The following is a 1144340-nucleotide window of genomic DNA, read 5'->3' on the forward strand; positions in this document are numbered from 1 at the left end:
GTACAAGTATTTTCATGGCCTACTAGAAACACTATCATTTTATAATTTTCTTCTGATGGTTCAGGATGTCTGTTTTCTTCTCCAGTATCAGTTTCATTTTTTACTTTATATCAGAAATTCTTGCTGTTAGCACATGTGTGCATGACCTAAATTTCACCCCATTCCTATTACATCAGTTCCTTTCTAGTCCTTCCAGTCTAGTATTTGGTCCTCCTACACTGACAGAGAACTTCCCTCCCAGGCTTACACCATCCACAGCTCTGCTAGTACATTTTTATTTTTCCATGCCAACTTCATTACCGAAAGTGTTACATAAAATACTGAAAGTTTTACATAAGATATCTCACAAAACTGATTCTTTTTTAGGAGCAATTCTAATACACATAAACAAGCACAGAAGCTGGGCTTAGAATTAATGTTTCTGTACAAATACAGCTATCAACAGGCTAAAAAGTCATACACTCTCCTAGACCTCACACAATTCTTATCTCTTGCTGTGAAGTATAAAAGCTGCAATGAAAAGTGATGGGAATGACGTCTCTAGTGCTGAGACATCAGTGGGCTCTCCCCTAGAAGGATGGGTTTGTAGCACTCAGGCACTGAAGGGTTTAAAACAACTTGGGCACCAGCCCTCTGGCCTTTTAAAAAAAGGGATGGCTGACTACCTCTGCCTTTTAAGGTTCTGCTGTGCTCTGAGCACAGCTCTCCAAGGATGTAAGGAAAGAAGGACCAGACAAACCCAGAGCAGCACATTCAGCACCTGTATAAATTCAGTGCAAACAGCTGAGGAAACTTCAGGGCTGAGCAACAGCTGCAATGAGGGGTTACAGGTTCACAGTTTTGGACTGCCTGGCTTCACTGATACATAGTTCCCCTTTAGGACCTGCCCTAAATGACAAAATCTCCTCCCTGGAGCCTAAACACAGCTGCTTAGAGGGAAGTGCAGCCCGAAGCTGGGCTGATAAGCAAGAAGCGTATGCGATTCTGGAACCCATGGCACCCACCAAGAGAGCAGTTTTGCTAAATTGAACAATGGTATTGCTCTGCTGACTGAAACACACTTGCAATACTTCATGGCTTCTTCTGAGTTTTTAACTCCTGGTTTAAAGTTTTTAACTTTTTAAGTCTCCTGGGCTTCAACAGCGTAGCAAACAGTGACTCACTAATCTGGCAAAGTACAGCTCTTGTGGGCTCCCTATTCAATTAGTTTTTCTTGCCTTTTCCCTAACCCTCCACTGAATCTGCATTTTATTTTATCCCTAAGCCCACACATGGACACAACACATCAGTTTACTGCATTTCATGACATTTTCAGAAAGTGCCCTTCCAACATGTTTAATATCTTATAAATTGTCCTTACCATGCCATGCAGTGAATGTGTTTTGTGATGAGGAATGGAGTCCAAAAGGAGCCCAAAGCCAGTTAAGCCAGAGAAGCAAATAATTTCACATAAAATGCTCTAGCTCCCCTCTCATTAACACAGTTTACAGCCCAGTTGGTTGATAGCTGTGCAATCCAGCCACTCTGTGGGTAATCAGGCTCATGAAATGGATGTGCTTATGACGACTGTGAGAAACCTCTTTGGTGGCTGGGAATATGGATGGGAATATTCTTTGAACTCTGTTAGATCCTACTTTTACTTTGGTCCACATCAGTTATCCTGCTGTGCATGTGAACTTTGTTATTGCCTTCCTCGACTTTCACTTAATCTTCCTGCAGTGCTGAGGAAGACAGGATATCTAAAACTGAAAACAATTATTCTTATCTCCTACTGCTTTCATAATTACATACAGTTCCCGTTTGAAGAGCTGCATTCCTTGTGTGGACATGTGCTTTTAATTAGCAGAGGGATGCATCACACCCCCAGAAGCCAATTCCTCAACCTTGCATAAGCTGGTTACAGAACCTCTGAATCTTTGGCCACCATGGCAGCTTTCTGGCCAAGTCAGGGGAAGCCTGGGGAACAACTCCAGGCACTGTAATTTCACCATAACCAGGATTTCTGTTAGAGATTATTGCAGTAGGATGCAGCAGATTCAGCTGAGATTTAAGTACAAAGTATGAATGAACTCTTTTCTTGGTTTTCCATCTGCACTGACTAACCCAAAGAATTTACAGGGCTCAAAGACATGAAGGGAAATGCAGACAAAAAGCTGAAAAAGTGATTTGTCCAAGTTAGTGGATAGTGTCAGGAGACATTTTCATTTCATTTGCTTCCCTTCTCAGTAGGTAGGGTATAAAAAGCATACACTGTTCCCTCTGCAAATGGTCTGTTTAATAAACATGGTGCATTTCAACCAGCTGTTATTGACCCTCCAACAGTAGAAAGAGAATGATGAGTTTTAAACCAAGCTACACAGGCCATTGGCTGAATTACTTCTTGTCTGATGAGTTCTTTGTCCTACTTCACTACAATCCTTAGGACTAAATTTAAACACAAGATCTATCTAAAATACTGCACAAGGTTAAAATGCACAACTTTTCTCCTACATAATAGATAACTTCTGTGAAATTTACAGTAAGTCAAGTGTCTGTCCAAAAGGGTAGTTAAAAAAGAAAAAAAAAGAATTATTGCAGTAAGACCAGTTTTTACTGTTCCCACAAAAGAGGGCTTTTTATATATCATCTGCTTTAGCATCACCTGCTAAAGGAAATGTTTAGAAATATTTCTACATCCATGTAAATAAGAAAGTAGAGGGTGTGGTAGTGATAACCAAGTCAAGATTTAAACAGGCTGTCTTATCTTTTGAATGAGTCATTTTAGGTAATGCGAGTAATGGTGAAATCCCTCCTTTCCTACAACAGTGGAGTTTAAAATTCCCTCTTTCCTCAGGGCCAGGTAAGTAGGTCACACCTCTTTATCTCCAGTTAATTAGCACTGGGAGTGCATTATTTTCCAGAAGAAACTGTGGCTAAAAGATGTCAATCAAAAGTAAACGTGGCCAAATGAGAGATGGGTTCTGACACCAGGAGTCCAGCATAATAATCTACCAAAGGTAAAAAATACTTAGTATCAGAAGGCAGAAAAACAGCAGAACTCCATTTACTCTCTGAATCCTCTTCTATTTGGGTGGAACTCCGTTGAAACTAGATGCCTGATACAGAAACAGTCATAGTTTGGGGTTAAATTCAACTCTGTGAAGAAGGCTATTATAAACCAGTATTTAATGGCTACTTATGACATCTGACAGCTCAAGCAGTGCATGACTTGTGCTAGTTCTTCGTAAAAATCACCCTAGGTGACCCTCCCTGCCTAAATACTTAGGAATAAAAAAGATATTTTATATATAAAATACATAAAATATATATTTTATATAAAATATATAGAATATATACATAAAATATATAAATATATATAAAATACATAAAATATATAAAGGTTTTGATGTAGCAGACAGGCTATATTTTCTGTGTATTCTAAAAATGCTGAAAAAACAGATTTCCCTTTGACTCATACAAGAGAGGAGAATATAGACTGCTTTACATATGCATGGTTGTGAAGGAAGATGCTGTTGTTACTTCTCAGCTTTTTGGATGAAGGATCTTCTTGCAAACTGCAAAAGTCATGAAACAATTTGTGAGAAAGTCTTTTACATGATGTAGTCAATAAAGCAACAGCAGCAGAAGCTTTTAATTGCTTTGGCTGTGTGTACTAGAAATACAAATGTACATATTGTATAAATGGTAGGGCAGGACTATTCAGCAGTTTTGAAAAGTTCTTTGAATGCACTGAGTAAAATGGAATTACAGTAGTATAGAAATGTCTGCATAGCAGTTGAATCCATCAAAATCCCACATCTTTAGTTCATCTTCAAGAATTTCTCAAAGTGCACCAGTGCCACACAGAGACAGATAGAGAAAAATACAATATAGCTGGGAACGTTCTCCCACATATGGACACCCACATCCAAAACAAACACTGAAAATCACCTGGGAACTGAAAACATCAATGTAGTATTCATTGCTGGTTTCACTTCTAGCCACATATGATTTTCTGATGCAGGAGTTGTCCAGTTTCCTGGTTTTGTTCCATGCCACAGAATTCATTGGATTACCCAGCAGTGACTTCAGTAACAGAAAGGGTAGGTGTTAGAGGGGAATACTTACAGATTATTCCCATTCTAAAAAACAAGTGGAAGATTTTATTAGTGCCACTGATAGCCTAAATCAGCAAGTTGCCTTGAGGTATATTTCCCACTCAGAGCAGCAGCAGCTAAATAGAATTGTAAAATCACAGAATGGTTTGGATTGGAAGGATCCTTAAAGATCATCCCCACCTCATTCCAAGTCTTTGCCATGGGCAGGGACACCTTCCACTAGACAGGGTGCTCAGAGCCCAGTCCAACCTGTCCTTAAACACTACCAGGGATAAAAGCTAAACCTTCCCATACCAGAAAGCCTGGCTGAAAACCAGGTACCCTAACTACAACACCAAAGGGTAACTGACCTGAAGCCTGAGATCCACTAAGTATGTAGATAAAGTTGTGGGCACTTTTGAAACTCCCCTCCATTGCCCCAGAATAGTACCTCTCTATTTTCACTCAGATGGTATTTAAATCCCTGATCCATGTGTGGGACTGGATTTTGCTGTATCTAGGCTGCCTTTGGGTTTTGTGTTCCCAGACCCACTGCCCTGGAGCAGTTGCTGTCCCACAGTGTTGGGGCAGAGCAGTAGAACTCATCCCTACAGCCTACAGCCACTACCCAGCAGTGAAGATGCTAAAGGACTTGGGTTCAAACTTCAGCTTCTATCCCTAAGCTAAGGGCAACACATGGAAATACAAGCGATAAATAATAACACTTACGTAAACATACATGAAAACAGAAAATAAACTCTCAGAACAGCTTGTGCTTTCTTAGTAATCACCACTCCTTATTTACCAAGAAAAAAGGTCACAAAAAGGCATTTTTGAAAGGCATTTTGTCCCTAGAGTGGCCTTGTGAGATAAATCTCTTTTTCCATGAAAGTGCTGGGGAAAGAGGGAGTGGTCAGGTGGCTGAAGCCAATTCACTGATGCCATGTAGACAACCATGTAATGTAAAACATTGACCCTAAAATAATAGGCAACATTGAGCTGTGATCACTTCAGTCCTTTTGCACAAACAAGGAGATCATGTAATGTCACATGCACATGTTAAAGATCAGTTCCTGACTCACAACTGGGTCAAAGTCACCTCTGCAAACAAGAGCCACAAGCTCCTTCAGTTTCACTGAGCCTTATTTCAGAGAATGAACGGGAATTAAAAGTGAGACAGAAATCTGTCAAATAAAAGCTTTGCAAAAGTAAAGAAACATTTCTGCAAGAAAAACTAAATTAGTCTCACCTCCAGGCCATTGCCTCATATTCCATTTTAAAGACCAGCTCCTCAGCTGGGTGGGCAGTGCAGCTTCACTCAAGGCAAATTAGCCAAGAAATTACTCATAAGAGATCAGCCATAAGAAATGTATTGCCCTGACATTTGTAGAGCCAGCTGGGCTCACTGAGAGCTTGCCATTTTAACTAATGTTTAAAGAAAGAACAAAAATAAGCAAATTATTATTATTATTGTTATTGTTATTGTTATTGTTATTGTTATTGTTATTGTTATTGTTATTATTGTTATTATTGATATTATTGTTATTATTGTTATTATTGTTATTATTATATATTGGATTACTACAAAAAATAAAATAACTAAAATTTTTGCCTAGCAGTCTCAGTGGGGAGGTGAGAGCAGGTAAGATATGAGCAGATGTTTATTATTATTACTGACATTATTTTAAAAAGATGGTACAGGTCAAGTTCTGGCATCAAACTTACATACTGGGAAGAAGTTTGTGAGATACAATCTTGCCTTAGGCCAAAATGCTCTCTCCAAAAGTTTTCTGGACTGTGAAACGATGAAGATTAGCCTGTATATCCAAACCAGTCAGCCAGAAATCCTCATGCTCTGCTTGCAAACCAATTGACTGGAACTGGAAAGGACAGCTGACATAAGTGAACTTTGTCAAAGAGCTCAGCCACTTGGCAGGGAAGGTAGAAACACTACATTTATCCAGCCTTGCACAGAGGTTACCACCAAATATATTGGGTGCTGCTGCCAGATAGCAGGTTTGGTGACCTGCTCCGTCCCACTGCTTGTTTTATTCTGAAGACACAATGTCCAGCAGGAAAATATCACAGGAATTAGAAGAATAAAGCTGTAATGAAAACAGATTTATAACTCCTAGGAGAAAACCTGCCATAGTCACATTTTGAAGGCCTTAATGCTTTGGCTGAGTGTGATAGGTGGTATTACTGCAGAGCCTGAGCAAGATGCAAGATGTGTCCCTGCCAGTGGATTTCTCCTGCCCAGGAGCTAATCCCAGTGAGTTTTCTGTCCCCTTCCATCCTGTCCACCCTGGTGCAGCCCCATCTGCCATGGACCAGAGCCTGCTGCCCCTTCTTTGCCAGGCTGGCCTTGGTGGGCTGTGCCAGGGCCATGCTCACCTGCCAAGCACCTGTATAGCAGTTACGGGTTCTTTATATAATACTTTCATATGAACAGTCCATAAGGAAAACTACCTTCCAAAACGTGTAGACACACAAAAATACATGTGCCTATAGTGTTCAATCTGTCCCTGGGGAGCACCCCAAAGGGAAGGCCCTGACCATCACACCCACAGAACCTGTCCCCGTCCTGGCTCCAGGGTAATGTCACACAGGCTTAAAGGCACCACCACCGAGACGCCGCCTAAGCCGAGCTCGCACGGAGCGCACCTGCAGGGCAGGGATGTCCCGTGGAGCCGCTGTGACTCCCCGAACCCGCTCCCCGGCCCCTCAGGCTCGGCGGGGCCCGGCCGCGGGGCGGAGCGGGGCGGGCCGGACGGGGCCGTGCCCGGCCGGAGCTTGTGCCCGCCCGGCCGCCGCCGGAGGGGCCGCCGGGGATGGCGGGGCCAGCGGAGGTAGAGGGAGCGGTGGGGATGGCGGGGCCGGCGGAGGTAGAGGGAGCGGTGGGGATGGCGGGGCCGGCGAAGGCGGAGGAATCGCTGTCGCGGGGCTTCTCGGAGGAGCAGTTTCGGGCCGCCTGCCTGGAGCTGGAGCAGCCGGCGCCGGCCGCGGCGGGGCCCTGGCAGCTCCTGGTGGAGACCATGGGCGTGCGGATCTACCGGCTGTACCATGAGGTGGGCGGGCTCCGGCAGCGGCAGCGGGGCGGCCGGGGGCGGTGGGTGAAGGGGACGGGGGGCGGTGGTGGCGGGGATGGGGGCGGTGGATGATGGGGACGGAGATGGGGGTGGTGGGTGAAGGGGGCGGTGGATGAAGGGGATGGGGATGGGGGCAGAGGGTGAAGGGGGCGGTGGATGAAGGGGACGGTGGATGAAGGGGGCGGTGGATGAAGGGGACGCGAGGCCCGCAGGACCCCGCCCGCAGCCGCCGGTTCCTCGCACAGGCCTGGGCTCGGTTTCTCCGGGCTCGCAGAAATCGGCTTTCGGGGTAATGCCATTATCTGCTGATGGGAAAGCTGCAGGGCCGCAGGGACCCCCGCCCGAGCACCGTGCCGGGGAACCGAGCTTGTGAGCAGCGGGAATTCCCGGGTGTCCGATGTGCCACCCTCCCCTCGGAAGGGGTTTGGGGTGAGGGGAGCGTGTCCCTCAACATCTGCTCCTGAGCCCGCCCGTGTCACAGCATCCTGCTCTCCAGGAGCCTTCCCCCATTCCTGTCCTTCTCCAGAACTCCCTGCACACTGATTTCCCACCCTTCATCTTCTAAAATCAGGACGTAGTTCAGAAAGGGTTGCAATGAAATTTTCTCCCCTTTTGGGGGGACTAACTTCTTTAAAGAACTTTAGTAGTTTAGGAACTGACTTGTGATTGATATTGTTTCCATTCTGACATAGATGTTTTTTTATTCAGTGCTGACTTCTAAATCCATATATATATATATACAAATATCCTATTTTTTAAACTGAGTGGTCACAGTTTCCTCACAACTCTTGGCCTTCATGCTGTTCTTTGTAGGACAATTTTGTATTTGTATTCTGTGAAATCATTTCCGACATGATAATGTTAGAAAAAAACAGCAAGCATATAGGGCTATCCTAAAGGCACAATGGAGTGGGGGAAGCTTCTTTAAAAAAAAACCATCACTTCATAGACCTTGGAATTCTGTTCAGTGGTAACTAGTCCCTGTTTACAGTGTGGATGTGGTGACTGGCAATGGCAAGACGAGTTTATCAGTATGTGCACACAGCACAGGTGGGGCTGAGGTGCCTGCCAGGTATCCATGCAGGAATTAGTGTGTTGATGGAGTACAGGGTGCTGGGCGTGTTCCTGCTGGAGTGGATGAAGTAGAGGCCTTAGGATCAGAGCTTAACCCAGAGCTGACCTGTAAATGCATCATGCAGTGAATGAAGGCAAAGGAACTTTGGGAAGCTGGAGGCTGGATTTAGCCAGGCAAACGGGACCAAGGAAACCCTGGCTTACTGCAGTGGCTGTGCAGCTATTGTATGAATGGCTCATACAATATGTATGTATAAAACATTGTATGGACATTGTAAAGCATTATTTCTAAAGTATGCTTCTTAAGTATCCCAGCCTAATGTACAAGCATAACTAACTTGCCACAAGAATTTAATGCTTCTGGTAAACCTCAGTGTGGACAGGATTTAATCCACACTGACCACTGGAGATGAAAAGGGGGACTGTGTTTGTGAAGAAATGCTCCCTCTGGAACTCCTGATGAAGTAGAAGGGTACTGGTGTAAGGGAAGGAACAGCCATTGTGCAGGGCAGATCTGCCTGGCTGCATTTAAACTTTCATGTACAGATCAAAAAGTCGAGAGGTTAAAGACTGAATCTTGCATTGTTTTTTGAACACTTGCTTTCACAGCTCTTGAACATATTTGTAGTTTGTGCCCCACCTAACTTCCTTCAGCTGTTCTCCCTGATGCAGAGTATTTCCCTTTCCTGTGTGACTTTTCCTCTCCTAATTCTGTTTCCACAGCAATCAGGACTTTATGAATATAAAATCTTTGGTGGTCTTGCTGATGTTCCCCCAAAATTGTGTGCAGATGTCTACATGGACTTGAATTTCAGAAAAGAGTGGGATCAATATGTTAAAGGTAAGCTTATCTAGGCAGTGTAAAAGCAAGCTGGAGTCCACATTGATTGTTCCCACTGAAACTTTCCTCAAAGGTATTTTGAAGTTACTGCCTCCAAAGACTTTGGATCAGACTTAAATATCTTTTGGGATAAGGTTACACTCTGCAAATACACAAGTAAACACTGATATGGAATCACTAATGTCTCAACAGCATTAATCTTTCCTCTGGAATGAATTCTTCCCGTGTTGGTTAAAGCGTATGATTAGCATCACTGGTTATGCTGGAATACCTTGTAACTTCTAGTTGTAATGCTTAGGTTAAATTTTAGTAGATCTCTTGGGGAGAAATGGAGGTGGTACCTTTTGTGCATCTTTGCATATGGCAGTGGAGCAGTGTGTCATAGAATAGCAGGTTGGAAGGGACTTCTGGGATCATTTGGTCCAAAGTTCCTTGGTGAGAGCAAAGCCAAGGCAAGGTGGCCCAGCACCCTGTTCAGCTGAGTCTTAAAATTTGTCCTTGGGGAGATTATTTCAAAGACTGATTGTTCCCATTGTGAAAATTTTTCCTCAGGCTTCCACCAGTTTGATGCATGATGGAATATCTTTTCCTGAAAGCATTGGATGTTCTTGGCACCTTTTACAGTCAGGAACTTGGTGTTACTGTTTGTATTCCTTGGTGCTCTTACTGCCGTGCAAGTAGCAGTCCAAAGGAGAGTTCTCTGCTGAACTGCTGGTTGGCATTGAAATAAAAACCTGACCAGAGCATAAGCAGCTGCCTTTTTAGCTGAAAAGGCAACTGCTCCTGAGGGCTGGTTTGTGCTGCAGCTGCCAATTCAGCAGGGAAGTTGTGACTAAACTGTAGAGTAGTGACTGAGGTACTACACACTTCTGTGGCATGATGCAAAATGGTTGGGCCTGAGCAATACTGAAACTTGCTACTCCTGATTGCAGCACCTTCCTGATTGAGATCAGACTTCCCAACAATTTAATGGTAATAACTGACTGTTGAAGCAGGAAGTGTTGCTATACCTATTATGGGTAGAATGGACTTGTGATCACCTGTAGTGATGCTGAATGAAATCAGATTATTGATTAAAATGCACTGTATTCTGCTTTGAAGTGAATGCAGGTGGGATGGGTTTACCTGTTGTGTGTTTTTCCTGTTTTTGCAAAGATACACAGGTAAATAAGGTAGCTAATAACAGTTGTATCGAGGTCTTTAAAACAGCTTCATGGTGGCTTTGAAAAAAGGAAATCTCTGTGGTTAGAAGTGAAAGTAAAGTGAATAATCCAATGCTCCAGTGACCTCTGGTGGAAAAGATAAATCTTGTGGGTTATTACAACACCAGGTGCATCCAGTATTGCTCCAGCTGGAGAAGAGAAGTTTTTTCCGTGGGCGACAGCTGATCTGTAGGGCATACCAACTGAATATATTGGAATGTATTATACAGAGAAGGAATCTCCCATCTAGGGCACTGTTCTTGCCTTATCAATGAGATTATCAGTTTATTCTGGCCTCACTTGCAAGTCTGGAGGATATAGAGCACCTCAAGCACAAGTCTGCTCTAAATGAAGAAAAGACCACTCTGCCTTGAGGTGGACCACCTTTCTGGATGACGCTCTTCTTTTACTCCTGAGCTAACAGGAGTTCACCCTGGCTCAGGCCCATGGCTTGTCAGGTCCATTGCCCTCACAGTGGCAGTTGCTGCCTCAGGAAAAGAAGCTATACCGTAGATAGGTTTGCAAACCCAAAACTTTCAAAAGTTATCTGGGTTGATTACAACTAATTTTTCTCCTTCATGCCAGACTACTCTCCAACTGAGTCACTGCCATGTTTTAGGCACTATTCTTAGGTTACTTTTTTTTCATGTTCTGCTGCCTTCTGATTTGAGTTTCCAGGCAGACTGAAGGTAGTTTAATGAAGACTCATAAACTGCTCAAGATTCTAGTTTGCTGTTCCATGTATATACTGCTGTGAAATTCCGGACATCTTTTCAAAAATTCATTAATCCTTCATGTAAGATGTCTTCAGGTATTAGAAATTTGCACTCATTGTAATTCCATATAGCTCAGTATAATGTACAAGGACATGCCTGTGGAAAAGCACATTGTACTTGTGGCTTAGAATTGTGCAGAACATGCACAGGTGAGGAAAAAGCTTTGAGACAGAAAGGCTTTGAATGAGCAAACTGTTGGAAAAGGAATTTGATTCTTGGGGGTGGTTTTTTGTTTGTTTGTTCTGTTTTTGTTTTGGGTTTTTTTGTTTGGTTTTGTGTGTTTGTTTGTTTCCACCACAGGAAAACAGGCCACCTATTTTTGTTTAACTGATTCCTGAACAGTCCTGGTACAGAACTTTTTAATGTCTCTTACTGCTGGAATTCTACATACATACTAATTTTGACATCAGGGTTAAGTGTAAAATGTGTTCATGTCAGAAATCTGAGCAGTTCTTGATGCCATCTATATTTCTGCTGCAGTAGAAATTAAAAATATCTAACAGTCTTCTTCTTTCAACCATAGAACTGTATGAGGAAACATATGATGGTGAAAAAGTAATCTACTGGGAAGTGAAGTACCCTTTTCCTCTCTCAAACAGAGATGTATCCTTTCAGACTTTTGTTCCTCTTGCAGTTTTTGCCACTTGGTCATCCAAGAGTCCCAACAGTGAACTGATTCCATCACTGTGCTGGGCTGGTCTAAGATCTTGCAGTCCTTGTGTTAAATGAATATATATGGCATGAAGAGGAATGTGGGTGTCTCTTCCCACACAGAGCTAGAGCTCACATAGCTGAATTACTGCTCTGCAGGATTGAATCCTGTAAGAACACAAGAAATAACTTGAAGGAGCTGCTGTTTGTGATGGAATTCACTTGTCAACTCCTCATCCCTCACACTGACATTGTTTTGACATGCCTCCTCAACTTGCAATGCAGTATGTCTATATTCGGGAATGCCAGGAGATGGATGTGGATGGGAGGAAGATCTGGGTTGTGTTAGCAAAAAGTGTGGCTGTTCCTCAGTGCCCTGAAAAGCCCGGTATTATCAGAGTTAAAAGCTATAAACAAAGCCTGGCAATTGAAAGTGATGGCAAGGCTGGATGTAAAGGTAAGAGGTCAAGAAAATGTGTGACAAGTCATGTAGGCAGGGAATGTATGTATTAACAAAACACACAAAGAGGGGGTCTGGAAATTTTAAGCCAGGGGTTACTTTAAAATGAATGAAACTTTTGGAAATATCCAGTGCAGTGCACTACTGTAAAGAATCTTTTTATTTAGCAGTTGGGCTGGGTGGTTAAGAATAGTCTACTGACCACTTCCTCCTGTCCTTCCATCCCACCCCCAGTCTGTACTTCTTTTCCTGCCAGACAGTTCAGCTGGGGAGACTCTGCTGCAATTTTCTTAACTCAGCAATGATCCAAGTATTGTGTTTGACAGAAGTATAGATTAAAGGGTTTGCCTAGACCTTGACTCCTGCCTGAGATTAGTCTTTTAAAGACAGTCTTACTTTATAAGACAGGGTGACAAAAATGGTTTGCAGTAATCTAAATTGCTGATGTGGCTCTATCAGCTTCCCAAAGGTTAATGGGGAATGCCTGTATTTATTTCACATTTCACTTCAGGACAAGTTGACCTTTTTGTGAAGAATTTAGAGTAGAACTGCTGTAGTTGGTGCTCCAGTCATGCCCACCAACAGCTTCTGTGACAGTGTGTTAGAGCTGTGTCACAGGTAACTGTCTGGTAACTTCTGTCTCCTCTCTAGTCTATATGTACTATTTTGATAATCCTGGTGGCATGATTCCATCCTGGCTGGTCAACTGGGCTTCCAAGGTAAGGAAAGGTTGCATTCAATGATCTTTGGCTAATCTGTTTCAAGCAACAAATTCACTGCAGTCATACCCATCTTCTGCGTGTTGGGCAGAATTAATTCTTTCTGAAACAGATATATCGACCTTCCTAGTTTTTACACAGTCCCATATTTACAATCTCACTATTGTATGGTCTCATTACAATAGTCTTAATTCATTTACTTCTTTTAATTCCTGTCAAATTCCTTTGGTTTGTCAACTGGGCAGGTAAATTTCTGCAGCAAACCAAATAACTGTGTTTCAGAGCATATATGAATAGCCTCAAGACAAGAAAACTTCACTAATGCAGTTTGTTCCCAAGTATTGGTGTGATGCTATGTACCAGACCTTAGACTTGTATCTTAGACAATTGTATATTAGATCTTAGAACTGTATCTCTTTGAAGGCCTTGATCTATGTAATGGGAATTTTCATCTTGTTTATAGTTTTTATTGATTTCATTATGCAAGCATAACTTTTCTGCCTTTCTCTTTACAGAGTGGTGTGCCTGCTTTCTTGAAGGATATACGAAAAGCTTGCCTTAATTACTCTAAGAGTAATAAGAGCACATAGGTGTTGAAATTGATTTAAATTGTTTAATTCCTAGATCTCTGCTCTTACAGGAGCAGCTGTTATATAGTACACTGGATAAAATCTACCTCTAATATTGGAAATAATTTTATTTTAGTTGAGTTATGCCTTGAGTTTTATTAGATTTTTTTTTCCATCTCCAACTGAAGAGCTGGCCACTCACAAGGTAACAACAACATCAGCTGCAGCTTTTAAAAGTACTCAAGTTTAGCCTTGTTCCCCATGCTTTGCTTATGCTGTTTGTCAGGTGTCAGCTAGAGGAGTTCTTTGATGGATATGTTACATCCTTGCACAAGAGGCAACAATCTTACTAGAAAAATGTCTAAACTTGGACTGCAAATTGTCTGCATGTGTTGTGCCTGGATCTGTCTTTGTTACCTTGCAGGGTGGCTTCCTCCTGAAACTCAGTAATGGAACTTGCATTGCATAGGAGGAAATGCTTTTGCTACCCAAGTTTGTCATTCTTAAACTCTCTGCCTGATATAAGCCTAAAAATGATGAGGGATGAGAAAAATTACTAGAAATGTGCAGTGGGAACTGGAAGTCTGTGATGCTAAGATCTCTTAAATCTAGATATAAAAAGATCAAGACTGAAGCCTTGCATTCACAGCTCCATACTTCTGTATGAAAAGTAAAAACCCTTAGCTGTGTCCAGCTGAAAGAAAAAGGAGGAGGTTACTTCTTTCATGTCTGATTTAAGGGGAACAAGTTTTATCTTCAGAGTCAGTAGCCTTACCTATAAAGCAGCTTGGATAGCAACTTGAAACTAGAGGTAATTTGAAATTGGGTTCCTGCCACTGAATGTGGATGAGTTTGATGTGGAACTTGGGCTTGATTGCATTTTTAAATTTCATGCTGATATAAAGAATGGATGGTGATGCACTAAAAGCTTAACTTAGCAGGAAATTAAATTTCCAGCACCTTTTTTTTGGGGGGGGAAAGGGGGTGGCGGGGCAGGGAGTACATAAAAGAATGAGAGGACATCATTCTCAGGGATTTAAAATACTCTACATTGTTCCTAAATCTAATCTAAATCTAATGTTTCTGAATAAATCTGGTAATGGATTATCTTTGTCTTGTTAAAAAGTAAACAATTGGAATTATTGCCTTTATACCTTGTGTGAATATTTGCTTCCAATAAATCATTATTTTGTCCATGTAGTGTTCTTGTTAAAATTGGTTTTGCTGGTTTTTTTCATACCACTGTTGTTTACAACTGGAGACTTTGAAGTCCTGATCAATAAGGTAAATAAAACTGATGTTAAAGCATCCTACTAATTCTTCTCTGTAACTGCGAAGGAGCATATTAATTAGGATTACATGTTACATAAAGAGAATGTCATCTTTCTGTTACCCCAGTATCCCCTGTTCTTTGAGAACTTTACCATAAACAATTATTCTCACTTGGAATCTGAATGATAAATGTATTCTGGAGTCCTGTTGTGAGACAGGAACATTTTAAATGGGAACAGCTCTGCATTGGACATCTTAATTTCCAAAGTAAGGACTGCATCCTGTGAAGAAGCATTTTGATGGAACCTGCAGTAATAATCATGTTGAAAGGCCTTGAACATATTCATTCTACCTTGTGAAAAATTACCTACATCCCAACAGTGAAACAGGTTAAACTGAAAACTGTTCTTGCAGTGTAAGCACAAGTACCTGTAATATTAAGATTTAAGTGAGTTTGCCTTTATCTGTACTCTCTAGATTTCCTGAAAATTCTAATATTTTTCTAAGGCCTGTTTCAGCACTGGAGGCAAAAGAGGTTTTGTGACGGACTGTAAGAGTCAGGTTTTGCTCCAAGCTTAATTGTCTTATTATTCTTCATCTATAGAAGAAACCCATGAGAATTAATCATGTTATTCCTGAAATAACAAGTTTGGGATTGAAGCAGTTCTTCTACAACACATAAAGCCAAGGGTTCCCTCTGTGCTGTACATTCAGAAGCCTGCTGGGAGGTCTCAAGGCTCACTGCATTTCTGCCTGAGCATACCTCAGAAGGTTTTAGGTTTTTCCCTGTTTCCTGTAGCATCCAGCAGCTGCAGATCATATCTGAAAGGTTAAAAGCTGGGAAAGGGCCAACTGGGCAAGCTTGAAATGTAATCAAAGGAGAAGATGAAATGCAGATTTAGAATAACTAAGCATTCCATTATGATCCTGTAGTTTTACCTTAACTATCAAGGCAGAATTTTTAAAGATGGCATGCTAAGACAAATAGCACTCACAAAATTTTAGCCTTGTATGTGGTGAGACTCTCTTTTTGTCAGATGGGAATATACACTGAATCACATTTCATTAAAATTAAATTGATATTTACTGTTAGTAAGTAGACTCTTCTTCTCCAGATCTGGTGCTTATTACCAGCCCAATTCAACATTTAGCAACAGAAGAAGAACAAATCTTTGTGGTGAACATCCCAGAGTGGACTTTCATCTCCCCAGCCCAATGATGGACATTTCCAGTCAACATTTACTGCTGGATACAATGTCCTTTATGTCACATGTCTTCCCCTCTCCCTTCCCCTTTCAATACTGTGTCAACATTTGGGATGAGCCCAAATCCTAGTGTGTGATTTGACCTTCTGACATCGTAGCCCACTCAGCTACCAACCTGGCCCTGCTTCCTGCTGCAGAGAGAGCACAAACATCACCCTCAAGGATCATCTTCTGCCCATCCATTGTTTTTATGTCTGTTGCTCCTTGTGCATTTTAATGCGTTATAAAAATCTTGCATGGGTTCTTGGTTGCCTTCCCAAAATATGTGTTTGGTTCTGTGGATCTGTATTTATGTGGGAATAGGAATTATGTCTTTTGGAATTTGTAACTGTTGAAATTAAGAAAAATGAGGGGGAGAATAAAAACTGGACTGAAAAGACAGTAGTAGATATGAAATTATGTTGGCCACTGTTAAGCAGGGCAAGAGCATTCTGAAAACAGACTATGGTTTTTGTTCAAAATTACATAACAAAGTATATTCTGTATATTTTATAATAAAATCTTCAATTTAAAGAACAGGGTCGTTTTTCAGGGCATTAGTCTCTTATTTTATTTGGCAGAGACATATTTGGAAATACGCAAATTGCATTGTTTTGGTTTTCTGGGCTAAATAATGAAAGAACACAAATGTTTGCCAGAGTCCCAGGAAAGGGGACTGTCTTCAGATTTGTAAAGCTGCAAAACTGTTTGTTTAGCACAGTGGCACTAATGGAAATGTCAAGTTCTTGGGGCATTCTAGGTAAGATAGCTTTGACTTTTACTGTTTCCTGTTTTCTCCTGATACTTTCAAAGGTAAAAAAAATAAATATAATAATCTGCATTGCTCCACCCTTGCCTTGCTGGGGAGGAGGATGTCTGCAGCCTGAGAAAATGGGGTGTGTGAGCATCTCAGATCGGCTTCAGACTGGTGACCAAAACAAGCTCAGAGAAGAAATGTGGCTGTATTTTGCACTTAGTTTCCATCTCTCAGCCTGATCAGCGGTGTCTGGGAGGGGATGGTTTCCCTGGAAGTGCAATATGGCACTGCCCTCTAGTGCTGTGCGCCGGACCCAGCATCGGCCAAACAAACACAGAATTGTGTTACAACACATGGAAACATTAAGTTAAAAGATTACATTTCCTATCCGCTGCTCTCTGTATTTTAGGATTCTGAGTGATGATCATTGGTCAGGCCCTGTGATCTGTTTGCTGCTTATATGGAGTGAAGTAAGAGTGCAACAATGAAAACCTCCAAAATCAGGCAGGAAGCATGAAAGAAACTATGCTAAAAAAGTGAGACATCAGAGTAGAGGTGTTGTTCAATGAGCCAATAATCTCCAGTCAGGGTAGGGCTGTCTTTCCCTCTATTAAATAAAACCCCCAGAACTCTCAGGTGGTTTACAGATGGTTTCCCATCAAGGTTTTCCTGAGATCATATGGGAAAAATTTGTCAACATTCAAGACTAAGGCAATTTCTTGGTCAATATTTAGTCCCTCGACTCATAATGAAAAGAATTATAAAGTTTTGTTTTACGAGAACAGCTTCTGGATGCTGATAAAACACTTGGGGGGAAATGATTCTGAACCACAAAAAAAAGGCTGCCAAAGAGAAAACACATTGGAACTGCACGGACTCTGAGTACAGTTAGGTAGGATGTGACTAAAATAACTTTGGCTGTCAGCACTGAGTATCTCATGTTTATTGATGGCTGTAATTGTTACGGCTGCAGTACGAGGAAAGTTGAAATTTAAAAAAATATTCATGCTGAAGTAGTTCAAAACTTGTTAAAAAACTTATCAGAGTCCACGAGACCTTTGATTTGAATTTTGGGCCAGTACTTCAAAATGTGTAAAGAGAACTGCAAGCATGGCTCATAACTGGAATGAACAGTGTAGAGTTTAAATATCTGCAGAAGACTCATGACAAAGTCTTTTCTGCATTTCTGTCATTTAAAACCCATTACTTTTTCTCCAGATAAAGATGCTGCTCAGGCACTGGAAAGGTTAGGAAAATTATTCACTCAGTTTGCACAGTATTGTGAAAGCACCCTCAGCTATAATGTTCTTTTTTAAAGTATATTCTATAGCAAGGTGATAAACTGAATGTAAGCGGCATGAGCATCATTTAACAGCCACTGAAATCTTTAAGTGTTCTCTTTTTACTTCAGCTGTCATCTGACTAAGTCCTGAAGGCAAAATTATAAATTTAAATTAAAATTTAAAGATTTCTAAGGATTCAAAGGTTTTTGGTTTTTATTTTCAAACATGACTCAAAGTAAAAATGAAACAAATTACATTTTCTGTCATCTCTTTATTATGGATGAAACCTATGAGTTCTTATTTATTCTTTCCTTTTTACTGAAGCAACTGAATAGTTACTTCATGGTTTGTCTCACTAAGATGCAGTAGTTTAATATATTCTGTATCATACCAAAATGTGATATTATTAAACTGCTTTATTTTATTGACAAAGGATGAAATGTCACACCAGCTGCTGCCAAATGCAGTCACCCATATATTTGTAAGACATTTGTGACAATCTCTTAGTATAATCAGTTTTATATAATTTAGGTAGCTGTCTTCACTTCTCTGTTTGGTGAAAGTGCACCATAAGAAGTAATTCTTTTTGTCATTCTTTTTTCTAGTTAATTGTATTACATAGCTTGGAGCTAGAGTAGGAATTATACTTTAGAGCTATTTCTAGGAGAGCACAGAGGAAAGCAACACATTGTCATAGTTCAAAGAAAATCTTTTTCTATTTTTACACTTCTACCTTCTAAGAACCCTACAATAACATCTAGCCAAGTACACTTCAGCCCAACTTCACCCTACAGCAAATAGAATCTAAAAATGGTAAAATCCAAGTCAAATTTGTAACATTTGTTTCTTGAATTTAATAAAAATATCAAACAGGAGTGCTGGTGAGATCTGCAACAGCCCTCTGGTGTTACAAGAAACAGATTACGTATAAAATCTTCATTTCCTTTTGCCCTGCATTGAGCTAACATTTTATGACCTTTATAAAACAACAGAACCAGAGGAATGTTGTCATTTTGCACTGTTGTGTGTAAGAAGAGCCCCAAGAAGAATCAGTCCTGTCTTGGATTTACCATTCAGCCTGCAAGTCATCCTCACGGCTCCAAAGACTGCAGGAACTAAACATTTACCTCTGTGTTATCATCAGAAGATATAACAGTGATGTACCTAGAAATGATCTTCTTGAGCAAAGACCTGCAAGCTTGGCTGCTCCCTTCCATTTCTGGTCCCTCTTCCATCTCTGTGTGTATTCAAATCATCATTCAGGCTCTTCTGATACAAAATTTTCAGCATCAGTGTCAGTCCCTGTCTCCCAGCATCTGCCTGAGATGGATGACCAATAACATTGGCTGGGAATGAGCTTTTTATTACTGGAATTCCTTGTGCAGTGCAGACCCATTCAGTCAATAACTCAAACCAGGCATACAAATCTCCTGGCTTGGCAAAGAATTCATCTTCCCTCAAGCTACCAAAGACTGAAAAGAGCACCTAAAAACCTGGCCATTAGCTGGTTCTTTTATTTGCAATGTACATAAGGGCAAAGCAATAGTAAATGGAGTTATTTCCCACTGAGGAAAACAAATCTGCTTTTTCTAAGTTGCAATCAAAACAGGCTTGATAGGCATTGGTACAAGAATATTGCTTTCAAGTCAAACATTTTCCTATTGCTTCAATCATAGCAATGGAATAAGAAACTGAGAGACAGTTAGGGAGCTGTTAATGATGGATCTGAAGGTGGTTTTGTTCTATGACCTTAATGAGAGGTGTGGTCCAAGAAGGGAGGCTGCTGAAGCATGTAGGAAACATCAGAATTTGTTAAATCAGACTTAGTTAAAATCAGCTTCTAGAGAAGACTGAGTCAGACTAATTCACAGAGTTAAGGCCGTTCCATCAAGGAAATAGGAAACAAATATTCAACTCCTGAATAAGCAACACTACTCTACTGATCCATCCTGCATCCTTTTTGGAAAGACCAACATCTTTCTTCTACAGTAACTGATGTCATATGAACTTGGCAACACAATAGTAACTGCAGAAGCTGATCCAGAAGAACATAATCAGAAATGGACTCAGTTTGAGAAATCCATTTAGCAAGGACTTAACTACAAAATTGAAATTGCTGGTCTGAAGCGTAAAAACTGGTCAGAAAGATCTTAACTGTTGATTGTAAGCTCAGTAAGTCTTAGCAGCCAAATATGCAAATTCTCCCCTATCTGAGCCTGAAAAGAATGGGACACATTGCGACAGTAGACAGACTTTCCTTCAGATTGTATCAAAATGATGGATGGGAATGATTTGTGGCATGGGAAAGTTTGCTCTTGTCACAAGGGAAAGAGCTACTAAAAAAGCAGTCTTGGGTTGTCTCAGGGGTAAAAGTTTTCCTGATTGAGATTATTTATAGAGAATTAGTTTTTATGGTGGGCGTTTTATTATTTTCTTTTTCTCTTGAAAATTCCATCTGTTCCTTGTGATTCATTTCAGATGTTCCAGAAGAATGAAGCATATCAAGGTGTCCTTTGTAGAAAAATTCCAGCAGCAACTCAGTAAATTCGCCATCACTGTAAGTATATCCAACAATCAGAAAATTACTAACATTTCTGTTAGTCATGTCAGAATGTTCTGTCTTTTCCCTCCTAATCAGCTAAATACTGGAATAAATGGCATACTTTGAAGATAATCCTCCACACCCCACAGTGTATGTGTATGTTATGTATGGTGTAATGAATTTCTCTCCAGGCAGATGAGAACACTTGTGAGCAGTCTGTATATATAAAATATTTCCTGAGCTGTATCTGCCAGGAAGGACACTTTGCATGGGAAGCTGATTGCTGCTTCTGCTTTATTGTACTTGCAGAACAGGCTCATTGCCATGGCTGTGCTGTACCAGGGTTAGTGCATCACACTGTCTGCTATACTTCAGCAGTTCTATTGTATTAACATGATTATAATCTGAGTGTCCATTCTCTGGAACATTTAGTCTGCTAAATTTCTCATCAGTGATTTTAAGGATAATAACAAATTATTTTTTCCCATTAAAATATCCCATGTTCATGCTTTCATTGATGGAAAAGACTCTTTTAAATCAACCTTTAAAACCATATCTAACAATGTTTGTTGAAGAAACCCTAAGCCACTTTAGGATGATGATTATATGATTTAAAATCCAGATTAAAAAGAAAGCATTTTAAGACAATGCTTAGATGGCTATATTGATATAATATGTTCTTGTCTGTCTTCTAAACTGTTCTTCAGATCATTCTGACTCTTCTCTGGACCTTTAATATTCCCCTCCCCAGAGCGACTGTTGGAGGTGAGCTGGTGCACTGCATACCACAAAATGCTTTATATCTCCAACCTCACATTGTCCCATGTTCTTTTGATAAATACAGAGGATTTAAGGGTTGTCAGGAGATATAAGAGCCGTGGGCAAAGTGTTTTCTGTGCAGAGATCATACGGATGCAGCTCCTATTACAATAGGAGTGTGGCAGTATTCACTTCCAAGTTGTTTCTCAGCCAAGTCTACAAAGTCAGGATGAAATGATGACATACTCAGTGGTCACAGAAAAGCTGTTCAGTTGTTCTTAGAATATGTATTGGGTATAAAGTAGAGGTTTGTTTGGCCTTTTTATACCTATGAATGTTGCTTCTACACAACCCCCCCTCCCCACCTTTGTGAGTGACCTGGAATTCATGTTATTTCATTTCTCTGTGGCATTCAGCACCAGACAAAAAGGTTCCTCTCTCCATCCCTGGTCCATTTTAATAATTTCTAACAAGTGGACCTTTTGCCACTATGCAGTAACAGATGCTGTGAGTTGTGAAACTGGACTGCACAGCACTGAGGTTCTAAAATATAATCCCGATGAGTACTGAAACAGCCAAATCCCCCCAAAACAAAACAATAAAACCAAACAGACTAAACCCCCAACATTATGGCCTCCTAAGGCTGTTGTAAATCAGCACTATCTGCTCTGACTCCCATGTAATTCTGACAATGCCAGCTATCTGAGACTGGTCCTCCTCATGCAGTAATGTGGAGAGTATTATGCTTTAACACAATTCTAAAAAAGGACAATTCTCCTTTTGACTGCCCTTCATTTTTAAGAGGACAATGAGGAAGGAATGGACTGTTTCTTTTAAATAAAGTATTTTTCTTCAATCCCTCCTTCTCGAAAAGAAAATAGGAATTGCAAAGGCAGTTTTAATTTCCACTCTTCTTTTTTTCTTGAAAGATAATTATCTTTTTCAATGAAAATAGAAATAAGCAGTTGAAGATGGATCTTCCTCCAGCAAAAATATAATTCAAAAGTTTCTTCAAGGAGAAGTGATTCAGTAAATGACATTTATCCATTTGAAGACATAGGATCTTTGAGCATAATTAGAATGGGCTCATTTTACAGCTGAGTACTTTGTGTCTCTGCCCTCCCACCTTTGGGTATTGTATTTCACCCCGCTGTCCAACGGCTGCCTAGGAAACACTGAGGCCCAGTTTGACACATTGCGTGTCTCAGTCTTTCCCTTTTGAACCATTTGTAGTTCTGGATCATTGGAAACAGCATGTTTTAGATAAGAAAAATTTATTTATTAATCAAAAGGGGAAATCCTTGCTTAAGCAGTTAACATTCTTCCTACTTCAGACCCCCTCCAGATCTGAATTACTGAATAATTTCTTGCTTCAAATTCTAAATACTGAAGTCTATAGTTCCTTGTAGAAAAATGCTTGTATATTTTCTTCCAGAAATTACTGTTGGTGTGTTTTAGATTGCAGAATACCATAAAATTGCAAATTCTTTTTACATAACTGCAGTAATTGTCAGAAACTGCAGACATTGCAACAAAATGTTGGAGGTAAAAGAAATCTCTTCTTGCAGGGAACAGTTAATTTGAACCTGCCCCAGAGGAAATGGAAGGGTCTATATATTTTGCATTAAAGAATTTCTTATAGTGATTATGGACTTCTTACTTATAGAACTAACAAAACAAAAGTGCCTCACAGTGTATTTATTCCTGTATTTGCCTTTTAAATTTTATTTAAATACAGTTAATTTCACTGTTTTCAAATGACAATGTGTTTGTAATGCAAGGGATAGGAAAGAGTGAACTGGTACAAATTGAAACACATACACTGTTTTAACTAGAGCAAGAAAGACTCATTTCAACTGAAAGTCTGATTAATTAATTCAAACCTTTTCCAGGTTAGAGATTCTACCCAATTCTTTTAAATAATTTGCCCATCTAAAGAGCTTTCCAAAAGAGAATGACTGTCATCCAAAACAGTTCAGCTGATTTTTCATTACACCTCTATTGTGAATCTGAACAGAAATAGCTGCTAGGGGATTTTAATCTGTTCTGGTGAAGTTTACACTTTTCAAATAGTGTACAACTATATGAGCAGGAGTTCAAAGAATCTACTTGTCCCATAGAAAAATTAACATTTTGTTTTCAATTTTAACACCAGAAATCAAGGCTAATCAGTGTCAAGAAGTTTTTCTACACTGAAAGCGTTCAGCTGTAGGATTTCACCAAGGCTGCACACAACTCAAGGAGTACAAGCCAAGTACAAGTACAAGGGGTGTATCCCTGGTATCCAAAGGTGCTACAGCTAAGGATACCAGAGCTTAAGTTCCTTTCTTCCAATATGAGTATAGACAAATACTCCAGATCTTGTTTCCTCATCTGGAGAATGAAAAGCCATCTTCTGTTCCCTCAGATGGAGTCAGAGTATGAGCCAGAAAGCCTACTCCCAATTTCAGGAATATGAAGCACTAAATAACTACAAACTGTTCTGAAAAAAGATGAGTTTTTCTGTGTCATAAGTAGCCTGCAAGCTATTCAGGTCTACTTCATTAATAAAAATAATGATTTACTCTGATAGAATCTGAAATGTTTTCAAATCTGCCCTCTGCCCCAAGAAACTTCAAGCTTAGGTTTGGCACAAACAAAAGGCTGTTGCTACAATGTGAGGAGAGGTGCAGGAGCCCCAGCTGGTGAGCATTTCATTTATTAGCATTCACCAGTGAAAGACCCTTTTTGTCTGCAGTACATTAGAGCAAGTAGGAAAAACTAATAGCTTAGACTTGAGGAGGGCAGACAGTCTGTAGACAAGCACTGTGCAGATCTCCAGACCGCCCCACGAAGGCTCCTCAGATCTGCCCTCAACACTCCTATTATTCCCTGGCAATTGCTGCCAGTTGGCTTGGTAACCATGGACATATTTGAACAGCTGAATTCTTCCCCCAGTTACACTTGGCACCACCACGGGCTACAGGGGAGCTACAGGGTGTAACTGAGGGCAGAACTTGGCTCCCAGCACCCACTACAAACCAGGTCAAGGCTACCAGTTGCATTTTTTGCCCATAATACTTTAATCCATAGCATTAGTGAAAGGAACATAAAGCCTACAGGGTATCACCTTGCCTGAAAAGCCCTCGGTGTGGGCATAAGAAAATGTTGTGCACGTAGCTGTGTCCAAGTGCCAGCCCATTCCTGTGACAGGAGCCCATTTCTCATACTTGCAGTGTGGGCTTGGTGTCACTCACGCTGCAGCGATCACACCGAGCTCAGCCAGCGGCCGGAGCTCAGCTTGAAACACTGCTTTGTTTTAATCACATGTTTTTATTTCGTGAAACAGACCTAAGTATCCTGAAACTAAAGGAGTGTTTTTTCATGCTGCTATAATTTGTGAAATAATGAGACATTTTGGTCTGGTAACTCCTCTTAAGTCTCACCACAATGTTATGCTTTGACTTCATTTGTGGTTGCAAAATATTTACTTTTCTCTTTAGCAGATTATATGAAGCTGTGTATTTTGTCTTGGGAGATATATACATATATTTATATATATTTAATCTCAGTAGAAGCTGTTAGTAAAGCTACTTTTGTGCTCTGATCTGGTTTTGCATCCTCTTTAAAAATATTTACCAGGATAATGTGGATTTATTTGCTGATGTGATCTTTTCTCAAAAAACTAAAAGGTTGACATACTAATAATTTGGGTTTTTTTCACCATGCAGGTCATATGTATACAAAGAATTTCTCACTTGTATGAGGAACAAATTCCCCAAACAATATTTTTGTAATATTAAACCGTCTCTCATTGGAGATTATAAAAGGAAGGTGGTATTTTTAAAATTGCCAGAGGGATTTAGGATCTTAAGCCTTCTGAAAAATCAGAGTGAGTTTTTACTAGGTCAAACTCCAGAATAAAGGAGCCAGTACTGTCTACTTAGGACTTAAACAGCAGAACACCTGGGTTTACTTCCTTTCCTTTTCCATCAACATCCAGTCATCAAAAACCTGATCATCACTCACGTACCAACTGAGCTGCTATCCAAGCAGAATTCAGACGGTGAAGAACTGATGCAAATCTGAACAGGTACAGCATTCAAGACACTTCTGATTCCTCCTTTGAGCCACCTGTGGTTACACTGCTGCTTATGCAATAAATCTGTGAAATAATTAACAATTCAATTAAATGTTTGTAAGAGGTTATGCTATCCTTTGAGAAAAACAACTGTGCATCTAGTCATAATTCTCAGCCCTGACACCTCCAGTGACAACTCAAATCTGACTTCCCCAAGTGTCTGGGAATGCCCCTTTTACCCAGGTTTTCCATGGTAATTAGAGAGCATCTCAGCCAGTCCCTGTTTCTCTTCATGCCCTATCAGCTCAATGCATTGATGTCTCCTTCAGTGTCATTGTCTTGTTTTCCCCACAGCGTCCCTGCATTTTCACAGGTAGTTTTTCCCATAGATGGTATTTTCCTTGCTTATACTGAAATGCAGTTTTATGTTCTCACCAGAGTGAACGTTGCAGACTCCTGTCAGGATCTTAATTTTTCATGGCTTGTCAGTCTGTAGGTGATCTACAATTCCTGTCACTTAGCTTACATTTTCTTTCTGCCTGACCTGAAACCCCAGACTTAAGAAAAAGTAGGTTTTCAGTAGTCTTTAGGCACCTAAAGAAAGGCACCTTTTTACATGAAACAGACCTTAAAGAAATAAGGTATCTAATTCCTGTTGACTACCAATGGAAAAGTACTTAAAATATTTAATAACTTCTAACAGTTTAATTAGCTGCTTCCAAGTGTGGCAAAGTCCCTAAAAAATCTTTTGGAGATAAAGCACCTTTCCTTTTAACTTGTGCAATTTTTCCAATTGTGGAAGAAGAGAAAGGACCCAGAAATAAACATGAATTATGTACACTTGAAAGTCTCTCTGTATTGGAGAAGCAGGATAAATAAGGGGCTTGTTGTACTTTCTGTTTGTAGACCTGTGCTGTCTTTGAACCCAATTCCAGCTATCAACAATCTGGAACTGGGAATTTTTATATTAAATATCTGTATTAAGGAAGAGACTCCTAAAAAACATAATAAATTCAAACTGGGCCTAAACCCCCCTTTTTTGGTGTTTTGGTTTGGGTTTTTTTTCCCAGAACTTAGAGATAACATAAATGCCTGACCTTTATTTTCATTCTTATGTGGTTTTAAGGCAATTTGGGGAAGGGAGGGAGAGGAGGGATGAGTGAAAGGGAATTTTTAGTTTTTCCACGAGACACATCTTGGATAAAGATGAATTAATTTAGGAAACAACAGATGCATATGTCTTCCAAATGTCTCCAAGCTTTTTGAGCTTGTGAGGGAAAATGTGTTTTATTGCTGTCTTTGATACCTACTACTTTCTCCTAGTAGAGCCCCAGGATATCTGAGACTTATTTTACATAAGAGGCACAAAAGTTGGATTCAGTGGTACAGTCTGACACTGATCTTGCACCTCCAGATAACAAAAGTCAGTTTTGCTGAGAAACCTCAATTTGGTGATTTTAAAGCAAAAATTAAAATCTACACTAAAGAACTTGAATACAAGCACTGAGGTGATCCTATAACAATCACATTTTTATCAAAGGCTTTGAGGTCTAGCCAGGGATGAAATCCTACATAGTAATACATATCTAGTGAAAACATGCCCAGAAAGTTCTGGGCTGAATGAAGAAAAAAACTACATATTCATCCTGCTTTTCAAAGAGTTTAGCCAAGACTTCATTTTTTCCAGTGATAATTTTCTTGGATGCAAAGAAGAATAGCAGATGCCTCCAAAACTTTTCCTGTGCTGTGCTTTGTCAGTGTACTCCAGAGGGCAGCATGGTAATACTGCTGAAATTGTCTGTCAAGTCATACAGGATTCCTCTGATTTTTCACATTAAAAATAAACCTTAAATTATTTGCTAATATTTTTACACAGAGAAGCCATTAAGTATATGAAAGCAACACAACATCAGAAAAAATGGAGTTTTAACTTCTTAGATAACTATATAAAGGGATTTAAAGGGAGATGAAATTTAAATTTAAAATATTAAAATAATATTAAATAAAAATAGCTTTCATTGTGTTTAAAAATATTTATTTTTTGATGAGTTTCCTGCTCAGCCTCAATTTTGGATGAGAAAAATGTTGACAAACTGACTACAAATATAATAAATTCTGTATTAAACGCTTTCTTCAAAGTCAAAGATATATATGAAACCTCTGCTTGATATTAAATTCCACAATCTTTAATATCTAAGTAAGGTAATTAAAAGAAAATCAAACTTCTTAAGAAGTTTTACTTCAAAAAATGCTCATGATGCTTTTGGTGCTTCTAGACACAGCAGCCTAAGAAATCAGTTGTTTTGGTGATTTATATTTAAGACAGATCTTAAAGGAAATCACAGTTCTTTACAGGAGGGGGAAAAAAAACCTGCAAAGGGTCAATTGCAATATTTGACAAGGTCATATTATTGGAGTAAAACATGTATCCCTTATCTTGGTCCTTATCATGGTATGTTAATCAGGCGGGTAATTAAAAGTGTACCAAGAATCCTACAACATATGACATCTGCTAAAATCTCATCTCTGAAAGGCATAAGTCTACATGAGAATGTCCAGATTCATTTTAGGAGAAAAAAGAAGAGTATCTGTCATAGCAAAGAAAAAGACTGGAAAACATGACACAAACGTTTCCTTAAGGCTCAGTAAACAGAAAGCAAAGTAAAAAATACCTTTTAAAAAAAGTTATTTCATTTAATAATCGTTTTTTCAAAACTTAAGGGCCAGCCTGATGATGTTTTAGTACTTCAGTTTGACAGAATGATCAGTGGAACTATTCACAGAGTATAAAGATAAAAATGTGCGAAAGATCTTTGTCAGATCTGGGCCTACAGCCAGCCTCTCACTCCCCAGGAGCATGTCATATGGCACTACCTCTAAATTTGGCTCAAATTTGTTTTGGTGAGTGCAAAATTTATCTAGATCCAAAGCTAGTTCTGCATCTAACATTTAAAGCTTTTTCATCACATGTAGAACCTACAAATAAATAAAATTTACAAAGAAGTTTTATCTGGATGTAGATGTGTTTATAAGTAAGAGTGAAAGCAAAACAACACTGGGCAGGGATCCAGAGGCTGATACCTGAGCTATAAACTACCACTGATCACAGTATTTAGTAAATTAACTAAAAATACCTACCTCAGTTTCACTGCCTCAAGTCAGATAGCATGCTCCCCTTCTTGACTTCGCTACAATTTGCCCCCGTAAAATCCAGGGAATCAAGATAAATGAAATGGCAGAAATTGAAAGGGATAATTTCCTTCTTCTCCAACATTTTCCATGTAATGTTGGCAGCTCAATCTGCAAAGTAACAGTTAGCAAAAGAAATCTTTGACAATGACTGCATGTCTCACATTGCAGCCTCATCCTCCCCCTTTACAACTGTTTATGTTTATTATGTTAAATCACTTTTTATTTGCCACCTGGAAAAAGCCAGTGCCCAAGATGTGGATAGACTGTGCATGCAGTGCCTCCCTTAACCTCTTCCAAACTCCAGAAAACTCAGAAAAAAGGAGGGAGTTTGCTCATCTCTCAATAAAAGCACAAAATGTAAAGACCAAAAGAGAGTAACTGCTAAGCAGAAAAGGATTATTTCCCTTAACCTGCTAAAACACAGGGTATCACATAAATAATCCCCATCCTCGCTCCCTTCCTGAGGGATTCTTCCTTCTGTGGATGCATTTTGCTCTGAACAGAGGGGGAATGTCACCTGAGGGAAAACTATTGTCACCTGACAATAAACTCCTGTTACTGAGGGAAAACTGCTGTCACTGAGGGAAGATTGCTGTCACACAAGGGAAAACAATTGTCACCTGAGGCACGTGGTGGAGTGCAGGGAGAGAAATGCTTCTGGCAGGCCACATTCCCAGCATCTGAAATATTTGTACAACTTAGTGTCTCCTCTAGATGACGAGGTAAAGCAGAGGCAGGAAGGATGTAGAAAGGGGATGTATTGTCAAAATGTCATTCTGAAGGTGAGAACGCTTAGAAACCAAGGGTGGAGCTGTAAGCCCGTGGAATGCAGCGTGCTCTCCTGGACTTGAGTTAGCAAGGCCTCAGCAGCCTGAGGGATTTGTTTGGGACAGCAATGGATCTTTTGAGGACTTAATGGTGACAGAGCCAGATTTCAGACATCTTTCTTCTTTACTGCACTCCTTCCCCACAAGTCCAGAGTCCCCAGGGCTGGAGGGCAGCTGTGGGATGGGATCCTGGGCAGGGCAGGGCTTGGGGCCGTGGATGTTGGTGGAAGCTCTGTGGGCTCCTGGGTGAGCTGGGACTGCTGAGGCTGCACAGACACTCCCCCAGCCTCCACAAAAATCCCTGCTTAAATTTTAACATGCAGTTTTGAACTTCAGCCATGTGATGGCCACGTTCAAAAATTCAGTTCCTAATAATGCTAGTTGTGTAGCGGCCGAGATAATGAGACCAAAATGTATGTGGTCAGAAAACCCTCTAGGCAGCCCCACACAGGAGGAGGTTTGTGTATGGAGCTATTTCGATTGTGTAAATATTTATTTCAATACCTCTCCGAAACAACTTCATAATGTAACATGGAGAAGGGTTTTATAATTGAGGTGATGTTTGAAGTTTAATTCTCTAGTCCTGTGGCCTGGGGTGTGGTGGCTCTTTGGCACCCAGAGCCTCAGCTCTCATGGCAGCTGGGCCATGACCACTCAGAGGCTTGGAATAAAAGTAGCTTTGACTATATATACTTGTACACAATATAATAATATAAAAATAGAAATATTATAACATTAACATTATAAGAATATAAGAAGAGAAGTATTATTCCACACAGTTTGTGAAAGAACTAGCCATGGTGTGGGACAGTAGTTAGCCAATCCACCTCCTAATTTCAATATTGAAAGAAAAAACCACTAGAATACATTTTTAAATTTGTTAAGTTTTTAGACTTATAAAGAAATGTGGAAGTCTAATGGTAATTTCAAATAGAAAAAGGCAAGACACTCCATTTGGAAAGTGGGTGGAAAATTGGCATTCTGAAATTTTTCATATTTAATTTCTTATTAAATAAAGCATTAGATAAATCCAAACTATTTTCTTGGCTCTTGCAAATTTATGTTTTGAGCCTTTGATTCAGCCTTAAACCATTCTGGCCAAATGGCTCATGGTCTGAGGCTTTTACCTGAGAAATGCAGACCTGCAGTGCTTTTGACCTTTTATTTATTTTGAAAGCATTAACCTTCAAATGATTCAAGAATATAATCTTAATGGATGCAATTTCCTCTTGAAATTTTCTTCTGACGTGGCACATTCAAATGTTGGGGGACTGACTGTCATTATTTGTACTAAAGTTCTTTTGCTCTTACCATAACTTCAGGATTACAAGGGCTCATTAGCAGGACAATGGCAGTGTTTCTTCAAACAGCATGGCTCCTTTTAATTGTCTTGAGACAATCTGACCTTTTTTAGAAAGGAAATCAAATACGTTTATTGTTGGCAAAAGATCCTGGGAAATAAAAGGAAAAGAGGCTGCAATAGTACTGAATTAAAAAAGTCAAACCAAAACCAACATATATGTTACTGCTAAAATTCGATAAGATCTGGGTAATTAAAAAATCATTCCTCTTTGGATTCCTTTAGAGTTTCTTGGTGGTATTTTTAGACATTGGAATATTTCTTTTAAACTTAATACAAAAAGTCTGTTGAATATTTTTTTCAGCAGAAAATAGTTTATCAAAGACTTTGAGACAGTCTCCTGAAAATTCAGAGGTACCTAAAAAATTAAAAACTTGAAGAAAAACAACAACTTAATTTGTAGCACTTCAGAAGTTTGGGCTTGGAATTTGGTTTTATGAAAAACTGGTTAATTTGGCTGGTTTCTCCTGTTCAATTCCATGTGTATGTGAAATTATGGACAAGAAGAGCAATTTATTGTTCATTCCTAAGTTTTAATCTCTCTGAATCTTTGATCAATAAAATCAAAAATTACCTCTCTTCTCTTTGGCCACCATGAGTTCTACTAGTTGCTCATACTTAATAATGAAGAAAAAGAAAACATGCTGCAATTATTACTAACCTTTGCTTTCTTCTTTCACTCCTTTTTTCCCTTTCCTCACTCTCCAGTGTGACTGTTGCATTGAATACAGCTGAGACAGAGCTGGTTCCAAACTCTGGTACTTATTTTTGGTTCATTAATTTTTGGCAAAGTATGAACACTTAATAGGTCTGACATTCCCAGCTAGGTGGTGATTGATCAAAAGTCAGCACAGTCAGTGTTGTTATTTTTTCCAAATTTGTAAGTATGTTATTCCCTGGGAGCCCACAAAAACAAAGCAATTAGTCTGGCTTGACAGGAATGATGGTGGCTAAACCAGCATCAGAAGTGAAGGCATTCCATGGGATTACCTTTTCACTTTCCTGAGTCTGCTGCAGCCTAATTTATAAAATGACAAGGTAATGCGTGTTGCTTTTAAAGTGCATTATCTGCATTATGCCAACTGCACTCTTCAGGAATGTGACATTGTTAAATAAGATTTCCACACCCCTACAGAAATGAGCAGACACCATATTTATCAGCCTAGTAAAAATACAACCTTATATCAATAACATCCAGTCACTCTCCCCATTTCTTCCTGTTTGTGTTGTGTGTCTGTGTCAGCCTTGTTCTGAGCCAGTGCTGTCAGGTGTACTCTCCAGTCTGCTCAGTTGGAGCTGGGAATAGCAGCCAGAAACAGCCAGCCCTGCTCAGATGCCCCAGCAGTCAGTAAGTGCCTGCAGAAGGTGCACACAGCTATTGGCTGCTGGGCTTGAGCTTCTCCACTGGAGATGAAGTTGTAACTGGCATGGAGCAGTGGGAGGCTGGCAGCTCTCTGGAGAGGCTGATTAGTGAGCATCTGGGTGGTAAATTCAAATATTCAGGTGCTAATCCAGCCTTAAGCCACTGAGCTACTGGGTACTTTTATGTAGCCAGTACCTTTCCTGTGACTTGATTTCCCCATTTCTGAAGCAGAATCATTCTGCTCATGAATTGGAAAGATCAGACATTCTAAACAGAAAATGTTATTGCTCTCATTAACAGGGAAAATATCCCAGCTGGATTGATTTGGGATTTCATAATGTTGGTAATAAACTCCTGAAAAAGATGATGCTGCCGGTGTTCAGTGGGTGACATTCACCCACAGCACAAACTAGGCTTATATGGGACTAGTGAAATTGATATTACAAATTTTCTTCATACACATTTCAGTAATTCCACTTTGATTCTCTGGAAGATTCTCTGTGGGTATTGATCAGGTCCAGAATATTGGACACTTACCAAAACTCTGGCAGAATTTATTTTCCTTCATTTGGACATGTACAACAATTCAGAAAATTGAGAATGTCCATTTTGGTCTTATCTCAGAAGGTTTAGTGTCTCCCTAATTCTGACAACTGTATTTGGAGAATAAGAGGTTTCAAATGAGCCCTGAGAAACTGCGCCTCCAGGGTTAATGAAAGCAGTAAATGAGACAGATCTGGTACCCAGCAAAGAGTTCTGGATTGCCTGCTGCAGCTGGTAGACTTCCAGGAGGAGACAGAAAAGGGAAAAGTTAACTTTGTTTAGGAATACAGTTGGATGTCAAAGGCATGGGAGCCTGGAAATTCTGAGTTTTCCTGCGTAGTGACAAGGACATTGCTTTCTTTGGATGTCAATGTCTGACTCATTCTTGTTGGAGCTTTTGTAAAGCTGAATAATTGGTTCTTCTGAAAGGCAGGGAGCTTAAAGTTGTCCGCTGAAGTTTGATCTTGAAAGGAAGGAAAGACTATATGTGTATTATTTGAACTTCAGGAAGAAATGAAAAAAAGTAATCTAACTGTAGTGCTCAGAGTCATATTGGCCTGGCAAGTGTTAGGAGCTGCTTAGGTCAGCTGAAAGACTGGGTAGGAAAACACAATAATTTTCTTGTGTCAGCAGAGGGTCTCTGCTGCACTATGGGCTGCAGTTATAAAGTGGAGATCTGAAGGAGAACATTATGAACAGCAGCTGCTTTAAAAATAGTCTCATTCCTTTGCTTCTGACAATTGCATAAAGTAATAGGAAATCTTGCAATAGCCATCCCTTCTAATTTTTCAACAAGCAATATTAACATCTCTGTTATTTTCTAGCCTAATTACATTACTTAGTGGTTGTTTAAGAAAAGCTTGGTTATATATTCTTACCTTAAATTGTCTTTGTCTCAAGCACAGATTTAAGATGCATCCAAGTGATTTATAAGCCTAATGTGACTGAATCCTGAAAGTTAGACCTGACATTTTTGCAAGTTTTATCTGCGGGCTATTGCTAAAATTAATCAGAGTATAATTTTTCAACTTTGTCTGAAGATCTCAAGAACCTTGTGAACTTATTAACAAATAATTTTATTCTAAGCGTGAAAATATTTTTTGACCCTCCCCTCATATGATGACTGATGACAGCAGTATGGCTTGCCCTTGGTGATGGGAAAAGTTTGGGAGTGTTTTGACAAAAAATTCAGAAAAGGCTTCAGCTGGGCTTTACTTACTGTAATTCCTGTGAGGTCCACTGACCAACACCTTTGCCTTGGATCTTGAGCACAGTCTGGAGTGTGCCTTAACATCTTGTTTCATTTTGCCTTCTAAAAGGGTCTCCAATTGGTCACTACTTCAGTGTCCCCTTTGCTTTTTGCCTTTCCCCTGAAACAGACACATCATATTCCATTGCTTCCTCCAGCTATACATGCTGCATCTCCAGCATGCCAAAATCTGCTCTATTAAGAATTGTAAATAGCTCAACTGTGGGAGGCTTTTCTTTATCTAAGTTGTGAAATGGTTTGCCTTCCATCAGTTCTTTGCATGAAGTGTAAGAAACATGCAAAGCAAATGTTTCTTGATGAAACATTTACAGAGAAATAGTTTCTCTTTGGATTGCACTAGAAGATCTTTCATTCAAACAAGAGATACAATGAATTTTTCACCAGATTCCTTACTGCTCCCTTCTTCTTTAGCTTGTTACATATCCAGGGGATGAAAACAGCCTCTCACTGGCAAGACTTGTCCATAGAGGGTCACACTTAAACCCTTGTGACCATAATTATTTTGTCTCCTTGCTCTCCAGCACTGCTATGTGAATGAGGTCATGGTATTAAGTGATTCTAGCTGCTTAATATCTTCACTTTATGTCCTAAAGGTCTTCTGGCACTTGAGCACTGTGTATGGGGACTATTAGATAGGAATATTTTCTTGAGAATTTACTGACATTGTTGAATTTATATCTTTATGCTTTTTCTGTCTTTAAGTTATTATTTCTTCCCAAAATGGTCCAGATGTCAAGATTATGATACTGCATGTTCTACAACAACAATGGGGGGCAGAAATCCCAGCTCATTGATTTAAATTCAAAAAAGTAATACCCTCTCCTAAAACCTGTGTTATCTCAGTCAGATTCCAATGCAGAAAAATTAATCAAGGCACTTAAATTTTTCTTCTGCCACTGTGTTTAACATTTCTTTCTTTTTTCTCTAAAGTGTCAGGAAGTGGTGCTGAGTTTGCAGCAGTATATACCATCCCAGAGGAGGCTGTAAAGTAAGTGTTAGAAATGTTTAGTCCTGTCTATAAAAATGAGTTTTACTGAACTCTAAAAAAGTAGTAACAGAACTGCCTCTTCTAGCAGTTTTTGTAGTTATTAATAGATGTTAGTGCATTAATTATGTTCCAATGGAGATTTAAATTCTAATCTGAACTCTCCATCCAAATTGAATGCTTTCTTAACCTTAACACTATCTGATAAAATTTCTGTGAACTCCTGTATGTAGAATGAAATTTACCACTGTGTAATAAGTAGGCTTGTGGGAATTATTATTGATTCATACAACTGAATTTTGAGGAGGATGCCTCTTTTTGGTGGAAAGCTTGCCTTGAAGATTCATGTTACAATTCATCTGTTCACTTGTTTCACCACAGAAGTTATTGTAATTAAGTTATCTCATAGACTAGAATAAATTTAAGTGAAGTTATTTAGATTTAGAAATAAATTTAAGAGTGTTAAAAAGATGGCACTTCATCAGAATATCAGAATTATTTCTTGTTATTCCTTCAAAACAGAAATTTTATTATTTAAATAGTTACACTGCTTCTAATCCTCATGCAACATAATTGTCAACATGATGGTGCTAGTATTAACAGAGTAATTTAATTTATTGAAGGGAACATAGTATCTCTCAGGAGTATTTCAGCCTTTGCTGCTCTCCTGGTAAAGACAAGTCGAGAATTTTTCCTTTTATTAAGACATAATTTATTTTAAAGGAATATCTAGTTTTTGAATATCTAGATATTCATGAAAACAATTGCTTTAAAATCCTTTTCCATCACTGTTATGCCCTCCCAAGCTTACTGTCAGTATTTTGCAGTTTTTCTGCAGGTTCAAAATGCCACTGGAGGACAGATGACACACTTCAGTGTACCTTTACCATCTAATGTGTTGCTTTCTGGTCTCAGGTTGCTTTTCCTTGAGCAGTTGGACACTATCAGTTGTCGGTTTCCCCTCTATTGTTTCTTTGCTGCAGAAGTTCAGTAAGCAGGAGATGACAGAGTGACCGTGCTGCCTCTGCTCGGGGAGCAGGAGAGCTCTGATAGGGATATAAATTATTGGAAGAGTGTTCATCTCGGGAATTGCACACAGACAGAGCAGCTCTGAGGAAATGCAAACTGTCAAAGATGGTTTGTTTCAGCTGAGGCTTGAATAACAGCAGAAGCGAAAAGGGGCAAAGCACACTGGAGTCACTGTATGTAAGTATTCTCAAATAATTTCTTAGACAGTTCACTTACCCAAAGAGCAGATTATTACATGCATTTCTAGACACTACTTTTCATCTTTGAAAAATGAAAATTGCACTTTGTTTAATGTGATGCATGAGCAGATTAATTCTTTGCTGTTCCCTAAATATGTAGAATATTTTATATGAAGAATGGAATTTGAAATATTTGTTGGGGGAAAACACTTTTGTTATGCCTTCCAAGTAAATGCTACTGTTTTAAACTGAGTATATACTGATACTATGATGTGTGGTCAATACCTTTTAATGGGATGTACTTATAAATAAGTAATCATCATATTTAAGACTGGGTGTCCATAATTCTTATTTATGGAACTGTTTATATTTCTACTGTTTTCTTCAAGAGTCAGTTTATGAGAGTGTGTTAATAGCAATAACTTACCTGCATTTACACATGAGTAAACCCAGTACTAAAACCTGGAATGTGTATGCATAGAGTTTATGACAGCACAAGACAAACTGAGCTTTATATTTAAGGAAAAGTTCTTAATTCCTTTCATTCTCTGCAAAAAGGTAGAAGGGTGGGTGTGTGATTATATGTGTGTGTGTGTGTTTGTGATAACTAAAGAATAAGTAATTTAGGGAGTTATCAAAAACTTTAGGGACCAGTTTTGAATAGAACCAATCAACTCAAACCAATAGAAGATTAGGGAAGCTAATTAAGATTAGGTTGCATTGTACTGCACACTCAGACTGCTATGACACATGGAATAAAAGAGGCACCTTTGGATTTTCTGAAACCTGGTTATTAACCTGCAATTATGTCTCAGTATGTTTTCCAAGTACATTTTATTAGCAGCAGATTTAAAGCTCATGTGCCTTCTATAGCAACAGCTCTTCAGATTTTTGGAACATTTATGTGGCACTGCAACAGGCAGGATTTTTTTTCATGTTTCATAAACTGATTGAGATTCCTTTTGAAAGTGAGAAAGAGGGATATAAGTTTGCATGGCTCTGTCTTCTCTGAAAGAATTTGATTTGACTGTCTCTTGTCAGAGGCTGTAAATAAATAGTTATTAATTAAACTAAATAATCTCGTGGAAACTGCTCCTTCTGATGGAAGAAACTTGGCCTGCACATGCGTGTTGCAATTTAATCGACTGTCTTGGAAGTACCATGACATTCTTGTCTGTACGCTTTTCACATACTGGATGAAGTTGTACTGTTTTATCTTTTTAAAGACAGTTAAATGATTTTAAACTGATGATAAGGAAAGTTTCCATGGAACTTACCCAAAACTTTGTACTGAGCTCTATATAAGCAATGACAGAAGGGTAGCCAGTAATTCACCAAGGAATTTATATACATTTCCTCTGTTTTCAATGTGATGGCATGTCCAATTACACTTAGTCTTCACTGCTAATCTCGACAGGCCCTTTCTTGCACTTCTTGCCTTCATTGTTCCTGCAGCTTTCCTAGGTGTAGACTTAGTAGATGATGCTATTAGATGTTGTAAATATAGGTTCTTACAAGTACTTTCTGCATTTATATTATAATTTGAGGACTCCTTGTTCAGCCAAATTGAATGATGACAGGGAATTTTCCCTATTATGAAGACTGACTAGAAGTCATTTCCCCTAAAATCAAATCAGGTTTTGTATTTTTACTGTGAAAAATCCAAAAACTACACTCTAGGTTTTAGAAGAAACTTGGTCTCCCCCTAAAATGAGACAGATTTTTCTTTTAGTGTCAACAAATTTCCCCACTGATTTATGACTGAAAAAGTTCCTATATGAAATAGTATTAAACTTCACCTGTTAGCTATATTTAGGATATTTTGCAGAGTTTAGTCCATGCAAAATTGATGTTGAACTCTAAACTGTTTTTCTGGTATGCATCTATGAACAAATCAATGTGTTCAGTGAAAGTGTGGAATACATATAAAAAACTTTTTACAGCAACTTTGTTAATTTTGTATTAATCATAAACTTAGTAATACTTGATGTAGAAAATTAATTACTCTCTAAGGTGAAGGAATTGGGAATTGCCAATGTTTTGATTGCAAGTTACACTGTTCATTATCATTGCAATAGTGTTGTTGTGGACTCTGCATTTATCAAAAAAAGAAAAACCAGTAATGATGGTCAGATAGAAGTAAACTCACAACTGAATAAATTAATTAAGCTGTATCCAAAATTTAAACTCATTTCTTCCCTGTCTCTTTGCTCTTTCCAATGTTTGTCAATGCCCTTTCAGTACCTCTGTTAAGGAGGGAAAGTCCTTCTGTAGGTGCCCAGTTTGGGCATGTGTTTACCTTCAATTGCAATGTTCCACATGCAGCTGAATAAACTTCATAGAAACATTTCAGAGACTTTAAAGATTTGTTACAGAATTGAGGCTATCAAAACTAGAAAACAATTTTTCATTTTGTTTTCTCTCATAGTTTTGGGGTTTATTTATTTTTTTTAAGGTTTACTGTAATCTGAAGCAATCATATAATGCAGGAAAAAATCCAGATCCTCCATGAATGCAAAGATTAGATTAGATATCTGCACCAAAAAAACCTTTGTGGAATATTTTTATTGGGAGATCAGGTATTTGGAAATCACAGAGCTAATTAATTTCTCCTTTTTAATATTAAAATCTATGCATCTGGGTTATGATGTCTTTTTAAGAAATAGGGGGCCCAGGTTTCAATCTCCTTGAAAAGATCCATTTATTATAAAAAGTATTAAATTTCCCAGGCACTATTTTTGAAAACAGGATTCAGGTCTGTGAGGTCATTCGAATTGCCAGGATAATGATATTTCTAAATGTGTTTGGGTATGATTCTGGCATAAATGACAGACTTTCACTAAACTCAGAGAAACATTCTTATGCTTCTGACTGTGCTTGTGTGGCTCAGTAGTAGCCAGCACTGGTTTGATGTGTGGCTGGAGAAGGGTGAGAAGAGGAAAAGAGCAATCAGAAAATAGTGATTTTAAGTTTATTCTTTTTCAAATAATTAGAGGTATATTTTAGTTACTTTTATTTTTAGGTGAACAACATTTTATCAACTGGAAGCCACTAGTGAATTAGTGTGAAACTTTCTTATAGTTTATCAAAAAAACTAAGCAGAAATGTTGTTCTACTATGTTCCCCACCCACTTATGCAGAATTTCTGCTTTGCAGCCTAAATGCTTAAACGGTCTAGCTGATTTCATGATTTGTTGCAAACACTGTTAGACCTCTTTAAGTGGTATTGAAAAGATGCAGGGAATATTGGAAAAAATACAGGCAAGGTAGCTGATAGTTGATGTTTAATAGACACAAGGAAGCTTTGTATTTAAACACAGCTTTCAATCTTTTTATGATATTTCTTATAGCCAGTCTCCAGCATTTGGATTTATTCATGAATCCAGTAGTGGGTCCTCTGTTTTCAACTTTGAAAAAACAGAGTGGAAACTCACCAGAAAGTCAGATGAAAACATTCTGCATCCAACAGCACATTCTGAGCTACATGGCCTTTAAGCTGCCTGAAGAACAATTGGAAAGTGTGGGAATTGCTCTAGAGAAGTCATAGATTGTTTTGGGATTTACTCAATATATTCTAATTTTGGATGAAAGATGTGATTATGGAAGCACATAATAAGCATTCTCTCCTACACTCACAAAAAGTTTGTTTTCAATTCATTCTCTGTTATACATGCTCAGATTCTGTGGCATTATATCAGCCCATTCATGTGCTTCAGTTGGGTTCCAGAATGGATTCCTAATGATGCAGTGTTTTTTTTTACTTCTAAACAAATAAACAAATGGAATTCCTACCTGTCCTGCAAGTACCACTGTTCTTGTGGTAACTGCTGTGCAGTGAAACTGGATTTGTTTCAGTTGCAATGCCTTCCACCCCTCCTTAGAGCATAGAAAAGGAGTAAAGAGCGCAGTTTATTTATCAGGTGGAACCTGTTCCTCATGTTCTATGGAAGAATGAGCAGAGAAGAAGAGAAGACCTCATGGCAGCAGTAGGTGGGGATGTTTGGCCAACCTACCCAAGCAGAAGAACTGAATTAAGACCTTTGCTATGTTGAGTCCCCACTCCATAAAAAGGGACTTTGTGGCACAACAGGATGAATTTAAATAAAAACATGGCAAAGATAAGAACATACCCTAAAAATAAAACCCAGAGGCATTTTTTCCTTAGCCTAAGGGAGCAGTTATAAAGTTTATTGCATTTAACAATTTTTTTAAGCACTCTTGCAACCATGAGCAAAACTCTGTATCAGCTGGTATTGCTTCTTGGTGTCCTTCATTAAGGGCAAAGAGATAAAATAAAAGCACAGAATTAAGCATAGTAATTTAGGGCACTGATTTACGTCCTTTATATGTAAAAACTATGTCTTCAAAAGTTTAAATTTATATTTTCTGAAAGCATAAATGACTATTCTGCTACTATCCTTGTATTTTTCAGTGGCTATAAAATGTGGTTATTAAATCCACAGTGTGTCTTCTGCAGTGGTTTCATTGTCCATATACAGATATCAAGACAGCTACAGACTACTTAATGACAGCCTTTTGGTCCAATGAATGTGCCAGTAAAGGAAACCAAACATTTCTCTTAATAAAATGGTTTTCAGCATCCTTGAGGACTCATTAAGTGATCTCTTTAGAAGTCATATTCACTGAGCTAATTAACATGATCAGAATGTGCATTCCTTCCTTATGATTAACTTCATAGAACCAAAAGGAAAACTCTAAATAAAAGTCTTACAGTGACACTAAATACATAGATCCTTATATTCTGTATTGGAATTCATGACACACTAGCTACAGTTGGAATAACTGTTTAAAGTATTTTGAAAGCAGCAAGGACATAATTCAACTTAAGCTCTCACTTTCCCTCAACAGAAATACACAGGGCATTAAACAGCTTGGGCAAACAGTCTGGAAAGCTACATTGCGGTTCATCTTGTTACACTTGGTGCTTTATGTGTAATGGTGGTTTTTACTCTGAGTTCCACTCAGTAAACCTGGGACTTCAGCTTTTTTATGGAGGCATAAAAGTTTGCAATACCTAATCTTCTTAATTGTGATAATCTACTCACCATGAAGCAAAGACAAAACATATGTAAGGGATAAGGATTGCTTTCATCACTTAAAAGTTTGGTATCTCAGAGATTAAGAATATCAAAATATTAAACGCAGGAAAAAGATTTTACTGATGGCTTTTTAAAATTTTAAAAACTGAAATATGGGTGACATGACTTATTTCTGAGGCATTTGCATTGAATTTTATTGGCACAGTGACATTTTTATAGCATCCACATGAGCACTGCTCTATAGTATTGTCCTGCAGGGTGTAGAACCACTAGTGGCACACAGTTATGCTATTTCTTATGAACTAGTCTAATCATGGTTTAGTAGACTGAACTACTTGAATTATTGGAAAACAATAGCTTTTGGTGATAAAATTTGTAATAGGATGGAAAACTAAATGGATTCTATAGTGGCTGTGACTGGAACAGGTGAATGGGATGGAGTTATTTAAACCAACCACACAATTTGGGCAATGAGTTCTTCACAGAATTGCTTAAAAACCTTAAATATTCTATTTTCCTCTGTGTCTGATGTTGTGCACTGACTGCCTGCCCTTCTCACTTTGCTTGAGCAGATTTCTTGAGCAGCTATGATGAGATTCATCAGTGTAGCTCCCATCAATACTCTCTGATTTCTATTTTATTTATATTTTCTATTTTATTGACAGCTTATGCCAGTCTGTCAATCTGCCTCCATTTGGAGATCTCTCCATGTTTGGAGAGCTGGCTGTTGAACCACTTCTAGTTGAAGCCATAATAATACATTTCTTTAGATTAAAGTCTTCACTAATTTTAAACCACCAGGTTCATATGAGAATGACTGGGATTCGGTAATTGAAAGAGCTTTAAAGGTATCATCCCTGGGAAAAAAGTTTTCAAACAAAAATGTACAAATTAATGTAATTAATTGTGCATTATATAAAGATTAGCTTTCTAAAACTAGAAGGAGATACAGGTAAAGTAATAGACTAATGATGTTCATTTGCAAATAATACTAATTATTAACTACATAAAAGGACTAGACTGCATTGTTTTCAGTAACAAATTATTTATATATTTGTCATTATGGCACTGTAATAATGAAAATAAGATTTTAATGAAAATACAGACATCCATTCAGACTCCTGTTACTGGCCACATTCTGCCTGTGGTCATGAACATCTCTTTAAAGGACGAATAAACTTGATTAATGGCCAGCATTTAGGTGTTAAAGCTGGCAAATTAAAAAAAAAATAAGCCCAACCACCAGATCAGTACACCAAGGGTGAGTTTGCTATTAAATTAAATCTGGGATCAGAAGAATTGTCCTGATTGTTTTCAGCACTTCAGTCATTTCATTTCTTATTCAGAATGCTATGCTCTCTGTGCATTTTGTCAGAGAATTCTACTTTATATGTCACTTTAGTTACAAATTACTGTCTCTAAAGTTGTTTTTACAGAGCAGAGAAGGGGAGAATTCAGCTATATGTTCCATCTTTACTACTGCATTCCTTGCATGTTCCATATGTTTACCTTTATCTGACTTCAGATTTTGTGCCTTTGTGGTTGCTGGCAAGACCAGTTGAATTCTTTCATGCCTGTTGCTTTAATAAGGAATGCAAAGCCACATACGCAGTAACACGAGAACACAACAGCATGAAGCAGAAATAATCCCTGATGAGATGCATATCTTGAGTAGGGATTAGGAATGCTTTGCACCCAATTCTTTATTTGGACTGTCACTCTGAAAAATTCCAAAAGGGGGCAATCTTACCCTCTGCCTGGAAGCCTATAAATATAATTTAACAGAAAATACAGCACACAACTTTCTAAGTTTTCATTTATCTTAGAGAACTGAAGGCTAGTGCAATGGTAAAAACAACGTTTAAGGGTTTGGTTTTCTTTTTGAAAAGCAGATTTTAAAAGTGACACTGAATTATCAAATTATATCAACTGCAACAGCGTGCATACATGTCACTTTTAAATTGTGATGGTTAAAATTATCTGATGCTCTTACTTAGAGTGAAAAATTGTGTTGTTGAGAGGGAGATACATTAATAAGTAATATACTTTACCTAAATTCCTTATGGACATATGTTGCTCATATTTATGCTGGAGATTTAGGGGAAAACAGAATCTCAAACTCATCGTCCTTTACCAGATGATTTGCACTTATGAACTTGAGACTAAATCTTTATACTAGCTTGGGGGAAAGAAAATTTTGTTTTATAATTCCTTATCTTTCTGTAGTGAAGTAGAAGAAATAACTTGTAGCCCTGTGCTTGCCATTAATTTGTAGTAACTTTTATACTATATAAAGTATTTTCTGTAAGAAAAATGCCCATTTTCTTTCTATATGCTTTCTCAGCAATGTGTTCCTGACCCATCTTTTGTAATTAGGTGGCAAAAATCATTTAATTCTACAAAAAGAAAATATTTCATGTTATGATATATATGGATCTACTAGCCCCCCAAAACAGTTTTAAGAGATATTAGAAAGCCAGCACCAAGCCAGTTTGGCTGAACCAGGTGGCTGCAGGAAGCTGGTGAGGAGCATCCTTGCTCATGGCTGTGTGGCACAGGATGCTGCAGTCCCAGCCCCGCGGGTTTCTCCAGGCAGAGTGGGGATCCTGCCACGCTCTCAGGCTGAATGTCTGCTGCATGTTCAGAACTCTGGGGTCTCTCTGAGAGCCCCTGCCTCAGAAATCAGCGAGTTGTGTCAAGGCCTGTGCCAAAGAGGCCCAGCGTGCTGCAGGGACAGATCTGGCACTGGAGTGTGTGGTTTGTTACAGGGCAGGTGGGAGCTGTGCTCGGGGAAGGAAATGGACACGTACAGCTGGTATGTGTCAGAGGTAGAGCTGAGCCTGCCTGTATCTTACATTTAGAGAGCACTTCTGATGTTTCAAAGATATTCAACATTTTGAGAGACTTCTGAATGCTGATCTTTATGAAGTGTCCAATAACCTCTCTTTTCACCTGAGGTTCATGCCCATGAACTGGGGCTGGGTATCCATCCATGATACAGCCAAATGCTCTAATGAGTCATTACTATGTGGAGCCTGGCTAAAGCTGATAGATTACCTGCAGTTAAATGAAATTCAGTTGGTGGTGTTTGGGCTCCAGTCCACACAGCATGAATAAAGAGGCACAGACTGTCAACCTGTGTCTGCTGCAGTGGCTCTGACCTCTGATTCGCAGCCAAGAGAGAGCTGGTACAGCCACAGTTCCATAAAGAGCTATGGTTAAATATGTTTTCATAAGATGTATTTGAAGCTAAAATAAATTATAGCACCACTTTATTTTTATTGTGTTAAGCAGTATACATAATACTTTTTTTTTTTTTTTTTTTCCTTGCTTCACATTCATATGATGTAGACTATTTTAAACCCAGCCACATTTTTCTCCCCCCTAGAGAAGATGACCATACCAATTGCCTCACTATCTGTTTACATTCTGGAAAGAGTCATTTGGGATTTTCTCTTTCTGAAATAAACGTTTGCTTATGGATTTTTTTTTTTTTATTGTCACATCCATGGCATTTTTAAAGTAAATATGAGTACAAGGTTTATATTATTTTAAATGTATATTGTATTTGTCTTCCCAACACTGTGGTTTTTAGTACTGTGAATAACGTAGTATGGAGCCAGCCTATTAAACAGCCTGTTTTTGTAAGGAAACTGTTAGTCCACCTACAATATTCTATTGCTTACTGTGTTCTTCCAATATGTTTAGCATTCCACAACCTAAATGATCATTTGTTGAACAAATTCATGCTTTTATTAGTCAAAATACAGAGAAAACAGAGCCCCCCTGTTTCAAGATATTTGCTAATGCACGGTTAATTATCACATATAGCTTACTATAATTCATTTTACAGGGAGACCTCCTGCAGGTAACATACTAGCAGTTTATGAAGCAAAATAACCTCACTATAGATTAGAACTGTTTCACTATTGGTCAGACAGTTGCTGCTTCTAGGCCTTCTCACTTCACATTGCTAATTTGAACAAGGCTTTATTTTTATATTTGTCAGCAGCAAGACTGTAGCATGGTTGTTAAACCTCTCCCAGGCCTAATTAGAGTAGCAATGCTAGCATTCATAATGAATCTCGTGTCCTGGGTTGGAGGAGGTAGCCGTGGTGCTACAGTAGCTTCCTGGCAGACAGTTGCTGGCAGGTTTAAGGTAGCTTGTGGCTTGCAATATTAAGTGACTGTTGAAATTCATTGACTCCACTGCGGCTTATGTGTCTAGATGACAACAAGTTTACACGGTTCTTTTATAGTTACAGCAAATGGGTCCATTTAAATATTTATTAGGTGATTATGGTGATGTGAAATGGAAAAAAATTGCAAAGTACAGCATTGCATGTATAACTGTTTTAACTGTTTGTACAAAATAGGCCTGTGGTATCATTTTAAATTACAGCATCTTTTTTTCCTCATAAATATTTATAGCATATCAGTAGCTAGGAATGCTAATTTATTTGCATTTTGTTTCTTATTTAATTTGACAGCCTTTTGAGTAGCCATTAAAGGCACTCACTCTGATTTGAATGAAGGATATTTCAATCACCAGTTGAGTGGCATTTTGATTGGAGTGGGTGAAGTTCAATTTTAGGAGTTCTTTTTGCTTTATGAGACACAGAAAGGATTATTACCTGTGTGTGCTCAATGATGGGAGCACCCTCAGAGGGCCTGCTTCTCTGAAACTCTTACTTCTGAGCGATTTGTCATAGTTGCTGCATTAAATGTAGTCAGTTTGGTTTATTTTGCTCTTTTTTCTGGCTTAATAAAGGTGAAATTAACACAAGGGCCAGGTATAAATTTCTGAAAAAAATTGGGCAAAAGTTGTTGTAAAATATGAACATGACTTGGATGATAGAACAAGCCATTTCAGCTATGTAGATAAAAGAATTAAAAGCAGACAGAAAAAGAAATCAAATTCTTCGACAGCTTTGTAGCTTCTGTTTACTTAGTCACAGCAACAGAAGAGATGGAAGTGAGTCAATCACACTCAAGGGCATGAGAGAACATCATGATGATTTCTAGAGGTGTCAGGGCAAATATATACATTGGAAATGCTTCCAGTGATGGCATAGAAAACAGCCACAATGAAGAGAAATCAAGCATAGTACAGTAAATTTAGTGTGAATATATGTGTGTGTCTACCTCTATGTGTAAACTTACACATAGTATGAGAGACTTGCTCTTTGTAAATGGAATAATTATGCTTCAGCAGCTTCACTCACAGTGCTATCACTGAGCTTCGCTCTTGTTTAGAAATTTAAATTTGCTGCAAGTGGGCGGCAGAACTTTCTGAATCTGTATTTTCTAAAGAACCGAAATAAACAGCAGAGATAAATCTGCAGTCAGCTCTTTTCAGGGGAGGTGTAAAATGTGCGTCATTGTCAAGTACAGGCAGTGAACACCGAGCTGTTCAACTGTTTTGAGATATTGACCAACATGTATCCACAGGTCTGACTCTTGCTTTGCTAATTCTGTGCACATACTTTCTTTGATAGTTTCACATCAATTTCAGCAGCCTTGGAATACTTTCTATTTTCTTCTGCTGAAAAATTAATTCTTTATTTGGGCCAATTTTGTCAATTTCACTTGAGGAAAGTGGTTACACAGCCTGGAAATATTGACAGCATCTTGAAATTGAGATGAAGAATTTTCATACTTTTCAGAATGAGGTGGCTTACTCTTCCAAACAGAATAAGAAATTCTGGGAAGTAAAATGGAGACCTGGAGCTGAATTAGTTCTGCCACATGAAGCTGCTGAAATGCCCAGAGGCTCCCTTAAGACATGCTGTACTATGTCTAGGATTGGGATATACTCTACTTACTGAGCTCAAGCTTGGGTGACTCTTTGTTATTGCATTAATGCTTAGTTCATTACCAGTAGGAAAAAGCAAGATGGAAATCCTATAGGCATATGTTTGATGCTGGTTTTGGCTCAAATTTGGTGCCCATATTTGAAACTTAGAATGCTAGTGACCAAAGGATACTATTACAGTACCAGTATTAACAATTATGTATTAGAACTCAGTTGAGAATTGGGTGTTTGGTGTCTTTTCTCCTGTAAGAACTCAAAAGATTAGGTTGTGAATTGTTGCATTAATAAGCTGTCTTTATGATTATAAAGTTATTTATCCTCAGGCTGAAGAATTCTGTGCTTACCTCTGCACTAGTTTTGGGTGAAGTCCAATGATGCCCAAGATGGGAAGTTAAACTTGCAGCTCAGAGTGAACATCCATTGATGTGAAAGGAAGACAATGGAAATGTGTCCTTGTGTGTCCACAACAGCCCTGGTCCTTAGGACTGTTGATCCAATTATTTTCACAAGGACTCATTTAAAAGGGGATGAAGTGGCAGGGGGGGAAAGAACATTCCTTAGCTTTTTGAGTCTGGAACTTCTGTCCTATGCTTTGCTCAGATTTTCCAGTGAGATCACTTCCTGAATGGGGTGTAATATGAATAAGTGTTCTGAGAAGCAGGTTCAAAAGCTGAGCACATGGAATTGGCCCAGCTTTGTTGTATCCCATCAGTGACAAAGCTAAATTTGGTTCAAGTTTTCTAAAAGCTCATAATTGTCAGACATGCAGCTTGAATAAGATGAGCTAAATTATATATATTGCATGCATGTTTTTGTGCCAAAGAATCTGTGAAATCAAATGTTTGATATAGGCATAGGTGTCCCGATTTGCATTCCATATACAGTTGACTGTCCATCCAGTGATGTAGCCTTCTCTGCCTCAGTTTTCTGCCACAACTTTGTGCCATCTGTACTCAATATACTGTTAAAAATATTACTTTTCTGCAGTTTATATGTGAAGCTACTATATTTTATACATTTCTCAGAACTGTTAAAGGTTTATTGTTATAATCCATATTTATGAATTTCAATAACACTTCAAGGTGGGGATGTACTGTTTTTCCTACTGAACTAATATAGAAAGTAAGACATAAATCTTGTTCAAGAGATAGTTATTTAAATCTATCTCTGAGTACAAAGTGGTGCTCTCACCACCGAGTACCTCTCCTGCTGACATTCCTTCTTGTGATCCATTTAGATGAAATAAAGAGGGGTGTGGAGATGGCAAAAAATCATGGAGTCTTGAGACAGCAGCACTCACTGCAGATGGCAAAATAAAGCTTCTTTTTGCAGTATCAGGAGAAATTATTTTAGACAATCAGTAGTACAGTAAACTACAATCTGTCTCTGTGCATGACACCAGGAAATAAAAATCTATTTTTCAGCTGAATGAAATATACGAGGTCCAAGCATCAAGATCTTAGCACTAGGACAAACTGGAAACTTTCCAGTGGAACATTTTTCTCTCAGCTAATGCCTGTTCACCAAAACCTAACACGTTGCATGAAAATGTCTATTCCAATGAAATTTTTGATGGAAATGTTCTTGGTTTGCTGCCAGCTCACCCGCTTTTCCCAGCTCTCAGCTCCCCGGCATCTCACATGGAACAGTGCCAGAAAGTCAAGTTTCTTCACGTTCCTGGCCTGTTTGGCAGACTGCCACGAGGGATGGGAGTCTGGGCTCTCGAAAGTGGACAAGAAACCTTATACATGCACATACAACTGTACACATACTCTCACAGGTCATTTAAATCCATGTCAGTTCATTCAAAGTAAAGGGGTTTTTTTACATAGAGGGTCTTTTAAATATGACCCTCCTATGGAAAATTTCTCATGTTGGAATTTTAATTCTAACTTGTGACTTAAAAAAAAAAAAAATTGGGGAATATGAAAAATTCTCTTTATAAGGTGAATACTGGTTCCTGTGCAACTGCACTATTGTCACTGAGGCTATCAGCAGCTCCATCTGCCTCCTCTCTTTCACTGCATAACAAGAGCTATATTTGTAACAGGTATGGTGCTTAGACACTTAACCTTAACAAAACAAGATAATATTTTTAGAGCCTTGTAAATATTTGTTTTAAAAATTCCTCCTAAGCCATTTTATATAAGGCAGGCAATCTTTTCTTGCTCACTAAGTGGACTGAGGGAATAGAGTTTCAATGTTTTTGCCTGAATGATAAACAGAAAAAAGGCACATATACCGAAATTCTGACTGAAAGGGCCTTGAAGCAGGAGCACTGTAATGTATTTTTCCATAGCCTCACTTCATGCACTGAGAGCTGCTCAGTTGCTTATTATATGTAAGTAAATAAATAAGTTTCAATCACACTGTGTGGGTAATTTCTGACTGCAGGGATGTATTCACATTTGGGACAAAAAGCAGCTGATTCAAGTAGCCACTAATGAATTCCTTTTCTGACTATTCTTAATACATTGGATTAGCATAACAAAGTCAGGCTCTTTAGGACATTAGTACTTACTGCAGCTTATTTTTCAGTTGAGAAGATGGGATTTATTGCAATGGATACAGTTCAAGATTTCACTGAAGAAAGGTTCCTGAGTAGAGTTTCACTTCTTGTGAATTTACATTGTCATCATCAAATCTGAGCCTCACTGACAGTCTGAAAAAAATGCATTGCTTTTGTAATAATAGGAAAATAGTAATTGTCCAGTATAGGATGCTAAAATCTCTACTAAACAGAGAAAATACTTATCTTTGTTAAAATAAGGGGAAAAGCATTGGTGTTTTGGTTTATTTTGATTTTTTGGGGGATAACACTGTGTAATAATGAAGGAGGCTACATTGGTGCTGTCTCTGACTCTTTGACAAAAGTGATCTGAAGTTGCTCCCCATGTCTTTGTTATCATGAAGTGACAAAATGGGAATGATGGAAATATCAGCAGAATGCACTTGTATCAATGATAGCATTATGTACCCAAACAGTTGTAAAATGCTTAAAGTGCACAGTTAGACTCACCAAGCACTGATCTGTGTCACTGAAGGATTTTATTATGGTGGGGATTAACTCTGGACGTTCTAAACGTGCATGGGTTTGCCCTCGTCATTGTAGTTACACTGAAAAAGGTTCCATGGGTTGCAAGCAGCAAAAGAAAGTGGGCAAAATATTTGTTGGCAGAAAATTTAGTTCAATCATAAAACCCATGGTCTTCCTTGCTGAGGCTGCAGAGAATCCCAAGATCTCTTATTTGCATTTGCCTTGACATCAGTCTATCCATGAGCAAGAGAAAATGGGATGAGTTTGTGTGTGTGTACACATACACAGCAGGATTGAGCAATTCAAATTAATCCTCTGAAAGGAAAATAATACATACAATCACAGACTTTTAAATTGGTTTCCAATCAAATGTTCCTTGATAAAAATGATGCAATGTCAGTTATTAAAAGTTGCTTTATAATGTCCCTAAACTGAAGTCTCAGTTGCACTGTCTAATCTCCTAATCTTTTGAAAAGAAGAGCAGAAAGGCCTCTCTACAGAGCAATCCTGACTGCTTTATTTGACTCATTAGGGCGAGAGGAAGACAGGAGGGTTTTGCAACTCATATGCTGCAAATACAATTCAACACATGCAATGAAGTGACAACGGAATTCTTCATGTCAAAGAGTCAGTGCTGTGCTGTGGTATGTGAGCAAAGACATTTTATTACTCTTATCTAAGTAGTGTTCTCTAAGTGCATTTCTGGTGTTCTCTAAGATTATACTCTAATCTGACTGAGGGGAAAAAAGCTCAGCTCCCTGGAAAGCAGAACACTGGCACTGATTTTCCTCAGCAGCTACCTTGCATGAAGTGACGCTCAGCTCTTTACTGTAAGACTAAACTGATCCCCCCTCCACTGCTCCAGGCACTCACAGCTGCTCTCTGGTGGAAAAAGAAAATTCTGCTTTCCACACAGAAGCCCATCATCTAAGATTTTGAACTTTTGTCTATTTATCCAAACATAGTGTAACTCATTTCTCTGATTGTTCTCTGGATATGTTAAGAGCCTTCAATGAGTCTATGCTTGAAAATTTGTATCTGGATGTTAAGTCTTTGACCATTTCTACCCTATAATATTACAATATTGAAACAGGTAAATTCACAGAAAAAAAATTGCACTGACAGTATTTTGGGGTGCTGGCTTTGGCAGCAGCTAGGAGAGAGCAGGATAAGATTGTGCTGTGCAATGAGTGTTGTGCTGTATATTGTCAGAAAGCAGCTGATTTTCTTAATGCAAACAAAATGTTTGAAGTTAAAATCAGGGGGTTTCTGTTCCCATGTACCAACCCTCCTGACCATTTCTATCAGCTCTTCATGTTTTAGGGTCTCAGACTCACACCTTTATACCAAAGTACACATCCTATGCCTTAATACCATGGAGGGTAAGATAAGCAGGGTTTCCATGTGCTGAATTGGACTGAGCCCAATGGGCCTATATAAAAGGTAGATTCTCAAATATTTGGGGGTTCAGAAACATGGCTAGTGCTGCGTCTGGGGATAGAGGGTCAGCAGGGCAGAGCAGCTACAGAAATCAGAGTTAAGGATTTGGGCTTGGAGTTTGATAGGAGCCCATGTAAGTAAAGACACCTCTCTTCCATAGCCCATCATGAATACCTGTTAAATGCTTAGACTTGTTACTACTGATCTCTCTCCATTTGTTGTAGTAAACTGGACCTGTTTTCTTGATCTATCTCTCTGTAATCAGCTATCCTCATCCCCAAAAGCTTATTACAATGACTAAATTAAACTGTGTGCAGCAGTGTATTGTCCCATCAGATGGCACAGAGGAGTTCTACAGTCTCCTTGGAGTCACCCAAATCAACTATTAATAGAATCTTTTAATGTAAGAATTCCTTGGTGCTTCTGTTCTGTTTTTCTATGGTTGCAAGACATTCTGGACTTTTTATTTTCTCTCTGAAATTGTTGTGCTGTTTTCAGTACTTAAGAGACAGACTCCAAATGAAGCAGCCATTCCTAACGTATGCAGACAAAGGGAGTGGTTCCCTTAGCAACAGGAACCATGTGGAGGTTCTCAGAGAGCTCTCTTTTCCCCCTACTCGTGTTTTCTTTTAACTCAACATTTTGCACAGCATCTTGCATGGAGACTCTGACAGCTGGGCTGGAGGCAAGCAGCTCTTCCTCCTCTGACTAACCCGTGCTCGAGGGGCAATTGTTCTACACTCAACAGACAGCAAAAATGATAATCATGGGTAAGTGAACTGGCACACAATCAGAGTTCATGCTGAGGAGGGGGAAAGTTTACTGGCTGGCAACCAGAAGTGTCCAGCACTTCCCAGTAGGCATGAATGCTGGAAGCAGGGGCACTAGTGTGATGCTTGCTTGGCTTTCTGGTGGGATTGCATGTCTGCATTTAACATTTCAGGGGCTGGAAACATTAGTACAGCTGGGTTCTAGTGCTTAGCATGCTACTGACTTCCTTTGCAGCCCTGAACATCTCATCTCACCTCTCTGTTTTCCTTCCTCATCCATTAAAAGAGATTATATGCCATGAGGATCTCGGAAGGAGTGTAAAGTACTGTAGAAATGGATGATATTGCTTGTCAAAATTGTATTTGCTTTTGAAGTTGACAATAAGGTGTGCAGAACCTGATATAAAGTATTGATCTGTTATTGTGGATTTAACTGAATTAACTTTCCTGTAGATAGATCTAGCTGCTTTTCTTCCTGGTACAGAAGAAAAGATGTGTCCATAGCACCCAGGTATAAGAATTTGTGTATGCTGGAGTATAAGTAACAGAAATAGAGATGTTTATTTCCCTCAAAATAGCCATGGCATGGATTAAGCAGCAGCTCTGATTCAGTGAAGTCCAGCATACTATAAAATAATGAAATTTAAGCTTTGTATGTATTGAAGTTAACACTTGTTCTGCTGTCCCTAAAGTGTATTACTAGAGCTCTAGCCAATCTCAGTTGGAAAAGCCTAATGCATAAACTCCCTAAGTTTGTAGTCATTTTACCTAAAAAGAGACATCTGAATTACTCCAATGCTAAGCCAGTTCATTTTGTGGGGGTCTTGCATAAGGGATTAATTTGTCTCTGTTTTTCCTATTTTGATGTAGAAAGTTCCTCTGGTCACAATTTTTCATCACATTTGAATTCAAATTCAGGCATCCAAGTTCCCATTCTGACAAATCGTGCAGCATGCCGATCATTTGGATGCAGGCTCCCTTTGATTCCATCCTCACAGAGTCTCAGAGTGTCGCAGTGAGTGCATTCACCACTACAGGCAACTTAGTTCTTGTATTTGAGATGTGATTTGATTACTGCAGGCAAAAGCAGTCCCTGTAACTGTATGCGCAGAGCAGCTGCAGAAGTGTCACGCACCAGCTCCCTACAGTCCTGTCAGCAAGGACCTGGCATTGCTCTTCCTATTCCTGGCTCAGCACAAACCCACAGATCCCCTGCTCTGTGCACCTACAGCACCCAGCTCCTCCTGGGGATCACGGGTGACACAAGTCACAGCACTCCTCTGTGCGTGGGGACTGACAGTTTGTCTCCCAGCTCCGATTTAAATGCAGAAAAATTGCCGTGTTTGCACCTTTATGAATAATATTAGGTTTTGTGTGTGAATAAAGAGGAAGGCAATAATGAGTCACTGAAATTAATTGTTTCCTTTTTCTGTCTGGGATTATATTTCCATCCTTTTATACCTTACTTCAAACAATATTACTGCTTGAATTAGTGATACTAGCTAAAGTACAGGATTAAAATACTGTATATTTAGTGTGAAGTGTTTGAGTTCATAATAATAACTTGGCTTGTACATTTTGCAGTATGTGAAGAAACTCCTGGGTTTAGGGTGTGGGGTTTTTTTAGCAAATACTTTAAATAATTTCATACTTATCTTCTTAATTACTTTCCCCATCCCCATTTGGTATCTAGTTCTGCAGTTTTTTCCTTGTTCAACATTTTCATGTAGAGTTTATTTTCAATTTTCATTCAGATGAACAAAAATGTCAGCTCCTTTTGACAGGCCTGTGGTTTGAGATTTCCTATGAATAAGCCACTAAGAGAACTTTTATATATATATAGCTATATATTTCCTAACTTTGTCCTGTTTTTAGCCATATTGTACTGTAGCTTTTATCCCAGCATTTGAAGTGTATTGCACACATAAAGGAAGCCTACCCAGAAATCTGAAGACAAGGAAATAACACCAAGGGATCACTTTATCCAGAAACTAAGTAAATAATAATAATTCTAATCATCTACACAAGTGTTATATATCTTAGAAAAAGAAGCAAAGATCTAATGTAAAACAGATTGATAACAACATCTATTTCAGTTTCTTGATGCTTTACATATAGGGCATCAATACTGACTAAGCTGAAACAGGAGAAAAAGTGGATGTCAGTCTTAAAGATTAAAGACATGTATGATGACTGACCTATAGGAAGAGGTATGAGAAGCTGATTTATGTGGCTGGCAGCCAAGGAGCTGGCAAAGTTTCATGGATTTAGAAAGAAGAATAATCTCACACAGATCAAATATCTGGATCTCACCATTTTTATATACTTTATGATTTTTCAACACCAAGTAGAAGGAAAGGCTTATAACATAATTCTTTGTTCAATCTGATTTACTCATTAAAATATCAGCAGGCTAACTCCTCTGAGATACCTCTGGATACAAAGCAGATCATATATTAGATTGTGTATGGTTTATGGCTTTTTATGTTGTAGTCCTGGAAAGAGAAGTGATGTAATGCTCTGGGGTGGTGCTGCCCCTTGCAACCTGTTGCACCTTGCAACTCAGCTGATCCTTCGCTAAAATACATCACTACTGCATCGAGGTGGGCAGGGGCATCCTCTTCTGTAAAAGCTTGTCAGTATCTTTTGTGGGAAGAGCCATAAAACCTAGGAATTATGCAGGTGTTTCCAGTCCTGGAACTCGTCAGGTTTTCTCAGCCTTAAATGATTTAAGAAACCAGGACCAGTGACCATATCTAGTTTGTGGCTGTAACTACAGTCTGAATACTTGGGTCATGTAAATCCTGATTCTGGGTATTGGCTGATTTGCAGACTTGGTATTGTGGCTAGAGAGATATATGTGGATCAAATGCCAATTAGCCCACAGGACTAATGTCCCAGCTACTTGCTTAAACATATGGAATGTTTGAAAAAGAACAAATCACCCCAAATATTTCATGTGTCCTTCCCCACCCCCCCGAATTTAGTCATGTTTTGCTGAGCCATGCACAGCTCTTGCTGTAGTTTTTGGTAAGAGCTGACAGAGGTAACGGCAGCTGTAAAAACACTGCAGCAATGAGCTTAGCTTGTTCCAGGCTGATGAGAGGGCAAACTCCTCAAAGACCCATGAGAACACTCTGGTTTCTAAGGTGTACAAAATTCAGTGTTTTCACGTCTTTATTCCTAGTGTTGCCATTGCTAACTCATTTATGATAAAATTTGTTATAATCCCATTATGTTAAATTGATGTGAGGCTTATTGGATGTAGTAAAAACTGTACTGAATAAGCAAGTAGAAAATTTTAGACCCCAAAGATTTATTTCACTGAAAAATACATATTCCCCAGCAATTAAAATATAAAACTAACAATGTGATGTGCTGAAAATATAATGGCAATGAGCAGCACATACATTTTCTAAAGTGCAAGAGTAGGCAGGACATATGAAAGTGTTCAGCAAAAAGTTTGGATAAACGAAACTCATCTTAAAGTCTTTTCAAATTCATAAACATTATGCATATGAGAAGAGTTAGATTAATGTTCAATATCCCCTCATGAATGTTATCAAGAGAGTTTTAATGGACAGCCCTATAGAGAATCAGTATTATTTCCTTATGTTCTGCTTCTATTAATTCTTCAGCCATGAAATTTGAGGGGCTGTTTTATTCTCTTCCTATAGCAAGTCAGTTTTCCTTTTTTTTTTGCCAGAAGAAAGTCCATCACTGATTTTGTAGCCTCCTCTTGTGTCATATTCAAGCCTGTGTTAAGGATCATCTCATGTGTGATTCAGATTGGTTTGTTCTGTGCTAATAAACCTTGAGAATTTGGAGTGCATTTTAGAGGAGCTCAAGATAAGCTTGAAGCTGATGTCTAAACTTGCTTTCCCCAGAAGCATGTCAGCAGTACACACAGAACAGCTCCAAAGCCAGTGTTTGTGTCCTGCCTTACAGCAGAGGCTGAGCTAGGATAGATGGAAATCTGCAGAGGGATCCTAAAACACTCCTTTCTAAATCTTTTAAGGCTAATGTCTCCTTTTCCTTTTGTATCCTGACAATATTGAAATTAATGATCTTCTGATTTAAATTTCACATAGAGTCAAGCTGGGAAGACGTACCTGACTCCAAGTTTCTTCTAAATGCAAAGTTGCTGCAGCTTTTGTTGTGAGCTAATCTTTGTGTGACTCATATGGCAACGCTCAGCAGGCCTGGGCTCCTGAAGATGTTCCTTTGAGGTCAGCAATTGTCTCAAGCAAATATTTGCCACTTCATAAATCTCTGTTTGTATAGGCTGGATTCTATAGCCTCTCTTTTGGGCAGTACAAGATTATACAACAACCATCATGCATCACCAGGGGAGGAACAAATTCTTTTGGAAAAGGAGAGTAGATATTCAGACTGAAACAAAATGCTTTTTGTAGCCAAACTAAGTTTTAGATCAGTCAGATTGTCACTTGAAATAGATAGAAATTTCAGGTCCAACATTTTAATGACTAAAGTAACATGTTGTGGAAGTTGATGTATGCAACCAGTGTACATTTGAAAAGTGAAGGAGAAATTAGAAATATTTCACTGGATGTATGATTCCAGTTCTTGGGGAAGAGTATTTATTTATTTACATTTTTTATGCAAGAATATCTAGAATTATGACCATATTTCAAAAGTTGTTGTAATGAAGTGTATCAGATTTGTTCAGAAGTCATTGTTGAGTTAAAATTCCCATTATCCACTTGTATCTCTTAAATATATACATATATATATATATATCACTAGGCATTTTGGATGTGGAGAATTTGATCTATGATTAATACAAAAGAATATGGAAAAGAACTGGCCATTTTTATTGGATTCTGTCCGGTGTGACAATACTTTTTGGCTCACAAGAGAAAGTAATCATTCAATTTTTATATAACACATAGCCAGATTTAAATTTAAAAATAATCAACATAGCACTTTATTTTGAGTTGGAATTTCGAGCAGATGATGATTGTTAGGGGCTTTTGGAAACTGAATGGGCTGACATAGTATAAAATATGCCACATCTAGCTAGTTCCTGTTGATTATTTTAGAAGTGGACTCCATTCTGTAATGCCTCCTGATTGCTTTTCACTGCTGTGCTGTCTATAAAGAAACCCTGTGGCATCACTGGGCAGCTGAATGTCTCTATGTAGTTTATTTAAAGTGTTCTTCACTTTTCTGGAACAACTTTGTATTGACTTAGACTGATGCTGCCTAAACTTAACCACAGTGGTCAAATTAGGATTGAAAGTGAATGCCATAATAATGGTATGTTCTTATATAAATAACATTTTGTATCATTATCTGTATCTATTTTGAGCATTTAGGACAGCAAGTGGCGATCTGAGTGTTCACAGGGGTAAGGATTGAGCCTCAGCTATAACAAATTCCAGCACTACCAAATTTAATTGAACTACTTCAGGTCATATTAGCTAAAGAATGATTTCTTGCAGCAGTACATGAAAAATAACTTGATTTCCTTCACATAGTTAGAAGCTGAGAATTGCAAGACTTGATGTCTTATAGCAAGGCATGTTTTTTACATCACTACATGCTACAGGCATTTTTAAATTCCATAAGTTGAGGAGAGGATGAAGCTTCAGAGAGCATACCAGATTCTAAATAACGGAGGTGAAAAACAGGATAAAGGGAAAGAATGGTGCAAGGAGTTGAAATTTCTTTCATTTTGTCACTGCTTGACTGCAGTTTAGGGATAACCATTGCTCTGGACAGCTCCCATCCCATCTCATTATTGTCCCTATCAAACAACACCAACTCCTTGCTATTTTCTGTTTAAGGGAGTGGAACAGAATGGCAAAAGCTTTTCCCAATTGATATCTGCTGCTGTGTTCATAGGGCATTTTCTTTAAAGCCACAGGATGCCACAGTTAATCTGTGAAAGTGGTGCTATTTACACTGAGCCTAGTCAGCCCTCACAGCCTGATTATGGTGCCAGCTAGGATCAGATTTAGATTCAGCATTCAAGAGACAAAGAAAGCACTGGGGTAGAGACAGGAGAGATGCTATAGGATGATGGTAATGGGAAAAGTAAAATATTTTAGCCTGTTACCCTCAGTCTCCCTGGCTGTCCAGTCACAGTGTGCCTTTCCAGGAGAGGTGGCAAGTGAGAGATAAATGTATGTGGTTTTAAGCAAACTTCATAACTTTCAGCTGAACATTATTTATAGATATTAATTAGTTCTCTTTGTTATGTTGTTATGGACCTGTGTCCATGACATGTTTTTCATTAGATTGATTAATAGCAAATTTTAAAATTATTTAAAAACTAACTGCTCTGCAAGAATCTGTAGAGAGCAGAAGGGTGAGAGTAGTGCACTGCTTTTGTGCTAGACAAAAACTGCACATTAACTGTGGCCATTTTTCCAGGGGACTTCTTTTCCTTTGAAAAGTTTTGCTGAGCTTAATATTGCTATTGAGAAAGGTGATACTTTAGACTTTGTATTTCAGCTGTTGACAAAGTGTGTTTAGCTGTAAACTAAACTGAGGAAACTCCCTGTAAACCCTATGTCTCAGACCTTACTCTTGCAAACAGCTCCTCATGGGTCTTACCTCACCAAATTCAGCCCTTTATACATATAAGCGTGTTGATTTTCTTTCTTGCTTTAAATCAATGGGCTAGAAAGATGACTGCCTTCAGGACACTGATGGGTTTCTGCATGGGAGCAGTAAAACATGTAATGGACCAGCGTTCTTTCCAAGTGCCCAACCAGCTGTATTGGGACTTTTATCCTGCTCACAAAGTTTACCTTACAGGCCCAGGTTTCAACAGTCACAGATTTCCCAAAAAGTAGCTGTATTGTTTATTTCCTTTTAGCTGGACCCTTACATTTCTTAAAGAGGTTTTTTAGATTTATCTTGGAATTTCAAATTAATGTTATAAAGGGTTTTTGTTGGGACAGAAAGGGAGCATAATGCAAAAGCCTCTAACCTTTATGGAAGTTTTCAGCTGGTTTCAATGAGCTTTGAGTTGAATTTTCAAGGGATGTTTTAGACAATTAGCTTACTTAATTACATACCACATTTATAAAACTGATAATAATTTTTTCTGTCACACTAAAAACTCCATGGTCTTTGGCATCACAATCCCGAAATTTTTGGTACCCAGTAATGGAGCTGAAATAGTTGCCCCATTTCATTTTACCTTCATTCCCATTTATTTTACCTTCATTTTTGTTGTTCTTAAAGACCAAAATTGCATATAAAACCCAATACACCCAAGTGGTGAGACACAGGAGTGGGACTAAGCAGGATCAGCTGCTGATCATGTCTCCACCACCAGTAACTAAACTCACAGAAAACTTTCATGTCTTCACCTGGCTGATTCCTCTGTGTCTTATTTATACTTCATTTTAACTGTTGCAGTCTGATATTCTCCTAAATTGTTTTCCAAAGGAATTCCATAGAGACATGACTTTAACCAGAGCAGGGAAAGAGTTCACAGGTGGGTTCACTGTCCCTTCCTCACTACATCTTCCAACAGAGCTATCATCAGCATTTTGATCACAGGATTGATTACATCAGCATTTTGATTACAAGATTGATTACATCAGCATTTTGATTACAGGATTTTCTGCCTTTCAGGTAAGTATTTATAGCACTTTAAACTTATGTGGTATTAACAATACTGCATCTATTTAAAATAAGTGCATAATTTAGTATTTTCCTGCTTGGGAGAAAAAAGATTTTTCCATGCTGATTGAAAGAATTCTAGAAAAGAGATGAATGCAATAGCAGATTCCAGTGTTGACTTACCTACTGCTCTAGTGATGCTTGCCTACTTGATCCATGAAATCAGGATCTGAGCCAAATTTTGTCAATGTTTTACAGTGTAGATTTTCACAGTTTGTAAATGGTAGAAATCTGTTGCTCCAAAACTTCTAACTTGTTTTTATGCTGTCAAAGATCAGAAAGAAACTAAAAACTAAAAAGCCAAAAACTAACTGAAAAGCCAAAACCTGAAATTTTCACCAAACTGGAAAATGTGTGGAGGTTCACTTGTCACAGTGTAGAGCACTGAGTCAGATATTTACAGCAGAAAATACTCCTTTCCTGGTTAGAATTGCAAAGCTTTTAAAGTAAGATTCCTCAACATAATTATGGTGACACCTGTGAATGTCTTCCAATTTTTAGCTGCAAAATCATTTGGTCTCTGGAAATAAACAGTACAATCTTCACTTTAGGTTTCAGAAATTACTGCCTTCCCAGTAAAGGATTCTTCAACTGGCAGAATAAATTTCTTTTATATTTAGGCTTTCTCTACACACCAATTTTGTTGACACCAGTGGATTCTGTAACAAGACTTAGGTACAGTGGAGAAATATCCTAAACAGTGAGAACAGCTTTTCAGTAATTAAGCTTGCATATAGAGCAGTGAAGAATTTGCATGGGTACAGATGTTATAGAAGATTAAATATAAAGTCCCTGTTACCTGCAGGAATGAAATCCATCTTGTCAGCTAGTTTGAAGATTCATGAGAAGGAATTTCCTGTCGTGGCCAATTTCATCCCTCCTTCCTCCACCCCCATTACGTCTTTGCTGTGCCTCCCTCTCCAGCTCTATCTGAATATATTTTCACTACGGCACATTTAGTTATCAATCAACAGGAATCTCAGCTGCTGTTGTGCTTAGGGGACAAACTGTTCTTTCTTCATACTAACAAGGAATACCTGAAATAGCCAGACACACAGCACTGATTGATGCAGCCACAGTTTATACACCTAGATTCAGACAGTCTGAAACTGCCAGAATTAATGGGTTATTATTAGAAAAATATTTCTGTTAGACTTATAATTTAAAACCATTTAAATGCCTCAGGCATAATCACTGAAGTTAAAGTTTTAGCTAGTAAAGTGCTTGATGGTATGAATTAAACACATCTGCCTGTCTCAGGTGCATTTGCTCTTTGTGTTTTTGCTGTTTAAATTCTTTTTTGTATTTATCTGATATGATATCTGGGATTATCAAGATTGATGCACATCTTTTTATAGATTAAGATATGTCCCCATATTAACAGTTTATTTGGGGGAACTTGGAAGAAAGATGATGAGACCTCAAAAGTTTAGGATATTTAGTGTTTCTGCATGAAGAGAAAACGACCAAACATTTCCACTTGACAGCCTTGAGCTGTGTGGATTTCTCAGCTTGTGGGTGCCACTGCTCAGGGAAAACACCAAGAGGATCCTAAAGGAATCCTACATTTGCTCTAGTGTTGACAAAAACAACAACTGCTGCTTCTCCTGGATTTGCTCCATGACATATACCAGAATTAAGGGCTCCAAAGAACCTGTTGGCAGTGAAGGGAAAGCACCAAGTGAGGTGTGACAGGAGTAAGATACTACACAAACAGGGTCTACTGGGACAAGCAGCTCAGTTTTGCCACACACATGCTGTTTGCCTCTGCCTGCGACTCTTAACCTCATGGTGAGCCTTTCTAGTCTGTACAGGGGAGTTTAGGTTTGTCACTGGCTTTCATCACAAAAATAAAGCATGATTTAAAAGCTACAGCAGCACAAAATGCAGAATATTGAGCTATGGGAAGCCTGCCCAAAGGCTGCATTAGCCTGAGTGCTCAGAAATAGGGCATGGGCTGCCCAGGAGGGGAAATCAGAAAACTTGAGGGACTAAAAGAGGTTTGTGATTCCAACTGAGATTCGAGGCTGTGTGTTGTCAAAGCAACAGTCTGCACTCAGAAAAAGCTGTCAAATGTTCAGAGTTCCAGGAGACCTGAGCAAGGACTGTCCCTTCCATTGTGCTGAGCTGTGGATGGCTGCAGCTTTGCATCTGTGTTAATGCAGTACTCTGAGTTTGTGTTACTGTGCAAAATTGTCAAAGAAAATTATCACTGCATTTAAGGAAGCTTTTAACTGATGGAGTTCTATTAACCAAAAGAACTTTTCTGGGAATACAGAATACTTCGAAATATTTATGAAGGCTGATGGAAATGTTTATTTATCACCTGATGGATATACTATTATCATCCCTATTCTGTTGTAGCCTTGTCAATCAGAACATCTGCATGAATCATGTAAAACTTGGGAACTGATAAACTAAAATGGTGCTTTATGCTGATCAGCAGATTTGTTTCATAAAAAGTTTATGCTTTAAAACCCCCTGGTTCTGTTACTTTAGCAGTCCTCTATTAAAAGAGAATGATTTTCATGGTCCATTATCCTATTCTCTCTGTCTTCAGTTAAAAAAAAAAAGAAAAAAAGAAAAATAGAAAAATAGAAAGGTCTCTGCACTGTTGTATTTTACTTTTGAACTGTGCTATTCATCAGCTTTCAATGAGAGAGAAAGAACTCAGGGTTGATCCAGGGGGGAATCAGAGCCCCCATGCAACCACGAGATCCTGTGGGGCTGCACCCAGGGCTGGCTGTGTGCTGGGGGACACAACGTGAGCCTTCCAAATCAGTGACAAAACCAGATTATTTTCCAGCTCTGGCAAAGGGCATCTTTTTCTTTCCCTGTTTTTCCTCCTGGTAGCTGAGCTCAGTGTGTTGGTGTGCAGTGCACAACAATCCCCACCCTGGTGGCTGTGCCAGGTCACTGTCCCCTGCTCTGTCAGAGCCCTGAGTCAGCCTGAGAGCAAAGGGGGGTGTTCAGCACATCCCTGCTCTCTTTCTGCAAAAACTGCTTCTGAAAAGATCTCTATAAATCAGGCATTGGTAGGAAAAACACAGTATTGATTTCATGGGTTATCTGAGGCAAAATCTTGTTTTGAGTTCTCTTGATAATTTAAGGTATCCTTTATAACAAAGACTTTCAGATACCCCTCAGAAAATAGTTTCAGAAGCTTTTTTAAAAAGCTAATTCTGATAAAAGTCTTTTATATTTATCAAGTCTTGGTGAACCTCAATACATGTGCTTTATTTAAAAGAAGCATAACTTTTTTCTCTATTTATTTACATTTCATTTGTTTTGGAAGTAAATTCCTACTATAGTCAGTGACAATATGCAAGTGTTTGTGGTGTGTTTTTTTTTAAATCTGGCTCTGAATAGTTTATATACTTTTTATATAAATTAGAGCTAAATTAATTGCATGTTTACACTAGGAACACTAGGACTGTTTGCACTCTCAAAGCACTAGGAAGTTCATGCAAGGACATATTTCTTATTTTTATTTAACATCCCAAATTTTGTTGACTCAGAGTCTTAAGGTTAATCGGCATATTTATAAATATAACCACATCAATCTATATTGTGGCTCTCAGTAAGTGCAGGAGAGGAGTTGTTTGCACAGGAAGTTAAGACAAATTAACGAAAGATATGATTTTAAAGTATATTAGTTAAAGTGCATTAAAGCTTGGTGTGAATGTTCTCATTCAGAAATAAAGTGACTGTAGTTCATTTTACCTTAATGCACTTTAAATTCACACCTTTCAGCTAATTTACCTTAACTTCCTGTGTGGACAAGCCTTAAGATTGTTCCCATTAAATAACTCTGCTGAGCTTTATTTTCTACTTCTTAAATCCAAACATGTAAAATAGTCTTACATTTTAAAGGGACTATATTTTAAAAAGAGAATTTGTTGTGAGTCTTCCAGTCATTAAATTTGCTTGTAAGTGGTAAATGTTAGGATGAACTATATTTTGTAATTTTTATTTTTCACTTCAGGTACTATATTACTGAGAGATAGGGTGTATTTATCAAGCAAAAACCACAAGACACTATGGGCAGCACACAAAACTATGACAAATTATATTCAATGAGTCTGGATTTTTTTTCTTGGGAACCTATTGGAGCAGAATAAAGAGAGTTTGAACTATTTTTCCCCAGGATTTCTGAACTTTTTGCTCTGGAGACAAGATGCTGCACATGAGCAGATCAAGCCACTTGCACATACAGAGTGACTTTGGTGCTGTGAGGATGTGAAACTTGGAGTGAGATCTGCACACAGAGCTCTGCCCATGACCACTGCTCCCTGACATGGCAGTGCACAGATATTTTCTGTTTAAAAAAGATACTTCCTTTCTGTGTTCTTTAGCAGTAATTTTGGTAGAGGTATTCCACCTTAAACAGATATTTGATGATTATTTACTGCACTATCTTTGTGTACTTTAGAGTGCTTATAGAAACTACTCATCATATTACTCAGAATAGATTTTTCATTAGTTTTGGTTTAGCTTTGTATCCTTTTGTTCTCATGTTTTTTATCAGATAATAAACTGCTTCTGCAGTTCCCTGTAAGTTGTTGTCCCAATCACTGCACAAGGCTGGGTGACGGAAATGGAACCAAAAACAAGGATGTGAATTAGTGGTTGGACCTACAAGGAGAGTTGGTTCCAATCCAGCAGCATACCTGAGCTTCCACTTCATTTACAAGTATTTAGGTGGTCTCATTTTCAGTGGAATACAGAGACTTTTGAGGTGCTAAAGAAAATCATGTGCTTAATGGTTCCCAGGGTTAGGGCCAGAATGCTGAAGGCATTTTAGGGTTTAACACATTGCATTTGACTCTGCTGATGACATGAACTGTAACTAGGGAGTTTTGACCAGAGTTGGCACGTGGCTGAAAAGAGACTGTGTGGCAGCTGATAGCTAAGTGTGTGTGGAATAAAAACTGTCATTCTGGTCTTCAGATAATGGTGACAAAGCTCCAGTTCTGCCATTTGTCTTACACAAAGACATTACAATTGTTCACTTTGTTCGGGAGCTGTGATACAATCCTTAGAGCAGTCTTTATTAACTTTGAGCATAACTTCTGTTCCCTCTTTGCATGGTTGATAAAAGTTACAAATGTTTGAGAAAATGAAACTATCAAGTACCAGTAATTCCTGATGGCCTTTTCCATAAAAATCAACCCCATGTGAAATAGAAGAACAATAGATGAAATTGTGATTTTAAAAAATGGCTAAACAATAGTAGGTAGATATAATAGTGAGGTACATTGCCAAAGACCAACTGTTTCACACACTTCAATAAGTAAGATAAAATATATTAAGTGGTGCACAAAAATCCATTAGTATCTGATATGTAGTAGATTTACAGACTATAAAGGAAAGAAAGTCTTTAGCATCATTAATGGTTCACATATTTGTAAGACTCTTTTGCCACTGGCAGTTAGGATTATAATTAAATTTTCTGTGAGTCTGACAGTAACTGGTTTTTATTTTTTAAAAAGTCTTTGTCTCCTCTTAAGAAAATTAGTTTGCTTTAGAAATTATACTTTCATGCAAATTGTTGTCAGATAATAAACACAGCCTAAGTGTCAGCCAAAATACACCAAGGCTATGGCTCTCATATTTGGACTCTGTATTCCTTCACTGTCCACTAAGGCAAATTAATTACCCTGTGTTTCTTTTGCAAGTCAGCAGGAGGTAAATTGGTATAGGAGAAATGAAAGGGCAGAGTCGAAAAGAACATTGCCAATCAATTTGTTAAGTTTTAATTTCTCTTTACTGCATTGTTTTGCAACATCAAAGCCTGAAAATTAAATGCCTGTCATTGCTCTGAGCATTGTCCTGGTGTTTCTGGCACAGAAACTGCTAGCAGTGAGAGAAAATGTCAGATGGCTTCTTGAACGGCAGCTAAAGGGCATCAAGAGGACTTAAAAATCTGTTCTCTTTAAGTTCTAAAAAAATATTCATTATATTTAGACCTATTGAATAACATGATTTTTTTTCCCTGCAAATTCTGTTATCTTAGTCTTTCCATGTAGGAGGGATTGCATCTCATTTCATGAAGATAATGTGTCTTTGGTCAGTCTAAGTCGTATTCCATTATATTCAATGGCCTTTAAGTCAGGTTTATATATATAAAAAAGTTGAGTGTTTTAGATTGTGTACCTTGCTCCTACTCTTTACACCTGGGTTTACATTAAAAGATGAGGCAGAAGCACAGTGTGTGTATATAAAGCAGAGAGACACTAGGGTTGGAAGAAGTTGAATTAGCAAAGCCTATAATTTTTTAAACTTTATTTTATATTTATATTTAGGGGCAAGTCTGGGGAGTTGACAGCAGTCAAGTGGGTTGGTTCACTCACTGAAGGGGTTAAAAATGTGACTGATCTGAACCTTCAACACAAGTGCAAATTGAAAATGTAAATCTGATCTCACAAGTCTGGACATGACTGTCGGCTACTCTTAGCCATTGTTCTGTATTGATTTTTATGCTCTTATTTTTATTTAATGAACAGGTTATTTTTCTCTTCCTCTGTAATTCTGACTTCATTCAATAGAATCTCAATCTGTAACTCCCCTTTAACTTTCAAAAAAATCTCTTTCAAAACAAGTTCAGAAAGCAGTTTCCTGTGAATTTTTATGAGGATGTTATGAAAATTAGGGTTGCATTTTTGACCCCATTTAATCTCCAAGCATCTGGCTTGCACTGTTCTCTTTGGTGATGTTTCTTTCCCCCAATATGACTTTGATAAATACTTTTGGTAGGCTGCTTACCCTTTGCAATTCAAAGCATTAGAGTTATTTACTACACTCCTGCAAACTTTCCTATTGTTTCCACTGTCCTTTGTATCAAACAAGTTGGAGACCAGCACCAACTTTGCAGGAGATTGATTATGTGGCTGTTGATGGCTGCTTCTTTGGTAGTTTTGAATTTCAGTGGAGAGTAAGAAGAACTGTGCAAGTACTATAAAATTATATCTTTCTTGCTTTTATTTTCCCTTTGCACATGATGCTTTTATTAAGATGATATACTATTTTTATTTGCCATGAAATCTTAGTTCTACAAAACTAATTTAGTTCAGATGGAAATACTTGACATATGAATTTTTAAGAACTTTGATGTCCTACAGGATGAAATTCTTTTCATGCACCTTTAGTCGATGAGCTGTATTTTTACCATCAGTAATATTTCATTTTTTTTTTGTAGTGTAGTAGTACCCCACTGTGAGAAGATACCCATTTTAGTAGGCACTAAGCCAGCATTGATTAACAGAATTGTTGCCCAGAAGAATTTGCAGTCTGAAAATGAACACAGAGAGGAGAGGAAAGGAAGGAGTTCTTATCCTCCTATTACAGAGAAAAAACTTGAATCACATAAAGACTTTCCACTGCTGTTGGAAATCAATTGATTCAAAGTCCACAATCACTTTCTGTATAAGTAACAGGAGCTACACCTGAGTTAGATATACATGTCCAAACAAACATACTGGAAAAAAATCAGCATAATATAAACTACCCCCAAATACGTAGGTTTACAAAAGGTAAATCAGGATGTGACCATCTGCTGGTGGAAAAGACTCTTCCAGGGGGAGTATTGGAAGCAAAAATACAAATTATATTCATGGATATGAATAGTTCAGTGCCCTGATGATCAGAGAAAATTAAGAGGCTTCTCAGGTCATTGTGTTCATCCTTAGAAATTGATGGTAGAGCCTTCAATGTTTGTGGACCCAGACTCATCATTATGTGGTGGTTTTGTTTTTTCTGCAGCAGGGTTATAAATACATAGTTTATAATGCTTTGGTTTACTGGGAAATACCCCTTGGAAGCACAGAAAATGTGACATGTGCAGTGTTTGCCTACAACAAAACCTCTCATTAACCTGCAGATGTTGGTCTTTGTATCTCTCCTCTCTGGATATCCCTCACACCAGGAGATAACCTGATGAAAATAAAATACTGAAGTTTTTCCAGGTACTTGTATAAAAAACCCCTTTGATTGAATACTCTTAGAAGACAGAGATAAAACTCATTGAAACTAAGCACTCGAAATGAGAGGAATATTTGGGAACCTTGTAATGTATCTGGTTATGTCTGCTAAAAAACCAATGCTTGAAAACCAAAAATATTTAATCTTTGTTTTTTCTCCACCACTTCTAGCAGCCAAACCGATATAAGCCAACTCATTCTGTGTAAAACAACACAAAATTCCAAATGGCATCATTTCATCAAGCTATCCAAATGAATCCTGTGTTTTTGAGAAAATCAACTGTCTCATAATTTGTGTGTTCTCTTGGCACAGATTATGGCATTTGAAGATCTGTGTAAAATCTCTGAAGTTAATTTTCCCTAAAATCACCTCACTTAAGCCCTATCTCTGTACTTAACTTACAGATCAGTGTCTTTCTAGCTCGGCAGGGAACTGCTTTTACATTATCTCACTGGATAACAGACAATCCCCAGTAATTAATGCCAGATCCTCAACTCTGATGCTTTCATGGAAACCATTCGGCCAATGCCAGTTTACATCATTTGAAGATCTGACCCAGCAGGTATAAAAATGAAAATGGCAGGGCAAAAAAATATGAGCAATTTGATATCAATAAAAATGTGCATGAGGTCAGGGAGGACAGACCCTTTTCAAGTTTTCCTTTGACTTTTTATCCTAAAGAAGAACATTTTCTTTTTTCCAGTCATTGAGCAAGATAATGCACAGCAAATGATAAATTAAAAAAAAATAAAAATAATCTGTTGCAATAAAACCTGGGCAGAGCCCCAAGTATTTGTTCCCAAAGTATTTATTTTTCCCCAGCTGTATTTATGTGTGAATTCAATGCTGTTTGTAAAACAAGTATTAAAAAACTGTAACATTTTGATTATGTGTGTTTCCAAAAAAAAGTTTCTCCTCTTTCAAAATTCAAAGTTTGACCTTTCTGAAATTTCATTATCACAACTGACAAGGTCCAATTGTTTTTTATTCTGTAATGTTTTCAGAGAAAGAAATTTCAATTCAGAAGTTGAGATCAAATTTCTAACAAAGAAAGTCACTCAATTTCCCAGAAAAGAAGCTGTAATAGAACAGAGAGCGGAGCACAAGTTATTGTTGCATTTTGAGTAGCAAATATATTTTGGCTTGTATTGAAATTATTGTTGCTATAACTTATGCCCAGAAAAGAGATATGAATAATTATTTATAAAGCAGAAATTGAGACAGTGACAAATACAGAACTAACTCAAAGAGGGGATATTTTCTTTTTATTTCACTGTTTGTTGAACTCATAGAAAACCTCAAAGAAAAAAAAATTTAAAAAAAAAAAGAAAAAGGAAAAGAAAATGGGAAGTTACAACTGGGGACAGCAGCACAAAGGCAGGGGCAGAGAGCAGGCTGAGCTTGGGCTGAATAGTGAGGAGGACACGGTGAGACCCAGGGTGCTCTGCTAAAACATGGGCACGTACCCCAGCGGGGAAACTGAGGCAGGAGTGCTGGGAGGTGGAGCTGATCCCTGCAGGGCAGTGAAACACTGCCAGCCCTCCTGAGCCTGTGTGTGCCTCCCCCTCCTGCTCTGCTTTGCTTTCTGCTCTGCTTTGTCAGAGATGTTCTTCAGCCTCTGACGGAGGGGGAATGGCCAGGATAACCCTGGCTGGTGGGAGCTGCACAGGGAATCTGGGAACAGAGGCTAAAACTTCTTCTCCTTCACAGTAGATCCTGCAGAGGAGCAGTTCCCTGTCTGGAATGGTTTGGGTGAATGCTGGGGCCTAGCCTCGTTATAAGGAATGGAATATATGGAATCAAATGAAATTCTATATGGGACAAGAAATGGGGTGGTCTTTATAGCAGGGTGGTCTTAAACTGAGGTTTAATGTATGTACAATATACAAACATTTTTGACAGACCATTAACACCTATAATCTTGTAAATATTTGCAATTTTCTAGATCATAAATATAGCTGCATAAGCAGTTCTTTCAGGACATCATTTATACTCCATTAAAGGTTAATTTACAAGTTAGTACCTTATAGAAAGAAGATATGTGTACTTTTATGTTAACTTTCTGTAAAGGGAGACTGGTGTCTCCAGCAGCAATTTGTAATTCTCCTGTGACACTCCCAGTGGCACTATTCAAAGCACTATTTGAATTCTTTTCATCAGCTCATGTTCACAGCAAACATAATCTTCTGTTCTGAAGGCGGAGGGAGAAAGAAAAGAGAAAGAAGGAAAAAAAAAAAAAGAAAAAAAGCAGCTAGATCTTAGCTCTTCTGTCTGTGTTCCCAAGCATCCAAGTGTTTGTTTGAACAGCCTCCCCTGACACACATTCTCATTTGTCACGGTGCTGATGATACCTGCGATGTCTCTGAACCCGTCTGGCGCAGCCTGGCTGGGCTGGGGAAGGGGGAGGTAAACAGGCCCATGACTTTATTCACTGTAATGGCATTTGTGCCTTCTAAAGATCAAAGGCCAGGGAAAAAAAAGGTGGGGGCAGGGGAAGAGAAAGAAAATTGTTCACTGTAGACCTAGTGAGGAGCTTTCAGAAGTGCCTGTGAGAAATTAGGTGCCTCTCTCGCACATTTGATCATCTAACTTTGAAATCCTGGTGAGAGAGCTTAGAGAGGGATCTGAAGAGAAGGGAGAACAACCACTCGTGAGTCAGGACTGTTGGGGAAAAACGAACAAGGAAGGTGCCAAATTTAACTGGATTTGGATTTATTTTCTTTTTCTAAATGCCAACTTTCCTTGTTCAGCCTGGTAGTTAAACAAATGAGAGGCTTTAAAACTGCAGTTAGCTACAGATTAAAAGGAAAAAAAAAAAAGAAATCTGTTGTAAATGCATATATTTTGTTGCCAGCTATTGGGATAAAAGAAAGCTTTCTCAAATGGTGTGGTATGGGTTCCTACAATGGTCTCTATGGGTTAATTTGCCTTCCATAGGATTTCCCATGAAGAAAGATGAAAGCTTTATGCTCATTACTCACCATGCAGTATATGTTTATGTTCGTTATTCATATCTTAATACTGTAAAGACTTCAGTAGCATTTTTTTCCTGTTTCAAACTATTGTGCACACTGCAGAATGTTCCAAGCTTCTGTGTTTCATATATGGAGTTTCTTTCAGCAGGTTTCATGAAACAGAGGGTGGTCATTATGGTGCATTCACATCACACTAAATAGGAGTTAATGATGTATTCTTATTGTACTGTTTTCACTAAAAAATCTTTATAAAATTTGAGGCTTTTCTCAAAACACAGCGATATCAACACGAGTAATTTTCTTGGGCTTAGGGGTGAATTTCTGACTAAGAGATGTGAGAATTGAAAACTTGGACCATTGTACATTGCTTTTGTGATTTTCCAATCCATACTTTGATTTCTTCTCTGAAAAAGGCGGATCAAGGAGTAATCACAGGCTGCAGACTGGTGTGGAGATGAGGGACTGAGCTTCCCCCTTACCAGGTCAGTGATCCAACTGCAACACCACAGAGTCAGTCCAGTCTGTCAGAACTACTCCCCTTGTTCCAAACTATTGTTTGTCAACCCAGAGAAAAACTTTATGAGGTGCCACTTGTAACCTCAAACTAGTTTCTCCCAATATTTTTAAAAACACATCCTTATAAATCCAATGGCATCAGCAGAGCTGAATTAAGTGACTGACTTCCTGAGGCCTGAACGAGTGGGGATGTATTTTGGTATGAAATTCAGTGAAAAGACTGCTGCTGTGAATGTGGATGGAGTTGTACCAAGCTCCAGGACAGCACTGTGAATCCTGGTGTCACACCTATGCTTGGAAATCCCAGTATTTTGCATGACCAAGGGGATATCTTTGATTATTTTGACAGGCTTATTGATCCGGATACCAAAGAGCAGCTGTGTGGATGCTCCTGCTGTGCAGCCGCATCCTGTGTGCCTCAAAAACCCCAAAAATAGGTTAAAGAGGCACATATTAAAATGTCTGAACTGCATTTCTCAGTCACCTATCAGTCAGTGGCCTCCTGAGGCACAAAGGTTTTTGCTCTGTTAAGCAGAGCATCAGCTTTGTGTATGTGAATAACAAATGTGGGTTTCATTTACACTGTAGTAATTACCTTAAATAGCCTTATTATAGTTGATGTTGTAAGTGGGTGGGCAAAACAAGAGTAATCATAAAGGAAAGTCCAAAAATATTCATTCACTAGGGAGGTCATCAAACAGTTTCTCCCTGCAGTCATTCCTGAAGAGGCTCTGGGGAAGTAACAAGAGGTTGAATGGCTGCATAGGTGATTTAATATAATTTAGCCTGAGAAATCCATGAGCCTCAATGTGGTCAAAGCCTCACACAATTTGGTGGCACTGGGCCTGTAGGTTTATTTGTTCCAGGCTGAAGGCAGCAGAAAGAAATATTAAAAATGCAACTTCAGTAAAATCCTGAAAATGTAGATTAAAGCAGAATTCATTCTATTAATTTTTTTCCTAGAATAGAAGTTATTCCAGCTACATTATAAACTTAAAGGACTGTCTGTTAATTATTAAATTCGCTGTTTAATAATCTAACAGACTCGCTTGGAATTGCATTAAAAACTGTTTTATGTAAATTTGTTCAGAAATTTGTTCAATTGTCTCATTTTTGAAGCAGTTCTATGTCATACAGTTATTCAAACTTCACAGAAGGTCACTTGATGCCATTTATGTGGAACATCTTTCTGCTGATAATTTTGTATATTTTATCATGCATGTGTCTCCTACATTTATCAAGCAAATATCTTTCCCCTTTTAATTTACAGAGTAAGGAATGGATGTAAGAGAACAGTTTTTCTTTGCTGCTGTGAGGGAAGGGAAATGTACCAGTGCTTATGAAATTGCTACGTTATGGTTTGTTTAGGACATAATTAAGACATCAATCAGAAAGGGCTGATTCCTTCACTAGCAAAGTTAATGAGATATTAACCAGCACTTTGAAGCTTGATTCAAGCTATCATTCCACTATTTCACAAGTCCTCCAAATTCCTACCTTTATGGTCAGTGGTAGTGTGAAAGAAGACTTTTTAATGATTTCCTATAATTTTAATTTTTTTTTTAAATTCCAAATGCAAGAAAGCAATTTTGATCATTGCAATAAATTTCTGGGTGTAAGTTATCACTAAACTGTTTTGATTTAACCTGCTTGCAAATTGACAGTGCAGAGTCTCTGGGTGACAGCCAGCTTTGCTGAATAACTTGCAAGTGTTGAAGGCACTGACAACTCTTGCTGAATGCACCAGAATTCTGAACTTTCAATAGAAAGCATAAATTAAAGGAGGAGATCCAGAGCAGTTTATCCCCAATCCCTCCCTGAAGGACTGTATTTCACAGGAATATTGTCATGAAGATGACCATCAAAGAAGGGAGAAAGTCAACATCCTGATTTTCTGAGAGGGTGACACAATTGAACAGTTCTCTAAATATTTGCTTTAGGAAACTTGATGCAACTTTTTAAAAGGATTCTTCAATGACCTTATAGCCAGACAGCACAGAGGTGATAATTGAAACATCTCCAGACTGTAATGAACAGCTGCTGAATTGCAGCAGAAAACTGCAACTTGAACAGTTGCATAGATTTCTTATTATAAAATACCTTTTTGTTACTTAAAATCTCCTGGACAGCTCTTTATCCATCTCTTCAATAAGTTGGTATCATTCATATTCCCCTATATAATACCTCATCCAAATGACTGAAATTGTGGAGGCTTTCCAGGAAGACAAAAAGCTTGAGATAAATACATGTATACCCATACTCAAACAGAGATCTTAGATTGTTTGCTTGTATTTTCAACATGTGATAAATGAGAGTGTTGCTTTCATTGTTACACACAGTCCAGTACTATTTTCAGAACAAGATAGACAATGCAAATGTCCTTTTTTAGCCTTTTTTATCATGACTCGTCCATTGTAAAGAATCAGTTTGGGATTTTTTATTTCTTTACCCATTTGTTCCTGGATTTAAAAAAAAAGCGTAAAATCTGGTGTTATTTGAAATAGGTGATATTGTGTCACAGTTTTCTGCTTGTCTTATCAGAGACAGAGGTGAAAATGAGTTTATATAGTACTAATATAACATTCTCTTCATAGAGAGAATATGGGGAAAAAATCCATTGTAATTACTTTCAGATTTCCTTTCATAATTCACTCATAAGCTTAATTTTTCTCACCTATTGGTGTATGCTAATCAGCTGTATTAATTATTTCATGTTGAAAGAGACTACTTTATAATTAGTTGGTTGTATCATTTGAAGCAAATGCTACAGTGAATTGTACATCTTTTTTAATTTGGAAATCATCTGCAAGCAATTTTCTCAAAAGTTTTTTTTATTTTCAGCAAATTGTTTACCTAGTAGTTATACTTCAGGAATTGCTCTCTGATAATGTCTGAAAACTGATTTTGGGTGTTCAATACTTCATTTTTTAAAGTATTCTAAATATCAGTCACTTTTTTTATATAGACACATATGGATGTATTAATTTTTAGTACAGTAATTCCTTAATTTTCTGCATTGCTTTTCAAGGAAAGGAAAACTTTTCTGAGAAGACACCTAGTTTTATATAATTGGAAATACAGTTCAGATGCTGCTTTGACAGATAGATGAAGGAAATTTGCAGCATACACTGGAAAAACCATATCTTGCAGGGAGACAACTTTCACTGCAAATTCAAAGCTTGCCACTGCAATCCTATTGGATTTTCTTGTATAATCGTGATCACTCCTTTATTTCCCACCCCTTTTATTTCCCACCAGTATTTCTGGTATTCAAGTGACATTTAATTCTTGCACTGTCATCTACTGTGAGCACCACGTGCACAGTTGGAAATAGTGTCTGAACACAGAAAGTTTTCCATTTTGACAGCTGATTGATAACACAGAACAGCAGTAGCTCAGTGCTGCCAAGGTTTGTTAGGGCTGGTGTTTGTGTTGTGATTTTCTGTTTTGAATAGCTGAATCAAGGGTTGAAGAAGAAGATGAAAATAAGTATTTCTCATTTGCAGTGAGGTTTCCTATCTGTAACCCACCGGGAGGTTGTTCCTATCCAATCCTAAGATCTGTAGGAGATATGTAATTTAGAGAGGTTATTATTTGCTAACTAAATAGAAGCCCCCATTATGGAATGAAGATCACATTACATGGAGCTATGGAATTTCACATAAAATTAGAAAAGATGCATTTTACTTTTAAGCCTGAACTCATTTTTCATGAGGGCTCCATGAATAATTCTGGCTGAAAGTGCCAGTTGTATTCTCCATATTATTTTCAAAAGCCTACTGAACAAAATGCTGCATATTAAAATGCATTCAGTGGTTCATAGATAAGTTTGGGGGAAAACTGACCAAAATTTCTGGTCTCAATGGTGCATAACAATTTCTTTAAACTCATATTAAAATTATTTGGAATTCTATTAATCACATTTTCCTACTATTTATATTTAAAAGCTAAATTCTAGTATAAGTAAAGGGAATTCTGTGCAATCTTTGTGGTGTTAGACTGGTGCTATTAAACTTGAATCTGTGCCTCTTTGAGTGTTAGAAAACACAACTGTTTCACTTGTCTTTTTGTGTCTCTCACAATGTTGTATTCTCCCAGCACAGCTTGTGTGCTGATATATCAAAGCACTCAATTTTTAGATTGCCTATTTTCAGGAGAGGCTGGTGTTTGGGCTTGAATCTCTCACCCTTCTAAAAAAAACATTCTTTAAGGAATGCACCTCTTTGAACAACTTTTTTTTGGAGTGTCTGGGTGTTCTTCAGAAAATCCAAAGGACTATATTATAAGAATATGATATCACAGTCTCACAGTTGTATTTAAACTGTGATAAATATGATAATGGGCTCTCAATAATCAAACCTTCCTATGATATCAAAATACTAACACTATAGCTTTTCCTGAAGTGCAGGTTCATTCCTTTGTGTTGAGCTGGTTTTTAATATAGATTCATTTATAGGAAAATGATGGAATCTCTCATCCACCACCAGCTTTATTTCATTTTAACTTTATGTAATCTAATCTGTGGGCTTTTCAAACACAAGTAGCAATGTAGCATTTCAGTAATTTAAAAACTCAGTTGCATGGTAACTTCTTGAAGGGGGGAGGGTGTAAAATAAAAGTCAGATGAGACAAAATTGGACAAAATTACAACATTTCTGTTAAGCAATATGATGAAGGACAAATAGGCACCAGAACAATATTAATGTCCAGTTTCAGCTCTCTCACAGGTCCACTGAGTAACCATTAGATAAACTCTTCCTACACTCTCTTTACTTTCATTTTCCTGTTCCATCTATTTGCAATCCATGGAACTTTTTTTGTGTTTGTACTTAGAGCAGTAATTCCACTACAAAACACCCATCTATGTACTGAAAGCCAGTATGAAAATGTATCTCAGTCTTCTGGTAGAATAATGTAAAAAGAAATTACTCTGTCATTGAAAGCTTCTTTGTCAAAAATTTTAAATGGGTTTTTAATATTTTTTTCATGGTTCCTCTTTATCTATGATTCAAAGTTGAAGTTGTTCATACCAGCTTGGCTTTTTTCCCCCCTTTGTAGTTCAATATTTCTGTCAAGAAAAGTCACCTTATTTGTACTGAACATCAAGCAACAGAGCCATCTGCACCAAAAATTCTTAGAACAAATCCAGTGATTTATGTTTAACTCTGCTTCTTCCCAAGTGCAGCTGGAATAACCAAATCAACTTTCTGGTTTTCATCCAATTTAGATAAAACATAAAGCCAGACAACAAATTCACCCTGTATACTGATAGTGGCTAATTTTCAAGTTCTTACTAATTATGGCCCCTAATTAAAACCAAACTACACAGTTTTATCAGAAAGTACAGGCAAGAGAACAAATCAGGTGCTTCAAAAGTGCTGGAGCACAAGATTTTCTGGTAGAGGATTGTATATAGTAAACTATATTATAACTGTATTAAACTATAATAAGCCTCATGGCAGATCCATGGCTTTATTTCCAACTGAGTAGCTACACTGGATGTCACATGGAATTTGTTGAAATTCTTCATGTTTGAAAAAGTAGATAGAGGCTCAGAATGAGTTTTCCCAGAATGGTGTCTGCAAAAATGCAAAATATATTCTCAGCTGCAATCATTCAAGAGACCTGCATTGAGTGAAATGCTGCAAAATTTGGCCTAAAGCATATTATTTACCAATTTTTAAAAAGTCACAAAACAGATACCAAAATTGGTGTGATGAATGTGCACATTTCTGTGTTTGGGCTTTGTGTGTGTGTATGTGGGGGGCTGTTTTTGGGAGGATGGTTGATGCTGAAACCAAGAGAAGCATCTGAAGTAAAACCCTGAGCATTTCTTTCTGTCCCAAGGCTCAGGTGTCACATTGATCAGAGCTTTTTGAAGGATAATTTTCTCTTGCCAGCATTGAATATCTCTAAGGTTTCACTTGGGCCTAGTGTTGCCTGTAGCAGAGACTGGCTGCATTACCATGTGAGAATTCAGTGCAGGTTTGTGGGGAACTCATTACAAGTTTTCTATGACACACATTCATACACACCATGCCCCTTAAAAAAATGCAGAGGAAAGTGAGAGGTTTCACATTGTGTGAATTCAGTTAATTTTTCCTTATAGCACCTCATAATTTTCCAGGACAGAGATCATTAATCATCCCAAAGTGTGTAGAAGTATTGGGCAAGAGCTGTAAGACCATCAAATGCTGACCCTGAAGGAAATTAATTACTAAAGGTAAAAAGCAAGTGTTTTCTTAATTAAGCCACCTAAGCTGCCTGGTTTTGCAAATATTTATTAACACAATTCAGATGAAATCAGATCAGCACCTCTGGCTGCAGAGTGTTGTTTCATTGGACCAGGAGTCCTTGTTTCCAAATCCATATTCAATCTTTTAACACAGCAGCAAATTATATTCCCCATCTGTCTCCTGTGACAACACTAATGAATGTAATAACTGGATGGTGATGTACAAACACTTTTGAAGTACCTCATTCATAAAATATAGGAAGTATTTATTTATAATCTGTTGGGGAGTTGGGTTTTTATAGTTTCTGAAGTTTAATATTTTCAATTTTCTGCGTGTAACTGAAACATAAGTGAGCATGTGATAACCAAACATTCTTGATACAGGAAACTCTTAGGGCAGGTGAGTCTGATATCTTAAAGGTTTTCCCAGCCAATGTCTCTGTTCTAGAACTACAAATGCTTTACCATGATTTGAAGAACAAAAAGTCCTGAGACTGAACCAGCTCTGGCCTTGGGTTGTCCCACCCATGGTGGATCTGGGCACTTGCTGGAGTCCTGCTGTGTTCTCCAAGCACCTCCTGCCCCAGAATTAACCAGCAGTGTTCTTTCTGATTTGAGGGGGAGTGAGCAGGAGTGAAGCAGGTCCCGGTGTCAATGATGGGACAGGATGGAAGTTCACAGACTTTTGCAAACAGGTCAGGATTTGGTCTATACCACAAACCCTCCTGAAGAATTGGCCTGACAGAGGTTTTCCAAGCACTTTGCTAAGTCAGAGTTTGAATATGGGGGATAAAGCCCACAATTTTATAGTCTGAATCAGATTCTCTTTGACCTGTTAGAAAACAAAGCAAGTCATGCTGCAACCAGCCATGAAAAGTAGGAGTTTATTTCAGATTAATTTGTCACCTTTGGAGATGGTTGATGCATTAGTTCAGATGTGATGAAGAGAGAGAAGTGGGAAGAGAGGCTGTGAACTAAATTAATCCAAAAAGTGTTTGCTCATTAGGGAGCAATTATCACTTTGTATTCTGATCTTGTTTGTGTGGGGATGGGACTTGTGGCAACACAGCAAGGCCAAGTACTGATGTTTATTGCTCAGTGAGAGGCTGGCGTGACTAATTGAGAGGGAACAGATTCATCAGGTTTAGAGCTTGAGAAAAGTGAGGAGAAGATATTTCATGTACTTCTTTTCTCACTACTACAGTTTTTAAAGGCCTTCACTGCAGTAAAAATAGAATGATTTTTAGTAAAGTATGTTACAGATCTGCTATGTTCTAAACAGAAAAGTTTAGTTTAGTTTGGTTGCACTTCTTACATGTTAATTTCACTTTTATTGAAATATTTCACTTGAGGAAAGAACAATTCCATATTTTGAATTTTACCACTGATTTTGCTGTTCCCCACACCTCTTGTAAAGGATAAACAATAATATGTCCTTGTCTATCAAAAGTATAAAAAGGTTTCAACAAAAGCTATTACGTCCATGTGGATTGCCTCTGCAGTAAACCTTGGATCTTCGTGATTTGAAGCAATCAAACTTCTCAGCAAAGAATGAATGTTTAAATGTTCGTTTGAACTCATTGTGAAGAAGAATGGCACTGGCAAATCTAGAATTACTTCACAGAAATCACTTCTATTCTCTTTGGGTTTTTGCATTGCTCCTGTGATGCATTGCTTTGGAATTCCTCAGTTATTTTCATTTAAACTCAAAAGTAAATGAACAGCCACATCAGACCAAATGACTGCAGTATGAATTCCAGCTTGAGAATCCTCACAGCCAGGCAGGGGGATGTTTCCCTATAGCAAAGATAACCTCCAGGGCTATTCACACAAACTGGTCCAGGGAGACAGATCTCCTTGCTGTTCTTCCTCTGATAATGCAGACGAATGGGCCCTTGGTTTGAACTGTTGTTAGCTAAAACAATCTGTCTCCATCAGGATGTGGACAAATTATTCTCCCCAGGTAAATGTTACTCTTTGAAAATAGCCCCTCTCTTCCTACTCTTTGTAGCAAAGTTTTCCAGAAATGGTATCTTACTCTGGGTTTTTTTGTGGTTTGTTTGGTGGGGGATTTGTTGTTGCTGTTGTTTCTGTGTATGTGTTTCTTTAAAATGTCCAATTTTACTATGTTAAAGACTTCTGCTTTCATCAGGGCAAACAAGCTGCTCTTTAAGGAGTATCTGCTTAGTGAAATAAATGGTGTTTGGGGTTCACAGAACAGCAGGAATTTGTTCTGTTATCAAAGTTCTTTATTCAGTATGAAAATTACTGGCACTGGTGTGGTACTTTATAATAGATGGTCTTATACAAGTTTTGAAGAAAAGGGAGATCAATCTATAGAAGCAGGCCTTATATTAATAAGTATATATTAATAAGTATACTGCAATCATATACAAGTTGCAATGGTACCTATCTATATATTTGTATGTTCTTTTTGGTCTTTTAAAGACAGCGTCACAAGCCTAAAAATGTTTTTAGCTTAAAAAAAGAAGGTGTTTCTCTGGGATGCTCTGTGTCTGCCTCTGTTCAGCTTTGTTCCACGCTCAACTTTGCTAAATTCTGAATTTAAATTCTGAATCCTAATCTAGAAATTGCTGGCTATGAAAAGCCTGTTAATTTCTGTTTGTAAAATGTTCTGGTGTAACTTGAATTAAATGTAGTGCAGCTGGGAGTAGTCATGGCTAAACAATACATAGCATAAATTATCTCTATCTAGAGTGTCTGACTAGATAACATAATCAACAGGAGGCTGACAAAACATCACAGCCGCCTGTTGTCGCTGACAACTTCATTATTTCCATGATGTTCAGATGGGTAATTTGTTTCTGAGGAACAGCAACACTTCAGACACGTCCAACAGCCTCATTTACTTTTATAGGCTTCCCAAAGCTGGACGTGTTTGTACAGATTTAGGGGTTTTTCCTAATTTGGGGAACTTCAAGAACCATCAGCAAAGAGCCCTGCTCTGCCTTGGTTTTGCAATAGAGCAGCATTCCCTTCAATCAGAGCTGGTGCACACCTCTTGATAGGTAACAGCAGCTGCTCTTTGATTCCTTGGTTCAAACAGGAAGGGCTTTGAGGCTCTGATGGACTTCTTACATTATTTTATTTCTGTTTACCTTAACTTACACTCCAAAAAGATGCCAAATGACTCTGTAGTTTTGTAGCTCTGACAGCCATGGCCCGATTCTCTTCCACTGCAGCCAGGAATTATTATTCTCAGGAATTTTCCAAGTAAAAAGACTAGCAGGGGTAAAAAAGCCACTGTGAAAAACATGCCATCTTTAAAGAATTCTGACCAAACAGTTCTGAGTTTCTGCAGTTCATTTAAAATATTCTGAAATACAAGCAGCAAGTCCACAGCTGCCACAAAGCTGAGAACTCCTCCCCTCTGCATCCTTCCTCTGGGAGTCTGCAAGCCCCAGATGTTGATGCATCTGCCAACTCCAGCCCTGCAGAGAGCCTGGGGATGCCAGATCCCAGGTTGGGCTGAGGGGACTGTGAGCTGTGGCTGCAGAGGAAGCCTGGGGGATCCAGTTCTATTTGGTCACTTACATCACATTGCCTCAAATATTTCAGAATACTTGGGAAAATTCTTTTCTAAGATTAGCCCAAACACAATTATTTTTTCTTCACTCACAATTTCAGAATTTTTAAAGTTTGATCATGTCTGTGGCTGATCAGCTGGGAAATATTTGTCCTTTTTATAAGCATACTGAATACTTCTGTGTCTCTGTGGATAATAGGTTATTTGCTATGGATTTGGATCAAGAACACAGGCTAAAGTAACTAGTGAAATAATAATACTCAGTTCCATGTCCTTGAAGAAACCAGGGAATGGGACAGAGAATAAATAAATTGGCAAAGGGGTATGTGTGAAAGATGATAGGTAAACAAGGAGCCAGAGAAGCAGGAATTGCCTAAACCAGAGTTGGAATTTAATACAGTACCTTATATGTATAAAAATGTGCAAGAAAGGATGAGCATGGGGACAAAGAAACATGCACTTTTATGTGTTTGTTTGGGGGGTTTGTTTGGTTTTTATTTTATCTTTCACACTGAATAGTTTTGACTGTATGAAAAGAAAAAAACACCCCATTGTCTTGTTTCAAAGAAAAAAGTCACTTTAACTACCTTTCAAGTAATGGATTTTTTAAATGAGAGTGCAGACAGGTACCAGAATGTTATCCACGTTACTTTGGGAGGGGGAGACCCTATTCCCAAATCTCCAATCTGCCTGGCTCCATTTCTGTGACAGTGGATGGAGATCTGATATTTGAGCAGTATTTAGTGAGATTTATATCTTTTAGTGAGATTATGAGCAGTCTATAAATGCAGCTTTGTCCCCTAGGAGGGCAACAGCTTTGCCATTGATGTATTTTAAGTGAAGTCAGGCTCCATGTGAGTTTCTTCACTCCAAACTTCCCATCCAGTTTCTAGTGGGAAAAACCCAAATGTTTGTCCCAAAGATGTAAAGAAGCGCTGGGTTCTGGGGATGGAGGACTCGATCCCTGTGGAAATCCGTCTGCAAGAACATCGCGTCCTGGGGACAGGGCGGTCCCTGCTCGGCTTTTGGACAGCTGGGTGGACGCTGCCACCTATCGATGGATGGAGAACGGGAAACCCGAGAGCTTACACCGAGCTCCTCGCCCCAGAAATGTCCCAGTCTCTGGGAGGAACAAACACGGTTTTCTAAACGCAGCTAATGGCCAGCACAAGGCTAAAAGTTGTGTTGCTGAAAGCGTGTGAAGCTGGGAACAGCGCAGGGTGAAGGTTTGGGGACATGTGGCACTGAATCGGCCAACTTGGGTGGCCTCTTTAAACAAAATGCACCACATTTCACAAAAATGCGCAGCTTTAGCAGCAGAAAGAATCAGCAGCAGCTTGTGGGATCAGCTCTCCTCGTGTGCTGCAGGTAGGGAGCTTTCAGACTCATCAATCATGGAAGGAAAACCTGCCACAACAGGTTAAGTCAGCAGTGAAAGTACGGGCAGCAAAATGCTCTGTGCAGCTCTGGAGAGAGGGATGCAAGTGCAATAGGAACTGGGTGACTTCTCTGAACTCTAATGGAAGCATCAGAGGCTGAGGATGGGCAGGTTTCTGCAGGAGATCAGACTAAAGGATCTTCTTCCACGTGTTTCATCATAAACCCAGGGGTTTGTTTCTTGTAGGTCTTTTAGTCTTCTTTATTTCCAGAACTGGATGTAGGTGCCTCTCACAGTTATTTACCAACATTCAATAATCATTTCCAATAATTTAATTTTTTATAACTTGCTAAACGTATGATTGCTTTTTTTACCTTACTGAGCACTGTTTTGTGTCTTCTGGCTTTTGAACAGATTAATTATGAATTTATATTCATAGATCAAGAAGATTATAAATATATTTTCTTGATATGACAAAAAAGCTAATTGTCTTTCATAAGAACTAGGCTTGGGCAAGGAAACATCTACTATTGTACACTACAACTACAGTTAGTAGTAACTACAGTTACTATTCTACTAAATACTGTTTGGGTAGAAAAATGACTAAGCATTCAAAAAATTGAAATGGCAATCGTAAAAGGAGTGCTTTCCACCAAGCTGAAGGGAGAAAGCAGAAGATTGTATTGAACCACAATGAGAAAGTGCTAGAAAATGTTTAAGAATAGACTAATTTCTGGAAATTCACTTTATGTTTTTCCCTTGAAAACAGCTGGAAATTGAGAATTCCTTTACAAGTGAGTTCCATAGATGAGGTCTATAAAGACAAAAAAAACCTTAATTGGGGATTTTGACTCAGAGGAATCATCCCTATTTAGCACAGCACTGAAAATGGAGTTCTTAGGTTTACATTTATTTTTAACTGATTTAGACATTTCAGATTTTCAGCATGCTTTTTCCAGATAGATCTCAGTGTTAGAGGGGCATTTGGTGATTTTCAAAAGATTTCCAATTTCTTCCTGTTGGCCAGGAGCAGAGACCTCAGTCAGCTCTCTGACTATTGATCCTTGGAAGGACCAGAACAAAAGAGGTTCCCCTGTACACAGAGGGCCTGTGATTTTCATGGTGCGGGAGAAGGAACATCCTGCATAGAATATTGTAACAGCACTCTGCAATTCTCTGCTGCAGTAACTATTTGCATTAGTCTCATTAATTAGTCTCACTAATTGATAGTCTCATTATGCCCTGGAAATACATCTGTGTGCAAGCTTTCACACACATGTACAGGCATGCACGTGTGCTGATTGAAAACCTCCCAAAGAATGGCTTGATCCAGATCCAGATTGGTTTAAAAAATACAGATTAACTTCAACATCCATGGCATACAAATATCGGGCCCAGGACTACATTTTAGCCTCAGCTACTTGGGCAAAAGGATGCCCTTGGGTATGAGACACAGCATCCTTAGCTGAAGTTTGAAGTGTGGGAGAATCAGGCTGATCAACTGATTTTGGGAGGTTTCCAATATTTTCTAAAAATCAAGCATCCTGTCTGGGTAAAACCAGGGGGAAAAAATCAGCACTTTGTAAGAATAGCTCTGCTATCTCCTTAAAAACAGCCTAAAATACTTTTTCTGTAGATATGAGTGGTCACTGGCTATGACCTGGAAACTGGTGTGTTTTGGTTTTTTCATTATCTGATGTTGCACTAGAGTGTTCTGGATGCATGAATTTAACCTGATGGACTGTCTAGAAGGATAACAATTTTCTAAGTTGTTGTTTATCTTTGATTGTCACCTTCACTGTTTTTAGAATTCTGTATATGGGTATTTGAAATATTCCACATTTGACTTTGTAAAATTTTTGTGGGTTTCTTTGAGTTCCAGCATTTGCATTTTTTTTGCCCTATAGTGAAAAAATGAGATTTTGAAATCACTGTTCTATTTTGGAAGCTCTTAATGCAGACACTACACAATCTGCTTTAGCTGAAACATCCGTAGAGTGTGCTTCTGTTATCCATTTAATAATCTTTTTGAGGTGTAACCTGTTCAGGCTGGGAGCTTCCCAGTGATGTTGCAGATGTCCCACAGCTCTGGCTATGGCTGCTGCTGTTGTTGCTGTGATTGCAGACATCTGTAGTGGTAGCTTGCTCAGAGAAAGAAGAAACAATACATCACATGCAACAAGCACTACTGCATTGTGATTTCCCCCCCTTCCTCTCACTGTTTTAGCGTAAAACCAACTGCTTGAGGCTGGCAGAATTAATGTCTTTTTGCTCATACTTCATGGCAAATTAATTACAATCACAGTTTTGTTTACTCTGGCAGTAATTATTTTTTCTACTTGCATGCTGTGCTGCTGATCAGTTTTAAAGGCTATAAGAAGCTAAAAGCACACAGAAGTCATGGCATCTCTCACATGGAGGCTTCACATATTACTCACTCCTACATCTGCACAGGTAACTGGGACAGAGTTAAGGCACCAAATATTCTACCTGTGATACAGCACTGCTTGCCTTAAATACTGCTCTGCTCTGAGGTGTTAAGCAGCAATCTTGGACTTCAGTAATTACTAGTAATGGGCTTTTTCATATCTGATCATTCATGCAGTGTAAAGAAGAGATTTACTCATTCTGCCCAGAGGCTGAGCCAGAAGAGACAGCAAAGCTAATGTGATTCATTGAAGGAAGAGAGTGGACAATTACCAGCAACTTGTTTACGTTTTGCCTTGGATAGCCTAAGCTGGTAAGTTATATTTAACTCTTTAATGCACATATTCATTCAATTATTCATTTCAAGTATGATTGATTCATAAACATACAGTGTTGGGTGGTTTCTCAGCTGTTGTGTTTTCCTAGCTGTCTATAGAGTGTAGCATATATGTGCCACAGACAACAGAGAGTGACATATAATTTAGGTATTTCATTTTCTTTCTCTGCCATATGTTTTAAGGGACATTAGGTCAATATATAACAATTGAAAAGGAAAAAAAACCCCAAAGCTTTTATAAAGGTAACTATTTTATATTCATTTGTATTTGAATTTGGCTTTTAAAGGACCCTGGTAATGGGTAATAAAATGGTTACTTCAGTGCTTAGGTGCAAGTAGAAATCCATCACAAAGATGAAGCTGCAGGATATGCAGCATGAAATGTGTTTTGGGAGACCTTGGTCCCTGGTTTGGTTCATGCATAGCACAGTGACAGTCACACAGACTGGTTTGATGGGTACTTCCAGTGCAGGGCAGTAATTGCTTCCCCAGAGATCTGCTGTGAGACTTTTGTGCTCTTTTATTCTTGGAAATGCAAACTGCTGTTAATTATGACTGTTTGTAAGGGGAGCTGCTGCTGTTATTTTCTCTAGTCCTGCCTTTCTCAGCAAAACCTGGTGCTGTGCTGCATGTTGTAGTGCTCACCTTGCTGTAGGGATGAAAGGTGGATCACACAGGGCTACTCCAAACCCTATGGAGGTGTCCTTATTGTCATCCTGACCCACATCAGCTTTGTGCAGAGGCTTCCACAGCTGAAAATCTGAAATGGGGCTGTTCTGCACATCTCCTTTTTCTAAATTATTAGTGTTCCATGTGCTGCAACAACTCTAGCTCTGACAATGACACATCTTCAGGTTAAGAGCATTTCAGCTGGGGGATTTGTTGTTTCAATCAAGACAATGCATATTTCAGGTCTTCACCTGATCGTTGAGGCAAGGATATGATTGTAAAAGAAATCAAATTAATAACTTTTTAAAGGAGTCTAAAACTGCTGTCATGAAATAGTTTATTTCTGTAAAAAAATCCAGCATCCAAAACCCCTGTGTTTTCTATCACAGGATCATGTGAATGGAGCTCTTCTGTCCTTATTTCTTACTATGCCTTTCACTCATGATTTTTGCCCACTTTCATTCCCATTGCTCTACTATAAGTTATTTCTAAAGCCTAATAAGGTCCCACTTCCAGAAAGTTTTCCAGAATATGCAACTTGTGTTTTTTTCTTCATTTCATACCTTGTACCTGACTAGGAAGGATGTAAGTATGATAATCTGCAGCAGCATTTTGCACTTCACTGTTTGAGTACACTGGTGAAAAAATGCAGCTCATTTGCATCACATCATTCCAGCTATTGCTTTATTGTTCCACATTTATTCCCTGCACTTGTTTGGGATGCTGATGGTGAGTATACAGGGAACATATCTATGTTCCAAGTCATTTGTGATTCACCAATTCTGTGTAGATAGCAAAGATGCCATCTGTTTTATTGTTGAATAGCTGCAATATCAAGAATGTTTACTTAGCTTCTCTATAGATTCACCTGCTCTTGACTTCACAGAAACATTCATGAGATTATAAAAGATTCTGTTCTCTTCCTCCATCAGTGTCAGGTTTGGGATCTGCTCTGGCTCTTTACTGACAAAACTTCCATGAGTGCAAGGGCATGCTGAAGTTACTGCCCTCCAAAGTGGTGGTTTAGGTGGTTACTGACACACTGCTGTTTTCTTCTCAGTGGATAAACCCTGGTTCATTGACCAGATCAAGGTGGGAAGGACTCCAGCAACCCCAAGGAACTGTAATATCTGGAGTCAAATTCTGTTTAATCACAGTCCCTGAGAACACTAACCCATGCCATAGGAAACAGATTGGTGGTTAATTGCTCTGAGACTTTTCTGGGTTGGTGACACAGTTTAGCACCCCAGTGATGCCTAAAGTTGCTTTGGTTTAAAGCCTACACCTGCACTCTGGAATGCTGGAACAGAGACTGCAGTGGATGTATTGAAACAGAGAAAACAGCCCTGCCAACTGTCTGAGTTTTGAATGCATATTGGAGAGGTGTCACTAGAACACCTCTCCCAAAGACTCTGATTCCCTGGAAAACTGGCAGGTGCTTCTCCTTTATTTGCTCAGGTTAGAATTTTCTCATAAACAAAAAAGCTGCAGTCAAGCTGTTCTCTGTAGAAATTTGAGATTCTGGAAACAACTTCTCCTTTCTCAAGGAAAGCTTTAACTTGATGACTTTCAAGAGATTCTGTGAAAAACATCTGGGCAGCTGAGTTTAAGGAGATGGAGACAAACACAGTTCCTGCATTAGTGAACACCAGAGAAGAAATAGGGCTTTTTTGGAGTAAGGATGGCAAAATTCAATTTGTTGGTAATTATTTAAATCCTTGAGGGTATTAAAGTAGTTTGGTCTGGTGAGACAGAGAGAGAATGTTATCAGCCTAGAGAACATGGATAGAGGCATAAGCCATGTTAGGTTTTATACCAGGAATTCTTGTTTTGTTTAAATAATACCACAATAGGTAGGAAAAGTCCTATTAAGTAGATGTTCCTAATTTTTTTAATGCATACTAACTAAATACCTACACAGCCCCTCAGTGAATTCCCATATTGGCTTTGTGAGCCCTGTAACCTCTCCTGTGCCACTCAGATGTGCTGAGCCTGTTGCTTTTCAAATAAAACAACACAACCAAAGCAGACACAGTGCAGCAGGCTGACCTGCCTTTGAATTGAGAATTGGTTGGGTCTACTCTTCTTCGTCCTCATCTTGAGGGTGGATAGGTTTGTGTGGCAAATGCAGCTACTCCTTCTGTCCTGAGTTCACTATTAACTGTGTGGTGTTTGGTATTCCAAACTTGTATTCTTGTAATCAAATTATTTTGGGAAATTGAAACTTCCTTTACAAACATACTTATGGCCCCCCCTGACCATTCACTCTTTGGGTCTGTGTTTTGACCCATATTTAATTGATGAAAAGAAAGTTCTTGAAAACAGAAGGAAAGGGAGACATTTATGTGGGACAATCTGTAGCACTGTGTACTAACAGAAATTGGAAGTGTTTCTCTAAATAACTGAGAAATAAATTATTATTAGATTTGGAAATTTGCTGAGTTTCTTTAAAGTACTAATAACATAGAAAAGTGGGAGGTGGATAATCAGTTTACTCCATAAACTCAGAGAAAATCAGTCAAAAATCCTTGCAGTATTGCTTCCTCCTGAATCCCAGAGATCTTCTGATCATCTCCACACTTGCACATTTACTTCAATTCCCTTGTGATTGCACAGAACTCAAAACTGTTGTTCAAATGTAACAAAGTCTTTTCATCCCATATGACAATTGTGTTGACTCTTCCTTCAGAGACCTGGTGTCTCTTCAATTCCCCTGGAGCATGGAGAACATGTGAAATTATTTGTAATAAGATATTTTTGTGCTCAGGGTGTCTGCTCACCACAGTGTACTGTGAGAATGGAAGATATAGAAAGCTTAAGAGACCTGGGTGGTATCTTTAATCTTAAGGACAAATACCTGCCAAAACCAGCCTCAACAGCAGGGTGAGTGTTCAGTAAAGAATGCTTTTACTGGAAATAGTCATTAAAGTCTGGTCCTGCCATCCAGTTTGCTCAGAAGAAGGCTGAGACCATGAGAACAACAAAGAATTTCTATCATAGTACCAAAAAAAAAAAAAAAATTATTTCCAGAAAAGATAGTCTGAAAGGGTAGCCAGGTTTACTGTTACAACTGTGAATTCTCCAAGAGAGGCATCCTGCCTTACAGATGTGTGCACACTCTTGTCAGGGGAAAAGGAAAATGGGAAGAAATTATGCACTTTTATCACCTTTTCACTTAGAAATCCATAGGAACAGTTTCCTATGCCTGCAGTTGGGTCAAATCTGGTTCTTAGTTTTCCTTTGGAAAGGCAAAATTATTTTCACATAACATATTTCCAGAATTAAATATTAATTCAATTTTTCTTAATACCGAAAAATTACTGTAATGATAGAGCACAGAAAGCATTGTTTAATTATGAGATAATATGGAAATCCAGTTAGGTGGGGCAATCAGAGAGAGGCAGCAGTCCGTCTTGGAAGGGTTTGTACTCTAAATGGACAGGACAAACACAGAGTAGGGTAAAGTAATACAACATGTACACACAGCCAGTGCCTGCCCACTACATGAGGCTTGAAACTGTCCACAGCAACATTTACTTTTGGGTGTCATTTTTTCTGACTCCTGTACTGCCAGAACTCTGAAAAATACATTGTTTCCCTCATTTATTGAAACCCTTTCTCCTTATACAAATTAGTAAATAATTCTGAGGTGGTCTGCTTTATTTTTACATTTTTAATTCTCTGTCTCCATAGATATCTATGGGTCTAATTCCATAAAGAGCAATTTGCCATTAAGACAGTCCCAACCATGCCTCTGTGTGTCCAGAAACTGTGTGTGAAAGTGATTTCAGCCGCACCGTGCGTTCCAGCCACACACTTCTGATCAGCGACGCTGGTGTAGCAAAACCCCACTAAATGGCTGCTGTTTTCCTTCCAGAAAACCCTGGCTGAGAATGACCCAGCAAATGCACAACCTGAGCCTCCTGCAGAGCAAAAAGGCCAGCATGCCGTCGTCCCCCAACGCTGCCAAGCGGCTGTACAGGAACCTGTCGGAGAAGCTGAAGGGCAGCCACACGTCCTTCGATGAAGCTTATTTCCGAGCCCGCTCCGACCGCCTCAGCCTCCGCAAGGCCTCCATGGTAAGGGCCTGAGCCCCACCACGCTGCCAGCTCACCCTCCAATTCACCCTCCTGCTCATCTCCTTCATCAGCTGCCTTTTCATCATTCATTCATGTGCAGCGCTCATCATCCCGCTTTGTTCCCTGGCAGGTGTGCTCTTCCCAGCCTTGGCCTTTGTCAAAACAGAGTCTGGCCTTCCTGAGGGGTAAAGACACCTACTTCAAGTGTGAAATGCTTACATTTTACATCTATTATTTTAGGAGTAAATATGCTTATTTTAGGAGTGAGGTTGTAGCTTGGCACTTACATGACAAAATGTGAATTAAATCTATATATGCGAGTATTTCTCTACAAGAAAAGAATAAAGTATTTTGAGGAAAGTGAGGATGGCTTTAATAGAAGTTCCCATTTTTCCAAATGTCAGAGCAAATGGAACTTTCAGGCATGGCAGATAAATGCAAGGCTGTGGTGATGGTCAGTACATAAGACTGTGGAATAAAGAGATCACATGTGGAGTCTGGCGTGGATACCCAACCAAATCCCATCCAAGCACTCTGGTACCAGCACAGTAAAATTTAGAAACACCTGCTGGAATTTACCCTCACAAGGGCTCCTGCTGCTGCCAGTGCTGCTGAGGTTACACAACCCCCAGTGCACACATCTTGGGGAATGGACTTTGTCCCTGAAATAACAGCCCAATGTAAATTCAGTGTACAGCAGAATATTTTCTATTTGCTGGAGGAAGATGAACCTGCTTGCTGATATTGCCAAAACAAAATAAATTCCACTTTTTCCTAAGCAGGAAGGACATACTCTTAAATGTCTCCTCTCAATTACTGAGTTTGTCTCCACTTTTGCAGAGCAAAGACTGATGATGGAGTCTGTGAATGCACCAGGAGATGCCCCTTGGAAGCAGCACTCTGCTGCACTCAATCAGATGGTTAGTGCAATGCAGAACTAAACTCAGAGTCTGACTGTGCCAGACAACAAAAATATTAATTACATTTTGTCAGAAGGGAAAAGGACACTCTAGACTCCTTTAACACTCACACATTATGTAAGAGATATAACAGTGCAAGAATTGGAAATTATTTTTAATTCAATTAGCTGATGCTGTCACCTAGGATCATCCTTTCCTGAAGACAGAGGACCCTTGCATGACCCATGGAGACTGTTGTCTCTCTCCTATGATGAAAGACCATGACCTGAAGGAAGCAGAGGATCATCATAGCTGTTCCCTCTCACCTCTTCCAGAGCCAATAGATCCTTGGTTCATAAGAGAAGCCTGAAATTCAGACAAGGCTTGTGAGCTGGAGAACAGCCTTTTCATGTTAGCTAACAGCTCTACTTTTGAGGCTGGGGGTTTCCAAATGCTTTTCAGTTTGTAGGGGTGATTTGAACTGAGGTCTCAAACAGTGGGTAAATGATGAATTTTTAGATTAATTTTTTTAGCCACTGTCTTATCTTGTCCTTTTTTTTTTTTTTTAACTACAAGCTCATGTGTGACTGAGGGAGTGAAGGAGGAGAATAAACCAGCACTGGGAACATGCCAGAGCAGACTGACATGTAGGCTGAATGAATGCCAGTCTGTGAGCATATCTTCTGAGCAGTGTTTATCTAAATACACCCTTCAGATTACACATTTCTTCAAACATGGGCTCTTCTGTCATACTTCACTAATAAGAGAAATTGCCAGTGAGCTGAGCCAAAGGATTGAGGAGCAGGGCACTGCTGCTGGGGGCTGAGTCCTCTGCTAAACCTGAGGTAATAATTTACAACCTCAGATCTGTCCCTTTTCACTCTGTCAGCAGTGGGAGTGCTCATTCCATCAGACATCACCAACAGGAGACTTTGATTTTGTGTGGATGGGGATTAAATGGGACACAGACATACCTGTGCTAACTTTGTCCCCCCAGTCCACTACATTGTCATGGGAGTGTCACAGCTTTTGTCACTGGGAGCACCCAGCACAGGAACCTGCAGGTGTCACCAGTCTGGGGTCTGAGCTGGTGTCCACCACAGGCACTGAACAGACTCCCACTGAACTCTAGAGGATTTGGATCCCATTCTATCCATTCTGCTTGTTGTTTTCCCAGTTTTCCCTAGAAGTAAACAGCAAGAAAACCATCAGTGAAGGGGTGGAAACATTCCAGGTCAGGTTGCTAGCTCATGTATTTTCTAATCATTGAGTTTCTGTGCCACTGAGCTAAGTCAAGGAGTAAAATCATGTCTCCAGACAAGTGAACAACATTTGTTAGAATTTGTTTTCTTTCAGCTTTGGCTAGTGAAGAGTTTTCTTTCCACTCTCTCTTGCTGTGCAACACTTTCCATTCAGTAAATTGTTGTCTTGCTGCAGACATAGCAATGTCCTAAAATAGCTTTATTCTTGAACTCATGTTTATCAAAACAAGTCTTTGCAGAAACTACTTTACCACTTTTTCCAACTCCAGTAGTACATAGTGGACTTTTTCAGTCAAACTTAGAGCAAATAGCTTGAAAGGGGCACTTCATTTTAATTAAGCTGCATAAGATTGCATTTCTAAATACTCTGGCACTGAATCACTTACTGGAACATGGTTATTACTTACTGCAAAGCAATACTGTAGTTCTTTTCAGTATATACATTTGTGCATCACAGTAACACCTAAATAAATTAATCACGTAGCACAGCTGTCCAGCTAATGATTAGAGGCTGCAGGACTGAGTCAAGGAAAAAGCAATGCAAAAACTTCTCCTAAACTTCACCCAATCACTTTTAAATGGGATTCAGTTTTTCTTTGGATTTAATTTCTTTTGTCCTTTCAGAGCAGAAGTTATCTAATAAAGGTAAATGATGGCTTGTGTTGGTATTTGTGACAATACCAGCTGGACTAAAATAGAGCACTGGGGTCTAAAGATATTACTCTTTATACCTGTTTGGATTTCTGATCCCTGGACTGCAGATGTCTGACAAATGCTGCAATACTTGAGAGTCTTTTACATGGAATGTGATAAGCTTTTTGCAGCAAACTGTACAATTTTCAAGTATATTTCTGTTTTCTGTGTGAAAGCAAATAGTTGGGGAAAAGTTGTGTAGAATTTTTTTCTGGACTAGGAGAGCTGGGGTGGATGCAGACCTCCAAATGGGGCAGTTCACCAGCATGGCTGATGATAGACATTAGATAGGTAATAGATATTTTGCTGCCTCTCCAGGATGATTTCTGAGTGTCTAGCACAGTTTGATGTGCTCTGCTGTGGATGAGGGATGCACACATGACCAGCTAGAAAGGCCACATCACAGCTCCCGTGATTTTACACTCTTTGAAGTCACAGGACTTGCTGATGGATTTCAGTCTATTGCTTGTGTCTGAATTGCTCATTTGGAAAACCTGATATTTGCAATTTGGTCTTGCAATTGTTTGGATTGGATGAAGTAACTTATGATATTCACGCTCTGTTTCTCATTTAAATCAGTGCAGCTTTTTCAATCAGTTTTCTAATGAAATAAAGAAATAGAAATTTGCTTTTATTTTTTCCCGTTTTGGTGAAACTTTCTTGCCAACAGATCAGCTGGCAAGAGCGTTTATGACAAATTAACTTAAACATGTGCTTAGATTCTGCTCAACAACTTACTTAGGGCCAAAATTTCACAAATACTTCAGGTATTTAATTTGGAAAGCAGAAGTCCAAAGATGCATTTTCAAAGGCACACTGACAGGTCTAAATCATGATAACTGAATCAAAAAAACACAGTTTAAATCAAAGTTTTTAAAATAATTCTACAGCAATCTGACAGGTAGGTAAAATCTCTTTTTAGTTTTAGGGGGGTGTGTGTGTCTATATATATATTTTAAAAGGACCAAATGCTTTTGTCAGCCATAATTTGGGTTACTTTCAGCTATAATAGTGAAGTTAGCCATCTCTCTTTTACTATCATGTAATAGTGAATTTTTTGTTTCTATAATGGAAGAAACTTAGGAGATGTAGTCCAAGATTTCCTGAGTTTGTCACAGAATTGGAATTAAAGCTAAATAATGATACTGAGCACTTAGGGTAGCACTCTACAAATGCTAACTCATTTAACTTTTGTGCACATATGTAAAGCCAATTAAAAGATAATTACTTATTCTGGTTTTTTAAAAAGGGAAAACCATATGTGTACCCAGTGCCACAGAAGGGAAAATGTGAAGAGAGAAATAACTAATTCCTGTCCTGAGTGAGCACCACAGCCTTTCACCCAGTGATATCATCAGCTTTACCTTTTTGTTCTGCTCCCAGACTGTTTCCAAAAATAAACTTAACTAAAAGAAATGCAGACTAATGCAGTCATTCCATTTCCTTCAAACAATTCCCTTTGTAACATGCTCTTGATTAATTCACTGCTAAATAAGTAATTTTCATAGCTGTGATCAGTTACAAGAGTAGCTTGTTTTCTGATTGGATCAAAATGTAGAAGATTCTGAAGCATAATTATCCTGTATCCTATAAAGAATACTGTAGAGAAAGTTCCAGTAACAGTAGAAAAAGAACTTGAAATGGATGTTAAGAGTGATGAAATGAATGCTGTTTAGAATGCTGATACAGAAGAATTGGAGAAGGTATTTCTAGTGGAAGGTGTTCTTGTGGCAGGCTGTTCCTTCCAGCCCAAACCTTTCTGTGGTTTTCTGATTTTACATTTCTAATAATTTCTATGAAAAAGAAACCCATCACTTCACAATTCTTCATCTTAATAATGAAGTTACATAGATTGAAGAGCACAGCTTTCTTTTTCCTCTGTAGTTCAAACATCAGCGCTCTCTGTATGTTAATTTTGAGTTACAATACAGTGATATACAGCTGTTAAATCAATATCACTGTTGAGTGGAGCTGAAGACATACAGAATTATCAGAATCATACCAATAATTAAATTATTTTGTAATTATAATTACTTAAAATGCTTTTAATTTCTAGCAAGAGCACTTCATCCCTTCAGGAAAAACACCAGAATAAGAGTAAGGTCTCTGATATCAAGATTATAAATGTTTTACATAAGCAAGACAGGAGATATGTGGGGCTACAGGAATGATAAGAAATATTCCTGCATTGCAGTAAAATTTTCCAACGTTTTTGAAGTTTTATCATATAATAAGGGAAATATATGCTGTCTTCTAAAGTTTTCTGGACATGTGCTCTCACTAATGACAGTGTATGTTCTTACAAACAATTTTTATCTTGAACAGAGGGGTTGATAAATAATGACAAATAGAGCTGCTTGCCATTCAACTATCGTTTTTTCTGAGATTTTTATCTTGTACCAACCCTGGAGTGTGGTCAAAGTATTTGATTATAAAATTAAACCTGAATCTCACCATCTGGAGAAAAGTCTAAACCCAAGAATGTGACAGAGCCCCATCATTAGCACTGATGATTAACTCATATCTTTTATTCTGCATGGAAACCTACAGAAAAAAAATAAAACTACAGAAAAAAATATTTCTCTAACATGAACTGTTCTGTACTTCAGTGTCTCCAGGGTTAATTCCCAAGTCAGAACTACTGTCCCAACTTTGCTTTATTGCTGCACAGCTCATCTCATCCTTAGATTATTATCTTAAGTATCCCATTTCTTTATATTGGCAGTTTGGGGTAAAGGGCATCTTATGTACATTTGTCTTCCTGTTCTGCTGATCCCCAATATTCAGCACAGATGGGGTCTGTACCAAAAGTTTAAGGTAGCATCACCTTTGTAATTTCTTAGTGTGGTACCAATATTTCACATGCAAGGAGTAGACCAGAAGATCCCTGTCAGGCCTGAAAAATTCTGAAGACACTTTTTAAGTCATGCACATTTAAGAAAAGCCCATGGAGAACTGATCAGATTCCAAGGTGGAGCTGGGGACTGCAGTTTCCAGGGATGCTTGGAAACCTAGTCCATGTGTTTTATGAGGAGAAAAAAGATGTTCCAGCAGGTCAGTGTTGTTTCACCGAGACCAAACTTGGACACAGATATGCCCAATAAAACTATATCAATTTAAAAAAGAAAATGAAGTTTTAGAGTGGTTGAAGTGACTTCCAATCACAGTGGAAAATGGTTTCAATTCAATATTTATTTCATAGAATAAAGAGTGCATTCTGTGATGAGAATTTTCTCAGTGCTCCCTCCCTGTGGTTTTGGGACACAGGGAGCTGGTTTATACTGCATATCCAAATCTGTGCTCTGAGCCCTCCTTGCCTTGCTGGGCCTCCTGCTCCTGCTAATTCATTCCAAAGAGGGGAAAAACCCTATCAGGTAATTATGGCAATGGGACACTGGGAGAGAATTTAAAGAATCTTGGCAAATAACTTGGAGTTACTGCAGGCTCCAGAAGGATGTTCTCATAAAAGAAACCTGCAGGCCCTGCTGCTCTCCTGCACCTGCTTCTCCCCAGCTCAATTAAGAAACAACAGGGGCCTTTGTGTTGTGCCATTCTTTTATCTCCTTGACATTGGTAAGGAAAAGGTTCAGTGGTTCTCCCTGCCTCAGACTTGGTGCCATGAAAGTTCCTGGGTTTGATTGCTGCTGCTCAGACATGCACTGGGCAGTCCAATTTTTCAGACACATTTCTACTTCTGTTTTTAAGGACTATAAATTTCAAAGTTATTTCTAGTTACAACTTAAATGCAATAACACAGGCACCTAGAAATAACTGAGGTGGTAGAATGAACATGCTGGCTCACACAGGAACTGGGAGGGGATTTCTGCAAAATTGCTTGTTTAATTTGGATTTTCATCACCTGATTGTAGTTTTCTTGAAAGTTTGAGTTTGAAAAACTCAGTAGTCCAAGGCTCTGCCAAAACTGTAGTGTATCATCCAGCTTCACACTGCAAACAAAATGTTGCTGATACAGTTTGATTACAGGGCAGATGTCTGAAGAAGGATGTGTTTGTTCCATATGGTTTAAATCTCACTTGAATCTTCCCACATACCTGAAGCAATTTCAAGCACTTCAGGGGTAGACCAAGCTCAATTCTGCTGCAAACATTTGCCATGCTTCAAGCTGAGCCTAACTTGGGGCTGAAGGAGCAATATTTTATTTTGAGAAGTGATCTCACAAAACACAGATTTTCTCTATTTTTAAAGCACTAATATATGAAAAGTTTTACTAAATTTCTGTCTTTATTGACACACAGAATTTTCAGTGCAATGAAGCTATGTTTGAGGCCGTAGAGCAGCAGGACCTGGATGCTGTTCAGATTCTTCTTTATCAATACACCCTGGAGGAACTGGACCTGAACACACCAAACAGCGAGGGACTCACTCCTTTGGATATTGCCATTTTGACAAACAACATCCCCATTGCCAGGACCCTTCTACACGTTGGGGCAAAGGAAAGCCCACACTGTAAGTAAAGAACACAAATTGACTTAGATACTTGCTTGTATGAGATCAATTCTGCTGTTGCTAGGGAAAATCAATTACAGGGCACACAAAAATTGTCTGGTTTTATTGTAAGGATGATTATAACAAGAGTGCTGGAGGATGTTTGCAGCAATATGTGCTCATTGGATGTGTGCTCAGTAGATCTTTTTTGTTCTGTGTCTCAGATACACCAACTAATGAATCAGGTTGAGCTTCTAATGTGATTAACACAGGGGCAGCTGGGTTAACAGCAATTTTGAGAAAAAAATCCTTAAAAATATGGCAACAGAACCTCAAGGATTCAAAGATCCTGGTCTGAAATGTAGAGTTTTTCATCAAAAATGAAAGGATGATGGGTTGTCTAGACTTTGCTTTATTTTGATTATCCTTTTGATTTTGGCTATGCTGCCTTCAGGAGGCCAGTTGTGTGGAAATCTATCACTTCCATTCCCCACAGACCCCTTACTACAGATCTTCAAATGGCCTAAAATCCCACTTAAATGAGAATTTCAAAGTTCTACAGAACCAGAGAAAATCTAAACACAAAACAGACCTTCTCACTTTACTGGAATACCAATATTGCTTGTAACTACATATTGTAGTTATAAAACTTCTTTGTATTCCTTCATGGGCCTTTTTATGCCCAGTTTGTGGGTTGGAGAGTGACTTACCAACCCAATTAATCAACCATATACCATGACACAAACTCTGACGCCTTACGTGGGTCTAAAAATACCCCGATGTAAGAGAATTTGTTTTAAGCTGTCAATGCCTATATTTAGGACATTCCCAGCAAGGCTATAATGAGACTGTGTTTGAGGGGTTCAGCCACTGCAGAGTCTGCCATTAATTTGAAGTTAGTTAAATTAACAACATTTAGTGCTGGCGTGTCAATCTCAGTGCTCCAGGAAATTGCACCTTGAGGCTACTAACATTGCCAGTTTTTTCACTGGAGAGTGTGTGTGCATGTGCATGTTGAGTTTTTTTGCCAGACCTTCAGTGTTGGTACACCTTTATTGCTTTTCTATATCCACAGCACTTATATTATCATTTATTCTGGCCTCCTTTAACCTTCCCTGGAGATTTTTGCATAGTGTAGCTGCTCAGTGAAAAGAGTTTTTTAGTTTTATATTTATTTGTTTATTTTTCTGTCATGGTTCATGACTGAGGCTTTAAAAAAAAGTGTGACAGCATTTAGAGTACATGATTGACTGCTGAAGCAACATTCATTAACCATGACAAATCTAGAGGAAAACACAGTCTTGAGTGTTCTAAACAGCAGTAAAAAAGACTAAACTAATTTTTCATTGACCTCATCTGTAAATAAATGCAGTCTGATGGCAAGCAGGGGCAATCATAAATTAGTATTCATTTCCTGTAATTAATGCAAACATGCCTATGAACACAGAGAATATGAATATATAACCACTTCATTTCCATTTCAAAATATACCCACCAAATTTCCACTTCACTTATCTTGATTTTTAGTTTTTCTGATTGAAATAACGGATGAAGCATTCTCAGTGAAACGCAAATGATCTTTTTGTTTGGGCTTCTTACCTGAAGGATTTGCAGGGGCTGAGAGCAAAATGCAAAAAGTTATTTTCAACCCTCAAAACAAAGGTTCACGGCATCTTTGTGCGTGGCTTCACCCTTGTGGAACTGAGTCACTTGTGGATGGCAGTCACTTTCTGTTTTCTCCAGACTTTCTGCTCTGCTTTCCATACTCAACTGACCCTGTTCAAGTTAAATCCTGTTTGTATCATCTCAGGGCTGCAGGAACATGGTCCAGCACCCAGCTGGAGTATTTTCATTTCTCTCTGGTGGATAATTGAGCAGCACTTCCACAGGCTGAATGGGAGGGTAAAATCCTGACTCACCTGGTTTTGGGACTGGACGTGGCATCTCTTAATGTGGTTACAAGTGTACAGCACAGAGCTGGGAGAAGGCAAAATAGAGGAATGCCTTATTCCAAGTGCACACAGAAAGCTTCCTTCATGGAAAAACCTTTTCTCTTCCACTGTATATATTAGCTGTAGTCATCCAGCTGAAATCTCATTATAGCTTCTAATCTAACTCTGTAGAAAAGAGGATCTGGAGGACAGACAGTGTCCTTCCATCTGTATCACCTGGATTTCTGCCTGGAACAGCAGCAGATAAAGCAATAGATAGTAAAACTAGGATCTTTGTTTCCACATGGAACTCAGATTTTATAAATCTCAACAGGAACCCAATCTTTTAAAAACAAAATAACTAAGATCGGAGAGTACAGCATTTAAAATACTAATTTAGCTGTGGAAAAGACAAAGTTTTGTCTTTTCAGTTACTATTATGAAACTGTATATGATGAAATATACATGGTTTGGTTTGTTTATGTTAACCCAAATAAAAATAAGATTAAAATTTCTACTGGCTGATTGGACACGTTTCCAAGACTCAACAAATGTGGATCTGAACCTTGATTAAACAGATAGAGACAGATCCTTTGTCAGAACTTGAACCGATGCCAATTCTCAACCACCTGAAGCTCTGGCACATAAAATCTCCTTCCTCAGTCCTGTTGTGCTATCAGATGTGTTGCATGTTTATTGTAGGCATGGATCCAGGAAATCCTATCACCTCTGGCCTCCCAGTAAACAACAGTTCTGAGGATACCAGCAGGTTCCAGGGAGCCTGGCCATATGTCCCTGATGTCCATATGAGGAATGATCAAACTTAAGAAGGATGGCTTCAAGCCAGCTTCTGGAAGCAAAGTCTTAGAGACAAACATTCTTCAAAAACAACCCTTTGGATGTCAGAGGTGTAGAGTAATTCTTTGCTCTCCTGTGGCTACAAAGATCCCAGGGCACTTTTCACATCAGTAGGGTTATTCTTAGATTCTGCTAAACTCTGGCTGTCATACAGTTACAGGAGACAGAGGCAAAAGTTAAAATGAGAGGCTCAGGCTGGATAAAACAAACACCTTTTTCACTATAAGGACAGTGAAGCAGTGGAACAGTCTCCATCTATCCTGGGAAGTTTTCAAATCAGACTGGATAATGCCTTCAGTAACTCAGTCTGACTTCCTGTCTGAGCCTGTTTTGAAGAGGAGTCATCCAGAAAGGGTTCTTTCCAATCTAATTTGTCCCATATGGTCCCAGTTTGGAAACAGCACATTCATATCCACATATATATTTGCTCCTCTGGTGTTTTGGTGTCAAAAACCTGTCAGGCTTGGTGCTCTATAGTAGTAAACGTGTGTACTTCTTTGAAAGCAAAGCAGTGGGAGATCCCAAGTCAGAATACAATTTAATAGGAAAATTAAAATGAATGCAATCATACAGAAACACTTCCAGAGTCAGAATACAACCTGACACCCTCTTTGTGGGGGTGTTGGTAGCAGTCCCATTAAACGGTGGCTGCAGTAATCCTGGAGTGACAGATGTGCTTCTGGTGAGGCAATGATCCTGTAGAAGGGTGTAGTTTTCCTCTGAAGATCCAGTGGTGATGCAGATGGCTCCAGTCTTCCTCTGGGAATCCGGTGGGGAAAGGCTGACTGCAGTGTTCTCAGTCTCAGATTATATCCAGGTAGGAATGCTTGGCTCCTCACCCTGGGTGGAGCATCCCACAATGGGATGATGGAATTTTATCAGTCCTGCAGTGAGACTCAATGGCTCATTCACAGAAAATATCCCCCTGGAGGGAGCATGGGTCATGGAAGAGATAGAGAACACTGCCATATCTGGTTTTAACAGTTTATGAAGATGGTGATAGAATACATACTTTTGGGTACATTTTACCTCATAACCTATTTTGAACACTGCCAAAATTTTGCTGAGCACTTCCTATTTCCCCCTTTTCCTGGAAGTTGAGACCGTGGAGAGCAGGTCTACACACCTGAGCACGCTGGTGCAGGAGGCCCAGCAGAGAGTGGCGGAATTGTCTGCGCAAGCAGCGAGTGAAGGGCTGGGCACGGAGAGCACCGAGAGGGAAAAGCAGCTCAAGGGCTGGGAGTGGAGGGCCAGGCTCTACCAGCGCATGAAGGCCGGCTACGAGCATGCCCGTGAGTATGTTGCCTTTTTCTCAACCTGGAAATGAAACTCAAGGTAATTTTGGTAAGGAGGCAAAAGAAGAGGATGTTTATTTGAAGGCCTTTGGGGGCAGTTATGGAAAGATGTCCACAAAAGCCCATCCCTACAAGGATTAATACATTTTTATAGGTTTTAGGAAATTAACATAATGGATAAAAAACACCAATTAAGACGACAAGGGATGCAATTCCCCCCCAGGTCAAGCCCCTTCTCTGGAGTTCCCCCATCGGCGCTAGCTGTGCTCTGCCCAAGAAAATATATCTTGGAACATTGTTCTCAACCTTGGTTCTCAGGAAGAAGAAAGATAGTGCTGGGTCTCTGCACCCCCCAGAGCTCTGGAATTTGAGCTCTGGAATTGGTTTTGTCTTTCTGCTTAAGGAAGGGCTCTGGAAAAGTACTTGGAAAACTACTGACACAATAGGCTACAGAGCTACAGATAGGTGTGTGAAGAATACAGAGAACATACAAAAGGAAAAAAGGCAAAAACAAAAAGGCATCAAGTACAGGGAAACAGCAGAATTCCAGGCAGGAATCTGCAGCTGAGAACCCTCTCCAAAGATGCTGATTCTCACAGCACTGCTGTGGAGCAGGAGGGGGTTGGAATGGGGAAACTGAGGCACAAAGGTGAAATGGCTTTTCCAAGAGGGAGAAGGAAATGGGTGTTAGAACAATCTGAGAGCAACAAGGACAGCTCCTTAGACTGCATAAAATTAATAAGACATCCAACATCTCAGTTCTTTGTTCAGGATGTAATGATTGTGCCCTGCTTATCTCTATTCCTGGATCTAATCATTTAACATGTTTAGAATTTGAAACAGGATGCTGTAAAACAACGTATGAATAGGCAGGAAGAGGGATGGGGACATTGGCCTTTTCTCTGGTGTAATTTGATTATTTTTCAAAAGAACTTACTATTTTGGAATGGGATCGTTCTAAATACTTGATCAGGCTGTGAAATTTTATTTTGCACCTAAGTATTGCGAAAATTTAACCTTAATTTTGGTAAGCACTAATCTTAATCTTGGTATCCATTTCATCACCACAGCCACAAAGTGAGTCACTTTAAACAGCTGTACAAGAGAATCTGTATCCAAATTAAATGGGAATTTGGGCCCAAATGAAGGACTAAACAGGCCTGAATTTTTTTGTGGATCTTTTAGCTCTAGCCTATGTGATGAAATACAATCATTGCTATTAACATTTTTACAACTATCTTTATATAAATGTACTTACAAATAATTTTCTCAAATTTATTGTATGCTAAGGTTATTTCTTCAACACATGTAGTGCTCCTTCTCTTGGATACTAAATACAGGAAATACAAATGTAGAGAAAGTTAATATACTGATTTTTTAATCAATCCCAGCAGTAAGTCATGACATTTTGTGTTTGATTTCTGAATTGAGTCTGATTGATAATTCTGTAAATTAAGCTTTTTTTTCTCCTTTTCTTTTTTTAAACAAAAATATTAGGCCTCAATTGACAGCTGTATTTTGGAACTATTACACTGAAAGAAGTGTGGAAGTTGCAATTTTTGAATCCAAATAACATAAAAACATTTTCTGTTTTTCGATAAATTTGAGTTTGTTAGTGAAGCCATAAAGGTTTCATTAGCTCTTTGTGGTTTTTTTCCTTTCTCTCTCCTATTCACCCAAAGAGATTCATAGGGTCTTTTCATTGACATAATTAGCATGAATCTGTTTTATTGGGTTACATATATGCAGGAAGATATTTTTAACCAAATAGGAGCCAAAAAACAAGATGGAAACAAATGGTGTCTGCAGGATATTGTTAGCAGGGGCACTAATTAAAATGCTCAAAAGGCAGAAAACACAAACACCTACAACCCAAAGCTCACAATTGCAGGGTGATTTTCAGTGGGTTCTTTGAAGGCACAGGAACATTGTTTGAATAGGATTTGTTGTGCTGAAGAGCTGATGTTTTCTCTTCTCTCCCAGGAGCCCCCGAGGCGCCAACCAACGTCTGTCTCATGGTAACGAGCAGTACATCACTCACTGTCACCTTCCAAGAACCCCTCAGTGTCAACTCAGCTGTGGTGACCAAGTATAAAGGTATTGGATTTAGACATCTTTCAGTCCCCTTAACAATGTACAAAATTTTGAGGGCAAAGTGGCCAAGGTATTTATCTACAACAGATTATATTATGGCGCAATTTAAATGTAATTATTTTCCCAGTTAACAGACATAGAAGTGGAATTTTCTTGAAAGATTATCCAAGGATAAAATTTTTATTAAAAAAAAAAGAAAAATAACAAAAAAAATTAACGAAAAGTTTTCTCCATGAGTGCTTTGAAGAAGTTTGCTTGACTCACTGTGGTTAAGACATCAGCTCAATGACTGGGTTGAGATGAGCAGTTACAAAACACAAACTAACTTTTGGTGCCTGTGGGATCCTGAAACCATGTGTATCCTTGTAAAAGCCAAACCCACACCACCATTCCTTAAAGGAATGCCTCTGGAAGCTGAAACTTCTGGCAGAGGCATCATACAGCCCAATTAATTAGCTATTCCAGGGTTGCCACATCATTCTTGGAAGAGTGATACATTTGGGGTGGCACCAGTTAGCTGCAAAGTGCAATGAATAAGAAAATGCTTTCATCTGAATAGCCCTGTTGAATAGAGATGGTTTTAAAACAGGATTTCTGTTCCACAGGAAATTCCAACATTAAGAAAAAAAAGCAAGTTTTATTGAAGATTAGAACAAAAATGAGAATTTTTAAAATTTCCTGTTTAAAGGAACTTTCAGGTTTTCTACAATCTTTGGAACAGTAAGTTCTTCAGTATTAAGCACAGCAATCCACAGCCTCCAGCTTCCAGTGGGAACATGAATCCTCCCATGGGCCAAGAGATTGGGGATCTGAAGCCTCCTTGGTCCTGCCCAGGGGAGTCAAGGAGTGGGGGCCTGAAAATCTTCTCAGCTATTTCCCCCAGTTTCTCCCTTCATGCTTCCTGCTGTGTTTGTTTCTTTGTATTAATCACTGAGAACTCCTTTCCGAGGTGCCTAAACCTAAAATTTCCATGATCACATCCAGAACCCTCCTGGCTGTGTGGTGGGGAGTCTGATTTGTGTTTCCATGGGTGTGTGTCCCAGAGATGGTTCCAGCAGGAGAGGTTCAGGAGAACCCTGTCCCTCAAGGGTCCAGCAGCTCCTGGAGCCCTTCCAAAGGTGGGACATGCAGTGCACAGGCTCCACTGGCATCAGCACAAGCTCCCAAAGCACTGCAGAAGCTTATTTTGGAAAAGGAACGTTCTTTCTTTCCCCCTCCTGCTTCTGGTCACAGATTCCACTCATCACTGGCTGTGCCCAGCAAAATAGTTTTTTACATTCTATGAAAAAACCCAAGCTCCCAGACACCACTGAGACCATCAAAGTGATAATGCCCTGATAGCCTCAGTAGAAGGAAAATTACTGTATTACACCAAGTCAGCTGTGCAGTGCTGCAGGAAGTGTGATTTTCAAAAACATCAAAGCCCTTTAGAAGCCTAAATCTAATTTTCAGCAATGGGTTGTGTTGCCAGGAAACTAAATTTTGTTTAAGAGCTTCCCACTGCCTGATTTACTTGTGAAAACAATGCTTGGGCTCCTAAAACACCAAAGTTCTCTAGCAAATATCAGACAGTTCTTCCTAATAGTTGTATTTTAAATAACTCTGAAACATTGTCCACCCCCTAATTATAATGATTCTTGGTATTTTCACTGGAAAAAAACAACCAAACAGAGCTATTTTTTAAAAATAATTTTCTGAAGGTTGCAGTACTTTTCTCTTGGGTATTCATTTGGGCTGAGCCTGGTTTGTACCATGTCAGTGGTGTCCTGTTTTTGATAAACACAGCATTCAAAGAAATTTAATCCAACCTGACCTAACTTTCTGATCAGACCAGGTAGCACTGCCCTGTATTCTGAACTACCTTCACTTGGGATCATTTTATGTTTTATCAAGTTGACAGTTAGTCTTGCCAGAATATTCTTTTTAAATCCTTTGTCCCAGGAGACTTGCATATTTACGGTTAGATAAAAAGAAAGATCATTAATAGCTCCTTTTGGTGACTTTCAGGAATTAATTAAGCACTGTTTGTAGAATTGTTTATTACATTATGGAGTGAGATTCTTTGTGCTACTTTGAGGGGTCATAAAATGAACCTTTCAAATGATCACTTGCAAGAATGATTAGAACCAGCTAGCAATTACCAGCCCTGAAAGGAGAGCTTGATAACAAAGTGTGAGGATCTTTTTAGTCAGATATATAAACCTCCTGTCCAGAAAATCATCAAAGCATTTTGCTAATTCAGGAAAAAAACAAAATCAAAAAAAAATAGAAAAAAGGCTGCTAAGGTGTTTGGTTTTTTCCCCTCAATACTTTACTATTTCTCTTTCTAAGCAAATTAAAATTCAGGAGCATTTGCATCTGTGTTTAGGGAATACCTACTCATTAACAGAAACTAACAATGTTCTTTTCTCTGGATCTGAACTGTAGGGAATAAAAACTGACATCAATTTTGTTCAGTTTAGTTTAGTTCCCTAAAAACAATGAAAAACTTCCAATTCCATTTTTCCCATGTCATCTTTCTTTTTTTCTTTTTTTTTTTTCCTTTTTTTTTTAATATATTTTTTCCAAAGCTTTATTTGCCCAAATGCCTTTTAGAAACTGAGCTTGGAACATTACCTAACTGTCTGCTGTTTTCCTGTGTGTGATCTTTTCCCTTGTTAGCTGTATAACTTACAAATAATCATACAGGAGAATAATACTTTGCACTCACTCTCTAACCACTAAAACCATCTCACTTCATTAGGAGATTTAATTTTAACCACACACAGTGAATGGGTATTGACTTTGGTGTCCCAGCTGGATGGCAGCTCAGTGGCTGCATTCTGTTCAGCCATTGCTTTAAGGAGCCAGAGTATTCTTTACTTCCTTTCCTGGATTGTTGTTTAATGTTGCAGGCACCATCCTAATGGCTCCCTTCAGTTTCCCTCTGGAGAAGGCTGCAGTGTGGTGGTGGCTGACATGAAATGATTCCTAAGTATATTGTAACTTAGTAAAGTGTTTTGAGGCTGGAAGCAGACAGGCATGACATAAATCAATAATAAAAGTAATAATCTGCTCCATGCTAGAGAAAGATTCAAAGCCAGAGACACCTCACCCCAGCCAGTTTTAGGAAGGATGTGAAGCATCACTGTAATATTGAGGAAAAAAAAACCCCTGCCCCTGGCTAATTGTGCCCTAGAACCAAACCTCACATCCCACTGTGGAAGTACTTAGGACCTGCTTTAGTTTTACATCTTTGAAAACGCAATCAAAACGTTCCACGTTTACACACAAAACAACTTGCCACAGTTGGAAGCCAGGGAGAGCTTTCTGTTTGAACCAGCACACTGGTACTGCAGGATGTTTTGTTATCCCAGAGCTACACCACTGCAACCATCTCGATGAACAATTCCCCAGAGCAGCATAACCCAGACAGACAGCACTCAGCTCCCAGGAACATCCCACTAGGGACCAGCAGCAAGTGCTGCAAAGCTTTTTTTCAGAGCTGTTCTTTTTCACTAACCTGCCTTTCTAGGGTCCACATGTTCCCCACAACACATACACATGAATAGAGTAGGTTTTTTCAAAAGAAAAAAATTAGTAGTAATATTAAGTAATTTTGTCTTACTTTTTTTTTTTTTCCTGTGGATTTAAAACCTGCTTATTATTTTGCTTTTACAGTGAATAAGTACAGATAAACTTCCTCTTACTGCATGATTTTTTTCATCCATTTATCATCAGAAGTAGCCATAATAATGCTGTGATCCCAAAGTATAGAATAAGGAAGAAAAATGGACATAGTGCTGATCACTACCTACTGGAAAGGATCACCATGCAATGAAAAATCTCTGTTTATATTTTATTTACAATTTTTAAACAAACATCTATATTCCCTTTTGAAGAAAAAAAATGAAACAGCTTGTATAACCCAAGTTGAGCTAATTTATTTTAGAGCCTGGAACTATTTATGTTTGAAGAGAGAAGAAGAAAGACATGTTTGATGTAGCAAAAGCTAATCTTCTCTGTTTGGTTGTAGCTGTGGATGCCAAGTTATTTCCCAGATAGTGATGCTGAGCTGTCTAGGCCACTTTAGCCCTTTTTACCTTCTTGTTTAGTTTGGTATTTTAGGAGAATATTTGATGTTTGTCAGAACTTCCCAGCTGCCTTCCAGGATTTCTTCTGGATGGAGAGAAGATTTTTAATTTCAGTCAGCGTAGCTCTTTAAAACACAAAACAAAACAAAACAAAACAAAACAGGTTGGCTTAGATCAGGAAAGAAGGAGTTATGTTTTGCTTAAATTTTGAGAAAAGGTCATTCCCTGACTCCCTTCTTCCAAAACACTTTGTGGTCCATTTCAGAATTTTTTTTGAATGAGAATAATTGTAATTGTCTTTGAGTCACTGTTTCAGTCCTGGCTGGACATGCAGTGGATCCAGGATATTGCTGTCATACAGCTGCATGAAATGGGTCCCAGTCCAGAACAGCACAGCAGAATTTGCTGTTGTCATTGGGAGTCTCAGCTAAAGGATGGGTGGAGCTGCCTTTGCACCAGGGTCAGCACCTGTGCTCAGGAATGAGGAGCCAGGGGCTGTTTGAGACCTGTTCAAAAGAAACCTGGATCTGAGATTCTCAGCTGGCTTCTCTCCAGGTCAATGGAAAATTTATGTTAAAGATTCCAGTGTGAAAAAACTCCAAAACTTCACAGGAGTGATCTGTACATTTTGATTGTGATTCTGCATGTTCTGTTCTTGGGGGTATTCCTTTCACAAATAATCTCATCATCTTGTGTGGGCTTCTGCTTGTCCCCATGGGCACATCAAAAATTGGCCTTCTATATTTGACCAAGTCTGGATTTGTTCCATAGCAGGTTCCCTGCAGTGATCCTCAAAGACCTAAATATTCAGATATATCACTATATTTCTATATAGATACCTATATGTATCTTTCTCCATTTTGGTGGCAACTGTCTGCTCACACAGCAGTGTCAGAGTGGAAAGCTGCAAGCCTGTGCTTTCTTTGACTTCTAGAAGAACCCTGGTTATGGAGATGAATGCTTGTGCACACGAATCTTATGAAAACAAAGTGCTTCAACAATAATACCTCTGTCTCTCTAAAGCAGATGCTGTCTCACTGCTTGATTCTGGTCCAGTCCATAGTGGAATTGAGCAGCATTCTGCACTTCATCTTGAAACCCTTTTCACTTATTATTCAAAGTTTCTTTGTATGTTTTGAAACTCATTCTTTCTTTCTTTCCTTAAAACAGTTCTTGCTCCATTAAAAGAGAATACATTTCTTTGTAAGACATTTGAATTTATCCTGCTGAATAGGTGTGGTCTGATATTTTTTACAGTAGTTCATTTATGCCATTTTATTAGGTCTCCCGGGCACTTTATTTGCACGTTACATTTTGGTAGCTAACAGGACTGTGCAATTTGACTTCTATTTTTATGCCTAGCCAGTACAGAAATGTATAAAAGTTAAAACAAACCTTTCTATTTCTAGCTCCTGTCAATGTCTGTAGTATGTGCTGGACTTAACATAAAATTTAAGACCTTCTATTATTTAAGTTTGTTATGTATTTAAAATCACCTTTGAACATGAATCACATATTAAGTGATGGTGTAATTAACGAATGTAGCTAATCAAACACCAGTTACTCAGCTGAATCATTCTTTCCTCCTGTTTTGTGTTTTATATGGATTTTGAACAGCAGCTCAGGATGAATAGCTCTGAGAAAACCCAGACATAAAGGCTCTACTTTTGTCTGCCTTGGTTTCTAAGGAAAAAGGCTTGTATCATGATGTTGTTGAATTTTTTACACTGCTTTATCTTTTAAATTTGCTTTGAGTTAGCAAATTAGTAAGTTATGGGGGATTTTTTTGTTGTTTGCATGTGGCTGTTACAGCTTCCAGTTCATAGGTATGGCATAGAAGAGGTGAATTCCTTGTAGTCAGTGGCAGGACTGGGACTCAAGACCTTCAGCTTCTGTCTTGAAGGAGGTCATGATTTAGCTTGATTATTTTGATTAATGGATTTGGGAATGAAGACTCATTGAACAAAACCAGAATGTCTTCAAAGGGTTTATGGCAAAGTTTCCCTGCTCACTGCTTCATCTTAAGTTTTCTCTGGCCTATCATGGACTTTCCTGGACCATTGAAGAGCATCAAAGGTCTGGGTCTTATTTTCCTGCCCAGTCAAAGCCTGATCCTGTTCTGTAATCAGATCTGACCCCCCAGAGCTGATACGTGTCTGTAAATTTGGAATCAGGTTCTGGGATCTGCTGCAAGCTCCTGATTTGTGTATTGAGCATCAACTGCAGGGTTTGCTGCTTCCATGCACGAGTGCCCAGTTAGTTCAGGCATGAACACCCCATCAGTTTGTGCATGAGCACCCAGTTCATTTACTGAACACCCAGCTGGCTCAGCCATGTCTGAGCTCAGTCAGATCTCACCTGAGCACCCACCTGGCTCACTCCTGAGCACAGTGATGGGCATGGATGGAAGGTTCCAGTAGCCAGGGAAGGAGTGGGAGGAGGTCAGGAGAGGCTGTGGGCTGCACACAACTGGCCTGGCCTGGCTCAGGGTGATGGAAAACCCAGCATGGAGTGAGAGCCACAGCAGGGAGAAGGGAGGCTGACATCAGGAAAGGGGGAGGATAAGAGGATCAAGCTCAGTCTAGTAAGGATGGTGGGAAGGTGTTCACTTAAATACTGGGGGTTTTTAATTATATTTACTTTCTTCTCACTTGTAATGAATTATTAGAAATTTGTGTTAATTTGCAATAAATTAAATTAAGTAAAAACTCCTCAAATCAAAGCTGTTTTGCCTGCAACACCTGCCTGCATGACTAGGGAAGATGAAAGCTCTTTAAGTTATTGTACAGATTAGTTAATAAAGAAATAAAGGCCTTAATACGGTTAATCAACACCTATGCAGAAAAATCCCTCTTTATACCACAGGAGAACTAGAGGACAAGGAACAGAATCCCCTTAAACAGGTAACTTGAATTAGTGTCTGTGTATTTCCTTCCTTTGCTCCCCACACTGTGCAGTGCTCTGCTTTGCCTCCTACATTGAGACAGATTTACTTTTTTGTGTGCATTTTCCCAGCTGCTCATTATTAATTAGATTTTAATGTCATGCTTTGGGACGAAGCTGAGCCTGCCCCGTGTGCACTTCACACCAACAATTGGTCCTTGCATGTGGGAGCTTCCCCCCAGCTCTGGCTGCACAGATCACAGGAGAACAACATTCCCACTGGGAGGGGAAGCTTGCAGAACCCAAGCCAAGCTTTTCTGGTATGTGAAGCCTCTACATAAGAACCCCATTTATTCTCCAGTCTCGTCTCACGGTTCTAACACATGCTCTCTCCCACTTTTCCTTCCACAGTGGGATATGTTTGTCATTTTAGGGCTGAGAAACAAATATTGGCTGTTATTACAATCCATTGTAGCTTTCTAACCACTGGCCCACATTGGAAGGCTGAATGTGCACCCACATGGCACATTTTCTTAGTTATTTATAAAATGTTAATAAGAAATGTCATTTTCACTAACAGAGAAAAAAATTTCCTTCTTGTTCTGAAATAGCTGGTCTTATTGCAAACAGATAAAGAATTGCTGGGATTTAGAAAATGCTAATCAAATAATTGAGAAAAAAGATCCTTTTTTTTAATACATATATTCTCTTGGTGAGAATTTTATTAAAATTTCAGTAAAAATAGTGTCTTATAAATCATTTCTATAATGCAGATTTGCTTTAAGATGAACTAGTGAAACCATGATCAAGCAAAGATGTGTCTTTGGCACCTAGCCTGCTGTCATAATGGTTCCCATAAATGTCAAGACATAAAATAGAGTATTCTGGCCTGGGTCAAAGGAATATCCAGAAACAGGGCCACAAGAAAGGTTATTTAAAATCATTGGTTATTATTAGCAGGTGCAAAACGCAAAGGAGCCCAGAGCAGTTGGGAAGAAGATTTACTGCAAATAAAGTATTCTATTATTAAAATAAAAAAAATCTCTGAAATAAGAATTGTGAAGATTTATAACCATGGAAGTTCCAAATGAAGATGTTCTCTCTAGGAATAGTCTAGAGATGCTTTTCTTGGTCCTCTGTCTTGCACTGTTCTGTCGTGTTATGCTGAGAGGCCCTCAAACCCCGCTGCAGCTCTTTCCCACCACACCACAGCAGGGCTTTGTTTGCCTCAGGTGGGAACAGAGCTTTTTTTTGCATCTTTTTTCATTCTTCTTCAGCTTTACTGATGCTTCTACTAACCCAGTACAAAGAGCCTTGGATAAGTTTACAGAAATAACTGAAATGATAGATAAGATCCAAAATAATGAACACTAGTATTTAGAACAGTTTGGAGCTCAGGTTTTAATTTAAGCCGTACCTGGAAATCCAAGTCCCAGGGCATGACTGTGTTTTAACTTCTGTGTTTGCACAAACTGCTCAGTGCCAAACATTTGTTTTTTCCTAATGGAAGCATTATGCTGTCAATAGTCCCTACAGCTGGTATGACTTGTCTTTCTCCTATCATTGGAGGATTTCCAAACATGAGAGAGGCATAAACACAGCCTGAACTGAAAATCTGCTTCAAAATTGGGTTCCTTTCTTAAATCAGGATGAAAAGAATGCTTGAAAACAGCGAGGAGGAGCTGACCAAATACTGCAAACAGTGTTCTCCATCAGAGCTGGTGATGCTCTACACCAACAGATTCCTGCTTTCCACTAATGTTCAGGTCTCTTCACTTGTTTGATAAGTATTTGTTTATTGTCTTTCATCCTGATTTTATTCATATGAGTGGCAGTGTTTTATGTCCTTGAATCCAGTTGCTAAGACATTATGAGAGCAAATGATTAATTTTTTTCATCAAGATAAGCAAGCAGAAAAGGTTGGCATGAAGTGTTTTTTGGTGGTGCTCTCTGTCAATTTTATATTTCAAAGAAAGCTAATAAATAACAAAATTATTTGTTTGGAAACACCAGAAAAGGCAAGGAAAAACAAATGTCAAGACAAGAAACAAATTCTACTGTGGCTCAGGCTATTTGCTCGACTCAGGAGAAGAAGGTGCTTTCCTGAATAAATCTACAATAGGGTCAGGAAGTGTTTTGTGTCTTCCCTTTGTCCATCTCTCTGATTAGCTGTTAAAGGCATGCTCAGTGTAAGAGAAAGATTGTGACTGGAAAAGAAACAGGTGAAAATAAACTTCTCCCTTTATTTTAAAGTGCGTGAATTGAGTATTTAAAAAAAAAAAAAAAAGGAAAAAAAAAAAACTTGGCCACGAGTAAGTTACATAACTTAAGCCAGTCTAAAATTATGTGCCAGCAATTTACATGAGTTTTATGTAACTGTTTATACTGCTGTTTATTTAAAAATTACTACTTATCTTGGCGACCGCAGCAACACATCGTGCATTTGCTAGCTCTGGAATACAGGGCACCTTCATTAAAACACATAGTCACCAATATATTAAACACACAAAAAAGCCCTGCTCTGACATAACATGAAGTGTCAGATGGAAAGCCGCAACAGCAAAGACATTCAGCGTTCACAACAAAGCAGCCCTTTGGGGTGTTCAGAACAGGACTGGAACATGCTCCATCCTTAATTCACCCAACAGCTTTCAGGTCCTTCACAGTACAGTTGGTGCAGTCTACAAGACCAGCTCCTGTTCCTGGGCTCTCATAAAGGACCCTCTTCATCCTCAGCTTTCTCTGCTTGAGCATGTTTATAATTCAGCATTTACATGCTGAGGTGAGGCAGCCTTTTGTTCTTCCTTAAAGTCCCAAGGACTCCAGCGTGACACAAGTGGTTGGTAATTTCTGTTTGCTCTCTCCCAGCACTCACTCTTCACAAAGGAGGCAAAGATTCAGCTAAATCTTCATGATGGGTTGCTCATGCTCAAATTACATAATTTTTAGGTCCAGATCCACCACCAGGGTAAGACCATGGGTGAGTGGATTTGTATTGGTACCAGGAAGAGCTGCAGATATCCCACAAAACCAGGCAATGGGAACAACACTGCCCTAACACCTGGATTTTGCCCTTGTTTTGGGGCCTGTTGACTGAACCAGGTGCTCTACCCCTCCTTACTTCATTTTGACTTCTGTAAAATGGGAAAACTGGTATCCATGTCTTTCTAGGAGGCTTCTAGCCAAATGAAGCAGTATAGCAGAATATTATATATTATTTTCAGATGACCATTACAGTAGAGAGCTGAAAGCTGGCAATGCAGAGGAGGAGATATAAACTGAAGTGATAAATTATTTCTGTCGATTTGCATTTCTTTAAAGCAGTATCATGTCATCTTCTCACTTGAATCAGTAAAAACATGGGAGGAAAAAAGTTTGTTAAAGTTATAAGCAAGCAAGAAAATTCCAAAGCTTGTTATGAGTTTCTTTATGACAGATATACTTTGAAATGAGGGGGAAAAGAAGGCACTTTTCCAACACAGCTGTTGAAAAAATATTTATTTTTCAGTTATGGAAATTTTTATTGAAACGGGGAGACGGGTTTTTTTCCAAAAGTGAGTTTTTAAATAAATATATTTGATAATTAAGTTTTGAGTAACTTTGGATACACCATCTTGTTAGGTAAATATCCTTTAAAAGGAGGGTTCTGAAGCATGATAACCATAACCTGGTCCACAGGCCAATATCATACTCCCATGTTTCAATTCCATGGGGCTCAGCCACCACTGGCTATTTATTTATTTCTTTTATTTTTGTAAGCTTAAATAAATTTAAATATGCCTCTTGAAGTACCAGTTTATATCTGGGCAGCCTCCAGTCCATAGAACAGTTAAAAATTTGGGAAGATCAAAAGCCTCTTAGAGATATTTCTCTCACCCTTAGCTTTTGCTTTGTGCTGCCTGGAGTGTGACCTAGCACTGCCCCTCTCCTGGAGCAGGACACTCAGACATGCCTGAGGATTCCAGTGATGGCAGGATTTGCTGCAGAATTCATCCTGATTGAAATGATTCATGCTTGACATGAATCCCTGAAAAGAAAAAATGGTGTCTGAAGTGACTGCAAGCCTGTTGACAACACATTCAGCAGTTTGAACAGGGTTTCTCCTTCTGGTTTCTCCTACTGGGATACAGAAAACACGTCTTAAGTCTGCAGCATTTGTACAGTGTCTGCAGTGATTGAATACAAGTGGAGTTAGAAACCTTGAAAATCACAGTTTACAATGGAAAGTCTGACAAGCCATCAAGTTCAATGTTACCTTTAAGTACTCTCTATAATTAAACTGTCAACAAAACCCTACAATATGGTACTGCAACAGTCTCTACATTTTCCTACTAATGTGCAGAGATAGCTTCCACTAAAGGTGGCAGTAATTAGGTATTTAAAACCCGTGGAAAACTAGAAAAATACACAGTGAAAGAAATTCAAAGAGAATATAAAAAACTAATCTTTTCATTGCAGCAAACACAAAACTGTTGCAGAGCATGCTGTGCATTCACAAACTGCAATCATAGAAAGGGAGCGATTAGGGGAGAAGGGAAAAATGAGTTGTGCTATTGATACTTGGCTGTTTCAGAAAAATGTGCTGGCAGTTAAATGTTGTATACACTGAACAAGAAATTCTCTGAAGCCATTTTCTTTTAACGTGAAAATACCAGCGTGACACCGCCAGAAGGTGAAAATTCCACATGTTTAAATTAGAATACCTATATTCTCTGATCTATTCAAAATTATCAACTCCAATACTAATGAATATACAAATAAAGTATCTAAAAATTATTCTGCAAATAGGTTTTAGGAAATAAAGGAAAGCTTGATATTGAATTATTAAGTGTAAATCTAAGAAATTAATGAGATTTCCCAGTTTCTACCATAGAATAATTCAAGAGATTAATTTCACTATGGTTTTGATAGGTTTTCCTGGAAATTTGAATCTGAAGGTACAAGTCATTAAATCCCAGAGGTATGACTCCAGGATTAACCAGGATGGCATCTCTCATTAAAAAGGATTAATTTAAGAAAAAAAGGCTGGTTTCCAGCCTTCAGCCATCTGTTCCTCACTTGTACATATTCTTTTTTTAAATGATCCAGTAGTATTTCATGGTCTGCTCGATACTATTTTATGTGCACAATAATTTTTACAAGTACTGAGGAAGAGTATGGACAGCGGCACTGCTGATTCCATGACCCCTGAGCTCAGCAGGAACAGGAGTGACAGGAGCACTTTGGTGAAGGTGCCCATCACAATTTGGGCTGAAGGAAAGGTTGGAGGGGTCTGTAAGCACTCAAATCCTTCCAAAAGTGGGTAGAGCTTATCAGGTCCTGGTGGAGCTCTGTAATTGCAGTGACCAGAGCAGCAGCAGGCTGAGCCAGAACCACTGAACCAACCATGAGGCTCCAGTGAGTGTCTGCTCCAGGGAGAATATTTCTATCCAAATTAGCCAAGGGAAGGCTGAGGGCCTGAGGAGCCAAAAGGACTCTCTGCCCATGCCCACCTGTGCAGATCAATGCAAGTCAGTGTTTTTTGTTGGTTGGGATGTATAAACTGCCAAATGGCACTAACAGGTCCAATTCCTTCATCTTCTCTTTTCCACTACTTCTGTTTTTAAAAGGAAATTGTTCAAATGAGGACAGTGGTGACTCAAAGTAATTTGTATTGCAATCTATTTTTAAGTATTCTTTCCTGAAAAGTTTTTGAACAATATTTTGGTTTTGTCTCCCATACACAGACATATAATTTAATTATTAGGTATTTGCTATACATTACTGTTAAACATGACTTTTAATATCCACATGGACTGGGAAACTGCCAGGAGAAAAGTTAACCTGTGAGTGATTCAAGCCCTTTGACTTCTTTGCTTGGACTGGTACCTGACTTGATTTTCTCCTGCTATTTGTTTCTAGTGGAATGGAGTTCTTCAGAAGACTTTTCTCCTTTGGCTGGTGAAATAATTATGGATAATCTTCACTCTTTGAGGTGCTCCATCACAGGTCTCAGGACGGTGAGTTCCAGAGGACTCATTTAGACCTTCATGGCCCAGTCCCCACAGTGATACACAGACAGGAGAATTTGCATCACCACCCCTTGGAAATCACTGCAGAGCCTTTCTTGTAGCAACACGTTCCAGTGATTGAGCACAGTATGTCTGACACCATAATCCAAAAGTTGCAAAGGAATAGAATCATTTTTTGAGTTATCATTCTCGGGAGAAATTGGGAAAGCCTGGAGCAAAAGCTGATGTTTTCTGGATCATGGGATAATCAATGCAGATCAAAGGCTCTTGAGAAATCTAGACCTGACTCTGATGACCCATACCTCAAATAACAACTTTTTCTTTTCTCCTTCTTCCAGAAATGCACATGTTGATGGCAGTCATTCTCATTTTTGTTGTCTTTCTATATCTCTTTTACACCAAACAGAACTGGGTCTCAAACCTTATCCTCAAATTTTTGTAGTTTGTTTCAATCTATCATGCTGCATTTAAATTACTTCAGCTATTTTAATTTCTCACTGAAACAAAAAATCTTAGTGAGCCACTGCTTTGCAGTTGTTACAGCCCAGGTTTTGAATCCAGTGATAGTTTTGACTCCAGTTGTTTCCATTTGCAGGGCCAGAGATATTGTGTCCGTGTCTCAGCATACAACGTGAGAGGATGGGGACCTCCACGCAAATCCACTCCTGAATATGCTTCACCTTCAAGTAGGTTGGGTTTGTCTGCCCTCCCATTTTGCTTAGTGATATTTGAGTTCACAATGTAATTGTCATGTTGTCTACAAGCGAAGTAAATAATAAGACTCAACTCCTTCCAACCACCGAAAAATGAGCAAAATAATTTATGTATATTTATGTCTTAGCTTTTATTCTTCTTCAGTCCTTTGACAGAAAATTGTTTCTAGTCATTAACACTTTTAAAAATGAAATATTTTAATCTTTGTTTCTGTTAGGAGGGTTCTGATACATGGAACTTCATTTATCCATACGTGAATGGATCAAAACCTGATTCTGAGCTGCTAGAAGCAAAATGCTTACATGTATCCCATGTAGTTTTATGTTTTACCTTGTAGCATTACAGATCCCATTCACTGGACCATTCTTACAGCATCCTGTACATAAAATTCTTCAGTGTGGACACACATGGTGGTAGGATGTAGCCTGTAAATGTTCCAGAAATGTCCAAAAGCCTTTCTTCCTTTTCCACCCTTCAACAGGTCATCTCAGACTCCATTAGGGCTACAATTTGTCATCTGTAATTTTTAATCTATTATAATCACATTGCATTGTTAGTTGCTTTTCCAGACTTCATGTTCTTTGCCAAACTGGCTCAGTGTATTACAGCTCCCCTTGTATTGATTAATGCAGTAAAGTGGGACTTTTCTTTTTATTGCATTAACACTAGTTTTTATTAGGCTAATGTAGCAATTTAATAACCTTGGATGCTAATGTGAAAAAATATAATAAACTGTACCTACTCTCAGTAGTCATAATAGAGAGGGTTGGATAAATAAGGCTTTAGCATTACCATTGTCCCATTTTGCTTCAGTTTTGTTCTTGTGTTTTCTCCAGAACAATACCAGAACTAGAGTAAAGAAATATTCTGCTTGAGAACAAAAATGGGCTACAATCATGGGAGAAAATCTACTGTGGATAACTGAATAACTTAGTGATGTGCAATTACCTTGACTATAGCCAGGTATAACTACACAGGACTTGGCCCCAGAAACCCAAAATTTACATCAGCTGGGGGACAGATTCTTTCACAGTAGCTGCCAGTAATTCAGCCAAATATCCCCAAAGAAGGAGCACTACTGGAAACACAGGTGGTATTTAAAACTGCAACTCTGTATTATGTGAATGTTGCTTTCAGCATATTGCATTCTCTTCCCTTTTTATAGCCCCCTGCTATTAACCTTCTCAAATCTGACATTATGTGCCAGCTCCAAAGTTTTGGGGTGTGAAGGAAATCTTCCTGCAGATTTCAGTGGATCAGCACAAAAGCTACAGAGAGAAATCTGTTCATTCCCCTTGTACAGTATCTCAGGGTGTAAAGAGTTCTGGAATTGTTGTCTTTAGGGCCACATGCTTAAGCTTTACAGTAAGACCAGCAGAGCCTGAATGCAAACCTTTTCATTAAGTAATACTCACATTAGAGAGGTAAGATGTTATTTACCACTGCAGTTACTGGGGGCAGAGCTTCCCTCTTCACATTGCTGCCTTCACCACTGGTTTTGCAAAGCAGCAGATTTGTGCTTGGCAAGGAGGCAGCAAACTGACATTACACAAGTGCTGCATAACAAAATATGGCTCTTACCTAAAATTTGAATGGGAATATATTAATGCTCTACAAAGTTGTCTGCAACAGCAGCCACAGGAATATTCAAGGGAGAGGAAAGCTGCAGGGCCTGACACAGATCCAGTCCAACCCCAGAGCATCAAAGGCTGGTGACACTCTTGGAGATGTCTGTGTGTGATGACAGTGAGCACTTCCCCCTGTCCTCCTGTTTCCCCCACACACTGCAGCAGCCTGGAAGGTGGTGACCAATGCTGTGCAGCTTCTCTGTGAAATCCCAGCAGACAGAAACATTTCTAGGTTTATTCATTATCCAGTGAGTGATGGACAATGAGGAGAGCTGGTCTGGTTGCTGTGTAATTTTTAAGGTAGTCAGCAATCTGGAGGTTCAAAAAGTTTGGAAACTACTGGGATAGAGAAATCACAAAGTTGTTTAAAACTCTACCAGTCTGATAACACCAAAGCACTTGGAGACTTGTGAGTTCCAGCTGGTCCCTCCTGGCTGCTCACAGGAGCTCTAGGGGCATTTTCCCCATAGAGAGCAGTAAATGCAGCTGGCCCTGATGTCTGCAGTAGCACAGAGCACACAGGACAGCCCCTCTGCGGCTGTCACACTGCTCACAGGCTATCAGGATACCAAATGTCTTCTCTTTCCAGCCTTTCATGGGGCTTACTCTGGCTGCTACACTAAATGTAAATAAACAGGTATTTATATCCCTGGCATAGCGAGCCCATTGGAAGGAATGCTTGACTCCAAACTTGCACTAGAAACTGGATCTGTATATTTAGTGAGTGAGCAAACTGCTGGTGGCTATGAGTACGTACACAGCCTCTGTGCCAGCAAGATGGGAACATGTCTCCTGTGCAGACAGATCTCTTAATACCTTCATCCACCATTCCTTTGGGCCAGCAGACTGCTGCAATGCGCTTTTCTCATTACAATCAAAGTATGAAAATAGGCAAGTCTGGAATTAAAGAGCTCCTTTCTGATACACACAGTTTCTTCCTATTTGTGATGAGTTTGTTGTTTTTTTTTTAAATGAAGACTGAAATTCTCATTAGCAGCGAGTGAGTGCCATCCAAGTCTGTTGGAGGTTGAGGGTGTGTGGGACAAGCACAGCAGGATTTTGCCTCAGGAGTGCAGTGCCTGAGCAGCCCATGGGCTCCAGGGCAGGAACTGCCAGCATCCGTCCAGGCCTCTGCTGGGAGCGGATCTCCAGAAGTGATTTTACTCCAAGAATGTTTCTCTGGCTACAGAGCAAGCTCTGGGTATAGGAAGATGTTCATTCTCTGCTTTGCAGAACTGTGGGTGAGTTGTGGAGCCTCCTGGTGTTGGAAGCAGTGGCAGAAGGAGCACTGTGTGACCTTGCTGAGCGGCTGTGTCAGCCCTGCCTGCAGCACCAGAGCTCATTCATGGAGAGAAATAGCCATGGCCAAGTCAGACACTACAGGAGCTTCTCAGAGCTCAAGCTGGTTGTGAGCCCTTTGTTAATAATCATTATGATTAATTACCCAGCTGGCACAAGGCAAAGAAAACTCCGTGTACGAGAAACAACTGACTTAAAAACTACTCCTGCCTGCTGAGATGTAAAACTCCTCTAGAGCTGAGAAGTACCAGAGGCAAGAAAATATTTTTAGACCCTCTCCTGCACCTTTGTGTTTCATTTCTGTTTATTTCCTTTGTTCAATAGACTGGAAAGACTGCAGTGGAAGAGAGCCTCGGCACAGAGGACACACGGAGGCCCTGGAACGCCTCCTTCAGCAGGTTCGAGCAGCTCATCAGCACTATAATTGCAGAGGTAAGGATAAATATCTATGTGGTAGGGCACCAGCTGAAGCCTCTGTGGCGCCTGTAATTTTAGCAGTTTTCTAACTAGGTCATACCTTCTCATTCATCAGGAAAAGAAAGATATTAATATTGGCCCATCTGGAATCACTTTAGCACGCTATCTTGCTCTTAACCCTTGAAATTAGTTGGATGAAAACATCTGAAGGCTGCAATGTGCACAGACACAGGCACAGTCTTTCTCCCTCTGTACCCTACACACCTATTGATTTGTTTTTCCCCCCAAATTAGTTTCACACAGGATTCCACTAAAATGTTTCAAGGACAGCTTTTTTATATTTTCATATAAAGAAATACTTTAGACAGTTAACAACTGGTTTGGATCAAAAGGGAGGAATTGGCTGCCTCCAAATGGAAGACACTGAGTGGATGTCATGCCAATCCATAATGAAAAATACTTGCACAATGCAATGGGAAGATAAGATTGCTATATTTCAAAACAACATGGATCAAAACTAGGAGAGAGTTCATATCTCAGCCAATCTTCATTCATGAGAAACAGACTGTGCCTTTAATAGCTCAAGAGCCAAGGCAACAGCTTGGCATTCTTTTTAGAGCCTATATAAAAACTCCTGTTCTATATGAGTTGTTGAAAAGTACTATTTATTTTCTTAATATAAACTTCTAACTGGAATAATGCCTCATTGCAGAGGGACTTATTTTAAACAGAAAAGTTAAACTATCATGAAGTTTTAATTTTTCTTCACCTAGTACTACTGCTATGCCAAGTTGCATCAATTGATTTAAAATCATAGAAATACTTTGAGCTTAAATCATCTGGATGAAATGAAAAGATGCAGCCTTTGTTCTTTACATGCAAATTGGTTACCATCACACTGATCCACGGTCTGACACAACCCATTGTAACCATAGCAACTTAAACTATTCATCTATGATGCTTGGAAAGGGAAAGGAGATATTGCAAGAAAATGTTGTTTCTCTAATTAAAATTCATGCAAACATTATCACTTGCAGGTGGTCTTGCTACTGAAAATACAGATGATATATTCTATCTCCTACATGGCTTTTCCTGCTATTAAAGAAGGATTTTTTCATGGTAAAGTTTTTCCTTTCTGGAGTTTGTGCCTATCTCAGCTCTTTCAGGCCACCTTTCCAGTCAACGGGGAGTAAGTGATGGAACATCTGAAAATATTCTTAGTATAAATTGTTTTACTGACATAGCAGCCCAGAACAGAAGCAGTTATAAACATCATGCAGAAAATCCCTCCTTTTGACATACTGACACCAGTGCCTGGTTCTTATAAAATTCCTCTGCTCCTGAAATTAACCCCAGTCTCAAAACTGAGCACAGACAGCTCCTTGTTGATTTCCTAACACCTTTTCCTTGAATAATAAATAACAATACAGAAAGTAAGTTTAGCTCAGAACATTTTCTTCTGTGCCTGAAAGGCTGTGGGACCTCACATGGGGCAGTACCACACTGTCGAGTCAGCTTGAGCAACACCCTTGCCTCCAACCAAATAAAAATCTCATAATTGCTTGTAATGCTAGCATTCCACAGTAGTATATTTTGGATAAATCACATGGCATCATCATAGGAGAGCCTTTGGAGCTTGCCTTAAATATATCATGATGTCAATCCCTTTTATTTCACTAATTTGGTAAGGAATCAAAACAATGTTTGCAGGAAAAGTAAGAATTATGACATCACTTCGACTCAGAAATGTTATTCTGATATTTCTCCACCTCAGTGGAATCTGAGGAGTTTGATCAAGGATTTGGGATAAGCTGCAGTATATGAGAAACCCAAATAACAGCTTTCACTTCACGTAATACAGAGGGTTGATTTCTATTCTTAATTAATGCAAATTAGCATGATTGACTGACAGGGTGGAAGTCAGCATGGCCCTGCTGTTTACACACAGGCTGAGGACCTGTCCAAGCATTTTTCTGTTCTTTGCCATGATTCCCTTTCCCACATTCTGGCTGATGCCAATCTCGTGATCTCTGTTTGCCCCGTTTGTTGTATTGCTGCCAGTAAAGAGCTGAGCCTTGTTTGAGGAAGGTCCCTGGATCTGCCTACAAGCACTGATGAGCTGTGAGAGCAGATCAGGCTCTGCAGGAATTGGAGCTCAGTGGGAACAGAGCTGGGATCAGAGATGGGGTCCAGGCACCTTGGCTGCTCCCACAGTGGTTCCTGTGTGGAATGTCCTGCCCGTGCTGCTCAGGCTGGCTCAGAGCACAGGACAAGTGACAGGAAGGTGGAAAAAAACGAGAGTAATCAATCTCAATGGTCTGAGATTATCTGAACAACGCAGGCAAAAGCCTCAGAAGCCAGAGGAGCTGGAGGACCAGGCCAAGTGCTGCTGCTCCTGCGGGATCTGGGAGGGGACATTGCCCACATTCCAGGCAGATCCTTTGCCCAAGTCTGTTCATTCAGGCTCTGCCTTTTGCCCTGTGCATTGCATTGCAGGGGCTGGAGAAAAACAGCTTACAAAAATACCAGGAAGAATACACTGGAATGTACAGTGAGTTTAAGAGCTTTTGAAATTAGATCAGCTGTTGCTTTTGAACCTGCTCTGTGATATGATGAAATCTCCTGGGGAATTACTTAGGAAGCTTTGCTTTCATATGTTTAATCTTCTGGAAAACCCTGATGATTACAAATAACAGTCATCCATTTGTCTTCATAATACCATGCTACAGACTATGGTAACTGAGTTACTACAATTGTATTTCCTGGCAACACTTCAAATATATTTTTTAAGTATTTTTTTTTTTTTTTACTTGTAGATCTTTCTTTCTAAACAATTCAGAGTGGATTAAGTAATTGTGTGACACTTCATTAAGAAAGGAACCCAACTCTTCAGTAGAATTTTTACCAGATATTTTCCTTCTGAAATTCAGTTGAAATGTATTTTACTTGACAAGTCAGAGGTGAAATAAAAATGTTCTAATTTTAATTTGATTCACAAGCAGAGCACATAGTTTTAATAGCATTTAGCAAAGAGGGGGATCTCTGATTCCACAGGGCATTTAAAATGTTTAGATTATAATTCTTTTTGAGAATGTACAAAATGAGACTTGAGAACCAAGCTATAGACAGGTTGGGAATTTAAGAAGAGAGCCCAGATGCTCACAAGCTTGAGGAGGCAACGTGGTTCTTGCTCTTCCAGGAGGTTGTTTTTAAGTGTGGGCTGTATTTACATTAAAAAAAAAAAAAAAAAAGCACAGAAATCTTTATACACACTCTACCTTCAAAGAGAAAGGCTGGCAATGCCATAAATACACCTTTTTATTTAATTGCCTATTTCAGTCCAGGCTTGAAAGCTTCTGATCTAAATCTAATCACTGAAAATTCTCCCATCTTCGCTGCTCTGTGCTCACTCCCAGGCTTCTATTAAAAGAGCTCACAGCTCAGATGCTGCATCATTTGTTAATATAAACTTACTGTGTTGCTTACTGGTGCTTTTCCATGAATGTTACTCTATGTTATTTATTACTTAATTAACCAACAGACAAAGTTCCATTTCCTGCAGATCCAAATTATCCTCTAATTTCAGCTCCATGTTTTCTGGCTTCTAGACACACAATATTATAAAACAAAAGCAAATAGCAATATAGGAGAGTTTACAGTCTCCATCTAGTTTTACATTAATTATTTTGCTGTTGGCTTCTGCAAAGCTGTGGACTAAACCCAAACCACTGAATAGACCAATAACATATATTTCACTTGTAATGTGCCCTCTTATTTTAATGATGCAATCTCTGGGTGTTTTATACAAAATTATGTTGCTTTGCCTTCAGCAATTTCCTCCTCCATTCCCTCTGTATAGATGGAGGGAATACAGAAGAAAATAATTAGAGTGAAATTTATATTGCTAAATTGATCTTAACCTTGGAAGAAGGAAACAGTAAGACAGGAGTTTTCATGTAGCATTTCATTTACATTACTGCAACACACTGGAAAAGGTTCACTGTAAAATAACCATTTTCTGAGAGGACAAGGATAGAAATACAAATGAATATTTTTAGAAGGAGAAGAAAACAATGGAGTAGTCATGGATTTGGATGAGTCTGTTTAAGCTGAAGGGTGCATTGGAGAATATGCCATGGAGAACAAGTTTGCACTGGAAAGACAATGGATTTGATGATCTAATAAGTCTCATACATCTGAACTGTATGATTTCACCCCCAACAGAACCTTGTTCTCTTTGTGTTCACTGTTCCACAGAACAGTAATTATTGCTAATAATGTGTCTGCTTGCTGGGGCTTTCAATGTGCCAATTGTGGTGCAAATTTATTCAGCATTTAAAATATGCCGAGCACTTCCACAGATGGGGTTTTGAAACAGCAAATTTAGACGTTCTTCAAATATTCCAAATTAGAACTCAGCAGGGACACACAGACAGGCACCTCCTATTCTGCACCAGAGGTAAGTGGGAAATACTCTGAGAACACCTAAGAAGGTGATCAGCAGCTTTCAGCAAGTGGCTCTTCATGAGTCATGTCTTTTTCCTACTGGAGAAGGGTGTCCCTCAAAATGTTTCACACTCCAGTCTAGGTGGGGATGCATGCTTCATCCAAATAAACAGATCCTGGAAAAGTGAGATGTGCTTTCACAGTTTTTCATTTTGTCTTTCTTTTCATATCACATCAAATATGTGAAAAATTAACTCTGTTTTTCAAAGTATTTCTGCAGTTTCTCTTACAACAGCATTAAACAGCACAGACATTGCAAAAAACAAAACCAAACCCAGCGTGGCTTACAAGGCCCTGCATGAGAGAAGGGAAGACATTAAGTCAAATTCATGAAAGAGAAAAAGAAGGCAATGTATAAAAATTTAACAACATTTTCTTAGATTATTGGGACAATTTTATAAAATTCTTCTATTGGAGGGCTGGCCCAGAGATGCTGGCAGGCACACAGCAGGTCTCAGCTTTGACATGAAGTGAACAAAAGCGTTTTACACCTCTTCCTTGGACTCCAGATTACTGGAGGTAACTGTGGAAGCTCTGAGGCATTACTTGAGTGGAAGCAGTTGTGATGGAGGAAAAAAATTCCAAGCAACATCAGATGCATTTAATGTGGTGTACAGAAAGATGAGAGTTAATCTTGTCTCCTTAAAGCTTTTCCTTAGGTTATGTTGGTGATGCTGGGATGTCAGTGTCTGTCAGGGCACCAATTATTCACTTTCTAGAAGCTTAAGCTCCATGTGGTAAGAAATTTAGAAATTACAACACCCTAAAATGTTGACTGATGATTGAAATCCCTTCTTGGGTTTTTGAGACCACTTGCAAAATTCCCATCCTTTCTGAGCATTAAGAGTGTGTAGGGCTGGTTCAAGCTTGCCTCAGAGCAAAACAACTTTATCTTGTCTGAGTTTGCAGCAAGTAAGGAAATTGTCTGCTGCTGTGTATCCCTAAGTTAATGAAAACACCATCTAAGGGTTGCATTTGAGCATCTTTCTGAATGTTGTCTTTTAAAAGGAATGGGCACTGACTGAAATTTAGTACTGTGGTTCAAGAAACAAAGGTTTTTTATGAGACACTAACTGAAATTTAAGAGCTGGGTTGGGTTTGCTTCTTTTTCCCATTTCAGAAAGTTCTAAATTACAAAATGCTGGTCGCAAGCAATCGGTTTCCAGAAGCCTGAAGCACCTTTTCCATTCATCAAACAAGTTTGTGAAGACTCTGAAACGGTTTGTTATTACTTCTATGTTTGAGATATTCTGAATTTTAGCAGTTATTATTGTTCTGTATTAGAAAAAAGCACCTTACAAATGTGCGAATATGCCACTACTGATGAGACAGCAACAGGTCAGAATGGACTGATAAAATCACAGATGTGTAAAACAGGTGCAGCTGACAGGAAAAGAATTCTCCAGCTCCTACTGAAATCAATATCATTTTTAACTTGTTGCTTTTGGAAGTGGATTCAAATTGTTACAGAGTGAAATATTCTGTGCAAACCCAAAGTGCAGCTAATTGAAAGCACTGCCTCTGTTGCTGCTCATTAATGAAGCTGTGACATTCATTCATTCATAATATAAAGCACAGAGCTCAGATGACATTGGAATAGTCCACTGGCAACAAGGTACACATGTAAAACTCTGACATCCTCAGCTGGGTTTGCAGCCCACTGTGACCCAACTCGCAGCCCTGACAGTTTGTTTTAGCAAGTGGAAGTTGCTTATTCTGGATTATTTCTCCTTTCATTGCCAGGAGTGTTCAATTTGCATTTTCTTCTTTGTATTTTGATAAGAGTTTGATTGTTTCAGAAGAGCTCTCCAGAGTCTTTAAATTCCCTGCAGTAACTACTTAACATATGTAACTAATTGTGAGGGTAAATATTGAAAGGAATGATCTCTATAAACAGATTTGCAGATATGTTGGCCAAATTACATTCAATTATACCAATGTAAATCCATAATAACCCACCTGATTTCAATTGAGTTACTTCAGATTTACTCTGAAGTAAAGGAGGGCAGAATTTAAGCACATTAATGACCAGTTTTCGTAAAATCTCTGATTTTTAAAGGGCATAAGGCCTCCATTGTGTACTGTGTACTCTGGCAAAATTCTCACTGAAATTGATGTCTGTGGCTCACACAGATCCATAATCTCTTAGATTCATGTCTTAGATTCATTCCCATCATCCAAAGTGATAAACTTCCCAGATATTTTTCAGAAGTCACTGACTGAAGTTGCATGACTTTATATTACACAGAAGTTTAGACCAGGTGATTCACTTTGTCTCCTTAGAACTTAACATCTGTGATTCTTTGACTAAATTTGGCATGGATGTGAATAGACATGAAAGGTGTTTGATAGTGTTTCCTTCTCTCTTTAGGGGACTCTACCTATCTGTTATACTTTTTTACAAAGACAATTTGTTAGTAACCAATGAAGATCAAATCCCAATTGTGGAAATCGATGACTCTCACAGTAGTTCAGTTATGCAGGATTTCCTGTGGTTCACAAAGGTAATGGGAGTCTAATTTCATCTATTGCTTCTGCAAATTTGTTGCTAGCGATGCATAGGCCTTAGCTCATCACTCTGAATGTATGAAATGACATCATTAAAAAGCTGAACGATGAAATGCTTCATCACTCATGTTAAAGGCAATTTTCACAAAGCAGTCATGTGGATTAAATCCTGACTGGGCCACTGGCAGTGATACAATTAACTCTTCAGGTATGATCCTAGATGAGTGATTGCCATGTGGGTACATAAAGGTTTTATGGACATTTAGAGCGAGAGCCTAAAGAAATAACCAGGAGTTTTAAGTTTGCTATTGTGGTTGTGCCATCACACAAGTTGCCTCACACTACTTTTTTTTATACCACAAAGAAAAGTAAATCAGTTTTGTACAATAGTCCAAAATCAATTGAAACAGGTTCATGATGTTTACAGAACACCTTCTGTGTCTGAGTCAGTATCTGTGTCATGTTTATCCAGTCAGCAGATTGCCTTCTGCAGAAACACCAAATGTGCAATATCTACCGATTTTTCCAAGTCCAAAATGCATTTTAGTATCACTTGTGCAAATGCTGAGAACAAGAACTGGTTGAAGTGGATGTGTTTTTGCAGCTGTCCTGCATGTGGGATGACATCAGGTGGCTGAGGCAGAACATGGCTGTGTCTGTGTCCTCATCCACAGCCCTCCAGGCCAGGCAGAAGATGCTTTCAGCAGCAGCACAGCTACAGGTGGGTCCCATGGCATATTTCTGTTAGCTCAGTGACTTTCTGATCTCCTAGGGACAGAGCTGCCAGCTGCCCCTGGGGCTGTTCTTTGGAGCAGTCCAGTGAAATGAGGCACTCTCCTGCCAAGGAGGAAGGAATTACATTAAAAGTAAAGAGTAGGAATAACAAAGGAAAGATACAATAGGAAGAAACAACAAAAGAAACAGATGAAGAAACAAACAGATATGAACCAGTAAATAATGACCAGGTAGAGAAGCCTGTGAGTTTGCAGATTGGGAGTTAAAAGTTATAATCTTAGTATTTGCTGCTCAAAAGCCTCTTATAGGTCTATTCATTATTAATTATTAATCTATTAATGAAGCATTTAAAGTCTGTTCTATTCCAATCTCTGCTAAAGATGCAACCTGAGTGGTACTGAACAGGTCACTTAAATCCTTCTGTGTCTCAGTTCACTACTTTTTATGCAAAGAGAAATTACACTTTCTCCAGCAGAACATTTCTACCTTTATTATAAAGCTTTGAAGTTGAGTTAAACTGGGTTTCACAACAACATGAAATCTCTAGATGGCAGGCAGATGCTTTCATTTAAATAGTTACTTCTTGGAGAAAATACATTTTCAAAAAGCTGTGTGCATGATTGTTACAGAAAAAGCATATCCAGGCCTCACTTTCTTCTACCTTTTGTTGAAGTTAGCAAAGCTGCTCAGAAAATGTGTGGTACCTTCCTGGCATTGTGCAGATCCTCCTTGCTGGGCACTGTGCTGGCCACACGTCACCCCACAGGCTGTGGCAGCACAAAAACCTGTTTGCAGCAGCTGGGAGAGCCACACACTCTGGCACATTGTTAAAATAAAAATGTGGGCTTTGTGTTACACCTTTTGGTGAGCATGCTGTGAGGAGAGCAGCCTTCATGGGCAACCACCTGTCTGATTTCCCCAAAGTGCCCCAAAATGTATCAGTGCCAGCCTGCTGCATTTATTGGAGGACCACCTGTGTTAAGCAGCAGCTGCTTTTCAGTGCTTTGAGCTGTGACCAGAGAAAGTTTTAACTGCATCTGCTGAATATTCCCCCAGTGGGGCTGGTTCAGCTCAGGTAGCACACATTTGGTTAGCTCAGGTCCATCCCCCTGTGCAGATCCCCTTTAACACAGAACTGCACTGGGACATGCCCAGCATTCCCAGTGCATCATGGTTTTATTTGCTACCAGAGATGCAAAGTGCAGAGCTTGAAACACCAAGACACAGCAAATGTGCCCATGTGGTGTATTGCCCTGCTGAGGTTTTGCCAAATTATTGCCCTAAATGTCTGTTCTGTTTGCTTGGTCCCTGAGGAACACAGGGATTGTCACCCAGCTGCCACCCTTTAACAGCGTGTGGCCCGGTGGGATCCACCAGTGGAAGGATCTCAATAAAGTTTATATGGTTGAATACTTTTTATTGAGGTGGTTAATAGACTGACTCCACAGAATTTAGGACAGAATGAAAAAGATCAGTGATGACACAGCTGCTCAGGGACTAGATCAGTAGATTCAGACAACAGGGACTGCAACTTTGCCTGTTGTTACCACCAGACAACTAAAGCAAACAAATCACAAGTGATGGGGCAAAAAGCTAAGCTAAACTTTTTCAGGGTATGAATCAGTCCCATACTGACATTAGTAGGTCCCCCATTCCCTGGGCTGGAATGTCATTCACAACATAGTGACAGTAAAGAACTGCTTGTTTCCATCTGGGCACATTTCACCTGCTGCAGTGATTAAGATGATAATTCGATTGCCAAGGACTATTGCCAGGATCTGCCCCAGCTGGAGACACAGGGATTAGCACAAAATGTATGCTCAAGACATCCAGAGTCAGTCAGAGAAGGAGACAAACCCCAAAAGGCAGAACAGTTTAAAAAGGCAGAGGAGAGGGGTGGTATAGACACCAACAGTCTGCCCTGCAAAGAGATGCACAAAGGTAAAATAAACAATTGATATCACCCAAACCCAGGCACTGTGCTGACTATTGAGAGTTTATAGACAATTTAAAAATATTAAAGTTGATAAGTAAATATTGCCTGCTAAGTGCAGATAATTAATTTCAGTATAATCTATCAGTTTACAATGTCATTAAGTTAATGTACAGCACCAAAGATACAATGTGCTTCACTGTGAATTCAAGTTTTCATTTCACACTACCCTTCTCCCTATCCAGCTTACTGTAGATCTCTTGAAAAATCACAAAGTAATGAGCATATTTTAAATGTTAGGCATTTTTCTTTAAGACATCTGGGAATCTCTTCAGTGGCTGGTCACTGGATTGAGTGTTTGCACCTATAAGCAGATGCCTTACTGTGTTAGGAAAGGGATTTTAACCAAAATATGTATTTTATGTGGAGTCTTTTAAAATTACTTTTCTTTAATCCTCACATATTTTCCTGGAGAGCTTTGCCTTGGTAGTTTTGTTCGTTTCTGCCTGTTTTGTCTAGCACATTCTTGGTATCTGAAGTAAAAGGGTTCATGTCTCCTCAAATCCTGTGCTTCACAAACACACTCCACAGTTTAGTTCCAGAATTATTTGCACTCAGCACACACATGAAGGTCTCTTGCTTTTGTTGCTGAAAATAATCTGAATAATTTTAGAACAGAGAACAGAGAATGGAGATTATAGTTAATGAACAAAGCAAAAAAATATTTAAAGTGTCTGTTTTGGGGAAAGAGGAAGAATTTTATATGTTCTCTGACATTTGCTTCTGGGAAGGAAGATAAGCACCCAGCTTGTTCAAATCAAGGGGATCACCAGCAGAACAATGAGTGCTTTCAAAAATTGCTTCCCTCATCTTTACATGACTGGGCAAAACAAGGAAATTTGCCCCAAATAAGTGAATTTCTTTGCAGTAAACAGGTGAATTAATTTGCCTTTTACAAAGGCATTGGGTTGTAAGAGTCTTCCTGAGGTTCTCCATGAAACATTGGAGTAAACACTACTGGACCAAGTGTATCAGAGGATCCACAGCTCAATCCACAAACACAACCTAAGGAAAACCATTTCCTTTTGCCACTAAATGATGTGGCTGTAAGGCAAGGGTGTGAGAAACACAGTGTGTCTCATTCTTAGTGAAGTCAATAGGACTGATGTCAATGTGCACAGTGAGCAAAGTTACACTTCAAACAATACTCTCCTGATATGTGATAAATAACTTCCATTTTATATTTGTTTTCTAGAATTTGCTGGGAACTCACAATTTAGGCAGAGTTTTTTACGAGCCAATTAAGGATCGACATGGCAATATGCTGATAGTTACTGTAAGAGAAGTGGAGAGTCTGTACTCATTTTTTAATGGCAAATGGATGCAGGTATCCAAACTACAAAGCCAGAGGAAATCCCTTTCAACTCCAGAGGAGCCAACAGCATTAGACATCTTGCTTATAACAATCCAGGTAGTGCTTTGCTTCTCTTAATGTGTGTTATTTGCTTTTGTAAAGCCTGTGCCAGAGCCCTGATTTTTGGAAGCATCTTGTAGAATTTTAGGCCTTAGTCCAGTGCCCAATAAAATTAATGGCAAGGTTCCCATTGAGAGCAAAGACTTATATTACTTCCAGTGGGTCTGGGATCAGATTCTTAATATGCAAAATATCCATGAGATTCTAAAGAAATTACTTCAAAGTCCTAGCAGAGAACAGTAGTTTCTATCGATTTCGGGAAACCAAGCTATGGAATTTTGTAGCAAGGGATATAAAATCCTTTAAAATTCTCTGGGATGTTCTTAAGCACCTATACAGACACTTAGAATTTCTACACTCCATAAGAATTTTCCATCCAACCTTGAAAACTAAATCTAGGTTTTAAACTTTACTGTTCTACTTAATAAACTTGTTCTGTGGGGTTCAGGGTTCCTTGGAGCCTGGTATAGCTGCAAAAGAATCCTTTACTGGCCATAACCCTCCTTTCATTTCTGCATCTCATGCTCCTTGACTTGCAATCAGAAAAATGCCAAGGTAAGGACTGATCTCAGAAGGTGCCTGGCACACTCAGCTCAGTTACCATCACTGAGAGCTGTGGGAGTTCAGTCCTTCAAGAATTATCTCTGAACTCACATTAAACAGAAACACTTCATGTTAAGATTAATACATGTTTTCTTTAGGTAACAGCAGCCAATCTCCCTAAAACTGTTGCACAGTTACCCAAAATCCAAGACAAATCATTGTCTTAGTCCCTTCTTTAACACTGTCCATGAGATGATGGTTGCTGTGGTTAATTTTTGAATTAGAGGCACTTTCTTGGGCACAGACTCTGCTTTTCATACCGGGAAGTGACAAGCAATCAAAATATATGTTACCAGGTTTTAGGCACGTTAAAAAATTTCCAAAAGACAATAAAACTTACCTGATCCATGCTAGATTTAATGTATTACAATGTGTTAAAGGTGCAGAAAATTGTCAATCTGGGCAAAAGTTTTATATTAGGAAAAGCAAAATACTGCCCTGATCAGATTTCCACAGAGATCCTAGTGGAAAAAATGTTCCCCTAATGGTTTACACATTCCTATCTAATGCCCACCCTTTCTTCTATTACTCGTTTAATCATTGAGTGGGTATTTTGTTCATGAAGTGCTTGTGAAAATGAGGGTCTAATTGCACTGGTCAGAGCCAAGCATAGCACTGGCAGATAATTTGATGGTTCCAAGAGTCAAGGCACAGGGCCAGGTGTCTTAATCCTCACCCACTGCAGAAGCACACATTTCTCAGGATGGATGGCAGCAGACATCATTTTTCAGGTAGTTTTGGAAAACTGCTATCCATAGCCCTAAAAATGTCTCCTGGCCTCAGCAAATTCACCATCAATAGTAATTTCTCCTAAGCTCTATTTGTTGATAAAGATATTTGTTCAGAAAACGCTGCCACTAATTCAGTTTTGCAAACTGCCAACCCCCATGCTGACAGAGATCTTCCTGTTGACAGCAGGTGATACAGAGCAGGATTTGGAGAGATGTGGGCTGGGATCTCCCTGGGGACAGTCCTGGCTGCTGCAGCCCCTCTCTCCCAACTCTTCCCCAGTGCTGCTCTGCTCCCTCTGTGTAGCCAAGGACCAAACCCGACCCAGGGAACTGCTCAGCTGAAAAACAACTGCTCCTTTTCCCAAGTTGTTTTTCAGAGGAATCAGTTCCCTGACCCGGCTCACCACTGAAATGATCAGAAGGGAGGCAGAGGTGGGGGTTATTCAAGCCAGTTTAAACACCACAGTTGCAGAAGATTGAAACCTCAGGTTGTCAGAGCCAATTCCTGCATGACATGGAGACCTTAGAGATCCTATGTATGGCTTTAAGTGAGAAGTTGTCCAAGTGCACCCAAGCTACCAGAGATTATTCATATGCTTACACATGTGCTTAAATACTTTTTGAATTGGGAACAACGGCTGTAGAAACATTTGTTGTTTTTTGCTCCCAAACTCTTCTGCTTATGTGGAAAAAAAGATGAGATTTTTATGTAGGACTGTTTCCCTTAAAACAGGACATACTTTCCTATCACAAACGAAGCCAGCAGCGCCTCCCTCCCGGCTTGTACCTGGGTTACCTGAAACTCTGCAGTTCTGTGGATCAGATCAAAGTTCTTGTGCTGCAGAAGCTGCCCAATGTCCTGTGTCACGTCAAAATCCGAGACAACAGCAACGTCTCCAAGTAAGTGAATATACACATATACCTGCACACACACACACAGAACAGTTGTTTTTATTTTATAACAATTAATGCCAAGGCACTTCTGCCACTGCAAAATTGTAGGTGGCAGCATGGTTTGGCTCTGGTGTGTGGCAGAAGGGTTTGGCTCCAGTGTGTGCTATCCCAGAGAGCAGTCCTGAGCTGAATAGGTGCACCTGAGTTTTCCCAGCAGGCTGAAGAGCTATTCAGAACACACAGAGAGGGGCCCATTGGTTTCTAAGGATGGTATTCCATGGGTATTCCAGTTCTGCACAGGGATAATGACCTGTTCAGATCATAGCCTGCAGCCCTGACTCAGCCTTCAGTGGATTCAGTGTCACCTTTTCCATGGATCTGCACTGACTATGGGGTGGTGGTGTGGATAATTTTTCTGTTTATTCTCTTGTGTGATACCTGTTTTTATCACCCTAAACCACAGCAAACACACAGCAATTGAAAACCATATTTATAAATGCAACCAGCCAGCAAACTGCTGTGCTCTGGGAAAGCCATTTTCCCCTTGTCCAGTGCTTCCCTTATCCATTGGCATCTCCATACACTGTTTGTACTGCCTGGTCCTTGCCTAGCGGGCAACACATTTTACTGACCTTTTTCTGGAGCTTTTTAATCCCATATCATTTCAGCAACCAGCTGAGAATTTTGCATGAGGAAAAAGGAACAGGATATTTACATAAACAAGGATATCCAGAATGTAGTAGTGAATACTAACAACAGTGTTGGAAGGAATACAAAGGCTAAGGCCTCAGAGTTTATAACAATCCCCAACTCTTGAAGTTTAAGATCAAATCTTTATTTAGGAACAGATTATACCACAACTATTACTTGTCTTGTAGTGGGGTTTCCTGTACATTATTTTTTTTAATGTTTGATGCTGGCTGCTATTCAAGACCGAATACTGGGCAGGGTGACTTAGGGATTGGATCCAGAACTGTGATTCCCATATTTATCAGGTTTCAAATAGAGACATGTGGAGGAAAGCAGGAAGTTCTTTGGCTGCAGTAAGAGGATAGTCCTTCACAGAGATCAAACTTCCTGCTAATTGTAGCAATTTCCAATGCATGTTTTTTAAAATATTGTGGTAGATAGGGAATGAAGAATATGAAAGAGAAAGGCTGAAGTGAGAAGCCTTACTGAAATATTTCAAAGGCAGTTGGACTTCCAGAGGAATGTTCAGCTTGATGTACATGTGCTAGAAAAATAAAACTTTTCAAAGGTCAATCAAGATTGCACAAGTTTAGAATGTTTTGGTATATGAGGATTAAATGATCAACAGATCCCAAATGCACATACACCGAATTCCTGCTTGTGCCTTGAACTGTTGTTATATTTCTAATTTTAACTTGACTCAACATACAGAGATGAGTGGGAATGGATCCAAACACTTTCTGGCTCAGAATCCATGGAAAGTATGGATCATACTTCAGACTGCCCTACTCAATTGTTCTTGTATGAGCTCCAGACGGCAGTGAAAGCTCTCCTCAAACAGATCAATCTACCTCTGCATCAGGTATTTGCCTTTGTGGGATTTATCACCTTTTTAAAACACCATTCTTAAGAATGCAACAAAAATCTACGAACTGTGTCACTGAAAAGCAGGGATTTAATGTCAGGGCTTCAAGAAAACCAAAGCAGAGAAGTTTTGTATTCCATTATTCTAAGGGGGAAGATCTTCTGTAAAACAGTTCTTGACCTGGACATGTGAACATTCAAGGATTAAGAGGCAAATTTCAACCACCTGCTTTCTTCATCTTTTAGCTTATTTGTGCAACTTCAGGCAGGTACAAATGAGCAATTTTGCATAAAAGTAATAGTTTTGAGCACCTTTACAAAGCTGACAAAGAAAAGAGGCATTTTTGCAGGCAAGCACAGCAAGTGACTGTTTTCTGGGAGGCTTTGAGTGGGGCTGTAGGAAAGGCCTGGTTAAGACACAACATTTTGCTGTTCTTTTGCACACAGATGAATGTACCCCTTCTAAAACACAAAGTCCCAGACCTCCAGATTGCTGTGGGTGAGGAGAGGTGTCTGGCTTCTGGCTTTACATTTAGATACAAGAAATACATATGTGAATAAATAAAGTCAGGGAGAATAATCTACGATGTGAAAGATCCATGAAAAAATAAGCTAAGAAGTTTGTTTCTTGTTTACATGAATTCCATTTTATTTTGGTCTGCAGGGGTAAAGAGGTCTTAAAGTAGAAGTAAATCATCTTTATATTCACTTCAAGGTCTGTTTGTGCAGCTAGAAAGATGTGGTCTTAAAATAAATTAATCTGGTTCTACATTTCTTGATTTTGAAAAGTTTAGGCTTTGCTTTTAAAAAGGAATCCATCAGTGCTTCACCTTCTAGCCCGGGAAGAGCCAAGTAAGACTCAAGTAAATCCAAAATTAAGACAGATGGTGTGCTGCCTTGTGGTCAGTCACTAATTCAATAGGGCTCTGTACAGGTCTCTATGTTACTGCATTTGCTTGGAGGTTATATCTTTTGTGCAACTTTTTTTTTTTTTTTTTTTTTTTTTTTTCTTTTAGACTTAGGGACTAAAATATTGAAATCACTGTGCAATGTGTTCCTGAAGCTGCAGCTCAGACAAGCATCTGAGCTCATCTATTGTGCCTGAGAGATAGGCATCAACATGACCTTGCAGTTAAATACAGATGCACCAAACTTTTATGTTAATGAATTGCATTTTTAATTCCACGGATTGATTTATTTATGTATTTTTATTATTTTTGTGGTAACCAGGAGCGGGGACAGTGGCACTGGGGCACAGCCAGGGCAGAAGGCAGTGCTACACACAGCAGCTCTGAGCAGCCTCAGGCCACTTCTGCCTGGGCCATTTTCTCTTGCTGCAGCACTTGTTAAACCTTTTCAGTGCTGTGTTGAGGGAGAGCTGCATATTTCTCTTAACCAACCCTAAATTGAATCTTAAAGGTTTTTAATTGAATCCATTTTCATGTTTTCACATAATTATGCAATCATAATCTTGAAAAGCACATGGCATGTGATCATTTTCTGCCTAATAAGAAACATAAATGTTGTTTTCAGGGGGGCTGTGCCTGTGTGTGTTGTTTTAATGTGGAACATTGCAGCTTTAAATCTTTATTTTATGTAGTGACATGAACCCACATTTAGCCACCACCACCCCCCTGCCCCAAATATTTACGTTTTATAAAAATTCCGAGCTTGATGTTGTGCAAATTTTCTTTAATGTTTTATATCATTTGGGGTGTTGTTTATATAAGTGCCATGTTGTAATTCTCTCCTATTCCTTCCCCCGCGCGTGTCCCTGTACAGGCTAAGCACTTCCGTCTGTACACACAGGAGGTGTTGGAACTGGGTCACAATGTCTCCTTTCTTCTCCTGCTCCCCGCCTCAGACGACGTCTGCACTGCCCCAGGACAGAATAATCCTTACACCCCACTCTCAGGATTTCTTAACCTCCCTCTTCAGATGTTTGAACTCGGTATAGTAGCTTGCTTCACCTAGAAATATTAACCCAGTCTCCTTATAATAAAATCACAAAGTTGTATCTGTTTTCCCCCTTGTCCCAGTGGAGAGTCAATAAATCACATGATGGCTTTGGCAACAACGCTCCCTATAACGGTGTACAAGTTACAGAGGGAGCAGGGTGGTTAAAGCAGTCACTGTAGCCATCGTTATTGAAATGCAAAGCAGAGAGCAAGGCCCACAGTTATCCACTATGTGTCTATAGGCTTCTTTGCAAGATGATGTTCTTTAAAACATAGAATCAAGAGAAATTACACATGACACAGCAGGACTGGAGTGTGACAGGAGATGCAAAAAAAACATCTCTCTGAGTTGCCACAAGGATAATCACTGGTTCTGTAATGGGGATTTATGCAGATCCAGATTGCAGATGGTCCTACTCAAGGTCTGACTCCTTCACAGCTTTGTGAAAGGTCTGAATAGACTTTCCCATGTGAGGGGCATCTTTTTCCCTTTGATACCTAAAAAAATGCAGGAGACTGTCCTATTGCTGTAGTGCAGCAAAAGCCTGTTGTGAAAAATGCCAAAGCACTGGAATTGAATTTTTCTTTGGAGAGAACATCTTATGCTGTAGGAGATTCAGCTCTCTTCTTCCACTGGATTGCTAACTGGGCAAGAATTCCCCAAAATAGAGTTTTCCAGCTGTTTCACAGAAGGCATAAGATGCTTTAGCTTCAAGGTCCTCTATTTCTCATTTCTTCTTCTTTGGTCCACAGAGAAAAGAAAAGGTTCCACATAAAAGGAGCTCATAAAGACTTAATAGTTCTTTTTAGAAAGAATATTAAAATGTGGGGGCTGCTGAGCCTTACACATCAGTCTGCTCTGTTTCCTTCTGGCCTGTAAAACTGGGGATCTTTCTTTCCTCTGCCTTGGAGGAGAGAGAAGGATATGAGCCAAAACTGATCAAGTCAGGAGCCACTGCAGGAAAGGCCTTGGTGACGACTGTGTCCCTAGTGATGTCCCTGTCAGGTGTTTATGTGACACCATTGCCTTCCTATCTCCTGTGTATCAGTGCCAAGTGCTGCTCAAATCACTTATGTAGGAGGTTAGATATCAATGGAGTGTCTTGCCTTGCCTGTGTTTCTGCAGTCACAACTCATCCATGACCTACCATCACCCAGCAACACAAATTTCATTTGGATCAGGCAGGAATACAGCACTGGATTTAGGCCACATCAGCCACAGCACTGTGGTGCCTGTGACAGCTCTGGGGGTTTCTGCTGCCTGTGGGAGGACAGATGCCAGCTGAGCTGCCATACAATTATGAGTGGAACAGCCACACATGCATGGTGTTTTCTGCCAAGGAAAAGTTACCCCTTCAAAGGAAAGCCAATGTAACTGAATGAGAAGAGTTAGCCCAGTGCTTTAGGTCACATGGGCGTGTCTGCAGTGCCCTAAAACCAGACTTTTATCTTCTGATGTGCCCTCCATGAAGCCTGTTGGCTTCTGAGTATGGACAAATCATTTCTTCTGGTGAGAGGGGCGTGCTGCCTTGCTATGCAAATTAATGTACAGAGCATATTAATTTCTGATGCAGTAATCTCCTCTCCAATAATAGAGGCTGTGCAGACTATTTGATTCTCATTAGGTGGGACACAGGCCAGGGGCAGGCTTGCCTCTCATTTCAGGGACACAGCCTGCATGGGATGGTGTGGCACCGGCAAACATGCAACAGAAGCATCTCCCAAAAGACATTCCTGGGGCAGTCCTCTCTGTCCAGCAATGCTGCTGCAGTGAGAAAGCAGTTCATGGTGGAGAAAACAGTATGGAAAGCTGAATTTTACTTCTGAGTATTTTTTTAAGTAAGCAATCCTCTGGCCAAAGGCGGATGACATTTCAATATGACTTATTATATATGTATCCCTGATGTTCTATAAAGTGACTATGATTCACATCTCAAATATTAGAAGCTTCCATTCCCCATTAGCTGGTGGCTACCAACTATATAATTGCATAACCACAAAAGACTACGTTGAAGTAACATTTGTTAAAGTAACATTAAAGGGTCTGACTTAAAACCACAAAGACTCAAAACTTCAGCACTGGAGCTGAAACCGCGGCTGTAATTCACTCAAGAGTCCACCACATATGGCATATGTACTGGAAGACCACACACTATTCATACTGGATCCCTGCAATATCTAGGCTTTGCTGAAACCAGAAGGTAGAATTCATTCTTTTACTCTTTTTTGAGAGATTTCTATGTTCAGATTAGACCTTTATTGTTAATGCTAAAAATGTTTCTGTGATTGGATCTCTTAGTTCAACAAATTCTCCTCAATTACTCTAACCATGTTGTTTGTAAGGGATAGGTAGACATGGGACACTGTTTCCATTTATTTTTTTTAATATTTGTGATGAGAATATATGCATTTTTCACCTGGGACACCCTGAAATGTCCTGCCCCAGTCCAGAAGAGCAGCAGCAGTGAATACAACTGGCACTCGCTGCTCTAACAAGATCATGCTGTTTGTTTGCATTTACTGCAGCACCAATGAATGGGGAAGTATTTCTGAGAACTTGGTCCCCCTCAGCAAGTTTCAGTGTGTCTGCACTGCCATTTGGAGAGGTAACAGCTCAGTTTTGCCTGAGCACTGGCAGGTTCTGGAATAGTGTAGCTTCAACACACCAGGTGAATTAACGTCTGCAAAGCTCCCTGGCACTGTAGCTGTTCTGTCTCCATTACCTCTGGTAAAGCTGCCATAGTTCTGTGCTGCTCCAAAGTCAAATTACACAAAGCAAGAGATCATGTTTGAACTGTGTTACCCTTCTGCAGGAGAGTTCAGAGGATGATGTGTGGTAACACCTAAAAGAGTTTGAATTGCTTCCCCCCAAACTGTGATATCACTGCAATGCTTTTCCTGCTGAGTCAACTACATTGAAGTTCCTGATTTAAGCCAGCTTAGCCCAAGAGAAAGTTATCAGCCTTCAAAATGATCCTTTCACTCTGAAATACTCAAAAAAAATATATATGAGTTCCATTTTCCAGCCATGTCACCACTTTCTTGCTAAAAGAAATGATGAGCTATAAAAGCCTCAGGAATAGCCTTTCTGATTAAAGCTGTCAAGGGCAAGATAGCCTCTGGAGCCGCATACTAAGGACCTGATTATCCCTTCACTTAGATATAATTAGAAATTATTCTTTTGAAATCAGTGAAATTGCAGACTAAATCCAGTGTAAATGAGAGGAGAACTGAAGCCTGTATTATTTATTTCTAGCTTAAAGAAACCCATCCAGCGTTAGTTCCTATTTTTAATAATATTTGTATTCTGAAAGCTAAGGATTTCATATTTCATAAACCAGAATGTAACAATTTTCCTTTGCACTTGGTCTTTTCCCAGTTCATTTTTGCTGTTACAAGGAAAAATTTATAAGCCTGTATTGCCGCCTTTCTGCTGTCATAGAGCTGGACTCTCTGAAAACCCAGCAGTCCCTGAGGGAAGCAATTTCAGACAGTGAAGTCGCTGCAGCCAAACAAAGACACCAGCAAGTTATAGACTACATACAGGTAATAGTCTGTTTCTGACTATTCCAAGGAGATTTTAAGGTGGCTTTCTCAAAAATTGCATAGGGCTGTAATTTGAAATCTAAATGGAGAATTATTCACAGACATCATAAAAAGAGCAGTTGTATCAAAAGTGCAATTTTGTTTTTTATGAAATTCAAACCCAGAACATGCTTTCCTTAGTTGTTGCTTTTATAGAAGGATTTTTATGGGTAAAATCAAATGACAGTTATACTAGACTGTTATAAAGAAATGTGTCAGTCTGCTTGTAAAACTCCCTCCCATCTAACGTGAGGTAAGCTAGCACCATGTCTGGCCATTCGTTTGTGTGAGAGTTTTTCTTTGTCTGTATGAACTGGGGACATTTTTCAGCGTGATAACGTGGCAATTAAAAAAACTAAAATGAAAATTCAGACTAGGTTGAGGAGACAATCTCCACCAACAATATCATGCTCAGGAACACAGCTCTGCATTTCAGATGTTATGTTGGCCCTAAAAGCAGCTGTGAGCCTGGCCAGCACCATGAAGTGGCACTGCTTCAGTCCCCCAGTTATTCTCTGTCCTTCATCCTGATTTTCCTCTGCTGTTACCAAATTAAGACTTTACCTACTCATCTTGGAGCTCTTTGAACTACATTTCATTGTGCAGCATAGCAAAGCCTGTCCTTTTGCAAACAATTCTGGCAATTAGTTATTTATAGATAAAGCTCATGACTTTTGCAGAGTATGTCTATCGGTATAGTTGACTTGTCTTTCTACAAGAGAGATGCAAATAATTTTACAGCTCTGTATTCTAAATATTCAAGCTTGGAATAGGAGCCAAGACACCATTTTCCCCACTGACAAGATGTTTGGCCCTCCATAGTTATGAACAAAAGGATAATATTTCTATTTCTCTTTGTTCTGCATTCAGACTGCCTTTGCCTTGTCCACTTGGAGCTTTTAGCAAGCTTCAGCAGGGCAGAGAGGGAAGATCCATTGCACTTGCACTCTCAATCACCTCCCATTCTCACACTCAGAAATCCTAGCTTTCTTGCTGTCTGCAGGAGAATTTGGAAAATTTTTATCCTTCACATCAAACCCAAGCATTTGTATATTAACATGCAGGTATAGACAGTTCTGTGTTCCTCTTCTCCAAAGTGTTTGAGTCACATATCTACACTGGGAAAATATAGGAGAACATTTTAAACTTCAGTGTTTTGTGCTGAATTATTGTGACAGTGTATTAGGCTTGTCAGGTTTCCTCTCAAATGAAAACCAGCTGTATTCCACCTATGGGCAAAAATATCTCTGCCCACCACATACCGCAATCTTCAGTGGTGACCACGAAACCGCAAGAGCATTTGTGTGATCCCAGATCTAAGACAGTGCTGAAGTCACTACACAAACCAAACATTGTAAAGAGCAAGGGAGTCTATATAAATGCAGTTCTGAAAAGGAGTCAGAGGGCAACTGAAAAGTAAAAATTTTTGAAAAAACCCCAACCAGAATATAAGGTACTGGAAGTCTTTACCAGAATGTTACAGAGAAAGGAATGAAATCTACAGACACTGAAACTAAAACTGAAGTTTTAATGCTTCAAATGTTCCTAAATTGTAAAACAACCACAGTTCATTACAATGTCCTGCAGAACAGCACCAGGGAAAAAAAAACAGGATTTGCATTTTAATAAACTGCATGCAGGTTGATTCTTGTTTGGGGTTGAGGGAGGATCACAAAAAGGATGTGTAAAATCTCTAAAATCAAATAGGTGAGATGTTTGCTCACTGGAAGTCTCTTCATGGAGAAGCACTGAAGTCTTGAAATTATGCAGGATTATGAATTAATCTCTGAACCATTTGCTATTCTTATTGATGTATATTCTTAGCTCAGATTAACTCAGTGGCAAGGCTTGCACTGACATCATTGGAGTTGGGATTTTACCTTTACATAAAAATGGCCATACTAGGTCAAAACCAAGATCCAGCAGCCCAGCTATCCTGCCTCCAACACAGCTCATCAGGAACTACCCCAGCAAATCTGGCATCTACAGTATCCCTTGGGAGAACATTTCACACTTTGAATATGCATTTTGTGAAATATGTCCAGCTAAGAGAAGTCGTCTTCAAACATCAGTCTGCAGCCTTTCTGATCCCTCTGTCACTCCCCAATCAGGAAATTGTTACTCCACAGAGAACCCCTCACTTTTTCCTCTCCATTACTGACCCAGAACTCTCACTGCATTCTTGCAGAATGTAGCTTGTGTAACTGCAAAGCAGCTTCCCTCAAACACTGCAATACTAATAGGAAGTCTCACTTGAAATTCAGAACCTTCTTCAGGAAAAGTGCAAGGGAAGTTCTGGAAAGGACACTGCAGGAGGAGGGTATTTACCCACAATTACTATCATTTGGTGGCTGCAATATTTGCTCTGCCATCAAAGATCTTGAATGGCTTGAAGATGTTGAAAGTGTTCCACTATCAAAACACTCTTCAGACCGACATTAAACAGCATCTTTCCTCTCTGCAGAGATATGTAAACCTACATCCTGCTATTGATTTAGGCACTTGTGTCTTATTGCCATCAACAGGCATGTGTTAGAACTGCTTTTGTGTAGATTTATACCTGTAAAATGTATGCAGACTAAAATGGTAAGGGAGAAATTGCAGTTTGGCTCATAGCTGTGCTTCTGCCCTCCATTTATGTATCCACACGTGTGTACGTTCTTTGGTAAAAACTAGGTCTGACCTGAGAAATTGCTTTGACCTGGGTTTGCAAAGATGCTCCAGAAGTCTCACTTTTATTCCAGTTTGATTCTCAAACCAACTTCCAGGTGTGCTTGAAAATCGATTTTTTTCTCCATCAAAATACAATTTTAATTTTCTTTCCATGGCTGACTTTAAGTCTGGATTCACCCCCTTAACTACACATTCTTAACTGAGGTACCTCTTAACCAAAATCAATTCTGATCACCTCAGTCTGAATGTTCTTCTGGGGGATCCTGCTGCTCTCTCTTGGCAGTGACTACAGACTTGGACACTTGAAAAAGTACACACTTAGGTAGAGTATTTTGTCACTATTGTTTTCTCCACAGCAAATTGATGAGATATGGAGGGACATGAGATGGATCACAGAAGCACTGCAGTATGCAAGATACAAACAGCCAGCAGCAGGCCTGCCCATAAAGAAGCTTGTAGATCTTTCAGAAGAACACTCTCAAAAGAAAATGAGCTCCACCTCTTCACATCTAGATTGTCTTCCTTCACCTCCACCTTCCCCTGAGCCTAGAATCCAGAGGAGAAAAGCTGTGAGTGGTAAGAGAACTTTTCTTGTTCACCAAGCACTATTTGAACACACTTCTAATTATAAAAATTCTTGTATGTCTTTTTATAAAAGAAGCAAATTTTTCCCATACCTACCAAGGTATTTTAACATTTTACCAATCATTTGCCACTCAGTATCCTGAGATCCTTCAATATCTTTGCAATAATTTTTACTCTCAGCTACTCAGAATAACTGCTCATCATCAGCCAACGTTTTTACCTCGCTGTTCCAGATCATTTAATGATCACTTGTCATTGGAAGGGACAAGTGCCATCACTGGCTTTTCCATGATGTCCAGAATTCCAGTAAAATCCATCCATGGTGAAAGCTGCCTGCTTCATTTTTTGCCTACACCCAAAATCTGCTCTTTTATATGGAGGGAGCTTTCTCTTTGTCCCAATTCCAGCTGCAGAGCCTGTGATAAAGAACATTATCAAAAGCTCTTATCAAGAACATTCTCAAGAGCTCTTACAATGTCTGTGCATTAATTGTGCACACATTCAGTGTTATATTAGACTGATGAGACATGAGTTGCTAGCAAAAGCTATTGAACCATTCTCATCACTCCTGTATCTATTATTCTTCCCAACAGTTTTCTTTAATTTGACAGAATCTAACTCAAATTTTTCCATAGTTTCCATTTGCCACCTTCTGTTTCTCAGGTATTACAGCCATTTCTTTTCCAGGCTTTGAGTGTTCCTCTGCTTTGCAGCAATTATTTCTTATGCCCCTCTTGCTTTGTTTTGATAGAGCAAATTTTAGTGCTAATAGTCCAGTTCAACAGCTATTTTCTCAATGTTTTAGAGAAGCTTTTTTAATTACACAAACAAGTACCCACCTCACTGGCCATTATTACTTCTCTGCATAGTCAGAAAATTAAACTGATAAAAAAAATGTATCACAGCAAATAAAGATGAAGCAAATGGAACAGCAACGGCTATTTTGCTAACAGAATAAGGACTTTGGAGGAAAAAATCAACCATCATTCTGCTGAGCTGTCTTTAAGCAACAAGTAAATGAAACAGTAGAAACAAAAGCAACAGATGCTGCATTAAACAACTGCCATGACCATTACAGTAATAACAATTTGGGGGATTTTCAAACTGGCAGTTTTATACAGTTAAGGAAAATGAATCAATCTATTCTGATTAGATTTCATGAGGTCAAAAGAAAATAAACCTGAAGGGGCTGGTGCTTTGCTGCGCTCCACTAAAAGGTGGTGTTCTTTCTCAGCACCCCTCCCTGAGATGTTTTTCCCCCTGTATTGCAGATCATGAATGCAGAATAATCCTTAGCTCTGGCACATTGCAAACTACAGCTTTATCTTGTCCTGCACACACTGGGTTCATTAGTGCTGGGCTCTATGGCAATTTTCACTCCAAGTGAACAGTCAGCACTGTATAAAATCAATGTTTAATTCCTGGAATCTAAAATAAACTATCCAGGGCAATGGAGCATCAATCTATTCTATCACACATGCCACTATTTATTATTTTATTGATCCTTCTGAAGCCAAAAGACAGCAGCAATTTCAGTGCCAGTGTGAGATTTGGTCCACAAATTCACATTTGAATTACGTCTGTTTTGGATTTGAACACACAATGCACCTGATGGCCAAAAAGGCAGTTTTTATTTATCAACCTCCATGATGGGCCTTGAGCCTCTTGCCACACTTATATAGTTGTTCCCTGCTCACAATTACAGAGTTATAAATCTAGGGTAACTTAACTGACATCTTTAATAAAAACAGAACCTGGATTAGAGATTTTCTCTCTCACAAATATCCATGTCTATGAAATTTAGTGAAAGCAAAATAAAACAGATTCTCTCAGAACTTAATCCCAATTCAAATTCAATATTTTTCCTGTCTTTAACATATTCCATTAATTCTTTTTGGTTTTCCTAATTCTGCCACTACCTGTCTAACACATCTGTAACTCTTCCCTGATAAATCCTCCCTGACTGTCTTTGCTGTCACCTTGGCCTGTGGCAATTCCACACATACATTTCCAGCACTGGAGATTTAAAAGTAAGACAAAAACCACATAAATGACAGTTAAATCATTTCTCTGCAGAGCTTGTCTTGTGAGTGTTAACCAGCTGTCCTTGCAGACTCCCAGCCCTGCTCGGATGAGGAAGGCTGCTCCGAGGTGTTCCTCCCAACCGACAGTGACTACGACTCCAGCGATGCGCTGAGCCCGAGGGAATCTGAGCTGATTTACTCCTCGTCCCAGGACATCTCCCAGCAGGCTGGCAGTGGCCTGGGGGGCAGCGCACCCAACGTGCTCCAAGCCCATGACGTGAAGCCCTGCCTGGCACTGAGGGAAGGCCTGACAGAGTGTGGTGCCTTGGACACCAGTGCTGAATGTTGCACAGAGCAGATGAGCAGCCTGACAATGTCAGGGCTTACACCGAAAAGCACGGACAAGTCCTCCAGCTCCAAGCAGCCACTGGGCTTTTTAGGGAAAAAAAAGTTGGGGAAGCACCAACATTACAACTACTTCAGCCGGCAGCACCGCTGGCTGCGCGTGCACAGCGAGTCTCAGGGGGGCTCCCTGTCTGAAGGTGTGTACACACAGCATCCTATCAGATCTCCAGATTTTTTTCAGGAACCTACCTCCAGTGAGCAGGTGAAGATTCCCACCGATGGGTCTCAGAGCACTTTCGTACCTCATGCATCCAGCCTTCCAGAGGATGGGAAAGGCAAGGATGAGGAAGCAAGGCAGGATGTCCATAGGACACATGTGGAGCCTTATGAAACAACATTTCTGGATGAAGAGGTAAAGCCCTGGGCAATGAGCATGGAGTCTGTGGAACACACGGATGTGCACAGTGCTATGCAACAGATCACAGGTCCAGAGGAGCAGTCGGGTTCTGCTGTCCCAGAAGTTTTCAGCAGCACCCTTTAACCCCAGAATCCTGCACAGCTTCCCATCATTCCACATGAGATATGAGAGTTGTGATCATAAAGGCCATACTTTCAAAATCACTGGTAAAAATCCAGCTCCTAAAATGGCAAATTGTGCCTCTCTAAAGAATCTGAATCTTTTGACTTCATCACCAGATTTCTGGTGTCACAGAGGTATCACCTGCCATGAAGTGAGCATTATTATTACTGACATCTGCAGCTTTGCAGGTAGAGTCATAACAGTCACTACATAACAATGTGCAATTGAGTAATCAGGTTTTGCAGATCTCTTCATTCCCATGTTTCTCTGAGCATGCAAAATTTTAAGCATGAGTAGTTCTGCCTGCAAGTAAGCAGAAGCTATAACAGCCTTGGTGTCCTTATGTTAGGACTGTGTCCTAAAAGCCTATTAAACTATTTCCCACCATCTCCTGCAATTTTTTCTACTTTTCACCTTTTCTTGAATGGATTTAGTCTGGATATAGTTGAGATGCTCACTGGTCTAGTAACACTGATAACCCAGAGTTTCTGGCCCCTTAAAGAAATGGAAATTCTTTCAATATCTAGCTAATGTAATCAACACCATCTCTGAATGCTGTTGAAGCCTGGCATAATTATCACAATTGTGTTTTCAGGAGCTCAGATTCTAAATTATTTAAGTGGCAAGTAATTTTAAAAGCTCAGGAGATGAATCTTTGAGGTCAGGAGCAGACAGAAAGAGGTCAGGTTCTAGACAAATAATATGCAGGGTCTGTGTGAGATTGACTTTTCTTCTCCCCACCACACAAGAGAACATTTTGTTGTGTTGGCATCACTTTCACACACCCATTGGAAAGAAACACCCCTATTTTTATTACTGAATATAACTCCAGGAGTATTTGATCATTATGACTGAAGCTGGAATATTCTGGCAATTCCGATTAGGGAAGTTTGGGGTGAGGTTTGAATCTGAGATTTTTATCTTTGGGCCCCAAATAAATATTAGTATGATAAGGAGGTTGGGATCTTGCTCTGTTGTGTAAAGGCAAATTACACTGAGTCAGGATTTTGTCCATTGCAACCACAATAAACCTTGAAGCATGACAGAAGATAATCTCAAAAATGAAATCTATATTAATAAGAACCGTAACACTGGAGTCACCAAGAAATGAACTAATGTGTAGAGAGACCCCAGCTGTTGCACAAGCTTTAATTTTCTTAAACAGTTCTTGAAGTTTAATTTTATAGGCCACATTCCTGCTGGTTAAATTCCCTCACTCCGTGTTTGTGCAGCCTTCTACCTTTCAGTTTTCCAGCCTCCAGGTGGATACATTCTAAGGCCCCCAATAAAGAGATTTGAGTTAAATAGTTGAGTTTACAAGTCCTTGAGGTAAAGGTAAGGATTCGGGCCCATGATCTGTGGTCCTTATTAAAATAGCACTTCCATAACCCCAGTGCTATTAAAATCCCTGTGAACTCAATCCATAAATTCAAAAAATAAATGTTATTCACTATTTTATGTTTGGTCAGTATGTGGAAGCCAAGAAGAGTCTTTGCAGTGATAGAAGGGCAAACAATTTCTATAAGGGATTTACATTTGTAACTTCTCATTTTGGGAACAGGAAGTTAACTTTTTGCACCAAAAATACTCATTACCTGATCCAAAGTGAGGATGGAAAGACTTCCATTCACTCCCACACGGTCTGGATGTGACCCACACCAAAAATTCCTGTGGGTGAGAAGATGCAGGGGGAGCAGCAGTGTCAGTGCCCATTTGCAGCTAGAAGGGCACACATTGTATGGAACTGGGGATGAGGAAAGCCTGACTCAGCCACAGAGCCGAGCAGAGATGTCTGACTGTCACTGAGGGCACTCACAGCTGGTTACTTGATATTCTGTTTATTAGCAGAAGGCTTTTCACCAGGGAGAGACAAACAATGAATGTAATGCTCCTGTGCAGAATCAAAATAATTTACACAGTTTTCCAGTGTCCAGCACCTTGCCTGGGCTCCCCTAATCTGTTTTGCCTCTAAAAAAAACTGCCATAAAACTATTAAAGAATGAAATAACCATACACTGAGGCCATATGTTTTTTCAGGAAATGATGAGATAAAACAAGATGTTCCTAAAAATGAAATCCACCTCACTTTGTTTTGGCTCATCAGGAACAATGAGGGCAAGAAGTAGCAAAATCTCCAGTAGAGAAGCACACACTGCTGGTGAGATAAGGATATTAAAATCTCTTACCTGCTCCTGCTGCTGGACCTTTCCAAAGCAGCCATATAGCCAATAAAGGATAGTAATAGTTCTTTACTTGTAGGAAGGCCTTGACTTCATCATAGTCTTCTCTGCTGAGATGAAATTTGACTCTGGGAGTGCAAATACCAGCCAAAATCTATCCTGTCTTGATTTAAACCTTGCTATGGAAGGAGTGTTTAGGTGATGGCCAATGGGATGTGCATCCTTGATCTACTGCCTCCAGACTGAGGTTCTTCCACAAACTTTAATAGTCAAAGTACTAATTGATCTGGGTTTAAATACTTCTGCCTATAAAGCACTGACTTATCTTCAGGTAAAAATGCATGTTCTCTGTTCAAAATTGCTACCCCTACCTATTTTGGGTCTCCTTTAAAGAATAGTAGTGAACACCCAGAGATAAATAAATAGTAGAATGCAGTGCCTTTCAAGTACTGCCATAATACAAATCACAATTCTTGTGCAGTTCTCTTAGGAACATCACATACATATTTCAAAAGCAATTTCAGCAACTGGAAAGAATCCTGGAAAATGCACAGCACAGCACTGTTAGCCCCACTCCTCAGTATCTCTACCAGTGACTCTTCTGAGTAGAGCTGAGTAAAGGCTCACAGTCCAGAATCAAATTAAAATTAGGAATTTGGATCTTTAATTACTGGGAACCCTTTCTCCAGGCTGAGCTTGAGAGCCCCTCCAAGGGCTCTTGCACAGAGCTGGGCAGTGCCATGGCTCAGAGCCTGCACCAGTTTCAGTGGCCAGCAGACAGTTCATTCAAAGGAGCCTGTGCCCACTTTGCACCAGTTCAAGCTCTCCTCTCTAAAGGGCACTTGTGCTTTGCAACTTCTGAGTCTCTCTTACTCTTCCATCTTGCACCAGAACTTTTGTCCTGCATTTTTCAGGGAGTATATTTTCTCCTGGGCTGAACCCAGTCCCTCCTATTTCTAGCCATGAGTTGGACTGGTTAAAAAAAGAATATAGTGCTTTAACATTATGACTCCACAGAAAGGAAGAAAAAAAAAGAATCTCCCTGTGTAGTGGTCTCAAACTTTCCTGTTTCTGCTGCTAGGAAGTGAGATATAAGTAAACTGCAAGGTCTACACTCAAAATTCCTTGCATCCATGTGCAGGAAGGCAGTCTGCACATGGACAGTTTGTCTCAAGACATTGAGACAATAAGCATTTATTTCCCATGCTTGTATTTTTTACTTTGTTTTAGAGACTAATTAACAATTGGATTTTTTACATAGACAAAGAAATCTATAAAATAATGCTTTTAAATACAGACATTAATGGGGGAGAGGGGACATGGAATATTTTATCCTGAATATTCATATGCTTTGGAAAGAGATGGCACATCTTTAAATTCTCCATGGTATAAAGAAATGCATTAAGTTGCTGGTCAACTCTTTGAAGGTGTTTCAATGCACGGCTCGTGACTGTTATGTAAAATTTCAATACAGCCTTACAAACAACAAGGGTATAGTGTATTTGAAAATAGAGTACACAGTTTGGAAACCTACTCTGAATTTCTCTAAGGTGTTGAACTTTGCCATCAGCAAAAAGTATTTTTAGTAAACAGGCCCTGAATTTTCAGACAATGGAGATTTCATCAGGTTGGGTCTGATTTTTCCACTACAGAAAAACATAAAGTAACTAGAATGCTTTATTTGTAAGTATAATTTATCTTTTGATTGCATGAAGTGGAATTCATAAGGCTGAACCGTGCCCAGAAGTGAGCAGGGGAGCTGTTGGCCCCATATATTCTTTGCAGAAAGGCAGGGGAACATTCCCTGGGGCGGACCCTGGCACACTGGAGCTGGCCAGAATGGCACCCACCCTCCCTGGAGCAGCCCCCGGACACTTCTGCACATCCAGGAGTCATCACCTTGATCTGATCGGGCTCTGAGCAGCCCATCCATCACTGCTGGATGCTGGAGAGATCCCACCAGCTCAGAGATCACCTCTCCTCAGTGCCAGTGTCTGTGAGCTCTGACCCAGCAGCTGGTTCTCAGCTGGGGTTTTGGGGTGAATAAGAACCAGGCTGGATTGCCTTCCTCAAGTCTTTTCACACCACAGCATCCTGGGCAAGGTCCAGCCTTTACACCAGGCAGCCCATAACAGGGGAATGTAGTACTAAGCTTGGCTATCACTAGGCTACAGAAAACCACCTATGTAGCTTTTCAAAAAACTAGGAACAAACTTTTTATGTTTATTGTTATTTCATTTTCTTTCTTGGAAAAGCTATGTGAAAATGATCTGGCACTGGAGAAGTTGGTGTGGCGCTAATCTACCTTATTACTGTGAATTGTAGTAATTTATTAAGCAGATCTGAAGCTGAATGCACAGACTTTTTGTGGTTTACTTTATGTAAAGGTCCATTTGGGCACAGTCCTGTTGTCCTTGGGCCTCACTCCAGGTTCTTTTGCACAGTGTAAATCAGGAGTAGTTCCACTGAAGCTGGGTCAGGTACAGCCCAGCACAGCCTGATGCACAGCTCCGTGTCACCTGAGACCTGGACCATCATGAAAACAACAGATTTATGCTGGTGTAAAAAATGATGTTTGTAAGGAAGACAAAAGGAGTTTGATCTCAGAATACTCCCCTGGTCGTCCCAGGTTTCACTGGAGCCGGGCTCAGAGAGTGAACCCACCACTCTGTGTGACACCAGTTGTACTGGGAGAAACCCTCACTGCATCATTCACTATTGCTCCATATAACAGGGACCAAATTTCTCTCCCATGTTATGCAAATGAATCTCCTTCTGAATGCAATGGGAGTTCCAGTCATTTAAAAACAAAGACTTAATGGGGTTATTGGGGACTTGGGGGAGGGGAAGAGGGGTTGTTTGTTATTTCCCCTCCGAGAAAAAGTAGTTTAAGTGAAATGTTCGAGGCAGTGTTTAATTGCTTCCTGCCTTGTTTGTACATAGCAATTTGGCTGTTTATTGGTTGTCTTTGTTCAGATTTTTATTGTAACTTGTTTCTATATATGCAATCAAGCGTATGTTAAAGTTTAAATTTTGGTACAAAATAATGCACAATTTTATGTGCTCTAAAACTTTGTAAATATCTCGATGAATAATGTATGCTGTGCTAACTGTGAGCTTGAGACTGACACAACAATATTTTCATGCATATGTACCTGTGAATGGCTTGAAAAAATCAAAATATATATTGAGGATGGCCACGAGCCAAGAGTAAATGAGTGCCGTATGACTCATGCTTCTTTAATAATTCCTGAAAGAGGCATGAATAGTACATAAAATAGACAATAAAAATAATTTTCAGGACTACAAATATTTTTTATAACTTCAGATATTAAATACTATTTTAGAAAAAAAAAAAAAGATTGGTTGGTAAAAGAAATCTTACGTTTATTTGAGTGAATCATTGTCATAAAAATGTTCTTAACATAGATTTTTTTGTTTGATCTAATATCATAGAAACTCAGCTCTTTCAAGATTTAGAAGACTTGAATTGCTCTTGCATTCTTACCACTCCTGTGATCTTCTAAAATTATGCACTTCAAGTCTTCTCCCTCATTAATAAAGAAATGCTGGTGTGTACACTCACATGATCCTAAATACCACATGCACTTGTGCACAATGTTTAAACAGTATTTCTTGAAAAATATTCTGTTTGACCATCACCAAGTACCCCTATATGTGAACTTTACAATCCCTGGAAATCTGAACGTAGTTTGTGTTTCTCCCTGAATTCCTTTATTTTTATTGGAAAATGACTTTTTCTAAGGCAAAGCTTTCAAATCTACTCTCCAAATCCTTATTTTAATTCAGAAACCTGAATGAAATAGGCATGGCTCTAAGGGTTGTGGGTGAAAATACCCTCCCATCAACAGAAATGGATTTTTTTTCACATATTCTTGTACACAAAAAAGCAAAGCAAGACACTTCTAATGCAGTGTGGAACTGTGTTACTGTATATAAGCAAGGGAAACAAGAACAACTCTGTTTTGAATGCTGCAGTCCAACTGGAAGAGTTCTGCTCTGGGTCAGTTTACCTGCTTTCACAGGTGAACAGGTTACTAAATGTGTTTTACCAGTCAGGTGATGCCACAACCAGGGTGAGTGACATGGCCAAGGTCACACAGACAGCTTGTGGCAGAGCAGGGACACAATTTCCTGGTTAGCATCCTCCCAACACTATCATCCATAGCCTGTGCACGGGTACATGTGGCCATGTCCACGGTGACCATGCTCTGTATTTCAGCTGTGACATCCCAACTCAATGCAAGCTTCAAAAATAACACTAATTCAAAAATGCCACTAGACTAATATTGGATATTTTCACCCATGGAAAAGATTTTAACCAAAACAGAGCCAAAGTAGAGTTAAGCAGCAGAGCAAAATAAGTCTCAAGATGAAAGATAAAACATGTCTGTCATTTCCACTACCTTGATTTTTAATTCCAAAACATTAAGATTGGTACCATGTTTACTAAGTTAGTAAAAGAAAAAAAATCCAAATGCAAGTAATTAGTCATGTTCAGTGACCTAAGGAATTGACTGGGAAAAACACTGCAGGACAAAGCAGGATTTTTGTGTGCATGTGCTTCAGTTCCTCTGGTGCATTTTGCATGTACCATGCATTTTTGGAGCCTGGTTGTTTTTATGTTTTGCTTGCCCTGAGCTGAGATTTCTCCTTTCTCTCAGAAGATCAGTGAGTGAGCAGCGCAGTTCTCCCAGACATTTCCAGCACATCTGCCATGAAGGACAGCGCTGTTCTGTACCTGCCTCTGTGTTCTCTGCTGTTTTACTGAAAAGCTTCTAAACCAACTGGAAAGAAGTTACATACTTTTCTGGGCATGTTTCTGACTTGCTCTTCTGGCAGCAAAAGATACCCACTTCACTGTTCCACTCCAGTGTATTGACCTATATAAACTCTTATCTTTCTGAGCAAACTATTCACTTATTTTTTCATTCTGTCTTTAAATAAAAGCTCTGGGTTTTATTTGGGGGTTTTGTTTGTTTTGAAAACACAGGAAAAAAAAAATCTTCATTTATAAGCTTCATTGTTCTCTTCCCCAGGCTGCTCTCCTCCCCAGACTGCTTTTTTCAATCTCTCTCTTCAAACAAATGTATCTTTTAGCAGAAAGATAGAAAAATGTTTCTATTTTCTTAAAGTTTATAATTAATAAATATTAACTAATCGGTCCTAATTAATCAGTAGGACTTCTTTTTCTTACCTGTGAGAGTAACATCTTTTTATTCTTACTGTCCAGTTCATCTTCATTACGCCAAAAACAACCTGGTAGAATCATCCACTCTGCTCACACACACTCAATTATAGAAATAATAAATGGAGGAGCAACAGCTAAGCCTTATAAGCTAATATTAAAGAAATTTAAAGACAAACAGCCTTTAATACCAGTAAATATACATTCCTTTTCCGGAAATATCAAAATCACTGTATTGGGCAATGTCAGCATTTTTTTTACTGAATCAATGTGGTATTTTCAAAATAGATTCTTTCAAAACTTCAACCCAATTTAATTTCTCAGGGGAGGAAAAAGGCAATGCCAAAATGTTTTTTCTTGCACTCTTCGTTATCACTTTCTTAAAATCCTGAAGTAAAATATTTCAAGTATGGATGCCCTAAGTGGTGATAAATAATTCTGTAAGAGTTGAAACACCCTCTGTAAGAAACACCAACATCTGCTACTGCTACTGATTTTAGTGGTGCTTAGGAGTGCCCCTCACTTCTGAAAATTGGGCATTTTGTTAAAGCTCTTCATCACAGGGCTCCTGGTCCCCACAGCCGTGATCATTTCTGGACCACAGATTTTCCACCTATGGGGGGGAGAGGTTCTTCACAAGAACCTGCATGGCATTTGTCTTTTCCCTTATTGCTTTTGCAAATATTTGAGAAAGAAAGGTGTTGTTTTATTTTTTTTTTCACTTATCTTCGCTTTTCCTGAAAGAAGCTAAATCAGAATTCGGGCTCAAATAGTGGAACACATGGCTACACGTGCTTTGAACCCAGCCACAGCAGAACGAGGATTTTTAATTTTTTTTCAGGCTTTTTCCTGGGGCACACTTGCTTCTTTCCCCCTTCTGTGCCTTGTAGCTCGGCCCTGATCCCCTGCTCTCTCGTGGCTCCATCCTGATCCCTCTCTTCCTCAAGTCTGAGTCACAAGAGCAACAACCCTGCCTGCTCCGACCTTCTCAGTGCCTCAGCTGTTGAGGTAAAGCCCACGCTCCCAAGGGGCTCACGTTTGAGTACAACCCCAGGATTGTCAGGGCTCTGGCTGGCAGTGCTGCCGAGGGGACAGTCTAAGGCTCTATTTTAATCTTCTGGAGCCCAGCCAAACGCTGGAACGGAGCTGCCAGCACGAGGGGGGCCCTCCTGCTCACTGTGCCTGACCTCCCATCAGGAGAGGTGCTGGTGTGTTCCTTCTCAAACTACTAGGGCTCTTTCATTGCGCCTGACCTCCCATCACGAGTGCTACCAGGGATCCAGCTCCGACTACTGGGGCTTAACCCTGGCCCGGCTCCAGCACACGAGCTGCACGCTGCTTGTCTCCAGATGTAAGATGCACTGAGCGTAAATCCACGCTCAGCCGCAAGCGCTGTTTCAGGTACCTTATAAAGCAGCCACGGAGAGACGCCGACTGCTCGTCCTGACTTAGAGAGCTGGGTGCATCCCCGCACGCTTTTTCAGCTTTAGTTTGGGAGGATGCAAACCAGCATTTCACGTGTGTTTGTGGTCCCAGCCTGAGTCTGTGCCCTGCAGCTGATTCTGCAGCTTGGCTTGAGATGCACAGTGCTGTCCTGAGGCATTGGCTCCACAGCCCATCCCCACAGGCAGTGACGAGAGACCTGGCCGTGCCATGGGCCAAATCCCGTACACAACTGCAAAGCCGAGCATGTCTTACCCTCTCCTGGATGCCCGGAGAAGGGAATTTTACAAAAACCCTGGCGGGTGATGCCCAGTTTCGATGCTCAGCACTGCAGACCTCTCCTGTCCGCCTGACTTACCCCCGGTTTGCCCGGAGTGCAGGACACCGGTCCGTCCCGGCTTATCATAAATCACCACATCACCCTCTGTGCCAGCGTGACACCCCTTGCAACACTTACTTTTCACTGAATGAAAAATGTATTTTTACCAGCCTATCCCAGTGTGTCCTAATTAATTTCAGTGACGCCCTCCGGGTCAGCTCTAGAGCTGCACAGCTTTACACCAGATTTGCACCTCGGCAGCCCGGAGCCTCTGATGCCGCTGCGGTGACCGAGCCTGCAGCCGGGGGACAAAACTTTGTCCTGAGGTTCGGGTGGGGCTCGGTACCGGACAGGGGCTGAGCCCGCCCTTCGCTGCCCCCGTGTCCCGCCTGCGCCCGGTGTGGCACAGCCCGGGGTGTGCCCCGTGGGTCACTGCCTGTGCCGTGCCCGCTGTGGGGACAGCTCGAGGGTCACTGCCTGTGCCGTGCCCGCTGTGGGGACAGCTCGAGGGTCACTGCCTGTGCCGTGCCCGGTGTGGGGACAGCTCGAGGGTCACTGCCTGTGCCGTGCCCGGTGTGGGGACAGCTCGAGAGTCACTGCCTGTGCCGTGCCCGCTGTGGGGACAGCTCGAGGGTCACTGCCTGTGCCGTGCCCGCTGTGGGGACAGCTCCAGGGTCACTGCCTGTGCCATGCCCGGTGTGGGGACAGCTCGAGGGTCGCTGCCCGAACGTCCCCGGTGCCACCGGCCCGTTTCCCGATGTCCCCTCACGCCCGCCCAACATGGCGTCCCGCGGGCGCCGCCGCGCCCCCTCCTGGGCAGTGCTGGGCAGTGGCGGTCTCGCGGCAGAAGTGCCGCCCTCAGGGGAGCGCCCGAAGCGGGGGTCCCCCAGAAACCCCACACGGGAGTGGGGTCCATCCCCTGCCGGTGCTTCCCGCAGCCCTGCCCGAGGCCCGGCCGGTCCCTGCGCCAGCCATGCTGGGGCTCATCCCGTGTGGATCGCGGCCTCTCTTTCCCCATCGGCGGCCGCCACGTCGCAGGTGTTGGCGCTCGGGACCCTGAGGTGAGCGGTGGCCGTGGCACCCCTGGGATGGGACAGCGGCCTTGGGCTGCACACAGCGTCAAAGGCAGCCCTGAACCCCCCAGAACCTGCAGCCATCACCACCAGCCCTCAGCTCACTGTGCAGGACTCTGTGCGCTGCCCTGGGCTGAAAAAGGTTTTCCGATAAAAAGCGGTCAGAAAGCACCACGTTAAGTCACTGGGAAGCAACTGATGTGCAAAAAGTTGCAGGCGTTGTTCTTGGTGGATGTGTTTGGCAGCTGTGTGTCACCGGGGCTCGGGAAGATGGTTACACAGGGATTCTTGGCAGAGCTAAACTCGTAAAGATGGCTCTGTTTGAGTGATTGCATCACTGCAGGTTCCTGAGTACTCAAACTCAAGATGCCTATTTTAAATCTCCCCTGCTGTTGCTGATAATTTGTTCCATATTTACCATATTACTTAGGACTTGCAAATGGGGCGGGTTTTTTTAGAACGTAAATGTTAATTGAATTAGATGGCATAGCCACAGCAGGCTAAGCTCATCCCTGGTCCCTAATGCCATGGCAATCCATGGGTTTAACTTGCAGGGTGAATTTAGTAGTATTGACTTTACCCCAACAATAATCCATAGTACTTGAAAAGAGATGGAGCTGCATAAAGTCAGATGGTAACAATTTCTGATTGAGCTTTGTTCTGGCTTTGGGTCCCAAGGTTTTCAAGGGATGCTGAAACTGTATTGCTTGTTCAAATTTACACCGGCATTGATACATACAGTTCTGGACTTACCCGAAGACCACAGTTCTTGTATCTGCGTCTGTCAGGGTAGGACTTGGGTAACAATGTTGGTATTTCCTCAGATGGTAATGTTCTTCTTTAAAATCAATCTGCAAACTCCAGTAACGTCAGAAAAAGAGGCAGCTTGAAAGGAATTTACCTCATGCACTGGTGTCCTACATCCGGCTGAGATTGCATTCAGTGTCCAGTACTTCTGCATTGTTAAAATCATTTCATAAAATGGCATTTAAGGTACCGTAATTACCTTTTATGGATAGAATAATTACCATTAAAGGATAGAATATCCTTTACCATGTGATGATAGCTTTCACTTTGGAGCAAGTATGGAGTAAATAAGATCTGCACTGTTGGGATGTGCAAGCTGATGGGAGAGCCATTGTTTCTGGGACAGCTTTTAATTTCACTTTCAACCTTCTCTACATTATTTGCTAAATCAATTTACAGAAAAACAATCAGTTCAATCAATGTTGGGGAAAAGATAGTTTTGGCAATTAATTTTAAAATTAATTTTAAAAACAAACTGAAGATCCATTTCAGTGAGAGTACAGCTGTCATGAGCCTCAGCTACCTGATTATAGTCTGAGTAGACAATAACCTAGTCTTCAGCTTTCATGTTAAAAAATCTCATTTGAAGTGTGAAATTAATGTCTTTTCCTGGTATTTTTCTTGCTAGATGTCTCCTCCATTTGTGGTTTAACCAATTATTTTAACTTTAATTCTTTGCCAAATGACCAGATTTACCGCATACAGATCCCTATTAATGCTTATTAATGCAGGTGGTAAAGTATTTCATCCTGTTCTAGAAGTTAAGACTTCAGAAAGGTTCAAAAGGATCAGTGAGGATTCGTAAGAATGACTCAGGGGTTGGAAACCATACCTTAGAGCAAGACACTTAGGCAACTCTTTCTAGTTTACTTAACCAAAAGGTGACTAAGAGCTATTAGTTCACATCGTGTTCCGTTCATGAGGAGGGTTTGGATCATAGAGGTGTCCTAACATGGACAAGAAATTCCCTTCTGAACCCCAGTGTCAGGGTACTGGGGCACTTTGGAGTGAAACAGGGAGTACAGTTAACTTTTGGAGGAGCTTGCTGAATACTGATCTGCCCTTTGCACTCTTGAATGTGAAATTTGTGTGGAAAGAACCAAGTATCCCCATCCTGCTGTACATTGTTGGTCATGTTTTCAGCACAATTTAGCCAGTGCTGCTGGTGTGACAGTTAGAATCTCCTTCAGTGCTTTAATCCATACAGGAATTATTTTAGTCTACATTGTTAACCAGTGTGAATATCCAGCATGTTAGCAACCACCAAAGTGAGGCATAGTTTTAGAGTCCATGTGATGCTTTGCAATTTATTATTAGCTCCATATTCTGTGGCCTTTCATAACACACAGTCTCTGCCCTTTTGTAATAAAAATTGACAGCTGTGGGAAAAATGGTTTAGTCAGGCTGCAGCTCTTCCTCTGTGGTCTTTGTGTCCCTGTCCTGATGACCAGAGGCCTCCAGAGGGTGCAGAGGGCCTGGAGCTGTAGTGCACCAATACCTTTCTGCTGCTGCCCCAGTTTGGGGCACGAGGGGGTTCTCTGTTCAGTCAGGTTGTCATGACTCAGCAGGGAAAATTGCCCAGATGGTGACCTTGCTGTCTGTGCAGTGCCCACCCTGGTGTGGGAGCATCTCCTCCACCTCCCCGTGCTAACTTTTCCCCAATTTTTGATTTGTCAATCCACTGAGATCTCTGCAAAGGACATTGGAAAACTATTGGAAATGTGATACTGACTTAAATCTTCCAGCTTGACAAATGCATAGGTCTGGTTCAACTCTGTGCCCAGAGTAAGTATTCATTCACAGTATGTTACCTTGCACTTCCAATCTGTGCTTTCATATGTTCAAAGCCCAGTTCCAGTTGGTTTGCACTGCAGCTGTTGTGAATGCATGCCCTGCTATGAATGGAGCCCAAGTGAGGCTGCATAGCTTGAGTGTTGTTGAAAATGAGACATTAAGTGGCCAACTGTGGAAAGTTTTCATGCTACTGCACTGAGATTCATGGCAGAACCCAGGGTGAGAATTCATTTTTCTGTGATTATTTTCACTTCCTACAAGCTCTGCTTTTATCTTCCTGCAATCTTCTGCTTGGGTCAGATCATCTAAATTGTGTAACAAATCACGGAGTCCTGTTTCTGCAACAGTTTCCTTTCAGTGTATATCCATTGTCGGGACACCAGCACAGAGGTGAAAAATGTCCACACATTGACTGTAGAAAGAAGTGAGGGAACAAATGACACTTGCATAAGTAATGAAAAGCTGTAGCATGAAGTGTGAGAACAATTTAGGGCTGCTTCTCAAACAATAATGACACATGGCAGAACATGGTCCAGTATCAAAAATGTGCTTCTACCACACCAAGAGAGTTCAGCTTCATTCCTTTGTATATCACACTTCAACTAAAGGTAGTTGAAGGTCCTCTATCCCCAGAGTGGGCATTTACAAAGTAGAGATAAAATAGTGAGAAGTATTAAAAAGGCAACAATTATATTTCTAACTGATGAGTAACTTCCACTGTAATGAAATCAGAACATGCTATAAAATCCATGAGGTCCTATGGTCTGTCCTTGCCAACATGATACTCTACAAAAGATAGGAAATGGTCTTCTAGTTGGTTTTGCCGTTTTATGACCTTGGGCAAGCTGATTTGCTACTTCACTTCCTTTGATGTTCTCAAGTTTTGTCTGTGCTATCTGTTGAGATATCCAATGCACACCCTTCACTTGTTCAACACAAGCCCAACACCCACTGCAGAGGGGTCCTGGTTACACTGCACTGCCTTTCACCTGATACATTTCACTGGAAGAGCATGGTGGCAGAAGGAGCTGAACTCAACAGAATAATCATTGAGCAAACACTGAGTACCCATAGCATGGTGCAGGAAACAAACTGGTTTGTATGAAATCTGTTGGATTATTTTACCAATGGCTCTTTAGAGCACTACAGGTGTCCTTGTATACTACCATGTACATGTTCTTTATGCTTTGAAAATTTTCAAAGCAGCCTTTTCCAACATTTCTCAGTCTATATTACAATAGCCTTATCTTCTTGTACAAAATGGCTTCTTTATCTAGTGAATGATTTCATCTAAACCAATGAAATCAAAGTCAACCTTCATTATGAGCAGCAGTACATGACACTGCAGCATTTTAAAGTACTGACAGGGATTTCAGAGCTCAGTGTTCAGTTCTATCATAGATTTTGTGCAACCATCTCTTCGGTTCAGGTGGTGACTGGCTGCACCTCTGTGAGCAATGCACCATGCAGCCCAGGTGGAGAACAGTCAGGCCGTCCTGGGCCTTGGGAGAAGGGTTAGATGGGCTTCTCTAGCCAGTCAGTTCTGCCTCTTCCCACTGTAGTTTTATCACTGGTTTGAGCACATCGGGTCCTACTGACTTGATAAACAGGACCTTTATCAGGACAGTGGTTCAGTGACAGGAAGCTGTTCTGAGTGGTTTGTTCCTCTAGGACATTCATTGGCAGCATCCCTGCTCATGATACCTGCATGCACACTCCCATCTGCTGCTTTTTCATCAGCTAGGCAAACAGGGATCTCAGGGAATCAAGAGGCTCGATTGCTTTTTGTTGCTGTGTTTTGGAAGGCTCTGTTGCCCATTAAAACGCGTGAGAAGTTTTTCTGTCACTTCTGAGCTGTTCAGAAGGACCGCGGCCAGAGAAGCGCAGGGCGGGCCGGAGGCTGGCAGAGCCGGGACCGGGGGTTGGCAGAGCCGGGGGTTGGCAGAGCCGGGGGCTGGCAGAGCCGGGACCGGGGGCTGGCAGAGCCGGGGGCTGGCAGAGCCGGGGGCTGGCAGAGCCGGGGGCTGGCAGAGCCGGGGACTGGCAGAGCCGGGGGCTGGCAGAGCCGGGACCGGGGGCTGGCAGAGCCGGGGGCTGGCAGAGCCGGGGGCTGGCAGAGCCGGGACCGGGGACTGGCAGAGCCGGGGGCTGGCAGAGCCGGGACCGGGGACTGGCAGAGCCGGGGGCTGGCAGAGCCGGGGGCTGGCAGAGCCGGGGCCGGCCCAGGGCTGGGCTCCACGCAGGGAGCCGGCGGTCCGCGGGCCTGGGGGCAGGGCGGCTGTCTATTTTTAGTGAGGGTTTTATAGAGTGGATCCCTGCGGTCTGGCTCCACACTGAAATATTGTCCTAGTCTCAATGACATAAACACAGGGCCAGCCTGTGATCCTGGCGCCAGCTTCAGCTTAGGGAATGTGAATGAAAGTACCAGTGGGGTCCAAGCAAGAAGGAGAAGAAAAAAATCCCGACTGTAATTACAAATAAATCCCAAACCCTTTCGCTCTCATGGCTCACTTAGTGCTGCAAATAGCCTGATTCTCTACAAATAAGTCCCAGCTTAGTTACTGACAGATCTACCAAGAGGCAGTTAATGGAATAATGACTAAGGGAAGCTTAGGGTAATTTACAAACAGTTCCTGGTGTTGGAGGGTGATTGCCCCCACCTCGCCCCCCTCCTTGCTCCCTTCAGGTCCTGCAGCGGTAAGCACCAGGCAGGACCTAAGCCTAGATACACCAGGAACCTCTTTGGCTCGTCAGGGAAGGCTGCTATTTATTTATTTGTTTGTTTGTTTCAATTTTATTTATTTAAGAGATCTCACACAAGAATGATGACAGGCAAACTCTAATATCCGTCCCCCTAGGGAGAGCAGTTTAGGTTACGGTCTGCTGGGCAAGGTTATTCCTACCTTCTTTTTTGATGAGAAAAGTGGGGAGATCTTAAGTGAAAGTGGCATAAAAAGCCATCCCTGCCATGAGATGCTTCAAATGCAGCATTCTTTTGCTTCTTTTTCTGTTACAAAGGCATCTCTCTTCTTTGAATCCCTTCTCTGAGCCTTTTTCAATACCTTGCATTTTAGTTGAAATTCTCATTTTGCTGACCAAAGTTAACCTTCATGTTAACTCGTGGCACTTCCAGAGTGGTCCGTACAATGATCGTTTTTGTTTGATTTTGATCTTTTTGTAAATCAGAACAGGATCATGCATCTTTGGAACACTACTCTGTCAAGAATGGGAGAAATAGGAAAGCTGTTCCTGCGTGGGAACAATTGCACATGCATAGACACACATAAAGAGAACAAATAATAGTCAAAATATATGCCAGTGTGTCTGGCATGTTATTGAACTGCTGATGTGTTTATTATGAGAACAAGTACCTCAAAAGGTGATGTGCCTTCAAGACACATGCTAGGCAGCAAAGATGCTCAGTTGAAGTGTTATTACTTCAGTGATGCTTGAAAGAAATCAGCCTGACCCATGTCTATGTGGGAAAGCCTAGCTGTTTGTTAGTCCTGTGATGGGTTGTTTTTTCTTCCTGTGCCATCCTAGTCCTTCCGAGTATCTGTATTCAAAGGAGGAGGATAACAGTCACTTGTTAATATTTTCTGTTTGAAAGAAAAGCACAAAGTCCTTATTCAGGCTTATCAGAGGAACTTCACTGTAAGTAAGCAAAGCCGTGCTGTGAGCAAAGCAGTAATTTGTGACTTCTCTGTGTGCTGTAGGGCTTTTTGTTTCATATTCCTGCTGTACCCTCCTATACCCCCTGTCAATTCTATTTTAGAGACTGTGCCATTGAGGGATGTTGCTCAATACCCAAAAGCTTTTAACTCTATCCTGTAATTGATGTTTTGTGTAAACTGCAGTAAAGGAAGGATATTAAAAAAAAGCGGGGTTGTGGGGGGGGACAACATATTTAATGAGGATGAGTAAACACACCCAAGATGTAACTGTAGATATAAGAAAAATAAAAGCAGCTGGGGGGCTTCTGAGACACTGTTTGTCTTGAAAGTGATGAGAAGAGGCACCATCAAAAGACTTGTTTTACTACAGTCATGCTTCATTATGGGCAAGGAGATTGTGGGGAAGGGGAGGGGTGGGGGTTCCCTACGTGACCAGGTTGCCAGAAGAGAGAACCTAACTTGTTTGCATGGCCTAATTAATCCCTGAACCCAGTCAAAGCCTAAATCAGAGGGAGAGAGCAAATGTCAGGTCTCTGTCTGGGAAGCCTAGATTCATCATTTTACTCGCCTGGGTCCCTTTGCCTTCAGATGCAAAGACTTGAAATTCCCAAGCCAAAGAAACACATCCTAGAGGTTCCTACTGAACATTAGCAGGTTTGGAATCAGTCTCAAACACAAATGTCTGTTTCTGTATCTGAATTAATCCCATACCCCCACAAGTGTGCCTATTTCATCACTTGTGAGAGAAAAGGGAAATCATTCCATGAGCCACTAAAGGTACAAGTTTCTCTGAGAAGTCTCATATTGAACACAGAGCCATTCACAGCCAGTCCAGCCACTGTGGGTTTGTACCTTGGGACATTTTGTAGTGGCTGCAGAGATAATGCTATGCACACAACTCTGGCTGATCATTGTGATCTACTTCTTTTTGAAGAGATTGGATTCCCTGAAGGAATAAAGCATAAGAAGCTGGAAAGGAGTGATAATACAAAATGCTGGGGATTGACATGCAGTTTAATAATATCCTAGTTATTAAAGCTCCTTCATCCTTGCACATTTTCTAGACGGAGCAAATTTAAAGAATTTCTAATAAAGCAGCAGTTCTGAGTGTGTGGGACCTTCTGCTGCTGCACTAATTATTGAGGCAAAACCCTAGTCAGGAGTTGCTTTATACACAGGCTTAATTCTGTTTTTTATTACACTGTAGCCAGGATACTTCTTGTGAGCATAACGTGCAGCCATTCTATATTTAGTGCAAGATTTCTGAGTCAGATATATTTGGGATCCTGTTCCCTCTGGCTCTCTGATCAGGATTAGACCCTGTCTCTTGGACTTTGTACTTCCACAAAACCCGTGAGTCTCTTAGAACATTTTACACCAGAATCTGAGGCAACAGTTACTGAGTGCAGGGGACCTGGGGGCTCAGGACTGAGTTGATAGAAGTACTTTTAAAAGAAGTTTCAGTTTTCCTTCATTCATAACCAGTGGGCTAAGTATGATGTAATTGGATTTATTTTTTCCTCTTCACCCCCACTGGAGCCAGGAAAATGAAGTAGTTGAGAGAAAAGGGGTTGTCATTTTCAATCAAGCAGTCATTCATCACGTAGCATTAGACAATTAGCAATAAAACATTTGAAGGGCTCCATTGGTGCTAAAAGGGCGAGGGGGTCTTTTTAAATATCAGAGGTGAGAAATGTTATGTATCAGGGTTATTCAGTAGCTGGCACCAATGAATCACTCCCATGCACACAGGGCTTGATTGGGGGGGTTGCTGTATTTTTCGCTTCGTTGAATCTTTGTCCCTCAGTTGTCTTTAGTGTTTTATAAAAAAGGAATAGTAAAAATTTGGTTTATCTCAATAGATGTTTATCTTAATGACCAGGCTGGCTAAAATGAATATACATTCCTACTTGCCATGTGTATATATGTAATATACGCTGCCACAGGGAGTTTGTTTGGATAAACAATGTTGCCTGTGTGGAAATTCGGATCCCCTTCAGGAGCCATTGCTTGTAAATATAAGTATCATTTTTTAACATAAAAAAATGCCTTGGTTTCTATTTCACCTTTTCCAGTTCTCCCACTGGCCTCCCTGTCCATAATGAATTGGTCTGCACACTGTGAGATGCTGGTCTCTTCTCTTGACTGCTGAGATGTTAGGATTTGGCATAAAAAATAGGATGTTTAGGGTAGAGGAGGGGGAGGATTTAGAAGAACTTTGGGTTTCCTCCATTGCAAACCTTTTGCGTAAATAAATAAATAATTAAAACTTATTCTTCCAAGTGGGGTTGTGGCCAAGAAAACTCAGTTCTGAGAGATTCAGATTTACGGCAGAAGACACTGCTAGAGAAAAAGCAAGAAACAGAGACAGTGGAGTTCCACCTCCCATGATATATAGAGCCAAGGGAGGTATAAATACCCGTCACTTCCCGAACCCTCTTTTAAAAAAGAGACAAACACCCAGGATCCTGTCTCTGGCTGGCTTGCAGCAAGGCGCCCTCATAAAAGCTAAGATAAACAGTTTATCAGCAGATGAATGCACAAGTTCTGGTCTAAAGACAAAAGTCTATACCTTAGGAAAAATGCAGAAGCAAGAGGAGAGGGGGCTGAGACTCAGTGGGCACAGTATTTTAAGAGGAAGAATGACATGTAATAAAAAATACACAGCAATTCTTTAGGGACATTTTTTAAGGTGATGGATACATCTATGTACAGCTCTACTTAGAAGACTAAGAAATAACTTTTTTTATTCGTGGGGTTCCTCTTTTTTTGTTGCTTTTTTCTTCATTGTTTTAATGCATTAGACGTCTTAGGATTTACTCCACTATAAAACATTCATCCCTGAGCTTAGTTTCAAAATATATTATTTATATATTATTTATCACTGTAGATAGAGGTTCTTAGCTAAATGTATCCTTCCCTGTCTCCATTCTGTTGGGATTTCAAGGCAGAACTTTGCTCTCTCAAAATATGTTTTACCTTCCAAAATTTTTGATTCAAAACTGTTTTCCTTCAGAGCAGCTGATCACCTGCTAACATTTCCATCCTCAGCACAGTCCTTATTCTGTGTGTCAGGAAAGCCTCAGGAGAACTGATGAGGTACATTTCTCATGAGGGAAGAGGGACAGAGCAGCACATTTCAAGTATCCATCAGGATATCCCTGAATCTTTCCACACTAAAGAATGTCGTTTCAAAGTGGTAGAATAGTGATTTTCTACCTGTGGTACATGGATTCCTGGGAATGTCATACATGACCCTTGATAGCTCATAACGTAGATTTGTTATCCAATATATTCAGATTATGTAAAATGGCTGCAAGTTGTGCATCTCCTAATCTCTTTAGGGATTTTGTTCTTTTTAAAAAAGGTAGAAAAGGAGTTCCTTTCAAAGTTTATACAATTTATTTCAAAATTTATACAGGTGTATAAAGGAAGAGGAAACTAGCAGCTTTGCTAGGACCTAAGACTAAAATTGAAGTTGTCTGCTCTTTCAAACACAGGTTTCCTCTAAAATTTTAGTAAAACAGGAGATCCTTCTGCATTGTTCCACTGATACTGGTAGCATCTAATTAAACTCTCCAACACTTCCATGAAAGAGGAAAGGATTTGCATTCCTGCTCTACAGATAAGGAAAGGCAGAGCTATGAAATGTGCTGCCCAAAGCCATATGAGAAATTTGCATGACAACTGAGCAGAAGACTAATTTGGTTATGCTGCTCATTTTCCTTTCCTTTCCTTAACAATCATTTCATGCCATATTCAATGGATTTTTGAATTGATTCAGTCATTCAATGGATTTTTTAAAGCAGGAAGCAAAAGGCAATGAGAGATTGTAAGTGTAAAGGGAAGCAAGAATAGTTCTAAGGAAGCCTCCCCTCCTAAGGAAGGCACAGCTTTCCCAGTCACACCTGGCATAGTTCTTCATCCCAGTTTTGCAGTGTTTTATTACTTTCTGTGAGATTCCCTCCGTGTTTTAGAGTGATGAATGCATCGTGCCTGAGACCACTGCTTGCAGACCAGGCTGATTTGACACCATGGGCTGAATTCAGGGGGATGTTCCTGAGCCCTGGGTTGGTTGAAGGTAGGTTAGGCCATGTTCTGTTAGCATATTTAACAGGAAACTAATCCATTCTGAATTGCTTCTGCACATCCTCACTGCTGTGGACTGAAGTCAGCTGCTTACATAATGCATTTTCAGAGCTGTGCCTGCAGAGCCGTGCAGGCTGCATTCCTCTTCTCTCCTCATCAGCGAGGTGACCCTGAGGAAGTGGCATCTTACTCTTGCCTACATTGGCTTCCTCTGTGCCTTGAAGGTTCTATTTGCTTTGTCTACTGAAAAAACACATTTTTACTACTGACAGCACTCCAGAACCAATAAAGCTGAGGCAAAGGGAGTTGTTCTACTCTGCTTCATGCATCATTTCCAGTAGAATGACCAGCTAAGGCCTCTATGAGCTGCTGGCCTCTCTCTCTGTCCCAGGAAGGGCTGGCATCATACACAGACTCTGGATCACGCCCTTTACCTCCAGGTTTCATTTACTGCTGTTTTCAGCAAGCCTTGGAACAAGCCAGTTTCTTTTCCCTCTGACCCAGAGGCCTCTGGCAGAGTTACTGGAAGCTCTTCCCCAGTTCTGCTGTAGCCATTCCACCAAGAAATTCTTGGGCCACGAGTGAGTTCTGTCACTTCTGCATCCCTCGAGCTTTCACAGCCTCTCCAGGAGCCCAGTGCACCTGAGGCAGGCAGACACCAGTGCTTGAGGAATTACTGAGCCCCAGCCTGTTCTGCTCAGAACAGATCTGGGGCTTAAAGAGGGACACAGAAGCTTAAAGAGCCTCATTCCAGAAACATTTTGTCGTACAGGTAACTCAGTTGAGGAGGAAAAGGTCTTGTCTTAGGGTCACAGTTTTGAATGTGGAATCTTAAACATCTGGCATGGAATAGATGGAACATAGGCCTTATCAGCTTTGCTTTTTAGACTTAAGAAACTAGTAGTTAAAGAATTGGTTTCAAATACCACCTGAGTAAAACTCAGAATTTATTATTAAAAAATAAATACAAGCCATTAGATGAATTTTTGCTTCTGTTCTGTTTCTGAGGCATGGCTTCTCATTTATATCCAGGGACAACTTTTATGCCAAATTTCAGAAATTAAAAGTTTATCAGGGTCTGGGTAAAGGTAGAGACCTCAACTTGCAGGTGAAAAAAACTGTAATAAAACTTTGGCAGATCTTTGACTGACATTGTAGCATCAAGTGTCACTGTGAGGCTCTTTCACAGAGTTGACCTTAGGTCAGTTTTCTATTTTTTCATGGGTTTTTTTTTTTTTTTCAGTTATGTATAAAATGCCCTGTATGTTCTGGAATAAAGCAAAGTTAAGAAATATTTTAAATTGAAAATTGGGAGTGAAAATAGCTGAAAAAGTATATTTTTTACTAAAAACACCCTATCTTGGTAATATGATCTGTGTATTACTTTCATAATGAACCTAAGTTTGAAGGTTAAGATTTAAACAAATGCATAAATAATTTAGGTGAAATGGCTTAGCTTCAGCCCCATTAAACTTAGGCTCCTGAGTGCCTAAATAGCCTGCAGGAATGGGATTCAAGCACTTCAGGAAATTTTACTCAAACCATAATAGAACCTCACAGCCATACTGCCTGCCATGCCGTGTAAGTGCTCTTTGCAAGACAGTAATTCTACCACGGAAGTGGCATTTAGTATCAAATTTTAAATTGTTTTATGTATTTGCCATTGAGGCTCTTTCCATCTTTCCTGTATGCATTGAGGGCATAACTGGAAATTGCGTTTTTGATTAAGAAGTCTTAGAGAACTCCCTAGAAAATCGCTAAGAAGTGCTCCGGAGAGAGCAGCGGGGCCGGGCAGTCTCCCGGAGCATCCGCCATGGGAGCCGAGCTCCCGGGCTCGTCTCGGGGGACCGCAGGTCCGTTCGCGGGGTCCCACCCGTCGGTAGCCCCCGAGGCGAGCGCGGAGTCCCCGGGAGCCGCCTCCTCCCAGCCGCAGCACCCCCGGTGCTCTGCCCCCCGCTGCCGCTGCCCGCGCTCACCCGCGCGGCGCGGGAGGCTCTTGCCGAGTTTCTCCGGCGCCGAGGGCATCCCGCCGCTCCGCGCTGTCCCGGTGCCCCCCGGGCAGCCCCCGCCCGGCGCGGCGCCGCCAGCAGAGGGCTCGCTCCGCCCGGGAAGGCGCCCGGCGGCGCCGGGGCCGCGGGCAGAGCGTCCGCAGCGGCTCCGCGGGCGGGCAGCGCGCCCCGCGCCCATGTGCGCGCCCGGGCAGGCGGCCCCCGGCGGCCGCGCAGCGCAGGCCGGGCCGGCAGGGAGCGGGCGGCCCGCCAAGCGCCGGGAGAGCCGCCGTCCTCCGCGGGCGGCCGTGCCGCGCTCCTGCGCCGGCCGGGCGGGAGAGGCCGCGCTCCGCGCCCACGGGGAGAGCGGCGGGGCGAGGCCGAGCCCGGAGCCGGCGACGGCGGCCCGAGGTGCGGGCGCCCGGCCGGGCGGAGCTGCCGGCGGCCGCCCCGGGCAAGGCAGCATCTCCCGGGGCGCGGCGGCTCGCGTGAGCGGCGGCGTGCGGAGGGCGGGGGGAGGCGGCGGCTCCCGCCTCAGCCTTCCCCAGCAGAGGGTGCCTGCCGGTGGGAAGGGGGAAGCCGCGCTCTCCTGGACTTTTGTGGGAGTGGGGGTTGTGTTGTGTGTGTGGGTTTTTTTTAAGGGGGGTGGGGTGGGTTAGGAGAGAGTCTGTGGTTTCCATGGAGATGAAGCCGAAAGTGCAGGAAATTTAAAGGCTTTGGGTCCTTGCAAAGCAGACAAACTGGTGCCAACGTGCGTGGCTGCTGTTGCTGCTGAGGAGGCTGCTTTGCAAACGGCGGAGAGGAGCGGGGAGGAAGAATCGCAGCAACTTCTTCCACACGCACGGGCAGACAACGAGGAGCGGCAGCAGCAAGCAGGATTCGCAACAAAAAGAGGCATCTCCCGTTCTCGGGAAGGGCGAGAAGAAGCAGCAGCAGCAGGAGCAGAATTTTGGAGCGGCTCCACCAGGAGAAATTTTATAGAGAAGCCTGCAAGAGAGCGTGTTTGCAGGGGGCTTGTTCTCCGGGCTTACCAGGGGGCTGTCTTTGCTGGTGGTGCGGCGAGTGGAGGTGATCCCCCTCAAAGACGAGCTATTTTGGATATCCCCGTACAAGTTTTCTGATGTATTTGCTTGCACCTTCTTCCCTTGCTGCTCGGTGAATCCAGCCCCCCTTTCCCCCCCCCCCCCCCCCACCGGTCTCCCAAGGATGGATCATTCCCAGTGCCTTGTGACTATATACGCCTTGGTGGTTCTGCTGGGTCTCCGGCTAGAGCAGGGCGCCTGCCAGCACTATCTGCACATCCGACCGGCTCCCAGCGACAACTTGCCCTTGGTGGATCTAATCGAGCACCCGGACCCTATCTTTGACCCCAAGGAGAAGGATCTTAACGAGACCTTGCTAAGGAACCTCATGGGCGGACACTTCGACCCCAACTTTATGTCTGTTTCCTTGCCCGAGGACCGGCTCGGAGTGGACGATCTAGCTGAGCTGGACTTGCTGCTCAGGCAGAGACCCTCGGGAGCGATGCCCAGCGAAATCAAAGGGCTGGAGTTCTACGACGGGCTGCAGCCGGGCAAGAAGCACAGGCTGAGCAAGAAGCTGCGCAGGAAGCTGCAGATGTGGCTTTGGTCCCAGACCTTCTGCCCGGTCCTATACACGTGGAACGATCTCGGCAGCCGCTTTTGGCCCCGGTATGTCAAAGTGGGCAGCTGCTACAGTAAAAGGTCTTGTTCAGTCCCCGAAGGCATGGTTTGCAAACCTGCCAAATCCGTGCATTTAACGATCCTGAGGTGGAGGTGCCAGCGCCGGGGCGGGCAGAGATGCACATGGATACCCATCCAGTACCCCATCATTTCGGAGTGTAAGTGCTCCTGCTAGGGCTGGCACTTTCCTTCGCGCCCCTTCTCCAGCGGACTCACGTGGACCTTTGCTGCAACAGAAATAAAAGACATTTGCTTTCTGGTTAACGTTGTAATGCACTGTAACGTGTAGGAGAATGTATATTGTGTGTGTATATATGGCACCGGTTTAATATACTATTAAGAGGTCAGTATTATACGTGAAATAATCAGCGTCTACTGTATTTTCAAGACTATTACCCTGATCGTTGCTAATGTATCTTTTTTTGGTATTTATATTCCAGAGAGAAGTTGCTTCGCTTGGGCGAAGTAGTTTTTTGTTGGGTGTTGTTTTGTTTTTTTTAATAAAAGGATTAAAAAATACAAACCAAGCTTTTTGATAAGAAAACGTTTAAAGCTATTTTCCATTATTCGGAAAGCGTGTGTGTGAGGGTTTTTTTTCTTTTTCCTTACGGACTTTAGATTTAAAATAAAAATGAATAAACGCCTAGAGCACAATGTTATTGTAAATAGAGAGAACAGTTTGAATGACTTAATCCTATGTAAATGAAGAGTATCTGCTATTTATTCTTTATATCCTTGTAGTAAAAGTGCAGTGCAGAATTAAAGTCAACCACTAAAACACGAGCCGTTTGGATTCTGTTTGCTTTTTGGTTTGGCCGCTGTCGGGGGGGCTTTCTTCTCTCTTCTCCTCGTTCTCCACGCTCAGCAGGACGTTCTGCGGTGGCAGGGGGAGGTGGGAACCTGCTCACGACTCTGTTCGAGGGGCTGTGCGGCACCTACGCCGCCGGAGTGCCGCGGGCTCCGGCCCCGCACGATGGGGGGCGGCCGGCGGGGGTCCCTGCGCTCCGCTCCGCGCTGGCCCCGCAGAGCCGCTCCCGCGGCCGCGCAGCCCCGGCCGGCTCGGTGGCAGCTGCTCGGGGATTTTTCTTTTAACCGCTTGACATTTCATTTACAACGGGACACGTGTCTTTCACACCTACCATTGTGGTGGGACACTGCTGAAACTTGACCCCTGGGCTTTGGGGGGGTTTCAGCGCAGACACGTTATTAGCCTGATCCTGTGACAGCCCCGCACACCGCCCGGCCCGGCCCGGTTAACTCTTTGGGCTCCCGCCAGCGCCGGGCCATCGCCACCCTGCCGGGCTGCCCGGGGCTGTGGGGCTCGGGGAGCGCACCCCCTCCCTCGGGCTCCTCTCTGCGGGCAGCTCGGGGAGCAGCGAGCCCTGCAGCCGCAGGACAGCGAGCTCTGCAGCCGGGAGCAGCACGCTGTGCCGCCGCTGCTGCCGCGGGGTGCCCGAGCCCCCCAGGGCTGCCCCCGCTCCCGGCCCGACCCCCGGGGCTGTCCCCGCTCCCGGCCCGACCCCCAGGACTGTCCCCGCTCCCCGGGGCTGTCCCCGCTCCCCGGGGCTGCCCCCCCTCCCCGGGGCTGTCCCCGCTCCCCGAACCCCGCTCCCCGGGGCTGTCCCCGCTCCCCGGGGCTGTCCCCGCTCCCCGAACCCCGCTCCCCGCTCCCCTCGGTGCTGCAGAACAGCCCGGCCCGGCCCGGCCCGGCCCGAGGGCTCCGCAGGATCCGCAAGAGTCCCACGGCTCCGTCGGGACCCAGCCCAATTAGCTACGTGTTTGACTTTTACGTGTTGGGAGAGCTGGCGGTTCGTATCTCAGATACCAACTGCGAAAACAAACTCTCCACGTGTTCTTCAAAGGCTCCCTGACAGTGCAGAAAGCCTTTTCCTTATCTTGGAGCCGAAAAAACTCTTTCTTTTAAATTTCTCCTCCAAAACTCGGAGGGAATCTATGCTAATCATTTTAAAGCCCCGAGTCTTTCACTGAGACGAGCCAGCCCTGCTTTCTCTAACGCTTAGTTCGGTATCTCCGAATGCATATTCATTCTCTAGCTCAGGCTCTCGGTGCGTTTTACCGCCCGTCTCTTTGCTCTAATTTCAATAGTTTTGGGAGGGGGAAAGAAAATCAGATCTTGGGACATTTAGGGTATTCATTAACCTAGTGAAGAGGAACAGAGGCATTATTACTCACATAGAAGGCACCCTGCCCCCATGTCTATCTAAGGGTTCATTGTAAAAGGATTAAAAGTTAAAGACCTTCATCTTATGATTCTTTCATTTAATCTTCGTGGCGCCTGAAAGACATGCTGGATGGATGATCACATTTAAAATATTCCTAATGTCGGCTACCTTAGGACTCCAGGCAGGGCAAACAAACGTAATTTATTTCCAGAAGAAAGAGTATATTGAGATGTTTAAGTTTATGAACCACCATTACCATGTATATTTGTTAGGTTCTGACAAATACCCAAATAACATTAAAATCACCCATTCATCACATATGAATTTATGCAAAACCTTGTATGCCTGGGGCCAATATTTTTTTAGACAGTATTTCACTTGCAGAAAAAAAAAAAAAAAGTTTATTTAAAAAAAAAAGTCAAGAGTTTTTCATGACTGGTAAACACGAGAATTATGTGAACAGAAACTATTTCATGCTGGGATGGCAGCCAGGGACTCGGGAATGTCAACAAAAGTTCTCCGAAGGTTGAAAATGTCACTGGATTACAATACAAGGTCCTTTGCCCCATTAGCAAACTTTGCTAAAGTAATATTCCCACTATTTAGCAAGGGGGCTCAGCCAGTGATTTATCGGTCTGTGATCCCAGCAATGGGGCAAACAGGGACTTCATCTGGAAACCACCTCTGACTGCTGGCTTCAAGATTTAAAAATTTTTATGTGTGCAGAGCTGAATGTGTATTGGTGACTTATGTGAGTGTAAAAGAAGTGTGCTGTTAATGTAGTCTAAATATCTATTACCATATCTGTCTTAATTTTAATCCAGGGGTCATTGCCATCAGAGAGTCACGTGTACATATATGCTTTCTCAACCAGTAACACCCTGCTAATAAATTTATGAGAATATTTTGGGGTTTAAAAAATCAACTTTCACCATCCATAAGGCCCATGATTTTTAATAAATAGCTAAATTTTGTCAGCTGGTAGATCAAAAATAAACTAGTAGTTTTCAATGTTGTTTCTGGTCAGGTCCACTTTCTGGTCCTCCTGCCCTAGTGTTGAAATGTTTGGCTTGTAGTGGAAGTGTTTCAAGCCAAACAAATAAAATATCTTTCTGATGAATGTTTCTATGCAAATCTATTTAATATTAGATTTTGTAATATGTTTTTGTAGCAAAATTGAATTATAGCTCTTTTAAATAGAAATCAATTCATAACACAGCCAGTTTTTTCTTTGCTGATCTTTGTAGTGCCATCATAAGACTGCACAAAGACCACTGTGGGGAAGAAATAAGGGAAGAGTTGAAACTTTGCTTTTACTTACTCTGCAGTTTTTTCTTTTGCAATTTTCATGTCTTAAAGCATAATAATGGGAATTTTAATTCATTTCTGTGTCCGCCATAAGCTCAGCTGAGTAAATTTAACCTGTGTGCTGCAGTTCCTTGTGAGGAGCACAGGACTCCATCTTCTTTGCCACTGTAGTCAGTTTTTAGCAGAATAATCTGTTCTCTCCACACCGTGTGTTTATTCAAAATCTAGTAAAGTTAAGGCCCGGTGTTCCAGGAGGTTTCTCTATGATAATGCATTTAGCATCCAAGCCATTGTTTTTGTCAGTGCAGAGCAGTATTCTACATATCACTGTCCAATGCTTTATACTTCTGATTATCAGGGAAAATCATGTGGCTTTTAACCAAAGTCGTGATGATGGATTATTTGAAAGTGTTAAGAGGAGCACAGTCAATAAGTCAATAAGCACAAAAAAGTAAACCAACTTGTCCAAATGAACTAATTCAAAATTAGTTCAGATAGTGTGAAGAAAATGAACCAACTAGGAAACATTACACATTAAACTGTAGTGTCCTCACATACATACTTAATTGAAAAGTATATTTTCCTTTTATCATTTTCAAAATACCACCACAAAGATGACTTATTGTGATTGCATGAGGGCACTATGGAATCATCACCAAAACAACCACAGCTAGAAATTAGAGCAGTAGTATTTCAGTAAATACTGGACAGGGTTTTCCTCTTCCATAGTTTTAATAGAGAAATAATCTTAATTTAGTAACATAAACACCTTGAAAAAAATTCCCAGCAGTTCACCTCACTGGGCTGTGTTATATAAATGTAATCTGCACCACATTGGCTGGATCTTGGACACATTAAAGAGAAGATATTCCAGCTTGGAGATTTGCCAGGAATCTTCATTGAAAGTTGAAATAAATATAATGACATCATCATATAATATAACATCATAGCTTTCAAGGTGAGCCAAACCAAAGGTATGCTGGCAGGGGAATGTTGCCACCTGGTAGATCCATGCTAGGAATAGATACGATACTCTGATCCAGCGGGGAGGAGAACAGCCACACTCTTCCTGGCGTGCCCACAAGGATCCTGCAGTCTCTCTGTGCCTGCAGGTCCTGTGGGAGCCTTGCTGCACGTGGGAGCTGCAGGATCTGTGTCAATGCCCTCTTTTAAGAGAGCAGCTCCAGCAAATTTGAAGAGACCTTTTCATTCCCTCTTCCCTGCTCCCAGACCAAGCAAGAAGCTCCAATGGTTAAAAGGGAATGAATACATGCACTTGAAACAACTGTTGGAATGGTTTAGACTGGAACAGAAATATTCAGCAATCAACATTAAAAACTCTAAATCCTTGGAGGTGTTACTGCAGGATCAGCAGCTTACAGCCCTCTTCGTGGAGCCTGGGTACCAGTGTATTACTGTTAAGTCCCCTGCAGCTTGTTCTCTGTGGGGAAAGCAGCTGTTCCGTGATGCTTCTGAAGAGTCCGGGCGAAAAGCTGCTGCAGGGAAATCTGCACGGGTGTAGTGTCACAGTGAGTCACTTTTCCCTGCTGAGCTGTGGGACAGGAGTGCAGAGATGCCGCAATTTAGCCTCTGACTCTCTTGGTGGATGGCTTAGATGGAAACCAGCTGAGAGCAGATGTTCTGGGAGCTCTCTGGTTGTGTTTCTGCTCTCTCTGGGGGTAAATTCTTGCTGCCTTCAAGCATCGTTCTGAGTCAGCACTCAATGCCAGACCAACCTGTCAGCCTGTAGATGTCCTGGAAAGCTTTGGAGCCATCCCTGTGTGGGCCTCTGGCTGTGTGTGGGTGCTCCTGTCCCAGCTGAAGGCACGCAGATCCTGGCACTGTCTGGTCTGGAGTCTGCTCTTCTCTCAAGACAGACATCACCCAGCACTCAGGTCTCTCCCATGGAGAATCCCAGAGTAGTCTCTGCGTCAGATAATCATAACAGAGTTTGAAAATAGGTCTCACACTCCCTCCTCGTTGTTTTTTTACCCTCATGAGAGGGGGAGTGGCAAGGCTCCCATCACAAAGAACGTTACTCAGAACCAGAACAGATCTTAAGGCACAACACTAAAAACCTGTATGCAATGGAGAAGGACTGGGTGGCTCGAGGGATTGGTAATGGTATAAAGAGCTTTTCACCACTAGGCTTCTGGCTCTGATCCAGAGGTAGTAACTGAAAGCCACAGTCATCTGATGCCTGCAGAGTGGGCTCTGTAGAATGAGTTGTTGGTCTCTGCATAGATCCTACCAAGCAGGATCCAGATCACAAAGCCACCACCAGAACTGTCAAGCTTGCAGGGATTCTCAATCCAAAGTGCAAAATGAAACAGGACTGAGGATGTTTGATCTGTGTTTGTGGTTAGTAGCTTAGCACTTTGTGATCATGATTGTGATTGTGATTGAGAAGAGTATATTGTTTTGGGTATTTTTTGTTTTATGGGGGAGGGATTAAATTAAGAAAATATATGAAGTATAGCTCCTTGTATTGATACAACCCTAATAGCATTTTCTTTCTGGCACAGTGATATCTTTATTTTTGGCTTACACCTGTCAACTGACTCACTGGCTTGGATGCAAAACTGTGGTCCAGAGGAAGATGGAGCAAACAGAAGGGCCAGGCACTGCTCTGGGTGGTGCAAATATCTTCATAATAAGTGAATCTTACACCTACCAGTGCAAATGCCTTATTTTCTGCAGTGCAACTTTTCAGGGCTCAGGTTAGAGGTTACCCTTCCATAGCATTCCCTATCACACAGCTCCAAGCACACATTTCTCTGAGCAATTTCAGAATATTCAATATTCAGTTTCAGGCTGCTGTGTTGTACCTGTGCAATAAAAAAATCCAGTACCTTTCTCAGCAATAAATAAACTGAGTTTAACTTGAAGTACTAGAAAAAAGAAGTACATAAAACCAATACATATTTATATAAGAGCCAGTGTAAACATCAGTCCTCTGTTTTAAAATGAACCTTCTGGTATTCCAGGCACTTCATAATATTGTCTGGGAGTGAAAAATGGGCACAAAATAATTTTCCCTCACTCCCTCTCCTAGTTTGCTTTGGACATTTAGACACTGCATATCTAGCCAGGTTTATTTTGCCTTTTGTGTGGATTTGTTCCTCCAAGCACATTCCATTTCTTTCACACAACAACAGAATGTTAAATAATAGTGCATAGATATCATTGTAAACATGCATAAATTACTAGAGAGATTTTATAGCCCAGTGAGATGAGCTGAAATACTATCTTTTAAAATCAGGTGGACTTCCAAGTTCATCATGTCCTTTTGGAATAAGTGGTTAATTTTTGTTTTGTAGGTAATGCACAATAAATGAGGTCGTTGACCTGAACCTTGAGGCTCTTGTGGACAAGCTTCAGTTACAACCAATGCCTAAATTAAGTCTTGGTGCTACATCTCCTGGCCTTAGAAACACCCAGGTATCTCTCCTCTCTCTCACTGTATCTGCTCCTGGCTTCAGGAGGGTGTTGAAGAGTTGTTTTCACCCAGAAGTTTACTGGATCTGGGGTGGGTTGACCCTGGCAGGACTCCAGGTGCCCACCAACACTGCTGGATGGTGGGAGAAAATACAACAAGAGGTTCTCAGGTCAAAAAAAAGGCAGGGAAAAATCACTCACCAATTACCATAACAGGAAAAACAGACTTAGGTTGGGGAAATTTATTTATTACCAATCAAATCAGGGTACTGAGAAACAAAACCAAATCTTAAAACACCTCCCCTTCACTCCTCCCTTCTTTCCAGGCTTAAATGCGCTCCTGATTTTCTCTGCTTCCTCCCCACCACCTGCACAGTGGCTTGGAAATGGGTGCTGGGGTCAGATCATCACAACTCATTCAGTGTGAGAATTCCTCACGCTCTTCCCCACCCCAGGGTGGGCTCCTCTCTCCATGGGACCGCAGGTCCTGCCAGCTCCAGCGTGGGCTTCCCCTAGGCAGCTTGGCGTGGGCTCCTTCAGGGCTGCAGGTGGATGTCTGCTCCACAAGGGACCCAGGGGACAGCCTTTATGGCCATGTCTTCACCAGGGGAACCTCTTCTCCTGGTGGTGCCTGGAGCACCTCCTCCCCTCCTTCTGCACAGACCTGGGTGTCTGCAGACTTGTTTCTCTCCAATGTTCTTTCTCCTCTTTCTGTCTGAAGTAGCTGGACATTTTGTTTCATTTCAAAATACCTCAGCCCAGAGGCTCTCCCCTCACGGCTGATGGGCTCAGCCTTGGTCCATTTGGAGCTGGCTGGAATTGGCTCAGTGGGACATGGAGGAAACGTTTCAGTGAAGGCACCCGTGTCACACCTGGCCACACAAAGCCAGCCCCGTTGTGTGTGTGCACAGAGAAGTTTCTGGTGAGTGGGAAGTCCAACAAAGCCTCCTGAGCGCTACATGAAGAAGGCATTAAGGCTGGACCACCAGGTCGGGAATAGTTACACTGTATTTAAGCTGTCTTCTGAAGTGCACAGCATTCTGCTCTGAGCTAGCAAAACCTTGAGCACAACTCAGCCAAGGCTTCACCAGCACATCCTCAGAAGATGACTGCTCACCCCACATGTCCCTAAGTTCTTTCTTGGACCAGCTGAAACCGTCAGCACCCTGTACCAGAGTCCCAAGGGAACCAGGAGCAGCTTGGGTGTTCAGGGGAGGGCTGTTCTACCTAACCAGGAACAGCTGAGTGTTGTGGTTTGTATAAACTGTTTGCCATGTATGTGTGGCATGTGGCAGTAAATGAAACACTTACTTTAAAACTTATTGAAGTTCTTTCAGCAAAAAAAATTAATGTGGGGTTGGCTTTTATGCGTTGTTTCAAATGAAGCAGAGATTTATACACCTTATTATCCTAATTTTTTTCCAGACACTGCACTGAATATCTCTCATATCTTATGGGAAATCAAATATCGGAGATCACTTTTAATTTCCCATCTATGGTAAGAACAAAAAAATGAGTAAGTCTAATGAAGTGGCATGTAGTCAAATGTTCAGACTGTAATCATCCACAAAATACTTAAAGCAATCTGAAAGAAACTTTTCAGACTAGGCAGACTAGGTTCCTCTTACTCCTAAGATTCTGAGAGATGCCAACAACTTTAACATTTTCAGTCCTGAGTGCCTGAGATTAGGTATCTTGTTCAATAAGATGACATCTATTGCAGGAAAACCTTTGGTTTAAGTTTTTGGATGCAGAAATTCAACCCTCTCAGCAGGAGACAATGATAATACACCACACTGTGAAAAACAGCAGATGTAGCTTTACTGCTATGTACAAGACTCTATCTGGTATGGTGAATTTTGTAATTGGTTATAGTAAGGTTTTTTGTTTTGTTTCATTTTGTTTTCAAAAGAGCTAATAGATGCACGTTTTTAGAAATGGGGCATTTAGGTATATAACGCTCCTAGGAGCTGCAGAAAACCCCATTTCCAAATCTCACTCTAAATTAATGAGAAAAAGAGGAGTTTCCAGGAGTTTCTCACAAAGAGTAATCCTAAAGCAAATTGGATTCTAAGCCATATCTTCTGCCAGGGTGGATTTGTGGGGCCAAAGACAAGATGGGGGAGGAACAGCTAAGGCAGCATTACCCTCTTTTCACTTTTTTCCCTCCTCCTGCCTTCCACCAGCGTGGCTGATGCTGTCCCATGCTGAAGGAGTGGTTGAATCCCCTCCCTCCTTCATTTCAGCTCTACATCAGCCCCTGCAGATGTGATGGATAAACATATTAACCTCAGTACATGTATTTTATGTCAATCAAAGATCTTCATCTGCTTTTAAAAATATGAAATATATTCAGAGATCTATTTTTCTATTTCTTATAGAATCTTTCTGTCTTTGGTACAGTAATTACTTGTCACTGAAGTTTCACTTTGCCTGTTATATTTTCCCTGGAAGTTGTCCTAATATTGTGATTAAAATATTTTTTTTTACCAAATAGTAGGTGTTCTGTGAAATTGCATGGTTTTTTGTCTTGCAAGTTCAGCTTTGTGGAATTTCTTTCACTTTCTGTAAAAACAGAGCAAAATATGGACTTCAATGTTCATAACTGGGAGAGCAGGACACCATAATATTCCACCATATAGATAGCATGGTCCAAACACCCTCATTTCAACTGAAAACAAAATATGTTTAAAAAATTGCTGTAGCACTGAATGATAGATCTGAATCATGAGTAGCTCTACTCATGAGTATTAAATAGCCCCATTACAAATCATCCCCAAATCTCCTTCCTCAGAAGCTCTTGAGCATTATTTCTGTGATGCCACTTGAAATGTGTGAGTCAAATATTTATTTCAAGGTATGCCTCCCAGCCTTCCTGAGCCATTCTATAGTTCTATAATTCTATAGTTCATTCTGTAACCCTTGTCCCTCTTCTTAGTATTTTGGATTCATATGAGTAAATATGCTGTAAATTGCTCAATTGTTTCAGTTCTGTAAAACAGTAAATATTCCTGGCCCTACCTGTACAAATTATCTTACTAAGGTCAATAAATTTATCTACTGGTACAGCTAAGGAAAATATTTTAGCAGATTTTCTGGGGTAAAAATGGTGACTCGTTGGCAGTGTAACAATTTATAGATTCCCATCAGCTGAAAAATCTGTCCACTTTAAGCTTTGAAAACAATAAATTACTATTTTTTAAAATAATCTGATCTTTTCAGGGTCATACCTGTTGATTTTTAACTTAGTAGGTTTTTTTCATTTTAGAAGTCCTCATTCAATTCTGTTACAAAATTCCATTCCCTTTTAGCCTGCATAAACTGAAATCCCATTTCAATCAAAATTATACTCAGTAAGATGGAACAGAGCATTTCATGTGATTCTGAGCCAGTATTTCTTCTTTTTCAGCTCACCAGAAATTTTGAAAATGTATTATTTTTGGTGAGCTCAGAGCATATATTTAAATTATTCACCACAGCTGGGAGGAATGGAAAATTTAGATTGTCTCAGAGCTCAAATCAGATGCCAGATCCATGGCTGCAGTAAATCAGCAAAGCTGATGTTGGGTGAGCTGGGTGGTTTTATGCCAGTAAGGAATCCACCTCCATTTAAATATTTGGCTCAGTAGAAAGGTGTAGATGGACTCTTCAGGTGGCTACGGCTTGGAGCTGAGATCTTGAGAGGAAAGACTTGCAGGACAAAATTATCTGACTTATCTGTGGCACTAATGTGTGACTGTGTTTGAGTACTAAGTGTTGGTATAAATTCAGTGCATGGCCAGTATTACATGAATTCCCTTCCACACTCCTTCACTAGGAATATTAAAAGTTGCATAACTTCCAAGTCTTTCTATGTGCTGTTGATTAGCATTCCACCAGGATCACTAACCTATTGGAGTGTCTGTCACTATTAGCGGAAAAGAGTCTTTTATTTCCTTCTCAAATGATTTTGCTTTTCTTCAGTGGTGTCCATAGCAACCCATCCTGGTAGTGATGGGTCCCTGATTCTGTTGCAGGCTTTCCACAGCAGTGTCTTGCCAGCAACAGCAGCTGAGCCGGTGTTGTGAGGCTGCTGGGGGACACGAAGCCACACTGGCTCTCCTGAGCAATGGGAGGTGTCTTTCCACACATGGCAGGTCTGCTCTAGTAAATGGTGCAGCTGATTTTGGGACATCTTCCCTTATTCTGAACCCACTGATGGGAATCTTACCCTGGAAGGTCTTTTGCCTGAAATGCCTTTTCTGAATGTGTCAGTGCACACATTTCTCTGCAAGTCTGTAACTATTTCCAGGAGTATGAGTTCGCTGCTCCAAGCTGAAAGTTAGTTCTGGTAGCAAATAATCTGTGGAAGAGGTTGTCCAGAATGTGGCCAGGGGACAAGGAAAGCAGTTTTTCCCTTAATCTTCTCGGTCATCTTTCCTTGTTTTAATCTTTTTGTGTAAGTAAAGACATCTCAAGAAATGTGTAATCTGCAATCCAGACTATCTCTGCTGCAGACTTCAGATCACAACCAACAATCTAACGTCATGCTCAAATAAGAATGACTTCATTACCTAGACTGAAGCTGTCAAGGAAGACAGAATGTTGTGTTGTGGTCTCTTGTGTCTTAACCTAACCAGTCTTGGACTTAGTAAGAATTGGCTTTATATCACAATGTGCATAAAGCAGGGACCAGATCCAGTGACCTTTATTCATGCGAGCAATTCTTTCTCACATGTGTAATCAATGGGATGGTTTGCTGAGGTAAAGTTTCTCTGCATGTGTAAAAGTGGAAAGGACCTGGACAAAATTCCACATTTTTTTCTTTCTCTGACTCATACTTGTCTCTGGATTTGCTGTGTGTGTGTATTGGCACTGCCGTTCCATCCAAGCCCCAAGTACATCTCTGCAGCTCTTTAGGTTGGATTTTGAGTGCCAAAATCACATCCCACATTTCTCATGCACCCATCGAAGCATCTGCCTTTTGGAAGGAAGAAGTCTTGACCAAATGTCTGCTGCATGATAGGAAAATGATTTGTGCTGTCTGAACTGCCCCTGCCATGTTCATCTGTGCTGGTGCTGTGTCAGTTCTGGTGTTCAGTGTCATTTCTTCCAGGACAGCTTTGCCCTGCAGCCCTGGAGTGAGGGTCCCAGCTGAGCTGGGGCCAAGCACAATGAAGGTTGTATGAACAGATGGACAGGCCTGCAGTCAATAGAGCGTGCCTGAGTGTGAGAGCAGAACTCACAGGTGGGAATGGCCAAATGTCTGTCTGTACTGTGGTTAGGGGGACATACCATTGCTAATTCTGCTCTGGGCTGACTTAACTGAAAAAAGGAATTCTTCCCTCACCACATCAGGAGAGGTTTTGGCCTGTTGGAATTGCCTGGGTGGTGTAAAGGAAGGTGGGGTGTAGAGAGACATTCTAATTAAGTCTCTATCCCCTTTTGTTCATATCTTTTTAGGAAAGCCCCTGTGGAATAGACCAAAATAAGCTCCTACCCCTAGCCGAATAAGTTGTCAGGGTGCAGAACTATATTCTGCAGACTTATGCATGTGTAAGGGGTGTGTAACATTTTTGTCTGAATGGAGCCCTATGTTCTCATAATTTATAGTAAGTAATCTTATTTGCAAAGCATGCCCTTACAGTTTTAAAAAACAGGTTAATTGACTTGCATAAAAATCAAACATGTCAAAGTTTTCCATCTCGACACAAACAGCACATTGAGCAGCACATTGCTACAATAGCCATGATGCAGTCTGAGCTACCTATTGAGATATTTCATAAACCAAAATGGAATCTTAAAAAGTTTGTCAGTTTTGCATACCTCTGAGTTTCTGAATTTAGGAGTCCATTACTCAACTAATTATACAATGTTTTATTTTTTTCCTTGTGTAAATAAACAAACTTGTGTCTGAATTTTGGCAAGGGGCACTAGAAGCCAATTAGAAGGTGTTCCCAATGTATTACAGTATTACAAACAAGATGCCTTTTCTTAGAAAGGCGAACACACCATGTTTCTTTTAATGAGTGTGAAAATATACCAGTTGCTTAATCACTAGCAACTTATAGTTATAAGCATAAGTGAGTCCTTTCTCAGGAATGAAAAACATAGCTTAGTTTCTTTACTAACAGATGACATTTTAATTTAAGGCTCCAGTTTTTGTCTGGAAGGGCTAAAACATCTGAATTATTTGAAAGAGAAATAGGGGGTAGAAGGGAGGTATGAGAGACCAGGCAGGATTTTCTTTGAGTAGACTTCACCCCATGCTCCTTGGAGTGGTGAGAGGAATGTGTGTCCCCTCAGGCTGTGTCTGCAATGCCATCTGAGACACTGTGCCATGTCTAGCATGACACTGGATCCAAAACTAAAGCACCGTGACTTACTTAAGAGTAAAATATTCTTTCTGCATGCATATTTTAGGTCTGGGTTGGAGCAGCATCCCCAGCAGAGCGAGCCCAAGGAAGGATGGTGGCTCAGCTGGAGTTTCTTCCCATGGTCCTCTTCTGGGTGAAAAACAGGAATACAGCCTGGAGTAACTTTGAAAGGATAAAGCATCCTCCTGTGCAGCCCAGGCAAGTGACAATACGCTCGTTGTGAAGCAACAAAAATATTAAGCTGGATAAGAGGCTGGATAGAACAAATAGCTCTATATAGAGACCCTTTATCCTTGTTTTCCTTGAAATGTTTGTCTAGAAACATAAAGATTGCTTGATTTATGACTTGTTCAACAAGCTCCAAATCAGATGGTGTTGCATTCAGAGCAGTGAATCTGTCAGCCTGGCACTGCTCCACTGCAGCCAGTGGAGTGCTGCAAATTCCACACGGCACATCCCCAGCTGCTGCTCACTGGGGTTATGGCAGGAGTGTGGTGCTTGTCAGCAGATAGAAGTGTGAAAGGATCTGGACCATCACAATTTTTAATCCTCATAAAAATAAAATAAGCCTTGGGAAAGCTCTCCAGTGTTACTTAAAAATAGAATAAAGAGTGTTAGTGGTTTTATACGGATTATATAAATTACTAGTTTATTAGAAAAAGGGATAATTTTAAAATGAGAAAATTTCCCTCAAAGGGAACATTAAACTTCTTTGTGTTACTTTATGGATATTTCATTTTACATTTAAAAATAATTAATTCTTTTAAATCAGAAATTTTCTCTATTTTTTTTTGTCAAACAATGCCCTCCCTGCTTCAGAGCTCCCCAGTTTCTTTTGAGCCATCCTCAGTGCTGCTCAGCCCTGAGGCATGAGCTGGAGCTCAGTGAGTTACTGTGCCTGGCTTTGGCCAGGGTCTCTGCAGGTACTCTTAATTCAATGCAGGGCAATGCTGACTTAGCCAGAAAACCAAGCATAGGAGGTTTAATCCAAAGCCAGCCTCACTGCCCAGCTTTAGTTGTGCCAGGTACATGAGTTAGATTCCTAAGTTAGCAGTTTGTGTCCCGGGTTCCAGTGGAACGTTCAGAGAGGCAGAGCACAGTTCTCAGGCTGTTTACTGCCTTATTTACTCTAAAGCATGGTCAGAATTTCACACAGGCATTATAATAACAGCAAAAGCAGCTCAAGAGTCCCTGAAAGATAAGGAAGGAGAAGAAGAAGAAAATGTAGAAAATAAATTGCTCCTTGTGCTGTGATTTTTTAATGGAAAATCGGTCTTGTAAAAAAATTGGGTTATTTTTTCCTTTTGCTAATGCATTTCAAAATGGTCAGGTTCTGAAAAAAATGTGAGGCTTTGATTGGGTAGAAAACCTTATGTTAAAACCAGGAAAAAAATCAGGTTTGCTTGTAAAAATTCTTCAGATTTCAGTACCCAAAAGCGGAGGGGAAGAACTTTGTTCAAAACTAAAACATTTCAGCTTTCTGTCACTGAAAACCAAAAAGTTGTCATTAAATTTTTTGTGGTGAAAGTAATAGTTTCTAATCTAGTTCTGAGATTTTCCAGGACATTTAGGGAATAGCAAGCTATGCTCTGGATGGGGACACAGAAGGCTTTGTCAGAGGCTTCTGACAATCTCTTTGGGTATGTCCACATACCCTGATAGAGGTGACCCAGGGCTCTGCTGGAGTCAGTTATGTCTAGTTTGGTAGAAAATAGTCACTTAATGCTTTTCTGCCTCAGTTTTTCTTCTGTAAAATGGGAATAATATCCTTGACCTCTTTCCTCTCCCCAGTGTGTTGGTGCTCTCTGACGGGGTCTCTGTCTCTTGGCAAATGAGGTCCCGTTTGTAGCTGCAGAGACATGGCTGTTAAAGGCTCCTGGTAGTACTGCTAAGGAAAGATCATATGTCTAAATACTCCCTTTTATTCAGATTTTTATAAGCATTTTGCTTTACTAAGGAAGATCCTCAACCATTTTAAATTTGGAAGGTGTCCACCAAAGTGAGAGCAGCTCTACCAACTTAAACCAACTGAGAAGCTTTGCCCCAAAGTGTGCTTGGGGGGAAAAAAGTAAACTTTTGGTGTAGGAATCCTCTTGTTAATACAATTAGCATATTTTGTGTTTACGGCATTTTTAGAAGTTCTGTTAAAAATAAATTCCTGAAGTCCTGGATAAATAAATACTGTACAGAAGAGTCCTCTGTAGCCACAAAGGTGCCAAAAATTATCAGTAATCCTCAGTCAGATGGAATGTACAGTTGGCAAGGGGATGGCAGGAAAAAGTCCTCACCAGTTCTGCCTCATACTCCCATACAATGAGAGATGCCAAGTTTTTCTGTTGGTGTCTGTGATGCAGTTGAAGATGGGAATGTTTGTCATTACAGAGACCTTGTTTTGGTTAAACAACCAGTGAAAGGCTCAGTTCAGTTGCATATTTTTCCATCACTAGACGTCAGTTTCACATGAGCTGCTTTATTTTGTTAATGAAATTTGACCTTCATTTCTTCTCCCTCTGCATTTAACTCATTTTAGGTCAAAACATATACTATGCAAATGAAGAACCACAAGTCCAGCCCACTAGTGATGTGGTTTTAAAGTCATGAATAAAAATAAAAATTATTTACAGGCTAGTCTGGGGCAATATATGCCTTGAAAACTGACATCCAGGATCCTGGCAGCTTACGTATGTATTTATTTAGGCTTTTACACTGCCAGGATTTATAATTGGGGGGCTGGGGGTGGTTTTTTTGGAAAGTGACTGGTGATTTTAAAGGCTTTTATTCTGAGTGACGAAATTCAGACAAATGAAACTGGCATGTGCTCCCTGCTGTCTGAAACGTGGCTTTGTTTGAGCCCTGTGTAGTAAAGCTTCAAGCTCTTGAGGAACCCCCAATCACTTGTCAGTGCTGTGTATCTTGTCCCCTGGGCAAAGTGCATTTAAGTGGATAATGGGCCAAGAGCTGTTTTTATATAAAACTGTGGAATTGCCAGTTGGTTCAACAGGAATTACACCTGTTCAGCCAAAGGCAAACTTTGGCCTAGGCATTGAAATTTAAAGATGCTGCTGCATCAGGGCACAGCCACCCTGAGCAATCACAGCCTCAACACTGCCTTGTCTCCGAAGTACTGCACCAACACCAGGCACACCACGAAGATGAAATCACAAAGTAGTAAGAAAATTGGAAATCTGCTCAATCTGAGGTTCTCCAGTCAGTTTTACTGGATCCAGCCCTAATAAATACCCTCCCTAAATGTTCCACCATTAGATCTCTGTGATGGCATCGCTCTGTGCCAACAGAAAAGTTAGAAACACTTTGCTGCTTAGAAAAAACATCTGCTGAAAAGTTTAGTAGCTTAATTGCAAAGTGTGTAGAAATGTTTAATAGCCAGAAGAGTAGAGCTGTAGGAGTGACTGTGCCTGCGTAGCACTTGAATCTTTTCAATTAGCCCTGAAGGCAGACGTCTGAGAACAGAAAAATTAAGAGACTGAAAAGATTTGCCATCAATGCCATGATTAAGCCCCATTCATACTCAATTTCTCAGTGTTTTCCAGACCCCAAAGACATAAAGGCAAAGTCTGAACTATTTAAGGACTGATGCAGCTCCAGATTAAATTAATATCTACATTATAGCAGCTACTACTGTGACTGTCAAAAATCAGTTTTACCCCAGAGAGAAGGTACAAAGGAAACAATGGAAGGTCTTCTGCATGAAACCCTGAAATCAGATCCTAACAGGCACACAGAGCTGTGCAGATGTAACACAATCTAACCTTTTCATGTTTAGACTAAAGTACTTTCATTTAACGTTACACTTAACGGAACAGCTTTAAACCAGCCACAAAGAAGTGACCTGGCATGTTTTGACTATAATAAGCATTGATTCCATGCCTATAAATTTTATAGTTGAATCAATTATACTCTTTCTTTATAGGATTAGGGAAAATGTTCCATTTCAAATGGAATTTTTCTTTTTTATTCTCATGACAGAAAGGAATTGAAGAGAGAAAAAAGAAAAAACGGGTGAGCAATGCTAAAATTATTAAGAAAATGCCTAGAGTATATTCTGCTAGAATAAAAGCTGTCTAGATAGACTGTCTCAGCCTGTGGAAAGATCCGTCAGAAGAAAATATTTCTTTTTTCCCATAAAATGAGAAAATCACCAGCTGTGGTCTATCAGTTCCCGGAGCAGTTAGGAGCTGACACTCAGATCCCAGTGCAGATGGGCCTGTGCTATCAGACTCAGCACTGATGAGAAGGGACACACTTTTCCATCAGAAATAGGATCCTGAACTTTGGGGAGAGCTCAGTTAAATCTTCAGCTGTGCCACAAGCTTCCTTGGGCAGCACTTCTTTCATCTGAAATGGCCAGGCCTTGGCACTGTGTTTTCATAAAGTGCCCAGTCAAATGGGACTTCGAGTCTTTGCTGGGACTGAACACAGAGCCTATTGATCACTAACTGCTACAATTAAATTATCACCATGGAATGCAGTGCTCTCAATACTTGTGGCAGGTTGAGTGGTAAAGTTGCATAGTCAGGTGGTAGGGAAAAGCTCTGAAAATCTTTGGTTGAAGTTGTATGAAGGTTTTGAAGTAACTTTTCAAATTCCTGATGATGTTACTATTATAGAGCATAATTCTAGACATTTGCAGAGGATACACTAAGATACCAAAGCCTGTTGTTAGTCAGAGGTCACAGAGCAAGGAAAGGCCAGAACAGAAGCTCTTCCCCTTGAGCCACATCACACTGTGGAGTGAAAATAACCATTTCACCATGCTGAAGAGAGATTATGAGGCAGCTTTTGACAGATCTCAACAACACAAACCAGAATTCTTCAGAGTCTCCAAAACTCAGATGAACTTGTGTACTGCAGCAGTTTTTACTTACAAAGGCTCTGAGTGAGGTGCCAGTCCAGAAGTGCTAAGGACTGCATCATATGTAAGGATTGAAATCATATCCTCCATTTATTAAAAAGGAACTGGGACACAATTTTCACCCAAAAGTTTGGGGTACATGTTACAATATGTGTTCCTATGTATCCACACAAAACTTTGCTGCAAGCCAGTAAAATCTAATGTGTGACCCAAAAAAACCTAGCACAGTGAGCTGAAAATTTTCTGGGTAAATCCTGGTCTGGGTAGACACCTCAGAAAAGCTGTACCAAGAGCAGAGAAACCCTTTGCTTTGCCTTGTAGGATGAAGTGCAACATGTTCACAGTGAAAACAGGAGTTGCACAGACCCTCCCTGCTGTCAGAGCACATCACAGATCCTGGCCCAGAGCACATCACTCTACCATAGGAGGGATCCTCTGGATGAAGTGATCACACAGGAGAGGACAAAAGGAGCCTCTGGCTGCTCTTTTGCACTTCCTGAAGGTCAAGGCCTGGGGCAAACAGACTCAGTTTAAGTGATGAAATGCAGATCAAGGTGCACTAATTTATGATGTTTGATTTTATAGCTCTAAATTACACCTTTTTTTCCCATCCCAGTTACTCTAAGTACCTGACAAAACAGTGCCCAATCAAATTTCTGTAAAATAGCAATGGAGGGAGAGTAACCAGCTTCTTTTGTAGGATGCACCAGGACTTCTATATATGAGAAACAGTAAAATATGCTTGAAGCTTCTACCAACACTGCTAATGTCTTTTCAGTCACTTGGACTGTGGTTTAAAGTAAATGAGATTTTTAATAATCTTCTGGCCTAAAAATCTGGGGGAAAAAAAAAAAATCTCTCTGATTCCTTTGTTGGAGACAGTATAGTGCAGACATTATTGTAAAATAGTAGATATTCCATTTAGTCAGTGAATTTTTGTAAAGTATAACCTTTAAGACCTGTTGATACAACCACCATGTATTTAAAGATGCCCTTCAAAGATTTCCTGTACTCAGGTAAGCAGTTCTGAGCAGGTAAAGATGGATTCTTTTTGTAAAAGAGTATTATTTCACCCATGAATAGCCTGCCCTCATTTGCCATCATTAGTAGCCTGATATGGGGAGTGATAATGTAACACTTCCCTGATTATTTGGGGGGTTATTTTTAGAATAGTAGCATTTATATAACAGTCTTGGTAGAGATTTAGGGTACAAAACCCCCCTAACTCAGGCTGCAGCTATTAACCTCATGTGTTGTGTTTATAAAAAGCCACTTTAATACAATGCTGTATAAAGTACGTATAAAAAGAAAAATCCATTACAACCAAGGGGATTTTCAATGAAGTATTAGGCTGGTAATAGGTTTAACAAGGTTGGTGCTTTGCTTCCCTTCCTTTCATTTGTTGTTTTTTTTTTTAAATCAAGGCACAACTTATTATAAGCAGTTAATGTGCAATTTTGGTGCCACAGATTAAATTGTGCAGGCAAAAGTACTGCAGGATTTTGTAAAGACATATATTGAGTACATTGATACACATAAATAAGATTATACCTTTTCCCCTGTATTTGCATTAGCCAAGACAAGTATTAGACATCATAATACAGAATGGTTATTCAGAGTTCACTAATTATCGCTTCGTATCTTTAAATGAGATTATAATATGGCCAGCTCTGGATCCTGGTACAGCCTGACTGAGTTATGCTGTGACACTTGGAGGCAGCAGAAAAACGGCCTGGAAAAAAAAAACTTCACAAAATATTTCATATCAAGTTAGCAAAAGTGTGTGTGTGCAGGGCAGGAGAGAAAATGGACCTTCACCTGCAGGTTACGCAGGGCTGTTCCAGAGCTGTGATTCTTGGTGCTCCAGCTGGCTCTGCAGGTGCTCAGGGGAAATCTCAGCAGGCTGCACTAAACCTGTGGTGACCATCAGGGGTGGCTGCCTCCCAAACACTCCCACGCTGCTCCCATAACAAGGAGCCTTCAAGGACCATCCCAGAGATTTCTGATCCAGCTGGAGATGGGGCTGTGCAGTTGTTGTATTGGCTATGGGGTCAGGAGATGTTTCCCAGTTCTGGCCTTCAGATGTTTGGAAAAGAGGATGCAGTCTGAGTGAATTTTTTATTTTGTATTGGACTTTTGTGGCACTAATATCTACATTCCATCCTTTCTTTTTAGGAGCCTGCTGAGTCACTGCTGCTCTCCCCCTCTTCCACCTCTTCCAGTTTTTTAACACAGTCACATCCCTGGCTCACAGGATGGCAAAGGGAGCAGGTGGCTGAATTTTCCTTCTGTTCCCTAATTGAGCTACAGCCTAGAATGCTTAACATCATGTGTAAATCACAAATATCAGCACAGAATTCCCAGTAACTGCAATAAGATAGGGAAGAAGAGAATCGGGCTTTGCATGCTCCCTACTGGAAGCTGCTCTATGCTGTTGCTCTGGGCTGCTGCTGCTGCTGAACACTCTTCACCCCAGGGCTGGCTGCATTTCTGTGATGAATGAAGCCACCCTGTGTCCAACCCTGTGTGTTTTGTTTTAATTCTGCAGAGCTCTTTGGAATCTTCTAGGAAGAAAGGCACTATATAAGTGTGAGATTGTTGTTTTTATTTGAACTGGGAAATTGCCTTTCTGAAAATAGTAAGTTGTAGATTAAATGCCAAACCAGGATGAGGCAATACTGCTTTGTACACAGAGAGGATTATTAGAAATATTTCTTTAGAATGATACCCAGAATGTGAATTACTCAACTTGCCAGGTTACTTATGAAACAGAAAAAGTTACAGAAGTGCTTATGTAACATTGTTTTTCCAGAAAAAATAGGTGGTGATTTTTCTCAGCAGTTCCATCTGCTAAATGGACTAACATCTTGCAAAACCCCCTCTGCTTTTCCTCCCAGAACTCCTGCAAGGGGATACACACAAAAGCAGATCTATGCATTACAAAGAGCAATCTCAGATGGTTTAAGTAGGCAATCGGATACAAGAACAAGCTTGGACTATTTGATGGGTGAGAAAGGTCAGTTTGTTTTTAGCTTCTCTGCATATAAATCATCTATGAAAAAGTTTATTTTGCAAATGTCTTGAGCAGTACAAACAAGCAATACAAAGTTCAGTGATTTGGGGGTGGGCAGCAAGGTGGCCAAAAAGGTCTCTTGATGTGCTTCATCCTTGTCACAGCAACACTCCATTCCACCACTCTGACACAATCCCAAATTATTCCCTTTCTGCCAGCACTGATTTGCAGAGGGTTGGCATCAATGCAGAGCAACTCTTGCAGTGCTCACCTCTGCTGAATGCAGCAGTATTTATACATTAACAACTGCTCCCTCTGCTTTTGGAAAGACTGGCAGGAATGCTTAATATTTGGGGCTGAATTCTTCTAGAAATGTAATTATTGTTTAGCACAGAAGGAAAAAGGCTTAGTCAATGCACAGTATTCCTTTCTAGGCAAATATATGGGAGATCTCCAGTGATACCAAGTTATGTTGTGCTACTGTTTTATCTGCGAATAGCATGTGCAATTTTGGGTACTGAGCTGACAGAGATCTCTTTCAGAGGGTGTATAATGCACCCCTTCAAAACAATGCTTCTTGATGCTTATTTTTTTATTGTATTTTAAAACTTATTACAAGACAACAACAACAAAGAAACCCTCCTCTATGGCTCCTCAGTAAAGCACCAAGTGCATGTTCATGTTACTCCTTTAATGGGCATTTCTATTTTATGCCATCTTTTAAAACTGCATTTACAAATTTCTTTCCAATTAAATTTTATGGATTAATTTACTGGTCATGAAAGTGAATGATTAATAATAGTGGCTTGGGTCAGACATAGTGGGGTAGGCATTGTGCAAACTTCCCTGCATGGCTTTGCCAGAGCATCTCAGTCTGGACCACTTTTACCCCAGAGAGTGGGGCTGGCCAGTTGTGTGATAGTTGGGGCACATGGCGTGGCTTTTTCATCACATGCCACCAAGGAAGAATTTCTCTCTCTCAGTGTATCAGTGGCTGGCATGGTCCTGGAGTTTCTGCTGCTGCCATCCGTGGTGCTGGCACTGGGAACTACAGGAGAAGCCAGCTGGGAGCTTTGTGCTTGGCTCCCATGGAAGCACAGAGGAGATCAAATTCCCTGTCCCTTGGAGAGGGGCTGAAACTTCAGGACCTAAATAATTTCAAGGATGTAATACTTACTGTCTTTAGGAGAGTCATCTTTTTGAAGTCAAGCACATGCTGAAGTAATTTCTTGTCTGTGAAGGTCTAAAACCAGCAGAAGCTGTAAGATGGGGGAAGTAAGAATGACAAAGGCCTGAGATCAAGTCATTACAAACTAGAAATCAGCATATCATTAACCTGTCTATAGTAAAGCATAACTGAAAAAGGCAGCTAAGAAACAAGATTCCCTTGTTAGTTCTTACCTGCTATTCTTTGAGAATCCCATAATTTTTGTGTGTTCAGAGCAACCCAAGCAAGTACTAGGCATTTATGACAACATGACTTGAAGTAACTACAGGAATAGCTCCATTTCTAAAAGCTTGTATTGCCCAGTGGGTTTCCCAGAGAATCTTTTTCAGTCCTGAAATGCACATTGATTTTCACAGCTGTAATACAATTCTGAGCTCACACTTTGGCATCTTCACAAATCTTGGTGATACTGAACACATGAAGCTATACCAGCTCTAAAAGGTCCACGTCTGAGCTTTACTCAGCAGGATTTTTGAGAACATAGTTTTGAGTATCATTTGTTCTTTGACACTTGCTGTCTTACAGAAATCTCTTTTATTCCTCTGGAAAAGAACCTTATCTTTACAATGACTGTCACAATAGAGCACTTCTAGAAAGCACAATTCCCTGTGACAGCTGTTCCAGGCTTTCTCTTCCTATTTTTAGACAATGGGCACATCCTTCATCTGATATAATCCCAAGTAGCACTGTGAGTTAAATGTAAATTTTCAGTAGCAAGAGTTTAGTCCCAATGCTAATGCTAATGCTTTTACACATTTCTTTCAAATACCCTTTAGCAGTCTTTATCATATTCTCTTTACATTTTTATAGAATAGACCCTCTATTCACCACATACTTTCTAGTAACAGTATTCCCAGCCCACTTAATACTTAGTTTAAGTTAAAATGCCTTGGCTTTGGGATTTGCATGAAGATGTTAGAATAACAATTTTCAAGTTTTATACTTAAAATATATATCTCTCACTGCTGTGGGTATAAAGTTTGGACACTTTTTTTAGGACAAGAAGGCAAACAGAGCCCAATAAATATTTACAAACTGTCATAAGAGTTTATAATTTTGAGTCTGCTACATCATTTCTTCAAACACTTTGTAATGTTGTAATAGATATGAATTACTATCTGGAGGCAAAAGGGCTCTGGACAGAATGAAATGATGCTACAGCTATATGAAGAGTAATTAACTGCAGTGTGTAAACAATGTGTGTGCTGCTTGACCAGAATTAGCCAAGCCTCACACAAATCATCTGATTATGCTATTTGTGGTTTTAATTTTTCTCCCTGAGAGAGTTCTGGCAGTCCAGAAAAGTCCAATGAAAAGTCTCATGTAAGAAAAATGAGAATCAGTGGAGATTTAAAAGAATACTGGTTAATGTTGTGTGGTGAGACCAAGGATGGTTGCTGAGAAGTTTTTAGGAAACAGCAGTTGATCCAATAACACTGGAATAATTGACAGGTATTCCCTGGACACCAGAATCAATGCTGATACAGCTGGAGGTTGCACATGGAATCGGCTTCTGCAGGGTGATAATGGAATTTGAAGTATGGACTACACCTACATTCCTAGTGAGTGTATCTAAGCAGAGGCCCTTGGATTGCAGGACTCCACTGGAACCCTGGTACACCCTGGGATGTGCTTCCTGCATTATTTTCAGCACAGATTTTAGGCCATTTCATAGGGAAGTGGCTACACAGATGTGCAAAATCCAGCAACACCTCCTTGAACATAAACAGTTCATGTTAGGCCAAGTAGATATTTACAGTGAAGAGCAAAGTGGCTACCATAAGTGCATATTTTATAAAGAAATAAATACGTGTACATTGCACCCATGTTTTCTTCCCCCTTTCAAAAATTTAGCCTTATAAACCCAGGATACAAAACAGGATTCTTATTTCTAGGACCTTATATAAATAATTTTCATATACTGCTTGAAATAAGCTATCTCATTATGATGCAACTTTATTACACACTGTCTTTAATTTATTCACACCATGTTTTACAAGGCTGTCATTACAGAAATTGCTTATGAAGAATGTTCCACTAAGCAAGTGAAATACCAGTTGAATATATAATGTAAAAGTCTGATTAAATTTTAAAAAAAAATCTGGATTGATCATAGAATGGGGTTTTTCCTGGTTAAAATCATGCTGTCTGCACTGAATTGTAGGTACATTTGTTGCAGAGCTCCATAAAGAACTTTCCATTGCTCCTCCTCCTGGCTTTCACTGCTGTAAATCCAATCTAAAACCTGGTAAACAAAGAAGGATCTTCACAAAAGAATTTAACACTTGCTCCTTGGGAAAGTGTAAAGAGTGACCATCAGATAGGACTTTGCAGAGAAAATATTTACCTGCATTGATGTCTCAGTAACTGTGAAGAGCATTTTCCAATGAATAGTCAATGTTTGGCTTCAACATAAGTGGCCCAACACCTAATTCAAGCCAGCAGGTTTTGCTGGCCTTCAGACCTAATTATTTACACTCTCCAGGTATTGTGACCTTTAAAAAGCACATTTCAGATTGAAGTGAATGGATTTATGCCAATTTACACCAGCTGTGGAACCAGTTCTTAGTTTTACACCCTGTTCTTAAACATTCTGAGTCAGAACCTAAGTACAAGGGTTCAAGGAATTTAAATAATTTCTGGATGTACTTCTGGATCCATATCCAAGATATCCTTTTTTTAGCCTTCCATCATTATGAGCTCCAGAAGATGGGTTCAGTATGATAATTCATGCATCAGAATGGAGTCATTGCTGTTTCGGTAATTCCTGTCTATGTACAGCATTTCTTGGCAAGGCCCAGTCTGCTGGGAAAATCAGGGAAAATCAGAAGCAATGTCACCCACCTGGCTACAACAAAAAATGAGAATCTTTGCTGAAGACCACACCTAAGGAAGAAAGAGGAGGGAGTAAAGAATACAGCAGTACAGAGAAAGTAAACTCTAAAGCCAGAAATAGCACTTAAGTTTTCCAGCGTTCTCTTAGTGTCCTGTCCACTGGACTACACGGGTGTGTAATTCAGAGGCTGAATTCAGTTGTAAATCCATGGAAACTCAGCATAGGAGATCTAGCCAGAATATCAGGAGCAAAACTTTGTTGTTAGAATTGGAAAGGCTCTTTCACCAAGTTCACAGAGTATTTCTGGAGTCCTTTGCATGTAGAGCACTTAACTTTGAAGTGGCTCCAGCCTCTGGATACAAACAGGCAATTCCTTTTTATCCCTTGAGCAATTGTGCACCTACAAGAAAAACTCTAGACAAATACACAGCTATTTGTGCAAAGAAGTGCAGCTGTCCAACACACAGCAACTGGAAGTATTAGAGAGTCGTGGTGACTTTGTTGGTGACTTTGTTGCTGAACGTCACCGGATTCTGGTCAGGAGAATTTAATCCATCGTCTTATGAGTAACTGCAGTGGGGCAGATGACAGCATTCCAAATCTGCTTATTTTAAAACCAAATTTTGAGAATTCAGTTCTTAACTTTGCCCAAGCATTGCTGTGATAAGGATCTCTAGCTACACTTAAGGTGTTTTTAGCCCATAGAAAGGGGCACACCACAGAGTGAGCTACACAGTCTGTGGAAAGATTTCAGGGGTTCTGACTCAGTGGGTGACACTGGTGACACTGGTGCTTTGAAAAATAGGCAATGACAAGCACTAACTGCAACTGTCCTATTGTTTTTTCACAGAAAAATACCAGTTTATCAAAACAGATTTTGAATTTAAATTCAATATTCTCATATTTAGGAAGAAATTTGGATCAAAATCAGAGAAAAACAAAGATTGAAAGGAACTGCTGCTTCCACCCATTTCAAAACAGAGAGGAAGGTGGTAACTGGGACAGTTACTTAGAACAGGACTTGACTGGCTTCCAGTCCCTCTGATTCAGAGATTTAAAGCTTATACAGCAGCTGTACACTAATTATTACTTTGGAAATGTTACCTTTATCACTTCTTCTCTGATTTTGGGGCATGAAAATTCAGACGGAGTTATTCTTGTTCTTTGGGAAAGGCTTAAGAGTAAGTGCTAAAATTTAGCAATTCCTACAAAGTACAATTCTTATTTCCTAACCTGGATTTATCTCTGAAGCTCTCACATAGATGTCAAGAAGGGTTTCTGCACTCTTCTATCCCAGTTTCAGCTTTGAGTCTGTGTTGGGGCAGGGAGCTCTACTAGTATGGACTGAAATTTCTTAGCAAATACAAATGTTACACTGTACAGGAAAAACTAGACAATATATAAACGTTGTTATTCTTTCAAAGTCTTATTTTATCTGTTGGCTTTAACTTCACAACCATATGTATGAGGAATTGGGTGTGCCAATCCCATTAACAATAATGGGAGCAGAGGGCTTAATTCTCCACAGACTATGCTGAAAATGTGGCCCCTAAAGAATACTCTGTGTGTAATTGATTTGGGCTATTTGTTTGAACTTGCCAAATGGATTTCTTGAATATTTGCAGCTAGTTTTGAAAGCACTCCCATCCTCAACCAGACACACAGGTTATTAAAGGATTTGATTTGACATTCAACAATTTTGTATATTAATATTCCCCACTTTTTCCTAGATTGACATAATCCTTCTAAATCCCAGCATCAACAGTCATTACACCAAAAGAACAAGATATTGCTGCTGTCGCTATGTTCCAGTATTGAATTTTGTAGGAGCTTGGTTAATTTGGACAGATTTATATTCTGCCATTTCCTGAACTGTGAGCAGGACCTTGCAGGTTCAGCTCTTTGAAAACATTCACATAAACAATCTCACTTCATTACTTTGAAGGAAATAGATTCAGTGGCATCTGCTAAAGTGGTGATATTCTGTGACATAGAAAGATCTCTTTTTTGCTCTCAGTCCTGGCTAAATAAGACTAAATCCTAGGTACCAAGAGACTGGTACCTGATAGAGATCTGATCTCAGATCTTGTGAGGATTCCTGTCATTTTGAGCTACTCTGGATTTCAGGAGTAAGAGCAAGAAGCTTATTTTCAATTGATGTAACAATTGATAGTTCTTTCTATAGCCAATGTGAGCTGCAAACCAAAGGATTCAATGGGTTTTTTACCCAACTTTTCCTAGGACTATTTCTTTGATAGGCCCTCATTCTATCAGGCAAAACTACTCTATGATCTCAAGCTATAAAACCACGTTTTGTCAACCTGCCTCAGACTGGGTATTGCATCCCTCAACAGATAATTCCATTGCAGTGAATTAGGCAGCTCAGAAAATTTACCCTTCAGCTTCAGATGTGGGTGTGATGGGATGAAGAGGATTCACTCATCAACTGACTTCCTTATTCCAGTAGGTAGAGCAAGGAAGAAATGTTGGCTCTGTTTTAAGAGTCAGTAGCCAAAACAGCAAGGTCAGCATAGTAGGAAGATGTTGTAATTTGTTGCTGGTGTAAACCAGCAGTAACTTTCTGGCCCCCAGAGAAAGTAATGAGAGTAGTGACTCAGAGGTGTGTCTGTGAGTCACGAACAGCCTGGGGTTTGTCTTCAAGACGTCTGATTAACACTCAACCCCTTGTTTGAGGCTGTGCCTAAAGGTACAATATTCCCTACATGATGAACATGGATCTGAGCTGGGATTGGTGCTGAACTGAGTTATGTCAGTGCTGATCCCAGCGTCTGGATGGTGAATGTGAGTAGTACAAGTCAGCCTTTAGCAGAGGACACTTTTAAGAAATAAGGATACCTGAAGCTTTCAGGGGAAAATGCTTCATTCTTTTTTTTTTTTTTTTCCTAAAACTCTTGTCAGACATGCTTCAAACCCAGGTCAGGTTAATTTAGGTACAGCTGAGTGTTAGTTATGGCAGAAAGCCCCAATGAGTGAATGAAGAACTATATTCAGTGCCATCCATTTATCAGCAGAGGTTTGTTCCCATGTATCAGCCTAATGCTGACACTGTAGTGTTTTCCAGGCCTGACTGCATCTCTCCAGGCTGTACCTATGGCAAATGGAAGAGAACAGCTCTTAGTCTAGAGAAAGGCATGTGTGACATCCCCTTCCCTTGGTCCTACTGCTCCATACACCACACTGAGCACCACAGGAAATCTTTTTGACCCCTTTTGCCTTTAGGTGTTAGTTCTGGATTGAGACATTGGGACTTTCTAAAGTTTATTCATCATATAAACCAGCAGCAACTAAAAATATACCTCTTCTTTTATATACCTCTTCTTTTTTTGTTTGTTTTAATATTCTGTCCCACTCTTCACATTTCTCTTGTGATTCATGGAAAGACCTGGAGTCTATGATTCATGTAATTTAGAAATCACCAGTGTTATGACCTTTATTTCCTAATGTGCTGACAGAAGTTGTGGTCTTGGTTGTATTTTGTAGTTTCCCCCTGGTAAAACATCTTGAGAGAAGTTGTGGTTGATGTTGTTATGCAAAAGAGGACTCTCCCAATGAGGATGATGAGGTGTAGTTTATTTGCTGGGCTCAGCAGGACTGAAGGGCTGCATTAGCAGCACAGGCATTGGCTTTTCTAAGCCTGCTTAGGACAATCCAAGTCTCAGTAGCATCTCCTTAACCTTTTCTGCTTTCAAAGCAAATTAATCAAGCAGCAGAGAGAAATGGGGTGAGAGCTTAAAGTCTTCTCTAGTTTAACAACATGTTAGACTTTGGTCAACAATGCGTTGTACTTTTAACAAAACAGATATTTTTTTCATAAAAAATACTGTGCTCTTGCTCATAGTGTTGGCTGCTTGCTGTTAGTGTTGGAACCTCATGGATCCCTAAAAGAATGAGAGTGGCAATCTGGCCATTGGCTGTGAGCCCTGTGGTCATTGCCTTGCCCGTGGTGGAGGGGCTGAAATGGTGCAGTGCCTGCAGCCTTCATCTTCATGGCACAGTTACCTAACCTATTTTCTGCCCTCAACAGCTACAGCTCAGCATAAAAGTCACATTACCAGCTTCAGGAGGAATCCAGAGAATGGCTCCAGAGTTGAGCTTAGGTAGATCCCTGCCCCTGTTTCTGTCAGCTGCCACTAGTTCAGTCACTGCTGTACAGAAAAAGGATTTCCCCTGAAAGCTGCTTCTCCTGAGGCCAAAGCATTTTTGTGACACTGCTGCACTGTGAAAGACTGACACACAGCAAATAGTATTTGTTTACTGCTGAGAAGGCCATTGGGGGGTTCCTGTAGTGTAAATGTCAAAGAGACAGAACTCCTGGGGAAGTGACATTCCGTGATCTTGTCATATTCCACTCCACCCTCTCCAGGTTAAGATGAAGAATTGCAGTCTGGAAAGAAATTATTTCCCCTACACAGTCTTAAGTTCTTCAGCTGGGCTTGCATGTTTGACTTACAAAAATCTTGAATTAGGCAGGAAAAGAAAAAACTCTGAAACAAGGGAGTCCATAGCTCATCTTTATTTGAGCTGAACTTATTTACTCTGTTAACAGCCAGTCTTTGGCAGCAGCACTAAAGACCTGTCCCACCTCATCTCGAGTACTTGCTGCACAGTCCCACGGCAACACATCCAGCCTGGAGCCACGTCCTGGAGCAGGAGCTGTGCAGAGGGAGGGAGTCCAGCCCTCACACCTCTGCCTCCTGTCCCCGCAGAGCTGCTGCTGGTGCCCCAAAACCTGACAATCCATCCCAGGAAGGAGAGACACCTTGCTCAGAGGGCAGGAAGAGAAGCTGCCAGGGTCAGGCCCACTGTGTGAAAAGGGGTGAGTAGAGCAGCAACACTGATGTTTGTGCTTTTGATCAGTGGGGTTATTTTAAGATTTTCATGTCCCTAAAACCAGTATATATATGTTGACCATTTACTGTCCTACAATAAATGGCCAACAGCCCACAATTTAGGTCTGTCAGCTCCACTGAGTTCCATACACGTTCCATAAATACAAATCATATAGTGAACTAAAAAAAGGGGGATGTGATTTATGCTTATTTACTCTGTACAACTACAAACATCTGTGTAAAAAACAAATATGGACACTGAAGGAAAAAAAACACACTTCACCCTTTTCCTTTCCCCCCGCCCTTATTCTGAAGCCTTACAAAGACAAGCCATGTGGTCAACATCTGGAATGTATGTGGGAATTATTCAAATGAGCCTTAGTGGTGGTTGCCTTGTGCCAGGCTCCTGAAGTGGCACAGAGGAGTGACAGCCACCACACTGTGTACATGCCACAATCTTGTGCACCACAACCACATTCCAATCATCTTCTGTCTGGGTTTGCCAGTGGTGGCCAACAGGCCTGGTGGAACGTAAATCCACTTATTTCATGTGAAGTGTATTTTGCATCTGGCCATTTATATTTTGTGTCTGGCCATGTCTGTTGCAGGATCTGTGTTTCACAGTGCCCTGTCTTTGGGAGGGAGGGAATGGATGTTGTTGCTGGCTTTAGTTTGGTGGGATAACGTTGAGCCACTTGAGCAAACATAGGAAGGTCAGTCGCATGCTCTGTGCTGGAGCTTACAAATCAGTGCTGCTCATGAATTTAATTTAGTGGATGAGCACCAAGAGAGAACATGAGCCAGAGCAGAGACACAGCCCAGCCACTGCTACAGCTTGCCAGGTAGTGCCTGGAGACTGGCACTGGATGGCCAGCAGGTCAAGTCTGTGGCCCTGAAGTGCACAGCCCAGGCTCCAGTTGCCCTTTACCTGTGCAGCCAAGTTTGTAACAGCCCACCATGTTCTGATTGGCTTCACTGAACTTGGATGTGTTTGTGAATATATGGATCTAAAATACTGCGTGTAGTACCTTGTAGTTTGGAGTTTCATTTTCTTTTCCCTTGACTATCAGCTAAAAGTCACTGCCCACACTTAGGGAAGACTTCGGCAAAATCGCTGTCTTCTTTGCTACTCTGTGAAAAATGGCAGAAGACACCCTGGAACTAAGCAGACTTTCTCTCCTGACCAGACAAATCATGTTCTTTTTCTTCCCAAGTAGCCAAGCATCTTATAATTCGACGCTGGATCGTGAATGCCTTATTCACATCAGCGGCTCATGACATCAGTCACCCCGGCTCTTACGCTCGTTCCGGGCTAATTCTCTCCGTGCTGACTTCCATGGGGACAGGCGTGAGCAGCCAGGAGCCAGCGGGAGCGCAGCGATTCCCTCAGCGAGATCAGGAGCGGCCCAAGCGCAGCGCCTTCCTCAGCGGAGCTCGCGGGCTGGGAAGGGGCGCTGAGCCCGCATCGCCACCGCGAGAGCAGCGGGAGCGGCGCCGGGAGCGCTCGGGACTCGCTCCCACCGCATCTCCGGGCTGGAGGGCGGGTGGAGAACACGCGGTGTCCCCGCGGCAGCGGAGCCCTCTGGCATGGGGCGGCAGCTGCCCGGGACCCGCCGGAGCGGCTCCTCACCGCGGCGGGCCGAGCCGAGCCGAGCCGAGCCGAGCCGAGCCGAGCCGAGCCGAGCCGAGCCGAGCCGAGCCGAGCGCCGTGGCCGCTCCGCCGCTGCCCTCTAGCGGTGGCGGCCCGCTCAGCCGCTCTCCGCCCCGCGGGTTCGGGCCTGGCTCTCCGGGGCTGTCCGTGGGCGAGCGCAGCCCCTTGGAAAGGTAACGTGTGTCATTGTTGGTAGGGCTGGCTGCCAATATTTTGGCAACACTGTTTTTCAGTGGAAAACTGAGTGAAAAAAAAAAAAAAACCAAAAAACCAAACAAAACCCCACCATCACCACCACCAAACAACAGCAAAAAAACACAAAGAAAACCCCAAAAACATGTTTCTCACAATGGAGATCTGCTTTTGCAGAAGAAATGTGTTTCCCTCAAGAGCAATTTAGCCAAAATTTTAAAATTCTCTCTGCCCTTAGTTTCTGTTGAAATTACTCATATTTAATTTTTTTTTTTTAACACAAAGTTTGCATTTCTGCGGCAGAGGAGTAGTCATTTTCCATACAGGTCTATGAATTAACTCTCATAAAACCCCAGCCAGCAGCATGAGCATAGTTTTCTTTTTATGGATGAGAAGCCGAGAAGCAAAGAGGTTAAGTGATTTGGCTCCAATTCCTACAGGCACCATTAAAAGCTCCTGGCTCCCAGTTCTGTGCTCAGAATGTTAGATCGCATGACATATCTTTGTGAGGCTGTTAAATGCTTTCAGACTCCCTTGGATTTCAGGGGGAGGATCAGCCAATCTACAGAGAACAAAAAGAGGGATGGTGCAGCCTTGGCTCAGGCAGCGTGTCCTCCGCAGGGCTGGAGCGAGGCCTGGGACTCTCAGCCCTTTGCATGACACACCACACACCCTGCCTTATCAGACAGAGCACTGGCACTTTATTCTGGCCTGCCCAGGCAAATCTTGTGTTGTAAGATGGAACAGTGGTGACTGTTCCATGGACAATGGTGTTTGTCCTGCAGTTGAAATCTACTTTAGACCCAGAACTGAAAACTAGAACCATTCCATCTTCCCGAGTGGTGATGGCACAGCGTTACACCATCAGCCCCAAAAGGTGATGGTCAGAAATAAAAGATTAAATAGCTGAAAAGAGACTGAAGGGGTCATCTCAGCCTTTCTTTGGTTAGAGCCCGCCAATGGAAGTGCCTAAGCTGTATTTCCAGTTTGGGTACTTTCATAATGTCTAAAAATGGTTAAATCATAGCATTCCAACTCAAGCCATTCTACAGCTCTGCGTTTTCCTCATACCTCAGTTTTCATATATGTGTATAAAGTGTTTCCAAGCCTTGTGAGGGAGCAAGGTCTTACTAAAAGGAATGGTATTTAGCTGGGCAGAAGCTTCGATCAGCCATGCTGGGGGTTTTGTGTATTCTCCATAGTTGCAAGAGGCGAGAAAACCTCCTGCCTGTGCTCTGAGTGTGCACATGTAACTCCAGGGGCCACACCTAAAGTGAGGTTCCTTCCCACTGTGGTGAGGCATCAGAGTCTGGAGTGACCTGTTTTTAGTGATTTCCACTCTTCTCAGATGTTTGGGATGTTGAATCACTTTGTATATTGACTGAGTGTCTCACTGACAGCAGCCAAGATGGAAAATGTTACTTGGATTCTTTTGCACACTGGAAAACACAGCATTTTTTCTGGGGTGGTTCAGATCTCACTCTTCACACTCTGTGTGTGTTTTTACATTGCAGCTTTATAATCTTCATTCACAATTTCTCTCTTTTAGGACTTGTAATTCCTTCCCTTGATGTTCTTCTCTTATTCTAAACCAGATTCTTGATGAACCATGTTGAGGAACTGAGCTGCAAGTTCAGGACAATTCCAATCTTGCAGGAGTTACACAAGAAGCCCCACACCAAGTTCAGAAGCCACTGGCCAATGCATGCCTTTTATCAAAGGAGCCAGTACAATTCTTCTCCTTTCCCACTTCAGAAAGAGGTTGTTTTAAAAATACAGTTTCATGGATGTTAGTGATTTATTTTTAATTCAGAATAATTGGTTATGGATTTCTTACAACTTTAATACCAGGAGGTTTTTTTATGAGCAACTTGAGATATTTTTTTACTGTTCCTTAGCCACTTGCAGAGTTGAGAAGTATCACTGAATATTCTAAATTTTAAGTAGAAAAAAACCCATACTTTTTTTTCCCAGCACAAAACTTCTAATCTTGTTTTGCTTTGATCTCTAACTTCAGTTTCTTCTGTCAGCAAAAAAATGGCAGATGTTCTTTGTTTTAAGGCCCTGTGGGCACCAATGCCCTTCACCTGTTGTCTCCTCACACTGCGCCCAGAAGCTCTATTTAAACTCAACTCTGGGCTCTTCGTTCTTGTTTAGCCAAAGCTGTTGAGGTGCCTCTTTGCAGCTCTGTTGTGGCTCTCTCTGGCTGTGGCTCCCACGCTGGCCTTGCCTTGCAGATTGTTTTCTCTGCTTGGTCTTGGACTCGTGGACAGGACAGCGCCTGGCGCTGGTCACTGTCACCAGAGCTGATCCTGACGTGACTTCTCAACTCAGCCTTGTCACCAGGGACTTGCCTAATGTGGCTGAGGCTGGTGGTGCCTGGGGCCTGCCCTGCTCTCCTTGTGAAGGACAAGGGCAGTGCCTGCTGAGGTCACAGCCCTGTGTTCCTCGTGGAGCAGCCAGCCCAGTTCTTTCAAACACATGGAAGCATTCATCTGGCTCTTTTACTGCACAATTCTTTTTTCTTCATAATGGGGAGATAGAAAGAGTGGTCAACTAATGCTAATCTTGTTATTTTCCTCTTCTGTCTGAAACACATAGGCAGTTGGAATGTTCAGAATTAAATCTATACCAGTGGGAGATTTGGGGACATACAGACAGAAGCTACTTATGCAGTAGCCCAACAGGAAACCTAAAAATTAAATTCACTTCTTGAAACAGTGATCTGCTACCCAGTGCACCAACTTTGAAACTTTTTTTATGCGTATTCCCTTCATGTGGAAAAGGGAGCTTTAAGTAATTCAGTTTTTATGTCCTCCCTCTACTCTGTTAAGGAGTAGCCAGATAAATTGACTCCTCCTAGTCCCTGGTGCTTGTGCTGTTTAGAATCACAGAGTTCATGCTGGTGCTTTGCCCCTCATGTGAGAGGTTTGTGAGATTTTATTGTACTGAATTCACTTTTATTATCAAGTCAGTTAAAATTCAGTAGTTTCCTGTTCAATTTTTTCTATTTTGCAATTCAGGCAGCAGGTGAACATTTTGGTCGAGATACAGCGATGGATGAACCTGAGACTGGTATCTAACCATTCACTTCAGTGATGTTTAGGCAGTTTAATATTGTATATGTAATTTCTGTGGGTGATTTTTTTTCCTCCTTACTAAATATCAATTAATGTGAAACCAGCACAAATATGTATCCTAAACATTATCTAACAATTCCTGGAAAAACCCGTGCCATTCCTTTCATTATTTGTTAAAAATTAACATCATCAGCCAAGAAGCATAGGATTTCTGCCTGAAACTGAGGAAATACTGGCACCTGGAGTCACAGAAGTGTGAAGTGGTGAGTTGGTGGCTGTTAGTGGAAAGTCACACCTCATGTACTGGTGTCCATCACTGAAATACTCCACGAACATTAGTCCTCATAATCCCTCTTTCAAAGGCACACGGAGACAGAGCTGGTTTAAAATAGCCTGTGCTGTGCCTTGTCCAAGAGCCTGTATTAAGTCACTGACAGATGCAACAAAAGGCCAGGCTCTTCAGTCCTGTTACTGAGCACTCAGTTCTCCCTCTGGCATGGTGACCCTGTCCTGTGCTCCTTGTCCTGGGCAGGTGCTGCCAGCTTGAGCTGGAAACCTTCATACTGGGAGAGACTGGGGAAAAAGCCTAAATTGAGAATCGGCAACCTGGATTGTTCTCATTTTTTGACGTGATTTCTTCAATCCCTGATAAAATGAGTCTTGCCATCTCACACCAACATAAATGGAAGGAAAATGATATTCAGGGTATTTGAGGGAGAGGGCAATGAGGAACACTTCCCCAAACTATTGCTTCAGAAGCTTTGTAGGGGTTTGAGCTCTGGTATCAGGAAAAGGCAATTCATCTAGGCTTTCAATTTCCCTTTTTTTTCCCCAGAATGCTTTATCATAATTTATTATTGCTGAGGTCTGAAAAGAAGTTGTGTAAGTGGCCAGGACTTTCTCTGGTGAAAATTGCTAAAATTCCTTGTAATTTGAGCAGTGCCACATCAATTGGCGTGGCCTGGGCATGGTCTCTCTGGAATTCAGTGGACTTCCACTAGTATCCAAAGCAATTTTGGTTGGAGATGCACTCTGATTTGTGTATGAGGTGCCTGGCAACGTGGTAATGGGCAGCTTTAAAAATAACTCCGTATTATTATCTTTATGTCTTAGGACTAGTATTGTTATTTTTATGGTACTGTAACGTTTATTATGGCTGTTTTATGGTGTAATTTGATTAGTGTGTTACTGTAATATCACATAGAAAAGGGGAAGGCATTCCTGTCATACTTCTGAACACTACCCCTTCTGTTTCCATCCGAGGAACCCAGAGCCCTTTGGTGATCATTAATTGTCCCACACCATATAAGTGAACTCAAGCACAGAGAACTTAAATAATTCCCCCAAGCCCACACAACAAGTCCATGGCAAAACTGAGAGTTAGACCTCAAGAATCCCGACTCCCTGATGTCTTTGTTAACCACTAGAAAACAATCCCATCACAGGAACAGCAGGTATAATAGAAATGAAGATTGCCACAATGCAGGGGTTTTTTAGGTCAGTTGTAATTAGAACACTCAATGTTTTACAAACCCTTTAGGTTTCCTGTTTAGGACTTGATCAAACCATAAACTGCTCGTTTAAATAAGCTCCAAAAACAAAACGTACTAGGAAGCTGAGGAGCAAGGAGACAACATTTAACAGCAAACTTATGTTTATTGCTCATTTGATTTCCTTGCTGGGATGATGCCGTGTACTCAGATTAAATATGCAGAGCCAAATTTATCCCTAGGGTGTAGTTTTTTTGGACTCTGAATGACACCAGGGTGAATTTGGCACATTTACACTTAAAATTATTATGGGTTTTACAAATATTTGGAATGGTGTCAAAATGTTGTGGGTTAAATTCTGTTCTCAGTTCCACCAGCGCTAACACAGGTTAACACCGTTCTGATCTGGCACTGGATTTACAGCAATGTAATTCCACTGGCCCAGCCTTCAGCTGGTGTGAATTAGTTTATCTGCACTGGAATGCAGGCAGCTCAGCTGCTTTACACCAGCTAAGAATCTGACCCATATTTAAACAGAATTACTCCTAAAATACACAATAGCAAATGCAATGTGAATTAGGTCCCCTATGCCCCTGATTTGCTGTGGGGAAGCACAGCTGAAGCTGGTTCTGCTGCTCTGGTGTGCAACAAGCCAAGCTGGTGTCACAAACCTGAACCTGACCCCCACTTGCTCTTATGATGCTTTGTAAGTTTTAAAATAACACTGCAGTGTTACACATGCTGTGTGTGTGTAAATCATCCCAAACTGCTGCAAATCATCATCCGTTCTCCTGTTTCAAAGCAGAGATTGGGAAGTGCTTGGTGATATTTGGGCTCAGTTCAGATATTCCAAAGCTTGGATGGATGGATTGTTTTGATTCTTTCTTTGAACTCCTTTCCCACCCCTGCTAAAAGAAACAGATCCACTCAGTTCAGCGACAGACAAGTTGGAGACAACGCGCCACTGCCCTCCCCAGTACCACCCCCCACATGCCAAATTTGCAGACATCTGCGAGCTGGAGCACGGCGCTGCGGCAGGAAAGAAGTGCTGGTATTCCTGGGATGGCCTGCCTTTAGCAGTCACAAATGACTGAAATTAACCTCTATTCTATGGGCCTTAACTCACTTTATGACTGGGGGTCTTTGGTTTTATACCACTCTACAGAGGTGCCTTTGCCATGCTAAAGATTTAAATAAATTATAATGAATGATCCTCACCAGCACTGTGCCCCTAATTAGAACAAGTCGCACAGACATATTGTCTCCTTGATTTCCTCTGTTGCATTTCTCTCACTCTCTTTCTCTGCCTGAGACACATGGGTCCCATTAAACATTTAGCATTTAATGTGGTTCCCTTAAATGACTTCTCAAGTTTTCAAGTTCCATTTAGAATTGTATGTTACTCTCCTGACTGTGGTTTTGATTTTGTTATGTTTCATGCATTTAGCCAAAGCAACTGCTCTTCTCTCCCCTCTAGTGGGGAGCAGCTTGGGTCAGGGGAAGCTTGTGTTTTAGTACATTTTGTAGTCAGCCATACAAATCTTTACATTTATATATAAAATAAGGAGATTGGGGAAAAATGCTCCTCATGACTGGTAAACACAAGAGTGATGATTGTGTGATGTTCTTTCAGTGCAGTGCAGTTGATTTGTCAATGAAAACAAAGCATTTTTTTAGTTTACTGGCATGTTTCTATCAAGCTCTCTTTGTAAGTGGTTCTGTAATAAACCAAGTTTCTTATTGATCTTTATGTATTTCCAATATAAACAGAAACTACTGACAAAAGGCTTTTATAACACGTGGTGAGATGCACAATGTCTCTTATCCCGACTGAGTATCCCTGTTGTACATCTGGAGTGCTGAAGGACAGAGATTTTGTTGTTGACTGCGTTGTCTCTAATATACTTCCTCAGTAGCTGCTACAATGAGAATTCCAAATTGTCCTTTCCAAGAATATTGAGTCAAGTTCAAGGTCTGGACACTAATCCTCATGGTATTTTGTGGCCTGTGCCCAAGGTGTTTCATAAATCTTGTCTGTGCTTGTCTTAAAGCTTGTCTGTACCACTGTAGTTTCAGATCTATGCCTGGATAATTATTCTGGAATAAGAATTCCTTATTTCCCCCAGTCTTTTGCCATTTAGCTTATGCTCCTCTGAAAATGGGACATACTTACTTGAAGATAAGCATCTCTTTCCAAACAGTGTCATTACCAGAAAAGAATACTATAATAGCATAACTTTGCAATAGATTTCTGTGCTTCTGCTTACATAAGCGGTGCTGTATGAAGAACCCATGTCTGTAAAGTTGTTGACTTTCTCAGCACCAGATTAACCCTGGTTGCTGTGTTAGGATTGTGAATCCAAAAGCATATTCCTTCTTGTTAAAAGCATTGATACCCTAGTCCTGATCCCATTGTTGCAGTATTTTAATGGTGGATTGTGACAAGCAGAAACAAAATCATAAGATGTAATTCCAATGACAATGTCTTGCTGCTTAGAGTCCTCAGATGTGAAATCAGCTAAGATTTAATTATGGTGGCTTACCAGCACTGCTTGTTCTTTAGGTAATTCTTAAAAGTTTCTGTGATGTATTGGCTTCCAGGGTTAAGCCGTGAGAAGCTTGAAATTTATCTCTGGCGCTGAGATTTAGGTTTCATTAACAGTTAAGCCTCCGTCTGGAGTGCTGATGTGTTCTGCAATGGGGGACTTGGCTTGTTAGTAACATTAGCAGATTTGTGAGCCCTCCAGCATGTCCATGGATAATTGTGTTTCAGCCTTGTGTTCTTTACTGTAATCTGCTGTCTGATAATGGGTGACAGGGGAGATAAGAGGAGGAAATGTGCTGGGAAGATTTCATTCACTCTTGTGCACTCTACCTGCAGCTGCTGTTTCCTCTGAGGTGGTGGCTGGCTTGGCATCTTCTGCTTTAAAGCAGAGAAAGCCAGGATTGATGACAGGCTCTTTAAGGCCTTTCTTACCAGCCCCTCGTGGAGACTTTGCTGCAAAGAGATATCACAGATCTAGAAGCTGTTTCTGGAATCATTCTCCTTGCCATAACGCAAATGGGCAGCTTTTGTTTCTATCGAAGCAATGATCACTGTTTATAGTAAATAAAACTCTTTGAAATTCTTTTTGACAGAGCAGCTTTCTACTGATAAATGCATTTTCGGTAAAATTGAAATGTTTCTCCAGGGTGGGCATCAGTTTTGGAAAAATTTTCCACAGAAAAATTAAAAAGAAACATCTTGGCTTTTTTGAGAGGAATCTTATGAAGTTGAAGTATTTTGGTTTGACTCCATAATTTTACTTGATGTCTAGATTTTAATTTTTATACTAAGGTTACAAAGATAGATATTTAATACCATAAAGTTGCATTAGTAGATTTCTTAGTTTCTATATGATTGTAATAAAAAGGTTTAGCTAATTCTGAAACTTGGGAAGTCTTAGAAGTGCTGGGTTGTGGGGGAGAACTGAAATTTCAATTGAGGATGAAAAAAAATTCTAAATGCTGAAATTTCCTATTAGAAGAAATGCTGGTTTCTGAATAGTTTGTGAAGTAAATGCAGACATTAATTTCTCTAGCTGATCTTTAATTTTTCATAGCTCTGCAGCCTCTGAAAAAACTTGTATTGCATGAGAGCGGTTCCTCAGAAAATATTATGGTAAATATTTGCCTTTCTGAACTATAGAATCACATTTCTTCATCTTCCCAGGAAGGTAGCCCTGTTTCCTGCAGGTCTTTTCTCACAATACTGATCCTTTAATTTATATAAATACCTCATGACTTTTACTACTGTCTTTGCAATATACTATAATCACAGCTATCATTATAAGCACTGATGTTGGGATAGAGATCAATTTTCTTCTATGAATTAAAAAGGTGACATTTTAATTTATGAATTAAAAAAGGTAAGAAGCCAATACCCAGGCTCTCAAAGACTCTTACACTGTTTTGGCTCTGACTTGCTCTATCATGGTCATCCTGTATGACCTCTGGTGAGGAATTAACAGGAATTTCCCTGAGCTCTTTGTGGTGACTTTCTAGCAGAAGCTCTGTGCCTCTCACCAACAACTGCCTGTGCTGAAAAATCCTGACACATCCAATTTAAAGGGTTAAAAATCAAGGAGGCAAAGCACAATCAACAAAATGCCATGCCTTTGATTTAATAAAGAGATAATCCTCTTTCTATTAGCTACGATAATAATGACTCACCAGTAGTAAATGAAGGAATATACACAGAATGACATCATGTGAACAGCACAGTGTCTGTGGGACTTAAAACGAAGAGGATTATTCCAATATATCAGTTCTGAGCCTAAAACTGGCAAGGATGGATCTGGAGTAAAATTTAACATAAGAAATGTTTATTGAACCACTAACATGAGAAAGGAATTATATAACTGAAGTTATTAAAAACAATAAGCTCCTATTTCAAAAGCTTTAATTTCGGTAGAATAATATACACCCAGCTCAACATAAGGCTGTAATTCTATTGAGTCATTCCAATGACATCAGGAACCACAAGAGGGGATGTGCTGTGGCTCATTGATGTCTGCAAACCACACCCCATCCCTCGGATGGAATTACAGCCTCCATCTTTCCATTTTATGCTGGAGTCCGGAGTCTCATCCGGCTCTTCATGCAGAAGAAATTGCCCTGAAGGCCGTGGAGTTGTTCTGGACTGACTTTGGTGGAAGGAAGAGGAGTTACAGCACTGGTGGCTCACACTTCTCAATTTCCAGGCCTCCTGCCTCTAGGCAGTCCATCAATGTGCTTTATCACACAAGAGTTTCCAAGTCCTTCACACGGATCAAAACAAATTACAAACTGGAGCAAATTAGTATTCTCTCTATAAGGCCTTCATCTGATTTTTACAGACAAATGTCTTGCTTAAGTTGATTTTGTTGGTCTGGATTGTCCTTGATCACCCCAAAGATTGTCTTGCTTGCATGGGGAGGGAGCTGGGGAGTGGCTGGAAGTTGCCACTTTGTCTAACTTAGGACTAAAATGGTTGTTTTGTTGTACTATGAGAAGAGAGAGGTTCTTAAAGAGAACAATATAGAGCAAAAGCTGAGTAAAATGCAGATGAGATGTTCAAGTTATGAGTTGCATACCAGGAACAGGTGACACAACTGATTCCTGTGCCCCTGGTGCAGCCTTGGAGAGGTTTCTCTGCAACCCTGGTGGCCCCAGTGGGGGTACAGCTGTGTAAGATGCACACCTGAACCTGGGGCCACAAAATGCTTCTGAAGAATCTTGCAGCTCACCTCTTTCTTTATCAGAAAGTGCAGATGGAATCACTTGTGTGTTCCTATGATAACTGCACTGGATACTAGTTAAGGTTTACCCTACTAGGCTTAGATTTAATATTTTATTGTAACAAGTAAGGAATTTAGATTTAGATTTAGGGATTTGGATCTAACAGGCCAAAGCTCCTTCTATTTATTATTCTTGTATTTGGATACTAAATCCTGAATATCTATTTCTGGTAAGCTGAATTGCAGTGGGGAGCAGAAGAATAACTGGGAGGTCAATGAGATTCACATCACTGTGAATGATGTGTCCAGTGAGCCCTGCTGGTGTCACAGCAGTGCTGGGGTGAGGACCCGCCCTGCTCCATGACACAGAGGGTGCTGAGGGCATCTTTTATGAGGCACTGGAAATATTCTGGAATCTGCTTCCCACCCCAGTCCAAAGGAGCCCAGATTTGGTGACTTTCCAGGCACATTGTAAAAAATTTCCATTGTCAGATACCTGGAGAGGGTGAGAACATGGCTCTGCTCCTCTGCCCTGGGAGCAGGGTTGAAATGCTGGGGAGCTTATTTCTGGTTATTTAGTGTGAGACTCCTGGGCAGACAACTTCATTACCAGAAAACTAAATAGCAAATGTGTACAGGCCGATTAGGGAACCTATAACAGGGACTTCTGCCTATGGTTTGGAATAGGAACGATTTTTACACTTGGGACAGAGGAATAGTTTATAAAATACATCAGAGCCTAGATTTTCCCTGTATTTCTCTTGTCTTCCCTGCCCACCTCATCTCATTGAATATAGAAATATTTTCTTAGCATTCAAAGAGTTGATTTCTTGGTTTGGATGTTAGTCTTTGATAACAAGTTTCTAAATGCCTGCTTAAATTTACTCTGCTGCAGATTGTAGGAGAAAGGCAGTTACTAAATTAAGCCACATAAGTAAAAAGGTGGATAAATAAATACACAGGGAAGACGAAGTTTTGGAGCAGAGCTGTAAAACTTCTAAGTAGGGTCATTTTTCTAATTATAGGATGGTGAGGCTGAAGACTCTCGTGCCCAGGCAAAGGATGAAAAAAACTATCCAACTGAATAAATAAATCTCTTAAAGAAAAAGATAGTTGTCTGCCAAGAAACCTAATATGAAATGTTGAGAGTGCAGTTCTGAAAAAGATTTAATTGGAGATATACTCCTAAGAATATGTAAATAGTCTTTCAATTTCTTAACTAAAAGGAGAAACAGATGCCAGTTCTAAGATCTGAGATCAAATATGAAAAGTACTGAGGCCTCTAAATGTCACTTTAAAAAGTATATAATTAGATTCTTATCTTGCTAAGAGGTTGGCCAGTAGTTTTTCAGTGAAAGGTATAAACTCTTTGGATATAGTCTACAGCAAATGATTCAGTTGTCTACTCTAAGTGCAGTAAAATTCAAACATATAGACTTTAAAATGTAATTTAAAAATTTAAGTGGCCTTACAACAAAACAGTGATGTGTCAGTTTTGAGTAGGCAGTGTTCTGGTGCTCTTTAGTTGGGACCTGCTGATTGGGGATCCAGTGTCTTTTTAGTGTTTGGGTGCCCCAACGGTAAAAATTTCAGTCATGGCTTTTAGACTTGATTATGATGTCAGTTGCAGATAGATCAGTGAATTTGGGCAAAATAAATAAATCCATTTTTATTCATTCAAGGGCCCACTACTCAAAAGAACATTAGCCTTACAGACTGGGGACAACAGTTCCATAGGACTGGGGGTTAGTCATTCAATTCCATCTGGTTTTCCCCTCCCTGACTTTAGTAGGGACCACCCAGGAAAACAATGAACCATAGAGTAGGAATTAATGTAGACAGAGGGGATAGCTCAGTCACTGCCTGACATTGCAATTTTTCATTTGCATGAGGATAATATATATTTTTTTTTTTTAAATTAGTGTAGTCCACTATGCCTTCATCAGCCACCAGCAGACTGAGACACAGGGGTTTATTTTGTTTGTCTAGGGCAACCACTCTGACTGCAATTCTACTGAAAGCCAAGACATAAAATGATTGTGACATTTCTGATCCAGCAGGAATTTGTAAGTACCAGAAAATTCAAGCAACTTTCATTCCACAAGTCACAGGTTCAGGTAGGAAGCTTGGTCCTGGTCTGATTTTGTTCAGTTTTGATTACTGCAATAAATCTGAAATTAAACTGAGCTTTCCAACACTGAGTTTCCAGTGATGCCAGGCTAGATTTATGGTTCTGGGAACAAACCATACAGTTTTGCAGAGATTGTAGTGTTGCCATAGAGTCATAGACCTAAAGAGTCTGGTTCAGTCCCTCTGCTTGCTCTAAACAAAATGAACTTCACCTAAATCCCTTCTAATCAGATGCTTGTCTGGCCTGTTTTAGAGACCAGTAACAGTGATTTTCCCTCAGTGTTCATAGAAAAACACCTAGAAAATGGAAACTACTCAGACCAGCTCCTTTGGTACACCCAGATGTACCTCATGTTAAGTGTCTGTGGCCCGTGCACAATGAAACCAGATCTTACTTGGATTAAATGTTTCCATTTTGCTATTCAAAAAAAAACCTTAAATGAAACAGTTTATACAAAAATGATGGGGGTAAAAAATGGTTTCAATAAGTTCGTTTCCCTTATCTTGGGGAAAATCTTGGTTTAAAGCTTAGAAAAGTCAGTACTTTCTAGTTTTTCCAAAGAAATGTCCTACTGTTATGAAATTGTGACAAAATGCAGAATTCCTCAAAACTGAAGTTTTCCAAGCATTCCTAGCAGGAGGTCAGCATGGTGCTAGAAGGGGAATTTCATACAGTTTCCTCTGCCCATCCCTGTTCTTCTGGATTTGCTTCTCTTCCATGCTTCAAAGCTGCTTCAGAAGGACAAGGAAAGAAATGGTGAGCAAATGTCACTGTCAATAAAGCCAACTGGAAACCTTCCCATTGCCTTCTGTTCACTCTGTAGAAGACATGAACAGAAAAGCTGAGGAGGATTAGGGGTGCCTCATTCTCCTGGGTCCTCCTTTGTGGCCTTGTTACCCCCAAAGCCTGACTGAAACCTTGCCCAGAGCGACTCCTGCCTCCACTCACCCTCCTCCGTGCTAAACCTCTAAATCCTCACCGTCATCCCAGCGTGGTGGAACACCGCTGACTCTTTGGAATTAACAACAAATGTTTAGCCTGGCCAGGAGGATATCTGGGCTGGGGTTTTATTTCTGTGGGGACAGTAGCACTGGCCCTGGTTCTGCCAGCACAGGCGGGTTGGCATCCCTGCAAAAGCATCACCTTTGCCTCTGCTGTCTGCCTGCACACTCAGATCTCCCACACGGTCCTGGAATGTGCCTCTTGTCTGCTCCCCGGCTGGCTCGGGAGCTTTTCAAAAGGTTTAATTGAGCTCTCATTCGAGTCCCTTTGCGCTGCCAAAAAATCCCAACTTCGGTTCCAAGCAGAGTTAAGGAATCCTCATTCCCAGGAGAAAAGAGGAGGGGAGGGCGTGGAGAAGCTGAGCGTTTTAAAGGAGAGAGAAAGAGATGATACCAGATTATTTTTTTTATTTTTTCCCCCCCTGTTTAAAGGGACAGGGATTTTGTGTTCCCGTCCGCACGGCGCTGGGATGAAGGTGAGTGACCAGCTCCAAAGTTTGGGTAACAGCGACACTCCGTGGTCAGCCCTGCCCTGGCCTCGGTGCCTTTTGTCCCTCGGAGGTGACAATTTGGTGGGTGACAATTGCCCGGCCCGGGCCTGTGGGATGTGCTGGGGAGCAGCGCTGTGTGAGGCTCTCTGCTTTGTGACACCCCCGAGGCCGGGAATGGGGGATTCCCAGGTTATTCCCAACTGCTGGAGGAGCTCTGGTACGCCCAGCCTTGTCCCTGTGTGGGACAGAGAGCTGGCCCAGCGGGGATAGCCCAGGCTCAGGTGGGCAGCGAGGGGCTGAGGACATCAGGAGTGCGAGTGTCATTGCACTGTGCCACAGCAGCTGTGAGCACATTTACCCAGAGCAGCTGTGAGCAGCGTCTGGCCTGCACAACTGCAGGGAAAAATCAAATTTACAGCTTCACCGACAGAGCAGGGACCGCTGTCTGGCCTGGTGTAAATCACCATCACTCAGCTGAAATCAATACAGTGCTGGGATATCTCGTGCTGTTATTGGGAGTCTGGCGATATTTGGTGCATTGCTTAGATCCCCAAGTCCTGTCTCACATGGATGCATAGAAATCTCAGCTTTCATGTCAAAAAAGCTTTGTACTTGTGGGGAATGGCTTGATAATGTGACCCAAGCACTCTGTGAGGACTTAAATATCTGGAGGCAGATGGAATAAAAAAAAAAGAATGTAAAAAGGGGAAGAAATCTACATGAGCTCTCTGCTACACTTTCAGACTTTCAAAATAGCCTCATTATTCTGGAAGCCCTGGTGGCTTCTCTATTAGCTGGGTTGAAATGAAATTTAACCATCTTCAGTGTCTTAGGATTTGACCTAAATTTCCTTAGTACAATAGCATGGGTATGGCAGTAAATTCTTCCCATTCCCTATTAATCATCCCTTTTTAAACCCCTTTTTCCCCTTTTCATTGATTTTAGTGTATTTCCAACTAAAACACAGTAGCTGTGGGCTCACAAGCTCAGGAAGAGTCAAGGTTTGTAAGTTTGTAGCTACTGATAGTTTTTTATGCCATCCCAATAATTAGACAAACAAGCCTGTTCATGTGCATGTGTAAGGAACAATTATACAAAGTAACATTCACAGGAAACACATTTTTTTGGGAAGATATCTCTTTCCTGTCTGGTTATGGCATCTGTGGCAGACACTGTAACAACTGTCAGAACTCTGAGAATGCTCAGAAGATCAGCAGTGGGACATTTCCAATGATCCTGTTGACCTCACATGTCAAACATAATCAGGATAACACACCAAGCAGTGAGCTGCATGGAGCTTGTTCCAAACTAACAGCCATAGGGTGAATTCTGCAGCCCATTCAGCAGCCAGGGGGGCTCCTGAGACAGGAGAGGCTGTTGGGGAGGATGCACAGGAGTCTACTCATAACTGCAGGCCAAGTTATGATGGAAAGAGCAAGAATAAAGGTATTTGTGTTCTAGAGAGAAGTAGTTTCACTGTGAAAGTTATTCATGAACTGTGGGACACTGGTGGCCAAGGACTGTCAGGTTTTCAAGCTGTCTGCAGTGAAGGATGTGGAAATTCCAGGTACATCTGAATGGTGGTTGAGTAGAAAATACAAAAATCTCAATTTGCCCCAGAGAGGTGTTAATCATCATGAAGATCTCTTCCACCGTGGAATGTAGATTGCAAGGATCCAATTTACAGATGAATATTGGAACTGTACTTCAAACTTTTAGACTATCTGATATAAACCCTACTATGCAAAATTTAAGTTTATACTTTCCTAAGAATTGTATTCCTGTTACTGACCACTTCCAGATGTGAGAAATGTTACTGATCTTTTTCAAGTGGTATAAACTCAGACTATGTGACATATACTGTAGGAAGGTGAAGTGCTGCAACAATCTGGATGAAAAAGGGAGCAGAGCAAATATCCGGGGAGGAAGGGAAAAGGGGTGGGTGTGGAATAACCCACCAAGGAAACACCCTGTGTGTTTGAGCTAAAATTGAACTATCCTCAAAGATCTTTACTTGGATCTGAAATGAGGATACCCCAACCTGAATCTGTTCTATTACAACAGTGTAAATAATTACTTTGGAGAGTTGTAGTGCTATAAGGTGGAAGTAATTAAAAGGAGAATTGGACCTGCTTGATGGATAATGAAGACCCCCAAAGTTTCAAAGGAGCAGGCAACAATACTTTGTGTTTCCATGTCACTCATTTGAAGTTTCTGTGTGCTCACAAATAGTAATTAAGCTTCAGAATAGCTACTTTACATATTACCAGTGATGCCTTAAGTTTTAGCTTTCATATTTTTCAGATTATGCATTGCCTAGGTGTGTAGTTTTGAGCTTCATATTAAGTGTATAAGAGCTCTCTCCACAGAGTAGGTAAACAAAACAATTCCTTTCCTAGCTTGATACCAAAGACAATCATTACAAGTTTCAGGCCCAAAAGCATAAACAAGGGTGGACTGAAGAGAGAAAACAAGAAGGATGGGACTTCATAATCTGAAGCTGTAATTGGACAATTAACCCTGACATGCAGATGGACCAAAACTTATAAAAATGTGAGACCTCGTGACAGGTCATCCATTTTCTGACTATTTTGGGTCCATCTTGGGTGTAGCCCTGGCCAGGCTCTTGTTCTGCCCCAGGTATCCTTTAAGGCCTTTTAATAAATACCTACTTTATTCTGATCTCTGTGTAGCCTCTGTTCTAAGTCAGCCTTCTCAAGGCATCACCAGAATAAGGTGTAAGGAGATTAAACAATTTGTCTAGATTGACAGAGTGAGTGGAAGCAGAAGGAAAAGCAGGAAAACATCCTGCTTTCCTTTGTGGGAATGCAGTGACCAAAGTGCTGCCCAACACTGAAAATCCATTACTTGTTGAAGCAGCATTTCATGGAATTGACAGACTGGTGCTATTTCTGCATATATCTTATGCATTAAATTAGTTATTGATTTCATCTTCCAGGATGATATTAAGATTGGCAAATAGGCCTTCAGAGACTTGAAATGCTTGTATTGGTACACTTAGTATTGCACATCCCCAGCAGTTCTCAAAAGCACTCAGTACCTCCAGCTGGGTGACATCAACTCATGTTTTATGAAGAGCAGAGTAGGAAAAGAGTATTTTAAGAAAGGGCCAAGCTAGCAGAGTTTTAGCTCCATAGCCCAGATGCTACATAAATACCACTCACAGCTCATGCTTCCTTAACTTCTTTTGTAGATTAATCCACGTTTGCGTGGAATACTTTAAAGCTGTCTGCAGTGATCCCATGGATTCCCCACACACTGTGCAGCTGAGGGCTGCATCATCCCATCCCATCAGCAGTCCTGGGAGCCATAGCATGGGAGCTGGCCAGCAGGTACATGGATGTGGGAGGCACAGACATGTGACTTCCCTGTTGCCTTATTCATGAGAGATCTATTTCTGCAAAGTCAGTGTAAATCACCATCATTCTGCTCTGGTTTGATAGCCTACTGCCCTGACTTGGAGTGCTGTCACACCTAACTAAAGCTAGGTGGGTAAAAAAAGATGGGGCTTCAAGTGCAGCTAAACATCTTAAATCCATGCTGGGGCCAGATCTTAAGCTGCTGTATTTCAGCAAGGATGTTATTCTATATCTGCTGAAGACATAGCTTCTGGTTTTTGATTAGCCAGAAAATAGCTTTCAAAAAAGCCTGGGAATATAATATGCTGGGAATTCTTCACAGACTGTTTTTCCATTAGAACTGGCTGCCAGCCTGCTTAGGAGACTGTCTGACATCAGGTACTTTCCTAGGAAGTCTCTATTATCTGATACTGGTATTATTTTTGTGCCAATGATTGAATTAAACTATTCTGTTCTTATTTCAAAATGAAACCATTCTAATGTAAAAGCCCTGGATGGATAATATCCTTTAATTCAGCTGGCCAAAGACACTTCTTTTGTTTTAAACAAATTAACCTAAAATTGAAATGAAAGTTTTGACAGTCAAGAAAGTGTAGTCCAAAACAGCTCACAAGTTACAAAGAGCTAATCAGGCAGATGTCTGAGACAGTGGAAGTAAATACTGATCTCATTCACGCTGCTCTGAACTGAAAGCTACATGATGAAAATCCTGGGAACCCCTTCGATCAGCTCCAGGCTGAGCTCATCATCACCAGCTATGGAATAGCAGCATTTGGCTGCAAATTAAATATCAGGTCACCCTGATAAAAGCACCCTGTCTAACTGCAGCAGGGACTTCAGCAGCAAGAAGTATTTGGGGATTGTGTTTTGTCACTGACCAAAGTTGAGGGTGACTGATGAGGTGTTAGGCTGAGACGCCTCAAAGGAGCTGATTTTTGGAAATCCTCAGAATATCAGGCTGTTCTCAGGGCTGGCTCAAGTTAGGCACCCCAGAACAGGCATGCAAAATCACTAGTCCCTTTTAAAAACCATCAGTCTTCATCTGCCTAGCAGGCAGATTGGAAAATCAGGCTAATGTAGAAATATTAACTGTGAAAAGCCTTGAAAGTTCTACAAATCTAAAAAAGGTACTTATTAGTGCCTGTAAAATCTGTGTGTATAGTGCAGGATTTCTTCTTCCACCAAGCAGTAGAACATGCTGTCCTTAGCTCCCATGCCCATGAAACTGTTAATATGCTGTATTTATGAATAGCCATTAGAAAAAGCAAACTGTCTTTGCAGTTTTGGTGCCCAGCCAGCCTGCCCACTTGCCCTTATTCTCCTAGAACTGCTGCTGACTGTGCTGTGTTGCTCTTGAGGATGAATTAAGGCAGAGAAGGAAATATTTCTGATAATGATGCAAACTGAAAAGGGCTTGGTTTGCTTTAGAACTCCAGTCTAGGTTGTTTGGGAACCAGCCCAAATGGGCTTGAGCCACTCACACAGATCAGTTTACACCCATTGCTCTCAGTGGCACCTCCTAACAGGCCTAATTAACATCAGAGAGATAATTTATTAGATATTTGACTTTGCAGTTACAGACCATGTAAATAAGAGTTACCCTGGAAACATGTTAAGAATGACTGTGGCACGTTAATACAACCCCGCTGTACTTTCAGATGGATTCTAAGAACATGTAAAAAGGTGTTGGAAAATCCACTGCTGGAACTGAATACACTGTGATACATTTATTCAGGAGTTGGATTTTGTTCATTTCGGGCTCTTTTACCTCCTCCCACTCGTTCTACCTGTGACTCCCATCCTGGCATTCTGATGAGCACTGTAAAAATTCACGTGTTGGCTTTGAAAAGCAAAATGATTTTACCCATCTGTGATGATATTAACATCTACTAAAAACTAATGAAACGGGTGGCATTATGATGTCAGGAGGAGCAGAGCCAAAGGTGGTTTTCTGAACAGAGACTCTGCATGAATCTCCCCAGACTGCCCAGCAGTCAAGGAGATTATATTCTCAACTGTTAAAGCTGTTTACACATACCAACCAGCACTGACTGCCTCTTTGTGGCAAGTTGTTTACATGAATTTATTTTGGGAAAATTCCATTAGACGGGACCAAGATTTTTTTATAAATCATTGAATTTAGCTTGTGTACTGATAAAATCTGGTTAGTCATTTATTCTTCTGAGCAGCATTTAGTTATGAGTGTTCATTATTTGTAAGGAGCAGCTTACATGGGTAATATAAAAATAATGGATTGCCTATGGCTGTTTTCACTGGTGGATAGTTTACTCTGCTGGGAAAGATGTATTAGAAAATCACCCTCCTTACCAATTCAGCTAATAAAACAAAGCACTCATTAACTGGAGTCACAGACCTAATGTATGCTCTGAATTTTGCTAATTTAGCCAGCAAAAATCTCCCAGTGAGACACTGAAACTGCTTTGAAAGTGGTCCTGCAAATCTGTTTGCTGTAGTCTGTGGCTGTGTCCTCTGGAGCAGTGGGGATCTGGCTGGGATATTGCTGCTGCTGCAGTGCTTTGAGTCAAAGGACTCAGTGCTGTTGGATGGGGCTGCAGCGCCCTAATTTCATGCACAGTTTTCACAAAGTACCATTTACCATATTGCAGGCATATACAGAGTTTGGGAGGACACACAATTCATTCCTTAGTTTTGAACAGAAACTTACTCTTGCTCTGCAATTTCGGGTGAACCCACAAAGTGTCTGAAAAAACAACTCTCTCAAAATTCTGTAGTTTTTAAAGGATCTTTTCTGCTGATTTGAAACTTCTTTACCAGCATTTGCTGCTTATATAGGACTAGATCATCATTATGCGTTTTTAAAAGGCCCAAAAATCAAAGCCAGGATCTAGAAATCAGTTTTCATACAAACTTCTGGCAGGACCAGGATTCTGATTTCTTCATTTCAAGCAAATGGACCAAGGTCAGATTCTTTGTCAGTATGACTGGAATAACTTCTTTATAACTGTCTGCATCAGTTTATACTAATGTGGAATTTGACACCTTGCCATCAAATGGAAGGTGACTTTTCATCCTCTAAATTCACGCAGACATATTAATCCAACACTGAGGTTTGGCATAATCTCTAATTTTATATAGCACATTTCTTCTCCAAGTGCTTCACAAATATCACCCAAACACAGCCATGTCTGGTAAGGAAGTTAGAAACATTCCTCACTGCTCACCAAAGAAGGCAACTTAACGCCTCCTTTTATTAAAAATAACATTAATTCAGAGAACCACAGTTTCAATTGTGTTGGAAATATTCAGTCACTCAGACTGAATGGCATGAAGCTCAGTTAATGAGGTGTTTAGCTGCTCCTTCCAGAGCAGCTCCTTCTGTACCTCTGCTTCAGGCAGTCTCTGTGTCTCTTGGATGATTCTAGATCTTTACCTTGAGTCAATAATTTGCAGGTCATCTTCAGAAGTTTGTTTATTGTAATGTCCAGTTTCCATCAGGACAAATGGATTACACCTCCTGCAAACAAGGCTGTTGCCACTAAATGATAGTAAACTCTTAGGAGTAATGCTCAAGGGCAAGCAATATTTTGTTATGGAAGAAATATTTCTGGTGAATATTAGATATTTGCTATCTCATCTAGCAAATTTCTTCTTCCACAAGTTTGTATCTTCACCTTCACCAGGAAAACTAATAGGCAAGTTCTTGTGTCTGCTTGTATGTTTGAGTACTAAAGCAGCACCATCTTTCTGTGTGCAAATAATTCAAATGGAAATTCAAGTCATCCTCCTGAGACAGAGGAATAAACAGAAAATCCTGCTTTCTAGACTAAAGGAAAAGGTTAGGACAACACAGGTGGTTTATAAGTTAGTCTGGATTAATTCAGTCAAATAAGAGGATTTAAGACAGACTAGCAGAACTGGAGTCTGGATGTTTGCTGCCTGTGCAGGTAAGGGAAAAAAGCATGAACCCTTGAGTTCCCATAAGCTCCTTCCTCACACATTAGGCTGTGGATGCTGATTTCAGGGCTGCTCTTTACCTTTGCAGGGGCAGTGGCACCAGTGGATATTAGGAAATGGAAAATGAGTTCCACATGTGCAGGTCCAAGTGGAGACATTCCCCTTGCTGGACTGCAAGCTGCCCCACACTGCTGATGTTCAGGACTTCCATTTGCAAACAACAGTTTTATTTCCCAGCTTGGGGTCCTGAAGCACTCTCTTAGCAACCTTTCCCTGAGAAATACACAGGATCAGCTTAGCTCCCAGCCAGCTCAGCCCTAAACTCTGCTTGTTTGGCCCAACCAACTTCTGGAGCTCACCAGCCACACATTAGCATTGGAGCATCCCTGGAAAAGCAGATGTGGCTGGGGCTGAGCTTGGATGTGAATTGGAAAACTCCAGAAGAGAAACTTCTCACTTAGCACAGTATGGGAAGTCCTTGAGCAGCAACAAGCTTCAGGTCAAGCTGTTACTTAATTTTTTTTAAATCCCCTTATTGATTATTTGCTTTTAAAAAAAAGATTCTCAGACCCAGTCCTCCTCAAAGCACTGGAGGGATCCAGGGCAGTGTGGGCAGGATTTACATGAGTGCCTCCACAGAGCTTTGCCAATGCACTTTTGTCCTGGCCAATGCCTTCTCTTCCAACCCTTGGTCTCTCCAAGGCAGACACTACCAAACCAGGAGGAACTGAGACATATCATTAAGTGGTTTGGAGCTGTTTGCCTGCAGAAAATGCTGTGCTTGCCTTCTCCCTGACCCAAGGCAGCGCTTCCTGCTGGGCTTCCAGAGGCAGAAAGTGGAGCAGGGCTAAGTGTGACTAATAGGTAAAGGAAATGGTGAAGAAGGGCTGTGTTCACACCACTCACCAAAACACACCCTGTGGCAAGGATCCTGCCTGGGGCTTCCAAGGGATATTCTGCGTTCCACAGCGTTAGGAAGTTCTACAGCTCCAGCCTGGCTTGGGGAGAAGGATTCCCCTTGCTCACTGAATGTGGGGACTTGTGTCTTTATTTCAGTTTCTGTGCTGTGCTCCACAGTGTCCAAACCCATCTCAAAGAGTTAGGAGAGATCACTGTGACCTGGCCTAGGGCTGGGAGATCGAGGAGATCCTGGCTTTTCCCCTGACAATGTACATGTGCAGGGGCCTTCTCTCTTCAAGTGCTGGGCAGAGGCTCAGAGGCAGCATGTCCAACAACCCCAAAAACAGAGAACTTTGGGTTCTGCCTGAGTTTCTCTACAACTTGGGGAAAACTCCTTGGCATGTCCACTTCTCTTCACCTTTTTTTTCCTTTTACACAATCCTTAGGGATATAATTGTACCAGAAAGGGGCTACAGTGTAAGGAATGCTGGGGCATTAAAGGTCATGTTCTTCACGCTGGAAAATCTCACACTGAAACAAGTAAATCCTGAAACTGGGACAGTTTGAGGTTTCACCAAATAGATAACTTTTAACTGATTAAAATTACAAGATTAGGGAAAACTTTAGCTTCCTATAAAACAACCAGAGTAAAGATAAGTAATTAGAGAAAGGCTATCTATTAAAAAAATAAAAAACAAGCAAACAAACAAAAACCACCACCACACAGAACTCACAGAAAACAGTTTCCCCTATGGCTAAAGGCACAAGCTATAAAATAGGGGGGTTTTTTTCCCCCCTTCACAAATCATTTAAACATAAGTAAGAAATCAGTAGTTCCCTCTTCAGAGGCACCCTAAGGAATAAAAATGCAGTGAATCATGGGTATTTTATTACTAGTCTGTGTGTCTATCTGATGGCAAGCATCAATGGCTTCCCTTACACAGGGTGCCCAGGGGGATAGAAGAATGCAGGGAATAGCTTACTAGTTTCTATGTCTGTCTGGTGGCAGAAATCCATGTTTTCTTATAGAAGACACTGTGGTAATGCACGGGCAGCCTTTCAGTGTGTGTGTGTGTGTGTGCCTGGCTTTCTGGTGGCCAGGCACAAAGTGGATTGAAATGTTGCCACTCAGTCACGGCTGCTATGCCAGCAAGGCACGATTTTGGGCTCAGCCTCTCACAGCAGAGGCAGAAATGTTTGCCAGGCAGGTCTGTAAGGGGAGCCAAGGACAAGTATTAGGAGACTGAGAATGCTAGGGGCAATATCCAGAGTTTAATAATAGAAACAGGTATTGATGCAGGAGTTTGTTCTGATGTGTGGGATGGGAATACAGGTAGAAAAAATCTTCTCAGGCACGGGTTGATGCTCTGGTTTTGAGTGGCAGTGCAATAGAGCACCAAACACCGGTGTTAGTGCAGCTCACTGGTTTCCAAGCTGCTTCTGGGTGAGTGTTGACAGCATTGCAAACCAGCAGATCCCAATGTTTGACTCTCCATATAGCCTGAACCTCACAGCCCAGAGCAGGGAGTCAGAGAGGACCAGACAATCCCAGAGGAAGAAATTTTTTATCCATAATGCTGAGTGATCTGTGAAAGGGCTTATCTATGAAAATGGGTTTACTTTTCCTGCACATGCTTTCAAGAGGGGCTGTCTGGCAGGCCATGGGCATCATCCAGGGTTCTCTCCATAAATTCTATCTGAGCTTTACTACTTTGTACAGAAAGTTAATCAAGTTATATCTACTCTGAGGTGTAGATATACACACCTGAACATCTACACAGGGAAGAGTAAAGATATACAGGGTAATTTTAAATAGCTGGTAGGGACAGAGATCAGTCCAGCTGCCCTCAGCATGGGATCATTTGCCCTACCAGCACTATTCTGCCTTTTTCCTGCTGGACTCCTGTTGCTCTGTGAGCTCAGTGGTTTCCAAAAGGGGCTCCTGTCTCTGTTTTCCATCTCAGTGTGACACCCAGACATCCACCAAGTCTTGATTTAAAGACTGAAAGGAACAGGAATCTTGTTCATCCCTAGATAAGATACTACAATGATGAACTGCCCTCATTGTTAAATTTGTGCATGTTATTTCTAGGTATAGACACAGTCCCTAATGCTGACATTCTCATCTTAAAGAGAAGGGGTTTCTAAAGACCATGGCTGGTGCTCTTAAACCTCTTGGCTACTCTTCCAAAGACTGATGATTTTTTCTGATAACAGCAGAGCTCCAAGGTATAGGCAAGAATAGCTTTTTTCTCCTTACTTTGGTGCGTGCTTCTATTCTTCGTTTCCTTGTAGCAAAACATAATTTAAAAACAATAAAACATAAAACAATAAAAAATAAAATAAAACATATAAAATAAACTGAACATATAAAATTTTGTTCCTCTAGTGATTTCTTTTATTTTCCTGGTGTCTGGAGACGTGATGGCTCCCATCCTCTCAGAGTGGTTATTAGCATCTGGCCTGGCTATTTCTTGTGGAAAATCATAAAAATGTTTAGTGAGCAAAAGAAAGCTGCTAAGTGCTTTGGTGGTCTGATCAGGGAGGGTATTAAGGAAAACTGCATATTTTGTTTTGAATGAAATGACTGAGCTGTAGCCTTTTCTGGTGGCAGAGACACACAAACTACAGCAGGGTTTTGTATTTATCTTTTCAATCATTCTTTTCACTTACAATGTCTGAATGTTTTGCATGAAACTCCTCATGGAATGTTTTCAGTTTTAAACAACTTGTGGTGTTTTGGTAAAGGGTAAATAAGCATCCTGACAAGGCAACCACTGGAGCAGCCAAGGGCAGCTGAAATTTCAAAAGAGTTGGAGGGTGAATAATGTTCAGTATCACAGAAGATCAGGAGACATGGACAGTGAGTCAAAGGACTGGAAATCAGCCTCAGCAGGCTCTGGATCAGGCAAGTAAGAGAAGAACTGGCCAGCTGGGAGAGGACAGCTTTCCAGATGACATTATAATGCTTCACATGTAATTTCTTGGGCAAAAAACAGCTGTAATCAAACTCTATTAGTACCAGAAATGTCCTTTTTTTCCAGGTGTAATAATAAATATTGAGCTTATAGGGAATTTAGAGGTACCACTTCAGTGAAAACATGCTTCATTAATTCAGTTTTAACAAGGAAACCAATTTTTTCTCATTTTTTCAGTGGTTTTGATCTATGCAATTTTTGAAAGACAAACAGCTCATCATTTTCATGAATGCATTGAAATTAGAAAATGTAAAAAAACAAAACAAATAAGTTACCACTGAAATTATACTAATGTAGGACAACTGAAGCCTAAAGTATTCAGTTGCTCAATATCAAATTAACACCTACAAAAATAAACCCAGGAATTATAACAGATTATTAGAAAAGCTAAATCATTTCATTGAACCTGCACATAAACTATACAAATTCTAATCAAATATTTCAGAAAATGGCAAAAAAAAATGCTCACTATAAACATTCTGGGACATGGTTACTTTCATAGTTGTGTATGGAGAGGAGTTTTATAAATAGCCATAAATCACTTGTGGACCAGACATGGGATTACTATCACCAGCACTGGAATTGGTGTTGTTATTGCAGTGACCTAAAATAACATTGAGCTGCTCTTGGACACCCTGTAGGAGGCCTTGGATCTCAACATCTCCTGATTTATTCTGCTTCTATGATTTCTGCAATGATATTGGCCAAAGAGCTCAATTCTTCCCTTGGGCCTTGAACTGAAGGCTTTCAACTGATTCAGGGGAGCCCTGACCTACAATTTTGTGACTCTTTCCATAGCTCTGTGCAGGGAATTGCTAAGGGAAGATGAAATTCCATGTAGATACATATATATAGACCTTCCTGTATCTGCCAGTTGTATCCCAGAGAGAAGATACCTTAGGGAGAGTACAAAACTTGCAACACACAGTCAATATTTTGTCCATATTCTGTATTTGTCCATATTCTGTATCAGTCAATATTCCACATCAGCCCCTTTCCACTGCAGTCCCCATTTTCTATCTGTAACTAATGTATATGCATACACATGTGTGTTTTGATTTGCCACTTCATTTAGCTCCTCTGTGCTAAGAGAAACACTAATATTTATTTCAGAGCACTGTAAAGCTTTTTGTTCCTGCAGTGTCTGCTCTCTGATTCCAGGAGAACACTGTCATGTGAAAGAACCTATTCAAAGTCCATTGCATTCCTGTCCTTTTAATTTATGCAGTCAGATTTATACTCTGACTTCACATATCAGTTCTTGTCTGCTCTTGAGTTCATTTGCTTTCACAGCAGACAGAGCTGCTAAAGTAGCTGCACACATACCAACCTTCTTACACTAGAATGATATTGTCCCTAGGTGGGTTTCCCTATAATTGCCACAGATCCTCCCAGAAATTCTGGCAGAGCACATCACAAGTTCAGCAAATCTGAGATGATTGGATGATAAAAGCCTGTTTGTGCTGCTCTAAACTCAGTAGGAGTAAAAGCTGATTCTTCACATGCCCAAAATGAAATTAAGGGGGCTACTCAAAGAGGTTGTGGTTGCACGGTCACTTTAATCTGGCATAAATCTGGCTGCTGCAGAAAGGGGCTATTCCACCCCTCTCCCCCTTCCTCTGCAGCCAGTCACTTCTTTCACCCACTTTTGGCTGGCACCAGTGTCTGCCTGGCTGTGCAATGTGTTGGACCACAGCATCCAGATGAGTATCACCTCAATTACTTGAATACTTTTATTTTAAAAGTTTCTTGAGGTAGTAGAGACACATGAATACTTGTGCTGGGGTATGAGTGTGTCTGGGGCTGCCCAAAGGGCCATTGAATGATGGCCTGATTAGACCAGCAGCATCCAACCCACAAAAATGAAACTATCCAGGCAAGGCTGTGAACTCACATTTCTTGGCAATTCCTCTTCTCCTTTCTCATAAGCACCTTCCCATTTCTCAGTAGCCACTGGGCCCTGAGGTTTGCAAGCAGTTTTTGTCCTAGCAATCTCTTTAGCAGTAAACACAGTTACCTGTGTTGCCTTCTTTTTTTCCATTTGTAATGTCTACTATCCCCCAGCAGCACTACTCCCACCATGTCAAATTAATTCAAATTTCTCGTTCTCTTTTTTATTTTCCTTTTACCACAATGTGCATGCCATCCTAAACTTTTCCAGAGACCAGTCAACCAAAGAAAAACAAGGTATTTTTCCAAATTATCCAAACAATGAGCATTTCATTTCTGAGACACATCCCAAAGACCATTTCCCAGTTCAGTGAAATACTGTCCTAGTTCTGTTGGGCTTAGGGGCAGCACACAGCTGAGCTGTCCCAAGAACAGAGCAGTGCTTTGGTTGTGGCTCCTGGGTTTCCTCCTTTCCAAAAGCAGCAATCCGTGTTCACATTGTGCTTGGCTGCAGGCACATTCCCCTCCTGGCTGCCTCACTCTGCAAGGGGTGCCAAACCAAAATTCCTCAGCTCCCCTTCCCAGCCCACCCCATCCCCACCCATCTGTGTGGGAACAGGGAGGCCACTGCTGGGACCTGCCACACCAGCAGCCAAGGTAAGAGAAGGGGAAACTCCCACTGCCAAACTCTGCCACAAGAGAGAAATTCCCATATCCACTGCTGGGGCTTGGCAGGTTCAAACCCACAGCACTGGGAACTTTTGTAGCATCCCTGGCTTTTTCTTTACTGTGATGGAAGAAGCCCCTGTGTGTGGCACATTTGCACAAGGTTTGACACCAGAATGTACTGGAAAAGGGAAGCATAAAAGCCAGTAACAGAACAAGAAAAAATGTAATATCATCCTGGGAAGACAGAAATCTTCCAGGTCAGTGTTTTGCATTTGTCCATTCTCGTTTCAGTTTTACCACAAAGCTGGTGGTAATTAGAGCTGGTTGCACCTTCTGAATCCAGTTATTTAGGGTGCAAAACACCTTAAAATCCACAAGCTTCATCCTGTACCACTGTTTGTATTGTACTGGGGAGAGTCTGGGATTGTATCCCCTAAAACCTTCCCATTCCAAAGAACAGCAGGATTTGGGTGTGAATTGTTACCCTGGTGTGTCACAGTGCTTCCCCTGGCCTGCTCTGTGGTGCTGCCCATGGAGTCAGTGATCTGTCCAGCTTACAACAAATCACGGTCTGGCCATTAAAATCCCTTGCTGAGGAAAAAAAACTATGCAGAAAGAAGGTTTTATTTTTAGGTGGAATCTCCAAAGTCAGCTTGCCATGAGGAGTTCTGCCATTCTGCCACTGGTTTGAAATACTTGCACTGTGAGGATAAAACTGAAAATGACAGTAAGGCATAAAGCTTTATGTAACTATGCTCTGAGATAAATTACACAAAATTTAACAAGAGGTTCTATGAAACAAACTGGAGTTTTCTGCAGACAGTTGTCTTTGTGGTTTTAGTCAAAACACAAGGGAACTGTTCTTAGCTTCTTTTTTATTTTACAAATTTTTAGAAGAAATGTACTCTTTATTGCCTTTTTTTTTTTTTTTTTTTTTTGGTAGCTTGAAATTATTTTTTTGACTGCTCTGGTCTGCTGTTTTCCCTCCCTTGCTCTTGGAGCTAATTTCTCTGTCTCAAAAACTGATTGCATTTGTATCATCTCCAGACAGGTCACAGGAGGTACACTGGGTATGTTGCACATCTGGTTCATATCCTCCTCCCCTGAGCCACTTCCCATCCCACAATGCAGTATTTCTGTATCATTGTCATATATCAAAGGACACACAGACAGTGGAGCTAAGTAGACACAGTACATGAAGCACAACTAAAATCTCAATTAGTTTAAAATAGCCACTTCTCTTTTATGCACAGCTCCCAGTTTGTGCAGTACAGCAGTACCAAACTGAAGAACTGCAACACAATGTAAAGTTTTCCACAAGGCATAAAAGGCCAACAAGCTCAGTGTTTTGGGTTTTCTTTGCTACAGTCTTCTGGCATTTGTATGTAATCCTGAGGGACCCATTTTAGGGACAGAAAAAAGAAGCTTCTATTTAGACAGAACTTGCATTAGTCTCTCATTTTTCATTATATAGACTAAAACAGGGGTATACTACCTTTATTTGTAGGTCATTTCTCAGGGACCCTTGAACCTGGGACTTCAGCAGAGGGACAACATGTCCTGTGAGTGACAAAGGCAGTGGGGGTGACTTCAGATCAGCTCCTTCTCTGTCAGTTCATCTGCTCTCCACTTAGGAGATGGGATAATCTTTCTTGGTCAGCACAGGACAATAGCTCTGGATCAGTGTGGAAGGACTGAGCCAACAATAATCCCTGAGGCACCACCACTACAGGCCAGGAGATCCTCAGAGCAAGGGAGAATCACTTTATGCTGCCTTGGGCTCCTCTGGGTCTGGCAGAGTCTCACTGCACAAAGTGTTTGTTCCGTAGGCAGGTTTGGTTTGGCTGTTACCAGCAGCAGCTTTTAGGGGTTCATCTCTAAGTTTGAACAGAACTTTGCTCAGACCTGCTCGGTGTTTCAGACTTCTGCAGAGGCACAGGCCAGGCAGGGCTGCAGCCATCACGGGATGAGATGAGCTGACACAATTCCGAGGCAGCCAGGCAGTGCTGGGGGACTGACAGACTGACAGACTGACTGACTGACTGACTGACAGAAGGACGGGCTGGCTGGCTGACAGCCCAGCAGACACGGTGCTGGGCAGCCCCAGAGCAAGCAGCTTCGTGAGGGACTGGAGAGTGCAGACCCTTGTAAACACCTTGTGAGACTGCAACGTCACAAGACAATCTAGCAGGCCAAAGATCAGCTCTCATAACTGAAATCTCTGCTTCTATAAATGCTTGGGTTTAGGGGGGGGAAAGAAGAGGCCCTGTGAGTGTCAGACCTGGGCCCTGGAAAGGTGTGAGAGGAATGGGAGCTCCTGTAGGTGCTGCAGGGATGGTACATGCTGGGAAGGGCAGCACCAACTGCCCATTGTCTCCATCCTTCCATCCCTCCATCCCCCAAACCTACGTGCACACCTGCACCTCCACACACCCAGTTCTGCTCTCATTTGCCCCTGGATTGAATTAAGCTGAAGGATCAAAGAGCAAAGCTGGGACAATTTCCACACAGAGCATAGACCGGGGCTCTCTGCTCTCAGAAGCCAGTCCTGTGTTTGTCCCTGCTAGCCTCATCTGATTCAATCAAAACACAGCCCAAGGTCTGCTGTCCCAGCCTCAGCGCTCTCCCATCACACCCCCATCAGCTTTCTTCCCACTCAGACTTCTTCCAGCTTTTGCCCAATATGCTCCAAAATGCCACGAAGTTTAATTCCTTTTTTTTTTGTTCCCTCTGGAGCTGGCATTAAAGCTGGAAGGAAAGACATTCTGTCTGGTCAGAGAGAGAAAATATCTGTTCCAAATGCTTTTCAAATAGGCACATCAAACTTTATGATACTCCCTCTAAAACAGTGGATTCTGTTTTGCTTATACAAAATGTGGAGCAATTTTCCATGCCCAGATCCTGTCTTCTTCCTGGGTTTGGGGAGCTTGGGTCTCCATTAACTGAGCAATGCACAGTTTACCTTTCTTAAGGTAAACTTGTATTTTTGTAAGCATTAAACCTTCAATTTTAGAGTGAGCTTCTATTGAAAGCATGGCTCTTAGTGAATCATAACACACAGTTGCAGAGTTAAATACAAACTCTTAAGCAGAATCAAGCTACTTTATTTACAGATTTCCTCAGAGCATTTAGTCCATGATTCCACCCCAAAAATTTTAAGATGGTCAAGGTGATGTATTTATTGTTCCTAAGTACCCCACCCTAATACCAATCAATTTGGGCAATGGTTGCATTGTCCATGTGATAGAGAGGAGGGGGTGAGGTTTGTAGGCAGTAAACTCTGCTCATGAGGCAAATGAAGTGAACAATGTCTGAGTGATAACGTTATGCTAAACGCTGATCTCCCTGATTTTCTGTCACCACTACAGCTCCTTTCAACATCCAGCCAGCTCCATCACCACAGGCTGGACACAGCCATTGCAGCCCAACTTTAGTGAGTTTGTCTACATCACATACAGCCACACTGTATTTGGGGAGGTGTTTGCACTCTGTGTGCACAGGAGTTGAGTTTTGAGAGAGAGCACTAGGCACTTCTGTAACTGAATTCCAAAAGTAAAAGGAAGCTACCAAAAATGCATAGACTAATAAAAACCTAGCATCTTTTGAAGTCCTTCTCCACTGATAATGCCCTGTATCCATCTCCTGCAGGACAGACATAGCAGATGAGCACAGCTGAAAACAAACGAGACACACGTGGGAATAAATTGGGGCAACAGTTAAGGCACAAGTGACCTTGCTGTCATTTCATATATTTTCTTGTCTTGTTTATTTAAGGAATTATGTTCTAAAAAAGCACGTTTAGGTTGTTTCTGTTGTCCCTGAGCTTCTCTCCCTGTGTGGGTGATTTACTGTGTGCAGTCCAGAGCTGGAATCCACTTCTTGCTCTGCTCAGGCAAATCCTTCTGGGCACATGTGTGTTCATCAGAGCTGCTCCTGTGGGAGCATGGCTTGTGGATTCAGCAGCAAAGATGTTGATGCACATGGAGCAGAATTAAAAGTTTGGGAATAAACTAGCTAGGTGGCTTGACCATTTGTCATCCCTGAGATGCAGGAAATAGTAAATAGGAAATAGATGGGCAAGTGAATTGATAGAGGTAGCATCCTCCTAGCCCTTGGCAACCATGAATTTCAGACTGTGCAGGATGATTGCTTTCATAAGCAGAACTGAAGATGTTTCAGCAGCCTCAGGGTGTAAATAATGGTGCAGCCCTTAGTTAGCCCAGTCAGTTCATCGTGCATGCTCCTTGGCATGGAACCCAGCCAGAGTTACAGCAATGCCCTCTGTTCAGGGCACTCCAAAATCCACCATCAGACCAGTTGGTTTGAGGGAAATTCCTCTGTTTCCTGGGTGGATGAGTTGCCATGAGTTCCCTTGGGATGAGTCAGCCCTAGGTGCTGCTGGAATGATGAATTCAGGGCTGGTCAGGGGCAGAGCTAAATGAGACAACACAGTATTCATCCTCAGACACAGCAGTAGCAGTGGGTAAGAAAGCTTTAACCTCCCTGGGCAGTTTGGGCACAGCTGCTGAGGAGGCTGTGCAGCTGATAAAAGCAGCCTAAACTGCACAGAATTACCCTCACTTCACCAGAGCTGGTGTGGAGAAGACCTGAGCAGGGCCAACACTGAAAGCTTGGGGTGAGAAAAGAAAGACTAGTCTGACTCCAGAGGTCGTGGTCTCTCACATCCATGAGCAATTCTTTCCTGAGTCTGGGCTGGAAAGCTGTAACTGGTGTAATCACACAGAATGAGCTCTCTAGGCACACCCCAATAAATAAATAAATTGGCTTCTTATCAGCTGAAGGGGTTTTGGTCTTTGATTCTATTTTTGTGATTGTTCACTTGGCTGAAACTCATTGCATCAAAGTGTCTCTTAAGAAATGCTTTTAGCCCCAAAGCCATATTAATATTTAAACTCGTTCTCAAACAGTGCAACAGCTGTGTGATGTGAAATAAAGATATTTTTCTTTCTTTCCCTGAGCAGCTCTAAAGCATCAAATGGTAAATGGAGAAGAAGGGGATATTTTTTTTTCTGCTATGACTTATATAAAATACCAAATATTAACAACTCACCCCCAACCCTTCTCTGGTGCTATAGATTTGATCTTAGCAAAACTTTGTGTATCACTGACATGCACTCATATATTGAGGACTTAAAAATAAGTTACTCTGGGCAGAAAACATTCCTGAAAACCTTAATTTCTGCAGTTGGAATGCTGAAATACAGTTCAGATCCATCCACTGTTGAAACTGAAGCTACATTTCTATAATTTAGAGCCCGCTAAAATATTAATAAATATATACACATGTAAAAATGAATACAGACACAAATCCACTTCATTGATTTGTTTTGCTTTTGCATATAAATGAGTCTAAAATCATGGTTTTCACAACTGGGAAATGAATAAATGTATTTGCATAGTTGACAGGGCTGGATGAAGGCAGAGCTATGGCCCTAACATGAGGGGCCTGCTCAGAATTGAACTTGGCCCACCTCAGAATGGCCAATAAATGGCAAAATTGGGAAGAACAAGACATGTCACACACCTTGGAACTGTTCTCTCCCTAAAGACATAGAATCTGCTGCACACAATTCATATTTCAAGCTTTTCTTTGTACCCAGAGGAGCTAGAACCATGTTTTCTAAGTGAGAAATGAAATTCTGGTTTCTTCATGGAACTCTGGGAGGTGACCAGTAGCAGTTCAGCCTTGACCCATCCCTGTCAGCTGCTTCAAGGAATAATTTGCTTTGTAAACATAGTATTTGAAAAAGATGGTGTTGATCTCTTTTGAGTCATTGTAGTTTCATTTTTAGCAAGGTGAGGAATGAACACACCCTACTCTGAGCAGGACCTGATGGGTTGGGATGGTCCATGAATGGTAACTCCATCTGCCGCCTCAGAGTAGATGTTCAGTGCCAGGCAACTAAGAAATGAAGGAGTAAATTTTTATACAGGTTGGCCTCAGATGCCTTGTCATTTCCCATGGACCTTTAAATTTATTGTAGCAGTATTATTCTATGATTGCAGAAACAGCCTGACTCTGTTTTGCTGGAGTGTTCCATTCCCTACAGAGGAGAGCCCAGAGGTCCTGTGTGGCACCAATAAATTGAGCACAAAACCCTTTTTGTGGCTTTTCCTGGGGTTGCCACTCAGTGTTGCTCTTTCACTTTTTTGTTGTCTTTTTTTCTCAGAACCTTAATCAAAGTATTTTCTGGGGGAGGGGGGAAATGCTCTGCTAATTACTTGTGTGCTTATAAACCATATTTTGGTAATTAAAAAATTAAAAAAATACCCAGGAGTTTATTACTGATGCTGGAACTAATTCTATACAGGGTATGGGAAGTAGATAGGAATATATGCTGCACTGATGGAATATCAAGCTCTGTTGATATCTGGACAGGAGAAGTGCTGTGGATCAGATATTCCAGTCCATTTTGAGGACTGCTCTCAGTTTTATGGACACTACAGGCACATATTCAGAGTCACACCAAAGGTTCTTAGCAAATCTCTAAGCCAGGTACATTCTGAACATCTGAAGCATTTTGCTGAATTCATTTCTTGAAATCATTCAATAGTTGCTGTTCATTCTGACAAATACAAAATACAAAATGAAGCAATGTTCTGCCTCTTTGGTCTAAGATCTCCTGTATTTAAGGTTGGCTCACTCAGTTTAATAAATGTATGTACATGATGTTTGTGTTATATAGAAAGATGCCCAAATGGATCTTTAGATCCAAATCTCCCCAAATGTGGAAAAAAGAAAAGCACTTCAACTGATCATCTCTTACTGAAAAAAAACAAAATATAAAGATGAGTTTGAGTTTTGGAATAACACCAGTGCTCCAAACTTTTGGTTTCATGTTGAGCTGACACTGGGCTGGCCTTGCTGCTTTGCTAGAATAAGGAGAGTTTTATTAACTCTGAGTTCATTGAACCTTTTCTGCTTTTTACTCTTTCTCATTTTAGTGCACATCTCTACCCCCAGACATGAAAAAGGATTAAAATGCCAGATAGGAGACAGATCACTCAGCATTTCTAATCACTCACCAGAAATCTCAAGATACATAGTTCTCACAAGATCTTCTACTCTTCATAGACCATAAAAGGCTCAGAAAACCTTCTAAAATCCACTCTGATCTCTTTAGTCATTAAAAAATAAGTTCTCACTGAGAATCTAAAGTAGGCTCCTACTGCAGTGATCACATTCAATCAATCCAATTTCAGTCCACTGCTTCAGAAATTATTTATGCATTCATTCACTGGAAGCAACAGAAGTCTTAATTCAAAACAATATTCTGACAATTGAAAAAGGGAAGGGAATTGCAAAAGAAAAAAAAAAAGGCCCTGGAGTACTGCAGGGAAACATTTCCATACATATTATATCATCATTTCAGAGAGTTATAGGCATTTTCTTTGTAACTCTTTTTCACATTCATGTTTCAGAAATGCACCAGAGCAGCTGTCCTGTCATTGTGAGTGGAAGAATGTGCTCACCTGCTCAGCTTCCCAGAGAAGCAGACAAATACTGAATCATCTAAACTGCAAACTGGTACATTTACTGTTGCATTTTCCATTAACTTCACAACTGTGAAAGTGAATTTTAAATAAAGCAAGTGACTGGCTTGCTTCCAGAGAGCTTTCTGGAAATTCCAATCTTGGTAAATAAGAACTCCTGGTGCATGTTTTCCTGCAAGGTAAGTCTGGTAGAAAGAGCCAATTAGTTGCTAGCTGCCAAATTGCTTAGTGGCATTAGTGTGACTACTTCATGTCCTATTCATCTGTCTGTGATAAAAACTTCTGGCCTTGCTGAACAAGTTGATGCTTTCAAAATCCCAGCCTTTGCCTTTTTTCAATGAATTGCTGTTATTTAAATAAGAGGAAATATTATTTATCTGCTCTTTATAGAGAGACACTACATTTCTGGCCCTGGGCACAGTCTGCATTTTCAGTACACTCTGTACAGCACCTAACACATAGCTCCCCATGCTGCTAAAGATAATAAATGTAGGAAGATTGTGTCATGCCTTGAAGAGTGATGTTTTTACCAACTGATCAGTCTGCAGCTTAATTTGGTGTAACTGAACATAGATCAAATGATCTACTCTGAGAGGGAACAGCTTCTGCAAACACACAGAATCTTCTGTTAGCATCTGTGTGTGGATGGCAGGCAGTAAAAAGCCACAAACCACTACAATGTGCTTGTAGGAACTTTCAACCATTTCTTTCTGTGGCATAATGAAGCACAACCACACCTACATCCACACTCAGAGCACTCTGCAATCCAGAGGGGGGAAAAAATCAGACATTTGCTGAAGGTCTTTATTTTATGAGTTAGAGGTGACTTTTGATTTTGATCAATTAAGCTGAACATTTTAAGAAAAGGAGTTAAAAAGCAAGCAGAAGGAAGAGAGATGTGGAGCTTTCACAGTCCTTGTGGGCTGTGATCCTGGTTGTGTGCAGAAACAGTGGCATCTAGTGGGCAGCTCCTCAGCTTGGAAAAAGCACTGGATGTAAAACAGGTCAATGATTGGAGATTATGATTATGCTTATCGTGGATGAAAGGTTTTCCCAGGTCTGTTTTAATCCTTCTCTTTAAAAGCATTTGGAAGACAACTGTTTTTCCAGATTTCTCACCTTCAGTATACAGCTTTCAGAATGCTTGTTCTTCTGGTTTGCAGGCATGTAGGAAAGTCCAGCATTTTCCCCTGAGAGTTTAAACATGGACAAAAACAAACCTGCAACTAATCCTTGAATGCATTCAATCTAGTTCAGCTATAGAGGAATTCAAGCACAGCAGAGCTTTGGAGGAAAGATCTGTGTAGAGGAAGAGAATAAAAACAAACTGAAGGACTCTGAAAAAAAGCTTAATTACATAATTCTGTAGCTATAACTAAGTATATTTATGCAGTGTTTGGTTTTTATGCTAATTATCTATGAGATTTTTTTCACTGCTGAGTCACAATAAATTCTTGAGCTAATTTATTTATACCTGATCCTAAGATCCTGTTCTTTTGTTAGGTCCCTGGATTCTGTGTAAAACACTGTGTGTATTTTATGGACCTACAGAAGTACACAATTGGATGAGGGGTTGCTGCATCCATGGCAATAGTCTAAAGCAGTCACACGCCTTCACTCTTTCTTTAGCTTTCAGTGTTTGCCAGTGATGAGCAAACTTATTAAAGTCTGTTTTGCTGGGCTCCTATTCTCTGGCTGCCTCTCCCATAGGCTGGAGGGTGTTTCTGTGTTTACTTGCAAAATTAATTTGTATTAAGAGTTCACTTGGCTTCTTAAATCTGGCAGAAGAGCTGGATGTCTTAAAAAGCAATAACTTGGCTATGTTCTTCATGATCACAGGATTCCAGAGGCACTCATAGGGTTTAGGGTTTCTTTTCTTAACTTCAACATTTTTATTCATTCGCCTTTCCTTCACACTTATTTTTTTCTCCCTTTATTCGCTATGTTTCAAACTTTCTTCTATGGTGTCTGCTGCTTTTCTTGCCTTGAGGGACCAGGAGGTTCTTCAGTGGTCAGTTCTAGCCCAGAACAGAAGGGTAGATACATACAAGAGAGACGGGTTTGATTTGAATGTGAGTGCCAATATGAGTTTTGACATATTGGCCATCAGCCTGACACCAATGTGGGCTAAAGGCTTTTAACACTACATATAATTCCTTCCCTTATGAAGTGGCAGAGAATGTGAATCAGTGATCAGAAGTACTTCATCCTTCTATATTTCTAGCTTTCTACTTGTTAATTAGACTTAATAATACTTTACTTTTCATTGGAGATACCTACATGAGATCCTTCCACCCTCATGTGGAAAAGCAAACTTCAAAGCAATGAACAATCTCTGTTCCATGTTTGCTTTAGGATTATCTCAGTGTTACTGAGAAGAACTGAGTAGAACCTTCTACTTAACCTTCCCTGAGTATAACTAGGTGGGAGTTCTTTTATTTCAAAGTACTTGAAAATTGACTTTCACAGGGTGAAAGTTGACATAATTGTCATCAAATGAATTTTTCACTGTGCAAATAAAAACAGACAGGATTTCACCTAATGACTTTAACTCGGGGATATGCAAATTTAGATCTCTCTGTTCAGAGAGTTATGAATGAAGCACACAATAGCAGCCTCATTATACTTTTTCACACTCACAGATTTAATCTATGATTTATCTTGGCAGTAGGGGAAAGCAAGCCTTTGATGCTTTGAGATTTAAATTATTTCCTTGGAGTCATCTAGGAGAGATGTTTTACTGGAAGGAAAGTATACCAGAAAAACTGTTGATCTATTTCAGTCTATCAAAAGCTCTGTAGCACTAATTATCTTATAGTTATTCATAAAATTGTGGTTTATTTTGCTCCCAGTCCTCAGGTTTCAAATGTGACTGCAGTGAGGAGCTCTGAAAGTTATTTTGCTCCATTCATAACTAATTCTGTTGCCATTACAGACCACAGCCAACATTTAAGAGCCATTTTTTATGTTGTTTTGCAGGTATCATGTGTTTCCCATCTGAATGTACAAGATACTCTTCTCCAAGGTATAAGTTATAAAGGCTCTCAGGCAGGAAAGGGTTGGCTGGATTCATTTGCCCCTCCTGGAAGAATTACAAGGGGAAGGGATAATTGTGCAGAGAAACTACACAATTATTAGTCTGCACCATAGTGCTTCCCAGCTGCTGGTCCTAGAAAGTCCTCTGATGTTTCCTTAATTCTACACAAAACTGAGCCTCACTTCCAGTGAGTTTAGTATGGGAGACTAAGGGAACAAAATCATCTGCAAATGGAATTGGCTCAAGCTTTTATTATGGAACAATGCATGAAATACTCATCAGGCAGTAAGACAGTGTGTGACATAAATGTTGTGTCTTCGTGCGATACTGTTATTTAACCTAGAAAACTGTAATTAAGGATTACTCCAAAGCCCAGAAAGCTGGCTGGTATTCTGCAATTTTCTATTGACCTCTCCCTCCAAGTTCCTTTTTGCTTCAGGCAGTCTAAACCTGTGCCCTTAAAAGGATACTCTAGGACTAATCAGTTGCCTCAGAAACTGTGGAAACCCTCAATTCAGTTGTTCATGCATGCAATCATTGCTGGTAGAAAATACATGGTTGTTTATAACTCATCAAGCCACTTAGAGCTGGGAGTTCTGCTGTATCATGAGGATTGCACTGTACTACAGAGAGGTTCTGCTCTACAGTGAGCACGTAGCCAATGCAGGAATAATCTTGTCCTCCTTAACACATGTGTATATATATATATATATATATATATATATATATATATATATATATCAGTTGCAGAGTAGGCAAACCCCTTAGATTGGGTGCACCAGGTCCCTGTTGCAGTGTGGGAGGCAATGAGGATTCAACCAGTGTTCAAGGAATTGTTCTTCTGATCTCTGCTCCAAGCGCTGGAGGTAAAGCATATACTCCTATTTAAAGAAAAGAAAAGGTAATTTAATTGTGTAATCATTCAATTCTAATGTCAGGTCAAAGACCCAGGATAATTCTACAGCTGACATAAGAGCCATTAATTTATTCCTTAAAATAATCAAATATAGTGAAATTGTGTTGCTTCAGCCTAGCAATATTTAATGAATTACATCATCTCCAGATCAGTAAAGGTGTTGAGCAAGAATTATACAACAATATTCATAAATTAGGAATTCTGCATACACATTTCTTATTTGCATATCGACACAGAAGTCTTTGTTGGGCCTGAAGGTACAAAGGATTCTCACAAATAGGTCTGTTACAGCCCCTTTTGAAAACTGGTTCCTGCTGCTTAAAGAACATTAACCCCTTGCAGGATCATGTGGCAGGACTGAAGGGTTCTAGCAGGTAGCACACATCAGTGCTGACTGGTGATAAATAAAATAATGTGAATTTCCCATACCAATTTATAGAGAGAGGATTTGGTTTCAACAACAAATTTATCAAAGTAAAGTGGGCTGTGTGCCAAAAACTTGACCTCCATCAAGGACAAAATTTACTTTCAAAAAGTTTCAGTCCTAGTGGGCTCATGAGCTTTGTGAAGACCAGATACATTCATTCAAAATAATCCCCCATTGCTTTGCACTGTTGGAATGGAAGTTGTAGCCTAAACCCTTTGCACTGGCCAAGTATTCCAGCATCAGGATCCTGCCTTTCACTGGGCTTTCTCTCCTCACAGCACTGAGAGACCTGGCTCAGATCTCTGGGGACAGACTGCCTTAGGAACTGCCACAGAACAGAGCTATGTGACTGAGAGGATGCCACATTATCAAAAGCAGGCCCTCAATCAAAGTAAGTTTAAAACATGCTGATAACATAAATGACATTCTTTAATAATTAAAGGGGGCTGATCTTTCTGTCTGTAACTGAACAGGTTTTTGACTCAAGCAGCCCTGTGGAAGTCAAAGAGTGTCACAAAGAATTGCAAATCACATTCCCCAGCTCAGCATGATCTGGCCCAGTACAAACAGCTTTTGCTTAAAACAGATGAAGAGAGATGGGTTCATCCCAGCATTCATTTCATTCTGCTACAAAGCACCCATACAAAATCAGTTTTTCTCCTTGAGTCCATGTGCACAAGCTGTGCACAGGGATGCAGCAGCCATGCACCCTCATTCACGTGGAAAATATCTACGTTCCACAAGGCAATGGGGATTGTTTTTTTTCATCAGATGTTTCCTTTTCTACTGAAAACCTTGACATTAAGGGAGCCAAACAAATACTCTTATGTTTGGATTTTCTTACAGAGGGTCAGCTTTGCTTTCTACATAAAAGAATAAAAGAAAATAAATAAAAGAAGGTTGGAATTTCTGGAAAAGTGTTTGTTCCTAATTGTGGTAAGACAGAGCAGCAGAGTCAGAAATCCAACATCTCTTTAGCCCTGAATCCCTCCCCTCCCCACACACAACATCATAGAATTCATCACGATCCCCAAGTCCAACTCCCTGCTCCTCAAGGACCACCTAAAAATAAACTAGTTTAGTCTAGACAACATTGCATGCATGCATGTAGCTTCTTGCCCTACAGGAATTACCTGAATCCAACTCTTCTGCTGCTTCATTTATTCTATATTCAATATTTGTTATATTTACCACATACCCTTAATGGTGGTGGTATATTAAGCATAAGGACAGATGGGAGCTGTATTCTTGTTAATTTGCAAAAACTACAAGGCTCATTTAACAACTTACAAACCAACCCAGTCCTGAGTGTTGTGGGCAGCAGTGCAGCCTTCTGGTTTTTGGCTGTGCTGTGCAATTTCCAGTGTACAAGGTTGTCAACAAGCACGGAGCAATATCCTTGTGACAACTTTGGTTTGTCGTGGTGTCCCCTTTGACAAACAGTGTGTTCACCCAGTGTTGGGCAGGTGGATTCTTTTTGGCTGGTGTACATTACCCACTGGAAAGGGAAAACCAGGAGCTGTTTCTACAATCCTGCAAGGCATCCTTCATGTCCTATGGAGTCCAGAAGTGTTCAGCACCTTGCTAAACTGAGCCCCCTGTGCTCGTCACACGCACAATCTTTGTGCTCCTGGCTTCTGTGGGCTTTGCCTCTTCAGAACCATGTAATTTTAGCTCAGTTTATTTACCTTGGAAAGAAATAGGCAGTAGTTTTAAAATACCTTAAGTACCCTTGAGAAGTGCAGGATTTTGTGTTAGGTCTTGTCAAAGCAAGGAAAACAGAAAGCTCTTTAATACTTTTTCTTTTGTTGTAATAGGCTTTAGAAAGAAATAAATGTAGATATTGCATGCAAACCCAAAGCTGTTGCATTAAGCCAGCAACTAAAAACTTTTACAATATCATAAAAAACCATCCTATCTGTAGCATCCATAAGTAAGTCAATGAAAGTAAGTGATTTTTAAAGCTGGTTGAGAACTACCTCAGTCTCCATGCTGACTACTGACACCTCCATCTCCTCTCTGCCTGCAGTATGGATGTACAGAATGTACTGGAAGCAGAAGACACTTCCTGCTACTTGGTTTTTCAGGAACAAGCTGATGAAATCCATATCCATATAATTTAAAAGCCACATTGTTCTCACTAATTTGACTGGTATTTTTGAACCATGATAAATAATCTCCTCATTCTGCAAGTGAACATTTCCTGAGCAATACTCAGCACTCAAAGAATGCTTTTAACTGTAATTTGAAAGAATTTAAAGGTTTTTTTAATATTTCATGGAAGAACTCAGCTGCTTTAAAGGGTGATATTCATAACATATAGCCTGGAAGCAATAGAAATTTAATACTAAGCATAAATGTTTTGGGGGTTTGGTGTTGGGTTTTTTTAGTTAATGTAATTTAATAGTAAATATCATAAATCACCCTCATTGGTTCATCAGGGAAACCAGCTTTTCTTGGTCTCTCTTCACGACGAGTCCTCAGCATCTGTTTGGCATCTTTTTCAGACAAAATTGGTGAAGTGTCTAAAATGAGAACAGCAGAAATTAGTCCTGAAATTATTTGTCACTTGTGAAATGAAATGTCTCCAAACCTGATTTTTTTTTCTATATACAAAGTGTTCTTTCATTACAGACCCTTCCCAGCAAATATTGCATTCCAAGAGATAGGAGTTGAATTTTAAATCATTTTTATTCTTGTGTTTTCTCTCGTTCTACTAGTATGAAGCAAAGTCCACATAGTCATATTAGTATAAAATGAGCAAATATAACACCACCAGCAAACCACTGGCATTAGTTGCCCTTCCAACTCTTTGTTCTCTTCTGTGTTGCTGTACAGGATTTTTTTCAAAGTAATGAGTTAGAGACATTGCAAAGAAGAGATTGCATTGAACATTCTACTTTCAGGACTTTGGTAAAATAATATTAAAATAGTAAGCAAGTATAACTAAAACTTGGGGGTTTATGAGAAATGACTACAGTGTGGTAATGAAGAGAGTTGAATATCAAATACAACATCATGATTATTAAAAATCAAATCAAGGAAAGCCTGAAATATAAAAATAGTTGAGTGTTAAATATATGAAAATGCATGAAAAATGAATACTAAAATAGAAGGATGACAAACTAATACAATTTATATGCTCTTCAGCTCTCCACACATATGCAGGTTTGTTGATATAAACTCCTACCTGTAACAGTGGTCAGCAGGACCAAAAAGGAGACAAACACAAGAAACTTCTTCATTTTGACTCTGCTTTCTCTCAGTCTGTCCCAAAATGAGCAACCCTGACCGAGGCATTTGCCTATTTGAAGGAGCTACGTCAGTCACAAATGTTTGTTTATGCTTTAATTTGAGCGATAGTGTGATTCTGAAGACATCTGGTCTGAAGGTTTGAATTAGTCTATTATCTGCTCACACATTCTCTGCATAACTCTTTTCCTGAGGGAAAGAAAATAGAAGGCTTTTTTTTCCACCTCAGGCTTCAGAGCTACACTGAGTATTTTAAACTTGTGAAAATAAAGCCTAACCCCTTCTATTTAGCATGGCAAGCAAAGGTTTTTGGTGCCCAAGTTAAACTATTGTTTTTTAAAAGCCCAGTACTGTTAATCTCAGAGGCAGCTGCAAAGGGGCCCCTTCTTCAAAGAATTGTCTTTAACTTTGCTCCAGCAGAGAAGTACTTACTAAAGGGGTTTAACTCTAGCAAAGCCAACTCATGACTGCTGAGAAACATAGCAATTTTCTATTAAATTAATAGAACCATCAAATGAAAACCCACCTAATTCTTCTCCTTTCAGGACAAGTTAGGAGAAAACAGGATTATAAAGCATACTAAGCACAGCGTTAAGTAAGAATGTAGGTTAGCAAATGTCACTGCAAACAGGTAGGTTTGGCCTTGAAAAATATGCAGAGCTCTTCTAGGCAGTGCCATGCTGAACACATGGCACCAGCATCATCAATTTGTAGGGCATGAAATGCATCCCTTCAACTATAACATATAAAATAGGTAGTCAGAGTTTGTCATTGGCAAACATCCCGTGAGGGATGTGAGGAATTTCCTTGGAAACCTGAGAATTGCCCAGCTGTGCAGTATGTGCATTTTTCAGTGTTTTCAGATACCAAGACCCTGGAATCCAATCAATTTTGTATATGCTGTACAGATTTAAATCATTGGTCACTACACTGTTTTGAAAGTGCAAAAACCTATAGGTTCTAATGGCAGCCCCTATTTTTAGAGCTGCTCCAGGGGAAACAGTCAAACGTAACGACAGAACAAAATTATGAGGGGGAGGCATTTATGGTTGGGCAATAAAGCACAATCATGGGGAGGACAAATACAGGCACAAAGGCATGACTCGGGGGCACCTCACTGCTCTCTACAACCAAGGGAAATGTTGTGAGCTGGGGATCGGGCTCTTCTGCTGGGCCTACAGAGGAGCGGGGGGAACGGCCTCAAGCTGAGACAGGGGAGATTCGGATTAAGTATTTTCATTGTTTGGTGAAAATACTTGGGAAGGGCTGCCCAGGGAGGCGGTGGAGGCACCATCCCTGGCGCTGGGCGCTGTGGTTCAGTGGTTACAGTGGCAGTGCCGGGAGCGCGGTCGGAGGGAGAGATCTTAAAGGCTTCTTCCATCTTTAATGACTCCATGATTCTAGGGCAGAACAAAATTATGGGGGAAAACATTTATGGTTGGGCAATAAAGGCACGAACACGGCGGTCACTCGGCCGCAAGACAGCGCGGCCTTCGCCTCGGGTCTGGGCCCGGCGGAGCCGGAGCCGGAGCCGGAGCCGGAGCCGGAGCCGGAGCCGGAGCCGGAGCCGGAGCCGGAGCCGGAGCCGGAGCCGGAGCCGGAGCCGGAGCCGGAGCCGGAGCCGGAGCCGGAGCCGGAGCCGGAGCCGGAGCCGGAGCCGGAGCCGGGGCAGCTCCGCCAGGCTCTGTCGCGGCCGCTGAGCGCCGCTGGCGACATCCCCGCTGTCGCGACAGACGGGGGCGGGCGGCTCCCGTCTCCTGGCAACGGCCCCGCGCCGCTTCCGCTTCCGCCGCCCCGCGCATCCCGCGGCGCCGCTCCGAGCCCGCCGTGCGCCCCGGCCCCGGCTCCGCCGGCAGCTCCCGGGCGGGCCGAGGGCCGGAGCTCGCTGTCCGCTCCGCCCCGTGCGCCCCGCGGAGGGGCCCGGGGCAGCGGCGAGGGACAGCCCGGGAGGAGCCCGGCGGCGGCCGGCGCTGCGCAAGGCCCGGGCGGGCGGCGGAGGAGCCCCGGCCGGAACCGTGCCGTCGGCCCGATGTGGCGCGGGTCGGTGCCGAGCCCCGAGGAGGGATTAGAGGATGGTACGCGAAGCTGCGCGTTGGCTCCCTGAGCGAAGGGGCCGCTCCGGGGCTCGCCCCGCCGCCTGCCCGAGAGGTGCGAGGGGTTAGGCCGGGAGGCGCAGGGATGGAGGGCTCGGGCGATGCCTCCTGGACCGTGGCCGACTGGCGCCTGGCCGTGTGGACCCTGTTCTCCGTGCTCCTGCCCGTGCTCATCACGGCGTGGTGCAGCTTCCAGCGGTCCCGGCGGCAGCTGCTGATCCGGGACATCTTCCGCAAGAGCGAGCACGACTGGCGCTACACGGACCTCTTCGGGCAGCCCTCGTACTGCTGCGTGTGCGCCCAGCACATCCTGCGCGGCGCCTTCTGCGACTGCTGCGGGCTGCGCGTCTGCGAGAGCTGCCTCAAGAAAGCGGACCAGCTCTTCCTCTGCAAGGAGATCATGATGAGGAGCACCGCGGGAGCCCCCAGCTCCATGCCGCACCACTGGATCAGGGGCAATGTCCCTCTCTGCAGCTGCTGCAGCGTCTGCAAGCAGCAGTGCGGCACGCAGCCCAAGCTCTGCGACTACAGGTACTGCAGGGCAGTCTGGCTGTAGGAGCGCGTCCAGTGCCATGTCAGTGGCGTGTTTTCCAGGGTTCTTGGGAGACCACACCCCAAAGGAGATCCTGCAGTTGTCAGATAAGATGCTGCTAAAAAAAAAAAAAAACAACTTCAAAGAACCTAAAATTAAAATAGATGCTTGTGAGTCATAGATTGAGAGTGTGGCATTGCATCTCATGTCTTCTCTTTCTCTTAATGGCATTACTCCAGCATGATGTGCAGGTTGCTGTATAATTACATACAAGGGACTCTCAGTGTCCAAGGGAGTTTGGATTTTAGGGGATGACATTAAGAAGTTTCTAATAAATTTGTCAGCTGAACAATTTGACTGGCACAGCTCACAGTTCAGAGAACCAACGTGTGCATCTCAAAATTGGCCCCTGCTCAGTATAAGGAGAACAATGTCTTGTAGAGGTTTCAAGTGTATTCTTAAGGGTTCTCAAAAAAGCTAAAGAGAAGTTTTATAAGCTACTGCTTATTGTTAAGGGTTTTAGTAAGAGTGTTTTAAAAATACAATGAATCATTAAATGGACTTACACTGTCATTAGTAAGGTTGCTTGCAAAGTTGTGCCAAAATGCACAAATGCAGTGATAGGTTCCCTGGTGTGTTACTGTTACTTCAGCCTACTCAAAAGGTATCATCTTCTTAGCCTAGATTCTGACAGCTTTTGCTTTGCTTCTGTGTGGTACTGACAAAATACTTGGTAAGTACTACAGAGTAAAAGAGTACATTATTAGAAACAAAACCTTGAGAGTGTGTGTAGGAGAGGAGGGAAGGGCAGGAATTTAGAGGCAAAGGGGAAAGGAAGAAGAGGAAAAGAGAGTCACAGTATAGGGCAAGTGTCATTGCTACTCTAGCTGAGTGTTGGATTAGTCAGGAGGACTCCAAAAATAGCTTTCCCAGCTGCTTAAATCAAAGCTTTGGATGTAGCAAACGGGGATTAACATTCTGCAGAGGCTGGAAGTGGATATTGCAGTATTTCCTCTTGTTCTAGTCTGTTTTCCAGGACAGCTTTTAGAATAGGTCATAAAGCAGAGCAGTTTTGCATAACTAAATCACATCAGCCTTGTACAGCTCAGTGTAACCTTTTAGGTTTCAGGCTTAAAGGGATATTATCAATCTTAAGGAATGCATTAATTCATGACTAGTAACATTTATTCAATTGAGGCCCACTGTTTTTTATCTGTGCTCTTTAAGGATGGACAAGAGTTCAGGTTCTTTTACAGCCTTTCAGTGTAACTGTTAAGATTGCAAACAAGAGCATATTTAAAGCACCTATTTTTTTTTTAATTAAAAATAACTGAATTAATTTAAAACTGTTGATTTTTTTTCCTAGCAGAATTCAAATACTTTCCTAAGCAAGCACATGATCAATTTATGTAATTTTCTATAGCCAATACATAGGGTTCCAGGGAATGCATGGTTCTCCCTGTAATGTCTTTAAAATACTACTTATAATGGTGCATGTAAACATAAATATTTTGACAAAAGTCTAAAATAAATGAGCAAAATGCATGTGCCCATTTGACAATTCTTTTCATGGTTTTTGGTCTTTTTTTCTAGATGTGTGTGGTGTCAGTACATTGTGCATGATGAATGCATGGTGGATTCTTTGAGGACTGAGGATTGTACATTTGGAGAATTCAAAGACTTAATTATTCCACCCTACTATTTGTCTGCAATTAACCAGATGCGTAAAGAGAAAAGAACCAGTTATGAAAAGGTAATCACCTACTGTTTCTTTGGTTTGGAATATACCAAAAAACCCAACCAAATAAACCCACAGAGAGACCTTGAAATTTTGAACTCAATGCATTGTCATATTAGCAACTGTCAGGTAAATGTTTCAAGATATATTAAGTACTTGCTGTGTTAATTCAGAGGTGTTTGTCATTTTACTAACATGGTTGTTGAAGCATAAGCAGATGTGGATTTTTTTATTCCAAAATACTGAAATTTGTCTACCTTACTTCTTTGAATGTTTTGCGAGTATTTTACTGCTGTGTTCATAACATTGTAGTATTTGTCGTCCTGGGAACTGCAGAATCTTCAGCCTTGGTGTTCAGAAGTATTTGCTTGTGTTTTGGCTATTTCAGACATGAAGTTTTTGTGAGACTGACTCTTTCTGCCTTTTGCAGGTGGTCCCTTACTGCAGGATGCCAGTGATGGTGCTGGCTAATACTCGCAGTGGAAACAACATGGGTGAAATTTTACTAGGAGAATTTAAAATGCTGCTGAACCCCGTTCAGGTATTTACAGTGCAAAGCCACCATAATAAAGCCAAGGTTTAGATTAGGATAGATAGCATTTTGCTTATGCAATGTCAATAGGATCTTGTGGAAGATCAGTAAAGGAAACAAATTCATGCAGTTTGTTCTTTTAGAAAGCAGCAGTTTCACAGAGAGCAATAAAAAGTGCAGAGACTTCCTCCAGCCCCAGGTTTGTTAGGATTCTAACACCAATCCAGTTTTTTTTGCTTACAGTAATACATGCACTAATTTAGTTAATGAGAAGTATCAGACTTTTTTTAAATTTTCTTTTTAGGAAGCCTGTGTTTGTTTAAATTCTCACTTTATTTGTGGAAATGTCAGCCTGGACAGTTTTGCTTTGTGTAGTTGCTTTCCCCTTAAAATCCGCTGGGATGGCTCAGGATGTTGACGTAAGGCAGGCAGTTGTTCCTTGGATTTCCTGCCTGCACCTTAATACTCTTCCTTTGAAATTCAAAACCCAGCTGTAAAATACAGCCTAAGAGAAATCACTGTGTGTTTGTTTTAAATGCATCCCAGTAAGGCTTTCAAGAATAAACCTCTTTGTTTGCTGAGTATTTTAAAATTACTTTTATCTGAAGTCTTTCATCTTTACAGAATTCATCTTCATGCTTCTAGATCAGACTTTTCCAAGGGCTCTATCAGCTCAGTCTATCAGTGCCATTTAATCCTAGGGAGGCAGCTGGAGCTCTATTGTGAATTTGGGAAACAAATCCTGCTTATGAAAGCCAGGACATCTCATTTGCTAATGTAATACTGCAAATGGAGAATCTTTGTTTTGCATTTGAGTTAACTTCTTGAATTTGTTTATCTGTGAGGCAAATCCTGAGTCATGTTCTGTGAACTTACAGAATTCTTCATTTTCCATTTTTCTAGGTTTTTGATCTCAGCAAAATTGCACCTGCTAAAGCTCTGCAGCTCTGCACTTGGCTGCCTTGCAATGCTGTCAGGGTTCTGGTCTGTGGTGGGGATGGCACAGTGGGCTGGGTCCTGGATGCAATTGATGAAATGAAGATAAAGGTATGGTGTTTTAAATTTAAAAGTGAAATTAGTTTTGAAGCTGCTAAAGTTCTACTCTTCATCTCTTACCTGCATTTATTGCCTTCATCTTTCTGAATAGGCTTACAGAGGAATATTTGCATAATTGCTTATTCATATTGGGGAGGGGTTTGGGAAATACATTTCATGATTCCTTGTAGTTCAGGAAAAATATGAGCACTTCAGATTTTAAATTATATTGATAGTAGTTCTTTTCTGCAAAATAAGAGAACAAGCTGCAGGATATTTTCTGCATTGTTATTTCCTCTTTGAACAGATTTATATTGTCATAAATGGAATTGCTAATATTGGTTAGTGTGCTCTAACTGCTCCCTTCTCCCAGCACACTCCATCTTCTAAAAGAACCTCATCATTTTTCCAGCTCTACTGGTTATGTTGCCAGTGCATGAATGCTTCTCCTTCTTGTCATATCTTCTGAAGTCTGTCTGTCTGCAGCTTTGCCTGTTAGCAGCAAGTAGAGGAGGACAAAATAAGCTGTGTTTACTGTTTATTTGAAATGGAAAATATTCTCATTTATGGGATGCTCCTAAGAACTCCTGAGACAATTAAGAATGGAAAATAATTACAAGGCTCTAGTGCTTTACCTAATAAACTTTTTCTCTAGTGCTGAAAGGCAGAAAGTTTTTATATCAAAGTTTTTGGGGATTTTTACGACAGGTTTCTTGTTAATACATAAAAGGTTGTAGCTAAAGGCCATTATTACAACTTCATGCACAGTCCAACAACCTCTTTGAGAATTATTGTGTGCTGATGAAATAGAAATAAAGTAACTATAAAGGTTAATGAATGTGAGTATATGGTTGTGTGGTCCTGGAGACTTGATATATTGTCCCTCAGAGCTGATATCATTGATGAAACCTGGGTTTTTCTTTGTTCTGTTCAAATTGAGTTATTGGTATTAGATAAAATACCATAGAGATTTATCAGCAAAACCTTTTTCTTATCAGCAGTAGGTTATTTGCTCCCTTCATTTATCTTGACTCTCAAATACACGTTACTTGGCTGATAACCTTTCTAGAAAAAACAGTAACCAAAGTGCCAATTTACTGCAAGTGCTTCTCACAGCTGAATTGCAAAGGCCATAGTACAGCTGAAATAATTGTTCACCCTTCTGTGGTGAGGAGAGCCAAGCCCTTTGCTAAGGTGGCTGTTCTGAACAGCTGCTGTCACTCTGTGCTTGGCAGAGCTGATCATCACCTGCTCCATCTGTAGGTGACAGTCTGAAACTGAGACACTTGACTTTGCTCCTTTGAGTATCTGTATTTCTGTATGGGGTTGAACACTGGTATTCTGCATCTGTTGTTTAGACCTAACCACCTTAGTCTTACAGGAGCATTTTGGTGTCTTGTTGCAGTTCACAGCCTTGTGTGTTACATCTCTCAGTGTTCATGTCACTTCCCAGATCCAAAGCATCATTCCTGGGAAGGAATACTCTCTTCAGTACTCCTAATGCTCTGTTCCCATGTTGTGTTTGTATTCTCTTTCTTTCTCACAATAGTTTAACATTTCCCTCCTTTACATTATGCCTGGGTAAGTAGTTCAGTGTGCCACCTGCTCTGCCAGCCCCAGAGCTCTGCTCTGTGTAACAGGCTCCTGGGAAGGTGAATTTATCTAATCTGAACATTTGGGGATGGAAGGGAGACAATGAGAGCTGAAGCAGGAGCTAATATGCAGTGTTTTTGTATCCTAGGGGCAAGAACAATATATTCCACAAGTTGCAGTTTTACCTCTGGGAACAGGGAATGACCTGTCGAATACACTGGGCTGGGGTGCAGGTTATGCTGGAGAAATCTCTGTAGAGCAGATCTTACGAAATGTCATGGAGGCAGATGGAATCAAACTAGACAGGTAAGGAACAGTGAAAAGATAAAATGTACAGAACCAAGCACTGCTGTAGCTCTGCTGATGGCCCACTGCAGCCATTTCTTTACTTAAATTCAAACTACAACGTAACTGAGCCCTGAATTTAGTCTTTTAATTGTTCTACAGTCTTTAACATCTCTGTAATTTAACTAAATTTGAATATTTTGCCTTAGTCTCGGTATAGATATGAGATTCCTAGCTGCAGCTTTGATACTGAGGGCTGTCTGACACAAGTCTAAGTATCAGCTCTTGTTTTTCAGATGGAAGGTTCAAGTAACAAACAAAGGATACAGCTTAAGGAAACCAAAGGTATGGTTTGCAAGTATAAATATGAATTCTATGGAATACATGTATGTTTATAAATTTTTTGTTTTTGTTATCAACTTCCTGTTAAACACTCTGAATTTTAAACCCTAATAATGATATTTAATAAGGCATAATTGAAAGTTCTGTCTTACAGGTATTCACAATGAACAACTACTTCTCTGTAGGACCTGATGCTCTTATGGCTTTAAATTTCCATGCCCATCGTGAGAAGACTCCCTCTCTGTTTTCCAGCAGAATCATCAATAAGGTGTGTTTGGTAAACTGACATTTCCTCCTTGGAGTTGTTGATTTGACTTCAGGCTATTTTTAGGTTCACATTTCTTTACCACTACTTCCTTGCTGCCATTTTAAGAGTTTGAATTCATTTTTCTTAGGGAGGGGATTCCATGGGTAAAATATGCTTGCAGCCCACTCACAAGTTTTCTGCCTTGCCTCTGTTTGCTTATAGAATTTGCAGTTTGCTCAGTTTTTACTCAGAATTTCTCATTTGCTTTGAAACTTCATGAGTCAAGTGCTTATTTCCTTTTCAAGTGGAAATCTAGTTTCTTACACAAGTTGTAGCTCATCTCATGAGGAAGGTTTAGTTTAAGAATGTGCAAATATATTATGTAGATATTTTAGATAAGGTTTGCACAGCCATAACTATACATAAATAATTCAAATAATCTTCCTGTGTGTTGTCTTTTTCTAACAATGTTTTCTTTTCTCCCTGTTTTGTTTGGGGTTTTCTTATTTTGTAGGCTGTTTATTTTTTTTATGGAACCAAAGACTGCTTAGTACAAGAATGTAAAGATCTTAACAAAAAGGTTGAGGTAAGTCTTTTAATTTGCTTATTCTCTGGACAATCAGTGGAATGTAAGCACCTACATTGTGAAAGAAAAGAAGCTTTGCTCTTTACAATATTTACTTAATGATATTAGTGTAAGGATGGCTATGGCCTTGGAGTGTTTTCGTGCTCCTTTTGCTGTCTGCGGCTCACTTCATGGAATTCATGTCTTTGGGTTTACTGAAAATTCCTAACTTTTTTCTGGCCTTGACTCAGTTCTTTGAGTGCAAGCACTGATATTCAGCTATAATTTGCCATAGCACCATAGTCTTACATAAGTCAGAGTTCCTTTTTTCATTTTTTCTATTAATAGAAATTTACTACAGCTCAGAATATCTTGTGAAATCATAAGGATGTTTTTTTTAAATATGGAAAGAAAACAAATTCTCTTGGTACAGGGCCAATTTTTCTTTAAGTGGAAGCCTATTAAATGCATAAAGTGAATATGTTCTGTTGAAGTACAGAATGTGATGCACAGTAATTAACTTCTGCTTGTCTTTTAAAGCTAGAGTTGGACGGTGAGAGGATTGAGTTGCCCAATTTGGAAGGCATCATTGTGCTGAATATTGGATACTGGGGAGGTGGCTGCAGGCTCTGGGAAGGAATGGGGGATGAACCTTATCCTTTGGCAAGGTACAGAGGGCAATTTTTGCTTTGTTTTTCCCTTTAACAGTTCTTGCAGTGTAAGAAATTCCCTCAGACTGTGCTTATGTAGCCAGGCTTATCTGCAGGTCAGAAGGGTTCCTTGGGACAGGCTATCTTACATTTGTTTATTTTCCTTGAACTAGAGACTTGGAGTAAAGGCATCCTACACATCAAGGGTGTTTTAAGACTTTCTTAAAATGTCTGGCATGACAGACAGCAGTGGTATCGGAGAGGCTATTAACAATAAAGTGAGCCTTCAGAAAGTAGAAGATAGATCTATTTCATAATCTAAAATATCACATCTCATTAGAGGTTAAAATGGAAAGTAAAAGCAAAACATATCCAAAATTTTGACTCCCATGTTGGGAGCAATACCAAAGAGAAAAATAATTTTAAATTATTATTAATTATTATTGTAATTATTATAATAACCCTGTTGTGACTTCCTTCTTCAGAAACCATCTGTATAAATATACCCATAGTTCTGTTACAAGGCTTACAATCCTGAATTTCTGAAAAATATTTGGGCAAGGTCCTTTACCCAAACCTAAAAAATTAGGCTATTAAAAGACATTCCTTTGAATGAATATCTGAGTAAAAAGACAGAAAATTGTACAAGTTTATGGAAAATAAATCCCCTGTGGGCCTTAAATGTGCAGAATGAGCCTTGGAAAGTCATACATCCATGACTTCCAGAGGCCAGCTAGAGTGTGCTGGCTGGTGAATTGCTTCATAGCTGTGGGGTTTGATGGCTTTCTTTGCTGTTCAGTGTGATTTGTTCTCCAGCACAAATATATAAACTTATTGGTAGCACAACATTTGTCTTCTCTCTGGGAATAGCAATAAAAGGACTGTAGTATTTGGGCAGATGTGCTGGAGCTCATCAGCATCACTGAAAAGGGTCTCATTTTTTATTTCATAGACATGATGATGGACTTCTGGAAGTTGTTGGTGTTCATGGTTCTTTCCACTGTGCCCAGATCCAGGTGAAACTGGCAAATCCTGTTCGCCTGGGGCAGGCACACACAGTGAGGGTAAGTGCTGCTTAGGGACCTGTTCTCCTAAATTTTTTTTTAATACACAAAAAATTACAATAAAAATACAATAAAATTTTTAAAAGAATAAGATTACAAAAAATATAGAATCTCAAGCACTCAACTGCTTGAATCAGATCTGAAGTTGTAGTTTGCATTTGAGATGGATATTTCTCTTGCTTAGTAAAAATTAATTACGTCATAACACACAGACCTCCGTTGCTGTGGTTGCTGGCCTATGAGTGCCGCTCACAGTTCCTCCCTGGCCAGGCTGTGAATGTGTATTGCAGTTGTAGGAGGTGATTTCAGAGCCCCTTGGAACTGCTGTGATTGTGTTGTTGTGTTTGGTACCAGCTGATCCTGAAGAGCTCCAAGATGCCGATGCAGGTGGATGGGGAGCCCTGGGCGCAGGGGCCCTGCACTGTCACCATCACTCACAAGACCCATGCTCTGATGCTGTACCACTCAGGGGAGCAGACAGATGATGATGATGCCTCCAGCCTGTCAGAGTAACACCACAGGAGGGAGCAGGTGGATAAAGACCTGGAGATTTTGTGGAATTTCACTTGCGGCAGCGAGGAGCTTCAGCTCATTAGGACACCCGTGTTTGATCTAGGTTGAGGTTTATGCACTAAGGTTCATACTTGTAAATGAACTAGAGCTGAGGAAAAAGCCATGCTTTTGCACTCATGGAAACTTTCACAGCTGAATTACCACAACTGGTTTGCTTTTAGGTTGGTGGGGATGCCCTCCAGCCTTTCCAGCTGGAGTGTGTTCCTCCAATGGCTGAAAAGGGGACAGATGCTGCAACCCTTCCTCGCTGTGGAATCAGGTCTTCAGCACATACATACTACAGTGTTTCAGAGAGATGTTTCATACCCTTGGAAAGGGGAGCAGCTGGGGGGTTTGACCTGCTTCCAGCTGCCCCAGAACAGTTCCAGAGCAGAAAACCAACCAGGCAGAATATGGGTTGATGTTCTGACAGCAGCCTGGTCCCAGCTGCCATCTCTGCTTGGGAGCAAGAGCAGTAATTCTGCACCTGCTTGTGCAGTGCATTTCTAATAAGCTTCACTGAGAGAGTAGAGGATCTGGGAGCTCTGGGGAAGGTACTCAGCAAGAAAATTGCTTTTGGACCAAAGGTTTCTGGAAATGTTATTTAAGAAATTACCTTTTTCAGTGGCTTTGTAAGCCAAAAAGTACCCTGAGGTCCCCAACATACAACTCAAAATATTTGTACCATGACTTGCACTGAATGATCCTGTGACTTGACTTTGCTTCAGTTCAGTGAGAGACTAATTCTAGTTTCTGTAAATAGCAACATCATAGTTCCTGGGGAGGCTTTTTTGGAGGAAAACTTGGACAAAGGAGCATCTTTTTTAGCTGTTTAGACGAAAGGGTTTTAAAGAAATAAGGATGACTGGCAAATGTGGAGTATTTTTTAAAAAACTTGTTAAAGAGTATGGCTCATAATTACTTGAGAATGAGCAGTAGTAAGTCTATTAACTTTCAATTTTATGTGTGGAGGTTGAGAGCTAATTTTGCATAGGTGGCATTCATGTGTATAATTTGATTGTGGAACAAAAGCGTGGAAGCACTTGTTTTCTGGTTGGTTCTTAGGGGGTCAGAGATACCTTGTTGGTTACCCTTATTTCCCTTATGAATATAAAGTGGGGAAAAAGATTAGTGGTTGATCCTGACAGTGGAGATTCAGAACACCTACAACAGTACACAGGGAATGTCAGCTTGCCATATCTGAAGCTTCTCAGGTTAAAAGCTTCTCAGGTGAAAACATCTTCATGGTTAACAAAAGTAAAAGATCTTATTCCTGGGGTTTTTATTGTAAGAATTTTAAGCCTGCGGAGGTGAGAACTGAGTTGAGGTTTAAAATGTCTCAGTTTAGTTACTGAAGGTGCTCTTCCAAGTAAGAAGAGAATTTATCCTGTGTAAGCCAAAATCATAAGAAAGTGAGAGCTTTGGTCTGAACTTTGAATGTTGCTGCTTTTGTCATGATCCCCCAATTTTTAATTTTTTTTTTTCTTTACACTGACTGAAAAATGATACCATTGAGTAAAGTAGGCTGTGTTTCTAGGTTTTTTTAAATGAAACTGTTTTTCAGAAACCTGTAAAATGGTGTTCACATTAACAGTGAACAATCTATTTATATTTTAAAATAATTTATTGAAACTTGGCAGAGTCAGTATTTTTAAAACCTTGAACTGTAATCCTCTTTGGAAAGCGTTTTTAACTTGATGGTATTCCTTGTAGAAAGTGTATGTACTAGATCTTCAATACTACTGATTCTCAGTGAATTTATAGCAGTCTGAAAATGTGATTAGAGTGTAATGAACTGTAAAATGGAAGCCATTTGTAAATTCCATATTCATTAGCCTTATACACCTCACTTTAATTATTTTATTGTATGTAAATATAGATGAAAAGTAATAGTAAAATATATGTAAAAAGTGTTTAAAACACCCTGAGTATACTATGCTAGATTAATCCATTACCTTTTTTTTAGTTATGAGTTTCAATTTGTATTAGCTTCAAAAATCTTACCAGTTAAGTTATTATTTTTTTTTAATAACTTGCGACCATCAGCATCTTAAAAGTATTTAAGTTCTAAGCTGTAGTTCTTATGTAACTGTTGTTTACAAACAAATGAGGAATCTCTGGAAAAGCAGGGTATGTGCTCTGAAAAGCAGTATTTGAAATGACACCAGTGGCTACTTTAAACTGTTCATAATGCAGTTTAGTCTTCCCTGAAGTTGATCAGATGATTATTCAAATTGGTTTTATAGCCCAAGAACCTTTCATGGTTAAAAATCTTCACTCTTTTGACTCCTGACATCTAGAAAAGAAATAATTGATGCCAAGGTTGGAAGTCTCCCTGTTGTTACCACAGGTGAGGGGTGGATGGGTTTCTCCACTTGTGCCCCAGTGGGGGCTGTTTGTGCTCCCTGTCACTGCAGCTGCCAGGAGCCCAGTCCAACGTGTGTGAAATCCTCTGGGGAAGGTAAGTCCATCACTCCTGCTGGAGAAACAAAGTGAAAGTAGCATCTAACTGGATGCTCATTTGGGAAAACCCCTGATAAATGGTCTTGATTTTGGAGGTGAAGAAGTTTGTGTCTCAGCCATGGACTGTAAGTGATGGCAGCAAAGTGGCAATGATGGCTATGGGGAAACCTCTTGTGAAATTGTACTTATGGTTTATAGAACAATCTGTAAGGTTCAAGTGTCCATTGTGACTGTAGCTGTCATACACGTGTCAAAAAAAAGGTCTTGTAAAACATAGTTAGCCCTGACATCTGTGGGAAGCCTTGCTGTTTCCAGCTGTTCTTTGATATCAATGTATCCTCCTTTCTGGTGTGTTGCAAATTGGTTTAAAGCCTGTTTTGAATGACCTTGTTTCCAGTTTTATCACAAGTTTGTTGTCAGGTTGTCTGGCAGCAGGAATGGACTTGGCCAGTTTGTAACAGAGCTGTAGCTGCCCAGTGCTGTGGTGTGCATTGGAAATGTAAACTGCTCCATTTTAAAATGTTGTAGGTGCTTAGAGCACCACTTCAAACAGCTGCTCCATCCAAGGAGCCACTCCTTGTAGGTTGGAACCCTAGAAATCCCCACAAGTATAGTCTCTATCTGGGAGAGGGGACTCTGCAGCTGGAGCTCCTGTCCTGCACTGAAGGGTTTCCCCTTATCCTGTTAATAATAAACATTAGAAAAATAGAGAAAACAATATTTCAAAAAGTCAAATTACAAATTGTTTCTTCTGTCAGTCTTCATATATTAAAGCTTTGTGTAAAATGTACAGGGTAAACAATAACATGGATTGTCAAGCACTTAGAAGTGAGTTCATAAAGTTTATTTTTAAGTTGTATTGCTGCACCCAGTAGCTTAACTGAATTTTGGTCAGATTCTGATAACTTTCTTTACTGTAGGTTCTCAATCCTGTGATAGGCAACACAGAAAGCCTAAATCTGCATCGAGAGCCTTTCTGTGGGTCAGCTCTGTGCCTGGCTCACGCTGCACTTGTTTACTCACATTGAGAGGATGTGCTGGGTATTCTTATGTGCACAGAACCTCCTGTCAGAGGCAGACAAGAAAATTGGAATGGTTTCACATAGCTGTTCCTGGCCCAGAGACTCACCTGGTTGGCTTTTCCAGTCACCAGCACCACCAGGACTCCAAAGGCTCCCTGGCCTGTACTGAAAACACAATCTTTGTTCTCATTGCTGCTGGGGAGGAGCTTCCCTTTTCTCCACAGGTTCTGAGAACTCATCCTTGAAGGGTTTGGTTTCAGTCTGCCCAATTCCTTCTGGTTCTGTGCTACATTGTACTGAAGCTTTTACAGTGTGTGTTACTGTATCTCACTTTAAATAGAAAATCACTGCACCTTCAGCTGTGATCAGCACAATGGCAGCAGTGTTAAAGTAGTTTTTACTGGTTTTTACTTGGCAACAAATGCTTTTGGTAGAGTGGCACTGTAACCCAGTTAGTCTGTGGGGAAGAGGAGGACACGTAAAAATCTGCATGTGTTCTAGCTGAAAATCCTTTTTAGGTCTGTATTTCCTACTGACTGCTAGCAGTTTTCTTCCTTTTGGAAAATAAAAAATGAAGTCTTCAGTGGGAATTAAATTAGGCTGTCTTCAGGTTCAAAAATACTAGGATGTAAATGATTGTATTGAATGATAACCACTTAATTATGACAACCACTTAATTAAAAATGCTGTTTTCTTCTGAGAAATGAGAGGTGCTTCTTGAACACAGGGATAAGGCAGCAGAGACCACTTCCTGGAGAAATTAAGTAAATGTAGAGAATTTACACATTATTTATCTCAGCAATGTTGAGGCCACATTCTAAAGCACGACATGACCATGATTTTGTTATCTAAGAGTGCTGAATACCCAGCTCAGGCTTTGGGCATCTCAGGGAGATACTTTGAGCTGGAATAAAGCCACATGCCTTGAATAACCTGTTCATGTTGTGCAGACTGACCTTAGCTGAGGATCTGGCCCTTAACTGTTCAAAAGTATGAATGTACTCAAACTTGTACTTTCTAATAATGCCCTGTGTCCTGTGCTGTGTCCCCCTATTGCTGTATGTAATTAATTTTTTTGCATTGTTTAAATTGCAAGTTGTTTGTAGATTTCAGCATAAAAGTAGGTTTCTTTTTAAGATTATGTAGGAACGTAAATTGTGAGGTTTTTGCATTCTGTACCTTCAAGGTTTACATCCCTCAAGAGTCATTTTGTCTGCTACAAACTGCTGTAATCCTTTGAGTACCTCCAGCCATCTTCTCTTTCTAGGATTTTTGTAGTTAAACAGAATGGATTTTTATTTTTGTAGCTTGTAACTTCAGTATGTATAATAGTTGCTTATTAAATAGTGATCAGAATACTGTAAAAAATGTTGCTTTTAAAAGCTGTAACTTTAAATCAGTAATATCTGCTTACAAGAAAATGTCAGCATGTTAACAGTTTCTTAAAAAAAAAAAAATATTCTTTAGCTTCTTATGCTGTAATGCTGCCATTTGGGGCTTATATTGAATGTGTTTGTCTATATGTTCTAAAGTGGCACTACACAAGGAAAATATGAGCTATAAGTGCAAGAAATAGGTCCAAAAATATAATATATAACATTTTAGGCAATTTTCAATTGAGAAAATTGACATTTGGGAATCACCATTTTTTATTTCCCGCCAAGCAGTAAGAAAGGAGTGATCAGTGAGCTCTTGGCAGGTCAGTTGTTTCCTTATGGTGTAGTTTGAGATCTGTATTTAGTGCCCAAACATAACCAGACACTGTCTGCACCATTCTTGTCCCTCAGAGAGCAAAACCCCAGAGCAAACCCCAGGGCTCACAGCTGTACAGTATTTGAGATCTCACTTGCCATGAAAGAACCAGTTAGCATGATCTTGAACCTCCAAAATAAATGTTTAAATCAAAATAGGCATTTTTTTTCCTTGGCATCAAACCATGTTTTCAAACCCCAAAGTGGTTTTCCTTTGGTTTTGAAGAGAAAGGCTGAAATGGGAAGGTAAGGAGGTAGTCCTGTAAAAGTCTGTGTTATAAAAGCTGAGACATCTGGTTTTATTTGATGCAGAGGCACAGTGAGTGTGCTTTTGTCTCATAAAAATTTGTGATGGTTGGTGCAGTCATTACATGGACACGATGTGTGATTTGGGTCAGGTTCTGCCCATGCTGCAGCTTCAGTGGAGCCACAGAACTTCCCCAGTCTGTGGTTATTTCACATTAACACAGGGAAACTGGAAACTCGAGTTGGTTGTACCATGGCCTCTCTCTGTGATTTACATTCCCAGAAGGCTCCACTGAGAAACATCTGCCCCATATTCTTCATACAAATCTGTAAATACAGATTTTTCACAGCACTGGCTCTGTTACTGAATTTCCTAATGCATCTGTTTGTCTTGTTATTTGTACTGTACTTCTCTGTAGATTTAAGGGTGTGAATTAAAGTATCGAAACTCAGTTTTCCCTTTTCCTCACTGTGCATAAAAACAAATGTGAGTCTTCAACTCTGCAACAGCCCCAGGATGAGGATGACTGCCTGGCTCTGGGAGGGCTGAGCCAGATGAGCTTAGGCATTTTGAGAACAAAATTTTGTATTTTGTTGAACTCTGTGGCCGTGCTTCTGCCTGAGATTCCTGCTGCAAAATTTGAGCATCTCAAACCTCAATACACGGGAAAAATTGTAGGCAGCATGGTAATGTCATTTGGAGGCAAAAGTAACACTGGTAACCTGCAAAGATCTGTCAACTGCTGCTTGCCCACTCCTGGTTCATTCTCCACCCCAGGGAGGAGCTGAGTTTGTGTGGCTTTTCTCTCGGTGAGCTTAAAATGGTTTGAATTCCCAGGCTTCAACAGTGATGTGAAGTGTCCATATTGTTCCTTCTCACCTCTGTTGCCACTTATTTGGGATATTAAAACAGCTTCTGATGCTGCTCATTGTTTTCTCCAAGAGGGGAAGGAGCCCTGCGAATGCCTTACCTGCGATGAGCAGTTTCAGGAAAGAGTTTTAACCGGAGATCTTTTGGTGTCGGTAGAAACTGGAGATGGGGAGGGAGATGCTGCTGAGAGCAAGTCAGCAAAACTCACACGGGGCTTTCCCCAGCGAGGGGAAACGCTGCTGCTGGGAGACGTTCAGGGATCAAGTGGCTCAATGCTTGCTCCTGATGGCAGCAGATGGGTTCCTTTGGGCCTTTGGAAGTGAATACATCCTCCTGTGGGGCCACTTTATCATAGTGTCACTTCCCTCCCCAAGTCCTCTCCTCTGCTCCCTGGTCTCATATGCACAAAAGAAAGAAAGGCTCTGGCCTCTCAGCTCCTGTATTATGCCGCAATCAAACCTTTTAAAGACTATTTGTGTGTTGTTTTCTATTCTGGATGGGGTCAGAGCATAGATATTCAGCAGTTTTTTTCTTAGATGGGTAAGACAATAGTTTCACAGAGCTTTCAGGATCACTGGCACTAATGATAACCATCAAGGTTTAATGCATCTTTAAATGTTTTTAGAATTGCTGGAGTGAGCCGTGCAGAGCACCAGCTTGAGCCAGACTTTAGGCAAAGGTTGTGCAAGGAGTACAGCACAGGTATGAGTGGGGACATTAGCAAAGTGCAAGACAAAGCGTAAGTTCTGTTTCTTTTTTTTATAATAACAATAAAAATACAAAGTTTTTGTGAATGAACAGTAAAGTGGGTTGAAATAGGATTCAAGGAGTCCGGTATCAGACGCTTGACTAAAGCTCTGGTTTCAGGGTCTCTCCTCTAACAAGTTTATTTTGCTCTTAAGGAAAATCCCTCCTTGCAGAAGGGCTGCGGGCAGACTGTGCATCTGTGGGCAATGTGAGAACACGCTGCTAACCGCAAGGTAACAGATGGCCGGAGGGTCCCGGGATGTGCCACCCAGCCGTGCCGAGGGCCATTGTCCCCTCCCGGCCGCGAAATCCCGATTCCACGCTTAAGAGCTGCCAAAAGAGCCTCGCTCTCCCAGACCCGCAAAAGAGCATCTCCCCGTGTCGTTCATTGAAAATATGGAGAGAGCAATGCATATAGAAATCTAATTATTGGCAGGCACAGCCCGGCTTTTAGCATGATAATCGTGGGCCCTGGAGCTTTCTTGTGCACGGACCCCTGAAAGAAAATCATGAAAGCAGAAGTTGAAACTATTGAATTTCCATCACTCATTCAATATTCGTTTTGATTATGTTGGCACGATTTTTGTTTGTTCCTAGACGGCGATGAGAAACTGTTATTAATCACTTGTAAATATTTCAGGGACAAAAGGGGGGCTGGCCGGCCCGGGCCATGGGGACAGCGGTGCGAAGGGTGACGGGGGGAGCTGCGGCTGTCCCCGGTGCTGGGGGGCGGGGGAAGGGGCCGGGACCCCCAGCCCACCCCCCTTTCCTCCCTTAAAGCCCTTAAAGCCCGGCCCGTTCCCTGCAGAGCCGCGGGCCCATGGCCTCGGTGCGGGGCTCGCCCGGGCTGCTGGCCCTGTGGGCCCTGCCGGCCCTGCTGGCCCTGCCGGCCCTGCCGGCCCTGCCGGCCCTGCGGGCCCTGAGGGCCCTGCCGACCCTGCTGCCGGCCCTGCTGGCCCTGCCGACCCTGTTGGCCCTGCGGGCCCTGCCAACCCTGCGGGCCCTGCCGGCCCTGTGGGCCCTGCCGGCCCTGCCGGCCCTGCTGCTGCCGCTGGCAGGGGGGTCCCGGCCGGGCAGCGCCGATCGCTGCAGCTGGAGGGGCAGGTGGGTGCCACGGCCGGGCTGGGGGCTGCGGCCACCGGGAACCGGCCCCGGGGACCGCGGGGAGGCAGCGGCCGGGTCTCACAGGCCTGGTGGGTTTACTTCAGTCACCGGCAGGGAAATAGGCCACAAACCTTCTCAGGCTTCTCAGATATTACGTCCTTTCCCTCTATGTTTTGCTTTATACTTTTCTTTTAACTAATTATGCTGGCACGGATTTGATTTTCGTAAGTGACTTCAGCAAAAGTAACTCTTCTGAAAGCAGTGGAGTTGCACAGACTTGAGCGAGAGCTCGGGGGAAGGGCCAGCACCACCCTTTTAATCAAAACATTTTCTGGATGAGTTTGTATTGGAAATATGTCATAACATCACTGTGCAGCTCCTGCTGTGAGTGGCTCTCACCCCCATCCACTCACTTGCTGGTGGGATTTTCTGGACAGCTGAGCCAGTTGTACCACAATGAAAAGTTTTGAGCTATTTAGCAGTGAGAAGCTGCCCTCTGAGATTTCTCAGGGTGCTGCAGGCATCCAAACATGGATTTGGTGAAAGGGGCTGAGGCTCCTTCCCGTGCACCCAGCTGTGAGCATTCCCTGTCCCTCTGTGGTTCCTGCGGCTCAGATCTGAGGGAAGGAGCCCAGTCCAGCTGGAGAAAGCCAATTTAAGCGTCATCAGGAGAGTCAGGAATAAGATCTGTATGTGCAGGTGATGCACACTGCAGTGGCTCCCATCCCCTGCTGTTACTGACAGTGCTGTTTCCCAGCAGTGGTTTGGGCTGGGAGCCCGGTTCCCGTGCCGTGGAGCAGATCCACCTGCGCTGCACCGAGGGCTCCCTGGAGTGGATGTACCCGGCACGAGCCCTGCGAGTGGTCCTGGAGCCCAACCTGGCCAGTGGCCAGCTCACCACGGTCTGCATCAAACCCGCCAGCGACTTCCAGGGCGCCAGCATCTACGTGGAACGTGCTGGGCAGCTGCAGCTGGTGGTCAGCGAGGCAGAGGGGGCTCGGGCCCAGCACGTGTCCTGCTTCAGTGCCCACACCCCACCAGGAGTGACCCTGTTCCTGCAGGCCAGCCCGCACAGGGACATCAGCCGCCGCACCGCCAGCTTCCAGTACGAGCTGCTGAGCAACCAGAGCAGCGCCGGCCACGACTCCAAACAGATGGCTCTCTTTGAAGGTAAGAGCAGGGGATCCACTTGGGGGGCAGATCTAAGGTGGCAGCTGATCCCCACTGAGCTGGTGGGGACAGAGGATGCCTTGGCACTGCAAGGGAGGCCCTGCTGCCCTGCAGTGCCCTCTCTGAGAACATCCTCTGTGCTTATTTCTTTGCTGTGGTGGTGCGTGAGTAACAAGAACTTTGGTTTGCATCTGGTCACAGTGCTCTCCAAGCTGGTAGTTCTGCCCCGTTTCCCCTCTGAATTCACCAGTCCTTTTGCAATGGGATGTACTATAGTGTTACAAGTAACTGCTCTGTTTCTTTTAGCTATGTGCCGTCCTTGTGACAACATGGAACTCCTTATGGCCATTTGCAGCAGTGATTTTGGTAAGCTGACTAAAGGGGAGTCATTCTGCCTTTAATTTATATTTATTATCTGGACTTATTTGCTGTTTTTCTAAAAATAATGGCATGACTGTACTCTCTGACTAGGGAAAGAAACTGGAAAATGGGGGGCAAAGTGAAACCTAGAAGGGAGAAGCTTTGCTGCCAAGGTCCTCATTTCCTGCAGGCAGAAAGGTTGTGAACTAAAACTGAACTGTGGGTAATGTTCGCAGGTGTGCTGCTGAGTCACAGATGCATAGATGGACACTCAGGTTGAACATGCTTGGTGTAGTCCTTTTAATCCCTTTGTACTTCTTTTTATCCCCATTATGAATATGCCTTCTCTCTCCTCTCACAGTTTGCACACTCCCTAGTTGTTTTTTCTGTAGAGGCAGTGAGTTGTTTGCAACTTAGCTGAATATTTAATGTGATTTAAACTTTCCTTCAGTGGCATCCTGGCTAGGTTTCATCCCTTATTAGGAAACAGCACAGTTATTAGTCTATAAGAAAAGAAATAATAAGAAACAGTTATATGATAATGCATTAAAATCTTTTCTCCATTTTTGTCAGCAATGCAATATGATTTTTTTCTTTCAATCATGATTTGTTAATTTTATTCCCACGTTTTTCCACATGCACATTTATACCTCTTTGATTAACTCGAATAGCTACTGCCTCTCCACATAGCCACAGTTCCATTGCTGTAAATGTACCTACATAAAGAAATAAAACCACAAACTCCATATTCAACATTTAAAAACCCCACCAAATCACTGGTTTCCCACCAGGGCTCACCATGCTTTAAGGCTGATAAAATCAGACACCAGCATCACGGTGCAAATACAAAACCAGTGCAGAGCGTGCTTCCTTAAGAGTGCTCCACAACTGGTAATTTTTATTCTTCTTCTAAATTAATTGGTGGGATCCAGCCTGTTGTTTGTCCTGGAGGAAGGTGCTGGTTCCCAAGTGGGCTCTGTCCCCACTGGAGACTGACAGATGTGGGGGCCAGGCACACAAAGGGGGCACTCACACTCACAGCAGCAACAGAGCAGAAGAAACAGCCCTTTGAACTGACTCTATTTATGGCCTGACTTCCGTGCCCTGCGCTCACAAATCGCTATCATCAGCTTTTCTGATTAGAGAAAATAGCTGCTAATGAAAGTGTAAATGACACTGGGAGTGAATGGGGGCTTTATGGTTGTCCTTAGCATGGGGGTCTGCAGTCACTGCTCCCCAAGCAGTGCAGGAGCCACTTGGAACACCAGGAACAAGTGCATTACAGCTTGTCAATAGACTTGGCTGCATCTGATGGAAAATGATCACACAAGGAGGGAGACAGAGAGCAGAGACATCTGTTACACAAAATTCTGGATTCCCTTGGAAATCTAAATAAATTAGGAAGTTCTTGAAAACTTTTGAGATAAGGTTTTTCTGCATCTTGGGTTGTTGAGTTTTCTGTACAAGAGTGAAGGAGTTTAGTGGCAGAAGGGTGATTGTGTAACTCTCACTTGCTGAAGAGCTCTTTCTCAAATGGTGGATGTTTCTGAGCCTTATATGGATGCAGGATTGAAATTAATTTAATTAGTAGAAGAATAATTGGTTGCTGTGAAAAATGGGGGCAGTGACAATGATAAAGGTGGCTTCAGGACAACAAACACCTGTCAGATGGGATGCTTCATTCTCCCTATGATGGATACAAAGAATGCAGTCAAACAGAAACAAACCTTCTTATGCTTTCCTTCCAGCTGGGATCCTTCTGGGAGAAGGAGGTACATGTATGCAAAGTGATTTTTAAATAAGGCTTCAAGAAAAGTCACTTTAAGGGTCCTGAGTTGTTCACCGCCTCCCAAAATGTCTTTTGGTGGATGGATTACATAGCCTTTTGAGAGAGAAAAAAACCACTAAACCTTTAAATGAAAAACATTTAACAAACTCTCATTTTTTTTTTCTGACCAAATCATATTCGGATTCTTCTTGGATCTCTGTTAGTGCTGTGAAAGGAAAAGCTCCAGAGTCCCCTGGAGTCAGGAAGGAGGTGTCTGTGATAGTCATTGCCTTGGAACACAACTGAAAAAAATTAATCCCTGAGCTGACCTCTTGTCATGTGCTTTTTTATCTTCCACTACTTTGCATTATCAACCTTTTTCCTGTAGTGTAGCTGGTTTTAGTCATAAAGCACAATTCCAAGGACATAGCACAGCTTGTGTGGGGATCCCCCGTGCAAAGGATGCAATGTAAGCTCAGAAATGTGTCCACATGCAGGTGGTAGGTGTAAAAACTGCACAGCAAAGCTGCTCTCCAGTTATTTTATTCACTGAGCTCGTAGTACCTGAGCTGTTCTCCTGCTGCTCCATAACCAGATTCTGTTTTCTTCACATCCAGTGGTGAAAGGATCCATCCAAAACGTCTCCCACGACTCAGAGAACCGCATGTCCCAGGTGGATGTCCGTGTCCAGAAAGTCTACAGGCAGAAAAACAGGATTTTCCAGCAGGAGGAAGGGAGTGGGGAGTGGAGAGGCCCCATCCAAACCCTTCTGCAGTGCAAGGTGAAGAAGGGAGGGGGAGATTTCCTCTTCACTGGGAATGAACACTTTGGGGAAGCCTGGCTGGGCTGTGCCCCTCGGTTCAAGGATTTCATGGTGGTTTACCAGGCTGCCAGAGAAAGGGGAGCCAACCCTTGTGAGTTTGAGCTCAACTGACATCAGAGACACTGTAAAAATTTCAGCCTAGTCTTTGGATATTGAATCTGGAGCAGAGTTAAAGCTAAAGTTAACAATTCCACCCAAACTGGGACCTGGAGGATTTCCTGGAGATAATGGCTCTGTGAGCCCTGTGAACTTTGACTTTTAACTCACATTAATTTCTTTTCCTTCACATTTTCTTTGCCTCATGAGATAACTCTGGATTTTGGAAAGACAGTGTTTTGGGGGAAAGTTAGAAAGCAGCCTGTGCTCAGTACTAGAAAAGTCTCTCTAACATCCCTTGCTCTGTGTAAATGTTATGTGCTTTTTCTCTGGATATTTTTCTCCTCTCCCCAGTCTCTGTTTGATTTCCTTTACAGGCAAATGTGAAAACTCTTTCTAGGAGGAAAAACTACCTCTAAAGCAAAAAAAAGCCCTTTCTTCACCAAAAATTACTTGATTTTTAAATTGGAACATAGATGCTATAAAAAGTACTTGCTCTTTTCTGACATTGAAAAACATTAAGGAGTTTAATACAAACACAGACAAAATGCAGCTAAGTTGCCTCCTTAAAGTTTTGTTGAACTAATTTAGGATCAAGAATTGCTCTATTTTCACCTAAATTATGTGCCTCTTTTCAATTAGCTTTTATTATTTGATTGGTGGCTCCTCCCACCCTCCCTTAGTGCTTTAGCCAGACTCACATAATTGCCTGTATTTTATGTAAATGGAATTGCTACACCGTAAAATGAAATACAAATGTGTCTACCACACAGAGCCCATAAATGGTGTGAATAAAGCCATTATTTCCCATGTAGTGGCATCTGATTGCAGCCTGAGCCACACCAGGCTGACAGATGTGAGCCCGTGACAGGGCCTGGAGAAAACTGAATGAGGAGAACTCTGACAGGCCACAATTAATTGACTTTTGGAATGACTCCTCTTTTCCACAGTTCTACTTGGCTGAGCAAGATTCACAAATTGCTGTCTTGAACTTTTTTATGGAACAAAATAGCTGCCAATGAAAGTCTAAATGACATGAGCTTTGAATAGGAGTCATACAATGACCAAACTGTGACATGTTTTTAACTGACATTGATTACTTGAGAAGTAGCAACCACTTAATTGTGAGGAAATTAGGAAGGGGAGAAGAAATGGGAGGGAGTCAGAGGAATGGGTACAGAAATATAGTCTGTTAAATACAATTTTACTAAAATAGGGAATGTCTTGATAAACATTTTTACATATATTCACAGAGTATGATTTGGATTCTAGGTCAGTTTTTCTTTTTGATGTGAAAAAGTAATCACAAAGCTAGATCAAGAGGAAATGTCATTAGCAAGGAAGAAAACAGACCTTGCATGAATATGATCGTGCTGACTTCCCTCAGTACCTGCTCAGGCCCCTGGCTGTAGTCACAGTCAAGTTTGCACAGACATAAAATACCTGTCTGTCATTGGAAACTGAGGCAAAGCTTTGACAGACCTAACTGACCTCCTGATCCCAGGGACATCATGGGAAAGTAGCAAAAATGAGGAATTTTTCCACCCTTTCTTAGTTTTTGCAGTACCCATCAAGTGCTCAAGCAACACCAGTAAAGTTTCTCTCCCAAAACCTTCCTCAGCCCAAGGCACTTGCAGAACTTTAGGTGGAAATGTTTAACTTGTTTCATGGATGCTTTGCTTGGGCTGATTTTTAAATCTATTGAGGCACCACAGCAGCTCCCTCCGAGTTGTTTTCCAGTGGCCACATGGGGAAGCAGCAGCTTGCAATTCCACTGGGTGGTATCAGCAATCATCACCTATTGCTGCTTCCAAGTGTAACTCAGGCTGGCAGATGCTGGATCTCACCAAAGGCTTTTTAAAGCAGTTCCACACTGGTCCTCCAGCTGAGGAACATGGTTTTCCTTACCCATAAAGGTCTCTAGCTTTGTTCACTGGGAAAGATGATCTCCTCATCCTCAGTGAGGAAGCAGCATTACTGATAACTGGTGTGTGGCGCAGGGGGAGGAGGCAGTTTTGGACCAGTCCAAAGAACACCACAGCTCTCCCATAAACCAGTGAGTGATGCACTAAGAGCTGTTCTTGTACCCTTGTGCCTTCACTTCTGCCTCCCTCCCTGAACAGAAAACAAAACATTCAGAGTCAGGGTTTCCTGTGAGTGTTTATTGAATTTAAACCATCACCATTCACCAGCCACCACAAGCACATGGAGCAGATCCAAATCCATGGTGGTGGCCCTGCCTGTGTGGACAATAACACACCTCATACAAACTGAAGTACAGGGTTGATATATCAGTATAATCAACAGGTTTATAACTACATAAGCATTCCTTTCCCAAAATACACTGTTTTACTGATGTCTTTAATTGAAGATTAAACATTCATTTATTTTCATTTGGCAACTTTTTTTTTATTTACTCTCACTTTTATGTTAAAATGCAAATCAATGCACATCTTTGCGGTGTTAACACCAGAATTAGTTCTTTTTCTAGAATAATTTGCTTTATTTGTAATACTAAAAAGAGAATTACAATTTAAAAATATGCTCCTTTATATGTCTTGTTTAAAACCAGTGCAGCTCTGACAAGTACTGCCCAAGTAAAACCACTTCAGTTGTGTTGAAAAGGTTTTAAAATGATCATTTAAATGATTTAAATTTATCATGCAGTAACTAGGATTTTTCCTAAACACACTAATTGGTTATAATAGTTATATCACATTAATATTCCAATATATGCAAGATACCTGAAGCTAACCAAAACAACATTTCTCAGAAGCCACAGATTGGTCCTAGTAATGCCAAGGTCACCATTTCCATCCCCATACGAATCATTCACTTAAGAGCTGGACTCAGTGATCCTTGTGAGTCCCTTCCAATTCAGAATATTCCGTGATTCTGTGAATTCCAAATTAACAGAACTTCACTCTATGACTTGTAGTCACTCATAGCACAAAAGAAAAGCAAAACACAGGATCAGGGGCCCAGCAGAAGGCTTGTTTCACTGTCTGGTAATGCAGGGCACCTCCTGTGTTCCACGTGCTTGGTCCTACACCCATGTCCCATGTCAAGAATCCCACTTTGTCCAGTCAGGCAGAATAAAAGCTGCTCTTTACTTTGTCTGGGTGTCCCTCCAGACTATGGCCACAGAAGCCCATAGACTCAGAGGGCAGTACTGACACCTCTTTAAAGTCAAGAAGCAAGGAACAGAGGATGGGGACTTTCTCCACTGCACAGACTGCTGGAGCAAGTTTTTGCCCACAGTCCAGGGGACAGAGCACTCCTTCAGCACCCTGCTGAGTGCATCTGCAGCCCTGTGGCACAGCCAAGCAGCAAAAGGATTTTTCAGAGGGAATTGCTCTTATCTTTCACTGCTGAAAAACTGGAAGAGCAGAAAACCCAGTTTGTCATCCACTGTTGTCTCCCAGCAGAGCACAGCCACCTTCTGCACCTTTTGCAGAGCTCTGCTCAGGCTGGGAGTTTTAGTGCTGACTGTGCTTTGGGAAGTGAAGACCCTTGAGAGGGTAGAACTGCTCCAAAGACAGCCATGGCACTTTTAGATCCACCATCAATTCCATATCCTATTCTGACCAAAAAATTGGAATAAATGAGACCAGTGCTACCCTTGACAAAGTACTAAGGGTTTACAAACCGAGTAAAAATAGAGACACCAAGCCTGAATTCCTGAAAGCCTCTCTCCAAAGCACTTTGGCTAATGTGGAATGTAGTCACAGAGGTTCTTTTCAGCCTTTTAACAATTCCCTGCCAAATTGCCAGCAGTGGCTTTGTGTTCTATTTCACCAAGTCCTGTAAGGGGAGTTTTACAAATCAAAGTCCAGGACAGGTCTCGTCTGAGTTTCCCATGGGCTACAAGAAGTAAGAACTGGCACACTAAGTCCAGAGGCACCAACAAGATACAGGACCAAGAACTATGAGATCCAAATACCTTGATTGCCTACAGATTGTTTTAAAGTTATAAGTAAGAAGTACAGATTTCTCTGTACCTGGTGAGAACTTCTGAAGACATACCACAACTCAAAGAACAACAGGAGAATTAAAAATCCATCCCAGGAGGAATGGATGCATATTCTCCTTTGTGCTAATCCTCTGTATGTCAAGACTCACCCTGTCTGCCCACAGACCTCATGCAGAGAGGAACAGCATTTTCCAGATACTTGCACTCTGACTTGAGACTCCTCAAACTGGAGTCTCAAAAACATGAAAGAAATCCAGTTTCTACCACCTGAACAACAAAAGATAAACCAGCAGAGAATATCCCACCTCATAAAGAGGAAAAGCTTTATGAGGGGAGACCCTGAGAACAGGAATGCACCCCCTGAACTCCTCAGCACACACAAAACCCCAGCACTGAAGAGCCTTCAGCGTGAAGATGTGAAGCATGCTCTGGGTCACATGACACAGAATGCTTCATCCCAAAATCTTCATCACAGGATGCACAGCACTGCTCTGCTCTGTCTTCCTGACAACTCTGCTATATTCCCCAAGTCTGGGTTAATGTAATTTGTTTACTGGTGATTCTAATATAATTTCTTTCCCATCAATTCTAAAAGTCTCTGCAGTTCCATTTGATGAGATCTGTCCTATTGGCTTTTATAACTCAGAGCCATAAGAGCTGAACTTAGGGGTTTAACAGCTCTTTCTGTAGCACCTGGTAGAGTCATAGACTGAGAACACCTGTATGGACAACAGTCTTCACAGGCAAAAGGGCAACAGTGAGACCTCCATCAAAGCCTGAATTTGTCACGGAATTCTTCCTGTTTCTTTCTCAAAGGGGTTATTGCTACCCACAGAACACATTAATTCTGTTGCTCCTTTAAAGGAAACCACAGAAGCCACAGGGGCCACATTTACCACTTGATTTTAGGGCAATCAAGACCTTTGCAAACTACTGTAGTTTTTACTATCACCAACATTTTGCAAAATCACTATCTAAAGGCTTTAGCAATTCAGACCAAAGAATTAACAGATTTCCTAAACTGCTTAAAAGAGATGATAACTTTTGTATCAAGCAATCAATCTTTGAGACAGATTATTAAATGAACTAAACTGAGATACAAGATCTTAGTCTTTCATGTGACAGAGAGAGAGAACAGCATCACTGGAAAACAGCCAGAAGGCTGGGTACAAGGCTTCAGTGAACTGAGCTTTGAATTTATAGATCAAGTTATGCTTCTCCCCCACCGCTGTGAAAATCACAAACCCCCCATCACAGTGCAGCAGCACCCCAATCTTGGTAGCCTTTGTGTTGGGCAGGGACTTTTCCACGTCGTTGTGCCAGGATGATATTTTGGAGTTGAGCCACTCGATGCACCAGGACTTGCTGTTCCTGCCCAGGCGGCTGTCGGGGCCCTGCCGCTCCATGCTGCCGTAGCACACCCCGATGCCACAGAAGCTGCCCTGCTGCAGCTGCACCTCCCAGTAGTGGATGCCTCTCTTGAAGCACTGGAAGCCCAGCACCTGGCGGTAATCGGTGAAGCGCTGAGGGTGGTACTTGTGACCTGTGAAGGTGTCCGAGATGGACATCCTGGTGTAGTTCTCAGCCAAAACCACCGTGCTGTGAGCTGTGTTGTAATCCAGAGTGATGTTGGCAGCATCTGCAATGACATTAATCACTAATCACTAACTGAAGGTACTGAAGAACAAAGCGCTTTTATTTATCCCACCCTGCACCAGCACTTGTTGCTGTGTTTATTTGCAGCTCTGCTCTCCTCAGTGCAGCCAGGTCTTGGGGCCACAGTAAAAGCTGGGTTCAGCTGCAGCTCTACATTACACAACAGGCAAATGGAGACTGGTTTTCTTCCTTCCTGCAGCCTCACAGGATCCCTTCATCACCCAAATACACCCTGGCAAAAGAAGACGATTGCTGATCTGGCAGAAAAAGGTATTCCATGTTGTATAGCATCTTAACAGGCCATCATGGGCTCATATAAAAGTCTGCATTTAAAAAGAACATTTAAAAAGAATCCAGTGTGTTACACTGTATTTCTAGGCTACCCTAATGCTGTCTTTTTCAGGGAAACTAAAGTCATTACTTAAAAACTTAATTTATCTTCATAAAGATACTTGGATGATGAAAATTAATTTGATTCATCTGGCAAAAGAACCACTTAGAAACTTCCTGCCCCCTTTTTCTCCAGAAATTTCCTTCATTTGTAACAACCTATTAAGCAAATAAAACGCCCTCAGAAGTATTTTTGTCAGGTAACTACAGAGGACACATAACACCAGTAGAACAAGAGCAAAGTTCATCTTTAAGGAGTGTAATGTTGGGTGTCTTACACTGCAGAAGCTCCTCTCTGGGTTTCTTCAGGAAGCTGTCAATGAGCTCTTTAGCAGCAGCAGCAGATGTGGTGGTTGGTGTAGTGGTTACTGCTGTGTCAACAGAAGAGAGTTTGGCCAGTTGGGAAGAGACCTCACATATTTAACATATTTAACATATTTAACAGCCCATCACAGACACACTCAGGCTGGAGCTGATCTGCTGCCCCATGCAGGGTTAACCTCAGTATTAACTGTTCACTGTCATGTCAAGTTTTCAAAATCCCACTCTCTGGACAACTTCTCTCAGTGTTTGATTGCTCTCACAGTGGCCAGCAAGAGCTGAACTTTTGCTCAATACACCAACACTAATGACCATCTTATAATTATAAGAGCAGACAATGAGAATTAGAATAGGCACGATGAAAGTTTGGACTCACCAACTTTAGCAGCTTTCTTTTTCTCTTCTGGAGCGGGGGGAAAGAAAAAAGCAAACTGTGAGTTCTACTGGGGGGCAAAAGCCACTGGTAAGACTATGTCAGCTGTGACACCATCAGCATGGCTCTTTGAAGCTGCAGCAGTAAAGAGCTGACAGTCAGCAGGCTGAAGCCAAGTACAAATAACCTCACACTGAAAAGCTGCATATCAAGAAGAATCTTTCATTTGCTTCCCATTTCACAGCGTCATAAGCCTGGAAGGAGCTTGATCTCCCCATCCAGGAGCAGTGTGTTTGGGCATGTACAATACTCCTGTTCCCATGAGGAACACTGACTGTTCCTTTCCATTTCACAGCAGAGCTTTTAGTGCAACACCACGAGTTGCAGCTCCATCCCAGTCCTGCTTCCCCAGCACATCCCCCCGACTGCTCCACACCCAGCACTTGGACCATGTGGCAAGAGCTTCCTGGAAATAACTGAACTTGGTTCTTAATGGTTGATTTACTTCAAAAAGAAAACATGGAAGATCATCCAAAGAGGCTACAGTGCCCATTAGTTCTGCTATCTGGACAAAACAGTACTGAAAGTCCCCACTAGAACCTGCCACAAAGACCATCACCCCAGCTCTAGACTGGAGGCAGCAAAATGTTTGAGGAAGGCTCCTTTAATCAGCACTTACTGGTATCTGTGTTCACCTGCAAAGTGGTTTGAGCCTGGGTACTGGTTTTCTCTTTGTGCACCTGGTCTGTGAGGGAGGAAGAAAAAACACAGAACATGAGCAGATCCTAAGCAGACCTCAATACATACAAATCTATCAAAGAAACCAAAAAGTGTTTGGCACAAATTAAAAAAACTTGCAACAGCCACAGGGTGGGGAGGCTCTGCTTTGCTTTACAGCCCACACTGACACCACTACAGGCTCAGGCACCGTGCAGTTCACCTGTCCAGCTCACACAGCATCATCCATCCCCCAATATCCCAAAGCACCCTCCCTTCCCTGTGCCAAGGTGCTCACTGAGGTCATCACTACATCACCACAGCAAACAGATCTTGGATAAATGCTCCAACTCTCATTTAACAGTAAAGCCATAGTTAGGACAGGATGATGTTCTGTAGTACTTACGAGGTCCACAAGCCTTTTTTCCAACAGGAGGTTTGTTTGGATGAGCTGCTGGAGGGGCCTTAATTTTCACAGGTTTGGCTGCAATGGTGATAATTTACATTATGGCCAGGAACAGTCATGCACTAGTGAGGAAATCTTTCCATCTTATTTTTCACTTATATGAACTGAAGTGATATTTGGCAGAGATGGGAACTCCCAGAGATGGGCACACCCATGCCCCAGTCCAAAAGATAATTTGGCTGCTAAGTAGAGCTTTGTTCCACCACACTTACACAATCAGCACCTTTACAGTTGGGTAAACTGAACTCTAAAGCCTTTCAAATCTCCCTCCAAATCCACGTCCTAACCACATCCAACCCTGCCACATAGCAACACCATAAATTACACTGAGGAAGAGAGGCTGAGCTGGGCCAGAAGGGTGTAATGTGATACTCGTCAGCTTATCCAAGTATAGACAGCAGTGAAGAAACTGGCATGTTTTGTCTCCCAATTTAGCCCAGACTGTAAAGGTTTTGTGTGGAAATGGAGCAGTGCAGAGACTGGAAAACACAATTTACATTACCCGACTGTATTTGTTGCACTTTTTAAAAAAAATGATATTTGGACTGGAGAGGCAAGATCCCTCATTTCAGCTCAAAGCAAAATTAGAAAATGCCAATTTCCCCACTGATACAGTACCTTCATCTTTTTTCTCCCTACTCTGAATCAATGAAACTTTCACTATGTCTTTGAGGATAATGGCAGACTGGTAAGTGGAATGCATCACATTTTGGTCCATTTCAACTACAGGAACAAAAGCCTCTTTTGTTGATGTTCGTTGCAGTGCTGCTGCTCTCTGAAATGACAAATGAGAGACCACCTTGTGTAGCACACAGAGAAAAATACAACCAACTTACTTTAAATGGGGTAGAGTTTGTACATTCATCTCAAATTCAAGGGAACAAAGGCTACAGTCAGACACAGCTCATGGCAAAATTCCAGCAGCAGCTCAGATGCCTTAATTCCCAATGGTACCTGAATCAATGAGCAGACAGGTCACAGCACAGAGCTGCCACACCCCACAGAGGTGACTCCTGCCCAGTGACTCCTCTGCCTGTGGACTGAGGAAGTTACCAGACACCCCTTCTGCATTCTTTCACTGATATTTGTGTACTTTTCAGTACATCCTCTGACAGCAGGTTCTTGCACACCCCTGCATCTCTATTTGACTGGAAGTCTCTGGAGAGCAGGATGACCACAGCAGCTTTTTGTCATTCTGCATTCTAGAATGAGGAATAGGATTCACATTTAAATGACGCGTTACCTTCAAAAATAGAACGTCATCACTTTCAGTCAGTGCCATCTCAATCTGATCTTTGAGAGACAGAACTTCTTTCTTCTTATTTCCCAGAACACTATAAATATAATCAAATTTATTCCAAACTCTCTTTTCTTCCTCCGTAATTGCTTTCATGATCTCATTTTCTCTTTCTTCAATTAAAGCTTTAATTTCTGAAAACTCATTTCTGATCAATTCCTTCTTTCTTGAAGCTGTCTCCTGGAGCAGAAAGAGCAGATAGGCACTGGTTTCAAAAGAACAGTTTGTAAACAAAATACTCTCAGCGCTACTGCAGGAAAGCCTCTGAGGAACAGGTGGGCTTCTCTTCCCTGAAACAGGCAAGAAAAGAGCTGTGGATTTTTATGTGATTTGGAAAGAAAACTCCTTCCCTCACAAGGAATGGAGCCCTTTGTCAGTGCTGCCCTCACGTGAGGATATAAAACCTTGAACAGTGCCTGGTTTACTCCCATCTCCCACAGAGCTGCCCGGCCCTGCCAAAACTCCTCTTTTCTGTTCCTTCCTAGGAAGGAACACCTTCTCCTTCCAATGCAGCCTCAGTACTACAGCCGTTGTCACAAGGGTACAAACACCAGCTCCAGGCAGTGGCCAGAGGGTGCCAGGCAACCTGAGAGCTCTCTGAACAGTCACCCACTTACAGCAGACTGGTTCTGGTTTGTTTTCACCGTGCTCATTGCCCGGGCAGTTCTTTCACTCTGGTTATGCAGCTCCACCAGTTTTTTCTTCAGCACCGACTGCAACAGGAGAGACCAGAAAGTATTTCAGAGAGGCAGTTGTCACGTCTGCTCTCAGTTTTAAATACTCTTGTATGCTTTTAGTACTTTCAGCTTAAAACCTATCTTCCCTTCAACCTCAGAGGGTGTAAAAGCACTGTCCTGCACACGTGTGCCTTACCCACACCCTCCCCACCTCTCCCAACAGCAAGATGCCATTGTTGACACTCTCCTCACAAAGAACCCAGAGCTTTCATCAGTGCAGCAGTTCTCATGCTAAGAATAAATGTTACATGAGCTCTCAGGTCGGACTTTGGGTACCAAGTTGATGCTACTGTTCACCCCTCTCCTTTGGAGAATTTTCTCATTCAGATGTGATTTACCTGTTCCTTTAGTTCAAGATCCTGCTAAGCTCAATCAGGGCTAAGTTCTGCAGCTAAGCTGTGTACACACTCACTGAACAGACGGGAGTTTGGCCACCTAAACTTTTTTGGCATCTTTTTTACTCATCCACACTGATTTTCAGCTGTGCTGGAAAATAGAAACACCACGTTTCCCTCCCTTCTACTCTGTGAACCTCCTTCTCCCTTTCTTCTACACACCTGAGATCTCCCTAGGATATCTTTATAACTCTTCTGTTTAAGAACATTTGCAGAGGAACGTCAGCCCCTCAGGCTGTGACAAGCCCTGGCAGGGAGCAGAGCAGAAGAGGAGTCTCAGAGTTCTGGGAGAGTATGGGAGGCTTCACTGGTGAGCCCAGCCCAGGAGCTGGCAATCAACTCCCTGACAGTGCCTTCCCAGACCCCTGCCCCTGAGCAACTTCTTGGGGAGGAAAACGCAAGGAACGATTCTGCGGACGTGCCTGAGCACACGCTGGAGGGCAGATAACACTTTATCAATGCCAGACACCAGATTTACAGTCCATGTCTTGCTCTGGCCTGTGCCCCGCGCTCCAGAGCGGCTCTCCAGGCAGCGGGGGAGCCAAGGGGCGCTCCGGGCTGCCCTTGGGAGGCTGTTCCAGCCCCGGGGGACACCGGCCAGCCCCGCCTCGCCCCGCCTGCTCACCTGGGCAGCGGCTTTCGCCTGCTCCAAGGGGCTGGTGGGGCACGTCTTGTGCCCGAGCAGGCAGAGGGAGCAGATGCAGACGCCGTGCTGGCTGCAGAAGAACTCAAAGAGCCGGTTGTGCTGGGGGCACTTGCGCTGCTGCAGGTCCCGCAGGGGCGGGCAGAGCTGGTGGTCGCGGAAGGCGGGGCTGTCGCGGTGCGGCCGCAGGTGCTCGGCGCAGAAGGACGCGGTGCAGGTCAGGCAGGTCTGCACGGCCGGCGCCTCCTGGCAGCTGTCGCAGGACACGGGGGGCTCCCCCGCCCAGCAGCCCCCCGCCTCCCCATCCTCATTTTCCTCTTCCTCGCCCTTGGCCCCGGCGCGGCCCTGGAGCTGCTCCACCACCCGGCACAGCACCGTGTTCTTCTGCAGCTGCGGGCGGCCCGCGAAGGTGGCCCGGCACTGCGGGCAGCTGAAGCCCCCCGAGAGGCCGGCCCAGCTGAGCTCCAGGCACGAGGAGCAGAAGTTGTGCCCGCAGGGCACCGTCACGGGGCTGCTGAAGAGGCAGAGGCAGATGGAGCAGGTGAGCTCTTCCTCCAGCCCTGACAGGCCCGACTCCGACTCCAGCGCCGCCATCGCCCCGTCCGCAGCTGCCCCAGGAGCCAGACGCGAAACTCGGAGAAACGAAACTACGGCCGGGGCTTTCCGGAAAACGACGTGTCCCATCCCCGCCCCGACGGGAGGGGCGGCGGCCGGGGGCCGGACCCTGCGGCGCCCGCCCATGCCCGGAGGGAGCCCCGGGGTGCGGGGGGCTCTGCCCTGCGCAGCGGGACCCCGGGCCGGGGACGCGGCTCCGGGGGGCTCCGAGCCGGGGCAGCGGCACTCGGAGGTCGGTTCTCAAGCGGGTGTTTGCCGAGCGGTGCCCCCCGCGCTGCCCGGCTCCGCACGGGACTCGGGGCTGCTGCGAACCTCGAATTCCCCCAGCACCGCCCCAGCTGCTCCGAGCTGCGGGTAACCTGGCTGCTGGAGATCCCTTTTGGGCTGGAAAAGACCTTAGAAATCATCTGTTTGCAACTGCTGGTGTCAGTGCAATGTTCTTAAATCACACAGGTTACTGCATTGTGATTGTGGAAATCATCTCAACAGAAGACGCTTCCACAAATTTCTTTTTCCCAGTCTGAGTTCAATAATCACTGTTTCTAACAGGAACATTGATGCTGAATAGCAGCATGACAAGTACTCCTGTCTTAACTAACTTGACCCCAAATTCTTCCCGTGGTCTCTTCCTCATCTGTCTTCTTCCCTGTCTGCTGACATCCCAGGGACTTCCTTGGGGCCCTCTAGATTCCTCCACCCATGCTGACAGCAGGGATGAAATGGAGCAGTTTGGCTCAAACTCTGTGACTCCCCTCCCAGTAATTTAAACAGAGCCTGATGGGCTGCAGCAGCAGGAGCCGTGTGCTCTCAACTCTTTTCTAGTGGGCAAAGAAAACCTTGTGTGGAGAACTGCTGAGCTTCCCTTTAGTGTCATTCAAAAGTATTAGCAGGCAGTCTTGTTGGTGTTAGTCCTTGGGGACTTCCAATAATGTTCAGGAGTTACACAGAATCACAGAATGAACTAGGTTGGAAAAGACCTTTGAGATCGTCAAGTCCAACCTATGACCTAACCTAACGCTTCCTCATCAACTAAACCATGGCACTGAGTGCATGTCCAATCTTTTAAACACCTCCAGGGATGGTGACTCCACCACCTCCCCAGGCAGACCATTCCACTGCCCAATGACTCCTTCAGTGAAGAATTTTTTTCTAACATCTAACCTAAACTTGCCTTGGCACAGCTTTTAGGATTGTGTCTTCTCATTCTGTCAGTGCTGCCTGGGAGAAGAGACCGAGCCCACCTGGCTGCAGCCACCTTTCAGGGGTTGTAGAGAGTGATGAGGTCACCTCTGAGTCTCCTTTTCTCCAGGCTAAACAACCCCAGCTCCCTCAGCTGTTCCTCACAGGGTTTGTGTTCCCAGCCCCTCACCAGCCTTGTTGCCTCCTCTGGACACGTTTGAGTGTCTCAAGGTCCTTCCTAAACTGAGGGGCCAGAACTGGACACAGCACTCGAGGTAAGAAGTACAAGTGGGTACTCGAGGTAAGGGGAAGCCAAGTACAGGGGGAGAATGACCTCTCTGCTCCTGCTGGCCACACCATTCCTGATCCAGGCCAGGAGCCACTGGCCTTTTTGGCCACCAGGGCACATTCTTCTGGCTCATGTCCATGACATTGCAAAAATCACTCAAAAGGAGCAATGGTGGGTGGTCTATTACAATTGAAATCAGCTCCTAGCCAGTTCTTTCGGGATGATAAAATTAAATCTGGAGAAACATTGTAAAGCTATGTTATTACAGATAACATGGACTTGTACCTACATAAATTATCCCTCCAGCTTGTAACACTCCTTCGGGATAAGCTGCAGAGGGGTTGTGTGTCACAGGGCTCTGAGTCACTGCTCAGTAACAGATACAGGTGCAGAAAGGACAATGGAGGAATTTGGAGCTGCAGGGCTGTGACAGGAGCAAAAGTTCAGGGATCAGCTCTGTCATATGCTGGAGGGTGGAGGAGTTTCCAGGGGATGGGCACATCGCCACGGGTTTACAATGTAGTTGGGGTGTGCTGATCAGGACTTTGTAACTGCTGTCAGAGGAAATGCAAACACCTGACAGGGGGCGGCTGACAGTGGCTGCAAAGGAACATTCTTAGAGAGCTGTGCTGTGCATGAGTTGGGACCGAAGAACAGCTCCTAATTTTTGCATTTTTTATTTTTTGAGAGGTGAACAAACACCCTGGGCTTATCTGGACTTATCTGGAAGCCTCTGACATCTTTCAAAGACTCAGCACCTTCACTGAATTTTCTGTGGCACTCACGTGGTATCCACTGATACGGACAGAGGTATGCAAATATAAAGGGTAAATATACACCTTCACAATTGTACTTTTCGCTTCTGGAGGATAGCACAGGATATTTAGAGCTCAGATGAGCAATTTAAGTTCTCCATTATCAAAGAGGGCTTGAAATTCTGGTTTAGAAAAAGCCCAACCACTCCTGTTGTCTAAAAGACAATAAAGTTTTAACATAAAAAATTACTGCTACCATTTAAATAGCTACTGAAGTTATTACTCGTTTGCTTGCAAATACTTGAGAACTTCCTGTGATTCTGAACTAAATCTAACCCCTTGCCCAGACACTGCACATTCAAAGTGCCTTGCAGAGCCCAAGCAGGGCTTTAGAAGCACAGTGGGATAAATTGTACCTCGCATTCTGCCCCCAGCAAAGGAGCTGGCCAGAGACAGGAGAGCCCCAGGGACAGAAAGGCAGCTGTCAGGGTTTGTTCAGCGTTTCACAACCTCCCTGTGGGATTCATGTGCACATTGTCCCATCCCAGCTTCCTCAGAGCAGGAGGTGGATGGGACAGGGAGGGCTTGGGCTGCCTGTCCTTGGTCTGATTTGAACTGAGCAGTGAAGCAATAGCTTCACACAAACTTGGTAACAATGGGTAAATAAAACTCAAGATTTTACCTTCAAAACACCCTCTCTCAGGGGTGTATTTGTTTTACAGCATCACCTGTTTGGCACAGCCAGAGCAACTCTACACCCATTTAGTTCATGCCCAAAATGCACAGTATGCAATGGAACAAGAGGTGCTTTGAAACACCTGTCTTTTTGTTGCAACTTCCTAAGAATTAACAAGTAACAATTCCCTTAGAAAAACAATCTTTCCATTAATTCCCACTGTCTGAGCATGACTGTGCTCCTGCCTGACATCTTCTTTTCATCTAGTTTGCAATAACATCCACACAAATCTAACTGAACTTTTATTTAAAAAAACAAATCCTAGCATAAAATAACGGCGTCTGAAAAGAACCACAATGCACAAATTCATTTTACTTGTACAAAAATATTTCCTTCACAAACAAGACATTTTAATAGGGCTGATGAATAAATGCACAGTACTTTGATTCATGCACTAGGTCAGAGTACATGACAGCTAAACCATATTGCACGAATTTTCAGGTGCTTGTATCTAGGGTTTGTTTTTTTCCATGTTTTTCCTGTAGGAGTTAACTGCCTAGGACAGGGAGTATCTGAAAGTGTAAGACTTGTCAAGGTTCCAGAGGTACAAGGTGCCCTCTCAATGGTGAATGGTGCTGCATCCATTTGGCAGCCAGTCACCAGTGGTGTCTCTCAGGAGTCTGTGCTGGACCAGTTCTGTTCAATATTTTTATTGATGACATGGATGAGGGTATTGAATCTTTCATTAGTAAATTTGCAGGTGACACTAAGCTGGGAGCGTGTGTTGGTATGTTGGAAGGGAGGAGGGCTCTGCAGGGAGACCTGGAACAGTTGGATGGGTGGGCACAGTCCAATGTGATGAAGTTTAATGGGTCCAAGTGCCGAGTCCTGCATTTGAGCCACAACAACCCTCTGCAGCGTTATAGGCTGGGGATGGTGTGGCTGGACAGTGCCCAGAAAGGGACCTGGGGGTGCTGGTGACAGCAGCTGAACACGAGCCAGCAGAGTGCCCTGGTGGCCAAAAAGGCCAATGGCTCCTGGCCTGGATCAGGAATGGTGTGGCCAGCAGGAGCAGAGAGGTCATTCTCCCCCTGTACTTGGCTTCCCCTTACCTCGAGTACCCACTTGTACTTCTTACCTGGAGTGCTGTGTCCAGTTCTGGCCCCTCAGTTTAGGAAGGACCTTGAGACACTCAAACGTGTCCAGAGGAGGCAACAAGGCTGGTGAGGGACTGGGAACACAAACCCTGTGAGGAACGGCTGAGGGAGCTGGGGTTGTTTAGCCTGGAGAAAAGGAGACTCAGAGGTGACCTCATCACTCTCTACAACTCCTGAAAGGTGGCTGCAGCCAGGTGGGCTCGGTCTCTTCTCCCAGGCAGCACTGACAGAACCAGAGGACACAGTCTCAAGCTGAGTCAAGGAAAATATAGGTTGGATATTAGGAGAAAGTTTATCACAGAAAGAATAATAAAGTACTGGAATGGTCTGCCTGGGGAGGTGGTGGAGTCATCATCCAAGGATGTGTTTAAAAAAGACTGGATGTGGCACTCAGTTCCATGGTCTATGTGTGATATTACAGCATGGGTTGGACTCAATGATCTTGGAGGTCTCTTCCAACCTAGTCATTCTGCTGAATTCCGTTGAATGCTAATAATTAGTAGAGCTGTCACTGCAGTGCCTTGCCAGCACCTGGTGACCCATTCTGCTGCTGGAAAGGGAAGAAAGGCAGCACAGAAACTTCAGCAAGCACAAGAGAGTTTGCTCTAAAACAAACAATAAAGGCTTTCATAGCCTACGTAGATTAATACAGTGTTAATCACACAACTGTGTGAGGAGTTCATGTTAAATTCCACTGGTTCTAAATAAAGTTGACAGTTACCACTTCTATTTATCTGCCTCAAAATTACAGAAGCTCAAAATTCACAGGCTTTTCTGGACATGTTCAGTTAAACTCTTTAAGTAATAGCAAAGTCACAGTATTGGTATGATGCTTGGCAGCATGTCTTGGTTTGAAAAGACAGGTGTCTGCTAAAGAAGGCAGAACCCTTCCTTGAAATGAAAAAATGTAAACACCTTCCTTCCACTGCTAATTATTGTCATTTTGAAATTAAGGGGCTCTCAGGAAAAGATATGGGAAAAAGAATAACGGTTCTTTACTAGGAAAATAAAAATAAAAATGCAGTAGTGCAAAAAAACTACTGACAGAGTCAGAATACAATCTGCCACCCTGTTGGTGTCAGGGTGTTGGTAGCAGTCCCATTAAACGGTGGCTGCAGTAATCCTGGAGTGACAGATGTGCTTCTGGTGAGGCAATGATCCTGTAGAAGGGTGTAGTTTTCCTCTGAAGATCCAGTGGTGATGCAGATGGCTCCAGTCTTCCTCTGGGAATCCAGTGGGGAAAGGCTGACTGCAGTGTTCTCAGTCTCAGATTATATCCAGGTAGGAATGCTTGGCTCCTCCCCCTGGGTGGAGCATCCCACAATGGGATGATGGAATTTTATCAGTCCAGGAGTGAGACTCAATGGCTCATTCACAGAAAATATCCCCCTGGAGGGAGCATGGGCCATGGAAGAGATAGAGAACACTGCCACATCTGGTTTTAACAGCTGGCAATAGAATACATACTTTTGGTTACATCTTGCATTGCAACCTAAGAGACAGCAGCAGAGGGCAAGTTCTGCACAATATTTATAATTCGTTAACAATACTTATAATTAATTTTTAAATGAAAGTGACCTCTGGCAGTTATACAACTCTAGCCAAACACAGACATTTAAACAGTTACTCACACGACAGGGTTGTGTTTTATCTTTTAATCAAACCATTCCAGATCTGCAGCTTGCTACAGTAGGATATAAATATTCAAACCCAACAGATCTATATTAGACTTCCCATAATAAAGTTTTCATGTATTACATAAAAACATAGCCTAAGGGAAAAAGGTGTTTTTCTTCTGGCCTACTTCTTTTTAAGACAGTAACATCCACCAGTGCACCTGCCACCCTCAGAATCAGAAGGCAGCATTTCACAGACCAAATCTGTACAATTGTTCACATTTTTTTCACATCCCAGATGTTCCATTTTCAACGCTGGATACATTAACTGGAGGCTCCACGATCAGTCTTGGCTCTATCAGTGCATCCCAGCTTTCGGTTATCTGAAAACAAACCACAGGCAGCACTTAGCAGGTGCCAGCAACACCAGCAGATGCAATTTCTGTGCCGTTATGCTTTTGCTTAGCACTGAACAATGGCACCACTGAACCAAGATCACAGCTCCTCCTGTGAGTCACTGATCCTATTGATGAACCTCAACCTGCCTGATATCCTGGGTAAGAAAAGGTGCAGGTAAGAACAGTGATGAAATTAAAAGCTGGTAAGAAAGAATCTCTATGTGACACTATGTTGTTTATTAGCCAAAACAAGAAGTCTGATGAATGGCTGTGACCCCAGTTAACTGAGTAACATGCAGGAACTGATTATTATGATATAAACATGCATATTCTTGCCAGAAAGGAACAATTATTCTTGCTTCCATTGATTCAATTCATTGATTCAAATCAGATGCATGATTACAAAGGGAATGTCCCTGAGGTGAACAGAGTCAGGAAGCAGGGCAGGTACCAGCTCTGGTGGCAGGACTCAGAGCAGGGCACACGTACCTTGGTGTCCTGAGGCACCGCGTACTCAATCAGCTGCTCTCCGTCTGCAGACTGGTACACCAGGTCAAACTTCCCTGGCTCCTTAGCAACTGAAAAACCAAGCAAACAGCTCAATGAGCTACAAACCAAAGAAATTTTAAATGTTTACCACAAACACTGATCAAAACTGGTTTGGTTTTGGAGGTTGTTTTGTCGATTTTTTTTAAGCTCAGAGTCTGGGTTCATAATTGTAACAAAAAATCTTGATGTAAAACTGAATACTACACACCAGAATTATGGTAATTATCTGACTACTCACATGAGAAAGTCAACAATATCTTGTTGAAATCTGAGAAAAATGCTTATATGACAATTCATTAATTCTGGCTTAAATGGCAACTGTAGAATACACAATTTGAGAAACATTCATCATTTCAGGTCTCAGGAATTGCATCTTGTCATTGCAGGGACTCACTTCCACACCCACTGAAGACACACCATTATGACCTCACACTTTCTCTGTAGTTCCATAAAATAATTTCTTTCAGAAAATGAAACCACAGTAGAGGTGAGTTACTGACCACCCACACTGACTGAAAAAAAATATTTTGTAAATACCCATAATTGTCCTTCAGTTCAACTAGCAAGGGTTAGAACTCTCAATTTACTGAGGAGAGAATGAGGAGGGGAGGAGTGTGTTGAGTATGAACCCAAGGAAATCTGGAATACTCCTGAAAGATGAAGTGTTCCTTGGATTTCTGGTTTTCCAGGTCACAGCACATGACTACAAGACCTCGGTGTCCCAGGTACATACACTGTCCTCCTGATGTGGAAAGGATCTCAAGTTCAATCTGCCTTTTTTCAGCATTCCAACTGATTATTTTTGCCTCCTTCACAAAGCAAAAAGAAAAGAATCAGGTAAGACACACTTCAGCACTGGCTAACTACTCCATATTTACAACCACTACGCTACCTGATTGCTGCCAGAGTAAATAAGTCTATTTGGCTATCAAATTTTCCAGTTTCCATGTATAAAATCTGCTAAGAATTGATGCTCAGCAATCTGTAACTACTGGCATCAATAAACCAAAGTTACTCATTGTCACCAATTTTGCAGTTTAAATCAGTACTTACGCAGAAACCAAGTTATTTGAAGTAGCAACAAAATTTTACTTGCACCAGTTTTAAGAACTTGCCCTGACTTCAAATAGCAGTAGACTCAAATACAACATCAAAGTATTTAAGCCATACCTCACTTATCATAGTTCTGTGAGAAAATGAAGGGAGGAAAGAAAACCAGTACCTTGTAGTCTGAAACTTCAGGACTGTAATTTTCAGTTAGTTCCAGGCGCTGTTGAAAGAAATACAAGTAACAAATTGTAACTTATCCCAGTCTTTGACGATTCCACCTACATGGAAACAACAGCTTCTTCAGCAAGAGAAAAGTGCAAGAGCCAAGTCTCCTACTCCTGGGACCCAGTGCCAATCATGGTCCCAGTTAGACTTGCAGGACTTGCTGCTCCAAAGGATTTATGTTCAGGTCAGGCTGTGTGAGGACATCAGGGAGATGGATCCCAGTCTCCTCAACTACAGGGATTTAATTTTTGTTTATTTTTTTTATTTTGCAGCACAGTGTAATTATTTGTAGGGTAAGACTTGCAATAATATTTGCATGGAAAATCACAGTGAAATGACAGCAGGGACAGCATTTCTTGTGTTATACAAATACAGAAAGTCCAAAGCTAGGCTTTACAACAAGTGAATTTTTTAGAGAAACTATTAGGTCAGAAACTTAAAGAGCGGCTGAAATGAAGCAATTTTAACCTACTAACATTCAGTATTTCCAGAATTCTTTACCTTAAAGGCAATCCTTTCTCCCACTTGGGGTGGAGCAGCTAGAAGAGGTAACACACTATAGTCTCTCTTGGAAATCTTCACTGGATTCTGTGAAACAAAGAGTAACCCACTGATTTAATTACTGTATCAGTGCAAACAGAAGTCAGTGTTTATGCTGTATGGATTGCAAGAAGCTCTGAGAAGAGCAAGGCACACATTGTTTTTAGATATATAATACAACCACTTTATTGCTGTTCCACAAACACTTCCTCGGGCTGACAAATGGAATTACAGTAAATAAAAGACCAACCTTTATCCCACTAATCCATTTCTTCTGTCATGAATTACTCTCATCCTATAGGTTCTTTGTACAGTTCAAGCTGCCAGAGAAAGGTGACCTCTGCCTGTGTCAGTCACTCACCTGGACAAGGACAGAAGTGTTTGTCGCAGCTTCATTTAACTGCCTCTGTTTCTGGCCTTCACTGCTGTAGTTATAGAAGAAGCCAGGGTTTGCTCCTCGCCCATGGCCCCTCATCATCCCATGAAACCCACGGCCCCTAGGTCTTCTCCAGAAGTTATCCTCTCTCGTTCCATGCCCCCTTCCACGGCCAGGGCTGGCAAACGATCCTTGCACACTGGCTGGCAACTGTTTAGTGCAGTTCCTTACTACGGAATCACCCAGTCCAGCACCTGCTGCAGGTTTTTTAATGACAAGTGGGTCTGAATCTGAACTATCAGAGTCTGAAGAGGAGCTCTTTGCTTTGGAAGCCTTGGTGCTGGCTTTTACAGCCACCATACGGTTTGGCACCGATTTTTCCTTTGCAGTGCTGTCTTGTGCTGGAGTCACCTTCTCATCCTCTGTGCTTGAGTCAGAATCTGAACTAGAAGACTGGGGGTTTTTAGCATTTTTACTAATTGCAGTCTTAGTCTTTTCAGTGTTAGACTTTACAGTAGCTTTACTAGTTTTCACATCAAAATCTGAAGCAACTCGGGATTTATCTTTGGGAAGTGTCACCACTACAGGTTTATGGGAAGTTTTATTTTCCTTTACATTTAATTCACTGCTGTCACTGTCAGATGACGTGCTTGAGGAATCTGAAGCTCCCACCCTCTTTTTCCTGGACTGTGTTGTGATCTTTTTGGTGCTATTTTCACCAGAATTTAGAGAAAAGCTCTCACTTGCCCGTTCTAAAGACATCTTTGCTGCAGCAACCTTTGTCTGCTTTTCATCCTTCTTTTTTGTTGCCAACTGCTTCTCCCTCTCTGCTTTTTTCATCTTTTTAGAATGGGAAGTAGAGCTCTCTTCCTTACCTTCTGCGACTCTATTTCTTCCCCTAACTTCTTCTTTTCTTTTTCTTTTCGTGTACCTTTTCTGGGAATCCCAAGTATCTACAGAGGTCTCTTCCCTACAGGAGGAATACTCAAGGTTATGCTTCTCCTTTTTCTTTTTCCTTTTATGCTTGCCTTCATTCCTAGAGAATTCTTCCTCATCCTGCTTGTGTCTGTGCCTTTCTTTGTCTTCTTTTGTTGTGTAAATAAAACCATCATCTATTTCTTCATAATCATCTGCAACTATCTCTTCCAATTTTACTCTGTTAAAAAAAAAACAAAACAAAACTAACAAAAGCCACCATTCAGCATAATGAACACTTTTCCCTATATGTGAGCAGCTCAGGCAAGTTCCTCTAGAGTGAAGATGCTCCAGCTCTTCCCCAGACAGCACGGAACCCTCCCCTCCAGGCAAAGGCTCTCCTTCCATCTTTGGGAACATTTCAGACCTCTTGGCTCCCTCCATCCCTTTTGGACATGTTGGGGTGTCTCGGGTGTTGGGAATCAGTGCCCATGGGTACCTGGCTCCCTCTCCACTGGCCAGGGAAGGAAGAGCTCAGACCCCCGGGGAAGCCCCATCCCTGTCCCACCAAGCCCAGGTGGGGATTCACAGAACCCCAGAACGGGTCAGGCTGGAAGGGATCACATTGGGGTCATCTGGTCCCACCTCCCTGCCCAAGCAGGGTCATCCCAGAGCACAAGGCACAGGGTTGTATCCAGAGGGCTCTGGAATATCCCAGCGAGGGAGACTCCACATCCTCTCTGCACAATCTGTCCCAGCGTGCGGTCCCTGCACAGGGAAGCTCTTCCTCCTGGTCAGAACCCGGTCCGGCCTCTTGGCACCGCCTTCAGATACTGATAGACACTGATGAGGTGCGTGCGTGGGACTGACCCCCGATCCCGCTGTCCCGGTCGCACTGTCCCTGTCCCGGTCCCACTGTCCCTGTCCCGGTCGCACTGTCCCTGTCCCGGTCCGGTCCGTACCGCAGCGAGTCGTTGTCCCTCACGAGGCGCGCGCTCTCGGCGGGCGGCAGCAGCGCCTCCTCGAGGAAGAGGCTGAGGCGGGCGCGGCGGCTGAAGCCGAAGCGGTGGCGGATGAGGCTGAGCAGGTCGGTGACGAGCCGCGCCTGGCCCGGCTCCAGCAGCAGCCAGCACAGCGCGCAGCCCGGGCTGGCCGGCGGAGGGTGGTCGAACACCAGCCGCAGCCGCACCGGGCCGCCGCCGGCCGCCATCATGGAGTAGCAGGAGGAGGAGGAGGAGGAGAAGGGGCAAGAGGCGGGCACGGGGGCGGTGCCTCAGGGCGGGCCGGGCCTGTCCCGTGATCGCGGGAGCTGGGGGAGCCATGGGACCGCTCCGTGCTGGGGTCGCGCTGTCCGTGCTGCTGCTGGCGGCAGGTACGGGACGGGATGGGGCGGGAGCAGGGCCTCCGGCCACGGCGCTCCTGGGTGCCGCAGCCGCTGCCGGACAGGGCCTGGGCTGAGCCGCGGGAAATTTCTCTTGCCGGGATGGCGGTGGGGAGGGACGGAGAGGGTGGCGGGAGTCCCGGCGGGAGCAGCAAAGCCAGGCCGCCGTGGCTTGGAAAAGCCTTATTGCTTCTACTCCAGTGCGCTGTTGCCTTCTGCCTTGATCCCTGAAATTAATGGATGGAGTGTCAGAGGTCTGTTCCGTGTCCGAAATGGACCGTAGACTGACCGCGTAAGGTGACCAGACCTTACTGGCTTAAATGAGTTTAAACTATATTTTGGAATCCTTTAGAAGTGACCCTCTGTCTGTCTGCATCTGCTCTCCTTGGGGGCTGTGAAGTGATGCGGTCTCCGCAGACACCCAGATCGAAGTACCGGCATGAGCTCGGTTGGGTCATGGAGGCAGTAACCCCAAGCCTGCCGGTTCGATTCCCACAAATTCACTAAACAGTTGAACTCGATTTTTTTAGGTCTCTTTCTACACAGAATATTATGTGATCCTTGTCGTAGTTGCAGCTGGTTCCGGGAGTCATTCCATTTTGGTTAGTGGGGTTGTGCCTTCAGCCCAGCCTTGAAAACACTTGAAGAACAAATTCCAAGGATTGGGCTGCGATTCCGGCGGCAGCTCTAAAGCCAGGCTCTCATAAGGAAGCACTTAAGGAACACGCTTCATTCATTGACGATAACTCAGCTGTGGGTGGGGGTGTAAGTATAGGCGCCTAGGTTTCTTATAGCAATTTTTAAAAATAGTAGTAGCACTTCTGTTTATCACACCCAAGATTGAAATGTGATGTTTTGGAACAATTCTGGTGGAAAGCCCAAAGCTGAGCCTTTTTACCTAGCTGATTGTTACTTTTATTTCCTCTCAAGGTGTAGTTCTGAGGCAGCCCCAAGAGCCCAAAGAGGTGTGGGGATATGTGGAGGTTCGGAGCAAGGCCCACATGTTCTGGTGGCTCTACTATGCAAATAATCCAATCCAAGACTTCACAGAATTACCTCTCGTTTTGTGGCTTCAGGTAAGGTGTGGTTAGAGACACCTAAGCAATAGTTCTTTCCATCTGCACCTGGTTCAGTCTTATGTCTGATGTTGTGCAGCTCTACTGAAACAGAATTCAAAACTGCCTGGTTCTAAATGCCTCACCCTGTGAATGAGGTATTGAGGGTGTGAAAAACAAGGATGATTTCATTCTGCAGTTGTGGGATGTCCTCAACTGTCCACCTTCCATCAAGTTTGATTGCAGTAACAGAGGTTGTTCTTATCTTTCATACAACAGTAGTATTTTCTGTGCATTGTAGTTTCACAGCTCCTTTCCTGGAGAGTTTGAAGTCTAAACAATGTTCAGAGAGAGAGAGAATAGATAAAATAAAATTAGAGATTTAGGATGATTCCAAAATGAAAACGATCCTAGTTTGACAAAAGTGATGGTGTATTCTCCACAATACATTTCAGAAGTTAATGTTGAATAGAATCACTTGAGGACTTGTTCTTATTATTTCTGGGTTATTTCATCAGAGTGAAACCCACAAGCTGTACATGCTGATTAAGCTAATGACTTGCAAAGCCCCAGTCAGCAGATAGTTAACATTTGTACTCCATGTTCAGGGAATAAGGTTTTGAAACTGTGCTCACATGGCAGGCAGCTCATCAGAAGCTCTCACAAGTGGGTGACTGCTTCTCTGTTGAGTTCTTGCTTTCAGAAATGTGTGCACATAACCCAAGTAGTAGTGCAAAAGTCATTTTTAAAAATTTACAGTCTGTCATTCTACTTACTGGCTGGTTTGTATTTTTCTTCCATCTTATCTATGCCATGCTGCCTTTTAACGTCTTTGTCATTTGGTATTTCCCTGCAGGGAGGTCCAGGAGCTTCAGGCTGTGGATATGGGAACTTTGAAGAGATTGGTCCATTAGACAAAGAAATGAAACCAAGAAATACAACCTGGGTACAGTAGAAAGTTCCGCTTCTAACTACGACTTAGAAATGTTTGTTTGCTTGTTTAAGCAGATGATCACTATGCAGAAAACCCACAGAACAGTTTTTCATTTAAAGTTCAGTAGAACTATAATATTTCAAGTTAAAATATTGTAGTTAATAAATTAACTTAAATGACCTTGTTTAGAATTGAGGGGTAGACATATTAATTTGATTTGATTTGATAAAGTATGTCTGGTCTTCCATGAAATTGTGAAATGCAGATATCTTGGAAACAGAGAGCAGGGAAGTTGTAGAAAGTGTTATTTGAGGTAACAGCTTCATTGTGTGCAGTCACAGAGCTTTTTCTGGGTGGCTGGCATGTAAAACCTATGGTTTGTAATTACAGGTCCAGTATATCCTTCAAGGGAAAACAAATTACAGCTGCCTGTAAAGGTGGAAGTTTAATTAGTGCAATATACTTGTGCTCTGAGCTACGAATAGTCTGAAGTATTCCAGAATTCCCTAGACCTGCCCCTGAGTTACTGGGAGTTTTTGGATGTATTTCTGGTTACAGATTGGGCAAATTGAAGGACTTGATGTTGCACCTAATTTTTCTGCTATTTTTTTCAGGTCCAGGGATTTGCTGGCTCACTTAATCATTTGTGCTATCAAAACTAATTTTTTTTTCAGGCTCTGAACTGAGGTTTTATACAAACTTTCTTTCTGCTTCTACAGCTGCAGGCAGCCAGTATCTTGTTTGTGGATAATCCTGTGGGCACTGGATTCAGTTATGTGGATGATTGTAGCTTGTTTGCTCAAAACCTTACAGCAGTAGTTTCTGATATGATGGTTTTTCTTGGAGAATTCTTCAAGCATAGAACAGAATTCCAGGTAAGTGAATTGAATTCTTGTTTATTGTTGTATTTTTCTCTGCTTTTAAATAGAATTCAATAAGAATTAGGGAACAGACTTCCAGATGAGCTGTGTTTTGCTCCTAGGTAGTGTTTGGTGCAGTTACAACCACTGTGTTTTTCACCTTTCAGAAGTTGTATCTTGGTTTTGGGATTAGTTAGATAAGCATTGGGGTGGATTATTGTCTCCTGAGTGATCTGAGCAGCACATATAGGATCACAGCTGCTTATAGTTCCAAAATACTTCAGAACCAACCCCAGGAAATCACCAGGATGTTATGGAAACCTTATATGCAGCTTAAAATAAGAAAACCATCAAGTGTTTCATGGTGAGAGGTGAACAGCCCATGCCTGGGTTGTGTGGGATGTGGGAGATGGTTGGAGGTATCTTCTGCCCTCTGCCCAACAAGTTCATTATGTGGCTTTTCTCTTGCCAGACCATCCCATTTTACATATTTTCTGAATCTTATGGAGGTAAAATGGCTGCTGGGCTTGCTTTAGAGCTGCACAAGGTAAGTACTTGGAGGATATAGTTCACTTTTCACTTTAAAACCTGGGGTTCTACAAGTAGTTTTATTTTCTGGAATACACTGGCCCTATTGCCTAATTCACAATGCTACTTACTTTTTTCATTTACAGAAAACTGATTCTAGAGTCAAGAGTAGCTAACTGAAATGTTATTCTTTGTTTGGTTTTTGTTTTGTTTTGGTTTTCCTCTTATTTACTAAGGCTGTTCAAAAAGGGACCATAAAGTGCAATTTTATGGGGACTGCTCTTGGAGACTCCTGGATTTCTCCTTTGGGTATGTTTAAACTCCTCAGACTGGAGATGATTTGATGTTGTTTTATTTTGTTTGGTGTTGTAATGAGTGCCTAAAGTCAAAAGTGCCATCCCTGCTTTAAGTGAATTAACTCTCTAGTCTGGTAAATCAATAATAAATGCTCAGCCTTGCAAGCTGTGACTGAAGAGTCTTTCTTTAAAATGTACCTAGATTAGGAGAAGCCAGAGAGCAATGTCAGTGCGGAGCACACTTGCATCTGGAGGGATGGTGAAATGTCCCTACACATCTCCACAGACTCTGAGGTGTTTTGTAAGAGTCCTGTGCTTAAATATGGCCTCCAAATGATTCACAACTGGAGGAGGACAAAAAGCAAGTTAAAGGGCTCTTGGTTCTTCAGTGGGACTGGCAAAGGCAGGCTTCACAGATTGCCTGCAGCACAGGACAATATGAAGCAAGCTCTTACCTGTCTGCCATCAGCTGATCCTTGAGAATTTACAAAGTTGTTCCAAAGCAGATTTATTTTATAATTCAATTTTTCCCTTGTGACTTTTCAAACAGATCAATTTAGATAATTTCCATCCTCTTGTTAGACTTCTGCCCATGTTCTGGCAATGTGCTGCAATGCTGGGGGCAGAACATTTTGGTAAAAACATGTTGGTTGCTTTAAATAAATTTCACTGGTTAAATCATAGGGGGTTAATGATGTTGCAGGATTTGTAAAGAACTTGGTCTGTGGTACATAACCTTAGGGTTAAACAGAGCTTACTGTACCTTTTTACTGATTAATTCATCTCCATTTATTTTTCTCATAAATATTGTTGCCCCAATAAAGGAAAAGTAAATTAAATCTTATGTCAGTGGTTAATTGTCTGTTTGATGTTTGAAATCTGTTCTGTTTTTTTAGACTCTGTGCTGTCCTGGGGGCCCTACCTTTACAGCACTGTAAGTAGCTGCTTAAACTCTTGGTCCTCACATGATCCCTTGTGCTGCCATACAGTACAAATGGGTGAATTTTAAGATTACCTCTTAGCCTGAATAAAACCTCGAAAGCATGGAGGCTGTTTGTAATAAATGGATGTGGGATTGTAATTGAAGCTGTTGTTCTTTGTGTTTGTCTTCCAGTCTCTCCTTGATGATAATGGTCTAGCAGAGGTGACTGCTGTTGCTAAAGAAATAATGGATGCAATAAATAAAAATCAATATGGGCTGGCCACTGAGCTCTGGGGCAAGGCTGAAGGTGTCATTGAAGAGGTGAGATCTTTGACTGATATTAAGAACTAACTGCTGCCTAAGAAGGCACATGATTTCAAGTTAACCTTTCTATGAGTGCTAAGCTGGCATGAATTCTCCAACCCTCTGCCCAGACATTTTTGCCAGCATTTGTTTTATCCCAGTGCTGATATAAAGGAGTGTTTGCTATGCCCTGCTGGGTGAGTGACAGAGAAAGTGGGCAGGACAGAGCCCTTGTGGTCTTCTAGCAGTGCACTGAGGTTTCAGCATACAACTAGTCCTCTTGATTTCCACAGTTTCAAATTAAATAAACTATATCTCCTGTAAAGCTTTGAATATTGAAAATTGCATCCAGCAAGACACAAATTTGAAGTTAAGCACACATCTCTATTTGAAGAATAACAATAGGTGCACAGGATGGAAAGGAACCTCAAGCTATGGTCTGTTACTGTGGGACACTGCATCTTGTTACTTAGAAAGTTCCAGCATGAAAGACTGGTAAAGTTTTGCTTTTATTTCTCCAGTTAAAAGGTTGCTCCAAAATCTCATTCTTCAGTGCATGTAAGGCTCTGGCTTCCTTGGACAGAAAGGCTAATCTGGAGCCACTTCCTTTTTTTTTTTTCCTCTTTTTTTTGGGAGTTTTTTTGGTTTGGTTTGGTTTTTTTTTTTCTGTGTTTCATAATTGACAGTGCCTTGCACGTGGTTGGTTTCACTTCTTGCTGTTTGGAAGGAACTTTTGGTTCCTGTTTTACTTTTCAAATCTACTTGGCTTCCCCTCTCAGTAGTGATGGTGCTGGCAAGTGAAGGCACTGCAGTTCTTCTGGGGTTGCTATCGTGAGCTGGTTTCTGACCTAAGCATCAGAACTTTAAAAACTCAAAAATCCAGTGAAGCAGGGCTTCAAGAATGTGGAGTAACTTCTCTAATGGCAGCACTGCTCACATTTGCCCTTGGATGGAGGCAGCTTCTGTCAGCTGCATTAGAGCTGCCAATCTGCAATGCTTGGGCACATCCAGCTGTCAGCAGCTTCAGAAGAGGGGTGGCTCATACCCATCACCACCATTTTGAGGAAGCATTTTAGATTTTGGAGGATTTGTAGGTTGGAAGGATGTTGAGCAAGAGCAGCATCAGACCAGCAGGGGCTGTCTGAAGGCATTACCTGGCACTGCAGCTCTCTGTCGTGACTAATGCAGGGTAAGACTTCCTGTAGCTTCACATCTGCTTCAGAGGAGTAAATAACATCTCTGGCACAACCAGAGGTTGTATGAACAATACAGGCTTGAGGAATCTCTTTTCCACTTCTCAAAGTAAATGTAGAACTTAAGTTTTTCCACAAGTATCTTCCTGGTGTGCAGGTAAAGTGACAGGTCACAGGGTCCTTTATTTAGGATTTACTTGGTTTTGTTTTGGTTTTTTTTTTATTTTTTTTCTTCTTTTCAGGAAAGACTGTTCTTCATCTCTGAGAAATGTTTTTATTAGTGTTACTGAAATTATCTTGTGTTTTCAGAACACAGACAATGTGAACTTTTATAACATCTTGACTAAAGAGGTTCCAGAAGTGAAATCAGATGAACAAGAAAATCTCCATCTCAGTAAGTTGTATTTAAATACTTGAACTTCTGAGGCCCCGTGTTTCCAATCACATACCTTCAACTCTGACAGTGGAAGGAGCCTCAATGTAGCACATCCTTACAAAGGATGTTGATATTCTCCCAAGCAGAACTTGTTTGCTGTTGCACAAATAGAGACAGATAGGAATGTGGGACAGCCCTATAGATGACACCTCCACCTATATATTCTGCACAAATTATAGCAAGGAAGCAGTCAGTATAATTGCAACATCATTTTATGACCTTTCAAGTTACTTCCTCTTCCTGTCTTTCATTTTGGTCTTTAAAACAGGACACAAAAGTGTCTCATCACTATAAACAGTCTAATTAAATTCTTGCTCCATGATTTTTGTGCGTCAGTGTGAAAACCACACATGTAGAGTTTGATTCAAACTCTTTTTCTGTTGGCTTCATAAGGGAACAATTAGCTCCTGAAAGTAAAACATCACAGCTCAAAAATAACTGGTCTGTTGAGAACAGCCAAGTGGTTGAAGCAGAAGCTGATGCCCAGAGAAAGTGCATTGTTAGCCAAAAGTAGGAATGGATGGGGGCTTCCTGTACTATCCTGCCCTAAATAAAGGTTGACTTCAGTGGTTTCTAGTAAAAGTAAGCAAATCTCTCTCTGTGGTGTAGCATTTTCATTAGAAAAGGGTTTGTTGGCCATGATTGAAACTGAAGATTATCTGTGCAGAATGGTGTCTGAAGTGTGCCACTGATCAAAGTGTGTTCTCTCTTTTTTCAGTGCGGCTTTACCAGCGCCATGTCAGAAACATGCATCAGAGCAGCCTCGATGAGCTGATGAATGGGCCTATCAGAAAGAAGCTGATGATCATTCCTGACTGTGTAAAGTGGGGAGGTACTTTCCTGTCTGCTACTGTGCACCTGATGAGTCCATTACTGTTGTTTACAGTATTGCATGCTGTAGGAAAATACTCTGGCAACTGGTCACATTCAGTTGTCATTATTCATGGGGCTAAGGAGGGGATTTGTTCTCAGAAATGAAAATGTTGTGGGGCAGGCCTGTGGGAGCAAGTGTGGTTCTGGTTCTGATTCTGCTATTAGAATCTATGATATAGATATATATCATACAGATGATAACTATCTTTAGTCAAGTAACTAAAAATACAGGGGGAGGGAGGAAAATCCTCTATATTTCAGGAACTGCTTTCTGTCTTTCATAAAGTCTTGCATAAATTCCTGTCAGCTTTTCTTTGAGAGAAGTCTGGTGTCATGTAATGATGCATCTTATAGAGGAGGGGTATGAAACAGGCTTAAAGGACTGATGTCAGTGTGTAAATAGAAGCCAGGAACTACAGCACTGTCTTTGAGCTCCAGTGGGAGCACAGCTACTGTCTGGTCCTCCTGTTCCTCAAACTGATACATGGTGCCACTTTGGGCTAGGGCTGGTTTTTGTGCAGCTGTGAACTCCATTTCAGAGCCTTTAGCCTATGCTTCTGTTCCAGCCTGGGGATGACATCCTTCATCACTTAAAATTTGTCTTTCTGTTTCCAATCAGGTCAGTCCAAACAGGTCTTTGAGAACATGGCTGAGGACTTCATGAAACCCGTCATCGATATTGTAGATCAGCTTTTGGCAGCCAATGTCAATGTTACAGTCTATAATGGGCAGCTGGACCTCATTGTTGACACCATGGGTGAGGAACTTCTTGCCTGGGGGTGGAAACAGAATATGTGATGAGTAGAATATGGAGCTATCAGTATATTACTGCCCAGATTTCTCCAATCTCCTGTCCAATCTCTTATCTAACTAGCAGTGCATAAATACTAGAGTCATAAATGAGCAGCACTTAAGATGTTTTGCTTATATCCCTCTGAGTGAGGCAAATCCTTTACCTCCATTATACTGTTGAGAAATGGATCTGCAACATCAGTAATTGGTTGTTTCAGTGAAGCTAATAATTCGCTTAATCCTTCTGGATAGGCACATAGAGGTGTATGTGTGTATGCTCATTCATAGGCAAAGAATGCTGGTGATTAATGAGGGAGGGTGCAGTGGAAGAGTGATCACACCTGCTCTCGGTGTAGGCTCCTGCACACCTTGGGCTTTGTTTGCTGCTTGCAAGATGTTGGTTTGGTGCAGGGGCAGTTTGGGAGCCAGGCCAAGTGCTGCTGAAATGCCTCACAAGGCTGCTGTGCTCCCTTCCACTGGTCTTTTCTCACTGAGTCAAAGAATTTGCAGTCACAGAATCCACAAACATCTTCCTATGTTGTGAAAGGCTTTATTCCTAATATGTCTCTGTCCACTTAGATATTCAGATGCCCTTCATGAGCAGCACAGCAATCAATAAATCCAGGAAACACAGTATTTAGGCTGTCAAAACAGATTAGCAGTTAGTAGTGCTCTAGTTCATCACATTTTGGTCCAAAATTGAGCTGTAGTAAATTCTTCCAGGAGTTCACAGATAGGCTAAAGCTTTGTCCCCCTTGGAGTCCTGGAATTGATCTTGTTGCTGTCTTGCCCTACCCCTTCTCTAGCAGCACCTGGAATGCAGCCTTTCCAGTCTCCCCTCAATGAGTGTCTAACAGAGAAATAGTGCCTTTTCTGATTTCCAGGATGGGGGACTTGTTATGGCTGATCCTTCTCTATAGCAGGACATTCAAGATGTTTGAGGTGCAGAGTGAAATACGTCAGAATTTCTAGGGCTGCAGAGCCTTCGAGAAGGACATGTACAATCCTAAGTCCATTTCATACACATCTTCACTGTTTACTTATTCCCTTCTCCTTTCCACTGGTTTCAGTTTGTCCTGAATTTTCCTAGGCATAACAAAATTGTTTTTAGGATCTGAGCACACAGACTCTCTGCTACCTCTGCTGTACTGGTGTCCGTTAGAGGGGGTGTCCAGCTGAATTGGACTCCCAAGCTGCTGTGGAACCAAGTATTGGTAATTTACCAGTACTGGTAATCAATGCTATCTCTAATCTCCTACAGGCCAGGAGGCATGGATCCGGAAGCTGAAGTGGCCTGATTTGGACCAGTTCAGCCAGAAAAGGTGGAAGGCGCTGTATGTGTCTCCAGAATCCACTGAGACAGCTGCTTTCCACAAGGCCTATGAGAACTTCGCTTTCTTCTGGATTCTCAAGGCTGGGCACATGGTAAATAATGAAGTCCTTGGGGTGGAATCAGCTAGAAGACTGAAGATGTGTAGCTGCTGTCTGCTTCCTTATAGCAGCTGCTTATCCTGTGCTTTTCTCTGTGCTAGGTACCAGCTGACCAAGGAGAGATGGCACTCAAAATGCTCAGGATGGTGACCCAGCAGCAGCACTAGGGGGTGGGAGGTCAGCTGGTTTGGCTTCCTGCCCAGCACCAGGCTCCGGAGGAGTGTGAATCTGGGATCCTAAACCAAAGGAGATACAGTGGCTGTTTGGACACACAGCCTCCCTCGTCTTGCTGATACTGTGCACAATTGCTTGTGGAAAGGCATTTTTTTTCCTTGAATGAGTTATTGCTTTTGAATTTTTAAGCTGTGATTTGCTGCCTTAACACTGTTCATAAATGACTCTTCCAGAGGGAAGTCCCCTGTCATGAAGAACAAGACCTGAACCTTTGCCTTGGAAGGATTTTGTGCTCTTGCCCTTCCCTGAATGCTCCCTTGTCTGTTTACACACCAAGAGTAAAACTGATTTGACTTGATTTGCTTTGTGTTCCTCTGGGAGAGCTGACCTGCATCATGAGGCTGTGGAATGTTCCTTCCATTGTCCTCAGGCTTGAGTCACCTGTCTGGATTACAAGCTGAAGACATGGAAATGCCAGGACAGAGGACCTGCTCTAGAGGAATCACAGTTCAGCTCATCTTACTGAGATGCCTGAATTAGGATCCAGGATTCTTCAGACTTCCTGTGCTACGGAGAGAGAAACTTTGCACAGAGGAGGATTTGACCCTTTTCATCTGACCATTTGTTTCTTGTTTCCATTCTTCTTAATTCCTACTACTCAAATTTTGCCTTTATTCTCAAAACCTAAAGCACATCCAGCAGGAATTCCTGCTTTTCTGTATCCTGAAGCAGAAGGCCTGTTAATACTCCCTTGTACCAAAGAGTCCCAACAGACAGGAGCTTCTTAAAACCTTCTGGGTTTAGCCAGAAGGAAAGGAGCATTATTTGAGCAATAGCAGCATAATTCTGAAATATTATAGGAGTATTTAAAAGAAGGACATACAAAATCTTGATCCATGTCTTTTAGAGATTTTTTTAAGTCTCATAGAGACCTATTATTTGGAAACTTTTTTTTTTTTTGATAATACATATTCAGGAAGAGACTTGGTCAGACATCATTTGACTTTTGCTATGGAGCATGAAGTAGTTGTTTTTTTATTGGTGTCTGATAGGAGACACAACAGCTCCTTCCAGCTGTCAGAATCCTAAATAAATAGCAACCTCTCAATTACTCCAGGCACTGAAATGGTTATGAAACACCTGATAGTATTGTCTTGGCAAGAACACAATGCTGTGTGAGCACACGTGCAATCACCCAGCAGCTCCACTATTGGCACCTAATAATTGCTTTCCTTTTTCATGTTCCCTTCTTGTATTCTTGAGAACTTTAGCAATGCAAATCCAGATTTGGTTTTTTAAACACCTTCTGAATAAATAGGTCTAATTCATCTCTTCAGCATCACATTGGTTTCACTGCTTGAAAATGGCATCTTTTCTGTTTTTGCTTTTAGATGAACAAGAGGAGGTTGCTAACTGTGTAAATTTGCATATCTGCATTCTTGGAATTTTTTTTAATAATTTGCCTAGCAAATCACTATGTTTTTGCCTGGGTAATGTGCTGGTTTGGGCTGGGATAGAGTTAATTTTCTTCCTACTACATAGTATGGGCTGTTTTGGATTTGTGCTGGAGATGTTGATAACACGGGGTTGTTAAAGTTGTGGCTTGAAGAGTTCTAACAAGGCCTTTTCTGCTCTCACCAGACCTCACCAGTGAGGGGTCTTTTGGGGGCACAAGGAGTTGGAGAGGACACAGCCAGGATACAACTGACCCAAGGGATGTCCCAGGCCAGGTGGTGTCGTGTTCAGCTGGGGGAGAAGAAGGAACGGGGGCACACTGGGGGTGATGCTGTTTGTCTTCCCAAATAACTGCTGCATGTGATGGAGCCCTGCTTCCTTGAAGACAGCTGCACACCTGCCTGCCCATGGGGAGTGGTGAATGAATTCCTTGTTTTGATTTGCTTGTTGCCTATTAAACTCTTTATTTCAGCATATGACTTTTTTTACTTCTACCATTCAGTCTCTCCCCCATCTGTCTGGAGGGGAAAGTAAGTGGACAGCTCTGTGGTGTTTGTTTGCTGGCTGGGGTTAGACCATGAGAGCAGTTTGAGTTGGCTGGTCCTCAGTCCTGTTATATATAATATTCTACATAAATCCTAAAGGAATATGATAGGGCTTGATAGAGGAAAATAATTGAGAAGGTGGTCTTTCCACAAGAGCATTTATTGCTGTTCTCACCCCTCTTTATCAAATGGGACATTGATTCATTGCCATGGGCTGGTGCTCAGTCACAGGCCTGAGGCATCTGTTCCTTTTCTTGCTTTGTTTTAGCTTCAGCAGGTTTTTCTGTTGGCAGAGACAGCTTGTGAGGAAAAAAGATGGTGTCAAGAAGGCTGGTGGTAATGATTTGTTAGTTTTAGGGGCTATGCCAAATCTAAGTGTGCTAGAATAAAAACACTTGCCCATGGAGACAGGCTTTTAACTAGGGTTCATTTAAATGCAAACAACAAAGCAGCAATCCATTAGCATTGAGGAAGATTTGTTTTATTCCAGTAAAAGCTTTGTCACTGGTGTGTCACAGCTCTAGATCATCACAAAGGTAGGTCACCTGTCCAGCAGATGCTCTAAGAAATCAGTTGCTTTGAAAGGAGTTCAAGTCCCACTGTGTATCTGATTGGCAGTGACATAATTTGTCCATTTTGATTTCATGCACTGTGCCTTTTCCAGATATGAGCAGTCACTTGGAAAATCCATTAGAGTGATTCATTCTAAATATTAATAAGATGTTTTACAGATGCTGGATCAGTCAGAAGAAAACAGTGTTTGTATTTCATCCTCTGCAGCTGCAGGCTCTGATTGCATAGGTTGCCTGACAGCCACTGACTTATTTTACTCACCATCAGTTAAAGTAAATTTTCACAGAAACAAATCTGTTAAAAATCAGTAATTCAGCACTGCTGCTTCAGCATAAGGAGTTTTGGCTTTCTATAATAATCTACCTTTTCCAAGCCAGAGAAAGAAACCTGGAAGTTTCTTACAAAGCCACAACAAAAGAATGCCTGTGTCCTGAGGAAAGATGGAAATCTTGGAGCACTTCATTGTCATGTTGTGTCTGTTATCCTGTAAATATCCTTATGTATGGCAGCAGAATTTTCATGTGTCACTTCTGAACTCTTGAGACATAGTCATGTTTTTCCAGAAGGGATTCAGGAATGGAGTAGTAATTTATCTGGCCCACAAACTGATGTAGAAACAGTAAGAACTTGAATAGAGCGGAGTTCACCCTAACAAAGATTCTCTGAACTTGGTTTTAGCATTTGCTCTATGATAGATTTGATAGTTAAGGATAGTTATAGGTCTTGTGGAGGAACAAATGAATCATTTGGTCATTGCTTGGGGAGGATTTTTTTTCTTTGTGGTGGGTGATTGAGGTAGGAGAGAACCATGTTGGCAAGAGAGAGGTATGTTAGCATGAATGGCCTAATGCAGCAGTTTTCAACCAGTCACTTAAAACATTACCAAGGAAAGCAAAGCATCCTTACATATTTCATATATTGACTATTGCTCTTCACTGTGTTTAAGTATTTCAATGGCAAGCATTAGCAGAATTGATTATCGAATTAACTATACTAAAAAATTTGGTGTACTGCTAAGCCATGTCCCACCCATAGGGGACTTCAGAACTTCCAGCATTGGTCTGAAGTGCTCCTAAAGTGGTAATCTTCAGGACATGCCTTTTTTTATTCCCTCCTCCTAACCTACTCAAGGTTGGAAAATAAGACATTATAAGGGCACAGCACTGTCTCAAAAGACCAAAGACATATTCCAGCTAATGTGTCACTTGCCCTGCTGTTCAGTATTTCCATCTAATTATTGCACAAATTTGGATGCAAAGTACACTTGTGTTAAGTCAAGGTTTAGGACATAGGATTCATCCAAATTTCACTTGGATGTCACGTAGGCAAACACAATTCCAGATTCACTGGGGACTTGAAGAAAGAAGGCCAGAGTGACTGTACAGCAGAGAGGCAAACATCACATGTTTACTGAAGCTGATTCAAATCCAAGAGCTCATGTTCTCCCCTAGTTTTTATCCTCCAGTTTCAACACCAACATTTATAGGTAGAAAGATTTCTGAATAGGGCTGTTATGAGTTTTAAAATGCTGTGTGAATCCTCTAAGACACAGCTGGAGTAATTCCATCTGCAAGCTGTAGTCTCTAGACTTGACAATGCCTACTCCAGTCATTTTTGAAGGCAGCTATAAAGGCTGCTAGAACCAGCCAGGTTAAGCTGCTTTTCTGTTGCTTCTCTGATCCTGAAGTGTCCTTTTCAGGGCCATTTCTCTACAAAGAAATAGTTTGTCAGTGTGTCTTTGAACCAGGCTGTGCTTGCCAGCATTAGCCCCACTTGGCCCATGGGTGGTCACAGCAATAATGATGCTGCACCTACATTCTCCTGTATAAATACTTTTGTTCTGTCCTTTGTCTCCCATTATCAGCCAGCTTGGACTCATCTCCAACAATCTGTTTGGAGACACAAGTGATGACTGACATTAGCATCAGTATGGTATTCCTTGTTCTAATTTTATTATTCTCTTCCATTTCTCCTTGCTGAATACAGCAATATCTGGGAATTACATTCCTGTACTCAGATCTACTAAAACAAAATTATAGAAACTTCATTTGAAGCAGTAAAAGATGACTTTTTAATAGTTTATATGCTGCTCAGGCTAAAAAAAATACACTGACTGGTATATCCTCAGTCTGTTACAGCTGCTAGATGATTTTCTAGATGATTCATTTATTTTTTAATAAATTGAGGGAGGGAAAGGAGGGGAAAAAAACGGTCCTTGGGAATCTGGGCCTTAGGTCTATTAATGTGATTTCCTTGTTAGAGCCAGAAAGTAATGTCTGTTACCTGGTGGCCCTATTTAGGTAGAAGTTGAAAATAGCTTGACTGCTGGTACTGCACTGGGTCTGCTTTTCATAGAGTTGTCCTGGAGCTTTAAACATTTTATTGCTTTCGAGAGGTTGCCAGATGCCATTGTATGTTATAATCTGAGGGAAATGGAAGCCTGCCCAATTACTTGGACGTGGTCAAAGAAAAGTGGGCAGGTTCTGTCCTTTCCCTGAGGCAGCAGGGAGGTTTCTGGAATGTACCAAGATGAGTGGCTTGGCCCCAGGGCATCTGGAGGACTGTGGGATGTGGAAGAGGGAGAAGTCTTGTTCATTCACCTCAGCCTTACATATTCTTCTTGCCAACCTCAGCAGGTGGATGCCTTGGGTTGGTGACAGACGTGCAGTGGAGTGAGCGGCCACTCGGTGGAGTAAGGAGACCTCGGAATGCCCGGGGAACAAACTGGCATCTGCACCCCTGGTGCTGTCCTGGAAACACCAGGGAATATTCCTTTGATTCTGTGAATTCACAGTGGAATCGGCTTCATGTGAACCGTGACAGAGGATTGTTTGTTTTAGCAGTAGCTTTGGGAGAACAGGTATTTTGGTCTTTGTGTAGTATCTGTGTTGAAAGAAGAAACAAGGCATTCATGTGTTTGAATTTAATGCAGTTGCTCTCTAGCTGGGCTCATCTGACAGAATTTTGCTTGTGCCTAATTCATAATCCAGTAAGAATGCTGTTGAAATGAATCTAGAGCATTCATACTGTGTAAAATTAAACCAGTAAAACTTTTACAAGGTGAGGTCCTATGGCACCTAGAAAATTGCAAAGGAAGATCCTTGCTTGTAGAAACATTTCCCCAAAATTTCTAAGTTTTGTTCTTGTTTAACTTTTTATAATAGAAAAATAGATTAAAGGCAGTGAAAAAAGAAAAAAAAAATCAAGGATCTTGCTTCTGTTCTAAACTTAATTAAGCTAGTCTGAAAAAACTCCATTACGTGCTAAGTAATATTTTTAAGTTCTCAGGGGCAAGGGTGTTCATATGATGTTTATTTCTGCCTGTTATCTATTGTTTGAAAGAGAATGTCTATCTGATGAAGCACATCTCTTACATTGTTAATCAGAGCAGTCAATGGGAAACAGGATTTGATTCAAAATACAGTAAAACTATGAGAAGCCAAATATTCAAGGAGGGCTATATTGTGTATACTATAAAGACAAATTGTACTATAAAGCTGTTCTTGGGGGCTGGGACTCTGGATGTTGCTGAAACACAACCAGAATTGTAGATAGAGCCATCAGCCCTGGGGAGTTCCCTCCTTAGATGCTGTTTCTGACACCAGATTACAATTTGCTATGTGAGTGGAACTGACATTGATGGAAAAGCAGCTGATTGTAAAGAAATCCTGCAAATGACAGCCATTGCCTGTGGTATGCAATGAAATATTTCCTCTTGAACTATTTACTCTTAGCAGGCAAATATGGTAGCACCACCACTAGTCGTATTTCAACTTCTAGAAGGAAACTAGACTGGAAGTATGTAAAATATTTATTTCATGTAGCTCATGAGTCAAATTAAGAAGTTGCCAAATATCTCTGATTAAGCAGGTAGTTAGATGTACCAGTAAGGAAAAATAGCCCACTGGTGCACTCCTACCTAGAAGTGGAGATGCAGGGATGAACAGGGAACAATGCCAGCTACACCACTGGAAATAAAAAACTCTAGTATTCAGCCCTACAAACTTCACCTTGGCAGAGCAGCTGTCCAGCAAGTGGGTGGCACGTGTTTGGTTCACTGTCCTGATTTTAGCCCCCATGGGACACCCCCAGCTTTAAGATCACAGACATTTACTGACAGCATCTCTCATCTCAATTCCCGATTCTCCCGTTCAGCGCTATCAAATCATCTCCCAGCTGTCAGATGTTTGCTTGGCATATTCAGCTGTCTGTAATGATTGCTTCTACAACCTCTCTAGCTTATCAGCTTCAATCCAGTGCTTGCTGACACTCAAGCTGTCTGTGGCAGTTCTTGGACTTCAGCACTAACTCCCCAAACCACAGTGTCAAAACCCAAATCTTCTTCTCCTGCATCCACCCCTTCCAAATTAATGTAAGATTGACCAAGTTTTGGACTAAATCCATGTTGCCCCTCACTTGCATACCAAGACCAGGTTCTTTCATCTTCCAGCAGAAAATAAAGGAGAGTCAGTGGAAATTAACTGGGTTTCATTAATGTCTTTGGTTGCAATGCAAGATGTAACCAAAAGTATGTATTCTATTGCCAGCTGTTAAAACCAGATGTGGCAGTGTTCTCTATCTCTTCCATGACCCATGCTCCCTCCAGGGGGATATTTTCTGTGAATGAGCCATTGAGTCTCACTGCAGGACTGATAAAATTCCATCATCCCATTGTGGGATGCTCCACCCAGGGGGAGGAGCCAAGCATTCCTACCTGGATATAATCTGAGACTGAGAACACTGCAGTCAGCCTTTCCCCACCGGATTCCCAGAGGAAGACTGGAGCCATCTGCATCACCACTGGATCTTCAGAGGAAAACTACACCCTTCTACAGGATCATTGCCTCACCAGAAGCACATCTGTCACTCCAGGATTACTGCAGCCACCGTTTAATGGGACTGCTACCAACACCCTGACACCAACAGGGTGTCCGGTTGTATTCTGATCCTGTCAGTGTTTTTTTGGTACTACTGTATTTTTATTTTTATTTTCCTAATAAAGAACTGTTATTCTTATTCCCAGATCTTTGCCTGTGAGCCCCTTGATTTCAAGACTATAGTAATTCAGGGTGGGGTGGGGCGGTGGTTTACATGTTTCCATTTCAAGGGAGGTTCCTGCTTTCCTTAGCAAACACCTGTCTTTGCAAACCAAGACAATGAAACTGAGCACAACCGCTCTGAGGTGTGGGAACTCCTCCTCTGGTCATGACGAACAGGAATATTCCTTTTTTTCCTACCACACTATTTATTGTGACTCTACTTCTGGGCCTGCACAGCTGTTCACCTGCACACAGAGAGGGGACTTAGAGCAAAGAGTCACTGAGACAATCTCAACAAACAAGGTGGGACAGTGACACAGATGTGCTCTGAGCCTTTGAAGAGGTTGAACTCACTTCAGAGCAGTTAGACAAACAGGAGCTTATTCCACACAGTTATCTTCACACAACTCCAAGGGCTACCAGCTCACAGCTTTTTGAATAGGTGTCCCCAAGGGGTGTGCTGAGCTCAATCCCCAATATAACCCGAAGAGTTCATGGGTCTCAAGATAAAAGCTAAACATCCCCACATCTTAAGAATCCTGCTATAACTAGGCAGCTTCAGAGAACTTTGCTGATCAAATATTCTGCTTCTCTTTTCCCTTTCACATCTCCTCATATCTCTTCAGAAATTCTTTGCTTCCCAAGATTCATATCTCATCTCTGCACTTTGATTTTATTTTTTTTTCCCAGACTGGAAAGCCCATTTAGTACATCACTGAGGGAAAGGAGAACTCTTCCATGTTTTTTTGTAAAAATAAAGGAAGATCAAAGTGGCAGAGGCTCTGGAATCAACTCCTTATCTCTCTGAGGGTGAATAGGTGGAGAATTGTATTGCTGTCACTGTGTTGGTGATTGACAACTGACTTACAGGCTACAGGGCTGTCAAGCCAGCCTCTTCCCAAAACGTGAATTTGCACATAAAAGGGATGAGAGACTCAGTGCTCAAAGAAATAAAACTTCCTGAGAACACACTGGTTTCTACAAAAGAGATAAATTTGAGCAGTTTGCTCTAATAATGTAATTTTCAGGGTTGTTAAGGGCCATATGGACCTCTCTTGCTGCAAAAAGCAAATGAATGGATACTGTCTCGATTCAAAACCTGCTGCACTTACATGGTCATTTTAGTGGGACAGCTTTATCAGTCACCAACAGGACATCACTCAGTGATTGATGGTCACTGCACCCAGCATCTACAGGAGGAAAGGAAGGAGTGCTGGCAGAGGCAAGGGAGTACCTGAGCCTGACTCAGCCAGAGCTCCTTCCTCCGCTGGAGCTGGACCCATCGCGCCTGGTTTGAGGCACAGTGCAGAAATCAGAACCGTCCCTGGTCTCCCCTCTGGCAGCTCACAGCTGCTTCTAAGACAGTCCAAAACACTCTGGAGAGAAAGAAAAGGGAGATGAAAGGGAGAAAGAAAAGCAGAGAGATGAAATGAAAACCCAGCCACGGAGCACAGCAGTTGCAGGCGGCTTTAACGAGGAATCATGCAAAGGCAGGGACATCCTTTCGCTACCCGCTCTGATTAAAGCGGGGGTGGGCAGTGTCAGTGCCCAGCCAAACCCAGCTAAGAGGGGATCCTTCCCATGGCTCTGCCTGCTCGCTTGCGCTCAGAGAGCTCCGCTTGTCCTGCTTTGCTTTAATTACCCCTTAACTCTCTACACTCAGCTTTTCCCCTCTAGCTTGGAACTGTTCAGACCACGCTTTTTCTAAGAAAAATAGTGCAGTGTGTCCCCCTGGCCCCGCTGTCCCCCCGGTCCTGTTGTCCCCGGTCCTGCTGTCCCCACTCCCCCTGTCCCCAGTCTCTGTCCCCATCCCCATCCCCATCCCCATCCCCATCCCCCTGTCCCGCTCTCTGTCCCCATCCCCCTGTCCCGCTCTCAGTCCCCATCCCCCTGTCCCTGTCCCCATCCCCCTGCCCCCATCCCCCTGTCCCGCTCTCTGTCCCCATCCCCCGTCCCCATCCCCATGTCCCTGTCCCCATCCCCCTGTCCCCATCCCCATGTCCCTGTCCCCATCCCCCTGTCCCGCTCTCTGTCCCCATCCCCATGTCCCTGTCCCCATGTCCCTGTCCCCATGTCCCTGTCCCCATCCCCCTGTCCCGCTCTCTGTCCCCATCCCCATGTCCCTGTCCCCATGTCCCTGTCCCCATGTCCCTGTCCCCATGTCCCTGTCCCCATCCCCCTGTCCCGCTCTCTGTCCCCATCCCCATGTCCCTGTCCCCATGTCCCTGTCCCCATGTCCCTGTCCCCCTGTCCCCATGTCCCTGTCCCCCTGTCCCCCTGTCCCCATCCCCATGTCCCTGTCCCCCTGTCCCCATGTCCCTGTCCCCATGTCCCTGTCCCGCTCTCTGTCCCCGCTCCCCCCCGGCCCCCCCGAGGCCTCCCTGCTGCCTGCGGCGCCCCCTGGCGGCGGCCGCGCCTCCCTCAGCTCCATCCTCCAGCTCTGCCCTATTGTTCTCCCGCCCGTCGCTCCCTCCCTCCCTCCGCCGGGGCTCGCGTCCTCCCTGCGCTCTCCTCCATCCCTCCCTCCATCCCTTCCTCCTCCTTCTCGCCGTCGCTCCCGCCCCGCTCCCCGGAGCTGATGTCACGCACCCGCTGAAGGCGCGGGCGATCATGGCTGCTGCGGCCGCGGCCGTGCCGCCGGCCTCCAGCTAATGCCCGCGATGGAGCCGGCCAGCCTGCTGCGGTTCCTGCGGAAGCTCAAGGAGGTTTTCGACGTGTGCGATGAGGATGCGGACGGGTTCATCCGGGTGGAGCACTTCGTCGCCCTGGGGCTGCAGTTCGGCCAAGGGGATGAGGTGAGTGCGGCGACTCCCGGGCCCCGCGCAACTTTCACCTGCTGTGTGTGGCCGGAGCCGCCCGGGCCGTCCCGTCACGCAGCTGTCCTCACCGCGGTTCCTCCGGGAGCCCCGGCTTCGTGCCTCAGGGCAGCCCGGTCCCGCTGCTTTCGGGCTGGCTCGGGCTCCCTCCGTTCCTGGGGGGGTCCCGGAGCGCTCCCCTTGGCGGCCTGGAGCCCCCCTCCCTCAGGGCCATCAGCCGCCTTCCGCCTTTCCCGTGCAGCTCTCCCCAAAGACAGCCCGGCTCCCTCCTTCCCCGGGGGGTTCCGGAGCATCCCCCGTCCCCCGGGGCAGCCCAGACCCCTCGGGTACAGGCGGTGCCTTTCGGGGGTGTTTTTATTCTGGGTTTAGTCCGTCCTGGCTGAGCTGAGCTCTCTCCGGCGTGCCGGGCTCGGTGGGGCACCGGGAGCGGAGCCGGTGCGGTGCCGGCAGTGTCTGGATTGCCAGGAAAACACCTGTCCAGGCACCCCAAATCCGCCCGGAGATGGGCTGGGAGCGAGGGCTCCATCCCTGCCTCCCTCCATCCCTGCCTCCCTCCAGCCCTTCAGTGACACAGCGTAAATCTGGAGCCGCGCCACCGGGCTCGGCAGAGGTTGCGTCAGTGGGGCCGGTGAGAACCGTGACATCAGTGGAGCTGGGAGTGGGATTCGGGCCAGAGGCGATGAGGGCAACGCCAGGCGCTGGTTGGAAACACTTCCCTTCAGTGATTCCACCAAGGGCTGCAGCTCCAGAGAAATGAACCAGCAAGAAACGCTTTCCAAGACTCTTGGGATGTTGCACTTTACCGTTCAATGCTTCACAATCCGCCCCAGCAACTTTGGGTGCCAGGGAGGAGGAGTGAAGTTGGAGCTACGATGGGGTTCGGAAAACCAGTGTCAAACAACCTTTTAAAACAATAAAACAAACTAATGTGAGGAGCTAATAAAACGGTGGTTTATAGAGGGATGCCAAAGAGGCAGCAAAGCCAGAGTGAATTCAAGTAATTGTTGGAGCAAATCGCTTATTTCTTGCTTGCCACTCATAATAAAACACAGCTTGTGAATTAAATCAGGAAATCAGGAGACAGAAGGCTTATTACTTATAGATAGTCACAGGTCTTAAACATTTTCTTAATGACAAGCTGCAGTTTATGGTTTTAACAAGCAAAATAAGAAGGAAAAATGAGTAATCGTAACAAGTTTTATTGATTTGGGGTTTATTTGTCTCTTGTATAATTTTATAGAAACTAATAGAAGTATTTTAAAATCCTTACTGCCAGATAAACTGCATCCAAATTGCTTTTTGCACTACTGTGTTTAATTGGAGGCAGATCAGTAGCTTTCTTGTGCAGCACCGAGGAAAACTGATGAAATTCCACTGGCTGTTTTGCAGAAGGATGAATGACAGTGATGGTCATAACAATCCTTTCTGCTTTTAGAAATCTTTCAGGCTGCAAGAGTGGAGTGTGTATTCTGTAAGATGCAAAGGAGGGTTTGGGTGATGATCTCATCAGCTTACAGTGAATTGGAATAGAAAATAAGTTTAAATATTGGAGTAGAAAATCAGTTGAAAAATATTTGAATGGAGGGAAAGAGAAAACTGGAAATCCCAGTAAAGACAGCACTAGGAAAGTACCAGTTGTCAGTGGCAATTTCAGGATGGGCTGCTTTGCTGGGCAGGCACAGGAGAGTGCCAGTGGTGAGAAACACTTGCTTTGTATTTTATTCAGTTGTAACTGGCAGTGTTTGATATTTGTAAAACTGGGACAGAGAAGTCTTATCTGTATCTCTTACCTCTTTATCTAGTGTTATAATATGACTTGTTCTTTTTTACTTCCCCATGCCTGGTGTAGTTGGTGTTGGAAGTCCCTGGACTTCAGTGGAGCAGCTGAGTAAATGGGATTTGTAAATCACCCAAAGAGATTTACTAGTGAAATACAGAATCAGTTTTCCAAGTGCAGATTTACTCCATAACAACCACTGTAGGTGAACTACTCTAGTTTAAAGGCTTGTTAAAAGTGAACTTTTTGTGTGATGAATCACAGTTGATGTTTGGAGATGGTGAGAATCTACTCTCCCAGGTAACACAGTGTTTTCAATCTTGCATCTGCTGGAACCTACCAACTTCTGTGTGGAAATGAATCTCATGAAATTAAACTGACAAGACACTGTTAGGAAGCAGTTCCCTTTAACATATTAGAACGTATTTCCTGTCAATGAAAATTACTTATATTTTTGATTATGCTAAACTTCTTGGGCCTTATCTACCTCAGCTCCCTTTACATTCAAAAGAAATCTTTCCATGGGCATCAGTGAAAGATTGATTTGCCCTCATGTGCAATCAAATAGAAATAGAATATTATTCTGTTTATCAAGTTCATCTGGCCACAGGAAAGGTCCTGTTTTGTAGCACTGTGTACTGAGTAATTCTCATACTTACCAACAGTAGCCTGGGGTCATGTCTATGAAATGAGAGAGTATTTGTCTCTTCAGTTGTGCCTGAAGAGTACACACAGCTTTCCAGCTCTTCTCTACCTCCTCAAAGCCAACACCATCCAAAGTTTGGAGTCTATAAATTCTTAATACTAACTTCAGTAGGATTTGTAGGACATTTAGCTTTTTCTGTTTGGTTTTTTTTATTATTTTCTCTCTTTTTTCCTGTTTTCTCTTTCTTTCTTGTGTGTGTGTGTGGTGTGTAGTCAACACACTGAATTTTATTATTCCTGAAAGATAACAACTCTCTGAAAACTGCCCCAAGGCAAAAGCGTTGCAGCAAGGCAGCAGCTTTCCCTTCAAGCAAAGCAGTCCTTACCTGCACAGTCAAAATAATAAACTTTAATGTTTCTGGTTATATTTTTTTCTATTTTATTTTTAATGGGGTTTTGAAACCTCTGCTTCTAATAGGTTCTAGCAAGTTTGCTTGCAAGCTTTTGCTTTGCACTGCAAAGCATGTGGTTCAACTAGAGGAAAAAAGGATTTGCATGTATTGATTTGGCAGGGCCAGGAGCAGAATCAGGTCTCTAAATTCCTGAATTTAGAGCAGACCTGACTGGCTGTCAGACACTGTTTGCATATACAAACAGTTGTGGAACTCGTACTTTTAGGCAGTTGGGCATTCTGGCCTCTGTTCATCCCATCTGACTGTGGACATTTAATTGAGTTGTCTCCATCAATCTTTCTCCATGGACATTGATGAGCAGTTGAACACTCGGAGGCTGTAACAGGATCAAAGGATGAAATAAATCCCTCAGAGATGCTTCTTTGTCTCCAGGACAACAGAAACTTGTCTCCTAGCTGAGACTTTTGGTTCCGTGCTTGGGTCTGATTTTCCTCGTGAATGGGGTGTTTGCCGTTTGTGTTGAAATCTGAAGAAAGACACGAAGCGCTGTTTCCAAAGTGACTTGACTGGATGGCATGTGCTCACTAGCTAAAGAAACACTTCACATAACACTGAGAAATGCCAAGAGTTGCTCACCATCTGGTTCCCTTTTACTGGGAAAAGAGTTGCAGTAGCAGCCAAGTGTCTGGGAGCATTGTGAGTGACATGTTCAGCAAGCCCCAGTTCTGGCAGCAGATTTTGTGAATGTGTATTTCAGGGTAGTGCCAGTTGATGTTGCATTATGCCAGATTCTACTTAAACTCCACACTCAGTTTTCAGCAACAAGTGAAGTAAGCTGAGTGTGTTGACAACTTCTTCCTGAGGCAGGTAAACACCTTTTGGAGGTGTGCAAATCATGCAAGGGCTCACACATTCATCTTTGTCATGGTGAGATCTGCTCATCAACCTGAAGTAGTGTCACAATTGAAAGGGAGCTTCAGCAGCTAATAAAATGTATAGGCCAATATCAATTATTCATGTGAGTGGACAGTAATTCACTTAAAGCCAATGGGTTTTAGTGGTGTAGAACAGAAATAGATAAAAATGAGTTCACAAATTTCTCATGAACAGATGACAATTTTTGGTCAAAAGAAACTGTTATAGGAAGATGTTTGTTGCTAATTTCAATCATCAGCCCCTTTCAGGGCTGAAGTTAACAGCATCAACCTCAAGTGCTGGCCCAGCAGCAGGTTGTGGCTGTAGCTGAGTTTAATGGCACTTCTGGTGCTTCATTTTGACTTGCTGTCAGATGTCTCCCAAGACCTGAGGAGTCTTTCTGAGGAGTCTGAGTGGATTTCAGGCTCCTGGCTGTAGTGTTGCAACTCAGTTGCACCCAGAAATTAAAGGAGTTAAAATTCCTGTCAGTGTGCACAATGACAGAGTAGCTCATACCTTCTTGGTAACTGAGTCTGCAGCCCTGAGAAAAAGAGACTTTGGCACTGAAACATGGAAATAAAAGGGTGTTATCAAGTGATACTGTCATTTTCATAAGGGCATACTTCTTTGCTTTTTCTGAAAATAATTATTGAAAAAAAAATAAAATATTTGCCTAGACATTAACAAGGATACAAGGAGCAGTCCCACGTGACTGTTTTCTAGGCAGCAGCAAGGCTGCCACACATTCAGATTCCTTAAAACTCTATTTGCTAATGACCCAGATGTTTAATACAATTTACAATTGCTGGAAAAAAAACAGAGTTCTGAAGTGGAACAGTGGGGTACTCAGTTTATGGATTAGTCAAGGTACAGCCACTGTAGCCTCCCTAATTCAATATGAACTAGCAGTGAATATGTTTAAAATAGCCTTTTGGTATATGCTGAAACTAAGCATGTATTTCTAAACAGCTGACATAAAGCAAGCTTGGTACTTAGTGCTAATGAAACGTTTGCCAAAGCACTGTGGTGGAGAGAGGAGCTGTAGGTTTGCAGTGCACTCATGAGTTTAATTCGTTATGTAATGTTTGCATTTCAAAGGTAAGAGCTCTGAGGGGGACAGCTAAGAATTGATTGTTGCTGTGTTTTGCAGTACAAGTCAGTGATCTGAAACAGTAAGTTCTTAATGCCTAAAGGAAAGGCAATAAATTTTGATAGCAGTTCTTGATATTTAAATGACTGTGTTTTATTGCTACCTCAGTGTTTGCACTTAGTGCAGGTACAGTGATATTATGTTGACTTATCATTAAATGCAAAAGTAAAAAAAAATGCATGAATGAAGCACAGAAGACAGTACAGTATGGAAAGTAACATATGTAAGTGGTGTGTTAAAACATTCAGCTGCCAGGCAAGGCCAGATATTTTCTATGTAAATTTTTCTCCCTCCATGCCTGATTCAGTCCATGCTGTTAAGTTGTAAAATTGGTGTTCTTTGTCTGTGATAAGCCTGCATGTTCTCCAGAAATTTGCTCTTGCAAATCCTACTGAGGATTGCAGATTTCTCTCATGTATTGATTTTATTCCTCTAAAATGATTAAGCTCTGAAAGGCAAATTAAACAAAATTACCGGAAGGAAGGGTAAGTCTTGGAGGGAAAACAAGCCACTGCCATCTAGTATTGGTGGGGGTGATCCCCAAAACAGATTTTTTTTGGCTTCTAAATTGCATTGTTACCTGTAATTTAACAATAATTGACTCATTATCAGCAGCAGTGCTTTTGTAGCAATGAAGTGGAAACAAATCAAATGCCTTATAATGTTTAATGTTTTTATTCTCTGTGCAGTTAACAGTAGTTTCCTATTAATTTTATGTGATTTTAACACTGATATTCACAAACATTTTTAAATCCTTGATCTGATTTTTACATCAGACTGTCTGCTCAGGAGTTCTAACAGTTCTTAAAATATTCAGTATTTGGGCACACACATGATCTCAGACCTAGATCCTGGCACAGGCTGCTGAGTAAACACCCATCCCTGAACTGGGTAACTCAGTGAGGGCTGTGATTAAGCACATGAATGATAAAAGAGAGCATCAGACACAATCACTACTACTTCAACATATGGTTTTACAACAGCAGTGAGTGTAAACCAAGCACTGTATGATATTCTTTTACTCAAGATGCAATTGAAGAGCCTCACTTGGAGAGAATGCAAGTGTTCCTGTATACTTATGTGTGTGGTTTCACATTTTGTGTGCAGTTAAAACCATAAATAGCAGGGCTCCTTCCTAAGCCTTGAATCCATTTCATTTCTGAAGGATGTTCAGCCTCAGAATGAGAGACAGGACTGAACTGTGGGGTCAAAGTACTGCAAGGGAGACAGGGTCAATGCACAGGAAAGAAAATGCAGGCACTGGAAAAATTACAGTGTACTCCTTGGATTTTAAAGCTGCTTTGACAGTTTAGTTTGGGTGAAGCATTATGGTTTTAGGGGGTCAAGTGAAAAGCTTAGAAACAGGTGAGACTTTTCTCTGTTAGGATTACTGGAATTAGAAGGAAAGGTACTGGAATGATGTGCTCTGGAATGCAGAGGATACTGGCCTGGTGAAATGGGGGGTGTTTCAGAATGATCTACATTTCAGTACTTACATATATGTTTTTTCAAGTATTCCATAACATCACACATACATCTTCATTGTCAAACTTGTTTTTTAGCCCTTTGGGGGACATTCTAGTGGTGTTCCATCACCTCCAGATGAGCTGACCCTCCCCGATGGGATCCAGATGGCTTCTGGAACATGAGATATCATTTACCAGTGGCACTTGTGTTGTTATGATAAAATATCCAAACAAACATGCAAACAGCTTTTTCCATGTGTTTGCATGGTATTAATAGATTTAAGAAACTGTTGTAAAATATTGGTGACTTTGCTAGTTTAATTGTAAGTGACTACATGGGCAGTTATAAACCTAATATATAGGATGTGTATGTTGGGATATGTTGCTAAGGCAAATTTTCTCAGTGTTGTAACCTACTGGGAACAGGAGAAACCTGCAGGAGAATTCTGTTGCACACTTTATGAGTCTGGTACGTTATTTTTGCCTTAAAGAGGTAGGAATGTAATTAGCTTCACCTTTTGGGGTTTTCTGTAAGTATGATATCTTGATGGATTTCATTTGAAGCTAGTTTTTTATTGACAAAATTTTAATTGGAATATTTGGCAAACAACAAGTGAAAATGCTCCAAAACATAAAATTTTGCTCAACACAAAGCATTTTTCCCACTTTCTTCTGAGAAACATGAAAAGGAATAAATGGGTTTGATTTCCTTTACTTAGTAAGAAAGGTGAAAAATCAATTTTTTACCAAGTTATGTATTGAGCGAGTGCAGAGACTGTGATGTTGGAGGAAGGGAAAATATATTGTTCAGTTCTCTGTCTAATTGGAGATGTGTTCAGGTTACAATAATCCAGATCTGTGGGGAAAATAAAGCAACAGGTAAAGCAAAACCATGAATAATCCCAAACCACGTAACAGACTAGACAATGTAACCTGCAGGAAAAGGATATCAGTGAGTTTGTGTCAAAGGCAGCTAGCCTGTAGGTGCCGAGTAAATTTGGCCATATCAGACTCCCAAACTCAACCAACCTAGAAGTAAAACAAGTCCTTGGATGGGTTCAGAGCCAAGCAGAAACCTCAGCCAGTCATGTTCAATCCACAAAGCAGACATATCACTGGTCAAGGAGCTGGGCAGTGCTAAAGCCTCGAACAATAAATGTCTAGAGCTTTGAATGCGCTGTGTAAGAAGGTTCTGAACAATAAAACACACTGTTTGTCCCAAGATCAAGAGGACTCAAGTCAAGATTTCTGTTTCCAACTACACCTAACAAGTTTCTGCAGGAAGCAGGAACAGCTTTAGAGTGTGGTACAAGAGAATTTAGGATTATGGTCCATGTATGTTTGTTTGGCCATGATTCATTTATTGCATCCAGGTGTGGGGGAAACTTGTGAATTTTAGCCTCCAGCGTGAAGAGTGAATTGTGTGTTTCATTCCTCAGTTCTCTTTGGGATTGCTTGAAAATAAAGAATTGAGGAGTGCTTTGGGACACATCTTCAAAGGAGCTTTGATAATGTCAGTTTTGCTTTTCCTGCTGAGCAATTACAAGGCATGGAAGTTTCCACTGAGGAAAACTGCATCTTGACTCCTCAGCTGGGAATTGAGTGCCCTTTGCCAAACACAAACTGCTCTACACAGTCGGCTGCAATTCACTGGAAAGTGCTGTGATATTTGCTTCCAATCACAGTCCAATGTGGCTTGTTTAGGGAAAGAATGAAATTGTTTTGAGCAGTCTGCTGTTGACAGCTGTCATTTGGGAAGGTCAATGCATCTGTAAGTGCCAGTGTGACTTTGGGGGTGGCAGATCATTATTATCTTTCTCAATAACCGACTGCCTCTCTTGTGTCCTGTAGTCACCTTGACTGATGACTCTGCTGGTACTCTAGAGGATCTCTGGACATCAGCCAGATTGGAAACTTTGGCTCTAACCAAGCTCACGATGTCTTTCCAGTGGGTGAAAAGACAATTTGCTATGTACAGAGAATTTGGCATAGGTCAAATTACTGTCATGGTAAATGCTGGCAGATGCAGATCTTTTGTTTCTTGATTTAGATAGTCACCCAGATAACCTATGGCAAAAGTCAAATATTCACAAATTACTTGCATTTTGCCAAAGGTCATGGCACAGATTGCTGTTTCTGTGTGCCTAGGCCCATGTGGTTTCTCTTACTGTATTTTTCTTGTACACTTGGCCTGACTACTGCAAATTGCACTTCTTTCCCCAGAAATAATTTTCTTTCCCCTGTGGCATTTCTAAATACATTTTCAGAAGCCTGAGAACCCTGGTGTATGGAAGCATCCTCATGGTACTCGTGTCTGGTTCTCCCTGAGTGGGTGGTGGAGGTTGGTGATGCTCTGTATCAGCTGTTTCTTTGGGTCAGGCACTGAATATTTGATGCCTTGGCACGAGCAGGGCTGAACTGCTGCTCTCAGTCTGCTGCTGGGGCCACAGAATGGTTTGAGGAGGGCACCAGGCAGCAGGGATATTTAATGCAGGAGGATCGATGGTGCCTTGAGGGAGGCATCATGAACAGACTGCAATCCTCACTGTCATTCTGCTGCATCACAGCTCTGCCTGGGTACTGCTTTTACTGGAGACTGTTTGAAGTAATGCATGATGTTCTGGCCTCACTGTGTTATTCTCTGGATTTATTCCTTCCATCTTCAGGGACAGTTTCAGTTCTGGAGTCACCATGGCTTGTGTTTTTGGTGGGTACTCCTGTTTAAGTGAGGGTGATTGTTGAGCTCTGCTTGTGTTACAGGAAAATAGCACCTGTTTGGAAGGGAAGGAGGGCTTGGTCTAAGTGGCCGTAAACACAAATTATTTACACAACATTTCAGGTGAAAAGCTTGCTCGATTGAGTTGGTGGGATAACGTGGCTATAAATTATCTTTGGTTTTATTGCAGTTGGCTGCTGTGGCAGGTCTATAGCAATACATTCTGTTTGGTGGCACTGCTCCCAATTCAGTGCCTGACACTGCTTGCATTTTATAGATGGTGCAGAGCTGCTTCCCTGGATTTGTGGTACAGGGTGAAGAGAGTAGGAGGGGAGGAGTCTACCCTAGCAAGAAATTGCTGATGTCTCTATTTTGGGAAGTGTAAAGAGCCATATTTCAAATACCTTTTTTACAGGGGGAAGGGTTGCCATGGATAACAGTTGTGAAACACTAGGTCTGATTTTACACCACACCACACCTGCCACCCCCTGCTCTATTTTATTTTGTTCTGGAAGGACCATGAGCATCAGGTTCATCTTCCAGACTTCTGGATGGCACAGGATGGCTGAAGAGACACTGTCATTTACTCATGTCTTCCAGACGTTTTCTGAGCCCACAAGAGCACCAGGCTGAGCACCCTCTGCAGAGCAAAGGTGCAGAGCTGGCCTTGTGGGAGGAGTGATTTTGGATGAAGAGACATGTTCTCGGAGTCCTTTGAAGTGCCTGTGAGATGGAACCTCACTGAGCTGGTACCTCCCTTCCCTTTTCACACTGTGTAACTGCTTTACAGCTCACAGTGCCTTAGAAGGTTGTGTCATTCACTGAATAACACATGTGCCAGTCACAGAAGGTATTTTTTTAATTAACCAAATACTATTTCAACTTTAATTTCTCTTCTTTTTCCCCTGTGTTTTCTCTCCCACTCTTGCTGCTGATAGAAACACATTTTACAATCAGTCTGTTAGTCATCACTCCTCTTTAACTTTGGTGAACCTACTGTCAGTAGCACTATGTGCCACCATCAGTTCCAGCCTGTGGTTTCCCTGAATCAGCTGGGCAGAAGGATCCTGGTGAGAAGGGAGAGAAGGATTTTCCCTTCAAAAGGATTGCAAACATGGACAGCAGTGAATGAATGCAAAGGAAATGCTGGTGAAATGCACCCTGTGAAACAGTGTCAGTGTTTGAGGGAGTACCTGTGTGTATCTTAATACCCACATGCAAGAATTGATTTCCAGGAGTAAACTGCCAACCTGGAATGGAAATGGATTTTAAGACCCAAAGTGTGTGCTCAGTGAACACTGTAATTAGATTGTGATTGCAATTTCAGCACAGGACTGAACTTCAACCTTTTAAAAACTCAATCATTCTTCAGGAGCTCATGGGGCTATTTATGATATCAGCAATGGACTCAAGGAATATCACAGCTATCAAATGGGGAGGAAAGGAGAGGCTGTCAAAAGATTAAATTTCAATGGCATTTGAAATGTTACCCCCTACACTGTATTTAATGATTCTCTAGTTCTGCTAAAAGTCAGTGGCTCTAAAATACTCCAGTTATTTTTGAAAATGTGATTTTATTTCCCCAAGTACAGAGACTTAGTAAAATTTTGCCTTGGCCCTAGGAAAAGACCCAGGAGGTGCTAGACACAATAACACATTGCTCTCTACAGAGCAATTTTCCCCTCTGTCAGAACTGGCTGTTGTGCTTTCTGTTATTAATGAGGGAGTTACAGTTCTCTTTAGGAAAGGTTTCCATGTTATCTGCTGCTTGGCACTTCAGAGACTCTTAACTAAAGAGCTGATGTGATTCCCATGAAGGTTTTGTGCCCTCTGTTAAGGGGGTGACTCCTTGCTAGATAACACGAGCACCACTTCTTGTGACCAGCAAGGAAAGCAGGCTCAATGCAGGCTGTATGTCAGCACTGCTGGAAAGGAAAACCCCACAAAATTTTAAAATATTCATCTTTGCTCAACTAATATTACAAAAATAAAATAATAAAATAGACTGGGGGGTTTTGAAGCCAGATTAATAGATTTAGGTCACAGGCTGTAAATGAGTGTGACTCAGCTGTGTGAATAAATTCACTTGATTGTGGGATGAATTTACACTTTCAAAGCTTTTAATAGATAATGAATATTCAGGGTCTACCACATGGTAGGAGATCTGAAATGAAGGCTCAGATTCCAGCAGCCCTGGCTCTCAGTCAGCAAATGTTACAAAAAGAGTGTCTTGGAGTGGTAGAGAGCAGTGCTGCTCTCATCCCTGCTTTCCTTCTTCTTTGCTGTTGCTAATAGGAATGCCATAGTGTGACACCAAATGTGGCTTTAGAGGACCGGTTTTACCATGCTGTATTGATGCTCAGAGCTTGTCCTCTTATCACCATTTGTGGACATCAGATAGAGCTGAGATGGAGATTTGAAATATCCCAGGAGCTTGCAGAGCAATCTGGGAGCAGTTGCTCACCCCAGCCCTGTAGGCAGGGAGGCAGCACCAGGCTCTGGTTTAATTTAGGGTAAAAGGCTCAAATTTGTGCAGTAACAGGAAGTATTTGATGGAGCACTTACCAACTAAGTTCATGCTGGAGAATGTGGCTCCCCTGGGGTCTTCTGAATCGACCCAAGGTTTGAGATGGTAAAAACCTGTCTCAGTGAGAGTCATTGATTTGCACTGTAGAGTCCGTGCTCGTGTGGGAATAGACAAGAAATGCATGACTTTTCTGGGCTCTCTTGAGCAACTCTGCATCCTGTAATAATTCATATTTTCTTAGTTTTGTAAATACTGTTCACAAAAGTGGTGGGGAAGGGAAATTAAGTTGCTGGTGCAAAGTTACCCAAGTTAAGAATAGCCTGTGACATGACTATGAAGTGTTTTAAGTTTGATATTTTTGCTTGCAATAGAGATTTCTTGCCAGAGCTCTCCATGGAATTAGTTTGAAAACCCAAGTTCAAGGTAGCTGGATAAGGAAAAAGGATTTGGCAGTTCTATGAAAATCTTTAATCAAAAAGGGGCTTTACAGCACCTCATCAAAGTTCTCCTGGGCACAGCATTTCACTGCTTTGCATGTGCCAAGACTGAATCACAGCTGATGACAAAGTGGGAGAGGTGACAGGGCTGATCTGGAATGTGTCTGGTTTAGGTGTAGTGTGTATTAACCTGCCACAGGAGCTCTGTGTACAGGCAGCCCTGGGGATGATCAACACTTCCTGAAGTGGGGAAAAAGGAGGAGCACATTTCTTACCTAAGCTTATGGTCCTTATGTGCAACCAGGACCTTCTGGTGTTCCATGGATATTACAGCATGAGGTTCCAGAGTTTGTGATGCTGACAAGCTTGATAAGCTTCCTTACTTCTGCTGAAAATAGATCAATTCTAAGGAAACCAAACAGAACAAAATAAAAGGTGTTAGGTTTCTGAAATGCAGAGAAAGATCTTAAAAAGAGTGTTGTTGCAAGGAAGTCTGGTATAACCTGCACAGCTTCTCCTGTGCCTGAGTGTAGCCAGGCACTGATGGATAGTCTGAAATGTGACAGAATTTATACTATTGGCAAAGACAATGAAGGAGAGGGAAAACCAGGCCTCAGCTGTGCCAAGCAGCAAGATGGGTGCTCCCAGGGATGTTAGTAGGGTCTGGGTGTGTGAAGATAAAAGCATTGATAGCTTCTGTTGAACATGAGTGGGGTTGAGTAAAAGGGTCAAACTGAATGCATATAGCTGTGATTTGTTGACCTTAAACAATATTTTCCCTCCCTCAAAAAGTCCTGTATGATTTATGGCATTCATTTTGACCAGATTGACTGGAAATTAATCTGAAAGCATGAGGGATGTAAAAACTGACAGTTTTCCAGGGTTTTATCCATACTACAGAATTCTACAGCAAACATATATTTCATTCTTAACTTTTACAAGCATAGTAGAAATCTGCCATTTCTATTCACTACTATAGATTTTCTTTAATAGAGAGGTTAATTTATTGTTTGATTCTGTTATCTCTAAGAGCTAAGCAGTGGAAGAAGCTACTAAGAGTAGGTATAAAATGTTTAAGATATTTGAGTGGAATGCCAGGATATTATTGAATCAGTCCTCCCAAGCTATAGCATAATATTCCCAATGAGGTGAGGCCCACGGGTTTGAGAGACAGCTCCAAGGGCATAAGTCTGGCAAAAAGAAAATGGAAGTTTTTTTGACAGACAGAGGGTTTGAACCTGCAGAATTCTGAACTAGCAGTTCAGTTTTGTGGCTATGCTGAACTGGGGCTAAACTGCTCTGCATTCCTGCAAGGTGGGAGTCTGAATAGCAGAGCAAGGCTGGGAAGAAAACAAGCTTGCTGATCAAGATGTTCCAAAGTGCATCTTCAAGACAGGTCTGAGTCAAACCTTTGAGATAATGCTGTCAGACTAGATGATAACACAAAATATTCTGACCATCTACTTGGTCCAGAAGCAAACACTGTCTGTTCCTTTGCAGTGATTTCTGATTGAACTGGGGGCTCTAGTTGCCAACAGCCCAGTGCTAGCCACCATGACTGAAGCCATTGACTCCTTCTGTTTGGCATAAAATACTCAAACATTTAAATAAAATCCAGAGTGAATTATAAGAAACATCTTTTTATTTGGAAGATTAAACTGCTTTATTGCTGTATTAAGGCTCTCTAAGCTCTACCTGAGGCACAGCAGTGAGGAAGCTCACATACACATGCCACAAAATGAAATGCTAAAGAGAAGGTTTTTCATATAAGTACCCTCCATTTATACTTTGCAATTGTATCTGACCTTTTAAAATAACCCAGGTGCAGAAAACGTGCTGGAATACATCACACCTAAGGTGAGCTTCAAATACACTACCTGATTTCCAGAGAGCCTTGCTCTTTGCAGTGAAGGGCAATCAGGTTAGTCAGAATAACTGAGAAACAGGAAATGATATGCAGGAAATTCTCCAGGTGTACAGATTGTGTGCACCACCTATGTAGTTCAGTCTGCATTTTTGGTAATCTGTGCATTGGGAACAAAACTACATATGCAAGTCCATGAAGCTGATTTACAGTAGGAGGATTAACAATAAAATAATCGGGTTCCTGATCACTAGGGAAGGTCTGTCAACACATTGTGACAGTTTGGTGCATTAGTCAGCACAGCAGACATCATGTGAAAGTGTCATCTCTGTATCTGTCAGGAAATTGGCCAAATTACTCATAACTCTCAGGACTCTTGTTGTCTGTAAATGGCCTTTTCCTATATGAATTTTCCCCATCCCATCTTCTTCCTAAATCAAAGATGGGGCATTGTCAGAAGCTATCACCTGAAATGTGGCATCTCACTTTCTCCTGGTGTAAAAAGACTGAATGTCCATTGATGAAGTGGGCTTAAGTTGCTTTTCCATTTCACTCTCTGTTGTGAGTGTTCATGACCAGAGCTTGACCAACTGCCTGGAAAACAATCTGTAAAATTAGAGAAAGATGCTGTGGTCATCTGCCAGTCTTTGTGGAGCTCCTCTGAGTGTAGGGGAGTTCCCTGTGTCTACAGAGGATGGCCAGAGCAAAGCTTAATCTATTTGTCACAGGTACCTCAAAGATGAGGGGAAGAGGATCAGCAATGTATCTAGAAGAGCATCCTTTACCAAGGACCATGGTGGTTAGGACAGAGCTAAAAATAGATGCAAGGAAAATTAATAAGTGTCAGAATCATTGGGACAGAGTGGAAGAGAATAAGGTACCTTTCCTGGTGCCTGTTCAGTATGTTTAAATCGTGCTTGGATTTTAAAATATAGGACAGACTCAGCAAACAATCAGTCCTGGCACTTTCAAATCAACTAAAGGGCACTCAGCAGAAATGTTAATGGATGAGCTGTAGTCAGTGCAGAAGGGAGAAGGATGGAAATAGTTTCAAAGGGTATCAGCAGATTTCTCTGCATTGCTAAATGCAAAAGACTAATGAGCAGTGGCTGTGATCACTGCACTTACTGTACATATCCTTCTGCAGTGTTTACTTTTTCTTACCAGTGACAGCTGGGATCTGGAACCTCTACTGACTGCTTAAAGACAGATCTCCTCCTAATTTCTTGCTCAGGAAGGACAAAAACTTACACCTAGCTCAAGTCTGCATTTTTACAGACAGGGTTGCTGTTTCTGTGGCAGTGAAGGAAGGTACAGTTCTGATTGTATGCAAGATTCATAATTCTGTCTGAACTGGGCTTAGCCAAACCTGGACCTTTGAATTAAAAGTTTTCAGTGCAAGCAGAGCACTTGTTTAAATGTTTTCCATGTCTTTGTTCTTGTGGTAAGATTGATCTTTTCAAACAAAAAAAAAAAGGTGTTTCATCTTAGACTTATCTTTAGTCTTTGCTGCTGGAATCCCCGGAAGCCTCAAACTGTTTTTTACTGGCATGAAAGAGATAACAAGAGGGAGAACCTGTCTGTCCTCTGTCACTCTTAAAAACACTGGAACACGAACTTAAGAAAACAGAGGCTTTAGTGACCTCATGGAAAACCACCTAGAAAAAAATAAGAATTTCTCCTTTCCTGTTAATAGATGAGTGAATTCTCTTTAGGAATTTTATTCCTTCAGATTGAAGGATAATTCAAGGGCCTTACTCTGTTCTCCATTACTTCGGCACTGGTGTAACTGAGCATGAATAAAATGCTGATTGATGGAATCATACCTGTAATGGTTCTCTTACAGAAAAAGCAGTTTATACTTAAAACTCAGGAGGCCTATTCCCAAAGCAGTTAAGTAGCATTTATACAGAAGAAACAAGGGAGTGATTAATAAATGCTGTTTTAAATATTTACAGGTCTCTTTGTCTTGCTTCTTAGAGATGTGGTACGAACAGCTGTTGTAGAAAAACTGCCCAATCTCTCTGCCTGACCAGGATTTTCCTTCTTTTTGTACATAGGATGCTGTCAAAGGGGTGGATGCCAGCCCAGCTGTGCTGTGCAGGAGCCCTTAAGCATCTGGTCCCAGCCCCACAGCCCTGCACAGGGGAAAGCTGTGTCTGTGTCAGTCATCCTTTGGAGACCTGCAGTGATCCCTGTTGTTGTGGTCACATCCTGGCCTACCTCCTCCCTAACTGGGAGCTTTACTTCACTCCCACTCTTGCTTTTCTGGATGCACACAAAAATAGCAGCTCCAGGGAATTTCTTCTTAGGTATGGTCAGAGTGGTTCCTGCCATTGTTTGTGATCCCCACCCTTTGCTGCTAACCATGGGGTTTGGGCCCCCTGCCAGGGGTGGGAGGCTGATGAACTCCCATTCTAGCATCACTTCTGACAGACCTTTTCCATGCACATTGCAGCTCCCTGGCTGCCCACAAGCTTCTAGACTTGAGTATCACAGACTGCTTCTCAGCATTGCAGTGGAGAGTGAGAGTGCTGCTGGGATCAGCTCTTCTGGTGGACGAGCAGGAGCAAAACATCTGGATAAGGGACAGTGCAGGTGTGGTCTGCCCTTGCTCGCTCAGTATTCAGACTGCATCAGCAATCCAGTGCTTTAGAAATATACAGCACTTTCAAAGCTCTATTTGTAATATTTTTCCACTCCTGAGAGTAAATACTTTAGATTAGTTCCATGATTTCAGTGTCACTGATCCCTGCTTGTGCTTGACTTCAGCAGCTCATCCTTAAAGTGTTTTCCCTCATTCCAAATCTTTATTGGTGAGTTATTTGTACAGGATTTGCTGCTGCATTTTTTCTGCTGTTGGAATTTGAGCTCACTGGCTGTGTGCTGGATGCTGATGTCTTTGGCATGTTTCCTTTCTTCTTTTGGCAGGTCCTGAGTTTATTCCATTATCTTTATGAAGTTAAAAATGCCAAGCAGAATTTTCAGAGACTTACACTTTTATTTAATTAATGCTTTACCTTGACATTGTCTAGTGTGTAAATCTTGACCTTTTGAAGACCAGGAGCAGTTGATGTATGGTGGTTTTGGCACTGGCTGCAGATACCTCTCTGCTCAGCAATTGGTGTGTGAAAGCTTATTTCTGGGGTGGACAGGTGGTGCAGTTTACTGAGAGTATCTGATAAAGTGTTCTGTTCAATAGTAATGCAGAATGTGATGTTTTATTGCTGCCACATGACCCTCTGAATATTCCATTCTCCTTGGTTTCTTACACTGCACCCCTCATTACTTGCTTTAAACAGGCCATGAGTTTGCAATATCCTGTGCCTCTGCTTCCCTCTCTTAATTCCAAAAGCTGTAAAGGACAAAATCCAGTGCTGAGCTCATATTCAGGGCTTGCACTGGGCAGTCCAGACACTACCTGTGGATGTTGGTCTAATGTTTTGGATAAATGTGGAGCATTAATCTGCCATGCAGTGTGATACTCTGGAGAGCACTAAGTAATATCTAAGCCCAAGGGGACTTTTCAGGAGCGTATGAAATGACAGCACAAATCTGATCAGCTGCAGCAGAGATGGTGTTTGTTATATGAAATAAGCCAAATTATGTTCATTGTATGCTGTGGTGAAGTTTAACCAAATTTTGTAATTCCAGCATGTCTGACTGCAGGATTCCACTCTCTGTGTGCTTGAATGTGTTTGTTGTTCTGAATGGAGCACAGCAGACCTGTGAGTCTGAGTGGCCCATGCACACATTGGATATGGGAAAAGCAGTTTACTCTGCAAGGCTTGGGCTGAAGTGTGTGCAAATGCCATCCACAGAGCAGGACAGAGCTGCAGCACTGACCACAGTCTGAGGCTGTAGGATAACAACTGATTTTCCATACAAATCAATGACAGTGCAGTGAAGGACTGAGACTAATACTGAGGTAAAAACAGTTCAGCCATTCCCAGGCTTGAACTGAGAGCACAGTTCTGTCATGTATTTGCTGGGAGAAAGAAGAGCCTCCAAGCCCTCTCACTCATGCAGTGCTTGCTAGAGAAGAACAAGTTAATTGTACCTCTGACGCAGCAGGAGCCTTTCTGGGTGTCTTTCAGATGAGCTGACAACTGATAATTATATGAGAACTACAGGATGTCTGTCCTCTGTTACTTTTACTAGGGGAAAGCAGCACAAGGAATGTGAGAAAAGCTTTGATTATAGGGAAGGAAGTAAAATTTGTTCTTGTTGCTTGCTCTTATCACCTCCAGCCAATCTTAAATCTTACAGCTGGTACAATTGCACAGTGTTGGGCGTGTTGCTGTTCTGTTTCAGGTTTTACTCTAGTAGGTGGCTGGGGAAGATCTACACATCTAGGCAGACTTCTCTGTCTGGTTTTAGCTCTATCAGGACACATTTTCAGTTTGCAAGGGCAGAATTTGGGATGCAACACATCTGTGCCAGCTTTAGTGGGATCTCATGCCTAATCTCCAGCTCTCACCATATCTGCCCATCTCTTAGCAGTAACCTGAAGTCAATGTCAGTGATAAAATAAAAGTTGTTGAAAGTGCTAGATGAAATCTGGGTGTTATGTCTGCTTGCAAATTGTTCTCAGGTACTGTATAAGTTTAGCTCTGTGACTGAATGAAATGGGCTGTATGTGCTGCCACATTAACCTGCATAAACAATTACAGCACTTGCACTACTTTTCCCAGTACCAGTTATGCAGCACCACTTGTGCAAGAACTGGAAAATGTTGTAGTCAAAAGAGAATGGGACTGAGAAGTGGGGAAGAGCAGTATTTCTCCCAGCTTGCCATAAACTTGTGACAGGATACTGTGACTCAAATCTGAGCCCTGGAGTAGTCCAGCAGAGGAGGGAGGAAACCTTACATACAAGAACATGATTTTGGATTGGCTTGGTGCTCTGTTCTGGGAAGACAGAGGATTTTTTGGGGTTTTTTAGTTGTTCCAGTTTTACAGCTCATATAAGAGAGCTCAAGCTAAGGATTAGATCCCTGTTACTGAATTAGAGCTCTGTGTGTTTGACTTAGCATTAGGGTGATGTCCTACATCAGTTCACTGACAACTAAATTTTGTCTTATGTCAGAGCTCTCTTTTGGCTGATTTGAGAATTTGACAAATTCTGGCTTGTCCTCAGACTTTAAAACTCCCTTCTTGCCTGTCTTATGTATGTATTTGGGCTATGTTTAGATTCCAAAAATGGTCTGCCATCATGAAATTGGGGAGTTCAGGGCTGTTCACAGAGCAGGACTGGAACCAGGTGTTCCTTGGGCACTGGGAGCTGCTGCCCAGTCTGTCAGCCAGGCCAAAGAAGCATTTTCCTCCTCATGCTTCTGTCCCTCTTCCTGCATTGCTTATTTTTATTCTGTTTTTAGAATCTCTCCATCTCTGCATGTCAGTTGTGGAGCTGTGTTGCAGTAGATGAGAGCAGAGGCCAAGTAGGTTCAAACCAGCCAGGCTTGGTGTTTCTAATGGTTTTTATATAACACCACATAAGATTTTTGCTTCTTTTCGTATGTCCATGCTATATTCCAGCTCCTGTGAACTTTTGATGATGTGATGGTTCTTTGGCTGCCTCAGTACCTCGATACCCACCTCATTGCTTCTCTGTCTGGCAGCATTTGGTCATTTAATAAAAATGCATCGACCTTTATTTGTGAGAAATGTGAGTGCACACCTGGAAGGAACAGCAAGGACGAGCTGTCATCAGGTGTAGCATTTCACTGTGACTCAGCTTAGGTGTGTGTACTTGAATGGCAATTGCCCTGTTCCAGGTCACATTCATCCAGATGGCTCCCAGAGCACCATGAAGCATCTCCAGGACCACTTCCACCTTCTCCATCCTTGGCAGGCTGTGCAGCTCCAGCCCACTGCAGTCACACAAGGACCTGCAGAGAGCTGTCCAGCTGAGGGGGACATGGTGCCATCCATTCAGGACTTTGTGTTTGTCTCTGGTCCATCCCAGAGTCGGTGTTGGCAGGGTGCCCATCTCTATAATAGCTGTACACCTTGCCCATGAGGCTGTTATTCCTAATCTTACAGGAACTGCATGGATCCTGTCCAAACCAGGACGATTAAGAGATAGGGGAGCTGCTGGCTCTTCAGGGTGAACAGGGTGAGGTTTGCAGTGGGGTTGGAGCATCTCTCTGCTGCTGCTAAGGCATCTGCATTTTGTTTGGCACCAGCTCATTTTTCCTTCAGCATTTCCACCTCTGCACTGACCAAGCTGCAGCCCTGAGGTTCACCTCCTTCTTCAGGCAGACTCTTCATAGAGAGACTTTAAGAAAACATGAACAAAAAGGCACCTGGTCCAGGAACACATTGTGCAGACTCAGTCCATCAGCCCTCGCTGTGGGGAGCTCTCCATGAAACCACAGTCAGCAGTGGCAGAGAGACAGATGTAAAAATGTCTGTTCAACTGAAGATGGTTACAAACCATGAAACTGCTTTAGTCTGTGGTGAGGAAACCACCAATGAGAATTCCTCTTCTGAACTGGTCCAATGAAAGGTACTCTCAGAAGGCTCCTTTTGTTAATTCAGGCTCTCAGCATTCCACCCCATGTTTCATACCTGTGTCTCTGCTACAGAGCTTTGCTGAGCTTTATCACTGAGGGGTAAATTACTTCCTTGTTACTGTACTGGGTATGTTCTGAGAAGGAACACACAGCAGAGACTGGAAAAGCACAAAAACCTGTGGTTTTTTGGAGGTTGTACATGTTCGGCTATTAGCAGTTAACTGGCTTCTCTGTTCCAGCACTGCAGCGAAATGCAGCTGGGTGAGGGCCTTGTAGTATAAATCTATTGTGATTTCTGCATTCTCTCACCTCTTGATTGTAACTCCTACAAGGCATCTTTATGTTGGAGGAAAATAGATGCAAGCACAGCTTTGGCAGGCTGGGAGAAGGCAGCAGCAGCAGAAGCTTGGAGTGAGAAAAGTTGCACTGTGGAAGGTCTGGCAAACACAGAGTAATCAGGTTTTACCAGTTTAGGGATTTCACAGGTGATCAATAAATTGTCAAGGGTGTTTAAACTGATAACTGAAGAGGAACCTGTGCACTGAAAAGACAAGACTGGGGTCTGACTCTTAAAGGGACACAGCTAGTTTAGAAGTAGTGTTTTACTCTGTATGTTGTACCTGGAATTGGGGTGAGGTACAATGGGAAGGATAAACCAATCCGCTCACCTCTTGTGTAGATGCTCCAAAGCAGAACTGCACATAATCTGATTGGCGTTTGTAGAGGATGTTCTACACCAGAGATAATAATTTGTGATAATAATAGTGACCATTTCTTACCTTATTTCTAGGGTCCATCTAAGAGAAGCTCTCCTGATTCCCTTAAACAGTGCCTGTTTGCTTTTACACTGAAAGGGTTGGTTGGTTTTGCTTTCCAAGCAAGTCATTTTCACTGTCTGTGACCCTGTGGTGACATGTTGTCATAATAACTACAGGGGACTTATATTTGCTGGAAAAATCAAAATGACTTTTTTTTTTTGGTCAGGCTGTTTGGTTTGATTTTAATGTGGGAAAAAATTAATTCACATACTGATACACAAAGCATCAACAGATATCAAAATAAATCAGCATATACCGCTGGGATTTACTATGTAAATATACACATGTTGACAGAAAAGGCAAGCTACATCCCTACTAAAAGGCAGTTGGAAAAGGCAGCTGTAGAAATGAGCAAGATCAAAACAGTAACTTCTTAAAAGGCTTTAGAATGAAGCAATTTCACAGAACAGGAACAGCCCTGTGGACCTCCATGCTGTGCATACAGGCATGAACAGTCCAGCCCCACACAGGTGGCTAGAAATGCCTCTCAAGTGACCATTATCCTGAGTGACAGCTGGACTGGGAACAGTGACCTGCTTACCTGAGCCTGAGAGATGTGATTTTTCCAGCTGATGGAAGTCACCACATCATTACCCAAATCTCTTTTTCAAAATCTGCCTTTTCCTACTTAGTCCCCAGGCCCAGCACACTTTGCAGTCCATTTGTTTCTGGATAAGAAGAGAAGGTGAAATCACATCAGTGGAGAAAAACACCTTTGTGTCAGATACTATCTTTCCAATACAGGGAACAGGGAGCTGAGAATGCTTTCCCTCACTCCCTCACTGAGCTTCTTACAATACCAAGGACTAATTGATAGCAGATTCCTTGGGGACACTGCTAAAACACAAAAGTACAATCCTATCGTGGCTGTGCACCTTCATCTCTTTTTGGGTTTTCTTGTATTGCATTTTGGATCTTTCTACCATTCAGCCTTGTAACCATTTAGAAGTGCTAATGTTGACCAGGCTGTGATGGCTAATGAGGATGCACAGTGCAGGCAGTCCTGTAGCATGAGGCACCCTTGTACAGCTTCTAAGGCTGCATAGAGCATTCATTTCCTATGCATTCAGGCTTTGTATTTCTGTTCCTTTCTACACAAAAATGCTGGCTGATTATCATTCCTTCTAATGCCTTTCCCCTGGTGAAGATCAAATAGCAACGCGGATTTTTACCTGTGATTTTTATACAAAGTTTCCTGCACTGCAGTTTGAATGACACGTTTCTCCATGGGGGGATTGCTCAGGATATGGGAACGTGAGGTCTGAGGGGGGTTCTGGGCTGTCGCATTGCCTGGAGCTGGCAGCTGCAGCAAGGCACTGGGGGAATTAGGAAATATTAACACGGCGTGAGTGCTCTGGTCGGGAATCTGGCTGCTTGTGCGAGCTGAGCAGAAGGGCTCCCTCCTTCCCTCAGCCCCGGGTAGTTTTGCTGTTGGTTGGGGGGTTTCCTGCTCCCCCATCTCAGCACTGACAGTCCCGACTAATGCTCATCCCCTGCTGTCACAGCCTGTTTATCCCTGCTTGCCTTTTCCTAACGTCAGAGGAGTCAGCTGCTGTTCAAACCTGTCACCCTGTTCCAGACTTGGTAATTATCCCACCGTAATGAGTGGCACTTACTGCTCATTTCCTTCCCTGGTCCTCGGGGAAGGACATTATCTCCCAGCCACACTTTTCTAAAGGTTAAGATCTCTCCCTTCAGCTAAGTGGAATATTGTTCCTTTAATCATACCTTTCTGCCTGATGTTTGTCATCTTAACTAATGTGTATCTCCCTGAGCTGGATTCATCCCATACTCATTCCTCCCAGGATTTGTGTCAAAGCATTAATTTGCCATGAAATTTCTTCCATTCAGTTTAATTTCAGGACTGCTGCTCAGGCTTTTTCATTTGAGATCAAATCTCAAAGCCTACATTTCACACTCTATATCTGTGAGCATGCCGAAAGCCAACCACATCCCCTTTTAATACCTGGGTTCAAAACTGATTTCAGGAGACCAGGCTGAGAGACCTGAGGATGCCCAAATTGTGCTGCTCTGGGCAGGCCTCTGGCTGGCTCTCAGACCAAAATCTAAATTCTTTCTGAATGTAGATGTTGTGTGTGAAGCACAGCGCTGTGTGCTGGTTGCATATTGCTGGGTTAGCTTTGTGTGTTAAGGAGAGAATATAACAATAAAGCGCACAGTCAAGAGAAGTGGTTGTCTTAAGAGTAACACTTGCTGTGTAACTTTGAGGCTAGAAATCCAGTCTGTGAGGATTTGCTAACAAAACTGTAAAAAATACATTATCTTGTGTGTGCTGTTGCACTTAGCCGTGTTTTCTGACCTGTGAATCAGAGATGAGCAAGTGAAGTGCCATCGTACGGCTGGCACAAAAGTGCCTTGTTCTGGTTTTGTGTCTGCCGTGCAGTCTGGAGCCGCTGCCTGGATTTCAGCACCAGCTTTCTGCTCTTGTTTGGGGAATTTTCTGAAGCTCCTGTTTAGCTCTGAGCGCTGTATTTTCACTGGTGTATCCCTGGGGACTCCCTGATGTCTGAGCTGCTGCTGAACCAACCTACCTGACCTGCCCTGGTCCCCACACCCTCTCCTGCTCCTTCCTGCTGGCCTTCGGTATTTTATTTGTTCTTAGTAAACCGTAACACCTCAATTAAAATGCAGTTGTGTCAGCAAGGAAGGCACCAAGAAAGTGTTTTCTGGCACTGTGGGCCCCAGCTCTCTCCCCAGTTTTACTACAAAACATGATCATTATTCTGAGAGTAGATCCTGTTTGTCTGATGTCTCCCAGCTGAGAGCCATGAAAAACATAATTCTGTGGAAATTCCCTATATGTACTGATGAGAACCATCACACTCACCACAAGCTGCAGAGAGGAAGAAAATTTTCACTGAAAACCAGTGCAGCACTTGTAGATAAGTCTGATGTTATGCAAACATTTTCCTGTTCCTTGTTTAGAGGAAAACATGCTGCACCCACATGACCAATTGCCTCCTGTGTCTCTTGTGATCTGACTATTTTCTGCTGTATTTGACTTATGCTAATGGGGACGATAATGGGCTGAGCCTCGTTTCAGCTTGTCACAGCTTTTGCTAACAGCCTTGTTTTCCCAGGCAGCCTTGGCTTCCATTCTGCTAGCTGCGGAGGAGAAGGTGTTAATGCAGCCCTGCTTATTTTAGCGAGTGAATGGTGAATCAGTGGTTTTAGGAAAACAGTTCAACACATTAACCCTTTGTTTCCAGAACAACACCAAAAAAAAAAAAAATCACTGTAGAGTGAACAGATGGCTCGGCATATTTTTAGCCTTGCTCTCTGTTCCCATGGTATTCCAGACTGTGTGGGATTCCCCATAGACTGTTGTAAGATTGGTGGGCCCAGCCAAATGTCTTGTTTTGCAACACAGCATCAGAGGGAAGGAGGGAAATGAAATCCTGTTTAAGTCAGCTGTTTAAGTAACCAAATGAAAGATTCTCAGGTCTCACATATCCATAGATCGTGGAGGAGACTGGAGAGAGGTTGGTCTTATGATTCTGGCACTTGCTCACTGTCAGCTGCTATGTTGCATTAAGAGGGACAAAATAAATGTGAATTACTCTTCTAGGGGTGTTGTGTGTGTAAACAATTGGTACATCCAAAGGTGTAGATTGGCAGAGGAAAAGCTCACCAGGATTTTGGTGGTTTCTGGCTTGAAGATAAAATAGGGGAAGGTAGTTTTTGTATCTGTGAACTGTCTTTTTGGGATATGTACTCTGAGGAAGTTCTGTAAACTTCCTAATTCCAGGCGATGATCCTTTCTCAAGTGAGGTCAGATTCAGAGCTATTCACATGCACTCTGTTTCAAGATTTATTGGTGATTCTTTGTGGCTGTAAAATATTTTGTTGTGTAAGTAGAGAGGTTAAGCAGTAAGGTATATGTTGTGAGAGAAAGGGGTTTCTTAAGAGTAATGACTTTTGGATCTCAGCTGTGGTTAGACACTCTCTGTAAGAATGATACCTAGAAAATTGAGGCATGTAATACGGTAAGAATTGTATTTGTTGTTATCCCAAATTAGGTTTGTGTCATCGTGTATTAAAGACTGCAAGTGATTTCTCAATGTGGAATAGAAATCATAGCATCAATTTTCCTAACACTGCCTATACTTCTGTTATACATAAACATTCACTGAGGTTCATGGAGTATTATGTTCTCTTAATAGCTCATTTACATATTAGAATGCTTTGAACAAATCTGTCCCTAATGTGTTCTCTCAGCACTACAGTGTGGCTCAGTCCTTTACCATCAGAAGACAATAAAATGCTATTAACATAACAAAATGCTGAAAACAAAATGACAAGTGTCTGCCCAGGGGGGCAGATTTCATTGCAGTAGAGCAGTTTAGAAATACCTGTGGATTCTGTCAGATCATCAGTGTGCCTGGTGTTCCATGTCCAGTCCAGGAGATGTATTCAGAGATGACAAACACCGGCCTGTGGGCAAGTGAGACAGGGTAAGAAACCCAGCAAGCTGGACCAGCTCCATGCAGGTTTCATTGCTGTCTTCAGCATCACTGTCTTTATGATGCACTCTGAGTGTGGTGGCAGTATTGCCATCACCATTTTAAAGAAGGGAAAAACAAAGCAGATGAAATAAGTTGCTGGTAACATCATGCTACTGGAAGACTTGCCACTCTGCCACAGCCCCATGGCCACTGGATACCACGTCCTTCCCCAGCAGCAGGGATCTCCCAGTCAAGATAAACCCTCCTGCCCTGGGATCCTACAGCTCCTGCCTTCCTCCCTCGAGTGAGGCAGAACGAGGCAGTTCTGCCCTCCTCTGCTCCTTGTCCCTCTGTGCAGTGCTCCTCAGCCCAGCTCAGCAGATTGGAGCTGTGTCCCTGCCTTTGGGAAGGGCAGCAGCTGCCCTGCCGTGTGTGCTGCAGATCCGCAGTGCTCCACCACTCCCGCTCCAGCAGCTCCACGGCACTCACCATCTGTCACCCACCTGAGCCCAGGTGATGCTTGCACAGAGCTTTAATAACACATCAACACTAGAAGCTTCCTTTTTCCTCTGAATGCACTCAGCCACCTGCAGTGCCTCTGGAGTCACCTCTTTCTTTCCCTGCCTTTGTGATTCACTGGTACATTTCACATCCTCCACACAGTGGATGTTTCCTCCATCTGGATAGCTGGTGGATATTTTTCTCCCCTTGGACCAAGGCCCCATGGACTCAGGTCATAGTTGGAAGAAGATGCAACTCCATGTGTTGATGCTAAACCCAGGGAAGACAAATGAATGGACTCCCTTTAATTTGATTAGACTTTTTGCTTTGCAGCCATTAGTACATGATGGATTTGACAGATTTAGGAATTTGCTCAAAGTTGAGGCCAAGATTACTCAACAAATTTGCTTATGTCATTTAGGACACAGTCCCAAGATCTGCCTTCCAGCTGGTAAATTGGGTGTGCACAGTCAAAGCAGAAACTGAAACAATCTTTTCTGTTTACAGAGAGCTCACAGAGCAGCCAACTTTCAGTCTTGAAGCCTGCAGATAAAGGGCAATGACTGATGCTTGAAATCAAAATTCAAAGCAAATTCAAAGCAAATTCAGAGTCATTGTTTCCAGCAATGATGTATGTCCCTGCATGCTTTGGGATCAGACAGCAGCTGATGGAAATTCATGATGCTGTTTGCAGTGGTATGAATTATTTACTATGCACAGTCTGCAAGGACTGAGTGGGCAGGCAGTTTGTTGGACTCGTGACTCCGAAACGCTGGCCTTCCACTCCTTAAATGTGTGACTGGGAACATGGTTCTGTGTGCTGTAGGGTCAGGCTCAGGGAGAGCATCAGGTCATCTCATGTGACATCTTGAGATGATGACAGCTCAGAGTTTAACCCACTTATTCTAGGCAAGGTAAATCTTCCAGGTGTGTCTCACCTTCTCAAAAGGCCTCAGATGAGGGACTCCAATTGCTTTTCATAGTTCCAGATCCTTCCTGATTTATAGTTCTGGTGGGTAAACAATTGTGCTGATAAAACAATTGTGCTTTCCTTTTAATTGGAATCTGTTCAGTTTTATTTTACAAATAATGCTTCTTTATGTCTTTCCTCTGCTACAGTGTTTGTGAACCTGCAGTTCCCTGCTTGCAGAGGTCTTTATACCTCATAACAAATCATCACTTGATCTCCCTTTTACCAAATTAAACAGAAGAAAACTCTCTTTTTTGGTTGTATAAGGTGTTTTAATTGTATGTCAGTTCTCTGCAACCTGTCTGTGTTTTCAGCATCTCATATGACAGGGTACCACAACTGTGTGAGTGCTGGTTCCTCCAGTGTAATGTAAAATAATTTCCCTCTTGTGTTGCTTCCCTGAAATGCCACAATATCACAAAGAAATCTCTTTCTTTCCCATCCATCTATAAATCCCAGCTCATCAAAAGACAGCCCTTCTGACTGAAGAGCTCTGACCTGTGGGACCACATCAATGCCAAGATCACCTGAGCCCAGGGGCCAGGGAAAAGAATGAGGGTGGGTCTCACACACCCAGTGGTCTCATTGCCCAGCCCTGCAGCCAGAGCAGCATTTCAAACTGTCCAGCTGTAAACTTACACCCTTTCCAAATGTGGGAAAGGCCAGTCTGTAGAAACCAGGGCAAGTGCAGTTGTGCTGCTCCTTGTATAAATCATGTGGGAGGCTCTCTAATTCCACCCTACAGCATTTACATGTTTAATCTCCTTTTGCTGTTTTTTGAGGTTTCTCACAAATGCTTCTGCCTCAGGAGTTCCTGCCCAAATGTCACTGCCACAGCACAGCCTGACCTTTTCCTGCAAGTGCTTGTGTTGCCTTTGTCACAGCTCCCAGGTGTTCCCTGCTCGCACTTCAGGGTGAGACGTGCTCACAGACTCCCGCAGTATGAAGGCAAACTGCTGAGACAAGTTGTTTATTTCCAATGGCATCTTCTGGCTGTGATTTGGATCCCACTGCAAGATTTCAGTGGATAGAGCTGGTGTGGGATCCCTCTGAATCGGTTACTTCTAAGTCTTACAAATTTATTTTTTTGTGTGTGTTAACAGAATCTCTTACATTTTGAAGAAAATTAAGTGAGGTCAGTAGAGGTCTGAGTTTCCTCTTGCCTGCAAATGGAAGCAGGATTCAGTTCCAGTCAGAAAATCTTTGCTGGAAAAAGTACTGATGCTGTCTTGGCAGCTTCAGTACAAGAGCTGGCCAGAGGTCCAGAGGGGATTCCTTGGCTATTCAGTACAGGTGCCCCTGTTTTGAACTCACTTGCAAGAAAAGATCAGTTTCAATAAATCTAAGTGTTCCCAGCCTCCTCTTATGTGTCAGAAAGCAGCATGGGACAAACACCCCTTTGCAGGGCAGTCAGGATGGCTGGAAAACCCAAGAGACAGGAGGCAAACACCTCGGCTGAAGTAAGGAGTTATTACAATGGAGAAACATGTTTGCATTGAAAAGGTAATCACTCATTCATCCAAGTGAGTTAAACAATAGGATAGAGGTTTGGTTTTCTCCAGTTGTTTCCCAAAGAAAAATTATTTATTTCTTCTCTCTGAGATTTATGTCTTGTCTCTGAGTATTGGACGCCTACTGAAGGGTTCATTAAAGACACCCTTGCTGCTGCCAAAAGAACCAGCTGGATTATTGAGCCTGCAGATCATTTTTTTCTGACCTTGTTCACTTCCTACACTGAAAAACTAGTTTGCAATCCTCATTTGTGCTGTCTATCCCACGTGGTGGGGGACTGCTCTGTGCAGAGAAGAGTGTCTGTTCCCAGCCCAAAACACATCACTCATTGTGATGGCTTCTGATGTTAAACTCTGGAGCACACGGCTCTCCCTGTGCTGCCTGTAGGTATCACAACAATCACACACTCATTTCACACTGAATTTTGGCAGCAGTTGGTTTTGTGGTCCTGTGTCCCTTGCCAGGGGATGAGCAGAGGCCAGCACAGCCCAGAGATGTGGGGCACAGGAGTCTGAGTGTGCCCAGGACTGGCACATCCTGCACGTCCCATGTGTGCAGAACTGGGCTGTGCTGCCCATTCCATTATCAGGACAGAGCTGCTGTTCCCTCATCCATGTCAGAGGCTGTGGACTCCCCAAGTCCTAGGGGTTTGTTTACTGCAAAAGGTTTCAGTGTCACCCAGCCTGCCAGGTAAACTGACAAATCCATAAGTTTCCTCAGGCAATGAGGAAATAGAACAACTTTTGATTCATTGTGGGTAGCCAGCCCTTTCTGAGAAGGAGGAGAGGACTTTATTTCTTTACAAAGTGAAGCAGAAGGCTGGTTTATATAGTGTGGACACCAGACAAGATTTAGAGATAGCTGTAGTTTATTTGGCCACAGATTGAAATTTAACTTAAAGCAATGCCTTCAGTCTGGAATTAACTAGGAAGAGCTTCTTGCCTTATTCCAGAAAGCTACTGGTAAAAATGCATGGTCAAGTGCACTGCAGGCTCTTGAAAACTATGTGCAAATATGCAAGGATTTATGTACCAAATACGTGTTTATATTACTTCACAAACCCTATACAAGTATCCATGCAAATGGAGGCCCTGTTGATTGAAATTCTTTTATCCCCTGACCTGTGCTGGGAGCTGTGTTTATTCCTGGCTGAAGATGTGAGCACTGATGGCATTAATTCCATCAGGCTGTTCTGTAAATTCTTCATTGTCTCCTGCACTGATGTCAGTTATTTGTGTTGTAATTTCCAATTGAAAACCTGCAAATTAGATTTAGGGGAAACTGGACACTGAAGCACTTTGCTCAGGTGATAATTTCATTTACTGTTAAGACATTGCTTAGACCTAAATGTGAACTCTTCCTTCATAATACACACTCCCAGACACAGAACATCTCATTTAATTTGATTTCAAAAGTGTAATTTTATATGTCTGAGCAACTGGTAGACTAAAATCATTGGATCAACTTTGAGAAATAAACTTAAAGTGCCAGATTCACTGTGAACACCCAGTGACACCACTGTGTTATAGCACAATATTAAATAGACTAGAGGCTTCGCAGCTGGCTGCAGGAATCTGTGCATTATAACCTACAACACAGTTGTTGTTCATGAAGGTGACAGGGATAACGCTGACCTGGATTTTCCGTATCAAGCATGTCTCTACTTAATTGGTTTCAGTCAGGATTTTCAGCTAGTCTGGTGTGCATTGACTACACACTGTGGTTTCTGTTGAAGTGGCTTTTATTTTGGAAACACAGGTGTGTGTTCTGCTGCTCTAAATTAGTGGGGTTACAGTAATTTCTTGTGATGCCAGGGTGGGAATTTGATCATGAGTCACACCATAGTTGACATCTGGACTCCACTGCCCAGCTGGCAGGACTGGAGCTGTGAAAGCCTTCTGCAATATGAAAATTTTAAGAAAATGTCTAACTTGTCATGGGCTTTGAACTCATCATATAGCTCCTTACTTGCCCTACCCACATGAGGTGATTTTTTATTTTCCCTAAGAAAAGGAGAGGGGAAAGGATTCAATTTAAAGATCAAACTGTGCCTTTCTCATTCAACACAGAATTTTGCATATGAGTAAAAATTTTGTCATTTTTTTCATCCAGATCTGCTTGTTCTAAATGAGCCCTCTGGCTTATCATAGCAGTTATTGGTACAGAGGGAATTTATAGGCACTGAGAAGTGCTTGTCGGAAGAAGTGTCATGCGCACACATTAGTGCATTATCTGCAGGGCTTTGGGAAACTGCTGGGCTTTTGCAAGCACGTGGGAAAAAAACACACCAGAAAATTGAGAAATTGGGTCATCTGGATTCATTTGCTGCGTCTTTCCAGCTGGGCTTTTGTTGCTGCTCAGACTGACATATCTGAGCTCACACAGATTGTGCTGCAGCAGGATTCTGTGGCATCATCCACGCCTGCTGTCCCTGCACTCAGCTTCTTCATACTCCTGGGTGTCTGGAGGGCCCAGGAAGGGCAGGGTTGTGTGAGCTCTTATGAGCAGCAAGAGGCTGTCTCTGCCCTAGTGAGGGTCCCTGCAAGGGGCTACAGGCAAAGGCACAGGAACACAAGGGATGTAACAAGCTCCAGCAGCATGGTTGTAAGAAAGAACAGCCAGCTGTGTGTCCAGGTGTGCGCTCAACTCCCTGGATTGTTCTGCCTCTTACCTTATTCTTCTTCAGCTACTTGTTCCTCCATTTCTTTTTTTCTAATACAGTACAAGAGCCAGTCTAGGCTGCTTTTCTTCCTCTATCCCAAAACTCTCCTGAAAAATCTGCCAGACCGTTTTTGTGGTAGGTGCTAATTTGGTGGCTGTGTTTAAATTCAGCATAATTTCATTCTATTGGTGAATAGTGATCAGAAAGGCTAAACTGGGAAGCTGAGATTATAAGGAGTGTGTTGCTTTTTTGCACAGTGTACTGGACACAACCATTTTGTGTCTCGTCACATGAACATATTTTCATACTGTTAATTTTCCTGTACAAAAATTATATTCTCTGCTGTGTCAATAAAGTTTGTTTTCATTCCAAGTACCCAATGAGTTTTCTCTCCTATAATCTAGATTATTCAGGGAATGAGACTGCTATGGGCTGCGCACATCTTTGTCTGTCCTTTCTCCTTCCCTGAGAACTTGTGACAAGAGGGGTGGAGAATCACTAAGGTTTTAAGTTCCTCTGAGCTGAATGCATGGCAGGAGCTCCCAGAGAAGGAGATTCTGCTAGCACCCTGCTCTATAGTGAGAGGATAAGTCACAGATTCACCCCTTATTAAGCTTCTGAGATCCCCATAGGACAGGATTGATGTGTCCCAGCTGTTTTGGTCAGAGCACATGCTTTACTCAACACCAGTGTCATACAAGACGTGATTTCTCCTTGCAGAACCATTTATTGGCTGGTTCAAGTGAACAGTGTGGGTATTCTTGTAGTCCTCTGTGGAAGATACAGACTGTATTAGAGCAACAGATGATACACCAATCTCAACACGTATTTTATCATCTTTTATTTTAGGTGGAAAAACTGGCAAAGTACTTGGACCCAAATGATTTGGGAAGAATCAATTTTAAGGACTTCTGTCACGGAGTTTTTGCTATCAAAGGTATGTGCATATTTCTTAAAAATAATCCCCTTCAGTTCCACTAATGTTTCTCTGGTTGCAGAAAATGTAATGATCAAAGACATCCTCTCTTTTAAGTGTGGTTATTTGTAGTGACAGTAGAGAAACTGGGAACAGAGCCAGGATATTTTTCCTTTTTGTGCATCTCATGTATTACTGGTGAGCAATGCTAGAGTTCCTGCATCCATAGGTGCTTGGACATTAGTTTACTGCTAATTTTTGTCAGAATAAGGGCGCCGTGGTTTAAAGACAAATACAGCAGAAGAAAGAGTAGCCTTGTGGATAACAGGCAGGGCCCAGGTTTGATACTTCCAGGTTCTGATCTTGTTCTGCCACTGATTCACCTCAGGGAGTTAGGGAGTCCTTGGGTTTTTGGTTCTCGCCTAGGAAATTTAAAACTATTTTATTCCTCTTGAGGTATCTGCAAGGTATAATTAATTTGTGTTGTCAGGGTACCTGGGGTCATGTATTGGAAGTAAATGAGTTATTTACAGGTTGGCCATGCCAACCCTGAAGATGGAGATCAGGTGGATCCAACCACCTCCTCTCCAAGGAAACAGTCCTTTACAGAAGACACAGACATAGTTATGTTCTAGAGCTTAGCCTAAAGGCAACAAAAAACCAGTGTGGAGGGTCTTCAGCTGATTTACTGCTGATTGCTTTTCTACCTTTCCATATCAAAATAATCCATCCTGTCCTTTTCTGGACACATGGTGTGTCCTCTGTAAAATGCTGGAGTGATGTCATAGCCCAGAGGCTTCACTTCAGGGATGGGGTGAATGTCACAGTGATCGTGGTGTGGTTCCAGGAGAAGCCTCTGCAGAGTCTTCCATGATGAATGAGATTGTTATGAAACCATAATGATGCAAAAACATAAAACCACGGTACTTTTAATTAAAGTTTATGGCAGCCAAAGACAGTGTATAATTAGGTAAAATTACAGTGAGAAGCTGCTCTCAATCAATGTTCTTGGTGACACCATCCAAGGTAAAACTGATGTGTTGGAAGAGAAGGCAAGAAAAAGTCCAGGAGGAAAGTTACTACATTTGTAATAACAGACAAGGACACAGACCCTAAAGGCTCTGCTGGAGGTTTTCCTTGAGCAGAAGATGCTTTATCAAACTGAATTCTAGTTTTAAGGAAGACACAAGCTCTGTATATCATCTGTAAATCATCTGTACATCTCTGTAAATCATCTGTCTTCTGTAATTCACAGTCTAAAGATTGCACAAATGCACAAAATATGATCAGGAAGGGATAGAAATGGCCCAGAGCATCTCTTCTGTGGTAACTGTACCCTTGTCCATGTTCCTTCAGTGATGGAGTGGGCAGCTGCATCTCCTTTACTGTGGGGACAGTGTGAGAATATTGAGTTATCAAAGTCATGAGGACTTGGGGGTTTTCATCCTTGCTCACTTTGTGGGAACTGATTCTTGTGTTCATATCCTTAGGTTTAATCCTGCAAAGATGTGACCAGATCAAACTGCCTGGTGTACCTTGCACCCCAAGCTTTTGAATAGCTTAAAAGCCCAGGTGTGGAGCATGTAGGCTCTGAATCCTTGGTGTAATGGTTGTCAGGATGTATCTGTGGAAAGATGGAGAAAAATCACCCAATTCTGCAGCATCACTAGAGCTCCCTTAGCACATCATTAGCATTTCAAGACTTAACACAGACTCAGTGCTAAGTGTTTATCATTGAAGCAGCAGCAGCTGTATCTATTTCTGATAAGACACTGTGCTGCATGTTTTCACAGCATCTCTTTAGAAAAGCTGCTTCTATTGCTCACCTCACAGCATGGAAATTTTATTCATCTTTGGCTACCTGCCATATTTTCCTTAAAAATTGAATTGGTTACATTAAAGTTCAGAAAGGTCATGTCTGCCTTGCAGAATGAAAACCTCCACCATATTGTTTTAGTGCAGCCACATCCCAAAGGGAGTAGCAGGCTTATTATCAAACAGAAACAATTTGTCTTGGCAGCAACAGATTATAAATATGATTCTTTGACATCTCAGCCTATTACAGTTGCTTGGGGCAGTCAGATTAATAGAGCAAAATGAGATGCTACTATAAATCCAGTGGGGTTTTCAGTAATAGAGTATGAAGTTGTGCTATTCTTAGCACTGGAAGCCAAATGTTTAAATTCAAGCTTTACAATCCTAATGCCTTGCTATATTTCTTATTTATGATACTTCAAATTAATTTGTCTTGTAGGTGCTTTCCTTTATATTATGGTGACAAAATTGTTTGCTGCACAGAGGTGATACAGTGTCAAGATTTCTTTGTGTTTGAGTGTCTTGAATTTATTTAAATCATGATGTTTGAGACATCTAAGAGCAACAGATTCAAATCAGAGTTGATCTGTGATGATTTTGGTTTGAGCATTTCATATCCAGATTGGATTTCAATGAAAAGCCAAATGCTGGTACTGAAAAAATCCCAAAGGTCTGAGTGTTTAATGTCTTGTAACTGGTTGATAGAGAAACTCCTACCCTTGGATCTAAAATCTGCAGCTTGTCCTCTCTGCTCCATAAACCAGGGCATTTTTTACTCCTGCATGGTACAAATGAGAAGTGTTGTGTTCCCCTACAAATGGACATCAAGCCTTGTCTCCTCCTCAGTGCTTCAGAGCTGGATAAACCTCCTGGCATATGAGTCATGTACCTCTGCAGCAGCTGCTGGGATTGTCAGGTGGAAAACAGTTCATTTCCTTCTGCTGCTGAGTAGCAGGAGCTGTGGATAAGGATGAGCAATCTCACTGGCAGCAGGATCTTGGGAAGTGGTGGAGAGGATTTGTTCAAGTGGAGGTAGATATGCTAGAGAGCAGAAGTGTGTTGGAGTAGCTCATTCCCACTGTGTCTCTGGGGTGGAATACTGGACAGGTGTGGTGCTTACTATTTTTGGAAAGCTTTGCTTCTTTTGCTGGTCTGTTGTGGATTAAAGGACTTTGTCTCAGCATCTGTGCTGAGTCCCTGCTGTCTAGGCTGCTTTCCCCATGCAATTAGGCCCTGCCAGAGCCAGGGATAGGTTTGCCATTGAATTCAAAGCTTTGCAGCAATTTCATTGGAATGCCAGAGTATGAAGGTTTTACTTGTGCTGAAGCTGCCCTCTCTATCTGCTGCCTGCAGAGCTTTAATAACTGTCTGCCTGTAGAGCAATTGCCATGAAATAACACCTGTAGCCTCTCGCCTAAGTGTTCTGTGGCACTGTCAGAGACACTGAGAGCAGCCAGAATATCACTCAAAGGCTGAATTCTCATTAATTTCAGCAGGGTCAGCATGGGAACCATTACTGTTTGCTCAGCAGAGCCAATGGCTTGTTTTGCTGTTCTGAATTTATATTGTACTGATCCAGTAAATATTTTCTGCCACTTGTAATACTTAAAGGCCTGAGTGGAGCTGTTAATTCCCTGTGCTCTGCAGGCTGGTGGGTTCTACACTCAGATATGTTTGCAGGACCAGCAGGCTCTAACTGAGACTGACCTGTTCCTTGTATTTTAAGATTTCTATTGTCTTTCCAATAATCTCTTTGCTTTGATATTCTGCTTAAAAGTACCCAAGCCCTGACAAATAAAGGGGGAGCTCCCCCTACTGCTCTCGGTGTTACAGCTCACAGGAATGAGAGGGTACTGTATGAACACAGATTCATACAGAATTAAAATACAAAGGCAGATGCATTCTGACTTTATAACTTATTTTAACCATGAAAACAGTGCTGATTGCTGTGTAGTGTTTGGAGGGTCATGGCTTTTATAATGGGAGAGACTGAGTCACATCAGTACAGAGCATTTCTGCATTTATGAATCTGTGTGCTCTAGCAAAATCACTGTTTTTTCAGATTAAATCATACAGCCTGTTGTTCTCCTGGAGCAAGGGAGTCTTTCCTTCATCTCACAGAAGTTTTAAGGACATTGTAGTTATGCTCTGTAATGGAATTTGGAAATGGAGAGTTGTAGGAGATCCTTCATATTCATTAACAGTGTGGAAGAAGCACAGCTGTGAATTTATACACTTCCCCACCTGCAGCAATAGCAACCTCTGAATCTTCAAAATAGTAACACAGACCATTATGTGCCTTCAAAAATCCATCTCTGTGCTTCCCTAGATCCTGAGGCATCTAATTACCACAGCTGGTTGGAAAGCTTCTAGAAGCAGGCTATATATAAGCAGCTAAAAGTTAAAAAGTAGATATGTTTCTCTTTGAGTTCCTAGCACTTTTTAATAAAAATTCCAAGAACACAGATTTGCCCAAAGTTCCAAATAAATGTTCCAAAAGGGATGTTGGCTGTTCTGCTAGCTCAGACTGTGATAGGTTATTTGAACTGTGAAATAATATGAAAATAATACAGTACGAATTTTGATGGTGCTTTTTCAAAACAAAGTTTTCTAAAGCAGAATATTTCTGAGCTTCTGTTGCACTGGAGATTATTTTTTTTCCTAATAGCTCTTATAGTTTCATTCAGATGCTCCAAGCAAACATATTTCTCACAAAACCAGTGCCAAGTTTTGGCCATCTCCTTCAATTAATTATAAAATCTAATTTGCAGTCCCATAGCTGAGAAAAGTGTTGTACCAGCTGTGCCCTGAAAATCCAGCATGGACTAAGAGATGGGTGTGTTGCAGTCTTGTAAAAGGGGGTTTATTTGCCTATAAAATCTAGGACCAGGACAACTGCACCAGCATGGGAATTTCAGCAAAGCACATCAGAAAACCCCAAAGTCCACATGAACCCATTTAGATACTATAAATCTCAAAATTCAGTGAGGCTGTAACTGGAGATGATCTGATGGATCTCTCAGTTCTGGAAAGAATAACTTACTGACAGGAGTGGTGCTTGGGATAGCTCCAGGGACAAAGACTGCCAGTGAATGGGAAGAGCTGAGCTATCCTGGAAATAATTACCCTAGAGCTGCTCAATGAACTGCAGTTGGTTACTCCTGAAAGTACTTGAGAGTTTTCTAAGACTTAACTAAATTTCACTAAATACACCCTGAAACCATAAATGAGTCTAATACACCACTGAAGATCCAAGGGCAGATAAAGTAAAAAGCTACTGCTGTTAGGAAAAATGCCAGAAACCAACCACATTCAATTAGGCAACCAGATTTGATTTCCTATAGTGTTAAAACTGCTTAATTGCCTGTGAAAATTGTCTGATGTGTTATGGGTTAAGTCTTCTTCTTGTAGCATTTGCAGGAAAAAGCTTTGCTAAAATTGATTTTATTTGTGGTCAGAATGTCTGTTTGTAAATTGAATGTTTGTTAGGGTGTGAAAACCATTTCTTAAATTAAACTGATTGTAAATTTGTAAAATTATTTCATAAGGGATATCATACCAGCCTGAGTGAAAAAGTTAAAGGTTCATGTCTTCCCCTTCAGTGACTTGTAAATTACTTTCATCGCTTAGGACTAAAGCTGACCCAGTTCTGACCAAATGAATTGTGTTTGCTTTTGCATTTGTAGTATTAGGATAAATATTGTTTAACTCAGATAATTTTGACAGACCAGACTAGAGAGTGACTCAGTGCTTTGTTAAACTAGAGTTTGTACACATCCATATTTCAGAGTCTCTTGAGTGGACAGAGAAGCTGCTTCTGTGCTTGGCTCATCAAGTGTTTTTAGCCAGGGAAGAAAACTCAGCAGCTTCTGGCCATTCTCATTTTGGGATCTGATTGTTTAGTCCTTTCTCCAGACACAAGCTTGCTGCCAATCTGTGTCACAGTGATGATTTACATCAAGCACAGCTTTTCACAGAGTGTTTCTCTGTAAAGGGCACCTTTCAGTGCAGCTGCAGCACCTGATCTATTCCTGGGTTACTCTTTCCTCTGTCTGCTGCCTCACTCTTATTGCAGTGCAGCTAAGTCTTCTTGCCAAGTGCTGCCCAGAAATGTAGATTAAATTCTCCCAACTGCAGCAAAGAGAACATTGAGCACATTAATATCTCACGATACAGGTAGACATCCAAATGAAATATCTCTAATCAGCCATGTAAGTGGCTTTCAGTTCTACCTCTTCCAGGAACATGAATTTGTAGCCATAGTAGGACATCTCTAGTGCAAGAGGTTCTTAAAGTAGCCAGGAATTATTCCTTTTCTTCATTGCAATGGGTTATTTTTGGACAGATTCTAGCCTTGGGTGCACACTGCTGCACAGCTTGAAATATCCACCATGGCAGTACTGCAGACCTCAGCACACAGGATTCTGCTCAGGAGTGGTTCTGCTATCAAAGAGCAAATCTTTGTCCAGTACCTTCCTATTTCCATATTGAGATTTGCCAGAGTAAACCTTGATTTGTTGTTTTTTTCTGTCTGGACTGTGTCACACTAATTTAGCTCACTGGCACTTCCCAGGCTGCAAGCCAGGATGTGTTCTGGTAATAAGAACACACTTGCACAGCATTTGAGACACTCCAGTGTTCCCTCTTTATGTTACACCATTGTGTAACCCTCCTGGAATACCTGAAAAATTCAAATTATATTTAGATGAGGGGACCAAAAGGTGAAGGCAGTGTTGAAGAAAAACACTGAATAAGAAAGCTGATGCATCGCCTGACTGCACATCACCTTCCAGGTGATAAGGGGTGGTCCAAGGAAGAGACCAGCATCTGTTCTCCAGAGTGAAGAGATTTCAATTTGTGTCCTCACAGGGAAGAGGAGAACAGAGAACTTCTTAAAACTCAGTTCTTAACAGGAATAAAAAAACGGCACAATTTTGAGATTCTTGAAGCCAGTGGCCATTTTTTTATTGATTTGCTGGATGTTGGAACAGGTTCAGATGTCTGCAGGGTAACGATGATGTGCTTTGGTAATCTCAGAGGAAAATGGTCTCTCAGCATTTCCTTCTCTTCTTCCCTTTTTAATGGATATAATGACATGCAGATCTTCCCAGGAAGATGAAGAGAGCCAGGATGTGATGCCAGCTTGCATGCAGAGCAGTGCACAGGGGATGCTGCCTGCTGCACACCCCAACATCTCCACACTGTAAAGTCACTTTTGCAGGAGGAGACTGGTTCGGATGAACTGACACCCTGAATCTGCTCCCACCTATGGAAACTTGGCCTGTGACTACAACAAAAGCAAGATTTGGCTGTTTGCCATTTTAACCTATGAGTCTGGTAAACAAATTGGATTAAATGCCTGCTGATGTTCTGGAAATGGGTCTGGTGCTTGTCCAGTTCTGGATCAGGCCATAAAAGCCTGGGTCAGATGGCTCAGGTGAAGAAGTGGTGAGGGCATCACCAACTCAGCTGGATGCAAAGGAGGCAATGCTTTTCACCCCAGTGTTTTTACTGAATAAATGACAGGCCAAGAGCTATCCTGAAGTGGTTCTCCCTAATTGACAAGGGATATGCAAGAATGTGATCAGGAGTGATCTTAGATAAGAAATGAACAGCAAAGGACTACATTTCAGACCCTGGAGATCTGGGAGCTGTTTGTGACTCTAACAGACCAGTCTGGCTGCCCTTTTGAAAGAAGGCAATATAGAAACATTTCTCACACCCTTGCTTTGGGCAGTTAAATCCTTTACTGAAGACCCACAGCTTTTGTGACTTTCCCCACTAAAAAAAAAAAAAAAAAGAAAAAAAGAAAATTGGGAGAGGAAGCACTGTTGTTAGCACAACTGCATTAGGATAGTGAAGCTTGAAATTATGGTGTAAATTATTGTTGTTGAGAAATTTTAGAACACTGTAAACAATACTCTGTTCCTTACACTAATCTGCATCCATTACCATGTAGCACTTGGTATTTCTTTTCCTTTTTTGCTGGAGGTAACTCACTTTAATGAGTAGTTGCTCCATCTCATGCAGAGACCTTTTAGAAAAGCGGTTAATACTTGTGACGAGTCTCACAGTGGGTGCTGGCACAAGGCAGTTTGATGAGCAATAAGCTTTAGTTATTAATGTCAAAAGGTAGAAGCAATAAATTGAATTTTCCTCTGTGAGAGGACTAGTGAATAACCTTAGGCAAGCACAGAGCACTTTAAGCTAAAACCAAGAAGAAAAGGATTATCACTGGGTGGGCAATGTGGCAGTTACAGGTAGGGCAGGTTATGTAGACAGATGCTCTCTCCAGGCAAACAAGTTTAACATCTTTCCTCTATCAGCCAGTAGATGATGTTTTTGATTGCTAGTCCCAGAATAAACTCCTCTTTGGGAAGTGACCCTACCACACGTTCTTGCCCACTAACTTCTCCAGCAAAGTGGGCATTTAACAGCTTCATTTATCCTCATTTATCTGCTCATTTATCTGTACCACCTGAGACTCTCACTTTGCTGCAGAAGCTAAAAGAGGGAAAAAATCGTGCTGCCTTTGTCCATGTGATACTTCTGAGATCTTAATGATGTCTTCATCCAGCAGGTGCTGACTCCACGTGTGCCTGTGTGTGGCAGACAGGGACAACACAGTGATTCCCCCTTTAAGGCTCCCTCCATCTGGTCATTTTTTCTGGTTTCTAAAGTACCCCTTTCCTTTGCAAAGGACTCCTCTCCATAACCACAGCATGTCTTCATCCCTACAGATGGTATTCTTTTACATAAAACCAGCAGAGGTCAGGTAATGGTATAAACCTGTTCAGTTCACACTTCCATCAGCCTGTTTCCTCTGGCTGAGCTGCTTTGTGAGTGGTATCCATGTGTAATGTCACAGCCAAATATATTGCATTAGTGCTGGGATGGGAGGGAGAAATAACACCTGGGCAATTGCAGCTTCCAAGTAGGATAGTGCACAGCATGTGCTGAGAACGTTTCACACAGTCTGGGCCCAAGGCTGTGAGCTGGGTGCTCTAAAATAACCTGGTCTGACATCACTGCCTTCTGCAGCTCATCCTGCCAAGTGCAGTCACCAATAATTAATGGGGAATGAGACATTTGGTGATTTCAGTGTTTCTATCTTTGTCTCAGGTTTTCAGATGAGAGAAGGACCAAGGGAAACACAGACATTGATTTTTTTCAGCTCTTAATGCGGTTGTTAACAAAAGCAAACATAGAAGCTTAAAATCTCTGGTTGCAGTGCGTAGATATTTGCTTGCCAAACACCCTGTGACAGGGCTTTTTTTGCAGGGGGATTTGTGACACTTAGGCATTGCCCCTTTGTCACTTTGACTAGAGAAAATTAGAAGCAGCTCTTCTGACACTGATGTGCAGTAGCCACTAGCCCGTGCCAAGCCTGCAGATCCAGTGCTTGACTCCAGAGCCTGGGTTTGGTTAGAGGTGGGTTTGTACCTTACAGGGTAGTTTACCAAGCCAAGCAATGTTCAGCTTTCAATTTCTTTGCAGGCTAGTGTATCCATGCTGAGATAATGGCACTTCTCAAGTTCCACATGTTCAATGTGTGCTGGGCAGAACTCTGAAGGCAGAGTTGTGTTACACCTATTTAAATAAATCACAAAGCTGCCTTCCAAGGTTTTGTACATGTGCAGATTGGCTACAAACCAGTGTTTCTTCCTCCATTGTCCAAGTAATGGAAGATAAACTCATGGCCTGACCATTTCCTCTTGTTTCTCTTTGCCAGGCTGTGAAGATTTACTAAAAGATGTCCTGTCTCCTGAAAACTCTGAGCCCCAGCACTACCAGCCACAATATGTTGATTACTATTACCAGGTAAGAGAGGCACTAATTCTATCTCATGTTAGTGGGCTGAGGAAGCCTCTGGAGTGATGTGTGGTTGGATCATTGTAAATGTTGTTGTTTTACTCGGCCCATTGACTCTTCCTTCCTAAGTTCATGGCTGTTAGTGAGCCACCCACACTCTTTTAGCTGCATTTAACATGGGTTAACTGGTGGGAAAGTATTTAGAATTTAGGTAGTGTTCCTCTTACAAACCTCAGTATTCACCTGGCTGTGAAGGGTGATCCCTGTACAAGCTTGCTGGTGCCTCACAAGTGGAAAACACTGATTTGTATCTAGTCAAACTTTGTAGGTGAACAAGTCCTTAGGGACCTCCTGCAGATAATAAACAGGGACTCAACAGCGGTTGGGAAGAAGAAACAATACACCATTTGGAAACCTTTGATAGTATTTTGGCTGGTGGGTGTAGCATATTTTTAAGCCATTAAAGGTCCTCATTTGTATCCTTAATTTGCCAGTGTCTGTGCAGTCGAAGAAGCAGAGCACTGCTAAGTTTTCCTTTTAGCATCTCTTTGTCCCTCCTTCACTTTACTTTGATTTTAATCACCTCCATCCATTTAAAGATTAAAGGTGCAGTTAGCATCATACAGTCAGAGAAGGATTGTGTGTCAGCGGCGTTATAGACTGCAAATGATACTGAAATCAACAGGAAAAGCATTTTACCTTCACAGGTCGTGAAGTGTGAGGAAAATTCTCATGTATTTCAGAAGGATAAGTGTGCGGGTGAGCTGATGTTACAGCACTCCATGCAGTTACACAGAATGGTTTCCACTGTCCATACAAAAAATAGAGACGTTTCCTGCACCTCAGTGTCCATCACCACTCTGCTTGTTTCTAAACCCCTGTTTTTTGTAACTGATGACATCAATACCCACCATGCTGTTGCTTGGTTACCTTAATAGATGCCATAAACCAAACTCCTTGGTTTGCAGTAGCTGATAGAGGCTGTAAAATGAGAACAGGCTCTGCACACCCTCAGTGTTCCCCTATCACTATGCAGACATTGCAAGCTAGTTCTGACACTCTTTGAATGCAGGTGACAGTTGGTTTTGTATTCCTTAGAGATTTCACATCTGCTGTCATGCAAAGATGTGCTGGGGAGAGCTCTTGAAGAAAAACTGCAAAACTGCAAACTGCACCTCTTCTGCCATCCGTCCTCCAGGAGAGCCTGAGGGTGGGAATTGCAGTTGCTAATCCTGGTAACAGCTGCTGAGTTTCCCATTTGAGCGCTGGATTTGTGCCTTTGGGAGAGGGAGGGGGCAAAGGGTGACCCTTCCTGTTCAGAAAGAGCTCATCTGACAGTGCTGTGATGGAAGCCTTGCTGGTCACTCCTGATGTCCACCAGCCCCCTGAATGGTCCCTGCAGGGAGTGGTACCACCGCAGAGGGGTCCTGCAGCAGTGTTTGCCCACTTCAATGGAGCTAGTGTGGGATTTGTGCATCCTGGCAGCAGAACCAGGTCCTTCCACACCTGCCCAGGTGAGCTGTCGTGGTGGGGAGCAGACAGGGAATGGTGTGCACTGCTGTACATCCCATGCTTATACCATAGCACCTCTGGAGCTCTGCCCTCCAGAAGGGTTCATTCCATCTCCCACCTGCAGGTCCTCCAGGTGCAGTTTGGAAACTGTTCGCTAGATGTCAGCTAAAGACTGGGAAAAGGCGTGAACAGCCTCTGCTCCCGCCTAAAGGATCCTCTGCTATGGCAGGAAATTGAAATTTTCATGCTGATGAAGCAGAGGAGAACTGAGGGTCAGGTGGATTTGAGACTACCACCATGAATGGCGTTCGTTCCCAGTTCCCAAGGAAGAACATACAGAAAACATGTAAGCTGTCCTTGCAACTCCCAGACCTTAATGAGTGTGAATTCCTGGTGCTGTAATCAAATTTATGGGCAGCTCCCACTGGCACAAATGGTCGTTGCCTGTCTAATCTGATTTTCACCCCAGTGCACCCTTTGCATGTCTCTCAAATTCCCAGGCAGCAGAAGGACACAACTTCTGTGATGGTACAAATAGATATTTTAAAAGGGAATGCATCTTTTTTATTCCACCCAAGGGACTGTGCTTACACAGAGGCAGGTACTGAGCTGCTTCATTGTTATGCTGTCTCTGCATTCACACCTTGACTTGAAAGGGAGATTCATCCTTGTCACAAGTTATTTGTGACTGTCCTCTGCTTTCACTTTTCCTTCCCCTCCCAAGAGCCCCCTCTCTGTACTCTAGCTTTCTGAAGCCCAAAGGCAGCAAATTGAAGTGTAGGTAATTCCAAGATGTGGGATGAAGTAGCAGAAGCCACTGTGTGGTGCTGAACTGATCCAGCTGTTTGAATATATTGAGTCAAATGGGGAAGAAGAAACTTCCAAGCCTCCAGCCTTTAATTACAACCAAGTGCAATAAATTTAAAGGGATATATAAAGCCCCGTGATACCAAGAGTTTGGGGCATTTCATTTGACATTTTATTAATGGTCTGATTTTTTTATTTTTCTTCAGTATGAACAAAGAGCAAAAGATGACAAGCTTTTAAAGCTTTTAATGTCTGAAAACTTTGTCCAAAAAAAGGAAGAAAAAAAAAATCCTATTGTGTATTCAATTCAAAATGTAAAGGCCATTCCATGGAAGGGTCTTATTGGTCTCTATTGAGAGGCTGTGTGAGTGATATCACAGGCAAATGGAGCCTTTGAGCTCAAGGCTCTTTAGGTGTGATATGCAGAACATAAAGAGCAAACTTGGTTACTACAGGATGTCCCACTGACTTCCATCAGCATTGATTCAGGCTGCAGAGTGTGTTTTCTCTTTGGACCAGAGACAGCTGCTCCACAGAAACTTAGGAGGATGGATTGCAGTTAGGAGATAGCAGCTTTAGAGCCCTTCAGCTTTGGCACCAACAAATAAAGCTTTTCTGTCTGTCTGTGAGTTGAGTCTGTTGATTTGGTTAAAGTCTGAATTGTGCTCCATTTCAGGCACTGCTTTGGTCAAGTATTCTTTATTAGTATAATTTCTGTCTCACAGCCTTTAGAGAGGTAATACAAATACTCAGAATTTGCCAGAAGGCAACTTGTCAATCCCAAATTCCTTTCCCAGTGTCTGGCACTATGGCCTCAACTCTTGTTTTGGCTTCAATTTGAAGGGAGACAAAAGATTCCCTAGTCCAGTTTGCTTTGTGGCAGGCATCTGGTAGCACTTCAGAGCCCTTGGGTAGCCTTTTGGAGATGGTAACCAACACAAAGTCCACAGCTGAAGTTTGTGTGTGAAAACCCAGGCCCAGACTGAGCCAGCACAAACAAAGCAGAGTGCCTGTGTCTCACATTTCCAAATGGCTGGCTCTGGGCCTTCCCGGGCACCCAGCCAGCTGGGAGCACTGGCCACAGGACTCCCAGGGAATTAGGCTGCCTGCATCCGCAGCTCCCTGGCCAAGGTTTGCACCGCAGGCCCTGAGAAGCAGTGGTGTGGCTCTAGGTGCTCTTCTGTCTGAGCCCCTAAGTTTAGGGAAATGGGAATCAGAACAAGAGCTCATCTGTCAGCTCTTCACCTGGTGTATTTTGGCTCCTGATTTAAAAGGAGCTTGAATCTAGAGCACCCCAACAGATGACAGAAGAGGGGTTGAGTGACATATCTTAGAGGCTCACCATCAGCTAGCAGGGCACTTCTGAGTGCTCCTTGTGAAGGGACAGACTGTTTTTACATGTGAGTTGTTGCCTTTTCATCTGGAATCAATGGCCAAAAGCCATACATGCAAACCCACTGGAAAAGCATGTTGTAAGGTACAATAATGGCAGGGTCCTTGTTATAATCAAAGCTGTTTGTTTCTTGTTAATTGTTGCTGTATTGTGTTGCCACATACCTTTTTTTTTTTCCTGTTTCCATCTGTAAATAAGGGTGACTCTGTCTCTTACCAAAGTACAGGATGATCGCTGCATATCAAAGAATGAGCTGCCTTTTCAGTCCTCTGTGTGTTCCCCTGCCTGCCAAGTGATTAATTACACTGTATGAACAGCAGAAAAATTGTTGAAACATGACAAATAAATTGTGTTTGCCTCTGGGATGGAGCTGGGACTGCTGGCTGATCTGCTGCTTTGAAAATATTTTCAGTAGCAATTAGGAGTCCCTCACCAGCTTCTGAAAAAAGTTTTTTTCCCCACTAGCTGCTTGAGGATATCTGCAGGTGCCTGTGTCAGAGCAGAGGGGACCTTCTGCACTGTGAAAACACTGTGATACAAATGAGTTTTTCACTAGGCTGTGGAAGAAGGTAGCAGGAAAGCCTGTAACCAGAATATTTTCAATTTTCATCTCATGTGTTCAAAAGTAATGACTCCACCTTGACCATTGAGTTGCCAGTGTTCTTGGGCAGAATAACTGACCTCATTTATTAGAAGGGTTTTCTTGATAGTGTTTTTCCTAACATCAAACACAGGTGTTGCCTGTGTCTTAGTGTGAAATAAATCTTTCCTTCCACCTTCAGTGGCAGCAATAGCAGCAACACTGCTCTCTTAACAGAAAAAGCACACAAGTGGTTAAGGTGGAAATATCTTTTCAACCAACGACCAAGAGAGGAAGCCAGTCGTCGGTGGGGTAAAGACAAGCAGTACTAAATACATCAAACTGAAGCTTTTTTCCACCATTTCTTATCAGCCTCCAGTTTTCTCCACCACCCACACACTCTCAGTCACTGTTGGCTCACATTGTGTGTTCAGCCCTGCAGATGCTCAGTGTCTGCATGTGAAGATTCCCAGTGCTTGAGACCTGGGATGTTTTCTGCCCCCCTGGGATCACACAGTGCATATTTACAAATTGCTCCCCTTGTCAAGCTGCTGGGGGGCTCCTGTGTCCTGCTGTCCCCACAGAACCTGTACATCCACAAGTCTGTTACATCTGGTGCTCCAAAATCTGCCAGATTCTCCTTCCCCTCAGCTTGTGCTGCGTCCCCTGAGAAATAATTGTGTTCAGCATCTCCAGAGATGGACTTTTGGGAGGTCCAGCCTCAGGATTGATCCCAGCCCCTGCTGACATTGGTAGAAACACTTCTTAGACCTTTGCAGGTGTTAGATCAGCTTCTGGGGTTGTTCCCTGCGTCCTTGTCTGAATCCTCGCTGGACGGGTAAGGTGGGAGAAAGCTTGGTAAAGTACAGCCATGTAGTTACAGAGAGAAAAAAGTGCCTGTTCCCAGGCAGAATTTTACACAGGCAATATGCACTGTCTGCATCAGTGAGGAGTTTATTGTAACCTCTACAGGCAACGCTCTCAGCAATTCATTTTTCCTATTTTTTTTTGAGCATCAAAAAGCAACATTAAGTAGAACTGCTGAGAAAACCCCAGTGAGCAATTACCAAGAGCAATGAAGAGCACAGTGTTCCCCCGTTTGGGATTCATTTACATGGAAATTGCCTGCTTTCACCTGGTGATATTCTGAATTTTATTTTTTAGGTTTGTGCATACATGCAAAAATAACTGTCCTTGGTCAAAACACCTGCATAGAAATAACCTGCCACTCTGGCTGCTCAAGCTGATTCTGAAATGCTGCCCTGAAGAATTGTTGTACTGAGAATGAGCAGTTCTGCACTTGGGACAAGGCAGACACCTTTCAAGAAAATAAATGCCAACTCCTCCAAACACATCCATAAAAGAGATTGAGGATTATTTTCTGTTTCAAAACCAGCTTGCATTTTTGATTTGGTGGATCACACACTGACATTTTGAAAGGGGAAATTACTTTGTCCCTGACTCATTTTTGCTCAGCTGTGGTATAAAACACATGCAAAATAACTCAAAAGAAATGAGACACTCTGGCCTGGTCAAAAATAGTTCTTCTCTATCTCAAAATGTGTTTTGGGTTTTCTTTAGAGAGAAATCTGAGTTTTTGGCTTTCTCATCCTGGGCTGGGCCAACAAAATACTCTGAGATCTTAGAGCCTGCAGGCTGGAGAAATCTTTTCCCACCCAGTAATGAGGCCAGCAGGGCTGGGGGGTGACCTGGAGGAGAAGCCACAGCCCTCAGAATGGAGGTTCTCAGTGCAAAGTGTTGATTCAGGTGGTGCCCTGTGAGAATCCAGCATCTGGGATGAAGTTGTGACAGTGGTTTTATACAAATTCTGCCAGTTAGCTGGTTTAAATTTTAAGCACCTGCTCTTGCAGGTGAACCACTGGTCTCCTGTAATAGAAGCATAAATCAGTGAGGGGCCAAAGATTGTTTGCTCCCCACAGGGTCTTGTCTGAGTTAAAATTTACTGTTTCTTAGGGCTAAATTTGGCTGGGTGGTTTGAGACAGGGAAGTGTGACTGCCTGGTTCAGACGTCACAGCTGTGACTTGGCAACAGACATGAAACTCCAACTGGAGCATCCTTCCAGGCATCCATAGGAAAGTCATTTTTTACACTTATTTGTGATCTGTTTATCTTTTTTTTTTCTTTCTTTCTTTTTTTTTTTATTTTAAGTATTTATTTTCTGTGGCTTAGGTAGAGTTCTGTATAGCATTCAGAGCTTTACCATTTTGAAGCCTGTCACCTCTCTCTTTGGCAGAACTACTGTTTAATAGACATTTTCTGACTCAACCTTAATTTTCTTTCTGAGGCATTATCTTCAACCTTTTAATCTGCTGATTTTCTGACAGAGCACAGTTTTGGGGGTGTTTTTTCTGAAATTGTCAGTTGCCATGGCAAAATATTCCTCTCATCCTTGGATAAACCAATTTAGGCTTGTGGCACAGTCTTTAGGTAGAAGCTGTGAAATGACTGAAAGCTAAAAGTTGGTCTCTTTTATTGAGGAAATCACATGGGTTGACTTAACCCTTCAGGTAAGTATGGCTTTGTGGTTTAGTGCCTTTTGCCTTTTGTTTGATGTACTGAAAATCTGTCCACTTTAATTTGTGGTGAGCCTTGAGTACAGCATTCTTAGCAACAAAAGCAAAGAAATATTATGACAGTGAAAGAAATGCAACTGCTCTGTCTGAGGGTGGTGAACAAGTCCTGACTGATACACGGCCTTTGGGGAATACCAAAATATCTGTAATAAAAGTAGCTGTATGAGGGCAGGGCACACAGCATTCGCTGGGTTTCTTGACACTTGTGTGACAAGGAAATCTTTGTCCTCCAGTTCATAAATTGACACTGGCTCTTTCTTTCTTGATTTTTATTTTTTTTTTTATTCCTTATTCTACTTTGTATCATTTCTCTTTGCTGCCTGGGGAAATTTCTGCTTCATTTATGGAAGACTGTGGGACAATCCACAATCGTCTTTATTCTTCGTGGAATATTTACAGTGATAAAGCTGTGAAATTGAAATATAGTTGGTTTTTAAAGTAAATAACATTGGTTTAAATTGGTTGTTTTCTTTTTATTTGTTTGTGGGTTTGGTTGTTGTTTTTTCAGAAGAAGAAATTTCTATTTGAACGTGTAAAAGCTGGTTGATAAAACCAAGATTCCAGGTTATTATGAAACTGTAAAGAGAAAGTCAGTTACAGAGAGAGGTTCTAGCTGATTAAACCAGCAAAATCCCTCATTGCACAAGCAAACAAAAAGGATCTGACTGCTTCTTTTCTGCCTTTTAACTTCTCTGATGAACCTGAGAGCAGTGTCATCTTTTGAAGGTAGCTTCTTTCATTTTTCAAAACAATAGCTGCACATATTGCTAGAAATTTACCCACTAAAATAAAAACATTCTTCCATGTGTGAAATCTTACAGGAGTAATTTCTGTCAGGCAGCTGCTGCTGTGCTGTGAGACAATGTTTCAGGGTTCAAATACATGATTTCAGTAGTCTCAAGAATTGCCACCAAAGTGACCCAGACAGTTCATGAAATTGCTCAATTCTTTTCCTGGTTATGAAAGCTCCAGGACACCTTTCCCACATCCTTCATCTCTCATGTCAGTCCCAGCTCTTGCCACATCCAAAGTCCCCACAAAACCATGTGGTCTTTGTCCTGCTCTCTCAGGACAAGTTTTCCTGAGAGGTGTGTCCCCCCAAGTTTTCCTGGCAGGGCTGTGACCTGGTCCTGCTGGGGGACACTGCCACAGCTGAGTGTCACAGAAGTGCCACAGAGGGACCATGGCAATATCCTGCATCAGAGGCAACAGAACAGTTTAAAATTAAACCATTTTACTCAGCTGGGCTCATAGAACTAAAATGAGATCTTGATTATCATGTCTGTTTTTAGAAACTGGAGAAGAATTAAAATGTGATTTTAATTTTTTTATTATTATTTTTTTTATTTTTACATGCTGCAGTGTAGAATGTCTTTGTCTGGGTGGAGGCAGGCTTTGCCAGCACTGTCACACATCTGGGCTCAGACAAGCAATTGGTAACTGAACAGGAAGAAAAAGTAGGCCAGCCTACAAGAGAGTATCTAGGAATTACTCCTGAGGGATTTGTGCTACACTGCCTCCAGCAGCTGAAATAACAGCATGAAATTGCGATTAAAAATTAAGAAGAGATATGGGCTATTTGACCTTCTTTCAGCCAGGGACACAGAGGCCCTGTCTAGGATGGGGATGCAGAGAAATGCAGCTTCTGTTGAGCGATTATGTGCCAGCAAGAGGCTGCTGAGGTTCATCCTAAGCTCAAGGGAAAAGGGAGATAATTTCTTTTCTTGCAGAACCTAAACCAGTTTCAGCACTGGTTAAAGTGGAATGAAACTCTCCTTGTTCCAACAGCTACAGATGAGAAATAGGAAAGCAACTGTCAATTGTTAGGTTTTCTGAGTCTACAGAAATCTAGGCAAGATTAATTAGGCCCCTGAGAGGCCTTGTTAATTAGGATTTAATTTGCCAGACTAGCTCTTTGGCTCACCTTTTTACCCAAGCTGTTACTGTAAACGCCCAGCTGACTCCAGCATCAGCTGGGGAAAAGGCCATGAGCCAGAGCAGCCTGTTTGGGTGGATGTGTACATCCCAGGCTTGTTTTGGAACTTGGTTATCATGAGCTGCTAGGAAGTGTAAGTTGGAATAAAAATATAACCATGGCAGCGTTGATACGGAGCTGACACAAATGCTGATGAGCAGTTTGGGCTGACAGTGTGAGTCTGGTGGCTCAGTCTGAACCAGCAGGGCTAGGAAGGGTTTGGAAGGAGAATACACAAAGTAGAAAAGGTGTATCAAAAAGGGTGATTCCTTGGAGTTTGTGGCAGCCTGTGTAAATAAGACTGTGATAACAAACTGCTTGACTTTGCAAGAGGTTTTGATTTGTCCTGAGCTGTGGAGCCTGAGAGTCAGTGAGGAGACAGCCCTGGTGGGAATCCTTCTCGTTTGTTACCTTTGGGCATCAGTCTCTGCTCACTCCACATGTACTCAGTGTGTGTTTGTACAGCACCACGTAGAGCCAAGCAGGATGGTGACTGGAGGAGAGAAAGATTGCAGGCTCTGCACCCTTTGATAGGTATAGCAAATACATAAATATGGAATACATACATCATAGAGTTTTGGCTACTGATTTGTATAGAATAGTGCAATACTTATGTAAATTGTCTTGGCCATGATAGAAATTTATTCATAGCACTCAACAAAGCCTGACCTCATTTAAAATGGAGGAAACTTCTCAGTTTACTTGACTGGCAGAGAGGATGTTTGTCTTGTTTTGGTGACAGCAACAGACAGAACCTTGCACATTTTTGTATATTCTCCACAAGAAGTTTCCTCAATCTGTAACCATTCTGCATGTATTACTGCCATATGCATGTTAAAAAAATTATTGGTGTTTGTTGCTTCAATGAGTTCTTAATTATTGTTTCCTTGAAGGCTAATGCCATTGGAGAACATTTTTGTGGGTAACTGGGGCACGTGTGTTTCATCAGGAGATGGATCATATGGTTACAATGCCCTAGGGCACAATCATGGAAAGGTCTAGTGTGTGGAAGGTGGGAACCTGTCCAGAATGCAGAGGGGTATTGAAGAACCATGAAGAACTGTTGGTCAGATTCTTATTACTGAAAATAATTGATATCTTATTGATAAAAATCAATTTGAGAACATGAGAGGAACAAGTTTGTGTTCCTGCTGAATTGGTTGGGGTTTTTTTTCCCACCTTGTAACCTTTTGAGATGGTTACGGCAGGAACTTTACTCATATATATCACTCCTTCCAGCTCTAACAGCTTCACCCTCAACAGGGTTCTTTTTTGGGTTTTCAGAGTTTCAGAATTTAAAATGGCTTGTCACTCCTCAGAATATTTCACAGAGTACTTATTATTGTGAAAAAGTGAAGAGGCCTGAATAATGAATGAAGTCCATATTTCCTTGCACCTCTGAGATCTGATTTTTATGGAAAACAGTAATACAGAGTATTTTATGAAACTAACAGATAAATATTGCCTTTCTCAGATATTTGTTTTCCTCTGAACTGTTCAGCACAAGGATCAACAACCATCCCACTATGAATCACTTTGCAGGGTTATCTGGCTGTGGGAGCTGCCACAGTTTTGTCACCTGGGAAGCTGTCAGTCAAGTGGCAAAATAAATCACCAGCTTTCTCTTTCCACTGTATTTTGAAACTGCACTTAAACGTTTCTGTTTGTCTCACTGCCAAGCCAATGGTGAGATATTATGGGGAATTATAAAAGGCAGTTTTGTGCAGTAAATTCAGAGTTCAACTGTGCTCTAGTACAATTCCTTGCCTGTAAAGAAACTCTGAGGAAGCCTTCTCAGGTTACTGCACCCTGACAAAAAACTGCCATTGGGAGAAATCCTGTGTCATGTTGTGGTTCTCAAATCAAAGGGGAAAGAGTTTGTGCTTAGGTATAGCAGAAGGTGCCCTGCCAAGAGTGACTGATACCCTGCTGGTTTACAAAGAAAAGTTTTAGCAGTGAAATGTACAGAATAACACTGCCCCGTGTGCTTCATGAGCAAAGGTCCTAGGGCTGGGGGAAGTCCTGGAGCACTTTTCTCTGCAGTTATTGAAGGTCACTGATTTTCCCCCATAAACAAAATCGTCAGATGTTTCCTGACTTAGAGCCAGGGCATTTCTTACTGTACTGCTGAGGGACATGCTTTTCCTCTAGCTTGTGTGTAGTGTTACTAGATCAAAAACCTTCACAGGAAGAGACAGTCTCTCTTGATTGTATTTTTATAGTGCCTGCCCTGTGCTCCTTTGCCTCTCTCCTGGGAGGACAGGATCACTTCACTTTAGAAGGAAGACATTGGAAAAGGAAGAAACCGAGAAACCAGCACTAGTAGGAGTATTTCAATATTTACTGAATGAAATCATCATATTGTGCATGGGCTCATCTTCTTATGCAATGTCTTCTTTCCTGTGAGGGAACTGATACCCAAGAGAGGAAGAAACCTCCTGAATAAGGTCCCAGGGGTTCAGACTGTGTTAGGACATCCCCTCTTACGTCTGTTAGCATGGCTCCCTGGGGCTGGCATGTGCAGGTCTGCTTGGGGAGGCTCCACATCCCACTTTCCAGGAGGCTGGGGCTGCCTTGGCCCTCCTGACGCCTCCACGAGAGCTCGTGGGTAACAAGAACCACATGGACCACACGCCTTTCTGCTTTCTGAGGCATTTCACCATCTGTAACCGCTTCTAGGATCACTCAGGGGGTCTCAGAGTTTCCCCCATGCTGCCTCACAGGACCTCTTTTCTCATGGCATCTGAACACTTCCATAGTGAACATGATTTATTAGAAGGGAGAGGTGAGTGTCAAGGGCAGGGATTTGTGTTTAAGAGTAGCTCAGTGTTTTTATTTGAACAGATTATGGAAATAGAATGTGAAAGGTAACTAGAAGTATTTTGCTCCCTGCTGAAAGGGTACACAAAAGTTATATTTAGCACAAGGAGGGCCCTTTCCATGACCTGTTCTCTACAGAACATGGGGCACTGCAGGCCCTTGGCTGGACTCACCCCAGATTCATGGGGTGTCTTGGTTTTCAGTGGATGCTTCCAGCCTGCACTGCAGGTCATGGTGCAGATGCTGGGTGAGAATCTTCTTCATTAGGTTCATGTCCCTCTAATATTGTGTATTCAGAAGTATCTGTGCAGCACCAGGCCATTGACAATACTGCTGATTACTTCACATCAGTATTTAATTAGGATGAGACACAGAATGAGCAAGTGGAGGTTTTACACTTGGGAAAGAAATTGATTTATGGAACAATCAGATTGTTAGCTTCATCAGGCTTTTCTTTAAAAAGCAAGAGAAGTATTCTTGTCACTTTGGGGTTGATTTAAATTGGGGAATTTGTGCAAAATTATTCTTCTCAGCCAGTGATTGCAGTGACCTAACAGTGAGGTGGAAGTGGATCACCTGTTGCATTCTGTACTGTACCTCAGGAGTGAGGAGCTCAAGCCTTCTACAAGTCTGGACAGCAATACCTCAGTGGCATCCCATTGACAGGCCTTGCCTGGCCCATAGCTGCTCAGTCACAGAGCTCTGTTCTTGCTATAGCAAGGAATTTCTGTCCTTCTCCAGTGTAGAATCACCTGGGAATTAAAACTGGTGTCATCTAAAGGCAGCTAGGGGAGGTACCTAGATGCTGCCCTTCCTCATGCCTTGTATAAACGCAAACATCACCCAAAAGGTGCAAATCAATCTGAAAGGTCTGGATGGTGCTAATATTGTCACCACCTTGCCCACCCTCATGAGCTTTACTGGGCAGCTGTACATTTCTGCTGAAGCTGGGAGTTTTCCCTGAGGCATCCTGAAATAAATGTGGTATGAATTGAGTGTGTCTTGCCTTCCACAGCAGATCTGCACCTGCTGTTCCCTGCTCCAGGCTCAGACCAGCATCACCCAGTCTGGCATCATCACACCCTGCTCTTGCCAGGCTGCCAACAGCCCATGTGCAAGGCCTTGCTGTCTGACACCAAATGTCTCCCAGTTCCTCTTTAGAGTCAAGCTGAATCAGAGGTTATGTTTTTCCTGGTATGTTTGTGTTTGTCTAAGAAACTTTGCTCTGGTGATATTTATAGTCTTAGAGCCTGTGAAGGGACCATAATAGAAACAAAAGGCTGCTTTCTGTCATTCTCTCAGGCTGCTGCAGCACTTGTTGCCTCAGAGTTCCTGTGAGGTAGGTTTGGCTGAGCTATAGCTGAGTTGCTTTTTCTTCCAATTTCTGTGGAAGGGAGTGTATTTCTGTGACCAGGATGGAGAAGTTGATACAAATACTTGGCTAATGAACATTTGTCAGCTTAGAAAAATGAATTCTAACTTCCCTGTTAATGAAAAGTGTATTTGGAGGGACTCTAAACATACGACCAGGAGAGAAAATGGCTGAATTCATTTTCCTATTGCTACAAACCTCCCGTGATTTCTGGGAAGGGCAGCTGAACCATGCCCTCCATATACCGTGCTGTCCTCCCTATCAGTATAAAAAGGATAAAAATATAAGCTCTGACTGCCTGGATGGCAAGTTGGCTGGCAGGGCATACCCACCTCACCATAATTGCCAGCTCTGCTGGCAGAGCCCCCTCCTCTTATCTCTTGTCCAACTCCAAAGATCTGTCATGGAACTAACATGTCCTGCCCCAAGTCTAAGAAAAACAGCCACATCCCTCAGCAAACAACTCCAAAAGGGCTTGACAATTAAATAATTGCCTCTGCTGCCTGGCTTTTAAGAAATGAAGTGAAACTTAAATGGGAGTTCTGCAAAGTTTGATGGTCCTTCCACTTGGCTGCCATCATTCATGGTGGGCGTTCAAGCTCCCAGCCTAATGGGGATTTGTGAGAAGGCATCAACTCAGAAAAAGTGTCAACAGCACCACGGGTCACACAAGGACATATTATTATGCACCTTTGAAAACACAGCCAGACTTCACATCTCAGCCCAGCACGCAGCAATCATTAGTCACCCTGCATAATCCCCTTGACCTATTTTATTTTTTTTTTCCTTTCACAGTGGTCACATTTGAAAATATTGTCTAGAGCTGGTTGGGCCCACACAAGGTTGTTAATTAGGAGCTGTCTAGCTAAGGGGTGACACAGAGGCAAAGTTCAGCACAGTGTACTCAGCACCCTGGGTGCAATGCTGAGGGTTCCCAGGGAGGTGGTGGCTGGGAGGCCTCTTGTCACCAGTATGTGCAGGGATGTTATTCCTGATGCTTCTGGAGGGGCTGGTTCTGAAGCACCTGCTGGAATTAAGGATTTGCCAGGAGCTGGCCCAGCAGGAAAGTTGGAATGTGAGAAGTGCTAATGACATTTACTTACCAGAGTGGGAAGACCCCAGCTGGCACAATGGACCAGCCAGGGAAAACTGCCCACACACCTCCATCCCAGAGAGCTGGGTGGGCATGGCCTGTCATTAGGGGGTTTTAAAGGGGTTGCCATCCTTGTTTCCCCCTAAGGCTGGTGCCAAAGCTGTGGGAAGCAGCACAATTCCCAGTGCTCTGGGGCTATCACTATCATCTCACAGCAGCTGCTTTCCCTTATCCTGCAGGGACAAGTGTGGGGTGGCTCTGCACGGGTGGAGAGATGTGGAAATGATCTGCAAGCTTGGTACAGAAGCTTGTAGCTTCTGAGAGATTTATTCCACATACCATACATCAGTTAAATTCCTGGAGGCTGAGGCCAGAGTTATGTAGATGAAGGAATTAGCATAAAAACTATTTACAATACTTATTCCATTATTATAGTATCAAAGTGCTTCACAGGCTCTAATGAATTCCTGTTTTAGCTTCTCTGGGAGCTAGAAAATTGTTATTCATCCAAGTCTGAAGATAAATTGAGCTGTTCAGAGATAAGGCCCAGGTTGGTGGCAGAGTCATATTGGTTTCCAGATAAGCCAGGTGGCTGCATACCACTGAGGTCACAGAAGATGTCCATCATCGAGTGGGAACAGGTACCTGGGTCTCAGCTGGTGCCCGGTCTGCTGGGCCAGTTTTTCTATCTGACCACCTATAACAGCAGTACTTCTGTGCATGTAGGTGGAATTTGATACTGAATTTCAAAGGCTAATAATTTTCCAGAGTGCTTTTCCTTGTTCCTCTGTCTGCAGAGCCTGCCCAAATGAAAGGCAGAGTAAAGCAGGGCTCCCTTGCTTCAGCCAGGGAAAGGATCAAAGCTCTGGATGGTGCTGAAGGCACATGCCTGTCTTGCTTACCTGCATTAGTTTATGAAGCTGCTGCTCTAGGGAGATTGGCAGGTGTCAAATCTACTTTATAAACTGCACAAGGGTGGCATTATAAGTTTGCTTCACCCTTCTACAAAAGGCATGTTCAGGCTGTGTTTTTCTAGAAGCAGCCAGTTTTGGAAATCTTTCTTCTCCCTATCACATCAGCCTTCCTGCCCTTCCCTGGTGTCTCAGGAGCCACAAGTGCATGTGCTGTTTATCCTCCAATCCCTACAGGTATTTATAAAATTTACAAGGCTGAAAAAAATTTGTAATGCTAAAATTTGGAGTTGATGGTCTTGAGGCATGGTACCTGCACTGCCAAACAGAGGTGGTCAGAAACTGCTTCTCTCCTGCTGGGAGGTTGCACTCTTGATGTCAGGAGTGGTGCACTGAGTGTATTTGAGGGATGGTGCAGGTGTGTTTGTGAAGCTGTTTCCCTGTTGGTTTCTGACCTACCATGACTGGACTGAGCTGTGTCAGTCCATCCTGCATATTCCTACCATCATTAAAGCCCAGAGTACTGAGTGCTACTGTCTGTGCCCTTTTGCTGTTCATTTAGGGATTTAGGGCAGAAGTGCTTTATGTTGCCATTGTCACCTTGTAAGGAGCAGAGAACAAATGCAGTGTATTTCCTAGATCCAGGATAATCATGTCTTGACAGCATACTAATTAATCATCTCACAATCAGGTAATTCTTTCCCATGTAGCTGTCTAATTTCTGTTTAGTAGCCCAGACTTCAGTGTGCAAATAACTAATATTTTCAAGCAGGGATTTCAAGGAGAGGAGCTCAGTAGGCCATGACTCCTACTGGTGTAACTCCTCCATTTTCTTTGAATTACTCCTGGGATAAATTTGTTCTGTCAAATGTTTTAGTCTACTGAACCAGCGAGCAGCCCTAATTTTTGCCATATTGGCCACAAGAAAAGAGTGTGCCCAGCTCCACTGCTCAGTGCAATGGGCTGAGCTGCTGTCCTGTGGCTGATAATGTGCTCAGAGTACATCCATATGTTGGCTCCCCAGGAGCTCTTCCTAACCTAGCAGATTATAAGATAATGACCTTGAACCATACTTTGGGGATCAATATACAGGATGCTCTTAAAAGATGGGGTTGTATGTTAGAGTGTGCTGAATGTCTCCATGGTAGAGATTTACTTGTAAGCCAGGGAAAACAGCAAAGATAAAAATTGCAGTTGCTTAACATGTATACCTTGAAATTGCTTTTCTCCTCTGCCTCTAGCTCATTCCTTTCTGGTTTAGTTGGGTTTCCCAATGTTTGTGATGGGTCTTGACTGTGTGTGTGCATGCATGAATCCATGATTCTATCCAGTCAAAAATTTAAACTCATTCAAAAAATTTAACCACACTTGGAAGAGCAGCAGAAACTTTACAATATTAATCTTTTGTGTTTCATAAAAATAGACTTTTTTATGGGTTTCCTTAAAGCAAGACAGAACTTGCTTCATCCATGGGACTTTACCAGTGTAAAAACGATTCCATACTTCAGCACTATTCCCAATGTGAAAGAAGTCAGTGAAAGCTGATACAAGGCAGTTTCCCACTTGCACTTTTCCCACTGCCTCTTGGGCTGGAAACATTACTTAGTTGCATGTGATTTGGGTTGTTACTAGCTATATCCCATAATATCTGTGTCAATGCTGTAAAACTAATCCCTAAGACATCAGTGTCCAGCTCCAACAGCATATGTACACCTACCTTGATGTTTGCTATGGACCCACTGATAATTTAATTTCTCCCTTTTTTTCAAAGCTATGTGACCCTAACAAAGAGGTGACTTCATATCTTGGTGTCAGGTTTGCCCCAGACATATTGCAGCAATTTTCTCATGTTTTTTTATTGCTCAGTTGTAGACAACTGCCTCTGTATTTGCTGCATGATTACGCCTTCAGTGTCCAGATCATCAGACCTTTGCTCAAACGAGCCTGAGAATGGCCTTGCAAACATTCTGAGAAGCTGGAGTGTGTTTGATTTTCCTTGGCTTATTTGCTTTCCATTATCTGCCTTCATGGTGATAAAAACTGCTGCTGTCAGGCTCAGGAGTGCTCCGGCTTTGCTGTGTGGAACATACAAAAGGAGGAATGATGTGCAGGCTCTGCTCCCAAAAGCTGCCTCGTGGAGCCTCTCCCCAGAGGAGCCAAGAGGAGGGAAATGTCGACCCCATAAATAGCAGAGACTCTCCAAGAACGTGTGCTGAAATAAAAGCAGCTAAAAATAGTCTCTAAGACTAAATGTGAATCATCTGGAGAGCAACACGCAAAATTTTCTGCAGGAAAAAATTTCAGGAAAATCCTGAAAGGAGGAAGCCATAGTTTCAGAAGCAATTGTGCAAGCTGGAAGCAAATAAAGTTTTCCTATGCAAAACTGCAACTTCCAACATGTGCTCTTGGAGAGAGCTCACACCCTGCCCTGGGTCTGCCTTCTCCAGTCATGCTGGGGCTCAGTCTCGTTCTTACTGGTGTAGGTTTTGGTTAAGCCTCCCAAGGGATGGGATTTTTTTATTCAGATTTTGATCCTAAAGATCCAGAACTCCAGCAAGTGGAATCAGGCTTTGTTAAAACAGCCGGCGCACAGAATTGCTTTCTCCTCCAGGAATTTGCAGGTGCCAGAAACATGGGAAGGTGGAAAAACTTCTTGAAAAATAGTAGGTTTGGTTGCACCCCTTCTTCCAGTGCAAATGCTTGTGTCCACTGACTTCCCCCAGCCATTCATCCGTCCCTCTTTGCAGCTGTAATCTGCTGCTGGGGTTTACCAGAGCTATTTCCAATACAACACGTTTAATTCCAAATTGAAAAGTCTTTGTGCGCCGAAGCCTCGTGTCATGTGCTGAATATCTCAGATGCAGAGAGGGATCAAGGTGGCTTCTTAGTTACCAGTAGTTAACACAACCCATTGTGGTTGATTTAATTGCCATTTATCTGTGTCTTTGTGTGCCCTGCTCGGAAGGAAGGCGAACTGGGAATAAATAGGGGATAAATAGCCGTGGTTTTGCTGTGGCACCGGGCGAAGCCTCAGCTATAGTGCAGCCCTAGTGTGCTGTGACAGGCATTGAGGAGCAGCTGAAGCCTTTCTGCCGGACAATGCTGGGCCACAAAAGCAGCATTAGGGCCAGCAGCCCCGGGCAGGGGGGAGAAGCTGATGGCAGAGGGATCCCCGGCTCTGCAGAGCAGCTGGGCACGGCCAGGAGCGGGCACTGGGCTGGCACAGCCCATCCTGGCCAGGCACTCCTCACCCTGCTCCTCCTGGGGCTCCCTCTGCCTCTTGCAGCTTCTCAGTCTGCCTCATGCTGGATGTGCCAAATTCAGTGTTAAAGCTCTTCTCTCTTAAAGCTGAAATGTCCAGAAAATGCTGATTCTGACAACATTTTGGCTCAGAAAAAAAGGAAATTATTTGTGAATGTCGGAGTTGCTCATTTTTATGTCTTTCAAGAGTAGAAGTTTAAGCTTTTCATTTTGACTTGATTTTTATTTGTTTAATCTTTAAGAACACTTCAAGAAACTGATTGGCACCCGTCTTTACAAAATTCTTCCAGCGAGAACTTTCACATTTTCCTTTAATTCTTTTCCGGAGTATCAAAATTTCTCTTTAAAACCCCTATTTTCAGCCTGAGGCTTGTGAAAGACAGGGCAGCTACCCAGCAAAGCAATCTAGAAATATAATGGGAACGATATTTCATGAGAAATTGTTCTTTTCCATTCAGGAGAAGAATGACTTAGGCGTACTGCTTTTCTACTAGCTGTTAGCAATGCATTTCGTTTTTCCTGACGTGTTTAGAAGAATGCGACAGGAGCCCCGAGGCATCTTCTAACAAAGAAACGTATCACTTGGAGGTTTTACAGGGAGCTGAGGCTTTTTCTGGGTTACACACGTCAAAGTGAAGTGATGGGTGTAGCTTCCATTACCCCACCAGAAAGGAAACAGAAGGAAACAGGCTGATAAAACCTTAGCTTTATTAAGCAAATATTCCTATGTAAGGTCAAGACATTGCTGCCTGCTGAATTTATTCCAGACTTAAGGCCAGCTTTTTAAAAAGCTTTAAGTGTGAACAGATAAGGAGTTAATTTACCTTTTCAGAATTAGACCTTCTTAGACCTTCTGAAAAATTCATGGAAATTGTGAATGGGAGAGATACATTTTTAAACATGCTTGGTTTATTTAAGTGTAATATTTGCCAGTCTTTGCTGTGCATTGTGGAGCCCTTCCTTCTCAGTTCACATGCCAGGACATCCTAACTCTGCTGGAGAACTGTCTTCACCCTCTGCCCTGTAATCCTTGGCTCTGTATTCCTAAATTTTATGGACGTCAGGCCCAATTGTGCAGTGATTTGACCTAGAAACTGAGCCTTGCCTGCTTGAGAGTGATGTGCCTTCAGCATCTGTGTGTAAAGAGCATGATCTGTCTCAGGTGCCTTGGTCCCTGGGGTGTCCAAAACTAGTTCTGTTAACAGATGATCATCTTTTTGGCAGAACTATTCACACTTAATCTCTTTTGGGCTGAGTGATGAAGCTGGTTGGAGCAGAACACTCGAGGGCTCAATGCAAATGCAGTGCCAGGGGCTGGCAGAAGAGCAGTTTATTCTTCTTCCAGAATGTGTCTGGAAGTACAGTGAAGTGTAAAAACTCAGATGCAAAACCAGAGTTGCCTTCCCGAGGTACTTTCTTCACCTCATTGTCTCCTTTTGCTTCCCACTCTCCTTTACAACCCTATTATTTGAAATCAGGAACTGAGGCTCTGCTGGGAGGGGACATTTAACTCGTTTACTCCAGCCATACTACACGTGGTCTTGTACAAGGAGTTCATTTTAAGTTACACACCCATAATGGTAACTGTAGGAGGAAAGAAGAGGATTAAAGTATACCCTCCCTCAAAACTTAAATACTGGGAATGTTTGATCCTTCCCACTTTGAGCAACTCCTATCAGCAAAATTCAGCATTCATGAATTTCCATTGTTGCAGAAGTCTGAATTTTAGAAGTTGGTCTAGTTTATGATCAAGTGATAGAAAAGGGCAGGAAGTGTGTTTTCTATACCATTAAAAATTGAAAGATACTGAACAATGCTGCCTGCTCTAACTCAAGAAGTAATTTTCAGAACTGATTGTGAGCAATAGGGAAAAAAGAAAAAACATGTCAGATCAGTCATACTGATAATTTTAAAATGCTTTGATCTGACTTCCATAATGTAAACATTCTTCTTGTAATCGACTTACCTGTAGAAACACAAATTAATGTTGAACAAAGAAGCTGGAAGCATTTAGGATCAGCTGTAACACTGGAAAATGGGATTCTTAAATATCCGTTCACCTCTTCTGGTCTTGCACAGCTTCCATGAACTTTGTGAACCTTTTCCATCTTAACCACCACTAAGATATGGAATAGCCATTTACACAATTAATACATGTGGGACAACAAGTTCAAAGGGGTGAGAGCCCAAAATGGCACCTGTAATACTGATCTGACAGGTGGCAGAGAGGCTATATTTTTTCAGACAGACAAGTTTGGCTTCTGCTGCACTTGACACTTCTGTTTTCCTCTTATTTATTTCTTGCTCTCTGAAACTTCACACATCTTGTATTTTGGACTGTGATACCTTTGAAAATAACCTTAGCACAATGAGAGTCGACTGTCCAGGACCCGTTGCCACATTGCAAAAGTTTAATTGTGTGTTGCTGCAGCAGTTGATTTCATGAATTCTGTGTGTTCCCATCAAGAATCATTCACTTGCAGATCTTGAAATTTTGGCATAGCAGATTCTTACAGTTGTTCAGAAATAATTGATTCCACTGCAGATTTCAGCATCAAACCTGCAGGCAGACTTCAGTCCTGCCATTGTTTCTGTGATCGCGGAGCAGCTCAAAGCAGGGGGGTGCAGCAGAAAGTTTATTTACTTTTAAAAAACCTAACATTGTTTTTAACATCAATTACAGTTCCAGATAGAAAATATTTCCTTAATAAGCAATATTTCAAACTGATGAGAGCACTCAATGGAAGTTTATCTTTACCTGAACCAAAGGAAACGATGCTGTCCGCAGCCCTGTGTGATGCTCGTGGCCGTGCTGAAAGGAGCATTTGATTAAGAATTCCTTGGCCAGGGCGAGATCTGGAAGCTTTGGAGTCTGCCCCGGGTGTCTTGGCAACCATACACAGTTGAGAGCCCACATCAGCACAGACACAGAGCGTGTCCCAGGTCTGGCTTCACATCTCTCTTGTGCAAGGCAAGAAAACTTTGCTGCTGCTGAGTCGGGCTTTAGAGACGCTGCAGTCCCCGTAGAGACTTCCACAGTCACTCTCAGTAAGTACAATTTTAAATTAAGGAATGTTTTCTTCCCTCTGAAGTCATCTTTGTTAAGCGTGCTGTAATCCAGGGATGTAAATCAGTCTAAAACTCGCAGTTAAAACATACAGAAGGCTGCTTTCAATTAACGCAAAGCTGCTTTAACCAGCCATTAACTGAGTGGTGTGGGACCGAAGGAGCTGAGTCTTAGAAAACCTTAGAGATCGGGAAAGCAGAGCCTGACCCTTACCCCTTTGTCAGCTTGTTCTTTTCAGGGTGAGCCCGTGGCATTGTGTGTGCAGTGGTACCTACAGCAGAGCAGGAACAGCCCTGCGGGCTCTGCACATCTCCCCCTGCACGGCTGATGCAACAGGAGCCCTGCAAGCGCACAGGGAGCCATTCCCTCTCCCTGGCCACTGAAGGCAGAGGCTGTGATGAAGCGGGCTTGAAGAGAAAAACTGAGCTGAGCTGTTCCCTGTTTTCTAAGGTGTTTATTTTCTTAGGCAGAACTGAAATGTACTGTGAGGTTTTGTTCCCACTGAGCTATTCTGCTTTCTGAAGTGTTTGTGTTTGCTTTTAGTGGAGTAAGAAGTGGTTGTGGAAAACCTGGAGATTCATCTCAAATCAGAGGAGAGGATATATGATTATGGTTGTATGGCTGGTTTAGGATAGGGGTGTCTTCATCCATCTCTAGCCTCTTTCACAGCCTCAGTGTGGCCTCAGGGAAGGAGCTGATCTCCCTGAGCACTAAAAGTGAGCCCACACAGAGCCTTTCTGCCTGGCATGTGATGTGCCTGCGTGGGTGCACTGGGGTGGGTGGGCATGACTGGCTGCCTCGTTGTTCATGGCAACCTCTCCCCGCGCCTTTGATGCAAACAGCGGTCGCTGCAGGGATGTCTGCACTCGTGGTTGAAGCGTTTTGGGGCAGAGGTGTGCACAGACAGTGGCACATCCTGTGAAGAAGCACGTTGCTATGAGGTACGTGTTGGGGTAGAGCTGTGGGACTCACAGGAACAGCAGAGGGCTGGGCTGGCCCAGCTCCCTGCAGTGGTACCTGTGCTGCTCTAGGGAAAGGCCAGGCCAGTGCCACAGCTCCTCATGTGCAGTTCTGTCCCAGCTCAGCTGCCTAAAGCTGTGTCCTGATGAGCACAGCTCCCATCGGTGCTGGGTGGTGACTCAGGCTGCTGCCAGGGAGCTGAGTGTGTCTGTTTGTCCTTCAGCCAGGGACAGGGACCCTCTGTGCCACCCGGCCTCAAACAGCAGCCCTTGGCAGCAGCTCCTGGTGTGGGGATGAAGCAGATTAGTCACAGAGTACAGTAAGTGAAGGATTCAGATCTGATCCCTTGGGAATAGTGAATGTTGTAGTGAGAGGAAGGGAAGTCACGACTCAATTTATCGATGCTTTTTGATCAGGCAGTTGTACAAATGCTTTCTGTGGGGGCACTGTGAGTTTAAAGGAACTTAGTTCAAAGACTTCACACATCTGATGCTCAGGCCAAATCCCTGTAGCTTTGGCTCCCTGTTGGACTGAACATGTAGTTCAAGTGCAGGCTGTCGTACTTGACTGGCAGCCAGATGAGGCTGCTGCTCCTCATCAGCTCTCCTTGGCCCAGAACTGCTCACAGCAGTGTGTGTGGGAAGCCAGCTGTGACAGAGCTGGGAACCTCTTGGGCTGACAGGTGACAAGGATCTGGCTGGCCCCACTCTTCTCCTCTTCCATTATCACACGGGAGACAGCAGAACCTTGCCATTTAAATCAGCAGAGCTCACTGAAGACAGCACTGGGACTGTGCACCCTCATTAAGACTCTGGCTGGGGTTGTTTCAGAAAGGATCTGACAGCCCTGTGCTCCCTTGGGCAGAAGGTGGCTCAAGTGGTGCGTGGTGAACTCCTTGGGTGTAGTCTGTCATTGATGAGATGATTTGGGTTTTTCTCCTGCCTTGGAAAAGGCCGTGTGCTCCACAGCAGTATCCATATGGATATTTCTGATTAGTCCCCTGCAGCCTCGTGTGATGGCCCCAAGGGTTTAGTGTAGCTATGGCATTGCTGAGCCTGTTTCTGCAGAGAACTGCTTTGTGTCATCCAAGTAACCTGTGCACATGAACTGTGCTCTGTCTGGCTCACAGGTGCCAGTTTGCCTCTGAATTGTGCTTCTGCCACAGCTGATGGAGAAACACTGTGGGAAAGATGCAGAATAGATCACATCCTTATCATGTGGCCCAGTTCACTGTAATGCTTGTTTCCTACAAGGCTGCTGAGGGGTTTCTAACCCATTTTTTTCCCCTTGGAGAAAAACGTGTTATTTTAGTAGCAGAAACCAGCATGGATATTAGTTAATCCCAAATCCCAACATACTGGGGTGTTTCCTGTCTGTTTCCCTCATTCATCTCAGTGTATAAAATGTGCTCCATGAGAAGACTTTCCATGAGCATGGGGCAAGTCTCCTTTCATCTGTGCCTCCCTTCTCCCTCATGGAGTGTTTGTGTGTGTTAAATAAAATGTCAGGGTTGGTCAGCTCCTGCCTGTACTCATCTACTGAGTATTAAGGACTCTGTCTCTCTTGCCTTAATCTTCCCCCTGCTTGCTTTCTGTTCCTTCCTCTATTCTTCAGTAACAGTGCCACCTAATTAGGTCATGGATTGTTTCATACTCAGAACCTTTCAGGAGGTTTTCCAGTAGCTGTGGGTTTTGTTACTCAAGGCACTGGTTTTGCTTTCCCAGCTTTCCTGCTTTGTGCCTCTACTAACTGCTCCCAACACTGAAATATTTCTCATTCACATGGCTGCGGCAGTAAAAGCCATGTTAGTTCCATAACAAGCTGCTACTGACTCCTCAGGGAGCTCCCAAAGAAACATTTTACTCTGAGATAAATCTGCTTTTCTGCATTCCCTACTGTTTTATTAATAAGGATATTTTCCTGAGAAGGAGATTCTCACATAAAGCTGCCTGCAGCTTTAGTGGCTGCTCCTCCCTGGAGCCCAGATAATGCCTCCTGCTTGCTCAAGGTGTTGGGATCTCCATCTGGGTAACAACACACACGTTGCTGCTTTCAGGGCAAGCAGGGGTCAGCAGTGTGTCGAGACATATCTGGGAGTGTGGCCTTTAGCTCCTATGAAACAGATCTAATCCAAGGCGTTGTTGGCCCCAAATGTTATATCCAGATTCAAAGACTCATTTACCAAGAGCTGTTATTTTTCTCCCCAAACAAAGTTCAGTTAAGCCTTAAGGAGTAATTCCAAAGGATGTGCTGGTCAGTATAATCAAGAGTAGCAGAATTTGATTTTTTTATATCTGTAACCAAAATCTAGGAAACACTCGATACATCCAAAGCAATCTGCAGCCAGAAGTCTGTGACAGGATGAGCTGGGACCAGATGCAGCCCTTAAATACCTTAGTGGGTATTTGTACAGATTGCTGTCTCCTTCCTCAAAATATAGTATCTTTTTTATCCTGTTCTCTAATCCTAACTTTTAAAGCAATTTAATACATGGTCCTAAATTATGGTTGTGAATTATGGTATCCTCAAATATTCTTAATAGCTGTATAAACATAGAAAAAAACCCTCAAACCAAAACAGATGAAAGAAGGTCTGATAATTCAGAAGGATTGAAAAGATTTCTACTTTTCTTCTGAGTTAATTGAGAGCAAAGGCTGTTGCCCCTTTACTGCACAAATTTCAATTAGGCTGACAGCAGAGCTGGTCACAGAAGGCTGAATCTGGCCTGTAACAATTTGTCAAGGAAAATCTTTCCTGTTTCAATCATTGAACCTTATTAAATCAATTTCATAGAATATTTAGTCATTGCCTTCATTCATGCCCAGCTAAAGATTTTTATAGCAAGCAGTGACAAAGCCAGAGTTTGCATGCTGGAAATAACAAGACTGGCTTTGCCTGGTCACATGCAGCCTAAGAGACTGTCCAGAAATTTTCATCCTGTTGTCTGCTGGATAACAAGAGGGGCAGGAGGTGCTTCCAGCTCCTTCTCCAAGCAAGGTACCAGTGCATCCAGGTGGGATGGTGGTTTCCAAGTTATTAGCCTGAGTAAATATTTCACTCAGGATGTTCTGTAACACTTTTCAAAGTGAGGATCACATATGGCTGTGGAGGGACAACCTTGGTTGGCCTTTTTCCTGTGACATTTTTTGACATTGCTTGCTAAATGTGGCTTAGCAAAAGAGTGGAAACATGCTGAAAGATGGGAGTTGGATGAGGAAGACAAGAAAACTACATATAAAGTAAAGAAAGTAAGAACTGGAGGACAGCTTTCAGGGCAGTTAGGATGTCCCAGATCTGAGCAGCACTCCTGTCTCCAGAAATCTTGTAGGTTATTCAGTAAACTTTCTGGACTAGTAGATAACATCTCCTTTGCAGTGCATTTCTGCTCAAATTTGTATTCACGGTTTGTTGTGTCACCTCTGATTTCTTTTGAGATTCACTTCTCATTCCTTAATCACCTCAAGCACTTAAACCCAGTGGGAATTTGGAGTAAGTCAAGAGTTTTGAGCTCGATCTCTCCTGCTGTCTGAAGCTGAAATGAGACAGCCTCAAGAGCTCCTTGAGATACCCTTTTCAAGCAGGATGTCCTATCAGGTTTACATGGAAATTACAACTGCCTTGATAATTTATTTTCTTTTCTTCATCTCCCTGTCCCAACACGTGAGAAATCAGGGATTCAGGCTGACCTCCTGGAGGAAAAGCATGCTGCCAGGAAGTAGATCTCAGGTCTTTATAGAAGGAAGTGTCACATTACCAGCTGATTAAGCCCGTCTGGCCGATCCTGAAGCACAAAGCATTGAGGCAGAAGCAGTAATCCAATAACTGTCCTGAGAGGAGCCTGTGTAGCCTTTGGGGTGTTCCCAGGTGAGTCTCTGTGGTGTCTGCAGCCTCAATCCCCTGGGTCTTGTGCATTCCTCTGAGTTTGGGGTGGAGAAAGGCAGTTGCATTTGCAGAAGGGATGGATTGGTCACACAGCTCAGGGTGTGCTCAGGGACTGAAAGGCTGATGGCTGTGACTGGAGTATCTTCAGCTCCAGCCACACAGGCAGTGTAAGAGGCCCAGCAAACTGCAGCAGGGAGAGAACTGGTGCTCACATCTCAACACAGGAGATGAGGAGCCCGGCCCCCGTGGAGGCTGTGGCTTTTCTCACCCTCTCTCTTGGGTGCCTGTGCCCAGCATTTGTGGTGCTGCAGTGTGGGCTCCTGGAGGGGCTGTGTCACACTCATGTGAGTGCCTTGAATATCTCCAGGTTTTGGAATCGCATTAAATGTCTGTATTCAGGCAGCTGAAGGCAGTGCTGGACACCAGATAGGAGGGATTGATGATGCTGATCCATCCCTGGGCTGTCAGTGCTGCCTCTGCCTGCCTGGGGCCGAGCCACCAGGAGGGAAACAGGGAGCAGACAGTCCCCATAGGGATAACTGACAGCAGGGGCCCTGTGCAGACACTGCAATTATTGCCTTCATTTTCCTTTTCCCTAACAGCTCTCTGTCTAGAAATGATCCTCTATTGGAATAAACTTGTGATATGTAGAAACTATTGCAGTGATCCCAGAAGAAACCACAAACTCGAGACATGAATTTCTGACTGCTTCCAGTTAAACACACACAATGGGTCCATTTTACGTCAGCTGGCATTTGGCAAACTTACCACAGTTTATGTTTACCACAATGTTCTCTTGGGAACCATTAAGACTGTGTGTGTCACCCAGGGAAAAGGCCACAGGAATCAGATTCAAAATATTTGCATTGCTTACAGTCAGGGTTCACAGCATGGCAAGGGCGGTTCAGGGTGCTGGGATTTTGGAGGTGTTGGTGTGGCTGTGCCCCAGGTATTGAGCTGGGAATTAAAAGACACTGCAAGGGTGGAAGGTGACTGGGACCCTGTACATGTGCTGCTGAGGACAGATGGCTCACAGCCACCCCTTGCCTCCCCACTGCTGCCCAGTGTATTCTCTGAAAAACAACAAAAGAATTGACTTTATAAAATACATTTGCATTTGTGATGTTTATAGTACAGAGCCTGGTCCTCCTACTTAACTGTATCATGAATTAATCCATTCATTTCAGCAGCAAAGTCTGATGCTGGGTTGATTTACACAGGATAATTACAGGTTAACTAAGCTACAGTCACTGAGCAATCCCAGTTACAAGAAGATTCTTGAGTACTGGGAGAGAAATAAGATAAGGTGGAAGCACAGACACCCCTGGCAGGCAGGCAGAGCAGTGTGAGTGTTTACAGGCCTTACTGTGAAACAGGAAGGTGAGGCTGGAAAGAGCTCATGGTTGTGTGCCTGCATATTGAGGCTCACAGGTGGGGTTTGTGTCAAAGAGGAAAGTTTGACAAAAAGTGCTGCTAAAGACCTGGCTACTGTCCCAGTACAGACTAAAAATACTAATTGCATTTGTCATTGTGAACATTTGCACTTATTAATAGCCAATATTAAAAAAGCTCTCCAAGTCTATCTGTTAAAGTGTCTGGCTCAGGCAATGTATGTTCAGGGTAAGTTTTTGAAAATTCCTGCCTTGGGAAAGTTTTTTTGCTGGCTTTAAAATGTTAACAGCATTTTTCTGAAATTTGTTAAAAATGTTTTACTTAGGTTTATAAATAATGACCAAATTCTTACTGTAACAGCACTGTACTGAGCAGTGGCTGAGGAGTATTGAGATCAGAACTGGATATGAGTGATCCAGCCTTATATTGGCATGGTCAGGACTGTAACCACTCCTTATGAGTACATCAAGGACTTGGGTAAAATTGAGAGATCATGTACCAGGTGAATGATTAATAATGGTGGTTTTGGATAGCCACCTAAAACAGGATAGCACAGGGATACAAGATTTATGTGCTGCAAAATCTGTAAGAAAAAAGGCCCTTACGTTCTCCGGGCTGATCACAGGACATCACCATTGTGGGATATAAATCTAGAAGATATAAACGATTATCTCTATGTGAGTGCTGGCTCAGTGTGGAATTGAAGGGGCTGAACTCCACACTGAGCCAGCCCCATGGTGTGACAGAGCCAAAGGGAATCCCCTCCCTCCAGTCTCTTGCAGTGTGGAGGGACAGGACACCTCCTGCTACTTTGGCCTGGGGGAGCCTCTTGAGGTGCTAAAGCTGCCATCCCTTGTGTTGTTCCAGGCAGCAAATGCATGTGAGGGTGAGCATCCCTTATCTGTAGTTTCTGACTCGTTTGTCCTGGTGACTGACAGCTGTGATAATGAGGTTATTGTGAGGAGGCAATCAGTGCACCAAAATGTTTTTATGTCTTATGGTCTCGGATCTTGGGGATTTTGTGCCCTGAGAGGCTCTGTCTCTAGCTGGCTGGGTCAGAGCAAAGGGCAGAACACAAAATAACTGTACAAGAAAAATCCCTGTTGAGTTCTCATCTGCATTAGGGGTTAGTTTGTCAAAGTCATTGTAGGGCTGTTTCCTGTAGTATCAAGACAGTTTTTTGAGTGTTTTTAAGTACCTTTGAAGTGAAAATACCTGGGGAGCAAGGCAAGACCATTAGTCCCTATGAACAACTGGTGGTTCACAGATGCTCCATTTCTAGGTAAATCCCCTCTGCTGCTCACTCTCTCAGTGCTCACTGAAGTCTGTTGACTTAACTCCAGGTTTTTACAGAGCTGGCTTATCTCTGTACAGTGCTGTGCCCCTGGGAACCTCAAATCTGGGTCTTGGCTTAGACCAGAACAGAATACTGGGGGATCTGACAGGATCTGGCTGGGCAAGGGTGGCGTGGAGGAAGAGAGTGTAATTCTGATTGCAAGGTTTGATAACAAATTTACCTTTTCTCTGTTTTTGTCTCACTGGAGTTGTGGAAGCTTTTTCCAAAGCACCACTTTCACCATGCAAAAATCTTCTTTACTTTCTCTGTCTCCACTGAATTCTTACTACCCAATTATTATATATCTGTGAGTTGCAAAAAAGAGCCTCAAACCAGTGGCTACAGCAGCTGCTGTCTCTCAGGGACAAGATTAAAATCCACCCAAATGAGATGTCATGGAGAGCATTGAGTTGTCATTCTCTGGTGCCACAGAAAATTGACTTGCTGTCTCGCTGCTGCAGTGCAGAGCTGATGGAAGTACCTGGCTTGCTAGATTTCAGTATGAATGGAGATGGGTGATGGATAGGAGCCACAAATCACAAAGGTAAAGGAATGTGCTAGGGATGGCCCAGGTTGAAAATTGGATGATTTTGATGGCTGTACTGAGTCATTAAGGCTAGAATTCATGTTCCAGATGATAAGACTGTCCCTGTGTAACTTTTAAATTAAAATCTGTATGTTTCTTACTGAGATTGGACTTCCCTTTGTAATATCCAACCATGCCTCTGAAATGCTTTGTAGGCAATACTTATAGGAAGTAGTGGGGGTTTTCCATCTGTACATTAATATTTTAGTGGTTGCTATTTTTTAACCATATCCAAGAATGAGAATTCTGTTGCTGGATAGAACTTGAGCCCATTCCTGACATTCTGCATGATCCAAGATCCTAAACCCAAAAGTAATCCTGAGCCAGGTTTGTATAAATTTGCCGCAGCTGCAATTTGGACTGAAATGATTTTATGAACATTACTTACAGAAACAGGTTTAGCCTGACAATCCAATTCCCTGCTCACAACTGTGGCCGTGTCTCTCCATCAGAGGGAACTGGAAACATTTGGTTCCTCATTTGGTGAAGCAAAGAGCCAAAAGTGAAAGATAAGGGACGCAGCAGCCGAGTGCCACAACGTCACTGAAGTGCTGAGCCACAGGAACCAGACCAGTTCATGTCTCTCTTGTTTCCATGGAGACCTCAGGACTTCAGGGGCTGGGGTCTGTCACACTGCTGTCACCACGTGGCCACAGGTGACAGGAAGATGAAGCTCAGCTGGCAGGGGTAGGGGTCAGTGCTGGCACTGGAGAGGTCGCAGGTCACTGTGAGACAGCAGAGCCAAGGCAAAGCCACACCTTGACCTGATGAAAATGGCCAAACACATCAAACAGTTCAGCTCCTGCACTTTGTAGACTTCTCATCCCTCTGCCAAACAACTCTCCACTTAGCTTGGATGGAGAGACCTCAGCTGTCAGTGCCAGGGGCTGCGCCAAGGCCCTCTTGTGCCCATGAGTGTTTATTCCCTGGTGAGAGCTGGTTCCTGTACTGGTGGCACTGGGATAGATGACCAGCTGCTTCAGCAGTCCCATTACTAGCTATGTGCTACATGAGGATGGCACTGGATTGATAAGACAGAAAATGCTAATGGTCTCAGATGCAATTTTCCAAACAAATAAAACTTTCATCTGCAATGTAATTTATGTTATCTAAGTCCTGCACAGTCTGGTGTGGACTTGATTTTCTGAGCCTGTAAGTGACAATTCCTCTTCCCAAGGGAAAGTCTCTTGAGAACATTTCTCTCTCAAGGACTATTTTTGTAAATAGTTTATGGTTCTCAAAACAATACTGTACATCTGTGTTAAGTGTGTTTTCTCTTGTTCCACCAATGGAATTAGAGAAGTCTTGTTCCCTTTACCAATCATGTTTAACCTGTATCAGAACACCTTACAAAAAGGAGCTGAAAGGTAAAAATAAATCCCGTCTGATGATCTTCCTCTGTTGCTGCATTGAATCCACACTTCTTATTTCGTGTCCAACAGCGACAGTCTGGGGCCTGAGATGTATCAGGATTCTCAAGTAAAAAGCATTTCCTGTGGCACAGTTTGGTGTCTTTCAGGGATAACAAATGAAAGTGGCTTTCTTCTCCCCAGGTTTTGTTGTCTTTCCTAACCTCATTCATCTGCTAAAAAACAGGGCTGGAGACAGGAGCTTGTATTGGGCAGACCTGTGAGCACTTCTCAGGCCTTCTGTGAAAGAGATCATGAGGTGAAGCAGAAACTAATGTCTATGTTGTATTAAAAGTCAACATTTTGACAGAGATTTTTTTCTTTTGAGTTAGAAAACTGTTCATTTGAGGGCAGAAGAGGAAGGATCAAACATCCTGCAAGCTGTGATCTATCATCATATGGTGCATGGTCAAGTTATCAGTCTAAACACTGTCCTGATTTGCAAATCTCCATAAGCACAGATGTGCTTTGGGCACAGTGGGCTCATTGTCCCAAGAAAAATTGAAGGGAGCTCTTGAGTGATGTCTTATTATAGAGATGCTGCTGCTAAAAGCAAATTCTCCCAGAGTAAGTGCAGATTGTTTCTGTTATTGATTGCTACGGTCTCTGCTTCATTGAGACCACATGGCCCACTTTGTTTTTGTAGCTGTCTTTTATTAAAACTGACAAAGAGGTATCAGCGTTTGAAAAGATGAGTCTTGAGAGTCCCCTGGGCAGCATTTTCATGCTGTAAAGTGATACTGGCACATTTGATCCACAGATGCTTTTAACACAGTGATAAAACAAAAGCTTTCCTTCCTAGGGTGGTCTTCCACACTACAAAGCTTTCTGTTTTTTCCATGTTCAATGGCCCAAGAGGTGAAGAGAACCTGCAATTCTTCCTACCTTAAACTGTGCTCTCAGGATCTGGCCCTGTGTCCTGAACTGCTGAGGACATCCCTATGTGTTTGGTTTTTTAAGGTATACTTTGCTGCTTCTTCAAAGTCTCATAATGCATTTTACATTCACATGGGTTATTTGAACTGATTTTCAGTGTTTCTGAGACTGGTGGTCAGAAAGTTTTCATCCCTCTTCCTGGTAACCAACATTTACAGTCCCTAATCCTCTCCTGTTCTTGTACCTGACTTTCTAAGAAGCCAGTCAGTTTTATCTGAACACACAAACCTGAAGTTGGTTTGCTTTCATTTTTTTAGCATTGTATTTGAAGGTATCTTAAAAAAATTTAGATCTGAGACATTTCATGCTAGGACCTATCATGAGTGGAAATGTTTGACCTCAATCTGTCTGTACAGCAGCTCCTGATCTGTAAAATGGGAATACCATCTTCTCTCATTTTGAAGAGACTTTATGAAGATAAATTAATCGTTGCAGAGCACTCAGATGTCAGAGTGATGAACACCACAGAAAAGCTTGGGGGAAAATAAATAGTTCTGTCTGCAGAGCAGGCTGTTAGTAGTAGCCATAAATAAGACATGAAGCTGCACTTTGATCAAGAGACTAAAGCAGATATTGAATAGTTGCTGATAAGCCGAGCACCAGCCAGCCAGAGTCCTGAACATGTCCAGACCAGTGGGAAGTAGTGTGTAATTGTGTGATTAGAGAGATGTGTTAATGCCAGCGAGCAATAGGACCAAAGTGAAGTTGCACCCATGAGCTCAGTGCAGGTTTGTCCTTGCTTTTGGATGTTCTGTTCTGCAGCCTTGCTGTATCCCATGAGAGAAATAGTAGCACTAGCCTCTGGTGAGCATGAATTATTCTCATCCTGGGCAACCGATTATTTTCCTTTTCCTTTCCTCTGCTAATAAGTTGTGTTACACAGAGAAGGGACTAAAAGCTTAAAAACTTGTCATGAAAACATGCTCAGAACTGAAACAACCAAAAAGTTCTTGTAGCAGCAGCAGCCTGTCTTCTGCAGACCATGCATAGCATAATCCAGCAGATTCATGTGTCAGGAGGGCTGTCAGAACCCCCTGCTCCATCCGCAGCTCCAGGCTCACCTGAGCCCTGGCCAGTTGCTTGCTTGGCTAGAAAAAAAAGCACTGAAGCCTCCTATCCCTACAGTCACAGTGGAGACAGCTGAGTAAATGTGATTCCATCTTTCTGCTGCACTATGGAGCTGCTTGGCTCCACCTTGGTTTAAGCTTTGAGGTGGCTGAGGGATGCTCACACTTTCCTTTCCTTTCTATGCTCTTATCAGCAAAGTCAATGTGTCCATACCCTCAGTCTGCAGAGTCCTCCCAGCCCATTTCTAAAGGAGAGACCACGTATTTTCACTTGAATTTGTTCATGTCACTTATTCTGTTTTATTTTTTTATTACTGGGTGTTTTGACAAAGGTTAAATAGAACAGACCTTGTGTCTGGCATAGTTTTGTAATGCTTTTGACAAAGGTGCTTTAATCATGGTTTCACAGCTATGATTTTGAGATGCCTCCAGAGCCTGACATGAAAAACCTAATGGTACAGTTACAGTGATGAACAAAACACAAACTGCTTTTCAGAGGGGGATGGATATCCTGTGCCATTATCTGGCCTTTGCACTCACAGCTCTTGACTACTTGTCCCTCATGAGGGATTTTGGAGAGGAACACAGAAAATCCCTCCAAACGCCTCATTAAGCAGCCAAAGTGTAACCGAGTGATGGCAGAGAGGTTACAAGTAGCTCATCTCTGGAGAGAGCAGTGGGTGAGTCCCCTGAAATGTCTTCATGCTGTAATTGCATGTCACAGGGTCGGGTCCAGCTTCATTACAGGCCCAAGGAATCGATGCTAATGGGCCCTCAGCCAGCCCTGTCCTGCCTTCGGTGCTCTCATCTTGCACAGAGACCTTCTCCTGCGAGCCCTGTGCTCGACCTGAGCTGTTTGATGTGCCTGGCTGCCCGCCCTGTTCCTGGGGATAGGACACAAGCAAGCTCTCTGCTTTGAAGGTCGTGGGGAGAGCAGACCCCGGTGGTGTAGAGTCTAAATTGCCACTTCCTTAGTTACTAAAATAAGCCTCTCTGCAGGCAGTTGGGGTTTTGTTTCTTGGGAGTGGGAGCAGAGGTTGACCTGTGCCCTCTGCACCCAGAGCAGTGTTCCCCTGAAGCTGTAGTTTGAAGCTGCCCACCTCACCCTGTTCAGCATGAAGGGATGCGGAGAAACTGCAGAGAAGAAACTGCAGAAAGTTTTGGAAAGGCTCTGCCAGCTGCAAATGCAGACAGTTTCTCCCCCCTCTGCAGTCTTCAGCTCACCTGCTGCACACTTGTCCTGCGTTCATCCTATCTCAGCCTCCTCCTGACTTCCCCTTAAATCATGGGAACAAGTTGTAGTTGGGAACAAGTTCATTCTGTCCTCTTTTCTCTACCTCAGAGTGTCTTTGCCTGTTCTGATTGCAAGGTCTTTGGGGCAGGGAATGTACGCTCCCTGTGTTTTGGCAGAAACTGCCTTAATTAGGGATCGTTCTTGGTTTTTTCTGTCATAATAAAAGGGATTCATAATAAAAGGGACTCATAATAATACTGCAGTAACTCATGCCAGTCTTACTGCATTTCCTTCAAAGGAAGCACTCCAAAATAACATGAGAGTAGATGAGATGAAGATCAGACCAGCTGTAATTACAAGTCTGCGATATCTCATTTTGGAGCAGAGCAGTTACACGCAGTACTAACTTGGCCAGCTCTTATTGTAGGGGAAAAACCCACACAAAAGGTATTTTTACATAAGTCTCTGTAAAATAGCCACCAATATTCATCAGAGAGAGTATGATTAAAGGCTTTTGAAGCATGAGTTTCACTGGAGTTGCCAGTTTTCATGAGATAATTAAGATGCAGGTTTGGTGTATATATATATTCTGGTGATCTCATTATCTTCATTATTAATTAGTCTCTGTTCTTCACATTTCAGCTCCAGTTTCTTGTCATTAGAGTGACTCGCCTGTGAGGGATGCCTTAGTGAGATGCAGAGGAAGGATTCTGCCTCTGGAGCAGCAGAGGAGGTGCCAGCCTTTGTTCAGTACTGCTCCAGAGAAACTGCAGTGCTTTGCAGATCAGCAGGTTTCCCTGCCATAAACCCTTCCAGTGATGTGCCCTGCTCGGTGTTTGCAGGCCAGGAGCCCCTGGTTTCAGCAGGCACTCTGGGTGCTTCTGGAAATCATGGAATTCTGGAATCATAGAAAGGCTTGGGTTGGAAGGGACCTTAAAGATCATCTTGTTCCAGCCCATTGCCATGCCTCACCACCCTCACAGGGAAGGGCACAGCAGTGTGTGATATAGGCACTCAGTGATGTGTTCAGAAATCTTCTGATCACCCAAATAACAAATATTTTTCCCAGATTTTCTCTGGCATGCTTCTGCAAGCACTTTTTTCAGGATGCATAGTGTTTGTTTGGGAGATCTGTGGGATCTGGCAGTGCCAAGCAGCCTTTTGCCAATGTACCCATCTCTTTTCTTTCATGTGGTAACAAAGATAAAAGTTTAGTCTCCATTGACAGCTACTTGACACCATCCCCAAAGCCTGGAGAGCACAGGAACCTTGCAGGTACACCTAATACAAGTGGGGTATTGAGGGTGGGATTTCGGAAAAAACAAGATGAATTAAGGTGGAAACTGAGTATGAAGGAATGCCCTGCTGTTTTCAGGGTCCAGCTATTATGGCACTGGCAGAGTGTATCCATCTTTGAACAGCTTCCCTCAGAAAAGCAGCGAGTCTGCTGTTGATGGGGTCACAAATACCGTGCTCAGGAGGGTCTCAACGTGCAGAGCCTGCTCATGCAAACTGCACAAAGCCTGGAGCATATTTCAGTGTCTGTGGTCATCTGAGCAGTCACTAACCTGCACAAATTCCTCAGCTGCCTGAAATCATGACAAGAGAATAGACTCCAGTCTCAGATGGGAAAAATGTATCACGCAAACTCTCCTTCCGTGGCGCTGACTCAGTTGAGCTGCAGCTGCACCAAGCAGAAGCTGCTGTCCCAGGCAGACATGCAGACACCCTTCCTCTGCACCACTGCTGCTCTTAGGCATGAAGCACTTAAAGGCCTGTGTCACTGCCAAAATGAATCCTCATTCCTCTCAGAGAAGCCAGTGATGGTCACCTGTCCTCCCTCAGCCGTCACAGCATGCTCTGCTTTTCCTTTTGTAGGAAACAAATCATAAGTCATTTTAAACACAAAATTATCACTTTACCATGAAATGTGTAAAAATAAGGTTTTTGTCTCAATGGTGATCAAAGGCAGCTTATAACAATCTCTACTTAATCAGGCTTAGCTTTAATTAAATGAGAAATGGACCTGTATTATAGCTATTGCTATATTATTCTTAGTCTTAATAAAGATTTTATAGTCACTCCTTCATGAGGAGTGATTGTCTAAACTCCTTACATTTTCTAGGACCTTTATGAGAAATGCATTTATCAATGAGAGATTTGTGCCTTCTCAATTATTACTGTGTAATAAATGTCAGAGCTCTGGGTAGCAAACTGAGTAGTGCACTCAGCAGGTGTACCACACAGTTGTGCATATGTTCTTAACATCTCTATTATAATATTCATTTTACCTATTGCTGCTTTATCTGTTTAATGCTTACTTTATGTTTTTCTCATCACAAGCTGTTGAAAGTAGATCTGTGTCAGGGAATGGTTCTGTAATTTTCAGGTTTCACACTGTCCGTAGTGCCTGATGTGTGTAACAATACAAACACTTCTGATTTGCGTCTTTCAGGAAACAATTACAAAATGTACCGTGCAGGTAATTATTTCATGTGCCCTGCTCAGTCCCAGTGACCTCCTTGCACACGAGGGGACAGCAATCTGTGCTGGCTGAAGCTGCACTTGCGTTTCATCTGTGGCTGCTACACTTTGTTACACTAAACCTCAGGCATCCCCCGCCCTCCCAAAACTTCTGCGCTCAGCAGACAGAATTCTTTTCATTTTCTCTCAATGAACTGCGAAAAGGGTCAAGTTCAGTGAATTGCTTTAAGCATTGCATATATATAAGAATTGAGGCTGATTAATTTCTTTCTCTCCTTTTTGAACAGCAGTGTTTTACACTTAGGAGTGGCTGGCTGTGATGAAAATGAGGGCAGGCTTAGGGAATACAGAGGACATGAGATGTTATGCTGGTAGATGTGTTTGTGTCTGCCTTTGCTCTGTTTTCTAATAATTTATCCCTTGCTTCAAGTAACTTTTGGGCCTCCTTGGAAAATGCCCTGTCTTTGGACACAATAATGTCCAAAATATTTTAGAAGTATAAAGTACTTAAGTTATCTTTCAGTGATTTACATTTACAGCATCTTTGTAACTCTGTATGGGCACTGCTGCGAAGGTGCACCCCAAAGAGCTTTTCCTCTTCCGAAGTACCTGGCGGTAACTTTAAAGACAGGCTCTGGAATACAGCCAGATCAAATGGCAGGGTAACGACTGGGGATTCTTTCCTTTTCCAGGTCTTTCAATGATATTACAATTGGGAGGGAGCTGTTTGTTTGCTGGCTGAATCCTGTAGGATGGTGTTTCCTTCCATGGTTGACACAGCAGTGACAACAGTGACAGTCATTAAGGGCAGGGTTTGGCTCCTAGATAGGAATTTTATGGAAAATGTGGGTTTTTGTATTCTCCTTTCTATTGTATTCTCCTTGTAGTCTTCTGCTGCAAAGCCACAGAAACAGATTTTCTTTATTTATTATTTCTTTTTTAGCACAGACAGCACAGTAAACACAGCTCTTATGAGGTGTTGTGAAAAAGGAAGTTACACAACTTGTGAGTGAAGCAAATATAAAATAACGAAGTCAGTGTGACTGTTCTCAGCCTTTTTGTTTTTCTTCTCATTATCTTGTAACTAAAGGGATTCAAATCAAGGACAAAACAGACATCACTTCCTAACAGGATCTGTTTTGCTTTGAGCACATTGAGGATTCTTTAGGCTGACACCACCATCCCATAAAGGCCATACATGTGTTCAGTTGTGACTGTTGTAGAAATGAGGGTACACCAGGCAGGTGAAGCCTGATGACCCCAGAGATTGTCCCTGCCTGGGGACCTGACAGCCCTCAGCACCTGCCACTGCAACCCCTTCACTTATCAAGTATCAGAAACCCAAAATCAGTCTGTAAAAATTCTTCTGTTCATTCTCAGATGTGTTCCTTCACACTCACCACCTGCAGGAAGATTGTCCATAACCCTGGGGTGGGGAGGCCCTGCCCACCCTGGCCTTCAACACTTCCAGGGATGGGGCATCCACAGCTTCTCTGGGCAAGCTGTACCATGTACACACACGTAATTATATTAAAACATATAAATTACGTGTAAATATATAAATAATAAACATCTAATTGCATACTGTTTTATATACAATATAACATTATATAATATAATATTATATAATATGGAGGGAATTAATCGGGTTTTAATCGGGTTTTAAGCCACATTTCCTTCCTCAGGAATCACAGGCATCTTCCCCTCTCACCAGCAATTGTGGATATTTTTAATTATAAATAATTTCGAGCAATACCTCATTATTTTTGAGCAAAACCGAGTGACTGCGACTAAACCCACGAGCGGGGTCGGGCGCGCGTCACTCACAGCCACCGGAGCGCAGCACAATCCGTGCGGCGGGGACCTCCCTGCCTCTGTCCGCCCCTGCCCGGAGCCGAGCTCGGCTCTCTCGGCTCTCTCTGCTCCCCGGGCCCCCCTCCCGGCCCCGGGCCCTCCGGTCTCCCGGCAACTGCGGGGCGGGGATGCTCCAGCTGCCGCCCGCACTCCCTCCCTGCGGGGCGGGGACGGGGCGTGGGGACAGCAGCGACCGCCCGGCGCCGGGCCAGGTACGGGCAGCCCGGCAGCGGCAGCAGGAGGAGGAGGAGGAGGAGGAGGACGTGGTGGTGGTGGTGGTGGGAGCCGGCTGGTGTCTCCTGAGGGGTGAGGAGGAAGTTTGCGGCCGGGTTTTGGGGGTTTCCTCCGGGGAACTGCGGCGTGAGGAGAGGGGGATCCGTGGTGGAAGGGGAGATCCTTGAGGCCGCTCGGCTCCGGAGGGGATCCAGAAGCGAGGGGGGAAAGCATCTCTGGGGTTTTTGGGGTGGTGTCGGCGTTTTCGTGAAATGCATGAAATTGTAGGTAGAGAGAAACCCTGCTGGGTTTTTTTTCTTGTTTGCTAAAGGAGGGGATTTTCACTCAGAGTTGTGTGTGCTGGAAGGTTGGGCTCGCTATGGAAATGAGCGGGTTCTGGGGATATTGTTTTGTGGGAAAATCTAAAATCGTGTGTGTCTGTCAGCAGCTGTGTGGGGTGAAATGAGGGTGTTGGGGAAGGAGGGTATGTCTTCCTGCATAGATGAGCCTCTTGACGCTCTCAGCTCTGTAACCTGGAGGTGCCCAAATACCTGGGATTTAAACCCTTAAAAAGGGGAAGAGGAGGGGATAAAAGTACTTTTAAAGGATGAATGCAAGCAGGGGGCTTGCTCTGTAATTATTTTCTGCGGCACTGGCGATGTGTTTGGATTGCCATTACTTATTGTTGAATGTTTTTAATACCCAAATGTGGTTCTGAATGCATTTGCTGGCTCCGGGATGCTGGTGACATAGGCAGAAAAAATGATTTGTGGTTGGTGTGTGGCTGTCAGGACAGCTTGTGCTGGAACTACAGATGCTGTCTGTGGCCCTCGTGTGGGACCAGCATTGCCCTGGTGGGTGAAGTGGTTCTGCCCCCTGTGTGAGCTGTGTTTGGCAGCGTATGAAAGCAGCTCACAGCAGAGATCTTGTACATGTGAGCAGTTCCTGGCCTGGAGTTTGTCTCGTCCCTGAAATGGAGAAGGGCAATTGTGCTTTTCTGTTAGGCAGAAGTGATGTGCGGTTAGAGATCCCGGGGCAGGCAGGCGCCCTCCTCGTTTTGTGCTGTGCTGATTTTGAGGCGGAATTTTAATACTGCTGTTTTGGTGGTGGCAATATTTTCACTGCTTGTGGCAGATTTGTAAGGCTGGTGGCTTTAGAGGCGGAGAGAAAAATTTATTCTCATCGTATTCGGCTGATTTATCGACTTAGGGTAAGGAGGAGGCAGAGATGGGAGAAAACTTCTGAAATGGGTTCAGGATAGACTCCCTAAACATGAACTCCATGGTACCTGTATCCAGTATATTATTACCTGTATAGCAGTATAATTTGTGATTATTTGGATCCCTTTTGCTATGTTACCGTAACTGCTTCTGTTGAAAATAGTTTTGTTTCATTCAGATGACATTCAGTGAATAGAGGGGAGGTACTCCAGTGATGGGACTGAATTGCCCTTTTCCAGCATAAGTTATTTTTCTGCCTGTGACCTTTCTAATTTTTGGAGGAGGTGGGAATAACTTGGTCTCACCACCGAATATGTGCAGTATTGGGGACTATTATTCTTATAACTGGGCACAGAAGGGGTGTGGAATTTCTATTGGCTGTTTGGCAGCATCTGCCCAAACTGAGAGGAGCTTAAGCTGTACCCGATGCAAGATGTGGCAGCCTCCAAGCAGTTTTAAACCATTTTTAATGGGCTTCTTTTAAGTTTGTTATTTGAAGAATTACAGTAAACAGCAGCAAGTCTCCCAGAAGCCACCTGATGTGCAGATGTTTCTCAACTGTGGTTGTCTTGACAGGGCTCTTACCACCAGGGTAGTTGGGGAATCTTTGCCATGTGCAAAACCTGCAAAACAAAACACTTCCCATGCCAAAATAGCAGGGGGGTTGGAATTGCTTCACTCCTGTTATTGATTAACCAGTGCTGTTACATCTGTTGAGCAGAGCTTGATCTTAACCTTTTATTTTAAATACCTGTCTTAATGAATTATTTTAAGTGGGTACTAAACTAATCACAGGTTGTTACTGAATTAACCATTATCCAGATATTAATGTCTTCAAATGCTCACCACATTTGTGAAGCTGACCCCTTAAAATTCTGAAATGTAGCATGATAATGTCACTCCTTTTGTTCCTTCTTTTGTCATTTATGTTGATTGCTGTACACACGCAGGACAGGCTCTGTAAGTGCTTCCTCATAACACAGAGAAGTGCTTTGGGCACTGTGTTGCAGCTAATACTGAATACTGCTTGTTAATAGTAGGGGGTCTCTGCATATGGCTCCACTTTGAATTGTGTTTTCAGTGTGCAGCCTAATCTTATAAATGATTTCTACTTGGTTCCCATCTGCTTTGTCTGTGCAGGTTCAAGGGTATCTCCTGCCTATGTGTATTTTACTGTGTAAATCAAAAAAACCCAGCTTATTGACCAAGCCAGGGTTTATGATCAGTGGGTTCCTGTTTGTGGTGTGGAGCTCGATGTTGTTCTTGGCAGGCCTTCTGCAATTAAGTGCTTTAACTTCACCGTAAAAAATTAAAAAAAGAGCAGGTATTTGAGACCCTTTGTTTAAAAATAAGTAAAATGTCTTTTATAAATAGATGGGGAGACTAAATTTTTTTAAAAATCAGTCCTTGCAGTCTTTGCTGGGTAAAGTTATTCCTGCAGCAGAAATGGCTTAACCTGTGGTTTGCCCAGCCACCAGCTGAAGAGCAGCCAAGGTGCTGTAGCTCCTTTCTTCTCCTAATGAGGAGCTCTTCAGAGCTACTTCAGTGTTTCTTAAACATGAAGTAAATTACCTTTTAGGCTTGTCTGCATTCAGAGTGACCAATGAGCTCTGGGAAGTGTTTCTGTATAAACTACAGCAAAGCCACATCCTTAATGCTTTCCCTCTGCTTGCCAACATAAACTCCTCCTCATCAGGCATGGCTGGACTTCTTACTGTGTTGGAGAAACTCGAGATGTTTCTCTACCTCTTGGGGTCGGAAATTGCTCCCATTCCCCAAGCATCCCTCCCTGCTGGAGACTGTAGTGTAATCTAACCTGGGTGGGTGGTAAGACAGAAGTATGAGTTGTGAGGTAAAAATCTTTTTTTTTCCTTTGTTTTTCTTTAAATGGCTTTATTTCGTGGTGTTTGTTGGAGACCAGACTTGCAGTAGTGTAGAAAATTAATGCAAAAATTCTAGTTTCCAAATTCAGTGGGGGAAGGGAGTTTGACCAGTGTTCCTGTGAATAATTAGCTTAGACACAGGCAGAACTGTTCCTGCCCGGGACAGCTTCTTCCTGTTCTTCATGCTGTTTGTGCCTAATGGTGCTGTGGAGGTGCCAGGAGGTGCCTCCTCCTCCTCACCCAGGGGCTGGGGCAGCACTAAATCATCTCGGGGAACTCTTCACCCATGTGCCTGCAGCACCCGCGGGCAAATGTGATGCAAGGGTTTTGTTATTTGTTGAGTCCCCGCAGGGTGACCTTGAGACTTGTCAAGGAAAACATGGTGTGTGAGCTCAGCTGTCCCCTGAGCAGCAGACACCACTGGGAAAGAGCATCTTGTAACTTAGAGTTGGTTAAGTAGGGGTCTGAACTGAGAAGTGAGCGCTGAACTCTGCCTTAGGCATAAGGACATTTTTTTGAAAACAGCCTCCAGCTCCCTTTGTCACAATATAGGTGTTCCCTTGTAGCATTGCTTCAAAATAACATAATCTGACCATTCCTGTGACCCTTGAGACTGGTCTGTACTAGAGGGTCTTTGAGGTGCCTTTGACCATGAGCTGCAGCTCTGTGTTTGCTGTGTGAGGAATGCTGTGACATCTGCCCAGGGCACAGTTTCACCACCGAGTGTTCCTGCCAAAGGAATGGTGAATGCTGCTGCCCACACTGTGCCAGAGCTGCCCTCACCGGCCCTGCTGGCAGCTTCAGCAGGGGCTGAGCCTCAGGCCCAGGCAACAAACCCTGGTGAGAGTTTGACGTTTTCTGTCCTCTCTCCCTGTTACTGCTGTTATGACTTTAAAAATAGAATGAGATTGTTTCTTCTCAAGGCAAAGGCTTCTCAAGAGGGTTAATTATGTCACATTTATTATCTGCTCTGCAGATCTTTTTAGGCAAATATGCTTTTTTTTTTTTTTTATGTTGTATACCAGCTTTTATAAACCAAGGTCTGCAGCACTCCCACACACGACACAAAGGTGATGCTGAGTTACCCACAGCTCATTTCAGCACACAGCTGCCTGACTGGGTGCCCTGTCTGGGAGGAGGGGATGGCAGAGGGTACCTGCTGTGGGCTGTCCCAGCAGCTCACTCTGTGGGAAGGGTCGTGTTACCAGTCTGAGAGGTTTGGCAGCTTGCATAGTCACAAGCATTTCACTCTAGAAATGTTACCAGACTTTTCAGGTGATTAGATCAGGACACCTCGGGAGTTTCCTGAGTGATGTTTGTGAAGTGGTGGTGGTGTGTCAGCATGGTGCCACTTCACACCATAGATAGGTGAAAGAAAAAGGAAACCATCCTGCAGTTCAGAGGTAAAAGTGCCTTAAACAATGCCTGGAAGAAGGCGCCAAACGATGTGGTGGATTTAAATCTGAACTATGCCGTTGATGTGCTGGCCCCATCCATGCTGAAGGTAATGTACTTTTGTTCCTAACACTGCAGATTAGGATGTCTTTTCATCTGCACAGGGATTCTTCTTGTCTCGTTGACCCTCCAGTGATGGCTGATGAGTGTGCATGATAGTTCAGTAGTGGGGAGCAGCTCAGGGAGTGATGGGACACAACTTCAAAGTCAAGGGAACAGCTTTTAATTTTTTTACTTTCTTTAGAAGATCAAATTAGCAGTCTGCTAAAGCCTTTTAATGTTAAAACTTTCAGAGCATAAACAATGACCTGTGAAAAGGAGTGCTTGGATCTGGACCCTGCCTATGATGAAGTCTGGCATCTCCATTATGGCCAATTAAAGTGACAGCAGAGGGTAAACACTCCTGACTCCTGTGTTCCCTGGCTGGCTCCCGGCTGTACGAGGCCTTTCTCCTCTGCTTTGGAAAAGGCACGATGTCACTTTGAACTTCCCAGCCAGAGCACAGGGCAGCCTTTCAGAATTCTTGTGCCCTCTCCTCGAGAGGTTCAGCAGGAACAGCCCAGGAGCTGAAGCTTGGTCTTCCAGTGGAAACCGGCTGTCCTTGAATTGCACAATTGTATGAGATGTTATCCTGCAGAGGGAGGAGAGGCTGGCAGTGCACTGCAGCACAGGCTTGCCCTCTCTCTGGGGACTCCACTGCCTTTCCAGGATGCTGTCCAATGCTCGATGCAAGATCTGCATTTTAGGAATAATTTTGCCCCTAGAAGTTCCTTCCAATACCCACAATAACCTGTGAAGTTTTGCCTTAAACAGAGGTTCAAATATTAGATTTGAGTAACTAAACAATCACAGGAAGCTATTGCGTTGACCAAACTGCCTTGTGGCCCCAAATAGCTTCTTGTTTGAACAGCTTAGTAGAATAACAGTGCTCTGCACCCTGATCTTGAACTCGGAGAGATTTTATATTCCCTGTTAAATGGAGAGTGTTCTTCCGTGTTCTTCATCAGGAGGTGGAAGTGGTTTCTGTGACTTCCTCTCTCCCCATCAGCCAACCTGTGAGCAGCAGCCTGCTGCCCCCTGTGCAAAGCCACAGCAACCTGGGTGAGCCAGAGCCAGATGTGGGCAAGAAGGAGCTGGCCGTGGGTGAGAGCTTACTCACATCATGGACACAGATGCACACGTGTGGTCTCTCTTAGTGCTCCTACATTTTTTTTCTTCTGTCTCTTCGTCGTCTCTTCCTCGTCTCTTCTGTTCCCATCAGTCAGATCAAAGGGTAGATCATCACCTCCCCACCTCTGCCTGACAACTGAAAAGGAAAGGAAATACGCTGGGGAAAACCTGGGCTTTTTAAAAAAATATGCATAGCCCACTTGGTGTAAAAATGCAAATGTTTGTAGAGGAGTGGCTGTTTCTAAAACACATTAGTGAGAAATGCTTCACACCCTTCTTTGTCAGTCGGTAATTAAGAGAATATTTGCCTTCCAATGCAGTGGCTGCTTAAATAAAGATGACAGCCTGTGTTTTCTCTGATGATGGAGAGCAGCAGTAAGTAACTTTCATCTGAGACCAAGCCTGGCACACCTCCTCTCTTCCAGTTGTGGTGAGGTGACTTTTCCTTCGCTTTTGCTGGGAAAAAACGTGGCTGGGGAAGGTGCAGGGACTCAGACTTGTATTTGTCCCACAGCAGATTCAGCTTGTCAGCGGGGTCGGAGGCATGATCCTGGTGAGGGGAGAGCCATGGCTCATCTGCATGTGCCATTTCTTGTTTCTGGTCGTGTGTGAGTCCAGCTCTTACTAATCAGATTGCACAGTGCTGGGATACTTGGGTCCTCTTTTCTTCCCTGTCTCCTCCAGTGTACTGTGAGGCTGTCTAAATGTCAGGGGTGCTGGTGGTTCGGCTGTGATGGGAGTGAATTTTAACGAGGCTTGTTCTTCAGCATGAATGTATTGATGTAGGCATGCCATGTAGCCTGTCTGTCAGCCAAGTTTCTAGCTTTCAGCTGTTTTATATGCATATTTTGGAGATTGCTTCCAACCTGGGAAATCCCAGTCAGGTCACTGCAGGGCAAGGCAGAGCTCTTTTCCCATACCCACCTAATGCTGACACTGCTTTCCTGCCCCACGAGGATCAGAAGGAATCCATGGGAATCGGTGTCTTCTGGCTCCTGCTTCTGTTTGGGGTGGCTGTTGCAAAGGCAGGCTGGGCTTACTCATCTGCCTTCAATGCAGCCACACAATGCCTCTTCCGAGGAAGGGAATTCATTAGTTTCTGTGAAGTGGCCCTGGATCTGTGGGCAGCAGGTGCTTCTATAGAGCAAACTGTTGCTGAATATTCAACAGTTGCTATACAAGCGTCTGGCCGGCTGCCTGTGAAGCACTTGGAGTTATCTTGAGCATCCGATTAGATAAAAGTGCAAACCACTTAGGGCTTTAAAGCTACCCGCAGCTATGTTGTGTTGGTAGTGTTTTAACGTTCAGGGTTGGGTTTTCTTTTTATGAGAATCTTCCAAGATCATAAGCAGCAGCTTTATCTCTTTTGACTCAGCCAACAAAGAAGGGAGCTGCCTAGGAGAATGACAACCCCAGTGATTCATATTCAAGTCGTCAGAACCTCATTCTCTTGCTGGTTTCTGCTAATGACATGTGCACTGGAAACAAATGACTCAGGCTAGAAGTGTCTATTCATCTTTAAACTTCTTAAACTCCCCTTAATCTCAAGTTAGCTCTCTTAAGGCTACCTGAATAACACTTGTTCTTGCCAGCCTCTAATTTGGTAGGTGAAATCATGAAATACTGTAGATATCTAAACTATGAAGGAATATTTTGAGAGGGTAATGTGTGCAATCAACCTTTTTTTTTCCAGTTTAATTTCTTTAGGTGTGGTTTGTAAGCAGCTTGTGTAGATGTCATCATTGGAAGTATAGTTCTGTGAGAAACCACCATCACTGAACAATTACAGCTTCAAATAACTTAGAGCTTTACTCAGTAAGGTGTGGATGCCTGTATATTGTTTGCCAGTGACATGCCCCGATTCTGTTGTCTTGTAATAGCTTACTTAACCTGTATTAGTTGTTTTAAAGATGCTTTGTCTGTATTCTCCTGCTGGTTATTTCGGCCACAAAAGGAAGTTTTAATTAAATTTGTCATTGTGAGAGTTGCACTGGAGGCTGGTTTCACCCAGGGAGCTAAAGAGGCACCCGAGTGGTGTTACCCGAGTTCCATTCTTTACAGGATCTGCACGAGGGGTCCCCATGTGCTGGGAATATTCCATTATCAGGGATTCCACATCCCTGAGCTCTCCAAACTCAGCACTGGAGTGTGTAGTCCCTACCCACAGGGAACAGGCAGGCTGGAGCATGGTCCTGCTGCTGTACATCACCTGAAATTGTGTTAGCACCGATTGGAGGCAGACCTTGAGCACTTCAAAGTGTGAACTGACAGCTACTGGAGCTCAGCTCTCCTGCTCCTAGCACGGTCATCGGTGGTGCTGATGGCTTTGACAGGGCTGAGGTCTTCAGTGTGTGATTCTGCTGCTGGGTGCTCAGGAGAGTGGCTGGGATGTGCTTCCTAAACTCCACTTGGTTTGCATCGAGCAGTGGGGTCGGGCCAGGTTTGTGAAGAGGGGTCTTGGCAACCTGGGATGTGGCATCTGCTCTCCCTCTGTGAGGGAGCAGCTATGAGAGCTCTTCCAAGGAGCTTGGCTGGCCTGAGTTCTCCATTTGTCCAGTCCCCATGAGTCCCTGAGCTCCCCACTGCTCGAGGATGGGATCAGCAGCAGGGAGGATGTGTTTCCAGGAGGGGTTCCAAGTCTTGAGGCATTTCAGAAGCTGTAAAGCAGGTGTTGAGGCTTATGACGGATCATAGATCATCGCCTCCAAAAACTTTTTTTTTTTTTTTTTTTTTTTTTTTTGCTTTTTTTTCTTTCCAAGGGACTTTGAAGGGCAGGAATAGAGGAATTACACTTTGGAAGAGAATCCCTGGCACTGAGCAGGCTGGGGACAGCGAAGTGTGTGCTGTAGGTGTGGATCAGCTCTCCCATACAAGTAAATGTGAAGGTTGCCAGAAAGTGACAGGGAGAAGTGAGTCCTCAGCCCATAGAGATGACACTGCACGTTTAATTGCTAATGGACTCTCAAAAGAGCACCTCAGCTGCTATTATTGGAAAAAGCTAATGTGTGGTGTTACCTACAGGGAGCAAAAAGGGAGTCTTTCGTGATCTTCTTGACCTTTACTTTCTTGTGTTAATTTGTTTAATACCAGGGAGATTTTCCTGCTGGAAAAACTTGCTTAAGCAGAGACTTCTTCAAGACCTCTGAAAAAGATGTGCTAATTGGGAGCTTCAGGGATCCACTGTGTACTCCTTGCCCCTCTCTTTCCCTCCTGGATCAGACTTTTACCAGCTGGTGCAATTCCATAATAGTCAGGCTTTATTGCATTAAACTTGTTAAGAAAATAGGAGGTCTGTGCCTGTGGGGCTCAGTGTGGGGGATGAAGCTTCAGGAAAACATTAGATAAATAAACACTCCTGGCTACTTTTGAAACATTGTAATTGCTCGTAGCCATACTTACTTTTTCAACACCTACTAAAAAGGACTTATTGCTTGTTCTATTTCTAGGTCCCAAGAGCAGCAGTGGCACTTTCCCTGCTTGCTTTGGGAGGGTACAAGGGGCAAGTCAGGTGTCCTGAAGGACCCGGGGCTAAGGCAGGGCAGGTTCCAGGGCTGGTGTGTGACCTGCCAAACCAGGGGCTCGCTGGGGATGAAGGGCTGTGGCTCAGAGCTAGAAATCTGATTGCATGAGGCAGCGTGGCTACAATAAATACTACATGGTATTTACCAAGGATAAATCCTTTGGGATATCTCTCGAAGCAGTATCTCAGGAAAGTTTCAGGCATAATAAAGCTGACACAGAAAAGCGGGAAAAGGCTTTTTGAATAGTGCCAGGTGTCTCACTGACATTGCTTGTTAATCTGGAAGGTCTGCTGAAAGCTCAGGTAGAAAAGCATCCAGGTGTCTGCTCTGAGTATGTACCTGGAATTTCAAACACAGCAGGCAGTGTTGTCCTTTTCCCTGCTGAGGTATTCATTAGTTAATGAGGTTTGAGCAGGTGGGGTTGTTTGGAATTTCTTCAGCCTCCATATGTTAGGAGATTTCACAGTTATATAAATTGGTATTTCAGGAAAAAGGTGGATGGTGAGACCTGCATTTCCAATAGGAGTTTCTGAAAATCATGAAAAACCGTAGCTTCTGCCTGGCTCTTTTCTTGCTGACATGGAAAAGACAGTTTGTGTCATCAGCACAGAACATCTCTGGTTCTACAAAAGGGGGTTTGAGTTTCCTTGGCTCCAGCAGAAGAGTGTCCAGAGGTTGTGGGGGTGGACTCGAAGCTGTGGCAAGGAGTGTCTCAGCAAATGTGCTCACCAGCAGGGGCAGGGAGTGCTGGTGATACTGCCAGTGCCTTGGGATTCCTGGGTGGGATGACAGTTGTGCCTTAACACGAGGTTTATCCCTGAATGAAATGCTCCATTCCCTGTGCCAGTGAACTCAGCTCCAAAAGCTTCACTTGGTAGTTGTAGCTCAATGGTCAGGCTGCCTGTGGAGCTTTGGACTGGAGCGCTGAGTCAGGATTTGCTCTGCAGCTCTGAGTAACTTGTGTCCTGCTGGATGGAAATTGTCAAAGCAGCATTGAGTGGCTGCTTGTTAAAGGATAGAATAAAATCTTAGCCTTTATTTTTTCAATTAAGAATTTTTACTTGTGCCTCAGGAACAAGCAAATACAACCCAGCTTGTCTTGGCTATTCTTAGTATTGGTGGGGCAGAAGGGGGAGGGAAAGGGCAAACAGCAAGAGCAAAGACTTGCAGTAATGAGAATGATGTCTTATTTTAGTTCATACTTAATCAAGACATGTGGTTCCAGGAAGCAGGAAGAGATGATTTTGGGTTTTTTTTTCTGCTCTCTTATATCTTTGATTATCACCAAGACTTACCCTAAACAATTTAACACCTGCCAGTTCTTTTTTCACCTTACAAATTTTTGCCCATCCTCAAAGATAGACTAACTAAACTGTTAGGCTTATCTGTTTTGCTTTTGTTTTATCTGTAATATTAATTAGAGGACCAAGTCTTGGTGACTAAGATACTCTTATCTCTCAAAAGATGCCTAATTTTGTTATAAAACTTTGAAGATATTTATTGCTTCAAGTACATTTTGATAGTGAATTAGGGTAAAACTGACTGCATTTTATAGCTGGATGTTGAGTCTTTCTCTCCTGGGAAGTCAGACAGAACTTGAGCCCCTCTGGAATGTACAGGCTACTTTATTGGCTTGCAGGAACTGGCTTTGTAAAGCAGGTCAGCTTTTTGTTTCATGGCTTTTAGTCAGTATCACTCTTGCTTACCAGGGCATCCAGAGAGTGTCTTACTGCTTCTTCTGTGTCGGCTGAACTGCCTTGAGGGATGATCTGAACTGACTCCTGATTTTCCTTGTGCCAGGGTGGTGATATCCAGGACTGCGCCTACTTGGACAGCGAAAGCGCCTACAGCGAGTCGGAGCTGTTTCCTGATGAGGACGTGATGACTCTGGCACAGCAGGAGGTTCACCATGAGTCTGACATGGACAGTGCCATCGAGAGCGCCCAGAGCTCGGAGGCCTCGGACGTCTGTCGGAGCGAGGACAAGGACGGGGTGCTCGGTGGCCTCTTCCTGCCCGGTGACAAGTGAGTGCTGCTTTTGCTCTGTGGCGTGTGCCAGGGAGGAAGGAGCCTTTATGTGGATAATCCCTGCTGATGGAGGCTGAGAATGGCTGATGGATTTAGAAATTTAACATCCATTTACAACATAAGGGGGATGGATGTCCAGGTCCTCTAAGTGGCTTAGGTAGTCTCAGTCCTGGCTCCTTCTGGCACATTCTGTGAGTGCTCACAGGATTCAAGTGTTGTGTGGTGAAGTGAAAGCATTGGGTCTCTCCAAAACAGATCACTGCATTAGTATCCCCCAAAACATAAATTCTTCTCTGTTGCCATAAGTTTTATATGCTGTAATTAAAACTAATACTTCCTGCAGAGAAATTCAGTATGGGGAATACTGCTGTAGTCTTTTGTACATCTTTTACCTGATGTCGTGGGCTCTGCTGGTTTGCTTTGCAACTTCATGTAACAAGTTAATTCTTTGTGTTTCTAATTTTCCATAACCTTTATTGTGCAACAGTAAATTGTGTGTAATATGGGGTGTCCTGGCATGTGCATGTGTAACCATAGCTTGCTGTTAACACCAGTGTCTCTGTAACCCTAACTTGACTCTTCCCAGGTGTGTACCCAGGAGTGCTGGGTAAAGATGACTGTGGGGGAAAAGGACCCAATTTGGTTTAATCCTGCTTTGAACTGAATTAATGCAGTTACCACAGCACAGAGCTCAGCTGGGCTTGCTTTGTAAGCCTCTGCCTTGTTTTCCCTATTTTTGGCCTGTCATCTTGATTTGTGCCTCTTGAGCTTTGTTCATTGCTAAGGCAGCCTTTCTTCTCTCTCCTGGGCCTCCTCAGATGCTCTTTATGCTGCCTCATTCCTGCCTTCCTCCTGAATTTCTCAGCTAGCTGAGTTCTGGTCTTCTCCCATTTGCCCAAGCAACCTCAGAGACTTTATCAAGATAATTACAGTTTCCATCAGCTCTTTATCAAACTTGTCTCCTTGGCATTCCCAGTTCTCCAAAGCCCCATCCTTTTGGTGACTGACTTTTTCCCATGCTGTGTTTGAAATGGTTTTCCTCCCAGCTGTGCCAGTCAGGCTCTTGTGAAGGGGGTGGGCAAGGCATTGTGCCTCCTCTCCTTCTAGGGCAGGCAGGAACTACCAAGAGCTACTGTGCTACTACTGATAGATCTTGATTTGTCCTGAGACCTCCTCAGCTCTAGTAAATCCTCTGTGGGAGGAAAGCATGAGAAGCTTCATGCCTTTCTGTTAAAGGAGGCAATAGAGCTATTTACTTTGGGCAATAGAGAGGTTTATTTTGCTGCTCGCTGAAGAAGCAGGTGGGTTGTGTATCAGGTGTGTCAGCCATCTGAAATCCTGCTCTGAAGGAGATTACCTGCAAAAACACAAACAAACAAAACCACAAAAATTACTACAAAAAAACCCAAGAAAACCCAAACAAACAGAAAACACGGAACACTTGAAAGTTCCCTTCAGAACTTTAGTGAGGAAAGTAGGTCACTTTTTGCAACTCTTTTGCAGATGACTCTGCAATTCCTAGGCCTCTAATCTTGGTGGTTAAAGGAGCTGCTTCCCAAACTGATTTGGTGTAGCTGCAATTGAGATGCAAACAGCAGTAGGATTGTAAGATCTCCCAAAAACTTATCAATACCCAGTATGTCCGTGGCACAGCAGCACTTTATGAATCAATGTTAGTGTGATATGTTGAGCTTCTCACTAATCCCTCAGCCAAGGAGCCTTGTTAGATAAGTTTGATCTATTTCTAATACGAGTATTTCTACCTTCATCCTTCAGTAGTGTGCCTGGCTTGACTTGCCCTGATTTCTGTTAATGTGAATTAGATAAATGAGTTGCAGGTTATAAATGGATCTCATCAAAACAGGCGAAACAAAAGAGCATACATCTGAAATGTTGGCAGGCTTCCTCTGCTACTAATTGCTTTTGGAGGGAAGGGATATGCAAATGATGCTTGCACCATCCACCAAAGGAACACTGGTGCATCTCTTGTTTACAGCTCACAGTAATCTATCTACAGATAGAGGGCTGTCTCTGTAGAGAGGCTGAGAGGCTCAAGGTAGACTTAGAAGAAATTTAGGAGGAAATATTGTTGAGCTGCTGGAGAACAATGTCACCTGGGAGCTACTGTCCCATGGCTCAGCTGGTGGAGCTGGAGATACAAGCAAGCACTGTGCACTGAAGCAAAGGAAGAGAAAAATGTAATCCAATCTGCATAAAGTGCCAGCAGATTCCATTAGTGCCTGGTCTGTACTGCAGAGGCCTTGGATTTTGCTGTAGAGGGGACAGTTGGGCAATGCCAGGACCTCATAATTGAAGTATCTATTTCAGGTCTTACAGGTGTGTTTTCCATAGGGAGAAGTTTGTTTGTAAGACCTTTTTTGTGAGTTTACTGGCTTGTTTGTTTGAATGCGTCACCAAGGTGGGAGCTGAGCAAACCTGTGTAAAACACCTGCAGTCTGCAGGTGCACTGCACAGGGCTGTCTGGACTCTGGGCAGGTGAACCCTGTGCACCCTCTGCAGCCACCTTGCTCTGTTTTATTAGATTTGATGTGCTCAAAACTGTTCTGCCAGCTGCTTTCCTGTGGTGCCTGACTCTGCTGATCTGTTTACCTATGTGCCCTCTTTCTCTGAAGTCATAGGGTCCTGCCATTCCCTACCCATTTAATATCATTTTAGGTATTTTTCTGGTAGTTCGACAGCCTTTTCTTGTGGTCCCTATCTCCTCTGAAAGACAGAATTTGTACTGATGGAAGGAAGGGCAGGAACCCAGCCTCCATTAGTCACGTCAGTAGCTTTAGTGACTCTCTGGTAAGCAGTGAGCTGAGGTTTCTTTCTTACCACACAGAGGAGAGTGGCTGGAATTCCTGGGATGTGGGAGAGGGTGTTTCTGGATTACTGGGAAACTCTCTGATTGTGGAATAAAGTGACAGCCTCTGTCTTACGCGTTTTCCTCTCACTATCCCATATGTTTTGGAGCTGTCTGCATGGTTCCTGCATTCAGAGCAGAAATTCCCATGTGGTCTTCTTCACATTGGAAGTGGTGGCTGATCATCAAAGTGTGCTCTTTAAAGCAAGATGGTTTGTGTTGATCCAAACTTGTCACACAGGTACCTTTTTCGTAGATTCTCATGCTCTTGTCTCTCAAGGGCACTTTGTCAGCTGCACATCAGGTGCATTTAGCACTTCAGGGGTTTAGCACAAAGGTGGGTTACAGCTTCAAAGAGGGCACAGCTGTGAAGGTGGAAGGTTCCATATGAGGTGAGGTGTATCAAAGTCGGCCTTCGAGATGTTTTGACCTCTTGTTTCAGGTCAAGTCCTCACAACCCTTCTGCAGCATCTGACCTCTCCACTTATTCCACCGCCTCTCTGATCAGTAATGAAGAACAGTTTGAAGACTATGGGGAAGGAGATGATGTGGATTTTACTCCCAGTAGCCCATGCCCTGATGATGAGACCAGAACCAACGCCTACTCTGACCTTGGCTCATCTGTATCTTCCAGGTTGCTCCTTAATTCATTAACAAACAATTTTTCATTTTTATTCTTCTCTGACCATAGCAGAATTTACTCTGGTTAGATAGATTCACCTTAAAATCAAAATGTTATCAGTTCATTTCCTGCCCTCTGATTGACAGACTGTATTTAATAAGAGCTATAGCAAATATGTTGTTTCTGATAACCTCTGTTGGGTTCTGTTGAAATAACTGGGCTATTTTGCTTGTAGAGATTTCTTTCTATTGTAGACAATAATTCCACAGTTCAGGGCTGGTATTAGAAGGAATCTGCAGCAAAGGAAACCAGCTTAGCATTGTGTACCCACCCTGATACAGGGAAGAGTTGCAAGAGAGCTGTTTCCATTTAGTGTTGTGATACTACAAATCCTTAGCACTAATCTGTGAGGGGAAATGCTGCAATTTTCTCAGGAGGTTATTTGAAACAAGCATCCTATTGATTTGGAATGTCTTGGGAAACAGTAGCTGCTGTCTGTTAGGAGCTAGAAATGCCACAGCAGTGCACTTGCCTCCTGCATGTATCCTCTGTCTCTGCAGCTCTTACGTCCTGTGGCCAAGGCAGATCCAGATTTTACAGTCTTTCCCCCAAGCAAGGGAATGGGTGAGCAGGGTTGGGAAGAGCTGAGCATGAAGGTTCTGTAGGATTTGTTTGCTTGGATCAATAGCACACAGAGGTCTTGTCTTCACTGCTAACACAGGACAAGCTCACTGCATCTTTCTGTTCTGCATGAGACCCCACGTGCTCCCCTCTGTTTCCAGCATTTCTGCAATCCAGCCTGGCCACCTCTCTTATGCATGCAGAGCCCTCTCCACTGCCCCTTCATGATGATGGCTTTCATCCCCTCTTTCCTCAGGTTTATGCAGCACTTTCCATTCTCATTCCTGGGGCTCAGTACACATCATGCCATGATTGCTCTCTTTTATTTGAGTTTATTTTCTCTTTATCATGCCAAGGGGTACTGTTACCTCCTCTATAGACCTGTGTCCACTTCTCCCTTCCTCCCCATTCCAGCATTCCAGGGATCCTTTCACCCTACCATCAGAGGGGGGTTGTGTGACTTCTTATCAGACCACTCTGTTTTCCATCTTCCTGCCTTTCTCTTGGAGAGAAGACTCTTCAGGTTGCATGCCAGGCTTTAGTGGGAAGATGGGCAAGATGAGAGGGGAACATAGCTGCCTTTGCTATGTGCATCACAGTGGGCCCCATGTAACTTTTGCTGTTCTTTGGTCACCCACACTGATTCTTTCCACTGCCACCCAGAAACATCCACGTTCTCTGCAAGGCCTCAGCTCAGACAGGTGCACTTGCCCAAAGAGTAGCACTGGCCATCATCAGCTCCGATGTAGATGAGCTGTGGCTAGAGATGGTTCTTCAAATTCCTTCATCTGTGATTCTGACACACAGACACGAGGAAAACCTGATGTGTGGGTTGGTTACCACAGCCAGTAACATCTCTCCTTTCCTGCAAACAGCGCTGGCCAAACCCCCCGAAAAATGAGACATGTTTATAACAGCGAGTTACTGGATGTTTACTGCTCACAGTGCTGCAAAAAGATAAATCTTCTCAACGATTTGGAAGCCAGGCTGAAAAATTTGAAAGCAAACAGGTAAGCAGCTTATTGCAGTGCTTTTGGCAATGCTGCCTTGACATGGGACTGGCTAATAGCAGGAGGAGAGGGAGAGAGAGCCCCTCTCCATTCTGTATCCCATTCCATCTTACACATGTGTTGTTCTTACAAAACAGTAAGAAATTTAGACTTGGATATGTAGCCCAAACCAAAATGCTGTTTTTCATCAGCTGTTAAATATTTTTCTGGTTTAAGGTGCAGACATTATTACTAAACTCAAATATTTTAACCAATGAGCTCTTTGATTGCAGAGTGAGAGTGATATTTCAAGGAATTTTTCCCAGGAAGTGGGATCTGCTGTGCCGCTTAGTGCAGATCTACAGTTAGCTACTGCTTTCTCCAGGTGGGAAGGAGGGATCTCCAGATCCTTGGCTAATGCACATAACCTTACATACACCTCTCCTAAAGCTACTGGTCAGCAGAGGTACTTGCCTCCTGTGGGATTTTTTTTTGTGATGTCAAGAGAACTTGTAAAAATGATGAATCCTGTGGCAGAAGTTACTTTTGGAGTTCTTCGCAATTTCAGCCTTTTGGTTACATTTCTTTGCCACTCCATCACTCCTAAGCTGTGCTGAGCACTTAGAAAGTGCTTCTAACAATCACCTAGAGTTTTTGAAGGGAATTATTTGGTGGGATTTTAGCTCCCCCTAGAAACTGGATGTGAGTCCTGCCTGTCAGCGTAATCGTTGGGACTGGGCATGCTGTGCTCACTGCTACTTCTCATGATGTGCAGCAGCACAGAACTTGTCATGAACAATGTTCCTGCCCTAGCAAGGAGTCTGCCAGCATCCAGACTGTGACCAACCAGGACTTTGGGAATTTTCTGAGGGAGGGAGGCTGGATACGCCTGATCAAGAGCCGTGTCTGTGCACATGGAGGTGTGATATCCTCTTACTGAGAGATGCAGCAGGATATTTTGATCTGGTTCCAGTGCTGTTATCTGCAGCAAGGGGTCTTCATTTAGATAGCACCAGTCTGGCTGTACAGGGGAACTGTAAAAATGGAAGGACCGCAGTTCCTGTGCTGAACTGGGAAGCATTATGGGGAAGGATAAACTAACTGTTCATAAAATCATCTAAAACCTGGAAATCCAGAATAAATGTCATCACTAACTTGATGTCCCTTTGTGGTGTTTCTAATGTTAGTTTCGCTCTGATTTACACTGACAAATCTCTGCTAAATATAACAGAATTTGCAAATTGACTTATTAATGATCACAATAACTTGTGACTTCACTCATCTTTGCGTTCTTAGTAATTGCAGCTTTTCATTCAGTTATAAAAGAATATTGTTCACAAAATCGTATTTTGACCTGGCTAAAAAAGTCTATTTTATTTCATTGTGCAATTAAAATTGAATCAAATAAGTGTTTAATTTCTGTATCATTCCTTCTGTAGCCCTAACAGGAAAATATCAAGCACAGCTTTTGGAAGGTAAGAGTGTTCAAGTTTTCAATGAATATTTGTGGAATCAACTATAACAATTCCGTAAGAGGGGGTGGGAGATGAGTGGGAGACAAAATAATAAATAATAATAATATTATAGTTTTAGAAAAACAAAAATGTACCAAGTTTTTAAGGGAAGGGCTCTGTGTTTATATATAAAAGCCCCTGGTACTCTTGGAGCAGGCTCCTGAACTGGAAAGAGCTCTAAAATTAAAAATATTAAAATAGAAATAAAATATAGTTTTTGCTTGTCTGCCAAATGTATTCCTTTGTACTGCTATTCTGTCAGTCCAGCTACTGCTTCTTTAAGCCCTCATAATGTGGGCCTTGCTGCTGTTGCCAAAATGTGAAGGAAAGCAAGAGCACTCATTTCAAAAGGACTAACAGAGTTGCCATCTTCTTTTGACTGAGTGAACCAGCCTTGGGCTGGGGAGGGCTGTGAGGTTCAAGGACATTTTAGATAATCTCCAGTGTTACATATTCTGACACTATTCTGCAGTGGGAACTGCTTGAGATTTCTTTTTGGTTTTGGGGTTTTTTATTAAAGTTCTTACTGTATGAAATTTTCTAGCTTAACTGTACCAACCAATGTGCAGTGGTGACCTTATTTTAAATTTGTAATAAGGCAAATACAATTCAGTGCATGGAGTGAATGAGACTTAAGTATTTTTTAAACTATGCTAATGCTGGTGGCAGATCCTATCAAAAGCAACAAAGAACTCACTCCATAGAACTAATGTTATTGACTGTGCTCAGTATGACTTCATTTAGCTACCAGTCTCTTGCAAGACTTGGGCTTAAACAGTTGTAATTGTCACTGAAATGATTGCACAGATTTTACCATCGGATGTTCAAAGTCTAAAGCCAGACTCTTTGTCCTTCCTCCTCATCAAGCAAAATAATTATCCTTCTGATCTTTCAGACAACTCTTCCACAACAGTAACTTCAGCAGCAGTAATGGCAGCACAGAAGACTTGTTCAGAGACAGCATAGACTCCTGTGATAATGATATCACTGAAAAGGTGAGAATCTCTGCCCTGTGAGTAATGTACCCAACCAAATCCTGCTGGAGCCCTGCATCAGAGGATCAAGATCTTGCTCAAAATTACCCATGATCTGAAGTAGCTTATTCAAAATGTCCTTGATGTTACATTACTGTTACAACTTTGCTTGTCAGTAATGCAAGAACTGAGCAAGCACAGATCTAGGCATTGTGTTAGGTTTTCTTTATGGTGTGTTTGCAGTGTGCACCTTCAAAGAGCATGCAGGGTCTGGTGAACTTAGAATTGCAGACTGTAATTTTACTGCTGGCTTTGCAGAGAATGCCCCTTTTTTAAATGGTAGAGTAGCTACAGTGAAGGGGGGTTTGAAGAATGATTCAAACTCAGTTTTCTCTGCTTGTCCTTCCAGGTAACATACCTAGAGAAGAAGGTGACAGAATTGGAGAACGATAGCCTGACAAATGGTGACCTGAAGAGCAAACTGAAACAAGAGAACACACAGCTGGTTCACAGGTAACAAAACACAGAGCCAGCTCTCTTTACCATGTCAGAGCAAAGCTAGAGAGCAGCTGTGGGGAAGGAATATTTCTACCTGTAGAGTATGACCAAGTCTTCTTCCTTAATGCTGGCAGATGGAATAAGGCTTCATCTGAAAAGTCCAGGTGGAGTAGGGCTGCCTTGCTGAATTTTCAGCAAGAAGAGGCTCCAGACAAATGTTTTTGACTGAGATATTACTGACTTGTACAGAGAAAACTCTCCTGTTGTAAGAGAGGTTACCCCTGGTGGTTGGGTTTTTTTCCTTGCACGTAGAAGAACAGACAACTGGGTCTTAGTCTCATCTTCTTGAGACCAAAAGAATAATAGATGAACTGATACTACTTAATTCTGTGTTTATTAGTAAATATGAGAGATAGTGGGAGAGGTTAAATGCCAGAGGAGATGGTGAATTAGAACGAAGCAAAGTAGTAGGCAGGAAAGAGAGAGGCAATGAATTTGCTTCTGAAGCTGTAACTGAAATGAGATCTGATTTCCTTAGAGTTCATGAGTTAGAGGAGCTACTGAAAGACCAAGAAACATCAGCAGAACAGACTCTAGAAGAAGAGATAAAGAGGCACAGAGAAGCTTACACCAAGTATGAAAAAGAGAAAGGCACTGAAATTGAACTGCTAAATACAAGGTAACAAACATCTTGGTGTCACCCTGAACAGGGAAAAAGATCTTCTTCTTGCTTTTACTTTGCTTGTAAATATAGGCTGTTCCCCAGCAGACAGTGCACAGATGGTGGCAGGTTGGCAACTCTGTAGAGTAGCTCTGCAGTCACATGCCTAATGCCCAAAAGCTTGGAGGATGCTTTACATTAATGCTTTAATCTACGTGGCCCATGTAAACAGCTTAGTTGGATATTTGGCATGGATTCAAGGAGGGAATTGTGACCAGTTCTAGTGAACATTTGTGCCTGTGTTTGTTTTCTCCAACTTTTATTTTTTTTTTCCCCAGCTACCTGTTATTAGGAGCACAAGAATCTGAGGGTCAGTGTAGCATTTTGGGAAAAATGAACCTAAAAATGAACAAGCGAAAACTCACGTTAAAAAGTTCTGTGATTAGAAAGATTTTCCCTATTTGGTCTGTCAAGTGCAAATGAGATAGTTTTTTAGGGCACACTATTTTTCATGTCTGCATCTTTGAAGAGGTATTTGCTGTAAGATTTTTGTTACTAACACAGGGTTCAGCAACTGGAAGAAGAAAATGGTGATCTGAAAAGCACTGTTACACGGCTGAAATCCCAAACGGAGAGATTGGATGAGGTAACAAAACTCCTGAGTCCTTGAGCAATTTAGCAGCAGTTTATGTAAGAGCAAACTCTTACAGTACTTGGCCCAGCTTCCTGAATTTTCTTTCCCTAAACAAGATTATTAATGGAATTGAAACATTGGTCACCTTTAGAGGCAGGAATGTCCTGAGACACAAGGCAGTTTATGAGCAGCTGTGTCTGTAGGTTGATGTTGTGAGGCTGTGGGTGTGTCCTGCTCTCACCAGCCTGTTCTTAAGTTCCCTGTTTGTTCCAGGAGAGGCAGCGCATGTCTGATAGGTTGGAAGACACAAGTCTGCGACTGAAGGATGAAATGGATTTGTACAAGAGGATGATGGACAAGCTGCGGCAGAACAGGCTGGAATTCAACAAGGAGAGGGAAGCCACACAGGAGGTAAGTGTGAAGAGGGATGTAAGGCCAGGCAGTCACACACCACCTGCATGGAAGCCCTGCTGAGAAAGAATGGGCAGACAGGATAAACACTGAGAAAACCACATCCAGTGAAGCTATTGCTGGATTGTGTTTGTGTGGGAAGGGTGCCCACAGAGTAATGAATGCTGCAAGAACACTTAATAAGTGCCAATCCCTGACCCAAAGGGTTTGCAGCTCTTTGAGAACTGTGTGCCCTAATGTTTCCTGCACTCTGTTTGCAAGAGAAATTATGCTTCTCGGGCATGAAGCTTAGCAATCACAGCCATTGGCAGCTCTGGGGCAGTTTAGGGGACCTGTGCTTGCAAAGGAAGAAGAGGAAGAGGTTGTGTTGTAGGACTGTGGCCTCAGCCAGGTTCAGGGAGTGCTTTTGCCTGAGTACAGAGGGGGCCGTTTGCAGGGAGGGCTGCACTGACAAGACCTGTTTGCTGCCCACAGCTCATCGAAGACCTGCGGAAGGAACTGGAGCACCTGCAGCTGTACAAGCTGGAATGTGAACGTCCTGGACGTGGGAGAAGCTCTTCCTCCAGCCTGAGTGAATTCAATGCCAAAACCAGAGAGGTGGAGATGGAGCATGAAATAAAACGGCTGAAGCAGGTGAGCCAGGAAGGGCCTCACAATCCACATCAAATGTACAGGAATACCTTGAAAAATGCAAGCCCAAGCACCCTGCCTTCAGATTTTGTCCCTCGCTTCTCACACAAGTACAAGAGCCCCATTGCATATCTGCAGGACTTGTTTGCACTGTGATGTAAATTATGCCCCAGGAAAACTCAGGCAGGGAGGCCTTGTCACTGGAGGTAAGAGTTGCTGTCAGCTGTAGCCTCGCTGTGTGTCATCCAAGCTACCTGTGATGTTAATTTTTTTTTTTTTTTATAGAACCTTGTAGGAAGAACTTAAAAAACAATGTCTTTTCATCCTTAAATAGGAGAATCAGAAACTTCGTGACCAAAATGATGATCTTAATGGACAGATTCTAAGCCTCAGTCTTTATGAAGCTAAAAACCTCTTTGCAACGCAAACAAAAGCCCAGTCACTGGCTGCTGAAATCGACTCTGCATCAAGAGATGAGGTAACGTGCTTTTCTAATCAGGTATTACATCCAAGAATATGCGATTTTCCATGTAATTAACTGTCAAGGTTGAACTCTCTGAAGTTGACAAATGAACAACAGAAAATTCTGCTTTGCTGGGAGTTCAAGGGTGTTAGAAGATTGCCTTAAATATAACACTGTTCTGGTATCCTTATATTATAACTCTCCCATTTTCCTCTCAAAAAAATTTGAATTATTAGAATCTCATGAGCTGTTTTACAGTTCTAACATCTTGTATCTTGCAGAGTAATGTGAGAGTGTGACATTAATTTCATACAAAAATGGCCATTGGTAGTTACTTTAATTTTTACTTTTTATTTTAGATTTAGTTCTAAATTACTTCAGTAACAAGCTCTCACTTAGATATTTATTTGAGCTATATGTTCCCTGTAGCAGAGCTGAATTCTTGGAGAAAGTAACTTATGTGCAAATAATAACTTGGTAATGCTTTGAAAGATATTTTGGGAGCCCCATTTGTATGTGGGCTGAGTCCAGCTGGTGTAGCTTCCTCTGAGCTCCAGGAGAGATTGTGAGATATGGCCAATGGATACATGAGAGCTTCCAGGGAAGAAGACAGGTTAGTGGTGAAGGAGATCAAAGGAATTATTTGTCCTTGATGCTCTATCTCTTCCAGACAGAACTTCCCATTCTTTCATCAAGTAAAATTGTGAGACAGAAAAGTCCTTTTTACCCAGTCTGTACTGGACTGACCTGTCAGCCTTAGCTCCTGGGCAGGCCCTTGAAGTGAAGGCCCTTGAATTATATACTTGAAAATCAATTTCTTGCTGAACCAGAGCACTGTGAGGAAGGGCTGTTTACTTGTTGATCTCTAATTAGGTAAAAGCAAACTGGCTTTTGCTATTGTTAAGAAAAATCTGACTTTGTCCTGTAGCTCATGAGAGGAGTATCCAGCACTCTCCCTTTAAAGGAGGAAGGTGCCTGAAGGCTGTGTCCCAGACTCAGCAAAACCTCACAGACTTGCACAAACTGTTCCCATTGTGCCATTTTTCCTGTATGATCAGAACAAATGTTGTAATCTGCAGATTCAGGATGGGGCTTCTGTGAAGTCATATGAAAATGGACAGGCAAATAGCATGAGCTTTAGGAGGATCTGGGGCTCTGACACACCTTGGCAGCTTTTTCAGTTTGGCATTAAACATTCAGAGACAAAGAAATCTTCATATTTGGAGAGTTTGAGGGGCCTTTTACAGCCCAAAAATCTGGTGAAACACATATAATTAATATAGAACACTGAACAGCAATTGGGTTGTTGTTCTGGAGTATGCAGTGGTTGTTTTGGGGTTTTTTTGAGAGAGTATGCACCTGATCCAGAGGAAGCACAGATTTTTCCTGGTGCAAAACACTGAAATAAATACTAGTTCTGTTCAGCAGCCTTTCATGCAAACACCTTTAGATTTCAGTAGTTATGAAAAAAATTGAGTATCATGAAGCTCTTGCTATGAGACAAAGCAGTTGATCCATGGTATGCAGGATGGATTGGCATGTTTCAAATGACCTGCAAGAAGATCCCTGGAGATGACTGTTCACCACCACCTCTGATAGCAAAGATCTGTAACATAGAGAATTGTTTCTAATACAGATACAGGGAGGAGCTTGAGTTAGAAAACCTGCAACAGGAGGAATTGGTGATCCTGAGCACTGGCCTCTCACCTGACTCAATTTCAGGCTGTTACATAAACTGCTGAGAATATTTCAGGAGTAACTTGGAAATGTTGTGTTTTAGCTCATGGAAGCCCTCAAAGAACAGGAAGAGATAAATTACAGATTGCGACAGTATATGGACAAGATAATTTTGGCAATCCTGGACCACAATCCATCTATCTTGGAAATAAAGAATTGAAGAGAATATGAGAAGGAAAAGCAGCAACTGCCTGATATTTCTGCACATGCCACTGGATCTAAGCAGCACTCTTGATACTGTAAATGAATCTATAAATATATATACACACTAGGTGTGAGTGTGGGTGCGCGGGTGTGTTTATATGATGTTTGGTACACTGTTATTTGTCATTGAATTGGCTTGGTTAGACTTTTTCCATGCACTTTCAATACCTGTGATGAGATGGATACTGTATATTAATGTAATAACAATATAACTGGATCATGCTGTTTTAGATACTGGACAAAATTACTCTACCTCTAGTTGTAAAAGTAAAAAAAGACAATGGAAACATATGGATGTGGCCCTAACTTAAGGAGCAAGAATTTTTTTCTTCGTTCTTCCAGGAATTTGGGTACCACAAACCAATTGACATACCCAGGTTCAGTTCCTGACTGGGACTGGTGCTGACTGTGCAATTTCCTATTTGATTTAGTTTTAATACTTTAATCACACATCAGATTAAGAAAAAACACAAAACAAAAAAATACAACAAAAAACAAACTTTGGGAAAAGACACAAAGTAAATGGGAAGAAAAGGAAGATATTGCAGAATTTTTGCTATTTATGAAAAATCACCATCCACTTGTTTGCCACTGTCAGCACAAAGTGTTTTTGATGTGAGATCACTTTGGAGCCTGCTTTGGGATGCTCTGAGGCTGCTCTCCAGTGTGTGTGCATGTGTGTTTTTTTATGCCAGGGTCCCTGTAGCATTGAGGCAAAGAGCTTTTCAAATCTGTTCCCCTATTTTCAGGGGTATATCATGGGCCATTAAGATGAATTCTGGGATTCTGCCCCTTCCCCTCCTGCTGATTTTAGAGATTTCACTGAAGGAATACATTCCATTTCTTACCAAAAAAAAAAAAGAAAAAAAAGAAAAAAAAACAACAATAACAAAAAACTTGCATGAAATACCTGACTTCAGGGGGAGGAGGAGGACCCACCCTCGTCATGATGTGCTGAGTTGCTTTCCCACCGCAGACAGCTGCACTCCTTTGAGAATGGCATTTTTTGGGCAGGCTGTGCAGAGGAACGGCTGGTTCCTGGCACAGCAGCAGAGGACAGTCTGATACAGAGTGGCTTTTAGGCAGGAGAAAGAGCTTCATCTTGCAGGAGTTGCCAATCTAGACTGAGTACACATGTGCATATCTAAAGCTCTGAGTAGGGAACACATCCCCATTTAGATGAGCAGTTGTGCAGGTGCTTAAGTGTGTGCTGCTCATGGGTGTCAGTGGGACAGAACATTAAGCTTTAAAGTTGAGCGTATGCTTAAATGCTGCCTTAAATAGGGATGACTTCAACATGTGCCTGTGTTCTCCAGAGCTGGATCTATACTGTAGGGCTAGGACGTTTTTAATTAATAATGTAGCTTATATAAGGAGCCTATGGAATTGTTTGGGTAGTTGAATGCTAAAAACAAATTTTATTCCATGCACTTTTTTTAAAAGTAAAAGTTTCACACTTTTGATTCACGCCAACTGGCACAGAAAAATCAGCCAAGTGTCTGGCTTTCCCCAGTGCATAGAGAGATGTTTCCTCTATTGAATACACTCCCCAGAAGAATGTTACAGTAGCAATGACTGTGCTTTTCTGTGTATTTCTTGCTGTTGGCAGTGTCTTGCCCCTAGTATTCTCTTGATGTATCTTGGTGTGTATATGTGATGCATTTTTCCTGAATTTGAATACATAAAACTGTATTCAGTTATGGATGTAAATATATATATATTTTTTTCTGCAATCTCTGTGCTCTTGCCTTCAGTGATGTGTTACTGGAGTGATGGGAAGCAGGGGACCTTCTGAAATCAGGCGTTCTTGAAGGCAAGAAAATAAAAACAGTTTGTTTCTGTGTATCTGCGTAGGCAGGTGTAAAGTAAGTGTAAAGAAAGAGGGACCAGAGGAATGAGTGAGGGACACAAGACTCCTGTGCACAAAGGTCTGCAGTGCTCTGGGAGAAATGGGACAATCTGGTTCAAACAGTGATGTCACAGGGCTGTGTTCCTGGGGTAATGTGGAAGAAAGGATGTAAAGATCACTCCTTTGCCACCTGGGAATGGTGTAAGATGTAACACTGCAGCGGCTTCTGTTTGTGTAGAAGTAGATGGATCCCCATGGAAACCCCACACATCCACCTTTCCCACCTGCTGCTGTCTCTGGATGTGCCACCCAGAAGGTGGGAGAGGAACAGTCCAGCCAGCTCGGGGCTTCCTGCCTGCAGGACTCCTCACTTGCACTTCAGTGATGGCATTTCCCTCTCCCTGGTGCTATCTGTGGGTAGTGCCAAGGACTTTACTTTTTTTGTAGGCCACTCTTCCACACTGTCTCAGGGGGCTGTTGCAAACCTGCTGTGACAAGCAGGGCTGGGTGACCCAGCAGCCCTGCCTCTGGAGCTGACTGTTTTGGGGAAGTTGCACTGCTGTCCTGCTCCATGGAGCAATTTTCAGTAAGAGTGAAGCTGTTGCAGCTTAGGCTGGTGACTGAATGTTTTCCCCTAATTATTTTTAAGTAAACTGGACTCAGCTTCAAAATTTCAATGATCTAAAGCCCATTCCCATTAGGGTGGAACATCAGCAAATGTTGAGGACTGTTTCACTAAAAGCAAAGCCTGTGGACTTGAACAGAAGACATGACTATAGTGAAAGCCAAGTTTTTGTGCAGATAATTGTATGTAGGAGGTGAACAGTCACTAGTAGTGACAAATAGTCACCAAATCTGGCTGATATCCAGAAAGAGATATTTTAACCAGGGTTACCCAGCAGTGAAAATTTCTTGGAACTTGCAGGACTTCTTGTTCAACTTTGTACCCAGCTGTGATAGTATTTAGAAGCTCTTCCTTGCTCTAGTGTTTGCATTTGAAGAGATGTCTTACCACCATGTTGGTGGTGTTTGTAGCTGTGTTTTATTGTGTAAAGGAGGCATCCTTCTGCTCCTGTGGGGCCCTTGGTGTCATACTGCCATCTGTTACTGTGGAAATCATATCCAGATACTTGCTATGTTTGACAAATAATGTGAGTTGGAGGTGGGAGAGGCATTTCACTGGCAGATATATTTTCCTCTAAGGTATCCACCTCTAAAAATACTAATTAGCAATTGCATTCTTAGACTGAGTAACTGCAAATGTTAGACCAACTTGTCTTGCAACTCAAGCCCTGGAGAAGCCTTTTATCCCAGAAAAGAAGTCATTGTGTTTTATGACATGCAGGTAATTTGGTAATAAAGGATCACTTGGTGGCTCACTGGGGCAGGGAAAAGAGTGATCTGATACCAGTTTTGCAGAGAGTGCATATTTTCATCAAGTGTCAGACAGACACTGGCAGAACAGACAGGAGATGTTAAAAACAGGGAGACAACTCATTTTGCTGTCTGTTCTCTGATAAATGTCTTATTTCTTTGCTGTGGACATCCTTTGTGTTCTCAGGCTGGCCAGGAAAGCACAGCCTGCCTCTGTCAGTGTTACTGTTGGTGGAACAAGGGCCTCCCCTCCCTGGGTAAATCACTTCAGACACAGAAATGTGGTATCATCTCCTTCTAGCAATACACAAATGCAGTAAACACTCCTGTGCCAAACCCGTGGTTCTATTTAACCTTTGGAGAAGCAAACACAATCCCAGGTATTGTATCTTGATCTGTTCCTTGGTTCATTTGACCTTACATTCTGAAAAGTTAAATGATATTCTGGTCAAACCTGTTGCAAACCATTACAGGTATTTCTGGACAGTGAAAAAAAAATGACTGGATTTTGGCTAGAAGCTGCCCATAGTCAGGCCAGTCCCACACAAGGTACTGCAGAAAAATTACCTCTTTCCAAAATTGCACTTAAAGAGTACCTGAAATGTAGTCTCTCAAGATTTTTCTGGTATTGGCTGCTTCCCTCCAGACTTCAGCTGCTGCCTAGTTCTGATTTCAGAATGATGCTGATTCAAAATTGCTTTGACATCAAAAGAAGATTTTTCAGCTTTTTGAATAGCTTCTATTTAAGACTGAAGCTCTTTGAGAATTTGTCTTGAAGTGCAACATTGATGAACTGTAACCATCCCATCTATTTTTAAGGAATTTTTAATATGCAAATATATAGGAAGTTTCAAAAAAACCCTAGCATCCAGTGTACTTTTGTTGCCAACTTTCCTTTCATGGCCTTTGGGAAAAATTCAGATATTTCTCAGCCAGCTCTGTAGGGAGTTGAACACACCATTATTAATTCTCAAAGATGTGTATCAACAAATATTTTGCTGTCTGAGTGCAGCAATGCTCCATTTACTTTGGTAGAACTGCATTTCTCTTCAGAGAGGATCTAGACCGACAGTGTTTAGGCTCCCTAATCTGGTTTGTAAATGGGGCTTGGAAGCTGATATATAAACACACATTGTGGGCTGCTACACGAGACACTACTCAGTGGTCTGTGCATCATAGTGCCCGTGACATGTGATGAGTCTAAGAAGTAGAATTTACAAATAAAAGAATGTTTTTTTTACATTCTTTAATGACAGTGAATATGCAGTGGTTTTCTTTTAAAACAAATACTGTATGGTGTGGTCTGAGGGAATTTTTTCCAAGGAAGGAAGGAAGTAGCAGCTGATCAAACACTTGCCAGATCAGTGGCTTGGCTTATACTGATTTAAGTGAAAACTTGACTCAGACTTTACATGAGCAGTTCCTGGTGTAAGTAGCAATGCTCATGTTCTTGTCAAGTAATTTGTTACTCAAGAAATATTGTCAAGAAATCATGACAGGTGATGTAAAACAGCTGGTTGGTTTTAAAGGACATAGTTCCACAGTTCTGACTATTTGTTCCCTTGCATCTCAGTATTTTTGAATTCAAAGTATTGCTCCTAGGAGCAGTTTGCTGTTAAATCATGCATGGGTTTCTAGTTAATGAAACTCTGCATGTACCTTTAGAGTTTGATGAGGATTGCAGTTGGTGTTGGGTCCGCATCCTGTCATTCTGCATAATGCACAGGGAGTTGCTCTGATGTGTGAGAGAGTTGTTTCTGGGACTCTTCCTCAGTGTTGTGTTGACATTTACACTCTTGGACTTGTCCCCAGCCACTGTCAGGTGTCTGTGTGCCTTGGGGCGGCTCTTTGAGCAGATGGGAGGGACAAATTCGATATTCTTGGCTTCAGTGTGACTTTAGCTAGCAAGGCAAGAATTTCAGTCCTGTCTTCGTATCAGGCCAGTCCTATCCTTGCCTTCTTTGCGGTCATGAAAACTGGTTGTGTCCCATGACAAAACGTTGTAGCTGATTCTCATGGTATCCAAGCAGGTAGGGTGAGTAACCCTGAAGGGATCCAGGTGAGGGATCCCTGGGATGTGCCTCAATTCTGTCCAGGTGTCCCACAACACGCTCTACTGCCACACTCTGGGAGGCTCAGGCCTGCAGCTCAGCATGGCCAGCACATCACAGAGGTCGCAGCAGCAGCCACTGAGGATCTGCAGGGAAAATCTGCAGGCAGGGAGGGCCACACTACAATAGTTTGCCACAGTGTGGAGCCAGCTGACAGGGCTCCTGGTGTTCTCTGCACCCTGGGTTTCAGCTTGCTGCCTTCAGTTTGGGGCTTTTGTTCAACTGCAAGAGTAGTACCTGGTCAAACGTACTGTTAGAGAGATTCGTTTTTACTTAAACTTACTTTTACTTAAACTAGCTATACTAATGAAAACATTGACAAACATGGGCTTCTGCAGTGTAATTTGGACAGCTGGCCCTGGAATGAAGGTGCTATGAGTGGAGCAGCAGTGAGCTGTCAGCTTTGCTGTCACTATTCTGGACACGGTGACACCCTGGAAACCCCTCAGAGCCGCTGTGCCCCAGTGAGGGGTGGAAGGTGACTGTTCTGGGGGACACATCTGTGCAGATGGTAAGGAGGGCTGCAGACACTCCTCCTCCCAGTGATGACCTTGCACTCCACAGCATCAGCCCTGTTTTATTTACTACCTTATCCATAGCTAAATTATTCTGGCTTTGGAGAAAGGACATCAGAAAGAGAACCAAGAATTTAGTATCCTGTGAACACTTCAGTACACTACAGGGCAGTAAATGTTGCACTGATATATATTTAAATACTGAGACATTTTAAGAATTACTGTAAAATCAGTTGTGAGAGCCATTTGTTTTTCTCTGTTGCACAGACTAGTCACATTTTTTGCATGGTTACATATTTTAGTACTTGTGCCTTTTACTTCTCTGTTGTGAAGATAACATTTTATTTTCACATTTTATCATCTGGTTTTCAACACTTTTTATATACACTTCTCTAATCATCTGGTTTCTTGTAATGTACATGTGTATATATAAAATAGATCAGATTTGTATTCATGTGCCTCTGAGATGTAAAAATACTCATTTTGTACAGGTTTTTTTAGAAGCACTAGGTCATGGTCTAAATTACGTAGCAAATGAAATTTAACATAATTAGCAGTTCTTTGTCTTCTTTTAGGAATGTTGTATCAGCTGGTTGGTCTCTTGTAAGGCAATGTCACACACTCTGCAGATTTATTGTTGTAGTATTGTTATGAGACCAATTCTATCCACTTGTTGGCTTCAGTTAATTCAAAATAATAAAACAATTAAATGTTACAGTCTTGACTTGGTGATTTTAGCTTTTATTTCCACTAAAGCAAATTTGCTTCCTTTTATACTTGAAATGGGCACCAGACCAAAACCTCATTTGAACACATTGCCCATTTCAGGTTAACTTCCATTCTGGGATTATTTTTGTGGGATCAGGCAAGTGACTTACTTTGCCCATTGAAATGGAAAGAGAAATAACATTACCAATTCATAGACTCTCCATCTTAGAGTGCCTAAAATTCTTCAGTTATTCCTTCTCTTCCCTCCCTGGCTTCTGTGGCAGTGTGTCCTAAGGACAAACCCTGGATCTGCATGACTGGAGATCTTCCTCTTGCAGATGTGAGAGATTGGGTGTCTCGCTCTTCACATTTTGGGAAATGCTGAATAAACTCCTTCCCTTGTGGTTTGTAGCACAGCACTCTCCCACAGCATTTGGGAAGCTGTGTAGATGCATTGTGAGCCTGGACATCTGTGACTCTGGCAACCAGGGACCTGGTCCTAGAAGTGTCCTTCCCTCCCTCCAGCCTCTTCTTGAGCTGGTGGTTTCATTTCTGGAATGTTGACCCTGCCTTAAATTGTTCCCTCTCTCACATCTTGTTGTTTATCAATATCCCACTCACCAGCCCTCAGACACAGTGAGATCAACTGTGGTAAGTCTCAAGGGAGAAAAATCATCAATATCCCCTAAATCTTCCAAAGAACAAACCTTTTATCTATAAAAGAGTATGTTTCTCTCTCACAGGGCAGAAATTTTTTGACTGAATTTGACACCCATTTCACAGAATATAAAGCTGCCTTAGAAGCAAGGAGGTGGTTTTATTTTTTATTTCAAAGGCTGCTTAGTATGAAAATGAGCAAAGTTCACTTGCTCCATTGTTACTGAAATAAAGCAGCCAGCAAAAATGGCATATGACTATTTTTAATCTCATTCTGTAATTTATAACATCAGTGAAGTGATATCAGTACTGTTGCAATGTACCATTACACTCTTTTCTGTATTTTCTTGAAATAGTTTCTGGGGACAATATGGCTGTCCTTGCTTCTGTGGATCCTTCAGGTAGCTGTAATGTACAATCAGATATGTAAATAAATTATTTCCTTTCCCTGCATGACTAAAATGTTGTCTGTGGTGGGTGACTGATTCAGTGTCTCTCCTTACCTTCCTCTCTGGTCCACCTCTCTTTCTGTGCTTCATTTAAAGAAGGATTGCCCAGTTCTGTTCTCACCTCCCAAACACCAGCTTCATTAGCTGTGCATGAGTTACGCAGATGGCACCAGGGAAGGAGTTTGCTCAGTACACGCCTCACCTGACATCCACAGTCGTGCTAAATTTCCAAGCCAAAGTTTATAGGACCAACCCATTAATCTCTCCACCCACAGTGCTGCCCTTCTCAATCGATGGAGAACTCCAGCTGGGAGCTGTTTGCAGCTTTTTGGCTCCAGCTTTTTAATGTGACTTAAATATAATTATTTACTGACCCATGTAGCTAATGAGCACGTGCTGTGGCTCCTTCCTTGAGGAGCTGTGAGCTGTTTGTGGGGAGGGCACAGCCTGGAGCTGTGTCCTGCAGGGATCTGGGGCAGTCTGACCTGGCATGGCCAGTGGTGACCACCCCAGGGCATGTGCTGAGGGAACTTGCACGCTTACACCGAAGGCAGCAGCTTTGGCAGGAGAGTCCTGAGGGAAAACTCTGCCACGGACAGCCCCTGGGAGAGGCCGAGGCTCCCGGGTGTACCTGGAGGGGCCATCCTGGCAGCAGCACAGCAGCTTTGTCCGTGAGGGACCAGGACACTGCTGGGACACCTCTGGCTGTGACTGGGAGCTGGGAGCTGTCACTGGTGTCAGCTGTGCAGGCCAGAGGAGACCCTCAGGCCAGGACATGTCCCCATGGCTGGCTGGACCGGCCTTGTGTGAGGCACCATGGTGGAGGACACACCCAGGGCCTGTTCAACCAACACTCTGAGGTAATTTTTTCTTTTAATCTCCAGTTTGAGCCACTAGACCTGCTGGCCTCTTTTTCTGGGCTTTATTTTAACTGCTGAGTGAAAAGTGAGGAGCAGCTTAGGTTCTAGGCTGCGTTTTGCAAGATCTGTGTGGAGTGAGGGGAGTGTGCAGGAGCAGGTCCCCTCAGGCAGCCGCTCCTGAGTTGGTTTCTTGGGCACATTCCCCAACAGAGGGGTCCAGTGCTCTGGGAAAATGCTGCTGGCAGAGGGGCAGACACTGTCAGCCCAGAGAAATGCTGGATGCTCCTTACTTGAGAAAAAATGAGGTTTTTTGTTACATGTTGGGGATGCTCCAGGGTGAGGTGACCCCTCAGTGCAGTTCCCTGCCCTGTCCTACCTGCCCAGCAGCATCTCAGATGGAACCATTGGGATTAGCCTGGGAATGGCAGTCTGACATAGCCACAGGGTGCAGGTGGTTCAGGGATGTTTCCACAGTGGATTTGAAGTTTGACTCCTGAAAAGCTGCTGTTCCCACTCCCAGCCAGCACCTCCAGTGTCACCTCGTGTCTTTGGGCTAACAAAATATGAATATTTTGCACCTGTGTGAAAGATAGTGAGGAGTGTAAAGCCAGGGAACCAAGCCTGTGGCATATTATATAAAATACAAAGCAGATTTTAAGGTGGTAAGATCTCTCCTTCCAGCTGGGCTTGGAGCAAGGCACAAGAGGAAAGGGAATTTTGAAAAGACTTCACTAATCAGTTCAGGCCTTGCAGGGCAAATTTTTTACGCTTCAAAAACATTTTGATGGTCTTCAAGTGATCATACTATACCAAACAGTTATCATTTGACTGACAGTAGTTTCTAAACCTGGTATATGTCTTAGAGTATCATCCCATGAGGCAGTGAGGTAGCTTTTCTCACAATGAGTACAGATATTTGGGGAATCAGAACAAAGCTGCTATATGAATAATCCATGGAGCAACATACGTGTGTGTTATCTTCTCAGGCTTCCCCGTTCCCAGATTCCTCCCAGCAATGAGATGTTGGATATTCAGATTTATAACAGCAGGCTCAAAGAAAACTCCCTACTGTGTATGCTAAAAAGAAGGGGAGTAGTTTCGTTCCCAAATCTCAGCAGCTCAGTTGAATGTGCTGTACTACTGACCTACTTGCAGAGTAGTTACTCGCTGGTACATGAGAAAGACAGTGGGAAAGCAAACCACATGTTACTCTAGGGGCAGGAATCATCAACACCATGTGTCACAAAGTCTGTAATAGTTTCTAGCAAATTATGCTGTTCTTCCTGGGCTGGGGAGACACAAAATGACTCTTCGGTCATTTTACAATCAGGAGCTAAAGCTCAGAACTCCTAGGAGCTGAATGTTGCCTTGCTCTGACCATTTGGGGGGAAAAGAGGGTGTGGAGGCAGACAGAGGCTAAATGGGGTAGTAGCAGAGTAGGAAATAGATTGCAGGAGGTCTGACTCCTGAGAACTTGGGGGTTGACTGGGAGAACTGTTGCAAAGAGGAAACACATCTCATGGGAGCAGCAAGGGAGTACATTAGCAAGCTCCTGTAGTCTGGCAGCAGGCTCTGATCTGCTCAGGTTGTCTCGGCTGACACATTTTCTTCAGCAAAGCAGTCTCAAAGCCCTGACCTTGATGTTTTCCCTTGCTCTGTTCACTGTTCATGATGGCCCACATTTCAACGTTATCCTGAATCTCTGATGGCAGACTGGGATCTGGGCTGTGTCACTCCACTCTAAATGTCTTTTGACACATGCAATGCAGCAGGGACTCTCCTAGCTTGCGTAACTCAGGGTGAAATTCATCCTTAGAGCCAACTGCTTTTTGGATGCAAATAAAGGGTAGACCATATGACCAGTAAATTGAAGACTGTCCCAGATGTATAACCATAACTATTTGGGTTAATGGTGATTTTAAAACGACTTTGCAATGATATTATGTCAGCATAACCTCTGGCATGGTGTTTGAATCTGAATTTCCATCACACTGAGATCTTTGTGCTTCAGCAGACGAACAATGCAGTTTGTATTTTTATGTGATAGTGTGTAACTGTTGCTGAAAAGACAGAGAGGAGCTGGACTGTGGCACCAACAGAGGTAATGGAACTCAGCTGCTGAAAGGCTGTGCTTGCTCTCTCCCTGCTGTACTGCAGAAAATTGCTGGTAGTGTTTTGTGAAGCACTGTCTCTCCTGGACACCCTTTGGCTTTTCTTAATGTGCTCAGGCTTTTATTTAAAACCTGCACAGTCACCGGGCAGGGCTGCTCTCAGCCCTTCAGGAATCCTCTGGTCAGCCTAAGCACCTGTCCCCCACGACAGAGAAATAATCCATGACCAAGCTTGTCCTTTAGCTCTGGCTGTCCACAGCAGTGAATGGGGGAATGCCCTGAGGAACAGCAGCAGCAGCAGCAGCAGCAGCAGCAGGGTTTGCTTTCATTCTTGGAAATACTGTGTTAATCTGGATTAAAGGTGCAGCCTCTCAGTGGCCCCATTCCAGGGAGCAGCAAGGCCAAGCCATGGGCACAGCAGAGCTTCCCTGCAGCAGAAAACAGCTGGACTCTTCCCATCACTCTGCCAGAGCTGGGGAGGGAGGAGGAGCCTTGCCAGGACTGTCCTGTGCACAGGCATGTGGTTCAACACTCGCTGCCTAAAATGCAAAGTCCAGGGCCACAGAGGGTGCAGGACATGGCTGAAAAACATCTGCTAGTTCTGCAACCCCAGCAGCTCCTGCCATCCTGCTGTTTTCAGGCTCTGAATATCGCTGGGATGCTGACTTCCCAAATGACTGTAGGCTCAAAAAGTAAAACTTACTCTTTTGAATAGATATGGTGTAGTAATCATTTGAAGACCTAAAAATGGGACCCTCAGGAAAGCAACTGTTTTTCTCTGGAATGAATTGATCAGGCCTCACATGGTTGGCTTATCTGAGCAAGGCACACATTGTGAATGCAGGATGTGTCCCCGTAATAAAGGCTGTGTAACTGAGATCTGATTCAGCAGTGAGTGGGGCCTGGTTACAGATTCACAGCATAAAGTAAAAATAGTGATTCTACTATGTCAGATTGGTTCTAACTGTGCCTGCATTTTTTTGCTTTTTGTTTGGTTTGGCTTGTAGTTTTCAGGAGTATGTAAGCCAAAAAAAATACCAGATTACTTTCTGCTGCCCAACACTGGTTCAAAACTGGAAACCATGATGAAAAATTTCGATGCAAAGCTAAATAATGATTCAAAACCACAACCTTCAAATTCTTCCCTCCTGTCCTACAGCTAGTGGTGATAAAAATGAGAGCTGATTAACTTCTTGGGTTTTAACCAAGTGTCAGCCATAACACTAAATACTTGGTAGCTGGAAACCCAAAGGAGGAAATATTAATAATGCAGTATTGTATTTATGATTTATGCTATTATGATTTGACTATTTAAACAGAACATAATGGGTTTGAAGTAAAACATGAAAATTCAGTTTGAATATCAGGAAACACAGACTGCCTGATCCTGTCGCAAGGGAAGGGGTGGAAACGCGGCTGTTTGGCTCTCGGGGAGGCGGGAGGCAGCGGGTGCCGGTGGCGGAACGGAGCCGCGCCGTGCCGGGACAGTCCCCGCTGTTCCCCGCTGTTCCCCGCTGCCCCAGGCAGTGCGTCCCAGCGAGCCGGATCCTGCCCCAGGGGATCCTCCCCAAACCGAGAGCAGGTGCCGGAGCACTGCCGAGCCACGGAGCTGGAGATGCGATCTTGGCAGGACTTTTCTCGTTCCGAACAGCTGCTGTTTGCTCCTGAGGCAGACCTGTGATTTCGCAGTGATGCACCGTGTTCCTCTGCCATGAGAAACACCGGGAGGGAGGAAAGCAAAGCTTCACCGCCGATTCCGCGGTGGCGGAGCAGCGGCGCTCGGGGACCCGGGGGATGGCGGCAGCGGGAAGGGCTCTCCGAGGAGCGCCGCAGCAGGGACACGGTGCGGGGGACGCCGCGCTCCCGTTCCCGGCGCTCCGCCCCGCGTCCGCACGTGCCCGTGGGAGCCCCCGCACGGCGCACCCGCCCCGCCTCGTTCTGTCCCGCCCCGATCCCACCGCCCCGGGCCGCCCTGTCGGCCCATCCCATCCCTTCCCGTGCTGTCCCGTCCTGGTCTGTCCTGTCCTGTGTTGTCCCGTCCCTGTCCAGCCCGGCCGCGCCGCTCGCTGCCTTCCACTGGCGGCGCGCGGGTGCAGCCAGCCCGTCGGGCGCGGTGGCCAAGTGGTAAGGCGTCGGTCTCGTAAACCGAAGATCGCGGGTTCGAACCCCGTCCGTGCCTGCCGAGGCAGCGCGGTGCGCTGGCAGCCCCGCCGCGGGGAGGCCGCGGACGCCGCCTCGTTTGCGGCTCATTTTTGCTCTCAGTGTTGGGGATCCGGCCCCGGAGCCCCGCGACGAAGCTGCGGATCAGGGAGTAAGTTCCACCGTGCGGCCGGCCGGGTGTCCCCGACTCCCGCGTATCTGGGCCGCAGAACGGGTTGAGAGCCCGCGGGTGGTACCGGGCTGCCCATGGATGAGCATCCCTCGGTGTCCCTGCCAGCACCCTGCATCCAGAAACACTCCTGCAGAGGACACTTCTCGGAGTTTTGCCTTGGGACCCGTGTCCTGAACTGGAATCACAGCGAAAACAAAGCAGATGTTTGTGCTGTGATGCGGCAGGGGAAGTGTTGGGTGCACTCGGGTGTGAGGAGTCTTCTTGCTTTTCTGTAGGAGCTGTGTTTGATGTACTTTTCACAGATAGACAGGCCCAATCTGGAATAAGCAAGTGCTTAGTGCAGTTACAATCATACAACTGGTAAGGTTGGACAAATCGTGCAAGATCATCGAGTCCAACCATTAACCCAGCCCTGCCATGTTCACTAAACCATGTCCTCAACTGCCACATCCACATCTTTAACCCCTTCAGAGATGGCGATTCCACCACTTCTCAGGGCAGCCTGTTCCAATGTCTGACCACCCTTTTTGTGAGATTGTACCATGTACACCAGGATTTAGCCTGATTGCTTGGTTCTTAATCTATCAGTCTGTGCAAACATACACTTACATGTGAGGGCATTTCTGCTGCCTCTGTATAACATCACTTTGGTTGTTCCAGACAGCTTAAAATATGTAAAGAGTAGAGTCATTGTATTGCAAAATCAGCAATAGCCAGATATCTGGGTAGAGCAGAGGAGCCTCTTCCAGACAACTTGCTGCTTCCTTTGATGCTTAAGAAAAAGCTAGTTTTGCTGTTTCCTGTGCCTCACTTGGCCTGGACCTGACTGGGCAGGGGGCTGTTTGCCTTTCTCAGCAGGGGCTGGAAGTGTGAGTGCATGAGGTGTTTGGGGAGGTCTGCACAAAATGGTTGTGCAAGATGCTATTAGCAAGCCACAAAACAAGCCATAGTACGTTTTGATATAAAAACAGGAAATGCAGTTTAGAACTTGCTTAGAAAAATGCAGACACTATTTTACTTGCAAAATAGAGTGCTGTCAAAATCCCATCACCTTTGTTGGAGGCTTTTGAGGAAGAAAGTTCCAGCTTTGAAACACCCTATTTTGGTTTATTTTTTTCCCTCCCTACAGCAGCAGAATGTCAAACCAAAATGTTTCTACTGGTTCAAAAGCCATCTTGCAGCTTTTGCAGAGATTCTTAGAATTCTGTGGGTTTGTTTCTGGTCGAAACCAGTTGTGAAACTGAAGTTCTCCCTGAAGCAGGTTTCCCATCCTGTAAACTTGAGAAGTCAGGTCCTGCCCAAACGTGTGCCACGAACCCAGGACTGTGAACCAGGCATTTTAATAAAGCTCTGGCATCGCTGTTCTCTGCGGCCATAACACATTCAGGCAGCTCACCAGTTGCTTAACTTCAGACTCTGTGGAACTGGAATATTCCCTTCTAGCTCCCAGGTGTCTGTGAGGAAGGTCCTTCACAGGCTCCATGCTGAAATCCCAGGGAGAGGCCCATGGGAGCCTTGTGAATCTGCTCGCTTCTGGAACAGCACACCTGGAACAATAAGACCGAATCCTTTCTGTTCAGGAACAGGCAGTTCTGTGTGTACCATCCTGCCCTCGTTGTTGTCTTCAGGGCAGGGATGTGTTGGGCAGGTCACGTGTTTGCTCACCTCCCAAATTCCCACCCCCTCTTCTTACTCACTCAGGCAATAAATTTGATTTTGGCTTTAATTAATAGCTAAAGTCCTGAAGTGCCAGCCAATGAACTTTAATCAAGACATTTATGATCTGATCATAGCTGTGCTGGAGATGGGTTTGGCTTGGGGTTTTTTTTGGGGTTGAGTTGAAGAAAGAATTGTTTATTTTGGATGCAATTCTTGACTGAAAACATAAAATTTTTTAGATGGCCCTTTTGAGTTGCTTTAGGATCTCTGATTTTTTTTCCCCAGAAAATACTGAGCTGCCTTGCTCTGAATATAACACCTCTATGAAATGAGTAGCTATTAAATGAGGATTAAAATGAGGCCCCTTTTAATTACCCAATAAAAACATATTACAAATAATGTACTTAAAAGATGTGTTACTGCTGAAAATCTTGGCTATATTTAAATACAGAATTCCCTGACCTCTCTGGCTTGACAAACCAGTTATTCAGAACCCAGACATTTTCCTAACTGCTTTAAAATAAATGTGAAAATTAATCAATTTTAACAGTATTTCTTGTAAACTTTCAATTTTAGCACTATTTCTGGGTTATGTACTTTTGAGAGGCTGGCAGAAAATGTTTGCTTTTGAAAGGTAAGAAGTGAATGGGGACTAAAAATTATGGGGTTTGTTTGGATTATAATAACATTTCCAATGCTTTGCAACTCTCCCAAGTTGCATCCTCCCTTGGGTCAAACTTCAGCCACCAAAACCCAGTGTGTTGGGAACACGGCAGGCGCTGAGTGTGGGTCAGAAATAGCAATGAGATCATTGGAAAGCCTTGCTCGGACCTTGCTGTATGGAGCCAGGCAGGGGGATTGTCCCAAAGGCTGGGCAGACCCCCTTCTCCCATTAATAATGTGTTGGATTTGTTTCCCACCTCTCCTGCTTTTTAGTTCATCCTTCCATGGGATGGCTGGAACCTTAAAAAAAAAAGGGGTGGGGCAGGGGGAGAGAGGAAAAAAAATCAGCCACCCAAGCTCTGAAACCTTGACCTTGGAAAGAAAAGGCCTGTGCTGAGTTGTGCAAACAGAGCGTGGTGTGCCAGGGGTGACCAGTCCGAGCCAGCTGGGCCATGAGCCGGGCACAGTTCCCCTCCCATTGTGGGGGGCTGTCCCAGCAGCCCAGACCCCTCTTTGTGAGCTGAACATCAGGATCAGGGTGGAGGATGCTCCATGTCCTCAGTCTCAAACCACAACATTTTACAGGTTGGACAACTAAAAATACAAAATGTTTTATAAAGCTGCCGGTGCCAGTGAGACCACCCCAAACTGGGCAGGAGGCAGTGAGCTCAGAAGAGGCAGGAGAACAGTATTTGCAGCATTGTCTGAGTCCCAAATATATGGCAGAGTAAATTAACCCATGAGTAAATAAACTCCAAACTGTGGAAATCTTCGCATGGCTACAGCAATGTGATTCCCATTTCTATTATGCCTGGAATTTAATGGAGTGCTGAAGTTTGACCAAAAGGCATTTCTTGTGTCAAAATGAAAAATTACAGATCAAAAGGGTGACTTTGCAGACAAACATATTGATCTGAAGCCTGGGTGACACAGACTTCCTGGAAGACAGCCCAGAAGCATGTCTGTGTTTAAAGTCAAATGGCTGTAGCCTTTTACCACTGATGAATAAAAAATGTTTTTGTCTGCATGCCAAAGGCTCCAGCAGAAACAGAAATTACTCGATTTGTTCTGCAAGAGGAGCAGGTATGTGTTTGTGAATAGTAATCCATTGAATGTTGCAGAATTCAGTCATTTAAAAAATGACAGTGAGATAGGAAAAAAGATTTTTTTTCCCCTTGAAAACTCTGTTCAAAGCACTATAGGAAAGGCAAAGAGAATCCTTATTCCGTGTTTAAGGGGCAGAATTACTGTTGTCTCCTTCTCTAGAAATGTGAGGGGAGCAGTTGTGAAGTTCCCTGTGAGGAGCCCAGTTGTATTTTTGCTTTGATGCAGGAGTAGCAACCCTTACACAGGTTCCTGAGGTTGCTACAATCATCTGTATTCCCACCTGACCTGGCCTCCAGGATGGATGGAGGCCCAGCACAGCAACGCTGCTGCTCCTCTAGGAGCACCAGTGGGAATGACAGCTGCAGGATTTTGTGAATGAGCTCCAAGGAGAGGGAGTAGGAATCCTTACTGCTGTGCTGGTGTAGTGCAGAGCAGCACTCAGCTTCCCGAGAGAACCTGTGAAACAGGTTTTAGATTAAAAAAGCGGTGCTGAATAGCAGCTACTGCTTCTGGGGAGCCCAGAAAATGCCAGCTGACACTCCAGGCAGCGTGTCTCACATGAGATGCAATCATGCAGGGAGGGAGGAGCAAAATGGATGGATGGGAGATTACTAATCCCTTCTTTACAGCTGTTTAACCTCAACAGCACAGGACCTGCTGCTCAGAGAAGCCCTGCTCTTCTCCCTGACTCCCTCTCAGGTATTTTGTCATGTTCCTGGCTGTAAACTATATGAAAAAAAAAAAAAATTAAAAATAGTATCAGAGCCTAGGCCTGGAAGGTTTGTGTGAAGGGTTCTCCTTATCTGTGTACACTTGCCTTTACACTGAATGAAGTTCACTGCAGTGAGCTAGCTGTTGCAGGATGAAAAGCAGTAACATGAGTGTAGCTTTTATTGTGATCATCTTTCTGTAAATTGGAAAAAAAATTCTATTTGAGCTGATGAAATTATATATTTGGAAATGCAGTGCCATGGGAGCAGAGTCAGGTGTTGGATTAATATAGCAATAGGACAAGAGGAAATGGCCTCAGGTTGCACCAGAGAGGGCTTAGATTGTATAGTAGGAAAAATTTCTTCACCAAAAGGGTGCCAAGCCTTGGAAAGAGCTGCCCAGGGAAGTAGTTGAGTCACACTCCCTGATGGGATTTAAAAGATGTGTTGCTTAGGGACATGGCTTAGAGGTGGACTTAACAGTTCTGGGTTAATGTTGGACTCTGAAAGGTCTTTTCCAACCTAAGCAATTCTCTGAATCTTATGGAGAGGAATTGCCTTTGCATTCTGCACAGTACAGCTGCACAGGCCTGGTGATTATAGGGACAAAGCCAGGCTCAGAGGCCAGCCTGAGGTATCAAGTCAGTGCAAAAGCTTCAACAGCAAACAGGACAAGAGACAAAGGGCACACACTGAAGCACAGGAGGTTCCATTTGAACATAAGGAAACAGTTTTCCAAGTGAGCAGGACTAAAGCTGGAACAGATTGTGAAGCCTCCATCCTTGGAGAAATTCAAAAGCCATCCAGACACAGTGCTGGGCAGCCTTCTTTAGGTGACCCTGCTTGAGCAGGGGGTGGGACCAGGTGACTTCCAGAGGTTCAGCCCCAGCTATTCTGTAAAACTCCTTTGCTTCTGAAGTTTTACTGTTTGCTGTGCCTAAAGGACATGGGGCCAAACCATCCTCTGCACTAAGACCAGTGGCTGCCTCAGAGGGTGCTCCCTGAGGCTGTGCCTTGCCAGCTCATTTGTGGCAGTGGTGTTTCAAGCTAGTGCTGAGTTGGTACAATCACCTTAGTTAAAGAATTTAAACTGTATATGAATTCAAGGCAAGGACAACCTAATATAGAATGTAATGTTTACTGTCTTTGAAGAAGCTGTAATAAACTTGGACAGGAGGCTTAAGCAAGAGATGGAGCAATCAGCTGGCCTTGCAAGTATGTCAGAGGGTCCTTGAGAGCCTGAATCTTGTCTGTGTTATTGCTGGGCATTGTGGCCATCAATTGAACCCAGATGGTTACAGGAGTTCTATGGCATTGTGCAGTTTGCACTGTCACAGCCTTATTGGGACTGTGAGGATTATGCATTTGGATCAGTGGAATTTCTGTCACTAATTTCACAGGGATTGTACCCAAGTTTGAACACAGATTTCAGCATAGGAAAAGGAAAGCAGGAGGTGTGTAAGGTTCTACTGATGTAGCTGGGTTTAAAGCCTCATTTCATACTCCCAGAGTATAGATAGGAGGACTCATACTGTGGCAGCACCTTTAATTATAGGAAAGCAACTTGTACAGTCCTGTGATCACTGCCCCTCTCAGCAGTCACTGCAATGTCTCAGTGCCTGTGCAAGACCTGCACAGTGAGAAATGAGCTCCAAGTCTGAGCCTGGTCCCTTTGAGACTTGCTTGGGCTGAATTCTTGACTCCTGTCCTTTCATCACTCTGGGCCCAACTCACAAAGAGTACTTGTGAGCTACCAAATATAGAATGTGCACAGCCTATTTCACAACAACTTGCAAATGCTGGAGTGGATTTCATGGACTGAAGCCCCTCAGGGAGGGAGCATTACAGTAAATAATGTTAGTGCATTTGTTTAATCCCTGGGGATTGGGGAACGTAGGATTAAAGTGGGCTAAGGGGATTTCCCCATTGACAGCTGCTCCACAGTGCACAAACACACACACACACAATTTTTTTTTATGTAACTTGTTCAGGCCCAAAGAATTTAAACTGCATATGGCCCTGACCATTATTTCCACATCTGGTTACACATATCTGTCTCCCCCAGTAATTGTCTTTAATAGACACAATTGGGGATGAGGTAGTTGTAGAACTACCTCATAACTAAGAAGAGACAGAGCTCTGTGTTTGAACAGGAAACCATTCTTTCTGAGCTTAATCTTAGCTCATTACTTCTGTGATTTTCTCCTTTTACCAATATATGCACACATGCTTAAATACAAAGGCCAAATTTTTGGTAGGGCATTCCTCTTGAATTAATGATTTGCCAGAGGTTCTTTGGACAGGCAGAGCCTTGGCCAGTGAGCAGAGAACCAGAGCATGTCTGAGCAGTGACAGCAGGCTGCAGCTCACTGGTGTTACATGGGTGCTCTGAGGTGAACCACCAGGTTCTAGTAAAGATCTCAGGGGAGGGACTACAGTTTCCTATGCATCCTTAATGAGCCTGGCTGCTGGTGTTGCTGCACAGATACACGGGATGAGGTCAGCTCCTAGCACTATGTCGTATTTGCACATTTCTGAACTTTTAATCACAAACTTGCTATTCCTACTGTTGCAATTAAAAAAAAAAAATAAAAAAATCTGACCCTGGTCTCTGGCATGGATTCATATTCTCAGGTGAAGAGCAGTGAATTTCATCCTGTGCCATCAGTGGATTTCAACTATTTCTATCATTACACTGTGTTCAAGTTTAATGTCTTTGACAATCCAGTCTCTTTCTCAACAAGGTCAGGTGCTGAAATACCAAGTTGATGGCTACAAGTTGTTCTTGCTTACATGCTGCTTAGTGTCACACACGGGAGTTAACAAATCAGTGTATCTACTGGCAGAGAAAGGTACTGCATAAGCACAGGCAGGACTGAGACAGACTCAGATTAATGCATGTATTCATTCAACTGGACCAAGCAGCATCCACAAGGTCTGTGTCCCATTCAGGAGCAGACAGAGCAGTCTCCCACCCACATGAAAAATCCCTCCTGACTTCAGAGGTTTCATACCAGGCTTCCACTTTGTGAACACCTCAAAAGAAGCTACTCCATCTGGTTTGTGGCTCTTGTGAAAATGTTTTCTTTTTTTCCAAAGAAGGCTATTTTCAGAAGTGATAGAATCTGTTGTTCCATTGTTATTGTTCTGGGCTATTGCTGGTCAAATGTTATTAATATATTAGCCTTTTGGCTGCCAAACAGCTTGAAACAAACTGGTTATGTTTATTTTTAGAATTGTGTAAGTCGTGATGCTTTACAACTTGATATGCTTGTGATTACATCTGAGCTCTATGCAGAGCTAATCCTCTTCCCAGCTCCCATCCAGGCGGGGTGTGTACTCATGCATTCCCTGTGCATGGATTCTGCACACCACGAAGGGCAGCCAGCAGGTATTCATGAGAGGAGATGAAGTCCTAAGACCTGACCTTCTCAGTTATGGAAGCACCTCCTTCCAAGTGAAGACTTGCCTGAAATATGCCTTATCCTGTTACTACCACAGGGCTGCCAGGGGCGTCAGTGGAAGTGGGAACAGGCTGCCAGCAGCTGAGCACGTCCCGTGGGATCAGGCTCCCTGCAGAAGAGCTCCTGCTGGGCAAAAATGTTGTGTGAAAGTCTTGCTCTGCTCACATGAAAATTAAGAGGCGCTTCACATCAGTTCTAGTGGGGGCCAGGTCAAGACAAGAGGCAACATGTTTTGAGGCTGCTGAAAATAGCAAATTAAGCAGTTGGTCAGGACATCAGAGAAACAATGTGCCACCAGCTCAGTTAGGGAGGAACTCCATTCCCTGGCTCATGCTCTTCCTTTCATACACATACATACATTTTTTGCTGTGAATTTGTTGTTCTTAGAATTGTTCTGTGGTGTTTTGAGCAGCTACATGATAGAGACTGAGCAAAAAAAAAGTATTTAAAAAAAATAAAAAATGAGGGTATGAGATGTAACTTTCAGATGTAACTTGCATCCTGTAAGAGTAGTAGTCTCTTATTTAATAAAACCTGTTGAGGCCTTTTCTTGTTCAACCCAAGTGATTTCTACAGCACCTATTCCCTTCACCAGAGAAAAGGTTAGTGTCTTTTACACCTTTTTGGGAAGTTTTAATTTGTACCACACTCTCTAGGCATCATCTCTGCAGAATCCTTCCAGATGGTCAAGAAATTCTTCATTTCTCTACCTTCTGCCAGAATGTCTAATTTTCAAAAGGCTCATAGAGCGCTGTCCTTCTTCCAACCTTTTCGCCCATGGACCATGATTCAGTTTGCATTCTACTATCAGTTTTAAACAACATGTTCCTTGGCTCTACATATTCATCAGGCTTCCAGCCAAGGAACACGTTCTTCTGTGTAGGGAATGGCTTCACAATCTTGATCGAGAGCAGTTCCGTGGTAGCTCAGTTCAAGTTCTCTCTCTGGTGTTCCATCCGTGCAGGCCAGGTAGAGTCACTTGCCACATCATAACAATGCATACACAGGGCTGCCTTGTCTTCAGTATACATACAGGAAAAAAATGTGGTGTAGATGACAGAGAGGTGCATTGGGTGCTGAACCCAAAAATTTAAAAGATGAGGCCTCTGGCTGTTAGATTTGATTTTCTCATGCATGAGCACACAATTATATAATGCATGAACACAAAATTACCACATGCATGAAGGCACAATAATGTCATGCATGAGCACACAATTGCCTTGTGCATGAGCATACAATTACCTCATGCATGAGCACATAATTATGTCACACGAGTACACACTTACGTCACACATGAACACACAATTACATAATGCATGAGCACAGAAGTCATTCCAAAAGAAGCTAAAAACTTTTCAGGTCCTTGTGGCATTTTCTTAAAACACATTTACAACTGAGTGTATCGTAATGAAATGACACAATCTATCTACACACGGTACAGCTGTGCCTAGGTGTTCTCAGTCATAGAGGTGTACTCAAGCAGCTTTACTGGAGATGTAAATGAAGAGACTGGGCACGCATGGAAGGGTAGAGTATGTCCTTTGACATATCTGTGATATAGACAAGGTGTCCGTTCCGACTTCAAGGTGCGCAGGGACATACAGGGAGCAGTGCAGGGAACTGTGCAGGGACACATGCGAGGAGTGCACAGGGAAATCTGCGGGGAGCAGTGCAGGGAGCCGTGTGGGGAGATACACACAGAGCAGCGCAGGGAGATGTAGGGCGAGATATGCAGGGAGAAGCGTAGGGAGATGCCAGCCGCGAGCAGCCTCGTTGCGTGCGGGGTGCGGAGCGGGTGTCGCCGCCGGGCGATGCCGGGGTGGCCGCACGCTTTGTCCCCCCGGGCCCGGCTCGCCCCGCTCCGCGCAGCGCCGGGAGCGGCCGGCAGGGGGCGCGCCGCCCCCTCGGTGCGCGGGGCCGCGGGGCTGCCCCGGCGGGAGGAGCGCGGGGAAGGGCGGGAGCGGCCGGGGCTGCGCGGGGCGCGGCGGCCGCTCCGGACCGCGGACCCTCCGCCTGCCCCGTGCGGAGCCGGCCGTGCCGGCGGGGCGTCGCGGAGGGCAGCGGGTGGGGACGGCAGTCCGGGAGAGCTGGCGGAGCCGCCGGGCCGGGCTGCGGCGGGAGCTGCCCGGCGCAGGGGTGGGGACTGGCCGCTTCCTTAAACGGCGCGGGAGCGGCGGAGCGAGCCCGCACCGCCCCGGTGCGCCGGGCCGCGCTGACCCTCCCGGGACGCGGCCGCAACACGTGGAGCGAACTTTTGAGGGACGCGTGTCTGCGCCGGACGGGAGCCCCGCCGCCCGGGATCGCAACGCTGCACGGAGCAGCTCGTCTCTCTCCGGTTTGATGGCTTTGGGTGTTGGATTTTGGCTTTTTTTAATTAATGGGGGGCTTTTTTTCTGCTGCTTTTGGGTGGTTTTGGTATTTTTCCCCTCTTTCCCCTACTTCTCTGGTGCTCTTTTGTCGGGACACTTGAATCTCGCTGGGGCAAACGCCGCGTTTGAAAAGCCGAGAGAAATGTTGCAACGTCCCTTGTGGCAACGCGTTTTATTTATTTATTTTTAATTTTGCCTTTTGCAAGGGCAAAGAGGAAAAGGGTAGGGAAAAAACCCATCGTGATCAATACCGACTTAAATACCCATCTGCGAGCCACCGGGCTGCGGGAGGCAGGAGAGGGGAGCGCAGCCGCCCGCCCGCCGCCGCTCCCCGCTCAGCTGTAGCTCAGCCCGATCCCTTCCCGTGCGGATTCCCGAGGACCTGCGGCTCTGGGCGGAGAGGCGGCCGCAGGGGCCCGCGATCCCCTTTCCCGTGCCCCCCCTACTCACAGCAGGTAACGGAGGGGCTGGAGATTTTCTGTCCGTTTGGTGTTTTCGCTCCCGTCTCTCCGCGCACGAAGTTCCCGCAGGAGCGGGATCGGCACTGCCGAGTCACGATGGGCGTCGGGGCCCGGCCCGAGGTGCGGAGCTGGCTCCGGGAGCCGGGACCGGGACAGCTTTCAAGTTCGGGGAGGGGACGGCGTGGATCGCTGCCTCCCCCGGCCGGGGGAACGATCCCGCCCCGGCGGGGTGCCCGATGGCCCCGGGGCGGGGGCTCTGCGCTGGCGGTGGGCACCGGCCAGAAAAAGGGGTTCAATTAAAGATAGCGGTGAGCAGTGGTCGCCTGCGCCTGATGGGCGAGCTGAGGGCTGGGTCTTTGCGGGCGAGATGAGAGGTTCATGTCTTCAACTGGCCTACAAAGTCCCAGTTCTCGGCTCCCGGGACCTGCCGGGCGCGCAGCGGGCGAAGACGGAGCGCGGCGGCGCCGCTGGCGCTGCCCGGGGCCGCTCGGGCGGGACGCGGGGCCCGGCCCGGGCGGCTCGGCTCGGGGGCACGGCGGGCGCTGCTCGGGCGGCCCTCGGGGACCGCGGTTTGCCCGGCGCCGGGGCCGGCGGGTGTCCCGGCTCCCCGCGGGCAGAGAACGGAGCTGGTTCTCCGCGAACCGTAAGTGCATTTTGTGTCTTTCTGCTTCGGAAAGGGCCTTAAATGTGCGCGTCCTACCGGTGCTCACGGCCATCCCCGCGGCTTCGCGGCGGCCCGGACCGGCTGTGCCCGGCCCTGCCTTGGCGCGGAGCGAGCGCTGGGTTTCGCTCCCACAGGACCATGTGCATCCTTCCCTCCCCTTTCACTTTCAAAAAACACATCTGTTTTCTTTTTCCTTTTTTTTCTTTTTTTCTTTTTTCTTTTTTTTTTTTTTTCTTTTTAAACAAATCTAGTCACATCCATACAGAGCACCGGGAATTCTCTTAGTCACCTAAGCGCTTTTACCACCCAGCATTCCGGAGTTCCTTTTTATTTGTTGGATTTCGATTCGGCACACTGCATGTCTGCAGACACTGGTTTGTGCTCCTTCTTTGGGCAGAGTGTATATACAACTCTGGGTGTGTATATTACTCTTGGCTTGTATAGCGTCATATTTATAACTTCTGTGCCCTTCTGCGTTATGTTACATTACATTTTAAGTTCTTAGAATTATTTTGAGGGTCCTCATAATTTTTTGATTTATGTAGAGATGTTTTTATTTGTCTCTTGTAAAAAGTCAATGATATTGACCCCCAGTAAAGAAAAAGGTCAAGTGGCAACAGTATTCTCATGGCTAAAGTCTATAAAAGCAAATAGAAAATTAAAATCTTCCTGTGTGTTTTTTTGAGCCACTTAGAATTTAATTTTCTTTCTGATATAGCATTGCAGGAGTCTACATTCTGTATACGTATACACAGACTCACATAACTTTTATGCTCTGTTCCCATGAAATTTTTACGAGCAAACTCGGTTTTCAGCACAATTTTCTGTAGCAATTGCCCATGAAAAATAACAATGTTATTTCTTTTGGAATTAAGAGAAATTTACAAATGCTCTTACAGAACTCTGCGCATTTTATTCTCTTTCGGCCCTTTATATCCAAACACTTGCGTACAGCACACTAACATGTATTAACAGCTATTGCTCTGACACATGTCAGGACATACAGACCTTGACAGATCACAATTATCTCCTGTGTGTGGTCCCTCAGGTGCTTCTTTTGACTTGGGGGACAGTGGATGCAGTCAGGTCTTACTTGGGCCTGTTCTCTTCATGAACCTATTCTGGTTCGGAGCTTTCTTTGAAACCAAAATTTCCAGGAAAACTTTTTACATATTTATTTTCCCTATATGCCTGTTTTTCCAAAGAACTCAGTCTAGTGGCCACAAAAGGAAAACGACGTGAAAGTAAGGAATGAATACAAAGATACTGTTACCTGTTTAGGACAGAACCCCCTGGAGCCCACTCTGCTGTGTATTTGCAGCCGTCTTCTCCCTGCAGATCTGTAGCCCTTAACGAAATTAATCTGCAGTGAAATCACAGAAATCTGATTCTAATCATCCTCCCTGGAACAAGTCAGCGCTACAAGAAGACAAGCATAGTGTAAAAATACTTTAGGCATGCGAAGCCGTATCATTAACATTAAAACCTGATGGTGTGAAAGGAGGACGGGGAACAGATTCCTGTGCCTCCTCAGCCCGCTCCTTCCAACTTGTGCAACTTATTAGACATCTCTGGCAAGCAGGATTTCTGTTGGTTGTGTTGCTGGTCAGGCTTCTGGACTTGCTGGTGGGCTAATGTGAAGTTTTCCCTTTTATATGAGAGTTTCTTAACTGTGCTGTTCTTTGTGAAGCCGGGTAAACAGCTGAGTTTAGCTTTTGTCAGGTTTAACATAATCTGGATTTTTTTTTTTTTTCCCCAGCAACAATTGGTTTCTTCCTGCCTTTAAGTAGCTCTGGCAGGTTTTGTCCTCCTGAAACCTATTTTGGAGCACTATACAGCATAATTTGAGTTACTACCTTTTCGTTTGAGTGCACCAGTCAAGATTCAGTGGAAGCCTGGCTTCTGTAGAGAGTGAGTGCTCAGTATTTTATGGTCACAAGGGTTGTTAAATGTGTACCTTTGAGCTTCCAACTCCCTAGTCACTTGTAGACTTTTTTTTTCCTTAATGGCATTTGCCAAGGTGAAAGGACACATTTTTTTAAGCAATATTCATCTGTTTGCACTAGTGTGGATATAGTTGTCTATAGCTACAAGAACTCTGTTGACAGACTGGCTGGTACTAGGAATGTGGGTTTTTGTCCATTCATCTACATTATTAGGATTACTTAGATTGTAGCCACACACACTGCATTGACAGGCACTTTCCAACTTCTGTCTGTGCCCCAAAGAACATACAGTACAATGCAGATGTATTTCTCAGCATCTGGTTTACACTGTGGAGTTTAAACATTCTCTCTGAATTAGAGTTCAGGCTGGAAGGGAACATTCCCTCATGCCCCAAATGACTTTTTGTGGGTCAAATTACCAAGTAAAAATATTTTATTTTTAAATAATATTGCTCTGAAGACTAAGTTGGGGGTAGACCATGGTTTAGCACTTTCCAAATGCTAAAGAAGATGGTTCAAGCTTCTGCTGCAAGTTGTGGACAAGCTCTTAAATTATTGTTTTAGCTCTGAGGCTTTCATAATGTTCTCTGCTCTCTGGGATGCAGATTCAATTATTCCCCCCTCCCCAGTTAATAATGGGGCTTTGTTTTATTTTCACTTACAAACTTTATGCCTCTCTTGCTAATCTTTCTGTGTGTACAAATATGCTTTCTTTGTCAGTCAGACTTGGCAATACTTAGGCCACACTAAACTAGTTGTGGGCAGTACAGCAAGGCTTTCTATTTATCCGGGCCTTTCCGGGGAAGTTTATTACACTGTAGGGGTGACATTTTCAGCTTTCTGAAAGAGTTGGTAAATATTTGGCAGGTTTTACTCCTTCAGGAAAAAAAAAAAGGCCATATTTTATCTGTGATAAGGCCTGAAAGAAAACTATCTAGGCATTAAGGTTTGTCAGGGTTGTCAGGCAGAAGGGTGGGGTTCATGCAGGATATTCTTTCAATTGCCCTGAGTGAAGTCAAATGTTTGCCTGCAATTTAAGAACCACTGTTCCTCTATGTTTGCAAATAGAGACCTTCGAGCCAGGGCTGTATTTTAAGTTGCAGGAGGGCACAGGGCAGAGCAGGCCTGTGGTGTCTGGGTTACAGATACGTGTAATCAGGGGCAGGTTGGAGTCAGATCGTGCCTGGGATCTGCTCTCTTGTTCAGTACAGACCTTTCATAGAATCCTGAATGTGCTTGTGTTGGAGCCTTGCACCCTTAGAGAGGACTGAACCTCACAGGAGTGCAGCAGTGAGTGTGTGCCCAGCTTGCAGACACTTTTTCCTCCACTCTTGGCTCCATCTGCAGATGGCAAATGCTGAGCTCGGGCTGTGCTTGGTGCCAGCTCCCGCTCCAGGCCAGCTCTTCAGCTCACAGAGGCAAACCAGACAGGGAAGGGAATGTGCTTCTCCGTTCCCACTGCTGGCCTACTTGAGAAAACCAGCTCCTGCTGATTTCATCACTTCCCTTTCTAAGGACCCAAAAGTGCCAGTTTCCAGAGGGGAGGGGAAGAGGGTAGGAGAGTCTGGGAGAGGCTGCAGGATGGCTGGTGCTGGCCCACAGGTGAGGACACACCTCCGAGGCTTTGGCTCCTTGCCACAGTCCGAGTGACATCTCTGTCAAAGGTGAATTGGTGGTACCTGTGTGACTTTGCCAAAGCAAAGACACTTTGCTGTCTTCATTTGCCAGTGTGATCCTGGCTTGGTAGAGGGGCTTCTCTAGGGCTGAGGAGGGTCGATGTAATGATACTACCAGGAGGGTTACAACTGCTCAGATCCCACAGAGGGGAGTGTCTGACTCCTGGGGTAGCGAAGCCCTTCCTTGCTGAGGGCAGAATAGCTCTTTCAGATCCCATCAACCATGGCTTGGTGTGAGCCAGCAGCAGTGTGGAAAAGAAATCATGTGGCTGCAGACTGAAGAAAATGAGCCAGGGTGATGCTGGTCTGGGGACAGCTTCCCCTTCCCAACTCATGGGCTTTGGATTCATGACACATTTCTTTAGCAGTGAAGAATCAAAATATTTCCAAGAGATTGACTTTGGATAGACTTCCTGAATTTTATTTGGATCTTGGTGGCCTGTAAGTTTATGAGGCTGTTGGCTTTTCCTTTCTGTGGCAGCAGGCAACAGGCCTTTGATCTTTGTGTCCTTTGGGAGAAAGTCCTTCACAGTGTCCCTGATGTCCACGTGGGTAGATGATGTGCCCACATTTGCAAGATTTCAGTATTTTCCCAATACAGATTTGTTAGTGACACCATTCATAGGTCCAGGACTGGAGTTGTGATTCCTAGATCATGCTCGATGGAATTTTCTATTATTATTATTATTATTATTATTATTATTATTATTATTATTATTATTATTATTAATAATAATAATAATAATAATAATAATAGTACAAAGCACGCCACCTGACAGAGGCTTTGGAGTCCTGCTCAGGCAGTTACTGTGCAGAACTTGGCCAGATGTGGGCCCATGGAGCAATGCCCACTGCTCTGGGTGGGATTCTGAGGAGGAAACATCACCTGAACTGTCCAGTCTGCTAAAAGGGTCAGTCCTGGATGTCTGGAGGCAGGGCAGGATCTCTTCCCATCCTTTTCCTGGTGAAATCTGATGAAAAAAAAAAAAAATAGTGACATTCCAGTTCTCGCAACTGGTTTGAATCTCTATAAATGCACTTCACTTTTTTCTTTTTTTCTTTTGCTGTTCCAAGTATGGAATTTCCTCAAACTATAAAATTTGAAAGCAGATTTGATTCAACAGAATCTCTCTGCTTGATAACTTTTAAAGTATGGCAAGGAACTCAATTTAAAACACTAATTCGATCAGCAGGCTGTAGGAACTAATCTACAGTGGCCCAAAGGCCTGCTAAAATTAGTCATGGTTTTGTGTTTTTGGAAAAAAACTCTTTAGGGGTGGCTCTGTTGTTACAAAGAACAAGGCTTTTGAGTATATGACTGTCGGTAGGGTTAAATTCAAATATGCAAGTGCAGTAGTTTAAGGAATAAATTCCAGAAGCTGTTTAAGGCTCAGCTGCATTACAGAGTGACGATCAGGTTGGGTTAGGCAGAGCTGCCGTAGACTGTAACATCTGGAATAATATCACATTTCCCCAAAGTGGAATTTTCTTTAGGAGCAGCAGCAATTGCTGATATTTGAGAGGGTGGAGCCAGCAGCAACCTACAAATGGCTGGAAAATGAATTAAGAATTTATAGAGTGAAATACTGAGACTTTGTCAGGAATCATGATTTTGATTATGATCTCTTGTTTAAAGCATCAGCTAATTCTGAGAACTGGGGCTTTCCAGGCTGCAGAGATTGGTTGGACAGTTTCTGCCGCAGCCAGAACTCAGCTCATTGGCACTTGGCTTTTTAGTCTTTTGATGAATTCCAGTGAAACAAGTTGTGGCAAACTGATTTGGAGCTTTGGAGCCAGAATATGCATGAAAAATCTTGTATGAAATGAGAGTTTGTTTTGTAAAGAATTTTATTGTAGTTCAGTTAAAATATGCTTGATTTTAAACTGTAAATGCTATTTTGATTTTTTAAAGAAAGATAAAGGTTTCCTCAATTCTTGCATTATGGGTGTATTTTACACTTGAAGGATACTATAAAAGACTTGAAGTCTCAGTTGCGTTTAAAGTATTTTTTATTAAAAAATCTGCTTTGACTACAGAGCTATTTTGTATAATTGTGACTTCATCTGTTAATTTTGAAGGAAATATTTCTGAAGAAGGAAAACTTTCCCATGCAAATAACAGTTGTACAGAACAAGAAACAGAAAGGTGCTTAATCACAAATGAGCTCATCCATTTTAATTTTCCATGGACCATGACAGCAAAAAAATAATGTCGTTCGGGGAAAAAACCCCTAATCAGATATTCAGATATTTATCCAATTTTTCCATCTTGTGGATTATTCAGCACTACAGTTAATGATGTTTTACGTCAAGCTTTCAATACATTAAGAATGTCTGCTGCTGTATGCACCCCAAAACCAACCTGAATCTACATTTTAGAAACAATCTAAATGAAGGGGTGTTTTAAACAATTTCACTGAACAATAAAATTCAACTGAGTAACTTAAGCTGAATTTCTTAAATCTGAGTCAGTAAAGAGCTCCCAAAATGTCATGCACAATAGATTGTAACAAAGGAGCAGAACTTCCCCAAATCTTTGCATGGTGTTTGTTACTGCAAGTCAAAGTGCTACTCTGAGGTTACAATTACTTTACTCCAAGTCCCAGCCTAAATTTAGCTCCAGGATTCACATACTGCACTCACTTCATTGGAAGAGTTTGGTTCTCTTGCAGCATATTTGAGCTAGTTTTGCATCTCCTTGGGGAATAAATTACAGTCTGAATGAGAACATTCACATGTATTTATGGCATTAATGCTCTGTGCAGTCGGAGGGGGCTGTGTGCAGTCAGCCTTTAAAACTAATGCTATTTCTAGCCCCCTTCTAGAGCTTCATTTAATTTCTGTATCAATGGCCATCAAGGGCAGTGAGAAACAATGAAACTTTTTTATTTTTTTTCTGACACTGTTTCTTTGCAAACATAGCAGTTAAGTTTCTCACTTTAGAATTTCCATAGAGTGAACTCTTTCCCCACCCAAGGCCAGCCCCATATGAGTAACTGCACTTGTATAGCGAGTTGTTTCATATGCCCCAAATAAAAATGGGGGCATAAAAATAAACCCAGAGTAAGGAAGATGCTTATGAGCCAGTTTAAGGTGTTATGTAATACTAGTTATATAAAGTTTTGGATGTGTTTATACTTTTATACTTTTAAGGTATTATTGCCTTCAAAAAGAACATAAACTGCAATTTAATTTCAAAACATTTGATAGTAGTTTTGTCTTAAAATACATAAATTTGGCTTGTAGATGTGGCTACATCACAGAATGAATTTACAGCTCTCCAAAGAAACAGCAGGTGTGCCCAGTGCTAAATAAAACATCTCCTGTAAGCCAGCAGAGATCTCCTGATCTGCACCAGCCCAGGATTTGTCCCGTGCTCTAATTTTGGTGGCGGGTAATGTTTTCAGACAGTCACAAGCACACTATCATTTTATAGCACTATGCTCAGAACTGTTGGAAAATTCTAATACTTTCAAACCTTCTGTAACTTTGAAGTGTGTTTTCCAAAGAGAAATATTTTATAACTGGTCATCTATCAGTGTTACATTAATGCCAGATTACGGTCAGTTGTTTGCAGGCAGAAAGCAGCGTTTCAGTGCTTAAAAGTACATCTAAAGAGGCTGTTACAAAGTGCAGTGTGAGCTGTGCTCTAGGGTGGTGTGGATGGGATTATAACCCCTGAACTGGTGGGCTGCAAACACAAGGATTTCTTTGAAACCTGTGGTCAGGATCTTGTGCTACTGTGCTTCTCTTGCCTGTGGCCTGTGCAGTGCACAGGAGGTGAACGGAATCAGTCACCAGGCTGAGCTCTTCCTCTCATCTCCTGTCCCACTTCAGCAAATTCACACCCAGAAGGAAAAGCTTTAGTCTGGGTGAAGGAAATGTGGTACATCCCAGTACAGCCTCCAGAAATAGTCTCCCACCTGAATGATTTCCACAGCAACTGATGATTTTACTTTTAATGAAGTTTGCTGTTACTTCACTCTTCCAGGCATGGCTTTGAATGTAAGCAGCGCTGCTGAGCTATTACTTGACAGCCAGAAGCCTCTTGTTCATTAAAAGTATTTTTAAAGGGATTGAATTTCCACTTTTGCCAAGCATTTCTTGTGCCCCATGCAGTACTGAAGGGCAGTCATCAACTTGGACACTCGTAGAGCTGATAAATGATAACATCTCATTCTCACTGAAGTATCTCATTAGAAGTACCTGGCAAAATGATTCCTAATTCACCTAATATGGAGTTCAGTTAACTTCATCAGTCTAAACAGTGGGTCCTTGGTCTGGACTTCCCCTCAAGGCAGAGGAAAGGGGGAGATGGCTCCAGGGTCAGGGTGTCTCACTGGGTGAGTTAATACTTAAGGCTGGGAGACAGCTCTTACTGTGCTCACCAGGAAGTGTGTACAATCAGTTTTGAGTCACAGATGTGAAGGCTCACTAACAACTGATGCAAATAAAAAGGTTTTTAATCACATATTTCAGTTAACTCAGAGACTTGCTTGATGGCTTTGGTATGAGATGTATGAGAGGTCTAAAACATGTAGATGAGAAGCTCCACCTGTAACAGGGGACTGGAGGTCCCAGTGGTGGCTGGGAACTGAACACCCTCAGGCACTAGCACCAGGGTATGCCTTCAGCATCCAGCTGTTCTGCATGTTGCTGTAACTTTCTTTCAATCTCTGCGACAAGTGAATTGCATTTCTTTAACCTATTCTTATGGCTCTAAACTACTAGCAATTTTAAGGACACCCTGCTCAGCTTCATGTTGCCAACTCCTGTCTAGTTTAATTAATGACATTCAGCAAATGATTGGGGTTGTCCTGTGACTTGCTGCTGTAAGGAGCTTCTGGATATATAGAGTCAGACTCCAAAACCAGTGGGCATTCTCCACAGTTATCAGTGGTTATGAACCTGCACCTGGCCAATCTGTTCCATTTGAAAAAAACCATTTCAGAGCTACCTCTAAGAAGTAATGCTGAAATGAGAGGGAAAAGTCATATAAATTCTCCCACACCTGCAGCACTAAGTCTGGAATCCCCAGTAATGTAAACTTCATTTTCTGTGCAAGATTTTACCACTTTAGTACAAAAAAAAGCTTAAACTTACAACAAAAGACCAACATCTTAAGCAGAAAGCAATATAGTTTAAAAGCTTGAGGTCAATGTATTAGTGCTTCAAGAAGAGTGAGTGCACCTGGGCTTGGCCTGCTGTCTCTCTGGGAACTGTGGGGTTTTTTCTCTTCTCTGTTGTGCCTCAGAATCCAAAATAGACACTTTTTATGAATGCACTGGCAAGGAGCAGCATGTGATGGGATTAGTGATGAGGCGAAGCCAAAACACTTATCAATTATTGTATCTGTTTACTTCTTCAAAGAAGGCTCCCTTCAGAGGCACGTGCCTCCTCGCTTGTAACCAAACCCTCTGTGCTCTCCCTCGCTTGTTGAAAATTGATTTGAACATGCTTTGCTCCAGTGGAAGTCTCTTGGCTTGTCCCTGTGAAATGTCACTGCTGGTGGGTGTAGCTGGGTGTGGGTGTTCCCTGCCCTTGGGATGCTGGCACTGCACATGGGTCACACGCCTGCCTCGAGGAGTGGCTCTGTCTGGTCCATCCAGGCTCCCTGAGTACCACAAAAGGGGCAGTTGTGTCTTTAAAAAAAAAAAATTGGAGCTTTCAGGTCCCAGGGACTGGACACAATTTGACTTTGCTAAATTATTATGAACTAGGAATAAGTCTTTGCTGGAAAGGTGGAAAAGCACAGTGAAAAAAATCCCCAGGATCATGTAAGCTGTGGCTAATGAAATGTGAATTTACGTGACCACCCATAGCTGATGCACATTTTATGCTTGACTTCTTCCGTGCGATGAGTCCACTGCTAGCAGGGGCAATAGTTTTAATTATATGCTCCATATTTTTTTAGGACTTTGTACACTGCTCAGACATAAGGGAACTAATCCACAAAGTGTGCAAATGAAATGAATCTAAGTTCTTACCTGAAGCAGTATCCAGGCAAAGTAAAAAACTAAGCCAAATGCTTTTTAAAAGCTTGTAAATGACAATAATTAGCTCATGTTTTAATGCTAATACATTCTGGCCCATATACATAGTATTGTAATGCTCATAATCAGCATTGGTGCAAAAATGGGGAGAATAAGTCCTAATTTGTAGTTTTTTAAAAAGTCAGAAACTGGACTGTGTGTGAATTCTTTGGAGTGTATGAGCAAAGAAATATTCTTATATTCTTTCCACTTATTTGACCTCAAAGAACTGTTAAATGGGAGAGCACCAGAACACCTGATAGATCCACCTAAAGCTCCAGGTCAGTAGCATGCTTAAGCACATGCTTAACTTAAAGCATACAATTAATCACATCCCCTGTCCACGGAGTAATTAAACTTGTGCTTATGTACTTTGTACAGCACAGTACCAGCCTGCAGGCGTTCTCTGAATAATACTGTGCCTGAGAAAGTGGTGAATCAGAAAGTGATTTTTGGCTGGAGTTTGAAAATGAGTTTAAAAGAGTGAGTTAGGCACCCAGAACTTATATTTGAATAGCTAAGGAAAAAGCTGGTCTTGTCAGCAAAGCCAAGTAAGTAGCAAGGTGTGGCCATATACTTTGTGGTAATGCCTCAGTTTTGTTTTAAGTGAAATTTAAAAAACCCTTTTGCTTGGTGATTCCCTGCTGCTCTCCTATAACTCTTTGCTTCCCTCAGTGCTGGGCAGCTGAGCCCAGGCCAGGCAGCCTCTTGCTGGCAGCTTCTCTCTTGACTCACTGGTCAGGGTCTAGGTGGGTTGAGCACTGGGGGCAGCAGGTCGAGGCCAGCAGCGTGGCTGCTTTTCCTGTCAGTGAGCAGTCTGGGCAGGGCTCTATGGGAACACACTCCTCTGGAGCCAGCAGGATGGGCACTGCTGGTCATTATCCATACCCCTCTCCAGCCCTCTCCAGCTGCTCCAGCACTGCTGGGGCCAGAGCCTTGGCTTACAGCTGCACTACTGAACCCACCAGCCAATGGTACTGAGCGTGGTCCTGGGCAGAACTGTGGCCTGGGACTGCTCCAGCCAGTCCTGGACATTGTCTGAAACTCAACATGAGCAATGGACCATTATCAAGAGGCTGTTCAGATGTGTCCCCTTTCCCCCCTTCTTTTGGAGACTTTAACAGGACAGCAGTTGTCAGGCTGGTCTGCTTGGCCATGCCCGGGTTAATTTAAAGGAATCATGGAGCCTCTTCCAGCCACAGCTTCTCCCTTGGCATTTTTCTCCTACTGCTCTGCTGTTCTCCCCTCCTGTCTCTGTCGTGGTGCCAGCCAGTTTGATGTGTCAGTCATGCACCAGTGAGCTCCCACCTGAGCTGCTGTAGGTGTGCTTTGTCCACACATGGGCAATTTGTCCAGGCAACACTGCCATCTTCATTGCCAGCCTGAGCCAGGTCATGGTCCCTTGCTACTCAAATGAATGTAATGTGGCAGCCTCTAGTAGCTTGTTGATGACTAATTGTTTTATTTTATATACTTCAAGTCAGCTGCTTTAATCTGCTTGTTCTCCAAGGCTCTGTGTATAAATGCTAGTGAGGTCACCATGCTGAGGCAAACCAGGACAGCATCAAAAGCTCCTCTTTGAAATATTGGCGCCTGAGTATCTGAATGGTGGGAGGCTCCTTTGCAAAGCAGCCTCTATGGCAAGTCTGTGAAATGTGTTTGATTATCCAACCTTACCATTTTCAAAGGGACCCAGTCAAGATGAACAGAGCCTAAATGTACCATCTCCTAAAAATAACTCTGGCTTTCCAGCTCCTCTGCTGATGTTTGGAGTGGGAGAAAAAAAAGTGATGCTTCAAAATGAGGATTGTAAAGAGAGAGGATATGTCAAATGCACTTGGTCAAACCCACCTCTTGTCAGCCCCCGAGGCTGGGTGCTCTTCCAGTAGCACTCAAGTGTTCCTGCACTTTGGGCAGCCCCTGCCCCTGACACCGGCTCTCCCAGACAGGAGCTCAGCTGGGCAGCTCTGCTGGAGACAGTGACAATGGGGACATGGTCTGTTCCTTGGCCAAAGGAGACACTTCCTGAATTCTCCTAATGTGTGTATTTTTAATTTTTTGTGGCTGAGGGACAGGGGCAGGACCGTCCAGGATGGATCACAGTTCTCACTGTGCATTCCTTTTGTGCTGTACAGTTAATACTTTCTTGGGGACTGCTCCTGTAATTTTCAAGATGGTGATCAGCCTGATCTTGGTTTTGAGACAAAACGCAGAGCCACGCCTTGTTCCAGAAAGCAAACCCCACATGTAATGGTTTCTGGAAGTTTTGCCAGCATTTCTCCAAAGCAACTCATTAATTTCAGGGCCATGCTGATATGGGATGCTCTCTTGGTGTTGTATCCGCTGTCCACTCCAGATTTGGGAAGTGTACAGTCCCAGAGTCCTCAGAGCCTTGGTGCACTTTCAGCTGCTCTGAAGGCAGTCCTTTGTCTTTTCCAAGCAACGTAGAGCCAGCACTGCTCCATCTAAACCCGCAGGCTGAAGCTCTTGTCTGGGCACAGCAGGATCGGCAGCTGCTGTTTAAAAGGCTCAGAATCTCTCCTGTGAGTGGGTGTTACTCACTTGGTAATACCAGTCCATTCCAGCTGAGGATCTGTCCCTTTGTTTTGTGTATGGGACAATTTGTTTTCAATTTTTGTTTCTGAAAGGAAACTGTCAAGACAAAATTCACACTTAAAAAAATTAAGGGAAACAGCCCTTTGTCCGTTTCTAACAATCCCTTTCCATGACTAAAGCTGGAAGAATTCTAGAAACTGCAATAATTTTTTTACCTTCGCTTTGGTTTTGTTCTGCTCTTCCATTTTCTAAGTTTCAGATAGAGCACAACAAATATAATTTGAGTTAACATCAGTGTAACCTAGAGATGAGCGCTTTGATCATCAGAAGCTGATTGTGCTTTATCTAGAAGTGGGACAGGGGTAGCAGGGAGCCAAAAGTAGCTTAGGCAATATTCACTCTTGTAGTGCACAGCCTCGTGCTGGCTTTACAATCCAAGAGGGAACATGCAAAGCCTCTGTGAAGGGTATTCCCCTTCAGCACATATCCATCCTCACTCCATTCTGCCAATGACCCAATGCCATTAAAATACAGCTGGGGGTGAGACAGCCTTCCTAGACTGCAACAACTCCAGTTACCTGCTCTTCTGTGCCCTGGGTCTGCTCTGCCTGCTTGTGGTGGGGTCCTGGCTGCTGGGGAGGTTGCGTTCTCCCTGGGGCAGAATTCTTCCATGGTGGTACAGCAGCCAGTGCTGCAGGGACCTGGTCCTGCCTGGGGCTCCCCTCAACTACAAAGAGTTGCTTATTGTCAAACCAAGGAGAAGAAAAAAAGAACAAAAAAACTTTTGAAAATAACAACATGCATCCCCTTTTCATTTTAGTCCTAAAAACTACTTGATGCTCATTCCAAAAGAATTGATTCCTTAAATGAATGAAACAGCTAGGAGTGCTGCTTTCAGTGTGGGACTGCTGATGCTCTGACTCATGCTGTGCTTCTCGTGGGCTCTGGCTTTTATGCTTCATTTAGGACACCAACGTCATTAGCATTTAGAGGGCTGCTGCTTTTTTTATTATTATTGTTGCCCTGCTGTTGTAACTTTCTCAAAGATGCAAATAATATTTGGATTTGGAATGTTTTATTACCAAGTCAAGGCACAGGGTTTGCTTTCAGCTGACTTACAGAAGAAGCTGTAAATGAAAATAAGGTGTGGCTCTGTGCAGTTCTGAGAGGGTCTCCGAGGTTTTTGGATGCCTGGTTGTCTGTTGGTGAGGATATTTGTCTTTTGTTGCACAGGGCTGGGACCTTTGTGGCTCTCCAAGCATCCCTGGTCACACCAGCTGTGTGCATGTCCCTGGACATGGCTTGTGTGAATAGCAGCACCTCCAAACATGGTGCTGCCAAAGGGTCCCTTGCTGAGGCACCAATGTGATGCTTTTACTACAAGGGGAAATAAAAGAAGAAAAGCCCCAAGAGTGCTATGGGGTTCCCTGCTTTGACACAAACTCTCCTGGAAGTCCTTGAGCATCTCACATAGTCCTTCTCAAGGGCAACAGCTTGCAGGGACACTTACAAGCCCATGATGGGAAGCCCACCCTGTAAGAGCAGAATAGTGGGAATCTGCCTGTAGTTTCTGTTGAATACACTGCCATCAAAATACTGATCAATTAAAATGAAAATGTTACTCCTTGACCTAAGAACATGCAGGGCTGGGCTGGGATTTCCAGGAGGTGAATGAAGGTTGAAAATTCCCAGCCAAATAGTTAACCCCTTTTTAGATGGAAATGTATAGATCTTCTTCAGATATTACTTTAGCTGAAAGTTATTAAGAAATCAGAAGTAATCCCCTAAAATTCTCACCTTTATTAATAAATTAAAGGCAACTGCTGCTGCAGATGAGTGTGAGCTTTCCTGCTGGGATCTGGGTGCTGCGAGTCCCTTGGGGAGCTCCAAGTGCCCCTGGGGTTGCAGGTTATGACCCAGTGTGGGATGTGTGGGGCCACTCAGCCCCGGGGTCTCCACTTCCCCCAGCCAAAGACCACTGCTCACCTGGGTGCAGGACAAGGTGATCCTGCCGTTTTCCCTGGTGGTTGGGGTGTTCCAGGGCTGCCTGCAGCAAGTTGTGCCAAGCTGTGGTTGGTGGCATCCTCGCGAGCGACAGACGAGCCATCTGGCATTACGCTGAAACACAGCGTGGCGTTTGCTTAGGAGGAGCCAGCAGGAATGGCAAAGCAGTTGCATATCTTCCCCTGCCGTGTGGGCTGGTCACTGGGCACTGGGACACTGGGACACTGGGCACTGGGACACTGGGCACTGGGACACTGGGGCTGCGGCACTACCAGGCACATCAGCAGAGCTGTGTGTGCCGTGCTGGAGAGAACGGACCTGTCAGACCCTGCCCTCCTGGGGACCGACTGAGCGGCAGCAAGAAAAATGAGGGACTTTCAGGGGCAGCTGTGTTTTACTAACCCAGTCATAATGCCCCTAAAAATCCTTATTGTTCTTGCAATAGTCAACTGTGGCATGGGGAGGCCTGGAAGGAGAGCTCGAGGGCAGGCGGCCCTTGGGAAGGAGGGCTGGCAGGTCAGAGCAGGGTGTCAGGCTGGGGACGGTGTTCCTGTTGGAGTGGAACTAGAAGGACGTGGTGCTGTAACCTGTGGCATGGAGCATGAGCTTCTTATGATGCTCAGGACATGAGAACTGGAGCACAAAGATGGGGAAATTAAACAAGCTGAGTGCTTTCCCTCCCTGTTGTGTCTGTGACATTTCCCCCCACCAGAAATAAATGCAACTAGAGAGATGCACCCCAAGCCCACTGAAAGAGCCCTTACCCAAACCATTCCTCCCAGTTCTGTTTTACTTCTCTTTCAGCAAGTTCATTGCAGGTCTCTGGTCATCCACAGCATCTTTCTCTGAACTTTATTCTTGCTCTCATATTTCAGATCAGACCATGATGAAGTAATTGTGTGCAAAGAAGCAATTTGTTAAACAGAACCATAATTTTTAATTATTTGCCATCTTTATGCATTCTAATACTTTATTTGCATTTCTGAAAGCTTCTGTATGCTGAGTAAAAGTTTTTATTTTCATTGAACTCTACAGCAATGTTCAAAGCTTTTATCCTTTAATAACGCCAGTGGTATGGATAGACAAAATAATGGGTCCCTGGCCCCACAGCAGCAGCAGTCCTTTCACGTTGTCTTTGTGGATTACTTATTCATTACCTTTCTGAAAAGGCTTTGTTAATGGCTTTTAGAATTTTATCAATTAATTGATATGATTATCAATTAATTCTGCTTTATATGCCTATGCCAATAGATTAGGATTGCATGGTTTTGTTTTTTTTTTAATTGAGTTTTATGGCTCTGGAGCAAGATTTACTCATCTGTTATTTGTCATTCTCAGGAGCATTTCAACTGCTTTTCTTAAAGCTGAATTCTTTATAAACAAGGAGTGACTAGAAACCCTGAGCTGAGTCCCAGGTCTGGCTTAACTTTGTAAGGCACACTGACACACTGAGGCTGCTCCACTTAAGGTATGGTATGAACCAGGAGCTGATCCCGTGGCTGTGGAATGAGTGTTCACATGGAGTCATCCTGCCGTAGCTATTGCAGCTGCTGTGTAAGCAAGTCCTAAAGGACAATCCTTGTCCCAGTGACTGTGTGACAGATAAGACACAATGGGCACAAGGAAGGTGCTGCTATCAGTGAAGGATGGATACTGTTCAACCCACCAGGAATAAAGAAACCTGGGCTGCTCAAGGCCCCACAGAACTGGGAGTGTCCTTCGTGTCAGCTGAAAAGTGACACTTTTGGAACTGTTTGTGTCCAGACTTCCTGCTTTTACACCTTTGATTTCTGAGACTGCCTCATCACAGGATACCCCAGTTCTGCTGCTCCTCTCCAGAAGGATTTCTGTATCCAGCAACTCTTGTGTCTTTTTTGGACACTGAAACAAGATAAAAGGGCTTGAATGTTTCCTTGGCAAGATGGTTGGATGGAATTAGTTTAATCTGTTCTGATTCTGACACCTACAGCAAACTGACCCAATCATCTCTTCTGCTAACAGGCTGCAAAGTAACACTACTACTGTGGAATATTCTTTGTGATGAAAACAGGAGGATCAGGAATGGGGGTTTGTAACTTTTTTGGATGAGTTTCTGTTACAAATTTTATCTTTAGTATGAACACTTTAAATAAGAATATTTATATGTTAAAATAAACATATTTTTTGCCCTGGAATACGCCTCCCCAGCATCTTCCTACTCAACTCTGCCACTGTGAAGAGAACCCACCCATGGATTTTAAGGTCAGAAGGACGAGTCGAAACTTCCAACAGAGGATGTGCACAGAGCAACTCCTGCAGTTCCTCCTGCAGCCCAGGCCCTGATGAATGGATGTTATATGCTATGGAAACTCTGCCTATAGAAATGTCTGAGGAACTGTTCCAGGGCTTTATAACCTTGTCTTTTTCCTTGTGGCAAGCTGCAATTTGCCCACTTCTCCGGGCTCTGTGGACAAAAACCCTTCATATGTGTGACTGCATGTGGGGAATAGCAGAGCACCGTGGTTTGGTGCTGGTTTTTTCAGTTCTGTTCCCAAATCTCCCCAGGTTGCCACGCTGCCTGTCAGAGAGGAGGGTTGGTGCAGCAGAGGTCTTAGGGTCACTTGGTACATGGCCAGGGGTTCACATGCAGGATCACTTGTGCACATCCTGCAGTGGGATCCAGCCCTGCTGGATTTAACATTTGAGGACACTGTCAACAGACCCAAGTCCATTTCTTAGTGCCCACACTAAGCCACTATGACTTCAAGAACAAATCTGACTAGATTGAATTTTCTTTCTTTTTAAAGTTCAGTGTCACTTAGCACCTCCAATTTAGCTTGAAAAAAAGCAGAAATACCTAAAATAAAAGTGTTTTGAAAAGTACATGCAGGCAACTATGGGGTTTTTTCACTCAGGTGATGCCCTCAGTTTCCACTGCTGTTAAGCTCTGCCCCAGACTTCCTTCAAGTTGTCATCCCTAGTCTGTGCTAAGCATCATGAACATGAAAATAGATCCTGCTGAAATAAAACACCCATGTCCTCACATGCACACAATTTTTTCTCTGATAAACAGGTAACAGCAGATAAACTAAGCCTGAGTCACCAGTGATGCTGCTTTGCCCATCCTTGGAAGGTGCAGAGCATCTGGATTGGCGAGAGCGTTACCACTACCCACAAAGAACTGACCCGAGGCAGCACAGAGCAAAGGGTGCAGGGTGAGATCCCAGCAGGGAAAAGGGAAAAAATTAGAAATTTCTCTTCAAGTACAAGTAATTCTGTTAATGCCTGCAAGGAGTCTCTCACTGCAGGTGATGCTTGCCTTGCACTGTTATCAGCTGCTTTCAGTGCACAGCTCCTGTCCAGAACAGTTTAATGTGGTACATTCAATCAAACAGAAATTGTATGTCAGACACATACATGGAATAAAATCAGAGTAGAAAATACACTTTGCAGGCAAATTCATTTTATTTATTTTATTGAAGCCCTGTGGTACTTCGATGTAGTTTCTGATGAATAAATAGCTGCTTCACAGAGGAAATAGTTATTTTGGCAAACTTTTGTCTAGTTTAAACATTTGATTTTTGGCAACACTGAATAAATCCAAGCTTTCAAGGAACCTTTAGCTTTAGTAGTTGGTTATTGGGCTGTCTTTTTAATTGGACCAGAATTTGGCATATTTCACCAAGAGAACATTTGCTGGAGTTGGTGGGAAAGAAACTACAACTTCTCCAGTGGGATGCCTGGGCCAAACTTCACATGAGCTGGACCCTGTTCTGGTGCCCAGTTTGTATTGCCTGAGGTTCAAAGGCTGATACTTGGTACTTTTTAAAGAGAAAAACCAAAACAATCCCTCAGCAAAGTGAGCTGACATCCCTGAGTACCAAGTTCAGCACACAAACTCATCAGCTGATCTAGAACAGCATGACTGTGCCTTTCTCTGCAACATCGAGTTTGAAAAGTTTGTTATGTCATTGGAGCAGGATTTGTCTTCTTAACCTGGAAGCCCAACAGACAGAAAGTCCTCTTGTTACTGAGGTTGATGCTGCTTTCTATGCGGCTTTAAAAAAAAAAAAAAGAAAAAAGAATGTGCTGTTTCCTGAATACTAAGGATGCAAGAAAAACAGTTGTGGTGTCCCAGGTAAATAATGTTGTTTGGTGTAATGATTTAAACCCCAGGTTATAACTGTGAGGAGTCCTCTTGGCTATTTGTCCTGGTGTCATGGACCTATGACCTGGCTCAGTGTGACAAATACTGAAGGGGTCCCTGATGATTAGTGTATCTGAAAAATGTTCCTTATATTTTAAAGTTGATATTCCTGTAAACTTCACTTTTTCTTTCTGTCTGTAAACTCAGATTGGTTCTTTAAACTCAATAGCAACACCCTCATAGACAAAAAATGCAGAGAAATTCAGTTTGAAAATTAGGGTACCAGTAAGCCCATGGAGCACAGTGCATTTAGTCTGTACTTAAAGGAAGGCACCCCCAGACTCCTCAGGCTGCTCATCTGCATCATGAAAGAAGCTGACCAATACAAGAACTCTGTGCTGTGCTTCTCAATCTGTGGAAGAGCAATTTGTTTTCTCCTTAAACTTCCTGTGACTTTTGCTCTGCATTTTTAAAGCAAAAATTAAAGACTAACTGGTGTCTACAGCCTACCCTTTACAAATATACCCCCAGTTCATCCATTCCTGATGATTCATTCACTTCTCCCACAACAGAGTGACATCCTGATTAGTGCTAGCATATACAAGAGGCATTTTCAATCATTACATTATAAAGTGGAACAGGGAAGGACTGATGATCCAGTAGGACACAGTGACATTTCCAGTGTGCCACTCTACAGGACAGGTGGCAGCACACTCAGACCACAGCCCCATTACAGTATATTCTGATATTTATGTCTGGTGTCACAGATCTTATGTGTAGTACCAAGTGGTTTTTGTTCCATGACAGGTGAGAAGCAAATGTATGGATCCCAGTGTGACTTCCAAGTAGTTACAGCTTGCACTTAACTGGGGGAAAGGAAGCCAAAGGAAATCATGTGCATTGGAATCAAATACCATTTTTAGGAGTGTGTATTTCAACAGTGATTAAAATAGCCAGGGACTATGGCACACTCATGATTAATGGTCTCTGTGAGCTGAGGGCATGTCCTACAGCCTCAGGCCCTCCTGAGAGACACCCATGAGGAGCAGGAATTGCTTGGTTAGGCTTTATCTTCCTTCATTGTGTGGATCAGCTTTATCATGTGGCTTGAATTACTGTCTCATGTTTCTGGGGCCTGTGCTGTGTGTGAGAAGCTCCAGCCTGGCCTGAAGCAGAGGCACATCCCTGCATCCCGTTCCCATGGGGCTGACAGCCGGAAGGCACTTCCTGAGCTCTGCTTGGCACGCTGAGCTGGTGCTGCACTTGGAACAAGACCAAACAAATGATTATTTTAAAGCCACTCATTTTTTCTGACTCTGTTCTCATTCATATTTTATGACTTTGCTACTTCCTAAACCCCTGCATGTCCCTCTGGCCAGTGGGACCAGTTAAACCACTGAGCAGTGACCTCCCCAGCAGGTACAGGCAATTTCATGATGGACAAACCTGTGAGACACATGAACGTGAGCTTGGAGGCCTTCACTGTACCCTGTCCCTGCTACAGGACACAGCTGGTACCTCAGGACTGCTCAGCCCTGTTCAGTGAGGCTCCCTGGCCAATCTCAGTGGGATATAGCAACAGGGCTGGCACTCTCCAGTTCTCTGATTATTTGATGCCAGATGAGAAGCTCCCCAAGGCCTTCAGAGCTCCTGGAGCAGCTGTGAGTCCCTCTGAGGCTGCTGGGGAGAGCTGGCATCCACAGAGGAGGTGAGCTGGGGGCTGCTACACACTCCACCCTCACTCCCTGTGTGGCAAAAAGCACAAGCTTAACCTCTGCGTGCCTCCCACCCCGGCCGAACCAGAGAGAGGGAACTCTCCCTGTCTCAGTGGGTTTCTGCTGCACTTAATTGATTTGTGCTGCTAAACAGCCCCAAGTAAATGAGTACAAGGTGTTAAAGAAGGATGTGTTAGTGGGAAAGATCCAGCTGAAACAAAGCTTAGATAGAAACCATGTGTGTGCTGCGAGAGCACCCTTGCCCCATTCCCAGTGCCCAGCCCTGCACGGGGTGATTAATGCTTTACAGAAATCCTGTCTTGTTTTCAGGCCTCTGGCTTGTCCTGGAGCATCCCTATAGCCCAGCTGTCCAGTGGGCATTGCTGCTTCAGAGTGCAGCCAAGTGGCACCAAGGAATGCAGCTGCCTTACTCCAGCAGCATGCAGACACCACTGCTTCACCCATTCAGGATGTCTTCTCCTGCACAGAGACAACAGTACAAGACACTGCTGTAAGAAAACTTGAAAAAGACACAAATGAGGAACTTCTGGGAATTCCTCAGGTTTTTTTTACCAGCTGCAGAGGAGGGTGAAAACTGTTGGCTACAAAAATATTACAGTTTATGCTGTTAAACAAATCATCATTTATCAACAGGTAGCTGAATTATGTCCAACTCTGCTGGCAGAGCCAGAACTGATTTTGTTCCCAATGCTATTGTATAGTTAACAGCTGGCAGCAAACTGGCAGTGAAAGCTGTGCTGGGCTGATAAATAACCCAACAAGCCTCACAACAGAAGCGTCTCATGGAGCGACTGCAGCTCACACTGGAATGTGTGGAGCAAACGCTTATTAACAATCTGTGCACAGGCAGAGAACTGTCTGATGAAAAGGTACTAGAAAAATGTTATTTAAATAAGACACAGATTTCCTAGGGTTATCAAAAGAACAAACCAGGTTTTAGGTCTAAGAATACCAAACTACAGCAGCAAGCCAGCAAATGTTAGCATTTCTCACTGACTGAAACCAAGTCTGGTAATAATGAATGAAATGTCCCAACCGGTTCTGAGATATGAAAGGCAAGCCAGAAAACCAACAGAGAGAAGTATTTCTGTATTTGTTTCACAGCCCCCAGATTCTGCTGGAGAATTTTCCACTCTTCCAGATGTTTTCTGAGGGGGAGAGAGAGAGGCAGATGTTCTGATTTCAAATGTTGTGTCGCTTCTAAGTCAATAAGACCACACTGAACCACTGGGGAGAAGGCAAGGTGACAAGTGACAATGCCCCATGAGGCTCCTACAGTGAGGTATCACTGCCCTGTGTTCTTTACTTAACACTGCTCTGGTTTTGTCTTTGCTTTGCAGGCATTTTATTTTTCATATGGGTAATACCAGGAATGTCTGTCTCTGAGACAGAATGAACATGGGGCTGCAAGCTTCATCTCAGTGCAAATAATATTTTGGCAGGAAATCTGCAGGAGATTAAATTAGGGGCCTAACGACTGAATAGTAAACATTTCAAATTTTAAGTTCCTTTAAATAAGCAGCTACAAAAAAAGGAAGAATCTGACAAAATTAACAGGTCCAAAAGCAAGAGACAAATCCACTATGGGTCATTTGTTTTTTGGTGCAAATTTAAAGAGTTCTTCTTATTATTTTTATTAGTAGCTGTATATGTCAACATGCTGTTTCCTCAATGTGTTTTGAATCCAGATTAGCCAAAGTTTTAGGTATTGGCAGACTTGCTACAATGGAAGGGAAATGCCAATGGAATAACTTTAAACATGATCCAATCCCTGATGATTCACTGGATGTGTTAAAATTTCCTTTGAGACCATGTAAGTAATGCAGGGACTGGAGTGCAGAGTGCCTGTGACTCAGCTCTCTGAGGCAGCGGGAGGATGTCAGAATTACTCACTGGGACGGGAGGAATCTCATTTATCTATTTATAGGCAAGGCTGAGATGAACTTGAACCATTAAAGAGCTGAGTTTGCCAGTTCCCATAGGGGAGGAGGAGGGAAGGACCTCACTTTAGCTGTTGAAATCAAAGCTTCCTTTTTTCCCCCCAAAGCTGGTGACTGGCCAGTTACGCTTTCTCATGCTCACACAGGCAGCACAGGGCTCCTCCTCCTTGTTAGAGGCCAGCGCCCACTTTGCCAAAATCCTGTCTGCTGCACGTTTCTAGGAACACAGGGCTCAGCATTACTGAGCCAGTCTCCCACTATCACAATCAATTACATCATATCACGCTTTTTGGCAGGCTATTCTAACACTTCATTTTCAATTTCCAGCCCTAATATCATTTGTTCTTGTGCCAGAATCGTAATTTAGTTTAAACAGTTCTCTTTTTTTCTCTGATCTTTACCTATCAGATGTATTTACCAAAAACAATCCTATCTGCTCTAGTCTTTGTTTTGAGAAACTAAACAAATGAACCTCTTCTAGTCTCCTCTTGTTCTAAACCCTCTGATCATCCTTAATGCCCTTCTCTGTACCTGCTAATCTTCCTTGAACATGAGTGAACCTGTATCTTCTGGGACTGTGTTTGCCTTTCCATATCAGATTGGTGGCTCACAGTTATCCCTCAGAGCAAGTAATTCTCTCTATGTGTTTTTTTTTTTTACCACCCTGCTTTTGTCATTCTCAAGTGAGTAATGTGATATTCTAGTGATTAATTTTTAACTGCCTGTCTTTCTACTTTGTCTATTCTATCTCAAATTCTGTCATTAAGTTATTGCTGATTGATGTTCTGATCCTTCTCTCTATTAGCAAAGCCTGTGTCCTCAGCAAATTTCTGTATGACATTCCTACAGCTGTGCCAGAGTCATTAACAAAACAAGACTGGCTCAAGACTGACCCTTGAGGAGTTCCACTCTCTGTCGGGCATTTCTCCTTCCCACAGAGCTCCCTGTCCTTCGCTTTAGCAGTTCTGCATTGCCATCCACACTAATCCCCATCTTCTCAACTTCAACTACTGATTTCCCATGTGGTGTAATATCAAACTCTTGACTCATGTCTGGATAGAGTGTATCACCTGTATTTCATTTGTCATGGGAAAAAAAGTCAGTCATCAAAGAGAAATACAAGGTTACACTGAGCTCCTTTAAAGTGCCAGCTCTTTCCAAATCCTGAGGTGGAAATCTGCCAGGGCACCTTGATCTGAGCACATGGAATTCTTTAAGCTTTTCCTTCTGTCTTACATGTGATAATTTTCATTCCCTTAAGTATGTTCCTACTAGAAATCTCATCTTTGTCCCATTGTCCAATATAATCATCTCTGCTGAAAACATAGGTAAAGTGGTTTTAATTCATTTTGGACCATATGTAGACTGGTCTAATCTCAATCTGATTCTCACTACATGATGGCCACGTTTCTCCTCTTTTCCTCTTCTGTATTTATCTAACTGAAACCTTCTACCATCTGTTTCATTTCCTTTTCAAAATCTGATTCATAACTTTACATTAGACATTTCTCATTCTACCCTTATATTTTCTAACCTCAGCAAATTAAAATGGGAAGACTGAGGCAAATAGTGCCTCCAGTCTTGCCCCAACACTCGTCTCTGATGCCACACTCCTGGCAAAGATGACAGAGTAGCTGATAAAGCAGGTCCCGAACGGCTGGACTGAGCATGCCCCCGGCACAGGGGCTCAGCCCTGTGCAGGGTGATGGGCTCCAAAGACATTTGATGATGATCATCATTTCCTGCAGTGGTTCCCCTCCAGACCTCTGATTTCAGTCCCTGGCTGCACCTGAACACCCCATTGCTGCTGAGACCTGCCCATCGCTTGCCTGCTCTCAGCAAACTCCTGCATATGTTTGGGGCTGGTTGTTTATCCCACTAGTTTTGGAGTGTTTCCCTTCAGGGTTTGTCCTCCTGCACATTCCAGCCAGTTTTGGAATCCAGTTCCCATCACATTCAGCTCCTCAGGTCTTCAGTGCAGTTGACTGCACTCTTTTGTTCGCTTAATTTCTCATCATTTGTCCTTTGTGAGATGAATACTTTGGCGTGTGACTGCAGACAGTGCTGGAGATTCAGCCATAATGAGGTACCCTTAAAATTTCAACCAGAGTCCTCAGAGGCTCTGGATGACTCAGAGCTCAGAGCTTTAGAGACAGTGAAAGAACTTCACCTGCCTTTCTTGTGTGTGTGAGAGACACTGTAACCCTTCTCAGGATGAACTAGCATTTTCATTTTATAGATAACTGAGACATAAAGATCACACTTCAGAACATACTGCACTCTATGAGGAATTAGTTAAGTGCCTGAGGTGAAGTACAAAGTCTCCTAGCTCCACTGAGATCGCTGCAGCAGTCAGACCTTGCTCACCTGAAAACGAGGTGCCTGTGCCAAGCTATTTGCTTTGAATTCTGCCTGGTTCTTGAAGAAAGCAAAGCTCACCAAGACTGTGGATTGACCTGTCCCAGACATGCAGCCAGGACAAGCAGCAGAGGCTTAGCTCAAAGTGACTGTACAGGGCCAATTCTAGAAAAGAGGAGACAAGCACTCAAAACACATCATAAAAATGTACTGGTCACCCAAATCCCTTTAAAAATCACTGCCAGGTAGGGTATCTGTACTCGAAGTGGGGGTCACCCACCCACTCACTGTCTTTCCCCACTGCCATGAGAATCACTCCAGGATCCTGCCTGTGACATGACCTTGCCTTCCCAGATTTCTGAGCTGTGGAATGGCAGCAGCTCAGCCCTCGCTTCCCAAAACAGCGTGAGAGACCTACCACAGCACTAAGGCCATACTGCTGTCCCAAAAAGATGGAAGATCGATGGAAGCTCTTCCATTGGCAACTGATGCATGTTCCATGCCTGTAGAAGAGATGAAATGGAACAGCAAAGCAAATTTCTCTCCTCTCCATTAACATACTGGTAAAATACTCTGGAGGGGGAGAAAAACTGTGCCCCACTCCCAGAGCATGTCTGCCTCAAATTCACAGTGCTCTGCTGGGCACCTACTGACCTTGGCAGTGTCACAGGACTAGTGTTTGTCGAAAAAAGTAACCTCCTTGTGAACAGGCTCTTTGCTTTGGGAAACACAAAGCAGTCTTGTCTTCCAAGTGTCCAAGCCTTCTTTTCACATCTGTTTAGTCCTTCAGTAGCATTTATTTTTGGACACAAGTCCACATTAAAGGGATGGTGTCCAGTTAAACCCACAGGCTGCACCACCCTTTGCTCTCCTCTTGAAGGGGAAGGCAGTGGAGGAGACCAAAAAAAAGCAAGAGAAAAGTCCATCGCCTGTTGGGCACAAAACTGCTTTTGCTTTCTAGTGAAAAGGAGCAGAGCATCCTCAGCAGCATAGGGCAACTGGCCAAACAGGCCAGAGCTTGGATGCCTGAGGCTTTTGAGTAACAGTAATAACAAGTCCAGGGGCTACATTTCCATTTGTCTTCATTTCCAAAAGCCTTTCCAACGGAGATAGCTCAGAGCAGGGAGACACCAACGTTCCACATTGTTGTCTTGAGTTTCTGGTGGGTCTAACTTTGGTGATACCGCACTTCAGCACATCACCTGTAAATGATACCAAATCAGAAACACAACCTTTCCTGCTGCCCCTCGGTGCTTACTGCCCTTCCAGCCCCTCAGGACAAGGCTGCTCGTGCTGTGTGAAGGAGCTGAGGAGCAGCTGCAGGTCAGCACTGCCTCCGGAGCCAGCTGCAGGCATACGTCCATCCTGTTGCAGGTAAGTGCTAAACCAAAGAGCTCAGGCTTCCAGTGGATTATGCTCACCAGTTTAACTCCATACAGGAAAGGTATTCCCAGACCCAGTGCCAGCTTTGTCACCTCCAGCAGACCTCATGACTGTGTGTGGCCTGAGGCAGCTGCAGAAGGGCCATCTAAGGGCTCACAAAACTGAAGCCTGAGGCACAAGGTTCAAGGCAGAGGTTCTGTATGGGCAGTGTGTGTGGTCAGGACCTGCATTCCTTGGGGTAGAGGCAGAGAGGAGAGCAGGACTGCCTCAGGAGCTCTCCTGACAGGATCTGCAAGAGGAAATAAGCTCATTTTGGCCACAAACTATGTTTTGGGCCACCCATCAGCATTGAGCATCTCAGGTCAGGGAGCTGTGCTCCCTGCCTACAGCACAGTGACTGAGCTGGGCCCCTAGGGCAGCCACTAAAGCACCCTGCTCTCAACCTCCGCAGGGCAGCGACCACAGCCCTGCTCCCTGAAATCAATGGGACTCTGGCCACAGCCCTGATTCATCTCCCTCCTACATCAATACATAATCTTTTAGGTCCATTGATTTCAGTGACTGGAGCTATCAGGCCCTGGATGTCCATGAGGGCATGGCTGGGCCCAAAGAAATGGAGGCAGCAACTCCTGGAAGACAGAAGCTGCAATCTGTGCCTGCCTCATGCTTAAGCGAGTTAGGGGAATATTAACAACGCATGACTCGGAGTAAGTGCTCCTGGATGCCTGGCTGACTTTGGCAAGGGGCACTTTGAGAAGGATAAAACTGCATTTTCATTCCTGAGAATCTTCCTCCAGTAATAAAATGTGTCCCATGGGATGCTGGTAACAAATTGCTATTGTCTGTGGAGTAGCTGGGGGTGCGGGGCTGACATTGCTGAACCGTACACACAAACCACCACTGCATGTCACCAGTTCAGACCCAAGATTTACAAACACACAGTCACAGGTAGGCTGGCCTCAAATTAGTCTGGGAATCTAAAAAAAAGAAAACAAACCCAACCCAAACCCCTCAGTAATTTTGTATTCTTTCCTTTGCATATAAAATATCATTAAAATAATTAGAAAAACAGATGCATTGTATCAGTAACTGACAAATTAAGAATTCAGTCATGGCTGTGTAGAAACCCACTACCTCCTTGCAGTACCAATAATGATTATTTATAGCCTGCTCTGCAAGGAAAGCAATCCAGAAAAACGGAATGATTATAATGTAATGCACTCATCCCCAGGGAGAAGTCTGGTGCAAGTTGTAGCCGACATCTCACACCATTTTCTTGTCTTGAATTTTAAACTTTATTGTAAGTACTGTTTGTGTATTTTGCAGAGAATGTCTCAGTTCCTCTGTAACAAGTACCCATTTTATTCCTGCTGAATTTCATTGAACTTACTCCTGATTTATAAGAGGCAGATCCATATTACTGCTTTATAGAGCAATCTCTTAGCTGCCTATTCACAAGGATATGCTGCCTGGCAAAAGAATGAGCTGAGGGAATGAGCTGGGTGGCAGATGAGCTATTAGTCTCGATGATATCACCATAGCATCTGGAGCAGTTACACGCAGCACTAACACAGGGTATGAGAAATTCTCTGCTCTCAAAAAGAGCTAACAAAGAAAATACACAGAGGCTAGGAGGTATGGAAGAATCACAGAAAAGAGAAGGAGCTGTACAATGTCACATTGCCAGCAACTGAGAGAGGCTGAAACAAAGTCTCTGTCTCAGCCCCCTCCAGCTTCATGTTGCCTTTGCTCATTTCTGGTTCTGCATCTGGATATGATGCATCTTTAACTGGAAGTTCAATTCAGAAAAAGAAAGTAATTTTTTTTCTTATTTGCTAAGAGAACTGGCTTTCTGCTGGTTGTGCAAACAAATTCTTTCCCATGATTAATACCTGTCTCCTGTGCTGAAGACATCAGACTCTGCATGGATCAAATCTTAATGAAGCAAAGCTCTCTTCTCAGAAAAGAACATTTCCCATTTTTTCTGCAAGCATTCCTCCTCACAATTGTCCTTGTTTAGCCCTGTGATAATTTTATGATGCACTCCCAACATAACTCACAGTACTTCTCATTATTGTGTGCCACAAGTGTTTACCATTTTTGTGGCAGATACCAGCCTTTAGACATTCCACATTTCCTGTTTCACTGGAGCCAATCACTCACTGTTCAGTACTGAGATGCAAATCCCTAATTAATTTATACACAACAAAGCACTTCAGTCATTGCAATGAAAGTGTAATGGAGAGTAGACCATTAGCAAAAATTGGCTATCAAGCATGGGGAAATTATTTCCTTTTCATGTTTCCATCAATATTAAGATTGATTAATCATCTTGCAAAAAAACACCCTCCCAATACCAAACTGCCTTTACACTTTTCCACCAGTGCTGGATGGGATACCTGTGCCAGTTTTGTTTTCTCTCACAGCAAGGAAACCTCTCTGATGTGCTGAGAACTGGTTCAACCCTACTCATATTCTCTTTATAGAATCAGAATATAATAGCCTGGTTTTAACAAAAAGAAATCAAGATTAAATTCAATATATTCTGAAGGAGTGAAAATTCCTAGCAACAGCTGAAAGGGAAGTGGAATCTATAAATGCCTCTTTCATCTTTATCAAATTACTATTCACTGCAGTTACATTTATTAATAACAACATCCCTTAAACTACATTGTGAAAATCCATTAGCAAGAAATGTTTTAAAATGTTCAACAGGCTGTAACAGATGATTTATCAAAAGCTAAAACAATTAAATACTATGAGCAGAGTGGGCATTTTTATGGGCCATGGAGCTTGGCAGGGGGACATTATGGTATGATCAGAAATGGACAGTTTGCATAGCATAACTTTAATTCTATCATCTCCATTAGCAAGGGGACAGGCAAGCTAAGAGTGTTTTCTGACTTTTCCTTCATCTCACTTCCATATGTACTCACCCCTAAAATTGCTGATGGGCATTTCAAAGTCATCACTTCTGGCATTTGCTACACACTGAGGTACCAGACTGCTCTGAATCAGGTTCTCAGAGAAACCTGTGTGAGCAGATCACTGCTCCCAGAGGAAACATCCCAAACCCTGACAAGAAGAGCATTCTAAGAAGTTTTTTAATTGTCCCATGAGGGTCTGACCAGGGGGGCAAATCACTGCATTGTTTTCTCCTCCAGCACACCCTGCACTGGCCCTGGAAATTCTCATATTCCCCTCCTGTATTTCTTCACTTGTTCTTGTAAACACAGTTGAAATGTCAATCACTGCTGAGCAATCACTGTGAAGGAACTGGATATTGACTCTAAATTCACGTGGAACATTTTGTCATTATTTTCCTGAAAAAAAAAAAAAAAATAAAATACCATTCCTGACTTTGGTGCACACCCTGCAACACAGAAGGTTTGCTCAGGTCCCAGGGGATCGTTCCAGGGGGACAGGCTGCGAGTCCTTTCGGCTGCTTCCAGCTTGGAGCAGAGAACAATAATGGCACAGAGAGCTCCGCTCATTCCCCAGCCGTGACTGCAGCTATCACAGCCTCCCGCTGCACCACTGTAAGGAGGTTTTTGATGACATTTTCTTTGTTGCTACAGAAGGCAAAGCCTGAGTCAGGGATTACAGGAAAAGGCGAGGGGGAAGGGGCAGGAGATGCAACCGCAGCCGTGGAGGGAGTGAAACAGCAGCTCTGGGGTCTCCGTGCACTTTCTGGGCTGCATAGGGGATTGCTGTGGGCTGCATTAGGCTTTGGCTGACCTGCTGATAGATCAAGTTCCCCTTCCAGATTTGATCATTCCTTAAATCCATAAAGAGATGCCTGAGGCAGGTCAGATTGTTTCTGAGGCAGATACACACAGTGCAGCCCAGTTCCCTCCAGAGTGAAAAGCTCTTTGCATGTCTAAGCTGTAAGTTTAATTCACCCCAGCCAACAGACAGACCTGAGTCACACACCAGCCACCCTTGTGTTCATCCCTTCCCCTGGGGCCTTCCACTAAGGAGCACAAAGCAGTGGCAGAACAAATTTGTGGCAGAATGTATCTTCTGTAACCGCACACGAGCCAACTTGTTAGATCATTTTCTGTCCCAGCTGAAAGTGCAGCTCCATGATTGCTTGTGATTGAGCAGAACTAAAACCCACATAATTACATGGGCCAAGGCACAGACATCGGCAGCTACAGATGCTGGTGCTTCGTTGGGAAAGCGCAGCACATGGTGAGGAAAAGAAAGTTGTAAATTATATGTACATTCCACCTCATCCCTGTTGCAGAGCTTTTGGCCTTCAATTTGTGCAGAGCAAAAGGATGGAATTTCTCAGGTGTAATGACAAACTGCACAGCACAAAACACCAAAAACTGTGTCAGTTCTTGAGCTGGTGGGTTCAGCTCGCCCAGCCAGATGAAAACAGTCTGGACTAGTGCTGGTGAGACAATACTTGGCATCTCACAGGCACATCATTCTTGGCTGGAACATCCCCCTCCTGGTTCATGTTCTGTTTTCTCTGTTGCTGACCTCCAGTGATGGAAGAAAGGGGTTGGACAGGGAGAGGAAAAAGAGAAGGCAGTGGATGGTGCTGGGAGCAGAAGAGAGGCCTGAAGGAATGGGAAAGAGAAGGAACAGCTGTGGGGCTGGGAGGGAAATGGAGATGGAATGAAACAGATACGCTTTCCCTTTGGGAGGGTGGGCTGAGACAGTGTGGACAAAGCAGGGCTAAAACGAAAGGGAGGAAACCAGAGAAGAGAAGATGAAACAAGGGAGATCAGAGAGGAAAATAGGAAGCAGCATTAAGAGGACAGAGATGAAGGCTGGGATATGTTGGGGAAAAACAAGCAGTGAAAAAAACTTCAGGAATATTATGCAAAAGACAGAGAATCAGAAAAAAGTCCTATGAAAATGCCAGCAACCCAGCTGCTGAAACTCCTGTACACTTACGTCAACATCACACCACAGATCAGCACCAGGGGAGGAGGCTTGGGGTTGTTTTTTAATTGCATGGAAAGGCTTTCAGTGATGCAGAACATGAACTTCAGCTCCCACTGAAGAGTCAGAGTGGTTTAGAGGTGCTTACAGCCACAGGAACACAAGATCCAGCTTGACAAAGCTCATGAGTCCGGGAGCTACGTTACAACCTTGAGAACAACCAGCCTTTACCTTGTCCAGCCTTGAGACCCAGGGTGATAAGGACCAGCAGGTGCAGGGGAGGGAGCCCAAGGCAGGAACACTGCCCAGCTCTGCCCTGCACCACAGCAGACACTTGCTTCCTTGTCCCTGATGAGGTCCTTCATTTACATGTCTAAGCTTGAGTAGGGGTAAGAGGTATCCTCTTTGCTGCTTGAAGTGAAATGTTTGGCTTATTGGCACAGCTTGTTTAATTTGGCTCTTAGTGTTCGGTCAGTGTTATTAGAGAAAGCAATAAAAATGCACTAAATACAAGGAACTACATTAAAACAGCATGGAATTGCAATGCAAACCAAAGAAAGCAGGAGGGCTGAGTGTGGAGACAGCCATTCCCTCCTTCAATCATCCTCTTCTCCCTAAATACGGAGAGTGTTACGGTGGAGGGGTGGAGGGCCCAGTGGTCACCATTCATGTGGGAAGTGTCAGATCTGTATCCAAGTTTGGCTCCTTCCCCCAGTGCCAGGGTGGCTGCTGAGGTCACAAGTGGGGGTAGATATTTCACTCTGATGCAAGGTGAGAATTCAAAAGCACTGAGCTCCCAAAACTGTAGCTTCTGCCAGAGTTTCGCTTTAGTGCAATATCCTCAGAGGCAATTGGTGTCCATCCTCAGCCATATCTCCCTCCAATCAACATAAACCATCATTAAAGTGCACCTAAAGTGTTCTTCCTCTTCACACATTGCTGCTGAGTTCTCACATTTCCAGACTGAGTTCTTACACTTGCCACATTTTTCCATTGTTTTCTTGTGACTGTATAATAAGGAGCAGATCCCCCCACCACAGAGGACTAGGAGACATCAGTGTGACACACATCACCTGCCCTGGCTGGTGCTCACTGCTCGAGCCTGGCTTTTGCAGCTCAGTCAGATTTCTTGATTTCTGCTCTGGCCTTGAGCTCTTTAATTTACCATTTTATTAACTGATCTGAGCCACAGCTGTGTCCCCACGTTTCTTCCGCACCATGAAAACCACAACTGCAGGTTACATCTGGGACAATGGCAAGGTGATTGCTGTAAAGCCTGGGATTCCTAAGGAAACAAAGCTTTACATGTATTCAGTGTGTGTGTGTGTGTGTATCTGAGTAGTTCTTGAACAGCACCATACAATCTCAACACAACAGAGGAGAGAATCTCTCAAAGCTCTGAAGCTCCCAGAGGTGACTGGAGATGACAGCTGGAGGATACAGACACCGTAAGTATTCCCTGAGGAAAAGGCAGCAGTGAGTGCTCCCTCCACAGCAGACAGTGGGGACAGCACACGGATGAAAGCTGCTCACCAGACCTGCTGATCAGGAAATTACTCCTTAATAATCTCAGTGTGCCTGAGCACCTTCTCTTGCCACTCCTAAGGGAGGTGGATCCCGCTGTCACATTCACAGCTTTCCTCCATCACATGCCTTTCATCCTGAGGCCAAAATTCCAGGGGAAGGGGGTCCTTGAGTGCTACTGCAAAATGGGGAATGGAGGCAGCAGGAGAGTATCCAGGTGCAAGATGCTGGAGCTGCCCCTCGGCACATCCATTGCTCCTGTCCAGAGGCACCTTTGAGAATGTGGTGTAAATGACAGGAACTGGATCACTGGCTGGAGCAATGTCAGCACCTCCCTTTGAGGACATTCACTCCCCTGTGCCATGAAACGACAAGTTATTATTTAACAGCAGACCTCACAGGGAGGAATGTTTTTCTGTATTCATGGCCTCTAACAAGCATAGCAATTGTTTACTGTACTCTGAGCAACCCAACAGTAGCTATAATGTAATAATTATAGAGAAACCTTCCTAAAAATATATTTCCAATGCATCAGCATAACTCCAGCTGGCACTGAACATGTAAGTTCAGCCCAGCTTGAGAATCAGATAATGCACAACATTTTGTGCAGCTGTGCAAGGACTCTGGAGTGGAGCTCTGGAGCTAATGCCTTGCAGTGATGGAGGGAAGGACAAGAAGCAGCCAGAAGAGCCACAGGTTCTTTCCTCTGTGGTCAATGACAACAGAAAACACCAGGATCATTTTCAAACTGGATAAACTGAGGATTTGGAAATCCTAACAACAGCCTTTTCTGATCTGGGTGCTGACTTGTTGGTCTCTGGTTTTAGAGGTTCAGTCTGAGTCCAGGCTGCACCAGCATTTTTCATGGAGATGATTCACTATTATTATTTTGTTTCATCCTCACACACTAGAATAGCATCTAGACTCCACAAGCTCCTTGGAGGATCCTTCCTTGTGCTCAGTATCAGTGAACTCCAGCTCATACTACTGTGCCTCAACTTCCTCACTTGCAAATAAGGCCAAGACAAAAACCCTTCAACCTAGGGGTGCGTTCAGGTTTGGAAAACAATTCTAGCACCTTTGAAAGAAGGTTTCCCTAGAAGCCCAGTCTGCAATTTATTGTTTCAATTAAAAAAGTGTGTATTTTACAATCCACAATCTGTTTACACCTCTTACAGCTATCTCTCTAAAAAGAGCTGGGCTCTGGTAGCTCACGGATTTGGCACAGCTTGTCGAACAAGCAGGCTCACCAACCTACCATGACACACAGCACTTCTGTGTAACTTTACAGGCTGTGTTTGACCTGTCTGAACTTGAACAGTCACCACTGATTGATTGGCTTCTAAAAATATCCACCTGCCATGGTTCAAAGTCTGGAGAGCTCTTGTTGATTTAGATGGAGACTTTCTTGCTGGTCAGAGGCTAAGACAGACATCTGACACCTGGGCTCTGCTCCTGCCTCCTGCCCTGGGAGGGAGCAGCAGAGACCCAGGCCTGCTCCACACACTGACAGCTCTCAGTTGTGGGGAGGAGGAAAGCAGTGCTACGCATCCCTTCTCTTCCTGCATCCCCATTTCCAGGCTCCCCCTGCAGCTAGTGGTACTCAGTGGGATGATCTGCAGCCACCAGGAGCAGGAAGTGTCCCCACAGCAATGGGAGAGCTTCCAGAGGCAGCCACTGCCAGGAGAAAGCATGGCAGCACTCCTTGGAGAGAGATGCAGAACAGGCACTGCCACAGCAGCCACCAGGAGAAAAGCCAGGCTGCCACCTCCAGTGGAGGCAGTGCATGTCCTGTTGATCTGTAACCTGTCACTGCTGGCACTTTTGTCACAGCTCCTGGATCTATCATCAAGCCAGTTCTAAGAGAGAACTCCATCAGAGGACAAAAGCTACTTTGGGCTCTCTGGAAGACCACAGCTAGACAGTTGCCTATGGAATACCAGGCTGATAAAGGAAATTAATGGTTTTCTGGGAGCATGTGGTACTGGAGATGATCACTGCAGCCAGACCTCACTTTCACAGCTCCACATTCATTCCCTTTTGTGTAAAGGTTACAAAATGAGATCTGCCTCTGCTGCCCCAATCCAAGGTCTTGCAGAACCCATTGTTGCAAGACCCAGAGCCCTTCTTGTTTCCATCTTAAGTGTATTGCATGACAGTTTATAATCATTCTATCAGCCAAAGATTTCCTTTCTTTTATATAATGTCCTTCCTCTGCAGCAGTACAGAAAGAAATACTCTTACTCCAGTTCTCCTATGTTGAACAACCCACACTCCTTTGACTTTTTGGTTTTTTTCCCTTTTCCTTGCAAGCACCACTTATTGTCCCAGTCACCTTCTAAATTCCACTTTGAATTTATCCTTCCCAAAGATGGACAATGAGAACTGACCATGGCTTTTCAGATGAAACATTGTTCCTTGTACAGTGGCAGGAGTGGTTCCTCATCTTTTCTGGAAACAGCTTGCCTGATAAACCCTATGATCTCATTTGGCTTTTGTGTTCAGTTTTAAAAGGGGTATAAAGCAGGCTCTCCAGTATGTCACTTCATTTTATTTTAGTGTTTGTTATCTGAAAAGAAGAGGGTAGTTAAACTGCCTTTTTAATTAAATTCCTTTAAATCTTTGAAAACAATAAAGAAAGAAAGATAGCAAACAAAGTAAGACAGAAGAATTACCATGTGTATGACCAGAGGTATTATTTCCCGTAACACATTTATATATAAATCTCTTTTCCAAAAACTTGCAACATTTCTCAGTTGCTCAGTCTGTCTCCCGGGTAACTTGACACCTCACAAGAGGAGCCTTGTGCCTCCACTCTTTAGTGGGACACGAGTCTTAGGAATTCTGTTTAAATTCTCATCTAAACAAAGACTATTCCTAGTTTCTGGAAGGTAAGAAGAACTTGTGACACTGCATCCTTCTCCCTTTGCTTCCCTCCATCTTCAGAGCTAATGAAAAAGGCTCAGAGCAGCAGTGGTCCCTTTGGGCACACAGACTCTTTCTCTAGGTCTGGGAAAAGCTCCTAAGAATTTACATGAGCAAGGAGATAGTAAATAGGCTTAGATTTGCTGTAAAAGGGTTCAGATCTGTAGTGTCCAATGTTTAGAGCTCCATACATTAAAATAAACTTAAAAAACCATGGCTTAGCTAAATTAACAATGACAAAAGTCATCTGCTGTCAGCACAGCATCTACAGGATGAGATCTCATCACTCACACTGGGTGTGGCAGAAAGGGGGTCTGTCAGAAACTCTGACCCTGTCATTCAATCAAATCCCTGGTGCAATAGTTCTGACCACAATGAAGACATCTGAGTGCAGAGCTGCACCCTGCTCCATCCTGCTGCACCCTGCTCCACTCTGCTCCATCCTGCTGCATCCTGTGTTTCAGTGGGCTGGAACCATCAGTCCTAAGAGATCAGGGCAGCTGGAAGCACCAGTGTGACCAAGTTTCCCATCTGCCACTGCTCCAGCTGGCCACAAGTAGCACAGAGTGGATGTAGAACACTGTAGGTTAGACACATATGGCAGTCTAAAACCCCACAATATTAAGACTGGAATGTGTTTGCCATTTTCACTGGAACTGGGGAATTAGAAGGTGCAGGCGTGCAGGTTGCTCTGTTGGACAGTCTGAACTGCTGCAGCACCTCAGAGCTCTCTCCAGTGTCTCCAAAACCAGACCTTTGAGGCAGCTGGTGCTGCTTTTAATGTTCATTCAGCCCTTTTAAAGTACAGATTTCAGAAATGTTAGACTGCATACTGAGGGCTACTTCACTGTCTACCAAATGGCTCTCAAATATTGCTTGCTGCTTGACCTTTAGTAATAGCTACTTTAGGCAAGCTTTTTTACAACTTTCCTGATTTCTTTTTTATTAATTACTCTTCTGTGGTTTGGTGGTGTTGGGGTTTTTAATTTGTTTTTGATTAGGTTTTTTATTGTTTTTTTTTTTTGGTTTTTTGTTTGTTTGTTTTTTAAGAAGGAGTCAATGCTTTCTGTGTCTCCTTCCTCAGACACCACTGCTCTCCCAGGGACCTCTCAAAAACCAAGGCCAGAAACCAAGTTCAGTTATTGTACATTGAAGTTAATCTAAAATTGGTGACTTGTCAATTTTAGTAGTTTCAATTTCCCAACTGTTTGCTTGGGTTACACACACATAAAACTTCTAAATAATATGCCTTCTCTCTCTCCCCAAGTAGAAAATCACTGTGTTTCCCTGTCCTCCATAGAGTATGTGATCTTTAGCTGCTCTCCCTTGCTTATCAAGGAATTCATTCAGCTCCTCAGCAGCTCCAGCCACTGACTCTCCAGTCACATCCCTCTAAAGACCACACCAGCTCCCTGATCAGTTTAGAGAGATTTATGTTTGTGTGCCCCTTTATATCCTTCCTCCTCAGGCTTTGATTTACCATTGTGGCTTCCTTATCACTCTATAGCACTTCCTACATGTTTGTCTTTATAGCTCCCCATTTTCCCTCTTTGAAATCACCCCCAAGTTGTGTTTCCTTAATGGAAGTGGGAAAAATTCACCCATCAGAGAGGTTTTTGCAAGGAGCTGTGCAAACCCGAGCTCCCGAGGAATGCAAATGGCATTTTGCTCCTCACTCTGGCCCTAAGAACAGGAAAAATTTTAAACCTATATCAAACTTCCTTGTGCAGTTCTCAGACCCTTGCCTGCTTTTACATTTCCTGTGCATTCTCTGAAGAAAAGCTTTGTGCTCTCCACAAGGCATGAGGAAATATGACCTTTTCCACTTGTTTTCTCAGTGTCCCCTCTCAAAGAGCCACTCCAGCCCAGCACTGCTTTCTCTAGAACAGACAGTTCCACAGCTGCAAATTTCTTCTCTTCATTTTTCCCCCCCTCCTGGGTTTTGTGATCTATTCATTACACAGTTTGTGTTAGCCCATTAAAAAAAAACATGACTAATGGGAAAATGCAAGGTTGTGCTGGAAAGGAAAGTGGCTGGGGTGAGCACCATCCTAAGGATCCTCATCAGGGCCCCTTGGGGACCCAGGTGAACTGATCTGGACAAGAATGATGGATCAAAGGGTGCCACAGCCCCCTCAGTGCTCAGCTGCTCCTTGGCTGGACCCAAGGTTCGAGTTCCTGATCTTTTAACTCAGCCTTTGAAGTTACTTTCACATTCATTCTCTTGCTCCTAAATATTCTCTGCAAGGATTAAAGCTGGTTGTAAAATATCTCACAAATGTTTACGATCACCATTACACCTGTTCCTAGAAGAATTTCACAGTCAATTGAGTCACGTTATTATTTTCATATTGGCCTTTCCTTACCCTGGTATCCAGATTTCCCAATCACATGAACCAAGAGAGAGCCCTGGCAGGTTATGAATTCAGAGCATTCTTTAAAGTGTTTTAAACTCAAATCCTCACCAAATGCAGACATGCAAGCAAGGCAGATAATGAGAGGTCTTCAACCAGCTGAACTGCAAAAAAAAAGAGGGAATGTTTCATGTAAACATTGTCTCTAAAGCACTGGGATGTGTATGGCCAAGAACTCAAGCCAGCTGCTATAATTTCTAGATCAATTTTACCCAAATAAAGGCATTCCTACTCTGCATCGCACAGCTTTGATCCTTTAAGGAGGAATTTCAGTTACCAGTGTGAGTTCATACTGATCTGGATACAACCAATACTCTAGCATGCAAGAGGCTGGGCAGAAAAGCAGGGGGAAAATCTAAGCCTTCTTTGGCATTTATTCAACCTGAATTTCACAACAGAAAAACAAAAGCTCAGCACTTCTGGGTGAAATTCCCCCATGACAGAATAAGGCTTGTCTTTCCAAGAGGAGTTAAGGCAGGCAAGTCAGGCCATTTGGAATTAGTATCTACAAAGTCTAGCTAGAAGCAGGAATGGGAAATACAGTCTTTGAGAGTCCCCCACTCCCATCAAAATCACCTGGAAACCCCAGGTACCGTAAGGAGAAGAGAATCTCCATTTGTAGAATATTCCTGGCCAGAGTTCAGTTTTCACTGTGATCACTCACTGCCAATCAACTCTCAGCCCCTTTTCTCCTGTAACCTATCTCAGCTGTTAGCACCAAGCAGCAATAAAACCATCTCCATCTTCACTCACAAATCACATGGCAATGCCTTCATGCAAAGGGAAAAGTTTCACATCATACACATCAGATTTCACGTGGGAACATCTTTCAGACTTCCAGCATAGAATATTTTTTCCAATAAGAAAAATCAAGTCCTACAGTAAAGGCTGATCTGAAACTTATATTAACAAAGGTCACTCCCCATCTTTGAATGTCCGTGAAATTGTCACAGAGATACCACAGCTATGCCCTCCTCTAGTTTTAAGGAAAATCTTATCTCATCCACTGAGATACGGTAACTTCCAGCGCAATGTTCAATAGTTATAACTCTGTCCTGAAAGTCTAATTGCACAGCACAGCAGAAATAGATGCAACGTGAGGACTTACAAAAATGTACTGCAACGTCAAACAGCTCTGCTAAAAAAACACAATGGCAGGCCTTGGTCCTGCAAAGCTCCACATGCAGTCATGCTGCTTTTCCACACATTTGGAATAGCCTTTCTAAAGTCCATGCAGCTATCCATAACTAAAAGACAAGGCCTTTTGCAGGACCAGGGGACTGCTTTACTTGTTCTACTGGTGGAAAATTACATCTGCTCACTCCTATATAACCTCTTTCAAACAGAATTGAATTACCTACAAGTTACTAAAATTAGACTAACAAATAAATTACTTTGCAGCCGAGCTGATAAAATGTGACTGTTTACATATGATTTAATCCCAGAACTAAGATTAAAGACTACTTCAAACAGAGCCTTTATCCAGTATGTCATATAAAACTCTGTTTGGTTTCAGCAGAGCTGAGAATGACTTTAACAACCTTGTTAATCACAGATTAAGAATGGAAAAGATCCTACTTGGCACCAGGTGTGCCATTAATAACAACTGGGATGCAGGGGAGCTGCAGGATGACCCAGCTCGAGCGCCAAGGAGGAGCTCCAGGGCTGGAGCTGTGCCATGCCTGGAGCACAGACGTGGCTGGGCACAGCAGCTCCAGAGCAGCCTGTGGGGACAGGAGCTCCTGAGACCTCTCTTCTCACATCAGCTCTGCCTGACGTTCTTTAAGCCTGTGGTGGAACCACTTGAAAAGTCAGCAACTATCCCTGGGAATCCAAAATTGCCTAAATCACTGGTTTCGAGCCCTAATGAAGTCCCCTCCCTTTTTGTTGGTTTTTGTCTTGGATGAAACAAGGCACGAGGCTGATGTTCTTCACCTTTCCCTTGGCAAGGGCACCATGGGCAAGTGTTTAAATACATGTTAAGGTCCTCGTTCATCTCTGGGAAAGCCCAGCACTGCAGAGGCAGAGGCTTTGTTGGCACAGCCAGTGGAGCTCCTGCTATCCTCCTCTCTGGAGCCCACAGGCACCTGGCACCAAGGCCAGGCTCAGGGCCAGGCACCTGGGCACTTCTTACAGCAGCTGCCACCTGCCAGCACCTCACTTGGCCATCCCTGCCCCTTCTGCCTCCCTCTCTCCAGGGGACTCCTTTGCAGTGCCCCACCGTACTGGTACAGCCACCCTACACCCTGCAGCTCTCCCTTCCAGGAGCTTCTTCCTGCTGGGTCGGGAAATCAGCCACTCTCAGGTTAATCAGCCACTCCATGGCTGACTAACAGCCTGTCACAGATAGAGATAGTGATAGGAACAGAGGTGGAAATGGGCTGCAGTAGGAAGAAGGTCCAGGCCTACAGGACCCCGAGCCTCAAGTGAAGCCCTGCAAGGTCCTTTCTGCTCACCCAAGGCAGAATTCCAGCAGCACAAGCTCTCCCAACCCCACCAAACCACACAGGGAGAAGAGAAAATCTGTTCCACATTAAACATATCTAACAATCATTTTTAAGCACAACCGCAAAACCTTTGCCTGAGCAGCCCTTCTTATATTTGCCTCCCATGCAGTCCCAAGGTCCCCCAAAATGAATCAGAGATTTTGCACATCCGAACAGTCTGGTTGCAACAGCTGCCCCGTGTATAAGCACTGGAAAACTACAAGTTTTCCCACCAAAAACCCACTATAGAAACTTTGCAAGCCCACCTTTTAGGTTTTAGCTCTCGCTCTGCAAAATCCAGGTCTATATGGGCAGCACACTGGGATGGCATCCAAGGATCTCATTGGCACTGCCAGCCCCAGCTCATCTCCAGCATGTGAAGTCAGCACAGCCAGCCTGACTGACCACCTACAGGTGAATTATCTCCCAGCTGTCTGCTGTACTCAAGACAGAAAATAAAGGGGGGACAGACATTTCTTTCCCCAGAATCATTTTAGAGGATGTTTGTCATAAATCTCCCAAAGGTAAAAAGCAGAATGAAAGATCTGGAATCCTCCCTTCTGCTGTGCAGTAGATAAGCTGTGATTCAGCACGAAAGTCCTTCTGAGTTTTTCCTAGTTGCCATTACTGCAGTGCCCAAATAACCCATTGTGAAACAAAGTCTCCCCCAGCGAGGTGCGGTGCCAATGCACAAGAAACATCAGGGGGTTTAAAGAGAGAAGAGCAATCCTGGCGCCTGATATTCTGAAAACGCTGTGCAGCCGACCTTTGGAAAGCAATTCCAAAATCCCTCTCATCAAAACAGAGGCTCCTAAAATCACTTCTCATATTTTATAACGTTGGTCAGATCTCTGCCCTGACAGTTTAGCACTGGAATTCAAGTTTATGATCCGTACTTCACAGCCTTTACTTGCTGCAATTTATTGCATGTTAAGGGCCAGGAAATTGCAGAGAGCACGCACAGAATTCTCTTCCTACTTATATTGCATGTGGCTTGCCTTGTTTAGCTTTGATTTTTTCTATTTTAGCTTTTATTGTGTGCTCCACACAATTAGTGCCTTGTGTTTCTACAGCATCTCCCAGGTGAAGGACTCAGCAGTGTAGAAAGGTAAATGCAGCTGAAGAACACAACCAAGTCTGGCAGAACCCCCCACTCTATGACTGTTTTGACAATTTAAAGTTGTTTTTTAAGGTGCTGAGTGGTGCCTTTCTGCTCCTGCAAGAAGTCTGTGTTCCTCTGCAAACTGCTGCCAGTCTGGTGCAGGACCAGACTTGTTTATCCCTGCAGTTCCCCTGGCAGGCACTGAGTATGTGACTCTGAGCTCTCTGCCCTTTCAACAGCGCAGAGCCAGTGCCTGCACGTACCCACTTCCTTGGGAAGCTCTGGAAAAGGGCAAAGCTGAAAAATGCACTGCTCTGCAGCCAGCCCTGATGCAGCTCTTCCTCCCCTGCAAGTCCTGAGGGCTTTACTAGCATGCTACTGTCAGTACCAGAAAAAAAAGGAAATTCTCCTGAAGGTGTTTGGGACCCAGATGACAATTATTTTCTGTGCACAGAGCTGCCATGTGACCAGATTTTCCTGGATAGTTCTTGTTTTCCTCATACAAATCATGCATAGCAGAATTAGAAGACTTTTTTGCTGAAAAGGTGGAATTTTTAAAGGGAAGTAAAGATAAGCAACTGCTTGTCTACAATTCCTGGCCATCCAGCAGCCAGCTTGAGAGTAGCAGTTGCTGGGCTTTTGGCATTCCTGGTTTTGTCACATATATTAGGATCAGCTACACAACAGACACGTGGCCCTGAAGATCTGAGCCTGCTCTGTGCTTCTACAACAACCCCAGTGTCTGAGATTACCCTGTGTGTGCAGATCAACTGCACAGAACACACGCACAGGATGCTTCCGGCAAGTGCTGCATTCGTTGTGCCAATAGACAGATTTTTGCAAGGAAATATTTACCTCCACTTGGCTTTTAGCAAGTCTTCCTGTACCTCAGCTTGTCAGAGGGATGCTGTCATCAATCCACAAATCCTGCAAACACCCAGGACAGATAAAATTTCAGTTGAATCAAAAAGGTCACCCAAGAGCAGCACAATAACACAATCAACTCAATCACACGGGGTATTTGTCAGATCTTGTTCCTGTGTGCTCTTCTCAAATCTGACTCTCTTTAGATTCTGACTGAGCCGTCACACTTCTGCCTGTGCCCCCGGTACTCAGACATATGTTCAGCTTTGGTTAAATTTGACTTCTTGTAGTGTTATGCAACTGAGCTTTACTCAGTGTTATCTTTTGATTGACTCCTCCACTATTCCACTCCCAACGGATTTATCTGAGGCCAATGACAGCCAGCAAATACTTACTAGAACTCTTGTCTTTGGCAGCACATGCTGGCAGTGAGTGTTTTCAGGCAGTTTGAGAAGTGGGTGTCACTTACATTAGCTCACTCTAAAATCTTGACTCACCCTTCACGCACATAATCCCTCCTGCAAATTCTAGGCCATGGATTTTAATAGAGTTTCCAAAGTAGGTGTGAGGGCCGCTGACTGTGCTAATTTAGTTCCTATTGATTTATCTTGTCTCATTTCATGGCAGCAAATTGTAAATGCTTCCTTTGCTTCACTTGGTGTTTGCTCCCTGTGTGACAAGTCTCTAGCATTGATGGAATGTGTTAGTGAAAAGTGCCTTGATGTCTGTTTTCAATATCACAGAGACAGAGCCATCATCCAGTGACAGTCCCACTTTGGGAGAGCTGTCTTGTTCAGCCTCTACCTATTTACCCAGAGAGGGAAGCTGAGCCCTGTGATGTGAAGGCTCCATAGTAAGACACAAATAAAACTCCAGAAGACATTAAATAAACTTGTCTTTAGCACTGGAGATCAGACTTGCTGTCAGTGCAGGGCAAAGAAGTGGGAGTCCACGGTATAGCAATACAATAGAGGAAAACTGAAGCTTCATTAGTGTGAGCAAAGGCAGCTCCATCCAGCCTTTTGGATGCAGGTTTAATTAGGGCTTGATCCAATCCCGAGCTCTGAGAAAGGCCTGTGTTCCAGCTGCTTTCAGTTCTCTTGATTTGAGTACTAATCACATATTTTTGCAAAAATAGTATGAAGCATTCGCTGTAGGAAAAAGGACATTTAGATGGAGCCTACAAAGACCATAAATTTTCTCTTTGGTTATAATTATGTATTACATTAATGTTGTTTTTAAATGAACAAAACAAGTGACTTAATCTTTATAATTACACATTTGAAAAAGGAATTGTTACAGATGCCTTTTGCAGTGTTTCCCCTGCCTCCTTCACTGGGAATCCCAGCCTGTGCCTCTAAAGGAGATATGCTGGGACTGGCATTTGCCAACTCAAATCCACAAACTTCTGGCTGTGCCAGTTTGTGAATTACAGACCTACTGTCTGCAAATGACTGGTTTTCAAAGCAAAGGCAGCCATCATTTCAAAGGCTGAGAAAGAAATCTATCATAAATCAGTATATGTGGATTTTATTTATAAAGAGCTAATTAAATTTTGTTCTGTAATTCCAATATGCTGTTTACACACACAGTGTATATTTTTTCTTCCTCTTTTTGGCCATGAACACAAGCAATATACCTTATAATTCTCTTCCTCCATAATATGCCTGGTTTTTATGCTGGTAAAGTAACATCTTAGCCTATTGTAGCTTGTTACAGTGCACTATAGAATTTTTATAGTATGTTACAGTCTGGTTTGGAGAGCATCCAACCAAGCAATCTGCTTCCTTTTAAAAAATAACATAAAATACTGCATTTTTCATAATGTGTATAAAGCCATGCAGAAATCCAAGCACGGAAAATAAACAGAGCATTGCCAACACCAAGCACTTAGCAGTCCTGTCCTAGGCCACAAAATCACAAGTTTTCCTTACAAATCTTGAGATTTCAAAGAAATATAATTTTGGGTTTCCTCTATTTGCCCTTCTTCCTTTTAAAACTTTTGGGTTGTTTTTAAGCTATTCTGTATGGTCACAAAAGTTGTCAATTTACCTTCAGCCTTAAAGAATGCTGAAATTATCATGTAATTACAGGATATGAAGAACCAGAGCTTTGAAAAACAACTGTAGCAAAATCTAAAACTGCAAAAGCTGGTGCCACTGCAGGCTGAAATCCACTACCTGGCACAGAACTGACATATCCTCATCCATTTTAACCCTCTCTGGGATACTCAGAGAAGTAAGCAGGAGCTAAGACTTCCCTAAATACATGCAGTAGTTGCTTGTCTCTACTTCCCTTTGAAAATTCCAAATTTTCAGCTTACTATTTGAAAGGTTTTCTGCTACCAAACCAAACAGGATTCCAGGCTGGAAAGGGTATTTCAAAATAACATGAAATATTTAGTTCAACCTAAAATATAATTTCCTTTAGCAGAGTTTTGAATACTTTTTTTCCCCAGGAAACACTGAAAAGATGGCATTATTCATCAATCCACAGCAGGCACTGTTTCCCTCCAGTTGTTCTGCATAACTCTTAGGAAGCTGCTGTTCTCACTGCTCTTGTGCTGGTTTAGCTTCTATGGAGAGACATCTATGCCCTTCCTTAAGGACAGACAAGTCTGAGTGCCTGACTAAACCCACATATGGCTGGGGCTCACCCAGGGATCAGAGCTGCACAAGGGCTTCTGCTGCTGTCGTGGTTTTATGCACAAGAGTCACACAAGAGCTCCCACACAGGACATTTGTTAATTACTGTGTCTGTTTAAGGGTAAAAGCACCATACCCTGTTCAGTGGCTACTCTGTGGAACTATGGCCTGGGAAGGGCTGGGCTGCATTCTCATCCTCCATCTGCACCCAGATCCTTAAAGTTGGCAAGATGAACCTGCTTGGACTTCCCTGGTAAAACAAAAGCACTTCACTGTAGTCAGCAGGGCCAGACAAACAAGCATTAAATGGCAGGTCATCTGTCTTCTGCAGCCCAACCTCAGGCAGGACTCAAAGGCCTTGCAGTAACACCCACAGGTGCCAAGTACCTCTCCTTGGCTCTGCCCTGTGCCTGGAGTCAGCACCAAATCCCAGGCAGAGCAGGGCTCACTGCTCACTACCCCAGGCTGTCCTGATTCCTGAGACACTCATGGATCTGCTCAGGAGTGGCCTGGGTGAGCCTTCACCAAAGCATCCAAAACCCAGCTGCAGACTGGGGAGCTGGGAATCAATTTTACCGTCCACGGCCAAAAGCTCAAGGCCCAGTCATGTCCATGATGTGCACAAGGAGCCCTTCCTTAGCCCCAGAGCTCAGACAGGAGTGCCTGGCTCCATGCATGGATCCATTTACAGATGATTTGTTCTGGAGTACATTAATTAGAGGGCATCTTCCACTGCGGCACTGCTTGCCAATAGAAGGATTGTGAGCAGCAGATCTATTCTCAGTGTTGACATGTAAGGGTAGCATCACTTCAGCAGTGATAGGGAGGTGTTGAAGGGATAAAGCCCACCCTCCCAGTAGCTCCAGCTCTGGAATCACAGCAGGCCATGAGCCAGCCTCTGATTTGCTCTGTTCCACAGTCCCAGCATTAACACTGAGCAAGTGCCTGTGGGACTGCAAAAACCTCACTCTGTACTTGGCAGGTTCATAGGTAAAAGGCAAAGCTTATGGGAAAGCTAATGAACAAAAAGCAAATGGAGAAAGATACAGGCTCAGATCCATTTTAGATGCCCTACTGACAAATCCTCTGGAGTTTGTAGGATACACATGGAACTGCAAACTCAGGGCCTCGATGCTGCTGTGGAGTGGCTCACACTGACCTCCCTGAGATCAGACAGGGGGTGCAGGGAAATCAGGCATGCTCTGTCACCCTCTCCATCAAAGTACACCGTGTGAGCCAGACAGCTTCACCTTAGTGACACAGAGGCTGGGCTGGAGCATAGCAGCATTAATGCTCCCATGTCCACAACCATCACAAGAGACTCCCTTGGTCCCATAGGACACTGTGCCCTGTTCCCATCAGCTGACAAAGACCTTTTGCTCAAAGATAAAAAAACCAAATAAAAAGTAGCATGGTTCTCTGTGAAATTCCATTGTACCTAAAATGTCCCCTCACGTCTACCTCAGGCCACAGTGTGAGTCAGTTTGACACATACAAGGACTGTTTCGCAAGGCAGTGTTATGTGTGCCCAGATGTGATCAATCACACAGAGCAAATAACCCTCTCCAACAACTACACAGTTCCAGCAAGGGCAAATGTCACTCCTGTGCCAGTAGCAAGTCCACAAGCCTTCACACCCACATAGGGCAGGGTCCTCAGTGATCACAGGACTTGTGAGAAAAGGGCCTCATGAACATCATCCTAATGCCACATCCCTCAGTGGTGAGGGTACTATGCAAGAATGATTTATGTCCTGAAAAATGAACCAAATTCTGCCTAACTTTTAAGCCAAAGCAGCTCCCATATCCAGGATGAGCTTTGAGGCTCCAGGAGTTGTCCTAATATCTGCCTGTGCTCACAGGGCACTCCCAAAGTCACGGCATTAATTTGTACACGGTCACTAAATAGCATGAGAAGGTTGTGGGTCTGCTGGCACAGCCTGAGCTCTCATATAGGATGGAGAGTAGATAAGAAAACAGACTGAGGTCAATATGAAGTAAAGAACTGTTCAGGAATGTCTTGCTGAAATAGCCCCTGAACTCTGCAAAGACTTTGCAAGCAACACTATGAACAGCTTTCTATTAGGTTTTGGCCCTCAGCTTATAAGGGCAAACCCACAATTAAAACAGGCTGCATAACCAGGGAAAATAGCAGCACAGAGTGCCACAAATCTCTTGAGAGGAGAAATTCTTCATCCAGTGACCAGGCAAACACTCAGTACAGATGTAATGGCAGAGGTTTCTGCAGCCTTTTCTACGAGTTTTCCCCCTGGGTGTCCCAGCATAGGAGGGCAGCTCTCCATGGGAGCAGTCACAGGGCAGGCTGGGCAAAGCCTCAGATCTGCCTGGGGACAGGCAGGGAGGTGCCTTCCAGATCAACACTTGTTCTACCAACTCCTCCTGTGCTCCATGAGCCATGTCCAGGTCCCCACCAAGGGTGCGTGTCTTTAGGCCAGGGCTCAGCTCTGAATGGGGTGGGTGAGACAAGATGTTCAACTTGTATCCTCATAACCTCTGCTCTAAACAAAGGGGCAAAGCCATTAAGTAAGACAAAAGCAAATAAAAAATCTGGATGGTGAAAGAGCCCATGTGTGTGGAAAACACGGTATTGACCCAATAGGGCAAGAAGCAAAAATTGCAGCTAAGAATCACAGCTTAGGACAGCATGGATTGTTGTGAACCATAGCAACATATTTAGACTCCTGTGTCACAAAATCTCCTTTTCTCAAGGCAGTACTCAGCAATCTGGGCAGCAGGTTGTCCAGTGGCACTGGGTGTGAGGATGGCAGGAGTAAATCCTCCCTGTGGAGGAGCAAAATGCTCCAGGAGTACTTACCCATGGCACAAAGTGAGCTACAGCACTCTCCACAAAGAGCTGTCTTGCTAATTGAGCAAGCCAAGGCTTTTCTGGAAGGAAAACAAATGTATCTGCGGACAGGCTAAAACAATAAAGGAAAATTGAAAAGGCTGAACAAAGGGACTGGAAAGTCAGTGACATAAGTTAAAATCTCAGTAGCAGCTGCCTGCAAGTGGGCAGTGGGAGCTGTGCACCAACCAGGACTCGCTGCCTTCTTCTCACCTGCCCTGCCAGGGAAAGAGGAGGCACAACACGAGGCCCCAGAAATCCAAAAGATGTTTCACAAAGCACTAAATTATCAAAGCCATAATCTGCATCTAGTATTCAAAAAAAGGAGAAGTTCTGAAGTCTCCTTGGGGAGGAGCCAAACGCCAGGGAAAGACGGAGCTGTTGGGGCCTGAGCCGGAAGGGGACACATGGAGGGCACCTGGGACAGGAGGTGGCGGAGAAGGCACCTGTGAGCATGGCAGGGAGCCCTGTCCCTCCCTTGGGAGCTGGAAAGATTACACATCTTCATCATAGACCTTTTCCAAACAGAAGGATGAAGACTTTATTCCTCCTATGCTTCAAATGTCTGGATCAGCTGTAAGGCTGCAGACCTACAGGGTGGGAATGTAAAATCCTCAACCCCTTGTGAGACCCTGTTGTCACCTTGAGGCAATGGCTGGTCATGGGAGCACTGAAGATGGACTCAGGAGGGAAATTCCCAGTGCTCCATTGTGCTTTGATACCCAAACCTGCAGAATGAAAGAATTAGTCACCAAGAATGTGGCACAGCAAAATACATTTTTCCAGAAGAGACCCATCTACAAGCGGCCATTTTCTCCAACACAAACCACAAGCCTTTGGCAGATATTTAAGGATAATTATACTGAGGTTTTCATCTTCTAGGAAAATTAGGACGTGCCTAAATTCATTTGTATTTCCTGTTTCTAAACCTGACTGTAAAGATGTGTGTTTATCCCTGAATTTCCTTTAATGCCACAAGAGAGGGGTTTCCTCACAGCATTCCCAGACAAAACCCTCCAAAGCAGCATTAATGGAGCTGTTTTCCATGGCTGTGGAGAAGCTGAAGGGAAGTAGGTTTCTGTTTATAAATGCAGTGGGAAATTCTACAGGGCTCACCTGCACCACTTCCTTTCATCATTAGCTTTTATTGCTTTTATTTAAAGTGGAAAAAAAAAATCACACAGCAGAGAAAACCAAGCATTTGTAGGAGTATGGCAAGGTTTTCCATACATGCTTTCCCCATGAGTCAGGGTCCATCCTGTGCACTGACACATCCCGCTGACTTGCTCTGACTCGTGGGGCAAAGGCATGGGTGTGCACAGAACAGGGAGACACCCAGAGAAAACAGAGGGAAAGCAGCATCCCAGGAGCTGTCATAGGAGACTCAGGTCCCCAGGCATTTTCTCCCAGGATATCAGTGTGCTGGCTGCTCACTTTGCTCTGCACTATGAAAACTGTAGAGGTGCTAGAAAGCAGCTCTTTGGTGATGGGCTCAGGATGTTTGGAGGAGCTCTGACAGCTCTGAGAGGCTGCAGTTACAGTAAATACCCCTGTGCATCTCACAGCTTCTGCTGAAACTGGGAAACTCAGGCTTGTCTAAGCCTGAGGAATGATTCCAAGCGAGGTTGTGCATACAGAGCACACGGCTGTTCCCACAAAACACCACACCTGGACACATTTATCCTGGAATAAAATGTGACTTGATACTACCCACTTTATTCCCTTGGAGAGTTCAACTGCAGAGGCTTTAAAAGCCGATTAGGGTAACACAGAACAATGCTCTATTTATTCCACAATGAATTGTGCAGAAATACAGATGATGGAATGAGTCCATCCCTAAAACTAAACCTAGAAAAGCACACATTGAATTGCATATATTAATAACCAGTATGTATCATTTCAGTGCTCAGAGGACAAAACAGCCTCCTGATGTGGACAACTCAGGTGACTGAGATCTGTCAGCAAGATTTCCTCCCCAAAATATTGTTATCTAATCTGAAAGCTAGGCAGATATTTCAGTGGCTTGGACTGTGATTTATAGCCTGGTGTATCAGTCCAAACCTCCTGAATGATCTTAATTAAACTCTGAGGGTAAAAAATTAATCACCATAGTTATTTTATTATGCATGACCAGTAAAAAAAATTACTTTATATTTGCATAATGTCTAAAAAAAAATTATTTAGTACTCACATTGAGACTCAGATTATTATTAAATTAACTTGTTCTTTTATCATTGGGGAGGAACAGGCAACATTTTGGCACCAAGTTTCTGGACAGTGAAAGGGAAAGGGTTGCTTTGGTATTTCTACCTTCTCCCACAGGTGGCCAGGCTCCACACCTGCTCCAGTCCACTGCAGTAGTGCCTGGTGTCTGCTCCTCTACCCAGAAACGCTTCTTTGTCAGCACTCTGTCCCCAGAAGTCATTTTCCTAGCAGTATATAACATCCACTGTATGCCACTAATTAATCTCCAAGCTGTCCCTGCATGGAAATGATTTGTTCTTGGTCCTGAGCAGGACTATGCGCAGGTTTCTCAAATAGGCAGAACATGATGAGACAGGAGTTCCCCTGCAGATCCCTGCCCTGCAGGTGCTCCTGAACGAGCCCCACTTTGTGTCACCATCACATGCACAGGACATTATTTACCATTGCCATCCCCTCCCTTTGGGATGTCAGAGACATCCCATCTGTCTCTTCATGCTGCTGGATGAAATTGTTTTCACCCCTTGGGTCCCTCCAAGGGGTGAAAACCCTGGGTGACAAACTGAGCCTCAAAGTAGCAGGTTGGTACCAGCCAAGCCCCTACCCTGCTGCTGGGGTGAAACGACCTCTCTCCACTCTCTGTGTGTTGTCTTTACCTCTTGAATGGAAAGTTACCCAGGACATCCTCACAGATCTCTGTGACCTCCTCAACTCATTGCAGCACCTGAGTTACTGAAGAACCAGGCTCTTCCTCTGAGGAGATGCACAAACTCCTCCTTGAGGTCCTTTCTGCACCTCAGAGGAGTCAGGGAGAGACACAGCCAGGGAAGGTCTCCTCAGAAACCTCTCCCAGGCTCCACCCGCAGGTTTTTCCCAAGACACTCCCTGGATGTGCCAGGAGCGGGCAGTGTGCTGGGCTGGCCACCTGCACACGGTGGGGCTGTAAATCACAGAATCACAGGACATGTCACTGAGAACAGGGGAGCAGATTGACAGGGCTGTCCACATATCAATGCATCAACCCAGAGAGAGCCCCCAAGGTAAAGACAACAACCTGCTTATCAAATTATCAGCTTAATGAGCCAAGATTGCAAATAATAGACAATTGTGTGGGCTTGGTACAGAACCAGGTAAAACAGAATATAGGCTGGCATGAATTCTGTGAAACACATTAGACTATTTATACTGATATTCCTTAAGAATACCTATAAGTAATGTTGAAATTGAGAAAGCATCCCAAAAATCAGCTTCACAAGGAAGTCAAGGAGCGCCTGGCAAACTATTATGTGCTGCATTGCATTTGCAAGCTAATCTGGAAAATTATTACACCATGAGAGTCCTTCCTACAAGTTTCACCATCTGCAAGAAATCATTGGCTCATGATAATATCAGCCAGAGATCAGCCTGGATGCTTCTGTGTAGCCCTACTGAAGCAGCTCCCAGACCATGTGGGGTAACATCACTCTTCACTCCTCACACTGAAGAGCCCCAGGGGAGGACTGTGCTGCTGTGCTGCCCTGAGCTCCACTGACACACAGCAGGCACCCCCAGCTCTCAGAAAAGGAAACTGAGGCAGAGATTGATTCACAAAAGAGGTCAGAGATCATGCACAGGGACAGCAGCTTAGAGATTCCAGATTTTCTGGCAATCTGCAACCTCACCAACAGGATCACCACAAAGAGGAAATTTCATTTACAAGTGTTGTTCCTACTGGTCTTGAAGTCACCAAGGTGACAGCATGTCCTGACACTGCCAGGACCACCCTGCCAACCTCCCCTGCAGCAGGACAGGCAGCACTTCCAGGCTTTTCTAAGTAGAACGGAAGTGGGAATGTAACACCAAGGAGTAACTCAGACACAACTGAACCACCTCATTTGGTAGCCCTAAAAGCCCCACCTCACAAGATGTCATGTGCCAATGCCAAAGTGCCACTGGATGAAGACTCAAAGGATTCTATGGCTGCACTGGGCCTGTCCCAGAGGAGGGATGTTAGTCAGTGCAGTGTATATTTATACATCAGTCTTCAGAGAACAGCAATGCCCACTTGTCCTCAGATCTTTGTATGCCTGGGGAGAGGTTTCCAGTTACACAAATTTATTGCAGGGTGACACCCAGAGATCTGATTTCTTGAGAGAGATAATTGAAGTCCAGGACTTTCTGGCAAGGAGCAGAAATGTCAGTATGACAAGCTGATCGCTTACTATACCATAACTTAATACATCCTGTGCATGTTTGGGAGGATGTTTTTGATGAACTGGCAACCCAAATTAGCAAGGAATTTTTAGCATGTGCCTGGTCTTCTCATACATCAGGTATCAAGATTCACCTTGAATGGGAAGATCATTCCCTGAGCATGAGTCCATTTGCTCTAACATGGCAATTTATGACTCTAAGGTGCTTGGAGGGATGAGTGGAGAGGGAAATGTGTGCATTTATTCAGGGAAAGCAGATGCTGTCAGACAAGGCTGTACCACTGGCTCCTCTGACCAGGACAGCAGAGACAACTCCCAGCATTGCCTCTTGGTGACCTGGACCAACAAATGGACAGCAATACCCTATTTCCCAAACAGAAGAGGACAGTTTGGAAGTGATTTGGAATGCTGCCTGATCCCAGACAGTTAACTATGTACTTCCTCTGTAAATCCCTGTAAGAGTAGGAAGCCAGGCTGGTGATTTTTTGCTTCCAGTGAAACCAAGGACTCTGCAGGGGCATTGCAATAATGGAATTAAATCCTGCAATGGTGGACTAAAATATTGCAATGGTGGATCACAGAGGGAAGAAACAGGGTAGCTGACAGGAGTGTGGGCAGTATATAATTCAAACTGCAGAGGAGGAGGACAGGTTTAGGCCTACAGCTTTGTTATCTCACTGCAGTCAGATCCTGTTTACTAGACTGACAAACACAACAGCTCAAGAAGTGAAACTGTTTACTTGAGTAAACTGCTGATGCTCACAGCTTTTGCTCCATGTGCCTCTCGTGTTGCTTTCCCATCCTTCCAAATATAGTCTTCAGTGGCAGGCAAGATCTGGAAGGCTTTTAAGCAGGAGTCTCTTCCCAAAGAGCACTGTGCAGTGCAGTTTGCCTTTTACATATCACAGGCACTCAGGATACAGAAAGAAATTATCTTTCTGGAGATTAGAAAGGAATCCATACAAACTCAGAAACAGACAGATTAATTGCTAGGAATAATATCACCAAACCTGTATACCATGTGCAGTGCATACTGGTGCAGGGTGTTTATGTGTGCCTATGTGTGTATCTTTACAGAGTAGGCTGAGTAGGTGTATGTACATAAAATCTGCCTAGAATTTCACAATTTCAGTTATCTGGGTGGAGGGCAAAGAAGGCTATGGGCAGAGAACAGAAGGATGCATCCATTTCTTCTATGAACTGGATGAATTGTTAGACTGGGGAATTCTCACTGCTGTGCCTGCCCAAACCATGAGTTCAACTCCTGATCCTTGTGGTAGCCATGGAAAGTCCAAAAACATCCTTTCTTCTTTCTGTGTTACCTGGATTCAGATCTAGAGCTTTCTATAGAAAAGGAAGCAAAATAATTTCCAAGATCTAGAAAGAAATAGTAGGGATCTGAAGACAGAAAAGGATGCATGTGATATTAAAAACCACCCAGCAATTTATCAGTACAGAACCGGTACCCAGGTACTGCCAGGGCCCACGAGGCTGCCTATGGACTGAATATGCTTTAAGAAAAGCAGCTGAACGAGGAGACATCGAGGTCACAATGAAATATGTGCTCCTCACAGGCAGTACTAAATGAAATGCTGGCCCACTGAAGTCCATGGGAGTTTTGTCATTGATTTAACTGGGGCCATAGTTCCATCCTGGTCCCTTATTTCTTCTGTTGATAATATTGTAAACAGCCTCACTAAGTTATAAAGTGGAAACATGCCCAAGGCATCCTGGTGATGAGCTACATTGCTGTAGGTGGTAACTAAACTGTAAATAAAGCTGTAACTCTTTGGACTTAGCCCACAACAACGGTTTTTTCCTGACTAGAAATTCAGGCTTGATACAGAGCAGGGAGAACACACTGACTCTAAAACCTCCCAGGGCAGACTGACATGGAAGACCAAGTTGATTCCAGGAACACCAGTAACTGGCCTCTCTATTTTAGAAAAAATTATTTGTGCTCTGCAAAGCTCCAGTGTATAAAATGTATATAAGCAGATCTGAAAAAAAAAAAAAAAAAGAAAAAAGAAAAACCAGCTAAAAAACCAAAGTCTTTGACATCAGCTGAAAAAAGAACATGACAGATGACAGCCCTCTGGGCCCAGGGCTTTTAATTGCTCTCCATGTAGATCTTGCTGGAGATGAGTTGGTTTGGTTTAGGGTTTGGCTACTGAGCCCATACCTTCCAGATTACTGCTTCTCCAGGAACCTTCCAAACACCCAAAACTTTTACAGGGAAAGCACCAAACTTTGCAAGGGAGAGCTGAGGATAATGGGACTGAGATAAAGCTGGATCTGCTTTCCTGCTCAAAAGTCAGGTAACAGAAAGGGGAGAGGAACAGGTCCTGAGTTTAGGAAAGAATTTGCTTTTGATTTTTAAACAACAACGTTAGTATGGACACAATTCTGGCATTTCTAAAAGCCAGCAGAAACCCCTGCAGAATAGTAAGGTTTGAAATAGTGATTCTTGAAATGAGTCATTTTTCTCTGGTCCATACTGCAAATCCATGCTTCTCTAGCCTGTGCCACTCAGCAGAGCAGTGCAGTGCCATGGGACAAGTCACCAAATGTCCTGCTGACCATGAACATTCCTGGAGCTATGGGAGCAAGCTCCTCAGCAGAATGCCAGCAGTGCACAAACCTACACCTGAAAGACATACAGGTATTTAGATCTCCTAATCTGAGCTCCAAATCTCACTCAGAGCCATCTTTGGTTCCTCGTGCATCTTTTGATCTAATCCTTGTCCTGACTTGTGTTGGTGATATTGCCACTGGCAACAGGCAAAGTCAGGAATGTGAGAACAAAGGAATGTAGAACAGAGAGAGACCAGCCAGGCCATAAAGCCCAACATCATGAAAAACTCATGAGCCTGAAACTTACCTGAATCTCTTACTTTATCAAATAAAAGATTTTACATCACCCTGTAAAAAAATTGGCACAGATCTTTTCAATTTGGTTGGTGAAACTCCATTTGGGTGGTATTTTATGTCAAAAAAACCCCGAAGAAAAACGTATAAATGAGAGCAAAATTATTTTGCTTATTTTCATCTTTCAGATTAACAAATAACTGTTATTGCTACAGAATTAGTTGACTGGGTTGATGCTGATTTAAGCTGGTGAGTATTGGAGTAGCTGACATCTCAGAGCTAAGCTTGAGATGATCAATTCTGCATGTGAGAGCTCCACTGATTTCCCTGGCCTTGCAATGGCCCAGCTCAGGCAGATCAATCACACTCTGGACATTACAAGTGGAGAGGCATCACTTAACTACTCTGCACGTGTCTGCTCATCAGGGCAGCACACAACAGAAATTCTGGCACTGATTGTCCAAAGGAAGATGAAATAAGAAAGGACCTCCTCTCTCTCATCACTGTGAGACTCAAGATGTTAGACAGACACCAGATACAGAGACAGGTACCAGTAAAGCTGTCATAAAAAACAACACCCAGTACTATTTACTAGGAACCCTGTTTTTCAGTAGCATCACACATAAAATGCCTTCTCCTATTCCCATCAAAATTAAAAGCAAAATTTCTACTGTCTGGCCTAAGGATCAAGCCCATTATATATTTTAAAAAGTTAGATCAGCAGCTTGCAAAGTCACTAAAGGGTTTTTATGATGTTGCCTAATTAATTCAGAAGCAAATAGATTATTTCTCAGGAGGTGAAAAGCAGGAATTATTTAAAAGCTGCCTTTAGGCAAACTACCAGGGAATAAGAAAAATGTAACTACTGGTTATGTCAGATTTCATTTTCCAGATCAAAATTCATTGTGTCAGCTCCTTTTCTTTGTTGTGATTCTTTAAAGATGTAATGAGAGCCCTGTGTGTGTAGGAAAAGAAGGTGCTTTGCTGAGCAATGCAACATCTTACTATACTTTTCCCCACCTAATAAATATCTTCCAAATGGGAGTCTGTGAGGGAGGCCAAGAAAACAAAAGACAGAGGTGCTTTTCCCTCTTCTCCAGGTTGCCTCTTCATGGGACAGGAAAGCTTTTCGCACGTTGAATTGTGCAATACAAGGGGTATTATGGGTCAATTATTTAAGTATTGCATGACTGTAACCCCTTATATTAACTTGTGCATAAAAAAAATAATAAAGGAACTCTGATCCAGAGGTCTTGTCTTCTAATTATGTAAATTCAGGTTTGAGGGGATAGCAGAGCTGCAGATAAAGTCCCACAGCAGGTCAGTGACAGGGCTAGGATTAAACACAGTCCCCTGTTTTTCCCAGCACAGGCTGCCTCCCGATTTGCAATTGCTGTAGTTTGGCACAGGTCTGCTGAAGCAATTGAAACTACATCTGCCCACACCAGGTCTGGCTCTGGCAATTGTTTTTAGAAATTATGGCTGGAGCACCAGAAGACCAGAAAAGCACCAAACACCCAAGTTCTAGGAGAACTCAATAAACTCAGTTTCATCTATCCCCTCTGAAACATCCCAGCTGAGAGGGAAAGTGATAGGAGAGCTACAGATACATCACGCACTGGTAACTTAGAAAAGCTTACTTAGTGTAAGCTCTGTGTGTAAGAGGTTTGTGCTACTTAATCCCATCTAAACCTGCTAAGACACTGCTTTTTAATTCAAGGTTTGACAAGGGAGGGTGTTAAGCCCTGTCCTGCACAAAGAAGCAAACAGTGTGAGGACCCTGTGAAAAGCACAGCAAGTGCAGTGTGAGGCCGAAGTCAGCTCTGTGGCAATGCCAGGCCTGTGGATGGGCAGGAGGGAGGATTGGCAGACACAGCACAGCCTGGCTGGATCCTGCTGCAATCAGGAATCACTGGAGGTGCTCCAGCTGAGGGATGGAGGTGGCTGCCCAGGGAACCCATAAAAAGGTGCTGCATGCTAACTCCAACAGCTGCATGAACAAAACACACTTTCAGGCATGAAGTAGACAGATGACCAACCACAGAAAAAGTATCAGACCAAAAATCTTTTCTACTTTGCACTGTTTTTCCTGCTTTGCCGTGGCAGCACTGCAGAGGCCCTTCAGAACTGATTCACTCTGCGTTGCCTGGAGGACGTGGGAATCATTCCTGTGCAACAGGATCAGCAAAAGCCTCTGCATTATTCACTCCCACTACACTGTCAGCCTTGTTGGTTCTCTCCAAACACGAATTTCACCCACAGCAATCAAAGCCCAGCTTCTGGAATAAGGTGTGTCTTTGCAGCAGCTCTGCTGCTGCTCCCTGGCCACAGGCTGGCTTTACAGGGAAGCTGCTGCTTAGCTGGTTTTCCTTTTGGGGTAGGGGGTGTTACATGGGAATTTTGAAGACCTTTAAATATTCAAACTTGGCCTTAGCCAGTGAGATTCAGAAAGCATCAATGTCTGAGCAGGCTGGCTCACCCTCCTGTTTTTCTGGGATGCCCTCCAGGTACCTGAGGACTGTAAAGCAGAGAAAAGAGGAGAGTCAATAATTCACGCTTTTACAGGACCAAATTTAGATAAGCCTGAGCAAACCAAGCCAGCCATGCACTCTGCTGGGGCTTAGCTGCTTCAGTCCTTAAATATTTTGTCTGATGGCTCCTTTGAATTCTAAGGGAAAATTAAGAAGCTTGCTGTTTTAAGAGGTTTTGTAAACTCCTTCCTTTAATTCTCCTCATGTACTCTGTCTGGGTGTGTTCTCACTACAACTAGGAAAGACCCGAAGATCTTGTTTCCAGGTTCTTCAGTGTGGGGCAGATATTTGAATTCAAGTCATAAGAATGTGAACACCAAAGAACAAATGTTGAAGAATTTCCTTACTCACCAACTTTCCCTAGTTTTGACTTAGATCTTGATGACTCTACTGGTAATTTCAGTATTTTTTCACAACTATAGAGCCAAAACCATACTTGATGTGAATGTGCTGAAATTTACATTTCTTCAAAGAGTTCTCTCCATTTTAATACAGTTGCTGTTTGGGCCTTAGATAGCCTTGAATAAAATAAAAGACTGATCTAACACCTGTGGAGTCAACAGGAATAATTTCTGACTGCAGTGGGGTTTTGATCTCAAGTCTGTACAGCAAACAGGAACTGTGGCAGTAAAAGTGAGAGTTACACTTCAGTCAGAAATGGCCAGGGACAAATTACTAAATCCTGCTGTGCAACTCACTGACCTTTCAAGAATATCTGAGACAAAATTCCTGTGCAAATATAACGCAGGTGAAGTGCTGTGCAGAACAGGGCAAGTCACTTTTTATGTGTCCTCCCAGAAAGCCTGGGGCGTGGTGGGGAGACAGAAAAATAAAGAATATCATTGGGCCAGGCAGCTTCCAGTTCTTCTCTTTTCAAAAGAAGACAGAGAAACAAACAAACAAACAAACAAACAAACAAAGGGGAGGGGGATGAGGAACAAACCTTTGCCTGCTGAGAGGAGATCCTCATTTAGTCATTATTGTGAGAGCCTTGCAGTAGTCTAAAGGAGATTCAGATGGGGACATTTACTTAAAATTATTTAATAGCCTTTGTAACGTTTGCAGCAAACTAATGCAAGCAAGGACTCATTTCTATTAGTCAAGAAAGTGTTTATGTTGGCAGAAAATGTATCTTCAAAGACTACTAATGCAGCATTACAAAAGACAGCAGTAGGTTACTCAAACTGGAGATCAAACCTGTTTACTATGATGAAAGATATAGTGTAAGGCACCAAAGGGTGCAGCAACAGCTGACAGGCCAAACACTGAGTCCAATCCTGCTTCTTCTTCTGAGGCCAAAAGTCTAAATAATACAACTGATGGGAATATGCACAGCAGCTCTGTTATTTCTAGCTGTAGTTAGGAATAAAACCAATCAGGTCATTTGTCAAGCTCCAGCCATGCAAAACACAGGGGCTTTATCTTAAATGACACAGATAAGTACATTTCCATTGAAGTTTGGTTTTTTTTTTTGGTAGCTTTAGCCACAAACTGGCAGTCACCCTTGCTGAGCAGAAAATGATTGGGTTTTAATAAGCTCTCCTGGGACTGCTGGGCAGCAGGGACACTTCAAGACAGTTTATTACCGTTTTCTCACTCTCAGTCTCCCTTGGGTGACTTCTGGATTATCCATGCCAGGACAGAGACACTTGGGATGCCTCCAGGCAGGACAGCTCGCTTCAGCAGAGCCTCCTCCTTTGTGTGAATGTGACCGTGCTGCTCTCAGCAGGCAGCCAGAGCGTCTCTGTCCCACATTCCTGACACTGGGACACCACTCCCATGCCGGGATGTGCACGGCACAGACATCCAGGCACGTTGCACAGAGCCAGCTTGAATAGGAGTTGCCGGCACTGAGCCAGAGCTAATAAGGCTGGCGAGACCTGAGCTGACTCCTGCAGTGCTGAGCGCAGGGAGCCGGGTCAGGAGCAGCGCTGTGCCCGCAGTGGAGCCGGGAGCACTGGGACACCCAGAGCTCCCATCCTGCCGAGTTCATCAGCACCAGCTGCCCTTCTGCCATGCACACCTGCCTCGGTTTAGATTACTCTTCCCGCTGCTCATATCACCTGATTTCTCTCTTTACCCCAACCATCCTGGCCTCTTGCATGCAATGGTGAGCTGAGAGTGTTAGAAATTAATTTATAACAAAATTAAAATACTCTAGTGAGTTGCAGCCAATCTGCAGCGCAACAGTTTTCAGCCAGATGGTCAGGCTATCACAACCATCTAGTCTGAGCTCCTGATTAATGTGGGTCACAGAATTTCCTGCAGCCCGTTGGCAGGTTTAGCTCCAAGCATTATTAGTCAACACAACTCCAGTGTCATTCTCCATCACCCATGCGGTGGTTTGAGCAGGGCACCCAAGCAGGATGGGTCTTTTTTAGATAGACAGCACTGCTGTCTGCAAGATTCAGAGAGGTGCAGGAGGCTCCAGAGCACTGGCAGGTGCTGGGAGCTGTAGAAGGCTCTGAGAGCTGGGGCTGGGCTCTTGCAGCTTCCGTTGGCAGGGGCAGGAATCACAGAGTGCTGCCCCCAGTTGCAATGAAATCAAGTGGAATTTTGCCTAAGTCAGGGCTGAGTCAGTCATGAGTCAGGATTCATGGACTTGGCCCAAAACACACATACATTTAAAAATAATTGCCTTGAGTGCTTGGATAAGTTTTCAGCAACACTGGGGAGATGTGAATAATTTTGGTCCAGAAGGAAGATCAAAGAACGCTGCAAATATCCCTGTTACCCAGCCTTACAGGCACTGTCCAGCCCAGCCACAGCAGCTCTTTGCATCCCAGGGTGAGAACCTCAACGCATGGATGTCAGAGAGTGAAATCATACCTACCCTTTGATGTATTTATATGGGTGGAGATCCCAGGTCATGCAGTGAAATGGAATTACTCACGCCCTTTTGTTCCCAAGGATTAAAGCCTTTATCTTCATATTCTCAGCAGGAATATCATAATGTTTTGGGAAAGGAACCCTAAGATCTATACAAGTTCTGTGCTACTGTTCTTTTAAATATATATGATATGTGGTTAGCCTCCAGGACAGAATGGAGAAGCATAAGAGCAAACAAATGAACTAACAGTAAAGAAAGTGTGGCTGTGAACAGCCAAGCACAGCCTATTGGTACAGGGCTGATCTTCCTGTCCCTCACTCCCACGGAGCACTCATCACTTGTAATCATATGGGAAAACTGCACCAGCAAAAAAACGTATTGTTAATATTCCTGTGTTGATTCTTTTCTGCCTGTGATATCTTGCCCTAGCTTGAACAGCCCCAGGCACATCTATTACACACATCCAATGGAGACAGTTCCTTATGGTTTGAAGGTAATGAGGAGATCCAGGAACATGTTTCCCTGCTTGGTACCAAGTTCATACCCTAAATCATAAGCATGACCCTGACACACGAAGTAACTTCAGGAAGAGGAATAATATCACAAGGTAATACTGGTATCACAAGGTAACAGGTATCAGCTATTCTGTAATAATTGTATTTTTGCTTTCTCTACCCCCTTGGCAAATACAAAGTAAACCAAAGTAGTTTTCCCCTGCACAAAAAAAAAGGGGGATAGCTGCACTTCTGGGCAAGAGCATGAGCAAGGCAATTGTGGTGAAGAACCTGACATGCAGGAACCTGTTACATTGTGGTAACTCACCTGTATGTCAGAGCCCTGAGCACAAGCAAGACTCAGAACCAGCGCAAATCATAAGCTGGGAACAGATAATACTGGGCAGGCAAAGCTGCAGAACCTCAGCACTTCTGCCATGGATCATGCAGGCAAACCCTCATGCAAGGCACTGAAATCATGCTAAATCATTTGGCACTGTGGTGACTATTTGCTTTGGTGACATCTCCTAGTGATCTACCTTGGCAGGCTGGAAGAGGTGTGAAACAGAACAGCTATTAGAACTAATTATCATTATTTGCCTTCAGCAGGTGCTGAGAACTTCGCTCAGAGTTCTGGGTGGTGTACAAAACACAGCAAGGAACAGGCAGGATACTAAGGATACAAAACTGATGAGAGCAATGTCAATTCAGTTTCAAAACATCTTAAATTATGTGCCTCTCGGTCACTTAGGAAATCAGACCTTAAACCACAGTTTCTGTAAGACACCACTACATAGCAATACTGGAGCACATAATTCCTTTTCATTCCTTAAGCCAGCTCTTAGGTGAGCATCCTGTCTCCTGGAAAAGAACATGATGCCTAACGCTCATGATTTCAAGGCAAAGTGCAAATATGTCAAGGACACCCTGAAGCAAAGACAGCAAATCCCAATTGAAGATTAAAGTTCAAAAACCCGTTTCATAACTTTATCATGCTATCTTTGGGTTTGAGAGGAAGATGGATTTGTTTGCTTTTTTATTCTACTTTTTATTTTTTAACATTTGAGCAAGATGGACATTTGGTAAGGCCCAGAACAAGTAGAGAAATGGCCAACAAGAAACTGGTGAGCAGCTGAGAGTGATGAGGACAGCACAACATGCAGCAGCCATGCCAGAGGCACTTCATTTATACTCAGCATTTCACAGGTACATCTAAGAGGACCTCAATAGGGGATTTCATGCTCTATTCCTTCACTGGACAACTTTGTACTGGACAAAACTGTACTCATCTGCCATCAGAGCAGACACTAACAGTGGGATCCGGAAAACACTTTTACAGAGATCCCAACAAGAGCATTTTCCTCATCCTGCCTTTCCTTGGGTAATCAATGACCCAGTTGAGATTGTGAGAGGGCCAAGGACTTGCAAAAGACTAAAGAACGCGTTTAAGACTGAGCACAAGAATAGTTTTACTGAAGTTAAGCACATTTATGAGTGATTTCACAGAGTTGGACTGAACTCTGCAACTGCTCGTCGTTCTTGCTGATTGCATCTGCATCAGTAAAGGGCAGTTACAGGAACAAGCTGTGAGTTACATGGAAGGGAAAGGTGAAGAGAAGAGAAATCAAGGAGGAAAGCTGGTTGTTAAGGAAAAATCAGGGTCTGAAGTAAGACTTTTTGGCTTTTCCATCAATTACAAAACCTCCCCAGCTCCCAGATGGGAGGGTTCAAGTAAGCTGCCTGTCATAGATGTAACTTGTGTTTATAAAGGTCAGCCTGGCCACAAGAAAACACAGCACAGCCAAATGCCAGGCATTTGTTTGGCTTCAAGAGTCACTTGCTGCTTTAAAACAGCAAATGAAACACAGCACAAAGTTGGAGCACACCAGGACTTGAGCTTTTTCCAGCAGCACAGAGATGTGGGAGGCTGGCTGGTGCCAGCAGTGCCTGTGGCTGGCAGAGGTGAGGCCAGGCGTGGGTCTGGGCTCCTCACCTCCTCCCAAGCCACTGTCCAGCCTGCATCCTGCAGCAGCCTTGAAGGCTAAGTGATTCTACAGTTTCATCCATGGTGGAGGACAGATGACAGGACAAGATACTGAGTTGAGAAGTGTCACTAGGACAGGATAAGCAGGGGCAGGACTCACAAGACCAGGATTTTATTTCTGGATGATTATGGATGTAAACTTGATTTCCCGCTCTGTAAATTGGGATTAAGCATATTGGCCTTTGTAAAGGTCCATCAGAGAGAGATATTTGCATATTTAGAAGAGAGGTAGCAGTGCTATGCCAGGCATTTATTTATATGCTTTAAAGCACAACTGTCTTTTTCTGTGTGTGTGTGTGTGTGTGTGTGTGTGTGTGTGTGTTTGTAGTGCACTGTATCATGGGGCTGCTGCCTCCAGAAGTCACCAGTTAAATGAATCAACATTGTGTGTGTCAGGATCTGAACTATTGCATTTGGTCAGTTATTGGAAGGATGATCAGACAGCAACAGGAATTTATTCTTTGAGGGCAGGCAGCCAAAGAGCATCATTTACCCAATAACACACAGACACTGGGCATCCCAAGCATTCCTCACAGGAAGCCTAGGGCTCTGCTCCAGCCTGTGTGTGCTGGGGTGGGCACAGCACTGGGCAGGGTGTGGATGGGGGGACAGGTCACCCAGAGACACAGAGTCACAGAGGTCACACCTGAATGGCTGAGCCCAGGATTTGGCCCCATTCCCCATGAGCGTGTCCAGGGCATCCACAAGAGGGTGAAGGCACCAAGCAGGTCCCCAGCTCTCACTGTTGTTGGCAGCTGGACATCTCATCCCATCATGTGCAGGTACTGTACCAGTGAAAGGAATAATTTTTTCCTCTCTTGATAGTATTAAAAACTTATTTCTGAGTAATTTTTATACATCTTCACCAGCTGCTGTGACACTTCAGTCCCTTCACCCCCTCCTCTAGTCACAGGGGCCAGGTCCATGAAGCTGAACCATACACCTCCTCTGCAAGTCAGAGTGCCAAGAGTGCTGACAGCAAGACTGGAAATCACAGGCAAAATGCTCTGCTCCATGGGGATGCTGGCTGCAGAAAGGAAATTATTCTGATTTTTTCCTGCAATGCAACTATTCCCAACAGCTCCAGCCTCAGCATATGCAAGAGCTGGGGTTAAGATGATCAGCTCTGCGATAAAGCTGACCAGATATATTTAAATTCAGCAGGCAGAGGCCCTGCTGTGGCTGTCCTGGGATCAGCACCAGGACCGGACCCACATCCCTGGCCCAGGGAGGAATTCCCAAAGTGAGTGTGCCTGGCCATGGCGTGCACAGCCCCACCGTGTCCCCCTCGCTGAGCATCTCCGCGGGCACTGGCCTGGGAGAAGCGGCCGCTGCTGGGGAACAGAGCAGGCTTGGGATGCCACAAGAGGGAGCAAAGCTGCCGGCTGGGCACTGAGGGGAGCGCTCGGAGCCGCCTGGGGACCTCGGGCTGGAGTCAGCCCCTCTCTCCTGACACCTCTGCAAGGGCAGCACATGGCACTGCCATCACGGAACACTGTTTCTATCAAAGAGAAAAAACAGAACAGGAATGAGCCCTGAAAAGTAATCAAGCAACAACAGCTGATCAGCATCTCCAGCTTTCACAACTACGGATACGTGTGTGTATGTATAAACATATATATATGAAAACACATACATGTCTATAAAAAAATCTTCCATTATCCCTTAAGGCATTTGATTGTTTTGTTAATTCCCAGGATGTAATCTGTTTTGCATTAAGTGGGATGTTAAGCATCTAATTGTCAAGTGTTGATAAACCATGGGAAATTTTATTACAAGATAGGCATCAGCTGAATGGAGATAAAACACATCAGCCACTGAGGTGTGATTTCCAGGTGAGATCAGTGTATACCAGAACCGGGGCACGCCAGGGATGAGCTGCAGGAGTGCTACAGGTGGAAACGGGCAAATTGAGGACTTACAGATCAAAATCTGCTATTACCAACTGCTCCCTGTTCCCAGCTGTGCATGGCACTGACAGATTGCACCTGGGTTGATGACATCATTTGGAAAAGGCCCCAAATTTCATACATTTCATATGAAACCCATTATTTACACCTACAAATACAAAAGCATCTAAAAATACCATCAATTACCCTTAAGTACCAGAGCAGATACTGAAAATATGTTTTTCTGCCCCCTCTTCTCTCTTTAAATGAGACCAAATATACTGCTCAGCCCAGCCCATTGCTGGCCAGCCCTGCCACGTGTAGTTCATGCCCTTGTAAGTGAGGATCAGACACATCTTTGCAATTCAAACTGAGATTATTGTCAGCCCAAGTAATTGCTTGATCTTGTGATTGGCAGTGTTACCTTCCTCCTGCCTGTGTTCCTCGCACTGTCATTCACTGCAGGCAGAGGTCTCTGAGCAGAGACTCTTTCCATGTCTGCCCCAAGGTGAGTCACAGCACGTGGTTCCACCCATCCATCTAGAATCAGCATCCAATAATAGTGTGTCAGAGGCTACTCTGGGTCCTGGTCCACTGTTTTTATTACTAGAACTATTTAATTGTCATTAGACTATCAAGCAACTTCATCTGGAGCGGCACAAGCAGAAGGAAAGGAAAGCAGATCCCTTTGGTGCTGGGTGAGCTCCTTCACCAAACACAGCATTGCAACAGCAGGGTCCTGTTATCCCTGTGACCTCCCAACACTGCCTGCTCCCTGTCATGATCTGGGAACAGCAGAAGCAGATGCAGAGATTGGGGGTTGTGATACCAACACCCTTTGAGCTTTTTAACCTCAAGTACTGTTTGTTTTGCTTGGCAATTCCGACCGACCGCGGCTCCTCCAGAGCAGCCCTGCGGTTCTGAGCATCCAGCCAGAGCCTGGAGGTGGCTGAGCCTGTCCCTGACCCATCCAGCTGCCACCTGCAGCCCTGCTCATTCCCATGTCCATCATTAGCCTCTCCAGAGACAGTCCTTTTCTGTCACCTTTTCTGTCACCTGCAGGCCTTTCAGAGCACCCAGTGACTCCAATATAAGCGCTTAGCACATCCACCTTTGTTTGGAATTATGGCAGCACTGAGGAGACATTCACAAAAAGTTAACTAGTTTCTGAAATTTCCTGATCATATTCTGTTTAAAAGCAATTGGAAATAAGTTCAATTCTAGTTTTTGAAGAATTCTGTCCTTTGCTTTCTTTTCCCATTTTTGTCAGAGAAGGTGGGAGAGGAAGCTCAGGAGGAAACCTTGTAAAATTCCTACATATTTTAAGGACAAAAAGCAGTTGTCATTTTGGAAGGTTTTTTAAAGAAACATTAATTTCATCAGTTTTCAGGTGATTCTGTTTTGCACAGTGCTTCTGCAAGCAAGGTGGTAACAAACTGGTATTATATTGTACATAAAAATAAGGATATATTCCCAGCTGAATCAGAGCTCTGACAGTCCTGACAGGTGCTCAGGGCTGGTGACTCAGCAGCCTCTGGTGACTCAGCACTCATGGAAATCAATGGAAGCACCTCCAGAACTTTTTGTAAGAGCTGAATTAGGCCACATTTTAGCCTGGTGAGGGAAACACACTTCTGACAACTTGACTTTGTAGCTTCAAGTAATTTTCTGTGTCTGCTCTAAACTAGCTTCAACCGAATTTTCACAAAGACAGCATTTCCCCACTGGCTTCTTGACCCAAAATGGCCTGAATTTCAACACTTGCAGTTATTTGAGCCCAAATCTTCTATGTGTTCCTTGCAGTGACTGTAGGGATCTAAGAGACTTTTGACATGAAATCCTTTGGCTTCAAACAAGCATTTACAAACACAAACCATTATTTTTTCTCTTCATCTTCTTTCTATCCCCTTTTTTTTTCCTCTCAAGGTGGAATGTGCATTCTTTGGGTCAGAAAGCACTATCTACTGCCATTAGGACTTTCAGTTCATTGTTATTAAACAGTGTCATGGAGGTGTACCTCTGCCTCTCAGACATTTGCCCATTTTCTTTAGGATGAAATTCTTAGTAGCAAAGTAAGCTTGTTAAAAAATGTGAGGGGAAGGGAAGAAAAATATTCAGTTGGTTTGTAAATAATTTTGCCCTGCTCCTGATATTTTTGTCTGGCTGCATCCCAGCTCTGTATCACTTCTCTGTGTTCCACCCACAGGAGCCCCATGAGCAATGACTCAATGTTGAGTTACCCCAAGTCAGTTCTGGCAACCCCACATTTAAAGGGGAAAGCCCTACCACAGCTGTGGGCTCCTGAAAGCTTCATATGGCACCTGAACCATCCTAAAGAAACATCCTCTTGAGTTAGTGACCACTTTTGGGTTTGGATGGAGATATGGAGGACCTGACACTGGTTTGTGCAGTGCCAGGGAGGGCCTGGGCAGTGGAAATGATGTCTCTTCTGGCACTTCAATCAGCAAAGCCCAGCCTGTTTGTGCTGGGCAGCCCCTCTCACAGATGCCAGTCCTGCCACCCGGTGCCAACAGCAGCCACTCGGGATGGATGTGGGAAAACCACAGCACACCCACACTCAGTCACAGGCTCCTGTCCTGGCTGAGTCAACTCAGCCCCTTATTTTGGCAGGGAAGCTATGCAGGATCTGATGGAGCTTATCAGGTGTGTATGGGCAGGGAGCGGCTGCTTGGCTTCAAAGAGTAGATAAGGCCATCAAAGGGATTGCCAGCTCTAAACACTGCCTACTCACCCGGCAGAGTGAGCACCACCTGAGCTCAGACTCCAGCCTGCCTTCAGGAGCCACCGAGGACTCATTTACTGTGTTTACTGCTGGCAGACTCAGCAGGGCCTTGAGGAGAGGAGTCATCCCTGCTTTTTGCTCTCCGCTTGTGCATCAGCAGCACCTCAGTCAGGAGCTTTGCTCTGAGATGAAGCTGTGGTACCTGCACAGTGTACAGAGAGCCAGGGAGGGCTGCGAGCAGAGAGCATCTCCCCACCCTTCTGCTCCCCAAGAACGTCACATGGACACGTTTGGGACACACTGTGGGTCAAGGTGGCAAAGAAGGACACCTGGAAAAGGACAGGGATCCTGTTAAATCCCAAGGGCCCATTCCAACAGAGAGCAGAAATAAGAAGCAGGCAGGAAAGGTGACCACCCTGCTGAGCACAGCAGAGGGGATGCACCACCCTCAGAGGCAGATGGGATCCCAGAGGAGAGGCAGAAGTGGATGAAAACAGAGCAAAGCCTCTCAGTTAACTCAGGGCAGGAGCAGGGACAAGACAATCTTCTGCCAAAGGCTGTTTCACCCAGCACCACCTCAGGAGGACTCAGATGGAAAGAATTTCACTCGCAGGCAGGAGGGCAAGTCAGATACAGTATCTAAGCACACTACCCCACCCTTCTCTAGGCTTGTCCTCCGTTTTGATATGCAGCGTGCAAATCTGGAATGCATTCATAAATAAATGTCAAATTCTCAGGTGTATTGTCAGCCTTAAAAAAAATGAGCAAACTTAATTAAAAATCCCACTGTTTCTTTGACTCATTACCTGAGTCACATCTTCACCCTTGCTGCTTTATATATCGTTAATAGTGAAATACACATATCTTTATACTGTATACACATTTTACATTATACATTTTACACTGAAATACATTATATCTTTGACACCTAAATACAAGAACTCAGCAAGATGATACTCCAGTGTCTGAGGAAGTCATCCATAAGCTGTAGCAACAAGAGGCTCAGGAAGTCTAAGGAATCCCTGTGCAATACTCTCACATGTGATAATGACAGGCAGATTGCCATTACTGAAATCACAAGATGCCATGACTCCACTCCCATATTCCCTACCCAGTGAGGATATATTTTTGCTGCATTTCAAATATTTTGCTCCTCAGGTGACAGCACAGAGCCATTTGGCTCCAGATGTCTATAACTAGAACTCTCCTCACAGTGGGCTGGTGCATTCACCCCTCAAAGACTCCATTTGTTCCAGATCTATTCCTCTCACAATGCTCCTGCCTGGCACTCGGTGTTTGAAGGAAGCCAGTTCTGGCCACCTACACCACAAAGCATTCCCACGGTTGATGATGTCCCCTTTCTTCCTAGCTTCAAAGGAGTGGCTGTGGGCAAGATGCCGTGTGACAGGGCAGGTTGGGCTGCCCGTGCCTCCTCCCGGGGAGCCAGGCATGCTCTGTCCCAGCACGAGGCCCCAGCAGCAACTCCTCTGCCTCCCAGCAGTGCCTGCATTGTTTGTGCATTTCCAATGAGGATGAAAGATGCTCCTGAATCCCAGCCTTGACCACAACTGACAACAAAACCCAGAGAAGGCACCTAATCCTTGCACAGCACTGACAGACCCATCAGTGCTATCCTGTGAGAAGACTTCAGCCAAACCACAACCAAGTCCACCATTTCCATGGGCTTTGGCTGAGGTCTGCTTTAAAACCCTTCTTTTCCAGGACAACCCCTGTCTGGACCCATTTTGGTTCATCACAAAGCCAGTGGCAAATGTCTAATGATTTCAGTAGTAGGTGTGTTTTGGCAAAACTTATCACAAACAGGGATAACTGGAGGACTCGAGACATCCCTACCTGTCCAGCACAAAAGTCACCCTCTGGCTGGTGGTTCTGCTGCTGCTCAGGGGGCACCAGGCTCTGAGGGGCTCAGCAGCAGCTCTTCCCTGCCCAGCACACCAGCCAAACACGTGGACTAGCTGATCCACCAGGCTCTCTTTCAGATATATTTTCTATTATTGAAGTTTCACCAATCTTACTTGTTATTAACAAGGTTTATCATCGAGGTTTGTCACTAGACAACAGGCGCTTATACCTGATGAAACAGAAGAGAATGGGCCAGCTGCCACTGTGGTGATACCTCTCATTTTTCAACAGTGGCCAAGGACGTGTAAGAGCAAGCAGAATCCACCTCAGTAATTTTGCAAACTAGGATGTCAAACTCCAGTGCCAGGAAATCTACCTGTTGCAAAATGCAACCACATCATTGTAACATCTGCACTGCCTACTCCCAACTAGGTTTAATATAAACTGGCCTTTTTCAGCACAGAAATGTGATCTGTATTTAGGCCCATGTGAGAAGTTTAGCAACCCTCTTACACTGCCTTTTCCCAAGAAACTAGAATTTGGTCATAAAAAATTTACTCCTGAGCGGCATTTTGCACAGACACCCCCTCAGCTCAAGTGCAAACAGGTTTTGGTAGCAAAGCAAAAAATCTCCATTTCAGCACTGAGGTGGCCAGACTGTGTCACCATTTCCCAAAGAGGTTTTTGCCTTCTCATCTCCTCTCCTAGACCCATGCAGTAATGCTGCCTTGTTTAAGCGTCACTGAAGAGCAGTGGGAGTTTTCCCATCACCTTCAGAGCTCCATGAAAACATCACTTGCTGCTCCAGTTGCATTTGTTTACTTGTTTTACAGCATGATTTCACCTAAGTCAAGTCTAAGCTCAGACAGCCAGCTCTGTTTAGTAAAGCACTGTGAACATAAACTTTAGGTTGCAGGATTTAAGAATGGACTTAAAAGCTTGATTGATATCAGAACTGCACATCCATTTTATTCATTATTCATGGCCCTGATGGTGCTGGAGCTGCCTTCAGAGAGCTCCTCAATACTGCTTTTGACATGCAGAATCACCAGCCCTTGCTGGCAACCACAGCAATTCCCCTCCACTCTGGGAATGCATTATTAATTGTGGAATTTGGATACCAGTGGATGTCCTTACAGTTTCCAAACTCTCACAGTTGAGAAAGCAAGGCCCATAAAAGGGTGCTTTGGGGCTATTTCCTGCTTAGAAAACAGAGAAAATAAAAACTCAGCAATTTAGTCCACTTTGGACCTCTTGAAGACTGAAGTCAGGCTCTAACCTCAGCTCCACTGCTCATCCAGAACACATGCCGAAAAGTTAATGGAATTCCTTCAGACATTCCCCAGCACGGCTGAGATCAGACACTGGCCCACACTGTCTGGGGCGGGAGATATTCTGAGCCAGACTCCTCACCCTCAGCCTTGGGAACATTTTCATAATGGAACACGATGTTTGCAAAAACTAGTCCAAAGGTGGCTTCTCTGTCTGTAAATATGTCAAGAGCGAATTGGCAAGGCAACTTCTCCATCCCTGGAATGCGCAGGAAATAGCCGCGACTATACTTATCCAGAAAACAAACAGCTTAATTCCCACCACCAGAGCGGTCCCTGACATGTCACAGCAGCGCTGATAAAAGGCCATAACACACCGTGTGCCCTGAAAATGGCTTTTAAATCTCAGCCCAAGCCTTTCACTACGAGCTCATTAAAAGACAACCGTTCTCTCAGCCTGGCTGTGGTCACAGAGCAGAACGGGAGGGAATTGGAACCACTTCCCAGGACTGTATCCATGTGTAACCTCCCAGTCAATGTAAACCTTCACTTTGCTTGCCAATATTGCCACACAAATCAGCACACCAGACTTGGCAGGAGTTTAGCCAAATTTGGCACAAGCTCTAAGCCAGCTCATCTCACAGTTGTTCAGAAAAACAAATGTGAATCATGAAGGTTCTTCAGAGCAGTCACGTTTGTGTTTTGGTTCTGGAAGAATAAAAAAGAAAGGCCAGATTCTGCTCTGATTTACTTTGGTGCAAACCCTGAGTAATTTTACAGGCTTTAATCCTCCCAGTTAAACTGCTCTGTATTCAATCAAAATGTGGCTCTCAATCTGACACAAGGGATAATTAAATTAGATGAGATAAGGGTTTTTTTACCATGTCATTAGCATCAAAATATAACTTATGAAACTTAGCATTTCTAACATAACCATTTCTAGCTGGGTTATTGATTTTGCTAAATTCTCTGTCAGAACCTTTATTTTAACAATCTTGTTTAAAAATAGTTAATTAACTGTTGGCAACATTCCACTCTGCACCAAGAATAAATAAGCAAGAAAAAACATAATTTTATTTTAACTTTGAAATAATTTTCTACTTCATATCCACTGAGAAGTGTTAATTTTTGACTTGTGATTTGATTTTTTTCAAAAAATATTACTATCTGTGAAAAGCTATCAGTGTCTTAAATTTGGGGGTTTTTTTGTTTTTTTTTTTGTAAGGAAAGAGACACTGGAAAGGTACTAGTTAAATTTTGCAATGAAAATAAGTTAAATATCTGACAGTACTGTTTTGTAAGGGATTTTAAGAGAAATCAAAATTGGATCAAGGCTATGTTCAGTACTAGAGCATATTTACAGCAAGCAATTTATCATTCTTCAATTAAAGTAGGCTGACTTTGATAGCCAAAAAATAGATTTAATTTTATTTAGAGTTTGATTAATTTCAGTAGTGAGGACTGCATGCTACTCGAATCACATATATTTTCTATAACATCATGTTAATTAAAGGCCTAATACTCCACTTTGTACATGAGCCAGGCAGTGACAGGGAACTCAGGGCAGAGCAGAGTTACAGCCTCACGATAACATCCAACAATACACAGCTCCTTAAAGTACCTAATGATGTGGTTCCTACTAACCACACCAACCTCTAGGAAATGGATTTTCTGTATTCCAGATGCTTACAAACACTACTCTGCTGTAAACTGTGCCCAATTCAGATGCCAGAACAGAGCATCCTTCTTTGCAGGGATGGGGGCTGGGGGTTTGCTGATCCCGTGAATCTCCATCCAACTTCATGGCATTACAAAACAAAGTGAAGCACAGCAAAGAAGCACAAACTTTGAGGAAGAAGATGACAATCTGGGAAAGCAGGGAAGATGCCAAGCCACATCAAAGCTGTTTATGAGGCACAGTCACAAAATCTGAGAAACACCAAGCATCAAGGTTCAAACATTAGAAGTTCGTGTCATTGTGGCTTTTGGGAATTCATAGGAGCATGTGTTGGGAAGGGAGTGAGAGCTCAGCTAAAACACAAGAGGTTTCAGAAAAAGGCATTTCAATCATGAATTCTGTAACAGAAAAAGTAGCATGACTGGAAATCATGTTGTCAGTACAATAACAAGAAAGCCATGTTAGCTGGGACACCAGGCAGTGTGGTGTTTGTGTGAAGCCTGTCAGGAGCAGCTGATGCTAAATAACCCCAATACTCAATAATTTGAGATACATCATCTCCTTGAAATGAAGCTCAGTATAAAATAGAAGTTGCCTAAAATAGGGGTTTGTGAACTGCAGTTACAGGAAAAAAGGGAATGTGACAGGCCAGTACCCACCCAGGCCAGTACTTGCCTGGGTGGTGTGGGAAGGGACCAGAGACCTCTGCACTGAAATCACATCCCCAACACATTATAGTCTCCTTTTTAGTCAAGATCCATCCTTTAGTCAAGATCCTCCTTTTTAAGTCAAGATCCATCTTAATGATTATTAAGACATTTCTGCCACCTCCCCTTTTGCTGAAGGTGGCTCCAGAACCCCTCTGCTCTGTACTTGGAGACTCTCCTCTAGTTTCCAACTTAAATTCATCCACAGCCAGCTTATAAATACTTGTCTTTTGGCCAGAACTGGGGTTCAAGCTAATTCAAATCCATTGAAATTAATGAGTTTTTTTCCCCATTGACTTCAACAAGCCTTGAATTAAGGCCCTGTGTGTGGACAAAAAAGGTTTAGGGCAGTTTTTGTAAGAGGAGAGTTTTAGCCTGTTGATTTTGGCCTCTCTCCTCAGCCTGCTGTGAACTGTCTGCCTTATTTTAATGCTGTATTCTCATCCTGCTCTAGTGCAAAACTCCTATTGAAATCCAGGACAGCCTTGCCAAGTTGTTATTAATTACTGTGGTTCTCGAGGCTCAGTCCTGCAAACTGATCTGCATGAGCTCAGAGCTTTCTCCTCAAGGATCTGCTTTCAGGATCTGGGCTGTAGGGCTGCTGAGCACCAAAAGGGACCGATCCGATGTCATCCAGCTCTGCCACCCCGGTGCCACTGCAGCCCCAAGGAGCCCAGCACTGATGTTTTCCTTGGAAGGCAGGGAGGGGGCCAGCAGGGAAACAGTCCTGCACAGGCAGCCTTGCCTTGAACACAGAGCTTTCCAAGCCAAAATAACTTTTTGCTTGTTGGAGTTCAAGCACAATTGAGCTGTGCTAGAGAAGGGCACAGCTGAGTTCTGCTGCTGTGGTCAAAGGGAAGAGATCTGGGTTTTGAGGAAGCAACACCTGCACTGGGATTTGACTTTTGTGGCTGGAGCATGGAATATTTCTTACCCTAAGAAATAGCAAGGTGTCACACAGGATGCATGTCAGGTCAAAAATCTATCGATATGTGGGCCAATTATTGTATTTCCAGCACTGAGAAATCTTTCTTTTACTACAAAATGAGATGTGGATCCCATGTCTGCCTTCATTACTGAACCTAGTAAAGTAACTAGTACCTAGTAGGTGCCAGGACTGCATTAAAAGCAAGTTTTGGGTATGTTTGTGTTGTTCGTTTTAGCTGAATGGTGAAAAAAACTGGGAAAAGCTGCTTTGCAGTGGAAACAGAAAAAAATAGTTATTGAAAAAAGTTACAAGCTCTTCAATTAGACCACAGGCATTTCATAAGGCAAGCAGGTCAGGGTGTACTTTACTCCCTGAACCTGAAATGTTAAAACAGTCATGTGACATACTTGCATTGAGTTATATAGGATGAGTTTAGATCTCACTAATCTAGAGCAAGTCAGATGCCTGTAAAAATAAATAAGAACCTAAAAAAGAGTGACATCAGCCATAGCTGCTTATTCTGCTCCAGATTTGGCAGGTAAAAATCAGCAAGAAACCAAGTGCATTAAGTTGCCTGGGCTCTGTGCCTATTTCTCATCATGTAGGGAGCCAGGCCAAATCCTTGACACAATAGCAATTTTTGCTCAATGCCAACTATCCCCAGCCTGGCAGTGCAAATGCAGAGCTGGCTCCTGAGGTCATGGAACTGTAATGGAATCCAAACTGCAACAAACATCCCTGTTCCAGGAGGGGAAATGGCTGTTGCATGTGAGGCCATTTCCACTGGAGTCAAACTCATGCTGTCAGGAGATGAGTTACAGTGACAGCAGATGAGAATGTCCTGAATTGAGTCACTCCTCATGCCAAGCCACAGGTAATGCATGGAGCAGTGGCTGGGAAACACTGTGTCAGAAGAAATGCTGAACACTCCAATTCCGGGTGTCTGTGTGAGCTATGACATAGCAACTGTCAGTCGTGTTAAGTGGTGACATCTATTTAGAGGAGCTCCAGTCAGTCAGTGCCACGATAACAAAAGCACTTCACCTGACTACACCCTTCCAGGGAGACAGGGATATCTCACAATGGCACAGGAAGGAGTTTAGCTGTTAGGCTTCTACTCACTGCAAACACAGAGAGCTTCTCCTCACCTTTATGGTTGTCATCATGTCCTCTATATTGAACAATGGGTGGAATGACACCTTAATATGAGATAGACAAGCTAAAAAATAAAATAATGTATCTTCCATTGACCAGCATGCCCAGGACATGTTCTGTTTGAAAAGGGAGACCCTTGTCTTCATGCTGGAGAGTCACAGCAAGAGAGATCAACCTGCTCAGCTGGGAAGACACTAAGCTCTTTCTAGGTAATTCAGAGTCAAAATGTCCTTAAAACTCACCGTGGCAGAAGTAACAGTGTCCTCAGAGGTGGATGAATGAATGAATGTATGTCTTGAAGTACTCAGGAAGGCAAAAGGCCACACTGCTGAGCATTTGTGTCCACAACACATGGGCACATGTTGGTAGCAGTAATTATGGATATTATCACCATAAACCCTCCTCCCACAGCTCATCACTGACACCAACAGTGCCTTGACCTGAAAAGGGGTCAAGAGGCTCCGTTACACCACAAGGCAGACAAGAAGAATAGTATAGCTCTGATTTTCAAGTGTTCCTACCTGCTTTTTTATTCTAACAGTGCTGGTGCTCACTTCTCATCCCCATTTAAACACCATTTTAACCAACAACTAAATATAATAACTAAGAACAGGACAGTAAGCCAGCAGCATAAAGCACTCTGATTCACATCCCTGTGAATGGCAGCATCTGTACAGAATGGGCAGAGGGGAAAACAGGTTCCTCTCCAAGTAACCTGGCCTTGGCAGCAGCAGTTTGAGTAATTTCTGAAATCCAATTGCCTAGCACCAAGCTGGCAAGAGAAGAAATAATCTTATCACTCTCTCTGCTAAGGGATGGATTCTGTATTCATCTGCAATCAGGACAGAGAAGAAAGAAGAGTTCTTTGAGCTTTATGGAAAGTAGATTGAAAATTACCCAACTATTTAAAAATTACTTTAAGAAAACCCCAGAGTAGCAGTGATGAGCCTGTGCATCAGAAGAGAGCTCGCACTGCCTGGGGGATGTTTGTGCTGCCCAGCCACAGGCGCCCCTCAGTGCACAGCCCCACTCACATGTGGGCAGGTGATGCTCCTCAGCTTCATGGGCAGGTTTATCAGCACCAAAACAAGTCCTAAATGTATGTGTGACCCCCTGGTACTTGAGATGTGATTCAGGGCAGCCTGGTCCAAAGAGAGGGGTAAGAGCCTGCACATGGAAACAGCGAGGAGTAGCTGCAGTAATGAGTAACTCTGTGAGAGCTGATTCACATGTCTGTAATCTGCTCCACACAGGACTCACAGCGCTTCTTTCCAAAAATTAGGCAAGAGTATTACACTTCATGGCAAAACTGTCTCCCACTGACTGAGAGGAGCACTCCAGCATGCAAACTCCTCATGGGAGAGCAGATGCTGGCCCTGGCAGGTGTGCATGAGGCCAGCCCACACTGAGAGACCATGACCTGCTCACATCCCTCACTTCCAGGGTGCAGCACCCCCAAGGTGCTCCTCTGCCCCTGGTGAGGAATCTCCTGCCCTCCACTCTTTTTGCTCAGCTGAGTTAGATGGGAAAGGATTCCCAACACCAAATAAGCCTCAGGCAGACAGCCAAGTTTCCAAGCCCCTTGCCAAAGGGGAGACCGTGCTTCTGCTTTTCCAAGTGCTCTGTGATCTTGCACTTGCAAAGCTTCTAGAGGCTTTTTCCTCCCATTGCACATTAGCAATTCATTGAATGGTTTCTACAGGTCTGAAAGGGAACAAGACAAACTTTTAATGCATGAAATGGAAGAGCTGCAGAAGCCTCCCCAAGAGACCATCATTAAACCCAGAGCAATAGGGTCAATAAAATGACCCTCCAAAGATGGCACAGCCATGGTGGTCACAGGGTAAAAAAAGCTGCCACCTCCTCAGGATAAAAAGCCGTACATCTTCCAAAGCTCCCCAGACATTTTATTAGACTTCAGGAAAGTAACTCCTCTTTCTCAGTCTCCCTCTCTGTAAAGTGGTGATAAAACTTCACAGGAGGCACAATTCATTAATTCTGAAAACATTCAAATACAATAGTAAAGATTGTCTGTAAATATGCAAACCCACAAACAAACCAGTATTTGTAGAGGACAAGAAACCACAGGTGGAGCTGAGAACATCCAGAATTTGCAGTCTTACCCAGCAATGTCCTCCTGCAGTTTCCTGGAAAAAGGCTGTTCTGATACATGCACTGTTTTTGTAATGTGAATTTTGTTCAATGGTCTAATATTATTTCTAAATTTACTAATACTGGATACAAAACCATCTTATTCATGAAAACCTGCAAGTTTACAAGCTGTCACACACACAAACAGAAGCCATTTCAAACACCATGCTGTATTTAGAAGTCTGCTTTGAAAATCTGGCTCTTAGAATCACCTTTGGTTGCTAAATAAACTTCTCTGGAGTAACCACAGCCCACACAAAAATAGTTACAAAACAGTTTCATGACTTTAAGTGGAAATGGGTGTTGGTAACAAGCACACTCAATTTTTCTTCACTGAAGTTGAAATGTAAAAAAAAATACAATATAAGCTCTGTAAGCAGATTCTTCATGGTAAACAAATATGCAGAGATGCATAAAATGCTAAGTGATCATTTTTAGAACATTTATTTTTGGCAGGATAAACACTTTCAGACTCTAAGCAACTTCTCTGTGTGTACAGAATCTCCAACTGTGAAAAGAAAACAAATAGCAGAGCTTCATTTGTTATAATCAGGATTTTTTTCATGACTGTTTAGAATAAAGTTGGATCACATTTGGAGTGGCTTGGAAATTCATTGTTTAGGCATTAGTCTCCAGTGGTAAACATCCTACAATATGTGTATAATACAGCAACTATTTTTGTACTTCAAAGCCTTCCCTCATATATTGGGAAGGTGCAGGATAAAAACAACCTCTTCTTTTCCCTTCTAGGGAATGATGGTTTCATTGCTTGATTTCATCCAGAAGAGATCCCTGATTATCCCTCACCAGACTCCATTTATTCACGTATAAATTAGCCCCAAACACCAGACCACAAACTGCACTTGAGAAATACAACTCTCTGTGGAGAAAAAGGAGTATAATGGGGAGACTGTACCTTATCATTCCCAAACTCCTTGTGGCACAGGGCTTTTTTTAATACAGGAACTCACTGTTGACTCTTCAGGACTGAATATCCTGCAGATGAGGAAATGTGGAACAACAAGGACAGACACAGGGCTGGTTTGAGCGATCACATCTCCATGGTCAGCACCCTCCCAGCTACCATTACTCCCCTCTCAGAGCAGGCCACTTTCATTGCTTCAGAGCAACAGAAAGTTCAGGAGCAGGGTTGAAAACTGCATTTTCTCATTTTGAACAGCCTACTGGAAATCTGGCTGCTCAACACTTCTGAAAACACCCTGCCGAACTGTCCCGCTCCGAGTGTCCAAGGAACCAACAGCCAATATGAGTCAACGCTCTGGGAAATGTCGGCCTGCCAAGGTCACATAAGTCTGTGGCAGGAGAAGTAACAGGATCATCTGGCTCTTCTCCTGTTTCTCAGCCACAAAACTTTCTTCCTCCCCTAACAATTACATATGTGGGTTTCCTTAACAGTTTCTTTTTACATTTCTGTTTAAACAGCACAGGGAAAAGGAAGAGGAGACTTGATGTGGAAAATTAGTTTTGGAAATGTTGAGTGGAGTAGACTTGCCAACTTCTGCTCCTCCAGTCAGTTCATTGTTGATGCTCTCAGCTCTCACCAAAATGCTATTTTTAGGCTGTACGTCAGATTTCACAAGTGAGACTGACCGGATTTTTAGAAAAATCTGAGACTTTTCCCTGAGAATTAAATGAGAAAAACAATGTGGGAACACTGCTTCCCCCTTTGTGCTGCTGAGGCTCCACCACAGCTACTCCAGAGCAAAGCTCCAAAGGGACCCAACCACACAGGAGCAGCTTTTGCAGAAAGCATCAGGGGATTCCCAGCATGAGGGAATGTGCAGGAGATACCCAGCAGGGAGATATGCAGAACATTCCCATCACCAGGGAGATGTGCAGGTATTTTACACCTAATGAGACATAGGGAATCTGAAAATGTTCTGAGGAGATGCTCTGCAGCAAATCAAAGCACAGGCACAGAGTGGGGTTTCAGAAAACGCAGCTTTCTAATAAAATCCCCCAGCTGTTGTGGAGCTGCCAGATGGCTCCTCAGGGGCAGAGGCAGCTGCAGAGCCCCTGTGCCAGGAGCTCCCACTGCTCTTCTTGGGCACAGCTTGGCACAAGGGTTCCCCAGACCTTCACCACCACTTCTTCCCACTGCTCAGTGTCCTCTGGTGAGCTGCAGCCTTTGAATGAGAAGCCAGGAATGCAGAGGTGGCACTTCCTGCTGCACTGAAAGACCAGCAAAGCCTGGAGGCAGCAACAGCATCTCCAGTGCATTGTTTGCTGAGCACTCGTCATGGTGCTGGACATGAATGTTAAGAAATCAGAGTTTCTATGTGGTTATTTCCTTGAGCCGACAGGTGTCTAAAGCCAGTTTCCATCTCTGCTTGCCATCCAAATATAAGGAATTTAGAGCAGGTTTAACTTTTGGGCTTTTTTTAATAGCGACACTCTGTGTTTAAGATCTTTTCTAAGCCTATTCTGATGAGGCCCACGCACATATTGACAGCCCTTGCTGACATAACAGGGCTGCAGGGAGGACATCTCATCCACATGTAAACCAATGGATCAACCACAAAAAGTATTGCTGTAAAAAGACTTACTATTGCAGTGCTGCTGAGCAATTTTTTTTCAATATCCACATGGATATTTGAGACTGCTTGATGATGATGCAGATTGTTTTGAATATTTCAGGGTCATCCATAAGAGACTTTAGACAACTAATCTAGCCAAATTTCAGTTTGCAGATCAGCATGCCTAGATATTTGACCACACAATCCTACAGAGAAAACGTCATGTCACTGTGTTAGCTGAGGGTGGTGACTTCACACAGGTGTAACTGACTGCAGAATGGACGTCCTAAGGGTTTTCTGGTGCTTCCTGAACCTGACAAGATTAATTTAGTGATCTGGAAATCTGTTGCCAAGCCCAAGTCCCCAGAAGACTGCATAGCAATAGGAAGATTAAAAGCAGATGGTTCAGCAACGAAGGTTTTCTAGTTAAACTTTTACCAGACTTAAAATTCTTGTACTTCATATAATCATCTTCATTCTTTCGTTCAATTCAGTGTGTGTTAGTATCTTTGGAGCACTTCCTTCGGACATGAAGCCAAACACACCATGCTAATAATGCAACCTCAAAAAAACATACCTTTATGATAGGCTTAATAAGAGGTTAAGGAAATGTTGACTCTAGCTCAACAAGGCTCTATGCAATTAGACCATCTCCATGTGGTTGCTAATTTCCATAAAAGGATGCTGGAATCTAAAATATGAAGAGAGACCATTTCCAGGAGGGGCTTTAGCAGATGAGCCTGTTAAACACAATTCAAACACTTTTGCAGTTGACAAAGGGTCTCTTCTATTAAGGTGAGGCATTTGAAAAGCGTCAATGTGTGAGTTGATGGTCACACAATGCTCCTGATTTCCTGTTCCTGTTGGAATCTCTAAACCCCTCCATCAAGTCTGGCAGGAGTAGGGGTGATGTGGGTCAGGCTGTCAGCATCCCCAGGCCTCTGGAGACTTGTGATGGAAAGAAGCAAGGCAGGAGCAGTTGGAAGCAATAACAGTTCTGGAAATTACCTAAGAAACTTTAGTTTCTCTGTCTGCTCTGGGCTCTCTCCTCTTCAGCTCTGACCCATACCAGGCCAGCCACAGCTTGTTGTGCCAAGGTCAGGCTCCTCCTCAGGCCAGTAGGATCCAGACTCTGGCCAGTCCAAGTCCTGGGATGATCTCTTTAGATCTTTTCATCTCCAGTGTTAATCCTGAGCATTTGTGTGACTGAGACAGAAAAGCAGGCATGTACAAGCAAGTATGTGCCTGGCTGAATCTTGCTCCAAACTCCCAATTAACATCAGAATGAAGACAGGACAAGTGTCTCCCATTTGTCTACTAAAAATCTTCTCTCTCTGCATTAGTGGCAGCTAAAACAATCCCCCAGACATTCCACATGAGGTCCAACAAACACCAAATACAAATCAAATACACAGAAACCTCTGCTGGGAATTTCTTCCTCTGCAGTGTCTTACAAACATCTTTATAGCACCAGAACTAACTTTATGACCACTTCATGTAGGCACTGAATGCCAGTGCTGAGCTACCAAGGACACAACGCCCTTTCTTTTTGTCACCTGCACTGAACAGCCTCAAGATTTGCTTTCCAGAGGTCATTTGGGTCAGGCTTCACAGAAACACTCAGGGCAGGAGGACACCAAGCAGCAAATATTTCTCTCCATGAACAAAAAGGTGCTTTAACAGCCTTTCTTGCCCAAGAACCTGTGATATCAGGGCAGCATTTCTCATCACCAGCCCCAGAGTCCCTGTGGCCTTGAAGACATGGGCTTCCACCACCCAAGGCAGGCCCATGTCATCACATTGCCCATGCCAGAATAAAGCACGAGAAGTGTCTGTAATGCCTGCAGCCTCCATCCAGAGAACACAGCTGGCCTAATTCTCCCCATTCCTGAAAAGAGACTTGCAGGAATGTTTTAGACACTGCCCCCCAATTCTGGGTGCCCACTGTGTTGTGCCACTCCTTGTGCTGCAGTGAGTCCCACTTTATCCCCCCCCAACATTCCTTTGAAGGCAAAGTTAGTTGCAAAGACAAAAAACTGCACCTGCAAAAGCTGAAGAGGTCTGCTTTGAAAAACCAAACCCCCAAAATACATTTGGACACATGAATAGAGCAGCCAAACCTCAAGTTAAATCTTCCATATGAAGTGTAAGGAATCAAATAACCATCCAGAAGAGATGTCTGCAAAATAACTTGGCTCATAACATTTTCATTTGGGTTAAATTAAAATAATTGTAAATTTTCAGTGCACAGCACGAGAGCTGCATTCTGTGTAACACTGTACGTATCCTATTAAGCTTTAAGTCAGTTCAATCTTACAAAAATGCTTTGAAAACCAGACTGAGTTGCCCTTCCTTGGGCAACCAATCACACTACTGCAAGAAAGCAGAAGAGGCTTTGTGAGTGAATTTTCTCCATCGTAGTTAACCAGAGCTTAAAGAAGCAGGGGAACAGGAGGGGCAGAGGAAACATGCCTTGGAATGAAGTGGGAAAGCATCATTACACACTGATCTCTTGAAGCTGCATTAAACCTCAGCTGTGCATCAGTTAGAAGCCAGTGCCAAGCTGCCCATCTCAGACACAAACATGGTTCATCTAATGATCCATTTGTAATAACTTACAAGTTGTGACTTCCTGGGCATCCTGGAGGTTTATGAGAAGAAGGTGTCTGGCCTCCAGGGTTCTTCACACACAGAACTGAGCCCTGCTGCTTTCAGCTCAGTTCTGTGGGGAGCAAGAAACTTTGGATATTATTTACCAGCCTTTTACTGGATAGAAAAACCACCTCCATTCACAAGCCTGTTAAATCATTGTACATCACCACAGATCATTTTCATAACATCAGAATGTTCAATCCCACTTTGGAATGGGAGTTTACAGTGCAACGTGTGCAGTGGGTCCTGAAAACCAGCTAATTCCTGTCACTCCTCTCCTCATTTTCGATCATTTTGACTCCACCATCCTGTCTTAACAACCTGGGGGCATTCACAGAATTGGTGTGAGCACAACACAGGAAAACTCAGCCATAGCCATGCCAGTAGAGCAGAGCTACCACTCACACATGGGTCTTTCTGAAGCTCTCAGTGACTGTGCAAAGCTTGTAATTAATCAGTACATATCTGTCTCTAGTCCAGCTGTAAATAGAATATTAAAACTCCCACCCCATAGCTGCTTTGGTATCAACTGCCAACCCTAAAGAGGGTTTAAAAATCTTTATTAAATGTGGCATAGAAAGGCAAAAGTCAATGATTAATTGGCCGAGTTCTACTCATTAGCTCTTGTAGAGAAAGAGTTCAGAGTAAGTTAAATCCCAACATGAGTTTATTTCCAGAGCTCTTTCTGAAATTGTTCCTTCATATTGGTGCCAATAAATCTTCCATTCCAGCTATGCTTCTCTAAGAGATAAAGGCATAAATTTTTATTTCTAGTTGGCCAGATTAGTAACAAGGAAAAAGAGAAGAATAAAGCAAAAGCTGCAGCTAGCACTTCTCTATCTCTGTCCTGTGGCCTTCTTTCTCATTACTCCTGCAACTCTCATATTTAGAGGCAGCTGAGCTCTCCACACGCAGTTTTAATGGAACACCTATCCCTCAGCATCCAACTGCAGAGTTCAGCTGGGACCACAGCTGCAAATAAAAACCACTGTACTCTTCCTGAACAAGCACAGCAATGATAGTATAGATAATACCTTGTACTGCTGAAACAAGAGCCACAAAAAGACTTCAAAGAGCTTTACAGACATTCATAATTTAAGACAAACCACATCCTCCTAAAGGTGATACTGGATCCTCACTTTGCAAATAAAGAATAGAGACATTAAAAAATTAAGGGACTGAGGGACATGGAAAGCAAGGCAGCACTGAACAATACCCTGCTCATATACATCATAGCAACCAGACCTTGTGATGGTTTCTGCAGGCACCCTAACCATTGCCACATGCTGCTGAAGTTTGCTTTATCAATTTCTCTGTTTTATCTCCTAAGTAACTTAGGAGATACCCCATCCCTATTAACCTCATCTTCTATGCTCTGGACCCTATTGTTTCATACCAATACCAATGACACAGCCTGTAAAATCCTGTCTGGCAGCCCATGGTGACACTGAAGACACCATTCAGGCATGACCTGATTTTGTGTAACAGCTACAATGTTTTAGTTCTTTTCTATATATTATACACTAGATGTTACAAATAACTTATTAAGTGCACCCTACTTCTATTGTCTTTCCACTTCCAGACAGTGTACAAGCCATGGTTCAGTGAGATGAGCTGTCCTTTCCAGGAGGAATCTGGGGTGCCAGCCTTGTTAAGCAGGGCCTTCTCTAGCCTAGGGCTTTCACTCAGCACAGCTTCTGTTTACTGAGTAACACTCAAAGTTTCAGACCCCAGTTTAGAAGTTTTAATTGATGCACACAGGAAAGCTGGATTAGGCGCTGTCTCTCCTGATGGATCTCTCCCTGCAGACTGTGAGACTGGGGAGTTTAAAAGCAAAGATTTTGCTCTTCACTGCCATAAAATATATCTTCTGACTCTATAATTAATCCCAGTGAAATGAAAGAAAGCAGCCTAACGGATTCACCTGTTGTGGTGCAAAGTGCAAAAAGACTGATTGAATACACACCTTCAGAGATGCAGTTTGGCTTTCCTAATGTACCTCTTCAATGAGCATCTTGGACTTGGACATCACTGAGCACAGGACAGGCCAACAACAAGAGAGACAACAAGAAGAGGCTTCTACAACACAGACAGAGGTGTAGCTGCGCTCCCATATAACTAATTATAATTTAAAAAGCAAATACAAAGACAGTCTGTCTCCTGAAAAGCCAAACCAAAATATAAGGCTTACTCCAGCCAAAGAAAAGCTTAAAGCAGAGAATCCAGTTTGCTGGCCACCTTCTCCCCTTCCTACTCTTCCCTGGTCAAGGGCTGAAGAAGGGCAAAATCAAGGTCTGACCACCAGTTCACCACAGGAACAACCCCTGCACAGGGATTGCTCTAGCCAAAATCAGACCCATGACTGCTGAACAAGGGAAGTGGCACAGTCCTTGTACAGGGCAATGAAGGTGCAGCCTTTCCCCTCTCCAGGAATGTCTTACCTCTCATGGGTAGGCCAAGGCAAGGGCACAGTCGAGCACACACACCTGGAACTGGAGGAACAGCACCAGGAACAAAGCAATGCCTTTAGCCGCATTTCCAGGTGCCTCTTGAGCAATTCCAAGAGCAGCTACCTGCTGGCCTCTACTCTTACCCAAAATATGTCCCTTCAGATTGCAATTTCTTCAAGAGTACACAGCAGCTGAGACCAAACAGAAATCAGTTACAAGCTCATGGAGCTTGAGAACAGTGAAATCCTAAAAGACAGACTTTCCCCACCAGAAATCAAGAAAACCTTCCTCAAGGTTACACTAGCCCTGTGCTGAGGACATAGATACCAGGTAAGCATAAGGTGACAACTCAATTGCAACACTTAAGACTTAATAAATATACAAGAAAAAATTATACTACAGATGCTGGTAAGTAGGACTGAGCTGAGATAAAACATAAAAGATATTATGGAGATGAAATAATGGTATTTTTATACTTCAAAAGAGTAAGATAAAAAGCTGAGATTTTACTGATGGACTTTAGTTAAGGAGTTAGTCATCATTATACAATAGCAATTTGAATATCCTAGCACAGCATGTGTCACAAGAAAATCATTCAAAATTTGGATACGTTTTAGCTGTATCAATTGAAAATGTACATCACAGTATAACATCAGATAGCAAAACTTATTCCAAGCAAGTATTTACATAGAGCTATTAAATGACAAGGATTTGGTTTAATTGGTGACTAAATGGAGCTGGAAGTTGCTGAAGAGGTCTCTAGCAGCCAAGAAGATCACTGGGGCAGAACAAATTGTTTTACTCTGTTTTGTGTGTCTGAGTTTTAAGCCTTCCAGATGCAACAGTAAATGCAATAATAACATCGTCCAATGAAGATGGGTTTAAATAATGAGTTTGGGGTGAGAGGGCAAAGCAGTGACTTGTGTAGAAGTATCTCACCAGGAAAGTAGAGAAGTTGACAGAGTTTCTGCCTGGAAAGGGATGTAGAAAAGTGGATCACTGAGATAAACTAATGGAAATTCTACAGAAACAAAGGTGGCATTTAGATATGTAGGACAGCCCTACCCATACTCAGTAATTTGCTGCAACACCAAGAAAGTTTAGTGGTACGGCAGGCAAAAGTCAAATCCCTAGGAGATGGTGAAAAAGGTTTGGAAAATATGGCCAAACAAATCCAGATCTGTCATAAACTTTCATACAGCACTTACTTGAATGGACAAGGTACTGCAGCACTTTCCAACTGGGAGACTGCTCTGGCAACTTGGACACAACCTCCCAAGGACTGAACACTTCCCTCAGCACCACTGTTAGCAAAGCTTTACTCCTCCACGTCTCCCAGAGAAGCTGCAACCACCATCTGAACAGATCCATGGCCAGGATAATTGACACCAGCTGGAAATCTGACCCACCTATTTAATGCAAGGGAACAGGCATGACTTCTTTCCTGTTGCATTGACTAAGATCTCCCCAACCGTACTCTGAGAACACTTTAGGCGTTGGGATATCAACCACAGAAAACTGACTGGAAATCCCCAGGCAAGAATAAAACATATGTTTAATAAATGGTTCTACAGAAACAGGAAAAAAAAAAAAAAAAAGAGACAGAGGGGGAGGCAGAAGAAAGGGAAAGGTTTGCAATTGTGAGATCATAAGAGTCCAACCATGTAAGTGATGACTAAGTGTAATCTTGTGTTTCAAGAAGACGAAGAAAAACATGTTTTTGAAACTGTTGAGGCTGGTGTTCCCAGTCTACAGATATTCCTTTATTGGCCTGTGAGTGACCCTTTCAACCTGGGCTTTCCTCCAGCCCGTGGGTCCATGGCAATGACTAGAGGGGAGAAAATCCCCACTACTCGCCAGCTGTGCTCCAAATTGCCTTACTCAACCGTGCCTATAAATGTAATTACATGTTTCCATGGGATTGCATCAGAATGACCTGCTCACCCCTGACATAGTTCATATATCTGTGATCTCTGTCTCTGTAGATAAAAATCTCTTTCTTCTGTGTGTGTGTCTCAAGATTCTGTAAGGACAGAGTCAATTCCCGACTAACCAAGGAAATGGAGGGAGCAGATAGCCCAGATACAGCCGAACTTTGAAGAGTGCAAAACACAGGTAAATTATGTCCTCAGATGGACAATAAGAATATGAAATATAAAAGAGTTTAGTGCTGCTGCTGAGTACAGACCACAGATTTACATCAACTGGCAGACCTGCACCAGGCAGCACATGTGGATATACCATACTCAGTTCAGCATCTCCAGTAGTTGATTTCCATGGGGACAGTGGATATCTAGGGATAACTACAATTCACACTGCTGGTGTACAACAGTGTACACCAAATTCTAGTTCAGGTGAGAGCAGAAATATTTCCTGCTAACCCAGAGGAAGTGCCTGTCAAATTGAGTAACTGAGAACTCTCTCCTGTCTCAGCTCAGCCACCCCTCCCAAATTCCATTAGCATTCACTCCTTCTCATGCCCCTTTTGTCTTTCTGGCTCTTCTCCCCCAGGCTGAAGGAACTGGTACCTGTAATTTCTATGCTAAAGGAGGGCTGCTCTATCCCAGAGCAGCCCAGAGCAGAGCTGTGGTCCAAGCAAAGGGGAAAGTCAAGCACAAGCAGAGGCATAAGAGGACATTTTGGTGGCTCGGATGAGAGAAGAATGTCCAAGTGCAAACTGCAATTTGGGTCACGGGGTGGCAGGGGAAGGAGAAGATACAAAGCCCCAAATGGCTGGAGGACAGTGTTTGGCAAGAGCCTGGGAGACCCAGCTAATAAAATTTGAATCTAAGACAAATGAAACCTATGATTCAGTTTCAAGATGTGTCAGGTCAGCCACAAAGGCAGATATAGACAGAGAGGAGAGGTGAGAATGCTTTTAAAAGCATTTTTACTTTTTTACTTTTAAAAGACTTTTTTTACTTTTTTTACTTTTACTTTTTTTACTTTTTACTTTTAAAAGAAAGGCCAGAGAAGAGGAAAATCAACTAAATATAACAGCCAGTGAAATAAGTAAAACATCTGGGAAGTTATTTTCTTGCTAACAAGCTAATGTAAATAGACCTTTGTATTAGGCCATAAATGTGTCTTCCACAAAGATGTAAGTGAACTCCCCTCATTCAAAGACAGCCATGGGCTGGACATTTCCATGGAATTCCCTCCCTGGACCCACCACTGTTTCCTGTTGGGCCCTTCACACGGCAGGGCAGTCCCACTCCTGACAATGACTGAGGCTCAGGACTATTGTAACCAAAAACTAAAATGTGTTCTCATTAAAAAAATCTGGATGATAGCAATTAATTCCACATTCTTGTGAATAAATATCATGTGTTTTGTGCCAGAACACTTTGGCTTGTTCACAGAAGCTAACAGTGACACATAAATCTATTTTCCCCATTGCTCAACAGACCATCTTGCTCTGCTGACCAGTTTCCACAGGGGAACAGGGGTTTTTTCTGTCTCTCAGTCAGCACCTTCAAAGGTCTTTGCTCCCTATCTTCATGTCAACTTCTGGGTTACAAAATGCACTCAAAGCTACTGATGTCAAGGTAGTCCTATGACTGCTTTGGGTTTTCACCAGCCACTGATATGAAACAAATTTATTTCCAAGAACTGCCCCACCATTTCCCAGGAGTGATGTCATTCAAGTAGAGTCAATGACCAGGATTTATCCCCTCTCCTCTAGCCAAACCCAGCAGAACAGATGTGCTGTGAGCATCCCTGACACCACAGCTATGCTGAATGACCCATCCTGCTCTCCTTGTGGCATTGTTAGGAAAGGGCTCTCCTCTGGCATCAGTAATTTGGGTTAATGTGGAACAAGGAAGGACCAACACCTGAGCAGAGAATGGCCAAGCCTCTCAGAAAAAAATCTGCTACACCCCTGTCTTTTCCCAGCTGTGTTTACTTTGTCTTACTCTGCTGATCTTGGTGTATTGCATTGCAGAAGTATAAAACCAAAGGAAAACTGTAGGATTCTGTCCATTCTGAAGCTTTACAGATGTGGGAGAAACATCACTGTTTTATTGACCAAACTCTTTTTCCTTTTAATATGGAAAATCTCAGTGATACTTCACTCCATTTGTCTTTTTTTTTTTTTCTTCTTTAGTCATATGATAATGTACACTTATAACCAGTGAATCATCCCTCCAAAAAGTCATAAAAAGAAAAATAGCTCGTATGTATGTCTCAGCGGTCAATGAATCATTGACAACAGGTATAATGGGAATAATTATATACTCCTGAGAAACTTTACCCAAAGCCCGGCTCAGAGGCTAGTTTCAAAACTTCTGAGCTGTGCAGTTGGATCCAAGGCTGTGAGTGCCAGGTTAGGAAGCAGCCAGGAGAATTTCAGATTTGTATTATTGCAAGGAAATGTCTTCTCCAAGCGTCTGTTATGTGTTGACAAATTGCTTATACTTAACCAAGCAATAATGATGAACAGTCTAAACAGGCATTGATTTTTATGATTTAATTCACTTTTAGTGGGAAAATATCCTGGCAACAGAAATATGGATGTCAAGCCGCTACTTTAGAACTATGCTATTATAAGTAGTAATATGTATTATTTGGTAAAACAACATATATTTTTAGGGTCTAATCCTGGAAGTTCCTACTCCAATGAGCTTCAACCTTCCAATCAAAGTTTCTGGAATTACACATATGGATGTAAACTTGTAGCAGACCACATCCAGACAAAAAAAAAAGTTTCAGTTTCAATGCAGTTTGGCTGCTGCCTTCCTAGAAATAGTTGTGATATAATTGTGAGGCAACTGCTCCAGAACACAAGTGCAAAATCCTTCTCTAAGCCAGCTCAAAGAACTAGAGCAACTAAAGAAGACATGTCCATGGACCAAGTCCAGCTCCAGAAGAAGGCTTTGCTTTCCAGTGCAGGGTCATTGGCTATATTGAAGAGCATCTATCACACAGAGCACTCAGGGCTGCCTCCCAGGGCTGCTACCTCCACTTTTCACCTGGATTTGTATGCTGGGCTGAGCTCATCTCCAGTGCCAGCTCTGACACCCCCAGAGATTTTGCACATCAGTATGAAGCCAGACCCCACAATCACCCTTGGGAACAAGGACAACAACAATTTTTTCTCATATTTGCTGAAGCCTCTTAGAGAGGAAAGATGCACAAGTGTCCCCTCAAAGCAACATAACTGTGTCCCCTTCCACCAGTGCACAACAAGAACTCTCCTAAAGAACAGAATTCCTCATACAATAAAAGTTTACAAAATAAATTGTGGATGAAATGATCTATTGTGTGCAGCATGAGCTCTGTCATCCACCAATGGCAAACAGAAACCCCTAAGCATCTAATATAGTTTTCCTCCCAAATATCCCAACGATGCAAGAAGATGGTGATCAGCCCCATCCTGCTCCTGTCACAGCAGGGCAGAGCTGTGCACCAGCACCAGCAGTTAATACAGTGAAGCTGTAATTGCCCATACCTGGGAGGAGATGGTGGTCACAGGAAATCTTTCAGTGGAAACAAACAGGCACCTTCTGAGAGCAAATCTTCTGATCCATCACAGATATCTGTCTTAGGATAAGCTGAATCACCTTTTGGAAGTTCCCATTTCTCCTTGTAAACTGCAAAGGGAGCATGGCTGCAGCTGTGGCCAGCTCAAACATAAATGTCTGACTCCTGGATGCCTTGAGCTGGAGAAGAAATATTTCACCTTTAGCTGAGAAAGCAGTTGAAGAGAGATGGGTGGCTGCGTTTCTGGGAAACACAAGATATTATACGACCTGTTAATTTATTCCAGAGTTTCCCTTTATGCTTTAACAATATTGTTCAGCATTCAATTCAAGTCATAACATTTAATGACTTGTGGTCAGCTCAGCTTATCCTGCATTTCTGTGCCAGCTTAAAAAATAAACAAAGCTGTGTCTACTGAATGGCACAATCAGAGGGATTTACCCTGTTCCTATGACAAAACACGTATCAGAACATACCAATAATTTCAGCTCAGTTCAGAGAACATGGGACTGCTCTTTACATCCTGCTACAGGAGACTGAGAACAGTTTGTTTGCTAATGAGTATCACTATTTAGGGGACATGAAGACTGAGGACAGCTTCAAATTAACACCACTTTCATTTCAAACACATCCAGTGGCCTCAGATAGGAGATGCAACGTGCTGGGGGCTGCACAGTTACTTAGGACTTATTTCCAGCACTGAGTTAACTCGGTGAATAATCTCACTCATACAGAAAAGCTGTGGGTCTGGAGGGTGCCTTTGCAGAGGTGACTGTCCTAGAGAGGAGCAATGTGGCACTGTCATGTATGAGCCACCCCTCTGTCAGTTCTGTACACAGAGTGAGAAAGGTTCACCCCACTGCAGGGTAAGCTCCATGCTGCAAAAAATCCCCCCAGGAAAAGGTAATCCCTGTCCTGATCAATTTACAACCAGAACCCTCAAATAAGGTGTGGCAGGAGGCACAAAGCCAAAGAGGTACATGCTGCTGAGTTGGGAACAGAATTTAATGCTCAGCTGGTGACAAAGAACTCCAAAACAACAATTTGCAGAAGATGGTCCATACCTTAGGCAATGGGAAGAAAACTCAAGTGTCTTCCTCCTTTAGAGGGTCTATGCATACTCAACTGATTCCAGGACAATTTATAAAGATTTGTAATTTCTAGGCCTAAAAACCATTCTCTAGACATATCCAGTCTATGAATCTACTGCACAGACATTCTCCATGTTCTCAGCTTTCTGGTTTAAAAGCCATCAACCAACCTATATGTCTCCATTTCTTCAAAATCCTATTTTAATGTAATTTTGGCAAATAGGACTGTAACTATTTAAAGCTGTTCTGTGGGTTGCATTCTTTGAAGAAGAAACCATTACCAGATACTTTAGAAAATTTCCATTTATCCTCTGTTGTTTCTCTGCTTTTATGCACCTTTCCTACCAGCTGCTGGACCGCTGTCTGCCAACCCACCTCCCCCTGCTCCTGCATTCCACATTCAATGGGCTCCTCTGCAGTCAAAAGCTTTCTCCTATCTTGTGGTGCCTTTATGTTAGAGAAATAATTTGTTTGTTACATTCAAAAGAGAATTGTTTGGTCCTGTCTTTAAAAATGTATGACAGAGTGAGAGTCTATTTTTTTACCCTTTTGCTTGGAAATCTGTACAATTATGATCTTAGGATGAAAGCACATTTTTGAGTAGATCATGCAACGAGACAGGCCATTTCATCACAAGTGTCTATATGGAACTTGGAGTGGTTTCTTAAATCGATCATAATAAAGGCACAGAACCAAACTGTGAGGCCATTTCCAAAAATTGAAGCCCTTACTCCATCTAAACCAAACTGTTTCTGGACTTGGCTGATGAGAGGGGGCAAAGGGTGAGGAGAAGAGGGAATATCTTAAAATACCTTTCTTACATCCTCTTCCCTGTCCTAGGCTATATACCTTGGGTTTCACCCCAATGGAGATACTTCCCAATGCTCACTATTCTCCCTCCTATCCCATGAAAAGCAGCAGTTAAATACTGAGCCACTTGCCTCCCCCTTTAAAAATCTTCAGCATCCATAGCTCCTGCAGTCACATCCTTGTAATCCATAGATTCATATCTAATAATATGAAAACTCTTCTGTAGCATCTCCTGTTTTTCCAAGCTGTGCAGTGAATGTGTATTAACCTGCAGATCAAAGCTGCCCTTGTGTACACTGTACATTAATGATCAACCTGGTCAATATTATACAACACAGATTCAGCATAACCTTCAGATCCAGCCTATGAAAATGTCTTCATTTCAAAGAGATGGCTCTGAAACTCCTCAATGACCCCTGCCCATCTACCAGCATCACTGCCTACTTATGGGGACTGGGGGACATGCTGCATGCTGTCTCATGACCAGGGTATCCTGAAGAAAGGAAGGAAGGAAAGAGAAAAGGAAGAGGAGAGAAAAAAAAGAGGAAAAGAGGGAGAAAGAGAGAGAAAAAGAGAAAGAAAAAAACAAAGAAAGAGAAAGAGATCAAAAGAGAGAAAAAGAGCCGGTTTGTGGAAGGATTCTTGCTGAAGTTTTGGAAAAGCAATGTTTCTTCTCTTCTGGAGGAAAAGGCAGTGCTCAGAGCATGCAGTAGTGGTGCCACACAAGAGCAGAAGATGAGCAGGGGCATCTGGCAACAGTGTTTGACACGAGTACACAAATCCAGGGGCTGCCAAGGCAGCAGCACCACCAGCAGTGAACCCCATTACCACCCTTCCCCTAGACCTTCCCAAAGCCCCTCAGTGCACAAGATCCTCTGCACAGGGAGGGCAAAATCCCAACTAGCCTTTGCCCATATTTCCTGAGGGCTGCTAAAACCATGTGCTAATCCTGTCAAAGCTCTCTCCCTGCCAGGGGTGCACACATAAACCTGCCTCATGTGAGCAGCCACCACAGCACACAGAGGAGAGGGTTATTTTAGCACAGCTCTGCTTTCAGGTTACCCTGCTGGGTCATGTTACACACCCAGTCACAACAGACTGAAATACAATACCACACCAGAACAGATATGTGACAAATTCTCCTCCAGCCACACAAGTGCCTTATCCCTGTCCTGATCCAAAGTACAGCACTGCAGAGCCCCTGCCAATCAGGCACAGTGCAAGTTCAAGCAGGGGATGGCACTTCAGAAGCCGGGAAGGAGGGGGAAATAAAAAATATATCCTCTTGTTTATCCACACTTCACATGGGTGTTTCGTTCAGTTATAAGAAATTCCCTGTTTCCTTCATAAAAATACACCAAGGACCAAGCACCTGCCAAGGAGGGTGGCTACAGTGCTGCAGGAAGAAGAAAGGAGAGGTGCAGCACGTCCTACCCCATGCTCCACAGCTACCTCTACATTAGAAGCTTTAACAAATCTGCTTTGCAACACCTATAGCTTTAAAATGGAATAAAGGCAAGTGCTACAAGAGGTAGGGAGGATAACATTCCAATGACTGGGACAGAGGCAGTAAATGAAAAAGCTTCATTACTGGGAGTCAAAGAATTTCCTCTGAAACTGTGGTTCCATGCATGAGGTCACTGGAGTTCCTCAGCTTGCCATTGACTGCTGTGTAGATACAGGGCAGGCAAACCTTGTGCCTCAGTTTCCAAATCTGCAAAGCCAGGAATATGAGCACTTCCCCTGCTTCAGCAGGGCTTGTTGAGGCTTGGAGGTTTGCAGTGTGCTGCAAGATCAAAGGAGCAGAAGAGCATTATATATTCAGTACAGGTCCACACACTATTTGAAGGTCTGGAGGCGAGGCAGTTTGCTTAGCTTGCAAAGGAAAGCAGGAAACCAAAGATTTCAAAAGCCCTTTTATTGTAATTACCAGGGATTGAATCGGTCCTCTGCGAGATGGGCACACCAGGCTGGCATCTCCCAAACAGCGCTTACCTCAGAGGTACCACAGCTTCAGGATTTGCCCTAAGAGTACCCTAGAAGTGAAGACACTAAGATGAGTCTTCTCTTTATGAAAACACAAGTCTTTCTTAAATTTGAGAGTCACTTTCAACAATTTGCCTCTTCCAAACTTCTCTGTATCACCCTTCCATTTACTGGGAAACACAATATAAATCCTGAAATTCACAACACTGTCACAGGTTGTGGTACCCTGAAAGGTCTCATATTTCTGCAGAAGCAATAACTCTTTTGCTTGTCACTGTAAGCCAAGGTCTTTCTTACAGCACACACAAACACAGAAGAAAATAAATGTATTCCAGGAAAGCACAGGGATGAATTCACAATTACAAGTGGGAACTGGTGCTTTTGTAAACACACACAGACAAAAATTTATGACACAGATCTCTTTTTTCCAGCTACCATGAAAGGTCATTTCAGTCCAACAACTTGACTGGGGACTTGTGGTAGCACATGGACTCTGTTATTCTCCCTTTCATGCCTTTACAAACTCTTGCTGATGCCAGTACATCCACAGCAGGTGGGCTTGGTCCTCCCTGGGGCTCCTTGAAGGCCACAAATCCCAAAGATTTGGCCCTCAATAAGATAAGGGGCTTGCTGTTCACCATAATTTCAGAATTTCCACAGTTCCTAACTAGTCTATCCCAAGTGCTCATAGTGCACTCACCTAAAACCAGTCTTCTGTTTGTTGTTAATTCTTCCTCCCCACCCCACATGACAGACTATGAATACAAGAGTCAGCACCAGCATTCCCACAGAAACACACACATGTCTATTTGAGGTGCTCCACCTACCACACCTAATCTTTTTTAAATCAAAGTATCTTAAAATGTTTAGAAATTAACTGTTAGCCAAAGATTAAATGTTGATCCTACGAAAAAACAGTGGGAGTTTCCACTGACTTCAGTCAGCATCATAGAATAGAGCACTGAGAGCCTCACTCAGCTCTGAAGGCACACAGTTCACACAGTCAGAGCTCTTGACACTTGGTAGGCTCAGACCTCATCTTGCCAATGCAAGCAACCGGACAAAATGGAAGCAAAAATCAGTACAGGTGATTTTTTATAATTTATCCAGGCTCCTGACCTAGGACTGAGACACAGACAGAAAAAATTGTATAAGGTGCAGAAAATGCAGTAAAATAAAACTCCAAAACTGCCACAGAAGGTTTGGTTTGGTGCTTCAGAAGGTATGATTGGAGTTTTTTACAAAAGTAGATACTGAAATGAGGGACAAAAAGGACACTGGATAGTCTAACAAATACAAAGAAATGTAATACTGCATCTGTATTGCATCTCCCAATCCAACATTCAGTGGGAAACTGGTATCCTCACCTCCCAAAGAGAAACTGAGTCAAAGAATGGTTATATGACTTGCAAAATGCTGGATCAGATCTGGGAAGGTGTCCTGTGAGGTGACTCAGTGATCTCTGCCCCCATACACCAGCCAGAGGAATTGTTTCCAAGCCAACACCCAGGTCACTAAAGCTGATAAGGACCCAGGGCCATGGATGCTGCTGCTTGTCTCAATCATGTGTCCAAGCCTTGCAGATACCTGGTTTAGTATAGAGGGTGACTATTTCTAATAGAAGTTTAGAGCATAACACAGCAAGCCCACACATCTGACAGATCACAAAGTCTCATCTGGAATAAATCAGTACCAATTCAGACTTTATTTAAACATATTGTTTAAATACAGTTTATCCCTCCTGATTGTGGGTTGAGAAGTTCAGTCTTTAAAGTACACTCTCTTACACTGAAATTTTCTTCTCTTTAGGAACAACTTGAAAACACGCAAGTGCATAATTTCAGTGGTCGGATATCTTCATCCTATTATCATCAATCTGTGTTGCTTTTCACAAGACATCAGACTAACATGTCTGTAGGACTGTACCCACCACATCACAACAGCAGTGTTTGGGAATAGTGACAGCAGGGACCAGATGAGCCTACAGAACACTGTGCTACATGCATAATATACACAACTTCAGTACATGGAGAGAAAGCTTTCAAACTTCCTGAGCCAAGAGAACTAAGAGTAAAGTTTATAGATCAGCTATATATTTTATTTTTTATAACACTATGTACCTCTGTGACAAACAGCAACTTCCTAGAAATTCACAGTTCAGCCTTCTATACCTTTGTTCTCTGGACTATGTTATTTGCTGCTGTGACATCAGCACTCACTTGTCCTGCAGCTTCCTTGAGTGACAGCATAAAAATGCTGGTTACACTGATGGCACAAGATGATCCGCCTGAGATAGAAAACTCTTTCATCGAATGCACTTAGAGCTTATCTAGAGAAGGCATCATGAATCAAGGAGCTGCTCGCTCAGCTCTGGCCAGCAGATCAAGCAGTGCAGTTTGTCCCCACTCAGCAAAGCAAACACAAATCCTGAATGGCAGTAACACGCCCATGCCTCAAATGAACCGTGTGCTTAAGTGTTTTCCTGACTGAACCTGGACTGCAGCCTGAGGACCAACAAAGCACCTTCTACCACCTCCCAGAATATAGAAGAGTACCTGGCTCAGAAGAGTAAGTGCCTGTACTGATTTCCACAGCACTTTTCCTCTTGGGTAAGCACTGGCAAAATCCAGCTCAAGAGTACCACCTAGCCTTCCTCCAACATTCTACAGACACTAACCAGTGAGCTCAACATCACCAAATTAGGTAGCTACCAACTCTTGCACCTGTCCTTCAACAGATTTAAAAGTTGGACTGGGTACCAGGGTAGGTCAAACTCTACCACAGCATGAAGGGGTGCAAGAAATTTTTCACAGATTTTTCTGCTGTGTCCCACACAGCCTTTGCTCAGAAGGCAAACTCCCCTCTCTGCTCTCCTCCTATGCTCTCTGCCACATTCACTCCCTCTGAACAGATACTGCCAGAGCTGAGCCAAAGGGATGAACTGACTCAGCAAGGGATGCCCAAGCCTTTGCTCAGTGTGGGAGACACCAGTGTCAGTCCCATGGCACTGCCTCAGGAAGGGGACAGTTTCTCACAACCCTTTTTCCCATAATGATGCACTGGAGAATGTGTGTTCAGGAATAATCACAATATAATGTCACAGCCCACCCTCAGTATTTTACAAACCCCCAAAGCCACTGACTCATCCACATTCCAAGTGGTACGCAGTCTCTCCAAAGACCCACTGTGCCCACCAGTGACACAGCCGCTTCTGAGCTGAAGCAGAACAACACATAACATCAAACAGCAATACCTTCTTAGAGTTTAGCCTAGCAAACAGGGGATAAGGAAATACAGGGCATAAATTACACTGGTGGGTACCTAGAGCCCAAAGCACAGTTCTCCCACATAGCTTTGTAAATAGGAAGGACAGTTTAAAAGCACCTTTGTGTTGTCCTAATGGCTGCATTGCACTGGCCAGAGGTGAGACAAACTGAGCCTGGAAGCAGCTCCACTGCCTGTGTAACAGCCTGGTGACAAAGCAAGGACAGAGAAACTCTTGGCCATGAGCTGGGAGACCTCAGCAATGCTGGTTTGTGCCCTCAGGACTTGGTGGCTGTAATCTCTGACTGCTCAGGAAACCCTCCTTCAATGACAGTGTAGACACCCGGAGTTATCCAACCTGGAATCATGCCAGGAATTCTCTGGCATGAAATTCCTTCTACTTGGAGGAAAAAAATAATCCAGATGATCTGAGTGAACAAGAAGAGACATGTTGCAAAGGCAATGCAGCAGATCTGGGATTTGTTCTTAGCTCCACCCAGCCCTAGTGATCATAATCCTCTGTTTGCCTTTTTTTTTCTATTTAGATTGTAAGTTCTTCAAGACAGAGACAGTCCATTGGTATTTGTTTATACAGAGTTTATATATCAGTCCTAGGGATTACTGCAAGGAGAATAATCTTTAATAACCACAAATCACCGTGACCCCTGTTCTAGAAATCCTCTAACGTGTCAAATAGATGGTCAAAAAGAGGCTCCAAACTAATTACAAGGTCTAAGATACCACAACAGCTCACCACGCCAGTTGCTGTCCAGTAAATCCAGCTGGGAATCAAATCTCTGTATTCATGGCTGTAACTTCTTGAGCAGACTGGTAAATAAGTCTTAGTGTGACTGGGAGCACTGTGCCTTTCCTCCCACAGGCTCACACTTGACAGAATTAAGTGAAGTCACTTCTCTTTTTGCTACATTAAATCCAAACCAACAAAAATCTAACAAATAAACAAAAAAACCCAAACAAAATGAAACAAAAAACCCCCTACAATCACTGACAGAGAAATTCAACACTTCACAGGAACTTAGACAGAACTCTCTTGTAACTGGGAGCTTTAATATAAAATAGGAAGTTCAAGGCAGGGCTGCTGACCTTAAAAGGTAAGAAGATAGACTGGAGAGAAAGAAAAAAAGTTCCAGGAGTGGGAGGGACTCTCTGATCGGCATATGTTAAACACAGAGCTGCATCTTGAATTTGCTTCTAACTTCTGAGCAGCAGAATCAAGAGGGAGTGCCAAGGAATGAGCAGCAAACCATCTCTCAGCCCAGGCAAACCCAGAACCCAGCAGGAGCCTTACTGCCAGATTTGTTTCTCCAGGACCGCCTGCCTTCCTCCAATGGCTGACCACGACTCCTCCACCTCATGTGCTACAGTTACTTTAACATAGTCCTAGAACTAAAATGTATTAATAATCACCAAATTCCATAGTTTCAAGGGGTTTCTCTAACCAAGAAAACCCAACCTCAGACACTTTTGCATCCTGTATGTTCGCCAGAAGTGCCATCATGAACACTGCAAGCTTTTTTCAAAGGAAGTTTGGTTCTCTGCAGTCACTACCTGACTTCTCTTTAGCATCTATCCCCTTCCCAGGGAAGCAGAGTGCAATCCAAACAGAGCTGTGCAGAGATTAGAGCAGATGAGATACAGGTTTGCTGTGTGCAAACTGCAGATCCAGGGTTTGTTTAGAAAAATTACTCTGGTTTACTTCACATGTCCATCCCTATAGCACTTCTTCCAGTTGAGATAATTAACGAGGAAAAATAGATTGTTCCCTAATATTTGTTTAGCCCTGTATAATGAAGCTCATTTTGGTCCTGAAGTCAGTCCCGTTCAAGTAAAGTGCTTGTTTGCATTTAAGATCTTACAGGATGTTAAGATGAATCAAGGTGCTTGGGGCTGTCAAGTTGAAAGCTTAATATCTTCAAATTGCTGTCCAGGTTACTTTGAAATATTTATGTAATGTACCTTTCTTTCCTGGCAAATTACCATTAATGGGAAAGGAGCTTAGAATTACCTGCCAGAAGCACCAAAGTCCCTTTGTTAATGGCAACAATTACTCATTCTAACTTTTTTTTTTTATATACAATTTTTCCTGTAGTATCTTCAAAATACCTGCAATTCCAGAAAATGTTTTACGTTAATCTAAACTCTGATTCTATCTTACCCATTTTTCTCAAAGCTGCTGCCTTAAGGAACCAGGCAAAGCAATAAACACTGTTTTCACTCTTCTGACTGTGCATTTGATGCAAAAAAATCTTCTTGCTGTTTTTGAAAAGGCTGAATCTGTTTCAATTGGAAAGCAGACTATTAAGGTATCAATCCAAGACCTACTGAAACCAGAAGAAAATATTCACAAAACTGCTCTTCAAAGGGGTTAATAAGTCAACAGTGGATATTTTCATATGGAGTTATTAAATTTTCAACAATTATCATAGTCATAAAAGGTAACAGGCTTTTTCTTAGCTACCTAAAATACTCACAAAACTGTTTACTCAGAGTTCATTTTTTAAAAAAAATAACATCCATTTGAAGAAAATAGTGGATTTTCAGTGAAATAATGAGGAACAAAATATTTCCATGCTGAAATACCTGCATGCCTCACATGGATCCCCTTGCTGAGAGTCAAAGTCTCCAAACAAAACTCATTTAAAAGAACTGGGAAAAAGCTGGGAACCAAAACCTTAACAGAGAAAGGTGGTATGGGAGTGTGCCAGCAGGCAGGACATTTGTGAGATCTGGGTGAATTCCCTGATATTGTTGCAGAATTCCTGCTTGAGCTTGGGTGAGCTGCTCACCCTGTGCAGCTCCCACCTGGAACACAGATCTACCATTGCCTCTGCCTGCCCCAGCCCTCTTCTTAGCACCAAAGAAAACACATTAGCACAGCGCTTCTTAGCACAAATCAGTTTCATTTTGGAGGGGGCAGTTGGCCACCAGCATAATTCAAGCAGCTGCTGAGCACAATGCAAGCTCCTGTCCTGGTGTGAGTGGTGCCATGCAGCCAGGAAACAGCCACAGTTCTGTCATGGATCAGCCCAAACCAATTCAACTTTTTTTTTTTTCTTCTGATCCCCTAGACAATTTCAGCAATGCACATGAATTCCTACTGTGGTCATAGAGTCATTTTACCAGGAGCAGTAAGGGAGCTCCTGTTCTGCTGGGCTATCAACCCCAGCCCAGAATGGAGCACGTGCTCCCCAAAGGACTGGGACCAAGGTAAGGAATCATCATCTCCTGCAGGAGTTCAGCAGGTAGCACATGGGTGATGCTGCAGCCTCCTGTGCTATGGAGAGCTTTTAACATTGCTAAGTCCCAATATCAAGACTAATGAAGCTACAGAAGTGTGGAAGCCAAAGGAGACTCTTTGCTGCCATGAGTTGCCCTTTTTACTGTTCTTTTAATATTCTGTCTGAGGATTAGGTTGAGGCTTTTTTGATTCAGTCCGAAATAACTGGGAAAAGCTGCCTGTAAGGTACTTGCCCTTGCTGAGCTGGAGAATATTTCAGAGAAGATGGAGACCCAGAAGGATAAACTCGGGGCACTGAAGGGCTGCATGAGAGAAACATGGAATATCCAGTTGTACACTAAGTTCCAGGGACATAACAAGCTCCTGCACACCTGGATATGTAAGTTAGTATAGTGTCCTCTAGGACCAGAAGAAATGTGACAATAGAAGATAATGGAATAAAGTTTTTAGGGAAAACATTAAGCACTGCAAATATATAAGCACACTGTAAATACTGAGGCACTCAGCCAGCAAAATACGTCTCTATTTTCCTCCTTAAGCCAACTGCAGTGAATAGCAGGACGCTGAGACGAGTTTCATATGAGAACAAAACGAAATCAAACCAACAGAAAAATTGCAGCCCTCCCAGGAACCACTGCCTGTTTATGAAAAAACAAACCATTAAGGTTCTTGGGGAAATGGAATACTCTGGTCCCACCAATAGTGAGTAGGTAAGTAGGAATGAGATGTAAAAGCTATGTAGGACACCGCAACAGAGCTGCAGCTCTTTCAGAGTTGAGTGCAAGTACTTACCTTCCCAGTTATGGTTTCAAATCAATCTTACATGCCTTATATATACCTGTATTTGTGCTCTGGCCTCTCTCAGACTGCAGGATAGAAAGACTTTTTCCTTTTTTTGTAAAGGGATGTCTAGACAGTTGTCTTCACATCAGACAAAAAGCGATCATACAGGAAATTCAAAGGAAAATTGATGTGGGCTGCTACAAAATAGAGATATTCAGGATGAGGATGGCAGTTCTGTTCCCTGACAAGGTTTTCAATGTGGTGTGAGTAGCCCACCTGCAAATGCCAACCAGCTTTCACCATCCTAGCTTTGCTTCCAGGATGAAGAAATTCAAAGGAATCAAAGGAATCCTTCAATTTCATCTCAGCTCCACTGAAACCAATGAGAGTTGCTCCATTGTAAACCACAGCTGCACTACTGGGTGTGACACTGAACATCAAAATCACCCACATGGGACTCAGGTCAGCACTGAGTGAGAAAACCCAATGGGATTAAGTTTAATTCCCATCAATTCGTAGCAAATGAGTGGAAAACAGGCATTAAATTGAGTTTCTGCTCCTTCCCTCTATTAAACACACTTAAAAAATAGATCTTTGAATCATCTCATGATTCATCACAGCATAACACGATGTATTGAGTGACCTATCTGGTTACATGGACAGGTGACACATGAGTGGAGCAAAGTTTCAAGATCAAAAAAAGAATTTGGCTGTGTCAATACAGCAGGTGTGAGCCTGCTTCATTAATTTTCATGGTATGCCTCTATGTGAACTAATTAAAGAGAATTTAGAAATATTTTAAATTTTTTTGGACCCACACCAACTAAACAAGAAAAGCTTTGATATATATTTTATGTTCCATTTTTTCCTCCTCAGGCTGTATTACAATTAGGATGGACAAAAACCTAATTCCAGTTCACCAAAAATTGTCAAAGTTGCAGTGTATTAAATAGATGGGTTTTTCAATTTTTCTTTGCTCCTTTTTAATGATACAATATGTAAAAATGTTCATCATATTTCCTTACAAAGGCAAATATCCATAGCCTTTGACAAGACTTTAAATGAAAAATTAAACTACAGTTTTTTAAAAAAAGGCATGCCATTTAGAAGAAAAATGCATTTTAGTAATGTTTAAATTTTAGATAAAAGACATTTCTTAGTTAAAATCTTTCCGCAAAAAAAACCCAACTCTTTCTTTTTGCTTGTTATGCTTTCAAAATTCTAAAAGCCGCTTAGGAAACAAGAAGGGAAAGAATGAAGTAGAAAAAGGTTCAGACAAGAAATGTATCCACCCCCCTTTCAAAACTCTATCAATCTACATCAAGTTCTCAAGCCAATATAATTTATAGTGTTGGTCTTAGAGATATAAAATTTATACTTCAAACATAACATTAGCTAATGATGCATAACTGGCAATTAATAATTATATGTTTAAATCCCCCAAGAAAGTTTTATTGTTTAATTTTGTTTAATATGACCATTTTAAGGCAAAAGGATTATTAAATTGCTGCTGTCACCCAAATGACAATATTTTAAGAGACTCTAGGAGTAAGTCTTCTAGAAGCAATTGCTTCATCTTCTATAAAAAGTCATGCAAGGCATTCAGTAAGACAGTATTCATATCAGAGCAGCTGAAACTCCCAGGGCAAACATGAAAAGAGGATTCCTCATGAAGCTTTTAATGCTCCCATAACATTTTTTACTTGTCTCTTTTTTGGTTTTCAAATAATATATATAATTTTTTACTGCCAATAAAGTTTACTGGTATTTTAATGCCTAACGGTCACTCATGGTGGAAATCAGAGCAGGGATTAAAGAGGATGCTATTTTTATAGTTCTTCTGGCAGAAATTGCTTCTCCTCCATGCAAGGAAGTGAGCTGTAGCTGGTGTGCTCTCCTGCAACAGGTAGCAGCTTTAGCATGGCTACAGGAGACAAAACCAGAAAGCCTGGAGGAAGGCCTTAGGCTTGGGGGCTGTATTTGATTCACCATTGTGTGGTAGGGCAAAATTCAGCCTTTTAACAAGCAACAAGAAAAAAATTAAGTACACATTATGCACGCCTTGTTTGGAGAGCTGAAATGGGAGCTGAGTGGCAAGACAGCTTCAATTTCATCTGATTTGAGTAAAATCCAATTAATAAAAGAATTGCAAAATCTAAGTGGTAGGCAGAAAATCCTCATTTCCTTGCAGTAACTCTGAGGGGGCAGGTGGACCAGCATCCACTCACACAGCTCCATGTCAGGGGTGCCAATTACCACCTCATTCAAAAAGCAAACTTAAAAGGATTTCTGTTGGGAATGATCATGCATGGAAGCCTCGAACTAAGCACTGAACTAAGCATCAGACCTTTGCTCCCTGTAGCTTTGGCATTTTCATTTGTCATATATTTTCTGAACTTCCTCAGTCTCGCGCAGCCGTTCCCAGCTACAGCAGGGCACTGTCTCACCAGCAGCAGCAAAAAAAAGACAAAACCCATTCACTTATCTCAGGAGAAGTATTAAATGATTTGTGTTTAACACATTTGAAATGTAAAGATCTGAACTACAAAGCATATAAGCCAGGGTACCATGATGAGGTGTGGAGGCCGTGTGAGCCACCCACGCCAGGGCCCGGGCCGAGGCCTGTGTCCGGCGGTGCCTCGGCTCCTGTGGCAGGAGTTTGTGCTCCCCATGTGCCTGGACACAGGGACAGCCTTGGTCAACACTGGGAGGCAGAGAGGAGCTAGGGTCGGAAATAAGTGGAATTCCTGAGCCAGTCGGAAAGGCTGGCGGCAGCGATCCCACAGACTTCGTGGAAGCAGGCGTGTTGCTTTGTTTACCTCAAGCTTTATTTTTTAAAGCACCGTGACAGCTCTGAGACTCGCTCTGTCTCAGACTAATCTATTTTCCCCTCAACACCTTGCAGCGAGCCGTCCGCCAGCTTCCTGTCCAGGCCGGGGTCAGGAGCTCCCGCAGGGCCGAGCAGCTGCTGAGCGCTGGCTGAGGCAGCCGGGAGCAGCAGCCTTGGCACAATCTGGGCCTCCCTGACCCCTCTCCCTGCTCCAAACCGCACACCTCGGCCTTGGCACATCCCAAAACCCACAGCGTGCTCCTCGAAGAACTCCCACCTCCTCTACGTGCAAGGCAGCAAAGCCTTGAGGAACCAGAGCAACTGAGCTAAATGCTGATTTATTTACTTCACTTTTGTACAGGTCTGAAATGGGAGATTCCCGTTTCTGCAGGGCTCTGTGCGAAATAAACTTCGAGGCACAGCAATGATAATCCTGTTACAAGCAATAAGGATTTGTGACCCCTATGTTCAGCTGGGTGTCTCCCATCAGCTGATATTTCTAACACCAGAGATGAAAAAAGTCATGATTGAGACTTCTTAAAGATCAGAAATTTGTGAGCTTTTTCAACATCTCAATCACCAAAGCTCCCTTGAGAATCACAAAGATAAGAAACTTGACGGGGTTTTTTACATGAAAGTTGAGTCTTATGCAACATCTGAACTCGAGGTGCTGGGACTTTCCAAATAACACTAATTAAGGCAGTACTCCTGATAAGATCCTGAGAGGAGATCCTACAATTTTGTAGGTTAAACAATAATACAATTAAATATTACTGTAATTAAAACTAGATGTGGATCTTCAAAAACCTCACCAAAAAATCCTTAACTTTTCCCAGTTTGTCTTCTATTTAGATTGTAAACTTGCTTGGGCCAAATCTTTCCCTATTGTTTATACAGCACGTGGGGATAGTGAGGCTGCTGGGAAATTCTGGACATTGACATAAACCAAAAAATACCAGTGTGCAGGGAATTTTATTTTGGATCTCAAAATACAGGTGGAAATTCCCTGATGGGAACTATGAGACTTATTGTGCACACGCAACTGTTTATTTTAGAGAAAATTTCTTTTTCTGAAGGTTTTGGACTTAGCTGAGCACGACCAAGGCAAGATTCTTCCATTGCAAACAAATGGATCAAACAAAACAAATCTCTGCCTTTTGGGATTTTACAGACAACAAGTCTAGAAAAATGTGCTTGAAGCAAAAGTGTTTATGGCTCTTCTTGCATAGCTGACTCCCATTTCAGGAAAAAAACATAAACAAAATAGGATCTAACTTGTGACAGGGACCTCTAACTATTAGCACAACACACAGTTAACAGCTCACATTAACAGTTTAACTTGAAAAATCCTAACACATCTCAGTGATGGGTAGAAGGCAGACAGCAGGGCTTGCTAATTGGGTCATTCTTTACTAGACATCTTTGAGTGGTGGTTTGGGTTCTCTTAAGACTGCTGCCTAATGAAGTAATTCATGGTTAGTATCCTCTTGTCACTTCAAAAATAATTATTTCACATAGAGTATTAACAAAATCTAAATTTACACTCAATAATTTTCTTCAATAGCCATGCAGACTCAGAGCAGTGATGCTCTCAGACGAGGTCCCTGCTCAAATTATACCAGGATAAAAGGCAGAAAAATAGAGCCAGCAGTTCATGGCATCAACATCCTCTCTGCTACAACAGCCCATAAGAGTTGACAGTAGGGAGGAAAAGAAATTTGTAACATTTAGGGGACAGAAAAGCCCATGTCTGAAGTAAGGACAATGCCAGATCCTCTTCAAAATTTCAAGTCCTGAAGTAAGAGGAGCACACACAATGCACTGCCACCACCAGTGACATTGAGGGAGACTCCATCCTCAAGCTCCTCTCAGTGCCTGGATTTCAGCTGTGAGAATTCAGAGCATTTCCACCCGTCTCCAATATACATCTGTGTTTATTATTTTTTTGCCTGCACGACTGACAATGAGCAACCCTGTTCACATATTTTCTAAAGAGAGCACGGTTTGTTTATGTGTCAGCTGTATGTGCCAGTCTTTAATATGTCTGGGATTACAAGAAAATAAATGGACTTTCTATGTCATATTTAGGTCCCCTTCCTATCCTTCACCAGTCCCCCAACGTGTTTGTCTCCTTTTTGCCCCTTCAGGGGATTTGTAGCACACACAAAATTCTGCCCTCACCTCTATTCTTTCTGATGCTCAGAGGGCATTTTTTAAAGTATCAGATATTTTTTCAAGGACTTGACCATTTATCATCCCAATGGAAAAAGTTCTCAATTATTTCATGAGGATTAGCCCTTCATCAACAATTGAAACAGCTTTTACAGGCTAACCGGATTCTGCAGCTTCAACCACTTCCTCACACAGAAGCAACGGAAGAATTTCATCAGATTTAAGGCCTAAGGCAACTTTTATTCCTGGCAAAGGAACCAGCCTGAAGGGAGGTAAAGGTCCCTGAGACATATTTATGAAACAGCTCAGACTTTTTTCTGACGATTCAGTTCTCAGACCTGCAGCCTAAAGCCTGACAGGAGTGCATTTTTCCTTAACTGAATTTTTACACATAAATTATGAAGAACCTGCAAAATTCAAATTCCAATTTGAAACCATCATGTCAGAAACCTGGCCCTGCTTTGCACCATGCACTGCCCCACATATTGAGGTTCTTTTGCCTTTGACAGGGACTGACCAGAGCTGAGGAGTGCAGGACCTGCCCCAGCCTTCCTGGCACTCTCTGGGACACTGTCAGAAATGCCTGTTGAGCCAATATTCAGCTAAAAGAGAATTAAATGGCAGACACTGAATTTTCTCATCCTTAAGGAACTACTCTTACAGGCATGTCAGGCACATCCCTCTAGAATAAACCAGACTAAGCATTTAGGTGTCCACTCTTTCTTTATGCTAACACAAGCATTAAGTCCAGTGTCAAACCTCCAGGCTAACGAGAGCATGGTGAAAGAGAAATGCTCTGAATCAGCTTTTCAAAGTTACTTACAAGAGCCAGGATCTGGAGGGAAGGAAATTCAGCAAGCAAAGTTAATAAAAACATTCCCAGACTGTCATCTTAATTAGCTTCAGCACAATATTTAATGTGGTTGAACAGCATGGGATGGTTTGGGAAACTTAGCATCAAGTGCAGCAGGCATGCAGTGCCTCAGCAAGAAAGGGATGAAATCTCTTTCTGGGACACAGCAAACTTGCTGGGAAATGATTTGTTTGCTGGGAAACAATATCTGGCCGCAGGATGAATCTGCTGCCCAGTTTTGGCTGGCAGAGGGGACTGAGGACAGCACTCATTCCTGTCCGGCATAGAATGCAGTCCTTTCCCTTCATGGCCCAGCATGGGGCACTGGGGAGAGCCTAAGTGAGTCCCCCACCCTAGAACAGCTTTAAAGTCTGGCAGGGGGGATTAGAACACCTTTTAAATAGAAGGGGATCAAACTTGGGGCTCCCAGTTTGGATCCCAGCCTCTAATCAAGTACTTTACAAAGCAAGTGCCAGCATTTCCTCCTCCTTGGGCAGCTTTGCAAATCTTGGTCCTTCTGCCCCAAATCCAATAGCCCAAAACTGAAACTTTTTATGTGGGGTGGAGTGGTAAATGGAGAATCCTTTTGGACACAAAGGAAGTCACTTTTTGGTTGTCAAGCCAAAAAGTCATGCGTATGTACAGGGCATCACTGAAATAAGCAAATTAATTGAACAACTTTGTACATTCAGACTAATAAATTGGGACTTATCTCCCCTCTTGAAAATACTATCAAGTGATCTTTAACTGGTGGAAACCCTGTTTTTGTAAATGTAAATGTCAACCAAGAGTCCAACCCAAAACTGCCCCCAGATTCCTAAGGATACTTTAGAGGATCAGCTTTAAAGATCACTGCAGGACCAAACACTTCATCTTACAAATTGGCCCCATTTCATGAATCTACCCACAAGTGCTAAGCTCAAACTATTTGTTGTCATTACAGTAATTTGCAAAATACATTAAGAGAATCATTATATTAAAATCAAGACTAAAATGGCTGAAAACTTGGGGTGGGGGGAGAGGGAAGGAAAGGTATCATTGAACAGAAACACTAAATCCTTGCTACAGTAATTCACAGCTCCATTTATGCTTTTACACCATCTGAGGATCCTGGCCTCATGGCTGTTTCAAAGGAGGTCAAGGAACAAGTCTGAGAAGCTATGTACCAGTTTCCTAATACGATTGCCTTGTCTCACATTTCTGCTGATTTCTTTCATACGTTCAAAGTTGTTACAGCAACTCATAAAGAGAAAATAAAGATTAGACACCAGCCTTTGCCCTTGAGACCATCCCTGACCTCTGGTTTGCCATTTACATTTATTACAAAAGAGCCTGAAATGTTTTTGAGTCATAGAAATGCAGCTGATGGTTACAGAGGGTTTTGCACCAATAATGCTCTGTTCACCGGGTCTCCTCAGACAGAACTTTGCAAGGATATTGAAACTCCCTCAGTTGCAGGCAATAAACACAACTATGCCAAAGTTGGGAGGAGGAGATGGAGGGGGATGGTTCCTTGCACACCACTGTTTTCTTATCCATCTGGAATTAGGAAAGCACGCCTGGAAAGAAAGAGCCAACAGCTTTGGATAAATCAGCCCAGTTCCTCGGCTATGACATACTCCCTGCATGTATGCGTGAGAGAGAATGCGAGTAACTCAATTGTCTGTATTCAGCCATTATTTAAAATAGAAAAAATTAAAAGATTCACCATGGCAGTAGGAAAAGACTTTTTAAACAATTTGCTAACCAGCCTGGTCTGGGCTGAGGCCCCTCCTGCAAGAAGCAAAGCAATGCTGCCTTCAAAATCGGACTTAAGAGGACTTGAGAATGTTCACATCTGGTAAAATCTGACCCCAGATCAGTGCTTCCCTACAGGCTTGTGTCTTTGAAATCAGTGGGACTCACACTGGAGACATACGTGTGGTTAGGTGGGAGTCACAGCAACAAGAGGGCAAGGGTGAGCTGCTGTGACGGATGAGCTCCTGTAAAAAAACATCCTCTACTGCATCTCTCCTTTCTAGAGTCCGTTTTCTTCATTTAGCTAAATATAATTTGTCCTTGCAGAATAGCTATAGCTTTCTTTTACTCTGCCACTCACAAACTGCCCATTGCTACCACATGCTGCACTACAGCCTAGAGGAGAACGAGGAACTATTTCCCATGAGCGTTCGTATATTCGTTTCAATTCAATTTAAATGTGAGCTTCATTATGACCTTGTTAGCACCCCCTCTCCTGTTTACTTTCCATTAACATTCAGCCTGTCAAACTTTATTAGCACAAATGACCAGAGAAATTGTGAGCTGCTTGAATTCTCGCAGTTTGAAACATATTTAGTGGGTGAAATTCAATCTGTCCAGTAGGCCAAGGGAGTGCTGCCGTGCCCCAGCCTTCTGCTGACTTGCAAATTTTGGGAGTGTTCACAAGCAAAATGTGAAGACAAGAATAAGTCTCTCTGAGTAAGGGAAAACAGAAAGGAGACACGTGACTGCCAAGCAGCAGCTCCAGGTACACTCCTGCTCCACCACAGATGGGAGAAAATGTCAAAGGGAAGGAATCGATTCTCCCCCACCTCCATCGTCCATTAGACAATTAGGGAGGAAAAACACCTCAAACATAATGATATTTATAAAGAGATAAAAAGTGGAGGTGGAAAAGTAAAATTAATTATATGACTTATGGAGCTCTGCAAACCACCCAAGTGTTTTGCATGCAGCCCACACCATCCATCTGTCCCAGGAGGACACGACTTCTCGGGTGAACTCACTCCTCCCTTTAGTCTCAGCTAGATTTCTTGTCCCCAGAAGAATATTATAACATATGGTTAACTTTTTCACATAATACCTAGTTCCCAATCTCACACAAAAACTTCCACAATATATGTCATTTTGACATGGATTTAAACATGATAAACAGTGTAATACAATCTCCAGCTGTTTGAACAATTCTGGTCATAAACTGCCTCACTGCACTGTCATCACGTTCATTTCTGCAGTGAGCCTTTGTTCTCTTTTATTCCTTACATTGTTTCCCTTCCATTCCAAGACATTTTCAAAGAAAAATGCATAAATTCAAACTTCAGATCAACATTCCCTTGGGTTCTTTATCTCTATGCAAAAGAAAGAAGAGCCTCAATTTTAATATTTATTAAAATCAGAGGTGGACAAAAAAAAATAATGTGGCTTCTTTTTTGAAATCTGGTCAGGCCACTCTGAAATAATAGGCATAACTTTTCCTTGAATACTGGTAAAGAAGATTTCAAGAGTGGGAGAAAACACAATCCTGAAAAATTAACCATTCTAATATTTCAGTTTAAAATATCCAGGTCAATATTTAGTTTGTTTTTATTAAAGAAAATTATTAGTTAAAAAGCTTCTAAATAAAACATCTTACTTATTAATTTATTAATAACCTTCAGAAAAAAATACTTTGGTTACAATCAATTGCTATGATTTATTTTTACAGTTGTTTATAGTGTAGCCTAGAGGACCAGAAAAAAAAAAAAAAAGCAACTCTTCTTTTTTTTCTGTGCAGCTTTAGTAAAATCAACCTAACATCTAGCAGTGTTGATTAGAAGAGGCTAATACCCACTTGGCAGGCTGTTTTCTAAGCTCCGTTTCTGGAGGTTCCCTGTGCTGGTCAGATATGAAACCCAACCTGCCCCTGCTCTAGTGACACACATTCCTGGCAGAAAGCTCCTCTGGTCCAAATGCTCCTGGGATATTTGAAAATCCTGGAGAATATATATTTTCCTACTGTTCTTCTATGATGGCTCAGGATACACTGAAACACTGAAAGATGAGCCCTATAAAGACTCTATAAAGACAAGCCCTGAGTCTACCACTGGCTGCAGTTGCAGGGGGTTCATTAAAACCCTTTCCCATGCAGTTAAGCATTTCTTCAGTGCTCCAGCATAGCTGCAGAATGAATTTAAATTCCTCCCTGCCAAGCCAGGTGTGGAGGAATATATTTTAATATCATAAGAAACACAGAGAAAAGGGAAAGGAGTATTTCACTTCATTAGTGTGCTTTAAAAAGGGGAGATCTAAGATAAGGATGAAGGGAAATTTAGGGCAGGCTTAGGAACGAGTTCCCAAGGGAAACCATGGAAGTCCCATCAACTGAGATGTTTAAAATTAAACTGAATAAAGCACAATAAAGTACATGGCAGAAAAAAACACTGCATAGCAGTAGCAGTAGCATTAGCTGCATGAAGTGTCTATTTTCACTCCTGGTTTCTGTTGCTTTCTCTCACTTGTGTCCAAGTATCTCAGGAGTGTTTCCTCCCCCACAGCATCACCCTCACTCCTCAGGCAGCCAGGGACAGCTCTTAAGTGGTTTTAAGTGATCTTAAGTGGTTTAGCTTCATGTTAAATTCCTATCTATAAACACAGAGGGACACATTATTATAGGCTCATTTGTGCTGAGCAATAACTTGCTCTGGGCTGACTTGTAACTTTAAACTTTGCTCCAAATGAAGACGATCACTGCCCCAGTGGTCAGCAGGGAAGAAGGAACTGGAACCTCCCATCATTCATGCCCTTTGATTTCCCTGTGGCAGCGAGACATCATCATGGGAACAGCCAGCAGTCCCTGAGATAAGGCTTTCAGAGCTCACACTGCTGTAAGTCAGCAGAGGCTTGGTGACATCCCCGATGGCAAAGCCAGAGGTGAAGAAGAAACCACAGGCAGGTGCCTGTGTGGGTAACTTGCTCTTCTCACTGAACAAACTTGAGGCAAAACTGGTGTAGTTCTGGTTTTCAAATACGATGGGGCTGTTCCTTGTGCAAGAGAAAGAATTACCAAAATCAAATAGGTCAAAAACCATGTTGGCTCATGTCAGGAAAGCCATTAATATAACTGTTAACAAAGAATAAGATAAAAATCACATGTCAAGGCTGAGGAGAGGAGAATTTGATTAACTAACTGATTCAGCAGCCATTAAAGTTTCTCTCCAACTGATGCAGTTCATTCCTGCCAGGAAGGAGGCACTGGGTCCAATTCTCCTCCTCACATGCACCAGCCCTACGCTGGTGAAAGCCATCACCTCTGCTTGGGCATCTCCTCCCAGGCAGCTCAGAACAGAGAGGAGCAGAATCCTGCCCCAAAAGGCCTGTGGCAATTGTACAGGATCAGATAAAACACCTCAGGAATGCAGCACTGAGTGGAGCACTAGGTAATGCTTTCATTTCCATCCTTGGTTTACTCAGTCCCAGCCTTCATTTAGACTACACAGTGCTTGGAGAAAGAGTTTTAACATTAATTTGTTTAAAGGGCTGGGATTATATTCGCATTTTAATTGTGTGGAAATTAATAATCTGAACAGGGAGCAACAAACTGTGGGAAGGGCTGCTCCATGTTTTCTGTTTACCAGACAGAAATAACCTGGATTTTCTTACTAACTACCTCTCTGATCAGCTGGCAGCAACCTAGCAGACACGGAGGCTCCAGCCCTGCAGAGCACCCAGACACACAGTGGGGCATCATCTGCATTGGGATAGCAACTGGGGGTCCAGTTGAGCTCAGACCTGTCTGGGATAAATTTTGCCCCACTATACAATGGCCATAAATGACTGCAGGAGAAGCAGACAGCACCTGATGCAGGAGACAGAGTGAAGCCATCTGCCACATGCCAACTGTAGCTTCAATGGTCCTTTTCCCAGTACAGAACCCAGAGCAGATTTGGGAAATCAGAGGACCAGTATGGATCACAACACTTCCCAGCGTAACCTGTCTCATACTGATGATTCTAACTAGTTAATAATTCCCAAAGCACCTGCTAGAGAACTAATATTTTTATTTCCCATTTATCAATATGTTAACTCAAGTCCTGTCCATTAATATGTTGCAGTGATCAAAGGCAGAGCCAGAAACAGAAGCCAAAATTCTGATCCAGGGGGACTTTGTTCATGAGATAAATAGGTGTTTGCATGTTTGTTTTATACCTGCATAAACTAAGGGAGACAACATGCTTGCCTGAAGTTTAGCAATTAATCACTGCAAAAGCCTGGAAAGACCCAAAAAATTCCCTGGTGGGGAGGAAGCTTTATCCTAACACGTCTTTACTCAGGGTACTCTTTACAGGGTGCTTCATTGTTCAAATGAATCATGTGCAGTGCAGCACCCATCCCAAAGATGAACAAGGCTCTGCCTTGGGGACATCAGAGCTTTGATTTTTGCATGGCTAATCCCACAGATGAAGAGGCCATGGTTATCTGTCCATTGAATCTAGCAGAAGAATGTGTTGCTGCAAAAAGTGGCCAGGCACACACAGACACTGGTTTTCCCAAAGCAGCTGGTAAGAGTGAGGAAGCAAAGGGAGAGGAAGATCTCTGACACAGGGCAGCAGAGGGTCCACCTTGTGCTAACCATGGCAGCCAAGATCTCCTTGCAGTTTACCCCTCTCAGCCAGCAGAGTATGAAGTCCCCAGCAGTCTCAGAAAGCCAAACTGGGCTCCAGGGACAGTGCCAGGGCTCTCCCAGTTGCTGAACAGAATTACATTCCAGTTGCCATCCAGTTACAAACATCCAACCTTTGTGTTCCTAGAGTGGAAAGTCCTGAGTGGAGCTAGTCTTATTTCCTCGTTTATGTTGCTGCACTGTAGGTCTGGACTGCTGAAATTGCATCCCATGAGCACAGGACAAGAGGATGTAGACAGCTGCTGTATCTTATTTGTGCCTTATTTCCAATCAGGCTCCTGCCTGAAACCTTAAAACCACAATATCAGTCTCTTGGAAATATGCAATAGCGACCAACAGGGTAGTGCTGCTTGTTTAAGACCAATAAAACATGAAGTTGGACAAATGCCACCCACAGAGCTGATTTCTCCAACATTTTCTACACAAAAACCTACCTACTGATTTCAGCAGGAACTGCAGCTATGTATAGTTATAAATTCTGAATTACAGTTCCTAGAAATCAGAAACAAAAGCTTGTATCCAGCACCAGAAACAGAGTTTTGTGGTGGTGCAGGGAACCAACCTGTATGTTCACCTGTATGAGTAAGTGGGCAAACCAGCTGTCCCTTGCAACTCATCCAGAGATCAGTTTCTCTTCAGAAAAGGAAGTGGTGCCATCACATCTGCAGAGTGGGGGTGGTTGGTTGGGTTTTTTTTTTATATATAGCTTGATTTTGGTTACACTACAACTCTTAGTCTTTGAAGACAAATGATCACAAAGCGCCTGAAAAAAAGCTCAAGCAGGACTGCCTGTTCCCTGGGGAGCTCTATCACAAGTACTGAATCTACTTGGAGAAATTAAGGGAACAGCAACTCTTTTGTTGCTTGCTGGCTCTCCCAGAAGAGCATCCCACCCTACAGCAACACCAAAGGATGGAGGGATGGGTCTGTATGGAACTGGGCCATCTGGTGATGGCAGCCTGAACCATAGCCATGTGTTTCACATATGTACTTATGTGATCTATTTGGTACATATTTACCACACTTTGTACTGCAAGCAGTATTTCAGTTTTTTCTTAGCTGTGGTGGCAGTCTTAAGGTAGGTCATGAGGAGATCTTAAGGATATGATCTCACTCAACCACCAGTTTTGCTTGTTGACAGACACTTCATGCTAAAAAAGGTACTGGCTTGTTTAGTCTCAAGGGTGCTCATTCCCTTTACAACATAATCAGTATTCCTTCAGGGAATAAGGCCTTACTGGGTGTGTTCCTGAACATCAGTCTCAGGAGTAAAAGAAGAAATTTTCTGCCAGCACAGAGGCACCCACACACACGATCTGAGAAAGACCCAAGGACACAAAATGAAAGAAACAGGTACAGTTTAGCTTAAAGCTGTTCTCTGTAAAGAAAGCAAAGAACATGAGCTCTAAAACTACAGGCTATGATGGAAACAAAGAGGCTTGAGGAGAACATTGGAGTGATCTGGAACAAAGGGAATCTAGTGTGTACAAAGAGCAAGGACAGGAAGAGCAGCTAAGTGAGCTGGGAGGATGTTCTAGGATGGCACAGAACACATAACTGATGGTCATTAATCTCTGTAAGAGAGGCAGCTCTTCTTTTGTGCCATCTGTTTCTAATTACTGTCCCAACTCAGCTCTAGGCCTAAATTGCACAATTCAAACTCGATTCCAAACCACCCAAAGTGCTAAAGGTTTTGGAAGGCACAGGAATGGGAGTATCAGGCATAAATTGCAGGGTTTATGGTATTTACAAAAGAGCACCAAATTAGTTCATGCAAAAGTGCCAAAACAATATGTGTGAGGACCCCATTGGGTCACACGAGTGCAAAATTGCTGCACCTATGTACACCACCCAGAAAGTTTGTGCTGGAATGATCTAGCAGTTCATGCATGAGCACCCAATTAATGCATGAGTGTCCAATTAGTACCCACACGAGTGCCCAGTCAGCCTGTGCACAAGCAGCCAATTAATTTGCTCATAAGGGCACAGTGAATTAATGCATGAGCACATGATTGGTTTGTGCATGGTTGCCCAGCTGTTACATGCATGAGCACCCAGTTAGTAGTACATAAGCGTCTAATCAGTGTGTGCTGGAATGTCCTGTCAGGTCATGCTTGAGCACCCAATCAGCCCATGCATGAATGTCCATGCAATTTATGCCTAAGGATCCAAATATTCCATGAACAAGCCACAGTCAGTTTGTGCATTAGAACCTCACATCCCATGCCCAGCCAGCTGTGAAACTGGTGAAAAAAACCCAAATGCTCCAAAGCATTAGTCCACCAGAAGAACCCTCAGGATCTCATCTCAGACGTACTCAAGAAAGCAGCAGCTGTAAACATTTGAGAAATGGGGAGGGAGAGATGGCTGAGGAGATGCAGGGCTGGAGATATGCCCTTGGAAGGAAGCAATCCATGTGCAGGGAGTGCATCCCAAGGGACTGGCTCCATGACAATTCATGGGTATTTTTAATTTCTTTAATTCTGCATGTATTTTACAGAAGTGTCAGGAACATCACATCTGGAACCAGGAACAGAAGTTGCCTTAGAATCTCTGAGCCAGCTGCTTGTGATTCTGCAGCATGCCCACAAGAACTCAAGTCCAGAGACTAATGACTGTTAGCCTCTAGAGAAAAATCTCACTCTAACAAAATGTATTGGGTTAAGAAGAATAAAGGATGAAGCTCTACAGCCTGTGATACACAGGAGCTCAGATAAGATGACCTAATGACAGAGTGGTCATAAAATCTGTGATCTTATCAGTCCAACTTGCATGAGTCTCTTAATCACTGGTAAGTCCAACTTGCACAGCTTTCCTTGTTCAGGCACAGAGAAAAACAAGGTGGTATGTATTAAGCCTTGTTCATGCCAATAAAAATGTACTGCAGGAATGAATGCATTTATTAACTCTCAGCAGTGGTGCCAATGGTTTTGGCTCAACTACAGTTTCCTGGCCTTGGACACAGGGTCACAAATCTCTAAAACTGTTGAACCTTGCCTTGAAGTAAGTCTGAGCTGGAGCTGTCTGTCACATGGGAGAGAAAGCAAAGCCTAGGCAGCCCTAAAATATAATGTTTTCAGCACTCAAACAGAAGAATTTAAACATTTGTAAGAGCAGGGGAAAAGCTGGCTTCAAGATGTTTTGGATCAGCTCTTTGCACTTAGATGCAGTTGGATGCAGAGAAGAGCCAGCCAGAGCCCCTTGCCTGGGAGACCTGGCCACAGCCAGGAAGGGGAGGCTGTTCCCAAAAGCACACAGCAGAGCACCAGTGATCCAAGCCCTTGCAGGAGAATGGCAAGTGCAGGATTGCCTGTAAGGGAAGAGGAAGCCCATTTCTACCTGGCTGGAAACCAAACTCACAAAATCAAGATTATTTATTATTTACCAGAATCAGTAATTTTTTTTATGTAACTAAAAAAAAAAAAAAAAAAAAGCTACAAATTCAATCCTCTCAGCATTTTACTCAGAAAATTAGCATGGAAGGATGGAAACAAGTCCTTACTACATAGAAAACAGAAAATGTGGGCATAAACAGGCATCATTATTATGTATCACTCCCAGCCATAACTGTCTCATAACTGTAAAAGCCTTGCCATTAAACTTCAAGCACCTCCCTCCTCCCCTGCATGCCTGAGCTCTCCTTTGTCCAGGACAGGATGTATTTCTTCATTTCATTGCATATCCAGTGTCTAGAGAGATGAGAGGCAGATAACTCACTAGAGACTACTCATGCTCAAACCCAACAAAAATACATTTAGCATTTGCCCATGGCCAGCTAAGCAGGGTCACGGTCAACCTGAGCATTCTGAATGTGCTCAGAAAGGTGTATCCCACACAATGACAGTGCTGGCACATCTCTGAAAGTGACTCACCCAAATTCTTAGAAACACACATCTCAGTAAAAGACAATCAAAATTATGTTCCTAAGGTCCAAACAATCTAAGCTGTACTTTTATAAAGTCAATGCGCCTAATGATTCATGTCCATAAGGCATCTCACTGGGTCATATCCAACCAACAGCAACTGGCAGGCACAGGGAGTATGTCCTGGCAAATGTGGCCTGAAGCATCTCCTCTGAAAATGGGTCTTGGTGTCCTAAATCCCCAAGCTGTTACCTAATAAATACATTAGATTCTGAGGCAAAAATAAAATAAAATAATATATGGCTGAAGAATTAGTGGGTTTGAGCAGAGGCATTTGGAGAGACATAGCACATGCTCTGAGCACAATTCCCCAAACAAGATTTACTGAGGCTCCTGCTCTACTTTCAAACCAATCCTCTTTACTAGGTAAAGTCACTAACCTCATCAGATGGAGCCCTTCCATCCAGCCCCAAAGGACAGAATTATCCAATTTTACTAGAAATCTTTCATATTCCATTTACACCTCTCTGTCAGTTCAAAATCAGGGGCCCTTTCCCACTGTCTGAACATACTCTTCCCACAGAAACAAAAAATTTTACATTTCTACAAGAAGCCTAACCGCTTTTTCACTTGCAAAGTAAAATCCATAGATATTGAACATTTCTTCTTGTGTTGAAATCCCTGCTGTTACTGCTGAAATTTAACCTATCAGAGTAGGCATTGAAGGAGATCATCAACAGTCTGTGGTTAAATCCTCAATGGGAGGTAAGGACCTGGACACCTGTGAAAGCCTGGATTTATAGGTTTCAGCAGAATCTCTCTCTGCCCATAGTACTTTAACATAAACATGAGCTGTATGAAAAGACCCTGAACACCCACCCTGCACCTTTTTCATAACACAGCTTTCTCCTTTTGTCCTCCCTGCCTGCATGGGAGGTTTTTCAGGGGAATCTGGCCAATAATACTGTGAGCTAGCAACAGCATATTTTGGACAGAGCAATATTAGGTAGGGGAAAAAAAATCAAAATGAAGAAAAGCACATGTAATTAGGCTAGGATGTGATGTCATCAATTATATGAAGCATCATTAAATATACTTGACCCAGCTAATGAATTGCAGGCTAGTTTTACAGACATGGATAATCTTGACATAAGTAAATGGTTCACAAATCACTGGCATTAATTCTTAGACTGTCAGTGAGTTTCCACATGAAACAGGAAAAAAAGGATGTTGCAAGAAGATCAGCAGGATGATTTAGGAGCCTGCTGTCTTGATTGATTTTCAAGCAGAGTTTTGCAATTAGGCGACAGGATGCCCAGTTCCATGTAGACTTAATGTGCAGACTCAGTGGTTGAGAAATAACATGTCCTAGAAACAGAGGTTCAACTCACTGTGTGCAGATGGGAGAGAGCCCCACTCCCTCTCTCTGCTGCTCCCTTGCAGACACATTTTCATCACGCTCACAGGCAGCTCCTCCTGTGGTCCTGAGCACTTGACCGGCCCAAATTTCCACAGCATCTAAGCCCCACTTTAGGGGGCCCCAATACACTCTAGGTACACTGATCCCCATGATAGTGCTGCAGGGTGGAAAATACTTTCACAGCAATTTTATAGATATTAAAGGGAGGCATCAAGACATTAATTAACTTGCCAAAAGTCAGAGAAGAAACCTGTGGAATAGAAGGGAACTGAACAGAGGTTTTCCACACTTCAGATCACTGTCAAGAGTTTGTACTTCCCTTCAGAGCTTTTTTTTGAAAGATATCTTGGCTGTAGCTGTTAAATTCTCTTCTTATCATAACAACTGATTTGTTTGTAGAGAGATGATGCATGTGTGTAAAATGTGCCCATAAACCATGATGAGGTTATTTCATTTTCAAACAGACACTCCAAACATTCCAGAGTTAAAAATAAAAGTAGCATTTAGATCTACAGGGCATGTTTTCTGTTCCAGACATGGTTAGCTCTACTCTTGTTTTAAGAAAGTAATAATTTCTTTTTTTTACCATTCATATACCAGGTGTTTCTAGGGGTGTGTTTGGCCCCAGATCAGCTCTGGATGAAGCGGCAGCACAGCACATCCTTGCTGGCAAATGAATCTCTACACATTTGGGAACTACAGACTGGATGAACCATAAATCTCCTTCAGTGTGAGTGCCTGGACTCTTCTCCAGGTCTGTTACAAAGCAGATAACAAGAGGGGTCACTGAACAGTACAGAATAAAAGTTTGTATGGGGCTGGATTATGTCAAGCTTTACACTGAGACATTAGGATTTGTTCTTCCAGTGCACTTGGGCTCTTCTCAAAGCATCAGCCAAGGGACAAAGCAAGGAAAAGGCTCAGCACCTGCCCTCAGGCAGGTAAAACTGCAAGGCTGGGTGGGCAGAGGGACACAGGATATTCCATGTTACAGCCACACATGGATGAGCTCCCAGGGCTATCAGCAGTTGGGCACAACCTTTCCCTGTGTTTCCTTTGTGTGTCCTCTTTGCTGAGTATTTTCCTTTTCTCAAGAAAGACCTCACATGAGCTTGAAATAACACAAAAAACAGCTCAGAAAGGAAAGGCAGGAGTGAAACTGATGATTCCCAGCTCTATCATACCACTCTGTTTCAGATCCTGAATAAGGATCCCAAGAAGAAACCAGAACCATCTCCAATACAGGCATTATTTTAAAATCTCATTGCCATACATGCAAATTTCCAGAAAAAATCTGCTTTATACTAACATACCTTTTTCAACAAAGCTACTTGAAGTAAACTGGCTGTGTTTCTTAGTACATATTATCTGACCAATGTACCAGTACTATTTATTGCTTTTCAAGACACGTAGTGGGTATTATATCAAATGCTTCCATAGGGCATTGTGAAGAGAGCTTTTCTTTCCACATCTGAAACTCCCTGTACAGAGCAGGTCTTTAGAAAAGAAAACATCAGTGAGAAGCAAAATACTTGTCAGGGGAAGAGAATCACACACTCAGACTTTACTAAATCAGCTTTTATCAGAGCAAATTTTCTTCTACAAAGAAATATGCACAGCTCTGGGAAAGGAAACACACTTATCAGATCAGTGCTGTTTGCATAGGAAATGAAAAACGGTGACTGTTTATAACTAAAGTGTTTTTAATGAACTTAACTGCTGTATTTTAGTCTGGGAGGAAGAGTAAAAGTGCTTAGGAAAACAAGCAGTATAACCAAGATTATGAGATCTGGTCGTTCCCCTGGAATCACTCTGTGGAGCTGGGATTCTTTCACCACCTTTGCCAGTCCTGTTTTATGGCATGTGGGATAATTGCAGCCTGGCAGAGAAGGAACATGCCTTTTGCCAAATGTGAAAGTGAGCTACTGGTACCTGGGTCACCTCCTCCCTGTGGGACTGAGTAAAACTGCTGACTGAACCACCAAGCACTTGCCTGTTCACTGGTTACCTTTCCAAGGGGTTTCTTACATGACAATCTCTGCAGACAGCAAAGCACGTTCCCACTTTTCTGCTTCTGTGGCTACAGCTGGAGTGTGCTGCAGGTAACAGTGCAGATGAATCCAAGTTTGAAACCACTTAAAGAGAACGAGTTGGAACAAGAATCTGGGAGTGTAACAATTTCATTAATCATCTTCATTATCTTGGCACACATCAGGAACTTATTAGCAAAACTTAGGAGCTAAGCAAAAGGGTATGAATACTCAAAAAACTGCAATTAAAAGAGGACAACACACACCCAAAGGAAGATCAAATGAACACTAATCTGTTAAAAAAGGAAAGAATAATACAGAATATTGGAGAATAGGTCCTTATCACCATTATGTACCACGCAGACAGATCCTTCTGCCTCTACAGAGCCCAAACAGGTTTCACTGCTCCCCAACGGCTGCAGGGCTGGAGCTGGAATGCTTTGGGAATCAGGTGCACAAACAGGCAGTGACTGACCAGACTGACCATGAGGTAGTGTAACCCAGGCAAAGAGTAAAACACAGAGAGAGTAGCTGGGTCCACCTGTAGTGGGCTTGCTGTCAAGTCTGGGACCTCAGCATGCTTCCAGGTTGCCAACATGTCCTTAAACACTGGCCTGTGTAATAAATGCACTTACAGATTGCAGGGGAAGTCCAGCCCCTGCACTCCTCAGAGTGACTGACAGCTGGAAATGCATTCAAGAGATCTCCAACAGGATTTTCTGGAAAGAGAGGTTCCTAGACATGTGTTAGGAAACAGATCTCTCACATACTACATAAAATCCTGCAAATTTGAACGATGTAGAAAAACAACCACTAAAGGGCTTTCATTTGTTTTTTTTCAAGATGCAATTTAAAACACTGTTCTTGGTAAATTTCACAAGTAGAGAAAAAGTCAGAGTATAAGCCTGGCTTTAGCACAGGGAAGCCAAGGCCTGTCTGGGTTTACATGGAAAAACTGAGACTTGATAGAACACTGACCTCTGAGGAGTTTCAAGGTATTTCAATGGCAGACACTGAACTCTGGGCAGCCCATTTTGTTGTGAAAACACCAGGCAACAATTTTGGCTGACACAAGCTACATGCGGCATTTCTAAACATTGCAAAAATCTCCTTTGAATGCCAAGTGACTGGTGTTGCAAGGACTTTTGAAAGCCCATAGCAAAAGGACCCCTTTACCTTTCTATGACAGTACCACTGGAGAATGGAAAGAAGCCTCCTCACAACACACTGATGTAAAAGTGGAATGAGAACATTCCCAGCAACACGAGCTGAGCCACAAGGCAGTCTCATATTGGGATTTCAAGCACAGGCCATAATCTGTCTTTTGGGAAATAACAGGGTTCTCATTCTGTTCAAAATCGGGAGAGTAGGCATCCCTCAAAATATGTTTCTTAACACAACTGCTGAAAATTTTCGCTTTCTAGAAAAAACTGCACTTTCTAGAAAAAAACTTCAGGCACTAATTGGGCTGCTTCTGATTCAGATCAATCCAGACCTCCAAAGTGAAAATAAAACAGCAGAGGTCATCCCAATCAGCTCATACATAGAGACAATTAAAAAGAAAGACAACTCCCATTCTGCCTCCTCTTCCTCCAAGTACCCAATAAAGAAGTGAAATTCTTAAAACGTTCAGATCTAACCTCATATTTAAACTCCTACCAGTTTACACCACCTTGGGGGTATATAAAATGGCCTAAATATGAGTATAAATAATTATGTGTAATCAAGAATTCAGGCTCCCTTTGCCTGAGGTGGAAAAAAACCCATGCTCATTCCAAATCCAAATTCATTTTGGAAATGAATTTTCATGACTGATCAGCGTATCTGCTAATCAACATATCTACAGTCTAGCCTCATAGCATGAATGCCAGGAACAGACGGTACTGATGACAAAAGATGATACAATTTGCATGTTCGTTGAATTTATCAGAGTATGACGGATACCCTGTGCCCCGGGCAGATAATTAAATGTGATTGATTTGGGTTGGAATGGACCAAGCTGAAATCCATTTCAGAAACATGTTTTTTCTCCAGAGGAATAGCTGAGGGCAGTGACCAAGTCCCTGACACACAATCTTTTAATTCATTGCAGAATTTCAAGGTTGTTCTGCTCAGTCAGAGAGCCACAGGAGCATCTGTTCTGCATGATCACAATGCCTCTCACCCCTGGCTGTGACCTCTGACCAACCCTGCCATGACAAGGCCACCTGACACACTTCTGACTCAGCTCCTGGAATCTCTACCTCACATGCTGGGACAAAACTGGGTTCTTTTCAGAACATGATGGGTAAGCCCTACAGACCTACACTGCTGCACTAGCTCCAATCTCCCTCAATCCCTGATCTCAGCTTCATGCCAATAAGGCTCAGTTATTGCATTTAATACTCCTAGCACACATCCTTCAGAGCCTTTTAGCCTAAACCCTTGGCAGGGAAGTGTTTAGAATGAGGTGATGGTAAAGAGGGCCTGGATGTGCCTTAGTTTCCCCAAGAGCATTAGGACAGGTACCCCCTACAGTAGGTTTGCAGCCCTCATCTGTCAGAACTACAGTTTCTCTATCCATTAAATCACTGGAATTGTCAGTCCATGAAAGCACACAAGTGTTTTGTACAACTAGAAAGACTAAGTAAGGAAGTAGGCAGGTTTCTAAATACAGTCAGAGCTTGAAACCAAGGAACCATAAAAGCAGATAGCTCAGATATCTCTAACATAAATGTTAGCAATTTTGCATAAGCATGTAGCATCATTAGCAGTTGCCAAAAGCATCTGATGAATTCTCATGTAGCCACTGTTGGTGATTAATTAGAATTTAGAATCTGGCCTTTCTTACTACTTCCCAGTCCAATTATCTGTTTGTTAATATGGACTGGTTCACAGCTGGAAGGTTCTTGTTAGGTTGTCCACTTTGGGATCTGCTATTTCCTAGACATTACTGAAAATGAGGAATAGCTGGAGAGAGAGTATACAGATAAACTTTTGTGTTGCTACCTCTTACCCAGTACTTACTTTCTGCAGCCTCACTGAAGAAAAGAAAAAACAAAAACCCACACACAAGACAACATTTCAAGAGTGACCTAGTTAGTTACTGTAGGCTTGGATCCTTCACATTCTTGGCACCCAGCATTTGCAACTGCATACATGAAAACCAGCTCACAGAAACATGGATTATTTTTCCCATAGCACTTCAAAATAAGATAAAGGTTGAATACAGCCTGGAAATTCACACTGGATGAATCCTTCTATCTGCAGTCTTCAGGCTGTAAACAGGAAAATTATTGTTTAAAGGGAAGAAATAGCCCAACTGTGGTGATCTGGTGTATGTGTCTGTGTTTGCATCCTGTACAAGACGATTGCAGAAGTAAATGAACAGCTACTTGTTGTTTAGATCTAGAAATGGGAAGGCAGCATCTACTGGCCTAATTCCCATGTCTGTCTACTCCCTGGAAATACTATCCTGTGAACTTCAGCACCAGTAACTCACACAGCAAACTGAATGCTGAGGTACATGATCTGTAACGGGTGCTCAAATATGGCTCTGGCCACCTGGCTTGTTATGGCAAGTACTGAGAAGTGACAAACCTTTTCTGGCTCTTCATTCCCATCCACTGACCTCAGGTCTTGTAACATATTTGCTACGTAAAGTCACCCGTTATTCAGTAGCAAGGATTAGCAGCTGCAGGGAAAACCTGTGGGCCCTGATGTCAGACCTGAGTACAAAGGCACCAAGCTCAGATACTAAAAATTCCTAGGTCAATTTACAGTAGAGATGATTTAAACAATCACCCCAGATTTGAAAATCTAAAGTGGACAGGAGGAGCAGGCTCAGCACATCCACCTCACACCAAACTGCTGGCCACTATCACATCCCTACCAGCTTATTAAGGCAGCTGTGCCCTTTAAATTGGTAATTGTTAGAAAGAAAAGCTGTCTCCAACAATCCTGGCTCTGCACAGAATCTGCCATTGGCTTCTCTAGCTGAGCACGCTGCTGCATATCCACTTGGCACAGCCAAAGGAAAGTGCACTTTATCCTGCATCCGTCAGCATCGGTGACAAGCAGATTCCACATAAGGGCATGAAATAGCACATATCAGGGACAAGGTACTCGTAAGAAATGTGAGAGATTTAAACAAGAATTTCCATCTTTGCACTTCTGCCCTGGGAGAATGGATTAGAGGTACTGCTCAGGAAGAGGAAAGATTTTTCCAGAAGTGCCAAAGAAACTTCTACAGAGTGGCAGCAATTTTTCCTCTCTTTGCACAGTTCTAACATGCTTGGAACTCCTGTGAACAGTGCTGAGCCTTCTGCATCTCATCTGAACTCTCATTCACATCAGAAATCCCTGCAAAGAAATGCAAGCTCCCCTCTTCCCAAAGGAAGACATTCAAATAAAACAGTAGCACCTCAAGCTGAAGAGGAAGTTTTTAAAAGCCAAGGTCATTTACAGACTGAGCAAAGTGGACAGCAAGGGTCTGGGTTCTGGTACAGTGTGAGTTGTGCTCCTGAGCTCTGCTGTCAAAATGTAGGGTCTGAAGCAGCCCAGCCTAGGAAACAGGTCTCTCAACATTGCTCTGAGAATCAAATCCATGTTGCTGTAAAGTCCTTAATGCTGTCATACAGAAATTTCATTGAAATAGCAGGCAATTATTAAACTACTACAAAAGACAACAGTTACTTTTCCATGGCCTACTTCTCCCTTTATAGATGATAGGCAAAAAAAAAAAAGTAAAATGCCTAACTGATTAAATTCATATATTTGCAAAGGTATGTGTGTTTGTGCACATGCATGAACACTGCTGCGTGCTTTTCTTTTCAATTCCCAGGCAATTCCACAAGTTCTTAAATCCCCTTTGGCTAATCAGTTCAGACTATATATGGGCAGCCCATTTCTGGAGTAACAGATGCTCCTAATTTAACCTTCAACATCACGCCTAGAAATTGTCCCATTTGGATGCCAGAGTCCCTAATTTGGAGTGGTGCCTGTCAGAACAGGGATGGTCACAGAGCAAGCTTCAGAGCCGCTCTGCCATTCAGAACAATGTGAACTATCAAAAAGGAAAAATAAAATAATCCTGCCAGAATCACTGCTTAGTAACACATGCTGTGGGGAGAGGGCAAAGCTGCAACAACTCAGCAAGAGTTGAAATTCAGGCAGGGGAGAAGAATAAAAAATAGTTTATTAGTGAATCAGAGACATAGAAGGAAAGACAGTGAGCAAGGGAACAGCATGTGGAGGAGGAGCTCTGCTGGAAAATAAATGCACACATTATCACGGACAGAAAATAGAAGAAGTCTGAAATAGAGCTAGTCCAAAACAAATATTTCTGTGAATAGAAACATTTTAAAATAATTTTCTTCCTACTGAGTCCACAGGGTTCTTTTCATATTTGCAATATGTGACAGTTCTAGCAAATAATGTTGTAAGTAGGAATGTTATAAACAAGAGCGTATTAATCATATGTTGGCATATACGCAAAGAATTCACACACAAAAGCATTTTCACTGAAATCCTAGAGTTACCCTCATCCAATCCAAAAAGAGAAACAAAATCACATGTGTAAAGTGAAACAGTAGATTATTTGAATTTAAAATACAGCATTGCCAACTCCAGCCATTCAGATGTTGTCAATGAAAACCTCTGCTTCCCAGTTTCCTCATGGAAGCTGATATCGATGAATTGAAAGAGCACACCCACTAAACAACGAGGCACAGACAAATATGGTCAAAGACTTGTGTGTCTTTTTCCAGCAATTATAGCAGTAGGTTTCTCCCAACCTTCTGCCACTCCAGTGAGGTAGGTGGAGAGAGGAGGAATGAATATGCCTAAAAAGACATGCTAGAAATACCATTTACAAAACACAGATGAGTTTAGCAACAGCTGGACCCCAGTTACTGGAAAGCAAATGAAGATTTTGGATGAGATATTCCTTGAGACAGTTTGAGTCACTTTCCCAGTATCTGATTCCAGTGGTCTTCAGAGTATGTGGAATTGATGTCACACTGTCTTTAAAGTAAGGCAGTGGCAGCCAGGCAGTTACAATTAGAGAAATATTTGCAGCCATGTGTCACCCTCATGAACATGAAGAAAACATTTTTGAAGCAATTTGCAGGTTATTCTAGGTGGGAATTGAAGTGAAAGCACTGATTTGCTTTACAAGGAATTGTGCACTAGTCTCAAGCTATCAAGATGCAGTAATTAAAGATTTTACACCTGCAGCAATTCCATCTTGGAAAGGCTCACTTTAACTGAAAGCAGGTGCATTTCTCAGCTTATTCTAAAACAAAAAGTTGATCCAGAAGTATGGGAAGCACAGGCCTTTATTTGGAATAAAGTCTGATTAAAAAAGAAATGAAAACCTGCAATGTTCAGCCTAAACCTTTACTCAGATCTGGCTCTTTTTGGAGTTCTCTGTGACTCGGGTCCAACCCTAGCCGAGGCTCTCTGGAGAGTCACTCTCATCTCTTTGGGGTACATAAACTAACGAGCTGAATGCAGCTGAACTCCTGTGCACACTGCCATTGAAACCCCTTGAAAAGGAGAAAAATGTGTTTATTAATTTGTTAATTTTGTTTGGGTTTCCTCAGATTATTTGTTTCCACTTTTAATAGAAGTAGCGGAGACTTGAAAATATTAAGTGAGTCATATACTGCTGGTTTTGTTTGCTTCTACATTTTTATATATAAATAGTAAAAAAAGCAATTTTTAGTATTTATTTCTCAACACAGATAAGGAGGTTACCATGGCTACCAGTCTCCAGTAACATGGTTTAAAAGGACAAAAAAAGGAAACCAGACTGGAGCTTGAAATAATCAGGTTGCTCTGCCCAATACGCACACCATGCGTGTTATGATAGAAACAGGGGACTAAAATCAGACAGGCTGGAAAAATACAACACTGAAAACAAAAACAAGGAAAAGGAGTCAAAAAGGTATGAGCCATGCACGCAACTTCAGATTCAATATATTTTCAAGTACAGAGAACACCTCAGCAGGACGTAAGCAGCTCTGGCTTTGAAGCAAACACAATAAAGTCCCTGAAAAAAAAAATTTGAAGAAAACTGCTTCCTAAGGAGGTTAATGCAGCTCCACAGGCACTGCACACAGGACAGCCCAATCACTGGGCTGAATATCCATTTTAATGCCCAGGTACAAATATTAAACACTACCCATCTCCTGACCTGTTGTGACTGACATGGAAAATTCCTCATCATGTCCACGCCCTTCTCCCTCCCCCCTCGCAAGGAAAAACACAGATAAAACACACTTCCCAGTGCTGTAAACACATGCTGGAAGTTCTTGGCATTGCTCTGCCCAGATGCCCAGGCAAAGAAGACAACAACCATGACTTGCTACTTCCAGTTTTTTCACCCTTCTGTTTTTATTACAGAGAAGAGTTTAATGGTCTTCAAATATGGAAATCTGGTGCTTCACACACTTGAGTTTCTGATATACTGAAGGCTTTAGACAGATGCTTGAACTGTTTTATTGATACAGTACAAAGGACTCTTTACATACCAGATTTCCACCAAGAACAGGCAAAGATACATTTTTATATTTCAAAAGCTGAGCAAAGAAGGTGTTAAATAAAGGCCTGAGAAGAATGTGTGAGGGTGATTCATTTTATATTGATACACACACTTCACAAAACTGTAGACTCATCTAAACAGTGTAATATATTTAGAGGAGGTAAAAATTACTTGGCTGCACAGGATGATGCACTTTCCAATTCACTGTCATATGAACAAGCTGAGTGTAGTAATAATTTATTGAGAAAAAGTAATTTATGCATATACAACTGGGACTTTAAATTGTAAATATAACTGTGGGACATAGATAATTTTGAAAAAATCTTTCTTCCTCTCTCAGCTTCACTAAAATCCTTATATTCCCTTACTATTGATATCAAGTGTTTAGAACAGATTGGTCCATCCAGGAACAGGCCCCTTTGTGTAGTTTGTCTGAACACCGCACAGTGGCTGTGGGGAAGGCCCAGTCCTTTCACAAGATCTGCCTCCTAATTTGTCTCATTCTGAATTTTCTCATTACTTTAAATCACATGAGCAAAAAACAACAAGATGCCCCCTTGGCAATGCCAGCAGCATCAGCAAATTTTAACAATAGTTTGTTTGTGTGCTTTTCAACCTCATGATGGCCCCTGGGTGTTTGACTCAAGAGCTTGATATTTGTCAGAAATTCTGTAGTGCCAGAAGCATATTCTTTGTGGAAGACTTAGCAGTATGAGCTGTTTTCAAAAGCAACACAAAAATATCTCTCTGAAGATGAGGGGACAAGTTTTTTGTATATTTGAATTTTAAATAATTATACAACTAAAAAATATTTTTCTGTCCCTCACTAATTTATCCCCACATGCCCCTCAGGCACAGCCCAATGAACTGCAGCAGCATTGCAGCCTGTGCAATGAAGCAATTTTATCTCCTGCTCCAGAAGCGATGTGACAGTTCAAAGTGTGCATGTTATTTTAATGAAATATCATGATAGCTTGTTAAAGAGGATGGCAACAGAATTGTGGATTCTCTCCTGTTCCCAAGTTATGTATACAAATCAATGTTCACTTTCCTTCACAAGGTACAGGCAGAGTTCAGCTGAGACAGATGTCTGCTGCATCAATTGCGCTAACAACCCCCTCTGACAGGCAGCCCCAGGATAAGGCTCTGATTACCACAGCTAGACCCAGCTTATGGGTCACTGGGGAATTATGATTAGACTGTACACATTTTTCTTAGAAGGCAGAAAAACAGGAGAGGATGAGTAAGTTCTGGCTTACTAGAAGCTTTTTTTTTTTTTCTCCTCAGGATGGAGATGCTCAAGTTCCTAACGAATAATACCTTGTGAATGGCTCAACGTGGATGGAAGAAGGGGGAAGGACAAAAACCAGCAAACAATAAAAGCAGGTAATACAGACTTGTAGACTGTGTTCTGCAAAGCTTTCAGGAAAACAACATGGAGACTGACTTTGGCAAGAATAAGACACACAAAGTACCTGAACAACCCACAACTCAACCAGAAAGGATGCAGAGATGTGCAAACACTCCACGGGAAAGTTTTCAGAATACAGGTCCTGGTAGTTGGCAACCCTGTTCTTCCAGTTACCTCTGCTTCTCTGGAAAGCTTCTCCAGGAAGGGCCCTTGCAGGAACAAGAACTTGGATTGCCAGGGCTGAAAGACTGAGCTTACAGGGAGCCACCCTCCTACACTGCTGTTTCTCTGAAGATTTGCAGTCAGGCTAATGAGAAATGCACAGTGAGGATGCACTGCTCCTCTGCACTCTGTCAGTGAGACCCTGGGTGCTTTTGGCCTTATTCCTGATGTGCCACCTGACCTCAGGATTAAAACCCAAAGTCAGGAAGAACAGATCAAGCCCTTCACTTCTTGAGTCTGCATAAAAAGGGGAAAAAAATCTCTGCTGCAGCTCTTTGAGACATTCCTTAGCTGAAGAACTGCAGAGTTCAATAATCATCTTATAAGCATCACAGTGGGCTGGAGAGGACAAGCATATGCATTGATTTATTCTTTGCTATACTACCAACTTCATGTGCGATCTTAGCAACTCATCAGCCTCTTCTGGACCTCAATGCCCTACTTGCATTTTAAAGTCTGTGGTATCTACACAGACAGGAAAGATCAAATGATACAGAACTTTACCATTTTGAAGTTCCCGAACTCTGTTTTATATCAGCAAGGAATTTGGTTCAGCATTTATTGCTGCAAACAGAATAGAAACCATCACAGAAAATAATGCAAAGACCATGCGGGAAGGGAAAGAGCAAAGGAAGGGATGAGAGGTGTAAGTTTTCAGGGTTTTGGTTTTTGTAACCTGCCATTTTCCAGGCAGGCCACACTAGGATGGAGAGTGCACCAATCACCCACTTCTGCAACCCAGTCATTTGTGGAACAATCTTTTTCTGGCTTTATTTGGACATATCCTCACTACCCCTTCCACTTTCCTGCTGAGTCTGTCCCCTCCTCTGAGGTACTTGTGACAGTTGGCTTCCACAGCCTACATCAGAAACAAACCCCAAATTTTTCTACAATACTTCATGAACACTAGAAAAACTGTTTGCTTCACTAAGTTCTCAAAAGTTGTCAACACTTTGCTTAGATATTACATGCTTTAAAATACAGCTAACTGTTTTTCTGGGTAAAAATAAAAAATAAAATTGCTAAAATAAAGCACTTTATTAATTCTTTTGTTTCAGTAGAAAAAATAGGGAGGGGAGTTGAATCCCAGAAGATTTCTTTGTTTTTTTGAGCACTGATATACATCAACCTCCACCAGTAGGTTATTGTGCTGGCTGAACAAAAGTGGCCTTCAGATGAGTCTCAAGAAAAGCTCCTGCTCACCACTCTGCTAAAATACTTCAAATTACTCATCACTCATTGCACCTGTGGCTCTCCAGTTTCTTCAGAGCTACAGAATCGAGATGTCTCTACCCCATGTTACAGATGTGAGGCACAGAAAGATTCAGGATTCACCTACACAGTCACACCAGAGTTGTGACATAGGACAAGAACCCAAACTCAGGTTCCCTGTGCCAAGGCTCATATTTAGAAAGGGGTTGAGCTCCAGATTCACAAAGGCATTTAATAAAATACAGAAAGTGTTCTTGAGAGGAGTGCTTTGGAGATAACAGCACTGGGGTTATTACCTAAGCCTGACAAACACTTTTATATTTACCCAGGTGATCAAATTAACAGCACTGCCTGATTTCCTATGTACAGCATCTCTAATATAGCTCACCTTCTGAGCTGAATTTAAGGCTGAAAATAAATGTGTCTTTTGGAATATCCTGAATAAAGTTTTGGCAGCTATTTCTATAATAGGATTTTTCTAAATTAAATACAAATAATATGGATACTCAATTCAAAAAAGAAAGAAAAGCCAGTAAAAAAAAATTATTAGGATTATGGCTCTCCCAATTTTAATCCTAATTATTGTAAAATCTTATATTCATACTGGGGGTTTATTACAAAATCTTATCAAATTCAAAAATAATTAAAACTGTTAAAAATTTAACCCTGTTAAAACCTGTACTTCAAAACAGTCCCACAAAAACCCACCAGCATAATGAGAAAGGACACTGCCAACATTAACATTCTTCTCCTCCTCTTCCAAGTCATTCATTTCCAGTGTTACTGAGAAGGAATTCCTGAGAGCATCCTTCTCAGTTAAGGTATACAGATCATTGATTTATGTATAAACTCATTTAAAAAAATTAAATCTACCTACATAAATAAAGGTTATAAAATAGCTATTCCCAAAGACTTTTTATTCTGTTAATCCAATAATGCATTTTCCTTTTATTTTTTTGCTTTACTTGATGTTTCTTCCACCCATAATTTAAGGCAATTTCATGACAAGCAAATCCAGGCAATAAATATTTTTGCTGGGTCTGATCTGCAAATTATCAAATCTAATGACACACTGACACAGCGCCTTCTTCCTGCCATGAAAAATTTATCACATGCAACTCGAGCACCTCCAAGCAGGAAGAGCCCACTCTCCTGATTTATGCGGCTCAAAAGGAAACGGACACGTTTTAAAGTTGCAAAGCTGTGATTCCATTTTGTCTTCTGCTGGGCGTGTTTGATCAAATCAAGCTTGCAAACCAAGCTCTCTACTGCGGTCTGCATCTGAGAGGGGAGAGAATTGTTTTTGTGGGAATGATCTAGCTCGGGAAAAATGCCGAGGTTAGCACACCCTTGTGTAAAACACATTGCCGGCATTACTTGGCACCGCTGCCTGCAGGTCAAGCTTCTGCTCATGTCAGCAGTCTTGGCTCTTTTGGAGGAAGCTTGGCAGGATGATGGAAAAAAAAAAAATCATACATCCCTCCTCAATAAATCCTCCCCTCTTCTCCTCACCCTTTGGACACCGGCAGCAGCACCGGTAAAGTTGAATGGTTCTACTCACCTGGGCTAGGACATCATCTAATACTAATTTCAATCATGGTTTTCCTCCCAGGAATAAAAGATTTATTCTAAGTTTGCTAGACCTCTCTCAAAAAGTTGTAAGGAATGGGACAGAAGTAAAGAAATAAGGAAAGTCCTACTCACCCCAAGAAAAGCAAAGGCAGAGGGAGACAGTTAAAATGACTTGGTTAAGTGGGCGATTAGAATTGAAAATAAATCCTATTTTCAATTAATTAATTAATATGCTGTGACCACACACAGCTCTGCTTTGATACACTGCTACGTATCACTGCAAATTCAGCACACCTGAACAGTGACACACATCCACAGATTGCAACATCAGCTCTTCCAAACATTGTTCAGTATCCCACCAGCTCTGAGAAACTGCTTCCCAGAAGGGAAGGCTGACTTGGATAGCACCAGGTACTGTGTCCCCCCTCAGAGGGCACAGGGAAAGGGGGGAAAAAAAGAAACTGAAAGCAAGACTCAGGAAAGGAAAAAGCTCCAGCAAACCATAAGGTTGTCCTGAGGTTTTGTGCTGCAGTGAAGAAGTGTTTAACATCAGAAAAAAACAGGATTCAGATTCTTCTGCCCCATAAAGCAGACTCTTGACTGAAAACAACATTCCCAGCACCAGTAGAGCTGGGACTGTGCACACAGATGAGTTCTCCTTCTACCCACGGGAGGGCAGGGCTGCTCTCACATGTTACACATGATACAAGCACATTTTTACATAATATTAATATGTCTGTAATTTCAGTACCAAATACCTCTTACACAGTTTCAAACAGCTTTGTTTGGAGGAAACAAAGCTTGTCTCTTTACAGAGGTGTTGGACAGCTGGAACAAATACACAATGTGGTTCTTAGGGGAGAACTGCAAAAGAGAATTCAATTGAGCTCTACAAACTGCAGCTGCAGTCCCATAGCCAGGACTAGGAAATTTCAAAACCAGATGACTGAGGTGGCAGTGAGATGGCAGGAAGAGCATTTACCCAAGAGAGGAAGAAAAAACTATTTACACAGTGGTGTTAGAATTCTTCTTAAGCACAATCATAAGGGTTTTAGTAAAAAGAAAGGAAAAGTACAGACCTCCCCCAGTTATGATACACAGAAAATAGGATTTCAGAAAATGCAATTTATCTTTGCTGTAACAGGAAAGTAGTGACTGATTGCATAAAGATGGAACTATCAATCCTTGCATACACAAATCTTCAAAATAATAATCTAATATAGCTGAAGTATTTATTTTAATTTTTTTTATTAGGTGTGCATGTTGCTACTTTAAAGGAATCAGAGGCTAAATGGAGGTCTCGCTAACCACAGAGATTTCGGCTCATATTACTCCTGTCACTGATGGAATGGAGAAGACTCAAACTACAAACCATATGTACACTGTTTCTCATCCTTACAAATAACATGTCATATCTCTTTGACTTAAAGATTTTACCATTTTTTACTCCACATGGAATAAAAATGTTAACCTATTTATTCACATTATCAGATCCAGCAATTCCAACCCAGACAAGAAAATAAAATGAAAGATACCATGCAGGCCAGTGCACAAACACAGAGCATGAATCTCCCTCCAGCCAAAAGAGAAGAATGTCCTTTTTATAGGGCCGTTACATTTGTTTATATTATTTTCATATAACAGATCCAAGTTCTGCATTTGGCACACATTATTCAGCAGCCAACAGAAGAATTAAATCAATATAGCTGCCAGTGTGCAGGCCCAAACAGCTGGCCAGAGCAATTGTGTGTGCAAACATGCACTGCATGCTCTGCTAATCCATGCACACATGCAAATGCACATCAGGAAAGTTAAATTAAGCCATGTCAGTTTAAAATACCTCAGGTAAGAGAACTGCATCTAATACTCCAGCATGGAGCATTTCAAGGAAGCAAAATATTTATTTGGCAGCTCCAGTTTTTTTCTTTGGGACTTCCCACCTGCCAGGCCATAAGGGTTCATTTTATCTGAACAGAGATTTCTCTTCTACTTGAAAGCCAAAGGCAGCTGTCCAGGAATCAGCACCTCACAGAGCTAGAGCTGGCAAACAAGATGAGGTAACCCTTCCTAGGCTTTGCTACAGAGAAAGCAGAAGTAAAATACAGCACAGGAAAGGGTCTCCAGACTTCCTGAAGGTCCCTCTCCTGTGTCATGCAATGACAGGTGGAGGAAGAGCCCTCCTTCGTTCACACACTCCCCTTGAAGGGCCAGGCTCCACTGTGCTCCCAGAGGCTCTTTGCCTTTCTTTCACACACCCACATAATGGCCATTCACTTGTCCTCTCCCTGTTGTGCCTTCATAACTGAGACCATCTGTGCTGAATGCCTGACCTGTGATCCTGCATGCTCTGGTGAGGCTATGGGTGCTCCAAGTGGCTGTCTCCAGGCTGAGCACATTCTTCTTCAGTAGCTGCAGGAATGGAGCACTGAGGAGAGGACAAAAGAGCACACAGAATTCAAGTGACCACAGGTGGGTTACCATATCACCTCCTGAAACACAGAAACTCTACAGCAGGAAAGCACCTGTTGCTCTGAGTGCCACAGAGAAACCACCTACATGCTCCATGGGAAGGAATGGAAAGTTGCTCAACTCACACCTTTGCCACTGTTTTGGAAAAGCAGACCAGAGCTGCCAACTGCTATGCTGGTAATTAAAGAGAAATAGGGAAGGCTGGAGGAAATTAAGAACCAGTTTGCACTGACACTGAGATGCAGTGCTCTGGGATCAGTGTGATGACCCCAGCCAGGTTTTCCTCAGGTCCCTGAGGCTGCTGAGATGGTCCCTGCTAACCTCAGGCCAACAGGGATGGATGGCACCTTGCTTTACCATGTACCAACTCCCTGTGTCTTGTCAGCATGATGGTTCAGGATATCATAAAAAAGAACTAGTAATATTTAAGCAAGCCCCTCTCCCCTCCAAGCCCAGCGTGTCCTAGCGGATGGACAAGACACCACACAGAGACAGACGAAGTCAGTGACAGGCAATGCTAAACTACTCCTGAGGAAATCTGAGCTTGAGCCAATATCCACAGAAGACACTGTGAAATGTTCCTCTTCAGTAGGTGTTGGACAGTAGTTATCACTCATCACTACATTAAGTGGAGAGGGATAAAAATTCCAAAACTAGGACCCTTGGGGATACAAAACTTTATGTGCAGACAGAAGGTTTAGTATTAGAGTCCTGATTTAACATTACTTTTACAGACAGGTGTTAACCAGGGGCAAACCCATTGAAGTCAGTGGACTCACTCCAGTGTAAAACCTGTACAACTGAGAGAAGAGACAGGGTCAGCATCAAATGGGGATAGCAGAGGCAGGGATTTTGAGAACCACCTGTGGAAAAATGTTCACGCATACTTTGCACACATCTTTGCTATGATTAATTTCTTGTGCATGCAATGAAGTATTCAAAATGTGGGCTTGAACTTGCTAACTCCAGCAGTAGGAGAATAGACTCACAGAGCAGATCCTCAGCTGGAGTAAATAAACATAACCCTATTGAAACCAAGAGTACTACATTGATTTATAGCACCAAAAGATCTGGTCTGGAGGCATTCAGAAACTGCATACAGAAAATAAACCCATCAAAAAACAAAACCAAGAGGAAAACCACTGCAGGGAATGTGCTTCTCTGTCCTACAAGGCAACTTTGGTTTTCTTTCCCTGAAGATGTACTTACTCATCACACTCCTCTGGGAGTTGCTCACAAAGTTTTCTTACATTGCTGTCCTTAGAGTGTCAGGTTTCACTCCCACCAGCCTTTCAGTTTAGGGGCTCCCTTAACTGATTAAACTACCTAGAGTAATTCAGTAATAGTCCAGATGCTAGACACTGGCTCTCTAGGTAGCTATTTAAGGCCTGGTAATTTTAAACCCTTGATTTAAATCCCCATCATCTACCAAAACACAAATTTTGAGATGTAACTTACTGTGCTTTTGAAGTACAGAAAGCAGCAGGTGGGCTCTGAGGAAGCAATTTGTTATAAACATGATGCTGCCTAAATAATGACAGCTATTTAATCCTATGGTGGTTAATGGCCAGTGCGCTGGAGAAAAGCACACAACCATTGATGAATTACAAATATGGTTTTTCTAACCAGAATTCTGGCCTCCAAGAAGAGTAATGTGATATATGGAGCAGATGACACTGATTACACCTTAACTCCTCTTGTAGAGCCTGAAGGAAAGATTTGAGGCTATTCATAACCCAGGGCTGTTTAGCAGCCTAATCTTCAGATTGGAAACACCTTGAATCCCTGGGGTCAATTTAGCTTTTCATCCTTTCAATGTACAATAGGGGCATTGAAATTGAGAGGCATTTCTGAGGATTTCTGCAAACAGCACAGGAAGCATATCTTGGACTGGGGATACAAATCAAGCAGCTTTATGTTGCTTACAGATACCCACAGGCTGGGGGCACATGTGGGTGCTGCCCCAAACCCAGACACGAGCCCTCCTAAAGAGCTCAGAGAACTGCTTTCTGTTAATGTATCTGAACCTTCAGCTTCTTTCTTACAGTTTCTGTGTGTGATGATGTTGGACAGTCTCTATATGTGCTGCTCCTCTCCAAAGTGAAGATGATTTTCAGATTACACTAGTGATTCTGAGAGCCCCTTAGAATACTCCCATCCTAGCAAACACACCAGGGACTGACTAGCAATCAATAAAGGGAAGAACTGCGTCACATTTGAGAAGTTTCAGGCCACAATGAACATTTCTAACTGCCTTCTTACATTATTATAATAAAGCTAAATGCAACATGCAGTAGCCAAAAACTCAAACACTTCCATCCCGAACACCTTGGACAGGTATGAAAATAGACCAGACCATGTCTTTGGGTCGCTGTGCTGCAACTAAAAATGGAAGAGCAACTAAAACAGCAATGGATGTTGATTCATACAGCAAATCCAAATGAAAAATAGCATTAGCAGCTGACATGGGGGGGTTTGTTCTGTTTTGGGGGATTTCAGTAAACATCCAAGCAACAAGTCTGAACTGTACTGATAATGCCCAGGGGACAGCAGAGGCTCTGTTTATGAATCCTGGATCCAGAGCTGATCCAGTATTTCCTAGTGTGCATAGCAAAAAACCCAAATGCGCACAAGAGGAAACAACCCCACAAAGAGAACAAGGAAAAGCCTGAAAGTGATGTCCCTTCTAAATGAACTGGAAAGAAAATGCACTTACCGCTTTGACAGCAAATCACCAGGTAATTGTTTCTTCCCACAGACATTATTGTAACATAGACAAAAATTGGTCACCATTAAACAAAGTTTACTCAGTGGCATTTTTATTGTTCTGCTGATGGGCCAGTTAAGAAGACACTGAATAAATTATGAAACAATAGAAGGAAGATGGCTCTTTATAAGCTGTGTTCGATATAACAATTTTAAAAGGCTATAACACAAGCTTATTGGATTTGGCAGACCTTATAAATCCTAACTGCCATTACTGTGCTGCAACTTAAAAGAAGTATTCTTCACTTTGTCGTTGGAAATTTCTAGTTTAAGTGGTTCCAGTGCAAAATGATAACTTACTCACATGCTTGAATGTTTCCATGCACAGACCACAGGTCAAACATCTGGTTAAACACAGCACTCAGTACTGCAGCCTGTCCTCTTCATGCACATGTAAGAATTGGTCTTTACATAAACAGCAGGCCAAATATTTCTCTCATTTGAGATCTCATTGGCAGTGCTGTTTTCGTAGAGTTTTTTAAAGGGTTTAACTGGGGCTTTTTTAGGAATTCTGACCCTCTTGAGCAGATTTCTGGTATGATTTGGTGATGCAAAAGCTGAAAGGAGTGACAGAGCATTTCAGTTAGGATGGCCATGGGCACACACAGCCAGTTTATTGGTAAACAAGCCACCAGAGGGTGTTTGGGGAACCTCTGATGCTGTTGCAGGAATTGAAGCAGTTGCCTACAGAGCCTTTTTGGCATTGAATGATCTCGTTTTGTGAAGAAATGCTCTCAGTAAATAACCTGGCCTTGCCAGATGTTCTCCTCCTCCAAAGATCCTGAGAGCTTTAGATCACCGATCTGCAGCAGGCAACAGTTGACACCCAAAATGCATTTGGCCACAAGGCAGAATTGCAGAAATAAGCTTGTAAAATTTCAAAGGGAAGGAAGGTCTTTCCTCCTTTCCCTATATAACATACTAATATGAAGCTGCTCCAAACAGACAACTCTTCTAGAATATTCTCTTACACGTAGGTACAAATTGTTTAGAGAAGAACAAGACTGGATCATTTAACATTGATTTTGACAATAACACAATAATACAAATTTTAAAAACATTTTAAAAGCTTAACCAGTGGAAGCTGCTACAAATGCAGCTGCACCAAGCCTGAAATGCTAAAGTGACTAGAAGTAAATTATTCCAAAATTTGCCAAAAAAGCCTGAAGCTTTCTACTTTCATTCTGTGGAGGATAGACAGCTCTGCACAGACTTCAAATGACAAGATACAAATATTTTGTAGTCAGAAATTCACATCATCCTACTGTACTTTTCAATTAATTTTTGCTTTGAATTTGCAGCTGCAAAACTGAAACAAAAATCCACATTGCAATGATTGTGAATAAAATCTTCCTATAGAACAACTTGAAAAGAGTTAACCAGAGAAGGGCATGAACAAAAGACCAACAGGAACCAATTAAAAAAAAAATCTGCACATCTTTAACCGTTTCTGAATCAAGTCAATGTAACTTTAAATTGCTCCAGTTATAGGTATCTATATACATACAGCATTGTATAGCTGCACAAAGGATAAACTGTGTTTTCACTGTGGCTGATAAATGTGGACTTTTACAGGGACTAGTATGAGGCATCTGTTTTTAAATCTCAATAAAGCTTTCCAGAGTTCTATACTCTAGATCTACCTTGAAGAAAATGCAGGACCATTTTAAAAGAGGGATTAGAATCACCATAAAACAGTCAAATCTGTTTCTACAGCAACACAAATAGTTAAACTAGAAACCTGAAGTTCAACACTTGTGCTTGTGTGAAAGCATACTAAGTCAACTGACATTCCAGGTTTACTGCAGAAGATCAGTGATGTTCTGATGACTCCTGGGCTGGACTGGCTTCTGAACACCAGCCTTCAGTTAAGAGCTTTCTTTCAATACACGCAATAATATTTGGACAGCTCCAATACAGCAGGATTTACCACTCTGCTGCTACAGCCCCCTCCCTCTCTAGGATGAGTGCTTTCAAAATACTAATGATTTTATAAGCCTCCTTTTTTATTGGAGAGGCACAGAGAGAGTAACAGCTTTGCTCAAAGTCAAGTGAAGTGAGAGAAAGTGATATTCTTCCAGGTCACACTGAAAAACCAAGACAGCCTAAGAGCTGCATTCAGACCATGAATCTCAGCTCTGATCCAGGAGCTGCTGAAGCTGATGCAAGGCTCTTTGCTGACTTTAATGGGCAACAGACCAGGGCCCTTTGGCCTTAACCCATGGGTTAATCCTTGGCACAAGCCTGAAGATAAGTAATTGCAGAGCAACCACACTTCTTACAAAACAGCCCATCACAACAGCCAAATTTGTTTCACATGGACTGCGAACGTGCAGTGCACTGAAAAACACAATTCTCATTGTTATCATGTCGTTTTAACCCTTAGAAGTTTGACACTGCAGTCTGCTGCTTTGAAAAACAATGTCCTCGTGGACATGCCCTGTCACACCCCTTTGTTATTATAGGGTCAGATACTGCCCAGGATCCATAAGCTCTGTTGTTGCTCAGGTTTAATAGACAGGAGGAAGTGAAGAACACTCAAGCCCCTACCACCTTCTCACATATATGTACTGAAACTTTTTAAATTCAGGTATACTGACAAGGACTGCAGGTTTTTATATGAAACCAGACTAAATTAAGGTACAAACTCTAAAGCAGGAGATTTTGGTCTAATCTTTAATTTTGTTTATTTCAAGATTAATATTCCCTATAAAAAGTACTGAATTCCCCTACATCTGAGTTCGGCTGTATTTTCGTTTAAGGTAATCATAGTTGCCCAGACACTGACTGGATGCTAACAAAACCTTTTTTTTTGAAATGTGCTCTAAATAACACATTTTGAGACATTATTAGACAAAATGCAAACAGAATTTGAGCCCTGACGCACTCCACACAAAAAAAAAAGGATTCCTAGAAGTTGCACTTTATGGGACATATCACACACTGCTGACATCCTTGGATGCTCTGCCAGAGCCAAGATTAACAGCCCATTTGAAAGCCTGAAAATGTTCAAGAACTGAAAGACTCGTGCTGATGGCTGAGCTCCCTCATGTTCCACTGAGATCAATGAATTTGAAAGCATTTGGCATCTTACATGATGGGTGAGCTCTGCTCCAGCTACCAAATCTTGATTAGTCCAAAATAGAACTTTGAACACAGTCTTGGAAGAACACAGAGGAAAATGTGAGCTGTCATGGAAGAGAAGTAAATCTCTTCCCTGTCAACCACAGTGAATCTTTCTCTTTTTCATCAGCTTTCCCTTCCCCTCACGACCCCAAGGAAGAAAAAAAAATTTAAAAAAATCTATTTTAATCGACAAGCTGGGACCGCCTGATAGTGTATTTCTGACCAGCTATGTACAACCTCCTGGGAACTTCAACAAACATCATAAACAAAACCAGGTGGGAAACTGGGGTTTCATTTATTTTCACTTTACAAAGAAGTTCAAACCGAAATTGAGTTGTTTACAAAACTACAGGACTTTGAGGGGCCAGAAGAAAAAACTATGTCAGTTTGAGATCCACAGTCCACATCTCACTAAAAGCAAGAGTATATTTATGTAATGTGCACAGAATTAGCAATAAATAAAGAAACTCTGTTAAGATGCAGAGGCAAAAAATCCTAGTTTACACAGCTGCACCAAGCCAAAGCATTTTATAAAACCATGCAGTACCTGAAAAAGTTGAACTGCAGCCTCCTACGAAGGTGAGTTTCGCAGCAGTTTACAGCAGGATGTGAGAGTGAACAATACATACTTGTAACTGCAAAATCATTTAGAAACAGGTGGAAGTAAGAAGGTGGAGTTTAGCCTGAATAGAGGGATAACTTGGAACATGAGTTCAGGTTATTTGAAATAAATGTTTCACCTCCCTGAGAAGATGGAGAGTACCATTTGCATTACGTGAAGCAGCGCTCAGACTGCAAACAGGAACATCAGCTAACTGGTCATCCTAAGTACTCCTCAGAAATCTCTCTCCAAAGCATGTCTCAAAGTACTGAAACTATAGGTGGGAAATACAGGATGAAAAAATTCATCACAGAGGTTAAGACTCATCAGCTCTGCACCACCACCAGCTGGGTCAGAGCACACTTGAGAACAAGCAGGATGCCAGGAGCTCGTGAGGCTCCACGACCTCCCTGAGTTCTCTGCTTATGAATAGGTGAATCGTAACTGCAGAGCCCTTAACCACAGGGCAGAGACATCAGTGGGTTTCCATTTTCTTGACATGATAGTAAGTGCATGTCAAAGAGAAAATGGCAACACTCCCTTAATCAAAGCAAGGAACAAGTTTTCACCAGCCAAAAACACAGATTAAGACTTAACACTGATGAAGCTGCTGTCAGACCAGTAAGATTGAAAAAAGATTCACATCCTTGCAGAAGTAGACTAGAAAATGTTATTTGAGAAGGAAAAATAGTTTGCCAGCACAAGCTGATCTGTGTGCAGCTCCTCTGCCATTTTTCATGCAGATTCAGAAAATGCAATTTCATAAGAAAAGGAAAAATTACCACTTCGTAAGAGCTGAAAATTCAAAACAGGCCCTTTGCATCATTTAGCTGAGCAAAGGAGCTTAAAAATACATTAAATTTAAATTTACTTTAATATCCTGGCAGATTGCTGGGGTGGTACAGACAGACTTCCAAGCAATTCAGAATCAAATCACACTGCAAGTTGCAGAGAGTCCTGAATACCCTATTTTATTAGCCCATAGAAAAGCAACACTCAGTACCAAATAGCTTTCCCTTGAGCTCCTCAGACAGCGATGTGCAGATCCCACCTCTGCAGCTGCACACATTCACCAACATCTTTGTGTTATTTCATTTTCAGTAGAAAATGCGCAGACTGGGCAGAAAATGGACAGATTTCCACTGTCAAAAAAGTGACCACTGTGCTCAAGAGTACAGCTCTTGACGGATTAAGGCAATTTTGGGTTTTGTGTTACCCCATATCAGGCAGGGATGAAAGGGGCAATATTTGGAGCTGAACAGTTCCACCACCTCTCACCCACTGCACCACTCCCTACACAACTTGAGTATTATTTCTCCTTCCATGGCAATGAATTAGTCCCCAAGTTTCAGTCACATGAAAGGTTCTCTATAAAGACTATATGAGTGTATCAATTCCAAATGTTTGCAGGTCACATAATAGAGATAAAAACAGAAAAGAAAAGAAGATTGGAATAAGAGTCAAGAGTGCAGTGAACAGCTCAAGGTGTCCCCAGTGCATGCCAGCACTCCAGGCCTTCCCCCAGCACTGCTGAGTTCTGGCTGCTTCCTCCAGGGTCAGCCTGGTGCTCATACAGCCACCAGAGCAGGAGGAATTTTAAATTTAAAAGCAGCACTGCATTAAGAAATGACCTTGGCCAGCTGCCACAGCCCCAGCTTTGCCAGAAGCTGCCTTCCTCAATCACGTAGCACCTCCCAGCCAGATTACCTAAAGGCAGCTGTGATTGCTCCCTCCTCTAAAGCTGGAAACAGACATGAGGCACAGGAAGCTGACAGAAAATAATGATATGAAAAACCTAACCCATTTACACCAATATCACAAGGAACACGTAGCACTGAAAGCACCAGGTAAATTCTTGCATTTTGTAGGCTTTGAAAGATAATTATGTACAAGATGAGGAGAAGGCCAAGAGCAGTAGAGTGAAGGCTGTGTTGGAAGAAAGGCAGGTGGACTGTTCTGCCCTAATATGCAAAATATTTTTGGTTGATATCTACTTTGCTGTGAATGTTGTGAAATGAGACATAAAATAAACTTCACAAAGATTACCTTGTTTCCCTGTGCCTCAGTTTTCTGCCTACAATTCCCTAAGCAGCAAGGTATGATACACATGCTAAAAGCAATGATGCATTTCTATTCAAAAGTAAGACCCATACTTATTAATAAGTATTACATATTAATTTGTTTTATTAATTTATTAATAATTAATTTATGCCAGCTGAAGTTCTAATCCTGGACAGTACCCTCTGTTTATTATTTTGGTTTTAGGAGTATGCATCTACTGCTATTTTGGAGATCTTACTTTTAAAAAAAAAAAAAAATCAAACAAAATAAAATCCAAACTCAAATCTACCCCCCACCCCCATCATCTCCAGACAAACAAGATTAAAGAAAACAGGAACCACCCCAGGTGTGTGCTTAAGGCCTCAGTCTTCAAGACCTCAATAAATCTGTCCTCAAAGTTCTGGCAGAAAGTTATCTCACAACAGAGGTGTTATATGGAAAGGAATATAGCTTAAAAAAACAAATCATTAATGAGTTGAGGTGTATTGTTAAGCAACTCAAGAGCACGTGGTATACATGGGATCCACTTTAAAATGAGATAGCAGAGATGTTTGCTAATGCATCAAATAGCCACCATTCTATCAACAAAGACTCCCTCTGCCATCTTTCCAATTTCTGGCCTTTTTTTTTTTTTTTAACATGCTTTGAGTGGGACATTTCCATGTAGCTACTCTTCAGTAGCTACCCACACAAGCTCCGAGGCAGGTGCAGCACCAACCAACACCTGAACAGTGCATTCCCTGGAGAGGGAGTGCAGCTGCACTGCTGCTCTGCTGCAGCTCCTGCCAGCTTCCCCAGCCTCTTCTGCTCCCTTGACTTCTGCAGGGCAATAAAAAAAAAAAATCACATCTTCATGGTGAACATCATCCACACAGACAGCAGGAGCCAGGCTGAGGCAACAATTTCCTATGGATGTCACTTCAGAAAAAGCCAGGGATTCAGGACCAGGAGCTAGAGCAAAAGCGTTGCCATCTCTCCAACACTCCTCTTTGATCCTGGTGTTTATTTACATCTTCAGAGAACAAAAAGTTAATTCATAAGCAATTTCAAAGCAACATCTCCAAAGTGCTGCTTATCTTTGTCTGCAGTTTCGACAGTGATCTGAAGACCAAGCTGGACAATCCCATTAACAGGAACAATCAGTGATTTAAGATTCAAGGATCTCAAAGTACAGAAAATAATAAAATGGATAACATCCATAGGAGATAAGTGTCACTATTATAGCATATTTTACAGCAGGGTGGAAATTAACACAGGATAATGGAATTACCAAGAACATCACCAGAGCAAGGCAGGAATAAAATGAAATTTGATCCTCATTTTCCAGCACTGTTTGAGCAAGGCTGCTTCCCCTGCTGTGCAATTACTGCAGAATCCTGCTCATCCTCACTGTTGCAGAAACTGAGGAGAGCTTCTCAGAAGCACAGCTCATAAGAGATAAACAGAAAGGCATTTCTGGTGAAAATTCAAAATGCCAACAAACAAAAAAATCCCCTTTGGCAAAAGAGATGTTTTCATTTGGAAACACTGTGGATCTAAAGGGAGATGTAGACTAGGCCCATGGAAGCTGAGCATCTGCTGCTAAATGGCTGCATTCTTACCCTGCCACAGGTTTTCTTGCTTAAGCTTACAGGACCAGAGTCTTCAGAAGTAAGAAACAGCACAAAAACAGGCATTCTGGGGAGTCCAGACACAGAGAATATAACATGTAATATCTCAGAAGCAATTTGACATTTCACTAAGGAAGGACACTGTTTTTGAAATAAGTATTTCAGATTTCAGAAATAAGGAATTTATTTTTTAAAAACTGACAAAACTTTTTGCAGAATGCAATTTTTTTTCTCCCCAAAAATATAATGATTGCAAGGAAATATAACTTCATTTCCCTGAGAGTATTGTTTTGACCTTTTAAGCATCATTCTGAGCATTTAAGCTAATGCTTGGGACCAAAAATGGAAGCTCTATACCTTAAAAAAGCCATAATTTTTATGTAACATATAAGGATAATAGAGTTCACTATTCTTCTATTAAGAATAGAATATGAATTCTGTTCTTTTTTTCTTCCCCAGCCCTTCCAGTACTCTGACTCCCTTTGACTGTTGTGTCCACGTCCCGCAGTTTCATATCTAAACTAAACCCTGGCCACAATGACAGCACAATGAAGCCTTGATCAAGCACTCTGAGCTCTACTGTAAATACATGAGATGGGAAGATCTCATCCTATGTGCCCTCTATAAGCTCTGGATCAAGTCCAGGACAAAGAGAAGTTTATTAATGCACACACATTCCTACTGGCCTTTGAGCTCTTTGGCAAAAATAGTTTTAAACAGGACCCTGTAGAGACCGAATGAGCAGTATTCAAATATTTACATCGAACAACAGAGTTAATTACACTTCAAGACATCAGTAAGATTCACTCTGCTGCAACCTCAGCAACATACTCCAGTAAAGCAGCAACATAAACCATTTTCCGCAATTGAGGCGGGCAGCTTTCCATCTGGGTTTCAGCTAAGGCAGGAATGTTTCTGTCGACAATAGAACCTCACTAATCAGCACTTCACTAATCCACACATTTTATTAACTTCGCCAAAAAACTCACAGCCTCTCCCTGCCCCTCAGCAAAGATTTAATAGCAGAGACCTCAAGCAAAGTCTTTCATTCCCCAAACACATTTTTTTAGGCAAATGTTACGTGCATTTGAGTCAGACATTACAAAGCAGTTTGATAAATAATTTGAGCAAAACTAGTTATCACAGACAGAGCCAAATCTTATGCATATCTGGAGAGGAAAACCCAACTTGAAGTTGAATCTACAAAAGAGCATTTTATCAAAAACACTTAATCCTTAGTATCTCTCAGGATTTGGCCCTCTGTAACAAAATAACATGCTTAAATGAAATTTACTTCCTTCCAAGTTAACACTGCATTTGCCCACTTACTTACTGGCTCACAAATTCAATAACTTTCAAAGTCTCCCTCCAGCCACTTTTGACACTTCATTCTTCCTTTCACAGAGCAGTCTGCATCCTATAGATGTAAGCCAACAGGAACAGCAAAGCCAAAACAAACATTAAACTATACCCTGGAATGAAAAGCTCTGTCCATGCCAGTGTCTTACCTCTGTATTTAGAGCTCTTCATACCTCTCTGCCCAAACCATTTGCACTGAGAGTCTGCAGCTATGGCAGCTTCATTTTTCAAGCCCACCAGAGATTATCCACATGTCATCACCTTAAAAATCAAACTAACAGACAGCACAACATTCATTATCCTTCCACTTCCAAGGGCATTTTTAAACAAGTGTGGAGATAACCAAACAGACTTGCTTGCTGGGTTTTTTCTTCCTCATCAATATCCTTGCTATTGATAGAGAATATGAATAATACCATGTATTAGTTATGTACAAGCATTTGTAGAGGAAAATAAGGGAAATTCATATACAGAAAACCAGTAAATTGGATGGCATTTATAATGATCCATTTCTACATTTTTGTGTGAAATATCTAACAACACATAGAAAAGAATGTATTTTAAATTCTACAAATGTTATTTCCTTAATTGTGATTTCTGTTCAGACAGAAGGGAAACCTCAGCAAACAATGGAGTACTCAGAGGAGGGGAGGAAGCTGTGGTCTCACATGGTCAGTCCAAAAGCTACAGACATCCCCCTCCCTGGACCATCCCCTGCACTGCCCCAGCCCAGAGGAGCACAGACCTAGGCACTCCTACACAAGCTCACTTCGAGAGCACATCTTTTACCAGCATCTGGTGCTCAAAGAGAAGATGCAGATAGATACAGCCAGAGAATGAGCCCTTAGTTTGACCACCCCCATCTGGCTCTGGGCTCCTCAAAATCTTATTTCCTCAGCTTAGCAAAGTTCAGATAGATACATCAGAAGCACGGTTCCTCCAGAGCTCTCAGGCCTGGCAGCATTCCTAACTAAAGATGCATTGCACTGGATTTACAGTGAATAGTGCTGCAAATCTCAGAAATAGAATAGGCTATGTCTGTTAATGATCTAATGAGTTTATTATATAGACAGACATTTTTAATTAAATTACACTCTTAGAATAAAGTAGCATAGAAGAAACTATGATGAACCATAACTCTGAGATCAATAAAAGTAACTCTTGTACCAAGTAGTAACACTGACTGCACATTCCCTCACTACCATCATCTATAGTCCAAGTTAGGATTTCTGTTCAATCCTTGCAATTAGCTCAGTAGGTCAAAACCAGAAAATACCATGTTGTATTTGAAGAGCTGAATGTCCTTGAGAGTTAAAGCAATGTTAGGATGTTTAGACTCTCTGTCTATACTTGAATGACACTGGAAAGACAGGCTCTGTGCATCACTAGAGGCAAGATCCACACACCCACCTGTATGTCATTTTCAGCTTCCCACTGATGTTTACAGGAGGATATTTTGATTTATTCAAAGAGATGCCCTGCAAAACACCACCTTACCAGAACAGACATGATACTGTGGTAGGCACTGACTCTGCACATCTTTATCAGTTACCCCCAAACCATGTGTTGTCTTAATTTTAGAAAACTGCTCAGCTCCTTGCCTCTTCATTTGAACTGTATTTAATAATAACCTCCATTTTGATTTTCTGTAGCATATACTGCCCACGAGTGAAAAATCAAAGGTACACAACTCTTCCATATGAGGGAGGTTTTGTCAGGATTCCAGTGAAATTAATTGTCCCCCCCCCCACAAAGCTACTTGGCATAATGAGGAAGTGAACAGACAACAACTCATTCTCCTGTTTAAACTTAATCCCAGGTACTCCTTTTCAGAAGACAAACCTTCTCCCCTCACAGGTGGACAAGGAACAGAGGTACTTGACAACAACCACTCTCAAATTTTTTGAGGCAGCAAAAAAATCCCTCCTTAAAGGTTTGCTTAAATGTCTTCTGAGCTCAAGTATCTGATCTTACCCAACATGTGGGCTCCTCTTTAACTCTTCTTCTCTCCTCCTTACTGGATAAAACTCCACTTCTCATTATTGAATTGATGCTGTCACATAAACACCTCACTAGGTGAACTCTGTTTTAAGAACCACAGAAACTTTGATCAGACCAGCCTGAGATGAATGAAAGAGGAAGTCCTACCATGACCTGCTGCAATCACAGGGCTTTGTCATATTGTAGTCTTAGCTAAGCATGAGGAACAGATTTGATAAAACCTTTTCTCCTCAGGCAACCTGCTTGACATCCAAAATAATGGGAAACCTATCCTGAACTGTCATACTATTGGAAATTCTTCTCTGGCATGACCACTTCAGTTAACTTCAGTACACACAGCATGATGTATATGGCAGAGACTTCCTCTGTTATAGACCATCAACAGCCTTGTGTAAATTATATTAAGGAGAAGATTAAAATAAAAATGTATCTACAGATGACTTGAAATAGTCAACCAATGGATCTGAGAAATTGGTAAACTCCATTTTCTCTCTGAAAAGTGAATAAAACCATCTCTCCTACTTTATGTATTACACCCCATTTGTTCTCATGACTCCAAATTACATTGTACATTTTCGGGTAAATGGAGGCAGAGGCAGGATGCCAAGACCATATTCTGTGTGTAGCCACCACATATGCTGTAAACACAAACACCCACCTGCAAACAGGCACTGGATTTATATAAACATACACACACATATAAATTCACTGTATAAACAGAGGCAGACCACACCTCAATCTTCCAGTCTGCACAGAACTCCAACTCCCACACCCCTGGGAATTTTAAGATACGTTCAAACTTGAAGTCTATCCTGGGTGTGCTTTGACCTCTGAATTTTTGGGCCTAAGACAGATCTGAACTTGAACAGAAGGGTTTCATAGATCAATCTCCAAATCACCCCTCATATTTGAAAGCCAATATATCAACAATAGCCAGCAAAATAATTACAGAATTAATGTGAACATAAATTAACAACCTTTAGAACAAAATTGTATGATAGTTGTTATTTTTATAAAGGGATTTAATAAACCAGAAATCAGGAGAGCCCATGCATAGCTAATAAAATCAGTGTGCAGAGACACGATAAAATTCATGAGGTCTTTGTCTCCACCTACTGTATGGAGGAATAATAATTGTAATTCCCAGAAGGACAGAGAGGAAATTAATTGATACCCTTCTGATATAAAATCCCAACATCTGTTCCATACAGATCACATGACTTCAGCCTTTACCAGTTACAAAAGTTGCTGTTACAAATCTGAGAAACAAACACAAAGGCTTCTTTTACTGAGAACTGAGGTGCCCATGATTACCACAAAGTGGCAACTGTTACGGTTTTATGGTTCACACTTCCTTTACAACAAGAAGTTTTGAAATACAAGAAACTGTTTAAAATAACTTATGTAAGCATAAGAGGGGATCTGGGAACTTCCTGAACAGGAATGAAAATTAAAAGCCTTCATAACATTTACCTCAATTTCTTTTAATGACCAACAATTATATTTAAAAAAAAAAAGAGCAGAATTGCAGTCCAAACCTGCACAGGCCTGTGAACACTCTCAGGTGTAAAGACAAAATGAATTAAACAAAGCACTCTTAATTAAAATTGTCAATCTGTCAAAATCTGGGAAAGATTACAGAGAAGTCTGATCTATGGTTGCCTTATACTTTGCGCTTCCTAATTTGACAAAATAAAATGCAGGTTATGAATTTTTTCTAAAGACAGCTCTTTCCTGCTATTCTGGCACTCATCCAACCATTTTATTTCTTTCCTACTGTCACTAAATTTCTGTACAATCAAAAGCTAAAATAAAGCTTTTCATTGCTATGGACTTGGGGAGACTGGTGCCAGATTCTGCTTGAACAGAAACTGGGGGAGCCCCAGGAGTCCATTAAAAACTTGATTGGAAATGTCAGGCTGATGGCAGAGAAACAGCCAGCTTGCACAGCAAGGGCCACAGATGCACCCCAGGCAATTTGGTGTTTTTATTTATACAAACCACATGATGTTTCCAAGCCTCAGAATGCGTTCAGGGAGCAGATTCAAAAGTGCCAGAAAATTGAACTTTCAAACACACTGGTTTTGGTGAAAAAGCTCTTTCAGAAACATGCCCTGAATGGACCCAAGTATGTACTTGTAAGGGTGCATATTATGGGAAGCATTTTGTTTAAACAACAATCTATCTAGAATGCATGTTGCAGATCTGTGAGGACACTTGGCTATTTTCAAAGCTGTTTGTAGAATTTAAATAAGCAGTTCCCTATTCATTTAATATGAAAAAGAGGATATGGTTACTGAGGTAATTCAAAATTTAATCCCATTCTTCTCTGTGGACAGAACTATATGGGATTTTTCTTACTCCAGCTAAAGAGCACACAACTCCAACTCTTACAGAGCAGATGGACCTAAGGCTAGCAAAGACCTAAAACAGGTATCTTACTCATAAACCTCAGGAAGAATGGTACAGTTACCACCCTGAAATAACCAAGTAGTTTGATGTAAGGACTAGGAGATTTTATGTACATGTCAGAGTTACACCAGCCATTTGGTGTTACTTCATCTCCTGGTTTTCACCTTCACTTTAGGCACTCCTAGAGCCTGCTCAAGTCAAGGATGAATCAGGCCATGAGTACTACACATTAGAGACTCACACTCTCCTCCTCCTTCTCTTCTGTGGATGCTGCAGGGTGAAAGGCCATCACTGCACTCTCCTCCAGCTGGATCAGCCACACCTGAGAGGACAGCAAGGAACAGAATGGGGAATAGTGTGACCAGGAATGCCATAGCTTGGTCAGAAGTGCACGCTCACAGCAAACAACTGAATGCTTTCATCTCCTGACATGATTGTTTTCCTGAGGGACAAAGCCTTGCAGCTCTAAAGCAAGCAGACTTAATGCAGCACACAGTTCTTCTCCATTACTTATTTACAGACACAAATGTACATGTTAAAACCATAAGCAGAAGCTCCACATGGGATAAAAAAAAAGTTTGATAATATGCAGAAAATGTACGGCCACAAGGAGTGAGTCAACTTTACATAATAAGCATAGAGAGCACGATGGGAAATGCCTCAACACAGGCTCCTTTGTGCTCCATAAAAAGGGAACAATCCCTGACAGAAGTAAGCAATGTCAGAAGCACTTGATCTTTGAACTTTGCTGGGCAGATGTGCTGTTGGTGTGGGGCAGATTCCAGGACAACAGAGCAAAAATCCCTTGATTTTATTTCCTCTACTTCACTCTGTATTCTTTTTACAACCTTGCTAATATTATTTAATAATATCATTTACTGAGTTCCGCTAGGAAAGCTGCACAGGTATTGTCTAATAGGCTCTCACCATGGGGCTTATGATCATCTCTCCACATTACAAGTAACACGCTGTATTTTCCAAAAACTCATGAGTTGGCCACAATGACATGGTGGCAGCACCTGCAGCTTCAGAGGAAATGAGCTTTAATGGAACAATAATAGCAGAGCTTGACCATAAAAGTCATTCCTCCTTAAACTTTCTCATTTACTACTCAAAGGAGTAGTTACTACTATATAGCAGAAGTATTCAAAAGTACAAAACTAATCTGAAGAACAATTGGGCATCAACCATTCATATAAACACAGAGGACACCCAACAAAAGAGTATCTGATAGAGTTTTACCCACACTCAGTGGGTTGCTGTGAGTCCCAGTGTCCTCCTAGCTAAAGGATGGTCACTTCTGCTCTACAGTTCAGAACCAAAGAATACAATTTTATAAGATTTAATTCAAAGATGCTGTGAAATAGAAGTATATGTTTTGGTAACAGCTATATTTCTGGGGGTTTGATTCTTTGTGGCAACAAGTTTCACCAATTAATGCATGCAAATTAAAAGCACTTCTGAAAGTTCTATTTGATTATACTTCAAGAAGAAGAGGGAAAGGAATTCTTATTTGAAGTGAAATGCACTGCAGCCCTGGAACCAAGGAAGCTGTGGTAACCATAGCAACACTGGAATTTTCAATATACATTTTAATAGATATTTAATTTGTCAAATTGGGGACTGGAATTCAAACCATTTTTTTTCAGCAGATTCATGCTTTTCAATATATGAAGTTATTCACATTTACTAGCAGTGGCCTCTCAGGTGCTTTACAACATAGTTCTCTTCCAAATATAATTTTTGTATCAGCCTTGGCAAAAAAAAAAAAGTTACATGATTTCTACTTCTGCTGTCATTGTCCTTGAGAACTTCATTTTTTTATAAACCAAGTGAAGTGTTTGCAAATGTTCCATTTTTTACAAGACACAGCAGACAATATTCTGTGGTGTCTAACTCTTAAGTTGTTAAGGGTAGCTGAAATACTTTGTCTTCCAAATCCTGTTCAATATCAAAGTTACTTGAAAAGTATGCAATTCTATGGACAGAAAGTTTATGAATAAACATGGTACTGAGCTATGGTAGAATGTTATATCAGAATGAGAAACACCTGTAAAAGGCTTTCTTAAATTCACTGCTAAGCAAGGAAAACATGCTATGTACTACGAGTGAATTTGATTAAGCACTTAGGTAGTAGAATAAGTTTCCAGGCCTAAGAATAAACTACATTACTCTGTTGTATACTGCTGACTGTAAAAAGCTTGAAAGCAAGCAACTATTTCACAAATCCAGAACTTTTTCAAGATAATTATGATAACTCTTAAACATGACAGATTCCACTGAAAACCGTACCTCTGACAGATTTTAAAAATCAGCACAGAAAACATGAAATCAGAAGAAATTTGGAATATGTGGCATCATCACAGTTCTGGTCTCTCAAGATATGCCAACACCGCTGTAATGCACAGGATTTTGTCCTAGTCTTCAGGCTATCCTGCTTTGGGAGGGACCATGGAGATGAGAGGACACCATTGCCAGTAGTGCAGGTACCACATTTTGTCAGATAATAACACTGAGAGACCTGTAAAAGTAGACAATTGTTATGGTATCAATTTTGTGATAGCAAACAGGCAACAAAAAAGGATGAGAGAAAATATGTAGGAAAAAAAAATTCCCAAAATAAGAATCTGTAAACAGAAGCATTAAAACACAGTTAATGGAAGTGATTAGTCTAATTAAATCATCCCTACAGCATCTGATGGCAAAGCAGATTGGTATACTCATTATTTTACCAAAGCAACAAGACAACAGTTAAAACTACTGAGCTGTTAAAAATATTAGCCCTGCCTGCCATTCTAAGTGTAACAACAGAATCCATACAAAATGGATATTAAATCCTCAAAAATACTTATTTGTTTAAAGCAGAATCTACCTATCCAGCCACAAGTACCTATTCCTAGATTGCAGTCCCCTGAAAAGATGCAAAGAGATCCCTTGGGTGGAAATTCAGACTAGCCAAGAATAAAGAAACTTCTTTGTTATTATGTTAGAACATGGAGGATATTTGATAAGACATGGAGAAAACAGCTGTTGCCTACATCATTAAAATAGCACTGAACCATCAAGCAGAACCTGCATGGATTAATCACGGGAAGAAGCACTAAAAATAAATATTCCTCTCATATCAGTGTCATGTCTAAGGTAAAACAGCAAATAAAGAGGAAAAAATTTTCTTCTTCAAAAAAGTACTGTGTACTTTTTTAAAAGTACTCTGAACACAGAGAAGGGAACTCAGTACTCTGAACTAGAGAAGGGAAAGCTCTCAGCTCAATTAGGCAAGGCTTCAATTAAAGGGGAAGCAATCAAGTGAAACTTGAAGCACACTCCCATTGTACAAATGAACACAGTTACTGCACCCTGTGTCCTCCCATATTTTCCTCATTTCAGCCTCCTCCCACACTTGCTGCTGATACAGTCCTTGAGTTGTTACACAAGGTGGATGCTGCCGTAACAGAGGACACTTTTCTTTCCTCTACCTGGCACCAGTTGCTGGGTCTTTGTACTACAGGCAGAAGCAAAAACTAAATTTAACCCCAGGCAGAAGCAAACAAAAGATACAAAATTGTGTAAAAAAAATTGAAAGAATCCTTCCAAAATGGAAAATTTAAGCAGAAAGTGAAAAAAACCCCACAGAGATAAGCCCTGACACCAGAGAAATCCTATTGCCAAGCCTGGAGGACTGAATTATGGTGGAAGCTGGTATTAAAGCCTTAGCAATATCCAATACCTAGGTAAGCTGAATGGGAATAACTAACCCAAAGTTGAGAGGATATACAGCAAAAGAGGCCATTTTCCAAATACCTGGAGTCTCAATCATGCACATGATTGTTAAGTCCATTAGCAGGACACTGAACTTTGCCCTTTTGTTTGGCAATCACAAAGGCTGAATGTTACCAGTTTCCCCAGTCCTCTAAATCTCACCAGCCACATGCTGGCCAAATGCCCACATCTACCCCCTTGTTGGGGGGAGAAAAATGACATAAAAGATAGATGACAGTAATGTAACCCATGACAAAGATATGGCTCATTTAAGAAGTCAAGACATCTTTTAATCAAAGTTGCACACTGTGGAGGAATGGAAGGTTCCTTGTGTAGCCTAAGAAACCCTTCTTGAGAAACCCTTCCCCTTACTCCAGCTATCAGTGCCAGTTTTAGGCAGCCACTCCCCTGCACAACAGAAACCCTGCTGGACTTAATGGGACAGATGATGAAACTCCCCATTCTTTCATCTGAGAATTTACTTCTCTACATAATTAGAAGCACAATCATTAAAGTTAGCGTTCCAAATTGCTGTCAGGAACCAGCCACACAAAGTATTCCTACAGGGCTACAAGGCACTTTACAGACCACATCACAAAGCCTGTCCTCAAACAAAATCCCAGATCTGTCTGAAGAACAGCTCACCCGCTTCTCTCCAAAGGACCAAATTAAACCTAATCCACTTACTAACACAAGTGCAGATAATAGAACTAAATGTAGTTCTTATCTAGCAGACAGGCAGTCTCAGCCTGAGAAATATTCATCTGTCTTGATATTGTCTGACCAATCCCACTAAAAAGACCAGACATCTGGCAAGCTGCAGAGATGGAGACCCAATCAAACCTGAACGATGCAGATAAGCTGCAACTAAACAAAACAGAAGGTAAAAGGTGTTTCAGACCTGGAAAATAATGACCTGTTTGAAGAACATGTAACCGAAAGTACTGATAAAAATAACGCTGAGAACAAAGAGAGGTCTGGTAATCCAGCAAATCCAGTAGGGACAGCAGACAATACAATGGTGATTGCTGACTCAGCATGTGGCTATTTGCAGACTCCACCTTGGTGCATTCATGTCAGATTACTTGTCCTGCTTCAGTTTTTGATTTAACAAGGTAGCTACAGTTGAAACAGAATTTGCAAACTTCCCTTACGTGTTCTCTATGGAGAATGCAGCAACTGAGATTCCTGTACCAAATTATTTTGATGTGTTGCCCATGCTTCTGGTGGAACTATCAGTTTCTCCTCTGACCTTGCTACTCTAATTCTACCATATCATTGTCAGCAACACTGAAGACCTGCTCAGCTAGAAGACTTTCCTTGCTATCTGGATCTCCAGTTGCATAGTAGGAGGTTGTACTGTCTGCTGTGGGGTATAGGTCCTGTTTAATCTCACCAACACATCTATTTACTTCCCCAGGAATATTTGAGCATGTAACAAGGGAGTTACACAATTCCCAACCAACTGTAGCCAACCAGAACTATATTACAGTGTGGCATGTTTACTCTGGTGTCTAGATGAAGATTAGAAGTGAAATTATATTACTTTAGCTGAGGTAAAATAATTTTTACATTTTCCAGACTGTGTTAAGCAAAGGAAGGAACTCCTCAGTGAGAACAGGAATGTTTTGGAGTAGTTCCTGGGGTAGATGTAGAAATACTAAACAACTTGTTTAATGTTGGAATAGGAGTCCACAGTAGGTACACTGATTAAAATTGCAAAGCAGCACAATGAGAACTTGGCATCCTCTGCTACCCCAGACGTCACAGAAAATGTGTTGTTCCATGTAAATATTACTAAGGACTAACAGCTCAAAGAGGACTGAGCACTATTTCCCTTTGAGGAAAATAAAACAAAGTAAGATCTCAGGTTCACAAATACATATTATTTATGTGTACAACTCACTCAAATTCCTGCATCATACAATGAAGAGAGTTTCTAGGTCATAAAGGCAGAAGTTGCAGGAAGATCAGAAAACATTTGATTAAAAGAATTCAGGCCAAAGAATCAAGAATTGCTGAATCACAGAAGTTAACTTTCCAAGGCTGATTTCATCTACATGTCCTGAAACTAGCTATCATCAGCTTGGAAAAATAACCCTACCTGATACAACCTGCTTAGAAATAAATGTAGCCATTGAGCCATATTCACAGGTTTTGCTCTGTAAAGGTCAACAGAGTGAAAAGTAACATAAAGAAAGCCCACGATATTAAGAATACAGCAGTAATGAACCTGAGCTCACTGAACATGAGCTTTCAATAAGAAATGACACAGGCATTACACAGGGGCACATACAGGGACAGAGGTTCTGCCAGGGTAATGAGTTGCCAAAGTTTGTATCAGCTGAAGATCTACTCAAAGTATTTTAAAGTGGTTTCATCAGTAAACCAAATTATTGGGATTGTGTGCTTTGCTTATTTTTTTAGTAGATTCCAGTTCCTCCTGCCAAGCTAGGAAGCTGTCCTATGAGCAGCTGGTACTCCAGGACTAACAACTCCACCACTAATTTATCCTCTAATACCCAAGCTTCCGGTGTCTCTGTTTGCAACTCAGAACCACAGAGGGTAAAGTATCTCAAGTTCCTTCCCCATGCCTACAGAGGCTTACCCAGCTTCACAAAATGACCTTTGTTACAAAGGGATTTACACTGGTGTCCTTGGAAGCAACAGATGGTCAGGATGAGCTGCTGCCATCAGCATTTTTCCTATAGTCTGTGAAATTATTCACATAGTCACCCCAACAGTGAAGGAGTTTTCTCAGTTTAAAAGTGAAAGCAGACCAGTTAAAAGATAGGATAAAACAACAAGTGAAGCAGCAGTGTCTCTAAAAGACACTGAGACAGGCTGGATTTTGTGGTTATATAAAAGCAAGAAACACTATCTCAATCTGATGTATGAATTAAGTGCTCTACCTTTTCAACAGGAAATATGAACACATTTCCTACAATTATTTCCTCTTGCAAATCATTCCCTGTAGGTCTCAAAGGAAACAACAGATGCACCCAAAACAAGCTTTCATTTATTGGCTGGCTATTCAAAGAAAATGTAAAACTCTTGTTTTCATTTCTTAGCACCTCAGTATTTAGACAAAACCTCTTCCTCAGCAAATCTGAAGTATTTTACTGGCTGGTGTCATTAACTTCACCTACAAAGTGAAGTAATGAGAAGAAAAGCAAGGGCAACTTCAAAGTGGCACCCTGTTCTTAGGAGCCACCATATTATGCCACCCCCACAACATAAACCCAGCAAACCTATTAACCTGCAGCAGGGACTCAGTTCTTTGAATGGTATCTTACACTGTGGGCATAGAAAGGGGGAATCTTGTTAAAGATGTATGAGCATTTAACAGAGCGACCCTAAGTTTTCCAACTGATGTACTGCCAATGTTTTTTGTGTTCATCCAAGATTTATGATATTGGTCCTGTGACAGGCACTCTGTTCCCTCTAATAATTTGAGCAGGCTGAAGGGTTGACTGTTGGTGTGAACTGTTGGCTCATGTGTTACCTTATGTTGTTTTTAATTGCAAGTATTCCTGCCTTGAATGACATGCTTGTGTCAACACAAAACAGGCTTGGTGCAAGACTCAGAGTGGAATTTGAAACACTCTGCAGTGCAGAAACACTGGAATCTGTGAGATTGGTTTCAAATCCTTCCAGGCAGATGCTTTCTGAGAAGCCTGCATCTGGTTTTCTAATCCCCCTGAAGTTCGAGAGTGTTCAGATCAAACTTTACATCAAGCCCCTGCCCTAACAAGCAGGGCCAAGTTGAACAAAGTTGCATTTGCCCACATATCCCCAAAGAGAGCAGCGCACCTCTGCTGCAAAGCCCTGGTTTTCCAAAGCTGGAGAAGGTGGTGTCAGTTTTAACCCTAAATGGAAACTGAAAACAAGTGTTTAAAGTTTACAGTCTTCTGAAATACAAACAGTTTAGCAAGGCAGCCATTCAGTACAATTTCTCCTCATATAATAAGACCTTTGAGACAGACAAGACTAATTGCTATTAAAGGTAGAGGGTAAAAAAACACCTTGATTTATTAAGTGCATGGAAAATAGCTTCAAGATTCAGGAATTATGGAATTTTGGAACTGTAAAGGTAGAAAAATCATCCTAATCAGTGTTATAAAGACTTTCTGGTTATCCTTATAAAAAAATTCTACAAAAGATGGGTTTGCTTCCACACTATTAGTTTAATCTTTATTGAATACGGTGGGATATCTCCCACAAGCATAAGAAAAAAAAATTATATTACGCCTGAAGTCAAGTGATGTTCTTCACTCAGCCATGGGAGAAATTTTTCAGTCCAGTAAGTATAACTTCAGAGTGAAATAAAAAAAAAAGAGAAACTAATCAGGGCCATGAATCAGCCTCACTGGGGAACAACAGGGCTATGCAGAACTCTGATCTAAATTGCTATCAGCGTTAGGAATCCAGCCCGGGGAGCTCACACTACTGAGCACACACCGAGCAGGGCACACAATTTTCTGCTGCCCTCTGCAGGGAAGCCTTGGGCCTTGCCATGCACAGCCAGGTTTGCACAGGATAAGCAGGCTCACAAAAGAACCGGGAAGTTTTCAAAGGATTTTTTACAATTTACTGGTGTATTGTTACTTCAACAGTAATCTGCACTCAATTTATCTTTATGAATATTGCATTTATAATTGCAAATTAACCTTTTCACTTGAGATTATGAGCCAGTTATTGGCATAACTGAGGAAGTTTTGATGGAAATATTAATCCCTAGGTCCCTCCATTATATGGGAATAAAAGAACAGGCCCTCTTTTTTGCAACCGCAACACTATGCTTCTACACTGCTTTGACTGCTCAACACCAAAACATAGCCAGGAATTGAAAGGTACCCAAAAAAAAAAAAAAAAAGCTCTTGTCTTTCTGTTCTCTCTAGGAAAATATTAAGGAAATATCACTATGTCATTCACTTCTTCCTTCTAAACTAGTGAATTAATTATTTTGGTCTCAGACACTAGATGATTTAAAAAGAAGAAAAGAAACCAAAATAAAAACCATCATACTGTGCTCCAGTTCAGTCAGTTCTAAACACAATATGAAAATGTTTTTGAGATAAAAGTGATTAATGAAACATGAGCACACTGAAGGCTGTTGTTACCCAGATGACCAGCAACTCAATCCACTTACATATTTCATTTGAGAACACTTCCTTTATCTCCAGAGCAAAGGTGATAAGGATATGGTTCTAGCTCCTCCTCTTCTCTTAGGGTCTCTGTGGAGGTAATTTTGTGTTCCCATCCTCTCATTTGCCACAACACAAACAGCAGAACACCATCAGGAACCTTAATTCACTACTGTCTGCAGAACACAGATTATATACTGCAATATACATATAAGCATAGATATTTTCTTTGTCATTACACATCTGAAGTTGCATGAGAATATAATAAAGAGAACTGTGTGATTCTAGGGTAATATGCCCATACACAAGAAGGTCTGATGTGGAGAAATCTTTTTTGGGAGGCAGCCTTATGCACCCAGCATTCCTACTGGATGGAGAAGGCCCCCTTATATATCAACACATGTATTTGCAAAATGTGTATCATGTATTTGTAATTCCTTGCTGCTGAAATACACAAAAATAAACACAAAACAACTTCTATACTCACCACAGCTGATTTTGTTAAACACCAGTACAAGAATCACAAGTGAACATTAGAACCATATGGAAATATAACAGACAAGCTTGAAGGAGGGACAGTTCTTAAAGTTATCCAAACCAATCAGATAACATCAAATGAAAAGGAAAGAAAACTAAAAGTTACACAAAAACATAAGGATCAGCATGTCAAAACTGACAGAAGCCTGGCAAACAAGCTGAAGTTTAGAAATTAAATACTTCTCCTCAAACAATTAATTAGCAATATAGCTCTATATAATACAAACAAATCCTCCAGAAATGCACTGACTCCTTACACCCAGCATTTGCACTCTTGTCTCCTGGGCAAGGATGGGCAGTTTATGAACAGCTCAGAAACAATCAAAGCAAAAACCTTGAGATGGTGACACATTTCTGGCCTCAGGCCCAACTCTGAAAAAAAGCCAAGGGACTTGACACAGCACAGTCGCTGAAGAACATAATCCAACACAGAAGCCAAACTTATTTCTGACCAGGCTCAACCTCATTCATCAGCATCATCAAACTGGCCCTTCTCAACTGTTCTAACTCGTGGTGGAAAAACAAAGCAAGGTGCATGATGACAGCCCGGGTTGTAAAACCAATCCTCCTTCCATACATACGAGCTGGAAAGATTATTTTCCTCAAAGCTTCCACAGGAGAGATCGTCAGCATCTAAAGAAGATAAAATAAAGATAAAATACTCAGGAAAGCAGTGGAATAGTGTATTATAGGTTATTATGGAGGTCTACGGCATCTTCCAGTTCACTACTTCAATTTGATCTGCCAGCACTTATGAATTAGACCTTAAGAAAAGGCAAAGAGAAAATTGAATTTGGCAATGTGTTCATTTGAAGGAAGATTCATGCCACACAGACAAAACAGTTTTCCAGAAAGCTCAGTGATACACCTGGAACTCAATGTCTGGCACTAGTTCTTACAAGGCTTGCAGTTTTTTCACGTTTTCCCTGGGAATAAAAGGCTCATGAAAGTATTACTTTTATTTGCCTTCCTCCTTCCTACTCATTTCATAACACCATCCCAATCAGGAGTCCTCCAAACCCTTTAAGATCTGGGTCACTGGACAGAACAGGAGGGTGAGGTCATGTAAAAGCTGGCTCTGAACAACATTTCCACTACGCTAGAATTAAGCTTAATGGGCCTGTATTTAGCCAATCTAGCACAAAAATAGGACAAAGTGTTTTAACAGAAGCATAAAGATTTCTAGCCATCAGACAATGAGCAAAGAAAAAGCCCAGAGCATGGAGGAGCAGAGGACCCAACACAATATCCCACGTGTCAGCCTTGCAGCAGCACTGCCAAACAAACCATCACAGCAAGAACTTAAGACACTTAAAAAGACGTAAAATGACCAATCCAAGCACGTTTTTGTATTTGTAGCAATTAACAACTCGGACCCTTGTACTCAGTATCCTTCAGAAGGACCTGAATCCAATAATCACAGCTGCCTTAGCTTGTGAGGATTTAAAGAGCTACAGGTGGGATGAGCAAGTTAAATAGAGGGGAAAAAGAGGGACAGTTCCAGTACAAAATTCAAAACATTCCATAAATTTGAGTATATAAGAGATTAAAATGAAAGCTAAGAATGGAAGACAGGGAAAGCCTCCAAAAAGGCAACAGTCTTTTTCTCAGATTACCCAGTGTGAAAAACCAATACTGTTTTCCTATGTTAAAATCAGAATGATTTTAGAGAATGACTGCAAAAACTTTCTCGCTTTCTTCCATTATCAAACAACGGAATTTAAATACAAAAGTTTATTTTAATTATGGGATTAAAATAAACAGAGAATTCATATTTCCTAAGCAAAGAAAATGGTATTAAGTACAAAAATATGCACATTAATGAGAAGAAAATGGAAATACTACTATTCTGCACCAACAAAGACACGCCAGGTTATCAATCACTTCTGGCTAAACTCCATCCACCCTTCTATGCTAAGAGCCTGCCTGGCCAATGGAAGGTTGAGACTCTGTAACATGGTGAATCACCATAAAAAAGAGTTACAAGCTGGAAGAATAACTCAACTCTAAAAGTGTGAGTGGAACTCCTTCTATTCGTTGCCACTTTTGTCCATGGGACTGATCACGTGCACAACCACTTAGGAGGATCAAGCTTCAACAAAATCAAAGTTAGACAAACCAAAAAACCCAAACAAACAAAAACCCACCAAACATTACAGTAAAAGCAACAAACCATACTCAGAGACTGAACACTGATCCAAAGAACTCTATGCTCTAGAGAGACATTATAATGAACAGCCTTGAATTTTCTTTAAGAATTTTTAGACAACAAAGTTAATTCCTGCACACCATGTACCTTTCTCTTCTGCTTCAGAATAACAAAGATACACCACAGAAAACTTGCTTCACCAGATAAACTCTACACAAACATGGAATTCTTCTCCTTACCATGCCACTCCCTAAGAATTCAATTGCTCAAGCAAGAGTTTCATGCAAACTCCACAACACCACCTCTAAATCCTGTGTTTGACAACAAAATTGACCAGGAGGTCAACACAACAAGAAATTGCTTCCCAAAATAGAACATGGAGTTACTTAAACACATTCTTCTGCAAAGCACCTACCTCCAACTATCCAAAACTCTGATGAAGCACAAGCAAATGTGTACTCACCGTAAGGACCACATGTGAACTCCTCTAGTTCTCTATCCCAGTCTTCCACCTCATGCTCAGATGCATCTTGCTGCCCTGAAGACTCAGGTATACTAGAAACTTCATTATCCCACACATCCAGGTCAGCATATATATTGTACCAGCCCTCATCAGTAGAGCCACTAACATCACCTTCATTGGGAGAGGTAGAAGCAGATTCACTCTCCTCAGACTTGCCATCAGGAACATTTGGAATATTCTGCTGCAAACATTCTAAAACCAGTAGAAAGCACCAACAGATACATTCAGAAATTAAACAAGAAAAAAAGAACAATTAAGTGCTCAGCACACAGTAATTTAGAGAGGTACACAAATACACTTTGTGCTTACTCATCTTAATGTAATACACACAGCTTCCTATATATGTAACATCACTACAGAGCTGCTTCACATTTCAGGTGCTTGGGAAGAGTGGACATAGCCTTGCACCACAGCACCAGAACATAATGCAAACCAGGACTTTCCACAGACTAGTTGGAAAATAACTCTGTAAACTACAGCACAGGACCCAGCACTCTTGTTTCACCACATTCACCTGTAGGTATTTAAAAGAAAAAAAGCAACAAAAACCCACAAAAATATGGTTCTGGTTTAAAAAAAAAAAAGTCATATTGATTAATTACTCATGCACCTAGGCATACAGAAATACCTACATGGAAATAATTTATTGCAGTAAGTAAAGAGGCATTTCCTATGTATCACCAAAAGGCTTTAAGCATATTTCTCAAGCAGTGCACAAGTTTTAATATTTGCGACCTGCTTTCTTTTGTCCTACCTTTTCTGGGCTTCCAGACCACAATTTCTGTCTTATTTGGAAGCAGTTTCTCCTCAGAGGCAGCAGCCATCACCTACAAGGCAGTTTTAAAGAATGCAGTAGTACCTCTGATTGCTCACAAAACTGCTACCACATTTCAGTGTTCCCAGGTGTCTCCATTTGGTCTCTTGATGAATCAGAGGTTTAATAACAAACAGGCTTTCACTTCAGAATCTGCAGAGGTACAGCTAATTCTGCTGCTGCCATCGGTCACCCCTAGCATTAGCCCACACAGAACAGCCCATCCCCTCACTCACCCCCACAACCCCGACCCAAACCGTGCCCCTTTGGGAACGGCAGCACACTGTGAAAAAATCAGCGGTAATGAAGACACAAGAAGTGGAAAACGTACTAACACTGAAGACACAAGGAGTGGAAAACGTACTAACATGAATCAACCATTCGGTGGGAGCTCACACGCCGAAGGGGATCCTCCAACAGCACTGAGGGGCTGGACTAAGATGGACGGAGAGCAGAAGAAAACCCTCAGCTGCTCTTGAGGGGCGCACTGGGGAGCAGACGGCGAGTTCTCCTCACACTTCCAGTGGAACAAGGAGGACCTGGCGGTGGCTGAGGGAAGCCGGGGCCCGCAAGGGCCGCAGCCAGTGGCCAAGGGCAGGGCGCGGACTCCGGGCAAGCCCTCACGGCGGCCCCGCCGCCTCCGCTGCCCGCCCCGCGCTCCCCGGGATCCCCGAACCTTCGGAGCCGAGCCCGCCGCCCGGCCTGAAGGGCACCATGGACCGCCCGGCCCTGCCCGGCCCTCGGCGCCCCTGAGCAGCGACAGCCGGGCGGGCCCGCTGCCTGAGGGCCAGGGTGGGACACCGGGATGAGAGGGACAGTGGGACTGCTCCCTCTCCAGCCTCCGTGTCAGAGCGCCCGGCCGGCGGAGCCCACCGTGCACAGCTTCGGAGTCACAGACGCAATTCGGCGGGAAAAACCTCCGAGATCATCGAGTGCAGCCATGACCCAACACCACTGTGTAATTGAGACTGCATCCTGGACAAACACAGGCATAAGAGCTCTGAGGAAGCACCTTTTCGCTCCTGAAGTTGTAAATGAAGTATCAATACCTCTCATGGCTCCGTTGAGTTTTCCCCTTGCCGAAAGATAACCATTTCCTTCCGGCCTCGTGGTAGCAGCATGCTCAGAATATGAAAAGAGAGGAAGCACCTTGGCTGAACAGCTGGGCAGGTGTCAAGCACGTCTACTTGCAGGGAATGTGTATCCCTGGGAAGAATGGCCCACTTTCTGAAATGATGGTTACCAGCTTTGTTGGACTTTAAAATCTCCAAACTTTGCACTTGAAAACTTTTAGTTGTGCAACTGATGAAGCAAGAAGTGGTTCAGAAGCAGGGAGGGTGTAATTGATTATCAGCAAGGAAATCTCAGTGTCAGACAATGAGGCGGCAGGGAACTAATAGGGATAAAGGAGATGGCATGGCTAAAAGCTTGGAAAACATGAAAGCAGGATGTACTTCAGATCTGGTCACAGAAGGAGGAATCTTACCAGACTGCTGCTCCAAACTTTATTCCCAGCTAGTTAAGTTACTGGAATTCATTGCTTGAGAGGAGCTGCAATATCTACTTTAGTGAAAAATCAGTAAATATTTCCCTGTATTGTCATTATGTCACCCTTCAATCACTGGGAAATTGCACAAAGGAACACCTGCTGCACAGTCTTGAACTTTCCCTACATTTCTCCACTGGTCCAAGGATAGCATTTATGTTGATTTCTCAGTTTTGTGGCTCTGTAAACAGGCAAGGACAGCACCCTTTCAAAACACATGTCTTTTAGGCATGGTGGACAGAAAAAGTGTAGATCAGAGCTTTCCACTCTCACCTCAAGGACACTGCTAACAGATCTCAGCTCCCCTCTACCCTTCATCACTCTCAGGATGCAAACACCAATGCAAGGAAGCTGCAGAGGCTGTTTCTCTTTTTGTCATGAGGATTACAGATTATTTCAAGACTAGGAAGCAATAAATACTGTATTTTTACTGATTACCTAATGAAATTCACTTTTCATGATTCAGCTTCATAAGATAGAAAGATCACCTACAGGTGTAGTTTCCACAGGGTTTGGTTTGGGTTTTTTTGCATTTAGGTGCTGTAATATTAGCTTTCCAGATGCACTAGAACTATCTGAATGTTTAAGCACAATCAAGAGTTTGCTCCAAGAAGCCTTGATGAAAACACCCTCAGAGGTTTGCTTCCTCTGACTGTGCACTTCAACCTGCCCCTGGCAGAATCAACACTAGAAATGACTGCAACAGAGATTGTTCTTTTTTGTCACATAAAGAAGGTACACTTTAATAAAATCCAGGAACATATTACCTTTGTACAAAGAAGTTAAAAAATGCACAGTCATGTTATAACTATGTATAGTTTTTCATAAATGTCCAGTTTGCAATAAAGTGTATTTAGAAACAAAATCTTCCACCAGGTCTCCCTGCAACATCTTCATAGCTCGCCAGTGAATGCTTCCAGAGTTTTCTGGTTTGCCTTGGGGATGACTTAGCTCTTCCTTGACATAATCCAGCCACAAGTCTTTAAAAGAAAAATTAAAGTTCTGGTTAGATTTTGACTAGATATTGCTTAACAAACATACCAAGCCTAACTAGAAACTATTTTTCTAAGTGTCTTTGATATTAATGCAGTAGGGTTTACTTTGTGAAACTACAGTCTTCCAGCACCTTGAGGAGTAAAACCCTGGGTTCTATCCCAGGTGGAATAGTGATGTCTTCAGAAATAATGCAACAATAATTGAGCTGCATACTTTCATAAAAGAAATATTGCAGAAATCTTGATTATAAATATGTAACTCCATACTGTTCATAAATCCAAATTAAGTGATACATATCTCTTATGCCAGCCAGTGTCTGAACCTGATTTGCTCCTATTCTGCTGAAGCCATCCCAATGCCAATGACCCTGGGCTGACAGTGGAGGGTCCCTGCAGTGTCCTACACTTGATGGCACAGAAGAAATAAGCTCCACTCTGCATGACAGCAAGCACAAGGGCAGAACAAACAGGTACCTTTTGAAATGGATGGAAATAAAAGAGGCAGCAGTGAACGAATGAATGAATAATAAAAAACAGAATCCCCCTTACCAGTATTTGTTGAACCAAACTCCCTCAAGGCACGTTCATAGTATTCTCTCAGATGAAGCATTTTGCAGGATTCCTAAGAAAGGAAGGTATTAAAAGGCCATTTATTTTGTAAAGAAGTGAATCTGCAGCATGATTAGATTCTGACAAAGGAAGAGAGTCATGGCAATTACACGCACACACTGCTGAAGATTAGTTGCCATGGAACTTGGGTTTGTATTCACATCCTGTGAATCAACTGCAGAGGACAAACATGAACTGATCACAGACTACCACCACTACTCTGCTTCCTATTTAAATCCCAATTTAGAACTGTATTTTACAAATAAAAAGCATTAATTGGCTAGTCAACAACTTACTTGCTCCTTTTCTATTTGGATCATCTTCCTGAAGAAGTCAAGTGAAAATGGACGATTTTCACACAGGCTGAAATAAAATAAGTGACTTTAGACTTAAGGACTTTTAACATATACCCTAGAATAATCAGGTCTGAAGGTTTTTTTGTTTTTTTTACCTGGTAAAGAGTCTTTTAACTTTCTTATAACCACAATTTCTGTAAGTCCAGTCAAGATACTTTTCTTTCATAGTCACAGATTCAGAAGGCGTTGTGGCACGTAAGGATCTCTGTTAGTTTAAAAGGGAAAAAAAAGCCCAAAATAAACAAAAAATAAACTTATCATATAACCTAAAATAAAAAACCCCAATTAGTTCTTCTCCCTAATTAGGCATCTGACACAAAGGAGATCTCCTAAGTCTAAAATACATTTCCCCTCCAGTATTCCATATAGCTGGAACTGGCATTTTCATAAACCACTTCAAGCAGGGGGCTTCACAATACTCTACAAACAGCTAAATTCAAGTTTCCACCTAAATACCTGAATTTTATGTTGTAAATGGGAGAAAGAAAAACCACAACCCAACATACCAGGCAAAGAGAAAATGTTTTGTCCTACACTACTGAGGAAATCCACAGTGAGATTAAAGTCCTCATTCAAATCTTGACTATTCTGTAAAAAGACTGATGTTTTCACACAGACTGGAAAAACTCTCTTTTCCATGCAGATAAGTATCTGAAAACAGAGCAAATATTCTACACCAAAAAGTAGGAGCCCATCACTGGTTGTGTTTACAAACATTCATATGCCTTAGAACATGGGAATATTTATGCCTGTAAGTCTATGTCCAACTTTTTTTTTTTAATGCACACAATTTTGCTTGAAATTCTTTTATATCAACACATCCATGAAGGAACTTGAGTAAAAAGCATTTGTTGCATGTTCCATTCACACACATTGTTCTATTTTATTGACACAGCCATAAAAGTAGATTTTGATTAGCCAAGTACCTGGAAGAGAGCTTCAGTGTCTTCCTTGCTGTTTGCACCCTCACTCCATTCCACCCAGAGGGTCCACAATGGCAAGGTGCCCTACAAGGTCAGCAAACACATCAGATGGCTGAAATACAATGACTCTGACTTAAGAGAAACAGACAGCAACACAGCCATCAAGATCTGTATTACCTGCCATAAAAAATACCCTCTGGACACAGCTCTTGGAAAGACAACTTGGAACTGCACACTGAAATAATTTCTCATTTCCTCCCTGACTTACAAGATAAATCATCCTTAGCTGGACAGATGTGTTGCCAGGGATGAGAACCAAGTTCTAAAGTTCTGCATCACTGAGCACTGCAGTACACAGAGGTGACTTCCAAGAACAAAAAGGAAAGAAACCTTCCTGTTTCCTCACTCACTACCCAGGGTTTGAAATGGAACAGAGCAGGAGAGCAAAAAGCTAATTCAAAGCTTGAAATACCACACAGGCATTGGAAACACATTTTTCCATTAAGATATAAATAAAAGTTCGCTGCTAGGAGTATGTAAAATGTCACCTGTAAGCATTCAAACTTTAAACATGTGAATTTTAAGTGAATTGACAATTCCCTAATACTCAGAAATGCAATTTGCATGTGAAATGTCAGGTTCTTATTTCTGACCTTAAAAATGGTTAGGGACTTTAAATGTCTTGTAAACAAAACAAAAACAACAACAAATAAAAAAAATTAAAAACCAAACAAAAAAAAAGCACAAAAAACAAAACAACAATGGGAAAAGCAAACAAACAAAAACACCCAACAAAACAAAACAAAACCCAGCACAACAGACCTTAGATTCCACATGTTTAATGGCTTCTTCGAAACATTGGGTCACATCATCCCTTTTGAGCTGGATCAGCACCTGCAGCCTCATGTGCCACGTTTCCACGGACTGGCTGAAGTGCCTGGTTGCAGCTTCTGCCACCTCCACAGCCTTCTCAGAGAGGCTGGAGTCCAGTAAGAGCTGAAGCTAAAACCCAGAAGATGTAGCTTTGTTAAAAAGCAGGGCTTTGAACCAATATTGTTCATCTTTGTGCCTACTCAAGATGGCAAAGACAGGCACACAAATAATGCAGGAAAACCTCAGCATCTATTTCTTCTGTGTAGTTCTTACCCACTGCTTGTAGAGAGCTTCTGACAGCAAATTGGACTCATGGGCTTTGCTAAACACACTCAGTGTCCTCTCCAGCCTCTAGAACCAACAAAGAAAAAAAGCAAACAAGCATTATTCCTATATATACCAGATTCCAGCATTCCAAGAACCCCACTGAACTGTGTGTATATCATGTCAGTGAATATCTAATTACACATTATGTGTTTAATGCTGTAGGTATCTGCAAACATTCCAAGATAAAGTGGAATCAAGAGTATTTACTTCTCTTCCTTAAGGAGCAAAGAACAACACTGCATTGTTCTTTTAGTGTAATACTAGTGAACCAAGTTGCACAGGATAATTAATTAATTTACTGAGTCATACCTAAGCAGAGATGCATAATTAAATTACCCAAATGCCAGCACCAAACTTTGCTCAGACTTATTTTCAAGAGTCATTTTAATTCATCTTCTTCTTTGAACAAACACAGGTTTGAAGGACCTGTCAGTGAATTTAAATAACCCCCTTCAACTCAAACCATTCCATGATTAACAAGTCTGCAATCTTAGCTTTCATCCAAAGAGGTCACTGTACTTTATTGACAAGGCTGGTTTATGCCCAGGCTAATGATGTCCAGGCAGGCCACCTGTGAGCCTGGCAGTAAAAAGTGATCCCTCCAGATGGAGATTAAGTTATTTTTAATGATGGCCACAAGTAAGCATTTTTGATAAAATGTAAAAATACATTTGTTTCTTATCTGAGGTATTACAAAAGTCAATAAAAAGAGAGATGATTTCTCAGTAGTATTTCCTAATAAACTTTTACCTTTTGCTTTAATTGTTCACTGTTGGTTTTTCTGTTGTACCTCTCTAAGCAAAAAGTGATGTAGCATTTCCACATGTCCTCTGTAGGAGCAAAGGCATAACATCACACTTTACAGAATCACAAGAATAAGCACAAATATTTGTCTTTAAGAAATACAAAGATACAAGTGATACAAAGTGTTAATGCCAACTTTGTTTTAAAATGCTGTATTACAAGAGAGGCCCTAGATTTGTAACATTACACTTTAAAATGGCTCCCCAATCCAAACTGCAGGCAGTAACTCTTTGTAAAGAGCATCAAGCTCTTAGCTCACCTGAGACTTTTAAAGCTCCCTTCCAACCCAAACTATTCTGTGGCTTTAAAGGCCGTACAGCAGGAATGTTGAGACCACTCCACAAACAGTCCCTTGACAACCTTCTTTACAAGTAAGAACACCAGAGGCTGAAGTTGGATACCCACTCCTCTGGCAACTTGAAATCATTGCTTACTCACAGCTGACCAGCAAAAGACTCACATTGTCAGTTAAGCAGCTCCTTCAAGAACATAAATACATTGAAAAATAACCCAATTAACACATAAAACAGATCCCAAGAGGCAGCATCCAAGAACTGCTTGCCTTCTCTTAGGTACAGTAGAGCCTGCCATCACCTTCTTCAAGGCTCTTACAGGCTGCTCAAGTACCAGAAATGAATGTTAAAATGCAGGCAGAACATTTCACCTGTTGGGACTGTTCTCACAGCTTCATCAAAGACTGCACAGCACCGTTCCTCTTTCTGGGCCATTTCTGAGACTTTCTTCTGTTTTGTGGTGTGTTCTGTGGGCTGTGGGGACCCCAGCTCCAGCTCCCGGCGGGCCATGTAGTCCCATGTCAGGGGATCATCAGCATATCTGGCCTGCAAACTAAACACAACATGCTTGTAACAGCCCACAGCCACCATTCCTCACCTGCAGGTATGTTTAAGAGGGTTATTATATTGCTATAGAAATGTAGTTAAGTAACTAATAATAGTAATTATAATGATGATGATGATGATGATGATGATAATAATAACAATAACATGGCTAAGTAATCAAATTCCAGAAAAATATATTTTCCTTTCCACAAGAGAAAGACAAAATATTACCTTTTTAAAATATTATTTAATATGAATATTCTCCAGAAATAACACAAAACAGACAGGAAGCTGTCAAGAGAGATCTCTCTTTTGAGAGGAACAACTGGAGAAACAAAAGATCAAAACCCCACCAAAGAACACTAGGAAAATCCACAGCTCCTGCAATGAATTTAAGGAAACTAAGTGCAGTAATTATTCAGTGACAACTGTATTTTACCTAAATTTTCTTAGCAGTTTTTTAAAGCTCTTTCTGAAGTTAGATAAAAGTATCCTCTTCTGAAGATCATGCTTTTGTTTTTCTTAAAGGACTTCACATAAACCCTAACACCATTTCCCTAGAGGAACACCCTTTAGTTCTGCAAGTCCTGTCAATCTACTCTAAGTTAGAGAACATGTTTCTTAAAAACCAAACCAAAATAAAATAAAAATAAAACACAAAGCTACAACTCACCTTTCAAGGATTTCTTTTTGCAAGTCTTGGGTAAAATCAAAGAGCTTTGCAATAGAGAGCACAGCCAGCTGGAATTCAACACCTACATTTCAAGAGAAGATTAAACTATCAAGTAAAGTATTTACTGAAGGATTCCTCAACATATTACATCAATTGAACTTTGTGTTTCTGTATCTTTTTTCCACATGCAAATTTAACCAGCAGCTCCTCTACTCCTTTACATGACTCTGCCATGAAAACACAAAATGCTCCACACTCAGGACAGATCTCTCCAAAGCTGCACAAAACAGATGTCCATGAATTATGTCCATCCTGTATCTCCACAACTTACCTTTGAAAAGACATGACTTGACATAATCAGACCATTGTGAACCCCCATAAGCCATTACTCACCTATTTTTAGATGCTTACAAATCATTTGTATGCCTATTTTTCCCAGTATTTCTCCAGAAAATTAAATTAAGCCAACACTTTCTGAAATTTCCTCTAATCTTCTTTTTCCCCGCTAATTTTCAATGTTCATTATTGTATTTTCCCCAGTCTTCCAAAATATCCCCATCTATCATTCTCAAAGTTCTCAAAAATATCTGCTACTAGTTTGCAGCTATTTTACCCAATTCTCTCAATAAAATGGCTGATTTTTACCAACCCTGCTGAATTTAAAAGTTTAGCCTGGTTTATTATTAGTCTGAATTCTTACTTTTTTGCCACTAGTAGCAGCTGATTAGTTGTGATTAAATGTTCAGCAAAGTAAAAAAGGTTATGTAACTCTGTACTGTCTTTTGGTTTTCTTTTTTAAATAGTCAAATTTTGAGGCTGTAACCCAGCACTAGGCTAAAGGTTATAATTTTCTTAATGAGTAAGTACAAGAAATGTTCATTCACCTTTAATTTTCTGAGAAGCGTCCCTGTAGACTATGCGAGCCATTTCCCCATTGAGAATTTCTTCAGAGTAATTGAATTCCCCCTGAAATATCAACCATATAATTGAAGAAATTATTGTCCTTTCTCAGCTAACATTTTTGTAAGCAGGGAAAAAAAAATAAATCAGAAGATATTAATGTTTTTCTTCATGCAAGTCTATTTTTATGTAATTCGCCCAAGTCAGCTACAAAGAAATAAGGTAGGAAGTTTGACTATTACTTTCCAGAAATGACTGTTAATTTTCAGACTGGGGAATGTAATAATAGATTCTACAAATGCAAAGAAAAAAAGTAATGTATGAAGTATTAGAGCTCAGCATCAGCAAGTACTTGAAAAGCTCCACACAATTGCGGGACATGAACAAAATCTTTCTCTAAGCCATTGTCAAATAAACCACTAATCCAAAACTGTGAATTTCAACATGTAATACACCGACAATATCTCTTCAATTTAGCTGACCTACCAGGTCCATCTTTGCTTGTTCAAATTCCTTCTTCTCCTTCCTCTGTTTCTCAGCATGCATAAGCTCCATTCTGAAATACTGCAAGAGTGAAAACAAAATGAAATTACTGTGGGGATAAATCATAAAAATCTAAGTCTACAGAGTAAAACAAGCTCTGAAGATACAAATAAGGACTTCACCACATCCCACACATGTCTTAGAGCCTTGTTTTTTGAAGGTTTGTGTACCTACCACTACCCGTCCTGTGTATTTGCCCAGAAATTTCCAACAGGTAGCAATGATAATTTTTTAGTCATTCTTTAAACCTTAACTTGCCCCCAAAGTAAAACAAGTTCCTCAATAAAGACTGGGGATGCCAGACTGAGCCTGACAACTACACCCTAGCAGAGCTTCAGAGTACCTTAGAAAGGAATTTTGGGGATGCTTTTTTTAACACTTTTGACATTTTCCTGCTGATGGAAAAACAAGTTTTTCCAGTTATCTCAGACAGATTTGAAAAATATGCTGAACTGATTTGCTCTGATTGATTAAGTAAATAGTCATAGAGGAAAAACAGGAACTCACTTCTTGATAAAGCTTGGGGCACTCTGGATGGAAGCGCAAAGCACGAAGGAATAAGTGCCTGGCACTTTCTGATGACAGTCGTGTCTCCATTTCCCACTTTGCTGCCATAATCCACAGTGCTGCAACAGGTGACACAAATAAATTTATTTAACCTCACAACATGAGTTCAGCACCAGAATAAGACTGATTATCTCCCATGTAAAACTGTAAAGCAGACAGGCATATCCAGGAAGTTTAATCCGGTTTAGCTACAGATCTAATGATGTCTTCAAAAGCCAAAATGCAGTCATGAGCACTCAACACCTCTTGCTCCTACATCTACCAAGTCCAAAGTCCACCTGGGAATTGGTCATTCTGACCTACTTCACATCTATTTATGACTGCTCAGCACAAATTCTGTCAGAGCCCTTCTCTCTAAGGCAGCAACAAGGCAAAGAACAGAGAGTAAGAACTCCAGCCCAACAGTTTGAACTGAGATCTGCAAGAATTTAAACCAACACCATACAATCTATGCTGAGGCATTTATGCAGCACTCACCATTTTGTTATTTACCTGGTTTATCGGAATGAATGGCCAACATGGTAGAAAACACCTTACTGAGTTGATGTTTTGCATTCTGTAAAAGAAGCAGTTTTGTTTCACCCACCCTGGTACTGAATTGAACCCCCAGCACCAAAGTTTCAGTAGGAAAGATTACAAGCTGTAGTAAAATTGCTCTGAAAAAGATGCTTCTCTGCTACTTTATCTACAGTAGAAAGTGTCTCATATTTACTCAGCAATGATCAGCATTTAAAAGTCACCACATTAGAGTAGTAGAGCTAACTCAAATTTTCTGAGCCACACAGCCAACACAAATGCTGCCCAAGTCCCAAACCCATGGTTTCACTGCCCTCTTCTGAGATAGAGACTGTATTTTACTTTGGCCACCTTCACCACCATGCAAAGTCACCTTCTTCAGTACAGAAATGACAACAATTGAATACTGGTAATAATGTGAAGCCTTGCACAGGTAATTTTATCAAGTACAAAACTGACAGAATTAGACTTTTCAGCACAGCCACTACAACAAATATTTGGAACAAAATCACAGTTCACAGACAAGTTAATCACTCACTCCAGAGAAGGTATAACCAATATTATGGTTCTCACAAACCAACTGGTACTCCAGATTTAATGCAGTCAGACTCACCTTTGCCCCTGCAAGCATCAAATTTCATACTAATTCATTCTCACTCAAACTCTACACTTATACACATCAGTGAAAATCCCAAGCAGCTCCAACAATACTATCAAAATTATTTCAGTATTACAGCACATAACGCTAAAGTTTGTACCCCTATCTTTAAATCAAGTTTCAGATGGATGAATAAGTACCAGTCTCAACCTGGGTAAGATCAGGATTTGAAAACTCACCCACTGCTTGCAAAACGCAACATGAGAAAGCCAAAGCTGGACATCATCCTGTTGGAAATCAAAAGAAGAAAAGAATCAACCTCAGAACGTACAAAATTGCTTGTACACTGACAAGCAAACATCACACCCTTGGTACAATGACCTGTCACGCAGAAAAAAAATAAAAATTCCAAATCTCAGTACAAATAAACGTACTTTCCATTTCCCTGTAGCTCGGTTGAACAGGCTGTGGACTCTGTGAAGAATAGAGTACTCAATTTCATCCTTCTTAAACGAATATCCAATGCGCTAGGAGGAAAAAATTACAAATTTTATTGCAATAGAAAACTTGGCATAAAGTATTTTGCACTCTTAACAACTGACAAACTTACTGCTCTTCTTTTCTTGATCAGTTCCAGCAGATTAACTTCATACTAGAATGGGAAGAAAAAAAAGCATTTAAAAGCAAATGTGGAGGCACATAACAGCGAGGCAAGAAAAAACTACATCAAGTTTGTTATAAATTATCAGGTGGACAATAAACATTACAGTCAGGAAAAAATAAGCAGTAATTTTTGGCTGGGTCACTACCACATTTCTAAGATTCCTGGCCCTGCATAGCACAGCCCAACAATCCCACCCTGTGCCTTAAAGCACTTGCCAAACACTCCCTGAGCTCTGTCAGGCTCCTGATTATGACCATTCCCTGTGGAGCCTGTTCAGTCCCTGGCCATCCTTTCAGGAACCTTTTCCTTATAACTGAACTTATTAATTTTCCCTTAACTACGGTTTGCACAGCACGTCAGGGAACTGGGAGCTCTACATCTCTGGAGAGACAGAAAACTGCAGGAAGAGAGAAGGCTGACCCCAAACCCGGGCATCAACTCCTGGCTACGCTTCATACTCTGGTACCAACAACCGCTCACAGGTGAACACCAAGGACCAGGTGAGGAGGGGACTCTGATCTGTTTCCAACGTGGGTCACTACAAAACTATCCGGGTCTAACTGAGCGGGGTGTGCACCGAGAGCCGCCCCGCTCTGCCGCTCGGTGAAGCCTACCTGGATGTAATTAATGAAATCCTCCTTCCGCAGCGCCCTCCGCTGGATTTTGTACTCCAGAGCCGTGGCTTTCCTCAGGACAGCCCTGCGGGAACGGGAGATCAGCGCCCGCAGCGCTCCCGGCCGCACCACGTGCGCTCCCCCGGCCCGGCCCCGCTCACCGGATCTCTTTGCGTGTGAACAGCCCGACCCGCTCCAACTGCTCGAGCTCCGGGATGCGATCCTCCAGCCGCTGCTCGATGCGCTCTGCCATGGCCGCGGGGCCCCGGTGTGTCCGGCACGGCACAAGACAACCCGGTACAACACGGCACGGCCCGGTACAACACGGCACGGCCCGGTACAACACGGCACGGCCGCCGCCGCTTCCGGCCGCTGCGCCGCTCTGGCGCCCCCTGCCCGGCTGGAGGAACCAGAACCGCAGAGCCTCCACAGACTCGGTCGGATTGCAAAGGACCTCTGGAAAAGTTTTTTTCACCTTCTGTGGCTTGGATTTGTGGTGGCTTTTTTCTATTTTGGGACCAATTAAAAAGAAACTAAACTAATTCTTTGTAGGAGAGGTTTAGCAAGTTTCCTCTCTGACAGGAAACAGTGACATGATTTTCCAAGAAGTAACCAAACAGGAAAGCTACCAGGAAATGGAGAGGCACCATCCAGTCACAAGACCAAGAGCTACAGACTGGTTCTGCATTCAGGAGTTGGTGGCCTAGGCAGCTCTGCACTGCAGCTGCCTTGTGCCAAGGGACCCTGTACCCACCCAAGGAGAGGGGCAATTCCTGATGGAGACTGTCCTCCCTGGACACTCCCTTGTCCTACACTGAATGACTGTACGTTTGGAGTATGTTTGGCTCCCCATTGGTGAGCCAAAGCCTTCAGTCCCATGGGACCTAAAATTCAGTGAGTTCACCTCCAACTGAGCACAGCTTTCAGTAAAGCAGCACAGCAGTCCTTCTCAGTGGTGGTGGAAGATTGTTATTCATAATCACCAATAACTTGTTAATTACATTGGGTTTGATATTTTGAGATGCACCAACTCAAGCTGATTCTTGTGCAAGTCCACAGATTTTACTAAAACAGACCTTAAGGAGGATGGCACTGGGAATCAAAAGTAACATTGGCACACTGGAGTGCTGAGCAAGAGTGTGATTGGAATTACTGCTGGATTGTTTCACTTCATCTGAGTATTTTTGCATTTGAGTGCATGATTTTATACTAAAAAGCATTCTGTACTTGGAGCTAACCTGTCACGTGCATGTAGATCCCAACATGTAAATGAGAACACTACATGCTGTGTAGGAGTTATGTGTCACTAAAGGACACAGAATGATTCACACAGACACGTCTCAATGGTATGACAGGAAAAGAAGTAACTTTATTTTCTGACTCCAGTATTTATAGATTCTTGACAATGACCAGGGATTGGATAACTAAATTACCACCTTCCCAATCACACTGGTCATGTGAAAGGTCCATCAGAGACGTTTCTTAGAAGGAATGTGTAAATATTTATGTTTACAGTTACTTTCCTGGGAAAGTAACTAAAACTATGAAAACAAGATCAGAAGGCTTAGTTTTCAGGGCAACAGTTATGAATTGAAAAGGTAAATGCCAGCCATTCCCAGAAACCTGTGGAAAATTCTGTCTTCTTGCTCTCCTCTCTCTTCAGCCATTCAGCTCTTCTTTGGCTGAAAATCAGCAGTAACTGCAAAACAGAGACACCAACATAAACAACAGTCTTCTGAAACTTTGTTTGATTGTTCTGTCAGTCTGAAAATAACTGTTCTGTGATCAACCTACAGTGTTCTGCCACCTGAAGTCAGTCAGGAGCTTTGAAACTCACCAAACCTTTTGTGACTGTTTTAATGGAGATGGTGGACAAGTGTGTGTACCCTCAGGGGCCACAGCAACCTCCACCTTCAGTGTGCCTCCAGGAGAATTCAGTCCTGTGCACACATCTACCAACAGGTCTGAGAGTTCCCCACACACTGATAACAATGGGTGTCCAACAAGGCCTCAGAGGGCATTAAATTTCTTGCTAGCACTTGTCAAAGCACCACAATATCATCCCATAGAAGCACATAGGCACAGCACAAACCACTCTGCAGGACCCATCACTGTGAGTCTCAAAGGATCAAAGAATGGTGTGCACCAAAACAATAGATTCCCCAAGTTTCTCGTTTAGGGGCCTAGTACTTCCCACTCAAAACCACAGAGTGAGTAACAATAAGATTTAAAATACTGAATTTTGTTGATGACCTCACAGTATTATTTACCAAAAAAATAGATCAAAACCCAACTGAAAACATTTTTTGTTCCCTCAGATATCCCTCCTTTCCTGTAGATAGAACAAATACAAAAATAAAAATTCCTTTCCTTTTCTTCCCCCAGCAAAACAATCCTTAGAACAATTAACATAACGGACTGTCAAAAGTGCTCATACCAAAGTGACAAACGCCATGAGTGGCAGGCAAGCCCAGCCCAACCCACCAGAACACTGCATGCTGGATTTGTCATGCAAATCAAAATGGAACCTGACATGCTCTTTGTTCATTTCCCTTTCATAAAATCTACTTTAAATGCCTCCCATGTGCCTTGTTTTGGAAGCTGACATTCCAAATGCATCAGTGCAAATTAAGGAGGGATCCATTACCAATAAAGACGTTGCAATACAGAGAGTTTCAACAAATCTTATTGGGAAAATTGGAGAAACAACTGCTGCAGCTGGCAACTGTAGGGTCCCACAGTTTACTGCTTTTATGAAGTCTCTTTAGAAAAACTCCATCAGGAGGTCCTTGCAGAGAAGTTCTGGCAAGCTGTCACAGCTTAATATTTATAGATTGTGTCTGCAAGCAGTGGATATTGGGAATAATCACAATGGTTTTCCTTTAAGTGTTGCCTATATTAAAACATTTAATAGTTAATGTGCATAAGACAAATATTTAAATTACAAATTGATTTATATCTATCTTTTTTATTTCTGCTATTTTTACAACCTGAGTGAAGAAACAATTATAGCTTTTTAGAAGATGCTCTCAGATGTACAGTATTTTACAATTAACATGTACTTTATGAAAATGCCTTTTAAACAATGAAAGTGGTGTTATGACCTCATGAAAAGAATTGGGAAGCTTCCACTGACTTCAGCTGAGCCAGTGGTTCATCGTTCGGGATATATTTTTAACAAAGCCCTCAAAGCATTTACAGAGCATGTGGGACTTTGATTTAAAAATATATGAGCACATCTGTTAATAAAACAGTTTGGAATTTACTCTCAAAAATAGACTAACCCAAACTTTGGACTACATTAATTTCCTTCATTTTATAATTAAAATAATCTACATGATGATTTGGTTTCACCCCTGCCAAAACCAGCAGTCAATCGTAATAAATAGTAGTTTCATCACTGCAATTCCGCTCTTAGTATCCAAAAATTTAGATTTAAGACTTTGCAGTTGGTCAGTTGGACTGTTCCATACCAGCAGTAATCCTGGTACATGTCCTAGACAGATGTTATTTTTTCCATTCTGATAGAAAAATGCTTGTCTTTGTCAATGCATTGCTTTACTCTTGCAGCTTGCTGGTACTGACCCTGTGACTTTAGATCTGAATCCCTCCTGGAATTTCATTGACTCACTCCTTTCTTTTTTCAGCTCTAAGTGATAAAAAAATCCAAAACCAACAAATATAAATATTTTTATTTAATGTCTTAACAGAACTATTATCTGATACTTTACATATAATCTCTTTTAAAAGGCAAAACTTTTGCTTTCTTCTCTGCATTGGCCCTGAACTTGAATTTTTATGGATCAGATTTTTCTCCTAGTCTTCTTGAGGCATTCTGTTTTGCCCCAAGATCTGAACATCTATACACAGGGAATTTCCAGTGAAGGGGACTGATGCCTCTGGAATTGTTTCCTTGCCAATTCACATCTGGCACTCAGTATAAGATCCATCTGCTTATTCAGGGTGTCCAGGGGCTTGCACAGTAGTGGCTCTGAGTGTGCCTTTTAATTTGATTTTGTCATTTGGCTGGTTGGTGAGTAGCTGACATTCTGTCTAAATGCAGCAGGGAAGTTACAACTAGTCAGTCATCATGTCCTAGTTCCAATTCATAACCCAATGGAATGCCAGTCACATTTCAACAATTTGAAGCTATATCAGTCATCTCCCCTACATACTCCTAAAATGTCAACTCCACAAAATATATTGCTTAATTATCTTTAATTGATTTCTTGTCTGTTGCCAGAAGTCTGGAGAGCAGAGTCATGCAAAGCTTAATTTACCTCACTAACCTGTCTTAAGTTTTGAAGGATAGGTAAAATTGTGGCATGGCCTTGGGTGACCTATGTCATAAGTAGCAATTTCAGGAAAGAAGAACTTCCTCAGAGCAAAGCCTCGTATCTTTTAAATGCAAGCATGTTGGTGCCAGCATCAATTGTGCTGGTATAACAAAAAGCATAAACTATACCACATACATATTTATTTCTCCTTCCAAAAACTGGAGTTAGGATTGATCACAATTTGCCTCCTACTCTGTTTCTCACATCTCTCTATAGAGATGGTTTTAGCATGGTAAAAGTACTTTGACCACAGTCATGACAACAACCAGTAGAACTACTTCTGGAGTATAGATAATTCAGATTATAGCGTGCAGAATCATATCCTCCCAAGCAGCATTCCAAAAACAAAAAACACTCTTGTAAAAGCCTTGTGAAGCAATCTCTGGCATATGAAACCCCAGATAACTCTCCTAATGAAACATTTAGATAAGTCTTCCCGTGTGTGAATTTAGTGTATCTGTGCTAACTGGTAAACACTGAGAACACAGTTTCTGTCCTGATCTTATCCTTTAAGTAACTGATGGTGATTAAATTCTAAATTCTCACTTTATTAATCTGTACTTGTTTTAGTCACGAAAGAAAGAGCTGATCCCTGTTAAAACTTATCTCTTACTTAAAGCTGAAATTAATTAGCTAACTAATTCAGTTGAGGTTTTATTTTACTGTCTATTGACATGTTCTTTGATCCTCCAATATTTTTCTTTTTGAGTGACTGAAGATTTCATTCTTGCACTGTCAACAGACCTTTTGTTCAGAAACTTCTATTTACATCTGTAACTGACTTAATTCTCAGATCTTCCCAGCAGTTTCTCTTTGATCTCTGCATTTCTGAGTTTAATCATTAAGTTTGCATCTGAAGTGTTTCAGTTGCCGTATCTTTCACAGTTTCCGGGACTCAATTAAGAGAACACAAATCCTGAAAGTTCACTTAGAATCATTTTTTGATAGTTTTGTGTACTACACATCTCTGAAATTACAGCATGAACTAGAATTATTCCTCATTCATTTCCATGTATTAAGTATTCAAATTTCAAGATTTGTCAAGGATTTTTCCTGTCTAGTTAGTATATTTCTGGTTTTACATTTTAATCATCTTAAGATATGTCCTACCTTTCTAGAGCAAATCAACCTATTGGGCCCAGGCTTTTCACAATGCTTTTGAAACCAGTATTTTAGTCCACTGTCTCAATTGTAATGACAAACACTGCTGCTAAAAAGCCACCAAGCAAAAATAAATAATCAACTGAAAATCAAGAAAAAAAAATTCACTGTAGAAAAATACAGTAAAACATCACTAAGAGAACTCAAAGAAACTAATTATCACTGTTTGTTCACCATGTGAAAGCAGAAGGCAGGTGACTCTCTGGTGCAAAAACATCCTGAGAATTCACTTTTCACTCCCTGCAATAACTCAAGACACACGAGCAACCTGCTGGCTGAAAGCTGTGCATTGTGGGTGCATTAAGATTCCCTGAGGGCCAAGTTCCTTGAGTGCTGCGCTCCTGGAATACATTTGAGCAGCTCTGTACAAAAGCAGTCCCCAGCAAAACACGTGAATGAGAATCACAAGTGGCTGCTCTGTGGATCTCTCACACTCACGGCATTCATGGCTACACTTGGGTTGCTGTGTGGGATCCTGACTCTTTCCTTTTGCCATGCTCCACGGTGCTTCCCTTACAACAAAGTTTATTTTCTCTTTGCTCTCATTACTTATTAAAGCATAGCAGCACTGTACACTAATGTGCAGAACAAAAAGGACTGAAACTGAGAGCTTCCACCCAGCAGCAGTACAACCCTGTGACCCCAAATACACCGAGTGCTCCACCTGCTCCTGTGCTGTTACCCAGGGAGCTGAAACTGCTCTCACGCTGTTACCCCGAAAGTTGGAATTGCTCCCTTTCTCCAGGTGAAATATTATGTAGTCTCTGTTTACAAGAGCCTGGGAAAACACTTTGTGGGTGTTGATATTTGTTTCCCAAGTAGGTAGGGAAGAGTAGTTTATCTAACAAGTTCCATGGCCAATTACTGTTGTTCTACATCAAATCAGACTGAAAATAAAGAATATGAACTGAAAAAAATTAATAGCTATTGCAGGTCAAGTTAACTCAGCACCTAGTGAAGTTTATTTGCGTAAATGAAAGAAAGGGGTGCCACTGAAATGGGTCTGGTTTTGGAGTACAGTGACACAGATGGGACCTTCCTGTCTACACACTAGGTGTTTTTGTTTGTCTTTTGGTTCTGGACCATTTCTGCATCCTCACTTCTCTTATGGAAAACCTGGGTTTGGGGACAGGGTGTGAGAAGTAGAACCTGAATGCATGGAAACAACAAGAAGAAAGGTTTGGATTTAACCATGTAAGTGGAGTACATAAAGTCTTTTCAATACCAGATGCCCTTGAATCCCACTGATGCTCCCTAATAAATACTGACCCTGGCTTTCATGATGGCCCAAATCTGGAACCAATCCTTAACAAAGACTGACCAAAAGTTTATATATGTAGCTCATAAGCACTCTTTTGTTTCAAAGTTACATGTAATATTAATTTCCCAGAAGATAAACTGATGTGTAGTAGTATTTAGTTAGCTACTAACAATCTTTATAGACAGATCTATGTTTAAAGATGTGAGGAAAGCTGTATAAATATACTGACAGAAGCTTCATTTAACTGAGTTATAAATACACAAGTATTTATTTCTACTATTTAAAAAAATAATAAAAAAATTTGTGAATATTCTTGTGACACAGTAATTTGGAGGACTGGAAGCTGGAAAGTTAAGTAGTGTGGTCAGAGGGGTACTACAGGCAAGCAACAAAATCATGTAACTATGAAACAATCCATAAAGTGTTATAAAACACACATGTTCTTTTACATATATATCTGAAGGGGCAAAAATCACTGCAGTTCATCCACTAAAGATGATAGGAATGCTGGGCATACACAGACTGCAAAAAGCCATAGGAAAAAGACATTTACAAGTAGCATATGTAGGATATTCAATCTGCAAGAAACAAATCTGATCTTTTGGACATCAAATGCAAATGCCACTAACATGATGTGAAAACAAGAATTGGTTGACTACCTCAAGACTGAAAATCTGAGATGGCATGAAAGCACCTCTGCCACCTACTTCTGCTTTCTTTTCAGGGTTTTGTTCCAACAGCACTCCTGGTTCCAAATTTATTGGTTCTTCTATTTATCATCTTAAGCTTATTAAACTGCCTTTTTTCCCCTCTCCATTCTGTTAGGGTACTTTTTATCTTTATGGCAAAAAGATACAGTATCATAACCTTCTACTGTTTAAATTTAATGTGTTTACTGAAAATGTCAGTTTCAGGCAGGTACACTCCATTTCACTGCATCTTTTTTAGACTACTTTATTAGAAGACACATATTCAGTGTCATTTGCTAAATATGGCAAACTTCCTGTTATCTGATGTATATGTACACAGGAAAAATGTTTTAACTTTTTGGGTTTTGATAAATGCATCTGTAAAGTCTGTAGGGGTCTGTATTACCAGGAAGGTCAAGGACAGAACAGTCTCATACCATAGCTCATTTTTTTCTGAAGAAACTGTTATGATTTCCATCTTTCTCTTTTTTACTTGCTCTTTTGTGCCCTGTGCTCCTTCTAACCATCCATTCTGTGTAGCTCCAAATATAGAATGAATCATAGAATCATTCTGTAGAATGGTTTTTGGGTTGGAAATGACCTTAAAGATAATATCTTTACAACTTGTGCCATGGGTAGGGACACCTTTCACTAGACCAGGCTGCTCCAAGCCCCATCCAGCCTGGCCTTGAACACTTCCAGGGATGGGGATGGACATTTCAGAATTTTTGAGGACTGTACCTCATGTATACTCTGTGCTCCTTAAGGACATATGAACAGCCCAGAGCAGCAAATCTAAACAAGTTAAGAAATGACGAGTCTCTTTACCAGCTAAGGAAAACAGGCAGAAGCTACTAAAGCGCTCCTGTTTGGCAGCCAGTCTTACATGTCCAGAGGGCTCAGACACAGCTGTGGTGTTGCACTGTCCTGTCTCACTCAAGGCAGGAGTTGCAGCCCTGGTTCCTCTGTTCACAAGCAGATCCAACTTAATGCCAGAGATTAATTGCTGAATTATCTTTTACTCCTGCTTGGAAGGTTGCCCTCTGTCTCCTCCCAGTCCTCAAATTTAGAATGATGACCCAACAGAAGCCACAGAGGCTTGGAAGCAGTTGGGAGGAAACGGGAATAAATTAGGCAATGGACAACTTCCAAGGACTGAATTGCAGTTATGCAACACTGAGGAGCCTTTCTCACAGGTACTTCCATATTGATACATTTTGTCACTTGTAACAGGGTGTCACCAGCCTCAAACTCAACCTTTGATCACCTAAACATACCCATAATTTGGGATACAGCTGCTCTGTAGCCTCTGAGTCCAGCCTGCCAAACACCAAACATCAGGAAGTCACGGGTGTTATAAGCAAAGAAATTACATGTAAGGTCCTCAAAAATGTGCAGTGCATCAAACACTGCTGCTGCCAGGAGTGAGAGACTGGCATGAAGTTAAATACTCAGCAACAAGTGGCTGTAGGGAAATTGAGTAGGAAATAGAAGATAAAGAAGCTGGAATACTAAGCAGACAATTATGATAAGCAGGATAAAATATATAACAGTATTGTTTGGAGAAAGAAACGTAACGTAGGTACGTTGGTGACAACAATGAATTTATTAAAATGTAAGAAAAACTGAAGCAAAATACTGAAAAACTTACAGGTAAAACATCAATGCCCGATGAGGGAAGGAGGGGGGAAAAAACAAGGGAAGAAATGGTCTTTCCAGAGCAAACATGAAAGATAAATGGTATAATAGAAAAAGCAAAAAAAGAGAAATAGTCAACAAAGACTTGTTTATTTGAATGTTTGGTGTGTATATACATATATTGTCTTTAAACATAATAAGGTTAATAAATGAGACATCACTTTAGAATCTCCCTTTATTGATAATGTAAGGCACATTTACAACATGACTTTGATATATGATTTTCCTCTTAATATTTATCACTAAGTTCATTTTTCTTAGCGCTAGAAATTAGAAGATAAATGGAGATGGTGGGGTGCCAGCACCACAGCTGTATCTGGTATCAGAATTCAAGGCTGTATTTCACACATTGACCATTCCTACCCTACCCTGTACAATTACCCCAGAGAAGTTTCGCAAAGGAAAGCAAACAGAACCGAACGGCTGCAGAAGCCTTTTGTGTATGAGCTGCCGCACTGTTGATAAGGAGGTGATTAAATGGAGCCGCTGTTGAATTTCCCCACGCGCTTGGACTCGGTGTTTCCTCACACACGAGGCGCTGCCCTGACAGCGGCCCTGGCCCGAGCTCGGCCCCGCCGCAGCTGTCAGGGCTCCGAGCACAGCGGCGCAGCCTGCACTTCCCCGGGGACAGAGGGAGATCTCATCAACCCAGAGACACTTCACCTCAGAATTCAAGTCTTGCTGCACGTCTGGGCCACTTCTTGTACCATCCTCTGAGGAAACCTCACAGTTAGCTAAGGCTAAAGCTACGGGATAGCAGCTTTATACTCATGGCCGACCCAGTATAAAGTATAACCATTTCCACCATAGAAACGATTCCGATTTCTACCTGAGCTTCTATTTTAACAAATTGATCTCTTGAGCTCTGAGGACAGCGGAGCGGCCGCGGGGGCAGCTGGAGGTGGCATGGAGAGCCCGGGGGTACACGCAGAGCCGGGAAGGCCGGGGGGCACGGGGAGGCGGTGGTCGGGGCCGCCCGGGGGCTCGGGCGGAGCGCTGCCGGCGGGGTGCGAGGGCGGGGTTCGGCGAGCAGCCCCTCAGCCCGGCGGGGGGGCCCCCCGTACCCATCATGCCCCGCGCCGGAGCGCGAGCGGCGCTTTCCCGCGAATTCAGTTCAAAGGCGGAGAGTGGGGGGGCGCGCGCCGAGCGCGCGGACCAACCAAACGCTTCCAGAACCATCCGCGCGTCATACGGGGGCGGGGCCGGCGCCGGCCAATGGAGCGGCGCGGCGCCATCCCCGGGGCCAATGGGCGCGCGCGGGGGGCGGGCGCGCGGCGGCGGTCGGGCTCGGCGGCCGCGGCGCTGAGGGGAGCGGGGCGGAGGAGACTTGGCGGAGTTGGAGCGCGGCGCGTCCCCCCCCCGCCTCACGCACCCGCCCCGGCCGGCCCTGCCCGCCCCGCTCGGTCTCTGTCCCGCCGGGGCCCGCCCGGGGCCACCCCCATGGCTCCTCAGAAGCACGGTGGAGGAGCGGGGCCCAGCTCGGGCTCCGCTGGCGGCGCCGCCGGAGGAGGAGGTGGCGGCGGAGGAGGTGGCGGGTTTGGGGGCTCCGCCGCGGCGGCGGCTCCCGGCGGCAAATCTGGCGGTGCCGCCGGCGGCGGCGGCGGCGGAGGAGGAGGCAGTGGGTATTCGGGCGGCTCCTCGGCCTCCTCGGCAGCGGCGGCGGCGGCAGCGGCGCTGCCCCCCGTGAAGAAGCCGAAGATGGAGCAGATCCAGGCCGACCACGACCTCTTTCTTCAGGCCTTTGAGAGTGAGCACCGGGTCGCCGGAGGAAGTGGGGGCCGAGCCGGCGGGACCGGCCCGGGCCGCCGCGGAAAGGGCGGGAGGAGGAGGGGAGGGCTGTGGGGAGCAGGGGCTTCCGGGGGTAAACACGGTCGGGGGATGGAGGGAGGGAGCGGGGCCCGGGGGAGGCGGGTGCCGGCGAGGCCCGGGCGGAAGCGCGGGGAGCGGGGCCGGTGTGCGGGAGGGCGGCGAGAGGCGCCCGGGGCCCGCGGGGCGGAGGGCGAGGGGGTGTGTGTGTGTGTGCCCGCGCCCAGCGATGAACTTGGTTCTCAGTAGCACTTCCCATCAGGCTTTCGGGGCGCCTGCTTCCCTTCCGTCCTCCAGCAGCCCCTGGACGCTCTGGGCAGTGAGAGGCGAAGGGGCCCTTTCCTCTTTGGCCTCTGCCGTTTGAGTCTCTTTCAGGGACAGGACGCGATTAAGAGTTCGCTGTACTTGGTTTTTCTTTGTTTGGCACTAATTTTCACTTAGTCGAGGTTTCGTATTGGAAATTGACCTTTGCGACCCAGGCATCCCCCCTGTATCAGTCCCACATAGGAGAATCCCCCTGAATTCACTAGAAAGTTGTGTATGGAAGTCTGGTTTAAAAGCACAGTGGAGCAGTAAACTTAAGTTGTGCTAAAAGATTTCTGTGTAGTTGCCAGGATTTGAAGGGAATTTTTAATTCCCTACTTGAAGACGTGATCCTGTTTTGGGATTGGTGCTGTCAATGCTCACACTTGCTGTAGACGGTGACGGTGTTGGAGTTCTTGGTGTAGTCTGGAATAATGTGTGGCCGTTTGAGTCTCAGTCCTTTTAACAGCACTCTGTGTTCAGTAAATACTGTGCTGCAAATGGGTCAAGTGGCAGACTCGAGTTTTAAGAGCTTTTCTCAGTGTCAGTGCCCGAAGTGGAAAAAATTCTTCTGCCCGTGGCTCAGTATGTCAGGCAAGGGAAGCACAGAGCTGAGCAGGTGGGGATCAGGAGGAATCTACAGTGTAGATATACATACATATTATATACATAATGATAACCCTGTAGTGCAAATATCATGGCAAAACTGCAGTAAGTAAATACTGGATTAAAAAAATCCTAACACGTGTAGTATTGAGTCACATTCTTCCTGACTGTTTTTGTCCCTTTTCAAGGTCATGTGCTAGGAAAAGATAAAAGATTTATTTTAAGCTTTTGCTGAGTAATACAGACCTGTGAGACATATGTCTCCATGCAGGTTGAAGAGTGTGTTTTAGAATTTTTCCACTTGGGAAAACTAACGTTGAAGCAGCAATGTGTTGCCTTTGAATTAAGTTACATTCTCGTGAATGTAACTTAATTTTCTAAACATTAAGAAATTATAATTATGTCATGGAGTTTTTGAGACTGAAGAACCTGGGGTGTCTTTTTCAAAGTTGCGACTACTCTGTATTTTCACTTTGTGGCAAAGTGTGCATATCTTAATTTCTTTTATCTTGATTTGAAAAATACAGATTTTATTCTGATAATTTTCATTAAGCAGATTTTTCCTGGCTTTCATCAGACTTCTAAAAGTAAAAACTGTGATCATTTTAAGATTTCCTTCTCTAACAGTAATACATATCTTTAATTATGTGTTCTATGGGGTCTTACATTCGTGTCTGTAGAAATAAGACTGAATCATGTCTTTAAAAAGGGGTAAAGGACATAAAAAGCTGTCCTTTTCTACTTCTAATTGCAGAATTCCACACAATAAGGTTGCCAGCTATTTGAAATAAATGTTTTGCAGTCATATGAAAAGAAAATTTGATATTTCTTTAAAAATGAACTTTGTTTTCTGTATGTGGGAAATGGAGGCAGTGTTGCCAGCCTTAGAATGAGCATCAATGCATCGTCTATTCTCTGTTTTTCTCTCCACTTGATGTGTATTATCAAGTCATTTATAAGTTTTTTGCTTATGTTACTTAGTGAAGTTGGCTTTTATTTCAGTTTATTTCAGTTCTTATTTCCATTTAGTTTGGAATTCTTGTTACAAATAACGGGGTTCAGACAAAACTCTTCTTGTCCTGATTTAACTTAACTGGTTAAAACTAAACTGAAGATCTTCCTCTTGTCTGTAGGCAAGTCTTGATCCTTTGAATGTTGTTTCTCAGACATGTTTGAGATGATGTTGTGCTTTAGTGTCCATTTTGTGAACAGTTGAATTATCTTCTCTCCTTTTGCACTTGGAAACAGTAGTTTCTTTACTAAAAACAATGTTAATTGTCCACCTTAGAATGATCCATAATGGATCATAGTCAAGTGACAGTCCGTGTTCTTGTTTCAGTACCTGCTGCAAGTGACCTTGGTACTTGCCAGAAGTGTAAAGCAATCAGAATCCAAATTGTCTGACTGTGTAAATTTATTGTGCTATTTTGGTATCGTAGCAGATGTGTTTATTGACTTCATGAAGAAAAGTTACCTATGTGACCATAGCTTATGATATGTTGAGATATTTTTTCTGTCCTTTAATGATATAAAGCATGTAAGAAACACATTCTGTGGAAAGCAGGAGCAGTCAGAGTTGAGTTGTGACCTCTGATTTGTGGCACCTTAAACAAGAAGTTGCTTTGTGTTGTAGAATTGGTGAAATAACCTTGAATGTGATAATTTGGAGTTATTTGGACATTCTGATGCTTTACTTAATAGTTTTTTTGATAACTGTTTCAAAGTAATTGCTATACTAAGTTAGATACTTTTTATCTTTACAAGACTGTCTTTCTGGAGGTATAAGTTGCATTGGATAACACGTGTTCTTTTTCTCAGAACCAACACAGATATACAGATTTCTACGTACCCGGAATCTAATAGCAGTGAGTAATTGGTTTTACCACTCCTTTACTTTGCACTTTTAGAAAAATTTAATTTAAGCATAACCATTTTCTATTTTCTTTTCCCCCCTGCAGCCAATATTTTTGCACAGAACTCTCACTTACATGTCCCACAGAAACTCCCGAACAAATATCAAAAGGTAAAATTGCTTTTGTAAAGTAATCCTAAAATGTTCACCATGTAGCAGAAGTCCAAAAAGGAGTGGAGGGTGGCGTCCTGTTTTCTTTTCAAGGAACTTTAAAATGCATACTTCAGTGTACTGTTGATCTCTGAGACCTAAGAGACTTTTTGCAGTGTTAAGTGTACGTGTAGCGTTATCCATGTGACTTCTGTGAATACTGGGAGTATTCAAATGTGGGGAGCTATCTGCAGAATCCTAATTCTACCGTGTTTGTTTTCTGTTTTGGAGAACTTATTAAAAAAAAACCCAACAAAACTGTACTACATCTCAGCTCTTGTAATCAATGGTGCTTAATCATAATCATACAAAATACTGCATTTTTAACTAGCATGACTACTTGTCTTTGAAACCAAAACCTGAATGAAAAACTATTTTGTATTTGGGTTTATTATTAGCTATTAGCTTTGTTAATTAGTTGTGAAATAATCTGGTAGTTATTTTAAAAGCTGGATAATAAAGCAGGTCTGTTTGTACTATTTTAGAAGAACAGCAAATACTTAAAAGAGGTTGCTTTGAACTGGATACACCTGAGAGATGGACTTCAGTTTTGATATTGCAAAATAGTCATTCCTGTCATGTGAAGTGCTACAGCTGCCTGTCAGTGGACCTGAAAACACAGAAACACTGCAGAGGGACAATGCAGTGTACATTATTTATTAGCAGAATCACGAGGCCCTTCCAGTTACTTACTTCCCCTTCACTGAAAATCCTTTGTTACAGTTTAGACTTACGTTGTAACCTGAACATTTAGTTTAAAATATTTTAACACCAAAGTTCTTATAGCTTAGAAACAGTTGCTGTGGGACTTAAGTATGACAAATATGCAACAAAATGTGATTATGCAGACAATTCTAATTTAAACTTCATATTTATATCTAAGGGAGGTAATATTTGCGTGATCTGTTGATCATTAGAATTTTGCATATTTTTATTTAAATTTAAGGAGCTATTTAGGACAGTATTGGATCTCTTGGATATTGTTTAATGTTCCTGCTAAGAGTTTTAATGCCACAATATAAATTTTTCTTAAAAACTGAATCCATAGCATACAACTTCAGATACTTAGGACAGATAATGATCAGATTTATTTTTTTAAACTTGAAGTTGCAGCTTACTTTTTCTTCCAAAAGTTACCAAAATGAATTTTTTACTCATTTTAAAGTGAGTCAGAACAAAATTTTAAGAAATTATTTTCAGGCTGTTTTGTTTTTTGTGGTTTAGTTTTGTTTGGTTTTTTCTAACTATAATTGTTAGAAGTTCTTGCTTATAACTTAGATTAATTCATTATTGATTGAAATGTGTATGCTACCTTAAAGTGTTCTGTTGGATATCTATCGTACTTGCTGGGAAGCAACTGACAGTTCTTTGCCTGTGTACTGTTATCCACTGTTCCAAATTCCAGTTGATTCAGCTGCACAAGTAATTCTTGGTTTCTGTTTGAAACACACTGATTTTTACCAGTTCCCTTAACACTTTGTTTTAGAACTGTGAGTTTAGTTGGGAGGTGTTCTAATAACAGATTACAGCTGTTTCTTTCAATAGTTCTGACAATGCTGACTTACTGAAATCATGCTTGTAATTAGGTCTAGGAAGATTAAAGAAAACACTTCAGTATGTTTTCTTTATAAAATAATGCAACAGAAGTGAATGAGCATAGTAGAAAGGGAAAAAGCCAGAAAGTAATTGTGAAGTGTGTTTCCCCTGGGTTCCCTCTGCCCTTTTCATGCTCAATCAGTACTATGGCCCTTCTCTTTCAGCCTACTTAAAACCACAGAAGTTGTAATTTAAAGGTGGTTTGGACTTAGAGTTTGGCAAAAGAGTCTGAACTGCACTTCCTGAGGGGATTAACAGGATCCTTGTTTGCTGATCTGTGCTGGTAAATACTTACAGATATGTGCAAGACCTGAATCACTATTCTTCATTCAACAGAAGTAATTAAGGTCTATGATCTTGTTGTTTTGGTGAAAAGGGGACTTTAAAAGAGAAGAAATATCTGAACTAGAGAAAATTGTCCTGTGGTTCATATAAAGAAAAATTGATGTTCTGGTTTCAGTACAGTGAAAATGATAGTAGAGTTCTCTTCGCATAGAAGTCTTTTCTGGAACTGCATCACTGTTAGCCTGCTTACATGGACTATACATATACATTAATTTATTCCCCTAGGACTCCTAAATGTTGCCATTGTAAATTGCTGAAAATTGTTTTGATTTCCATTTCAGCAAACAGTATCATAAGTAAAATATAAAGAACTAATCTCCAAACTTAATAGACCTTACTTAAAGAATAGTAACTGGCTCCAAGTCTTTTACGTCCAGCTCTATGATAGTCTGAGAAAAATGCCAGACAAATTTATCACTTGGAGATAAGGAACTAAAACTGCATTTTTACCAGGAAATTATCTATTGACATTGCGCCACATGTTTAATACTGAGAAAGTTTAGTTTAGAAAACCTGGACTGCTTAGAGCATAGGAAAATGGTCATAGGGAATAGTTGATGGTTATGTGTCAGCCTGGGCTGAAAAGGTATTGAAGTTGCTGCTTTTTGGAGAGGTGATGGGCTTTGGTCAGCTGACACTTCATGGAGACCAGAACTCGGCTTTGTGTCTGTGGGTCTGTCTTCAGGTGTTAGTATATTATTAGACTTAATGATAGTGTTGGAAAGAAGTTACTGACTGTTAATAAAATTGCTTCACATACAGTATTTGGATAAAGGAATAATTACATTATTTATTGGCAAAATAATGGCGTGCTATTATGTGACTTCTAATACTTTGCTAATTATTACTTTTCTTGCCTGGAATAAGAGTGGGTGGAGAAAGGAATGCACAAGATGCACATACTTGTTACACAAGTAAATGCTCTCTTGAAAATCCTGAGTGTGAGGGATGGTTATTGCAAAAACTTAATTTTGTCTTTTTTGCATGGGAACATGGTAACATAAATAGTAATTAATTTTAGAGAAATTTCTGCTCTTACAAGTTAACTTCTTACAAGTTAACTTCTATTTTTAGTTTCTCTGCAAGCCATTTTTTTAGGAGGGCTTTCTTGTTTTGACTAACCTGAGTCTGGATTTAGCAAAGGTTGTGCCACTGTTCTTTTTGGATCAATGATGGTTGTATACTAAGTACAAGTTGTGTCAGATGTTGGTATATTTTATGAAAGATTGTTAACTTTCCCCCATTCTGGGATCATATTTGTCTCTTAGCTGTTTTTTGGCTCGTCTTCTGCTCATGACATAACTTTGCTCTAAATCTGTTTTAAGCAATTCCTCAGTCTGGAGAAAGCCTTCCAAACTTGCTGTCCTGCAGAACAGTGGCTGCAGAGCACTTACCTTAGAACCTGAAACTTTTAAGAAATTGCTCTGTTCTTAGCACCTCTTGCTTTAAAATTGACCACTGCAATGTTTATTTTAACAATCCTGTGTTTTAGTGTAGGTGAGTCCATTCTTCAGTCATATGTGTGACTCTTGGGCTGAGAAGAGCTTTGAATCAGTGATTGTTTACTACACAAATCATAATTGTTTTTCCCCTTGTTATCTGAGTGCAGCTCTGTAGTTTTTGTTGCCCAGTGTTGCTGTTTAGTCACCATGAGATGTGTAACTCAATCATTCACGAGCATTATGTGCTGACTGCAGACAGAGTGACATCAGTGTTTCTTCAGTCAGGGTATTTCTGTATACAAATGCTTCCCACTTCCCCAGAACATGGCATTGCTCCCTCTGCAAGAAATTCAGTGTTTGGCAACTGTTTATGTCCTTCTCACTCCATTTTTCTAAGGTATAAATGTAAAGGTAAGGCGCCCTCACACTCTTCCGTTGTCACTGTAGACAAGTGCAATTCTGTGGGCATCTAGATCCAAGAGTTAACTTGCCTTTAATGAAAAAATGAAAGACTGTTCTGTAACATGTTGAATAACTTCTGCTCATGAGTGAGCTTTATTTAGCAATGAACATGAAATTGTATGTATGGTAGAACAGGCTGAACATATGAGTATGAACAGACTGATGTCAGAATTACAGAGAGGAAAGATTTGAAGTGATTATTCTGTATGACATTGTTGTCATTGGTTGTCATTGTCCTGTTTCCTGTGAGTGTGCTCCAAAGATAGCTTCCAAATTCATTGCTCTTTGCATTGAGTCCATTTAATAGAAATGTGTGGAGAAATCAGGGTTTGTGGTTTTAATTAGGCTTTTTACTCTTTTGTCCTATAAGGTTTTAAGTGTTTTTCATTATTATGATCAAGATTAAAATAGTAATGACTGAGGGGCTGACATGTCAATTTCTGGTACGTACAAGTTATCAGTAAAACAGGAAGATTTTCTTTGACAAAGCTGAAATATGGTTAAACATGTTCATTGCAAGGGTTTCAATATGTTGCTGTTAAATTAAACTTCTTACTAGCAGTAGGATTACTGTTGCAAGGTCTGGGTTTAATTCCTTGTATTATTTTTGATTCCGCTTGAGAAACAGTTGTGTCCCTTTTAACACAGGCAGGATATTAGATCTAAAAAAGTATATATGTGTCTAAAGGGTCTTTTCTGAAGAGGAGTCTAAAATGGTATATATAGACAGTTTTAGATGGAAAATCAAGTCAAAGCTCAGGCTGAATACATTTTCTTGCTGTAAGTTGTGGGTACATATATATGTGTAAAACTATGCGCTTTGCTTTTTCCTCACAGGAAAACATTCAAAGTAGATGACATGTTATCAAAAGTAGAGAAAATGAAGGGAGAACAAGAATCTCACAGGTACTGTCCTGCTATATACTTATGTGTGTGAGTACATGCATGGGCTGAATCAAAAGACCTTTTGACTCATAAAGTGCAAATGATAGAGTCATTACTTGAAGCAAGTAGTTGCTGTTTGAAATGTTGTTTCCATAATCTTAAAATGTATGTATGTACGCTGGTCACTTAACTTGGAGAAAAGCAGTACTGGGACAAACTTTCAGTATTTGTTGTGGCATCTCTTACAATGTATATAGAAACCTCAAATAGGTATTTGCCTTGTTTTTAGAAGTGCCAGTTGTGTCAGTAAGTAATCTCTGTGTGTTGGAATTAAAAGTAAAAAAATGAGATGGATTTGGGAAAATATCATGGAGTTTTATTACTTGGAGTTTATGTTGTTGTATAATTGCTGTTTTTAACCTGCTCTTTTCCCGCCGTGTTTGCAAATCATTAGACTACTTCAGAGGCAGCTAGATAGAGTGTAGTCTGAAACAAACTTATAAATTGTGTTCTAAGAGGTTTTACAGATTTATTGTATATTGCTTTTCTTAATTATATTTTGCTCCATGTATTGTGGTTAGTTGATTTGTTGAAACAACATAAAATATTGGTTTGTGTGTGTTGTTTTTTGTGCTTTCCAAAGGATCAAAAATGTGCTTTAGTGTGGAAAAGTAACATAGATAAATGATGCAAGTTGGTGTAGAGAAACCCCTTTGAATGCTTGAGCTATTGGGCACTTCTGTTGATCATTTCAGAGCTCTTGGGAATGTTTGTGTTTAAAAATAAGTGTGGAGTGTCAGGCTGTATCTGCCTGAGAAGTGAAGGTGCACGAAGTTGTGTCTGGTGGTGTAGTGGGACAGATTATATTCTCTTCAATGTGTGCTTCAGAAACACTAAGTGGTTTTGAGGCCCTTTTTAATCTAGATTTATGAATAATTGTTTTAAATGGAAACCTGCCCTGAATTTTACAATTTAAAATAAGATGGGTCTATAGTCAGCAGAAGAGTCTAAGCTGTGAAACAAAAGAGATGCAATTATTATTTTGATTTTATATGGTATGAATGATATGGACTTGATGTAACTGATTGTCCATTTCTAAAGGTACAGGTTCCCCCATGTAAAGATTCTCATTACTGAGCTTAAAATACTTGGTTAGGTTTTCTTTCAATCTACACCAAGCCCATTCAGGGTGAAATTCTAGAAAATTTCCACCAAAAGTGAACTCTCTTGCTGATGGCTGTCCAACAAATGTGTTTGCCTGCCTGTGAAGGCAAGATCTTCTCTCTTCAGGGAATAGTCTTCTACTGTAGTGCTTAAATTTTATTTTAATGTATCAAGTCATAGAGTACACAGAGAGAATGAGTCTGTTAGGAGAAAACCGGTGTTCAATTCTGCATCAACTGCTGTATCCCAGCAGTTTCTGAGTTAAAAGGATAGAGCACATCATTAGAGTTCTGTACTGAACATCAGTGAAGTGATTGCTGTGAGAAAAAAACCACTTATTTGTTCTAACATTTCTCTTTTTTTCCCTCTTTTTCCTGTTTAGCTTGTCTGCTCATTTACAACTTACATTTACTGGGTTCTTCCATAAAAATGGTATGTTTGCCAATTCATTCATTCCACTTTTAATTTGTATAACACCTTTGAAATTAGTAAAGATCTTTGAGGGGGATATTTGAATGTTTCTACTCTCTGCCGTTTGGATGCAAGTTTTGATTTACTTGTTCAGCCTATCTCATTAATTGTAATAAAGTAGTACGTTAAATGTTGTAGTGTAATTGTGATGTTAAGAAGATAAGAATTCAGGATTTTAGTCAAAACAGTGATTTTGAGAAATACTTCAAGCCATCATCCATTCAAACAGAAATAGACCTTGAGGAAAGTGATTCTTTCCCAAAGAATTTGATTTTCTGGGAGTAGTCTTTGGTGTTTGAAGTAGCTTTAAAAAAACCCACAGCCCTCAAATAGCTAGAAGATTCAGTGGTCTCTACTTTAAAATAGAAATGTAAGAAAAATTTGTCAAGTTGAGTCTAGGAGTGAAGGAGAGGCCATGTCAAGAAATATAAAAGTCATGGAAATTATATTTTAGTGGCTTGAAGTCATTCCATGGTGTCTTTCAAGCACATAAGGATTTGCCTCTCAATATCAAAATTGACTTCCTCGACCAGAATGAAGAGTTCTATTGCTCTGAGAGCAAAAGCTGTTTGTCCAATAAATTAGAATTATATTTTTAATTTTTTGGTTGCCATTGCTGATCACACCACTGGCAGCAGCTGCCTTGAAGATTACAGGCTCTAGGAAATTTATTGTGCAGTCTCTGAAACAAAGTCTTATTTTCCAAGACTTTTTTTCAAGTTTGTTCATGAGTACTTTAACAGCTATTGTGCATTTATTTAGTCTTGCATAATATTTAAGGGGGGGTGGCATAATTTTGTTTTGTTTTCCTATCTCATAGCATTTGGTTCTTAAACCCAAATTTTAGGTTTGCAAGCTGTAAAGAAAAAAAATTGGGAAAAATAATTTGACTCATACGTAATTAGTGTGTTCCAGCTGTCCTTAAATCTGCCCATAACATTTTTCTCTGTTACAAAAAAGTAACAAGCTTGCTCTTTTAAACTTTGGAGATCAGTTATATCTCTTAATCAGCTAATATGAGAATAATTAGGATATATTCTCAAGTGGAAATTTGTAGCAAGTTTGGGGAGAGTTGAAACTTAATGTGGTTAGAGATCTTTATACCTGGGAGGTGCCTGTGGTTAAAAGTAATTACAGATGGATTTATATCATTGAATAGATCTTTGCTTTTTCAGAACTTAAAATACTTTTCTGTTTAGATAAGCCATCGCAAAACTCAGAGAATGAACAAAATTCTGTAACTCTGGAAGTACTGCTGGTGAAAGTTTGCCACAAAAAACGAAAGGTAAAAATGATCTGACAAATTATTAATATACATTAAAGCAAAATGTTTACCTGCTTCTGGAATATCTAAGTAACACTGCCATAAAGTGATTCTTCTGTTGAAATTAGCCTTTAAATTTAAGAACTAATGTATTCAAATTGTTTTCCATTGGATTTTGTGCTGCTTTATGAGAAATGAGTTTTTAAAAACATTCAACTTGGTTGTTTGAATTCAGCTTGTAAATCACATCCACTCATTGTGAATTTCATCCACTTCTGGTTTTACCTCAGTTTTTTTTGTGTGTCACATCATTAAAGTATTCATTCTGTTGTGTTGTCCAGAGGCTTAAGGAAACCAAGCAATCACAAAATCATAAAGTAGCCTATGTCTTTCAGAGTTTAGGAGTAAAAAGGAACAAACTGTAATTGTTTTGAACTCCTCAGTCATCCGCCAACTCTTGTCTCTTTCCTTGCTTTTTCTGTACCTGTGGTTTTTTAACTTTGATTATTTCAATTATTGCAGAGTTTAGCTACCATAAATTATAAGCAATTTTATATTTATTTTTAAAGCATCTCTGAATTTGCTTGCAGTTTTAGCTGTGCTTATTTCACATCAGCTGGCAAATTACCGTCCCAACTATGGGAGTATGGGAGGCTCACTAATGCTTTAGGTTTTAGCCAGAAAGGGAAAGATTTGCAGTCAGAGCTGTGTGTTCTTCCCTAATGCTAGGCTGATTTGACAGGTTTTTAAGAATTAGTACTGTTTCTAGCCAATTTTGTTGTTATAATACGGATAAATGTAGTGAGATCAGGAGGTGCTAATGGTTATTACAAATGTTTTGCTGCAAATTTTGTACTTAGGCCATCTTGTCTTGTTTTCCCAATTCTACACGATGTTCAATGATCTCTTTGAGAGATAACTGAATATAATAAATCATATGTAAGTGGTTCTTTATTTCACAGATAGCACAAAGTGCACTTTGAAATATTGCAAGAAGATAGGAAACCCTTAAATATATATATATATACACAAAAATTTTAATTTCTTCAGGTAAACAAGTTAGTATCAATGACTGTTCTACAGCCTCTTTAAGTGCCTCATGTTAGTGTTATTTTAATCACGTAGAGAAAGATGGGTTATGCCAGAAGGGGTTATAGAATGCCAGTTTTATTTACACCTACAACTATCTGGGTTTGCATTTAAAATCTGGGATTGTTCCAGGTTTTTTTATTTATATCTGTTATAAGGCTTATTATAAGGCTTATTTTCAAAAGTTGGCAGAACAAGTACAGTTCGGAAATGACATCAATTTAAATACTTGCTGTCTTTACTTTGAAGTCTAAGAACCTGACCTTATCTTTCTTGTTTTGCTGCAGGATGTCAGTTGTCCAATAAGACAGGTTCCTACAGGTAAAAAGCAGGTGCCTTTAAACCCAGACCTCAGCCAAATAAAACCAGGCAACTTCCCATCACTTGCAGTTTCCAGCAATGAGTTTGAGCCAAGCAACAGCCATATGGTGAAGTCTTACTCATTGTTATTCAGAGTCACTCGCCCAGGAAGGAGAGAATTTAATGGACTGATCAATGGCGAAACTAATGAAAACATTGGTAACTTCAGCCATTAAATCTGCTTTTGCAAGGTTTATCTTGTGGGCACGCGTGGAGTTGTCTTGATGAGCAGTGTGGGTCACACTGTGACAAGGGCCAGTAATAACTGAGTGATTGAGCTTTTATTTGATTGCAGTCTCTTTTGAGATGGGGCTGAAATTCAGCTGGTAGCTAGAAATTGTGCTTCTGGTTTTGTGTAAATTTAACACCACTTGTTTCTAACCTGATGCTGAAGGTGTGAGGCAACACTGTTAGTGGGTGAACAGTGCAAAAGAGCCTGTGGTCACTGAGTATCATTCCTCCACCAACACTGGTCACTACTGACTCACTGTGGGTTCTAGCAGAGTTTTTCAGCAAAACTAAATGACAAGCCAGTAGAAAAATACCTCAGTAACAAATTTTCAAAAGCTATTTTCCTAATCCTGTTGAGAAATGTTAAAACACAAATGTTACAGCCTTGGAGAGTACATGTCGAATGAGAAACTTTATTTCTTACTATTTTTTAACCATGAGAGGAGGAAGATCAAATCCCAAAGTCTTTATACTGACAGAATAATACAATGAAATTTTAAATACATGAGAGAACATACCTAAAATATAATTACTGTTAAGCTAAGTGCTCTTTTATTATTGCACTCTTTTATTGTCCTTCTTTATTGTATGGCACATCTGACACAATCAATAGCCAGTTATATTTGTGAGTGCACAGAGACTGTTGGATCTTTAGAATCCATGCTTATATAATGATTGAATACCATATTTCTTATGTGCAGATGTCAATGAGGAGCTTCCAGCTAGAAGAAAAAGAAACTCTTCAAATCGTGAAGATGGAGAAAAGACATTTGTAGCACAAATGACTGTATTTGATAAAAACAGGTAATATTGTAAAAACAAATATAGCTTCTATTAATCATTAGAAATTTGATAATAAACTTGGTATGTTCTTTGTTACAGTGTAGGTTGTCTTTGGCTGCATTTTAGTTATTTACAATGAGAACTAGGCTTGTTATGTTTTTATAAAAAACCTACAGGTTTCATAACACATTTTATACTGAGACCTATCCAGTGATTACTGTAAATGATTCCCATCTGTGAACTTGAATATTGTCCTGTCAGTTTGCATCAGTTTGTCTGTTCCTTGCTAGTTTTTGACAGGTGTAATTTCTCTGGTTCTGTTAAAGATGAGTGACAGCATAATTACAAAGTTAAACAAAGACAAGGTCTCTGAAATACCCTTACTGCTTACATTCTGTTAGAAGGCATAATTTTTTCCATGCCCACACTGTTGCTGATGTAGTCAGAGGTGTCATTCTGCTGACAGCTACAGAAGACATCAGTTCTCCATTACTACAGGACAATCAAACAAGTAGTTAAAATTGTAACAGGCTTACTTTGTCATGTAGCTTAATTATTTATTATCATGTTACTACTTAATGTATTTCAAAGAAGGTGGAGTGGGGTGAACTCATGTGTCAATAGCTTACAGCACTCTAGATCCAGTTCAAAAGATAAGGACCAGATTATTTCCTGGGTGGACATTTTAGTTGTTTGTGCTGCAAAGGGTCATAGTGCCAACAGCCAAAATACAGTACATGAAAATAAGAGTTCTTTCCATGGCAAATGCAGGTCCAGGTAGGTAGGTATTTAGGTGATTTCTTTATCAATAAAAATGAAGCTTGAAGAAAAATCTGCTTAAACCAGCTCCAGCTAATTCTGACAAAATGGTTATTTATCCAAATAGGGTTTTAGAAATATATTTTGAGAAGTTTGGTTTTTGAAGAAATGTCTTTTTCTAATCTGTATCTTCTTGGAAGTCTTGACAGTATTTTGTTCTTTTCTATTACTTAATTCCACTGGAGAACTTCAAAATGCTAAGCAGGAACCATTAGATGATTTTGTAGTGATGATGAGCAAGAGCATTCTCAGGCATGCTGTTGTATAAATGAGACTGATTTGCAGCAGAAGCAAATCATGCATAAAAATGTATATATTTTTGGTTCAGTCTTTAATATTTTTCTTTGTTATGGATGATGTTTGCCTAAGATTTAGACCTAGTCAGATAAATTTGCTTGAAAATATGCCTTTAGGTTCATGGAAGTTTAATGACTGTGAAATAGTGCATTTTAATAGACAAACAATAAAGGAGCTTTTTTACCCATAATACATATTTTGTCTTGACAGACGCTTACAACTTCTGGATGGGGAATATGAAGTGGCCATGCAGGAAATGGAAGAGTGTCCCATTAGCAAGAAAAGAGCAACATGGGAAACGATTCTGGATGGGAAGGTATGGACTGTTTTAGTGGCCGAGAGACCTGTCTTCACAGGAAGTAATTCTTTTTGGGAATGTATGGACATGCATTTTAATTCAGCTCTCAGTTTAGAAAGCCTTGGGTACACTGGATCATTAATGCAAGCAGATGTCAGCTACTGTAAGTATGGCAGCTGTCTCTTTTCAGTGACGTCTGAATTCCTGACCTAGAAAATCAGGCTATTTAAATGCTATTCTAACGTAAGTTGGATATATCAAAATGTATTCTAAGTTGGACATACCAAAAAGGAGCAAACTGCAGAATATTTAAGGGGAAGAAAGAGAAACCAAACAGGTGTGATCCTATGTACATACCTTAAGAGAATGGTGATAAAATGTAATGATGAAAAGGATGTATCAGTGTAGGAGGAAGGGCTGTGAAGAGAGAAGTTGTTGACTGAGGTGAATTAACACTCAGTGATGCAGTGACTGTATGTACTTACATAGTCATGCTCACGCGTCCTGGGAGAGTATGAGTTGTAAGTGATTGAAGAGAAGAACTTGAAGATTCCAGATGGTTGCAAAGTATTTGTGTCTCAACATGATCATATGATTATGAAAAAAGCAGAGATGATCCAAATTATATAGTAAAAGTACAGTTATAAGCTCAACTATCCTGATTAGCCTTTACCTGCATTAAAATAAATTATATTAGTCTACATTCTGTGAATATTTTCTCATGATTGTTTTTGTAAAGACACTTATTCTACTGTTTTGTTTCTTTTTAATTTCTCCCACTCTCCAGAGGTTGCCTCCATTTGAAACATTTTCTCAGGGTCCTACACTTCAGTTTACTCTTCGTTGGACAGGAGACACAAATGATAAGTCTACAGCTCCTATAGCTAAGCCCCTTGCAACACGAAATTCTGAAAGCCTCCCTCAAGAAAACAAGCCCAATTCTGTTAAACCTACTCAGACTATAGGTAAGCAAACTTTGGTGTTGCTGCTGAATAATCATCTGTTTAACCCTTGTGTTAAGCAAGGGCTTACTGGTGCAGCTGCTTCAGGTTCTTCTCAACAGGAAAAAGCAAAACTGAGTGGGTGGCTTTGTTGTATCCCATATTTTGTACTTTTTTATGGTTAAAAGCTAAATATCAGGACAATATTGAAGTGATTATATACAATGCTTGTAAATCCTGCTTTGAAATATATTGGGGAAAATCCATCATTAGGATTTCTGGGATTATCTGGTTTGCCCTACTCACTCCAATTAGGGTTCTGTAAGTTTCTGGATTTATAGGTGCCCTCGTTTCAGGTGGAATAGAGTTAATTTTCTTCTCAGTGGCTGTTTTAGTGCTGTGTTTTGGATTTAGGTTGAGAATAATGTTGATAACACTGATGTTTTAGTTGTTGCTAAGCAGTGTTTAGACTAAGTCAAGTACTTTGTAGCTGTCACACCACCCCACCAACAAAGAGGCCAGGGGACACAAGGGGCTGGAAGGAGACACAGGTGGGACAGCTGGCCCAGACTGGCCAGAGGGATATTCCAGCCTGTATGGCTTCAGGCTCAGTATAGAAACTAGAAGGAAAATTGGCCTAGATGCCATCTTTATTTTGTCTCACTCCCAGTAGTTTGTGACTTTGAATTTTAGAACCTTGTGTTGGCAGGTAGAGCTCAAGGACATTTGGAAGACTTAAGTTGTACAGAGAGCAACAGGCTGCACCTGTTGTTTCAACACCTATGAACACACCTAGACTCTGGATTGATACCCAGTTCACTTCAGAATAATCAGCATTTCCAAGCTTGTAACTAGATTGGGACTCAGAGAGTAAGGAATCTCCTTGCTGTAGAAGTGCAGTGCAGTGGTTCTGTCTCCAGGCTTGGTCTCTGGGGCATGCAGTGAGGCACCACTAGTGAAGAATTGATAGTGCTTTGGAGAACTTGTCCAAAATGGCATTTCAGTCTGAGTTTGGTGATGTTTTGTAGATAGAGTAGTGACAGCAAGGAGATTACTATTATGAGAAAAGCACTACTTTTCTAAACATGGTTTTTATGCAGTTGTGTTACAGTAAATGTTGAGAAACATAATGGTGAGACTTTCTAAGAGTGGTGATTCTTTATGCTGCTTTTAGAGCTTTAGTGTGATAAAGAAGTGAGAGCAAGAAGAATTTCACCCTACCTGTGCAGAAGTCAATGTCTAGAATGACCCCTAACATCCTGAGCCAACCTACAGGCATCTTTCTCTTTGGAAAGAGTACAAGAATATTTAAATAGGCCTTATATCTGTTTCCTGCATTGAGTATTTTACCTGAGCTAGGGATTGCAGACACTTGGGCTTCTTCCATTAAGATGAATGGCTGTCAGTGCACACAAACATGAAGTAATTCCAGCAGAACCTGGGAGGTCCTTAAACTTTTGCTGTAGAAATTGTTCTGCTTTCTCTTTACTTCCTTATACCAGACTTCCTTTTATTTTAGTTTCTTGGAGATCTGTATTGTAATTTGTTAGGTAGGTTTTATGCCCAGACTTGTAAAAGAAATGAGAATTGAGTTGACTAACTCTAGAAGCTGTATGGTAGTTTACTGTAATAAATGTAGAGTCAATAGGAACATGGCAAGACTGCATTACCAGTGTAACCTGGAACCCATTTTTTCTTCCATCAGAAAAGCTAAATGTTCCAGTAAATTGATAAAGTTACAAGCTAGAGCAATCTTCCCAAATAGTATAGCCAACTCCTACACACAAATATACCCTAGTGTAATGTGCAGCATTGTAGGGTATTTATTATGGTTCTGCTGTTTGCAGTGTCTGAATATCATGAGAGTGAAAACTGTACAAAACTTCTATCAGAGCTTCTGATAAAGATCCAGTGCATCTTTCCCAGTGGTACATAAATTTGGTGGTGTTGTTTTACTTTGGCATATTTCCCAAAGCAGACCAGTGGAATAAAGGCATCAAAGACTTTCTAAGTATGGCAGCTTAAACTTTGCTGTAATTACAAAGTTCTGAAAGTAACTGAGCCACAGAATTGGGATTTCTCTGATGTGGTGCAGGCTAAAGTGTCAGGCCTGTCTTTTTCATACAGCAAGGAAATTTTATCTTCTTCTTAAAATACTAAGTACAAAATAAGTGCATCTTCTAAAAGTTAGGGCAGTAGAGCTGAGCCTGTTTTCCTATCTTTATCATAATTCAGAAGCAAGTAGGGTCATTATTTGGTTTTTCTTGAGGGCAGATTTATAAACCTGCTTCGTTATGTAGGGTTTCCCATTAGCTGTATGAAATCAAATACTCTTATAGATTAAAGTGTATGGAAAAGACTTCAAAGCAACTGAGCAGTGCCATTACATATACAAATAGTGGTCAAGGGTTAAAGTCTCAGTTAAATATTTTTTGTGATTACTTATATTTCTGCTGCCTTTTAAGAGACTTGTGGAACTTCTTAAACTGAATTTAAGTGAAGCGTTTGAATGCAGTAATCTGAAAGCAGAGATGGTTTTTATTTCCCAGCTTTTAGTTAGACATAAAGAAATCTCTGTTTAAATGGAGTAAGAAAAATGTTGCTTTCTACCTGACCATTTTTAGCTTCTCTGAATGATTCTCCAACACTGGAGATAATCTTGTGTTAGAAGTGGGTTTGCCTGTAGGTTTGTGAGGGAAGCTAAACATCCAGACTTGCTTGTTGCTGGTGGAAGCTTCTTATGTCAAACGAAATTCAATTAACCTGTTTCCTTCAGCAGCAGTGCCCTTCTCAGAACTTCCATACTTGGGTAAGAAACAATGTTTATCTGTTCCTCTGCACCAAAGAAATGCGTGTCTACATGTGTTTTTTTTCAGCTGTGAAAGAATCTTTGCCTACAGACCTTCAAACAAGAAAAGAGAGAGATGTTTTAAATGAACCTCGACAGAAGTTGCGAATATTTTACCAGGTATAGGAAATGATCATTAGAGGGAAAAACCAGAATCTAAATATTGTGCGACATTAAAATGTTTGTTTGGGAGCTGGGTGGAAATTTCCATTCACCGTTTTAGTGGATGCCTTAAAGAGTCTCAGATTCACAGACTGAAAGCCATTCCAGACTCTTTATGGAAGTATTCTAGAAACTAATCTTCCTGGGGGCACATCCAATGTTCTGAAAGACAAAGGACATTCCTTGTTAGACCTCTGGAGGGGGACAGGTGGTTCTCCAGTGGGGAAAAAAAAAAATAAATTGAAATACCGTGTTTCAGTACACAGAGCTAATACAGTAATACTTAACTATTGCTGTTGAGGTCTCCTGTAACGACATCCAGCTCGGTTTTGGGGATTGGAAGTTAATGAAACTCATTTGGTGCTAATTCTGAGCTGCCTGTTCCTTTGTTTGCATCAGTTCCTGTACAACAATAACACGAGGCAGCAGACCGAGGCCCGCGACGACTTACACTGCCCCTGGTGCACACTGAACTGCAGGAAACTCTATAGTTTACTCAAACACCTTAAACTCTGCCACAGCAGATTTATCTTTAATTATGTTGTAAGTAATCATTTTTCAGTTCAGCACTATGAAGCTCTGTACACTCTGTCACAGATACTACAAATGCAGGGATTCTGTTTCCAGCTTAGTAAGTTGTAGGGTTGTATCTACATGTTAGAAGCTGCTTTCTGTGAATGTTTGTGTGTTAAATGGAGTAGAAATATTGTGGGGTTTATTTTCTTTCTTTTTTAAAATATATATATTAAATAATGCTGACCACTGGAGCATTATTCTTCATATGGAGAGAATTATTATTCACCATCATATTATTCACCATAATGGAGGCTGAATTCTAAATGTAGCTACTGCTTTTGCATCAATGTGTGCTTTGATGTAAAAAGCAATGTAATTACATTGGTTGGAAGAATCTTGAATCTCTAGGAAATACAGAAATGTAAGCAATCCTTAGATTTAGAAATTTAGCAATCTTTTGCTGATATTTTCCTTAATATTATAATTTGTTCTGCATGGCTTTATATAAAACAGTAAAATAGTACAGAGCAAGGAAGCTTCAGTGTAATTTGCTTCTAGAGGTTAAAAATTATTTGGGTGTTCTGAAAGGAAACTTAGAGCTATATCAGCTGTATCAGGTTATTGACAAGGTGGTATTTAAGATATTCAGAATTTAGAGATGACTCATTTAAACCTCTTGATGCGCTGTCATTACTGTCTACTGAGTGTTTGCAACTGTGCTCCAGTATCATCCAAAAGGTGCTCGGATAGATGTGTCCATCAATGAGTGCTACGATGGCTCCTACGCAGGGAACCCTCAGGACATCCATCGCCAGCCCGGCTTCGCCTTCAGCCGCAACGGGCCCGTCAAAAGAACTCCAATCACACACATCCTGGTTTGCAGGTAGGGAGCTGCCAAACATCTTCTGTGTGTGGGTCACAGAATCAGCTATGCTGGAAAAGACCTTGGAGGTCATCAAGTCCAACCTATGGCCTAACACCACTTTATCAGCTAATCCATGGCACTGAGTGCCATATCCAGTCTTTTTTAAACACCTCCAGGGACAGTGACTCTACCACTTCCCTGGGCAGCCCATTCCAATGCCCAACCACTCTTCCTGTAAAGAATTTTTTGGTCTATAAACCAGATTTGTGAAACATGGGGATTTGTGAGTCTGCAGGTACATATACACAGTGCTAAATTTCACTGTTATGACTAAATATAATGTAACTGAAGGAAGATAACATCACCCATGATTTTTCTGTATCTTTTCAGTTGAGATACCTGTTCATAACAATGTAGCTTTCTTTAACTTTTCTTCCCCAAACGGTGAAATTGGAGGGTCAGGAGCTGTGGGGTTTTTAGTACAAATTATTTAATTGCTGGAGATTTCCCCTCTCCCAACATTTTTGCAGGCTGGAGCTTAAAATAATTTGTGTTAATCAGTGACAAGTCTCAGCTTTTGCATCTTTGATGTGCTGGTAACAGTGACTTTGTGTTTGGCAGGCCAAAGCGCACGAAAGCGAGCATGTCCGAGTTCCTGGAGTCAGAGGACGGAGAGGTGGAGCAGCAGCGGACGTACAGCAGCGGGCACAACCGGCTCTACTTCCACAGCGACACCTGCCTGCCCCTCCGCCCCCAGGAGATGGAGGTGGACAGTGAGGATGAAAAGGACCCGGAATGGCTTCGGGAGAAAACCATTACTGTAATTATTCTGTTTGTACAAAGTTATTTTAAGTGGATTGTGGTTTTTAAAAGATGGTCTGCAGTTGTTTTAAGGAACAATTGGCACACGTGAAAATTCTGCATTTTAGGAGCAGGAAATTTTGCTGAACTACTGTTGATGGAAATTGATGGAATCAAAGTTTGTTTTTTCAAGTATGCCTTCAGTTTGCAAAGTTAGTTCAGTCTCCTTGTGTTCAAACAAGTTTTCTTTGTGGCTGCTTTTCTCCTTCAAAGAGGAGATGCTGGAATCAGGAGCACACAGTTTGGGCTATTTATAATAAGGATATAATTTATCATCAAAAGTCTCTACATCAAATGACATTTTTCTAACTTTTCTGACTGCAGACCCTGAATTTTCTAGATATATTTTTGTGTGTAAGTTGAATTTTGGGTATGCTCTCACTACTTGGCCACAGATACGCAGTTTTGATGGGTGTGTTTGTTTCTTTTCCTATACTTCCTCCCAATCTCCAGCAAATTGAAGAATTTTCTGATGTTAACGAAGGAGAGAAAGAAGTGATGAAATTATGGAATCTTCATGTTATGAAGCACGGGTATGTTTCTGTGCTTAGTTTTGATACAAAAAAATTACAATATAGATTTGGTTATCATTTTGCATTGCAATTCACTAAATACTTAAAATTCAGTTGTCTCAGTTGTTTAGGAAAGGGTCATTAAAGGATAATTTGTAATAAGCTTTTGAGAGTTTTAAGCTTTTAAAAATGTTCTTGTGCCTAGTAGAGTTTGGGCTTTGAAAAGAAGAAATACTGGACTGTGTAATAGCTGCTCTATGCAGTTAGATTGATAAATCATGTTGTAGAGTATCTTTTGGGTTTTTAAAATGTTCTGCTTGCATACTGATGGCTTTCTTATTTGACAGGTTTATTGCTGACAATCAAATGAATCATGCCTGTATGCTGTTTGTTGAAAATTATGGACAAAAAATCATTAAGAAAAACTTGTGTCGAAACTTTATGCTCCACCTGGTCAGCATGCATGACTTTAACCTCATCAGCATCATGTCCATAGACAAAGCTGTGGCCAGGCTCCGAGAAATGCAGCAGAAGTTGGAGAAAGGAGAATCGGCTTCCCCGACGGACGAGGAATCTTCCGAGGAACAAAGTGGGACAGCAAATGGATACAGTGAAAATACCGTGAGAGAGAGGATTTCAGAAGTGGAAAGCATCTCAGGTGTCACGAAACAGAGCAAGAAGCAGAAGCTCTGAAGTCAAAAGTCAATTGTCATTCAACGGACAAGCATTGAAGTGACATTCTTAGGGTGCATGAGCTCTATAAAGAATTACACACAGAAATACAGAGATTCCAAACAGGCACTGCTGGATGGAAGTAAATGATTTCAACAAGGATGTTGTTTAAACAGGGTTTTTATTCAGTTACTTATGCAAGTACTACATGTATATTGGTTTTGGTGATGTAATGACAATATTCTAAGAGTTTGAGCATGAAGAGCAATATAAAAATCTTTTTGTAATTTTAGTAATTAGTGTCTTAAGAACTTTATGGAATTTACATAATTTAAGTATATGTAAAACTGTTTTTATATTAAGATTTTTGCATCTGTATCTGGCTGTTTTTCCTACCATGAAGTTGTGAAACATTAGGGAAAGGGGATTGGGATACAGTTTCTGCTTTTCTTATTTAGAAATTCTCCAGCTTTTTGTGAAAATAACGTCTGACTATTTACAGTTTAACCTTGATCCTTGTATTTGAAATCATTTATCAATTGATCGTAAATTACAAATCAATTTCTTTTACACTAAAAATTATCAAAGTTGGCAAACTTAGCACTTCCTTTGTCTTGTGCCTGTTTGGAAAGATCTTGGCTTTTCACATTCCAGACACAGCGAAGTACCACCTTGGCTTTTTGAGGTTTAACCAGCAGTTTGGGTTTCGTGGATAATTCTGATGTATCGATCGCCCAGTGTACCATTTTAAACTTGAACATTTAGCTCCTTTATATTTTTATTACACATTTACACAGCTACAGAGAGGATTTGGATGCAGTCCCTTGTGCCTGGGGTTGCCCATCCTGGGGTGCCATGCTAAGGCCGGAGCCTCGTGTCCGTCTGCAGGCGCTGTGTCGCCAACTTCCCGCAAAGTTCTCGCCTCAGCACAGACTGCAAGGCCAGGCCGTGGGTTTAGCTTTGGCTTTCGAGATGCCACTCTTGAGGGAAAAATGCACTGTAAAATCGGACCAGAAAATGTGTTGCACTTCTTATGTAAGTATTCTGTGATGTATTGTATTCAATACAGATACTAAGATGCTGACTAAACTATATTTGAGCAGTTTTGCACTGCTGTTAACACATTTTACGCATACGTTTACAGATTTTTTCCAATGGAAAGTGGTTTCACTACTGGTACAGTATCAGCACCGAAGGGTTTTATTCCAGCAAGCACTGTGGTTGAGTGACATCACCTCAATTTTTTATTATCCTTAAAATATTTCATTTTTCATATTCTTTATTTATAAAGGAACAATGCTGCTGTAAATACAGGTATTTTTTGTTTTTTATTTCATTCCATCACCATGAGATGCAGTTCCCTATTTGTTGAAGGGGTATATAAGCTTTCTAATGGTGTCTTCAGAAATTTATAAAATGTAAATACTGATTTTGATGGTCCTTAAGATGTGTTTAACTGTGAGACTATTTAACTAATGGTGTGGATGTGATTCGTCATCCAGTATTAAGTTCTTAGTCACTGATTTTGTGTACAAAATAGGAAAGAGGGAAACTGCAGCTTTTCATTACAAATTCCTTGAATTGCCAGCTCTCTTTGAGTTTTAGCAAACTCTAATTATGCCTCTGGATAGTACATCATGCATTTCTCTCTGGCTTTAATTTGCTAAAGCTGTGCACATATGTAAAAAAATAGATTATTTTAGGGGAGATGTAGTTCTAGAATTATTGCTTATGTCATTTCTTAAGCAGTTATGCTCTTAATGCTTAAAAGAAGGCTAGCATTGTTTGCACAAAAAGTTGGTGATCCCCCCAAAAATAGTAATGAAATTACTTCTGTTCAGTAAACTTTGTATGTCATGTCAATTTATAATAAAAGCTGAAAAAATCCCCTTGTTTTCTATTTATAAAGATGCCTTTTCTATTTGTACCTTTAAAGATGCCATGTAGGTTGGTTAAAAAGAATTTGAATGGTACAGTAGATGTAAAAACAAAAGAAAACCCTCCCCCCCAAAAAAAATCCCTAAAACGAGTTCAGCTGTTTAAATGAACCATTGTTTTTCATTAAATGTTTTGTTTGAAATAAGCTTTTGTACATGAAGTTCAGTGATACAAAATCTGCCATGATGGGTGTCCAGTCATTACATGTGCAGAGACCTCAAGCAGCAAAACTCTCTTCTGCATGACGTAAAATTTGTGTTCTCCTTTGCCAGATTGCTACAGCTCTACTTAAGGTATCTCCATAATTTCCAGTGTTTTAACCAGATTATAGTAACTTTCATTCTTCTTTCTTGGGGTAGAATTTAAATACCTGAGATGGGTATAAGTGCTTTACTGTGCTGAACTTTCATTTATAGAAGTGCAAATGAAACATTGCTTGTGTTGTCAGTTAGAGAACTAAGATTTGTGTTGTTTTTACATGAAAGTGGTTAATTTTTCAGACATTTTACAAAGTATTTGGCTTATATGGAGTAAAGTTTAAATAGGTGTCGGTTAAATCCCATTTCTCTGGGCCTGCAGAGGATGGATGCTCCAGATACTGTGGGACAAGTCAGGAACTGCATTGCTTGGCCAAGTGGTGACTGGAATGGGAGTCACTGAGAACCTTTTTCCATGTTAGGACTCAGGTCCTGAAATGCAGGTTGTGCCAGCTGGGCTCTGCAGACTGGACCTCGGGCTGCTGTTGGGCAGTGTGTTCCCTCTAATCTCCTAATCTGGCCTTCAGTGTGCTCATGGCAGGTTTTAGTATTTTGTACTTGGTGATCACAATAGGTTTGTGAACCCCAACCTGGAACCTAATATGATTTGAATATTTAATTCAGTGTATTAAATACTATATTCAGAAGTGGCAGATGAATTGCTAACCTTCAGTGTACATTGCATGGAGTGTGTCTTGGATGTAGCCCTTGAATTATGAGGGATGGGGTAAAGATTCACTGTCTAGAATGAAGCAGTTGCCCATGATTTGAACTGTTGTGATTATTTATCTAATCAACAACACAGAACTCCCAAACCACACAATCCCTCAAACCAGAAATATGATTTTACCTTTGGCAATACAGGAGCCATTCTGTGAAGGCAACTTTGACAGTGTTGTTCCAAGTATTTCTTCATTCACAGAAGTCTGGTGCCATCATCAGTAAGCGGAGGCGTTCCCTGTTACAAATCTCTGGTTTCACATCCAAGAAAACCAAGACACTGGAGTAGGTAAGTCCTTCCCTGACTCTGACCTGCAGTTTTTAGGCTGTTCAATTTGAGAGCAAAGTTGCAGCAGTGGAGGAGAAACACTTGGCATCTTGTCATGAAGAAAGCTCATGTGAATGGAGTATTTATGAGAGAAAGCTGCCAAGTCAGCAACTTCACTTACTGGTTTCACAAGCTGTTTTTCCTTTAAAAGAGACCAAAGAACTGGAACAGGCTCCAGGTAAAGCAGAACTAAGGGAATGAAGTAAAGCTGTGTGTTAGTCCAACAGGAACTTTATTTGAGGGTGATTAAATACCCCTGCTGCTGGCCAAAAATTACAGATGTGTAAGAGTTGCACCATGGAATGCACAGTAAGAGATGGGAACAGTAAAATTGAGTTGTCTAATCAGCTGTGATGGAATATTGAGGGAAATAGCTCATAGATTCTATAACAAATTTTATTAGACAGGAAAAAATACTTTTCTAAGAGATGTCAGTTAAAATTTGGAACTGAAGGTAAGTGCACAGGTGGGAAAACTGGAAAAAAAAATTGTGTGGGGCTTCTGAGAGACAGAAGATGAAATAAATGGGGAGAAGCTCTTAAAGATGGCTGCAGTGCTCTAGAAAACATTTTCTTACATTGTTAGAATGCTGTGGTGCTCAGCTTTATGCCCCAATAAATAATTTTCTAGACCATACACAGTTGAGGGATAAAACTTTTATTTAAAAAAAAATTCAAATTTCTCTTGACACATAAGTCTTAGTTGAGGTAAGTGAATGTACTAGCTTAGGAAAACAACTTTGAGGATTGGGTTTCATAAGCCATTAACACTCTGTTGCTTGCAGGGCTCCAAGAGCTAGAGGTGCAAATTGTACAGGAAGTGTCAAGTTTTCCATCCAGCTGAACTCTGCTGCGGAAGAACAGAATTTACACCTTTTAGTTCAAGCCTCTTCCGCTTCTTTGCATCCTTTGTTCCTTTAGTGCTCGGGTTTCTTGCCCTGAGACTCCTCACTCCTCTCCTGTTCACAAGGTGCAGCTCCAAGAGGTGGCCTCAAAGTACCTCATTTGCAATTTGGACAGCGAGGCTTGTGCCAAGTTCAAATAAAAAACAAAACCACCACAATAACAACAAAAGAACCATTGGCAAACTGCCCTCATTCAACACCCAGCTAAAGCCTGAAGGCAGGAAAACTTCTCTTGCCTTCCCCAGCTCTCCCAGGCAGCAGTAGGGGCCTCTCATGGCCCTTCACAGTCACCTTCAGCTGCTCTTCTGTATATCCTGAACAACCTGACAAGGTATTGCCACCTCTGGAAGTACCTGAATTCAAGGTTTAAGCTTTATTTTCTAATATGTAAGTAAATATCCTGCAGAATCTACAGTCTGACCAGCCCTTGCAAAAGCAGATGAAAAGGTACCTGAGCCATTGGTACCTCAGAAGTGTGGATATTCACAATTTCAGTTTCCATATGGTAAAAGTACTAAGTTACAACTAGTACCTGATACCTGAAGTGTGTAAGTAGAACTGCCAGCACTATTACATGGAGCAAGATTTAAGTCAGCTGCTATCTGGAGTGGTAGCCTGACCCTCTGAGCAGGACTGACACTTTCATCTACTGAATCTTTTTGTAAAAGTACTGAAAACACTCTTCACAGGAGAACTGAAGTAACATTGAAAGCACAGGATAAGCCAGTATTCTCTTTTTCCCTAAAACTGAACTAGTGAAGCTTTCAAAACTAAGAGTACTGCAGGCCCTTTGTTGCTAACAGTGGATGATCTGACCTGTGGCAGTTCAGTCTTCCTCACTTCATGTCTTCCAGCCAATTCCAACCTAACTGCTTTGTGCAGGTTCTTTGCACTCATCTAAATCCACACATATTTTTTTATTCTTGTAAATGCTATAAATACCAACAGCCATTCTCCTTGTCTGAAATTCTTGTACCCGTGCTACAGCTACTTAGGGAAAAATTCAGGCAGGATGGCTGATCTTTCTTGTACTGATAGTGTGAGTATGGACTAAATTAATTGTAAAATAAGCTTTTATGCTTTAAGCTTATTATGGTAGCATAGAGGGCTAATGTAGCACATTGCCACTTGAAGGAAAGGCAGTAAGTATGATTGTCTAGGCTTTATAAAAATAGGGCTATTCTAACATGATAAAATATATTTCATTTTAATTGAACTTGAGGTAAGAAGCCCCCCAATGAGTGTTACTTCTAAATATTCTTTAAATCCAGTAGCATTGCAATCTTTTGACCAGGAATAGGCTCTGAGACTGAGCTTATCCATCTTAGCTGCTCCTTAGAGTTAAAATGTGTAACTTCTGAATTCCAAGTTATTTAATTCACACTATTATTTATCCCATCCTGCTCTATGGAGGAGACAGCTTAATTACCACCATCTCTTCAATTCTGACTGCCTGCCTCAGGTTAAATCTGCCTGAAGCCCACCCAAAGCCCATCTCCCTTACTCCAGGTGGAGCTCCAGCAGCAGCTGCAGTGCTTGGGCCATCCACCTGCGCTGACTGCCCAGTGTCCCCAGGCAGAATTTGGGATTGCCAGGATTCCTGCACATCACAACAGCACTTGTGTTGCCAGACAGTAAGAGAAGGTTGTCTCTGTGTGTTAGGAGGGCTCTGAGGAATCACAGCTGCCAATCCACAGGTTGAGCTCAGGTACCAAATCACTGAGACTTGCTCTGACACAGGCTGTGTGTAAATTGTAACCAGGGAAGACATTCAGAGAGGCTCAGGATAACATCCTGCTCTGGCTGTTGGTCTGCTTGAGGCAGCCGTGCATGGCCAATGTAAGCATCACCATGCAGCTACCCTAGAAAACATATTCCAAGTGACAACACAGAAAACAGTTCAAGAAGCATGGAAATAAGGCACTTAAGTGAGACAGTAACAGGCTGGCTCCCTCTGAGCCCCAGGCTGGCTCAGATGTCCCTGCTGCGGAGGGATGAACAGTACCATGCGCGGAGGAAGCCCCGCTGCCCGCTCAGACTCCTAAGGCAGCATCGTGCACAAGGAAGCATAGCAGGACCTCACTGCTCTAAATACTGTGCTCTGAGTGGTATAAATACAACTTTGGTCCATTACCACCCCTAAAATGCTTACTTCACAGAGCAGCAGCCTGAAGCAAAGTTAATTCTACACAACGCGCGTACCCTGAGACGAGTACAATGAAATACTGACAAAAATCAAGTCTAGAGGAAAAAAAGGAAAGGTCTGATGGACTGCTTAAATTAATTTGCCTACACAAATGCTTGTTTCTAGCTTTTTTCAGAGTAACAAATCCAATGTTTCACAATTATTATTTAAATGAATCCAGTACAAAGTACAATATAGTGGAGTTCAAGTACTATAAAGGCAGGGGTTTGTTACCAGATTGTTGTCAAACAGCTGGAAACTCAGCTTTTAACATTACACTTTACAGCAAAACCAAAAAATCCCTTTACTCACTGCTAGAAGACCAAAACCTTCCAGCCTGGGTATGAAAATGAACATCCAAAATACAAAGAGCCACAGCACTGATCAAGTACCCAGTCAAAAACCACTTCTCTGTTGTTAGAGCTGATGGTTACTCGAAGCTTGAAGTTTCCTCCCTCGTTGCTGCAGGGTCCCAACTGCACAACTTCCATGTCAAATGTCACAGTCGAGCCAGAAGTAACAGCAGGCAACTGGTTTGTCATCTCTTTTCCATTTACAAATACTGCCCCTGAAACAGTCAGCATATCTAACAATATTTCTCATTTTCTGTACATACTAATGTGCAAGACCACATCTCTATTTTTTGCAGGCACATAGGGAAGAAACCCTGCTGCATTTCTCTTGTCACATGGAAGAGGTTGCAATAAGTGCAAGCAGGAAGAGGAGATCTGTGATCTCACCAAAGATTTAACTGCACGAGCAGCACATACATGAAAGTTGCTCGTATGTAATGCAGGGATCTAAAGAGCCAGGGGCTGTGGGTTTTGGGAAGGAATTCCAAATTGAACAAATGGTTCAGACTCACCATTTGTGCTGACACACACGGCTTTGTCCCGTTGCAGGGAGTCGTCGCCGTTGCGCTGCTCCACGCACACTCCCAGGCTGTCCCGGCGGTCTGGCTGTCCCACGGTCTCAATTCTAACAGCAAAAAGGTAAGTCAAAACCTGAAGCTTTAAATTAAAACATACCATGAACTCCAGACCCCTGCACTGTGCTCCAGGGCTCTCAACAAATTCATCCAAACTTTTGGGGAAATCCCTGCTGAATGACCAAAATTCCTGTGAGAGCTCCACTGAGCAATAGTCTATTAATCTGAAGAAAATATGAAGTAGACCTTTGCTTCCTGCAAAATTCCAGTGTTATTTAATGCAATTCTCCACTGTCACAGCTCTGAAGAAAATGCAAACAAGTTGTGCAAGTGACCAGGGACTCATTTCCCTTTGGGCCCCAGCAGAGGAGTGAGGCTGCACAGTTTGTACACTGAAGGGCTGTTCTGGACTTGAGTCCTTTCTCTAGTCCTGCCACCACTCAAAGGTGCTAAATCCTACTTTACAGAGAGCCTGAGTGACTCAGGAAATTCAGGTGGTCTTTTCTAGAAAGAAAAGCAGTTGTTATTTTCATTGCAGCTTGAGAGAAAAAACTGATCCATGGTTGTTGGCAAACAAAGGAAAACTTCAGCAAAACTTTCAAGAACAACAATTAAATGGGGCAGTAGACTGGCACATAATGAGTTAACTCTTCAGAAACAAAAATAAAATTGGAACCATATTTTACTTTTGCACTATTAGGTTTTTCAATCTCCTGGGAATGCCACTAAGAGAGCCTCACACTGTAAAGCAAAGGGAAAACTATTATTTGAATCTCCAAGAAGCTTTTACTTTGGAAGAGATCCACCATGCTTTCCCAAAGCAACTCTAAAGGAGATTTCAAATTCATTTTGGTGCACAACAAAACCTTGTCTCTGCAGCCCAGACACAGAACTTGGTCAAGCACCACCAGTTTCCATTTGCCTCAGCACACAGACAGTTCCATCCGTGGGGTAGCACAGGAGCTGCCTCAGCTTGTCAGCAGGGCTGTGCTGGGCTCCTGGCAAAGTCAGTGTGGCCACCACAGTGCAGCTCCTGGGTGACCCCAAATCACAAGCCTGGCCACAAGGACTGTGGCCCCCCACAGCAAACAAAGCTTTAGAGAGATAGATGAAGAGCTGGTCACTGTGGAGAAATGTTCCCTTCACTAAGGGAAGCTCCCTGGAGGCTGCAAGGAAACAGGAGACTTGACCTAGAGCAGTGATGTTTTCCTACAGCTTGGCCAAATGCTTCACCTCAGGACAACTGCCACAGTTTATCTTTAAAATGTAGATACAAAGCACTGTGTTTATCACAGCTTCACTGCTCGCTGACAAGCTGTGCCTGGGCCCTAAACACAGAGAACACAGAGCTGCTTGTGAATAATAACTTGTGTTCCAACAGCTGGAGAAAGTCAAGCACCAAGTAGTACATGTCCCAGCTCAGGAAAATCTCTCACACTTCCAAACCAGAAGCTACTCTTGGACCTTGGAAGAGGAACAAAACCAATTTTTGAGGTTGTTTTCAACCTCAAGATTTGTGTCACAATAGTTCTTGTGGACACATGGTTTTTCTAGCTCTGCCATTCTGAAACAATCTCCTCTTGGAGAGAAGTCCATAACCAAAATGTGAAGCAAAACATTTTCATATGCTACCAATAAAAAAACTATAAAAAACACTGGACTGAGAGAGAACCAAGGGAAGCCTCAAGGTTCTGCCTTTAATTTCACAGGCATTGCTGAGCCAAGAGAAGTTAAATCTAGCAATAGATTTCAAATGAAAGCTTTAGATCTTTTTATCCATCTCAGACAGGGCAACTGAATACATCCTACAGCCATCTAAAGTTAACATGATCTGTTACCAGGAAGGGATAAATGAAACACCATGGAATAAGTAATCAAAGTACCATGAACAGCCCTCTTTAATTGTCTTTGGGGGCTGCCTGCTGTACAGCAAGTAGTTTTATTTAACCAGGGAAAAGATGAAACAAAGCTTTAGAGTCTCTGAGGTCTGTAATCACAACTGACATATCCACAAGGACATTCCTCATAGCCTGTTAAACAGCATCATCTCAGGGATAGGATGACAGGCAGCAAAGCTGCCAAGCTTTTTAATCATGTTCTGTATCAAATGGAAAGCCTGAAATTCACAAGATCCCTTTTCCCCTCTGGATCTTCTAATGCCAGTTTCAAGCAGTCTGACCAGCAGTAATTATCTCACATGTTAAATGCATTGCTGCCAGACTGTCATGCCACAGAACATCAGCGTTGTCATGTCCAGAGTCCTCAGAGCCAGTGAATAGTCTGGGAAGGAAAGCACACCCTGACCCAAGGTTAAAAGGAACTAGAGGCAAAGCTCCACTGACTTCAGCCAGTAACAGCTGCTACAACATACCAGCAACTTCAACATTCCATAGATCTCCTCAGCATGAGCTATATTTTACCATCCCTCAGGAGTTCACTCACCTTTCTTTTTATGTAAGTGTAGGTCCTGCAATAACATCAGGTGCTTTCCTACAAAGCCAGAAAGCTGAACTAAAGGAAGGTCAGATGTCAGAGACACTACCTGACTGGAGCTGAGCTAAAACTCAAAAAGGTTTACACACAATTCAGATGTGACAGCTCACAGGGGATGCACCAGGCACCCAAAAAAAGACTTGCCTGAATGTTAATGTTTGCCCACAGAAATAAGTAGGAGCTTTGGAGTAGAGCACACCACACGACTGGGAATCATTCCGAAGCGCTATGTTTCTTCGGCTGCTCAAGCTGTAACCCTCCAGACCAGCTGTCCATTCTTCAAAGGAAACAAACAAAAAAAGCAAGAAAATTGTGAACCTCAACTTCATCCTGTCTGTGCAAAACCAAGCCAGTCCCAATATCTACTCAGTTCACCTCATGCAGCTTAAGCTATATTAAGAACAGAGGCTGTTTTTGCCTTTTTCTTATGGAGAGATTTGTTTTTCAAATAAATTACAATTACAAAAAGTATTTTCCAGCTCAGAGTTCACCAGGAGTTCACTCTTTGCTGCAATCCCTGCCAAGTCTTATTGTAGGAAAAGGAAAGCCTTCATTACCCATTGCACTTAGAAATTTCTAAGCAAAGAGAAAATTAAAGTTTTCCTCTCTCCAAGATAAGAGCTTGTTATGAGCTGTAGGTCATGAAAAACGCTTATGCTGTGGTGAGGGAGAAGAAAAAATCATGTTTCCCAAGGCTAAGGAAGCAGTGAGCCACCTGTGACAGGTTCACAGAGTGTCCCTCAGCCAAGGAAGCCAAGAATGAATTGTAGAATGGAGGGACAGCTCATCACACATCACACACACCCCCCAAAGCCAGAGCCAGCCCCATCACACAGGCAGCAGCTCCAGCCAGCTGTAGCCCCACAGCAGGTAAGGGTGAGCGGTACCGTGGGGGACCAGCGTGGTGCGGCCGATCTGGGGGACGCTCCAGGGGCTCCACTCCTGCCGCCCATCCCCGCGGGCGCACACCCGGAACTGGTAATCCACGTTGGGGTCGATGTGCAGCACGATGAACTCCGTCTCTGAGCCCACGTACACATCCTCAAAGTGGCTGGCGGTGCTCTTGCGGTACTGCAGCCGGTAGTCCTGGGGTATGAAATCATCGTCCACCTGCAGAAACATTTACTGCGTCAAAAAGGACCCCTCTGCTTCTCCCTTCCCCTCTGAAGGGGCACATGGCAGCACAGCACTGCAGGTGATCAGACTCAAGGTATTTCAGAGCAGAAAATGTGCCTTCTAGGAAGTAACATCAGTATCTGAACCAACAGAAAGATGTATCAAAATTATTTTATTACAGTTAGAAAATATCTACAGAAGAAGAAACATTTAACAGAAGGCTGTTCATTCTAGCAGAGATATAAAAATATCCTTCAGCCAAAAGCTGAAAACAACTTTGCAGAAGAAATTCTATGCCAATTTTTAACAGCAAGGGAAAATTAGTGTTGTCCTTCATAAACTATTCCAAGGAATAATTTCCAGTTCTTTGATATCCGAGTCAAAAGATATTTACACACACACCCCCTCAAAAAAAACCCTGCATTATCCCCCAGGCACAACCAAATTCAGGGAACTCCTGTGTAGCACAGAATATTAGACCCCACCTGACAGCAGTGCCTATGGTTTAATAATCTGAGTCCACATCCTTTACAAGTGAAGGGTGGCCAACAAATGGCTGTTGCTAGAACAACAAAGGTTTGTTTGATGCTGCCAAGGACCACAGAGCTGTCCAACAGCAACTAAACCACATCAGACCACAGCAGTGGTTTACTCAAAAATAGTTTTTGTGTATTGAAGAGAAAGGCTACTGAACTAGCTAATATAATAATATTTTCTTTTTTTACCCACTGCATTTCCCTAGGAACACAAATGTATTTAGGGGTAAAAGCATAACAGAGCAAGTCCATCCTGGGTCTGCTAAACCAAGTGTCACTGCAAGCATAAACCTCAGCACCAACCACAAAAGATTAGATGGTACACCATCACTGGACTACCTTGTCTTTAAATGACACCATTACAAAAAAAACAAAACAACACTTCTCAAGTTTTTAACTCCACACTGGAGTGGACCAGTCCTTGAAAAGCAGTAGAGAAATCAGAAAAAAAGTGGCTTGTTTGGGTTCTTTTAGAAAAAAACTCAAGTCTAAAGGATTTTCTCACAGGATGTTTTACCTACCTTACACCATCGGACTAAAATACCTCCAGGCTTTTCCACAAATTCCTCCAGCTGTACAGGTGGGCGGGATGCCACAGTTCCATGTCTGAATATTTGATTTTTCAATATGGTAAGGAGGCAGTCATCCAGTTGGGCAGATAAACAAGGCACATCAACCAAGGAGGGCACTTCTGGCAAGCTGAGAAAGGAAAGTCTGCTGTAATGAGAGTGGCCAGCTTCTACAAATTCCTGTTTCATCCATATACTTGAATCTGTGCAGATTTGCAAAGAGAGAACAGCTGCAGAAATTGGCACGTGCACTCCAAACTTAAAAGACTCAAAAAACATTGTGCTTCAGCCCTAACCAGACTGTTTGTCAGCAAATACTCTGAAACACAGCCTGTTCTACAGGGAGTGGCTTCATCCTTCACAAATAAACAGCCTATATTCCCACAGAACATATGGAGGGTGAAAACCCCCTCCATTCTGTGAGTGCCAGCCCCAATCAGTCTGTGAAACAAAAGGACAGCAGCACCTCAAATGAATCTTTTGAGGAAAGGGAGCAGAAAGCTTTTGTTTCAAAGGAGAAAAGATCCCCTACAAAGAAGGGCATATGTGCCACTGCCTCAGATCACCTCAGAATCTTGCTGTCTTACCTATCTAGCTGAATATGTAGAGCTTTTTTTGTAAAGTTGCAAAGTTTCTCATTCTGTTGTCCCACATCTCCATCGACTGCACTCTCTCCTGCAACCAAACAGTAAAAATATTCCTAATGAGAGAATGTCCACAGAAAGCATTCTTTGCTTCAAAGCATAACCAGTTCTGACATGAACAACCAATTACATGTGAAGCACTCTCAGCACTTTTGCTAGTCTTAGCTAGAAAATACAATTACAGGTAACAATATAAAGCCTATCTAGCAACTTTTGAAGCTCTCAAAGGTACCTGTAGACACACCCATAATGGATGTAATAGTTTGCCTCAGGTCTCAGACAGGAACAGAACTGGGGTTAGATGCCAAAAATCAGGATTATTAATCCCTTTCTCCACCAGCTTTAAATGATGAAAAAAAGTAAAGCACCTTCACTGATCAGAAAATAAAAAAGCAGGCACTTCCAAAGCAAGAGATAATTTCAGTCATTGTTCTTGTTTTGATTGTTTGCTACAATCAAAATGGTACTGTTGTCACAATGAAGGAAATAATCCATGCATTGAAGTGTGGAGATAAATACAAATATTTTCCTAAGCTTGCCATATAAAGTAGCATCCCACACTTCATCTTACAGAGACGTATGCTCCAGTCTCCTGTCTGCTGACTTGAGGGTAATTTACAACTTCAGCAAGCTCAGTCCTTTTCCAAGTGGAGGATTACACATTACAAATCTCTGAAGGAAAGCACACGTCATAATTGGCAGCAGGAGATTTAACAACCATGAGGCTTAACTCCTTTCTGACTCAGCTGCAGCATGTGCTTGTCCTGCCCACAGCACTCGGTGATGCTCCTGCTCAGAGCACCCAGGGGATGGGAACTGCAGCGAGTCAGCTTCTCATGAGACCCCATAGAATTCCACACAAAAAAATTTTGCCACCACCCTGATTCAGCGACCTGAGACTGAAAATATAAACAAGGTGAATATCAATTGTCCCAAAGTTGTGGTGGTAGAAAAAAACCCCAACAAATTAATCCTTAAACACTGTCGCTGCTCCTGTGAGCAGGAGGCACTGAGCTCCCAAGCCAGCACAAAGCTCAGGGCTGAGGAGGAACTGGGAGCTTTCCCACCCCTGGGACACAGCTCAATGTGCTTTAGCTCCCAGAACTGAGCTCATGCTGAAAGAAAGTTAAAGTTGAGACATGAGAACAATGCAAGGAAACTGCCAACACACTCACAGCTCAGACATGCTCCCAGTAGGTTCTCCAGCCTGGGGAAAACAGGCAAGAGTGACATTCCTTTCTGCCGAGGTATTTAGCATCAGCAGTGTATAGTCTGGCCCTTACAGTAATATTCCATATGTCCATTTTTGTCTGCCTCATCTTCAGACTTTAGAGAAATTTTCCCCATGGAGTGGCCATTTTATTCCTCGTGTTCCCCGCCAACAGCAAACACAATCACACTCAGCAGGACAATGTGCTTATTTCAGCTGCTACTTCAGCAGGACAGACATCCTTACTTCACCAAAACAGACACTTTGCTATAGTGCTACCCAAAATGTATTTTATTGCAAAGCAGGCTGACATGCTTTCCTGTCTAGCCTGGAGAGGCAGTGAATGTCTCTACAGTGAAATAATTCTCAAATAGGTACTTCCTGCCCTTCAGGAGAGGCTACACTGACATATGTACACCCTAGGACTGGAGTGAAATGTTGAAATACAGATCTGTAAGAGATAATAGCGATCAGATCTTTACTACATCTATCCAATTCTTAACATTTAGTCTGAGATAAGTCCAAAATGAGCTAAACACACTGATAATAATGGGAATATTCCAGACTTTTGACAGACCCACACTGGAAGGCAGAGCTAAGACTCAGCACGAGGTCCTGCCTCACCTTCCCGGAGCAGATCATCGGCTGTGCTGACTCCGTGCTCGATCAGTTTCTGGCACTCATCCAGGGGCTTGATGCTCTCTTGCTCTATGACATCCACTTCCTGCAGCAGGGACATCAGTCGCTCGTCCAGCAGCTTCTTTAGGGTCCCTTTCAAATCGCTAAAATGCTGCTCAAGCACATCTCTGGTCAATGTTGCACTATCTTTGATCTGGATTCAGGTAACAGGAAAGAAGGATTCAGGATAAAGGCAAAGGCCATGAACATTTTTTATTTTTCTGAAGCATCTCATCCACATTTGCTGGAGAAAAGCTGTGAGTGGAGTCTGCTTTAAAAAATGACCACTGGCAGTTAACAAATTAGTGAAGTTATTTTTAATACATGTACAGCTGGGAGGCAAAGAAACCAGCCTGGACGAGGGGAAGAGCATATTAACTAAGCAAAATACAACTTGGATTATGGGTGCTTCAGTCAAGGAATTTTTCTTGTCAGAAAAATCCAAATGCTCTGTAGATCTCCTCCCTGCTGCCCCTCAAAAATCCACTGCTGTAATCCTACTCAAAAACCACTCTGCCATCATACACAGATCCTCCTTCTTGCAAACAAAAACCTATCATTAGAAGACTATCTAGGAGCACTTTTGCAAGCCCTAACACTTCACTGGATTTTTAAAATCCTCATAAAACTACTTTCTTTTCAATTTCATTCAAACAGCCATCCTTGGACATCCGTGACAGGACAGGGTGAACAGCAAGTCTGTTTTGATTCCAGAAAAACCCAACCACAGAAGGTTCTACAAGTGCTCATTAAAATGTCTGCAAATTTGCTGAATCTGGCTTTTAGGGAAGAAAACACACTTGAACATCCCTGAGCTAAAGATGCAAAAATAAGAAGCAACCATTTCCTTGTAAACAACTTTTATAAGTCAAGCACACAAGGAAATGCTGCAACACACTCACGGCCTTAAACGTAATTTCTAGATCTTTAGAAGTACAGACAACCAACACAGGAAGTTCTCTGGTCAGGTAAAATAAATTTCCTTTCAACAAATATTCATGAAGCTCTGCAACTGCCACACAGCTCTGTTTCCCTTTTCTTGTAATTTCAATGCTTCAGGGAAAAAAAAAAAAGGAAGTATTTAGCTTTGTGAAGGGGTGGGGCAAAGGAAGGCAGAACACTCACTTCTCCAAGCTCTTTACCTCCATTATGGGCAGATACAAATTCAGCATCTCAGCCCCAGAATTAGATACTGCTCACCATGCAAAAGAGGAAATGCAAGTCCCTGAACACACAGAGCTGTGTGAAGTTTGCAGAAAATCATGTCCCATTGGTCCCAAGGAAAAGGATGCAACACAAGTGATCCACTCCTATCACGTCAGCCAACCAGACCTCAAATAATAAAGCTGACACTATACGAACCCCAGTGTAGCACATTCAACACTTTGGGAACACAGGGAACTCTTGGATGTGCACAAAACAGCAAGTGGTCCTGAACGTGGAAAGAGAGAAAACAGAAACATGCACACAGCAAAGAAATTGCCCCCGAGAGGAAAGGGAAAGGTGAGCTAACTACACACTCACTGCACAAAGGCACAGGGGCTGCCTCTCACTGCACTTGGAATTGCCAAGCAGCACTTCAAGATGACAAGGTGTGGATGAAAGCCATGAACAATTCATTTTCTTAAGCAGCCTGTGGTTTCAATGCTGACTAATTAAACATCCAGTGATCACCCACATGTGCTGGGACCAGGACACTCACTCAGCAGATTTACAGCAGGTTTCTGCACTAACGGGACCTGCTTCAGAAAAATTAACAGGTCACCACAGAAACATTCTCTAAGTTTGGTTTTGTTTTTATTTACCCCTTGCAGAGCTGAATTGAAGACAGCAAGGCATCACTTCCAGTCTGCAAACCCTCCTAAGCTGAGAGGCTGCCCGAGCAGAGGAGCCAGCCCTGCACTGTGGTTCTCCCAGCCCACACGTGCCTATCTCCTCCTGCATCTCCTGGTGGGTGGGTCACAGGCCCGGTGGAACTCTGCCCCAGCACAGACAAACCAGCTAACCTGGAATGCTGGCAGCCCTCCTGCCTGACCCACGGAGTACGTGACCCAGGCACTGTGGTGCATGGGGACAGCAGCCTTCAGCAGCATCCAAACCAGGGAGCAGCTTGCCCAGGCAGGCACCCGATGTGAAGATGGGGTAACGCTCCCTATTAAATCAGACTTAGCATCCCAGAAACTTTGGAAAACGTAGTTCTTTAAACTATTTATTCCTGCCTGGGAAAGTTCCCTACGGTCCCAGAAAATGAGGCTCGGCTCAGTAACAGACTTCAGCTCGCATCCCTTTCCTCCGACACGTCACACATCTGCCCATTCCCACGCCCTCCATCTCCGGCACCTCCCGAGGCCGGTCCAGGGCTCTCATCACACCCGGTCCGCCGGGGCTCCCCGTCCTCCACCGTCCCCACACCTGAGCCCCATCCCGGCTCTACCGGGATGAACAAACGCCAGGCCCCGGGAGAGGAGCGGCCGGGACCCGCCGCCGCCTCAGCGGGGTCCCCTGTGCCGGCCACCCCCACCGGGCCCACCTGCCCCCTGTGCTCCCGGAGCAGCTCCGGGGAGCCCCCGTCCCGCTTCCCCACCTGCTCCCGCGCCTGGTGCAGCCCCCGCAGCCGCTGCTGCAGCTCCCGCCGGTAGCTCCGCGCCGCCTCGATGCTCTCCCGGGCCTCCTGCAAGAGGAGCCGCACCTCGGCCTCGGCCTCGGCGGCGGCCTCCATGGGCAGCCGCGGCGGCAAGCGAGGCGGCGGCGGGGCGGGGCGGGCGGACCTCGCCCCCGGAAGGGCCGCGCATCCGCGGGGCGGGGCGGGAAGCGCGGCGGGAGCGGGAGACAGCCCCGGGGCACGGACCGGCGGCTGATGACGTCAGCGAAGCGTGACGTCATCGGCGGACAGGGCGCACGATAGCCTCGTGACGTCACGGCCGCGGCGCGAAAACCCGACTAAGAGCGGTGAAGGCGGGAGGGGGAGCGGAAGGAGGCGCGGCCTCGGCGGAGAAGGGGCGGGGCGGCTCCGCGCCGGTCCGCCTGCGTCACGTGACCTGAACAACGCGCGGCCGTTGGGCAGCGCGCGCGGGACACGTGGGAGAGGCCCGAGGCTCCGCCCCCCGCCTTCCGCGCGGAGGATCCGAATCTGGTCGCGCGCGCTTTTACCGCCCGCCCGGCGCGCGCGCCCGTCAGGCGGCGCCATCGGGGCCATGGCGGCGGCGCGCGCCCCCCGCCCCTGAGGCACCGCTTGGGGCCGAGGGCTCCGCGCTCCCCCCGCCCCGAGCGATCCGGGTGGGCTCCGCGCCCGCAGCAGTCGGGGCATGGTGGGCAGGGTCGCCGTGGCCGCGGCGGCCGCCTCCTCACTCCTCCCCGGGAACGACGGTGACGTTCAGGTGGGGATGCGGGCCGGGAGTCGCGCTGGGAGGGCGGAGAGAGGGGGTGCGGCTGGCGGCGGGCGCCCCTTCGGCGTTCGCCCCCTTTGGGGATCGCCCCCTTTGGCGTTGTGCCCTGACACGGCCCGTCCGGTGTACCTGGGGTGCTGTGAGGGGCCGCCCGCCCCCGGCCCCTGCTCTCCGGCGCCGCTGACGGTCGGCGGAGCCCCGGGGACCGGGCTGTCATTAAACGCTTTCGACAGACTTTGGGAAGAGACGTTCTCTGCTTCAGAGGGTGCGATTTTAGAGGAGTCTAGTTTCTGGTAAACCAGAAAAGCCTTTATGAGCCAGAGTCTTTCCTGGAGCTGTAGAAGTAAATGCTCTTTTATCGTTTCAATCATTATACCAGATAAGAATCCTCTTGTGTTCATTTTCTTTAAGTACTCTTAAAGGTACACTGTTTTCCTAAAATACGGCAGATGTTTACGGTAGGATCAGACCTTTTTAAGCTGGAATTCCCTCTCAAATGCTCCACAAATGCTCTGGGAACATCTCAAAGTCCATCATCTGAATTGATCTAGACCTTCAAGACTTCCAGTGTTGTGAAATCTCTATAGAGCTGTTCTGAAGACTTTGTGGTCCCTTTCAGTTTTGACCATCTCAAGGTTTCAGAATAGGACTTTTATTTATCTGAAAGAGCAGAATCTTTATTTCAAACTTAGGTGACCTTTGAAAGCACAGAGATATAGTTGATGCGTGCCCAGTCTGAGCACATTAACATGAATTTTTGTCTTCTGAAAAGGTTTTTTATAAGTCATCTTAAGTTTTTTAAAACTAAGGTTCATGTTGTACCTTTTACAGCCATGCAAGAAGCGGCGAGAGGAAGATGCTTCTGTAAAAACAATCACAAGGTATTTTTCACCGTTAGCAAAACCAGTGGATAAAGCATTGTCATCACCAAAATCCAACAACATCTTGGATTATTTTAAAAAGACATCTGCAACTGAGAGTGCTGCATTCCCAGTAGGAGCTGGAGAAAATAAAACATTGTTGGATGCTGATGACAAAGAGCATAAACCATCTTTCAAGCCATTTTTAAAGCGGAAGAGAAAAGGGAAGAAAGTTAATTTAAATAATATGCCAAAAGAAATGAACGAATCTGAGAATGATCTTGACATAGAAATTAACAGTGATGACAGCACAGTAGCTACAGAACTGCAACAAGACAGTAATGACTTTATTCCTTCTTGTACTGTAGCGGACAAAAAATGTGCAAGAAAATTAACAGAAGATAATGATCAAAGAGAGAACTTCCCAAATGTTGCCCCCTCCAGAAAAAATGCAAAAAATTTTGATTGTGAAACAATTGGATCAAGAAATAGGATAAGAAAATCAAGGAAAAGGAAGCACAAAGTAAATATTGATTTGTCTGAAAGCTCTTCATCAGAAAATCAGATGAATGAAACATGTAAAACGGAAACTGAAGAGAAGACAAGTACAGTAGCAGAGTGTGATGCTGCTGTTGGTGATTCTAGTTTTGAGGTTCATATAGATGATGGGACATCCCAGGTAAATAATTGTATTATAACAGTATCATTTGAGGATTTCTTGAGAAGTCAGGGAGAAAATAATGTTAAAGAAGACACAAAGCCAGCAATGGACACTTCTGGTACAGCAAATGAAATGGACAAAAGTGATAGTATTAGTGACCCAGAAAAGTGTGAGGAATCCCAACAGCTGCCACTCAGAACAGTGACTGTCCTTGCACAAGTTCATTCCATTCCCCCCAAATTATCTTCCTCATATAAGGAGCAGAAAGGCTCTAGGAAAATAGCTTCCATTTTTTTGAAGCAGAAAGGACGTGTAGGGGAAAAAGAAAGCAGCCCAGCTCTCTTGGACAGTGAGCAAACTGAACAGGTAACTCAGAAAAGAAAATCCAATGTCGTTATTGAGGAAGAGGAATTGGAGTTGGCTGTACTGGAGACTGCAGGGTCGGATTCTCTGAAGCCAAAATGTACTCTGGAAGAAAAGCATCAGTTTATGAAAGCTTTTAGACAACCAACAGCAGATGTAGCAAAAAGTGGAGTTAAAAAGGCACCTGGAAAACAAAAGCAAGCTGCTGCAAAGTCTTCAAAAGAAAAAGAAAGATCTGATGATGTTCCTTCAAATAAAGGATTAAAAAGCGGGATATCAGAAGATTCTGTGGACAAATACACACATTCTAAACCTAAAAGCAATAAAACTAAACCCAGAAGATCTAGGAAGGTTCAGAAAAAAGGGAACAGAAGAAAGAATGCTTCAGAAACTAAAGAAACCAATGTCTCAAACAGCAGCAATTGTACTGGCGAAGAGGATTCAGGTGCTAGTGTTGTTGCTGTGGAAGATACCTTAGATGTTAGAATTTCTTTAAGTCCAGAAGTGAGTGAGTTAAGAAGGAGTTTAAGGCAGCAGAAAACCAAAGCATCAACAAATATTACACCTAAAAAGTCCAGGGCTAGAAGTGCCTGTTCTGCAAATGAATTAAGTGCCTGCCCATTAGAGACTTCCACCCCAAAAGCACGCAGACAATCCCACAAGAAAAGCAACATGTACAGAGCTGAGGTGATTACTGTGCCCTTTGATGGAAACAGCCCAATAAGGTAAATTTTTAGAGTATATTCTACCTTTCTGCCCATTAATTGTATGCAAGTATTTTGAAAATAAAACATAATTTGCATAAGTTGCATAGGTACTAATCATGGTGGGTAAAAATGGAGAGGAACCAAAGCTGACTATACGTGTGTTTGTACTAAAGACATCAAAAAAACTCCCAACCAAACAACAAAAAACCTCAACCACCACTTGGGGGGTTGCTTCTGTTTACAGTACTGTATTTTTAAAGGCTTTTGAAAATAAGATTGAGAGTAACATTTCCCTTTATTAACCAGTAACAATTTCATAAAATTTTTTTCTCTAATTAGAATGAGGTTTACACGTATCAAAGCAGCTACAAAATCAAATAAAGCTGAAGCAATGAAAAATGAAGAGTCTCACTCCAAAAACACAAAGGTAATTTATGGAACAATTGGTGTCGGTATTTTGTTGTTTCCTATATGGGTATAATTGTGAGTATTCAGTGTCGTGTAATAATCTAGTGTAATACAATATGACATTTCCCAGCTGCCCTATGGAAAGGGAATATACTCTGATTTATGATGAAATCTGACATACTTTCTTGTACCATAGATCTTAAAACGTGTTTTATTAGCAAAAATCCACCGTTCATAACAGAATAATCCCATAAAATAGTATGCTTCTGTGCTGCAGGTTCTCAGAATGGGATATAGAAACCACAGGACATGGCACTTAGTGCCATGGTTTATTTGACAAGGTGGTGATTGGCCAGAGGATCTCCTCGCAGGGCTCTCACTCCCTTTTGAAAGCTGTTGGTATAATCTTGGTTTGCTTGTCCTTTCAATTATTTAATTTTCTTTTTGATACCAATGAAACTTTGCAACAATTCCATACTTCTATGAAAGTGAAAAATTATATTTTTATGCAAAGTACTTAGTGAAGAGAGGGCTATTAATTACTATCTAGGTTTTTTTGTTCTTTGTTAACAGATAAACTCCACTTCTAAAAACATATCCAAAGCAAAGCAGCTGATTGAAAAAGCAAAGGCTATACAGCAGAAGAGATCAAAAGTGAATGAAGACTCAGCAGCTCCTGTGAGGCGCTCATCTCGACAGCAGGCTCTTGCTGAGAAGAAGAAATTAGAAGAAAATGATGTAAGGCTGTACTTTGAGGGGGAAATTTTTATGTATTTGTGATTGATATAAACAATACAGATGATTCCTACTTGATTCTTTACAAGGAGTGTTTGCAAACTAAGGTAGATATCTGCAATGTATTGTTAATAAAGGAGGAAAAATTTGGTTTCCTTTCTTACTTGATTTGCTTTCCCTCTAGGAATCAGTAATAATTCTAGATTCAAGCATGGATTGTGTCACTACTACAGAGCAGAGTGTGAAGGAAAAGAAACTTCGGAGCTTAAATGACGTTTTGGGGAAGAAGTCTAAAAACTTGAAGGTTGCAAAGAACGCCAGTGGTAATTGGGTTTTAATGAATGTGTTTTTTATTACAGAAACATATTATTGACTATTGTAACTTTATTTCATAAAGCTGCCTTTGCAGTATATTAATCTTTTCTTGTGGTTTATCTTGTTTAATATTCCAATATACACCTTTTCTTTTTATATGAATTAATAGTGCAGACATTATTTACATATGTTGTTTTGCTTTTTCTTCATTCAGGGAAAACTGTTTAAAAAATGGTCAATCACATACCATGTTTTGTTGCATCTCCTTTTTTTCCTAATGTTAGAAAATAGCATCTATACTGAGGAAATAATTAGAAATAAAGCTATAATGAGTTTTGTTAAAATACTCAACTTTCCCTTAAGAAAAAGAGTTTCCCTGATGATGAATGGAACATACAGGTAGTGAATACAGAAGGAAGGGTAGAATCTTGTATCAGTGCTAATTTAATAATGGGTTTTTTATCTTTTTAAAGGGAAGCTGGGATGTCCACCTTCCTGCCTAGGCAAAAACGCTCAAAACTCTGCAGGTGAACCAATTGTGATCTTTGATGAAAGCAGGTCAGTTGTCAAGAGTGCAGATGCTTAAAAATCAAAACACACTTCAAGGTTACTTTAGCATTTTCTCTTGTGTTACAGATTTAAATACACTTACTGAAATGTGCTATAAATATTCATGACTTCTATATGATTAATACTTCAATCTGCTTGCAAAATTTTAGGGGTGTCTTGGAGAGTTCCTCAGCTATTGTAGAACGATATTAAATGTCTGGAAACATAGTTGATGACTGATTAAAAATAAATCCCAAATTGCATATAAAAATACAAAACCAAAGAGAATTTATTTTAGATTGAAATTTTTAACACAGAATTAATTTCAAACTAACTACATTAAAATTAATTTTAGCAGTTCTGTCAGACTGTTTTTAACACATTTGGAAGAGAATGTGATTAAATTCAGCCTTGCATAGCTTGAAGTTCTACTAATTCTGTCTTTCTTTCCTTTCTTTTTCTTTTCTGTTTTCATTAAAGCCAAGATGCATCTGAAAATTCTCAAGATGATGATCCATTCAGAGCAAAACGTGAATTCCTGATGAGTGGATTGCCAGAGTCACTGAAAAGGCAGATTGCAAAGAAGGCAGCAGCAATGGAAGCATACTCTCTTGCAAGTTCCTGTTTCAAGACTGTTGTCCATGTACAGCAGAAGGATGACTGTAAGATTTGGTTAAGCTTTTGGGTTTTGCTTAAATGTACATAATAATTTCTGAAGAATTTGAACAGTTTAGGACTGGATTAGGTGGGAGTTTCCTCTTGTTTTGTGTCTCAGTAAGAGAATGAAACTTAGAAGCTTTCAGTGAGATGTTTTTGAATACAAAATTTACAAATTAAATTGATGCGAAAGTAGTCTATACATGCATGGGTAAGGATGCAAAATTCTCAATATTTAGTCAAAAAGGTTGGTCTGTTAAGTTCCAATTTGGAGAATAAAGATTGTGTTGGATTTATTTGGGCACAAACCATTTCCTGCTGACAAAGTCAAAATACTTCCCAAAAGAGAGAAGACCAGTCCATTTATTTTCTCTAGAATAGAAGTTAAATCTTGTTTTGTTTTTGGTGGGGGTTCTTCTGTAGGTTCTCCAATGTGGAAATTGGAATCACCATCATGTCCTCTATTAACTAAGCTGAGAGAACTGAGTACTGAAGTCACCAACATCACAAAAATCACTCTCTCACTTGGTGAATTTTCCACTGCGAATTCAAAACGAACTGGAAATTGTTTTGCAGCTGTGGTTAGTACTTTAAAATTGAAATTGTCCTGATATTTGTTTGGAGTTATGTTTTTAATAAATCCTGTCATTTGAATTTGTTTCAGTCCTGTAATTTGTTCAGTTATTTTTAATTTCTCTGTGAATGAGTTACCCATTTTACATCTTACTATTAGACAGCTCTCATCAGTTCTTAACAGTTTTTGTTAATCTATAATCAATAATCAATATATTGTTAATCAATAATTTGTTAATTATTTGTTAATAAAAAAGATACTACCAATTAAAATTATGCAAAGCACTGTGTGTAAAGTTTTTCAGTAATTCTCTGTGTGTGTGTATTCCAGCTTTCAGGTCATCGACCAGCTTTTCCTGATGCATTCAAGAAGGATTTGCTAGATGAGATTGTGGCTTCTAATTCTCAGTTTCCAGTGAGAAAATACTACTCCAGGTTCCTGAAAAGGCAAACAGAACGGTTGGCTTTAGAAAACAGTACACAAGGTTAGGAATCTATGTAGGGAGAAAACCACCTTTGCTCTCTCTGGCATTGAAAAACAACTGGGAATTTTTTAAAATACGTTACTGAAGGAATACTGTTGTTAGAAATAAATTGATCCTCAAATTTTAAGCTATTTGGACCAAATTCTTCAAATATGTATCAAATGTACAGTAGTAATGGACATAGCCAGAAATTTTAAATGGATGGAATTTTTTTCTTCTTAGAAAACAGAGATGGCAGTGCAAATCTTGATGTAATAGAGAAACTTCCTGACAATTGGAAGGAAACAAAGAGGAAAAGGAAGGAAACAGAAGACCGCAAATCAAAAAGAAGAAAACGACTTGAAGGTACAGAGACTGAAATGAAGTTGAGAGTTTCCAGGAACCTTATTCCTCCCACATCTGGAGAAAAACAGGCAGAGACAGGACAAGCCCCACACTTGGGAAAAAACAAGACCCAGAAACCAGATGGTGTGACAGAAGACACTGGGTCCAAGTGTCTTCCAGGTAACTGCATTTCCCGTCTCATTTTAGTCTTTGCATTGAGGAAGTGTATGTGTGATGTATGTCAGCTTTCCACTGTGATGAAAAATCATATCTAGTCCTAATACTCTGCTGGATTTGATCAATTCTGTTGCATGAAGAACTGTTTAAAAAGGGACAATATTTTTTTCTGTAGGTGTGGAAAAGGAAGACATGCTCTGGACAGAAAAATATCAGCCTCAAGATTCCAGTGAACTTGTAGGGAACAAGAAAGAAATTGAAAGGCTACACAGGTCAGAAGTTGGAGCATGGATCCATTCCTAAAATAAGTCAAAACCTCATGTTACCTGATAAAGTGCTGAGAGAGCAGTACTTATCTTTACTTCCCTACAAGCATCCTGATCCTGACCTTGTTGTACTGTCTGCTTCTGACAGGAATTTAGCACTGAAGTCCACCTAACACATTGTGCTTTCAGTTAAATTTTCTGTGTGGGATTAAGTTACTGGTGTAGCTCTTACAAAGAATTTAAAGATCCATCTGACTAAACAACACCGAATTATGAGTGAATAAGTAGTTCACCAAATTACTTGTTTTTATACCAATCAGCTAACAGAATGGAAAATGAAAAAGGAAACCTTGTCTACAAAACAGTTAAATCCTGAACATTTTTTTGCTTTTATTTAAAAGGACTTAATAAGTTCCTATGGGGTAACAAGTGGCTGATGTCCCCTAGTTTTATATTCTGTTCCATCTTAATTTGGTTCACTTAATTCACCAGCAATTTTTATTGTTTGTTCCTTCCTTTTATAGTTGGTTAAAAGAATGGAAAAAGAGAGCTGATTTGGAAGAAAAACGAAATCAGAAAAGGGAAAGGGAGAACAAAGAGCAAGAAGGTACTGATAGAATTAATATAACTTCTCTTTTGTTAAAAGTTGGCAAAAATTAACAGTAATCCTTTCTTTCCCTTTTAATAATTCTACAGATTCTTTAAGCAGCCTTGACTTTAAAGATAGTAAATCTGATACTGAGGAAGAGACAACGCTTTGCAATACAGTTCTGATAACTGGCCCACCAGGAGTGGGGAAGACTGCTGCAGTGTATGCTTGTGCTCAGGAGCTTGGGTTTAAGGTTTGTAGAGATCTTTCTCTCCTCAGTGCATTTTTCTTATTTATAACTAATGATACAAAAACATTTGTAATACAAGATGTCTACAATTTAATTTTCTTTTTTTTTCTTTTTTTTTTTTTTTGTAAATTAAATACCATTGCAGATATTTGAAGTCAATGCCTCTTGCCAGCGTAGTGGGAGACAGATTCTGTCCCAGCTGAAAGAAGCTACTCAGTCTCATCAAGTGGATAAAAAAGGTGTGAATGCACACAAGCCTTGCTTTTTTAACAGTTGTAGCACTGTCAAGTCACCAAGTAAGTGTCATGGTTTTTATCTGGGGTTCTTTGTTTGGTCTGAATTATAGGGTGGGTTTTATGGAGGGCAGGAGATTGTTAACGACTGAATTCAAAAAAAACAAATTTTAGGTATCAGTTATTTTTAAAAAGATAGCAGATTTGGCTTACCTGGCCGTAATAGTAAAAACTGGTCTGTTGTTTAACACAACTACAGACCAAATTAAATAACAACTTTATTAAAATACTGACTCTTGATTACGTTATTTCTGCAGTGGTGGAGCAAGTGCTGTGGCATTTGAATAGAAAGTTGAACAGAAACCTTTTCCTATAACAAGAGAAAAGGAAAACAAGCAAAAATCAGCACAGTAAACATGTCATTTACCATAGATATAAAAGGGGTTTACTTTAAATTTGTCTAAGAAATATCAGTTTGACATTATATCTCCAGATGAAGTTTAATATAAAACATACCTTGCAGAAAAAATGTGTTCTCCAAAGAAAGTTATTTCTCCAAGAAAACCACCACTGTCACCAAAAGGAGCAGGATTAAAACGAAGTTTGCCCCCTAAAACACTTGCAAACTACTTCAAAATTTCTGCCAAACGTAAAGGAGATGGAGAAGCAACATCTGGAGAAAAAAATGGGGGTAGGTATTCTCTTTTAATAATGAATTACCTTTGGAGATGGAAATGCTACACCATGTATGTGGAGCTGTGTGGAGAAAAGAACAGATTCGCTTAAGCATTTGATACATGGGGGATTTTTGAAGCCAGTACCTGGAAAGCATTAAATTGTTTTAGTCCTCCTTCTTGCTCAATTATTCATCCATCTGCAGGAAATACTCAGAATTCACTGGAAGTAAAGAAAGATGCTCAAATTAAGTCAGTAAACGAAGAGGGAGGAGAACACAACAGGAAAAGTGCAACGTCTCTCATTCTTTTTGAAGAGGTAAAATTCACATTAAATGTATTGTGACTGTTCACAGCTTGTAACTGCTGCTCAAGCTATTGATACTATGTTTGTTTTCTGCAGGTGGATATAATATTTGATGAAGATGTAGGATTTCTAAGTGCAATAAAGACATTCATGGCAACTGCAAAAAGACCTGTAATTCTTACCACCAATGGTGAGTAGAGCTTATGACAGTAATTAGGCTTTAAAGACAGAAGGGACGCTTTTAATTAAAGGCTGTAAATGGTCACGGTTGAATACTGCTCCTAAATGCAAAATTACATGAGTGGAGACTGTAAAGCAAGGATTTGAGTGTTTGAATAAAGGTATTGGCTGGTCTAATGGATAAAGAAAATAACTAGGTTTGAACATAATGTCATGACAGTTCACTGATCTCTCTTTATAGATCCGACATTCAGCTTAATGTTTGATGGCTATTTTGAAGAAATCAACTTTAAAACCCCTTCCTTGGTAAGTCTTTGTCTGGAAATGCAGGTACATCCTAAGCAAATAATTGTCAGCTGATTTCAGTTTGCAATTTAAATGTTGGGGTAGGTTTATATATTTCTGTTGTAACATACTTGTTTGATCAGAGACAGTCATGTCTTTGGGGTTTATGTAAGGATGTGTAGGACATATTTATGGTTACTTGTAGAAGCTGTTTTACTAGCATGGAAGATTTATTTTCCAAACAATTTAGTGGTACTGAGAATTACAATAAGAACATCACTTAATCACTTAATTTAGTTTTTAGAAGGCAGTTATATAAATATTCATTAAATATTAATTTAATTAAAAAGTACAGGAGTTATTTTAGAACTATTATGGGGTATTCCTTTAATGTAAACACTACTGTCCTGTATAGCAAATAGTTTTATTTGCAGCTATGTATTAGGTGAAAAACCTAAATAAATGAGAATCAGGAGGACTTAATTATTGAGAAGGGGAAATTTCTTAATGGGAAACTGAAAACCTGTTGGACTTACAGGCAATTGCAGAAAACCTCTAAAATTAATGTAGCTGATCACTGGTGATGAGAAGCAAGGTGTAGGTAGCTTCAGGACCATGAGCAGAATATGTTTGCATGTTTGTTTTTAATCAGCTGAATTTCTAAACTGAACTTAATGCTCTGACATAGGCTACATAGAGTGGGTAGTTTGCTTTTCCTTACAGGTTTTAATCTAACTGTAATCTAATTTAATAAACTAATCTTCTGTATTAAAAGGCAAAATGTATTGCAGGCATAAATAGAATAATTTGCTCTTGTATGACTTCCTGCAGTGTGATTGGCAGGAGATGTTTCAGTGGTCTGTGTGTAACTCCTGTTTAGATAAACTCTGTGAGCTACCTCCAAGCTCTGTGCCTGGCCGAGAATCTACGGACAGATGTGCAAGACTTGGCTGCTCTCCTGACCACAAATAACTGTGATATCAGACAAAGCGTTCTGTACTTACAGTTCTGGGTTAGAAGTGGAGGTGGATGCTTGAAAGAGAAGTGTTTGGTACCTCATGGTATGTTGATTTCATTTAATCTTAAAAAAATATCCATCTAAATATGAATTTGACTAAACTGAAGCATTCTTAGACATGTATGAATAAATGGTAATTTGTAAGACTGCTAAATATTGGGGTGGGGGGAGGTTCTGGTATTTTTAGCTGCCTCAAAGCCTTGTATTAATGCATAAGGAACTAAATTTTGAGGGTTTTATTGCCTGTCATTACAGTACTTACTATCTCCCTTTCATGTTCTGAGTAGCAAAACTGGGCAAAGAAGCAATCAGTAGTAATTTTCCTCAGAGTTTGCAGTTCTTTATCCATGTATCTGGGTTGTGGGCAATTCACCTAGAAGAAGCAGTGCTGAAGAACTTGACCCCAAACGATTCAGGAAATGTTTAGGGGTGTGAGGGTGTAACAGGGAGAGACAAGTGAGGCACAACCTACTTCAAAGATTACTTGGGAAGCAGGAGAACAGCTTGGTAACACTGACAGCAGTGATGTGGCCATGGGGATGTCTCATTTCAGCTGCTCTGTTCCTTCAGCACCACAGCAAAAAGTGACAGTTACAGCATCCTTTGTGATAGGAATTCAGGCAAAGAGGTGGAAAATCAATTTATTGATGCAGTTGTTCCCTTTCAAGTAAAGCCTGTTATCTCTGTGCAGGAGGAGAAGAGACAAGGAAGGCAGATAGTGTCATTCATCCTGCAAAGTCTAATGATTCCAAGATGGATTTTTCTCAAGCTGATGATGCACATCTTCAGGAGTTTCCAAAATGTGATACAGGCTGTGTAGAGACGTTGCTTGGCCTTAAGAACATCCTGTTGCCTTCAGAAGATGTGTTTACATTTCTTAAGGTATTTTGGTAGTTGACTTGATAGTACTTTGAATGATTGCCAGACAATTGAGTGTAAGCATCACCAGGAATAGCATAATCTAAGAAGCAAATCTCTGAAAAGGTTTGTTGTAGAAATTAGAGAATTCAGTGATTATTAAGGACAATCTGAACTGGGGTGGTCTCCTGCAAGCAAAACAGTCCCTCACCTCATAAACACAAAGCAAGGAGTGTGAGATTTTCTGTAATAACATTTTTATTTTTTAAAAAATGTATTTTAATATATTGATAAAGCTTTCATTATTATTATTTTGCAGCACAAAATCATAACCATGGAGGAATGGAATAAATTGATCCAGCTTCTCACAGAATTCCAGATGAAGCATGTGGATTTTGTATACAGTAATCTTGAACTTATTCTTCCCTTACCAGTGCAAGTTCTGTCAAACCAGTCTGAAGCCTCAAAGTCTATACTTGAAAGGACTACTATAGTTTCTTCAAAAGACAGATCTACAAAGAGTTCTTCCTCTGGGAAGAGTAGCCCTGGAAAAAGGTCTAAAAAGACAAAGGCTCAGAAAAGGCTTGAGCTATTGGATGATAGTGACTTATTTGATTCTGAGCTGAACTATTCAGCTGAATTCATAACTTTGGCATCAGACAGTCCGAAATCATGTACTGAAATTGATAAAAAGGAATCAAAATTGTTGGTGCATAAAGAACAAAAAGAAGTTAGAACTAAAACCTCAGCAAATGAAAAAAGGTCTGCAGTTGTTTTTCAGTGTCTGAATTCACTGACTGAGTTTGTGGAAAACATGTCCTTCCTGGATTGCTGTGTAAACACTAACACCAGGGAACCACTGGAGTTTTCTAAAAGTGAAGAATTTCATTGGACAAATGCCAAAATCAGAAATGGTCTTTGTGATGAGTTCAGTATAGAAAATACTGATTGGTGGAGTTCCCAGAGCTGTAGTGAAATAAAGGCAGCTATTGAAGCACTCAGCTTCACCAAAAGTTCTGTTAATATTTCACAGAACTTGGAATCTTTTTTGAGTACCAGTAAAACATCTGAAAGCGATCAGCTGAAGGGACTTACTCTGCCTATCTCAGACACAAGGAATTGCATATCCTTCAGTCAGGCAGCTAATTCAAGGTAAGACTTTGTTAATATTTCTGGAGTATAATGCAGTTATTTGTCAAGAAAAGCATTTCACAAGGTGTAGGACTGTTTCAGATTTGATGTATACACATTCATACCACTATGACTGTTGTCAGTGTGCCCCAAAACACTGCAATATATTGTTCACTGTGCTTTTGCAACCTTAAATTAACTTCTTGTCAGTTTGCAAAAAGTGACTTTTCTTGAACAGCCTGCCTCTAATGTTGTTAAAGGATGGTGGCCTTAAGTCTAGTCACTTTAAAAATGTACAAACACCACCACCACCACCACCCCCAAAAGAATAACAGAACCCTAAAGGAATAGCTTTTTCAAGACAGATGGGATTCTGCAAGTACCAAACATCCAAATTGGTCACTCAGTGCCAGCTCACACTGAACCTGTATAAGTGTGTTGGTAGGTGCTGCTTGATGAAGACCTAACAAAATCCAAAGTAAATTCTTTGTAGTAACTTATGCTAACAAAGAATAACCTTTAATACATTATAAAAGACCAATGAATACTATCGAGTGTGGCCGTGAAACATTGTTTTTAACATAAACAACTAATCTAAGGTAAAATTGGCACAATAGGCACTTAAAGCCCATTCAGGGTCTGAATGGGAAAATGGCTTAGAGCCTTTCTTGTGTAAGTCAGTACCCAGAGAAGCAATGTCAGAATGGAACTTAGCATGCATCCTGTGACCAGGTTTGTATCATGGGTTATACACTGGACATGACACTGATATTCTGGCAAATAACAACTGCATAATGCTTTTTATTTTTGAAAACCACAGATGCTTTCAGTTGTGGTTGTACTGAACCTCACATCCGACTTAAGAGCTCCCCAGATCAGACTCCTGATTAAGACAGGAGCATTGGCCAAACAAACTGCTGGCCCTCATGTTTCTGTCCAAGTGCTGCTTTGTGATGCTGTGGAAGCAGCACACAATTAGAAGCTGCAAACATCTGATCTATTGGGATGCAGTTCTGGACATCAATTTAATGGAGTTTTAAACCAGTGGCTTTGATCCTAAATAAATAAAATCATCACTGCACATTCATGAATAGGAAACAATAAAGCTTCATTCTCTGTTTTAGCACTCACAAAAAAGCACAGAAGAGGCTGGCTGTCATCAAAACTGTATTTTCCAGAAGTCCTTTAAGCCTGGGCAATAAGCAAGCCAGTACCCTTGAATACCTCCCCACTCTCCGCAGTATCTGTAGGTCTGAGAAGCTTAAAGAGCAAGGGAAGACTAAAAGAAGGTAAGTTGGGGTTTCCTAGATCTTGCTACATTTAATTATAAAAGGTAGTTAAGGACTTCAGTAAAATAATTTGTCAAATAATTCTAGGCAAGGAAGGTGAACATTTGTCTCAAAATAATAAAAGTATTGCCTTATGTTTGGAAATAACTGTGTTCCCTTAACAATCATTCTTACTTTTTTTTTTTTTTTTTTAATAGGTTCTTGCATTATCTTGAAGGGATTCATCTTGAAATACCCAGAAAAATTATAAATGGTCTGTCTTTGGACTTCCCTTAAAATTACCAACACCAGAAATAATTTGTGCCTAATGGTGGTACTTCACCATAGCTTGTTTGGTTTTTTTTTTAATTACCACATTATTGTATATTAGAGCCATTTCTATATTAAATTTTTATAAGTATTTAAAATAATGTATATATCTATTGTCATTATACTGCTCTCCACAGCTGAAATGTGGGTTTGTTTGGTGCTTGTCCAGTAAGGCATTCATAATATTAAATGCACAGAATATTCAGTGAGGAGTTCTTCTTGCTGTCTTTCTCTCTAATTTGTGGATCACATAGCAAGAAACCCATTTGTAACAACCAACTGTCACAGCTTCCACAGCAAAGTTGCTGTTTTCTGAGGAGACCGTTTTGTTCAAGTGAGTTTGTTTCTGAATTTGCAGTTAAAGTGTTAAATAACTCGAGGTGGCACAGAGAGGATGCAACAAGTCCTCTGAAGTCTAAATGACTAAAACCAACTCTTTGACCACAGGGAACAAAGTCATTACAAAGCACTATGCCTCAATGTACATATATTTGTATACGTTCCTTTCATTGTTTACAGCTGTCTGATCTGCATGTTAATCTCCTAAAAAGGTAGAGAAATTATTACTGTAGCTCAACATGGTCTCAAGAGATTTAGGCAAGACTTTGTAAATAACCATTATCCCAGTGTTACTTTGGGTTCAGGAATATTTAACTACTTCTAGTCTTGTATATTGTGTTCTGTTCTTAAGCGTCTTTTTTTGTATTTGACAAAACTTCAGCCTGATTATTTGTGATTGAATCCATTTTTATACGACAATAAATTTGTGAGACTTTGCTACAATCTCAATGTTTCTGTTGCATGAAAGGTAAAACTCCAGAAACATATTTTTTAAAGAATTTTAAAACTGTAATTAGTTCAACCATGTACTTTTCTGCCTTTCCTTTGCAGTTAGACTGTTCCTGTTCCTCAGACTGATTCAGACTGCTGCCATGCAGTGGTGCTCCACTTACCTCAGTATCTCTGTAAAAATAAGGAAGACCATTTGCTAGTTCTGATCTCATCTTACGTTTGATGTTTTAAAGATATTCAGGAATTAGAATTATTTATGGAACCAGTAAATTATTTTAAGTTTCTGCATTATAGATAATTTTTATAGTTTACTCTTTTCATAGTCCAGAATTATTAAAAAATTAAAGTGGTGGCTGTTAAAATCTTAATGGCTTGATTTTTTGTATCAACAGTCTATGCTTCTCCTGTATGATTTGTAAAAATAAATAAATACACATTTTTAAATTTTTTAAAGTAATAAAGTAAAAGTGTATCTGTTCACTGCTTTCTAAAGGCACTATCTATCTTAAGTAGATTACAGTGAGGACCTACATAAGACACGTGTATTACACTGCACTACAGCAATGCAAGTTAGCAATGCAAATTAAACTTAACCTGAAACTAGAAAAATATTTGAATACCTCTTAATCTTTTTCTGAATTAATTAACTTTCTTGAAAATCTTTGTCTCAAATTTTTCTCGTCTTAGATAAAGAGAGTATTAAGTCACAGACTTTTGGCATTTGCTTTATCATGGAAGAGGAACATTTCCAGTAGGATTGAAATGCTTTATTGTCCCTGCGCTGCGTTATGTGGGCAGGGTTTTTCTGGCACTGCTTGGGGTCACCGAGCTCCCTCAGAGCCTGTGCTGAGCACTCGTGCTGGGGCAGAGCTGCGCTGGGAGGACGGGACTCCCCTGCCCCGGCGGTACCGGTGCTTTGGTCCATGTCTGGGGCGCGACTGTCGTTCTGGTAGCCAGCAAGCTTTGCAAACTGACTTTGTTAGAGAGGTGGGGTTCAGACAAACCTGGAGGTGCGCGGACGAGCTCTCCTGGACACGGGCTCCTTAGCAATGAGCTGTCGTTGCGGGAAAGCTGACGGGGACCGGGCCGGGGACGGTGGGCGGGTGCCCGCGGGGCGCGGGCCGGGCCGGGCCGGGGGAGCAGCGCGGCCCGAACCGCCTGTAGGAGGAGGTGCCCGGGGACACGGGAGGGGACGGGGCGTCCCGGGCCCCGGGGCCGCTCCGGTTCCTCATTTCCCGGCTGGGCTGAGCCTTCCGCGGACTGCGCGCCGGGCACGGGGGCGATGGACTACGAGCGCAACAAGGCGCTGCTGCTGGCGCTGCAGAGGGCGGCCGGGACCGGTAACGATCGCTGCGCTGACTGCGGGGACCCAGGTAAGGCGGCTCCGCCGGGCAGCGCCCCTCGGTCCCAGGACCCGCTTCACAGCGGACAGCGGCCGTAACGAGGGACCGGCCGTCCCCTCGGGTTGTGGCGCCGTCTGGGCGCTGCTCGTCCCGGTCATCAGCTGTGTCCGTTCGGTCCGTGCGGGGACCCCCGTCCCGTGTCCCGCAGGGCGCTGTGGGACGGTGCCGCGGCGCTGCCCGCTCCGGGACACGGCTCTCCCCGCGGGGCCGGGGAACCGCAGCCAGGAACAGGAAACGACCTCGGCACCAGGCGCTTCCCCGGGTTATTTGTGGACAGGGCATGAGGCTGCAGGAGGAGGAGGAGGGTGCGTGGGGTGGATTTCCAGCTCGGGGAATATTTCTGCGCGAGGGCTGGGACAGAGCAAACACGGAAAACCCGGCGGCGCCCCCGCGCCGGGCTGGCGCCAGTGCCCGTTCCGGTGGGTCGGGCGGGCGCCAGCAAGCGCTGAAGAAGGCGTCAAGTTGCTTCTGTTTAGCGTGGTAGGGAGAAGTGGATGGTGGTGCAATCCAAGGAAATGGTCTTTCTAGAACACTCAATGCCTATAGGGATGCACCTGTCAATGTTGCTTCAGGGGATGTGGCAGCAGGGAAGAGCAGGAGCCTTCACGGGCAGCGGACAGTCCTCTCTCTCTGTAGGTGGTTGTACTCTTAATAGTGCACACTGCTGGCACCTTCCTTCCATTGTTAATTCAGTGACAGCAGCTTTTCATGCAGAACTAATAATTAGCTGAGCTTTTCCATCACCACTCACCTGCCTGCATAGTCACCTTAATTTTAAAGCAAATTTGCAGTTGCAGGATGTACAAACGCAGGAGCTACATTGTTCACTGAGGAAAGCGGATATTGCTTCTCTGAACGCAGTGAAGTGACAGCCATAAACAACGGGGTGGGATTCGAGCCCAGGTGTGAAGCCTGGGCTGTGCATCAGATGAAGGTTTTCACCCTTGCCAGTGGTTATGCCTTTTCCTGTGTATTAATTGATTATTTATGTTTTTATCTAGATCCAGAGTGGGCTTCTTACAAACTTGGAATATTCATTTGTTTGAATTGCTCAGGAATTCATCGCAATCTTCCTGAAATCAGCAGGGTCAAATCTCTTCGTCTTGACTTCTGGGAGAGCAGTTTAATAGAGGTACAGAGGAAAAAGCAGTAATTCTCCACATTTCATAACCTCCTCTGCCATGCAATTCCTATGCCATCCACCATGGACAGTGCAACAGAGACACACAGAGCCAAGTTAACTGCATGGACAACTTCAGGGGTTTTTTATGACCTGCTCAATCAAATTACACTGATAGGTGACTATGTTCCTAATGGTCTGTAGTGTGTATTTTTATATACACAGTAACTTTTCACTGTGGTTTAGAAACCCACAAATACTTCCCAGTAGTATGTTAAGAAAGCAACGTAATCTTAAATAACGATTCAGCCTCTCAGAATTCAGTTGAATTGTGTTAATAATACAATCACAGTTAACATCTGGGAGAAGATGAAGGAATAGGGACATCACAAACAAATTTTCTCCTAATTTTCTTTTTTTCTTTTCATCAACAACCACAGTTTTGTATTCCTTCACACATGGTTCACAACTGTAAATACTGAAAAAGGTGTATCCACCTAAAAATAGCAAACTGTAATGCCAAAGGGAATTTATAAATTTATAGAAATAGACACTGAGAGTAAATGCAAAACTCAGCAAAAAGCGCTCCCTTTGATACAAGTCCCATTTTATGTTCATGATATGGTGGTGGTTTGCAGTGGCACACCTAACTGTAATTTATTTTGTATTTCAGTTTATGAAGAACCACGGGAATCTCTGGGCCAAAGCTAAATATGAGGCAAAGGTCCCTCCGTACTATTACATCCCCAAGTCCTGTGACTGCATGTAAGTTGATGGTGTATTCACTGCTGCAGACCTTTACATCTGTTTCCTTTACAGGTCTCCCTGGCTGGCTGGTGAAACTAGAGTAGACAGATCAGCTTTATCCATGTTTTCCTCTTTCAGGGTTTTAAGACAGCAGTGGATTAGTGCTAAATATGAGCGTGGGGAATTTCTTGACACCCAAGTCTGCCAAGATCCCTGTTCTGCAGGTAAAAGGATTGTCAGGGAGGTCTCAGCCTCAAGGCCAACAGCACAATGTTCTGTTGGCAGTTTGGAGATCTGTGAGGTGGGCTTGTCACATTTGAACTGCTGGATGTGCAGTCGCTGGTTTGAGAAGAAACTTCTAAGAAAAGGCACTTAAAAGTGTAAGGGTATATTTAGATCTTACTGTTCTCTATTTCTCCACTGATTTTTTCATATGAGGGAAAAATTCTCAGATGGAGAAGAGACTTGAAACTGTGCCACATCACCCTTAGCTCAATAGTTCTGCCCTTGTGCCACCCTTCTCTGACACTTACCTGTCTGGTCTGCAGGCAGCCGTGAAGGATGCCTCTGGAAGCTTGGGAAGGGACGCAGACAGTTCCAGAAGAGGCAATTTCTCCTGTCAGCAAAGGAAGGGGTGATGAAGTACTATGGCAAAGAAGTGAGTTCTTCAGCCAGAGCTGACCATAGGTAGCAGGTCAACACCCACCCTCAGACCTTGCTCTTTGTGGGCAAAACCCAGCACAGGTAGCTTTATCTCTAGTTCTACAGCCAGCCTCTTCTTTGAGGAGTCCACATGTTTCCCCATTAACTTACGTGGTATATTGGGCAATTTTGGATTTAGTTCTTTTGCTCATCCCTTATCTCAACCCTGCAGCCTCCTTTTGCTTAGTGAACGAAGGAAATGCTATTCAACTGGCAGAATAGCCAATACTTGAATAGCAAGACTAAGACGAGATCTGCTGGAAGTTGTTGCCTCTTACATTACCAAAAATATCCTCTCATCAGCTCCTGCAGCAGGGTCCTCAACACAACTCCTTTCTGTGAGAGACTGTAGCTAATTGTTCTCTAACGAGGAGGCTGGAGATAGACCCATCCCTTACAATGCAGACCCAGCCCTCTTTAACAGTGACCCAGCATTAGTCAAGGAATCTTTGTAAGTGGTTTTATGTTGCATGTAATCAAGGCTTTATGTTTCAGGTATATCCAATATTCAGATACTTTAGGATGTCTGCTTTCTATTCAGTAGAGGTCTAGGTCTCATACAGCTGATCTGTCCTGCAATGCATTCCCTGAGAGCACTTTAATACAGTGATGCTTTTCATTTCACAGTCCAAAGGTCTAAAAGCTGTTATCAGCGTTGAGACTCTGAATGCAATGTTCCAGGTGGAGAAAATAGGACACAGTCATGGTCTGCAGATCACATACATCACAGATGGTCAAACAAGGAACCTGTTCGTCTATCACGAAAGTGCAAAGGTGAATATAACGGAGATTCTGGAGGAAGCAAGTTGCTTAGATGTTGGATTTGTATTTTGGAAGAGTTCCTGTGTCTGCAAGATCTGGTTTTACTTGGCATCACTAAGACTTGTAGACTATAGGAGGCTGCAGAATTTGATACTCCTAACTGTAGCATCTTGCTCCTTTTCTGTTATTCTGTTATTCTGATATTCAACCTCACCCTTTGGATAATCTTAAGTGGTGCATGGATGTAAATCTGTGTAAGGTAGCTGCCTCATTGTTTTACACAATTTCATTAAATTCTTCATATGCATACAGAATATTGTTCTACATTGCTTCCAAGCCAATAACGATAATTTTAAAATAATTTCTTTAAGTGTCTCTGTAAATATTGTTAATTTTCTGTTTCTTCCTTCAACAGAGTTCTTGTGTCTTTCCAGGTACAGAGGTTTTTAAACAACCCATAACTGAATCAACTGAAAAAAACTTGTGTATACAGACTTGGGTGACTGTCCATGCTGAGAATGTCTTGGACCTCCCAGGAGGGGCATTCTTAAATTATTTTCAAGGATCAATGTTTTTCAGGTGTCTGGGACAAATCACTGACTCTCTCTGCCCCTTGGGGAGAAAGTAGTTCTTCACAAAGAGGTCACAAGAAAGGAGAAGGGCATTTTGGAGAAGCAAAACTACTCTTACTCTTCTTGTTAATCTTTATGTTTGTGTTTGCTGTTTTCCCAGGAGATTGTTGACTGGTTCAATGCTATTCGGGCAGCACGTTACCATTATCTCAGAACCACCTTCCCAAATGTCCCTGAGACTGAGGTGAGAACTGAACAGAGCTTGAAGCAGTCTAGCCAAATATAGCATGGGAGAACATTTTCTCACTTCTTCTGACAGAGTCAAGTGCTCAAAAAGCAGCACTTAGGTCCAGGGAATGGACAGAAGAGGTAGAAGGAAGAGCCACACTGAATAACAGCATTTAAGGCCTTAAAGTCTCCATGTGATCCTTATACAGTGTAGTCTGTCAAAAATGTTATGTTTCTTCTCACTTCAGTCTTCCTTTACCAAGCAGCCAAAAAAATCCCAGACCCCAAAAGCCACAATTGATGGTGATTAACTTTGACAAAAACAGAACAGAAATGGAGTCTTGAATGAGACAGCCTGTCCTGGTTTCGGTTGGGACAGACACAGATTTTTTTGTGTTTGTGTTCTCCTAGCTCATACCCAGGATCACAAGAAGTTTTGTCAAAGAAGGATATATGGAGAAAACAGGACCAAAAGTAAGTGCATACGTGGCATTACACAAACAGGATCATTCCAGATCGAGAATATTTGGTAGTTCAATGATGCTGACTCATAAAAGATTTGCTCAGTGACTCTCTGCTTCCTGGGTTGATAAAAGACATTTTATTCAAGCCTGTCATGTTATTTGGGACCATGTTTTATTTTGTGTGAAAAATAGATTGTGGAAAAGAATCATCAAAGAGTAAGCAAGGTGAATTAGCTGTCAATGGACGTGCAAAGTGCTATTACACAACACCCCATGGATTGCTGTATCTGCTAACTGCAGCTCCTGCTACAGCAGAACATGACGTGCTGACCCCCCTACTTCTCTGTTTCACTTGGAGTCAGTTGCACGTAGGTGACATCTACTTAGAGCAACAAAGTGTCATTTGAACAAATTTCTCTGCAGTGAAGCCAGTAGTTTGGTTTGTTTTATTGTGGGAAGTGTTTGGGCCAGTACTCTTGGAACAGAAGAGCGAGGTTTTGGGCACTGCTGAAAGAGGAGATAAAGATCTGAGGTCTTGTTTGAACACAGCCACTTCTTGCCTCTGAGTGAACCATGAGCCAAGTGCCATTATAAAGTTCAGTGGTGCAATGCTGATTATGCTGGGTTTTGGCCCAGCTTGTGCCAGCATTCCAGCACCCCTTCTGCAGGTACTTGTACAGAGCATGAAAGATTTTGTGGGTTTTTTTCCTGAGGCCTAAATTCTGCTTGAACTGAGGTGAGTCCTAGAAGAGGCCTCTCCAGTTCAGCCTGGAGCTGGTCAGCCAGGAATGGTCAGGTAAGTGTAGCTGGTGGAATTAGTACTTAAAAAAACCAACTAGTATTATACACCCAAAATTCCAGGGACAGCCTCCCTGATCAGATTGTTGAAATTGATTGTTCACTCTCTTCCCTATCACCACTGGCTCAGGGGTTGTTCTCTGCAGTTCTTTCAGTCCATTTCATGCAACTTCCTTATTCCTGTTAATTTGATTACTTCCCTGCTCAAAGGATTGTCATTGAATGTAAATTGAGCCCAGGGGGAAGAGAGAGCTGAGGGCTGCACACAGCATCCCCAGTTGCAGGGATGAAGGAAACTGAACTCCAGCTCCAAGTCATTTAAGTGGTCCTGGGATTTGAATAGATCAAAGTCCACTTTGAGACTTGGGTCTTTAAAGAATTTCTACCATTTCCTTGCAGCAGAAGGAGGCCTTTAAGGTACGCTGGTTCTCCTTGGATTCTCAAGAAAGAAACCTGATGTACTTTAAAAATCCACTGGTAAGAGGAGTGTTCTCTGTTCCACAGCCCTTTCATGAAGTGGGTGGGGAGGAAAGGTCTGTTCTCATCCACCTTTTCCAGTGGCTGTGCCAGAATGGAGGAGGCCCAGCCTCAAGAGCTCATTTCCCTTGCCACAATATGTCTCTGAAGCTGAACTGGTTGGGAACTCTGGCCTGTACAGTGGCTGTGAGGAAGATCTTTTAAAAGTAACTGCTACTGCCTGTGGTGTTCATGCCCCCTCTGCCCCAGCCCAAATGCCTCTGTCTCTATAACCTTAGCCAAGATGAGCAATATTCCAATATCAGGGGCTTGACAGCCTCAGTATCCTGCTTCCCAGCACTGCTTTAGCCATGGGAATGTCCTTCCCTGCCCTTTCTGAACAAGTACCAACCAGTTCTATAAGGGTGGGCCCCTACCTTCTCCTCTTGAGAATACCTATGAGTGCAGAATAACCCTTTTGTGTGTTCCCTGCTGGTGTCACAAGTCCATGTGATCATTCCTCTCCCATCCACAGATCCTGTTCCATGCCTGGATAGAGCAGAGTCTGCTGGAGCTCCGCTGTCTCCTGGCTAATTGCTGTCTTCTGCTTCCTTCTTTTCAGGATGCATTTGCACAGGGCCAGGTTTTCATTGGAAGGAGGGATGAGGGATATGAAGTACGAGATGACTTGCCCCAGAAAGTCTGTGTGAAGAAGAAAAAACCAGTGATCACTCTGGTCACGCCAGCAAGAGAGTTTGTGTTTCTCTGTGAGAATGACAGCAAGCAGAGGGAGTGGATGGATGCCTTGAATAGAATCATCACCCAACCCTGATGTCCACAGGGAGGAGCAGGCAGGCAGCTACATTCCACCTGGCTGCAGCTTCTGGCCACATAGGGACAGGGTTGTTTTCAACAGAGTGGGGTGAATGTTTTTTACAGCACTACATTTCTGGCACAATAAAAAAAAACAAGCCAAGTTTAAATTGTGGAGGATACTGTAATGGAATCACTTCTGTAATGGAATCACACAGATGCTCCTAGCTCCTTGCTTTCAACAGTCTCTACTGTTTGGCTTTTATGTGAGTGGCAAATCCCACATCCAATGATTTTTTTCCAAAGCACAATCCCACACGGTGCCCCAGGGAACACATCAAGAGTACAGGATGAACAGACACTGATCTGTCTCAGTGAACAGATGAAGCTTAATGAGCTTGATTAGACTGAACACTGAAAGGCAGAAACAAGTTTTAAAAGTATTTTCTTCTGTGATTTGCTTGCAAACACTCCATGGATGAACACCGGTGTTCAGTGTTGGAGGGAAGCCTTCTCATCAGATACCAGTGTGTGCAGGAACTGATGGAGATTGCACTGGCTGACACAGAGCACTGAGTGTTTCCATTCCTCAAGACAAAGTCTGAGATCTGGTTCTACCAAGCAGCAAGTCATTCACACATTTAATTCTTCTTTACAGATAGCTTTAGTTTGCAAATCAAGAGGAAGTCTTGCAGACCAAGTTTCTGGTGAGGCTTCCACCTTCTGCTGACAATTGCCAGCTGGTCTTGAGATACTAAAAATAGTTCTTTTTTTGCAGAAATGAGAAGTGCCAATACTTGCAGGAATTAGTGACACTAATTCTTCTTTTTCCCCACTTCCACTATTACTGTGAATTATTACTGTGAATTATATTACTCCAATATTACTGTGCCCAATACTGTGAAGAAATTGTTAGAGTTGGCTCATTATTCTGCCCTTCTCAGCCAGCTCATTGTCCAGCTCTGAGCAATGTGCAGCAGTTTTACTTGTTGATATGCTCCCATCAATTTCCCTGTGTTCCAGGCTCTGTCCCCACACAATCCCATTCGTTCTAACTCACAGGGTGGTTTCAGCAATCCTGTTAAACAGCCTAATCCTGTAGCTCCTGAAATCAACAGAAAGCAGCTCTTGACTTGTACAAGGAACAATGTCAGTCTTAATTTGTAAATTGTTGTTTTGAGATGACCTGAGTAGTTTGGGATGACCTCAGTAGCGTTTCATCCTTCCAGTAGCCTGGACTTAATCAGACAGGGTCTGCATTGTGCTGAGCTGTGCCATTGCTCTCCCGGCTGGGTCAGCAGACTGCCCATGTCAGCAATTCTCACTGTTACAAAATCGGGAAATTCAGGGTGGAAATGAAATAATGCAGATAACGGGGACTTTTTTGGACAGTCAGTGAAAGTCAAGGCCAGGCCATAGAGAGTTCTGCGTCACAGTCTATTTCCACCGGCAACTCAAATCCTGCGACCAAGGCACGTGAGAAGAGCAGAGAACAGAGCAGAGCGGGGCGGAACCGGCGCGGCCCGGGGCGTTCTCGGCACCGGAGGAGGCGCCCGGGGAAATCGAAACTGTGCCCCGGGCCGGGCCATGGCCGCCGTCATCGAGCTCGAGCGGCTGCAGCGCGTCCTGGAGCTGCATTGCTCGTGCTGCCTGCAGCTCTTCGCGGAGCCGGTGCGGCTCACGGGCTGCGGCCACAGCTTCTGCCGGGGCTGCATCCTCCGCTACTGCGCGGGACGGCCCCGCGCCGCCTGCCCGCTCTGCCGCCGCGCCTTCGAGCTCCGGCACCTGCGGCCCAACCGCGAGCTGGCCGCGCTGCTCAGCCTCATCCCGCGGGAGCTGAAGGAAGAACTGGAAACACAGGAGAACCCGGATCCCTATGGAGCTGCTGCCTGCAACGACCGGAGCTCGGCAGGGCGGAGACCTGGGGAGAAGGTACGGCCGGAGGCAGCCCGGGTCTCCATCCACGGCATCCCCGAGTTCCATCTCCCGACACCCGGAGCTTCACCCCCCGACACCCCGGGGCTCCTCTGCGGCACCCCGGGACATTCCGGGATGACATCCCGAGGTGATACCCCCGACATTCCCGGGCGACATCCCCCGATACCCAGGGACTCCTGCCCACGACATTCTGGGACAGCACCCAGCGGCACCCTTGGGACAGCCCGGGTTTCCATCCCACGTCATCCACAGCGTGGCCCGGGGCTCCATCCCACTCCATCCCACGGCACAGAAACACACTGAGCAGATGGGTTCGGCTAGCACGGTGTTTGGGGCTCACTGGTGGTGTCTGACACATTGAGAGCTGCCTAGCTGAATTAGAACTAATACCTGTACATATTCAGCTGATGCATAATAGTAATAACTGACTTCTTTGTGCTGGGTGTTATTTATTGCATCAGCATTGCATTGGAGACTGCTGGAAGCACAAATAACATTATTAGACAGTGCTACAGCTCCACCCAGCTTCATGGCACAAAATGGGACAGGTTCATGATCTAGGTCCCCACTTAAAACAACTCCCAGAGGACGAGATGAGAAAGATATGTTGACCTTCATTATTTTGGCACAAATGTATGTTCTTCAGTCAAGCTAAGACTGTATTGAAGCTCACAATTATAGTTGAACATGTAATTAACTGGTGACTGTTGATGTTGACTTCATTGCAGTTATTCCTACTTAGAATTTCAGGCACCTCTTCAACCAGTCCATTGCTTAACTAATGCCAGTGATGTAGGGGATTTTTATTATCCTGCTGCTTAACTTAGTAATGCTTTTTCTGAGGGTTATATAGATAAATAGTCCAATGTGTCACTTTAAAGGAGGAAGAGATATGGGAGAGCTCCAAGCAACAAGAAATAACTGCAGAGACCATCCACCTATTGAGGAAAGATCTCAGTAAAACAAAGGTACACACTGTACATTCATCACCTACTTTCTGTTTCCACTGTTCTGGACTGGAGATATGATTGACTGCAGGGTTGCCTTCCAGTTCAGAGCAGGAATCTGCCTTTTTGTTTCCTTCTTTTCTGTCACAATTCTGTTTATACTGATAAGGATGAATATACGGCATCAGCTGCGCTAATTTGTGTCTTGGCTGGCACAAAGATCACTGAAGTTGTGCACTGTTGCATTTTTCTGCTTATCCCAGGAATAGCCTGAATGTTTCTGGTACACTTGGATGAAAATTACAAATTATAAGAGGAAATATTGAACTTTCTGAGTTGTCAAGCAGAGTGCACAGGCCATAAAATAGCCATGATCCTTAACATGCCCCAAATCCCATTGCATGTAATACAGGATAGCATCAAATGTATTTTATTCCTTTGAATAAAGTTTTCTGGTCTGCAGGGGTCAGTAAAAGAGCACATTAGATGGGGCAGAAATTCTCATATTCCATTCATCTTTTCTAACCATACAATGAACTCCATATTTTCTGCCTTTCAGGAATATACATCTCAGATCAAAAGCCAGATTATTAAAGATTTCTGTTGCATGAAGGAATATGTTGAAAGACAGGAGAGAAACACACTGATGGTCATTGAACAAGAGCAAAAAGCTGCTCAACAGAAAATTGAAGAGACTATTCACCAGCTCAAAGACATCAAAGCCCTAACTGTAAGTGATGAAATGAAGTGGCAGAATATGAGTAGAAAATCTCAAGCTCAGTGTCTGGGATAGCTGAATATGTACAGAGCACCTTTGAGGTCCCCACTGCACCATTGTCATAGAGACAATGGTGCCAATCCACAGACACTGCTGTCAGCAGGGAGAGTTTGGAGTGAGAAATTCAGAGAAAATAGTACTATAAGAGGCCCAGGCTGGGAATGCAATTCAGAACTAGCTTTTTTTCCAAGGATATTGGTGAGCTGGAGTGAAATGGGAGCTGCAGTGCTGAAATCCAGTCCTCAGTCAAATCTAAAGTCGAGATCTTTCATGATCTTTTTATTTTCCAGAATTTGTATTTACACATAGGTATGCAAGTTAAAGAACTCACAGAGTTATGAAATATTTTTTAACAACTTTCTTGGGGAAAACATGTCAAGGGCCCTCAAAAGACGCAGTTAAAGCACTTCAGATTGTGCAGAGCCTGTTTTGATGTTGAGAATAACAGTGCCAAGTGATGCAAGTTAGCCAGCAGGAATTAGGAGTGAGGCTCACTGGGTGTGGCAGTGCCACAGAGACAGAATTGGACTTCCAGGATCCAGGCACAGGTGCCCACACTGGAATTCACCTGATCCAGGGTCCTGTTGCAGGCAGTGAGGGCAGATGGGTACTTTCAAAGTTATCTGGCCTACTTGAGATATCCACCTGCAAAGGAGGTTAATCCAGCTTCGAAAAGGCTGTTTCCTCCTACAGACTGTACTCACATTCTAAGAGAGGAACTTCAGATGTAGATTTCCACAATTTCTAAATTTAGGCAAACTAAGTTTACCCTTTCCTTGCACTACATTTTCAAACTTTCGGTTTCAGTTCTAGAAGAAGAAGGAAGTTTAAAAGGAATATATTTGTATATTCATATGACTATATATATATATATATATATATATATATAAAGAAAAATTAGTCACATTTTCAGTTTTCTTAGGGAAAACACAGTCTTTTTATTTTTTAATAAGAATATCCTTCACTATTTTCTGTAAGATTTCACGCTGGGTTGCTCAGGTAACTGTCCTATAAAGAAAACTTTTGATACAAAGAATAAGATTATTGGAGAGATCACTGCTCTTTTTCCACTGGGGCTTTATATTTGATCTGTGCAGTGAAGTAACTGCTGTTGTTTACATCTTTCCCTTGATACTTTGTTGTTATTAGAGTGACTTATCTGAGAGGCAGACATATGAAGGCTCACCTTCAACAATAAATAAAATTACACTTGATGAGAAACTTAATGTTGTCAAAAGTGCTGTAGAAGATCTTAAGAGAAAGTTGGAAGTTTTACTCTTGGAGAATTATGCTCAGCAACTGCCAGCAGGTGAGTTTCCCTTATTTTGAAATATTTTTCTTAAAGGCAATGGATCTAGCAAACAGAGTAAAAAATTACTTTGTGTTTATGAAATGCATGTGCAAATAAGAAACACAATACTCAGCAAAAAAATAAAGAACACTGTAAAAATTTTTAAGACAGAAACTGCTTTATCTGCATAGAATGATCCAACTGCTTTACCCATCTTACTCTTCTGACAGTTCTCTTCTGACCACACCAGCATAGAGTGTTTTGTTAATTTTGGGTAAAAATGTTTGCCTACACGTCCTTTGTAATTTATGCAATCATAAAAAGCAACTCCTTGTTTTGTACTTGAGCCAGTAGCTGGCTTTATTCAAGGTGTATTTTCCTCTGGAAGCTTTCTGTACAAAATGTACTTTCTGTGTACATTTTGCAGAAATACCTTAACACTTCACCTATTTTTGTATTTAGTGCAGCCTTCAGACCAGGAGCCAAGTGTCAGCTCATCATCTCCAGAGTCTGCAGCTAAAAGTCCTGAACCAACCATTTCCAGCCAGTTTTCTCAGTGTAAGTATCCAAGCCAGCAGGGCTCTTAACAACATCCAGGTGACCCTAAGACTGGATTTGCTGAAGAAAATTGTCCTTGCCACCATAAACAGGAGATGTGGCTGTTTACTCAAGCATGGAAACACAGTGGAGTTGCCATGAATGGATCAGATACTGACACATAATGTAACGCTGTACCCTACTGCAGATGTGGGATGAAAAAGATATAAGAAACCTGTTTGATGTAAGCTGTGTGGTAGCTTGTGCTGGCTGCAGAGTCTGAGCTGGTGTACAGGTAGTTACTGCACCTCACTGATCTTTGCTGTTAAGCTGTAATTACTCTAGTTGTTACTTGAATTCTTCATCATTTTGACAGAAACATTTTTACAATCAACACACTACTACAGCTGTAGCGTAACACAGAAAACAAATGTTTTTGCTGATAAAATATGTAAGAACTATTTTTATTTTAAAAAGATTGTGGCTAGGAATAAAATCCATCTTGTAGGGTGCAAGGTACTTTCACCTTTCCACTGGGGTGCATATGAGTCTGTCATGGATATTTACACAGTTGTGCCTACTAAATATTTCAGTATGTCCAGAGTGGTTGATAGTGCTTGGTTGAGGATTCTTGAACTTTGATTCAGGTTTATGGTATGTCATTGGGTTTCATTTCTCTTCTGGAGCAGGGATGCACCTGCCTTTTTGTTGCCTGCATGTGAAAATATTTTCCTTTCTGTCCTTCAGGGGCAGATGATGTGACTTTGGACCCCACAAGAGTACACGAGCGCTTGGCACTCACAGCCCAGAACAGGAGAGTGATGGTGTCCAGCTACCTGATCACTTATCAACCATCACCCAAGAGATTCTCCATCAGCCAAGTGATGTGTTCACAGGGCTTCTCTACTGGGTGCCACTACTGGGAAGTAATTACCAAGGACAGTGATGGATGGGCTGTTGGAGTTGCTCATGAAATGATTGGTAAAAGGGACAAATTGGGAAGAACTGAGCATTCCTGGTGCGTAGAATGGCTGGGTCCTAAAAAACAGCTGTCAGCATGGCATAAGGATCAAGAAACATTATTACACAAGGACAAACCACTGAAGGTTGGAGTTTTCCTGGAGCTACAAAAGAAGACCGTGTCATTTTACTCCATCACTGACAAAGAAACACTTTTGCACACCTTTGAAATTAGTACTTTAAATCCTCTCTACCCTGCTTTCTGGCTGTACACTCTAGAAAGAAATGGATCTTTAACTATAAGTCAGCCAAACAGGAGATAAAGTCTATTGAGAACAGGGACAATTTTGCCAATGACTGCAGAGTTTCTATACAAGCCTCAGTGTTCAGCACAGGTGTGTACCACAGAACGAATATGTAACTACCCAGGCATTCCTGGGAATCAGCAACTGATACTTCTGTCTGCTCTCCTCTTCACACTGTGCTCTGGGCTAGCCATACTTCACTAAAGCAATTCCAGCCTATGCTGAAGGCAGTTACCACCCCTGTGGGAATCTGGTGGGTTTCTCTAGCAGCTTTAAGTAGCCCAGGATATTCCTAGGAAAGAATGTGCTAAGGAAGCTCTAATGCTGGGGATAAGCCTTTCTCATGGACTTCATTTTTCCTACATTGATATTAAAAAATACAGGAAAACAGATTATGACATTACTTCCTGTCAAGTGAGTTTTCTTTAGACAAATCTGATTGATTAAGGAATGCTCAGAGGTCAAGAATGTTACTGATCTTACGTATGAAAATCTTTCCCTTTAGGGTAGGCACTAACTTGGAAATAGGCTTTGGATTTGAGGACCTGACATTTCAGGGATGTATTTCAGAAGAACATTGTCTCACTGGAACCATATTTTAATCTTTCCCAGGCCAAAGGGTCAGTCCTGGGGGTGGTGTGACCACAGGCATAGTTGTGGAAGCAGATGTTTGGGTGTGTTTATACCAGATAATAAATCATGTGGTCACTTTACTGCCCTTTTAAAGGGCCTGCAAACAGGACTCTGTCATGGGAAGGACCATCTGGTCTTGCCAGCAAGCCTGAGACAAAGCAAGAGGTCCTCAGTTGGCCTGTGGGGGGTGAAGGGACCAGAGCTGAGGTCCCACAAAATTTACAGACGGCTTGATTTCTGAGAGATCTACTGCTTCATGCAAGCAAACTGTCAACAGCATTCCCAAGAAGCAAAAGCTTTTTCTTCAGTCGGAAGACAGTGACATTTCAGAATTGACAAAATAAATAGTTTGTTCTGAATAAAGCATGTGGGATTCAACTATCTCATTTAGTAGAATGGAGCTCCTTGGCTTTTAAAGTAATTGACAGAACTGCTCACCTTCAGTTACTCTCTGCTGTCTCTGAACGCTGATGGACCACATGCACATTTGTTTGATACCAGGGGTGTCTTTTAGCATCTCCAAGGCTGGGGTAGCTTTCCTGGGATAGCCAAAGCCACTGTTAGTATTGAGGTGTCCTTTGCTGGTTCTTCTGGAAACAGCATGAACTCACTGGACATCTCTAATCTTCCCGCATACTAATTATGCCGTAGTGCCCAGGGGCAGAAATTTCTTTTGGGTTGGATCACGAGAGCACACATTAACAACACGCAGTGAAGATGGAACCCCGCTGTGTCACCACTTGAACAGTGGGAAGAATTTCCTGATTAGGTGATGAAACATTTGAACGGGCTGCCCCAGTTGGAGCCACCATCCTTGGGGGTGTTTAAGGAAAGACTCGACATGGCACTCGGTTGGTACCGGTGGTGTTGGCTCATAGGTTGGACGGGATGATCTCTCAGGTCTTTCCCAGCTTCACTGATTCAGTGATCCCCGGTGTGCTCCGAGTGCCGCGGGCTGTCCCTCAGCGCTCGCAGCGGTCACTGCCAGCCCGAGGAGCCGCCGCCTCCCGCCCGCGCCCTCAGGGGCGGCCGCCGCCCCGCGCAGCCGCCGCTCGCGGCCGGTCCCTCGCGAGCCGCCGTAGCGCGCCCGCCCCGCTCCGTGAGGGAAGCCTGGGCAGCCCAGGCCGCAGCGGCGCCGCCGCCGCCGCCCCGCCTGATGTGAGCGGCCCCGGGCCGGGGGCAGCGAGCGCGGCCATGAAGAAAGACGTGCGGATCCTGCTGGTGGGAGAACGTGAGTGCCGAGGCAGGAGGGCCGGGGAAAGGCGCGGGCCGCCGGCTGTCACATCGCCCCGGTTCCGTGAGGCTCTGCCCGGCCCGGGCGAGCCCGGGGCAGCGCCGGCCCCGCGGGACCAGCAGAGGTTGGGGCGGGCTCGCTGTGACCTCGGAGCGCGGCCTGGAGCCCCTCCGCTCCCTGCTCTGGGCACCAGCACGGCCGGCACTTGCTGGAATTGTGCTTCTTGGACGTCCCTGGAGATGACACCGGGGTGAAATTCTAGCTCCGTATTTGGCCACGGCCTGTTTAAACTTTTAGTTTCCTTTTTATTTTATTCTTTTGTGGCTTTTTTCTTTTTTTTTTTTTTTTTTTTTTTTTTTTACTCATGTGAAAACCACACTTGCATGTTTCCCATTTACTTTGGAAATGAGTGGTCTGATGTGCTTCTAGTGGTTATAGGTCGGGTATTGTGGATTTAGGGCCAGGGACTCCCGATCACTTTTTTTGCTTTTATCTTTCTTCGTGACCTTGGATAAATAGCACACACATACGGCATGCCAGAGCTACTGTTGGTCTGGATTTTTTCATGTGTTCCTAAAATTGTGTCCTGAAATTCACGCTTAGGTACCTGAATAATTGACAAGGCTTGCAGAGGCTCAGCCTTTTCATCGGTATAAATAGCAGCAAGGAGGTTCTGTTAGTTTGCAAAGTGAGCTTAAGTTCCTCGAGGGGAAAGAATACAGAGTAATTACCAAGTGTTATTAGTAAAATTACCTAGTTATACTAAGAATGTGGTACTACTGACAAAGCTTTCCTGAGGATTGAATGCCCCATATATATTTATAGTGCAGTTTATGCTGTTGTTTTATAGTGCAGGTTGGTTCTGTCTGTACTGCATAGAAAGGCTCTCTGTGACTTTTCTAGGGAGGAATCTTGAGGGAGCTGTCACTGTACAGAAAGAGCTAACCCATTAAGATTGTATTGGTTTAGTTTTGCATGACTGTGTTTAGGAATTGGTGCCATTGAATACACAGTTTAATTCCTCTTTAGAATACATGCCCGATTTACCTCACTGCAAGGCTGTGTTCTGGGCTGGCTCTGTGCAGTTTCAGCACAGGTGTAACAGGTACTTTGTTTTGGCTACAAGGTTCACAGTGTGTCCAAATGGGAACGTTAAAGATACAGGTTTCTTAAATACAGCAATGTGTAGTAAATGGCACACATCAGAGATTGTGAGGATCTCTGTGTTACACTTTTGTTTGACTTGTAGTGAGGAGGAGGGAGAAATTTGTTTTACAAATTGGTAAAACTTGTCAGTTATAGTGCCAGTCCTGACTTGTGTGTTATGTATATTTATTGGTCTGAAACCACAAGTTAGTCCAGACCATATAAAACTTGTTAGATGGTAACAGCAGACCATCAGGTTCAGAATCTGAAATATGCCAAGAATTCTTTATTGTAAGCCTGTTCCAAAACTCAGCCTTTTTCATCCCCGGTTGTCCACAGTTTAAGTTGGTTTAGTCCTCGTACACAGGGTACAAACATCAATTTTTAATAATAAGTAATTTTCAGAATATTTCAGCATGTTATGCAGCATGATATAAAAGACATATATGAGGAAAAAGACAAATTAACTGTCATAAAGTGCTGTGCTGCTTTGCTTCATTCCAGTAAGCTCATACTGTTTAGGCTGTTATTTCTAAGACTATAAACAGATTGGGAAAGACAGAGGGTTGACCTAGATTTGAACAAAATAACCCAAATCTCTATACTAGAACCTATGGATTTTCATAAAACTCAAGGAACTCTAGAAAGTTCTAGCACTTCTAAATACTGAACATTTACTCACCAGTAACACATAATTTTCTATTTCCAGACATAAGAAGTGGGTTTCTATATCTGCAAAGCCAGTTTTGCCACTGTTTCAAGTTAGAACTGTCTTGGTCAGCTGCAAAATACACATCACTATTTTCACTAAAATTAATAACTTTACTTTCCTGTAAGGAAAGTACTCATCTTTTTTCTGTATGGAAATAGGAGAGCTTCTGAAGCTCCTTCAATTCTGTCGGGATGAAAATTAAGATGGAGTTGATGCAGAAGGATGCCTGCAGTTTAAGTTACGATTTTAGCTCATTTGAGTGTCTCTGATGGAAACACAACTGCATTGCTATTGGGAAACCTGCAACCTGATTCTCTGCAGGGAGTACCACCAGGGAAAAGTTTACAGCTCTTCTCTGTAAGGAAAACAGAAATCTTTCTCCTCAGAATAGCTTTTCTTTGCTTTTCATAATTTTATTACAACTACTCTTTACCGTGGTGAGTTAAAGAGAAGTTTTTATTTCTGGATGTCAGAACATGTTACTGTGCCAAAAATAGACCTAGATAAGTTGAATATACGCTGACTGGATCATCAGTAACACCAATTCCTGCACAAAATCAACCAGTGGCACAATCACACCTCTTTGTCTTCCATATTCAGAATTCTATACAATTACATGGAGAACTGTAAATGCAGTGATATCAGCAGAACAACTTCTGTTACCTGGTGACATTTTCTGTTGGTTTCAGTAGGAACAGTGACCCAGGCTCTGACTGACGGTGAGCAGTGCCTTGGTTGGTAGCACATTCTTGCTGGCAGAGGTGCTGGTACATCCAGGGTGAACTTGAGTTTTCCTTGAAATTGAGAGCTGTTGCAAATAGACACTCCCAGAGGATATTTGAATATGAACATTTTGGTTTTTAAGAAATGCCTCAAAACCAAATAAAGCAGTAATAGTCTTACAAGGCTTCTAGAGGACCAGAAAATTGACAGATGAAGGGCTTTAGAGAGAGCGAAACTCTGAGAGAAGTTACCAGTTCTTGCTTTTGAGTGGTCACACCAGAACTTCTCAAAACCAGGCAACTAAGTTGTGATGGTAGAAGTCTGAACTTTGCAGGTAAACAAAGTCATTTATTTAATTGAATGGTGTTGGGTGGGTACTGAAGCTGAAATGATCATCTTGGATTAAGAAAACTATGACTTCAGAAGGGTTGGTGGCTTGGGGTATTTTTCACTTTCAGTGGGAGACAAGCTCATTTGTATGAAAGAGATTAAGCTCTTGAACTTTAAAAATAGTCAAAGTAGTGGAGACTTTGTTTCTGCGCTCTTGTCCGTCTCTCATCCTTGGTATTTTAGGACTAAAGTGCAATCATCGTATCAAGAATTCTATAAAAGCAGTTAATTTCTACATGCTTTTCTGTGTGTTTTCTTTGTTTCTATTTCTGAAGTTATATTGAAGAATTTCTGATTTGTTTTGATTATTTGTTAGTTTCAGTGTTCTATGTTAAGGTTAAAACTGGCAATTCTTCTGTGTAAGGCAGAGCAGAATTTACTTCCCTTCTGGAGGAAATGCAGAAGTGGGAGATGGAGGCCAAATTTTTGCAATAAAGGAATTATGAGAATATTGCTATCATCCATATTTAATATGATTAAACAACAGCTTAAAAACTTTTTATGTGGTGAATTGGGAAATGTTTTTAAATTCCTCCCATTTTAAGATAGGGTACAACTGTTAAGTTTAACAAAATAAATTATCTAATATCTGTTTTTAATGCTTTTGCAGCCAGAGTTGGGAAGACATCACTAATTATGTCTCTTGTCAGTGAGGAATTCCCAGAAGAGGTAGAGCACTTTTATTTGTTTTCTAAGTTTTATTTCTATCCTGTCATATAATAAGTTAATAGACTCTGCTCTGAAGTAATGTTTAAAAACAAAATAAAGTTTAAATTGGGAAAGGTGACTTAAGGAAGAGCGAGGTAGGAAAGTTTAAATATATCGCTGCATGAAGATTAGAAATTCAAGTTTTATCTAAGTGTCTTTCTTATTTTTCATATTGCTAATTAAAAAAGTTGGTTTATATGTGATGAATGGTAGTCTCTTTAAAGAGCTGCATATTTCAATGAGAGACACATAAATGGGAAGGTGCTGAAAGAGACAGGACCATCAATTATTTGTGGGGGTATAACTTCGCCATCTTTTGTAACTAAGCAACACATTGCCTTTACTTATGTCTTTAAAGAATGTTTTATTGACTCTTGAAGTAAAAACTGCAGAAGAAACTACTTCTATATATTATTCCTTTAAAAAGCAGCACATAGTTTTCTTTGCTGCATATAAAGAACAACAGCTGCTGCAAATAGTTAAGCTTTTTACACATAAACATGAATGTTTATTTCTTCTGATCACAGGTCTTAAAATAGACATCATGTGCTGCTCTTTGAATCTACTCTGCTCTGGGTTTAATGCAAATCAGTAGGTTACCACAGTTCAGGAGTCAAGACTGGATTGTAAACAGAACTGAATTTTGTTAACATAATTGAATTTAGTTCCTAACCTTGCAGGTAAAAAGGAGATCCAGTTCCTTTGGCAGGTAGTTTCTCACTGTATTTAGTGAGTTGTAGTCCTCTGTTTACTTCTCAGCTTCTTCCTGCAGTATAACTTAGAGTATTTATCTATATTTGCATGTAGAGAAAAAGCATAATTTATAACACAAGATCCCCCTGAAACTACAGAAAAAACTTTTGTAAAAACACTGCATCCTATAAAAGCTGCTGAAAGAGACCTGCCCAGTTCCTCAGGCTAGTCAGGCAGATCAGAGCAACATTATGGAGTCTAACAGGCACTTCAGGCTTGGAAATAAGTGTTTAATGTACAGGGTGTTATCAGTAACCACTCTTGAGGAAGATCTGAGCAGAGCATGAAGCTTTACAGAGACATACTTGGGTGATTGACTTTTCTTTTTCCCTTGTTTTGCTAAAAGTAAAGTATCATGAAAGTTCAGTGTCAACAGGTGAAAGGCAAGAAATAGACAGGAGATTCTCATTAAAATCAGGTTAATGTTGATTGTTCCTGAATATGGATTAGTGTTCCTTTGAAAAAAGGGCTGTCAGAGTTTACAGCATTTTTCAGAATTAGCTTTTTTTACCATCATGTTTTGCTTTGCAGGTTTTTCTGAATTTAATGTTTAGCACTGTCAGAAGCACAGACGTTGTCAGGTTACAATTGTGTAATAATTGAGACTTGTATTTTGTCTGTCATGCTTGTTTAGGTGTTGGATAGAGTGGGTTTGAGTTTTACAGAAGTATTCATTGAATGTATCCTTAACAGCATTGCTTTTCTGCGAAGCATGCAGCAAGTTCCATTGTTATATAGTATATAGATGTAGAATAGTATATGTAGCAACTAGACAGGTAAAAAATGAGAAGGTAGCAGTGACTTTTAGTACTTTAAAAAAAGAAAACCAAACAAAAATACTCAAATAGCTAAACAACTTGAACAACTAATATTAGTTGCTCTGTTTAAAGCTGACTAAATGGCAGCTGTGTTATATGACTTTTTTCACCATCTGGATTATCTTGAAAGGTTCTTTCTTGCTGTTCCTTTCAACCCCAGGTTCCACCCCGAGCTGAAGAAATCACCATTCCAGCAGATGTCACTCCTGAAAGAGTGCCAACCCACATAGTGGATTATTCAGGTAGGGACTGCTCAGTACCATCACTGATTTGCTGTAGAATTGTTTGACTCAACAGTCCCTGTCACAGTCAGACAGGTCTGGGACCAGAGCTACAGGTGGCAGAAGCTTGGCATAAAGTAGAAACTTCCTGAATTTCTAAGTTAGGACACGTCATAATTTTGTGTCAGTTTACTCTTCTGTGTTTTTTTCTTGTATTTTAATCTTACTACTGAATAGATAACTAGATGCACTCTGAAGGTTCATGTGCTATCATAAATCTGTGCAACTATTGCACAGCTAGAAAAACCCTTCTACCATTTACAGTGCAAGCCAAAGAGTCAGGCCATGTCAGCAGGTACCTTCCTGTCTTCTCTCCCGTCACTGCTGAGGAAATAATCTTTGATGTATTTAACCACCTGGGAAAAGAAATAATGCTTTGTTGATGTTGTTGTTGTTGGACTTGATCTTAAATTTTATGTGGAGTGAGTTTTTCTTTCTATTGACTGAATTTTTCATAGATTCAGTTAACAGAAGCTTGATATCACTATAAAAATTATCACTGCTGTAGTAAAATCAACATATGTCATATTCTGATATAAAAGGTTGCATTATAGAAGGAAGGGACTGTTGAGAAATGTAGAAGGATGCTAACTGTGACTTGTTCCAGAGAGAACCTGTCTACAAATATAATTATTCCTGTTCAAAATAGCTGTAAAAAATTGATGTACAACAGACTTTTTCTGTCTTATGAATTAGTGGACCAATTTAATAACTGTTTTAGAAGGAGCACTCATTAGAATATTTTATAAAAAGAAGTTTAAATAACAAGGCTTTGACATACCTGTCTCAAGAGCGTTCTGAAATACAGTAGTTCAGTTTCAGAATTTATTTTGATTATGTTTGCAGAAGTTTTAGTATTAATTAATAACTTATTCTGTCAAATGCAGAAGCAGAGCAAAGTGATGAGCAGCTTTACCATGAAATATCACAGGTAAGTATATTTTAGTGTTTGCTAGAAAATGTGTTTCCTAGTTTAGGAAAAGTATTTCCTTTGAAGTTCTCTTCATTAGATGGGCTTCAGTTTGAATTGAAGGAAAAAAAACTTTCTTGCTTGGCATTTTCTATTTTGTTTTGTTACTTGTGCTATAGGAAAGATGTATTTATTTAAGAAATCTTAAATAAAGTAGGTAGGTACTGGCACTGTGTTGGTGAATTGAGCTTTGTCCTTCCAAGTGAAAGGACAGAACCTAAATATCCTTTAATCAGCAAGCCAGTTCTGCATAAATAATTCTACCTTGAAAAGATCCATTTTGCTTCTATCACACAGTACTATTGCATTTATGAATAGCACAGGCTTCTTGGTGACTTTGTCATCCCTTCTGATTCCTATTTTCAGTTCTTTCTGAGCACCTTTGCACATTTTCTGCACAGTCTGTCATGGTGTTGTGTTCCATTTCTGGCATTTAGTTTGGTGCTTCAGTGGAGGCTGCACATTATGACTCTTCAGTTTCGATTTCCTGATGGCACAGGTCTCTGCAGGCACAAGCTGTGACTGTCACACTGCAAGACAGGCTTTTGGGCACTTCTCACCATATAAGTTCTTTGTTTTAACCTTGCTGTTCAGGCTCCAAGTAGCTTAAACAAGCCAGGAACAGAGTTCTATAGTGGGTTTACTCTGATGTTGTTTTCTATGGTTTTTAATTGTCTGTGTTGCTCAGGGGTTTCTGAACTCTGGTATTCCATGCCTTTCCTTTCTTTTCATTACAGGCAAATGTGATTTGTATAGTCTATGCTGTTAACAACAAGAATTCTATTGATAAGGTACAGTAACACTTTTTATCCCGTTATTGAGATGTAACTTGTGCACTGTTAATTGATGTCAAGCTGAAATCTGGATTAGACATTTCAAATGTTTGAGATGGAGTTTGAGATCAGCTGTTAAGAGAATGAAGAGATGCGAGTTTGCTTTTGTTCCATTTCAACCTGCGAGTTTTCAGTCATTTCACTTGTCTGAGAAAGTTGCTCATTAATCAGCTCCAATTTTTGTTTCCTCCTTTGTGGGTCAGTATATGCCTTTTTGGGAAAGAAGCAGTAGCAGTTGTAATGAAACTTGTGCACAGTTCAGTCATATTTAATTTGAATATGTATTTTTAATGTCTGTTTTTAATCCCACTTTAGGTAACGAGTCGATGGATTCCTCTCATCAATGAAAGGACAGACAAAGATAGCAGGTGCTTAAGTAAAGATGAGAAGTGTGAATTAGGCTGCACATCGATGGGTGTCAATGAACAGTGTTGAGGATGTTAATTGTTTAAGAAAATCAAATACTAAACTTAAAGTTTATATAAGAAGTCCAAGCAGCAAGAAATTTGAAGTATGTAGGTCTGTTATATGTGCCAGCAATGTTATTTATTTTGAATTTTATGAGCAGCTTTTACCAGGTGTGTTTATATTTGCTGTGGTATAACTGGCTTTGGCTCTGTGATCTGTATAGCTTTTCTATTGATGCTGGTTTGGGTAATAACAATCTGATTAGTTACTGTTGTATTTAAATGTGTGGAATCAACAAGAAGTACATTTTGTCTAAGTGTATATCAAAACTTTATTTAAACTGCTGTCATTTAGTTTTGCCCATTGCCTCCAGTGGCATTTAATCGCATCTTGAAAATAATACAGTGATTTCTGATGGGACATAAAATGCTAAATTAAGATACATATTTTTATCCATCTATCTTTAAAGCTCTTAATATTCTTTTGTTTTTAGGCTGCCTCTTATATTAGTTGGAAACAAGTCTGATCTAGTGGAGTACAGCAGTATGGAAACTATCCTTCCCATTATGAATCAATATACAGAGATAGAAACGTGTGTAGAGGTATGCAAAACTTTCTGAACCTAAAGCAAGTAACAAAAAATACATTCTTGTCAAGCATGTATGGCAACTCTATAGTAGAAAAAAGGATTCTTATTTTTTCCAAACTAAATATTTCAAACATGAGTAATTATAATAGTGAATTTATATGTTATCTTCCTTTAGGGAAGATAACACTATTGTATAATCAAATGTTACTGTCAAATTCTAATATTTAGAGCCTCCTCACATACTTCCCTTTAACAAGGTTTTTTAATTTAATATTAAGCCAGATGTCTGCAAAGTATTCAAAATAGATTTAATATGTGTGGATATGTCTCTTTGGTTCTTTTCCCAAAGTAGATACAGCTTTTTTATTTCTGTTCTTGGTATGACAGCGAATTGTAGTGAAACCTCATTTTTTAATTAATTGAATGGGTACAGGGGCTGGACATCTTTTTTCCAAACCAGCCCTTTACTGACAGGAGGGGACTAAGTCTTTAAAGATTTGATGCTTACTTAAATTTCAGAAGAAATTGCCAAGTAGTCAAGAAACTAGCTCATCAGTGTGAGGATTTCTCTTTCAGTGTTCAGCCAAAAACTTGAAGAATATATCTGAACTATTTTATTATGCACAGAAAGCTGTTCTACATCCTACGGGTCCTCTTTATTGTCCAGAGGAGAAAGAGGTATTTATCCATAGATTCTCAGAGCAAATAATTTGGCGGGGGGGGAGATGAATCACTTTCCTGTTCTTTCCTTTTCAGTGGATTTTGCATCTCTTAGTGTGTTCTGTTACCAGCACTTCACCCCCAAATGTCAGGCATTGCATCCCAGAACCATGGGGTTTGTTTTGTGATGTATGAACCTGACCTGTCTTTCCGTTTAAAGCAGTGAAGACAGTTTTTGTTGCCCGTGTGAGCTGCTAGGTAAAACGAGAAGCTTTGCTAATGGCTTTCAGCCAATGTAATGTGACCCAAATTATGTCTTCAGTTCTTCTTTAGATGTACATTTCACAGGAACTCCATTTATTTCAGGGGAAACACTCTAGACTTGGCCTGATAATAATTTTTTTCTTGAGAATCTTGTGAAACTTTGGCAAAATGGATAAGAAACAAGTGATGAGTCTGGTTTTTAGGTATCAGGTGGTTAGCTGAGTGTATTATGAATGAGTATTTTTTAAAAAAAAATTTCCTGGGGAAATACAAATAAAATCTCTAATTGTATCCATTTAGTATTGGGAAGTAGTAAAGTTGCTTCAGCTGTAAATACTTTGTTAAGTAGAGAATCAGAGAATAACCCTGTTTTGATTTCTTCCATCAGAATCATCTATATGAGTTAGTAATGTTGTGATAAAATTGTTGTGCTGAAATCTTTTTGGTTTTCCAAAACCAATCACTATGCAATCTATGTGACCTCTGTGAAGAGAAGAGTCCATCATCACAGTAGTTGTTGGGAGAGAATTACCAGTGTCTGTTTTCCTTCACTTGGAAGGTATCCTAGCAGTTCTTTTGTCCTAGAGATAGTCCATATGCTCAATGCTTTGCCTGGTAGATGAATGAGCCCTGTGAAGGTTTTCAGTATTTGATGTTTGAAGCGAGCTGGCTGTAGTTGTAGACCTGTTTAGTTTTGCAAAGCACTGGGATCTTAAGGGGTTGTTTTTCCCCCACCAAAAAATGTTTTGGGGGGAAAAAATATTTAGTTGTTTCTTAAAGTTTTCTATGGCAATAAGACTGAATTTAAAGAACTGAGTTTTATTTTTTTTAAATAATTAGTAGTGCAACCTTCAGCTTGTGAAGAGCTTGAGATTCTTCTAATAATTGAACAGAAAAACATTTAATGTGTAATTTCTTTAAAATTATGGAGATAATTTTACTAAATATTTTTTTTTTTTTATTTCCTCTTGCTTTTTACTTATGCGTACTTGTGAATGAGTGTTTCTGTTCTGAAACTGTAAATGAAGACTAGTGTGTGTTTCCATGTGATTGAGCTGCCTGGTGTCATTCAGTGTAATCTTTTTATATTCAAGCTTAGAAAGATACTGAACTTCATTTTATTCCTTAGATGAAACCTGCCTGTATTAAAGCATTGACTCGCATTTTTAGAATTTCTGATCAAGATAATGATGGTACTCTCAACGATGCAGAGCTCAACTTCTTTCAGGTACCTCTCTAGCTTATCTTTCCACCATGCTTAAAGGTGAATTGTATAATTCTAGAAAAACAAGTGATTGGTTTTGAATAAATAATAGGAAGGTGAACTGTAAGGGAATCAGGCCTAAATACTAGGTCTTAAGTGCAGCATAGAAGAATGGATTTGTAAAGACAGAAATGAAATTATTTTTATTTCTTACCGTTGTTCAAGTTTGAGTTCAAGAGCAAAATTTAAAAAATCTATCCATGTACTTAAAAATAAAATGCAATTTGTACACCTTTATTTCCACTAAAAAAATTGGATTGTCCTTAACTAGCTTATCAGAATGTTTAAGGCTGTATTTCATACAGGACATGCTATTTGTCCAGCTCAGTAGCCAGTTGTCCTAACATGCTGCTTTTGGGTTTTGTGTTAGAGAATTTGTTTCAATACACCATTGGCACCTCAGGCTTTGGAAGATGTAAAGAACGTAGTCAGGAAAAACCTAAGTGATGGAGTTGCAGATAATGGATTGACATTAAAAGGTGAGTCTTATTTAACTCCTAAAAGATGTGTCTTTATACAGTTGATAATCACTCTTACTTGAAAAAAGTGGTCTTTTGGAATATGATCTCCGTCTTGATTTTCAGACTGCAAGAGCTGAGCATACTAAATAGTGATATCTCGGTGTTCTTTGAGCCCTGGGAAGTGCCAAACAAAACTCCTACCCTGTTGTTTTGATACAAGAAAACTAAAAGCAGTCTTCCATGAGACCCCTCTCCAGGTTCCTCCAGGCTAAAGCTTTTTGTTTTAAACTATTGAAAATATTGGGTTTTTTTGTCATAGAGCTCTGAAATGCTACTACTGGAAAAACCAAACAACAACAGAAAACCAAGGGGATTATTTTATAAATATCATGATTTCTGAATGTTCAGTCTGTGTAGATAATGCCCATTATAGATAGGCATTACCCATTAAAATCCTAATTTTCACGCTTTTTTTGTTTCCAAGTCTGATACTGATTCTATTGAAAACACTTGTAGCAGGTAAAGCACTTCAGGGCCTTAAGATTTCACTGGTTTTGATTTTTAGGTTTTCTTTTTCTACACACACTTTTCATTCAGCGAGGAAGGCATGAGACAACTTGGACTGTTTTGCGTCGCTTTGGCTACGATGATGACTTAGAGCTTACACCAGAGTACCTGTTCCCTCCGTATGTACCACTTCAGCTTTCTAAACTTGAGTTTAGGCTGTGCTGCTCCTGCTTTGGCAGAAGGAGAGGGTTATGGCAGTGTGTTAATTTAACACATTGTTATGTCAAGTACCTCCCTTACTTAATGACCACCCAGCCAAAACCTTCATGTGACTGAACACCACGAGGGGAGAATTCCCTTGTGCCAGATCATGTTCTGTTCTCTTTCTTGGTAAGAAAGGTGGCAGAAGAGATTCTGAATACAAAACTGGAACATAAATCTGAGCAGTTGCTTATTGTATGTGGCATTATATTCTAAAAGACTTGTCAGTATTTTCGTAGCATTTGAGACCTATGGAAAAGCCCCAAATTAAAAAGTTAAGGGATTGACCAATTATGTGGCTTCTGGTAGAAAATGTAGCTGCATCATTTTTTATTGAAAAAACCCAAACCCCAAAAAACAAAGCAAACCAACAAATATGTGATTACTGTAGAGCTATATATTATATAATATAAAGGCACTCACTCATCATTTTATAATTCCTAATAAAAAGTGTGTGCTTTGATCTGTGTGAAGATAAATTATTCAAGTTAAGTGCCAAGGTCAGATACTAAATGTTACAATTCATAAAGTATGTATTTTGAGTTTTGATATTCTGTATTTCATAAACAATTAATGCTTCTTGTATTTGTTTTTGTTAAACAGCTTAAAAATTCCCCCTGACTGCACAACAGAACTAAATCATCATGCATACTTGTTTCTTCAAAGTATTTTTGATAAACATGATTTGGTAAGCATTTCATTTGAATGTTCGTGTGTCTTTATATTTACAAGCCTTGGTTTGTCAGGAGTTTTGCTAACAAAAACGTATTTTCATCATGATGCCATTTTATTCAGAAACTGGCGTTAGCTTAATCTGTGGAGCCGGAGCTAACCTGCAGCTTATGATTGTCTACAAGTAGACTTGGCAGTTACAGCTGTAGTACCAAATTGTTTTTAACTAGCTCATACATTTAATCTTATTTAAAAACAAGGAAAGAACAATGATTAAAAAGAAATAAGCTTAGTTTCTTGAATTTTGCAAGTGTACAGCAAGAAAATACCAGTTTAGAATAGACACAAATTATATTATGTCTGATACCATATTTTGTTTCAGGATAGAGATTGTGCTTTATCTCCTGATGAACTGAAAGACTTGTTCAAAGTCTTCCCTTACATGCCATGGGGACCTGATGTGAACAACACAGTTTGTACAAATGAAAGAGGATGGATCACATACCAAGGGTTTCTCTCACAGTGGACGTAAGTGTGATACAGGACATTTTAGTAGTTGTGAATGTTTTGGATATGATCATATCTTTGTAGATTCCTCTAAAAACTGTTGGAAAGAGAAGAAGTTGTATAGTTGAAAATATCCAAACAGTCGAGTTTTTTAGCCATCCAGTGGCTTGATCTTCAGACTGTTGTTATAACCTGTTCAGGATTTGGCCAGTATTTAGTGCTAACAGTCAAGAAGTGTCTCTTCAAAATGTGGAAATCCCTTTGATCTCTGTTGAAATGTTATTGCTGTTGTTCTGCGTCTTAGAGATGGTTTGAAAAATGGTGCTTGATAATGAGTGGGTTTTTTTCCCAATTTAAAATACAGAAAATGAGAAAAACATTATTTGGGGAGATGAGAAAATACAGTGTGGGCTGATAGGCCTTAGCAAGTACTGCCTTCATAGAGTTTGGTGACCAGTAAGACTGGTGAAATTAACACCATTTATTCTCAGAGTCTTTTGTCCTTCAGTACTGCATAGTGCCAGGAATGTTTCTATCATGTCAGTCTGGAGATGGGAGATAAGGATTGTTTCAGTATTACAACGAATTAATACCCCAGATGGTGACAATTGAAAGTTCTTTTGTCTCCTCTGCCAGACTAACCACATACCTGGATGTGCAGCGTTGCCTGGAGTACCTGGGTTATTTAGGGTACTCCATACTTTCAGAACAAGAATCTCAAGCATCAGCAATTACAGGTAATAAAAATTTGATACAATACAGAAATTTAAATTTAGAAATATGCTAAAGAGTAAATTTTTAATGGTTCATCTATTTTCATTTACTCTCTTTTGCTTTCTACTCAAGTGAAACCTTTGATTTAATATTTTTGAGAGATTGTTTTGTGTGCATTTTCATGTTTTCACATGCATTTATATCTCATGAAAAATATTTGTGTTTTTCCAAAAGTGACAAGGGATAAAAAGATAGACCTCCAGAAAAAACAGACTCAGCGAAATGTCTTCCGATGTAATGTTGTTGGAATGAAAGGCTGTGGGAAAAGTGGAGTTCTTCAAGCTCTTCTTGGAAGAAATCTAATAGTAAGAAACATATTGCCTATATTTACCTATATATGCTCTTGAGTTTAGATTAGAGAGCAGAAGTGATTTATCTTAGAGCTTTAAGGGTTATTACTCAGTTTGCAGACTTCTTTGAGGAAATACAGAATTACTAAGAAGGAGTTTGGGGTTTTTTGGTTTAGTTCTATTTTGGCAGTGGCTATTGCGTGCAATGATGACATGTACATCATAGATTATAGCTATGCCTTTCCTTGCAAAAAAACCCAAAGATTACTATAATTTTAATTAATTAATAAATGGGGTAAACCAGCTGTTCAAATCTAACTTGAAGGGAAAAGTTGCTATGGTCTAACATGAAATTCTGCCTTTTCAGAGACAGAGGCAAATACGTGCAGAACACAAATCTTACTATGCCATTAATACAGTCTATGTATATGGACAGGAAAAATACTTGCTGGTAAGGTTGCCTCATTCTTGTTTGTCTAAGACTGGTTAATGTTAAAATTCAGTGAATTACTCAGAGCCTTCTAAATTCATTTTAATTCTGTCTTCTTAACGTGGATTTCCCCCAGTTATTTTCTGTCCCAAATAACTTCTGGGTTTTTTTGTTGATAATTCAGCTGAACCTGGTCAGACCTGTTATTTTTGAAACCTTGATCTTAGTTGTACAAAACCTAGTCCATTTATGAACCCACTGCAGCATATCAAATACATGTCATAAATGATCAGAAGTCAGTCTACCTATTCAGTAAGAAGCATCTGTCACATAGAGTGATTAGAATAGCTAAAATTAGTGTTCAGTGGGAGAAATTAGTTCTTTAAGGCTTGTTCCATTCTAGTTTTCCTTTATGATAATAAGATCTTCTTTCTTTGTTTTCTGAGATCCAGTCCTGCTCTGTGGTTTTCCTCTGTAGGATGAATGCCCATTTCTGTGGGTGTCTAAGCCTTTGTTTTAAAGTAACCATCACTTTTTTTGTTGAGGTGGTGATTGCCTGCAGATGTAATGTTAACAACTCACATATGCTGGCTGCATGGTAAATTCCTACTGTTCTTTTTCATTAAATCTGCCCATTGTCAGTCCATTAGTTTGAAGGATACATAAAAATAAGCCATAAAAATTATGAGATGAGTTACAGAATTCCTTTAACTGCATAATGACAAGCTTTTCTCCCTCTGCAACCATCTTTTTTTCCAGCTACACGATGTCAGTGACTCAGACTTTTTAACTGATGCTGAGACCATATGCGATGCTGTGTGCCTGGTATATGATGTCAGTAATCCTAAATCCTTTGAGTATTGTGCCAGGATTTTTAAGGTTTGTAGAGTTTATATTTACAAACCTCTATATTTATATTTCTTCTCACTGACTAAATATTCAGTATCAGTTACCTGACCTATACACTGGTTCTGGTGCTTAAAAGACATTTTATTTCTAAGTGGTGGTTATGTATCAGGGTGCTTTAGCAGTGGTGCAGTTCTGTTACAAAGCAAACATCTACTTTTCTATGTAAACTGCTCTGCTTCTAGAAAGAAATGCCTGACTTCAGGGCCATGAATATATCTTAATGCTGCTGCAACCAGTGGAATACAGCCTGTTACAGGTTTAATGTGTGATACACTGTTTCTTTCACTTTTTTTCTTTAAATTTGCAGCAGCACTTCATGGACAGCAGAATACCATGTTTAGTGGTAGCTGCCAAGTCCGACTTGCATGAAGTTAGACAGGAATATAGTATTTCTCCTGCTGAATTCTGCAAAAAACACAAAATGCCTCCACCCCAAGCCTTTACTTGTAATACTGCTGATGTGCCGAGTAAGGATATCTTTGTTAAGCTGACAACTATGGCAATGTATCCGTAAGTACTGGAGCTGTTCTGTTTTCCATGTGCATGGTCACACAGCACCACTCACTGCATGCCATCGTTAGCCACAGGATGGAACTGCCTCACTGAGCTTTAGCAACAGAGAGACATGAATGGCCTGAATAGAATATTTAAACTATTGCAAATTGAGGAACTTGGCATATATCCAACACAGAAATCAGTCTCAGCAATTGTTGCTAAGGTGTTTTTGTCTACCCTAGTTCATCCAGCTCATGATGCAAATTCCAACAAACAGGGCTCTGTTTGGTCTGTATTGGAGATACAAAAAGTATATCACTTTTCATACCTTGATATTTTTGAGAGTGAGTTTTACTGTAATCCTTGTTGGTAGCTCAACTCGACAGCTGATAACAAGCAACGGCACCGTCGTGCACAACAGTTTCCCCAATGCACTGCTTAAAGTACATTTTGTTTTCAAGGTGTTTATTACTATGTGCTTCAGTTAATTCATTTAATAAATCTTACAAATTTAATACAATTTTTTTATAAACATCCTTGGACTTCAGGTACAAGACACTTAAACTGAGATTCTCCTTCACTACACCTCTCACTGTTGCTAAACTCATTTTGCATCTCTTTTTTTGGTGGGTGAAGCTTTTAATATCGTGATGAACTACATAAATATTACAGCAGATGGAGTCTAGTATGACAGCTGACATTTGTTTTAAAATAAATAGAACTAATGTCACTTTCACCCAAAATAACAGGGTATTTTTAATTATTTGAAACTGAATTTACTGATTTACTTCTGTAAAGCTTTAGTTTTGTTTTTGGGTTGTTGTTTTTTTTTTCTCTTGTGTTCATTTTGTAGCACTGGAATACTGGGAAACCACTGAGTGTAGCACTGACCAAATGTCTGTCATATCAATATTCCTGCTTCTCCCTTAGTTTTCAAGCATGTGTGTTTGGTAGGGTGGGAAAAATAGAGGCAATGCTCACCCTGTAAAGAGTGCATTCAAAGTGGTAGAAAATGTGGCTTCCTTTCCTTTGAAAAAGGGGTGTTACCTATTGCTGTGCAGATATACTCAGAAGCCTTTAAATGCTTCCCTTTTGTGGGAACTTGTATAAATTCAACAAACATTTTCATTCATGTTTATGTTTTGCTGTTAAGATCTGTATACAGTGGTGACACTAAAATGTCCAAGACGTAGAAACTCTAACCTTTAAATTCTGCACAGCTGTAGTCGTACCCTTTCTTTCCCGGTGTATTTTTTTTCCTCCTCTCCTTACTCATTCAAATGTACCTTTTATTCCTAAATCTCTCTCTTGGTTGTGGCACAGTCCTAATGTGCACCTGATTTAATGAGCAAGATTTCAACTCCTGTCCTTCTGTGTGTTTTCGCAGCCATGCCCGGTTACGCTGTATGTGCGCCTGCAACAGGTGTACATTTTGCATCTGTCAGAACTTCCTCAACTCAGACTTGCTGCAATCTGTAAAGAACAAACTCTTCACTGCAGTTCTTAACAGGTCCTTAACTTTATTTACTAGGTACCAGGTGTGCTTTTAAAATAAAGGGTGTCTTTGAAAAAGCAATTGGTAACCTTATATACTGCAGATTTTTCACTCCATATCCACTAAATAGGCCAATACTTTGATAATTGTTGTAGAATTATCAAACTCGGTTTAACTTGGGGGTTCTTTGGAGCTTAGTTCAGTCATTTTTTCTGAAACATTACCAATTTGGTTGTTGATTCAGGCGCTTTGTGATTGCAGAAATACTGTGCAGGAATTAGGACTGTGTTTTTAGGGAACTGCTAATAGACATTAAGTAGTGTCTACAAGTCTGTGTAATGTTTCTCACTTGAGACATTACAGGTTTGTTTAGTATTGATTAGAGGTAGTGCCTTTTAGATCCCAGTTACACAGATATTTTCATAAAGGCACAGCTAGACCTAAAACAGCATCATGTAACATATTACATATTTATAGTTGCTAATTTGATATTTGGGAGTTCATAGAATTTCTTTGTGTGTGTGTGTGTGTTATGCTTGGTTTACACAAAGAGTGGGCATTTTGTGTTAAAAAATAATCCAGTTCTTTTAACATCCAGTTCCTCTCAGAATGAAATGCAACATGTAAGAAGTGGTAAATGCTTAAACATTTGCATTTCCAGATACTTTTGGAAAAACAATTGGTAAAGAGAGATAACTGGTTTTCAGCATTGAAAACAGTGCTATAGCTTGTCCTGTGTGTACTGCAGGCAGTTTTTGACACACAGGATTTACTAACACCTCAGCACTTGTCATCTCACCCAAGCAAATGGGAGTTCAAACCAAACAACAATTGCAGTGCAGTGGTTCCATGCTCCATGGCTTGCTTGGAGGCTTAGATGGTAAATGTGTTTATTTGAAGGCCATGGTTGGAGTATCCTGACATACTGTTGGTCCATGGATGTTACTACTTGTTGCAAGATTTCAGATGTAGCTGCTCCATGTAAGAGTGTCTGTCTCCTTTAAATGCAAATGACACATGTAGGAGGTCTGCTGATACACCCACCTATAGGACTGAGCATTTGCCTTGTCAAATACCTCTTTTATCCAAGATACAAGTGTTAACTGCAGAGTGAGAATTCAAGGAAGGGTGAAAAACTCAGTAGCTTAGGATAAGACTGAATGAGTGAGGCTCTTCATGCTGCATCTCTTCTACAGCAGTCATTCCATAGACAGAAATCCCTTGAAACAGCAATCTTTGCATGTTGTCACTTTAAAACTTCATTGAGCAGTCACTACTAGAAAATTCTAGCTCTTCATTCTTGAGGCTGAAATCACCTCTAACACATCTTCATGTTTTGGAACTGGTATAGGTTGCTCCATTCGCTGTTGTGGTTTGTTTCTCTATTGTATGGGTTTTTTTGAGTCCTGCATTAGACATTGAACTTCATTCCTCTGAGTCAGGATCTCAGGGTACTGAAATCTTTTTTTGAGGTTTGGGATGCTTCCACACCTTATCACTAGGGAGTCTGAAACAAACATAGGAATCCACTACTGCCTAAAAAGCCTGTAGTTCAAGATGAGGAGAATTCTGCATAAACACTTCCCTCCAGAAAGAATTATTTGCTAGAATCCCCTTGTCTCTCAGTCACTAGGGTTTGTTCCAGGTTTCCAGCATGCTCACTTCATCTCACCAACTCCCTAACCAAACACCTTGCTGCAGGTTATTTACCATTCAGCATGTGAGCTGCTGCATAACTGCACATACGATAGAGCTGGAATACCTTTAAACAAGAGGGGCCATTGTAAGCACAGGAGGGTGGAGATGGATTTCTATCCATTTAATGATGTGTGATTAGATTAGAGAAAGTATTTGGATCAAGAAGGATTTTCTGATTCAGTTAGTTTCTATAAGTTCTCTTATTTTGCCTTTACAAGTACTTACTGTTAGGTCAGATAGTTGGGCAAAAGTTAGAAAACTGATGGGAGAAGGAGGTTTTTCACAAATACTTGATTCTCCTGATCCCCTCCTATTCCCTTAGGCTGTGGAAGCTTTTCAGGTAAACTGAATTTTTTCACACTGGACCCGTTCTTGTGCCCTTTGTTGCTAAGTAACCCCTAAACACTGTTACCAAGGCACAATATAAAATCCTATTTGAATATTCCCACCGTAGTAACTAAAGGAAGAACGTTGCCTCTGTTGAACTGATAAACTTGTTCATGCCCCACTCAGTTCCTCATCTGTGGATAAACTTCAGGGGCTCACCTGAGAGTTACAGGCTGTCAGAAAGGCAAGTTCAGCTTGGAGACTGCTGTGTTGGTTTGAACTACCCAGATTCACATTTCATTGGTTCTTTGAGGAAGGAGACACAGCATTCAAAGCACTGGACATGCATGTATGAGACATGTTCATATCCTGTAGTATTTTTATAGTTTTAATTTCTTCTTTCCTTTAGGTGTTCACTTATATTTGGCTGGCTGGCACCCTAATCTCTTTTTACTACATTGTTTTACCAAAAGCAGGATTTTTGCTTTTGTTGTTCTAACCTTTTCTTGAATGATGAGCTCGGATATTTGACTTTTTTTTCCCTTGGTTTCAAATCATCCATGATGCCTTTTGCTTGTATAGTAGTGGTATTTTTTTCTGTCAGCTAAGTTCATTTCAAAATATGATGATCCTAATGCATGAGAATTGTGTTGTTCTGCAAGGAGACTTCTCAGAGGATATTTTCTTTCTAAAGTTTTTAAAACATGGAGGAATTTAAGTGAAATTATACTTTCATATGAAACCTGGTTGTTTCAAGAATTATTAGTAAGGTTTTGCTTTCTGTGACAACCTTCCTTCTGTGAAATTAAAGTTAACACAATACATTTTTGTAGTATTTTCCTGTAATAATGGTAAAGTTCTAAGAGTATAATCCAGGATTTACCTTTCACTATGTGCAGTGTACACAGTTGTTTTTTGGTTTTTTTTTTCAAAACTTGTATATTGCCATTAAATCTAACTGCAGAAATCTATCTCTACACTTAGGTGTCCCCCAAAATAGGACGTTGCTAAATGACACTCCCAAAATTATATTAGGACATTAGAAATTGCTAATTTATTTTTCTCCTTCTCTAAGCTGTTTGATGCCCTAGACTGCATAGAAATTTGCAAAGCTATGTTCCCTGATTTCCTTCTAAACAGAATGTAATGAATTGGCATTTTACATCCATTTTGAGGTTCTGTGGATAACAAGATGCATTTGGAGCTTTTCACATTTTAGATGACTAATGCATGGGGGAAAATTCTAACTGCTGGACTTAGTTTGCATCCTAGGAAAACATGTGCCTTGAAGGGAAGCTGCAGGAGCTCGTGCAGGTTACATGATGCTTTTGGAATTCATTTGCTTATATTTAATGCTAAGAACCTTTGTCAGAGCAGGCTGCTGCATGAACTTGTTTTGAGTTCTGCTGTGAGTAGCCATGTGAGCAGCCTGTTGGACTCAGCAGTCTGCTTTTAAAATGCTTTGGAAGTTACTATAGGAATGTTTCTGAACTTCTCTATTTAAGGATAAACCTTCCCAGACATGGGAATTATTCCACTGTGACCTAGGGAAAAGAGTCAGCATCAACCCATAACTCAGCAGTTTTCTGTGTGTAGCCATGGCAGGCATGCTCAGTTAACTTCTTAGCAAGTGCATGTGAAAAACTTCTTGTGAGTTGTTAAAATCTCTTGAAAAAAAAAACCTGTTCAGATTTCAAAGATCTTATTCAACAAGTGACAAGGTATTTGGCTCACTCTTAAGAGTAGTTTGAATAAAAACCCACCATTTTTTTCTTTATTTATTTCCAAAATGTGCATTAAAGTCTGAATTTTGTGCCAAAGGCGAGATTTCTAGACTTTTGTATGTGTGGAAGTAATTGTATGATTAAGTACACACAGCAGCCTGTCTTATTATCAATAAGCAAGAGTTTCAAGTATAGCTTAATTTATGGAGTCCTGACTACTACTCTCTGTGTGTAAAAGTGCCCATCTATTTAGATATTTTACCCTTGGAGAAAATACTTTTTCGAATTCAGGGTTACTCTCTTACTAACAAGGCAGTAAAAATTTCCACCACTGGTGAAAATTAGTTTCATAAACACAACTAGGCTGAAAAAAAGTTTGAATGTAATTTTTTGAAAAGGTGGAATTTTTCAGTGTGTATTGAAAAAGGATTTTGTGCATTGTAGCCAGCTTCATGTCTAGGAACCTGCACTAGAAACAAATATTGATCCTTTTTTATTATCTCAGATTTTTTTTTTGTTCCTTTAATGGCAGCTAAACAATATTAGAGATTAAAGTTGTAAAAATGGATTTTATGACAGCATAAGGAACATTGAAAGAGGAAAAATTGGATGTTCATGAAGCTGTAAAGCAGTTAGACATCCATAATGTTCTGAATTTCAGTTAACATTTAAAACTTTGGATTTTCAAGCTGAGACATTTGGAGTAGATTTCCTTGAGGTTGTAGAACAAGTCCCTGTCTCGAATTAGTTCCTTATTTAAATGAAAGAGTCTGCTATTGTTAGGCTTAGAAAAGGGATCAAAGCCAATTTAGTCTCCCTTTAGACATTACAAGAGGATTTTTATCATGACTGAGAACATGTTAATTGTTTTTAGAAGGATGAAGCGTGCTCAGCAATTTTCTTGCGTTCTATTAAATATGGACATGTGCAAAACAGGGCAAACTATAGATCGGAATCAGAAAATCTAGATGTGAGAGATAGTGCTTTATGAAGCAAGTAAAAGTATTAATTTGCAATTTAAACATACATTTGCATATTTAAGGGGATGGAGTTTTAAAATAGTTGGGCATTTGAATTTACCAAATTAAACTGGAGACTTGTTACTTAGACAAATACTCATCCAGCAGTAGAATAGGTACTGTGTACTATCCAACAGAACTTGTAATATAATCAAGTAAAATCATAGTACCTACAAGTGATTCATTTTACATACACAGATTAGTTTTATAATTTACAGATCTGAAGACAAGGATTTTACAGCCTTTTACTTAAAAATGACCCCAAACTACCACTGTAGTGATAAAATAGTCTTTGAGTTCTCAACAGTAGTGAGATCTCATCAGTTTTACAGCTGATGTGCATATATGGTGCAGGGGTATTGCAGTGTCCTGTGGGACACATGGAAGTTGAAGCTGTGGAGATGGAGTGGGAAGAGAAATCCAGTTTCTTAAACAGGTTTCTTTGTCCTTAAAGCAATGGCATTTAGCTACATGAAATCATACACAGCTTATTAAAAGCACAAACGCTGTTTATTTCTGGTTTTCCCCGAGCACTGTTTTTAGCAACTGCGCAAGAATCAGGGGCTAGGTGGCTATAAATCAGAAATTCTCTGGGCTTTTTGATTTGAGAGGGTTGCTGTTGTTGAGCCATGCAATGAACTGCACTGTGCATGTGTGTGAAAAGGTTAAGAGCCTACCTAGCTGAGGTGGGGGCCATGCTGTTAGCAGACGAGGAGAGCAGGATTATGCAGCAGGTGCACGCCGTCCACTCTGTAGAAGATTCCATCTTCATGGAGTCATCTCTTGGTCCACGTTTGCTTGAAGACAGGTAAAAACAGCCAAACCCAGGTGACTTTGCCATTGCATTTTCCCTTTCTATCCCTCAGCAAGCCACTTGACATCCAGTTTGCAGAGACTTTGTCAAAACTAGATGTAGAAAAACTAATGCTTGCAGGAATTCTTGGATTTGGTCTGTTCTATAACCCAGCAAGACATTCTTACATAAGATCAGGATTTTTTAGACTAAAGAGCAGCTGTGTGTGCATCAAAGAGCCTGTTCTTCAGCATGTGGTATGGCAGAACACTGATTAATTATCTGGCTGATACGGCTCCTGCGAATGTCTACTAAAGTATATCCAAAACTGGTTTTGTGTGTTTTGATAGCAAGTAGCAATTCCTGCTCTGTTAAACAGTTTGTGAGCTACAGCTCTGCAGTTCTCACTCTATGAACTCCTGTGTGTGCTTAGGATCTCTGTGCTCCTTTACTTAACCCTCCTGCAGCTTCACTGAGTAGCCTGTGGTGATTAACAAATATAAAATATGTAGGCTAGTGAAGTTCTATTCTGAGTTATATCTCTAAAGTAAACAAACAAAAAATAAACTTTACTATTGTTTAGGAATTTTCTGTGCTTTGAATTATGGCATTTATGATAACTTGTTTTAAATGGTAGCTCCTGCTTTCTGGTAAGCTGTCATACTTCAGACTGCTGTCGAGGGTGTTTAACTGAGCATGTTCACAGACTTCTTGCAATATTTGGGAGAGTTGGGTCATTGCCTGTCTCTACTGTCATGTGAGATGTGGCTTTTCTGTCATACAGTCACTCCATACTGTCTTTTTCTGTTGGTGCCATCATCACTGCTTGTTTCACTTGCACTCTCTCTTAGCTTTCAGCTTGGTGTTGGATGACTGTTTCTGTTGCTGTTCTTGTGCCTACTGGGAAGAAAGGGATTAAAAAATGGTTTGATTCTAGCTTTTGGAAAAATATTACTTGCTACTTGTCAGTAAACTTTTTTGGGGGGATAGAAAAAGTATATATTCAACAGGACTGGGAAGTTTTTCATGGAAAAGCAGAAACAATAAAGTCAACATTTAGAAAAGAAAGAAAGAAAAAAAGGATTTTGCTGGACAGAGTTGTTCTCGCTATGAGTTATTAATTATTTGTAGCTATTTTTGTTTCATTTTCCTGAATGCTTGCTTGTACTCGGAAAGGAGACACCCTGCCCTCCCCACATCCATGAGTCATTATCAGCTCCTGCATTTCTCCTCAGCCATGTGAGCGCACTGACTTCAGGGAGATTGGATGTGGTCAGGGCTGAAGATGAAATCCCGAGCTTTAAGAAAAGCAAAATGACTGTAAAATGCTAATAAGGCTGAATTGTGAGCTGTTTGCCTGTGACAAGTGTAGTGATGAATTTCCAAAAGCAGAGTAGTTTTGCACAAGCTGTCTGGAGTTCGTGTCATGGAATTAACCTGGTTTTGTATATGTGTTAAATTTCAGGCATGTGACGCAAGCAGACCTCAAGAGCTCAACGTTCTGGCTGCGAGCAAGTTTTGGTGCTACTGTGTTTGCAGTTTTGGGTTTTGCCATGTACAAAGCACTACTAAAGCAGCGATGATCTGAGAAGAAGCACATCTGGCCCTACCAAATAAATAAATAAATAAATAACCACTTTTATGTACATTCTGAATGCTTTAAATTCTGCTAGAAATATTTATATATGCAGAGTTACTTTATTAATATTTGTAATTCATGCATAAGATTATTTTAAATTATAGCTCTAACTACAGTATTGTGTAATGTGTGGAAAAAAAGGAATTGCATCTTAACTGCCAGCTAAAATGGCTTAACTTGTGAGGCCAAAAGGGAATTTGTTGTAAATAACTTGTACATATTAAAGCAAGTAAGACATTACTTCGCAAAAACCTATTCAAAATACCGTTCTTAGATGTTCACTATGGTGACATTCTAGTGTATAGGTGAAATTCATTTCCAGTAGAGTAGACTCAACTCAAGGATCATATTTCCTCAAGGATTGCTTATTTATTTCACTTTCATCTGAAGTGACTTCATCTTTTTGGACTGTAAGCTATACCAGGCAGAATTTGTGATTTTCATTCATATTTTTAACTGATGAACAAACTTGCCCCTCTAATAATGTATTTCAGGAATGAGTTACCTTTGCTGTCCTGGCCTATGATTTTGTATTTTACATGACCAGTGACATATTTAGAGTCTGGTTTTCCTTTTAAAAGGAAAAAAAAAAAAAAGTAAACTTTGAAAACTGCCAGGTCAACTTCATATACTGTATGTAACCCGTGTTTTTCATTTTTCACTATGTTGTGTTTTACAGCCCTCATGAATCAAGACGAGCAGATTTTGTATGTTATAAACTGTTATAATTTGGAAAGTGTTGCAGTTTAATTTCTCACATCTGTCAGTCATACTCATTGGAAGCTGTGTATAAGAGAAAACTACAATAGTACACAGTGCCTATTCTACTGTAGTATATTAGTTGCATGGATCACAGTGCATTCTGTAATGGGCTAGAAAGCTATAGACACAGCTTTTTTAACGATCAAGTAAACCAAACATTAAATTCCTCGTGACAAACCTATTTTTCCATTGCTGGCCTTTTCAAGTATTTCAATAAAATAACTGTGTACTGTGTCTGTGTTTTTCTTTTCTTTACCTTTCTGTGCCCCAAAAGGTGGAGTTTAACAGAACTTCATCCTTTATGTGAATTGTTGCTGCTGGTGCCCTCACTTGTTAGCAGTTACATGTCTCAGCAGTGTAGTTTCTCTCATGCATCCATTAGAAGTTTATTTCTGATTTAGATCAGAAACCAAAGTGCCTTCTATGATACTTTAAAGCTAAAATGCAAATAGTTAACCATGAATTTTATATTTACTGTTGAGTAAAAGACTGGGAGAAAAGACCAAATAGTTCAGCGGGGTTTTGGATTCTGTGGCCAGTGAATTGGTGAGTATTTTCGTGCTGATTAAACAGGCTCCAGCAGTGTCCAGCAGTTCCCGAGGAGCTGTGAGCTCAGTCCCGGGATGCTCCCGAGGGAATCCCCCGAGAGATCCCCGGCCCGCCTGGGAGCGGCCGCCAGGGGGCGCTGCCGCCGAGCTCACGGGGCCGCGCTGAGCCCGGGACCGGCGGGAGCGGGAAACGGCCCCGTCAGCCGGCCCGGCCCGGGGGGAGCGGGAGATCCTGCATGGAAAGGCCCCGTCAGCCGGCCCGGCCCGGGGGGAGCGGGAGATCCTGCTTGGAAAGGCCCCATCAGCCCGGCCCGGCCCAGGGGGAGCGGGAGATCCTGCTTGGAAAGGCCCCGTCAGTCCGGCGGGTTCTGCCGCCCCCTGAGGGAAGCGCCCCTGTCCTGAGGCGCTGCCCGCCCGCCCTCACGGCCCGAGGCGGTCAGCGCAGGTGAGGCACGGAGAGGATCACTGCCTGCTTATATAAAACAGGCCTTCCACCGTGGTTTGGGGACAGGAATTTTCTTAGGCAATAGCATATAAGTCTTGCTATCCAGCTGTGCTGTGGCCTCATCCAGGCGGGTCATCGGTGTTCTCTGAGGGAGCCTCGGTGCCACTGGCCAAGCCCTCCTAGATCCTGTGAGGATTAGAGTTATCGTGAGGGGAAATTCTTCTCATGAAGTATATAACGAATGTCCAAAAGTTATCTACTGCAATTAAGTGCTGGGAAGAAGGAGCAGCACCCTAGTCCACTTACTCTCAGCAGTGATTTGTTTTCTTTCTTTTGGTGCTGTCAGTTTTCTAACAACTTCTTTCATTGTATTTTCCACAACCAGACTCAATTTCTTCCTGCTCAGTCTGATGAGTGAATTGCCTAGCCATGGTGTAAAGTCACTGAGAGGACAAAGACCTTGATTCATCTTCCTTGGAGACACATCCTTCACCCCTCAGCTTTGACCTCTTGTCTGAAAGCTTGTCAGTTCAGGATTAATAGTAAGCAAGACTTGGTTTTATGTTGGAAATTAACCTTGAGTTACTAATTGGTCTCCATTTCAAACAATTCCTTTGTTAGGAATGAACCTGTGCTGTGATCCCAGTAAGTGACAGGTAAAAACAAGCAGACACATCTTGAAATACCACAAAGCTGACCTAGTAGGAGAGCTCCCTTTTAAGACAGCTGCCCCAAAAAGGGTTAATGGCAGATTTAATTATTTTCCTAACTACAGCCAAAAAGACAATTCAAACCGGGTGCAGCCAATGACAGTTACTATGGCAGAAGAGGGCTGCAGGTGGAAAGACTGGAGTGCCTTTTCAGTTCTGGACTTGGAAAGTTCTAAGTACAACATGGAAGAGAGAGGGTCAGGAGGATGGTCTTTCAACACAAGTCAGAAATCACAGAACACGTTGGACTTTATTTTTTCTCACTATTCCTTCACTTCAGGAGGGAGAGTACCCTTGAGTCAGGGAGAAGCCAAATGGTAGGATCTATAGTCTAATTCATATTGGTTCTGAAAGGTAAACTTGTGTTGTCCCAGCACAAGGAGTATGATGCTCAGAGAGTCCTTCACCACTGTTACCTTTTGGACTTGAGTTTAATACCCTGTCTCAAACCATCTATGGTCCTTAGAAGTTTTTAGCTTTTTCATGAGTCTGAAGAGGTTAATCTGACAGTTAATCTGATCCAGTTCCAGCTGTGTATGTGCTATCTAATTTCCTCCTAAGGTTGTGTTTGTGTGCAGCATTTTGGGGTTTTGATCCAAAATGCTGCATTTTCCTTCAGAAGTTGCCTCCCAGGTCTGGCCAGCTGGCTGAGCTCTGGTATGGAAATCAAGCTGGGTAGGTTTCTCCACATAGTTCAAATAGTCAGAATTGGGAATTTTTGTAAAAGCCCTTTGGGGCTACTTTGGGTGGAGAAAAGACTGGTGAACAAACTCTTTAGATTTGATCCAGAGGGCTTAGCTGGCAGATGTTGGCTGGGTCCCTACTTTGAGGGGGGGTTATTGCATATTCATGAGCTGACCTTTTGAGCCACTTTCAATGCAGGGAGGATGCACATCTACATTTTGTTTGCAGTATTTGGAATATATGTTACCTATATGACTGTGAAAATGGGTTGGGGTTTATTATCTTAAAACTTTGCTGTCTGTATTTTGTCTGAAGTCCTTCCTTCCGTCTACATCTGCTCTGGGGTGGCCCAGAAACCCCCCAGTTTATCTAGCAATTACTGTCTCCCAAGGTAGCGTCACCAGGGTATGCAGTGGGGAGAAATGACATTCTAAATTAAGAGACTCTCACACACTTGCAAGATGATAATTTGTCTGTAACAAAACTCCTCATTAGAATACTGTTAATTTCCTTTCTGTGACAATTATAGCACAGCACTAGCTCATATGTGCAATGTGCAGAGATATTTCCCTGAAAAAAAAAAATCATTACCACTGGTGAAAAACAGTCCTTAGAGGAGAAAAATTAACATGTAATTTTGCAGCAATTTCCAAATTTAGTGGGAGTTTGGTGTTAAGGTAAGGAGTTTTGGGGCTTCTCCCTGTTGATTGCATTCATGTTAGACTTCACAGTTGGCATTTTCCCACTAGCATCTGGAATCAGAGATGATACAGTCCCCAACTGAGTGGAACCTGTTACCCCTGAAATTCAGCTCATTTATTCTCTCTTTACTCTAAAAACTTGCTTCCCTCCTCCCTACAGACATCTTTAAATGACTGCTGTTTCTTTCTGTTGGCATAGCATATTTTTGCTTATCCATCTGTTTTGAAGTTTTGATGAGGTTTAGTTTTTCAATCAAAAAGAGATTGTTTGTATAATCACTGTTTAGTGCCTGGAATATTTTGGCAGGAGTGGTGTTGTGTAAGTGAAGTGGGTTAGTGCTTCTCAGAAGGGCTGGATTTGATATCCTGTTCTTATCCTTCAGGAGAGCAGGCTGGACAGGCTCTAGACCAGTGAAAAATGGCTCAAGGAATTCCCTTTAAATGTGCAGAAGGTCTGCTGCTTTTTCACTTACGTCATTAAGGAGACAGAAGCCCTCTTTTTCATCAGTTGCACTGAAGACCTCAGAAGAGCTTTTATTTTGTTGTCATTTTCCTGTCTGAATCCTGATCTAGAAAAGTTCTGTCCCAGTCCAAAGGTCCTGGTTTACCTCTCTGCTATGCTCTGCTACTGTAGGATGGAAGATCCTGCTCCTTTCCCAGAGGTATTCCAGCTGGATTCGTTTTACTTTTGCTTTTTGTTTTTGTGGTTGGTTGATTTTTAAACAGATTGTAGAGAAAAGAGGGACTTCCAGCTTGGTTCTGTACTCTTGACTGAGGTGTGTCTGATCTGGTACTGGACCTTTCCATCAAGAAAATATGGCCTGTGGTGCTGGACTCTGCTCTGACTGTGCTCTGTCTGGCTTTTAGCAGAAAGCAGAGGTACTGGCACCATGTGGATCAGCCTGGCTCTGCTCGCCCTTCCCCCTTGCCAGCCTGCTATTTCTGTACTTGATTGGAAGAAGCTAAAACTGCTGGATTTTTGCCGGCACTCAAGACATTCCTCAAGTTCCTAATCCAGGCTCCAGATGGTTAAATCACCCATCCTGACATACAGGAACAAATAATTATAGTACAAGATGTAAACCCCACACCAGCCCCTCACGGTGAGACTCTGGGACAGAGAAGTCGCCTGCAGAGAGCCCCGATGAACCGGCACGTCTGGTCCCCACGGCGGGCAGGAGGGCAGGGCTGGAAGCGGCTGGAAGGGGCTTCCCGGTGCCGGCCACGGCCGAGCCTCCGCGGGTCGCCCAGTGGGAGGCGGTGCCGGCCATGGGCAGGGGCCACCTGGCGCTGCTCCCCGCGCCGCTGCCCAGCCCGCATCCTCGGACGTGCCGCAGCTCCGGGCTCTGCCTCCGAGAGGCCCCGGGGCTCCCCCCGCGCCGGGAAGGGCGGACCCCCGTCCCCGGGCGATGGCTCGGGGGAGGCGCCGGCCGTGCCCGGGCCGGGGGCACCGCCCGGCCGCAGGGGCGGGAGGCGGGGAGGGGTCACTGCCCCGGCCGGAGCTCGGCCGCCGGGATGCCGCCCGCCGGCGCTGCCCGCGCTAATTGGATGTTCAGTGGATGGAGGATTTCCTCCCCTCCCGGCTGCGGGAGTCATGAAGGCAGGCTCGGCTGCGCTTGAAAGTTTGCCAAGCAGCAGCTAGGTTTAATTTCTTTAAGGATCTGGGGAGAAGGGGGGCGGGGGCTGGAGGGGACCGTTTCCAAGCATGGGAGACAGGCTGCCGGAGCCTCACGCCAGCTCTTCCCCTGCTGTGGCTGCCAGCTCGGAGGCGGAAGAAATCGAGGTGCTGGACTCCGAGGATGTCCTACCTATGGCCGCAGAGGATGTAAGTTTCCTTTGCGCGGTATCTTCTCCCCTCTCCCCTGGGCCGGGATAATCGGCTCAAGCTATTAATAGCTGAAGCCCGGGATGGGCATAGGAGCGGGGCCGGTGACCCTGCGGGACGAGGGAAAGCCGCCGTCCCCGCCGCCCTCCCGTCGCCCTACGCGCATCCCGCCGCTGGGTGTCTGCGGGCTCCAGCAGCCGCCGGGCTGGCTCCGTCCCCGGGGCAGCATCTCCCGTCTCTCCAAGCTCCGGCGGCCCGGACAGGCTCCCGGTTCGCCGGGTGCCCGCGTCCGGTGGGGAGATGCCGGCGGGTGACGGCTGGCCGGTCAGGGGCAGCGGACTGCGTACGCACGCGACTCCGGAGCCAGGAGAGAGGCTGACACCTTGGCTCGAGGGGCTGCCAGGGGACAGAGAGCTTCTCCAGAGTCACAGCCACCCGGAGGGTGACAGATGTGAAACGCTCCTGCTTTCGGGAGCTGCTCCCTCTTCCAGCCCCCGATCAACAAACAGACGAGTAAGTTTTCTCCTCGGCTCGACAGGGCTGATGGCTTCTCTCCACCGTCCGAGCTTTGATGGCACGTGAGGGTGGGATAACTTAGCACCGGCTCTCTGCTCACCCAGCCCAGAAGGACGCGAAGGGGTCCTGCGCGCTCCAGATCTGCTCCTGCCCTGCTGAACGGCAGTGCCTGCAGAGCTGAGGCAGTTGTTCTGCATCTGCCGGACCCGGAGGCAGGAGCTCGCCGTGCACCTGTCTGGGAGGGAGTGAACGTGAGAGATCCTGCATTCCTGGTGCATCCCAGGACTGCTCACAGCTCTCCTTCCCAGCAAACTCGGCTGGGATGAGGACTGCAAAGTGTTTGCTCAGTCTGCAGCGGTAAGTGCAGAGTCTGTTCCAGCCTGTCAGACATAAAGCAGAGATACTAAACGTGTTTCTGAAGTGGGCTCTGGCTCAGGTATTGTACCACTATAAAAGTGACACTTGGGAGCTGAACCTCCAGCAGTGGCACATCCCCTTGGCCCTCTCTACCTTTTTGATGGTGCTGAAGGAAGCTGCCCAGGAATGCTGAGGGACAGAGCCTGCTCTTCACCCCCCAGCCTTTCCTTCTGAATCACCTAGAATTCGTTTGCTGTTGAATTTTCCTCCCAGAGGGTAGCAGAGGAAATGCAGTTGCTTGCTAGAGCTGCATTCCCCAGTCTATGTTCCTGAGCACAGTGCAGTCAGGAGGGAGCGTGTGATGCAGTTTGACCTCTGCTACAACACTGCCAGACAATCCTAAGAAGAAATGCCTGACTCAGGGGCGTGTGTAGCTTTGACTTAGAAAGGGTGGCTTTCCAGGAGCTTTTACAGTCCAGGTTTCCAAACCCCAGTGCTTGCTTACATCAGACTGTGACCTTTTCTTCTCTGACAAATTTTGTGCTTGTCTGGATGGTCCTACAAGAAAGATTTCCTGTTGTGATACACGTGGGCCCCTTGGAGTTGCTCCAGCCTCTACGCAAATGCAGCCATTAGCAATTCAGTCCTGCCAGGGGGCCCAGGAGATGCTGAAATGCTGAGTGCCTGGCAGGATTAGGCTCCTGGGACAGGAGCTGTCCCTGATGAAATCTAGATTCTCATCCCAGTTCTGCTGCTGCCTTGCTGTTTGACCTTGAGGTAGGACAGCTTGGATCAGATCCAGCTTACAATGTCTCGCCATTACTTGCATTGTTATTTGACTCTGGTACCTTGTTTTCTATAATCAACAAAACTAAACCCAGCAGCTGCACTGGTTATGGGAAGCTGTTGAGACCTGGCAATAGATGATGTGACAGAAGCCCGAGGTATCATGTATCATCTACAAGTCAGAAAAGCAGGAAGTGGTGTAAATGCCCTCCTTCTACTCTGCCAAGATTTCCTGCTGAAACAAGCAGGCTAGAGAGCATCATCTCTGAAAATTTCAACTGCTCTGTGCTACTCTGTGCCCCCTGAGACCTAACTGGGGCTTGATTTTGTGTTGTTGCTATTACATCTAAAAGCCTGATGGAAGTTCTCTGGCTTGGCCAGCAAGAACTGACACAGGGTCAGTTCTTTATGTGTTATTAACCACAAAAATACAACGTAGTGGAGGTTTGGCTGTCACAGCCTTGACAGTGTATAACAGCTCAGCTGTGATGTCATTGTAGCTCTCAGAGTGGCATTCCATAAAGCCAGGATTCAGGCAGTCCCAAAGTGTTCAGTTTAAAGTGCTGGGCTGATTTATGATGATAAATGGGAACTTATAAATGGAAAGAGACATGGAGAGGAGGCAAGCCACCAACTTAACAATAAAAAGGAATTCAGTGGCCTGATACTCCACTGTCTCTCCACTCAGTTCTGCTTTAGATTTGTCTACCATGTGAAAGGAAATGTTCTTCCAGGACTAGATAAGACCAGATTTCTGCTTTGCTAATAACACTGCGAGGAGATTAGCTTCTAGGAGTCTGATAGTTGTTGCTTTACTCAATTTGTTTTTTCCTGGGAAGGTGAACAAGGAACAAAAAAAGATGTGGTGCTGAACAGCACTTCAGACAATGGAGCTGGAAATGTGCACATGCGCAAAAGTTTCTGGGGATCCTAAGCCAGTGGTTACCCCAGTGCTGCCCCACTGTCTGTTGCTGTCTTCTCAACTGGCCCCTAAATCGAGGATAGATGAGATCCTTAAACAATTCATTAGGAATTTCTTCTGTATCATTGGACAGTGAGGCAGCAAGTCTGGGTCAGGGAGGTGAGCTGACATCAGTTGCTCTCCAAAGTATAAATCAGAGCCAGTTTCCAGCTTATTTTTTCTGTTTCCAAGTGACAAATACTCGTGTAGTGTTCACATGGTTGTGAACATTGAAGTGGAGCTTCCTCCTATGCAGCATTTTTAAGGCAGATCTGATAGAACAAAATATGTGGGGTAAATCCTTGGAGTGGGCTCTCTCCAGCCTTCCACCCTCCCACCTTGTGCAAGAGGAATTATTTGTTTTTCAGATGTGGACATGTGAGGTTCAGAGAACTGATGGGTTATCAAAAAGCCTTTGCAGAAAGTCAGAGTCAGGAGCAGGCAGTAGACAGGGCTCTGACAACACAGCAAAGCAATTGATGGGTCAGTGTTGGGCCACAGGATCTCTGAAAGTGATCTGGCCAAACATTGCTAATTCATCCCTTCCCTCAATATACACAGAGCTTTCTTGATCTCTGTGAATAAAAAACCCTTTTTTCCTTGCTTGCCTGCAATAGAGAAAGTAGGAGAAAACAGATATAACACATGAATGTTTTGAGTTCATCCTAATTTGGATTTGTAAATGAAAACTGTTCTCCCTGTGTTTGGTAGATTCCCCTGCCTCCTCCTCCGGAAGGGTAGGTGATTCTGGGATGAAGAAGGATGTTGGAAATGGCATTAAATCATTTGGTTATTTCTCTGTTAGAATGTACTTCCACAGTTTACTGCATGTTTAATGTCGTTGCTCTTATACCTTCTTTTTATTCTTTTTCCTCCCTTATGCTGCCTCTCAGCACTGGAAAGCCCTATTTGATCAGGTATGTGAACTACTGATATATTCTCTCTGTCTTGTGAGCAAATAGCCTAACCTCTGGTTAATTTCCTCTGTACTGGCTTTCCCCTGCATTTAAAATACAGCCTAGAAGGAATGTGCTGCATGTTCCCAGTTCCCAGGATGCTGGTGTGCAAGTCATAATTATCACGGCTGTTTTGGGCCTCAGTTCCTCAGCTCCTCTTCGGAGTAGGCAGGGACAGGAGTGAGCCCATCCCTGGCGGCACAGGGGCTGAGCCAAGGTGCTGCAGGAGGTGCTCTGCTGCCAGTTGTGCTGTCCTTGCTTGTGGATTAAAGGATCTTCTATTCTTTCAGGCAAGCAGACTAAGACCTGTAAAACCAGCACTGTGTTCTTTGAAATGGCTCCCCAGCTACTAAACTGACTTCTGCAGGGTTACATCATCCAGGCAGGACCTGCTGCTTTAAACTTGCACAGGATAAGCAAAGAATCTGCTTCTATACCAAAGGCTGTGGTTCTGTCAGATAAATGCTTTGGGTCTGATCTGTAGCTGGCTGAAGTCAGCACAGCTCTGAAGAACTTTGAACTATAGCTGCTGAGATTTTGGGTTGTGGGTTCTAGTTTGTAAATTATGCTTTTAGCTGCTTTAACTGACACGTTTGCTTTGTGGTATCCCCTCCATCTGCTGGATTGCAATGTGTAGCAGCTATAAACAGAGAAATTTTTCTAGGGTTGATTTGCTTCTAAACTGCAGCACTCTCTTGATGTCACAAACTTTTGCGCTGTTGTGCGTGCATGTAAATGTCACCTTCTGTAAGGGAGCTCACTCTGACGCTGGCATCATCCTGGCAATAAAATTCGGATGGGATTTCATCCCTGCTTTATGAGCCAATAATCTTGCCTCTGTGTCTGGCTGAACTACAAAGCCAAAAGCTGTGGCGCAGCCTGCAAAAGGATGTCCTTGGTACCCTGGGGGTCCTGTTATCATTCAGCTATTAACTGGGGCTGCCTGTTCTGATGAGAGCTCATTTATACCCAGTTAGCCGTGACCAACTGCTAATCCACGTGTCTGGACTGCAGCAAGTTGGCTGTGGTACAGTCAGCTGGCAGTTGGGAGCTGGGTATTGTGATTGTTGATCACACCTAAATGGTGTGGTGTGTTTGAATTCACTGGGGCTCATAGGGGATGCTGCCACTGAAAAGGTGGATGCAAAATAAATTGCTTGTGGTCTGGCCTGAATGTTTTTTCCAGCCACTCTAAATGCTCCTGTCTCCAGCACTGGCCCTTATTTGGAGTCTTATTCTACAAGCATCCTTTGAAGTCATTGAGTCCTTGTGGGACGGGGCTGTTGGCTGGAAGCTACCTCAGGCTCAAAGAGAGGAATCTCTAATTTCCCATTGGACTTACTTGAATAATAGATGGGATTTTTTTCCTTTTTTTTTTTTCTTTTTAAGGGAAGGGAGAGTTTGACTGTTGGATGTACAGAGCATTAGCCCAGTAACAATGGAACACGCTGTAAAGGCAAAACTTCAATAATTAGCTATGCTTCAATTAGAGCTGCAGTTGAATTTTAAACTTTGTCTGTAAGGCTTTATTATCAAAGAGAATGCAACCTGTGACAAACTACACTTAAGTCCTGAATAAATCAATAATGTCCTTGTTGCCTGTGGGCAAAGCTGACGTCTTTCTGAAGCATTATAACAGCAAAGCAGTGCAATTAGTCCTGCAGTGAATTGCAAGATGCTGTTTGTCATGGAACAAGGTTGCTATTTCCCAGCAGCAGTGTGCCAGGAGGAGAGGGGAATACTTTGTTTAGCTCTGATTTGCATCCATGTGAAACACGAGGACAGTATTAATAACTAGAGAAAGCTTGTGTGTTGGCACTGGGAACAGTTACAGCTCTCCCTGGGCATCAGGACCTGGCTGGGTGTGTACTCAGAGTGGAAATGGGTAGCCCAGGGTGCACCTGCATTTGTGACACATGGGCTGGGACTGGGAACCACCCTCTCAGTTGAGACACCTGGACCTCTGCTCTCACCACCTCCCAGGAGAGAAGGAGAAGTCTCTGGAGAAAGTGTAAAGAGTAGTCTTCAAGTGACTTGTTGCTGTTATATACTCCATCATCCCAGAAAGCTGAGAAGGAGAGGTCAGTGCACAAACACACAGCATTTGAGAGGGGAAAGAAATTACTATTAATGCTCTCTTGTTTGTTTGTTTTTTCTCTGAGGAGATATTTTTAAAACTTTTATTTAAGTTTACTGACAAAAAAAGCACCAGGTTTCTGTTTGGACATACAAAATTTAAGGGGTTTGGTTTTTTTATGATCCCATCCCCCCCCCCCCCCCCGCTTAAATTAAAAATTCAAAACTTCTTGATGGAAAAATTGCTGCTCAGCCATAAAGCAGTGCTTTTTGCTTGGTTATTTTAGGAGAGAGGACTGACTGACCATGTTTTCTGGAGGAATTTTTTATTTGTTTTGATCCAGCCCTAATCTGTCACACTGGGAACTGTCAGTGACTCAAGCCAAGATTTTCAGCCACTTGCAGATTGATTAATTTAAGAAGTAGAGGAACTTAAATTAGACAAAAAGTTAGACCCAGAACTGCTTCCTATGCTTTGAGGTTCAAAGAAGCTCCTCCCAGGACAAAATTCTGACTACACTGAATCAAGTACCAAAATTCCTCCTGGATTTAGTGGGCTCAGCACTTCACCCAAGAGTTTGGGAACAGACAGACTCACAGCTCTTCAGTGCTGCAGCCAGACAGTTACAGTTCAGCTGCTGCCTCATACTGTGCTTTCAAGATGTGGTTTTTATTACAAGGCCATGGCCCTCAGGCAGCTCTAACTCACTTTTATATGGGAACTTTTATAGGGATTCATACATTTATTTATTGTGCTCATAAACACCCTCCACCCCCACACACACATTAGCTCTGCATCTGCTGCCTTCTACAGAGCCTTCACCATTGCTGTGTGCTCTGTGCTGTCTCTGTGAAGAATCTGAGCTCTGAGCAGAGCAAGCTCTCTCCATCCCTCTGCAATCACTTGGGGTTTTCTTCATTTGTTCTTCAGTGGCCAAAGCCCCATTTTTTTGTTAATCTTCTGGTAAGGTTGAAAATGCAACAATCCCAGGAGTAGCTGCTGACAGTTTCATGCTTCTCTGTGCTAATAAGATCCGTTAATTGCCTTGCACTCAGACATGAGAACATCTCCCAGTCCTTGCTGAAGTCAAATTGCCTGATGGTTGGAGAGTGAGTCTGCAGATGAGTGTCCTGAGGGGAAGTTCCTGCTTTTCTATGTCCTCTCTAGGCCTCGGGTGCAGTTCTTTGCCTCCATGTCCCCAGTGCCCCTGCTTTGGCAATGATTGCAGCTCATTGGTGTTATACAGCCTGTGGCTGGGCTGGTTGAAAAGGGCTATCTAGGACAACAGTGGGTTTTTTTGGGACAAGCCTGCCTTTCTGAAGGTGGCTTTTAACCTTTTTAGATGCTAAGAGCTTGTATCATCTTCTCTGTTTCCCCATCCCTGTGGCTGCTGAGATTTTGAGGGTGAATTAGCATTATCAGCCCTCATCATGGAGTTCGAACTTCTCACCCATACCCTAGTTTGTAGTCATGACAACAAACTTGTCTTAAATAGACTCACACAAAACTCTCCAAAAAGACCCTCTTCACTAGCTCAACACCTTGATCCTATTGCTTGTCAATCCAGGCTGTGTTTTTGTTGCAGCTGCTTTAGAAATCCTAGATTCCTCCCTGAGACTTGTATGTGGGTGTGATGGCAACAGATGAACAGAGTTTATGGGGAATGCAGAGAGATGCCAAGTTACCCAGTCTGTGTAGGCAGCTAATGGAAAACTTGAGCTCAGAAACAAGGCTGTAGAGATAGACATGCACTTGCCAGGAAGAGTTCATTTGCTGACACTACCAGCAGTGGGTGCAGCTGAACCTGCTCCGCCATGGTCTCATAAAACATTAAAATATGCTTTAAAAGATGCTGACTTTGCAGCTGCCTTAAATCCAGGGCTGGTTCCTGCACAACTGAAATTGTAGCGCACTCCATAAAATTGGGGCAGCTATTATCATGGCCGGTAACTGAGGAAGGGAATTATTTTGAACTTAATGATCTTTTATGTTAACGGTCCCTTTTCTCTGGGTAGCCTTTGGCGCAGGCAGGCAGAGCTAGTTCCCACACTGCAAAAGAAATTCCAGTTTATTTACTGGGGCACTGTTGAGCTAAACATGACCTTTCACTCTGAAAAATTTCCCTGCCTATTGTTACTGGCAAACCCCTGCTAGCTGTGACTGCAAGACCTCTCCAGGCAGGTTTCACTGAGCTCTAGGCAGTGGTTTGTGGCTTGAGATTTCATCTCTTTCTCTAGAAAGCAACTTGTGTCTCACTGCTGGTTTGTTGGATTACTGGGAACAGGTGGAGCAAAAACTGTAATGTAAAGAATAGGAAATTATGGCAGTGATAGCAGCAGTATAGGTGGGGGGGGGTTTGAGCCCAGAATTGTGTGTAATCTCCAAGTCCTTGCCTGAATTTTGGACTACTGCTGCCTTTTTAGTGTTCTTTGGAACATCTGTCCGCATTTAAATTGGAGTGGTGCTGCGGATAGGAGGCTATGGTGCAATTAGGAAATAGTCATCAACTTGTTACTTCATCTGCTGAGGTGACTGGGGAATCAGAGGTGCTGGTGGGAAGACTGTCCATGGTAATAACAGATTAGCATCCAGACCCCAAACCAGCATCTGCCTTGTCTGCCATATCAGATACTTTTGAGGGTGTGACAAGAAATGTGTCGCCTTCTCCCCCTCCGCCAAGCTGTGCAATTGTAAAAGGGAGAGATATTTTAAAATCTACGAGGGTCTCTTGGCAATGCACAGAGGGGGTTCTGCATCTGCCCCACGCCTTGAAGCCTAATCTCATTTACAGTTGTCAGCGTGGGCTGCTGGAGGAGATGAAAGGCAGAGGACAAGGAGGGAGAACAGATTAGTCTTGAGCAGAGGGCACCGGGAGTGCACCTGCCTCTGCCCCGCTACCTTGAGGAGGGGCAGCAGGAGCAGCTGGGCATGTGTCATCTGCTGCTCTTTGAGGCACCCAGCCATGGAGCACACGATTAATGACTCAAGGGGCTGGGCTTTTGTGAGTGATAAAGCCCTGGGATTTAGGCTGGGCTCTCAGGCCTTTTCTCTGAGCAACACCATCATTTTACATTTCTCAAGTGGTGTTGTGGTCACAGCGAGCTGCTGTCTGTGGCCACAATGCTTCCCTTTCTCCTCTCTCCCCAAACTGGGCTGACCTTTGTCATGCAGCATTAACCCTTTGACTCCTCCACTTTGGGTTATGGCATTGGGAAAAAAAAATAATCCCTTCAAATTCATTGCCCTGTGGATAGCCTTGAAGGGAAGAAGGCGCTGGTAGGAGAGGATCTGTTTTTGCTGAACGAGATTGGTTTGCTGATGCCCTCTGAATTATCAATTCCCTACTGCCTTCAGCCAAAGGCTTTTTTGAATACAGCCTGGGAAAAGGGAGGGGAATTTATCCTTCCCTCAGCCAAGGAGGGAAATTTAGGCATTGAGCAGCAAATATATGTCCAAGAGACTATTCCCTATGCAGAATGTCTTTTACCATGCCTGGATTAGTCTGTGTCTATCTAGTCAGTGTTGTTACAGTTGATGGCAATCTCCCAGCACTTCAAGGCTTATACCCAGGTTTGGCTTTTAGCCACAATACCCTGGATTGATGGCTCAGCATGAAAAAGCCACATGGAGGTCATTAATGATCTTCCCATCCCTTGCAAGATGAACAGCAAAAATGTCCCAGGTTCCTCCTTAATCTTCTAATACCTCTGTACATGGAGCACCAACCAGCCCTTACACTGAATGTGGATCTCTGAGATTGTGTTTACACCTTCCCTACAGTGTGAAAGGTTTGTAATCAGCTACCCCATTTCTCCCTTCCCTGACTATCTGGACACTCCTCTCCCCAATCCCACTAGCCTGTACACAGACTGTTGACTTTGACTAGTGCAAAAAGTTGGGAGTACAAGCCATCAGTATGAACCAGATATTGGCAGCATAGAAAACACAGCACTCTCAAGCTTGTGCCAGTAAAAGCAGGCATCTCCTGAAATGTTTGAAGGAGTCATAACAAGCACACCCAAAAACACATGGAGGCTGAGTCAGTCTTACACAGCTCATGAGATACTGGCAGCTTGATGCCTCTAGATTTGTAAAAAGTCTCAGGAGGCTTCCTACTCATTACACATTTGTGTACCTTCCGCGTCTGAGCCTAGAAACCTGTACTTTGGAGTGCAGTGTCCAAGAGGGATGTTGAGCTGTGTCCAGAGCCGTGTGTCTCTGCTGCTTCCTGATCCCAGCTGCAGTGTGGGGCTTTGGAATCTCCACGCTGCCATTTCAGCTAAATGTGTGAGATGGGATTTAGGCACATAGATCCTTGCTAGTGCATTGTTCTCAAATCCTGTCTTGCACATAGAAAATCACTGAAGCAAAAAAACATTTAAGCCTGCATGTTTAGAAAGAAAGGGGAGAAAAAGCCATAAACACAGAGTGGATTGATGCTGTTTTGCAAATCAGCTGGTGCATTGTACTCTGTGGCTGTGTGCTGTCATGACAGAGAAGGAGAAGAGATCATCTTGTCTCCAGAGGAACAAGCTAGCTGCTAAGCGAGTGGAAACAGTTTGGAGGTGCTTTTCTACACCATCATTGCTTATGCTTGTAACATTTACAGAACTTTTAAAGTTACTCTCTACCAGACCTGGAAAACAAGTATTTCTCCTCTACAGTAGGAAGTATGATGTTCCCATTGCTTGCTGGTATTTGCAGTCATTGCAAAAGTACTGGGGCACATTTGCAAATTAAATGCAGCAGTGGGAGTGTTTGAGTTTGACAGCAGCCAAGGAAGCTGTGATCTCTTTCTGCCTCCTCACTAGGTGTTGTACTATATGTTGGTCTGAAATCAGTTAAGTACCAACAGACCATGAGACAAAGTTGATGGGATTCAGCTGATGGGCTGTTTTCCTGCACCATTATCCTGAGGAAAGCTGATCACTGAATGCCCTGGATTTTTGTGTGATTCAAACCTTGTTGTGTTTGTCTGTTCAAGCTGCAGCACTTCTTTCCCTCTCCCAGTCTCCTGAGTGTGGCATCAACCCCAATTTGGCTGCTCAGGGTGACAAAGGCAATATTCTGTTCACTAGAGGCAATGTTTCCTGGTGAAAAGTGTAGTGAAAGTCCTGAATGTTTGTGATCCCTCTGAGCCTCACTTGGACCTTGAATTCTTTCAACTTTAAAAGTAAAACTCCACACTAGCAAGACACAGAGAATTTATGTGTTCTTAGTGTCCGTTCCTGTTGCTTAGGAGCAGCTATCTGCAGTGACCCAGTGTTGTTGGTGAGAAGACTAATGATGTATGAAACTGATGTTTAGCGAGCAAGATCGATCTTATTCCTAGGAACTGTTCTTCTTGTTTGATACTTGACGTACTTTGTAAATAGCAAATGCTCTGGAGTCTCCTGGATTGCATGAGGGAAAGATGAATGAGACAGCTGAAGGCAGAGCTGTTTGTGACTATTATCAAACCTCTGGTCTGATGCACTTCTTCAGGGCAGTGTTCCCTGAGGAAACATCTCTGCCTCAGTGATCCTCCACAAATAGGTACCAATGATGATGGAGTCCCTGGTTGGGTAAGCATACTTATTTGTGATGTACAATGGTAGTGGAAGTGTTTGTTGCTGGCAGCCTGCAGCCAGTGAGATGTAGCCTTGTTTGCCTCTTGGCAGAGGAAGAATCAATAATATAGAACATGAAAAACCAAAAGTGTCACATAAACTATTGGAGGACCTGATCCTGAATGCTCTGACTTGGTTTAGCAAAGCATTTGAAAACAAGTGTGCCAGTTGTCCTGGATTATTTATGTGTCTGACATAAACTGTGTTTTGCAGGGGTTGGTATCAGAATGAGGTGTGCCCTAAAGAATTTAGAGAGCAAAGTTGGTTTTTAGTTCTGCCCCTTGGCTCTAAGATAGAGCCAGATGCTTGTCTTCCTGCCACTCCTCTCACGTTTACCCTCACACTGAAAGATAATGGGGATTAGAATTTGAGCATCTTTTGTCACTGCAGGCAGTGGCCTCCATGGAATGATGTTGGTTTTTAGCCTTGTCTTTTGCCCTAGGGAAGAAAATCAAAGTGTTTATTGTGGTTCCTTCTTCTGTTTGAAGTGCTGCCTCTTCCCTCATCTACTCCCTCTTGGCTACTGATAGAGGAGTTGCTTTTGTACAGTCCTGCTATCACTGGATTTCTGTCTCTGTCAGAGAGAGAGGAGTCAACAGGGAGGACACAAACATTTTTCCTTTGTATGTCCTCTGACAATAGTATTTAGGTCCTGGGGAAATGTTTCTTTTTGCATGTATTTGTGCATATAGGCAGCCCTTTTGGGGGAAACTGCTGTGGAGAGCATGGAAAATGGTCCTGCTGCTGCTACTGCTGCTTGCTCTTGGTCCTTGGTCTCTGAGCTGTGCCTGGAGACCATGGCTGGAAGAATAACTTCCTTCCAACCTAAATAAAGTCTGAAGAATTTTTATTAAGGTGTAAGTTTTATCACACTTGGACTTGCCAGCCCTGGGAACTGTTTGGGCAGGTCTTGTGCATATGTGTTGTGTGCAGGATGCACCTTTGACATGTTAAATATTCTGATGTTGTCTCCTCTAGGGCTTAATGAACCAAAGTCCCCTTCAACAAGACCAGTGCTCAGGATGGCTTGTCCCAGGGTAGTGATAGACAAAATTCCTCCCAGAGAATTGTTTTAATGTATCTGAAACAGTGTTTTCCATCTTTATTCCCCCTGTGCTCCGTGAGCTGAGAGCTGCCATTGTTGCACTGATTTATGGAATCTTTTAATGTTGGTACTGGTGACCAAGAAGAGCCAGAAAGTCATTTGCCAGCTGCTGATTTATGACCTCAGTGAACAGACCTGAAAAGCACAGTAAGAATTTTCTGGGCCTTATGTAGTTCCAGCTGACTGGGAGCTCCAAACTGTTATTTGTCCATGTGGAGTAAAAAAACTGTGAAAACTAATTAACTTTTGTGTCTACTGCAAAACAAACAAGATCATGCAAAAATACTCCACACTTGCAAGCAAGTTTATGGGTTTATAAGCCTGTGTTTAATGACCAAGCATGTAGTGCAATGTGAAGTGTGTTCCTTTTGCTGACTTCCAAAGCTAACAGAGTATAACAAGCTTTACCAATCACAGACGCTCTGAATACCAGCTTGGGATAATGTTCTCCTTCATCCTTATTAATTATGTAGTGGATGTGTGGGTGGAGGTTTGACACAAAGCTGCATTGGATGGTTTCTTGTAGTCTAAATTGGCCTGAATTACATTGAGCTGCTGCAGTTCATTCAAGGAAAGATGCTGTCTGCAATGTGAGTACTGTAGTCTTTCTGAGGTCATTCTCTGCTTGTCACATGTAGGTGAATGAGCTCTTTCTCAGTGGGAACACCAAGGAGTTTTTCTGATGTTAGCAGACCAAGAGTCAGCCCTGCTCAGGACCTGTCTCCTGTGGTGGGGATGCTCTGTATGTGCCAGCTGTGATGTTGACATCAGAGCAGAGATGTTTCCGAGTGCCCTGGTGTTGTGTTCCCCGCCAGTGGCAAGGCACTTACCAACATTGTATAGACGATCCAGCCTCTGTCATCCGACACCGGTTCAGAGGGAGGGAATGACTGGCTGTTCTTCTCCCTTAATCAAATTACTAAGGTAAAACTCCTGCGATCACCTCACTCCTGCATTACTCAGTAGCCCCTAATACTGGATGTTTAACTCTGTGTTGTTAGACTCAAAGCTGCTGATTCCTGTTGTCCTTTCCTAAGATCTATCAGTTTAGCCAAGATACTTGTCATGATTGCTGATACGGGAGCAGATATTTGGAATTTGAAAGAGAAATCATCTTAAAAGCAGGAAAACAGTGATGTGACAAGATTTTAAAAATTATTTATTATTTTTCTGAAAAATGTGCTCAAGTTGTCATGATACTCAGTACTGGAGCACCAGGCAGCATGGGTCTATCCCAGCTTTAGTTTTCTCCACAAAGCTAAGTATTATTGCAGAGGTATTGTTAACTAACCTAAAATAAATGTGTGTGCATACTTACTCCTATAGAATTCTGTTTTTCACGCATCAAATCAAGTCCCTGTGGATTTTCACCTCCCTTCCAGATCTGGCAGACAGTGAAAAAGGGAGCTATTTTTAATCTGAAATGTTCTGTATTTTGAGTCCAGAGTATGAAAATGTAGCTTTACTCCTGACAAGTTTCATGGATTATTGCTATAAAGCTTCACACCTAAATAGGAAGGATAAAACTTCCTTCAGGAAGGGCGGAATTTCTCATTTTGTGGGTTACGGATTTTAGTTCTTTTGAGAAACTGAAAAGCAGTGGCAGTCACTGTTCTCATATTAAAGAATTTACCAAGAAGGAGGAACAGTTTATCAGAGGAGACAGACGAAAGTCTTGTGTGATAGAGTGATATCAAAATACCCAGTTCCCTTCTAGAGGAGAAGATGACAGTCACCAGATTGGGAATCATTTGCTTGCAACAATATTTCTGGCAACCAGAGAGATTGGCATCATTGTCAGAATGGTGCCTACAAACATTTCATCATCTTCTTGCTGTCACTACTGTTCTGTCTTTCCACTGGAGTGCCTGCTCAATCTGTCCTCCTGAAAGGCTGGCATGTAGTGTCCAGGAGAGAAGATGATTTTCTGGTCCAAATGCAGTCCCTGCCCAGCAGAAATGGATGTAGAAAAAGTTTCCTCCTTTCCCCACTGAATATGCACTGAATAGCACACCTGAGTCCTGTCTGATGGGTCAAAGGGGAGGTCACTCTCCAGAGCAGGTCCATCCTTCCATGCTGAGTGTTCTGCACCCAGGGGTGTGGTGATGGGATCGCAAGCTGTTATCAGGGTGCAGATGCTGGTCTCAGCAATAAGGGCTGAGGCTGGTGGCTTCTTTCTGCTCTACAGAGAGGGAGAGAGGCAGAGCAGATCTGACTGTACTGGAAGGCTTGAGTTGGGGAAAAGCAGAGTGCCCAGTTTTGCCCATGTCAGCACTGAACCGACACTGGTGGAGCTGCTTCAGTGCAAAGCCCAGCTTTTGTTTCTGGCTCTCAGTGCTGAAGGGGCTGTTTGTGACAGTCCAGGTGGTCTTTGTGCTGGTGTCCCTCAAACTGGGACAGCCGTCACCTGTGACACACAGAGTTACAGCTAATGAAACACTAGGTAAGTAGAGTTCCCTGCAGTAATATGGTCAGAACTTTTCTTTGCTGACTAAATTTCCACCCTGGTTTCCACCTGGCAGCATATGGTAGGCACAGCGTATACCCTGTAAGTGTATACCTTACACACATGTAAGGTGTGTCTAACACAGCCCATCAGTCACAGCATCCTGCACCTGATAAGGCTTAGGGGGACAGCCAAACTCTGAGCCGAGCAGCTCTCCCACGGGGCTGCCCTGCAATGTGCTCCTCTCTTTTCTGCCTGATAGAGCAGAAAAGGGAGGAGCAGCAGTTGTCTCCCAGGGCTGGCCAGATCATTGGTGTTTCTGCTTGGCCATCCTCTTGCTGGTGTTGCTCACCAGATATGTCACTAAACAGCAGCAGAGAGAGACCCAGTGGCTCAGATCTGATTAACCTCTACATCTTTATCCTGTGTCTTAATTGGATTAGCTGCAGGGGGGTGGTTTTTCTCTTGTTCCTGATTTTTTCTTAAACAGGTACTTATCACTGTGCCATCTGATGGGAGCAACAAGTTTGAGTAGCAAGACCTGTGAATAAACAAGTAATGTTTGCTTCTTCCCCACTACTCAACTAACAGCTCCTGCTCTTCCTTTCTAAAATACGGCTGTAGCTGATGCTTGTGAGATGGCTTTGAGTAAGCCCTGCAATCAGATCTCTTGGGAGGTGTGGGCTTTGCCTAACAGCCTGAACACAGAGTCCCTGATTGGTAACTGCAGTTCTGCCACTTTTGGGAAGGATTTCTGCTCAGTAAATGTTCAAAGCAGTATTAACTTTCCATGTTCAGTTTCTTTCATCTTTTGTCTGAGCTTTTTAGTTTCCTTCAGAGCCTGATTCTTCTGCACCTCAGGGTTTTTGCATATATCACCACAGTGGCTGTGGGTTGTAGGGAATTGGCCTTATTCAGCACTGCAATAGCCCTTCCTCTTCCAGGACTTCAAAGCTTGTTCTCTAGTATCAGTTGATTTAGTTTCATAGGTGGGAAAATGGAATAAGGAGATCATTGATCATATTCTGTTACGATGGGGTACAAATCCTTAAAAGGATCCTAAATAATCCTAAAAAAAATACCAAAAAAAGGGAATTTAATCTATTTGATTATGGGATTGCCCCTAATTCCTCAAGCTGTTGTCTGCCTGTGTAGTGCCTCTAAACTGGTTCTCCAAAAAAGGAGAACCGGTTTAGAGGAGTCTTTCCCCCATGTCCATTCTTCAGCCTGCAGCACCCAATTTCCTTCTCAAGAAGCTTAAAATAGAAGGCTCTTTCCTTGCCATAGCTGTAATTGGTGCTGGACTGGGCACTGGAGAGGTAATGGAGGGGGTACAGGCTGCTGAGAAGCTCTCTCTTACATCTGTTTCTCGACAGCTGTGTACAAAGAGTGAATTGTAGGTGAGATATCAGGCCACAATTCTGTTCCAGGAGGAATAATAGACGTACCAGCAACAGGCTGGCTGTTACAAGATCAAAAGTACTGTTACATTAAAGCTGGTAATACTGCCTGACTTGGCAAAAGCCTGACAAAATGTTCCAGGGTTTTAATGTATATTCAGATAAACTGTCTTCCACAGTGAGGCTCAGGCCTTTGAATCTAGTCCATGTACAAGAGCAAGGGGTTTAGTGACTTGGTAAGAAGGTAGCTCCAAGGAATTTCCTTTGTACAGGGCTTGAATGTAATTAATTTGTGAGCACTGTGTGCAGCACAGTTACAGTCTCACAACAGAGTTCAGTGCTTTTTGGCACCTGGGGTGCCTTTGCAGGGTGTGTGGTTGTCACGCACGGGCTCTGCTGCTCCTCCTAAAGAAAACATGATCATTAAGTTGAGTTATAATGGACATTAGTTTCCTTTTCCAGATTTAATGCATTCATGTATTTAATGTCCATTGGCCCCTCGGCAGCTCACAGACTGGATATGTAAATTGGTAGCTGCAGACGATGACTGATCTGTTAATAGGTGGAATTTGATGCTCATAAAATGAATGCATTTAATGTTGCATGGCAATGGTTTGCTTGAAATTTTAAGTCTCCTGAGGATCTCTTACTTGGAATTCTGTGTCTCTGGCTGTATTTGTTACAAAAAGCAATACAAATGGAGAGGCCCTGTGGTTTCTGAGGGCTGGCTGTTCTGTTGTCTGTGAGTATCACTTCAACTTTTTCGGTATCAAATATTATTCTAAGGAAGCTGTGAAAGTAGGAAATGCAATGATATCTGAAAACAAAACACTGCAGTCAAATTCATGATGTCCACAGAAATAGCTGTCTTTGGAGATATGCTCAGATACTATTTTTCAGGAAAAGCCAAGTTTTAGTAGATAATTTTTCATTATTAGGCTTTCATTGAGGGATACAGAGGACTAGAAAGATTTGGTGGGTCATTAAAATAAGTACAGATCTGCCACTGTGGGGTTTTAAACACAAAATGAAATCCTGGCCTCTCAGAAGGGGCCTCGCTTGCTTCCTTTGGGCCCCACACTAATTTCATTGCTGGATTCAGAAGGGTAAGGATTTCCACTGATTTTAATTTTACAATGTTTCTTTTAGTATGCAGACATTGAAATATTTAATTTCTTTTGCTTAGGGTTTCATTAAAGGAAGCTGTGCCCCCTTCCATGGCAGAGCATTTTTGTGATGAATTGCATTTTACAAACACATGAAGTGGTGATGATCCCTCAGATATTGAAAAGCTACACTCTGAAAACATTGGTGCTTTTTGTGTTTCTCTTTAGCACTGTGAGACAAATACTTCAGCTTTTCATCATTTCAACAAGCTGAAGGGACAGTAGCAAATATGCAGGGAGAATATTGTGATTTGCACCACAAAGTTGTGCCAAGGTGAAAGGAATATACAGGCTCAAATGATCCCTTCTCCTGAGGCTTTTATGATTTATTTTAATATTTTCTAAGGTGAAGTGCTAGATCCAAGCCTTCCTACCAGCCAACATCTTTCATGTAAGGCAAAAAAACCTTTTACTTTTGTCTTCCTTGGCCATCACCCCTCCAGGTACCTCCAAGTACTGGTGATTTCAGCATGGAAGAGTTTGGCTGTGGAAAGTCTAGCACTGCTGTCATAATGTGCTGCTCTGTGGGTCCTGCATCCACCTCTGCCTGGTCTGTTCTCCAGGGATGTGTGCCAGGGTTAGACTGAACACTGTGTCAGTTTTGCAGCCTGAGGAAATGACCGTGGTTTGCTGTGTTTCTGAGAAGGCTGTTGAAAAAGCCAGATTTGCTGTGTGGGCAGTAGGAATAGAACCAGGGTGAAGTACCAGTGTGGAGTGGCTGAGACTGTGGGTGGCACACATCCATGGCATTTCTTTCTCTCATTGTGGCATTTGAAAAAAACAGAGGCAAGCAGGCATGCACGGTTATGATGTCTTGGCTCTGAAGCTGGCTAGTTGTGATTGCAGGGATCTGCAGCCTGCTCTGGGTTAGTATAAACACATCTTTCAACTTTTAAGAAACCTGCTGTGTTTCCTTGAAGGATGTCAGTGAGTGTGTAGGCAAACCTCAGCTGCTTTTCTTCTGGAAGCTTGGTCTCCCAAATAAGATTGTCTTGAGTCTTTTCTCAAGTCCATGAATTCAGTGGCAGCTGAAGGTATTTGGCAGCGTTGGGTCCCAGTGACTCCTCGGGGCTGCAGAAGGCAGCATTGCACTGTGGACAGGTCAGTGTAACCACCAGCTCTCTGCCACTGAGCTCTGGTGCCCCTGAGCTCTAGCTGCTGTTGCTTGTGCTGCCTGAGCTCCCAGCCCTGCACAGAGCTCATGGGGCTCAAGAGGGAAGGAACAGGGAAATGTGGAGGACTGAAAATAACCTCAAGAAATTTTTCATCTTCCCCATCAGCCCCCCACCACAGATCAAAGTTATCTAGAATGTTCCTTAGTGTAGGAGGGATTCTCACTTCAGCTTGTCTGAGACCAGGACCACAAGGCCTGGGAAGAGTGAATTGAGAAGCCACTCACCAGGATCTGCTTCTTCTGGTGACACCAGGTGGCAGTTTTTGAAACAATTTTTACTTTAGCTGCCTCCAAACTCTGTAGAGTTGAGAATTGGAGCAAGCAATACTGGTCAATTAAAATGGCCATATAATTTTAATTGACATAATAAAGACTAACGTGTAATATATATTTTCCCATGCAATAAAATCGGACAGGAATTAATCTCAACTAAGCAACCAAGCTGTACTTCCTTACTTGCTACAATTAACATTTTTCTATGCAGTGAGATTTTCTAGCATAGAAATGCTGAGAATAGAGGGTGATGGCCACGGGCTTGCTTTCTAGCTGGCCCAAGCATTCTGATGTGTAATGCTTTACTGAGGGCTAACCAAAACTAAAAATCCTGTCTGTATCTCCTGTCCAGCTCCTCTGAGTCAGTGTGATGAGCAGAGCCTGGTTATATCTGTTCTCCATCTGCCCCTTCCTCCGTCATCTTCGCTATCATTAATTGTTAATGTCCTGCCTGAGAGACTGTCTCTTAGCACAGTGCTGATGGGATCTTTCCATGGAGGATTGAGGCTGGAGTGGATTGGCAGGAGACAGTATCTTTGCTGTGGGAAGTTTGCTGTGTGCAAGCTTGGTGCTGCTGCTCTTCCAGTTACTCCAGTTCATATCTAGATATGGGCAAGGGTCAGTGTCGGCTCCATGACCTCTGACCAGTTCATTGGGCCAGATGTGGTCTGCTCTGGGTTTGGGAGGGGCCTCTTGAACCCAGCTGCTGCACATGGCCTTCAAGGAGACTTTCTGTCTGCTTACATCAGCTGCACCATCCCATGGAGGTGATTTCACATCTGGTCAGGTGTGGACCACTGTGTGGTCACAGGGCTTTAATCTAGGCAGTGATAATTCTAACAGAGTAGTAGAGTGCTGGCAGGGGGAGTTGAGCTGTCATTTCTTACCATGTCATGCTCCCCAGGTGGTTAATGTATCTGTAAATCACACAAGTGCTTTCCCGTGGCTTTGCTTTCTGCTACTGCTTCAGCTGCCAGGATTTCATGGGCCACAGATCTCAGCTTTTGTCAAAAGTGCAACCTCCTTGCCCTGTAAAGGTACTTGGTATGCATTTCCAGTGCCCCAAAGAATAGCTGAGGGCCCTGCTAAACTCACTGAATGCAGGCTCTGAGAGATTACATTTAATTTTGTTTTATCAGGTTTGCTTTCCCATGGAGTCTGTATTTTTTCCTGTGTCTGTGCAGGGAGCAAGGGAGTATCCCATGACATTTCAGAAGGTTAGGAGTTTCCCCTTACCTGGTTGGTCTCCTGGTCTGCTCCTGGGAAGCCCCTGGAAACCTTTGTTGCTCTTTCCCAAAGGTGATGTGTGTTCTGGAGTAACCAAAAGGTATCTGGTACCTTGCAAGGGCACCCTGGGGCCTGCAGGCACAACTGCTGCTGGCTGTCTGTAGCATAGGTGATGACTCTTTTTCCATATTCAGGACAGACTGGCAGAAACTTTCTGTGCTTTGAAGCCATCACACCATGGAGGGTTTCTACAGCTACAGCAGTTGCAATAAAGTCTTCTCCGTGTCTAGAGGGAAACCTTTGTATCTAATACATCTCAGACTCTGAATCTTAAAGATAGCCAAGTAAAAACAGCAAAGTTTGCACCAAAGGGCTCAATTTTGTTGGCTTTTTGAAGGGGATGTCAAAAGATGTTCACAGTATTTAGAAGCATTGTTGGATTTATTTATTTATTTATTTTTGTATGAAAATTTCACTGGCTGGTATTTCCATTTCCCTTTTAAGCCATTTGAGATTATATTTCTTTCGTTTCTTTCATTAAAACTATTTTTATCCCAATTCATGGGACTGTACAAGTAGAAATAAGAACTCCTTGGTATTTCTTTTCCCATCCTATCTGTTCTTCATCCCCAGCTCCTTTCAGCTCTCCCCAGCTCTCCCCCCTTCCCTCCCCAGCTTGCCTTGAAGGGCTGGGAAAGCCAGAACAGGCGCATTATGTTGCCTGTGTGATTGTTGTGAGGTTGTGTTTGTGTGGGGAAGGTCACGAGACAAAAAGACCACCAGGCAGGGGTGGGTGGGGGGTGTTCAGTCCCTTTCCATTCAGGCCTTTTGGCAATGGGTGGGAAGAGTCTTGTTTGCATGACAGGATTTCAGGGGGCCATTGCTTTTTGTTTAGGTTTCTTCCACTGCTGCTGCAATGGGCCCTGGAGGGCTACAACAAAAGTAGATCTTATATTATGAGATTCATGGGGCTGAAGCAAAGCTGTCACTGCAGGGATGACTGAGCCTGACCAGCCACTGTGCTCTTGCAGCCTGGAGATTGTCAGCAATTGCTCTGGCTGGGGTGCCATGTCCAGTTGTGGCTCTGGTGGGAGCTCTGACTCTTGTGGGCTGAGATCCTTAGTGGGATGAATGTTCTGGAAGTGTTCTGTCTGTGGAATGAGGGCTAGAATGCAGAGGGACAGCTCCACGGACCTGCCACAGTGGCTATGCTTCCCAGAGTATTTCTGAGACTTGCAGCAAGTGACTTTTATTTACAGCATCTGCCTCTTTCCTTGCTATCAAGTCGACATTTCTGGAAGCATTCTTGTGTTTAAACAGCACTTACTTCTTCATCATCCCGTGAGAAGCTGAGCTGCTGTCCCTGGCTGCAGGTCTCCCCTCACCCCATCCTTGGAAAGCAGCTCTGTCTGTATTTGCCACTGATGTGCACAAAGGCAAACATTGTCAGGGACTCATTGTAACTCATTGTCCCAATTACCCTGATTTCATTTGCATAAGAAGATTGACCAGCCTGTGGCAGTGGCACTGCCTTGGCTGTCTGATATGGGACACTGTCATTTGGGAAGCAGGAAAAAACTGGAATACCCAGGCTGGATATGGGATGGAATAGAGGACGGCTGCTTTGGTCCCTGCCAGTACGAGTGCTACAGCAGCACTTCCTGGAAGGAGGATAACTTGTCAGATCTCAGGCACTGCAAGTGCCTGACCATGCCTGATTGAGATGTAAGAGCTGCCAGCTTCCCAAAGATGCAGATTCCAGGTACCTCAGGTGCCTGAGCAACTGGCTGTCCCATACAAGTAAATCCTTCCCCTGCATAGTGTGTACGTGTGTATTTATTGTTTTGTCAGTAGCTCAAACTGACTCTGCTCAAATGCTCAAAAGCTCAAACACTTCTAGACTAAGCAGTGACCAGCCATGTCATGTCACTTCCCTCAGGCACATGTAACTCTCGTCCTTGTGTTTGGATTTTTTCCAGAAAGGTAGCTGTTCCTGCAGGCAGGCACTAAAGCAAGAGGAAAGCAGCTGGGATGGAGCAGAAGTCAGGAAGCAGGCTGAAATGGTATGATCTCTTGGCCCAAAGCAATAGCTAGTGCTGGTAGGACTTGCTTGCACTGCAGCAGCTGCACAGTTCTCGCTCCTCTTACTGGATTGAGAATGATTCATATTTTCTCTCCCTTCCCCCCAGCGCTTCATGTAATTTGATCTCCCTGTGCCCAGGCTGGCAGATGGAAACCCAAAACTCTTCTGTTTGCAGTAATGGCTCTTCATGGGCTCAACTGGCCTGTGAAGCTGCAATGTTCAAGCTTGTGAGCTTTGGCAGAGCAGCCTTTCTGTCCCCCTGCCCCTGCTCTGTGTGTGCCTGCACACACCCACATCCATGTCTTCATCTCTCTGCTGCTTCAAGGAGAAACTCTCACTCTTGGACATTTTTCCTTGTTGCTTGTGGATATCACCAAGCTTAACGTGCTTCATGGAGATGCTTCGACCTTTACTCGATCTTACTCCATCCTTCACAATCCCCCCCTCTAGTATTTGGCAGTTTTAAATTTTTATTAGTTAGTTATTAGGTAGAAATACAGTAGTGTGTCATGGAGTGTGTCATACAGGAAGCTCAGCTACAGTAGTATTTTAAGCCTCTTGCATCCTTGGGTGAGTAACTTTGTCTCTGCAAATTACTTTGGTGATTTGTAATTTGGTAATTACTTGGGTGAATTACTTTGCCTGTTTCCCAGTTCAAAAGTGGAACTCTTTGTGAAGTGAATCATAAAGAGCACAAATTACCATTTTTCAAAATGTACTATGTCTTAGAGACCTGATTGCTAGCAGCCAGATCCCAAGTCTCTGTTCTCATATTTTTGGACCTTTCTGAGAAGGATTGATGATCCAGCCTGGATTTCTGAGGAATTCCTTTGTTCATTCTTTGGCAGGACATGGAGCAGGGAAAGAAATCCTTATGTGTTTTCTCAGATGAGATGCTGCTTGTGCTCTGATTCCAGGACATTCACATTTTTTTGCCTGAAATTACCCACATTGGTATTGTTATATTTGTTTGGTGAAAGAAACATCAAAAAAGAAAGGGGCAGAACAGATTTTCAAGTTGGGGCACAGATGGGCCCCTCATGGTTCCTCTAGCAACCCTTTACAAGTATGTTTGACTTCCCTGATGTGTTGAAAAGGCAGAGTAGGGTCAAGTCTTCTGTTTAAATTTGGGTTCTTTCCATTGTGTTTGTTTTTGCAGAGAGTGTCCTACCTTCTACTGCATTTCTATGACCTCTCATTTTAACTTATGTGTCAGTGGGGTCTATTTATGAGCAAGCAAAACATGTGCTCCAGACACTGAAATAGGTTTTAAAAGGTTGTTCCTAACAAATATGAAATGAAATACTATGATTTAAGGCCTTTCATTATCCCTTTTAAGCTGAGTCAATGTGTCTTTTGCTTTGCATTGGGAAAATGGCTTTGGCACATGTTCACACAGGGGGATCTAGGGGGAAACAGAGACACTGACCACCCAAAAAAGGATGGGAGGGTATCCAGTTTTCAGCTCTGCTAGTGAGGTTCAAGTAAGAAGATGCCCTTTGAAAATGCTTTGTTTTCCCCAGCTGTGCAAAGGGAAGAGGTGGATGAATAATAATACGGAGAGTTTTGCTTGAAATTCACCAAAAGGCGTGGAAAACACTGCTTTTTTCTTTTCAAGCAAAATATTTAATTTCATTTGAGCTGAACCATCTGGGCATTCTGAATAGGAATGTAAATTACAGTTTTTTAAGGAAATGTTTTGAAAATGGCAATGTCCAGTGCTTTGGCTTTTTAGAATCTGAAGGAACTTCTAAACAATCAATATTCAAATCTAAGGCAAATTCTCAGCAAAGTCTTGGCATGACTGAAATCTCAGAAGTTCTCTTTGCTTGGAAAAGTTTTGCTTTGAAAAAATATATCCTTGCCTTGTAAGTGGGACAAAAGCCCTGCAAATAAACAATATCATGCATATAAACTGCATCTTGTCCCGCCCTTGGAGCAGTGTTACACTTGCATCTCTTCGGCTGCTGCTTGTAATTATCCTGGTGCTTTATCCTATTGGCTGTTTCCATGTCACTGGTTCAGTTTTACTACAGCTCCCTTTGATGGGGGCAGTCTGACCTTTGGTGGCTGCTGTTTGATTTGCTGTGGGTTCATGAGAATTTGTTGGCTGGGAGCAAAGGAGGTGCCCAATAGTGGAGGGATTATACAGGGACAGACGATGGTAGCACTGTCTGCTCGAGGCAGTTTTTCTGCTCCTGGATTAAAGTTCATGCTGTGTTACTTGTCTGTCTCTCTAAGGCCTTGTCAAGTCCATGTGGGAAGCTGTTCTGTCTGTACTATTTCACTTTGTGCTGCTCAGCTCTCTCCCTGCCTCATTTCTACTCCCTCTTTCCCCTTCCATTCAAGCGGCATCTTTCAGTCTTCCCCATTCAAGGTCTGTCTTTGCTCTCTGCCCTGTGTAAAAGTTCCATGCCCTCCCTACCATTCATCACCTCTTGCTCATTCACCTCCCTGCTTTCCTTTCTCCATTCATCTGGGCTTCCCCTCAGCCAGTCTGGGCTGCCCTCTCCCCCTGCCCCTTCCTCAGTCCTCCTTTTGTGTCTTTGCACTCCCCTCTCTGTGGCCATCCAAAGCTCAGCAGTCTGAAGTGTGCTCTGGGAGGATGCTCTTCTAGAAACTGGCCCCAGCTGATGAGCAAATTAATCCTCAGTGGAAGCCTGGTGGGACTGTTTCAGGTGGATTTGTCTCTCTAGTTACCCTGCAGATGTGAAGATTTCTTTCCCCCCTCACTTCCTGGAGATGCAGCATGATGCATGAACAGGAAGAGTATTACAATTTCCTGACCTTCCTCTTCAGTCTGCTCTTTCTGTCTCTCCCTCCTGGCTTGTTTCCCCTTTGTTTGCAGCAGTTGCTGTTCTCAGGTGACTATTTGGGAGGTTGTTTGGATTTCCTCATTCCTGAGGAACATAACATGAATTCTCTTAATTATACTGGCTCTGTAATTATGGTTGTTGCCTGTGTCTTCTCTGCTTCCTTCTTTTAAATCATCTACTTGGAGGCTGTATCAGTTTTGTCAAGCTATCTCTGCACTCCAATACGTGTTTTAAGTGTTCCCCAGGAAACAGAGCTTATGAATTGTATTAGCCAGGGCTTGTTGTTTCTAGGTCTTAATGCAGCCACGACCCTGTGCTTGTGATGCAGACACAAGAAATATAGACCACAGCCTCTGCCAAAAATTTCCCAGCTTGCTGAGCACCTGGTCCCCTGCAGTTCCCACAGTGCCAGCAGTGTGCAGACATCACCCCATCGTATTGAAGGAGCAGGTCTCTGCTGCAGTGTGGCAGTAAAACAAAGTGGGAGGTCTGTTGCCCTGTGGGTGCCCATGGTGGGCTTCAGCTTTGAATGGTTAAACTGCATTCAAGCCAGTCTGGTCAAATAAAAAGGGAGTATTAGAGCTTGGGAAGAGTGGTTAGGCTTGGAGGAAGCAGATGCTCTGAAAGCTTGTGTGTGCCCTGTGCCTGTGGGAAATCTGATCAGCTCAGTAAAGGAGGCAGAAATGAGGTGGAGACAGGCAAGGAGAGGAGGTCTGTGTGTGTGTGTGTGTGCAGGTTCAACTGACAGGACAAGCTCTCCTTTTGTGGGAGGCTGTGAAATGACCATCCACTGCTGTCTCATGAGGCTAAAAAGGAGCTCCTGATACGGGGGCTGGGACTCCCAGATTCCCTCCCAAGGACCCAGGCTCTGGAAGGACTTGTCAATTCTCTGAGAAGGCCTCTTTCTCCTGATAACTGTCTCAAAGTGGGATTTCAAACCCTACTGTGGTTTGTTGTCAGGCTGGTGAGTGTGTAAAAGAGATTCCTCATTTATTGTGCTTGTGCCCCACAGAGACATTGAACCTGGCAGGGCACAATTAGCCCCAGGCCAGACCTGCATCTTGTCAGCTGCAGGCAGAAGTCTCTGCTCCAGCACGGCTTGGATTGGGAACTCTGTTCAAACAGCACTTCTTCCTATGAATTTAGTTGGATTCCTGTTGAGGAGTTTTAGTCTTTGATTTGCTTTAAAATGTCAGATGCCTTTTCTTTCTGTTTGAAAACTTACGGCAGAGAGAACTCGGGGAACACTGTCCCTTGTATCCAGTAAGAGCATGTAGGAATCCAAAACACAGCTTGATTTTTCTGATTTGTGGTTTTGCAACTTTGGCATTTGGACAAATCTCTTCTACTCTTAAACCAAAGCATATTTGACATAGCAGACACTGGTGAAGTGCAAACACTGCAGAAAATACTATTGCAGTTCAATGCAGGGAACCTGCAGTCTGGGTGTCATCCAGGAATGATTTGGATAGATCACCTAAGAAACAATGCAAACCACCACAGCTTCCAGCAGTCTGGCTCCTTCCTGCAGCTCTAACTCCTGTGATCACCCTGGAAAGATGCAAGTCAGGATTTCTTGCTCTCAAGTGTTTAAATGGTAGAAGTTAGAGAATAATGAATGCTCCCTGCTCAAGGCTGCTTTTGGAACCAGCCTGTCTGCAGTACCTTTGAGATGGTTATGTCCTCACAGGGTAATGCCAGTGCCTACAAGGCATTGCAGGTAATCATGTGATATCTTTGTCTCCTCTTCACAAAGCTGACTTAAACTTCTGCTCCAGTTTAGCTTGGAAAGCAGAGTTTCCTTGGTAGCTTGTAGTCCCCATGACAGAGCAAAGCCAATTGTAAGAGAGCAGTATGAGTTAAATACCTTTCCCAGTCCGTTTAGCAGGAGTTTTGCTCCATGGTTGTTCTCTAACCAGAAGTGTGGTTTGAATTCCAGTACAGGTAGGCAATTTTGGCTACACATGTGCTATGGCACTTGTTAGCTGGAGCTTTAAATGTATCTGTTTAACTTGAGATTTTCTGAAACCTAATAGCTTTCTGTCAGGTCAGAAAGCTGTTGAGATCATCTAGTCTTTCCTAATGCAGGCAAGAATGTTTTCTGAATGATCTTCTGCTTCACCTCAACTATACCTCATCTCCTAGGAGAACTTGCAATTCAATTGTAAAACTTCTGTTGATGTTAGTGAGATGCCTCACTTGTTAATAGTAAAAATAATCAACTTACTTTAATCTAAGGTACTGTCCAATTTGACTTCTAGCCCCTAGATATGATTATACTTTTGTCATGGTGAAGACTCCTGTACTGCCAAATTTCTGTTCCTCTGGACAGCGAAAAAGTCATTGCTTAACCTTCCCTTTCATAAGGTAATGAATTGAGCCTGTCAGTGCAGCCAGTCAGACTGTACCAGCAAAAAGTGCCAAAGAGGTAATGTCACCTCATTTACAAACCTGCAGGTCATAATTCCTTTTTTTGCAGGCAGTGTTACCTTGAGAGCCCTCACTATAATGAGCAAGGGATTTTTTCCTCTGCCAGGAGTGGCTGCTGCTGAAGATGGCATTCCCCACTCTGTACATTGGCTGTCATTGTTGGCTCCTGTCCAGATGGCTTTCTGTTTATTTTAAATATAATATATATTGTTTGACAGTACCCTGACTTACCAAAAGACCTTGCTCACACTGAGTAAGTTGCTGATTTAACTCATCATGAGCATGATACAGTGAAGTACTCTTTTCCTTAGTGTACTCCAAAGTCACTAACGAGAATTCTGTAGGAGGAAGAATGAATTCTCATGGGACCCCATTAGTGGCATTGCCATGTGATGGTGGCTCTCTGGCTTAGATTTATTTTTGAGACCTGTCAAATAGTCACATTTCAGCATGTTGAATGTGTGACAGCCTGAGTTTATGTCACAGTAAATCGTCAGACTCAGGGTTGTCTGGTGATGTCAGATGCCCTGCAGAAATTAGTCATACCAGTGACCTTGGCTTATGATCTGCACCCTGTTTATATTCTCATTCAGATAATATCAACTGGACATATTCTTTTTTCTATGGTCCATTCTGACTGATATTAGATCTGTCCTCCTTCAAGTGTGCATTACTCAATATCAGTCATTTGTTCCTTTGCTGTGGTTTTGCTGTTAGACCAACAAGACCTGCTGTATCCCATTAAATTCTTGCTGGGCAGTTTAGGAAGCAGGGTGCGTGCCTGTCTCTGTGATTGCACAGGAGTTTTGGAGACATGGTTGGAAGGGCTGTACTGCTGATTCAAATCTGGAAGAAGGGGAGCAAGCAGATCTTGATGTTCTTCCAGTTTTCCCAGACTTGCAGAAAATCAGTATTTGTAATGACTTCTTAAAACCTTTTGGATGAAAGTTACCTTGACCTGCTGATTCAAAACTAACTTCAGCAGCTGCTGTGTAATGCTCTCCAGAGTTACTGCTGCGACAGAAAGTGCATCATCATGTGATAGAGATAATTCATTGGGCTTTTGTCCACATGCAGAACAGAAACATTTCAACTTCCCTGACTCTTTCACACTGATATCACCAACTTTTTCCAGACAATATCAGGCCGAAAACCTGTTTTGAATGAGAAGACTCATCTGCCTGGTCTGTACTAGCATAGATGCAGCTGTGACAGGAGACATTATCCATAGCAGTGAGTTTTACAGAAATATTTTGTATTAGTTGACCCAGGGGTAAGCAGCGATCTGACTGCAGGAACTTGGCCTGAAATACAGCCTCTGCTGAACAGCTCTTCTCATGATTGTGTATCAGTTTCTGGTTTGCTTTGGGTTTTTTTATTATTTTCTTTGTAGCAGTAGTGATTAGAGCTTGTCTGTCTCTCAGTTGTGAGACTGACTGTGCATGTTTATGTCTTCTGGTGAGTTATGTAATCCAAATCAATGCAACATTTCACTCAGAGTGTTGCATTTTGGATCTGAATGAAGTAACTTACATATTATGTCCCCTCATGATGTAGAAGCCCTGAGAGATGTAATTAATATTAATAGAGAATTTTGAGATTTTTCCAGTCAGACATGTCTAAAACCATATAAACAATAATTATGTGGTGAATGAAAATATCACGTATCTTATGATACTATGGATATTGCTGTTTTCAGCTTTTGATATTTAATGCCTTACACCATCCAGATGAAAAGTGGGATTTATTTTATCTAGACTCTAGAACTCATTGCTCCAGGAGATTGTGGAGGCCTAAAAACTGGAGGAATTCAAAAGGGGGAGCAAGAGATTGGGCATTTGTACATTAAGAATGTTTGGACCAGTGCTGACAAGCAGTTCTGCAAAGTTATAAACCCCTTGCCTCAGGATTTAAGAAAATATTTTAACTGTTCAGGTGAGTTTGGGCACACCAATCCCTAGGTGATCTCTTGTTGGCTTCATCTTGTCCACAATCTCAGGAATGAGAGATAGCACCAGAGCTTGGGCTGGTGCTGTTGGATACGTGACTCACCAGTCTGGGTCACAGCCTGCCCAGCCTGTTACTGCAGCTGCGACTACTACCCATGCAGGAATGTGCAAAGTGGCCAATGCTGGATCAAGATTAAAAATAATATTTTCACCTAAAAAAACCCACCTGCGACTTTTTAGAGTGCCTCAGCTTCTTTCCATTAGTCTTAATGCACTGCCATAAATAATAAAACAGGAAGAATCAGAGCTGGAGAAGGTTCAGTCTATAAACATGTCTCTTTGCATTAAGCTTTGTGGCATAATGGAGGGCATCTCCTGCCACCCATGCTGTCTCGTTAATCATGTAATTATCTCCCTCACTTTCAGTGCTGCATCTCCTTCCTTGTCAGTGCTGCTGGTAATAGAGCTTCTATTCACCCTGGCTTCTTTCTGGGGAGCGGCTCTGGTTTCAAAGCCTGCACAGTGGTATATTTTGAATAATTTAGTTCCAGGTGGCTTGAGCACTGTCTGTAATTCCCCATCTGAGACTAGAGGTTGATTTCTGGAAGTATTCTGCCAGGAGGCTGACTGGGAGAGAGGCAGTGGGATCGCTCGGAGTGTTGAGATGTTGATGTGGCCAAGGACTGAAACCCCACTCAGTGGGTCCTGTGAGGGCCTCCCAGCTCTGTCATCTCTTAGTGTCTTAGCAAGGACTTGCAGCAAGAAACCCAGAGGAGGGGATGTATAAGGAAGAGAGTTGTATTAAAAATGAGCATGGAGACAGAAACATGAATTTGGGTACTTGGCTGAGCATGATAATCTTCCCCTGCAAGCTGTAGGTCAGAAATTGTAGGATTTGGGGTCTCCAAGTGTAGGATTTGCTTGGCCTATGGAGGTTATGGAGATATTGACTCTACAGGGGTGTGACCTCTTGAGAGTCAAGAAGTTCAGTGTGGTGTCCAGTGGACACTGGCTTTGGAAAGTTTGATAGGTTTCCGCACCTGAAACCTCCCCAGAAGGCCATCTCTGTTCAGTGTCCCTGTGTTGCTTGGCCTGGTGGCTTGGCAACTGCCCTTTGCCATTGTAGCCATCATCCAGCCACACTCTGAGTTCTGCACAGCCCTCACTGTGCTGGATCACATGAACACAGGTGTGGTGCCTGTGCCCTGTAGATGCAGAGGTCACAACACCACACAAGTCTGTGGGCTCACTCCAGTAATCTTGGCAATACCAAGAATCAAATCTGGCTCCAAGCCCTTTTTCCTGTCTGCCTCAGAACTGAATAGTGGCACACTCCTGAATCTTTTGATTCTCTCATTCTTGTTGGATCTGTGCTTCCACTGTCTGTTTAGATGAAGTGCTTCTGCAGAAGGTAGCAACAGATGGTAGTAATGTAGGTCCCTTCCTTGTCTTTATGCCTAAGACAGTAGGAGAAATAAATTAATAAATTAGAACAGAAATGCCTCTATAGATTGACCAACTAGCTCATGAACCCAGCCATTCAGGCTATTCTGCTCTTCAAGGAAAAGGAAATCTTACACCAGCCCCCTCCACCTCCACTTTGCCATGTGCTGCATGCAGAGACACACTTGCCCAAATCCAGGTGACAGGCTCTCTTCTGTGGAGTGCCTCCTGGCCTAGGTGAGTGCTGAGCTGGGCAGCTCCATGCTCTCACTGCAGCTTTTTTGGGGAGCAGGTGTGTTTGGGAGCACTGCTTGGTGAGGAAATATCCTCTGTACTTAAAAGCAATCTAGCTTTTGAGAGCTGGGTGATGTTCCCAGCCCTCGGGTTCACCTCAGGTCAAAGCAATCTAGCATGCCCTAAAAGTACTGCTGGACAGCCCTTAATCACTTTATATTGTCTGGGCAGTGGTGAGTAAATTCATTATTTACGGGGGAGGCGAGTGTGCCAGCAGTAATGTTTTACCACATGTGTTCAGGCAGCTCAGATGAGGTGACTTTAAATGGTGGGAAGCTAGATTCCAGGGTGAAAGAATATGCACATACCTCTGGCTGGCCTTCCTCTCTGCTGGATCAGGGTTTCTCACATGCACTTCTCACCTCTGGAAGAGAGAGCAGGATCATTAAGCATCCCTAGATTGCAGAGACTATGCCACCTAAAATCTGAGTTCTATCCAGCAAAGCTCAGCGTGGTTTCTGAAATACTGGGAGATGAAAAGATGTTGCATGCAATTGACTCTCCCTTTCCAGTGGAAAAGGGCCTACATGTAAATAAGAAACAGGCCAATTATTGAGAGCTCCTTTCTGGTGGAAAATGAATTGGGAGTTGTCGTTTCTATGTAATAGGGAGGAGAAGCTAAAGCTCAGGGCAACTTCTTTGCAGAATCTCCTAGTCTGGAGCAGAGCTGGGGTCAGTGCCAGGAGGCCTGATACTGCCAGGCCAGTCTCTCCCAAAAGCGAAGACACAACCAGACCTAAGAATGATTCAGATTTTAAGGAACTGGTCCAACTCAAGGCCAATTTCCAAATTAGATGAAGTTGCTTGGAGCCTTGCCCATTGGAAAGACAACTGTGGCTTTGGTGATGTTGAGACAAAGCCCTTCAATGAGGAAACTATGGGTAGTAGCAAACTGTTCCTGCAATCCTGAAGCCAGCCAAGGATCCTCCTGTTGTGCCCAGTTCAGCTGTTGAGTCTCCAGCTGTTCTGATGCCCCTGAGGGCTGTTTGCCATGGGGAGAGGAGCAGCTGGCTGCACTCTGTGAAATGTCTGAGTTTTCCCAAGATACTCATTGTCTGTCTGCAGCACCAGCCTCCACCCTACTTGCTCACTCAACCGTGGCTGATGTGTCTTTAATTAAAGAAGAGAAACAATTTGAGATTTTATTTTCTGTCCTCAACTGAATTTCCTCTTTTCATCACAGTTTGTGAGGCCCCCTTATCTTACTTTTGTCTTGTAGTTTTGCTATGGGACCTTTCATTTGTGAGTGTCTCCTCTAATATAAGGAAGAAACAGGAGAAAAGCAGCTTGTTGTGGGCCAGGGAATTAAGATCCTGGGTCAGATGGCTGCTACGGTCATTAACATATTTACATTTTTGCTTAAGAGCCTGGTTGAGGATCAAGGGAGTTAAGGGTGATTGTCATTGAAATGCGGAGGAAACCTTGCATGAAATTGCCGTTAGTATCTGGGGGGACGAGGGGGGGCAAACGGCTTCCTCATCCCTGATCACTTGTCTGCCTGTCCCTGGACAGGCAGAAGGAGCTGCACTGAGGGAAGGCACTGTGGTGCCTGTGCTGCGGGAGCTTTGCTCCCCGTGGGGCTGGAGCCAGGCTCAGCACAGCCCTGTTGCTGCCTCCAGGCCCTCCCTGTCCTTGGGTGAGACCCTGATGCTCGGCTGGACTTGTGGGACAGCTGGCCCCAAAGGAGATCGTCATGGATAAATGCATGAAGCGGCTAGCAAAGGTCAGTTGCCTCTTATAATTGATGGAGCTGAGTGTTTTGAGTCTGTCACCTGTTTTTGCACTGGTGTGTCACCTGGAGTGTTGTGTGTGGTTTTGGGTGTCACCTTATGAAAAAGACATGAAGCTGTGAGAGAGTGTCCAAGGATGATGCAGAGTCTTGAGGGGAAGCTATGTGAGGTCATTTGGTTTGTTCAGCCTGGAGGAGACTGAGGAGAAATCTCACTGTGGTCTTCAGCATCCTCATGAGAGGCGGTGAAGGGGCAGGTTTTCATCTCTTTGCTCTTATGACCAGTGACAGAACTCAAGGAAACAGCTGGAGCTGAGTTGGGGAGAGGTTTAGGTTGGATATCTAAGGGTGGTTGTGCACTGGAATAGGCTCCTTAGGGCTGTTGTCACAGCACTGGGCCTGTTTGAGTTCAAGAAACATTTGGACAATGCTCTTGGGCACATGATGGGATTCTTGGGCTATCCTGCATTGGGCCAGGAGCTGTATGGAGCATGGAGGACTCGATCCTCATGTGTCTGTTCTAACTCGGCACATTCTGTGATGCTGTGATTTGCACAGGGACACAGGATTGCTGTGATTTGTGTAGGGACACAGGATATGCAGGATTTGCTCAACCCCTTGATTTTTGTGTATAGCTGTGATACCAGAAAAAGGGTTTGAAGCAGTTTGGGGTATTGGTGTGGATTTTGAGTGGTGACAGATGAGATTTTTGTATGCTTTTTATAGAGAAATGTTATACAATTAAAATAACTGTTTAAACATAAATAAGATGACTTCCTTACAGCTGGGGCTGGCAGTAAAACATTCTGCTCCAGGTTGTGGAACCTGTGCTCTGGCCCTGCTCTGAAGTATTTGAGTTCAGATGTTAGTTGTTCATTGTTTGTCTCTTACGCTCATGTTGTTCAGATCCACTGTTTTACTTCAAACTTTTTCCTAATTATTATCATTAACATAGTGCCAAAATATAATTATATATAATAACATGGAAGAGGAGAAGAGACTTGATAGCCAAATTACACTATAGGAAACACCAGCTACCTTCTGCCACTGCTTTGATTTTTGTGGAGCAAGCAGCAAGACTCCAGTGAGCTGAAGAGGGAATGCTGTGCCTATTGGTGTGAGAAAGAAGCAGATTCCCTGATAGCCACCAGACAGATACAGCTTCAGCTGTGCCTTTGGAAGCCAGCAGCCAGTAACAGCAACATCCTGAGTGACAGGATGTATCAGCTCCAGCACTAGTGAGTCTGAAGTGATTTCAGACTTCTGAAATGTTTCCTTGTGGGCTGGTTTGAAGCTCTGAAGTGGTTGTGTAATTTCTGTTCTTGGTTACAAAATGCTTCTTTTTGGAAGACTTTAAAGCAGAACAAAGTCTGGGAAAAGTGGTTTGTGATCTCAGCAGCTCTTTTGTTCTCTGGGGGCTTGTGTGCTTCATCTCTGTATCTCTTCTGCCCTTTGAAGGAATAGCTATGTTCCCTGGGGCTGCAGCCCTTGGTCTTTCCTACAAAGTCAATAATCATATGGCAGGGGGAGAGTCCCACACTTTGGGTGCTGACCCTGGCCCTCAAAGTAGAGAGGTACTTAAGCCTTCAAGGAGCAAATGGTTTTGTCCTAGACAAACTAGACATTTTAAATATCTGACATTTTAAATATCAGGATCAGTTGAAGTGGTGCAGTTAAGTAAGATGCTGGTCAGGTCAAATGTTTTTGGGAAACAGGGATGAACAAAGCAGTGTCTATGGGGTTGCAGGTCTTAGATCCATTCACTGAATGACTCATCTCCCAGGTCCTACAAATTCCCCTTGAGAAAGGTCATCCCAGGTATTGTGCTAATAATACTTTATTTCCTGGGTATGTGTGTCTGGGATTGGGCACCACAAATAGGCTGGCCTGAGAGTCACAGCAAGAGCCAAAACTCATCAGAGCTGAGCCTGAGTGCAGAAGCCCTGACTTTTGGGGTTGGTTTTGCTGTTTAATCTGTTAACTCAAAGCATCAGAGTGAGCTGGAGTAGGTGAGTTAACTTCTCCAGGGATTAATATTAAGCCTTTGTTTAACAGTAAACAGCTGATGAAATCTACCTTTGGCTCTGGGAGCCATCTGTCAGGGAGGTACATCCAGGCCACCTCACAAGGGCAGGACAACCTTTGGCAGAGAACAGGAGAGAGTGCCCCAGCTCTTACTGTCCACAGGTCACTTGGTTTATCTTGTTTTGTGAATCCACTTGCCCCCCAGCAGCTCCTTTGACGAGGAGCTGCTGCTTTGACCAAAGGCAGACAGCCCTACTCCAGCAAAGGAGCTGTGGCCTCCCCTCCTCAGGTTAGACAGCTCTTTCTCAGCCCAGCAGCTGGGGAGAGCCGAGCAGCAGGACAAAGGTGCTCAGACCAGAAGGAGATAGAGCCAGATCCTCACACATGGGGACTGCAGCCTCTAAGCAAGCAGCCCATGCCTGAGGCTGGTGTGTTTTATAGCTGTTCTGCTTGCTGCAGAGCCATGCCAGCCCTGTTGCTGGCAGGCTGCATCCTCTGCCACATCCTCCTTCCCACCTCCTCCCTTGCCAAGGCAGCCTGTACTCCACTGTGTCTGATCGGAGGCCCGGCGCCTGTTCAACTTTTGTTCTCCATTAGGAAAGACTGAGGATTGTCAGGACCTTTATGGCTCTGCCAAGACCCTATTATGTCCCAAATGTTTCCATGAAAAGACTCCCTCCTGACCACCCTGCCCCCTGACAGCCATTCAATCCAGCCAACAAGCTTGATATCATTATCTACAAAAAGAGGCCAGTGAGCACCAGGGTCCTCACAGCCAAGTTTGGGAAATCAAAGGCAAAATCTCCCAGCAACAGAGAACTGGTAGAGATCAGACTGCACCAGGGCTAGTGCAGGCTGGTCTGGCAGCTTGCAGCCACTAGTTTTTCAAGCACATCAGAAACATGCTCGGCATGGTGCCAGCACTGGCTTTGTCAGGGCTGAGGCTGTGCCCTGTGAGCTGGCAGCCCCTCACAGAGTGCCCTAGAGGCCACTGGAACAGTCATAAGTTTGGACAGCCTTGTAAAGATGTCTCTTTTAATCAGTGGCATTTCTAGATTAGCCACTTAGGCTCAGGGAAAACAGTGATGGTTTTGGTCAGAGTGGGATTCACTCCAGATCTCACCTGGGACTTTCCTTCTAATGACTCTGGTTTATATTCTCGAAATGGCATGTGGCTGCCTTGTCAGTTCTAGTTTGACATGGTGTTCATCTGCTTTGCTCCCTGTCCAAAGATTTTCTTTCCCAACTGTCTTAAAATAGCTCTTCAGTAGTGAAAGTATTTAACAGAGTGAAGGCATCTGTAGAGATGATCTGGAAAGGTGACTGTCAGAAACACTGAGCATGGAAAGGGCTTGAGGAGGGATAGCATATTGTGTTAGGTGGAATTGTATTAGGAAACTGAGGAGTAAAACTCTTTTCAGTGCATTTTATCTCACAAACTGCATCTCTGGTTTGCTTGATGTTCCAGATAGAAAGAGACATAAAAATTAGACAAGAGAAATGATGATGCAGAGGGAAGAAAGGGGAAGGGAGCTGACGTAGCTGAAGCTTGGGTGGAGATGGGATGGTGGTGCCTGGACTCACCCCTCTCTGCAGCAGGGTACTTTCTAGTCCCTGTGTGATTGCAGGGCAGTGTCACCAAAGCCTAGAACAGCCCCTGGGTCCCTGTGGGTCTGCAGTGGGTGATAAATGCATAGGAGGACAGAGTTGTGTGTAACATGGGATTGTTAATTATGGCACTCTCCCCTCCTGTCCCAGTTTGATCCTGACAACACTGGCTACATCAGCACTGAGAAGTTTCGCTCCCTTCTCCAGAGACACGGCTCGGAGCTGGACCCCCACAAGCTGGAGGTCCTGCTAGCCCTGGCAGACAGCAACTCTGAGGGGAGGATCTGCTACCAGGACTTCGTCAACCTGGTGAGTGCTCTAGCTGGCAGGGTCTGTCAGTCCTTGGCCCTGCTTAAAACATGGGCTGTTGAGGGACAGTGTCTGTGTCTTTCCCTCCCTTTATTAACACCAGTGTTTGCTGCATCACGTTCTGCATGGACTTGCTGAAGCATTCAGTGGTGACTGAATGCTTCAGCAGGAGTCAAATTGCTTCTGATTTTTCCAGGGAAACAAATTTGCATGGGAAAGAACTGTGGGAGCTGTAGTAAGATCATGAAGCAGTGGCTGCTGCTAGTTTTGAGGTTTTTGCTCTCAGTATCAGTTGCTAGCTGCTGTAATGAACCACTTGTTTGCAAGCAGAGGTCTGTCAGTCTGGATGTCTCCTGTTTTATCTAGAGATTTCACCACTTCCAGACAAAAATACATAGATAATGTGTTGACGTGCTAGGTGGAGTTGTATTGCACTGCTGTAGGCATCAACAGCAACAAGGATAAAGTGTTTCTAGGTCACGTTCATTTTATCCCAAGTGAGGTGTCTCAGAGTGCATGAGTCATGATCTTGATGCCTTTCTATCTCTACTAATGAGTCAATTAGTGAAGGGATTGCTCTGTTTCTTGTCAAGGCAGTTTGTTGAGTCAACACAATTGTAGACATGTGTTGTCAGGTGCCCAGGATGGCTTAGAAATGTTGTTTGCAAGGTATCTTGGACACTGGCCATTCAGGGGCTTTGCCTTGTTCTTCCTCTGTCATTGAACATCTGAATCCCAGCAGATTTAGTGCAATGTTAATATAAGCCTGGGTGACAAAGTCAAAGAGGAATGGAAGTTGGTGACATCTCTGAGGTTTCTCTGGAAAGCTGGATGTCTCCTTGATGCAGAGTACAGTAATTTGCAGTGCGCTCTTCAGACAACGTGGAGATTTGATCCCTTCATTTGTCATGGTCACTCATGCATGTGTTCTTGGTTTAGAAAGAAAATGTCTTGCATATGTCCTATTTTTACATTAATTAGAAAAGTATAACACGGCCTAGCTGTCAAGGACCTAGGTCATGACCTCCATCAGGCTGTGGGCAGTGTCAAGGTGAAGTTACTTTGTTGGAATGACATAAACCTGCTGTATCTAACTGGGCTGTCTTGTAAGCCCCTTGCCTGTGTCTAGGTACACAGCAAAATAAATGCAGCAATTCTTAAAAAGCTCACACAGTGTGAGGTTTTCCTCAGCTCCAGCATAACAAACAGTGTGGTCTTCAGTGCTCAGCAGAGTATTTATAGTAACAGCTGCTTGTTCCACAGTTGGGGACATTCAAAGTACCATGCAAGCATTCACTAATTGGGCTGCACAACACTTAGGTAGCAGGAAGAGGCATCATCAAATTTCTTTTGCAGAAATGATGGCCTAGAGCCAGCCAACACATTGGCAACAGGCTCAGGAATAGAACTGGGCTTTTTCCTCTCTCCTTGCTCCACAGGGCTCAGGAGCAGCACAAGCTAATGAGAGGTAGGTGGGAGGTGAAATGCTTGGACATTCACCTTTGGGAATAGGAGGCTGTGCCAGCTCACACCCAGCTGATGTGGTTTCTGCAAAACGGCGAATTTCCTTCAGTACTATTGAATGACTCCTATAAAGAAGCCATTGATTTTCCTGTCATCAGCCCCTCTATCCTTGTCTGCATTTTTTGCATTTTCTAATCAATAGGCAATGCAAGTGCCAAAACATTAAACTACTTACAAATGACATCTCTCCTCACTTTTCCTCTAGCTTCTATTGATAGACAGCATCCAAACCTTTCTTAGGGCTCCTCCTCTTTTCCCTACCTTCTGAACTTTATTTTGAACTTCCTGATGGAAAGAAACACAGTTGATACAAAATCACTGTGAAATAAGGGATTTCCTTCACCTCCTAGCTGTCAATCCTCGGTATGGCGGTGTTTAAGTGCATGTTTGTGCTTGATGATCATTAGCCCTCTCTGCTTTATACTCAGGTTAATTTGTCTGTTTCAGTAGCTTAGCAAGAACTGACCTGCTGCCAAAAATGATGGTGCTGGGTGTGGGGATGTACAGGCTGACCTTTTACTAAACCAGGGGCTTTACAAGCATGGTTCTCTGTATGTATGATTTCCCTTTTCTCCAGCATCATTACGAGCACCAAGAACTCTGCCTGCTCTCTCAGACACTGCGATGTCCAGCTAAAGGACTGCTATTGAGCAAAGATATGTTGTCCTCTGATATCTAATCTGTTTTTTGGATTTCTAGATACATCAAAAATGTAATTACAGGACTTCTCACCTTAATAATAACATCCATACTTATGTCTGCTCTCAACTCAGCAAAGCAACTTAGATTTATGAAATTGAAAGTTTTAAAATATGAACTAGACCTCAGAAAGCACTCAGGAAATAAACTGAGAAATTAATAAATTCGGGGAAGATGAAAACTGCTGGTGTGATCTACAAACAGAAAAGGCTCAAAAAGATCAGATAGGCAACTCATTGTAAAGTACTTCTCCTCTGTGTGTATTAAATGCAGCTCATGTAGTTATAAAACACAATGCTGCAATCATAGCCATTTCTGTTTCTGCACTGTGGTTTGTAGTAAAGGCAGAAAGCAGTTTCAGATGGGGGTTTCTTATGCTGTGTCTGAGACAGTGCAGAATAACAGAAGTGTTTCCTGTACAGTTGAAGACATCTCGTGCATCTCTGCTGTCTGGTTGCTTTGCAGCATTGTGGAAAGAGATGCACAGAGAAAATACTGGCTATGAGTAGCATGGGCCACAGGAAGAGATAATGAGCAAAGGTGTTTAACTAACTTTGCTACTTTTAGAGAAGAGACAAGCCAGGAGGTAATTATATTTGAGATGTCATTTTCTGGGATTCTTGCTGAACAGCAGTTGATGTTGGCAGTCCTGGATTACTTCATATAATATCCTGTAGACTGTAATAGAGCTTGCAGAAAGTAGTAAGCTCTAAGACAGAGTTCATGTGATTTGGGAAAAACAAAACACTGCTGCTTCCAACAGAAATGTTTAGCTGTGGCTTTGTAGCAGCTTGAAGCTGATGTAGCATCTCAGCAATGAACAAAATATATTAACTAATTAAATGCACATCTTTTATTTTCCAGATGAAGAATCACCACTTTCTTTGCTTTCCCTGGCCTTGCTGGCTTCTAGGGACAGGCTAATTCTACCTCATTTTTAATGTGAACAACACACAATTTTGAAGCACTGTGTAACAATGTTATTTTAACCACAATGTTAGTCTTGTCCTGCAAGCAATGTTCTTTCAAGTAAACTTGAAATTTCAAATGTTTTACCTTTTGGAAGTGCTGGAAGGCCTAAGCCTGGTACATTTAATAGGAATTGAGCAAAACCTTGAGCAGGAATATTTTTTTTTTCTCTCCTGTCTCTTTCTTTGAATCCCTAGAGTAAACCACTGCTTGGTCAAACCAGATCAGAATGTTGGTATTTGGTATTCAGGTTTTTTTCCCTTTGATACTGTTTGGGAAAGTGCTACCAGGTTGGCTCAGAGGATGTGAACATCTGTGACAGATGAACTTAATGCTGAGATATGCATTTTGGGAAAAGCTGTCTCTACCCACATTAGCATTTCGTAGAAGTGTGGGCAGAGGGAAGGAAATAAATGTGAATCTTGAAAGCAAAATTGATTGGAGAGGTTGCATTTGTAAGTAAAGTGGGTTATAAAACTGGAGCTGGCAGAGGCTTTTAAAAAGCTTGTGTTAACTTCAGATTTAGTGTTCTGTGTCTTGAAGGATCAGAGCTGGAGAGCTGAATGCATTGCCTGTCACAGAGCTGCATGTGTTTAAAAATAGCTTGGGACCAGTCTCGAAGATGCCAATGTGTAATGGCCAGAAATCCATGTTTTTTCAAAATCTTCGGAGTGAGGCTGAGTAAAACCATAATAAGGGTACTGTGCCCCACACAAGCCCTGAATTTGGAGATGGGGGAAATACTACATGCCTTGGCTATTGGTTATCTGAGGTAGCCACAGTACTACAGATATCCAAGGAACACAGAGAAAATGGTGTGCCAGTGGGAATGGACAACTTCCTTTGCAAGTTGCAGGTTATCCCAGAGTAATTTTAAAGTGCCATGTGGGGTAAAGAAAAGCAGGGCTTTGTACTTCATCAAAGTTTGTCACTATTATGCTACTCTTGACAGTAAGGACTCATCCTGAATGTTGACATTTTCAGTGTTGAAGACAGGTTCAGATTCAAGGAAAAAATGTCCTTTTGCACAGAGGTTTCAAAACCAGCCCTTGAGCAGAGGTGTAGCACTAAGCCTTGGTTTGTTTTGGTAGGGTTATACCAAAGGGCAGAGGTGGCAGCACCTGGGTACCAGTCAAGCTCAGCTTGGCTCTTCTTCAAGGGAAATTTATTTCTCTCTGCATAATACCATTTTGCAGGCAGGAAGGATGAAGGGAATGTGTTGTTCCCCACTGCTACCTTCTCTCTCCACATACTGTTTGCTGTACCCATCTGCTTGCAGCTTTAATATCATGCTCATTAAAGAAGTCCTAGATTGATTGCATTAAAAGCAGTGGGATGGGCTGCGCTGGGCTCCTGGAGCCATGATAATGTGCAGGCCAACAATGGCCTAGTGTTCATTCAGCTGATGATTAAATACTTGGCTCATAAATGCCAATATTATGTAATTCCAAAATCAAGTCAGCAAATTGTGACCATATGCGAGACTCTGTTTGGGAAGATTTGAGTCTTCCAAAGTCAGTCTGAAGAGCAAAACAGATTTCTCATCAAAATTGGTGGGAACAGCAATAGCGACTTAATCCTCTGTCTCTCCTCATGCCTATCTCTGCTTGATCCAAAGGCCTCTGGGGTCATGTAAGTAGGGCCAGGACTGCTGTGTTTGCTGGAGCCCTGGCAGTCAGCTGTGCTGACTCTTTGGAGATCATCTCCTGCTTGGTGCCACAGGCAATGCGTGCAGATGGGGACCAGCAGGATGTCTCCTTCCTGAGAGGCCTGATGTTAACAAGGGCTCAGTACATCCACTAATCCACAACTTGTGGGATTGTGGGGGCTTTTCAGCACATCTGACACACTTCTGACACTATGTTCCTGCCTCATCGGGGTGTAAAAACCACGCCAAGACTGCAGCATGTAGAGGGAATCTGGATCTTCTTTCCATGTTCTTTGTTCTAAAGAAGATCTGGCAAATATTTCCATGTCTCTTCCATGTTAGCTTCTGTGTGGGGTGTCAAAGGTCCTGTGATTTATTTTCCTCTCTGGAAGGAGGAAGGCAGAGCTTTCTGTTGAACAGTAGTCCAGTTTTCCACCTCCTCAGGAGAGCCAGTGGAGGCTTTGGTCATCTGAGGTACGACTTACAGTGATCCTGCAATATTTTGTTCTTAAATCTCAGAAGACCTTTCCCTTCTTTTTTATTGTTAATATGTTGAAGAACACCTTCCCAAATGTCATGGTGATGAATTTTCAGTGCCGTGGCTGTTTTCTGGGCTCCATGGGCAGCACAAGCGTTATTGTAGAGAGGATGCTGGACTGATGGGGCTGTGCTGAGTTCAGGTGATTGAACTGAGTCAGTTCCTTGTGTCATACTCTACAGTAACAGATGAGTTCAGGGGTGCCTCTGTCAGGATCCTCTGCTCAACAGATGCAAAGAAATCTTTGAGCCTAACCATGGACATCAGCAGCCTTTGTCATTTCTCCCTCGGCAGTCTCTGCACTGATGAGGTGATCATCTGCTGAGGGTGGCCAGCACTTCTTGATACTGAACTGAAATGATGATTTTCCTTGACTCTGGAAATGATTATATTTTCCACTGAAGTGCTGCAGCACTGTTTTGTGGTATGCAGGAAATCCCATTTATCACTGTAATTGGAATAAGTAGATCAGCAGCTCCAGTCAACTGTCTGGTGTCTTCAGGCAAGTTTATAGTTTCAGTCTGAATTTATTCTTCCCCATAAGAGGAGCAAAGCCTGAGAGAAAAGAATGAACTTTTTGAGGGAGCACATGCAGAGCATCTCTGAAAGGCTGTTCTGAACTATCCTGGAGTGAAGCTTTCTTCTTTGGACACAGTGAGGTCATTAGGTGGCTAGAAGTATCTTTGAAACAGAGGTACAGTTCTTGCCTACCAAAAGGCATCTCACATGCTAAGCCTTGTACCTGTTGGATGTTTCTATATGAAAATATTCTATTTCAGTATGAACAGGCTTTCTTAATGCAACAGAAGACCATAACAGTTTTTTCCTTGTCGTCTTCCTTAGTTTTAGATACAGGTTTTTGGATGATACACTTAAGAAGACTGATAGAGACCTTGTGGACATTTTTTTTCTTCTCTGTTTTAATGTGCTTTTTTCCAAAAAATGTTCTTTTACAAGTGTTTTCTGAATGAGCAAAGGAAAGAGAGAGCAAAGGAGAAATATGAAAATGGAGAGAGTTGTTAGGGAAAAACATCTCACCGAAACAGCTCAAAGAGAACAATAACAATAAATTTTTCCCCAGGTTAAAAAAATATAAGAACATCAACTGACGGTCAGTGCTTGTCTGTGTTGGAGGTGCAGGCTACAAACAACAGCTAAGGAGGGATGGGCAGAGTGGGTAGCAGTGCCATCACCTCAGATGGCCCCTTGCCTTCCTCCAGTGATTAACAAGAGGTGACTCCCTGCAGTGATTACTGTGTTTAAGCAGCTTGGTCCAGCTTGGAGCAATTCCCTGACTCCCTGGGCACTGAAAGCACAAGCTCTGGGCTTTGCTGGCTTTGGGATATCAGCTGAAACCAGCATGATCCAAGACAACTGGAAGCCAGTGCTGTTGAGTGTCATCTCTTGCTTTGCTCTGGGAGGCTGGAGGTGCTGGTGGTTTGAGAGCAGTTGGCAGTTTTATCAGAAGAAGGACCAGGCTGTTGTGTTTGCTTTGCTGCCTGTTACAGTAGAAAGTCCCCCTGCAGCAGCCTGTGTACACAGTGAGCCTTTGGAGCTCCCTGCCAAAGATTCAGCCTGTACAGACAGTGGCTCTAATGCAGCAGGTTTGTTTGACATCAGGGCTAATTAACAATTACACAAATCTTGGAGCAAGCTCTTTCAGGCAAGCAAGCACACTGGTTTGTTCCCCCGCCCCCAGCAGGATAAGCAGAAGATTCCATCTGCCTAATTTGCAAATGCAATTGCTTTAATTATGCATCCAAACTGGGAAAGTGTATGCTTAAAAAGATAGACAGCTAAATCTATGCAGGTAAGGTGATAATACATATACAAATTAGCTGTGCCTGTGCCACCTCAGAACCTGCCCCCTCTGAGGATAACTTATGAAAGAAGCCTTGTAAAGACTTGCAAGCTTATGGGAGCTAAGACAGCCTGTACAGCCGATTAATTTGTTGTTTGTTGCTGTTGTTCAGGCAGTTTTGTTTTACACAAAGAGATAATTTTCTTTCCCCAGAGCTAACTCCTGCCACAAGAGTTAGATATGCCATGAAAGTACCTGCTGCTACATATGAGAAATTTTCTGCCCCAAGACTGCAGGGCAGTGATAGAGCAGAGGGAGCAGAAGGAAGAGGGACACAGAAATATGGATGGTGATAACTGATGGTGAAGACAGTGCATGGAAGGCTGGAGAATGGGCCATAGAGCTCAGCCAGGTGCATCAGCAGCCTCTGCTCTGCCTTGCCAGAGTTCTATCCTGACCTCATGTATTGGCATCATAATGGCAGATAGTGGTACTGGTTTTCCTTAAAACCCCAAGTAAGTCACTGTCATTGTCCCAAAACTTACTTCCTAAAGCTCAGCCTGGTGGTGGCTTTCCTGCCTTCCTGGATCTGGTCCTGCCAAACTGGCACTATTCTCCCTGATGATTGTGCCAGGCTTTGCTTTGTACTCATAGGCTCTTACGTTCCCTTTTACCCAGATGAGCAACAAAAGGTCCAACAGTTTCCGCCAAGCCATCCTGCAGGGGAACAGGAGGCTGTGCAGCAAGGCCCTGCTGGAGGAGACGGGGCTGAGCCTCTCACAGAGGCTGATCCGGCACGTGGCGTATGAGACCCTGCCGCGGGAGATCGACCGCAAGTGGTACTACGACAGCTACACCTGCTGCCCCCCGCCCTGGTTCATGATCACCATCACTATTGTAGAGGCGAGTACCCTCCCTGGGAACCTCCCCACACCGCCAAAGGCGCTGCTGGGACACAATCAAGGGTTAGAGAGGGACTTGTTCAGACCTGGACAAGGGCAGATGTGAAGCTGGTGGCCATTTTTGGTTGCCTGTTGGGGTGTGTTTAAGTGGAGACTGTGATCCTCTCACTGGAAGAATTTGTATATGGGACTACCCAGTTTGGGAGACTAGAGCAAAACTGTTTAGGGAGTGAAAACAGGACAGCTCTAGAGAAATGGATAAGTCAATGGAATTAAAAATTTCTATACAGCTACCTCTGTTCTGTGAGGAGAGAGAAAAAGGAGGGGAGAGGACCTCTTGGTTAAATACTCTGACCTGCCCATGTGTTGTCCAAATGAGATCTTTGTACATTTGCTGAGCAATGTGCTCAAGCAAGTACAGAGTAGGATATGACTCTGATAGTAGGGTGCTGTCTGGGGGCAGGTTCCTCTGTCTCAGGGGCTGGTGTGTTACAGAAGACCACAAATACAGTTGTATCAATGTGTTGTAGGTTCCTCAAAATGGAATTTTCATGCTGTGTGAAGCTATCAAATGGGAGAAAAGTTTTTGTATATATTACTTTTTTTCTCTGCTATTTTGAGCTAAAAAGTACTTTTTGGTGAGAAAAGGCATTTTCTAACCAATTAATATCTCTGCTCTTCTAGGTTGCCTTTTTTCTTTACAATGGAGTGGTCTTAGACAGATTTGTGCTGCAAGTCAGCCACCCCTTGTACCTGAAGAATGCATTGCTGTACCATCCCCAGCTTCGGGCCCAGGCTTGGAGGTATCTAACCTACATATTCATGCATGCAGGGTGAGTACTTACAAACAGTTCAGGTTCCCCAGAGAGAATGAGGAAGTGATAGAATCAGCTCAGAATTAAATTTTTAAAACTCAGTTATAAATTGTGTGTAAAAATCTGAAGATGTTATGGAGTGTTGGGCAATGAGGTGCAAACTTTTACAGCTCTCTGAAGGGTCAAGGCAACAAAAGGAATTTAACAGATGCTGCTCTTCTCCCCAGCAGTGCTGGGACCACACTTTCTTCTTACTGTGTACTTCCTAAAACCAGGTCAAAGCCCAGTGTTCCAGTAAAGGAGCTGTGCAGGTGGTAGAACAAGTCTGCAAAGATGCTGGACTGGTGTTTAAAAACTACAGGGTGTTGGAAAAATCAGTTAAATTCCCTGTGCCTGGAACATGTCATCACTCAGTAATGTTCTGTAGGGAATGTTCCCTTCTGTAGGAACTAAGATAATGCCTAGAAGGTTGTATCAAGCCTGAACTCCCATTTTGTACACACTGGGCGAACACCAGTGTTCCTGAAGAGTTGACAATCTCAAGTGACCAGATAGACAGAGGCTGGTCCACCTCATGCAAAATGAAGGTGCACAGTAAAATTAATCCTTTTTCATCCCATGGGAGGTATTTAGCAACTTGGGAAGAATATACAAGATGTGGGGATTCTACCTCTGTTCTTCTCAGCTGTGCCAGTCCTCACAAAATTCAAATAGATTTAATTGTGTGATGTTTGTGATGCCATGGTGATGAGTAAGTTTCACTGGAAGGTTCATCCCTGTACAAAACATTCTACCCCCTCTGAGCAGTTTCTCAGATCATTATCTTCACACATTCCTGGCAGATAATTGCAATTTTCTTTAGTTCTGTCATTGAAAAATGACAGCAACAAGCCTTTTAGCAGCAGTGCAGAGTTTAAAACTGCAAAAGGACCCTTTGTTCTTAAATAGAAAGCCTATATTTTCATCAGTCAATGTTCTTCTATGAAAGGCCAGAAAGATCAAGTTGATCTTTGCCTTTTTCCATGTCTCTGATGGAAGACATGCTGCTGTCTCTTCCCTGCCATGGAATAACTTCCTAGGTGTGTGATTACCCTGGAGCACAAGATGTGCCCCAGATCCATGGATAAAAACAGATTCTTCCCAAGGAAAGAGTAGGGAAAAGTTTTTAGGATAAACTTCTGAATGTGGCAAAATCTGTCCTCTGCCTGTTGAATACCTCCAAAGAGCCCATATTACATTGATTTCATCCTGCGAGTGGGGACTGCTTACGTATGAGGCTGGTTACATAAAATGAGAAGTGGAAATTTCTGTCACTGAAAATAGGGGGAAAACTGGGCTTGTGAAAGAAAGAAACAATTTTAACTAATGTTATTTAATTTGTATTTGGGCTTTCCTTTGATGGTGATGATGTTTTACCATCACTTCTATGACTACAGATGGCTTTTGGATCCATTGGAGGAGAAAGATGTGCACAAGGACAGCTTTCCCAGCATTAAATGCCTTTCTGTGGCATACTTTCCTAACCTGTGCCAGGTCACCCTTGTAGCAGGCAGTTCTCTGGCATTCTTCACACTCACTGGCCAAAAAAATCCCTCAGGTTTATTTCATCTCTGGCTGGCTCAGAGTGGAACAATGGAAGGCGGTGAGCAGGGGACTCATCATAATGGATTCCAAGTCCTTTAGCTACACAGCCTTTAAAACATTGGAGAGTCCCACTGGAGCAATAAACCTTGTGATTTATCTGCAGTATCTGGAGTTACACTAAATGTTCTTTTATTTCTAACTTCTCTGTGTTAAGCTCCTTTCTCGTGAAGAAAACAGATAAATCTTGGAAAGGTAATAATGTTTTTTAATGGATGCCCATCATTCTCCTCTCATTTGAAAATGTGAGGATAACACAATACCATGAGTCTATTGTTATCCTGCTTCCAGCTGAGACTTTTAAATGGTAATGTGGACTGCTCCTTAATTTAGTGCACTCTTTTTTAGTGCAGTCTTTTTTTGAAGAGCAAGTGGCAGCCAGAAGGTGTTTGAGAAGGCAGCAGTTGCTAAGCCTTGGCTGACGGTGCCTCTAGAAAGATTCCAAAAATGTACGGAATTGTGTGTTGGTTCTGATGGAGGGAGTTTTGTCAAGGGTTGAAAAGGCAAAGTTGTAAATTCTGCCCTTCTGTTTTCATGGAAAGCAGACATTGATATCTGAAGCCCACACATTTGTATCACTGCCATAACTAATGACTTGCATTGATGCTTAGTCCCATTTATTTGATCCCAGGGAAGGAGAAAGTCCTTAATAAATCAATGAAATTGTCATTTCAAGAATGACACATTCAGCACTGGCAAAGGGTAATTATATTTTATGGGTTCTTATTGACTCTGGTGCCTTCAAAGCTCTTAGAATGATGGGGAAGAGAAGTGAATGGGATTGCTCCTGGGAAGTCTTTTAAGAACAGCTGTGAATCAGAGCAGTCACTTCAGAGTCCAGGATAAACTTTGCTGAGCTCTTACAAAAGCTTCCTTTGAAAAATAAGAGCCAGTGCTTTGTGTGAAAATGTCAGGTGCCATCTCATGATGTTGACTCTGTGCCAGCCAAAGCTTCTTCCCTCCTCTCTGTGAAAGGGCACTTGGATGTTTTGACTCATCTCAGTGATCTCAGTTTGACCTTTGCTGGTTGTTCCTAATTTAATTCTGTGCATTCTGTGAGCATGTGGGATCAGGGCAACTGCTGACCATGCCCAGTGGCTTCAAAGGGCTTGAGGAAGGTAATAAAAGAACTCAATTGCATGCAGCAGTTTCCCGTGATAAAAAATTGCTGAGTGTATTGTGCAGGAGGGAAATTCATCTTTGGAGAGAAATTATATGGAAGCAAACTTATTAAGATATCAGGAGAGGACTGTTTTTTGCAGTATCATTTCTAACACTTCTTTGCAGTCCAACTTTAAATTCTCATTTATGAGACTGTTCTGTCATTACTGCATCTCACCACCAGTGTTTTCCTCTGCTGTATATGGGAAATTGCTATGGTAACGCAAAAAAGATCAAAACATATAACGTAAACCAAAGTTTGCTAGTGCCTGCCTGTGAGCAACCCTTTTCCTGTATAAAATGGGATGTGTGTTTTCAAGGTATTAGGTACTTTGCTCTCTTTTCCCTAAAAGATGCTGGCCTTCTGTTTTAAGGGTGCCACTGGGTCATTTAGATCCATCGTTTTCCTAAGCAGGTTCTCTTCATACAGAAAGGTTCCAGTGGGATGTCACCATTCAGTGAGGTCACGGTCTTGTGAGCCCAGGGTAAATCTCAGACACCAGCAGAGTGCTGAGGACCGCATTCAGGGCCTGGTGCTGTTATTACCTCACTGGAAGATCCTACAGATCTGTATAGAGCTTTGAAAAGTGTCAGGACAGGTTTGTTAAGTAGTATTGATTAAAGCAACAGAGAACTTGCTTTGAAGCTATTGATTCAGCTCAGGGGAAATCTGCTGCACTGGAGTCTTTACCCAATATGCACATCTGAGCTGTCACACTCTGCCTGCAGGCTGCAAGTGGTCCTGCACAGTGTGATAGTGGGGCTTTCTGCAAGAGTTCTCTCAGCCCAGCCTTTTCCTGTGTGTTCAATGGGAGTTTTACTATCAACTGTAATGGGAACCAGGGTGGGTGAAGAGAGCATCAGTGAGTAAACCTGGGCATCTGAACGGAGATCAAAATGCCCTCTGCTTCCCATTCTGACCACTGAAGTAGGCACAGCAGAAAAGGGTGAGGGTCAGACAGCCCATACTGTAAAGCAGCATTACAGCACCAGGAAATGGCAGCTCTCTTAGGGCTTCTACACACACCTCATTCCTAACAACCACTGCCCATCAGGGCAATGTGATGTGTGCAGGGAAAACAGGAATCATCAGGAGGGAAGAGAGGAGAAGATCAAATTTCTCACTTCTGTTCCAGGCTCTGCTGCCATCTTAATGTGTTTTTTTGGGTTTTTTTTTTGACGTCATTTAACTTCCTCAAGCAAAGAGAAAAGAAAAAAAATGTTCGACTAAGAACCAAACATTGTACGAGGTCTTTGGCTGAAAGAACCTGGGTGGATACAAAAAAGCAGCAAGGAGGGAAGAAACATTGCAACTTTGGGTCTGATTTTTTCTGGAATCACTGTTTGTCCCAGCGTTAGTCTACTTATGTGAATTGGGTGCTATTTGATTTTCTTTCTAAGGTATCTGTGTCTCAGTGGTAGAGAAAGAAGATGAAGAGTTGGAAAAGAGGACAACTGTTGTTTTTCCTTGCTGCAGGATAGAACACCTTGGGCTCAATGTTGTTCTTCAGCTCTTGGTTGGGGTTCCTCTGGAAATGGTGCACGGAGCTGCGAGGATCAGTTTTGTGTACGTTGCAGGAGTTGTGGCAGGTAAGTGACACCTCTGCATGGCCCTGATGGAGGAGCAGTGAAAATGGTCTGTGCTGGCTTTTGAGTTGGAGACATGTTTTGTGGAGAGGAGCATTCACTGATTAGTGCATTGAAATCCTTTGTGAGGCTGGACATAGAAAACATGGTACAACTTGACATCTATTTCTGTGTAGCCATAGACTCTGTGTTTAGGAGACCTGCTAAAAATGCACCAACTACCTGTTATTTTAAAATAGCTTAGATTTAGATGATCTTCCTGAATGTGGAGTCATGCTGGTCCTGTGCCAGTTCTTTGTACTTTGTCCTGTCTGTCACCTTTCTACAGCCTAAGTAAGCAAGAAGTATTTGGTCATAGATTGTGAGCAGTGCACAGAAATCTGGAAAATTCATTTCATCATTAACCCATGGGGTATGATTGATTTTTAGTTTGTGCTGAATTGCTTTTATTTATGTTTGGAATTTCCAGCAGTTTGGAGGTGATGCAAGTTAGCTGACAATAGATCAACATCTAATTAAAACATGAGGAGGGTGTGAAAACAACCAAGAGCTTTACAGTGGAACTCAGACAGTGACTGACTGCCTTAGTTCAAGATTTATAGTGTTTGTTTTTTTCCAGCCACTTTTTTTTTTTCCATAATAAGCAGATAAACCCTTTGTAGAATGAGCTGCATTGAGTACTAATAAATCCTGCATTCCAGGAGAGACACTGTGGAAGGAATAATTGGGCTAGGACACAGGACTTGGCATGGTACAAACACCAACAGTATTTAATGCAGAGAAAGGAGTTAGCAGAGCAGCTCCACTGTCCCCTGATTGTTATTTTAACAAGCACTAACAAAAGTGATGCCCAATTTGCAATTATCCAGACATAACTTTTCTACACTGATACACCTACCAAACCCCAGAGCTTCACTGATATCTTAGCCAGTTATGAAACATGCTTTATTCTTTGTCATGTGCTAGGAGAGAGGGAAATGGGTATATTCATGCTGAGGCAATATGAAGATAACTCAGCTCCTAAATAATCAGGAATAGACAGTAAAGTGTAGTTAGGCCATAACTTTTATGGTTCTTTCTCATTTGTATGGCTTTACTAAGACACATTAAGTCTGGAAATCGAGGCATTCAGTGCAGTGTCTGAGGACTTAACTGCAAATTCTTATTACTTCCTTTATTTCTCATTAACTTTTTCCTTGATGGCAGTGTTTAAGAGCTGAGAAGTCTCAGGGCCATACAAGGAAGGAGGGAGCTATCAGCAGAGTTGGATGGTGGAAGCTCAGCACTTTCTTGACCTGGAATCAGTTGGGCAATTAGTAAAGAAGTTCATTAGATTCTGTACTACCAAAGACTCTCTCAAGACTTTATAATATGTCTCTTTCCCATCCCCACTCATCACAAAGATCTTCATTATCCCTTCCCTGTGACAGCAAATCTGCCTTTCCCTCTATTGCTTAAATTTTTCTTAAAGCCGGCAATGAAAGGAGCTTTGAGCTGATCCAAGCCTCCAGCTGGGATAGAAGAAGCAATGTCTATGTTTGGCTGTATTATTAGTGGTGCCTTTATGTACTTGACCTGTCATTTTGCTGTCATGTGCCTACTTGTTCCATCCAGGTTATTTTTGACTAGTTTTACTTTGAAGTTTTACAGGTAATAGGCTGTGCTTTGATCAGAGGCCTGTGCTAAGTTACAAGTCCCTTGTTCCTTCTCCCTGTGCTAATATTTTTCTTGCCAACATGGGAGCTACTTCTATTTTATCTTCAGGTGGGAAACAAACACAGACATTTGTCTGTCTCCTGTATCCTTGTTCTTTCAATCAGGGAATAAATGCCTTTTTGCAGCACAAGTTTAAAGACACTTTGCTGCCTTGCTTGGCTGCTTTTAAAGTAGGTGCAGAGGAATCAATCAGTTGCTGTTTTGACAGGACCGACTTGCCTTCACAAGTCAATCAATTTCCCCTTCCTTCTCTTTCTGAATTCTTGGCTTGCAGCAATTAGCACCAACAGGCCATAGCAGGGATGTAGGGTAGGAGAGAGTATGTTTATTTGGTGAGCAATTGTCACAAAGCCTTGTTGTTTCCCCCAGGGTCCCTGGCAGTGTCAGTGGCTGACATGAGGGCGCCGGTGGTGGGCTCCTCTGGAGGTGTGTATGCTCTTGTCTCCGCTCACCTGGCCAATATTGTGATGGTGAGTACCAGAGTGACCATCTGACCTCAGAGTGAGCCACGTCTGGTGGCCCAAAGATGCTGGAAGTAAGGCCTGACCCAGCTATTTGTTATTCATTGCTTGCACCAGTCTTGTCTCAGTGGTGTGATCCTGGAATGGAAATGTTACCCTGCACTTGGTAGCTTGGTACCCTGATGGTTGTCAGTTTGCCAGGACAATCTAAAGATGTTGGTAGTCCAAGATTTATCAGTGTTCTCCAGGTGATCAGCTCTCCATGCAATGGCTGACAAATGTCTGAAAAGCAGACTGGCTCTGCAGAGGTGGCAGACCTGTTTCTGTCTGCATGTGCTATGTAATTGTAGTGGGTATCTAAGGAAATTTAGCATTCCGTGCATTTATGTACAGCATATTCCTTATCTCCATTTGTAAAACCCAGACTGAATTCTGGGTGATCTAGTGATGCATCTTTTTGCTGTTTCCCCTCATGAAATACTTTACAAAGGTGAGTGAATGCCAGCACTGTCATTCTTCTAAGGCTGGAAACAGGAGCTCATCCCCAGCCCTCAGCTAGGTAGTGGCAAAGCCCAGCACAGTTGCCCGGGGGACTCCTCAGCTGACACCAGGCAAAAAAGGCTTTGCTGATAGAAGATTCATGTGTGGCATGTCTGTCCTGTACCAGCAATATCAGAGCAGAAGAACCATAAAAATGAGGACAATGCTTCTCCCCTGGGTCTGAGTGGGAAGATAATGTGAGGTGGCTGCAGTAGAGACAGAAGATCTTTATATGGATGCTGGAAGATGTGTGTGTGTGGTGGTTTTGTAGTCAAGCCTAAAAGAAAACCTTGTATTTGATGCTTGTCTGCAATAAAGTCAGCAGGCTTCAGCTGTGACCCACAGTGATGCTCCAGGCAGCTTTGTAACAGCTGGGAAGTGAGAGATATCCTGAGCAGAATTGATCTCATTCACCTTCTTCAAGCTTTTCAGAGCATGAATGAGCTGAGGTTGTTGTCCACATTAGACAGCTGAGTGTCTGGCAGAGAGGTCAGGAGTGGAGGAGAGGGGCTACCCCTGCAGCACAGGGTTTCTGCTGGGGAATGACATCCCTATATGCAGTTATTTTCAGTGTGATTTGTGTTCCCTGCCACTGTGCCAAGGAAAGCAGGAGACAACTTCCTCTGTCTTTCAGGGTGGTAATGCAGACACAGGGTTCTTTAACACCACAATTCACTGGGATAGAGGGGGACATTGGAGGAAATTTTGGTTTGCTTTAGAGGGAGAGGCTCTTCCAGAGGAATGTGGAGAGTCTTCAGCAGTTACTTTCCCAGACTTAGAACATCACAAAGTGATCTGTCATTTCACTACTCATTGGCCTCTGCCAAATCTATTTAGAGATTGCTATCTTAGCATCCTTATTTCTCCATTATCCACTGCCTCTCTTCTCATCTGAAATTATTTTTGCTGCCTTTCCAGTTCTGGTGGAGGGTTTTTTTTGTTTTCCTTTCCCCCCCTTGTCTCTCTGTGCTCACTTGTTATCTGGATGCGATGCTCCCACACTGAAAGATGTGCTGGCTGTTTGCTGGCAAAGCTCAGTCTGGCACAGCTGGGGAGAGCAGGGACTGTGGTAGGGAGAGTCTCTGGAATCTTCTGTTCCCTGGTGCCTCCTGGTAACCAAAGGAAATGGAAACATTCCTACTTGGAAAAATAAATATTATTGGAATTAAATACATAAAATAACCAACAGGGGAAGCAATAAAGCGTGTCACCCCAAGGAAAAGAGTGAGGGGAGGGATTCAAAGCAGCTACATGGAAGTGAAAAGTGGAAGAGGCAGCACAGTATTACAAGCTCAGAACTTTCTGACTGGTTAGGTCTCTCTGTGGAGAGAGAAAATCAGTTACTTATTTTGTGGAGGTTGCATTTGTGCCATCCCAAGTGCCATTAGAGATAGTCTGAAGAGTTTACAAGCATTCTTTTTATTTCTTCAGTGTGACAAATAGGGAGCTTTTCACATGAAACCTGATGATCTTGGTATCTCAGTCTGCCTTCAATAGGCAAATTTTCATTTAATCTCATAATAATAATACTAAATAATAATAATAAATAATAAATAATAACAATGTTGTCATACATCTGAGTTTCTCAAAACATGATCTCTTTTCCTGCCTTAAAATTATGCAAGTGGAAAATGAGGAATTCTAATATTTCTCCTATGATTTTTTATTATCGCTCAGATATTTTTATTCCACTATACTGGTTAATAACCAAGCCTGAAGACAGAAAGTCCAGGCTTTCTTATGGCACTGTTTCCTAGATATGCTTTTATTGAAGTCTTTATTTTTTCTCTATGCTCTGCCAAAGATCTGAGCTTCAGAATTTCAGGGAGCCTGAGGCACAGAAAGTAGCATTGAAAAAGCACAGTAGGGCTTGAATGCACTGAGAAGTTGTCAGGCAAGTGGCAGGATCTAAATGTAATATCCCTTTAGGTTTGTGTGCAGCATTACTTTGTTTTCCTTGTCTCTTTTCCAGAACTGGTCAGGAATGAAGTGCCAATTCAAACTGCTGCGCATGGCCGTTGCCTTGATCTGTAGTAAGTACCACACAATGCTTGGCACACGTGCAGCCAGTCCTGTTTTGTTTGTCCTTGTCATAATAGTACATGCTGATTCAGAGGGTTTTGACTTTGCAGCAGTTTTGATAGGAACTTGCAGCTGGACCTTCTGGCAGCAGGAACCAGATTGCTCTCCATTGCAGATTTTGGCTTTCAACAGAAGCATTTGTAAACAAGATTTGTCATTAGCCAGCATCTGTAGCTTGTGGTGTTTGTGAAGGAGTAGGACTTAAACATCTTCTTTTTGCCATCTCAAACATGCAATGCTTCCATAATGATAATACTTGGGTTTCCTAGAGCACATCCTGTCTGGGATGGCAGCAGCATTATACCCACACTGATGAATTCTCTTCCAGCCCTATCCCCAGAGGGGCGCAATAAGGGAAACTAAACTCTGTGCTCATCACAGACAGCTGTCTTCAAATTCTAACTCATTTTTGTTATGGTTTTGGTATAAATTTCAGGAGGTGAATATTTCCCAACCTATCTACACTCTCACCACAAACCCAAACCACTTTCCAGCCACTGGAGAGACCTCATGTCTGTGTGCCACAGCCCTAACATAACCACAGCTTCCCTGTGCTCACCATACAAGGCAATTTCTTCCTCTGTGTCTCCTCGGGGATGCAGTGCCGCCCACAACATGGACTTAAGAAAGGATAAACCTAGACAATTAATTTAGTTTTTGTTCTTTGTTCCAGTGAGCTTTGAATTTGGAAGAGCTGTTTGGCTGCGATTCCACCCCTCCGCTTACCCCCCATGTCCCCACCCCAGCTTCATGGCTCACCTGGGAGGGGTGATGGTTGGAATCACCCTTGGTGTCATCATCCTGAGGAACTATGAGCAGAGACTCCAAGATCAGACTTTATGGTGGATCTTCCTTTCTATTTACGTCATTTTTGTCTTGTTTGCCATCTTCTGGAATATTTTTGCCTACAGTCTGTTGGATCTGAAGCTACCTCCCCCTCCTTGAAAACATGGGACAGAAAACTGGAGAGCAGAAGTCATCTGTCAGCTGTGTTAAATGAATGAAGATGGAGTATCTATTTTTGTATTTAACTTAGGGGAGGATGATTCTTCTGAACACATGAGTGTGCTGGAGGAGGTGCTTAAAGATCTCATGAAAAAGTGGGCTGATCAGTTTGTTCACAAATCTAGCAGGTTCTTTAACTCTGGCTGGCCATGCCCTGCAGTTTCTGCCCAGCACCTGGGCACTGACTGCTTGGGTTGTTACCACACATCAATATTTTCTATGAGATATTTGTATTTTCCAGGTCAGTGCTGGAATTATGGCAAATTGTTCAGTGAATTTCCTCAATGTTACTGAACACTAAAAGGGAAAAAGAGCAGATATGTATTAATTAGAGACTCAAATGATACTCACAAGGCAGCTTGAGTCTGGTTTCTTTGGACACATCTGACTGTTCAGCCATACCAGTGCCACTGTCTAATTACTTGAATGGTTCCTAAGGTATTTCAGCCTATGCTGAAACTTGTCTTGCACAACTTTCAAAGAAATTGGCAAAACTTGATCACACAAAGTGATGGAGACTTCAACTACAGGTCAAATGAAATTGCACTATAAACATTGGGAATCTTAGAGTGTAGTGAACACCCAGCCAGAAGTGACTTCTATTGTGCATGTTTCACTTGATTTTAAGTAATTATTCCCCTCCTCCCCAGCCTACTGTGGCTAGAGGGCATGGCTAGGTTGTTTGTTTTTTTGTTTTTTTGGGGGTTTTTTTTGAGGGTTGAAGAAAAGGAGGGCAAATGTTCATTTGTGGTTTTATCAGATGACAATCAGGTGCTGTTTTCTTCTTACTTTTTTTCTGGCCACACTGACCTATCACCTGGCCTGCAGTGAGCTCCTAGCAAGAATCTCAACTCTTCCAGCAGGTTCTTACTAGGAAAGTGGGACCATGATCACCTCCAGCAGCCCAGGATGGGAACTATCCAATCTTTACAGCCATACAGTCCTTTTGGGGCTAAGTCCACTGAAGGCAGTGGAGTTAAATCAGTTTGTATGTAGCAGTGGTTTCCCAATGAAGTGGAGAGGATGTTCTTTGCTACAGTGATCATTGTGATAAAATTGGTTTTAATATGACTTCTAAATTTTGAGAATGCCTCTTACTGAGGCAGTGGATGTTCAGGAGCTCCAAACAACAATTAGTTGCAATGATGCCTTTTTCTTCAGCATTGGTCAAGCCCAGTTCAGGCAATCTGTGAATTGGCTGTGACACAGTTCATAGAGTTCCCTGCCCAGACCTGGGGACCACACGGGGACATCGGTAGCACAAGCAGAGCTTATAAGTACTCTTCTCTGTAAGGTGCTTATTTTGCTTGTCACTTTAGAGAGCTGCCAAATTACAGTCCAGGAATGTAGGTACCCTCCTTTCCTCTGCCCTTTACCCAGCTATTCGATGGGATGGACAAAACAGCCATAAGAATCTCTCCAGACAAGCTACTCTCTCCCTTTTTTCTATTTCCTGCTGGTGCCCAGGCACAGCCACCAGAGTCTTTCACTGCACATCCCACAGGCACCATAGCAGTTGTGTTTGCTCTGTAGAAAATGTCTCTGTGTTGTGGGCTTTGTTCTCTCAGCTGTGCTATCCATGCTGCCAGATGATACCACTAGTAGGAGTCTGACTTTCTAGAGGGGACATCCACAAGTGCTTATCAGCTGCCCCCTTCTTTGCCTCTTATGGAAAAAGCACTCTGGGTTGAGGGATGAAGTTTTCTCCCACCAGATGCACCCATAAAGCTTCTGTTGCCTCAGAAGGAGCAGAGAGAAATTAAGTGTTTCTGCAGCCTGGAATAAGCCTTACCTGCAAAAGAAACAATTTTCGCCACCTTCGTGCACAGAAATAAGATTTCTGAGGGCGATTGCACTTTTGTTCTGCATGGCCAGTACATTGCTCATGGGCCCTCATTGAGGACCAAGAGGAAGGGATAAAGGCAGAGCTCTGATCATTTTGGAGAAGGGATTGGTTCCCTGAGCATATTTACCTCTGAAGTTTGGGTCCACATCCCAGCAGTCACAAGAGTTCCCACAGACCATTGCAGGTGCTGGCCCAGTGAAAGTTGTAGCCCTGGATCCCCCTGGGAGCAGGCAGGAAGGAACGTGGGAGCTAGGAGAGTTCTGACATGGTTAACAAGTCAGGAGGACATTCCTTCCCTCACCTATTGCTAAGCCTTTCTCATTACAGATGCCTTCAAAACAGAGGGGACCAAGAATGGGAGTTCTGAAATCTTAGGAAAGCTTTTAAAATTTTGATAGAAAATTTCAATCACAAAAAACCCCAGATTATTTTGCCTATAATTTACCAGAGTGCAATGTGCTCCAATTGACTTTAATTTTTGTTTTCTCACCTGGAAGCTACTTACTGCCCATGAGTTTCTTACCAGTAAAGTTTTCTGTGCCTGCCAGTGTGTGCTCTGAGGTGAAACAAGATAAAAGTTCAAGAGCCACCAGTTTCTTGATCAGCTTGATCATGGCCAAAATGTCTTTACTCAGTTCAGGAGTGGGAGGGAGCTGAACCAAGTAATGCAGACGGCCTTCCTTGGTCTTTCTTCCATAGATGAGTGTAGTTTACATGAACTGGTTGAAAACAGCTCTGAAGTTGATCTTCTGACTTGTTCTTTTAAACAGTTGTTCATCTTTCTGACTTCATTCTGTGTCCCCATACCCTGCCTGAACAAGTCTACAAACAACCCTGGGGATCAGAAAGGCAGATTTTAAGGCAGTGTTAGATTTATTGTAGGTGAAGGAATGAAACCTTTCACATTCCTGCTCATCAGAGCTGAAATCTTCCCCCCATATATGGAGCATTTTATGCACAGAGCCTGTTGTCTGCTAAGAATCAATCAGCTCATGGAGCCAGAAGCAGCACAAAGTGCTAAAGCTTTTTAATTATTTTTTTAATCATTAAAATTACAGTGTGAAAACTTGCTATGTTTCTACAGAGTATCATGAATTCCAGTTATGTTATCTTCTAACACACCCAGGAGTGCCACAGTGCTGCAGCACCACAGAGCTAACAGCAACCAGGCTTTTGTGTTACCTCCAGATGTCCTTGAAGCTGCTGGCTCACATTGGAGGTGGAATATTCTCCATCCTGCTCCTTCATGGTTCCAACCTGTCACAGTCAGCAGTGTGTTCCTGAAGGAGCATCCACTGGGGGACTGGTTTCAGTGATTTGTTGTGGTTTTATTTTAGCTACTGCTAGGATTTTCCATCAGTCAGATAAAACATGAATCTATTGAACTTTATGACTGTGCAATGTTAGAGCAGAAGGCAAAGACTGTCACCAATGTACAGGTTTGAACAGAGCACAGCGGAGCAAGTTATTTTACACTGTGTCCTTGAGTGAGGACACAACACCTGGGGGAGAAAAGAAAAAAAAAAACAACCAGCCGTTTGTGTGGTGGATTTCCCTTGCAGTGAGTTCATTGCAGCAGAGGTCCATGAGGATGAGGAGGAGCAGTGCGGCAGGCGGAGCAGCCGGCGCTGGATGCGGAGCTGCCAGGGACACCTGCCGGCCGCGGGCAGCAGCACCGGCCACAGGCGGGACAAGGGGCTGCGACAGCCCTGGGGAGGAGAACCAGGCAGATCGAAGTCCACGGGGTCTGCAAACGGCACCTTTTATTCCTAGATGCTTGGAGACAGGTAAAGATTAGTTTAACACACAGCGGTAGTAGCACAGATAGGAGGAGGGAGAGAGTTGTCATGCATTTGTAGGAGAGGAGGTTTCCAGAAACAATCTCTGAGTGAGGTGTAGCAGTCATAAAAGTGCTGATGAATTTACTTTCGCTGAGTTTTAAGACAACATTGTGTGTCACTGTTTCCCTATCAGTTGATGAGGAGTCTTAGCACTTACGTGGTATATTGTGCTTCTTCACTATTTGCTCCTTTGGCAGTGGGAAGTATGTTATCAACAGGGAGGGGGGAAGCTAGAGAAATTGTTACTAGAAATAAATCTCAGGGATTCTGTATCCCAACACCTTGCTGCTTCTGTTGGATTATACTGCCCATGTGTTTTAGATCAGATTGGGCCCTTTCAGTTTGAACTGGGCCGTGGAGGATGAAATCTGATGTGTTCAGAGCTGGTACTGGCATGATAGCTGACTGCTGACCTCACAAGGCAGCTGCTGTTCTCTGCCAATATTTAGTCTCACAGGATGGTGGGTAGGACTTTCACACATCCTTCAGTGAGTAAAGAGCTCAAAGCCTGTTCACAAAGATTCAAGCTCAGCCCAATTGCTTTGGAACACTCACCCACTCTTTGCCCAAAGTGGAATTGGAGAATGGGGACGTGGCAGTTCAGCACCAGCCACCTCTGGGGGCAAGCTGGGACTAGAGAGCCCAGGCCAGAACCTCTGAATGTTGGTGCTCTTCTGCCCCCCTTACAGTGGTGGCTGCTCTGCAGTGCTTTGTGTGGTAGAACTCAAAGATTTCTTCTCTAATCACTGATGTCATGAGCTGGTTATAAAGGAGTGCAGTGCATTTTGCAGCTCTGTAAAAAAGAATCACGCCTAAAACAGAAACCAAGCTTATTTAAAGGCAAATGCATTTTAATGTCACCATTAATCATTGGCTTTTAATTGGAAAAAGCTTTCTAATATGACAGTAGGAGTACAGAAAAAATGTTTCAGGGTATTTTACAACATAGAGCACAAAATATTTCCTATGATTTAAGTAGCTAAAGTACCTTATTTTCAGCGAGCTTGATACATACATTGTCACTAACTCTCTCCTGACTCCCACAGTGTCTGTTCAGTTTGCAAATAAAGCCAGATTTATGCAGCTTTTCTTTTGCTTACACTGCTAATGCTAACACCACATCCAAGTGTTAAACACAAAGCACTAAACTACGTAATTTTCTGCCTTAAAATACTGAACAAATGGTACTTTCCCTGTGAAGGGCTAGTAAAACAAAATGATATTTGCAAGGTAAGATGCTATTGTATGTTTTCAAATATTTTTGTATTGTGTACATTCTGTATATTTTTGTTGTGACAATATTATTTGAGCGCAAAATCCATTAAATTTTTTTGGTGTTTTTTTGTTTGTTTGTTTTCTGTTTCATTTATCTTTTGTATTTATTTTTTTAAATAAAATTGAGTTGTTCTATATCACATACAAAAAAAACAACCAAGAAAGAACTTTCAAGGACAGTTTTGTAAGTTTGTCTACAGTTAACATGGTATTTAACAAAAGATCCGTTGGTTTGGAGCTTTGCCATGTATTCTTCTAACAATGACATTGGTAACTCATTTTTATGTCTGTCTAACAGATAAAGGGGAGAGTGAACTGCAGCTTCGTTTCTCCACAAGATCTAATGAGGATGCAGAACTGGCTTGGGACTTGTATGGAAATTCAGGTGTTATCCCACCTTTTGGCAGCTGTCCCTTCATTGCAGTGACCTCAGAACTGCAGGGAAGTTGACATTTGAGTGATTTTTTTTTTTTTTTTGCATTTTTTTACATCTAAGTACATTTTTTTACTAGGGAAGACGGTTGTGCTCTTTTAACATCAGTCTCTACTGAATGTTTTCAAATCTGAGAGCCAACACTCATCTCTTGAATCAATAGTGGAAACAACATATCCAAAAAGCTCTGCAGTAAACCCCCAGCTGATTAAAATAAAAATCCTTCTACCAGTGTGGAAGAGGGAGGCTTATTTTGAAAAAGAAGTTGTGTTTTTGTTGGGAAACACTGGTTTAAAGTGTAATTTATAGGAATGAAGAGACAGATGTAGGAGCAGTTCCTGTCAGATGTGCTACTCCTAAGACAGGCAGATCCCTGCTACCGTGTGTGGGACTCGGCTCTTGCTGTCAGTTCTCTGCACTGAACTAAACTTCCCGAGACACTCAAATCTCTCCATTAGCTGAGGACTTTCAGCACAAAGGTAAGGTGGGTTTTGTCAGTTTTTGTCAACTCATACAAAAGGTGTTACAGCCTGCTAGTACCATAGATTTTCATGCTACCTGTTCTTCACATCTAACTTATTTTCTAAGCACTGAGCTCTTTCTCGTGTCCTCATCTGCCAAAAAACTGAACAATCAGCTCCAACTTTGTTAGAAATGCAGGGGAGCAATGTTTTATTGAGTGATGCTGCTGTACTCACTGATGAAGGAAAACACTCGTTACTTCTCAGAGCTCCTACAAATGACTGAATGAGGGGTTTGTTTTCTTCATCACTACTTTTCTTCTCTGCCCTGCCCAACTACATCATATGTAACCTTGGCTGTCAATGGCACACTTGCAGGTCCTCTGCATTGAGGGATAAAGTGTTTTGAACAGGAGACATCAAGGATCACACTCATTGACAATTTATAGACGCACTATTGAGGATTTCAATGTTTTATTGACAACTTTATTATGGGTTCAACCTGGTGCAATTCCTGCCCTCACAGTACAGACCACCAGCACAAGTCACACTGAGCTGTGTTAATTACAGGCACTGTTTCAGGGGAAGTTAAAACACCCTCTGCTGCAAAGGGAACCAACAGGGAATTCTGCTTGTATCAGGTTTGCAGAAATCACTCTCTTTATGAGGTTATGAACTTATAACCTCATAAAAGAGAGACTTGATGAGTTTTTATTCCAGCTGTAGCCAAAGATTTTCTTCAGGTATTCTGCTGCCTATGTGTCCCATGATGTGGGTAAGAATCCATTGCTGATACAGTGAAATGTTTTAAAGTCTGAGTAATTAATTTGGGAAGTTCATTTACTTTATATTCTGAAAATGTCTTAATATTAAATGTGGAAGCTTTTTAGTTTCTTCATGATTGAAAAACATAAGATTATTTAGTTATGCAAAACTGTAATATAAGAAGGTCTTGATTACATCTCAGACTAAGGAAGGAGGGGATTCATCAAAAAACCTGGGAATTTCAGATACCTGTTATGTGTAGGTTTGCACACATACAAACTGATCACTGCAACCGTTCAGTCTTAAGGCAATTGTTTCATACCAATTACCAACTTGTTTATCCAGTGGCAGCACAACAAACCAGCAGTTTGAAAGCAGACACCAGCTACAGACTTGGTACCTAGGTTCTCTAATCTAAACTAAAATGATCAATTCATTATCTAGATCTGTCCAGCTGTTTGTACTTCTTTATTAAAACACAGTAGTCAGATCTAAGTGATTTTTAAGATATTTAAAATATTTAAAACAGTGAAATGTTTGCTAGGTAAGGGATTTGGGTTTGGTCTTGCAATGATTGTAAAAATCAAATATCATGATTTTCTCAGAACAGGAGCAAGTCAGTTGGAGAATTTGAAAACTCTGCAGGAGTTTGTATTATCTGATATTTACACATTAAAAAAGATCATAATGCATAATGCTTTGTCTAAAAATAAGGAAAGGCAGGTGAAACTGCAACTAAGATTTGACTTAGGCAATACTTTTAAATATAAATTAAAATTCCTGCAATAGCTGCACAGAAATTAATTATTTATACATAGGATATTTTAAGCCACTGATGTTTCTCTCATGAATTCTTCCAGGACAGTCACTACGTTCCTGGCTTCTGGCATTTCTGCATGTTCTACTTTCACAATCTTCAGCAGGATGTCTCCACTGCCACAGTTCCTTAGGAACAGGTAGCACTTGAACAAAGCATAGTGGTTCATTTCAGCTTGGCGGATGAACCTCTTCAGGTTGTTAATGTCCTGAATAGCCTGGGAAAAGAGTAACAGAGCATTTCCTTATCCTCCTACATGGAATGAAAACACACTATCATGGAAAATAAAGGATAAATAGCAGGAGAAACAAAAGCATTTCCAGTAGAAATTTTGTAGTACTACTTAAGAGTAATACAAGAATTGAATATTGTCTTGGATGAATATTATAGCTTCTACAGCAATGATGCAAAATGTGTGGACACAATGTGATGAGTCCAACATGTAGCAAGAATTCTATTATGTCAGCTCAGTTAAAAAGTGTTAGCTACTCAACCCAGTAGCATGAAACTGTGTGTGCAAGGCTCAGATTAACAGTATTTGAAGAAAACAACAGCAACAAAGAATATGGGTCTTACTTTAAATTTGAGAAAGCACCTTTGAAGCATTCACTGAAGAAACTTTAATATTACTTTACAGCTGTTCTTGTCAACTACAGTAAGCCAGCCCTCAAATTAAGCTTCAGAGTAAATCAGTTAATGACCTATAGACATGTAGTAACCTAAAACTTTAATTCACTGCAAAATAGTATTTTGCATATAGTATTTGCTCCCTCAGTAACCCAAATATCTTTTTCAAGTCTTTAACATATATGAACAGGTACCTTCAATTTAAAGTTTTCCAAAATCTGCCGGAAGAGAAACGGATTTCCACCCTCAGCACCATTCACAAAAGCTTGCATCCAGTCCTCACAGAATCTGTTGCTTCCTGTTAAATGTTCAGGGACATAGAGGAACACAGAGATGAGATGAGAAAAAGCAAATGAGCTCAACATAAATACACAGCTGCATTCACCTGGTTTAATCACTCTCACATAACAAGTGATACCTGGGCCAGGAAATGAGTCTTAAGAAAAAACAATACACATGGAAAAGAAAAGCAAATACAGCTACAGTGATTACACAAGTGTGTTCTGATTGTTGAATCCCTTTTCCCAACATTTGTCAAAACCACAACAGGAAAAAAAAGTTTTGCAGATTCCCTGAATTGTACAACTCATACTTTCATGGTCCATAAACTAAATGAAACTGTGGATTTTATTTCCAAGCATTTTTAACCCAGAGTTCTAGTGTGTCTGGTGTAACAAACAACTGTGGTACCTCACAGGAAAATGGAACCTAAACTTTCTGGGCAGGAGCCCATAAGCTTCTGAATATCCTCAACTGCCTCTCATGTCACAGCTCTCAGCAGCTGATGGATCCAAGGCAGCAACATGAAGTGTTCCCAGCTGTAGCCTCACCTGCATTATGCAGCTGGGGCTGAGGTCCACTGCAGTCTATAACCATGGACTTGTGCTGTTCCTCTGTCATGGCAATGCACAGGGAGGTCATTGTGCCTTCCTGGACAAGTCCTTGGAGGCTGGCAGCTGCCAGGAACCTGACACAGAAAATTCTTGTCAACTGCTTGCTCCTTTACAACTCCTAAGTGTCCAACACCTGGACACCAAGGTGACTGTCAGACACAGCCAAGTTACTCAGAAGTTCCTTGGGCTCAAAGTATCTTTACCTGCTGATGTCCTTTTCTGTTCTTTCATCTGCATTTTTGACTTCTACAGGAGTGTAACTCAGAGCCTTCAACAAAAAAAGAAACAAAAAAAAAAAGGAAAAAGCTGGATGCAACTTCAGTATTACTTTTGTTGCTATATTGCAGTTCTGAGCAATAAATACATAATGTGGTACTTTAAAGACTGCTCTTGCCAAGGCAATACTCTGTATTATTGCCATTGCAGCTGGTTCTACACTCAGAAGAAATTCAGCAGTTATACTCTGTTAGCTATTCCAACCAGAGCCTCCTCAAACTCAGAGACTAGATTTAGGATTAGTCTCTTTTCTGTTTCCAGTGAATTACACAAGGCACATACACAGTATAACACCCCTTTTCATTAACAGGATTATAGCATGTACAGCCTGCTCGTGCTATTGCTGATTTTCTTACTCTAATTTCAGTGTGGGTACCATTAGGTAATTTTTTTTTAAAGTGATAGAAGAAATTGTTACATGCCTCTTTAGCAATAAGTAAGGGAAAAGTACTTGGTCTGAATTAAAAACAAAACAAAACAACAACAACAAAAGAGTTTTCATTTCTTTCTGCTGGGAAGGCAAATGCAAGAAACATTTTAACCATGCTGGAGTCACTGAGATAGCTTCTGGAGGTTTTTTAGCTACCCAGTTTTAAATACACTTACAGCATGTAGTAGAGAGGCAAGTTTGTCCTGGAAGAGCTGCACAACCCTCTGGATAGGGCAGATGGCATCCTCAAACCAGCTCCTCAGGTAGGGGCTAACACAGGACTCCAAATTTTTTTGCTGTAACACATTGAAACATTTAAACTTTAACTACAAATCAGTTTTCTACACCAATAGAAGCCTATTAATAATCTACTCAACCTAAGATAATTGGATGTTGCAACCTTCTTAATCTCAAACTACAGTGAACTAAATAATGAGTTTGACATTTAAAGCCTCATTTTATCAGCAATGAAAGGCTTTGAATTTTAAGAAACAGCCAGAACTGTAATATTATAGTATATATTAAGTGAAGACCATGCAACAGCAGATGGGATGACAAATAAGACTTAAAAATGCAGAACTTCCATTAGAAAAATGTGACAAGAAACCCACAAATGTCTTTTCTTAACATTCAGAACTGGTAAAAATCAAGGCGGATATTGAGAAGTTCCTTGTAGACCATCACCTTTTATTGATTATTCTTCTCTCCAAATTTAACTGTAACCTTTAAGAGATTTATGACTGACACAAAAAAGTTCCCCCCCTTTCTTTTTTTCCTTTTGACATGTGTGGCTGATAGCACTTTAGACATTCATTGTACTACAGTGAGTCAAGTATCTCTCCCAGTGTTTCATACTGGTACCTGAAACCCCTATTTTGTCTCTATAGACTAGATCTTCCGTATCGTTTTAGCTATTAATCTATATAAATACTAATTTTCATCACTTAATAAAAAAGTTAGGCTTTACCTCCAAATCAAAGTTTATCTTCAGATTTTGAATGTACTTGTCCAGCTCAAGCCTGAAAGTATCTTCTTAAGGAAAATAAGATACATCACTTAAGACCTGTATTTTTTCCTTTCAGTATATGGCTGTTACTGACATTTTCTGTTACTGGAAGGTATGCACAAACGAGCTGTTTTCAAGTAAGAACAGACAAAATGACATGAATTTTTACATCATCTCCCTCTCCATACAGGTAAAGAAAGTTAAAGGTAAGGATATAGTTCCAGACCTTTCTCTGAGCCACCTAAGAAACAAACCACATATTCTGGAGTGTTGATGTCTGATTCCAATGTTGCCATTTCCAGAAGACTTTCTTGCTGGAAACGACAGTAGTAACAACCAACTTTACTTTCTGGTATGCTATGAGAAAACAAAAAGAAAAATATTAAAAAAATAAAAAGTACTTTCTTCCAGATACATCACAATAAATAAGTGCAAAAAGCAGACATACATGATTTCTGAGGTAGTTTTAACCCTTAGCACTGGTGGCTCCTATGGCTGTGGTAGGTGCAGCCATAGGTGCAGGTCTTAGACATTTTCTTTTTTCTTCTGTGTGATCAGAGTAGTTTAAAAGGAAATAATCATAAATATCTGAAGTATTTTTTAAGTATTCAAACAATAAATTATTTAAAACAATATTTTTCTCAAAGTTACCTAAAAAAGGAAAGTGCCATTGTGTAAGGCTGTTATTAACGGCAGCAATAGACTGAGAACACAGAATCAGGATTAAACCTAAGTGCAGCAGCAGGCAGGCAAGATGTGCCAATGTTTCTTACAGCTCTCATTCACCAGTAATTTCAAAAATTTACCTCAGCCCCACTGATACTACATTCCCCATTCCTTCAAACAGCGCTCCTTTAGTAAGACGCTTAGCGATGAAACTGCGCAACTCCGTCTCTGCTTCAGCTGGTAAATTGGTATCCAGTAAGGAGAGGCTTTAAAAACCAGAAGAAATCGTTACCAAAAGGCAAATGTTATTGTTTTGTGTCTCTCAGCCCGTGCAGAACCTGCCTCTAACAGGGGAGTCCCTGCGATCTCTCTCTGGTGACAGCTAAGGCAGCTCTGTGACTTTTGGCCCATCATGAGCAGTCAGTGGTTTGCCCACTCACCAGGAGTCTGGAGATGTGCTCAGCTCATGCTGACCTTCCCAGCAGCTACAGACAAGACATTGCCCTCTTTGTTCCTACGTTTCCCCAGCTGTAATACAGAGCTTTTGGAAAGATGTCCATTGAAAATGAATGATTTTTTTTTTTACATGAAAAAGTTAAATCAATACAGCAATATCAAGTACTAGTTGAAAAAATAAAAAAAAAAAAAAAAGAGTTCAAACTCAAGGATGATAGTTACTTAAGCTCTGTATATGTGTCCATTCCCCAGGTATTCCAGAAGTGCCATGGGGACTCCAGAATACTTCCACAGGGAGCTGTGTTTTGAAAGGACTGCAGAGGACCTAACAGTGATCTGACAGCAATAAGGCAAAGACTTCAAATCGGGATATTCCCACGATTGTGGTGCTTTACCTGAAGTCTTCGGTGGAGGGTGTGTGTGCCACGGCGCCGCTGGCACTGCCATCCCCGCCGGCAGCTCCCTGCTGCACAGACCTGGAACCCAAGGGATTCCCGGGAGTGAGTTTACAACCCTGACACCAACAGGGAACAGGGGCTGAAGCAGGGAAAAGGCACGGCCCGAGGGCGAATAAAAGCAGGAGCAGGGAATCGGTACATTATGGGAGGGAAAGAATCTCACTGGGGAGAGAGGGGAGGAAAAAGATATAGAGAATTCAGGGAGCTGGGAACGGCCAAGGCCTGGGCACGGCCTCGCCGCGGGGGATGCCGGCGCCTCACCTGCGGTAGCCATAGAGACCGTGGTAGGTGCAGCCATGCCGCTCCGGCCGCCGCTCCTCGCCCGCGCCACCGCCCTCCTCGCTGCTCTCCAGCTCCCGTTCATCGCCGTCCGGCAGCGCCGGTAGCATGGCGGCCCGGCCCCGCCTGTGCTGCGGGGAGCAGCGGGGAGCCGCCGGGCCGCGCTGCCGCCCCGCCCCGCCGGCCGAGCCCGCCCCGGGGCCCGGCGCTGGGAGGAGCCTTCGGAGCGCACGGGCTGTGTCCTCACCCCACCCCAGGAGAAGCGCCTGCGGATGCTGCGGCTCCTCCGTTTGTGTAACGCACAGAAAAATGCAATACCGGCGCCGCAGTGCCTGTCAGTACAAGTAATCCTTCAAAAGCCGGTCGCTAACTTAACGGCAGGACCTGCTCAAATCACATCTTAGAATCATAGAATGGGTTGGATTGGAAGGATTGACAGGATTAGCCGTGCTGTCTGCTTTTAAAATGTTCCGCTTCTGAAATACTTTTTCCTTGTTTAAACAGCACATTTGTTAACTCAGCTTTGTGGCTTCCGGATAATTACAGAATCACAGTCTGAAAAACTAAGTTCACTCTCTAGAATTTTTAAAAGTTTAATAAGGGAATAAAAAGGGACAATGTCCAGCGCTGGGGTTTCTGGCTATCGGCCAAAGAACACTCTGGCAGGTTAAGACAGTGTCATCTATATACTGTTACATTATTGAGGTACATGCATATTCATGTATTTCATACATTATTCAAACATTCTTGTGAGCTTTTTGATGTTTCAGGAGCTCTTTTGGTTTTACACTCTAACTTATCTGCATGACATCCTGTGGGTCAGGTCAATATATTTTATTTATTCTTCTGTTTCCATCCAGTTGTTTCACACTCCTTGATAAAGAGTTAACAAGTTCTCCAGTTCTTCTCTGGCACTCTGGTTTGTTATCTGTTGGATCTGTTACCACTTGGAGAGGTCAGTCAGCAGACGTGGGGGAAACAACATAATTGCTTTACACCATTCCCTTAGTTACATAGGAGCATTTTAATATTTCATGTTTTGCTAACACCTACATATATTCATCACATTACTGTTTCTACGAGCTATATGGTGCATACGTAGATATAATAAATTATTCACATTACTATTTCTGTAAGCTAAACAGTGCAAAACTAATAGATTGTGTTATAGTAATAAGCAGCTAAAAGGAGTTACAAATGTTACCATATCCAAATACTTACAATCAATAACAATATGTAAAAGCTAATATATAAATGCAAAAGCCAATATTATATTGTCATTATTAACACAATCAAAGAATTGTTGGGGTTGGAAGGGATCTCTGGAGATCATCCAGTCCAACTCCACTGCCAAGGCAGGGTCACCTGGAGCAGGTGACAGAGGAACACATCCAGGTGGGTTTGGAATGTCTCCAGAGAGGGAGACTCCACAGTCTCCTTTTGCAGACAAGCCCTGTAGGGAGCAGCTATGACCCCCAGCTGCAGCAGGGACACTGTAAAAGGTTGGACATGGCTGATGGCTGGACTTGATGATCTTAAAGGTCTTTTCCAACTTTAATGATTCTGTGATTCTCCTCTAAGCACCTAGTGGACCTGTGGTGAGCTATAGAGCCGTGCAGGTAACAGAAACACACCCTGATGGATTGTCATTGTAACAGAGGGACCAGCCCCTGTCCAGGTGTAGATAACTGAGGGTAGTGGTGGCTCAACACATTTAAGCCGGTTTTATTGTGTTCTCAGGGTGCCAGGCTCCCCCACACGTCACGGCCTCGCTGTCAGCACCCAGCAACACAGGCACAGCCAGCACCGGAACGCTGCACAGGGCAGCAGCTTCTTGCCTTTTAACATTTAGGGGGGAAAACAGTTTCTCTGTGACATTAAACACGAGGACAATCAACAGTTTGGATTAGGAGGAAGCTCTTTGCTCTGAGAGAACTGAGGCTCTGGTACAGGTTGTCCAGAGAAGTTGTGGCTGCCCCATCCCAAGAAGAGTTCAAGGTCAGGTTGGACAGGACTTAGAGCAACTTGGTCTAGTGGAAGGTGTCCCTGCCCATGGCAGAGGTGTGGAACGAGATGGGCTTTAAGGCTCTCCCAGCCCAAAGTAGTCCGTGACTGTTTCAGTGACACACTCGGGTGCTTCAGGCACAGGACCCACAGTTCCGAGTGGACAAAATGGCGGCGGCGCCGTGAGGCGTTACGGGACAGCCCGGTGGGGTCGACCGCGAGTGCGTCACGTGCCCCCCCCCCCCCCCTTCCCCGCCCTGGTGTATTCTGGGAGTTCGGAGGCCGCAGCAGCGCCTGAAGGAGCTCGGCCGCCATTTTGTGTCTGTCGCTCGGTCTGGGGCGGCCGCGCGGGCGCTGCGGCTCTGAGGGAGCGCTCAGGTCTCCTACTCTGTAGGTCGGGGTGACGCCGCCATGGGCCGTAAGAAGAAGAAGCAGCTGAAGCCTTGGTGCTGGTATCCTTCTGTGTGGGACAGGGCGGATGCGGAGAGCTCGGTGGGGGAGGGGAGCGGCGCGGCCTGGCGCGGTCGGGGCACATTCCCGTTCCGTCTCGTCCCGAGATGGGGCTCAGCCCTTCTTCCCAAGCTCGTTACGGTTTGTCTCTGTGCTTGGCCTTGTTCCAGCCCCGTGATCTTTAGGATGGGGCCCAGTCCGTGTCTTTCCTTTGCTCCCCGCGGCCCGCACGGCCTCAGGCTCGCTCCCGCCGCCCTCGCCGAGGCCGCGGCCTCCCGCCCGATCCCTAAAGCCGGGATAGCGGGAAATGGAGAAAAATCTTTATCCCTCACGAGGGAGAATGCTAAAGGGAGAAAATCCTGCTACTGATAAATGCATTTATTCACGGAGGGGGGATGGAATGTGGTTAAAAGAGAATTTTTGAAAACTTTTTTCTTCGTGACGGGGGGAGCTTTCAATTCGTAATTGCTGCATCATGATCAGGTTTAATTTTAAAGTATCCGAAATACTGGTGAATTTTCATTTTATCGCTCCTTCAGAATGCTCATTTTTGTGATTACAAATTTACGGTTTTTTCTTACGCTTCTGTTCTCTAGAATTGTTTAATGAAATTTAATAGGTGTCCCGAGGTATTTTACGATTTTGTCTTGGAAGGCATCTGTGCTTGTTTGACACAATAATTTATTTCACGTTTTGGCGGAAGCAAGGGACACATTGTATTAGAAAAGTTAGCATTTTTTAATAATAAATAGCAAACGTATACTTGTCTCACCTAGGAGAATGTGTGGAGTGTTTTCTGAAATATCAATGCTGACCCACAGAAAGGAAAGCAGTTTGCCTTTTCTGTTGCATAGATGTCCAAACAGTTATTTGCTTTTTTTTAAGAGCAGAGAATTCTTCGGTTACTGCAACAAATTATGTTGTGTCATAAAAACTGATCGCTGGCTACCTGGAAGAGGAAGGGAATTTTTAACTAAAACCTTTGTTCTCCTTTATGATTGCTAGTTACTGATAATTGCTTAAAGAGGCACTTTGAGTCATTTGCATAATTTCCCTTTTCTGATTTCAAGCCTGTTTCTCCTTTCATGCTGTAGCAGCATTCACACCCTTGGAGAGAAAAATAGGTAGGACTTGAAAACCATGAGTCAAACAATATGGAATCAAGTGATGGTTCTGATTGCGTGCAGACACCTTCCCACTTTTGTACCTGTGTAAAGAGGGGATCAGACGAGGGTGTTTGATTTCAGACGTCCATGCAATATTTGTCACCCTTTCAATGCTCAGAAATGCTTCTTGTGCCATTCTTTTGCTTCAGGAAAAATCTCACTGACACTAATTACCTTAGTCCTATCTAAAAGGTCACTTCCAGTATTAAATGTTTCCTTAACAGTCTTCAATAGGTATTGTAACAGGGATTTTGATGATGAGAAAATCCTTATACAACATCAAAAAGCAAAGCACTTTAAATGCCATATATGTCATAAGAAACTGTATACAGGACCTGGTTTAGCTATACACTGTATGCAGGTAAGGAGTTTTAGCTTTACATAAGATTTTCTTTACCTAAAATTTAAATGAAGTGTCTTTAAGAAGGTGGGGGTTGGGGGTTTCCAGAGTCTTTAAAACTGGTTAGAATAAGACAGCAATGGCCTGTTTGCAGCACAGGAGTTCTGCTGTGTCAGCAGTCAGATGGCCACTGTGCAGCAGAGATCTTTGTAAGGAGTTCTGTAGGAGTGAAGGAATTGTGCTGTCTTGGTTTTTCTAAGTTTATGTAAGCTGGTTTTAGGGGTAGTAGTAGTAACCAGAGATAGGAAGCATAGATCAAGAAAATGCTTGGCCAGAAAGATTATTCCTATCAAAGATGTTCCTTTTTCATCCTGAAACTGCCTGAAGAACACAGAGAATTTACCTTGAATTGTGGTCAGCAGGATTTGTTTGGGCTTTTTTTCTTTAGGTACATAAGGAAACAATAGATGCTGTTCCAAATGCTATTCCCGGAAGAACAGACATTGAACTGGAAATCTATGGAATGGAAGGCATTCCAGAAAAAGATATGGAGGAACGGAGGAGGTTACTTGAACAAAAAACTCAGGGTAAGGTGCAATGTCTGTTACTTCCCTGGTGTGTTCCTTATTTAGCTGTGGCATTCAGTGAGGGTGGGATTTAATGCGTTCTCTGAGGGCAGCTCCAGACGTTTGCCAGCCATGTAGGAGGCTGGGAGGGATTTTTCCTTTCCTCTTCAGAGGTAGCTCCTGACAGAGCAGCTACAATTAGCTAATGAATATGGGCATGGTCATTTATTTGTGAGGGTAAGGGGAAGAAAAGCTAGAGGTAAAACTATCCTGATGATTCCCAAATGCTACGGTTTCTTTGCTGTTCGAGCATACCTTTGGTTGAACTGCTTTGGTTTATGCTGGACAGCATGACATTGACACGAGAGTAGATCCCTCTTTTTGTTCAAGGTCATGGTAGTGTGAGTCATGTTCCTTCCCTTTATTTGTGGGTATAGGTGGGCTCACAGAGCATTCTTTCTTTTCATTTCAGTAACTTTTAGAACACTTGACAGGGTTTGAATTTTGCTGTTAGTTAATCTTATAGAATATAATTTGTGTTGTTTGACCGATGTTTGACCATTGTACTGTCTGCAGAGAGCCAGAAAAAGAAACAACAGGATGATTCTGATGAGTATGAAGATGATGAATCTGCAGCTTCAACTTCATTTCAACCCCAGCAAGTTCAGCCACAGCAGGGGTACATTCCCCCAATGGCACAGCCAGGTTTGCCACCTGTGCCAGGTGCACCTGGGATGCCTCCAGGTGAGAGGATGTTTTAGGTGCTTGCTGAAAACCTCAGTAGAAACCTGAATTTGCACATCTTAAATGGTGGACTAGATTCAGATACCTAATGTTGGCATGTAGACTGAAGGCATGTAGTAGTAAGACAGATAAATAAGTGCTTCTAACAAAAATCCACCAGTGATGCCTTGTTCATGGTATTTATAACAGTATTTTGGAAACAGGGTAGAAAAGTCTGGAGACTGCTAACACAGAACAGGCTGTTTATACACAGGCCACAAATACAGTGAAGAAAGAATGGTCTCTTCTTGTACTAAGATGTCTTCTCTGGAGATCACTAAGAAAATTCACAATATTGCAGGGCTGAAGGCAATCAAAGTCAGATTAGCAGATAGTATTTATCTTGCTCTGTTTGTAAGCAAGATAAATTGAATATTATTTCAAAACCCAGTCTTTTAGAACTTCCTGTAAAGCATTTATCCAGTGTAAACTTACTAGATGACATTTGTTAGCAACTGTATATTATCAGAGTTGTTGAAAATACATTTTTCTTTTAAGGTATCCCCCCATTAATGGCAGGTGTTCCACCTATGATGCCTGGAATGCCTCCAGTTATGCCTGGAATGCCACCTGGGTGAGTAGCAAGAAAGCTGTAATATTACATGTTCATACTGTGCATTTTAAACTGTCACAGAAAAAGTAAAGTTAATTAAAAAAATAGTCATAGGGAATTGTGGACTCTGTAACCTAAATATTAAGACTAACTAAAGAACTAGATGGCTGTAAACCAACATGTAAAATATGGCCACACTGAGTTTATGAATAAAGTATCTTGCCTTTCTCCTGACTTAGTAATTATTAAGTAGTAGCATATCAATTAAATATTAAATAAAATTTTATTGTGTTGGTTTAGAGCCTTCTGTGATCCACTGTTCCCTTGTGTATTGCACATATGTTGTGCTTCTGGTTATCAGTCATCAACATAACAGGAAAAAATTACTGGACAGTTTATGTTTTTCTTGTATTTTGGGCAAAATATGTTGGTTTTTATGCTTGTTTGGGGTTGACACCATACCCTATCACAATGTGTTTGGAAAATCACAGTTAGATTTTTGATTTTGTCATAAATTTTCACAGATTACATCAACAGAGAAAATACATGCAGTCATTTTGTGGTGGAAACATGTAAGCATCTCATTAATGTAATTCTAGGTACATTCATTATGCCATTTTATGTCATGTTTTTGATAAGCTGGAAATTGTTTTCTGAAAACCTTTGAATATTGCCTAAGAATTTGGGGAAGGTGTCTAGTTAGGCTTTTCTACTGTGTATAATATGTGAAGGTTTTATGCTTTTATCTAAAATAGTATTACAAAACTGTATGTGAAATGCATTCTACTAAATGTTAACCAAGTAGACCCTTAGAGACTTAAAGCCTCTTTTGAACCAGAGCTTGAACATCTCCACGTGCTTGATCCTTCACACTGCAGGGCATTCTGCAGGAACTCAGTTTAATCCAAACTTTATGTTCACTGAGGTGAAAGCTTGTTCTCTTCTCAGACATAAATACTGATTTAACAGTCTTTGAATTTAAAAATCAACATGGTCTGGATGCTCATCAGAACTTCAGCTTTTCTGGGTGGAAACTCAGTATAGTCAGGTTGTCTGACACTTAGTCCTCATTCAATTCCTTGTTAACTTACAGTGAATGTTATGTCACCTGCAAAAACATAAATGTATTTGCCAAAACTTCACTGCATTTCATTTTGGGAGGAGAGGGTGGTGTTGCCTTATGCTTTTGTCCACTCTGCTCTAAAGTTTTGTTTACTTAACCTGATAAACTTTCGTTTAAAAATGACCAAAGAATTAGGAGACAGGAAACAACTTTGGTTTTAGTGTGACACCAGTTCTAGCACTATCTGCAGTTTTTCAGGAAGTCATTCTTCTGGGGCAGCAGGCAGTGAGCATCCAGCACTTGTTTTGATGTCTGCTTGGTGGCAGGATTCACTTTGCCTTTTCCAAACAAAAAAGAGACGATGAGTCTGTGTTCCCAGTCATTGCTGCTTCTGCAGTGGTTGTTCCCTGTGTAGCAGTGACAGATGAGAGTAGAAGTCAGACTTTCTGGAATGAGTGCTCACCTGTTCCTGAGATTTGATCTGAAAACAGCAGTGGTGAAGGTGTCTTGACTGTCATTCAAACAGAAACTCTTTCTTAGTGGGATTTTGGTTTGTACTGGAGTGCTGCACATCAGCTTATCTTGCTCACTAAAGTAATAAACATTCCTTTATTTTGTGTCCATGATATATTTTTGAACGTCTGCAGAAAATTAAGCAAACTTATGCTACACTTGTTTGTTTCCTGTAAAGGGCTCATAGATATTCATTTAGGAAAAGAAACCAAACCCATTTTTAATGAGGGGAAAAATACATTACAGTGAGAACTTTTCATAGTAAAAAACCAAAATCCCACTATATTATTACTGTATGGAGTGCATTCTGTAATTGAAACTCCAGAAGCTTTCTTGCCCTATGGTCTCTGCTCTGTGTTTGTCAATATTTTTTGGATAGTTCTGCATCTTGGGGTTATCTGTCAGTCAGTGTCAGAGAGGAGTAATAGCAGATGTACAGCAATTGTAGCATGATTAGAGCTAGCTGGTTTTCCTACATTCAGACTCCATGAGTGTACTGAGATCAGGTTCTTGGAACATTCAGCTAGTTGTCTGAGAGATTTCAAGAGACACTAGTTCTGGAAATCTCATAATAGGGGAAGTGAGATCTTGAGACATTGAAGTTGAAATAAGTGTTTGGGGTTTTGGGTGCTGGGTTATGGTTTTGTTTTTTCTTGTGGAGTCGGTTGCTTTGGAATTACCTCTCTTGAGAGCTTCTTAAATTATTTACTATTACATTTTAGCTAACACAGGGATGTGCCTATTGTCTTAACATTTTATCATTAGTGTTCATACCAGCGCTCATTTTCTGTTCAATAGGATGATGCCAATGGGTGGAATGATGCCTCCTGGGCCAGGAATCCCACCTCTTATGCCTGGTATGCCACCAGGTAGGTCAGGGTTGTCGAACTCGTACTATGGTGAGAGTTTAATTCTATTTATTTATTTATTTCCACTAAGACTTAGGATTTATGTAAATAACATGGCAGCCTTATGCCACCACCCACCACCATGGTGTGGTTTGATTGCCACAGAAGCCACTCTTGTGCAGAAGTGTTTGATTTATGGCTTCTGATTATAAATAATTATTTTAGTTTTATACCATTGTTAAAGTAAGAAATAGAATACACTTTTCTGGTTTTATTGCACTTAATCATATTGTTATGTTGCCAGGTCTCTATTCATCCCTTTTTTAAAATTAATGTTTGTGGTTGCAGTTGGAAAATAGTAATGATTGAAAATGTGGAAAGTGGGGAATAGTAATGGTGGTTTATCCAACTAATGAGTCTGCACTATTAAGAAACGTAGCTGAAATTTTGGTCTTTTATCATAGTTAGAAGAAATGTTTCTTGAGCTTGTGCAGCTCTTAAGGAGCCCTAAGTTCCTTGGGTGTTCCACCTGACCAGCAGTTGTGTGGTAATGAACTAAGATTTGCTGGTTTGCTTGATGGGAACCCATGGGAGCTGTTAACTTCCCACTGACCCTCTCCTAGAGGTCCATGCACACCAAATGCAGGTGTTGCGGCACTACAAAATGTGCCAGTCCACTTTACTGATGACCACAGCAAAGCTGGCAGTGTTTTGGTCACAGTTCTGGTGCTGTTCAGAAACAATTTAATCTCTCAAGATTTTGTAACAGTGTCACCCATGCTCTTGGCAGGTGGGTGCAGTGTGTCAGAAACAGTTACTGCATTAATTGTGTTGGTTTATTGAGAGCGTAAACTTTCATTCTTGCGGCTTTAGTAAAAAACAATCCAGCATTGCTCCAGAGTGTTTGAGGTTACTGCCTGTGCATGGTGATTGGCTGGTGACTGCTGGCATTACACTTTGTCATGTTTTATTTTACTGTTTTCTTAAAAATATATCTTGTAGTGGGAAACTTTGTTCTAAGGAGCATTGGGAACGGGATTGTCTAAAGGAATATTCTTGCTTCCTGGAGCCTGATCCGTCACCTGTTGTTTGTGGTTTGTAGGGATGCCCCCGCCTGTTGGGCCTAGGCCTGGCATGCCTCCAATGACACAAGCACAGCCTGTTACAGCCCCGGGCATTCTGAACCGGCCTCCAGCTCCTGCTGCAACAGCACCCACCCCACAACCTCCAGTTACTAAACCACTCTTCCCAAGTGCGGGGCAGGTAAGGTGTCCCAGAACCTGGAATCTCTTGTTACATTCTTCAAATAGCCACCATGTCAATAGTGCCTATTTATTATTGAAGAGGTCCAAGAAATGACTGGTTTGGGCTTTTGCAGGGATTGGTGTTTAAGTTTAATTCAGTGTAGTGCTTGAATGAATTTTAAAAAAATCTTTTGTTTGTCTTGAAACAGCTGTGAAACCAGACAGAAGTTTTTTAAACACTGGGAAACAAAGGAGTAGGCAAAACACTCTTAAACACCTTTAGTTTGTTGCTTATAAGGGAACTTTGGGTGGGTGAAGAGATGTATTAGCTACAGGAATCTGATTGCATAGATTCTGCCTAGAATTTCCAAATTAAAAATCTTGACAGGACTTCTTCTCAGTTGTTCTGATAATGGGCTCTCCACTGATCAATGGATGAATTATTCTGTAGTCTTGTTAAACTGGTTAAACATTGCCTGAGTTAGAATTTTATTTTTTTTTCCTTCGAAAAATTTAGGAGTGCATCAGTGTAGTGAAAAGTTGATTTCAATGTTCTCGGGAGGGAAGTGGGGAATTGATAGTGGCTTGTGACCTCTTCCCTTTGAATGCATTTGTTCGTAGATCCTTGAGGTTTTACTTGCTTTCAAGTACGTTGGAGAAGCCCTTGTAATGTACTGTTTGCATTTTGGGCTTCTGCAGGGAAGATACATGTTTACAAAAATACAGTCCTTTCATAAGAAAGGGCTTAGTATAAGAAATCCTTTAATCTGGATACTTTCCACCCATTTGTTTGGAGACTTTTCACTGTTTCCTTTCTTTTATGCTACAGATGGGGACACCTGTCACAAGCTCAAGTGCAGCTTCCTCCAATTCAGAAAGTCTCTCAGCATCTTCTAACGCTCTGTTTCCTAGCACAGCACAAGTACGCAGGAAGTCACAGTTTAAAACAAATTGCTTTGCAACTTAACCCTTTGGACCGTTCTGTAAAATCTAAAATTGTCTAAATATCTTCAGATAATTTCTGTTATATTCCTGATTATGTTTAGCTGGTAAAACTGCAGAGTCCTTGATTATTAGTTGCATCTTACCAGAAATAAGCATGTCAAAACTCACAATTTTTCTTAGTGTGAAAGAACAAAATGTTACATCCTGGTTCTAAAGGGTTAAAAGAGCATGAAAGCAGTTAAATGCATTTTAGTGGGCAGTGGTTAGCTTGATGCATGGTGAAGGCTTTTTAGTTCATATTGTTTAATATGCCACATCATAACGTAGGGAGTTTTAAATTTGCATTATGTGCAGAATATTAATTTATTTTTTTTTTTTTGATTGGGAGGTTCAGGTAATTGTAAATATGCAGTGACTAGAAACAAAAGCATTCTCTCATAACCAAGGTTTGCTTTGGAGATTGCTGTGTATTTAGAGACAGCTTTGCAAAACAGACTTTACAGGGTTTTTGTAACGGAACAGTAAGAGAGACGAAGTGTTGGAATCTCTAGTGGACCTCTTACCTGCTTCCATTGATTCTTCATTCACAAATAAGATTAAAGTTCTGTAGATAGACACAGTACTTTGAAAAGACTGCAGTATGTTTACAGAGAGAACGCTTAAAGCCCTGACACCTTAGACCTTTCTTAAATATTTGATTAAAATATTTCCTAAATACCTAATTTTAATGAATACTAGCACTTTGAGCTCTAATACTCTAAACTAATGGTTGCTAAAATATGTTAATTTAGTGAAAGAATAATGAATGGATACTTAGAGACTCCTAAAAGTAGTGGTTCAGGAAAGATTTACACATCTGCCAAATTCAGTGTTTGAGATAAAATAGTGGGGTGGTTTTTTCTTTGTTGTTCCTTTGTTGTGGTGGCTTTTGACCTGCAAATTTTAGACTTCCCTGTGTGTGTGTGTATATGTGTATATACTGGGGTTTATTTTGTCTTGGTTTCAGTTGCTCTAGTTTGCAGTAAGGCTGAACTTTACTTTTGTCAAGCTTGTTATAATTCTATATCTCACTGGAAGATTTCAGAGGTCTAAGAGTCATCATTTAAGTTTTCGTATGCTTTGAGAAATAAATATTGACCTGTCTCTTGTTTCACAGGCTGCAGCAGCTGTGCCAGGGCCAGTTGGTACTGATTTCAAACCTTTGAATTCTACACCTGCGACAACAACGGAACCCCCCAAACCAACATTCCCTGCTTACACACAGTCTACAGCCTCAACCACTAGCACAACAAACAGCACTGCAGCTAAACCAGCTACATCTATCACAAGTAAGCCTGCTACCCTCACAACAACCAGTGCAACCAGTAAGTTGATCCATCCAGATGAGGATATATCGCTGGTAAGTTCATACGTTTTCATTGTCTTACTGAAAAATGCGATTTGTGATGATATGGCAGATTAAATGGAGTTTCATCTGTGCTCTGCATTATGTGTATTTTAGTACTGGTGAGAGTACAAACTGTGCAGAACAAGTGTAACTGAGAGAACGTCTTTGATTGCAAAGTGATGACTGGGATATTGCAATGATCATGCTACAGTCTAAGCCTTAGTTTTGGTGGTGGTGGGCAATCTGTCAACCCAAAATATAATTTGGACTTCTACTGCATGTGTCTTAAACTTGAAGTTAACTAAGTCTAGGTAATAAATGTAGAGCAAAAGACTGAACAGTTTGAAGTTGTTAGGATGCTATTACAGCAGTTAGAAATACGGGGTTTATGGATAAAACAGATGAACATTAATTACAGTTCAGAGGTCTTTAGATTTGTGTTTTTAAGAGAAAAAGGCTTTATTCAGCTGGGGGAAGGGGAGAATTTGAATTCAATGCAGAATGCTGGAATTAGTCTGTATTAAGGAAGAAAGTCTGCAAAAAGTGGGGACAAATCCTGCTGCTGTATGATGTTATGATGTTACTAGTAGTCTTTGAATTTGTAAGGTAGTTAAAATAGTTTAATAATTTACTTTGTTGCACCTCTATTTACGTTGCTTTTAGTGAGTTTTAACACAGTGTGTTATGGTTGTCTCTTACGATTTTAGGAAGAGAGAAGGGCACAGTTGCCTAAATACCAGCGCAATCTTCCTCGACCAGGCCAGGCTGCCCTGGGTAATCCACCAGTTGGACCAATTGGAGGTATGATGCCACCACAGCCAGGAATTCCTCCACAGCAACAAGGAATGAGACCTCCCATGCCACCTCATGGTAATCAAAAATTTCCCAGCTTCCTGCTCTTGAAAAGATTTGTGAAGTTGCCTATGCTAACAGGGAGGGGTAAAGCTTTTCACAAAATGCACTTCTCACTATTTAAAAAAAAAATTAAAAATTATTCTTTGCATCTTAACTGTTCTGTTTATAGGTCAGTATGGTGCTCATCACCAGGGCATGCCAGGATATCTTCCTGGAGCAATGCCTCCATATGGTCAGGGACCTCCGATGGTGCCCCCGTACCAGAGTGGACCTCCTCGCCCTCCGATGGGAATGAGACCGCCTGTAATGTCGCAAGGTGGCCGCTACTGATGCTCCTACTCACACTCTAATAGGTTTGGAGATTAAACCTTTTCTCATCTTGTGCTGTTAATATAGCCAAGCTTCCGTCAATTAAGGCTTCATTGTGACTTTTAAAAAAATAAGTATCTTCCCACATGCAAGGAGCTATTGGACATTCTTATTTTACATGGGAAAAATTATTTGGAATAATAACAGGAACTTTTCCTGATGTTGCAATTTATACTGTATGGCTTCTTTTTCATGTTTCATCTAGGTTTTTAGAAGTGAAGTATAGTAAATATGGTTCGTTAAATTGTGAAGGCGCTGGAATTACATGAACATACCATCTTAAAGGCAAGTTCTGTAATGTTATGTTGCTATTTGTGAAATTATGCCTTCACAGCACTTCAAGTGCTGTTGGACTTCATGTCCCCAACATAGTTTGGTGAGGGCTGTAACTGTTCCCAACTACTTGTACATTAAAGTCTGAACTTGTAACAATATTTAATGTATTTAGAGTTCCTCCTGTTCCAGGGTTTAAGTAAATTGACCCACTAAGGTCATGTGACTTTTCTGTACTGTTATAAACTTCATTGTAATAAAAGAGGAGAAAAATTTATATGCCTTTTTATTCGTGACCAGCTATGGACAACAGCCTGAAAGGTTTGTACAGATGCATGCTGTGGTAGCCATTGGTGTAATGAACACAATTATTGGTGCTGTTTTGATAACGTCTGAATTCCTTGTTCTAAAAAGTCACTCCGTAGCTGTACATCTGAGTAGACAAAGACCTGTACACTTATTAACTGACTTCTCAAAACTGAGGCTGCAGGAGGCACATCCTGACTCTTGGTTGTAACTTCTCTTAATGCTTATGTTTCTTTATTTGTGCTTTCTTGTCCTCAATAAATTTTAAATGATTTCTAGTCCTGGCACTTGCTTGTAGGATGTGAAAGTGCGCTGAGATACATCCTAGTGCCAAGGTATGTCCCATTAATTCACTCTGCAACTGACACTTTTTAATGTGCAAATGGAGGTGAATTTTAGGAGCCTTTTAGGTGAAGAAAATTTCTAGAAGCTTAGGTGCATGGCACATGGGTGAGTGACTTCCAGTTAATGTATTGAAGTTGACCTGCAAAAGAGAAATAGCTTAACCCTCTTAATGCATAGAAGAGGCAGAGCAGGCAAGAGTAATGTGTTATATGCTGTGTTTTTACTTTAAATGTTTAGAATTTCACATTTTGGCAGTCTCTGAAAGGTGTACCATCTGTAACCTTCTGTTGTGTGCTATGATCAGATGTTGTCTGAGTGTTCTTGAGCCATTCACTGAAAGTTTCTGGAGTAAGAGTCCTTTTTATCAAAGAGAGGTCTTCCCTTTATGAATTAGTCATTTCTCTGTTTATAAGACTAGAGTGACAAGTTCCTGTTAAGGTTGTAATTAAGTCTGACATCATGTGTTCCTGTGTTACACCTCTGATGAGAATGTAGAGGGAGACTTTTGAGAGGGGAGGAAAGTGAGAGCCTCTACAGCCTCTTCTCAACACCAAAAAAAGAGTGGTGAATTTTTCATTTGCAGGTCAACTTTAAATACATGTTCCAGCCTCAAGTCTTACCTGCAGTTTAATTAATGGGGATATCTCTTCTTTACAGTAGGGTTGAAGGATCATCAGGATTTTTGTGTCATTACAGCCATAGATGATTTTGTAGATGGTGTAAGTTTTTCACTTAATTATAATGCTTAGCATTATGGCTCTGTTTCTTGGAAGTCTTGGGATTTTTTAGCTGCACTAGAGTACTTCATGTGGCTTTACTCTGTACTGTCTCTTAAAAGTGAAAAAATACAGTACAGCTAAAATACTACATTGTCTCAGCTTCTAACCTGTGGTCACAGAATGTCTCAAAAGCACCAGAGCATCCAGTGCAATCTAGTTACACCTGAATGGCCTTAGTATAACCATTAGGGATTGCCAGGCACTTTTTTCTGAAGTGTTCAACAGTCTTAAGACCATAACTCCAAGCCTCTGTTGAGAAGCAGTTCTCTGATCACTTGTATCTACTTGTCAGATGTGCAGTATTTGGCTTGCAAATGTGCTGAGTGGGCCTTGATATCATTCTTTTGTTAGCTCTTCATCTTGCTTTAGACATAAGTCTAACAGATAAAACTTGTTTTGCTGAGGCAATGCTTTTATACTCTGTTTTCTTCTGTTTACCTAATTTAGGATAATTATAAAACACTTAAGAGATTTTTATGATGTCTTATATTTGTCCTTTTTATAATATTACACATAAAATTCATACATTATAATGTGATCTTAACTACTGCTTGTAAAACTATAAAGCTTTTTACTTTTTCTGAAGATCATATTGCTGCTCTAAGGATGCTTTGTTCTTCTGCCCCAGTGAAGTAAATACCTTCTCCCTTTGGTGTCTTTCTGTAATACTCCATATGTTATTTTCAGACCCCTACTTTTCTTGGGATAAAACCTTGCTGCATGCATTGTTAACTCAGCATATTCTGCAAGTTTATTAATTAAGTATTAATTAAGTTTCACTCTTTTAAGTGGTGAATGTCTCATTCTGATAATGGTACCATTTTGTAGCTAATACTGCATAGACTTCAAGCTTGAATGCATTTGAGAATGATGTTTCCTTAGTAATAATGTTATGAAAATCCCTCGAGTAAGTACTGCCACATATATTTCATTGTTACTTGCATACAAGCAGGTGAATAATTTTTCCACGTGATTTTCACATGGATACTTACTCTTCTGCTCCTGTCATTCCTGTGCAATAAGAGCTGTGATGTGGCTACCTTTAGTCTTCAGTTAATCTTGTCTCTTGTGTGATTCTTCTGTAAAAGGCAGGTGTTTTGGTGCCTGTGTTATCTGTTGGTCCCTGCCTTCATTTCTTTGGATACTGCTTCTTAATGTTCAGAGAGTTGGATTTATGGTGCATTTACCCAAAACCAGTAAAACTACTTTGAATGTAATAGTTGCTTGTAGAAAGACAAATACTTGGTTTACAGTACCAAGTGTAATCAACATAGCTCTCCCAGCAAAATCCCTGATGTAATGCAGCCATAAAAACAGGGTTTTGCTTTAGTTAATCTCTTCCTGGAAAAGAGAGTGTAAAAGCCTTCATGATTACAGAAAAGCATATCTTTTATAACTGTTGCAGGACTCTAGTGATGTAATTACATAGGCAGAAGCTTTGTTTTTTAGTTGTTGCCTAAATTTACCATGGCAGATCTTGCAGTGAAATTCATGTTTGCAAGTGCATTTTGACCAGTCTTGAAATTGCAATATAATGCAGATATTGAATACAAAAGGTTAGGCTACAAGAAAATTTTGGACACAGGTGGGAAAATAGGTTTTTAAAAAAAACATGCCAGAATTTGTAGCATCTAGAATTGTTTAGAAGGTTCTTAATTACTTTATGCATGGTCTCACAATACCATAATAAGCAGCTGATCTTTAGGGCAAAACGGATGAGACTGGTATGAAAGAACCTTGAAAAACCCAGGGTTAGCTTTTTAGAAGTCTTTATATAATTTCCATACTGCCATTAGAATAGCCTTCTGCCATTAGCAAAGTTGTTCTAAATAAAGTACTATTTAGCTGGCATATGTAGACTGAAAATTTCTTCTGAAACCTTTGGATTACTTTTTTTTTCTTCCACAGATGAGATTTTAGGATTATTAGCTGATAATAAATTTGAGGCTGGGCTGTTTATCTAGTAAGAGTGGATAACTATTCCTTGCTCTGTGCATGCATAGGACAATGTAAACAAGCTTCTAGAAACATTCAGCTGCATCTGCTTTCTATGGTTTCTGCCAGTGTTTTAGTCTGTGGAACTCTTGAGCAGTACTGACACAGAACTGGGTAACTAACTCTTAAATGAATGGAATAGATAACCTAGTTATTTTGTAGGAATCAAAGAATTCTGGATATAAGATGAAAACTGAAATACCAGGATTACTTCAGTTTTATGAGCAGCAAGGAAGGACATTATGACCTTCAGTTAAATTGAGAGTGATACACCAAACCATGAGCTGGGGCCACAGTTTAAAATGGTAACTAATGACACTTCATAGTAAACGTCTTAATAATTGTACTGGTCTAGTTTCTACATGAACACTAAGACAAGGGTGAACATTTTCAGTGGCTGGTGGAATCTTTAACTCAACTTCTCATGAACTAGTACAACAAATACTATCAGTTATGGGAAAAATGCCCCAAGACAACTGAGTGACGTTCCACTGATCAAGATACAATACAAAACAAGCAGTCCAATTTAGAAATAGCTACCGACTACAAAAAAATACTGTTTGGGCATAACAAAAGAGGTGCTATAGCAGTCATTTTCTTTTGTTTGCTTGATCACTGGAATTTTATTGACTTTGAATGCATGTCTTTCACTTAATTGGGTCATGTTTTTTCTAAAATTTAAATTTTTCTTCTTCCTATAGCCCTGCCATAGGACAGGCTGAGGCAGAGTCTCAGTGTTGCCCTGTTCAGTCTGAGGCAAGTGGGATTTATTTTATTCATTCTGGGGGCTTTCACAGCTTTATGGCTGTTGGATATTTATGTCCCCAAACTTGCAGCAAGTTTGGTGAAGGCCCCTAAATTTATTTTAATTTAGGTTTTTTATTCTCTTTTGGTAGATGGGCTCTATATTAATATTTATCTTTTTATTATCACTGTGTTTTTAAGAGTCTTAAGGGGAGGGAACCTATTTTAAGATGTGTGGGTACCTTTTCTCTTAATAGAATGCATTTCCTTCGAGGCTGCTCAGGTAGTCCTTAAGCCACACTGCCCCTCCCCATCTTTCCCTGCATTGCATTTGTGCTGTATTTGTTTTTGGGTTTGGTAGTGTTGATTTTGTGTAGTCTCTGAATTAATGGCATGTAAATATCAATTAATAATGCTTTCTCTTCTGAGGAGATGTAGCTATTGAAAAGGTTAAAATAGGCTTGAACTAGAAAGTTAATTGCTACAAAATTGTGTAGCCCACAGAATACAGTTTATTTGAAGAAGGTTGAGATGTTAATACTGCTGTGTGAGCTGCACCTCAGCAAATATTAATGTAGAGCCCTGTGAAGAAATAGAGATCAGATCCGATTTGGTAATACAGAATAGAACAGTGAGAAATCAAAGCTGCAGATTTTTCAGTTTGCCAGTTAGAGGGAGAACTTTTAACTTTTCCTCAATCTCTCAAATACACCAAATTTGACTATTGCAAAAGTAGTAAGAGTTGAAAATATTTTTTTTGAAACTTTGGAAAATTCTGTTGCATATTCAAAATTTGCTTTATTTGAAATTCCTTCTTTCACACAGTGACTAGCAAAAATTTCTACCCTTTGTGAGGAAAAAGGTGCCCATTCTGTTGCATATTCGTCAGTTGTGAATGCTTGAGGTTGCTTAAAGACAACTTCAGCTTCAGAACAGCAGGTTTTACACAAAGAGGTCTTGCAGCATATCAGCAGTGAAATAGTAAATAAACAAATGTGTGAGTCTGTTTTGACCTTTTTCTTTTTAAGTTTCTGAGATTAAACTTTTAAAGTTTGTGGTGAGGCTTTTTTATGAGCATAGACTCTTTTCTTCAAGATTTTGCTAAATAATGACCTCTAATGGGATTTCAAGTAATTTTCATTAAAGGATGGAGTTGTAATTAACTTAAAAGAGTGGATTGCACATTGCTGTTGTACCCTTCTTTGTTTGTATTCTGCCCTTTGCATTTTTCCTATAGAAGATCTCCCCAAAATCCCTGTCTGGAAAACTGACATGTCCATGTTAACTGTTTCAGAATGATTATTGAGCATGGTCTTGCTTTGCTAAACCTTATTATGGTGCTCCCCTGATAACAGTGAAGATGAGAACAGCTCTTTAAGATAGTCAAATGCTCCTATAAGTTAAGCAAGTGGAAGAAATACTAGTTGCAGTAGTCTTAAGTTCTTATTTCCCTAGAATGTCTAAGGAAACTGTTTAACCCAAAATGATACATAGTGGAGCTTGTATTTCTTGCTTTAAGTATCTGAATCTCTTACAATCTCAAAATAAAAAATAGGCAAATTTCAAATACCTGTTTATTTTGAGGGATGAAGCATGTTCTTAGTTACATTCCAGTATTGCAGCTCTCATTGCTGCAGTTTGTATATCACAAAGCTGTACATCTTTTTGTTAGGGAAATGTCTTTAGTCAAGGTGACTTTATTTCAGTGGCATGACTTTTATAGATATTAACAAAATGAGGTCTTGGAGTTCAGTTTTTTTAAGCTTAAGTAGGAGCACATAACTTTTAAAGAGGAGGGGTTAGTGATACTCTGCTAAATGGAGTCAATTTGTGCCTGATCTATTAAACAAGAAAAGTAACTTGGAGATGTGATAAAGAAATTACATACCACGCACGAAGAACTTTTAAAAAAATCTGTATGCTTGCAATCAAAACAATCAAACCAGGGAAACAGTGGTAGTGACTGGGTTCTGTAAAAATGTAGCTGCCTGTGACTGCTCTTTGTCATGGTTGGGCTAGGTTGGAAGTAGTTGAGAGGAAAGAAAGCTTTGGGACAGCTGTTTAAGAGATCAAGATGAATCAAAGTGTTTGTAAAGTGTAATGTATATAAAGGTTCTTTCTGAAGTTCTGAAAAGCACTTGGTGAGAGGTTTCTGGCACACTCTAAGCAGCAGCTCAGTGCAGTCTTGATTGCCAGAGCACAGATTTGCAGTAAGGCTCTAACCACAGTAAGGTTAAAAGAAATGCAGTTTTACTGCAGTCTCTGGAGGTGTGGCTGAGGGGGCTGAGCACTGGAGCCTGCTGCTTTGGCAGCCAGCCATATCCTGTCCTGGACCACAGGATCCAGGGTGTTCTCCTCAAGCCATTTGTTCCTGGCATCCTGCTGAGTCAGTTTTGACTGTCCCTGGTATGAATAATGGTGAGATTTGGTATTTATATACCCGGACACTGTTGTGAATAGTGAGGCCCTTGCACCTTCTGAACAAGTTTACAGTAACCTTAAATTCTTACAGGCTTTCTTGCAGTAGGGACAGTCAGCAACGCTGCTGTTTTAATGGCAGTGAATTTGACTTTGCAGAAATACTGTCTTTAACTTACTTACCTTAAGGTTTTTCTTTCTTGAGGCTATAAAGAAGTGAAAAAGCTTTAGAAAATAGTAGAATTTAATGCCAATATAATCTTAACTAGAAGATGCACATGACATTGAGAGCTAGAAAACTTCCTTATGAATTCTCCTGTTAGCAGTTAGTGTGTCTCTCTGATCGCTGTCTTATACAAGGTTCAAGCTCCTGACATCCTGAACTATTTTTCCTTGAATTTTGTCTAAATCTCTACCATATTCCCAGGTGCCATATTCACAAAAAGGGGCACGAGTTGTAGAATTTCAGCTTCTGCTACTCTTAGTAGCCAGTACGTATAACTGGTTTTTGCTAACAGTAATTTTAATTAGTAGAAATGAATACAGTACAGCCAAAGGAGCTATTTCACCATCTCCTAACTTAGGAAGATATGTAATGCTTTGAGGTAAAGATGTAATGCAGGGCTTTTTTCTTTTCTGTTTTTTTCATTGAGTTACTTGCACTGAATTCTCTAGCTTCTTTCTCATAAATTTAAGTGGGAAAAAACATATTTTGCTCTTTGACTTGTAAAGTGCAGAATAAGAAAACACATTTTAAGACTTTACTGAAGGAACCTGGCAATGTAAGTATTTTAATTTCCTTTATGTTTTTAGTAGGCAACAGGTGACCTTGTTAAACTTACGGGTTATGTATGAAAAATCAGAAGGGCAAATTGAAAGTAGTTTTATAGTTGCCTTTACTTCACATGCTTTTCTTAAGCAACAAATTGCTGTAATTGAAGTTTGGCAGCTCTTTTTTATTTTTTTATTTTTTAATAAAAAGCTAAATTATGGGTTAAACACCTTGGTTTAATACAATTTGTGTTTCTGTTAACTAGCAGCAGAATTTCAGCATTTGCTACTTACTGGTAGAGAAGAAAAATTCCACAGAACTGCCAGTACAGGTTAGTTTAATCTGTAAGTACCTGATGTTCCTATTTGAAATAATTTGTTCAAATGATACCACTTAAATACCTGAGGGGAATTTTGGTCTCTGAAATGTGACTGTTACCTACTACTGATTCCAGTAGTGAGTGAACAAACTAGACTTTTTTTTAGCATCTATAATGGATTTAACTATGCTTGTGGACAGGTAAAAAATATCTGCAAGCACCTTTAAGGAAAATTTAATACAGAATCTTGACAAGCAGCCTTTGCTGTTACTGAAGAGTGTGAAAATCAAAAAAGTCAAAATCACTGTGGTAACGTGCCAGTTATTAATGAGGCTGTTTTTTAACAGCAAACCAGCAGGATCGTGTGTTTTTGTGTTGGGGATTAAGCGTTTCTGTTTGTAAGAATCCATAGCAGTTTGTATTCTTTCCATTTTCTTTAGCTATTGCTAATTACCCTTTCTTACCCACAGATTTTTACTTTGTTAGGCCGGTAAACCAGGAGCTTGTTCTTGTATGCCTTCTAATTACTACTTTTGTTAGTTCATTTCAGCACTTCAGAGGCTACCTACAAATGTGGCTTTGTCCAGCTGTTTTATCTTACTCCAGAGTTTCTGCTCTGCCTCTATTTTAATTCTGCCCTATTCCATATTCCCAGAAATTCTGGTATTTTGTTTCTATTGTATGGAATATTTTGTACCTTAAAATAGGAAAGATTCTTTGTGAATGGATAAAAGAGGCAGCTTTGTCTGGAATGGCTGCATGCATTTATTTCTATTTAGACTTTGTATATCTCATATCTACATATCAGCAGAAGAGAAGAAAACTTTTTCTGTGCTGTAGCACAAAGCAGAGATCCACAGCTGGATGGGCTGTTACAACTGTGCTTTAATTCACTCTTTAAGGCCATGATGTCCCACTCTGAATTTGAGGGGCTTTTGACAGCACTGGTGGATAATTATTTAGTCAGTACTGGGAAGGTCATAGTTACGTGGTAGCTGTACAGACACTTCAGTTTGCCAGCTCATCTGAAGGGTCTAGAGTGGGTTTATGAGTGGCTACTTCCAGCAGAATCGCTTGTTTTAGGGTTCTGAAATCTTACATGTTGCTGCAGAATTCATCATAAAAACATACACAGTTTCAAGGCTTTTGTATCTTTCCAAGTTTTAGAATAGTTACACATGCAGCCCATTGCCTGCCACGTTCTCTACATCAGTTCTTGGTAATTTACACTAAATTGCTTTGTCTTTAAAATGAGCTACAGGCAGATTTCTGACTAATGTTGCATAGGTTTTTCTTCCTAGAAGGGGAAAAAAAGGGGAGTCATACATTAATATTTATAATATAGCTTTATCTCTGTTTGCTTAATCTTAATTGCAGGTATGCAAGAATAAAAGGGATACCTTGTTGTGAAGCCATTACCCTTTTAATAGAATGTATCTATATTTCTTACACTGTCAGTGGTTGACCCCAGCTGATACTTAATGCAATGCTCAGTGCTAAGTTGGAGTGAGTAACTGCTTCTGGGTGCTCAATTACCTTATCAAGTCCTGGTTTTGACAGTGGTTGGATGCAAACCTGCACTATTTGTACACCAGGCTGGCAGTCAGTGGGGATCACTAAAGAGGGGCAGAGTATGTTCCATGGTGTCATAACAACAAAAAGTGCAGTTCTCCAGGATAGATCGTAGTAGGACTCAGGTCTTTAAATGGCAATTACTTACGGTACTTTTTTGGTAGAATAAAGTTTATTTTCTGTTGAGATAGGACCAAAAAAATACTGAAAATTTGAACTTTGATTACCAGTTGAGCAGTGTTAAATTGTAGTTTAACTTCTGACGCTCCATTAGAGCAGATGTCTGTTGTAAAGTGGTTCAGCAGTTTTCCTTCCCACTTCTGCTACTGTATGTTTGGAACAGTTTGTCATTTCCCACTATTTCCTTAGATTCCTGGCTGACTCCCAATTGCTCTTTTGCAGTTCCTGGTCACTGCAGCAAACCCAAAATGAGCAAATTCCAAGCTGTTTTTAGTACCTTCATAAAGGACCTTTAAAGCACATGAGTGAATAGTGTCCCCTCTCAGTAGCAGTATGGCCACAGAAGCCCTTGTGAAGGGTTTTTTTTCTGTAACTTAATACTGCTTTTGTGTTAAGTAGTGTGAAAGGGCTGGGATTACTGATCTTTTTCAAAAGACAGGTGGTGGCAAAGTACTGATGTTGAATTTAATTCAAGAAAATGAGAGATTGGTAAGTATATGCATCATTTTAATGCATGCAAATAATAGTAACAATAACAAGCTTAATTTTGTAGCATTCAGTTTACAAAGAAGATTAAAAGAAAATACGGAGCTAACATCATTTGCATCCACTGGGAACCTTCTCTGAACTGTTCTTCAGGAATGGGTCATTGCACATATAGCCATCTGTAATGTGTGATCATTTTGTGACAGTCTGATTAAACAGAAGTGAACCACTGTTTCTGTGTCATTTTTTTTCTCCTCTTGAAAACCGATTTAAATTACTATCGCAACAAATGTTATGATGGGCATAACTTGGTAGCAAGTTTTGATTCTCTGCTAGCTGCAGAGACTTCTTTTGCTGTTGATCCACCCTCCTGCTGCTAAGATTATACAATGCTATTAGAACTGAAAGAGTTGGACTATAGAGGAAAAGTTTCTGACAGTTTTCATAAAAGTTGGTAGCATGGGCATGCTGGGAGATTGCTAAACACTGAGCAAAATGCTGGAGAGATGAGGTAGCTTGAGAGATGGGTATCCTTGCAGCTCCTGTGTAAGGGATGAGAATGGATTACTGTGCTAGGCTGGTTGGTTTTATTTAGCTACCACTGTTCACTCATAGGTTAATTTCTGAGAGGTGTTAAAGGGAACATAAATTGATATTTTCATGCTATGATATGGACAAGTTGGAGGCATTTTGAATTGTGTGTGTGTGACAAGGAGGTGCAGTAGAGGACACCAAGGGAGCACTGTGGCTGTGCAAGAAGTTCTTAATGGGCATTTGTCCTCTGGGCCTTTCAGCTCCAGGGAAATCTGAGGGCAGTTTGGGAACTGCTTTCTACTAAGAGCTGGTTAGGGCAAGGGCAGCTGTGTGTTGCCTGGCAGGTTAAAGCCCCCCCAGTGTGAACATGACTGGTAGGGAGGGTGGGTCTGTACTTGCTGCCCTGTGCGCTTCAGCTGGTTGTTCTTGCAACGTGGAATCTCAAGAGTTAATCTGTAAGTTTACACTTTTTCTCTAAAACCTGTTTTGGTTTTTTTTCTGTGGGGCTGGGGTTGGATGAAGTAAAGAGTTTGAATCTAAACTTTTAATTTCCTGAAAGGTAGAAGTGGGCATATTTGAAAAGCAACCCTGTTTTATACCTCAAAGACAAGACTCAAGCTTGTGCAGTAGTATGGGCTACAGGGCAAAAGCACTGCTGTCTGCAGAATTGAGTTGGGTGTGTGCAGGCAGAAAACAAGACAGGCCCTCCTGGCCAAGCTGGCTGTCATTTTTCATCATGGTAAGTTCCTTTCCTTTGCTTCTGGCTCAGCATCTGAGCAGGTTGTGTATCTGGGAAACAGTCAATGTTCTGCTTTTCACTCCTGTGCTTTTCAGTAAGTTTACATACCCGGTTTCTTCTCTGGGTTGAAGCCATCCTAATGCCCCAGGCTAGACTTGGAGAAGCTGCCTTTGCCCAGTTACCTGCTCAGACATACTCCTGTCGCCTGCATCACGGCTGGGGAGCAGAGGGGCATTTCTCTGGCCCTCCAGTTCTCTTGCTTCTGCAATGGTTTCTCCTACCTGAGACCAGAATGTGAAGGCTTGGACTACACAATAATCTTCCATCTTCCTTCTGAATTCACCATGGCTTGCTGTTTGTTTTTCAGTTTTTGGTTGTGCCCAGATCTTTGCTGCAGTTGGAAAAGCAAATCATACCTAGCTACTGTTGGAAATGCATCCTCAGGTAGGGTAATAAAGCTCACATAGAAATGGTAATACTTCATAAAAGATCTTTATTGGATTAAAACAAGTTACATTGCAGGGTTTTTTTGCAACTTCAGTCACAGTATCTTAAACAGTGTGAAACTCCCAACAACACATTTGTTACTAGAAACTGAATGTGACATCGTGGTTGCAAACACAGCACTGAAAAACTCCTTTGCAGTTTTCAAGTCATGGATGTATGCTTTAGAGAAAAAAAAATGAGTTCTGTATTCTGTGGCATTCCTTAGACAATAATGTAAAATCATTTCACAAAGTGCAGGAATTGTTTGGACTATGAACACATAACAGTGCTTATAAATGTCACCCATGACTGCTCACATATCTCTGTACCCCACCCCAGATACAGATATGTCTAGCACAGTAATATTTACACAGAGAAGCAATGTAGGAGTTACACAGAATTTGAGACCTGTTTTTTTATCAGTCCTGATGGTGAAGGCAGCTTTAAAAGTGCTTCCATACTGACATTGGCTTTACAGTTGGTAGTTAGTTCATACATGGTACCTGTCAGAGAGCAGCGTATGTGGTGTGAGTTCACTTTTCTGTTGCTGATTCAGGAAGAAAAACGGAGTTACACTGTACAAGGTCTTTTACTGATCAAGACTACTCAGAAATTAACTTAAAATCCAAATCTGTGGGGTAAGAAGAAAGTGATTGATCAGTGTGTTTGGTTTGAAACCTTGCTTTCTGTGACTCCAAAACTGTCAAAGGCTTGGCTCAAATTTCACTTTACTCGTAGTTCCAATTTTTTTTAGTTACTTGGTCACTATTACAGTTAATGCTGATTTTCTTTTTGCCTGGTAGTTACCCAGTCCACTTTGTTTTTAAATGTGAGACTGGACACTTCCAGTGCTGTACCTCCTAAGAGCACAGTGTATACAGTACTGTACTACATACCTTATGTTCTTTTGATGGTTTGATCGTTTTCAACCTCAATATTGAAAGCAACAAGACCATTAAATGAAAAGCCTAAATAAAAGGTCACATTCTCATTTCCAGCAGGCACTGATTCGTGATGGAGTGGCAAGATACGGAGCTCCTTCACACGACTACGTATAAATAAATTTCTGTCCTTTGTCCAGCCAGAAACTCTTTTGAGATTGTCACGAATTATGGAAATATTCCATACAGTTCCATGCAGCCACTTCATTCTCCTCTCATCTAAGGACCCCACCATTAATTTGTCAATTTTAGTTTTGTGCACAATCTTACTTAAGCCATAACCCTTTCCCAGAAAAAAATGGGTGTAGATTCTTTTCTTTCTGGTAGGAACATCTTTCATTTTGATGTCGTAGAAGCGTTTCAGGGTTTGAAGGGCTGAAGTTAAAATTTCATCTTTATCAGGATTAGGCTCTTTGTCTAATGCCTCATCTGGCCAGTACAGCAATGTGAGCAAAAAATAGGCACTTGCTGGAAATGGTCTTTTTCCTTTGATGAATCTTAGACTGAGGTCACGAAGAGTTGGCAGTGGAAGGAGTTTGGCTGATCCTGGTGCTAAGCATGCTAATGCAATGTGGCACAAAATAAAATTGATCAAATCATTGTCCTCCAGCCTGTTCCTCAGGGGGTTTTCTGGATAGAAACTAAGGATCCTTTCTAGCTTTTCAGCTGACCTGTTCTCTTTCTTATCTGTTAAGAATGACAGGATATTGGTGACATTTCCTCCACCACTCCCATAAATAATCATGCGTCTCATGAGCTGAGTGTTAGGACAATTGTGGCTGTCATCAGTAAGTGATGCTGAGATGAAGAATTCAGCATATACTGCTGACTGTCTTCTCAGCCATTTTCTAGGATTATAAATTTGTTCTTCCTTATCATCATTTTCATCATCCTTCTCTTGGTTTTTATCTGTTTGGAAATAACTTAGTTCTTCTGAAATCCATTCCAGAGCATTGTACAGGTTCTGGCGCAAGCCTTTTAAGCGGGAATGAAGTGTTCCCCATGTTCTTTTTATGTCTTCAGGAATGTAATCTGTGGTGAGATATTTCACAAGCTCAGTATATTTCCCCTCTGGACTTTTGTGGAATACAGGCAGTGTGGACAAAAATCGAAGAAGGCGACAACCTACTTCTACTTCTCCAAAATAGCCAGCATTGTTCATACTTTCACGTTCTTCCTTTGCTGCCTGTTGTGCAGCCCTGAAGCATTTCATAGCTTTAAGAGCAATCACGATCTTCTCCGTGATCCTTTCGGGGGTATCCTCCTCTGTCATTTTATCCACAGTGAAACTAAACCATCTCTTGTAGACTTGACCTTCTGTATCCAAAATGTAAGAATCAGTTGGCAAATGCGATTTTGCAACCTCTGCCCAGTATTTTGCGTCTTCGAATTTTTCGTTGCTGTAATTTAGTCTGGCAAGCTGCTGGGCAAAAAAAGGATCTTTTCCAAGGAGTTCATACGCAGCTTTTAAAACAGCAATGGCTTTTTCACAGTCTTCAGCTTCACAGACATGTTCAATGAATGGGGAGAAGAGAGTATCAGTATTGTCACCCCTGCTTCTTTTATCACGTCGAATAAACAGATGTCTGATAAACTTTATGAATTCTTCTCGTCCAAATCTGTTTTCAAATAGTACCTTTTCCTGAAGAAGAGTTGTTGCAAGTTGACTTAGTGATTGATTCCCTGAAAGCTGATGCAGAATTTCTTTTGCAACCAGGCAATGTATTATCCGAACAGATGAAATATAAGTGGTACTTTCCCTTAGCTCAATAAAAATCATTCTTACTTGTTCACACAAGTGATGTTTGAAATCATATGCTCTTGCTTTACTCTCTGTATATGCCCCCAGCCCCAGAAAAGCCTCGCAGTGTGACAGTGAAATGTATGAATTGGGTACATAGCAGTTGAGCAGAGCCATGTAACGCATCAAGCAGGTGTCACGAGAGGAAGGGTCAATGCCCTGCAGTATGTGCTTTACCATGTCTGACACGTATGTCTTATTGAATTCCTCACACATCAGCACAAATGTAAGTATGAATTCTGGCTCGGCATATTTCTGCTGCAGCTTTTTAAGTTTAGTGTTGAACAAGTTTCTCTCTGACTCTTTCAGTTTGTGAGTGACAGCAACTGTGTCTAGTGGTGAAGCCTTGCAAAGCCTTTCAGGGTTATTACATCGTTTACAGCATATGAGGATGAAATAAGGCCTGGAGGTATTCATTTTCCTGGTTGCTACAGCCTCCATTAACTCAATCTGTAGTTCTTCAAAGTACTCATCATCATAGTCTTCAATCAGGAGCAGCACAGGAAAACAGTGAGTGATTTCCTTTTCTTCATAATCTCTAAGGGCAAGCACATGGTTACAAACAGTTGAAGGTGAATATGAGGTCTTGATAACAGCACATCTGAAACGCTTTCTGCTTTTCCACAGAACTTGCCGTGCTATTGTGCTTCCACCACTCCCAGGATGGTGAAATATCTTTAGTTTAGCCACAGAATAATTTTGTCCACTTCCTCGTAAAATGCCATCCAAGAGTTTAGTTGCCTCAGCGCATGCTTCACGTTCAATGATATCCCCACAGAGTTTTCTATCAGCAAGCCACAGGTTTTCCCATATGATTTTTCTCCCACGGTAAAAATTTTGTTCTATGTCCTGTTTTTGTTTTTCAGTCAAAAGATTTATGTTGATATCATCACATTGGTCAGTACAAAGGATTTCTAGGGAATACAGTTTCTCTTCTTCCCGCAAGGGAAGCATACACACGCCTCCAGTGGAAGCTGGCAGGTGTCTGGGTTGGGCTGTAGAAGGCAGCATTAGTTGGATGGTGGCATCTACATGACTGAGCTTCATACCCACAATACTGCGTTGTTCTAGTGTCTCAATGCTGCAGGATTCCTGAGCTAGATTTGCCCACTTTTTGTAATTTTCTTTGGACTCTGCAATGCAGATGATATATTCCATGCCATTCATCTCTGTATAAAATTCCTGAAAAGTGTCCACAAGTGATTTCTGCACTGGTGATAGCAATAGAAAAAGCACAATGAAAGAGCGCTCTGGCAGAATTTCCTCACAAATACAAGTAATTACTTTCTTGAGGTATTTTTTTTTGGTTCTAATCCATGTATTTTGATCACAAGGTTTTTCATCCCCAAGGAAGTCACTGCGCCCATTGCAGAATATCCAGCTGGTCTGATCAAAGAGTTTCTGAGAGGGAGAATTATCAGTTTTAATTTCGTTGAAAAAATCCTGTAAAAAATAAGAACTTGTTTCATGGTGCTCTTTGTATTTGCTGTACAGCCCCGACACATTGGAATGTTCATCAAAGTCAAAGACACAGAAAATGTTCAAGTGCATTAAAAAGTTGATGTAGTTCAGATTATCCTGTTCACATCTGTTTGTGACAAGGATGTACCACAGGGAATTATCCATGTAGCTTCTGCCATCATTTAATAGAATTGATAACTTCCTTCCTAAATCTTGAGGTATTTCTGTGGGTACTTGTGTGCTGGAGAGCTCAGCTCTTTCTCTTTGAGCATCCCTGTCTTGCACAGCTTGAATGAAAGCAGTGAGTTTGTTGCGCTGCACAGGTTCAGACTTCGCTCCTAATCTCTGGTAGAGAGCTGGTTCTTTGGTCAGAATCACCTTCTGACTGCTTTCATTGTATTTTGGCAAATAAACTTCAAAACAATTGTTCTTTACTAAGCTGAAGGTTGGTTCAATGTCAACCTCCACTACAAATCTTTGTTCGTGAGAGTCTTTTGAAATCACTTCAACAAACACAGGTGGGTGAATACATTTCCTTGCAATTTCTTGTAAATTATTGCAAAAACACTTTTCTATATAATCCAGTGCATCAACAAAGTCTTCTCGGTTTTTGACCTTCATGCCAATGATCTGTCCATGTTTCCAGCCCTTGTCCTCAACACTGTCCATGACACCAAAATGGATGGTGCCATTTGTTCGAATGTTCATGCAGGCTGAAGCAAATCGTATCACTTCAGAGGCAAATTTTGATTGCAGTTGATGTTTGTTCAGTTCTGCAGCAATGGCAAAAGATTTGTATTCGTGGCAAGGAATGATTAAATCACTGACTCCTGATTCTGGAGCAAGAACTGTGTCTTTCACATATTTGAAATCAGTATCCTGACTTCTAAATGGCCGACAGTTTCTGATCTCTAAAACTTCATTAGCACTTTGAAGCTGGGATTTCTTGCTGCTTTTTTGCTTCTTTCCAGAAGTAGGAGCTGTGTCCTTGCTGCTGGTTGTAGCCACAGCACCAGAGCTGCCTCCACTGGCCGTGCCCTGAGCAGGGGCATTGCTGGCTCTGGCAGGGGCGCTTTGTGCATCCGTTCTCTCGGGTGTTTTGCTGCTGGAGTCCTCAGCTTGCTGTGCATTGTCTTGGAGCCGCAGAAGTTCATTTCTCTTGTGGATTAAGATCTGGATTTGGCCTTTCTTCATTCCTATGTCTTTGAGGAAAGACTCATCCAGTTCCATTAGTGCTGGACCGGTCACTTCTTCTGCATATAGTTTATCTACATACTCCTTCTTGATTCCAGTAGATTCCAGCCAACATTTGACATGTTTCTCAACCCATTCATTCACAGGTAATGTTTTGTAATCTAGAAGTTGAAATAATGTATTACTAATACAAACTAATGTTTCTTTGGCCACACTCAATGTTAGATTATTTTCTTTCTACCAGTCAGTGAGAGAGCAGGTCTTAGCTTCTCAAATATGCCAGTTCCGATGACAAAGTACCTAATTACAACCTTAATCAGAAGCAGTTTTAAACAATGGTGCAAGACTAATAAATCAGCAAAGCAGGAAGCTAGGAAGGAGACTTGGAAATTATCCTCAAAGGGAGGCAAGGAAATAACCCAGAATGTTTTTTTGCAGGGAATGAAGTGGTAAGGTTTATAGGAATTGACAGGGCTGGATTCCCTAAATTGGACATGTTTGGTTAGATAATTTGCCCACTTGAGTCTGATTCTTTTCTGCTAAATCAGGATAGCATCGATACAGACCCTAAGATGATGACAGGAGTATTGATTAGTTCCCCACTAGAGATGAATCCTTCAAATGCAGATATTAAAAAGCAAATTGCTACATACAAAGTAGAAATTTTCTGAAAGCAATACATACCCATTGTCTTTGGTGAGGGAAATCCTGCTGTTAATGAACAAAACCCTATGGGGAGGGAAAAAAGTAATTCTTCAGATTTACAGTTCATGGTCCTGTGATAATTCAAGCTGACTTTGGTGTTCTGTTTTCCCAACTTCCCACCTTTTTGGTCTAAGGTCATTTCTGTACCTCTAACAGCCTATTCTTGCCAGCTATGCCCACATGAAGGCAGCTGCTCCTGCCTCTGACACACGTGGATGTGAAAGAAATAGGGGATTGCTAGAGAGGCTTGTGGTGACAGCTGAGCCCAACTGTTCCTTCTGTTATATATCGGAGAAAAGGAGGCTTTCCCACCACTGTATCCCCCAGGTTCTATCTATTGCTTTTTTTCACTTTCCCTGCCTTTTGTTCCTTCATACTCGCTTTTTTCTCTCTCCTCTTTGTTGGGTACACTCTCCCCTGCTCCTTCTTTTTTCCCACATCTGTTCTGGTGCTTACCAAAATTTCCAAGCAGCAGTTCGACTCACTGCCCAACCCAGCAGAAGGTTTTCTGTTTAGTGGGGTGTCCTCGCCTGAGCAGTGACTTCCTTCCTGTGCCCAGCCTCCATTCCAGGGGTTCAGAGATGGATGGCAGCAGGGACAGCCTGTTCTGTACTGCAGGAGGAATGGGTTAAATACACCTGCTCAGTGTGACAGCAGAGATAGGAGACATTCACAGTCAGCAGGAACCGTCCATGGCCCGGTCACCAGGGTTACAGTAAAAAGTGCACTGTGGTAGTGGTGGTGGTGTTTCTTCTAGTGTGGAGTGGAGGCTCAACTCTCTGGTTCAGCTCACCCCTCATGGTGCTGAACAGTGCTCTCAGCAAGTGTAAAAGGAGCAGCCACCAGAGCAGCTGGCCAAGGTCTCCACAATATCTGCAGGTGTAATGGTGGTGGCTGAGGGGAGGAGAAGAGCATCCACTCCCCGTGACCACGGCTTGGCAGGAGGTGAGTTCAGCAGAAGGGGGGATGGTTTGGGGAGATACTGGTTCTGGGACAATAGGGTATGCTAGAAAAATCCGACAAGTGCAAATTAACCCTTTCAGCATCTGGTCAGCCCTGTTTGGCTGGCTGAGGCACCAGCATGGCTGGAGCTTTGGTGTGAGCAAGTGGCTCTGAGCAGGGAGGAGTTACAGGACTGCCCTGGTGTGCTGTAGGTGTAATGCGTCCAAAGTGCAAACTGGCTGGTTATGAGAATGGTGGGAGATGGATTTCCACTGACGCTCGGTGCAGCCTTCCCCGAGAAAGGGGTCTAAAAATGTCCCTGAAACACGGATCTCTTAGAGCTTTTGGCCACCTCCCAGGGCCGGGCTCGTGCAGTGGGTGGGCTTGCGGTGAATCCCGTCTCGCCCATGTGTCTCTGTCACAGCCCACTGTGCCAGCAGACGTCAGGAAGCGTTTCAGAGCAAAGAGCCGGGGAATCGAAACTGGAACGGTGGCACTTCAGAGAGGGGGCAGGGCTGGGGAAGCGCGGCTGGAGGGGGCCCGCGGGTCCCTGCTCCCCCCTGGTTCTAGGAACAGTCGGGGGTGGCAGCGGGTTTTGCTCCAGTGGGCTCTGGCTACCCTGGGCTGCACGCGTGGGCAGGGAGGGGCTGCAGGTGTGGGGGTGCGGGCAGAGCTGTCCGGTCCCACCGCTCTGGGCTGCTCCACTGTCCCGAGGAGCGCTGCCGAGAAGCTCCTACCCCAGTGGGGCGGCCGGGGCCACAGAGCTGGGCGGGTGGCAGTGGAGGGACATCCTCACTTTTCGTTAAAGCTGCTAGCAGCAGAGTAACCCGCCAGGCTGAGAATGGCCCCGCGGCGCAGGGGAAGCACGGAGGGCTTACCTTGCAGAGCCCGCGGATGCTCGAGTGTCTCCAGTGCTGTCTGCCGGCAGGGAAAGGGTTTCCGTAGGAGGAAGGGAGGGAAGATGCCCCAACACCTGTGGCGCCGAGCTCTGCACGGGCAGCAGTCTGAGCACGGTGGGAGTTCTGCAGCTCCTGCGGGTCTCTTGAAAATCAGTCCGAAAATGAAAGGGGAAACTGCTTTAGACGAGCATTCCTGGGTGACCTATCAAAAGTCTCCACCCCTTTCGCAGCAGTGCTGCTGCTGGGTGGTGCTGCTGGCCCCACCAAAACCAGCCAGGTGTCAGGATGGGCTGTGGAATATATTTGTTATTTCTTTTGTATTTTAAAGTTTCAGATCCACCTCACTTACTGCCCTCTGTATGAGCTACCTCCTCACTCCAGGCCCCCTCACCAAGTAAGAAGTGGAGAGCTTGGCAGGGTCATAGAGCAGGAGAGGCTCCTCAGCCCAACCCTCTGTGCATTGAGGCCAAGGAATGCGGTACTGCAGCAGAACTGTCTTAGTGGCTGTTTCCTGTAAAGCACGTGATCAGGTAACAGCTCAGTTTCACCAAAACCATTTATTTATGGGTATTTATTTATCACACAGCAGCACAACTTCCTGCCATTTTATCTCCCTGCGCAGCTGCCTCAGCCACCAGGCCCGAGGAGGCTGGTGCCTGGGGACTATCAGAGTAACAAAAGAGGCTCAGTGCTTCCCCCCAGCCTGAACAACTCCCACATCCTCTGTTGGATCAGCAGGCAGGCAATGGTTTGAGCAGGCTCAAAACCCGGGCTCTTGTCCCTTCCCCATGAGGCAGAATGGGCTGCTGCAGGCCTTGGCCTCCTCCCTGCACAGTTCTGACAGCTCTGCCAGCACCAGGCCTGCTGGGTTCCCTGGGCACACATTGGCACTAAAAGCTGCGGGGTTTTAATCTGAGCACAAATCTTTATTTAGTAGATTTATAAAAGACCTTTACATGAGAAATACAAAAATATGAAATAGGCTTTGAATCTTTTTAGGTAAAATTACCACTATTTTTTCAAGCTTTAGAAATAGGTAACCTGCACAGTTTGGCATCTTAGGTAAATTTCTCTCACACATTGTAAAAGTAGAAAAAACCCCATCCTGTAAAGTATCTCCAGAAAAGTAGCTGTACGTACCCCACCATACATATTACTGGCAATAATTTATTTAAGACACAATGGTACAATCATACAAATTCTCACTTAAAAATCATACAAATTTCTCCTTTAATTAATTCAATTGAAAGATGCAGTATCACTTTCCTCTTCCAGTTGTTATCTGATGATTAAATATAAACACAAAATTGAGTAAGACTGATTTGGCATGCTTTATACTTGTACCACTTGGATTTGATACTACTTTGTAGTAAAAATTAAATAAATATAAATACTTTAAATAAATATATTGTAAAAGAACACCCCAGTTACATTAGAATTCAGCACTTCTTCATCCTAGCACACACAACGCCTTGTCACAACTTCAGGGCCAGTGTAAAGAAATACTGCATCTTTAACCACACAGGCTCCCATGGGTAGAATTAGCAGCACACATACACAGGAAATTGGGTTCTACAACTCTGTGGCACCCCTTAAACACTGCCCTGATTGCACTGCTCTGAACAGCTCTTGGTTCCTGTTTAGTTCTTTTTCCCAGGACTCATCTCACTCCTGGCAATGTGGCTGTGGCCTTTTCTTACCCCTTGAAGGACATTTGCTGATGATGAGTCACAGGCAGCTCCCAGCTGCCATCGGTGTTTGCTGCAGGTACTTGAGCAGATCTGTTCTCATACTGTGAGTTAAGTCAAGGACTGTTCAACCTCTTCTGTAAATACTGGTTCATATTAAACAACAAGGCTTATTTTCAGGGCAGGCAAACCTTGAACTGATGTTTCAAGTCAGCATTCTTTAAAACTGTTTCTGCTCAAGTATAAGGGACTGGTTTTCCACGGTAGTACTAATTAAACAGAAATGGTACTTTCATACCATTTTTTTGGATAACCATAAATGATTCCCTTTAGAGTCACTGTGATGTGCCCAGTGTGGCAGTAGTGCAATGGCAGGTTCTGATGATTTGCTACAACCAGAGGGCTCCTTTTGCACATCCCAGTCCCAAGTAATGATATGATTTCAATCACTGAATTTGAATTATTTTTTTTTTGTAGTAAAACACATCTGTTACAAAATCACATACAGTACAGGGATATTGGGTGGTGGTTAGATCCAGCTTTCGCTCTTCATTTCCACAGTCTTGAAAACTGCCTTGGAGTCAGTAACTCCATCCCCAGGGTTCATCACTTTACCACTCGCGCCCTGGGCTCCACCAGCTCCTGATCCAGCACAGGCACAGGTACAAGGCACTTTTTGGAAGCTTGGTTTCTTCAAAGAGAGAGAATTCAGCTCTTTGATTCTACTTTTCCCTGCTAAGGGTAGGCCTGTGCTTGGAATGTTGGTCCCAGAGAAGAAAGCTCCATCCCTCTCCTCTCAAACCGTGTCTCCTGTAAGGCTCAGCTCTGCAGAGTCCTCAGCATAGTAATGCTGAAAGAGTCTTTCTTGGCAGCAGATGTGCATAGCGTGGTAGGTGTGCAGCAGCAGGCGAGGGAAACGAGCTGTAAAGTAACACACAAAATCATCTGGGATGGAGCCCAGGGTCTCCTGCACTTCGTGAGGCAGTTCCCTGTAATGGTGCTTCTGTGGAGGAAAACAGAAGAGGGAAAAGCTCAGTCAGAGGGTTTGTTCAGAAGCCTCTTGTAAACAGAGCTGTTGGGTATTCCTGGACACAGTAACCTCCTACTGGGCTCTTGTAAAGGAGCTCAGTACCTAAATCAGGGTCTGATACAGGCTGGCAACAACAGCAGCCAGAGGCAGCAGCCCACAGTGCACGGGGAAAAGAATCCTTTACCTTATTTCTCATCGCCCTCAGAAGGTCCCGGACAGAGCCACCTTTGTAGGATCTGAATTTTCGAAGATCTGCAAGACAAAAAAAAATTCTGTGTGTTGTAATGCAGTTTTAGGTGCTGGGGTGTGTGTCTGCAGCCATAGATCCTTGTAGGTGTGTTTCAGTACATAAACATGTATTTGCATTAGAAACACTTTACAGGCAAATAACAGTGATGTGCCAAAACTGAGACAGTGTTAGCCCTACTTTCCTGTCCCAGCAAAATGGGAACAGCAGGTAATTCCCACTCTGATAAAATACTGTCCATTACCTGTCTGAAGAGGAACAGTGATGTGCTCTCTCCAGTCCATTTTCACCACCTCTCTTCCACCTCTTTCTAACTGCTTGACTATTGGACCGTCTAAAGATTCTTTCTCTATCCGGTCACTAACATCCTGGAAGAGACATTCAGATTATTTCTAGTTTTATTTCCAAGTTTTTGCCAATATTTTCAAATTGCTGCTTCTGGCCTATTACAGCCTGTCCTGATAGTAAAGTTAGAATTCCACTTTACTCCATGACTTGGGAATAGGATACAGAAATTTCTGAGATTATTTGTTTCAACCTCTGCCAAAGCCTTTTTAGCACAGAGGAGAAGATAAAGATGGAAAGGATCTCAAGCCTTCAGCCATTTCCCACCCCACATCAAGATTCAGTGCATGTTCACTCCTGTTCTTGAAAACCCTCCTGGCCACGTTTTCTGTGGGTACTGCAGCTGCTGGAGGAGACCTTCCTCTCACCAGCTGACCTTGGTAACATCAGCTCTGGCCCCCTCTGAAAGATCTGCTGTAAGACTAAGCCAATTGCTTAAGAGCTCCACCCAGGTTTCCCAGCTGGGCTGCGTCACTCCTCACAGTAAGGCTGTGGATTCTATGACTTCAGGCACAAAAGAGGGACTGAATTCAAGACCTGAAAAAGTCTACAGTAGCTCTGAGAACTGAGAGGAGAGAAAAGGTCATCACAAACCTGAAAGAACTGGAGCTGTTTTTCTAGACTCCAAAAGAAGGGGTGTTTGAGCACACAGCTGGCAGATGGCCGTTTCTGAGGGTCCATGTTTATCATCTGCTCTATTAAATCACGAGCAACAATGTCTTCTGCAAGGGAGAGGGTGCAAGGAAATTTACTGCTTTTGTTTTATTTTCTCTGCATTCTTGGGTGTAGTGAAATGTAAAATGTATTTTATAAAACAAATATTAAATTATAATATAAATGATATTTTTATAATATTTTGCACTTCAGAAATTCATTATGGTCTCTACTTCCTCCTGTCCTGCTAGTTCAAGTGCTGCCCTCACAGATGTGCTGAGCAACAAACAAAAAAAATATCAAAGATTATCAAAGTTCAGCTCTCTCCCACCTTTTAAATACAGTAAATAGCTTCACAGTCAAGATTGCAGGGTTCCAAATTGTGTATTCCAGAGTTGCTCTGGGGTACTAACTCCAAGAACTTTAGGCCCTTTACTTCAGGAGGAGCTGAGGAATATAACTTTGTAGTTATACAAAGTAGTAGTTAACTTTCCTCTCGGCCAGGCTGGGAGTAACTGTGGGCCTTGGTTCTGACTGGTGTTGGTGTTTAGCAGCCTGGGCTGCTCACTGATCCCTGCAGTGCAGTCCTTACCGTGCCTCCCTGCGTCCAGAGCCTCCAGGCTGTATGCTCCCAGCAGGATGTTGGCTTGCCGCTGCAGGGACTTGCCAAAGGGATGGCCACCTTCAGACACCACATAATAGAAGACACAGCCAGCTGAGAAGATGTCCACGGTGTACGTCTGCAAAGAAACAGCCTTCAGTAGTGTTGCCATTTGATTCAATAAACTGTATTATTAAGATAGTAGCAAACGTTAATAGTTAGCATTAGTTGACATTAGTAGTAGTTATGCTAAGGCTTGGTAGGCCGCATGTAACCTGCAGATGAACTGTATAGCAGATACTGCAATGTAAGCAGTGTAACTAGGAGATAATCTAAGGAATGTACCTTTTGTCAAAACTTAAAGGTCAAAGAGATAATCGTACCAAGTAGTGAAAGAAAGTAAGAAATTGTGATGATGAAGAAATCATGTAGAAAACATATAAAAACCCTGTAATTTTTCTGTGAAAGGGGGCTCTGTCTTTGGACGCTAGTCCACAGGCTCCCGGGCCCTCAATAAAGCACCGCATAAACGACTTCAGTTGTTTGTGTTTTCTTCGGATCGGGCAACAGTAGCAGTGACATCTTTTCCCGCTGAAAGCTCTGATTCTCACAGGGTGTTTATTTTGCATCTGAGAGCAGAAGGAAACTTTCTAACTCAGATTTGAGCTGCAAAGCAGCCTGGAGGCCCAGGCACCAGGTGCTGCCTATTTTAGGGTCTGGCCTGGTCCTGGGCAGCCTGGGAAGGGTGAGGACTTACAGGGTTCTCTTTGCAGTCTTCACTCAGCATCTCCGGGGCGATCCAGCCTTCAGTGCCTGGCACGCCCGAGCGGCGGCTGAAGCTGTGCCTGCCCACTGCCAGCTTCTTGCACAGCCCAAAGTCTGAAATCATGGCTTTGACTTTCCCATGAGCATTGGGCATCGAGATGAGAATGTTGTGGGGCTTCAGGTCCCTGTGGACTGTTAAAAACACCCACTTGTCCACTCAGGCAGTCCCAACAATCTTTGTAAATTTTTAACTGAACCTTTCACAAGGCTGAACCACCATTCATTAAACCAAAGTCAGAACTTTAAATGATTTTCATTGCTAATTTCATTTTTTTATTCCACCATGTTTTATACAGTTCCTATCTAAAAATTTCAGCACCCTGCTGAACACTAATGACTTGCTTTAGTACTCCAGAGCTGCAGAATGTTGCAGGGACAAGGCCAGTGTCAAATCATAGAACCACAGAATGGGTCCAAAGGGACCTTAAAGATATCTCATTCCAACTCCCCTCTGCCATAGGCAGGGACACTTTCCAATAGGCCAGATGAACAGACCAATACCAGACCAGTTTCTCTTTATTTTCCATCCAGTCCTGAAAGGAGAGGTGTTCTTACCAATACTCAGGGAGTGCAGGTAAGCCAGCCCAGACGTTGTTTGCTGCAGGAGGGTGATGGGTTGTAAGCCATGGTGGCTGAAGGCCTTCTGCTCAATGTACTGCAACAGAGAACCAGGAGTTAGCCACAGCTCTGCTTAGAAGCTGCATAAATAATAAATCCATGCACTTCACCCCCCAAAAGAGATGTGACTGGATAAATTGTGCTAGCTGGTAACACACAGCAAAGAGTTTTTTTTTGGCTGAAGGTGATGATATCTAAAGTCTCATTCAGAGATAGAATTCTGTATAGCACTGTGCTCCAGGAAGAACACTCTTCAAAGTCTGTGTGGTAGGAGGGGGAGGATGACTAGAATGGAGTCCTTCACAAGAAGTTAAAAAATTAAAAGACAATAGTTTCTGTCCATAAATTAGCCCAGGGTTAGGGATGTCTTTCTACAGGTCTGAAAACTCTTCTACAAACATGAATTGTCAGAGGGGTGACAGTGGGAGTAAATGGAACATCCCCTGTGTCAGGCACTTCAGCAACTTAAACTCAAGGGAAGTAAAGGCCTTCCAGGGAGAAGCTGCTCCCAGGTCACCTCCTGCAGGGTGGCAGCGCACAGCTCGATGGCGATGTACTGGAACTGCCGGTCCCTCTCCGTGCAGAAGTAGCGGATCACGTTCGGGTGCTCGTCCGACTCGCGCAGCAGCTGCACCTCCCGGTCTGCAAAGCTGAAGCACTCGGGGAGAATCCTCTTCACTGCCACATCTCGGTTATCAAAGGAGCCCCTGCAGCCAGGGAGGGAAGGCACAACAACCCTTCACACTCTGCAGCCAGAGCATGTACAGAAAACGTGACAACAGAAGCCATTGTGGAGGCCAGTGAAAGCATTTCCTATGCTGGAAACAGGTACCTTTGGCCAGTAAACACTTCTTAGGGAAGTAAAGTAGCTCTTTGCTGGTGAGGAAAATGCATGAAAATATTCCAGACACATGCAAAAAGTTTGATTTCTGTTCATAGTAGATGTGAGGGCTTTCATAAAAAAAAAACAAATTAAAGGGATCTAATGCAAACACAACTTTGGTCTGTTTAATGCACACATTCTCTTCTACCTGTAAACAATTGTCCCTTCAGCGCCATGTCCCAGTACATCTTTAGGGTTAAACGAAATCTTGCCAACAATCACTCGGTTTGCTTCTTCATCTGAAGAAAAGAAAAACAAGCAGTGGTTTAGGATGGGGCAAGGCAGTCTTTTACAACTGCACAGACTTTGGGGCCAGTCTGTAAAAATCTTTTGGCTCATGTTTAAATTTAATACACATATGATTAAAAGAAATTAACATGTCCATGCTGGTACTTACCCTGAGTAGGCCAACAGTCTGTGATGACCCAATGAGCCAATATCAAGGATCAAAATACATTTACACACATCTTATGGCTCATGGATGTGACAAATGAGTGGTTCTCAGCAGTCAAACTCCTTCTAAAAGTTTATAGATGTTGAATTTAGGAAATGTTGACTGAGAGTTATGGAAGTGGGTTTAGTAGCCTTTGAAGGAACAAATAGGTGCACAGGAAGACCAGGCAAGAAGGTTGTGCTGCCTAATCCCCATGTCTTGAGTCCAGTTAATCATCTTAATACATGTTTTCATTTAAATGAGTATCTCCCTGGAATGGCTGCAAGTGACAGGAACACACTGCCCTGGGCAGCACAAGCCCTCAGCTGGCTGTTACTGTAAAGCAACAATCCTGCTGAGGTGCAGGGCTCAGCCTGAATGAGGACAATGGTTCTTTTCACCTTGCTGAGCTATGAAGTATCATCAATAACTATTCTACTGTACCATCACAGAGACTGGGGAAATAGAGACACAGCAAAACACAGAGTCAACTTTACCTCCCTCTTCCTGCTCAGTGGAGAGGCAGCTCCCAACATCAGATGTGGAGATGTTGGAATAGGCAGAGTGGTTTGATGCTCTGGGGGACAGGTTTGGGGTGCTGGCAGCTGAGCTCTCTGTCCGGCCATACGACGTGTCCAGGAAATCTGCCTCGGGTGGGAGGTCACCAGGAGCACCAAAGGGCAGCTTCTGTTGCTGCAAGAGCTGGATCTTCTCTTCCAGCTGATACTGCCTCTGCTGCTGCTGGTGGACACTCTGTGAGAAACAACCTCAGTGAATATTTGGCAGTCAGGTCATGCAAGGGAACTCTACAGCTACTGGGGAGCTACTTCTAAAAGGTGGGAGCCAAACTCTCCTGCCCTGTCCCTGCCAGCCACACAGGTTGTGGAACGTTCACTCACAATTTCTATTTCATTCTGGACTTCTGCTGCCAAGATGAGAAATCACATGGCTTGGTTAAAAAGGCTTTTACTAGGCTGACCAAGTGTCTTTAAACCACAGAAGGATAAAGGCTTTGATCCAAAACCTGGAAAAGCTGACAGTGGTTCAGGTGGGGAAGAGAGGGGTGAAGCCAATAGTGCTGAGATATATCCAGAAAGAGTAATACCTATAAAAACCACAACTGGTGTATGGAAAAGAAAACCTCTCCACAGCTGGCACATATGGCCAGAGAAATCCCATCATTAATTAAGAATTAATTAATTAATTCAAACAGAAATTAAGTCAAACTTGTGCCTTTGCTCCCCAGTGCACATCTGTGAAGAGGGGAAAAATCCCTGGAGTGTGTCACTAACTCCTGTTATAATTTCTGAGCCCTGTAACGTTCCTGATGCTCCCGACACTCAAAAGCACATCAAGCCAGGTCAGCATTACCATAGGGTAGGTGATGATAAAAGCGACCCAGCCCACAAGCAGGAAAGTGCTGAGGATGATCGTGGCCATGTCCTTCAGCATGGAGTCCACTGGAGCCTCCAGCCGCAGGATGGGCCGAGCAGGAGTCTCCTCGATATCCTTTGGAGCAGCTGGAGGCCCTTCTGTTGAGGAACCTTCAACAATGTCAATGACCTGAGGCAAAGAAAGCTCTGTTAGCTCAGTATCTCAGTGGGTAATGAGGCATTCATAACCAGCCTTTCTGCTACATCATTTTTAGTCATTTCTTAACCTACCAAAACCAAAGTTTTGCATGTGGGGGAAAAAAAAGGCAGCAGAAAGCCTTAATTCTGCAACAAATAAGGACACTTTCTCATACCAGGGATTCTATGTACTAAGTACACAAACATCTGACACAAAAAATGTGAAGTAATTCCACACAGGTTTCCTTCTGTGTCCTTCCCTAACTTCTGCTCCTTTATATTCTTCTCTCATGCAGTAAGAGAATTATTCTCATCACAAACCTCTTCAATAGTGGCTTTCTCAGAGTCAGCTGGAATCACGTTTTCAGGCCTCTTCGGTAAATTGCTTGGGAATTTCTCCAGGATCTTTGTGGGGGCAGATAATGGTGTTTCATGGTGCCCTATAAATAAAACACATTTGTTGAAGCAGACAGTTGTCCTTTTCTAGGAAAGATATCCTTGATTGCAGCATCTTTGCTGAAGAGTGAGAAACATGATGCTCATGTGTACAGCAGGAAAGAGAAAGGAGAGGGAAAATGGGGGGTAGAGGTCACTGAGAGCTGCAGAGGAACATGACCTGATTCAGGGAACTGCCTGACATACTGCAGGAGAGAGGGTATTAACAAGGAAAGGGATCATGGGAAGAGAAAGATGGCACTTTAAAAAGCTGGAAGTTGCACACTCTCCCTGCCCCAGAGCTCCTGTCACTCAATTATCACCAGTCATCACTTAAAACTGAACCTCAGGCAGTTCCTCATTTTTGAAGCAAAATTGTAAATGCACTGAAAAGTGAATTCCAAAATTCAGGAACTTGGGACACACAGGACAGGCTGACAATGCATAAACATTATCTTCAGCCTCTCTGTTTTAATCCATTTACAAAATGAAGAAAATACAATAAATATTTGACCCATATGATGAGAATTAAGGTAATAACACACACAATAAGAAAATCCAAATGGACCCAAATACAATATTTACAGAAAATAATAAATTACTATACCCTCTCTAAGGGAGAGGGCAAATAAGCAATAAAAAACTTCCCACATATGGAGCACTTCACCTCATCACAGAATAAGGCAGGAGCCTTGGGGAAAACAGAAGGCAGGTGTATATGTAACACATTATTTTATATGCAAATGAGGATGAATTAGACACTGTTACTAGAATTCAGTAATTATGGCCAGGCAGGGCCTCCCACACCTATCAGCAGCCAGTCATTCCAGTAGTTGAGCTTGTGCTTTTCCTTCAGCCTGCCTGAAAACTTCACATCGGTGCTGGGTGTGATCACACACTCGCCGTTGTCTTCAATGGTGACTCCCTCTGTTTTTGGACCCTCCAGCAAGGGAATGGCGCTGCCACGGGGCTGCAGAGAGATCAGTGTTACAACTACTATTACTCTGACCTTAGAATACTTAAATAGGCAACCAAACTAAAAAGCTGGAGGTCAAAATGGGTGGACAAGCAAAGATTACTGGCAGCAAAGTCACTGTGAGTAAACAGCCATTATGCCCTTAGCAGCTGCTTCCACAACCTTGGACATTGGACTTTTTCAGGGACATGTTGCCTGGGAGATGAGATTACTCCTTTTTTTTTTTTTGTTTTCCCCCAAAGTTAAGCAGAATCTGTATTTCCTACCTGGCAGCCACAATGAGCAAAACAGAATTATGATGCAGTTTCCTGTCTGTGGGGAATTACTTTGATGCACAAACCAGCAATTTTAACGTGAACCACAAAGCACCAACAATAGCAGTAACCTCAAGTCTGCTCCTGCTGAGCCTGCCTGGCACAGTTCCTGGGGAGCTGCAGTTACTGCTTTGCAGCAATGGAAATGATTCCATAAGTATAGTCATGTATTCTGTGGTTGTTAATTGCTCCAGGAAATACTTCATTTGCTATGCATTTCTTGATAGAAATCTCAAAACCCTCAAATTTCTGTAGATGTAGTCTTCAGTGTTTTATTTTCTATTTTAATTTAATATAATTTTATGCATGATTTCATTTCAGCCTTTCTTCCAAGCCCAGGACTGCACTAATTCCATAAAGGCACTTTCCCACCTGCCAGCTCCTCACTTACCACGACAGTGACTCCCTCGTGCACCATGGAGGGCGATGCGTACAAACTCGTGGAGTATTTCCCTACGTACAGGGTTGGGCTGCAGAAACACAGTCACTGTTAGCAGCAGGCAAATGGATGTGTTACCATCTCAGCTAAAACCTGGGCAGCACAACCCTGCAGAACCAACGCAGGGGCTTCTCAAATCATCAGTATTTGTATCTTGAAAAACCTTGATCTGTAAAATTATTTGAAGTACTGCTGTACTATGAAGCCTTTTTTTTAATTATGAAAGCATTGTCAGTTCATTATTCACAGCACTGTCACTCATTTGACATAACTCATGTCCTGTTTCTGCATTTTTCAATAACTGGCATTTGCCAAAATTTGCTGTGCATCATTTTTATAGTGTGAAAGGCTTCACATTAGGAAAACCAATTAATTCCACATTGTGAGGAACTATTCAACACAGAACATCTGATAAAACTTTGGAATATACACTTCTTCAGTTTATAAGTTTTTTTGCTTTGTCTCTGACTTTACACACTAAAAGATCAAATATTGTATAAAAGAACACCTGGAGAACTAGAAATGCTTTTATGCATTCTTTTCACCATGCTGCAACTTGTAGCAACCCTTGTTCTGTTTAATGACAAAGCTGTCAAATGGACAGCAGTGAGAACAGCAATATCTCAGGCTCACGTTAGTTTGCTCTTGGTCTCTGTTTCCTTTGGGAAGGGATATTTCCACTTGGTGATGTGTCCAACCTCCCCAGACATGAAGGTCAGGTAGCGCAGGGTCTCAATGCCCACGTTGGTGTGCAGGACTTTCCTCAGCCCCTCTCGCTGCCAGATGTAAAAGGCCACCACGGGGGACGCGTAATTCTGGATCCACAGCACATCCCCGGACTCGCTGTCCACGGTCACCACCAGCCCGTCCCCGTTGGACACAAAGTGGGACATTTCTGCAATGCACAAACATATGGAGGTCACCAGGATTCTGTAGCTTTAATCATGCACAGAACAATTCTGCCTGCAGTCACCACCACACCTTTCACTGCACAGCAGCTGAGCAGCAAGGCCTTGGCCACAACTGGGCTGACACAAGTCCAGCTGCCATTCAAGAGCGTTGCAATCAGGTTGTGCGCCACAGTTCAGATCTGCTGCCTCTCCTGCCATTCCTTACTTATTTTAATGAATTGCCCCTTCAAGAGCTGCACTCTCCTGGATTCAATTTACCTGAAACTATCTAGCAGGCTTTAGATATTGCAGTATGTGATGGATAAAAATGGGCAGAAGTACAGACACCACACAAAAAAATGAGAATATTTTTGCCTATATACAAAACTCCACTACAGGAGGGAGACAACAGTTAAATTCTTACTGTATTTTATGTCTTCATCAGGCAGAGTAGCTGCATAATCAAAGTAGGTGGCATTCCATCGCAGCTCCTTCTTTTTGGTGTCATACATTGTGATCGTGTACTCTGTTAAAAAACATACAGTCTGTGAAGCAAAAAAACCTATGAGAGAATAGAATCAATCTTCTCAAATCTGAGACATTCCTCAAACACCACACAGCACTCACTGCTGTCAGCATTTCATTTTCCCAACACTGTACCACTTCAGAAACACATTGATAGAGAGGTTAAAGAACAAGTCTGTAACACTTATTCCTGTTTCTAGTCAGCACCTCCATGGTGTTGGTCTAACTTTACCAATTATTTAGCACACTGCACTTGTGATGTCAGTGGATGTGCTCTACTCCCATCTTCTTTAAACAGTTTTTAAAAGCTACAGAACAAACAGTTCACAGCTGGTACTGGACTACACCATTAATTACAATACAAATGCCACTTAGTCGACAAAAAGAATAATGGACCTACTGCCAAAGTTTAAAAAACAATATTTTTCTGCTGCTACAGTTAATAATTTTATTGTGTACAGTCTAAAATCATAATTCACAGAACTTCTGGCAAGAATTAAACTTGAAAACCTGAACTAACCACAGGGTCATTTGTTACGAGCCTAAACTTTAAAAACCAGAATTTTCTTTTAAACTACAGGAAAAAAAAGCATATGACCTGTTCTCCCAAGATACAGGAGGGATGTTGATGGGCAAAGACTTTCTGCAAAAGAGGAAGTCAAGGTCTGCTGTTTCTCCCCAGTCATGAGATCAACCACGTACCAAATATCCTGCTTTTTACCTGAAATCATAATTTAAGCCACATTACCATTCAGTTGGAAAACCTGCACTTTTGTTCAGCTTTTCAGTCTTCTTTTGTCTTTAGTAGACTCATGGTCTTGGCACAAATAAAGCATTTTTAATAAAACAGTTTTCACAGTCAGGCTTAGTTTCTTTCAGCACTACAGGCCAATCCCAAATACTGACCACAAACCCCAAGCCCAAATACAATATTTAGAACAGTAAGTACTATTGGCTGAATGATTTTTGCACACATAAACTCTAACAGCTCTGAGTGCAGTAGATCCCAGGAGCTCTCAGATGAAGAGACTGAAATGCTCATGGTGAAAGACAGGAGGGAAAAAAAAGTGAGGGCCTACACCTTTCAAATTTCTTAAGGATTGTAATCCAAACATCCCACTCAAGACTATGTGAGCCATGGCCTTAAGAATTTCTTTGAAGTTAATACATGTATGCCATGTTTAGAAACTTCAAATAAACATTTTTTTCTCATTTACTGGCAAGACATGAAGCAGAGAAGGAGCATTGGCCCTTCAGGAGATTTAAAATCCCCAATACTAAGCTCACTCTGACTTTCACATATTTTACTGTCATGATAAGTAATAACTATCCTTTCTTCCCCTTTTCTCCTCCCAAATCCATCTGCAATTAGAATGAGTCAGGACAATGAGCAATAAATTTATTATTTGTACTATAAATGAACTGACTGTACCTCAGACAATGGAGGATGTCTAACTGTGGTGCAATGGGATTTCTAATTTTATCCTAATTATCAGGCAGTCAATGACGTTTATAATCATATGAAGATTTAAAGTAGAACTCATATTTTGTTGACAGACTGTATCTCAAGAAAGCAAAAATCTCCATACTGCTTAGAAAAGGTACATTCTCCTTCAGGAAAAGCAATTGGTTTTTAATAATCACACAGTAACTGTATTCTAAATTAATCAGCTTTTCTGTCATTGGAAAGATTTATGAACAACCATAATTAATACCCAAAATAAGGCCTATTTCCTTCATTCTGTTTGGGAGTCTCTACATTTTGTAGTTGCTGAACGTCTCACAATCTAAAGGAGATAAAATCTGAGCTCACCCATGTACAGGATCCCATCAGAACTGCGACAGGGAGACGCCTGTACCAGCTCTGGGATAGTAAATGGAAGTTTCTAGGGGCAAAACAAACAAACAAACAATAATTTTATTGGTTATTTCTATTATTATAATACCTGAGAATTCAGCTAGAGTAAATACTAAAATATTTAACAATACTAAGGGAAATCATAGCAGCTGAGGAAAAAATTCTTGTAAGGAAGCCAAACATTTTATCTGAGTATCACCACAAAGTTTAAAAATGAAAGTCCAGCATTAGGCAGTAGTAGTGGCCTATGAGGACTGGTGACTAATCTGAAAGGTTCAGTGTTTTTTTTTGCTTATTAAATCCTATAAAGATGTTCTAAAGGGGTTAGCACAGAGCATGCATTAATCCTGCTTCTGGCAGATGGTTTAAGAAATGTAGGTATTTGGGAAGAGTGACACATCTGATTGGTCCTTGGAAGGGTACACCTTTCCCATTGAATCACACAGAGATTATTCAGAATTTGGATAACAAAACATAAATTTTATTTTTAATTTCCATTATTTTAGCAAATTTCAGAAAAGTTGTACATGGGGACAAGATGTGGTGTTGATATATTCAAGTAGAAATCACTTCCTGACAATCATAAGGTGGCAACATTCTGCTCTAACAAAATGTAAGTATGTTTTCCTTCTGCAAAGGCATAAGGTTGACTGGGGCACTCTTTAGGAGAGAATTAAATATACTTACAGTCAAGCCTTCACTGTTCTTGCCACCAAGTGTGTACAAACTGCCATCATTTGGGTCTGGAAGAAATGCTGGCCTAGGATTTAAGCAGCAATTATAAATGATAAAAATCTACTTGTCAGTGCTTCTCAGACTGCAGGAAAGAAACTGTGGTCAGCACTGGCTTTACAGAGAAGTTCATCTGACATTAGATTTTTTGAAGTTTCATTTATTAACTGTGAAAATTAAAATATATAAGGAAGTTTCAGAACTGATAAAAACGACTAATGCATATGAATACACAAATATCCAAATGTGGCAGGCAATGACTCAAGTGAAATTGTTTAAACCAACAAACTCTTAAAATGGCATAGATTTAGAACAAACCCAAACAAATAAACAAAATGGGAGAGCATAAGGAAGGCAAAAAATAATGAAAGAGTTGCCAGAATTAAGCAAATTTGAGTAAAGCCAAACGACACAAAGACCCTCAAACAAACTCAAACCCTAATGTCTATGATTCTATGATAAAAAAAAAAAAAAGAAAGGATGGCAGCACTGACTTCAAAGTCACAAATTTCATGGCTAAATGTGAGGTTGCTGCAGGGGCCAATCTGAAATTACAGCTCAAATATGTCATTTGCAGATTCTGGTTGTGAGTTGGAGTTTTCTGTGTTTCACTGGTTTTAGTCTCTGTTTGAGGGGGTAAGTACAGAACCCAGAATCAGCCCTGGCTCTGTCATTTCACACCTGTCACTTGTGGCACAGTTCACAGCCCTGATGTCCAAACCCAGCGACGGCTCCAGAGAACAGGTTGCAGACAGGATGTTTCTTCTTAGTTATTATATGTAGCTAATTCTATCCTTTTATTTGTTCCCCAAACTAACTTAAATTGCTTTCTTGTCTAGAACACAAATGGGTTTGGTTCAAATTAAATCAAATTTGAAGATGTCAATGTAAATTGAACAAGCTGTAAATGATATAAACAGACTTACTCTTCCACATGGATCGGCACCTGGAGGACAGGATCTGCACACACAGAAAAATAAAAAGTCAAAATACTAGCAATTCAATCCCTTGAACTCATCAGATACAGGATTAAGTCAGGCCTGCAACATCTTACTCCTTTTAGAAAGGCTGAGGCACGGTTTGAAAGTAAACTCTCAGCAGCCTCCTCTTGTTCCTGGAACTTGGTTCATACAATGGGAAACTGCAAAGTACTTGAGAAAGACTTCTGAAGTCCTTTGCTCACTTTTACCAACATTACCTCAAAATTACTGAGAGCTTACAAAATCCTGAATCACAGGGTTTTCACTCCTGATGCCAACACCATAGAAGTATCCTGATTTATAAGACATACTCAACAATTTCCAAGACAAATGTGTTTATTAATGGGTATATTGGCAGAAAATACCTCAGAAGCCAAGAGGGTGCAATCCTTAAGTATCTCCACTTCCACAGGGAAAATCAAACTCTACTGGAATGAGTCTGAGTAAGAGGATGAAACACGACCAAGAAAACACTGTTTTTCACCTCTTCTGACTCCATGTGAACATAATGATGCAACAGGAAAGAAATAAGAACAAAAACACTGATTCTCTGACAGCTTTTGACTGGCAAACTGGCACAGATTCTGGGCAGCCTGAGTGTACTGGGATATCTGCAGAGCTAAGCAAGACAAGAACAGGAAATTCAGGATTCAGTACCCAGGGTTTACAGAGTCTGTGCCACTCTGCAGGGCATGGCACAGCAACACACCAGCTTGCTGGGTTTGATGGCAATGGCCTGCAAGGATGACCTGGTTTTACATGGATTAAAAAAAACATAACCCCCTACCCAAGCAGATCTCTTTGTTGGCTGCAACACAGCTGAAAGCAGCAGTCACCCAAAGAAACACATTTAATGCCAGAGACAAAAAGAAAGCAGGATATGAGGGATAACAGTACAGTTATCTTTATTTCATTGATTTATTCTTACCACAGTAAACACTCAGAGGAGCTTTGTTCAAAACATAACTACATGTCATTTCTTTTTCTCTTTAAGCCAAAAAAATGCTCCAGGATACACTCCCAAAGGTGTCAAAATAAACTCCATTTAATTCACTGAGAACCCAAACACACATCAAAGGCCATAAGAATAATTTACATTCAAACAAAGGAGCTTAATGACTCATCTTCTGTATCTGTCTCTACAGACCAGGCTGCTTAGTCAGACCTTTTATTGCATTAACTACATCAAGCAATTCATTTCTATCCCCTGTGCAAAGAAACTGGTTTCAGGATATGTTGGGAAGGGGACCCTCCACCTCGTTCATTATATGTTGATTATTTCAGTGTTTGTTTCAATTATTCCACAAGCTTTATAGTATCAAATACAACATGTGGTGACTTACATCATGAGTTCTCCATCTCTAGGGAAACTCAAGAAAAAAGCATTTGCTGCCCATGATATAAAGTGGATTGACTTGAGCTGAGCTTCTGGGTTGAACCACTAAAAGCAAACTGAGGCCAAGTTTATGGACTCAGGGTATCCTAAGTCAGGGTGAAATGACCTAAAAGAAGAGAGACATTAAAGACCAAAGGCAAGAGGTTTTGTAATCACAAATGCTTCATGGGAAGGGAATGCTCAGTTTTGTGAAAGAAACAGCATCATGAATCAGAACAAGTGACACCTGGCTCAGAATGAGCAACACCTGGCTCAGTTAAGCAAGATTTAATGCAAATGCTACAAGCATTGCTAAAGGCAAAAGCCAAATAAACTCTCTAAGTCTCTTGATGAACTGATTACATGGAGAGTGTCTCACTTGATAAGAAAATAAACTCTCACCTGTGGTGACGGTGACTATTGTGAGACAAAAGCAGCTTCACCACCAGCACTGGAGTAACTCTGCTCCTAAAAATCCCCTCAAATGATCACTAGGAGTAGCAAAGCTGCACAACTTGTTTTTGAAGTGACAACTGTCTGCATATTTATTGTTTAAGTACAACAGTGCAGATTTTCTATAAAATCACTTTCTAGTCAACCTGGGCAAAACATAAGACTAACTAAAACAAATAGTTTATTTTCAGAATAATCTTCAGAAACTTTTAGTTTTAATGAAATGACTGTTTCTTCTCTAAATCAAATAGTGGTGTGAAGTTACATGAAATTACAGTGTAAAACTACTACAATCTGACTCATTCTCCAACTTTGCTAAATGCACTGTTACTGACAGGACACATCAGCAGAACACAGAGTGGGATTGCCTCAAACACCTCAGTATTTCAGGGGTTTTATCAAACAACGCTCAGGAAAACATGAACAATTACAGGAAATTTCAGAGATAGGTTATGTCTTCTAGCAACTGATCCTGGTTTGTCCATGACATTTGCAGGAGAATCTGGTTAGTAATGCTTCCCTAGAGCTCCCTCTCTGTCCTAAAAATACAGTGGAGAGTAGAAATACAGCAAAGCATTTCTGGGCTAATAGCTTGTTTCTATTTAATTTTCTAAGAGTGGACAATCTATTTTTGCCAACCAAAATAAACTGCTCCCCTCTGCTAGAGTTACCTTAAGGATCTGAGAATTTTTGCAGGTTTTATTGACCACACAGTACCACAACAGTGAAAGTACACACACACATATCTATGTGCAATAATTACTTGCATTGAGCTTTCATCCCTCAGCTTGTATTTCTGAAAGCTGTCGGGAAATGTCACTTAAAGCAGTTTCCAATGTCATCAGTAAATGTCTTTTACATTTTAATAAGCAATGGCAGCAGTCTCATGAATGTGTCATGAATGTTTTTCAGTGTTTTTCTGAAGAACTCCTGCCTATCAGATGACATGAATGAGTCTTATGGCAAATCCCAAACTGTTCAGTGTGTACAGAAACATCATTGTCATGAAAGTCCTCGGACTTCTCTTTAGTACCATGTCTTCAACATCATGTACTTCCTCAGAAGTGAAAAAAATCCTGCTTTAACTTGGTTTCTTAGTAACTGAAATTTGATTTATGAGCAAATATAAAAAAGTGGTAGATGGAACAGATTAAGAAGTAATGACAAAGCAGCAGGAATTTTTTTAGTACTTAGTGGCACATGAACCAAAACACTATTCTGATGGCTTCCTGCATGCTGAAGTGTTGTGTATGAATTGCTAGAAAGCATTTATGGATTTCTGATTTATTTCCATGCATAAGGCTCTTCACAAGGATGGAGGAGTTCATTTTCTAAAGTGAAAGGAATTCTCCTGTCCATCCACCTGGAAAGACAGGCTATGGAAAGCCATTTCTCTACATTTTTAGTTACTGAGGTGATGGAAATTTTCTTAACACTTCATGATCTTGAACCCAGGTTGTGGCTCTGCAGAGATCCTTTGAAGACAAACAGTAAACTCTTCACATTCACTTTCATGTGGTTTGGGACCTGTTCCAACCTCTATTTCAAAGCTTGTTTTGAAATAAGAACTTGCTCTGAGATAAAAAGAGAATCTTAAGTTTAATTGATTGTTGCCTGAACAACAGAATGCTTGAACACAGACCAGTAAAAGAGTGAGCCCTCTTGTGATTGAAATAATCTTTTGCTCTACAAGGGGTCAAACAGCAATAGTTATTGCAAAAGTCAGAGCCCTGAGGCCTTCTCTCCTCTCCAGCTGCTTCCCACTCAAGTGTTGACACGCTGGGACTGAACCACATCAACCCACTTTCAAAATTCCCTGGACTGCAGTTCCCTGTAATTGGGTAAGTCACTCTAACAGGCCTGATCCCTTCCGATACCAACGGCAGTGGTGACAACCACTGAACAAAGCAGCAACTATTCTATACTGGAATGAAAGCTGGACAGAAAATGTGATAAAACTGAAAAATACATCTCAGTCTCCCTCAAGTTTTCATTCCATGTAGCAGGGAAAAGCCAAATTCTTGCAAGGCCCTACAGAGAGGCCTTTCCACTTTCCAGACTAAAAAAAACACATGTCAGAACAACTCCTGGGCATGGTGGGGATGAGTTAGGAAGCAGGACACCATCCTGGAAGTATCTCCAGTGCTGGAGAGAAGATTGAGTTTTCTACAGATATTTCCATGGGTTTCCAATTTTTTTTTCCTGCAGCCTCCACTAAGATAGATTATGTTACTGATTCCTAAATTAAAAACCTACAGTTCAGCACACACCTTCAGCTTTCTGTACTGATAACAGCCTCTGTTAGCAAAAAATTTGTAAAATAACTTTGTTGAGAAAAAAATATTTAAAAGGAGATTGATCCTACATTATAAAGATTTATTCTAGAACTCCAAGAGTTTATTCACAAGTACAGCAGTTATTAGAAACCAGAAAAAAAAGCCTTATGAAACAGTACCCATATTCTAAATATAATGCATTTTACTTTTCTCCATATTTCACAAATACACTGTAAGATGAATTTGCCCTTTGACCAAACTCTTGAGTATTTTTAATGTACAAGATAAAGTTGCGTGTTGTCATCACTGTAATGTGCCCTTAGAGCCAATACTGAAAAGGAGAAGTGGGAGACTGAAGCAGTGAGTAAGTCACTGCCCCACTGGAATGAGCTGGAAAAAACGGTTTCCTGCCCTGGGGCCCTACCACAGGATTTGGGTTAACGGGCCAATTTAAATCCATGTCATCCTCATCTGCTGCTGCAGGGACAGCAAATAAGGCTAGAGACACAAACTATGCTCTGAAATTTGCTGAAAGCAGTACTGTTCTACAACTGTTTTATTTTGACAATCCTTATTAACTTACATCTATGCACAAAGATATTATTTCTTGCATGTGAAAAACCATTATTACTAAAGCATGACCTCCAGACCTCAGATTTGCCCTTTAAAATCTGTATATTGGATCCCATAAAGAGACACAATCTTTATACCTTTGTCTTATCATAAGAGCCCTCTGAAGTCTACAGGTTATGAGTGAGGTGTTGGAAATCAAAACCTTTTAAATTGATTGTGGGCCATCATTTTTTGACTGCTATTGAACTGAAGATCATAGGAAAATTTCTACTGGCTCTAAATGAGGATCCAAATCTGCATATATTAAATGTTATTCTGGCAAAATACTTTGAATCAGTTCTTCAGGGAAAGTTTTTAAGGAGCTGGTGAATGGAAAAAAAAAAAAAGACATCCCTTTGAACAGTACAACAGGACGGAGAGAACAGAGGAACAAAAGCCTGCCCAAGAGTACAGCTTGAAACACTGCAGCCTTAGCATCTCAAATTGAATATTGTGTTCAATAAACAGAGCTCTTGAGTTAACAGTGACATACAACATGAGTTTTACAAAGATGTGAGGGAACAGCACAGTCTTAAAATCACACTATTAAAGCTCACAGAAATCAGAACTGTCAGAAATGAAGCCTGACAGCAAGGAGGAAAGCATTCTCCAGATTCTGCCTTGCCAACAGGTTCTTATGACCACCTCTTTCTCTGCCCACTTGCGTGTAAACACGAATCTAAAGTGCTGCACCTCTGGACCTTTCAGAGACATCTGTAGGAAATGACAGAAGTTGTTTAATTTCCATCCATTTTGGGGGAGAGGTTTCATCCTAAGGAACCTTACTGAGGATGCTGACTAAATACCTTGCTAGTGGCAAGTGCAGAAAACATGGGAGCCTATGGGAGCCTGTCCCACTGTCACTCAGGACTGACAGCTCCTTGTATTGATCAGGGAGGGCACCAAGAGCCTCATTCAGCCGATGATGTGAAATGTGAGCCACAGCCTTTCCAACGGGTGCCTTCAACACCAGCTGTTTGTGTGAGGTCACAGCACAAAGGTGCCTCTCAGAAATTACAGGGGAGGAGAAATACAGGTTTTTCTCTAAACTTTCCAACCATTTTCCAGCTTTCTGAGGCCCAGAAAATTAGCAGCATCAGCTCCCTACTCACTGAAAAATCCTGAGAGCTGCCAGAGAGCAGGACCCATCAAAGCCAATAGGAAATTAAGATTTTAAGCATCCTCAACAAGTTAAGTCCACAGTCTCATCACATGTAACTGCAAGGACACAGCTTATTTCTGACAGTGGAAAGTCCTATTCCCAACTGACCTACTTTTTGCCTGCTTTATAGGCAGCACAAGTATTCTGACTGCCTTTCTTGCCAGCACTCCATGAAAGCAGGAAACCCAAACATGTTATTGTGGTGATAATCATTGGCTCATTTACTCCACATACCTAAGATAAGCTTCAGTGCTAAACTAAAACAAGCCACATATGGCAAGATATTCATGTTTGTTTAAACACTGCCTGATAATGAACACGGCCTTGGTTTTTTTTCCCCTAATGAAAAAAAAATGTACCTGAATTGCCCTTTGTTAAATACCTTGCTGCTCAAGTGCAGTAATAAAATGTTCCCTTCCTGGTGAGTTCCACTGCAGTGCTTCAGGTGACCTCCACAACTTCTCAAAGCACCTGAGATGAACACATGGTTCATCTGCTGTAATCAGGGTAAAATGGCAGCTGTAAGAGCACCGCTTGCAGTCAGGAAGCTTCCCACCAGGTAATCTCTGTAACAGCACCAGCATGTTGCTGACAGAGTGTACCCAGCCACTGTGTTTACACACTAATATTAATAATGAATTCTGCACTATTTGGTCTCTCCAGGGATTCAACACAGAAAGCTGGGTGGGCTTTCATTTGTTTCCAGCACTGTCTGGTCTGTTGGGCTTCCTACCCACAGGGTGACCACCAGCAAATACAGATTTGCAAAAATAAATCAACTCCCTCCCATTACAAATTAATTCACCAAATTATATGTACAGGCCCTTGTTCCATGTCCACTTAACTCAGTTAACTCAGGAGGCATCTTGGAACACTGATACCTACCATTAATTTTTCTTTTTTTGACCCTTGTGTGTTGCCCTATTGCATAGAAATAAACTAAGGAGCAGTAAGTGCTTTGTAAAAATTGAGTGAGAACAGCTCATGTACATAAGATGCAGAAGTTAGCAGCAGAGAGAAAACAAGAAGTCCCATAAAACTAGATTATCCAGTCTGGCAGTTCTACAGAGCCAACAAGAGTTTTGCAACAATTTTTTTTTTAAACAAGGGAAGTTCATTGAGCAACACACTGATCAAGATCCTTTTCGTTACCAAAGTGTGTTCATTTCTTCTTCAAAAAACCTCTTGACACTTACTAAGTGTGGCTGCAAAGCAATGCCAGTTGTGATACCCTTGTAGACGAGGACTAGGCAGGGTATGTTTGTGTCAGTGGAATAACAGAGACCAGTGAGTTTTTCTTAGCCTACAGCAGCACTAAATGAGGAAGCTGACAACTTGCTTTTAGGCAGGGCTGTTCAGAAGAAGGAGAGGTCTAAATTTAAACAGGAGATGGGAGAAAACCAAGATCCTTCATGAAAATACTTGGCTTAGCCCTTTCTACTCTAAGAAGATCTACAAAAGCCTTCTTTGCCCATTTAAAAAGTTAACTTTTTGTCTGATAGATCTGATTTCAAATACTAATGGCTTCACAAAGAAGAACAACTGGTTGGTAATGCAGACACCAGATATGCACAATCCATATCCCACCACTTCAGCTCACCTACTAAACTGACAGAGGACAGAATGATGCAGTCACTGACTCCTTCCATTTGACCCTTTAATTTATTTCTAGAAGTAAAGGTGCTACTATCATCTCTGCCATACAATCAGAGTTCCACTAAACAAAATTTGCACCAAATACGAATTTTTTCATCAAGACAGAGCTAGCTCTGCTCAGTAATTAAAATTACAAAACTACTTCCAGTCACTGAACAATGTTAAATTCCTTTACACAAGTGCAGTTCCTTTATTTAAAAAACTGTGCTGTTCCTAAACATCTGTTACAGAAAAATCCCCAAGGTTTGCACGATATGCTCTGCACCACTGAATGCAGGGTATTCCAGAGACAGAATCCTGCAATCCCTTTGCCATCAGCTCCACGAGCTGACACATCTATTCTGTTCTATGTTTGCTTATATTGCACTCATTCCCATAAAACATGATACTTACCAGTTATACTACTGCAGCTTAAACATCCAGGGGAAAAAAAACACCCTAACAAACAAGCAATAAACAAAACTGCCACAAACCTAAAAATAACTCACATAAACCTGGAAAATAGCTAAGAGTGAAATTATGAAGATGAACATGACTCTAGAAACACTGTAGCTTAATTCTGGAACAAGATTAAAATGAAAGAGAAAATAAAGTATTTACCAGATCCTACAACAGTTGGAATGGCCAATTAATTTGATTGTTATTTCTGATATTGAGTAGAGGGCATCAGGACATCTCCTGCTCACCTTCTTTTAAAGTCCACTTGATTGCTCCTGTCCTCTTGCTGACAGCATGCAAACTTCCATCCAGGGTTGAAACAAACAACAGTGTTTCTGGCACAGTTACTGAACTGGTGTTCTGGAAAAGAAAAACCCATATGATTAATACGATTATTTACTACAGAGTTTACTCATAACTGTCTGACAGTACATGGACTACAACATCTCTTCTTTTAAATGTACAGACTGAACAATTTTCTTGCCCCTTTGAATTCAGTGATTTTTTGTTTGGTTTAGTTTGCTGTTAACACTGTGGATCTTGCTGTGCTAAATTCCTCTAGAAACAGACTGGGAAAAGCTTTAACTCCACCTCTATTTTCAATTTGATATTAAAGTTTTCTTGCACTAAAGTTAGGAGAAACCAGAGACAGGGCTGACCTAGGAGAGGACTGACAAAAAGACCATTCAGTAAATTATGAAGAGTAAGGAAGTTCAGAGTAGTTCAGAGAACCCACATGTCAATGTCAAACCCATTCTCATCCCAGGTACACAGAACATACTCTGCCAGGTTCAGTCCCCTAGAAATGAAGAGACATCAGCTGTGTGGAGCCTGAATAAATACAACTGAACAATGACCAATATTCTACTGTGGCTGAGACAGATGGAGCTGCAAGCATTGTCAGCTGCTTCTGAGCAAGGGCAAAATATTTAGGATAGATGCATCTTAAAGTCTGGATAAGATCCATACTGTTAATTGTGTTAACTCTTAATTGTGTTTTTATACCTCATGTCTCCCAGTATTGTCTTTCTGCAATACAGAGTAAATAACACTGTTTAGGGAATATGACCCATAAGTATGAGCACATCTACAGACACCTCTAGGAAAGCAGCTGGCTGCAGGGTTCAAACCTCCTTCATGTCTCATTCCAATTCATTCTGCCCCTGGGGAGCAGTTTGGTACCACTGTTCTTCCTCCAGCCCAAGCAGCTTTTGAACCTGGCCGTTGCAGAACAAGGAATTTTATTAAAAGGTGTTCCATCACACAAAGCAGAAAAAGCATGTTAATTTAATGTCTGTTCTTCCTGCCTAAAGATGATCCCAGACATCCCAAGACTGACCCATTTCCATTTCCCAGGGCTCAAGTTTTTGCTCAAGTAACTTTTTATTTGCAGGCTGTATCTGCATTGCTCATCTGCGTGACACCTGCCACATTTCAAAGTTTCACAGCTAAATATAGTTCTTAACCTACCACAGAATGAAAATGTATTCATTTTACATAATTAATTATGTCTTCAATTACTTATGGTAGAAGCCAATTACTGGTCATGTTAGAATTACTGCAAAGCAAAATACTTTATTGCCAAATTAAAATAAAAGGAATAACTTTCTTTGAACAACTATACATTTTAGTGCAATCCAACTAAAGCATTATACTTTCAGGCAAAGCACAGAGCTAAAAGGATAATGTAACACAGTAGTAACTAGCCAACACTCAGGTTGCACCTATAAATATTGTACATGCTTCTTTCCAACCATAATCAGCTGCAGCAGATAATTGTAAAACACACAGTGCAGAAAAAATGAAAGTACAAGTCAACAGCACACAAACCATAGATCAGAAATAATTGCTGGAAAAAAAAAATTGGCCAGAAAAAAAATGGGAGCAGCATCTTAACATATAAAGATAATATTCATTACCTGATTATTAAATTATGCAGGCTGCACAGCCATCTGCACTTAAATAAAATATTTACATCTGGGGTTAAACTTTGCAGTGCTTGCTCAAACAGGAATAGTGTATAACAGTTCCTCTCACGCTGCCCTATGAAAATGCAGCTCAAGATGTTACTGATCAGCACTGAGCTCACAGTTTAGTTTCAAGCCTAACAACCTGATTGGGTATAAGAGCAAACAGGGGCTCTGTTGTAGTGTTATGAGAACTCAGTCATTTGTATTATTACTTTTGTTAAACTGTTGTAGCCACTGTATCAAAATAATTAATGAAAATTTTGTCCTTTAGGTCTTTTGTACATAAATTCCCCAAACATCTTAGGATGGTGTAGTTGATTTATCATCATTAGTCCAGTCCTTAAATCAGCATTTAACAAGCCAGATTCACTGCAACCAGAGGGGGAAGACACAACCCACACTCCACTACTGCAACCCTGCAGGGCTGAAAACCATCTGATTGTGAGGCTCAGTTTAGTGAACACAGTGAAACTGCACCTAGAGTGAAACAGAGTAAGTTGAGCAAGAAAATACAACTGTTAAAGACAGGAAATTCAAACTATTCAAGTTCCTTTAAATTGCAGGTGGGAATTTGACACCCAGAATGTAATGACTAGTGTTGAAGGTTAGTTGCAAATAAATACAACATACAGCAAATCCAACACATCTGTGCACACAGACTTAAGCTTGTTTTTCTGTCTCTTATTCTCTGTACAAGCCTTATCTGTTATCTTCTTATCTTACAGAATCAGTGTATTCTTCATAAACCATGCTCTCTTCCTGTCTTTGATTAAGAAATAAATGCATGTAACATTTTCACTAAAACTTTGCCTATAAAAAAATAACCACCATGAGTATGGTCAGGTATCATATATCAGGAATACACAGTGTATAGAACAGTTAACACTTGAACATCTATTTATTGTGGCACCAAGAATACAAAAATTGAGGAATTAAATGTGAGCTCTGAAACTCTGATCAAAACATCAGTAACCAGTGTTGTCTTCCAGATTATTGGCATTTCAGCAGGTTCCTAGGACTTGGGAGCAAACAGAAAGTACAAACATGCCAAGGGTTCCTCTTCATGCTGCACTCAGAGTAGGAAAACATTTCTGTATTTCCCTCCAGTCACAAGCTCAACAACAGAGAAAGAAAACCATAGCTGAAGAAGCCTTTGTGCAAGTTTCAGTGGGAAACCAAATGAACACCTGACTGTTGCCTAGACAGTTCTAGATAGTTCTCAGATATGACCAAGATCATGAAATCACAACAGCTTTTTCTAATCTTTTCAGTGAAGGACCCTTGGTGTGGGAGGGGAAAAGCACCAGTTCCAGCTACCATCCCATGGTGCCTGACTTGGTCAAGAGGAAGATGTGAACTTCCCTGGGATAGGAAGGACTCGTGGAATTCACAGGCACCACGGGAACAGTACCCTGAAAGAGCTATTAGGTCTCTCCAGCCAGGGAACCCACCTGCCCTGCTCCCTGTCCAAGGAGTTTCACTGGGACTGAAACCAGCACAGAGGCACTGGGATTCCTCTGACAAGGAGATCCTGCCACATGCATGCATCGTTTTCCTGTAAAAAACACAGATTTTCTGATGTTTTCCCTCACCTTCCCCCAAAGTCTACGTTTAAATTTCACTGCTTCTGAAGGGCCTTCTTGTATTCAACCATCAAAGCCACACTGATGTGGTCACTGCAACCCTGTGTGTTGAAGATAACATCTCCTTTGGGAAAGACAGAATATAGGGCAGATTTCATTGGTTCTTCCCTTCCTTCTAAATTTGTATTTGGACACAGATGAAATACATAAAATGCCATTATTAAAAATCTTCCATTCACTCCTAGTTTTCAGAGCACATGATATCATGCAGTTGACATTACCCAGCTGACCCTGGTGAAGCATTTGACCTGAATTTTAAAAATCCCCAATGACTCTGTAGATTTTGCTATGCAATATTACTCATTTATTTTGTTCAATATCTATGGTAGTCACTTGTAGAGGGCTACAAGTTAGTATAATAGTATGGAAACAAGGTTTCATTCTTTCAAATTGTATCAAGCAATAGATATAAAATGGAACAGATTATTTAAATAATTACTTGTGTTTCACTGAGACTGAGAAATTAAAAACACTTTATCTTGATTTTATTCATTATTTTTATCAGTTGCTAGAGACTGAAGTATCTAAGTTGCAAATATTGAATAGATTTTATTTTGAAAACAAAGCTTTGTAATTAATTGATTCATGGATTAATTAAGGCCTGGGATTAGCACTGCAATGAAAAGGTACAAAAATAATATTAAAAATACCCAAATGTTTTCATTTTTCTGTGAAGCATGTAAGAGCTTTCTCTACCACAAAAAGACATTGTAATCTCAGTCCTGAGACAGACTCTATAACAACTGGTAATGCAGATCCTGTCCTCCCTCCCTGCAAGGGTGAGGTCCCAACTGTTGTGATGCCATGCAAATTCTTAAGACACTTTAATTTCATATTGCAATTTTATTTCTAGGAAGATACAACTGACTCCAAGAAAAATATGTCAGAACATGAGGCAACTAAGCAAAAAGAACTTAATTTAGTTAATAAAGAAAATGAGACAAAGGAAAACCTGGTTTGGTTCTTCTTTCATTTCATCTGAGACTGCAACATCTGTTATAACAGATACCCTCTTTGGAATTCAGAAAGAGCTTCTACTGCCTTGACAGTCTGTACTCATAACAATCCTCCACATCAACAGCAATATAAGGTTAACAATTTACAGTATTTTGAAATTACTTGGGGACTGCTTTAGAATTAATTCTAATAATTTAATTCAAAAGACAGATTTTCAAGCTCTTATGTCAAATTTGACATAAGTTTTAAAGCTGACTGCTAATAATCCATAACAGCTTAAAATTTGTGACTAAACCAAAACCAACATTTTTAAGCTTGAATAGAAATAAGATAGAATCTAATAGAAAATCTAATAGAAAAAGAAATTAACTTTATGTATACAAGTTAAATCTCCCATAAGAATCTTCCCCTCAGTCTAGATCTACCATATCTTTAGATAAAATGTTATATAAATCCAAGTAACAAAATTACTCAAAACAATTCTGAAGGACCTGGCAGTCAAGCAAAGGTCAGTGAAAGCTGTAGAACAAGTTCTGGTGTGTGTATGTGGTGCAGTTCAGTGTCAAAGACGGTAACATCTCCTTTCACCCCAACAGCTCAAATATTTCTAAGGGTTAGGCAAGCAATGTCTTTGTTTGTTTTATTGTGTTAGAAGAAAACAGATCCCCATAGCAATAATTTTGTCCATTAATTCATCTGCTTATAAACACCATTCTTGAAATGAAGGTCACCATGCAGGCACAAATCCCACTGAAGTCAGTGGAAAAAGCAGATAGAAAACCAGGTCACTGAGTTCCTTGAGGTTACAGCTCTGTAAATACGTTTTGCTGTGGGGGTGATACCACAAGAGGTTCTTCAAGTATGAATAAAGAACAGGAAAACACTCCCCTGTGACCCTGGATGGGTGATGGTGTGTGCTGATTTCAAGAACTGTTACTGATTTCATAAAAATCATTGTGTGCTCATGAGTAAACAAACCAGTGCCATGTCTTAGCAGGGGAATAATTTTCTCTTTTCTGAGTCTCAAGTATGAAATCATATGCACCAAACTTAATGTGTTGGGCTGATAGATGATAAAGGATAGTTTGTTAACTATAATGGCCCACTAATTTCTTTGATAATGCCTGGCTTGCCCAATCAAAATGTTGACAACATACAAATTATCACTCAAGTTAAAAAACCCTGATATTCCTCACTCCATACTTAGCTTCATCTCCTTCAGGCCATACATTTTCATTTTACTCAAAAACCATTAAAAACTAACTTCAGCATTGACAGCACCAGACACTATCCTCACAATAACAAAAGGCCTATACCATCATTTATGCTACTGGAACCACAGCTGGTAAACCAATAAGGATGCAAAACAAAATATTTTTAGACATTAGCACATACTGTGAGCACTTGGCAAATTCATTACAGAAAGCCTATGAATCATTACCCTGGTTTTGACAGCTATCTCATTACACTGCCAGGCTACAGGCTAAAACTCCCTGTGCATGATAAAACCAGGCCATGAAGAAAGTCTTTGTAAAAATCAGTAAACTACTGGGGGGGTGTTTTCCAGTATAACTAATAATGACGTTAAGATATGAGAGTTGACAAAAAATATGTTTTATCTTCTTTAGAAAGTGAAATCAAATCTTCAGATTTTTTAATCTTAAAGTGAATTCTAACATGCCTTTGTTAGCCATTTCTCATCACACTCTAGCCCAGTTCAGTGAGTTCTCATTCACACACCCATTCATCCTGCAATGGAAAACAGAACAGTACAGGAGGTCAGCTCCACTTGTTCCCTGCCTGGACTCACCTTGGAGTGGTTTCTCCACCAGGAACTTCCAGCTGCGCTTTCACATTTGATTCTCTGTGTAAAACCCAAGTGTATTTCAATAGCCACAAGATCACCAACAACCCAACAACCCAAATGACAGCAGTTATAAACACATGAATTTATACTCCAGGACAGAGATGCCCATGATAATTTAGGTGCGCAAGACAAATTTACATTTCCCTCCCCCAGCAAAAAACACTCTAAACCAAACTATACTATTTTTTTGGAGCAACCAAGGAGATCCACAACTCTAATAAAACATGTGTTAATAAACTCAGTGCTTGAACATGTCCTCTGTAAACCTTCTGCTGTCTCACACAGGTTTTCACACCTATCAGTTCCCTGGCCAAACACTGAGATAAGGAACACACCAGAAGAAACAGCACCTGGCTGAGGCCTGGGTTTTTCCATGTCAGGTGCTGCCTATACAGTGTAACCCAGCACTGAAACCCGTCCCACCGGCTGCAGGAGGGGACAGACCCATGTTCCAAATGCCACTTTAATCCCAGGGAGGTTGGTATTTTTCAGTTGCACTGACTCCACATTAAAAGAGAAACAAACACAGTTTGGAACATCACAGGGCTCATAAAACCAAGGGATTTTTCACTCTAAAGAGAGCTGTACGTCATTACTGTGTAATAATGATAGCAACTGTAATTTACTGACAGCTCTACTGCATTTCTCATTACTCTATCTGAGATTTCACCCTTTTTAATATGCACCCATGCACTGGAGGGCAGTTCCAAGAGGTGCAAACTGTGACACCCAAATAGCAAGAAACAGCATTTTCCTGTCTGTAAAGGACAGTCAGGAAAAGAAGACCTTATATGAACTTATACAAACTAAAAAAAAACAATATTAGAGGTGGGATATTAGGTAACAAAGAGTACATTTATCAGCCAAAGAAGTTACAGAACAGCAGATCACCACCACTACTCTTAGAAGAAATCTACAGAAAAACAATCTGCAAAATCTTTAGGCAACCTCATGTTTTCACATTACCTCAACACCAAAATTGTATGCCAGTCTTTCTCATGGGAGTTTATTATTCAAATCATAAAACATGAATAGTTTTAAATAAGCCTCCAAAGTTAAATGGGTTATTCACAGGTGACTGGTAGTAAGCTCATAGAAATGAAAACTAGTTCTAAAAAGTGACTGAAGTACAGAACAGATTTCAACTTGGAAGTCATGGTGAGGATTCTACAGCTGGCAGAGCAAAAAGACCACAGTAAGAGCTAAGAAAACAAACAGAAATTAAGAACTCAGACACTGATCTCAGGTGAGATGGTAGGGCAGGGAAGAGGGAAGAGTGAAATCTAGAGAAAAAAATGGGCTGAATTCTGTCAGGGCATGAGTTTGGTTTCTTGTGACTATGCAAGTAAAATTATACAAAATTTAGTAATAATCTGTTGATGTAAAAATATTTTAGGTATTTAAAAATATTTCTTAATGTTCTTAATCAGGACTGCTTCTAAAACTCAGTGAGTTTCAAATCAGTGTTTTCCTTGCAAAATCTGAAACCCAAACCTGCGAGGACCATGAAAAGATGTCAGTCCAGCCTTACAGTCCAGTCTAAGATAAACACATTAGCAGTCTACAATAAAGATTGTAAAGTAATTTTTGTTGACAGTCTGCATTTAATTTTTTCCAGTTTCCTAATGAAGTAACAAGAGTAGGTATGTTACCAGCTTAACTACTAATGTGTTTACTTTACTTCTAAAGAAGGGGAGTGGAGCAAATATTATATCCCAGATGAAAAACAAAGCCTTCAGCTTTGCTTAACCTGAACTAGAACCCCATATATTACAGTAGCTTTTTCAGGTAACAATGAACAATCCATCAAAGAACATAACCTAAAGCTTTCTTGTGCTACACTTGACTATAATGGAAACAGTGAATGCCAGATGGCCTTTTCATTGTCTCCTGATCTGGAGAACCTGCTAACAAGGGCACCTTTCAGAAGTTAATTTCTGAAGTTAGCTATCCATCTCAGTACATGCACAGCAGACAGCACCCACTGTAAAGTACACTGTTTAAAATTATTACCTCTGTAAAAATAATCTGCTCAGCATTCCATCTGCTTTGCACCAGTTTCCCCATTCCATGTGATTTTATTGCTCCTCCTATTGCAATACCTTATAACCAACCTGGTTATTTTTAAAGAGGTTTTTTAGGGCCGTGACTCGTGCACTTTGTCTTTCACCTTTGAATTTAAAACTGTGGGTTTGGATACCAACCAACCACATGTACATTAATGCACATTGCTGCATTTGCTCTGGAAACAGAATGACCAAAATGCCAAGACAGTAAAGGGGGTATGCAGCCAGTCACGTGTATTTGGTTATCAATACATATACAATGTGAGGGTTTTTTTCCAGAAAAAAAACAAACCCCCTCACTCATTAAGGGACAGAGCAGACCTTCTAGCATGTCTCTTTGGTTCCTGACCCGTCTACATAGTTTCAGTTTACAAAAGTTTCTTTGTACTACTGTTTCAAAAGTTTCTCTGTGCTACTTTTTACAACTGCCTCCTGGGAAATTAACTGTATTTTTATATTGCTAGGATTATGATATACACGTCCAGGTTACATGCCAGGTGGGGCACAGCTGCAGGTACACGGCTGTTGGGCTGGGTCAGGCTGTGGGGCTGCAGCCCCTCGCCTGCGCACTCAGGGGCACAGGGCATTAGCGACAGTGGACAAGGAGGTGTGTTTGCTCTGCGGGCACCCAGCCTTACGCCAGCAAACCTTGGCTTACCCCGGCGGGAGTCCCCGCAGCTCCCCTCCCGCGGCCTTCCCCGTGCCCCGACTGCCCCTGCCCTTCCCCGGCCCAGCGGGCCCGGGCTTACCGCGAGTCTCGGCGGGAGCAGCAGCAGCGCGGCCAGGCTGAGGAGGAGGCGGCGGAGCGGCTCCATGGCTGCACCGCGGGGCCGCACCCCCCTCACGGCGCTGCCTCCGGAGCGGCGCGTCCGGCGCTCCCCGCGGCGGGCGGGGCGGGCTCAGGCACCGCCCGGCCGGGACACGCACGTCACCCGCGGGCGGACGGGCCGCGCCGCGCCGGGGACCGCGCTCAGGGACCGCCGGGGCAGCCGCCGGGTGAGGGCCCGGGAGCTGCCAGAGATGCTCCGCGGCTTCGCGCTGCTGCCGGAGCCTCCCCGTTCGCGTGAGCCCCGAACGACCCGCCGGCCGCTCCGGGGCTCGGCTGGCAGCCCTATGGGGAACCGCGGGGTGCCGTGGCAGCTGACTACTGCTGTTTTGTTTTTATTTTAAAAATACCTAAATTCAGGCAGCACCAGTCAGTCGCTTTCCTCCCCCGGCACCACCCTGCCCGGAATAATTGGGTGGGCAGGCGTTGGAAGGGGCTGCCCAAAGAAGGTGGTGGAGTCACCATACCTGGAGGTGTTTGAGGCATCTGGATCTGGCACTGAGTGATATTTAATGGTTTTGAGGCTACAGTGGCAGTGCTGGGTGGATGGTTGGACTTGATGATCTTAAAGGTCTCTTCCAAACTTGATGACTGTGATTCTTGTTTTCCTACTGATCTTGTACTCTTAGAACAGATCATGCCAAATGTATTTGGCATAACTCTTGCCTTTGACAAACTCGCTGTTAACCCTGTGCCTTGCAAGTCCATAAATAAATGCAAAAAAAGCCCCAACACGCCCCTTTGAACCAAAAAAACAGGTCCAGGCTTCTCTGAACAGATAAAAATAAACACAAAAAGTATTGAGCCAAATGGAAGAGGCTTTAAACAGAAGAGAGTAAATTTAGAGTGCCTGGCAAAGGCCCAGTGTTCAGCCACCTCTTTATATAACAAAGCCACTTTGTCCTTGTACGTATTGTTTGCTTTTTAACAGTGGTATCACTAATGGAGCTGCAGGGCACATGGAGTTCTGGGCATGCCATATGCACACACCAGCTCCCACAGTAAGTGTGCCTTTGATGGTGCCAGATGTAATAATCACCCAGAATCACAGGACATCCTGACCTGGAAGAGGCCGAGGATCACCGAATTCAGCCTGCACAGGACACCCCAACAATCCCACCCAGTGCCTTATGTATTTATGAATACATAAAAATATGCTGGAGCTACAAACCAAACTGTGATTCCAGTTCTCTTATGTATTTCTTTATGGTGGCCTTGACTTTTAAGAATTTGTGCCATGTGAGAATAAGCAAACACCTAAACACAGTGTGTGCTGTGGCAGCAGCACTCTGCTACATAACAGGAATTTATCAGTTACTGTATAAACGCTGTGGTGTGCCAGATCCAAACTGGAATTATTTCACAAGAGTGTCTTCCACGGCCTCACAGGAGATTAAAAAAAAATAAAACCGTTATGAGGTAGGAGGAGAGGCGAGTGTTGGTGAGCACCCTCAGCTCCCAGCTGCTCCCCTCAGGAACCACCTCGGCACCTACTTTACCAGGGCAGATCTGACCGGGGCCCACACTTTTTTTAATACTGAGCCCTGTTTTTTCACAGCAGTAAAGCACTAGAGCAAACTAGAAAGAGTACTACTGTTCCTGAAAAGTAGAAAAGCTGCCTCACACAACTGGGGGGGGCGACAAGAAGCAACCAAGCTCCCTCAGACCCTCAGCTTGACCTCCCTGCAGTGCCCCGCCCACCGCCCTCACGCGCAACTGCACCCAAATCAGCACGTGCCCCTGGATTCCAATTCTATTGGGCGAGACGAAGAGGGCAGGGCTAACCTCTCTATAAAGGACAGCGCGGCGGATTCTGGGTCTTTCTTTCGGCGTGGCCAGTGAGGTGAGCGGCTTGGTGGGAGCGGAGCGGGCGGATGGGTGGAGAGGCCGGGCCGCGGTGATGTCTCTTGACACGTGTTAGACTGCTGACATGCATGAAGCAAAACTACTGCTGAGCGCCCCGGCTGCACCCACCCTGTGGGGCGGCCGGGGTGTACCGCATCAATAACCTCCCGTTTTTCTCTCGCTGTTTTGCAGGGCCCGTGCGGCGACCGGCGGCCGGGAACGGCAGTAAATAAAGTCGTATCACCCAGATTGTGTCCGGCTGGTTCTTCCGCGCGTGTCTGCACTGCCTTTGACCCGGCGGTGCCCGCCTGGCGCCGCCGGCCAAGCAGCGGTGCTACAGCGAAGTGCTTGTTCATAACTGGCGCTGCTCGGCCCTACCCGGGCTGCGCTTTTAAAAGCAAGTGACATTTGTATGCGAGCGTGTGTTCCCCTCGCGGGGACACAGCGGTGCAGTCCGCGGCGGGTTCCAGATCCTGCCGCCTGCCCTTCCTGCAAGGGGAGCCAGTTCCGGGCGAGAGGGCGGTGCCTGAGCCGTTCGCTCAAACCCGCGGTCAGTGCGACTGAACGAGGCGACGAGTTCTTTTAGTATTCAGGGTTCAGTTGTAAAAACGACCTTGAAAAAATGAAACGAAAGTCACGGGATTCCTGCCTTGCTGTTGCAGGAGTAGAGCAGCTGAGTGAACCGGGTTGGAGGCAGGAGAAATACATCCAGGGCTGGGGGTCATCCATGCAACGTGGTCCAAAAAAACCCCTGAAAATCGGTATTTTACTGCCATGACTAACCTGCAACTTTTTAAAGGGCCACTTTTTTAAAAATATGTTATACTGGGAAGTACAGCATTTTCTGTCAGTACACAAAAGATCTGTAACCACACAGGATTAGACACAGAGGAATAAGGCAGTGTCTGGGCAGACTGTAAGGGATAATTAAGCTCCCAGAAGCTCTTAAAGGTGGCAGAAATGAATATGTCTGCTCTGCAACTGCTGGTAATCCTTTCACAGTTTTACCAGGTATGCAAACATGTTCTGAAAAGCATAATCCTTATTAATACTGACTGCTGTGGTGAACCTTAGTTTCATGACAGTAAAATTCACTTTAGCTTTTCCTTCTAGAGCTCAGCACTGGTTAACCCTAAAACTACCATGCCACAACCACCATATACATGTATATAAAAGTCTGCAAAGCACAGGGCACACTCAAATTAGGAAGCTTCATTAAAAACGAAGTTTTTAAAACAACTTGCACTAGATAGTGGCTAAATGCCATAGAAATAAAATTTACTGAATTGTTCGACATGGGATAAATTTATTTAATAAAACAAAGCAAGCAGATTGTAGTTATCCACAGTTTATGAAGTGCAATATGACTATCTTGTGTAATAAGTCTAAATCTGTTTACACATTAGTGCATCTAGTCCTTTGACTTTAGTTATTGCACATAGAAATTAACTCATATAAAAGACCTGCGTACAAGACATGCAGACTTCATGAAAGGCAAATAATGCCTACAGAATCAGCAAACCCCAGAATATACACAGCCTGGAATGGTCAAGGAGGAGTTCAGGTAACAAATATAACTACTAATATTTCAATTAAAGGTAACCAAAATAGGTGTTCAAATATAGAATTAATTTTAAATATATTAAATGCTAGTTTTCTTTCAGGCAAGGTGCTGTTTAAAAAACCTTCAATATAATAGTTTCATTTAGAGATGGTAAATCATCAAGTTATACATGGAAATTTTGATTTACATCAAATGTGACAACACAACTTACAAAAAATTTCTTTAAAAATTACTTAAAAACAAAAAATCATGTTATAAAAGGAGAGCCAAAACTCACCTTCTTTGTAAACTAAAACATTTTCTGATATCCATGAATAGTTGGCAACACTGAGTATCAGAAAAATATTATGTGTTAAGGAGTGGATATGTAGTGTTCAAACCTTGAATTTACTGCATACATTTAGCCTTGATTCATTACACCTGACAAATAAAAGGCAGTTTCCCCTTCCCCTTTAGTTTTGGCCACTAATTAGCAGAAAGAGTCTTTAATCATGATCAGCTCAAACAACTGCAATGCTTGAAGTCCTATGCCATAAAGTCCAAGAAACCAATGCATGGGGGTCAAAATCTGTCAGCCACAGCTGCTTCCACAAGCACCAGGTGCTGTCGTGTCTGGGGCTGTAACTGAGGATCTGGGCCCATGCTTTGGGTGTAAACACAGTGCAATGGAAAAGACTCACAGCAACAAACTCCTGTCAGAAAGAAGTCGGTGTTCCATCACAGCAAGAGGCTCTATGCACAGTTAGGTCACTACTCCTGGAGATGTGCAGTGTTGACACTTGGTGTGTGTGCTCATGTTTCTAGAAACATTCAGAATTAATCAGGAACCAAGGTGATTGTACCTCACTATAAGGCGGCTTGCTATGGTTTGGTCTCATGGCTTTACCAACTTTTTTTCCTCATTCACTAAAATCTGACAGTCCCACCTTCACTGATAGTTGTGTGTTTTATGGCTAATTGCTTCCCAAAAAAAAGCACAAGTTCTGTATGAAAAAAGTAATGTGTATACAGCACATTGAATCACAATATTACCTATACATCCAATTTACATTCTTTTATCCTGAAAGCATTTCATATTTCGATTGCTTGACACAAGCTATTGACTGCAGAAGTGAAAGAACATAAAACAGTTCATTCTACACCTCCAACTGCCTGAGAAAGAAAAATATTCTTCCAGTTTTATAAATTCATTCCTTATTTAGGATTTTTTCCATTTGGCACGCAGTTCCTTTGCTGCCAAACAACTTTTCAATGCTTTAATGCACATTAACATAGCATGAAAACAAGCTGAACAAAAGGTGCATCAACAAGCTCCTTGATCTGTTACATTTGAGTTCCTCCTCCCTCCCCACAAAGAACAGGTCACCTCAGCCTCCCAGTTAAAATCTTGATGGCAGCCAGTACAAAAATAAATCAACAACATAATGGAATGGAACTTCATGTAGCTGAAGTACACGGGAACAATAACCAGGCAAGTGAGCACACAGGAAGGGGCACAGGCAGTCTTTGGGAGGGGGAAAAGTGGCACAAGTTAAGGATGAGAACTACAGCACAGTTTATAAAACCATGAGAGTAACTTTTATAATACTGTAAACTGCAAGAGTCTTCACATGTCATGGTTGATCAGAGGCCTCCGTGCTCAGTTCTTGAGGAGGGCATGTGGAGGAGCGGGGATCCATGGCTGAGTGCATTAAAGGAATATAGACATCATCCATGTTTGGCATAACAAAGATTTTCTAGGAAAAAGATGCAGTGAAATGAAGTTACATTCTATATATCACTTGAAACCATAGTTTTCCAACTTTAGTTTAAAAAAATGCACATTTACAGAGAAAACCTTCTCAAGCTCTGCACTGAGTCAGTGCAGTGCCCATTAACTGAAACTATTTTGTTGTGTTACAGTTGTAAATGAAACCCAGAAATATGAATATCTCTGCATATGTCATTTAATTAAAGTGGAACTACAGAAAACATCACCAATTTTTCCTAATTGCTTTCTCAGCTCTTACCCATACATATACTTTCAAAATGCACTTTTACTAAAATAACTGGTTTTAATTTCTGGTTGACTGTATAGGTCCAGAATTGAGCTAGTCACTATTCCTATGCTACATGTATTTGGAGGGGGCTTCTTCCTTTTTACACTATGGTCAATGTGATTTTTAAAAATTAGTTTAAAGGAAGTAAAAGAGGAAGTTGTGCCTTAATTTTTTATTAGAATTATCCTAATTTTAGGCAATAGTTTGTCCCCCTATCATCTAAGAACATGTGGGATCATGTTCTTATTTGAGTACTATATATTTTACCATGGTATCTATTTCAAAGAAATGTCATTTTCATCTCTAAAACAGATTTCCACCCAGGTCTACACGAGTCTTGAGACCATCCCAGCAGTCAGTTTCAGCTGAGTTCTCAACATCTATCCCACTAGCTGGGAGCAGTGGAGGACATGACTAGTTATAAATTAAATAGGGGACGTGTGAAAATTAAACACCCCACCCCTTTAATTGACCAAAACTATCATCAATTAAAGGAGAATGTAAAGGAAACACACCTGGAACTCCTGTTCCAGTTTCCTTGCTATCCAATCTGTAACATGAACCAGAGTCACTTCTCTCTCACCGAGTTTTGGCCGTGCTTTTAACTCCAGGTAGGGAGGCCTTCGGAAGCCGTACCTCAGGAGAGAACACAGAGCAGGATTTATTACACACACCCTAACAAACTAAGTACTTAAACCTGTAAGAATATTCTCTTAATAACAGTTCCTACCTCATTTGCTACTAATTTGTACCTTGCCCAGAACCCACTTGAGCCAGGCTTTACTTTTTTTCCTAGTTGCAACCCCTCAGGTTACACAACTGAAACATTGCCCAGCTCTGAGCTCCTCTTACCATATTCTGTCAGTGGGTGGAGGTGGAATGTTAATCACTAGTGTTCCTCTGCACTCCTGTACTTCAACTGTTAGCAGCAATGGAGTATTGGAGACCTCTTCAATTTTCTTCTTAATAAACTCAGTCTCTGTTGCTTTCTGAAAGTATTTTGACTTTGTAATTTTATCCACAATTCTCATGATTTTACTTGTTCGATGTCCTCCAACATACCTTTAGATAGAGAATAGAAAAAGAACATCAAAATAATTTTCTTAACCCTATTTGCTAAGACAGACATGGATTTTCTATTAAATCATTAAAGTTTTTGATATAAAAGTTCTGAACAGATATGTGGCCAAGCAGTATGTCCTAGGGCCTGCACCCAGCAGCTGTATTCTGTCAGCTACAAGTGTCTGGCAGAAACTCCTTCCCAGATAGCTCTGGAAACACAGCATTTTTTAAAAACTGCAAATACACTTAAATCATTTATGCCAGCAAGCTGGCATGAGAAATGACAACTTGTCTACTACCATTCCAAAAAAACTGTCAAGACACTGATGCACCAAGATGTACACAAATCAGCAGCATAGAAAGCCCAACCATTGTGTCTAATTATTTAACTGTGTGTGCTGAACAAAAATGTTCTAATTTTAAGGTACTGTAGCATTTATGAATATAAGGACGCTGAAAAAGAAGAGGAAAACAGTTTTGGCAGTGGGTGGAATGATATTCCAAAAATGGTTAACTATGTCTGCAGAAAGTGAGCTTTTCCTGGCAATTGTGTCAGACAGCATTCCTGGCTTTTCAAACAGATGCTTTAAGGGCTGAATATGTCTTTTCTTACCCCTATCTCATGTTGGAATTACACACTCCAAAAATAGCACATTTGGTATTTTCCACACACTATATCATGTCTAATTGTGGCTCTTGGTGTCACATAGCAGAGATAATCTTTGTAAGGAAATGACATTTTCCTATCCAGGGAAAAAATAAAGTTATTCTTACACAAATTTCTATAGTTTTTCTTTAGCACAACATAAGACAAAAACTGTTCAGCTGATAAAAAAAGGGTAAATAAATTTTGACTTTGGGTTTTCATACTAGCTGTAGCTTTACCCAGAGAAAGAAGTTATTCTCCCATCAGATTCTATAGTGGCAGTGATGCAGATTTTTAATAGGTGTAAGAAATTTTTTTGAGTACTTCACATGAAGATTCTTCATTCTCCCTCTTTGTCCTCTTAATAAAGAGTTCTTTATATGATTTATGAATTTCAAGGAGATGTTAAATGCATCAATTGCGGTAATTCAAACAATTCTTCACACAATTTTCAAAAGTGTTCTGGAGTAAAATACTAAAATTCTCTGGAACACTTTGAATAAGTCATAAGTCTTCTGGTATATTCACTGTAAAAATCACTTGGATATGTTCAGACACAGAAAACATCATCAGACATTCTGGGCTCAGACATTCAGCTTTCTCACTGCATGGCATAATTGCAATCAGATGCAGAAAGCAAAAAATCAGAACTGCAGCCAAAACAAGGAATGATGTGGCATCACTGATGTTGGGAAATTTTCTCTGAAATCCAGGCACAGCATCAGAGGGCAGTATTGCACAGCCCAGACACATGAAGTCCTCAAGGAGAAAAAAAACCAACACAAAACTGAGCAAGAAAAACAGGCTTGAGTAACAGTTGTTTTCTTAAAGAAAAGAAAATGGAACTAAGGGATAGGCAGGATCAGTGTAGGGGTAATACTACCTAGAAAGGGTTTCAAGTCTTCACACAAAATCCTGTTCTTGGCTCTGCTACCAGGTAGCACACACTGGGAAGGACCCCAGAGCTTCTCTGGCCTTGCAGCAATCCAGTAGAGAAGGGACTGGGAGGTGCCCAGGGCAGCTGGGAGCAGTCCCTGCAGGGCTGGAGTGAACAGGGCTTCAGTGCTGCCCTCTGCCCTGGGAAAGGGCAACTGGGGTTGCTTGGACACACTCACACTCTGCCATTCTGGGGGACAAAGAGCATCACAGGACTGGCACATGTATCAGGCGTGGGGGGAGAGAAGGATTAACAAACAGCTCACCCTTCTGCTCCTGGGGTCACCTGCTTCTCTCCTGCCAGCTCAGGAGCATCATCTTCCTCTGAAGAGCCAGCACTGGAGGATTCCTCATCGCTGTCTGCAAGACAATATGCCCTTGGCCTGAAACTGAAACAATGCAATTTCCAGGTCAAATGTAATATCCTCAAATAGCTATTCATCCTGAACAGCTTTGGCTGACATTACAGGTAACTGTCCCCTTCCCTCTTTTATAAATGCTATCTAAAAGAACAAAACCACTCTGAAGCCAGTCTGGCAGAAACAGCTTTCAAAACAGAAATCTCTTTTCCCCAGTGGAACATAATCCCTCATGAAAGAGGCTGGCACGGGGGTGGCTATTCTACATATTCAAATCAGATGTGGAGATTATTCTAAATACATTTGGAAGCATCGCAGTTGCTGCTCATGGTTTTCCATGAGTTGAGCAGAATTAAGGTTGGACAAATAACTTTGTTTGAATGTTGTGGGGGAAAAAGCGAAGTAATAAATAAGTGTTTCGGATACAAAATACCACACAGTAGTGACTAATTCCTAGACTTAAACTGTGGAAGGTTTTACATACACAATCACAAGAAAAATTTCAAATCTTTTAAACGGATTTAAATGAGAGAAGGATACAGTGGATACACTTCAGAATTAACAGATCTCTACTGAATCCAAGTGCTTGAAACAGTTACACAACAGAGGCTTCAAAAGCATATGGGCTTTAGCCCTAGGGACTACACCCAAGAATATAATATTCTACTTTATAGCTGTGTCTTCTTTTTGTGTGTATGTGTGTGTGTATTCTTGGAAATGTATTTGAAGCATTAATAACCTCACACAGGGCATGGACTGAGGCCACTGCCCATTATTCTGTATGCAGAACAAACTGGTGGTTGCTGCATGAAGTCCTAATGTAAAGGGACAATTCAGGTGAAGCCCACAGTGCACAAGACTCCTTCCCCACTGGAGCAATAATCACAGGACCTGTCCACACTGAAGCATTTCCTACCCAGGCTATGGAATCAGAATCGCAAACCTCTTCCTATCCAGAGCATCATTTTGTACCTGCAGAGGAGTGAAGGAGCAAACCAAAGTGAGCCACCTCCCCGAGGACGTGGGGGTGGTGGGTGGTGCCTGTCACTGGCCCAAATAGCAATGCTGGAGCTGTTCCTAACAGAAATTCATGTTTTTAGGTCAGATTCAAACTACATGTTGTCCACCACGGTGTGACCTCACTTCTCTTTCCTGTGCATGTAGTAGCAGTGCTCAGGGCATTCTCAGGTCTTTCAAAGGTGTCACCTTCTTACAAGAAGGTGTTTTATTTCCTAGTTGAAGGGGTCCTCTGAAGTGCCTCACAAGCACCAAGGGCTCAGACCACAGGATTTCCTCGCATTAAACAAAGCAACAATAAATAAGCTTGACTGAGATTTCAGGGGAGCTCTGTATACAATGGACCATTTATATGACACAAACATTGGCAGAAAAAAATCACTTTGGAGCTACTGTATTGTTCCTGTAAAGACTGCACAATATTTTATGAATTGCCATTTGTCAGTTTGTTTTTACATGGTTCAACAAAGCCAAAAGGACTGATGGGTTAAGAAGCTGCAGTAACTTTGGATTAACCTGCCTGCTTTTGCCTCATCTCTTCTTTAGCATAACCTGTAATGTATTACTTCTATAAAATTGATAATTAAATAGTTTCCTACCCTTTTTGAGAGCAGCATTTTCCTGAGAGGGTGTGCAAGACAGCATTACCAGACTGTGTCTCGGCACACTTCACTTCTATTTCAAACAGCAAGTGCAACAGTGACCCATTTGTCTTGCTTTACACTGACAACAGGCAATGACAGTTAAACCCCAGAGCTGTTTCCCCCCCTCTCCTCTCTCTGGATGAGTAGGTGCCTTTCTCACACCACTTTGTGGTTACTGCATCTCAAGAGATGGTTTGTTCTGAGCTCGTAAGGGCCAGAAATGAGCTCAGCAACCACCACGCATCACTCACTGACAACGTGACCGTGGATGCAAACACATGCAGAGTAATTTGATTTGTCACAGCAGTTGTCAACTGCTAATTTAAAAAGCCAGTAGAATTAAAATTAACTAACACATTGGAAGGCATAGATGAGAATCAAGCTCTTCTACACTTTTCAGTCCTTAATTTATTTAATATCCATTTTGTTTAAGGAAAAAAAACCAACAAACAAGCAATGAGAAAACCCTCATCCAAACTAGAATACATTAGACTGCTCTTGATGTAAAGCTGATACCTGGCCCTGAGCTTTGAAACATCCCAGCCCTGTGCAGGGAGCAATGCAGTTAATGCTGATACCTTCAAGTAATTGGTTGCTTGGCTACAGGCACTTAAATCTGCCTTGCTGGGGGCCTATTGCCAGCAGCAACCTGTTTTTTATATATGAATCAGTGTTCACTAATTATTTCTGAGGCTGTTCCTGCACTGAACAGATATGAAAATACACAAAGAAAATCCTGAAGGGGTGGGGAAGAAAAGCAAGAATTTGATTAGTATAGACATTTCCTTCTCTATCCCCCATTTTTTGGGCAGGCAGGATTAAAGGGATTTTGAAAAATTCACACCTACCAGTTATAGTGATGTAAATTCCGAAATATTTATTTCAAGCAGTGACAACGAGAATCTAGGTCGATTTTAAATCCTCTGAATTTCTACTAGTGTATGAGATCATTCAGCCATTAGTTTTTTTCACATTTATTTTCTTGTCATGACTGCACTGAAATATAGTGCTGCTGTAAGTATTACTTCAAGATATATCAGAATAAATGGTCAGAGCTACGACATGAGTATACAAAGCATCTAGTATCTTAATTGTGAAAGACCATGCTGTTTTGTTCATAGCTAAGCAAACAGCCAGATTTAGGGACTATTTTCTTGATTTGTAGACAGTGGTTTTACATTAAATCAGAGACCACCTACTGTTGAGGGCCTGCAGATTTCTGAAGTACAAAGAGAATATAGCACCAAAAAAACAGACTCCAGAGCTGGGAATGCAGCCATCCAGGGATGGATATTTGATAGGTGCCTCTCACTAGGTTAATACAAATGGACAGATGGATGATATTCAAACATCTTAAAAATGAGAGGGAAAGCACAAATACAAAGGAGGTAAGTTACTGTATGGTGTCTGCTAATTAGTTCATCTACAAAAGGCATTTCACTTAAGCATAGCAGGCAAACAGAAGATGAGGAAAATAGAGACTAAGGCAGGGATGTGATTACTCCTACGATGCACTAAAGCTTTTTAAAGTCTTTACATAACAATTAGAGCCTGTTTTTCTTCCACACTGTTTACTACTCCATGGTTTCCAGCTGCAGCTGTACTATGCAGCAGTAGCCTGTTACACCTATTTCTGCTTGTGTGTATCTCCAGTATTTGAGTTTTATCTGGCTAAACCCCAAATCAAGCATAAGACAAAACTAAATTTTAGTAACAGGACATTTTAAAACCCAACTGAGATATATATATATATGTGTGTATATATATATATAATATATATATATATGCACATACACACACAAGATAATTGTTCCACAGAAGCCTTTTATTAAAATTGTTATCAATAGCGTAACCAAACAATAAAGTTGAAAAGAAAAGCCATGTTCCACACCCACTTGTATGAAACATCCCTAAAACTCCTTTCAATCTACTGCAGAGCCAGAGCTGCAAATACTTGCCATCCCTTACCCTTCTCTGCCGATCTCGCCAACCTTAAACGCTTCCCCAAGTGGCTCTTTACCAAGTTTGGTCAAGTTCATCTTGGTCTCCAGGGTCATTAGAAAAGATCCATTGTAGGACATTTCCAAATCAACCCATAGTCCTAAAATAAACAACAGGAAAGATGTCATTTGAAGAGCAATCACAAAGCAAGCTTACTGATCACATTAAGCTCGTGGAACAAAGCCAGATATAAATCCCAGCCACACTGAAAGAGAGTGGTGATTCCAGCTAATGGTCTCAAAAAAAATTACTGTGATTTACACACACCTAAACTGCTTAAGAGATGTGAAATGAGATAAAGGAAATACAATACCATCAGGGATTCACTTCAAAACTATTTACAGCATTGCTCCAAGCCAAGCAGTAATGGGGACACTCCTCTACGTCCTGACGCTGTCCAAGTGAAGCACAACTTGAAATCCCACAGCAATATTGCGTCTCTCACACCACAACCTGCTGCCTCTTGTTTTGCCAGTGGTGTATTGAAAATCTGTGACAAGGTTCCCTCAGTTAACTGAGCTAATGACATTCCTGTATGATTCAGTGTAAACAGGGTCATTACTTAGACAATTCTAGATGTGCAATGCTAGATTAAATCCTATTTTCTGTGCAAACTATTTGCTTTTTGCAATCTCCAAAAGAATTGTCTTGGGAATACCTTAAGATTAGCTTGAGCCTTTTAAGTGACACCCTGCACTAAAGATGTATTTGTCACCCAGAGGTTAGAAAACAGATGCCACTAAACACAGATTATACATCTTCCTTTTCCAGATACTGGAGCTGCACAAAACATTCCCTCAACAGTACCTGGCACATCAGCCACTGACCCATTCCACTTTTATTTACTTATTTGAAAGCAATTAATGGTGAATAAAACTGAAACCACGACAAATAGTAACTACTCTTATTGTTTTATTGTTCTAGAAAAGTCACACTTTATCAGTTAGAAGAATGAACTACTGTTTTCTTTTCTGCAAAAACACATCCTTATCATAATCCCACCCACTTGTGGTAACAGAAATTCAGGCAGCTCCCAAAGACCTGGTCACTAGCACTCTGTGAGGTTACATGCTGGAAGCAGGATGAAGGTTTACAGTATGAAAGTTTCAGTAAGATCATAAAAAATAAGAAAACAGCTTAACAGACATTTTGGATAATCAATGAGTCAGCAGAACTCAATCATCAATATAATTTTAACAGTAGATCAAATTAAGCAAAGGATGCCATTACTGAGAGGGAAAATTCCTTCTAACCAGAAAATGTTCATACACTTTTTCCAGAGGGGGAAAAAGGGAGGGAGGGGGAGTGAAGAATTGGGAAAATTATACAATTTATTCCTTTTGCTGGTTCCCTAGCTTTGACAGAATTACAGTAAAAGCCACAGCATATTCTGTCACGCAAGAGGACTGTATTAACAGAAACAAGATTTTTTCTAACATTGTCTGTTAACAAATTTAGTTAATTAGAGAAGGCATATAATAAAAAAAGTATTTTCTTTGTAATTAAGCACAAAAGCAAGTATGGATGAAACAAAGCACATCACAATTAGTAACTGCACTTGAAAGCCTCACAAAAGGCTACCTCAAATGATGGCCTCAAACACCTACTAAAAAATCCCCAAAACTTAGAAGTGTTCATTCTGGATACTGCCCTGAAACTACAGGGTTGTTTTCCCCCACATTCCCCAACAAAGCACATCATTTACCCATAGGCCAACTTACCAAGAAATACATTTATTCTTATGAAAACAAGCATTTCCAATTTTCATCCCCTTGTTTATGTCCTTTTAAGTATAATAAGAGAACAAGCTATTCCAGTAATTACTCACTACAAGTGTAGTAAGAGTTAACTACTAACTCTTCACGTTAGAGTTCATGTGTCATTCAACAGTATGGAAGAAGTTAAAAGGATTGGAAATCATACCATAAATGTTTGCTTGTCACAGTTTAACTGAACAAGAAACTGAAGGAACTAATTGATCTCATTGCTGTTTCAGCAATTAATTGAAGCCAAGTGTTCAGTGGCTCCTAAATCCCATCTCATGATTTACAGCTACAGTCTTCGGTTACAACTGAAGTTATGAGAACAAAGAAAGGAATTCAAAAAATGTTTAAATCAAGGCAAAGGAAAACACACTGACAAGAACCCTGAAAGGAAAGCCTGATTAAAAAGGAACTATGAAACCACAAGCATCACACATGTAAAGATTTTAAAAAGTTTTCCTTTGTTCAGTAACTCCAAATAAAGATTCTATCAATGGTGCAACCACTTAATTGAGAACACTGGAGGACTTCCTAAGTACTGTGGAGAACCTGCTGTCCCACACAGGAAGCATAAGACAAGAAGCAGCAATATGCTTTAGTTCCCCAAATACTGACTGCACTCCAGCTTATTCTGTCTATTCAACTCTTATTTCTCTTAAAAAGACAGATTTTGTTCTTCACGACAACCAAACAGTTTGTCTTTTCAAACATGCTTTGTTTATAAAGCTCAGTGGAAAATATTCTTTGGAAAAGTTGAGAGCAAAGTACTCAGTGTTTTATAGATAAGGCTTTGCAAAGAGTTGCAAGTCTCATGTAGATAAGGGCAAACAATAGAGTTTGGATACAACAGGCAGCATTAACCAATGTATGTCCAAGAGGATTTTAATATTTCCCCAAAGTCTGCTTTGTTCAGTTTTATGAGGGAAAGGTTAGCACTTACTATCCTCATGCTTTTAGTCAGTGATTTGAGTGGAATAAAGTTTTTTGTATTAAAGTTTATTAATCGCCTCCTAAAGTCCATGTATCTGGTACTCTTGCAAAGGTCAGGTGACACCACACCAGGATTTCCAAGGAAATATTTCCCTTTAAGCCAATTAGAAATTTCTCCACATTGAGTGGAGAAACTCTGATGCAATTTAAAACTTAAAACTGTTCTGAGTATATCTTAGATGACTTCTCGCTATCCTCAACATGCAGAACAAATGCTTTTGAAGCTAAAAAGCATTATATGAAGTTTTTCTTTTTTGCAAGACTATTTAAGTCACATGAATATCCTCAAATATGTGACCATAAACTGCCAGAAGGAATAAAAAACAAACAGTTCTAATTCATAAAGCAGCAGTATGAAAGTCATCCAGCTTTAAAAAAAAGCTGTATTTAATATTAAGGACATAAAATGATGTGGCATTTTGAAGTTTATTTTCAAAACAACACTGTATTCTTCTTTTCCAAGTTATTACTGTTATACTTTCTGAATCCTTGTTTTCAGAGCAGGGCAGCTTCTTTTGCACAGCCAAACCTGTTTCCTCCTGTGGTACAGAATCAGATCTGTCTCAAGGAGATATGTATTGCCCTCTGCAGTCCATGACAGCATCAGGAAAGTGTCTCCATCTCTATTGCATGCAAATTTTAGCATGGAAAGGCATGATCACAATTCCATATATACATTTTTACATTTACATTTAGCCTGAGCTAAAGACCCCTGAGTATCTCAGAATAAGCTCTTTATTATTACTTATTATTATTATTAATTATTACATATACCTAAAACATGAACAAAATAAACAGATCAACATTCTGTTCTCCCCAGATACAAAGGCAATACCAACAAATTTTTTGTATTTTACCTCTGTGATCAATAGAAGGTTTGAAGGCTTGAAGGATCTTGGGCACTGCTATCCCCATGTCAAGCTCAGTGAGAGTCAGCTCATTCATGAAGTAGGGCAGCTAAAAGGACAGAATATAAAAAAAAATCAAATGCATGTTATGGAACTAAACATCAGTTTCCTGAGAGAAGAAAGCTCATTAAACTTAAGGAATGCAATTAGCTGAAGTGTCACTAGTGAAAGAACACAAATATAATTACACAAATTTCTTACTATTCTAGAATTTCACAGTTGCCAGTTTCAAAACTTTTTAGGGAGAGATTTGGCATCTGAATTTGTTTTTTAAATTATGCTGAAGTTTATATGCTGACTCTAAACCATAAGCATGCTTTTTAGTCAAAGTTTGTAAAAAGCGGAAGAATGAAGTGTAAATCCTATTTCACTGCAAATAAAAATCAAAGACTTCTTTGGATTTTGACTTCAGTTGTATATTTTATCATTGATGTTTTCTCAATATCTCAGCTTCTTTTATCTTTGGCAAATTCTTCCATAGAACATTACCCTTTAAATCTGTATCATAGTTTCAGTAAAACAGAGGCACAGAATCATGATTTGGGTATCTATTCACTTAAATATTTCTAATTGACAGAAAACATTATCTCCTGTGAACAGACACTACTTTAACACACCAAAAATACATCCACTCTCCATTCCTAGTTTTTCTACTTAAAAAGTTACCAGTGAGATGTCTGGGTGCCCTGCTGTCACAATTGTGGAAACAGACAGGGCAGAATTAGGTTGCTGGTTATTTCCCAAAGCAAAGGCAGCACTATCTCACAGCTGGTGCTGGCAGCTAAATTCCCGAGCTTTTGTCAGCAAGACAACAACTTCCTTTGCCTTTAGGAACAGGCAAACTCCTCCCCAAACATCAGGAGTTGAAGGCCTGTGATGAACTGCTGCTGTTCAGAAGGGTTACAGAAGGCAAGGGGAAGACTGAGAAGTCACTCAAAAGCATCACTCCCCCCTTCATCAGATGGTGCAGCTGATGGAAGCTGTGTCCTGTCACCTCACAGAGCTTTTTCTGTAACTATTGCTCCTACTGACCTCCTGCTTATAAAGTAGTTTATGTCTGAAGTTAACAGGAACACATTACAGTGGTGGTTCCTTGATGTCCTCCACCTTAAAACAATCTACTATTTCCCAAAGCAGATTTCCTCATTTATATGCAGTTTTATTTATCCCTAATATAAATGCAATAATACTTTAATTTTTACATAAGAATTTGACAGATACAAATAGCTAATCCAGCTGTAGCTCATTTTAAACAGAAACAGTAAAGTTAACATGCTGAGATCCATTAGAAACTGAACTGCCATTCTGCAGAACATTTACTGTCTTTGACATGTAAGTGTGATGCAAGTCTTGTACTATTTTAAAACTCAAAGATTACGTGTTTCACTTCCTTCACAAGGAGTGTAGAATGCAAGTCTCCAGATCAGGTACCTTTATTTTGCTAAGTTTCATTTGGATCTTCTTTGACACTAGATCAGACCAATACTTCTCTCCTAAAAAATCCCAAAATACTCTTCCAAGCAGAGCATTCACCCAGGCCTCCTGCTCTTCTTCTTCAGCTTCTACATTGGCATCAGGCAACTGAAAACATAAAGCAGGTTATTCAGCATTATAAATTCTATAAAGTAAGGACAGAAAAGGCCTGATTTATATGGGAAGTTCAGTGTTAAGGGCCCAGGTCAGCTCAGAACACCAAATGCTCAGCACAGGGAACAGCTTTACAAACACATCAGCTGGGCTGCCACGAGCCTGTCATCATCCTGACATGCAGCAGAGGGAATGAGACCACACAGAGATAGATTGACCTCTGGCAATGAAATGAGAAAGTTGTATGTAATTTAACCTCTGGCAGAAAAAGCAGATAAACCCAGAATGGGTAGACTTATAAATGTGTTTGCAGTAAGAGATACTCTCTCTTGCCAGTCAAATCTGGAAGAAATCTACTCTTCCTTTGTTTTATCAAAAAATTGGAAAGCAAGACCCAACCTTACATCCTTAAACCCAGTTCAGAAACAACACAAAGAGATGATAAATACACTACAGGGAATCACACTCCTCCTTCCAGTGTTTGCATACAGGATTCAGGAAACTCTATTGTTCCTTCTGCTGCATTAAAGGTTTTGTTTACAGTCCAAGAGAATGTCTTGATTTCCTTGAGAACCATCTCGAAACACCTGGAAGTATTAGACATTCAGATGCTGCATCACTGACTACACACACAAAAGCCAAGGCAGCTGAAATAATTTTGGGCGTGTACACACACTACCACAACAAAACAGGAAGTTTCCATGAAGGAAAAACAACATATTAAGTGCCTGCAATGACAGAAGAATTCACCACTCTACATTATTCCAGCCAGAACTCCTGAAGCTAGCAGAAAGGCAGTGCTTTCTAAGACAGGCAGGTAGATGCTGCAGTTCTGAACATCATCTCTTGGCAGCTACTGCTTGCAAGGGCTGCAGCCTGGCTCTGCCAGGATGGCTGAGTGAGGAGCCTCTGCTGTGACGTAGGTTCCCTGCCAGCACTGCTCATCTATTTTTAGAATAACTTCTGACACGTGCCAGATTCAGCAGCAAATCCATCACAGCTTCAGGAGTGGTTGGGGGCTAGAATATGTTTTCCTGGGGGAACACAAGATGTGTTTATTTATATATTACACCACGGCCTCCTATTCCCTTTTGTATGAAAGTCTGGAAACAAAGATGCATTATAGATTTACAGCTTTTTAACAAACAGTGGTCATGCTTAACATTAAAGATGTGTTTATTATGTGTGTTGTACTTAGTATTAAGGTTCTGTTTACTAAGAGTGACTCAAATGAAGTCCAGGAGGCCAAAGGATTAGTATGAGCAACAGATGCTGTTCACTGTTCCTTTGGACCACAAGCATTACCTTTTTCACAGCTGTAGGGCTGCTCTCTGCACTGATGACTGGACTACCTGAAGGGCTTTTCTTTTTTTGTGGGACACACTTTGCCATATAAATATTGTAGTCCAGAAGCATTTTCTGCCTCACGTTGCCAGCCAGGTCCTTGTGCTTTGGCTGGGATGTGATTTCTTCTGCATTTCCCTTGCTGCTGCTCCGGCTGTGCGTGAGAACTCCAGACTGACTATCAGTTCTACCATGTGCTGGCAGCACCCCTAAATTCAAAAGAAATAATATCTGTTCAACAGAGAACAAATCTGACAGCCAAATACCACAGCATATCATCGAACTTTAAAGGAACAAATTCATTCCACAGATATTTCTCCTGAAAGAAGACTAGTGTGATGCTTTCTTATTTTAAAGGCTAAAAGTAAATTCTACTGCTGTGTGTTTAGGTGGTCCTCAACCCAAATTAGCCAGTATTTGCTATGATTCAGTACTCAGCAGGGTGTGGGACTGGAGGAGTCAGCTGATCAATAGCATATATAAATATGGACACTCACATATGTATAACACGTGGCAGAATTCCCAACAGCCCTGCTGGAGAATGCCTAAAATAAAAGTCAGGTGATTGAAATGCACCTATGACTAAAGTTGTTTTTTTTTCCTAATCTAATTATAGGCTATTACAATTAGAAGGACTGTCAAAAGCATGTAACTATTAGAATTTTAATTAGCTATTAATTTTGCATTTCAAGAAGTTATGTGCCAGAAACAATAACGTTAACTAATTTTTAAAATTCCCTTCTCAGAGAATAAAGACAGAAAAGCATGAGTCACTCAGGTTTAAAATTGTATCAGAGGATGGGTTTAAATTGATATTCCAAACAACTGATCAATACCATAGACTAATGTTTGCTGGTTCAGATATATATATATATTCATATATATATTAGTGCAGGACTTTTATTTAAACAGAGAAATGTGTTGTCTTGAGATGAGAAAGCTCTATCCTTTACAGAAGACTAGAGTGGAAGGAACAATGGAGGAGGAAAAAGGGGTAGTAAGAGAACTGTGTGTAATACTGCAAATGTTGATATCAGTTCCAACATACAGAAAAAGAAGAGACTGAATAACTCATCCTTCCAAATATGAAAGGAGTTATTGCAGTCACTGAAAAACAGTGTATTCAAATAAAATAGTCTAAAAATAGTAATAATATTTGAAAGCATACAGCCAAGAGGGGGAAAAGGTGGGAGTAAGGTGGCAATGAGAGGCCCAGGTAAGAAGAGTATCTTTGGTACTATTATTTTTTTGCTTGTAAAGATCACTGTGGCACCACCAAAACATAACTGGTTTGTTTCTTTTAACAGACTTCTACAAGAATACAAAATCTGGTACCTGGCTTGCTCCCACACAAACCAGGTGGCTTCTTCGCTTCAGACTTGAGCTTTGATGCAAGAAGGAACCTTCTGAACCACTCCTCCTTCTCCCTACCCGTCCTTCCAAAGAGATAAAGCACTTGATCCTTTTGGCAAGTGTACTTTGCTCCATCTTGAAGTTTCTTGGATTCCTCATTGTTTGAGTCCCCTCTTTCACCAAGTAACTTTTCCTCTGCAGTCTCCTTTTCAGTCTGGGCCTTGGCCATGAAGTCATCCTGTTTGGCGAGTTCAATGCAAATAGGGTATTTCTTATTCCAAATCCGCTTCCGTGCCAGGCTCTTGGGAACCAGGGAAATCTGAAGGATATATGAAAGGGTTAAATTAATTTATTTTTCACTTAAATTATGTTTCTATGCTCAAGTAAAGAATACAGGAATGCAAGAGATGAAGATCCCACACTAGATCTGCCAGTTTAACTGACTTAAAACTGCTGGTGGATGTCCAACCCACTGCTATCGCTAAGTCTTTGGTGAGACAAGCCTTGGAATTAAAACAAAGGCCATTTAAGCAGATTATACAATGTGGATTAGAAACTCTTGTTTTCATTTGGATTATCTTATTCTCATGGATTTGCAGAAAAAATAGAAAAACCAAGAACTTTATTTCTGGGACCATGGGGAGATAAATAGATAACAAGATAAAATAAACAGAGTCCAAACTGAGTTTTGAACACAACTTTTCATGCCCACTTCATGAAAATGAGTGTTTGAATTTGGTGACAGCCAAATCAAATACATAAGAGTCAAGCCATAAGACTGATTTGCAGATAATTATATTCCAAATTCAGTATGTTTATATCAAATTAAGACAATGCAAGTGATTAGAAGAGTGGCTTAAAAAAAGAAAAGAGTTAAAAATTCTTATGTGGGGTCTAAACTCAGCAGTGTTATCCAAAAACTGTGGGCAAATATCTTGTTTATTATAGTCAAGGCATTTGGCACTTCTGTAATCAGTTGGGGCTGGGTGGGCAGAAGTACTGGAAATTAGTTCTAAGATACCATGGGGAACCACCATCAGTCAAGTGCTCCCACAGTACATGACAACTTTGCTTATCGTCATGATGGGAAAACAAATCTGCAAAAGGCAGGAATCTAAGTTTTTGTTTTATCTTTTTCTGTGTCTTCCTTTAATCGAAGGAAGAGCTGACAGGACACACCTTTCCCATACAGACTCAGAGAAAAGGAGGGAGGTTTTCCTCACTGTTCCTTTGGTCCTTCTCTCCCTCTCACTTCCAGTCAAGTGAAGCATGGTTTCTCTACTTCTGTACTGCCAAGGCCCTCAACTGATGCAGCACATTAAAAAAATCCATTCCCTTAATAATTAGGTATTGATGTATTATTTAAAACAATGCCAATGTAATCAACTTCACATGGCAACTCTTGACATATTTGAGGGCGTCAAACAACATCCAGGAAAACTGTCCTAGCGTTATTGTTGATGCATTCTTCCAAATGCAAAAATGCCCATCTCCTTCCCTAGACTGGGGGTACCTAGAGCACGTCACGTTCCAGACACCTCCCACTCTCCTCTTCCACATTCATGTACGATGTACATTGCCTCTTTGAGTGAAATGCACATATTGTCTCAGCTGCCTTGGGGTAGAGACAATCACCAAAGATGAGGCATTTTGGTGTAACCTTCAGAACAGCCCCGCAGTCATCTCATGCATTAGGAACAAGTCTCAGAGCTCCCATGAGTTAACTCTGCTCTCAACTGCCAGAGGAAAATCCTGCCTTTCCCTTATTGTGTAAATATGTACTTTCTTCCAAATCCTGCTCGATCTTCCTCCCCAGCACACTTTTGCAAGTTAGTCACAACAACAGTTCTGTTTAAACAATGACAGAACATGAAAATAGAGGAGTGAAAAAAAAATTCAGAGTTAAAAAGAATTTGCAAAGTATTCTTTGCTAAAATCAGATAAGACACTCACCTTGCTGTCTGTTAGTTCATAAATTTTTTGACTGACATATGTGACTTCAGGCTTTGGCTCATTGTACACAGCTCTTCTAGAAATATTTTTATTGGGTTTTGAAAGTCGTAGGGTGCTGCCTTCAAGTCGCACATAAACGGAGTGAGTCAACGTGGCATGGTATGTTTCTGGATCATAATTATAAATTTCATTCATCCATCCCTGAGAAGAAGACACTGTTAATAGGCTTTTGAACTGCTGGAAAACCATGTGCAGCATGTACCTAAAAACTTTAAATTATTATGCAAGTTTTGCCAAAGTTATTGCACTTAGTGCACAAACAGAACGAGGCAATAAATACCCTAAACGAGGCAGTACCAAACCAACAGAGCACGAGATGAGGATGAGATCTCAAGCACACAGTGCTTTTTTCTGACTCAGTCACTTTGTATATGAAGCACAGAGTGCTCTCACCTCATCCCCAGGGGCCACGGTGGGATCTGCAGATGCAGGATGCCAGGAAGAGCCACAGGGCAGGAGGGTTGAGCAGCACAGCAGCTCCTCTGCTCCCAGCAAGGGACACTAATCACCCAGAGCACAGGCAGAGCAAACAGCCTGTCTGCTCACAGACAGCGCTGACATTGTAATCACCACAATTAAGGACCCAGTGGAAGACCACAGTGGAGTTTGCTTTCACACACCATCACCGTTTGAGATCATTTAACATGTTGTGTAACTGCCCAGCTACAGCACAGGAGTTATATATGTGGATTAAATTCAATTAATTTCTGTGCTGTAAAAGAAACACAAAACAAACCAGCCAGTCTTGCTGTAACAAGCCTTTAAGTGCTGACTGACCATGGGGTGATGTTGCTCCTCTTCTCCAAAACCTGATTACAGAAATAGAGATGATAAATGGGCTGGAAGATATGCAGAATACTCATTCAAGGGGAAGATTTCCTTCTCTTAACCTGCCATACAACATTCTTTGATCACTGTTTTTATCTGCACATCAGAATCTTAAATTCAGCATACTTAATATTCATTAATGTCAACCAAAAGTGAAGGGGAGCAGAAAGTCAAACAGCATCTTTACAAACACATAGGTGATTACAGTGGGGGGAAGTGGGGAGAGCTGAATGAGCACCCCAGTATTTCTCAAAACAAAAAGTTGTAACTATCTTATGCAAAACATCCCAAAAATTACTGCAAGATTTCAACTTATTAAAGAAGTTTCCACCCACACACAGAAATGTAAAATTTACTTTTATGCTCGTTTTCCTCTGTTTCAGTGCCATATAATTTCACACAGTAGACAGCATACACATTCTTAGGTGCCATAGTAACAGTGGTATCTGTTTTGCTTACTCCAACATCTAGCTCCTTTTTCACTACAAACCCTGAAAAAACTGGATACATTAGCATTTCTTTTATGTTCAGGAAAGATTAAGTCATTCATCTTTGCTCAGCTCCAAAGCAGATTATGTCTTTTATTAATAGAAATGCCTATACGAGGACATACTCTTTGAAGAAGCTTTATGGTTGTTTTTTTTCTTACAGTGGGTTATCCATGGCTCCCACATAGGAAATACAATGCACGAGGAAGAGTTTTCTATAAGCCATCAAACTCTGCACAGTAGGGCTGACACAGGTTTGAGGCACATCACATCTCCTTCCTAGAAATTATTTAGCCAAGACATCTTTGAGCAGACAGCAATTAATTTTCAGCCAGGAACTCCAGCTGGACTCACTGAAGCACAAGAACATCACGTGAGTTGCCCAAAGCCACCGTGTGCGGGAATTGGAATATCCATATGGCACACAGATCTCTGGAGCAACTCCCACCTGCCCCTGATCAGATCTCCAAGCTATTTCCAGCTCAGACGAAGTCTGGAGCCTGCAGCCAGGCAAACATACAGATGGGAATTTGCTGCCTCAGAAGTTTCCTGCCTTCTCCTGGAAGGCCGTTCAGCCAACACCGCACCAGCTGGCACAGAGAGAAAGGGCTGCTTGGAGAGTGGGTCATTATAGGAAGCTTAGTCACATGAGTCCTTTCTCTAAGTCTAATAAGCTTTCTATTTTCAGTAGAAAGGTTGGAAAATTATGGGTACATGTGGTACCCAGGAAAGAAGGTCAGACTGCACCTGACATTCCTTTAACCGCCTGCTTGAGATGGAAATGTGATGAAAACAAGGAGTGATTTACTCATCAAAAACTTGACTTCCCTGTGCCAAAGTAAGAAGTAAAAATACCTCCTACTTTTCTGATCCCTACCATGTGCCCAGGCTTTCCAGTTCAAACAAATGGATTAGCTGTACAGTCTGCCAAACACACAATTCTCATACCCTGTAGTGCCTCCCCTGCTCACCCATAACCCAACAGAAGTGCAAACACAGCACAATCACCAGGTTATCAGCAACTGAAAAACCAAGTTTAGGTTTAAGTATTTGGGGTTTTATTTTCAGGCAACAGTCGGGATGAAAGAGACAGCACATTACTTCAAACCCTCCTTGTACATAAAATTTTAGTTTTCTAATTTCTAAGGATGAAGTTTCTTCTTTGCACTTGATTTTCAAGTTATTTTGTTACAGACACACTGCATGGCGGACAGTAAAATGTTAATGCTTCACTAAAGGATAATTCTTCACCCTATTAATAAATCTGAAAATGTGTGGCAGCTGCAGGAATTTTATCTAAGTGTTAAAGGAGGTAACACCACCTGCCTTCTCACTTCAGTGATCTTCAGTTCTGTAAATTGTTTCACCTAGTTTAAAAAACACTGAGAAGGTTATCCAAGAAACCCCTAAAGTAATTCCAAAGTTCCTGCACTTTAAGAACAATTTCAGCAGAAATACCTCTGCCTCTCTTTTTCCAAAACCAAATTGGAACAAAAGAGTCACAGCCCACAGAAACTGTTTTGCAATGCACCCAAACAGAGAAGTTGTGTTACCATAATGTGCTAGCAACAGATAAATTTTCCCAAACTACTGAAGCAACAATGGATTTCCTTGTGTAGGAGAGGAGTGACTGTATCATAGGTCTTCTCTGTTCTAGCAAAGTTGTTAAAATAAGAAATTTATTAATTCTGGGAGGACAATGACCATAGTCATATGCCACTGAGCAGCTGCTGGCCATTTACACTGATCCTGTGATCTCCATTTATAAAAGTCAGCAGTTGCTCCACACTCCCAGCCGAAAGCAGGAGAACATGCCTGGCCATCAGGCAGGGAACCACCATGAACACAGAGCTGCTCTGAGGGCTGGGCAGCACCACAGCTTTCCTAGCTCAGGTCACAGCTACAATCCACAGCTGCTGCCACTGCTCTGGCTCTCAGGAACTCGGCTCTGTGGGACACGGCCACTTACAAAAACAACAATTTCAAAAGCACACCCCCCACCCCTCCCACAATTTGATTTTCTTCTTTCCTGACTGTGGGCTCCAAATGTTGTATTCGAACTGCAGTTCAACAGAATAATTCATGTAAGAACTGCACTTGTTCAGGCCTTGTAGGTATCTTGTAGGTACCAACTCTTTAGTGTTACTTATTTAAGGTCTCAGGTGTGTTACACCATCACCTGAGAGGGGAGGATGAGGAGAGCTGCAAAAGATCCTTATGAAGGACCCAGAAGGCTGGGTGCACAGACCAGGTCTGTGGGTAAAAATAAATTGAAATCATTATTTATGATACTCTCAAATACATAAATAAAAGAATCAGCAAAAGCCACTTTCACGATATAAGCCCAAATCGGTTTTAAAACTGTCCCTAAAGTTTCTTAGCGATATTAGCCGGTTAATAGAATTATTAAATGATACAATCAAATGTTTTTTCAAGACTGTTGACCACTCTAATTGTTTCATACCCCCTCTTATTACCACTATTTTAAAATACTACAGTAGTATTTTGTTTCATAAATGAGGAAAAAATATAATGCATTTTTTTGAGCTTCATTCACAGGGAAACCAAAGACACAAAAAAGGTCTGAGGTAGGAGAAGCAACCATCACCTCAACTGGAAAAAATATTTGTCTGCCAGAGGCCACTATCAAACATGAAATCCCTTGGATGGTACTCAGGAACACCATGCTGATAAAAAGCCTCCTCTTTCTGTACAGCTGTGGCTCAAAACCTCCATTTCTCCAGCAGGCACTGCCACTGTCTTCTCCTAAACTTTTCGTATCAGCCAGGACAACACAAGAGAATGCAGAGCTGGAAGGCCAAGAAGGAAGTTAGAAAAGACTAATGGATTAAAGAAGGAAAAAATGTGGGCAGAGGAAAAAGAAAAAAAAAAAAAAAGACCAGAAGGAAGCCAGAGAACTGAAAACTAAGGTAACAGGCAGATACAAAAATGTGCAATGAAGATGCAGGGGTTTTGTGCATTTTCTGGCTGGGGGGATATTTTCACCCAGTACCAAGGACATTTGACTGAAGTAAGTACAGACACCTATATAAACACACACCTACCAGCACAAGAGTCGTTTACTTTTTCCCACTGCCAAGGAACAGTTTTGTGGGAGACAATAACCTGTCCAACTATTTCAGCAATTGCTGAGGGGAATTTTGCACTGGTTTTCGAAACCTGGGAAATGCGAACTTCTCAAACAATGTTTACATGGGGGAGAATGCACACATACTTGTACAAAAATAGCTTGACAGCAGTTTGGCAGAATCCCAACTCCTCAAGCCCCATATGAAGGGATTTTACTCAGAGCATTTATCATAGTTGCACAACAGCAGTCCAGGCCAGAATACCAGACCAACCAGTTCTGAAGAGAACATCTTTATGCAAGAGCCTCAAGTTTGATTTTCCTATATTCCCCTGAGTTTTGTTACAGATTAAGTCCTTAGCTTCCGTTTCAGAGGATCTAAGCTGTCCAGCACTCAGTTTGACAGATACAAATAGAAAATTATTGTATGAAGTGGGAATAATAACTTACAATCTGCTAAATCATATTACATTATGTTCCACTACAATATGGGCACTGAGCTGGTTTTTAAACTCCTGAAGCATTTACATATTAAAGACAATTCCTTTTTGTGTTATGAGCACATGAAATGCTCATCAGGTCATAAAAACCATTAATCTAGATTTATACAGACTTCTCCATGCTGTTCATTTCTTGCCTACAGCCATTTTCATAAGATGTAACCCCTCAATAAAAGCATTAAAATATCATTTAAAGGTTCCTAACTAAAAGTTGACACCTCAGAGAGCCTAACACCAGCCAATAATGAACACCAGGATCTTTACCAGCTTTGAAGAATCAAGGGTCCTGGCTCCAAATAACAAGGACTTAACTGAAAGTTTGTAACAATTTGTACATGGGAGCAGTAGGTAATTCAATTGGGCAGGAGTGTTCAGTCTGAATTCACTACAGCAAATAATAACCACAACTTTAATCACAGAATAAAGGAACATCAAGGTAGAATGAGGGGTACACATGCAACTGCCACCTTTATGCAATAAAAGCAGAGTTTTAAATTTTGATTCTCTATCTTTTCAGTTACCTAAAGATACATGAAATTTGCCATCAATACATTATAGATTCTATAGTATACATCCATGTGAATTTAAATTAATGAAACCTTTGTGCTGTTAAAATTGGAGATGCACCTTCAAAAAGCTCAATTTAATATTTACACAAATACAAAAAAATGCCTCCACAAATACTCTGATAAGCATGTGACAGCCAGCAAAGGTTACACCATCAGCACTCAGAAATGCTTCTGCTGCACATCAGAAACCAGTAGATGTTTTATTGCTCAGAATTCTGCAATTGGGAAAATATTATTTTAATTCATCACAGATGGAGATTAGAAGGGCAGGACAGGGACCAGAAGCACTGAAGGAACATAGGGGTTGGATGGATCACAGCTGATAGGCAGCAAAGTGACACACAAGAAGTGACAACTTGAAATATCTCAACAACAAGTGGAGGGCAGAAAGCAAGAAGGACAAACTTTTATTTAAAACCCATCTCTCAGACACATTTTGCTGAATTATAATTTCTCCTCCCATTTCAATTAGCTCATGCTTGAGGACGACCCATATGCTCTCCAACTCTCTACGCTCTGCTTGAACACAATGCTTTTGTCTCTGCTTATGAACAGACCAGACAAACTAACTACTGCCTAGATAGCAAAATATCCCAGAAACAAAATACATCTCCCAAGATGCAGCTTCAAGCACAAATGTTATTTTACACACTCAGCTTTGACACTACTTGCTCTCAGTAGTTCAGTTGGATCATTTCAAATCTATCAGCAAAGCCATTTGCCCTTTTATGTTTGAAGAAATTCCATTTTCTAATGATCCCTAAAGACACTGAAGTCTTACATATTCTTGGATACTAAACCATTTGTGCCCCTGCCAAAGTGAGATGACCCTAAAAAACTATTTATAAATGGGGACATTTCAGCTCATTTACACCCTCAGGATAAATCTAGTTTACTCCTTCTACCCAAAATAATGCACACAGACACACACACAAAATGCCATGACCTCACCTTCAGTATTCCAGGTTCTTCAATGTCTAGAGCTCCTGTATTCCATCGCCTTTTCATGTTTTTATGCAATTTGAGATACTCATGAGTACGTGGAATAACAAGCCAAATCACACAGACAGCTACCATAAATCCAAGGGCCATTCCAAGTAAAAGTCCACTTAAATAGCCAGGGAGAGGGATAATAAGGTAAGAATAGACTAACAGTATTAATAAGTATAAAGTTTTCACTGGTATTTCAGGCTGTTGCACATCCAGATTATTTTCATCTTCACTACTGAGCACAGTAACAGTTTCCTCAGTTACCTCAGGATCGACCACAGTTTCAGCAGGTTTATCAGTTTTGCTTTCCTCCTCTAGCAAGAAAAAGTCTTCAGAATACAGTTCACAAAACTCCTCATCCTCCCTGCTCACTAGTGCAGACAACGAACATTTTTCAAGTACGAGTGAAGGTTTTGACCCCACATCCTTTGTGCTTGCAGACTGAGAGCTTTTGGTCTCCATCTCTTTTGCATGATCTTCTTCCCCTCTTGACTGATTGCTCTTAGTCACATTAAAGTCACCCCCAGAGAAGTCCCCTTCCAAATCACACTCCTCTTCCTTAATGCTGTAGTTGTTATTGCTTTCCAAATGGCCATTCAAACTGGAAAGGTTTGAGAGTTCTGAAGCACTTGAAGATAAGGCTTTGGGCCTGTGGCTACTACTTTCATCACCCATTATTTTACTGAGCAGCTGAAGAGGCTCATAGATGACCTCAGAAAGGCGTCTTTTCGTATCTTCAATTTTAGCCTCCATTTCAGGTACTTTAAAAAAGGAACGAGTATCGGAGGGGGATGTTAATGGAGAGGAGGGGGCAGTTTTAGAATCACCACCTGTAGCTCGAGGTTGAGTGAACTGTTTGAACAGATGCAAGTTCAGTTTTGAGTCAGGTGGCCTATAAGACACAGCTTCAGACTCATGTTTAGAAGTGTCCGTAGACAGAGATTTCACCAAGGTTTTCATTAACTGCCTATGTCGCATCGGTGGGGTAGGTTCTTTTGGTTCCACTTCTGTTGAGAAGGACTTGACTAACCCCCTAAAAGGCTTTGAACTAGAAATTGTGGATGATCCGCTAGAGCAGGCAACTGATCTGGAAGGGGATGAGGATGGGGAAGACAGACTGGATTTCTGTTCCACAGGTGGTAGTGCTGCACCTGATGCGCCAAATGTGTGACATGAGTGTGACGATGGAGACAGGACTGGTGGCACTGCACTGAGTATTTGGGATGGGGAAGGAGAGTCCAACAGCTTTACAGTTTCTGCAGTTGGCAGAACTGCAGGCGATGAGGACAGCGGTGATTCAGAGTTGGCCATGTTAAGCGAGGTAGCTGGACCAAAAAGGTCATGGCCGGTATGCTCAAAGCAGAGGTCTTCCTTGGCTTCAAGTGCTGTTACAATGCTTTGGTCATCTAGATCCTCATCAACAAATTCTTTAAACTCCTCTTCCTCCTCTTCTTCCTCCTTCCCAAATGCAGAGAAATGAATAGTGATGGTTTCTCGGGAGACAGATCGCTGGACCTGCACTTTTGGTGTTGACTGCTTTGAGGACATTTCACCAGTTTTCTCTGCATGGCTACTGTTCCGACTTGTCATTGCAGGTTCCAGAGATGTGTCAGAGTCTGGGAAGAAAACATAACACCACATTAAATGCATTTTCCCCCCTTCAAATATCCTTATTTTCAAGCATTAAGCCAAACACATTTTTAAGTAAAAAAAATCCCAAACCAACTCAAACCAACAAAAAAACAAGAAGCAGGAGATGCCTATGGCTCAAAATTACAGATCTAGGTTACTGTGCACTATTTAACATATTTCCACATACCCCAAAATGGCAACACTGAAACACACCAGGCTGTTAAAATGATCTCCAAGTGCCCTAAAATTATCATTCATGTCTGAAGCATCACCTTTCTATTCTCCTGGCCAGATGTACTTCTGACTTCCAGAGCCCCATCCCACCTCAACACACTGACATTTTTCATTCCTAACTCTCATTCCCTTCTACATGCAACACTTAATGCTTTATATCTTATAAATAAAGAAAATTTGAACCTCAAAGCACGGTCAGAATATGTAGAGGGCATTGTGTGGGGAGCACATTATCTAAGCATTTTATTGACTCATGAAAGTGAATTTAGCATATATTTACATGGAGAGGAAATAGCATGCATTTAAACTAAGCCACTGGTGACCATGCACAGAGATGGACCAGGAATTACAGGATTAGCTCTGCCTCTCCAGCTGGGAGGCAGCACTTTATCTCCACTGCCAAGACAGCGAGTTTACCACTTCTGTAACTGAATTGTTTTTCAGAAGCTGTTAAAATTCTGTAATCAAACTGTCAAGCTGAATTAATGCAAGGCCTTTGCTGACATTTAAAGAGCAGCTCAGAAGAATGATTATGTGGTGGTGAAGAAATTGCACTTCACAAACAGTTGTGATATCAGATTGTATTATCCAGCAAGCCAGTGCCACCTGTTTGGCATCATCATCCTACAAAAGGTTGTAGCCCTTTCTACTTCCTAGCAGAGCTGTTCATGTAAACATTTTTTAACCTGTCACTAAACTAAGCTGGGTTAAACATTTTAAACCAGCAGAACTTTGCTACGCAGCTTATTCAGAGTATCTGTCCATAACTTCCTACGCACTATAGTTGTCCATTTTATGGCTCCTAAATTGTTGACAGTTCCTTGCCTCATCCAGCATTTGTGAACTTCCCAAGCAGGCTGTATGGAAGGGGCTGGATGTTAGCCTGCTTCATGCAAAGGCTTCAGAAATTTAATTTTCAAGGTTTGGTTAGGTTTTTTTTTTTTTAAGTCTCATTTCTGCTGCACATGACAGGGAGGCAGTTTGGGTTCAAGGGACCAAAAGAAACATTCAGACCCTGGTCAAGCTTTCAATTGACATCTCATCCTTGTCCTGATGAGTGCTTAGGAGACAAAAATTCTTCTGGAAGATCACTTCTGACTTCAGCTTTTACCATTGAACAAGTTTTCTTCTGTCCTCCCCAAAATCCATCTGACCCATCCAAGTAGCAGCATTAACAGAGAACTCCTTTCAGTGATGGGGATGTGCCTCCAGCCCACCTGGGGCTCAGTTACCTCTCTTACTACTTACATCTGTGGATCAAGCAGTTACTACTCAAATATTAAGAACTCTCAGATACCTGAAGTTTACATATACACTTATCAGTCACCTGTATGTATAACTTGGTGGGTGCTGAGGTTGGTAAGTAATCTGGTCTCTCATTTTCCTATTGGATTAGCACACCTGGGAACCACCAGCAGACAGAATCCATGCTTCTGTCTGCTGTCCACCATGGACATGGTTCCATTTCACATAGTTCAGACTGCAAATTACCAGATTTTTTTGACAAACACACCCAAATTTATTTTGGAGAGAGGAAAAAAAATACTACCAGACAAGATAGGTATCCAATCTCATTTCCATAGTGCTGGGCCATCAGCTATCACATATGTTTAATATTTTGGCCCAGTTGTGAAACTGCAAAACTAACACACCAAAATCTGAAAGCACAAAAGCCCTACATGTTTTCCAGGTCACTGAGTCATCACAACACTGTACACTAAGGAAGGAAAAAACAAATAAACAATAATCAAACCCCCACAAATATAATAACAAAATTCCTCTTTCACATAATGCTGTTGGCATCAGTTTGACCCATTCTCTTCTGCTGTTCAGCATTAACCAATTATCAATAATCTAGGAAAGCAGGAGAAAGATTAGCAAACCCCCACCTCTTCCCACAAATAGCATTTTCACTGTGGCATTTTGTATCAGCTAGAACTTCATGTGTTTGGATAGCTCTTTAACACACAGTGTTTACACTGAACATTAATTAGCTCGTGTTTAAACACCAGTTGCCATGCTGTGCTAATGCAGTGCTAATGACTTGAAACAGATGAACTTCACTTGCACACACTAAATATACCAAAAAAGAGATTTTACTGCTTACTGAACAAGCAAGATTTTCTTAACATCCTGGTTAACAGAGAAAGGAAGGAAATTATTGATTAGCCAGTATTTGCCTACCTTAAGCATGTTACTGTAGCACAAGTTCATATAAAAGAACATGTTTCAAATCCATTCCTAAACACAAACTCTGTTTTATCGTGGAGGATTTGGGCTTTCGTTTTTGTTTTTTTCTTCCTAAAGTAGATACTGAGAAGTTTTTCCTTGACAGCTCTTTCAGTAGGTGTTGGGTTTTGATAAAGATATTTCATCAGGCTCTTGAACCATACATTTTTACCCCTTGAATCATTTTAACAGATTCACTTCTTAATCATTTCTGGCTACATTTTCCTCACTCATTTCCTCCCCTACTCCTCAGCTCCTCTCCTAACTGTTTGAAAACCTGATGCTCCAGCCTCACCATCTGAAGTAGCACAATTCCAAACTGATTGTTTGCAGATTATACTGTTACCTGCAGAAACACAGTTTTTCTCTGGTCCTTCTTTTGAAGGCCACGCTGTTCCCCATTCTCTGGCTGCCTCTTCAGAGTTTTTCTGGTGTTGATTCTGAAGATGCAAGGTATCGGTTTTATTTATGTGGCAGGCAGATCTGAGTAATAGTCTTACAACCTCAGGCTCCAAATAATTCAAAACATGAACTTTTACCCAGAAGGGAAGAAGGCTGTTCAGAAAATAATTTTTTTCCCCCAAAGGTTTGAACTTCGGATGCTGTTGCAGGGTGGAATGAGATAGCTGCCAACCAACTACTGCCATTTCCACTTCTGACCTCAAGGCACTGCATCCCCATCTCTCACAGAAGAGCAACTTTTGATCCTCACCAATAGACACTGCTTTAAATCTCCAACAACAGTAAACACTGAGCCAGGCCAACAGGGAACGCAGCTGCCTGGGACAGAACATTCCTCACCCAGCCCTTTCCTACAAGCAGGGAGGCAGCAGTGCTGGAGATGAGGATGTTTTTGCCTGTCTTCACCACGCTGTGATGCACCTGGTGACAAACAGGGACACCCAGGGAGAGGCCAGGTGTGGGTTAGGCCATGACACTGTTTATGTCACTGCAGTAACTGTGCTCTTTCCCAGGAATGACTAACTGGGAGCTCACAGGAAGAACCAAGCACCCAGCAATGTGTCCTGCCCAGCAGCATAAACACCCTTCTGCTGCTCCTTTCCCTTGCAGAGGACAAACACATCCCACCCTTCTCCAGCTGAGCCCCAGAAAGCACTTGTTCACAGCACTGGGGAAACATACAGTCCATCCAAGAGCCTTAAACAATTATACCAACTTCATATAGCAAAGCAATTATTTTAACATTAACAATTTAGAAAGTGATTCAAACAACAAAGCAGCAAACTAGGAACTAACTTAAAAGGTCAAAGCTGCATATACCACACTTAGTCATAATCATTCAGTTGGAGAAACAGGCTGGATTGGGTAACTAAATTCACATCTTTGCAGCAGCCAACTACTCCAATCATACTGCTTTTACTTATTGCAACATCTTCAGAAGAGGGAAAGGGTGCACAGTACACTATATTAGCAAAATGCTTTCAGAAAAATGTACAGCAAGGTTCAACACTTGTATTTTTGTTACTACAAAACACAGAGCAAAAAATGTGTTTTTTACAAAACAGAAATTTCCTTCCTCCTAAGTAAAGAAAAAGCCTTATTGTTTATAAACAGCGCTGCAATACTTTTCCCTGTATCTGTCAGTTGCACCAGAAGAACGAGTCCTAAACGCTGTTCAGGAAACAACTAGTTTAATTACTGATAATGCAACAATTCAGCTTCATGCAGATTGCCACAGCTGTTCACAGGGAAAGATATTTCTCACTGGTTATGCCTCTGCTTTCCTCAGTAACCCTTCTGGGCCATCACTCGTCCAACAGGCTGCTCCTGCTCTGGCAGACAGGGAAAAAACCACAGTTGTTCTTTAGGATTCATAGGGCCTTTTTTATCATTTTGGGTTACATGATAGTAATTTTCAAGTGTCAGACTCGAAAGGGGAAGATGCTTCATACTTTAAATCTACCCTCCATTTGGCAGAAAGGAGAAGCAGTACACTTGTTTTCAACAATCTCTGCAGCCTCTATGTGGAGTGACAGATTTTATATTAACAGGAACAGGCCCCTACTAACACATTACAGCCATGCACAAAACCAGGACAGCAGCACATTAAATCTCTCTCAGGCAGGCAACACCTGCACAAGGCAATATGATCTGAAATTCATATTTGCTCCCAGAAATTCTAGACTGTTTGATATACTAGAGATTCAGCCTTCCAACACTGAGATATGTGGGAGAACTGCTGCAATTCTTTGTACTTATTTAAAGTAAGTAACAGAGCTCGCAGCATCAGACAAAATTTTCTGTTAAGAGCAAGAAGTTTTCATTTCAGGTCCTTCAAAATGAAGCACAATATTAGTGAAAAGTACTACTTTGCCACAGAAGTGGTCTAGAAACCAATTCCCATTTAGCCCAGAATGCCCTCCCTGAAGCAGAGAACACAGCTGCTGGGACATTATCTGTCACATGGATTTAATCCCATTCAGCAGATCTATACCATAAAAGACAAAAAAAAAAAAAAAGAAGGGACACAAAATGCAAAATTCAACATTCTTTCCTATCCCCATTCAAATTTCTAATTATGATCAATTAAATTCCCCTGGCATCTCCATGAGATAATGTATTCCATAGTTAACATCTATTGTTCTTTTTACACCCACTAGTCATTACTTTTAAATGAACTACAGAGCCAGGGTTGGTAATTACTATCACACAATAGCCCTGTGAAACCTTCCTGTCAGGGATCCAGTTACCCAGCCTGGAGATAATGCTTCAAAGCTCAGTTTCCATCAGGATCAAGAAGCAAGTTTTGCCTCACTTTCCACATTAATGAAACTGGATTTGAGGTACCAAGGTGAGGGGAAAGAGGAAAAAAATCCCAACAAAACCTGATTTAAATCCAAGAGCAGAAATGAAAAAGTCGATATCAGTATCAAGTGCTATTAAAAGACTGTAGTCAAATGTGTTGAGCTGAACCCAACCCCAGATCATGGCCAAAAGTGATGGTGCCACCCAGTATGGATCATAATATAAACACACAGCACATAACCCTGACAGAGTCACCCAGGTCAGCGCAACTAAGCTGAATGGGAACTAAAACAACTCCAGCAGGAGTTCTCTGAGCATCATTAAAAAAACACCCAAACATTTTTGTGCAAATGCTTTTATGTTCAGAACAATTTAAGTTAAATAACTGGCATTTAAGTAGGCTTAGGGATACACCTGAAAAGAGGATCCTAGGCAAGATTTTAATGTCTTGTCCATGAGATTGTACTTTTAAAGAAAATTATAAACCTACCAAAGAAACAAGTAAGAGTCATTTTAAGTCCAGGACAGAAAAGTCAAGTAAAATTGAAATGGCAAACAAGGACTCTTCAAAACTACTGGAATTTTGTTGCAGATAGAATTACTGGAATTTTGTTGATGCTACTGAGGTCCCCAAGCTTCTCCTTACAACACTTCAAAAATCATCAAGCAAAAATTGTTTAATGTTAGCTAAGCAAGTGTATTCTACATTAACATTTTCCCCAAAGACCTAGGAAAGGTCAGCTATCACATTATTTCCTCTGCCTTTACTGATAAAAGAATAATTATTATTATTTCCTATTCTCCTTCCATGACACAGCACTTACCAAAACCTTTAAAAGCTGCACTACAGTCCAATTTTAACAAACACAAAAAGGTAAGCAGTTAAAGTTTCTCCAGAAACTCAGAAAAATCTAGTTTCTTCTTACTTAATGATTTTCTGAAGGCTGAAGTGAAACAGTATTTTCAAGAAATCCAACGTTTCCCTAACAGAAGAAATAAAAAGTTTTTAGGCAAAGCCCTGCTCTTTGGAATAGATTCAAACTGCACCAGAGTGTAATTATATTAAAGAACATTTACTCCCAGTTGGCACAATAAGAATTAATAAAAATTCTAGTACATACATAATACTTTCTCCATTCACGTGTTCTCCTCCTATGAACTATACTATTGTTTATCATTTGTAATTCCAAGCAACAAGTAGAACCTTTTCTTTTCAAAACACTCCACATTAAACAGTTCAAAGGGGCCTTTCATTAATTCCCAGAACAAAATAAAATAGTAACAAATCACCACCATATCCCCCTCTCTCACCCTCCATCACAGATTTTGGGGTTCTAGTCATTTCCTATAAGATATATTGCTGTCTTTAAAATTATGTTAAAATATGTGTTTTTTCCAGGTAGCTAGTTGCTGGCACCAAAATTACCTTAAAAACTAATTTGGCCACAAGTGAGAAGAGAAATGCCCCAGAAAAAGAAAAGTTTACAGACCTAGATCTGCAATTTCTGCAGCAAGGGGATTCAGAAACAGACATTAAAACAAGGGCAAAATCAGAGCCAGCCTGAAGCCAACTTTTCACACTTTTCTCAAACTGCTGTATGCTATTCAGAGTCACCCTGGCAAGTCAAAGGAGAGCAAAAAAACACCAACAATGGTCTTACAATTCTGAGCAATAAATGTGCAACTGCTGCATTTGCTCTCTTCTAAAAAAGAGGAGTCTACTTCAGAATCTTATGGTGCTGCACAAGTTCTGCATCTCAACAGAGCACGCTGGATTTCTGTAATAATAATGCATCAAAAAGCTTACACATAAAAAATTACATCCTTTGGAAAGGGTAAATGGTGAGGTAAAACTTTGCAGAATTGTAACTCCATCTCTTATCTCAGTGGAAAAAAAAATCACCTCCTCATTAATCTGATAAAAGATTATCTAAAACCTCCGTGGATTAGTCCACAGATGAAAACTCTGCCCACATCTCCAATTAAATTAAAGGTCACTATGAAATCTTTAAGGGAAATTTTGACCAAGTGACTTAAAGAAAAGCATGTTTCCAAAATCAAGTAAAATAAGGTGCCCTGAATCCTAAATTATAAAAGGCTTATCAGAATTGTCTTGCAGGCTCTTTTTTCCCAGTGCAAATGCACGTCAATACGTAGAACTGCCTACAGGTAGCAAGTGAGCATTCAAGGACTTCTTACATTTACATTCATTTCCCTAACAAAAAAATTCCATCAATAGTCACAGTACCTGCAAAGGTAAAACAACCATCACACACCTTCAAGTGAAAAGGTGCTAAAAATAAACAGGCTTGTCCATATGAGGCTAAGCTCAGATACACAGAGGAGCAGCACCAATTAGTAACTCAAACTCTAGGTCCCCATATAAATTGTAGTTATGAGATATTATCAAATATGAGATATTATCAAAAAAGGAATGGAATCTACAGATTTACCCATAGGTATCTAAAGACATCTTTTTTTCAGGGGATTTTTAATGATTGATCAAATTTCATATTTCTTATGAACAGCCTTCATTTTAATTTCATGTTCTGCAGAGGATTAGTATTCAAGGTGCTTTATGGCTTTTTAACCTGACAGGACAAAACACAGTACACACAATCATAGCTTCTTTAGGTCTCAGAGATGTTTTCAAAATTACAGAAGGGGATATTCTCAGATGTTATTAAATAGGACTAAAGCATTTAATACTTAGACGTATTTGGTTTTGGACCTAGCACATCCCTAAGAAGCAAGGTAATAACTCTTCAAATAAAATAAACAATTAGAAAAAAAACAGGCAAATATCTACAGACCTGGCAGCTGGCACAAACCAAAACAAGAACAACTAATCAAAGCAAGGCTATTTTCAGAAAGCTTAAATTGTCTTGGGAAGGAGGAGGGCTACATTTACATGTGATACAAATAAAGTATTCATACCTAACTAGAACAGCAGTCGTACTTAACACATGAAAATTAATTATCTTAAGGCACCTGAAGATAAAGAGAAAGCTGAAAATATTAACATAGGGAACTGCTATTAAGGGCACAGTGATTACAGTTGTTCACCTTCTTGCATCTCATCTGCCCAAGGAAAAGTGTCTTTGATAAATGCAGAAAATGCTTTTATGACAGATCAGGACTTCTTAGAAACTTCTGCAAGCATAATCCCCAGAAGGTCCAAAGGACAGAAGAGGTTAGGGAAAGGTCAGTAAACAGGGCTTCAAAACATGCAAGTCTTTTCAGAGCTGCCATCAAGTTTGGGAAGTGGTGGGAAAAAAGGTAATTCAACTCAAAAGTCAAACTTTTCCGCAAAGTTTCTTCATAGTAATTATTCCCAGCACCTATGAGAGGCAGTCCTGCCAATCACTCCATGCTGTGCAATGAGTGGTCTCTCTCACTGGATTCCATGAAAAAATAAATGGAGAAAGGTATTACTAGCATTTCCTGCTACCTGGAAACTGCAAAAGAAACATAAATCAGCACCACATGAACAGAAAAGCTCTTTGTGATCTAATTTTGGAAGAAAATGGACTAGAATTCCAGACTTCTCTGAAAGTCCTGTGCAGATAATGATGTTATTTTTAGTTTCAGTATTATTAGGAGGGTGAGAAAAATTTTGCTTTAACTTGCTTGATTGAAGAGCAGTGTTCACACAGATTATGGAACAAGTAAGATCATAAAGAGTCTCTAACACCTTAAAGCAGCAACAGCAAAGACTGAGAACCACATTAATGCAGCTCTAGAATCACACATATTTTAGCAAGAACTGTGCAGAGATCATAAACTACTGATGACAGCTTCTGTGCTTAAAATACTTTAACTTCTAATTCATAGAAAGATCTACAGAAGGTTAACAAAACAAACTCTAAAGAATCCTAGTCCTAAGAATAGCCAGAAAATAAAATGTCAGATTTGGAATTGGTGAGTACCAGACATTTCTTTCTCTGCTTAAGGCAACACTCATCTCATTCAGATTTATGTTCAACTCAGATACCTAGAAACTAAAATGCTAAAGTTCAGCAGCGCTGTGGCTTTCCAGCTGGAGGACACAGAGTGACAAGCACAGGACAACATCCAAGACACTGAAATGGAACCCAGATGGCCCCAAACAACCTGAATTTTTACCATGCTAAGGACAAAGCATTTTGCTTATTAAAAAAAGCCAAAAGCCCAAGCAAACACAAAAACACTGCCAACCCTCAATGAGCAAAGATATTACATGAGGCTCAATGAAAATGTTAGGACAGACAACCCAGACCTCCCCAGCTTCCCAACTGACTGTCATGACATAAGGGCTCTGCAGAGTTTTTCAGCTTGTAAAAAGCTTTTACAGCCTTGCAACTGTTACATACATTTCAGTATCATCTCTCAGTGACTAATTTTGAATTAAAGAGTGACTTAAGCATTTTATGATTAAAAATACCAATCTATGAGACAAATACACAAAACCACTCACATTCACAGGGCTGAAGCAACTATACAATTCCTAGTTATTCTATTACGGTACCTTCTAATATTTCACAAAATCCCCAAACGCATTAAGGCAAAAAACAGTATGAGGCAAAAGCATTCCCATGTGTGTTTTCATGTAAATACATTTTCTTATTTTTCCCATACTATTTAAGCATTTCAAGGTGTAAACTTATTAGTTGACAGACACTGGCAAGAATTTTCTCTGGACTTTGTTATTCATAACATGAAAGAGGCCTTGCCACAAACAGCACTGAAATCAAAGGCAGCAGCTGCATCTGCATTCCCTCTGTTTCTTGCATTATACACAGAAGACAGCAGTACTTAATGAATCACTGAAATACATTAAAGCTTTCTGGTGGTTTGGTTTTGGGTTGCTTTTCAGTTTTTTTCAGGAGCAATGGAAGTAACTCCTATTTCTAACAGCTGCAATACACTTTAATTGCAACATCTGACAGGTCAATTACAGATTGCTTGACCCTAACAGCTGCTTTACAGGCCTGACTCCCATTGAAACCAACTGAGTCAGAAAATTATGAGCACCTCCCACAACATATTTTTTTATACTTAATTGCTAAGAAACCATGGGAGGTAGATACATGAAAGAAAAACAACCCAACTTTGCTGGCATTCTGAATTAAAATGATCATTTCACAGGAAAGTAAAGACACCATATTGATCATAAGGAGAAAGTAAGTCATTACACTGAGAGAGTAAAGTGAGGTCCTTGCACATGTGGGGATCCTTCCTACTCTGTTTTTCTCTCTCAAAATGTGGTACTGATAACAAGCCTGGAAGGATAATTCGTCATGTGAATATTCAAAAAAAAAAAAAAAAAAAAGCAAACAAGATTGGGAAGAACATAAACAGAGCTAAACAGAGTTCTCCTCTCCTTTTCCTTTTTTTTCAGCAGCATGGATCTACCCCAACATGGTCTTTCCCTGTGTGAATCAGGCCATCAGTGTGAAATTAAGGAAAAATAAAATTTTCCTTAAAAGGTTTAAATTCATTAAAGTTTTTTTTAACTTTTCAGCACTCCTTGAGAAGTGTTCTCACTCATTACTCATTTTCCCCCAACCTTTGCTCCTCTATGGTATAATTCAGTCACAGCACACTGACACAGGTCCTTAACTTAGTGGAAGGCAGACCTCAGGTAGAACAGAACAATGGGACTTCAGTAAATGAAATCACTCCTCCAGAACTCTATTTCAGAGGCACATACTAAATTTTGACCAGCTACATAGCAAGCTGTTAAGCACACATACACAGATCTCACTTCTGAGGACATTAATCAACATAGTTGTCTCCAGAAATTTCATCTGACAACCCCACAGGCTGAAAAGTAAAAAGGTCGGCAGGTGGGTGTCTTGTAGCAATACACACCAAAATTCACCAGTTACCTGCTGAATTCACAGTGCAATATAAACAGCTTAAAAACATTTTAATGAATTTTTAAGAACTCCAGTTTTACTTTACATTCAAGTTGTATTAATGCAAACTCCCTATTATCATTCTCCTTTGCGGTTACCTCCTTGTAAAAAAGAGCTAAAATCTTCCCTTTCTTATCCTATATTTTCTATGCAATAAACAGGTATCATCAGTGTAATGCTTGTCCAGGAAATGCCTTCAACACCATAAAAGTTTCTACTACTTCACTCAGAAATAATTTCTATAGTCTCAACCAGTTAAGAAACAGTTAAGAGTGAATGCACTCCCCTCTATGTGGGTTACATTTTGTTCACACACATGCTCAGAAAAAGAAGTGTCATTAAAACAGCTTCAAGGAAATTAATTTTAGGTCATCAATTTTAAGGTCTTGATTTGCTGGGAGATAAAAGAACAGCAAAAGCCACCAGATGGATTCAAAAGGGCAAAGGGAAATAAGTGTCTTTCAGCCATATCCTGCCTTGTCCAATTACAGAATTATGCAGGCAAGTCTAATTTCAGGCATAGGGCAATGTTCCTATATCCATGCTTAATTCATCCACCAGGCATTTGTTTATCAAAGAGAGTAAGGCTCTGAATTACAAGCACTGTGAGTAGGTTTGTGGGTATGTACTACACACACCTCGTCAGGGTGTGGGTGTGTAAACAACGCTTTTAATTGCTCAGAGAGGTCAGGGCAGAGAAGCCAAGCAGAAGTGGCAGCTCAGGTTGTCTTCCAGGATAAGGTGGAAAAGCTGATGCCATCCCTACAGCACTGCCTCTGTCATGCTGTGTACAATGAAGGCTTTAGAGACAACACTGGTCACCCTTTTGGGGAAACTCAACTGAACATGCAAGTAGAAACACACACATGGGATGTAAATCTCTCACCTGCATTCATCACCACCTCGCGAGACAAGCTCCTCTCTGTTAAAATGAGGAACAGCCTCCACACCCCCTCAAAAGTCTTCCCAGCTCCATGAAGGATCAGAAGTGTTATGCCAACAGACAATCCCTTCTTCAGCAGCCTGAGATCTGAACAGACCACACAAACCAGCATTGATTTGGCTGAGGTTACTGAAGGAGGAGGCTCGAAAAGTCACTGTTCACACCTCACTCATTTGTGTCTACAAAGAAGTTGGCAAAGCTCAAAAAAAACTCATGGGCAAAAGTCAGCCCATGGTATTTTCATTGGTAAATGCAGTGCTTAGGGCAGCTGGATGGAAAAAGATTAAAAAAATATATCCTGAGAAAGCAAAACCACTCATGGAGCAGCACCACGACTTGCTCATTTTTATCACTTCAATTGTAAAGTTTTAACCTGGCAGAAAGGACAGCTACCTAGATAGGATTTAAAAGTAAAACTGGAAAGTTGGCCCAACTCATCAGAAAAGCAAAGGTTCATAAAATCTGTTTAATACTCAAAAACCATTGCCAATCCACATCTCAAAGCTGCATGACAAAAGAAATTGAGAGCCACACAACTAAATATTTACACTATTAAATAAAACACACCTCTTAATCTTTTCAGACACTTGGAGTTTTCTGAAACTGTTGGGCACTGCTTTCAGCTTGCCTGAAATCTCACAGCAGTGTTAAGGCTTCTGGGAACACTCGGCCTGTTGTCATAAAGGGAATGATACAAGGGAATAAAGGGAATTACAAAATCGGAGAAAGTTTGTATGCACAGCTGGGTCCGTTCTCCATCTATCTCTCGCTACTCACTAAAAATAACATAAATAGAAGAGTAACACTTTTTCTCTTTTCTATAAAAATACTTTTGTAAAGTTTTCACACATTTGCTCAGAAGGTTTACTCAAAACCTGGCAGAGCTTTTATTAACCAGCACACTTCTGAGCTAACAGGCGTTCAGGATTATCTCCCCCTTAGTTCTTTCCACTTCTCCCAATTCCTTTGTTTAATACTTCAAGTCAAGCTGAAAAGGAAGAAGTGTGGAAGTGATTAGACAAAAAGAAATGCTACTGAGGAGGTCCTACAAAGATAAGCCTTATCAAATGTCACAGCAGTTCCAAACATGACAAGAGTTGTACAGATCACTTTCATTTCCCACCAAAGTACATTTATTTATGTGACCAACCCCAAGCATTACACAAGAGTACTAAGAAAAAAAGCAAAGCCCCTCCAGGCAACAGGGATGACGGGTACATATTAAGCAAGGAGAATGGTAATGCCTGGCTTGGAAAGCATCCAGAGAGAAACCTTCACCCTGCCCTGGCCACAGTGCGGCAGGGAGACAGGAACTAGAAGTGGGAGGTGACAGCACACAGGGCTTGGGGAATGCTCTGCTCTGCTTTTGCAAGAGCATCACTCCCAGGCTCAGCCAGAGGAGTCTGAGATGGATCCCTCCCTGGCAGAGCCCAGCACAGGCAGGCTCTGGATACTTGGGAGTTTCAGAAAACAAGGAAGCAGAACATGCTGCAGCTCACAGGCAGGAGACAGCAAGCACAACTCAGAGAACTTCCACTGTCTCTCCATGTCACATGTTCAGCAACATTTCCTACCCAAGCTCCCACAACACAGGCATCTGAGCACCACCAGCTCCTTCCTCGCACAGAACCCTCATTCTTCAAGCCTGTCTGGGTTCATAAAAACAAATGTTTTTCTTTTCTCAGTCAAACAGAATGTTTTTTAGTTCTCTCTATTTAATTTCAGATCAGAACTTCACTGCAGCTCATGACAGGTCACATTTCACTCCTCTGCCATCTGCTTTGAAATTCCCAGTATCAAAGGAGTCCGCAGCTTTGTGTTTATAATTTTGCAGTCCTATTTTACAACTGAAGTGTAATTTAAACAAAACACATGAAATCCAGAGTAAGATCTAAAGTTTTGCATCTCTGTCTTCTATCTCCACTACTAAAACCCAATATAGTGATTTTTTTGGCTCAAACAGATCCCTTAAAAGAGCACTCCAGTGCCTGAATAATCATTTTAATTCTCTTAAAAGAGATTCTCTTCTAAGCTTGACCATCCCACCTTCTCACAGCTCCAGGATAACAATCCTGCAGGACATGCAACACGGTCACAGCACTAAGGAACATTCTCCTGCAATATTCCTGTCATCCAACACCAGCAGGGTCAGAGAGCACAACACTTTATAAACCACTGACACTGGGTAATGAATATTAAAACCTGGTTCACAAAACGATTCATTTCCACTGCCCTCTTGGCCTTTTTGGGAAAATACCACTGTTTACCATGTTTATTGATCTTCTGCTATCCATTGTCCATCAGTCCTCTTCCCTTTTAGAACCCCAACTGCATTAGGTATTAATTTAGATTTTGCATAGCAGAGTAAGACATCTTACTGTCAGGAGAGGAGAGAGTTAAAACAGATAAGAAAGATACGGAACAGAGAAGTAGGAGTTTTGAGGAGCAGAAGGGCAAGATCAGAGAATAAAATCTTTTTCATCATTATATTCTCATGCCTCTCCAAAGACACTAACAATTGGCTTCAACAGAGACAACAGTACCCAGAGAATAAATATGACTGGTAAATAACACAACACCTTGGAACTCCTCTCCTGTTACAAGTGAAGCAGGAAGAAAAAACCCCAGCAAATCTTACAAGGATTACTGCACACTGCAGACACCTCAGTCATTCTAACCTATTCTACCATCAAAACTTGCTCCTCTTGCTTCCTTTGTCTCACCATTTCCAACAGAAGCAAGACTGGCCTTGGCTAACACAGGAAGTCTTCAAACAATGCCTCTCAGATACTTTAATTGAGCAATTTCAACTTAAGACACTTGGGTTTTATTTTTCAGAGATAATGGTCATCAAGGAGTCCATTAAAGGAAAGGATGAAAGGCAGATTCTGCATTACCAAACTGGTCTGACTGGGAGTCCTGCACTACACTGGTTGTATTGTTACTGTGCTGACCAAGGAGAGGAGATTTTGCTCTGTACAGACTCAAACTCATGAAACCAAGTTAGCACACAACAGTGTCCAGTGCAAAACTCCAATAAGGATTTGTGTGAAAGAACATAAAAATCACCTTAAAAAGACTTAATTTCCATCTGTCAAGTATGTAAATACTTTAGGACCTGTGGTTCACAAAAGCTTGGACCAAATCCAAGGAAATCCATTCACTTACAGCTCTTCTGAAGAGGACACTACTTCAGTTCTAACCCTGCAGGAGGTCAAAGCTCATCCCTCACAATGCTCTGAGGGAGCAGGGGCTGAGGCTGCTGGGTGAGGAGAAACCCTCCCAGCCAATGCACAACCTTCAAGTCTTGTCTTAAGCTGGAAAAGGGATTTTGATCAATTATTACTAACTTTCCACTTTCAAACTTCTGTGCTTGTCATGTTAACAGAAGCTTTATAGAAGCCAGCCTCCAAGTAGAGAAAACTCACAATTCTGTCAAGAACAACTGATCGCATTTTTTTTTGACACGATAATTGGGAATTTTGTCCAGAAAAGATGATTAATTCAACCACTTGCAATACAAACCCCCCCAAAGCAAACCCCTTACTTTGTGAATCTGAACCAATTAGTACAATCCTCTACAATAAGGAGTGGTACACTTAATTTTTTGGTATCAACAGTTCTGACATATTGTTCTCTCAGTAGCTCAATGTTCTACCCTCCTCCGCCTTGAAAGCACAACACATCCTTTCAAGTGTCCACTTTGCATTACTTAAAAATGTTCAGGCCCTTTATCAGGCACATGTAGCACCCTTGTGCACTTCCAGAGTTGGTTTCTACTCTGAACACATCTCCTCTAATACAAAGTACACACTCATGACAGCTCAAAGTATTAATTCTTATCTTTATTTCTCTAATCTCTAAGTCTACATTATGCTCTCGTTTTCTAGCATACATTGTCATCTGATTGTTTCATTTAGGGCAGTAAGGGTTTCTAGAACATGAGGCCTTTAGTCATGGATAAACATTTTAGGGCACATTGAATTAGGATTACTACTGTGGACATCTGATACCACAATTTCTAGCCTACTAAAGAAAAAGAATAAAAATTCAGAGATTTGAGGGGCTTTTCCAAGGTCCAAGACTGTGTTTAAAACCAGAATTTACTTACCCTCCCCTCCATTTTTTTTAAACTTAGTTTATATTAAAAAACAGCATTTACTTTTCTTTAGCTCCTGGGCAGGTGTCAGTTACACTCTGCACAATTTATTCATCTCACTGGTAGAAACTGGCTAGAGCTCAGTCCTTAAGAGCAGGACAGGGGAGTATGTCCCTACCTATGCCCACTGCCATGCCTGTGACTGGTCACCTTCAGCCACACAATGTAACTGTGGCCTTTCAGACCTGCTACAAGAGAAACCTTCTGATTTCATCATGTGGAATTGGTTGAGTTGGCACAGAAGGTAGGGGTAGAGCAGCACAGTCCCCAAATCGATCAACTAAAAAGCTGTCTGAATGCAACAATGCATCCTCAGTCTTCTAGCTACATGATTTTAAACGTATTTCATTTATATTAGCCTTTTATTTGCTAAGTAACTTTCCGTATCTTCCATTACTTTGTTTACACACCTACCATAACAGAGAAGTTACTGGCATTACACATTATGTCCATGCTTCCTGCTCCACATTCTCTACTTTGAGAATATGGTTTTAGTTGGTTTAGAAGTTCTTTAGCTAGAAACAACTAAGCATTTGGTATTAAAAGCTGGAAGTCCTAAGAGTTTTCACACAAAAAGAAGTATACAATTAATACATGCTCTTGGGTCGTGTCATTCTTCAAGTTTTAACTTTGGATTTTATTCAATGATTTTTTTTTAATTTTTTTTTTCTGAAATAGATAATTTCTATAAGTTCTTTTGCATGGACCAGAAATGTTGTTCACAAGCGAAGCGTTCAGCTTGCCAATACAACTCCCAGGCGGTACCATACCCCAGCAAGCTCCAGTGTAAGACACCTCTGAGCACAGAATCAACTTCTTCATCTTTTACTCAAGGGAGAAAGCACCCTGCACTGCATTAGAAACACTACCTCAAGCCTCAGCACCTACTTGGAGCATAATTAATATGCCACCCACAACACAGCACCTTGTTGGATCAGCTCTGAAGTCAGACACAAGAGTAACCTCCCATAAATCATAAGACAGCACGATGTCAGTGTCTTTAAAAGTCAATTTTAACATCCCAAATCACTAGCTTACCTTTTTACACTTAAGTGCTTTTACCTCTCATTTAGCACATTTTCAGTTCCAAGAAAATCAAGAGGGTAGTCACACTGACTGAATTTTATTAAATTTAGGAATATTATTTTAGCGCTAAAAAGACAACATCTTCTGGTAAAAATATACACCCCTGAAATTGTAAGCATGCCTCATTTTTCCTGAGTTACACAGCCAATACCATCTTGAAAGAGGAGTATGACAAAGCATCTTAACAGAAGATAATCTTACAGCACTGAAGACTTAAGCTAATTTATCTTATGGTTATAATACTTAAGTTGCATACAAAAGTTTAAATTAGCCTCTGCGGTGTACTTCATTTCCCAAAATTATGGTCAGGAGTTCTTCAAGACAATTGCTGACAGATACAAATCACCAAGAAGTTGAGCACAAACATTTACAAGGAACTTTAGCACACGCTGGAGACAGAGTACGCGGGTTTAGCCCTGAACTGCAATGAAGACAACACAGATGACACTGAAAATTAAAAGAGAAGCAGAAACCAAGGAGCCAACAGCTAGGGCAAGAGAAAGGAAACAATTTTAGTAGACAGGAAACCTCTCGCCTTTGATGGTAAAAGCCAACTGAAAAATTCTCCTCCGGTTCCAGCAGGAGCGACCGCTGCCGCCTCCTGTACCGCCTGTTTTTAGGGTGTCGCTCGTACTCCGGCAGCTCCTGCCCAGCTGCACCCCCGGCTCGGCAAACCCCGCTCCCGCGCTGAGGGGACGCGGCTCCATCCCGCCTAGCCCCGCACCGGCCCGGCCCCGCTCCCCGCGGACTCCCTGCTCCCCCCCGGCCGCCATCCGCCCTGCCCGGCCCCGGGAGCCGCCCGCGGCCCGGCCCGACCGCCGCCCTCGGCCCCTGCGTTCCTCCCTGCCCGCAGCCCGCGGGGACCGGCGGGCGCTGCCGCCGGCCGCCCTCACGGCACTGCCCGGCCCCCTCACCTCCGCCGCGGCTCTGGGCACTGCCCGGCCCCCTCAGCTCTCGGCGCTGCCCCAACCCCTCACCTCAGCCGCGGCTCATGGCACTGGCCCGCTCCTGCCCGCGCCGGGCGGCGGCAGCGGCGGGGAGGCGGCGGCGCCGCCAATCCGGGCCCCGCGGGGGGACGGGCCTGCCCGAGCCGCCGCAGCGCCGGCCCGAGGGGCGGAACGGGGCGGGACGGAGCGGGGCGGGCGGGGACGGGGAGAGGGACAGGGACTGGGGGACCCCCGTCAGCAGGAGCGGCCCTCTCCGTCCCTCGGGCGCAGCCGGTGTTCCAGCGGCCGGTGGTGGTGGTGACGCTCGGAACGGCCTCGGGAGCGAGGAGCCGCTCGGGCCCTCGAGGAGCCGCTCCCGGTTCCAGCCGCTCCCGGGCGTGCCGAGCCTCCCGCAGCCCGTGCGGGCCGCCCCGATAATCCGCCGGTTCCAGGAACGCGGCGCTCGGTGCGGGCTTGTGGCACAGGCTCAGTGCAGGGTTCGCCGCTGACATCGCTGAGGGAGCGGCTGCGGCAGGAAGCGTGTGAGGCACGAAGAGAGAAGCTGCTTGGCATCTAAATGTTTCGGAAATGGCCAAAAATTATTGGCTCCCTAACCGAGCAGGCACTTATCCCAGGAAATGTGCCCTGGCAGAGGTCATTTTATTTACCTTTCATATTTACCAGTTTGCAGCACACAGAGGAAAAAAAGATTAATTCTCTGTGTCAAAAGGTTGTTTTCTCAATAATGGTCTTATGCAATAAATTCCAGCCTTTCTACTGCTTTTACCCTTTCCTTAATTGCTCTTGCTTCTGAAGGCAGTTAATGATGACATTACAGCATTACACCGTGTCAGACTGATGCTGGCCTTGGCTGCCCAGGTTTCTTTAGTCAACCCTTGGGTTCATTTGGCTGTGCCAATTATTTTCTCTTTAATAATTTCAGTTTGAGTTAAGACATAAAGAATCCTGCAAGATCTTTCAGACTCTTATTTCATACCAGCCTTTACATTTATGATACTTTATGAAGTGATGGGACAAAATTATTTACTGACCAACATTTAGTGGGGTATGTGAGCAGAATTCAAATTACTCCAAACCAGCCAATGCAAAGAGTTGTGTATAAATTATTAATTTTCTAACAGTTTCCTGTGTAATCTGCAGCTGTAGCTGTGCCAAGGTCTGGGGTGCTGTTGCACCAGGCATTATACATATGATATGTAGTAGGGGTTGCAGTCTAGGTCAGAAGTAGGTGCAAGTAGCACTCAGACTGCTTCTCTCATTAAATGGCAGCAACAGTTCAGTGCTTGTGGAAGTGATTTATTCACAGGCATCTTTGAGTTCTGTTTTTAAAAGCAGGATTCCTGCATGTAATGGAAAACCAGAATTACTGAGAGCAACCAGCACCTGCCAAAATCTGCTTCAGTGAGGAATGGCCTGAGCTCACCAAATGGATGGTCAGAGCTGTTGGATGTTCAAGCACTAAACTCAGCAGCCTTAAGGCTCACAGCTGAAGGAATTGAAGGAACCTAGCAAGACTGCATTGTGTGAGCATTACTGCATCACTTCAATTAAGTCTTAATTTTTTTAATGAAAAAGACAATATTCTACTTGAAATACAGATACAAATGTATTAATCTAGAACCTGTTTCTGTTCATGGCTGTCCTTGTATATAGGAAGACCTTTGGATCCTTATACAAAGCCAGTGTTAATGTTTCCAGAGTCTGGAGATAAGATAGTGGTTGTTTCCTTAACAACAGGTTTTCCCTGCAGGAATAGAGCCTATGGCTGAAACTGTGGCTGACAGGTTGATTTTGGCTATTAAACTACAATCAACTCACAGGAGTCACTGAATTTTTTTCTGCCCTCTCTCTGCATGTAACTTAGGCATCACATGGACTACAACTCCTGACCTCAAGATAAATATTTGTGCACCTGGAGTTAGGTCCTCAGCAGAGGCTTCTTCTATAGCATGGTACGTGTTGAGCAACGGCTGGAGGCAGCCACTGGGAAAAACTGGGCAAAACTGTGTCTGACCAGGGTACCACACTCTGGGCTTCATGGGACTCCTCTTCTAAAGGCAAGTCCCAGTCAGGTGGAAGAGCGGGGAAAGGAAAAATCTCAGAATATTTGAATCACTCAGTGCTGTAAGAGTAAATTCTTTTGTTGGATTATTTACCTTCCACATATCCTACAAAAAGACAAGAGAATAAAGTAATGCTTATTTATTTTTAATATTTCAGTATCTCATGTATAAATACACAGTCATTCTGAGAAAGAGCAGCCTGCAAGCTCTAGAAACAGGTATCTACAGTCAGGAGCTGCTTTTGAAAATAATTAAATCTTTTGGAATATGTGACAGAGACATTTAAATGCTTTTAAAAGCAGTGCTTGAGCAGGCTGTAAAATAATGGGTAATATTTCTCCCCCAGAGCAACTGTGAGGCTCAGTTCATTTCTCTATAATGCCCCCATAAGAATTCCACAGCTCAGGGCAGTTTAATGTCACTACTTTTGTGAGAAAAGAACATGACATGAGCTTTGGGGTTCCACATAGTTTTCACAAATCCCATTGCCGTCAGATCCTGAGGAAGACCCGAGAGCTGCAGGACAGCCCTGCTTACAATTTTATGCTGAAAAGCTTTAAGAGAAATGAGGCAGCAGCTGAGCCTGAACGTGTGAATCTTGGCAAACATGGGTCTGTGTGTGTGAGAACAGCTTTACTGTTGGTTTGTTTGGTTGTTACCAGTGCAACATTAAATGCAACAGAAAGAGGCTGAGCATGGAAAAATCCCAAACAAGGCTCCAGGCCTCCCAGTGCATACACAGACCAAGGACTGGGAACGCTGGGCTTCCCAGTGCTTCAGCTGGCTCTGATTATGGGGATGGAGGGAGTATGAGCTTCCTGAAAGCCACATTCCTTCCACAGCACTTGTGGGTTTATTGCTTGTCAGACACCCCAGTGAGAGTGTCAGCACCTCCTAAATTCTTTCTCTGCCAGTGGCTTCACTGCTGTCCTTGGATCTGAATTGTCTCACTTACAAATTGCCCATCCTGTCCTCTACCCCATCACTTCTCCCCAAACTGATCCCAGCCCCTGGACTTGGCTCCTTGCTGGCACAAAGGGGCACAGCCTGGGCATACCCTCCCCAGCCAGCTTCCCAAACCTGGCTCCAGCTCTTCTTCTCTGTTTCTAAAATCCCCCCGGGAACTGCAGAAATTCTGAGCTCTTGTTGCTTCCTGTGCTAAAGCACGTTATTCTGGGGTTTGGGATTTTTTACTGCTGCTTCATTTTTAAAGCTGAGATGAGGATGATCACAGAATCATTAAGGTTGGAAAAGACATCCAAGATTATTGAGTCCAACCTTTGACTGATCATCCCCTTGTCAGCTAGACCAGAGCATTCATAACTCTTCAATTACAAGCAAGCAGTCAAAAATAAATGGTAAAAAAAATATCCAAATATCCAAACGAATGGTGGAGAGAAACAACATCAAAAAATTACAGGAATTTAGTCCTCATTTTTCCTTGTGAGCTTCCTATTTACCTTTTCTGTTGTTGTTGTTGTTTGTTTTTAATTTTCTTTTTATTTATTTAAGGCTTCTAGACTGCCAAGTATTCATGGAGAAACAGCTCTGTGCAACTGCTCATGTCAAGTTCTCATGTCAGAGAAGACACATTTCCAGCCTCTGGTGGCTGCCAGGAGCTCAGGTGGATTCACAGGACAGGCTAAAGCAAGGCCAGCAAGGAGCAGAGGCAGAGCCTGTCAAGGTGTGGTGGTGCTGCCAAGGTGACACCCAGAGGCAGAGCTCTTCCCAGGGAAGGTGCTTTGCAAGGCAGCCTGGATCATGAGGTTTCAGTGCTGGGAATTTGCACTGGTTTCTATCAGACCTGCAAAACATTCTGGATGGTTCTTACATGGGTTTGTCTCTCCCTAACTCTGAATCCAGACTGGGGAAATGTCCAGAGCACATCTGCAGCAATGCCACCTATCACTGGGGAATGGGCAATCCCCCAGGCCACCCAGAATAGCCACGTGCCGGCTGCCAAAGTCACAGCAAGGTTGTACAAGCTGGTATCTGTATTTCAGCGTACCTGGCAAATGTACAAAACTTTAAAAGCCTGAAATCTGATCTGCACATGGTGGAGAAGTCAATACTCCTCCCTCCACCGAGACCTTGGTGGGGTAGGATATTGTGGCTGAGTGCTGGAGCACTCCAGAGTGCAACTGTAGCAAAATCAAAAGCTCGGGGAAGGTAGGGGGGACACAGTGGCACTAAGGCTGCACTTGGTGCAGGAATTGCATCCCAAGGCCTTGACAATAAGGTCAGATGATACAGACAATTTTCTGGTAACCACGAAAAGCAAAGCACAAAATAAACAGTGTGTCCTGACCTTTCAGCTGCCAAATCATTCACCTATTTTAAATCTACAAGTAAATTTAGTTCTGACATTACAGGACAGCTGAAGATACATGTTTAAATCAGACACATACACTGCAAGTTTTCCACATGCGCAGGAGCATTAACACCAGGCAGCAGCACCCTCCTACTCCTGCCTGGACAGATGCTATGTTTCTACAGTGATGTGCCTAATGGTTAGTTAAGGGAAAAGAGCATTGACTACAGACTAGAGATGAACAGCAGCCTTTAGATCCACAAGTCCAAACCAACTGTCAGGAGGTCCATAATGCTTTTTGGGGGCAGAAGGAGAATGAACATATGGTTGGGCTGTCTCTGATGATTTTATTGCCCCCTGTCTTCACAGCAAAAGTAAGAAAAAATAATCTGAATTAATAACACCTGTGACTTGAAAGTTACACGAGTTTTGTTACTCAGAGTTAAAGTGGTCTTCATCTGATTTAGCTTTCTTCATTTTCAAAGTAAAGTACACTAAATCATATTAATGCCACTTAATTCTGAATATGAATATCTGCATAGGTCTTAATAGAATTTAACTAATCTACTTTAAAATATAATTCAGATAAGGTTTCCTGAGTGTCCCCTTCAAGGAAAGACATCAATAGCCTTAATGGGAATTGTTCCTCGATTGTGCTGGCATGAGATCAAAACATCACTATCATAAAAATAGCCACATCTTGCTTAGACGTCTTTGTTCTGAGAGCATTAACACCTGACCCTGAGCTGAATGTATACCTGCTGAAATGGAATCAGAAATGGCAGCATGAAGTGAACTCTTAGTTACAAAGGAGGGATAAAACACTGACTTTGGTTTCTCCAGCTGAGATGGAGAACAGAGGTGGTCAGGGTAGTTTCCATGTTCTGAAGGTGTAAACAATACGCATTGTTTTCATAAGGCTGATATCATTTAGGCTGTTGCGCAGTTCTACACAGTGTAATGTCAAACCTGAATGTTGCTAGAACCTTTATTTACATGAACTTCACAGAGGTGTGAGGAACTGCTGTGTCTGTGACAGTAACTTATAACCTTCCACTGAGCATCCTTGTGGCCCATATCTGCACATCTTCCAGCTGAGCTTTGCTGGGGAGGCTGGGCTAAAACAATGAGAACATGAAGGTGCAGTCACACCCTGGAACAAACAGGAGCTTTGAAAGCAAATACAGGATTGGTGTTTTCCCAGGTTAAAGAACTGCCTCTGACAGAGCATTTGGTGCCTGTCCAGTCACACAAAATGACCGTAGTCAAGATTCAATCCTTCCCTGCTCTCCCTACAGCCAACCACCAGTGGCAGCTCCATCCTGGCCCAATTCTCAAACAGATCCTGACCCAGCCTCCAAAGCCAAAAGTTCTCAGTGCCTCCACAACTGTATTCTTGTCCTGATCTTCACATTCTCCTTTAGCACTTTGGGAGGAAGATCTCAGCACAGATACATTAAATAATGTCTCACTGTGCTAATCATTCAGGTGGCTAAATAAGGAACCTGTGCTGCTTAGGATATCTATTACAGGCAATGAAAAGGGACAGGATAAACAGGACTCTCAGTGACAGGACTGGAGAGCAGAGTAGTCTCTTAACTCAGACATGCCACATAGGTGTCTCATGAGGCACTGAGAATATTCTGCTCACCTTCCCTGTGTAATTGTCATAACTGATTATACATCAGTATAATCCAGTCTCCAAACTTGCCCAGGTGCCCTGACCCTCCTGTCCAGCTCCAACAGCCATCCCCTATTGCCACTTTCTGCACATAGCATCACACTGAGCAGGGCAGCATCTGGCTCCATGTGACCTTGGGGTTCTCTCAGAGTTCCATTAAATCTTTCCATTAAATATTGTTCAGTAATCTATCCAGCAAGAATTCCTTGAGTCAAAATTTCAAGTGCTGATGGATAATGTAATATCTTTTCCACATAAATCTGATGAGATATACCAGGAAATCTGATATGTAAATGCAGAGTCTGTGCTGGAATAAAAAGTGAAGTAAACACATCTAAGCTTTTAGAACATCACATCCAGATTCCAGACAATATTGAAACCTTCCAGATTTGAGTGAGACTCACCAGTCAGTGCTGCTTTCCACTGCATTCAGACAGAGAATTAATCTTGATATTCAAAGCCTTCCAAAACCTGCATGTTTTAAAAATAGCAAAATTTATTTCTCTTGAAGTATGGGCTTGTTACAGCTATTTAGGAACCTCTTACTGAAGTCAGATGAATCTTGAACCTCCCCTGGGGATGGTTTAGATGTCAGTGTTCATCCATTAACAGACTGGAAACAGTCCAGGGCAATATTGCAAGAAAACACACCATATCCAGGCTTTCTTCTAGTTTCTTCCTCTGTTAAACAAGACTCTCTGAGCAGTTCTCTACAAATAAATCCAAGGTTAAATACAATAAATAGGGCAAGGAATACAGAGAAATCCAAATGGGCATTAGCAATGCATCCTGCTCATTGGGGTATTTCTCTCTAGTTGGAAGGGGAGTATGGAGTAAAAACACTTGGGCAGTGAGAACCTCATCTTGCCCCAATCCCATCACTTATTCCTGGTCCTTGTCACTAAGTGTGCAAAGGTCTTACTTTGCATCAGCACAATGCCACATGCTGAGTGTGTAACCCCAACTGACAACAGACTTCAGGCAAAAGCTTATGGGACCCAAACAGGTTTTAATGTTGCCTTTCACTAGATTTTCTTTTGCATAAGAAACAGCCAAGTTCTCATACACAAGCAGGCAGCTAAAAGAGGAATGGCCACCCTCAGAAGGCAAAAGGGCAAATCTGGAGGAGAAGCTGTTGCATTGAAGGTTTCTGCCAGCTGCAAAACATAGGCTTGGAAGATGCAGAGAGGAGGGCAGTGCTTGGGGTGACAGGGAGCTCCCAGCTCCTACAGGAGCAGCCTTCTCTCCAAACCAGGCAGAACCAGATGAAGCTTAAAAAAACGACCTTGAGAATAAAAAAGTGCTTCTGGATAAGTGCTGGCTAAAAGGATTGAAATTGCATGCAGAGAAAGAGAATATTGTCTGATTCCTCTGATTTTAGAGGAAACAGAATTTTGTACTTTCTTTGTAAATAAAAGGGCTGCATCAAAGTACCTGAGTGATCAATTTTCCCTGCTATTAGAAACAATCTGCTGGGCACAAAACCTTTTAAGTGCTTTGGTCAAAGACGGGACATAAAAGCTCCATTCATTTCCTCATGGAAAGGCAGCAACTTTATTCCTTTGACTGCAAGTGCACAGAGCTTGAAAAGCCAAGGATGCATGAAGGGGACATGTTCTGGGGACATGATGATGCTGACACTCCTCTGCCCTCAGCCTCATCTTTCACTGACAGAAGTACAAAGCAGGAGTAAAGTTGTGATTTGTGCTTTGTGGAAAGCAGCCAGTGATTCTGGACCAGTGAAATGACTCTAGAAGACACAGCCATGAGGAGCACGCAGCCCTCTCAATGTTTGTATGCAATGAAGAAAACACAGATGTGACCTTTGTCAGCACTCAGTGCACTCATTAGTGTGTCAGAGATAATAACTCTTACACACGAAAATCTGACCTACATATGCTACAGAAGAGGAAAAGGCAACAATTTACTTAAGTCTCTATTATACTGTTAATGATTATAAGCTGAAAAACTAGACCATAATGCAGGAAACTTGTAATTAAAAAGCATCAATTATCATTTTCTCCTTGCAGGGGACATTAGTCAGGTTAGCTTTCCACGGTCCCCTTGGGAATACAGACAGACATGTAGGGCTGTGTGATTCATTCTGGAACAGCCAGAAAGGAAGCAACTCAGTGGGAAAAGATCAGCTTCAATTAAAAAAAAAAAAAAAAAAAAAAAAAAAGGAAGAGGAAATGATACTTAAAGACACCCCTTTCAGGGTTTCTTGTTTGACAAAGCACAGGTGTGTGTCAGGCTGTTTCTAACCCACCCTTACCTCCCTCCAGCCATGACTAAACTGGATTTCCGCAGTGTACACAATGTTCTGAGGCTCCAGGGCTGAGCCAGCTAATACCTTCAGTCATGCTGAACATACCATCCTTCTGCAGGGATCAACTGGTCCTCAAGCTCCCTGGGAGGAACATGAATCTCTCTCCAGAAGCTGCGAATTTCCCCTCTCTGCTGCCTGAAGTTCCCCAGCTCCCGGCCAGGGTGGACAGATTATCTGGAGGCTGTTTCAGCCTCAGCATTCACAGGTGGAACCAGTTTTTCAACAGTGCCAATGTGTGCCCTAAGCCCATTCAGATTGGTTCTTGCAGCCCTGAGGGAGTGCCTAGAAAATGTGATCCATCACTTTGTGTGCAAGGACTGCATTCAGACATCCTTGGTTTTCTGTGTTTCCAGCTCTACTGTGGATCACACTGCAGAATCACAGCTCACCTCCAGCCACCCCTGAGCTTCTGCTACTGCAGCTCTCAGCATTCCCAGTAAGAATGCTCTTTAAAACTCCCGTTCCTTTAATCAGCACTAAGTTGAAACAAAAATATTTTAAAAACTCAAAACAGTAATAAAATGAAACCTAAGCTCTGCATTATGGGAGACTGTGAGATTTTTATCGTGCTTTAAATAATTTAAAATTATTCAAAAGCAATCTATATTTCCTATTGACAATCTCATGTTAATTTAATAACCTATGTGGCTGTAATTTTCATTAATTGACTTACACTCTGACCACATCTTAATAGACTTGACAATTTTTTCTCCTCTTACACTTTCACAGCCTATTATCAAATAGATGCCAAGTTCACCCCTTCCAGTAATACCATGGTTCATCCCACTTAAGACAAAGCTCTCGTCTTTGTCCCATCTTTGTCAACTTCTCTGTCTCCTCTGCTTCTGGGACAGACCAGCAGCCCTCTTTATCACTGCCTTGGGAGCACTTCTCCCCACACAAGGCAGAGTTTCCCAGCTGGTTGGTGCTTGAACCACTCCAGAAGGTCCCACTGTGCTGAGAGGGTGGAGAGAGCCCCAGGGAGCTCAGGAGTTTGGCTCAGGTTAATTCTGTGAGGACTGCACTCACTCAGGGTTCCGAGCAACACAGGTTCTCAGGAAAGACTCTTCTGCCCTTGTAGTGCTGTCTCATTGATTGGCAAAGTGAAATTGTGTCAGTCACAGTGGAGACTTGGCTCTGCATGTAGTTAAAATATAAATAAACAAGGCAGTGCAGAGGATTTAAAGCCAAGCTCTCCCTACACAGAGCTGACAGTGCTTTGTGGAAACAGGTGATTTCAGCAGTCACAGCTCCTCTGCAAGGACTCAGCAGGGCTTGGATTATACCATCTGAATAACAGTGTAATAGGATATTTTCTTTTGAAGCACACATTCCCAGGCTGGTGCATCACACAGGTGCCGTAGGACCCCACATCCCCATCCAGGACTGACACACTGGGAGCAGCAGAAACCTGGGTCAGTGGTGCCATTACCTGCAACTGGGCTTTTTGTTAACATACATATTTTCTGCTTCTCCTAGTGGTCACCCGACAATGATGAACACAGGAAAGTTTGGGACAAGCCACCTCCACAGTGCTGATTCTGTCAAACACATTCCCCAGAGCAGCACCAACACCATGAAGTGTGAAGCTGTTAAGGTGACTGGACTGATGGGTTGTTTCTTCCAAACCTTCCACAGTCTGGAGGATTTCTCTCTACCAGCCCTGCTCATTCCCCTCTGTACCTCCTTTCATCTTCTTTTAATTTTCTTTCTTCACTGTAAATGAACCTTCATGCCAAGATCTCCTTTTATCTCCTGAGTAAAACATTAAAACAAAAAGACAACTACAGAAAAATCAGGACAGTAACCAGAGGACAATGAGCTGTCACACTGGTCACTTCTGGTTTTCGTTCAGTGAAAAAATTGTTATATTTTTTATCATTGCCCCAAAGGAGACCCTGATTTCATCTCCCACTCTTACACTTTCAGGATTACACAAAAATACATTGCTAATCTATTCATTTCAGAGGCAGAATCCATCTTTACTATGACTAACAGTTTAGTTGTGCAATTTCTCCTCAAACAATTCCTGTTGGATCTGAATTCCTCTTAACCACAGGAATGTGGTCCAAACAGTGTGAAGTCCATTTCTAACAACCACCATTAGAGCTACACACAGACCAAATCCAGGCTGATGGGGGCAGAGCCTGAGAGCCTTTGCAGTCATAGCCTTGCCCTTTTGCTGCTCAATCTTTCATTTAATTTCATTTCTTTCATGCTGCTGTTCTGTCCTCCAACTTTGCAGTGACACCCTCCCCGAGGAAACTGATTTCTTTTGCTATTACATTTAAAATTTAACTACAGTGATTATTTCCTGCAATAGTGAGAATTTTTTCAGCCTTCCCACTCAGCATGTTTGTGGCTGGTGAGAAAATAAATTACCTATATAAATATAAATGCTTACTTTTAGCTGAAACCTCCCATGCAAGCTACATTCTCATGACTGCTCAACTCTCTAATGGGAGCACTTGTGATTTACAGTGGAATATTTCATAGCATGAAGGCAATAAGCCCCACTTTTTGTGATTCCTTAGATATGTCAAATTGCTTATTACCTCCCAAATAACTGCAGAAGTGATGTTTATTCTGCTTTCACCTATTCAGAAAGGCCCTGAAATTCTAAACAACAAAATGTGCCAGCATTTTAAATCTGTACTGATACTTTATTGCATTCAGTTTGATTTCTAGTTTAATTGATGGTTGTTTTTTTTTTTTTTCCATTTGATACATCTATTTTTCTCAAACTTTGTTTCTTTTCCCTGTGCCAGCCCTCTCCTTGCATGAGATGGGCTGTATTCAGTTGGACAGCGCCATCTCCTCTGCCCCCAAAACCTGGGGCTCAAGACAGCTCAGTGACGAGCACAAATAGCTTGAACCAAGCTCACAAAGCAGCAGGTGGAACGACACCGTGAAAAAGTAAATACTGAGGTTTATCAGGAACTGCTCAAAGCAATGCCCCAGCATTCACAAACAATTCACTGCCCTACGGGAGAGAGGAAGAAGCCACGGTGGGCAGGTTTACACTGCATTAGGACACTGCTCTTTAGGAGTGGCGGAGGCCGGGAAGAAACGGGCGGAGCAATAAAAAATTCCCCCGGCTCCATTTTATCGCTCGATGGAAGAGTCGGGCCCCTGCAGTGCCCCCGCAGCCCAGCAGGGGTCAGCCCGGCTCCGGCCCCGGCCCCGCCCGGCCCCGCGGAGCCGCCGCGGGCCGCGCATGGAGCTCGCGGTAGGTTCGCGTTACACCGGGGAACTCGGGTTACACCGGGGAACTCGGGTTAAACCGGGGAACTCGGGTTAAACCAGGAACTCCCGGTACACCGGGGAACTCGGGTTAAACCAGGGAACTCCCGGTACACCGGGGAACTCAGGTTAAACCGGGGAACTCGGGTTACACCGGGGAACTCCCGGTACACCGGGGAACTCGCGTTACACCGGGGAACTTGCAGTGCCGCTCGGCTGTGAATGGAAAAGGAAAGTAACCGTGGAGAGGAGGAGAGGACTCGATTCAGGCATTTCTGTGTCACCTCTAAAGCCTCTGCTCTGCAATAGGAACAATATTCTGAAGTTACCCCCAGCTGGGGGTGGGTGAGGTTCCTCCCGAACAAGCCGAGTGGAAGCTGGATGTGGAGGAACTCCTCGGACAGGGAATGGCACAAGGGACCTGGGCATGTGCCATCCTTTTACTCTGCTCAAAAAGTAAATATTTACCAACACACCTCATTTTCTACTTGCTGAGCTCAACTTGGTGACAACACAGAAATCTCTTTTTTGTTGTTGTTGTTTCAATAATGTGTTGAGTTCCAATCTGAGCTTTGATTTGTTTGGTAACAGATTCAAGACTTACTTCCCAAATACTTCCAATGGGATCATGAGGTTTGTTTGGCACATGCTCATATCAGGACTCCTTGTGTAGTTGTTTGCTCATGGGCCCATTTACCTCCTCTTCACTGGTGATGTCTGCTGATTATTGTCCCATGCTCTGAAATACTTTTGTTATCTGCAAGACAAAACAGAAGAGCTCAAAGCAGTGCACTCTGAGAAATGGACAGTTCACACATTTCAGTAGGGTAAACAACTTGTATTAGATATCTAAATCCAAAATAATTTAGGATTATTCCAGGCAAGAGACAAGCTGAAAGCAAGCAGAAAAGTCTCCCACTGATGTTCCATCATGCCCAGATGATATTCTGAAGCTTTCCAAACCCCAGTGTTTCACAAAGCTTTGCCAAAGACTGGGAAGGGTTTGTGGAAGAACTTTTACTTTTGAAATTTAGTAAAAGACTTGTGTGAATACAAGCACGTCCCCCACTGAGTTCTTAGAGCAATTTAGTGTATTTACCTGCTGTTAAATGGGTTCCTGACTCCAGATTTAAGAACCTGGAATCTGTGGCAGAGAGGGCATCTTCCAAATGCCAATCCATACGATGGATCTGTGGCTCATCATGAATAAAAAACTTCACAGGCATTCAATTGCAATTGAATGTGCAAGATCCAGTCCAAAGTTCAATTCAGAGTTTTCTTTATTAAAATACCTTTTCACATTTCTTATACTAACGCATTTGCATGGACACTCATGGGATGCTGAAAGAATATTTGTCAACAGAAGAGAGCTATGAAGTCAGTTGTGATAGGCTCATGATACAAACACAGGGAAAAATAAATTGCACAATGTGCACAAATTTGCACAGGGAACAATAAATTAGAGATATTAATCAGTATTTTTTTCAGCTTGAAATTTTAAACATTTGGAATGGAGGATATAAACCCCTTTTGTGTTTCTTGATGGTTTTGCACCTTTGATGCAACGCTTAAAGCAGTAACGATATAAATATATACAAACCCATGGCCTCTTTTTCACTATTTTGTAATTAAAATGAGAACCTTCTTACCTGTAACTCAGATGTTGTAATAATTTAATTTGAAGTAAGAAAAAAAGAGCAACTGCAATGTCAAATCACAGCTGGTAAAGGGGTTGGGGACAGTATTTTTGCTCTTTTGATTTGTGTTCTTTTTTTAAACTAATGCAGCCAACATAAACATGGGCTGCAGGATTAGATCTGTGTCCAAACTAGATCCATGTTAGTGGTTTATCATTCTATAGAGAAAAAGGATGGGTATGGAATTCCATACTGGAGAATCTGGGCACAAGTACAACTTCAGATCTCTCCTAAAATCAAAGGAATAAGGATTGTACATTACAGGATTTTCAGGTACAAACTCGCAGACCTGGGTGTGTTATATCCACTCAATGAAGACTTTCCATAGAATCAGCCAAAATAACTGTGATGGACAATCATTTCTTGAAGAACCATCACATCAAATTTACCAACAAGCATCAGAACTTTTAATGGGGACAAGCACTTTAGCTAAGAATAAAGACTGTGCCTCTGATAGAAGCACTTGGTAAAGTCTGAATCTCTGACAGTTATTCAAGTTTTTAGGGAGCCTGGAGCTCACTCTTCCCTCAGGCCCTCCCTGCAGTGTCACATCCCCGTGAGCTATAACTGAGCTGGCTCCAAGCCTGGTAGTAGTCCAGCTGCTGCAGCACAGGGAGCTCTGCACAAACTGCAAGATCATGTCAAGGTACATGCCTGGCTGGCCAGGCTGTGCTGAGCTCTGTTCTGCCACAGTGGTGGCACTGATAACCAGCTTCGTGAGTTTAAAGCAAGCTTAGCTATTTCAATGTCCTACTGTTATCACAGTAGTTGCTGCATTGTAGAAATGTACTTCCTCAGCTTTAGCTCCCCCTTTGTTTCCTTAGAGCATGATGAATTGGAGGCAAAAAAGGCACAATTGCATTAGCAGGAGAAATTACAGATGAGAACCTGGGTCAGTGGTTTCTAGAGCCACTTTCCTATGAGAATTTTATTCCTAATTTTTTTCCATTAAATGCTTTGGGAACATCTCTATTGTTCCTCCTAAGGAAATAAACTTTGAAAAGACGAGTCTGGCAAACTCATAAATAACTGCTGCAAAGCCTTTGAAATACTTTCAACATCTTCCATCTTGGCTTGTTTTCTTCTCCCAGCTGATCTTTGAGGTGACTCTTCTAGGTAGCATCAGGATGCCCATATATTCTCTGCTGGCAAAAAGAGCAAAAGAGAAAAAAAAAAGGTGTGAGTATAACTGTGCCTGTACCTTCTGTCCTGTAACATAATCCTTTAGAACCCTCCACAGTGAGCTAATAAATACTCACTGTTCTCTGGGGAGACATTGGTATTATCTTCATAAGAGAATAAAAGAAATAAGACAGTAGGAGATTTAGAGTAACAATTACAAGCTAGACCCCAAAACTCTTAATCACCAACATCTATGAGTGCTTGCGGATAAAAGTTGGATTTTTAAGGGAACTGCTGGCACTTAACACACCTGGCAGTCAGATCCCTTATTTATTAGGAGATATTCAGCTGCCACAGTCAGACCCCATGATCAGTCCCAGGAGAATGAAAACCTTTCCCTAAGGGCTGGTATCTCACAGGGAGCAATGCAGCATCCGGCTGCTGGACACTGTGTTCCTGCAAGAGCCATGCCAGGGGTTATCTGCAGCACCCAGCAGGGGCAGAACCCTGGCACTGGCAAGCACAGAGGGCAGACAGAGCCATCCTCTACACCAGCCAATGGGAATGGGCACAGAGAGAGCCCCAACTTCATTGTTTTTACATTATATGACAGAAATAATTCTGCCCACTAGGGATTCACAACTGTCAAGTCTTTCCTGACATTGGCTGCCAAAGTAAGTCTCCCTCCAAAAAGTTTCTGCTCAGGGTACATGGTGGCCTCTAACCTAACAGTTCAGTCTGTCAGCACTGAGGCGCCTAATTCTTTTTGTGGACTTACCCCCAAAGGATTCGCCCCATGAGTCAGAGGAATTCCTGGTTTATAATTCAGTGTTTATTTCAGAGTATCACCTTGTTTTCCATATCCTGACTGCCTGAAATCCCCCCCAATTTTAACTGGACACATCCTTCATCTTCCTTTCCTGTCTGAAACTATTGTGCCATGTTACTGTGCACAATTAAACACAGGTCCCCTTCGGAGTTGGCAATGTGAATTCCTTTAACACTGAGAAAATACTTTTGGGAACACTTGAGTAAGAGGAGAAAGTAGCTGAATAACACCTAGAAATTCCTCCAGAGAGATGTAAATTGTACAGGTTTCTGTCTCAGAGGGCACATGGTTGAACAAATAGGCAGCTAAAAGTACACATTGTCTTCATGTACTGCCAGTCCTCCTGAAGCCCTAGGACAGAACCAAACAAACAAATACACAAACATGTCTAGGAGGTAGAAGGAGAGGGGGAGATATGAAGTCAGAACGTACTGCTGAGGTAAATTTGACACAATACCAATTAGTGTTTGGCGAAGTGGCTATCTCATTGTCAAGATATTTCCTTCAATATGTTTTCAGAAACTGGGACCATTAAATAACTTAGAAAGATTGCCAGCTCTGATTTCAGGAAGGAAACCTCCTCCCAGTTCCTCTTTAAGTAATTCATTTCTTTTGCAAATACTTCCTATGGATTGCCTTTAAGATACAAATTTCTGTAACAGAGGAGATGGAGGGAAGCAATCCCTGACATAAAACTTCAAGTTCCTTTCTAAATGACCTAAAAATCCAAGACATTCAGGTTCAAAGTACTCTGGACTGCAAATCAGTCACAAAGTGTACTGCAGCTGAGCCTTCATATAGTTCAAGTAATTCAAAGTTTGACTGATTATTTTTCCAATCCACCACCTTTCTTCACATAATACACTTTCAATGCACCTGTGTCAGTACACAGAGTTTACTAGAAACCTTAACTCAATTTTGTGATGGTCTCTCAGTGAAGAAGAAGCCAAGTTCCTAAATTTCCCTGCTGGAATATATTTATTTTGACAGAAACTATGTAGGGGCAAATGCACAAAAGCAGGAATAGCAACCATTAAAATGGTTGCTACATCTTCCTTCTCCACAGTGCAGTTTTCTGTTCTGTCTGTGACATCTGGAAGTGCAATGCAGAATTGAATGTTAACAGACTTTGTCTGAGCAATGGAATGCACATTATTGGAATTTAGAGAGTTAAAAGGACTTTGGGATCTGATGAGTCTCCACCACCAATACTGAAACAATACCGAAGCGTATCCTCCCTGAAAACAGAGCCCTTAGCAAAATACTGCTCTCTGCAGTGGTCCTTTGTCTCACACTTCTGGAACACCTATTACTTTCTAAACAGAGTCAAATTCTACAAGTTTTTTGACAGGCCACTCCAGCTAAGTGATCCACCTGGTATTCCCTGGGATTCAGATGCCAGCTGACCAGCCAGGCTCCTGATCCCCTTCCACTCACAAATAAGGGAGCAGGAGATCAAACACAACTTCACCTCTGAGCCAAATGCTTAATTTCACTATCAAGAAGGAGAACAGCTGGAGAGGAAGTTTAAGCCACTTGATCACTTTATAAGGAGCATTTTCCTTTTCACGAGTGGGATCAACACCTCCTCATTTGGACCAAACCTCTGAGATACATCACAGTTAAGCACGTGTGAAAATGAGCTACTGAAAAAAAACCCAAACAGTTGCAAGGAAATAATGATAAAAAACACCTTAGTAGCTCCCTGCCTCTTCTGTGCTCATCTGTGTGGCTTTTAAAGTGTTGAGAAGCAAATAGAGGGAATGGAAAATCTATAAAGAAACTCATCTGTCCAGTCCAATTTTAGGTCACTTATTTGGAGAGTTCAAAAGAGGGATGGTGCTACAGGAGGGATGATGTGCCTTTTTGTCACAGGCTTTATAGGGAAGGGAAGTGGGAATTTAAGAAGCAGAAGACAAGGCTTTTTTCTTTTGCTAAAGTACCAGTTACCAAAGAAAGGCAACAGCTACCATGTTAATACATGAACAGTCTTCTAAGGAGGAGACAGTGTCTCAGACATGCACTGAATAAGGCAATTTCTAGGAAAATCAAGGAGGATGTGCAAGTGTTATAAAACTGATTTTGCTCTGGGGTGTTTCTGAAAATGAGATTAGTTTTACAGAATAAGTACTTTTATTACCCTCCTACTGCTAGAGAGTAATAAAAGAAGCACAAAGAAAACACTGCCCTCAGCTGACACTTTTCTTCCTTGAATCTGACATTACTTCATAGATTGTCTGGTTTGTCTATTAAAGCAAGCTTTAATAGCCCAATTAATTATGAAAGTGGTTCACACAGGGTGGTCAGTTTATTTTCACTGACTTTTTATTATACTTCTGTGGAGAGATATTTTACTCAATTTTTGACCATAGGAAAAGAAAAAACCACCTTCAGGTCCATTAGAAATTATGAAGGCTGTGAAAAAAAGAAGAGAAAAACCTCCTCCCTGAGCTTACGCCTCATGTCTGTCACAGCCATGCTTGACCATTTTTTCATTTGTGTTGGACAGGGACAAACTTTCTTCTGCATGACTCTCCAAGGAATGCCTGGTATAACCCAGGGGAGGGTTCAGCTCAACATATTTTTAGAAAACTGAGAGCAAAGAATAAAAACAAACCTTTAAACTAAGAGAGACAATGACATTATAAACCCTCCTGGCCTGTGTTAATATGAGTCTGTTTATTGTAACACAATCTGTGACCTTTAGTGCACTGCCAGTGTCTGTAAATAATACAATGGGCTGCCTGTGTATCCCATGGGGATGGGAGTGCTGATGGAGCCTTTCAAAACTCAAATGGATGCCATAAGCTGACGTAGACTGTGCTATTGTGATTCTTATTTATGAGTCTCTCCTTTTTTTCTTTTTAAGAACAAGCTCCAAAGTCACAGAGTGGGTGGCAGTAAAAACAACCGTCTGCATAGTCTGAGTTGGATTTGATAGCGTACCTAACATTCATAAAAGTACTCTTGAAATGTGAGTTCTGAGTTCTCTCCTGAGAGCAGAGTAACAGCTCATTCAACATATTTCTTCTATTTAAAAAAATTCCATATCTTGTCATTGGATTCTTAGCACTATCAAGCTGTTCACCACCTACAGAACCTTCACAAAACTTCACATTTTTTAGCTGAGATCCTCCACATATGGATGGTATTATTCCCACTTCTTGGTTAGAACAGCATAGCTGTGACCCAGCTATGACCCAACTTTGTACTCTGCAATAAAAACTATTAGCCTTCAAACTTTCTTACAAGGTCTCAGTTTACTGCCAGCCCTTGGAATCATCCCACCTGCTCTACAGGTGGATGAAAACAAACCCAGGAGGAAACAGCCACAGACAGTGAATAGAAGGGACTTCTGCAAGTTGGGCTGATCACCATCCCTGCTTGGTTCAGCTGCTCACACCTTAGGAAGGAGCTCACCTCTCTTGGCATTCCAATCACAGGGTGTGTGTGAACAGGCACATCCCAAGCACATTCACTGGCACTGCACAGCCTGGGGCCTGGCAGATGGGACTGGAACAGCAGCTCTGTCCCCAGTGATGCACTGACCAGGAGAGCAGTTTTCAAATCTCCTGTGCCTCACCTCATGCCATCCTGCCAGCGTTTGTGGCACAGACCCAAAGCTGTGAAGGTGCTCAACACAAGCTCCTGGAAGATCTGTGCACCAGCTCTACCAAACTCCAGTCCCTGCCACAGACTCCTGAAACTGACCATTCTAAAAACAGAGGACTGAAAGCCTGATTTGTAAAACTAAAAACAAAGGGATTGCCCCATATCTGTCCTGCAAAGGTCCTGAGCAACAAATAAACCACATCAATACTTGAACATCATCTCACCAGATGCACAATCATCTCAACCCATGTCACTGTATTTAATTGCTTGCATAAAATACTTACAGAATTCCTGTTTTCCATAGAATCTGCAAAATAAAATACAATGTATAAATTATGAAATGGCACCTTGCAGAGTGACCAGTTTTATGTTCCAGAAAATACAGGTGTAGGTACTTCAACCCTTTTGTTCACTTTGCAATGATGTAGAATTCCTACCTACATCTAAGGTTAAAGCTCTGGGCTTTAAGGAGTATCCAAGTTCTAGTTTAATCCAAGTACAGGGGTGAGACATTTCAAAGCCCTTCATTGAACAGGACCTGTTTGGCAGCTTTCCTCATCATGTGCTAGAGCAGAAGTCTCTCCTGAGGGCACAATCTGTTACTGGGCAAGAGAGTCTTCCTTTTAGAGGCAAGTTCTCATCAGCATTTTACTTCCTAATCCAATTCCTTGCCAGGAAAATAATGTATTGCAGAAATCCAGTAGAAGATACAGTTTTCAGGGCAAAAATAACATCTTGCAGAGACACCTGACATTTTATTAATAAAAAGATGCTTGTTCCCAATGAAAAACCTGAGGGTCAGCAAGGGTCAGTGGACTTGAAGATTGGATCATAGGCTTTTTACCAAAAAAGTGGATTTAGCTATTCAGAAATTTCACAGAATATGCTCAAATATCAAAACATAAATATTTATTTTCCCTTTCACAGTAACTCCAGTTCTAGGAGAGGACTTCAAGTCTTGTCACTAGTATTCATCTGTATGTTCTGTTGAGATATCTCACATATAACAAAAGTAAGTGCTGAATCTTGAAGGGCATTTTCTTGGAAAGTGTATCAGATTTATTGGAGAGAGACTGAAGGGAATTCATATAATGTTCAAAACAAAAGGGTTGAACTGAGTCTCTAAGTTAATCTTCCCAGTATTTTTTATATAAATGGGGGTTAGTTTCTGAATCTATGTTTTTTCTAATTATATATTTTTTAAATAGCAAATTTAAAAATTGGTCTTCCATAGGCAGAACACTTATGTAAATGTTGAAAAGTTCCCTGGAATCACTAAATGAAGGACATTATGCTGAATACTACTACCATTATTAGACCCTAATAAAAATCTTTCAGAAACTCCCTTGTCAGCCAGCAGAAGTAACAAAGAAACTGAACACAGTTCTCTGGCACAGTACATTTGGAGTTTTCTACCCAGAAATTCTAGGCTAAGCAAAGGACTAAAAACTGAGGTGACTACAGCACCTTACAGCAGTGCATGAACTCACTTTCAGTACAAAACCGATCTCAGTGTTTGGCAAGATCGATACACATATGTTTAGACATTAGGAAACAAAATAAGAAGTTACATGGAACACACTCAAAAGCATTTTTGTGTCCTGGAAGCCAACAGGATTGAACAAAAACACTGCTGACCCAGTGATACATCAAAGCTTGGCTTTAAGTGGACAAAACCATACATAAAGTTTATGAAGTGAGGCATTAACAAGCTGTCGTTTAGTCTCTGTCACAATGTATTGTTCTCACAGGAAGGAGGAAATGAGAAATTTTGTATAAATTCCAGACTTCAAACAACGGGATGTTGGCTACCCAAAGCTTGGAGGTCACAGTGACAGCGATCCCGCCTCCTTGTTACCTGTCACCCACATCCAGAGCACAGGGGCTCTCTGAGTGTCACAGCTCTGCCAGGAAATGTCACACTCTGTGTCCAGGGAAGTGCTGCTGGAAGCCTGAGTGATTTCTACCAGGTACCACTCAAGGCAGCCAGCAGGTAGCCACTAATAAAGGCACAGTGACACAGTGCTCTCGTTGATTCTTTACTATGTCAAAATTTTCACAATCTTTTTATTTCATATTTGTTTTAAAAAAATAGAAAAAAAGATGTTTTTAATTTTTTACTAGTTTTACTGTAGAACTGAGAGATTTTTCATAATACCAGGTCTTTCCTTACTGCCAAAAATGGGGAATTGTGAAATGCTGGATTCTAGACATGCAGAAAAATTGGTAAAGCTTCTATAGAAGCTCCATGTTTTGTGAAAGGAATCAGAGCTGAAGGTCTGATACTGGTGATTTCTAAAACATTCCCAAGTCTAAAAAAGGTAGGTGGTTTTATGGACTTCTGATAGATCTAAACTCTTCCTAGTACTTCTAGTTAAAGGGATTTTAAATTCAAAGAATGTATTTTTACAAAGGAGTACATATAGCAGGAATTTAAGACACTGTCACCCCACACCTGCTCTACCATTTCTTGTTGCTATGTTCTTGTTATGGAGAGGAGAATATGTGCCTAAACAGCTGCAATTGTCAATCCACCTCCAAGTCACCTCCAGCCCTGGTGAAAGCCAAGATGTCAGACTGTGAACCAAAGGTGCTGAGCTGCAGACACACACAGCGTTCTGCCAAGGCCTTTACTGGAGCAGTAGCTTCCATCAGGGGATCTTGGCAGGCAGCTTGGGAACAGCTCTGACACGGGGCATGCATGTAATCCAGCTCTGCTTTGGAGGTTCAAGCAAGGTCAGAAGCTCCCTGCATATTTGTGCCTTACTGAAACCATCTGGCTTTGCCTGATTTTTGGCTGAAGATACTGTAAGCATTTGGCTCCAGAATCAATGTCTCACAGGTCCAGGACTTAGTCTAGAAACCTAAAGATCCAAAAAGGTTTTAACCTGGAGAGAGGACAAGTTATTTGCATGGGTTTGGACTGCCTGCAACTATCATGTGCTCATAATACCTGAGTTCTGAACAACAAAATGAATCCCCAGACCCTGTGAGTTCTTTCTGTGCTGGAAAAGGATTCAGTGGGAAATTCTGGCTAAGATGAAGGTGTTAAGCCTGAGGCTCAGTAGCAGGAAAGTATTTGAGCAGATTTCCTGATTGCTAGAGCTGATTTCAAATAGATTTGTTCCAAACCTCTGAATGCAATGGGGATTTCTCATGCCTCTTTCCACTGGGATATATTTATTTTTCCTTAGTACATTGTTGGTTGCTGTATGACTCTTAGAATTTCCTGTCTCAGTGCTGCAATTGCTTCCAAGTGACCAATTCATTTTTCCAGACTTAGCAGCATAAAGGCTGGCTCTGCATTTTATTTGCTGGATTTCCACTTTCCTAATAAGAAATTGGGAATTGTTACCTTAAAATAAGCCAAAATGAGCTCAGTCCAGTGCATACAATACCAGTGCAAAGCCTATCACTGGTTTCTGTGAGCTCTGGGTTTGACACACAGCAAAGACAGAGTTCACTGAAGGAGCAAGAATGTACCAATAACATCATCTTCCACAGGAAGTGTCCTGGAAAAACGTGAGGAAATCTGTGAGCTGGAGTTAGCTCTAATTCTTTTCAGCAACATGAACAGGACTGTGCTACCCCAAGAATTGGGATCAATGTTGAGGGAAGGGCTGGAACTGAGATAAAGAACCAGCATGGAGATGCTTGGGCTTCCTTCCCCTACTGCCTCTTGGGAAGATGAAAGGTGTGATGGAAATAAATCATGCCTGAAAGAGCCTCCACCCAGGCAGCTGAACTAGTGTGTGACACATCCTGACCCTCCCTGAGGAAGAGCTGCCAGCTTGGGCTGCTGGACTCCAGCACAGGCAAGGGAGGCAGCAGGGCCACAGCCATTTTATCATTCCTGGCTGTCGCTAGATTTAGACAATTGCCTGTTTTGCTTACATTTTGGTATAGTCCAAAGTCCCTTCTTTCTGAACAAAAACCAGCAGCTTTTGGACTGGGCTGGATATTCCTGACTCACAATATGCTTTGGCCTTTTCACAGAGCAGCCAGAGAAAGCAGGATTTTAAGGAAATTCTTTCATCCTGGTGAGCCTGAAGGTCTTTTGCACAAAGGTGTTACTGATCTGAATGGCACTAACTGCGACCATTCCCCACACTGCCACTTGGATGTAAGGTCTGATTTAAAGTTGAGGCTTGAAGTCTTTGGTATTTTATGTAAAATACTAAAGTAACAGCCCATTGGTCTAGAAAAGGCTTCAAAACAATAGCTGGGTGAATATCCTGAACACTAAATATGTTTCTGAATTAAACTAATCTTTCAAAAACAATGCAAGGACAACTTCTTATCTCACATTTGCTTGCAGAGACAAAGTGAGCAGAATCCTCCTTAAACTCTCATTACAGCAGAGGAAATCCAGCATCCAATCAACCAGAGACTGACATTATTTGACTTTCAATCAAAACATACCTGACTATAACGGAATTTCACAAATTACCTGCTTTTCCCACTGCAGATGAGTTAACTGTAGTTAACCACATGTAGGTCTTCTGGGATTTGAAATATACATTTGACAGTTTGTTTCTGTCCATCTCTAATGTAAAACCACCTCCTGAGTCCTGGCACTCAGAATGAGAAAACAGCACAGCAGGGAGGATGGGGAGCCTTATCCACAGTATGGTGGAGGCACTCAAATGGTAGAAGCAGGAGATAACATAACCAGCACCAGGAAAATAAAAAGAAAAGGAATAATGACAGCCTGGGGCTTGGGAAAGCTCAGAACATTATTGGCACTATGGATTAACGGGGCAGATTTCAGGTATGAACAAGCAACAGCTATAGAACTCAAAATACAGAAGTTGGTTACTGCTATGGCATCTGCCTTACTGGGGACAGCAGTGAGAGTTGTGAGAAAAATGAAGAGGAAAAATGTTCTAGCTCAGTCACAAAGAATTGCATCAGATGTAACAACTATTGACTGTTCTTCAGCTTCCTCTCTAGTGCACATAATTTCTGGAATGCACAGACAACCCCATAATAAGACAAAATTGCTTATGAAGCACTCAATTCTAATTAAACCACAATAGTTACCTACCAACAAATAATAATAAAATGTTACATAGGTCTTAGGGGTCAAATCTGTCAAACTGTGCAGCTGACATCAATCCTAAACTCATGTGATTTCCATAAGCACACGTATGTCTGAATCACTGCCTTCCTGAAGTAGGTTGGATTCCTGGGCTTTTGCTCAAAAATATCAAAGAATAGAATGGTAAATCAACTGCACCCACTAGTCACATTCAACATCTTTCACAATTGGTATAATTTAATATATTAATATATATTAAAGTAGAGGAAATATTTCATAGGGATCCTCCACTTCATTTACACTTTGCCACCTCCCAATCACACAGCCTATCAAAAATCCAAGGTAGTGTTACGTGAACTGTAACATAGCACTGCATCGCTGGGTGATGCACTGCTTATCTATTTGAAACACTTTTCCTGTGTATCAGTCAGGAAAAACAGACGTGATTGAAACAATAAGCTGGTACTGTGTTTCCAAGAATAACTGAAACTGTAGAATGTTATACATAAAAGAGCAGGTGGACAGCAAGATTAAGGGGTGTTTGCAGATCCTCTGGTTAATTCACTTCAGTCTTTCAATCATATCCCATTTTACTGCAATTCCCACCTTATTTTAAGTGCTCTTTGAGTTTCAGCTCTGCTGTACCAACCTGGAGTTTACATCCTTCTGGTGCATAACACATTCTGTTGTGCCAAAACCAGGGCTGGTGAGTGGTGTGATAGTCACTCTCTGGGCAGAGCAGGTGAGGGTTATACAGCAGCTTCTGCAGCTTTTTATAGGTCCAATTCACACTCACTGGAGAACATTTCAGAACATTTGTGGCCTTGGGGCTCAGCCCGAAAATAAACTAGGTATTTTCTCTTGGTGGTCCTGCATGAAGTGCTTGGCCATGCTGTTAAGTGTGAAAGATATTCTGATCTTCACTACAAGGCTGTAAAAAATAAGTACAACACACAGGCACAGCACCAGGGATTCCAAAATTCCTTTGCCACTGCTGTCACTCTCTAAACACTTTGCCTTAAATGGATGACTTAATCTCTCTGTTTATTCAGCTGTAAAATGGAGATAAAAATTGCCATGTAAGTCCTAACAAGGGAAAATTAAGTCATGTTTTCTAAAGTACGTGGAGACCCTCACATAAATGATTCCCCAGAGACAGAATATCGTGTCAGAGGTGGGAAATGCCTTATAGAAAAAATAGAAAATTAAAGCACAAAAGCCAAAAATTAAAAATGGCACACAACAAAGCCTGAATGGGGACAAAATGTGAACGGTTTGCAGCCCTAATATTTACAAATCTAGACTTCCTTACACAAAGAGAGGAGAGGAAATCCTTTCCGATTTAGACTTTGACAAACTATGATGAAATAACCTTCTTTTAACGTGCTGTCTCTGAACTCATTAGTGCCAGAACATTTAGACAGTAATTGCAAGCAAGCTGCTACTGCCCACACACAGGTCTGTGTTAGAGAAGCTGCTGAAATGATCATATTGCTTTAAAGGCTTTTAGAGTCTGTTGTTGGAGGCTTTATAGATATTTGCTGGAGTTACACCCAAAGCAAATGGAATATTTTATAGCATGTGACAAACACGCTCAATTAGGAGACAAATGTTTCTCTTGAGCAGTTTGAGATAGCAGGACATAGAATCCTGATCCCTAATGGGGATCTAGATTCAGATCCAGATGTATGGCCCAAATGTTCAGCAGATCCAGCACAAATGGGCTGACGAAGTAGATGTTACAAATATTAACATCACTGATTGATAAGAAACCATGAATATGTCATGCAATTTATCAGCTTCAATGATTTTGTAGCTGCACGTTGGTATCTTCCTATTCCATGTGACTTGCAGCTCTTGTTTATTATGGCACTTACCTTCTAAATATTCTGTCTAAATATCTTATAAAATATTCAGTCACAAATTTATCCCTAACCTCTACACATGTTTCCTTAAAGTGTTTAATTTTTCACTAGCTTACTTACCATTATTAGTTTTTCTGATTTCACTATAAACTGTTTCAGTCCCCTTCTGTTCAGGAGCTGGAAAATGTATTGGCACAGAATCAATTTAATTTCTTTTTATTTTCTTTTTTTCTTATCTTCTTTTTTTGTGTGTGTTTGGTTGGTTGGTTGGGTTTTTGTCTGCCTTATGAAAAGCTCCTTAAACAAACCGAGCACACTTCTTTACTTTCAGAAGAAGCAGCTACATAAACAGCAATGAGCCTGTGGAGTCTGTGAGAAAAAGCAAATACAAGCCCCTCCCCAAACCCAGCCTTTAAAGGTCTTGAGAGAAGGATGTCACCTTCTGTACAAAAATGCTGATGAAAATCTGCACCTCCAATTTCTGTGGACCTTCAACAAATTAAGAAGTTAAAAAAAGGAAATAAATTCACATTTCTGGATACAGAATCCTGTGCTTTAGCTATTAGAAACCCCCAACATTTAAAGAATTCAGACATAATGACTTGCAGACTCAGAGTCAAGACTGTTACTGTTTGGCATTGCCCTGAAGAATCCAAGTGTCTCTGGCTCCACGTTCTGATTTCCCAAAGTTAATTTCATATATTTTTTTTAATTCTCTTCAGCGTCCTTTAAATGCTGTGAGCTAATACATCAGAAGGGAGTTGCAAAACTTCTATTAATTTAAACAATAGTGGCTACACTTCCCCAAGTGTCTAACCACAGCTTTCAAACTTGCAGCTTTGCCATGAACTTTTTTGCAAAATAATATGAAGATCTCAAGCCATATTTCAAATGCTTACCAAATACTGCTTAAATGATCTATTCAGTTTCCAATGAAGTAAGAATTAATCTTTTTGGAATTTTAATAAGAGGTAGCTCATTTTGTTTAGGACTGTTTTTTAGCAGGTTCCAGTCCTAAACCTACTCCTATTGACTCTGTGCTAGGACTTGGTTTGAGGCATTTCCTTAGTTTGCTTTTTTATTTTTTTATCATACCCATTTCATTATATTGTGATATAATGCCACTGCCCATGTTATTTCCTTTGTTAATCTTCCAAAAGTCATTTTAGCACTGAAAAAATGTGCCAGAAGAAATTACTTGGATGATTTGACATTTTGTTCCCACTAATTTTATAATGTTGCCACCCTGCAGATAACTAACCAGATATAAAAGTAAAATAAAGAAAACATTCTTACTCAGTCCTGCTTAGCAGTTTCTGCCTCGTCACTTAGGAATATTTCTTGATCTGACTTTAGACCCTGCTTTTGGTCTTGTTTAGATTCACAATGAAGGGTCTAAATCACCTTCCCATCTTTTTTCTCAACTAAGCTTTAGAAAAGACAAGCACTGTATTTCTGTCAAGCATTCAAACTTGGTAAGTATTGAATTTAATAATCCCAGAAAGAAGTATTCCAGAAAGGACCAGATAGCTCAGACACGACCTGAAGAACAGGGTAAAACAGTGTTTTCAAATGTTAGAATTTTTTACTGATAAAGACAAGATGTGCATCCTTCTACAATAATTTCAACTTATTTTGAAGTGACATTCAATCAATCCCAATTCCCAGAAGTGACATAAAGGCAACTGTTACAGCTTAGATACTGCAGCATTTATTGCAGTAGCCTTTTACAGTACACAAAATATGATTCTCCCACTCCTGAGAACATTAGTATTGACATTGACAACAGTGGCAGGAGGAACAAATGATTGGAAAGATAAATTAAATAAAGGTTAGGTGAGAGATCAAAGAAATCTGCAGTTCCTCAAAAGGCAGAATCAGACTATGTGTAGTTGCTGGATGAGCAATATGTGCCCAAAGAAAAGGTAAACATGATATGCTTTCGCTTCATTCAGAAAACAGGAGGAATCAAAAGAGGCATAAAAGGGATTTGGAGCAAGATGATAATCTGAAAATTCTGTTCCCTAGGAAGGGCTGATCATACCCACAGACAGACATGAAGGAATATTATGACTGGAAACAAAAGCTTACAACAACATCAACGTAGCAGAAATATCAGTAGCAGACTGTGGCCAAAATCTCTCTCTGGGTGTACATGATTATTACAAGGGAATATTAAGGAACTTGGCTTTGCTTCTCTTTTCCCAAGAATAAATCTCATCCTGTTTTCATTGTGATAGGCAGTGTAGAGCTCAAGAAATAACCTGGTTTCATAGAACTCCTTCTATTTAAGCAGCATCCTCAGGATGCTCTCAGAGAGGAACACATTAAATCCTTTCTGTGCAGTTTCCATTTCCATAACCAAAGCACTCCACTGTGTCCTGAGGCAACAAAGGAAATCAATCAGGGAACTGTTCATATCTGTATACTCCAGCACAATCCAGTCTTACAGAATCTATCAGTGTTCTGTGTGCCATGCATAGGTCTGTAGCATGAGGCAGCACTCAATTAAAATAATCTGATCTCATTTACACACCATAGTAAACATTATTCTGTGGTTTAATGGAATTCTCTCTACAGAGCATAGATACTATCTTATTACTTAATGTGGTATACACTAATAGTGTTATATATCAAGAATGGATGAAAATGCTATTTTTACAGATGTTGATATTTAATTTAATAGGGCTTTTAATTTAAATAATGCACTATCATATTTTACTGTTCTAGACCATTGTACAATGGTGTGCACACTACCACTGCAGAATTGTAGTGCACACTCAGAAACAGTTGGAAAAATTATTAGCCCTGTTCTGAAGAAGAGTACAACAACTCTGGTCCTTCAGTGCAGCATTTAGCAGAGGTGGGTAAATAGCCTGCCTAAAACACAGGGAAGACTCTGTGATGAATGATGTCAGGAAGTGAAAACAGAAAGGACAGGAGGACTGGCTGTTCCGGGAGGGCTCGGCTGCTAAGCTTGAAGAGTGAGCACCCCTGCTCAAACATCTGTGCTACCAGCCAAACAATCATGTCTTTGGTCTCTTAAATAAGTGACTAGTCCTTCCTACCAGGAAGAAGGAAATTTATCCATTTCTTCCTCAGTCTGCTTCTCATTCAGCTGAAGCAAAGAAGCAAGAGCAGAGCATAAACTTCTCTTGCAGGGTTTATTCACTCTCAGCTACTTGGAGCTTTTTGGAAATTTCTGAAAGGTTTAACAGCTTTCAACACAAGGCCATAATGGCATCAGAGTTCTCCAGGTAACACAGAATGATTGAAGTGGACATTTGGGTGGTGAATAAATTTCCATGGATATTTCTCCTTCAAGGTTGCAGACATTTACCTCAGCCCCAAGCTCTGAGGTCTGGTTACTGCAGGGAGGAGGACAAAATTATCTGGGCATCAATATCCTCATTTCTCTGTTTAAGGTTTACAAAATCCAGGATGGTCCCCAAGCCTCTCCAGACTAAGAGACTAAATCAACACTGGTCTCCCTTCTCTATCACAAGTGAATTACAGTTTTGACCCTTCAACCAGTTACTTTACAAAGGAGGAAATTCCACTGGTTTCTGTTCTCTCCATTATCTTACCCTGTGGCAACCTCAAGTGGCTCTCTGTGAATTTGGTCTCTTTAACATGGATATTTCACAGCAAGCTGCCTTCTGCTTAGAGCCACAGCTCCAGCTGGGAGCCTTGCTCCACACAGTCCTCCTGTAAATGGGAATGATCCCAGGGGAAGAACAGCAAGAAGAGCAGCACAGGAGCCACAGCATCAGCCAGGTTTAGGAGCACTCCTGGCAGGACACTGTCAGCACACAAAGCACAACCCTGCCATTCCCAGGCACCAATACCAGGCCAGCATCAGGGAGCAGCAAAAGCCCCAGAGTTGCTCCCAAACATAAACCATAGAGGCTGGACAGTTTATTACCTCTGTGAGGATCAAGCGTGGAGACTTCAACTTCAGTGTAATCCACCTCAGCACTCTCAAGGTCAGGTCCTGCCCCAAAAATATCAAGAAGATGTTTCTTTGTAGGACTGCAAGCCTCATTTGAGCTGTGGGCCTGATCCTGCTGCCACTGAAATTAATGGACAAGTCCCAAAGGACTTTGACAGGTGCAGGACCAGGCCCTATTGATGGCAGGTGGGAGTTACTCTAAGTTGTAAGGCCAGCCCATTCCTGAGGTTGTCCCACTCTGAAGGGCAGAATACCATCTAAAGGCAGATTTCTGAAACTGTGGGACATGCAAATTGTGCCTAAAACTGTTACTTGCAATGTAACACCTTCAAAAATGGGACAACACAAAATGGAGTAGGGAATTACCAGAGCTTCTCCCATATTCCTGCTCCAGCTGCCCTTCCCTTTCTCTCCCTGCCATTACTTTCCTGTTTTCTGTGGCTGCTATGGCAGGACACTTCCCATTCTGCACTTTCCTCACATTTCAAGCCATCTTTATGTCTTGCATGGCCTCCCTCATCACCTCTCATTCTCCAAATTTTGGCTTTGTCAATTGGCCAGTTTCAGCACTTTTCTCCTAAGCTGCCTCCATGCCCCCATAAAACATTTGTAATGGAACTCATCCTCCTCCTCAAAATGCTTCACTGCCACAACACCCACAGAAAGCCTGGCAATGATCAGACATCTGACTTACTAAGATCACTGGCTGACAGATACTGGCTACCTGGGTACAACAGACACAAGAAACAGCTGTTTCTTTCTACTCTGTTTTTCTTAGGGTGGGGATGGTTTTCTACCACATTTCTGTGAAAGCTGGAAGGAGCCACAACAGTCATTCAGACTGAAATTCTGCAGAACTGATTTGGCCAATTACTTTATTCAGATTTCATAGTAGGTAATTTTTAGATTTAATTCTTAAATATTTTAAGATTCAGAGAAGTGAAGAAAGGACAGAGAAGTACAAGAAGCAAAAATCTGTAGAAAATCTTGGTTTTTAAACAAATCTGAATATTGTTATATAGAATTTAATATTTTGAGTATAAGTTGTATTTTTATACCATCTATCATTAGATGGCCTGGGATCCAGCACAGCTGATTACAGTCCATAATGCAATTGATAAAAGGGTCCTATCAATGTCTTTTTGGACATGGGAAGAAAGGCATGACTCTACCTCACCATTAGAAAACATCACGACTTTCAATTATAAAATAATTTTTAAAATCTATTGTTTAAGTATGGAATTACCTTTACTCTCATCTGTTGATTTCATGTGGTTTTCATTATCTTCAATGTAACCTGATCCTAAAATATGAAAGCCAAAGCTGAGCTGACAAATTATTTATTGTAATCAATGAAATAAATAAGTTTCACAGCTGCAATTCCTATTTTCATTATCTGTATTTCTACATAACACATTCTCCTTTTAGATTCCCACATAACACATTCAGGTGGGAAGAACGTGGCTTTTAAAATAATTAGCTAACAAACCCAAAAGGGGCAACTTTGTCTATGTCAGGTACTCTAAACATCATGTCCACCTGTCATTGTCAAGTGCACTGAGATCCTGCAATGAAAGGTGCCCAGGCAAGTTAACATCTTTATACTGTGACCACATCACAGGACCATGTGCCACAGCTCAAATTTCCTCTCTGAAATAACTTTCTTGCAGCTGTGTCAAAAGCAGAAAGTAATTTTCTTTTACCATGATTTCTCCATCTGTGATACTGTCAATTGATTGCCTGGGAGAAGTATCTGAGCAGATTTATAAACCAATCTGTGTAAGACGTGTTCATAAAAACTGTACAAAGACAAAATGACAGAAGATACCTTGGACAATGTTATTGGTATCCCTCTGTATTCCCAAAACATTGGGCCCAATCCAAACAATAACTATGAAGGCCAAAACTTTAAATAAATGTTTAATTAAACCAACTTACTGACAGTCCTATAGCAAAATATCTTACCTGAATAGTAGTTTCCATCACTGGGCTGTCTTGTTAGTTTTTCACTTGTCAAGTTTGGAGCCAAGGGAGAACTGAAAAACAAACCAATAAAATTTGATGTAATTACCCAACACCAGTCAATAAAACCAACAACATGATTCTGTGCAAAGATCTGTCACTGTCTATGCTGACTGCCACATATTCTTTAACACTGAAATAATTAAAATTTTGCCTTTGCTTTAGGAGAAGCACTAGGAAACTTTAAAGTCAAAAATTTTCCCTATTGCATTATTCTTCTTTAAGACCTCTGTATTTTCAATTTTATTCCATATTTAAATGCATTCAAATACAGATCTGATGTTCTTGTATTTCACTTAGCTGGCCTTTTTTGCTATTTTTAGAGTATTTCCTCATCCTGTTGTTGTGCTGGCAGGTGGTATATGAAGCACAACCATCTATTGTCTGCAGGTGTGTGCTGTAACAAGCTGTATGTGAAGTAAGGCTTACAACCCTTTATACACAGAAATATTGCACTACTATCATAAAGCAGGTGTTGTGGTTTAACCCCACATGGCAGCTAAATATCACACAGCCACTCGCTCACGCCCCTTCCCTGCCATGAAGGGATGGGGAGGAGGACTGGGAAAAGATAAACCCCACGGATTCAGATAAGAACAGTTTAATAATTCAAATAAAGTTAATAATAGCAATGAAAAGGGGAGAGAGAGAGAGAGATAAACCCCAAGGAAAACAAGGGATGCCCTGAGCAGCGATCAGCACCTCCCACAGTCCCAGATACGGTGCGGTTTTGCCGCCAGGGCTGTGCTGTGATAGCGACCAGCACCTGCTTTATTCAGCCTTCAATAACTCCACAACAGAAGGGTCTTCCAAGAGGTGGGACCAGGCAGCTGCTTCATTTCGTCCATCTCCAAGGCTGCTGTACTGAATGCTCACCAGGATTCTTCTGGGTCCTTGAAGTACCTGCTCCTGAGATAGCCTACACCCATGGAACCTCTGGGCCAGTCCCATTGGAGGCTTGTGCCACACATTCGCTTGTGCCACACGTTCCCAGTCAGGTTGATTTCAGCTCCAGCTGTCAGCTCTTGGAATCCCCCTCCAGAAGCACAAGTGGTGCTCTTCCCCTTCACAGCCTGATTACGTCAGGGTACGCTGTGCGCCCGTATCTGCTACAGCCTTATACTCCTGGGGGGCTGACGTTATGGACCACGTGATCCACAGAGTCCTGTGAACAAAGCTGTCCCTCTCTTCCATATGGCTGCAGGCACAGCCCCTCTAGTCTTGCTCACAGGTTTATTCAACTCGCATCTTGTGAAAATGGAGTAGAATTCCTTTCCATAGGATCAGGAGTAAGATCAGCCCTTCCACTCTGTCTGAGGAACTGCCCACTGCAGACCACAGTGGCAACTTTTCTGGAAGAACCCCCTCTTGTGATTATTTTTCCTTGCAATTCATGTAAGGCTGAGGTGGAATTTCCATCCCTTTCCTCATGTTGTCTCTGTTGGCCTGCAAAAAAACCCAGGGTCTCCCCTGGTATGTACCCTCAATATCTTCCTTCCCTTGACCAATCAACACTTTCTGCTACCAGCTGAGATTCTGAGCCATGCATGTGGGGAGTAGAATCCACCTCCTCTTTGAGTTTCTCAACCAGTTTCTCCACGGCAGGGACAAGGGAGGAAGAGATTTTTCTGTGTATTACTGGAGTTGGAGGGCCACTGCCTCCACCATTGGTGCCTCTTTGCGTCTCCAGACAACACTGCCAGTGAGATGGTGTACAACGATGGTGCACTCTGGTGTACACGTTTCTGATACATGGTTTGTGCACATTAGACTTCAGCTGGATCTGTGAGTGACTGTGTGTTGTTTGGGTCACAATAAATTATCTACCTCTAAGCATGGCTAATTCCCTCCTGTACTGGATACCTCTCTCCATTACGGTTCACTTGCCTGAGCGAAACAGAACATCTTCCTTGTAGAAATATTTTTCCTTGACATGAGCTGCCTCCAGAGGCTGAGGACTTCTGTAACTCTTCCAATCACCTTGTCAATTCACCCTTTTCTAGAAAATGATCACAGCTGCTTGGCTTCCCTATCCTCTAATTCCACACCACCAGCCCCATTATCCCAGCATTAGAGCAGCCAGGTGATAACGTGCTCACCTGGACGATGGCTGAAATCCTTTTGCATATCCTGCAGCTCACTCAGGGATAGGGATCAAGTGACTCTTGTTCTGCCTCTTCCTCCTGCTCCTGTTATAACCTTGCTTTGTTCTTCTTTATTAAAGAAGCCATCTTTCCACTGCATTTCTCTTCCCTTTTTGAGGGGCAACTGCTACAGATAGGGGCTGGTCCTCTGGTTGAGCTGCATTACCAATCCCTGGGTTGATTACCAATCACAGTGCTTGCTGCCAGAGTTTGAGTAGCCACAGTGCCTGTCACTGGAGTTCGAGTGCCCACTGTGCCTGTCGTGGGGGTTGGAGTAGCTGTAAATAATTTTTTGACCCTAAACAAGAGCTGAACCATGTTCAGCCACTTGCTGGTTCCTACCAATAGGACCATGCTGATTCCAACATCCCAAGTGTATTCAAAATTTTCCTAATTCTCAAATGCTCTGGTAATTAGGCTGGAGAAGAAAGGGAGGCTGTGGGAAGTTGTCTCTCCTCCATAGGCTGGTTGTCGGAGGAATCGGGTAAAAGATGTAATTGTGAATAATTCCCAACAGGTGTCTCCCCACACACAGGTGATGGCAGCGCTGAGTCCTGACCAGGTGAGTTAAAACAACACCCTCAGCTCTGCCCCGAAGGCAACAAACAAAATAGGGAGCAGTGCAAGCAGGGTGTTGGAGAACACAGCTCTGAGAGCAAACAAATCAACACCATGACCACTGGCTATTAAATCACAAGGAATTCTTGTAACAAAGCTGTTTCAACATGCACTGGTCAGATTTGTTGTTAACTTCGAGTCCTATGTTGGGTGCCATAAAGGGCTGTTGTGGTTTAACCCCAGCTGGTAACTAAGCACCCCCCCTCACCCACCCCACTCCCAGTGGGACGAGGAGAAGGATTTGAAAAAGGTAAAACCCAAGTAAGAACAGTTGAGATAAGAACAGTTTAATGATTGAAATAAAGTAAAATATAATAATAATAGTCATAATAGTAATAATAATAATAGTAATAATAAAAATAATAGAAGGAGAGAGCGAGAGAGGAATAAAACTCAAGAAAAACAAGTGATGCTCAATACAATTGCTCAGCACCTATTGACCGATGCCTAGCCCAGCCCTGAGCTCTGACCAACGCCTCCCAGACAATTCCCCCCCAGTTCCTGTACTGGGAATGACACTCTATGGTGTGGAAGATCCCTTTGACAGTTTGGGTCAACTGTCCTGGCCACGATCCTGCCTGGGTTCTTGTGCCCCTGCTCACTGGCAGAGCATGAGAAGCTGCAAAGTCCTTGACTTAGTGTAAGCACTACTTAACTAAAACAGCAGTGTTATCAACATTATTCTCACACTAAATGCAAAACACAGCACTGTACCAGCTACAGAGAAGAAAATTAACTCTATCCCAGCCGAAACCCAGACAGGAAGGCACCTTACCCAGACATCTCCATGGATGGTCCTTTAGCTTGACAGAGAAAAACAAAAACATCTATTAATAGGCTGTACAAGTAAAGAATTTGAAAGTAAAAATGAAAAACAAAAATATAGCGATTGTCAATTCCTGTCAGAGTAACTTCTCCTGGCTATCACAAAATCAATTTACGTCTTATATCTCACGTCTTATATCCTGACTATCTCCCAGGTCCCTTAAATCTCTTTTTCACAGAGAACCTAGGTCTCAAACCCCAGATTTTAACCTAGCCAATTTAAGCAATCTGAGACATCCAAATGCTCCAAATTTTCCCAAATAATTTTCCATGTACAGCATATCACAGGATAAATCAGATTTACTTATTTTCTGAAATAACTAGGTCTAATAAAATACCTTAATGATAAAAGACAAATCCCTAAATGAAATTGTATTACAGAGTAGAAGGAAAAAACCTAATCCCATAAACTAATAATCTAAATGTGTTTGATGAGGACTAGAGAAGAATCTGAGTTGGGACCCCAAATCAAATTGTTATAGCTCTATAAGGGATCAGAAACCTCCTCAGGCCCTGTCTACCTATACATTGCCTGGGGCTGAATTTCAGACCTAGGACTGCATGGGAACAGTGTAATTCTGGCCTATATTTGATAACCTTTGCTTCCCTAGTGCCTGTCCACTATTAATTATATGTTTTGCCCAGTATACTTGGAAAGCTCCAGCACATTTGCAGTCTAATTTGGGTCACCTGGTATTTCTAAGTAGATTCTTTTAATTGTGTTTAGTCATCTCTGAAGCCTCACCCCCACAAGCCTTTGCTGCTGAGAGAAATGCAAGTTTAACTGTAATACATTTTTCCCTAAACAAAAGGAAGGGAACCATTCATTACCCTTTTTCTTCTTACGCAAAAACCACCACAAAGCGACTGCTCCTGCTCCTGCCATGGCTGTTAGGACAAATGCAGCAATGACTCCTTTCTGCCACACTGCTAAGATGACTGCAAATAAGAAAAGCATGTTTAAGAGAGTAGTTACAGTGACAGGTGAACACTACCAAATTCTGCAGCCCCTGACTTTTCATTTTACTTCACATCAACCTTCTTACGAACTGGAGAAGAAGATCTTGGAAGAGACTTGCATGCCAAGTTCTCTAGTGAGCCTCTCCTTTGTGACCAAAAGCTCAGTACATCAACAGTTTGGTTTCAGCTTGCATCTTGCTCCTTTGGCTTTTGGGCATCCCCTAAATTTTCCTACGTAAGCTGGAAAATCTCTGTTTATAAAGACATCTCTCTGTTTAACTTCTGCCAGTGCTGGAACAAAAACCACCAGTAAGGTGGTATTAACCACTCCAATAATGGAGTTATACTTAGGAACATCTCAAATCAGATGTCCTCACCTACAAAGGTGACAGAAAAAGCAGTTTATCATTAATAAGCTCACCACTGATGGTTATTGGACGGCTCCTCACATCCACGCTGGCTCGGTTCGAAGCCATGCAATAATAAGTCCCTGTGTCCCTCCTCTTCATTGTTTTCTTGTGCCATATGGTTCTGTCTGAATATTCCCTTACTTCATGTAGAAGAACTTCATGATCAGTTTTTTTAAAAAACTTGAAGTCAATTGGCCAAGATCCTTCTTTCACAGAGCAGAGGAAAGCAGTATCACTGCCAACTTCTACTTCTCCATACGGAATACTGCCCAAACTGGCATCCCTGATTGGCACTACAGAGGAAGGCACAAAGAAAACAAATATTAGCACCATTAGAAATAACTTTGATGACAAAATATTGTATTGTAGAAACACTTGCTTTAATGCTTAGTTAAACAGAGACTGAATGCACAGTATTATCTTTCTGAACAGTCTCTGCCAGACAGCATCCTCTAGTAAATATTTTTATACACCCAGAAATAGAGAGGGCATGAAGAAGAAACAAAGCAGACACAGGAAGAAATTATATCTATTCCACAGAGGTCAGTCAGTCTCTTTCCGTAAAATCCTTTGGATGCCCCTCTGGCCCCAGCCTACAAATTATTTAATTTCCAGAAATAATACACTCGCAGTTCCATTGTATAAATAATTATGGTGCAATTTATGTAGTTCTGCTTTCATAGTTATGTAGAGTTACGCTGTTTTATGCTAACTCTGTGGTGTGTTCTTGTAACTTTTAATATACAACAGAGGGTGTCAGGAGATAACAGAACAAGTTCTCCAAAGGCATAAGCAAATCCCAAATTTCAATGGTTACAGAATATAGCAAGCCCAATGAGAGAAGTTAGTTTGCATTTGAACGAGTTGTAAGGATATACATAGCCAAACCACAATTTTTAAGTCTGCTGGTTTACAAATGAAGCATACGAGCATACAAAGAACAAGCCTACGAGCAGATGAGCTTCAGCCTTTTTAATTACAAGGGGAGAAAAAGGACACACATTGTGTGATGCAAGACATGGAGAATGTCAGCAGCTTTGCAAAATGTTTGAGATATGAAGAATGTTTTGCTAAAATTCCCAAAGAAAAATTCTCTGGAAATATTCTAAATGTGTTTGGGGAAGGGCTATGGATAACATAAGGCAGATGTAAAGAAGGAGTCATTAAGGCAACACTGGTACAGAAGCAGAGGAAGGAAAGCAGATTTGATATGAAAAGATGCCGGTCATGAAAGCTGTGTTTGTATTAGGAAGCAGATTTAGATATAGCACATGGGTTACTACGACTGAGCCCCTGACAGAGAGAATTGCTCTGGAAAAGTCCTTTTTGCTCTGGATAAGTCCTTTTCCAGATCTGGTACAGACAGAAAGGACAGAATACAGAAAATTCAAAGTCGCCACCTCACCAGTGGTGGAATGTGGAAGACTGGCTCACCAGGCTCCAAAAAATTACCTTCTCTTCAGAGCTTCTAAAAAGTGTCACAATATATCCCAACCTACAGCTCTGATAGCTGGGATAGGCCAGTTCCAACAAAGAAATACCCACTTTTTAATGAACTAAGATTATGCTTTGTGTTTGTTTATTTGTACCTTGTTATTTCAAAATACCTTGACTTTAAATCTCCCTGGATAAAACTCTTCAGAGTTTTATCATTCAGCTTCTCTCTGCCGTTAGTAAACAGTGGAAGTGATGCATTTAAGGTGAGTACTAAGGTGCTGTAGTCTGGGTGAACGCAAATACTGTATTAAAAGCCTGGTTTGGGAGTTCAGCAAGTGGAGAGTGTGCAATAATCTGACTCAGAAGAAATGCAACAATTCCGGATTTATCTGTTCTAGTCATATACAACTCAGTGTCAAAACTCAGAAGGAAAACAGCCTATTAACCATAAGTTTATCTTATTAAGACCAACACAGTTCGGGTTTAAACCAGGATGCAAAACAGAAAACTCCTTGGTAGAGAGAAATTACCTCTTCTTTTTCAAAGATCAGAAATTGACTTCTGCTCTGGTCCTGGACTAATGTGCTCTGATAGGCTATTGTTTTAAGTCAAGTGAGCAATAACTTGTAAACATTTCACATCCATTTTGCTTAGTCCACCACTTGCTGCCACAGTTTCAAAACTCTAAATATGGCACTGGACAAGAAGAAGAATTAAACAGACTTACCTATCACTGTGACATTTAGAATGTTGCTAGTTTTCACACCACTGGAGTGATTGTTTCTAGCATCACATTTGTATCCTCCATTGTCATTTAGCCCAATATCTTCATCCAAGAACGTAGCATATGTGTCATTAGTTACATTTTTCTTAATTTCATCCCCTTTGTAGAATGTGAATGTTATCGGTGGTGTTCCCATCACTGAATGACAGATTAATTGTAGAGGCTTCCCTAATACCACCTCTGGTGAACCACTGACAACAGAAAGAGTTGGCTTGGAGACTGGAGCTAAAAGGTGAATTAAAAAAAAAAATGTTGCAAATTACACTGCATAAGGCCAAAAGACACAATATTATTTTGTAGAAAACATGAATATACAATATATAGCTAGTTTGCACACAGTCTATATTGGGAAGTTGTTCCTCATCGATAGAATGGAAATGGGGGGACTTGAACAAATCAATAGCATAGATAATAGAACATATGTGACTTTGAATAATGCAGCATACAGGGACAATATGAAGCAAAACAAGGATCAGTGACACAGCTGTGGATCATCCAAACTCCAAAAGCAGTTCTGACCCAAGGAACAAGTCTGCTCCTTGTATGACCTGAGAGGGATCATCCAGCTCCTCCTTAGGGCCCTGTTCCAGCAGCACAGTGAACAATCCAGCTCACCCCTTTGACAGACTGGAGAACCACTGTGCCTGTTCCATGAGAGGGAAGGGAACTCGAGTATACAGAGCTGGAGCTGGTGAGGGGGCTGCGTTTATAGTAATGAACCCTTGGCTTTTCAGGAGAGAGCCAAGCAGATGACCTCTAGCTCTCCTGGCTTTCTGCCTGGAAGGTCAGGGGAGGGATTCAAGGCAGACACTGACAGAGCTTCAGATCAAAGTGAAAGTTTTGTAGAACATTCCTGGCTCCTGCAAGTGGCAATGAATGACAGTTTATCTGGTCCCTAGCAGAACCTAGGGACTAGCAGGAAGCCATTCCAGCTCTCTTCTCTGAGGGCCAGCCCTGGAAAGCATGACTTGGTTATATCACAATACACTCTGCAGCTAAAGCACATCCCACAGAAATTCATGTTGTAAGAACTAACAGACACCCTGCTAGTTCATGGACTAGAGAATGATTCTGTAAACAGATATCTTTATGTATAAGCTTCTGTTTTAAATCCTCCTCCCACCCCAGTGGTTCTAAGCCTCTGTCAACTCACCATAAACATTTATCCTTACAGATTTGCTCTCCTTGACTATTCCTTTTACTTCAGCTTTGCAGGTGTAAAATCCAGTATCATTCACACTAACTTTAATTGGTAAGACTCTAGAATTTTTCAACAGGACATCTCCACTGGGACTTTTCCGTAATATAGAGAAGTTGGCTCTCCGAACACCATTAATGCTGCAACTCAAAATCAAATCTTTACTTTCATCCAACTTCGTCATGGAAGCAGACAGCGTCGGCCTGGGGAATAATTCTGCAAGATAAAAAGAGAGCTGATTCATTCAAAGAGAGCCTAGAAGAATATGACTGCTTATCTGAAAGTATACAGAATGAAGGACATACTGATAGTTTATAATTTGGGAACAAAACAATTGTGTTATTATAATATTATTGTACTTGCAGGGAAAACAGAAACTTAGCAATTGCTTGAAACCACTTTTCACAGGTTGTTTGAGCATATTATTTTAGTTGGGAAGTACAGGGGGGCAAAAATCAGAAAGTAAAATCTAACTAGCCTTTAACTTGCAGAAAATTTCCACTTGGATTTGGAGGTTACACTTGGACTCTGAGTTCTGCCAAATTTAAATTTAAATATTAATATTTTGAGTAAATCTAAGATGAACAGAGGCTTTACCTGACACAAAGACATTCAGTTTGCTGGTTTTAGACACCGCTCCTTGCTCCACCTTACACAGGTATTCACCACTGTCCTCTTGAGTAGCTACTGTAGAGTATCTCAAAAATTTCTTATCTCGTACACTATTCAGTATTGTTCTGTTTTTCTGGAAGATGATTTCAATGTCACGAATTTGAGCTACCACAGTTGAGCATTCAAATTCTATTTGGTCTCCCTCTGTAACATTATTGGAGGGCTTGGTGATCAGAGTGGGCTTTATAAATGGTTCTGCAAGAGAGCACATATAAACATACAGATAGATAGATACACATATAAATTTATGACCCAACTTCTATCTATAGCAAGCAAAGAAATGTAAAAAGAAAAGTTAAGCAACTTACCCTTGACTGTAACAAGTGTTCTGTTGCTGTGTTGTGAGCTTTCCCATCCAGATCTTACTTGTCTCTTGCCAAAGCAATCAAATTGTAAAATATTATCTCCCTCTTCAACATAATATTCCACTTCAGAAAAATTTTGGTTTTGTTCAGGTACACGTTTCTCCTTAGGTGCTGAATTTGTCTTTATCTTCCGGAAAACGAACTCTAAAGGAGGTACTTCTTCTGGCAGCTCACAACGTAATTTCACAACTTCACCCTCTACAACTTCTTTTTTGTCTGCAGTCAGGATTGGCTTGGTCATTCCTTACACCAGAAAACAAGAAAATAAACAGAACATTGCATAATCCTGAAATAAAGAGTATCTCTGATGACTGTGGGAATGATTTATACTGATTAAAAGATTAAAATAGTCTGCAAGAACCAAAAGATGATCTGGTAACTACTCAGTGCTGACAAATTCTTTCCAAGATGCTTTCCAAAGGGGAAAATGTCACCTGCAGTCAAGAACACATCTAGAAAGTGTATGGATGGAGCTGGCTCTGTTCTCGTAAGCGATGAAAGAACAAGACTGATACAACATTGCCTACAAAAGTGGCCTATGGCTGATGCTGACTTTAGTGATGGCTCTCACACTCTGAGCATCCCTGTACACTACTTCCAGCATTTCCAGGAATCAGCCCAAACCTCATCAGTTATTGGGATGGACACAATTTCACAAATAATGCTTCCTCTGCTCTCAGGAACAGAGGCTCAGGAAAGTGGGGACAGTAGCACAGACTGTGTTTCTGACTAGCACCAATCTGTCCTGGAGCCTTGGGGTCCTGAGTTCATTTATGTGCCTTAACATGGGGGATTAGTACCAAAATCTCATCAAGTACTGTGATGTCAAGGATAAAACACATATGGCAAGATACCTTGTTTAGCACTGATTATTATTCCTTCCCTGTAAGGTTGTTCTCTCTCTGTATCTCATCTGCCATGTCTGACAGAACACTTACCTGCTACCCAAACATAGATGGAGTTACTGAAACCCAGCTTTCCATCTGCTTTCACAGTACATTCATAGTCTCCTGTATCTGAAGATTTGGCTGCAGGTATTTCATACCATGCATCTTCTTTGTCTGATACGGTCATAAACACAAGCTTCCCATCCTTAAAAATTGTAAAATTATGCTTCAGCTGGAAATCAGTATTTTTGCTAATATCAGCATGGCAGCTGATTGACATTGGAGCTCCATTCTTCACTTTTACAGATGGCTGAACCTGGATTTCAACTCTGTTGAAAGTAAAAACTTGATAGAAAATAAAAAAGAAAAAGTTATATTTATTTTAAATTAGTCCAACATAACACAGTTATCTCAAGTTGCTACATTTAAATTACAAAAATTAATTTTAAAATTTACATTTCATTTGATAGGAATATTGTAATTTAAATTGATAAGTGCTTTTAGAAAAAATGTTCATGGTAGTATTTATATAGATATGTCTATATAAATATTCTATTATATACATATTCTATGTGTATAGAAATGTATGTGCATAGAAATATATTCTGTTTTTACAACCACAACAAGAAAAATAATTTGTAGTTTAAATGTTTACAGTTTACATGTTTCAATATTTAAAATTTACAGTTTAAATGTTTACAGTTTGTAGTTTAAATGTTACAACTGTTAGACTCCTGGTATAATTGATATTTATATTCTCACATCTCGAGGAATAAGTATAGAGAAAGGGGTATTAGTTCATTCATTTTCTCTTCCTTTAGAACTTACACTTTTGGGCTATGCCTGTTTTGTTCAGGATTTGTATTAGAAATTGCTATGTGAATAGAAAAACTTTCCTGCATCTAAAGAAGTCCCTTGTCTTGCACACTTCCCAGCTATTTATAATGTGTCCTTGCTAGAGAGAGTCTGGGGCATAAAATCAGTGAAAAACTGTGAATTTCTTTGCCTGTGAATAGACCACATGACAGCAAGGAGCAAACATTTCTCCCAGGTGATGGAAAAAAGGAAGCATGCAGAATGTATGTGCTGGGACCCAGCAGGATAAGATAAAACGTAAACATGTTCCTTTCAGAACACAATTTCTGAACTCTTCTCAGACATGATCAATTCTTTTGCAAGACCAGGAGACAGTGCCCTTAACTTATATTCTATAATTTTATCCTCCCTCCTTCCTTGTGAGCATGAGAGGGATTTTTACATATCAAAACAAAATTCCAATTTTCTCTCCCACCTCTTTTGTGGCTCAGTCAAGAAAATTACTCTAGAAAAGATTTCACCAAAACCTTTATTAAGGTATGAACAGCACATCTCTGATTTAAACACTATACCAAGAAACACCAAGTAAACCCTTTTTTTTATTATTTCATATAGTCAACTCTCATACCGAGCTCGTACAGCAAATCCAAAGAAACTCTGTTATGGATGCATACCCACAAATGTGGAATTTGTTAACTTAGTTATATTAAATTTGTACATAAAAAACACCAACAAAACAAAACAAAACTACCATTCCCTACCTTTCCCCTGAGCATAAACTTCTGAACCTGGGAAAAAAAAAAAAAAAAAAAAAAAAAAAAAGTTATTTTCAAAGCTTACAGATTGAGAGACAGTAATGTAAAACTGTAAAAAACCTCAAACAACCCCACACAAACCAGAAACACATGTACCAACCCAGAGATTTAGTTCTCAAACTTACACTGCAAGAAAATCACCAGCAGAGCAAGATACATCTCGTTCCTGAAGAACAGACACTTTAATTCCAAAATAAAACAATATTCATTATCAGAGGTGATGCCTCCAGGTACCAAAACCACGTTATGTTTTTTTCCCTTGTTCTTTTATGGAAACTGATAAAAATTTGCCATTAAAATTTGTATGTTTCCCCAGATCTTCAGCAGAAACTGGCTGCATCAAGTAATCGTTCCCATTACTGGAAACTGGAAATGGCAAACAATGAGAATCTATCTGCTGCTCCCAGGCAGATTACTGGTCAGGAAGTGACTGGACTTTTCCTGAGGGCGCTACCAAGTGCATTTGCTTTGTTTAATTTCTTAAGGTGTATTAAAAAAACAAGAAGTTCCAATGACATTATCCTGCAGTTCCTGTCAATATGGGTATTTTTAAGTCACCATTAACCATTTAGGAACAAAAATTACCTTTGGTACTTGACCTCAGCAGATACTTGAGCAAATATTTCCCTTCATCCTAACAGAGGACTCTTTCAGAGAATAGATATACATAATTACTCATTTTCCCCCTTTACCTCCATTCTTAGGTCTCCCATTTTTGCTGTGGCAAAGAACAACTTTACTGGAGGTTATACAATAAATTCAAATTATCTCAAAAAGCTTAGGTACTGTTGTGTGAGACTAGAATACTGACAGGTGGATCTCTCATACTACCATCATATATCAAAAACATGGATCTGCACCAGATTTTTTTTTATGCAGTTAGGACTGTACAAAGGATACAATCACAAACTTTAAACCCCTGAGGAAAAGAATTGGATGGAGTTTCAATTCTCAGCAGAAATCTACAGCAGCACTGACACAATTTGAAACAGAGAACACTTCTCTGTTGTCCAGGATATTCCTCTCAGTGTATCAGCCTACTTTTAAGTCAGACTCAAGCCATTCCCTCCAGCCCTGATACTGACAGACGCCTAAAGGCCTGAAAAATGAGTTGAAACCAAGCCCTTCAGAAAATATTTCTCAAGTTGTGTGACCCAGAACTCCCCAAGCTGTGATTTAGTTATTCTTGAAAACTGAGTGCTCAACTCTTAATCTCTTTGTTCTTTCCCCTGTGGACAGAGTCAGTACTTTTCTTTAATTCCAACAGCATTTTCCAGGCTTGTTAAAACACTGCATAAAACAATACAAAATACATTCACAGAAGTCCATAAATGAGGACAGACAGTTCTCATAAGCTTCACTGTTCATATGAAATCCCTTTCTTTCCTCCTGGGGTGAATGAAAGCTGTAGTTTTTCCCCCAAACCAGTATTTTAAAGTTATAAGTCTACTTCAATGATTGTATTACCCACATCAGTGTGGAATTTTACAAAAGGAAACAGAAGGAAAACACTCATCTATTTAACAATGTATAGGCTGCATGAGAGGCCTCTCTGTCTGTTTTACAGAATGGCACAATAGTCACAGCAATTAAGACTAAACTGTTAACTAGCAATAGTGTTTGTCCTGCTCAGCCCAGCCTGTTTTAAACAACCACCAACAAAAGCCTGGTGTCTTGGCCAGCTGCCAACCATGGTCCCCAGAGACAGGTAAAGGAAAAGAGTAGGAGAACACGTGGCAGGTGGAGAACAAAGGTAAATCAACTTTTGCTATTGGTAACAAAAAAATAGGAAGGAAGGAGATTTTCCCCTTCCCCCTTTCCCCGTCAAAGAATTCAGCAGGACGTAAAAAGCTCAGCAAAATCACATCAGTCTTTCCCACGGGGGGAAAAAGGTTCCTCTAAGCCCCAGCGGGGAAAGGAGAGTGAGGTGGGCCAATATCCTTCAGAAAGGGCCAGCAGGACTCAGGTCACAGCCAGGCTAGTTTCAGGCTCAAGTGGAAAGGCCAGCTTTTAGGATGGAATAGCTCAGGATTAGGGTTTAATAGTGCCAAAACCTGAGGCTGCTGCCAGATGTCACTCCCAAGTGAAGTCCATTTCACAAGGTTCTACAGGCTGATTAAACTGTCATATTCCTGACAAGCCTCAACATTGTCTTGGAGAGGAAAATCAAGTTACTCACCAAAACCCAAGAATTAAATTCCACTGCAGGAATTTGGGCCAAAATTACATGAAACTTGAGAGAAAAACATTTCAAATACACAGGAACATTTTGAGACAATCTTCCACACTTAAGCTGGAAATCACATTGGCCTAAAGGATGTCAAATTGAAGTGCCTGTGGCAGTAACACAAAGGCATATTTTCCTAACAGCCATTTTATTGTCATCTCTCAAGATACGTATTTCTGAATTATGTAAGATCAAATTTATTCTAATACACATCATATAAAGAACTATTCAATCCCTATTATATCTGTGGGAAAAGCAGGATTGACCTCAGGAATGCAACACACCTTCTGAAGCAGTCAGAATAGCCATTATAATCTGACTGAATGCCCTTTGAAACCCATGGGAATCATCACATTTAATCTACTGCCAATGAATTGGATCCTTACACACTAAACCTCATCTGGGGATTCACAATCCCTGTTTCTACTGGCTGGATCCTCTGCTACTTGCTCACATGTGACATTTCGTAAGAGCCACCAGCTCTGGCAACTGAACAGAGCTTTGCTGAAATGAGAGGCAAAGTCTATTTCCCTAACTAAAGGAAAAATGCTGAATAAGAGTTTCAAAATTTTCCCTCTGCAAATAGAGTGTTTTCAGCCAGTGCCTTACGACAGGAAAGGGAGCTTGGTGTTCCCAGCACACTGCAGCTGCTTGTTTCCATGCGCTCTCAGCAAAGAGCAGCCGCAGTGCCCACCTCCAGCACGGACATCTCACATCTCACCCATCAATTCCAGCCAAACTCCTGGTCTCAAATGCCCATTCCTGATGGCAGCTTCACTTCCTTCAGAAAAGATGAAGGCTTTGTGCGTGTTGCCTTCCAGTTCTAGCTCACTGATTAATTGATTAAACATTTTTGGGCTCAGAAATCTTGTCACTGATAATGGAGGTTACACATGATTTCATGTGTAGGTTTACTGATATTAAATACAGTTGATTTCTACAGAGGTGTATCTACAGATGTTTAGGATTTTTCTAAATTTTATTTTAAAAATTTTTAAAACTCAGAAATCAATCTATCTTTCAGTCTATCTACACTGAAATCAACACAAGTTTTCCAGTAACTGAATCAAGAACAACTCTGAATTCTAATCCCTCAATTCCTGACATACTTAATGGTTTAACTGCTTTGATTTCTTACAGCTGGGAACTGTTTTGCTTACTTACCAATTCCTGTTTCAGTATACTCACAGATAGAAAACTATAGCAATATTGCTGTTTTCACAAGTCTAGACAAATCCCTGGTGAGCTGGGAATGAAACAACTTCTTTCTACCTACATTTTCAGGGCATATTGTCTTCTCTTGAAAGTGGGACGTTTGCACCAATTACTTTTGTTTTAAAAGCATCTCTTTATGCCTCCCTAGAGAAGAATAAAAATTAATTTTTCTCCATGGATTTGAATATTTACAAGAACATTAAAGAAATTAACATTGCCTTTTTTGAGGAGTCTGGAAGTTCTACAATTTACAATAACTCTGGATTGCCCAGTTTGTCTGGGTATAAATTACATTTCACAATGGCACCATCTGCTGGGAGATGAGCAAGGCAGTGAAGCACACTGGGTTCCCTCACTGCCCCCTTTCACAATTGAACACAGGATGACTGATAGCCAACACCTCCTCCAAATGGCAACATAAATTACACCTGGAAAGTAAAGGAACCAGAAGGCTGATAATGACAGAATATCACTGAGACTTTCACCCTGGAAGTTCTACTTTTAATACAACAGGAGCTAATTATTAATATTTGGTTTTATGCTTCCTTACTGATACAATGCGACACTGAAAAGAACACTAGAAATCTGTCTTGACTTGTATTTCACACAGCACACACTTCCATATACCTCAGAAATTCCTTCAGACAAATGAGAGAAATCCCTTCTTCCGGAAATGTGAAATCTATTGATGATTACAATATGATTATGGTCTGTAGTAGCACCTCAAATTTTCTCTGTGCCAGCAGTGTGTGACTGATTCAGCTCCTCCAGGACATTTTTAGATGCTGTCCACTACTGGATGAACAAGTTCCTCAGTTCAGAAACACACATCACACCCTGTCACTGTCACACAGTGCCCTTTACTGGCAATGGACCAGGATTTGCACTTGTTTTGCTTAACATACAGCATTTCCAGATGCAGCCGGAAAATAGCCTCAAGCTCTACAGCAATAACCATCAGAGTATGAGCAGTGATAGAGGAGAGGTCAGTAACTTCTGGCTGCAGAGGGAATTAATCCTGGAAATATTTCTCTTTCTCTTACCATTATTTTAATATTGCTTGATGATTCCCCAAGCATTATTCCCCATCAGTTTAATGACTAAAATTCAGTTGTAGTGATTCAACAAGCTGATCCAAGTTGACAGAAAATCTTTCAGCAGTCTGTGCAAACCAAGAGGCAGAATTGATTTGCTCCTAATCTGCTGCAGGTGCCCACACACAGCCAGCCATTGCTGCTCCTCATATAACTGATGGATGACTGCACAGAAGGGCAGATACTCCTCAGCTACACCTCAGAGTACACCAAGAGAGGTTTGAAAACGGCTGAAAAATAGATATTGTCAGTCCTGGAATATGTATTCTTTTTTAAACAGTTTTTCATTAAATATGTTAAGTATTGTAGGGGAGGGAAAAAAAAGTTTAACTTTTATCAGAGGTTAGGAACCAGAAAAAAGTTAAAATTACATCTGTGAATAAGCTGAGTGATTAAGCTAACAGAGCACTCTATCCTACATTGTTAAAGCAACTCCTGAAAATATTTGTCTGGAACACTTTTCATGCAGTGATGTTTGAATTTATCCCAAGAGAAATGCATTAGTAACCCAAATTTTTGGTGTTTCATCAATTTTTTTTTTTTCTTTCTTTTTCCATTGTTGGGAGATGATTCAGAGGACAGACATACCATTTTAAAATATTTCATCTTTGGGGGATTTGGGAGCTGCTAGGTTTATCAAATCGGGCACCCAAAAGTTCCTTTCACCTGCTGACATGCTCTTTGCAATCTGCTATCAATTGAAAAGCATTCACTATGTCAAAGTTCTCATTCATAAACAGAAGAAATTTAAAGTTACCATAAATATGCATAGAAAAGAGATCCTTTCCTCTTGTTCTCATACTTGTTCTCCAGAAAAACAATTCTCTCACAATCAAACACCACGTACTTGAAATAAACAGCAGATTTTCCCCCACAGCCTTCTTGAGTAGGAGTGTGAAAATCCAGTATTCAGTGACCTGCCTGTACCAGTAAAACCTTTTTGCAGGCAAAACAGAAGCCTTGATTTAATTCATCACCAGACATAACTGTCAGCCCATAATCACATAACTGTGATTTCTAGCAAACCTTTTGCAGACATCCACTGCAGCAGATGCTCTTCCAGAATGCAGGACCTCTCAGGATGAGAAACTGGGACTGGGAATAACTATATATAATCCTTCTTATAATTCTGCTGAAACACACAAATTTCCTTGGAAGCCTGACGGAACACAGTGTGATGCCATCACAGCCTTACTACAGAACACTATCACACTATTTTCATCCTCAAGTTCAAGAACTAACCTTGTGAATGAGAGGTCAGTTTGGCTTATTCCCTTCCACCTGCTCACTTGAGGCAGAATATTGTCACAGCACCAAGTGATATATATTTCCCTTTCTGAGGTTTTAACTTACTTGTTTTGGCTGGATGACTTCTGTTCTGCAATGTTCTGCTCATTATTCTTTGTCAAATTTATTCAGTTCTCCTTATATGTACAACCACATTAATTCCAGGCAGGAAATTTGCAAATCTAATAAAAAGGGAACTCCAAGCTGACACAGTATCTTACTGCTGCTACAAAATTCTCTGCACACATGCTGAAAAAAACAACATCCTTTTTGTCCAAAGGCAATAGCCAGCTCTGCCTGAAAAACAACACACATGAGAGCAAACTTCTCTCTTCCCAACAGAAACCAGGGGTTTGGACCAGCACTTGTCTTCTCTGAACACTCAGGCTGTGCATACTGAGGGAGCCTGCACGCCATTAAAGCTGCTGTACATGAGAGATTCTGGTGATAACTAAACTTTTATTTTTTTAGAAAGTATGGCCAAAATCACAGCTCTTTTGCTGTGTAACTACTCCCCTTTACCCACACACAAAACTAAGCACCTTCTTATAAAAAGCATTGGGTTGCGGGTGAGCACCAGCAGCCAGGGCTCCTGAGGGCTGTTTGTGAAGGTTTCTCACAAAAGCAGCCTCTCACAGCAGCAAAATGCACAAACAGCCCCATCCTCCCCCTGCCTGCTGCACTTTCACACGTGCTTCCTGACAGCTGGGGAAAGATGTTCCGCTCTTGCAGTTTGCTGACAGCGTTTCCACATCAGAAACATTTCTGAGCGGAGGGTGGAGACTTAAATTTAAAAAGAAAACAAACCCAAACAAGTAAACCTCCACCAAAATTAAAAAAACAAGGAGGAAGGAAGTGTACACAATGTTCTGTAAGGAAATTTTGCAATGCTGCAACAGCCAAGGATTTGGGAGGGATTCTATATGACCCATGGAAGGACTGCAGGGCTTTGTTTTGTTGCCTTCAGAAAGTGGTAAGAAAGAAATAAGACAAGGATCACTATTAAGTCATTTTCTGTGTAAGCAATTATACAACAGGGCCTGGAGTTCTGCAGAAGGCATTGCCCATGTACAGCTGACATTTACTTCGCCCAGAGTAAAGAACATCAACTTGCCAAGACTGTCACTATGTAGCTTTGTATTACTGATTACTTCATCAAATTAGTCATCAGGTTTGTTTATGCAGTAGTGTTGAACTCAAATTCTTTATGAGATTTGTACCTTCTAGTACAAGATCTCACTTCCTTACAGCTTACTATTTGAAGCTCAACTGAAATATTTTCTTAACAAGCTGGACTTATTAACACCTTAAAACTTCTATAGATTTGACTTTGTTAGACTGTTTTTTTAAAATTATATTGCTGCTAAAAACCCACCCAGTGCCATGTACTTCCTTAGTCTCAGCTATCACTCACATCATCTCTAGCAAATGTGTGTCTCTTTGATATGGATCAGTGATCTCATTAATTCCCTTACCAGAAGAGTGCTAGAACAACTAGTCAAAAGGAGAAAGGTGGGGGTTCATCCCTCCTCCCTAGAGAACAAGAGGAATCAGCCTTGAGTTGCACTGCAGGAGGTTTAAATTGGATATCAGGGAAAACTTCACCATGGAAAAGGTTGTCAGACATTGGCACAGATTGCCCTGGGAAGTGGTGGAGTCACCTGGAGGGACTTAAAGACACGTAGACACGGCACTTTGGGACAGGGTTTAGTGGTTGACCTGGCAGTGCTGGGGGAATGGTTGAACTTGATGCTTTTAGAAGCCTTTCCCACCCCCAGTCACTCCCTGGTTTTGTACTGCAGGGCAGGATGGCTTTGCCATACAACTCATGGGGGAAACTGCTGCTCACATCAGCCACATCTCAGGAGAGCTGGACACAACATCTACCTGTGTCCCAAACTGCTGCTCCCCACCCCACTGCTTTCTCTGCCCACTCCTATGCCTGCCATAGACTAAATGTATGCAGGATATGACAAAATTCTCCACAGAAATATGAGTAAAGACCAGCACTGATCAGCACAGTTTCCATATTTAGAACTTCCTTAAGTCCTATAGCCACTCCTCCATCTCCTTCAGAACAAAGATCTCTGTCATGTAACTCCACAGCTCTCTTGCTCAGTATTCAGAAAATGCTTTTTCTTGCAATTCTGCTGTTTTCCTACTGTAAGCCAAGGATATGTTTCTTTCATATTACAAATCTTTCTAAACCAGAACCATTGTTCCTTGTCTGAAAGCTTTTCTTTTTCTTCTCTTAGGTCAAATGTCTCAGCATATACAGAAAACTACTGCAAATGGCAAAGGTAGGTTCTCTTTGGTTGGTTTTGAGGTATGTGCCGAGACTGACTGTTATCCAAAAAAATGGGGGAGGGATTTAAAAACATCCAAAAATTTAATGCCAAATTAAATATTTAGCCTCTCTGTGAATTGAGTCAGTTTAAAAGTTTCTAAACAAAGATAACTGTCTCTTTGTTGACCTGTATGTAAAGTCAAAATTACTTTAACTTGCTAAAACATTTTTTACCCCCATGGAAATGTCATCATTTATTTTAATCATGACTAGTTCAGTACCATTTTCTACGGAAAGACAGGTTTTTATTGCAACTTCATTTGTTTAAGTTCATGAAAGCAAACAAATTTGAGAGACCATCAAGGCTCTTAATGCTACTATCCAAATCCAGTCTACTTACAGAAGGTTAGTTCTGTCTGTTAATAGACAGCCACAAATAAAATACTGCTTTTGCTTTCAGGTTCGCATGCTACCTCTCAACTAATATATAAAGTTACTTTATAGGCTCCTACAATTAATACTCCACAATATTTCATTTAATCTTTTACACTACTATTATTTTAATTGCTGTAGTTCAAAAGTTGTTGGTTCATCTAAACTCATCTGTGGGCTTTGTGTGGCTGTGCCTCTTTTGCACGGACACATGCACTTTTTATCATGTGTGAAGCTGCATGATTTCTGGTTTTGAAAAGTAATTGATTTGCCTGCTATTAGAGGTTGGAAAAAGTATAATGGCATTTCAACACAAATAAGCATAGCTTGGTTGTCAACATATTTTGGGAAAAATCTGGGGCTTTCTTTGGTCATAGGTACAATCAACTCACTCAGTTCTTTTTTCTTTCCAGAGATGCTGTCCAATCCCAAGCTTGTACTGGTTCAGGGGACGTTGAATGTGGTGATGAAGCAGAATGTGACCCTCTCCTGCCTCTCTGAGCCTGGATCTCCACCTGTCAGATACACCCTGTTCAAGCACAACCAGCAGGTATCTGCTTTAAACAGGTCAGACTTGACCCCTGCACTGTTCACCCTGACCATCAGCTCTGCCAGCGACATGGGGGAATACAAGTGCAAAGCTGAGTATAACAACTCCAGTGGTGGAAAATACAGCAACAGCCTCAACATCACCCTCATAGGTATGTCTTGCTGTACACCTTCCCAGCACAGGTTATTGCAGGGACGCACAACCACCTCTTTTCTTGACTGAGGAGCTGAACTTCACTGCTGTTCTTACCCCAGGAGCTGGCAGCGCTCTCCTGCCAGTGCTCACGGCCCCTGCATCCTCCATGCCCAGCTCTTTTACCAGTGTTGTCACTTCAAGTCATGCCTGGAGCTTGTCCTTTACTCTGTGATTCAGACTTTTCAGTTTTCTTTCTACAGAGCCAATTTCCAAACCAGTGCTGAGCTCACCCACCTCTCAAGCAAAGAAAGGCCAGAACGTGACCCTGTCCTGTTTCTCGGAGAACGGATCCCTTCCCATCACGTATCTATTCTTCAAAGGAACACAAAACATTTCTCCCCAAAAGACGATGCAGAAGAGGGAAGCAGCTGTGATTTTTCTATTTATCGACTCCCTTAGTGACTTTGGAACCTATAAATGCAAAGCTAATAACAGTTTTCCCAATAATACAAAATACAGCAACGCTTTCAACTTTACATTAGCAGGTATGAATGAAAAGAGGTTACTACTTTTGACAAATGGGGATCACACAAAATTCAGAATGTTGTAACTATGCAAGTTTTTTGCCAGATATTTTGTTCCTGCAATGTGATGTTCCAAGCATATTTTTTTAAAAAATTAGAAAAAGAAAATGGAGGTTTTAAAATTAATGCAAAACCATAGAATTTCATGCATCCGAGATAGCAGCAGAAGTTGAAGTGACCATGAAGGATGTCTGTAAAAGACTCACTTTTACAAGAGACCCCTGGCCCACCTTGGAGAGAGTCTGGTTTCGTTTTTCTCTCTGGTGCTATGAAAGACCGTAACTGGCACCAACAAGCTCCCTTCCTTATGCTGGACCACAGAGCCCTTGGGACTCCAATGAACAGTTACATTAACCCCAGTTAATCTAAAAGCTGAAAGAAATTTCAAGTCTTGATTTCAATTTTCAGAAAATTCATAAAATATGAAACAACACTTCATTGCATAAACACTTTTTTTTCCCCTTCTTTTTGGCAGAAGAGAGAAGCCATTCTCAGCCCCTGATAATTTCTCTTGGGCTGATCCTGCTACTGCTCATAATAGGATTTGCTCTGGCAATTCCGTTTTTCATAATTCCTTTGTATAAAGCAAGTGAGTTATTTGAATATTTCTTTTTCCAAAGGTAATTTATGTTGTCGATATATTTCAGTGTGTAAATATCACATTTTCAGTAGAGTAGCTCCTGGCATTTTATCATGTTGTTGCATCTCCTCTGAAGTAGCATTGGCAGTTTAACAAGACATTGACAAGGCCAAATCTCTGAGCTGTGTTTTAGATGAAAGATCTGGGGTGGGGGAGGCAAAGCAACAGCTAACGTAATACTCAAAAACACTGGAAGGAATTTGACCTTACTGAAAAGAGAAATTATTTAAGTGCCCTTTGTTAAAGAATAATTTTGATTGTGAAAATAACATTATTTGAGGTCTCCAAATATTAAAAAATACATTGAAACTGTTTATTTCTAGGAAATATTTATATATATATATGGATATATATATATATGGATATATACACATACCTGTTTTTCTTTTATAATTTGCAGAAAAATTTAAGTCTACCAGGCCCTCAATTGGCCTTACTTCAACAGTGAATGCAGAGGAGTCTGAAAATGAAGTCATATACTCAGAGATTGGTAAGTTCCTGTCACCCCCCTGCAGTCAGGTTTTTTCAGGTACTGCAAAATCACTGCGACACCCACTGACCCTCCGGGCAGAGGCATTATTTGAAATCCCTCAGAATCAGTATCTGGAATCATTTGACAGCCATGCAGCCAAAACTGCAGCTGGTTAAATGAACTGGGGTTTTAATAAAAAAAGGGTGTAATGGCCATTTACTAACAGACAATAGTGAGCTATATAAAGCTGTAGCAAAATGAAACTTGCATAGCTTCTGCATTCTGTTCAAAATTGCTCAGTATTTTAGTTCTTTATTCAATCCTTCTTAAGTGTGGCAAGATTCAAAGTCAGTTCAAACTGAAATTATGAGGTGATGACAAAGCAACTGACCTGTGTTCTTTTAGTACTTGACTTGCAGAAAACATGCAATAATGAAGACATTACCTGACAGCCACAATGCTCTGAATTTGCATGTTTCTACATTTGCCTTGAATGTGAATGCCTCTTTCCAAGGGAATAAGAACCTCCCCAAACAAAACAATAGCAAAGGCAAATGCAAAGGCATTAATGTTTCCCATTTCTAAATATCCAAATAGAGTAAATGCAAATAAACCTGCCTTCCTGTTCATGCAGTAGGTAAGAGTTCTCCCTGCCCTGCTGGTTCAGCTCAGTGCTGTGCAGCTGCTCATGCCTGGTCTCAGCCTGCAAGGACAATGATAAGAGGTCTGATATGGCCCATGGATGCTCCATGATTTATATTCAGTATGGAATCTCACTGCTTTGTTCCAAGATTACAGAAATAAAAAAAGTCTGATTCAAGTTGTTTTTAATTGAGTTATCTGCTGTTTATCATCTTTAATCCAGAGCCTGTTAAACCAGAAGAAGAATACATCAATTTCTGTGTTATTAGAAGAGAAGAGGAAAAAGGTGAAAACCTCTAGCTATAATATTGGAATATCTGATGCACACAAATATGTTTTGAGGGGGCTTTGCTGGGTGGAGGCAGGGCTTAAATACTTGCAATTGCTTATGAAATTGCTTAGTTACTATGGAAAAACTAAAATAGCTTTAAAACTTATGAGGAGGGGGGAAAAGAAGAAAGAAAAACCCCAACAAATCATTCTATAGCAAATTCAACAGCCTCATTATGAAACCACACAGAAGATGTTATTAGTAACCACATTGCTGATGTAATGTTAATTCCTCTTCTGTGTTTCTGTACCAAAAAGCAATTATGAATTATGTTATTCTGGCTTTTAGCAGGGAAGAGGGCATGTTCTACAGTCTATTCAAAGGTCCTCATCAGAGACTGAGTACAGGTATAATTTTTTTCTGATTAACTTAATCACATACTTTTAGAGAATTTTTCAGCCCTCAAACATGCTAAGTTTCAACAGCTGCACACAGTAAGATGATATTTAGATACCAATTTCCTGGCCTAAATGGTTTGTAGACAGGCAGTGTAGCTCATTTTCTAAGCAAAATCTCTAAGCCATAATATCTAAGGACTTCAACTTATGAGAAAAAGCAAACAGATAAAACTTACAATTACATGTAAAGCTTTCACCCAGATTTAAGTTCCTGAACATTTAACAATTCTGATAAAGTAGAAACTGGATTGTTTGAAGACATAAAATAACCAAAATGCTTTTGTCCAGCATAACGAAAAAAGAAAAAACATCCCTCTTAGGCACTAGAGGACCTGTATTTGGCCTCTATGTACCTGCAAGGATAGCAATTTCTCAGTTGAACAGTACTTTTGCTCTCAGAGTAGAGAAATATTGCTAAAATTAATTTGGGACAGCTGACTTCAAAATAAATTCTGTATCCTGCTACAGGCAGGAAACGAAGATGTTGCTGGGTTGTTTTAATACCACTCCATAGCCAGATTAGAATTCCATGAGTTTAATAAGTCACATTATGCTAACCTTGATTACATCTAGCATAAATACTCCATACTGCAATTATTATTGTTACAAATAACTCATTGATAGTTAAGTGAGCACCATGTTAGTAGAATATTTTAAGACAAGTCCTTGTTTTTCATTACACTAATGACTATCAGAGGCCACAGATCCTGCTGCACAAACCTCAAGCCCTTTATACAGGGACTGAAAAAGCTATACAAGCACTGGAAATCTAGACAAGATCAGAAACACGCAGTTCTGTATCTCTGCAAACTCTTGTATCTGATTATAATCACTGTGCTTAGGTACAGGAAAAATATGATCACACATTAGTTATTTCCACCATTTTATACACACAGATATTTTGTCCACAAAAAATGTTCTTTAAAAAACATTTACAATTTATTTAAATCTGTTTCTCTGTTACTCCTTGTAATGTATTTCTGGTTTTTTATGTTTATCAAGTGCAAGATGAAGTAGCTCACATGTTTAAGAACTGAAGCCATGTGACTAAAATACATTCCTACAAACAGTACAAAGATACTGATGCTATTAAAATATTTAAGATTTTGAAGTCTTTTATAAAATATATAATTTTCCAGCAGAGGTCACAATTGTGTCAGCAATACAGAGAAAAGCTGAATTTTTAGCTTAGGATGGAGCACTTTCAGTATGATATTAAAAGCAATGGTTAGCCTTGCTAATAAGGGACAAACTTTTCCCTTTTTCCAAGGTAACCTGGAAGACCCAGATTTGACTGAAAACACATGCACCACCAAGTTGTTGCAGTGAAACCACTAAGTCCATGACAACGCTGAAACCAGTTCAGGCAAAGATGTCTAAGAAAATCCTTTTATTCAACAAGTTTAAGTTTACACATTTTTGGCTGATGTAACATACTTAGTTAAAAAGTCCTTCAGCCTGGAAATGTGCATCATTTCCTTCATGGTGGTGTCTCTGCTTCTCAGCTGGACTACTCCATTCTCTAGAGTGCCATCACTTATCAAGACCATGAAGAGAATACTCATCTCATCATACCTGCAGAGAGAAGAACCCATCTGTTACTGCTTTTGGTGCATGGAAAAAATCAGATAACTTACATACAAATGACCATAAACATTTAGTTTTACTGTATTACTAAGTCCAGTGTGACACCTCCAGGTTTCTTGTTGCCATTCTTTGCTTTTCTGATTACATTTCTTTAAATTACTTAGCTACTTTAGTATATAAAAATAATCTTATTTAGTAACCTATTAAAAGAGTATTTTTGTACAAGCAGAATTTATCTTTCTGACTTTGTTTTACTGCACATGAACAGATAGTTGCATTTCTTTTGTCTCAGAAAAAAATCCCTCATCGAGATGCTTTGACATGAGAAGTCATATGCCCCACATTCAATCCTGGTCAACAAACTATACATGAAGCCCCCAAAATTGAACAGTTGTTTTTATATCCACAAACAATTCCATCACATCACTAATGTCAGTGGTTCCAGGCTTGGAAGAACTATCAAGTTCAAGACTAGACACAGTGGGTTGTTTGAAATAGTACATAAGAAAGAAACACAGAACCAGACCAAACACAAAAATGGGGATGAGGATGGGAAACAGTTCTGCAAGCTTATAGTTCATCTGAAGAAATTTGTTTTTTAAATAACAGCTTTTAAAAATCATCTGATATGCGCTTTTCATAATAAAACTACTTCAATCCAACTCTGTAGTTCAGGGTCCCCTTCAGTCAGTTACCACATTCAATTACTTCCTACTGAAAAAAGGCATATTTGCAGTGATGCCTTAAGTTTTAGCTTTCATATTTTCCTGATTCTGTACTGCATTGGTATGTAACTCTGAACTTCATACAGAGGGTGAGCAAGTTCTCCTCACAGCTCAGTCAGACAAAACAATTCTTTTCCAGCCCAAGAACCAAGGACACTGTTGCAGCTTCAGGCCCAAAAAGTTAAACCAACAAATTGAGGGAAGTAATCTGGGATGATGTGACTTCATTAACTGAAACTGTAATTTGACAATTAACCCAAATATGGAAATGGACCAAAACTTACAAAAGTATGAAAACTTGTGACCCGGTGTCCATCTTGGGTGGAGCCACGGCTTGCATGGCCCAAGGTAAATCCTTTGAAGGCCTTTTAAAATAAATACCTACTTTAACACTGTCTAGCCTCTGTTCTAGGTAGCCCCTCTAGGCATCAACAGCAGCCCACAGAAAGTCATCTTTGACCACAGTTTAATTTCCAAAAGACTGTTTCTCCTTACTTTGCATAAAGATTTTCCAGAGACATATGCCCAGTTTCCAGATAACCCGGCCATACAGAAATTCCATTTTCTGTCAGTTCATTGAACAATCCTTGACAAACCTACATTCATTTTAAAAACAAAAGTTAGAAGACAGATTTTGAGAGTTTGAGACTCTATACAAAGAAATCATTAAAACTCCTAACAAGTGTGGTATTAACATTCCTAGCTGCTGTTAATTTGGCTGAAGTAATCTCAAATCAGAAAATAGCCTGGCAGTTCTGTCTCCACTTCTGTTTAAAAACATGCCAGTGTAAGTTTCCCCCCTTCCATGGGAACTTCATGACTGACTTAGATGAAAACTTTTTAAAAATCCTCCTGAACATGTGACTCATGCATTAAGATAATTCTGAAAGATTAAGAAGCTGAGAGGGATGGTGTTATTTATTTTCCTTAATTTTGCAAGGGACAAGCATCAGCTCTATTGTACCAAAAGCAGTTGTGTCCACACAAGGAACTGCCTGCAATGAATTCCTTTGGCTGTGACCCATAAGCTGCAGAGTAGGAGACCATGAACTCTGCACAACCAGGAATCTCCAGTCAAAGCAGCAGCATGATTTTCCTCAATATAAACAATGTCGGAATTGTAACAGATTACACGGAGAGACAATGCTCAAAATTAAAATATTCTCTTACAACGTACCTGCCTCAGCTCTGTTGTTGGACCTTTTCCTACATCCAAGGCCACTTTAAGGGGTGCTAAGCAAGGATGAAGCTTAAGTACCTAACAAATTTACAAAAGCCAACAGATTACTAAATGTGTTTATCATACAATTCTAAACAGAACTAGGAAATAGCAATTTTTTAAAAATTAAATTAAGGTTCTTAACATACAAAAATTTTCTCACAGCACAAAATCCTGAATTAGAAGCTTATGAAGCTTTATATGAGCACACAGCCTATGCATACATTCATATGGCAGAAATTACTCTATTTTGGCTGAGCTCCAGAAAAGAGATGAAGATTTGTTAGCAGAGCTCCATCACCTTGAATGGAGCCAGAGTAATGAGACACAGCTCAGCAGACAGTTCTCATCCAGTCTGCTGCCTGTTCTTAAAGCCAAAACAGCTGCCTGGGTAACAGGCAGTGACAGCCAGCACTCAAACTCCAGAAAACAGGGTAAAAGTGGAGAAAATTATGGTCTTTGAGGACCCATTACACCTGTGACCCACTTTTTCTATTCTTCTCAGCCACTTTCAAATGCTGCTGGAAAAGACAAATTACCCCTTCCCACAAACTGCAGCTACGTTCCAATTTCTCTTAACTCAATCACTTGCATGGCAAGAGCCTACCTACTGATCACAGAGAAGGGTAAAACAGGAAAGGGGACCTCCAAATGAGAAAAATTGCTTATGTGGGTGACAGAAACCACAGAGGCTGTGCCATGAGGCCAGCCTCTGCTACCTGTGAGAGGGTTCAGTCTGCACCAGTTGGGAAGGGATCAGAATGGCCACATGGAAAGGAAGACATTACCATTCTTGAATTTACAGCATTGTCTGGGGGGTTGTACTTATTTTCTCAAATTTTCTACATGAAGGTACCTTTCTCTGTGAATTTTGCTTTGCTGTTAATGGATTCTCAACCAGCTGCAGAGAATCAAAGAGATATGCTAACACTCCTCGGTCCAGATTCCCATTCACAGACAGAACATGAGGGATGACATTCTTCCTTCCATCTCGGCCCTGAAGAGAAAAAACCCATGTTGGAAAACATCAAAGATCATCCCCAAAAGCTTTTTACTTGATTTAAATGTATAATGAAACACTGAGTTCAAGCACCCTTATTACAATAAAGGTACAGACATTTATTTAAAACAGTTCCAGCAATCTTAGTGGTGTATCTGCACCCAGGTAAGACTATAACAGTGGGGAAAGCAGGTCAGGGCAAGATGGGATTAGTTTCTTGCTCTGCCACTTTGATCATAAATTTAAATCTATGGCAAATACACTTGAAACTCTGCATTTTCTTTTGGAGGTTTGTAGATTACTTCCAACTGACTGTAAGTCCACACATTCAGAGAAATCCCTGGTAACCCAATTTTGTGGAAATAAACGGCAAAAGCAGGAACGGCAGGGCTGTCAGGAGAAGGAGAAGGTTACAATTTAATGGTAAAATACAAAATTACTCTGGTTTTATCTGTTCAGCCTAACTCCAAACATTGCCATTTATTAGAGGTTTGTCCCTCTTCAATATAATCAGTGGCGAGGTTTCCCTCTGGTCCACCTCCCTTTTTCTATAAAGCCATTTTTATAAGCCACTGATCCACAAAAACTTCTACAACAAGCTACAGCAAGGAAAAAATCCTCACATTTCCACGCTCTTTTTGATGCAAACTGAACAATGCAAAACACAATCTGAGTTTGTGCTTACATCTACTCACAGATACAGGTAAAGAGCTATGTCACTGACAACAGCTGTCTTGTCAACAGGGGTTATTTCTAATTTTGAAGAAGTCCTTGCAAAAAAAGTACCAAACTCTCTTTTATCAGCTTTTGAAAATGGAGATACGACTGCAGAGTATCAACTGTACTACTGTATTTACTTGCAGCAAATGAATAAAAAGCCAGCCACATGCTTAGCAACTGGATCAGCAAAGAAACCATTTCTCTCACACATTACCATCTCTATCAGGAAAGATGTTTAATACAGTAAAGCTTACCAGCAGTTTTAATTTCTCTCCTGGATACAGCTGTAACAATTCAGTATCACCAAGGTTCTTCAATGTTTCTATTGTTTCTGTTCCCCAAGGGAAGCTGTACTGTAACTTAAATCCTCTTCTGCCTTCTTCATCCTGAAAGTCACTGCTGCTGAAGTTAGACGGGCCTACAGCAAACTGAAAATAAGAGGTGTAAGAGGTGATCACTACTACGAATCCCATAGTAACTACAAAAAATAAGTCTGCAATGCAAACTGAAGTCTGTCACTTTCAGCAGAAGGTTTTTATAAGTTACAGCTCAAATCTCTTGGTTGTTTTATGGCATTTTCATCTCACATCACTGACAAACACAAAACATTTGCCTTTCTGCAAGTCACGTTATAAACTACTTATCAGGTTTGTCATCAACTTCAGTAGCTTCTCAATTTCCACGAGAAATACACCTATTTGAGTGCCTACAACAGGCCAGCAATGTAAGGCCATAAAACCAACCAGGGTGACTATTCCCCCCATGAGATATAAAGGATCAGGCCAAATTCCCCATGGATATGCTGTTACCTTTCTCCACCACTGGAGCCTCTGGCGTAGCCAGTAATCGAGCCACTGTCCTGCAGTTCTGGGAGAACTAAACCATGCAAGCAAAGACGTGGTCCTCTCGCCTATTCTTTAAACAACAGCAAGGGCAGCAAGTTAACACCTTGGGAAATAACAGGGGAAAAGCAAGAAACAGCATTCAAAAATAATCCAAAAGTGAAACAGTTGGTTTAGTTATAAGGTATTAACTCCTCTATTACTCTACCTTGTAAGGTTTTTGTTGTGTTGTTCATTTTCTGGAACAGAATGTTCACTTTTTGGAACAGAATGAAAGCACACTCCAATTTGAGCAAGACCACAGGGCAGTCTTCTGTTGACCAGCTCTAAGCAGCTGACATATTGCGCCAGAGCACCTACAAAGACAAGGCCCTGATTTTAGCGGCCACAGGAAAGTTTTTGATATTTTAACTCTACCAACAACAAATGAAGCATATATTATACAAGTGTTGCTTGTACATGCAGTCCCACTAGCTTTATTAGCATTGGTGTTTTGCAAACATGGGGTAAGCAGGCTGGTTCCTCTGGGCACGTTGATTTCAATGGACTTTGCCCCAAATTACAGGGAGCACATCCACTGCCCACCTGTGCTGGTCAGGTCCAAAAAGCACACAAATTCACAGTCTACAGAAGGAACATTCCTGGCCCACTAACGCAGCTGGAAAAATCCCTTAAAATGCAGCTGCTTCGCACAGGGTGCAGACTGAGCGCAGCCACCCGGGACCTACCGGGCAGGAGGCTCTCCCGCAGCACCCCCGTGGCCCCCAGCACTTCTTCCAGGGCTGGGCCGCCAGGGTTCTGCCCACAGCCCTGGAGGGCTTCGCGCAGCGTCTCCGGATGTAGCAGCCGCAGCCCCTGCGCGTCCCCGGGAGCGCCGGGCGGGCCGTGGAGCGGGGCGTCCATGGGGAACACCTGCTCCCGCATGGGCAGCGCCGAGTCCCACCACTGTGCCGCCAGGTTGGCGCGCAGCGCCGCGCCCAGCGGCCCGAAGCCGGGATGGCGGCCGCTCAGGTAGGCGCTCCAGGGCAGCGGCTCCGCGCCGCCCCGCAGAAAGCGCCGCCGCCAGCACACCTCCAGCAGCTCCGCCCCGCCCGCCGCCTCGGCAGCTCTGCTGCCCTCCGAGTACGGCCGCGCTGAGCACCCGCCCGGCTCCACCCGCTCCGGGACTCGCCGCCGCCTCGACTGCCCCAGGGCGGCGCGGCCGCACCAGCGGCAGCCTTGGCGGGAGCCCAGCGCCATCTTGCCGCTCCCTCACGGCGAGCCTGGGAGGGGAAGGGGGCCGGGGCACGCGCACGCGCAGCGCCCCGCGCGGGAAGGGGGGGGGCGCGCAGGCGCAGAGGGACCCTCGCGCCTCGCCGCGACCTGGAGGCCAGGGACCCTTCGAGGTGAATTTTGTGTCCCTGGGCTGAATCTTCTCGCCTTTTGTAACCGTAATGATGTCGTCAGATAACTTCTGGTAAAGGAATTGACGTCTTTGAACTGAATTTTCGCGCCTTTTGAACTAATGCTGTCAGGTAAACTTTTACAACAGAAGTTGCTTCATAAAAGAACTCGTTTCAAGCATTGGGTAAGATCACATTACACTTATAATATACTTATAATATGCATCACACAAACAAACATACTCTGGGTAGGCGGAGAATGTGCATTAGATAGGTTCTGTAAAAGAGATGTAACTTTTTACCCCTTGGTGTGTTTGATACCTGGAATCAACCTTGAGCTCCGCGCAGAATAAACAATGTCTCTTTTATAAACCAAACTCGTTTAGAGAGCTCCCAACATTGGCAACAAGGCCGCACGTGCCAGGGGTCACATCTGGCCTGCCCCTGTGGGACAGGGACGGCCAGAGCTCGCCGGCAGTGGGGACCGGGAGGAGGACACTGGGACAGACGCAGCTCTCGCTATCACCGGAGCACGCTGCAGCTGCACGGGGACATTCCTGGGGGCTTCCTCCGGAGCCCATCGCACGCAGCGAGTCGGAGGCGCATAAAGGCAGAAGGCAGAGCTCAGGCGGAGGCGGCACCGCGGAGCCGCTGCCAAGTGCGCGGGCGAGGCCCCCGGCTCCCCGCGGCCGCTCGGGCTGGCGCTGGCAGAGCGCAGGCGGCGCAGTGGAAATTTCCATACTCGGTGCAGCAAGAGCAGGTGGCCGTGCCAGGAGGCGGGGCTGAGGCGGAAACCATTCCGCCAGCCACAGGCAGGAAAGGCTCGGGCTGGGATAATCCCCGCGCCGGTTCGGGCGGCGCAGCCCCCTCCCCCGGGCCCGGCACTGACGGGCCGCCTTAGTAGGGCACTGGGTCAGTGGCAGGAGCTGCTGCTCTCGCCTGCACAAGCATTGCATTGAAGTTTAGTTCGAAGGCAGATTCACCATGAGCTCAATTCTGCCAGAGTAGCACTGGCAGTAATGTGGAAGCTGCTTAGTAGAGCTCATCTCTTTCCATTATTTTATGTGCAAATGTTACATTTTCCCCCTCAGGAAACACTGCCCCACATAAGGGCTCCTTCGGAAAGAGTATAAAACACACAGAGGAAACCTCTTGCCACAGTTCAGGTTTTGCATCACTGTTAAAGACTCTCACCTCTCAATTTTAATTTCCAAACTATAAATATACTGGTTTTTTAATGCTAAAAAAAAAACCCCAACTTTACAAAACTAGCTTTTCAATGCATTTTGTTTCAGGCAACTGACCTGGAAACTTAGGCATTAAGTTGTACTTCAGTGATGAATAATCTACTTCCTTGTTTTTCACCCCTGGTGACACTGAGCACTGTTCCAAAACAAAATTTTAAAAGCCCCACCCCTACCCCCCCCTCGCACCTTAAAAAAAAAAACCCAAACCAAAATACATTGCCATCTGCAATTTTAGATTGCAGTAGGCCAATTCCAAGCCTCCAGCTGGAGTTCTCAAAGCAGGAGTGAAGGGTCACAAAATACTGCCAAGTGATAGAACTTAACAGAAAAGGAGGAAATAATTAAGAGGCAGATAAGGCTTGTTGAGATCATCACAAACTGGAACTCAGAGGGAAACAGTAATCAAGGACTGAGCACAGACTAATCAAAAATATCCTGAGTACAAAACAAAGTTAACTCAGGTTCAAAATGACAAAAAGAATCATGTCAATTCGACCTTGAACACATTAAGTGTTGAACTTAAAACTCATCACTGTTACTAATAAACAAGAGGGAGGAACTGAAAGTTAGCATTAACTAGTATTTTAATACACTGTGCTTGAAAGCATTAAGCACTTTAACCCCAGGATCAAGTAGTAGTCCAGTTCTGTTCATCAAGGAAACACTTTGTTTCACTCAGCATGGGCACTGCTTTGAGATTAGAATCATTTGCACATATTAAGTCCTTTAAAAAAAAAAAAAAAATCCATGAGGTAGCTTCATGGATCAACAGCCCACTTCCCTCCCACCACTTCCATAAAGAAATCACTGCTCAATACCAGTTTAAGTATAATTTGAAGTTTTAATACTAAGATCTTCCCATTTCTCTGAAGCTCAGAAGCCTGCATGCTAACTCACAACGCCTGGCAGCTGTGGGTACACAACACTCAAGCCTGGTCTGCACATATGCTCATGTGAAGGCGACAGTTACGGTGCTGCAGAAGCTTCCTACGCTTGTAAGCAGCTCGTTAGCAACACCACTACAGAGTTATGATCTTTTCCAAGAACTGGCCCTACGCTAGTGAGACAAGGAAGAATACGGTTTCCAATACTTTCTTAGAAGCCAGCTTTAATTCTCTTCCCCATCAAAGCAGAGCCTGCCATGCTAAGCAATCTAGCCCAATCAAGGCAAGGCTGGTATTTGTGTAAGCTTAAATGTTTAATCAGACACAGTTGAGAAACCTTTCTAGAATTTAATATAAAAACATTTGACATATCATTAATGTAAAGTTGTGCACATGTTGAGAAAATTGTCATCTGAAAGAAAAATCGGTCGGTCTTCAAATATCTTTATTGGAAGGCCATGCACTGCCTTCTGTAACTGTATTTCAAATCACTGTACATTTACTTTGAAAACACTGTCTGCATTTTCTAGTACAAAAAACTAAAAATTGTTTCAGGAATGTAGAGAAATATTCAACTTAAATAGCGAAAAAGTGCACCATAATTACTGCTGCACTGCAGTCATTTCTGCATTTCCCATTTCTTAAATAACTATCCTGTTTTGATAACACACAATATAAAGAGCAATTATGAAAAACTGAGACATTTAAATACACTAAGTTATTGAGAATAACTTGTGGGCATGGGGTAACCTATCATAGGAGCAGCACCAGTGGCAGGGTAGGCGTACTGCTGCTGGTTCATGCCATTGTGCATGTTGGCAATGTTACTGCCGTACTGCTGCTCGTAGCCGTTCTGGTACGCTCCTGCGGGGTTACCGCCGGCCCTGAAGCCGGCCTGCATGCCTGCAGCTGCAAAGCCATTCCCAAAGGGAGTTCCATTGCTGAAACTCTGGGCGCTGTAAGCCCCGTTTTGGGTTTTTGCTCCGAAGTCTCTCTTGCCTAGCGCACCATAGGTTCTCTCAAAGTTCTCCCTCTCTCTAAAACTACTAAATCCACCCCTTTTGCCCGCAGAGTATCTGTCACGTCGGTCACCTCGGGAACGACCTAGTGAAAGAGACAATAAAGTTATGTGCATTATAAAGGCTCTTCAGTTCAGCTTAACACCAGTTATTTTCTGTCCCAGCAATTCAAACTTACTATAAAAGCTTTCCAGGTGCTTGCTGGACTCCAGTTAGATAAAGCTGTCTCACTTTTGAGGAGTCATACACTCCTCTGTAGCACAAGTCATGGCATCAAGGCAAAAAGTGACTTTTACCTTGCCAGCAGGACACTGGAGTCCATTCTCGCTGTCAATGCCATAGGAGGACAAAGCCACAAAACTGAGTCCACTAGTGTTTTATTTCAGGGCAAGTAAGAAGTGCCTCTTTGGCCTGCCCTAGCTGTAGGTGCACCACATAGGCTGGGAGCATTTGGGTGCTGGTTTTTTTGCTTTTGTGTAATAAATACCTTCTGAGGTTACAGTAACTGGTAATTAAACCACCTTCCAGACTTATTTTGATTTTGGAGGTGGAATCTGAAGTTTCCATTTTGTTCTGAGAGGAAAACAATGCACCGAGATCAAGAACAGCCCTTACCTGAACCTCTGTCTTCAATCAGCTGAAGCAATTTGGGGTTGATGGCTTGATTAGCCTCCCGAAGCACAGAGATGAGGTCATTTACTTGCTTAATATTGTTAGGAGTAAAGAATGTGTATGCTGTGCCTGTTTTGGTACTGCGGGCAGTTCGTCCAATTCGGTGGATATAGTCCTCTGAGGAGTTAGGGTAGTCATAATTGATGACAAATTTCACATCTTCCACATCTGTAAAGTGTTGCAGTGTGGCAAAAAGCGAGGTACAAAGTTTTGCACACCACAACAGCCAAATCGAAGATAAACATTAGACAAGAGTATTTTAAAGGGAATAATGGCTGCAAAGAACAGTGTGTTAGAATCATCCATTTCTGCAAGAGTAATGTGGAAGAGAAAAGTTACGCACACTCCGTCTGATCCCGTTCTCATCACCCACCCTGTGATCCAAAACCTTACCATAAGGAGTGTGCATTTGCTTGTCATTCCCAACTCAAGTGTCCCCTTTACAAATCATCAAGTGACATCTGAAAGCTTCTTGCAGTAGGGCCACTAAAGCTCACAGCAGCCTCTTCATGTGCTCATTTGAGGACCTTAGAGTAAAAACATACAAGGTCCTTCACATACACACTCATTAGAAGCTCAAAAAAAAGGGGCCACACTGCTCGTCTTGCCAAGACCTTTGAACCGCAGCTGCAAGAAAAACATACCTGTCCCCCCAAAGTCACCAAGTTGTTTTTATGCACTGTGTCTCGTCTAGGCAAGCGCTTCCAAGAAGCCAGGGTTCACTTGAGAATGTGTCTCTCTCTGGCAGGTCTCGACATGACGACTATGTATAGGTGGAGGAACTTCGACTTTCAAAGGCATTGAAAAGCCATTGCTTTCCTGCCCCACTTGTTAAAGTGAGAGGTGGACTTTTATTCTCAGATTTCATGTGCCAGTACTCACCAATTTGTACAAGGCTTAGTACATTTTAAAGCTGCTCTCTCCATTTCATGGTTGAAAAAAATTTCATTGAACATTGAAGTTTAAAATTATGTTCTTCAACATTTCAAAAAACTCACTGAAATTCAAAGACCCACAGATCACAGCAGACAGTATGCACAAAACTAACAGTACCTCACCATGGCAAATCATGCAAAGCATGGAGAGAAGAGAAATACCAGGGCAAAGTGAACTGTGAATGAAACTGCTTATTTCATGAGAGAACAGTTTATGGGGTAGTAGTTTAAAGGATGATCTTTGCCTTTTGAAGATTACTGGCACACAATGCTCTCAGCTTTCACCTCTCTATTTGACTGGAAGCAGCCAGCCGATCATTTCCACTAGTCCTCCATCCCCCTCGAGTCCTCCGATTGTCATGCCTAGGCCTTGCCACAAAGACTGCACCTTTATGTGAAGAAAACTTAGAAAAATGCAGAGGTTAAAGAAAGCAATAGACTTTCTTTAAAAGCTTTGGGCAAGTGGCATTACGAGTTTTACTAACCTAGACCTCTGGATGCAACATCTGTAGCAATCAGGATTGGTGCTTTTCCGTGTTTGAATTCTGCAACACAAAAAATGAATCAATTTTTTCCTTAAGTAGCACACATCAGATACTTGCAGAAATTGGTTAAACACTCACCATTTAGAACCCAGTCCCGCTCCTGCTGACTTTTATCACCGTGAATACCCATCGCTGGCCACCTGGAAACACAGAACTAAATTGACCCAAGAGCACTCCTTTGGTGGTTTCATTAGTCAAAGACTGGACTACTGAAAAATTCCAGTCTGGGAATTGTAACTGACAGCTGGTGTCTTACAGTTTTGATTCTTAATTGTAGTGTCTTAGAGCACACTCAAGACTATTGCTCATTGAAGTCCTAGCTACTACTCACCCATCTCTCCTCATCTTTCTGGTAAGATCATCACAACGCCTTTTGGTTTCCACAAAAACGATTGTTTTGTTTTCCTTCTCACTCATGATTTCTTCCATCAAACGAATAAGCCTATCATTAAGAGATTATGGTTAGAGCTAAGACTGATTTCTACTGTACAAGTTTAAACTGATTTATTGCCTTTTTTAAGTTGTCTCGGACTGATATCAAAAATCCATCAAAGTAAGGCATTAATTTCAAATTTCATAAAGTAAAACTGACAGAAAACACAGAATGTTTTGCCCCTAAGGACTACTTACTTGTCATCTTTCTCTACATCATGACACACATCCACAATCTGAAGAATGTTGTGGTTTGCACTTAATTCCAGTGCACCAATGTTGATGTGCACATATTCTTTCAAGAAATCTTCAGCCAGCTGCCTCACTTCCTTAGGCCATGTGGCACTCCACATCAGAGTCTGCCTGTCAGGCTGGGGAGGATCAGATCAATGCAAGATCAATATAGATAGTATAAGTTAGATGCCCAACCAAAACTACCCAGGCTTGCACTGCCCTTACTTTAAAAAGGGTAGTGGCACTAATTTATATATATCTGCTATAGTGATAAATGCATGAACCATTTATACTCACTCTTATCTGATCCACAATTTTTCTGATCTGAGGTTCAAATCCCATGTCAAGCATCCTGTCAGCTTCATCAAGGACAAGGTAAGTACACCTCCTGAGATTGGTCTTTCCAGCTTCTAAGAAGTCTATAAGTCTTCCAGGTGTTGCAATGCAGATTTCCACACCTAAAACCAAACAGTCCCATCAGCTGAAGCAGTTCCCACGCTGCCCCAGAAAGAGATGCACCAAGGCTGATCCATACCTCTTTCCAGGTCACGGATTTGTGGTCCCTTTGGAGCACCTCCATAAATACACGTGGACTTCAAACGACATGCTCTGCTGTATTCAGCAGCTACCTGCTGCACTTGTTGGGCCAGTTCACGGGTTGGTGCCAACACAAGACACTAGAAATAGGATGACCAGCTTTAAGTTCAATATGTACTCAAAGATCCTAATCTGACATTAATTTTGAGTGTAAAGTTCAGTGCCAGAATGACTGAAGTAGATTTAAGTAGCCAAACCAGCAAACCAAGTTACATGGCATCTCAACTGCCACTGAACACTGTGGAAGATATGTGAAAGATACCTGAAAGTCACTAGCTTCCAGGGAATAGCAATTTCCAAAATATAACCCAAAATCAAACAACTATACCTGTTCTCTACTATTTTCAGGACAATCCAATTAGGATTTTTTTATAGAATCTGCTCAGAAAACTACACCCCAACAAGGAACCACTTTATTCATAAAGAGTAACAGAGAGCAGCTATGCACTCTTATAAACATGGCCAACTGAGAATGTAAAATACAGTCACATTCCCTAGAAATTAAAATCCCCTTTCATCTAGGAATACTCACAATAGGTCCATCCCCTCGCTCCAGGAATGGCTGATGATTTATATGCACAATGGCAGGCAGTAAGTACTGTTTGGAAGAAAGAAAACATCTCGTTACTAGCTCTTCCCAGTAGTATTCACCCTGCACTAGGCTAGGCCATACTGTCACTGCTGAAATCCAGCAGTAATCCAGCCCATAATCAAAACTTACAGAGAGTGTTTTCCCTGATCCAGTCTGTGCCACTCCAACCATATCCAATCCACTCAATGCAACAGGCCAACCTTGTGCTTGAATAGCAGTTGGTTCAGTGAAGTTCTGCCTCTGAATTACTTCCATAACGTTTGCTTAGAGAAGAGAAGAGAAAATTTAAACATGGATTCAGATGTTGCCCTAACCCAGTCTGAAGAAAAATCAATATGTTGGTCTTCACTTACCAGGGAAGTTTGCTTCATAAAAGTTGATAATTGGTTTTGGACAGTTATGGCCCCTAACTGTGACCTCTTTGCTCGCTCTGTACTGTTCAACTTCTTGCTGCAAAACAAAACACCCATTATTGTAAATAAGCTCTGATACTAAAGTTATATTTTAAGTTACCTCATCTGTGCCTACTGGGCCTCATGACCCTCAACATATTTGCACTTTCTGTTTACTTTTGCTCGAGCCAGATCAAGTACATACCGCAGTACGTCTAACTACATCCGGATGTTCTTGGTAAAAGTTCTTCTCAAATTTGGGCAGCTCATCCAAGTTCCATTTCTTTTTTGTAAGTTTCTCCCCAGGGTTTCCAAATTTCTTCCCAGAGAGAGGTCCACCTCTACTTCCTCCAAAACGAGGGGCTCCAAACCTGGGGAAAAAGAACATAATATATAATGCAAGAGAAACTTTTTGGCCCTCTTCCTGAACAACTTCACCACCGTCTCTGCAGCCTAGCTGCAATGGTGGACTTTAGAGTTCATGTGTATAAACTCTACCTACTGAAGTTTCAGGACACTGGAACTTCAAAAACCATACTTTACGCTGTAGATAGCACCATCTGCCCGGCCACAATTCTTATTCACAAGCTAAAATAACGTGTCTTTCCCACAGCCATACAATGCAATTGAACAGCAAGTTACAACAAGCAAAGTAAGGCATTAAAACCTTGGCACTACCCCGTGATCAAAATGGTTTCCCGTCCCAGTGACACACCTATTTCTGATGGCAGACAGGGGCAGTTATGAAACCTTGGGATAACTTTCCCATAAAACCGTTTTTTTTTTAATGTCCCAAAAGACATACTTATTTTAACAACGATATTTTACGAGGCCATGCACTTTATTAGCAATCCAGGTTCGGTCCCTCCTTTCGGAGGAGGATCTCTAAAGCCCCGATTCGCAGCTCGGAGCCGCGCTGATCCGTGCGCTGGATCCGAGCACGGGGCTCCTTCCCCCGCCCCGATCGCTTCCCAATTTTGGCCGGGCGGGCGCTGCGAACGATCCTTCCCGGCACAACACAGCACTCCCCGAGCGGCCGCTGCTTCCTGCCAGCGCTGTTTCCTTTGTCTCTCATTTCTGTCTACGCCACATTTTCCAGCCGCTGCCATTTTAGAGCCGGGGTTGGGCGGGGGGAGGAGGAACAAAGGCAGCAGCAGCACAGCCGGCATTTTGATTCCCCTCAGCCGCCGCATGGCGGGGCCGGCCATTAACATCCGCTTACACAACACAAAGCGGAGCCGGCCGGCTCCTGCTGGCCACAGCCCGAGCCTTGGGAGGGGGAAGGGAGGAAGGGGAACCGCCCTGCCGAGAGCTCCCCAAGGCTTCAGCACCGCCAACCCACTGACCCACAAACCTGCAGCCCGCCCGCCGCTCTCATAGGGGGGGAACGGGTCTGCAGGGACCGTCCGGGATGGGGGGGCGTCCCCAAGGGGGTAAGGGCCTTTACCCCAACAAGGAAAAAAAAAAAAAAAAAAAAAAAAAAAAATTAAAAAAAAAAAATTAGAATTCCCCCGCGCTGTTCTCAGCGATCGCACGCCCGCGGGGGGTGCTCTGAAGCGAAGGAACCGATACAGTAGTCCACAATCAGTGGCCTAAAAAAGCCCCATACCCTCCACCCAGCCAGCCCTCGCGGCGAGAGCGCTAAGGGAAGGGCTCAGGGCCCAACCCCCGCCCCGCCGCCATCTTAAACGTCTGAAAAACAACCCCGAGAGCCCCACGGGCAGGCTCAGAGTCCGGACGCTGGCGGCGGCTAGCGCCGGCCGTGCCCCCGGACTCACCCTCTGTCCCTGTCGCTGGAATACCCGGGCATGGCGATGGTGGCGGTGGGCGAAGCGATTCCGGTCACTTAGAGCGGGTGGCGAAGGGTTGCACAAGATCCGGCGCCGCTGGCGGGGGCCGCTCACTGTGGGCGCCCGGCCGCGCGGACGCCGGTTATATAGGGGGCAGCGGGGGCTGCCGGGAGCCAGCGCGTGACGCACGCGCAGGCCCCACCCCCGCCGTTATGTAAGCGGCCCGAGCCCGCCCGAGGCCCCGCCCCCTTCCGCGTGGGCGTGGCCCCGGCGCGCCCGGCTGACCGGCTTTGAGCTCGAGGCCGGAAGTGCCCCCCCCCCGGGGAGCGCCCCCCCCACCCCCACCCCTGCCTGCCCGCGCCTGCGTGGGGCCGCTGCGGGCGGGAGCCTCGTTCTCGCTGAGGGCGTCCCGGCCTGAGGGGGACGGAAATGGAAATGGAGAATTCTTTCTTCCAGCCTCCGTGTAGGCAGGCTTTTGCCCCCTCCCCGGCGTGTTCAGAACGCAACTCAGCTCCTCGTAACTTTCGGCAGGGCAGAGCCGGACCCTGATGTCTGCAGTGCAGTCCTCCAGTTCTCACAGATCTGTTTGTGAAAATCCTCCTGAATTAGCAAGAGAGAAACCCGGGCTTTTAACTAACAAACATTTTAACTAATAACTGATACTTCACGGTAGATTGGCCCCGTGCCATCTGTGACTTTTGCTCTCAGAAGGAGCTGGAAGTGCGGATCATGGAGAGCTGGATGCAAAACATCAAACCTCCTCAGGCCAGTTCTTTTATGCTGTTACCCATTGCCTTTTAAAAAAGTTTATAAACATAGATGTAAACAGAAATATTTATAAGCACAGATCTGTAAAGTTACCAGTGTTATCTTTTTGAACTTCACACCAAGGCCAGTAACCTGAGTCAAAGGTCATCTGAGGTGCAGCAGTGCTGAAAAGCTGCTCAAAAAGCACAGAATAAAAACATTCAATACGCAAAGTGGACACTGCAGTTCACCCACCCGGCTTTGCCAGGTGATTGTTCAGCGACCTGAGGCTTTACACACACAAGAGTTGAAGTTTGAAGCACAAACACCCGCAGCCACCTGTTCCAGGCAGAGAGGGTAAAAATGAAAATAGCATAAGGAAGGAGAAGTGCCGTAACAACACTTCCCGTTTATATCCTCCCACCTTCTTGCAATCTGTGCTTTAAGGCTTTTCTGGGACAAAAATAACTGCATTTGATGGCCATTTCTTCACATTTTGGTACTATTTATGCCCTTAGCTTGTAAGATACCATGACAATGTGTTTTACAATTTCAGTGTATGCAACCTGAAAAACATTTGTTTTCATTTTCAACATATTGCTGGATAAGAACAAGGGGCCAAGCAATGAGTTAGTAGAAATGGTAGTAACTTTTTATTTATACTCTTACTAATATCTCCTAAGTCACCTCCTTTATAAATCAAAGATACAGTGTAATTTTTCCTCCTTTTAAAGCGATTCTAGACTTCTAATTGTTCTTGCCATTTTTTTCTTTATTGAAAAGAAATTCACAGCATTTAAGATCTGGATCCCATAGAGATCTACATAATGAAAGTATAAAGATGTTTTTGATCTGTTATGTATTATTTTCTAGTGATGTTTTTAAATTGTTGCTAAGAATAAAGCAAGGTTTGCAAAGACTAGAGGTCTGCATGACACTGTGCTCAAAAGTAACACCTAAATCATGCTCATATCATTCATAATATGAGCATTATGAAACATGTTCATATGTTCATTTTGTTTATGAACATTCACAGCTGTTTGACCCTCAGCAATCTGGAATTCCACCTTGCTCAACCATTTTTTGTTGTAATTAATTTTTTTCTTTCAACAGCACTCCAACTTGACTGGTTTTGTTAATACTATCCCAGCAAGTTTCTCATAGAGGAATCTCTCCAGGTTTTTTTCAATATAGAATTACTTAATATAGATTGTGAAAGATTTTTGTCCCCAAACATTCCTATTAACACTTTCCACCTTCTGACCCTACAGGCTTCCTGTTCCTGATGAGTCTGAAAAAGATTTTTGCAAAGGCTGTAAAAATAACAAATTATCTTTTCTTGTTCTATTGCATTTATCTTAACACAGCATAATTTGATTTTGTTTATGTATAATTTCATGGCTTCTGTTACTGTGTTGTTTAATCTTTCTAAGGTTTTAAAGAACTGAAAAGACTGAACAAAAACCCAGTCTCTGCCTTGTCTACATGCAGTTAAGTCTGCAAGGAACTCCTTTCAATTTCCTTTGTAAAAAAACTTCCTCATTTTTCTGTTCCAGCCTCCTAAATTAAACACTGATTTTCCCGTTCTCTTAATTAAGAGCCAATACGTGGAAACAAATCAACACAGCTTTGCAGAGCTGTGTATGTAGCAAACTGAATTCTGTATTTAGTTTTGTTTCGATAGCACAGATCTGTTTGCTTACACACAACAAAAGCTCTTTTGTGTTCCTAAGGTGGTCCGTGCACTTGGATTTAGATCTACAAATAACACCCATGGGCTGCTAGAGTTCATACTACTGAGGTTTAATTGCTGCCTGTCCTTGTTCTTACAGTCAAAATTGGGACCTCAGCTGCTTTTGTCATGCTCGAGGAGTTTAACGATAAAGGGCACCATTTTTTCTTTCAACATGGAAAACCCAGAATTCCTGACGAACATATAATACTGTTGCTCAGAAAGGAAAATAATGACTTTCACCGTACAACCTGTCCAAAAACCTGTATGCTAGCAGCTAATATAGTAAGTTGCATTTCTAAATCTTATTTTTAATAAAGGTTTTAGCTCTAATGCAGAAATAACTTCGGGTTAACCTGTCAAACCTGTATCGTGGCAACTAACACCCGGTAACGGGCATACCGACCAGGAAACGTCCCGGCCCAACCCGCAAGGTCAAGTGCTAGAACTTTCCCCCGCTCCACCTCCGCCCCAGGCCAGCCTTTTCCCCACCTATTTTACCGAGAAAACGCCAACCATCGCCTCCCGTTCAGGTGACGAAGGCGGAACCTCACGGAGAAACCTCCCCCCCTTCCCCGCCGCCATTTTGCGCCGCCAGCCGCGCTCAGCGGCCGCAACGCCTCAGGGCTGGCCCGTGCTGCCCGGGGGCCGCGGGCCCGGGGGAGATGGCGGCAGCGGCCGGGCAGAACCGGGGGTGCCCGTCACGAGGCCGGGGAGCGGCGGAGAATGCCACGTGACCGTTGCTGTGGCTGGGCTTGGGGCACGGGCTCTTTCTTTGCTCCCTGTTCCCACTCCCAGTCCAAAGCCAGGCCTGTTCCCAACCCCGTTACAGAAACGATCGGCCCCGCCCCGCTCCCGTAACACCGACCATGACCGACAGCACCGGCTCGTGTGGCCCCGCCTCTTCCTGCGGCGCCTGCCCAATGGGCGCGCAGGCCGCGGTTTAAATGGTGGGGGCGGGCCCGAGCCGTTGGTGCCGCCATGGGCAGCGCTGAGGGGACAGGTAGGGCCGGCGCCCGGAGGGTTCCGACCGCAGCTCGCTGGGGCCTGGCCCTGTGGACCTTGCGGTGGGGAGGGGATCCTGCTCCTGGAGCAGTGGCCGCCTTGGTGTCGGGAGAGGCGAGCCTGAGAGCTTCCTCCTCCCCCGTCGCCTCCCTGATGCTCACATCACCAGCACCATTTTATTCAGCTCTTTAAAGCTGTTGTTTTCTTGCGTTATAGCTTTTAAAGCTCTTTGCGTTAACCTCTCCTTTCCCCTCTTTTGTCTTTGTGCCTTTCCTAGCGACACTTTTAACTTAATAAAGTTAGAGATGAACAGAATTTCAAGTTTTCCAAGACGTCAGCCTAAAATGTTGGAGATACTACTTTAACCTTTCATGCATCTGAAACTTAATAGAAAGTGATGTCTGGAACTGATGGAGGAGTGAGGAAGGGAAAAGTAACACCCCTGTGTACAGAAGACTGAAAACTGCAAATTAGTTCCTGTTGTAGTTATTCTATACTCTTTTCCTTCCAAAGGTGACTTATGCCTTTTCCAGTAAATTAAAGTTCTTAATATCTCTAAAAATATATGTTCTTCAAAGCACTTTGAACTCAGGACTCAAAATTTGGGGGAAATAAGACATTAATGCACATCTCATTGTACTCAACAGAGCATTTGGCAGGGCTACCTCTTCTATTCTTCTAATCTTTAAATAATTAATTAAAATAGAATTTACCTTTCATGAGGAGTATTTACATTAGCAACGATGTCATTGCCTAAGACTATTAGAGAAACTGGGTTTGTAAGAGAACCTCCTGTTTTTCCAAAAAGGTACTTGTCATTTCTGATCTCTAATAAATGGTATATCAAAGCTTGGGTTTTTGAGGTCTCAAACATTTGCTATTCCTGGCTATAAATTCAAATTTGTTTTTCATTACATGGAAAAAAAAAATTATCTGCTCAGCCTGTGGTACTTCAGTGCCTTTCACCTCCCAAGTCCAGTTGTGCTATCAGTATGCTTAAACAGTGTTTAATATTTTGGATGGATGGGTCAGCCTCCTGAGTTTCACCACCTCTGCTGGATTCAAAGACACAGTGGTTACCTTTCACTGTAAATAACTACATCTTTATTTCTGTGTTTTTCGGTTCTGACATTGTTTTTTTCTTCTAAACAGATTGGGTTGATCTTGCCAATGATCTTTTAAGGACCTGTCACATAAACCAGCACATAAAGCATCTCTCAGAATGTGGTGCTGATGTGTTTGTTCATCTTTATGAGTCAATCTTAGGAGAAAAAGTACCAGGTAGGAGCTAAATCTTTTTTTTTAGTTTTCTCTCCGTGTGTTTTGTAGCTAAATAAAATTGAAACTTGTGAACCTTCTTACAGATGTAGGGATTTAAAGTATTTGTGTCTTTCCAAAGACAAAAATATAAGATTATCATTCTTTAAGAAGATTCAAGTAATATTGGTGAATTTTATTTTAACTTTGGACTGCTATAAATGGCAGCTATGAGAAATATGGCAAATTAGGCCTTGAAAGCTATCTATGGATATAATTCTTCTGAAGGTTGTGAACTGGCTCATTTTATCTTACAATAGTGTAACACTGAAGAATACTCTCATAAAATGCTTAATACTTACAGCCTGCTAAGAGCTGAGCTATGATTTAACCCTGCTTTATCCCAACTCCACTGGACTTCAGTGACAGCAATTAACTAAAGGTTACACAATTATGTATTTGCTTTGTTTAGAAACTGTTATGTGTGGGAAGTGTCAGACTAGTAGTTGCAGAAGAATTTAAGAGCACTGAGGTAACTGGCACCTATTGAAGGTAGAAGTCCTGTTAAATGTAAGTGCAGAACTAAAAATAACGTTCGCAATTAAGTAGAATATATTGCAGTGCAATCAGTGTGTGACAGGGAAAGAAGAAGCCCTAACACAAACTGCAGTTCCAGTTTGATGGTCTAGGTGTGTGTGCTGGGAATGAAGGGGGAGAAATGCTTTGGTAGTCTCTGTTCTTGAATTTAATCTTGATAAAACCCTCAAATCTTCCAAGGGGTGCTTTAAGTTTGTGCTCAGTATTTATAAAATATTTTGTTGGACCATGTAATAGTTGGGCTTTTCACCAAGGTACTGAAAAAAATATTTGCTTGTAAGCAGAAGTTAAAGTAGTTTCATTAAGGTACTTGCAACAAGCTAGACATTTAAACAGTCTAAAATCTATTATTTATTTTAAATAGATTTCATTGCTACTCCCAGAAGCCAAGAGGATGATGCACATAATGTACAAGCAGTTATAGATTCCCTGGCATTGGATTATTTGCAGGTCAGCTTGTCTCACATCACTGGTAAGTGCTTGGTTTAATGAGACAAACACAGCTGGTGTTTGCAATCCTGCTGCCACTCCATAGACTGCTTCATGCTATAGTTTTATGTATAAGAAAAATATAAAATACCAATTGTCCCTGAAAATATCCCAGAATATTTATTTTGTGAGTGTGGAAGCAGTTACTGCATCATTAAACTTTCACTTATTAGAACTGAAAAGGTGCAAATTTAGAACACTTAAAATACACTTTAAGGCATAAATAAGTGACATAGTCATAAATAAGTGACCAGGTGTCTTCTGAGCTGACACATTTACAAGAATTTCTAAGCACTCTTCTACAGAAAATGCCTGCTTTTGAGAATTTTTCTTCTGTGAAGTGCTAATTATTAATATGTGTCATTACTTTCTCTTGAGGTGAGAACATTGTGAAAGGAGACAGGGAATCTATCAAAAACCTCCTCGAAATATTTGATGGTTTGTTAGAGTATCTTAGAGAAGTCAGCGAAGCATCTTCTCAGACTGGAGGTGAGATGTAAACCCAAAATGTTTCCAATGCAGCAAAGATTTATTTGGGGTTTTTTTGTTACTCATAACCTTGACAATGGAGAGAAGAGAAAGACAAAACTGACCCTGGGGAAAGAAATTTTAGTGGTGAAGCTGAATGTTTGCATTCCTTGTTTCCATAAACAATAGTAAAATAGATAATTTTCCCCAAAACTTACATAATCTTTCTGCTTCATTCTTATGGCAGAAACCTACTCTAGACAATTCATCTTTTGTTTGTTGCTTTTCAACCCATAAGTCAAATGATTTAGGATTAGGATTCAAGGAGGGAAATGTTGGTTAATTGTAACAATGAGCAAATGTCCCTTTTACTCACTAGGATATAAAGGTCTTGACAGCCTTTCCTGGGAAGTTGGTCATGGGAGTAGATCCATAGCAGGGGTTATTTTGAGGAAAGTGGGAAGAGAAGCTGCTCAGCCCTGCAGGGGCATCTTACTGCAGGCAGTAGTGGTCTTCGTATCTCAGAGCTGGTAAGAGCTGTCACCACTGGCTGTTGCACTCTGTGAGTAAGGGGAGAGCACTTGGTGCCAGAGTTCCTTTCTGCCCTGTTTCAGAGTGAACAGAAGCAAGAGGACAGTAGGAATGTTCAGTGCTTGTACTGCTTTTCCCTTCCCTCAGACTGCCACTCTTGTTATGCAGTGGGGGTTTGTGGCTCAAATTTTCCCAGCTGTAAGTCCACAGTTTAATTCTTTTGAGGAAGAAGAAAGGTTTATTAACAACCAGAACAAGGGTATGGTAGTGGTATAATTTTTCAAAATTTACCATAAAAGTTGCCCCACCTCCCCTACTTTCCTGCCCCTGCCCTTGTTGGGGAACATTACATGTCATCATTTTAGATAAAACATTACAATGTTGATAGTACACATAAACTGTTTTGATGATACTGGAAATAGTTAGTATATAGGTAGAAGTAGTTTACCTGAAAATAATTATTTCTTGGTTATTAACAGCTGAGATAAATGTGTTGTCCAGTGATGAAATTCAAATTGCATCTCAAGAGCAGCTGGAAAGCACTGCTGATCAACTTACACAACATACACTACTCTCATCAGGTGAAAAGTAAGAACAATTCTGAATATTTGTTTTCACATAGTGATTGACTGTCTCTGTGTATCTGTAGAGAAATTAGTAGGCTTTTTATAGTATAGACACCTACTGATTGTATATGCCAAAAGGAATGTGAGGTGACTTCTCTGGTTGGGCTAAAATTACATCTGGGACTTCTTTTACCCTTGAAGAGTTGCTGATTTTGTTTCCCTTAAGTTTACTTTTTATATGGAGTGGAACAACTTGAAAACTTTGATAAGTTTTAAAGACTATTTTAAAGATTGATTCATTAAGCTGAGTTCAGTTTGTGATTGTGACTTCTGCTCTGGTTTGCTCTGTGGCAACAGGGCCGTGTCCTGCATGGCTCCTCGGCAGCTCCATCTCGTGGGCTGAAGGAGCAGAGGCTGAGAGAGGAAATACTTGATGGCTTTATGTTCCCCTTAGGTCCCAGTCAGAATATTTTATTCTAACTTGTGATACTGATGGCTCAGAATCTACCAGTGAATTAATTAAACTTGGAGATACTGCTTATTCATTTTCCAAGAGAGAGGAAGGTGAGTTTGGGTGAGAAAAAATTTTAAGACTCTTTGTAGTAAGACTTCTAGGCTTTTTTTTTTGTTTCCTTTTAAAAAGTTACTTCTTTCAGATAAATACTGCTTTAAATCTGTATTTAAAAACTCCAAGCCAAGCCAGAATAGGCAAATGCATCTTGCTGAAGTTAAAATTTCTGGAAGTAAATATTCCAGGCGTTATTTTTCATGACTCCTGCACTACCTTATTTGAATAAAGGTTTGTTGTTTGAGTTCTAATTCAGTTCTGCAGGTGCCAGTGCTACAAAACTGAGAGAACCTATCCAATAGGCGTTTCATCTTGTTCAACAGAACAGGAGAATTCCGAAGACATTGTTTCATTAGTTGCAGTATAAAATTTATTATTTAAGACTGTAAAAAGATTAATAAGCTCATTCTTAAAGAAGACTTGTTGAGAGTATGTGCCTCTTCAAAACTTCATGGATGGCTTTGAAATAAATAATGTGCAGATGACTTAAATGGAGATAATTATTTCTTATTTTTCTAAAAGAATTTTTTTCTTATAGAAAATCTTTTCTATAAAAGAATATTCCAATTCTTCCTATTCTTACTGATGATTCGTCTCAAGTAAAGGCATAAAGAAATATTATGAATTATGAACATTTCATGGAATTCTAAATAAGAACTTAACAGACCTATTTTGAGCTTAGTATGGATTGTGACACCAAGCAATTAACAGACATTAAACTGTGTGTCTCAACAGTTCATAGCCAGATGCTTTATAGATCTTAATTTAATCTTTTTGAACATCCATTTCTAGAATTTTAAATGCCTGTACTCTGTCTAGGAGAAAAAGACATGGGGGTAGAAGAATCTGAAAGCCCAGAGGCTCTTGCAGCACTGCCCAGACAGTTCTCAGAAAGTGAAAGGGGTATTGTAAAGGAAAGGGAAGATGGTGAGTATTGATTCTTCTGACAGCTCATCCACCTGGTTTTGATTTAGGGGTGTAGGGAACTAGGGTGGTGTGGAGGAGAGCTTTAGTCATGAATAGAAACACTTTAGTCATATTTTAAAATAAACTGTTTTCAGAAATGTGACATTTTAGTCTCTCAGAGTAGGCAAACTTTCATTATCTAGGGTGTTTTTGCTTAGCTAGGATTTGGCTTCAGCTAGGCTGTTTTTAATTTGTATTGTGGTTTGTATTCTTTTCTTTTTTTGTTCAAAACACTAACAAGTTGTTGTGGAAGATCCTCATGTCCAAAATCATGTTCTCAAGGCTGAAAAATGTTACAGCACTGTCCTATGCAATCCAACGAAGGTGGCAGCTCACATTAGCTATCAAGACACTTACCTTCATTATGTATACACAATGCACAAAATGTGTTTCTGCTTTCTCAGATAACACTTGAAGGTCTTTACATTTGCCTCCTCAGGAGGGATGGAGTCTGTGCAAGCTGCTGAACCACACAAAGGGAGTCTGAGTGCCAGTGCTACAAAACTGGGGGAGCCTATCCAGCAGGCAATTCCTCTGCTGCCCCCGTTCCAGCCCTCGGATCCAGGATGGAGAGATTACCACAGCTCAGACAGACAGGCAGCAGCTCTGGCTTGCAGTCAAGCAGTGAACATTCCTACTGTAAGGAAAAACCTACCCTTTGATTATTTCATTTTCTTTTAGTAACCAATCCTGCTTTCATTTGAAAATCTCCTAGTTTACTTGCAGAATGGGAGTACCTGGTCCCTGAAGAACACTTTTGAAAGTGTCAGAGTTTATCTTGGTTCCAGGAATTTTGGATTGTGGATTCATTCTTCACTAAGTGTCCAGAGAGGAATTTAGTTTGAGGGGTGTGTTTATTTTATACATATATACATACATGTCCCCACAATCAATGTGACTGCATAGTTTATAGTATAGTAAATTAGATAATTAGTGATTTTTATCTAGCTATAAAATCAGCATTGATTTCCATTTGCAGACAGATTTAGCACTGTCCTGTGAATTTATATAACACAACTTGCTTTTTATTTCAGATTGAAAAGTCACTTACCCAAAAATTTGATGATATTTCTGATGGTCTTCCTCTTTCAAGAAAGATCCCTGGTGAGAGAAAATTTTGCATCCCATAGGGTAACTCTTAAGTGTTATAATGTTGCATTTATTTTTGCTGCCACTACAAGAAACATTGGAATCACTAGTGCATTTTTTTTAAATTCAGCCACAAGTTCATATTTCTCTCTGCTTTACAGAGAAACAAAAATAGGTTACTTTTAATCTGTTCCCTGTACTGGAAAAAAGTAATCCATGTCCCCAATTCAACTCTTTTCTTAGTTAATCCCGTTAAGATGGGCCTATACCACAGAAATCTCTTCCAGCAGATAAGTCCCATGGCTGAGCTTATTCTGAGCAGAGAAACATGGACCAAACAAGCCAGTTTCAATTCTAAGAAAAATCCATTAACTGCTATTGTAGAAAAGGTTTAGAAGCTATTTTTTTCAGTACTCATTTTCTCTGTTGCCTTGGAAACACTGCTTACCTTTTTTAGTTTCCATAGCATTCCCATGACACTGAACATTGAAGACTGGAGAAATTACTAAAATGAATGTCACAACTGGGTAACCACAGTTGCTTTGTCATTCTATTCTCTGAATAATCTGGATCCACAGGCCCTGGCTCACATCTTTTTTCCTTTGTTGTCTACATTAGTAGCCACAGTGCCATTAACTCACACTTACCTGTCATCTGCTTCTGCAGTGGGAGAAATGCTGGGAGATGATGCTAAGGACAATTTGACAAAGGTATACATTGCAACTTTATTTTTGGAATTTCAGACGATATTTTTTTATTTTTGCTTAATTTGTCTGTTATCTTGTGACAATTCTGGGCTTATTTCAAACCTGTTTTGTACTTTCTTTCCCCAATATACAATCATTGATGCAGTATTGTTAGACTTGGATTATGTGCAGTCTGTGAGTCATGTCAGCTCTTCCTGGAGTTGTTTCCTCCAAAATGTACAGAACCAGCAACCACAGAGTTCTATTTATCACAACCAACCAGTTACTGATTATCTTGCTTTTTAATCAAAAATGTACAAAGCACAAGAGTACAGTAATGTCCTTTCTCTGAAGTCTGTCAGCATTCTAAATTAGTAAAAATTTTGGGGTTTTGGCCAATAAAACTTAGATTTACTTCTTTTTAAAGATCCATGAACTGCTTATTATATTCTCTCCTTTTATTTTCTTGCATTGTCCTTCGCTTTTCAAAAACTGAATAATGCAAAACCCACAAACTGATCAGCAGTTACCAATCTGTGCTCACAGAAATGTGTCTGTAAAGGAAGTTTCTTTCTCTGGAAACAAAATTTTGCCTTCTGCAACCACAAGAGGTACTCACAGACTTTGCTTGTTCCAATAGTTTAAACAGTTTTTACTTCTACATTGTCTCTGAAACTCATTTTTCCATTGGTGCCTTTCCCAGTGTGTCCATGCCAAGCCCAAGTTACTCCAGTTGAACAGAGAAGTTACCAGGCAGAACTAAACCAATGCAGCTAAATGGCACAAGGACAGGAGTGTTCTCTTTTGGCTTGCTGTGAACTGCAGCTCAGTTAAAGGAAATTCAGTTTATTTCCACTACCTGGCATCAGCCCCAGGCTGATGAGGTGGAATGTGGAGATAGTCATTACCTTAACCTATACTGTGTTCTGGTTTGGTGGTTTAGCTGTGAATTGATCTCCCATATTTTTGCTGGTCCATTTCTTTAAACGTTAATTCTCTAAAGCATACTATCTGCAGTCAGGAGCCTAGAAATATAACTATTTTTATAGATCTGTACTCACAGGGTTTGGGTGGTTCTATTACAGCATCTCTACTCACATGATCTATAAAACCTTCAATTACTCATTTTCCTAGGTGCCTCTTGTATATGAATCTTCTGTATCCACCTCCTCTTTTGAGGAAAAGCTCTCACTATGTGCTGAACAAGTAACACAAACCCCAAGACCTGAATCTCAGCACCAGCCTAGAACAACAAGGCAAGTTCAGATTTTTGGTATTGAACCACACTTGCACTTTGATTTGCATGGCCAGCCAGCCCCAACCTCCCTTTTAAATAAGGTCTTTCTTTCCTTGGCTGTGTGACAGTGAAAGATTAATTCTAACAGAAAGATTTCCTGTTTCTCCCTGATATATGCTCATTTTCTTAAATATGGTTATAGATGTTTACACATTCTGCTTTACTTAATCCTATAAAAATGTGCTTAGGCAAAAAGTAAACTGGAATTGTGAGATAATGCTCATCAAGGTTTTAGAACTGAAATTAAATCTGTTTTCTGCTTTAGCAAATATGAAAATTCCACCACAGATTCAGTTGAAGATTCACTTTCCCACAGAACAACAAAGGAGAAGGTGTCTGAGCAAGAGTTTCGTGAAGCATCAGAAAATCTGTCTCGCAGGCTAAATGAACTAGATTTAGTAAGTGCAATCTCTTCTTTGTTGAGCTGAGCAATGCAGCTCTAGTAATGACAGCAGAGAGAACAAGAATGTTGGTGCAGTATGATGAAAAGGAAATCTGCAATTAACACCTGGCTTTAGTTTATTCAAACTTTAGAACTGTCTATTGAACCTGACCCCCACAAAAAATATCCGTCCCTTAGATGTTGAAGAGAGCTTTGGGTGAGCACACAAGAAAAGAGGAGCTGACAGATGAGGACAGCCTGTCCCAGCACAGTGACAGTGTCATGGACTATGGCCGAAGGACAGCTGAGAGAGGTAACAATCCTTGTGCCACTATTAGGATGGAAACAAATAAAAAAGAAACCTTTTCATGTAAGGCTGCTACACTGAATTACAGTTAGTTACTAAGTTTTGTATAGCTAGTTCACTTCTATTTTCTCTTTGATCCAAATCTGAGCTACAGATGTAACAGAATTGTAACCAAGTTTCTGTTTAACACTTAAAAAACAGTGGTAAAACTTTGCAAAAAAATAGAAGGGAAATGCAGCTGCAGTAAAAAATGTATAGGTTTTTGCACTGTATTAGGAACTGTGATGGTGATGACAGACTCTCAGCTTAGTTGCAAAAGAGAGCCTGTTTTATTCTTCCGGATCTTCTTTTATAGACAGTTCCAAGGTCCAAAAAGGTAAAACTTTCATTGGTCATCAAACCAACATGTCACCATCATTGGACAGTTAGGAACAACACCCCTTGACCCCTTGTTTTTGCAAGAAAACAAGACGACAAACAACACCTGCAAAGGTTGTTTTCCTTCTCTAAGGACTGTTTGGATTCCTCCTTATGATTTCCCAGGCCAAAGTGAGAAAGTTGTGTACTTGACTTTCCCAGACTCAAGCTAGTGTTTGAAGCCTAAAAATCTTATTTGACCACTGTCACTTCCCACAGAAGGTGTGGGGAGGGACAGAATACAAGCTCACAGGACTGTGGTTCTGAAATGAAGGCCTAGTCACAATACACTTCACTGCTGGGGTTTTTTTCTTTTCTCAAATTAGATACTCAATGAATGATCTTTCCCTGCAGACATATCACGTCCAAGGTACCCAGGCAGGCCACGATCCCTCTCTCCAGCCTCACCCTCATCTCAGCACCTGGAGCATAAACTGCATGGTAGTGGAACAGGCCAGATAAAGACAATACGCAGCCACCTGCAGGAAGAAAGGGATGAAAGAACAAGAAGAGCAAAGGTAATTTTTAGATTGGACCTTGTGGTAATTCTTACCAACAGTTATACTAAAACCAGGAAAACAGAACACTTTTACATAATGGGGACATCTGATCTCCTTTAGTAGTCATATGCTGTTTTATCTGTAGCCTGCTGAGGAAGAGATTTAAACCCCAAATTTTGCAAAAAAGAGTTTAAAGTGTAAAAAGCTACGTTGACCCATGCAGCAAACAAGTTAACAAGGTGGCTGTATGGACTGATTATTTCCTCTAACAAGTCATTTTATGTTTGTTTTCTAGCTGGTCACTAAAGCTTATGAAAATGAGTTAAGAATTTTTGAAGCGAGGGAGAAGCATAGACTTTCCAAGCTCAGAGAAGCTGCCAAGGAAGTGGTGGGTGATGCACTGCTTGTGTTTTATTTGGTTGATTTTTCTCTTTTTAAATTTGTCTGGATGGTCTGTCCAGACACTTTTGGATATAAAACCTCCTTGACTTCCAGTGTCATAGTTACAACACTGTACAACCAAAGTAGTATCTTACTAATATTAAGTGCTGCAGAAGAGCTAAGGTTATGCAATAATGAGATTTAACCTTTATTTGAACCCTGATCTGCATCTTGTAAATTCTGGCCTTCTGGAGAATCCAATGCAGTATGTCCAAGTTCTCATTCTAAAGTCTGAAGTACATTTAAGTTCTGATGGCCAAACTGTGTTCTATCAGTGTTTCCCTTCTCATACCTGTTCTCCATCTGTTTTACATCTGCTCCTAAGGAACAAAAGTACAAAGAAAATGTCTTTCAAGAACCTCCAAAAGTGTCTCAGCCAGTGAAAGTTTATTCTAGAAAAACCACACCTCAGTATCCCAAATACAGCCTGTGGATTCCAAAACGAGGGATCATGAAGCCAAAGCAAGCAGCTTCAAGTAAGAACTGCAAAACTATACTTCGTGGAAAACTGGCATCTTTTGAAAGCCTGGGTTGAACTCCAAGAATAAAGGCACCAGTCCAACATATACCAGTCAGCTGTAGCATTTTCCCTTCTTCTGACCTCTATATGTCTGGATTTCTGTTAAGGAAGATAATGTTTTAAGTAAATGTAAACCATCAGTGCACAATCAAATTGTAACCCATTTGCTCCTTCTTTAAAATCCCTTGGATTATTTTCAGGGCTTGTTTCCATTGCTGCTACTCCTGTGCTTATTCCAGTACAGTCTGAGCTCTCCTTTTGTTATTTTTCTGAGCATGTATCAAATTTAAAATTGTGCCTGTGGCTTGAGCTGAGCCACATACAGTTCACAGAGCAGGATCTGTCAGGACCTTGTCACTGTGGGGTTAAGGGAGCCACTGGTTCTGCTGAGCAAGTGATGCTCTAAGAAAGCTGAACTGCAAATCCTAGGCTCAAGTTTTGGTAACCTGCACTGTGCATGCCTATGGATAAAATCCCTACATACCTGGATGTTACTCAGCTATGCTGCCTTCATTTTTTTCCAGTTTTTGAAGGCCATATACCTGGTAAATACCCTTTTGTTTCATCTTCCCATCATCTCTTCCTGCCAGAAAGATCAAAGATGTAATGGGAATGAGCTGGTTGCAAACCAGTTTATTTTGTACCTGTTTACTTGACCTGGATCTGTCATTGCCACTGCTGTGCTGGCTTTATTTTAAGTTGCTACAACTGGAGAGAGAGAAAGCAATCACTGATTAGTGATGGTCAGAACCACATGAAGAAAGAAGGAGAGACCTGTCTTAGTTGGATGGGGTGGTAGCAAAATGACACCTGAACTATAAAATCAGTCCTTTAGAGTAAACAAAATATTTGGATTACTTTCTCTGCTAGCTGAACTGGCAGGGCATGTCCTGCTGGGCTTAGCTTGACATGGTAACAGCAGCATGGTCATTTTATATAGTGTTCAGTGTAAAATATTTTTTGACTAGGTTGACACTGTCTGAATGAATTTACAACTAAATGTATTCTCTAGGAATTTATTGCTTACCTCTTTCTTTATCTTACAGTGACAATAAGAGACAATAACCTCCTCTTGCAGCTCCTGGAGGAGTTTCCCCACCTACATATTTCCTCCCGTACTCTGAATAAAATGTGGCAGCAGCAGCTTGCACAGACTGTGCACCTGAAGGCACCTTCTGCCAGACCTAGACCAAAACTCCAGAGTGAAGTGAGTCATTCTTCCCTGCTGAATGTCAGCAGAGATATCCTGACAGGACACCTGCACACCCACAACACAGCATGGAAGGATGTTCTGGGAGCTTGGTTAAATAGGGATGTACAGATTTATATACATAGGTTCACCTTTTCATCAGCCACTTGAATATTATGGTCCTTCTTTTATACTGGTTTCTTGAGTACTGACTAGTGTTTCTATTGCTTTTTTTAAAAGCACTTTGTAGTTTCCACTGCTAGTTCTGAACTTTAGGTTAAAAATGAGTGATGACATGCAAAAGTTGATTAACTTATACAAGGCAGCTCTCAACCCAAACCCCAAAACAGCAGAGGGGTAGTATTTAAACCTGCTACTTAGGACACCTTGTCCTTGCAGCATGATGCAAGTAATTAGCTTTTTTTTTTAAACTTCCAGGTTGAACAAGCCTTGAAGAAACATGAACTGCTTGCTGCAATTATTAAGAAAGATCAAGATCACAGCAAGAGACTGGTATGTTCTCTGAAGATTATTTGTTACATAATGCAGAGATTTCACATGGAGCTATCTAGAATGCATATTCCCAGATCATGAAAGTGGCTTTTTGTCTTATTACAACTTTATGGTTTTTGAGTAGCTGTGGTCTCAAAATGCTACATAATCTGTTTGTTGTCCGGCTACTGGGGTCATGGGAATGGAATATTATTATTATTATACTGCATTGTTGCTCTAAAAGGTAAAACAAATTCTAAAGAAGTGCAAGGAGGTGAAATTTGAGGTTGTGTTGCAGCTCCTATGACAGTGCTGACTCCTCAGTTCTGTCGTGACATGACTTTGCTACATCAGTGGTGACTAACACTTCAAACCATAACTGCAAAGCTGGGGTGTGGGGAAGGTCCTTACTAAAGCACCCCTAATTAGCAACAATTAACAAAGCTTTGCTTGCAGGAGTAGCTGTTAGCACTTTGGTGGTCTGACAGCTGCTGCTCTTCCTTTAGCAAGAAATCAAGCAGCGCATCTACCGCCAGAAATGGGCGCAGAACAAGGTGACAGAGAAGCGGCAGCAGGTGGCCCGGGCCAGGAAATACTACGAGGATTACAGGGTCCAGCTCCGGGCCAAGCTGCTGCGGGCGAGGACACGGGAGGAGAAGGTGAGGACAAGGGGCCTTGCTCTGCAAGGGTGGAATTCTTTCCTTTTGGGACCCCAGTGCTGAGGTCTGGTAGTTCAATGCTGCAAGTGCAGTGATCAGAGCACAGAGCCAGGATGAAGTGGTTGATCAGTCAAGGCCACAGATGAAATGGTTCCTTCTCTGGAAATGTGGATCCAGTGCAGGGCAAACCACTGTGAAACAAGGATGATTTATGGGGCTAAGAGGAGAGAAAGGGTGAAGTATCAGTGTGGAAAAACAGGGCTAGTAACATGAGAAACTGGGGAAATGAGTTTTCAGAAACAGTAGGATTAAGAAGTTGTTCCTATAGTCACCATCCAAAGAAAACAATCTAAATCTGCAGTTAAGGGAACTGATCAAGCAGGCAGCTTTGTTATTCAGTTGTGTTTGTTAAACAAAGTGGACTTTGTGACAGATATGATCTAATTAGGGCTGGACATATGAGTGAGGGGAAGCAAGGAGAGTTAGTACACTCTGCAAGAGCAGATACACTGTTGTCACCTTTCAAAATAAAAAGATTAGAAGTTTACTGCATAATCCACTGCTAGGGATTTGAGAACTGTTTGCCTCAAGCTGTGAGCTACAGCTGGTGTGTGTTCTCGTGGAGGAATGGAAAGCCTGAGTCCAGGCTGGATTTCCTGCTGCTGGAAACCTGGATGAACGTCCTGAAGTCAGACTGCAGAGTACAGGGTGGGTTGTAAATCACAGTGCATGCTCAAAAGCCCTGGCTTGCACAATTGGGTCATCTGACTAAACTGACATGAAAAATTATTTTATCTATCAAAATTTCTGCTAAATGTGTAATGCAAATCCAGCTCAGCTGTATCTGCACCACCATTTCTAGGTACATAATTGTGCTTTTTCATGGGCTATGGCCTATCTTCAAGTAAGCACCATTCCATCAGGAGACAAAGTAGCTGAGAAATGTAAATGTATACCTACAAGTTCCTGGGAAAGTTTCAGTTTTGCTTTTTTTAATTGCTGGCAGATATTTAAGAACTTATTTGAAGAAGGCTTAGAAATTCAGAAGCAAAGACTGAGGGACCTGAGAGTTTATGCTCAAGAGAAGCGTGATGAGCAACGGAGAGAACACCAGATTGAGCTGGAGTCTCTGGAGAACTACTACAAAGATCAGGTAAAGCTTCATCTGGATCAGGCAGATCATATTTTTCCACTTAGAAGTCTTTCTTTAATTAGTTCAACTCACACATATGTTATGTTTAGTTTTCCATGCTAGCAGAAGCTATATCTCAAGAATTTCAAGAAATCCAAACCAGAGAGAAAGCACAAGCACAAGTAAGTATTCTTAATTTTTTCCAATTGCCTTTTCTTTTTACATGCTGTGGCTAATGCCAGTATTTTCTTTAGATGCTACAGAAAACAAGAAGAGAACTGAGATCAAAGATGGAAAAGGAAATACAACAACTGCAAGCAGCAATCATGTACAATGATGATGACACCTTTTTTCAAGAGCTGGAAGCAGACAGATTGAGATCCAGGCTTCAGATGGCTTCTTTCCAGTACAGCCAAAGCCACTTCTTCTAAGACTTGGGTAAATGTCACTGCAGTCCTCCCTGGCTAAGATGATCAGAGTCTGAGAGTTGCTATAATGGGAAGATGGTGTGAGGCTGGTTTTCTCTCTATAATCTCTGTTCTGTCATTTTGACCTGTCAGGGGTGTAGCTGCTGGGCTTTGGGATCTCCACAGCACTTTTATGATCACCAATAAAGTTTCTGAACTACTTTTTACCTTCCTAGTAAGGCTGGGGTAATGTCGGGCCCTACCCAGAGGAAGCTGGGTTGGAGTGAGTGCTTTAGTGACTTTTCCCTGATGTAACAACTTAATGCTGAGGCTCCTCCCTGTGCTGGGGCTGTTGCTGCTAAGCCAGTCTAACACCATTAGTCAGAAATCATGGATTGGAAAGCTCACAAAGCACAAGAAGATCTTTCAAAGAACATCAGAGTTTCAGATTTCCTGTGAAAGGCCAAGTTAGAGAATGCCTGCAATAAACCTGACAGAAATACCTGGGAATTTAAATACATTAAGCAAGGGACAATGACTCCCTCAGTTGTGTTTGCAGTGTTGGTATTGTTGGCTTGATAAAATATAAAGGCATATAAAATACTCTTTCTATGCTATGTGCACTGGGAAAAGTAATTTGGAACAGAGAACAATACAGCTTCTTCTAAAGGTGGAGATGATGAGCTTCTGCAACAGGTGATCCCTGGGAAAGAGCTGTGGACAGCATTCTTAATCTTCCAGGTGCAGCTACCTTAGGCACTGACAGAACCAGAATTAAAGAATGATTAACTATTTCACCAGTCAGCTTTTACCTTACTTCAGGTTGTAAGGTCTGCTTCCAGGAGCTGGCAGCAGGCACTGTACCTATTGTAGTATCTTCCAGTGCAATAAACAGAGCTGTGCCTGGCAGGAACTCCAGGTTTCACCAGCCAAACGCTGTGGAGGTGCCAGCAGTGAGGGATGAGGACTTAAACTGAGAACAATTACATAAAACTAAGCTGCTACTAATGAAGTCCATTACTGATCCAGTCTTCTCTGCCTGACAAAAGTGCAACTCCTTAATTAGTTTGTCTTGGTAGTAGAAGAGTTCTTGTTTAAAATTGCTGTGTGAGAAGTGATGAAGAAATACTGGATTTAATTGCACTGTACATACAATATTTAAAGGTTGCCATGAGGGGGTGTCTCTGATGGAACTGACAACACACAGAGAAGTCACACTTGTGCACTGAAAGAAGAGCTTAAACAAAAAAAAAAAAAAACAGCTCTGATGGAGCTTCTTTTACAGATTAAACAAAGCAGCCAGCTGTCACAGCATGAGATACCTCACTGCAACAAGACAGACCCAAAAACCACATCAAAATCTCTCCACAAAAGCCTGACCTATCCAAATCTTTTCAAGGAATTGCTGTAATTGCTAATTTCAGTGAATTGCTAACTTGAAGCCTTTAAGGGACAGTATTTACCAGCTAAGTTGATGAAATTTAGTGAGTCTTTACCAAATTTGCCTTTATTTCCCTCAAGTGTGCTGATGTTGAGAGGAGACATCTGCTCACTAATGCTGAGATAAAATATCCTTGCCAAGACATGCCAGTACCTGAGAGCCAGAAGTAAGACCTGCTGTGTTTGACTAGAACATTCAGCACACTCCTCACTGTAGGTAACAGGATATAGAAAGTCATCAAGTTTCAAGTATTTTGCTCCTGAAACAAAGTTGAGTTACTTAACAATGACATGGTTACATTTTAAAGATTTAATTAAGAAAAACTTAAAACTTTTAAAACCATTGATGCTGTGACAGTGCAAACAGCATACAATTTATTGCTCAACTTCTGCATGGGTACATACATTAAGTACTTAAAAACCATTTTATACAGATTTTTTTTTTTTGTTAAAGCTCATGTAACAGCTGGGTGAAAATACAATGATAGCAACGCTAAAACACTCTGTAATAAATACAATGGAAATGATAAACTAGGAACTGTCAGTTTGTGGAGGAGTAATTACACATGTATAAACTAATTACAACTACAGACAAGGTTCTGAGGATGTGTAGAGTCAGGAACCTACTACATAGTGTAAAGTACAACAAATGGCACCTGTTAACTGTGTGGTGCTGTTTAAAAAGATGCTACATTGAGCTGGAGGATGGTGCTGTGACAGAGGAGCAAAGCTTGTACTTCCATCAATGCAGCCTTTTAAACGCACCAGGAGTTCAGTACAGATGTAGTGTTGTAGAACAGGAATTTCAAAACAGCTTGTGTGCTCTGGACTTTAGTACAACACAAAAATTTGGTACAAATAAATCAGTTTAGGGAAACTGAACCTATGTGCAAAAAAAAAATAAGAATACATACTGTACAAAGCACCATTACTAAACTCTTTACACCGAGAAATTAAATCCTCTGAAACTCAACTGTGAACTGTATATTTGAAATCTACAAAAGTCACTGTTCATAATTAAACATTCATAAAGAAAAGCAACAGCATAAAACCATGATGTGACATCTCTCTAAAACAACTAAAGACTGGATAAAGTAAAACCCAGTAAGAGGGACACATTGAAATAAATATTCACATTAATCATGGGGTGAAAGTCCAAGGTTAAAATGCAATATTAGGCTTAGCACCTTTTTGAGGGGAAAGTAGCTGACATGTTCTTGAAACAAAATTTTGGAAAGGAATCAACCCTTTACCACTTTCAGATAAACATCTGACTGGGTGATGAGGTGCTTTAGTTAAAGCTCTCAGTCTTTATGAAGGTAGAAAGGCACTCAAAATACTTGGTATATTCCTCCTCATCTGTCAGCTATGGAAAGTTCAATGCAGATTTGTCTAGTTTTGCCTTTAATATATTAAATTTACAATATCTGTGGCAATTAAAAAAATTCTCAATGCCATACCAAAATGTTTGGTAGAAAAACAGATGTACTGCTAAGGCTGCTGTGAAAATGAATGTAATTATCAACTGATCTTGGGTCTCTTTTCTGCAGAGTTCATCTCCTCCCTCCCCAAAGATGCTTTTATGACAGCAAGGTAACCAAAACTATGCATTCAACAAATGCACCAGCCAGATTTTAAATTTGCCATGTTCCATGACCAGGGAGGCTGCAGCCACAGCCTGGGCAAGGACAGGGGGATAAAAAAAACCCTAAAAAACACACTTCTATGAGTTCTATGACACTCATATGTGAACAGTCACAAGAACCTGTCTGTAAAACCCCTGCAACAGTCACTCACACCACTTAGACCTGGCAGGGGCTGAGCAGAGGCTTTGGGTGGGGCTGGAGCTGTGGCCCCAGCCAAAGCTGCACAGGCACAGGGCAGCTTCCCATGGTGACAGAGTGACCTGAAGGCCCTGAACTGGGGAGCCCAGCATGGATGCAGAAGTACCAGCCCTTCAACAGGAGTGCAAGAGCCCACTGAAATAAAAAGGCTCTGATGTATTTCAAACCTGGCTGTCCCAGCAAGTCTCTTGGCTTTCTGTTTGCATCCCTAACTTGCCTCATCCTGCAGCCAGCCCAGAAAGGGAAGCGAGTCTCTTGGAACAAACCTGCCAGCAACAGCTGTACAAAAAAAATAAACCAACATGTGGATTTGGCTCACCAGATTCTCACCACAATTCTATAAAAGTAGTCCCTTGCCCACTATTCTAACACACAACATCCAGTAGTAGTTTACTCACTGTGGCAGTCAGACTTGGCAGAGCAAAATTTAGTTCAAGCTCCACAGAACAGACAGCAAATGAGCTGCTTCACTGTGACTTACACTGCAACCATGGAACAGCTGGTTACATCCCATCCCTTTAGCATTTTCAATACCTTTGACTTTCTTCTCATTGGCAGTGAAAAAATAGTGCAGATTTGATGATTAATTGTAACCTAAGTTACAAAAACACAACACTGATTGGAAAAAACCTGCTACTTATTCCAAATATTCTCATGGCTGAGAGGAGAATGGCACTGTCTCTGAAGCAGCCTGATTTATCCACACACCACGAGCAGATCAGACAGATCTCAACTGAGAATTTCCAAACTAATGTCAAAGTTCAGTTCCCTCTACTGGTAGTGCATTTTATTCCCCTTTGAAGAGATCAACCCATGCTATAAATCATATATATACTTACTTCCATCCCTACAATCAATAAATTATGTGCTCTTACAACCTCATTTCCAAAGCACATTACACATATTTCAGTCAATACACCATTTTTCCTTAGTTGTAACTTAAACCCACGTGTCATGAGCAGCTGGACAAAGATTACAACATGTTTTACCTGATAAATCTTTAGCATCAACAAATATAGAATATGATTTGGCTGCATTCAAACAAACTTTGGTTGACTGGACAGGATGGATTCAGGAACAAACTGCTGACAGGCTTCTGCTGGCAAAGCCCATCAGTGCTTCAACAGCTGAAAAATGCAGTGTTTCAATTTAAGGTCAAAAGCAACAAAAAATACTCTTGACAGACTTGTTAGAAAAATGCTGTTTAAAAAAAAACAACAAAACATCTACTGTTCATTAAGAAAAGGTTATTCCATGTGTAAACACAAGGACTGTACCAAATACAGTCTGTGTCACTCGCTAGAAATTCTGCTGGAGGAATCTGACAAATGATATAAATAGGGACCCCAAAACGTCGTATTCGGAATTCCTGCTTGAAAAATATAAAAAAAGCCCCTGTGGCAACATTTACCTGGAATTTACATTGCAGAATATAATGGTTTACTATAAGAAAATGCAGTTAACATGTAAGTGGCTTTCATTAAAAAGATTAATGATTCTTTCAGCCAATTTTATGCAAAGTTAGAATAATCCAAAATATTTTTTTTCCAAAAATAGCAGGTATAGATGCTGTTCAGTAACATACATTTAAAACAGGCTGAAACGTGACTTGTACCGACTGCTGAAGTTGTGTCTTGGTATCTGAGAATAGAAATCAGGTAGGCAAATATAATAGATTACCTCTTACAAAAATAGTAGTAGTCTTTAAGTATAGAATACTGCTTAACTGTTGAAATGTAGGAAAAGTCAGCATTCTGTATGTTCAAGATATTAGTTTTTAATAGCAGCTGAATGATCCTATGGCAGGAACCACAGAACCTATTTTCTTGAAATAAAAAATTTAAAAAATTAAAAAAAAAAAAAAATCCAAAACTTGTCCTTTCCCTCCCAGTGTCCTAGTGTAGAAAAGGGAAAGTTTCCTGTATTTCAAGCATTTCTTGAGTCTCGGCTGAGGGAAGGAAGGGCTTTCTGGCTGACAGGAGTATAAATAGAGTCTGGGAGAGGCTGGGAGGGTCATTCCACAGCAAAGCCACAGGTCTCCTCGATGGCCGTGAGCAGCTTCTCGTAGAGCTTCTCGTAGCTCTCGTACGCGGGAATGTCGATCCTGTTGAAGCTGGGAGGGAAACAGAGAGGTTTCAGTTCTCCAGCCATCACTGCCAGGTTTGTCACACCTCACTGAGCTGCAAATGGTGCCAGCAAGGCTTAAGGAGGCCACGCAGCTCCATTAAACAAAACCCATCTCCAGTTTTCACACCACTGCTGCTCCCTAAGGGATAGCTTTGATTATGTCATGAAAGACAAAATAAATAAGACTGCTCCAAACACTCTGGCAGCAGATTTGTCTTTAAGCTAAGCATCACGGCAGAGAAGTGAAAAAGTCTTACCAGGTATGAGCTTTCGGCAAATTATTAGTGCTGGCATCAATCTGGTGTATTGTGAAGAGTCGTGGGCCGGCAGCACCTGAAAATCCAGAGAAGATCTCTACTACTGTGTGGAATAATATGAAATGTCTTTGTTGCACTGCAACAAGAGAGCAACTAAAATACAAAGAGAAGCTCTGCACCAAGAAAGACAAAATCATAAACAAGTAGGAAAAAACTGCAAAGTCCCAGTGGCTGTGGGACAGACTCCTTCTCCTTGCCTGCCCAGAGAGCCCTGCAGTTATTTCAACCACAGAAAAATAAGGAAAAAGGCACTGATAAAGAAGAATAAATCACCTTTTTCACACAGTGTACTGCATAATCCTAACAGGTTTTAATTTACCTTCTCTCACCCCTTCTATATAACAAGCAGCTGTACCTGTCCCTGTTTTATAACAGGTCTTGAACAGCAGCCAGTTCCACTGAAATCCCACTGAGTCACAATGTCAATTCCTTATAATTTTATTAAATTAATCAGACTACTAGAAATCCCCTTAATGTCTCTGCTAAGGAAAAAAGACTACAGCACAGCCATCCTTAAGACTTGGTGTGCACTGAAGATGCCACAAAGGACAAAGAGGTTACAAATGTCCCAACATGAGCAAAACTGGAATCCTGGTCTGAGCAACCATTAAAAATATAATTCAGGGGGTCAATGTTTCTCATGGGGACTCCGCTGTTAAATAAGAGTCTGAGTTGGAGCTGTGTTAGTGCATTTTGGTCTAAAATAACTCCCAGAGCTGTGCAACTGATGAGGGCTTGTAAAAGTTAGGAATTAAAACCCTGGCTTCTGGAACCCCTCTAAGACCTGAGCTGATCAGAACCTCCTGCCAGAGGAGGAAGTGCAGAACTGAAACAAAAGAGTCATTTGCACCTGCATAAGAAGGTACCAAACACACAAAAAAGAACTATCTGTGATTGTAATCAGACCATTAAAATCGTTCTTTACAAGTCACAGAGCAGCTCGCAGCCTCATTTCCAGCTGATGCCCGCTCCCAGCACAGGCACCCGCGCTGTTACCTTGCAGTGCCTTGAAGCCCTGCAGAGGCACCCGAGAGGAGCCGGTCACGAACTGGAGCAGCCGCGCCCTCCTCTCCTCATCGAAGAGCTCCACAGCTTTCCAGAACCATTTCACAATGTTGCTGTCCGGGGTACAGTGTTTTAACCTGGTATTTGCCTTCCAGTCATTAACATCAATTTTTCCCAGTCCACAAATAATGAGCTGTAAATTTAAAATAGATTTATTATATTATTTCATAATTGATCACTATAGAAATAGGTTTGGAGCCAGACAAATTATGAAGAAATGATTGTGGAAAATGGACAGATTTTATACCAAAGGCAAATTATAACTTTTCCCTCATATTAAGAAATGCAGAAATCTATCCTTCTTGGTTTTAAAATTTTACCTCTGTACACAAACCATTTTTCAAATGGTCTCAATTCAAATTAAAAGGAACCCAAACAACCATTTCAAGCTCAGACAAAAGGGCCTTGACCTGTCAATTAAACTGAAACACAGATTCCAGCCCTGCATGACAGTGCAGGAATAATTCACATTTGACCTCAGTATTTCTTTCAGGAGCATGGCCAAGTGTGTAGTTTGGCTGGTCCAGCTTGGGACCCACAAAAGGAATCTTATTCCTGTGATAGCACACAAAAGACAGAGCAGCCTTTCCTGACACTGAGCCTTCAGTGCTCCTGAAGGGAGATCCACAATGGACTGGGTTAAGCTCAGTGGGGATGTCATCATAATTCTGAAAATGTTTTCATGACTAAGAACACTGGACCTTCCCCTTTCTTATTCTACAGCCGCAAAATTCTACAGCTGGGTTAGCAGCATGGCTGACTCACTGCTGGGACTGAGAATATTCAGGATAAAGCAGGAGCAATCACCAGGTTCCAGCCCAGGGATCAGAAGCACAAGTGAATCATTTACCTGTGACCATTTTACATGGCAAACCCCTCCCCTCAGCAATTACATTTCAGTTTAAAGCCGGCTTGGGATCTATGGATTTGGCTCCGGAGGATATAGTCTGAATGCTGATCCTGACATTCTGTAGCACACTCATTTGTGACAGCACCTTTCCTTCTGCTGGATTTATGGAGCAAATGGAGCCTGGCAAAACCGAGCTCTGCCAAACCCCAGGTGCCTGACACCAGTCAGGGCAGTGCACCAAGGGCTGGGAGGGAGTGACAGACTGTTCTGGCAGCATTGAATTTCACATGAGGAAACTGCCCTGTGGGAACTCTGCACCAGGATTCTGCACCAGGATTCTGCTGGAGCAGGGACACAGCCCGAGGTCGCTGCAGGTCTGCAGAAGGCTCAGAGGGGTTTGAGCTAAAGGAGAGGGGCTGCAGCCACTTGTGCAGTTGCTGTGGGCTGTCACCTCCAGGAACACTGCCACAGCTCTCATGGGAGGCACACACAGGCTCGGTGCCCCCTGAGCTGCTCAGCCCTCGCCCTGCCCCTCTCCCAGGTCAGAGCACACCAGGATTGCCAGGACACAGCCCTGCCTTCCTGCGGCTCCGAGGTTACACTTGACACAACACTGGTGCACTGACCTCTAACTCCTTCTCATCAAATGTCTTCAGCAGATGTTGTGGGATTACTTCATTAAATCCCTTCTGGAGCGCCAGGAATTGAGCTTCAATTCCTCGTAAAAACCGCCAGTTCACATAAAGTCTGCAAGCAAGTGCAAATTGGGTTTGTGGAGGATGTACTCAAATACAATACACCTGCAATTTATCCAGCCCTAAAACACGGCCCCACTGACAGGATTACACCAGAGCACTGCACAACCCCGCAGCAAAACCCAACAGCATGACACTGACAATTATTTCAACAAGCAACGGTTCCCTCCCACCTTAGGAAATAGAAAAAGAACCCTGGAAAAAGCCGCTGATGTACCTGACATATTCCTTTTTGTTCTCCTCTGTCACGGGGATGCTTTTGCCATTGGGTTTCAGCTCGTGCTGAATGATCTCCCCGTAGGCGTTGTGTTCCACACAGAACGTGTGGTCCAGGACCCCGGTGATGTCGTTCTCACTGGTGCAAAGAAAGCAGCAAATGACTAAGGGAAAACATATTCTGCAAACATATTCTATCTGACAGAAGCACAATTTCATTTTTCAATGGCATTTCAAAGTCCTGCCTGGAAGCAGAAGGTCAACATACAGTTTTACTATGTTACATTTTAAAACCTTTATCAAAGTTTCAATGTCATATTTTAATAACCTGTTACTGTTAACAATAGGTAAAATTAATAAATTAATATGAACTCCACAAACCTCCCCCCCAAATTTGAGTAGCTTAGCATTTTTAGCCTTAAAGAAGCTGAACTGTGCAAGAAAGATATTTCTTAAATCTGCCTGAGCAGGAGATCAAAATACACCATATTTCCAGGATTTAGGACCATGTTCACATAACAGAAACAGCATTCTAACATCCTGAGGTACCCTACAGAGTACATACAGTATCCAAACTAAGCTGTTATGGAGATCAGGGTCAACCAATTCCATGTCATCCAAAGTAATTGGCTTCCCAAGCAACTGCTTGTAGAAAGGCAACGTGAAGCCCCCGTCAATGTAGTGCCCGTGGAACACAGCCATCCCCATGATCCGGCCCACAAAGTGGAAATAGGACAAGTGTTCCTGGAACAGAGCAGAGACAAGGCCATTCAGATAAATCAGACCCCCTCTGCTGAGCATGAGACAAAATTTCAACACCCAGAAAAGAAGAAAACCCCAAGCCCAAACCCTACACTGAGGTTTCGTTTTCATGCACGGCACACAGAGCACTTGACTTCAAGTCCAGGAGTCTTACAAGTAATAACCAACATAAATGGAATTTCTCCCAAAGGAAATATAAATTGACATCTGACAGAAAATTAAGAACACATTTGAGACGTTTCTTTGATCAAAGAACAAAAACAAACTATCATATAATTGTACAAATTCAGTGTTCAGCAGCACCAATTTTAAGCATTTGGCTTGTGAGTGTTGTACCACCCCCTAGGAGTGTGTTTGATTTCTGGTCAGAAAACACTGATCTGTAAATCAGCACATGGCACCAGCCCTACCGGGTTGACAGCGGAGTCAGGGTTGATTTGCAGGGTGTAGATATCATCTCGGGAATACTGGAAGAGCCCATAGTACGGATTCAGCATTTCATGGGACAACAAGTACAGCCACTCCCTAGAAAATAAAATCATTTATTGGTACACTACAGACAAATGCATTCCTACCCTGAGAATCTTTTCAAAATAATCTGATTTTTTAAATCTTACTATTAAACATAAATGTGAAGAAAGTTATCTCTGAACATGCTGAGAAATGGGTGAAATCAGAATTATTTTTACTGGCTCAATAACCACACAACACCTGGCAGCTGCTGGATTTCCAAGATTTTCCTAATCTTTCCAAGATTTTTCTTCTGGTTAAGTTTTAATTATGTGTTCACAAATCAGTAAATAATGGTCTGAGAATTGGGCATGTCATTTTTTTATAAGGGAAAAATAACCTCAGCCTATTGACAGACTGAAGTCTGTCACTTCAAACAGCAGTGACAGTTTGCAATAAAGCATATTTTTTGTTTAAAACTGTGCCATAAAGCCAAGTATTTAATGGTATATATTCTCAGCTACTCAAACTTCACTAACCAAAGAAAAATATGTCAATTTGAATAGATACCAAAACCTCTCACATATGACAGATGTTTGATATGATGTGTAACTTGCTTTTTATTTCCAATATATGTGTTCTTTTTTGATACAGTTTTTCTTTTAAAATACCACCTAAAGCCATATATTATTCTAACATTTAATCTGCTACAGAAATAAATATAAAAAAGAATCATGTAAAAGAAGCAGGGCTGACACTGGGCTGGTTCAGGATTCAAAGCACAGGGGTGGTTGGCAGGGTTGGGTGCAGGGAAGAGACACAGGAGCTACTGTTTACCTGGCAACACCTCCATAATCAAGGCCTTCCTCCCCACGAAATTTTATCATTAATCGTTTCCACAGGTCCTTTGGCCTCATCTTCATGACTTGCCTGTAGGATTCCTGTAAACACACAACACTTTCTTTTTATTAACTGCTGTTTACAGAGTAAAAGCTGCTGCTGTGTACTGGAGATGAAGGGAGTCCCAGACCCCAAGTCCAAAGGGAGCACTCTTAAAGCAGACATTATATTGCCAGATTTTCATCAGTTTCTCAGATCACAGATTGTTTTTCCAAATATAACACTTGTCAAATAAAATGACGAGAAGATGAGAAGAAACCACCTCCCATTAAATTACCAGGGGTGAACAGTGACCAGAACATTCTCCCTCATTCCCACATAAGTTATAAAAAAATTGTGTCTGTAAACTCCTTTTGTTTTCCATAAGGGCTCATGGCTTTTGCAGCCTGAAAAGCCAGCAGTGGAGCTTGTACTCTGGGTAAAACACACATGCCAGCCTTCAAGAAGCACCCTAAGAATGGTATCAGCAATGCCATCCCAGTAAATCCACAGGATTATTCCTTTGTCAGTAAGAGTTCACACCAAGGAAACACAGAAAGCAGGCTGAAAGGCAGAACAAATGCTAAGGAATTAGAGAAAAAAGCAAAGTCTGGGTTTTATTTATGTCCAGTATCAGCCCCAAGCTTTGTCTCTACAGGACATTAGAGGCAAGTGAGTGTGTGGGGACCCAACACACTGGACTGGACAAGAACACAATAATCCTGTAGCCTTCCCTCCCTTCCTCTTTTAGCTGCTTACAAACTGATCTGACTCTCCAAAGGGAAGACCAACACAAATCTTTCTTGGCTGGGAAAAACTGTGACAACACAGTGGGGCGATCAAATTTGTGGGTGGGGTAAAAATGCAACAGGGATGGGTGGGATGGGTGAAAGTCCTCAAAAGGACAAACTGTTCTCCAGAAAAGGCCAATGAATTATAACTGTGTTTAGTCAACAGAATGATTTTGCCGAATCATGTCCCAAAACAGAATGCAGAGATGTGGGCATCTCTGGCCATTCAGAAGCCCAGACAGTTTGTAAAATCAGTCTGATTCTGGAGAGAGAATTCAGATTGATGATAAGAAATCCAAACTCTGAAGAAGAATCCTATTCTGCAATAGTTTTACTTAAGATACACTGCATCAAAAACCACAAATAATGTTTTAGACTTGTATTTGTAACATCCCCTCTAAAACAGTCATCAGCTCCTCAAATACAAGGAATAAGTGAGACAGGATCTATAGATACATGAAGTGCTCAGATTCCTTCCCCAGTCCCTGACACAGGCTGCACACCTCCAACCACAGAGACAGTTTTCCTTGATTTAGTTCATCTCTACAGAGTAAATGCATCTACTTCAATTACATGTCTGTCTCGGTACCCCCCTGGAATGCTTCCTCTTCACTATGGTAAAATCCCAGTTTTAACTGCAGCCTTTGAGGTTCCATCTAAGTGAACAACCCCCTCCCCTTCCACCCCTGTTAAGAAACAGGTCGAAATCTCAAGTTACCTCAAAAATCTCCTCCCTGGAGACCTCGATCCGACAGTGGCCAGCCTGAGGCTGCTGCTGGGACAGCTCCTGCCGCAGGATCTTGAGCTTCTGCACCAGGTCCCGCTTGTAGCGCGGCACCGTCAGGCACTCGGCCTCGTCCGGGAGCTGGCACAGGGACACCACCTGCTGCTGCTGCTGGTGCTGCTGGTCCTTGAGCTGGTTCTGCCGGCTGCAAACACACACAGCTGCCTCAGAGACCCATTCATCCATCCCCTGCTCTCTTCTTAAACGTTCAGGCTTTCTACCTAAACTGCTTTCAATTTACTGTGATTATTACTGTGATTATGCTGAAAACGTCTGGGGCCAGTAAAGAATAAATTTAGAGCGATTCTTTTCCTGACCAAAGACATATGGGTCTGTCTTTCTTGGCAACTATCAGTTGTTTTTAGGGCTTGTTATTTCTATTAGTGCTACTCTACAAAGTATGCAAAAGGTTACAGCACATACAATAAGGTATTATCCATACAATTTTACTACTAAGCTGCTGACACTGAATTTCTCAGAGACCATTTCCATATTTCCTTTGCGTGTTTTCCCTTCCTCCATTTTAAAATTCAGGGATCTGCCAAACACTCTGCCTCTAATCTACAGTCAATACCATAGTCTGTTTTAAATGGCTTGTCTGGAAAAGAGTAAGCTTACAAAAAGATGTTTGTACTGGCAGCTTGGCAAGGACCTTGTCCCTTGTACCTGGCCTAGTCTGGACCACAGGAATGTGGGAGTTCACATGGAACTAATTGGCACAGATAAACAAGTATTTTTACTAGCAATTCTAAGAGATTTTGTAAATCTGACTTCTTACTAGGAAAAGTAAATGGATCATGTTGCAGAGATGTTCTCTCTGTGTCATTTCTTGTACACAGTGAGTGGATATTTTTATAGCTTTTTAGTATGGTATTCCCAAGCAAGACAGGATAAAAATTGTATTTTTAAAGCATAAGAATATCATCTCTCTGTGGAGCACATGAGAATATCCTACATTTACTGGATACATAAGAAACATTACAATTCAGAATGTTTTCCAGTGGAAAGCTAGTTTGTTTTTGTTTAAATATCAAAGATCAAAATATATTAGATGCAACCAAACAATTTTAATGTGTCTTATAATTTCAGCCAATTGTCTGTTTTGGACAAGGCCTAGTAGAAAACTCTCCTAGCCAACCAAAATTCACCTCCAGACTTTTCCACAGGGACACCCAGAAAAATACAAATCATTGTAGTAATTTAGACAGACACAGACTATGGTTCCAGAATGTGGCTCTATGTCATTTGTGCCATGTGCATGGTTAATTTTCACTTCTGATTAGTTTTAAATATGAACTCATTGAAACTGTATTTACTTGATACACAAATTAAAGCAAAATCCTTTTCCTATCTTCTGAAATTTCTAATTCCATAAGGAAAACTATGTGAAAATATTCCTTGTACAGGACTACCAGAGAAGGCCATATTTATATATTAAATTAGCATATTTAGAGCCATATTTACATACTAAAGTGTATGTAACTCCAAACCACCTTTAAGGGTAAAAAGTTGCAGTTCCCCCAAGCACAAAGCTGAACAGGGTCATTCTTTAAGGAAATGTAATCTCTGAAGTGAGCATGAATTTAGCATCAAATGAAACCATTGCTTTTCTCCTCCCAGTACATCCCAAAATAAGGAAGTACTAGGAGGAGAAAAATAAAATGCCATCTTTCAGATGAGACTAAAAATAATCAGTGCAGTATTAGCTAAACAATCTGCAGTGCTTAAAGTCATTAAATCTCATTTCTCAGTTTGTTTTCACAGCTGAGTGACTATGCTTGATTCCATACAGTGCTTTAAGGATACAACTAAATAATTTTCAGGTGCCATAACTTGTCAAAATTATCACAAGCTCTTGGTCAATGTCTTAGAACAGAACTGGGTAACAAGTCTGATTATTTTCATAACTTACAATGTCATAACTGGAAGTATAAATGGCTTTACTCGGCTCAATAGAAAAGTCAGTGTCATTGAGAGTAAACTTTTTCTCATGCCTTTGAACCTAAAAATCTATCACACCCATCCCACACGAAGTCTAAACTTATTTCTTAGATAGTTTACAAAATGACAGGCCTAAGGCAAACTACTTTTTTTGTTTGTTTTTTAAAGAGCAAATAAGGAGGTGGGCTCAAGGCAAGGGAAACTTTCACACATCCTGTTTGGTGTAATAAAAGAATAAACACCAAAAATGATTTATCAGGCAGCAGACTTTGCTGATGACACTATTTGGTGAGTTTCTGAAATCCTTTCCTAATGAAAGACAGATGGACAAATGAAAAACTTCAGCACACTGTAGGAGAACTCTAAGTTCAAATAAATGCTAAATGGTTCTGTGATTCTGGAAATTAAAAGTCAAATTGGATTTTCCAGCTAACAAAGGTAGCTCTGTTATCTGTCCTCCACAATCCATGTAGAACTGGCTACTGTGCCCTTCTGCCATTTCAAAATAAACCCACCTGAGAAGACCAGTTTGTCAAATACATCCCAGTTCACTGAGTTTTCTACAGTTGCTGTAGCTAAGAGGGTCTGAAGTTATTCTCGAAGTAAAAATGTCTAAATCTGAATGAATTTAAGGAACTTTTCCGTGTTTCAAATATGAACATGTTCCTTTCACTGCTGATTTTTTTTCAAGATCATTTTATTTTCAAACCACCAACTTCAATTCAGCTAAAATGAGTAGTGATTTGTTTTAAACTAAAAAAAAGGGAAAAAAAAGCACCCAAAGTGTCTGGATGATGGCAACTTCCTAAAGTCCTGTAACATACACACATCAAACCAGTGATTTCTCTAAACAAAATATGTTATTTTCAATGTTTAGGCTCCTCTCCCTCTTGGGGTGTGAGGTTCAAATGTATATTGGGTAGAGGCTAGACAGCTTTTGTGTAATGCATAAAAGACATGTTGACTCCTGGATATGACTTTCCATTCCTCAGCTTTGTCTTTTCGGTGCTTGCTCCCATTATGCTTTCCTTTGGCTTTTCTTCCCAATGATTCACTTCCTTACAACTATTCCTCCTACTGACTCCTCACCCAGGGCTGCCTGGCCTTCCATCTAACCAACTCTTCATTGTTTAGTCCACTTAACACCTACTCAACGCTTTACAGGTGTTTCCCAAGAGTATTAAAAGGTGCTAGCAGGAGAAACAATAGAATCAAACTCCCAAGTACCTCAGACAAGCCATCTGAGAGAAAAAAAGTAAGAGAGAAAAAAGAAATATTTGTTTGCTTTTTCGTTTCCATTTTTAGTAGAAAATCCCCAGTGCGTAATGAGTGCCTAGGGAATAAAACACGAGCCAGAATTCTTTTGAGTTTCCCCTTCTCTTTTTAAAATTGTGAGATGAAATTAAGGTATCAAAACACTGAGGCAGAAGAAACACAGTTCCTATTTTACCCTTTTTGTAAAAAATCTGAGTTATGTTACTGGGGCCTTATTTTGAGAACATATCAACTAGTCCCACTCTGAAACTGAAGGCAGGAGCTGAGTTATTTCTCCTTTACTCCAGGAGAATAGCTGGGCACTTGTGCATCCTTTCCTAACTCATCAGTATTTTACAGCAAAGGCTCATTTGCAACTTCGTGTTTTAAAACAAGCTCTTCATAACTGAAAATAGAATAAAGTATAAAGTAAACAAAGTATAAGGAAAACAAAGTGTCTCTCTTGCTGTTAGGGAAAAAAACATCTATGGGCCAATCTTTCCCACCAGACAGCACTTGCTTCCCTGCCCCTGTGCATCACAACAGCCACATTCCTGCCTAAATGCTCCTGCAGGCCTTTTTCAAGAGCAACCCAACTCATCTTTGCTGCAGAGTAGGCTGGTGGTGTGCCCAAGAACTGCTCCCTAAAGCCTCCTGGAATGGCAGAGTGCATCCTGACCCAAAGGCAGGACCCCTCGGAGTCGCTGCCTTCCCTCCACACGTGCCAGAGGCTCCAGACTCACTTTAGGACCAAGTGCAGGTTTGCAGAGAGCCGCGGGTCCGTGAACTGCGTCGTCCTGTTGTTATGGTCAACAAAATAAACCCTGCCTGTTGCTGTATTTCGGATCTCCCATCCAGGAGGCAGTGGACCAAGCTCTTCACAATTGATGTTGCTAAGATCCCTGTGAAAACAAATATAAAATGAAAAATACCTCAGCAATTGGCCTCCGAGCCAAACAAGCGTAAATGTAACAGAACAATTCCATGAAGTCTGAGAAAATGTATTGTTTCAGAAACTTGATCTGTTCAGCTGGAATCTCTACTCCCAAGGTACAAGCCCACCACAGCAAAAACACACACCCCAGAACACATGCCGTGGGGAAAAAAGTTCTTATCAAATAACCCTCATTTTTACAAACTAACTTCAGCTGTAAAATTAATAAAGGCTTCAAACAAAAATAAAGACCATTGCCATATTTGTCAAAATGGAATTGCGGTTCTGCACCAATTCTGACAGAAAACATTTTTTAAAACAACATTAGTCACGTAAGGAGCTGTGAATCACACTTTAGAAACTCATACAAAACAAAACTGTACTTCTGAAGAGTTATACTTTCCATGAAGAATTACACATGGGATGTGTATGGCACTGGCTGTTTTGCCCCAGAACCCCATGAGCTTGTGGGAAGCAAACAGCTTTCTAACAAATTATTCCAAATCAAGGATTAGATGAACAATGACTCAGCTTTGCCCTGAGCAATGCAGAGGTGGCTCAATAGGTCTCAAGAAAAATTCTGCTGAAATTAGGAAGATGTAAATTCATTCCAGAGCCTCACTGAAAACAAATGCTGGTCTCCAAAAATGTACACTGATTACTCATGGATATAATTGATACCTCAGACCCCTCACACTTTCCAGTGCATCTCCTCCCAAAGGTGTTCAGCTCTTCCAAAGTCATGGGAGCAGAGGGAGGAAAGAGCCAAGGGACAGAATGGCTTAAAACATGCAGTCTGCAGGGATTCTCAAAACTTGAGGAGCCACTAAAGGAAACATGAAGGTCTGGGACTGAACTTCTGCTGCTATTCCCCATGAACACACTGCTGCTGGGATTACTTTTGCTGGCTACATGACTGTGGCTATTAGCCTCAAAATACAATATCTCTGAGAAATGACATAAATCTTATCCTCATGCAAACAATTCTTGTTCTCAGAGACACTCCTGCTGTTTGTGCTGCCACACCTCAGGGCAGTGCTGACTTAGACTGTACACAGAACTATCACACCCCAAACTTAAGGATTAGATCTTCATATTATTTTTCTTTTAGAGCCTGGTTTTGCATAATACACAAGTCACTGACTTCCTACACAACTGCAGCCTCAGCTCTGCAGGCAGCGCATCAAAGCTGCATCAAAGAAAGGTATGAGCTTCTAACACAAAAACAGTAACAAAAGAACAACTCAAAGAACAATGTAGTGTGGTCTTGAGGCATTTTATCCTTCCTGGGACACCCATTTCCATGAGAAGGAACACAGGAACACCAGCAGCAACTGACAGAGTTCCTCTGGTTCTCACAAACACCAGCACAGGCTGCCAATTTCAAACCACACAAATCTCACACCACCATTTGTGGACTTTCAGAGGCAAGTGTTTACAACAGGATTTATTATCATTTACAACAGGATTTCTTGGTTATTTAAAGGACAATCAGAAACAACCAATAATTTCCACTATCATTCTTTTCTTTCAAACACATCAGCAAAAGTCACATGTACATTCATGAATGGTATGTACATGGATATTGTGTAAATAAGGACACGGAATTTAAAAGACTTAAGACTTGTTTTCTCCCAGGTGTTGAGGTAATTACGACAGGAAAAAGCAGTTTGACTTTTTCAGTCCAACCCAGTTTTCACTGAAGTATCTTGATGGAACTTCTTTTGGAAGTGTCCAGATTCTACTGTTTGTTTCATTATGTTGCAGAGTACTAAAATTTGGAATCACTGAACTGTACCTGTTTCCAAAACACTACTGTAATTTATTTCCCGGTTTTCCATTTTTTCATAACAATACTAACTTGAAGAACTGGGGAAGACAGCCTATTTTAACAGAATGTTAAAATAAGAGGGGCCAAGATTCAGAAATATTAGCCAGAGAAAACTTGGAGGAGAGAACTGCTTAAATGATTTTGATATGAAACATTAAGGGCACTTCCATCATTTCTTACCTAGGAACTCTTGGATCGTGCCACGTGCTCACACCAGTTTGAGTATGCAGAAAATAGACCTGACCTTGCTGAGTTGTCCTTTGCTCTGTGAAATCAAGACAAATTAATAAATGTAAGAACAAAAAATGCAGCATGAAGACTCACAAAGACTGACTTCCTTCAACTAAGGAATGAAAAGTATCTTTCACATGAGAAGACACAACCCATTTTCCCGGTTTCTTGAGACCCCACAAATAAACCCCCTTGATTTCCATACCATATCCTTCAGGTAGGTCAGGAGGAGTGTGCAGGTGTGTTCTGCTCATGTAGTTCCTGTGCCTCTGGGAGCGGACCCTCCTCTCGGCCAGCCGCGGATCCGCCGCCTGCCCGCAGGACGCGCCGTTGGTGCCGCTGATCGGAGTGTTCTCATCCACCAGGCAGCTCAGGGGCCTGCCCGGGCTCGAGTACTCGGATGCTGGCCTGGGGACAGCAGGGAAACCTCAGTGCTGATGGACATGGGCCACACAACACACCTGGGGACAGCTGCACCCTGGGCTCTGGGGACACCTCAGTGACCTGCCCAGCAGGACACCTCGACCCGGAGCAGGAAGCTCTTGTTCTGTGCTCACCAGAGGTACCAGTAACCTCCTGACCTCCAAACCTTCTCACCTTGCCTTCAAGTGTGGCTGAGAAAGTGATCAGGCCTTGTTATTCCTTCTAATTTTTAAGGAAGGCTATTAGGCAAGGATAGTGAAAAAGGGCTAAGCAAGAACAAAAGCAGCTGTTCATGAGAGCAATATTGACCAGTGTGATTTTATACTTAATGCTGCTTTCAAAAGGATTTTAAATTGGTTCAAGGAGGATTGACAAGGTCACAAGAAACCTTCTACACAAATTATACATTTTGCATTTGTTTTTCTAGTGTGTCTAGAGCTTAGAATGGGTATTTCAACACACCAGGAAAACAGAAATAGGAAAATAAAAAGCTGTTCAGTCCTTTCTCTCCAAAACTACAAATATGTATCAGAGCTGACAGTGTTAACAGTCCGGATTACTTAAAATCACATATATCCATGCAGAAACCAGAATGATATTGAAAATGGAAGAGAACATCTGTGGGCACAAACAATCTGCAGAGGAGTCTGAAAAAAATGCAATGACACTGCCTGCAACACAGGCAACAGCAAAAGTGGCTTGAGGAACAGCTTCACAACACACATCTACAGAGATCAGAAAAGCTGATCCCAATGATTTTCAGTCACTCTGCAGCAATCAGCTGTAACTGTTCTGGGTTACAGTCACAGAGCAATGTCTGACAGCTGCTCATGGTCTCACTTCTTCACCCCTTAAGATGTCTGCAGAATGTAATCTCTGTATTTGTAGAGCTCTACCACAGCATCTCTACAAGAAAGCAAACTTGTTACTACAAGGGCGGAAAAAAAGTAGTCAGAATGATCTTTTGAGTTAAATATCAGCCAGACTGAAGGAGAAGGATGCTAAAGAAGGAAAGCATTCAGCTTGTGAAGAGTGACTGAGCAGAAGAATGAGCAATCCAATCCCCATGTGAGAGCCACTTGGAACTGCTCAATAATCAAACCCCATCCTACCCACAGGCTCCCAGGGAATTCCTCACCGTGTCGGTCGCTCCCACTGAGTTGTCCGTGTGATGTGGTTTAAATACTGGATCCTTCCAGAAGCAGTCCTGCGCTCCTCCCACCTGCAGTTCAGACAGGCAGAGATAAGGCACTGAGTGGTATTTCCAGGAAGCCAGGGCACAAAACGTTTCCAACAGAAATGCCCAGCTCAGGAAGACTTACACTGCTATGAATCACGTTAGCTGAACGAGGTGACAGGAAACAACTGAAAGTTGAACTCAGAAATGGTTTAACATATTCTTCCCTTGGAACCAGGCACATCATTAACAATATCACACCTTCATATTCAATAACAGCTTGAATTCTAATTAAATCCAAATAGCCACATAAAGGAACTTCTTGGAAACATGTTTAATAATGCATTTAGCTTCTTTTGACCACTGACTCTGACAAATGCTTTCATAGCATCTTCCTGCACTACTTGCTTTCATTAAAAAGTCAGCTTCAAAAAACGTGACTTTTGAATTGCTATTAAATTTGCACTCTGAAATACACGAGGCTGTGCAGCAAATTTTGCAGTTACACAATTAAGTGAGCAATGTTTATGCAAGAAACATTCTGAAGTGAAAATTTAGAAGCATTTTCAAGAATGTTTTTTACTTATCTGGACTCCAAATTAACAAAAGAATGCTGTTACAGACTAGGATGATGATTTGCATTTCAAAATTCATCCTCTGAAAACTCATTTTCTCCTGTCTTTACCTGCCAAGAATCACATTTAGAAGGTCTGTGTTTGCTCTGGAGAAGTTGCTGACAGCACCAGAACCTAAACCAGAGTATTTTCCTGTGTTTGCAAAACTGTTCTAGGTGATAATGATGTCATTAACTCTCACTGGGACAAACCAGAATCCTAAACCCTGCCTTTGGAAGGTAAATACAGCAAGAACTTGGGCTGCATTACCTTTTCCAGTCATGTTTTCTTCACTAAGAGGTGCATGAAGAAGTGATCCATGTTTATCACGGTGGATCTACACCTCTGCATGGTGCTGCAGAAGGGCAGCCAGGCCCTGTGGTCACTTCCTTGCTACAAAACTACTGCATGCATAAAGCACTTTGCTGGCTGTGATTTAATCTGAAATACGTGTTCTCTAAGACAAGTTATTTTTCAAAGCATTTCTTTACACATGTCACCTCCCCTTTTCCAAGTGCAGATAAGACAACAGCTGAACTATCAACTGCTCTGCATACCCCAGCTGGCTCAGCTCCTGTTCTGAATGCAGAACTGCAGAACTCTGAGTGCAAGATTTAAAATAACTTATTTGCACACTTGACTTCTCACTATTGCAGAAGTCTGTTGTTTGAGCTGTATTTGTGTTTACATCACAATGATGTCAGCTTACCCGTCTGGTAAATCGTTATCGAATAACCGACTGCAATCCACAACTTGTCCTCCTGTGCCTATTCGGTCTCTGGACTGAAGACTGACTATTAGGATAATAAAACAATGATTAAAGATGTGGCATCTGAATGCAAATTATGGTTACATTTGAAAGAGAACTGGTACAACTTGGAGGACTAAGCTGAGATGTGTTCAGGATACTTTTCCCTTCTCACAAATCAAAGATGGTTGCACAGGAACTTTGTTTTCATACATAGAATTCTCTACATCTTATTCCAAAAAAGTTAGTTTACAGAATCTGAGTGCAAGTTAAGGCAGAAAAGAAAGTGAACCATGAAACTTCAATTGATTTTGTGTGTAGAGATGGACTGTGACACTCAGCTGGTGGCAGTGGGGTGCCACCTCCCTCATGGCTGGGACAAGGCCAACAGGAGAACTCTGAACAGGAAGAGCTAAAACAAGGAATTCCTCCCTGGTTTTGACTTTTTCTCACATATTTTGTGTGCCCATGGGTTTCAACACACACAGGCACACAAACACAAAACCAGGCAAAATTTAACTTCTAGAAGCACTTCAGATTTGGTTTATTGGCTACTTTCTAACACCAGTCAAGTAAGAAGTCAAATTCAACTCACACAAAGCACCCTGAACAGCCCTTGCTTGCCCTCATCAAATCTGCTTCACTTTCAATTTAACTTTTTTTTTTTAAACATGATTCACTGTAATGGGTATTTATGCCTAAAGCTTTTGTACTGCAATTATGAAAACAAAGATTTTTTTAGGCTGCTTTTGTTCCCAATATCACAGTTTGCAAGTGTCCAATCTGATAATTTATGACACTTGTGTTCCTGCAGGGTTGGGGTGTTTTTTGATGTTTTGTTATGCCTTTAACAATAAAACAATTGCTTTAAAAGCTAAATACGTGCTGTGGCCCACATTTCTTGAGGTGGCATTAATGTACCTCTGTACAACTGTCCTCAAGTCCTATTGATATGCAGTAAAATGATCTTAAAGACCTTAACCTGGATGCAACCAAAATTTTGTAAAGATCAGAAAGTTTAGAAAGTTGGAGCAGAACTGTCAGATTTTGCCTGAGAACCTAAATTTTTGACAACAACATGTTTTGAACCTTAGAACTCAACAGACCAGGGAGCCCTGGAATACTTGCTGCATTCCTAATCCATATTATCCCCTAATCTTCCATGAACACTAACATTACAAAACAACTTTAGAGGGAAAGACACTTTTAAATTCAACCAAACCAAGATCTCACATGATGTATTTATCCTGTCACGACCCCACACTCTACAAATTCACACCACTGCAGGTAGGCAAGGTTTGGCAAGCAAAACACACAGACAGAAATTAACAGAAACAAAGGCAATTACCTCCTCTTTGCCTAGGTGAGGACCAAAATTTGTGCAGCACCTTCATTTTGTAATAAGTAAGGGCTCATTTTTTTCTGCACTGCCACATCAGAAATAAAGTGGTGGCACAGAAGAGCTGCAAGATTAAGACACAATTCAGGTGCTCCTGGATCCACTGCTGAAAATGCTTCCTTTTCTTCCTCTCTTTGAAGACAACACAGGGATTTAAGGTAAAGATCCCCTTGATTCCTGTACCAAGGCATACCCACTGTGTACTTGGCTTGCAAGATTATCATCTGCTGAAGGCATCAATTACATTTTAAAAATCAGTTTCCAATCTTGTGTGGTCTCTTAATTTTAGAGTTTATAATTGGAAGAACTGTGATTATATTTATAATTTATTCTGTGTTTTTACTTATTTTTAATCCAGATTTCTCGACTAACTGCTGTAGTGGAATTATCTAGTTTTACTCAGGCTCATTCATCCACTCAATAAAGTTTCATTAGCAAAGAAAGATTAAAATATAAGAAGATTAATAATGACAACTTAAATAAAAAAGACAGGAGTCTCTGGAATCTTACCAAGGATGCATTAAATTAAAACAGAACCATGACTAAGTAAACTTGATCTTTCTGATGATACCAGCAGAAAACAGAACACACAGATTTGCTCTGGGTCTCTGCTGTAACATGACAAGGTGTATTTTTGTAGGTTCAGTGCACAATCCAGCAGCTCCTGGTGTTCAAGGGCAGCCCCAGCAGCATCCCAGGGGAGCCAGTGCTGCTCTGGCACTTCTCATCACTTCTCTGGCACATCAGCTAGAGCCAGCCTGGCAGCCCAGGCTGTGCCACACACTGCTGACTAGTTCTGACTTCCCCTGACCAGTTCTCTCTGTCATTGCACATTGCAGTGGATTTGCCACAAGCCTCCCAGACCTTTCTGCTTTGGGGAGGGTTTTTTGGGTTGGGTTTTTTCCCCTGTAACGAATGGCAGCATTCCCCAGTGATGCTGCCCAGGATGTGAGTTCATACTCTGGAGGGCAGCATGAGAGCACAGTCCCTGCTCTGTGGTGTGAGCAGAATGGAGCTCCCTGCTCCCAGCACACCCTGAACCTGCTCTCCTGTGCACCCAGCCCAGCCTGCTCTCCAAAGGCACCCACAAACAAAGCTGCACACACACTGGGATGCTCAGGGGACCAGCACACTGAAGCAAAGCCAGCAAGCAAACCAAACCCACAACAAAACACACCCCAGAGAAGTGACTGATTCATCCTTTACTCTTCTGTGCAAGCTTATGTAGAGAAAATTTAATCAAGAACAGCCTGAAGAGTCGGCAATGCACTGACAATTTCTACCATCATTTGACTCTCCTGTGCCACCACACCCTGATCTTAATGCAAGCACTCTCAGATCAGATGGATACAGTTAAAGCAACACAGAGAGGTAAAGTCACAGGTGTGATTCAACAGAGCACTCTGAGGGAGGGCAAACAAACACACTTATTATTTGCTGATATTTCAGTGCTGTTTGGCTATAAACTCAACTAGGAATTGAACATAAAACTGAGCATAACATTTCACTTTTCTTTCCCTCATGTCCAAATATTTTCATTAACATCTTGCCATATAAATTAAGAACTTCCTTATCCTGACCAACTTTTGACTTACATGACCTATTAGAAATGCAACCTTCACAAAGAACTGAGAATGCACCAAAAAGAGAGTGTTTATGAAGTTTTTTGAGGATACTGGCTTTTCAATTTGCCAGCTTCTTTTTAATTCTGAATTTTTTTAAAGTTCACCAGTTCACAGAATGACAAAGCACAGTTACTGAGATTGGTGACAGACTTGTTAATAAGCCATGAAAACACAAAATTAATTGACCAAGTCATCCCAGACAGAAATTTTACTTGCTTGTAAGCAAAATGCTTTTTATGTTTTCCCTAAAACCTAAAGGAAGCACAGCCTTGCTGGAGCTCTCAATGGCCAAGAATTTTGTAGTCAGTTTTTCAGAGAGTTCACATTCCAACTGCCACCATTCTTTACAGTGAAATTAAAAATTTTCTGAACTTTTTTTATTATCTATGGTCTTATTTGCCCCAACATTTATTATAGTATTTTGGTTTGGGGTTTTCTTTGGGTTTTTTTTAAATTCTCTACCCACATAATTCTAGCCTGAGGTCCAAATGGCTCTTGCAATAGACAGGAGAATTCAATACAGAAAACTGACAGCTAAAAGAGGATTTCTATAGCTTCTATAGAAACTAAAGATAAGAAAAGAACTAAAAGATAAAAACCTTTACTCACCAACTATCTGTCCTCTAACAGTATCGTTGTCATTTGGCCCAAGCTTGCACAGATCCAACCTCTGATCTACAAAATGAGGGCACAAAGTGTAAATCGTACAACAAAACAAAATGCCATCACAAACTACCAAACCACCTGGTACATACAAGCTTTTAAAAAACCAATTAACTGTCATTCTTCAAAAGCCTGTGCATTCAAGCTTAGGCTGAAAGAGAAGAAACTAGTCCTCAGCTTACTTACAACCAGTGTCTTTAAGGCGGTTGATTGCATTTGACAGAAGTCTCACACAACCCAGAAAACCGGCTCCCTGCTTTTTATGAATTTTCTTGTGATTCCACACGCTGATTGTTATTGAATCCGACTTCCCAATATATCTGAAAAACGTGGAACAAACAATACTGTCAATGGCACTTACTGAACACTTTGACGATGCGTCAGAAATCACCTTGGGGAGAAAAAAGATCGTCAACCGCTACATTAAAAATTTAACACACACTGTAATGGCAAGAGAGAGCAAGTCATCTGCAGGTAAGATGTGCATTGTACTTCAATGGAAGCATGTCTCATGGAGGAGCTCACTTGAATACAAACTGCTCTAAAAGCCTGATTCTGGAAGGAGGCATTCACGTGAACCAACCGAAATCTGTTCAAACAGCAACGTGGGCAGGCTGCGGGCTGGCCCTGCACCACAGCTCTCCAAGCAGCCACAAACATGCTCAGCCCCATGCCCCAGCCCAGCCTGTCCCAAGGGAGAACAATGCTCGTGGCATCCCAGCAGTGTCTGGGGGCAGTGGGAGCAGGGACAGCGGCCCCAGTGCTGGACAGGAGCTGGGAGCTCTTTGGGGCTGCTCCTCCAAGCGCCAGGAATGCAGGGACCCTCTGCAGGTGCTGCCCAGCACCCAGGGACTGTCAGGCCAAGCCATCACACAGCTGCAGTTACCCGAGCCCCAGGAGCCCCAGGAGGCTGATTTACCCTCAGTAATGTATGTCCCAGACATACATTACACACTACAGCCATGACAAGCAGTCCACACGTGGGATGTGGGATGTGTTCCCCTCCTGCCCCTGCTCACTCCGGGACTCTCCTCGCGGCATTCCCACGGACATGCTTGGCAAAACCTGGATCTGTGTTCACTGCCTTGGGGAAACCCGGACACTGTAAGCTGTTCTACTTCTGCTTTTTTCATTTGAAGCTTTGTTCTTCAGAGGCAATTACTTTGTGAGCTCGTTTTTGTTTTCAAAACTTCCAGAGCACAATTTCAAAACACTCAAGATAAATCGGTGATTGCCAATACACAATTATTATGGCTGTTTCAAGTTGAGGGAAATGAATTTGTAACTATGGCTTAGATCCCAAGAACTGCTTGTAGTTCTCTCTTCCCAGACCACAAATTCTGGCTTTAGTTTAGTTCCAAGTGCTTCTTTTCTGTTTATTTTTGAATGAAAACTGATCAACCAATGTCTAAATACATCTCCCCATTGACCGTGGCTTTATTGGCTTTTAAACATCTTAATATTTTCATGAAGATAGAAATGATACTGTCAAGGTTGGCAAACCAAATAATTGAACTAACTGGCATGGCTTAAAATTACAGCTGTGATCAGGTTAGCACTTCTTCCGTTTTTCCTTTTCCAAAAAGCAGAACTTTTACAACTTATTTTTCCCACCTGCAGACAGCAACTGACCCAAGAAGTAGAAGACAGAAAACCCTCATGATTTAAAGTAACCACTGCACATTTACACAAAAACAAGAACAAACTCAAACAAAACACGAACTTCACATAAAAAAGCCCCCAAGTTTTTTTAATAGTAAACTGATTGTACGACATAGGTCAGATTTTTGGCCTTACAACCTTGACAATGCCAATTTTGCAGAAAGAAACAAGATGAAGATGGGTAATCACGTGCACAGTTGCAATCTACAAAGCTTTATGTACTTAAAATAAATTCTTATGAGAACAATTTAGGTGCACTTAAAAATAAAGACTTATCATGACCTGTCTTGAATTTTCCAGTTTTCCTTGTTGCTTTAAAAAAGTCAAAGGTATATGGTTAAACACAATTTCATAACAGAACAGTTTGAATAATATGTAGAACAGCTGAATACACAACACAGTTTCCAAGAATTCCTGTAATGTTTCAGGGTGAGGTTCTCAGGGTTGGGAGGAACAGTCACCATCCACACCAACAGGTGAGGACTCCACATTCCACTATAATCTACTCTTGATTTTTGCACCCAAAAACCTGGGCTGGTTCACACTTTTAAAGGAAAAAAGCAAGACAAGCTGCATTTTTCCAAATAAAAATGTCTATTTTTTTAATAAAGGAAGAAAATAAATAGTTAAGTAATGTCTAGTTGGCTTTACAGCAAAATGTTTCATCTACATTTCTGCATCATTTCAGGCATAAAAACCCATGGTTGTATTTAGAGAGTGACAGTAGGACAAGCTGACATTTCCAATTCATTTGGTGGATAAGTTACATTTGTTTTACATCATCTGGCAATAAAGTTCCAACATAAAAGCCTGAGCTAGGAATTTTACTTTTTATTAAAAAAGAATGTTCCAAAAAATGAAGTGCAACAAACCAAACCAGAAACAAAAAACCACAACCCCCCCCCAGTTTGTTGGATGACTCTCTCTCCCTCCTCATAATTAAAGTTCTTGGAGCTTATATTTCTTTTTGTCCTCTATCCTATCAGCAATATCTATTCCACAGCTTCAGTACTTCAACAGTGATAATGGGATTAGAATTAATAAAGTGGAAACATAGAAATTCAATTGCATAGACATTTTGTTGACTTACATATTTTCTGAACCTTTAAAATTAGGGCTCTGGTTAAGTACTGCATATTCAGAAATTTTAATTTCCTTACTCTTAGCACTTCTATGAAAAAAAAATCAAATTCATGCCTTACTAGAAACCTCTAAATTATTTAAATAAAAAATTTAAATAGCACCCCGATTTTTTTCTCTCCCATCTTCATTCACTTCCTTCCTGACATTGATCATCTCTGCAGCATCTGAAGGATGTTTGAGCCTCTGGAAGGGTGAGCAGGACCTGCCAGGGGCTGTGGCTGAGGCAGGAATGAGGCAGGAATGGAGCAGGGACATGTGGTACTCACTGGCTGCTGTAAAGGGCATCAGCTTCAGCCAACGAGCCTCAAGCACCACGTGGAGAAGGAAAAGCAGCTGCACAGAGCTGTTTGATGGCTCTTTAGGAGCTAATCTAGGATGGGATTGTCTAAAGCAGCACTAGGCAGAGCTGCTGCCTTCTCTCCCTGAGAAAAATCCAGGATCCTTAGCATGAACTACACAAAATAGAGTCAGAGGACTGGGGGAGAAAAGTGATTCTGCCAGGGCAGTGCAGCAACCTGAGGATGGGAAGGCACCAAAGATCACCAGAACCTGCAGAGAGGAGATTTTGGGAAGAGGAGGAGGAGTTACTTGTGGGAGTTGAGTGAGGTTCCATTAGAGAGAGATCACAAAGGAGAAGAGTCCATGTGGGACCCTGGGGGTGAGGACTTGAAGGGCACAGACTAAAGCTGGGACCAGAAGCGGGTTTTGGTGGAGATCACACTGCAAACATCTTTCAGAGAGAAGGTGATGTGACCTGCTGTGCCTTAAGGACTGTGGGGGAGGCTGGGGCAGACTGGACAGGCAATGTAGGAGAGCTCTGGCTACCACAAGAGGGAAAAAAGAGGAAGGAAGAGAAAAAGGGGATTTAAGCTCCTGAACTGCTGGTTTAGGTAGTTTAGCTGTGAGTGCAAGAAGTCTGTAAATGTGTTGAGTCTGGTTATTCAAAAGCTCTGGGGAAAGGCCTGAACAATAGGGAAAACACAAACAAGACTGAAAATAAGGAAGGGGAATACATCCAGGGCAAGCAGGGTATTTTACTGACATTAAACTACATCCAGACAGCAACTATTTGGCAATTTATTTCTGGAAAGTCTCCCAGATTCCCCCTCTCTACACACACACCCATCTAGGCTGAAGAATCAAGCAGCTAATTCAACCACTTCCTTTTCACACTAAGATCTGAACTAAGAACAACATAAGGCAGAAACCAACCCCTTTTTGCTCTTTATAACACTGCAGAAGTCCTTCTGAAATTCTTATATAACAGAACATCTACTTATGCTGAATCAGGTTAGCAAATCACAAAATTCTCTTGGAATTAGCAACTTAATTCAGACATTGCTGCATAAATACATTATAACAGCTCCATCTGACTGCCATTTGCATCTGCCATCATATGATACATGAAAAAAATTATCTTAATATCTGGTGCAGATGAAAAGCTGAGACCTGACACTGAGTATATTATAAAGTAAAAAATTACCTTATAATAATAGCCAGGTAGTGAGTTGTTGTAACAAAAAGATTTAATCTTTTACTGCTGTTTTAAATAGGAAGTGAAGATAATGTGACTGATGTTTATAAATGGAAATACATTTCCCTAGAGTAAGGAATAACAGGTGAGACTGTTAAAGGAGTTTAATTATTATGAAGAAAATTTGGAGAGGGAAAGGATTATTCTCTAATAACAAAGCCTGACACAACACAAAATTTTAGTTTGAATTAGAAATACTGGATAGACTTCTGTCATCAGAGAATTCAACAGCCAGAATCAAAGAAAGTAGTTTTCACTAGAGGACAAGATTTTATATTGAAAATAATACACTAATTCAACAAAATCTATTAAGGGAGCTTCTTCTCCGAACATGAAAAAACCAAATCACCATCCACAAAAAATCTTTCACAAAGGTCTAAATTCCTTTGGACAATCCAGCAAGAGATGCTTCAAATCTGATCAAGCAAAACATGCTGCCAGAATCTCCCTTTTTCTCTCTGCTTTTTGTAATATGTTGTGGATTGCAATCACAGCCTTGGAAAGACAATACAGTATCCAGATACAACCATGGCTTGTTCTATAAAACAACCTAAAAATACCTACTCATCATCCTTTCTTAAAAGTTATAACCAGAAAGGAATTTTTTCTAAAGATTTTACAGTGTTTTTCCATTACTCTTGTTGCATATCAGCATCATCCCTCATTTCCCATGTCCTTTGCTCCTTTTCTCCAGAAGGGAATCAAATCATCAGCCCATAGAGCACAGAGAATCCTTTACAGCCACTCCAGACAACTCCACTGTCCCACAGCACTTCAAACTGGCCAGAACTGGGACAGTCATAGGGAACCAGTGACTTCCACAAAGAATTTTGGTATCTTCCACACAGAATCTCACAGAGGAGTGTCTTGGATTGCAATGCAAGATGCAACCAAAATTATTCTATTGCCAGCTGTTAAAACCAGATGTGGCAGTGTTCTCTATCTCTTCCATGACCCATGCTCCCTCCAGGGGGATATTTTCTGTGAATGAGCCATTGAGACTCACTGCAGGACTGATAAAATTCCATCATCCCATTGTGGGATGCTCCACCCAGGGGGAGGAGCCAAGCATTCCTACCTGGATATAATCTGAGACTGAGAACACTGCAGTCAGCCTTTCCCCACTGGATTCCCAGAGGAAGACTGGAGCCATCTGCATCACCACTGGATCTTCAGAGGAAAACTACACCCTTCTACAGGATCATTGCCTCACCAGAAGCACATCTGTCACTCCAGGATTACTGCAGCCACCGTTTAATGGGACTGCTACCAACACCCTGACACCAACAGGGTGGCAGATTGTATTCTGACTCCGTCAGTGGGTTTTTTTGTACTATTGCATTTTTATTTTGATTTTCCTAGTAAAGAACTTTTATTCCCATTCCAAGATCTTTGCCTGAGAGCCCCTTGATTTCAAGATTATAATAATTCAGAGAGAAGGGGGGAGGTTTACATTTTTCCATTTCAAGGGAGGTTCCTGCTTTCCTTAGCAGACACCTGTCTTTTCAAACCAAGACAAGGAGTAAGTGCCAAACAATGCCCACCTTCCTCCTGTGGGAGAGTTCCTTCCCCAGCTGTACAAAGGTTACAGAAGGATTTGCACTCAGCCATGCTGGCAGCACTTTCCACCTTCTATCCCTGGAAAGCTGTGCATTAATGTCCATTAACAGACCCATCTAACTAAAAAATAATCCAAGTCTGTGCTCGATTTCAGGGATTTCTCCTTAGCTCTACTCTGATCCTTGGAGAGGACATGGAAAGGCAAAGGTCTGAAACCTCCATTCTGTACAAATCAGTATTTTCATAGATTTAGTTCCATTAAAAAAAACAAATTATCTTAAAATACTTTGAATAGAAAAGCGAGCCATTGCTACACATGAACTTATATCTTGCTTTGTATCCATTTCTCTAGTGAATACGAATTACAGTCTCACATGCAGAATCTAAGCTTGAACTGGGTTTGGATAATAAAACTATAATATTATTATTATTTCACTAAACTGCCACAATACTTTGTTAAGCAGTGAAGATAATGTTCTGTACCCTGCACTAACACATTATGAACAATAACTTCACATATTTACTCTTGGATATTCAAATAAAGAGTAGATACATGACTTTAAACCATGCCTTACATATCCTGCTGTGAGACCCATCAAGTTGCTTTCCCTCACTAGAAAAAAGAGGGACAAGAAATTGTCTGTGTAGCAACACCAGATTTGCTGCAGGTTTGGTGATGGCCAAGGTTAACATAAATATGCTCAAACAGTTTATAATAATATAGGACAGGGAATGGAGCCATGGGGGAAAAGTCAGAGATCAGAACAGGAGAATACAATGATGCAAAACAGTTCATTTCTCCTCCTCATCTTTCATCCCAAGGAAAAAGATAAAGAATAAAAGACAAGGAAAATAAAGCATGCACAGAGACCTACATAAAAATCAAAGCTTTAATAACTTATATTATACAGAAATATTCTATGCTTTAGAAAGAGAGGAAAACCATGACATATATGTGCCATACTGATTCTACTGTTCAAAAGCACCAAAAGGTGCTCAAGTGGTGATAATAATAATTCAGTGAGAACAACATTTGGGACAGAAAATGACAGAAAGAAGAGAAAATTCAACAAAAAGCACACAAAGAAAAATAGACTGTAGCACCACAACAGACAAAAATTGCATCAAGAGAGGAGCAGTTTGAGGAAAATATTATCAATTACTGGCTTCATTTTACACAAGTGTTAACATGAAAATAACACAATAAAACAATGCTGTAAGTCCATGTAAGCATGCTGCAGACATCAGCACAAGAAAAACAAGTGCAGTGTTTAAATTTTGAGGTAAATGAGAAATGGAACTTTGTACATGTACTTTTCGTTCAAACTAAAAAACTCTGGGATACTTTCCAAGCCATACATAGGACAGGATAATGAACATCTGACATTGTCTGTGTAATTTAGAGGACTTCACTTCAAACCTTTGGTTACCACTGTTACCACCTACAGGTCATAATGCTGATTCCATTTGGGATCAAGTGTATTCTTCACAGTATCTGTAGAATGGCACTGGCCAGATCCATCCACCACAACCTTAGCAAAGGGATCAGGAAGTCCTAGGAGGAGGAAAAGAAAAAAAAAACAACCTTCTAAGTGATCAGGATGCTTTGAAATCCCTTATCATTGTTCAGTTACTTCATCCTTCATTTAAAGATTTGCCTTTTATTCACAAATGAGACCCCTACTTAACGAATGGGAATAACAAGATGTGTTAAGCACAGGAAATGGGTAAATTAGGAATTTATCTTGGGCTAAGAAAATGTTGTGTAAGTCAAACACATTGGGAAAAAAATCTAAACACCTTAATCCTCCTAATTCAGGTTTGAGTAAATTCTCAGTACACAAAGAGGCCAAAGGCAGAGAAAACAGAGTTACATTCTTTTTATGTTTAAGATCAAATCACAATTATGATTTTGGCTAATATTGGTGTAACAGAGAATTGCCTATAATAGGTTATTCTTCCTTTTAGGATCTACTTGGTGTACTGCTGGCTTTGTGCTCCATTTGCTGCCAGCTCAGTTCCTCAGAAACACTGAACACAGGTTCATCTGAACACCAAAAATCAGTGTAAAGATGGTGCTCAACTCCAGATCCAGGGGTGGAAAAGCAGTAGGAGCAGAACAGCCCACAATCAGCACCTCCTGCTGAACTGACACCAAGGGATGGTTCCACCACTGATGCCCCAAGTCCTCCCCTTTTCCTCTCACACTCATTCATTCCTCCCCTCATCAAGTGCTGTGAGTCAGCTGGAGGAACCAAGGTGGGGAAACATTCATCACATTTGCTGAGGTGCAATTTTGTCCCAGCTGCACTTCCTCAGGTGACTCAGCCAGAGCTGGTCAGGCAGCAGAGGGCTCGGGACAAGTGTCATAGAAAGCACATGGGGACAAAAGAGTGGGAACCTTGGGACATCTGTGCTTCAGCATCACACACTGCAGATCCTGAGAGGGTTTTTCAGGCATGATCAAACTGTTAAACACCCAAGAACTTGCAATCAATACAGAAATTCAGATATAAGCAATGTTTTAGAAGTATCTCAAATCACGGGATAATTCTGGATCATTGCCTCTTCAATTTCTTTCCAAAGCTCAGGTTTGCTCTTCTGAATTTCTCCTGCTCCCAGGTGGGAGGTGGCAGGCAGGTGATCTGTGCATGCAGGACACAGACAATAGCATTCCTTTCTGGCTCCTTCATCTACTTCTTAGCACTCCTTTCAAAACATTATTTAAATTAATTAAAATATAATTTCAGAGTATGTCGCTGTTACAAGGTGGTTATTACTAATGAAGGAGCACATCTGTTTGCTTGACAAAAAGTTATTGTATGAAAAACAACTTAATAAATATATGACACTGAATTTGAAAAACATGTAATTTGACTGAATGGGTAAATTTATTTCCCACTCCCATAAAAACAGAGAGAGTGTGTCAGTGTTCTAATTATTATTATGATTCTGTGATGAGTGTCACCTAAGACGAAAACAGAAGCCTTGAAATAAAAGATCAAAGCCTTCAGCCTCATTACTGCAAATATCTTAATATAATGATCATATGCAAACATTGGACTATAGAACTTGCACAATATTTATTCCATCTATAAATAAATGTATAAAACCACAACAGCTACTTACGGAAAAAATCCTTTTTCACCAAGTTTTTTGCACACAGTACTGCAAGAAAAACAGAAATACAAAATTAAGTTACTGATTGCCAACTTTAAAATAAAAGTTATTTTACCTGCCCAGCAATTCAGAAAATCCTGCTTAAAATAAAACGAAGATGAATGAACTGTGCTCCTTCATCACTTACATTGTCGTGCAGACTAATTCCTGAAAGCTGAGCTGGAAATGTCATTTTTTAGCAATTTGTAAGCAGATTACAGTGGAAGTGGGATGGTGGTGGTTTCCTCAGGCAATAGTTTCACCCTTTTTATTTCCCCCTCAACTGTTTCGCCAACTGTGAGTTCACCAGAGAGGGACCTGGAGCACTCCTGGCTAGTTCACCAAAATTAGTGCTGGAACACAAGCAGGGGCTTATGCTCAGTTCTACAGCCCAGCAAAAGCTTCCTTGATCATAAAAAATTAGAACATTAGGCAGCCAAGGCTTTTCTGGTATCCTACATGGTAATAAATAAAAGGTTTTACCTGAAAAGCATTTGGGTGGAGCACACTAACTTCTAAAGCCAGAGTTTTGATGGTTCCAAAGATATCTTTTATTTGTAGCAGCTGATAATTGTTTCAGGCTTTTTTTGTTTGTTTGTTTAAATTGAAAGGAAGGGACATTTGCATTTGTCAACTAAAAATACCCAGGGGAAAACAATCTCCTATGAGAATATACTGAAATAAACAAATAAATAAATAAAAGGTCAAAAGGGACAAATTTCATATAAAGGTGCCAAGGTACACAATGAAGACTTCTCTTCACAAACTGTACCACCACTCAACTACTATGCTTATCTATTATCACAGGTTTAGCAAGCAGGAAATATTAGATTCCCCTGTGAAACATTAAAATATTTACTGATAATACAAAAAGATTCTTGGGGATTCAGCAAAAGCATGAATTCCCACAGCTAGTAATAAAAAAAAAAAAAGAAGGGGGGGGAGTGGGAAGAGTCAGTTGGTTGGAACCTGATGCTGCAGGAGATTCCTCACTATATGATTCCCTTGGATATTTTTCCTATGAGATCGTCAATATTTATTACTGCCAGGAAATGCAAAGAGAGAAAAGTGCATCCAATAATCACATCCTGAAGGCACCACCTAAAACCAAACACCATTGGTTATCCTTTTCCCCCCAGAATACCCTCCCACTGATCCTGCAAGGCTCCTGATCCCCAATTTCTGCCTGAATTAAAGCAAGCAGAGGCAATCCATGAGCACAGAGATATCCACAGCCAGTGCAGAGAAGCACCCATCCTCAACAGTCTAAATAATGGAATTCGTGTTTTCCCACTTTTTACATTCATGAAGATGCTGATTTTAATGAAGCTGCTTTCCACTGGAATTCAGCATTGTAAAATCTAGCCACAACTCTGCTCAGATCTGAGGAGTTCTGGTCTCCCATTAAACTCAAGGAAATGCCTATCAGTGGCTACAGGGAGTCACAGAACAACCCCCTCACACTGACCTATTCCACAGGAAAGGGACATAAAAGTTCCCAGGAAAATTTCAGCACAGTAGTTTGATATAAGGGGCTGCTAACAACACTGTTACCCTGGCTTCGTGCTGGTAGCTGCTGGGACTTTCTAAAGATGATAAAAGTAATAAATATAATTTCTGTCCATTCAAAGACATGCTGGTAGTCTTAAAGAAGAGCTCTATTTAAGGGATTTTCACCCAATAATTTCAATCTGAACAGTCAGAAGTAATAAAATACTAATAAAGAGTCAAATGTTTCAGGTATTTCTGATACCCAGCATTCAAGTACTTATAAGAAAGAGACTGTCACATTGCTGCTCCACAAATCAAATAAAGTTCTTTGGATGGTGTAATAAAAATCCACAGTTACTAAAGGCTTCCATGTGCCCGACAATCTAGTTTACTCTATCCAGAACATTGAGAACAACCTAAAGGCATTTTTAAAAAAAAGAGGTAATAGAAAACTGCTTTTGCAGCTCCTGAAGGTTTTATTACATCAAGAATATCCCCAGATGAGTGATAACACAACAGACATTGTCTGCCCAAGAACTGCAATAGGTTATTGCTCACCAGCCACCTTTCATCCAGTGGTGAAAAGCTTCAAGTAAAATAGATGCTTATACAGATGGCAACATTTTAAAGTACCTAAAAAGAGATACAATTATTGTCACAGTTTTACCCATTACTAGTAATGGGAAGTGTCAAGTGAAGCTGAGGGCTTAAAATCCAATAGTTAAGTCAAAATTCATCTACAGCACAGCCACACAGGGTGCCCCTGAAACTGTATAATGTCCAAGATAAAAGAAGTTCAACTATTCTTGTGAGAGAAATTGTAACTTTAATTACAAACACTTCTTTTCAAAAATAAAGCAAGCCTGCCAATGCAATTTAACTGAAATCTCATTTTTATAAGACTGGGCACACGCAGAGCACACAGACTAATAACTGCTTCCCCAACAATTAGCCATGAGTGAACAAACTAATATTTTTGGCTCAACTTTTCCCTCTCTAGTAACCACATTTAAGGCAAGTCAGATGTCAACCCGCCCTGGCTGTGTCAGGTTAACAAAACAAGAGAGATGCTGAGAAAGCTTCCACTATCAACACCCTCTCTGCCAGGTATTTCCAGGTGAAAAAGCCCAGCTCCCAGAAGCATCAGCTCAACTCAAAGTAAAACAAATTTCTTCCACACACACAGAGCTCTCATCTATCTCAGGACTTTTTTTGGACAAAACTTTTCCCACTGGTGGGAAAAGTACCAGAGTTCATGCTCCACTTTTCTACCAGTTTCAACACTGTATTAAAACCTGTTCTGAATATTCTGATAACCAGCTGATTAATAGTTCCTTGAGAATAAAAGCTAAGGAAGTTTGGTTTCCTATGGATTTATGTTTCACGGTTGACTGAAGGCTGTGGCTGAGGCTTTTCCCACTGGGTGTTCAGACAGACCCTCTCCCACGCAGGCTCTCCCGTGGTCCGGCAGCGCAGGATCTGCTGCAGCGTTTTCCTCTCACTTCAGGTCACTGCCAGGGTCTCCTCTTTATCCAGGCAATGATTCTCACAAAACTCACGGGACTTAATTATCTTTGAGTCCTCTATCCCAGGTTCAATTTAAGCTAAAGACTCATAAACCAGAAAGAACTAAAGGGAGATTTCTTTCCCTTAACAAAGCCAAGTTAAAGTGCTGATGATTCTGGACCCAACGCTCATTGTTATCAGATCTACACAGCCCCACCACTAATGGATCCTCTTGAGGTACAAGGGCACTGCAGAAGGTTATTTATTATTAGGATGTGCTTGTTTTAAGGCACTTCTTGTTACAATTATTTTGAAACAAAAAGTGAAGCTATTTAAACTTGCACTGGAACTCGAATGCAAACCAACGACTGGATATTCTGACCTGGATATACTGAAAAAAAAGAAGGGGGTGTGTTGTACCATAAGTGCATCATCAAATGACATTAATGGCTTCTAGCACACGTGTAGATAAAGTATTCACGACAGAGTATCAGTGAGTCAATGGATAGCTATGTTTCTGTTTATTACAGACTTCCTGGGTAGTCTACAGAAAAGAGAACATTAATATTCCAATATATATGTGCCAAGACAAACAGCACATCAATTTTACATAGCATACATACATTAAATTTTTTTTTATCATGCTTTATGATCTCATTCTAACATATGCTACCCAGGTCTGCTCACAGAAACATGAAAAGAGCATAATGTCATAAGCTACCCAGTCTCCTTCTATGACAGCTTTGCTACACAGTCCACAAATATTCAAAAATAGGAATTAAGTGAATCATATTTGCCAATTTCCTTTTTCTGATTTATTACTCCTGTGGCTGACAAAGAACGGTTTACTGAAAAATAATTTAACTATTATAAGCAAATGCAAAATAGTTAATATCCCCAAACCCATGCAATCTATGTATTAGCTATTAAAATTTACATGCAGTTATAGAAGGGATGAATAATTGGTTGAACTCACATAAAAATTGAATGGAACTATGGCTGTTGAAAAGGTCAATTTTATAGAAAGATAAATATTTTCCTCTCATTTTCTGAACTCTGTTTATTCTTTTTGCTAGTTACTGAAAAACTCTTGTTACAACTGCTGCTTACTTTGGAACCATTTTTACAGAAAAATCAAACCTTTAATGACATCAAGCTGTTGTTAGGGAAGGTATTCTATATTCTATATTACCACTGTTTTAGAAGTATTAAAAAGTATGTTTATTTCATAATAATAAGTATATCAGTAACACCAGGTCTCCACAGTTAGAGGGAGGAAAAATATGAAGCCCATGAAGTGGAAAGGGAGCTCCAGCATAGGAAGCTTGCGATGAAAACAAGTTAAAAAGGATGAAGTTCTATGAGATTTCACAGAATCACCATCTCTCAGACATGAGCTTAGAGTCTTCAATGATCTATTCACCTCCAAAGGCTGGGTAACACCAGAATGAGTGCTGAGGAAGCAACATTAGAAGGAAAGTGTTATGCAAATTCAAGGAACCCGGACATTTAAGGGCTGTGTATTCAACCTTCATGGGTATTTCCAGCCTATATCAAACTGTTTGTAGCCAATTTGTTCACCACATTCACCTGTGAAAAACAGGATCACCACTACTTTACTTCACAAGTAGGTTTTAGTGTTATATTACCTGCATGTTTGCACACTGTCAGTTATCTGTTATAATGCACTTCTTGATTTATGACAAACGACAAGGTTTAAATGTGTTTATACCCAGCAGCATGAGGTACAAACACCTCAGGGCTACAGCTGTAGATGATCATTTCACAAATATATATTTTTTAATTCCTATGTTAAAAATAATATTGCTTAAGACATCTTCAGTAAGTAGTTTTTAAATGTGTATATTTGAGACACACCAATACTATCAAAGAAAGATCAAGAAAGACAGGTAAGAAAATAAAAATAATCATGAATGTCCATGGAACTGAGCACTCCAGCTGCAGAAGGAAACACAATCAACACATTTAAGTCTATATACATGGCTCAGTAAAAGCCCCTCCATCCCATGCCAGCCATCCAGAAGAACCCACACTGTGTCAACAGACAGCCCTGAGGTTATGGGGAGGAAAGCACTTGGTCCAAAGCTAAGATTGTTTTGTAATCTTCTGGCTTTCCACGTGTCATCACCACAGAAGAACAAGTTCAGCCTTCTGAATCCAACCAACAGTTTTCACATTATCATTCCTGCTGGTTTTCTCTTTCCCCAAGGGTTTTTCTCCCAGAAAAAGTGCTTGCTCAAGAACATATGTAACACACGGGAGAGCGACAGGCTGCCTATCAATTTTTACCACAATGGCTCATTTTGAAGACAAGTCTTTCTACCCCTACAGAAACACCATCTTTTACTGAAAGCCATTAGTGTTGGGTTTTGTGATCAGATCCCAGTTGTTTGCATGTTCTACGCGGGGCAATACAATCACCAAAATAAGTCCCAGCTGTAGAAACACAATGCTATGCTGTTGCTAATGTGTGTTGTACTGATAATGAATGGTCGTCTATGCTTTAATCTGAATAAAGCTCCCAACTGCTCTGCCTCTCCTTGCCAAAAATTCCCCTTCCTCCTCCAGACTGTGGTTGCATTCCAATTACACTGCTGATTGGAATGAGCCTGCTTGGGGGAGGGAGAAAGAGGAAGGCAAATGAAGCCACACTCACGCCCCTCCTCGCCTTCATGGCTGCCCCTGGGACCCAGAAATTGCTCGGGTGTTTGAACCTAAAGCTGACATGATGTACTTTTCTCCACATTGTACAAACTCTTTGCAAATTCACTTGTTTCTTTCAGAAAAGTCATTTGTGACAGGCAGCGCACCACGCACAGGTTCCAGCAGGATGGCTCAATGCTTTAAACATTTTTAAACAGATTTCTACTGGTTTCTTCCACTGTTGGCACACTCACAAGAAACTTATATTTTCCTGCTTGCATTCCCTCCTTGGACCTGCCTGAATTCCCACATGGGAAAATATAAAACAGGAGGTCTTCAAGTGTTTATTGAACAAAGAGCTGTAAATAACACCATATGGATTTTGCAAATACAGCTGTTGAGGTAATAACTTCCTTAATTAAGATTTTGAAATAAAATTGTTTACCCCAACTATTCACATGAAGTTTTATTTTACAGTTAATCTCTCCAAGGAATTTTTTTTTTAAGGTTCCATTTCCTTTGAAAGGTGCTTTCTCTGCAGATGAACAAAATGTGACAGAACATGACCGTAAAACTAAGAGTTTACTGTCACTTAATGAAATTCCTGCATTTTTGAAGATTGCCATCTATTGTTGTCAAGAAGGGACACACAAAGGCAGGTAAACCTAGCAGATACTGTATTTTACAGGTGCAAAGGGGTTTGGAGTCAAGGTCTTGCAGCATGAAATGGGTCAGAACGCAGCAGCTGACCATTATTCTGAGCAGGATCGGTGATCGGAGCATGCTGGAAAGTTTCATGTTGCACCCCACAGTACAGGGGGCTGCAGCTGTTCCTCCCTCAAAGCAGGTCCAGCCAGCACAGCGATACAAGGTAGAGCAGGAAGCTGAACTGGCTTAACAGAAAATGAACCTTCTGGGGAGACGGATTAGTTCACTGTTGGCTCCTAGAGCTGCACAGACTTATCCTGCAGTCACGCCATCTGCAAACCTGTGGCAAAGGAAGTGGCAGAAGCACATGGCTGCAGAGCAGAGGATCAGCCAGGTTGCCCTTCCTGCAGTTGTACTGGAGAAGTCACTCCATAAAACAAAATGCACCCCCAATGTATTAATTTTAATGCAGACATATTTTTCCTCCTGCCTGTTTTGCAGCTCCTGAAATTAATTTTATTAAAAATAAAGTTAAAAAGCAGATTTTGCCATCAGTATTCCAACATAACCAGCTAACACCCTTTGGATTTTTAGAGATACAATCTTCTTAAGCATTCAGCTTTTCCATTTCCCAAAGCACACTCAGAAATGCAGAACTAAAACACAAAAAAGCACTTCTCTTACAAGTACACACACAATTACTTCCAGGCTGCTCTGTTTTACTTATGGACAGCTGCTCCTTCAGGGTCTCACAAAGCAGCAGAAACTCACAACAGTTCTAACCTAGAGTCAGTACATGTACACACACAGAGAACAGTAGGATTGTTATTTTCCCCAATACTTCATTGTATCAGCATCACTCAAATTAAGACTCCAAACTCCACCTGTCCAGGGCCCAGGGAGGCAGCACATGGAGCTGCAGGTGCCATATGCCAGCACATGGAAGCCCAGTTCACCCAAGGACGCTGGACAGGCTGATGCTGATTTCAGACACGCTCTGCTCGATGAGAACCAAGGCAATCCCTCTCCCCCATCCCTGGATCCCTGGCTCTGCAGCAGGAAGAGCTGCAGGGCAAGCAGCCAGGTACACCCCAAACACCATCCCTGGGCTGCTTCACCTGGGTATTTTTCCCTGACGTGAATTAGGAGCTGCATCACACGATCCCTTCTTCTCCTGATAGGAGCCCAGGTAACTGGGAAAGGGCAGTGACATCTTCAACAGACACAGCTGCCTCACAGCACATCTACAGCTTATACCAGTAGGAAATTAATTTCCAATTCTCTTAGAGACTTATAAACCTCATTTAAATTGAATGCAAACTTAGAATCATGTACCAATTTTGTCAGTTACTAAGAATAGGCATTAGAACAATTCAAAAGTACTAATGGATTTTTAAAGTGCTATTTAATACTAATATGTTAGGTTGCAGAAAAATATTCTAAATGACATTTAAAAGCATCACTGATAGACTGATGTCCAAACACAAGGTAGGCAGCTTTAAAATTAACTTGATTAAAATATGCATTAGTATAAACATAGTACTAGAAAAGCACTTTTAACAGGAATTTCCTTTACTAATTGTTACAATTCTAAATTTTCCCATAAGCACATTTCTATAAGCTCAACTTTGACACAAGCCAGATGCTAATTCCTTAATATACTACATGTAAAGTGAAACCCATTTCCAAGGATCACATACATTATAAGCATTGTCAGTTAGAAACCTGTGTCTCAACAAATCAGATTTTTTCCTGTGGGACTAAACAAACAATAACCTGCAATATGCATAACCAGAAGTGACAAATGCCCTAATAATGCAATATAATTTAAACTACTGCAAAAGATGCCAGAAGCTAACACAAAACCAGTCCTTTATCTGTTCAACAGATTCAGTTCTCCACAAGAATAGGCTGTGCTGTGACTAGATTTAGAATTCCAGACCCATATAACTTGCACACAGTGTAACTCATGGAGTTTAAAATTCCAAATGAAAACATCACACATTTATGAGAGAGAACAAAGATGCAATGCATCACTGGATAGAAACAGTTAAGCCAATAAATCATTCATCTCATGCAATAATAAAATTCTGGGAGAGAGTCTCCAAGGCTATTTTAAATTCCCGTAAGGGAAGGACGACACGACAGCGACTCCAGACTCCAGCAGTCTGTGCAGGGACGGCTGAGTGACTCGTGGCCACGGCCAGATGGAGCCTGCCCAGATTTGCCATGTTTAGACTCCTGTTTTTACATCACGATGTCTACTTCACAGCATTGTTTCACTGTAAACAAAAGGCTTCCTTTTCCACTTCTCCTCCCTTACTCCACTCCAAGCCAAAAGTAAAACAAAACACAAAACCCCCCAGACCATTGAATTCTTCCTTTGAGCAGCTCATGCATTCATGTTTCCTAGATTCATTCAGCGATGGGCTCGCTGCCACACACGTCACCCACCCTATTCATGTGTCCAGTTTATTTGATATGCCTCTCAAGAGGTAAAGGAAAGAAATTATGCTGCCACTTTTGCAATGAAGATAGCAGCCCTCTCCAGCCATTGCAAACTCTACCAGGAGGGTTTACAAGTCTCTCTCATGGAGATTCATGCTAATTCAAGTTAAGTTGGGTAAGTAGATACAAAAAAAATTGGGTTTGGTTCTCTTTTTTTTTTAGCTATATACCAAATGTGTAAATTAAAGCTGAATAATACAAAATAAATCATGCTTATCAGGCCTCTGTGTAAATTAGGGCTTCAGCCACAGCTCAGTAAGAAAGGAGAAGTAACACATGGGAAGCTTTAAGAAAACAAAGGTTATTGGGAATATCTGCATTTCCTGGTTCAGTATGGATGGAGCCTCTCAGACCAGCCAGGATGTTTCTAATGCATAACTTTCATACACCATAAATTCCACTTCTCCACCCTCCTCCAAAATGGCCCAACCATCCCATCTCACCCATTTTTCAACATCTGAAAATCCAACCACTATTGCACTGTGGAGCTGTTGGACAGACACTACTTACAGAGACTCAAAACTGTGCTGTCACCTGGGGTGGGGGAACAACACAGCTTTAAATTAACAGCCATTAGAATACTTCAAAGGAAAAAGTCAGTGAAGATCAATTTCCAGACCAATTTCAAAGTTATTCCTTCTGTTTCTCATATTGGTGACAAGTAGAAAATTGTATTCCAGTAAACAAAATCAGGGTGGGAAACAGAAATGCATTAAAAGATTTAAGAATCCTGCAGCTTCGCTGTCATATTTGCTGTAACAGTCTCAATTATTTCTTACTCTCCCTCAACATTAAAAAAAATAGTCCATTAAAAAAAAATTTTAGAGTAACATTACCAAGATTAGCTAATCTCAAACTGCAGAGGTGGTTTTTATATGCAAGGGTGAGTGAAGTAAACTCTAATTCAATTATCCAAGAAATACTGGAATAAAATAGTTTTTAAGAGCTCAGGCAAAGAAAAGGGGGTCACTCATCTCAAATTCTTAAAGTTGTGCTAAAAAAACTTACCTCAGTCCTTAAAGAATTCTTTACAATCCCAGCAGTTAATTTTTAACCAAAACAGAAGCAATTAATCCAAAATTATCAACTTGTAAAATACTTAAGGGAGCACAGGATCCTTCCTCTGATGGGTAAATAAAAAAAGTAGCATGGAAATTCACCCATCTATTTCTCAGCTTGTTTTGATAAGAACAGGAGCAGGGGGGAAAATCTAACAGGAGAAATAAATGATAGCTCTGCCTGATGTATTTCATGCACCTCTGACAAGCACGCCAGCAAGGAGCAGAACCCTTGGATTTGTTTCACTGCAGTAAAACTCTCCACCCTCTGAATGAGCTGTAGTAGATGCAACAACAAAAGAAATTCATGATCTAATTACCAACCGGACAAAAATGCCCTGAATTTTAAAATGGCTCAGACAAGAGGCACCTGCAGCTAAGTCAGACTCCTGCCTGTCAGGGATTGTGGATCCCAGCAGCGTTCCAGGCTCTGCTGCCAGCGCTGTCAGGACATGGCCACACGTGTGATTTAAACAGGAAGTCTCAAAACTCTGTCTCTGCTGCAGACACCATCCTTGGGGAACACCACAACTGCTGGGGCTTTTCTGGGAAGAGGAGAAAGGAAAAGAACCAGGAAAAAAAAAAAAAAAAGCACAGACATAATTTACCCTTCACAAGTAATTCCCATGCCACTCCAGCAAAATGCTGTACATATTGATTTTATCAGTACTACCAAAAGGATTGTCAGATGCTTTTTATGAAATAATTCCTAACTCATGAGAAAAGGAAACAACTTTTATTAGGGTGAAAAAAAAATTCTGGAATTTCAAATATATATTTAAGTATTTATAAAAAATAATCCTCTAATAAGTATAACAATGTTAAAGAGTTCAAGAGGGTCATGATTTTGATACTATCACTAGCAAAAATCATTAATTAAGCATCTGCCCTTAATCTAAACTCCTAGTTCAGCACAATTTTGTTTTATTACTACACCTGATGTACTGACACGATATTATATGGGGCAATACAGATGAGTAATGTACTCTTATATCCTCCTGCATTATCATCAATATCCACAACCCCAGACATTCTGTCTCCTTGATAATATGTGGATCCTGCTTTTTTCTTATTTAGTGCAGTTGAAATATTCAAGCACAATAACCCTATATTCACATTTCTTGGAGAATTGGTTTTAGTGAAATGCTTTCAACTCTGGAAAGTTGCCCCCCTCTCTCTGGAAATTGACAGTTTGGCTTCTGTCAAAAATCAAACAGGGTCAGCAGGAAGGTGTGTGGACTACACACACACACCTTTAGCTGGTTATGCCTCTGATGATAGAATTCTGTCTGTACATGCAGAAATACATCATCTAAATCAGGAAAACTCCAGCTGCTTAAAGGCAGCACAGATGGAAAACCAAGACAATGTCACATTCAAACATCATTAAAATTTTCATGTACCTCAGTCCAGACTTATCCCCCATCACACACCCATGAAGCCTCATCTCCAAGAGATTATTGCATTATTAGTCTATACCATTTATAAACTGATTAAGTTATTGCACTCCTTTAATATGGACAGATTCAGTTTGATTTCTCTGTTTAAACATGTGTCCTACAGAAAAAATCCAAACAGCTTAAAAATCTGCTACGGTTGAAGAGAGATGAGCTCTCTATCAAAACTGAATGAGCGATCTTATTTATTTCAATTGAAGTAAAGCAATTTACAATAAAGCCTTGGTTTTGTTTTACTTTGGTTTTACACAAGTTGCTTAAATTATTGTGTCAAATCAGTACAATTTATATAGTATTGTAAGAAATAATATAAAAGGGAATTTAAAGACACAGAACACTAAGAGGTTCAAATGAAATAGCTCACTGATATATGAAAATAAAGGATCTTGCCTAAAAACCATTGCCATGCAATTTAAACTACAACTTCAGAAATCTTTTGGGAAGACACAATGCTCAAGAAGTAAAAATACAAGAATTTTTTTGAGAAAGAAGAACACAGAGTAGAAGATATTAGGCAGGGTAGAGTGAAGATTACGAAAGATAATGTGGAGGAGCTGAGACTGAAAGAAAATATGTAAGTAAGGTGATTAAATGAAAGCAAAAAGTAACAAATTTTAAAAATACTAAAAATCAAAATCCCTTGGAACCGGCATTCTACATTGAACTACATCTTTAGCTAATCATGTATTTTCACTAAATATAAACAAATAAACTACACCAAGTCAGTTCAGGGAGTTGTGCCTGCACTCCTGGATGTAACTGTCCTCACTAAAAGGTGCTGTTGCTGAAGGGTCACAGGACAGGAGCGTTCTTTAGGGTGCACACACATTTTGTCATTTAGATAAAAATCAAAAAAATACCTGAACATACTCAAACTTACAAAACAGAGATTAGAAGAAACAAACGAGTCTCACAGATATTGCTGTTAAATACAGATTGTTCTTCAGGAGACAATAAAAACCACGGGATTGGAGAAGATAAAGTGTTAATCGCATATTTGGTGGTTTATGAGCCAAAGCAGTCTGAGGTTTAAACTGCTTCTGCTCAGTGCTCATCCCATTCAGAGACGATGAATCATTTCCCATTTGGCAGCACTTCTGCCTACAAGGCTTGTCTTCTGTGAGATTTCTCCTGTAGCCTTGTAATAGATTTGCTAATTTAGTACACCTGACTTTGAGCAAAAGCTATTGTTGCCAGCTGTCAGACTAGACCTCGTCCTGTTTATCAGACACATCTCCACCAGCCCGTCCTGCCCCAGTCACAGAAATACAACACTCCTCACTAATCCCAGGGCAGTAAATTACTTTCTAATATCCTTGTTTTTCTTACTCTGCCAAAATACCAACACATCACAGATTTAAAGCAACAGCAAAATCAATTTATTCTCAGCAGCTGGGCTCATATCAGTTTATCCAATAACCACATTTTTTTGAAGTAATTTTTACTGTTCTAGTCATTCTGGCCATGAATTTTGGAGTTCCAGCAGTAGAGGTTTGACTGTTTTAAACAAAGGTAATATAAGCTCAGGGATACAGGGAGTGTATTCTAGTTTTTTAGGCAGGCCTCCACAGCTCTTTGAAAGATAAATCAGAGCAAAACAAAGTATTAAGCGCCTTACACATACTAAAACATTTCCTCATTTTCCCCAGAGCTTTGTGCATGCAAAAGAAAGTGCATTATTTGCTGCTTATAAATATTTGTGCAGACAGAAACTCAGGTAGGAGCAACAGAGAAAATATGGAGAGAGTTGGGTGGGTTTTGCTGTTTAGGAGTTTTTTTTGTGGTTTGGTGTTTTGTTGATGTTTTTGTTTTTAACCTCCCCATAGTGAATATTGGAAAATGTATGAAATGTATGAAAAAACAATTTATATATGATATTTTTATACCTAAACAAAATCTACCAGAACTTAATCCTTTACATTCCAAGTGACATAAATCAGTTATACAAATGCAAAAAAAATCAGACCTGCTTTTTACAGGTTTCACACACAGAAAGACATGCCCAATATTAGATGCCCTTTTGATACTCTTACTCTTCTAAATGTTCTAAACCTCAGTATAATAAACAAAAATATGAGAATGCACACTCAGCTAACAAAAAATATGGAGTATTGACACTGCTCACTTGTGTTCTCAGGAGGCTGTGGAGCCACTTACTCATCTCTATCATTCAAATCTGGCTGCTGAATTCATGCTGAGCAGTCAAGGAAACACACCTGGACTCTTCCACTTGGGACTGATTTGAAAGGCCAGACAGAAACTGTGATTCAACATGCAAAGACCATTTATCATGAGCAGGTTCCACACCACCTTGTGGTTACCTTCTGCTATACCTGTTACCAAAATTAAATTTCATTGTATTTGTCTTGTAGAGTAGCAGAGGATCCCCTCTGACCCTCTCCCTCATGATAAAATCCATCCAACACTCCACTGCAATCACCCTGCCCTTGCAAAGGGAACACCCAACATGTTCTTCCAGCCGGGGCAGAGGAGAGAAACCTGGGAAAGAGAACAAAATCTTGGGATTTTAGGAAATGGAGGTGAAGTCAGAGCTAACAACAGACTCAAAACACAGAATTACTTCAGTGCCGTACAACAGTTACACAGCCAGTCTAGTCCCATGTAAAGCTGATGTTCTTGCAAGTCAAAAGATCTCTATGTGTGTGTATGATGTGTGTATATATAGATATATATATAGATATATATAGTTTCACAAGGTTTTTCATTGTAACATTTGAAATGGTGAATCAGATACCGTATTTCAAGTATTATTCATCTGTACAACTTAAGCTAGCCCTGAGGAACCATTAAAGAAAAATATTTGTCAGGAAAAAATAACCCAGAATATATGATTCATCCACTTCTGAAACAATAAAATGGTTCACTATAACAAAAATAACTATATTGTAAATACTTCAAGTAAAATGTAAAAAAAACCAAATCCTAGCCAAATACAATGAAGAAAGCATGCCCTTAGAATAAAAACAAACCATTAAACGTGCATATGTGTGCAAATAACAAAACATCTTGCTGGAAAAAGGTAATTTTAGGAAACGCAGTTAACACCACATCTGATGGAAATGATACTCTATTTTTTAGAGATTTAATGATCTTAGAACAACAAAGACCCACCTAACTCTCAAATTTAACTATTCTTCTATTAAGCTGATAAATAGATATTTATTTCAGCAGAAAGTGATGCATGTACTGTATACCTAAAAATGAAACAGATCTTGAACATCTTTCTGGAAAGCAGACAAGACACTGACCTTAAATCATGATAAAAGGGATCAGCTGAACAAAATCATGCATTTAATAACTTTATAGTTGTCCAAAGCTCAAAGAAGTGTGAAAATGAGCAGTTTTTGGAAAAGAAGTCCCATAGGAGAGGACTTGTTTCAGCCTAGTGTCAAACACTGGGAGAAAAGAGAAGCGCTGTTATGCATCAACAAATAACTGTAAAACATGAAAACAGTCTGAAAACCTAATTTTTCTTCATAGTTAGACAATATTAAGTTTACTTAAAATGAAACCTTGTAGTTTCACATTGTATCAGTTCATTAATTTTTCATTTTCTGAAAAAAATATAAAAATTAACCATTCATATGAATGCACCCAAAACTTCTCACTCTGTCTACACAGACCTCTACAAGAAACTTCGAATTGCACATCTGCCTGTCTCTTGCTAGAGATACACCTACCCAGTACAGGTAATTTCTGGTCAAATTCTTTTACAGTCTCCTTTGTGTGTGTTTCATACACACAAAGAGTGAAGATCAAAGTGTCTCACAACACTAGCAACTCTGTAAACAGAGCAGGATGTACTAAATCAACCCCCTGACACTGGAAGATGCTCTGGTGCAAATCCAGTGGGGACAAACTAAAATTAAAGGACTGCCCTCTTCTATAGAGAACTATTAACAAAGAATGCAAGATCCATCACAGTGTACAAATTATGATTGCCATAGCTCGTAGCCTTCTCTGTCGCTTGATATTTAACATATTAACATTGACTAACTAAAGAAGCCGAAATCTTTCATGCAATGAACTCATCAACAGCAGATAACACTTCTCAGAAAACTTGTCACTTCTGGAGTTGCATTAATTGTAATTCCAGAACCTTTGTGAAAATATGGCGTGTAAATGAGCCAAAGACACTTAAAAACTACATAATTCAATTATAATTAACAGCACGCTTTCTCACCCTTTTAAAGCAAGAAAATATTTGCATTAATGAAGTGACCAAGATATTCTTAGAATCAAAGGTCTTTTAAAAAACACTTCTCAGGTTAGCTAAAAGCTGAAGAATTCCTTTTGTTCTACACATAAGGAGTAACCCTGATCTTATCTGCAAGCCTTTTTAGAATTATGTTCTGAATCACGGCCACTCAGAAGCCAGCCCTCAATTCCCTATTTCTTCAATATAGTATCAAGGTGATGAACATGTGGAGCAAAGGAACAGACGGGAGAAATTTTGGGGTGGGTGTTTTTTTCCTGTTTGTTTTTAAACTTTTGGCCTCTTTCCAACTGTAACCACTCACATTCTTTGCATGTTATGCATCTTGAGTTTTCATAAAGCCCCTCTGCTGTAGATAACCCCTTCTTCACAATAAAACAGATCACCAACAGAACATCACATGTGCAGCAACAGCAGTCCCTGGTTACAAAGGCAAGGTCTGGAACAGGAGACTCTGGGCTGCCTCTGTGACCCTGGGTCACGTTCAGTGCTGCAGCACCAGAGTCCAGGTACCAACCAGTGCCTTGTCCTGCCAAAATCAGACTCCACTGTCTCCCCGGACAGCTCCTTGTCCCAGGTCAGTCCCTTCTCCACCCTCATGCAGCTTTTGTGCCCTGTGTATTCCATGAAGTGCCTGACTTCACACCAGGAGCTCACCAAGTTCAGCATTAATAGGCAGAGCTCAGCTTCTCACTAAACCTGCACCAAGCCTTACCTGGCTGATACAGCCACACCTGCCATGTCCCTGTTTGACAGCACTTCTGCCCCAGAATAAAGGATTCACAAGAACAAAGCATTTCTAGATGATGTGCAATGTATTTTTAATCCTTTTTGAAACTGGTTGAAGTTTAGCAGAATCTTCCCAAAATAAATTTGGTCTGATTTAGCTCCTCAGCATGAAAAATGTCTGTGTTAGCCGGCTAACAGCACTGAGCAGTGTCTGATAATGGAAGCGCTAACTGGAGCTGGCATTATTAGCTCCAACTCAGTATTCCAAGTTCAGCCAGAGTTATAAATTCCACTGATGGCAAGTAAAAGGCCAAGATGTTCAGACAGACAAAGCAATTCCATGTTCAAATGATACAAAGAAAAAGCAAGTGCAAGCCCCAGAGCTCCCAGTCCTCCGAGTCCTGAAGGGACAAAGGAGCAATCCAAGGGTCAGGGTGACCAGGGACAATTTTTCTGTGCATTTACTGTCACTCCCCTGAAGTGACACAGGGTGGGAGCAGGACAAGTGCATCTCCAGGCATGGACCACACTGCAAAGAACTGCTGAAATGTGGAGAGTGAGGTTACTAAATTTCAGGAAACTTATGAAAAATATAGAATGTTTGAATTGGTCCAAAGTCCTGTCCAGTGTAGATGAAGTTACATTATGCTGATACACAGGAAATAGCTGACTGATTCTACAGGATGAACAATTCACCAGAGGAAAGAAACTTTCAGGAAAAATGATAAATATTGTAATGAGGAAATCCGAGGCACGTATTCACAATGCCACATTCACATCTCACAAATGAACAGAAATTTCTTCATGATCCCCTGGCCACAGAAGCAAGTGAGACACAGACAAATATAAATATATAGGCTCTTCCCCCAGGCAGAATTGCTGTTAGGGAGGGGAACCAAGAACTTTACTGTTGATCCTTGTAGATGGAACTACAGAACTTTTAACCTCCTTTTACCCCACTCATAACAGCTACTGAGAGAACACTGTGATATGTGGGAACTGCATGAGGAAGGGAAAGAAGACAACACAAATATTTTATGACAAGCCAGGCACGACGCACGTACTACTGAAAATTACTCTAAGTCATTTTTTCCTTAAAGACCTTCTCTTTTCCTGCTGCAGAAGAAAGCAGAAGCCAACATTTTAAATCATCTTTCAACCCAGTTCTTAAGAAGAAATCCCAAATATGAAGGATGTTCACAAAAGGGCCACAGCGTTACATGACAGCAAAACTTCAAGATAAATCTTGTCCCACTCACTTTAGTACAATCACAAAGATTTAAGCCCTTTAACTTTTAAACAAAAAGCTGATATCCAACTATTTAAGGCAAATCGGAATTATTGCATAGCACCTGGAATTTACAGACAGCCTTTGCTTCTTTAATAAACCAGGGGCACTTCCCTTGTGCAGCAGCATTAATAAACTTGAACAGAGGACAACAGCAGTTTTTCTCCATTCCAACATCCTTGACCAAGAGTTTATTATAACTGTGTGCGCTATACCTATATATAGATATCTCACATATATACATTTGAAGATTCAATTCACCAACACTCTGCACTTTACCAAGCATCCAGAATTGCTAGTTAGACATTTAGAAATGCCACATACACAACACACTGGAAATTATGAAAAATGGCACAAATTTTTTTATCGTTGTTCACCACCTTCAATTAACAAGAACCTTCTGCAAGAACAGTATGAAACATTTTTGAACTTTCTACTACAATCCTCTAAATAAAAGACCTAGAAAATTTCTGCTTTATCATGCATTATGCCCTTCTTTAAGACTGGGCAATTTGTGTCATACACTGTGCACTCAGGCTTAAAGAAAGCAATAATTTTTCATTTCATACTTGGTACTGCTGAGCAAGTGCTCTCCAGAAGATGTGAGGATGAGGTTGCTCACATCTATTTAAATTAAGTACTTAGCAGTGGGTATTTTGTGTCCTTTAAAATATATGTATTTGCATTATCAGGATAAAGAGAAATCTTTAGTATCTTCAGATTTCCACACTGACAGTGCAATCATTGAATCATTGCAGCCTGGCTCAGTGCTGAACTCAGCAACGTGACATGTACGTTTCTTTACATTTTAGCCCAAGCACAGGAACTCAAATTTGTTTTCTGCTTCCACTATAAAGTGACACAAACCCTGGGAAACTTACAGTCCCTTCATGTCCCTGTGTCAGCTCTTGAACAACTGTTCCCCACTCTGTCCTGTTTCACCTCTACAAATGTCCCCTTTTGCCTCTGAATGACACCACCAGCTCTATCCTATGAAATTTCTTATATCACACCTGATGCCACCCTTTATAAATTAAGACAGAAGAACTTTGCTGCTAAACAAAAAAGACAACACCTAAACATTACTACAACTAAGCACAATGCTATTACTCATCTAATCCTGCACACAGTCTCCTATACAGAGCTATAAACCACTTTATAATCCACCAGGGAAAATAATGGGAAGAACTTCTTCTCTAAAAAGAAATATTTATAGATACTATAAATAAATAATTTCAGAACAAGGTGAACATTTTCTGTTATGAGTTGAATTGAAGGAGTATTTTTCATAAGGATACCTCAGTCCTTGAGTATTGGTACAATTATGCTTGGTACAATTAATGTCATGAATTTCTAATCCCAGGCAGTTAAGCATGAATGCAATTCTATGAATTTTATTCAGACATGTTAAGTTCCTTTGCATGCTTAAGGATTTTTATTTTAATTTTTTTAACCAGCCATGTCCATAAATATCTAACACGTATACATCTTTCCTCCCTTACCAGTAATAAAAATAATTTTAGTACATTTTACATTTTTTGCATAAAAAATACCTGCATTTACTAGATTGCCTTTTACCAAAATGAAACAACAAATTAGTAAGTACACTCCATCTACTTTCCTCATGTCCTACAACACGCACAAAGCAGGAGCTTTACCTATCATTTTAGAAGTGTACTGGACTTTATCTGTCTCAGGAAAAAATCTTCAAGTTGACCCAAGTTCAGTAAATGCCTCTAAGTATTGACACAGATTCCACCTCCAATTAAATACAAGCACAACTGCATCTATAATTGAATTTATGTATGCATCTATATATAAACTCCAAATCAAATGGTTAAGCATGTTAAAAAGAAGCATCATGACAGATATAATTAGTTATTACTCCATTTAACTCCATCAGTAATGTTCAAATCTGGGTGAAGGCAGAATAAAAATGCCACCAAGAGCCTGTGGCTCTGTGAACCTGCCTGAAGCCACCACTCATTTACACATCAATTCACCCCAGTCCTCTACCCCCAGAGAAGGAGGGGGATGACAAGAGATGAACCTTAATGTGGATGTATTCCTTAGCCCACTCCATCTGAGAGCACAGGATGGAGCAGAGGGACATGTACATCCCAAAAACTGATGCCATGGGTTGGAAAGCTTTACTATGGCATTGTCACTCCGATGTTTGTGGCAAGATGGTACCACACACACTGATTTAATCATGAATGGCACAATCTGGGTACACAGTTTTACTGTGACCTGTAAATTACATAGCCTGGACATTCTCAGCATATTTGAAACAACTCAAATGAATTGGTTACAGAAAGGAAACATTGAAGCTGTTCCACTGACAATCCCACAGCCATGGAGTGACTCTCCTTTCCTCCAAGAAAACAAACCTTGTTACTTGGGTTAAATAAGCACTGGCCAAGAGTCGTTCCACAAAATTACCAACAGGATACAGCCACAGAAACTCACATACTGCTACTTTTTCTTTCACTTTCAGAATTTGAATATGTGAGTAACACTTAATCAAAAGCAATACATGTTACTCACTTCTGGGGATATCAGCCCTCCTGGTCTGATCTGCCTGAGCAATAGCAAGAAAAAGTATTTTGAAGTGGAAAAAAAGCAATTCCCAAGAGTCTGTAGAATGCTAAAATACAGCTGATACTGCAACACAAATATGGCATATGAGAGATAACTGAACACAAATCACCCCCAACTGCATAGTCTCAGAAGGCCCAAAACAGAACCATCATTTCTGTGGATTTAAGCTCAAAAGAAACAATGTTCATGGGCAGAAAGTCAAAAGATACTGGATCTAAATCCCAGCTTCACTTGGTTTATCCTTTTTATGATCTTGAGCATGTCTATTCTCCATCCTGTATCAGTCTCCCCCTTAAACTCAGATGATTATGCTTAGCCAGTTTTGTCCTGAGCTTTGTTATCGACAGATGAAGATTTCTTTAAGGTTACAAGCAATCTTATCTGTGCTTTCATTTGAAGTACTTAAAGATGAAGCAGCAAAAAAAAGTCAACAATTTTCTTCCTCAAATATATTACTGACAAATGTTCCTCAAGATTTTGATCCTCGTCCCCAAACAGGAGGTGCTTTGCTAACAGCAGACAGATACAGCAGCTCCTTTTCCATGCACTGACATCACTGAGGTGAATCTTTCCCAGCTCTCAGGAGTCACTGGAATGATCTCAGCCCTCCACATGCGATGAGCATTTACATTTTATATATTAAAGCGAGCACATAACAGCCTGTGCAGTAATGCACTCGTGCCACTCAGCCAAGTCAGAAGCCAGCTCACATCATTGTTGTGAGGAGAGCAGGGAAGACACCCAGAGAAATCATCCACCCTTTTTTAAACACTGCAAGAAAGGTCTGGCCCAGTGGTGAGATGTCACTCTAAGTAAGATGGCAAAGCAAGGAAGCACTTCAAAGGCCAGGAGATAAACCAGAACAAAACATTAAAAGCTGTCTTCTCTCAGGGATCTACCCATTCACCTTACAGACACAAAGACAAAATGTTTTCATCTGGGGTCTGATCAGATTTTTCAGTGTGATTAACAAAGAAAACAGAATATAATTTGTCACCACTAGATCAGTTTCTCAGCTTTGTTCAGCTATGCAGACAGACATTATGGAACAGTGTAAACTCTTTAAACTTCACTGAAAACTACAATTCTAAACATTACTTGCTAATATTCCACCCCCAGGATTTCTTTTATTTTTTTCCCAGCAATAGCTTTAATTTTTTTAAACATTACCACTAGGACTGCCTGCAGATTTCCCATATGTCTCCCACACATGCCCCATATGTTACCTACACATGTAAATCCCCTACTATCTTCTGTGTGATGCTCTCCTGATTGTACAGCCACAGGTGAATAGTGGGGGTTTTCTTAACTGAATTTCAATCTTTTAATTGAAATCCCCATATAACTTTTCCTACTACAACTTCCTCCCCCAAGTCCTTTCTGGTCTTTGTCTTCCTTGCCATGACACCCCATTATGTACCCTTGAACACAGTTATCTAATTTTACACCCAGATGAATAAAACTTTAACTCATAGAAACAAACAGCTGAAACTGCTCCATACAGCTGCTCAGTTGTTTATTACAATTCTTTGGCATCTGTATGATCCACGACTGATTTATATGTATATAAATATCTATAACTATATACTGTGTATAGAAGAAAGCATATATTTACACACACACTTCGTACTTTGATGAAAATATTGAGGGCCAAGCAGCCATCAGTCCCTGTACATCTGATTACACATGTCTATTGACTTTGTTATGACTGCACCAGTTTAATCCACCTACTATGTAATTTATTGATTCGGATTTCTTAATGACACATGGATTACAAAAACTAGTACTTAAGTCAAATATACCTTACATGAAGGAACCCCATTGTTTTATTGTTGACCAAAGCCTATCTAACTACAGGCTGCTGGTAGGAGAGGCAGTCCTGCCCCTTTTGCAGCTTCTCTGCATCTCTCTTCTTCAACACAAATAAGCATTTTTTTTCCTGGTAGGATTAGCTTTCAGCTCATCCCATAGCTACACACTTGCTGGAGTCAACACAAGGGAGGGCCCAAAAAGTGAAGCCAGGGACTACAAAGAGAAAAAAGAAACAGCACTCAGATTTTAAACTGACCTAAAATGGCACTATAGTTTCAGTCAACTATAAAACCACTGTCTTGCTACATAAAAATATAGGGAGCTACTTTATCAATCGATTAATCAGATGTTCCCACAGTGAGGCTCTGCTATCCATAAACTTCAGTCCTCCTTCCACCACCACTGATGGAAAATTTAGGCTTCAGGTAAACCACTGTCTTCAACTGGATTTATTTAACACTTAGATTTATCCACTGCAAAAAACAGGTTTGAACACTCCACATTGTCTTACAAAGCTCAGGAATAGCCCAGCTTTTTCTAAATATTAAGTATGTTTCACAAGAAATATTATTAGCATTACAACCAGAGTTTCTATGGTCTGGTAAAACAGCAGCACTTTCTCCTTCAACACTGTAACTTCACAGTACAGTCCCACCTTTGCACTGTGAGGGCTAAACAGACAGTAAAGCAGCAAGAGAGAAGACAGCACATGAGATGCTGATCCCTTTTCCACAACACAACACCCAGTGCTTTTATTTCCCTAATCACCAAACCCTGCAGGAAAGCTGGAAGCAGTAAGGAGGAAAAACAAATCTAACAACTCTTCAGGCCTATGTTTGATTCTGCACCAGCAAAACCCTTCCAGCTCATTCCGGTTTTATCTGTGGGATATTTATTACCACTTTTTCCAGCCCACTGTAACTGTACTTGGTGGCTATGGAAGTATCTTTGCCTGTTAACAATTCTGAGACAAACACTACCTGCAACACATGAACTAAATAAACTTCTGCACTGAACCTTTACTCAGTATATTCCAGTGCTCACAGAGTTTTGTAGACTTCAAACTGATTTTAGAAAGTAACTCCTTGATAAAAACAGCCTTGTGGGCTTCAGAGAGCTGTCATTGATCTCCTAAGTGAAAGCAGCCAAATGTAGCTATTTTAACACTAGACAATTCATGTATTAGGACATAAAATATTTACTGAAAACAATGGTCATTTCTCAGTTTTCTGAAGAACGAAAGAACAACACAATTCAACACAGGGGTGGAAGAAATCATAGCGTGTTCTGATTGACAGTGCAGTGTATTTACAAATCTGCATATTCAACACATCACTGAGAAAAATCACACTAGGAATGGAAGGGGATGACTGCACTTGCAGCTTTTGTAGGACTCAGATGTACTCAGGATAGGACCAGATCAAATGGTGTTAAACTTTGAGAGTCAAAGAAATTTTCCTTACACTTCCTTGGACATTGTTATTACAAACTGCTAAGATAAATATCGCAGAAGACTACTGCAGTCCTAGACTTCAGCTAATTTAAATTACACTGCCTATATTTTAATCAGAAACACGGATTTACACTTCCTGCTAGAACTATCATGAGAAGCCATGACATTTGGATTTTAGCAATTATCCAGACATATTTTATCCCAAGATTATGTGAATTGTATCAACATACATATCACTAAAGACTCAAGTGGTATTTAAAACAAATAGCTACATCTTGGAGCAAAAGAATAACCTTTTATACGAAACATATAACACAGATGCACTGTAAACTAAATAAAAACTTACTAGAAGTATGCCACCGCTGTGGTTTGTCTCTGTTGTGGAACCCAGACCTAAATAAACTGTTAAACACTTAGTGTAAAGGTATGCCAAACATTTCTCAGAACTTTCTTAAGGTCCCAACAAAGAGTCAACCTTTTTGCAAAATGAGGCCTAGGTTAAATATTTTATTTGGCTCCTCAAGATGGACTGAGAAGTTGGGCACTAGCTCCAGATCAGTTCTTGGACTCACATCAAACATTACCCTGTCATTTATCCAGTCAGTCAAAACAATGTTTTCCATCTAAACCTTTAATGTTTATGTCCTGAAAAACTGCTAATTGAATCCAGTTCTTGAAATCAATTTTTTTTTAATCTATACCATCTAATTTAGAGATAATGAACAGAAAAGATAAGTGTTGAACAATGATTGCAGAATTAACCCCAGAAACATTCAAGCCAAAACAGAAGACTGCTAGTTTCATAGAGCCAAAGAAAATTAAGATTAAATAGCATTTGTCAGTTTGAGAATAAACTTTTAAAAACACTGGATATACAGATTCTTTTAAGTCCAAGCAGTTTCAGAACTCAAGAGCCCTCAAACTGCTTTTCCAATCAAAAAGGGCAATCAAAACCACACAGGACACTTAAAAGTATTCCTAGGCAAGAACTGACAACATGTTAGCTGAATTAATAAGATTCATTGTTTTCCTTAAACATGTAGAGCTTCCTTACAAATGACCTTAAGTGAAACAACTGCCCATTAGGTAAAGCAGAAAATACCTCAAGCTTTTCAACTGCAGAAACAGGCCAATGTTTCCTATAAGTTTCCAATAACAGAACTGGTACTCAGTGCCTGCCAGAGCTGCTAACCCTGGAACAGTCCTAAAATGACAATTTTGCCTTCATCCCATGCTCTGCACATTCCCTTCCTAAAATACAATATGACAAAAAACCAAAAAACAGAAGCATTTCTTAGAGTTGTACCTGCTTCATTTAGGGGCTGACCACAGTGTGTAAAACCACAGCCTGGTTCTGGTCACAATCACACTCCCCTCAACATACTGAGACTGTCACAGGCACAGTTTCATTATATGCTTAATCCTCAATAAAAATAAAATATGAAACAAATTTGAACACAAAATACAGAGTTGAGAAAGACAACTCCCTAGACAGTATTTTCCATGCTTTTAAATAAGGCTACTGACCATTTTTAATGTTTCAAAGATAGGCAAGTGTGAGGATTCACTGCTCAGGGAAAGAAAGCATTAAAGTACTGCATCAATACAGCAATAACCTGAAGAGAAAGCTACAAAACACTCGGTAAAAACAAGGCAGCACTGTTCCATGCAGCACTCCCAGCTATGCTCATTTTGGGAGTTTTATTTCCAAGTGTAATATAGAGACACCCACAAATCTCCTTGAAAACTACATTACAAATCTAGTCTGAGTATTTCCAGGGTAAAACATAAGCAGATACATTTTACTTTTTCCTGTAAAAATAACATAGTTGGAAAAATCAGTATGAAAACACCTCTCTTTATTAGGCATTAAAATGGAGATATTTCTCATGCACCTAAAGTATAAGAACTCTTTTAACATTTCTAAAAATATTTCATTCACAAGCTGCTTAGATATATGTAGAGATGAGTATTTACAGTGTAAAGCTGTTCTTTTCTAACCGTTTACCTTCCTGTACTGATGCTACAGGACACACAGTATCATTTATGTGCTGGAGGACTTTACTTTAAAGAAAAAAGCTAGCTCCATGTGTCCTGCATTTTTTTAAAGAAAGCTTCAGCAGAATTTTCAATATTTTTTTCCTCTAAACCTATTTACCTGGGATTTTATATGGAAAGGGCATAGTTTTAAGAATTTAAGACCAAATTATTTTCCTTCCCAGCATGCAGGTGAACCGTTTTTATGGTATTTTAAAATATCAGAGGTCAAGTGGTCTTCTGGAGAAGGGCAGCACAAGGCACTTCACCCTAGAACTCTGAACAATCATAGAATCATGGAATATGCCGAGTTGGAAGGGACCCACCAGGATGATCAAGTCCAGTTCTTGGCCCCGCACAGGACATCCCAAAATCCCTCCCTGTCCCTGAGAATGGTGTCCAAAGACTTCCTGAGCTCTGGCAGCCTTGGGGCTGTGACCACTGCCCTGGGGAGCCTCTCCAGAGCTCAACAGTCCTAGCTGAAGAAAACGCTTAAAAACCCCAACAAAACAACAACAAGAAACAAACAAAGATATCACAACAAAGAGCGTGACAGTTTCTTTCGAGTTTACACCGAGAAGACGAAGGGAAAATAAACATCAAAGTTGGGGTGCGGTGGCTGAAGTTCGCCCAGGCGGCTGAGGGGCCCGGGCCGGGCGGGCGGCGGAGCCCGGACACGCCGAGCCGGGGGCCGAGGGGAACCGAGGGGAGGGAAACCTCGCCCTCCCCTTCCCTGCGAGGCCTGAGGGGCCGCTCCAGCCCCAGGTTCAATCTCAACGACACCCGGAGGAGCCGCTCCCGCCCCCCGCCCGGCTAGCCCCGCGCCCCCGGCCCAGACTCACCTGTCAGCCGCAGCTTGACGGGCCCGTTCCGCCGGGCCCCCGGGTTGGACATGGCCCCGGCCGGGGCTCCCCCGCCGCTGCTCCGCCAAGGGCTCGGGGGAGGCGCGAATGGAGCCGGGCCGGGCGCTCAGGGCAGCGGCGGCCGCCGGAGGAGGAGGAGGAGAAGGAGGAGAGGCCCGGATGTGCCCAGCGTCGCCATGAGCGGGGCCGGGGCCGCGGAGGAGGAGCGGAGCCTTCCCCGCTTCCCTCCGCTTCCCCGCCCCCGGGCCCGGGCCCGAGCCCGAGCACAACAAAGCCGGCACGGAGCCGCACGCACGGACTGTCTGGCGGCGGGCTGGGCTCGGCTCTCCTCGGTTCCTCTCCTCTCGTCTCCTCTCCTCTCGTCTCCTCTCCTCTCCCTCCGTCCCTCCCTCCTGCCCCGGGGAGGCCCTGCCCGCCCCCCGCGCCCCGCCTCGGGTCGGCCCGGGAGCCTGAGGGGACGCGGCGTCAGGTGGCGGCCGCGGCCGGGGCGCTCCGGGCCGGGGAGGCCGGGGGGAATGGCCATGTCTTGGGAGAGCTGGGGATCGGGAAGGATTGGAATGGCCGTGTCTCGGGAGAGCTGGGGATGGGGAAGGATGGGGGGAATGGCCCTGTCGTGAGAGAACCTGGGGATTCTGAACGATGAGGGCAATGGCCATGGCCTGAGGAGAATTCATCATCAGCAAGAATGTGGGTGAATGGCCAAGGTGGAGAGGAGAGGATGACAGAGAAGTTGTGTGGAGAGCTGGGATGGGAAAATCGAGGGTGCAAATGGGAAAAGACATGTCAGGAGAATTCAGAGCCAGGCTGAAATGTGTGGTTGCACGCAGGAGTGCTGCTGATCCAGGACAGTATTCCCCATGGACAGGGTGTGACCAACCAGCCCTGGAAACCATTAAACTTTGGACCAATTTGGTTCTTATCTGCACTGTGTAGAAATCAGCAGTTGGGTTCTGTGAACTGCCATTCACAGACTCATAATTAAAATAAAAAAAAAAAAAAAAAGCTTTGCATCTACACCATGTGGCCTAATTTAATTCCCACCCTGTGGGAAAGGTGACCCTTTCCAGAGTTTTCCCAGCTCTGCAACACATTTCCCATGAGGGGAGCTCCATCAAAGTCATGGGCAGCTTTCTGCAGGGTCAGAGGGGCCTCAAGGGTGAGAAAACCCCCCAGAAAAGCTACAAAGGTTGCCACAGTCAAGGTTACTTTAAAAGTCTGAGCTAATACATCACACACGTACTCTTATTAATAACCTTACTAATACTTTGCTCGTTCAGTCATGTCACTGCTCTGGCTTCTTCCTGCTGAGGTAACCTGTGAACTATTATCATGTGGGTAGTCAGAGATGAGATCCAGCTATGGATCAGGACCCCAGCATGGGATGAGAAGATGATCTGTTCTTCACTGGGTTCATCATGTGGCTTCTACACAGCCCAGCAGGTTCTGCAGTTGCATGGAGCTGAGCTGTAACCAAGCCTGGAGTGGTCCCATCCTGACAGAGCTCAGAGCTTGGGCCTCATTAATTCAAACCTGGGTCATGCAACAGATTTTTTTTTCCACTGAAGGCCTTGGAAGTGCAACATGATTCTCAAAGCTTTCCTTCCATAAAATGTGACTCCTACACTGTACGTGGCTTCCTCCAGGTGGAGATGGCTGTGCCTGTTCCCTATGCCATCACTGTTAAACACAAAATTAGCAAATGTTAGACACCAGCCTCCTTCCCAGCCCAGGCAGAGCCGAAGAGAAAGCATTGGTTCAGTGCTTCACTTCAAAATGAGAGAATTTGAAACAATTAAAGTCAAAGAGGCATTTACTACAAAGCATGGATACAATGTATCTATGGATTTATGGCTTTGTATTGCACTGAAATAGTTACAAAGTTACTTTGTAATGATCAGGAAAATTCACACACACCCCAAAGACATTCCAGGTGTCCCGATTCCTGCATTAAAATTAAAAAAAAAAAAAAATCAACATTTGTAATTGAAAGTCATACTATTAAAGTTCCAATTCTTTCAAATTCACAAAAGTCATTATTCTTTTTCTCAAACCAAGTATATAAGGCAAATGACTGATGGTTTGCAAATATTGCAACATTACCTGGCCACTGCTAAACTGAAAAGAAAAACAAAAATATAAAACTACTTTTCACATACTTAACATATTTCTAGATTATTTCCTAACATGATAGTTATTCATTTCTGGGGTCTTGCAGTGCGCTTTGGACCCAACATTCAATAATTCTGATATAATTTGACAAAAGTGTTTAATGTTATATTAAACATAGAATTCTTTCTACATGATCCTTTTCTAATGGATAACTAGTGTGTCAGACATTAATTGAAATGCCAATATTTTTAAAAACCCATTGGGATTAAATACAGTATTTCATTGTTCAGTAGTTATATGAACATTTTAATGCTTTCATTAAACGTGTTTTTTAAAGGTCATGAAGCATGCTTGGTTTCAAACTGCTTTTCAGAAAGCCACTTGCTGAACTATAAATTTTTCTAAGATTTTTGGATGTGCTGCTCACCTTTCAGTGAAAAGTGATATATTGCAAGTGTTAGAGCATTAACTGACAGCCTGTGCATTTGGGTCAGCATATAAAATGTTCTGTCTGCTACTGCTGTGCATTTTTCTTTAATATGTGCCATATTGATTTTATTTACTTAATTTTTAAACCAAAATTACTTGAGCACTTTTACAAGTACATCCCAAATACATCAGTGACACATGGGGCAGACCTATAGAGCAAGTGTGTATTTAACAGGGGGGGAAGAGGGGCTCCAGCTCCCATCAGCCTGGCAGGGCTGGGTCCCAGTTAGGTCAGGATCAGGTCCTCTCGTGCCTAAGGTGGGGAGGATGACCTGGGTCAGGCTGCCCTCAGACACAGAGGCACCAGATGCCAAGTGCTGCTCCCTCCCTTCTCTCTTTTCCCAGGGGCACAAGGGCTGTGCCTTAGGTGTCCCACAGGTGTTTGTGTCCCATCTCTCAATTCTGTTGGGAAATGAGGATTTTTCACTCACTGTTCCCCTTCACTGAGTAGAATTGCCAGGCAGGATTTAAGCTGATCAGCTCCATGAGGGACCAGTGCAAGATCTGCAAGCAGCAGATGGAGGGAAGCCTGGCAGAGCACCAGGAACTTCAGCAGTGTAGGGGACCAAAGATGCTGTCAGTCCCTGATGGTTGAAAGTGCTGCTTTCCCAATCAAGGAATCCCACCAGAATGTTATGATCCAGAGGTTCTTGAGCCACCACTATCCCCCAAGTGCTCAAAGTATTCTCAGATTAACAGAACCGATGTCCCACTGATCCTGCTTTCAGTTTCAGAAGCCAAGAGTTTGCAGTAAATTGTGTCTTCATGCAGTTCCATCTCAGGAGAGATGATCTCAGGATCTGTGCAGGGCTGATCCTGTGAGAGGGACATGCAAATATCATCAGAGCTGCTGACAAGAGCCCCATGCTCCTCTGCAGGCTGTTATCACTGAACAACACATCCTTTCAAGATGAGCTCACTGGGATCCACAGGGACAGGTGTGCCTTGCATCACCCTGCAGATCATTTTGGATGACAGCCTTGCCGCTGGACTTGGGAATTCAGTCCAGCCTTCTTCAGCCAGAGCTTCACAGCTGAGCCACTCTCTAAAGGATTGGTGGAAATACGTAGAGAAGAGGCAAGGTCGGGTATCTTTAGGACACGAACAGGGTTGTTGACAAATCCACAAGGAGAAAATAATGTAATAGTTGGTATCATTATGATATCACATCACTGGGATTAGTGTCATATGAGTGAAATTTTTGAAGAAGTATTTAGAAATACAAAAATTGCTTCTGTTCCATGTCTGCACAAAAAAGGGCTTTGGTTTCTTGAATTTACCAAGAGGAAGAAGGAGAAGGTTTTGCTTTCACAGATAGTTCTCAAAGGATTTAGTGGTTCTGGACACTGGGAGATGTGTATAAACACCTTTAACCAAGTGGTGTTCTTTTTCAGAAGAGGATTGTTGTAGTTAATTTTTCAGAGGTGAGGTCCTCCCCATCTTTAGAAATGGTAAGAGTATACTGGAAACTCATTCTCTGGCATGTGGAATGTGTTCAAAACAAATCAACATTTAAGAATTACATTGAATTTCTTTCTGTATATAGGTTTAATCACAGCACATTCCTTCAGCAGTAATGAGAGCTGGCTTGTATTATATCACATTCTTCCCCAGCTTCTGTAATGATATCAAGAAAGCAAGAGACCTCTGCCCTTATTATGATGGTTTTGTGAGTCAAAAGGTTAAAACTATTTTCCTGAGACAATTTTTAAAAATAAAGATATTTTACATTATCTAGATTGTATTTACTTCTACTAGTCATCATTTAGTAAATTTCCCAGAGCCTGACACGGTTGAATTGTAGACACCACCCCTAGAGATCATGGAGCTTAAGATGAGTTGATCAGTAGAGAATTACACCTTCATTTCTTCTTTCTCCATGATGTATTTCCATTGTATGTGCAGCTGATAAAGCTAAATGCCTGTTTTGCCATCTAAGGGTGTAGTTCTGAGAGATAAAGTTTACACCTTTAGACAGCAGATTACACCTAGGCAACCCCAAAATTTTTTAAATTTATCAGGTTTAATTTAATCTAGAAAGAGATGCATTTGAAATATTTATGAAAGTCTGTTCCCTTTCTTATCACATCAGTTTTGGTGTTTTTTGTGTTTTTTTCTGTAAAGCTCTGTTAATGTGGGAAAAAAAAAATTAGAAAAATGAAATTGTAAAGAATGATGAATGTTTCTACCAGCAGTTTTCTCTGTCTCTTTATTAATTTGCCTGATTAACTCATACCCTTTCACAGCATTCATCGACACCTTTGCTTGCAAAGGGCATTGTTCTCCTGGTTTGCCTCTTTGGCACAGGTTTTTCTTCTAAATCTTCCCTAAGCCAATCATAACTTCTTACTGTAGCTAAAGTACTTCCTGAATTCATTGCAGATCCATCACATTTTTTGTCCTGTTCCTGAATAGAATTCTGTCCTCCATGAGGCTTTCTGTTACCTTCCCTGCTGCTCTTCTGTGCTAAAGGAGCAAACCCTACTGCAGCCATGTAGAAAATGCTTCTGCATTTCAGGAATAAAGATGAGGAACAGAAAATTTCACTTTGTACAAGATTCCTTTTTTCCCTCTGCAGATAATGAAGATTATCAGACTGGAGGGTTATTTGTGTTGCTGCTGAATGGAACAAACTACATTAAAGCATTGAGATGCACATGCTTAAATATCTGGTTTTACCCTGTCTCTGTTGCTGCTCGGAGACAAAGAGAGTTAACCCAGCAGTGGAGGACAAACCTATCAGAGCTCTGGGATGAAGAAACATGTCTAGACAGGGGCTCTGGTTCTCACTAAGGCTCCCTTTGGCATGCAGAGACAATGTTTATGCAAGAGGTCAAGAATCAATCCATTTCTCAAGCTGGAGCTGGAGATGAAGCTTTTCAGGAGAAGAAACTAGGAAGGAAATCTCCACCCATGCACTGGCTACTGCGAAAGGGGACAGCAGCTTGGAGCGGAGACACCGTGGCCCTCTGAGACAGGATGTGTCTTGGGGAAATGATGTGTCTCTGAAGGGAAATGACTGCAGCTGTGGCTACAAAAAAAATGCATGAGCTTCCATATCACAGGATTTTCCAGTGGTTAGTCACTAAGATAACTTCTAAGCCCATCCATCCAGAACAGATTAGTAACTGATGCACAGATATTCCATGCAGTTCTCTAGCCACGTTATTTCCTCATCATGTCCTGCAGGACAGCACTATCCTAACGTGACTTTAGCAGAAGAAGAAAAGGGAGATTTTAGACACAGGCATTGAACATGGAATAAATAGATGTGTTGCATTTTACTTCTAGACAGAGCCTGAAATCCACTTTCTGAGAGAAGTAAGTCTGTCATGAAAAACCATGCAAATCATGCCTGGGCAAAAGGCTGGAGGTGACACTCATGTGCCAGCCCAGCCCCTTGTCCAGCTCATGTCACCTCTGTTCTCTTCTGCAGCATGTGTATCACAGCCTAGAACCCAGGGGCAGGTGCTGCACAGAATTTTAAGAGCCTAGCACACAGAGCAGAGCCCAGCTTCAGTCTTCAAGCACAGTGATGTGTCTTAGGCTTTTAATACGTTCCCTGATTTGTCTTGATTCAAAATTAATGAGACTGTTGACTTGACATACAAAATGAGCCTCCAAAAGTCTTGGGCCAAAAAAAGGTCTCTGTCTGAGGAATATTTCCTTTATTATTCTCCCATAATTTCCACTTATTTTGCCATAGGACACAATCAATAATACAATTTCTTCTCCAGACTCCTGGACAACTGGCTTTGTCAAGTGCTTTGAGAGCTACATCCTAAATATTCCAACTGAAATTACAGAGGTTTCCTGAAAAACTACATTCCCTTGTGCAACTGCTCTGTGCATCTTTCTTTTGCTGTGTTGTGAATGAGGCAAATGTAGAATCTCATCTTTAGATTTCCCTGGCTGATACAAACCAGGTTCCTAGAAGACCTAACAGAACAAGAGTGTTGGAAGCAGTCTCCTCTGAGTGACATGCATCAAGAACTTAGTTTACTATTGTGCTACAACTTCTGTCTGCAGATAGTATCTGATTTAACTTGACACAGTGTGTATTGTCCCAGAGCTCAGACAAATGAAGTGTTTTGAGGAAGAATCTCAGCCCAATTAAGTATTTAAAGAGTTGATATACAGCACTGTTTTAACCAAGCCACATTATTTAGCCACTGAAGGAATATCAAACCTTCTCCAATCTTTTGTATTCCCTGTGACTCAGCAACAATTTGAGATAATTATTTTGTCATCTCAAAAGGTGAGCTGTAAAATCTCCTATATTGCAAATCTCTGAGTTGTAATTATGGTGGTGATGCTGAGAGCAGGGTGCCACTGCTGGGGATGCCAGGAGCTGACTCAGCCCTGCTGCTACAAACTCACCCTCAGCCACTGGTGATCAGCAGTGATGCACTGGCAGGTGGTTGCCTTGTTAAGTCAGTCCTTGGTCTGCCCAGGTAACACCCAGCTTGCACCACAATCTCTGCTTAATGCTTTGGAAGAAGTGAAAAATGTTCTGTGATGCATCTTCCAGCCATGCAGCCATAGCAAGCACAGAAGCTTTCCTGGCTCTCCAAAAGCCCTGCAACATTGTCTGATAAGCCTTAATAATCTGGCCTAATTAGCCACTTCTTACTTGCCATCATGACTTATCCAAATATCCAGATATTAACGTTCCAAGCTGTACAGAATTCCACGTGTCAGAGCTTATGGTGAGGTTTAAGAGGAGCAAGTTATCCCATTCTAACCTGTTGCAGGGACTATGGCTGTTAGAGACAAAGGCAGCTACAGAAGGGCAAGAGACTGGCAGCAGACTCCTCTCATGTTGGCAGGGAGAGCATCTTGGGGTAGTGTAAGCCACTTAAAACAGCCTCCACCTCATAGTTTGATTGTTTCTTCAAGCAAGTGGAAGTTTTTCCATGTGTCTCACTTCCAAAGAGTTCCATTCTAGAGATAAGATTAATTCCAGGAAATGCATCAAGTTATACCAATATTGTGCAGTCCTACAGGTAGCTGAATGTGCAAGGTTCAAACCCAAAAATAGCTCACAAAGCCTTAACCCCATGGGATGATTATTTTCTGCCATAGGGAAGCAGGCACTAAGAGTCAGATTAGCTGTCTCAGGCTGTGCAAACCACATCTACTCACAGTTCTGGGAATTGCTGAAAGGAGCCTGGGCTGTCCAGCTTTGGGAAAACTCTGCTTTGTCTTACTTGAAGTCTGGAGACATTTATAAACATGGTATGTGAAGACTAAATCCATAAATTAGCTCAGTCATGACACAAAAGCATTTGCAGGTTCAATAACCTAACAATCCCTCTTTTTAAAAAGAAATCCTATTCTTAAAACCTTCTGAACTGCAGAAATACCTAACCTATCCACAGGCTGTACTGGCTTCTTTTGTGCTTTCTTTTAACAGAATCACCCTAAAGTCCACTGTGAAATCAATTTGAGAGGATTTAAGATACAGTCATCTCTAAAAATACCTCTAAAATATTTCATTTTAAAAGTTACAAAGCAAGGTTTTATGCCAGATAAGAACAGCACAGGTATTTAAGTAGGTTAGTGGGTCTAGTGAAGCGCTAAAAGTAACCTAAAGCAAAATCTGTCACCATGTGTCTTGAATCATTTCTTTATTCTACTCTTGAAACCCTTTAAAATAGAACTGGAGGAAAGATGGTTTTCTCCTTTTCTTTTTAGCACTAGAATTCAGGGGCAACATGTCTAATTAGGCAATGTGTCTAATGAAAGATGGGAGGGCTTGGCTCTTCAGTCAGATACAATCACCCAAGCAGACACATCCAGCCCTTTTGTGCACATGTTCTCATTCACTGACTGCAAAATTCAGGATTTTTTGAGCAAATGTCATCTCTCATTTGCCCTGCAAAGCACTGCACATTTTGGTTGCTAAAAACTTAAAAAACATTTGGATTATGTTGCTAGAAAGACGTTATGTTCCAATTTTTGTCTAATACACAGTGGGCTGGCTATGAGGAAGTAAGCTTACATTTTAGTTAAAATGGTTTTTGTTGGGTTTTTTTATGTCATGTTTATTCCTGGGTTTTTTGGGGTTTTTTTGTTTGTAGCTATAGCACACTGAATTTTGTTGACAGCTGCAAATCCACTGTGCAATACAGCAGATCAAATTTTCTATTCTGCAACAGGGTAGGATATCTGCATATGCTCTTAGTTGTACTGAATAGAAATTTTTTTAAAGACAGTTTGGATGAAAGCTGCAGGAGTGGGCTAATGTGATTTTTCTTAAGTCATTTCTAGGATCACTTACTATTAAAATTGTGTCTATTAAAAATTATGTCTCCATTGTCAGTTTCCCTCAATCCCCTCTGTTTTTCCTTTCTGAGTTAGTTTACATCTTGCAGAGTTGTTACCATTCCCCCTCTGCTTACATTTTCCTTCCCTAATCCCTGTCTGGCCCCAGACTGCAGGTGTTGATATACACTTAAGTACAGATGGGGTAATAGCTTCAGTTTAAGGAACTACATAAAACAGTTCTTGTACACAGAAAAATTCCTGTTCTATTCAAATCAAGTTTGCAAAGCAGTTCTTCAGAAGTGGAATGTGGCTGTCCTGCTTCTCCCATCCCCCTGCCCTTATTTCCCTAGATTGGTAATGTTCTCTCTAAGTTATATGAACTGCAGCAATGGGGTTTTTTTAGCCATTAGGGGAAAGGAAATGACATATGGAGAGAATTCAAGTCCCTCCTCATTCCTAGAGAGTCTATCCAGAAAGTCAGTGTGCTGAGCTCCATCCAAGTGTCGTTTCCTGCTCAGAATTGGGAAGGGGAGCTGGAGGCGGGAGGAGAGATGGATACGTAACATTAAATTGCTGCTTCTGATTAACAGCACATTCTACACATGATTTCACAGTATTGCTTCGAACAGAACTGAGCCTCTACAGCCCAAATATGTGTAGCAAGCCACTGATGAAAGAGCTATTTTTACATCTGTTTCATATAGTGTGCAAAAATGAAGTGATTGGGATGGTGGAAATATGCTTTGGAGATTACTGAAGATTTTCTGATAACTTTGTACCTCCGATCTTCCATATGCCCACAGAGCATTATTAATACTCCTGGTGGTACAGCTATTTTACCACTGTGAAGCTACACACAAAGCAATCTGTTACAGAGAAAAAATTAGGCAGCTTTCCACTATTTTATATATATATATATAAATATATAAAGGTATGTATGACCCTATAATTTATACAGATACACAAAAATAAATAAATCAGGCCTTCAAAAGATGACCCCACGATTTTCATTTCACATTGCAATGCAAATTGAGAAAGAAATGAAATAAAGGAGAATGATTCCTCATTACACTGCCTCTTTTGTTGAACTCATAGTTGTGATCCAAACTCCCCCACAGTGAAGGCCGTGCCATTGATTTTGCTTTCAGTGTGCCAGTCAATTGAAACTCTGTTCCTGATATGCGATTTACACATCACTTCTGGAGCTGGCTCATTGTTTTATTCAGTTGATCAGCACAACATTTTAATGTGGTCAAGCGAGTTGTGCTTGGTAAGAATTAACAGGATTTTTCTCCTTTCTACTTTCTTTTTTCTCTCCTCTCCTCATCCCTTTAAATCTCCACTTCCCTCCCACTAATGACACTCCCCAGGGCAGTGGGTGAACTGCAACCTGGAAAGGGGCCACAGCGCTTCCACGAAATCTTCTGGCTTCTGCGGAAGAGTGTCCATTTCCTGGAGCCAGTCTGAGACAGACAGTGCTCTGCAGTCAGGAACAGAACTGGAATCCAGTGACCCTTAATCCATAGGAAATGCTACGAAACTCACAGCAAATCAATTCTCCCTCAGCTGTCCACAGGCTGAGTCTCTGCCCGCCTCGTGTCAGTGCCATTCCCTGGATCAATGAGAAAGGAAGTGTTTTACAAACACAACAGACAACTGTGCACACTTGGAGCAGGAGTGTTCTTGTGAATGGATTTTCATGAAATTTCCACTTTCAGGGGGTGCACCCCTCCCAGCCTCAGGAGGGGGTCCCCTAATTCCCTCAGTCTTTTTTCCTAACATCCCTCTAAAGGCCAAAGGGTTAATGTGTTTCCTGTTAGATTTTAAGTGAAAGTTCTAACATTTTCCTTCATGGGTCAAATATAACTAAACACAATTAACCTTCATTAACTACTTCTGTTTTGACTAACAGTACCTCTTCCCTATTTTTCACACCTTCTAAAGTTTAGACCTGCACTTGAATCTACATCATACCTTATCACAACAGAGATTCAATACTCCTGGGTTAATCCTATACTCAGCAAAAGGATAACTGTGACCAGAGGTGCCATGGGTTAACTACAGGGACAGACATCAGGATTCCCAGGCTCCAGGTGAATTCTGCCAGCAACTTTCTGAATGTCTGTGGATAACTTCCTTGGTGTCAGTTTGCTCTGCTGTAAAATAGATTTAGAAACAGAAGAGATCTGTGAAATAGTGTTGGGTAGTGAATTCCTTGGCCTGAAGAACTACAGCTGCTTCTTGCTGCTGATACACCACTGTGGTTCTGTGCAATTTAAATCATTCTGGATAGAGTAGCAGGAAGCAGCTTTGCTTAAGAGAGTATTTCAGTCTAATTCACAGGAAAAGTAAAAATAGATTTCTACCGATTTAACCATTTCTAATTTTGCCACAGTTTAAGCAGTTTTTCCTGCAGGGAAAAGTGAACAGACACAATACTGAACTGCAGGACTGCAAAGTCCCAGCTCTCCTTCCAGAGCCTGGCACACCGGGGAACAGCAAATGGAACAATCAGCCAGAGAGCATCTGCTGCCATCAGAATTTCAGAGGCAGTTACGTTTACTGAGATCTCAGACTGCAATCTTGCCATCACTCCACAGATAAAATAGCATTAGCAACAACTGCATTCCAAGCCAGTTGATGTCAGCAGGGGTCTGTTATTGTTGCTCTCCATAGAGGAGTTGGCAGACTGACACACAGGCCACCAGACATTGATTCCAGCCCTTGTCCCGAATGAGGCATTTGACAAATAAAGAGGACAAGCTCTTAAATCTGACTGGGCCATGCATTAAAAAAAAAATAAAAAAAAATTCCCCCTGCCAAAACCAAACCAAACTAAAAACCAGGAGCAATAACAATTCTCTTCTTGCTTTTTTGCTCCTACCACGTTTTTGAAGCTAGAGACACAGTCTCATGGGTAACTGTGATCCTAACCTCAGAAATAGTTTGCATTTTCTTAGAATAAGGAGTGACTCACCCCAGTCACTTACTCATAATCATTGTAGATTGTTGCTTGTGGAAATACATGCTGCCAACAGGGCTCACTGGTGGATAGGCTGAACACATTTTTCTTGGATCAAAACAAAGTCTCAGGCCCCAGAAAGTTAATTATTAAGCCACTGAGCTGTCAGACATCTGAAGACTTTGCAGCGTTCTATTATTAACTCAATATATTGGATAAAACTGAAACAAGTAACACAGAAAAAAAACGAAATAGGGATAATACTATTGAACAAATGTTCTGCTATTTACTAATTATTAAATTTACTATTTAAAGAGACACAAAAGACAAGTTACTTGCATGTATTGAAGAGCAATTAAAGGAATTGTGATTTGAAGCAACAGTACTTTAATTTTAAAGGGGCTTTTGAAAGGTTGTATCTTAAATTCGATATTTAACCTGGCTAAACACTTGGGAGTTAGCACACAGATGTTCTGTGTGACCACACAGAGTTCCCCAAAGCTGTAGCCTGGTGTTTTATCGGGAAGATGGAGCAGATCCCACCTAAGTGTAGCGGGTGGGATTATCCCACCTCCAGCACCGCCCTCTGCCGGCCCCTGCGCTGCTCTACAGCGGTACAAAACCCGGGATTCTGAGCCCGGGCAGCACGGCTCTGCCCCTGCAGACCATCAGACAGCAAACCTGGGGAAGGAACGATTCCTTCATTAAAGCTGACTTTGAATAATTGCCTTTATAGAGGTCAATTCTTTCCATTCACTATGGTCACACAGAAAATCGTGATTTTCTAACTGATGCTTTTAGGTCAAGGGTGGAGGTTTGACAACAGAACAATGGATACAGGAGGCTTCACTACAGGTGCACAAAAGCCCTGTTTGGTTACTTTTCCCCCTCAGAAAAGTAAAGGCTCCAGCATTGCAAGGCAGGTTGTCCTTTCCCCTGTGCACAGGTTTACAATACCAGAGTGGGTCCAGGGGACCTGTGGTGACATTGTTCTACCTTGGCACTGCCCACAGCTGCTTCCACAGGCCCTGGGTGCCACCTGCAGCCTCACCCTTTGGTCCAGGGGCAGGCAGGGCTGGGAACAGATCACAGGTACAGTTCAGTCTCTCAGAGACATCCAAAGAAAGGCTTAGTACATGCTACAGCTTTTTTGGAGTTAAAGAAAAACAGTTAAATTGGGACAGGCCAAAGTAAGAAGGTCATCATGAATCAGTTCAGAACGGTGTGATTTGTGGCTTTTACAAGCTAGTCTCCTTCATGACAGGTAAAATCTGCAACCCCTGCTGACACATCAGTGACAGCAATGTGTCACCAGGACCAGGTTCTGAGCTGGATGCAGGAACTCCCACAGCTTCAATAGCCCAGCAGGACAATCATTATGGCAGTGACTCACAGACATTGCTCTGCACAAAACAGTATTGTTGCTAACAAGATGTATAATGTGTAGGACTATAGATACAGACAAATTATCTGCTGCCCTTTGTAACTTTATCACAATGCAGCAATACCCGAGCTCCAGAGAGGTCCCAGGATGGATGTCATCACCAGCCTCCAGTCAGGGAAGGAACCATTTGCCAGTAAGTGTGGGATTGGGAGCAGCAGACCTGCCCCACACTAATAAAAGCAAGAGTGACATCATCTACATTAGCAATAGCCCATTTAAAGAGATCTTTGTTAGCAGCACACAAGGCTGAATTCTTCATGAAGCACACCTGGTCTTCCATGGATTGCCAAAGTTACACCCAAATCCACTTTTCTATGCATCTGCACTTTAAAATAAACTTGGAGGCACACAAAAGTTGACCAATAAAGGAGACAAAAGCAGATTATTCTCTCAGATTCACCTAGCAGTTATTTGTTTTGTACTACCTTGAGTTTTTTATTCCCCTCCACCCATAAAGAGTGGAAACAAAGCCAATAGGAACTCTGGGAGAATTGCCTACGTATCAGAATTTCTCCCCCTACCTCTTATTAATAAAAGTGACATGCTGTGGGTCCAATTAGGTCATGTTTATGAAACATCTAGTCCTGAACTCTGACCCCTCCTGTACCATCATTAGAGCTAGAGACACCCAGTGAGCTGGGACAATATAGTTATTCCAGCACATTTGACTCCTGGGAGGTTCAAGTTAAATAGCTCAATCCAAGTTTTTCCAGAAAGCTGGAAAACAGAACTACAGTTCTTTCTCTCCACTCAATACTCTTTCTCCTCCTAACTCCACCCTGGCACAACTCCTTTGAGGGACAAAATGGGTTCCTGTAAGTAATGACTTTAGAAATAAAGGGACAGCAGATTCCAGAACAAAGCCTTAATTTTTGCTAAGGCAGGCAACTGCTTCAAAGCATTTCCTATGCTCTAATCCTAAAGGTACCTGAACATGTATAGAACTGGTTAACTACTGTACTTACCTCTCCTCCAAACTATTACTTACAGTTAAGTAGCACTAATAGTCTTTAAATATTTCTCCAAGAGGCTGAAGCTAGTTTAGCTCAGTTATGCACAGGGTAAGATGAATCAGATTTCTATAGGAAGTTCCTTGGTCCTGTAACAGAAGGCTGCTGTATGCAGAAATCAGAGCGTGGGGTGACCAAGCTGTTTTAAATCCACCTCTTCAGCATTGAGTCTCTCATGGTTTAGACCTGCTTAATGCCATTATCCATTTTTTAACTAAGTTTACTTACCCCATCAGTCAGCTTTTAAGAGAGCAAGTTGACACAGTTCAACTTTATGTACTGATAACACTTTATTGAGCTTCAAGTAAGTCTTCCCTTAAAAGCCTGTTCAGTATTTATTACTTCAACAGGCCATGTAGAAGGTAAGAGGTTATGGGGGAGCCTGCAGAGCAGTGGCTCAATGCTTTGTGAGAGGCCCAAGTTGCTCACATGCATTCTTTCCCCAGAAAAGGACAGAAACAGGAAGTATTTACAAGTGTATCTCAAAGAATGAGGTTTACATTTAGAAATTCACAGACATATATGAATTTGAACAGTTCAAGTATGTTTCAGTTGGACAAAGTGCTACAGGACACAAAAACCAGTAAAGGCAAGAGGAACTCTATTAAGACAAAGAGGTGGCAGTCATTTGTGCCTGCTAAACCACTTGTAGGTGGTTGCAGAATGTGCAAGATCTAGAAGTTAAAAGAATTTGGGGTACTGTCCTGGATTTGGAAAGTGTAGCTGTCAGCAGTTGAGTCTGGTACAACATTTTGGTCTTCCTCCTCCTAGAAGGAAAGAAAAGAAGAATGTTGAAATAGCAGTAGCATTTTAATCTAGTAGTCAGTGCTGGAATAGAAAAAAAGTAGAAAAGACCCCCTGAAGCCACTTACTTCTGCTGAGAAATATTTCTCAATAATGGTGGATGAGGCTCTGTACACTTGTTCATTTTCATGTGACTGGAGAGCTTCAATTCTGTCTAGACCCCCACACTCTTCAATCATGAGGCAAAGCTTTTCAGTCTCATTAATCTTCTCAGCAGCCTGCAACAGAAAAGCATGGAATAACCTCAGGAAAGATATATGCCAGCAGCTACTGGAGAGCCATTAGCAACAACACAGACAATAATCAAGTATACTGCATCCACATACCAAGAAAATGTTGGAAACTGCATCCAGAATAACAAGTACAGTTTTGCTGTCTTTAGTTGAGAGAAGATTCAGTAGGGGTTCAAGAACACCAGCCTGAACAAGGTACACAATCTGGTCAATTGTTCCACCACTCGTATAGTTTGTCACAGCCCACACAGCTTCCTTCTGAGATTTGAAATCCCCCTGTGAAGGTAAAAGCAGAGTGTTTGAACACAGAATAGTAATAGGAAAAGGCTCAGCATAGTAAATATAGGCTTTGTTTACCTTCCTCAGAATACCAATGAGATAAGGCACAAGACCGTGGTCTACAACTCGCTGGATCTGATCCTGACGCCCAGCAGTGATGTTGGACATTGTCCAGGCTGCTTCTTTCTGAATGTTGTTTTTATGATGAGAAAGGAGACTTGGAAAGACAGCCAGTGCTCCTGAGTCAATAACAATCTGTGTTTGCTCATCAGTACCAGTGACAATATTTCCTATGGCTCTTAATGAAGGAGTCTGAAACAAAGATGAATAGAATACTCTAGAAAAGTTGTTCAAAACCAGATTAGATTATAGCAAACACAGCTATACTTGATGGCCATCCACTCTAACCTTCCCAGTTAACAGCATGACCTGCTATATACAATGGGGTTTGGGCTCCTTGTTAGCATTCCACAGGCAGATGCTAATGTGTGCATACAGAGACTGCACACCTTTCAAGGCCAGTCTGCAAACAACCACCCATGACAGAGCTTAGGGAAACTACCTGCTAAATACTAATGCAGTTTTATTATGCTCTAATTATAGTGTTCACACTTGTGAACACTGTCCCTAGAATTTGGCTCTGCAACAGCAATTTAAAGGCAAGCTTGAGTGAATGTTGACTGTTGTGCTGGCCTGTAAGGTAAATACAATGATTATATAAAGAAGCTTGTTAGTCATTACCAGCAGCAGTCTGTCTCGTGTGGCACAGCACCCAGGTAGGAGAGAAACTGATGTCTCACTTCACAAAAATTAGAACAGGCACCTGACTCATGTATGAAAAGAGCCATTTAGTTTCATGGACTACTTCTACCTAACTGCAGTTCTAGCCATGATTCAAATCAAGCAACAGCAGCCTGCAACATCCAACCACTTACCATTATTGGCAGTTCACTGTATCCTAAGAGTCTCACAAGCTGTGGCACCAATCCAGTTTTCACAACAACTTCTATCCTGTCATTGGAACCGTCTGTGAGGTAGGAAATTGCCCAGCATGTGTCTGCCAACACTTCAGGGTCATCGTGGTGCAGGAGCCGGACGAGGGTTGGAAGGATCTGCTGGATGGCATCTATGGGAGGTGCAGGATTCTTATTGCGACACAGGTTTGAGAGGGTCCACGTAACATTGCGTAAATATCCAGACTGCAATGGTGGAAATAAATGGTTAGCAATAGCTTAGCTAGGTTCTACTCAGTAATTGTAACTTGAATCTCTCTGCACACTTACAGCCAGGGAAGAGAGGTCAGGAACAGCCAGGAGACTCAGCAGTGGCTCGATTGCACCATATTTAATAACCAGGTCTCTGTAGGCAGAGCCATCCCCTGGAAAAAAAACAAGAAAAAAAGCCAGGTGACGACCAGAAAGAAAGGGACACGTGTACACAGAACCACTGTGTGTTAAGAGGATTAATTCCTCTACTCCTTAAGAAGGGCTGGATAAATTAAGAAGAAACAGGAGGACAAAAGGACTACTGCCATGGTTAAGTCACATGACAAGCATGTTCAATCAAGCCACTGAGCTTCACCTTTTTTCTTGGAAGAAGAGGTAATGTAGTATGTTTTCTATACAGCTTTTCATAAGAGTTCATAACCATGCAGGGTCTTATGTGTTTCTTTTGAAACAAATCTAAGCCCCACACTAGAACAGAGCTTTCTCCACAATATGGGACTTGAAATGGATTATAATCATCAGCTGAATGATTGACTGAGAATCCTATTGCAAGATATAACAAATATTATATTTATAATATTTATTATATTTGAGTTTAAAACTCTAAGGACAAACTTTGAGAAAACCACAATAAAAAAAGGCTTTTAAACAATTTTATGTGTGAAGATTCACTGTTCTGTAAGGCATGGCCATTGGAAACTCTAATACAGCAGGTACAATATTTAACTTGTAGCAGGTTGACAACTATATTATTTATTTTGACCACTTTTTAAAGACTGGATCCAACACTGGCATATCAAGTAATCCTGAGAGAAGCTTAAGAAGCTTCAGTGTACCACTATACTTATCAGCAAGCAGCTGTTTCAGAGCAAGGAATATTGACCATCACATTTGAGTCACTGCTTCCTTTGTGCCTTCCCCCTTTTAGTCAACACACAGAGCAGAGCTCATTGCTGAGTCACAAAAAAACTGAGATGTCTGAAAAAGGTTTGTGTTGTAGCATGGTTAGAGATCCATCAAACCTGAGCTGAAATCTGGAAGCAGTGCCCACAATACAACCCACAGGTTGTGCCAGGCATTGCAAGGTCTAAAGACAAAGGGTTTCCTGCAGTTTGCTCTGCAATGCAGGGCATGTCATAACTGGAAAGCCATTGGGGCAGAGCTCCCAAGCAGCTCAGCACAGGGCATGGCACAGCAGGAGTGATGTCCTCCCACCTCAGACAAGGGCACAGGTCTGAACTAGAGCTGTGCAGCCCATGGACATACCTGCAATATTCCCCAAGGCCCACACAGCCTGCTCACTGATGTGAGTGTGTGGAGAGGCCAGCAGGGAAATGAAGGCTGGAATTGCTCCTCCTTCCACCACTGCCCTGGTTTGCTCTGATGTGCCAGAGGCAATGTTGGTGAGTGCCCAGGCAGATTCAAACTGGATGGGACTGCAGTCTGCTCTGCCCAGGAACGAGACAAACTTCGGGATCAAACCAGCCCGAATTATATTGTCTATTGGGGGTTGCTTCTCTCTTGAGAGGAGTTTCCTAAGGAGCAAGGCAAACAGGAAGCATTATTTTTGCCTGCAGAACTCTGAACAACAAATTCAAGTCTTAAAAACACCATATGAAAGAGTTTAGCATTGTTTTAGCATTCAGAAAAGGCAACACAACATAGCATGAAAGAGAAATGCAGACAAGCTGAACACTGGCTTCCTAGGCCTCTGTTAACACTGGGTTTGGCATGCCTTCACTATGTGAGAGGTTCTGTTCAGACTCTGAAGTAAAGCAGACCTGCAGGAGTCATAACACATCTGAACTGCTAGAGGCTTCTCAGCAGGGAGAGGTTAATAACTGCCAGAAGCAGCATTGCAGCAATGTGCAAGCTTATTAAAGGATGCTTTAGATTTGGAAAGAGGAAAAATTTGTGAGAGTTTAAACCCCAGTCATCTTTCTGTTCACATTATTCTAAGGTGGATCACCACACTCATACATATCAGACCTAAGTGTTAATGAAGTTTAAAAGGTACCTTACTTTGCTATAACAAAGAGTTAACTAGAATTACTCCTTCGAATATAAGGTGACTACTGTTAAATTTGTACTAGAGAAAATTACTTCTTCCTACTATATACTATACTATATTATATACTAATATTCAGGCACTTTAAATACTTAAAAGCCACATGGTTTCTATAAATTATGCCTAAGTTATGGGTACCTCAACATTGTATGTATGATGGTGGTTGTTGAAATCCTGCCTGATAAGAAAGACATAAGCAGCCACTTAGGCTCATAAATCAATTCTCTCACCTTGCCTAGTTATTGGCTTGCACAGCTGAGTTGGTATCCTCTGAACTGCTTACCTGGCAGCTTGAGTAGCCTGTAGCTGAAGCTCCATATTATTACTATTAACTCCTTTGACTATTTCTTCAACTGACCAGTGTGCCAAAACCTGTACAAGAAAATATTACATGAGTGCTTCAGTGGGAGAGTCATGTGTATTCCTGACCACAAAGAGCTCTTACACAATACCATGGATAGGCCCAAATTTACAGCTGCTTCCCTTACTGCCACCACTAGTGGTGTGATACTTCAAATGTGATATTTCAAAACCTCGTCAGCTTCACCTACAGTTATCTCAACTGCTGAAAGTTTTTTTAACCAGTAAGTTAAGTGCTTCGTATCAGTTACACTAGACTTAAAATGTAGCTGCAGCCAGTTGTGTGTAAGAGTGGCATCCATTAGAGGTGATAACACAGGCCTGAGCTGCTAATGCAGATGTAGTAGTGCTGTCCTGCACCTTGGAGGAGGGATTCATGCTGGCCTGGCTACAGGACTGTAATGCACTTCAAACATGTCTCTTCTGAGTGCCCACTTACCTGGTTGCCTCTGTTTTCCTGAAGGGGGGAAGTAGCATCATCTGGTAAAGTGCTCACATTTCTTCTTTTAAGCATCTGATCATCTTTCTTAGCTTTTCTCAGCTCCACATTGACTTCAATTCGCCGCCTTCTCATTTCCTGGAGGATAAATACTCAGAGTAAGTTCTTGGCTTTCGAAACTTAAATTTAAAGAGGCAATAGCTGGCTAAAGTACTAATTGCACCAGAGCACTCACTGTGCTGTCCTTTCCTTTGTTCTTGAATCTGTTCAATCGAGCTGATGGTGTATTGGCATTCTCATTAGTAGACATTTTGCTTGTTAGATTTTTGAGCGGGACAGATAAAAACAAGCCTGAAAAAAGAACAAAGAAACAGCAAGTTTACTCCACAAAAGTTAAATCTTAAAAATTGGGCCCACACTCAAGAATGAGAAGCACTTGCTTGTATTAATTCTACAACATCTGACTTGATTAACAGCTGTCTCTTTAAACAGGCAGATGTTACAACAAGCTCTAGAATCAACACAAAAGCAGAAGACACAGTCACACAATTTTAAAACTTTTAACCAAATACTATTAGTTATTATTTTCAAGAGCAAGATAGATTTTCCTTTCCACAGACAACACACACGCTGTTAAATATTATTTTCACTGCCACATACCTGTGCTGCACAGGATCCCACTCAGCCCCACCCCGACCTTTTTGGACGAGAACAGCGAGCTCTCGCACTGGGAAGGTCCCCGTAGGGGCGTTTGCCATGCGGGTGCAGCCAGCGGCACATAACAACGGCTACAGCGGTAACGAAGAAAACCTCACCACCCCTAGCGTGACCCACTGCACAAGAACTGGCTTCGCTTCGGCCACAGCCCCGCCGGAGCGACAACCCGCGCTAGGCTACACCAACCCTGTCAGCCCCAGAGCAGCCAGCGGAGACGCGGGAGGCTCCAGAGAGAGGCCCCAGCAGGGACTGCAGGCAGAGCACAGCCCTTTCCAAAAGGGCAGCGCAGGGGCCGCGTCCCCACCGCCCCAGACCCAGCTCCCGATCCCATCCCCGCACCTCGGCCGGGGAACGCCGCCGGTCGCTCCGCTGCTACCACACGCTGCCACTGCCCACGACTGCCCCACGCGGCATTTAAATTTCCCGCGACCGCGCCCTGCCATTGGCCCGTTCGAGCCAAAGCAGCCTCCTGATTGGCCGGTTTGAAAGCAGCCCCCGCTCACGATGACGGGAAACACCCTCCCGGAAGAGCCTGTCGGACGTGATGTATTCACAAGGCCCGGTACTACAGCTCCCGGCGTGCTCCGCGCCGCCCCACAGAGGCTTGCTGGCATTACCCGCGCGGGGCACGCCGGGAGCTGTAGTGCAAGGGGCCGGGCTCGGTGATATCCCGGGACGAGAGAGGGGGATTGGAATGAGGGAATTGTATCCATGGCGCGGTGTCGCTTTGAGCGATTTGTGGCAGAAACACCCATTCCCTCATGCAGAGCACAGATTCTGCCTCAGTAATTAGCAGGGCACCGCAGGCTTCCCCTGGGACAAGGGTGACCCACAGGACGAGGGGGAATGGCTTCAAACCGAATGGGTTGAGATGGGATATTGGGAAAAAATTCTTTAGCGGAAGGGTGGTGAGGCCGTGGCATTGGTTCCCGGAGAAGCTGTGGCTGCCCCATCCCTGGAAGCGTCCAAGGGCAGGCTGGATGGGGCTCCAAGCAACCTGGGACAGTGGAAGGTGTCTCTGCCTGTGGCAGGGGGTGGAACTGGGCCAGCTTTAAGGTCCCTTCCAACACAAACAATTTTGTGATTCCATGATTCGATGGCTCTATGCCTCACTTATTGTGTCCTAGAAATGTGGTGCGCAGAAATGCAAAGAAAAGGGAATATGAGATTGCAGTTGAAAGCAGTTCTACAGTCATCAGGGCAGATGAAAACTAAATCATACAGAATAAGAAAAGAAAAGGATTCCTGCCCCTGTGGCATGGCCTGAAAAGGGATGGGATTGTTTCCAATGGGTTTGGCCTGCTCATGAGGGATTGAATACAAAAGACCACTGATTTTCACAGGAGATATAAGTCAAACCATATAACTATAGGGAAAACACAGCTCTGACAGCAACTCTGACATATTGAGATACCTATAAAGGTACAACAGAGAAGTGTCAGGTATGCACATTGATATGTCTGTGTGCTAAGCCATCACACTAAACTACTTACACCAATCTGTAGGTGCACACAAGTGTGGAGGATGTTTGCTGAGGAGGAGGAATTACCAGTGACATCTCATATTGCTGATTTTGGGCCTTACTTTGTACTGTGCTGAGCTTTGTCAAAAACACCCACAAAAACAAGAGCAGGGAAGCCAAGAGAAGAGAAAGCACATTACTAACAAATGGAAGCTTAAGAGTAGTATACAGAAAAAAAAGGCAGTTCTAAAGTAGAAATAGAGGTAAAACACCTGCTCCTGAAGGATCGGAGGGTTGGCACGAAGCAATTCCATTGGGCCATGAATCGCTGGCAGTGCATGGTCTGGAGCAGTGAAATCGGTGCGCAGGGATGGGTGTTGACGGCAGGGAGAGGGCTGGCAGTGCCTGAGATCCCCGAGGTGATGTGGGCTGTGAGGGAGGTGACAGCTCCGAAGGCTCTTGCCAGCAGAATTAAGCGACAGAGAGGTAGAGGGAGACTGGGCAGTTGGGGCAGGACAGCGGCCAAGCTGCGGGTGAGGTTATGGGGCAGAGGAGGGCGGGCGGTGCCCGGGGGTCCCCGGGACAGTGCGGCGGCCCCGGGCAGGTCCCCTCAAGCGGCCGCGCGCGGGTCTGACAGGGACGCGCTCGCGCCGAGGGCGGGAACCCGCTCTGAGGCTCGGGCGGAGCCGCGGGCACGCGCTGAGGAGCGGGGCCCGGGGGCATCTCGACCAATGGAGTGAGAGGAGGGAGGGGCGGGGCCTGCCCGCCGCGAGCGGGGAGAACGTGACGGCCCGCGGGGGGGCGGAGCCGGTACCGGCCGGGCGGAGCTCTTGCTAGGCGGAGCGCGCAAACTCCGCTGGGTGACCCAGTGGCCTAATGGATAAGGCATCAGCCTCCGGAGCTGGGGATTGTGGGTTCGAGTCCCATCTGGGTCGCGCCCTGTTTGTTTTGTGGCGTTGCCGCGGGTGGCTCCGCAAGGCCACCCCTCGCCCGGCACGGCACCCCCGACTCTTTTACCCGCAGCCGCCCCGGGCTTGGCCTCCGAGTCCCTTCGCTGCCCCGGCATCGCGTCCGGCCTGGGGCTGCCTCCCTCTCCGCCCTTCATGCGGAGATCCTGCTAGTGGGTCCTGCTCACCTCTCGGGATCTCAGGGAGAGCCACAGCCGGGAACACCTGGGCCCGGAGGTGGCCACGGCGCTGTCGGTCACTGTTTTGCCCAGGTCCACTGAGAAAGCTTTTCCATCTCCACTGCTGAGCATCCCGGGGCTGCTGGAATGCTGGGAATACTCCAAGCAGCACTACTGTGCTGTTAATGGAGATCCTGTCCAGGTAAAGTCTGGGGAAACAGTGCAGACACAGCCATACATGAATGAAGGCTGAATTGGACCACCATCTAATTCAACAGAAGAATCCTTGGAATACAAATCTGTGGGATGCTCACATGTCCATCCACCCATCCATCCATCCACCCATCCATCCATCATCCATCATCCATCCATCCATCCATCCATCCATCCATCCATCCATCCATCCATCCATCCAAGCACTCACACTCCAGCTTTTCCTGCTTGCTGCAGGTACCTGCTGGTCACCAAAGCAGTGTAGGAGCCCTCCTCTCCCTCATCCTCAGTTTACATTCCTATTCCTGTAATAGATATCTTGGGATAGTTCTGGAATTAAAATGTTTCAAATAACAGAGGAAAACAAGGATTAGTTAGTGCTGCAGTAGAAATGTAACTCCTTGATTAACAGATGTGGTGAAATGTCATTTGTGTGTCAATGTATCTTCACCCATCACTGCTGGAGACAAAGCCCTGAGCTTTTGGGAATCTATTTAAATGCTTAATTCAAGCAGGACAAAACAAACTGGTTAAACTAAGCAACACTGAATCCCATGCCACAGGCATTGCTGAAGGTTAGATTTTCTGTCAGGAGTGGGTTTCAGGAGCCTTTCAGTGCCTTTATGGAGTTTTTAAGTTGTTGATTGTCCCTTAAAGTCAAGAACAGCTTCCACAGCACCCGGCAGCAGCTGGTGAGTTAAACTGTCACGATGGAAATCTTGTGTAGCAATAAGGTCACTTAGAAATAAGTCTTCTTAATTCAGTAATCCAAATCAGGGTTGGCTTGCTGTGTGAAAATTTGCAGAGTTCTTCATGATGGCTAAGAGAGATTTAAAAATAAAGCTGTGTGGGATCAGCAGAGCTTTCCCTTGGACTGGACAGTCACTACTGCATTTTTCAGTCTGAAAAGAATCACTGAAACTGGTTCCTGAAACTAAAAGAGGAGATTAGCAGCTGTATCACTGAAGGTGGCCAGAAATCTCCAGATATGTTCCATTGTCATGCACATCCTTTCCAGACCCTGCATCCCAGGGTTCTGGTGTGTTCCAGAATCTCCCAGTTCCCTTCCAGAACACAGTTCTCCATAGCCAGGAAAACCAGGCTCGTTCCCTATGATTTTTTCCCCTACAGAGTGCCATAGAAGGGCAAGACTGTCCCCCAAATAAAAATCTGCTGCCAAAACTGTGTGTGGGTGTGTTATTGCCAGGACACAGGTGATGCAGCCAGGGGGTTGTTCCCGATGGGAAGGAGCACATTCCTCCCAGGCAGGGCTGGTGGAGGCAGCAGCTTGGTCTTGCTCCAGTGGGTTGTCCAGCGAGTGATTCCCGTTTCCCCTCAGGCTGCCTCTCATTAGCATGAATCAGGGGAAGGGCATAAAAGACTCCAGTTCATTTTGAGTCTGGAAAATCTTTACTTCAAAATGACAACTCGAGTGTTCTGGCTCCTCTGTTTTGTCATTAGATCATCTTCTGGTAAGTCTGCTACCTTCGGAGTGGGGCTGGGGCACGTCTGCCTTGGGAATCAGGGGCGGCTGAAGACATTCCTACAAACCCTTGCCCGAGCAGCCCCCCAGTCTTTTCAGCAAATAAGGGCTCAAAAAAGAAACATTTCAACGTGTTTGTGGGATGGGAATGTAAATTGCAATATTTTATTTGCCAGCATTGAGAAAAATTAAGGGCACCTGGCAGAAGCAGGCAGGGAGCTGTTGCTCTGTCCTGCCAGCCACCAGTGGCAGGTGAAGTTGGATTTGCTCTGCATCTGGGATTTTTATAATTTTTATGTGACCTTTCTCTTTTAGTCTCCTTCACCTGTAACTCCAGGTGTCTGACTGACTTTAATATGTTCAGTGTGCCCTGTGTGCCTGCAGCAAGCTGTTCTGAGTGGATTTATTTGGGTTTTAGTGCCTCACTGACAGAACAGAAATAGCATTTACATCTGTTCCACTGGGATTTGGTTATGTTACAGTAATATTTCTTAGGTTGCAACAACGAGACAGGAATATGCTGGTGCAGGAGGAAGAACCTCAAGGTCCTGAACAGATTAAGTAGAGAAAAATGAACTATTTATTGATAAAATCCGTGACTGAGAAGGCGTGATAAAAGTGCTAGAAGAGTTTATTTACACACCCAAGTCTGAGACACCTGTTCAAGAGGGCACAGCTCCACACTGAACCATCTCCAAACCCCCCTTGCCTGCTGCTTTCAGCAGCTTGGACTTCTTCCACCCCTCTCTCCATGGACATTCTTTTGACTTTACATGTGGCCAGCCCAAATATCAGAGAATCTTTCCCATGACAGCAGCTGGTGAGAGCACAGGGGGAGAAGTGGCAAGGTCAGCAGTTGAGTCAGTTATAGGAGATAAACCAGGATATTGTTCATCTGTGTATGTCAAATCTCTCTTTTCACACAAGGAACCGGGATCAGCCTCCTACACAGAATAACCACGGCCGTGAACAGCAGACAGAGGCTGTGTGTGGGTGAGCTGTGTGAAAACTCTGCTGGCTCACTCCACACATGCAGGGAAGGGCTAAAGGAAAAGGAAAATGGATTGCCAGGGGAAATTACTCTCCTGCCAGGCTAAACATTTTGGTCATTTTGCTTTGTGAGGTTCAAGAGGTCAAAGTGAAGGTATAAATGAAAGTGTAGGTGACTGACCAGCTTGTGTGAACAGTGCCATTATTTTTTTCCTTCACTTTTCACTTCTTCTCTTTCTCAACCCTTGCCCTCTTAAATGAAGCAAAGCCTTGGAATAATTGTTACTCAGCAGCACTAGCCTAATTACTGCTACTATATGCTCAAGTCATAGACCCAAAACTGTGGATAAAGACCTTTCCAAAGCTGCTGAAGAGTTTGGATGACACTGTCAACAGGCATCCCATGGATGGGAAAACCAAATAGTTCTGCTGTCATGGTCTTTTAAACAAGCATCCCAAATGGCAACGTGAAATCTTGTTTTCTCAGATGTTCCCTGGAGATTCAGAGGTTTGAGAAAAGGGTTTGTTTTTAATTTGCAACAATAATAAAGTAAAAATGCAAATCTCCTGTTTTGCTCACACAGCTGCATTCCCTGTACTGGAACTTCAATATCTGAGTAGAGGAATGAGGAGCTTTACTGTGCTTCATATATTGAGCTATTTATTAATTTTTTTGCCTTATTGTTGAAGACCTCACTTATGGATTAGAGCCTCAAATACTCCCATTCTAAAGCACTTGGAATAAAAGACTTAAACCACCGGTTTTCTCTCTTTTTTTTTTTTTTTTTTGCATGTAGGATCCCTGCCCTATGCTGAGAAACCCGGCCAGGCTCTCAGCAAAGACGTTTTTAGCTCAGCAGCTGCTGCTGCTGTTCAGGTGAAAGCTCCAGCGCAGGGCACGGGCAGTGCCAGCGGGAACCCCGGGGAAGGCCGGCTCCAGGGAATGCCTCCCGCCCACCCTCAGCGGCCAAGGCCCCCGGGAATCCCCTCCCTCGCCTCCGACAAGAAGAAACGCGCGGAGCCTTCCCTGGAAAACAGCACAGGGCTGAGGAAGCACCTCGGGCAGCACGGAGGGGTCCTGGTCCTGGACAGCCCGGCCCAGGGCGCTGCTCCCGGCCCGAGGGACGCCGGCCAGGCCAACAGGCCCCACACGGAGCGGCGGCGGGCCCAGGCTGCCAACAGCGTCTGGGCCCGCGGCCTGCGCACCGCGCCCGCCCACACAAAGGTGACGGCCCTGCTGCGAGCTCACCCTTCTCCAGACTCTGCAACAGGGGTGTCAAACGATCCTAACACGCTGCACCGCCTCAACCGAGCGGGGAAGGCAATCCTCCACAAACACCCCGATCCCTTCACGAGCATCCCCAAACCCTCCTGGGTCACTAACCGCTGGGCGCCCGGCTCGATGTACCTGGGCGTGCTGAGGAAAGGTAAGGGACAGGCTGCCCAGAGCTTCCCAAAGGCGGGGGCACAATGGGCTGAGAGATCCCCAAAGGGCCCGTTGCTGTCCCTCAGGCTGTGCTCCTGTTGTAGATGGTGACAAGGAGAAGATGTGTCTGACAGAGTGCAGGAAGGAGCAGGATGAAGTGGAGGCTTTCTGCGCCAGCGAGTTTGGTAGGTGGTGTCCCCCTCAACTCACAGGGACAGAGCACTTTCTGTCCACTTGGCACTGATACTGCACTTCTACTTTTAAAATACTGTGATTAAGATACAAGAAAGTATGTGAAATAATTACCACGTATTTGAAAGGGACCCAACACATCTCTTCATAAACACACATTGCCTTTTCCCTACACCTTGGGCTAGTACTGTCCTTTCTTCTGTTTCCCCTGGAGGAACAGTGTCCTTGAGACTGGTCAATGGAACTGGAAAGACCAATTGTTTTAGATACTCTCAGATTAAACACTGCAGCTGGGTTATTTATCTCTTCCTATTTAGAGCAAGTTTGATTTGGGGGACTGAAGTTTGAAATGAAAATAAAATGGTGAACCAAACAATAAGACTGTGATCCTGTCTCTAGAGAGGGTTCTTCTTGAAGTTCCTTTGGATTCAGTGTCTTTAGTCCTTGTGTTCACATTGATGTAACTAAAGGTGACATGAAACAGCCTGGTATTATTGTACAGACTGCTTAAGGACAAGCATTTTCTGACTGAAATCCTGCCTTGTGCTTACAGAGTTGTGAAACAGATACCAATTTTTTCTCACAGTATTTTAAGAGATAAAGAAAATACAAACCCAGTGGTAACAGATGTTTCCATTTGTAGAACATAAACACGTTAAGAGACATCTGTTTTCTCTAAATGGAGAAGTCAGGAAGTGCCTTCTACAAATGCTGTCCTGCTTTGGTTTTTACCACTCTCACACATTCCTGTCCAATGTGGGCTTCACAGCAACCTGACTTCTGTGTGTTTTAGCCCTTAACCAACAGCTCTGCTCCTAAATTGAAAGAACAGGTAGGAAAAAGTCTGAGCAACAGATGAGCCAAGGTTCCATGGCAGCGATCAGAGTGCTTTTTCTTTTTTTACATTTATAGTGCAGATAAAAGAATTAAATGACTGGCTCAGAGTTCTCCTGAGACAGGTGTAACACCAGGTGCAGTAGCCCCACTAACATGGTGCTGTTTTCCCATCCCTGTACTCAGCTCAGCACTTGCCAGATCCAGAAACTGGGAGAACAGCATGAAGTGATTGAGTTCCCAACACAACCTACTTGGTGCTGTTGTCTCTTGGTATGACAAGGGCCTTTTATTTCAAAAGCCAAAGTGTTTCATAACCAGCTTGGTTTTGTACCTCATTGAGAAGTTTTAAATTTCAAAATTTTACTTTGTTAGGTAAATAGTGCAGTGTGCACTTTTTATATATCAGGATAGAAAATGGTACTAAATCATTGCTTTCTTCACTAAAAAATATCTCAAACCTGTAAAACAGAAGGTTTGCAAAGCAACAAAACTTCAGGCAATGACTTCACCAAATGTGATTATTTGAAGCAATTCCTACTGCCCACTCCTGAGCCAAAGGATTCCTGCTGACACTTCCTTTACAGCATTTTAAATGACAGCCTTCACACATACCCTGAAAATTGCCACGATATAAAATCTGATCCTGTTTTTCCCTCTCCCTTAAAACAGCAGTGAATGGAATTGTTTATAACCTGGAAAGCCTGGGGAATGGAGTCCAGTGGATTACCCTCTTGGTAGACAGTGATGGATTGTACAAGATGAGTCGCCTCTATGTCACTCCGGACGCCGCCTTCTTCCGAGTTCACATCCTGGTTGTGGATACTTTAAACTGCAGTAAACCATGCCCAGACTTTAAACTTGGTAAATCATTCCAGCTAAATCCATTCTGCTATTCCTCTGCATGCACTGCAATCTTAGTCTGTCTTAGTTTAATAGGCTTAGCCTGGGTTGTTGGGAAAATTTGGAAGAAAAGTATTCACTCAAAGTTGAGGCCTTTTTTTCCATCCAAGTTTCTGAAAACTTTCATAAGAGAACCAACTGCATGAGAAAGTCAGGTACCAGCGTAGCCCTTTCTTAGTTCTGTCCAGTTCCAAAATGATGTCAAGTTTTCAAGATTCCTAAAACAATACAAGCAAGAGCTTAAGCTGGTGTCTTTGTAAGTCATTCAGTTTTCCTTTTAAGTGCAAGTTTATCAAATACCAGCATTTCTCCAGACAGGAAATCATTATTTCATGCCAGCACCACCTCCAGGTGCCAGCGGAGCTCAGGGTGCTGCTGTGGAAGCCCCATGTTCAGGATGTTTCCACAGGCACAACTTCATGTCTGTTCCCAACCCTGGTGCCCTCAGAGTGATCTCCCATTCATTCCCTGTGGCTCAGCAGCCCTGTTTGTTTTGTTTTTGTTGTTGCAGGCAGCAGGTACATCGTGATGGGGCACATCTACCACAAGCGCCGGCAGGTGCCCGCCGAGCTGCTGCCGGCCCTGGGCGGGCGGCTGCGGCCAGGGGACGGCTGGGTCGGGAGCAGCAGCAGCTATGTGAGGAGATTCAACAGGAAAAGGGATCTCAGGGTGAGGGCAGCACGCTCCAAGTGTCCATAAGGCTCTGAGGGCTCCGTCCAGGATGTGGGAGCAGCAGGATCCACCCCCAGAACACACCTGGCTGTGGGCAGTGCTCTCGTCTGGAACTGCAATCCAACACCTGCTTTTGTGCTTTAGCGAACACTGGGTGCCTCGAGCAGGCACCCTTGGTGAGGTTCAGCACAGAAGTCAGTCTAGGGAATGTTAACTGGCCCTGAATTTGCTCCAGCTGCTTTCAGAGCCACAGGTTAGTGTTGCTTCCCCTGCTGCAGTGTGCCCCAAATAATCTGTAGTAAGTGTAATGCAAAATTCTGGCAGCTTCATCCTCAGTAGACAAAAACTGCACTTTGAACCCTTTACCTTAAACAGTTTATATGATGCCACAACTTTATCTACACAGGATGTTCACTGTGCTTTCACAGTTCTGCCTAAAGTATCACATGCATTTGATTTCAGAGAAACCAACACCACTGAGTACCATTTGTATTATTTTTGTCTCCTCAACCATGTCCATGGTATTTTTGAAAATTACACCATTATTCCAGCAGAGCTGGATGTTCACACAAAGCATACAGAATAGAGTGTAATAATTTGAGTATATGAACACACTGACTGAAAGCAAATCAAGAACTGCAAAACATAAATGGCCAGTTGCATTTACAAGTGACAGCGCAGGGAATGCAAAATGAGCATGGACTGCACACACTGGGTGTGCCTGGGCACTTCATCCGAGAGCTGTGCTGAATGCCATTCCCCAGGAGAAATATTGCCAAGCTTGTACTTGCACAAGAGTAAAGTTACTTTTTAAATCAAAAAGACAGTATTTTAATACCTTTAATGTGGTGAAATTGAGATGTTTGTTGTTCCTGGTCAGTATTCGCAGATAATAAATCTGTAAAAGAAACTAATAAAATGCTCATGAGGTTCTGCTTGCACTGTCCTCTGGGTTCTGAAAGACCCAAAAAGCTTATGTAATGATATTGCACAAAGGCATCTCCTTGTGCAACAACCTGCCTGAGGATTTGATACATATTTATATCAAGAAATGTAAAAAATGCAATACAGCTTAAAACCCCACATACACAGTGATGTGATGTGACCTGCTGCAGGAAACAGTGGCTTCTAGAGATGCATTTTCTTTTTTGCAAGGAGGTAGTTCTGACACACTGTACTTGTCACAGTCTGCAGCTTCATTTAGTGCCACTGGAAAGCCACGGAGCAGGGGATGGGACGGGCTATGCTGCATCAAGTATTTCTTGATATGGAGCCAATACCAACAGCAAACATCCCGTATTTGGCACCCAAAAGGCTCTCACTGGAGTACAGAAATTTACTCATAGCATGAATCTACCTAAAAAATACCATGTCTCGCTTTCGGTATGTGAAAGACTTTGCATGGAGAACAGCATGGATTGATGGAATTTTCCTGAGAAAATCTGAGGGGGTTTTGAATTGGCAGAAGGACTGTTCTGGCAAAGTATCAAAGCTCTGGAGTGACTGGGAGGGACAGAAGGAGGAAGGGTTACATGTACATCTCGAGTTTCTTTGTTTCTATTTTCAGGGGAAGTCCAGAGACTAAGCAGCAACTCCTCCAGGCATACCCTGCCCAGAGCTATCCTGCTCCAAGCCAGGGAAGTGTGGGGACAAACCCAACATGTCTGGGAAGAGATAAGCACAGGACATAAATGATAAGGACATCCCAATCCTGAGCTCAGTGGCTGTAACTGACACAAAACGCTGGGATACAGATGTTGCTCTGGGAGCCTGAAAAGTCATTTATCCCATGTTCTCTTCCTCTGTTACTAAATCCTCTTACCTTTCCCTTCTTGATTGGAAAGTCCCTCCTTAAAATGTTCCCACAGTAGCTGAGCAACAAATCCCTGTCTGCCACAGCTGCACTGAGACTGGGCTGGAGCAGGAGCAGGGCTGTTGTAACCAGGCTCATCACATACTAAACACACCTCCTGAACAACAATTGCTCGATTGAGAGGATTTCCAGTCTTGCACTTTCTATTCCAAAACCCTCCCAGCAATAACCACACTGGGAACTGGATGGTACTCACATTCAACAGCTGTCATGGCAATTTTGGTACCTCACAGTCAGTAATTTCCTTTCCAGCAGGATAAGTATGGAAAATTCTGCCACCACCTCACAGAAATCTGGGTGTAAAGGAGCAACTGTTCTCATCCCATCTGTCCAGGGGTTTATTTGAGCCTTTTGGGTAAGCCCAACTTCTTACTGTACTTTAAATCTTCATTAACTTCTGCATGAACTAAATTGAGGATAATTGCTTCAAAATTGAAGAGACAGAAAAGGAAAATCAAGCTGGCACAGCTGACATACCATTATCTTTCAACATATGACCGTTTTGAAACAACTGTTGCAGTAATTTATAAAATACAAAGAGGACAAGGACTGAGCAGAGATCACAAACCTTGTGAACTTTATGCTTGATGGCAGGTGGGGATTAATTACAAGTGATCTATTTTCTGTAACACCATTTAACTATAAAACATCACCACTACTAAATCCAGAGAAGTAGCCTGACCTGCCCAATGGCAACTGAACACACTGAAACAGGCTCTCATAGAATCACAGAATGGTTTGGCTTGGGTGAAAAATCAGCAGCATTCAATTGCATGTACAGATTATTTCCCTAATCAACCTGATTCACAGTTACATAGGATTTGGCAAAGCCAAGACCTATATCAAATAACATTATCAATGTTTCATTAGAAACACCACCGAATCCATGTCAAACACATTACTTTATTTGTCTAGGATGATGTGTCCTATAAGGTACAAAAAAGTACTCTTCAGTTTGCCACAATTTGTTAAAAACAGTAATCTATTGCCTACAGGTAGGAAAGGTTTAAATCATGTCAATATGGATTTAGGTATGAATAAATAGTACAGAAATGCTGAGAAGTTGGGATGAGATGCAGGATATGTCCCAGTGCTGTTAAAGGTGAGATTTTTTTTCTTGTCCCATTAAAACACAATGCTTACAATATGCAGCATTTTTTTAAAACGTCAAAGGACAACATAACCTAAATGCAACTACTCTTCTTTGACTTTCAGAAGCATAAATGGATTATTGTTTCCACACTGAACAATTAGTAATTTTCACAGATAGGTTAAATGACAACATTTGTATGTACAAAAACACACGGGTTTTTAGTAGATAAAATCCCCCCAGAAGAACCTGAACACCTGAGCTGGAAGTGTAAGAAAGGGTGGTCAGTAGCAACATCCTTTTTAAGAAAAATAACGGAGGAGGTTCTTGCATAGCAAGGTGTGAGGTTAAACCCAAAAGGAGCTTATCCATAAATCAGGTAAATCCCAGACCATTGTAGAACAGAAGTTGACTGTGAGTTAGTGCAAAAGCTGGTCAGGTGGGTGAGGAGCTGCAGAGAAACCAGGGCTGGGAACTACAGACAGGTACCAGAGCAAGTCAGTCACACACAGCGAAAGAAAAGCCTCCTCATCTGCAATTTGCATCTTCTCGGGCTCCAGTTCATCCCTCAGGGCAGCGCTGCTCCCACAGGAAACACGAAGGCAGCCCAGGAGCCTCCCAGGGATACAATTACAGGTGGTACTCCACATTCCCAGTGCACTTGGCAAAGATCACCGAGCTCCGGTGGGCAGGGACACCTCACAAACACCTCCTGCCCTGTCACAGCTACAGCAGTCCTTTTGGCACCACTGTGGGAATGTTGTATCGGGATAGCAGGGCTGGAACGCGGTCGGGTCCTGCTCCCCGGCCATTCCCACCCCTGTTCCTTGCAATCCCTACACTCCTGCACAGATCCCCAAAGTGTCTCACACACGTGGCAGCGCACACTCAAACACACCTACGGCTGTGGGGAGAACAATGATCTCCATTTATTTTGTTTCATATACATCCATATTTTGAATTTTAATACAAAAGAAAAAAAATTAGAATCTGACAAATGTTTACAAACAAGATACCTTCAAATAGATTTTACTCAGTTCAGTCTGGTGCAGAGTAAATGACAAATTGTACTGTTTGTTATATTCAAGGCAACAGAGTCTGTAGTCCATGACCACTCAGCCCAACTTTTATGCAAGCTTGTTTTTATCTACCATGAATGATAAACTCCTTGTTGATTCCCAGTCCTGTGTGTGTGCACATGTGTACATAGCAGCTCCTTTCATAGAAAGAAAAGACATCTAGAGGTCTTCTTGTACTTTTACCTACAGGAATCATGTTAAGATACAGAATGGATTACATGGAACCGGGGCTGGATTTTATAAGAAAAAATAATTAGCTGACAAATGAGGGCAGCAATAAAAAAGCGTCTTTTTTGCAACAATAAATAAATACAGTCAAAGTTTTCTGTGTGGACTTTAAACCAGCTTCTTCACTGAAGAACAGACGTGGCATTTCCATGGAGTTAAACGTGACCCCATTTACTGTATCTTTTTTCTTGCTCTCTTTCTCTCTCTCCTTCAACAAAACAAAGTTTTCCTGCTTCTGCCACAATAGTACAACAATTTGATCTTGACAAGAAAGTGGTGCTGCTGATTTTTATTTCTTTGTCCTTTGGACAAAATAAGCCAAGAATATAATTTGACTTGTTGTGACCAATAAAAACGCAGTTTACATCAAGTCTTGTCAGGATAACCTGACTAAAAACATCTGGTTCCTTAATTAAAAATTGTCAGACAACCAGATCCTTGCTCGTGTGTTTGGTTAACACGCTGAACTCTAAGAAGCTGTAGACTGCAGTTTGTTGTTATGGGACCTGCAGAATACAGAAGAAAGTGAAGAATTAAGCACCTTTCAGTTTGGAGAACACAGTTGCTGCAAGGTGTTGCCAAAAATAAATCACAATGAGGGAATTACCACCATGTTGCTTTATTTTTTTTTCCCCTTCAGAAAAAATAATAGCTCTTGCTCTGAATTTTAAACTCATTTTCTCCTCCAGAATACAAATATTTCAGTACTTGTAAAATGCAGTGTGTCACTGGGATATTCCAAAATGCCTGAAATCAGTTTTACTCACATATTTAACATAGTAGTAGTCCATCAAAAGGAAATCAAAAAGACATTTTTAGTTGTGAATTTTTATAATAAGGTCAACTTTTCTTAAATTCATTCAGTAAGTCTTTGGATTAACTTAATAGAAAAAAAAACTGAACAGGCATGTTAAAATGACATTTTTGCTAAGCAGAGTTCAGCAAAACTCCTCTTTGACATTCACAGTTTTATTAGTGACTTAAACTAAAACAATAAAATACAAGGTTTCCACGATGAAATTTTCATTTTTCTCAATACAGTATTTGAGGAACGGAACAATTTTTTGTTAATACAGTTATGTTCAGCAGTGTGACCGCTGGCAACAAAAACATTTATGTTTTAGACAAATGATCTGGATTTTTAGGGCAGTTTAATGTAATTGGATTGTACAATAAAAGAAAGTGACCCCAACATCCAGTTCTGATTCCAGTTAAAAAGTTCAGACTAAAGATATCACAATCTGCAAGAAAAGAAAGAAGACGGATGGTATAAATGAAAAACAATAACAAATAAGATGCAGCAATGAAATCAGTGTGCAAGCACAGGGAGTGCTGGGGACCCAGCTAATGGCAGTGACACAAACATAGGTTGAAAACTACCTGACAAAAATCATTATTACAGTATTGAACTGGAAAGGAAAATGCATATTCTCTTTCAGGAATGTTTACCTAAGAGAAACACTTTACATCAGCCCTTCCTCAGGAAAAAAAAATATAAAAGTTTAATTTTGAAAGGTCAATTTTGAATTATATTTCATTTTCCATACTCTAAACCTTACTTCCCTATTTCAAAGGAAGTAAATTATAAAAAGATGAGAGAAGGAGTAACACTGAAATATTTTAATTTCTTTCACTGGCTTATAAGCTTCACAGCAGGATTGTCTGTTATTAGCATGAGAAGTATTTACGGCAGAGCAGAGCATCAGCACAACTCAGACACAGTATTTGTCTTGATTGGAAATAAATAATAAATTTTCTGCAGCAAAGAGTTGAAGTATCACTCAAATCTTGCAGATTTATGATACCACACAAATTTTTAATAACTCCTTTTGAATAAACATTCCAAAGTAACCTTCACAAAATCATATTTAAGCCTTAATTTTGACAAAATTTTCCAGGAAATCACACGGGGCGGCAAATCCCTGTGCAAATGCAAGATTAAACTTAGAAAGGAGATTTCAGGGGCCAACACAACACCTGTGGTTAGGAACACTCCAGCTTACCTGCTTGCCTTAAATCCTTTTAGTTTCTGTACAAAGAAAGACTCAAGAACTTCTGCACACTGGTAAAAAGGGGAGTCACTTGGATTGTAGTAACGGCAGTTATCAAAAATTTTGGTCATGTCTGCCACAAACTCCGTGACCTTTTTGTAGTAGCGTTTCAAGATTCTTTCTTCCATGGTAGCAAGGTCTTTAAAGAAACCAAAGATTATTTAAATGAGAGACTTTCATCCTAAAAAGAAATCTACACTGTCAAGCCTGTGGGAAACAAAGCATTATCCAGGTTAGAGGCTTTTCCAGGAATGCTGGCTGTGACTGGTGACAGCAGCAGTCTCCCTCAGAAGAGATACTTAGGCATGAATATGTTGTGTGCAGGTAAATTCAATAAAATCCAAGAATCACCATAACCAGGGAAACTTTGCAAGGAGCTCCCTGCTTTTTCTGAAGAAATTAAGGGAAAAGAAGGTCAGAAAATAAGGATCCAGGTACCATGTACATGTAACAGTCATCACCTCCTGATTATTTTTTTAATTCCTGCTTTGAATGAGCTATCAATTCTCATGGGCATGTGCACATTACACGTGGCACAGATGGAAGATTTCAAGTGCAGGAACCATGCAAAGTGTCAGAGCTCTCATCCTTACTGAGCAGACACATTAAGGAGACAGGAATGGTGATGTGAACAGTAATCGTCCTACTTTAATGCAAATATCAATTAAAAACAGGGAGAGGAACAAAACCTGTCAAATATCCTACTTCAGTCAGAAAGGGCTAAATGCACTTTTGTTTACTCAACAAAATATTCTGTATCAATAATACTGTTATTTGAGCTTTCCTTATGAACTTTAATCCATCCATCATGGAATAGGAGTTGTTCAGCATTGTCATAACAGCACAGTCCAAAACTTTGGAACAGGAAAGGACACAATTCCTAAACAAAGTATTTTCAGTCAACATACCACAACATTTTGCCACAATACTAAACTGAACTTTCCTATTTCTAGGATGAGTAAGGAGTAGGTGGGAAAGCTCAAATGACATACTGGCTCTCATTTAGAAATCTGAAAAGGTATTTGTTCAATACTGGAAGGAAAGGAATAACATTCCCAACACTATTTCTGTCAGGAGGTAAATGCTCCCAGGAGGTTTCACATCCAAGTGTTTATCCAGATTTAACTGGTGAGCTCAAAGATCATCAGAGTAAAACACAGGAAAACTGCAGCATCTTCCCTTCCACTTTACCCACATTAACAACATCTGAATTCTTTTTGTTCCTGCAGCTTTAAAGATAAATTACACATAATACAAAATTTACTATGTTATCAAGTCAGATGAAGATAATTTTGAACTCCATCTTAAGGTACCTGTCACACTACCATAGTATCACCTCCTCCTCAGCCTCTGGAGTACATATCCCAATCTTTGGAGGAAGAGCTCATTACAAAGATAGAAAAAAATTGTCCTCTTTAAATAAAAAAAAATAAAAACATGAATTCTATCCTACTGCTGCACTGAGTTCCACATTCACCTGTAAATCTGGCAGTATTTAGGGTGAAGAAGTCAGCCTAGAAGTAGATAAAACAACCCTCCTGAACCTCTGAATATATCAGTGAGAAATGACAGTGTTTCACCTGCCTAATCTGCATATTTTGTAAAATATGGCTGGAATTGGTCAGTAGAAAATTAACTTGCTATTCCAAAGTCCAAACCCTTTCAGTCAGGCTGTTCTCACCAACACTTACCCATTGGTTCTTTGATGATACCATAATAATCTGGTGCATCGTTGGGGTCTACTGGTTCTAGGAACGGCCATGCCATCTTGTGAGCCTGGCAGGGAAACAGGAGAGAATGAAAACATAAAATTAAGTTAAATTAGGCACTACTAATAGGTAAATACTTTCATCCTTTTATCTGTTGGGGTCTGGAGTTGAATTTCAGGAAGAAGTGCAGCATTACATAAAAAGGAACCAGTTCTCATCTGATCACTGGGTAAAGTTTTAAATGTCAGTGACCCAGCAGTTAGGCTTCAAAACAGGAAACTGAAATTCAGACATAACAGGATACTGTGCTGAACAGGCCACATGGAAAAGTATGGAATGAATTTATTGAGAGTGCTTTCAAGTACCCTGAAATTAATATGCTTTTATAAATGTATGCAAAATACAGGACAATGCAAAATATTACCTACAGGATTTCTGTTACCATAATTTTACCAGAATTCTTAAAAATTCTTTATAGTTGTAGCAGAAAAAGCCTATTTGGGAGTGACAGACAAACCAGAAATATCAGATAGTGTACATAATTCTAATTATCAGGATGCAATCATTTACATGCTGATAATGATCCCCTGAGAGAACACTCCTGAGATCTGGTAACACTCAAAGTAAGGAAGTGTGGATCACAACCCACAGAAAACTGAGAACAGTTCTGAGAACAGAACACTGCACCTTCCATACCCTGTGCAGCTGGGCTCTAAATCCCTTTTGGGATTCTAAATCTGCTTCCTTTAAAAGCCTTTCACTGAAGGGACTGTTTAGTTTCACCCATTCAGGGAGAGTGATTTACTAATTATTGTAAATATTCCTCAGCACAATAATGCCAAGCAAGTTTCCAGCTGACACAGTGGCACATCTTTGCTGTTCCCTCTAATCTCAGAGCTAATAAGGAGAAATCACCCTTTCCTCCCAGATCCACTGAGGGTCTGCCACATCCCCTGGTGCTGCCACCCTTGTCCTCACCTGCAAGGAGCGCAGGACCCTCCTCAACCCTTCATAGTCTTTATCTGTGAGTGGACTGAGCACAGTCATGGCATCCTCTGTGGACTGGCACTGGGGACACACGTACTCATCAATGAGATCTGCCTCGCTCTGCAGGATGCCCACGCAGCGCCCGTGGTACCAGTTCTGACATCGGTCACAGCCAATGTAAAATCTGCAAGAGCCAAACCAAACGTCAGTGGCTTAATCTATTTCAAATCCAGGTTGCATTAAAACACATTAACCTGCCACCCCCTGCACACAAGCAGATACTTGGCAAGATTAAAGACAAGAGGTAATGTCAGATTTCAGAGTGACAAATTCTACTCCAACTGCTTTTGTATTTACAGGCTATTTCAAAACACGTTCCTAAATTTTATACTTTCAAGCAATAAAGATTTCAAAAATAATTCCTCTGCTTTAGAGATGAAAGGAACAGTATAAAGCCAGAAGTCTCACCCAGCCAGTATCCAAACCAATTCAAGATGCATTTTGCACAAACTGGACTACAACTAGGGCTTGTTTCACTCCATACAAGCACTTTTCATATGGAAGCTTCAGTCTTGTAAGTGTATACAGAGGGAGTATTCTATGACACAAAGCCTTACAATAAAAGATGTATATAATTCACATATATATAATCACATACCAACCATATACACCCATACTAAAATAATGTTCTCCAACAAGATCAGATTAAAGCCCAAAAAAAATCTAAATACAGCATTTGTCTTTTAGTCTTTCTAACCATCCTCTGTTAAAGAAAATAAAAAAAGAAAATAAATCCCAATTTAAACTTCATGGTGTTTTAGTAGTTTGTTGTTAAAAATAAAAACCACAATACATTTTGACCACCCTGAGGAACTTCACTTTTCCTAAACATTTACTGAACAGAAACATTTGGGAGGGAGAGACAATTACTGGAAAGCAATTTGTACTACGAATGAATACAATATATGCAGAATAACTCGTTTTTTACTCTTTGCAAGGAACAGGAAAGCACAGTCAGAGCAGTTTTGCTACCTAGACATGGAATAAGAAGTTCTTATCCGAACTCACTGCGACTCATCATAAGGTGTTCTGCAGATACAGTACAACTCCTCACTGCTGCCCTCTTGTGCCCGTTTACACTCATTACAGATGTACACATCCATTTTCTTAGCCTCCTTTTCTGTGATGCCAACACATTCTCCATGATACCAGTTAGTACAAAGATCACAGCCAATATAGAACCTAAAAGTGTTCACAATGAAAATGACAATGTAATTGTCATTTCAAATGGCATGGCACTTTTCCCTGCATTTTTCTCTGATGCACTTGATGCTGGGCTACTTTCTGTCTCAGCTTCCCTGCTCCCTATTCTTACAGACTAACATCTCATGCAGCAGCTAGACTGGCAGTAAGGTCACTTGTGTCAATTTTAATTTGAAAATTCATCAAAATGCACAGGTATTAATATGTACATAAAAATTTGTAACCAGACCTTGACAAAGCTATGGGCTAAAAATCTACTGTCTTCAATGTGTGTGTGAAAAACTGTCAAAGGCACAAAAAGACAAGGCCAAAGGAAAAGGTTTACATTTTCAAAATTGCAGCTCAAAAGCCACTGAAATATTTCCTTAAGGTTTGAAAATGTAGGTCTCAGTTAATTTAAAAAACAAAAGCAAAGCGCAAACACCAACTAGGAGTTACGAGTACACTACAAGAACATGCAACCAGCAGTGTGTAGGTACATCTTGGTGTAAAATGATACGAAAGAAAATGGGGCCAGGGTATGATTGCAGATTTTAAATCTTGGTGTTTTGGTGTTTTTTTTTTGTGGGGGAGGGGGGTGTACACTGAAAAACTGATAATGAACTACTTAAAACTGTAACAAAGTGGAATTTGAGTGACTAATGTCTCCTCTCAGACACAGCTGTGTGACAGAACCAGGTATGGTATGACACAAAGTGAAGGGAACCAGGGACAGAATCATGGGGATGGGACCTTGCACAGAATGATGTGACAACAGTGTAAAATATTATGCCAGGATGTTTGTAACTCGTGTATGGATCTCTCAGAACACACCTATGACCAGTGACAACCAGATGGGCGACGCTCACATCCATTCTCTCTGCCTAAGCAAAAGCAAGCTGACTCAGAACCTCCATCCTCCTGGATTTTGGAGACCCCAAACCCCTGCCAGGTGCAGCTGTAGCAACTCCTGCCACCCTGCCAGCCTGCAGGCAACACCCTGGGGATGCCACAGCACCAACAGGGCAGTAGCTATCCCATGTTCCACAGGAAGCACCTCTGATTTCCTGGGCCTCTGCACACATCCTGGTCACTCAGATCCTGCCTTTTCTCTTGTTTTTCAGTCAGGCAAATCCTAAAATAAATATCACACCACCCAATTTCCATAAAGAATAGCTAGACATAGATTCTGACAATGATCAGCAACTCAGCCTGTGTGCCCCCTTCCCAAGAGGGGCTGTGTCTGCTCCTGGTTATGTGGGAGCACATTTGCATCCAGGTGGAGATGCTAAACCTTGCCACTGGAATGTGGAGCAGGTGCCACACTATGATTAAACAAATAAGTTGGAGTCTAGGTAGGAATCTTAAAAAGATATCCTTGCTGACCACCCTTGAAAACAGTACCAACAAATCCCTATAATCCTGGAGTATCATGAATGAGAACTAAACATAAGAGATTTGCAATAAAATACACAGCACTAAACAACTTACAAGATTTTACTAAATCAAAAAAAAATACACAGGGTATTCATAAAATACCACAACTTGGCTTTTCAAGTAGCACACCTATCTTTTCTGAAGTAGAAAAGAGACACCAGCACAAAGAGAACGATCCAATGCCTACATATATATGAAAAAATTACTAAAAAGATTCTCAGAAAGCTGTTTTAAAACTTGACTAATTCCTTTCCAGACAGCAAAATGATTATGTACTTCAACAGTTCAGACATCATTTGTAGGAACATCAAATTTAAAATTCACTAAAAGCAAACAGCAGAGCTCCATCATATCGCTAAAGATACTACAGAGTAATTAACATTTCATTTTCTTGAAGTTTTATTCAGTGCACTGAAGCACAGTTCTCAATTCAAGTCACCAAAATTCTCTCTATGACCACTTGAGTCAACACAAATTCTGACAAACAAATCCCTTTGCTCACTCACTAAGTCCAGATGCAATAACACACAGACCTCTGGTATCACAACCAGAGAACAGGTTCCTCCTAAGTACACTGGGTGACAGAAAACTTGACACAAACACGAAGTTAAGTGAGGCTGGGGACACCCCTCAGAGGTGACAGTGACATAACAGCCAGAGCATTATTCTGCTCTTCCTGCAGCACTGGCAGTCTAGGGAGTAGCCCCATTTCCCACACTGAAGTCATAGTACAATGGTCAGAGCTACTCAAAACCAAGGTGAAAAAAACCTCAAATATCTCAACTTTATTAAAAGACATAATTAAAACCCAAAAAAGGCTGGAAGGAACCTCAAGAGGTCCCTTAGTCCTGGCCCTAAACTTGGACTGAAGAACCACGACCCATGGAGTGATTGCACCACTCCAGATCTATGGTCTCCCTGTTAGCAGCCCTTAAAGTACCATCAAGTGGTACCGGTTCATACTTTTGGGTATTGTCACTTTCTTGGAATTGGTCTGAAGGCAAATTTATCATACATACATCTCTACACAGCTCTCAGATGTTAACCATTACTAACTACTGCTCTTAGTCACCTCTAGCTTAAGCAGGCACACGCAGCACTGTCCCCTGGAATCCACTGGATTCTCCACTCCAGCACTTACACCATTTCTTCACAAGCACTGTATTGAGCGTAAATACCTTTCCTCATTCACAGTCAGAATCAAACTACAGAGAACTGCAGTTTTCACTTTGTCAAATGCTTAAATATTCATTTTTATCAACCCTGGCATGCAAATAATAATGCAGAGAAACCATTTCTCCCTGAAACATTGTCCAAAGTGAACTGCAGTCCAGTGACTCAGAGCCCCCTTTAGTGGGTACTGCCTCACAAAAAAAAAGTAATTTACTGGAAGACGGTACCAAAACTATTTCTGAAGAACATCAGCTACTTCTTCACAAGAAATTGCTCAAACCAAATTGTCACTTGCTTCTGAGGCAGAGGCAAAACAGCAAAAGAAAGAGTAAGAGAGCGGAGGGAAAAAAAGAAAAGAGTATGTGCATGTGAGACAGGAAGGTCACACAATGGAGACATGCAAACGAGTAAAATATAAACCACGCACAGTAACAGTATCAATCAAGTATGTTAATATTTCTAACTGCTAGTGGAAAACAGAGACTCTATTCTCTATACCTCAGTGATCCCTGTAATAACCTGCCACTAGCTCCACTTCTAGCACTACCTGGTGCTAAGAGCTGACACTAAACCTAAAGCTAAGGACATGCAGGAGGGGCTGTGACATTGCTACTCACTTGGACTCGTCGTAAGGCGTTTTACAGATGCAGTAAAGCTTTGTGTCCTTCTTCGTTTCCTTTGAGGTAGTAGAAATCATTTTCTTTTTCTTGGACTTGGAAGCCGAGGAATCTTTCTCCTCCTCTCGTTTCCTCTTCTGGGAGGAGACTGGCACGGGGACAGTGGTGGAGGAGGAGGAGGTGACACTGGCTGCTGGCAGCTGTGGCGGTGCTGGTGGCACTGGTGGCGGCGGTGGTGGGGCAGCGGCGGCGGCTGCGGCGGCTGCAGCTGCTGCTGCAGCAGCTGCTGCTTGGGCTCTTTCTTTTTCTTTCTTAATTTTAGCCAGATCTTTCTTAAGCTCCTCCTGAAGTGTATTAAATGAATAAATAGAGGAAAGCACTTCATATGGTAATTGCAAGACAGGGTTAAAATCTAGGCAAAAATCCCCAAACTTAACCAAAAGAAAACAATTATATCCATTTAAATATGCATTATTTTCATGTTCTGAACCTACAATTCACATAATATTAAGGGATGACACTCTTGGGCTACAATGGCCCACTGGCTGTAATTTATCAGAAGCTGTTTCATGAAAGAAGGTAATTTTAGTCCAGATGAAAACCAAGAAGCCCTCAAAGGTCATATGAGTAGCTTTGCAGAAATCCACAACCACAGTTTCTTCCTGTAAATTTCCTTAAAATCTCACTGAGCAAACAGACAAAGATTAACACAGAAATGTTCTCCCCAGCTTAACATTAATTTAGCCTTTGAGATTCTGTCCTTACCTGCACTTCAATCTGTAGATCTTTGTCTAGAAGTGCTCTTTTTTTCAGTATTTCAGCTTTCAGCTGCTCTTTATGCTTGAAAAGCAGAGCTGAGAGCTTGGTCGCGTTCTGTTTGCTCCGCTTCTGCTCCACGCTCTCTTCTCGCTTCCGTTTCTTAGCTGCCTGTTTTTCTTCTTTGTCTATCTTATCCAGAATATATTTCATCACTTGGTTGCACACAATCATTCTGGGGAAGGAATAAAGGAAAAGGACATTGTGCTGAGCTGCCTGTTTATTCCCAGTTGAGAATGCAGAATCAATTCTCCACTCGCTGCAAGCTCATTATTGTATTTTCTAAGATGTACAAGGTAAATTTAGCAACACCCAGTGCTTCCACTCCTGGTTACTTACTAGAGCACTGCTGGGAGAGATCAAGTCCCTTGTTAGGCTCAAGAGGGCCAGTCCCAATTTCACTTAAATGATCTGAGTACTAATTGTTCCTCCCCCTCCCCCATCCGACTCCCAACAAAGCTTTGGCTTTAGTAGGATGAGAGAGATTTTCGCTCAATTCAGTTTCCACAATTTGTTTGAAAGAGATGGATTTTTATTCTGATGTAGGATAAAAGTGAGTTGGAAGCCTGTAACTTCTTCAAAACCAAATATTTTTATGCTCCAGTGACCATTAAATACTACCAAGATTTTGTGTTTTGGCATAAGGACGGACAAACACTTTCCACTGTATAGAATTCACTATAAACAGTTCCCAATTTCTCCACTAATGAGAGCTCAAGATTAGTTTTTGTCTGCTTCTTGTGCCTTCAACTATAAATCTATTTTCCTGCTCACTTATTTTGCACCTTTTATTTATTTTGCTTTATATTTCAATTAGAAAATGAATGCATTTTGGTTCTTCTGAATTTACTTTTCCCTTCTCCATTCTTTTCTAAAACCATTAGAAAACCAAATGCTTCTCGTTGCCAGAGTGACCATAAAAAACAACTCCCATTGAGCTGAGAGGAAACAGCAGAATAGCAATGGCCAGGACAAGCAGCTGCTGGCAACTCTGTGGTATCAGACATTTTGTCCTTTGATAGACAGATGGATTTTGATGACAAATGGAATATATAGATAAATATTTGTCAGGCCATACAATTTTGTTTAGTTTGCTCTGTATACCTGCACTGTATACACTTGATTTAGCCTGTTTTTTTCAGACTAAAGATCCCCATATCATATTTTTGAAGAAGAATAAATCAGTGAGATGGAAAAGCAGCTGCACCATGAACCAAGCTAGTTAGAACTGTTTTTTTCATCTTTCTCTCAAATTGGACTTTTGTCAGTCGAAACACCTATTTGGCTGTCTGACACCACAAAATGAAGAGCATATCCAATACATCTTTTTCTTTATGCAACTGTGAACAGTAAAGGAGTGGCACCCAGGGATAGTGTTGTAATCAACTGAGCCTGTGATTTGATGATCAAAATTTTATAGAACATACTCTTCTTTTTCTTAGGATCTGACACACACTTGTGATTATCTAATTGGAGCAACTGCATGTGTGAAAAGGAGTCAAAATAATTCCAAGACAAATGACAAACACTCCAAATTTCTGTTTAGCAGCTTCAAGCATAAAATCTCTCAGTTTGTCAATCTGTCTTCCAACTCTTCAGCTCCTTCTGTAGAGTGGGATGTGCAGGGACAAGAATGGAAACACATGGCCATGATAAAGGACAAACAAAACCCAGGCTTTTTTTTTGCAGCAGAAGCATTAATTCTCCATTCTATGCTCCTTTACTTGAGTTTAAAAACTGGCCAGCTTCAAACACAGTATGTAACATTACTTAAAAACCATCTTATCAAAATAAAATTGAGATTATACAAGATTAAATAAATATTATTGTGAAAGTTACTTTTAAGTGCTACTCAAACCAATTTTAAATAGCAACACTTCTTAAACAAGTTTTTACATGCCAGCATTTCATTATGATACCATTAAAAGATGTAATAAACGAAAAATTTGACATCTACAGATGCACTGTGATGCACATTCACCTCTGATTTTCTTCCCTCTCAGCTGGAGTCAGTGTCTTCTTCTGTTTCAAATGTTCTATGACAGCATTCTGCTTCATAACCACCTGCAGGATGATACAGAATCCAAAATAAAAGATGAAAACTTAGCCAGTATTTCACAGTATTATGGGGAGAACCAGGACATTTCCTAACTTAAAGTGTCACTTATTTCACTGAGTGACAAAATAAAGCTGATTTTTTGATTTTTATCACGGGAGAAATTCTTGTTTAAGCCAATTATTTGAAAATTGAAAAAGACATTGAAAACGACCACCACCAACCCCCAAAGAAGAATATTTTATTATGTCAAATTTGAACCCAGGAACTAAATGTAAATTGACTGTATTTCCTCAGTGATTGGTTGTTTTATTTTAAGAGTGGTTAAGAGTCCATTATATGTATTTTAAGCCCTGCAGCCATCCAACAGCATCACATTTCAGATACCTCTTTGGAACCTTGGTTTTGAAAGTACTCCACGTGTGTTCTGTCCATCAGCTCTCCTAGCACTAACCTATCTTTCCTGAATTGAGAATAGAGATGGGTTTGTCCCAGCAGCTAATGGTAAGCTGAATCAAGGTGACAGAAGAATGCAAACATGGTACAAGTGACTTGATGTGCTGAATTAACTTGGAACATGTCATTAAATTGCCAATAGCAATCCTGCACCATCTTTGAAAGAATCAAATTAAAGGCCTATCAAATGTATTAACATTGTTAACAAGGACAGGCATCAAATTAGATTTCTTTAATTCATTAAGCGTTAATTTCCTTCTGTTAACTTTACCTGTTTCTGGATAATTTCACTTTGATTAGAAGCCTGAAGGGTGTGCTCATGTTTAATTTCTATCTGTTGCTGCTGCTTCTTCTGCTGCTGCTCCCTGATCTGCTGAACTCTGTGCAGCCGCTCCTGCACACTAGCTGCTTGCACTGACACCACACTGGCAATCTGCTGAGCCTGCGCTGGGCTACTGTGCTGGACCTCAAGAGGTAACTGAAGCTGGATCTGGGGCACGCTGCCCTGCTGGGCTCCTATCTGAGCCACAAAAAGGGGCTGCAGCTGAGAAAGGACTTCCACTTGCTGCTGGAGCTGAGGCACTGCAATTACAGTTGTTGGAGGCTGCTGAAGTTGCAGCTGAGGATGAGCTGGGCACTGGACAGGAACCTGATTTAAACTTTGAGTGCTTGCAGGGGTTGAGGAGCCCGAGGTCTGAACCTGAGGCTGCGATTGCTGCAGGTGAGCTGGAATTTGTATGGGACCGTGGGGCCACACTGGACTGGGTTGTTGGGTTGGAATTTGCACCTGAGCTGGATGCTGAGCCTGGGCTTGGCCTGGGGGCAGGCCCGTGGGCAGCGGCTGCATCGGGCCTGGCGCTGGAGAGAGCCCCGGAGCCTGGGCTGGAGACTGAGCCGGAGATTTGGAGGGCTGAGTTTCACTGGGGGCCGCGGAGTCAGCGGGAGCCTCGGGCTGGCTCGGGGCCTCGGGCTGAGAGCTCTGGGGCTGAGCCCCCGCGGGCTGTGCCGCAGCCGAACCGGGCTGGCCCTGTCCCGCGGGCACGGCCGGTGCTGGTGGCACCTGCAGAGCCGGCTTCGCTTCCCCTGCAGCTGTGAACACACAAACGAGCAGTCTGTTAATTGCAAATGGCACGGCTGTGAGCCTTGATAATCCAAACCCTCTGGAACTACTGCAAAGCTCTATGCAGGAACTCAACTCTGCAATACACTTCAACAAATTTACTGCAGCAACAGACAACCTCCAGCTGCATAAATATTCCCATGCAAATGAAATTGAAGCTGCTTTTCTGCTGAACAGAACAATGCTTACCCGAGGTTGAAGTAGAAACGGTGGTTGTAGTTGTGCTAGCTGTAGTAGCAGCTGCTGGTAGTGGGGTGAACAGAAATCTCTGAATTGTACCATTTGGCATAGCTGCTTGCATAAGCTGCTGTCCTGGACCAGGTATTACAGTCACACCCTGAGGGATTAATTGTAACTGACCAGTAGTTTGACCTTGTCCCTGAATTACCACAGTTAAGCCTTGACTGCCACCCTAAAAAAAAAAGTTAATATTCATGTATTAGTGACATAATTCTTAGACAGACTTTGCTGAAAATCAGAACAGTTAGCTCTGTGAATTTCAGAATTCAATATTTTTATCACATACCATACTCCTAAAATCCATAACTAGCATCTGAGATCATGAAATACTCAAGGACACTTTCAACAATTCTATTGCCAACAGATGACTGGGCTGGAGTTACACATTTTGTGAACCCACAGAACAGAATATAAAAACTCTGAGTCTTTGGTGTGGAAACTCATAGAATCCCAGAATGGTTTAGGTTGGGAGGGACCTTAAAGCTCACCCAGCTCCACCCACACCTTCCACTATCCCAGTGTGCTCCAAGCCCCATTCAATCTGGCCTCAGACACTTTCAGGGACTGGGCAGCAAAAGCTTCTCTGGGCACCCTGTGCCAGGGTCCCACCACCCTCACAGGGAAGAATTTCCTCCCAGTATCAAATCTAAACCTACCCTCCCCTTCAGCTTAAACTCCAAGTCTTGTTCCACCTACAAAAAACCTTATCTTACAACCTGCAGTCTGACATTGCAATCATTTATATAGATTATTTATACTTTGACCAACAGATATTGTGGTAAATCACAGAAATGTATTTTTACCCAAAAATTGACTCACAACTTATTTTTTGCCAACAGACCTTCATGATCTGAGCAGAAGTTGTAAGAACTTTCTCCTCCTCTGCTCACAGATACTGCAACTTTTCCTCTGAGATTCTGGATAGCATGAATGAAAACTAAATCTTCACATCAAATCAGAAGACAAGTAATCAAAATTATGATCTGAATGTCTATGAAACAGGCCATACAGAATAATGATGTCCCTTACTGCTATTAAAGATTTTTTTTTCCACACTGCTGAACACTCCTGATGCCAGTTACCTTACTGAGACATACAACAGGAAGCAAGAGTTAAAACTTTGCTATTAAAACTATTTACGTTGTATTTACTCTTTATTATATTTATTTACTAATTAAGCCGCTTTCAGTCTGTAATTGTGCCAATGTTCATCCTAAATGAAGCCAGACACACAACTTTAAGGGCAGAGGCACTACACTGCTGAAATGTAAAGGCTGGATGGGTGTTAGCACGTTTCCACACCCAGGGCTGTCCAGTGCTTTACCTGTCCTTGTGTGAGCTGGGTGAGCTGGGCCATTGTCAGCTTCACCTGGCCCTGCTGAGGGCGAGGGGGTGGTGCTGGGGTCTGTGGCTGAACTTGTTGAGGGGCTGTTCCAGAACTCGTGATGGTTTTCTGCCCAGTGCTGGAAGAAGCTGTGCTGGTACTAGAAACTGCTGTTGACACAGGTTGACCCCTAATTATCTGAGTCACCACTTGCTGTGTCTGACCTGTGAGAGAAAAATTTGAGTTAAGAAATATATTTTCAGCTTTTTACCCATAAGCACAGCAAACCTCTAAGTCACAAACTGCAATGGGGTGTGATGGTGATCAGAGAGGCAAAACAAACACTGCAGTTTGCACATAAATTTTCTTTACAAACCATTTGTGTGATTGAAAAAATGTCTGCAAAATATTTCCCATTTTAACTAAGGCTGTATGGATATGGAGTACTTCAAACACTGAGCTTCTCTTTAAGAAAAAACATACAAAAAAGGGTTTTCTTAATGCACAATTACTCTATATGTTTTTAGGGTTTTTCAGTTGTTATTATGCTTTTTTTTGTGTTTGTTCCTCCTCCCCCCCTCCTCCCTCACCCCCTGAATGGACTTAATTTTAAGTACTACATTTCCAACTGTCAATGATGAATAAAATTGACAAAGCCTCCAACAAACATATCCAAAAGCTGAAAAAGGCATTAGTCAAGCATCAAAACAAGGGATTTTTGCATTGGGACACAACGACACAACAAGGAATTCATAAAGAAACAAACCATGGACATCACATTAAGTATTTAAATATTAAAGTGAACCTACTGGCTGGCAGAATACCTTGTTGCACCACTACAGGTGTTCGAATGATGGTCTTGCCAAGGGTGGACTGCTGCAGGGGTGTCCGGATCACCGTCATCCCGGGGCGCAGTGGTGTCCCCTGCACTACCTGTGCACACCAAAGAGGAGACCACCTGTAAACTTGAGGAAAAAGCCCCTGGAACGTGCCCTGAATGTTTTTCCACATGTGTTTTAATTTTCCCAACTGGAGGGAACTCTTGTACCTCTTTGGAATAAAGGATCCATACACACCATTGCTGAGATGAGCCAAAAACATTGAAGAGTGATTAGCCAGAACTTTCAATATCTGCCAATAACTTAAAGTCTATGCATCCACATTTTTTTGAAGTAAATAACCAGAAAAACATCTTACTTGTGAAGTGCTTGTTGTTCCTAATGTCCCTGTGGTGTTTGGCCTAATGGTTACAGTTGCTGTCCTTGGCTGGAATGAAGTAAAGGTTTGACTTGCACCTGTAGTTGATGGAATGATACCCAATACCTTTTGCTGAACTTGAACCACACCTAATTAAAGAAAAATTGAGAATTCATTAATGACATAATGGCCAGCAAAAGAAGTAAATGCAACTCCAGGGTGGCATTTAGAATTCAAGTCTCCAGATTTCTAGAATACCTTTGAGCCTTTTAACATTTCTTGGGAAAGTCTTTGTCATATTGTAAAAAGAAGCAGCATTATACTTTGTCAATAGTCCAACTACATTTTAAGTTAAGAAACAGGTATTTTAGAAAAGATTAAGGAAAGTGTGAGTCTTCACAAAGATCAGCTTGATGGTAACTGCAAAGAAGTTCTTGCATTGACAGGGTGCCACAAATTAGTGTTATACAAACATTAAAAGCGATAATCTGATTAATTTCAAATGTAGGAGAGCAGTTTAAACACCTTTCACCTACAACACTGTAGTGCCAAAGAAAATGGGCAATGCTTCTCCTGTCACCTAAGAAATTTCAATACAAAATCTGCAGCCTTTGTGATTTGCTCAATGCTAAATATCATGGAGACGGAGAATTGAGCTTTTCTGTTCAATATACATTCACAAATCTCAAAACATTAAGTCCTCTTCTTGAGGCAAGAATCAAAAATGCTAATCTTAGTCTGGAGCCAAACTCCTGCTCATCAGTGAAGAGCAGCTGTAGGCATTAATACTTTTGTGAAGAAAGTTGCTTTGTTGATTTAGATAACCAAAAAAAAAGCATGCTTCATTCCACATTGTTCAAAATAAAGCTCCTAATTTTGTGCTAGGAAATGCAGAATAATATATAGTCAAAAAACTTGCACTTTTCCCCTTACAGACACAAATATGCAACACAGGGGGAACAAGCTGTAGAAACTTGTATTTATTGATATATATATATATATAAAAGATATTTTTCCCCCTTCACGTCACAGTTTACTTCACCGGGAAAATAGTGTCAAAGGAGAATTAAGCAGCAAGCTGGAATACAGTTTTTATTCAGTTCCCTTTGCCCTACCTCCTTGAGTTGATGGCACATTGACGGCAACAATCTTGCTGTTTGCAGGGAGTGGCAGCTTAGTTATCACTTTCCCTGCCATCGTTACTGGGCTGCCTGAGAGCTGGAAGGTCTGCCCTGTGCTGGCAATAGTTGTGGCTGAGGTGGCAGCTGTGCTAGTGGCTATTGAGGCACACAGAACAGGCAGGTTTAGAGCAGAATAATTAGTCAATGAAATGACTGTTTTTCAAGTATGAGACAGCAAACTACAGGATTACTTTTACATTTTTTTTTTTTTTTAATGTGTCATGCTTTCTTTGCTAAACGTTCTTTTCTGGAAACAGTATGTTACACCACAGAATGCTTTAATGAATGATTACTAGTATGAAAACTGCCAGTAATTAATGAGACAGGGCAGAAATGAGACTTTCTAGCAAGTCAGAACAAGGAAAAACTCGACAGGTATAATCTCAGAAATGTCCTTCTGGCATAGCAAGAGTTAAGAGCAAAGATAACCAGAAATGTAATAATGCTGCATATCTGGAGATGTGATGTGTATATGGGATGTGATGCATACACAGGATGACCTCTAGCAACATTCCTTCCACGATGAATAATTCCTTACCTGTTGAAGACTGGCCTTGTTTAACCCAAGTAGCAAAAGTTTGATGGAAATTCTTGTTCTGTTGGAATGTTACTGTAGCTGGAGACCCCACTTTAGTGGTGAGCACTACTTTGGTTCCCGTGGGGACGGGGCCTGTCAGAGGGCCCACCACCACTTTCTGTGGTGTGGAGACTGTGGTTGCAGTGCTGCTGGCTGTGGTGGCTGCAGGGACCACACCTCCTGCAGGGATCTGCTTCTGCTGCTCCAGCCGTTTCTATTTAGAAAAAAAATGGAATATAGAGATAATTAGTATTTTCAGATTTTACAACATAAACATTGTCTCTACCCAGTATTGAGAGATAAAGGCCTCTGGCAGGATTTTAGTTCAAACTGTAGGGGATTCAAGAATAGGCTCCTTGACCTCCAGAACTACGGATCTCCTTAGAATACACAGCCAGAAATTTTCCTTTATAGCAACTTGAAAGTCCTTGGTTTATGCTAATTTCACTGCATGCTTCACTTTAAAAAAACCTCCCCAACATATTAATTTGTCTCAGATTAATCATAAAGATTAAAAAAACTTCAAAAAATATTCATCTATATTTGGTTTTGACCATGTGCATGCATCTATGTCAGTAATTGGTACATCATCATTAACAGAGTTTACTATTAGCATTCCTAAATTTAGAGCTTCCTGCACTGAGATCCTGCCAATTACAGAAAAACCAGATTGTATCATTCTATTTCACCATTCAGAATGCAATTTTAAAAAATATTCTTTTAAATGTAAATCCGGTTTGCAGCCTGCTTGAAAAAATTAGGTTCAAAATCCCTTACCTTACCCAGTGAACTTCTGTGCTGTAACTGTTGAAAAAGCATATTTAATCTAGAGAGTCCCTTAGTGAAGGGATGTATCAGCAGGCTCTTCTAAAATGTCAACTAATCTAACATTTTTTTCCCATGTTACTGTAATTCTCTGTATTTATCTAATTTAAATTCCAGCACTATACTGCAGTAGTGCCCACAAATCAGAAGCACTTGTTCACTACTAATGGGTTTTTGTCAGGGAAGATGAAATGAAAAAGGAGTAAGTTGAGAAAACACACAGTTCTTAATAATGGATGTGAAATACAACCATGGCATCGGGTTTCCTAATTTTAATTACATACATTTAAATATAAATACAAATACATATCTACATGTATTTAAATAAAATTATCAGTGGGCTTAACTCAGATAAATTAAGATAGAATAAAATCAAAAGATTCAATTTGAGTGAAGCATGAAATGCAGTTGTGTTCCCAAGTCAGCTGTATTCCAAGACAGCTTTCCATCACACACAGAACACTGAGAATCTTACCTGGAGACGGGTGCTTCCCAGCCTTCTTTAAAATGGAAACAAACTAAACCTTTCTAAAGTGTTACAAATGACATGGGGGAAAACCAGGCAATCCAGAACAAACCTTTGCTTTAACCCTGTTTCAAAATAACAAATGTATACAGTGGCAGCAGCATTGTTTGATGGCTTAATCTGCAGTTGGAACTATTTGAGAAATGGTATAAGCAAGGGATAAATAACTTCATTTCCCAGGCTGTGATGCATGTGGTGAGCAGGGCAGTTGCTGACTGCTGGGACGACCAACAGCTCCCCACCTGCTGGGCAGCCAAACGTTGGTGTTTTAGCTGAGCCTCCAATTGGGCCTTGAACTCCTCTGCCTTCTTCTGTTCACTAACCTTAGCCTGTTGTTCAACTGCCTGTGCCTTTTCCTTCTCCACCCTGCCAAAGACACAACCAAAAGTAAGTTACACCACCACATAAAATCCAACCACCAAACTGCATTTTGTTTTATCCAGTATAACTGCTCTCATAAGACCAACCATCAAGACAGAAGATCACTGAAAAACTGGTCATGGCTTTAAAAATATTTCAAAATAAACTACTGAAGTTACATGCAATATCATTGAAATATCCTGATGCTAAACTACTGCAACATCTTACAGGAAACTATTAATCAAAGCTGGAATTTATAATTACATCTGAGACTGCAAGGAACCCATGTAATAACATACATTTAAAATTATTCTTTCCAAGAGACTCAAAAATGTTGTTCCAACTGTAAGCACATGATACTGAAAATATGCATCTTATGACTTGAGTATTCTCATGCTCAATTTACTTGTACACAGTCATTTTCTTCAGATTATAGAGGTATTTAACAAATACTGTACAAAGTCATGCCAAAAACAGCCTACAGCCTTTCCATGCATTACAGTAATAACCTTTTAGCATTTAACAGTAGTTAGATCATAAGCATGGAAAAATGAATATAATATTAGTTCTAACAAATCTGAAATATCTGTATACCTTAATTTTGGTACCATCAAATAGTTTAGCTTTGTAACTTTAAGCTTGACTATCAGTATTAAAAGGCTCAGTGAAAATACAACACAGATGTGTTTCTAGTGATCGTAGTGATCAGGTTTGTGTTCTCTAGGGGAACTTTTATTTAACAATCACACAAATGAAGACTACTTTCTTTAAAAGCTCACTTTACCTTTCAGCAAATGCCCTGATCTCCCACAGCTCCAACTCCTCCTCTGCTACCCAAGTTTCCATTATAACAGGGCCTGTTTGCTTGGGGGTTTCTGGCCTTTTCGGCCTGAGGGCACTTGATCGCAGTCCCTTCCTCTGGGGTGTTGGAGTTTCTTTAGAGAACAGTCAAAACACACACATTAAGCTATATTGTAAAACGAAATGGAAGTGTAAACCAAGATTTAGTAATGTTTTGTCCCATTTTATAAACAGGGAGGCCCTTCAGCTTCAGATAAATCATGTCCATTTGTTAAATGCAGCATTTGTTTCCTGGTAGGTAAATTAATAGCTCCTGGCAAGCTGCATTTGCTCCCTTGATGGGCTGAATTAGCATAAAGATCCAGTTACCTTAATTTCTCTAGATTACAGGGAGGGGGGAAAATGTCTAAACAAACAAACAAACCAACCTTTTGGAGCCTCTGGTACACCAATGGGACATATGATTTTTCTTATACAGTACTCTGACCGTATCCCATACGGACCAACATCTCTCCGTTTGATTATTTCCGTTGTTGTAATTTCAGTTTCAGTTGTTTCTGCAACAAATGAGTCCCAGTACATTAATAACAGACACAAATAAAGCTAAATCTCCAATCAACCCAATATAGTCAAGGCAAAGAAACAACAAACAAAATTCAAATGCCACAGCTGACAGCAAGCCTTTATAGAAATGCTTTGAGGGAGTGTAGTAGTCAGAATTTACAGCAAAAGCTTTTGCAAAGAAAACCAGAAATTTCAAATAACAATACCTGTTCTTGTGGTTCCTCCCCCGGGTGGAGCTTTTGCTGCCATATCATCCCATTTGAGACATGCCCACAATAACCTCAGCATCAGGCTCACTCCAGCCAATGATTTGACTGTTTGGAGTCGGTACCTAATGACAGAATATAAATTATATTCTAAAATAAACTTAAAATACCCAACCAAATCAACAGGACAAAGGTTTTCCATTCTACTTGTACTGAACAATATAGAAAACTGAATAATAAATAGCAAAATCTGCATATTTGGGAATAAATGTGTATCACTTGTATTTTAAAAAATCAATTAATTTCATCACATCCTAGACTTTTTCTCAAAAATGTGAAATATGTACCTCCAAGTGATCCCAAAAGTTGGTCTTGGGGATGGATACGGCCAGATATCCAAGGCAGGCTTTGCATTGTAATTGAAATAAGGAACCTCTCTGATCCCTCCTCTCCTGGCCAGCTTTTTTAAGTCATCATTGGGTAAAACAAATATGCTTTTCTTACTGCTTTTCGTAACAAATTTCCTATAAGATGGTAAGGCAGTTCCAGAACGAGTTTTTTTGGGTCTTGCAAATTTCATTAACTTCACTTTGTCTTTTGTGGAATATTCTTTGCTGACAGTCATGGAAGTCACCAATGTGCCTTCTGGGGTGGTCAGTGAATCGGTGACTGTTGTTGTAACCACTGTTTTACTGTGCTCCTGGACAGAGATGACATCAGAGTTAGTGTCTGTGGCTGGAGTGGTGAGCTTGGTCACAGTGGTGGTAGTGGTGACAGTGGAGATGGCACAGTTTTCTGTGGAGGAAACAACTGTGGTTTTCTCATCGCTGGCAGCTCCAGACTCTGCAACCTTGAACACCGTTTTGGACTCTGTGGACACAGTTGAGGTTGTGGTAGTCACTTCAGTAATAACAGTTTTTATTTTACTTTCTCCATTAATATTTTCCATTTTATATGTCTGTACCCCATTCTGGTCAGCAAAGTGACTGCTCAAGCTGGATTCCTCACATGAGATTACAGGCGATGGAGCAACTTTCTTCTCCTCAATTGCTTCAGTTTCCATAGATTCTGTTTCACTGTTCAGGTTATTTTCTTTACAGACAGGCTGTGTTGGCGGGGAAGCAGAGCCAACACTGGCAGATCTCTCAGGAGAAAGCTGATTTGCTTCAGTTTTCTGCACATACTTGGAAACTTCATCTAGTGCCTGAAGACCCTCTCCAGACTCAGACTCAGGTGAACTCTGCAGTCGTGACTTTGAGTCCACGTTATTTTTATCTTTTGTGTCCTCTCCCATGATGTCACCATTCATGAATGGTTTTACTGAAGATTCCTTAAAAGTCAATGGTTTTATTTCATGTTCTGGAATGGATTTATTAAAATTATTAACTTTTGGTTCAATATCACCTCCTGCCTTTGCTTCACAGGTATTTTTCACTAAGCAGCCATCATGTGACAATGCTTTAATGTCACTGTCTTTTCCATTCATTTGAAATGATGATTTTTCTTTTTCTGTCTCAGTTTCTGTCTCATCTTTATTATTCTTTTTGTCAGTAACAGTATTTACATTTGTCTGATCAAGATATTTGTTCATGGTACCTGTCTCCACTTTCAGTTCCTGACCTTTCTTTTGACCATTAGCCTCTGTTAGTTTAGAGCTCAGTAAATCCTCATTATCATCTTCCCCATCCATGTGATCCAGAGATTGACTTTCAAGGTTTCTTTCAGAAATCAGCCCCGTTTTAAATGATTCTAGATCTTTGTTAGCTGATTTTTGGTGAAATATAATCTTTTCAGATTTACTTTCTGTCTTTACAGGAGAAATTTCTTCCTCCATTTCACTTTCTTGAGAGGACATGGTTTCCATATGGCTTTTTATCATACAATTGTTTTCTGCATCTTTGCTTTGCTGTTCAGAATTCCCTTCTGAGTCTGGTTTTTCAAGAGTGGCCACAGCATCTCTTCTACAGCTGCTTTCAGGTACCACTGGCCCTAAGTTTTCAAGTTCTCGCTGAGACACTCTGGTAATAGGTAGCTTTTGTTTCAAGGGTTTTTCATTTATTTCTGAAACATCCCATTTGATTCGGCCTTCTGCACTGGTTTGTTTCAAGCCATCCACTAAAGAGCTCTCAGACTCTCCAAGAGCCTCTTGTCCTTGACACTTATCAGCAGTTGAAGGTTCAGGGTTGTTTTCTCTGCCATGATTCTGAACAAAGCTGTCTCCTTCAGAGGATTGAGGCAAGTCTTCATCCAGCAGCTGCCCCTCTTTTGAGAGCCTGTTTGACAAAGGCAAAGAAGGTCCATCTTCATCCCCAGTTTTGGTACAGGAGATACTGCTGATGGGCAAACAGTCATGCTCCATATCTTTGGCTTGGGTCTTGCCTGAAATGTAGCTTTGATCTTGGGAAGAAGAGTCAAACTGGCTTCCTTCTTTTCCTTTCCTCGTTTGGAGCTCATCTGTGTTTTTCTGGGGGCTCACAGATTGAATGCCCCCAGTTTTAGCACCAGCCTCCAGCTTAATCTTTTCTAGACGCTGTTTTTCTTCCAGTGTAAACTGTTTTATTCGCCGCTCCAGGAGTCCATCTAATTTTGATGATTTTACTTTCCTTTTGTAGCAAGTCCTTAAATGAAATCCCTCACTGACATTGATTATATCCCGCTTACAATGACTTTCCTCATCTTTTATGGAGGATTCAATTTTCACATCATCCACATCCATAGGTTCTTCCTTGATGACTTTATCATTTTCACCATCGATGTCTTTTTCCACTGTGAAGAAGAAGTAACTCTGAGTCAGTGAGCTCCCCAACAATGAATACAAATTATATTTTTACATTAAGTACTAAGAAATAAATGGACCTTTTAGCATATTAATAGATTTCAATTAAAAAAGGAACAAAAGCTTAAGACACTACTACAATGGATAACAGGCAATCATTTAACTGAGACATTTTAGATGTCTTGACAAAACCTGTTACACAGGTTTTCACTAGTTATATCTGAGGTTCTGTGCTTTTACTCATACAATAATGTGAGTTTCACAATAACAAAAGATTATCACCTGTATTTTTTGCATGATCTGAGTTTTCAGAAATTGTGTCAACTTCCAATTTGTCTTCATGCAACTTTTCTTCTTTTACTTCTACTTTCTCCAAGGTTTCTGAAACATCTGCTTTGTCTTTTGCTTGCAGATCTTGAGAATCCTTTGCTCTGTCTTTCTCTGTTTTTACCTTAGGTGGACCTTTTCGTTTATCCAAGTTGCATTTTTCATCTTCACTCTTTGCTATTAACAAATTAAATTATTTCAATTATCCAAAATATCTTTTGTACTTTGACACATTTGAATGTATGTTAGTTTACCTCATTTGCACACCAGTAGTGAAATTCAGAAAGAGAATTAAGCATCCAGTGCTAACACCATAGATTAAACAGTGCACTACTGAAAATATATATACATATGTACACCCCCTCAATATTTAAAATGTTATTTTTTTTGTTTTAATGCTCTATATAACTTTTATCTATCTTTAATTTAAATAGGGCTATACAAAGATGCACAAATATTACACACAATAAAACTGAAACAATTTAATGTAGCTACAAAATGTCTGTGACAACTGAACAGGCTACACTGACCAAGATTACCCTATATCCACAAAAGCTTTGCTGGAACATTACTCCTAAAGTCTCCTTAAGAAATATCACACACAAATTAACTGCAATTAAAACAAGTGTAAGCAATGCAGACTTACTTGATAGTAATTTTCTGTAATTTGCATTAGTATTTCCTGGTAGTTTGGGCATAAACCTGTGGACATGGGTTTTACTAATCCAGCTCCAACCACCATATCCTGTTACTCTATATTCCTCTCCTTTTTGCTTCCAAACCTGTAAATATATTTTTAAAGTAATATTAATGATGCTATTTGCTGCATTATTAATGTTTACATTTAGAAACCCAATGATAATTTAAAAAAACTCCACATTTGTACACTTTTCCAAGCAAGTTGAAGTATATTTATGAAATAATGTACTAAAATTGAAAATATATCTGCTGATAATTAAATTGATCTATCACAGTAATATCTAGAAGCCTCATTTTTTAATGTAATTGTATTAACCTAAAGCTGAAAGATTATAGGAGTTTTTGAATCAACCTGTATGCTTGTTATAACAAGCGTAGAGCAAAGAACTACTCCAACAGAAGTAGTTAATATCTACTGTAGGAGGATATAAAGAGGTTTCTACAGTAGTTCCCATCATATCATACAACCTTCCTAAGGCTGGATGTTTCGGGGAGAGGGAGTGGGACAAGATTCCAATAATCCCCTAGAACCTTCCACTAGGAAAGGCTGCATTTGCAGACCAGTATCTGTCACTCAGGCAGTGTCAGTAAGAGCATGACACAGATCAAATTAATTTCAGACCAAGATCATGTGTTTGAATACATGGCCACAGTTCCTACTTCCACGTAGGAGTAACACAAGGACATGAACACTGTAAGCTTAAATGAAAACAGAAAAAGAGTCAGAAATCAACAGTTTCTGTATTTTCTTTGTTCTTCCCACAAAAGAAACCCTCACCTGGTGTTTGACAGGAAATGTGTATTTCACCCATGTAGCTTGCTGCATTGTTTCTTCTTCTTCTTGTTTTCTCTCTTTTTTTTTCACTTTCTCCTTTTCTTCTCTTTCTATCGCTGTCATTCTGCGTAATCTAATCCATACAGATTTAAGTGCATTTAAGTACAGGATCTTGCAAGTAAATATAAGAAGTCAATAGCACATAATATTCCTCTGAATAAGTTTAAACATCTGAAGTTAAGAGGAATGCCCACTATCAGGTTTTAGGTATTACTTGTAACAGGAACATCACTTTTTTTGCTATTTCAGTGAGGCAAACACAGCTGGATGCAATTGTGTCTAAGAGCAGACACATCCATTTTCTGTTCCTATGACAAAATGAGAGACAAAAAAACCCCAGACTTCAATGAACTGAGTGTTGCAATTTGCTCTTCTACTCTCCCAGAGTTTTAGCAGTTTTTAGACCGTGGCTCAGATAAAACAAATGCAGGAGCAATGACACTATGAAAAATATTGTCATGGTTTTTCAGTGTTTCTGTTTGAGAAAATACACTTCATGTGCTGAATGACTATCTCAATTTAAACATAATTCTTACAGGCTTACAGGGACTAGCAATTGCAAACCAAAGTAAAATTCTCATATTCAACAATACTTTAATATTTATTAATTCTACCTTGTATGCCCCAAGGATTCTCGCCAGATGGGAAGCATGACAACTGGTTTGATTGCACACTCCAATATAGCCAGTGCTAGTGCAAATTCTCTGGGTTTGCTGCACATCTGAACAGCCTTAATCCAGTTAGACCTAAATTGGAAAAAAGAGAATGATCTGAAACATATACATGCAGTAATATAACTTGCTATTTTAAAAAGATTTAATGGTAGGATAAAGACTCCTGTAGTAATACTCAAATATATAAACCTTTTAGCCTCCATCATAAACACAGATGATGTTTTATTATAGGGAAGCACAGTGCTCAGAGATCACAGATTTGAAAAAACAAAGTAACACTGCTAGCAAAACCACAAGTAAAACACGAGAATAAGTATTTCCATTTATTCATTTACCTGTGGGAAGCCCAATTAGGGTGAAGGAACGATGCTGGGATATTGTTTTCTAGCTGAATAATGGTCAGCCTCAGGGTGGAAATGGTGAGAACTTTGGAGCCATGTACAGACCCGTTCCACTTGAACTCTCCAGCTGGAGTCAGGCAGAATTTATGTGAGAGATGTCGTCTCTTGTCGTGGTCCTCCCTGTGCTGGTGCTTGTTCAAAGCGAAGGAATTGGTGGCATATTGATTGTGATAAACACGGTACTTCCCCTCCTGCCCCAGTTTGAAATAGTTGTTGATATTTCCCTTAATCACAATGTCCTTCTTGGTGTTCACTCGGGAGACTTCACCTTGAGAGTTGACCACCAGAACCTTAAGAAAGAAATATTGGAAACTTTTCAGTGAATTTGTAAAATAATTCCTTCTATTTACTTATTTATGATTTAGGCTTCAAATGTCTATCTGTAAAAGAATAAAAATACCCTGGACCAGTTTGTAGAAGCAAGCAACTGTTTATACAATACACCAATATATGTACTTCATCACTGCCTGTCTACAGAGTTAGGATATTCCTAGATCAACTTTAACATTAAAAAATCATCATCTAGACTCCTCAGACCAAACAGGAACCTGTTTTGCTGCTCTGATTGTGCCTATGGAGGGAGAGAGCTTTGGGAAAGCAGCTTCACTAAACTCAGGTAAGCTCTCTGTGAACATCTCCTTGTTACAGAATTCAGACATGCAGCTTAGCAAACAAATATCCTGCACTTTGAAAACATGGCTTCCTAACATCACTCAACTAAATTAATTTGTTTGTGAATAAATGCACTAAATGTTAACTTACAAGGAAAACCAGTGAACAAAAAATAAAATTAATATACCAAATAGTATGGAGACAACTGCAAAAAAGTCCCAACAGTCAAACAGTTCCTTCCTGGATAAACCAGGCTACTTAAAGAAACCAGAATCAAAACAACAAACAAGCCAGTCATACAAAAAAGTTGTATCAGTGCACTGGATCACTGTCATATCACTTTGTAGAGAGCACCCAAGAGAGCAAGAGCAAAGGAAAAGGGGAAAAAAGGTTCCTGTGATATACAATTTCACCATTTGCTAATTTATTATTACTGCCTTTTCTTTAAAGTACCTCCATTACCTGAAAAAATAACTTTTTAAAACTTTTAAGTAAAGTTTAGTATCATTTAAAGAAATTATCATTTTTATAGACCATTTTTTTATAGTTCCTTAAGTTTTCCAAGATATTGGAAAGATGTGCACAAACCTCTCTGGTTTCTTTATATAACTTATTTGCTTCATTTGCTGCAGCAGCAACCTGCTGACTTTTCATCTGGCTCAGTTTGCTATCTGGATTTCTCAATCTGGTGAGCATCCGCGTCGAGCCTGGCGTGCCCTTCCCTGCACCTGGAGAATCACTTCTGTCACCATTGGATTTCTCTCCTGCCCAGGAATAAAAAGGCTTTTAAAACAAACTTAAGAATTGGAAGTTTTCTACTAATGTACAAAAGTTACTAACAGAACAGAAAGTTTAGTGAAAAGAGGCATAAATTGGAAGTTGGAGATGTCTTTATCCTTATCATCCTTATTATTAATATCATCATTATTATTATTATTATTATTACCTATGTCCTCTGAAGCCTGGGATCCCTTCTCTGCATTTTCAGCATCATCAAGAGTTTTAATGGAATCGTTCTGGCCAGAGCCCAGCTCGCTGCCACTGCTGTTCTCAACATCTGCCTGTGGAGGTGCAGCAGAGCCACTGCTGGGGATCATCTGACCAGTTTCTTCTACAAAAGAACAACTTCAGTTTTAGTTTTTGCTTTTGAATAGGATCAATGCAACTTCTTAAAGTTTTCATCAAAAAAAGGCAGATGAACATGATTTGCTGGACTGGGGGAAACACATATAAAATATTAATTCCCTTCAGAACATGGTATCCATGAAAGTATTTTTTGTTCTGTTTCAAGCAGTTTCAACTTCTACATCTCTGAAGAACTTCATACCTGTGTTTAAAATATATTCGTAACTCATCTGAGACAATTTTCTTTCTATAGATGCACCCACCTGAGACCCTGAGACCATTCTGTACTTAGAATTTATAAAATTTGGTCTTCCTGAAGCATCTGATTTTCTCTCTTTTAATTTTCTTGTGCTTTAGCTGTTCCTCAGAGTGTACACCTTTCAGTTTCTCTTGTTTTCCATTGGGTCTTTGATTGTCTCTTCCTCAACACCTTAATTCTCAGGAATCACAGGTTTCTGTTCCATTGGCACTGCTCTAAATATCAACCCACTTAAAACATCAGCCCCTTTCTGATCTGATGGGTCTTGATGTGGCTCCAAATGGGTTCCTGGTCCTCAGCTGTCCTCATCACTGTGTCTTGGCAGCTGAGGACTTTGTTGTCACCCCACCTGTTGTGCTGCCCCAGTAGGAATTTTTGACTAAGTATCGCTGAATTGCAGCTACCTTGAAATAAATCCCTCCGACCTCCCAGGAGGAACAAGCCCCAGTCCCTCAAAACAGCAAACCCAGCAATGTCTTCTGGGCTTAGTGCCAAAGGGAGACAGCTCAGCTGCTTAAAATCTACAGGATCTCTCTGTTTCTAGAATTCTTCCAAAGCATCAGGGATTCTGATGTTGTTAAGAAAAGTGACAGAACAAAACCTGGTTTTTGTGAAATACTCACTCCTAGTAGAAGGATGGATCAGGTAAATATTCTGGAATTCTTAGAGGATCCCTAACCTGAATGCATCTTAACTTCTGACTGTGCCAAATGCGTGACAAACCACCACTACTTGATCCATTTCCCTATTTATTATGAGGAAAAATGGACTTGTTTCTATGGCTGCTGTTTGGAAGAGAGTGGAAGCACCCAAACCAGACTCTTAATAAAGATTAATATCCAAATTGCATTTAACAGACATTCTCATCTACCTCTGCTTTTTACTCATATTTCCCCCTCTCTTTTGGGGGTAACAGCCTCACTGATCCTGGTTCAGTATCTCTCTCGCTCTCTGAGAGTATCAAACTGAAATTTCATAGTAAGAACACAAACATCACTGTGATTATAGTGAACTAGACATGAAGAAAAACCCTCTCAACACATCCTTTCCTACAAAAAAAGAGCCCACTAATTTACAACTCACGTAGAAGCTTTGGTAGGAGAAAAGTGCTTGTGAAAGTATAATAAATAATAATAAATATATAAGTGAATCTTTAAAATAAAATACAAACCCATAAAGGTGTCTGAAACAAAATCACAGGATATGTATCTTTTCCATTAAACCTTTACAGTTATTTTAACTTTAAAAGGGAATAAAAAATAGGAGAACTGGCAAAAATATTTGTTCACGTATCTAAAATATATGGATTTTGTCTCATACATGAAGACATTTTCTATACTTAAAAAGTGTATTATGAGGCTTGCAGATTACAAAATAATCTTAGCTTTCATTTTGTCCTCCTGTTCAGAAAGTTTATTACAAAGTTTGGATGCACTGACTTTCATAAGTTGAAAAGCTGCAGACTGTGCCTGCATGGAGAAGAATTTCTGTAGGAAGAAAATGTTTGCTACCCATTTTTAAAACATAACACACTGAATATGTTCACATCACATGTCTAGATTTTTAAGAAATGAGAATAAAATCCTAATCATTTTAATGGTGATCAGCTGTTTAGAGCAACATTTGGTTATGTAGTAAATCCTGTAACAGAATTCTAAATGTAATATAAAGTAATTCTAGAATAGTACACTCATAGTTTATATTACACCTAATCAACTCCCACTTATTTTGCTAAAGCAAAAGTAAGATTGTCTGGTTTAAAATAGTATATATTATTACCTTTGAGTCACTGACATGGCAGAACAAAACATGTTAAGATACAATAATGCTTGTGCTTATAATTCTGAAATCTGTTTAAAATTTCCAGCATGACAATTTTAATCTTGACATTTCAGTGCAATGGTTTATAAATGTGAATGAAAACGCTTTGTTAGTGATTTACACAGTAAATGAGAGGTTAAAATAATAAACAAGCCAGCAGCAAATTAGATTTGAAATAAACTTTGAGAGGATGCTAACAATCATTACGGATCACTATGGAAAAATAAAATAAACAGAAAATAGAAAATTAAAAGCTTAGCCATAGTCATCTTTGGAAGGCATGAAAACAAATGCTAATGTCATGGAGGACCACAAATTTCAAGCACTAGTTGGAAGAAAATTAACTTTGAAATGTTAATAATGACAACGTAGCAGTAAAGGATGGCACTGCAAGCAAACAGCATGAGTGATATACGCTGGGAATGGTTTTAGTGGACAAATCAGAGAGAAAAACAGATTCCTCAAATTACAGAGGCATTGGTAACAGTGCCTTCTGTACCTGAGAGTTCCAGAGGGAGCTCTGATGCCACCTTCTTCTCTGCCACGTTGTTGCTATCAAGGGTTTCTGACTGACACCCCACTGCGTCCTTCCCTTCAGAGCAACTATTCTCTCCTGCAGAAGGATTTGTGGTGTTGTCATCAGTGCTTGAGGTCACAGAGTTACTTTTATCCCCAACGACTGCTGCCTCTATAGTAAAACGCACAACAAAACTTTAGGGATGTTCTTTATTATGCCTTAGGATGTCATTTGGCATCATCCATAGAAAGCAACTTCAGCAGCTTTGTTTGTTTGATAATGCTGGAAAATAGCAAGCTTTTTCCTTTCCTTTTTTTTTTTTTGCTGTAATGTGGCTTACTACAAAACATGTTGATCACAACCTGTAAGCGCCACCTGTACCTCAAGGCAGGGTATCTAGGAGCCAGCTGTACAGAAGTAGGAAAATTGGTGAAATTACTTAACAAGAACAACTCCAACATACAAGCACAAAGGAACTGACAAATATCAGCTATTACAGAAATATCTTGGAGAATCATACAAAGAAAGTATTGCATTAACACTTAAAGAAATGTGGGATTCGCTTCACTTAAATGGAGCTGTTAAAAGCACAGTCAGTTTCTTTACCTTCTGTTTTCTCTTTTTCCATATCTTGCTCACTTTGTGTTTCCTCAATTTTATCCTGGTCTCCAGATTCTTCCTTGTCTCTCTCAGCATCTGTCTGGTCATTATCAACATCACTTTTGGCCTTTTCTGCTTCCTCATCTCCTGTGTTTTTATCTTCCACTATTTCTCCTTTTCTTGCTCTGATAATGTCCAAAATTTCATCTACAATATAAAGCATGCTGTCAGCCCAAAACAACAAAACACCTACAGAGCCATGGAGCACAAATAACATGACATAAATCCTGCTTCTGATGTAAGATAAACTAGATTTGATTCAAAGTGCAGCATCTATCCCCATTACACAAAATATTCCTACCATTTGCTGCAGAAAGGAAAGACTTGTTGTTGCCCCTTGCTTTGTTTGTAAGGTCTTCTGTCACATCCATGTGCCGATGAACTTCTTCACGCATCTCATCCAGGGTTTTGCATAGGTCAGCTTCCCAGTAATCCTTGTCCAGGCATTCAATTAACTCTGCCAGCTGGATCTTTGTGCTGTAGTACCAGATTTTCTTATCCTTCTCACTTTCTGAATCTTCCTCTCTGTAGCAGTATTTAAAAAATATTGATTTTAAAATATCTGGATAAATGACAAAACTTGCTATCAGCCTGCTTTCTGCAAAGCACTACGAAATGTCAATACCTGAGTGTGAATAAACAAATCACATTGCTCATATGCACCCAGTTTATTAATATCAATATTCCTTTCTTGTTTCCTTCCCTTTCTTCATCCCCTCAGTTCTCATGACAACTTCCTCAGGAAAGCTTTGAAGTCTCCTTAAAACTGGTTTGTCCAATTTGACAACAAGGTGCATTCTCATTGTATTTACTATTTCTGTAACCAGTAATTTAGTCCAGAATCCATAATGGTAGTTTCTGACAGCGTATTCAGGAAAAACCACAGAAAATTCAAAGTATAGAATGTCACATTCATAAAATATTTTATATTGGCATCCTACAGCATCCACCTGTAAGAGCACCAGTAAGGGATGAGTCATAATACAACCCCTTTGAAAACATCAAGGGATTTCCACATTTTTAATCTGCAGTACTCCATGACCCCAGATTTACTGGTGCCAACAGCACCTCAGCAGGGCCATGGACCCAAGGGAGCTCCATCAATATCCCAGGTAACAGGCTCTCCTGGAGGCTGCAGAGCACAGGGAGGATGCTCCAAGTGCTTCTGCAGCTGCTGGATTTCAGCTTGGATTGATCCATCCTGTGGAGCAGCAGCAGCCAGACCCAGGCTGGCATGAGCCCGTCCACTCATTTCCACAGCAAATCCCAGTGCTCCTCACACCACGTGGGTGCCACTGATTGCCCAGCCTGGCCTTCACCTGGGTGAAGAAACTAAACTACTGCTGCACTTGCACCCCCTGTTCCAGCACTGCAGGCTTGTGGCTCACTGAGAACCCTAAGCCAGAGTTCTCACAGCAATGGGAAGCTGACTGTAAATCTCAAAGGTTTGCCCTTTTGGGGTTTGTTGCAGGTTCCTCTCTACTGGTTCCTTTCCCATGGATTATACATTAAAAATGGCACAAATTGGCCTCAGGGATTCAGAAAGACAAACAACCTTAAGGCAACTTGATCGTTGTTGATCTACTGCCTCTCAACCCTGTATTTGTGAAACAATTAATATTTGCAACTCAAACAGAACACAATTGAAATAAGGTGGTTGTGAAGTTAATAACGGCAATATTACACAAAATTCAACTACTAACTTGTCACAACTATTATTACAAAACAGACTTTTGGTTTTGATGATAAAACCTGGTGTATTGCAAAGAAACTTGTATGTCTCTCATAAAGGCCTTTGCTCATGAAAAGTAACTAATTCTGCTTTACCATTTATTCCTTTAAACTGCCCACATTCCATTAGTTTTAACCACACCAACTTGTTAAGTTTGACAAGTTTTCTCAGAAAACAGCTCATTTCAAGAAGACTGTCACACACAACACACCAAAATTTAATAGCTGAACAGTGACAATCATTTGGCTCTTTGGAATATTCTAGGCCTGTAAAGTTCCATGTTAAAGGAAAATTACTGTTTAAACCATGTTTCCTCTAAACCAAGAGTTATTTACTAACAACAATAGGGATGACAGCACTTCCGTTACTGGTGGTGAACAAGAGCCACAGAAGAGTAAGATAAAGGCAAATACCCAAAAACTAAGAGGGAAGGGGAGATGAGAATGCAAGAATAAAGTTTTACACAGTGAGAGGAAATAAAAGGATGAAATAAAATGCTTAACTAAAAAGAACAGAGAATGGGTGCCTTCTGAGCTTTCCCTGGCAAGCATCCAAGGGAAATGGCAAGTGCAAGACCCCAGCAGAGCAGCAGTTGTGAGGCTGCTGTGCTCCTGACAAACATGACTGTAGAATGTGATGCTGTTATTACTCCATTTCTTAACTGACCAAAAAGGGAACTTGAACCTTTCATTCTGCCCCTCTCTTGTAACTGTTACAGGATTATTTGCTAGAGAGATAATGCCATTTATACATCCTCTTATATGACCTAGATATGCAACAATATAAAAGCTTCATATAGAATCAGAGAGTCACTTTGGCTGGAAAAGACCTTTGAGATCAAGTCTGACAATACATTCTCATCTCTCCACGAGGAAAGGCTGTGCCTGCATTCATCTGTCAAACAAGCAGCTTGTACACATTGCTTCTATTTTGATGGTTATTATCCAAGTGTTTTCTTATTTTCATGTTTCTCCCCCCGCATTCAGCAAATCTGAGACTGCTCCAGCTGCACTAATGCAGCCAGGGTGAGTATGTGTGTCACCTGAACATCCCAAGCAGCATCTGGCTTTTCCCTCCCCATCAGCCCTTTCTATTCTAGGTTTGCAAGGTTCCATTGAACTGAAAAGCAATTAACTGCTGTTTTCAGTTTCCCTGGATAATTCAAGAAAATGTCTCCAGCACCAGTAAAGGTTTGCTGTATTGCAGGCCAGTAAACCCCGAGGCTCAGTGTGCAGAGCTGAGACATCAGATCACCAAGAGTATTCTGCAGAAAGCACCTGGAGCTAATCCTTCCATGTGTGATTTGAGTCCTGCCCATTAAAGAACTGCTCAGATAATATTCTAGAAACAGACAATGAGGTTATCCAAGAATATTTTAATACACTTCTACTTCATTTATGTCAGGGTTTGAGCATAAAGTTTGTTTTGAATTGAAGACTATCACAACTTTAGCAAGAGAATTTCAGGAATTAAAGAGTTTTCACTTGAAAAACCACAATGTGAAACGGCACAAGTTGGTTGGTCTGTATGCTTACACCAAACTCATCTCTGGCCAGACTTCTTTCCAAGATTCAGATGTGTGCCAGGGGAAGACTTGGCATGCACAGCAGAAATCATTCCATGCAATCCATTTTGGCCAACTTAGATAAGACTAAAATTAACAATTATATAATTCCAGCTAACTTTCCCTGAACATCTTTTTATGTTTAGTAAAGAGACACGACTTTTACCCCCTGAAGAAATCAGGGGGGCTGTCATAAAAAGATGGAAAGATGCAAGGCTGCACAAGGAGCGGATCCCAATGGTTTTCTGACAGTCCAGACAGATTTGCCAGCCTGGTGCTGGACAGGTCTGCAGAGACTCCAGGGGACTCAGCTGAGTCATACACATTATGTGAGGCCAAGGAGGGAGAAAAGAATCACATGAGCTGTTCCTACCTCTTTCAGCTTCCTTGGCTGCCAGGAACTATTCACTGGCAGGCTGCAGAGACAAGTTTAAAGACTGATAAAAGCAACATAGAAGATACTCAAAACTTTCAAGTGAGGTGATAGCAAAATACTTAGTATTAGTAGTAGCAGATACTTCCTGAATTCCATGATGATACAGTTGGAAACTGAAGAATTCAGGAAATTGTTTAAAGCAATCTATTCAAATTAAGACCCAAACCCTTGTTAATTAACTGGAGAAAACAGAGGAGAACCCCCTAAGAACATAAACAGCATGACAAATCTTGCAGAAAAAAGAGCTGAAACTGCTTTTGACTGTCGAGGAAGATCCATACAACTCAGGAATAACAATGTGTGTCCTATTTCTGCTATCAAAATGAAAGCCAAACAGTGTTTTATTATCTTCTACACATAATAGATAAATCCAAAGCATCTCAATATTTCTATAAAGATAAACTCATTAAAACACTGCAGTAGTTTACAAAGACAATGCAAGTCAAAGTCCCAAATTTCCTGAGTTAATAACTTGCAGAAATAATCTTCACAAGTAAAACAAATGCAATTGACCCAGAGGCATCATCGTTAATTTGTAAACAGCTTGAAACAAAAATGTCAGGAATTAATTTGCTCTTGGCCTGTTTTTTGTTTTAATCTTGTTGATATTTGTTCATGAGGAGATTACTTCAGTGTCCACTTTTCCATCTTTGCAGAACAGAAGAGGTGGAAAAGAGAAACAAACCCACAATGTTTGGCTTAAAAAAGGCAAGTGATGGAAATAAAAGTATTAGGAAACAAGTCTACAAAACCATTTAAAAGGTATGGAAACCAGCAGTAGGTTGGATTTATGACATTTAAAGGGGGAGAGGGGAGAAGAAGTAAAAAGCCCTAAAAACCCTTTTGAGAAACAAAACCATCAAGAATTTAGGATTTCAGATCTCTAATCCTCCTGGGCAGGATTTCAAATCAGTATTTGTGCAGATTATTTTTAGATCTATTAGTTTCCTTTGATAAATATGATCATATGGCACTGGAGAATACACTCTATTCATTTTAATAAAGTTGATATGATGATATAATTTCACAGATCTCAGGTTTTAACATTTGGCAGTTATTCCTTAAGTTACCCTTCAGTCATCCAAGATATCAGGCATAAATAAATACATGCAAAAGGTGTGTTTGCAATACAGAATGTTCACTGAATTTAAAAACTGGAATTACAGGGTTTAATATCTATGTGAGTTATTAAAGTTACATTTCCCTGGAATTAAGTTGTGTAGTACTTTTGCCCCCTTATGAAATAATTTGCCCACAGAACACCTAAAAGGAATGCAAAATATTGTTTTTTTAAAAACTCAATATATGTAGCTTTTGAAGATATCTCTTCTAAATGCAGTTAAAATTACTACCAATGTGCTAGAAAGAAACAACTCTCACATGTGCAGATTTCAAAGGCTCACAAAGCACCTGTATGATTCATTTTCATTTGAAACATGTTGAAGTGTTGCCTGTATCAAAACCTTCTGAACATCAAATACTCCACTTCACTGGGAAAAAACATTGTTTCACAGATCAAGTTTGGTTAAAAATAATTATCTATCTGCCTACATAGAGAGAGGAAACAAAGTCTGCCCATTTATCTCAAAATCAACTCCTGGATTTTCTAATATTAATTCCCAAACCTCTGCCAGTACAGGAGAGCAGTGAAGACAAACCCATCTTTAGAACAGCCTTTTCCTGAAGACTTTGAGGGGAAAGATACAGAAACAAAGCAGAGGAAACCATAAATTATTTAAGCACAAGTAGCTAGAGTAAAAATAATCCCAGCTGTGTCCTTCACAATGAGACTTTTTGTGAAAATCAAAATTTCAACACATTTTCTGAAAACAAAAGGTAGGAAATTCTGTATGAAGCAATGGAATAACTGGGATATCAACAGCTTTGGGTGCCCATTGCATCCTGGTGAACCACCTGAATGATCCACCCCTTACTGTGGAGCATGTGACTGAGTATAAACATGGAGTATATATATATAGGAAAAAAAGGAGAAGAGTATAAAAGATTCCCCGCATCCTTTGAAAGGTTACTTGGCACTACTGTGACATTTATAACCCAGAGAAACTAAAAAAGATCAAACATGGACTCTTTTTTTACAAATATGAAAGAAGAACACAGGAAACAGAGCAGAGATAATTAATACTTAAAGCATCAGCTGACAATACCCTAGAGAAACAGCCCCACATTTTAAAGGAATACCATGAGCCCTTAGAAGTGTCTTCTTTGCAAGATGTAACACCATCAGCAGACCTCACAGTCCCTTTTTAAACACGCTGGCCACTATCTTAACATTCACTGTAACCTGCTTTGTATGGAATTCTGTTAAGGTACCCAGCTGTGGTTTATTTTCTCTGTAACACTGAATGGAAAACTCTGTTTCTGTGTTTTCAGAGCTCTACTAAAATCTCTATTTCTCCTAATTTAACAATAACACTGATTTCACTTAAGTATTATTTCTCCTCCATTATGAGAACAATTAGATAAAAACAGTCTTTTATGAGAAAACTGATCTTTAGCCATTTTCCTGTGAAAAATGAATTTCAGATTCAACTTTTCAGGTAAAATCCAGGGCACAATGCCCTCACTAGCAATGGTTTGATTCCTATTAATATTTTGAGGTACATTTGTATCTTGAGACCAACCAGTAGCAGGTAATTGTGTGAAACACACACCGTACCTCCCTCGAAGACAGGCATGACTTGCTATGGTGACTTTCTTAGCACTACAGAACAATGTTCAATGCAACATTTTCTGCATTTCTAGTAACAGTAAATCCCTTTGAGCATCTCTGAAAGTTTCAGCTTCAAAGGTAGAGCATCAAACTAGTACCAGAATTTGGCAACCAGAATTTGCTTAAGCAGGTTGCAGACCATAAGTAGTGTCCTACACACCGTGTGATATAAAAAGAATCAAACTTCTCTTCAGTAACTTATAAAAAAACTAGGGAGCTGTCATTAACATTCCCTTTCATTTCCTCACATTCATGTGCTTTCAGCACATTAATATTAAGCCTGAGACCCTGTTTTTATGTATAGATTACAAGAATATTAATTTTGGATAAATATGGATTATTTACATGGTCTTTAGTAATCTCCTTACAAAACAACAAGCAACAGCCTTATCTAAACAAAGAACAATTTTAAGATGGCAACAGCAATTTACAAGATGTATTAAAAACACAATATTATTGTACAGAAATTATGCAATGATTAGTTAACTTACATGATGATTCTCCTGTTCAGGAACCAGTATTTCCGCCTATGCCTGTCGTATCCAATAGGTTCGTGTCGGATATATGGTTTGTTTTTTTGGATTTCAGCCACACAGTCAGTCACTCCAGGTACCTTATGTGCCACACAGACCTCACACTGCCACTCGTCTTCGGGCACCTCCTCCAGAGGGGGTTTCACGCACTCCAAGTGGTACACGGCCGAGCAAGTCTCACAGCAAAGCAAATCCCCAAGTTTGTGACAAACCCTACAATGATCATCATACTGAATAACACCTTCTGACATTAACTCCTCACGTGCAATGTTTGTGGTAAGAAACTGATCCACTAAGAACTGCAGAACTTTGATTTTATTCTCTACTGGTCCATAAGGATAGTCCTCTGTCTCTTGGTAAGGAAGAACATGATGGTATTCCTTGTCACTCTCACAATATACCCGCAGAACCTCTGGCCACGTCATTCCATCTATGAAATACAAAGTGGAATTAACGCTATCTTTGAGGTCAGCAGGTCCAAAGGTAGTATTTGAAGTGTCTTCTTCACGTAAAACTGCTTTTAACAGCACTATATGCATCTCTGCCATAAGTGTGCACTGCTCTTGACTTACCAGAGCAGCACAGAAGTCCTCAAAACGAAAAGGAGAGAGGCGCAAAACAGTGCCAAAGTTCCTTAGTACCTCATAGATGGCAATAACATTCATTATATGCTCACTAGGCACCATTAAGTCCTCTGAGGATTTAGGAAACTCCAAGGGTGGGATATCTTTTTCTTCTAATATTGGAGAACGAGGACGATGTGCTCTTTGTCTTCTCCTACCTGGAATAAAAAACAACAGTAAGAATTTTGCTGTTCACAGGTCAACACAAGTGTTTAAACATCTATCATCAATCACTGTGTTAACATTCTGAACTAATGCAAATTAAGGCTTCACAAGCTTCACAGTTACATAAATGTGTTAACTCAGCTAATCATCTTATACTTTAACTAACAGTATGAAAATAAAACACAAGATATTTGAAGTTTTGCTTTAGACATACAGGAGTATTGCACATTTCCTGTACAATATACATCTACTGAAACTTTAAAACTAAATCTAGGAATGTAATTGTTTAAACTACTTAAAAAGAAAGACATTTCCTGCAGCCAAAATAATAATTTTTTCTCATTTTTATTCAGCATGACTAATTTAAACCTGAAACATCAAGCTCCAAACAGATATTTTGTATTAAATGATTGCAAGTTATTCTCCTATCCAGCATGGGCATCCAGGAAAGCTCATTTCAAGCAGATGTTTAAGGACATCAATTTCAACCAAATTAAAATACAAAAGAGAACCTAAAGCATGTTGTCCACTGCTTTCTAACTAGAATATTTCTCCTGACTACCTACAAACCAAAACCAGAAGGTAAATGTGATGTTTTATGAAAGCATTTCAACAATTCTCAATTTCTCAAAACAAACAAACAAAAACCCACCCCACGCCACCTTCACACTTCAATAAAACAGGAGCTATATTCACAGAATGAGGAGGCAAAATTATGGAAGGACACAGTTTACCAGTAAAAGCTAATCTAAAGAGCTGTTTTACTACCTAATAGAAAAGACATTGAACATAATTAATTCAGTCTCAGATGCCAATTCAGATAAGATACTACACTTCCCTTGAATTCCACTATCCTTGATGCCAGGCAGATGGAAAAACAAAAGAGGAAAGTTTTTGAAAATTACACTACCTGACAGATTAAATATTTTAATCTTCTAGCAAAATAAACAGCTACATGCAACTATTTCTCAGCTATCAGTTATAAGTTTTAGATGCACTCATTAAACTTATTTCCCTTTATAGAAAAAAATAAATTGAGAAAATCTCATAAACCATCATCTAGGTTTAATCCAAGAACTGAGATGAAAACTGGTTTTAGGTCCTCTTAATAAGCATACTAAGATTCTGGTCAACAACTAAATTTCAAAATTATCCATTGTCCATAGACAAGTGTCAGCAGGATGCATTTCATGCACAGAGGAAATCCAAAGAAAAACTGCAGCTATTCATAGCAGCCATTTTCCACACACCCTTCATTAAAACGGGACATGTATTAAACTTTGTGTGTTCTGACACTGAAGAGTGTCAACCAATAGTCTGTAATTTTAAAATTCACTTTCATAATTTCTTAACCAAACACATATTATTTCTGCACATAACAGACCTCCCCAAAAGGTTCAAGGAAATGAAGAGATAAAGTGAGTTCCAGTCAGCTTGGATGTTACCATTAAATGGAAATGGTTCTCTGTGGCATTTGTTCAACCTACCCTACCCCCTTTGATACTCCCAGAAATACAGAAAGTAAGTCTAATGTGGGAGAAAACCTGCTAAGACAGATCCTGCTGACCTGAAACACCATCACTAAAACATTAGTGCATTGAAAAGGGAAAAAAAGAGAAACTACCAGAAAGAAAAGCTACCTCTATGAAATATCTTGATGCACAACAAATGATTCCAGAAAAATAAATCAACCCTTAGACTGGTATGACAAGAAGGCAGCAGACACAGCTTTCCCTTTCCAATGTTAAAGAATGCAATTTTATACAACAAATTACACACCCAAACTATACAGAAGATGAACTGCAAGATGTTTCCATTACAGAAGTAACAGGTCAACCTCATCTGTGGATTAAAATAATTTTCCAAGTTTAGTGAAGTTTGAGTTCTGACTGGAAAATGAAGGAATGCTTGTATGACTGTCTTCCAACATGCCTCTGCACTAATCAGTGGAAAATGTTTAATCATGGCAAACACACATAGACAAAGGAGTTTCACAGCCAGGCACAAAACAAGTGTTCTCTAGATTAAACTCAATTTTTCTATCACCATGATCCAAAATCATATATGCATAAGGCACATCTGGTTCAGTTAAAAGACTCCAAAGCAAAAGAAGACAGGCTCACACAATAAACTACTTTGGGGTCCTGAAGCTTCCTTCCACACTGCAGACCTAGTTGGCCATGCAGGACACCACCCCAGAACAGATATTCTGAAATCACTGATGGCCCTCACAGAGTCCAAGTACCACAAAAGCCAGCAGAGCTATCAACCAGGATTCTTTCTGTATCAGAAAAATGTATCTGTCAGTAAAGCCATAAAACAGCCCTCCGAGAAAGAGAGTGGCAAGGATGTTAACCCTGCTCTACCTGAATTAATAAGAAATCCCCCCCAAAGACAAAGATAAACCAGTGTGAAGGACCACTGCCGGAAAAAAATGGACTCCAAATACCAGTTTTGCTGATGTCTTTCATATGAGATAACCATGGAATCATGGAATCATTAAGGCTGGAAACACTTTCAAGATCAAGCCCAACCATCTCAGCCCCACCACCATGTCCTCAAGTGCCACATCCACGCATTTCAGAATACCTCCAGGGAGGGATGACCTACACCAGTTTCCTGAGCAGCCTGTTCCAGTGCTTTACAACCCTTCAGCAAAAAAAGTTTCCTAATATATAATTGAAACATCTACTGGTGCAACTTTCAGTCACTTGTGTATTGGTCACATGAAATTAATAGGGGAATAATAAAAAAAACAACTTTAAAACAATTCATTCCTAATATGTTCTGAAAAAGTTAATCTCTAACACTTCCTCTTACAAAGGTACAATTACAGATCTAGAAAAAATGTGTTATCAGGATATAAATGTGTCATAATAGCATAATAAAGAATTGTACTTTGGTGCAAGCACAATGCAACCCTGTGGCTGCATTAGTCACACCATCTCCTACTTAAATCAATTTGTATATTTTCATGTGTGCTTTGGTATAAAACCCAGAAATTTCAAAAGCAATGATAAAACAGACAACAGGAAAAGCAGACTGCATTATAAAATGTGTGCTTCATTTGTGTTAGGCCTCACAGTTGCAGCACATTACAATATTGTGCACCTCAACACTCCCCATCCACACTGGAAACCACACGCCACAGCTCAAGAGCTCAAATCATTTCTCTCTTCACACACTGAACTGCTCTGACCAGTTCTCAACTAAATATAAACTGGTTTCCAGAGCTTAAAAAGGCAAGTATTCAAAGATGCAGAATATTTTAGAAAGAAACTGTATTTTTCTTGAATGACTTGATGGCACAGTACTTAAAATCTTTCTATGCTGGCTTTTTTTCTTTCCAATTTCACTTTCAATTTGTTGTTAACATTCTCTGTACAGGGGTTGAAGAGAATTTGAAGTTGAGAAGAGAGTCACAAAATATGATTTGGAAATTCAGAAATTCCAATCAATTTGTGCTTAAATGCATTACTGGCCAACACATCAACTGTGATCTCAAGAAACACTCAGACACCTTTTAAAAAACCCTCAAAAGCCCAAATCAGCAAACCAAACAGTCAAATAATCTCCAGTGAAAAGGATGGACATTCTCTGCACGGTGCTCATAAATCTTGAAGCATTGCAAGTGGCTATCCAACTGAAATTAAAAGTGCAGGTCAATGGAATATGATATAATGATATTAAAGTGCTACAAATTTCTTTTTTGAGCTGAAATGTTGGTATTTTACTGGTCGGGTGGATAACCTGTCTTCACTGCTGATTTTTCAGTGTGCTGAGAACCCACACAGCTCACCGTGCTTTGCAGCAGCTCCACCTCCTGCGTGAGGGTTTTTGAAGATCACAGTCCATGTTTACCCAACTGAGCCTCATAAACACACACACACAAAATAAAAAAATCCCTTAAAAGTTGAAAAATGTCTCCCTACAATAAGCATACACAATTATTCAAGCTTTTCGCTTCCAAGGACAATCTTCTTTTTCATGAGGCAAGTGGGCCAATACTTAAATTCTACATTCAGTGGCAAACACCAAAAACCCACAGCCCAACAAAGAACTCTGGCAACTTCAAACACTTTAGTTTAAATTATTTTAGAGATACTAGGATTTGACAACCTTTTTTTTTTTTTAACTTCTTGTCATTTGTCAGTAATTTGGGCCCCCACAGGGAATTGTTGTTTCAAACAGAAATTGCAGTATGTACTATTTTGTTTAAAATAAAACCATCAATAGGATTGCAGAGCAGATGCATTGGCAGGTTACTTCTCCTTTAAGCATCACCACCTGACTGACTAGACTTGGAACTGAATTTTCATGTGACTACTGTAAATTCAAGAAATCTACTCTCAATTTACCCACACTGAAGTTTCCCAAAACATACTCAAGTTTTATTAATGCAAATTAGATACTTCTGAGATAGTTTCTGCATGTTAACTAAGCCTCTGAATCAAATTTCACCTCCAAGTTTGAGGCAATACAAAGGCAGAAAATGTCCACTTCTACACCACTCAGATTCCATAGCTTTATTTGGTGGAAAAGAATTGATTTGCCAATAGCCTCCTGCTGCCACAGCTGTAATATTGAGAGGATCCAGATCCCCTGGAGTGTCTGAGTACTGCATTTCTATCTAGCACAAGCTTCTTTTAAATGGCAAGTCCTTCACTGGTTGTCTTTCCCCAAGTGCTGAAGCAGTCTGCAGTGGTTACCTGTCCCTATTTTAAATGCTATAGTTGAAGAGCTGCTTGTAGTTAAGATTAAAGAGTAAACAATTCTATTCCCATGGCATTTAATTACAGATACTGATAATTATAGTCTACACTTAGGATAATCTACTAAAATAATTTATATTACAAATATTTAAGCAAACACACTAATGATACTTGAAATAAAACTAAGTTACTCAAATAACAGTCTGAACACCCAAACCCAGAAATTACTCCAAAAACCATTGCTTTATTTTTTTATTTGCATCTACTCAACCTATTTGGTTCAAATGCTGACCCTTTCAGAATTTAGAAATGAAAAAGAGTTTAAAAGAACCAAACACCTTGTCTTCATTTTCATTTACAGACTGAAAGAAGAAAAGAAAAAGTCACATCTAATCTTTACCACAGGAGAATACAGAATTTAAAACTATTTTAACCATCTTCAACACATCTGCTGGTTTATGCAAACAGAGTATCTGAATAAACTACTATCATCAGTGTCCAGAATACAGAAAG

General features: G+C 41.8%; 33 protein-coding genes, 13 long non-coding RNA genes and 4 other non-coding genes across 221 annotated transcripts in view; 25 read left to right on the forward strand and 25 right to left on the reverse strand.

The window, feature by feature from the left end:
* Window positions 1-259: 259 nt before the first annotated feature.
* Window positions 260-6860, reverse strand: LOC111943765 (uncharacterized). Its single transcript, XR_002871024.2, has 5 exons — window positions 6741-6860; window positions 5802-5956; window positions 3931-4065; window positions 3485-3554; window positions 260-3095 (listed from the first exon to the last, which is right to left on the reverse strand). It is a non-coding gene; the product is annotated as an uncharacterized LOC111943765 (long non-coding RNA).
* Window positions 6861-6899: 39 nt separating this feature from the next.
* PCTP (phosphatidylcholine transfer protein) lies at window positions 6900-14768 on the forward strand. 3 transcript variants are annotated; one of them, XM_086857180.1, is made up of 6 exons: window positions 6900-7144; window positions 8963-9080; window positions 11582-11661; window positions 11995-12166; window positions 12821-12888; window positions 13404-14768. In XM_086857180.1, the coding sequence occupies exons 1-6, from the start codon at window positions 6908-6910 to the stop codon at window positions 13476-13478; spliced, it is 750 nt and encodes a 249-aa protein (XP_086713306.1). In that variant the 5' UTR covers window positions 6900-6907; the 3' UTR covers window positions 13479-14768. The 3 variants fall into 3 exon arrangements, with proteins under 3 accessions (XP_086713306.1, XP_086713307.1, XP_086713308.1); XM_086857181.1 differs by lacking the exon at window positions 12821-12888 and having other exon boundaries at window positions 13404-14672; XM_086857182.1 differs by lacking the exons at window positions 12821-12888; window positions 13404-14768 and adding an exon at window positions 12681-12799.
* Window positions 14769-18608: 3840 nt separating this feature from the next.
* On the reverse strand, window positions 18609-28674 carry LOC111937383 (uncharacterized). Of its 2 annotated transcripts, XR_002868601.2 has the most exons (3): window positions 28513-28674; window positions 25327-25458; window positions 18609-20568 (listed from the first exon to the last, which is right to left on the reverse strand). It is a non-coding gene; the product is annotated as an uncharacterized LOC111937383 (long non-coding RNA). The 2 variants fall into 2 exon arrangements; XR_002868600.2 differs by lacking the exon at window positions 18609-20568 and having other exon boundaries at window positions 23123-25458.
* Window positions 28675-29146: 472 nt separating this feature from the next.
* ANKFN1 (ankyrin repeat and fibronectin type III domain containing 1) lies at window positions 29147-154403 on the forward strand. Of its 5 annotated transcripts, none has more exons than XM_086857184.1 (21): window positions 29147-29288; window positions 34860-34917; window positions 35898-36120; window positions 85143-85277; window positions 89848-90049; window positions 97160-97370; window positions 101236-101430; window positions 103417-103530; window positions 116385-116482; window positions 117090-117180; window positions 120460-120567; window positions 126179-126278; window positions 127430-127562; window positions 128171-128287; window positions 131490-131705; window positions 133776-133942; window positions 135338-135488; window positions 137273-137441; window positions 140828-140994; window positions 144063-144282; window positions 146405-148545. In XM_086857184.1, exons 5-21 carry the CDS (start codon window positions 89864-89866, stop codon window positions 147199-147201), a joined length of 3240 nt encoding a protein of 1079 aa, XP_086713310.1. In that variant the 5' UTR covers window positions 29147-29288; window positions 34860-34917; window positions 35898-36120; window positions 85143-85277; window positions 89848-89863; the 3' UTR covers window positions 147202-148545. The 5 variants fall into 5 exon arrangements, with proteins under 5 accessions (XP_086713310.1, XP_086713311.1, XP_086713309.1 ...); XM_086857185.1 differs by lacking the exon at window positions 29147-29288 and adding an exon at window positions 29628-29850; XM_086857186.1 differs by lacking the exons at window positions 29147-29288; window positions 34860-34917; window positions 35898-36120 and adding exons at window positions 84900-84991; window positions 154106-154403 and having other exon boundaries at window positions 146405-147072.
* On the reverse strand, window positions 49525-51719 carry LOC147649817 (uncharacterized). The gene is made up of 2 exons (XR_015277976.1): window positions 51649-51719; window positions 49525-49659 (listed from the first exon to the last, which is right to left on the reverse strand). It is a non-coding gene; the product is annotated as an uncharacterized LOC147649817 (long non-coding RNA).
* A 2368-nt stretch (window positions 154404-156771) lies between the features above and the next one.
* On the forward strand, window positions 156772-203582 carry NOG (noggin). Of its 2 annotated transcripts, XM_086857188.1 has the most exons (5): window positions 156772-157452; window positions 158143-158253; window positions 184851-185002; window positions 201482-201591; window positions 202822-203582. In XM_086857188.1, the coding sequence occupies exons 3-5, from the start codon at window positions 184896-184898 to the stop codon at window positions 203430-203432; spliced, it is 828 nt and encodes a 275-aa protein (XP_086713314.1). In that variant the 5' UTR covers window positions 156772-157452; window positions 158143-158253; window positions 184851-184895; the 3' UTR covers window positions 203433-203582. The 2 variants fall into 2 exon arrangements, with proteins under 2 accessions (XP_086713314.1, XP_086713315.1); XM_086857189.1 differs by lacking the exons at window positions 184851-185002; window positions 201482-201591; window positions 202822-203582 and adding an exon at window positions 170552-172302 and having other exon boundaries at window positions 156779-157452.
* On the reverse strand, window positions 192266-196804 carry LOC147649818 (uncharacterized). The gene is made up of 3 exons (XR_015277977.1): window positions 196763-196804; window positions 193868-193949; window positions 192266-192579 (listed from the first exon to the last, which is right to left on the reverse strand). It is a non-coding gene; the product is annotated as an uncharacterized LOC147649818 (long non-coding RNA).
* A 37852-nt stretch (window positions 203583-241434) lies between the features above and the next one.
* Window positions 241435-247622, reverse strand: C19H17orf67 (chromosome 19 C17orf67 homolog). Of its 2 annotated transcripts, XM_086857194.1 has the most exons (4): window positions 246325-247622; window positions 245737-245987; window positions 244971-245071; window positions 241435-242084 (listed from the first exon to the last, which is right to left on the reverse strand). In XM_086857194.1, exons 2-4 carry the CDS (start codon window positions 245789-245791, stop codon window positions 241968-241970), a joined length of 273 nt encoding a protein of 90 aa, XP_086713320.1. In that variant the 5' UTR covers window positions 245792-245987; window positions 246325-247622; the 3' UTR covers window positions 241435-241967. The 2 variants fall into 2 exon arrangements, with proteins under 2 accessions (XP_086713320.1, XP_023794500.1); XM_023938732.2 differs by having other exon boundaries at window positions 245737-247557.
* Window positions 247623-247773: 151 nt separating this feature from the next.
* DGKE (diacylglycerol kinase epsilon) lies at window positions 247774-262960 on the forward strand. Its single transcript, XM_023938733.2, has 11 exons — window positions 247774-248422; window positions 250017-250176; window positions 250592-250702; window positions 251597-251740; window positions 253470-253627; window positions 253903-253951; window positions 254103-254216; window positions 254710-254781; window positions 255301-255428; window positions 256363-256474; window positions 256829-262960. Exons 1-11 carry the CDS (start codon window positions 247977-247979, stop codon window positions 256985-256987), a joined length of 1653 nt encoding a protein of 550 aa, XP_023794501.2. The 5' UTR covers window positions 247774-247976; the 3' UTR covers window positions 256988-262960.
* A 1479-nt stretch (window positions 262961-264439) lies between these two features.
* LOC111937388 (meteorin-like protein) lies at window positions 264440-277024 on the forward strand. 3 transcript variants are annotated; one of them, XM_086857193.1, is made up of 6 exons: window positions 264798-265230; window positions 265991-266400; window positions 266707-266766; window positions 269146-269309; window positions 275276-275346; window positions 276516-277024. In XM_086857193.1, exons 1-5 carry the CDS (start codon window positions 264947-264949, stop codon window positions 275330-275332), a joined length of 975 nt encoding a protein of 324 aa, XP_086713319.1. In that variant the 5' UTR covers window positions 264798-264946; the 3' UTR covers window positions 275333-275346; window positions 276516-277024. The 3 variants fall into 3 exon arrangements, with proteins under 3 accessions (XP_023794504.2, XP_086713319.1, XP_086713318.1); XM_086857192.1 differs by lacking the exon at window positions 276516-277024 and having other exon boundaries at window positions 275276-275412; XM_023938736.2 differs by lacking the exons at window positions 275276-275346; window positions 276516-277024 and having other exon boundaries at window positions 264440-265230; window positions 269146-271840.
* TRIM25 (tripartite motif containing 25) lies at window positions 271589-281154 on the reverse strand. Of its 2 annotated transcripts, none has more exons than XM_086857190.1 (9): window positions 280398-281154; window positions 279258-279353; window positions 278587-278820; window positions 277962-278118; window positions 277284-277361; window positions 276840-276905; window positions 276164-276190; window positions 275745-275834; window positions 271589-275059 (listed from the first exon to the last, which is right to left on the reverse strand). In XM_086857190.1, the coding sequence occupies exons 1-9, from the start codon at window positions 281097-281099 to the stop codon at window positions 274527-274529; spliced, it is 1983 nt and encodes a 660-aa protein (XP_086713316.1). In that variant the 5' UTR covers window positions 281100-281154; the 3' UTR covers window positions 271589-274526. The 2 variants fall into 2 exon arrangements, with proteins under 2 accessions (XP_086713316.1, XP_023794738.2); XM_023938970.2 differs by having other exon boundaries at window positions 275745-275837; window positions 280398-281134.
* Window positions 281155-286057: 4903 nt separating this feature from the next.
* Window positions 286058-291968, reverse strand: COIL (coilin). Its single transcript, XM_023938971.2, has 7 exons — window positions 291718-291968; window positions 289826-290996; window positions 289426-289512; window positions 288872-288919; window positions 288383-288458; window positions 287590-287678; window positions 286058-287085 (listed from the first exon to the last, which is right to left on the reverse strand). The coding sequence occupies exons 1-7, from the start codon at window positions 291966-291968 to the stop codon at window positions 286990-286992; spliced, it is 1818 nt and encodes a 605-aa protein (XP_023794739.2). The 3' UTR covers window positions 286058-286989.
* SCPEP1 (serine carboxypeptidase 1) lies at window positions 291797-303862 on the forward strand. The gene is made up of 13 exons (XM_086857195.1): window positions 291797-292127; window positions 293067-293212; window positions 294048-294137; window positions 294845-295000; window positions 295458-295532; window positions 295750-295822; window positions 296706-296743; window positions 296924-297052; window positions 298537-298621; window positions 299382-299495; window positions 300156-300293; window positions 301590-301753; window positions 301861-303862. Exons 1-13 carry the CDS (start codon window positions 292076-292078, stop codon window positions 301924-301926), a joined length of 1326 nt encoding a protein of 441 aa, XP_086713321.1. The 5' UTR covers window positions 291797-292075; the 3' UTR covers window positions 301927-303862.
* Window positions 303863-311908: 8046 nt separating this feature from the next.
* Window positions 311909-423663, forward strand: RAB11FIP4 (RAB11 family interacting protein 4). 8 transcript variants are annotated; one of them, XM_023938737.2, is made up of 15 exons: window positions 311909-312340; window positions 344567-344654; window positions 354181-354269; window positions 404049-404272; window positions 407584-407775; window positions 409260-409394; window positions 410813-410848; window positions 411783-411882; window positions 412271-412374; window positions 412898-413038; window positions 413585-413666; window positions 413928-414065; window positions 414540-414698; window positions 415030-415173; window positions 416939-423663. In XM_023938737.2, exons 1-15 carry the CDS (start codon window positions 312197-312199, stop codon window positions 417053-417055), a joined length of 1893 nt encoding a protein of 630 aa, XP_023794505.1. In that variant the 5' UTR covers window positions 311909-312196; the 3' UTR covers window positions 417056-423663. The 8 variants fall into 8 exon arrangements, with proteins under 8 accessions (XP_023794505.1, XP_023794506.2, XP_023794508.1 ...); XM_023938738.2 differs by lacking the exon at window positions 407584-407775; XM_023938740.2 differs by lacking the exons at window positions 311909-312340; window positions 344567-344654; window positions 354181-354269 and adding an exon at window positions 375360-375627.
* Window positions 423664-423668: 5 nt separating this feature from the next.
* LOC111937391 (uncharacterized) lies at window positions 423669-425244 on the reverse strand. Its single transcript, XR_002868606.2, has 2 exons — window positions 424817-425244; window positions 423669-424718 (listed from the first exon to the last, which is right to left on the reverse strand). It is a non-coding gene; the product is annotated as an uncharacterized LOC111937391 (long non-coding RNA).
* Window positions 424924-458971, forward strand: LOC147649819 (uncharacterized). The gene is made up of 2 exons (XR_015278000.1): window positions 424924-425622; window positions 456715-458971. It is a non-coding gene; the product is annotated as an uncharacterized LOC147649819 (long non-coding RNA).
* On the forward strand, window positions 429841-429912 carry TRNAT-CGU (transfer RNA threonine (anticodon CGU)). The gene has a single exon. It is a non-coding gene; the product is annotated as a tRNA-Thr (tRNA).
* COPRS (coordinator of PRMT5 and differentiation stimulator) lies at window positions 458802-606527 on the reverse strand. Of its 27 annotated transcripts, none has more exons than XR_015277979.1 (16): window positions 605736-606092; window positions 605308-605380; window positions 604494-604745; window positions 601350-602514; window positions 594731-594959; window positions 592680-592760; window positions 590000-590108; window positions 588175-588299; window positions 485915-486028; window positions 483631-484284; window positions 483125-483196; window positions 478733-478785; window positions 466191-466738; window positions 465955-466039; window positions 465546-465701; window positions 458802-461697 (listed from the first exon to the last, which is right to left on the reverse strand). XR_015277979.1 is itself a non-coding variant. In XM_086857206.1 (6 exons), the coding sequence occupies exons 2-5, from the start codon at window positions 605375-605377 to the stop codon at window positions 601374-601376; spliced, it is 435 nt and encodes a 144-aa protein (XP_086713332.1). In that variant the 5' UTR covers window positions 605378-605380; window positions 605736-606092; the 3' UTR covers window positions 600365-600510; window positions 601350-601373. The 27 variants fall into 27 exon arrangements, 6 of the variants coding, with proteins under 6 accessions (XP_086713328.1, XP_086713326.1, XP_086713329.1 ...); XR_015277980.1 differs by having other exon boundaries at window positions 478634-478785; XR_015277994.1 differs by lacking the exons at window positions 478733-478785; window positions 485915-486028 and having other exon boundaries at window positions 458802-460759; window positions 601350-601434; window positions 602463-602514.
* Window positions 606528-607628: 1101 nt separating this feature from the next.
* UTP6 (UTP6 small subunit processome component) lies at window positions 607629-618148 on the reverse strand. The gene is made up of 19 exons (XM_023938749.2): window positions 617876-618148; window positions 617715-617799; window positions 617047-617088; window positions 616871-616963; window positions 616676-616723; window positions 615815-615878; window positions 615263-615381; window positions 614699-614776; window positions 614197-614278; window positions 613313-613394; window positions 612465-612646; window positions 611747-611826; window positions 610943-611020; window positions 610619-610798; window positions 609800-609880; window positions 608969-609078; window positions 608814-608880; window positions 608458-608530; window positions 607629-607893 (listed from the first exon to the last, which is right to left on the reverse strand). The coding sequence occupies exons 1-19, from the start codon at window positions 617965-617967 to the stop codon at window positions 607736-607738; spliced, it is 1794 nt and encodes a 597-aa protein (XP_023794517.2). The 5' UTR covers window positions 617968-618148; the 3' UTR covers window positions 607629-607735.
* Window positions 618149-619056: 908 nt separating this feature from the next.
* Window positions 619057-627909, reverse strand: LOC147649821 (uncharacterized). Its single transcript, XR_015278001.1, has 2 exons — window positions 627690-627909; window positions 619057-619413 (listed from the first exon to the last, which is right to left on the reverse strand). It is a non-coding gene; the product is annotated as an uncharacterized LOC147649821 (long non-coding RNA).
* A 334-nt stretch (window positions 627910-628243) lies between these two features.
* On the forward strand, window positions 628244-652407 carry SUZ12 (SUZ12 polycomb repressive complex 2 subunit). Its single transcript, XM_086857404.1, has 16 exons — window positions 628244-628607; window positions 631394-631440; window positions 631534-631598; window positions 636320-636388; window positions 637914-637963; window positions 639202-639287; window positions 640643-640874; window positions 641648-641750; window positions 643056-643161; window positions 643931-644108; window positions 646961-647052; window positions 647494-647637; window positions 648336-648493; window positions 649097-649295; window positions 649790-649869; window positions 650196-652407. Exons 1-16 carry the CDS (start codon window positions 628301-628303, stop codon window positions 650539-650541), a joined length of 2262 nt encoding a protein of 753 aa, XP_086713530.1. The 5' UTR covers window positions 628244-628300; the 3' UTR covers window positions 650542-652407.
* Window positions 652408-654404: 1997 nt separating this feature from the next.
* CRLF3 (cytokine receptor like factor 3) lies at window positions 654405-668122 on the reverse strand. Its single transcript, XM_086857405.1, has 8 exons — window positions 667611-668122; window positions 664973-665180; window positions 663082-663169; window positions 662447-662624; window positions 661161-661383; window positions 660418-660550; window positions 657718-657830; window positions 654405-657420 (listed from the first exon to the last, which is right to left on the reverse strand). Exons 1-8 carry the CDS (start codon window positions 667743-667745, stop codon window positions 657167-657169), a joined length of 1332 nt encoding a protein of 443 aa, XP_086713531.1. The 5' UTR covers window positions 667746-668122; the 3' UTR covers window positions 654405-657166.
* A 59-nt stretch (window positions 668123-668181) lies between these two features.
* Window positions 668182-683868, forward strand: ATAD5 (ATPase family AAA domain containing 5). Of its 2 annotated transcripts, XM_086857406.1 has the most exons (24): window positions 668182-668403; window positions 669244-671021; window positions 671343-671430; window positions 671985-672149; window positions 672331-672469; window positions 672935-673019; window positions 673491-673672; window positions 674091-674248; window positions 674572-674725; window positions 674948-675229; window positions 675402-675498; window positions 676017-676099; window positions 676189-676334; window positions 676477-676627; window positions 677088-677255; window positions 677445-677557; window positions 677642-677735; window positions 677967-678031; window positions 678891-679071; window positions 679720-679910; window positions 680206-681038; window positions 682142-682306; window positions 682504-682559; window positions 683507-683868. In XM_086857406.1, exons 1-24 carry the CDS (start codon window positions 668332-668334, stop codon window positions 683605-683607), a joined length of 5547 nt encoding a protein of 1848 aa, XP_086713532.1. In that variant the 5' UTR covers window positions 668182-668331; the 3' UTR covers window positions 683608-683868. The 2 variants fall into 2 exon arrangements, with proteins under 2 accessions (XP_086713532.1, XP_023794519.2); XM_023938751.2 differs by lacking the exon at window positions 683507-683868 and having other exon boundaries at window positions 682504-683398.
* LOC111937400 (uncharacterized) lies at window positions 673276-677462 on the reverse strand. Its single transcript, XR_002868611.2, has 3 exons — window positions 677386-677462; window positions 676778-676934; window positions 673276-674679 (listed from the first exon to the last, which is right to left on the reverse strand). It is a non-coding gene; the product is annotated as an uncharacterized LOC111937400 (long non-coding RNA).
* A 668-nt stretch (window positions 683869-684536) lies between the features above and the next one.
* ADAP2 (ArfGAP with dual PH domains 2) lies at window positions 684537-691642 on the forward strand. 3 transcript variants are annotated; one of them, XM_086857451.1, is made up of 10 exons: window positions 684537-684780; window positions 685812-685942; window positions 686604-686695; window positions 686816-686901; window positions 687226-687335; window positions 688007-688153; window positions 688874-688957; window positions 689353-689415; window positions 690603-690680; window positions 691282-691642. In XM_086857451.1, the coding sequence occupies exons 1-10, from the start codon at window positions 684690-684692 to the stop codon at window positions 691489-691491; spliced, it is 1092 nt and encodes a 363-aa protein (XP_086713577.1). In that variant the 5' UTR covers window positions 684537-684689; the 3' UTR covers window positions 691492-691642. The 3 variants fall into 3 exon arrangements, with proteins under 3 accessions (XP_086713577.1, XP_086713578.1, XP_023794520.2); XM_086857452.1 differs by having other exon boundaries at window positions 688061-688153; XM_023938752.2 differs by having other exon boundaries at window positions 684771-685115.
* On the forward strand, window positions 691359-699224 carry RNF135 (ring finger protein 135). Its single transcript, XM_086857450.1, has 6 exons — window positions 691359-693404; window positions 694292-694378; window positions 694917-695087; window positions 696285-696444; window positions 696889-696984; window positions 697711-699224. The coding sequence occupies exons 1-6, from the start codon at window positions 693060-693062 to the stop codon at window positions 698244-698246; spliced, it is 1395 nt and encodes a 464-aa protein (XP_086713576.1). The 5' UTR covers window positions 691359-693059; the 3' UTR covers window positions 698247-699224.
* Window positions 699225-699911: 687 nt separating this feature from the next.
* Window positions 699912-725611, forward strand: RHOT1 (ras homolog family member T1). 6 transcript variants are annotated; one of them, XM_023938754.2, is made up of 21 exons: window positions 699912-700092; window positions 703677-703735; window positions 705506-705587; window positions 706514-706557; window positions 707334-707387; window positions 707745-707797; window positions 708331-708439; window positions 709003-709104; window positions 710480-710578; window positions 710985-711093; window positions 711641-711761; window positions 712447-712531; window positions 712898-713043; window positions 713659-713759; window positions 713971-714101; window positions 714454-714537; window positions 715276-715395; window positions 715733-715935; window positions 717308-717430; window positions 722848-722991; window positions 724442-725611. In XM_023938754.2, the coding sequence occupies exons 1-21, from the start codon at window positions 700056-700058 to the stop codon at window positions 724557-724559; spliced, it is 2124 nt and encodes a 707-aa protein (XP_023794522.1). In that variant the 5' UTR covers window positions 699912-700055; the 3' UTR covers window positions 724560-725611. The 6 variants fall into 6 exon arrangements, with proteins under 6 accessions (XP_023794522.1, XP_023794523.1, XP_023794524.1 ...); XM_023938755.2 differs by having other exon boundaries at window positions 715736-715935; XM_023938756.2 differs by lacking the exon at window positions 722848-722991.
* LOC147649822 (uncharacterized) lies at window positions 722671-730336 on the reverse strand. The gene is made up of 2 exons (XR_015278055.1): window positions 730274-730336; window positions 722671-723876 (listed from the first exon to the last, which is right to left on the reverse strand). It is a non-coding gene; the product is annotated as an uncharacterized LOC147649822 (long non-coding RNA).
* On the forward strand, window positions 726079-791774 carry RHBDL3 (rhomboid like 3). 23 transcript variants are annotated; one of them, XM_086857442.1, is made up of 10 exons: window positions 726079-726370; window positions 726756-726912; window positions 766871-767029; window positions 774887-775111; window positions 775795-775943; window positions 780205-780317; window positions 782400-782500; window positions 785004-785064; window positions 789527-789751; window positions 791379-791774. In XM_086857442.1, exons 4-10 carry the CDS (start codon window positions 774887-774889, stop codon window positions 791528-791530), a joined length of 1026 nt encoding a protein of 341 aa, XP_086713568.1. In that variant the 5' UTR covers window positions 726079-726370; window positions 726756-726912; window positions 766871-767029; the 3' UTR covers window positions 791531-791774. The 23 variants fall into 23 exon arrangements, 22 of the variants coding, with proteins under 22 accessions (XP_086713568.1, XP_086713560.1, XP_086713573.1 ...); XM_086857434.1 differs by having other exon boundaries at window positions 726090-726370; window positions 726756-727397; XM_086857429.1 differs by lacking the exons at window positions 726079-726370; window positions 726756-726912 and adding exons at window positions 730100-730290; window positions 733804-733827.
* Window positions 791775-792431: 657 nt separating this feature from the next.
* C19H17orf75 (chromosome 19 C17orf75 homolog) lies at window positions 792432-798834 on the reverse strand. The gene is made up of 10 exons (XM_023938758.2): window positions 798630-798834; window positions 798306-798386; window positions 797595-797720; window positions 797005-797145; window positions 796750-796807; window positions 795959-796078; window positions 795280-795344; window positions 795014-795150; window positions 794378-794481; window positions 792432-793773 (listed from the first exon to the last, which is right to left on the reverse strand). Exons 1-10 carry the CDS (start codon window positions 798755-798757, stop codon window positions 793564-793566), a joined length of 1170 nt encoding a protein of 389 aa, XP_023794526.1. The 5' UTR covers window positions 798758-798834; the 3' UTR covers window positions 792432-793563.
* A 35-nt stretch (window positions 798835-798869) lies between these two features.
* On the forward strand, window positions 798870-812283 carry ZNF207 (zinc finger protein 207). 15 transcript variants are annotated; one of them, XM_023938766.2, is made up of 13 exons: window positions 800213-801103; window positions 802502-802628; window positions 803056-803194; window positions 803750-803917; window positions 804455-804530; window positions 805034-805081; window positions 806884-806984; window positions 808036-808196; window positions 809007-809099; window positions 810279-810521; window positions 811217-811379; window positions 811534-811717; window positions 811939-812283. In XM_023938766.2, the coding sequence occupies exons 1-12, from the start codon at window positions 801063-801065 to the stop codon at window positions 811692-811694; spliced, it is 1521 nt and encodes a 506-aa protein (XP_023794534.1). In that variant the 5' UTR covers window positions 800213-801062; the 3' UTR covers window positions 811695-811717; window positions 811939-812283. The 15 variants fall into 15 exon arrangements, with proteins under 15 accessions (XP_086713548.1, XP_023794540.1, XP_086713547.1 ...); XM_086857420.1 differs by having other exon boundaries at window positions 806884-806954; XM_086857422.1 differs by lacking the exon at window positions 805034-805081 and having other exon boundaries at window positions 798870-801103; window positions 806884-806954.
* A 3311-nt stretch (window positions 812284-815594) lies between these two features.
* LOC111937411 (uncharacterized) lies at window positions 815595-824769 on the forward strand. 2 transcript variants are annotated; one of them, XR_015278053.1, is made up of 5 exons: window positions 815595-815736; window positions 816133-816187; window positions 819631-819696; window positions 823563-823639; window positions 824680-824769. It is a non-coding gene; the product is annotated as an uncharacterized LOC111937411 (long non-coding RNA). The 2 variants fall into 2 exon arrangements; XR_015278054.1 differs by having other exon boundaries at window positions 819634-819696.
* LOC111937406 (sterile alpha motif domain-containing protein 9-like) lies at window positions 823672-832272 on the reverse strand. The gene is made up of 4 exons (XM_023938760.2): window positions 831604-832272; window positions 830240-830395; window positions 829763-829807; window positions 823672-829239 (listed from the first exon to the last, which is right to left on the reverse strand). The coding sequence occupies exons 3-4, from the start codon at window positions 829764-829766 to the stop codon at window positions 824579-824581; spliced, it is 4665 nt and encodes a 1554-aa protein (XP_023794528.2). The 5' UTR covers window positions 829767-829807; window positions 830240-830395; window positions 831604-832272; the 3' UTR covers window positions 823672-824578.
* A 257-nt stretch (window positions 832273-832529) lies between these two features.
* On the reverse strand, window positions 832530-867376 carry ERN1 (endoplasmic reticulum to nucleus signaling 1). 6 transcript variants are annotated; one of them, XR_015278049.1, is made up of 22 exons: window positions 864893-865039; window positions 855889-856000; window positions 847615-847648; window positions 846644-846716; window positions 845912-845984; window positions 844697-844819; window positions 843998-844099; window positions 843317-843578; window positions 842636-842714; window positions 841762-841924; window positions 840841-840959; window positions 840320-840511; window positions 839446-839701; window positions 838664-838754; window positions 838150-838339; window positions 837570-837669; window positions 836947-837146; window positions 836181-836818; window positions 835529-835656; window positions 834834-834957; window positions 834527-834594; window positions 832530-834315 (listed from the first exon to the last, which is right to left on the reverse strand). XR_015278049.1 is itself a non-coding variant. In XM_023938764.2 (22 exons), exons 5-22 carry the CDS (start codon window positions 845913-845915, stop codon window positions 834109-834111), a joined length of 2556 nt encoding a protein of 851 aa, XP_023794532.2. In that variant the 5' UTR covers window positions 845916-845984; window positions 846644-846716; window positions 847615-847648; window positions 855889-856000; window positions 866755-867376; the 3' UTR covers window positions 832530-834108. The 6 variants fall into 6 exon arrangements, 5 of the variants coding, with proteins under 5 accessions (XP_023794532.2, XP_086713542.1, XP_086713540.1 ...); XM_023938764.2 differs by lacking the exon at window positions 864893-865039 and adding an exon at window positions 866755-867376 and having other exon boundaries at window positions 836181-836328; XM_086857416.1 differs by lacking the exon at window positions 864893-865039 and adding an exon at window positions 865437-866698 and having other exon boundaries at window positions 836181-836328; window positions 843998-844118.
* Window positions 866864-866926, forward strand: LOC111937598 (small nucleolar RNA SNORD104). The gene has a single exon (XR_002868669.1). It is a non-coding gene; the product is annotated as a small nucleolar RNA SNORD104 (small nucleolar RNA).
* Window positions 867093-867224, forward strand: LOC111937599 (small nucleolar RNA SNORA50). Its single transcript, XR_002868670.1, has one exon. It is a non-coding gene; the product is annotated as a small nucleolar RNA SNORA50 (small nucleolar RNA).
* Window positions 867377-868100: 724 nt separating the features above from the next.
* TEX2 (testis expressed 2) lies at window positions 868101-913781 on the reverse strand. 8 transcript variants are annotated; one of them, XM_086857410.1, is made up of 13 exons: window positions 913430-913756; window positions 897945-898038; window positions 893465-895119; window positions 886981-887181; window positions 885010-885346; window positions 883636-883883; window positions 882175-882324; window positions 880693-880792; window positions 877050-877182; window positions 873328-873450; window positions 871270-871479; window positions 870933-871053; window positions 868101-870114 (listed from the first exon to the last, which is right to left on the reverse strand). In XM_086857410.1, the coding sequence occupies exons 3-13, from the start codon at window positions 895091-895093 to the stop codon at window positions 869992-869994; spliced, it is 3375 nt and encodes a 1124-aa protein (XP_086713536.1). In that variant the 5' UTR covers window positions 895094-895119; window positions 897945-898038; window positions 913430-913756; the 3' UTR covers window positions 868101-869991. The 8 variants fall into 8 exon arrangements, 5 of the variants coding, with proteins under 5 accessions (XP_086713536.1, XP_086713537.1, XP_086713534.1 ...); XM_086857411.1 differs by having other exon boundaries at window positions 913367-913651; XR_015278048.1 differs by lacking the exon at window positions 877050-877182 and having other exon boundaries at window positions 913367-913539.
* On the forward strand, window positions 874381-877980 carry LOC111937414 (uncharacterized). Its single transcript, XR_002868621.2, has 2 exons — window positions 874381-874420; window positions 877854-877980. It is a non-coding gene; the product is annotated as an uncharacterized LOC111937414 (long non-coding RNA).
* LOC147649823 (uncharacterized) lies at window positions 913758-920884 on the forward strand. Its single transcript, XR_015278057.1, has 2 exons — window positions 913758-915351; window positions 916975-920884. It is a non-coding gene; the product is annotated as an uncharacterized LOC147649823 (long non-coding RNA).
* LOC147649824 (uncharacterized) lies at window positions 915587-921977 on the reverse strand. Its single transcript, XR_015278056.1, has 4 exons — window positions 921829-921977; window positions 920106-920164; window positions 919859-919925; window positions 915587-919761 (listed from the first exon to the last, which is right to left on the reverse strand). It is a non-coding gene; the product is annotated as an uncharacterized LOC147649824 (long non-coding RNA).
* Window positions 921978-926288: 4311 nt separating this feature from the next.
* Window positions 926289-957589, reverse strand: PECAM1 (platelet and endothelial cell adhesion molecule 1). Of its 17 annotated transcripts, none has more exons than XM_023938776.2 (16): window positions 957223-957589; window positions 957044-957070; window positions 955518-955811; window positions 954523-954822; window positions 954140-954409; window positions 953498-953758; window positions 952288-952569; window positions 950135-950416; window positions 949585-949692; window positions 948704-948731; window positions 945110-945180; window positions 944391-944447; window positions 943118-943186; window positions 939313-939369; window positions 932571-932593; window positions 926289-927865 (listed from the first exon to the last, which is right to left on the reverse strand). In XM_023938776.2, exons 1-16 carry the CDS (start codon window positions 957254-957256, stop codon window positions 927836-927838), a joined length of 2193 nt encoding a protein of 730 aa, XP_023794544.2. In that variant the 5' UTR covers window positions 957257-957589; the 3' UTR covers window positions 926289-927835. The 17 variants fall into 17 exon arrangements, with proteins under 17 accessions (XP_023794544.2, XP_023794543.2, XP_023794548.2 ...); XM_023938775.2 differs by having other exon boundaries at window positions 926289-927868; window positions 957223-957552; XM_023938780.2 differs by lacking the exon at window positions 939313-939369 and having other exon boundaries at window positions 926289-927868; window positions 957223-957562.
* Window positions 957590-963377: 5788 nt separating this feature from the next.
* Window positions 963378-976772, reverse strand: POLG2 (DNA polymerase gamma 2, accessory subunit). Of its 5 annotated transcripts, XR_015278061.1 has the most exons (12): window positions 976213-976772; window positions 975693-975840; window positions 975452-975557; window positions 974897-975070; window positions 973779-973919; window positions 972881-972961; window positions 972199-972299; window positions 970829-970966; window positions 968639-968723; window positions 967925-968008; window positions 966619-966795; window positions 965156-966168 (listed from the first exon to the last, which is right to left on the reverse strand). XR_015278061.1 is itself a non-coding variant. In XM_086857467.1 (10 exons), exons 1-9 carry the CDS (start codon window positions 976721-976723, stop codon window positions 968684-968686), a joined length of 1440 nt encoding a protein of 479 aa, XP_086713593.1. In that variant the 5' UTR covers window positions 976724-976772; the 3' UTR covers window positions 965923-966795; window positions 968639-968683. The 5 variants fall into 5 exon arrangements, 2 of the variants coding, with proteins under 2 accessions (XP_086713593.1, XP_023794556.2); XR_015278059.1 differs by lacking the exon at window positions 967925-968008 and having other exon boundaries at window positions 963378-966154; XR_015278060.1 differs by lacking the exon at window positions 967925-968008 and having other exon boundaries at window positions 965491-966168.
* Window positions 965001-971209, forward strand: MILR1 (mast cell immunoglobulin like receptor 1). Of its 4 annotated transcripts, XM_023938790.2 has the most exons (9): window positions 965001-965083; window positions 965176-965220; window positions 966053-966340; window positions 966585-966869; window positions 967384-967497; window positions 967949-968038; window positions 968886-968948; window positions 969282-969340; window positions 970662-971209. In XM_023938790.2, exons 1-8 carry the CDS (start codon window positions 965050-965052, stop codon window positions 969332-969334), a joined length of 972 nt encoding a protein of 323 aa, XP_023794558.1. In that variant the 5' UTR covers window positions 965001-965049; the 3' UTR covers window positions 969335-969340; window positions 970662-971209. The 4 variants fall into 4 exon arrangements, with proteins under 4 accessions (XP_023794558.1, XP_023794557.1, XP_086713595.1 ...); XM_023938789.2 differs by lacking the exon at window positions 969282-969340 and having other exon boundaries at window positions 965005-965083; XM_086857469.1 differs by lacking the exon at window positions 967384-967497 and having other exon boundaries at window positions 965005-965083.
* A 2162-nt stretch (window positions 976773-978934) lies between the features above and the next one.
* On the reverse strand, window positions 978935-986322 carry DDX5 (DEAD-box helicase 5). Of its 2 annotated transcripts, none has more exons than XM_023938793.2 (13): window positions 986218-986322; window positions 984621-984786; window positions 984377-984473; window positions 984153-984286; window positions 983964-984029; window positions 983370-983511; window positions 983132-983292; window positions 982799-982971; window positions 982500-982610; window positions 982247-982308; window positions 982109-982168; window positions 980632-980856; window positions 978935-980101 (listed from the first exon to the last, which is right to left on the reverse strand). In XM_023938793.2, the coding sequence occupies exons 1-13, from the start codon at window positions 986223-986225 to the stop codon at window positions 979716-979718; spliced, it is 1791 nt and encodes a 596-aa protein (XP_023794561.1). In that variant the 5' UTR covers window positions 986226-986322; the 3' UTR covers window positions 978935-979715. The 2 variants fall into 2 exon arrangements, with proteins under 2 accessions (XP_023794561.1, XP_023794560.1); XM_023938792.2 differs by having other exon boundaries at window positions 986194-986322.
* A 2772-nt stretch (window positions 986323-989094) lies between these two features.
* On the forward strand, window positions 989095-1004876 carry CEP95 (centrosomal protein 95). Of its 5 annotated transcripts, none has more exons than XR_015278058.1 (22): window positions 989095-989687; window positions 990842-990970; window positions 991908-992015; window positions 992411-992521; window positions 993511-993619; window positions 994052-994161; window positions 994985-995092; window positions 995571-995770; window positions 996166-996235; window positions 996839-996930; window positions 998041-998162; window positions 998469-998601; window positions 998784-998898; window positions 999664-999827; window positions 1000105-1000197; window positions 1000576-1000726; window positions 1001817-1001977; window positions 1002398-1002472; window positions 1002908-1003110; window positions 1004117-1004263; window positions 1004353-1004424; window positions 1004497-1004876. XR_015278058.1 is itself a non-coding variant. In XM_023938794.2 (22 exons), exons 1-22 carry the CDS (start codon window positions 989666-989668, stop codon window positions 1004671-1004673), a joined length of 2622 nt encoding a protein of 873 aa, XP_023794562.2. In that variant the 5' UTR covers window positions 989095-989665; the 3' UTR covers window positions 1004674-1004876. The 5 variants fall into 5 exon arrangements, 4 of the variants coding, with proteins under 4 accessions (XP_023794562.2, XP_023794563.2, XP_086713589.1 ...); XM_023938794.2 differs by having other exon boundaries at window positions 1002958-1003110; XM_023938795.2 differs by having other exon boundaries at window positions 996887-996930; window positions 1002958-1003110.
* Window positions 1004877-1006421: 1545 nt separating this feature from the next.
* Window positions 1006422-1065607, reverse strand: SMURF2 (SMAD specific E3 ubiquitin protein ligase 2). The gene is made up of 19 exons (XM_086857466.1): window positions 1065159-1065607; window positions 1038798-1038836; window positions 1037115-1037223; window positions 1029956-1030089; window positions 1029716-1029781; window positions 1026044-1026128; window positions 1024682-1024765; window positions 1023326-1023528; window positions 1023070-1023154; window positions 1020868-1021026; window positions 1016864-1017074; window positions 1015313-1015416; window positions 1014436-1014550; window positions 1013829-1014007; window positions 1013265-1013402; window positions 1012919-1013039; window positions 1011374-1011575; window positions 1010318-1010393; window positions 1006422-1010046 (listed from the first exon to the last, which is right to left on the reverse strand). Exons 1-19 carry the CDS (start codon window positions 1065208-1065210, stop codon window positions 1009947-1009949), a joined length of 2262 nt encoding a protein of 753 aa, XP_086713592.1. The 5' UTR covers window positions 1065211-1065607; the 3' UTR covers window positions 1006422-1009946.
* Window positions 1065608-1079734: 14127 nt separating this feature from the next.
* On the reverse strand, window positions 1079735-1087906 carry KPNA2 (karyopherin subunit alpha 2). 3 transcript variants are annotated; one of them, XM_023938798.2, is made up of 11 exons: window positions 1087324-1087906; window positions 1085108-1085223; window positions 1084873-1085010; window positions 1084357-1084445; window positions 1083272-1083540; window positions 1082063-1082157; window positions 1081715-1081978; window positions 1080858-1081091; window positions 1080594-1080776; window positions 1080336-1080485; window positions 1079735-1080230 (listed from the first exon to the last, which is right to left on the reverse strand). In XM_023938798.2, exons 2-11 carry the CDS (start codon window positions 1085180-1085182, stop codon window positions 1080138-1080140), a joined length of 1590 nt encoding a protein of 529 aa, XP_023794566.2. In that variant the 5' UTR covers window positions 1085183-1085223; window positions 1087324-1087906; the 3' UTR covers window positions 1079735-1080137. The 3 variants fall into 3 exon arrangements, with proteins under 3 accessions (XP_023794566.2, XP_023794567.2, XP_023794565.2); XM_023938799.2 differs by having other exon boundaries at window positions 1085929-1087727; XM_023938797.2 differs by lacking the exon at window positions 1087324-1087906 and adding an exon at window positions 1085533-1085984.
* A 7-nt stretch (window positions 1087907-1087913) lies between these two features.
* Window positions 1087914-1087986, forward strand: TRNAR-CCG (transfer RNA arginine (anticodon CCG)). The gene has a single exon. It is a non-coding gene; the product is annotated as a tRNA-Arg (tRNA).
* A 1637-nt stretch (window positions 1087987-1089623) lies between these two features.
* Window positions 1089624-1095809, forward strand: C19H17orf58 (chromosome 19 C17orf58 homolog). 2 transcript variants are annotated; one of them, XM_023938813.2, is made up of 5 exons: window positions 1089624-1089862; window positions 1091661-1092290; window positions 1092394-1092474; window positions 1093988-1094179; window positions 1094730-1095809. In XM_023938813.2, exons 1-5 carry the CDS (start codon window positions 1089811-1089813, stop codon window positions 1094915-1094917), a joined length of 1143 nt encoding a protein of 380 aa, XP_023794581.2. In that variant the 5' UTR covers window positions 1089624-1089810; the 3' UTR covers window positions 1094918-1095809. The 2 variants fall into 2 exon arrangements, with proteins under 2 accessions (XP_023794581.2, XP_086713626.1); XM_086857500.1 differs by having other exon boundaries at window positions 1089643-1089862; window positions 1090369-1092290.
* Window positions 1095810-1098758: 2949 nt separating this feature from the next.
* BPTF (bromodomain PHD finger transcription factor) overlaps window positions 1098759-1144340 on the reverse strand; it is a 52669-nt gene continuing 7087 nt past the window's right edge. The window contains exons 2-32 of one of the 39 annotated variants that reach the window (XM_023938802.2): window positions 1138286-1139108; window positions 1131633-1131856; window positions 1131278-1131478; window positions 1130654-1130767; window positions 1127896-1128060; window positions 1127538-1127713; window positions 1126272-1126627; window positions 1125877-1126008; window positions 1125206-1125335; window positions 1124375-1124510; window positions 1123684-1123905; window positions 1120973-1123391; window positions 1120626-1120750; window positions 1120284-1120412; window positions 1119839-1119989; window positions 1118937-1119060; window positions 1117305-1117557; window positions 1116701-1116862; window positions 1115586-1115734; window positions 1115198-1115321; window positions 1114389-1114612; window positions 1113014-1113236; window positions 1111976-1112793; window positions 1111174-1111256; window positions 1109142-1109367; window positions 1108377-1108720; window positions 1104976-1105149; window positions 1103899-1104091; window positions 1102903-1102987; window positions 1101164-1101350; window positions 1098759-1099666 (exon numbers count right to left, since the gene is read on the reverse strand). In XM_023938802.2, the coding sequence (XP_023794570.2) occupies window positions 1099630-1099666; window positions 1101164-1101350; window positions 1102903-1102987; window positions 1103899-1104091; window positions 1104976-1105149; window positions 1108377-1108720; window positions 1109142-1109367; window positions 1111174-1111256; window positions 1111976-1112793; window positions 1113014-1113236; window positions 1114389-1114612; window positions 1115198-1115321; window positions 1115586-1115734; window positions 1116701-1116862; window positions 1117305-1117557; window positions 1118937-1119060; window positions 1119839-1119989; window positions 1120284-1120412; window positions 1120626-1120750; window positions 1120973-1123391; window positions 1123684-1123905; window positions 1124375-1124510; window positions 1125206-1125335; window positions 1125877-1126008; window positions 1126272-1126627; window positions 1127538-1127713; window positions 1127896-1128060; window positions 1130654-1130767; window positions 1131278-1131478; window positions 1131633-1131856; window positions 1138286-1139108 (8909 nt within the window). In that variant the 3' untranslated portion in view covers window positions 1098759-1099629. Of the gene's footprint in view, window positions 1100402-1101163; window positions 1101351-1102902; window positions 1102988-1103898; window positions 1104092-1104975; window positions 1105150-1108376; window positions 1108721-1109141; window positions 1109368-1111173; window positions 1111257-1111975; window positions 1112794-1113013; window positions 1113237-1114388; window positions 1114613-1115197; window positions 1115322-1115585; window positions 1115735-1116700; window positions 1116863-1117304; window positions 1117558-1118936; window positions 1119061-1119838; window positions 1119990-1120283; window positions 1120413-1120625; window positions 1120751-1120972; window positions 1123392-1123683; window positions 1123906-1124374; window positions 1124511-1125205; window positions 1125336-1125876; window positions 1126009-1126271; window positions 1126628-1127537; window positions 1127714-1127895; window positions 1128061-1130653; window positions 1130843-1131277; window positions 1131479-1131632; window positions 1131857-1138285; window positions 1139109-1144340 lie in introns of all 39 variants that reach the window. The other 38 variants (XM_023938800.2, XM_023938801.2, XM_086857471.1 and 35 more) reach the window with 38 other exon arrangements.

The sequence above is a fragment of the Cyanistes caeruleus genome, chromosome 19 (assembly GCF_971803275.1).
Source record: "Cyanistes caeruleus chromosome 19, bCyaCae1.hap1.1, whole genome shotgun sequence".
Lineage (NCBI taxonomy): Eukaryota > Metazoa > Chordata > Aves > Passeriformes > Paridae > Cyanistes > Cyanistes caeruleus.

Coding starts and splice junctions, on each gene's coding strand:
- MILR1 (XM_023938789.2), top strand. CDS start 965,050: ATGCTTTTTCTTGCAATTCTGCTGTTTTCCTACT. Junction 966,341..966,584: donor CCTCAACATCACCCTCATAG/GTATGTCTTGCT, acceptor TTCTTTCTACAG/AGCCAATTTCCAAACCAGTG. Junction 966,870..967,383: donor TTTCAACTTTACATTAGCAG/GTATGAATGAAA, acceptor TCTTTTTGGCAG/AAGAGAGAAGCCATTCTCAG.
- POLG2 (XM_086857467.1), bottom strand. CDS start 976,723: ATGGCGCTGGGCTCCCGCCAAGGCTGCCGCTGGTGCGGCCGCGCCGCC. Junction 975,841..976,212: donor GCGGGAGAGCCTCCTGCCCG/GTAGGTCCCGGG, acceptor TTGTCTTTGTAG/GTGCTCTGGCGCAATATGTC. Junction 973,920..974,896: donor GAGAGAAATTAAAACTGCTG/GTAAGCTTTACT, acceptor TTTTCTCTTCAG/GGCCGAGATGGAAGGAAGAA.
- C19H17orf58 (XM_023938813.2), top strand. CDS start 1,089,811: ATGACAACTCGAGTGTTCTGGCTCCTCTGTTTTGTCATTAGATCATCT. Junction 1,092,291..1,092,393: donor CCTGGGCGTGCTGAGGAAAG/GTAAGGGACAGG, acceptor CTCCTGTTGTAG/ATGGTGACAAGGAGAAGATG. Junction 1,094,180..1,094,729: donor ATGCCCAGACTTTAAACTTG/GTAAATCATTCC, acceptor TTGTTGTTGCAG/GCAGCAGGTACATCGTGATG.
- NOG (XM_086857188.1), top strand. CDS start 184,896: ATGGTGGCTCAGCTGGAGTTTCTTCCCATGGTCCTCTTCTGGGTGAAA. Junction 185,003..201,481: donor CATCCTCCTGTGCAGCCCAG/GCAAGTGACAAT, acceptor CTGTCCCCGCAG/AGCTGCTGCTGGTGCCCCAA. Junction 201,592..202,821: donor GGCCCACTGTGTGAAAAGGG/GTGAGTAGAGCA, acceptor CTTCCCAAGTAG/CCAAGCATCTTATAATTCGA.
- TEX2 (XM_086857408.1), bottom strand. CDS start 895,093: ATGACAAGTCGGAACAGTAGCCATGCAGAGAAAACTGGTGAAATGTCC. Junction 887,182..893,464: donor AAGAACCTGGAATACTGAAG/GTGAGGTCATGG, acceptor TCTTCTTCTCAG/GGATGGATGAATGAAATTTA. Junction 885,347..886,980: donor ATGAACTAACAGACAGCAAG/GTGAGTGTCTTA, acceptor TATATCCTTCAG/ATTTCCCTGGTTCCCAAGAG.
- LOC111937388 (XM_023938736.2), top strand. CDS start 264,947: ATGGCCTCGGTGCGGGGCTCGCCCGGGCTGCTGGCCCTGTGGGCCCTG. Junction 265,231..265,990: donor CGCTGCAGCTGGAGGGGCAG/GTGGGTGCCACG, acceptor GTTTCCCAGCAG/TGGTTTGGGCTGGGAGCCCG. Junction 266,767..269,145: donor CATTTGCAGCAGTGATTTTG/GTAAGCTGACTA, acceptor CTTCACATCCAG/TGGTGAAAGGATCCATCCAA.
- DGKE (XM_023938733.2), top strand. CDS start 247,977: ATGGAGGGCTCGGGCGATGCCTCCTGGACCGTGGCCGACTGGCGCCTG. Junction 250,703..251,596: donor TGCTGCTGAACCCCGTTCAG/GTATTTACAGTG, acceptor CCATTTTTCTAG/GTTTTTGATCTCAGCAAAAT. Junction 253,952..254,102: donor ACAGCTTAAGGAAACCAAAG/GTATGGTTTGCA, acceptor TCTGTCTTACAG/GTATTCACAATGAACAACTA.
- SCPEP1 (XM_086857195.1), top strand. CDS start 292,076: ATGGGACCGCTCCGTGCTGGGGTCGCGCTGTCCGTGCTGCTGCTGGCG. Junction 296,744..296,923: donor GGCCCTACCTTTACAGCACT/GTAAGTAGCTGC, acceptor TTTGTCTTCCAG/TCTCTCCTTGATGATAATGG. Junction 301,754..301,860: donor TTCTCAAGGCTGGGCACATG/GTAAATAATGAA, acceptor TCTCTGTGCTAG/GTACCAGCTGACCAAGGAGA.
- ZNF207 (XM_023938765.2), top strand. CDS start 801,063: ATGGGCCGTAAGAAGAAGAAGCAGCTGAAGCCTTGGTGCTG. Junction 803,195..803,749: donor ACTTGAACAAAAAACTCAGG/GTAAGGTGCAAT, acceptor TACTGTCTGCAG/AGAGCCAGAAAAAGAAACAA. Junction 806,985..808,035: donor GTTGTCGAACTCGTACTATG/GTGAGAGTTTAA, acceptor TGTGGTTTGTAG/GGATGCCCCCGCCTGTTGGG.
- CRLF3 (XM_086857405.1), bottom strand. CDS start 667,745: ATGGAGGCCGCCGCCGAGGCCGAGGCCGAGGTGCGGCTCCTCTTGCAG. Junction 663,170..664,972: donor CGATGATCTGCTCCGGGAAG/GTGAGGCAGGAC, acceptor GTTTGGTTGCAG/GAGAGAGTGCAGTCGATGGA. Junction 661,384..662,446: donor TTTTAGTCCGATGGTGTAAG/GTAGGTAAAACA, acceptor ATGTTTCTGCAG/GTGGACGATGATTTCATACC.
- RAB11FIP4 (XM_023938737.2), top strand. CDS start 312,197: ATGCCCGCGATGGAGCCGGCCAGCCTGCTGCGGTTCCTGCGGAAGCTC. Junction 411,883..412,270: donor ATAATGATATCACTGAAAAG/GTGAGAATCTCT, acceptor TTGTCCTTCCAG/GTAACATACCTAGAGAAGAA. Junction 413,039..413,584: donor ATTGAACTGCTAAATACAAG/GTAACAAACATC, acceptor TTACTAACACAG/GGTTCAGCAACTGGAAGAAG.
- ANKFN1 (XM_086857184.1), top strand. CDS start 89,864: ATGACCCAGCAAATGCACAACCTGAGCCTCCTGCAGAGCAAAAAGGCC. Junction 131,706..133,775: donor TCTTGCTTATAACAATCCAG/GTAGTGCTTTGC, acceptor CCCTTAAAACAG/GACATACTTTCCTATCACAA. Junction 144,283..146,404: donor GAGGAGAAAAGCTGTGAGTG/GTAAGAGAACTT, acceptor CTGTCCTTGCAG/ACTCCCAGCCCTGCTCGGAT.
- UTP6 (XM_023938749.2), bottom strand. CDS start 617,967: ATGGCAGAGCGCATCGAGCAGCGGCTGGAGGATCGCATCCCGGAGCTC. Junction 611,021..611,746: donor GTGAACAATTAAAGCAAAAG/GTAAAAGTTTAT, acceptor TGTTGGTTCTAG/AGGCTGGAGAGGACACTGAG. Junction 609,881..610,618: donor TTAAACATGTGGAATCTAAG/GTCTGTTGTGCT, acceptor CTGACCTTGTAG/GGCACCTTGCCATTGTGGAC.
- PCTP (XM_086857180.1), top strand. CDS start 6,908: ATGGCGGGGCCAGCGGAGGTAGAGGGAGCGGTGGGGATGGCGGGGCCG. Junction 9,081..11,581: donor GTGGGATCAATATGTTAAAG/GTAAGCTTATCT, acceptor TTTCAACCATAG/AACTGTATGAGGAAACATAT. Junction 12,889..13,403: donor TGGTCAACTGGGCTTCCAAG/GTAAGGAAAGGT, acceptor TTCTCTTTACAG/AGTGGTGTGCCTGCTTTCTT.
- PECAM1 (XM_023938775.2), bottom strand. CDS start 957,256: ATGTATCTTGCTCTGCTGGTGATTTTCTTGCAGT. Junction 948,732..949,584: donor TTTGCGTAAGAAGAAAAAGG/GTAATGAATGGT, acceptor TTCTCTGTCAAG/CTAAAGGACCATCCATGGAG. Junction 927,869..932,570: donor CTATGGAAAACAGGAATTCT/GTAAGTATTTTA, acceptor TCTTTTTGCCAG/CAGAGAATATATGGGCATCC.
- C19H17orf75 (XM_023938758.2), bottom strand. CDS start 798,757: ATGCTACCGGCGCTGCCGGACGGCGATGAACGGGAGCTGGAGAGCAGC. Junction 796,808..797,004: donor TCAGAGAAAGGTCTGGAACT/ATATCCTTACCT, acceptor TTAAGAAGATAC/TTTCAGGCTTGAGCTGGACA. Junction 795,345..795,958: donor TTGCCTCTCTACTACATGCT/GTAAGTGTATTT, acceptor TTTTTGTTGAAG/GCTCTGAGTTACACTCCTGT.
- RNF135 (XM_086857450.1), top strand. CDS start 693,060: ATGGCCGCCGTCATCGAGCTCGAGCGGCTGCAGCGCGTCCTGGAGCTG. Junction 693,405..694,291: donor GGCGGAGACCTGGGGAGAAG/GTACGGCCGGAG, acceptor GTCACTTTAAAG/GAGGAAGAGATATGGGAGAG. Junction 696,445..696,888: donor TGCTCAGCAACTGCCAGCAG/GTGAGTTTCCCT, acceptor TTTTGTATTTAG/TGCAGCCTTCAGACCAGGAG.
- RHBDL3 (XM_023938759.2), top strand. CDS start 730,591: ATGCCGGCGGGTGACGGCTGGCCGGTCAGGGGCAGCGGACTGCGTACG. Junction 730,804..733,803: donor CCCGATCAACAAACAGACGA/GTAAGTTTTCTC, acceptor GCTGCCTCTCAG/CACTGGAAAGCCCTATTTGA. Junction 782,501..785,003: donor ACCTGGCCAATATTGTGATG/GTGAGTACCAGA, acceptor TCTCTTTTCCAG/AACTGGTCAGGAATGAAGTG.
- C19H17orf67 (XM_086857194.1), bottom strand. CDS start 245,791: ATGAAGAAGTTTCTTGTGTTTGTCTCCTTTTTGGTCCTGCTGACCACT. Junction 245,072..245,736: donor CCTGCTGACCACTGTTACAG/GTAGGAGTTTAT, acceptor TTCTCATTTTAG/ACACTTCACCAATTTTGTCT. Junction 242,085..244,970: donor TCCCTGATGAACCAATGAGG/GTGATTTATGAT, acceptor TTCTTTAAATAG/GAGTATATGCTTTACCTCCA.
- RHOT1 (XM_023938754.2), top strand. CDS start 700,056: ATGAAGAAAGACGTGCGGATCCTGCTGGTGGGAGAAC. Junction 703,736..705,505: donor GTGAGGAATTCCCAGAAGAG/GTAGAGCACTTT, acceptor TTTCAACCCCAG/GTTCCACCCCGAGCTGAAGA. Junction 715,936..717,307: donor ACAACTATGGCAATGTATCC/GTAAGTACTGGA, acceptor GTGTTTTCGCAG/CCATGCCCGGTTACGCTGTA.
- ATAD5 (XM_086857406.1), top strand. CDS start 668,332: ATGGTGGGCAGGGTCGCCGTGGCCGCGGCGGCCGCCTCCTCACTCCTC. Junction 668,404..669,243: donor GGAACGACGGTGACGTTCAG/GTGGGGATGCGG, acceptor TACCTTTTACAG/CCATGCAAGAAGCGGCGAGA. Junction 682,307..682,503: donor CAAGGGAAGACTAAAAGAAG/GTAAGTTGGGGT, acceptor TTTTTTTAATAG/GTTCTTGCATTATCTTGAAG.
- DDX5 (XM_023938792.2), bottom strand. CDS start 986,225: ATGCCCGGGTATTCCAGCGACAGGGACAGAGG. Junction 984,787..986,193: donor TCCAGCGACAGGGACAGAGG/GTGAGTCCGGGG, acceptor CTTTTTCCCCAG/GTTTGGAGCCCCTCGTTTTG. Junction 983,293..983,369: donor AATCCGTGACCTGGAAAGAG/GTATGGATCAGC, acceptor GTTTGGTTTTAG/GTGTGGAAATCTGCATTGCA.
- CEP95 (XM_023938794.2), top strand. CDS start 989,666: ATGGGCAGCGCTGAGGGGACAG. Junction 998,899..999,663: donor CCGAAGGACAGCTGAGAGAG/GTAACAATCCTT, acceptor CTTTCCCTGCAG/ACATATCACGTCCAAGGTAC. Junction 1,000,198..1,000,575: donor GAGAAGCTGCCAAGGAAGTG/GTGGGTGATGCA, acceptor TCTGCTCCTAAG/GAACAAAAGTACAAAGAAAA.
- TRIM25 (XM_023938970.2), bottom strand. CDS start 281,099: ATGGGACACGTCGTTTTCCGGAAAGCCCCGGCCGTAGTTTCGTTTCTC. Junction 278,821..279,257: donor CAAACCAGAACCAGTCTGCT/GTAAGTGGGTGA, acceptor TTTCTGCTCCAG/GAGACAGCTTCAAGAAAGAA. Junction 276,906..277,283: donor AAAAAAGGCTTGTGGACCTC/GTAAGTACTACA, acceptor CCTCCCTCACAG/ACCAGGTGCACAAAGAGAAA.
- SUZ12 (XM_086857404.1), top strand. CDS start 628,301: ATGGCTCCTCAGAAGCACGGTGGAGGAGCGGGGCCCAGCTCGGGCTCC. Junction 639,288..640,642: donor TTTGCCACAAAAAACGAAAG/GTAAAAATGATC, acceptor GTTTTGCTGCAG/GATGTCAGTTGTCCAATAAG. Junction 644,109..646,960: donor TAAACCTACTCAGACTATAG/GTAAGCAAACTT, acceptor GTTTTTTTTCAG/CTGTGAAAGAATCTTTGCCT.
- ERN1 (XM_023938761.2), bottom strand. CDS start 864,958: ATGGAGCCGCTCCGCCGCCTCCTCCTCAGCCTGGCCGCGCTGCTGCTG. Junction 846,717..847,614: donor GTGCCGATCCATGTGGAAGA/GTAAGTCTGTTT, acceptor CTTAAATCCTAG/GCCAGCATTTCTTCCAGACC. Junction 841,925..842,635: donor ACGAGGGAGTCACTGTCGTG/GTAAGTGAGGAG, acceptor ATCTCTCTGCAG/CCCCGTGGCAGCGCCATTCC.
- ADAP2 (XM_086857451.1), top strand. CDS start 684,690: ATGGACTACGAGCGCAACAAGGCGCTGCTGCTGGCGCTGCAGAGGGCG. Junction 684,781..685,811: donor CGCTGACTGCGGGGACCCAG/GTAAGGCGGCTC, acceptor GTTTTTATCTAG/ATCCAGAGTGGGCTTCTTAC. Junction 687,336..688,006: donor TGAAGTACTATGGCAAAGAA/GTGAGTTCTTCA, acceptor TTCATTTCACAG/TCCAAAGGTCTAAAAGCTGT.
- SMURF2 (XM_086857466.1), bottom strand. CDS start 1,065,210: ATGTCCAACCCGGGGGCCCGGCGGAACGGGCCCGTCAAGCTGCGGCTG. Junction 1,014,008..1,014,435: donor CTGACTCCGCTGTCAACCCG/GTAGGGCTGGTG, acceptor GCTCTGTTCCAG/GAACACTTGTCCTATTTCCA. Junction 1,013,040..1,013,264: donor AACAAAAAGGAATATGTCAG/GTACATCAGCGG, acceptor ACTTGCTTGCAG/ACTTTATGTGAACTGGCGGT.
- COIL (XM_023938971.2), bottom strand. CDS start 291,968: ATGATGGCGGCCGGCGGCGGCCCGGTGCGGCTGCGGCTGGTGTTCGAC. Junction 288,920..289,425: donor GAGAAAGGATTGCCTTTAAG/GTAAAGAATTCT, acceptor TTCTTTCAACAG/CGCCTGGAACTAACTGAAAA. Junction 287,086..287,589: donor CGGTGCCTCAGGACACCAAG/GTACGTGTGCCC, acceptor GTTTGTTTTCAG/ATAACCGAAAGCTGGGATGC.
- COPRS (XM_086857202.1), bottom strand. CDS start 605,377: ATGGCTGCTGCCTCTGAGGAGAAACTGCTTCCAAATAAGACAGAAATT. Junction 604,746..605,307: donor GGTCTGGAAGCCCAGAAAAG/GTAGGACAAAAG, acceptor TACTGGTTTTAG/AATGTTTGCAGCAGAATATT. Junction 602,515..604,493: donor GTTCACATGTGGTCCTTACG/GTGAGTACACAT, acceptor TATCTTCTTTAG/ATGCTGACGATCTCTCCTGT.
- KPNA2 (XM_023938798.2), bottom strand. CDS start 1,085,182: ATGTCTACTAATGAGAATGCCAATACACCATCAGCTCGATTGAACAGA. Junction 1,081,092..1,081,714: donor ACAGTGAACTGCCAATAATG/GTAAGTGGTTGG, acceptor TCTTTGTTTCAG/ACTCCTTCATTAAGAGCCAT. Junction 1,080,486..1,080,593: donor CAGTTTCCAACATTTTCTTG/GTATGTGGATGC, acceptor TTTCTGTTGCAG/GCTGCTGAGAAGATTAATGA.